At 42.3% G+C, this 1153433-nt stretch overlaps 3 protein-coding genes and 1 non-coding gene across 9 annotated transcripts; 3 read left to right on the top strand and 1 right to left on the bottom strand.

Moving 5' to 3' along the window:
* The first annotated feature begins 54374 nt into the window (after nt 1-54374).
* LOC126473556 (AP-1 complex subunit gamma-1) lies at nt 54375-242872 on the top strand. Of its 5 annotated transcripts, XM_050100692.1 has the most exons (20): nt 54375-54495; nt 54886-55000; nt 71785-71846; nt 77080-77263; nt 94099-94245; nt 108707-108945; nt 137160-137236; nt 169699-169716; nt 174919-175014; nt 178451-178630; nt 178743-178889; nt 187740-187958; nt 191696-191914; nt 195376-195503; nt 211961-212216; nt 218239-218365; nt 220705-220836; nt 227183-227343; nt 227480-227572; nt 241736-242872. In XM_050100692.1, exons 2-20 carry the CDS (start codon nt 54981-54983, stop codon nt 241835-241837), a joined length of 2607 nt encoding a protein of 868 aa, XP_049956649.1. In that variant the 5' UTR covers nt 54375-54495; nt 54886-54980; the 3' UTR covers nt 241838-242872. The 5 variants fall into 5 exon arrangements, with proteins under 5 accessions (XP_049956649.1, XP_049956660.1, XP_049956673.1 ...); XM_050100703.1 differs by lacking the exon at nt 54886-55000; XM_050100716.1 differs by lacking the exons at nt 54886-55000; nt 71785-71846 and adding an exon at nt 55044-55130.
* Nucleotides 242873-324340: 81468 nt separating this feature from the next.
* On the bottom strand, nt 324341-355455 carry LOC126473548 (COP9 signalosome complex subunit 5). The gene is made up of 4 exons (XM_050100679.1): nt 355126-355455; nt 338753-338987; nt 338403-338597; nt 324341-325157 (listed from the first exon to the last, which is right to left on the bottom strand). Exons 1-4 carry the CDS (start codon nt 355281-355283, stop codon nt 324714-324716), a joined length of 1032 nt encoding a protein of 343 aa, XP_049956636.1. The 5' UTR covers nt 355284-355455; the 3' UTR covers nt 324341-324713.
* Nucleotides 355456-355514: 59 nt separating this feature from the next.
* LOC126473539 (transmembrane protein 65) lies at nt 355515-868625 on the top strand. Of its 2 annotated transcripts, XM_050100657.1 has the most exons (6): nt 355515-356032; nt 531362-531487; nt 747341-747382; nt 815449-815516; nt 843876-844079; nt 864889-868625. In XM_050100657.1, the coding sequence occupies exons 1-6, from the start codon at nt 355576-355578 to the stop codon at nt 865000-865002; spliced, it is 1011 nt and encodes a 336-aa protein (XP_049956614.1). In that variant the 5' UTR covers nt 355515-355575; the 3' UTR covers nt 865003-868625. The 2 variants fall into 2 exon arrangements, with proteins under 2 accessions (XP_049956614.1, XP_049956624.1); XM_050100667.1 differs by lacking the exon at nt 531362-531487.
* On the top strand, nt 701533-701639 carry LOC126424485 (U6 spliceosomal RNA). Its single transcript, XR_007576174.1, has one exon. It is a non-coding gene; the product is annotated as a U6 spliceosomal RNA (small nuclear RNA).
* Nucleotides 868626-1153433: the final 284808 nt, after the last annotated feature.

Below are 1153433 nucleotides of genomic sequence, written 5' to 3'. Positions count from 1 at the left end.
GACCAGAGAAGAAATTGCTGGCCACTATACGTCGCGGGTCGACAGCCAAAGAGCAACAGAAGATCCTGGAACCGAGTTGTTGCGTCGTGCTTCTAAAAATTAAAATGAATTTTTTTTACTCTTTTTGTACAACAATGACGTCATAGAGAGATTAATCTTATTGAAAAGTCAGTCCTAGTTTGTCAACAGTTAAGTTCACATCTGTATGTGTAGGAAGCTAATAAAATAGTGGATGCTACTAAAGTTGAAACACGTGTTCTGAGGATTTATTTATGAAGAATTATGTGAACGGATTAATAATATATTTGACAAGATTATTGAATTCTGACAGCGTTCATCGAAACTTTGAATCTCAAAGGTTAATACAGTGTGTGTTTCTGATATCGATTAAATCAAGATAACGTGTGTCAATATAATTTCTGAGGAGAAACAAACGAAATTTAAATCGAAAAAGTTTACGAAAACCAATTGGCCCAAGTGATGTAATTCTTTGCATACGACTCAACTGATGTTTTACAGTTTCGTTCAAGAACCATTCTATGACAATTTAAAAAGAATATAAATCATTTTGAAGTGGGTTGTAACTGACGTAGGTGACGAATTCTGCACATGGTCATATATCAAACGAAAATCGGTTATAAAAAACTTACGTCGTTACACTACAATACCCACCTGAGGACTGTGCGCTACAGCAGCCAAAACAGAAATTTTGTTTCCATTTCCAGTCGCTGGCGTTGTACGTCGACGTTTTGTGGGAGCCCAGCTTCCTGTTTCCGCAAGTGTCTTGCGGGTGTAGCCAATGGTTCGTCGTGACGGACACCGCCGATCTGGGTAGCGTTCAGCATGCAGTGTCACAGCTGCGGCTGTATTTCTGTGATATTCTCTATAAATTAATATAATATCTAGTTTTTCTTCATCACTGAAGGCCGGCATATCAACTAGATGAAAACAGGTTTTAATGTGGCAACGTATGTGAATTAAGTTACAGTATGAGAGCTGTCCAACAGGCCAGATTAGGAGACACTTTTACACTGAAGGTAGAGCGTACCGTGATGATATTTGGATGTTTACGGCAGGATACAGGCGCCAGTGCAGGTAACCCCTGCTCTGAGCACAGTACTAAATGCAATGCACTACGTCAGAAACTGTGACGCTGTTGCTATCTTTTACAAAATGGCTCTGAGCACTACGGGACTTAACTTCTAAGGTCATCAGTCCCCTAGAACTTAGAACTACTTCAACCTAACTAACCTAGGGACATCACACACATACATGTCCGAGGCAGGATTCTAACCTGCGACCGTAGCGGTCTCGCGGCTCCAGACTGTAGCGCCTAGAACCGCATGCCCACTCCGGCCGGCTATCCTTTACAAGCCACATATTTCAGAACTTATAAGGTTTAGAAACGTGAAACCAAGTGTGTTACAACTAATTGTACCTCTAGTTGTCATTTCGCAACAACAAACATTATGCGTAGGAGAGTCATCATTCTGATACCGCATTATTTGACACATTATAAGAGGTGGACCGGTTCAAGTAAGGTACAGCCAAAGAAGGGGCTAAGCTATCCCCCTTTAGGAGTGCCGTCAATGAAATATGGGCCAACGATGTGTTGTCATACAATACCACACTATACATTAACACTCCACTGACGTTCTACGTCAATCACATGACGATTACTGGCAGCGTGAGGTGCACAGTTTTGCAAATGACTTGTGGTGAGGACAGGATTTTACATTACGTTGCGTAGTCAAGGTGACGTACCGAGGTCGCGCGATGGGACGAACAAGTGGCAGTTTTCGAGAGTAATGGCTAGCGTCATGTATCCTATAATATCAAAAGTATTCATATAGTTACACGATTCCATGAATTATTGTCTTTTATGTACGGAAGAAAGAAGATGAAAAAGATGCTTCACTATGTGATCAAAAGTATCCGGACACCCCCAAAAATATACGTTTTTCATGTTAGGTGCATTGTGCTGCCACCTACTGCCAGCTACTCCATATCAGCGACCTCAGTAGTCATTAGACATAGTGAAGAGCAGAATGGGTCGCTCCGCGGAACTCACGGACATCGAACGTGTTCAGGTGATAGGGTGTCACTTGTGTCATACGTTTGTACGCGAAATTTCCACACTCCTAAACATCCCTGGGTCCACCGTTTCCCATGTGATGGTGAAGTGGAACCTTTAAGGGACACGTACAGCACAAAAGCGTACATGCCGACCTTGTCTGTTGACTGACAGAGACCGCCGACAGTTGAAGCGGGTAGTCTAGTAATGTGTAACAGGCAGACATCTATTCAGACCGTCACACAGGAATTCCAAACATGTCAGGATCCACTGCAAGTACTACGACAGCTAGGCGGGAGATGAGAAAACTTGGATTTCATGGTCGAGCGGCTGATCATAAACTACATCACGCCGGTAAATGCCAAACGACGCCCCGCTTGGTGTAAGGAGCGTAAACATTGCACGATTGAACAGTGGGAAAACGTTGTGCGGAGTGAGACATCACGACACACAATGTGGCGATCCGATGGCAGGGTGTGCGTATGGCGAAAGCCCGGTGAATGTCATCCGCCACGTGTGTAGCGCCAACAGTAAAACTGGGAGGCGGTGGTATTATGGTCTGGTCGGGTTTTTTATGAAGGGGTCTTGCACCCCTTGTTGTTTTGCGTGGCGCTATCACAGCACAGGCCTTCATTGATGTTTTAATTACCTTCTTTCCTCCCACTGTTTAAGAGCAACTCGGGGATGGCGATTGCATATTTCAACACAATCGAGCACCTGTTCATAAATCACGGCCTGCGGTGGGGTAGTTACACGACGGTAACGTCCTTGTAATGGACTGGCCTGCACAGAGTCCTGACCTGAATCCTAGACAACTCTTTTGGGATGTTTTGGAACGCCGACTTCGTGCCAGGCCTCACCGACCGACATCGATACCGCTCCTCAATGAAGCACTTCGTGAAGAATGGGCTGTCATCCCCCAAGAAATCTTCCAGCACCTGACTGAACGTATGCCTGCGAGAGTGGAAGCTGCCATCAAGGCTAAGGGTGGGTCAACACCGTACTGAATTCCAGCATTACCGATGCAAGGCGCAACTAACTTGTAAGTCATTTTCAGCCAGGTTTCCGGATACTTTTGATCACGTAGTGTATTTGTTTGAATGTCTATTGTGATGCTGATAGTGCATAAGATTTAAGAGACAGGAAGTTTACAACTGCATGCGTTATTCTTTATAAAGGTGCTGTCATTAGTTTATATTCCAAGGAACGAAGTATAATAGCTACACCACAAAGTGAAACAGAATGTATCTCAGCAGCAGAATGTATCAAAGAAATGAAACACATCAAGACTACTATTTGCGATTGGAATAGGAATAGGGGGAGGTGGTAGTGGTACACAAAGTACCCTCCGCCACATACCGCAAGATGGCTTGCGGAGTATAGATGAAAATTTAGATGTCACACTCACAGAAAAACTTGCGTTTTTGGAATTCATGGCTTTACACTCAAAAATGTTCAAATGTGTGTGAATTCCTAAGGGACAAAACTGCTGAGGTCATCAGCCCCTGTACTTACACAATACTTAAACTAACTTACGCTAAGGATAACACACACACCCATGCCCGAGGAAGGACTCGAACCTCCAGCGGGAAAGGCCACGCAATCCATGACACGATGCCTCAAACCGCGCGGTCACTCCGCGCGGCTACACTAAACTGGTTTGAATCACAGGCAGAGTGCAAAAAGCTGTGCTGAATAATTCAAGCAATGTTGTAAAGGTAGAAAATTTTAGTGACTAATGAGAAACACAAAGCAAGTACCTCTAGGTTCATTTTTGGATCCACTCCTATACCTTATATATATGGAAGACCTTCCAATTAACATTCAACAAACAAAACTTGTACTTTTTACAGATGATAGTAGTGTTATAATAAATCCCATTAGAGAGATAGTAACAGAAGAGATTGTTCATGACGTTTTTCAAAAAATTGTGAAGTGCTTCTCTGAAAACGGACTCTCCCTTGAGCTGGCGCCAGTTTCCTTCGATTCTCATTTTGATCTTTGAGTGGACTTCGATGTTTATTTGTCTCCTTCATATCTTTGGCGGCGGGACTTAACGGCAGCGCGTGCGCTCTGCCAGAGGCGATTGCGGGTATCCGCGGTGTGAGGTGGAGTGACGTCAGACTGTGTATGTAGCACGCCGAGAGGCCGAGTCGGCATCACGAAGGAGCGTGGCCAGCTGCTACGACGTGTTTAATCGTGCAAGGCAGATCCATTGCCCATGGTGACGGGGTTTTCCTAGAGGTTGGAAGGACATGTTCCTTCGAGTCTGTTACAAGCTACACAGGCCGAATGAACTGGAGTCGTCGAGTTGCTTCGGTGGGTTGTGTGCATCTTAACTGAATTTTCCAGTGTACTAAAACCATTCGGGGTTGTTCTAGTTGTTTATCACTCAATTCAGTGTCGTGACTTGATACCTAGACGGCAGTTAGGGAAGTGTAGCTGCGCCCAACAGACACGGAGTATGGCTAAATACGTAGCTAAAAGTGCAACAAGTAGTGCGTAAGTCGGTGTCTGGCGTTCCAAGCCACACCGGGATATTTCTCCCATTCTACCTTGTAGTTCATTATTGTAGTCTGGCGTTTAAATGTGCGCCGAGATAACTGTGTGTCTTTTTAACTTCTAGGCCATTATTTTATTGGTGTTTTTAAGCAGTTGGTTCATTAAATTTTAAGGAACGTGACTGGCCAAGAAACTCACGGAGGTTAATTGTGCTTGCATTCAGTTGTGACGTATATCATTGAAAGTTATTGATAACCTGTTCTCTAGATAAGATTGTGTATCTCATGCCTCAGAATATTGTCTGCCGCTGATGTGTTTTATGTTGCAGATCATTGGCAGTGGTCGACGCGGGTAAACCGGGAACCGAGTACCACGGTGGCAGAGTGATAATTAAGGCTCTGCTCCCCCCCCCCCCCCCCCCCACCGTTGCATATTGGGTTATATTGTTACTATTTTGTGATTCCATCCTTCCGGTGAAGAGTTATGGTGTCTGAAGTTTAGATTGCAGTGCTAAGTTGAGTGCATTTCTATTTCATTTTCTCTCCCGTGGATCTCTTGTATTGGTTTAAATCCTTTGGTGTGCTCGCAACTATCTGATTCATATGCAGAATTAAAGCGACCTCATTTTAAGGGCTATTTGTCATATTGTTATGTTCTAATAGCAATGGCTTTATGAATATTTTTCATTATTCAACTTGGTTAATCACAAAACTTTAAAAAAATTGTTTGGTGAAATTAATGCACCTCCTTAGCGTGGAAGTGGTTCTTGTTTTTAATAATAAAGCTTTTATGAATATTGTTTTATTTAAGGAAAGCTGGCTAGCCAAATTTTGCAAGATCTGTGTTTTGTACTTAATGTATTTTCTTTGCGGTTGGAAGTAATTAGAGTTCTGATAGGAATCGTGTGGACATTAGTTTCATCTAAGTAATGAAATTTATCTGAGTTAGTTGACATAGTCACATTCAATTTTTCGTGTTTTATGGGCATTGTTCGAATTAAAGAAATTCATATTATTTGTTAAAGTTATGTGGCTTTATAAGGCAATCGCCGCTGTATTATTGTTATGATTAGGATTTGATAAAAGCTTTATGATTGTAATAAATAAATATGTGGCAACTACGACGCATTACTCCTGTGATTTCGGTCCTCGAGACCCACATTCCATCCCTGAGTCATCAGTAAACACACTATTCAGTTACGTATAACAAACAGTCATACCAACAATTGATATAGCATATGAACAGGAGGAAGTAAATAGGATAGAACGCTCAAAATTTCTGGGTGTGTGTATTGATGAAAACTTGAACTGGAAGAAGCATATTACTGAGCTTCTCAAACATTTAAGTGCAGCTACTTTTGCTCTTAGTAAAATTAAAATCTTGGAAACTAACGGATGAAACTCTTGTCATATTTTGCAGATTTCCACTCCACAGTGTCCTATGGAATGATTTTTAAAGGAATCCTATATGCTCCAACAATAATCATTCAGAACGCAAATCTTGATTGCACAAAAGCGAGCAGTAACAATAATACGTGGTGTTCACCTGCGGTGGTCATGCAGGTACCCTTTTCACGGAGTTAGGTATTTCAACTGCACTGCCACAATACATATATTCGCTAACGAAATTCATCTACAGTAATACAACACAATTTGGGAAGATTAGAGGAAAAATGACCATTATTACCCATTATTAAAGGGGTCTGATATGCAGCAACAAAAATTTTATCGTTTGTTCAATAACAAAAAATGTCTAACACATAGCACAGTTTTAAATCTAACTTAAAACCATTTCTGCTCGACGACTTCTTCTACCCCATGGACAAATTTCTATTTAAAAACTGGTAGCGTGCGAACATAAATAAATAAAGTACTGTAAACTGACTCATTCCAAGTCATTTCGGTAAAAGAATCGTTCAAATTATCTATGAGAGATGTAACTATCTAATAGGGCTATAAAAATATTAATATATTGCCATCATCTGGATGAGGATGTCCACCAGAAAACTATATTGGTGTCCAGAGCAAACCACCACCATCTGCACCGACTATAATGCCGTCTTTCGTTCTCAAGGTGCAGCGCAGGGAGAAAATCCATTTACGGTCTGTGTACACGTTGTTCTTAGCTTATCTTTCTGTTTGAAGCACTACTTGTAACAGTTACTTACGGCTAATGCATGCTTGCCTTTGTTATCTCAATCTGTCTTTAGCGATGCGAACACCCAGTATTTGAGGAGCTCACGTCGAAGGCTCTGGCGCTCTCTGTTCCGTAATACCTGAGATTTTGCTAACAACGTGGTCTGAACAAACCTTCTCACTCACGTGCTTCTATTTGCAATGCCACACGACAAGAATGTGCCGTACTCGAATAAAATCTAACCTTAGGACCATGCGCTGCTATTCTCTTATGCATTTACTTACATTCATAATTACATTTAAGAACACATTATACAGTGCAGGATTCACGCTTGGTGTGTCATCTACTTATCGTGGAAATGCCATCTTTTTCTGAAACCGGTTGCTCTTCTTGATGCTCGCATCTACTAACCGCAAGATGCCGTGGAACATTACCAATTGCAAGACAGGTACACTACACATGTCAAACAACTCATCGACTTCACTCTTCACATAAACAAATACGCTTGGTTTTTATATGTTTGCATCAAAATTAAATTAAAAATAGATCTTATATTTAGGTTCTGAGCAAGGTTTTCGGGAGGCTTCCCTTGCTTGTAAGACAAAAGCCATATCTGGTGATCCCCTTCAAAATATTCTCAACTGGGACTCTGTCCCATAATCATCTCGTCTATTATTTGGTTGAGACGTCCATGAGCCTACAGTTGGGTTACAACTCAAGCAGCCCGCTCCGCCTTTAGGTGTTCAGAATTACAAGTAAGTAAAAAAGAACATCGTGTGATGTATGACGAAGTATATAGAGCGTGTCCCCTCCATAGTAGCCATTGGGGTGGGTAGTATTACTGTTAAAGAGAATGAGACCACCTTAACCAACTATACACAGGTAGCCAATGTATTTAACAATCACTTCTTAAGGGTAGGAGAAAAAATTGGTGAGAATAGTTCAAAAGAAAAAACCAGATAGTATATGGAAGAGGCAGTTTTGAAAAATTTTAGCCAGATTAAGTTTCATCTAACAGCCTATTGTGAAATATGGAAAATTATTAAATCTTTGAAAAATAAATGTTCTGTTGGAGTAGATGACAACTCTAACAAGTTATTAAAACAATGTGGAGCAATTACAGCTGATGTTTTGAGTAACATATGTAATGCATCACTGACTCGGGGTATTTTTCCAGACTGGTTAAAGTATGCCATTGTCAGGCCGCTCTACAAAAAGGGGGAAACCACAGATGTCAATAATTACCGGCCAGTATCCTTGCTTACAGTATTTTCAAAAATCTTTGATAAAGTAATGTACTCAAGAGTGGTTAGCCATCTCAACAGTAATGGAATACTTAGTAAATCACAGTTCGGATTTCAGAAATGCTGTTCCACTGAGACAGCAATATAAAATTTCACTGTCCACATAATAGAGTCTTTAAACAGTAAAATGTCACCAGTAGGAATATTCTGTGACTTATCCAAAGCATTTGATTGTGTGAACTATGACATTATGTTAGATATAATTACAATTCTATGGTGCAAATGGAATAGCATATGAGTGGTTTAAGTCATATCTACAGAACAGGAAGCAAAAGGTCTCTTTATATGCTTCAAGTGCTACAAAGGAGTTTGCCACTTCATATAACTGAGGTGAAATTACATTAGGTGTTCTGCAAGGTTCGATCGTGGGTCCCCTCCTGTTATTGATATATGTGAATGACCTCCCATCTTATGTGAAACAAGATGCTGAACTGACACTGGTTGCTGATGATACAAGCATAATGATTAATACAGTAAAAGAAAGTCCGATAGAAAATGATGCAAATAAGGTCTTTGGAAAAGTTATTTATTGGTTTTCTGCAAATGGGCTTGCTCTGAACTTTGAAAAAACACAGTACATCCTATTTTCTGCTGCAAAAAGTATAATTCCTTCAATAAACATAGCACATCAAAAGAAGTCAGTAGCCAGGGTAGATCATACTAAGTTTTTGGGTGTACATGTAGATGAGAATCTTAATTGGAAAATTCATATTTTGCATCTCCTAAAGCGATTAGGTTCAGCAACTTTTGCAATCAGAATAATTGCCAATTTTGAGGATGTAGAAATTAGTAAGCTAACATACTTTGCATACTTCCACTCTCTGATGTCATATGGAATAATATTCTGGGGCAACTCAACTCTTAGGCAAACGGTATTTACTGCTAAAAAAAATTAGGGTTCATAGTCACACATCTTGTAGGCATCTGTTTAAAAGATTAGGAATTCTTACAATTGCTTCACAGCACATTTACTCAGTAATGAAATTTTTTCTCAACAACATGGACCGGTTTAAAATCAAAAGCGACATTCATGATCACAATACCAGAAAAAAGAAAAACCTACACTACCCTTTACTTAACCTATGTTTGGCACATAAAGGGGTAAAATATGCTGCTATAAATCTTTATGGTAAATTACCATATGAAATAAAATGTCTGACAGACAGCAGTAATAGTTTTTAAAAAAATTGAAATCATACCTCCTTGACAACTCCTTCTATACCATAGATGAATTCTTGAATATGTGTAAATAAATCTGGAGATTTACGCATTTTGTGCCATTTAAGGGAATGCGATAGGTAATAGAAATATTTAGGTATAACACTATAATGTAAACAAAAAAAAGTTGTTTCCTGTGAGCATTTCTTGTGCTTTTGACACGTCCACATCATAACGGTTTTTCCGTGCTATTGATGAATGGAACACGTAACTAACTAACTAACTTACTAACTAGATCAATGGTCAGAGTGTCTGGCTGCTCTGCTGAGGACCCGGCTTCGATACCCGGTATTGCCACGGATGATTGCTTGGTGGAAGGACAGGAACGGGATGTTCTCAGCCTTGTAAAGACAACTGAGGAGCTATTTGATAGAGAAGTAGTTGCCAAGAAAGCCGACAACGACCGGAAGAGCGGTGTGCTGACCCCAAGCCCCTCCATACGTCATCAGAATAATGTCATCGACTGAGGATGACATGTCGGTCGGTCAGTCCCCATTGGCCCGTCTGGATCAGAACGCGGATCTTTGCAAACGTACAGTGTATTATTACAATTCCACTCTCGCCTTCGTAATCCATTTACAGGTGGTGTACGAGAAGAACTATTGCGAATATGCCTCAGTATACAGCGTTCCACGTCTATTAATGTGGAGTCACCGAACGGGCCTTCATGCAGAAAATCTTACGGGGTTTATGAAACTTTTCCCGATCGCTTACAGAAGTATATATCATGTAGAATCATCCACAACGTGATATACTTATATTTTGGAAAACCGGAATTGAGAGTTAATGTAACTGGTGTAGTGTCAGGGTTGTGGAGAGGAAAAGAAGAAAGGGAAGGAGAGGGAAGTGGTGAAAGTATTGCATACAATTAGAGAAAGTATTGCATATAATTAGATAAATTAGAGCTAATACAGAGCCTAACCGACAACCATTCTTCCCACGAATCGTTCGCGAGTGGAACAAGGAAGGGGGGGGATCAGTTAACGGAACCCTCCGCCACACACTGCCAGGTGGCTCGCGGAGTACGATGTAGATGAAAGTGTTGTGATAGGGAAATATCATTTGTTTGGGAGCGGATTCGTAGGGCGCGTAAGTGTTGTGTCTGGTGGGGGCGGAAAACAGGCTTGGCAGCGTACCACGATAAAAAATTAGGGTAAGGCGGACGGAGAGCTGAAGGCGGAATTACCATTATGTTTGCGTAACGTGGCTGAGGAGGAAAGGAAAGCTAGAGTTTAAAGTCCTTTCGACGTTAAAACCATTAGAGTCCGATCACTAGCTCGATAGGGAAGCGTATCGACTGCGATGTTGTTCAAGAAATCATTCTGGACGATAAAGACGAGATATTTGATAAATATTGTACAATACGGTAAGACAATCGATGTGAGATTTCACCGAAGGAATATCTCTTGGATTCACTGAATTTATTGAACAGAAGCAGATACGTTCTCTTCGAATTATGACTCACCTGCATGGGCTGAGAAACGAGAAGAAACAGAGAAAAAGAAAAATGCTGTCCTAAGGCGTTCCAAATGACCCGGAATGTTGACAAAACACTTTGTCATATTTGAACAGGTGACGGGCGCTTCAGTAGCGTGCCTAGAACAATATCCACGCAGCTGTGTGCTGGCAGCGAGAGAACTGCCAAATACGTTACTTGGTGACATGCGCGGAATACTAATCTGAGCTGGAGGTATCCTTCAGTATCGAATGCCTTGGACAATGAATTGTCCGGATACTTTTGATCACATAGTGTATTTCAGAAAAGTTTAATAATTCTTGACTGCGCCTTTAAAAGTGTGAAAGCTCTCGATACCACACGACAAAGGTAAGATATTTGGTGGGTACCTTTTCATTAAATATTAATTGACCGTGGGTCCCGCTCGGAGCCTAGCGTTCGCGAAGTGTAGCGGACAAGGCGACCAGTGTGACGTCACGAGTTCACTGCGGGGCCTGCATTTCCCGTGGACCACTCCCACACCGCCACCGAGTGGCATTTAATTTCACCAAGTTAGGCGACGCAGTGCTTAGCACATTGGACTCGCATTAGGGAGATGACGGTTCAAATCCGCGACTAGCGATCCAGATTTAGGTTTTCCGTGAGTTCCCTAAAAACGCTCCAGGCAGATGCCAGTACCAGTACGGTTCCTTTTAAAGGGCACGGCCGATTTCCTTCCCCAATCTTGACACCATCCGAGCTTGTGCTTCGTCTCTAATGATATCGGTAACGACGGGACGTTAAATCCCAACCTTCCTTCTTTTTCTTCATTTTTTTCCATTGAAAACAACCATTTACTGCAGCTGGTTGGCTGTCTTATTGACAAGGCCGTCGGCACCCGTATTTACACATATTGACCAAATCAGCCTACTTGCTTTCTCCCCAAGAGCGAAAAGAACAGACTTTCATGTTCTGACGATTTCAATCCCGTTATAGACAGAGCACTTGCTGTCTTTGGAATACGATGGGGGAAGGGATCATCCGTGTCCTTGTCGTAATAATTAACCTAGCATAACTTGAGGATAAATAATGAAAAACCTGAATGTGAATGTCCTAAGGGGGATCTGAGGGTTTTCGTCTCAAATATAATTCCTGTGTTTTAAGCAGTTCGTCGCCTCGTTCAAATTTAAGAATAACGGACACAAACTGAAGAGATCAGTACGACGTGTAAATGCAAGCAACCCATTTTCAAATTTGTTATAACTGTTTTTTTTCAATAGTATTAAGATATCAAAGCTCCTGCCGCGTTGTCATTTGCTTAGAAAATAAATCACTGCGGATCGCACAGTTTGTGAATGAAAACAATTTCTCATTTAGCTCTGACAAGATAATTTTCACTTCAATACGATACTACTTTGAAATTCTGAAGGTAGTAGAGATAAAATACAGGGAGCGAAAGGCAATTTAGAACTTGTACAGAAACTAGACAGCAATAACGAGAGTGGAGCGGCATAAAGGGAAGCAGTGGTTGAGAAGGGAGTGAGATAGGATAGTAGCCTATCCCAGATGTTCTCCAATATATACCACGACCAAGCTGCAAAGGAAACAAAAGAAAATTAGGAGTAGGAATTAAAGTTCAGGAAGAAGAAATAAAAACTTCATTGAGATTTGCCGATGACATTGTAATTCTGTCTGAGACAGCGAAGGACTTCGAAGAGCACTTGTATGGAACGGACAAAGACTTGAAAGGAGGATGTAAGATGAACATAAACAAAAACAAAACAAAGGTAATCGAATGTAATCGAAATAAATCAGGTGATGCTGAGGGACATAAATTAGGAAACGAGACACTTAAAGTAGTAGATGAGTTTTGTTCAACTGTGTGTGAATTCCTAAGGAACCAAACTGCTGAGGTCATTGGTCCCAAGACTTGAACACTACTTAAACTACCTTATGTTAAGAACAACACACACACCCATGGCCGAGGGAGGACTCGAACCTCCGGCGGGAGGGGCCGCACAATCCGTGACATAGGGCCTCTAACCGTGTGGTCACTCCGCGCGGTGAATTTTGTTATTTGTGCAGCAAAATAACTGATGATGGCAGAAGTAGATGATATAAAATGTATACTGGCAATACCAAGAAGAGTATTTCTGAAGAAGAGAAATTTGTTAATTTGATTGTAGATTTAAGTGTTAGGAAGACTTTCTGAAAGTAGTTGTATCAAATGTAGTCATGTATGAAAGTGAAACATGTGCGATAAACAGTTTAGATGATAAGAGAATAGAAGCTTTTGAAATGTGGTGCTACAGAAGACTGCTGAAGATTAGATGGTTAGATCTTGTAACGAATGAGGAGGTACTGAAAAGAACAGAGAAGGAAGAAATTTGTGGCACAACTTGACTAAAAGAAGGGACGGGTTGATAGGAGACTTTGTGAGACATTAAGGGACCACCAATTTAGTATTGGAGGGAAGTGTGTGTTTGTGGGGGGGGGGGGGGGGGAGGAGGTAAGAATCGTAGAGGAAGACCAAGAGATGAATACAGTAACAGGTTCAGGAGGACCTAGGTTGCAGCAATTATTTGGAGATGAAAAGGTTTGCTCGCGACAGAGCAGAATGGACAGCTGCATGAAACCAGACTTTGGACTGAGACCATAACAATAGCGCGATAATACCCCTCTTTCTTTTCTAATTGCGTTAATATGGGCTTATTCATCATTAATGCATCAATTTCACGAACCTCTGTTTCATTAAGAGAAAGAACTTCAGAAATCCAACAACGTCACCATATTATATTGATACGCTTTGTTTGCTGCCCTACAGGTACACAATGTGGTTCATGCTGCAAATTGTGTCCCTTCCTTCCTTACTTCCTTCCTTGTCATGAGCTTCTGGGGAAGCTGAAGCTTTGGTGTCAGTGGTGGTTCTTGGAAAGACATTTCACAGTCAGGATACATTGTTTAAGTTTCTCGAATTCGTAAACACGAATACTGCCATCACACTGCAGCATGCTGGGGGTCTCATAATGCACCGAAGCCTCTTTTGAAGCATATCTGACGGTAGTTTCGTCCTTTCCAGAGCAATGAATAACTGTTTAAGGAAAAAGTCCCGTCGACCAAGCGTTCCAAGAAAGTAGTACTGATATTGGGGGAAGCTTACGGAAGTTTACACCTCATTTTATCTGTGAACTGTCGTATATTCAACCCACCGTCGCGTGCGCCGCGGTAGTATATTATACAGGGCTATTACAAATGATTGAAGCGATTTCATAAATTCACTGTAGCTCCATTCATTGACATATGGTCACGACACACTACAGATACGTAGAAAAACTCATAAAGTTTTGTTCGGCTGAAGCCGCACTTCCGGTTTCTGCCGCCAGAGCGCTCGAGAGCGAAGTGAGACAAAATTGCGACAAGAGCCGAGAAAGCGTATGTCGTGCTTGAAATGCACTCACATCAGTCAGTCATAACAGTGCAACGACACTTCAGGATGAAGTTCAACAAAGATCCACCAACTGCTAACTCCATTCGGCGATGGTATGCGCAGTTTAAAGCTTCTGGATGCCTCTGTAAGGGGAAATCAACGGGTCGGCCTGCAGTGAGCGAAGAAACGGTTGAACGCGTGTGGGCAAGTTTCACGCATAGCCCGCGGAAGTCGACGAATAAAGCAAGCAGGGAGCTAAACGTACCACAGCCGACGGTTTGGAAAATCTTACGGAGAAGGCTAAAGCAGAAGCCTTACCGTTTACAATTGCTACAAGCCCTGACACCCGATGACAAAGTCAGACGCTTTGAATTTTCGGCGCGGTTGCAACAGCTCATGGAAGAGGATGCGTTCAGTGCAAAACTTGTTTTCAGTGATGAAGCAACAGTTTTTCTTAATGGTGAAGTGAACAGACACAATGTGCGAATCTGGGCGGTAGAGAATCCTCACGCATTCGTGCGGCAAATTCACAATTCACCAAAAGTTAACGGGTTTTGTGCAATCTCACGGTTTAAAGTTTACCGCCCCTTTTTCTTCTGCGAAAAAATCGTTCAGGACACGTGTATCTGGACATGCTGGAAAATTGGCTAATGCCACAACTGGATACCGACAGCGCCGACTTCATCTTTCAACAGGATGGTGCTCCACCGCACTTCCATCATGACGTTCGGCATTTCTTAAACAGGAGATTGGAAAACCGATGGATCGGTCGTGGTGGAGATCATGATCAGCAATTCATGTCATAGCCTCCACGCTCTCCCGACTTAGCCCCATGCGATTTCTTTCTGTGGGGTTATGTGAAAGATTCAGTGTTTAAACCTCCTCTACCAAGAAAAATGCCAGAACTGCGAGCTCGCATCAACGATGCTTTTGAACTCATTGATGGGGACATGCTGCGCTGAGTGTGGGAGGAACTTGATTATCGGTTGCTGGCCGGTGTGGCCGTGCGGTTCTAGGCGCTTCAGTCTGGAACCGCGTGACCGCTACGGTCGCAGGTTCGAATCCTGCCTCGGGCATGGATGTTTGTGATGTCCTTAGGTTTAAGTAGTTCTAAGTTCTATGGGACTGATGACCACACGGTAGTCATTTGTGAATGCCTAAAAAAATTTTTGAGTTTTTGTATGAGTGTTCAAAGAATTGAGAAAACAACTCAACTAATAAAGTTATTGTAGAGCTGTGAAATCGCTTCAATCATTTGTAATAATCCTGTATATGAAACTATACGGACTGTAGCTTCTCCAAGTGCTTATCCGTGGCTGCAAATAGGATTGTGTGGAATCAGTGCTAGAAGATGATTGATGCTTTCTTTCCGAAAACTCTGTCCCGGTACCTGACGTCAGCCTGAACACACAGCAATAACATTAATGGTTTTAAATATTATTATGGCAACATGAAGTAAGAATTTTGCTAGGAAGTGGAAAACTAAACAGCTAAACGTTGGAATACTAGTGGACAACGTAGAAGAATAGAAATAGTTTGAAAATCGTAGGCATGAATGATCAAGCCCGAACAAATAATTTTGCAAATTAGGCATCAAGGATATGTAAATGGATATTGTTCATCAAAATGCCTCGGCCTATTTCTTGGTTTCACAGTGTTTGGTAAAAATTATTTGTCCTCCTTGTAATCTCCTGTGCAGTTTACGCTGATTTGATAAAATGACTTTGCTTGTTTGTTTCACTGTTAGCATTTATTAGTGCCCACGGCTTTCGTATATTGTTGCGCCTCTCTTAGCTTCTGTGTGTTGTACGTTACTTCTTTCATTTTCAGATCACATCAACCTTTATTCCCAAAATATTTTCAGTTGGATTTGATAATATTTTCTGGGTACTCTTATCACCGTTTCTATGGGATTTTTTGGTTGAAAAAAAATGTGTAAATTATAATCACTAGGAATGACCCTCAAGTCCATCCCTCAAGCATTTATTATCTTTACAACTCTTTCTTTAGCCAAGTTTATTTCGATATCTGATTCCACGCCTACTCCAGGGTCGAAACTCGAAAGGTTTCCAGCTTTCTTCGTTAACTTTCCAATTTATTTCTAATAGTTTTCGAATTCTTTTCTCTAGCAGCCCTATGATAGGAACTATAAACTGACATCCATTGTAAGTGAAGCAGTTATGAAATTTTCTATTCATTCTACAACTCAAAATGCATGTGAAAGACGAAATACGATCAAAAGCGACAGACGCGATGCTATATATAATCTCAGAAAACAGTTTAAGGAAGGAAAACCAATAACAAGGTGAACACCGCTATAGCCTTTGCTGAGAGCTCCCAGGTGCCAGACAGAAGAAGTGAGAGTCCAGCGCATTATTTAACACCAGCAGCTCTGTCCGGCCTTATGATCGAGGTCACGCGATCGAAGATTCCTGCGGTAGTCACACAACCTATGGACATGCGTGCCGCCACTGCTGTAATGAGCGACGCAGAGATCGCGGCAAGTAACAGCAGGGCGCACGCGTGGACAGTGTCTATACTCCCAGTTTATTGTCGCAAGTTTCGTGCAGACGTTTTCTACACGAATACACAAGTGCTTTGTTAGACGGGAATATCGGTATCGTGCCTTTCGCAAGGCCACGAGTCCATGTCAATATGGGCCAACCACGAGAACCTTGACATCGCCGGTTGTGCTACCTCGAATGGATGCGACGTCCGCCATTGGTTGTCCAAAGATACAAGGGAAAGTCATACCGAGAGAGGTCCCGGACCTAATGGTTGACCACAGCACTATGAAGCTTGACCCTCGCACCGTTACGAAAACACTATCGGATGATGTGATTGGTGTTTCCAAATTTATTAAAACCTACCAGGCAACTGGTGTCACTCACCAGTGCAAGAAACATCCTTATACTCAAAGTGAACAAATGTGTAGAAAAAATGGTTCAAATGGCTCTGAGCACTATTGAACTTAACATCTGTGGTCATCAGTCCCCTAGAACTTAGGACTACTTAAACCTAACTAACCTAAGGACATCACAAACATCCATGCCCGAGGCAGGATTCGAACCTGCGACCGTAGCAGTCTCGCGGTTCCGGACTGAAGCGCCTAGAACCGCTCGGCCACCGCGGCCGGCAAATGTGTAGCAACACACACTGCACACGGTAATGACTTTGCCTTATCTGGAGCTGCGGAGGCACTTTGAACGCATTATTTGACCACTCGCTAATCAACTATCAGGTGTTGTTGGGCGCTCCGGATCCCAAGCATGAGATCCACCTGGCGAGCAGAAGAAGAACTCCCTCAGATAAGCCAACAAATAGTACATGTTCGAGTTCCGTTCGAAAACTGACACGCGGGAGAACCCCAGTGGGGCATCACTGGGGAGTTGAAGCCATGTATGCACTGCAACACACATCACAGACTCCTAGGGCATCCAGAGAAAAGTGTTACAGACCCAAAGAAAACTCGCCACAGTCCAAAGGGGATGATGATGTTTGGTTTGTGGGGCGCTCAACTGTGCGGTCATCTGCGCCCGTACAAAGTCCCAAAGTTGACAAAGTCCATTTTTTTTCATTGTGCAATCTCGCCACTGCCACGAATGATGACAATGATGATGAAATGATGAGGATAACACAAACGCCCAGTTCCCGGGCAGAGAAAATCCCCAACCCGGACGGGAATCGAACCCATGATCCTGTGATCCAGAAGTAGCAACGTTAGCCACTAGACCACGAGCTGCGAACCAGACCAAAGGGGATGACGTACTTGAGGGCATATAGTTGCTGGTTCGTGAGGGCATGTAGCTGCCGGCCGCTGTGACCAAGCGGTTCTAGGCGCTTCAGTACGGAACGGCGCTGCTGCTACGGTGGTAGGTTCGAATCCTACCTCGGGCATGGATGTGTGTGGTGTCCTTAGGTTAGTTAGGCTTAAGTAGTTCTGAGTCGAGGGGACTGATGATCTCAGATGTTAAGTCTCATAGTGCTTAGAGCCGTTTGAACCATTTGAGCATGTAGCTGCGGGGTTTGAAAGGTCCACAGCAGAATCTCCAGTAGTGATGTTATGTGACGTCTAGGACTGAGCAGGCACACAGCAGCTGCAGAGAATTTTAGCCCAGAATACTTGAAGGTATCGCCGATACATATTATGGGCTCGTGGTATACTCTGCACGAAGGATAGTTTGTCGGCTTTCTCCGCCCTGCCGCGATCGTATGCAGCCTGGGGCATTTCATTACGTTAGAACTCAGCTGCAGATGCTCACGGACCATAATTGCTGTGTGCAGACCTGCAGAAATTGCTGAAAACGGAAGGAGCATTGGTGAAAGTAGCTGCACTGATTAAAAAAATGGTTCAAATGGCTCTGAGTACTATACGACTTAACTTCTGAGGTCATCAGTCGCCTAGAACTTAGAACTAATTAAACCTAACTAACCTAAGGACATCATACACATCCATGCCCGAGGCAGGATTCGAACCTGCGACCGTAGTGGTCGCTCGGCTTCAGACTGTAGCGCCTAGAACCGCACGGCCACTCCGGCCGGCTGCACTGATTACTCCAGCCGTTATTCGTGCCCACACGTGAGAAGGAAACCTAGCTGATAACAGCAGTAGCACTCCGTCTTCAGGCCACAAGTGGCCCACCGGGACCATTCGACCACCGTGTCATCCTCAGCTGATGATGCGGATAGGACTGGTCGATCTCCCGGTCGATATGATGGTTTTCTGTGACCGGAGCCGCTACTGTTCAGTCGAGTAGCTCCTCAATTGGCATCACGAGGCTCAGTGCACCCCGGAAAATGGCAACAGCGCATGGCGGCCTGGATGATCACCCACCCAAGTGGCGCCAAGCCCGACAGCGCTTAATTTCGGTGTACCCACTGTGGCAAGGCCGTTGCCTGATACAATATCACTAGGTTGAAAATGAGGGAGGCACATGTTCTACTTGTGTCTTCATTTTGTGTCCCAGATGCTAAAACATGTAGTCCGAGACGGAAAATAGCTGTCTGTGAGGAGAAGACGATGAAGTAGGCAGTTTGTGAGGTGTGTTGTCTGAGGCCACCAAGTGTTAGATTAGTGTAGGTATGTCAATATTGTTGAATATGAAAGCAGAAGTCTTCATGCAAGCAAGGTAAAGATGTTAAATAATTTTGATTTCTGTAACATTTTTATAGCTATTACGATCAGCATTTATGTATGTAAAAAGGCCACTTGGGGCCTCTGATTGATATTTTCTCTACAATTGTTTTAGATACTAAGATTTGCATGTATTTCATGTACTAGGCCACTTGGAACCCCAATCATTTTATAGCTATTAGCCTAAGATCAACATATATGCATGTAAAAAGGCCTCTTGGAGCCTCTAATTGATATTTTCGCTATAACTGTTTTCGTTATTGCGATTTGCATGTATTCCAAGTACGTGGCCACCTGGAGCCAATCACTTCTTGATTTTACTGTTAGGTTTTCTTGCGTAATTGTATCACAATATTGCATATGCAAGGCCACTGAGAGTTACAGTATCAAATTATGAACCAGTGATGTTCTCTGTCATGCTTGGTTATTCTATTTCTAATTGGCAGCCTGATGCCACACTTATTGAAGTTGTCTTATTCAGGGTTCAATTTCAAAAAAATGGCTCAAATGGCTCTGAGCACTATGGGACTCAACTGCTGAGGTCATTAGTCCCCTAGAACTTAGAACTAGTTAAACCTAACTAACCTAAAGACATCACAAACATCCATGCCCGAGGCAGGATTCGAACCTGCGACCGTAGCGGTCTTGCGGTTCCAGACGTTCAATTTCAATTTTGCGTATTCACTCTGATGTAAAGCATTGTTGCTCCGTCCAGTTTGTAATTTCATTAGGATATTGAATTTTTTCTGATCAGATAGATTACTCGATGTTGATATAGGCAGAAATGGTCATGTTCCACTACCTTACTTTGATACCTTTTCACACTTTCCATTATCCGGTCTTCTACCTGCGTTCGTGGTTTTGGAGCAATTTATTCATACATCAACATAAGTGACAATATATGTTGTTTGAATCTCAGAAGAATCTCTAGTATGAAGAGCAGTGATGGTGCTGGTCATAACGTTACTGATATTATGATACTCGTCAACTACGGTTGTCGGTAATCAGTCACCGAGTACCTCTTGTATCTCTGCACATGACTGACGAAAATAATAAGGAGTTCAGATGTATTGGTAACTGAATGCAATGCGCATTGGTCACTACCAAGTTGCTGAACCTGCGCAAAACAAAGAAAAATGGACTTTATGATGCAGACATTTGAACATGCTCATAGGCTTCAGCTATGACTCTTCCTTTCCCTTGCCAAATCCTATACCATTATCTTGATGATTACGATTGCATACTGGTCGTCCTTATCTGATTTATTTGTCAGCAACCTTGTTTATGAGACAATTTACTCATAATATAAGCAGATCATGATTTACGCTAGTGCACCTGAGCACTATCAATTCTTTCAAGTTTAATGATGTTATAGAGTTAGATAAATTTACCACACATTTGCTGTACTAGGTACTTCCTAATATGTGTCAAATTTGTTAAACCCCCCTGGAGGGTTGCGAAAGGAGTATGCTGGGGCACACTCGTATGTGGCACCAGAATATAATTTTATAAACGACTTATGTCTCTGATAGACTTTATAATGCGGATCGCTGACTTTGCACGACCGCAGAGCCAAAGATACTGTTTCTGGTCTGAGATTATTATAGTTTTGGAGTAAGAGAGCGTTTGGTGCACAGTTATAAATAGCTGTCTGTGAGGGAAAGACGATGGAGTAGGTGGTTTATGTGGTGTGCTGTGTGAAGCCACCAAGTGTTAGATTAATGTAGGTATGTCAATATTGTTTAACATGAAAGCAGAAGTCTTCATGCAAGCAAGGTAAAGATCTTAAATAATTATGATTTCTGTTCTTGCTGGCGCATTAGTATAGATGAGTTGGCTGATAATCTGTAATTGTTGAGTAACCCCAGAATGTACGTAAACTGTTTTGATAAAAAGTCTAGTTAGATATTTCATTTTTTGTAATGCTTCTAAGATTTATTAACAGAGCTATATGCAATTTGATGATTTGCATTTATACTGGTTTAATGAGGTTAGATAATACTAGCTGTTTAAATCTCATCGTTTGTGAATCAATGTAACTTCAACTGTCAGATGTTTTTGGAAAGACAAACTTAACTTGCAGTCAAATTTTGCTAAAACAACTCAGTGATAGTAATTCACCACACTCGGTACCGCCTCCCTCTTCCGATCATACGTTTTTCAAAGTAATTGGATTTTCATAAATGTTTTCATTTATCAGCCAAAACAATTTCATGTTCATTTCAAAGTATTACAAACAGCATTGCACATTGCTGAGCCTGTAGCTAGCATACTTATATTTTTTTATGAGAGACCAGAATATATCGCGTTCCACCGTTGCTGTTCTAGAGGTAAGACAGTTTAATTTATTTGTTATGTGCACAGGGCCCAAAGTTATTAGTTTTGAACAGGGCCATAGGATTCAGTGCTTAAGGTGCTGAATGTATTTTGCAGTGACTGTATTTCTTTACCGAACTCAGAACTCAAGACGTTCTGATTGCTAGTCAAAAACGGCGGTGATTCGGTCTGTCTCTTTGCATAATCCAACCTGGTAAGGGTCGCAGACTGACGAGCAATACTCAAGAGCTGTTCGAACGAGTGCTTTGTAAGCAACGTGTTCCGTGGATGAACTACATATGCTTAAATTCTGATAATGTATCTGAGCCTGGCATCTGTTTTTCCTAGATTTTACTTTTATGCGGACATTCTACACTAGATCGCTCAGGATGGTTTCTCCTTGGTATTTTCCGGTAGCTACGTATCCAGTTATTTGTCGCCACGCTGAGCTTCTCATGTTGTAGGATCGAGTTTTGCGTGCTCAGCTGGCGCACTATTTTGCTACTCTACTGTATCCTATCGAAGAAGGTAGTGCGAGAGAAAAAAGTGATCTGAGGAGACGAGATGTGCCGGCAGTAGCGCGGCCAGTCCAACTGTCACCCCAGCCGGCTCTGATTAAATGGTTCAAATGGCTCTGAGCACTATGGGACTCAACTGCTGAGGTCATTAGTCCCCTAGAACTTACAACTAGTTAAACCTAACTAACCTAAGGACATCACAAACATCCATGCCCGAGGCAGGATTCGAACCTGCGACCGTAGCGGTCTTGCTGTTCCAGACTGCAGCGCCTTTAACCGCACGGCCACTTCGGCCGGCACAAGGGCTCTGATTAAATGCGTCCTGCGAGTAGATGCGGAACTCCGTAAGCGAGATGAAGAGGTTCCCTCCAGGGGAGTAAACGCTGATGAAAAACTCGTGTCGGCTAGTGCGAGGGGTGGGACAGGGCATCGTCCCCGCATTTGTAAAAAGTTCCACTGCTGAAAAGACCGGATGTGGACCTGAAGATGCACTTCTCCACCTCCACACTGGCGGCGTACAGAATAAACACGATATTGTAAGAAGAAAGACATCACAAGGGCTTTATAATAATTTTATGAATTATACGAATAATAATGAAATTACCAGTTTCGGTCAAGCAACATACCATCCTCACGTATCTGTATGAAATGAAAAAGACCGTAATTAAGCCCAATGATCATAAGCTCAGAATAATGATCACTTATCTACAGAACGTTCGCGAAATAAAATGTATAAAGAAGACAGGTAAATAAGAGTAGGACTCGCGCTTTTAGGGTTCCGTACAAACTTAATTACATGTATAGATGATAATAATAATTTCGTGTGGCTCAACGGCGTGGTGCAACTCTTTTTGTTGGACGCCACTTTGGCGACTCCCGTGCCCCTAATCTATCCCAGTAGTCCAACAGGGGAAAAAGGACCTAGAGTTGAACGTGGAAGCCGAACCACGTATTTTGTTTCAGCTGAGTTCTCACATCGATGAGAAGTGAAAGCTGAGTTAAAAAAAAAGGGTGAACAGTCCGTGATCCGACCGAGATTTCGTACTGTCACCTTTCCGGTTCCATTCAGGCGCTTTACCACATCCGGCCACCCCTTCGAATTAACATGCCAAATCCGATTTAACCACGCCAACCCCGCTCACAATGCGGGACAAAGGCGCAAGCGATAGAATGGCAGGCGCTTTACCACTGGACCTCCAGGCCCGATATATGTATAGTTCATCTATAGGTTTCAATGAGTGAGTTTGCGAATATCAAAATACGTAATATAAAAGGCCGTTTCTTTTTATTGCATTGACTTAGGAGCTTAAATTATGTACACCTCCAAGGGAACGTAGTTCCTAATATTTGACTTGAATTTCAACGTCATATCTCTACCCATTCCTGAGAAAAAGGATTAACGGCCGGACAGACACACAGACGGACGGACTACAAAGGTCCTGTTTTTACCGATTGCCATGCAGAACACTGAAATGGACATTAACTACACGACGTGCCTTAACAGGATATCTTGCATCTAGATCAGTGTTACATGAAGGAAACAGATGAAGATCGGATTGGGCCAAGTCGGGACTACATGGAGGATGACCGATGACAGTGAACCCAAGGCGTCGGATTGGTGCAGATGTCGCAGAGCTCGTGTCTGGTCTGGCATCTTCATGCTGAAGCAGAGAGTGCTCCAGATGTAGATGAACTCTTCGAAATGGAGCTTCCAGTTTTCTCACGCACATACATCACTCACACTGCAGACCGGAGCCATCTAGCGGCAGAACGTTGCAACTTGCGTCACTGAAACGGGAAAGTCAACGGAGTAATACACATGACATATAATACCTCAATCAGTATTGGGTACGGAAAAAACATTTCGAGGTATTACTTTTCAGCACGTCCTCGTACATTAACTGAGGTATGCCACACAACTGAACATCAGACTTCGGAATCTCTGTCTCTCCATGATTTAATCCAGTCGGTATCTTTCTGTGCCTGCTGCTGTTTACCTAGTATACCTCTATATTTTGTGATTTCCAGGCAATGTACATCTGCGTCTACATCATACTCTACAAGCCCCATAATGGTGTGTGGCGGAGTGTAATTTTTGTACCACTAACTGAGCGCTCCAACCCCGTTCCACTCGCGAATAGCGCGTGGGAAGAATGATTGTCGGCAAGTCTTTGTGCTGGCTCTAATTTCTCGAATTTTCTTCTCCTAATCACTGCGCGAGACGTATGTGAGGGGAAGCAATACGTTGTCCGGCTCTTCCCGGAAAGTGCTCACTCGAAATATCAATAGAAAATCTCTCCGTGATGCACAGCGTCTCTCTTGTAGCGTCTGCCATGGAGTTCGTTGAACATCTCCGTAACGCTCTCGTGCCGACTAAACGATCCCGTGACGAAAAGTGCCGCTCTTCATTGGATCTTCTCTATCTTTCCTGTCAGTCCTATCTGGTAGGGAGCCCAGGTAGATGAACAGTACTCAACAATGTCTCGAACAAGCGTCTTATAAGCCACTTCCTTCGTCGATGAGTTACATTTCCTTAAAATTCTTCTTATGAATATGAGTCTGACATCTGTTTTTCCCATTTTTTGTTTTATGTGGTCATTCCACTTAAGGTCGCTCCAGATAGTTACTCCTAGGTGTTTTACGGCAGATACTATTACCAGCGTTTTGTTATCATTAGTGTAGTTATACAGTAGTGGATTTCTTTTCCTATATATGCGCAGTGTGTTACATTGCCGGCCAGGGTGGCCGAGCGGTTCTAGGCGCTACAGTCTGGAACGGCGCGACCGCTACGGTCGCAGGTTCGAATCCTCCCTCGGGCATGGATGTGTGTGATGTCCTTACGTTGGTTAGGTTTAAGTAATTCTAAGTTCTAGGGGACTGATGACCTTAGAAGTTAAGTCCCATAGTGCTCAGAGCCATTTGAACCATTTGTGTTACATTTACTTACGTTCAGGGTCAACTGCCATAGCCTGCACCATTCATCAGTTGTCTGGAGGTCATTCTGCAAATCGTTACTATCTTCTGGTTCATCTGTGAACAGGTGACGCTTTCTACTAGATTAGGTATATATTGTAAACAGCAACGGTCCAATCCACTTCCTTGGGGTACTCCGGGAATGACCTCTACATTTGCGATTTTGTTACGTTAAGAGCGACGTGTTGAGTACTGTCTGTAAGGAAATCTTGAATCCAATCGCAAATCTGCTCCAATACATGGTAAACTCGTTTTTCCGCTAAACAGCAGTGCGGGAAGGTGTCAAATGTCTTCCTGAAGTCAAGGAACGCGACATCAACCTGAGCGCCATTGTCTACGGCGCTGTGGATCTCACGGAGGAACAGAGCGAGCTGAGTTTCCCACAATCTCTGTTTGCGGAATCCACGTCAATTTTCATAGAGGAGTTGTTCCTTCTCCAAGAATGTCATAATTACCAAGCATGAAACATGTTACATAATTCTACAACAGATTGACGTCAACGATACAGGTCTATAATTGTGTACGTCCTACGCCACATCTTAAAAACGGGAATGACCTGCCCTTTCTTCCAGTCGCTAGGTACCCTTCGTTGCTCAAGTTCTTTCGCATAATCGTTAGAATCTTACGGGTATTCCATCTGGTCCCGCAGCCTTTCCACCACCGAGCGATGGCAGTTATTTTTCTATTCAAATGGCTCTGAGCACTATGCGACTGAACTGCTGAGGTCATCAGTCGCCTAGAACTTAGAACTAATTAAACCTAACTAACCTAAGGACATCACACACATCCATGCCCGAGGCAGGATTCGAACCTGCGACCGTAGCGATCACGCGGTTCCAGACTGAAGCGCCTTTAACCGCACGGCCACACTGGCCGGCCTTTTTTTATTCCTCCATCGGTTATCTCAGCCATTTCGACGTCAGTACAACGATTGAAAGGAAGGACCGTGTTACGATCTTGCGCGGTGAAACAGTTTCGGAAGATCGAATTCAGTATTTCGGCCTTCTCTCTGTTACCTCCCGCTTCGTTGCCAGTGTGGTCTCTGAGTGAATGAACAGATGATTTTGACCCACTTTCTGATTTTACTCAGATCGGTTGACAAAGTTTTACTTTCAGAGTCAGTAAGCTTCTCTCATTGCTCTCCTTACGCTCATTTTCGCTTCGTTCAGCTTTTGTTTGTCACCTAGGTGTTTACTCCTCTTGAATCTGAAATGAAGTCCCTTTGTTTACGCTTCTGTTTTCTAATAGGGCTATTAAACCATGGTGAGTATTTCCCATCCCTGAAGATCTTACTCGCAACATACTTGTTTAGGGCATATTGCACTATTCCTATGAATTTTTTCCATTTGTTATCCACATCTTCCTCGTCATCGCCGAGTATTTGACGCTGACTGCTCAGATACTCTGAAATTTGCATCCTGTCCCTCTTGCTAATCAAAAATATCTTTCTACATTTCTTAGCATTCTTTGTCAGATCCGTTGTCATAGATGCTATCACAGCCTTATGATCACCGATACCTTCCTCTGCGTTAAGTGTTCAGGTCCGTTTGTTGCCAGGAAGTCTGAGACGTTACCCTAACGAGTTGGTTCTCTAACTACCTGCTGAAAGTAATTTTCGGATAAGCCATCCATAACTTTACAACAGCATGATCAGGAAAATTATTTCGATATTCTCCAAGTTCTATCTGAAGCGCTCTACCTCTAGGGCTCCTGTCCGAGGCGGTCTATAAGGGCATCCGATTGCCATTTTTGACCATATTTGATACTTAACTTCTGTCAGATTAATTCACAATCGGAATCAATGATAACCTCGCTAGATTTTATCGTTTTACTTTACTGCAATAAACACGCCGCCACTACAAATTTTCCAATATGAACGTAGAATTTCGTTGTCATTAACGGCCTATTCAACCAACTTTCCACTCCTTATACTATCTGTGCTTTATAACCTTCAGTAAACGATACTAATTCGAGGACCTTTCCTTGGATTCTCCTGCATTTTACTAAAATCATATTAACCTTTACTATCTCGGATTGGGGAGAAGAGAAGTTTGTGGCACAACTTGACCAGAAGAAGGGATCGGTTGGTAGGACATGTTGTGAGGCATCAAGGGATCACCAATTTAGTATTGGAGGGCAGCGTGGAGGGTAAAAATCGTAGAGGGAGACCAAGAGATGAATACACTAAGCAGATTCAGAAGGATGTAGGTTGCAGTAGGTACTGGGAGATGAAGAAGCTTGCACAGTATAGAGTAGCACGGAGAGCTGTATCAAACCAGTCTCAGGACTGAAGACAACAACAACAAACAACATCTCAGATCTGAGACGACGAACGTTCTCTGAGGACATTTTGGCAAATTTATCAGGCAAATCGTCTTTGATCCCAACGGAGGGTTTCCCTAATAAAAAAAAAGCACCATGTGCACGCCACACGTATTCCGCTACCCTAGTAGCCGCTTCCTGGGTGTAGTGCAAGCCTGACCTATTAAGGGGAACCCTACAATTCTGTACCCGATAGTAGAGGTCGAGGAATTCGCATCCCATACCGTTGCGGAATCGGCTAAGCCTCTGATTTAGACCTTCCACTCTGCTCCAAACCAGAGAACCGCGATCAGCCCTGGATAAGATGCTACAAATAGAAGGCTTAGCCGCACCCCACCTGCGATGCTAGTTGCCTGCACCAAATCAGCCAGCCGCCAAAAGGAGCGGAGGATGGCCTCAGAACCCGAGCGGCAGGCGTCATTCGTGTCAGCATGTGCCACTAACTACACTACTGTCCTTTAAAATTGCTACACCAAGAAGAAATGCAGATGATAAACGGGTATTCATTGTGATTCAATGTGATTACATTGTCACGCAATTTGGGTGCATAGATCCTGAGAAATCCGTACCCACAACAACCACCTCTGGCCGTAATAACGGCCTTGATACGCCTAGGCATTGAGTCAAACAGAGCTTGGATGGCGTGTTCAGGCACAGCTGCCCATGCAGTTTCAACACGATACCACAGTTCATCAAGAGTAGTGACTGGCGTATTGTGACGGGCCAGTTGCTCGGCCACCATTGACCAGACGTTTTCAATTGTTGAGAGATCTGGAGAATGTGCTGGCCAGGGCAGCAGACGAACATTTTCTGTATCCAGAAAGGCCCGTACAGGACCTGCAATATGCGGTCGTGCATTATCCTGCTGAAATGTAGGGTTTCGCAGGGATCGAATAAAGTTAGAGCCACGGGTCGTAACACATCTGAAATGTAACGTCCTCTGTTCAAAGTGCCAACAATGCGAACAAGAAGTGACCGAGACGTGTAACCAATGGCACCCGATACCATCACGCCGGGTGATACGCCAGTATGGTGATGACGAATACACGCTTCCAATGTGCGTTCACCGTGATGTCGCCAACCACGGATGCGACCATCATGATGCTGTAAACAGAACCTGGATTCATCCGAAAAAATGACGTTTTGCCATTCGTGCAGCCAGGTTCGTCGTTGAGTACACCATCGCAGGCGCTCCTGTCTGTGATGCAGCGACAATGCTAACCGCAGCCATGGTCTCCGAGCTGATAGTCCATGCTGCTGCAAACGTTGTGGAACTGTTCGTGCAGATGGTTGTTGTCTTGCAAACGTCCCCATCTGTTGACTCAGTGATCGAGACATGGCTGCACGATCCGTTACAGCCATGGGGATAAGATGCCTGTCATCTCGACTGCTAGTGATACGAGGCCGTTGGGATCCAGCACGGCGTTCCGTATTACCCTCCTGAACCCACCGATTCCATATTCTGCTAACAATCATTGGATCTAGTCCAACGAGAGCAGCAATGTCGCGATACGATAAACCGCAATCGCGATAGGCTACAACCCGACCTTTATCAAAGTCGGAAACGTGATGGTACGCATTTCTCCTCCTTACACGAGGCATCACAACAACGTTTCATCGGGTAACGCCGGTCAACAGCTGTTTGTGTATGAGAAATCGGTTGGAAACTTTCCTTATGTCAGCACGTTGTAGGTGTCGCCACCGGCGCCAACCTTGTGTGAATACTCTGTAAAGCTAATCATTTCCATATCACATCATCTTCTTCCTGTCGGTTAAATTTCACGTCTGTAGCACGTCATCTTCGTGGTGTAGCAATTTTAATGGCCAGTAGTGTATATGCAACCGGTTGCACCCAGTGCGCTCGATAGCCGCCTGCAGGGCCTCTTCCACATCACGGACGAGACCCCGCGGCAAACATCCCGACTGCACACTGGCATTCTTCTCGCCTTGCCTGCTATTGTGGAGCTCAAGGAGTCTTTCTTCTCTCTCGCTCTCATTGCCGAGCCCATATTCACCTGTAAAATTCCCCTACTACACCGTTCCAATTTCCACTGATATTAGATTTTTGTCTCTCTGTATATTCTGAATGATCCGGTGAGTTTTGTCTGCTCTCTCCTTCCACACTGTTGATATAACGTCTGTACAGGACACAAAAAACCTGAATTTGTGTTTTGTCTTCCAATTATGAGAACTTATTTTGTATATTTATTGAGTGAGTTTTGTATTCTGTAGTCCAGGGAATAACTAAGATCGTACTGTACAAAATTCTCTCAGCACAATTTGAACTTACGGCTTTCTACATTTAAATAAATTGCTCTTTAAAAATCCGTCTAGAACGTACATACTTAAAAAATATATACTAGTACATACTTTCGAAAAGTTAGAAATATATTTTTCTGTGGTTGCAAGCTGTACACTTAAATGTCTGTCTGCTCCTACCCCCATTATTACGATTATTTTTTGCTGCGGCTTGGTGAGAAAGAGAGAGAGAGAAAGGCAAAAAGGATGGGGAGATTAGAAACAAATTGTTAGTATCACAATTACTACCGTAGCCGCGTTTTTAACTACATCCATTCTGCGTTTAGATTTTCACTTGAGTATTGCATTTCATATCTCGCATGCGCGAGATGTAGGTATTGTTCTCAGTCAGTGAATGTTTGTAGGTGGCTTTTACTACAACTGCACATGAGATCTCACTTCTAAGTGCGTGGTAAACATACACTGTAGCGCATCTGCACTTTATTTTGTCTCTGGCGTTCTTTTCTCTGCGCTCGTCCACTACTTGTCCTGGATTAACTACAACAACAAAACGGCATATTTTCTCTCGTTTCCTTTTAAAACTAAGAGATAAAATCCGTACCTTTCTTGAGTTATTCCTCGTGTCGGTTTTAAATGTTACACCCTTTTATATTGCCTGACATCTGGAAGCAGCTAATGTATTGTCTTGCCAATTTCCAGAATGCTCCACATCTTCTGCCGTTCGTTGTTCTCCGAAATATTGAATATGTTCTTGTTCTTTATTCTGAGTCCTGTGATCTCTTCTACATTATCCACTTTTCATTTACGGAGCCAGTAGACTGCTCGACGTCCTTTTTTGATGTTCGCTCCATGATATTCATGTATCCAGTCTAACGGTATTCTTGTCTCAACGCAACGTTCTTAGTTCCGTGCATCAGAGAGGACAACTGTAATATACGTTTGTAATATGAGCACTGAAGTGCCTGCCCTCGTGTAGGGCAATGTCCGGGTATTGGCTCAGCTTTTTCCTAGTGGCGTTCCATATAATTATGTACCTCGGTTTCTGGACTTCCTTTTAGTAGCAAATAGACTGTTTCACCGCTGCCACTCCGAGTTAAATTGATTCCATAATTTGTGTGGAAAGATGAAAAATTAATTTCATTTCTGTCCCGGCTTCACTGTAAACTGCCCTGTAATGGCTGTCATTAGATCAAACATACGTGGCGACTTCTTCCAGCTCTCACTGTCCAGCAACACACTGAGTAATGACTGTGACTACTTTCAAAAGATAGCGCCACTGATCGATCCTTGTGCGCAGCCTTTAGAATTCTTCTCTTGATAGTTGTTTCACGGTTCATCGACTTTACCATTTTACCAGTAAACCATATAAAATGACTTTTATGTTAATAATTGAATATTTATATATGTGTTTGGAGAGAGGGAGATATTGATTTTTATTGAGATTTTTACTTTAAGTCGTAACTGGTACCTGAATTTTGGTTGCTGCCTCCTTGAATGATCATCTTCTGCACCAGTTGGTGACGTATTATAATTTGGAGGAAGTTAATATTCTTTACTGTTTAAAATACGACTCTGTTAGTTACTTGGCCGTATTGCGGATAGCTTTGAGCCCAAGTTTTCGTAGCTTTTCATACCTAAGGGACCACTGTTGTAAGTAAATAAGGTCAAACAGCAATCTGCTTTTCGTGAGCAAACTTCCTTCAAACTACACGTCCTGCTGCATCAAACTTGGTCTGTGGAATTCAGCACCATACTATTATTCGAGAACATAATCCAGTTACTGCAGTTAAGAAATTATGAGAGGTTGTTACGTATTGAATGAAAACTATAGAGAATGCATTTCCTTTCCTGTATTCAATGAACTTTATACACTTACAGTTCTGTCGACTGTCGACTGATAGCCGGCGACGACAATGAATATTTCTATTCTTCACTTCCAGAATGTTTGTATACACAAATGTTTGGCAACTCTTACACATACTTTACTCTGTTTTATCACCGAAATAGCAATTTTCATTAAATGTAACAATACGTTCTGAGCGACGTCCTAGCAACACGTCCTCTTTCCACAAGATACAGATTAACCGTCCTCTTTTTTTTTAATAAATCAATTGTCTTTTTTTTAGTCCATACTCAAAGATTCACAACTACTATCGTTGCGGAGATTGCGCGCTAAAGAGTTTGTTGCTGTCCAGCTGCGCTTCACTTCACTTCAAGAACTTTTTGAATCAAATTTACATTTACGGTATTTACATACATTACTGAGCTTTTCAGAATAAAATCAGGTGCCAATTATTTCAAAAAAAAAAGGGGGCAGTGAGGCTCACATAACATTACAAGTAGTCCTTAAAATTTAGATATAGCACTTTCGATCATTCAGGTTTTTAAATCTGGCGAATTCGATGAGCCAACAGATATAGTCAAAAACGCCAGTTATATCAGTCATCACACCAATTGCTCATTTTTCGACACAGTTGCTCGGGAGGCTTATGGCTTCTCCTAGTTATCTCCGTTTATTGAAATCATACTAGTTGGAATTCCATACCATTAGTTTCCAATATGATGTTGGACGCAGATGAGATATTCGTGCGCTTTGTCGAAAATGTTCAGAAAATATCTTGCGCTTCACGATAATGCAACAGCTGGGTATTTGTTTTCCCCTTTCGTTATTATAACAAACTCAGCCTCCTTCCGTATACACTATCTGACTAAACAGTACCTGAACACGACCACGTGACCACGTGATGCCACGAGATGCGGGCCTGCCATTTTGAATGGAAGTGGGGACAGCCTATTGTAAGTAGAGAAGCAGTGAGAACAGGATGGATCGGTCAGGAGAGCTTGGTAACTTCGGATGTCAACTAGTCATGGGATGCCAAATGGTTCAAATGGCTCTGAGCACTATGGGACTTAACATCTGAGGTCATCAGTCCCCTAGACTTAGAGCTGCTTAAACCTAACTAACCTAAGGACATCACACACATCCATGCCAGAGGCAGGATTCGAACCTGCGACCGTAGCAGCAGCGCGGTTCCAGACTGAAGCGCCCAGAACCGCTCGGCCACAACGGCCGGCCATTGGATGGCACCTGGCATTTCAACCCTTCTAATGCCACCCAAGTCGATTGTTGGTGACGTGATTGTGAACCGGAAACGCGAACAGCTAAACCAAGACTATACAGATGTACAGACGAACCTTGGACCATCTAACATTGCGAAGGGTGCTTGTGAAAAAACCGCAGGAAATCAACGGAAGGAATCACTCGTTAGTTCCAGCAGTCGAGCTAACGCAGTGGCTATGCATCTGGAATTTTAAAAAATGGGTTAAAGTGATCGAGCAGCTCCTCATAAGTCTTGTATTTCTGTGGTAAGTCCTATGAGGCGCTGGAGGTTGTGTAAAGAGCGATCGATGTCCCTGGATAGTGGACACGAGTGATCAATCATGCTACACCCTGTGGCAATCCAATGGAAGGGTGTGAGTTTGGCGAATCCTGGCAAATGTTAACTACCATCGTGTGTAGTGCCAAGGATGGGTTCTTACAGCATGGGGCTTGTTTTCGAGGTTAGGGTGTCGTCCCCTTATTGAGCATAAGAAAATACTAAATGCGGAAGGATGTGAACACATTTTAGAGTACTGTGTACAGTAAAGGAGCAGTTCGGAGACGATGATTGGATCAGTATGACAATGCACCGTGTCATAAAACAGCATCTGTTACTCAGTGGTTTATCGGCAATAATATTCCTGATATGGACTGGCCTGCCCGGAATTCCGATCTTGACCCAGTGGAACACCTTTGGGATGAGTCAGAACGCCGACTTCGCTCCAACATCACTACCTTCTCTGCTTTCGGCTGTTAAGGAGGAATAGACAGCAGTTCTCCCATAGACATTCAGACATCTAATTGAAAGTCACCCTAGCAGAGTTCAAACCAGCATAAAGGCGAAGGTAGGACGCACCACATATTAATGTTCTCTAATAGATGTATGGATACTTTTCATCAGATACTGTATGCAGAAACATGCCACGTATGAGAGAATCATTCAACATTGTCATTGCTCTTTTGACTTTTTGTTCCATCTGGACCGGGTGCCTTAAAGGTTTCTAAAGATGTACTGATTTGTCGCATCCCCTTCTGTGCAAGGGAAGCACTACTCTCTAATTATTAAACAGTTCATTCACGCGCCATCTCCGAATCTCTCGTTCGTCGTTATCGTCGCTACAGTCTGCTGGGGATGAGGTATCTACGAAACACCTAGCCTCCTAGTTTCATATCGCTGTCACACACCGAAGAGCCAAAGGAACTGGTACACTTGCCTAACATCGTGTAGGGCCACCGCGAGCGCGACGTGGCATGGACTCGAGCTGGAAGGAACTGAATCCTGCCGAGCTGTCCATAAATCCGTAAGAGTATGCTCGGGTGGAGATCTCATCTCAACAGCACGTTGCAAGGCATCCCAGATGTGCTCAGTAAGGTTCATGTCTGTGGAGTTTGGTGGCCAGCGGAAGAGCTTAAACTAAGAAGAGTGTTCCTGGGGCCACTCTGCAGCAATTCTGGACGTGTGGGGTGTCGCATTGTCCTGCTGGAATTCTCCAAGTCCTTCGGAATGCACAATGGACATGAATGGACGCAGGGATCAGACAGGATGCTTACGTAAGTGTCACCTGTCAGAGTCGTACCTACACTTATCAGGGGTCCCATATCACTCCAACTGCTCATTCCCCACACCATTACAGAGCCTCTACCAACCTGAACAGTCCCCTGCTGACATGCAGGTTCCATGGACTCATGAGGTTGTCTCCATACCCGTATACGTCCATCCGCTCGATACAAATTAAAACGAGACTCGACGGACGAGGCAACATGTTTCCAGCCATCAACAGTCCAACGTCGGTGTTGACGAGCCCAGGTGAGGCGTAAAGCTTTGTGTCGTGCAGTCATCGAGGGTACACGAGTGGGCCTTCGGCTCCGACAGGCCAGATCAATGATGTTTCGTTGAATGGTGCGCACGCTGACACTTGTTGATGGCCCAGCATTGAAATCTACAGCAACTTGCGGAAGGGCTGCACTTTTGTCACGCTGAACGATTCTCTTCAGTCGTCGTTGGTCACGTTCTTGCAGGATCTTTTTCCGGCCGCAACGATGTCGGAGACTTGATGTTTTACCGAATTCATTATATTCACGGTACACTCGTGAAATGGTCGTCCGGGAAAACCACCACTTCATCGCTACCTCGGAGATGCTGTGTCCCATCGCTCTTACGCCGACTATAACACCACGTTCAAAGTCTTGATAATCTGCCATTGTAGCACGAGTAACCGATCTAACAACTGTGCCAGACACTTGTTGTCTTATATACGCGTTGCCGACCGCAACACCGTATTCCGCCTCTTTATATATCTCTGTATTTGAATACGCAAGCCTATACCAGTTTCTTTGGCGATTCAGTGTAGTACTATCATCTATGCGCATGGTTGGCAGGCAAAAGAGAGACTTGTTCTTCTCGGTACTAGTTTAATGTGACTTCCCAGATATTTAATCTTACTTTCTTGGTAGAGCACATTGTCCACTTTGTTCCACTATCGCTCTCCTTCAGTTCTTTCTTGGAGACGTCATTAATTTCACTGTAGATTTGCAAGAGACTGGAACGTTCTTTTTCTCTCTTAGGATCTTGTGATAGCTGCACTGTGCGTTTTAACGCACTTAGTGTTGCACTTCAGGGCGTCGCTGCTTCTGGGAATTGGAAGCGTATAGAAACGACATTTTTTTTTATTAAGCGGTATTATTCATAGGCTCATGTGCTCTTGCATTGATGCTACAATCAATTTGTGCGGAAACTTCTGAGCATTTCGACTGAACCCCTAAACACTGCAGTTATCAACTGGCCTTTCTCGAATTACGTATTAAATTCTGCTTTTTTCGTCAGTAAAAAGGTCAAGGCGTTGTGGTCTCCAAAGATAATACTGCCTTCTACGCTCCAAGATGTTATTGGCAGAGCTGCGTTCTGATAACACAAGATCACATCACTAACGGTATGCACAACTGCTCTCTGGTGGTGTATTGGATGTTTTCCATATTTGTTATCGACTTGTAGATTTAATTCTTCAGTTAATTGCTGCAATTCTACACCACGGTCATCAGTTCTGTTACTGTACTACAAAATCGACTTCCATGACACAAGTATGCTGGCATGAGCTCCCAAACATTATAGTAGCTTTCATTTTGTCAAACAGAAATTAAGTTCTCGATTCTCCGTCCCCTTACTCCTGTCATAGGATTTGCGCATGTCATTAATGTATTGAGTTTCTTGTATTTCGCGCTTAAGCATCAGTATGTGTGTAGCACATTCCTTACCGGTTTGCAGGTACTGTTTCCATCTAGACAAGCGTTTCTCAACCTTTCAGTATTCGTGACCCAGTTTTTAATTATCATTTTCATCGCCCCTTCCAGTCCCCTTTACCTCATATGACGACTATATATACAGGATGATTCTTATTAATGTTTAAAAAAAACCGAAGTGACGTAGAGGACTCTGAGACGAGTAATATAAGACACACGGGGTCGCAAATGCCGAGAAATACCCTAAAAGTGGATGGCAAATGCTGAATATATGACCTCACTAGATGACGTACATCGCCGCACGTGTAACGTTTGGTTTTAACCGATACTACTCTAGCTGGTAGTGAGCAGTGCTAGAAATCGCTCCGGTAGACTAATCTGCTTTCGTAAATGTATACCGATTCATCGTATCTTGTATTACCGAACTGCAAACTCTACCGTGTCACTTCGGATAATGCAAGATCCAAAGTAGAGTACCCTAATGGGGTGATGTGTAGCACTGACCCCTACGGGCGAGGTTGTGATTGACAAGCCCAACCATCGCATATGCGGCGAGGTACGTCACATGTTCTACATTTGTCATCAACTCCCCATGTGTCTTATACCGAATTACTTGTCTCTGCATCATTTACATCGTTTCAAAGGTTATTAAACGTTAGTAAGAATCACCTTGTAAACATACATTGAATTTTGAGTATTTTGAAGCTAAAGCTACAAAGTTACAAATCTTACAGATTGCCGAGGGAAGTAAATTATTTCCCTTTCGAAAAATCGACCTGCTGCGTTGACAAACTCTAAATCGGTGGCACTCTATTGGTCCCTGTCTTACAGATAGCTCCCGAAAATCCTCCTGAAGGTCTATCGATTCTTTTCATAGATTTCATGGCAAGGAGCGAAATGAAAAGACAGTTTAGTGATAAATGGCTCTTCGAGTTCTGGGGAGGCTGTATCGATGAGTTTTCTGCAATGAAAACAAGAGAATTTCGCATACTACTACAATTTTCAACTTCGAACTTTCATGAAACCCAATTTTCTGCGTTGACTGCTTTGAAGACAAAATATCAATCTCAGTTGAACATAGAAAAACAATTCAGTGTTTATTTCTAATACTAAACCCCACATTCGAAAAACTTTGCTCTGCAAACCAAGCTCGAGGATGTCATTAACAATTTAAAAACTTGGTTTCAACTTAGCACTGAAAAATTAATTATTAAATACAGTGTAAATCACTGACATTGACCTATTAATAAGTGCACTACATCAGTGGAAATGTGAATTTTAAATTTTTATTACCTCAGAATGTAATTTGCTTTGCTATTCTTTCAGTAAATTAAGCAATATTTGAATTCATATTCTTTTTCTTCTCAGGAAGCGCGTGTCCCCCGTTTGGTGTTGTCACGATCCGTTGAAAGGAGGGTGGGGGAGGGAGGGCAGGGGGGGACGAAGGTTGAGAATCGCGGCTCTAGACAAACATGGGATACAACGAGGCTAGGTTTGAGATATGGAAAAGACTTTCTTCAGATGAACTGCTTCTCTGCAATGCGGGCAGGTTTGGTTTCTAGTATGTGGCAGATGTTGACGTTTATGACACGCGGAGAAAAGATTATCTTTGAGTGAGAACGCCCTGTAGCCGACGTATGCTCATTTCACAGACGGCAACAGATTTCTCAATGGACGGACATATGTAACGACATAGCGAAAAACCTCTCTTAATAAGTGCACTACATCAGTGGAATATTTAATTCTCTTTTCTAGATCTCGTTTGTCGATGTCAACTGAACTCTACTCAGATGACTCTAATAGCTGTCCGCCCACGGTAGCGCCGGCACGGTAGCTCAGCGTGTTAGGTCAGAGGGTTAGCTGCCCTCTGTAACTGAGTTAATCGATCAACGATGAACTTAAACGGGTGTCTTACGACTCCCGCCCCGAGCAGATGCAACGAACGAAAGCGAACAAAATGAGATTAAAAAAAAAAAAAAGGTAGCTGAGTGGTTGCCGGCACGGTAGCTCAGCGTGTTCGGTCAGAGAGCTGGTTGGCCTCTGTAATAAAAAACTGAGTGGAAGGATCAACCAACGAACTGTAACGGATGTCATGTGACGTCCGCAACGACCAAACACAACGATCAACTACGAAAAAAAAAAAAAAAGTGGTCAGCGCGACAGAATGTTAATCCTAAGGGCTCGGGTTCGATTCCCGCAAGGGTCGGAGATTTTCTCTGCTCTGGGACTGGGTGTTGTGTTGTCCTAATCATCATCATTTCATACCCATCGACACGCAAGTCGCTGAAGTGGCATCAAATCGAAAGACTTGCACCCTGCGAATGGTCTACGCAACGGGAGGCCCTGGTCACACGGCATTTATTTTACTCTAATAGTTTTCACACCTCACAAATTCTCTTGCTTAGGAATTGTTCACTTTTTTGTGTCGCCAGCAGTAGTCTTTGTGTTTACATTCAACGTATTATTTACAGTCTTCACACTCCCTTTATTAACATCTTTGTTTTTTTTTATATTTGGATTTTTATCGTTTCTGGAGCTAATAAATGATGTGTTGTATTTCTTGGTTTTAGCATATTCTATTTATCTGTAGTTTATAATGGCTGCTTACTTGTGGTGACTGCTCTTGTTGCTCCATATGTAATCATATCCTTTTGAGACTTGCCATCCTGAATCATCTGTGTTCTGTTTTTTGAGTCTTCATTCAGTATAGAACATTGTCTAAAACGAAATTTCTTCCATTAGTTTGCCTCTCTGTGATTTGTCAGTTTCCTGTCAGGAAGACGTTTATGAATCTTGTGGTCCCTCGCAGTATTCACCAGTTAGTGCACCCGCCTCCTTAGAAGAGGCTGCTAACGCATAGTTGTTTGGTAGCACTCGATTTAATGGTAATCAGGTCGAATCTCATCGGCGGAAGAAATTTTCATCGCCAGTAGTTGGCCAGAAATGGGAACTGAGCAAGAATACCAGTATAATACTAAGACTCCATGTGCGTTCATCACTGTAACATTCATGTATGTCTTTATTAATAACCAGTTTCAATCTCTGAGTGGACCTTCGTCAGGTTCCAAAAAACTGACATAGTTGAAGTGCCTGGTAACAATCAGTTTCTAGGCATACACCTGGATGATTAAACCTTGCGTTTCAGAAAGCTGTTGACGATCGCCTGTAAAGGTTAACAGATACGCACTGGTCGCAACTCGCGCACCTCACGAATATGCCATTCGGCTCGGAGAAATAAAAAATTCCCAATTAGGGGACTGAACCAAGCCCTATGGTCTTCCCTCCAGATGCTATATGACTTTAGTTTATCATATGGCGAAAGCCGTTGTCATTGTTGGTGATATCTGAAGAGCGGAATGGTTCTTACCGAGGTCTGCGAGAGCGTTGTCGCAAACACATTCAGTTTTCTCGCCAATAATTTTGTACTGAGTGCCTCCAGCCCCTCCACGATGTAGAGGTTGCCATCCTACATCTGTACCCACATATACACTAAAGCGCCAAAGAAACTGGTATAGGCATGCGTGCTCAAATATAGAGATATTTAAGCAGGCAGAGTATGGCGTTGCAGTCGGCAGCGCCTATATAAGACAACAAGTGTCTGGCGCAGTTGTTAGATCGATTACTGCTGCTGCAATGGCAGGTTATCGAGATTTAAGTGAGTTTGAACGTGGTGTTATAGTCGGCACCCGAGCGATGGGACACAGCACCTCCGAGGTAGTAATGAAATGGGGATATTCCCGTACGACCATTTCACGGGTGTACCATGAAGATCAGGAATTCGGTAAAACATCAAATCTTCGACATCGCTGAGGCTTGAAAAAGATCCTGCAAGAACGGGACCAACGACGACTGAAGAGAATCGTTCAACGAGACAGAAGTGCAACTCTCCCGCAAATGCATTCAGATTTCAATGCTGGGCCATCAACAAGTGTCAGCATGCGAACCATTCAACGAAACATCATCGATCTGGGCTTTCGGAGCCGAAGGCCCACTCATGTACCTTCGATGACAGCACGACACAAAGCTTTACGCCTCGCCTCGCCGTCAACGCCGACGTTGGGCTGTTGATGACTGGAAACATGTTACCTGGTCAGACGAGTCTCGTTTCAAATTGTATCGAGCGGATGGACGTTTACGGGTATGGAGACAACCTCATGAGTCCATGGATGCTGCATGACAGCAGGGGACTGTTCAGGCTGGTAGAGGCTCTGTAATGGTATGGGGCGTGTGCAGTTGGAGTGATATGGGACCCCTGAAATGTGTAGGTACGACTCTGACAGGTGACACTTACGTAAGCATCCTGTCTGATCCCTGCGCCTATTCCAATTCCAGCAGGACAATGCGACACCCCATACGTCCAGAATTGTAACGGAGTTGCTCCAGGAACCCTCTTCTTAGTTTAAACACCTTAAACTCCACAGGCATGAACATTGTTGAGCACATCTGGGATGCCTTGCAAAGTGCGGTTGAGAAGAGATCTCCACCCCCTCGTACTCTTACGGATTTATGGACAGCTCTGCAGCATTTATGGTATCAGTTCCCTCCAGCACTACTTCAGACATTAATGGAGTCCATGCCACGCTGTGTTGCTGCACTTCTGCGTGCTCGCGGTGGCCCTAGACGATATTAAGCTCGTGTAACAGTTTATTTGGCTCTTCAGTGTATACTCCTCAAGCAAGGTATGCGATACGTCGTACCAACATTTTTTATTCTCTTCTATTCGCGTATTGAAGGAGGGAAAAATGACTGTCTGGATGCCCCTTTACGCGGCCTGATCTCGCTAATTTTATTCTCATGGTCTTTATACCAGATATGTGACGGTGGCAGCATGGTGCTCGCATAGTCTTCATCGAATACAGGTTCTGTAAATGTGATTGCAGTTTTTCTCGGCGTAAAATGTTCAAATGTGTGTGAATTCCTAAGGGACCAAATTGCTGAGGTCATCGTTCCCTAGACTTACACACTACTTAAACTAACTTATGCTAATGACAACACACAGACACCCATGCTCGAGGGAGGACTCGAACCTCCGGCGGGAGAATTCTCGGCGTATTTCAATGATGAACTCTTCTCGGGCGATCAGCTTACTTGTTCCGACGTCTTGTCGCAACGTTTCTTTTAGTTTTGTACCTATCATTTTCGCTTGTAGATGATGGGTATAAAACTCATCGAAACGTTGCGACAAGACGTCGGCACCAGTCGGCTGATCACCTGAGAAGATTTCTTCATATATTCTGTAGATTTACTCAACATGGTTCTGCGAGAAGTATGTCGTCTTTATTCCAGGAATTCCCAATGAAGTTCCCGAGTATTTCTGTCCCGTTTTCGTATGGGCTATACCGACGTGTTAACGATACGAGCAGCGCGTTTTTGAATTCATCCGATGTCTATTGCCATGCCTGCTTCATAAAGAATGCAAATACAAAAACAGTTCTTTGCGATTTCCTTTACTGATACACTGTATTTTCTAGAACCCTTCCAATAAACCTAAGTCTTCCATTCGCCACCCCAGCACTGAGTTTAAGTGACTGCCCCATTTTATAGTTCTTCTAAGCATTACCCAATACTTGTACACTACTCCGCAAAACTTAAGGACGAGATACATAAAGTAACGTAGCGCGTTGCCAGTGGAGCACGTACAGTTGGATGTCTCATGTCGTGAAGTCAGCCAAACGGGTCTGGCTCCGCAAGACGAGGCAGTCGAAGGAACCGGGAAAGACAGTGTGTGTGAGTCAGCGAGCAGTTACGATGCATTGCGGCGGTGTTCTTCATTACAACATTGCACGGAGACAACATTTGGAGACTTCACACGCGGAAGAATCGTCGATAAACTGGAAATAGGATGACGTGTGACGAGTGTAGGCCAGGCGTTTTGTATTAGTTACATCATTGTTTCAAGTGCAAGGGTAGCGCACCGAACTAAAGGCGCTGCTGACCGAAGGAGAGGAAATGGTCGATCGGGGTCAACTGCGGCAGCACACGGGACGCGCCATTGTGCGGCAGGCAGGAAGTGATCCAGGTCAAACAGCGAGTGCAAGTGCCACCGCATTTAACACTGCTGCAAGGCATGCAGTCTCACGCTCCACAGCGTCAAAAATGGCTCTGAGCACTATGGGACTTAACATCTGAGGCCATCGCTCCCCTAGAACTTTTAACTACTTAAACCTAACTAACCTAAGGACATCACACACATCCATGCCCGAGGCAGGATTCGAACCTGCGATCGTAGCAGTCGCGCCGTTCCGGACTGAAGCGCCTAGAACCGCCCGGCCACCGCGGCCGGCTCCCCAGCGTCATGGAGACACCCTGGAGGCAGTCTCTGCCCGACGACCGGTACATTATGTTCGTTGAGAGACGCACAATGGTGGCTCCACGTTCCACGTGCTGTGGACCGTGGAGGAATCGGGTCGGGTTCCCTTCTCGGATCAGACGAGAGTCAGTATGAGTAGTGATCCTGAACGTACCCCCAAATGGCGAGAGGTGAAAAAACGTAAAGCACCCAGAAACATTGGCGAACATGACCGTTTTGGAACTCTAGGTTTTAGGGTGTGGTGAGGCATACTACTGCCTCCAAATCTTTGAGCACGGTCCATTCACTGGTCAACGTTATTGTGATACGATACTCCTCCTGCATGTGCCCTGACTTCATTCTTATGCATGATAATGCGCGACCGTGTCGAACAGAGGCTGTGGAAGAGCTCTTGCAACGAGAGGATATTCGGCGAATGGATTGACCTATCTGTCCGCTCCCCCGGCTTACATCCCGTCGAGCACGTGTGGGATACGATGGGGAGATATTGCAGCATGTCGAAATGCACCAACGAACAACCAGCAATTGTCAACAGTGTTGGTGGAGGAATGAAACGCCCTGCCACATGAACTCCTTGCCGACCTTGTGGCGAGCATGAGAGCGCGTTGCAAAGCATGCACTACCAGCCGTGGTGAACACACGCCCTATTAAGAACCGTGACCCGTCTTATGTAATGCCGAGGAGGGTATTATGAATCGCACTGACTTCGGTATAATTATTGCCTTTGAATAGAAGTGTGGTCTCTGTTTGTCTCGTTGCGTATTTCTTTTTTATCTCCCCAGCTATGCTGTAGCAGTTATTTCTGTGTGTGATCCAAGTTTCATAGAGCAATATTACCTGGCAGTCATACACCGTGCGAAATTTACTTTCGTCCTTAAGTTTTCCCCACCAGTGTATGGCTGCGAAGTGCTCAAGATCTTCACCACTAATCTTGTAATCGAGTTCTTCCCCTTTCAATGAAGATTACCTTACATTTATCTATTTTTAAAGAGAGCTGCCATTTATTACACCAAGTGCAAAGTTCGTCCAAGTCTTTCTGCATTTCCTTACGATCGTCCAACGACGATGCTTCTTGTAGACGATAGTATCATCCGCTGACAATTTCATAGTGCTGCTGATCCCATCTGATAAACTGTTTATGTCTACTGAGAACATTAGAGGTACCGTACTATTACTCTTACGTGGATGATATTCGAAGCTACTTTCGTTTCTGTGAAACATGACCTCTCCAGTCTAACATAGTTGATTCCGTTAGTCAAACATTCATCGGGCCAGTCACATTTTTGCAGAGCTACTCCGTACGATCGTATCTTAGTTAATAGTCGGCAATGTGCCAGCAGTACAGTGCTGAACACCTTTCTGAAATCTAGGATGACGCAATAATCTGATACACCTGCATGACTAAAGTAAGCTGTACTTCACAGGAGTGGTTTTTCCCTTAATCTTTGAAAGAAACTAGTTTTTCTGCAGTTATCCATCTGCTCCGACAGTGCGATGAGACCCCGTGTAGACATCAAGCAGCTGTTGGCGACGATGGCTGGGTTTTGTACATTACCTGTCAATAAAATAAAATAATTAGCCTTTTCTGGTAGAGCTGTAGATGAAAGTTTTACCTTCTCGCTAGTGGTGGTTCCAGATAGCTGTTCGAAAACACACGAACTCCTGATGTGTTCCGTCTTAACACAGAATGCTGTTAACGGAACTAAACAAATCCCAATACGATAATCGTTCATTGCTGTAATAATCGTGATACGTGTTCGAATTTCCTCACTAGAGATGCAGGTTCGTCTGTACAATGAAAGAAGAATTTTAAACAAGTTAACAAAACTCGCCAGTTGCGAATCGGAAGCCACATCATTCCTTTACGTATTCTCCATAATTGATCTGAAAAATTGTCTGAAACTGACAAGTGAATACATCAGAATTTAAGAGAGAATGGCTGGCTCTGAGCACTATGCGACTTAACTTCTGAGGTCATCAGTCGCCTAGAACTTAGAACTAATTAAACCTAAGGACATCACACACATCCATGCCCGAGGCAGGATTCGAACCTGCGACCGTAGCGGTCGCTCGGTTCCAGACTGTAGCGCCTAGAACCGCACGGCCACTCCGGCCGGCCTAAGAGAGAATGACTGGATCGGCAAAGTAATGAGTACAGTAAAATCTGTCTTCAAACATGATTATTAATAACTAAGTCACAGCAGTACAACAAAGAGATGCCTACACATGGCAGATCAGATGCAGAAGAGAAGGAAGGATACCAAGCACTCGTCTTGCTGCCTCCGAAAACATATGGAGGCTGAGCCTTATTTTATTTATTAAGTTACGAATTAAATCTCTGAAATTCATGTTATAAACATTTTAAATTCTAACATAAAAGTCTTTTTAAAGGAGGTCTCACAGTTTCTTGCGTCCATCTTTACAGCACAAGAAAGCGCCATGAAATTCACGTTTAAAGCGTCGTATCTATGGACTCGCTATTCTCAGAACCTCGCCCGTCACGAAGTGGGACTACCGCAATCTTCTGCACTTTCTGGTACAAGCTCCCTCAGCCAATTTAAATCAGAGACAACTCACAAGCGATGCTAACACAAATTCAACTCTGGGGCCGTGTTACCAAAGTTTCAGTGATAACAGGAATTTCATTAAATTTTTTTGTGCCTCAGAACACTTTCTGCTAGTTGGTATTTTGGTAGAAATCAAAGGCATTATGACAGCGTAAACATGATTGTGGACCACCTGCATGCCTTCCTTCATGCTTGATGTCTTCCCCGATTGTGACAGCATCTTCCAACAGGATGACTGTCCGAATCACAAGGTCAGAATTGAGCCACAGTGGTTTGGGGAACATTATACGTAGTGAACTCACTTCGATGTCTTCGCCACTAAATTCACCTGATTTGAACCTGGTGGAACACATCTGGGACGCTATCGGGCATCAGTTTCGCACCCACGAACCACTGGGCCATAGAATAGGGGAATTACGCGACCTGCGCGTAGACACCTCACGCCACATACCTCCGGAAGCAGCCGGCCTCCGTGGCCGAGCGGTTCTAGGCGCTTCAGTCGGGAAACGCGCTGCTGCTACGGTCGCAGGTTCGAATCCTGCCTCGGGCATGAATGTGTGTGATGTCCTTAGGTTAGTTAGGTTTAAGTAGTTCTAAGTCTAGGAGACTGTTGACCTCAGATGTTAAGTCCCATAGTGCTTGGAGCCATTTCAACCTCCGGAAACGTATCGATGACTTGTCGAATCCATGGCACGCAGAATCGCCGCTGTACTCCGTTCCACGTTGCACCAACACGCTGTTAAGCAGATGGTCACAACGTTTTGGCTCAGTGTATCATAAGCTAGTGCCTGATAGTGTTCAAAATGTGTTCTACCGAGTTCAGATCATGCCAATTTGGTGGCGAAAACATGGAAGTGAATTCACTGTCATGCTCTTCAAACTACTCTGGCACTTGTGGCTCGGACATTTATCCCGCTGGTAGATGCTATCGCAAGCGAGGCAGACATCAGGCGTGGAAGGATGTAGGTGGTCCGCAACCACATTTACGTTGTCCACAGCTGTCATGGTGCCTTCGATTACTACCACAAGAACCATGGAAGCCCAGATGAATGCCCCCTTAGCGTAGTACCGCCGTCACCGGCTTGCGTGCGAGGTGCGATGCACGCTTTGAGCAGCAGTTCGCCCGGATAATAACATATCCAGACACATAACCTCTTGTAACAAGAAACGCGATTCATTCGACCAAGTGACACGTTCCTTCTTTCAGAAGAAAGGACAGACACCACTTTGATGGTACAGCCACTAAGAATCAAGATGCAGAGGAATTAAAGATGTTAGTTGCCAGTAGGCATTGACTTACATCATCGGAGTAAGTTGCAAATTTGTGCCGGAAAGGGGTTTGAACCCGGGCCTCTGGACACAGTGGTCACTGCAGCCGCATGGACTACCCTACCACGCCTCCCATCAGACCATACCACACGCTAATGATGTAGTGCACTACATCAGTAGTTTGTGGTGTACGTCGAGAATTTGGGTCTGACGGGAGGCGTAGTGGGGAAAAGCGTACGGTTGTGGTGACCACTGTGTCCAGATGTCGTAGAGGTCAATGCATCTGTCTAGTAAGCAGGAGATCCGGGTTCGGATCCCGGTCCATCACAAATTTTTAACTTGTCCCATACATATAAATCAATACCCTTTGTATCTTGAATCAGCTCTTTGCCAAAGTTCCTTATGTCCGTGAATTGTCCCGATTGCAATCCTCATCGTCGCTGTAATGATTCCTCAATGATCCTTACAGTGTTGCGTTTCCGCAGCGCCACCGGGCGCTATATAATCTGTCCCTGGGCAATGGTCATAATGTTCTGCATCATCAGATGACTGATAACGGGACATGTGGAGAAAAATGATATTCTGTAAATTGAAGGTGGAGCGGAGGATTTTTTTTCCTTTATTGAGTTTCAATTCCTCCGATGGGGACGGGCTGGCAGCAGCTTAGTATGCCACTCTTCAGCCTACAAAATTTCTGAAACATAAGAAGATGATAATAAACAATAAAAGCAGGCGATAAAAACGGTGGCTTGAATGTAAAATGGTGGAAAATCGTGGAAGTTAAAACATAAAACAAAGGGTTGGCGATGCTAATAAAATACAGAGGAAGCAGACCGGTAAAATAGTAGACAGACAATTAAAAAAACACGGCGACAGTCTGGTTTCTGTTCGCAAGAGATATAAAAATCACACCCAGCGACAGTATGATTTCCGTTCGCAACACTTCAGAAAAGACACACAACACTTAACACTCACTTGAAACACTGCACTAAAAAGTTGGCACGAAGATGACACACCACAGCCAAGGGCAGATGGGAGGGACCTGGACAGATGAGGGGGAAAAAGGGGGGGAGGAGAGGAAAAACGAAGTGGGGAGGGGGGACCGACAGAGGACTCATAAAGGGGGGGGGGCGGGCAGCCGCGAGAGGGAGTGGGGAAAGGCAGAGGAGGGGAATGCAAAAGGACTCAGGGGAGAGGAGGGAGGCAGAGAGAGGGTAGGTGGGGAAAAAACAGGATGGAAGGGGAGCAGAGGGAGCCCAGGAAAAGGACAGAGGAAGGGACGGGGTGAGGATCAGAGTTGATAGGAGGGATAAATGGAGGGAGAGAGGGCATCATCCAGGAGGGGGAGTCGATGGAAGCCACCTTGGGAAAGGGGATGAAGGGTGTAGATGTGGAGGGTAGGGGGGACACAACAGTGAAGGTGCAGCAGAGGGTGGGGGTTGGAGAGGAGAGGAGCAACCAGGGGATGAAGGGGATCAAGGTAGCGGGACATGTAGAGGATGTGGATATGTTTGAGGAATAGGAGAAGATGGGGGAAAGGAATCAGGTTGTAGAGGATCCGCGTGGGGGACGGAAGGTGTATACGGAAGGCGAGGCAGAGTGCATGGTGCACGACATCTGGAGAGACTTACAGAATTTGGAGGAGGGAGGGGGCCGACATCCAGGTGGGACTGGCATAACAGAGGATGGGACAGATTATGGATTTGTAGGTGTGGAGGATGGTAGAGGGGTTCAACCCCCATATCCAGCCAGAGAGGAGCAGAGGAGAAAGCAAAGGAAAAGAAAGGGACTATTGATGTCACCTGCATTGGGACTTTGTGTGGAGTAAAAACGTGTGGTGAACTGGGATTCGAATCCAGGATCTCCTGCTTACTCGGCAGTTGCGTTGACCTCTATGGCACCCTGTCCAACCCACACTCCCACCTACCGCCACATATCCGCAATCCCTGTCCATGTCCTCCATGCTGACGTTTTGCATCACTGATACGCTATTCAACATGCTCTTAGACTAAAGCGAAATCAATTATCATGAATGTAATTGCTTCATTTGCTGTGGAACAAGTAATCGATGATTTTAAAGAAGCACAGTGTATTTAAGATATTGTCTACTCATCCATCCACGTGGAAGAATCTGTATGTTTATTGGCGTTATTCGGGAAGGTCTACATTGCATGAGATTCTGTTACCATAAGAATTCTTACTAATGACTGGCTACGTCGTCTGAGACCTGGCATCTGTTATGGCTTTTGCATAGAATCTTCTGCTTCCTGTTTCGGCTCTTTCTCTCCACATTAACAGATTCCCCGAGGGGGGTGGACGCAATTGTGCATCTGCACTGAAGGTGGTGGAGTCATTGCCCAGGGAGGCGAATCAGTCATATGAATGCGTGATGTATTCTTTCGGACATGTCCCAAAGAACATACACCGCCGATTCATATAAAAATGATATTAGCTGTAACTAGAGATTTGTAGTGGCATTTTGTATTAAATCGAGGGTTCCCATCCGTCCTACGTTTTCCGCTAAAGTCCCTTGTTACTCAAATTGTCCTTGTGTCCCCAAATATCCTTCAGGATGCATAAAATGTCGCAGATTTTCTTCTTATGCAGCGTGCCTTTGTTTTTTTTCCGTAATTTTTAAACGTATCTTCTGAAATTACAGGATGCGATCCTCCAGAACACTTGATAAATTTTCGTTATTTCAAATATTGCATGAATCTGAAGAATGTTGGGATTGTGCTTCGTTTTATGTAAAATTTAAGTAATGTCAAGCCTCAAGTTCTGTAAATAACTCGGATTTTATCAGAAACTCGTAGGATTCGAGATACTGTCAAAAATGTGCAGCGTTCGGACTTTGGCGTGCATTAAGTCCTATGCTACAGCTAATATATAGTTGGTTCCAGTACTCCCCTCTGTGATCTATAGACATCGAAAAAACTTGCAAGACATGTAGCTACATTTGCATATCACATTGTGATGCACAATAGATGTATAATTTGATGTGTTGCATCACTGACACGCTACTCACCCTGCTCTCAGACTAAAACGAAATCAGTTGTCGCGAATGTAATTGCATCATTTGCTGTGGAACTACTAATAGATGATCTTATTGACGCACAGTGTATTTAAGATATTATCTCGTCTTCCATCCAAGTGTAAGAATCTATTTAAGAAATCCGCATTTTTCGTAGAGTGGTTCGGGATGGTCTACGTTGTATGGGAATCAGTTACCATAAGAATTCCGGCTGACTGGCTACGTCGACTAAGACCTGGTATCTTAGTCATGGTTTTCACACAGAATCTTTGGCTTCGTGTCTCGGTTCTTTCTCTCCACGTTATCGGTAACTGATTCGTCCCTGTTGTTGTTGTGGTCCTCAGTCCTGAGACTGGTTTGATGCAGCTCTCCATGCTACTCTATCCTGTGCAAGCTTCTTCAGCTCCCAGTACCTACTGCAGCCTACATCCCTCTGAATCTGCTTAGTGTATTCATCTCTTGGTCTCCGTCTACGATTTTTACCCTCCACGCTGCCCTCCAATACTAAATTGGTGATCCCTTGATGCCTCAGAACATGTCCTACCAACCGATCCCTTCTTCTACCCAAGTTGAGCCACAAACTCCCCTTCTCCTCAATCCTATTCAGTATCTCCTCATTAGTTATGTGATCTACCCATCTAATCTTCAGCATTCTTCTGTAGCACCACATTTCGAAAGCTTCTATTCTCTTCTTGTCCAAACTAGTTTCACTTCCATACATGACTACACTCCATACACACACTTTCAGAAACGCCTTCCTGACACTTAAATCAGTACTCGATGTTAACAAATTTCTCTTATTCAGGTACGCTTTCCTTGCCATTGCCAGTCTACATTTTATATCCTCTCTTCTTCGACCATCATCAGTTATTTTGCTCCCCGAATAGCAAAAGTCCTTTACTACTTGAAGTGTCTCATTTCCTAATCTAATTCCCTCAGCATCACCAGACTTAATTCGAATACATTCCATTATCCTCGTTTTGCTTTTGGTGATGTTCATCTTATACCCTCCTTTCAAGACACTGTTCATTCCCTTCAACTGCTTTTCCAAGTCCTTTGCTGTAACCTCAAAGTTTTTATTTCTTCTCCATGGATTTTATTACCTACTCCGAATTTTTCTTTTGTTTCCTTCACTGCTTGCTCAATATACAGATTGAATAACATCGGGGAGAGGCTACAACCCTGTCTCACTCCCTCCCCAACCACTGCTTCCCTTTCGTGTTTCTCGACTCTTATAACTGCCATCTGGTTTCTGTACAAATTGTAAATAGCCTTTCGCTCCCTGTATTTTATCCCTGCCACCTTCAGAATTTGAAAGAGAGTATTCCAGTCAACATTGTCAAAAGCTTTCTCTAAGTCTACAAATGCTAGAAACGTAGGTTTGCCTTTCCTTAATCTAGCTTCTAAGATAAGTCGTAGGGTCAGTATTGCCTCACGCGTTCCCATATTTCTACGGAATCCAAATTGATCTTCCCCAAGGTCGGCTTCTACAAGTTTTTCCATTCGTCTGTAAAGAATTCGCGTTAGTATTTTGCAGCCGTGACTTATTAAACTGATAGTTCGGTAATTTTCACATCTGTCAGCACCTGCTTTCTTTGGGATTTGAATTATTGTATTCTTCTTGAAGTCTGAGGGTATTTCGCCTGTCTCATACATTTTGCTCACCAGATGGTAGAGTTTTGTTAGGACTGGCACTCCCAAAGCTGTCAGCAGTCCTAATGGAATGTTGTCTACTCCCGGGGCCTTGTTTCGACTTAGGTCTTTCAGTGCTGTATCAAACTCTTCACGCAGTATCATATCTCCCATTTCATCTTCATCCACATCCTCTTCCATTTCTATAACATTGCCCTCAAGTACATCGCCCTTGTATAGACCCTCTATATACTCCTTCCACCTTTCTGCTTTCCCTTCTTTGCTTAGAACTGGGTTTCCATACGAGCTCTTCATATGCATACAAGTGGTTCTCTTTTCTCCAAAGGTCTTTTTAATTTTCCTGTAGGCAGTATCTATCTTACCCGTAGTGAGATAAGCCTCTACATCCTTACATTTGTCCTCTAGCCATCCCTGCTTAGCCATTTTGCACTTCCTGTCGATCTCATTTTTGAGACGTTTGCACTCCTTTTTGCCTGCTGCATTTTTATATGTTCTCCTTTCGTCAATTAAATTCAATATTTCTTCTGTCACCCAACGATTTCTACTAGCCCTCGTCTTTTTACCTACTTGATCCTCTGCTGCTTTCACTACTTCATCCCTCAAAGCTACCCATTCTTCTTCTAGTGTATCTCTTTCACCCGTTCTTGACAATCGTTCCCTAATGCTCTCTCTGAAACTCTGTACAACTTCTGGTTCTTTCAGTTTATCCAGGTCCTGTCTGCTTAAATTTCTAGCTTTTTGCAGTTTCTTCAGTTTTAATCTACAGTTCATAACCAATAGATTGTGCTCAGAGTCCACATTTGCCTCTGGAAATGTCTTACAATTTAAAACCTGGTTCCTAAATCTCTGTCTTATCATTATATAATCTATCTGAAACCTGTCAGTATCTCCAGGCTTCTTCCATGTATACAACCTTCTTTTATGATTCTTGAACCAAGTGTTAGCTATGATTAAGTTGTGCTCTGTGCATGATTAAGTTGTTCTCTGTGCAAAATTCCACCAGGCGGCTTCCTTTTTCATTTCTTGTTCCCAATCCATATTCACCTACTATGTTTCCTTCTCTCCCTTTTCCTACTACCGAATTCCAGTCACCCATGACTATTAAATTTTCGTCTCCCTTCACTATCTGAATAATTTCTTTTATTTCATCATACATTTCTTCAATTTCTTCGTCATCTGCAGAGCTAGTTGGCATATAGACTTGTACCACTGTCGTAGGCGTGGGCTTCGTGTCTATCTTAGCCACAACAATGCGTTCGCTGTGCTGTTTGTAGTAGCTTACCCGCATTCCTATTGTTTTATTCATTATTAAACCTACTCCTGCATTACCCCTATTTGATTTTGTATTCATAACCCTGTATTCACCTGACCAAAGGTCTTGTTCCTCCTGCCACCGAACTTCACTAATTCCCATTATTTCCAACTTTAACCTATCCATTTCCCTTTTTAAATTTTCTAACCTACCTGCCCGAGTAAGGGATCTGACATTCCACGCTCCGATCTGTAGAACGCCAGTTTTCTATCTCCTGATAACGACATCCTCCTGAGAAGTCCCCGTCCGGAGATCCGAATGGGGGACTATTTAACCTCCGGAATATTTTACCCAAGAGGACGCCATCATCATTTTTCCATACAGTGATTTGTCCCTATTGAGCACAAATTCTACTCACCACTGCGTCGGCTTATGTCGCTTCACCCGTTCGACATCGATATTAATGGTCCAGCAGATTCGAATTTTGGTCCGTTCTGATTAGATATTTTCTTACGAGAGAACGCAGATTATGCAGATTTGCTAAAAACTGTAAACAGTTCACGCATAAAGCGATGTTAATAATGAGTGCCTTGCTGATAATGAATAGAATTACCCATGGGAAAAGAAATTCCTTTCGGAGTCTATAGAAATCTGAATCAATATAATGTTTATCACGCTGTGCATGAAAGGAAATCATCACGTTTGTAATCGGTAGAACTTTTTTACTGGATGCAGCAGTAAAGAGAAAAGGGGGAAAGTTACGATGATAATTACTCATCAAGCTAGCAGTGACAATAAGCTTGTGGAAAATGCAGGTTTTATTCAGTCAATTTAAGTAGCACAAAAATGCTTCTTACAGCAATCTGAAGTTCGAAAAATGACTTTCAAATCTCATTTAAGCTATCCTGATTTAATTTTGCCGCTGTGACAACAAAAATTTTTGGAGAGCACTACAGCAGTTGCTTAAACAAGACGCTACCACGTTTATCTACTGACGCTACCGACGAGTATAGCACACACACACACACGCACACACGCATGGGCGCGTTCACGCACACGTCGGTTTCAATACGATGAGAAATAGAATGCGTGAGATACGCGTTAAAAATCGTTGTATGAAGGTCTACAGCCAAGCATTCGCTCGTTCTCTGAACTACACTGCGTAACTGCTGCATTACAATAATTAAATTATCACTATAAATTTATCGTACTTTATAATGTGTACTTGTGGCTATGATGATTCAGTGCTTTACTTCCTATCTGAATAATTGCTCATACAAAACAGTGATTAAAATTTCGATGTTTTGCCCATAGTTTGAAGCTTTGTTAGGTTCGATGATTCGTTGCAAACAGGTGTATTGTGTTATGAGTTGATGGTTGCGTTTTCCGATGTGTATTTGCTGCGATGTGTTGACACAATGCGATTGAACAACATAATGCACTTCGCGATTCCTGCGTTCTTTTTTCTACCTTGTACGGACACCTGATTTAGCTGTGAGGTAGATAACAGAGATAAAAGAGTATACTGATAAGCGATAGACGATAAATCGGTAATCTGCTAAACGTTGGAATAGCAGTGGAGTTCATTCAATGTAGTCTGCGCGTGTAAGAAAGAAGTTCGTGATGTGGGCGTATTACGAGACGGAACCTGGCATTCTACCTCCGGAATTGAACAGGAGGTAAGATACCTCTTGTCAAGAACTAGTATTGACTTCGGACGCGGGAGGCTTTGCATTTCAGGTACATAGTATGAAGTGCTCCGTAACAGACTTCCCGTTCATGCCATTATAGTCATTTTTGTTTTGTTTTAGCATTGTATAACAGATTCAAGGGTTTGTTCCCTAGCCTCGATAAGATGTCACTGCAGGCGACTTCTCGTGGAACATGTGGACATTCAAAAATATTTTTATCTGTTAAATAAAATTTGAGCTTATGTCAGCCTACAGTCCGGTCGCATTCTTTGAAGCACCGTTAAGAGCGTGGGATAACACTTGCTCTGTACGGACTTGAAAATACAACCCATTACATGCTGTTTGTTATGTTAATATAAACATTCGATTTTTGAAACTACAGTTTCCTGCATCCATGCAGAAAAAAGCGCTACGCACACCTTCGCTTGATACTACGTAAGACGCTTCTGTGGAAGATAGGTCACACTTTAAAGTGTCGGACAACTTTAGTCAACAAAAATATTGAATTTGCGAATGTCTTAATTTCTATTACAATTATAAATGTAGACGCACATTTTTGAATGCCATATTGTGCCGTAAACTGTAGTAAAATACTTTCATGCTAAGATGTCTATACACACAGTGTGTTGTTTAGGACTACGTCACTGGGAGTGACTGCCATCTTGTGTATGTGGTTAGTGGTTAGACCAGCTGAGACCGGAGGAATGATCTGTGAAAAGTTGCCTTGAAGTGTGGTTACTAGTACAACTATACATACATTGTTAACAGTAAGTGTTGCCGTTACAAGTGGAAGTTAGGAAAAGACGTATGTTTTTATTATGAAGTAATGAGCGATAAGCTGTCATTGCAGGCGACTTCTTGTAAAGATATGCCTGTTTAAGAATGTTTTTATCGGTTAAATAAAAACCGAGCTTATGTCAGCCTACCGTCCTGTCGCTTTCTGTTAAGTACGAGCATGAGAAAATACTTGCTTTGTGCGGACTGGAAAGTACATTGCGGTACAGGCTGTTTGTCTTGCTAATGTAAACATTCGTTAGGTTTGATAGCTCCAGCACATTGTTTTGAATTCCGTCATTAAAGACGTATTGCAATTCATGCTTGTTTAGTCACAGGCAGACTTTGTGAATATTCACTGTAATTTTTCATGTATTACCCAGGCATCTTGCATCTGTCTGTGCTGTTACTGCAGATACCGTTTCATCATCATCACCACCACCACCACCACCCCTTGTACACATTCTGAAGAGGAAACATGAATACCTCTGACCATGGGTAATCATAGACAGAAATATTAACGAATATTATTATTTTGTAGGGTGGAGGTTATTTGGTTGATGCACTCAAACACAGTTGCTTCCATCTTTGGATTGAAAGAAAATACTCTTCCATATGACTGAATTAGGTAATTTGTATTGACAGGTCTTGTGATGGCCAGCTTTGTTTTAACAAGCAATGTGTGATATGCATGCCAGTGAATGTATTGCATGTGGGCCTTGGTACTAACAAATAGCACTTTTGCACAGCAGTTTGAAAACAGTTAAATATGTATGTAATGTGTGTACATGTATGGGATGTAATTGGTTGTGGTAGGTAAGGAGTGACTAGATTTGCTAACCATACTAGTTGCGTAGTGTGAACAGCGCAAGACTGTTGTATGATTGAAGATTATGCCAATAATCAGAACAGCTGCGAGGGTCGTTACTGGTCACAGAAACAAGGAAAAATGTTCTCGAAAGATGTCTGTATACTTAAGTTTTGCTGTGTAGTGTAAGCCTTTGTCTTAAGGTGATTGAAGTTTTTACTCTTTTGATATCTTGGATACTTTATTACTATGAGTTTATTATGGAAGGCAGGAATGTATAGATCAAAATCTGCCTATGATAGTGATCATTTCTGGTTAATTTGGTGAACATGGACCATTTTATTCTAATTTAACAGAGACAAACTTCATTGATAAGCCAGGCATTTATTCCTGTGTAGCCTGCATTTTATTCTGGAGGCCAGAACTTCTTAAACAAATAGGCACTTAAAAGAAAGTGGGAATGTGTTTCCATCACATACATGCAGAATATGTTTGAAGTCGGTCATCTTGCGTCTTGTAGGAAAAAAAAAAAAAAAAAAATCTTGATGTGTTTTTGTGCAGGTTTTATTTATTTCACCACTACACTGAGTTTACGTTTACAAATAGAGAGAAGAAAAAATAAATATTGCAAACATAATAGTTACATCTGATTAGCTCCACATGTATGATAAACATTAAAATTTGCAACTTGATGCATAACACCAAGTGGATTACTAATAACAAACTGGAAAAAGAAGAATTACATTTGTGTGTGTATTAATCTCAACAGGGGCAGTGTTATTGTGCTACTCAAATACTCCTTAAATGCTGAAGGGCATTTTATGGTACTTGGCAACTCCAAGTTGATGTTCAGGAGCAGTGGCCTATGGGAACAACTGTAAAGGCTTTTCCCATTTACAATTGTTCCCATCAGCTAATGTGCCGAGTGTCTGCTTTGGCTAAAGTTACATATTGGACGCCCCTCCCCTCCTCCCTGCAATCTTGATTGTGGTGACAGACTGATCTGGAGTGCAGCCTGAGGTCTAAGTTAGGTTGTAACGTGACAGCTTAGTTGTGAGTTGGTGAAACCAAATGTGAAAGCAAAAAATTTGGTTGCGGTAACATATTGACCAACATTGATGTCTAGTGTTTATGTCCATACTATACTGAAAAATGCTATGGGGGCTCAAGTACATAACTTTTGCCTCAGGTTGAATTGTGTGAATAGTATTTGTAGCTGCATTTTGATTATTATTTTGGGCCATGGTTATGAAGTAACAATTTGTGATGTTCTCATCTTTAGCTAAATTATACCTGGCACACTAAAAAGAAATGGAGAGCATGTTCTCCATAACTAGTCCTCCTTTGGTATCAAACTCTCATTCTGTGAATGATTATCAGTAAGAGTATCTTGCAAGAGAACTTTAAGCAGTCTCTTTTAAGTGATTTGTTGTTTAATAGCTCTGCATTAGTAAAAAAGAAACTTGTTTATGGGACATCTGCTAACACTTCTGGGAATTGTTAACCAGGAATTGGACTGAGCAGTAAGGGTCTAAATTGTAGGGTCAGATGAAATATCATGATCAAGAATATTAGTCATAGTGCGTATCCAGAGATTCATGTGTGGTCAAGATAAGAGGACAGCATCAAGTCACTTTGGAGGTGGGAGAATACAAGAAGTGTGTTATTTGCAACCACTTAAGTCAATTTTCATGTGTGTTGCTCACAGAAAAGTAAAACTGCTATTAGCACTCTGAAAAACGTACATGTTCGTACAAGTGTGGAGTCTGTAAACAAAATTCCTAAGTCAGTTACTATTGGTTATCTGTCGTCAGCCAACTGCAGTTTTTAACTAAAGAGAATTACACCAGACATGTTTCGCTTTTATTTATAAAGCATCTTCAATGGTTATCCTGCAAATTGGATAGGCTACATGCATTTGTACATTTTTTATTGTTTTGGGTTAAAAACAGTTTTTTTTTTGTAGAGTTGTGTGCTTCTTCACTCCTTGCCAGCAGTGGATTGACATCACAAGACTTCGATTCACGTATGCGCTTGCCAGTTTTTCCCGCGCTGCAGTATATCTGGTGCTTCATTATTTACACTTCTCTTTGGTAAACTGAACTGAAGTTGTGTGTTTATCACTCTGCACAGCAACATTGTTTATGTCTGTTCATTTGTTTTCATTCACAGTGAGTGTTGCCAACCTGTGAAGCTGTTTGTTTGTTTTTGTGTGTGTGTGTGTGTGTGTGTGTGTGTGTGTGTGTGTGTGTGTGTGTGTAAATTAGTGAAATTGTCTTGTATGATAGGTAAAGGTAGGAGGGGAGATTTTTTTTTTTTTTTTTGTGGGGGAGGGGGGTGTGTGGATGGGCCTGGATGGTGATTATAGGAAAGAATCTGGGAGGATAGATAGTAGTGGTAAATGGAGCCTTTGATAATATGTGTACATTTAATGTTGTATTAATGGTCAGTCAGTTTAAAGAACGTGTGTTTTGCCAAGTTGGTCTTATCGTTTGTTTCTTTCCTGTCATGGTTTTTTGAATAGGGTAGTTTCCTTGTAAGGTGAGGAGGTATTTTTTGTTGTTGTTTATCCTTATGATTTCCATGTCTGTGTCTCTGCTGGTAATTTTTTTTTAGTGTTGGTGCAAGTGTTCTGCAAAAGTTGAATGATTGCTCTTTCATGTTCCTTCCATCTGATGTTAAGTACCCTCCTGGTTTTACCTGTGTATCTTCCATCACATGTATTTCATTTGGTATAGCCCTGATTTCTGGTACAGATCAGTTTTTCCTACTGTGTTTGGGAAGTAGGCTATTTCTGAATTGAGTTGTTGATTTGGTGGGTTGTTTTTACACCTTGTGTGTTGGAAATATTCAATATTCTGTTGTGTATTTGTGGTTGTATATCACTGTGTATCATTTCTGTTTCTTTCGCACTTTCTGTTGTTCTTATATTTCGTGTGTGTTTGTTTGTGTACAATTTTGTCCTTGTATTGGTGACAGCTGGATTTTTTTTTTTTTTTTTTTTTTTTTTTTTTTTTTTTTTTTTTTTTTTTTTTTTTTTTTTTTTTTTTTTTTGTCTTGTTCAGTTTTGTTCCTAAGTTCTCTCTGTATCCATTGTTCATGGCTATTTGTTTTGTGGTATAATTTTTTTTTTAATTATCTGTATCAAATGGTACTGTGTTTAGTCTGTGGAGCATGTATCTGAGTGCTGCCTGCTTTTGAGAACTGGGGTGTTGTGATGTCTCATGTGTGATTGTGTCTGTTGTTGTCGGTTTTCAATATATGTCAAATGTGTGATAAAAACTGCCAAGTGCATATGTGAATCAAAGTCTTTCGACATAAACCTCTGCTAGCAAGGAGAGAAGCAGCAGAATGTGTAAAGAAACACCGTAACTTGCACAGTAACTTTACAAATAAAACCTTGTTTTTAACCTAAAACAACCAAAAATGAACAAATATATGTATCCAATTTGCAGAATAACCACGGAAGGTGTTTTATAAATAACAACAAAACACATCTGGTGTAATTCTCTTTAATTAAATTGCAGTAAGTTCAAGATAATCAGTAGTAACTGATTTCAACAGCTGCTGCGGAAGATGGCCATGCAAACAAACGTATTGTAAAGTTCCTAAGATAAGTATCATTTTAAATTGCAGTTTTCAAAGGATATGGTGGAAATGGCATTGTAAGTCCAGTTACTTTTTGGAGACCAATATTTCTTACAGAAGCCTTGTATTCTAATTTGCCAGTGCATTTATAGGCTTTGAAGGTATCATTCACAATGAAAGGGCTTTGGTAACTGTGGGTGACTTCTTGAGCAGCCCTTTACAGAGTCGCTGTGCTGAATCTCGTGAACCTTGGCATTTCCTCTAGCATATAAGGTTTTCTGTCAAGTGGCATTTTACATTCCAGATTGTTACATAAGAATAGGCCTGTGTACACTTACCTAGCTGTAATGTAAATGGTCATAGTTCATGCATGAGAGTGTAAATTCTACAATTGTGGGGAATGTTTGATAAAATACAAGCAGGGGTATGCCAAGTCATACATTCACACATCACATTCTGTAAATCCCGCCATAATGGAGAGACTTCAAGGATCTGGACTGTGTCAGACAGAAACACCTATTGCTTGCCACTTCTGTAAAATATACTGGCAACAGATGACCAGTGCTAACCTGTTCCTACAGATAATTAGAGGACTGACTTGATTATTTTCTTTATGTACTTTTGGAGAAAAACAGCTACTTTGAAAAAAGCTATTGCCCCTTCTCTTATACTACTTTATATTACTCAGCTGTTTTAATCTGATACTTGAGACCAAGCATTTACATAGCTTTACACATATCACTGTCAGCTGTCTACTGAGGCCAAACTGCTTAAGTTAAAATTAGTTTAATGTAGAGTTATGCAGAATCTACATCCTTGAGTCCATATATTCTGATAAGTTATAGGATTAGTGGCTAATCAGATATTCTTTCACTTACTTTCGTGCTCGATATCTACTGGCAGCCTGTTAAAAGGCTTTACACCAGATTATTCAAACTACAAGACAGCAATGCATAATCTACTGAAGCTGTGTTATACCTGGTATTGTGATTGTAGACTGCAGAGTTCATCCTGAATTAACTCTTGTTATTAATTACAATTATGAATAGGACTGTATGATGTATTGCCACATACGTGTAACAATCTGTAGCTCCCTGAAAGAGGCTTCCACAACATACATGGTTATCAGCTTTATACAAAGTTCACTTTGTACCCTTTTGAAGAACAAATACGTCTTTTAACTTAGCTGCATTTTGCCAGAAGATTGACAGAGGAAAGCATCGAGTGAAATTATGGAAAAAAGGTTGGTAGCAATCCTGTTGTATGTTGTTGACGCAATGAAAGGAATTTCTAAGTGCAAAGCAGGAAGATCTGAATTTTTTCATTACGTTGTCTACATTCTTGTACCACTCCAGTTTATTATCTGTCTGGGATCTTGACATGTGTGGCTCATGTAGTTTACCCCTATTGATGTCTACTTCTGGTACCTGAAAGTCATCTTTATTTCTTTGCAACTACATTATATGACACTTTCCTAACAAAGGAAAATCCAGTTGAGAATTATGATACACAATAGTCATAATTTTTGTACAGTGGTAGGAGATAGTGCCATGAACAACAAACCAGTCCTGGCCAGTGGGGTGGATGCATGGGGGTGAGGGGGTGGGGGCATTTAAAGATCACTTTTTAGGTTCTTCTTGAGTAAGTCAAAAACCACAGCTTGTAGCAAAAATGTTTCCAAGTATAAAATTGAAGTACATTAAATTTTCTACAAGAAAGGGCCTATTCATTTTTCCTCTAGCTTCTGAATTGTAGGGATGGAACAATCACAGCTAGTATTAAAAATTGTGTTTTAAGAGGATTAAAATGTTGTTTTTTGTAAATAAAGTGGTTAAGGACAATTATTAAATATGTGTGATATGTCTAAGCTCAGTAGAGCTGTATTATGGTGTAAATTGTGGTCTGTGGTTGAAACAGTATGGAGAGGTAGGAGGTGTAGTCACCAGATTGTGATTGTGCACTTCCCTCCTTCATAGGTCTACAAATTGAAGAGCGAGCATGTGTTTCTCGGCTCTCTGTGCCCCACTATGTCACAAGAAGCAACAACATGATGGTTCACAAAATTATACTGACTCGTCTACAGCTTGCCTTATGAATCACTATAGATGGAGTGTGAACACATGCCCATAGGGTGTTTATTTTCCACAAAGTGCATTAAATAACATTACATGGAATACAGTTATGAGTTACTAATAACACTAACACAAAAAATGAACATGGACTGATTCTGAGTTAATAGCTACACATTGGTCTACACTTCTACATGGGAAATTCATTTATCGTCATTCTGTATGGCAGTTTTAGCATTCTTCTGAGAAAAGTAACATCTGCCACCACAAGTGCTGCCCACTTTTCAGTTCACAGACTGACTATATCTTCCCAGCATTTCTTGTCCGGTTATCCTCTTCTGTGAGTAGACAAAATAACTTCACTGAGCCCGTGATTATATAATGAAGCTATTTTCAGTTCACTGAATTTTTATTTGTAATCATTAAGTGAATATTTATGTAAAATATGTCCCTATAAGTAAAGGCTAGTTGTCATTGACCTATGTAACAGTGGTAGAAAAGGGACTGTGTTGGCAAATGTGGCACATTACTCCAAATTGCAAAGCCATGTAACTATTTTGTAGTCTCATTGTGGTGAATTAATGAATGACCAGAAAGCTACAGCCCATCTTTCATTATTGTATTATTAGTAGAATTCATAATTCTCTTCCATTTAGGAACTGCTGGCACTAGGACAGTGGATTACACTAAGTGGAGCCACTTACCAGACATTCACATTGTAACTTGTAAGATGGGCATCAATATGTCTGTTGTTGTTGTTGTTGTTGTTGTTGTTGTGATCTTCAGTCCTGAGACTGGTTTGACGCAGCTCTCCATGCTGCTCTATCCTGTGCAAGCTTCTTCATCTCCCAGTACCTACTGCAACTTACATCCTTCTGAATCTGTTTAGTGTATTCTTCTCTTGGTCTCCCTCTATGATTTTTACCCTCCACGCTGCCCTCCAGTACTAAATTGGTGATCCCTTGATGCCTCAGAACATGTCCTACCAATCGATCCCTTCTTCTAGTCAAGTTGTGCCACAAACATCTCTTTTTCCCAATCCTATTCAATACCTCCTCATTAGTTATGTGATTTATCCATCTAATCTTCAGCATTCTTCTGTAGCACCAAATTTCGAAAGCTTCTATTCTCTTCTTGTCCAAACTATTTATCATCCATGTTTCACTTCCATACATGGCTACACTCCATACAAATACTTTCAGAAACGACTTCCTGACACTTAAATCTGTACTCAATGTTAACAAATTTCTCTTCTTCGGAAATGCTTTCCTTGTCATTGCCAGTCTCCATTTTATATCCTCTCTACTTCGACCATCATATGGGATGAAAATGATCGTGTTGTACAGTAATCTGCTGTAATGCATTGCTTGACTTATTTTAAAATACATGAAGTTCCATAACACCTAGGTAACCTACTTTTCTTGCAGAGGGAGCGGATTTAGACATCTGGATGCCTTTAGATATTAGGAGAGCTGAAGGTTGGACGATACATTTGATACCCCTGAAGGTGTGAAAAGTATACCAGCCATTGATAGTAGAGACTGAACCTGTTCACTGATCTGCTTTCATAAGCTGGCTCGTACTCAGGCCTCAGCAATAAACAACTGACTGGTTCATGGCATGTAGTGGTGGTGGTGGATGGGAGGACACAGCGGGGAGGGGAGAAGGAATCTAAACAAGGTAGCTCGTCACGAGAAACTATTGTCAACGAGTCTATTCTATGGCATTTTTAGTTCTGTGGAGATATCACTTCACTGTGGCTGATTAATGCCTTTTGTAGCAAATTTATTTCCCAAGACAGTTACACGGTTGAAAAATGACAATAAAATGAAATTTATATTTCTTTTAATTGATGAAGCAAAGTATATGGGGCAGCTAAGTAGGAAACATGATATTTCTTATTACTAATGCAGCCTTATAATGGAGTGTCATTTTCGGACAAAGTTCAAATTGATATAAACTTCTATTTCATGACTATTTTATTTGCATGTTAACTATAAAAACACTGGCTATCAGTGAATTCTGTTTATTTTGCTTTTTAGTAAAACATCAGTGTCAGGTCCCTTTTTCTAAGCCCTGCTTATCCGAAGGTAAACTTTTAAGTTGCAATCTATGAGCAAGTTCCTGTGGGTAGATTTCGTTCTTTTCACCGAGAAAAAGTTTTGTTTCTCACAGTTATGTAGTTCCAGACATCGGCATAATTGCAGCTGTGAACTAGTGAAGTTGTGGAAATTTACTTTGAATCTGCTGGACTTATTTTATTAGAAAATATATCATGCATCTGCCTGTCCCACTGTAGCTAGACATCCTACACAGATTGTTGTAAATTGATGTTAGTATGTCTTTTGAAGTTCCTAACCTGCCCACTATACTGCTTTTCATCAATTTAAAAAGAGCTAACCTCCACTTTAGCACTGCACCATTAAGTACACACACTTGCAGCTGAGGTTATGGCAGACGTAACACACGGTCATTCCTCTGAAGACAGCACACAATTTGCAATATGTATTTATGCCTGACAGTACATTTTACCGTAAGCACTCACTATCCAGGTGGCAAACTAGTGTGAGTGCTCATGCCCATCAGGTCACTTCTTGAACAGGATTGGTAGAGACAGTAAAATCAACAGATAATAAAAAACGTATTGTCAGAAGGCTACACATAGGGGAGGCTGTTCATTGTGGTAGACGCTTGACAGCTTCGGCAGTATTTTTTTTTTTTTTTCCAGAATAGCTCACTTATCAACAGCAAATCAATACTCTCTTAAAAAACTGAAAATAATTTTGCCATATAAACAAAGGCTAAGAAGCGCAAATGGCGGAGGAAGTCGCCTTTACCAGAAAAAAGCCCCAACTGCTGTACAGGATGACAGAGTACCAATTTCCTCTTTAGCTGTATGCAGAGATTTATGTAGATTCTGCCCTTTTGGATTTCTTGTTTCAATATTTTTAGTAAGTCATTTATACAAACGTCCCAAAAATGAGATCGACAGGAAGTGCAAAATGGCTAAGCAGGGATGGCTAGAGGATAAATGTAAGGATGTAGAGGCTTATCTCACTAGGGGTAAGATAGATACTGCCTACAGGAAAATTAAAGAGACCTTTGGAGAAAAGAGAACCACTTGTATGAATATTAAGAGCTCAGATGGAAACCCAGATCTAAGCAAAGAAGGGAAAGCAGAAAGGTGGAAGGAGTATATAGAGGGTCTATACAAGGGCGATGTACTTGAGGACAATATTATGGAAATGGGAGAGGATGTAGATGAAGATGAAATGGGAGATATGATACTGCATGAAGAGTTTGACAGAGCACTGAAAGACCTGAGTCGAAACAAGACCCCGGGAGTAGACAACATTCCATTAGAACTACTGACGGCCTTGGGAGAGCCAGTCCTGACAAAACTCTACCATCTGGTGAGCAAGATGTATGAGACAGGCGAAATACCCTCAGATTTCAAGAAGAATATAATAATTGAAATCCCAAAGAAAGCAGGTGTTGACAGGTGTGAAAATTACCAAACTATCAGTTTAATAAGTCATGGCTGCAAAATACTAACGTGAATTCTGTACAGACGAATGGAAAAACTAGTAGAAGCTGACCTAGGGGAAAATCAGTTTGGATTCCGTAGAAATATTGGAACACGTGAGGCAATACTGACCCTACGACTTATCTTAGAAGCTATATTAAGGAAAAGCAAACCTACGTTTCTAGCATTTGTAGACTTAGAGAAAGCTTTTGACAATGTTGACTGGAATACTCTCAAATTCTGAAGGTGGCAGGGGTAAAATACAGGGAGAGAAAGGCTATTTACAATTTGTATAGAAACCAAATGGCAGTTATAAGAGTTGAGGGGCATGAAAGGGAAGCAGTGGTTGAGAAGGGAGTGAGACAGGGTTGTAGCCTCTCCCCGATGTTATTAAATCTGTATATTGAGCAAGCAGTAAAGGAAACAAAAGAAAAATTCGGAGTAGGTATTAAAATCCATGGAGAAGAAATAAAAACTTTGAGGTTTGTCGATGACATTGTAATTCTGTCAGAGACAGCAAAGGACTTGGAAGAGCAGTTGAACGGAATGGCTAGTGTCTTGAAAGGAGGATATAAGATGAACATCAACAAAAGCAAAATGAGGATAATGGAATGTAGTCGAATTAAGTCTGGTGATGCCGAGGGTATTAGATTAGGAAATGAGACACTTAAAGTAGTGAAGGAGTTTTGCTATTTGGGGAGCAAAATAACTGATGATGGTCGAAGTATAGAGGATATAAAATGTAGACAGGCAATGGGAAGTAAAGCGTTTCTGAAGAAGAGAAATTTGTTAACATCGAGTATTGATTTGAGTGTAGCCATGTATGGAAGTGAAACATGGACGATAAATAGTTCAGACAAGAAGAGAATAGAAGCTTTTGAAATGTGGTAGGACATGTTCTGAGGCATCAAGGGATCACCGATTTAGTATTGGAGGGCAGTGTAGAGGGTAAAAATTGTAGAGGGAGACCAAGAGATGAATACACCAAGCAGATTCAGAATGATGTAGGTTGCAGTAGGTACTGGGAGATGAAGAAGCTTGCACAGGATAGAGTAGCATGGAGAGTTGCATGAAACCAATCTCAGGACTGAAGACCACAACAACAACAACAACACCATCTGTATTCCATGTATTGTTAGCGCAATTTGTGGAAAATAAACAACCTCTCCAGGTGTTTCTGCACACCACATTGTCAGTGATTTGTAAGACAAACTGTGGAAGGGTCAGTATAACTTTGTGAAAAACCCTGTAGTTGCTTCTTGTGATGTAGTGGGGTAGAGAGAGTGGGGAATCTCTTGCTCACTTTTCAGTTTACAGACCTGTGAAGGAGGGAAGTGCATGGACAAAAATAGTGTGACCTACCTTCCTTATGTTTCTACCCTCCATCATGTTATATCTCAGAACACAGTTAATAGAGTTCTACAACCTTTATATGTGGTACTTACATTTAGTATTTGTCCTTAACCACTTCATTTATAAATGAATATTATTTTAATTCCCTTAAAACACATTTTTAATCATCTGTGGTTTTTCATCCCCCACAGTGTGGAAACTAGAAAAAAAATGGAAAGAACCTTTCTTGTAGAAAGTTTAATGTTATTTAATTTTGTACTTGGAACCACAGTTTTCATCTTACTCAAGAAGAGCCAGAATAGTGATGTTTAAGGGCCCCCATCTCCTCATCCCCATGCTGTCTCTCTGATTGTCAGGATCAATTTCTTGTTCATGGCACTTTTTCCTACCACATGAAGTTTTTCCTACCACATGAAGTTTTTCGTCTTATTTTCCATTGTTGATTGGACTATTACCATCTGGTTGAGAAATGAGCAGTAATATAAAAAGTATAAAATTGAAAGTGATTCACTGCCTGGCTTTCAGAACTGATAGTTACTTCCTTGGGATGTAGAGAGTGAAATTGGTGAAAGTTAAAAAGAAAGGGAGGTCACTTGAATCCCAGTATTAGATAGGCCTACATGTAGTGAGTCTTTGTAAGGTGAAGGTTAAGTTGTTAGCTGTGAACCAGTTGTAAGCTTGTTTCGTGATTCTTCTGGTTGTGTCTGGTGAGAATATGTTTGAGTTGTTTGTTAAATATATTTGTATCATTCTTCTTCTCCCCCCCCCCCCCTCCCCCCTTCCCCCCCCACTCTGAATTTAGTCTTATTCCTGTTGTCATATCCTAACATGAACCTCTGTTTTTTATTGTTGAGATAAGAATCTGCCAATGAAAGGGGAATGCTGTGATGTTTTAGTTTCCCATTCAGAACGTTATGATATACAAAGTTAAAGGCCTTGAGAAGATTATACGGAAACTTATCAAAACTTTTGTGAAAATGGTTAAGAGGAAGATAGCTGTGTAATTGTAGGTCAGTTGCTTACCTCCACTTTTATAGATGGATGTTAATGCTGCATACTTGTGTCCCTCGGTAGAAACACCCTGACTGACTCTTCAGTTGGTTTCAAATTTGAGGGCGATGGGGTACTGACACTGGGTAGCATAATGTCCCTGTTTTTTCAGCTACTGTTAGGAAAAAGCCATTGAATTTAGTTGTTAGTGATTTGAATTTCATATTTTTTGTCTCACCACTGATATCAAACAGAAATTTGACTACAGCTTGCCTCTCTGAGTGTATTTGTTTCATGTTTAATAATGTTTGAAATTGCTGTTGCCTCTTAGAATTTTGAATTTTTATTTGTAATACATTGTCATTTTGATGCCACTGTAAAGATGTTTGTAGCAGTTAAGGTGTGCTTTCAGCTGTGCAGCAGAGTTGTCGATTCCATTTTATGCATAATCTTTCGATGACTGATCCATCCGTCTTCTTCACGTGCTGTGAGTTGTGTAGTTATATTCCCTTTCTGGTTGGAGTCCAGGCAGTGAGAACCCATAACTGCACACCTCATAGGACCTAAAGCTGACTTGGTTGGCCATTGAAATCTTGTGCATAAAACGGAATCAACAACTACATTAAGTAAAGCTCTTTCGTCGTGGCACAAGATACCTTATTTCCAGATATTAGTCTTCCTTTCTGAGATTCAACTATTATTGTTACTGATCTGTTGTGAGGGCTATCTGGATTCATAGTATTAAAAGAACTTTATCAAGAAAGTACAGGGTGCCTATAATTAAACTCCCAGTTTCAAAATGTTGTAGAAAGAGGACCACTGTTCAAAATGATGTCAAATTTGAATTGATGCAGAGGAAGCATTATGGAGCAAAAAAAAAAGTAATGAAAATTTTTCCAACGGAAGACACTCTAAACCTCTTAATGGGATGGAGGTCATCTACAAATGGCAAGATGAATCACAACACAATAGCTATGGTTTGAGTTGCACATTACACCATCCATACGTTCAGTGTGCACGACTGCACAAGTTCGACAGTCAACAGTTGTGGCACTGTTAGTCAGATAATCCAAGTCACCAGGGCAAAATCGTACCTCATTGCATTAGAAAAATTGGTTTTTAAGTGTCCTGAAGCTACAAACTGCATGAACAGCAAAATTACAGTGGATTTCAGTTGTTCTGGGGCCAAAAGCCACATAAAAAGCACAATGCCATTGGTTTTCAATCGTCTTGGTGCCCAAACCGCATAAAAAGCTAAATGGCATTGGTTTCTAATTGTCGTGAAACTGGCGCAAAACTTGTTCAGTGGGCCCTCTACTGTTTTCTGCCACAAATTGAAATTGGGAAAAATTGTATTTGACAACAGAGCAGAGCGTCTTGAGGGTATTGCACATTGCTTGCCTTCAATTCAGCTACATTTGCAATTGGAGCATAGAACACAACATCTTTCAGATAACCCCACAGCCAGAAGTCAAACAGATTAAAATTAGGTGATCCGGATGGCCAATCTGTAAGGAAATTATGTCTGATAATTGTAGCATTTCTGAATACCACTGCAGCAGCCACTTCCTGTCTGTGCAGTGTGAGGAGGAGCACCATATTGCATAAAAGTGATCCTACCCACACATCCATGCTGTTGAAGGGTTGGAATGATGTTGGTATGCAAAAGACTCTCATAGTGTTTACCAGTCACATAAAGGTAACTGGACCCGCAGGACTTACCTACTCGAAAACATACGGCCCTACAATAAGCGATACTGTCAACCCATACCACACAGTGAGCTTTGTAGTATTTTATTCACTGTGCTAGGAGGAATGGCCAACGTCAGGGCAATTCCCGATGCATTGCATGTTTGCCCACCACAGCTTGACCCCTCTTGCAATGCTGTGGCCACATCTTTGACAGATGTTGGATCAACTGCTTCCCTCCCTCTGCCAGATTGCACTTCAGAACAATCTGTTGTTTTGAATTTTTGCAGAATGAAGCAGTACCGGTTGATGTGCATACTGATTTTCCATTTACCTATATTCTGCATGTTGACATGTCCTTGGAGGTGGAAATGAGATTCATCTGTCCAGCAAAAGTTCATAAGTTAATTCCTTCACCACTTCCATGTGAACAAGAAATTCCAGAACGAACATTTGTCTTGGTGGCAGGTCAGCAGGTAGCAGCTTCTGAACAAGAGTTATTTTGTGTGGTTAGCAATCCAAGATGTTTCATCTTATATTTGCATCTATGCAGCACTCTGCAAGCCACCATACAGTGTGTGGTGAAGGATACCCTGTATCACTACTAATCATTTCCTTCCATGTCTCACTCACAAATAGAGTAAGGGGAAAACAACTGTCTGTAGGTCTCCATATGAGCCCTAACTTTTTTTTATCTTTGTGGTCCTTATGCACACTGTATGTTGGCAGCAGTAGAACCGTTTGGCAGTGAGCTTTGTAGTATTTTATTCACTGTGCCAGGAGGAATGGCCAACGTCAGGGCAATTCCCCATGCATTGCATGTTTGCACACCACAGCGTGACCCCTCTTGCAATGCTGTGGCCACATCTTTGACAGATGTTGGATCAACTGCTTCCCTCCCTCTGCCAGACTGCACTTCAGAAGAACCTGTTGTTTTGAATTTTGTTATCATTTTCTCCAGACACTTAGTAGACATCGTACCAGTGCCTATTTCACACTGTTGAGTGTCTGGAACTTCTGCAGGGTTACTAGCACACAATTTACAATTATTGTAAAATATCTTTACCAGTAGTATGCAGTCCTTCATGGAGACAGTCAAGTTGAGCATCTCGAACGCAAACTGACACACAGCTGTAAGCCACACGTCTCCCAAAGTTTCATTCACCCTCCTCAGTGACATTTCCCTTTGCATTAATAATATACTGCTCAAATTTGGCATCATTGTGAGCAGTGTTCTCTTTCTACAATGTTTTGAAACTGAAACGGGAACTTATGGACACCCTGTATTAAGTTTCTCATCTGCTGTCTTCCCATTTTTCATCCTGTAAATTCTTCCTTAATGTTTTCTTTTGTAGGTCTATGCTGATCTGCTGCTTCGATAAATTGTATGAAATGAAAATTTTTAGTGTGAATTCACCAGAACATGAGTTTATTCTTTTTGTATTTCATTATTTTTCCACTACTAGTTTTGAGCCCGGCTTATTCTCAGGCAGTAAATAAACATAATATAACAAGAAAAAAATAATTTGAAGCTCTGGTGGAAAACACACACACACGCGCGCGCGCACACACACACACACACACACACACACACACACACACACACACACACACACACACACCACCACCACCACCACCACCACCACCACCACCACCTCGAATGGTATGAGTTGGCATTTGCAATTCTGTGAAATTTTGTTTTCTCTTCTTAATAAAAATTGATTGCTGGGGGATGCTTCATGGCTGCTACTTAGCCCTCATGGTCAGGTACTCCATTTATTATGAAGCTCTCGTCTGTTTCATGAAAGACAGTTGAATATGTAAATAAATAGTACTGTTGCACTATGTGCTTCTATTCCTGTTGGAAATATTAATGTGGGGGTCAAACCAAGGACGGACATCAGTAACTCTAAGTGCACTCAACCTGAACTATCCAAGATGAAATCAGTATTGAAATTTCCATTTACAGGTACTTCTCAATTATTTCTAAAAAGTACCCCTCTAAGTGCTTAATGAAGTTCTTTCACGTTGGGGGTCTGTAGACTGCCAGAACTGCTATCTTTCGTTTCCAGGTCTGTTACTGAAGTACAGCACTCGCAGGACTGTGGCATGAGACATTATTCCACTTTTTGTGTTTATAGCCACTCCTCCTATGCACATATTATGCTGACAGTAATATAACACTAACTTGCATGTGTCTAGGTTCACCTTGTCAATTTCTTTGACTTCCACAAAAAAAAATTTCTTTTGTGCTTCACGCACATCTGTAAAAATACATCCACATTTTTCAATTTCTTGTAGTGATGTGAGCAGCCCATCATTTTAGAAATTCCATTTTTTATGGAAACATGCACATCACGATTGCAAATGATCTGAAATATTGAAAAATTGCTGATTGCTGGATGCCATGAGACCGCTAAGCTGTCCATTACTGTGAATTTCTCCTCAAGTACCATCACTAAGTCATTGTTCTCTTTATGTTGAATCTTGTTAAGAGGCATTGGGTTAGAAGTCTATCGGCATATGAAGCACTTTGTACACAATGGGCTGTGTTTGAGGGGTGGTTATAAATTTGCTTCTCGAGTAAAATGCTATTCCAAGAAGTTACTGAAACAACGGTATAAAGTGCTTGCTAGTGTGTTGCATAAAGAAAGAAATTTGAGAGAGAAAGACCTCCTTCTGCATTTCACTCACTAAATTTGGGGTATCTTTTATGATACAACTGCAAAGCTGTGTTGTGCTCTTGGCTTTTACTGCTTCTTTGTTAATTATTCATTATTGTTTAAATTCATCCGTACATAGAATGTTTTCTCATTTGCTCAGTTAGGCCAAATAATTGTATTGTTGTAGTTTAACTGATTTTGATATCACTTTACAGTACTTTTTTCTATATCTTTTTTGTGTGATTTCTAGTTTTTTGTAGGAAGGATCATACGCCATCTTTTTATGTGTTGTAGCTTAGTATTGTACATAGGTCATCTCTTATTGTTTGTACAAATATTAATATAAACTGTCTTTTGATTTATTTCAGATGAGTTTTATAGCTAAGGATTCTTGCTCATATGTTGGAAAACTATTTCCATTTAGATAAATTAATGGTATTTCAGCACCGTGATGATTGTCTGTGTGCATGTGTTACAATGTTCTGTATTACATAATTGCTTATTAACAGGTAACCTAATGATCTGTTAACAGATGTGTTGTGTCGTGTGCATTTGATAAACTAACTGCAGACATGTCATTTGTTACATATTTACAGATTTAATCCAGCTTTCAACATGGCTGCCATCAAACAAGTTATTAATGAAGCAGTGGAAAGAGGTGAGTTACTAATGTTTCGTTAAATCTGTAAGCAGCAGTGATTCATTTGATGCTTACTTACATGCTTACTTTGTTTCATTGTTGCTGAGTGTCGTAATTATAGCATTATTTTGATTTTAGAGTCCTGTATAATTCAGCACACTTCTTTTTACAATAATATGCTGCAAACAGCAACCACAAATTGATGTCTGTAAACATTTGAAACATTCTTACTAGTTCCTCAGTGCCCTTTTATGGAAGTTGTAACCAACAGTGCAAATATCAGATGGTGTGGTCTTTCACAGTATTGGTCACTCTGAGAAAAATATCCAAAAGAGAAAAATAGAAAATAATGAGACAGTGCTGCTTATCACTTACCTTCAGGAAGTAAAATTTTTTATTGTGGCCAAAAGACGTGTGTAAAGGTTGTGAGACTACCTTAGCTTTCAGATCTATTAGTTTCTTCCGTGGGCAGGAGAGAGGGATATGATAGGGAAGGTTAAAAAGAAGGAACAGGTCACTTGTGCCTCAAACAATGAAAACCCAGGATGGAATAACAACAATAGTATGAAAAGGCTTGATTGCTATTCATCATATAGCAGGGATGTCGAGCTGCAGAGAGAGACAGCAAAAAGGCTACTAAACACATAATCTTTCAGCCAGAAGGCCTTCTGAAATAGACAAAAACACACACACACACACACACACACACACACACACACACACACACACACATGCACACACACGTATATATATTCATTCACGCGATCACAGCTCACACACACGATCACCGTCTCTGGGTGGCAAGGCCAGACTGTGAGCAACTACACATGATGGGAGAAGCAATCTGAGTCGTGGGGGAAAGGAGGAGGCTGGGGTGGGAAGGGGGAGAAAGTAGGATACAGGTGGGGCATCAGTAAAGTGCTGTTCGTGGGAGCATACAGGGACGAGGTGGAGAGAGGGTAGGGCAGCTTGATGCAGTCGGGATGTGAGATAGAGGGCGGGGGGAGAGGGGAGAACTGGCGGAAAAGGAGAGAAGTAAAAGGATTGTGGGTACACTTGTAGAACAGGAGACTCTGCAGTGGGAACAGGGAAGGGGATAGGTTGGTGAAGGGCAATGATCAGCAAAGGTTGAGGCCAGGAGAGTTACAGTAATGTAGGATATATCGTAGGGAGAGTTTGTACTTGCGCATTTCAGAAAAGCTGGGTAGATAGGACGGATCCAGGTGCCAAAGACTATGGAGCAGTCATTAAAATTAACATTGTGTTCGGCAGCATGCTCAGCAACTAGGTGGTCCAGCTGCTCCTTGGCCACAGTTTGTTGGTTGCCGTTCATGCTGATAGACAGCTTGGTGGTTGTCATGCCAATGTAGAATGAAGCACAGTGGTTGCAACTTAGCCCTGCCTTTGATGGGATGGGTGATGCCTGTAACCTGACTGGAGTAGATGGTGATGGGAGGATGTATGGGACAGGTCTTACATCTACATCTATTTCAGGTATATGAGCCATGATGCAAGGAATTGAGAACAGGGGTTGTGTAGGGATGAATGAGAATATTGTGTTGGTTGATGGACAGCGGAATACCCCTGTGTTTGGGGGGGGGGGGGGGGGGGGGGATAGTGGGTTGGAAATTCCTCATCCAGAAGCATTATGAGAGATAGTTAAAACCCTGGTGGAGAATGTCCCTCACCTGTACCCTGCTCTCCCTTCCTCTCCCCGTCCAAGCCGCCGCCTCACCCCCACCACCCAGAACCCAGATTGCTTCTCCCTTCATGCACAGTTGCTTCAGCAGCCAGCAACAGTGGTCATGTCACTCAAACCCCAGGATTATTCAAAGAAAGATATTACTATGTCTCCCTGCTCGTTGTCAAATGTGGGGTGTCTAGGAAACTTGTTTACTCGGATCGCTAGACAACAATTTGAACAAATCATATTAATGAGTTTTATTACAAAATGAAAATATACAATACTTAACTTTGTCAATTACAAAGGTGTGTCACAAGTAAAGGGCGACATACAAAATAATCAAGTTTCTTCAGTACAGACAATCCTAAGTTGCTGCTGTACAAGGCACTAGTCTTGAAGCTACTGGGGCATCACCAGTCGGTCGCAGCACTTATGTCCTCTTCACGCAGGGGCCGCTGCTGTCATGTTCTTGTCCTGGAGAGAGGTCGGTCAGTGCGATTGATTGATGTCTTCTCACAGCCATCTCTTCACTATTGTTCCCGACCGAATGCCAGCACTTGACTTAATGCCGTAACAGATATCACTTCCTTAACAAGTGCAGACATCACCTGCAGGAGATGCAGTAACAATCTTAATTAAATTACACAATAGATCACATACCACACATTATTTAATTTAGTTTGACCAGTTTTGTTTGTCATAGGCGAGCATCCTTAGGTACTAATTGTTTTAGTAGCCTGTGATCCAGTCCTCTGCGTTTGAGATAGTGCCAAGTTGTGCTTGTCACTTGTAACATGTTGCCACTAGGGCAAGGAATATCTGAGGACTCGCACATCTCTTGAACAAAATTGATTGGAATAAATAAAATAACTCATGACATTGCTGTGTTCTGTAATTTAGCTAATTGATATCATAGCCAATAGATTGGTTGCTTAAAATACCATCTTTACTTAGCATTACTTGCCAGTTTCATGTTTCAGCACACTTTCAAGTGTTTAAATTGATGTGGACACCTCCTCCTAGTAAGTGTGAATCAGAACAAATGTGCCAAGCACATTTAAATATGGCATTGTCGCCAATAGACATAGTCTTCAAATAAACAGCCAGAAACTGACTTACACAACTGTTCCCACTCCAGCCATGTGTTATGTAGTTAAATGCAGGAAAGCACACTACTAAAAGTTTTAAGAAAATAAAATCATGTAGCTTATGTGTTAAATTATTATTTTGTAAAGAATTTGCACTGCTGCATCATTAAAATAAATTTTATTGTTCACAAATTTATGGCAGGTTTTGGTCATGAAATTGCCGAAAGAATGTCAGAACTGTGTAAACCCAGGACGTCTTGGTGGAACTGGTGGCAACACCATAAGATGATGATTTGTGTGTATGTGTAAACCTGACAGTAATTGGCTGTAGTTTAACCCCCCCTCCGGATGTTGTGTCCAGGCATATTGTTCATCAGTTTTCCATTGAGTAAACTAGATCCCTGAAGTGTGATTCTGAAAGATTTACAGAAGAAATTTGTAGGGCCACCATAGCTGCAGAGGATGGGAAATGTGGTGAATGTTTGAATAATTCATACTTTGCATTCCACAGTTTCCCCATTTCTGTATCATCCTCGTCGACAGTTGCAGTCCCCCGTTGAAAGAAAAGGTTTCTCATTACATAATCAATCATCTTTCTTCTCACACGTACACATATTTTTATTTCCTCCGGCTGAGAATGAGAAGTATTCTCGATTCTGTTAAGTTTGCAGTGTGACATAACTGTAACTTGGTCTGTGGATGTCCTTCAGGCAAAAAAAAAAAAAAAAAAAAAAAAAAAAAAAAAAAAAAAAAGAGAGAGAGAGAGAGAGAGAGAGGAAGGTGGAGGTGCTATTTGGCAACCGCATAAAATGCAGACAAGTTTGGGTATGTGCATATTTAGTTAAAATCCAAACATTTGTATATCCCCCTTAAGGCTCAGCTGTGGGTCTAGATTATTGTTTGTTTTTGTTCAAAGTGAGAGAAACTGTGTATTGATGACTTTTTGTGTCCCAGTGGGTGTCAATCTCTTAAAGAGTATTCCTGCGAAAACTCACAGGGAGTATACTATTTGTGTCTTTATTTAGTTATGTGACAGTACGAGCCAGTGAATATCATTAGAAAAATCTGACTTTGGAAAAATATAGTGCTAAATTTTAGGAAAGGTGAGAATTGATTTATATTAATTCCTCAAACGTTGCCGTGACCCTCATGTAAGCCCTCCACTAAGCCTCCTGCAACTTTCGCGTTTTTTTTTTTTTCGTATAGATTTTGTTTTCATGCACACTGACATTTTATTGATTGATGTGAAATTATTGCTTTGTGAGAATCTTACTATTTCATTGAAATTCAAACCAGATTTTCAGCATAAGTTTGTCGCATAATTACGTACCATTTAACCATAATTTATAAGGTGTCTATAATTAAATCCCCCCCCCCCCCCCCCCCCCCCCCCATGAACCATGGACCTTGCCGTTGGTGGGGAGGCTTGCGTGCCTCAGCGATACAGATAGCCGTACCGTAGGTGCAACCACAACGGAGGGGTATCTGTTGAGAGGCCAGACAAACGTGTGGTTCCTGAAGAGGGGCAGCAGCCTTTTCAGTAGTTGCAAGGGCAACAGTCTGGATGATTGACTGATCTGGCCTTGTAACAATAACCAAAACGGCCTTGCTGTGCTGGTACTGCGAACGGCTGAAAGCAAGGGGAAACTACAGCCGTAATTTTTCCCGAGGGCATGCAGCTTTACTGTATGATTACATGATGATGGCGTCCTCTTGGGTAAAATATTCCGGAGGTAAAATAGTCCCCCATTCGGATCTCCGGGCGGGGACTACTCAAGAGGATGTCGTTATCAGGAGAAAGAAAACTGGCGTTCTACGGATCGGAGCGTGGAATGTCAGATCCCTTAATCGGGCAGGTAGGTTAGAAAATTTAAAAAGGGAAATGGATAGGTTGAAGTTAGATATAGTGGGAATTAGTGAAGTTCGGTGGCAGGAGGAACAAGACTTCTGGTCAGGTGACTACAGGGTTATGCACAACTTGACCAGAAGAAGGGATCGGTTGGTAGGACATGTTCTGAGGCATCAAGGGATCACCAATTTAGTATTGGAGGGCAGCGTGGAGGGTAAAAATCGTAGAGGGAGGCCAAGAGATGAATACACTAAGCAGATTCAGAAGGATGTAGGTTGCAGTAGGTACTGGGAGATGAAAAAGCTTGCACAGGATAGAGTAGCATGGAGAGCTGCATCAAACCAGTCTCAGGACTGAAGACCACAACAACAACACATAATTAAATCATTATTGTCAACAGAATCCTTTTAGATTATGTTTCTATGGATATAATGCAGTGATAAATGTAGTTTTGTAATAGTCACATTGATATGTAGTTTGTTATGATAAGGTCAACTATTGTTGACTACTTCCCATGGAGATCAGATGTGTCAACTCTCAGAACATTCCTTGGTTTCCTCCCTTTGCTTATATTCTCATAATTAAAATTACTGATGTTTTTTAAAAATACATTAAAATTCTATGTTTCAGTGCGAATGCCTACACCTATGCGGCTGCGAGATTTAATACGTCAGATACGTGCAGCCAGGACAGCAGCAGAAGAGAGAGCTGTCATCAACAAAGAGTGTGCCTATATACGCTCAACATTCCGAGAAGAGGATAGTGTGTGGCGATGTCGTAATATAGCAAAACTTCTATACATTCATATGCTTGGGTATGTCATTCTAGAATATTCTCAGAAGCTGAGCATCTGTTTAGAAATTTACTTTTATGAACATCATGGTTGTCAAGCTGATTGACAAGAATATGTAAAAATTAGCTCATTAGTCATATACAGTGTTCATCTCTTGTTTTGGAAGCAGCTTAAAATACTTCTTGAAGTATTTGAATCCTTCTGAACTTTGCTGATTTTCTGAATCCTTTCAGTGAGAATGTTTGTTGTTGCTTAGGGTAGCTTTATGCCGCTCTCTTTCATGTCACTTACCAGTTAATATCTTCATTCCAGCATAACTGTTGCATCCCACATTATATCCGTTACTTGTAGGACTGCTCATCTGACTCATTATAATCATGCTACCACTGCAGTGATGATCCGGTTCATAAAATATTCACAGCTACTCTCTCGCTGTGTTTCACTGAGGTCTGTAGTTGATCTTTTTTCACTGAGTAGGTATAGGATGTCTCTGTTCCTTACTTGATCAATTCACTTGGTCTTAGATTCTCATGTAACACTCTATTTCAAAAGCTGTTAATCATTTCATTTCAGTCCTCCCCATTGCCCATGTTTTGCTCCCTGTGCTTGAAACATAGTTTTCATTAATCCTATTCTGGTCCCTTCATTAATTTCTTACATTGTTAGCAGCTGTGCCTTTTCATAGAAATTTGTCTTTTTGTATCACACAGTTGTCAATTTTTGTATTACACAGTTGTCAATATCTCTTGCTTACTCTCTCTGTAATTCTTCTATTTTGAAATCTTCAAAAGTCTCTGGTCCATGCCTTCATGCTGCACCCGCCACAGCCTCAGTTTTCTGTTTGTTAATGTGTATATTATAGTCATCAGATAGCACATGTTCTAATTATAGTCACCAGATAACTCACTGTCTTTTCATTCAGCATCCAACTCAGTTACTGTTCATGTTCAGTTACTACTAGACTATCAAACCATATGGGGCAGATATTTTGTCCAAGACAAACAACTCCCACATCAGTAGAGTTCTTTACTTCCCTCATTGCCTCTACTTTTTTGTATATACTGTGTTTATCTGTGTATGATACAAATCCCTCCTCCACACGTAAACACACACAACATTTTTATGATTCCATACATCAGTCGGTAAAAATGAAACCGTTATAGGATCACTTTGTTGTCAGTCTGTCAGTCAGTCTGTCTGTGTGTTCAAAATTCTATTTCTCAGGAATGGGTAGACATCACAGGTTGAAGTTTATGCCACATACTGTGGTCTGTGGACTCTTGGTGTGTAATAAACATTAGCCATTAAGTCAGTTCAGTCAAAAGATAAGGCCATTTATATCACTTATTTTGAGACTTGCAAACTTGCTTATCAAAACCTACATGATACTTCCCATGGACCTAGAATCATGAAATTTGTCGAGAGGCAGGGTTTCACAGTACAATCAAGGGAAAAATCCAGAAGCTGGTTAGTTTGTAACTACATCACATGAAAAAACTTTATACATTTCTTTTGTCAGTTGTTATCTGACTTCAAACATGAAATTAAAACATTCTTCAAATCCCTGGAACTGACATCATGCCAGCATCAATGTCACTAACAGTCAAAAATCATCAAGATCCTTGATTCCCAGAAGGGATGAACTGCCTACATACACTGGTCAGCCAGAACATTATGACCACCTACCTAAGAGCTGGTATGTCCACCTTTGGCTCAGATAACAGCAGTGATTTGTTGTGGCATGAAACCACACACCACCACTACCTTCAATCACATGCCAGATGTACTCGATCAGGTTCATGTCTGGCGAGTTAGGGGCCAACACTCAATTGGAACTCACCACTATGTTCCTTGAGCCACACTCCTAGCCATGTGACATGGTGCATTATCATGTTGAAAAATGCCACTACCGTCAGGAAACACGATCATCATGAACGTGGTCTGCATCCAGTATATGATACTCCTCCTCCATCATGGTGCCTTGCACGAGCTCCACTGGAACAATGGATGCCCATATGAATGTTTCGCGTAGCATAATGGAGCCACTGCCAGCTTGTCTCTGTCCAGCAGTAAAAGTGTCAAGGAGTTGCTTCCCTGGAAGATGGCAGATTTGCACGCTCCCATTGGCATGATGAAGGATGTTTTGGCATTCGTCAGACTATGAAACACTCTGTCACTGTGCCAACATCCAATGCCGATGGTTATGTGCCCATCTCAGTCGTAGTTAGTGATGTCATGGTGTTACCGTTGGCACATGTGTGGGTTGCTGGCTGTGGAGGCCCATAGAAGGAGAGTTCAGTGCTCTGTGCATTCAGACACACTTGTACTTTGCCCAACATTAAAGCCTGATGTTAGTTCCTCCACAGTTCTCCTCCTGTCCCCTTTTACTAGTCTGCCCAGCCTACGATGACTGACATCTGTAATGAGGGGTGGCCGCCCAAACCTACGACTTCTGGATGTGGTTTCACTTTGGTTTCCCCTCATGTTTGCGACACTCACCACAGCACTCCTTGCACACTGGACAAGTGCAGTTTCTGAAATGCTCGTGCTGAGCCTCTGGACCATGACAAACTGTCCTAGGTGATTCTCAGATCGCACATTCCCCATTCTGCACAAGGATAGCTCTCTCACTAATACTACATGCACACTGCATGTGTCTGACTAGCAGTCATTCCATGCAGGGTGGTGCTATTGCCGCCTAGACAGGTTCTTCATTGATAGTAGGTCGGTGGTCATAATGTTCTGACTCATCACTGTACATAATTAAATTTGTGCAGAACACTTACTGTGCATGCCCTAGTCGTAACTGGTCTTCTTTTAATAATAATAATAATAATAATAATAATAAAAACAGGCTTCTTTAGAAAAAATTTTATTTTTAACATTTTCTGACTAATCAAAATTACAAACTGTTTTATTGAATAATTTAAGTGGGTAGATAAAGAATCTACTCACTAAGTGGTGGCAGAACACACATATAAAAGACAGTTTTACTTAGGCAAGCTTACGTAGCCAATGGCTTCTTCTTCAGGCAGAATGGTTGAAGAGGAAGGAAGAGGGGTGAAGGAAAAGGACTAGAGAGGTCTAGGAAAAGGGGTAAATTTCAGGAAAGTACCACAGAACTGAAAGTCAGGGGAGAATTACCAACGAGATGAGAAGAAAAGACTGATTGTTGGGGACTGCATCACATGAGATTTGAAAACCTGAGAGCTTCAAGGTGGAAGACAGAGTAATATGCAAAACAGATATTACTGCTTAAACATCATGCATGAATTAATAAGTGTAAAAAGCTAAGTGCATTGTACGTAACAGAGATGGGAGGAGTCAGTGAAATATAGATGGGTAAGACAATGAAAGATGTAGAAAACTAAAACAGAATGAAGAAAAGAGTATTTACTGTGAAGAAAAGCTGAGATGAAAGAAATTAATGTAAATTAAGGCCAGTTGGGTGCCAAGAACCAAGGACATATTGTAGAACTAGTTAACTCATGCAGAGTTCTGAGAAAATGGTGTCTGAGGGAAGAATCCAGATGGCGGGTGTGGTGAAATAGGTGCTGAGGTTATGACTGTCACGTTGCAGGGGCATGCTCACCAACAGGATATTGCATGTTGCCAGTACACACCCTCTGCCTATGCCCATTCATCCTAATTGATAATTTGGTGGTAGTCATGTCGATATATAAGGCCGAATAGTGTTTACATAACGGCTGGTGGTATGACGTGTTGTTTCACAGTGGCTCTCCATTTGATACGGTATGCTTTGCCAGTTGCAGGGCTGCTGTAGGTGGTGGTAGAAGGGTGAATAGAGCAAGTCTTGCAATGGGGATGGTCAAAGGGGTAGGAGCCATAGGGTAGGGAGAAAAGAGCATCGGGTCTGACAAGAATATTGTAGAGATTGGGAGGGCAGTGAAAAGCTGTTCTAGGTGTAGTGGGCAAAATTTCAGATAGAATGGATCTCATTTCAGGGCATGGTTTTAGGAAGTCGTTGCCCTGTCAAAGTAGGGGATTAATACATTCCAGACCAGGATAATACTGAGTCACCAGAGGTGTGCCCCAAAGTTGTTTTTTGGAGGGATCAGTGGTATCAGGATTGGATGTGATGACCTGGAAAATCATGCTTTTGAACTAGGCTGGTGGGGTAATTACGTATAGTGAAGACTGAGGTAAGAAAAGTGGTGTATTGCTGTGAAGAATTTGGATCCGAACAAATATATTTGCCTCGGATGCCAAGGCTATATGGGAGGGAACGTTTAACATGGAAAGGATGGCAACTGTCAAAATGTGAGTACTGTCATTTGTTGGTAGGTTTAATGTGGATCAAAGTGTGTAGCTGGCGTTCGGTGAGGACGAAATCAACATCAAGGAAAGTGGTATGGGATTCGGTATAGGACCATGTGAAATTTAATTGGGAGAAGATATTAAGAGATTCCAAGAATTTGAACAGATCGGCCTGTCCATGAGGTAAAGATGTCACCAGTGCATCTAAACCAAACCAGGGGCTGAAGACTTATGAATCCCAGGAAATTGCCCTCCAAGCGATGCATGGAAAGGTTGGCATAGGAAGGAGCCATCCTGGTTCCCATGGCCATACCCCTAATCTGCTTGTATGTCTGCATCTCAAAGGTGAAGTAGTTGATGGTAAGTATAAAGTTGATTAAGGTGAGTAGGAAGGATGTCATAGAATTGGAATTGGTGGGCACTGACCGAGGAAATGTTCAGCAGCTGGCAGGCCGTGTACGTGGCGGATGTTGGTATAGAGGGAGTTGGCATCAGTGGTGACAAAGCTAGGTGTGTCATGGGAGTGGGACAAGCATAGATTTTAGATGGTCTAGGAAACAGTTGGTATCTTTGATATAAGAGTTGCATCTTTGTAGTATGGGTTGCAGGTGCTTATCAACAAGGGCAGATATTCATTTGGTGGGTGGTTTGAATCCAGCAACTATTGGACAGCCAGGATGATTGGGTTTGTGGACCTTAGGAAGAAGGTAAAAGGCGGGGGTGCACGGTTTGGGTGGGGTGAGAAGTTCTGTGGACTGAGGTGTTAGTCCTTGTGAGGGGCCTAAAGTTTTAAGAAGTGACTGCAGGTGAGTTTGAACCGCAGGAAAGGGATCTCTATGGCAGACGCTGTATTTAGAGGTGTCAGACAGCTGGTGTAGACCTTCACCAACATACTCCTTTGGTCAAGTACTTCGGTGGTAGAACCTTTGTCTGCTGGGAGGATAATGATGGAGTCATAAGGTTTTAGGGAATGTAGAGCCTTAAGTTCAACAGAGGACAGTTTAGTGTCATGTTGTAGCGACGCGAGGAAGATTTGTGAAGCAATGCCAGATGTGAGGAATTCTTGGATTTTTGTGTTGGTGGCGGTGGCGGTGGCAGTGGCGGTGATGGTGGCGGTGATGGTGGCGGTGGCGGTGGAGGCTCAAGTTGGGATCATGGTCTGAACTGTTCAAGACAAGGTTTAGTATCAGGTTTGCTGTTGCAAAGGTTTTGCAACAGGGTTCCACAGTGATATTTCCAATTAATATTATGTGTGAAGGAAAGTAGGTTCTTCACCAAAGTAGCATTCTGAAATGCAGGTTTCGACCTGAAAGTGGGACCCTTATATAAGACAAATAATTCAGGAGGGGAGAGTGCTTAAGATGAGCAGTTAAGGACGCTGTACCATTGTGATTAGTTCTTGTGATTATGGGTTATTCTTGTTCTGGGAGGAAGTGGTGAAGGCTGTGGAATGTTAAGGAGGTTGGCCAAGCTCAGTTTGAAGGAGAGGAGTGATGGTTAGATTGTGTGGCTGTTAACAGAGCTGCAGGGGGACAGGAAGGGAAACACTACTGTTCAGGTAGTTTAGGAGAAGATGGGATAGCTTTCTGAGGTGAAGCCTGGCATGTTGTTGCAGTTTGAAGTTGGCTTGGTGGATGATACCATCCAAGGAAGCATGAGGGGCAGATAACTGCAGCATTTTGTAGGAGGAGAGAAGTCTGGTGGAGTGGAATTTGACTGATGAGGCATATAGGTCACAGATTAACTGGGTAAGAACTAGAGATTGTTATACTTGAAACTGTGAAAGAGCCCTGTGTAGAGTAGGAATGCATCCAGAAACAGTGACTGTCAGTGTTGGACTTTTTGGAGTAACTCAAAGGGACAAGCATGTTTCAAGAAACAATGTGGGACCTTAATTTTGATAGTGCAGAAGCATGTTTTTGAAAACAATGGATTTAATATGAGATGGGATTCATCATGGCAAGAGAGGACAGTTTGGGGAGTTAGAAATTGTGGGAGTGCCAAAAAAATAAATTAATTAATCTGCAGGTGGTGGAAAAGAGAATCAGAAGAAAAGCAAGGAATAAATTCGGAAAAATCAGAAAAATTCATATGTAAATCGTTTATGACAGGTAATGAGTGGATGATTGTATGATGTGAAAAAAAAGCCTGGAAAAGAAAAAAAGGAAAAAGAAATTGTTTGGGAAAGTCATGAAAACAGACAACATTTTAAAAACTGGACAAACAGAAAGCAAAAGTCATAGGAGAAAATGTAAACTAGATAGCTTTGAATTAAAATGACGTAAGAGACAGCAGTAAAAGTTAATCAGAGCAGTTTGCCAAAAAACAAATGCACAAAAATGTGCATTTTTGGCAAACCACTCTGATCTGCTTTCATTGCAGTCTCTTAACATCACTTTAATTCCAAGCTTACATTTTCTCCTAAGATTTTTGCTTTCTGTTTGCCCAGTTTAAAAAAATTTTGACTGTTTTCATGACATTCCCAATTGATTTTTTTTTCCTTTTTTTTCTTTTCCATGCAATTTTTCATATCATATAAATTACCTACTCATTACCTGTCGTTAATGATTTTCCACAAGAATTTTTCTGAATTTTCCCTATTTTTTCTTCTGGTTTTCTATCTTTCGCGATCACTGCTTCCTTATTTACTTATTTATTTTTGCCACTCCCACAATTTGTAACTCCTCAAACTGTCCTCTCTTATTACATCTCATATTACATCCGTTGTTTTCAAAAACATGCTTTTGCACTATCAAAATTAAGGTCCCACATTGTTTCTTGAAACATGCTTGTCCCTTTGATTTACTTCAAAAGGTCTAACATTGACAGTCCCTGTTTCTGGATGCAGTCCTACTCTACACCAGGCTCTTTCACAGTTTCAAGTATAACAATCTCTAGCTCTTACCCAGTTAATCTGTGACCTATATGCCTCATCAGTCAATTTCCACTCCACCAGACTTCTCTCCTCCTACAAAATGCTGCAGTTATCTGCCCCTCATGCTTCCTTGGATGGTATAATCCACCAAGCCAACTTCAAACTGCAACAACATGCCAGACTTCACCTCAGAAAGCTATCCCATCTTCTCCTAAACTACCTGAACAGTAGTGTTTCCCTTCCTGTCCCCCTGCAGCTCCGTTAACAGCCACACAATCAAACCATCACTCCTCTCCTTCAAACTGAGCTTGGCCAACCTCCTTAACGTTCCACAGCCTTCACCACTTCCTCCCAGAACAAGAATAACCCATAATCACAAGAACTAATCACAATGGTACAGTGTCCTTAACTGCTCATCTTAAGCACTCTCCCCTCCTGAATTATTTGTCTTATCTAAGGGACCCACTTTCAGGCCGAAACCTGCATTTCAGAATGCTGCTTTGGTGAAGAACCTACTTTCCTTCACACATAATATTAATTGGAAATATCACTGTGGAACCCAGTTGCAAAACCTTTGCAACAGCAAACCTGATACTAAACCTTGTCTTGAACAGTTCAGACCATGATCCCAACTTGATCCTCCTCCGCCACAACTAACACCACCACCACAAAAATCCAAGAATTCCTCACATCCGGCATTGCTTCACAAACCTTCCTCGTGTCGCTACAACATGACACTAAACTGTCCTCTGTTGGACTTAAGGCTCTACATTCCCTAAAACCTTATGACTCCATCATTATCCTCCCAGCAGACAAAGGTTCTACCACCGAAGTACTTGACCAAAGGAGTATGTTGGTGAAGGTCTACACCAGCTGTCTGACACCTCTAAATACAGCGTCTGCCATAAGGATCCCTTTCCTGCGATTCAAACTCACCTGCAGTCATTTCTTAAAACTTTAGGCCCCTCACAAGGACTAACACCTCAGTCCATAGAACTTCTCACCCTACCCAAACCCCCACCTTTTACCTTCTTCCTAAGATCCACAAGGTCCACAAACCCAATCATCCTGGCTGTCCAATAGTTGCTGGATTCAAACCACCCACCGAATGTATATCTGCCCTAGTTGATCAGCACCTACAACCCCTCATCTGAAATCCATGCCTGTCCCATTCCCAACACTTACCTTGGTTGTCACCCGTGATGCCATCTCCCTCTATTCCTCTATTCGTCTGCCTGCTCCTGAACAGTTCCTCAGTCAGCACCCACATGATTCCAAACCTATGACAGCCTTCCTACTCACCTTAATAAACTTTATGCTCACCATCAACTACTTCACGTTCGAGATGCAGACATAAAAACAGATCAAGGGTATGGCCATGGAACCAGGATGGCTCCTTCCTGTGCCAACCTTTTCATGCGTCGCTTGGTGGGCATTTTCCTGGAATTCATGAGTCTCAGCCCCTGGTTTGGTTCAGATGCATTGATAACATCTTTACCTCATGGAGTCGTGGTGAGGCTGACTTGCTCAAATTCTTGGAATCTCTGAATACCTTCTCCCAATTAAATTTCACGTTGTCCTATCCCGAATCCCATACCACTTTCCTTGATGTTGATCTCATCCCCACCGAAGGCCAGCTACACACTTTCATCCACATTAAACCTATGAACAAATGACAGTACTTATATTTTGACAGTTTCCATCCTTTCTATGTTAAACGTTCCCTCCCATACAGCCTTGGCATCCGAGGCAAATATATTCGTTCGGATGCAAATTCTTTACAGCAATACACCACTATTCTTACCTCAGCCTTCACTGCACATAATTACCCCACCGGTCTAGTTCAAGAGCAAATTTCCTGGGCCATCACATCCAATCCAATCCAAAAAACAACTTTGGAGCGCACCTCTGGTGACTCATTGTTGTCCTTGTGTGGAATGTATTAATCATCTACATCGACAGCGGAATGACTTTTTAAAATCATACCCTGAAATGAGAGCTATTCTATCTGAAAATTTGCCCTCTCTTTGCAATATCCTTGTCAGACCTAATGCTCCTTCTGCACCCATCTTCCTATCCTATGGCTCCTATCCCTGAAACTGTCCCCATTGCAAGACAACCAGCTATACCAGCCCTGTATCCGGCAAAACGTACACTATTAAATGGAGAGGCACCTGTGAAACAACACGTCATATACCAGCTGTTATGTAAACACTATTTGGACTTTTACATTGGCCTGACTACCACCAGATTATCTATTAGGATGAATGGGCATAGGCAGAGATGGTATACTGGCAACACTCAATATCCTGTTGGCAGAACATGCTTTTCAACATGACAATTGTGATCTTGGCACCTATTTCATCACATCTTGGCTCTTCCCTCAGACACCAATTTCTCAGAACTGCATCTACATCTGCTTACATACTCCGCTAGCCACCAAGCAGTATGTGGCGGAGGGCACAATTCGTGCCAAAGCCATATTTCCCCTCCCTCTGTTCCACTCGCGTATTGCGCAAGGGAAAAAAGACTGAACGCCTCAGTATGAGCTCTAGTTTCCCTTATCTTTGAATGGTGATCAATGCGTGATTTGAAAGTTGGTGGTAATAATACATGCTCTGCATCCTCGGCGAAGATTGGATTTCAGAATTTAGTGAGCAGCACCTTCTGTTTAATGTGCAGTCTATCTGCAAGTGTGTCCCACTTCAAACTTTCTGTGATATTTGTCACGCTCTCGTAATGGCTAAATGTACCAGTCACGAATCTTGCTGCTCTTCTTTGGACCTTCTCAATCTCTTAAATCAGACCCAACTGGTAAGGCCCCCATACCGACGAACAATACTCTTAAGACTGGACGAACTAACATACTGCAAGCTATTTCCTTTGTTGAAGCGCTGCATTGCTTCAGGATTCTACCAATAAACTGCAATCTAGAGTTCGCCTTGCCCGTTACTTGTGTAATCTGATCATTCCATTTGAGATCATTTCGAATAGTCACATCAAGATACTTGACAGATGTTACCGCTTTCAAAGACTGGGCATTTATTTTGTACTCGTACATTAATGGGCATTTTTGCCTTGTTGTACGCATTAGGTTACACTTACTAGTACTGAGAGATAACTGCCAGTTATTACACCACGCATTTATTTTGTGCAAATCCTCATTGATTTGTTCACAACTTTCGTGTGATACTACTTTCCTGTAGACTACAGCATCATCGTCAAACAGTCTAATGCCGCTGTCAATACCATCAACCAGATCGTTTATGTAAATCGTAAAAAGTAGCGGACATATTACACCTGAAGTTACACTTGTTTCTGTTGAAGTCACCCTGTTCAGGACGACATACTGCTCCTTGTCTGTTAGAAAACTTTCTATCCAACCACATATGTCATCGGATAGACCATAAGTGTACACTTTTTGGAGCAACACCTTCCAAAATTCGAGAAATATGGCATCAACCTTGGAGCCGGTATCCAGAACCTGTTGTATATCATGCACAAAGAGGGCCAGCTGTGTCTCACATGACCGCTATTTCCTAAAACCGTGCTGGTTTCTGCAGATGAGCTTCTCAGAGTCTAGAAATGTCATTATGTCTGAACACAAAATATGTTCCATGATTCTACAACAAATCAACGACAGTGAAATTTGCTAGTAATTATGTGCATCTGTTTTTCTACCCTTTTTATAGATTGCTATGACCTGGGGCTTCTGCCAGTCCCGTGGAACTTTACGCTGTTCCAATGATCTCTGATAGATGATGGATAAGAATGGTGCTATATTTGTAGCATAGTCAACATATAATCTTACGGGGATACCGTCTGGGCCAGATGCCTTCCTGGCGTCTACGGATCTTAACTGTTTTACAATCCCAGTTACACTAAACACTATGTCAGCCATCCTTGCGTTTGTCCGATAATTGAAAGTGTGGATGGTGCTGCAGTCCTCTATCGTAAATGAGTTCTTGAAAGCTAGGTTTAGAATTTCGGCCTTCTGTTTATCATCATCAGTTACATTACCCTGACTGTCAGCACGAGAAGGTATTGAATTATTTGTAGCGTTCATAGATTTTATGTACAACCAAAATTTTTTGGTGTTCTTTGTTAGAATCTGCAGAGGGCAGTGACTACGTTTAAAATGACTGTGCAAAATTCTCTGCTTTCTCAGCAACTTCCTAATATGTTTGTTGTACCAAGGTGGATCCTTTTCCTCCCCTATATTTTTGCTGGGCACGTACTTCTCTAGTACTGGTGGACAGTGCCTTTAAATTCCAACCAAAGATGCTCAATATCTTTGTGTCCTGCCGTGAATGCTTGGAGCTCAATGAGAAGATATTCATTAATGACACTTTTATTTGCTTTCCCAAACAAGAAAACTATGCTGTTGCTTTGGTTTTTTGCAACTTCCACTGGCATAGAAGCCACGACGACATTATGGTCACTAATACCTTCTTCTAGATTAATTTCCTCAAAAAGATCAGGTCTGTTTGTCGCCAAGGTATGTTCCCATCTTGAGTTGATTTTCTAATCAATTGCTCAAGGTTGTATGCGCTCCTAGAATAACTTCCCATGAATCTTTGCTTCTGCCCATGTGATAAACTTGTAATTTTCCCAGTCAATGGATGCCAGATTAAAGTCTCCTATGTACTCAAGACTTTCCCTGAAACGTTCTGCGATGTTTGTTGTGGATGCTGGTGGTCTATAAAAACATCCTAATACATTGATCACTCCTTGTCTGATTGACAGCTTTACCCAGACCACCTCACAGTCCGACCCAGTATCGATCTCAACTGCATTCAAACAGCTTTCAACTGCAGTGAACACATCACCTCCCTTAGTATCAATCCTATCCTTCCTAAACATTGTCCAGTCAGAGTTAAAAATTTCACTGCTATTTCTGTCTGGTTTCAACCAGCTTTTGGTACCTAATTGGCATTGTTACTGTTTATTTCGGAAAGTAACTTGGGGATCTTGCTACAGACACTTCGACAATTTACTAACATGAGATTAAGCATATTTAAATCCTTTGGAATGACCTGTTTAGGCGAATTAACCATTTTTGCAGTTGGCACACCCACATCAGTGTCATGAACTGGTAATTTTTCAGGCTAACAGCTTGTTTCCCCTGGGGAGGAACCTAAACTAAAAAACCCCAACGTGCACGCCAGAAGTACTGTGCTACCCATGTAGCTGCTTCCTGTGTGTAGTGCACCCCTGATATATAGAGGGGCGTACTACAACCTTCCACCCCATAGTGTACGTCGAAGAATCTACAACCATTTTCATCACAGAGTCGACGTAGCCTCTGGTTTAGATTCTCCGCTCGACTCCAAACCAGAGGACCCCGGTCCACCCTGGGTATGATGCTGCAGATCATCAGCTTGGCCTCCGCTACCTGTGAGATGGAGACCGCCTTTGCCAATTTAGCCAGCTGTCGAAAGGACCTAAGGATTTCCTCGGAACTCCGACGGCAGGCATTGTTGGCACCGACATCTGCAACAGTCTGCAGCTGGCTGCACCCTGCATGCTCAAGAGCCACCTGAAGAGCCTCTTCCACATCCCGGACAAGGCTCCCCACCAAGCACACTAAGTGAATGTTGGACTTCTTCCCCGCCCTAGCCGCTATGTTCCCGAGGGGCTCCATGACCTGCCTAGCATTGGAGCTCCCAATAACTAACAAACCCCTGCCCCCACGTGCCTGTCTGGACCTTGCTGAAGGAGCGGCCACTATCCTGGCAGGTGGGAACTAGCGATATAATATGCCGTTGGTTCATACCACCCAACTGGCCTTAATTTACATTAATTCCTTCCGTCTCCGCATTTCTTCACAGTAACTACTCTTTTCTTCACTCCATTTTAGTTTTCTACATCTTTCATTGTCTGACCCGTCAATTTTCACTGCCCGCCTCCCACCTCTGTTACGTACAATGCACTTAGCTTTTCACACTTATTAATTCATGCGTCATGTTTGAGCAGTAATATCTGTTTTGCATATTATCCTGTCTTCCACCTTGAAGCTCTCAGGTTTTCAAATCTCATGTGATGCAGTCCCCAACAATCAGTCTATCCTTCTCATTCCATCCCATGCGATAAGTCTCCCCTGATCTGCAGTTCCAGGTGATTTCTCTAAACATTTTTCCTAAATCTCTCCAGTCCTTTTCTGTCACCCCTCTTCCTTTCCCCTTCAACTCTTCTGCCTGAAGAAAGAGCCACTGGCTCCAGAAGTGTGTCTAATTATGTGTGTGTTCTACCGCCTCTTGCGGAGCAGATTTTTTTGTCTATCCAATTACATATACTCTGTCAAAAATTGTTTTCGTTGTTATAAACTGTTATAACCTGCAGATGACTAAGAGATTGATGAAATGTATGATGAGGTAAAAGAAATTATTCGCTTAGTGAAGGAAGATCAAAATTTAATAGTCATGGGGAACTGGAATTTGATAGTAGGAAAAGGAAGAGTAGGAAAAGTAGGAGGTGAATGTGGAATGGGGGTAAGGAATGAAAGAGGAAGCCACCTGGCAGGATTTTACACAGAGCGTAACTTCATCATAGCTAACACTTGGTTCAAGAATCATGAAAGAAGGCTGTATATATGGAAGAGGCCTGGAGACACTGGAAGGTTTCAGATAATTATATAATGGTAAGACAGAGATTTAGGGACCAGGTTTTAAATTGTAAGACATTTCCAGGGGCAGATGTGGACGCTGACCACAATCTATTGGTTATGAACTGTAGATTAAAACTGAAGAAACTGCAAAAAGCTAGAAATTTAAGCAGACAGGACCTGGATAAACTGAAAGAACCAGAAGTGTTTCAGAGAGAGCATTAGGGAACGATTGTCAGGAACGGGTGAAAGAGATACACTGGAAGAAGAATGGGTAGCTTTGAGAGATGAAATAGTGAAGGCAGCAGAGGATCAAGTAGGTAAAAAGACGAGGGATAGTAGAAATCCTTGGGTAACAGAAGAAATATTGAATTTAATTGATGAAAGGAGAAACTATAAAAATGCAGTAAATGAAGCAGACAAAAAGGAATACAGATGTCTCAAAAATGAGATCGACAGGAAGTGCAAAATGGCTAAGCAGGGATAGCTAGAGGTCAAATGTAAGGATGTAGAGGCTTATCTCACTAGGTGTAAGATAAATACTGCCTACAGGAAAATTAAAGAGACCCATGGAGAAAAGAGAACCACTTGGATGCATATGAAGAGCTCATATGGGAAACCAGGTCTAAGCAAAGAAGGGAAAGCAGAAAGGTGGAAGGAGTATATAGAGGGTCTGTACAAGGGTGATGTACTTAAGGGTGATATTATGGAAATGGAAGAGGATGTAGATGAAGATGAAATGGGAGATACGATAATGCGTGAAGAGTTTGACAGAGCAAGTCGAAACAAGGCTGTCGGAGTAGACAACATTCCATGAGACCTACTGATAGCCTTGGAAGAGCCAACCCTGACAAAACTCTACCATTTGTGATCAAGACATATGAGATAGGTGAAATACCCTCAGACTTCAAGAAGAAAATAAAAATTCCAATCCCAAGGAAAGCAGGTGTTGATGGGTGTGAAAATTATCGAACTATCAGTTTAATAAGTCACAGCTACCAAATACTAACACGAATTCTTTACAGGTCAATGGATAAACTGGTAGAAGCTGACCTTGGGGGAGAACAGCTTGGGTTCCATAGAAATGTTGGAACATGTGAGGCAATACTGACCCTGCAACTTATCTTAGAAGATAGATTAAGGAAAGGCAAACCTACATTTCTATCATTTGTAGGCTTAGAGAAGGCTTTTGACGATGTTGACTGGAATATTCTCTTTCTAATTCTGAAGGTGGCAGGGGTCAAATACAAGGAACGAAAGGCTATTTATAATTTGTACAGAAACCAGATGGCAGTTATAACATTCGAGGCTCATGGAAAGGAAGCAGTGATTGGGAAGGGAGTGAGGCAGGGTTGTAGCCTATCCCCGATGTTATTCAATCTGTATATTGGGCAAGCAGTAAAGGAAACAAAAGAAAAATTTGGAGTAGGAACTAGAATCCATGGAGAAGAAATAAAAACTTTGAGGTTTGTCGATGACATTGTAATTCTGTCAGAGACCGCAAAGAATTTGGAAGAGCAGTGAAATGAAATGAACAGTGTCTTGAAAGGAGAATATAAGATGAACATCAACAAAAGCAAAACGAGGATAATTGAATGTAGTCGAATTAAATCAGGTGGTGCTAAGGGAATTAGATCAGAAATGGGACGCTTAAAGTAGTAGATGAGCTTTGCTATTTGGGGAGCGAAATAACTGCTGATGGCCGAAGTAGAGAGGATACAAAATGTGGACTGGCAATGGCAAGGAAAGTGTTTCCGAAGAAGAGAAATTTGTTAACATCGAGTATAGATTTAAGTGTCAGGAAGTTGTTTCTGAAAATATTTGTATGGAGTGTAGCCATATATGGAAGTGAAACATGGACGATAAATAGTTTAGACAAGAAGAGAGCAGAAGCTTTCGAAATGTGGTGCTACAGAACATTGCTGAAGATTAGATGGGTAGATAATGTAACTAATGAGAAGGTACTGAATAGAATTGGGGAGAAGAGGAATTTGTGGCACCACTTGACTACAAGAAGGGGTCGGTTGGTAGAACACACTCTGAGGCATCAAGGGATCACGAATTTAGCATGAGACGAAAGTGTATATGGTAGAAATTGTAGAGAGAGAGCAAGAGATGAATACACTAAGCGGATTCAGAAGGATGTAGGCTGCAGTACTTAGAGATGAAGCAGCTTGCACAGGATAGAGCAGCATGGAGAGCTACATCTAACCAGTTTCTGGACTGAAGACAATAACAACAACATGATGTTTTATTGATATTATGTACCTGCCTAAAACGTTAACTTCACACCTTTTCTAAATTACATTTTGATAATGCAAGGAGGGAAAAAACTCAGAAATATTTGGCTGTTTTTTCCAAATATGTTGTGGTTTTTGACATTGTGGTTGTGTTATATTATGGATATTCTACCATTTCCAAGTGGAACAGTGGTTCAGAAAGGATGCATCTTCCATGACTCCAACTTCTCATTTTTTTCCTTCTATATCAGTATATAGAAGTTTTCTCTTCCTGTTCCTTTCCCTACCTGTTTTCTACAGTTCAAACATATTGCATTCCCTCCTCACAATCTTATACACCTGCCAAATCCCTTTTCTCATACACAGATACACTAAAAAATTATATTTTTGGATCCAAAATGCATTTGCTTTTCTTTGGAGTTCTCTTATAGGTCAGGGGATTCCAACAACGTAAATTTTAGCCATCACACACTCACACTGTACTTAGATGTGCTTGATTTTACACTTTGTGACTCTTAATCACTCAGTGCTTCACCTATATGGTGAGCAATTACATAGAGTTGTTTTTATTTCATTCAGAACCTTACGGTATAACAAAGACAGGTGAAATGTTTCTATAAAATGTGCTGTAGTCCTTTGCATAGTGCGAGAATTTTGGGGGCCATTGTGCACATCAGTTACTTTTTAATTAAGTTAATTGTTGGGATGAAGTAAACTCCTCAAAATCAGTATATTTACTGTTTTTAATGTCATCATCTATCTCATTTTAATAGCCTGTCTATCTGCTTTTAGTAAGTGTGTTGTGTAAAGGTATTCAGAATACATAAAAGGATTTAATATTCATAAAATTGTTTTACAGGTACCCTGCACATTTTGGTCAACTTGAATGTCTAAAACTGATTGCCTCTCCACGCTTTACCGACAAGCGAATAGGCTACCTAGGTGCCATGTTGTTATTGGATGAACGCCAAGATGTGCATCTGCTTATTACAAACTGCCTCAAAAAGTAAGTTTACAGCACTTTCAAAAATCCTTTTTGATTTGGGGATTTGAAATGTTTAAAATACATTGCCGAACAAAAAAAAGGGACGCACACAGAAGACACGATTGGATGTCAGTGTAACTTTATACACATACACACATGGCTGGTATTTAAATGAATAGAGCTGCAATTCTTTGTGGCAGGTTGAAACTCGTAAGAATGCAATAACATTGTTTCTGTTTAGTGTTGTTACTGGCCCTGGTTGGTTATACACCGGTGGTTTGGTAAGTCTGGCAAAAAGCAAGAAAAAAGTTTGTCTCATTTACAACTCACCTTACTTCTCAGCATAGCTTGAGGAATATACACTTGGTCCAGTGATTCTCTCCAGCTTTTTCACCCCATCAGGAATACAGGTTTGTCAATTCTGCGTAATACTCATTGATGGCAACTGTCACTTCCCCATTTGATGAAAATTTCTTCCGAGCTAGCTAAAGTGTCAAGTTAGGAACCAGGAAGAAGTCACTTGGGGCTAAGTCTGGTGAATAGGGCAGATGATGAACCAATTTGAAGGCAAACTCATGCGTTCCACTATTTTATCACTGGTGTGTAGGATGGTGCAGTATCGTTGTGTAAGAACAGTTTTTTACATGCCAACATTGGTCTTTTCAGCTAATGCAAATTTTAAACAGTCCAGCAATGAAGCATGATAGGGTCCAGTTATGGTTCTGCCTTTTTTAAAGTAATACTTGAAGATCATTTCTTGGGGCTTCCAAAAAGTGGTGGCCATAACTTTACCCGCTGACAAAATGATCTTTGCCTTCTTGGTGCACGTTCACCAGCCTTTGTCCATTGTTTTGGTTTGGGTGTGTGATGATGGATCCAGGTCTCATCACCAGTCACAAATTGGAACAAAAAGTTTCGCAGTTTATGACTAAACATCGCCAGACATTATGTTAAAACATTGTGCTGGATGCACTTTTGGTCGGCTGTGAGCAATTTCCTCACCCACCTCGCATACAGCTTCTTCGTAGCCACTTATCTATGTAGCATACTATGCATTCGCTCAGTTAAGATGCATATAGTTTCAGCAATCTCGCGAGTTTTTATTAGGCAGTGTTGCGTTACCATATCACAGACTTTGTCACTGGTTTGCTATGTGGTGACCCTAATTGGACAGCTGGAGCACGTTTCATCTTCAGTAGTTATTGTCCGACCACATTTAAATTCATTAATCCAAAAGTAAATGGTCTTCAGTGATGGTGGAGAGTCCTTGTGAACTTCATCCAATTCTTTTTTGATTTGTGCAGCAGTCTAAACCTTCAAATGAAAATGTTTAATTACAGCATGAAACTCCGTTTTCTCCATTTTTAGTCACAGTCTACACACTGACCAATTCAGATGACTTTCAGCAGTGAACCTTATGCTGTACAGTGTTGAAATTCCTTATACAAACCTTGGAATAGTAAAGCTAACGAGCCATGAAGGTGTAACAAAAATGTTCCATTCTTTCATGAAAATTATCAGACTTATCAAGTGACCTTTGTATAAGGGGCACGAACAGCATAAGATAGTGAGAAATCTCTGTGAAGTACAGGAATATGTGGTGCATTCTTGTGTGAAGCAGCTTTGTGAACACCTGGCAGAGTTTCAAAGGAGCCTCGGTGTGGGTTTTAATTTAACCAGCTGGTCGAATCTTGCAGTATCCAGATTTGTGGGGCATTTGTATGTGACAGTGGCCCAGTGTTGTACTGCATGGGAACATAAGTGCAGGCATACTAGTTTACAAGTTTACAGTCAGTCATGTGTGACTACATCATGGAAGGATTGCAGTATTTGGCACCAAGCACATTGTAACCTCTCACATCTACACCTGCAATCTGAGATGGTAAGCGATGGACACCGTGCAACATTCTGTCATCCCACACTGTTGCACAGAGACTAAGAGTAACCAGTTTAGGGAATTAATGTCCCATGCCTAAGCTGATGTTAAAACTAAAATACAAATGGCAGTGCTTGTAGTGGTGCTGTGACCAGGAAGCAAAGGACTACTGCCGCATTGTGTTCAGCAATAAATCATATTTCTGCACTACTCTGGGTAAGCGTCACTGGTGCATATGACGGGGACATGACGAGAGGTACCATTCTCGTGATGTTTTGGAGAATTACAGTGTAGTTACTCCTGGCATCATGATACGGGGAGCCATTGCGTATGACTTGAGGTCATGGCCAGTAGTGACTGAGGGAAAACTGGTGACACCAGGGTACAGCATGGACATCCTCTTCCTCGTGAGCTACCTCTCATGTGCTGATATCAAGTTGCTAACTTTCAACAGAACAATGATTGTCCTCACGAGGCATATCTCTCTATGAACCGTCTGTATGATGTAGAGGCCAGCAAGATCCCCAGATCGGTCACCCAAAGGAATGTGCAGAGCCAGCTCAGATGTCAACTCCATCCTATTGCCAGTATCCAGGGTATCAAGGATCATTTGCAACAGTTGTAGCACAGCTTGCCTCAGGAGAGCATACAGTAGCTTTATGACTGCCTCCCCAATTGAATCAGTGTATGCACCCAGGCCAGAGGGAGTGCAACATCATATTGGCAAGTGGTCTTATAAATTTGACGCGATTTTGTAACCACCGAAATGACATCAGATACCAGTTTTGCTAGAATAAGTGATTTACTTGAGTCTGATGCAATTTATACTGTAAATGAGGGAAGGTAGAGAAAGTGGTGCAGCTGAAAATTCCTTCTGTAATTATACAGTGAGGTGACAAAAGTCATGGGATAGTGATATGCACATACACAGGTGGTGGTAATAACGCATTTCTAAGGTATAAAGAGGCAGTGCATTGGCAGAGCCATTATTTGTACTCCGGTGATTCATATGAAAATGTTTTGGACGTAACTATAGCCACGTGACAGGAATTGACAGACTTTGACACGGAATGGTATCTGGAGCTAAACTTAAGTGACGTTCCATTTTGGAAATCATTAGGGAATTTAATAAACTTAGATCCAGAGTGTCAGGAGTGTGCTGAGAACGCCAAATTTCAGGTTTTACCTCTCGCAACAGGAAACACAGTGGCCAGTGGCCTCCACTTAATGACTGTGCATAACAGCATTTGTGTAGAGTTGTCATTGCTAACAGACAAGCAACACTGCATGAAATAACTGCAGAAATCAGTGTGAGGCATATGATGAACATATCCATTAGGACAGTGCAGCGAAATTTGACATTAATGGACTGTGGCAGAAGACAGGCAATACAACTGCCTTTGCTAACAGCATTGCATCACCTGCAGTGCCTCTCCTAGGCTCGTGACCATATATGTTGGATCCTAGATGACTGGAAAACGATGGACTGTTCAGATGAGTGCCAATTTCAGTTGGCAAGAGCTGACGGTAGCGTTCAAGTATGGCGCAGACCCTGTGAAGCCATGAACCCAGGTTGTTAATGAAGCACTGTGCAAGCTGGTGGTGACTCCATAATGGTGTGGGCTGTGTTTATGTGGAACAGACTGGGTACTCTGGTCCAACTGAACTGATCATTGATTGGAAATAGGTATGTTTGGCTACTTGGAGAACATTTGCAGCCATTCATGGACTTCATGTTTCCAAACAACATTGGAATTTTTATGGATGACAATGTGCCATATCATAGGCTCACAACTGTTCGCAATTGGTTTGAAAAACATTCTGGACAATTTGAGTGAATGATTTGGCCACCGACATCGAGCAACATGAAGCCCATTGAACATTTCTGGGACACAATCAAGAGGTCATTTTATGCACAAAACTCTGAACCAGCAAGATTTTTGCCATTATAGACAGCTGTGGAGGCAGCGTGACTCACTATTTCTGCAGAGGACTTCCAACGACTTGTTGAGTTCATGCCACATAGAGTTGCTGCAATGCACCGAGCAAAAGGTGGTGTGACACAATATTAAGAGGTATCCCATGACTTTGGTCACCTCAGTGTGTAATTGGCGTAGACAAGTTTACTAGATTAGGCGAGCTTACCATTTCAACAATGGTAATTATTCATTATGCCAACTAACAGCCACCACTATTCTACAAGTTCATCATGGATTGATTTAAGATTATGTTATTGCAACAGGATAGACTTCTTGTTGGTGTTTCTGAAAAGAACTCTCAGATCATGTTATTTGAACCCATTAGCACCTGAATCATTTTTTGTATTTTTTTATATTTGTTACTTATAACTGGTTTTTTGCTTTGAAAAAGAATCATTCAAAGTGAAAAGAAAACAAGTTTTCCTTCTAGTTTTAATATAATATGCCATACCATATACATAACACTAATCTCAAATGAAAGCCAAATGTAAATTTATGTCATAAGTTTTACATATTTTTCTTCAGATAGAAACAAATCAAACATGAGTACAAATTACAAATCAAAAACAACAAAGTACTTTGTTTGCTAAGCAGCAGAACATTCAACACACAGGCCCACATTGAATTTCTTGTATTGTTACTAGGTACATGCTGATGTCTTACAGTTTATTCCAACACATTGGCTTCTTTTCCATTTGGGTATTTTCATAATCAGATTTTTCATTTCATGAAAGCAGAGTTTGTCTGCTACAGTACTGGAGTATGGGGATTGTCCAAGTTCTTTCTACAGCATCATATACCTTGTCATATATAATTGCTCAATTTCTCTTCAGAAATTTATGCGAGAGACTGCATTTCCAGGGACTGTGTAGTGGTTTCCAATAAACGACTTAAAACTACCCAGTACCGATTCATGTCGTGGATATCTATTCTGTACTTTTTCACTGTTTGACAAAATTAAACAATGGAAAATCCAGGATGGAATAATGACAATATTATGGAAAGGATAGATTGCTACTCCCCATTGAGTCACAAATAGGCACAACAGAAAGATTGCTGGAACAGTAAGCTTTCACCCAAACACGCCTCCTTCAAAACTAGACAGCACGCGCGCGCGCACACACACACACACACACACACACACACACACACACTCTGTCTCTAGCTGCCAAGGCCAGTCAGGCTGCAGGCTTGCTAATATTGTCATTACTCACCGTTTAATTCAATCAGTCACTTCCATACATGTGCTTGCTGTATTTGGTCTGGATGGAGGGTGAAGGAACTTCAGTGTATTCCCTGAACTGCTAAGAATATCTTTTAACATTAGTTACTGGGTTCACATTAGGTTATATCTGATGCTACAGGATGTGATTTACACAGAAACAGACCATTTATGTTTTGTGTGGCAGAATGAATACAGTGAAACCTCTGTTTTATGTTTTTGTGTGGTCCAGTATTAAAAACCGTAAAATTGAGGGACATTCCGAATTGAAGAAAATGTTAAAACCACCAAAATACAAGCGAAAATATATGTAATTGGCATATTTAATTAAAAACTGTAATCCTGTCCATTACTTTGCATAAAATCTGTGCAAGTGAATGAAAATAAATCTACAATACAATGTTTACACAATTTTTTGTGGTAATCAATTTCATTAGTTCTTAAAAAAATCACAAATGTGTGACAGCAAGTAAACACTCATAAAAAAATTGAAATTGGTATCTGTGTACAGGGTAATAGAGCTATTTTCCGACATGCTACAAACACAAATTATATACTTCAAAATGAGTGTTTTTGAGAGTCTTTTATTTGTGCTCACCCAGACAAAAGCAAAAATTGGTGAACACTGTGAATTAAACCTAAAATTTTGAAGTGCGTTGAAAGGTGTTGGAATCCAATATGTGAGGGTGAGTGTTTCCCATCAGTAGCCAATGGCAGTGCAGCATACTCTGGTTAGGCGAGTGCAGTGATCTCTAGAGTATTGCTTGCGAACTTTTCTTTGTTCATTGTGCTGAGTGTTTGAGGTGTAATGCTCTACAGCATTGCCAACACCCGCCGTTTGCACTTAAGCTCGCCGCTTGCTGTAGTGTAAACACAGCAGGTTTCATGAAAGCATAAATATACAAACAAGCTTTCCTTCTCATACGGTACTTATTTATACCAATGAATATGAAATAAAGTTAAGCCTGCTGTGATTTCAGTGTTTCTATGTCCCAGCAATTCGTTACATTTATGACCATCTGCCTGCCGTCACAACACATTAAACGCCATTGAGGACAGCAACAATAAAAGAACAAGCCATCGCACAATTATTCACTGAACACATCCTGTTAATTCTGGTGCCGCACATATTAAATGGAGTAACTTATGTTCGCTGTGGTCAGTAAGGCATGATATGTACCAGATTCTGTCGATGGGCTCCAAGCAGAACCACTGTAAGTAAAATTAATGCATGGTAGTGAAGGGCATACAAAGTATGACTATATAAATTAAACCTAAGTGGAAGCTGCAGTCACTCCATTTGTTATACACCTATAGCGTCGCAACGACTGAAGAGAATCGTTCAATGTCACAGAAGTGCAACCCTTCCACACATAACAGCAGATTTCAGTGCTGCGCCATTAACAAGAGTCAGGATGCAAACCATTCGACGAAACATCATCAGTATGGGCATTTGTAGTCTACAGCCCACTCATATGCCATTGATGACTGCACGACAAAAAAGCTTTACACCTCGCCTGGGCCCGTTAACACCAACATTGGACTGTTGATTACTGGAAACATGTTGCCTGGTCAGACGAGTCTTGTTTCAAATTTTATCGAGCCGATGCACATGTATGGGTATGGAAACGACGTCATGAATCCATGGACCCTGCATGTTAGCGGGGGACTGTTCAAGTTGGTAGAGGCACTGTAAAGGTATGGGCGTGTGCTTTTGGAATGACATGAGACCCATGATACTTCTAGGTATGACACTGACAGGTGACACATACGTAAGCATCCTGTCTAATCAACTGCATCCATCCATGTCCATTGTGCATTCTGACGGACTTTGGGAATTCCAGCAGGACAATGCGACACTCCACACGTCCAGAATTGCTACAGAATGGCTCCAGGAATACTCTTCTGAGTTTGAACACTTCCACTGGCCACCAAACTCCCCAGACATGAACATTATTGAGCATATCTGGGATGCCGTGCAACATATTGTTCTGAAGAGATCTCCATCCGCTCGAACTCTTACAGATTTATGGACAGCTCTGCAGGATTCGTGGTGTGGCACTTATAACTAATTTGGTCACATCAAATGTCAGTGGGACAAAATGGCATGGAGTCAAGCGGGGCATCGAGTAAGAATGTAGAATTGAGGTAAACCTCACTAGGAAGAAATATAAAATTAGGGATTTTTTAACATTGATCTTATTGTTTTTCATGGGGACTATAAATTTATGGTGTAGAATCATGAAAAACTTAAAATCAGAGAATGTAAAATCAAAGTTCCATTGCAGAACCTCTTTCATCTACCTCTACTTTTCTTCTTCTTTGGAAAGGAGCAATTTTCAGGGATAATATTCTTTTTGTTACAATCCCAATAAGCCTAAAATAACACAAAATTGGAACGACAATGGGCATAATAGAATAACGCCTGAAATTTCTTCTTTAAGTGTGCACGTTAGGACTTAGCATTACTTTTATGTAACCCTGAAAGTGTAGCTTGTTTTTTCACACTACAAACAGTGTTGCATGAATTTAAATATATGGCATGTAGTTGTTGATATGTAAAGGAACTACGTACAAATTTTGAACCTGAAGAATTACATATTTCAATTGTTATACTTCTCTAAAGCCATGGTGTGACGTGATTCAGGCTGCACGGAAAAATGTTTAGATTCAACGGCGAAACATTCAATGTAGTGGACTGCTTCTTACAACTACTAACACAGGAATGAAAGAACAGCGATTCATCAATCCTTAAATAAGCATAGCAAATTATAAAAGTTTACCTTGTCGAAGAAATCAGTAAAAGTTCAGTCTTGTCACGTATATGATTAATGTAACGCTGCTCACTAATGGGTTGATTTTATGATGATTTATGGTGGAGGGCACTAAAACTAATGGGTTAATGAGGAAGATTGCTGTTGTGCACAGAGAAAAGTCTTATCCAAGATTTGAACCATATGACAATGAAACTCAGAGTCTATAGAGACTTTCTGAAATTGGGGAAAACACCTCACTTAATAAATGAAACTGAAGCAGTAAAATTATATTCAGACAAAATAATTCAACTGGATGGATAAAAAATCTTCTCACCAAGTGACAGCAGAACATACACATTAAAGGAGGTTATAATTAGGCAAGCTTTCGGAGCCGGTGGCCACAGAACACCAATATAGTAGAAGTGCAAAGACCACGTTATTATACGGAAACACAGAACGACACCAGCGTTACTTGTGGCCTGGCTGTGAACTTCAATACGAAAAAATATGGCGCGAAAATCTCTTATGTTTATTTCTAAATACGCGAATTAGATGACAATATTTTTCATTTAATCTTTGAATGTGGGCCACATAATGCAGTAATAAAGGTTTTTGAGATCTTGCAAAGTAATATATAAAAGAAATCTCAATCAAAAACACACATTAACTACTCGTAGCAGCAGTTTACATTGTGAAAATTTTCGTAAATTACGATGTCACCTTTTGACTGTGAAATTTTTTTGTAAAACTCAATATTGCGATTTTGGCCGTGTGGCTGATATCATGTGGAAATAAACGAGCTTTAGCACATATCAGACTAAAAAATCATCTGACATTGCATGCATATATAAATGATTTTTACGTTTCCACATATCCTAAAGCACATTATGTCCACTCGCATGATCGAAAGTGGAATAGTAGGTTACACAAATAAATAACTACACAGCTAATGGATAACCAAGAGGTCATTTACAAAAAAATCTGCGCTACAAACCAAGGATGTACTGTAAAGTCTACAAAATCGATTTATTATTTTTTCTGTTGATTGTTATTATTGGATATTCAGTCATCTGAAATTGAACTTCTACACAGTTCAAATAAATTTATGAAATACACAAAATGCTTCTTTACATCAACTGAAAAACAAATTGGGAGCAGAGCAGGTAGACACTCTATGAATGTAGCCAAAATGTTTTTGCCAATGAGACATACAAAGAAAATGAACTGCAACACACAAAATTTTTTTTCTTTTTTCCCCAACTTGGCTGTTATTTTGGCAACACCCATCATGTTTAAATAATGAAAGAAGACACTGGTACAACATTTATTTTTAACATTTTTATTTATTTACTTCCTCTTTGAAAACACTGTTTGATACACTACTGAAAATTAACACAAATTCCCCTTGACATCACTTTATTCATTATACTTTTAGAATCCAATCATCACATCTAGAAAGTGTTAAGTTATGTGCCTTCTGAATTACCAGATTTTCTCATAACAAGTCAAAGGCATGATTTTGATACAAGAACATTTGTATATGTATAGGGAGCTTACTCTCATTGTACACATAATAAACAAAATACAAAGTCTTTTAACATGATTTGAACTTCTTTTTAAGTTGTTGCATACACAATTTCCTCTTATTTGTAAATTTCTTTTCTTTCACATACTTGTATATTATAAATGGAATACTTGTCTTCAGAAGTCTCTCTTCAATGTCATGTTTATTACAAATTGTTGTATGAGACAGAACAAATGTTTTTTTTTTTTAAATTATCGTGTAGTTTTGTTGTGTGACCATGACTATTTAGATATTCCTACAGCTGATCATGGAGTGCCCTTAGGAAAATCATGACTCTTTCACTTGCATATTTCAAATGAGAATGCTCCTCACTATTCTCTTTAAATGAGGTAAACAAATGATTTTCAGTCACAACAGAGGAGTAGAGACTGGTATTACATGTTTCACAATCATCTGGTACATCTATGGCTTTTAGTACATAGCCTGCTACATAGGCTAAGGATTGTTGATCTTCTACAGACTCGATGATACCATCTGAGTAAGAATAAATTTGCTCAGGTGTATCAGTGTCTTTCATCTCACATTCACTTAAATGTTCACTCCTACCACTAGCTGCCAAAAAGTGACACAAACTGCTCAAGGGAGTGTAATCATCATTTTCACAGTTACTTACACTCATGGCTTTGAAAGGCAAAGTCATATGATTGACAACACAAGTCTTCAGAGCTTGTACAAACTGAAAACAAGTTGGGTTTGTATTAGCAATACCATGTTGTCTTATACAACAAAAGAAATTTTCTAAAGCATCTTGATTGAACGCCTTTAAATTTAAGTACTTAAAGCCAACCACTTTCAAGGTCTTCCACAAGAAAATAATAGACTGTAATGTAATCTGCCAACCTTTTATGAAGCTAAACATATTAGTCTTGTTTCTTCCCGTTTTTAAATCTATTATTTGCCAGCTGCCTATTTCCCTCAATATGCTATACCACATTTCTAAATGTGGCGAATTTTCTGATAAAGCACACCTAAATTGTTTTCCATCCCTGGGATATTGCTCATTACTGTTGAGTGAATCAAAGAGATTATCTACCTTTTCCACAAACTCAGCTGTGTGTATAGCTTCAGATGGTAATGTGTGAGTAGAAACATACGTTTCAATTGCAGCTGCAACAGTATGGCTCATTTGTGCAGCAGCAACTTTTACCTTTTTGACATGGGAATCAGAAAAGTTAAAAGTGTTGTGCTTTTAATTTGGGCAGAGTTTTGAACCGTGTTTTTTTTTTTTTTTTTTTTTTTTTTTTTTTTTTTTTTTTTTTTTTTTTTTTAATCCAAAAAGAACACTGTACTGATGTACTCAAACTTTGCTGCTTTGTGAGGTTCAGATTGAATTTTATTATCTATCAAAGCATTTCTAGTGTTTTTGAGCAGATGTGGTACATCATAAATGGTAACAATTGGTTGATTATTGACGACAAAATGAAATATACTGAGCTTCAACAAATTTGCTTCACACAGTTGCTTAAGGGCCTTTTGGTTTGTTGCATTCTGGTCACATACAGTACAAACCACTTTGAACCCAATATTCTGTAGTTCACTTATGATGTGAACAATGAGTGATTTCAAATGGGTGTAGTGGAAAGTGGTTGCAGTAAAGTAATATGCTAGAACTTGTTTCCAAGTTCTGTGAATGCCTTTCAGCATAAAAACCAATGCTTGACTAGCAGCTACAGGTGAACGTCCTAAATGACCCAAGTCCTGATACCCATAGATTAGCTGTTTGTGTGCATCATAGTACATACCATCATCCAGAGACATTTCATCAAAAAGTAGAGCACAATACTTGTCATTTTCATGCATATTACTTACTTCCCTTGATAAAAAGTTTAATAAAGCTGGATTAAGTCCTGTATCAAATGGTATGTGGGAAAGCACTCCCTTGAGCAGCCTGACAGATGGAAGGGAGAAGTATGTGGCCAAATATCTGTACAACCGGGGACTACGCTTATAAATAGATAAAGCAAATGCCTTATCTTGTATAGACCACCGTACTGCTGTGGGCTGCATATTAGCATTTCTTAACTGACTATTAATAAAAGTTTTAGTCACATCATTCAACTCTTCTTCAATTAACTGAAATTTCCTGTCATCATACAACTATTTTAGAATTTTCAATTTATTCCTCTCATTCTGTAGCTGTTTTTTTTTTTTTTTTTTTTTTTTTTTTTTTTTTTTTTTTTTTTTTCCCACACTCTGGAAACTGTAATTCTATGCAATTTATACTTTTTGTGTTTTCTTGGAGTTAAATCACGTTTAGAAACGCCAGATCCCATTACACCTGCACTACTTTCAACATCATAAACAGGTGAGGATAAAAAGCTGTACTCACCATCATCTGTGCTCTGTAAAGGGGGACTGCTTCGTTGTATTACTGTAGATTTTGCATTGTGACGTGTCTCGTGCACACTTGTATTTGCACCCGATGTGGTGAAACCGCCACCACCACCACCACCAGTGTAACACAGATGGGTGGGGGGAGGATGATACAACACCAATTCCATGTGCTTTGGTATAACACCAGGATTTAGCCTGTGTCTAGTGAAGTTCACAAAATCTGATTCATAAAAATGATCCTCACACACATAATAATAACTACAGTTGACACCTTCATCTATATTACAGATCAATTTCCACTTCTTTAAAGTCTCACTTTTTGATGCAGCTGGAAATTTATAGAAATGTTTATTCTTGTGTTTGGAATTTATTTTTACATAATAACTACTCCTGCATCCAGGAAACTTGCACGAGTATTTCAATTTCAGTCTCAAACTGGATTCTTCTCTTCCTGTATGATCCATCCTCATGAGTCTGAAATGTTATTCAAACCAAAAATTAGGAATGAGAAAAAAAATCAGGTATGGTTTACATTGATTAATGTTAAAGAAAACTCAATGTGAAATTAATTTCGCTATCATTTATGTCTAAATGCAGCTATCCTGTACTGAAGTATTGATAACTGCTATCATGGCTTGTAATCTGATGTGTTATTGCTACAAAATAGTGAAAAAACGAAACAAATTCTCATTTCTACTACGGATATGCACATCACTCTATATATAACTGCGTGAGCGTAGTTGCATTATATTCTATATTCAACACTACTTCGTTAAACAGTGCTAGACAGTGCTATCAGGCGGTAGAAACACTGCTTATTGTACCATTTCAGTATATTTCAGCATTTAGATACCATGGTAAATACCAAATTCAACTGTACATTATCAGCAACAGTTACAGCTGTAAATCTGTATTACATTGTGTTGAGCATTAAAATGCGAGAAGATTTCTACTGCATTGGATATTGCCACAATAATATGTGTAAATGTTCAACTGCTTGAAGGACCTGCTTTGTGTGACTTCGAAACAAATGTCTTATTATATGAGAACACAACCTTTGTCGATACAACAGCAACAAACACTTTTTACCTGGATAGAGTGTTATGTACTGTACAGAATATTTACTGTCGAAAACGGGAAATAGAACACACTCAAGGCATTACGAATCAATTGTAACACGCCCAATATTTGGTATGTAGTAAACGGCACAATAAATGATACTTATTATGTCACTAAGAGTACTTCGTGGCAAAAAGGAAGATGAATCAAAACCAAAATTATATTCCATTACAGGATTCGGAAAGTTAAATACAAACTATGTCAAAAGCTGCTAGCATGGGATTATCTATGAAATACAAGGAAATATTAACAGAAATAAGAAATATACTTACCCTTTAAGTAAACTGAGCAACGGAAATTGTATTTCTTTGCAGGAACAAATATACAAGAGTCCACAGAACGTAATGTGATGATACAACCTCGTGTTTTATATGAAACAAAAGTAAAAAAGTAAATACTGAATCATCACACCATCAAATATTACGAATGCATCCAAAAATTAAGCAGAATAATAGCAACATACTTACACTGCAATTTAAACGAAAAATCACAATCACGTTGCTACGATACCAAAACAATTATGGAAGACTACGTCATCCAATAGGAACACGAGACTATAAATTGCTAAACTTGCAGCGCTCCAAGTGGCCTGGGACCAAACCAACGTCGTGTTACCGGAAATCCCTATATGAGTTTCACCCCCTGCCGGTGGCTCCTTATTTAGGCAGAAGGGTCGAAGGGGAAGGAAGAGGAGTGAAGGAAAAGGGTTAGAGAGGTCTAGAAAAAGGGATAGGTTTCAGGACAGTCACTCAGAACTGCAGCTCAGGGGAGACTACAACCTTTCTGCCTGGAGGAGGAGCCACTGGCTCTGAAAGCTTGCCTAATTATAATCTTCTATTATGTAAATGTTCTGCCGCCACTTGGTGAGGAGATTATTTATTTATCCAATTAAATTATTTTGTCAAAAATTGATTGTTTTTGTTGTTATAATAAAATTATATTCTGTGTTATTTGCATTGTTTTAAAGTACTAATTTCATTTTTAAAGCTCTCATACATGTATAGAAATCATGAGATTCATGTACTTCAAAGTTTTTAACACTAACAAAATGTGAGTGGAGGGTAAATTATACACTTTTTCTGTTGTTAACCCTATTACTATTATTATTATTATTATTATTATTATTATTATTATTGTTATTATTATTATTATTAATATTTAGTTATGTTATACAATCCACGTACATCAGATAATCTAACTTGTTACATTGTGTTAGTTGGCATGATGCTCTCAAATATGATTATTACCATTTCTTTCATACACTCTTTTTGCATACTTTAATTATGGTCAGTATTCTATTTGCATCAAGTTTCCTCAGTTACGGTCTGTGGTTTAACGAATTCCCAAGTACCACTCTCCCAGAAGTTCCCAAGTAACCAAAATGTTATTTACTGTATGAACAGAAACTGTGACACCAAAATTTTCTTCAAATAGATGCACAAGAATACAGTTGTTCCTGATACCTATTTTTTGTAAATGTGTGTAAACAGCAGAGGCCTTTTGTTGACACTGCAGATTTGGTTTTAAGTACAGTGACAAAACAAGTTGTATTGTTAATTTAAAGTTTACTGTTAATGTATAAATATATAACTGTTTTGTAAATTGTTTCAGTGATCTGAATAGCTCTACACAGTTTGTTGTTGGATTAGCTCTTTGTACACTAGGAGCAATAGCATCCCCAGAAATGTCAAGAGACCTTGCTGCAGAAGTGGAACGACTCATGAAATCTCCTAATGCTTACATCAGGAAAAAAGCAGCATTATGTGCTTTCAGAATTATTCGAAAAGTACCAGAACTAATGGAAATTTTTTTACCAGCCACAAGGTCACTTCTGTCAGAGAAGAACCATGGTATGTTCTACATCTTCTGGAGAATAAAATACTTGTATTCTGGAATTAATATTAAAATTGTATCTTAGGAGGGACGGTCATTGTTGCTGGAACTAGCAAAGATAGTCAATTGCTTCAAAAACAAGTTCATAAAGTTATGCTCTAGTTTGAACAGTTCCCTAGATACAGATGTAAATATTTATTATTAATGTTGTTGTTGTTATTATTATTATTATTATTATTACTATTTTGATTACTACCACTACTAAATTACAAGGTTTTTTCTTATTAATTTGTGAACATTGATTAGGATTTATATAATAGGATAAATTTCTAAATTTCATAAACATATCTCCATAAAGGGTTATAATAGAGGGAAACATTCCACGTAGGAAAAATATATCTAAAAACAAAGATGATGTGACTTACCAAATGAAAGTGCTGGCAGGTCGACAGACACACAAACAAACACAAACATACACACAAAATTCAAGCTTTCGCAACAAACTGTTGCCTCCTCAGGAAAGAAGGAAGGAGAGGGAAAGACGAAAGGATGTGGGTTTTAAGGGAGAGGGTAAGGAGTCATTCCAATCCCGGGAGCGGAAAGACCTACCTTAGGGGGAAAAAAGGACGGGTATACACTCGCGCGCGCACACACACACACATATCCATCCACACATATACAGACACAAGCAGACATATTTAAAGACAAAGAGTTTGGGCAGAGATGTCAGTCGATGCAGAAGTGCAGGGGCAAAGATGTTGTTGAATGACAGGTGAGGTATGAGTGGCGGCAACTTGAAATTAGCGGAGATTGAGGCCTGGTGGATAACGGGAAGAGAGGATATATTGAAGAGCAAGTTCCCATCTCCGGAGTTCGGATAGGTTGGTGTTTAACTGTCATTCAACAACATCTTTGCCCCTGCACTTCTGCCTCGACTGACATCTCTGCCCAAACTCTTTGTCTTTAAATATGTCTGCTTGTGTCTGTATATGTGTGGATGGATGTGTGTGTGTGTGTGTGTGTGTGTGTGTGGTGTGTGTGTGTGTGTGTGTGTGCGCGCGAGTGTATACCCGTCCTTTTTTCCCCCTAAGGTAGGTCTTTCCGCTCCCGGGATTGGAATGACTCCTTACCCTCTCCCTTAAAACCCACATCCTTTCGTCTTTCCCTCTCCTTCCTTCTTTCCTGATAAGGCAACAGTTTGTTGCGAAAGCTTGAATTTTATCTCCATAAAGGGGTGAATAAAGAAGCAGGTTCGAAAGGATGTAGATTGCAGTAGTTATTCAGAAATGAAGAGGCTTGCACACTGCAGACTAGTATGGAGAGCTGCATTAAAACAGTCTTTGGATGACATGGACAACAACTACTACAATGATGCAGCAGTTTTCTGCAAATGTTTTCATCAAATTAAAAGAAAAAAAAACAGTACCATTTGCATAATAGTGATTTATTCGCAATCAGACCAGTTGTAACAGTCAGTCAATCTCCACAGTTCGTATAGAATAACCCTTATTATGAGAAGGCAAAGCCTCAGTCGGTAATCCTTTTTATTTAATTATTTCAAAATGCCTTTTTGGCAGTCCACAATAGATTGTCAGCAAACCATGATTAGTTTTAGCTCATTTCTGCATCAATTAATTTTCGTTTCTGTATTTTACAAATATGGTAATTATATGTTTACTAGCTGGGCCCGGGGGGTTATCTACAGTTAAACTGTCAGTTGTAAGGAAACATTAATGCCGAAACTTACTACCCACACATACGTGCCATCACAAATGTTCTCTTGAAGGTATTGCAGCATGAGCCACCTGCAGTCCAGCGAAATGGCGGCAGAACAATGGTCCCTCAAAACCCTCTCGTTTGCTTAAGGAAAAAATTTTTACGTGATTGAGTAGCAAAGTACAAAATGTGCCAGGAAAGGGAGTAAATATTTGCACAACTGTTTGTGGCATGGCTAATGCAGAAAATATCATAATTATCTTACTATGTGTGGAAAGCCAGAAATCCGGTGCAATACATCTGTATAAACTACGGTCTGTGACTTCCTGAAATTTCTGTTTCTTGATACACACGAGCAGCCAAAGTAAAGCTGTCCATGCGAGAAACATGGGGTGCCCAGATGAATACCTGCCACATTTAATGTTTGTCCTTGACTCTTATTTGTAAGGATTGAGAAGGCCACTTTCAGGAGGTACTGCAAGTGTTACAAATGGAATGGAAAATTTGTTTGGGATGATGGGAATTCGTGATATTATACTCTCTCTTCCATGGTTCCACCAGTGATATAGGACGGCACAATATGCTTTCTCATGTCCTTGATGCATAACCTGGTGCCATTGCACAATCGTGATGCATCCAGGTTATGCATCAACAAGATGGGCTTCAGCTCCAACTTGGATGACAGCACTGCCGACAGCTCTAATGAATTTAGAAACTCTACAGGATATGGCATTGTCATCTCTGCTCATCACTGTGTTGATTGATGTGTAGGAGGTGGCCACCTCACCAGGTACTGGAGCAATAATTTTTTTATTGATTTTTTTCCACCAATTCAGACTTAGGTGCCAAGATAACTCTTCCACATAACCACTCCTTGTTGCTCAAGCTTTCATGTAAGCTTGGAAAAACCTCATTAACTAGGTTATCTTCTGAGCTTATAACATTACAGAAGTGGCTTTCATATTTTATTAGGCTATCTGCATCCATTCCCATGAGGCCCTCACTGATTTTGAGGAGATATTGAGCATAGAGTACAATCACGGTCGTTGTAGAGTTGAACTCTCATATTAGCTGTCAGATGAGCCAGCAGCAAATTCAACAGGAATTCTGTTTTCATAGATTTGCGTACATACTTCCTTCATTTGTTGAAACAGTTAAAAACTAATCTCTAGCCACACTTAATGCATTCAAGTGATGGTTAACTTTCAGCTATGACTTTCTAATCACATTACACATCCCTTGGGAGCAATAGTCTCTTAGCCATCCCACACAAAGTTATTTGTTTTGCAATAAAAGGCAGCCTGTGTGTTAATTCAGAGTTTAGGCTAGCTACATTCCAAAGATCATCAAAATCTATCCAGTCGTTTCAGCTTGAATGGGTAACAGACCTACTAACTTCACAGAGAAAGAGAATAAGCAATTTCTGGTTCTATGCATTGCAGATTTTATAACATTTGAATATTAAGCAATGTTACCTGTCCTCGCATGTGTGCCTGTTACCAGCAGATAAGCTCACTTATAATAATCCAGCTTCATTAACATCCTATGATGTCCTACATTTAAAGGACATTTCTCAGTTTGTCATACTGCATGTAAGTAACACCATTGTTATAAGTCTTCACGCTGATTCCTTAGATGACCGGGAGTTAAGGAACTTGTCAGTTTTCTGATGTTGATAATACTGGGTGTGAGCAACCTCATAAAACAATTTTTTAAAAAGCAAATATTAATGGGAAGCAGCGTTACAATTATATCAGTCTCCAATAAGAAACTCCCACAGTAATAATAATAATAATAATAATAATAATAATAATAATAATAATATTTCACAATGCAAAAATACTTCTAGGAGATTTTAACGCTCAGATTGGAAAAGAAAAGAAATTCCGCGATATTGTCGGCAACTTTCCCGCACACAAACGAACCAACAAAAATGGAGAAAGGTTAATTATGCTCTGTAAGCAGTTTAAACTCAAGCTAATGTCAACACGTTTTAAACATCTTCCCAGAAAACAAAAAACCTGGGTATCTCCGATAAAGAGTATCGGAGAATTTCAAATAGATCACGTTGCCATCTCCTCCAAATGTGAAAAAGAAATATTGAACACACGTGTCCGAAAATCTCTAAACCTCGACTCCGATCACTATCTCACGAAAATAAAAACTAAACTGATACCACAAAACAAACAGAAAAGCAGAAACGGTGAATATAAAAACAGAAATAAAATAAATTTTGATCTTACAACCCTGAGAAATTACAACCTTAAGTCCAACTCTAACCTCAAGGATTTTCAGAAAAAACTAAAGACATTCTCCTCTTCACAAAACCTCCAAGAATTTCATAACAACTTGATTGAGGCAACAGAAACAACCTTTCCAAAAAAGAGCAAACCGAGACACCCGTGGTGGGACAGCAACTGTAATGAAGTTCTGCATGAAAGACTTAAAGCCTGGAAAAAGTGGAACTCACATAAAACTGAAAACAACTTTGATGAATTTAAGCAAGCCAGAAAGAATGCCTCGAAAACTATTCGCAAAACCAAGAGACAATATGGAAAACAACAACTGGACTCAATCGAAGAGAATTTCAAGAAATGCAACACGGCAGCTTGGTACAAAACATTCAACCAGAAACTCCGAGGATACCAGTCCCCTTGCCTAAACCTTATGAGAAATCATAAGACTCTCGCCACCAACAATACTGAAAACTGGGAAATCCTGGCTGAATATTTTGAGACACTCCTAAACTGCCAAACACCCATCCAGACTCTCAGTTTTACGCAACCAGAAACATTACCAACACATTCAACACCTCCGACACGAGAGGAAATCACAAACATAATCAAAAATCTCAAAAACAGGAAAGCATGTGGAGAAGACACAATTACAGCAGAAATGCTCAAGCTTGGGGGAGAAACATCAGTAGAAGCACTACACAAAGAACTTGAACAAGTATGGGAAACCAAGAAAATCCCAAGTCACTGGAAAACTGCCCTAATTCACCCATTGTTTAAAAAAGGTGACAAAAGGGATGTTAACAACTATCGTGGAATATCGCTTCTCCCAGTCCTATACAAAATTCTATTAAAAGCCCTGCTCAATCGTGTATCACCAATTATAGAGGGAAAACTTGGAGAGTATCAAGCTGGCTTCAGACCAGGAAGATCCTGTGCCGAACAAATTTTTAACCTCAAAACAACAATGAACTATTTATCTACAGGGAGCAAGAAATATTTCATAACATTCATTGATTTCAAAAAAGCTTATGACTCAATCGATAGGGACACACTCATCAAAACACTTCGAGAATATGAAATAGATGAAACAACAATCACCATAATCAAAGAAACATTAACAAATACAACATCAAAAGTAAAATTCCAAGGAGAAATTTCACGGCATTTCGAGGTCAAAACCGGCGTCAGACAAGGAGATGCGCTGTCCCCGGTACTCTTCAACTGTGTTCTGGATAAAGTCATAGCAGAATGGAGAAAACTCACGCAAAAACATGGAGTTGAGAAAGTCCAAATTGGAGGGAAGTGCTACAAAGCCATTGAAACCAACTGTTTTGCCTTCGCTGACGATCTCGCCTGTTTAGCTTACACACAAAAAGACACAATAAAACAAATAGAATTACTTAAAGAAACTACTGAAAAAGCAGGCTTGCAAATTTCATTTGAAAAGACAGAAATCATTACAAATATCAAAAATCCACCAAAGAAAATAACTACGAAATACGGGAAAATACAGGTATCTAAACATTTTAAATATCTTGGTGAACTAATTCAGCCTGTGGCAAAAGGTCATCCAGCCTGCAGGGCTAGAATACAAAAACTAGAGACAGCAACTCACTACTGCAGACAAATGTATTCAAAAAAATGTATATCCAAAAACATTAAACTCAGACACTACCAGACTGTCATTAGACCGTAGATACTATATGCATCAGAAACACTGGCAAATTTTACATACGCAGAACAGATAGAAAATCGTGAAAGAAGAATTGTGAGGACAATTCTTGGACACAGGAAAATAACAGATGATCAAGGCAAGTCTGTATACAGACTAAAAAGCAACAAAGAAGTGTATACGAAGTGCAGCAAAATTACAGACGAAATTAGAAAAAGAAGATGCTCCTTTTATGCTCACATCATGAGGATGAACTCGAATAGGCTTACAAAACAAATATTTTCGTACATCGCAAATCTAAAAAATAAAAATTTATGGTTTATCAACACAGAAAGAGATCTAAAAGAAATGGACATAGATCAGGAAATAATATTTAACAGAAGCCTTTTTAGAAAAAAAAACTGAATTCACTCATGGGTTTCGGTGTGAAAATTAAGAAGACTTGTGGAACTAAATGGTCTGAAGAGAGAAAAGCCGCCTTCAGCGCAAGAATGAAAGAAGTGTGGACTGAGAGAAAGAAGACTTCCCAGAAGTGCAAGAAATAACTGTTTTCACGGTCTTTAACAGCCAAATTTGTATAATAATAATAATAATAATAATAATATTTCACTGCATCAGGATGCGAACCAGGGTTGTACACAATTCAGTTAGGTAACGTGATGTCTCTAACTGTGTGGCTACACAGAATATTCTAATGTTGCTATTTCATTTGATGTATGAGAAGCTCATTAAGGCTGTTACTGCGAATATGACTTTAACTGACATTTAGAGCGAATTATACCAAGAATTTTGGGTTTGTGATAAATCTTCAACACCATGTTCCCTGAAACGCAATGTGTCATAACACAGTTTTCAATCTGGAAATAAGCGTTAATTCATTATGCTTTTTGATTGGTCTTCCTGTTGTTACTTTTCATTGGTCATTGCACAGAGCTCAATTATTATTTCCATGTTTCACATTATTTCCTTCAAGCAAATAAATATGTTGCACTGCACACTTTTAAAAGTAGCGTATGTGTTAATCCAGGGTCTAAGCTATCTCCGTGCCAAATTTCATCCAAATCTGTCCAGCCATTTTAGCATGATGCAGTAAAACACACACACACACACACACACACATTTATGATAAATAGGGAATTGTTATTAAAGAAACATACTGTCCCCAGCAAAACAAAACAAAAATAATAATTTAAACAAGAATGTGTAACCTATATGTCACACTAGGGAGAACATAAATTTAAAATTAAATACATGACAGCAAATAAAATAATGCAATTATGCCATTCATGTTATTTTTAGGCAATAGTACTCACTCTCTGCGATATGGTCCAAATCACACTAAGTACAAAAAAGTATCACATTTACAGCACATTGTTCTCGGAGTTCCTGTACAGTGCAGACTCTTCTTTTCTTCTGTGACACCATAGCTACCAGAAGTTTTTCCTCCCCATATCTCATCTCATGCAGCACTCTACCTTGATATGGATTATGTGCAGGCTTATTAGAACCTTCAGGGATTGTTGCATTGGAAGTCACCCATCACCGTTTCTTTTCTCTAACACTCAGCTGTTAGTATTGAACCAGTGGTTTAGGGGTAGTGTCTTTGACTGTTAATCAAAATGTCCTAGTGCTGTATTGGAACCCAGCCATTAGTGAAATTTTGATAAAAAATCCTCAGCAATGATGGCTGAAGACTTCTGCCATGAGAAGTCACCCTCATTCTGCCAAAGACCTTGCAAAAGGGGTTGGATGGGGGACATAGATTCAAGGCAATCTCTTGTCCTGGGGTGGGAAACTGCCCTTAAAAGGTGGATGAATTAGCATTGAACCGGTTGAGGATGCAGAAGGCAATGGAAACCACTGTATAAAAGACACACAACATGTATCTACAAGACTTATGGCCTGTAATTGGAAAAACTTTCATGATGATCTCTCCAGTTGGCAGAAAATTCTGGGTTATTCCCCCATTTGAATCTCCTAGAGTGTCATTATGATTTCTTCATTGGCAGAAGACTTTGGATTAATCTCCCATTTGATCTCCTGGAGGAGACTGCCAAGGAGGAGGTGACCCTGAGAAATAGATGAAATAATCAATGACGGGATGACATTCTAGAGTCAGAACATGGAATTTTAGAAGTTTCAACCTTACAGGAAACCTAAAAAAATCTGAAAAGGGAAATACAAAGATTGAATCTAAATATAATAGGGATCAGGGAAAATGAAAATGAAAAGAAGACAATTTCTAGTCAGACGAATATATGGTAATATCAGCAGCAGTGGAGAATGGTATAATAGGTGCAGAATTCATTATGAAAAGGGTAGTAGGGCAGAGAGTGGGCTACTGTAAACAGTTCAGTGTTGTTCTCATCAGATTCGACAGCCAGCTGACACTGACAACAATATGTATGCCAGAATCGCAAGCAGCAGATGAAGAAATAGAGAAAGTATATGAGGATATTGAATGGGTGATTAAATATGTAAAGGGAGATGAAAATCTAATGGTCTTGACAGATATGAATGTGTTTGTAGGAGAAGGGACAGAAGAAAGAGTAATGGGGAATATGGGCTTCGAAGTATGAGTGAGAGGGAAAGACTAATTGACTTCTTCAATAAATTTCAGATGGTAATAGCGAATACTCTGTTCCATAATCACAAGAGGAAGTGTACATGGAAAAGATCCAGAGACACGGAAAGGTAGTTGGATTAAATCATGGTCAGACAGAGATTCCAAAATCAGATATTGGGTTGTGCAGGTATAGACCTGAATAAGAATTTAGTGCTGATGAAAAGTAAATTGAAGTTTAAAGAGAATCATCCAAAAAAATCAAGTGTGGAAGGTTGTGTGATACTGAAGTAACGAGGAATGGTAAGATGTCCTGAAGTTTGCTAAAGGTGTGGGTGTTGTGATAAGGGGATCCAGAGTAGGCAGTTCAGCTGAAGAAGACTGGACATCTTTAAAAACGACAATTACAGATGTAGGACAGACAAACATAGGTACAAGGTAGGTAACTGCAAAGGAACATTGGGTAACAGATGAAATATTTCAATTGTTTGACAGAGGAAGGAAGTTCAGGAATATGAATACTTGAATGCAATAAACAGGAAATGCAGGGATGCTAAAGTGAAATGGCTGTGTAAAAGATGTGGAGAAACGAAAAAGAAATGATGGTTTGAAGAACAGACTCAGCGTATAGAAAAGTTGAAACAACTTTCGGTGAAATTAAAAGCAAGGGGGGATAACATTAAGAGTGCAGTGGGTAGTCCACTGTTAGGCACTGAGGAGAGAGTAGATAGGTGGAAAGAGTACATTGGAGTCTCTATGAGGGAAGGCCTTGTCTGATGACCTGATAGAAGAAGCAGTTGGACTTGATATGGATGACATCCTCTGTCCAATATTAGAATCAGATTTAAAAGAGCTATGGAAGACTTGCGATCAAATAAGGCAGAAAGGATGGACAACATTCCAATGGAATTTATAAAATATTGGGGGAAGCGCCAACAAAACTACTACTATAGTTGGTGTGCAGAGTCTATGAGATTGGTGAAATACCATCAGACGTTTGGAAAAATATCATCCATACAGTTCCAAAGACAGCAAAGTCCGATAAGTACGAGAACTGTCACACAGTCAGTTTAAGAGCTCATGCATCCAAACTGCTGACAAGCATAGTACACAAAAGAATGAAAAAGATAATTGAAGATTATTTAGATGACGGTCATCATAGATTTCAGTAAGATAAAGGTATGAGAGAGGCAGTTCTTACATAGTGCTTGATAATGGAAGCAAGGATTAAGAAAAATCAAGATGTCAACCAAGAAAAAAGTAATTAACATCATAAAATTGTGAGAGATGTTCAAGATACTGAGAAGATTAGGAGTAAGCTATAGGGAAAGATGGGTAATATACAGTACACACAAGAACCAAGAGGGGAACAATAGGGCTGTGGAAGATCAAGAACAAAGTGCTCAGAGCAGAAAGACTGTAAGACAGGGATGTAATTTTTTGCTCGTAGTGTTCTATCTATACATCGAAGAAGCAGTGATGGAAATAAAATAAAAGTTCAAGAGTGCGATTAAAATTCACAGCGAAAGGACATAAATGATATGATTTGCTGATAACATTGTTATCCTCAGTGGTTGTGAAGAAGAATTACAGGATCTGTTGGATGGAATGAACTGTGTAATGGTACAGAATATGGATTGAAGTAAACCAGAAAAAGACAAAGGTAATGAGATGTAATAGAAATGAGATTAATGATAAACTTAACTTCAAAATTGATGATAACGAAATAGACGAAGCTGAGAAATTCTGCTACTTTGGAAGCAAAATTACTCATGTCAGATGGAACAAGGAAGACATAAAAACATACTAGCACAGGTAGAGAGAACATTCCTGGCCAAGAGAATTTTACTGGTAACAAACATAGGTCTTAATTTGAGAAAAAAATTCTGAAAATTTACGTCTGGAGCACAGTGTTGTATGGAAGTGTATCAGGGACTATGGGGAAACAAAAAGAAGGGAATTGAAGTGTTTGAGATGTACCACTGCAGGAGGATGGAAATTAGATGGACTGACAAGGTAAGCAATGAGGAGGTTCTCTACTGAATCAGTGAAGAATTCAACATGTAGAAAACACTGACAAGAGGAAGGAACAGGATGATAAGATGTGTTAGGACAGTATCAGTGAAGAATGCAACGTGTGGAAAACACTGACAAGAGGAAGGAACAGGATGATGTGTTAGGACAATAAGAGATAAAGTGTATGGTAATGGAGGGAGCTGTAGAGGATAAAAACTGTGGGGGAAAACAAGAGATTTGAATTCATTCAACAACAAATAGTCAGGGTACGAGGATTCTTTTCTTCTTGTGTCTAGAGCATTAGCCCACATAGCTGACTGGATTGATGACATGGCTGGTCAAAGCAATTGTTACTGCAGACTGTGTAGCCATCTGGTATTTATCATTCCACTTTCCTTGTTGCTCTTGGAATAAAAATCTGCTCTCTTATTCATTTTGGACATTGTCTTAGACAAATGATATATATTTAGGCCAACAGTTCTGACTAATCGTCTGTTGTGCCATAACCCTGCTCCTTCAGGCGAACCAATATTGTTTGTGATGTAAACAGGTTGTCAAAGTGAAATCTTTAGGGGAGAGCTTTACTTTCCCCAGAAAGTGAATTGATCATGTGAACTAGAGGTGAAGAGCCTTTTCCAAATGCTTTCTTGTTCACTTCGTTCCTTTGTGGCTATCTACCTCTGTATATTTGGAAACACACTAGATAATGCATGTTTGTGTTTATGCACCATGCTTTGTATCAATATCATCCAAAAATTGTTTGCATTTGTGTCTGTCAACATATGTTATCATGCTCCATTTCATTTCTCATGTCCAACCCAGAACCCCAGTAATGTCTTCTGGTATGTAGAGGATTATAACCTGAGAGACTTAAAATGCCTATAAAATCATTTATCTCTTCATATTTTATCTTGGTATCTGAACAGTTCTTGAATAAAACATGTTTTGTTGATTCAGTGATGATAAATTTAACTATTTCATTATTACAAAATGGTCCAAAGACCTGAACTGGAGGCAAGGTTCTGTATTTACTGTGATCACTGTCAGGAAATAAAGTGTTAACACTTTGCAGGTCCTCCCTTCTCCAATCTCTTGATTACAGTTTTTAAGATTTATAGTCTTTCTGTTTCATCTGAATTGACATTTTCTAGTTTATGATCATGAGAGAAATCATTCTCAGTTTCACAACCTAACTTGTTCTTGTTGGTAAAAATTGTTTCATCAGCCTCAAGTTGCCTGGGTGCACTACCACTTTCTTCACAAGAATCGTTGTCTGTTGTCACCAAAGGTTCAGGAGGCATAATAATGTATCTGTGAACCTTCTTGCTCCTCCTCAAGAACAGCCAAGCTTTCATGCACTGACAAGCTTCTGAAAATGGGGGATTCATTGTATTGACTGTTCTGCCTACCATAACATATATGCAACACACAATTAAAACCTGGACTAGGAACCACAAAAATGAATCGCATTTTGTGGACAAGCTATATGATAAATTGCAGCACCTTTGCTTATAATTAAGAAAAAGAAACTTTTGGTGTATTGTGATAGAAAATAATACTTACTTATTATTCCAAGACATAATCTTATTCAGAAAGTCTTCAGTAATTGAATCACCTGACACTGATCTCTTCCTGCTTACTAATGGCAGAAACCCACCTACATATCAATACTAGAATATTCTTATCTGAGAGACGTACATCAATAGGCATTCCAAATGTATGCATTACAAGAGAAAACAATAGTCGATTGTTAACGTGACACTTAGTCATACATTGAAAAATTTGCCACCAACTTCAGTTCACTCTCTGGAGGGCATTTTCTGTTGCTTTCTAATGCAAGTTAGCAGTGCTTTATGACGGCAGTAGTGTCCATGATGCAATCAAGCTGTTCAGTTCATGCATTCACATTTCTTCTGTATGTTCCTGACTTTGTCCAATCTAATAAACAAAACTGCAGTGTTCTTAAGTCTGAGAATCATGGTAGCAAGATAAAGATGTTGCCATGACTAAGCCATGGATTAGGGAATGTGTTCTTGAAACAGAGTAAAATTAGGAGGGGTTCGAAGTTGGAAAAACCTTGCATTTTGTGTGACCAGCAGCTCATTATCTTGTTGTTCAATTTTTTTTATTTTTCAAAAAAAAAAAAAAATTGCAGCTATTGTGTCATTATTCATTTCTCCATGAACACAGATTCCATGAATATATCTTATCATGCCGTAGTACACATTGATTGTGAAGTATAATTGGAAAAAATTTTCACTGTAAAATGTGATGTGTCCTGCCATCATTGATGGCTATTGTATCAATTATTGATTCCATTCTGTAGAAATGTGGCTTCATCAGTAAGCAATAGTGACAAAGTCAACTAATATAGTGCTGCTTTCAGCCTGAAGATATTGCACAAGATTTACATAAAATGGGTACAAGCTGTATGCATGTAACACTTGCCATATATATGTTCCTAGAATGTGGCGTGGACATGTGCAAAAAGTCATCATGGGCCAGTAGCAGGGCTGCACTGGAGTGCGTTAACAACGTGTTATTCTTTCAGCATATTTTGTTGAATTTCTTATTCAGATAAATCACACACTGGAAAGCCTATTTCCATATTCGTGCAGTCTGCTAAGACTTCTGGATGGGGGATTACAATGATCTTGGTTTAACCAAGTTCAAAATTTCAGTAGTAGCACTAACATAGCAATAAAAGTAAACCATATCATCATATTTGTCATTTGTGAAAACATCCAAAATTTTTAATGGCCACTTGTGAAATGAAACCTTTATCTGGTTCTTCATTCTGATGTACTTGCAATCACTCACAATTAGTTTGGGCCAGGGTGTAACATTTGGGGGGGAGTGGGGGGGGGGGGGGGGGGTTGTGCTGTGGAAGGACGGACTGACAATGGCTGCAATGACTTCTTTATTGATGATTGTTCACAATCATTAGCGGGCATAACATGGACAATATGGTATGGTCTCTCCCCGTCACCATGGCCTCTGGCTGCTGAATGCACATTCTGCAGCAGAGCTGTTATTACTGTGTTGCCAGGGACCCATGTTTCCTGGCCATAGTGAGTATGGCTGGCAATGGTGGGTATGGGGATGTTGGGTTACATCATACTCCCGGGCTCAGAGCATAGCGGTCTTCTGTTGGTACCCTGGCGAGGCCAGTGATGGCTGAATCCTCCTACTGTACTCTTAGGATGGTGGCACCCAGAGGCTTAGGCAGCAGGCAGTGGTTCATGTTCCATCTGCGGCAGAAATGTCTGCGTCATTGACATGACGTGGAGTAGCGCAGGCTCAATGTCATGATCTGCCCAGCTGTTCAACAATAACAGGCTGGTTCGTATCTCATTAAATATTGCTTCTCCTTGCTGATTTCTACTGTTTCCATTGGTTAGTGTGCAGTGCCAAATTATGAGGAAAGTGTTGGTTAATTCCCCGCGTGCCCCCCCCCCCCCCCCCCCCCCCCCGACTCCTGCTGGTTGCATCACACATTAGTGACAAGTCTGGCCTGTCATAACGGAAGCATTACCAAGTCACTGACTGTGCGGCCTTGTCGCTGGTTGCGACTGACGTGCTGGTGGCCTGGTTTCAACGTGGCTCCCCTCTGCTGGTTCAGAGACTCTTTTATAACTCTATCCGTTCACATTCCTCCCTGCCATATACTTCGTTTTGGCCGATAAAATGGTGCAAGAAACGAATTTCTAGTAAAATGAAACGGCACTTTCCCTGGACAAGAGGTAACCACAGTGCACGTAGAGGATCAAAAAATTCATGTAAATGCGCTATATGCTCCTGGATATGTTTGGAGTATGCAATTATACACTACTGGCCATTAAAATTGCTACACCAAGAAGAAATGCAGATGATAAACGGATATTCATTGGACAAATATATTATACTACAACTGACATGTGATTATATTTTCACGCAATTTGGGTGCATAGATCCTGTGAAATCAGTACCCAGAACAACTACCTCTGGCTGTAATAACGGCCTTGATACGCCTGGGCATTGAGTCAAACAGAGCTTGGATAGCGTGTACAGGTACAGCTGCCCATGCAGCTTCAACACGGTACCACAATTCATCAAGAGTAGTGACTGGCGTATTGTGACGAGCCAGTTGCTCGGCCACCATTGGCCAGACGTTTTCAGTTGGTGAGAGATCTGGAGAATGTGCTGGCCAGGGCAGCAGCCGAACATTTTCTGTATCCAGAAAGGCCCGTACAGGACCTGCAACATGCGGTCGTGCATTATCCTGCTGAAATGTAGTGTTTCGCAGGAATCGAATGAAGGATAGAGCCATGGGTCGTAGCACATCTGAAATGTAACGTCCACTGTTCAAAGTGCCGTCAATGCGAACAAGAGGTGACCAAGACGTTTAACCAATGGCACCCCATACCATCACGCCGGGTGATACGCCAGTATGGTGATGACAAATACACGCTTCGAATGTGCGTTCTCTGCGATGTCGCCAAACACGGATGCGACCATCATGATGCTGTAAATAGAACCTGGATTCATCCGAAAAAATGATGTTTTGCCATTCGTGCACCCAGGTTTGTCGTTGAGTACACCATCGCAGGCGCTCCTGTTTGTGATGCAGCGTCAAGGGTAACTGCAGCCATGGTCTCTGAGCTGATAGTCCATGCTGCTGCAAACATCGTCGAACTGTTAGTGCAGATGGTTGTTGTCTTGCAAACGTCCCCATCTGTTGACTCAGGGATCGAGACATGGCTGCACGATCAGTTACAGCCATGCAGATAAGATGCCTGTCATCTCGACTGCTAGTGACACGAGGCCGTTGGGCTCCAGCACGGCGTTCCGTATTACCCTCCTGAACCCACCGATTCCATATTCTGCTAACAGTCATTGGATCTCGACCAACGTGAGCAGCAATGTTGCGATACGATAAACCGCACTCGCAATAGGCTACAATCCGACCTTTATCAAAGTCGGAAACGTGATGGTACGCATTTCTCCTCCTTGCACGAGGCATCACAACAACGTTTCACCAGGCAACACCAGTCAACTGGTGTTTGTGTATGAGAAATTGGTTGGGAACTTTCTTCATGTCAGCATGTCGTAAGTGTCGCCACCGGCGCCAACCTTGTGTGAATGCTCTGAAAAGCTAATCATTTGCATATCACAGCATCTTCTTCCTGTCGGTTAAATTTTGCGACTGTAGCACGTCATCTTCATGATGTAGCAATTTTAATGGCCAGTAGTGTATCATCTATAGACCATGCATTGCTTCAATTTTAATGCTTGCAACACCATATCTGATAATCACTGGAAAGTAGCTGGAGCATTTTTCAGGCCAAAAGGCATGTGATGATATTGCTAATGACCAGAAGGGATTGAGAATGCTGTCTTTGAATGACCTTCAGGTGCTACTTCTAATGGTATCCACTTCGTAAATCCTTGTAAAATATGGACCACTGGCCCAGATTGACCTGTTGTTTGTTATGTTTGGCATTAAATAGACATTTCTTGATTTAAATAGTGGCAATTGCAACAGAACCAAAGAGTTTTGCTGCTGCGTAATCGTGAAAGCAGGAAATCTAAACTGAAAATGACTTTTAGCCGTGGGAAGAACTTCCACAGCAACCCAGAAGTTTATCTTCCCCCACTCAGAAACCTATTACCGTTGAACAAGTGAATCTACGTTACCCTCACCTGCAATGCTTAATGCCTTGCATGGCAGATTTGATTTCACTTACTTGCCACAGATATCCGAGATCTAATAACTAATAAAAATTTACACAACTTTTCTTGTATATAACCAGTCAGAAAAAAGTCTGCTACTGATTATGTACTTTTGCCAGCTCATATTGGGAGAGTTGTTCAATGCACACACTGTTGCCTGCCCATCTAGTGTGAGGTGGGAGGTCTGTTATGTGCGCATCCTCCATGCCGCTGTGAATTTGTCATTACAATTCTGCTTGAAATGTCCAAACTATCTGCATATCTGCACTGCTGTTCTGCTTCATATGCACTGTATGTCCATGTCTGAAATATTTAACATCTGTATTAAATGTGACGTCCGTTTCCTGTAGCGTGGTGACCACATCATTTTCAGCTAGCACTGATGTTTCTACTGCTTCATTTAGAGTACTTTGGAATTCCATCCGAACTCTTTGAAACTATATTGGCTGCAATTGCCATAAACACATGTCGAGTGCTCTCTGTTCAGCTTCCTGCAAGATGGCTTTGTTAGCATTATCGTCTTCTATGAGCTGATACGTGTAGACATTAATTTTGCAGATACAGTCTACAATATTCTCTATTGACTCTCCATGCTTTTGAAATGTACTGGTAGTATCTCAGTGTATTCTTACTCCAGTATCTGTCTTCCACCCCTTCCCTGAAGATATCAAATGACTGTGCTTCCCTTAACTTTTTGTGGCATGTCATATACTTCCTAGCATCCCTTGCTAGTTTTAGCTTGCTCAACAGCAGCTCATTACTCCAAGTTCCCAACATAGCAGCTGTGTCCAAATTATCAAAAAATTACAAAGACATCATTCCTTCACGTATGTGAAAAAGGTGTGACCAGTGCAGCAGTGTTGGCATTCAGAATAGGTGCACTAGTAAGTGTCCGTTCCCTCCTTTCCTCCCATACCTGCCGAACCAAAAATTCTTCTCCATATTGCCTGCTTACCACCAACCCAAGTATCAGTGTATCCAAAAAAATGAAAGGCCAAAAAAAGGATAGGAAAACAACCATGCAGTCCCCATCACACCTTTGAATTAGGCACTTCCTCATATTGTTGCGCAGGACATCACTGCTGCCGAAGATCCAAGGGTCTGACTGCTTTTTTGTGGCTGTCCACCTTCTTTATGATCACTGTTTATGTCCCGACTGGGGCATAAGCATCATCATCATCATCATCATCATCATCATCATCATGGCACTGAATGTCACAGGCTCGATGTCACATAACTACTCAGCTGTTCATTGATGACAAGCTGGTTTGCAAGCTGGCGTATCCTTAAGTACTGCTTCTCTTCACTGATTTCTGCTATTTACATCAGATATTGTGGTATGCCGAATTGTATCGTCTGGAATGGCTCAGTGACCCTCCATCCCCTTTCCCACCAAACTCCCCTCCCCAGCTGTCATAATTGGGTTGCAATACTCCTGCAAGGCTGTGTTACCCGTCAATGGCAAGTGTGGTCTGTTGTCACAGAAACCTTGCAATGTTGCAGACAGTGCAGTCTCCTCTCCAGCTGCAACTAACTTGGTAGTGGTCTGGGTTCGATATGGCTCTCCTCTGCTGGTTGTAAGAGTCATTTATCGTTCTGTCCCTTTATATACATATATAATTAACAAAAATTGGAGAATATCAATTTACAAAAACATAAGATTTAATCTTCAAGTGTTTTCCCAATAATTACTGAGCAATTGTTATGAAACAGGAATTTGTGAAAACTCCTGTACTGTGTTCTTCAGTTATAGTGTTATATTGCTAGATTGACTGCCATTGTTAAGTGTTTCCATTAAGTCATTACTTGGTCCACAGTCAGGAAAAGCAATGTCAGGTGAAGTTACAGACAAATACAATAGATTTTCCACGTGCTGTTGATATTGATTTCTAACAATATTTTTAGAAGAATGGGAGTCCATGTATCATCTGATGAAATAGGAACTAGAGAAGCATGATTCTCTCTTGGCTTACATAATTTTCTAAATGAAACTGCTTCATTTTGAGAGAAAGGTAGTAGGTAGAAAATGAAAAAAGAAAAAGTAAGTATGAAAACACCAAAGGGAATTAAATGAGTCCAAAATATGGATTAGGAGCAATCAAGTTGCAGTGTTTGATCCAGAAGTAGTAGTGGGCAAGCAGCTAAGACCAAAATTGATGAATGGTGTTATTAACCATCTTTTTATAATAAAAAAGGTTGAAGTTAAAGAAATAATAGCTACAAAAGAAGATAAGAGTGAAATGCAGAATAGAGATAAACAATACCATGGAATAACTCATTGTATTGTGGCATTTGTACAACCTCATTGGCTGCTTGTTGCATGCTAAATGCCATACATTTTTATATTGCCAGATTTTTTATGTATCACGTCTTTCCATATTTGTAGCAATCTTCCTTCATGCAAATCGTACTTGGTAACAAAATGGTGATAACTGGCTCTCTTTATTCTTCTGTCTGAACTTTCACATTCAGCTCACTATGGCCCATGTACTTCCTTGATGAGTTTCCTTCAATTTATACATTGAGCAATACCTTTTTTTAAATTTTTTCTCTTAAAATCAATATATTGCAGTGATGAACTGCTTGTAATCTCCCCCCCCCCCCCCCTCTCTCTCTCTCTCTCTCTCTCTCTCTCTCTCTCTCTCTCTCTCTGTCTCGAACACATTCCAGATTCACTTGGCAACTTGTTAGCTGAATGTGCAGGCTAATAAGAAGCAGTATCCTTCACACAGGAAAGTGGTATTGAACATGACTTGCAGTCTTTGGATGGAGACATTGTTTCATTGAAATACGGCTAGAGGAATGCAGTGGAGGGAAGATGCCACTTTGGTCTTGACAACTTTGCTTGTCTGATGTTCACTATGAGACACCTGGGATCTCGGGCAATACCAAACAATGCTCCAGTCATCATTTTGTACATTTGTGTGGCACATCATTATGCAGATCACTGGCATTCAGCTGTTTGACCTGCCACTTTCCAAATTCTACAGAAGTGCGGGCCATGTGGGGAAGGACACCTTACGTGGTGCATGAGTTATCCATAGTGCCGTTGATTCGATCGAACCTCTTGTCATGGCTTTGCATCTCCACCTGCAATTCAACTGCCTGAGCTGTAAACTCCACATGTATGCCAAGGCGTAGATGCCTGTCTTCCTGGGGCATCAGGACTCCCAACAATGGCCATCATGCCAGGTGGCCTTTGCTGTGACTGGGTGGTGCCCATGGGGAGAGCCCCTGATCGGTTGGGTGGCATCAGTGCGGATGACCCGCAATGAAGCGGACTAAGTCATCTCTTGCCAGTGGCCGTACGGCGCCAGCAGTTTCTAAGAAGATGAAGGTATCAAGTACGATGTGGACAGATATGACCCCAAATCGTTTCCCTCCCTCCCTCACTACATCATGGAAGGAACGTAGGGCTACAGAAAGAAGAGAGCTGTATTCGCCTCGGTATTTAGTGTGTAGCAGAATGGATGGGAACTCCTTTCTACGTACAAAGCCTCAGTTTTGTGTTGAACATCTTGAGGATAAGTTTGGGGAAGTGACAGCACTGTCCAAGATGAGAAACGGTGTAGTCTTGATTCAGACAGCATCCCCAGCCCAATCCTGGGCATTACTTGCTTGTGACTGGCTGGGTGATATTCCTGTTTCCATCGCGACCTCCTCTTGCAGTCTGACAATGAGGTCCACACCAATCTAGAACGGTGGGGTGTTCATTTCATCCAGTGCATTTACAGGAGACCAGTGTCTTCATCTTGGGCTTTGAGGGTGATTCATTGCCTGAAAAGGTCAAGGTGATAGGTTACCACTGTGACATTAAACCATATGTCCCTCCCCCTATGCAGTGCTTTAAGTGCTGGAAATTTGGGTACGTGTCTTCCCACTGCATTTCTAGCACCACATGTCAAGACTGCAGACGTTCACTGCATCCAGATACTCCATGTGTATAAACTGTGGAGAGCAGCACTCCCGCTGCTCACCTGACTGCACTGTACTCCAAAAGGAGCGGAAAATCATGGAGTACAAGACTGTGGGCTGGTTGACTTACCAAGAGGCTAAACGTAAATTTGAACAATTACACCCCGTTCGGTTGACATCCACATATGCTGAAGCTACATTACCGTCACCGTCACAAGTACCAGTTGTATCACTCTGTGCCATGAGCAGTGGACCCTCCGGGCCTCAAGAATACATCTGCCCCCGTGGTGGTAGGGGGAAAATCTCCTTCCGTTGGTCCCGAAGTACCTACTTTAGGAGCAAGGGCCCCCCCCCCCCCCCCCACCCCCACCCAAAAGCAGATGACATCCGGCTCATCTCATGCAGAAAGGGTCCCTTGGGACCCTCTCTCCCAAGGTCTCTGCTAGTGCCACACTCATCAGTGGCTAAAGGAGCCAAAAGCTGCTGGATGAAGAGCTTCACAGTCTTCCTCCGTGCCTGAAGCTACTTTGGAGAAGTTCTCCCAGCAAGCCCCTAAAGAGAAGCAAGAGGGCAAGCAAACAATGAAGCCTGCTAAGAAAACAGACCCTCCAGGGGTGCCAACACCTGCTCCCAACCGGTTCTGCACCTGAGGATGAGGTGGAGATCTTAGTGTCCCCTGAGGACCTGGATCTCACTGATGCCTCATCCACAACAGTAATGGATACAAATACTCATTCAGTGGCAGCAGGTGACCCTGAGGTGTAACCTGCCTCCTTGCGTGCTTCTTGCTCCCCCAGCCTCATGATAACGTCATCCTCCAGTGGAATTGCTGCAGTTTTTTCCACCACCTGGCTGAGCTATGGCAACTGTTACGCTTTACATCTGCTTTCTGCATTTCTCTCCAGGAAACTTGGCTCACATCAATGCGGACCCCTGCCTTCCGTGGCTGTAAGGGATAGTACAAGAACCATAGCGACTATAATAGTGCATCATTTGGAGTTTGTGTCTATGTCCTGAACTCAGTATGCAGTGAACCTGTGCCCCTTCAAATCATCCTTCAAGCTGTGGCTATCAGAATAAGGATGACACACGAAGTAACTGTCAGCAACATATATCTTCCTCCAGATGGTGCAGTACCCTGAACGTATTGGCTGCACTGATGCATCAACTCCCTAAACCTTTCCTACTTTTGGGAGATTTTAATTCCCATAACTCCTTGTGGGGTGGCACTGTGCTTACTGACTGAGGTAGAGATGTTGAAACTTTCCTGTCTCAACTCAACTTCTGCCTCTTAAGTACTGGGGTCCCAGACATTTCAATGTGGCTCATGGCACTTACTCAGCCATTGATTAATCCCTCTGCAGCCCAAGGCTTCTCCCATCTGTCCACTCCACTATAGAGCTCACGATGACTTGTGTGGTGGTGACCACTTTCGCATCTTCCTGTCACTCCCCCAGTGCCATTACCCCGGGCATCTGCCAAGATGGGCTTTATTCAAGGCAGACTGGGAAGCTTTCACCTCTGCTGTCACCTTCGAATCTCCCCTACATGGTACCATTGATGTGGTACTTGAGTGGGTCACAAGAACGATTGTTTCAGCAACGGAAAACGCGATCCCTTGTTCTTTAGAATGCCCCCGAAGAAAGTCAGTACCTTAGTGGTCGCCAGAAATCACTGAGGCCATTACAGAGTGTCGGCGAGCTCTACAGCGACATAAGCGGCATGCTTCCTTAGAGCACCTAATTACTTTTAAACAGCTTCGTGCCTGCGTTCGACAGCTTATAAAAGGACGGAAACAGGAATGTTGGGAGAGGTACGTCTCGACCATTGGGTGCCATACTTCACCTTCCCAAGTCTGGAAGAAGATCAGACATGTTTGTGGGTGCCAGACCCCGACAGGTGTCACTGGCATTAACATCAATGGTGTGTTATCTACCGATGCTAACATAATTGCCGAGCACTTTGCTCGAGCCTCCACGTCAGAGAATTATCCCCCAGCATTTCACATCCTCAGATGGCAGATGGAAAGGAAAGCCCTCTCATTCACTGAACATCACAGAGAACCCTATAATGCTCCATTTACAGAGTGGGAGCTCCTCAGTGTCCTTGCACATTGCGCCGACACAGCTCCTGCAGCAGATTAGATCTACAGTCAGATGATCAAACATCTCTCGTCCGGCTACAAGCGACATCTCCTCGTCATCTTCTACCAGATCTGGTGCGATGGCATCTTTCAATCACAATGGTGAGAAAGCACCATCATTCCAGTGCTCAAACCTGGCAAATACCTGCTTGATGTAGATAGCCATCAGCCTATCATCCTCACCAACATTCTTTGTAAGCTGTAAGAATGTATGGTTGTGTTGGGTCCTGGAGTCGCGTGGTCTATTGGCTCCATGCCAGGGCGGTTTCCACTAGACTCGCTCTACCAAGGATAATCTAGTTTCTCTTGCAGCTGCCATCCGAACGGCCTTTTCCAGACACCAACACCTGGTTGCCATCTTTGTTGATTTACGAAAACCTTAAGGTACGATATGGCGACATAATATCCTTGCCACATTATATGAATGGGGTCTCCAGGGCCCGCTCCCGATTTTTATCCAAAATTTCCTGGCGCTCCATACTTTTCGTGTCCAAGTTGGTGCCTCCCATAGTTCCCCCCATATCCAGGAGATTGGGGTCCCACAGGTCTGTGTATTGAGTGTGTCTCTATTTTTATTGGCCATTAATGGTCTAGCAGCAGCTGTTGGGCTGACCGTCCCATCTTCTCTGTATGCAGAAGACTACCGCATTTCTTACTGGGCCTTCTGTACTGGATCTTGCTGAGTGGTGCCTAAATGGAGCCATCCCTAAGGCGCAGTCTTGGGCTTCAGCCCACGGCTTCCAAAGTTTTCAGCTGCGAAGTCGTGTGTCATGCACTTCTGTCGGCGGCATACCGTTCATCTGGAACCAGAACTTTACTTTAATGACGATCCAATCACTATAGTGGAGGCAAATTGATTCTTAGGAATAGTTTTTGACACCCGATTGATGTGGCTTCCTCATCTTCATCAGCTGAAGTGGAACTGCTGGCATACTGCCCTCCGCTGCCTGAGCAACACCAACTGGGGTGCAGATCGCTCTACATTGCTGCAGCTCTACAGAGCCCTTCTTCAATCCCGCCTTAACTATGGGAGTTTGGTTTATGATTTGGCGGCACCCTTAGCATTGCGTTTACTCAAAACAGTGCACCACTGTGGCGTTTGCTGGCAACGGGAGCTTTTACGAGGAGTCCGGTGACCAGCATCCTGGTGGAGGCTGGAGTCCCTCCATTGGAGGTTAGGCATGCACAACTGCTCACCAGTTACGTTGCACACATTCGTAGTTCTCCTGAGCATTCGAATTACTGTCTTCTTTTCCCACCCACAGCAGTTCATCTCCCACATTGGAGGCCCAGGTCAGGGCTTATGATTGCTGTTCGCATCCAATCTCTTCTGTCTGAAGTCGAGTCCTTGCCTTTACCATCTATACTCGAGATCCATTAACGTACACACCCATGGTGTACACCTAGTCCGAAGCTTCGCCTGGATCTTTCACAAGGTCCTAAGGACTCAGCTAACCCCACAGCTCTCCGCTGTCACTTCCTCTCAATTCTTGACATGTACTGGGACCATGAAGTGGTTTACACTGACGGCTCCATGGCTAATGGTCACGTTGCCTTCACATACATTCATGGAGGACATACTGAACAGCACTCATTGCCAGATGGCTGCAGTGTTTTCACTGAAGAGCTGGCAGCCATTTCTCATGCTCTTGAGCGCATGCAGTCATGACCTGGCGAGTCGTTTCTTCTCTGTACTGACTCCTTGATCAGCCTACAAGCTATCGACCAGTGCTACCCCCACCATCCTGTGGTAGTGACCATCCAGGTGTCCGTCTATGCCCTGGAACAGTCCAGTCGTTCATTGGTGTTTGTGTGGACCCCAGACTATGTCGGAATCCCAGGAAATGAACTTGCCAACATCCTGGCCAAACAGGCTACACGGAAACCGCTTCTGTAGATTGGCTTCCCCATAACTCACTTGTGAGCATTATTATGCCGTAGGGTTTTTCAGTTTTGGGAGACGGAATGGCATAATGTCAATACGCACAACAAACTGCACGCCATTAAGGAGACTGCGAATGCGTGGAAGTCCTCCATTTTAATGTGTTGTACAGTGGATGGTTCATCCTCTTTTATTATTGTGATCAGCCAGTCCAGACCATTCCTTTTCCCCTTTTTACTTTCTCAAACGTACTTTGGGTGTTTTTGTACCTTGAGCCTTGCTTGCGTCAGGAAAAAGACTGATGACCCTGTAGTTTGGTACCTTTATACCCCAAACAAACCAACCAACCAACGGGCGTAACCGTTTGAGTTTTGTACCTACGAACTACAATTTCCGGACAGCATTGGTTTTCTGTTATCATTTGAAGAAAACTGCTGCAGAATCAATCGAATGCTTGTCGAAGCTTTCGGTGAATGAGTTCTTCGGAAAATATAGTTTTTCCAGTGGTTCAAAAAATTCAAGTGATAATTTTGACGTGAGAAACGACGAGTCTGGGAAACCACTGAAAAAGTTCGAAGACAACGAATTGTAGGTCTTATTAGATGAAGATGATACTGAAACTCAACAGGAACTTGATTGAATGTTATGCAGAAAGCCAATTCTCTTCAGTTGAAATCTATGGGAAAGGTCTCTTCAGTTGAAAGCTATGGGAAAGGTCTCTTCAGTTGAAAGCTATGGGAAAGGTCTCTTCAGTTGAAAGCTATGGGAAAGGTCTCTTCAGTTAAAAGCTATGGGAAAGGTGCAGAAGGTGGGAAAATGGGATCTCCATTAACTAAATGAAAGACCACTTGTGAAATGCTTGCTTACTAGATACAAAAGAAAGTCATTTCTCCATTATATAGTGACAGGTGATGAAAAATGGATATATTTTGAGATTTCTAAGCACCGTAAATCACATGTGAATCCAGACAAACCATCGACATCCACTGCAAGACCAAATTGGTTTGGAAAGAAGACAATGCTCTGTGTTTAGTGGGATCAAAAGGGTGTCATCTATTATGAGCTGCTAAAACGTGGTGAAACTTAATGCTGATCGCTACCAAAATGTTTGATTTAAATTGAGCATTACGTGAAAAATACCGGAATATGGAAAAAGGCAACACAAAGTCATATTAATCCATGAAATGCCCCGTCGCACACAGCAAAATAGGTTAGGAAAACAATTGAGATGTTCAGTTGAGAAATACTAGGGCATGTGGCTTATTCTCCAAACTTGGCTCCGTCCGATTATCTTCTATTTGCCTCACTGGGACACGCTCTCGCTGAACAACACTTCAACTCTTATGAACATGTACTAAAATGGCTTGTTGACTGGGTCATTTCAAATGGAGAACTGTTTTTTTTGGCGTGGCGTTCATAGCCTTCCGGGCAGGTAGGAGAAATGTATAAATAGCAATGGAGAAAATTTTGAATACAATATTGTTTATCAGTTTCAGACAAAAGACATGTAATTATTGCAACCAAATTCTGGTTTTGTACTTCTACACCTGGTATCTGTGGAGTGTGAATGGGTTTGATGAGTACCTGTACGGTGTAATGATGGGTTTGTGTTGTTATAGATGAAGGAAAGGGAGAGGTTGAAACCTGGTTTGTCATAAGTCTTCTGACTGGTTTGATGGGCCTGCCACGAATTCTTCTGCTGTGCTAACCTCTTCATCTCAGAGTAGCACTTGCAACCTACGTCCTCAATTATTTGCTGGATGTGTTCCAATCTCTGCCTTCCTCTACAGTTTCTGCCCTCTGCAGCACCCTCTAGTACCATGAAAGTAATTCCCTGATGTCTTAATAGATGTCATATCATCCTGTCCCTTCTCCTTATGTGTTCTCCACATATTCCTTTCCTCTCCGATTCTGTGCAGAACCTCCTCGTTCCTTACCTTATCAGTCGACCTAATTCTCAACATTCGTCTGTAGCACCACATCTCAAACGCTTCGATTCTCTTCTCTTCTGGTTTTTCCACATGTTTCACTACCATACAATGCTGTACTCTAGAAGTACATTCTTAGAAATTTCTTCCTCAATTTAAGGGCGATTTTTGATATTAGTAGACTTCTGTCGGCAGGAATGCCCTTTTTGCCATTGCAAGACTGCTTTTGGTGTCCTTTCTCCATCCGCCATTGGTTATTTTACTGCCTAGGTAGAAAAATTCCTTAACTTCATCTACTTCTTGACCATCAATCCTGATGTTGAGTTTCTTGCTGTTCTCATTTCTACTACTTTTCATTACCGTTGTCTTTCTTTGATTTACTCTCAAGCCATACTCGGCACTCATTAGACTGTTCATTACTTTCAGCAGATAATGTAATTGCTCTTCACTTTCACTCAGGATAGCAATGTCATCAGCGAATCGTATCATCAATATCCTTCCACCTTGAATTTTAATTCCGTTCCTGAACCTTTCTTTCATTTCCATCATTGCTTCCTCGATGTACAGATTGAACCGAAGGGGCGAAAGGCCACATCCTTGTCTTACAACCTTTTTAATGCAAGCACTTCGTTCTCGGTCATTCATTCTTATTATTTTCTCTTGGCTGTTGTACATATTGTACGTGACCCTTCTCTCCCTATAGCCTACCCCTACTTTTTTTCAGAATTTCGAACATCTTGCAACATTTTACATTGTCGAACGCTTTTTCCAGTTTGACTAATCCTATGAATGTATCTTGATTTTTCTTTAGTACTGCTTCCATTATCAACCACAACATCAGAATTGCCTCTCTGGTGCCTTTACCTCTCCTGATGCCAAAGTAACGTTATCTAATAAATCCTCAATTTTCTTATCTATTCTTCTGTATATTATTCTTGTAAGCAACTTGGGTGCATGAGCTGTTAAGCTGATTGTGTGATAATTCTCTCATTTGTTCATCTCTTGCCGTCTTTGGAATTGTGTGGATGATGCTTTTCCGAAAGTCAGATGGTATGTCGCTAGACTCATACATTCAACACACCAACATGAATAGTCGTTTTGTCGCCACTTCCTCCAATGAGTTCAGAAATTCTGATGGAATGTTATCTATCCTTTCTGCCTTATTTGATCTTAAGTCCTCCAAAAAAGCTCTTTTAAATTCTGATTCTAACACTGGATCCCCTATCTTTTCCAAATCAACTCCTGTTTCATCTTCCAACACATCAGACAAATCTTCCCCTCATAGAGGCTTTCAGTGTATTCTTTCCACCTATCTGCTCTCTCCTCTGCATTTAACAGTGGAATTCCCGTTGCACTCTTAATGTTATCACCCTTGCTTTTAATGTCGCCAAAGGTTGTTTTGACTTTCCTGTATGCTGAGTCTGTCCTTCCGACACAGTAAGGAATAGTTCAGTAGGCAGTACAGTCAAAAAAGACATAGCCTAATCCTCTCAAAAAGCACCACGTGGACCACCGAGTGTCTACATCAGACACTGAGCAGCAGTTTGGAATTTAATCCATGACGTTGGTGCAAAGACTGGTGATCAAAAACTTTACACCACTATCTCTCCTGCTCTTACTGGCAGTGAAAATTTCATCCACCAGCAGTATTCGAACTCATGTACACCAGAAAATAGCACCACACAGGCATGAATTAGTGACCTTGGTTATAGAAGCGGGTAACTTGTTAGAGAGATAGATAGATATAAATGTCTGTAATCAAAGGAGAGATTGTCTGACAGTAGCATTTATAAAGTTCATAAATAGTGAAGTTTTCACTTACACATGAAGGAAGACCTGTGGGTTTCGTTTCCCTTGTGTAACTTCATGTTTGTGTTAACCTATGGTTTTGATAGAATAGTTTTTCACTTGAACATTTTTTACAACTTAGGTATTCGCCTTATTTTTCTTGATCGTTTGGAGAAAATTGTTTTGTTAATGATGACCTGTAACATTCCATATTGCATTCTGCCTCAACATTTTCTGTCATTTGGAGTGAAATGTGTTACCAGTTTTTTATGATTAATGAAAAGAGTGAATAAGTAAATAGATTTTCATTACTATATTGAGGTTGAGTATTTAACAGGAACACACAAACAAAGTTTCACTCGACCTTAGAAAGAGTGAACATGTGAAATATTCTAGGCACATCTCAGAGTTTGCAGAGGAAAAGGTGACGTTACTCATATTATAGTTTCCTGTGTTAGAATTTTGTGTGCATGTCAGTATTAGTGCTGCATTACTGGATATGTGCTGTAACATTAAATAAGGATTTACTTCCGTGTGAACACCTCTGTCATCTGCGAGAAAAGTTAGCTACAAAATTTTTAGTGTGAAAATGGGTAGGAAGATTCATTTACTTTTTGCAACCCAAAACTGCTCTCTCAAAACTGTTCTCTGTGTTTCAGGGGTGCTAATCACAGGAGTTACTCTCATAACAGAAATGTGTGAAAATAGTCCAGATACATTACAACATTTTAAAAAAGTAAGTGCTTCTCCATCTCTAATCCTGTTTATGTGTTACTTCTTTCTTTATGAGGGAATGAGTACCGAAAGCCTAAGATTGTTCAGATTTTTGTAGTCTTTGCTGTCTGTGTGCTACAAATCACCAGATCAGATCAAAGAACACTTCAAAAACTGTGACAGTTTATGTACATTGTTCCTTGCATTTATGACACTGTAATGACATATTAGCACACAAATTTTTATTATTTGCAAAATATTTTGAATGCTGTGTTGACTGTATTGTAAGACTGTCACTTGATTTGTAACACAAACACACTTTGTGTAACTGAACACAGCTTTTACAAATTTTCACAGAGCTTCTGTTGGTTGCTTTTTTATTTTAACATTTATTGATACAGTCAGATCATGTACGGAACTATTGTCCTTCATTCTTAAACGGCTGTATTCCAAAGAACTGCCGTTCGTATTAGTGTAACATTACTTGTGTGATTGGGTTGTTGGCATCCACTGTACAAAATCATTCTTGCGAGTCTTCAGTTGCAAAAGACATGCACTTCAACTACAGAGGTTATCAGCTAATGGCTACGTATATTATTGGCTAAACCATTTTTGACAGTTGTGTCCTTTGCAATATCCCAAAGAACTTCTTTGTCAATGGCTGCGTCAGTGTGTAGTTGGAGGATCTACTGAGGAGATGCATACTCCTACTACACACCGATGCAGCCATCAGCTAAGAAGTTGTTTGGGACATTGAGGGTGACAGAACTGTCAAAACATGTTTAGCCAATATACTGTATATGTGGGCACTGCTTGAGAACCTCCGTAGTCAAAGTTAGTGTGCTTACTGATTCTCTACGTCAGTGTGGGAAATGTGAGAAGATATGCCCTACTTCAGTGTGCGCAGTCTAACCCTTACACAGGCCCCTTCATGTGCATTCTGTCAGCAAGTGATGGGCAGTTGGAGTATTAGTTTATATTGTAACTGATGGCGAGACATGGTTGTACCATTCAACCTTGAAACAAATTGGGAGTGTGCATGGAGGGGTCTCCTCAGAGCAAGTTTGTTGAGCAAAAATGAAAATACCATAGAGTATGTTCAAAATACAGTAGAGCATCAATTATCCGAAGTAATTGGGGGACATGGGTGTTCGGAAAACTAGTTTGTTCGGATAATCGAACTGTACATGTTTATTTGCCAAAAAGTACTGTGCAGTAAATTTATTCATAAAAACAGGCATCTCTTTTAGTATTACAAAGTAACATACAAAGGCAACTTCAGTAGGAATATATAGTATGTGGCACAGTTTATTAAACAAAAATATATACATATTACATACGCATTTTGCATGAACAATACACACAGTATACAAAATTAAAATTGGATGAAGTGGTTGAGATTCACCTTCTTCTAACCTTGTAATAATCTCGTACTTGTCCCTCATTGAAAGGACAACATGTTTATGTTTAAGCATTTTGTATCATCAAGTTCACTTCTTCACACAGCAGCACACAAATGGTCGTAACAGAGAACAGAAGGTGGCTGTTTGCACCATGAGAAGCTCTTCTTGGGGGGGCGCAATCCTTCAAACTGCGCGGAGTGGCCCACCTCAACTCTAAGCTGGCGCAGCTGTTGCTGTGAACAGCTTTGATACTGCCGCTACTTCTACTGCCAGTGCCAAGCCGACAGAAGTGTGCTGATTGTTGAAACACAGTGACTGGCGGCTTGGCCAGTCAGCAGCGCTTTGTGAAGGCCCCATTAGAAGCAATGTTCTGCCAGCGGTGGCCCAGTGTGCTGTGGGGAAACTTGGTTTTGGGCGTGAGGGGGATGATGGACGGTAGGGTGGGAGAGTAACAGGTGTGAGCGAGTACACTGTTCGGTTAAGCGGTCGTTTGGTTGACCGACGTTCGGATAATCGATGTTCTAATGTAATGGTATGGACATGCTTTGTGGCAGCTGGTCACATTGTTGCCACTGTTGTGGATGAAGATAAGATAGGAACTTCAGATTGGTTTATTTTTGAATTTAAATGCCAGTCTCTTCAAATACTTTAAGGAGAAATGCCCAAAATCAGATCTGCCCAGGATCTTGCTCCATCATAATAATGCATCAGATCCCCTTGTAGCTAAAACATTCTCTCTGCGTGAGGAGTCTCAGGTACATATATTTCCTTATCCATGCTATAGCTCTAAAAATAGCTCTGTGGGATAGTTCTCTGTTCCTTAAAGTGGTATAAACCACCCATGCTCATTGATTGGAAACACCAATAGCAGCTACATCTGTCTGTGATGTGTACAGTGGAACCTCCCATAGCAAGCATAATACGTTCCAGAATATTACTCATAGTGTAAACACACATTAAGCAGAACAATTTATGTGCTGCTACATGGGTGAAATAAGATAATGCATTCCATGCAGAAATGGTTGTAAAAGTTTTGTCTTATTCATGCCATTTATTCAAAGAAAATTATTCATACAGGATTATGTACTTTATTATTCACAATATACACTGAGGAGCCAAAGAAACTGCTACACCCATCTAATATCGTGTAGGGCCCCCGCGAGCATGCAGAAATGCCGCAATATGACATGGCATGGACTCAGGCCTGTGTCTGAAGTAGTGCCGGAGGGAATTCACACCATGAATCCTGCAGGGCTGTCAATAAATCTATAAGAGTATGAGGGGGTGGAGATCTCTTTTGAGCAGTATGTTGCAAGGCATCCCAGATATACTCAATAATGTTCATGTCTGGGGAGTTGGGTGGCCAGCAGATGTGTTTAAACTCACAAGAGTGTTCCTGGAGCCACTCTGTTGCAATTCTAGACATTTGGGGTATCACGTAGTCCTGCTGGAATTCCCAGAATCCATCAGAATGCACAATGGACGTGAATGGATGCAGGTGATCAGACAGGATGCTTACGTATGTGTCACCTGTCAGTGTCATATCTGACATTATCATGGGTCACATATCATTCCAACTGCACATGTCCATGCCGTTACAGAACCTCCACCAGCTTGAACAGTCCTATGCTGACATGCAGGGTCCACAGATTCATAAGGTTATCTCCATACCCATACATATCCATCCTCTCAATACAACTTTAAACAAGACTCATCGGACCAGGCAACATGTTTCCAGTGATCAACAGTCCAATGTTGCTGTTGGTGGGCCCAGGCGAGGTGTAAAGCTTTTGTCATGCAGTCATCAAGGATACATAAGTGGGCCTTCAGCTCCAAAAGCCCATATCGATGATGTTTCATTGAATGGTTCTCAAGCTGATACTTGCTGATGGCCCACCATTGAAATCTGCTGCAATTTGCAGAAAGGTTGCACTTTTGTCACATTGAATGACTCTTTGCAGTTGTTGTTGATCCTGTTCTTGCAGGACCTCTTTCTGGCTGCAGCGATGTCAGAGATTTGATGTTTTACCGGATTCCTGATTCGTGGTACACTTGTGAAATGATCGTTCGGGAAAATCCCGACTTCGTCGCTACCTCGGAGATGCTTTGTCCCATCACTTGTGTGCTGAATGTAACATCACATTCAAACTCGCTTAAATCTTAATAACCTGCCGTTGTAGCAGCAGTAACAGATCTAACAACTGCCCCAGACACTTGTCATCTGATATAGGCATTGCTGATTGCAGCACCGTATTCTGCCTGTTTTCATTTCTCTGTATTTGAATACACATGCCTACACCAGTTTCTTTGGCACTTCAGTGTATAACTATTATTTTTTACTAGGATGCTATCTGTAGTTATTTGTTTCAACCGTTGCTTCAATACTTGACAAAAATGCGACACAGCATTATCGTCAAAATTTGTAGTGTACATAGTCACTGCTTTATTGGGGTGATGATTTTCAATGTATGATGCATCCGATTCCCATGTCTCCAGCATTTCTCTTATTGCACCACAAGATTGCTGCTCAGCTGCTACCACCACAACCACCACCACCACCTCCTCCTCCTCCTCCTCCTCCTCCTCCTCCTCCTCCTCCTCCTCCTCTGAACTCATCTCCACAACTTCCTGCTGTGAAACACACTGCAACTCCATAAAAGCTCTTCAGTGGTCATTTCTTGGCTGTTATCTTTCTCAAGCTCATCGATATAATTGTTATCCACTTATAGTCCCATGCTCTTGGCCAAAGACACAATCTCTCTGACCACAGGCTCCTCAGGTACCAACTCAATTGCTTCAGAGTCACATTTGACAATAACACTCTGGCCAAAGGTCCTTTCAAGCAGAAATGAAGTTCTCTTGGTAACCCCTACCCATTCCTCTTCGATCATCATACAGGCGATGATGTTGAAGTGATATTTCCAAAACTCTCTGAGAGTGAGATTGGTAGCTTCAGTCAACTCGAAGCAATGCTTGAAGAGTGCTTTAGTGTAGAGCTTCTTAAAGTTATAAATAATCTGCTGGCCCTTTGGCTGAAGTAACAGAGTGGTGTTGGGACACACAAATTGGATCTTGATAATTGATATTATTCAAGGAGGTGGTCTTGTAGGCCTGGAGAATGGGAAGGAGTGTTGTCCATAACAAGCAAGACATAGATTTGCAGATACTCCTCAAGCAAATATTTTTTCCCTGAAGGACCAAACACTTCATTGATGCAATCACAGAAATGATCACGTCTCACCCGAGCCTTGTTTTTGGATCTCCGTATCACGTTTAATCTGCTCTTCTGGACTTTACATTTCTTGAAGGCTCATGGAGTTGCTTGCATTGGCAAAGAATAGCAGTGTAAGACTGTCTTACATTGGCTTTGACTGGGCAATGTCTTCTCCTCTGCTATTATAATGTACGCTTCGGCATCTTTTTCCAGAATAGACCCATCTCGTCACAATTTAGAACCTGTTACAGCAGATAACCCTCAAAATCCATGAGCTTTTTGAAGTTGCTGATAAAGTTCTCTGCTGCCTTTGTGTCGGAGTTGGCTGCTTCGTCATGGATCTCAACTCTGTGGATGCTGGTTCTTCGCTTAAACTTCTCGAACCGCCCATGGCTTCCTTTAAATACTTCTTCAGCCAGTTATGATACTGGCGTCTTCTTAATGAGGGCAGTGAAAATCATTCTTGCCTTCTCACAAATGATGTTCTTGTTAATAATGTCACCTTGCAATTCCTTTTCATTTATCAATATAAAGATTAACCTTTCAACATTGTCCAGAATATGAAACAATTGATTAGATACTCTTGTCACTCCCTTTGAAGAATTTATCTCCTTAATCTTGTCCTTGTTCTTGAGGATAGTGCAAATAGTTGATGTAGATCGATTGTATGTGTGTGCTAAATCAGTAACGTTCACACCATGTTCGCATTTTTTAATGATTTTAAGCTTTATTTCTAAAGTTATTTTCTTTTTCGTCTGGTTGTCTTCTTGTGGCTATATCTTCCAAGACATTTCTATGAAGATTATTAAAATTTGCACACAGAAAAACACTGAACACAAGTTTAGATCACTAAGATGGTAACAGATAGAGCGCTAAACATAGACTGCAGTACATACTAAAGACATTGTTCATATGTTGCTGCCGACAATGAAAGGTTTTTATATTGTTGAATGTTTCCCATGCTGTGTGCAAACGGCTGGTATTGCCACACTAAATTGTCATCACTCGTTCTGTGAAACATGGCTCTTTAAGCTAGTCATTTATTTAACGATTTCTTTTGCACATTAAGGGAGGTGCTCGCTAAGTGAGGTTCCACTGTACCCAAAGTTTCCAGAAAGAAGCCTACCATGAAGCATTCACGAAGTGGTTTGGACATTTGTGACAGTCCATAGAGCATTAAGGAAAGTACTTCAGAGTTTCAAAACGCAGTAATTTGGTCTAACCTCAAGATTTGGAGAATATTCCTCATGCAGTGGTCATGGACAGTTGAGAGTATGCTGATCACATATCAGTTAAAAAATCTTCATTGAAATTTATGTAGTTTTTTAGTAATTTAGTAATGTGATAATGTGAGACCTGCAGAAGTATGCATTAGACATTTGGACTCTCATGGGAATTTTTCACTTTTCCTTTTTCAGGAGAAAGCAATTTCAGGTGCATCATAATGTGCTTCTGATAATTTGACACAGTACCTCTCCTTGTCATGCCTGCAATAAGCAAAAAAATGCATTACTAGGCATAATTTCATTGTTAAGTATAATGCCTTGCATTCCTCTGAGTACAAGAAGACTGGCACATTTTTCAGTTGCAAAAATTGTAGCCAGAGCTGAAAGGAGTGATAAGAGATGGAAACACACATTACTGTTTGGTTACTCATAAAGGCTAAAATGTGAAAATAGTTTTTCTCATCACCACCACAGAGGATACCCAGTGATGACCTCTGGGTCATCAATAATTCCAGCCTTTTTGGACAACCAATTCCTGAGCCACCAATGTTCAAGTATGCTCCAGGTTTCCTTTCTGTCCTCCCCTCTGCCCACATGGGGGAAAAAAGAAGGGGAAAAAAACTGTCAGCAAGACATTACTACCGTGCACTGTAGATCCGGGCACATGAATCCTTTGCAAAAGCAGTAAACTCTGGTCATGTATTGAAATATAAAGGCTGTTGTAATTAGCCTTTCATTATTACCCCACTTTTTTTGAGTACTGCAAGCAATCTTTGTGTAGTATGCATTAGTTATGAAGAATGTTTTAGCTGCCTTTTTGAATGGATGTGTTTTGGTAATGTGTCTTATTTTCCTGTGCAGTTTATTATACAACTTTATTCCCTGATAGAAAACAGTGTTTTGAGCTTTTTGTTTGTTTTTCCATGGAAAATGTAAGTTCGTACTGGATCTTGTTCCATGATTATGTGTATAACTCATAATTGAATATTTAGTGTATAATCCCTGATAAGCACTAGATTGGTAGATGTACTCACTTGGTGCAGTGGGGATGCCCACGTCTCTGAATAGCTCTTTACAGTAAGTCTGACTGCTTCCTCTAATTATTATTCGCATGGCTCTTTTCTGTAGTTTAAAAATTGTGTTCATGTTTCGTGCCTTCAGTCCCCAGAAAAGAATTACACAGTCATAAATTGAGTGTACACAGTCATAGTATGTCACCGCAAAACATGGGCTGTTGCAGACAGGTGATAAAAACCCAAAGAGCAGAACATGCTACTCTGCACTCTGTTTGGAGTAAGACTGGAACCATTTGTTTGCTGTTCCTCTTACGCATTGTTTTATGATCAGCAATGTCAAAAGCATTGGTCAAGTCTAAGAATATTTGTGAAATGCTATCATTCTTGTCAAGAGTTTCAAGTACCATTTTTGTGAACTCGGTAATGGCTAATATTGAACTTAACTCACTTAGGAAACCAAACTGTGCTCCATTAAACAGGTTGTATTTATTCATGTAACTCATTAGTCTATCCTGTAATATAATAGATTCTCTTATTTTCGAGAAAGAGGCAGTAGTGAAACTGGTCTGAAGTTTTCAGTACTTTCTGCATTACCATTTTTTAGTAATGGTACAATTGAAAAAAATGCCAGAACTGAAGGATGCACATATTATGTTTGTTCATGGTGCTTGTGTGCTTGTATTCACTCATTCAGAAAAGCAAAAGGAACTTCATCTGTAGGTGCTGACTTTTAAATTCTGTTTTGTTTCCTCGACTTCAAGTTCTGTTGTGCTTACTATGTAGGCCATTTTCATTGCTGCGTGTGCGTTTGGGAGATTTTGCTGAAATTTCTCCACAACACCAAAAAATAGTCATTCACAAAATATGCCAGTTCCTGAGAGTTGTCTATTATCTTACCTCCATCTTTGGGAATTGTGTTATTAAGCATGTGCCTGCCTTTCCCAATTTCTTGTCTTAAGACATCCCACATTACGTCACTTTTATTTTCTGTCCTAGATATTGTCATCAAATGATTTTTTGCTGCAAGCAATACTCTCCTCTATATTTGTATACCTGTAATAATAATCTAGGGACGGTGGATTACTGCAGTGCTTTTTTTCAAGAATTGAGAAATTCTAAGTGTCTGAGAGGACTTTCTAACAGCTGCAGTTATTAATTTTTCCTACACCATCTTAAGCTCCTATCCCTTCAGCTTTGGCAGCTGGAACCTGTTGCTGGGAGACACAATAAAATTGTCAGATTGCTTCCACTTCCCACTAGCCTTCGTACCAACTGCCATTTCCCAAGCACCCCCGTCACTACTACCTTCTCCTAGCTCAATCTGTGTCTGGAGTGCACAGACCTACCTTTTACTGCTCTTCTATCAATATATTTCTGCTGCTTATTTTGCAGTTCCAGGAGAGGGCCTCAATCCTTCCCATAGTTCTCCCCACAACATACTCCCTCCTCCCCTCTCCTGTGAAACTATTTACTGGATCTCCCACAACGCATCGCACTACTTACTTTCATACGATAACTCCCACAGATTCGACTCATGGTCAAATAAATATCTACAGCAAGGCAAAAACAATAAGTACCATATGCAAAACTAAATGGATATTATGAGAAGTAGTAAGTTTATATGCTATAAAAAGAATGCAGCCTCTGATGATGTGTACATGAGACATGTGTAAACAAAAATGTTAGACAGAAGTCACACTTAACAGAAACTCAAATCGCGAGATATTACCTAAATGCAACACACAAATGCCAGCATACACTGGAGTGAAGAGAAAAAAGATACACATGGGGATATTCCTAGCAAAAAGTATGTATAAATATACAAATGAATGTGCACAATTTGTTAAGAGCCTTTAGATGGGCATATAAACAAGTCAGATTTAAACGACTACCACCATGAAATCACTGTACGGGCAAACCTTCAATAAAATAACCACAAAAATGTATCTAGACTTCATGATTCAGTTATTTTGTTAGATATTGCTTAGACAGATGTCTTTTTTCCACATGTGTTCCAGAGCCCTATGTTCCTGAAGGTTTGCCCCTTTTCACTCTAGTTCAGAAGTGAGCTGCCTGATTTGTTACCAGTAGGTTCAATCAACACGCAAGTGTCACGGAGATGCTTCATGAACTCGAGTGGGAATCTGGGGGGAAGACATTTTTCTTTTATGAAATTCTGTTGAGAAAATTTAGAAAACCGGCCTATGAAGCTGACTGCAGAATGATGTTACTGCTGCCCATGTGCATTTTGCCTAAGGACAATGAAAGTAAGAGAAATTAGGGCTCATACAGAGGCCTAGAGACAGCCGTTTTTCCCTTGCTCTGTTTGCAAGTGGAACTGGGAGGGAAATTATTACAGTGGAACTTCAGTTTTACATTTTTCGTTATTCTACACCATGAATTCATAGACCCCATCAAAAAAGTAAAGTTTACCGTGATTCTACATTCTTACTCGACACCTTGCTTGACTTCGTCCTGTTTTTGTCTTGTTGGCATTTGATCTGACTGAACAAGTTGCAAATGGCACAAAAGACAGATGGTTTGCACTGTGGGTGGTGGTGAAGTTAATGAAATATTTTAGGCCGTTACAGAGAGGAGAGATGTGAGAGAGGAAATGCTAACATAATCCATGATCGGCATTACCAACACAACTTGCAATGTTTAACACCAACACACAGTGATGATGGGTTGAGTATGTTTCACTCTACCTTTTGCGGGAACTGACATAATTGTGATGTGGTGGCACTGTGAAGGTGACCAGGAATGAGGCTATTGATTTGTCTATTGCTATAGTGTCAAGTTGATGTTTATGAAAGTGCTAGTGACAGGAGAACCTCAGTCGTAACAAGAACCCTTGGAGATATATGTTTGTGGTAGCGCAACATGCAAAATATTTGTGACAAGTAAGAATATGAATGTTATTGCTCATCTTTTCACTTGTGGCAATTTAAACTGTCCTCTTAGATTCCTGCTTAACCACACACCCAAAAATCACCACATATTTGGAAATAAATAATGAAGTATTTGTGACAAGAAACAATATGAATTTTATTATTGTTCGTTTCACTCACAGGTAAGCTGTCCTCTTAGGTTCCTGCCTAACCACACACCCAGAAATGACCACACATTTGGAAATATTTATTTCACCCTTTGTTGTGTAATTAGACAGAAATATTAAATAATATGAAATATTGCAGAACATATCATATTACAATCATAACCAAGCTCCAAAGTGTGATAACAGTGCTAAGTTGAAAAAAATTAGCATGCACCGAGTTGTGAACTTATAACATCTAACTCAGCCAACAATGCATAATGCTACAGCTTACTCGTGTGAATTTTGTACTGTGCATTAGTTATCGTAAAATCTCGTGAAGCCTCATTGATGCCTTGTTAACTGACATTTAGTGATAAGTGTGACATATTTGTGATATATTCAATGGGCCCTTGCTTTAAAATGGCATAGTGAGCAAATACAACACACACTGCAAAGGAAATGAATAATCAAGAAGCACACAGTTCACACAGGAGTCATTCGCAAGCGCTCACAGAAGTCGATATTCGAAATCCAACTAGTGACATCAGCACTGCAAAAAGGAGAGTGAGGTCTATTCAACCCAATTAAACTGCCATTGCCCACAGACAAAAGCACCCCCCCCTCCCACATCAGATTCCAACACCTTTCACAGTTTTTGGTTTAATTCACCATGATCATCAATTTTTAATGTTTGCCAGGTGAACGCAAATGAAAGATCTCTCAAAAACTCATGTTTTGAAGTAGAATTTGTAGTCGTAGCAAATCAGAAAGTAGCTGATTACCTTGTACCCAGATACCAGTTTCTATTTTTTGAAGAGTTATTTACTCTTACACATCTGTGATTTTTTAAGAACTGATGCAATTCATTACCACAAATTATTATATAAACGTTGCATTCTATATTTAATTTCCTTCACTTATACAGATTTTGTACAATGTGTTGGTGAGGATTATGATTTGTATCATATATGCCAATAACATATATTTTTGCTCGTATTTTGGGGATTTTAACTTTTCCTAGATTGTGAATTTTCCTCATTTTTTAGTCTTTTCAGTCTGGACTGCACAAAAACATAACATATGGGTTTCACTGTGGCAGTGGTAAAAGGTATCCTCCACCACGAACCTTCGTGGTAACTAGAAGAATATGTACATAGGCATTGATGTGGATGTTTAAGAAATTTGTTTTTCTGAGGACATACAATGTTTACAAAAAAATTATTATTAATTTCACTGTCCTTACAAAACTTGATTATGAATAAAGTATCTTCTGAAAGCAGTTTCATTATCTATTTTAGAGATGGAACTGTGGATAAGAACTAGCTTAGTACAGAAAGTCAAACAATGGAAAATCTAGGATGGACTTTAACAATATTATGAAAAGGAAAGTTGCTACTCACCATATAGTGGAGATCCTGCGCGAGTGTGTGTGTGTGTGTGTGTGTGTGTGTGTGTGTGTGTGTGTGTGTGTGTGTGTGTGTGTGAGAAAGAGAGAGAGAGACAGAGACGGAGAGAGAGAGAGAGAGAGAGAGAGAGAGAGAGAGAGAGAGATCTGTTTTTGACAAAGGCCTTGCTGGCTGAAAGATTATTTGTGACAGTCTTTGTGTTGTGCCTATCTGTGGCTCAGCTTCTCTGCTATATGGTGAATAGCAATTTCCTTTTCATAATATCGTTAGTACAGAAAGTGTTTGAAGTTATGTCTAAGCTATTTTGATCTCATCCTCTAAATATTTTTGGATTCCCTTTTGACACATTATTTCCTCTTTGACTATATCTGCTGAAAACTGGAACCTTTTTGAAGTAAACTATTGCTGACTAATTGGCAGTTTCTCAGGTAGCTAATCAAGTTGTCTTGCAGTAGTTTCTTAAGATAAAAATAATTTAGGAGCAGGAGACCACTCACCGAATAGCAGAAGCATTGAGATGTCAACAGGCACACACAAAAGAGAAACAAAACTTGCTAGCTTTCAGGATAAATCCTTTGTTGAGCTTACACACATAAAGACTAAGTTGCAGTGGGGTGGGGTTGTAGCAAGTTAGGTTGTGTCGGGTGGGGTGGGTAGAGGAAGAGGGAGGCAAGAACAGGGGTTGGGGATGAGTAGCAAGCACCTCGGAGGGAGGTAGCAGTTTTGCTGGCTAATAATGTTGGAGGGAGGTATGGCAGGAACACAGGTTAGGCGTGTGGTACCTGGGTATTGGAGCTGGTGATGTCTAGTGCGTGAAGGAGGTGGCGTAGAAGCTGGGGCTGGGAGGGGGGGGGGGGGTGACAAGACAGAGGCAGGAGGAAACAGTTGGGAAGAGGTTGTGAGGCAGTTAGATAGTGGATATTGAGGCCGGGAGGGCGACGGGAGTGAAGGATGTGTTGGGAGGTTAACTCCCATCTGTGTAGTTCAGAAGAGCTGGTGCTGGTGGGTTTGACCCAGATGGTCTAGGTTGATGTCACTGGGTGGTCATCTTGCCACTTGCAAAAGCACCGTCATGTACAGACTCTGCTGCCAATCATTGCACAGCTTTTTATGTCAGTTTGACAACCAACCAACTGTAGCAAGGCTACAGTATGGTCATGGCCCTTTATTTTGGTGGGCAGTTGGTTGGTTGTCAAACTGACATAAAAAGCTGTGCAATGATTGGCAGTGGAGTCAGTAGATGACGGTGCTTTCATAAGTGGCATTGTCACTGATGGGATAGGATAAGCCTGTGACAGGACTGGAGTAGGAAGTCCTGGGAGGGTTGACTGGAGAAGGGTTATCGCTATATGTTTTAGTTTATTTTAGTCCATCAGCCAACTGCACATTTATGTTCATATTTAAATCATTGGCTGTCTAGGAGAAACCATTGTTAAAGATAAGTATGCTTGGTGCACATCTGAAATCTATGATAACATCAGTGGAAGGAGTCAGTGTGTTTATAAGCAAATATGTAATTGTTTCCAAATAAAAAATACGATCTTGTTACAAAAATGTTAACAAGTGAATACCAAATTTCAGTAGTGTATTTAGTGATTTATGTTAACATATATTTGCATCTGGCCGCTGTGGCCGAGCAGTTCTAGGCGCTTCAGTCTGGAACCGCGCTGCTGCTACGGTTGCAGGTTCGAATCCTGTCTCAAGCATGGATGTGTGTGATGTCCTTAGGTTAGTTAGGTTTAAGTAGTTTCTAAGTCTAGGGGACTGATGACCTCTATGTTAAGTCCCATAGCGCTTGGAGCCATTTGAACCATATATTTGTAGCCTGTAATGAACCTAAGTATGAGATTAAAACGGGTAACAAGCAGCTGTTAGCACTGGAATGAGTTGAGCTGTGGGAGAGTGTTGCCATTAGTCCTGATCGTGAACTATTAATGTGAACTGTGGCAGGATTTTCCCTCGTGATGAACACCACAGTTATGTATGTTACCTCAGCATTTTGATTATTGTTGCACTGGTCTCGTACAATAACTAAACTCCAGTTTCTCTAAAATCATGACTCGATTTATAACTTCTTGGGCTATCAGAAGGGTATATGGCACTTGAAACCAGTATGAATTTTCAGTATACCATCACAATTTGGGTGCAGTAGGCTCGGCATTTTGTTGTTTGTGAACATGTGTTACTGTGTCATAGGAGGACTAAACTAAACAGAAAAAATAAAAAATATTAGGTTTCTACGGCTGTGTTTATGTCGAAATGAAAAGATCAACATAAGGTAGGCAGAGATGTAGGACAATGTCAAGCCAATTGAAAGACTAATGATTTAAGATGATTCTTTGTCAGTGTAACTGTCCATGGGAAAACACAGTGAGATTCCTGGGTATCCCTTTTTTATTCAGGCATTTTAAAAAGAAACTTGATCTGTAAATATTTAGCCACTTCTATCTATCTGCTTCGATCAGTAATTGTCTTTTGTTCTTGTCTGGCGCACTTGCTGTGCCTCCAAGGAAGTAACGTTAAATGCTGCAGCTGTTATTTAATTTATAGATGGCATGCAGTTAATTGTCTTCTACGAGTATGACTGTACTGTATACAGAATATCAATCTTGGGAGTTGAAACATAGATATTTAAACATAAGCAGTAAAGTCCCTGATTAAGACAAAATACTGATCTTTGATATTGGCAGAGAGAGAGAGAGAGAGAGAGAGAGAGAGAGAGAGAGAGAGAGAGAGAGAGAGAGATATGGGCTACTTTTTACCACCATGAATAATTCTTTCATCGTTTAAAGAATTTTTTTTAACATGACTCATAATGGTAACAGTGCAAGTTGTCAGATGTGGCCATTGGTTGGAGGGCTATTGTTGGAGCTAAGCATAGACTAATGCTACCGTATTTACTCGAATCTAAGCCGCACGTTTTTTCCAGTTTTTGTAATCCAGAAAACCACCTGCGGCTTAGAATCAAGTGCAAAGTAAGCAGAAGTTCTGAAAAATGTTGGTAGGTGCCGCTACAACTAACTTCTGCCATCGAATAAATGTAGTGCTACACAGGCTTGCTTTGCAGGCGCGAAGATAAATACTGGCGCCAAAACCTCTGCGTCAGTAAATAAATTAAAAAAGGGGGGTGGAAGACGAGCTTTTTTCTCCGCCCCGAGTTTCGACCACTGCATTTTCGAACATTATCCAACGAAGTAAATACAAATTCTGTATTGTTCATCTGCGAATGTAGCAGCATTTCAGTGTACTACAAAAATCCGACTGGCAAGACTGTTTGGGGTTTTTGTCAATATGGCCAACTCTACATTCTGAATTTTTTCCTACCTGTGAGAAGAGATGGTTGCTAATAGAAACTTCTATGAATTGTAAATAACATTCAGTATTCTCTTCATGATAAGTGTAATACGAATATAAACATTTTGCCATGTATTCTTTCGTGTTTGCAGCTATCTCATTTAAATCCTGTCTGCCTGATAAACTGCGAAACTAGAATGAGACAACAGCAAACGCGGAAGAATATACATATCATGTCATGTTTATATATGTATTATTCTTATGCCTAATAGTGATAGTCAGAAATGAAGCACGGCAATTGACTAGATTTTAAATCTAAGATGACTCTAATTTCTGTGCAGAATGTAATGTACTAAAGAAGCGTCTGCTAAGATTTTCAAATGGAGAGCTATTTTCACTAAAACTCTCATTCAGAACATCTATCATACACATTCTATTATTTGGTTCTTGTTGATCATTATCAAAGAAAGCAGCAGTGTGAGTAACAACAAATAGCAGTCTCTTGCCATTGTTTCGCTAATGAGACAATTCCTCTCTCTCTCTCTCTCTCTCTCTCTCTTTCTCCCCCCCCCCCCCCACCCCACCCCCACCCCCACCCCCACCCCCACCCCCCCTCCAATTGTAAGCAGCGGTAGCGCGCACAAAAGCAAGCCATGCCATGAGCGGCGACAGGCTGTAAACACTCATTATCAGAATGCGACGAACAATGTGTGACACAGTACAGTAATGCATTTTCAGCTTAGAGTGACATAAACACCTATAACAGAGAGAACGGCACTTATGAGATCAAAGAAAAATAAGCAATCATTTCAAACGCCTTAAACAAGTTCTATTTGAAGAATGTAATCACATTATTGGTACTATCTCTCCAAAGTTACAAAAATAAATAAATAAACAAATGCTCTTAAGTATTTGAGCTACATAGCCACTTCACAAGTGTCTGAAATCAGAAACATTGTCTTTGTCTACAACACAATAGACTGAAGGTGAATCTTTCCTAAAAAAACTGTTTGTTTTACTGCCTGTAGACCAAAAAATTGTAATTGTAATAATTTCATTATTTATTGAGTAGTAAGTATGATATTAGACGCATTTGGATATATTTGTATATTGCATTTTACACCATTCTGTAAACTCATCATTTAGCATTGATATTTTGCTGTTGGTGTATGTCAATAATGAAATCGAAATCAGCATTGACAATTTACCATCATTTGACCCCCAGAAGTCCCGTGAGAAATATATATCAAAATTACAGAAGTATTATGGCATGAGAGGACTGTCATTTGCAATTATGTATTTATCAAATCGTGCTCTTAAGATGATGATCCAAGATTTGCCATTTGCTGGCATTTCTTCACATATTTTTTGGCATACAAGGTTTTACTTACAGTAGGAAGATGCATCGTATCACATTGATGTGCATTATGCTCTTACAGTCAAGGAGTTTAGTGATTGCATTCCAGATTGCTGATAGTTTGCTCATGGACTAAAGTTTCATTTGGAATTGGTGAACACTATGATGATTTGAAAAGTGGCATAGAACTCTGTGACTAATACAGGGTGTCCCATAAAGAATGACCTGAATTTAAATCGAATTATTTATTAGGAAGAAGGCCTAACTAAATTACTCAAAAAAGACAGAAGTTAATAAAAATCCATCATAAATGTTCAATATGTCCTCCATTGGATGCACAGAAGACATCTAGCCGATAGCCAAATTCATCCCGAACTGAGTGTAAGGTGTCTTCTGTCATTGAAGCTACAGCAGCTGATATTATGGTTTTTAGTTCATCGATGTCACGAGGTAAGGGAGGATCATAAACACATTGTTTAACATATCCCCACAGGAAGAAATCACATGGTGTTAAGTCAAAAAACTCCTCAAAAAAGAAGGGTCCATAAACCTTGCTTTGCTAAACAGCACAAAAAACATTTACTTTTGGTGAATCACATTTGTGTTCAATTGTTTCATGAGGATTTTCAAGCCCCCATATACACACATTATGACGGTGATCATTACCACTAATATGGAATGTTGCCTCATCGCGGAATATCAGTTGTGACATAAAAGTGTCATCTTCCATGTCCTCTAGAATAGCATTGCTAAAGTCTACTCGCTTCACTTTGTCATTATCTCGAAGAGCTTTTACCGGTTGTAATCAGTATGGTTTGAGGGCGAAACGACGCCGTAACACACGCCGCACTCTCATGCGTGGTAACGCAAGTTCTCGGCTAGCACGACGCATAGTCTTGCAGGGGCTCAGCTCAAATGCTCATCGGATTTGTTCCACTGTTTGTTCAGGAATGCATGGCCGGCCAGGACTTTTGCCTTTACAGAGGCACTCTGTTTCTTCAAACTGTTTATACCACCGTCGAATGAGCTTTGGTGATGGTGGCTTAGCACGAAATCGAATATGAAACACCTGTTGAACAGCGATCACTGATTGAGTATGACTAAATTCAATAACACAATACGCCTTCTGTTGCACGGATGCCATATTGCGCGAGACTGGCTGCACACTCCAGGTCAGCACTCGTAGCCATATCTAGCAGATTTTTTCTGAAACTCTAGACCATGCCGATTACCTCTAGCACTGTTTCAGTTACCTAGTGACATTTGTCTCAATATTATTACAAGTTAAAATCGGGTCATTCTCTTTGGGACACCCTGTAGTCTCCTGCACCATGTGGTAGGAACAGCTTGTTTTAAATCGGCTCAAATAAATGCAGGGTTGTAATGTAGAATGATTTTTGAAAGCCATATTTTTCTTCAATTCTGGAAAATACTAAACTAAACTATATTGTCACATAATACCATATCATCAATGAGAAGTTGACAGAAGAATTTCATATACAAGTTGGCTATAAATATAAACATACATTGAAGATGATTGTACACACTTTACGGTACTTGAGTTGTAGTTTCTGGCTGTGTGTATGTGCTCTAGATGTTTATTTTAATGAAGTATCAAAATGTAAAAGCCCATACAAGATTGGCTAACAAATAATTTTATCACTGTCAAAGCTTTTACTTTTTCTGGCTTTAATCTGGGTTTTTCATCTCTCAACAAAGCTTTAATTACTGAAAATGCTTTTTTGATAGAACCAAGAACATGATATAGCTAGTGAAAACTCAACCATACTTCTAATATGTTTTTAGACACACTTTCTCATTGTGAAAATAACTAAAACCTTCTCGCCATTTTTCACCGACACTGACATTTGGTTTCATATTTGAGTCCAGCTGGTAACCTCCACAATATTTACTTACACATCAGTACTCACCCAACAGTTTTCCTTCATCCACAGTGAAGTTCGCAACAGTAGATTTTACAAATCTATACAATTCTTTAACACTAATCAAGCTGACAGTTTTACTTTTTGTGACCACTCTGTTGGCTGAAGGGGTTCCAGAAATGGTTCAAACCCTTCATGAATATATCCATTGCAGAAGATACAGAAAGCTGTATTGATATCATTAAACTGATCAACTGTCGTTAGCCCCTCACTTTCAAACTTGTGATGTTGCTGTTTGACTGCATATATCAAAAATCTTCCACATTATCTGACTTCTAATTTGTTAAGCAAGATATTTATTTTGTATGCAGCCTCAGTTATAGTTACATTTTGTTTCTCATTGTGCAGGATACTTTTGGAGGAAATACTTAATGTGATTGAAAGCAAATGAAAGCTGATGAAGAACGGATTTTTGAAAGGGATGGGAGGGAACATTCTTCAGGGTGACAAGACGCTTATCAAGGGAAAGAGCGGAGTTTGCCTGAATCAGTTGTAGTCTGGTAGTGAACAAATACTCGACAATAGTTTACTTTTCTACATGAGACAAATTAATTGTAACATGAATATCTTCATGGCATAATAAATTAAACACTAGCTGTAGCAATGGTGCTAGAGCAGTTACGGCTCCATAGCATTGTTAATTTTTGAAATTGGAAATGATGAAGTGCACAGTTTGCCTGAAGTGGTATAATTCAGCACATGGTACTGACGGGGCAACTCGCTCCCATCAGTTTGCTTAGATTATCAGTGCTGTAAGAAAAAGTTTTACCATTCTGTGTCAGGCATAATTAGTAATTGGAAAATATCTGGCAATGCCAAGATCATGATATGCAAATATTATTCACCAGCTTTGACGTATGGCTCAGAATGTTGGACCTAGACAAAGAAATATCTGAGATGAATGCACGTGACAGAAATGCACTTTTTACAAGGGGTTGTGGGAAAGATGACAAGGGGTATGATAAGAACTGAAACAAGACGAAACATGCTTCAGATCAATCCCCCATAGAAAACTAGTGATAGAAATGAGCTGAAATGGTTTGGCCTTGTTAAGAGAATGGGAAATGAAAGGCCAAAAACTCTAGATTGGATAGAATTTGATAAAGCCAGATTATAGGACCACGGACAAAATGGAGAGACTAGGTGAAGGATAATGTGAATCGAAGAGGACTATAATGGGAGGAAATGCTGAACAATAGACTATGCGACAAAAGAGAACATTGGAAGAGGCTGGTGGGAATGATCTGCATAAGCAGAAATGTTTCACGGAGAAGAAGATAATGGACGCAAATCACAATCGTGAAAAGTAGAACTATGGATTCACAGTTCACAGTTGGTTCACACAGACAATAGGATGGAAATTTTCAGCCAATGTTGGTTCACAGTTCAGAGGCCTCAAACAACTGTGCAGCAGGAAGGAAACTTGTTGTTGAAGAAGCAGGTGTTTCTAGGTGCTATCAGATGTTTGTAGGCACTATCTAGTGAAGAATAAACTGAAGAACTTCCTTTATACAAGCCACAGTTTCAGGGACCAAAGTAAGGAAGGTTTCATTGACTAAAGCAGCAGATTCTCCGGTATGTGTGGAGGAACACAATGATGGCTTCCTGACTTCTCAAGATATTATCCAAAGGAAGGCACTGGTGATAAAAAGGAATTTTCCAACTGATTGTATTGCACAATTCAGCGTGTATCAGTGCCATATAGTCAATCCAAGAAAACAGTTTGACTATTTGCTAGGCCATTTGGGTAACACCAATCAGGCATCTGTTTATTGTGATAGGTCATCAAATGTTACTGTCAACGTGAAGGGCGTTAAATATTCCTCTAAGAAATGCTGGCACAGAAAAGATCAGACTAACACTAATGTTGGCCCATTTGCAAATGGAAGGAAGCTGCCCCCATATGTGATTCTCCGCAGGAAAACAAAACCAATAGAGAAACTGCTTGCGGGACTTATTTTTAGATGCAAAGGAAAGGGGTGGATGGCAAAGCTTTATTGTGACTGACCTCTTCAAGGAGACCATGCTCTCATTGTTGGAGGGGTTAAAAGAAACCTTCAACATCTCATCTGGATTGATGGTTCCTTACTGCCGTGAGCAAAATTTCAAATGCATCTGTAATCTAAGGATTCAAAAAATGCTGTATATCCAATGCTGTGGATAGCTCAGAAGATGATGTAGTACCATATTTTACGGACTATAAGACATTATGGACTATAAGATACACCTTAATTTTTAAGCAGTTTTTTTAAAAAAATAACATTTTTATCTTTTTTATTGTTAGATTGTAAAAAAAATTATTTGTTTATAAAACCGAACTGACCTTTAAATCCCTAAAAATTGTCATCTGAATTTTCTTCTTCTTCCTCCTCCTCCTCCTCCTCCTTATCATCATCATCATCATCATCATCATCATCCTCTTCATATATAAGATTTTTGCCATTGAGAGCATTACTAATGCTGCACTTTTTGAAAAAATTAATAATAATGTCTTCTCTCACTCTTGACCATGACTGCTTTATCCACTGACAGACTTGTTTGATTGTAGGTCATTTTAAAGCTCCCTTCAGCATGAATTTATGTTGGTTTTCATCCATTTGTCCCATTTCTCTCCCATTTACACTTTGTGGTTTATTTATTGAGACATTAAGAGGTTGCAGTTGTGAAGCAAGTCCTCCTGGAATAAGAGCAAGCTCTGTATTTCTCAGTTTCTGTTTCACAGAAGTTTCCAAGTGGCTATTAAACTGATCTAGCTCAAGAAGAGAATGCTTCTTCAATAAAGCACCTTTCCTTCTCTTCCACACTCAGTTAATTCATAATTTCATACGATCCTCATCCATCCAACCCTTGTCATGTATGTGAGCAACACCTCCTGCTGGTATTTCAGAAGATTTTGCCATTGTTTTGCACCTGAAAATGATGGGATTCAGTTTAGTTCCAATAGCACAACATGAAAGGATAACAGTGTAGTGCGTTTTTTCATGTCCACTTGTTTTTGTAGTTGCAGTTTTAGCACCTTCTATGGCAACAGTTGTGTTACTCGGCACATCAAATATCAGAAGAGATTCGCTATTTGGCTTACCTCCGCACTGGTTTTCTTTCGATGTTGAATAAGAAAGTAGTGGAAAGATAATGTTTTCTCTTCATACTCCCGTGGCATTTTATGACGTATTTTGGTTTTCATTCACATGCTAAGTCCACGATGCTTAATAAACCTGTAGCACCAACCATCTCCACCCTTAAAGTTTGTTAATTCCACTGTAGTGCTAGCTTACAACCATGTATTTGAATCATTTTTGCATTAATTCCAGTGCCATTTTAAAGGTGTCTTTGAATCCATTTTGATATGTTGTCTTGTGTTTTGGCCATTTTGCATCCAATCCTCTACTGGCACGTTTAGCGTTCCTCATTTTTTTCAGTTCATCTAGGCTGCCAATTGTGAGTGGTTTTTTATGTTGGTGGAGGGCTAAAATATAGCTCAGTGGCTCTGTTTCCATGTTCTGCGTACTGGTATGCTATTACTTTAAATAGCATGCATCACGTGAATACCTTTTATTTTTTTTCTATCATGAAACTAGCTACCACAGGGTGTATACGCCCTGGGACAACCTGGAAAAACCCAGGAATATTTTTGAATTCTAGGAATTTTTCATTGTTTTAGTTTTCAGATAAATTTTTCTAATCTTGACTGGTGAGAACTGATACTCTTACAAAGGATTTGACTGTATCACACCACTGCAGAACAATACTGCACATCAAAGCCTTTAGGACGTAGACTATGCAATACTTCATAACAACAAACTGCTTCCATTGAGCGTGACGTCACAACTGTTCACATTAGGTTTGTTTGAACAGTTGCCAGCGGGCTCTTGCACATCCACAATTGAGTCATGTATGAGCAGTACCTTCTCCCACTTCTGGCTTCTTGACTTGTGGCTGTTAGCTGTATGAGCAATAGCAACAAGCAACCAGATGCTACCTGGAAAATTTCTTCTGTCGCTGCCGACATGTCAGATTCGCACATGCGCAGAGCAGTCTGAGTTGTAGTGGGGAGGGGGATTAGTTTCCATGTGACCTATTTTTAGTTTTAGTGATTTTGGTGTTTCCTCTTCATTTACAGTTCTCACGTCAAATGAAAACAAAATCGAATTCTGTGACCGGGAGCTATCAGGTAAATTAAAATACATTCACATAATTACCAAAGGCAAAATGTGTTTTCAGTTTCAGTTTTCTGATTTTATTTTAGTTCTACGTTTTTGGCAGTCACACGATGTCTTTTATTAATCTTTTCTGTAGAGACAATTATTTATTTGGGAATGAAGTGTTTCATTCTCCACCATTGGCTAGTTTCAACTGTTTGCTGAATTTCAAGTGCATGTTTTCATCATCTGCCATGTATGCCGTTATGACACAATAAAGGACCAAACTGGTACTCTTCTTCCTGAAAACCACTCTGAAAAGCTCAATATCATGTTGAGGCCTACATCTTTGTGAATTTGGACATTACGAATGTGCACTTTAAGCTGAATTAGACATTTTAGTATGATTTACAAAATTCCTATGTTCTCGGAGTATCATCTGATGTCCTGTTTCGTTTATGACATAGTGTAAGGTCTCTTAATGCTATATATGTGCTTCCTATGTCATCACAGTTGTGCAGCACAGTAATATATGTTTTTTGGTGCTCACTGACAACTGCTGAAATGCATTATAACAGGTTCTGGGAAAATATCATGAATGTTATTTTGGAAAGCATTACTTTCAAAGTAAATTTCATTTTACGCAAGATGAATTATATTATGTGCAAGAAGGTCCTTTGAATTTCTTAAATCACAGAGCGTTTGACTCTCATTTAAAACTTAACACTTTGAAGCCTGGAAACTTAGAAGAAAACCCCATGAACTTAGAAGAATCTCAAGCCCAGAAGACCAGACATTTACGTCATTATTTACAATATTACAGGCACATTAGCATAATGTATCTTAAAGATTAACACACGCAAAAAAATACCAATATTATATGTGAAAGATTAGCTTTTTTTTATAACTGCACTACATATATTAATTTAAACTATTAAGTTTTCCTATTTGTGTGTCCGCACTTCGAAACAGTGATGCTGCTGTTGGCTAAATACATCACGTGTCCTATTCCCTGAAGATCTGCTATCATTGCCTGGTGTGATCACGTGACATGAGCTATGGCTGGCTTACAAAAGCGCATCACAATATTTGATTGCAATGCTTCGGAAACTAACATGCTGTGTTCGGTTGAACTCAAATATGTACTTTCGTAATACGAAAATATCCAGCATAGGTGTTGCTGCACATCGAAGATCTTTCCAAAACATGTAGCTCAAAGGATTTAAAAGTTTTACAGTTCTGAGGGAAAGTTAACTGTCACTTAAAAATGGAAAAAGCATATTTTCACTCAGGAGAAAGTGTATTTTTAACCAGGAAATCCGAGAAAAATCTGGGAATCTTTTTTCCTTGTCCACGCATACACCCTGTACCAGCAAAAATATTGTACTGTTACTGATAACACAAATCAATTTCAATTAAAGTTCACTGGCTCTGTAAACTGGAGTGACAAATCATAGGCTAGGGGCAAGAGGGAGACAATGTCAGCCAGCTTGTGAATCCCACAACTCATGTTCATCTCATCGGTGCGCTGCTGCTGCCAGTTGAATCCAGTCTTGCCAGATAGAGAGAGGTTTGCTGCTGCATCGAATATATGATCATTTTTAAGACTAGTGCAAATTTTAAATCAAACACAGGAAGTTTTGTATTAATTTTTAGTATGAGATGCACCTGAATTTTGGAGGCCCTTTTGTGAAGGGAAAAATACATCTTATACTCCATGAAATAAAGTATACGAGGTCTGTTCAAAAAATTCTTGAACTTTGTTCACAAAATTTTTCTGTGCTTACCTTTTACTTATTGTGCATAGTCTCCTCAGAAATACTTTCCTCCACAATTGATACACTGCTCACAACGCTGTTTCCAGTTCCAGAAGCAGTCTCGCCCTGCCGAGTTGCGCGAAGCGTCATCTTAGAATTTTCTTTTATCTCATCTATCACTGTCCCAACAGAGTTTTCAACTTCGGAAATAAAAAAAAGTCCGCAGGGGCCAGGACTGAAGAGTATGGAGTGTGAGGCAGCACAGTGCTTTGGTTTTTTGTGCAATTGTCACGCACCAAGAGGGATGAATGTGCTGGTGCATTATCATGATGTGAGACCCATGAATTGTCTCATTACATTTCAAGCTGTTTACATTTTCTTGCAGGCATCACAATACGTTCAAATAGCACAGTCGATTAATAGTTCGTCCCTGTGACACGAAGTCAAAGTCAAAGAAAACTATCAGCAAGGCTTTGACGTTTGTCCTGACCTGACAGGCTTTTTTTTTTGTCTTGGAGAACCTTTCCCACCCCATTGTGAAGATCGAACCTTGGTCCGAATATCGTAGCCGTAGATCCACGTCTTGTCACCAGTTACAATTCCCTTAAGGAACATCTTGTTCTCATTTGTGCAGTCCAAAAGCTCTTCACAGATTGTGAGGCACACGTCTTTCTGGTCTTGACTCATGAGGCATGGAATGAAATTGGAGGCAACACAATGCATTCCAAGATGCTGTGTCATGATTGTCCACATTCTGGTAATCCAACTGAAATGTTACGTTCTTCTGTAGTCTCTCAGTCAGTCAGTCTTTGATTGGCATGCACAATTTCATTGATGTACCTGACATGAGCGTCATTGGTATACATCGAAGGGCATCCTGAACGAGAGTGATCCTTAGCTTCTGTTTGGTCATCTTTAAACCACGTGAACCATTTGTAATACCAAGTACAGCTTAAGCTTAGGCTTCCTGCATCACTTGGTGTGTATCTGTAACGGTTTCTTGAGTTTCACACAAAATTTAATGCAAATGCGTCATTCCTCAAAGTCTGCCATCTTGAAGTTAATGAACTGTGTGACACAACATTCTACTCAGTACTGCACTGAACAATAATTAAAAGACGTACAACTATGAAACTTTGATACTTGCACATTAAACGTAGGCATATGCAGGGATGACAACCAGATTTCACTCCAACGTACCATTGGCGCAAAATTACGAATATTCCGGAATTTTTTGAACAGACCTCATTACAGTATTGCTGGGAAAGATGATTTTGGGGGGGGGGGGATGATGATGATAATTAAAAAAATAGTGATACCACAGACTTTTGGCTTAGATAGTAAGCAAACAAGGTTGTGAACATGAACTTCCAGTTCATTTCATTTCTCCTTGTATTACCAGAATTTGGACAATCAAATAAATGTCATACCTTTAAAACAAGTACGTGGGGGGGTTGGAAAATAAGTTTCCCCTGTCAACTGTGATCAGAGTTGTGTGTGAAAGGAAAAAAAGAGAATCAGACATTAAAGATAAGACATATCTTTATTTTTCTACAAAATTTCCAAGTACATTGAGACATTTGTCGTACTGCTTTATAAGCGTCAAAAAACCTTCCGGGAAAAAATCAGGGTGTTGCATATGGAAGAAGCATTGAACGGCTTGTTTGACGTCAGCATTGAACGGCTTGTTTGACGTCAGCATTGCTGCCAAAGCACCTTCCGATGAGAATCTTCTTCAAAGCAGGAAACAGATGGAAGTCACTTGGTACAAAATCTGGACTGTAAGGCGGGTGGTGTAGGCGCTGCCAACCAAGAGTTACAATATGGTTTTGCGTTGTCTTCACCATGTGTGGTCTCGCATTGTCATGCAACAGCAGAACGCCAGATCTGAGAAGGCCAGACCGCTTTTTCTGAATCACCTCTTTTAATTTCGACAGAGTGGCACAGTACCGTGCAGCATTGATGGTTGCATCCTCCAGAAAGTCCAGCAGCAAAACTCCTTTGGCTTCCCATAAAACGGAGAGTCGCACTTTACCTGCAGACAGAGTGCTTTTGAACTTCTTTCGGACAGGTGATGATGGGTGTTTCCACTCCATTGATGCGGCCTTCATTTTGGGCGTGTAATAGTGGACCCACGTTTCATCCCCCGTCACAATCCAAAACAGAAGGTCATTGCTAGATTCATGGTAATGCACAATCTGTTCCAGGCTGAACGCCATGCTTTGTTACATGTGTGCCTGGGTCAGTTGGTGGGGCACCCATCGTGCTGACACCTTCCTGTATCGAAGAATGTCGTGGATGATCTTGTGAGGTCGCTCATGTCCGATTCCAAGTTCTGCCGCTACTCCATCGATGGTGATATGCTGGTTCGCTTTAATCATGTCATCCAACTTCCTGACATTTGCATCTGTAGTGGCCGTGCGCGTCCGTCCAAGTCCTGCATTTGCTGACATCCATCACTCAACTGCTGGCACCATTGCCGCACAATTTGCCTCGACATCACACCTGACCCATACACCTCAACAAGGCGGTTATGACTTTCTGTGCCTGATACTCCACGCGCCCATTCATAGCGCATAACAGCTCTCACTTCCGCCTTTGACCCCAAGTCCAAAACACACCTTCTCTCCATAGCTCCGGGAAAAGACTGAGCCGCTGGCCTCCGCTTTGCGCAGGCATTGCAACAGCACCATCTGCTTGATCGCTGTCAACCTCTACCCAATGGTGTATCGGTGTCTTGCATGTGCGCGTTCACCTGCTGTGTCGTCTTTCGCCCATATTGCACAACTCTGCCCACAGTTGACAGGCGATACTTATTTCCCAACTCCCCCTCGTAAAATGCCAACTTTTCACAGCAGCTCTTTAGAAACTTTGTATTAATAACCATCTATAATTTTGAGTAGTCACAATTTGTTATAAATACAATTTTCTCAAGTAGCCTCTTAAAAAGTATGTGTGTGCGTGCACGTGCGCATGTGCATATTTGGTGGGGAGGAGGGGGGCAATTGGTTTTTCGTCTTATATTTATGGTCATCTTTTAAGTCAGATAAATACTGGAAGATGTAGTTAAGAATATTGTAACAAATATAAGGATAGGAAAGACAATTCCCCTAAACTGAAACAATACTGTAATTTCTTTGGCTTTCAGAACTGGGCATATGTCCATCTCCTTAATGTAAAAAATATTTACTAAAATTCTTACCAGAAATGCAGAAACAGCATTATATTTTGATCAGGTTAATCTGGCAGAGAGACGAGATGGCTTTAGAAATAAGTATTACCCAATGAAATACTTGCAAAATGTAAACAAAATGTCAGAAGTGAACAAAATGATAGAACAGAACAAAGAGCATGAATTGCCTGTTTTTTGGGACTTAAATAACAAGAGTGCTTTTGACATGACACTGTCTTGCAGATGAAAACTGTGTACTTGATTGGGACTTCAACCTAAATCCTTGCCTTTTGCAGATAATACTCCTATTGAATGAGCTGTCCACCTGTGACTCACAGCTTGTCCTTAGGCTTGACTTTCACCAGTGGCTCTTTCTCACTTTAATTCTGGAGGTTTTGACAGTTTCAAGAAAATGTGCTCTAGTAATCCTTGAGAAACAAGGCAATGTTTCAACTTGAGTTACTGTTCATAAAAATACCTATGTCAATGCTGCAGGTTCCATTACACTTCATTAGGATACTGAGAAATTCAGAATTAGAAGGGCAGTTGGGCAAGGAGATTATGTTACATTCTTATACTGGAAAAACAAGAAGGAACACATGTAATAGGGATGTAGTTGAACTATCTTCTTGTATGAACGTGTGGTGTCTGTTCTTGTGATCACTCTGAAAGAACAGTCACCATTGTCCATAAGATCAGACACCATGCAGAATCTGCAGCAGTGATACATTATATGTAAATTGAATGTGAATGGCAGGAGATAGAGAAGGAAAGGGATTACTAATGTCAAATGCTTAGAGACATTTCATGGAATCAGCGGACACAAGGGGAAATGTGGACCCATCTGGGATTCGAACCTGGGATCTCCTGCTTACTAGGCAGGTGTATTAACCACTGTGCCAACTGGCACACAGTGTTCGCAAACTGCATGGACTATCTTGGTATGCCTCACAACAGACGACTGACCCATGCTCCCACTGAGCACCACCTGCCCACAGTCCCTGTCCATTCCCTCCATGCTTGCTACTCTGAGATTCTTGCAGCAGGTCAGACATACTTGTGCATCTGCAATGAAGAGGGTGGATCCGTTGCCCATCTAGGCAAATTATATCTGTCAGTGTATGGTGCCGGCTGTTTCGGACATGTCGAAAAGAACAGACACAATGCAGAATCTGCAGCTGTGATACATTATATGTAAATTGAAGGTGGAGGGGGGGGGGGGGGGGGAGGAAAGGAAGGAGAAGGGATTACTAATGTCAGCTGCATGTCGGACATGTTTGAAAGAACAGACACCAAGCATTCATTTAATTTATTTGGCTAGATGGGCAGTGGATCCACTGTCTTCAGTGCGGATGCTCAAGTACACCCTACCTCCTGCGGGAATTTTCGAGTAGTGAGCATGGAGGAAATGGACAGGGACTGTGGATAGGTAGTGCTCGTTGGGAGTGAGAGTTGGTCGTCAGGTATAATAGATAGTCTACAGAGTTGCAATAGCTGTGTGTCCATGACGAAGGAATTATTTTGGTTTATAAAAAAAAATTAGTTTTTTTAATCTTTGCAGTTGCTTCCTTTCTTACATGTAATGCTACTTTTGCATGATCTCATGTTGTTTCCCCATTTTCATGTTTAGATCCAGCATTAGAGATAATAGAATTCCAAAACTGTCTTATCTTTCTAACTGTTGCTGTAGTTTAATAGACACAGTCATTTCTTGCCATGATTATGCAAACTGCTACACAGTGAATCATTGTGATCTGTATCTGCCTTTATAACTGGTTTTATTTTCTAGCTTATAAATTCAATAACTTTGTTAGAATCATGTATGTCAGTTTTTGTGTGTGGGATATTAAAAATGGACCAATACATCAAAGGGAATCCATGAAAGTGTTATCTTAAAGCAGAGCTAAGAGAATTCATTTGAACAAATGTGCATGTTCTGTATTCTTGTCCATGTCATGGATCTACATTTAGCCCCATCCAATCTAATGTATAGGGAAAAAGAATGAAAGCTCTACTGTTCTGGCCTCACCAGTCCAGTCCTGACCAATCAACTGTATGTCATCTTCAACCAAAGATTTCATTTTGATGCATTATGGAGAGGTGTGCAGTTAGCACACTGCTCTTCTGACCATTGTTGGCTTTACAGACATTGAAGCGGGTGTTCCAGAAAGATTAATTCGGTTTCACAAGACTATATCTACTACACGAATGAAGATAAAAACTTTGGATAACTTTTAAGTTACATATAGGACTGCAAAGTTTTTATTTTCAAAAAATTTTTCAATTTTACAAAGGTATATCTACTACACACATGTCCGTAAGACCAGGGGTACTTTTACAATTGCACTTTGGACCCTTGTTTTCATTTACATTTCCCAAATGTTCAGTTTGTCCTCCACTGGCTGTGAGACAAACATCCAGATGATTGTCAGACTTGTCCCATCCTTTTGTGATTGTGTTGTGAAACAAAATTTTTACCTTCCATCTGTACGCCAAGAATAAATCAGCAAAACTTTACACATTATTGTTGTCTATCACCGTTATCAACGGGTAACTCTCTGCTTGTACTACAAGGAGAATTCTGTAGACTGTTTGCAAAGCTCTGTTGAATGCACTCCGCAGCCTCTTGAATAAGCACATGGGAACAACTGGTGGATTTCTCTTTAGATGAACCTGGTGCTGTCGTCAAGTGCTTTGAGGTGTAGGAGCTGCAGTGCCATACTTTCAAAGAAAATCGCACCACAAAGTAATCACTGAGTTTTACCTATTGAAATGGAGACCTCGAAGCATATCATCAACTCAACGCACATTGGGTAATAAACAAGCGAGCCAGCCAGCTGCATTAGGGAGACCCTCGCTAGCAACCAAATGAACTGGAAAGCTACAAGTCGCACCAATATAAACTTTTGGTTTCAATGCTCACATTGAAGTTTTTCACAAGTTCCTGTCTTCGTTCATATAGAAAATGTAGTCTTATGAAACTGGATAAATTGTCTGGAAAGATCATGTATTACTGCAAGTGTGCACACTAGAAGACAGGCTTCATTTTACATCTCATCTAGTAGCTTCTTCGTGACATGCACATGCAGCAGCATATCATGGTGATTAAGGAGTCCCATGCAGAACTCAGTTTATAGTTTCTATTTTTATTTACAAAGTGACAGTAAAGTCCAACGTAGAATGTTTTCTTCATTGTCTTGTCACAGAAATGAAATTAATTGGTTATATCTAGGGTTAATTATGGGACTGCTATTTGATATTTTCTCTAAGAAGACCTTTTTCTAATGTGATCATAAGATTTAATGTGTTGAACAATAAAGTGAAGATACCATATTTGATATGTTGTAAAATAATTAGGGAGTTGTAACTTAGATTAAAGCTATATGGGAAATGCAGGGGCCCAGTCACTTGCCATTCATGGGCAGTGCAGTTTATAAGCAGCTGCTTGTACACAAGGCTGCCAGATATGTTTCTGTTGTTTTGGAACGTCTGACAAATTGAACGGTATGACTTAGAAGAGTTCACTTTCCAGGTGATGGGAAGAATTCCGGTTCAGCCACATTCAACTTCCATTTGAGAGTACAGTGTTTGAAATTGGCACATAGCAATCAGGATTTAGGTTTTTGTTGTTTATCTAATTCGCTTAAGATAAATATCAGGATAATACATTTGAGAGAGGCATAGTCAGCTTCCTTTCCTATTCTCCCCCAATCTGAAACTGTTCGTCTCCAATGACTTCCTCATCAAGGAGAAGTTGAATCATTATCTTCCTTCCTTCTTACAATTGAGTGGGTAATAATAGATGGCCTACACAAGTGTGTTATTATTAAAATAAATGCATTATCTCCCTTCCCCCTCCCCCCCCCCCACACACCAAAAAAAAGGTTTCCTGAAAATCTATGTATTTGAATGGGATTAAAGTATTAGGTGGATATGTTAACTAACAACCATGGTGTGAGTTACAGATTCAGACTTCAGTAGAATATTGGTAGATATGTTATGGCCGCATAGCAAATAGAGTAGGTCAACAAAGGGTGTTAAAAGGTTATTTGTAGGCTACAGTATTCTTGACAGAGTTATTCGAAGGTGATAATGAGAAGATGGTAAATTTAATAACTTCTTGAGAAGATATTTTGAGTACTTTTCCATTCATTAGAGGGTGAGGGTTTTGATGTTTCATCTGAGGTGTAGGAAATTGGAATTGAGTGATACAAATATCTTGTAAAGGGAGGAAATATAGTTGAGGAATGATGTTGCAGTGAAAATCTGTTGGTGTGGGACTAGATAAATGTTTTTGTTTTCAGTTTCAGAAATAGAACTGCAAAAATGTGTTAAGTGCGCAGAAAGGCATGGTGATCTGTAGAGAAACTTCTCTTCAACTTTAAAAGATATTTTTCATTGTTAAGGGGTCTTTCATAAAATGCAGGTTGATATATATCGCAGAAAAGTATGTAAATAAAAAGAGACTGCCTTACTTCCATATCTTCCCACGACAGTGGCCCAAATATTAGCCCTTCCTCTCCTAGGCGCTCTCTCTCTCTCTCTCTCTCTCTCTCTCTCTCTCTCTCTCTCTCTCTCTCCCTCTCCCTCTCCCTCCCTCCCCCTCCCTCCCTCTCTCCCCCCCCCCCCCCCCATGTGTAGAAAGGGTGTCCAGGAATGGTTTGTTGCTACACTTAAATGAGGCATTTCATTTCCTTTGTCCCTTTTCCACTTCTGCATTGCCAATTGAAGTGACATTCCTCTCTGTGGCCAAGTACTTTTTTTTTTTTTTTTTTTTTTTTTTTTTTTTTTTTTTTTTTTTTTTTTTGTAATGAAGGCATCATGTTATATGGTATTGGTTTCTCATTAGAGCTAAATGTGTAGTATCCACAGACCAATAGAATTTTGTTTTACAACCTCAGAATGGATGTTCCAGCTCTTTTACTATAGGTTGGTTTGCCCTTTTCCTCTAATAGTCATGCTGTAAATGATAATAATAAATGATAGTAACTGAGAACAATGTGCAGAAAAACTAGGTTATCATATAAATTTAGAATTTTCTTAATTTTTGGTTCCTACCTTATGCAAACAAGTGTTTTGTCTCAATTTGACATGGAGAAGTTCCTCAGAAATAAATTTGAATTTTTTGGTAATCTCTTGCAGGATTTTCCTTAGTACTCTTTTGGGTCTTAAAATCCATCAGCCTTCAGGTCACAAGTTATTGTAAGATATGCTGTTTCATAACCATTCATAAATTATTCTGTGGATACTGCACTAGACTTCCAATGATGGTTACAGTTTTGATTCTTCAGTTAGTAGCCATGAATTTCAACTGTCAGTAACAGAACAAAGTTAATTTTGGTATTAGTGCATGTTTGCTACTAAGTTGATTGTAATTCCTATTTATCAGTTTCTTTCAGTACCGGCCTTTTGTTTGAAAGAATAACCAACTAGATTGTGTTTTATTCCTTGTTTATTTAAGTTGTTTAGTGAGCAGCAGAGAAGCTAATGTGCATTTTCTCTCCTTCTTTTGGTGTTTAGGAGACCAGCCACAGTGAGGTAAAAAGAATGGTTAATTCGTTTTCTTTCTTTACTTGCGGCTTACCACTTACACTGCTGCACGCATTTCACTGCCACTCTGTGAGATGGACTGCTTCATGATGTAGAGGGTTCTGCCATTGTAGAGTTTTGCAGCTTTCATTGATGATATTAATTATATTTGGGATGTCACACTGTAAATAATGTTTTATGAAACCTTCAATTGGCTTACAATACTACACCTTAACAACTGCATTTCTGCAGAAAAACTAACATTTTTATTGTGAAGCACAATAATATATCGTTTTAGCTTTGTGTATTTACATGTGAAATAAAATAAGCTCCTGAGAAGGAGCAAATTTCCATTTTCACCAAAAGTTCAGTAGCTTTCTAGCAAGCTGCTCTGAAACAATTAAAATACTGCAGAGAACCCATAATAAAGTGAGTGGTAAGAGATTCTCTGAGGTATAACCTGTCATGACTCATTTATGTTAATTTTAGGTTTGTATTCATCATTAGAATCCAGTAGTATCCTGAAAACAGAGATCTGCACTTGATGTGGTTGAAGCTGCATTTGATAAGATTACCCCAATTCTTGGATTATTTTGGTTACGGAAAGTGTTTGATATTGCATGTGAGTGATATACAAAGTATACTCACATTAGTGTAATTCCATGCTACTTGGATGAGAAGAAAAGTCTTTTATATTTGAGAATAATAAACACTTTTGTTCATGAGCAAATACAAAGAGTCCCTTACTTAAGCAATACAAATATTTTGATATAGTTTAATAAAAAATAATGACTTATGCGCTAGTGAAGTGTCAACTTTTAGATTTTGCATAAGAAATTTTCAGTGGTGCTTATTGTATCAGTTCAGTGCCAAAATCAGACATTATAAAGCACATTTCCAAAGAAAAGTAAGTGTCCAAAATTACAATTACCAACTTCATTTCCAGTGTGTGTGTGTGTGTGTGTGTGTGTGTGTGTGTGTGTGTTTTTGTAGAACTCAAGGTATCTGAAATGTTCAGAGTGATGTTATTAGGTTTGCTCTCTATCTTTCAACACCAGACCGTCTGTTTATTGTTTCTTTGAACTCCCAACTGTAATCCAAACTGATATGGAAAATGCTTCAGCTTCTCTGAATCTAAGAAATATGATGTTATTTTCACAAATGTAGTGTGGCTGTCCTGTTGCTTAATTATTGTTATGTCAGGCAATTATTTGAAAATAATCCTGGTACAGACCAAGTCACTGTGATTAATGTCAAAAGAGGTGATAACTGTTATGTTTGGCAGACTTCCTGCTTTTGCTGGAAATTCATGCTACATGTGGGGACACATTCTATAGATTCACATGTGTTTTATCTTTTGTCATAGTCATTATGAGTAATTGAAGTAATAGTGTTACAAGCAGGGTGTTGACACTTTTGCTCCTCTATTGAACTGTTGAACATTTTGTTGAAGTAAGTAGCACATACTGCGACCCTTCTTACTCCAAGTCTTGGCTGAGTTGATTAAATACTAGGGTTTGAAGAATTTGAAAGAGGGAATCAGTGTAATATGCAGGGTGTCAGGGAAATTGTGTGTCACTGGGTAGGTGCTAAAAAAATTGATAAACATAAACAAAGTCTGTAAAATGAGGGGTTACAGAATGAAAGGAGCAACAAGGTAAAATTTGTGATAGTGGAAAGTCTAAAGTGGCACACAGTGGTGTGAGAATAATCTGGAAACTAAGAATTTATTCTCTTTTATTGTTGTTAAAGTTTGTGGATGTAACTAGTTTTGTTTCACTCTTTAGTATTATTTGAGAACGTTAACACCCGATTAATGTGGCACTGATTTGTGAATAATCATATTAGCAGAGTGGGGAAAGTAGCATTATTCATCTCAAGGCATTTGGTAGGATGACACAGTTTAAAGAGCTTCTGCCTGTATAATTTGAATGTAAGTGTTGCTCATAACGTGTATGACCTGAACAGATGCCTAGAATTTCTGAACCTGTCCTGACCTCTTGGAAAAATTGTTAGATTTTGCTCCTTATGTGGATATGGAGTATTTGATTGAAGGTTTGCTTACACTGTGCAAGGCAGGGTTGAACATATTGCTTCTGTAAAGTTTATTTTTCTGCTGGTACTAGCAGTTGAAAAAAACCAACTCTGCTCAGTAGTAACAGACATTTTCCGTTGTTTGCTTTAGCTATGTCTCAAACATAAATTGGATTCATATAAAATCTATGCAGCATAATTAACATATGTAGTATGCTTTACCAAAAATTAACTAAATTTCTGAAATTCCTGTCATCTACATTTTAACATACAAATAATACCAATTTCCCTTTTGTCAGCAGAACTGCAAAGGGCTGCATGTTTTGGATTTTTTATTTTGTTTTATTGCAAAATTGCTATTGTTCGTGTTTCTTTTTAATTCAGGTCCTTCTCAGCACTTGCATGAGTTCACTGTATTGTTTTCACATTGTGCTTGGACTTGGCATGTTTATGCATTCCCCTGCTTTATTGTTCATTGGTATTTTGTGTGGTCAAAGAAAATATAGTGCACGATGTGTAGTAGATGTTTGCCTGTTTTATGGATTATTCATCTACTACTTACAAATTTATTAGTGTTGCTAAGTACAGTGTGCATTATGTGAGATGACTGAAAAGCTGTGTATAAAGTACATTCAAGTAGAGGTGGGAAGATTATTTTCAGCAATCTCTCATATTTCAAAAGTACCAGGGTACTTGTTGGAATATTTCTGTGATGGAAATGGGTTGTGAATAAGCATTTTCTTTCAGATGGTCCCTTGGTCCAGCACTTAGCATTGCTGGTTACTTTTTGAAGGTACCAGGATTGAATTGTGATGATCCCCTCAGATATTTTTGTGATGGGAAGGTTTGCAGTTGTGGGCACCCAGCCTCATGAGGCCATGTTATGAAAACCTGCTTCTGTAAAATATGCAGAGAAATAGGTACACAAGTCACCAAAGCAGTGTCAGATTGAATGACACACAAGGAGCTAGGAATTACATAATATCAAACAGACTTAGATCTGGACAAGCAGATGATTCAGAACATCTTACTCAAACTATATGTTTTGGTACAAAAACATTTTGTTGTGTACTTTTCTGACTACTTGCGTAAAAGAATTTTGGGTTTCATCAGTTAACAGCTGCATGCTTGCCTCTAAGATGCCATTCGTCATTTTGAGTATTATTTGTAGCAGTAGAAACATTAATATTGCTGCAACAGAATGACTAATAATAAAAAATCAAAACACTGCCAAGAGTTTTCAGTTCATTCCATTGTTTTCTATTTCCTGGTGTGACTTGGATCCCACATACTGTTAACCTGTGCTTAACGCTCGTTCTAACCATGAAAGAGATGTGATAGTTGCATTCTATACACTGCATAGATCAGGTATCTTTATTATAAGACTTGTAATAACACACTAATGGCAGTGTTTTGAAAGAGTTGCCAGTTTTTTTATATGCTGAAGAACTTAGTTTACATGAGAAAAAGGTTCAAAAATAAAGCAAAGAAGCCCCTACTCTTATTAACAAACTTAATATGCTGTGAATAAATGAGAGTGTAAAGAAGCAGAAAATTTGAGGTGCTTTTAAATTGAATGGCATTGACAGAATACAAGAAAATATTTTAAAGTTCATCAGGATGGAGATGTTCTAATTGTAATACTGAACTAACACTACTGCGCCTAGTAAGATGGAAAACAGGTGGAAAGGAATTTCAAAAAGTACTGGCATTAGGTTATTCTTCTCTTGTTTTCTTGACATGGTTCATTGTCTGTGTGATTTGGTGTTATTGTTTCAGCCACCCTTGTTTTCTATATCAGCAAATCATGTAGGCTTTAGTTATTGGTAAAACCATGCATTGTAGAGACTAATGAATATGATACTATTAATTAAAATGTTTGTATAATTTTTAAGTGAATTTTTTAAATGATATGTCATCCAGCATTCCAGCTTGTCTGCACATATATATGTGTCTCATGATTGTGTTCATAGCACTCTCTAAATTTAAATAATGTGGTGGCACAGCCTCTTTGGTAGGGAGCAGCTGAGTTTAAATTGCCAGTCAGCAGCCTGTGATTGTAATTTCCGTCCTTTTTTTTTCTTAATTGTTGATGTAATGCCAGAACTGTTATTTTGACTGCTAAAGGCTGGCCCTTCCCCTTCCCTTTTCCTCTGGATCCAAGTCTATGCTGGTCTCTCCGTCAACAAAACATTATGACATTATACTTTGGAAATGTTGAAATCATAAATGGCTGTCACAGAAAGAAAAGTTATCTGCGATTGTAGAGATTTTTTATTTTTTTTACGGATACAATGTGTTATCGTTATAATACTAAAGATAAAGCTGTCTTCAGTGTGACTGTTATTTTGGACACTGCACTACTTTACTAGGTATAGTCGTATTGGAGGTGAAGTGGCCTTGCCTTCCTCCAAACTTTGAATTTATAGGCTCATTATTGGAGTCTGACAGTTCAGTGTAGACTCTGAATCACTGACATTTTGCACTTCTGCAATTCATTGCCAGAAGTGGAAGAAGTGACAATTGTGATAAGTGGCATAAACAATCCCAGGACTAGCCTAGGACCAGACTCTGAACCATTGAATTTAGAGTCTGGCACTTCCCAATTATGAGCCACCTGAATAACAACCTACGCCATTTTCACCAAGTTTTGTAATTTCTGTTTGCCTTTAGTAATATTTTTTAGCTTTGGATCTGACACATTTACTGGTTTTATATTTAGATTTTTTAGATTGTGCTGTTAGTGCATATATCTGTTTGAATTTACTTAACACTGCTCACTGTGGCTATTTATTGTTCTCTGTCTTCAAATACTATGTTTACACGAATTTTTGTACCTGTTCCTGATGCCGGGGTTCTCATGCATATATGTGACACAGTTCTCATTGTGGGAATGGTAATAGCTCTATAAAATTATATTAACTGAAAACCCTATGTGATATGTGTCTGAAGGACAGATCTGGGGCTCATTTAGAATATTTAGGATTAACGTGGTTGTGCATTGTATTTGACGATTATGTTGGCTGTTTGTGACTTAGACCAACAAATTATTTGTGCTTGTTGTTTCATTTCCATACAGTGTGTTCACTCAACTTGGTAGAAGCTTTTCAGTTTCTGAACCAAAAAGGTGGTAATTTGTTTAATATCTTTTGGTAATAATGCTATCTCTGATTTCAGATTGTACCAAATTTAGTACGAATTCTGAAGAATTTAATATTGGCTGGTTATTCCCCTGAACATGACGTTTCAGGTGTTAGTGATCCATTTCTGCAGGTAAGTGTACAGTAATTTTTGTGTTTACTGGAAGCAGCTGTTTACTTTTAACTATGACTGTGTTACAGCAAACTATTCCTCCTCTTAGATATTTAAAATGAAGCCCCCCCCCCCCCCAACACACACACACACACACACACACACACACACACACAGTTTTACAAAATTTTAAAATTAAGTTTTAATCTACTATGTGATTAGTAACCTCATATTCACCCGATGACAGGCTTCATACATAACCATTATATGATGAATAAAGTGAACTTGGAAACTAATAAATGAGACAGACCTAGTGGCGATTACCTACCTTGATGAGGCAAAATGTGTAGTATGATTAGCAGAAGCACATATCAGTAAAAGGAACGCACTTTGGCAGCTGCCGTCCCTTCCACATAACACATTCCTGTCCCTAAAGTCTCTGCTTCCATGACAAACTTGTCTGCTCCACCACCGAATTTCTCAACAGCCTTTCCCAGGCTTCCTTCTTCAACTACTATCACATAGGTCTTATCAGGCTTCCTTCAACAGCTATCACATAGGTTTTATTTACAAACAGAACTCCTGGTCATTATAGTCATCTCACCCTCCTAATAGTACAGTTCTCACATCCAAAAAACTTAGAAGCATCCCCTTTGTCACTCAGTACCACCCAGGCCTCAATATACCAAGCGAGGTGGCCCAGAGGTTAGCACACTGGACTCACATTCGGGAGGATGACGATTCAAACCCATGTCCGTCCATCGTGATTTAGGTTTTCCATGGTTTTCCTAAACCACTTCAGGTAAATACTGGAACAGCTCCTGTGAAAGGGCACCCTTCCCTATCCTCCCCTAATCTGATGGGACTGAGGACCTAGCTGTTTGTTGCCCCCCCCCCCCCCACCCCCCCCCCCCCCCCCCCACACACACACACACACACACACACACACACACACACAAAGGCCTCAATACTGTACTCTGAAAAGGCTGTGACTATCTTGGGTCAGCCCCTGAAATGAGATCTTCTCTTGCTGATATCCTAACACAACCCACTGTCGCTTACGCTGTCCTCCTAACCTTCATAACAGTATAGTCTAATCTTGTAACATTCCCAAACCATTTTCCCTACCTCAAGGTTCCTACCCATGCTACCTACGCTGTAAAATCTGCCCTATACACCCAATCACTACCACCTACTTCAGACTCACGATTGACAAAGCCTACAATTTCAAAGACAGAGAAACTTTGCATTGTTGATAAAGTATCTTATGTCCAATGCATAGTGTATTCTTTAAGTATGACCACCACTTAAAATGGCTGAGCAAACGAACGTGTGTAGAAAAACAGTCAATCTTGTGGGCACCCAGTATCCTGTTGCCAAACATGGTCTACAGAATGACTTGAAGGGACCTGATTGCTACGCCAAACAGGCTTTTTGGGTTCTTCTGCCCAGTACTGGTTTCCCTGAACTCCAGAGATGGAAACTTACCCTCCAACACATCCCAACGTCCCAACACGCCGCTGCACTTGTCTCCATTGACATATTACTGCCACCTCCCTCCCTGTTATTTACTGTATTTACTTGAATCGAAGCCGCTCTTTTTTTCTGGTTTTTGTAATCCAAAAAACTGCCTGCAGCTTAGAATCGAGTGCAAAGTAAGCGGAAGTTCTGAAAAATGTTGGTAGGTGCCGCCACAACTAACTTCTGCCATCAAATATATGTAGCGCTACACAGGCATGCTTTGCAGGCACTAAGATAAATACTGGCGCCAAAACCTCTGAGTCAGTAAATAAATTTTAAAAAAAGGTGGAAGACAAGCTTTTTTTCTCCGCCCCGAGTTTCGACCACTGCATTTTCATACAATATCCGACAAAGTAAATAAAAATTCCGTATTGTACATCTGCAGCATTTCAATGTTCTATGGAAATCCGAATGGCAAGACTGTTTGGGATGTTTGTCAGTATGGCCAACTCTACAGTCTGAATTTTTTCCTACCTGTGAGAAGAGATGGTTGCTAATAGGAACTTTTATGAATTGTGAATCACATGCAGTATTGTCTTCACCATAAGAATAATCCGAATATAAACATTTTGCCATGTGTTCTTTTGTGTTTGCTGCTATCTCATTTAAATCCTGTCTGCCTAATAAACTACGAAACTAGTGTGAGACAACAGCAAACGTGGAAGAATATACATATCGTGTCATGTTTATATTCGTATTATTCTTATGCCTAATAGTGATACAGTCAGAAATGAAGCACGGCAATTGACTAGATTTTTAGATCTAAGATGACTCTAATTTCTGTGCAGAATGTAATGTACAAAAGAGGCGTCTGCAAAGATTTTCAAACGGCGAAAAATTTTAGCTAAACTCTCCTTCAGAACATCTTCTATCATACGCAGTCTATTATTTGGTTCTTGTTGATCATTATCAAAGAAAGCACCAGTGTAAGTGACAACAAATAGCAGTCTCTTGGCATTGTTTTGCTAATGAGACAATTCTTCCGCACAAAGGCAAGCCATGCTGCGAGCGGCGACAGGTCATAAACACACATTATCAGAATGCGACAAACAATGCATGACACAGTACAATAACGCATTTTCAGCTTAGAGTGACGTAAACACCTAGAAACAAAGAGAACAGCACTTATCAGATCAAAGAAAAATAAGCAATCGATTCAAACCAGATGAAGCACGTGAAAAAGGAAGGGTACCCTTATAAATACGGACGGAGCGCCTGACGCATAGCAATGGCTACCTGGTAAAGCTTAACTGCTAAGCTTACGACTCGAACCAAACTACTGTAGCTGTATCATCATTCATTCGACCTAAATTGTGTCTCATATTACAATGAACCAACTTTGTTTCGATTTGGAGGCCTAAACAGGTGTGGCTTAGATGCGGGAAAATTTTTTTTCCCTCGATTTCGGCTTAGATTCGAGTGTGGCTTAGATTTGAGTAAATACGGTATGTTTGTGTGTGTGTGTGTGTGTGTGTGTGTGTGTGTGTGTGTGTGTGTGTGTTTGTGTGCGTGTGTGTGTGTGCATGTTCACTCTCGTTTCCCTAATATGTCTCTACTTCTCACTCTTACCATTACCGTTTCTGGGCTGAAGCAGATGCAGTGCTTACTACTGTACTATCTCTGATGTCCCTTGTCCCTCCCTCGCTCTTTGTGTACCTACACCTTCACAATAGGGGGCCTATTTCATCCTGGGGTCTGAGTTACTTGCCTCCTTGTTTTAACCTTCCCAAACATACCCTTCTCCCCTCCTTGAATAAGGAACTATTAATTCTGAAAGCTACGTAGTGCATCCCTTTTAATTTTATTGTTCCTCCGTGGTACTATAATTTCACGCAATGGCAAGTGATTCTGTCATCACACAAGGAATAATCACACTAAGCTGCTATGTTTACTAAGAGCCACATAAGTAATATGTTGTTTTTATTGATTGTTTTAGGTGAAAATACTTAGACTTTTAAGAATATTGGGCAAAAATGATGCTGAAGCCTCAGAAGCTATGAACGATATTCTGGCCCAAGTAGCAACAAACACAGAAACAAGCAAGAATGTGGGAAATACCATTTTGTATGAAACTGTGTTGTCTATTATGGATATAAAGTCAGAGAGTGGTCTTCGTGTGAGTGTTCTTTACATTATCTGTGTACTAAGTAAATAGTGCAGTAAAATTTGTAGAGCAATCCTTCAGAATGTTATAACCACTATCTTTTCAAAGGTTTCAATTTTTTCAGGTATTGGCTGTCAACATTTTAGGAAGGTTTTTACTGAACAATGATAAAAATATCCGCTATGTTGCTTTAAATACATTGTTAAAAACTGTGTACATTGATACAAGTGCTGTACAGCGACATCGAAGTACTATTCTGGAATGCCTAAAGGTTTGTAAGTTGTGTACTGTTTTTCATAATACTCGTGTAATAAATGGCCATTTGTCATATCAGTTAGGACCAATATTTATTATACTTTAGAGCAGTGATTGTCAAACTGCAGCCTGCAGGCCACATGCAGCCCAGATCAAATACTTATGCTGCCCATGGTTCTCAGCTGTATTTTACAATAATATGCACAAACTACTAACAGACAAATCAAAATTGTCAACTAACATGAAGTGCTTCTGAAGAGTGTAGTTTTCTAGCTCGGTAACAAACAAACAAACAAGGTCAAACAGTGGAAAATTCAGGATGAAATAACAAGAATATTATGAAAAGGATAAATTAATAGTCACCATCTACAGCAGATGTTCAATCATAGACAGGCACACAAAAAGACTGCTATAAATTTGAGCTTTTGGCCAAAAGGCCTTCTAAAGTGCGAGAAAACACACACACACATTCATGGAAGCACAACACACATATGACAACTGTTCCTGGCCACCCGACTGTGAGCAACTGCACCTAGTGGGAGAAGCAATCTTGAGTGTGGGCTGAGGAGGCTGAGGCAAGGATAGCAGGGTATGAGAGGGGGAAGTTGTAGTACCGCTTATGGGAGCAAGCAGGGAAGTGATGCAGACAGGGTAAGGTTGCTAAGTGCAGTTGGGAGCTTTGGGGAGAGGGGAAGGGAGCAGGAAATTAGAGGAGGAGAAAAAGACTGGTTGGGTGTATTGGTGAAATAGAAGGTTGTGTAGTGCTGGAATGGGAGCAGGGAAGGAGATAGATGGGTGCAGGACAAGGGACCAGTGTAGATTGAAACCAGAGGGGTTAAGAGAACATAGGATATATTTCAAGGAGAGGTCCCACTTGTACAGTTCAGAAAAGCCAGTGTTGGTAGGAACGATTCAGATGTACGGGCTGTGAATCAGTCATTGAAGTGAAGTACACTGTGTTGGGCAGCTTGTTCAGCAGCTGGGTGGTCCAGCTGTCTCTTGGTCAGAGTTTGTTGGTGGCTATTCATGCAGACAGATTATTAATAGTCATGCTCACATGGAAGGCAGTACAGTGGTTTGCAGTTTACTTTATAAACCACTTGATTGTTTTCTCAGGTAGCTCAACCTTTGATGGGATAGGTGGTTATTTTGACCAGACTGGTGGACATGTGGTGGTAGCATGTATGGAACAGGTTTTGCATCTAGGTCTATTACAGATGTATGAGCCATGAGACAAGGGGTAGGGGCAGGGGCAGACAAGGATATTGTGTAATTTCGATGAGCAGCAGAATACCTCTGTGGGAGATATGGGAAGGATAGTGTGTAGGATATTTCTCATTTCAGGGCACGACAAGAGGTAGTTGAAATGCTGGCAGAGAATATGAGTTCCTCAGTTCCAGTCCTGGGTGGTATCAAGTCACGAGGGGTTGCTCCTTTGGGGTTGGCCAGTTGGTATGTGCAGGGTGGTAGGTGACTGGAGAGACAAGGCATTAGAAATCTGTTTCGGTACAAGGTTGGGAGGGTAATTTTGGTCGGTGAAGGTCTCAACAAGACCCTTGATGTATTTGGAGAGGGACTGCTTGTCACTACAGATGCGACAGCCATCAGTGACTAAGCTGTATGGAAGGGATTTGTTGATATGCGATGGGTGGCAGCTGTGGAAGTAGAATCACTGTTGGTAGTTGGTAGGTTTTATGTGCATGGAGGTACTGATATAGCCAACTTTCCAGTGGAGTTCAACATAGAGGCAAGTGGCTTGTTATATTGAGGAGGACCAAGTGAAGCAGATGCAGAAAAGGGTGTTGAGGTACTGGAGGAATGAGGATAGGATGTCCACACCCTCAGTCCAGATCATAAAAATGTCATCAATTAATCGGAAGCAGGGGTTGGGGATTTTTGGTGATTAGGAAGGATTCCTCTAGATGCCCAAGAATAGGTTGGCATAGGATAGTGTAACGCAGGTGCCTATTGCTGTACCACAGATTTGTTTGTAGGTGATGCGTTCAAATGTGAAATGGTTGTGGGTGAGGTTGTAATTGGCCATGGTGACCAGGAAGGAGGTTGTGGGGTTGGAGTCAGTCAGGCATTGAAAGCTGTTAGTGTAAAGGGAGGTGGCATCAATCGTGACAAGCGGGCCGCCGCGTGGTAAAGGAGCAGGAACTTAGGAGAGTCTGTGGAGAAAATTGTTCGCGTCTTTTATGTGGGAGGGTAGGTTAGAGTAATAGGCTGAAGATGTTAGTCTATGGGATGGTTTGGGTGTCCTGGGTGGTTGGGTTTATGGACTAACAGAAGCATGTAGAGAAAAGGAGTATAGGGAGTGGAAGAGGGGGAGAGGGTTTCTGGAATAGCCGAAGGATTTTAGGAGAGACTGGAGATCCTGTTGAATTCCTGGAATGCGGTCACTGTGGCAGTGTTTGTAAGTTGTCGAATCTGGCAACTGGCGGGGTCCTTTAGTCAGGTAATCCCTGCGGTTCAGAACCACAATGGTGGATCCTTGGTTTGCAGGTAGGATTACAAGTTTTGGACCAGCTTTTTTTTAGGCACCAGAAGAAGGAGAGAGGTTCTTTAACGACTCCAGCTTGATTGAATTTGGGATACTGGCAAAAGGTAAAGCCTTTGGAAAGGTCAGATGCTTCTGTGTGTCTAAGGCTTTTGGAGGAAAGTTTCAGGACCCTGTACAAGGTCTGATTTCTGTATGGTGGTGGGAGTGAGTTTCTGAGGGTATGGTAAATGGAATAGGTCTACAAGGCAGGATTTATTGGCTACAGAGGGGGAGGGGGGGGGGGGGTTGGAGGCTGTTGTAGTGATGGTGGATAGTGATGGTTCGAGGCAGGGGTATAAGGTGAACATGTTGACATTATGCATGGTGCTCTAGTTCCAGGAGGGAAAGTGTTTCATTGCGCGAGATGGAATGTAAGAATTTGGGTTTGCAGAGTAGGAAATTTTTACAGATGGCGAGATGGTATTGCAAGGAGGTTGGCTCATGATTCACATGGTTTTGCAGTACTAGATTGGTGGGAGCTATGGACTGGCAGAATCTCGATAGATGGAGGTCATTGTGGAAGGAGGGGTTGCAGCTGTTGATGGGTAATTTAATGGTAAGGCCATTTGGGGGATTCCACTAGCTAGGCAACAATGCAGGAACAGTATGTGGAACTGTGTTCTGGCTAGGGATACAGAAACTTTTCTGTATTGGCACTGATGGAAGCAACGAGTATCGATGGTGAAGGATAAAAACTATGCAAAAATACATGGGAAAAATCAAAAAGGATGTTATGGATGAAGCGTGGGGGGGAAAAAAGATGAAACGTTAGGGACTAAGACCAATACCAAAAGGCAACAATGAACTAAAATCAGTGTGAAAATCAATAAGATCAAGAAGAAAAATAAATAAAAAAATGTTAATGCAGAATGCATGTGGTGGGCTCACTTCCATATATTTTCACATATTATTTTCCCTACCTTCCCTGTGCCACCTGAACATGTTGAACCTTGACCTACCAACACCCCAGCTCCCTTCCAGTCATATTAAAGATGCAATGAGCAATAGTGGAAAAAAGTAATTAGTTGCAAGCCACAGTAATTAACAGTTTTGTTTCCGTACTTAAGTTTCCGTTAGAATTCTAATGAATAAAAATCCAGATTCGCGAACAAATCTGTAGCTTTCTTACATGCCACTGTGTGTGAAGGCTAATGAAAATGAAAGGGAAAGGGCTCATCAGTTTTCTGTCAGTTTAGAAGTTTGAGACTTGTGACATTAGAATAAAGAGGACATTTAAATGATGTCACATAATTTTTTTACTTATACAACTCCAGACGTCGCATAAAAGTACTGTGAAATCAACTTGAGGGACAAAATACACTGATCCCAGATGTGTGTTTATACTGACTCAAAATGGTATAGTTACTAATGAGTCTCTTCCTTTCCTGGACCTTTCATATGCACATGTCAAGTGACGTGAACATTATAAAACTATGCACAACAGGTGAACTGTACCTTCACAGGGATAAGGTGGACTGGACTTAGATACACAAACTGCATTCTTTCTTTTATTTATTGAAAATTAATCAGCAGCACTGAATTCCATTTTTCGCATTTGGACGTGTGGGGACAGTCATTTGGTGAAATTATGCCAGTGATAAATCTCATCGTTGACCCTTTATTATTCCAGTCAGTGCCTAACCTTGACTTCCGTGATTACATCACTAAAAATCTAATTGTTGTGAAAACGGTGTGCACCAAGACTCTACAGCCATGAATACATCCTTCAAAATCTAATTGTTGTCAAATCAGCTTGTGGTAGTTTAAAATTCACATTGCCTACATTGGTGGATTTTAATATCATAAACTCGGCTGATAATTGTCTGCGGCTGCACAACAATGAATATTTGATGAAGGTGTCGGGCAGAGCTTACAGTTGTGAATAGTAAATTTTTGTTCTGTACCAGTTTCGAATATAAATTTCCATTTGTAACGGGTGTTAACATTTAATAGATTCTGAGGGATAACACATGTGTCCAAAACTGGTAAAGAATAAGTACTTAACACTTGCAGTTGTTGTCTGCATCTGACCCCTTCACGAATCAAAAATATGCAGGAAAGCTTACAGTAGGTGTACAAAAAGCTGGATGGTCACTTCAAGGCTCAAGCTGAGTGTAGGAGCAGGTAGGCTTGTCATAGGGAGATGAGGAGACATGATAAGGGGAATATTTACATGTTTACCTTCCAGTGCTGACAACTCACAGGTGTGTGTGTGCGTGTGCGTGTGCGTGTGCGTGTGTGCGCGCGCCTCAAGCCAATCACATGCTGCAGTATAAATTTCAGATGAAAGCAACATGGATTTGTGGATGTGCATTATATAGGTCATCTTAAAATGCGGTACACAACTGTAGCAATAAATATGAAATTAAATTAGAGACATATAAATACAAAGTAGAAGAAAAATGTCATTCTGAACTTTTAGTAAAGATTTATGACTATGTCTCTTACTGGATAATGCAATATTACAGAACAATTACTGTTATTAATCTGTTAATCAACTCCTCACAGGCAACACACCACCACTTCGTCAGGTGATTTACAGTGTCACAACTTTGGGGTTGCCGAGGGTAGTCAATAGAAAGTGTTCAGAAAGCTACCGACTTTTTAATACTCGGTACTTGAGGGGCTGGTGGCCAAAGAATTGTGCCATTACTACAGCTGGTGACTTGGGGGCTCTTAACACAGTAATTTATGTAGGTTACAGATTAATAATAAAATTGGCACATATTTGGATTGATGTGCCAGCCCACAATATCAGTATTGGCTGGAAGGGGTAAAGGTCACATAATTTCAAGCACCCTCTTAAAGAAATTCATTTGTGTTAATGTTTGATGGGGGAGATTTAGTTTGTTGCATAAGTATACTGAGTGCTAGATGAAACTCAGATTCCTTTTTTTTAACAAGAATCTTTTAAAGTGTTGATGTGGTTTTACCAGCTGTTTACTTCCATTGGTACCGCTTCTTGCTTACATCTTCCACATTTAGATGACAGTGTATGTTACAAATGGCATAACACAATCAACAAAAACCTTGAATTAGTAAATTAGATGCTAAGAAAATGAAATCTTTTGTGAATAGTAATTCACATTTCTGTCCTTCCTGATGTCATAATTGACTGATGGTCATTCTTGTAATTTGCCATATTCCCATTGAGGTGTTGAAAACTACTGAATTGTTAAAAGAGCATAGACATTCATTATTTGAGTAAACTTTCATCAGATCTCTCCTACAGTAGTTGGCAGAGGTTGTGTCACAGCACTTTTTTTATATATACAAAAGCAGATATTTTTATATTGGCATTTGCTTTGGGTAGCATCATCAAATACACTATTGATCATAAAGATCATCAAATAATACAATAAATTAACAAGAGATCCATGGGAGAAGTCTTCATTATTAGTCTGTTTTTTCTAGTTCTGTTATTTCGTTGGTAGGTCTACTTGTCTAATAATATGAATATCACTCCTTGACGGAGGTATTTACACACTCAAAAGACTACTGCCCCCTCCTCCTTTTTATTTTAATCAGTTTATGATTAGTTTGGATCGGTTTGATGTGGCCTACCGTGATTTTTCTCTGTTCGGTTAACACAAAGCAACACTCATACTCAATATCCTCAGTTATTTTTCATGTGTTACGATCTTTCCTTGCAGTTTTTCCCCCCTACAGCTCCCTCTAGTACCATGGAAATTATTGCCTGATGTCTTAACATCTGTCCCACCATCCTGTTCCTTCTTCTAGTTGATACGAATTAATGCCTATGTTTAATATTAGTAAATTTTTTTTGGTGAGGAATTTGCCCATTGCCTGAGCTAATCTACTTGTTACATCTTTTTTGCTTTGTCCATCATGTTATTTTGCTGCTGACGTTGAAGAATTTCTTATCTTCATTTGCACCATAGCTCCCAATTTTTATGTTATATGTATCACTAATCTCATTTCCTTTGTTCCTTAATACTTTTGTCTTTCTTTTGTTTAACCTCTATCAGTATTGTGTGTTCAATATACTATAATAAAATTTTACAGAAATAGGCTTACTTGAATCATTTAACAAGTTTGTGGAAACCTATCTTAAAAACAGCTAAATTTGATAGTACTGAAGTTGATGGAGATGGTTTTAATACCCAGAAATAGCTTTATATATCCAAGATTTATTGCTTCTCAGAGATCTGAATTGAAATGATCTCATTTACATCTTCCACTGCTAAAATATGCACAGCACTACCTGACAGATGATGGTAAACCCATAAATTGTGTTTGATAAAATTTTTAAATCAGAACTGTGTTAAATCTTTCAGAGTCCATAGTCCAGTCAGTAAAATAGGAACCTTTATAGGATTGCTTTGTTGTCAGTTTATCTGTCTGTTCAAATGTAAAGATTCTTTTTTTCTCAAGAACAGATTGAGGTATTATCAAGTTGAAATATATGCCAAATACTAGTCCATGATCCCATGGAAGTGTAAAAAAATTTCAGCTTCTAAGTCAGTACAGACTAGAGATATTGCCAGGTGTCACACATCTTTTGATACAAACTCATTCATCAGAAGCTTTAGAAGAACTATTTACATCCATGTCGGGCCTGGTGACCTAGTGAGGAAGCGTGTGCCTGGATACCAAGAGGCCACGGGATCGAATCTCAGTCGGACAATGGATATTTCAGTGTTGGTTTTAACCAGCCCTTTGCCTCTCAGTGATGTGACACATCATCAGAAACATTTTGTACAGATTCCACCTTAAACAGACTTCACGTCTCCTTTGTCCAGTTGGATAACTGGGTTAGGCTAGAGACACCCAAGTCACCAAAGTGATGTCCAGTAGAAAGACTTGCACCAGGCCATTGAGCCACATGAAATTATTATTATTATTATTATTATTATTATTACTATTACTATTATTATCATTGTCATCGTTATCAACAGCATCATCATCGAAATCGAATTCTTCTGATAAATGAAAGATGTTATGCAAATAACTCGGTCAGCTTCTCCTTAGGTAATTTCTGTTGTTCCAGTAGGCTTTTGTTCTCTCCAAGAACCTTATTTACATTCTTCTGACCACTTTGGTCTGTATTATTATTATTGTTGTTTTGATTGCTCTGATGTAACTTCCCATTCGTCTGTTTTGTGTTTGGAGGTCCCTCTTTCTAAAATGTCGGTCTGTCGTATGCTTGCGTTTTTGAGGTCCTTTTGAATTTCGTTCAGCCAAGGTGTTGAATTTTTAGTGATGTTACGTAATCTGTTATCCTTTTTGTCAGCCGCTTTTCTGGAAGAGTATGTTGAGATTACCAAAGAATTTTGTTCACCTTTTCTTAATGCCAGGTTTGATGTTTGAAAACTGTTCTGTTATTTTGATTGATTGTAGCCTGTAATCTTGTTGCATATGTCCTGTTCCTCAAATTTTCGTAATGTGTTTTTTATTTTTTCAAGTTTATGTTTCCAGTTAAGTGTCAGTGTTTTGCTTTCATAGAGGACTGTTGGCTTTACAACTTTGTTGTAGTGAGAAATTTTTATCCGTCTTGACATGGATTTTTTGTTGCAGAGATTTTTGACTAAGCCTAATGCTTTTTTTTTACTTTTTTGGAGGCGATTTTGTTGTGGCCTGTAGTTCAGTGACTTCTCAGAGGTATTTAAAATTTGAGACCCTTTTGATTTTACAATATATTGTTTTCAGGCTAGCAATTTCTGTCCTTGAACATAAGATTTTAGTTTCTCGGATGAGAATTCTAACTCTACTTTTTCTGCAGATTCTTTATGAATCTTGAGCCATTTGACAGCAGTCTCCTCATCATCTGTAAGTGTTGTGAGGTCACCCGCAAATATGAGGCTGGTATGTAAAGGTTGTTTTTGGTAAGCCCAGTAGGATTAGCTTCCAAAACCATTTCGAGGATTCTTTTTAATTTTCTTCCATGACCTTGTCTTGGTCGTCGTCTCCTCTCACCTGCCTGAATGTTAAAGGATTTATGTAACGTTGCCACCCAGCTGGAACCTGAGAGCTTTTCATCAGTAGTATATGCCAGCAAAGTCTGCATTGATACAACTTAATGCTGTTTGTTCCATAGTTATCAACATTTTATATTTATTCGTGTAGAAGCTTCTGTCATTTTATCATTTTTTGTGAGTGTACGGAAAGCTTACTGTGATTTTAAGTATGCAAATACCCATTTTCATTATTGTCAGCATCTGTGTCATCGTTATCTTACTGATAGCGCCACATTTTCGTCAAGTGATAAATCATGTTTATCTCTAGTTGTTATTATTTTGTGTAAATTTACAATCACAAATGTAGAACTATTTTGAAAAAAATATTCATTTTACTCTGTTTTAGGATCCAGATGTGTCGATTAGACGACGGGCACTGGAATTGAGCTTTGCCCTAGTGAATGCAAATAATATACGAACTATGATGAAAGAACTGTTAATTTTCTTGGAGAAAGCAGATCCAGAATTCAAGGCACACTGTTCATCGAGCATAGTACTTTCAGCTGAGAGATTTGCACCAAACAAACGGTGGCACCTGGATACTTTGCTCAAAGTGCTTGTTGCGGTTAGTACAGCTGCTACATATCATTAGAGTTTCTTCAGTTGTTGTGTCTTTTCTAAACAAGTTGAAGCTGTCTGGTTTTTTTACATTCATTTTAAAAGCTTGTGCCACTAATGGAACTCTTTCTATTGTATTTTAAAATAAGTGGGAGTTCTGTTTCTGAATTCTATTGGAGGAATTTTACAAGTCAGTTTTACTATTAACATAATTTTAACTGTTGGATTCTGCATTGGCACTTGGATGGTGTACTGAACTAAAAACAGACTTGTGGCTCTATTAAAGTGAACAAGAATTGTCGTGTCATCTGGAGTTGAATTATCTTACAAAATGCTAAGGGTTTCATGGACTAAGAACATTTAATAGTTGATGCCTTAAGGTATTACAACAGTTTGAAGCAAATTCAGAGCAAATAAAACAACAGATTTAGATTACACTATTGAAGAAAATACGACATAACAGTCTAATAATACATAACCACCGCAAAGTGAGAACTGTGTCGTGTGTTTGTGAGGGTACAATTTTATAGTACAGTGAACCACCAGCAACAGCCGTTAAAAAGTAAGTAGTATTATTTTGAATTAGTCAAACAGAAGCAGCAGGCGCATAGTAAAGATGTCACAAATTAAGTGATTAAACACTCATTGTTCAGCAAATGCTTATTTTTTTGCTGTGACAGCATTAAGTATATTATCAGAAACGGTCACAGGCTGCAGGAAAGCTTCTTTGCATCTCCTGCCCTTGACACAGGTGTAGATAGCGTACCAAATAACTGATGCAATATTAACAGTAGCACACATCTCGACACACACAACCCCACAGACACGCAGGCGCACACTCCTGTAGCCAGGCAAGATTAATTGAATTAATCTTTCCATTGCCTTAGGAATGTGCGTTTAGGTGTCTGTGATTGTGATGTGTGAATGTATGTGGTATTTCTAGAGAAAGAGCTAGAGCATGAAAACTAGTGTGAATGCTATTTTCTGTTTGTTTTTGTCCACCATACATCAGTCCACTATAGGCGAGTGCCTTTCCCTTATTTTACATATTGCTCCATCCAGGCATTTCCCTTATTGTGAAACAGTATTAGAGATCACTCAAGAAGTTGATTCATTTAGAGGTAGGAAATAATCAGAGCTTCCCTATTACTACTGTTGGCAAAAATTTACTACTGTACTCAAGGTCAGGGCTTCATGTGACACTGGATTTGGATGAGCATATCTGCAAACCTTTCGTCCTTCCTTCAGAAATAGGAGGTAGGAGGATATTTTTAATTTATATTTAATTTGTGTGTATAAAAATCCTTCAGTACAAATTTCAGCATCTTGTAAGTATGTGTTTCTTTTGCATATCAAATATTGTTAATGTGCAAATATTTCATAGTTTAAGTAAATCATTTTGCACTTTCAGAAGTTTCATTCTTTGTTTTCTCATTATACTGGAGCAGTCAGATGAAAACGAGTCAGCTGGAAAAATAAGTAATCGCCATAACTGTGAATATATGTATCTCATTGTGAAACCAGACGGTCAGTTCCTCCATGGAAAAATGTTTGCAGTTCCCTATGAAACTATGATTGTACCCAGGCACGCACCTCTTCATCCGAAGCAAATTGAAGGTCATGAATGTCTTTCTCCAGTGCTCCAAAAATATGTATATATCATCAGGGTGTTGTCAGCACTGTGTGGAGAATGTGTAATGGCTTGTTAGCGGAACTTCTGCAGTTTAATTGGAAAAAAATCTGCCAATTAAACGTCCACCCACATGCTGCCAAAGTTGTTTCGACTACACTGCAGAAGTTCGGCTGGGAAGCCCTCACACATACTCCATACAGTCTCAGTCTCTCGCCACGCCGTCTCCATATTTTTGGAGCCTTGAAAAAAGATACAGTGAAACCCCACTTTTGCACTTTTCATGGGGCTTCGAAAAAAATTGTGTGAAATGCAGGAAAATGTAAAATGTGAGAAATAACGTTTTAAGCTGTAAAAGTTAATCGAGGACACCCCCTTGCACTTTATGTGTGATATATGTATATAACAGGCATCAAAAGATGTGTCGGGGACTTGCTTATTATCTAATGAAGGCTTATTATCTAATAAAAACTGCTGATGTAACTGGAACTGATAAATGTCTGGGAAGTAGGAACATTTCACTCAATTTCATATGTCATAATCGATGTTTTTGGAAGCCTGCAGCTGTCATTCATTATTTAAATAATGAAATACTGCACTAGTTACATATTTTTTCATGCTTAGAAGAATTTTTCTCGTTGTCAAGTGCAAATATGTACGTATGTATTTCGTGTGGTGATTGAATATTTGTTATTCTGCATATCTTGCACTGTAGTTGTCTTGTTGAGGTTATCACGTACTGTGCCTCATCAGTTTTGTAGAAATCCACACACACACACACACACACACACACGCACACACACACACACACACACATTAACACAAAACTGTCACTCACGTATCATCATATCTTTGTGTAACAAAAAATACTGCACTTGACAATGAGAAAAAATTCTCAAAACACATTTTGCTCAACATGAATAAATTATGTAACTGGCACTGTGCTTAAACTAAAAACATTTTAGCAACGCAAAGTGAATGAAGATGTCAACTAGCGCTCCAAGTGGCCATACGCTGAAACACGCTAAATGTGGTTCGACTAAGGTGTCTTGATCACAACAAACACAAAATTGCGTTTACACAGTAGAAACAGTTTGGAGATGGTTGTGATTGGTCATGATATCTTCATTCGAACTAACCTAGTTACTACAATCAGCCACCATGCCAAGTAGAGCTTGGTAGCGGCAGGAGATACGAGACGAATTGTTCCAACTATTACAAATCCACCAGTTCAAATACGCTGAGTACAGTGCCCTGGTGTCAAGAACCACGTAATATTAGTAAACACTACTGGATGACCAACATCATACCAACATCGTTTTTTCTCCACAAACATTTTTTTGTAATGTGTAAATCACGGGAAATTATAAATATGTTGACGCAAAATCGGGTGCAAATTAACATTGTGGGCATAGGAAATTTGATGGGACCGATAAAAAAAAATGTTGCAAACGGTGGGAAAACATTAATTCCGAGAATGTAAAAGTGGGGCTGTACTGTATTCATGGCCCTTACATACTGTTTTCCATCTGTCTTGTCTTCATTTGACTGTCCCTTATAGTAATGAAACCATGAGGGTGTGTACATTGAATTTTATTGATTATTAATGACTTGCCTATTGAGTCAACAGGGAAAAAAAATATCCATTTTTATTGTTGGTTTTCAGTTTTTTACTTTCCCGTGTTGTTGCATTGAAATGCAACAGTGATTTGACACTGAGATATGTCTGTTAAGTTGTGATGCTAATGTCCTTCATTCTTGAAAAACCTAAAATTGACAGAAAAGGTATATTTTGCTACAATGTACTCAGAAAGAGCAGCACAATCAGCCACTGAAGGAAGTTAAGTTTCTTACAGAAGTGGGAAGGTAGAAACTTGAGTCTTCAGTATATCTGCTGTGAAACAACAAAAAGGAGGAGAAGACTGATAGATGGACACTTACCTTTCTTCGCGTGAGACCATTGTAGTAGTAAAGCATAATGGTGGTTAAACTTTCTTTGAGTTGAGGTGAAATCAATCTGTATTGTCTTTTGGACCATGAAGAACATCTTTCACAATTTCTTAATTGGTATAAATTTATTAATGGGAACATTTTCTTTAAATCTCTCTTTTCAGGCAGGTAATTACGTCCGTGATGATGTTGTCTCTTGTACCATCCAACTGATCTCGGAGTCAACATCTCAGCAGGGCTACATGGTGGAACAGGTGTGGCGAGCACTAGAACGTGACACACAAGATAGACAACCACTTATTCAGGTAGCAACGTGGTGTATAGGGGAATACGGTGATCAATTGCTTTATGGTCCTCCCACCACAGAAGAAAATACTGTGAAGGTGAGTCCGTAAGTGCTGCAAAGTTATTGTTGGTTATCATACTTTAGATTATGCTATTCTTTCCCATTGACGTGCGTACACGGCCCTGACAGAGCATTGCTTACCATTTGGTGGTAGCAGTGGGCATAGTTCGGTCATATAAAGGACATTTGAGGTCTGAAAGATTTATGAGTGGTACAAGGCTTGTACACACCTCCATAACTGAGTCACTAACACATGCATGTCCATTCTTCCTACACTGAAGACTTACTTGATGTAGAAACCAGAAGTAGCTGATTTCTGTGGTGATACTGATTGCAGTTACAGTGCTGCCAAAGATATTTGTTTATAGAAGTCCACTATCCATCCATGTTGTTGTAAATAGAGATTCCACAACTGACAACTGCAGTATGTATTAAATAACAGTCATTCACAGTTGCAAATGACATTCAAATATCTTGATTGGACCCTGAAACAGTCTGTATGAGTTCCTAGGTAAAAATAATCTGCCTTTCCATTATATAAAGTCAATTATTGTGTGTCCCTTATATGAATTCTTCGCTTACTGTATCCATTATTTTCAAGTAAGTTAGTTGTTCAATAATCACTAGCCCAAAATGCAGCGAATGCTAGATTCCAATTATGTCCTGCCTGCAAATTCACTAGACATTGACACTATTGAATGCAGGAGAGATGTCATTGAGTGACCATTCATAACTGAAATTACCATTTCATTTATTGTAACAGGGATCTCGAACATGTAGGACGCATGTGGCCGAAAGTAAATATCAGTGCGACCCAAGAAGTGAGCATCTATCGCACAATTGGTAAAAAACAACAAAAATAAGAAGAAGAAGAAGAATATCGTCCATTTACACTTTACTTGAACCCCCAGAGTATTTCCAGTAATCTGCTGACCAGTCCGACATGCTAGTCTGTTATCTTAATGGCTACTTCAGTTGCAACTGTGAAACTAGAGACTTAAAGACATATAATAAAATTAGTGTATGGAAATACAAGGAAATTCTGTGTTATTTTATTTCTGTACAGTTGTGATAAAGAACCTTTTCCACTGTAGTTATGATCACTACAAGTCAGTAAAACTTAGGAATATTCATGTACATTGCAATTACTGCCAATTTTTGCTATGTAACAGTATTGTAATTTTGTTATAACGAGTTTAATTTGATATCATATCCATTGTCAGAAATAAGAACCACATGTGAACACTAATTTCTCTATAACAGGCTTTCGAGAAACCGTTTCACTTTTGTATGCAATTTCTACTGCAGCATATGTAAGTCCAGCATGCTTATTCCAATTGAAGAATCATAAATTCTAAATTACTTAAATGTGCTAACTGTAGGCCTCCAACCATTGTCTTTTTCCCTCACAGCAATTTTTGATAGTGTTACATTATGTGCAGCCCAAAATACTCGTTTTCTTCTGATGTGGGTTAGATAAGTTAAAAAGTTGGACACTCCTGCAGTACAGGAATTGGATGACATGTCAGTGATATTTGATGCCACTTTCAACCATATACTCAGATGAGGATGACAGCTAAAAATTCTTAACACAGACTGATAATGAGACTATGCATAGGTATCCAGCCTTAAATGTTCTTTTCTGTGTAATATACTGAGTTGTGAGTTCAATAATTGGTTGATGGTGATTTATATAGTACACTCCTGGAAATGGAAAAAAGAACACATTGACACCGGTGTGTCAGACCCACCATACTTGCTCCGGACACTGCGAGAGGGCTGTACAAGCAATGATCACACGCACGGCACAGCGGACACACCAGGATCCGCGGTGTTGGCCGTCGAATGGCGCTAGCTGCGCAGCATTTGTGCACCGCCGCCGTCAGTGTCAGCCAGTTTGTCGTGGCATACGGAGCCCCATCGCAGTCTTTAACACTGGTAGCATGCCGCGACAGCGTGGACGTGAACCGTATGTGCAGTTGACGGACTTTGAGCGAGGGCGTATAGTGGGCATGCGGGAGGCCGGGTGGACGTACCGCCGAATTGCTCAACACGTGGGGCGTGAGGTCTCCACAGTACATCGATGTTGTCGCCAGTGGTCGGCGGAAGGTGCACGTGCCCGTCGACCTGGGACCGGACCGCAGCGACGCACGGATGCACGCCAAGACCGTAGGATCCTACGCAGTGCCGTAGGGGACCGCACCGCCACTTCCCAGCAAATTAGGGACACTGTTGCTCCTGGGGTATCGGCGAGGACCATTCGCAACCGTCTCCATGAAGCTGGGCTACGGTCCCGCACACCGTTAGGCCGTCTTCCGCTCACGCCCCAACATCGTGCAGCCCGCCTCCAGTGGTGTCGCGAGAGGCGTGAATGGAGGGACGAATGGAGACGTGTCGTCTTCAGCGATGAGAGTCGCTTCTGCCTTGGTGCCAATGATGGTCGTATGCGTGTTTGGCGCCGTGCAGTTGAGCGCCACAATCAGGACTGCATAAGACCGAGGCACACAGCGCCAACACCCGGCATCATGGTGTGGGGAGCGATCTCCCACACTGGCCGTACACCACTGGTGATCGTCGAGGGGACACTGAATAGTGCACGGTACATCCAAACCGTCATCGAACCCATCGTTCTACCATTCCTAGACCGGCAAGGGAACTTGCTGTTCCAACAGGACAATGCACGTCCGCATGTATCCTGTGCCACCCAACGTGCTCTAGAAGGTGTAAGTCAACTACCCTGGCCAGCAAGATCTCCGGATCTGTCCCCCATTGAGCATGTTTGGGACTGGATGAAGCGTCGTCTCACGCGGTCTGCACGTCCAGCACGAACGCTGGTCCAACTGAGGCGCCAGGTGGAAATGGCATGGCAAGCCGTTCCACAGGACTACATCCAGCATCTCTACGATCGTCTCCATGGGAGAATAGCAGCCTGCATTGCTGCGAAAGGTGGATATACACTGTACTAGTGCCGACATTGTGCATGCTCTGTTGCCTGTGTCTATGTGCCTGTGGTTCTGTCAGTGTGATCATGTGATGTATCTGACCCCAGGAATGTGTCAATAAAGTTTCCCCTTCATGGGACAATGAATTCACGGTGTTCTTATTTCAATTTCCAGGAGTGTATTTTGCAAAGTTGAGTTCAATGGTTCTGTGTGGACATCCAAGGACAGTACATTACATAGCAGTTCTGAGTTTCATGCACCTTTCAAAATTTCTCAAAGGTGACACAATTCATTATGTCCTTCATAGAATCAATTTGACGCATTCTGATTTCGGAATGTCTAGATGAATGTTTTGTTCTGTACTCTTTTGGTTCATTCAGTACTCTACTCCTATTGATATACAGTAGCCAGTTTGTTCCTATTTGTTTGTTCCTGTTTTTGTTGACTTAATGTAATGAAAAATAACTGAATGCTGTTTTCAACTTTGGTATGAAAATGAAACTGTAGGAATTCTTCATGGAAGTTTGTAAGTCTCTCTAATTTATATATTTTTCAGGTAACTGAAGATGAAGTGATTGCAGTTTATCAGAAGTTATTGTGGTCGACGCAAAACACAATTGTAACAAAGCAGTATACATTGCTGTCATTAATGAAACTGAGCACACGGTTTCAGAATGGAGTTGAGTGAGTAGGATTAATTGTCTTTATTCATTAGATTGACTGCTTCAAAATGTGACATTTATTCTGTATTAAAGTTGTTAATTTGCTGCTGTAGAAAGAAATAAACAGATTAAAATTGTGTGCCAGATCAGGACTCGAACGAAGGAGCTTACCTATGCAGGAGAGCTCCTACATCTATACTCTGTGAACCTCCATGAGGTGCATGGCAGAGGGTACATCTAACTGTGCCAGTTATTAGAGTTTCTGCCCGTTGCATTCACGTATGGAGCACGGGAAGAATGATTGTTTTAATGTCTCTGTGTGTGCTTTATTTATTCTAATCATATCCTCATGATCGCTGTGTAAGAGATACTTAGCAGATTGTAGCATGTTCCTATCTTCAAGCCGCCGCCGGGACCAGAGCAGCCTGCGCTGCCCAACCTGCTGTGTGCTGAATACTTCTGGACTGATTACAACTCACACAGAGCTACCATGAATTTTTGGCGACTTTGAACTGTAATATCTAGGACAATAGTTTTTGTAAAGAAATCAAATTTGGCCACCTTGTTCAACTTTGTGTTATCTCATGAATAATAATTAAAACAATTTTACAAGCCATATTGAACCAGAAAACTGTGGGTAAAATTGACCAAAAAATGACCACCGAACAAATTTTGAAGATTGCATTCTTGCATCTCCTGGAACTAATGCTATAACGAATGTGAAACTTGGCTTGTAGTAAAATAACAATGCAAGGTTTTCAAATATAATGTATCGTTTGCTTAGCATTTTCCAGTGCTGAATGAATTAAGCGCAAAATTGAAGATTTTGTAAAACGTCAAAAATGTGCTATTTTCATTCTGATTTTGCTAAAAAACTATTGTAGTGGCAGCTTCTGCCACCAAATGTAACAGCAACACCAAATGTAGTAGGAAGAGGTGGAAGGCACTGTATTAACACTCGTCCAAGCGATTTATTGTTTCCAACTACAGTGCCCCCGCTCCTCTCAATCTGCGTCACTGGGTCCCGCAATGCTGAGGACACCACGTCATTGTCTGCGAAACAGCCTGGCGCGGGATGGCTGCCTCAGCGACCCGTGCATGTTTTGCTGTGTGTCGCCCTTGTACAGCAGTGGAGTTGCGGCATTGTCAGGATGTCGGCAGTTGACTCGGCAGTCTGCGTCCCTGCCGACTCAGTGCTGCTTGGTGTGAGCCCTGGGTGGTCAGCTGCCAGCTTCTCGCCGGCATGGCTAAGGTCATGGCAACAACAAGCGCCCACAATCAGGAGTCTGAATCTGCGGCTCTCACCTCTGGATGCCTCTGGCGTGTGTTGGAAGCCAGGAAGACTGCCCGTGGTAGTGAGCCGTGGAGTGGCCCGCCGCTGGCTGGCTACGACTCCGTGTCGGCCCTGGTGCTCCATCTGCTGCTGCGTGTAACTTATGGTGTGACATGCCCCGCCGTCCAGGAGAGCTGCCACACTTGAATGAATCTTGTTGGAAACCTACACCTATTTATACACGGCTGTGCACCTCTGTTTTGCCATACGTGCCACTTTGCGATGCTTACTCATAACACACTCCAGTAGGCCCCTTCTGCCTGTGATTTGCGACTTGCAAAACTGCTACGTATACTCTTTCAGCAATTTGACAGTCCTGTGGCCTCTATTCTACTTCGCAACTGTTGGTATGCGTAACTCACTGCTGTCTGGCCCGCACCTGGCTGTAACTTGTGCTCAGAATATTGCACAAAACTAACTTTCCCTATCCTAAACGGTGGTGCCGCTACATTATTCCCCTCTTCGGAAAGACCCCGTTTCTGGGTCAACCCCTAACTAGCTCTTAACTTTTTTTGAGTCAGCACCTACGGCATATTTCCTTACTATTAGAAACCCTAAATGTGGTCTAGTGTCCCTTAAAACCATGACATGAAACAAAGCATAAAAATTCCATACTGGATGACCACTGCTCGATCAACCACTTACCTACTCGTCTCACGCTCTCGGTATCCAATCCACTGGGGCCTGGACTACCCTTGGTTCCCTCTTGGGATTAGCTCTCCGCCTGATCAGAAATAAAACAACACATAACAAAGTTAAGGCTGTGATGACACTTGGCACAGAGGTGCCCAAAATGATCGTTGTTTGCCATTGCCTTTCCCCTATACTGAGCGACATGTTGCACAAGCTGTTTGACTGATATGCGCCCCTCTTGCTCTAAAATGAACTGGTTTATGGATCTCAACAGACCTGTCACCAGAGTTTGATTTAACAAGATCAAATTCTGCCTTGGCAAAATTCTAAAGTGGCTTCTGGCCAGTACAGTTGTGGCTGCTAACATTCAATTGCGTGACTCCTGAAATTGATACTGGCAGGTGGAAGTTTGGTGCTATTATGTTACTCTTAGTTACGGTGATTAAAATCCCGCTTCCCTCGAGCTCTACATGTTTAGCTTCTGCAAATACTCCCCGCTCGAAACAACTTGATACTACTACCAAATTCTCATAGGTGGAGAAGATCCAATGCATCCCGACCCTTTGCAAGCTCAATTTTGATTCCACGATGTCTCTTGGACAGTCTATTCCTTCCCCCCTGGCTAAAAATAACTGCATCGTGCATGTGTCCGGATTGGTACTTACCACCCTGGCTGGACATATTGTTACCTTCCCTCTGTGGCAGCTTCATAATTCCTCCCTTGCCATCTCAGCGTACTGGTTTCTAGTTGCCGATATCAGCAATACCTCTTTAGTTTTCACTTCCACAAACTTGGTCAACGCTCCCCACTTCACTGGGTATGGGTGGACCGGGTAACACTGAAACCTCGCGTTATTCCCCATAACCAGGAATTAGAACAAAATATACACTCGTGCTCAGTTGGTTGTTACCCTTATTGTTGCGACATGGTAGAAAAATGGCAAATTTTGCTCGCTGGGCTCCATTATTAAATATTACCCTGACTGTAATTCCTTCTGCACCTTGTGCAACTCGCGTAAATATTGGTCCGGTGGTAACAAATCGGTACTTATCTGTCCTTGCAGTGCGTGATGCAGCGCTTCTTGCAGATTCGATATTACTCCCTGCACATCCCACACACTGTCAACTACACCTTGCAAAAGTCTGGTTAACACCACCCTACTATCTAGCACTTCTAGATGATCCTGTAGGGTTCCCAGGTTAAGATTTATTATGCCTTCCGATGCCTTAACATATTCCACTACCTGCACTGTTAATGTGCGGAGCAACCGTGTGTTATTCAGGACTTCCCCTTCCAATGTCCCTATCTGAGTTGCATGCCAAGCGTCTGTTCCCTTCTCTCCTCTGCGAGATGCCACACCGCCTTCACCATGTTGTTCAGTTCTTTTATATTGCTTTCGTCTGCGGTTCTGAAAACTGTCTTTAAAATTTTTCCCCCTGCATTCAGCCATCCTCATTTCCGTCTTGCGTCTTACTCGTGGCACCACTTCCTCCATTCATCCTACCTGCTTCCGTAGTGTCTTACAAGCCTCATGCAATTTCTTATACTCCCCTACAACTTCCTTCAGCATTCCCTATCCCTCTGCACATTGCCTAAGCTCTTCGAACACTTCCTCAAGCCCCCTTACTTCATTCCACATTTCCCTTATGTTCCATACCAACCTTAATGCCCACTGGTGACTTGACACCACCACATCTTCCTGCCTTGAGTACAGCTCACACCCATGCAGGTGCTGCACCCATAAGGCGTACACCCCGATAATGAAGAGATGAATCACCGCCAATGCTCCCATTTTCAGTGACATGAGGACAGGGATCACCATCACCCTTCCTCCCTCTTCAACAGGACTGCTGTCCGCAGCTGGCTGTATTCGAAAATACGTACAACATATGAAAATAGAATGCCTAATTACTGTATGCAAACCCAATGATACATGACACAAAAACAGAAAAAGATATAAATACTCTACTACTTTCTGGATCACAAAGCATACGGTACATCATGCTGTACTCTATCTTTCTGGTTTTCTCTGTGCTTAGCACCTCTCTTCACTCTCTCTTTCTTCCTCTTTCCTTACTGTGACACACCTGGAATCACATCCGGGCAATCCTTAAAAGGCCATAACCGCCCAATGTGTACCATCGTTGTTCTAGTTGCCAGCTGAAGCTTAAAATTAACTGGGGATGTGGTTTCAAAAACTTGTTATAGCCCTTGATACCTCGTGAGGAACTACTTCGTTTTGTTTTCCCTTTTTGCATTTAGGGGCTGGACGCATTACCCATTGCCCCACTCTGTACTGTGGTGAACTTCCTTTCCGCTTTACTGCATCTTCCTGCCTTTCCAAAGCCTTTGTATTCGCCTTTTGTCCCCCTTTCCAACCATCCCGAATTGTCTTTGCGAATTGACGTACAGATTCACTGGTCCTTCCTTTCTGTAGCCTCACCAAATCAAACAGTGACGGCATTTTTCGCCCGGACACTACCTCATATGGAGACAAACTGGTATTTGTATGGACTTTCACGTTGTACGCGCGTACAAAATGCTTCATATACTCTTCCCACTGATGGTGATGAGAATCCATATGAAAACTCAGCATCTTCCTGATTGTTCTGTGTACCCGTTCTGTCCTTCCGTTGGCCTGTGAATGCAACACACTCGCCCTCAACTTCTTTACATTCAACAATTCACACAGTTCCTTCATTAAATCCGACATGAAGTTGGTCCCTTGGTCAGCAATTGTTGTCTCCGGTACACCAAACTTAAAAAACCAGTTGTTTACTAACGCTTACATGGCCATTGCTGCCTGTTGATCTGGCGTAGCCACCATCTCCACATACCTCAAAAAATTGTCTGTTATTGTCAGAACAAATCTGTTCCACGATTGTGTTCGCCTGAAAGGTCCTAAGACATCGATCCCCAGCATAGAGAATGGACACGTCATTTCCGGCAATTGTTGTAGCTGTATCTGTTTCCGGCTCATATCTGCTCTCTGTGCGCATGGTATAAAATTCTTGACATACTGATCCACATCTACTTTCCTACCTCTCATCACTCTCCTATTCGTCGCTGTACACCCTCCATGACCAGGTAACACGTGATCATGTGCTTCCTTTAAAACCTCATCCCTAAACTTCACTGGCACTACTACCCTTGATCCTAACTTCGTTTCCCTACACAGAAGGCTGTCGTACATATTAAATTGTGGCTGTGTCCAATACAATTTACAATCGTTGTCCGTGTCCTGTAATTCTTGCCATACTGCTAGGTCATAACCTATGACTTCTACTTTTGCCACCTTCGTACTTAGTGCATCTGCATTATTGTGCTTCTTCCCAGGCTTGTGCACCACCTCGTAGTCGAATTCACTGAGCCTCACAGCCCATCTAGCAAGTCTAGTGGACAATTCCTTCAACCCGAACAACCACTTCAATGCAGCATGATCTGTCACTACCCGAAATCATCTCCCATATAAACAACATTTAAAATATGTGATTCCATAGATTACACTAAGCATCTTCCTCTCAGTTGTTGAGTAATTCCTCTCTGGTGCATTCAACTGCCTAGACACTTAGGATACAGTATGATCTTTTCCATCAGTTTCCTGATTAAGACCACACTCTAATGCTTGATTTGATACATCGCATGCTAGTATAAAATCCTTTTCAAAATCTGGAAACACAAGAACCATACTTGATGTTAACACTTCTTTCAGTTTGTCAAATGCTTTCTGACACTCTTCTGTCCAATCAAATTTCACACCCTTCCATAACAGTTGTGTAAATGGCTGTGCTAAATCTGCATAACCCTTTCGGTAGAAATTGCAAATTCCAATGAATGATTGCACTTCCTTAACTGTTTTCAGTTCCCGAAAATCCCTTACAGTCTGTACCAACCTCGGGTCTGTTCGCACTCTGTCCATACTGATAATATGACCCAAATATTTTACTACTTCTAATGCAAAATGACACTTCTCCAGGCTCAACATCAAACGAGGTGCTCTTAACCTCATAGAGACTTCCCTTAACCGCTGTCTATGTTGCTCCATACTACTTGAAAACACTATGTCATCCATATAGACAAGACACTGCCGTGGTTTCAAACCCCTCAAGACACTGTCTAGCAACCTCTGAAACGTTGCTGGACCGTTTTTCAGACCAAATGGCCTCCAGGAGTGGAGAACGCAGTTTTTGAATGATCCTCTGGAGTCACCTCTAACTGATGATAAACACTTGTCAAATCCATGGTAGAAAAGTACTAGCACTGTCCTAAGTGATCCAAAGTCACCGATATGTTTGGAATGGGGTATGCATCTGTTACTGTCTTATTATTGAGGTACCGGTAGTTACAACAGAACATGTATTTCTTAGCTCCACCCATAGATTTTTTAGGCACAAGGACAATGCCCACTTCCCAGCAACTATTACTATGCTCTATAATACTGTCCGGAGCCGCTGATCAATGAAATCCTCCACAATCGGCTGCAAATACCTCGGTATTCTGTATGGTTTACAGTAAACAGGTGCTTCATTCCATGTTGGTATCCTATGTTGAACTAATGGAGTTGCTGGTAACAGCCTTTGTGGAAAAAACAAATCATTAAATTCCCACAATAATTCTTCCATATGCTCTTTTTCTCCTCTTATCAAATGCTTAAATTTTGTCACACAATGCAGTTCTATCGGCAGTTAGTGGTTTATCGCTTCACCTACCTCTCAAACAGCAGTCTTTGTCATCTGGTGCATTCAAATTTGCTACTAAAACTCCTTTCCTCAAATTCGCGTCTACAGCGCTAAAATTATCCATGTTCACGGGAACTACTCACCCGTCGTTCCCCCCGTGTATGCTTACAACACTATGTTTCACAAAACGACCCAATGGACCCAAAACTTCATTATCCTCTAATTGTTAAAGAACACATACTGTACCCACAGGTAGATTTGACTCTACTCTTACCCAAAGCGACTTCCCGGTGCCACTAGACACACACTAATACAAATTAATCCTTAATGCTGATGTACGCGTTTCAGTCGGTTTGTTCATTTCATTGAACGCCCCTCGCAAAAGCTCTGTATCGACAACAGTTTCCCCTAGCTGAAATAACATTCCACCAAGTTCCACAGTTCATTGTCCAAGGTCAATTTTGTCATGGTGTTGATGCAAGAAATCTACTCCTAGGATCATGTTGTAGCCCTTGCTTACCCATGGTACTACGTCCATGCATGCATGAAATCAGACTTTCTCTATTCAAAAGTCAACTGTCACTAACCCCAAAGGCATGAGCTCCTTATCCCCCACTCCATACAACCTATAATGTGGTGGGTCTAGCTTCCTTCGTCCCATTATATTCTTAGTAGCCACTGATACTTGCGCCCATGTGTCCAACAAAATCTCAAACTTTTTAGTTCCTATGGCTCCTACCACTGATCATTCTACCTCTGCATACGTATCCATAGCATTGAAATTAAACTGGAGCTCCCTTAGGTGGGTCTTGTGCCCCTCTGCCGTTTAACAACTGTCAACCACTACCAACTCCACTTCTCCATCCTCCACACCACTGATTTCCACCCCTTCCTCTATTCCTCGGTGACTTGGTACATTGCCTCTGCACATGTCCCGTACGACCACACTTAAAACATTTCACATCCACCTTACATATTTTTTTGCTTCACCCATTAATCTAATCTTGGCTATATGTAACAACTGCTCATCAGACCAACCATTCATGACTGCTGAAGTCTCCAAGTCCTCCACAAAGGAACACACATCCTCAGATGCCTTGCTATAAAACAGAATAATCAAACTCGTGGCAGCTGGATCAATCTCCTGCACCCTAGGCAACAATGACTGATCGGCTGCAGTTTCCCGCTCACTTCTAGATGTTAATTCATTTCTCAACTGCGTATTGTCGGCTGTCAATTGTGCTACTTTTTCCAACAAAGTCTGTATCGCTTCTGGTTCCGACTCCGCCATTGTGTTGCTTTCGTTCCCAGTTAGTCACGAAACAAAACATTTAAGTACAAGAACAACCCGACTTCCTACTCCGCAGTATCAACATACTCGGTAACATCATACTCAAACCAATACAAAAGTAATTAAATTCCATGAAAAACAAAATAATAAATTTTTCTGCCCCAAATACACGAACACTTATTCTGACAAAAAATAATAATATGCCTGTGCAAAACATCTAAAATGGCTTGCCATGAGCCATACCCAAAAACACAAAAAGGCAAGAAAAGTCCAAAACTCAAAAGAAAACTGGTCAAAACTCACCACATCTTGTGAATGTAAAGTGGGCGGTGGGCTCGAACGTCATACTGGACAGACAACATCCCACTTCTGACACCAAATGTAGTGGCAACTTCTGCCACCGAATGTAACAGCAACACCAAATGTAGCGGGAAGAGGAAGAAGGCACCATATTAAGACTCGTCCAAGCTTTCCAAGTGATTTATTGTTTCCAACTACAGTGCCCTCGTTCCTCTCAATCTGCGTCACTGTGTCCCACAATGTTGAGGACACTACTTCGCTGTCTACAAAACGGCCTGGTGCAGAATGGCTGCCTCAGCAACCCGTGCACGCACTGCTGTGTGTCGGCCTTGTATGGCAGCTGAGCTGCAGCGTCGTCAGGATGCCAGGAGTTGACTCAGTGGTCTCCATCCCTGCTGACTCAGCACCACTCGGTGTGAGCCGCAGGTGGACAGCTGCGTGCTTCTCGCCGGTGTGGCTAAGGTCGCAGCAACAGCAAGTGCCTGCGATCCGGAGTCCAAATCTGCAGCTCTCACCGTGGGATGTCTCCAGCGTATTTTGGAAGCCAGGACGACTGCCGGCAGTATTGAGCCGTGGAGTGGCCCGCTGCGAACCCACGTCGGCCTCAGAGGGTCGAACCGGCGACCCGCCATGCACTGGAATGCGGCGCCCCATCTGCTGCTGCGTGTAGCTGGTGGTGTGACATGCCCCACCGGCCAGCAGAGCTGCCACACTCAAATGAATCTTGTTAGAAACCCACACCTATTTATATGCGGCTGTGCGTCTCTGTTTTGTCATACGCACTGCTTCGCGTCACGTACTCATAACACGCTAGGTTTACCAGTGGGTGCCTTCTGCCTGTGATTTGCGACATGCAAAACCGCTACGTATACTCTTTCAGCAATTTGATGGTCCTGTGGCCCCTGTTCTACTTTGCAACTGTTGGTATGCGTTACTCACTGCAATCTGGCCCACACCTGGCTGTAACTTGTGCTCAGAATATTGCACAAAATTAACTGTCCCTATCCTAAACTGTGGTGCCACTGCACTATGTTCTATAAAACATTCCAAGCTGTATAATTGGAATGAAAGTTTGGCGCGAAAATTGAGCTTGAAAACAATGTAAACCTCGGTTTCACATATCTAGTAGAGTGAACGCATGATGAAAATGAAATTTAAAGTGCAATAGATTGATAGCACAAAGGTTTGGAAAAAAGTTTTATTCCCCTCCTATTTTCCAATAATCTACAAATTAGTCGAAAATATGTTAATTTTTGTGAAAAGATGAAAGCAGGGTATATTAGATTTTTCTTTTACAAATACAGTTTTCTATTAATGCTTCAAAGCCAGTCTCATCTGAATAACCAGTTTTAAGCCCCCCACCCTCCCCAGAACAGTGAGTTTATTTTCCAATATTGGCTAACAACATAGGCAAAGTAGCACGAAAAATCACACTGAGAACATAGTTTTAAATTTGGCATGTTATTTCTTGTTGATCAAAGGCGTTTGAAATCAGTTATGGGAAACAGGTTTTGTACAAGTAAACAGAATGTGATCTATATTTATGCTACTAGGGATAAACTAATATAACTGTCTATTTTAAGTGTTAATAATTTAAATTATCATAAGTAGATTAATATATGTTTTTTTTTATACTGGTGCGATGTACCCAGCGTAATTACATTTCTCACAGTACCGATATTGCGCCATCTCAATCACCAAATCCATTCATTTGCCAGCAAACTGTTGCATATGAAGAAGTCTGGCATTTTTTGAATAATTTTCCACCTATTGCATCTATTTCCCATCCTTCTTTTCGATCTGGACTTTGGACCGGCACTGGCGAGGTTAAAAATTGAAAGTTTTGCATTGGTATCTAGTTTCCAGTGCACTTTATGTTTCGTGCAAACCGCGTTTCTGCACATCAGCATACTTTTTTGGGAATGTTCACTCACACTAACATCCAGAAAATGCCTCCTGTGAGTCGCAGAGGATTCTCATCATTGTAGCGCCTTCCCCTACCAGTTTTTTTCCACTCTGTAGCATATTTTTCTACAATCTCTCTTACAAGAGAAGGGTGAAACTCTACGCATGCCATTTTTCACCCTGTTACCAGCCGTGGAGAGCATGTACCATTTCAGTCTTATGCACTGATCCCACTGAGCTCAGTAACATGTCACAATGGTCAACTGCACCCATACTCGAATTGTAATATACAATACATTGCGGTTTCTTTATCTTCTTGTCACTATTTTTGTCAGTCATCTCTGTTTCAGCCATTTGTGTTGTGTGATTTGTGGTCAACATGCACATCTGCTCTGTAGGGAAAACCCAAGGGCCACGCTTAAACGTATCGGGTGCACCAGGAGGACAGTGAGGCATGCCGAGTTAACACATCCCCAGTCGTCAAAGGGTTAATAGACTTCCTTGGGATAGGTTTCGTCTATCTTCAAGAATCTACCAGTTCCGTTTCTTCAGTAACTCTGTGACACTCTCCCATAGGTCAGAAAAACCTGTGACCATTTGTGCTGCCCCCCTCTGTATACGTTCAGTATCTTCTATTAGTCCTATCTTGTATGGGTCCCACACCATGAGCAGTATTCTAGAATGGGTCACATGATTGATTTGTAAGCAATCTCTTTTGTCGACTGATTTCACTTCCCCTGTAATCTACCAATATACTGAAGTCTACCACCTGCTTACCCATGAGTGAGTCTGTGTGGTCATTCATTTCATATCCCACCCAGGTATTGTATTTGTACAAGTTGCTGATTCCTAGAGTGGCTGAGTGACTGATATTATAGTCATACAATACTCTTCTTCTTCTTCTTCTTCTTCTTCTTCTTCTTCTTCTTCTCTCTCTCTCTTTTTTTTTTTTAAATGCACAGTTTTAAATTTTCTGCAAAAAGTCTGAAATTACTATTAATAGTGTTTGCAAGGTCATTAACATACAACATGAACAGCAAGGGTCCCAACACACTTCCCTGGGGCGCACACCTGAAGTTACTTCTACATCTGATGGTGACTCTCCATCCAAGATGACATGCTGTATCCTCATTACCAAAAAGTCCTTAGTTCAGTCTCAAATTTCACTTGAAACTGTATATGATTGTAGTTTTGACAATAAATGTAGTTGTGGTATTGAGACAAATGCTTTTCGGAAATCAAGAAATGCTGCATTTACCTGAGACTGCCTTGATCCAACGCTTTCAGTATGACATTTGAGAAAATTGCAAGTTGGGTTTCATGGGAGTGACATTTTTGGAATCCATGCTGGTTGGCTTTGAGGAGGTCATTCTGTTCAAGGTACCTCATTATGTTTGAGCTCAGAATATTTTCTAAGATTCTACAGTGAATTGATGTCAATGATACTGTATGGTAGTTTCGTGGATCACATCTACTACCCTTCTTGTAGAGTGGTGTGACCTGTGCTTTTTCCCAAGAACTGGGCATAGTTTTTTATTTGAGGGAACTTCAATAATTATAGTGGCAAATTCAGTAGAGAATCTGACAGGGATTCCATCGCACCCAGAGTTTTGTTTTGTTTTAACAGTTTCAGCTGTTTCTCAACACCACTGACACCAATAGTTGTTTCATTCAACTTCTCAGTGGTACAAGGATTAAATTGGGACAATTCTGCTGGGTTTTCCTTTGTAAAGGAACATTTGAAAACGAAGTTAAGCATTTCAGCTTTTGCTTTGCTACCCTCAATTTCAGTTCCTGTCTCATTCGTTAGGGCCTGGGCACTAACTTTGGTGCCACTAACAGACTTTAGGCACAAACAGAATTTCTTTAGGTTTTGTGAAATATCGTAAAGTAGTCATTGAAGGCATCACTCATTGCTCTCTTGACACTCAAACGCGTTTCATTCAGCATCTCTCTACTGGAGTCCTATGCTTTGTTGTACACTTATTATTGCAGCAATCTCTGCCTCTTTAGAAGTTTCTTTACAGTGACTGAGTACCATGGAGGGTCCCTCGCATTATGAAGTGTTCTACCAGGTACCTATTTATCCAGTGCATGGTCAACTATTATTTTAAACTTGAGACACAGTTCCTATACATGCTCTTGCCCTATGCTGAAAGGTTCAGATTCCTCATTGAAGTATGACATTACTGATTCTTCATCTAGTTTACTGAACATAGATATATTTCTGTTTGTTTTAGTTGTCCTTTGTACTATAATAATCATCGTTGGCCAACTGTTTCGTGGTCACTGATACCATGTGAACATCTTCAAAAAGGTCAGGTCTGTTTGTTGCCATTAGATCTAATATATTTTCAACATGAGTGGGGTTCATATTTGTGTGTTGGTAGTTTTCAGAAAAAGCATTCAATAATGTTTTGCAGGATGTCTTATCATGCCCACTACTAACTAATCTGTTAATTTCCCCAATTCATTGGTGAATGATTAAAGTCTCCACCAATGATTAAAGTATCATTGGGGGACTTGCATACAAGTGAACTGAGGTTTTCTCTAAAGTTTTCAGTTACATCAGAAGACAAGTCTGTTGGGTGATAGAAGGATCCAGTTATCATTTTATGCCCACCCCTGATACTGATTCTTGGCCAAACAATCTCACATGCAGCTTCAATTCCTATGTCTATGGATTTGAGTGTCTTGTCTACTGCGAGAAATATACTACCTCCATTTCCCATTTGCTTAGCCTTTCAGTACGCACTCAGATTTTCCCCAAAAACATCACTGCTATCAATTTCAGGTTTCAACCACCTTCTGTGAAGTTTGGGAGGTACTCACAGAAATTAAATTGTTTGATGGGTTATGGGTCATGCCACAATTGCTCAGAGGAATGTCCACAGAGGGCAAGGTTCTAGATTCGAGTCATGGCCTGGCACACAGTTTTAATATGCCAGGAATCTACTCTTTTTTTTTTTTTTTTCAATATATATTATACAAGTTTGACATAACATTGGTTCAGTTGTGAAGAAAGAAGATACCCCAAAACTGCATCAAATATCTGAGAAAAGACAAATTATAGATTATTCATTGTTTACATCATTTCTGAAGTCTTCTTTGAATGTTGGATAAACTCAATATTTCTACATGTGCTCCTTTCTTTGACATTTTCAGGTTGAGGTTGAATCGTAGAGCTTATGCAGCATTTTCATATATGTAGGGAAAATAATGGAGTAATATTTAGGTGAAGTACGAAAGTATGTTCAGATGCAAGACCTTTGGAGATGCTTTTAGTTTTCAGGAGCTCTTTGAAGCTTGAGAATTAATTATTTTACTGTAACAAGGAGAGGCAGCCAATGATAGGATCGACTTTTTGAAACCAAATATACGGCTATGTTGGTTAAGATACCAGGTATCACATCCTGTAGCCATTCACCCTGGTGAGCCCTCGTTTGCAAGTAATTTATGAAAAAATTTCAGAATTTTGCGTGATGTTCAGTAATGTTAAAGAAGTTATATTACATATACAGGATGGGTAGTGTAATGGATAGGGTAAGGGCTTCACATACGGAAGGATGTAGTTTCAGATCTCGGCAGGGGCATTAATTTTTTTATTTTTAGTTCTTCATCAAAATTACTATGATTTTTTCAATTAATTGGTTTACATGTAATTTTTTATTTTGATTCCTTTGTCACATCGAAGGTTTGTAAGTAAAATGAAATTCAATCAAACGAGAAATAGATATAATTAATGCAATAACCTGGATGAAAAAATAAGATGATGGAAGCAAAAGAAATCATATCATAATTGGTACATAAAATTAATTTATTAATCAATACACAAACAAAGGTTTCACTAGGAAAAAGAATTATAGGAAGAAAAATGAAACCAAAGGAAGAATTTAATATTATGCTCAAAATGATGTGTAAAAGAAATGGAAATAAAAAATTACATTTAAATCACTCAGTTTGAATGAAAATGATGATCAAAATAATTTCGATACAAAGATTTAAAAACAAAAAAAATTTGTGCACATGAAATTCAAACCAATAACCTCCTACATGTGGAACCCTTACCTTATCCATTGCACCACACAGCCAGTCAATGTAATACAACATTATTTACACATCTGAGCATTTGCAAAATTCTGAAATGTTTTCATCAATTACTCGCAAAAGAGGACCCATCTGCAGTGTGTGATACCTGAGATCTTAATCTACATACACTACTGGCCATTAAAATTGCTACACCATGAATATGACATGCCACAGATGCGAAATTTAACCGACAGGAAGAAGATGCTGTGATATGCAGATGATTAGCTTTTCAGAGCATTCACACAAGGTTGGCGCCAGTGGCGACACCTACAACATGCTGACATGAGGAAAGTTTCCAATCTATTTGTCATACACAAACACCAGTTGACCGGCGTTGCCTGGTGAAACATTGTTGTGATGCCTCGTATAAGGAGGAGAAATGCGTACCATCACGTTTCCGACTTTGATAAAGGTCGGATTGTAGCCTAACGCGATTGCGGTTTATCGTATCGCGACATGCTTGCATTGATCGAGATCCAATGACTGTTAGCAGAATATGGAATCGGTGGGTTCAGGAGGGTAGTACGGAACGCCGTGCTGGATCCCAACAGCCTCATATCACTAGCAGTCGAGATGACAGGCATCCTATCCACATGGCTGTAACTGATCGTGCAGCCACGTCTCGATCCCATAATCAACAGATGGGGATGTTTGCAAGACAACAACCATCTGCACGAACAGTTTGACGACGTTTGCAGCAGCATGGACTATCAGCTCGGAGACCATGGCTGTGGTTACCCTTGAAGCTGCATCACAGACAGGAGCGCCTGCGATGGTGTACTCAACGACGAACCTGGGTGCACGAATGGCAAAACATCATTTTTTTGGATGAGTTCAGGTTCTGCTTACAGGATCATGATGGTCACATCCGTGCCTGGTGACATTGCGGTGAACGCACATTGGAAGCGTGTATTCGTCATCGCCATACTGGCGTATCGCCCTGCGTGATGGTATAGGGTGCCATTGGTTACACGTCTCGGTCACCTCTTGTTCGCATTGATGGCACTTTGAACAGTCACATTACATTTCAGATGTGTTACGACCCGTGGGTCTACCCTTCATTCGATCCCTGCGAAACCCTACATTTCAGCAGAATAATGCACGACCGCATGTTGCAGGTCTTGCACTGGCCTTTCTGGATACAGAAAATGTTAGAGTGCTGCCCGGGCCAGCACATTCTCCAGATCTCTCACCAATTGAAAATGCCTGGCCAATGGTGACCGAGCAACTGGCTCGTCATAATACGCCAACACTACTCTTGATGAACTGTGGTATCGTGTTGAAGCTGCAAGGGCAGCTGTACCTGGACACGCCATCCAAGCTCTGTTAGACTCAATGCCCAGGCATATCAAGGCCGTTATTATGGCCAGAGGTGGTTGTTCTGGGTACTGATTTCTCAGAATCTATGCACCCAAATTGCATGAAAATGTAATCACATGTCAGTTCTAGTGTAATACATTTGTCCAATGAATACCCGTTTATCATCTGCATTTCTTCTTGGTGTAGCAATTTTAATGGCCAGTAGTGTAACTGTATAGATGGTGTCAAAAAGTTGATCCCACTATTGGGGACCTCTACTTGTAAGTGTAGTATATGCTGTGATTGTTGTAGGTAAAAAGCTTACACTTTGTGCTGCACATTGATTCAAGCCTAGAGCACCGCCTTTCTTGGGCAGTAAATTATTAGTTACACTATCCAGGCACTCAGCCTGGACTGACCGAAGCTTTAAATTGTCATGGACACCACCTGTTTGCTTCCTGACTCAGCAGAGGGTCTACGGTGATGTTCAGAGTCTAGCATGTCCAAAAGGAAAAAGGTAGTGGAGAGTTTAGCTCACCCAGCCTCAGGGATGTTACTGAGAACGTTCAGCCAAGAGTAAAAGAACTAATTCAAAATTGTAGGACACTGTGTTTTATTTGTAACAAAATTGATTACTTTATTAACTAAACATTGTGGTTTATTATTGGCTAATGTCTCAGTAGTCTCATGCTGAGCAAACGGGTAATTTCTGCAGCTTTGTCACAGCAATTATTTATGTTGGGCATTGTTATCTACATGAGATGCATCTTCATACTCAGTTACAATTTTTTTGTTAAACAAATTAAGATGCTGACTAAGTTTAAGAACCAATAAGGTTATAGAGAAACTGGTTGATGTTGTATATTTTTTTTGGTTTGATTTGTTATATTTCAGATAAAAATCTATGAGTTACACTAGAATAATTACGATTTTTCTTCTACACTTGCAGGAAGATCCGACATATTGTGGAATCTTTTGGGAGCCATCTCCATGTTGAACTTCAGCAGCGAGGTGTGGAATTCACACAGTTATTCCGGAAGTTCGAACATCTGCGTCCAGCTCTTTTGGAACGTATGCCTCCTATGGAGACTGCACGCCCAGCTGCTGGTCAAGGAGTAGTTGCAAATGGAGAGGCAGATGAAGCTGAAAATCTTATGGAGGAAGGTGGTACGACGCCACCTGCCACTACACCAGCTGGAGATCCGGTAAGCCGCCAAGGCCCCCCTCCCCCCATATAATATAAACAGTGCTTATAACCAGGAATTGTTAACAGTAATTCAGTAGGTAATCAAATGTGTGTACTGTATGTATTGTCATTAATTGTTGAAGCCGTAAGTTAAACACACACCTTACAAGGAGATGGCAAGGCAATCAGACTTTTGTAATGTTTTATATTTGTGGTATGTGATGTTCAGAACTCAAATATCAATCCCCCAAAGCAGATAGAGATTCAGATTCTTGAGAAAAATCTGCTGTGAAGTCTTCCGAGTGTCTGTAACTTTGACTATCATATTGAGAGAGGCGGTGTGGCCTGGATTTGATGCCAATCAACCAAAGCAAAATTCTAAAAAAAGGTGAATATTCTTACAAGCATTTGTGTGGAGTGTAAAATGCAAAAGGGAATTGGTAGCACTCGAGACTGGTAATTGCTGGCTTGAGTCTCACTTTGGTTACTGTTTTATTTCGTTTTGTTCTGCCCTTCCCTGCTCCGTGCCCATTCAGTCTGATTACCTATATCATTTAAGTATAAAATTTTCCAAATACATACTAATTAAAACATATCTATTTGTCAATTTTATTAAAAAAATGCACATCTTCTTATTTCTAATTAGATATCTCTAGGGACTGGAATATGTAGCATCTAATTTTGACAAAATTTGGATAGTTTTTTGTATAAATAATTTCACACACAAATTTAAAATCTTGTTACATCGCATGAGTGAAGACAAAAAAACAAAGACTTACTGCTTCGAAATTGACTGTTTAAAAAACTGCTAATTGGGAACTTTTTGGCAGGAATGTTCACTTTTGCAAAAATTTCAACACCTGCTTCTCCCAGAATGACCTTCATTTTCTTCGTTTCACTGTATTTAACCTTTCAGAAACAATTATTCTGTTGAAAAGCAGCTGCGTTTTTCCCCAGTGAACTGAATTCGTCTCGGATTTAAGGCGATTCTGGATATTGTCTGTTCTCGCTCAATTTGATTATTACAAAATTGGCAGACTATTAATTTATACCTTTCATGGGCCTTCCTGCACAACCGATGTTTGACAACGCTACAGATAGAACTGACAAAGCACTTAGCATAGAAATAGAACCGAATGTAAGATAACTCTACAAAAAGTTACAGGTTTTGTTTCCCAATGGCTATAGTGTACAGTGCAGGCAGTATCACCTATAGTGGTAAATGGACATGAGAGTAAACAAACTAGAATTTTGACTACCAGAGGGGTGAGAATCAGGATGGTGAAACAAGCCCCACCTCCCTTTCACAGGGCAGCAGCCTACAGCAGAACTGACACACTGTTATGGGGATTGTTGATCTCACAAGGGTCTCAATCGAAGTCCATGCTGGACCCTAAATAGTCATTTCACTTACTTCAAAATAAGAAAATAACGAGCAACGTACAACACAAATCATTTGGGGACAGCTACCACACAGTTGCTTGTTGAGTTTAGCAGATTATTGTTGACTACATAGTTCAGCCCTGACATCTAGCAGTATTGGATGCAAGCACAGTTCAGTAAATCCGCCACCTAATTTGGAACCTTAAAAGAGTCCTCATTATACCATCTTCTGAGCTGTAGCTAACAAGCAAATGAACATACATGTTTGTATGTTATAAAATGCAAGCTCCCAGAGCTATGTACAATGTTGCGTTTCTTAATGTGTATCTTACGTAGACCATTCAGCCACATCCTGCTGACGGGGCACAAGATCATTGAGTGCATTGATACGTCATTGTGTTCTTCCGCACTTTTCCTTTCCATATTGCACTTTGCTAGATGTACAGTGCCAGTAAGAGAAAATTGGTTACATTTTCAATAGTTATATCCAGAAAATAAAGTTATTCAAACAATCTCTGATACAATAGTTCATCTGGAGTCAATTCTCTATGAAAAACTGTCTATAAAGTAATTCTGAGTTTTTACATTTTGAGGCAGAATTCGCCGCCTCCCCCCCCCCCCCCCCCACACACACCCCCCACCCCCACCCCACCCCCACCACTGTCCTCAGATCATCGCCTTTCCCCTCTCGTCGCCCCACCCCATTTGTCGCCCCACCCCATTTGTCGCCCCACCCCATTTGTCGCCCCACCCCATTTGTCGCCCCACCCCATTTGTCGCCCCACCCCATTTGTCGCCCAACCCCATTTGTCGCCCCATCCTCTTTGTCGCCCCTCACCCTATGCCTGCCCCCCGTTGGCCCTCCCCCCTCGTAGCACCTCCCGCCCTCTTAGCACCTCCCGCCCTCTTAGCACCTCCCGCCCTCTTAGCACCTCCCGCCCTCTTAGCACCTCCCGCCCTCTTAGCACCTCCCGCCCTCTTAGCACCTCCCGCCCTCTTAGCACCTCCCGCCCTCTTAGCACCTCCCGCCCTCTTAGCACCTCCCGCCCTCTTAGCACCTCCCGCCCTCTTAGCACCTCCCGCCCTCTTAGCACCTCCCGCCCTCTTAGCACCTCCCGCCCTCTTAGCACCTCCCGCCCTCTTAGCACCTCCCGCCCTCTTAGCACCTCCCGCCCTCTTAGCACCTCCCGCCCTCTTAGCACCTCCCGCCCTCTTAGCACCTCCCGCCCTCTTAGCACCTCCCGCCCTCTTAGCACCTCCCGCCCTCGTAGCACGCCCCCCCCCCCCCCCCCTAGTCGCCCCTCCGATGGTTCAATCCCGCGTCCGGCCATCCTGATTTAGGTTTTCCGTGATTTCCCTAAATCACTCCAGGCAAATGCCGGGATGGTTCCTCTGAAAGGGCACGGCCGACTTCCTTCCCCATCCTTCCCTAATCCGATGAGACCGATGACCACGCTGTCTGGTCTCCTTCCCCAAAACCAACCAACCAACCAACCTAGTGAAACATTGAATAATACAGAAAATAAATAACTAAGTGCATTATATGTATCCTATATTGGAAACCATTCAGAATGGAGTGTATGTCCATATGAAGCTTTTTGTTTCATATCATAGTTCTTGTCATGTATCTGATTATCAGACATTGCTCGATAGTATCGGAAGTTCCATGCGGCTTTTCGCGGATGATGCTATAGTATACAGAGAAGTTGCAGCATTAGAAAATTGCAACGAAATGCAGGAAGATCTGCAGCGGATAGGCACTTGGCAGATAGAGTGGTAACTGACCCTTAACATAGACAAATGTAACGTATTGCGAATACGTAGAAAGAAGGATCCTTTATTGTATGATTGTATGATAGCGGAACAAACACTGGTAGCAGTTACTTCTGTAAAATATCTGGGAGTATGTGTGCGGAACGATTTGAAGTGGAATGATCATATAAAATTAATTGTTGGTAAGGCGGATGCCAGGTTGAGATTCATTGGGAGAGTCCTTAGAATCTGTAGTCCATCAACAAAGGAGGTGGCTTACAAAACACTCGTTCGACCTATACTTGAGTATTGCTCATCAGTGTGGGATCTGTAGCATGTCGGGTTGGCAGAGGAGATAGAGAAGATCCAAAGAAGAGCAGCGCGTTTCATCACAGGGTTATTTGGTAAGCGTGATAGCGTTACAGAGATGTTTAGCAAACTCAAGTGGCAGACTCTGCAAGAGAGGCACTCTGTATCGCGGTGCAGCTTGCTGTCCAGGTTTCGAGAGGGTGAGTTTCTGGATGAGGTATTGAATATATTGCTTCCCCCTACTTATACCTCCCGAGGAGATCAGGAATGTAAAATTAAGAGAGATTCGAGCGCGCACGGAGGCTTTCCGGCAGTCGTTCTTCCCGCAAACCAAATGCAACTGGAACAGGAAAGGGAGGTAATGACAGTGGCACATAAAGTGGCCTCCACCACACACCGTTGGGTGGCTTGCGGAGTATAAATGTAGATGTAGATGTAGACCATGCATGATTGTAATGAAGGAAAAGTTCAAAGATTCCCTATGCAATAATAAATGATGAGGCATACTGAAAGAGGTACATGAGCTGGTTCAGAGACATTATTTCTAACAGCTAACAACTACCTCTTCATCAAGTGGCGGAGTCTTTGAACGGGGGGAACTATGAATAGTTTACAGCTCCTCTAGGGAATGCAGCTCAGGAAGGCAGTGCGAAAAAACACTGAAACTGGACTTTGGTGCAAAATCCTGCTGTCAGAGCATACTCTGCGAAGTGTGGCAGATGACTACAGAAGCCACATGGTGTTGCTTGGGGATGAGTTGCCAAGAGCACAGGCGCTAGATGTTGCCCTGTCAAAGTGGGAGAAGAGGCTGCTGGGCGATGGTTTGATGTGCATTGCATCTGCGAAAGTGTGGCAGTCTATGCTCTACCTCCAGCGGAGGTGGCCAGCGAGGGGTGCTGAGGAGATACAGCGGTACCTTGGCAGACTTTTTCCCTTCACTGATTACTGGTTTTTTCATTCAGTGCAGCCTATCATCTGCTGCTACAAGTGGAGGCAAACAGAGGGAGTCGCCACAGTAGAGCCATATCACGTATCTTGAGTCAGAAAATAGGCTTGTTTGTAGCAAGGCAAGTATACAAGTAGACTGTGCAGTGATACCATGGATTGTCAGCACAGAGACCATTGTTGCAGATTACCTTATGCAGCAGCAGAGAGAGATGCACTCATTTGACAACTCTGAAACAGGAATGTCACCACTTTTTCCCCAGAGAAATCCTATCTCTGTGTGAAGCATCTTGTTAGACATGTTTGTGTATGGAGGTCCAAAGCAGTATATGTGTTATCAGGCTACAGTAATGACCATCATAAGAGGCTGGCTTCGGGTATAATGGTGTGGGATGCCATTGGCTTCACCACACGATCGTTTCTGGTTCACGTAGCTGGTACTTTTGACAGTGAGCATCACATTTGTGAGGTGTTAAGGCTGTTGAATGTGCCTCCATGACATTATCTATCTTTCAGCAAGATAACGCAGCACTCTTATGTTGCCAAAGCTGTTCTTACCTACCTTGATGCAGAGACTGTTTGACTGGTTTCCGTGATCAGCATATTTTCGAGATCACTCACCCATTGAAAATGCCTGGTCATGGATTGCTGAGAGACTGGCACACTACCACTTGACAACCACTACACATGATTACCTATGGCATGCAGCTGAAACAGCATGGAATGACATATCTGTATTTCTCATCTGAGCTTATTCAACTCTATGCCCTACCAGGTGTATTAAATTTTGCAGCCTGTTTATCCCCAAATCAGTTACAAATTTAATGTTGTATTATTACTGATATTGTGTACACGCACAATACATAAAATTTCATTATCTGGCATCCCCCCCCCCCCCCCTGGTGTTCCAGTTTTAATGGCTGTCACTGTCCATTGGTGCTGCCTGCAAAATAATGTAAATATCTTGTTTTACATCAGATGCAGAAATAATAGTTTCTTTCTATTGATTTGCATTATTTTTGTGGTAAGTGGGTTTTATGTTGCAAGTGTTGTAATTAATCATATTTTGTATTTAATGATGGAAAAGTAGGCTACCCTGAAGAATAAATATGCATGCAAGGTTTGATAATGTCTTTTCTACTTGTGATACAGTGCATACAGTTTACAATGTTGTAACCTCACTGAAACAACAAATAAATAATAAAACCATAAAGTTGAGCTGTAAAAAAATTGGTTTTAAATATTTATTTCAAGTTGAGTGGAGTGGTTGAGTCAAGGAGAGGCATTTTGAAAGCATGGACTCTAAATTCCCATTCGACAATCCAGAATTAGGTTCCCCATGACATCCATAAATTCCTGAGGATGAATGCCAAGATGTTTTTTTTTTAAAGGATACTAAAATTTCCTTTCCCATACTAACCTGTCTGAGCTTATGCTCAATCTCTCATGACTTCATTGTAACTGGGCTCTTTACCGCAAATCTTACTCCTGTTTCTTTATTTCAAGTAAAGTAATTTGTGTCATTTAGGCATGCTGTATGCTCAAATTTGGGAGCCCAAAATGTCTTTCTCATAGTGAATTTGTTTTGTTAATATTTTTGTGCAATGTTTGATATAAAATACTATTGTAACAGAGATTACTTTTGGTTCCAGAATGCCCTTCTTGTTTTGCTTGGAGGATCAGATAGTAATGAAGGGGATATAGTTAACTCTGTTCCTACAACAGAAACTATAAAAACTACCACTGTTGACAACAATCAGGATTTGCTGGACTTGCTAGGTATGTGGTGTTCATTATTTTTCTAGTTTGTAACATCTGATGAGTTGACTTTGTGTTTTGAGGTATATTAACGGTGTGTGAGCCATTAAATTGCAAAACTCTCCTTATTGATGGCTATAATGACCTCATGCCACCTTTATCTGCCAACATTCCTTTGGAGGCAACCATGTACACTGAACAGTATTGAATGTCCAATGGAAGGACTTTGTACTCAAGAGTTCACGATGATGATCTTCTCTTCAAGTTAAATATGTAAAAGTAATCACTCTGCTGGGAAGACTCTTGCACCAGCCGTTGAAAGCTGTTCAGTGTACAGTCATCACTAAGGTGATATTAATAACTAGAGGTGATGTAAGCTAGAGCACATTATGGTTGTCAATTGACAGAATTTTCAAATGGAACTAATGAAGTTAGAGAAGGGTCAAATGATACCATATGTGAAGTATTGTAAGCTTTGCATATCACATATCACAAAAGAGCCGATAGTGATCTGCAAAATCATACTGACGTGTTATTAATATTTTTAATAGTCAGGGGGAAAACTGAAGTCATGGAAGCATAAGCATTTGATGGTCAATTAAAAAGTTTTTGTGTGATTTAAAATCCTGAAAAAAATACCTGCCACAGTTACATCAAACATACTGTGTGAATGTCCAAATATTTCACAAATGTTATATATCATGGGCTCCATTGTTAAGATGTTATAGCAAAATATCAGATTTATAGGTAACCTCATAACTGCAATTTAACATGTCATGATAATCAGCTGGTGACAGTTTGTCACTCAGTGGCCATTGTAGAGACACAGTTGGCATGGTGAAATGTATATTTTCTGTAGTCACTGTATTTGCCATTTTCACCAAACTAATGTCCGTATTTAAGATTGCCTGCTTCATATTTTGTCATGAACTTCATTATGTTTGTGAAGTGAACATTCATGACCACTATTGATTCAGTAATTACCATGACCTTACAAATTTCAGAGTTTTGATACTGGATGCTTCCTGCTGTCAGTTATTAATAAATGCTGGAATCCCACATATGATTGGTGTTTAAATTCTTTTCACCTTTAGAAATACTATTACCACTTATTTAAAGCTGATAGCTGAATGCAGCTTGTTCATAGTATAGCCCAACTGAGACTCTGCTCTTTCACAATTTGAAGCAGGCCCATTTTGTGGGCACAGGAAGTGACACCATCATTATATATTATATAATGATGGAGAAGATCTCCATTATGTTGCAACTGGTACTATTACTATATAACTCTGGTGCTGTCAGGCATGTGGAAGTCATTTTATTTTGTTTCTGATTTGTACAACATTTTTACTTGAGAACTGGCAGCTGAATGGGCAGTAATCTTTTTAATTCCTCACTAGTTGTGGGGAGCTATACAAAGAAATACACCATTTATTAAAATCACACAAACATAGAATTATCAGAGAAGCAGAAACTGACTAATGTAGTTAGTGAAACACTGCACTCGTACTTGGTATGGGACACAATTGAAACACTGCCTTCATTTAACTTCTCCATATTGTGGCAGACTCAGTTAAACTACAAACGAAGACAAATCGTCCAGCATTATGTTCTTTGCCCACATACACAAATTCTGTCTGTGGCACTGCATTTGGGAGGGCAACAATTAAAAATCTCTATTCAGTCATCCAGACTTGGATTTTCATGGTTTCACTAAAGCACTTTTTCTGTCAGTGATGCCTTAAAATGTATTGATGGTAAATATTATTATTCAGATCATAGTATACTGTTTGTGGGATCTGACTGATATCATTATGATAAAATCTATGAAATGTTGTTCAGAGCGATGAAATCGAGAATTCTGTAAGTGACTGGGCTGTTCTTAAGTGAGGTGGAGCATTACTTTAACCATATAATTAAGAAACAGAATCTCACGAGGGGATCTTACTGACTGTGGCCATCTTCAATTTTCTCCATATTTGGAGAATTTGAAGGTCAGTGCTTGGACATACATTTCTTAAAGCAGTATGGCACACTTTTCAAGAAAACTTGAAGGTATCGCACATCTGTCTAGCAAAAAGAAGGAAAAATTTTGAACAATCATGTCAGGGAACAAGCAGGTGATCAAGCCATGTATTTTATAGTAGTCTAGAAGAAATGCACATAAGATAACCGTTTCAAACAGAATTCAGGGAGCAAAAGTGAATGAGATAATCTAATAGTATCTGTTGCATAATTTTGGCAAACAACATTGGATAAACAATATTAATGAACTGCCATTGTACTTAACCAGCAAGCAAACACTCATAGTGTATTACATTCATGGATTTTGTGCAGTTAATTGCCAAGCTGTTTTTCAGGAGGCCTTGATGTGGGAAATCCTACACCATCACCAGCAACATTGCAGAACAACAACAGTATTATTTTTAATTCCAACCCAACTTCCAATTTTCTTGTGGATGGTCTTCTAAACAGCCAGCCTGTTGTATCCAGTAAGTAGCATTATTAAAACCCAGTAATATATTCAATTCAGTCAATGACGGTGGTGACGGGTGGATGGATGTGTTTATTGGAGGGGGGAGATTTATTGAATTATTGCTTGTTGCCATGCACCGTAGAGAATAGCTATCATATTAAAACATGTTATGCATTATAGTGCTTTATTTTTATATGTTTAAATCATTATCAAAATAAATTTCTCCTTATCCGTAGTTATTGTAAATGTCTGTTATGTAATTTGGATGCATTCGTCCTCATGTTGTATAACTAATGTAGTGTATTGTAGATTGGAACAGGAAAAAATCTTTTATTTTTTTTTTTTTTTTTTTGCCAAATCTGGTATTATTTTTTGCCAATTTCAGTGGTATTTTCTGCCAGATTTAATCCTAACTTTTTCTGCCAAATTGTGTAATTTTTTGCAAAATTAATTATTTCATAGTTTTTGCTGATTTTGCTTTTTTCTGCCAATTTTAATGTTACTTGCCAATTTTGATGTTAATGTGTGCCAATTTTGGCTCTGTTTTAGATGTAACAGCATTGTCATTACACAGCATGAACTGTTGATTTAAGATTGAGGATAAAAGAAGTCAAAATATATTTCAACATTCAATAACTATCAGTTACAAAACTCTCATACTCAGATTTATAAATAAAATTTTTTGTACATTAAAATGACAAATTTTGCAACATTTAATAAAATTTGTCAATTTCACATTAGTTCGCCAAAAATCGCTAATATCACGTTGCTCTTTGCATTATCATTTTCATGAAATTTTCCTATCTTTAGTTTAAAAAAAAAAAATACTGTTTCGTAAGAACATTGTTTTTTAAATCTAATCTGGGACACAGTATTAATTTGGTAGTAAGTTTCACAAAGAGCATTCATCTGAAACTTTGTTGTAGTAGATGAAAGCTGTAAACCTAAAGACAAATAATGGAAAATCCAGGATGGAATGTAACAATACCAGAGAAGGAAAGTTGCTACTCACCATATAGCGGAGATGCTGAGTCGCAATAGGCACAATAAAAAGATTCACCCAATTAAAGCTTCCGGCCATTAAAGCCTTTGTCATCAGTAGACACACACACACACACACACACACACACACACACACACACACACACACACACACACATGTTGCATTTTTGTGTGTGTGTGTGTGTGTGTGTGTGTGTGTGTGTGTGTGTCTACTGTTGACAAAGGCCTTAATCGCCGAAAGCTTTAATTGTGTGCTTTTTATTGTGCCTATTGCGACTCAGCATCTCTGCTATATGGTGAGTAGCAACTTTCCTTCAGCCTATTACTAATTCCTCACAGAGTTGTGCTAAAGTCATGACACAAATGGTCAGGTTGTCATGTATAATGTTAAAGGCCAAATACAAAAACAAATATCATATATATTTTGCTGACCATGTGTTGGAAGTGTGGCGAGTAGACGTGGCATGCTGCATACAGTAAACTGCTCAGACAGGGCCGTTCCAACACAGGGATAAGCATGTAAACATAGTATTCAGTCTCTGTCGAATGCAATAGGCGACCGTGCAGACACAATAGTTACACGCAAAGATGTACCATTAAGTTCAGAACTGGAGCAAAATTAATTCAAACAGTTGAAAAATATAACCGAATAAAAGTTAACAACACAATCATGCACAACAGCAACGGAACAGGTGACAGTACTTACATCAAACTGTCATCATTTGACAGCTATGTCAGTACGGAGTAATTATAAAGCACAGTTGCAAAATAATTCTGTGCAATGTTAAATATATCATGAACAGCAATTAAGATCTCACAGAATGATCATGTCATGAATAACAGTTCTGGAGAACACATTGTCATTAAAAATGTAATAGATAAGTTATAGGGCTTTATCGACCTTGTGACAATACAGGTTTGTGTAACAACTGACATTTGTTGTCTTTCATTGTAAATAATTGCACGTAGTTTAATGTGGCTTGCTTGTAATTTTATTAACAGTATACAGTAACCAACAGGTTCATTGCTGTAGCTCCTTTACATTTTTAATGACAGTATATCTTCTGTAACTACATTATTAATGTTTTATGATCATTGTTTGAGATCTTGGTTACCATCCCTGATTTATTCTACATAACACTTTGTAAGTGTATTTTACAGTTGTTTACTTAACGCCATACGTGCCAAATGATGATGTGGTTTAGTGCAAGTGCTGTCACCATTAATTGTGCATAGTTGTATTGTAAACCTTTTTTTTGTAGCTGTTTTTCATTTATTTGGATTAATAGCATAGTAGTTTTTATTCTTATCAGTTCCATACTTGTACACAATAGTTGCAAGTTTAACACTGCTGAATTTTAATTGTCAATACATGACTGAAACTATCCAGTTTAAATGTTGTAGGAAAGTTCTTGTAGAATGTAAATACGTTTGGATTACAGGAGACCACTTACCAGAAAGCGCGCGCATGCGCGCACACGACCTTGTGTCAGTTTTGGCATCTATTCCTGTATTTATTAACTTTTATCAATTCTGTTTTTCAGTTGTTTGGATTAATTGTGCTCTCTTCAACATCAGTTCTGTACTTAAGGTTTTGTCACTACTTGTAATGATTGTGATCGTACAGTTGATTATTGTACTCGACTGAGACCAAGTCGTAAAGTGGCCCTGGTCTGGGCAGTTGACTGCACGCACCATGCTTTGTCCACTTGCCAGACTGTTGGCAGGATATTTAATAAGTGCTGTTCCATTTGGTCTTTAACATTACATATGACAACCTGACCATTTCTGTCATGACTTAAGCACAATTTGGTGACGATTTAGTATAAGGATGTTATTGCTGAGAGCTGCCTATTTTATTCATAAGATGTTGTAGTTTTAGCCTAATTTCCCGTTTTGTTTAACTGCAGGCAGCCTGTAGATGTTTAATGAATGAAACTGGTTGTAACACAATAAATGTGTAATAATACAGCTGACGTGGTTTTTCATTAATCATCAGTAATATTAATACACTGGCAAGTGTAAGATGGCCGGCCGGGGTGGCCGAGAGGTTCTAGGCGCTACAGACTGGAACCGTGCGACCGCTACGGTCGCAGGTTCAAATCCTGCTTTGGGCATGGATGTGTGTGATGTCCTTTGGTTAGTTAGGTTTAAGTAGTTCTAAGTTCTAGGGGACTGATGACCTCAGAAGTTAAGTCCCATAGTGCTCAGAGCCATTTTTTTAGTGTAACATGTCACAATGATGTAATGTTGTCGTGAATTAATGTAAATTTTATCAACTAAATAACTAAGTTGCCCAGAAAGTAATGCACAATTTATTTATTTGCTTGCCAGCTTTATATCAAATTTCTGGAGTGTGCTCACAAATCTTCTGTTCCCTCCAACTGACGGTGTAGATGCAGCAGTGTTTCAAAATAATGTCTTTAAATGGTTTACTTTTCAAGCAATGTGTCAGCATTGAATTTCTCACTGCAGAGAAAGAAACTGTTGGGAACATTCACAGATGTTTGTGTGCAGTTTATGGAGCATCTGCAGTCGACAGAAGTGTGATTAGTCACTGAGAAAGAGGGTGAGGCCGCTACAAGAAGATGGTATTGTAGAGTTCAAAAATTTGAAGCATTTGGGCAGTCCGTCCACGGCTCTCACACCTGACAAGGTGCAGCCGCCCTATAACCCTGACCTAGCTCCCTCAGACTTCCACTTGTTTAGAACATTAAAGGATCTTTTAATGGAAGAGTTTTGAGAATGACAAAGAGGTGATTTGCACGGTGAAGACGTGGTGTCATGACCAGGACAAAGAATGGTATCAACAGGGCATACACACCCTTATGTCTCGCTGGGGTTGGGCATAGAATGGGAAAGAGATTACATGGAAAAATTAGGAGTGTAGAACAAACATCATTCTTTCTTCTGTGTATGTTTCTTCATTGTGTTCAATAAAAAATTGTTGTAGAAAAAAAGTGGTGCATTACTTTCTGGGTAACCCTTATAACCTTCGATCATGTGCAAAATGATGACAGTGTGTAATATGGCTTCAGCTGACTTCCCAGTGTGGCAGGAATGTTTCAAGAAAATTAAACCAAATTTATTTCTCAAATTACTAAAGAAAGTTGTAACTTCTGGTCTGTATTGAGAATATTGTGTGTTATAATATACGAGGGTATTTCGGAAAGTAAAGATACACCGTACGCCAGAGGAACAGAAGAGTTTTGGCGAGCAAGTTGGCAACTCTGGTGTTAACCTTGAACCGTTAGCTTTCTCCTCGCGGTCGTTCAGCAGTTGAACATTGCTTCTGGTTGGAGTAGGTCGTGTTTAAAATAGCAGCGCCGATTCAGAATCCCGCCAAATGCGAAGTGCGCTCCGTCATACGTTTTCTTCATGCAAAAGATCAGCGACCAGCGGATATTCACAAAGAAATTGTTTCTGTTTATGGGAACATTATGAATCGACAAAAGTAACAAAATGGTGTCGTCATTTCTCTGAAGGTAGGACCAATGTTCATGACAAACAAAGAACAGGTCGGCCATCTGTGATCTCTGATGCCCTTCTTCAGAGAACAGAGGAAGCAATTCGTGCGAATAGATGTCTCACATTGAAAGAATTGAATCAGATCATACCGGACGTGTCAATGACAACTCTTTAAGACATTGTGACTGTCAAGTTAGGGTACAGGAAATTGTGTGCGCGCTGGGTACTAAACCGTTAACGGAAGAACACAAAAAGAAAAGGATGGGCTTTGCACTTGACTTCCTCACACGCTATGCTGAAGCAGGTGATGAGTTCCTTGATCACATTGTGACAGGTGTCGAGACATGGATTTATCACCATACACCTGAATCCAAGCAACAATCAAAGCAATGGTGCCATTCGAATTCACCAGAAGCCAAGAAATGCAAAACGTCGCTTTCAGCGAAGAAAATCATGGTTTCTATTTTTTGAGACAGACAAGGCATTCTTCTGTTGGAATTTATGCCTCCTGGAATGACAATTAATGCTGCTGCATATTGCCAGACTTTGAAACATCTTCAAAGGGCAATTCAAAACAAATGCAAGGGAATGCTGACAAGTGGAGTCCGCTTGCTTCATGACAACGCTCGGCCTCACACAACACTCGTAACCAAAGCACTACTTAAACAATTAAAATGGGACGTATTGGACCATCCGCCATACAGTCTGGACCTTACGCCCACCGACGTCCATGTTTTCTGTTACCTGAAGTCACATCTTGGTGGAAAATCATTCCACGACGATGAAGGCATCAAAGATGAAGTTGAAATGTGGTTCCGACAACAGGCGGTAACCTTCTATGACTGTGGGATGCAAAAGCTTGTGCACCGACTTAACAAATGTTTGGATAACGGGGGTGATTATGTCGAAAAATAACAAATAATCCATTTAATAAGATGTACCTGAAGTTTTCTAAATAAATGTTCTATTAAGGACTGCGAGCCATTGTATCTTTACTTTTCGAAATGCCCTCGTATTAAAATGTTGTTGTCAAGATCATCCTCCACTTTCTAAGTGTAAGTAATGCAACATATGAGATCTAATTTCAGCAGATGAAAGTTCAGGCCATGCACAAGCCTACTTTAGGAGCTAATTCTGAAGCACTTACAGTGGTTTATAAAATTTTATTATCTGTAGATGCGAATAAATGTTATGGTTGCAGATGCAGGCAGCATTTATATTATCTGTGCAGATCTCTAACAATTGAATACATATGAAGCCTTTACTCTTAGGTATTGAGGCCAGTGTAAAATTCACCTAACAATATCAGTGTGTTTTGGGAACAGAAATACTACTACATCATCTTCAGCAACTCCACACCCCATATTTCAGTAGGGCAATGCCCAGCCATGCATAGGAGAGACCATATTGGCCTTTCTTAAAGACCAACAGCTATCACTGTTTGTCAGGTCGGCATTTTGCCCCAACGTAATACTCGTCTAACATGTCTGAAATGTGGTTGCTCAGCAGTTTGTTTCTCACAGTCCTCATTCAACTACTGTTTATGCTTTGTTGATTTTCAGGCAGACTGTGCTACCCCAGGATGAAGTCTAGGTCATCTTTGAGTGCATGTCACAGGAGTGAGGCTCTAATTGAAGTAAATGGGGGCTCATATTGTACTAAACTTGAGTTAACCTAAAAGTCTGTAGTGTGATAAAATTATAAAGAGATAGGTTGGCTGGCCAATACTTAGTTTTAAAGGGTGATATTTCAAATACTGTTGACACAGCTTTACAAGTGGTTACATATGATAATGCCTTTCTTTTTTTAGTTTACATCAACATTTGTAACTCTTGATCCCCTAAATTTTGTGTTTGGAAACTTCAATGTGTCACCTAATACCTTTTTTTCAGGTCTGCCAAGTATAATAGCGTACGAAAAGAATGGATTGAAAATAACTTTCTCTTTAGAACGCCTTCCAGATAATCCTAGTACAATTGTAGTCACAATGATTGCATTAAATGAGACAATGAATACAATGGCTGATTTTCTGTTTCAAGCTGCTGTGCCTAAAGTAAGTACAACATTACATTTAATCAGAATGACAGATGAATTGAAATAGTTACTAATTCCAATACGGATTTATTGTTCTTACAAAACTAATCAAATGGGTACAATTCTAACTTTTTTTCCTACACATTGATTTTCAGACATTCCAGTTGCAAATGCTTTCTCCATCGGGAACCGTCCTGCCACCTGCTGGACAGGTGACGCAGGTGCTAAGGATTACAAATCCCAACAGGGTAATTCATCCCATCATTCATATATTAGAGCTAAAGTTATTTTTCAAAAAATAATTCTCACACAAAAATCGGACGCTGTTGTTAGAACATGCAGTGGTTCTGTTTGGAATAAGAGGGAATGGGCAAAGGAGTTTGCAGATTAGAAAAGCCTGAAATTATGCAGCCACTGTTTCCATACACGTAACTGGAGAAGGAGAGGAGATGCAGATGGTGCTGAAGATTATTTATGAGGTTGAAAAACAAGTAGAGTTGGTCAGCAGGAACCCAAAGTAAAAGGAAGGTACAGATTTTCACAGTTAGGGGGAGAGGGGGATAGAAGTATAGAGTGTCACAATATTCTTTCTAAAAGTGCAGAGTGCATGTTTTAGAGGTATCGTTCAAAATATGGTGGGGAGAGGGGCCATTGAGAGGCTATTATCTTTGGCTAACAACAGTACAGATGGGTTAATATTTAAAGTAAGCCCAGCTCCAGTGTACTTAGAGGGAGGAATCATTGGATCTGAGATCATCAGTGTATATGGCTATTGAAAGAAAAATTACAGAAGAGGAAAAAAATATTGTTGCTTACAAAGTTCAAGAAGAAACATCACATTACTTATTACCAAAATGACCAGCAGCGGACAGTCAGCTCTGTGGAAGATGATATGGAGGTTGATACGATAACTCTGTGACACAAATACAGAAGTATGGCTGGGAATATTTAATGGGGAGATCAAATACAAACCAGAGCAGTTCTTTTGTAAACTTGATTGAACCAGCTAAAACAAAAATACTGCCACCTCATTTTTATATTTTGCCTCCTGACTTTATTACACAATTTCCCCATTAAATTAGACTTTTTGATTCAGTCTTCAAAGAAAGAAGATAGATGTGTGCACAGCCTCATGAACCTGAACACCTCTATTGCTATATTGTCATCAAACTGGCAGTCTCAAAAATCTTTTAGTGATCCAAACATTTGGTAGTCACAGGGTGATGAATAAGGTGTGTGAGGAGAACGTTCCAGAGTTGCCCAATAAATTTCCTCCATTTTTTCCTTTGTTGAAACAGCAAAAGGCTTAGCAGACAATTTCCAGTAATTGAGTTCATCAGTGATGATGGCTTGAGCACTTTTATTCCTACCATTGAAGCAGTTTTGGAAAGGTCTATGTGTTGATCTTCTGCAGTTAGGTCCTGTATGGCACAGATGTTGTCTGATGTGATGCTTGTCTATGGTTGTCTTTGGTTGGGTTTGTTTTCCAACAGATACCCATCTTGCCACAAGTGTCTTTGAAAGGGTTTCTTCCCCAAATAGTGCATGAAGTCTCCACAAAACTTCCCAACTTTTGTGTCTTCCTTTGTAAGCAAAATGATTATTATGCACTGTGCAACAGAACTGTATACCTCTTGCTCCCATGTGGTAGCCTGACTTGAGCAGTCATGCCATGCTAACTGCAGTACCGCAATGCTATACTAGCCATCCCCACCAACGTCCTGTCAAGGTTGCGCCCATTTCCATCTTCTACCACAGCTGCCATATTTAAATTCTGGTTTTTATATTATACAACCTTTTTTGTAGTCTATGATAAAAAGATGCTGAGAGATGGGATACATGCTATGGTTCAGTAGCAGTGTTTGGTAAGTACATATAGAAGTACCAAGGCATTCATTGGGTATTCAAAGAAAGCTGAAAGTCTTGCTGACATAAAAAAAAAGAAATTAAGTGAAGGCAATGAATAAAAAACACACTTGCTTCAGTAATTACTTACTTTCCTGTCTTCTGTTCAGGCCCGCATCTTGTGGTCGTGCGGTAGCGTTCTCGCTTCCCTCGCCCGGGTTCCCGGGTTCGATTCCCGGCGGGGTCAGGGATTTTCCCTGCCTCGTGATGGCTGGGTGTTGTGTGCTGTCCTTAGGTTAGTTAGGTTTAAGTAGTTCTAAGTTCTAGGGGACTGATGAACATAGATGTTAAGTCCCATAGTGCTCAGAGCCATTTGAATTTTCTTCTGTTCAGGGTTATTAGTATAATGGCCGACCTGTTCTTTGTTTGTCATGAACATCAGTCCTACCTCCAGAGAAATGACGACACCATTTTGTTACTTTTGTCGATTCATAATGTTCCCATAAACAGAAACAATTTCTTTGTGAATATCCGCTGGTCGCTGACCTTTTGCATGAAGAAAACGTATGACGGAGCGCACTTCGCATTTGGCGGGATTCTGAATCGGCGCTGCTATTTTAAACACGACCTACTCCAACCAGAAGCAATGTTCAACTGCTGAACGACCGCGAGGAGAAAGCTAACGGTTCAAGGTTAACACCAGAGTTGCCAACTTGCTCGCCAAAACTCTTCTGTTCCTCTGGCGTACAGTGTATCTTTACTTTCCGAAATACCCTCGTATATTATAACACACAATATTCTCAATACAGACCAGAAGTTACAACTTTCTTTAGTAATTTGAGAAATACAACTTTCTTTAGTAATTTGAGAAATACAACTTTCTTTAGTAATTTGAGAAATAAATTTGGTTTAATTTTCTTGAAACATTCCTGCCACACTGGGAAGTCAGCTGAAGCCATATTACACACTGTCATCATTTTGCATATGATCGAAGGTTATAAGGGTTACCCAGAAAGTAATGCACCACTTTTTTTCTACAACAATTTTTTAGTAATGCTGCCAAAGGTGGTGTTGGCTGTAGTAGTACAAATGAAACAGCAGACAGTTGACAGTCATCAAAGAAATTAATTGTTGATACTAAACATACTAGATAATACAGTCATAATCATAGGATACTAAAATAAACAAACAATTGGCACATCGGCTTAATAAAATTCTAATGAGTAATGTTTAGTAGTATCAAGAAGTGGAGAGCAGCTGATAACTCTCTGCTCATTCAGTAGTTGTTCAGGATAGTCCTTTCACTGTGTCTTGTTCTGCAGTATTTCTAGCAGTGATAGTTTCTGCCCATTGTGCCCAGAGTGCAATATTTCTACATCTAGTGTACAACTGTGTCTGGTTTGCAGACAGTGATGCACAAAGGTGGAGTCTGTTTTCTGCAGCTTCCACTTTGCATAGTGTTCTTAAGTTGAGTGCACAATGATGTATATTTTCCCTATGCTGTATGAGCCATCCACTCTTTGGAACTGATCTTGTGTATTCCACTCTGATGTAATTAGTACATCAATGATGCAGTCTGATAACCTCTTCCAAATTTGGACTCTTTGAATCTGTGGACTTGTTACTGGCTGTTGTTGCAATGATACTTTCCCATCAATCCCATACACAAAAAATTCAAGTAAAGAAATTATTTGACATGACAAATATATATGGTATAAAACACACATGAAAAATATTCTAACATACAGCATACAGATTGAAAATAATAGGAAGGTAAAACTCATTTCCTACAATAAGATTTAATTTTTTTTTTATATTAATGTTAATTTCATTATGCTTACATATTGTAACAGTAAAAATGATACTGGACATATATAGTGTAGTGTTTTTTTTATATATATATTTGCCTTATATATATATATATATATATATATATATATATATATATATATATATATATATATATATATATATATATATATATATATATATTACTTTGATTTTTTTATTTTTTTTTTTTACTCATGTTTTTTTTCTTTTGTATATTTTTTGTTTACGATTTTCTTTTTAAAATGTTTTTTACTCATGGTCTTCCCCCCCCCTTATGATTTTCTTCTTTTAGTACAGCTAAAGATACATCAGTATTATCTAAATTTTCTGCAATTATTTATGTACACTTGCCTCTCTACTACAATATTACTACAAGTCACATTCTTGTGAAGAGTACTTTTGCTCCCCACAACATCAGTATAAACAACAATAAACTGCTCATATATCATGAGGCTTTATCTAAAATTGGTTTTGAAACTTATACCTTTGCATGCATGTCCTCACATGCATGCCTTCACCCACAGGGAAGACTTAGCTTCCAAAAATTAGAAAAATTCAGAAATGTTCCCTAGGGAGACTTTTTTTTTTGTAAAAAAGTAAAAATAAATCTTTCTATCATTTTTTGTTACAACAGTGTTTTTTCATCAGTTTCAATTAACATGTGACTTCAAATTATTAATTTATACATGCAACTATACATACTTGGTTGTACAGGTAGTTTTGTTCTAACAAGCATATTCCAGTGGAGGACTTTTGTTTTAGATGATAATAGGTTATTTAAATTTTGAAATTATGATTTCTGTTCATACAGTTTTAAAGAGACAACATTCCTGAGACCAAATAATTTCTTTGACTTAGGATACACCAAACGATAAGCATTAGGGTGTGGATTTTCTATGACTTCAAAAGGCCCAATATAGATATCAAAGAATTTTTTAATTTCTGAAGTTAACATTTTTGATTTTTCATGAGATTTGACCAGAACAAGATCACCAATTTTGAAAGTGGTTAATTTTACCCTATTGTTATGTCTTTTATTCCTCTTTTCCCCTTGTTTCCTCATAGTTTCCCTGACAATATCTTCTCTCTCTTGCATAGTTAAAGGTGTACATTTAGGAAATTCAGTAAGTTCTGATATAAGATTTGGAGGTCTAATATTAAACATGATCTCATACGGTGAAAATCCTGTGGAACTATGTTGTAGGCTATTCATAATATCTTCAAAATTTCGAATGTGCTCAAACCAAGTTGGATGTTTATGGCTACAATAGGTTCTACAAAGTCTCCCAATTTCCCTCATATATCTTTCTGCAGGATTGGTGGACGGAGAATGAACAGATATAAGTATATGCTTCAATTTTGATCTTTCAATAAACTTTTTCCAAATTTTAGAGGTGAACTGTAAACCATTATCTGATAATATAGCTTTTGGTTTACCCACCTGTGTGAAATAATCTCTTTCAATTTTTATTATAATTTCATGGCTAGTAGCTTTTTTCACTGGATATAGTTTAATTAATTTTGAAAATACGTCTACCATAACAAATATGTAACAGTGACCACCTTTACTCTTTGGTAACATTCCATATAAGTCCACTGCGATAAGATCTAAAGGTTTTTCTGGAATAATGTTTTGCATCTCTCCACCACATCTTTGATTGCTCACTTTAACTCTCTGACATTTGTCACAGGTTGCCAATTCTTTTCTTACCTTCTTTCCAATATTGTAAAAATAAACATTTTCTTGTATCTTTTGAATGCACTTCTGTATCCCACAATGACCAAAACTTTCATGTATGTAAATGATCAGCATCTGCCTCTGGCCAACACAGTTTCCAATTATCAGAATCTACATCTGTTCTCCGAAATAAAATCCCCTTGTGTAATTTGTAAAATTTATCAAGTTTCTCATACCCCTTCTTGCCTAAACATTCTTTGATTAATTTCCAACTCTGATCCAAATTTTGATTTTTTCTAATTTTGTTACACATAGCTCTAATTGTTTTCTCATTTTCCACCCCTTTCAAGTATCTAATTTTAAATTGCTTTTCCTCCTCTTGTTCAAAAATCTTCTTTTCTCCCCCAATTGGTAACCTTGAAAGTGAATCGGCTACTACATTCTCAGAACCTTTAATGTGTTTGATTTCAAAGTCAAACTGTTGCAGAAATATTGCCCATCTGGTCAATCTACTGTGGTATAATTTGCACTCTTGTAAGTAACTCAAAGCTTTGTGATCCGAAAATACTATGGTTTTATGTCCAATAAGGTAAATTCTAAATTTTGTAAAAGCCCAATGAATTGCCAAAAGTTCCTTCTCTGTGACTGTATAATTTTTTTCATGCTTGAGCATCTTTCTGCTTGCAAATGCTATGGTACAATGTATCTTAACTCCATTCTCTACTCTTTCTTGAAATAACTCTGCTCCAAGCCCATAATTACTGCTATCAGTGTTCAAACAAAATGGTAAATTAAAATCAGGTCTGTGTAATCAGTGTTGCTTCCTCAACTCTTGCTTAATTTTATCAACTCTTCCTGACAACTTTTATCCCAAACCCAAACAGTGTTTTTCTTAAGTAATTGACTTAAACATGGTGCATTCAGACTCTGATCACTTATATGTTTTCGGTAATAACCGCATAACCCAAAGAACGACTTTAATTGTTTTTTAGTCTTAGGAATAGGAATTTCTGAAATTGCTTTAATTTTTTCTGGATCTGCCAAAATTCCCTTGTCTGTGACAACATGACCCAAAAATTTTAATTCAGAAACTGCAAATTTACATTTCTCTAATTTCAATGTCATCCCCCCTTTTCTAAGTTTTTCACAAACTGACTTCAAAATCGAAAAATGTTCCTCCCAATTTTTCCCTGTAACCAAAATGTCATCTACATAAATTATCAGTCTAGACGCAAGTTCTTGCCCCAGTACATGATCCAAAGCTCTTATAAATTCGGAAACAGAAGAATTTAACCCAAATGGCACAACACAATATTGGTAACTCTTACCATTGTACAAGAAAGCAGTATATTTCCTAGAATTAACCGAAAGTGGTACCTGATGAAAACCCGAAGTTAGATCCAAACTTGACATATATTTTATATCTGTAAATTTATAGAGTAACTCATCAATATTTTCGGGATGGTCTGTCTGTCTGAACAAAATTTTGTTTAAGTGTCTAGAGTCCAAAACCAATCTTACTCCACCATCTTTTTTCGAAACTACTACTAGAGGATTATTATATGCACTGATACTCCTTTCTATTATATTACACCCTTCCATCTTTTTCAGCTCTTTCTCAACAGCAGATCTTTTTGATATTGCAATACTGTATGGTTTTATGAAAAATGGTTCATGAGGTTTTACCTGAAGCTCACACTGATAACCCTTTACCGTACCAGGTATGTCACTGAAAACATCACTGTATTCCCACAGCAGATTTTCTAACTGTTGTTTTTCTCCCCAAATAAATTTTGTGTTTCTGAAATTTTCAAATTTACTAAATTCCCAAATTCTACTTCATCAGTATCAAATCTATGAGTTTCAATATTCTTCAATCTATTTTCTTTTAGTAAATTGATACTGTCAAAATTTCCATTACTCTGATCACCAAGTGTGTTCACAAAATTTGTCTGAATGTATTCCCTTTCACTAGTTTCTATCAAAAGTTTTCTTCCAACCCAATCAAATGCTGTATTTACTTTTACTATCCAATTCATACCCAAAAGAAAATCCCCATTAAATTCCTGAATTACAAAACATCCATGTGTGAACAACTTGCCTTCAATTAAAAATGTCACTAAAGCCTGGATTTTTACCAATTTACTGCTCTTCCCAGTAGCACCTTTTATCTTTGCCCCAACAACTGGCATTTCAACATAATCTTTCCCCACTTTCAATTTCTTGCTTAACCTTTCAGATATTCCCGAGACCTCACTTCCTGTATCAATTAAACATTTACCAATCCATGGCCGAATTTGAACTTTTATATAAGGACAGCAAAATTGATCACTTTTCTCAGAACCTGTATCCTCATATAATAAATCGCTTTCAATTTCCCCGAACCTATACTTATCAGAATCATATGGTATATCATTACATGTATTATTTGTCACAGTTATAAAATTTGCACAAGATACAAAATTGTCATTGGTACTCTCTATTATCTCAAATAGCCAAGAATTTTCATCCAAATCACATTGTATACTATTGAAGTACTTATCCTTCAGCTTTTCAAAAATAAAATATCTCATCTTTTTCCACCACTCGGGACATACAGTTTCACATACATTAATAAGCATCTTTCTAAAGTTCTTGTCAAAAGAAATAGTTTCACTGTTCAGCCATAGATTCATAAGAAATGTGTGTGTGTCATTAGTATCTGTAAAAGTTTCACTTAGGCTAGAAGTTATACATGTGTCATCATTATTTGTGTAGTCAGATTCTTTACCAACAACATCAAAATTCACACTTTCACATACACCCAGCTTGTGAGCCTTATTCATCCTGGTAACATTCCTGGGAATTTCTATAATATTCTCACTATTTAATCCATTTTTAACCATGTGTATACCCAACTCCCTATTTAAACTAATGAAATACCTTTCCTCAACATCATCATCAATACCATTACCATCATTATCAACTTTATCATCAACATCATTATCATTACACATATTCAGGTCATACACATTCAAATTACCCCCCAAAATATTATTTCCCCTTTCTAAAGTTACCAGATCCCTTTCGCCAATATTTTCGTTCTCACACCATGCATTCTCTCTTTCATTCACACACGTCTCTGAGCTACTACAAATTACATCATCTGACAAAGTGTTGTTCTTTTCTGCCCAAGTGTAAAACTCTGTTAAATGAAATGAATCACAATTACTTTTATCTACTGTACGTTCTTGTGTACTGAAAATTTTATCTTTATCAATATCATTATTTTCCTCTTGAAATTTCTTCAATAAGTAACAACTAATGACCTCATGTGATAGCTTAGGTTTGGAACTGTCATGTTTAGGGTTATGATAGTCACATCCATTGGTCCTTTCATCATGCTTACCTTCTGCCTCAACCTTGCGGACCTTCAAGGGGGCGTCTACTCGTTTTTTATTTCCGGTTCCTGTTTGAACTGCTGATTGTGGTTCTGCCAATGTCTCTGATCAACATTTCTGTTCCCATTCCTATGCCAAACATTACCTGATTGTTGGTAGTTTCTGTTGTACTGATCTCTAGCAAAATTTCTGCGATTTTGATCCCTAAAGTGTTCTCTAATTTTGTTGATTATTCCCGCAAAAATGTTGTTCTTGTTTTGGATAAAAATTATGGTCCTTCTTTTGAAAATTGTTATATCCCCCTGAATTTTGACTGACACCATGATAATTGTTTTGTTCCCTTTTTTGAAAGTTGTCATTTCCCCAATTTTGACCATTACCTTTCTGAGTAAACCCACGGTGTGTTCTTGTTGTTACCCTATCCAACTTTTCAATATAATTGAGAAACTGCTCTACATTACTATCAGGACAATGAACTAAACTCAACTGCATTGCTGATGGCAATCTTCTCTTTAAGGTATCAATTTTGATCAAGTCATCCAAAGGTTTTGTTAAATGAATAAGTTTTTGAAGTTCACTTTTGCAAAATTGTTTCATGCTCCCATCTGATTCTCAATAGTTTCTCCCATTCAAAAATTCACTTTTGATTCTAGTTTGTTTAAGATCATCCCAAAATTTTTCCAGAAATTTTGATTCAAATTCTGAAAAGGTCATCCCCAAAGTTACAATCTGGTTTGCCCAAGTCAAAGCTTCCCCTTCCAAGAATTTTTTTTGCAAATTTAATTTTCATTTCATCTGGTGAGTGAGGTAGAAAACAATCCTTACAATACTGTATAAAATCAACGGGATGTAAGGGTCCATCTACCGAAAAGTGCTTCACTGGAATATTAGATACAAGATTGCATGTGTTGACATTGTGATTTTTGCTTTGAAATTCAATGTCAAAACTTTCAATTTTTTCGCCAAGTTCTTTGACAGATTTTTTGTTTTCTAAATCATTGCACTCTATTTTTTTTTCTAGGGTAACCAAACGATTGTCAGTTTCTTGTTGTACATTTTTTACTAAAACTTTTGTGTTCTCATCCAAATTTTTAATTTCCCCTTTTATCTCATTAAAATCAATTAAATTTCTTTCCCTATCTACCAGTAACTCATTTTTTACAGTATTAATTTCACCGCTCAATTTAGCATCAATTTCATTTACTTTTGCTTCCACAGATTCAATTTTTTCCTCAACACTGCCAACTCTGTTCGAAAGATCACCCACTTGGGTATTGACTGCTTGGACTTGCAACAAAATGCTATCAATTTTTTCATCCCAGTAAGTCTTATTGTCGTCAACTGATTGTTTAATTTCTTTCGTGAAATTTACAAGAAAACTTTTTAAATCAAATTGATCGGTTCTTTCTGTTTCATTTGACCTGTCCTGATGTTCGAAGTCTATTAAATTACTACTTTCTACTTTAGGCACAATACTCTCGAAAATCTCATAAGTCATTGTGAAGAACAAAAATTTATACACAACAATACAAAACAAGATAAAAATATTGTTTTAACAAAATACGAGGGTTTCGAGACTTATCTGGAACACTCTTCTACTGTTGCAAATCCACGTTTTCCATCCATGTGATTGTTGACCAAAATTCTTGAAGTATTTTCTTCTGTCAAAAATTATATTTTTTGCCGAAACATTTCTTCTCCAAAACTTTTACTTCCCGATGAACACAAATACTGTAACACACATTCTGAAAAAACTGGTATTAACACACAAAAATTTTCTTCCTCGTAGCACTGTTGAAGATCACGTGAACACAATATCCCGGCTACAGTTCCCAGTTGAAATATGTCATCCCGGCTGAGCCCCCAGTTGAAATATGGCATCCCGGCTAAGACACAAGTTGAAAATATGGTCACTATTTTTTATTTACTTAAATTTGCCATATTTCGTGACAGTACCTTTTCCATTAGACGTTTGCAAGGCGATATTAGTCTTGGCTTCAGTTGTCTGTATGATTCCACAATGCATCTTTGTCGGCTGCAGAAAAGACGTGGTTCAACGTGTTTGCCTCATTTTGGTGTTTTCAAATACCATTTCTTCAAATGTAAATCTCTTTTTTATAGTTAATACAAAAAAAAAAACAGTAACATAATTCAAAATTATTTATGACGGCGACCTTCACTTCGTTCTACCATCAACACACACCAAGAGTTCACTGCCGACTGACTATAGTCAAAGACGACTCCAACGTCAAAGATGTTTTACACAACACACAAGCTTCCACTTGTAATCAGTCTCTTTGCTATTCTTCGATACATTTACTAATAGTAATCAATATGCTTTCACTCTCAAAAACAGAAGTAAATTAACATATAATAAGACAAATTATAATAAATTCTGACAAAAAATATAAGAAAACATTTACAATTCGGTATCGACAAATACGGTAAAAAAAAATAACATCTCCCAGATCCATTACAAGGCACACTGCCATTCATGTGCTCTCCAGACTTAGAGTTGAATTTTATTATAGATAGGAATCAGAAAATGTAGAATCTATTTTTGGCAAAGTTAGCAGCTATTTTTCAGGCATAATTAGGTGTATAATTATATAATAATCTGGTTACTCTCTCTCTTGCTAGTATGTGATGGCATCTGCTTCATTAACTATTGTTGTTTAATCAACCCCATTGAGCAAAGAAAGTAAACTAGCATTATATGGCCGACTTTTTAAAACTTGTATTTTTATTGTCAAAAGAAAGGCTTGTACAAATCTCAGCATTGCATTCTTTGTGATTACATCTCCTGTCTGTGACTAATGTGGTTTAGTGAGGTAAAATATACTTGCTGTAGACATTGTTTGTTTGAGTCCACAGCAAATCTAAACAATGTTTAGCAAACATTTCAGATTAGGCACTGCATGTTGTGGTACTGTTAAAGAACATAATTGTGTCTCAATTTCATATGCTCTTTCAGTATTGTTGGAAGTTATATTTCTCAGAGAAAATGTCAGAGCTATATCCTCAAACACTTCACACTGTGGATCTTTGCTTCTCAGCAAAACCAGTTTGCAGAGTTAGCTGCCTTGCCAAACACTTATTTGCACACAGCTTGTTCTAAAGTATTAAGAACATACAATGTGGAGTTTCCGAAAACTACCCTTCATATACAATTTCTGAATTAATTCTAGATTATCAAGCTTTGGATAAAGTATGTGCAATGTTTGATACTTCTGTCTTGTGTCTGTCAAATTTTTGTCAAAATTTACCCAACACCTATTTGTACTCTCATTTCTGGCAGCTAAATAAAAATGCTTGCAATCTATAAGAAGTAGCTTTCCAAATAAACCACTGATTCAGACCAGTTGTTAAACCATGTGCCACAATGAAATCAACAGAAATTATTAATATTACAATAAGATAAATTCCAAGAAAGAAATGATAAATGGTAATTGAGGACAGGCAAGCTCTTCATTGTTAATGAATGATGGGTTATACTTAAGCACACATGAAAATTAATGAAATATTTCCAGAATGAGATTTTCACTCTGCAGCGGAGTGTGCGCTGATATGAAACTTCCTGGCAGATTCAAACTGTGTGCCCAACCGAGACTCGAACTCGGGACCTTTGCCTTTTGCGGGCAAGTGCTCTACCATCTGAGCTACCGAAGCATGACTCACGCCCGGTCCTCACAGCTCTACTTCTGCCAGTATCTCGTCTCCTGGCAGATACCCCAGATGTTGTGGCATTTTCTGGTTGTCATGTAGCCCTTGTCATTTAAACTGAAGAGAAAACCCACATGTCCAAAAGATACGGGATTTCTCAAACATTTTTAAGATGTCAGCATTGTTTTAAACAGAGGGAACAATCTTTACTGTCTCTTACTCTTTGATTTAATTTATTTATGTTATTGGTGGTTTTAAAATGTCAGACACTGGTGATGCTAGTGACAGATGTCAGGAAACAATGAAGAGGAGGAAACATGCACTGAAGTTTCTGAAATAAACAGACATAAAATTAGCAAGAACAAATAAATGAAGCATACATAAATTAGAAAGCAGATAGAGTGCAACCAAAACAACATGGTTATGATTGCAAGTGAGCTCCAACCTAAAACTTAGTATTGTCTCAAAATTGCGATTCAATTATCACTGCGCAACAGGCATGCTAATAAATTCTTCAAAAAATTACATGCAGTTAAAGAGAAAACTGAAACAGATTCTACCACTGCAAGCCTCTCAATTGATTTTGTGCAGAAACCGCAGTTGCATCAGATACCAATAAAAGACACATTTTGGTTGATGGCTTTCAGTAAATGACTTTAGTGTGCATGACTTATGGAGTGAAAGTACCAGGTTTTATCTCAATCATGAAGGAATACCACGAAGGAGCCCAATGAAGTCCATTCATTTCCTTTTGGTTATATAAATGAAAATGTTGGACAACTTGTTAAACAGCTTCACTTGTTCTCCAGTTCTTGTGGACACCAAGATAAAAAGCATTCAATGGTGATATTTTGTTTAATGCTTATGGCACAGGGAAGATTTCAGTTCATCATGCATTATTTTCCAATCAGGGGCCACTCTTACCTTCCTCATGATAGAGATTTCAGCATGATAAAAAGGAAACTATAAAGACATACAGGATATATTTGCTGAAAGAATGTTAATAATAGAGTCCATGGCAGAGCTGAAATTTGAAGTGAAAATACCAAAAGCCGAAAAGGTCCTAAGTTTTAAGGAACGGTGGCCAAAGTTATACAAAAGAATGCTATTTCCGTTGAAACCCTAGGAAGGCTACACAAAGAAATAGCTAACAGGACTTCATGTAACACAATTCAAACGGTTGTGCTATTCACATGAAAATCTTGGTATTGTTAAAAGTTAGTCCATTCACTGATGGAAGAGAAGAACAAACATTACAGATGGCTGATCCATTTGCAATTCCATCAAGCTCTATAGGTCAGGCTTATCAAGATCGTGAGCCTATAAATGAGAAGAAAATACATGACCTGCAGCTATTCCCACCAAAAGAAGAAATCACCCAGATCTGCTACTCTGGCATATGCAACTGGCCAACGTGTGTCAAAGATTGAACATCTGTGTAGTGTAATGCCAAAGATAATTGGAAATAGGCATAGTCTGTTTGATTTTTGTCCATATTAGCAATATAATGACTTAAACTTATTTATTGCAAAATATTGAGAAAGCCCACATGTTTACTGTATAAATTTTAATTTAACATCAAGAAAATTTATCGAGGTTGTCTACAGTCCATTGATAATCGTTACTCTACATTCTTTTAACGAAAAATGAGAAGGAAAATGAAATTTCAGTATAGTTTTGAGATTTGAATTGTGTTTTCAATTTTGTGAAAAATTTAGTGTTTTGGACTGTGGGGCTTCTCAATATTCCCATTCAGTTGTGAGAGATTTTTTTCTTGGCAGCATGTTTAGTTTGTCGGACTGTAATAAGAAATGATATAAATATACAGTTGCAATATGGGTAATACTTATTTGTATGCACAGAATAACATAATTGAAATGGCCACAAATATAAACAATACTAATTCCAGTCAAAATTAGCTAAAATGGACCTAGATAAAAAGCTTAGAGTATAATTGTGATTTTAATTCTTTAAAGATAATTTTTTTGTCTCACAGTCATACAATTCTCTTTCAGGGGATGCTGCGTTTACGTATGAAGTTATCTTACAGTGTCAATGGCACCCAGATACAGGATCTGGCGGAGGTGAACAATTTCCCTCCCGAAAGCTGGCAGTGACCTGTTTAAACTGCCCAGTAGGGCACAGAGTACTTAATGTCTGTGTACAGTATGTGTTCCTAGTCTCTTCACCATCTCAGCTACATGTACTTGTTGAGAAGAGATAGAGGAATATCCTGAAGAATTAAAATTCTGTCAATTTCATGAACTCAAAACTCCCATTGCAACTAATTGCAAGTGTAAATACATTTAGTATTCATGTACAGTAATCAGGTCTCAGATCTATTTGCAGTGGACAATTCATATTCTAGGATGTGTGAAGGTATGGGATTTCAGAAACTTGAATTTTTGTTACCCTTGCTTGTTTTTAAGTTCTGCGCTTGATTAGGAGAACTTGATAAACTGTTACAGTGTGTGCCATGATTGGGCTCTTTTGTGTGTTATGTGAAATGGAACATTTGAATGAGCTGTTATAATGTTTGTGTAATGAAATCTGTAAGTATGTATGTTTGTATAATTTGTGTATATTGACTAAATAATTTTTTCCAAGCCTGATGGTTCTGTTGATTGTTCATAAGAAGACTGCTTGGCCCATTCCATTTCTTATGGTAGTGATTCTTTTTCTTCTTTTGCCTCTTGTCTTCATTTCTGTTAAACAGTTCAATGAGACTTGGAATGGGCCTCACATTGTTTTTACAAAGCCTGTGACCAAGAATTTTAGAATTCCCTCCATTGAACTTTCAGAGGAAACGTCAGGATTTTTTACTGTTCTATACTGTCCGGTGAGAGAGGTCAGTTCGTTTTTGTATTATTATGTACATAAAAATAAATGGTGAGAAGTACAGTTGTGAATACCGTGTGTAAGTAAAGAGTGAGTGCTGAAATATTTAATGCAAGATGAAAAAAGTGAAAACTTCAGAGGTTTGTTAGTAATGGGAGAGAATCAGATTAGTGTGTTGGGACTTGGTTCCATGAGACAGAATGGACTGCTCTCATGTGCGGTTAATTGTGTTGTTATTTTGTTGACCATAAACTGAATACTTTGTTTAAAATTATTGTAAAAATTAAAAGTTGGAAGAAAGAGATATTAATTTCCACGTGCCTTCTTATTTTCACCTGGATTTCATTTAAAATGTAGATATGGCATAAGCTAATTTATTAAATTGAAGGTGCTTCTGAAGTGTGATACAACCTTGGAAATGTAGAGAAATGAATGTGATTAAACAGGTTTGGGGAAAAACAAGATTCATAACTACAAATAAATTTTACATTTGTTTGAAGTTCATTTAACTCTGGATGACTATGTTAAGAAAATATGAATCCTCATATTATTTTTTTTCTTTCTGTAGAACAATTGTCTCATTAATAAGAACCTCTGTTTGAGGAAAGTAGTAATACAGATAATTGTTTAGAGTAAGTACTGATACTTTTGTGGTAAACTACCTTTAGTAGTTAATCTGTTGTTGATCATTTGCTATATCCAAGGAATTAGAGTGGAGATAATGTGCTCCAAAACGTACTTTTCTCCTCTGTTGAAAGTTTGTATCAATATATTATAAACTCTGACAACTATTTTAAGAAACAAAGACATCTGGTATTTTTTAGTGATGTTTTAATTATTGAATGTTGAGCTGCATTCAGAGGCTGTGCTGTTCACAATAAAGGGATGGTGTTTTGGAGTGATACAAACATTTACAGTTTCATCTAGTATTAAGCTGTCATCAAAAATAAGAAAGCAAGAGGCTGCATAGCAAAAATGGCGTGCAGAAACAAACACATAAATTCCGTAATAGAACTGCTGTTGAGACCAGTCGTGTAACTGCATGTTAGTGAGCTCTGCTTTACGTGGAAATAATGAGTTTGCGAAGGGATTCGAGTTTAGACAAAACTAAATAAATACATATTTCTCCATCCTTTTGGATCTGGACTGACCCTGGTAAGTTAGAATTGCATATTTCTCTTATGAATTAATTTTGCGTAATGTGGGTGAGTATATTTTACTACATCTCTGCTATGGAGAGGAAGATCGAACTGTGCTCAACAATAAAAAAAATACTTTTCAATACTATATTTGATGGATGGTTGAGTCCTATTTTCTCTGCAGAGTTATTGGCATTCGGTTTTCAGTACACTACTATATAATATATATTGATTATAATATTTTATTCCATTATCAGTCAAAAGCCTAGAAATGGAAGAAACATTAACGGGATTGCTCATTTCAGTAAAGGTGTTTTCTGTGGATTATAATTATGAGCTCTCACTCTTTTGGGGGGAGGGGGAGGGGAATACAGATTAAAATTTTTGTTTTGTCATTAGAGGGCACTCTTTCATTATTCTGTTATATGACAGTCTTGTAAGAGCGGCATGCTATTGTTGATATTGTACTTAAAGCGTTAGTTTCTAACTCAGAAGGACAAGTGCAGTACTGAATTACTGTAAAAGCTTTTTGTGCCTGCATTGTATTCTAGAAGTTGCATATCTGGATTACAAATTACGGAGACTCAGTTGATGTTCCTGAGAATACAGTAGCTGAGACAGTTTGCCAATATACAAAATTTCAGTGATGCTTTAGTGTTATGAGAAATAATCAAGCAAAAAAAGACTTCTCAAGGATTCTAATAAGCCACATATACCAATGTCAAACACAGGGCGGCCATAGATTTCTTCTTCAGGCAGAAGAGTTGAAGGGGAAGGAAGAGGGGTGAAGGAATAGGACTGGAGAGGTTTAGGGAAAGGGGTACATTTCAGAAAAGTCATCCAGAACTCCGCGTCAGGGGAAGACTTACAGGATGAGAAAACTCTCCATTGCTTTTCCTTTGCCCCTCTTCCTTCCCCTTCAACTCTTCCACGAGGAGGAGGAGCCACTGGCTACAAAAGCTTGTAAAGGTTAGATCTTTTTGTGTGTGTGTTCTACCACCACTTGGTGAGTGGATTGTTTTATCTATCTATTTATATTATATTTCAGTAATTGATCATTTTCATTGTTATAAATTTCTTCTGCAAAACTGTCTTACCAACAGTGCTGTGACAAATTGATTTAAAATCCGAACTTGACTCTGTCAAATTGAGGATGTTTAATCTTCTATCTTGAGTTAAAATTAGTCACTATTTGCAGCTTGTTGGATTGTTACTAAAGGAAAATGTTAAGGCTCGTTTTATCCATCGTCTTGGTGTATTGTCTCTACCTGCATTTCAAAACTAGTCTCATCCTAATACTTACAGAACCCTCTTAGGCCTCGAAGTTTGATGTGAGTGGGTCCACAGCCCTCATGTTTATTATTTTGAATAATACTAACTTCAGATTTTGTGAAGCACTGTACGTACTGTTATTTGGTTGCCTGAAGGCGAGTGTTGCTCAGAATTGCAATTTCAATAAATAAAATAATTTCTGACAGTCTTCTACATCTACATCTACATTGATACTCCGCAAGCCACCCAACGGTGTGTGGCGGAGGGCACTTTACGTGCCACTGTCATTACCTCCCTTTCCTGTTCCAGTCGCGTATGGTTCGCAGGAAGAACGACTGTCTGAAAGCCTCTGTGCGCGCTCTAATCTCTCTAATTTTACATTCATGATCTCCTCGGGAGGTATAAGTAGGGGGAAGCAATATATTCGATACCTCATCCAGAAACGCACCCTCTCGAAACCTGGAGCGCAAGCTACACCGCGATGCAGAGCGCCTCTCTTGCAGAGTCTGCCACTTGAGTTTATTAAACATCTCCGTAACGCTATCACGGTTACCAAATAACCCTGTGACGAAACGCGCCGCTCTTCTTTGGATCTTCTCTATCTCCTCCGTCAGACCGATCTGGTACGGATCCCACACTGATGAGCAATACTCAAGTATAGGTCGAACGAGTGTTTTGTAAGCCACCTCCTTTGTTGATGGACTACATTTTCTAAGCACTCTCCCAATGGATCTCAACCTGGTACCCGCCTTACCAACAATTAATTTTATATGATCATTCCACTTCAAATCGTTCCGCACGCATACTCCCAGATATTTTACAGAAGTAACTGCTACCAGTGTTTGTTCCGCTATCATATAATCATACAATAAAGGATCCTTCTTTCTATGTATTCGCAATACATTACATTTGTCTATGTTAAGGGTCAGTTGCCACCTCCCTGCACCAAGTGCCTATCCGCTGCAGATCTTCCTGCATTTCGCTACAATTTTCTAATGCTGCAACTTCTCTGTATACTACAGCATCATCCGCGAAAAGCCGCATGGAACTTCCGACACTATCTACTAAGTCATTTATATATATTGTGAAAAGCAATGGTCCCATAACACTCCCCTGTGGCACGCCAGAGGTTACTTTAACGTCTGTAGACGTCTCTACATTGATGACAACATGCTGTGTTCTGTTTGCTAAAAACTCTTCAATCCAGCCACACAGCTGTTCTGATATTCCGTAGGCTCTTACTTTGTTTATCAGGCGACAGTGCGGAACTGTATCGAACGCCTTCCGGAAGTCAAGAAAAATAGCATCTACCTGGGAGCCTGTATCTAATATTTTCTGGGTCTCATGAACAAATAAGGCGAGTTGGGTCTCACACGATCGCTGTTTCCGGAATCCATGTTGATTCCTACAAAGTAGATTCTGGGTTTCCAGAAATGACATGATACGCGAGCAAAAAACATGTTCTAAAATTCTACAAGAGATCGACGTAAGAGATATAGGTCTATAGTTTTGCGCGTCTGCTCGACGAGCCTTCTTGAAGACTGGGACTATCTGTGCTCTTTTCCAATCATTTGGAACCCTCCGTTCCTCTAGAGACTTGCGGTACACGGCTGTTAGGAGGGGGGCAAGTTCTTTCGCATACTCTGTGTAGAATCGAATTGGTATCCCGTCAGGTCCAGTGGACTTTCCTCTATTGAGTGATTCCAGTTGCTTTTCTATTCCTTGGACACTTATTTCGATGTCAGCCATTTTTTCGTTTGTGCGAGGATTTAGAGAAGGAACTGCAGTGCGGTCTTCCTCTGTGAAACAGCTTTGGAAAAAGGTGTTTAGTATTTCAGCTTTAGGCGTGTCATCCTCTGTTTCAATGCCACCATCATCCCGTAGTGTCTGGATATGCTGTTTCGAGCCACTTACTGATTTAACGTAAGACCAGAACTTCCTAGGATTTTCTGTCAAGTCGGTACATAGAATTTCACTTTCGAATTCAATGAACGCTTCACGTATAGCCCTCCTTACGCTAACTTTGACATCGTTTAGCTTCTGTTTGTCTGAGAGGTTTTGGCTGTGTTTAAACTTGGAGTGGAATTCTCTTTGCTTTCGCAGTAGTTTCCTAACTTTGTTGTTGTACCACGGTGGGTTTTTCCCGTCCCTCACAGTTTTACTCGGCACGTACCTGTCTAAAACGCATTTTACGATTGCCTTGAACTTTTTCCATAAACACTCAACATTGTCAGTGTCGGAACAGAAATTTTCGTTTTGATCTGTTAGGTAGTCTGAAATCTGCCTTCTATTACTCTTGCTAAACAGATAAACCTTCCTCCCTTTTTTTATATTCCTATTAACTTCCATATTCAAGGATGCTGCAACGGCCTTATGATCACTGATTCCCTGTTCTGTACATACAGAGTCGAAAAGTTCGGGTCCGTTTGTTATCAGTAGGTCCAAGATGTTATCTCCACGAGTCGGTTCTCTGTTTAATTGCTCGAGGTAATTTTCGGATAGTGCACTCAGTATAATGTCACTCGATGCTCTGTCCCTACCACCCGTCCTAAACATCTGAGTGTCCCAGTCTATATCCGGTAAATTGAAATCTCCACCCAAGACTATAACATGCTGAGAAAATTTATGTGAAATGTATTCCAAATTTTCTCTCAGTTGTTCTGCCACTAATGCTGCTGAGTCGGGAGGTCGGTAAAAGGAGCCAATTATTAACCTAGTTCGGTTGTTTAGTGTAACCTCCACCCATAATAATTCACAGGAACTATCCACTTCTACTTCACTACAGGATAAACTACTACTAACAGCGATGAACACTCCACCACCGGTTGCATGCAATCTATCCTTTCTAAACACCGTCTGTACCTTTGTAAAAATTTCGGCAGAATTTATCTCTGGCTTAAGCCAGCTTTCTGTACCTATAACGATTTCAGCTTCGGTGCTTTCTATCAGCGCTTGAAGTTCCGGTACTTTATCAACGCAGCTTCGACAGTTGACAATTACAATACCGATTGCTGCTTGGTCCCCACATGTCCCGACTTTGCCCCGCACCCGTTGAGGCTGTTGCCCTTTCTGTACTTGCCCAAGGCCATCTAACCTAAAAAACCACCCAGCCCACGCCACACAACCCCTGCTACCCGTGTAGCCGCTTGTTGCGTGTAGTGGACTCCTGACCTATCCAGCGGAACCCGAAACCCCACCACCCTATGGCGCAAGTCGAGGAATCTGCAGCCCACACGGTCGCAGAACCGTCTCAACCTCTGATTCAGACCCTCCACTCGGCTCTGTACCAAAGGTCCGCAGTCAGTCCTGTCGACGATGCTGCAGATGGTGAGCTCTGCTTTCATCCCGCTAGCGAGACTGGCAGTCTTCACCAAATCAGATAGCCGCTGGAAGCCAGAGAGGATTTCCTCCGATCCATAGCGACACACATCATTGGTGCCGACATGAGCGACCACCTGCAGATGGGTGCACCCTGTACCCTTCATGGCATCCGGAAGGACCTTTTCCACATCTGGAATGACTCCCCCCGGTATGCACACGGAGTGCACATTGGTTTTCTTCCCCTCTCTTGCTGCCATTTCCCTAAGGGGCCCCATTACGCGCCTGACGTTGGAGCTCCCAACTACCAAAAAGCCCACCCTCTGCAACTGCCCGGATCTTGCAGACTGAGGGGCAACCTCTGGAACAGGACAAGCAGCCATGTCAGGCTGAAGATCAGTATCAGCCTGAGACAGAGTCTGAAACCGGTTCGTCAGACAAACTGGAGAGGCTTTCCGTTCAGCCCTCCGGAATGTCTTTCGCCCCCTGCCACGCGTTGAAACGACCTCCCACTCTACCACAGGTGAGGGATCAGCCTCAATGCGGGCAGTATCCCGGGCAACCACAGTCGTAGTCCGGTCAGGGGATGCGTGGGACGAGCTGGCTGTCCCCGACAAACCCCCATCCGGACCCCCACAGTGATGCCCATTGGCAACAGCCTCAAGCTGTGTGACCGAACCCAACACTGCCTGAAGCTGGGAGCGAAGGGATGCCAACTCAGCCTGCATCCGAACACAGCAGTTGCAGTCCCTATCCATGCTAAAAACTGTTTTGCAAAGAACGTCTGAACTAATCTACAGAGAGCGCAAACAAATCGATAAAATTTAAACGGTTATTAAAATACAAGATTGCCTAGTAAATGCAGTAATGCCGCTACTTGCGCACTGCTGACACTGCTCGGCGGCGGAAGGAGACTAAGCGAAATTACACTATTCAGGTACTAAAACGCGATGCTACACTCTCAAATACTATAATACGCCCGAAATTTATGAATTAAACAATGCAAGTACCAAAAACACGCAAAGAAATTAAGAATTAAACTATGCAACAAATGAGTGAGCTAGGAGTATACGACTTGCTGCTCAGCTGCTTATCCAACGGCGGCAGGGAGCACATGTAAATAACCATGCCTGTCACTTTCAAAAAATTACTGTTATGTTATGTTATGTTCTGCTTGATTCAGATCCTCTCACGGTGAGATTTAACTGTTTATAATATCTGTTATATCTTGGCATTTATGTTTAGTAAAAAATGCCACTGCAGCTATATGGTTACTTTATTTACAAAATACGGCCAGTTTTGTAACACTAATCATATCAGGGGAAGTCCTGAACAGAAAGAAACTGTCAATTAATACCAGGAAGTGACAAACATGGATAGGCCGCCCATTGTGGCCGAGCGGTTCTAGGCGCTTCAGTCTGGAACAGCGCTGCTGCTACGGTTGCAGGTTCGAATCCTGTCTCGGGCATGGATGTGTGTGCTGTCCTTAGGTTAGTTATGTTTAAGTAGTACTAAGTCTAGGGGACTGATGACCTGAGATGTTAAGTTCCGTAGTGCTTAGAGCCATTTGAACCATTTGACAAACATGGATAAAAATGTCAGATCCTTGCCAAAAGTGGCTGGATGTAAGTAACATAAAAATACATCAGTGACCAATACTTAAAATTACAATGTGATACTGGAGAACAATTGGTATCAAACTTTTCCCCTATATGTAGAATTTCACAACACTCTCAAATCACGCCACAGCCCATAATAAACTAATGCAGAAAGGAGACAATAGCTGGAACCTAAAAAGGAATGTACATAAACTGTTAAAATATGGTGCAACAGGGAGAAAATGGGAGAAAACAGAAAAAAACTGGGGAAAACCATACCATGCTCTAGTGGATCTGACAAGTAGAGTACAGGGCAGCATCTCGGCTGTCTGTAAACTAACGCAGAAGCATATGACGGGCCACTAGACAGGTGGCACGTGTGCAGAAGAGCTAAGGTGACCTCTTGAGTATGAGGAAAACACTAGGAATCGGGTGCACATGAGATGATAAAGTCAAATACTACAATTGACAATATAAACTGGATACTATTGGAAGCCATAAGTGGAGTAATGTGGGAAACTGCTAAAAATATTAAAACTCTTTGAAAAAACTAAGAGGAACACACAACATATCAAATCATAAAAAGAACCAAAGACAGAGCGGGATGGGAGGGGGGCGGGGGCATGGGGCAAAGCAGGCAGTACACAACCAGGTGAACAAGCCAGGTTATTCACTGAGATAATCAAAATTAGCTAAGATCAATTCGACTTTGGTTTTGAGAGTAGACTAGGAGATTGCTTTAAGGCACAATAAATCTCGAGTTCTTAGAGAATATTAAGAACATTGCCCTTATGTTCCCTATGCAACACCAAATGTTTGGATGAAATAATGGTAGCAGTGACCTGTCACAGAAAGATGGGTACCCAATTCTGGCGTTATCTTGTATCTTAATTTATAAATGTTTATTTTTTGAAACATTATAACTGTACCATCAGATCTGCTAAGTGTATGTATCCAAACCTGATCACCTTAGCTATTTGTATCACATTATTCCTGATTAATTTCATTGAGCTTGTTTTACATGGCATATGAGTGAGATTAGATCTTGCAGCTGCATCTGATACTGAATATCTAAACTGGACAGTGGGTATTTAGACTGCTAAACAGTACATCTTGTGGTTGGCTACTATATGGCAATATACTTGTCTCCTAGTTTTACTTTATAGACAAAGCAACATTTATTCATCACTTATTTTAGTATACATTTCCAAGTAAGCTCCACTTCACTAAAACTGTCCATCAAAATCAATCCTTACCAAATATCTCTTGGCAGTTGTGCACAATATATCATGTTATATTGTTGCTTTACACATGCATCTATCATTTCTGTACCATTTCATTTTCCCCGTTAATTAAAAAAGAAGTTACTGCTAATTTGTAAAACTTGGAATTAATGTTGTTGGTTTAGTCAAATTGATTTCTGCCGCTTGTAAATTGGGTGTCCCATAATTAATAGTGAAAACCGACATGTTAAAGTATATGACAACAGAATCAAAAACCTTCCCATAAATAGGAGTCGGTATATCAGCAATTTGAGAGAGAATAGTGAATGTGTGGTTACAAGCTACCAATGGCTTCAGTGTGAAATATTGTCTTCATTACACAATACTGTGCGAGTATTTAGCAGAGGGTTCAGAGAGCCATTTTCAGACTATTTCTAGACCATACTGCTCTCAAACAGTGAGTGGAAAAAGTAAACACACATGTTTTTGTGGGAGCTGTGAAATCTCTTCTTCTATTATGATGGTCATTTCTCCCTTTGTAGGTGGAAGTCAAGAAAATGTAAATTGGTAATTTGAATTCTGTGAAAAGATCTCTCAGAAATGAAATACGCTTTTGTTTTTAGCTATTGTCACCCCATTTTGTTTACCATACCTGTGACATTCTCTCACGTATTTGGAATTAATACTAAATGAGTTGCCCTTCTTATAACTTCTTCAATGTCATCCTTCAATCCTACTTTATAATGATCCCATAACGTGCAACTACACTCCAGAGAGTGAGTGGACAAGTGTAGTGTAGGCAGTCTCTTTAATAGATTTAGTGCAAGTTTTAAGTGTTCAGCCAATCAAAACACTGTCTCTGGTTTGTCTTCGCCACAACATTGCCTGTGTGATGCTTCTAATTTGTTTCTAGTTGTAATCTCAAGATATTTAGTTGAATCTACAATGTTATTGGTGTGACCTGTACATCTTTTCAGTCTTTAGATATAAATCTTTCATCACGTGGGTCGTCGTATATGATTGCTAAATACACACATCAAAAAAAGTTTTGCATCACCCCAGTTCCCAGAACGCCTGAAGATAGGTGTTGACTGTGGGTATTGTATCACAGACACAGTCCCTTTGACTGTCAAGAGATGTCACTAAATCTGCCCAAAGATATAAACAACCATGCATGAGCAGCGCCTTTTAGAGGGAAGGGGTTCGACAGCCAATCAGTTCCACCCATTCCACTTGGAGGGAGGTACACAGCTCGTGTTGTCTGTTGTTCAACCACGCCTAGATGGTCAATACCACGGTTCGATCATGTCTGCATTGTTACTTTGTACCATGAAGGGCTATCAACAAGGGAAGTGTCCAGGCGTCTCCGAGTAAACTAAAGCGATGTTGTTCGGACACGGAGGAGATACTGAGAGAGACAGGAACTGTCGATGACACACCTCACTCAGGCCGCCCAAGGGCTACTAGTGCAGTGGATGACTACCTACAGATTATGGCTCAGAGGAAGTCTGACAGCAACACCACCATATTGAATAATGCTTTTTGTCCAGCCACAGCAAGTCATGTTATGACTCAAACTGTGCACAATAGGCTGCATGATGTACAACTTCGCGATCGAATGTCCTTGGCGAGGTCCATCTTTGCCACCACGACACCATGCAGTGCGGTACAGATGGGCCCAACAACATGCCAAATGGACCATTCAGGATTGGCATCACATTCTCTTCACCGATAAGTGTTGCATATGCCTTCAATCAGACAATCATCGGAGACGTGTTTGGTGGCAACCCAGTCAGGCTGAACGCCTTAAACACACCATCCAGTGAGTGCAGCAAGGTGGAGGTTCCCTGCTTTTTTGGCGTGGCATTATGTGGGGCTGAAGTACACCGCTGGTGGTCGTGGGAGGTGCCGTGGCAGCTGTACGATATGTGAATGCCATCCTCCAACCGATTGTGCAACCATATTAACAGCATAGTGGCGAGGCGTTCGTCTTCATGGACGACAATTCGCACCCCCATCGTGCACACCTTGTGAATGATTTCCTACATTATAACGACATCGCTCGACTAGAGTGGCCAGCATGTTCCTCAGACATGAACCCTATCGAACATGCCTGGGAGAGATTGGAAAGGGCTGTTTATGGATGACTTGATCCACCAGCCACTCTGAGGGGTCGAAGCCGAATCGCCTTTGAAGAGTGGGACAGTCTGGACCAACAGTGCCTGGATGAACTTGTGGATAGTATGCCATGACGAAAACAGGCATGCATCAATGCAAGAGGGCGTGCTACTGGGTATTAGAGGTACCGGTGTGTACAGCAATATCGATCACCACCTCTGAAGGTCTTATTGTTTGGTGGTACAACATGCAATATGTGATTTTCATGAGCAATAAAAAGGGCTGAAATGATGTTTATGTTGATCTATATTCCAATTTTCTGTACAGGTTCTGGAACTCTCTGAACTGAGGTAATGCAAAACTTTTTTGATGTGTGTATGAAGCTGTTACATCTACATACTCCAAAAGGAACCTAATTGGTATACAGTCTGGATAAGACTTGACTTGGTTAACTGACTGTAAGTTGATATTTACTTCATAAGACTCATTTAGGCAGCTGGCCGTGATTTGAATTCTGGTATAATTACTGCATCATATTTGGTGAAGCGATTTTGGAACACTGTGTTTGGTAATTCTGTTTTAGTAGCGCTTTCCTCAGTAACATTACCATTGCTATCACACGGTTAAGATTCTGATTGTGCCTTTCCACTAGTATACTTTATGTAGGACCAGAATCTTTTGTGCCAGATTTTGAGGCAGTGTAATTGAGGAAACTGTTGAAGGCACCTTGCATTGAAGTCCATGTATGCTTTGAGCATCTGTAAACAGTTGCCTTTATTATGGTTTTTGCACTCTTTCAAATCTGACATGCTTTTTTATGTGATTCTGCAACTGTGTCCTGATGTGTTTTGTGTACCAAATGGCATCTGTTCCATCTCTTATTAGTGTACTTGATAAAAGACTCTTAATTGCTGTCAACACTGTTTCTTTGAATGTGATGATTTGGCTGATGTCATAATACATTTGTTTGCTGAGGGTTGTTTGTCACCAAGATATACACTATTTGCACAAATCACACTTCATGTGACACTTGAATTAACAGCACTAAATAGATTTTTGAGGAAGTGTTTCGGACAGTATTTCATGTCTACCACTGACTTCAAACATGTATTTTTGTAATCGTTTTCAGAGTAGATTGAAGTCATCGTCACCGGCCGAAGTGGCCGCGCGGTTCTGGCGCTGCAGTCTGGAACCGCGAGACCGCTACGGTCGCAGGTTCGAATCCTGCCTCGGGCATGGATGTGTGTAATGTCCTTAGGTTAGTTAGGTTTAACTAGTTCTAAGTTCTAGGGGACTAATGACCTCAGCAGTTGAGTCCCATAGTGCTCAGAGCCATTTGAACCATTTTTTGAAGTCATCGTCATAATTTGTGAGTTGGGTACCTATTCGAAAATGTGACTAGGATTAAAATTTTTCCATGAACCCTTCAGCAACCAAATCATCTAAGTTGCGAGAGGGGTGGGGAGGGAGGGGGGGGGGGAGTAATAAGAGGAACCAATTATAATTTATTCCAGTTGTCAAGTAGAATCTTTATCCATACTAACCCACAGCAACTACAAGAGAAGCTGCTTCTAACAGTAATACACAGATCATCACCAAGTGAATTTAGTCTGTCATTTCTGAACACAGTTAGGTCTTTGGTTTAAATGTCAGTTGAGTTTAATCTACACATTTAATTAGCTTTCAGTACCAATAATAATTTCTGCTTCAGTGATTTCTATGGGCATTCGGAACTTTTGGTTCTTTCCGAACACAGCTACGATGATTTACAGCTATAATACCGATCTTTCCTGGTTGTACTAGTGTCCTGCGTTTGACCAGCTCATTTCAAACAATGCCCTTGCTCGTAATTTCCTAATACCTTCTAATGCAAAGAAACATCCAATGATACCACACTCGACCCCCACCCCACCTTGTGCATGGGTGGCGGGGATCAACAACTTCGAAAACTTCAGTGGGAACCCTCATTTTATTATTGCAGATTATGATTCTACGGCAAGATCTACAAATATTTTGTCTCTAGCATAATTTATTTTTTTTGCTGCAGATGGCGCTGTAATCGGAGGAATAGAAATGAGTACACAATCATAATCTATGACATGCTTCTCAGTGGCCCTTGAATATCCAATGGCACGTGGGACCTCACCTCCAAGGTGTGAAAGTAGGATAGGCCAGTATTTCGTAACTTGTAATTGGAAACCCCATTCACAACGTTTTGTTCCTCTGACATGTCGAGCAAGGGACTACGCGACATGCCTCTGTGGCCATGGCTGGAGGCAAACGGTACTCCGCTTTTCTGAACTGAGCAAGTGTTCAAATGTAGTACTGCCAACGTCAATACACTCAGTGATCTGCTTTTCAAATGAGCGTACACAGGACAGAAGCATATCTGCGGGAATGTCACCACAGGAGTTAGTGAGGCAGTTGATCATGTCTCATGGTCTGTTAGCACTCACTGGTACACCTTATCTTTTAAATAGCCCCACAAAAAGAAATCCAGCGATGTCAAATCTGATGGCCTAGCAGGATAACTGCCAATCCACCAACCAGTGCAAACATGGTCTAATACCTACTGTGCTTCAATTGTGTAATGCGCTGGGCAACTGTCATGCCAAAACCACATACATTGTTGAATGAGTAGGGCAACATCCTGCAGTAGTACTGGTAGTTCCTGTTCCAAAAACATCCGATATTTGTGTCCATTCAACATGCCATTGATAAAGTACAGACCAGTGAGTTTGTTCCCTAGGATGCCACACCATACGTTAATCAATAAAGGATGTTGATATTTAACTTCCCATAGCCAGTAATGCATGTTATGTCAGTTAATGCTACTATGGTTTGTGAATGTAGACTTTCTCAGAAATAGTACCTCAGCAAAGAATATGGGGGTCGCTTGCATTTGTTGATGTGCCCATTCGCAAAACACTGCCCGGTTACAGAAATCGGTGCCTTGAAGTTCTTGGTAGGTCCTATGGGACCAAACTGCTGAGGTCATCAGTCCCTAAGCTTACATACAACTTAATCTAACTTATGCTAAAGACAACACACAAACACCCATGCCCGAGGAGGACTCGAACCTTCGACAAGGGTCACTTAAAATGAACATCCTGTATAGATTCACTCTGGTACCAACAGCCATGTATCTGTCTGGTAGTCTGAAACTTAACATACTTTGTGAGTTTACACGCCTGGGGGTGTAGCACAGTCACAAGGTGGTCTTTCATAAGCTTCGCCATAGCAGAAAGGTGGACAACTGCAGGCAGCAGCTGGAATTCCATGAAAGTGTTGTGATGCTGGAGCCACTTACAATTGCATGGCTGACTGCCGAGGTATCTCTTTGCAACCACAGGACATCATTCAGCAATTACATAAAATAATACTGAAACTGAATCCAATGTGTCTCCATAATAAATGAGGATATCAATTATCTATTTCCACAGAATTTTCATGTGTTTCATTTAACAGATTTTTTTTATTCATTAACTATTGCAATATAAGATCAACTTCATGTGTTTAATCAGTGCTTGACTGACAAAACTATTGTTGACAGCTGGAGCTGTTAGAGCAGATGCACAGTGGTGTAAAACTCACCCCCTAGTGCTATACTTCGTCATCAGGGTTGTTCACTAGCCTGGACCCTAATAAATCCTAGAACCAATTCAGCTTCATAGTAGATTTTTTTCTTCTTGATGATGCTTTCCCTTTTATGCAAATTTGATAAAACCATATCCTCAAAGAAACATAAAAGGTGCAAATTACAAACTGAGCAGAGCTCAGTGGGGAGTTGAATGTGCTTTCAGTACTGTTACCTTCTCAGCAATCACTGGATGACATCTCATGATACTTTTTGGTGTCACTGGTTGCATAACAAGCAGGTGTTGTTGCTTGACAAGGTTGATAATGATAGCTATCTTAAGAGGGCACCACAGCTGATGGAATTATTTTGCCGAGCCTTTCATAGAGGCCAAAAAACTGCAGGAGGACATCATGTTACTTGGAGAGCCAATTAGCAAGCAGTCTGTCATCATGCAGATCTGGTGTACTCATCCACATGATAATACACCCAGCGCCACTGGGCCTCTACAGTCAGTCTACATTCAGCCCACTGAGAGTTCATTAAAGTCTACACTTGGAGCCTATGCCAAGAAACCAACGAGCTGCCACCAGTGGCAGGGATTAGTGAGCAGAACCACTGCCAGTACGTTGAACCTCCAGGACGCCATCTCAGAATACAACTTGGTAGATTCAGGATGTTATTTGAGTTCTAATAAATGCAGGTGTAGTACTCGGATTATTTATTTTAGTAGTTGTCTCTGACACTACACTGGCACAGTCATACTGAGGTGACGTGCTGAACAAATAGCCATGTTACAACAGTGGCACATTCAGTTTTAATTCAAAGTCTATGCATTTTGCAATTCCTCGTTTTTATGGCGTGAAGTTTACACTACCCCAGTGCCACTCAAGTAGTGAACATTATTATTATTATTATTATTATTATTTTTTTTTTTTTTTTTTTTTTTTTCTTCCCCAGTGCACAATATTGACATTGTGGTTGTCTCGGTCATAGTATTTTCTGTTTCTTTCTTGCAATTCACTGTAGCGTAGTTGCTTCCTTTGTTTTCTGGGTGTTATGTCAGTGGGTTCCCAGTTTCTTTAGGGACTTTGTGCTGAAACTCTGGACAGCATTTTGTGCCTCGTAGGCCATTGGTTATGCATGCTGCACTAGAAATTCTTATTCTGCATGCATTATTCCAGGTGACAGGACCTGTGGACTTCTTTGTTCCCATGTTTACTCTCCTCCAGTCCCCACTGACTACACTGGACACTTTGGCACCAGCTTAGTGCCTGTAGCTACCCTACTTGGATGACAAATTGCAGTACAATATAGATGTTCAGTGTCCAGCATCTGCATTCATCACCTCAATGGCTGGTGTTGTTTCACATTTTATTTGTAAGTGGGGTTTTTATCACATAATCTAATGGTGGGAGGCCTCAACCGTCCCTCAATTTGAACTCTTCCTCACTCTTTCTTTGCTGTTTGTTTGCCTTTATGTTGTTCTTGTCCCTATGTATGTTCATATCGCCTTCTCTTTTAGACTGGAGATTTTAGTGTTTTGCAGAATGGCTGACTCATCCTTTTTTATTCATACGATCAGCCAGCCTCAGCCACTTGCTGTATTATTTTAATACCTTCCACTACTTTTCCTTTTACTGTACGTTTTCCCATTTGGTTAGCTTCTTTTGTTCCTTCTTTCCATGTGGGTCCCCATTAGTTTTCCGCCGTGTCCCCCCACTCCTTTTGGGAATTGTTTTAACTTGAGTCCAATTTTCGTGAGGAGAAAGGGACTGATGACTGTTGTTTGGTCCCTTTCTACCCCAAACCAACCAACCAACCATTATTAATGCTTCAATGATTGAATTCTTGTACAAGAGGGTCCTGCGAAAATTCCTTCATCACTTACATTCCCAAGAAATGAAGATGGTCTGGGACTTGGTGTTTGTGTTGTCATGATTTCATCGTCATTCGTGAAAGTGGAGAGACTGAACTGTGTAAGGATCGGGAATTCGTACAGACGCTGATAACCATGCAGTTGAGCACCACACAAACCAATTACATTTGCTGCTATAAATTATCAAATGGTGAAATTAATTCAAGAACTTGGCTCATTCAGTCAAAATCTAAAGATGCCTACTGCTTCTGTTGCCAAATCTTCAACTTTAAATCCGCACCGCATATGAGAAGTAAATTCTGCAAACCTGAAGGATTTAACTGAAGTCATTACAGTGATGCCCTTCGACAACATGAACACTAGGAGGATTACATTTCGTCCTTCAAAAAATGAGAGGAATTTTAACAAAGGCTAAAAAAGAACTGTGCCATTGATGGCATGAACTAAGACGAATAATTCAAGAAAAGCAATGTTGGTGACATGTTTTAACAGGAGTAATTGCGGTGGTGTAATTTTTAACATAAACGAATTGAGCATTTCAAGATACTTTGTCAACAGTTTACTAACCTGAAGCTAATACAAATGGTCACATCTTTCGATGCACTCAAGAAGGACCACTAATGTCGTCATATTCATGATGAGGAAATTCATTGGCACTACCATGGACTGCAAATTCAGAAGGAAGTGATTGAAATGTTAGGAAAATTGTAACTACATTTTTATTCAAGGGCCCAATTACGAAATAACACTTGTGAAGTAAGGTGGGGAGGGGGAGGGGGAGGGTGGGTGGATTGGGTGGCAGAATACAGAGTTACTCATTATACAGCCACCAATTTTTATACATTTTCATTATATATTGGAATTATCTATTCGTCTGTAAAGCACCATTTATATTTCATAGGCATGTTTGCGCTCAGATTCCTCAGCATTCAAGTCTCCCTTTTGAATATGTGCTAGTCCATGGATGGATAGCCTCACTCCTAGATATTTATTTTGCAATATTTTTTTCGTCTCTGATTCGCTGCGCTGTTTTTTACTGTGAGCAAGACACCGAGTTATCAGCGGTCAATATTCAGTGTTGGCACGCAAGACTGCTTGCTGCCCTCACAATTTTCTCCTTTACTATCAAACTTATTTCCATGTGCCATTTGAGGCAATGTGTCGTGCCCCCCCCCCCCCCCCCCACTTTTGTGTATCATTTTAAAGAAAATTTAAAGATTTTTTTTTTTTTTATCAATGGTAATGTAAAGGTGTGATGTAGCATAAATGCAGTGAATTAAGACACTGTAAAATAATTTTAAATTAAATGTAAAAATTATACATTACTTATACAGATGCACTTTAATCAAGGACGCGCTGTACACAGTGACCAATCCAAGACCGTGCATGGCCTTGGCCCATCCTAGTGCATCTGCTTTAGTGAGCGCTGCCGTGCTCACAAACGGATGCACGTGAATCACGGACGCACTGTGCTTGTATCAAGTGCATCCATTTGTGAGCATGGCAGTGCTCACTTGTCAGCTGCTCAGCCAACATCCACTCATTCAAACCAAGCACCATGTTCACGAACACATGCACTAGGAACGGTCAAGGCCGTGCATGGTCACAGGTTGGACACCCTGTACAGTTCAAAGAGCGCATTATTTTCCCCAAGTATTACATCCTTCAACGTTCCTTAAAACTAACGTAAAACCCTTAACATTCTTAAAAATATACTTTTCCTTGCAGGTATGCCAACTAAGGGAAGGATACTAGATGATAGTCAAACAGCAGAATATTATGCAGTCATCCTTGATTGCATCCCAGAACAAATGAGTTTTGATCATCCATTAGGGGAAGAGTGGGAACAGTGAGACATTAGTTTTATGTCTGGAGTTTTGGTTTCAGTTGTTGGTACCCACTGTGAATGTGGTAACCATTATTGTTTAGTCTATGGATTTCCATTTTTAATACTTGACATTCTTGTTGTGATTTCGTTGTTGGTATATTTGTGCTCAGAGGTAAGGAAAGTATCTTTTTACTAAATTTATGTAGCTGGTTTCTGAGTAGGCCATTGGTATTTTCAAATCATTTCATTAGTCACTCAAAACTATGGTTTTTCCAAGACATATAAATCCCCTTCATTGAAATGTTGCTTTAAGCTTAATGTTTTTGGAGCCATTTTGAAAAAAGTTTGCATCTGGGAACAGTGAGACATGAATAATGGGTGTACAGTGAGACATGTCACCTTGTTCCCAGTGCTTGTTCGTGGTGTCTGACAATGCATGCTTGCTGTATAAAACAGTGATTTCTGTAGATTTTAGTGTGCAAACTTTTCTTCTAGGTTATAAAATGCCCAGGAGAAAGAAGACTGATAAGGAAATAGGAAGGTTTTCAGAATCTTCAATGATACAACCTGTCATGCTGGTGATAGAAAATAAAATGAGCATCAGGAGTGCACCTAAGCTGAAAGGCTTATCCTTTCAAAGAAATATTGTGATGATAACACGTCATTTTTCCACCAGAATTGGAGCTTAGTTTGTGTGAATATCTAGTGGTGTGTTCTAAAATGTTTTATGGACTTACTATGAATGACTGGCATACCTTAGCTTATGAATTAGGTATTAAAAATAACATTGTTTTACCCAAAACCTGGGCTGAAAGTGAGAAAGCATCTGTCGACTGGATGAAAGGTTTTCGACAGACTCCCTCAACAGTCTCTTCGAACCCCGGAAGGATGCAGCTTATCTACAGCTACAGGCTTTAATAAATTTAATGTGTCAAATTTCTTTGATAAACTGGAGGAAGTAATCAAACGTCTTCCAAATTTTGCTGATGGATCACGTGGTGCAGAAGTCACAGAAGATTTTGGCCTTAAAGGGTATGAAACAAGTTAACAAGGCAACCAGTGCAGAACGTGGAACACTAGTTATGGCATGTTTTATTATAAATTCTCTCGGTAACAGCCTACCCCCCTGTCATGATATTTCTACGTGTGAATTTTAAAGATCATATGATATTAGGAACACCTGCTGGCACATTAGGGCTTGCCATTAAAGGAGGCTGGATGAACTCAGAATGTTTTGTGAAGGTCAGTCCCCACTTCATCAAGTTCTCTGCCAGCTCAAAAGCAAATCCACCTTTGTTACTGATGGATAATCATGAGAGCCACCTCTCCATAGTGGCAATAGATCTGTGCAAAGAGAATGGGATAACGATTCTGACAATTCCACCTCATTGCACCAATAAACTTCAGCCTCTTGATGTCAGTATTGTGAAACCTTTCCATACATTTTATGATGCTGTTGTAGATACATGGATGATGTCTCATCCGGTTGAAACATTTTCAATTTACAATGTTGCTCACTGTGTGGGGATAGAATATCCATGAGGAATGACTCCTATCAATATCATTGCCAGATTTAAGAAGACAGGAATATTTCCTTTAGATCGTCATGTGTTCAATGAGGATGATTTTCTTCCATCTTCTGTTACTGACAGACCTCTAAATGAAAGCCTGGAAACACACAACACCCGAAAAAGACCTTAAACCTGAAACTGATGTGGGACACCCATCACATGATGAAAGTGAAGCATAGTCTACAGCGTCCAGTTCTTCACTGTCACATAGAAAATCTGCACCAACGTCTTATCTCTCTCCAGGAGGCATAAGAGGTTTCCCAAAGGCAAAACCAAGAAAAAGTTTCGGTCGCCGATGGCCTAAATGAAGAACAATGATTGCGACCAACACATCAGAAAGGAATGAACTACAAATGAAAAGGAAACAAAAAGACATTAAGGGACCTAAAGCAAAGCGAGCTTTATTCCTAGTTGATGAAACTGATGCTGACGAAAGTGAATTAATTTTGCAAGATTCTTGAGATGATGAGACCTTCAATCAGACACAACTGATTCTAGAACCGGAAATAGTTAACTTTGAAAACTTACAGTGCTCACCCAAAGTGGGTGACTTTTTTTAGTAGAGTTTGAGGCAAAAAACAAAATATATTATGTAGGAAACATTCTTTCAATCGTAGGAGAGTCATCCGAATGCGAAGTTATATTTCTTAGGAAAAGTTTGAAACTAGAGAACAAATTTGTGATGGCTGTAGGTCCAGATATTTCGTTCATTGACACAAAATGCATAAAAATGTTATTGCCTAACCCTACTACAACATGTACCAAGACAAACAGACAACAATCTGCTGTTTCATTTGAGATCAGCTTTGCTGCTTATGATGTTCGTTAGAATTTGAGACGACACTGACTCACTGTACCCACCATTAAAAATTCGTGGGTACAGTGAGACACTTTCATGATTAATTTTTTTAAAGGTTAGAATAGATTAGATTAGTACTTGTTCTGTAGATCATGAATACGACACTTCGTAATGATGTGGAACCTGTCAGGTTAATACATTACTGGCCATTAAAATTGCTACACCACGAAGATGACATGCCACAAAAGCAAAATTTAACTGACAGGAAGATGATGCTGTGATATGCAAATGATTAGTTTTTCAGAGCATTCACATAAGGTTGGCGCCGGTGGTGACACCTACAACGCGCTGACATGAGGAAAGTTTCCAACCAATTTCTCATACACAAACAGCAGTTGACCGGCGTTGCCTGGTGAAACGTTGTTGTGATGCCTCGTGTAAGGAGGAGAAATGTGTACCATTGCGTTTCCAACTTTGATAAAGGTCGGTTTGTAGCCTATCATGATTGCAGTTTATCGTATCGTAACATTGCTGCTCGCGTTGGTCGAGATCCAATGACTGTTAGCAGAATATGGAATCGGTGGATTCAGGAGGTTAATACGGAACGCTGTGCTGGGTCCCAACGGCCTCGTATCACTAGCAGTCGAGATGACAGGCATCTTATCCGCATGCCTGTAATGCATCCTGCAGCCACGTCTCAATCCTTGAGTCAACAGATGGGGACGTTTGCAAGACAACAACCATCTGCACGAACAGTTCGACGACGTTTGCAGCAGCGTGGACTATCAGCTCGGAGACCATGGCTGCAGTTACCCTTGATGCTGCATCACAGACGGGAGCGCCTGTAATGGTGTACTCAACGACGAACCTGGGTGCACGAATGGCAAAACATCATTTTTTCGGATGAATCCAGGTTCTGTTTATAGCACCATGATGATTGCATCCGTGTTTGGCGACATCGCGGTGAATGCACAATGGAAGCGTGTATCCGTCATCGCCATACTGGCGTATCACCCGTCGTGATGGTATGGGGTGCCATCAGCTACACGTCTCAGTCACCTCTTGTTCGCATTGACGGCACTTTGAACAGTGGACATTACATTTCAGATGTGATACCACCCATGGCTCTACCCTTCTTTTGATCCCTGCAAAACCCTACATATCAGCAGGATAATGCACAACCGCCTGTTGCAGGTCCTGTACGGGCCTTTCTGGATACAGAAAATGTTCAACTGCTGCCCTGGCCAGCACATTCTCCAGATCTCTCACCAATTGAAAACGTCTGGTCAATGGTGGCCAAGCAACTGGCTCGTCAAAATACGCCAGTCACTACTCTTGATGAACTGTGGTATCGCGTTGAAGCTGTACACGCCATCCAAGCTCTGTTTGACTCAATGCCCAGGCATATCAAGGCCATTATACGGCCAGAGGTGGTTGTTCTGGGTACTGATTTCTCAGAATCTATGCATCCAAATTGCATGAAAATGTAATCACATGTCAGTTCTAGTATAATATATTTGCCCAATTAATACTCATTGATCATCTGCATCTCTTCGTGGTGTAGCAATTTTAATGGCCAGTAGTGTAAAAGGTATCTATACAAGATATTACATTATGCAAAATATTACATGACACTTAACATTTTAATTTTTTCTTTTTTTTTGGGGGGGGGTGGGGTGGTGGGGGGAATTACCCACTTACTATATCCAAAAATTCATCTAATGAGTAGGAGTAGTTCCCATTAAGAAATTCTTTTAATTTCCTTTTAAATGCTATATGGCTATCTGTCAGACTTTTGATGCTCTTAGGGAAATGACCAAAGACTTTTGTGGCAGCATAATTTACCACTTTCTGATCAAAGTTAGATTTAACCTTGAGTAGTGAAGATCATCCTTTCTCCTAGTGTTGTAGCCATGTACACTGCTATTACTTTTGAATTCATTCAGATTGTTAATAACAAATTCCATAAGTTTATATATACACTCCTGGAAATTGAAATAAGAACACCGTGAATTCATTGTCCCAGGAAGGGGAAACTTTATTGACACATTCCTGGGGTCAGATACATCACATGATCACACTGACAGAACCACTGGCACATAGACACAGGCAACAGAGCATGCACAATGTCGGCACTAGTACAGTGTATATCCACCTTTCGCAGCAATCCAGGCTGCTATTCTCCCATGGAGACGATCGTAGAGATGCTGGATGTAGTCCTGTGGAACGGCTTGCCATGCCATTTCCACCTGGCACCTCAGTTGGACCAGCGTTCGTGCTGGACGTGCAGACCGCGTGAGACGACGCTTCATCCAGTCCAAAACATGCTCAATGGGGGACAGATCCGGAGATCTTGCTGGCCAGGGTAGTTGACTTACACCTTCTAGAGCACGTTGGGTGGCACGGGATACATGCGGACGTGCATTGTCCTGTTGGAACAGCAAGTTCCCTTGCCGGTCTAGGAATGGTAGAACGATGGGTTCGATGACGGTTTGGATGTACCGTGCACTATTCAGTGTCCCCTCGACGATCACCAGTGGTGTATGGCCAGTGTAGGAGATCGCTCCCCACACCATGATGGCGGGTGTTGGCCCTGTGTGCCTCGGTCGTATGCAGTCCTGATTGTGGCGCTCACCTGCACGGCGCCAAACACGCATACGACCATCATTGGCACCAAGGCAGAAGCGACTCTCATCGCTGAAGACGACATGTCTCCATTCGTCCCTCCATTCACGCCTGTCGCGACACCACTGGAGGCGGGCTGCACGATGTTGGGGCGTGAGCGGAAGACGGCCTAACGGTGTGTGGGACCGTAGCCCAGCTTCATGGAGACGGTTGCGAATGGTCCTCGCCGATACCCCAGGAGCAACAGTGTCCCTAATTTGCTGGGAACTGGCGGTGCGGTCCCCTACGGCACTGCGTAGGATCCTACGGTCTTGGCGTGCATCCGTGCGTCGCTGCGGTCCGGTCCCAGGTCGACGGGCACGTGCACCTTCCGCCGACCACTGGCAACAACATCGATGTACTGTGGAGACCTCACGCCCCACGTGTTGAGCAATTCGGCGGTACGTCCACCCGGCCTCCCGCATGCCCACTATACGCCCTCGCTCAAAGTCCGTCAACTGCACATACGGTTCACGTCCACGCTGTCGCGGCATGCTACCAGTGTTAAAGACTGCGATGGAGCTCCGCATGCCACGGCAAACTGGCTGACACTGACGGCGGCGGTGCACAAATGCTGCGCAGCTAGCGCCATTCGACGGCCAACACCGCGGTTCCTGGTGTGTCCGCTGTGCCGTGCGTGTGATCATTGCTTGTACAGCCCTCTCGCAATGTCCGGAGCAAGTATGGTGGGTCTGACACACCGGTGTCAATGTGTTCTTTTTTCCATTTCCAGGAGTGTATATTGTGAGGCTAGAGTGAAGATTTCTAGCTCTTTAAATAAGTGTAAAAGGAAAGACAATACATTAAAATATTATTGTACCACTTTGAACATACTTAAACACAATATACATGGTTACCATAAGATATTAAACCAATAAAGATTTTTTAAAAGTGTAACTTAGACTTCAATTTTTGCGTCTCTCTTTTCCCACTCTTCCCCTTCATCAAGAGGTCTGGTGTTCCAGTTCCAACCATAGTCGTAAAATAGTAGTGACAGATACAACTGGAAGAGGAGTGATGAAGGTTTTAATAAAAGTAGTGGAAGAAAACGACTGAAACACAACAGATGGCTGAGACCTCGGATATGATAATGGAGCCAATATGAAAGGAAAATCCACATGAGTATACTTTCGAGTTTTGCAGATCAACAAGCTGGCAATGTTTGCGCTTGTGTTACAGCTTGAACTTGGTCCTTGAGACTTGGCCAAATGTAGTACCTAGGCAACGACATTTTCTGGCATAATACAGTTACCGTACACACTATTTTCGGCGTCTAAAGAGAGGTGGAATATTGTCACTGTGATCTGTTCTGAACTAACCTTAACAAGACATACAGATGTTAGTTGGGTGGAGGCCCGGATCTAAGGGGGGGGGGGGGGGGGGGTAATTGGAGTATTTTCCCCAGGTGGCAATTTCATGAGGCGCCGAATACATATTCTTAAAGAAGAAAAACAGTGTTTCACAAAGCGCCTAGCATCCAGCGCACTTGGTCTATGTCTTGTTCATATGATTTTGAAACGCATCCCTCTTGGTTTTTGACCAGTTTTGAACACATTATAAGCTGCTTTCCGATCAAATCATAAGTTGGTTTTGAATGCGTGCATGACATGAAGTCTCTGCCGTGGGAATCCACGTCGCATCTAGAAATGTAGAAGTTTCCCTCGGACAAAAGGGGACGGGGCTATACGAGCTAAACCGAGTAAACCCGAACATGTGACGTAAAAATGAGCATTTGTGCCAAAACAGTCACGCTTATTTGGCGTGTGTACAATTGCTGCAATATTAGAAAGGTCTATTAGATTTATCTAACAGACAGTGACAAAATAGACGTAATCAAATCGAAAAACCACACCAGTCTTGGGTACTATTCGTTTTAACCGCTTATTCAGTATTGGGCAACGACATTTTGAGTTTTCTTGTAGCAAAACGAACTTTGGTGGGGTATCAGATTTTTTCGTAAAAAGGAAAGCAGACTGTGTAAAGCTGCAATAAGATTACAGAGGGAAAAAATCCTGGGACCCAAGGCTTGAAGAAATGTGTACTATTTTGCTTGTCTCTTGTCTTTACTGCTTTATGTTTCCTATATTTAATTCTGTCACACAAAAGAGAAAACTATAGGCAATAAAGAGTGCAAATCTTCTGGAGAGATCTTATTCTCCCAGTCACAAATATTCCCAATATTAATTGTGAGAGCTTTTCTTTGGCGTAGGATGTCAAACCGGCCTCTTGGGAGCAAGAGAGGCACGCTAGGACATTTTAATTTCCGCTGTCCTCAATATAAGCTTGATGGCGTCCGTTGTGAAACATACACCTTTCAATGCCACAGAGCGAAATACAGTGACGTGAGGTAGAAGAATGTTGTGTGAAGAGGCGTGGCACTGCACTTTGGCACCCTTAAGATCAAATGAAATGTCGTAGATTCCCTTGGACGTATATATTTTAAATAACAAACTCTTAACAAAGATGTACTCTACAAAATGAATATTTCCGAAAATTCGTTTCTTTTTTTATGTCCTATCTCAAATGCTCGAGGGGGAGGGGGACGAGCGCCGCTGTCAAGTTTTTTTGCCCCGGTTTGAAAATACCGTAGATCCGTGGCTGGACGGGTGTCTCGTATTAAGAGCGCCAAACCTTTCAAATGCCAGTTGGGGAAATTCTGTGAAACACTCGAAAAGGTTGTCGAAAAAACAAGGGATTCCTCTGTCAGATCTGAATCACTGTCTTTAGTAAATCATTCCCTCAGCTCCCTGTAATTCAAGCTGAAGGTATGCAGTTAGACTCCGCCCTGCAACAAATAAGGGGATTGATTTACTTCCTCAGAAATTACAGGGAGACAGGATTTACATCCGCTACGTCAACAGCAAAATAGTTGATAGCATGATTAGGATGGGACGTAAAAGTTTTCATCCAGTCGCCAAAAGAAGTACAAACGATTTTTGGGCGAGACTGAACACAAGTCAGACATTGTCGCCGATGAGACACAAAAGCAGCGCGAAGCCTAAGGAAGATTTGAGAACCCCAGAGGTCAAGGGGTCTAAGTGACAAAATCATAGTTTCGAGATAACGCAGATCAAAGTATAACGGTTTTCGTAGGAGGGCACATGAGATTTTCACCATTTCGAAAATTTCAGACGAATACTCGGATCCTTACCCTTTTAGTACCAATGATAATAAATAAGCAGAACATCCGGTTTGTAGTTGATAGGTACAAAGAATGGACAATACGCACTTAGACCCTTTTACCTCTCACAATAGAATAAAATGATGCTACTCAGAGTACATACCCAACATAACAGACATTTATTGTTGTAACAGGATACAGTACAGTATTGCATCAATAGCGTACTGACTGATGTAAGAAATACAAATATTCGGGTTTAACACTTACCAACATTTATGACAATCATCATCTGTGTCGTAGATGTTGTTACCCAAGTCTGTAGCGACATCATCATCATCACCAGTCTTTGTTTCATGGGATAAACGTTTATAAAATTAGTGGTGTATCAGTGGCACAAACTGCAGAAGCTCCATCAGGTCTTCATATTTTGTGTATTTTAGCTTTGGCTTCACAGACTGGGAAGATGTTTAGGCATTTTTAATGTTCGTTGTTTCTTCATTGGCAGTTTCTGGTAAGGCAGAATACCTTCAGTTGATGTCTTATAAAAAGGGGTATTTGGATTTGCCTTTCCAAAATTAAGTACCTGCATTCCTCGTATCCCTGGCACAGTGTTCCTAAAGTGCCGGTTTAGTGGTTGAAGATCAATGAAGTCTTCATCAGTCATTGTATTAACAACAAATTTTCGACTTGCTGCAGCAGCCAGATTCATCCAGTCTTCCAGCATATAAATCTCACGATGGTTCCTCTTTCCCTTAAGTTCAATGACCCCGAAGTCCTGATCACATTCATTGTATGAATGTCCAGAAACTAGGAAATAGTGACCAACAGTTTCAGTTTGGGAGTTTGTAACACTAAAACATCAAAATTTTAGTGTTAAATGGCTCTTATTCTGGCCTCCACAATTGTCACTGAAGGCTGAGATGTGCTTCAGTGTGGGAGGAAGACTCTGGGTATACTTTGACAGGCAAGATGCTATCTGCTGGCAACCCCTACTTGCCTGTCCTTCATGCCACATAAACATATGGGCAGTACTACTGGTTAAGTTGTGAATATTGAGGTTGTATGTCCACAACCGTCGCATATAGCAGGCTTTCGAGTTCGTCACATGTGGTGTCGGCAACATCTTTTGAAGATAAAGCATATTGCGACATGGTTGTCGTCCTTTAATTCCTTGCATTTCCTTTTGGCTTCTTTTCTTGCTTCTGTCTTTCTCAGATGAAATTCTTTTTCAGTTTCTGTTGTGTCTAGACAAGACAGCCTAGACACAATGAGAGGAAGCCGAAAGGCACGCGTTTAGCTAAAGCTGGATGGCGTGAAGTCTGAAACAGGATACGTAATGAATGCTATAAAGAAAAGTACATAGCTTCTGGAATACTTAACTTTAATCCATCCTTTTGTTACATCTGGAGATTGTGGCGATACAAGTGAGACTCTTTAGATACATGCAGTGTTACTAATGGCGTCTTGCTAGGTCGTAGCCATTGACTTAGCTGAAGGCTATTCTAACTATCGGCTCGGCAAAGGAGCGAGGCTTCGTCAGTATAGTCGCTAGCTACGTTGTCCGTACAACTGGGGCGAGTGCTATTCCGTATCTCGAGACCTGCCTTGTGGTGGCGCTCGGTCTGCGATCACACAGTGGCGACACGCGGGTCCGACATGTACTAATGGACCGCGGCCGATTTAAAGCTACCACCTAGCAAGTGTGGTGTCTGGCGGTGACACCACATTCCTCCCCCGCAAATCGGCGAACGGTCGTGTTATAAGGCTTCCGCCCGCCGTGGGGAGGACCCCATGTTGACGTATGCGATGAGGTGGGGAGCCTAACAACAGGCGAGGCTGTGCCACCCGCACCCGGCCATTCGGTCCGAGGGGAGCTAGGAAACGCCTGAAAACCTAGTCCAGGGGGCACGTCAACATGCGGTGTATGCGCCCGTAAAGAGATAGGAGGGGCGAAGGGTCGACCTCCATTGCGTCGGGGTATCCGACGCGCGATGACGTCATGTGGTCCGGAGCGGGCAAGAGTTCCATGGCGGAGGACAGCTGGTCATGGGAAGCGATCGGTGGCGCATGACCCAGGGAGGCGCTTAGCGGCTGCAGCGAGGCATCCACTGCGGGCGGCGCCGGCTGGAGGACAGGCGGCGGTGGCGGAGGCGGCAGCGGCGCGTCGCCATGGAGCAAAATGGAAGGCATCGTCGGTAACACCTGGGGATGAGGCGAGCCAGTAGATGGGTCCCCGGGGCGCTGACCGGACAGCACCGTCACTGAAAGCAGACGAGGAGCGGCAGAACCCATGCGACGACAGAGGAGCAGCTGATTGAGATGCCGACGCACCTCACCAGAGGCCCCAAAAACCAAATACATCGCGCGGCCGAGGCAGCGAAGAATGCGCCCTGCGAGCCAACGCTGTGAACCTTGATAGTTGCGATAGAATACAACGTCGCCTGGAGCAGAAGTCTGCCACTGCACAGGAACCTGATGCGGCGGGTGCAGCAAAGACATCAAGGTTCGATGAGGACGACCGTGGAGTAACTCAGCCGGCGAGCGACCATCTCGGGGCTGAGAGCGATATGATGACAAAAAGAGCAACAACGCGTCCTCCCGAGAATGCGACTCTTTCAACTTCAACATCTGTGACTTGAAAGTGCGGACCAATCGTTCAGCGGCACCGTTTGACTGAGGCGAAAACGGCGCGGATGTCAGATGTTGAATACCATTGGCCTGGCAGAATGACTGAAATTCTGCGGACATGAATTGTGGGCCATTGTCGGAAACAATAGTCTGCGGAAGACCTTCAATGCAAAAGATAGCAGACAATGCTTGGATGGTGGCAGATGACGTCGTGGAAGACATTCGGACAACAAAAGGAAAATTACTGAAGGCATCTACCAGAACCAACCATCGAGCATTCCAGAATGGAGCAGCAAAATCGATGTGCAATCGTTGCCAAGGGGAAGTGGCTTTTGGCCATGCAAAGACTTTCCGCGGCAGTACGGATTGTTGTTCAGCACACGCCATGCAAGAGGAACACATATTCGTAATCGCAGCATCGATTCCGAACCAAGTACAGTGCTGACGAGCAAGTTGTTTCGTTCGCACCATACCCCAATGTCCGTGGTGAAGAAGCCGTAAAACAGAGGACTGTAACGAACGTGGGACCACGACTCTGGACTGATCATTATCAGAACGCAACAACAAAACACCACGTCGAACAAGAAGTCTCTCCTTGTGAGCAAAAAATCGGCGAACCAACGGATCCTCGATCTGAGACTTTGACAAAGGCCATTGCGTAGCAACAAAACGCAAAACGGTAGCAAGGGCCGGGTCAGCAGCTGTGGCTGTAGCTACACGACGAAAATCAATCGGAAACGATTCGACCACTTCATCGGTTTCCGAATCAATGAACATGCAAGCAAGTTCGGAAGAATCAAATGCTCTATCCTCAGCAACAGGCAAACGGGACAACGCATCGGCGTTTCCGTGCTTAGCAGTGGACTGATACAAGATATCGTAGCGGTACTGCGAGAGGAAAATAGACCAGCGAACGAATTTCTGCGCTGTACGCGGAGTTACAGGCTTGTTCGGATGAAAAAGCGACGTCAAAGGTTTGTGGTCTGTGATGATGGTAAAGTGACGACCATACAAGAAATCATGGAACTTAGTAACACCAAACACGAGAGTCAAAGCTTCTTTCTCTATCTGTGAATAATTTCTTTGCACAGACGAGAGCAATTTGGACGCAAAGGCAATAGGGCGATCATGCGATCCATCTCTGTGCGCAAGCACAGCACCGATCCCGAAATCCGATGCATCTACCATCAACAAAAGGGGTTTCTGGGGATCGAATGGCGTAAGGCAAGTATTTGAAAGCAACGCCGATTTCAACTGGCGAAAGGCGCGTTCGCAGTCCGTCGTCCAGACGAACGGAACACCTGTACGGCGTAAGCGATGAAGTGGAGCCGAAGTGGAAGAGGCATTGCGCACATTCACTCACACCTTGTGATTCTAAATCGTTTAATGTTCTTGCGACCTCATCACGCAATGCGTGAGGAACATTGCGCGCTCTGAAAAATTTCGGTTGCACGTTGACTTTCAGTTCCACATGTGCTTCATAGTTCTTAGCGCAACCAAGGCCCGGTGCAAAAATGTCTGCAAATTCTTCACACAGACGAGAAACACTGTCTGAAGGCACAGTTTGATTCACTGATAGGACCTGATTTACTATAGACATATTAAACAACTGAAATAAATCTAAACCAAACAAGTTCACTGCAGAAGAAGAACGAAGAACGTAAAATGACACAAGTTTTGTTTGTCCCTTATATGTTGCAAGAAGAGTGCACTGTCCTAACACAGGGATATTCTGACCTGAATAACTATTTAACTGAACATTTGCGGCAAGCAACGGAGGTTGTTTGTACGTGTCATGATTGAGCAATGAAACTGCAGCCCCGGTATCGAGCTGGAATGGTATGACCTTACCATTAAAGTCCAAATCTACAAAAAGTTTATTGTCCTGCTGACGACAAGAGCGACTGTCTCGTGTAATTTGAACTGACACTGGTACAGAAGCACTTGCGACTTGACGCGAATTCCGGCGACGTCGACGCACAGTATTTGTGGGACGAACACAGTCACTGTTAGAGACAGTGGCACTGGACGAAGTGGAATTAACTACATGAATGTCCATGGGCGAAGGTCCAAGAGCCTGAGTATTCTTGGTTCGATTCCGGCACGAAGCAAAGGGCCTGGAATGGTTGTGATTGTCTGATCTGAGCTTTTTCTGGCAAACACTTTGAACATGTCCTTTTTTATTACAGTAAAAACAAATAGCTTGGCGTGACGGGCAGTTGTCACGCGAACGTCTAGTAGCACACCGCGGGCATGATTTCACTGCATTTGTATGCTGGCGCGGCACACCTGGTTTAGAGCGTGGTGGCAGCTGCGCAGACGTGTGCGAGGGCAGTCGACTGTTCTGTGCAGCGCGCCCGGTGGGCCGGTTAACTTGACACACGGCTGACGAAGTTGCAAATGATTCCTGTGCAAAGTCAAGTGTGTCTTGTCTATCTAATATGTCTATCACTTGCTGAAGGGAGGGATTGACTAGTTTCAAAACCTGGTCCCGTATACGAACATCAGAAACGTTCTGTGCTATTGCATCACGTACCATAGTATCTGAATAAGGGAGTCCACATTCACACTCAAAAGCACAATCCCGAGTAAGGCCTTGCAATGTTGCAACCCACTCCCTATTAGTTTGACCGGCCGTACGTTTTGTACGAAAGAAAGTATACCTTTTTGCAACTACATTAACTGTTTCCTTGAAATAGGCATCTAAAGCAGACAAAATTTCTTCGTAGGACAGAGTTGCTACGTCGCGTCGGGGAAACAACTTCACTTTCACACGGTACGTTTGCACCCCTACACACGCCAATAAATGAGGCTGCCGCTCGTTACCTTGAATTCTGTAGGCGGCGAGATGAAATCCAAACTGGCGTGACCACTCCATCCATGTTTCTGTAGCTGGGTCAAACGGCCTAAAAGGCGGTGCAACTGCGAGTTGTGGCTGCGGTAGCGGTGGAGCGGCGGCTGCCGCATCGTTTTGCAGTGCACGTTGACCCTGGACGAGCTGTCCAAGGGCATCCAATAACGCCTGCGTCTGCTGATTCTGCAAGCGATAAAATTCGGACAGTACATCTGGCGAAGCCATGACACAAGTAAATGTAAGCAATTAGAAAGAACAAGACCCTTTCCGTTGACTCGTCGCCAAAAAATGTTGTGTCTAGACAAGACAGCCTAGACACAATGAGAGGAAGCCGAAAGGCATGCGTTTAGCTAAAGCTGGATGGCGTGAAGTCTGAAACAGGATACGTAATGAATGCTACAAAGAAAAGTACGTAGCTTCTGGAATACTTAACTTTAATCCATCCTTTTGGTAAATCTGGAGATTGTGGCGTTACAAGTGAGACTCTTTAGATACATGCAATGTTACTAATGGCGCCTTGCTAGGTCGTAGTCATGGACTTAGCTGAAGGCTATTCTAACAGTCTCTCGGCAAAGGAGCGAGGCTTCGTCAGTATAGTCGCTAGCTACGTCGTCCGTACAATTGGGGCGAGTGCTATTCCGTATCTCGAGACCTGCCTTGTGGTGGCGCTCGGTCTGCGATCACACAGTGACAACACGCGGGTCCGACATGTACTAATGGACCGCGGCCGATTTAAAGCTACCACCTAGCAAGTGTGGTGTCTGGCGGTGACACCACAGTTTCAGCTGCATTTTTTTTTCATCAGGCGTACCATGTACAATTTTCATTTGCAACCTATCACAACTTACACAGGTATCGGTATGAGGCCTGTGAAGCTTAGGTTAAGTTCCGTCCTGAATATATGTCTGTACAAACTTTCACTTTCAGGTTTCACTTTTTTTATCTTCGTGGCAGAATGTTTCATACATTTTATACATCATTGCCACCCTAAAGTTTGAATGTAAGTACTTTCGGTATGGAGGTTTTGCTCTATTATAATGGCTTGAGTACATTGGGAATCTTCTTATATGCTCCTTGATTATTGCAATTCTGTTTGCTGGAATTTTATTTGGGGGCTCCTTCCTTCCCCATTTGTCACGTGGCGAAATGACAGATGGGTTTGACTTTTTGTTACTGTTAACGTTTCTTATCTTTTTGTTAGATATGTCAAGCATTTTTACAAAAAAGTTTTTGCACACTCTAAAACCGTCCAGTTTATAAATATATGATGTGTCTTTGTGCTTACAGCTGTGGTTTTCTTCCTCGACACAGGCTGTACGTCTGCTTAACCACTCACGAACGATGTCTGAAGTTCCCAGCTACCTAGTTTCCAGTAATCTCTAAATATTACTTCTCTCTGCTCATGGGGAATATTTTCATTGAATTTGTACGTAACTTTTCAGCCCCATGCAGCGTCATATTACGATCAACATAAGGTTGTCCTGTGTTTCTCAATGTCTTCCTCTTCTGAGATTTCCAGGTGTGATCCCTTCTTACCCTTTTTTTGTCGGGCTGAGGTTCCGGGGGAACAGCATTGGCCATCAGGTCCTCAATTTGACCTGGTCTTCGTTCTGCCGCTTCTTCTGTGTCATAAAAAAAGTATACTAAATCAGGGTTTTTGTCACCTAACAACGTTGTGGTATCTTAAACTGTATTAAAATGTAAACACGTTAGATATCTAGCTTCAGACGTATACAACTCACAAACATAACGTACCTGAAGAAGCCTCACTGGTTTTATCATCATTGTCATCACAAGGATTCCAATCACTGTCTTTATCAGAATCATCACCATCTCCAAACAGTGGTGCATAACTGCTACTACTAATATAATTGCCACTGTCATTATTATTATCGTCATTACTGTTTCTATGATCAGCCTTGGGCATAGACTCTGGAAACAACAACTTTTTTTAAAACAAATTCACACACAATTTCATTGTTTGTTGCTACACTGATGAGAGGCCTAAAGTTTTCTTACTACTACTAAATAAATAAATAAATAGTTACCCAGATATAAATACGTAAGCAACTAGAAAAAAGTAGTATTGTAACAAAACGTACCAATCATTTGCAGCTTAGGTTGAACGTCTTTCTCATTCCCATTTATTGTATACAAACGATGTATTTACAATTACTTAGTATGAAACGCCCAAATGTGACTAAACACAGCATCAAATGGTCACATGTCAGATAGTCTTGTATGAAAGATAATGTGGTGACACGCTTCACCACTAGCACTTATGTCTGCTTCCACGTACAGAATCTATTGCACTTTTTGGCGATAAAGGGGTTCTAGTGATATTGGAACTCTAGTGCACCACGGTTCACCTACAACCCACCAAGTAGTCAATGAGCTTCGCGCTAGATGGCACGCACTGTTGATAAAATCACTTGGATCTCTTTACCACCGAACAGATTAGTATATCACGTCCCATTGCTGTACTTAATCAAATTTTCGTCAAAAATGTCACTTAGACCCCTTGACCTCTGGGGTCCTCATTTAGAATCGAATACTTCTTGGCGGTTGTCGATGAATCTTTGAGTAGCATAAGATTCAAGTTTAAAGAGCTGAATTATTATTCCGAATAATTCGGATCTCTCTTTAAGTCGTGCAAACTTCGTGACAGCCACAACGAGGAAATTGAAATGAGCCATCAGAAACCAGCTACTTATCTGCAAGATGGAGAACTAGCTGATGTACACTCATTTTGACCTCGTCTGTGGCTTTCGATTCCTCCCACAGGGAAGACAGCGTTGGATACATTTCAGTACTTAGGCCCACTCAGGGTATCGTATACCACAATCATCAGAGCTTATCTCATTTTGATGACGATACCTGTCACCATAGCGTCTGGAGAAAGAAGTTTCTCAAAATTAAAACTTATTAAGAACTAGCAGAGATCTATCATGGCGCATGACCGCCTTAATGGCTCACTATTCTTTCAATCTAAAGCGACAAGGCATCTCAGCTGAAGAAACGAGAGAGGATTCGAGAGTGCTTTGCGCAAGGCCCGCAAATTTCAGTATTTCTAAACATATGTATAGACAGTTGCGTAGTTTCCGGCTGTTAAGGTTTAATTTGCTTATTGCCAAATATTTTACATACTGTACCTGTTCTTGTGTTCGCAGCTATCTTAGTGCGATTCAAGATGCAGTTATTGATAAGAGTTAGCCAAATACTTTACATTGCTATTGCTATGTTCCGTGATTTTACGTGTTTAAAATGTGGTAATCGATGATTTTATTTACTTTACCAATAAAGAAAACGAGTTGTTTTAAAGCAAGTTTTTCAGTTTCTGTCCTCCCCCCCCCCCTTCCCCCTCTGCAACCTCGTGATACTGCAATTTCGTTGAACATAATCAGTTCGCTCACTATGCGTTCCTATACAATATTGTTACGAGGTGAGTACACTTTAACTTCTTCCATCACAGCTGGAATTTGTTGCTCATAACTGAGACAACTTTCGGTTGCAGTGTAAGAAAAACGACCGACAAAACTGCTTCAAATGTTGCTACTACGCGATAATGCACTCTGCTAGCGCCACAAACAAAACCACTTGAGTTTGTTCGGGAAGTCATCTCTCACGCAGTTATTCTTCTGATATTATGTCCTCAGATGTTAATCCTGTCCCGTTGCTTATCGAGCAAGAAAATTCCTTTCGCATGAAAATGGTTTCAAACTCGTTTTGAGGACATCTTTAATTCAGCCCCAGTAAGTTTCTATATTCGTGGAATCGTTGAATTACCTGAACATTGCCAGTCTGCTTTCGATAATGTGAAAGAATATACAGAGTGTCCCAGGGGGTGTAAGAGGAACGATAATCCCAAGCAAAAGAGTCCAGAAACATAGGCTCTAAAATGCATATTGCATATCTTAAGAGCTAAGAGTACTGTTCGATAGTAGAGATGTGTTCCACATTAGCGAAGATGAATGACTGCTCATAGCTCTTAAGGTGTGCACTTGAGCCCATGGTTATTGAACTTCTTTTTCTTGTTTTAAAGAATAGGCCTACCATCTCCCAAAATATGGAAAGCAAAGAGCTTGCAGTAGAAGAGACTTGTATCGCAATATCGAAAATAAAGAATTGCTCATAGCTCCTGAGGTATGCATTTTAGAGCCAATGATTACTAGACTTTTTTGCTTCGTATGATCGTTCCTGTTAGATCTCTGAATGTTGCCACTGCTTATGGGAGAACATGTTGTGTGGATAATTTATCTGTGATGTATGCTGTTGGGTTCAATAAACTAATTGAAAATACTATTAAATTATGCAATGTACTAATACAAATCAGTTACACCCTACCGTGATAACATTATGACGAAAGTCTATTTTAATAAAACGAGAAGTATCTGTAACATGAGAATGCCTACAATGTTACTCCCTTTGAACTGAACAGGTCTATGTTTACCTGCTTTCATGTATCATATGCAAGCAGAAAGTAAATTTCGTGTTTCATAAATAAAACTGTGTATCCACAGTTACCAAAAAAAAATGTAGGAGAAGCCGAAAGAGACATTATTAGCTGTGCAGTCTCATACTACCCCATGTTGAATAGCTTTTGAACTTGTAGTATGCCTAAGATAGACAGAACCAAGCTGAGCATGGTGATAATTTTGTACACAGCATTTGACAGCTGGCTCAGATCGTTATTTAGTCCCTGATGTGTTCACATAAACGGTGCCGCTATGCTGCCACAATATTCACAGGAGAATTGTTCAGGTGTAGTGCGACGGTTTTGATAGTAGGTGGTTCACTCTCACAAACCAGTGGAAGTAGAATTATGCCAGGGTGTGGTGACTCTGTCCTATACAAACACTTGTTTTTCCTCACCCGAGGGGAACATGCCCTAAAGCCCTTATCCATCAAAATCTCTAACTCCTATATAACTCTCCATCTCTTTTCAACCCGAATGTGAACGCCACGATAATACAGGGTCCAAGCCATCCCTGAAAGAAAATATCGAATTTTAAAACACGCTTCCCAGGCAAGTAGATCCGGAGACTCGGATCTTGAACTGAAATGTCAATCTGTCCCATCTATTCTGGGCCAGTTGACAGGTGGGGGAGGGTTAGGGACAAGAGATCGACTAATCAAATTAAATTGCAAAAATAAACACAAAGGAGGAAAGTCTTAGCTGTTCGGGACATGTACTGGAGAACTTCAACTGGGACATACTCGAGATCAGTGAGACAACACTCAAAATCAAAGCGACTACTGTCATCAAGTGTGGGCGCCACATATTTCAGAATAACTCAGATGTGAATTCACATATTGGCGGCATAGTTCTGCTAATTCACAACAGGAGAGAACATCACCAAAACCATGCCCACTTCTGGAAGAGTGATTGTTAAGGTTAGCCTTCAAATCAGTTGTGCCTTTGTACCTATTTGCACTTGAACCAATGAAGAACTAGAAAGAAGAGTTCTATGAAGATATGACAACAGGAAAAATTTCAGAAATCTCCATATTTTCCTGAACACTTGGCGATAATAATACAAAGATACGAGTGAAGTCTGCATATCAATAGCGCAAAGCGTTAAGGAAAACGTGGAAATTTACGAATTTTTTGCTGTCAGACCTTCATATAATTCTTCTTTCTAGTTCTTCATTGGTTCAAATGCAAGTAGGTGCATAGGCACAAATGATTTGAAGGCTAACCTTAGCATTCGACTCAAGGATCATGTATATCACTCTGCCTGAAATGGACATGGACATGATAAGGTGTTGCACAGGTACACCAAAAATATGTGAATTTACATCTGAGTTACTCTGAAATAGTAGGAGAGTAGTTGCTTCGCTTTTGAACCTTATTTCACTGCCTTTGATGTTCCACAGTTTATGTATCAAACAGCTGAGCTGTTCAACTTTGATGGTATTAATACTATATCTGGTAGCATAAAGAGTCTTGTTGTCATTGGAGCTATTTCCTTGATATTTATTTTGTCTCTTAATTTGATTAGACGCCTTTTTTTGCCGACACCCTAGCCTCCTCAAGAATGCGTGAGAGAGACTGACACTTCAGCGTGAGTCTGAGCCTCCAGATCTACTTGCCTAGGGTGTGCTTGTTATAAAGTTCGACATTTCATTCAGGTAAAGTTCGGACTATATGTTCTCATGCTGGTCCAATATGGGTTTATAAGACGTGGAAGGTCGCTTCTATGTGACCACAATAATCACATGAGAATTATCGAGGTATAGTGTTAAGATTGTGATAGTAGGTGGCTACCTTTCACAAACCAATGTGAGTAATATCTTCTCCAAGAGTGATGACCCTACCCTATATGAGAGTACAGGGACTAAGTTCGTTCTGTGGCACTCTGCATTGTTGGCAAATGTATCCAAGATGGCGGCGTGTAGACTTGGCAACAGTGCATGATGTCATCCAAGATGGTGGTCTTGACGTCATTCAACATGGCAGATTTTGGCGGGAAGTTAGGTCAATTGGGCTACCTCCACTAACCTAACCCCCACCCTCTCGCCCAGAAAATGGTGGGAAGTACAAATTCCATCAGGACAATGCAACACACCTCTAGTAACCTAAGAAAATGGCGGGAAAAAAAGGTCACTTGGACTACCACCACTAACCAAAGTCATCCGACCGCCACTCTTCCTAGGGATTGGTGGGAAAATGACTCAGCCTGCGCTGGGCAGTTGGAGAGAGGAAGAGCGTACTTTATTTATTTTGTGACAATTTATTTAGGGGTGGATTTTGAGAGATAGAATATTTATTACACTGATACAAAAGACACGCTCTGACGTGCTTGAGGTCACAATACACAGATTACAGACATGCAAACTACTCCTAAAAATGCAATAGACACACAGACAACCAGTAAATTCTGAAAATATTGCAGTACACAGCATACAGACCTGTAAACTACTTCTAAATAATGCAGTACATGTGGTATTGATAGCTACGATGGCACGTGTAGGAGCAAGTTCTTAGGTTGGCACCATGACACAGACACTGACAACAGCGATCTCTAGCCAGTGCTGTGGAGCTCTACGAGCACCGCTCCAGATTCTGCCCAGTTGATTCCGAGGAGACGACCAGCAACATTGCTTCTATTTCATAGTGGGCAAGCCACTACAGATTTTGCCTTTGTAACTTCTAGCCACTGTTAGATTTGATGGATGAATGGCTTCGCACCTAAGTGCTCATATGTACGCAAAGTTAAGTAAAAGAGTTATAACCTAATTGCAGTACCAAGTGTTCTACTTCACCTGCTCCTCCTAGCTTCCTACATTTGACCTACCCTTCAGTTTTCAGGAGCAGACCTATGCGCCGCCTTCCAGGCGGAATACAAAAGTACATTGATGTGCAGACACAATATTGACTTGTAAATCATCAAAATAATAATCTATCTAAAGGACTCTGCAAACATGCTTGCCAATTGTCAACTCTCAAAATGTTGCACCAGTCTTTATTTAAACAATTTGAGGCACTATCGCCATCCAGTGTGTTCACCACAAGGTCCAGAGTCCAGCTGACCTAGTACACAGTACCACCACACGAGGGCACTGACATCCACTCTTTTCCGTGAGGTAATCCAAGATGGCCGAAACAGTGTGGTCACCACAATGTCTGGACCTAGTACACAGTACTGTCATCAGAGGGCACTGTCGTCTGTTCCATGACACAACCCAAGATGACTGTCTGGAGGGGAAAGTGACTCAGTCTGCACTGAGCTGATGGAGAGAGGAAGAAGTGTACTCTATTTATTTTGGAACAATTTATTTAGCGATGGATTTGAGATAGTATCTTTATCACACTGATACAAAACACACACTCTTACATGCTGGGGGTCATGCCACACACCCTACAGACCTGTAAACTACTCCTAAATAACGCTCTACAGACACGCCAACATCTCCTAAATTACCAAAATAATTTCAGTACACAGCATACCAAACATACAAACTACTCCTAAATAATGCAGTACACTGATGCGCAGAACTCATAAACTGTCCAAATAACACATAGCACAGCCTACACATGCAAACAACGTGCACAGCACAGGCACCGCCTGCCGCCTCCTGTCCACTGGACCACACAGGGAGCTATCGCACACGCTCCCAGAAGTCAGGAAGCACCGGCACCCCCATGACATGATGCACAGGTGCCTGTTCAGGTCCCTCAAGCATGGGGCAGCGGCATCCCTTTCATACTAGAAACCTGAGAAATTCCTCTCGAAATACGTGATCACCTAGGCACCACTGCTGGCGTGACCGTACGGGAGTGAAGATCTATTTGCAGAGTGGAGACGCTCGAAGGGCATGCGCGCGTCGACACTGCCGGAAGCCACCACTCTCATGCTGCTGCCGACGGCATATAAAAGTCACCTCACAGTTAAAATTCTTCGAGTGTTATACTGACATAACATGTCTATCTAAATAACGCCAAGTCATCCTCTGGGCCGCGTGCGCGTGTGTTCATCGCTGCTGGTGTGATCCCTCTCTCTACCTGCGGTCGAGCAAAGGCCTAATTGCTGAGCGATGTACCCTCACAGACACTGCAGAAATCCATCCCAGAATAACGCAGGCTACTTTCTCCATAGCGATTCTAATGGGACTTGCGTGATGTGTGGCTGATGCATTGCTGCGCGTAGCTACATACCACTGCAAGTGCATCTAGCAATGTTCTCAATGTTACACTGAAGCCACATCTAAAATAACAACCAAGTCGAACTCTCGGAAATTGTTTAGTGCCCCAGAAATATCTAATGTGTGCTTTTGTAGGAGCTTTCGTGATGTCTCGGCTTATCTGCACGGAAATTCTTGCCCTAACAGAACATGTCTACGAAAATAGCGCAGAATAATGTCGAATGCATTCTTCCTCGCGATCCTAACGTGGTACCCCGTCTGTCACGTGTTACCCTTCCTGCTTTCAACACACAAAAATGTCTCACTGCTATGTAGAGACTCCTATATCCCAGCACAGAGGATATCTTGTGAATGAATTGTAGTTAGTTAGTTAGTTGGTTGTGTGTTCCATTTATCAATTGCACAGTACGGTAGCCGTTATGATGTGGAACGTGTCAAGTGCACAAGAGATGCACATATGAAACAAGATTTTTAATATATACTTATTACAATACAGAGTTAAAGATTAATATTTCTGTTATTTACCCCATTCCCTTAAATGGCACAAAATTTATATACTATATCTATAGATTTATTTATTGCTATTCAAGAATTCATCTGTGGTATAGAAGGAGTTGTCAAGGAGATATGATTTCAATTTATTTCTGAAGCTATTACTGCTGTCTGTCAGACATTTTATTCCATCCGGTAATTTGTCGAAAATTTTTATAGCAGCATATTTTACCCCTTTCTTTGACAAAGATAGGTTGATTAAAAGATAGTGTAAGCCTTCCTTTTTTCTGATATTATAATCATGAATGTCACTGTTGTTTTTAAACTGGTCCATGTAGTTCATAACAAATTTCAGTAGTGAGTAAATGTGCGGTGAGGCTGTTGTAAGAATTCCCAATCTTTTAAAAAGATGCCTACAAAATGTGTGACTATGAACCCTACACATTATTCTAACCATATTTTTTCAGCATTGAATACTTTTTGTCTAAATGCTGAGTTACCCCAAAATATTATTCTGTATGACATCAGCGAGTGAAAGTATGTTAGCTTACTAATTTCTATATTCTCAAAATTGGCAATTATTCTGATTGCAAAAGTTGGCGATCATAGTCGCTTTAGAAGATCCAAAATATGAATTTTCCAATTAAGATTCTCAGATTGTGCATTATGATTGGTTCTTATCGAATTTACCAGCCGAATTACTGATGCCGCCTGTGTGGAAGCACAGAACCACATTTTTTTCTTTCTGCAAACGAGGCTTTCAGCAGCAAAAAAAAAAACTATTTTACACAAATCGATATAGTGCACTGACAATTAAACCTTGCAAAGTCCCCCAACATATCGTTAAATACTGAAAAACTTGTACCAGTTACACTGCTCTCCCACTGCGGACAGGAGCTTGAATACTATAGTGCGAAAGCGATCTTCAACCCAGCAATACATCACCGCGTACTGTGTCGATGTAGTAAACATGCAATTTGTATCCTGCGCCATACAAAATCAGCCCTTTCACATCATTTGTACATATACCGCGTACACAGACACACCGTATACACTCCTCGCAGCACTAGATATTTCCCTGCAAGGTCAGAGGCCATCCACCCCCGACAGGTGACCAGAGCGCCCTCAGCAGACAGAAGTCACTCTCTAGAAATTCTCTAAATTCAGGCTCATTTCCCCTCGGCACAAACGTGTTACTGTTTCTGGTCTAAACCTGCTTCCTTGCTTGCTTTCCTGCACCCACTTCCAGACTCTGGCATTACAAGGACACATGTATTTTCGCGTGGTTTGCCATAATACTATAACATTTTCGAAGTACTTCCTGATATCAAACACACAGCAGTATCCTACCAATCGCTCGCACAACATAATTCTGAAGATATAGACTAGAAATTATTTCTCTACAAACCCCAAACTTTAGTGAGGTGGAGCATGCTCTAGACCACTGAGTAACTATAAACTTATACCATCTGCAAAGACCTTTACGTGAAAAAAATTCGAAAAAAAGAAACAGAGAAAACTGATATTTCCACTCACGAAATTGATGTCGGTTATGTAGCAGATTCCAAACCATCCCTATAATTTACAAACTCAACTAGGGTATTTCTCATATCTAGAGAACCATGCTAGATGCACACACCACAATCGATCTTCTCTCAACTAAATAAAGGCGTGAAATGTGCAGAAGCAGTCAACTGGACAATTTACATGGGAGGGAACAATAGTACAGTGCAAACACACCTCCACATTCAATCTTCTCTAATTTCCACGCGATCACGAAAGCTATCCAACACATACTGAGTATTAGTTCACTATTCGGTCGTCTAGAGGACAACACAGTTAATTCATCTACATTCCTACACTCCATTCGGACAGCCCCTACCGTTAACAGGAAACGTGAATCATCCCCACACGGCTCACCTGCGCTGCGTACCAAGCACACACAGGTAGATTCATTATCCTAAGAAATCAGTCACATATACAGGGTGGTCCATTGATCGTGGCTGGGCCAAATATCTCAGGAAACAAGTGTCAAATGAAAAAACTACAAAGCCGGAAACTTGTCTAGCTTGAAGGGGGAAACGCAGTTGATATCTGTTTGACCTATGGCAGCGCCATGTAGCGGGCCAACCATAGCGCCATCTGGTTTCCCCCTTCAAGCTAGACGAGTTTCGTTCTTTGTAGTTTTTTTGTTTGATGCTTATTTTGTGAGATATTTGGCCCTGTCACTATCAATGGACCACCCTGTATATTTGATCCCTGTATTTACAACTATGTGTTTCGATCGCAGTCTCAGTTGAATGACATTCGACAACGAGCAAACTATCTATAAGCCTGTTGTTCTAGGTGAACCTATCGCACACTCCCTACTACTAAGTATAATACTTCATCAATAACTGGTCGCTGGTGATACAAAATAGTACTGACCGAAAATCTACGATGGGTGGACATGTCTCATAAGTTTTTCTTGCGAGTGCTACCACCATGTCTTAGAAAGAGAGTTTAATCGTCTTACAAACCGCCAGGTGTTAAAAAAACCCGATCCCAATTACTACTGTACGTTACTGTGACAAGCGGCCTTGGTTCTACATGTGCATACAAGTATCCGTGTTAAAAGCTATATCGGCTTTATAAATCCACCTATGAATCTCGTGGTTTTTCCAGACAAATACCGAGACGGTGATCGCTGGAGTGTATATTATCAGACCAGCAGTCCGGTTACAAATAGCCCACGATGCAACCTCGTCATAAAATCGCTGAATTTTCAAACTGATTTGGCTAAGGAATGTGGTATGAAACCGCTATTTGCAACCTCCTCACGCTCCTGCCACTAGATATTTCTCCAGTATTTGTAACATATTCTGTCTTGATACCATGTCAGAGGTTCTGCGATATATCCACTGAGTTATAGGTGATGACTGATTGAGAAGGATCACAAACAGTAGTAGATGGTGTGTTGATTGGGGTCGTAAGAAATGTGCACTAGATTTTCAGATCTCTAGTGTTGCGCTATCTGCTAGAAATGATGTCTATGATTTGGAATCAAGTCTTTGCATTCAACCACATACCTGCGTTGGATCCTATGGAGAAGTCCTTTAATGATTAAAGTCCGTAGTGACTCATATTTCTGGCACTCTCATATCTCGAAACAAGCCACCTTTCTCGAACCTATTTGCTACAGTAAAATTCCAACATGGTTTTAGGTAGCTCCTATGCATCTTGCAACTACCCCTCAGGCTCTGCACTACCATCGCTGTAGCTTTGCACATGTGATTGTTCCAATGTAAGTCGGAACTGAGTAGAAGTCGGAGAAAGCTATATCTACCACCTTCTGCAACCCGTGAAGAAACAGGCGAAGCTGAATTACTGTGACAGAACTGTGTTTTAACCATTCGACGGAAATGAAGCCTGCTGCTGCAACATGAGGTAGTATAAAAGACAGTACAGGAATTGGGGGAAGGATGTGGATTTTTCTACTGCATTGTGGTGCTTCTCCAAACTACAAGCAGGTGCTACAGATTGACATCCCTCAGGACCCATTTACGTCTATCACCCCAACAATGTATCATCGTTCTGTTCCATACACAAGAGAAAAATTACAAACTGTAAAAACTCCACTAACTTCATCTGATAGAGAACTCGATAAGATTTTTACCACATTTCTCTCCTCCCACATATCAAAAACAAATACTGCATGCATGCCGGCTTCGAGCACATGTGACGATACTATTAAATATTCAAGTATTGATCCACTGCACAGATCGGTTTAAAGTTTCATCAACTATACTGTAGGAGGATGACCATATCCCACAGACTATCTGTAAGTCGAAAGAGACGCTCCCTGTGACACTGTGTCGTTGTTTGAAACATTGTTTTTTTTCTGTTGTAACACGCTTTGTACACTGCCATACATTTTGTTCTTCCACCACGACTTTGCGGTCTGTGTCAGGTTCTAAACTGCCATTAACACGTTCAGATACATTGCCTCTCGCAGAAAACTAGATGTCACACGGTGTAAATCATGTTGTTACTGCACCTACGATTACACGCCACACACACTGGATGATTTTAAATAAAATACATTTACAACATAAGGAAACTAGAAGAGTTTGGCGGCGTTATGAAGAGTTTTCAAACTGCGGTCTGAAAGTGATTGACGACCCCTGCATTTATTAAACTCATCTCTCACAGTGATGGAATAGCTGATGGGTCTGCGTTCTGTTTCGACTGATTCCTCATATTGCAGTCATGTATGCGATCACTGTTTTGGTGCTATCCGCCCCCAGAAGGTGTTGTCCCTCCCCCAAAATTCTTTCTCCAACTCAAACAAGCGATGTCAGTCAATCATTATGTGGCAACCAACAGCTTAACAGTGGACAGATGGGATGGGAAAGACACCCGCGATGTACTGAAATAATAAACATTACAGTTGAATGTGTAAACAATTTTACCAATTTTACAGTAATTTCAACATCAACAAATGATGTGCCAATTTCGGTATCATAGCTAAACCACCACCTCCCCCACTTTGCAAGGGGGAGACTGGGTCCTGGGAGCCATCCGTGACACATATATATACACAGACATACAGAAAACAGAGCAAATGCTCTCTAGTGTGGAGGTAACTGCACACAATCAAGTACAGTGCTACACTACACCTCTCGATCAGTGCATTTGGGCGAGGTGTTGGCAGCTGTGCTACATTTACAAGCAATTTTAGAATATAGAACGAGAGGTTATGTCATGGTCGCATTGATAGATCTGACATAAAATCGATAGAATTGCGAAAAATGACGGGAGAATAGGTATAAATTGATTGAACATACACCAAAGTGTGGGGAAATTGAGGAAGTACTTGCGTTTCTTCTGGTTCACGCAGAACAATTTGTACATGGGAACAAGTATGAGACAGCAATAGGAATCTGAGAAAACCTTGACATGGAAGCAAAGGGAATCAGGGAAGCAGCCAATTTTTCTCCATCGAGGCAGCATTATACTGTATGTCTATTGAGGTACCAGTGATACAGGCGAGTTGACTACTGTATTTGAAGCTTTTCAGGAAGACAGAGAACCATCCACTCTAAACTTACATGCATCTGCGTTAAAGGATGAGAGAGAGTGGATGGGACGATTGATTGAGATGGAGCTGTAATGAGGTATGATTTAATGGTAGACTGATGATGCATTCTAGTGAGGGAGAAGTTGCTGCATGTCAATTTTTCCATTGTTCTGTTAGGATGCATCAGTCACATGACATAACCTGCATTCTACTCGTATATAGCCATGTGTTCTATATGTGGTTTAAAACACTGGCTACTTGCGATCGTTAATGGTAAACATGTCAGTCATCAGAGGACAGTACTGTGTACTAGGTCCAGACCTTGTGGCGACCCCACTGTTTCCCGCCATTTTCCCCCACCATCTTGGATTACGTCACAGAATGGAATGGATGACAGTGCACTCTGGTAGTGGTACTGTGTACTAGGTCAGCTGGATTCTGGATCTTATGGTGAATGCACAAGATGGCAGTAGTGCCTCAAATTGTTTAAATAAGGACTGGTGCATGATTTCAAGAGTTGACATTAGCAAGCATGTTTGCAGAGTGTTTTAGATGGATTATTATTTTGACGATTTATGAGCTGATTTTGTGTCTGCACATCAGTGTACTGCATTATTTAGAAGTAGTTTATGCTGTGTATTATTTTAAGAATTTATGGGTTGTCTGTGTGTCTGTTGCATTATTTAGGAGTAGTTTGCATGTCTGTAAACTGTGTATTGCGAACCCAAGTACGTCAGAGCATGTGTTTTGTATCTGTGTAATAAATATACTATCTCTCAAAATCCACCCCTAAATAAATTGTCACAAAATAAATAAAGTACACTCCTTCCTCTCTCCAACTGCCTAGCGCAGTTATTTTCCCACCAATACCTAGTAAGAGGTGGCGGTTGGATGACTTAGGTTTGTGAAGGTAGCCCAAGCGACCTTTTTCCCACCATTTTCTTAGGTTAGTAGAGGTGTGTTGAATTGTTCTGATGGAATTTGAAATTCCCGCTATTTTATGGGGGAGGGGGATTAGGTTAGTGGAAGTAGCCAATTGATCTACCTTCCCGCCAAAATCCGCCATCTTGAATGACGTCACGACCGCCATCTTGGATGACATCATGTGTTGTTGCCAAGCCTTCACACCGCCATCTTGGATGACGTCATCGCCTCCATCTTGGATACGTCTGTCAACAATACAGAGTGGCGCAGAATGAACTTAGTCCCCGTACTCTTGTATACAGCAGAGTCATCACTCTTTGAGAAGATACTACTCACACTGGTTTGTGAAAGGTAGCCACCTACTATCACAATCTTCACACTATACCTCGATAATTCTCATGTGAATATTGTGGTCGCACAGAAGCATTGTTCGTATAACCTATTAGGAACTAAATTAATGATGCTGTGGGCCTACTGTGAAATGCTGCATTGAAAATTACCATGAAGCTCAGCTTGGCTCATTCTGTCTTAAGCGTATTGCAAGTTGAGGAGCTGTTCAATATAGACAGTTTTGGCTTTTATTGTCTAAGTATCTGAAGATGTAATACTGTGATCACTATGAGTGTATTATATTTGTTATGGTTGGTTGGTTGTTTTGGGGAAGGAGACCAGACAGTGTGGTCATCGGTCTCATCGGATTAGGGAAGGATGGGGAAGGAAGTCGGCCGTGCCCTTTCAGAGGAACCATCCCGGCATTTGCCTGAAGGGATTTAGGGAAATCACGGAAAACCTAAATCAGGATGGCCGGACGCGGAATTGAACCGTACAGACTGAAAGACAGTTTCGTTTACAGATGACATATTCTAGACAATACTGTCGGCATTCTGTGTTCCTTGCTCCATGTTCTGTTACAACTGCTTCTCCTTTCATGTTAGCTGCTTTGACTTTCACCACTCCTTTTTGAGTAGGGTATATGATTTCCGTACACAGTAGACTTTCTTCATATAGAGCTCTATGATTTTCGTAGCTTCTGATGCGTCTCTGTTGCCATTCACATTTTGCAATCAATGCTGTCGTGTTATCTATTCGTTTGTGATCCTATGTTTTTGAACAGTGTCAATAAAAGCATTCTTAAGAAAAATGTTTTTGAAGTCTCTAATGATCGAAAGACATGTAACCTGTTTACAGTGTTAACACTGGATCACTCTAAAAACATTGCCTCCTGTCTGGTGAATGAGCTTTTTAGTTTTTAGTACTCTGTAATAGCACTACTGTTTGGGATAGGAAAAGTCACTTTTGGTGCAACTTTTCTCAGTGCGCAAGTTACAGCCAGGTGCGGGCCTGTTTATAGTGAGTTACGCTCACCAGCAGTTATGAAATAAAATAGAGGCCACATGGGTGTAGAACCGCTGGAAAAAGTACATGCAGCGGTTTGCATGGCGCAAGTCAAAGGCAGAAGGGGCCCACTGGCCAACATAAGTGACATGAGTATGTGATGCGGAGCAGTGTGTTTAGCTAAACAGAGGCGCACAGCTGCATATAAATAGGTGCCAGTTCACTAACAAAGCATTCAAGTGTGGCAGCTCTCTTGGATGGTGGGGCTTCTCACACCACCGGCTACACACAGCAGTAGGGGGCTCTACGTGTTCCAGTCCACGGCGGGTCACTGGTTCGACCATTTGAGGCTGACACGGAGTCTGTAGCCAGCCAGCGGTGGGCCACTCCATGGCTCACTACTGCAGACAGTCGCCATGGCTCCCAACACACACTGGAGACATCCTGAGGTGAGGGCCACAGATTCAGCTGCCGGATCGTGGGTGCTTGTTGTCGCTGTGATCTTAGCCACGCCGGTGAGGATGCAAGCTGCGAGCGCGTTGCGGCACCCTGGTGCGCAGCGCTAAGGCAGGCAAGGACGGAGGCTGCTGAGTCGGCTGGCAGTGCAACCTGACACTGCCAAAACTCCACGGCCATACAAGGCCACACACAGCTGTGCATTGCATGGGTCGCTGAGGCAGCCATTCAGCGCGAAGCGGTTTCGCAGACAGCAAAGTGTTGTCCTCAGCATTGCGGGACTCGGTGACGGAGACTGAGGGGAACGTGGCTCCGTAGTTGAAAACAATAAATCACTTGGAAAGCTCGGACGAGTATTAATACGATGCTTTATACCTCTTCCCACTACATTTGGTGTTGCTGTTACAATCGGTGTCAGAAGTTGCTACTATATTTGATGTCAGAATAGTGGATGTCATCTGTCCAGTATGACGTTCGAGCTCACCCTCTGCATTACAGTCACAAGATGTGGTGAGTTTTGACCAGTTTTCTTTTGAGTGTTGGACGTTTTCTTTCTTTTTGTGTTTTTGAGTATGGCTTGTGGCAGGCCATTGTAGATGTTTTGCGTGGGCATAGTATCGTTTGTTGTCGGAGTAAGTGTTAGTGTATTTGGGGCAGTAAGATTTTTTTTGTGGCATTTAATTACTTTTGTATTGGTTTGAGTATGATGTTAGCTAGTATGATGATACTGAGGTGTAGGGAGTTGAGTAATTTTTGTACTCAATTGTTTTGTTTCAGGATCAATGGGGAACGAAAGTAACACAATTTCAGAGTCAGGAATGCGAGGTGGGTTGGAACCAGAGGTGGTACGGATTTTGTTGGAAAAGGTACCACAGTTGTCAGTGGACACTATGCAGTTGAGGAGTGAATTGACATTTAGAAGTGAGTAGGAAACCGCATCAGATCAACCGTTGTTGCCTAGGATACCGCAGCAAGGAGATTGATTCAGTTGCCACAAGTTTGATTATTCCATTTTCTGGCAAGGCATCTGAGGATGTTCGTTAGTTTCTGGAGGACTTGGAATCTTCTGCTGTGATGTATGGTTGGTCGGATGAACAGTTGTTACACATAGCCAAGATTAGATTCATGAGTGAAGCGAAGACATATGTCAGGTGTTCTGATGCCTTAAGGAAGGCAGAACAGTTTAAGCAGTTGAAAGAAGGGCTTTTACAGAGGTACAAGTAACAGAATAGCTCTCAGTACTTCTGGGAGAGATTGAATACAATGACGAAGAGGCAGGGGGAGATGGTAAAAAAATTTGTGGACAGGATAAGAGAAATTAACGAGTATTCTTACGAGTTGGGCCAGAGCAATGAAGCGAATGGTGTTCTGTTGCAGGACGCCGAGCAAAGGGCACTTGATATATTTTCGAGGAGGTTACTGACGCATATGTCGCGAAAGTGCGTGGAAGTACTCCAAAAGATTTGTATTCAGCCATTCAGCTGGCAATTCAACGTGAGGAAACAGACGTCGCAACGGGGGTACATGATAGACAAGCAGTGTTTAAAGGAGGTATAAAATGTTATAAGTGCGGTCGTACGGGTCACATGCAGAGCCAGTGTACCCAGTCACCGAGGAATAGAGGAAGGTGTGGAAATCAGCAGCATAGAGGATGGAGAAGTGGAGTTAGTAGAGGTGGACAGTCGTTAATTGGCAGGGGGGGCCCAATACTCTCCTAAGGGAATTCCCGTTTAATTTCAGTGCTACAAATACATATGCACAGGTGGAATGTTCACTGGTAGGATTCACAAGAATTAAAACGTTTAAGATTTTGTTGGACACAGGGGCGTAAGTGTCAGCAGCTACTAAGAGTTTAATGGGACGAAGGAAGTTAGACTCATTATGTTATGGGTTGCCTGGAGTGGGGGATAAGGAGGTCACACCTTTGGGGTGAGTGACAGTTGATTTTCACATAGGAGAAAGCCCGATTTGATGCATGCGTGGAAGTAGCACCATGGGTAAGCGAGGGCTACGACATGATCCTAGTAGTAGATTTCCTGCATCAGCATCACGCCAAAATTGACCTTGGACAACGAACTGTGGAACTTGGTGGAATGTTATTTCAGCTAGGGGAAACCGTTGTCAATGCAGAGCTGTCGCAAGGGGCGTTCAACGTAAAGAACAAACCAATTTAACCATGTACATTAGCATTAAGGCTTAATTCAAATGGGTGTGTGTCTGGTGGCACCGGGAAGTCACTTTGGGTAAGTGAGGAGTCAAATCTACCTCTGGGTACAGTATGTGTTATTGAACCATTGGCGGATAATGAAGTTTTGGGGCCATTGGGTCGTTTTGTGAAACATAGTGTTGTATGTGTACAGTAGGGGAACAATGGGCGAGTAGTTCCCGTGAACGTGGATAATTTTAGAATTTGAGAAAAGGAGTTTTAGTAGCAAATTTGGATGTGCCAGATGACGAAGACTGGTGTTCGAGAGGTAGGCGAAGCGATCAACCACTAAATGCCAATAGAACTGCATTGCGTGACAAAATTCAAGCATTTGAAAAGAGGCGAAAGAGAGCATATGGAAGAATTATTGTGGGAATTTAAGGATTTGTTTTTTCCACAAGGGCCATTACCAGCAACTCCATTAGTTCAACATAGGATACCAACAGGGAATGAAGCACCTGTTTACTGTAAACCATACAGAATACCGAGGTATTTGCAGCCGATTGTGGAGGATTTCATTGATCAGCAGCTTGCGGACGGTATTATAGAGCACAGTAATAGTTGCTGGAGAGCGGGCACTGTTGTTGTGCATTAAAAATGTAAGGATGAAACTAAGAAATACAGGTCCTGTTGTACTACCGATACCTCAATAATAAGACAGTAATGGACGCATACCCCATTCCAAACATATCGGAGACTTTGGATCATTTAGGATAGTGCTAGTACTTTTCTATCATGGATTTGACAAGTGGTTACCATCAGTTAGAGGTGGCTCCAGAGGATTGTCCAAAAACTGCGTTCTCTACTCCTGGAGGCCATTACCTGTACATCAGAATGCCATTCGGCTTGAAAAACGCTCCAGCGACGTTTCAGAGGTTGCTAGACAATGTCTTGAGGGGTTTGAAACGATGGCGGTGTCTTTTGTATTTGGATGACATTATAGTGTTTTCAAGTAGTATCGAGGAACAGAAACAGTGGTTAAGGGAAGTCTTTATGAGGTTAAGAGCAGCTCGTTTGAGGTTGAGCCTGTAGAAGTGTCAATTTGCTTTAGAAGAAGTAAAATATTTGGGTCATATTATCAGTAAGGACGGAGTGCGAACAGATCCAAGGTTGGTACAGGTATCAGGCTGTAGGGGATTTTCGACAACCGGAAACAGTTAAGGAAGTGCAATCATTCATCGGAATTTGCAATTTCTATCGAAAGTTTGTGAAGGGTTTTGCACACTTAGCACAGCCATTGACACGATTGTTATGGAAGGGTGTGAAATTGGTTGGACAGAAGAGTGTCAGAAAGCGTTTGACAAACTGAAAGAAGTGTTAACATCAAGTACGGTTCTTGTGTTTCCAGATTTTGAAAAGGATTTTATACTAGCATGCGATGCATCAAATCAAGCATTAGAGTGTGGTCTCAATCAGGAAATTGATTGGAAAGATCATCCTGTAGCCTATGCGTCTAGGCAGTTGAATGCCGCAGCAGAGAGCAATTATTCAACAACAGAGAGGGAGGTGCTTAGCGTAATCTGTGAAATCACATATTCTAAATATTATTTATATCGGAGAAGATTTCGGGTAGTGACAGATCATGCTGCATTGAAGTGGTTGTTGGGGTTGAAGGATTCGTCCACTAGACTCGCTAGATGGGCTGTTAGTCTTAGTGAATCCGACTGCGAGGTGGTGCACAAGCCTGGAAAGAAGCACAGTAATGAGGCTGCACTAAGTAGGAAGGTGGCAAAAGTAGAAGTCATAGGTTATGACCTAGCGGTATGGCAAGAATTATAGGACGCTGACAACGATTGTAAATGGTATCAGACACAGCCACAGTTTAATGTGTAAGACGGTCTTCTGTGAAGGGAAACGAAGTTAGGACCAAGGTTAGTAGCGCAAACAAAGCCTAGGGATGTGGTTTTAAAGGAAGCACATGATCACGTATTATCCGGTCATGGAGGGTGTAGAGCAACGAATAGCAGAGTGGCAGAGAGGTATTGGTGGAGAGGTAGGAAGGTAGATGAGGTTCAGTATATTGAGAATTGTATACCATGTGTACAGAGAGCAGATTTGTGTCAGAAACAGATACAGCTACAACGATTGCCAGAAGCGACATGTCCATTCTTTGTGTTGGGGATTGATGTCTTAGGACCGAACACAATCAGGGAACAGAGTCGCTCTGACAATAATAGGCCATTTTTCAAGGTATGTTGGGGATGGTGGCTATGCCAAATCAACAGACAGCAATGGTCACACAAGCGTTAGTAAACAACTGGATTTTGAAGTTTGGTGTACCGGTGACAATAATTACTGACCAAGGGACCAACTTTATGTTGGATTTAATGAAGGAACTATGTAAATTGTTGAACATAAAGAAGTTGAGGACGATCGTGTTGCATCCACAGGCGAATGGAAGGACAGAATGGGAACACAGAACAATCGGGAAGATGCTGAGTTTTTATGTGGATTCTCATCACCATCAGTGGGAAGAGTATATGAAGCATATTGTATGCGCGTACAATGTGAAAGTCCACACAAATACCGGTTTGTCTCCATATGACATAGTGTACAGGCGAAAAAGCTGTCACCGTTTGATTTGGTGAGGCTACAGAAAGGAAGGACCACTGAATCTGTACTTCAATTCGTGAGAACAATTCGGGATGTTTGGAAATGGGTACAAAAGATGAATACGAAGGCTTTGGAAAGGCAGGAAGACACAGTAAAGCGGAAAGGAAGTTTGCCACAGTATAGAGTGGGGCTATGGGTAATGCTGTTCAGTCCTTGTACGCAAAAAGGGAAAACGAAGAAGTTCCTCACGAGGTATCAAGGGCCATACTAAGTTGTTGAAACCACATCCCCCATTAATGTTAAGCTTCAGCTGTCAACTAGAACAACAATAGTACACATTGGGAGGTTACGGCCATTTAAGGATTGCCCAGATGTGATTCCAGGCATGTCACAGGAAGGGAAGAGGAAGAAAGAGAGAGTGAAGAGAGGTGCTAAGCACAGAGAAAACCAGGAAGATAGAGTACAGCATGATGTACCGTATGCTTTGCGATCCAGAAAGTAGTAGAGTATTTGTAGTTTTTTTTGGTTTTCTTGTTATGTATAATTGGATTTGCGTAGATTAATTAGGCATTGTATTTTTGACTATAGCCTGCTGCAGACAGCAGTTGTTTGGAAGGAGGAGGAAGGGTGATGGTGATCCCTATCCTCAGGTCACTGAAAAGGGGAGAAAAGGGGAGTGTTGGCAGTACGCCGAGATGACAAGGGAGGAATTATGGAGCTGCCATAGAGGGAAGGTAATGGTGTGTCCAGCCAGGGTGATAAGCACCAATCCGGACACGTGCACGGTTCAGTTATTTTTGCCAGGATGGAAGAAACAGACTGTCCAAGGGACATTGTGAAGCCAAAATTGAGCTTGCAATGGGTCAGGATGCATTGGATCTTCTCCACCTATGAGAATTTGATAGTAGTAGCAAGTTGTTTTGAGTGGGGGGTATTTGCAGAAGCGAAACATATAGAGTTCGAGGGGAGCGGAATTCTAATCAGTGGAACTGTTTGTGACATAATAGGACCAACGTTACACCTGTGAGCGTCAATTTCATGAGTCACACAATTGAATGTTATGTAGCCACAGCTATACTGGCCAAAAACCACTTTAGAGATTTTGCCAAGGTAGAATCTGATCTTGTTAAATCAAACTATAGAGTCAGGTCTGTTGAAATCCGTAAACCAGTTCATTTTAGAGCAAGGGGCAGGAGGGCATATGTATCTGCCACTGGTATTACCACCAGAGTTTTCATATCCTTGAGCACCATATCTCTGAACACTTTGATTCCTGTCAAAAGTTCTGGTGCAACGCTAACTTTCGAAAATCTTAAACTTTCTTGAGAAAACAAAAAGCCATATATTTTGAAATACCTAGCCTGTTGCCCAAACATTTCTTTAAACTATTTCAATACTGTGTCAACGACTAATAATATGCTAAGCTAAGTACCTTACGAAGAGTATAATTCTCTTTGGAAACTGATGCCAATGCTCCTTTTTTTTCTAGTTGTTCAAGGTCAATTTGATCAATACAACTTCCTTGTTTCAATCATATCTAACATTCTATCCATTTTTAGTACCATCTGTGTGATTAAATGAGTGTTCATGCACTTGAAGCCGATTTTCTAAATCAGAGTTGCCGTAAGTTTCCCCAAGTGAAATTCTCTGATATTTCCCTGATTTCCTGACAAGTTTTAGCATTTTTCCCCGATAAATTTTGACATCTCAAGGGTGCTGGTAAGTAAAGACATAAGTTGACAAAAAAATGTATTTCTCCCCCATGTGAGCAAAAATCTTAAGTACTAATTTCAACATCTTTTGTAATGAATTGTTTTTAGATGGAGAAAGCAAGCCAAATGGTATGTGTGTTTCATTAAGACCACTGTTGTTATTTTATTTCAATAAAACAAAACACATTTGGTGACAGAAAAATGCATTTCCTTGGTGTCACAAGATAGATTTGAAATACCTTCACTGATTTGAGAAATAACCTCAAAAAATGTAGATGTCTTGGAAGAAGTGTATAAGGTGGGGAAGAGTTGTGTAAACTAACACCATAGGTGACCGCCAGTAAAATGTTGGTTCTACTATGTTTGTTATTGTTAGTTATTACTCACTGTGTTATGTTTATTATTTTACAGGTATTGTGTGATTTTTCTTTCAAGAAATATGAGTACATAGCATACAAACCTCCAGCGACTGCCACAATTTTCTTCTTCTTATCGTCCATACTTTCTAATATATAAACTTGCGCAATTGTGGGAAATGATGGGCTTCAGATTGGCAGAAATGGCTTGCCATTTTGGCCCGATGTGGAAGTCCACTCGTGTGGCCAACTGTTCATGTGTCACAGACACCATGCTGTTGAAATAAGACTACTGGGATTAACCCATGCAACAGATAACTTGCACAAATACTCTGAGAATCAGTTCTAATGAGGACAGGTAGCAACTCATTACAAAGATGATTGCTGAGCCACAGACAGGCATGTAGAAAAGACAACCACACTATCACAACTAAATTTTCGGCCATAGCCTTTATCGGAAAATGGGGGCACATACACAATTATTCAATCTCTCCGACACAACTCATGCACACTAAACCGCTGTCTCCGGCTGGTGCGTCAACATCTCTCAGAATCAGGTCCACAAACAAACCACTCCTCACGCCTTCCTGCCTCTCATTGGCAGCTGCTAGGCTAGCGGCAAGAAGTGGTGGCAACACTGACTGCAAACTGAGGGAATGGTTAGTAAGGGGAGAAGCAGTAAGAATGAGAGAGTAGGGAAGCAACGTCCAGCCAGCAACAATGCATGCTCATAAACAAACCATGTCATCTACTGAGACAAAAACGAGATTTTTCCAGAGTTTTTTTCAAATTTACCTGGAAAATTTTCTTGTCACGTTTGAAATTCCCAGATATTTCCTGATTTCCAGAACTTGAGGCAACCCTGTAAATACAACTGATCACAGGGTCCATTACTTGACAGCTTGTTTGAAAGAAATCCAAAAAGTTTACAGCAATAATAAAAAAAAATTGTAGGTAGATTTCGAATACACAAGCCATTTTCGATCCCTTTTTTCTCCATTGTGTAAAGTTGTTACGAAAAAATGAGTTGAAAATCTTCTCCTGTTCTTATTTAAATGAGAATCAAAATTTACAATTTCAGTAGGGCTTTTCTGTACACTTTGATCTATCATGGAGGATGCTATGCCATTCACGCATATTTCAGTTTTATTCTTAATTTGTGAAGATATTGGCTGAAGAAACTTTTCAAAAGCACCATTCTGTGAGCTCAAAAATTGTTCATGATGTCGCTTTTTCCTGTTCATTTGAGCTACTGAATCATATCTTAAATCTGTCTCTCTCACGAGCCATTTCCCAGTCAGAACTTAAAAAAATACACAGCATAGGCAAAACACTATATTGTAAAACAGAACGGACACAACACATGAGACAGTATTTAAACTCCCAGCAATTGACAAATCATTCTGTAAGAGATATCCACTGTCCGATGAATAGAATTCTTGATTGTTGCCACAACAATGAGTTGCAAGAGTGCGGAGGAGCAGTGAGGGACAATGAATCGCATACGAATGAGCAATAGCTGTCTGTTAACAACAGACATTACCATTGCGCATTCTTATCATAAACCTTGGTTCCATTGGCTCCAACATAACTATAGACTTCTGTGGCATACTCCAGTAGCCATGTACATGTATCACAATTGTACATACTTCAGTTACACTACATTCGTATTAAAATGAAAAGTGTTTCAGGAACACCTTACTTTTTTTCAGTTTATCTGTACTGCCAAAATTTTAGGTGATGGTTTTAAAATTGTACCTAATCCTTTGAATGGGCCCTGTGCAGTTGCACTATTTGCACATGCCTAAGGTGAGCTCTGATAACAATAAGAAAGATGCGAATATTGCAGCTCTTCACTAGCTGTGAGGTAATGTAGTCACCAATTAAGTGAAGGCTGCTTTGGATGACGGTTCTGGTCTCTCTGATGGCTGGATTTTTAGCCTTTCTGTGACAAAGCTACAAGCAGCTAGATTAAAAATCAATAAGGAAATATTAAGAAATCTCCTCCAGCAAAACTAGTCTTGCTACTTTCAGTACAAGGGCGATAAACTTATGATACTGCACAAGTAATAAGGCCTCTTTGCACTTCTGCCTACATAATTTTTGGTAACTGTGAATACACAACTTTACTTATGAAATGTCACATTTTCATTCTACTTTACTACGACACATGACAGAAATTAAAAGTAGACCATTTTATAATCGAAAGTGTGTAATGTCATACTAATTTGTGAACGCACCAGTGAACATCAGACAGAAATCATCAATAGCACATGTTGTCCCATAAGCAGTGGTCAATATTTAGGTATATGACAGGAATGATCATTTGATGCAAAAGCTTCTAGTAATCATGAGCTCTAAAATACATACCTTAAGAACTATGAGCACTACATCTTCCATACTGCAAAACAAATCTCTTCTAATACAAGCTCTCTGCTTTCCTTATTTTGAGCAGTGGTGGCAAAAAGTCCAGCTAACATGGGTTCTAAAGTTCAAATCTTAAGGCTTATTGGCATTCACTCATCTTTGCTACTATGGAACACGTATGAGCTCATAGCTCTTAAGATATGCATCATTCACTGATTCCATGAATATAGAAACCTACTGGTGCTGAGTTAAAGATGTCATTAAACCAAGTTTGAATGACATTTTCCTCCAGAAAGGAATTTCCTTGGTGGTTGTTCAATGAGGAGTGGGAACAGTAAACATTTGAGGGCATAAGACAAGAATAATAATTGTGTGAAGCATTTCTTCCCAATCCAACTCATGGATTAGCAGGGTGTGTTATCGTGTAGTAGCAACATGTGATGCAGCTTTGTTGGTCATTTTTCTTACACTGCAGTCCAAAGGTGTCTCAGTTGTAGGCAATAAATACCAGCTGTGATGGACACACCATGGGGAAGAGTTTGCAAAGCACAACACTCATTTTGAGCCATTGCTTGAAAAATATTATGCTGATACTGATCTTTGCTGGATTGTGTGCGTTTTTTTAGGGTTCAGTCATTAAGTTCTTCTTATTAAGTTAATTTAAATGCACCAATAACAATACTTCAAAGGAATGCTCAATCAGCAAAGTGATTATGTTCAAGGAAATAACTAAATGGGTGCATATTACACCCATTTAGTTTTGTTACTTTGTGTTAGAGCATCCTGTACTCCTGAACTTGACTTCTGAAGCTTATCTACTGAATGCAAATATTACACTACGGTTAAATGGTTGCAGCCCATCACACGTCAGTCAGTTACTGAGACTTCATGAATGCTGAAAATCATTTGTGCCAGAATATTTTTTCTTGAAACAAGAATACCCTTTTATTGAAGTGTTTTACCCGAAAACGGTTGCTGCACATACAATACAAAGGATTGGAGCTGGCCCGATTCCTTCCCAAACTGAACAATATGTCACAAATGTTACTCTTTTTTTGAACTGTGACTCTATTTTACAATGCTTACATAATGTCCATGAATTTTATGTATGTGAAATCCAATATGTAACTGTTAGATAAGTACTAGAACTTAGAACAAGAAAATGACAGTTGATAAAATATGCACTCATAGATCTGCACCACAGTCACCTGGTTCATGGCAGGTGGCTGAGGAAGCAGGGTGAGGAAACACTTGACCATGTACTGTTCTGAACTGACGCAGCCATTAACTTTTTGCAGAATTGTTTCTGGTAGTTTTTGCCATTACTGGCAAATTAGAAAGTGAAGCAAATTATTTTTGAGTTTCCATCAGACTGATAACTTTAGCAGACAGCTGAAAGGCAGTTTAAAAAATAAGGGTGTGTGTGGACTAGAACTCACAACTTCGTTTCTACATTTCGTGACATTTACAGCTAGAGCATAAGCTCATACAGCACAGTAATATGTCGAGAAGGCGACAACACATTGGAACTTACCTGTTTCAGGAAGTTATTTGTGTTCAGTTAGACTAGAGTTCTGTGGTCAGTTTCAGTTCTTATAAATGCAGCTTTTTTAAGACATCTCCAACACCACACTGGTGGAGTCGAGCTGAGGTGTGATAGGCACATTACAACAAGTATAATGGCAAACATATGTAGAGTGTTGTGTTGTTTAAAGTAACAGCAGACAACATAAAAGCTGTTGATGGAAATGTTCTTGCCTGCACAGTTCTGCACAATTTTTTGAGAAAGAAAAGCCCTACTTAGGTTGATTCATTGTGCTTTTGACCACAATAATCCAGAAACTAGAAACCTGACTGAAAATAAACCTTGCAGTCAGGTAGTCAGAAAATTATACAACTGAATGCACATGACAAACCATCAAAGTATTTGCAAAGGAAAATAAAAACAATATTTCAATGACCTCATTGTATTAGAGTTGCAAGAACTTACATTAATTATATTTATTTCTACATAGTGCATACTATAAGGTACATGAGGTGTACTAGAAAAATAAAAACAGTAACATACAACATCAGTATTAAAATCCTGGGTATTTGTGAGAATATCCAACATTGTGCTTCTTCTTCATTCAGTGCGAAGTTCAGAAGATCTTAGCATCAGATCATTGATTCTGGTTGCTGATTTAGCATCCTGGATCCTCCTGAATTGACACTGAAATGAATTTTAACTGCAGGAAGTTATTTCTCTATGCACTATCCTAGGAACTTGGTGTACTTTGTTTCTCACATTCCTGTTTGAACGGTCTTTCAATTTTGCATCCCATAAACATGGTTGTTCTCTGTACATATTTATAAAAGATACCCACAGTTCATTACTTGCTTGAACAATGTTGTCAAAAAAGTGATGTTTAGAATCAGAGTGAGAGCAAAGAACAAAAGACCCAGCATATCAACTGCATGTATTCACAGGTAGAGGTCTGGCTAAGCAGAAAGTGGTCTGCTGGTGGAACAACTGGACCCAGGTGGGAAACATGCAATGAACCTGTCCACACACATGCATATGAGACTGTGAATTGGTCTGCCTGCAAACGGCAAGTTTCTTGAAGGATAGACAAAACAAGTACAGCTGACCATGTGGCCACATAAATATGGTAATTGTAAGTCCTTGATGGAATACAAATAATGTAAATAGTAAAGGTTGCAACTCATGGGATAGTTGAGGCATTAAGTTGTCAATAAACACACAAACAGGACTGACAATACTGCTAGCTTTGAGCTGAATCATTCTTCACAGCTAATAGACTATGTATACATATATAAACCTGCAGAACTATGTGTCCTAACTGACAACCTCTTGCTGGCAATGCAGGTTAACTGTGGTAAAGGGTTGTGTCAAGTGGAGGATGTGAAGGGAGAAAGTAGGTGGGGTGTATGGGAAAGGGTTTGGGGTAGAGTGGTTGACTTCTGGCTGTGAATGGCAGAATGTGCTCTTTCTGGTGCACAATCATGTTAATGAGTGGGTTTGAAGGGGGAATATAGAATGGGAGAAGAGGAAGACTGCAGAGAGTAGGATGTGAGAGCAAGATGAGTGAATTTAGCACTGTGGGGCAGCAGTGAAGATTAGGGGAGGGGGGAGGGACATGTGGACTAATAGGGAATGAGGCCAGGATGGTTATAGGATTAAGGATCAGGCTGCACTGCAAAGAAAGTGCCCAAGTGTGTCATTCAGAAAAGCTGGTAAGAGGGGCAGGAACCAGATGGGACGTATTGTGAAGCAGCCATTGAAATCAAACAGGTTGTTCTCACACTCAAACCTCCAGATGTCAGACGCTCACATTGGTACCAAATGATGTATGTTGAAAGAGCATCAACCAAAACACTGATTTAGTTCATTCTATGCGATGTCAACCAGTAGAATATGCATTAACAGTAATTAAAAGTAATACCGCAACTACAGAGCACAAGAAAACTGAATCTGTCAGTAATTGTTCTGTAGAGCTCACATGGGTAAGTTGGTGGAGCATGCAATCATCGCACTGAAAGCCTCAAATTGAAATCCCATGGGTGACAATTTTTTTAACTATTTACATGTGAAACTGTTATATGGGAAAACATTTTCCTGGCATGTAGAAGAACTTTTCAGAGTTTGTAGCAATGTTATTTCGGCATCCTGCTTTCGCTTCATTAGTTGAATGTTATGTACTTATTATTGACCTTATCATTTTCTTTGTTACTACTACTACTACTACCACCATTCTCCTTATTATTATTATTACTTCCACATGTGTGATGTAATTGTTTCTTTATTTTTGTCTCCTGAATGTATATTCTGTGAACCTTCAAATGGACTCTATAGATTTACTATCGCATATAACACTGTCATTGAGGTTTGAACCCAGGAACTTCTATATGGGGATCCAATGCACTACCAACTTCCCCACACGACACATACACGTTAGTTACTTACAGTTATGCTTTTCTGTGCCCGGTAAACTTTTATTACTTTTAATTTATGTTTACGCTCGTTCTGCTGGATGACAGCACATAGTAAGAACTAAATCAGAGTTTTGGTTGATACTCTATCGACATACAATGTTTGGTATTGATCTGAGTGTCTGACATCTGGAGATTTCGGTGTCAGCAGTGGGTTCGACCACTGGGAGGTCAATTCTTCTCTTCATCACATATTGACAGTGACCATTCATTTAGGTATACAGCTACTTAATGGACATGGCTCACATAAAATGCAGCACAGCAGTTCTGGTGTCTGTCACTGCTTTTACAGGTGACTAAGCCTCTGATACCCCTGTCAGCCACAGTTTCTCAATCCCTCATCCCACTCCCCACCTCCTTTCTCCACTCATCCTCCCATTTATATGTGTGCCACTCCTTCTTACACAGTGATCTTGAAATCCTCGGATTCCGTCAGTTCCTCTTCCTTCAAAGCTTAATACTACTGAAACAAATTTCCATGTCAGAGGACCCCTGACACAGCTCAATTTCCTCTGCGAGATACTGTTATATACAATCCCAACTACTTACATTCTTTCTCCTAAACTGAAACCATTGTCCTGCAACATATAGAAGAGAACTCCAACACCAGCATCATCATAATGTATCAGTTTGATGATGCCCTACTCCCACCTTAAGAGTACCACTGCGCAACAATAACTATTCTACCCCCCTCCCCCCCCCCCCCCCTCCGCTCCCCAATGAATCCAACTGTCAACACTTCATAGCTCCCACATCCTCCCTTGCTGATCTTATTCCCCTGACATATCCCACAATGTTCTCTCCCAGTATCCCACAAACCCCTGAATCCAAACAAATCGAAAACATTGTTTTCAACCTGTCTACCAAAAGCCTCAGTCCTACAGAAGTTTCAGTCCTATACTATCCCAAGTTCAAGTGTGCTGGCCTTGTCATAGATCTACTCTCTCCTTCGCCTGATCCCAACAGTGGAAACTGTGTTTTGCCACCAACTCCTTCAACCAAAATCTCCCAGTTTGTACTTTCGGCCAACCATGAACCTGCACCAATCCCAACTAGCTACTCCCTGTTACCTTACAGAAATTCTTTACTTCAAACTTGGCCACTTCCTCCCCTCTTATGACCCTTTTCAATCAAAGAGACCTTTCAAAGGGGAAAAGAACAGCCATCCACAACCTCAAGCCAGGCTCTCAGTTAACCATTCTCCCTGCAGAGAAAGGCTTCACCAATGCAATGATAAAGTATAGTGATAATCTTACTGAAAGAATCCCCTGCCTCTCAGACTCTTTAACCAACAAACCTTACACAAATTCTGACTCACGCCCCCGCAGAATCCCCCCCCCCCCCTTTGACCAAATCCATCTCCCTTGTCCCCACAGCTAGTCCACGCACACCCACTTTCTACAGTGTTTCCAAAATCCATAGACCTAGCCATCCTGCATACTTCATTGTAGTTGGTCACAGTACTCCCATGGATAAAATCTCAGCCCTTGTTGACCAGCACCTCCAACTTACTGCCTGCAGCCTAGCTTCCTACATTAGAGACACAAACCACTTCCTTCAACATCTTTCAACCACCTGCACCCCTCCTTTCACTGTTGACACCACTGCCCTATGTACCAATATCCCTATGTCAATTTCATTGACTCAATCGAATCTCACTTCTCGCAACATCTAAATGACTACCAACCACTCGATTCTTTATACACCTGACGGACTACATTCTTATGCATAGCTATTTTTTCCTTGAGGTGAAGATACATAAACAAATCTGTAGCACAATCATGGACACTTGCCTGGCATCCTTCTATGCCAACTTTATGGGCCATCAAGAGGAAACCTTCCTAAATAAGCAAATTCCAGATCCCTTGCCTATGAACAATACCTGCATTTAAATAGCTGCCATACCTCACACACTAAAAAGTCTTTCCTGTATTGTCCAGGCACCTGTCAGCCAAGGGCACCTGTAGTGACAAGCAAGCAGTTGTCCAGTATGTAGACGGTCTTACTAAGACTTTCACAAACAGACATTACCCCCAAAACCTAGTTTGCCAAAAGATTTCCTTTGCCATATCTACACATGACCCTAATCCCCCAAGCACTCATAAACCAGCACCTCCATCCACTTTGCCATGTCTTCGACTACTTATCATTATATCCATAAATGAGGATCATCCTACCCACAATCCTTCCGAATGCTCCCAAAGTGATAATATGCTGCCTCTTCCAATGTGCAAAAAAGCTACTCTATCCTGATGCCACACGTACTTCCAACCCCTTGCCCCGTATTCCTGTGGAATATCTAGGTGCAAAACTTATTCGATACCACTACCTAGCACATCCTACTCTAGTCCTGTCACAGGCATATCCTATTCTACCAGAGGCCAGGTCACCTGGTCAAAGCAGTAATGTCAGGTACATCAGCTCTCCGGTAACTTCTACACAGACTGTTACGTGGGCTCACCCGTGCCAAATTTCTATCCAGTGTGCCTGTTCTCTCTCTCTCTCTTCTAGCCATCAGCTCCTCCACCCCCTACCTCAATTACTCTTCTCAACCATTCCGCCCCACTTTTCAGTCAAATTTGAGTGCTGAAAAAATGTTGTCAGTCTCAGGACAATGTAGCCATGTATCTGTGTCTGTAGTCTAGCGAAGACTTATCATGGACCAAGTAAAATGGTTCAAATGGCTCTGAGCACTATGCGACTTAACTTCTGAGGTCATCAGTCGCCTAGAACTTAGAACTAATTAAACCTAACTAACCTAAGGACATCACACACATCCATGCCCGAGGCAGGATTCGAACCTGCGACCGTAGCGGTCACGCGGTTCCAGACTGAAGTGCCTTTAACTGCACGGCCACACCGGCCGGCTGGACCAAGTAAGTTTCTCAGTCTTTTTACTTGGCTGTGTATGATTCAGTGCCTCAGCTATAATGTGTATTGTTGGCTTTAATTCCTACATATAGTGTTGGAAGTATGAAAATGGAAACACCAGGTAATTCTGTAAAATGTCTTAACTGCTACTGAATCACACTCTATTAGTACTGTACCTACATCATTTGTCTCCCTCAATTGCTAATTCAGTTGATAACAGCAGCTTTGAAACTAGTATACCCAGTAGCTGAATACTGCACCCCAGTATGGCAACTCAGTGATCACGCAAGGAAATTAGATATCCATCTGAATGAATCAATGAGAATTATTACAGATGCACTAAAATTCACACCAATCCCTTAGGTGTACAACCCCTGAATTTTGAAGCAAAGAAGCAACAAGTCCCCAAGACCTTCCAATTCTGCATCTATACTCTGCAAGCCATCATGAGGTGCAGGACAGAGAGTATGTCCCATTGTACCAATTATTAAGGTTTCTTCCCGTTCTATTCACATACAGAGTGCAGGAAGAATGATTCTCTGAATGCCTCTGTGCATGCAGTAATTATTCTAATCTTATCCTCACAATCCCTATGTAAGTGATACAAAATGGGGTTGTAGTATATCCCTAGAATAATTATTTAAAGCCACTCCTTGAAACTTTGTTAACAGACTTCCTCACGATAGTGTACATCTGTCTTCAGGAGTCTGCGCCCTTTTCTGTATACATTCAATATACCCGGTTATCTGGTATGGGTTCCACACACTTCAGCAATGTTCTAGAACCAATCGAACGAGTGATTTGCAATCAATCTCTTTTGCAGACTGATTGCACTTCGCCAGTATTCTACCTATAAGCCAAAGTATACCACCTGCTTTACCCACAACTGAACCTTTGTAATCATTCCACTTCAAATCCCTACAAAGCATTACACCCAGGTATTTGTATGAGTTGGCTGATTCCAACAGTGACTCATTGATATTATGTTCATAGGATACTACTTTTTTTCGCTTTGTGAAGTGCAAAATTTTACATTTCTGAACATTGGGAACAAGTTGCCAACCTCTGCACCAAATTGAAATCTTATCAAGATCTGACTGAATATTTATGCAGCTTCTCTCAGATAGTACTTTCTTATAGATAACTGCATCATCTGCAAAAAGCAAGATTTTACTATTAATATTGTCTGCAAGGTCATTAATATACAGCATGAACAGCAAGGGTCCCAACACACTTCCCTGGGGCACACCCGAAGTTACTTTTGTATCTGACGATGACTCTCCATCCAAGATGACATGCTATCAAAAAGTCCTCAATCCAGTCATAAATTTCACTTGATACCACCATACGATTGTACTTTTGACAATAAATGTTGGTGTGATACTGCAGCAAATGCTTCTCAGAAATCAAGAAACACTGCTTCTACCTGGTTGCCTTGATCCAAAGCATTGAGAAAAGTGCGAGTTGAGTTTCACACGATTGACATTTTCAAAATCCAGGCTGGTTGGCATTGAGGTCATTCTGTTCAAGACACCTCATTATGTTTCAGCTCAGAATACATTCTACGATTCTGCAACAAATCGATGTTAAGGATATTGGACGGTAGTTTTGTGGATCACTTCTACACAGAATGTGTAAGTGGACAAGGAAAAAAAAAATCCTGGATTTTTCCCGGATCTCCCAGTTAAAAATATACTTTCTCCCAGGTGAAAATACACTTTCTCCGTGTTAAGTGACAGTATACTTTTCCTCAGGACTGTAAAACTTATCAATCATTTGAATGGTTACGGTTTTATACAGTGGCTTAGAATTTCCCGCCACTTTAGAAAACGAAACTCAGAGAAAAAAACACGTTTTGGAAAGTTCTTTGATGTGCAGCAACATTTACGCTGCATATTTTCGTATTCGAGTTTCACCGAATACCGCATGTTGTGTACTAAACTGGGGACCTAGAAACGACGGAGAGGCTTCGTCCTGCCGTAGCCCTCAGTGGTTCACAACAGGCCTCAGCAGTCCACCCACCTCACCGCCGCCCCACATCAAACCCAGGTAATTGTGCGGTTCGGCCCCCTGACGGATTCGTGCCGTGGACCGGCAAGCCTTCCCGCTCAGGAAGCAGCACATTAGACCGTGCGGCTAGCCGGGTGGGCAACACCGCATGTTACTTTCTGAAGCAATGAAATTGAGATTTCGATGTGCTTTTGTAAGCCAGTCACAGGTCATATCACGTGATCTCGCCAGCCGATGACAGCGCATATTCAGAGCACAGGATACGTAATGTAGTCAGCCAATAGCAACATCGCTGTTAAGTGGCACAAACCCACAAACAGGAAAAGTTAATGGTTTAAATTAATATACAGGGTTGCTGAAAGAAAAGAAAAGAAAAGCTTTCATATATAATATTTGTCTCGAAGCTTAATAAGCTACAAGAGAAGCTAGGTTTTCACATACCGGTATAATGTTGATCTTTTATGCGTGTTGTACACTTTAAGATACATCACACAAATGTGCCAGTAAAATGTTTAATATCGACAAAAATCTCTGATCTTCTGGGCTCCAAATTCTTCTAAATGGCTTGTTATCAAACAGTTGATTTGTAAATGAGAGTCAAATGCTCTAAACTTTAAGAAATTCATCGTACATTCTCGCGCACAGTTCATCTTGCATAAAAGGAAATTTACTTTGAAAATAACGCTTTTTAAACCACAATTCGCAATATTTTCCTGCGATCTGTTAGAAATCTATTTGTTCCAGCAGTTGCCAGAGAGCGCCAGATAAGAGGCATCACCGCACTTGCGCAGCTACGATGACGTAGAAAGCCCCAATGTTTGTATGTGTAAAACATTAAAAAATCTGACATTACGTCATAAAAGAAACAAGACATCAGACGATACTCCAAGAGTGTCGGAATTTCATGAACCATATTGAAATGAATAATTCGCCTTAAAGTGCACATTTGTATGTCCAGATTCCCAGCGAAGCAGGCCTCGACCTGATATTAAGCTTTTGGAATGTAAATTGTCTTGGAGTACCAGTACTACATTATCTCATGTTCCTTTCTTTATTATGGCATAATTCCATACGTGCTAGAACATGGCCGGCCGCTGTGGTCGAGCGATTTCAAGGTGCTTCACTCTGGAACCACCCGGCTGCTAAGGTCGCAGGTTCGAATCCTGCTTCGGGCATAGATGTGTGTGATGTCCTTAGGTTAGTTAGTTCTAAGTCTACGGGACTGATGACCTCAGGTGTTAAGTCCCAAAGTGCTTAGAGCCTTTTTTTTTATTTTGCTAGAAGATGAAATCGTGCACTTGAAATGCAGTGGACACTTGAAACTAGCCAATAGTGTGGAATTAAACACTTCGTTTCAATAAATTGGCTGCCTCAGTGGAAAAAAATAAATAAAAGCCGAATTTCTTTAGCAAAGCGACAAAAATAATTTCATTGTTCTGCGAGGCGATTAATGCTCGACTGTCAGAAAGGTGGAAACTAAATAAAATAAAAACTGAAATTAATAACATTTTAGCCTTCCGTAATAATGTGAATATATTTTAATTCACTTGATAGCTCCCAGTCAGCCACAGAAATCACTTTTTTTTATTTGACGTGAGAACAGTAAACGAAGAGGAAACAGCAGAATCACTAAATGTAAACATGGAACACGAGGATACGACCCCCCCCCCCTCCCCCCCACAACTCAGACTGCTCTGTACAATGCTTCAAAGCGGGGCAATACTAGATGGTGGCGCCCTCCTCCGCACCCCTCCCTCAAGCGTTTGAGATAGGATGTAAAAAAAAAACAACTTTTCAAAAATATGTTCATTTTGTAGCGCACATTTTTCTGAAGAGTCTGATGAATAAAACATATAACTTCGAGGAAATGTAGGACATGTTATTTGGTCTTAAGTGTGCCAAAGTGCAGTGCCACGCCTATTCGTACAGCCATTCTTCTACCGCACGTCACTGTATTTCGCACTGTGCAACTCAAAAGTGTATACTTCGTAATGGATGCCATCGAACTATATTCAGGACAGCGGAAATTAAAATGTTATGTGGTGCCTCTCCTGCTCCCAGTCGGTCGGTTTGACATCCTGCCCCTCTTTTTAACCCTTCGTTGCTACTATGTTTGTTTGTACCACTCTTACTACGAGGGGTCTCACAGACCCGACTTGCGTACCAGTCTGATTTGTTAAGGATAGGGAGCACAAAAGGGCTTCACATCCACGTGTGTTGTCAAGATGAAGTAAACAAACATATTTTGCTTTGGGTTTGAGGAAATTGTTGTCCTTTATTATTACGTAAGCAAGTTAGACAGTGATTCTAACATTTACAAACATTACAGGACAAAAATGGTTGCACAATGTGACTGTCGTGTGTCATAGCACACAAAGTAGAACAATGAAAGCTACGAAAACAAAACTCAGGTATGAACAGATGAGTGGAAAACGTTGTAAGTAAATGGAGAGTCTCCACAATGTCTTTTGAACGTACTGTGTCCACACATCATTTTACCACACCAGGTCACTACATGCAATCTTTACAAATTAAACCTGAGTGTTTTTTGAGACATTTGTAACAAATGTATTGCGTGTTGCTATCTTCACACCCATAGCACCGTCCTCTCTTAGGCACCGTACTCTGGTTCACACTCCCATCATCTTGCTGTTCGACCCCCGCCAGTCTGTTGGCAGATCTTTTGAGAGGTCTGTTGTTATGCTTACTGCCAGCCCTGTGTAGTAATTGGCCTCCGACAAGAGCCTTCCCAAGCGATTTCATAAAGTCTCTCCTCGTGGTCTCCCCCTGGTTGTTAGCTCTGAAGACTATTTATGTCTGCTACATTCAGTTCTTCTAGTTGTTCTTGCTACATCATAGATGTCACACATCTGATCTACTGAATCTACCCCACCCTTAGTAGCATTATACAGAGTTATCTCCAGCTTCATTTCTTCTCCATTTGTTGCATCTATTTTGTTGTCATGGTGCAAAGTACTCATTAGAAATAGGTACCTGTTTTTCTTTGGTACATAACTCACTAATGTGCACGTCTTCTGAAAGCCAAAGATACTTGTAAAAGCATTTCTGCCTCTTGTGTTCACGAATTCTGGGGGAATGTCCGTCTTGTTCTTCCTTACTGTTCCCAAAGTGTTAATTTATGGTCTTTCAGAAGTGGCAAGGCCAGTTCATAGCTCGTAAACCAGTTATCCATTGTTATGTTCCTTGATGTTTTGGAAATACGATTACGCAACCTTTTGATGACATCAGCTGCAGGATTACTCAACTTATGCGGTCCATCTGGCTGCTCACCTAAATAAACTTCCGAATTTGACGTGTACACCGTTCTTGAATTGGCTAGATTGAACACTTTTATTAAATATTTGCCAGGTTTGGAAGGAATGTATATTTGAAAACTACATCTTCCTCAAAATTTGACAAGCATTTCATCTACAGTGACATATTCTCCGAGAGAATAGTGTGCTATGCAGTTTTTGGTGAACAAATAAAATACATTTCGTATAGGAGCCAATTTATTCTCTTTTTGCCTGTCGGAGCTTATTGACTGATCGCCAAATCTCAGACACTGTGCCAGAAATCTCAATCTCTGTAGGGTCATTGCAGAGTAGAATAATTTCAATCCTGTTCCATCTGTGTCCCAGAGTTTTTCTAAATTAACCCTACCAACCTTGTAGATTCTACCCAAATACAATAGACCAAGAAATGTTTCAATTTCACCTTTATCTGTCTCATGAATGAAGGTCTCAGAGGAAGAGGATCTCTACTTAGCGAATTCGATACATTGGTTAGTAAGTATCGCTACTTCATCCATTATTTCATCCGCGAAAAACAGCTGCTATATTTCCATATCTGTCCTTTTATTCTTTGCCATTCTCCTCACACCAGGAATATGTAACACAATATTATGTGACCTCGTTCTGATACGAGGAGAAGGCATGTCTTTCATCCATTTAGTATGCTTGTCCTTACCAACAAAATATTTCTTATTGTTCTCATATCTATCATTGTCATCCCCACTTTCGTCACTTTCTGTATCATGTACACTATATAGTTCGACGTCTATGTCTCCACCTTCATCGCCTGATTCATCAGTAACGATTTCATTTCGCAGTGCATCATTGCCCAGATCTTCTGTTACATCCCTTATAGCCGTCGTCTGAAGTAAATAGGCTGATTCAACACTTTGAATGTGTGCTACAAACGTATTTGTGTTGGGACAAACGATATCATCATTGCTACTCTGGGTCCTATAGCCCCAACAAATACATATCTGCGGTACTTGCCGTGGTCGGTCTGGCAGACCCAGGCAAGCTATAACCACCCAAGACAGTGGACTTCCACCGTCACCTGACGAGCAAACGGCACAGCTGTGTAAGGTGGAAGCTACACGGCACGCAGCTCGTGTGCAGTGTTGTGAACCCAACGAAAAGGAATCGCTCACACAAGTCAGGGTTCGGGAGACCAACCAGTAGCAATGAAGGGTTAAAAAAAATTAAAAAAACCTTCGCAAATAATACAGGATGGGAAAATTTGTAAACGGAATAAAAGAACTCTTCAGAAAATTTGGACTCTTTATTGCCTATTAGCTAATAACTTGCTGTTCTGGGTGACATAAAATTAAATATAGTTTACATAAAACCAGTACAGACAAGAGACAAGCAAGACAGTACACATTTCTTCAATCCTTAGGTCCCAGCGTTTTTTTTTTTTCTCTCTAATCTTACTACAGCTTTACATGGCATGCTTTCCTTTGTGCAAAAGAATCTATTACCTCGTCAAACGTTTTGCTACATAAAAAATCACCGAGCGAGGTGACGCAGTGGTTAGACACTGGACTCGCATTCGGGAGGACGATGGTTCAATCCCGCGTCCGGCCATCCTGGTTTAGGTTTTCCGTGATTTCCCTAAATCACTCCAGGCAAATGCCGGGATGGTTCCTCTGAAAGGGCACGCCTGACTTCCTTCCCCATCCTTACCTAATCCGATGAGACCGATGACCACGCTGTCTGGTCTCCTTCCCCAAACAACCAACCAACCAACCAACATAAAAAATCGAAATGTTGTCTAATACTGAAGAAGCCGTTAATACAGGTAGTACCCAGGCTGGTGTGTTTTCTCGATCTGATTATGTCTATTTTGTCACTGTCTGCTACATAAAAGAAAATAGGGTCTTTCTAATATTGCAACAACTGTAATACACACCAGATAAAGCGAGACTGTTTTGGTAATAATGGTCATTTTTATAATACGACAGAATATTACGAGATCGAAAAGCAGTAGTGCGAAATTTTTGTATAAATTTGGAGTCGTCATATTCTTCCATAATTAGTGTGATGTACCCGTTTCTTCTCCTTCCTGGTTCTAACAAACGATCTTCTCATCACTAATTCTGTAACTGTTCCTACATTTCACTAACCTTTCCAGAATCACCAGTTTAGTTATCCCATATTTATTCTCTGGTTAGGCATTATTACCTGTACGTACAAAGCGTTTTCAGCACTACTCCCTGAATAGAACTTAGAGGCTGCTAGCCGGGGACTGTACAACTTGACCTTTCTAATGTAGCGATGTGGTCAAAAATTTTCTGTCAAAATTTTATTTTCTTGGATACACCGTGAAGATAATACATAATCTTTCTTACCTGTTATTCCTATTAGCCGTTTATTTCCACTTGGGTAGTCTGAATCTATGGACTTCGCTAGTAATTATAACAACACTGATCATTCGCATACGAAATAAATCACATAAACACACAGCAGTTGCCATTCACCCGTTCGGCTTTATTCCGCTCAGATCGTATAGCCCCGTCCCCTTTTGTCTGCAAGAAAGTTTATTTCTAGATGCGACGAGGATTCCCCTGGCAGACGCATCATGTTTTTCCAGGTAGCTTGGGGCTGCTTGCTGCTTACACAGCCAACAGCGACATTTCTGTAGCCTGAAGTGGGAGAAAACTACTCGCACGTGACTCAACAGCGCAAGCGCATGAACCTGCTCATAACTGCTTCAATGCCCGTCCCGTGAGCTGAGTGGTATGCCGGGACAGTAACTCAGTGTGTTCGGTCGGGGCGCTCTGTAATACAAAAAACTGAGTAAAGGAATCAATGATCAACTTGAACGGATGTCATCTGACGTCCGCCCAGACCAAACGCAACGAACAGCACCAAACGAATTGGGAAAAAAAAGGAAAGGGAAAAAAAGTCAGCGCGACGAACTGTCTTGCCAAGGGGCCCGGGTTTGATTCCCGGCTGGGTCCACGGATTTTCTCTGCTCAGGTTCTGGGTGTTGTGTTAACATCATCATCATCATCATCATCATCATCTCATTCCCACTGACACGTAAGTCGCCGAAGTGGCATCACCTAATAAGACTTGCACCAGGTGACCGGTCTACCCGACAGGAGATCCTAGCCACATGACAATTCATTTCACTGCTTAAACAAATCTAATGTAAACAGTTGTGACGTCATGCTTATCGGTGGTAATTTGTTGTTACGAAGCAATGCATACTCTTCCTAAGGCCTTTGACACATTTTGCTGTTGGCAGACACTTGTATGAGCACTGCGTGTTTTTTTTTTTTTATGGTGCATTTCCTTTGCAATTTAAGTTTTATTCTCACGCTCGTGTTTTGTTGCTGCAGTATTGTTCTGTAGTAGTAGCAGGATAGTTCTTACCAGTCAAAATTACAAAAAATTTACTGTAAACTAAAACAATGAAAAATTCCAAGAATTCTAAAAAAATTCCCTTGTTTTTACCGATTTTCTCCCAGATGAAAAAACTCCCGGGTCATATACATCCTATACTACTCTTCTTGCAAATGGGTGTAGCCTCTGCCTGTCTTACACTACCCTCCTCCAGACTGCTTGATATCATGCATACCTCTGTGGCATAATGTAAGAAACTACTAGTTTGACATAAAGAAGTGTGGTCCATGAGATGGAATGCTGAAACATTAAACATCAAGATCCATCTGCTAACCTAACACGATTTGATCTAAAGAGAACTGAGTGGATAATACTGAACAGGATAAGAACTAGTCACATCAGGTGCAATGTTATAATGTACAACCAGGGACTCCGAAGCTTTCCAGCCTGCAATTGTGAAGCACAAGACCAAACTGTTCAGTGTTTTGTCAGAGATCACCCCCTGAGAAAATATCCAGGACCATTCACAGACTATATTAATGCTGCTCACTCTGCTATGAATTGGCTTCATCCACTAGATGTTGAACTCTGAATAACTGTATCTATTTTAATTAACAGTCCTAATTTTACAGTTTCAATGTTTTCCTTTCAGAATTATTAATTTTTAGAATTTAATATTTGCTGTAGTCATCAAATGATAAATAAACAGATGGAAAATCCAGTAAACATTTATTCATCACATGCCAAATCTATACAGTCTCATGTTCTGGTTTGGGTCAAGCTGTCTGTTAGCTGCACTGCTTACTTGTTAGAGCTTATGGGTGCTCAATGGTGAGGTTATCAGTGAGCACCACATAACCAATGCTAAAGTAATGATTATTTTTCATGTGTTAATTGAAATTAATATCACACTAAACTGATTTAGGTTGGGCACATAAAATTCCACTTAAAAAAATATTTGTTTTGTAATGACAAGCAAACCAGTTTTCTGCCGACTCTGGGAACTGCCTGAAACAAATGGTGGGGAATAATTTGCGCTGGTGGACTCCATTAACCTACTGCAAGAACTATCAAGGCAAATGTCATGGAGGAAAGATTTAGTCAAGAACATATTCAAGCAGGAGAGCTACAAAACTACTGAGAAGGAAAGTATTATGCTGATTACCGTAATGGAGTGCTATGAGATGTTCTAATCTATTTCTCCATAGTACTTCGATATTGTGAGGGAAAGAAAGTTTTGTTTACATCAGTAGGCATTCATAACTGACAGAGCACAAACTTAGATAGGAAAGGATGGAGAATGAAATTTGCTGTGTTCTTCTTTTGCCTAAAGATATTTACATAAATCATGGAATAACCAACTCTGGATGGCTTCACTGGGGATTTGAACAGTCATCCTCCTGGATACAAGTCCAATGTGATAAACATCACCTCACTTGGTCTGAAAACTAAATTTCTGTGCTTACAGACGTAAGTGATAAGTGGAATTCAGCATGGATTAACTGAGATGACTAATCAAATACCAATTCTTAAAATTTCATTACTGTGTTAAAAACGCACAGTTCAAATATTTTAAGCTGTGAAGCTATGTGTTACCCAGAGCTGAACAGTTCTTTGTTGATGTCCCTGAAAATTATTCTATTGTGTGCCAAGATTAAATTCAGTGTGGATATGGTTACAAGGTCATTTGTTGCAAGATCAACTGAAACTGTCCACAGAAGTTGCTTGGGCATATGAGGGATCATTATTCATCACTGTCATTTGGGATGAGCTGAACCATGGAAAGAACGCTATGTGTACTTCCTTGATCACTATTTTGAAGAATGTCCTCAGCTATTTGCATAAACTCAATAATATTTTCATAGTGCTGCGATAAATAAGTACATACTCACCAACATGACATACATCTCAGAAGAATTTTTCATTTCATCAGTAGATCGGAATTTCACTGCCACGTCACATGACAAAAATGCTGTGGATAGTATTAATGCATAATGAAAAAGACCTGTTTGGAATTAACTCCCACATACACATAGCTGATAATGGCCAAAAGCTTGGAATGTGCTACAAAACTACAGATATTCTGACAGTTACAAATTAGGTCAGTGAAAGTGTTGCTTTGATTGAAAAGAAGAAGGTTGCCGAGTTCACTCCATTCCCAAAACACAAAACTCACATAATTTTTCTTCTAAAGGAAAAAGCAAATTTCCAGTTGGTACCACAGCACATTCCGAATTGCAACCCACTGTAAACTCTTGATAGCTGCAGATCTCCAAACACAAAAGAACATAGTCATGTAAGAGAGGAGAGCAGTAGGAGTGAGAGATTTTGTAGACTTTCTTCTGCATATAATTTGGAAAAGGTCTACACTTTCCTGATTACATGTGGCACAAATTGAGGATCTGACTCCGAAAAATAATAATAATAATAATAATAATTAATAATAATAAAATAAAAAAATCACATTATCCCAATGGCTAAAAGTGAAAATAATTGGATATGGCCGAAATTCATAGATGAGTTCATTGGAGACAGGTCACTCATAAGGAAGTTTGGTACCGAAAATTATAAATACTTTGGACAAATTTTCATTTATTAACAAAAACTCCACAGAAGGATAAAACAAACCAAAATCCACAGTGTTTCTGTTAACCTGTTTTTGTGAGTCACAATTTGCTTTACTTATGACACAAAATGCAGTATCAACATTGGTTGGACTAGATGCCATCTCTCTCTTTGTAGGTAGCCCCTAATAAGGCTAAGGAAATGCAAGATTAGGTCTCATGTGTTTGGTTAATTGTGACACATTTCAGCATGGTACGTCCTCCACAAGTTGCCTGTCAATGACTTTTGCCTCGGCACTCCCCTGCCTATGCAACACAAGATATACCTCTGAATTGAGGTTTTGTGTGGGCAGGCGCATGTTTTTTTCTTCTGCAATATTTATTATTAATCTACTTACACCTAGATTCCTGCATGCCATAATAAATAATGTTATACATTAAACATCTAACTATGGTCACTGAAGCTGCCCTGAAATTACAGAATGAATGCTCTGCAGCACACAGTCACGATCTGCGAAATCTAGGACTTTCCCTGATAGTAGTGATCCAATCCATGACACATACTTTTCTTTGATAAATATTTGCTGCAAGTTTATTGAGTATGACAGGATTGCAAGCCACTTAGGAAATAGGGTGAAAGACGGGGAGGAAAGGGATGCAGGAGAAGAGAGGAAGGATGAGCACGGAAGCCAAGGCAAAATGGCTACAGAAAAATGTGAAGAAATCAAAAAAGAAATGGTCATCAGAAGGATCAATTCAGCATACAGATAACATCTCTCCAGAATTTCTTAAATCATTGGGGGAAGTGATAACCAAATGACTATTCAAGTTAGTGTTCAAAATATATGAGACAGGAGGCTTACCATGAGACTTCTGCAAAAATATCTACCACACAATCTTAAAGATAACAAGGACAAGTAAGTGCAAGAACTACTGCACAATCAGCTTAATAGCTCATGTAGCCCAGCTGCTGACAAGGATAATAAACAGAAGAATGGGGGGGGGGGGGGGGGGGATGAGGATCTGTCAGATGAGGATAGTTTTGAATTAGGAAAGGTTAAGTACCAGAGAGGCGGCTCTGACAAAGCACTTAATACAGAAAGCAAGACTTAAGAAAACTCATGATTTGTTCCTGGTCTTTGTCAGCCTAGAAACAGCGTTCAGTAATATAAAATGTTGTAAGGTGTTTTAAATTCTGACAAAAGAAGGAGTAAGCCACAAGGAAAAAAGTAATATACAATATGTACAAGAAACAAGGAGGTAAAATAGGAATGGAAGACCAAGAAGTGCTCAGATTAAAAATGGTGTAAGACAGTGATACAGTCTTTTGCCCCTACTGCTCAAACTACACACTGAAGAACTAAAGATGGAAATTAAAAAAAAAGTTCAAGTCTGGGATTAAAACTAAGGGCAAAGGACATCAATGAAAAGATTCACTGGTAACATTGCTATCCTTAGTGGAAGTGAAGAATTAATAACATTATGTGTTGAATAGAATGAACACTCCAATGAATGCGGTATATAATAGAGAATAAACAGAAGAAAGGCATAAGTAATAAGGAATAGCAGAAATGAGATTATCAGTAAACTTTATCTCCACAAAGTAGACGCAGTTACAGAATTCTGCTGCTCTGGATGTGAAATAATGCATGGCAGATGAAGCAAGGAGGGCATCACAAGCAGGCTTATATGACCAAAGAGGACATTCCTGCCTAAATGAAGTCTTCCAGTGTCATATATAGGCCTTAATTGATGGAAAAAATTTCTGAATATGTACAGCTGGAGCAGAGTATTGGATTGTGGTGAACCATTGACAGTGGGAAAACTAGTAAAGAAGAGAACTGAAGTGTACAAAATGTGGTGCTATAAAAGGATGTTAAAAATTAGGTGAACTAATAGAATAAGGAACAAAAAAGTCCATCGCACATTCAGCAAAGAAAGGAACATGTTGAAAACACTGATGAGAAGAAGGGAGAGAATGATAGGACACATACTACAACACCAGGAAATTACTTCCATGGTTTTAGGAGGAGCTGTAGAGGGTAAAAGCTTTTGGGAGAGATATATCCAAGAAATTATTAAGGATGTAGGTTGTAAGTGGTGCTCTGAGGTGGGAAGGTTGGCACAAGAGAGGAATTTGTGGCAGGCTGCACCAAACAGGTTGAAGAAAGAAAAAAAGTTTAACACATCCAAGGAGCTGCTCACTTACTCATAAGGAAGGTTGTCAAGCATTTGTGGGAGTCTTTAAAAAGAAACATCTCAATTTTTACTGATGGCATAGCACAACGCGTCATGCTAAATCATAACTGATACAGTTTCTGGACGTAACTCATGAATTTTAGACATCAGTTTTGTTATGTATCACACCTAGACTAAAGGAAATCCTGTAGTATATTATCATTTTCACTCTGATGTTTACATTATTTGACAACTGTGTGCTGTTCCATGGTAAGCTATAATTGCCGTAATTGCCATAAAGTGAGTGAGTGAGTGAGTGAGTGAGTGAGTGTGTGTGTGTGTGTGTGTGTGTGTGTGTACGAGCACACACGTGGGGTGGGGAGTGTGTGTAGAATTGATTATTTCATTCGTACTACTAGTTAAGTGTGAGTGAAACTAAACAACAGTCCTATCACTACTCAACACAATCTGTCAATTTTTGTTTCCACCAGACAGTTTCCCAACTTTGTATTTGCAGTACAGTAATTGTTGATGTTCTGTGTTATTGTGCATAATGATCTTGCTTTGACATAACCCAGCCAGCTGTTCCACTGATCAACCACGGCCAGGATTGTAGTTAGACTGCTATACTACCGTTTTGAGTCTCACTTTCAAGTGGTGGTAGAAATACAGTATAAGTTCAATGAAGCTGATTTGAATCTGGATTCTGTTTTAACAAATCAAGAAGTTTCATTACAGTGTACACATTGCTGGAGAGTGAAATATTTATTCTGAGATTAACATAACTGCTCCCATAAAGATCTCTAACAAGATAATAACTACTGTGAGATATAGTTTAAATTCTATGCACACTGTCCAAATAGTGATAACACTTTGGCAACTAAGCCCAAAACGACTTGGGCCACTACACTGCATTCAAAAGACTGGAATGTTTCACTACACTTGAGCCACCTGTCACTCAAAACCTGGTTTAATTTTGTACAAGCACAATGTGAGGACATCTCACTACCTGTTCCTTGACAGGTGGTCCCCTCTGTTGTCAATTTATAGATTTACTTCAATAGATGCAGTAGGAAACATTAGAGCTGCTGTCACGACTGATGGAGACATTGTGTGCTTGCACTGTTGTGAGATTTGTGCATTTACTCATTAGATTTTGATGTTCTGCAACAAATAGTCACACTGGCTGAGTGAATAAGAAATTATGGAACACTAGAGGAAGAACTAAATGATTCTGGGCTGGAGAGAGAAACATCTGAGTGCAAATAGTCTGAAGAAGCCAGAGAAAAACTCTTCCAGAAAGGCACAAAAATGGCTCTTGAAACTGTTACTAGTGCAACTATCGGCATCAGGCTTATAGGAAGACACTTTCCAGATAAAATTCTGTGCATCCAAGAGGGGTTTTGCAGGATTTTTATTTTTGTAGTAGACTAAACAATCTACAGGCAAAGCAAACAGAAAATAAACAAGCTGGTATTGCCCTGACTGCAATGTGCTTCTCTGCATGCCAGAATGTTTCAGACTTTTTCATACAAAATCAGAACTCACCTCACTTTTTTTTAAGGACAGTTATACTTTTGTTATCATCAGTTTCAATATGACAGAACTCAAATAAAGATGAAAAATACATCTTGCAGCTTGATATTTATAGTGTGTATTGCTCTTCACAATATCTGGGCCCAAAATTTTTCTAATTGGCTAGACTTCAAAGTGTTACCAGAAACTTTACAAGTGAGATGTGGCAGAGAATAATGGGTACCAAGACAAACAGTGACACTGACAAAGATAACTGAGTTATGATTAAAACTAATTAATTAATCTCCTCAATACTTCATCATATGCCACAAAAATTTCACTGTATCAAAAAATATACTTCACAAAGATAATTTACCAATTACTGTTCACAGAAGTTAAATTTAAATTTAAAAAATATACAAGAGTGCAGCACTGTATTCCACAATGAATGCAGTGTGCTGCATGGTGGGTTTACATTTACTCTCTCAGTTACACACATTACATCCAAGTTATGCGGGCATCTGGCTTCCTAGCAGATGATCTACAAAAGCTGCTCTGCACCACACAGCCACCAGAGGGAGGGAGGGAGGGAGGGAGGGAGGGAGGGAGGTTACATTTAATGCCCCATCAACATCAAGGTCATTAGAGTCAGAGCACAAGCTTGGATGGTGTCAAGGATGGGAAGGAAATCGCCCATGCTCCTTCAAAGGAACCATCCCAGTATTTGCCATGAACAATTTAGGGAAATCACAGTAAATGATGGCCAGAGGCAGGTTTGAACTGTCATTCTCCTGAATGCGAGTCCAGAGAGCTAACCATTGTGCCACTTCACTTAGTGCCACAAGTGCTGGCCCCACAGACATTTTACTTATACTGGCCACACGACAGAAAGTAAGACAAGCTGTATCTTGATGCTCAGTGCTGTATTTAGACCAGCACTTGGGCCCTGATCAGTTTGTTCATTCCTAGTGGGCTTTCTGGGCCAGATACCATCGCATTTTATCCATCAGGAACTCGCTCTAGAGCCAGTGCTGCACTGCCTGTGCCAGTCTTCACATCCTGGAACCTCTGGCACGGTGTTTCCGGAAGATGATGATGCTCCCATGTAGTGACATGGCGAACATGCAATAATTCTGTGTTCGTCCTTATAATTGGCTTCACTGAACTTAGTATCTTTATCATTGGGAACTCTGACTTTGACCGGCCCCTTCAGGACTTTGTTTGGCACCTACGTTGCAAAGACTTCTGTTTAGAACTCTTTATTTATTCACCATTAATAGGGATTCTGCTTCAAGTACTGTCTGTGTTAAAACAGGAACATTTATTTTCTTTGTGATCATTTTCAAACAGACTTCAACAAAAGAAACTTTTGTTATCTTGACTAAAATAAAGTTGGAATTCATTGTATACCTGGGCTTTCTTTTCTTGACCATCTGTGGTGGATGCTTCATGGTGCTTTTACCATCCTGAAGCCATGTTATGAATGTCTTCTCCTGTAACAAAGTTGAATAAACTTACAAACCGAAGTTGTGTTTATAGTAATAAAGGTCCTTGGCAAAAGTGTTTAAAAATTTGAATACTGAAACAAGAGCTATGGCTTCTTCTTGTGAAGATAAAAAAAGAAAAAGTATAAAGCCCATAAAGCATATCCATTTCTTTTGTAAGGTGTAATGGTGAACTGGTGCAAAAGATGAAGCACGGAGGCAGCCAAGGCTCATTAAGTGAAATGTGCCGTCATTAATTTGGAACAGTTTATGGAAATCATATGAAGCCAACGCCAAAATGGTTACACCATGCTTTGGATACTGTTCCTTGGAATTGGAAGTGGAAATGAAGATGTTTCAACCCACCTTATTTCACCATAATACTTATTCCTTTCTCTTCTCTTTTAGTTTCATCGGCAGGTAATTTTACTGCTTGTCTTTAATGGTTCTTTAGTGATTTTGTGCACTTTTCTTATTTTACATATAGATTCACTTTAAGTAGATGAGCACTTTTAAATTTATTGCTATGTTACACAACAGGCAGTTAAATGCCTAATGTCTGAAATTGATACTTTTTAACTCAAATGTATTTCTCAAAAAGAAAATTATTTCTTGTAGTTTTAGTTTTACCACAAGGGAATGATTCTATGTCAAAAATTGAATACATTGTATGAACCATCTAGCATGTAGCAAAAATGATAATGGCAACACTTGAGAAGTGTATGACAGATGTTTGAGCTTTGTTTCACATACAACATTTCACTGAATTAAGCACTGTAAAGTCTACATAAAGACTTGTACATGAACTACATCAAAAGAAATAATGGTGCATTTACAGGAAGTGAATAAATAATATTTTATTTTTAAAAGCCTGAATAACACGATCATAATTTGGAAGAGTTTAGATGTTGAAAGCAGCTACCTTGTTGAAAAGTTACCTTCTCAGCTGTAATTAGTACTTGCAGTTTTAACCTCAATGAGACAAGGAACACAAAAACATTTCTCTGGCAAAATTAAACTGTGTAACATTATGTACTCTCCTGGATGCACAATCAGCATATAACTGTGCAAGTCTGAGATCACATACAAACATGAAATTAAACTAGTTCAATCAGTTCTCTGATGTAACAAGGTACAATCATTTCCAGTCACAAGGGCCTCTGAGAACCTATTCACAGAAAAATTTATATAAACTTAAGTCATTTTAAATGTCACATTTGGGTTTTATGTGATTGAACAAGCGGTCCTTTATCATCTGTGCCATCAAGCCATGAATTATCTCAATGGTAGTTTTGCAGCTGTCCTTTGTTGCTTTCATTAATTTGTCCTCTGTACGCTTTTCATGCGGATCAGCACCTGATAACATAAATCCTCCACGACCCAGAGCAGCTTCTGATTGTTCAAGTTTGTCAGATAAATCAAAAATCTGCCCAGTGGTATAGTCAGCATTGGTAAGGAGGCTCGAAGAGCTCAGGGTGTTGACCCAATACTTGTTCCACAGTGAATCAAGAAGACGTCTATCCAAAGTTGATTTAAAATATGTCACTTCTAATGAATAGTACTGCTTGCAGTGTACACCAAAGTCCTCTATTTTATTCAGAGGAATTGTCTGGTATTCTGATGGTTCTTCATTAGCTGGTTTGTACCCCTGTTAAGATAAAGACAAACATTTATATTTATATCTATAAAAAATTGGTATCAAGTTGTGTTACTATTAAATCATTATTCATATTGGTACATAAGTGACAATGAACAAAGACAGCACAACTATCAAACAGCCCAAGTTTATATCTAATACCTGAGAAAACTATTTAACTAGAAAAAGTCTGCAGCCATACCAAAATGATAATTACACATGTGTAGATAATTGACATGAAGAAACTTCATGTGTACTTCCATGTGGGAATCAATATACTATAAAGAGGATATGCACCAAAATTTGTAGTTGAAAAATGGTAAAAAATAAATCCCAGAAAATAAAACCACCACGTATAATATGAAAAAAGTCATCAAGCAAGAGAAAGAAAAAGGTTTTTAGAATTGAGCAGCAGCTCTATAAATAAAGTTGTAGTTGTAGTTGTAGTAGTAGTGGTAGTTGTTGAAATGCCATGTGAAATAATTTAATTTTGACCTCAAAAGTTTATGTCGTGGAAAAATGAAGTGATAAATAAAATTTTACAGACCTACTTCTATGTCACTATCTATTCATGAAGATACCTGAGGAAGTGACCACAGAAACTTTTATGTGAACAAATGCCATGAATAACAACACAACCCCATTATGACACTATATCTTCTTACCACAGTGAATGCCATTAAAGGGCGTAAGGCTCACTAACATGTTACCTATGATCAATGGATATGAAAGACATTTTTATAAGATATTTTGGCAAACAAGCACTACACTTGACTGCCTTTTGTACTAAATATTTAGATTGGTAGATGTATGACACTTCATTCATAATAAGACAGGACAGTAATTAGATATTAAGTACGAAGGAAGCATTTCAGTGTAAGCTCATCAGACAAAAAAGTAGTTACCCCAGTGCACACGCACAGATGAACTGCTAAGCCTTTACATACGGTGCACCGATTGAGTCACGTGCTCAACCATGTGTGCTCTGGTTCTATGTGAGCATGAGACAGTAGTGATCAGTGAGGCATTTATGTTTCGTGCGGACATTGTATATAAACATGGGCAAATGTAGCGACTGGAGTGACAAAAAGGGGCAATCATGTTTGACCGTACCCATGGCCATATGGTGTGTGAAATTGCAGGATTTGTCGGTGTTTTATAGCACACTCTGTTCAATGTGTTACAAGCAGTTGTGTAACACACATGGCCATACAACATGATGTCACAATTGTGGTCAGAAAAACAGACTAACAAAGTGGCCAGAGACGTATTTCACAGCCTGTGGATCAAGATCACTTCCAAACTCAACAGAAATTGCTGCAGGCAGTGAATGAAGGTCCATCCCAACCCACTAATTAGAGAACATTGCAACAGGAACTGCATTCAACGAATATTTGGAGTCTGTCACCTTGCAACAGGTCACTAATACCCCTATTTTTCAAGATAACTATATTCACCAGGCTGGAAGAATATGTGACTGGTTTTCTGAACACTCCCACACCTAATTATCTTAACTGGCCTGCAAAAAGACCCGACTTGAACTCCCACAGAAAATCGTAGGACATGTTGGAACAGCGAGTAAAATGCAGGCATCAGCATCCCCGCAATTTGGTGGAGTTGTGTGATCAAATCCCCAGCAAGTGGCCTTAACCTGGAAGCGATGTAACTGCACAATCTTGTGGGCTCACCTCTTAACTGAATCCAGTGGTTATCTAGCCTGGGAGAGGGAAAAAGGGGGGGGGGGGGGATTTACACAGTATTACATAATGTCTGTAATGATTTCTCCACGAGTGCCTAATTTTTTGTCTAGTGAGCGTAACATGTGATGCCAAATGATGAAATAACTGTATGCAGCAACATAGTATTCAACTACAGAGGTCAGACTATGATTTGATGTACAAACCTGATGATGATGATGATGATGATGAAGATATAGAATGAAAATAATTTTGGAGTAATTTGCCGAATATTAGAGGCACTGATTTGTCGACAAGCACATAAATGAGACTGAAAACTTTGCTAGCTTCCCATTAATGAGATAAAAAAATGAAATTTATAAATAAACTCACCAGCATGGTTTTTAATCCTTCTATCCTCATAACAATGAACAAATAGTGAAACACTGCAGACAATATACGCTAAAATATTCACAAGGGTTGTAATGCCATCACACAAAATGACTTAAATGGTACAATGAAAGAATGTGTCAAATGTGCAATGGTGAAAGTAGATGGTATTGTGCGGGTCCTATAAAAGTCTATGAATGGCAGAGATTAATAAGTAGGTTGTACAGTAAATGTTAATCACCTTTAAACTACTGCACACAACAGTATTTCTGGCAGCTTCGGTGTTTTAAATCTCCTATTACTGTTACTAATTCTGCTGTGTAGATACTGCTAACAGAGAAAATAACAAGTTGCTCATAAAACTATAGTCAGTGAATGAACAGCTGACTTTCGTGGCATCCTTCTTACCTCTACTTTATATTGAACTAAAGGTTATGGAGGACTGAATTGAACCTACAACAATGTAGGCTAGATTGGGGATATGTGACACAGGAAGTTCATTTGTACAATGGGTAAGGTGGGACACTATGGTGGCACCATGTCTGGGATGGTGGGCTGGCAAGTTCTCATAGGGGAAAAAAAATGAGCTCTCTGTGCTACTCTAACTGCTCCTGTTCTCCTAGTTTGCAAGTGGTTCACGAGGAGATGGATCCTGGGGTGTGTGGAAAAGTATTGTATAACAGGTATGCCCAAGCACAATGAACCTCAACTGCATAATTAACTAAAAGTTGTTTGTGGTTTATCTTTAAATGTGTAACAGCTATTCCCATACGGAGACTATCAAAACAGCCTGTGCATGAAATCACAAAGTGAACACTGGTGGGCACAGGGTTCATTAGGTTAAGATTTTAATAGAACCCATCAATCATCTCATCATGAAAGATTTTTCTGAGGAAGTGTGATAATTAATTTACAAGTACCGATTGTCTTGAGCTACTTCATGTGCAGCAACCTCGTCAGAACAGCAGACCTAAAAAGTTAAAGTTATTTACCACTTCCGGCTGCTGGTTACCCAAAATAATTGAGGGTGTAGGTACGTAGACTGAATTCTGTATACATCAGAGTAAGAAAAATTAGAAAGTACTGCCCCATTGACAATTAAGTCATAAGATATGAAGCATAAGCTCAGTTTAGGTAAGGAAATCAGCTAGCTGCTTTCAAAGGAACCATCCCGTTATTTACTTTACTGGTATAGGAAAAATAATCTGGATGACTGGATGAGAATTTAAAATACCATCCTCTCAAAAATGAATCCACTGTTCTACCAATGCATCACTTCACTTGGTTTCTGTGAAAGTGAATGACATGGGATTATGCAGGCAAAAAATAATATCCATGGTTTGCAGCACATACCAATGTTTTATGAATGGCTGTTTGCCGATGAAATACTACCCAGCTTATTGATGTAAAAGTGCACTACAAACACCAATCATTGATATACAAGGCTGACAACACATTTGGTACAGTAGCGGCAGTAACACCTTTTATGGCAATTGAGAAAAGAGTGGCATTAAAGATCCCTGTTTTGTTGTAAATATTGATTACTAACACCCACATTAACACTAAACAGGAAAAGTTGATGAAGTAATTTATTAATAAAGTGGTAAACAGCCCCCAGCTGTGTTGTACAGTATGCCCCTTGTAAATGAAGCAAGACTGCTATTACATGTTGCTAATGTGAAAGAAAAATCCTACCTAGCAGAAGACTCCATTTTTTAAAGGTGGTCAGTTGGGGATCTAGATCTCCGAAATTCGCAATGAGATGGTACAAGCAAATTTCGTTTCCAGACACCCTCTCCTCAAGATTGCGTATGGTTGTCTTTAAACTGATTGGTCCGTAACTATTGATTTTGTGTGTGTGTGTGTGTGTGTGTGTGTGGGGGGGGGGGTTGAGGGGCACACGACACATGACACAGGTGTGTACAACTATACTTTCCGTTCAGTCGGTGGGAAAACTCTGTCTGTAAAAGAGCCATTATAGCTTTCCATTTTGCCATTGTTGAAAGATAGGATACTGTGTTGCATTAAGAATACTGTTTGAGGCTTACATGTCAGCATAATTGTGGTGTCACCGCCAGACACCACACTTGCTAGGCGGTAGCTTTAAATCGGCCGCGGTCCATTAGCACATGTCGGACCCGCGTGTCGCCACTGTCAGTGATCGCAGACCGAGCGCCACCACACGGCAGGTCTCGAGAGACTTACTAGCACTCGCCCCAGTTGTACGGACGACTTAGCTAGCAATGCAACACTGACGAAGCCTCGTTTATTTGCAGAGAAGATAGTTAGAATAGCCTTCAGCTAAGTCAATGGCTACGACCTAGCAAGGCGCCATAGCAATTGATAGTTATCGTATGAAGCATGTCTCATCAAGAACGATGTATACAAATGATGGATTAAAGTTAAGTATTCCAGCAGCTACGTACTTTTCTTTATAGCATTCATTACGTATCCTGTTTCAGACCTCACGCCATCCTGCGTGAGCTTATAGCGTGCATTTCGGCCTTCTCTAGCAATATAACAATAATATTCGTCAGTAAATCAGCTATGCTGCAGGAACTGGTATGAAATACTCCTCAATCTAAAACTGTCGGTATTCCAGCTGAGAAAGAATGTCCACTTATACGTCAACGTGCTGTAATAGGGTATATATGTGAACGGAAAAAATTCCTAGATTTTTCCCAGATTTCCTGGTTAAAAACATGCTTTTTGCTGGGTGAAAATACAATTTTCCATGTTAAGTAACAGTATACTTTCCCTCAGAACTGTAAAACTTATCAATCCTTTGAACGGTTAAGCTTTTGTACACTGGTGTAGAACTTCCCACCACTTTAGAAACTGAAACCCAGAAAAAAACAAGTTTTGGAAAGATCATCGATGTGCAGCAACATGTATGGTGTGTATTTTCTTATTATGACATGCTGCACATTTTCTTATTACAAAAGTATATATTTAAATTCCACCAAACACAGCATGTTAGTTTCCGAATTGAAATTGTGATACACTCAAGTCAGGTTATCTCACCAGCCAATGATACCAGATATTTAGAGCATAGGACACGTGACATAGTCAGCCAGTAGCAACATCACTGTTAAGTAGCATGAATGCACAAACACGAAAAGTTAATGGTTTAAATTAATATACACCGTGTGGCTAGAAGAAAAGCTAAGCTTTCACTTATAATACTGGTCTTTTTTTGCATGTGTAACACTTTAAGAGACATCAATCAAATGTGCCAGTAAAATTTTAAATAACAACATAAATGTCTTGTCTTCTGGGTTTGACATTGTTGAAAGTTGTCGGCTCTCAAAGTATTAAGCTTTAAATGAGAGTCAAACAATCTGTGATTTAAGAAATTTATAGCACATTCTCACACGTAACATAATTCTTCATGCATAAAATGAAATTTATTTTGGAAATAATACTTTTCAAACCACCATTCTCAATATTTTCTCATGACCTGTTAGAATTTGTTTCAGCAGTAGTCAGAGCGCGCCAGAAAAGAGGCATTACTGAGCGTGCATAGCTGCAGTTACTTAGCAAGCCCATACGTTCATACATATTTAACATTAAGAGATCTTACATTACATCATAAACGAAACAGGACACTGGAGGATACTCCAAGAGCATCAGGATTTCGTAAACCATACCGAAATGTATAATTTGGATTAAAGTGCGCATTTGTTTATCCTGATCCACAAAGAAGTAGGCTGATATTAAACTTTTCAGTGTGGTTTTTGGGATGCAAATTTTCTTGGAGTATCAGTACAGTATTATCTCATGTTTGACTCTTTATTACAGCATGATGCCATACATGCCAAAAGATGTAAGTGTGCACTTGAAGTTCAGCAAACAGTTGAAAATAGCTAATAATGTGGAATGAAAGACTTCATTTCAAATAAATTGACTGCCTCTGGAGGAAAGATTAATAACAGCCTCATTTCTTTAGCAAATTGACAAAAATAACTTCATCCTTCAGCAAGATGATCAATACTTGACAGCCAAAAATGCGGAAATAAAATAAAATCAGAAAACTGAAACTAATAACATATTTTATATTTGAATTCATTAATAGGTCCCGGCCAAAGAATTCGGTTTTCTTTCCATCTGACATGAGAGCTGTACACGAAGAGAAAAGAGCAAAATCACTAAATGTAAAAATGGGTCTCATGAAGACTATCCCCTTTCCTCACTACAACTTTGACTGTTCTGCGCTTGCACAAATCCGGCAGCTTCAGCGCGTCAGAAAAATTTTTCTGGGTAGCACCTGGCTGCTTGTTGTTACTACTGATACAGCCTACAGCCACACTTCAAATAATCAGATGGCACTGCTCATATGTGACTCAACAGTGCACTCGTGTGAGCGTGCTGGTGACTGCTCAAATGAACCCAATCTAAACAGTTGTGACATCACGCTTGTTGGAAGCAGTTTGTTGTTATGAAGTATTGCATAATCTTCGTCATAAAGCCTTTGACACATTTTGCTGTTGACAGACACTTGTGTGTGTACTGTGTTTTGTTGTTGTAAATGGCGCACGTCCTTTGCAATTTAAGTTTTATTTTATTTTTTCTTTGTTTATGTTTTATTGCTGATGTGGTGGCCTTTAAATCGGCCGCAGTCCGTTAGTATATGTCGGACCCGCGTGTCGCCACTGTCAGTGATTGCAGACCGAGCGCCGCCACACGGCAGGTCTAGAGAGACTTCCTAGCACTCGCCCAGTTGTACAACTGACTTTGCTAGCGATGGTGCACTGACAAAAAATGCTCTCACTTGCCGAGACGATAGTATAGCACATCCTTCAGCTACGTCACTTGCTACGACCTAGCAAGGCGCCATTATCAGTTACTACTGATAGTGAATCATGTACCGTCAAGACCGAAGTTCTTCATTAATGGATTAAAGTTAAGTATTCCACCAGCTACGTCCGTTTTCCTAAATTCTAATTTCCTTGTCCTGTTCCAGACCTCACGCCAGCCTGCGTGAGCTAAAACGCGTGCCTTTCGGCCTCCTCTAGTAACACGGTGTTGGCTCTCCTGCCAACCAAAACAGCTGCAGTAATGTTCTGCAGTAGCGGGATACAATAAAATTCTTTGTTAGTGTATCAATCCTTACCAGTCAAAATTTCAAAAATTTAGCTGAAAACAAAAACAATGAAAACTTCTTGGAATTCTAAAACATTCCCAGGTTTTTCCCCGTTTTCTCTGGGATGAAAAAATTCCCGGTTGAACCGGGGCATATACACACTGGTCAAATGCATCTGCCAAAGTGATGTACCATTCCCAACAATTCTACTTTCATTTATCAAATAATGTACTTTTTCTCTTGTAAAATAATAACCAGTGTAGCATATAGCATCCAGTTAACTTTACATTCAGAGCTTTCTTTCAAGCATGCCTATTTCTCATTTCTCAGAAGTTTAGCCAGAAAAGAGGAGGCCCTTGTACATATGGCAGAACAAGGTTCACATTAAGTGGTGCCTATCAAGGCAAGTAAACAGACCAAACATCAATTAACTCTAACTAACATTCAAAATGAAAATTATATAACATAACCTTTCCAAAACAGTTTCAGCCAGTGCCAATCACTAAAGTTGACCAAGTATATTCTTCCAACAGAAAGTAGTTTGTCATGTATGATGCCGTCTAAGTCTGGAGGACGTTACCAGCACATTATAAGTGACAATATACTCTGTATCGGTAGAGAGCACCAAGTTGAATCTGATATGATCATTGCCTGGAACTAGTTATTTATAAAGGTTACGCAGTGTAACTATGATCTTGACTGTGAATTATAATAAAGTGCTACTAAAAATGGCAGATTGAAGATACCCATTTAGTAAAACGTCACGTCCTGCTGTGTGAAGAAGTCTTTAACTGTCTGCTACACATCCTCTTCCAACAGGAATCATCAACCCTTAAAGGACTTTTTTAAGAGACCAAAGGCACGATAATGACATGGGGAGAGATCAGGACTATAAAGCAGATGCTCAAGTGTCGCCCACTTGCACTGGTGTAACTTCTGCATTACAACATTTGCGATATGGCGACATGTGTTAACATGAAGCTGCAGCACCAAGCACAGAACTTTGTTTACCATTCCACAATGGTGATTTTTGAGACATGGTGCCCCAGACACAATCTACATTCTCTGATGGATGTCTACCAGTGTTTGTCCTTAAGCAGCCAAGAAAAGAATAACATGTTGGTCCTCTTTGGACGCGTTGGTAATAATGTTGTCATAGTTCGCACTTCCACATTTACCGCAAGCACATCTGAAAGACACAAATGCCACATTAATACCTTGGCTACCTGTTGGTGCTTATACACCTGTATCATCTTCATGCTGTGTGCAAGTACACTACTGCAACACCCTGAAACGGAAACTTTTTGATCACCCTTCATACACAGAAAAGAAAGAGATTTTGAATGGGGAAGGTTAAAAAGGAAGGGCAGGTCATTTAGGTCCCAAAATGAGAGAGACCCACCCTTACTGAGGATGAGAGTAGACCACGCTAAACACTTCTCCACCCTGAAGGTAAGTACTGGTCAGCAATTCTGCCTCATAGTGTGTTAATTTCCTCAACTGAATTTTCCGATGATACTATTAAAGTCTATTAATAGGGTCACCATGGCCAAGGGGTAGTGACAAAATACTGATTGAAAGGTCTTTGGTTCAGAATTTGATCCCAGCCACTGATTTGAATAAAAATCACCAGTGTGGCAAGCAAAGAGTTCTGGTGAGAAGGCAGAGGAGCAGATACAAATTCAAGGCAACTTCCTGCCCTAAGGGATGGAAACTACTGCTAAAGGGAAATCCATAATAATGGCATGGTCCTGTAAAACGTTCTGGATCAGAACACCACTAGGATATCTGAGAGGTGACTGCCAAGAGGGAGGTGACCAAGAAAAAAGAGATTGAAAAACTGACAAAAGAGTAACATTCAGCTGGTAATAAGCAAATACACTGTTCAAGAACAACAATATAATACACGAAAAAGGGCAACATACACTATCTGGATTATATACTAAACAGACAAGATATTCCAAAATCACATACTGGATTGCTAGGCATACCCAGGAGCAGTGTGATAACAAATGCCATAGTTGGAATTTCAGTGGGGAGGAATGGACATCCCCATAAAGGACAATCACAGATAATTGTAGACAAACACAGGTAGATTGTACACAAATACAGGTACAATGAAGATAACTGTAAAGAAACCTCAAGTACTATAGTTGATTGACAAAAGAAAAAAATATATAAAAATGTCCAGGAAAAGAAAGGTGTACAAGAATCAAATCAATAGGAAATGCAGGAAAGTTATAGTAAAATGACAGCATGAACACGTAATGAAATTGAATGGGGGAAAGGGTTATCTGAAGAGCAGAACAACATACTGAAAATTCAAAATGAATTTTTAAGAAATTGGACACAAATGTATCAACTGCATGCAGAATTCCACTGTTTAATGTGCAAGAGATAGTAAATAGGTGGAAAGAGAACACTGAGAGTCTCTATGAGAGAGAGAGAGAGAGAGAGAGAGAGAGAGAGAGAGAGAGAGAGAGAGAGAGAGGTGATATGACATGACATAACATGACAGAAGAAGAAATAGGTGTCAGGTTGGAAGACAGGAGATCCACTGTTAGAGTCTGAGCCTGACAGAGTTCTGGAAGACTTGCAGCAAAAGGCAGATGTTACTAACATCCCTCTGGCATTTCTAAAATCATTGATGGAAGTGGAAACAAAATGATTATTCAGGTTAGTGTCTAGAATCTATGAGAGTGGAGACATGCTGTCAGGCTTTCACTCGGATATCATTCATATAATCACAAAGATCGGACAGATACATAAATGCAAGAACTATCAACACAATCAGCTTAACAACTCATGCAACCAAGTTATTAACAAGAATAATATACATAATAATGGAAAAGAAACTTGTGGCTCTATTAGATGAAGATTAGTTTGTCTTTAGGAAAAGTAAAGCCAACAGGTAGGTAGTTCTGATACTGCACCTGTTAACGGAGGTAAGATTGGTTGGTTGGTTGAAAGTTCCTGGACTGAGTCTCGAACTTGGGACCTTTGCCTTTTGCAGGCAAGTGCTCTACCATTTGAGCTACCCAAACATGACTCATAGCCCATCCTCACAGCTTCAATTCCATCAGTACTTTGTCTCCTACATTCCAAACTCGGTCTATCACACAGTTTTAATCTGCCAGGAATTTTCACATCAGCACACACTCCATTGCAGAGTGAAAATTTCATTCTGGGAACATTCCCCAGGCTGTGGCTAACCCATGTCTCTGCAATATCCTTTCTTCCAGGAGTGCTATGTGTGCAAGGTCTGCAGGAGAGCTTCTATGAAGTTTGGAAGGTAGGAGATGAGGTACTGGAGGAATTGAAGCTGTGAGGATGGGTCGTGAGTCGTGCTTCGGTAGCTGAGGTGGTAGACCACTTGCCTGCTAAAGTTGAAGGTCCTGAATTCGAGTCTTGGTCCGGCACACAGTTTTAATCTGCCAGTAAGTTTCATATCAGTGCACACTCTGCTGAAGAGTGAAAATTTCATTCTGGGTGGTTGGTTGATTTGGTGGAGGGAACCAAACAGTGAGGTCATTGGTCCCATCAGTTTAGGGAATAATGGGGAAGAGGGACAGTCATGTCGTTTCAAAAGAACCATCCCAGCATTTGCTGAAGCATCTAAATCAGGGTGGCTGGACGGGGGTTAAATCGTTGTCACCCTGAATGTGAGTCCAGTGTGCTAACCACTGTGCTACCTCATTTGGTAATGGTGATAAGACTTCAGAAAAATGCAGACATTTTCGTGGGATTTTTTGACTTACAAAAAGAATTTTGCAATGTAAAATGGTGCAAGACGTTCAAAATTGTGATAAAAATAGGAGTACAAGCAAGTACTGACAGTGAAAAATATGGTAGGGATGCTGTCTTTCTCCTCTGCTGTTCAAGAAGCAATGAAGGAATTAAAAGATGGATTTAGAAGTGGGATTAAAATTCACAGTTAAAAGATGTCAATAAAGAATTTGCTGATGAAACTGCTATAAAATGAGAAAAAATTACAGTACCAAATGAAAGGAATGAAATATCAGATGAACACAGAATACAGACAGAGTAAACCAAGGAAAGTCCTGAGGACTAGCAGCAAAGAAATTGAGGGACCACACAGAACATTGGGTGAAGGAATTCTGCTACATATGAAGTAAGATAACACGCAAGAGCTGAGGAAATGAGGACATACAAAGCAGAACAGCACAGGCAAAGAGAGTAACCCTTGCTGAAAGAAGTCTACTAATATCAAACATAGGCCTTAATTTGAAGAAAAAATTTCTGACAATGTACAGCTGGAGGACAATGGTGGCAGGAAAAAAAAGAGTATCCAAGCCATTTTGATTTAGTACTCAGGAAGTTGAAAATAAATGGACCGATAAGACGACACACGAGGAGGTCCTCCATAGAACTTTTGAGGAAAGAAATATTTGGAAAAACCCACTAGGAGGAGGAGGAGGAGGAGGAGGAGGAGGAGGAGCAGGATGATAGGACATGTGTTAAGATGCCAGGGAATAGCTTCCACAGAACTAGATGGAGCCAGAGAGGGCAAAAACTGTATCTGAGAAGATAAAGACAGGAATGTATTCAACCAATAATTAAGGACATTGAATGTAAATGCTATTCTGAGATGAAGTTGGCACAGGAGAGGAAGTTGTGGCAGGTCGTATCAAACCAACCGAAACAGTGATGATAAATATTGGAGGATGTACTGAATTTTACCTGCTTTGTTGAGAAGGTCATGGGTGGGAAATGTATTGGAGAAATTGCGACTTTTTGTGATATAGCAGTAATTTCTTTTATACTTTAACATCTTATACAAGTCGCTGAGCTTAATACAGATGTAGGGAACGTTGAAGCAAAATGGTCATGGTAACCACTTCCCAATATGTCACATACTTGTTTCATTATACAGGGTGTTTATAAATGAATATCGGGGTTTTAACGCTTTATAATATTTATTACATTAAACTTACAGTTATAAATGATGTGTCAAATGAAAGAGCAACTGAAACAGTTTTACCAAGGACCTTATAAATGATCAATGTGAGCACCATTTGTCACACGGCACACATCAAGTCTACAGCAGAGTTCTTCGCAAACGTTAATAAGTTTGCTTTGCATGGCCTCCACATTCACCCAATCTAACGCCATGCGATTTTTTCCTTTGGGGCTTCATCAAGGATCGTGAGTACGTGCCTCCACTACCAGCAGACCTCCCTGAATTAAGAAATTGGATTGAAGCAGCTGTTGCTACAATCACTGAAGACACACTTGTCAACATTTGGGAAGAACTCGGCTATAGACTTTATGTGTGCCGTGTGACAAATGGTGCTCACACTGAACATTTATAAGGTTCTTGGTAAAACTGTTTCAGTTGCTCTTTCATTTGACGTATCATTTATAGCTGTAAGTTTAATATAATAAATATTATAAAGCATTAAAACCCCGATGTTCATTTATAAACACCCTGTATATTGCCACATAATAATAATGAAAGTACTAAAAATACACTGTGCAGGTCTCAAATTGGTATGAATCTTTTTCATGGGAATGGGTATACTGAAATTAAATACTACCTCTCACACCCATCCACATTCTTTGATCATCCTGACATTAATAAGTAGTAGTATCAGTGTATGATACTGTTGGGTGATATCAGGTCCACAGCAGAAACTGTACTTAAGCTTTTGATGGGGATTAAGCAGTGTGGCACAAAAAAATTAGTGCTCCTACAGCGTATACACTTATTGCAGAAGGATTCCATTGCTGGCTCCCAGTGTGTTATCCAGAGTATGATACACACCAACTCCAAATGATAGAACACTGTAACTGTATCATAATGGCAGTTAGTCCTTTGTGTATGGGAAAACAATCAGAGAAATAGGAGATTATGTTTAATTATAACCTAGGAAATCATTCTGATGGCTTACACAGGAGGCTGTTAAGCCACACTACATATTATGTCACTGGGAAATGTAGGCAAGAAGAAAATCAGTACAATGTGGCACAGAAGCTGAGTTCGTGTGTTACAAAGTTCTGAATGCTAGAGATGCAACTACATTTATTCCCACCATAGCCAGATGCACTTAAAAGTGACATTAGCACAGAACATAACAACAAACAAACCTTGGGATATGTTCTAAATGCCCCCAGGCATACTTTCCCAGCTGAAATGGTTCTAACAGGATCAATAACAATAGCAACAAATGGTTCTTGAAAATTTTGGTTCAGCATCTGAGTAGATACATCAATTCCAGACAACCAACATCCATATCCTGGGTGACTATGGTACCAGCCTATTGCATTTTCCATGCGTCCAACCTGAAAGAAAATAACTGATAATATGTCACATGAGAATATGGAAACTTTATGCTATGCTAAAAACCAACATTATTATTACCAAATACATACAATTTCAAATCTTAAATAAACCCTGAAATATTCATCTCAAAATGAATACTAGAAAAAGTACCCACCTGTTTCGCAGCTTCTATGTAAGCTGTCATGTACTCATAAGCCTGTGCTTGAGCATTGACTCTTGTTTCCGTGCCCTCAACTGGAAGTGCAAATGAATCCATCACTATCATTGTGTTAGCATCCACTTTTCCCAAAAGCAGTCCCATAACTTCAAGTGTTCCACCTGACCTTGCATGCATCACCATTTTTAAAAGTGCAAGGGCAGATATCTTGATGTCTTTGAAAAAGTGCGGACTGTTAAAATAAGATTACTAATTATTTTTCTCCTAGAATGTTTCCATATCATACAGTTTTTTTTTTTTTTTTTTTTTTTTTGAAATGTCATGAAAGCACATATTTGGTTTATAAAAAAAATGTCATCTCAGTGTGATAAAACTGTGGGCAACAAACAGAAATGGCATAACTTTGAAGAACAGAATTCATCCCCCCCCCCCCCCCCCCCCCACTCTCACTCTCTCTCTCTCTGCAAAGTTTTGCTTCTGTAAAGGTATGGTATGGATACAAATGAAATGTTACTTTTGTTTGTTTGTGCATACTGTGCTACAATTTAAATATCAAATTGATCCTTAGAATAGCTTTGCTTATAAGGCATTTTAATTCGCTGTGTTATTTGTGTTTCACTTATACCAGTATGGCAAGACTGTTATACTGTTGTTGTTGTTGTTTTTGTTGTTGTTGTGGTCTTCAGTTCTGAGACTGGTTTGATGCAGCTCTCCATGCTACTCTATCCTATGCAAGCTTCTTCATCTCCCAGTACTTACTGCAACCTACATCCTTCTGAATCTGCTTAGTGTATTCATCTCTTGGTCTCCCTCTACGATTTTTACCCTCCACACTGCCCTCCAATGCTAAATTTGTGATCCCTTGATGCCTCAAAACATGTCCTACTAACCGGTCCCTTCTTTTTGTCAAGTTGTGCCACAAACTCCTCTTCTCCCCAATTCTATTCAATACCTCCTCATTAGTTATGTGATCTACCCATCTAATCTTCAGCATTCTTCTGTATACTATGTTATATGAAAATCTTAGTTTTGAATAGTTTACCACCAATGGAAATATATTTGAAGTTAGTGAAAGTTTATAAACAGTATGTACATTCATTCTACGTGTTAAGAAATGGGATGCTGAAAACGACTGTGACCATACGTTTTCCTAAAGATGAACCGCTTGAAATTTGTCCCAAAAAGCATTTGTTGGGTACTGACCAAAAGAAAATTAATTTCTCAGCAATACAATGATGGCATTAAAAAGAATCTAATAAATTTCATGCATAGCTTTTTTTCTTTTTACTGTGGATGAGATATTAGTTAACCACTATACACCAGAAATGAAGCTGCAATGAAACTTGAGGCAGGAGCCAGTGACTAAGCATAAATCATTTTGGTATGGAAAATGAATTTTTCTGATTTACTATCTTGCAATAATTGTGAACTGTAATATTTTTAGTACCACGCACATGTCCCCCGACATGCTTTACCAATAGAAAAACAGGGGGATCTGAGCTACAATTTGCAGAAGATCTAGTCTAGTTACCATTCTCTTATAGACAGCCTTTTAAAGAGTTGAGCATACAGACAACAGATTTGTAGCACATTAACTGTCTTATGAAGTTAGTTCACAACAACTAATCACAGTTCAAAAACAACAAATAATGTTCATATAATAATACTACATAGGGGAAATTAATTACTCTAGCCATCACTCAGCTACAGTGTTGCACAGAAAGAAGTGACTAATTCAGCCATACGAATCTGTGATGTGAAGCATGTAATCATTACTTCTATTAACTTCAAAAACAAACTGAAACTGCACCTATTTGCCACTCTTTCTGCTTCACAAAAGAATTTATGAACGTCTTTCAGTACGTGTGTGTGTGTGTGTGTGTGTGTGTGTGTGTGTGTGTGTGTTTTTTTTTTGTATAATTCAGAAGAAGCCCTTATGGCTGAAAGTTTACTTGCCTAGCTATCTTTCTGTTGTGCCTGTCTGTGACTCAACATCTTCACAATATGGCAAGTAGCATCCAATCATTTTCATAATATTGTTTGAAATACTAAACAAAATAATCTGTAACTTCCACTTAGATAAGAAATTTGTGAGTGCAAAATGTTTCAAGTCCACGTAAAAGGTTATGGTAGCCATAAATGGGCAATCTGAAAAACCTTCCAGACTAACACTTCAAAGATGGGATCTATTCACTGGAGAACCATTTGACAAAGTTCACTGAATTAAAAGGGAACTAACTGGAAAAGTAAGTAACTTTTGCCCTAAAGCACACCATGTCACTGTCATAGTGACAAATTTGTGGTAAGGTTCTATGGGACCAGAATGCTGAGGTCATCGGTCTCTCCTAGTCTTACACACTACATAAATCTAACTTAGGCTAAGGACAACACACACAACAATGCCAGAGGGACGACTCAAATCTCCGACGGGGGGATTTTCAACTTGCCCCCAAGTCTATCTCACATGTATTATATAATAACGAAAATAATCAATTACTGATCATAAAATGTAAATGAAAACAATCAATTGTTGATAAAATTATTTAACTGGATAGATAAAAAAATCTACTCACTATGCAGCAGCAGAACACGCACATAAAACTGTTGTGATAGGCAAGCTTTTGGAGCCAGTGGCTCCTTCTTCAGGCAGAGGGGTTGAAGGGGAAGGAAAAAGGGTGAAACGAAAGGACTGGAGAGGTCTAGGAAAAGGGACAGATTTTGGGAAAGTCATCCAGAACTGCGGGGACTTACTGTAGGGGATCAGAAGGAAAGACCTCTCGTCCTTTACCTTCGCCCTTTTTCCTTCCCCTTTAACCCTTCCGCCTGAAGGAGCAGCCACTGGCTCTTTTGCTTGCCTGTCACAATAGTCTTTTAATTCTGTGTTCTGCCGCCACTTGGTGAGAAGATTTTTTATCTATCCAATTAAATAATAAAACTTAAATGGATAAATAAAAAAACCTACTCACCAAATGATGGCAGGAGAACACACACAAAAAGGTTTAACTTTTACAAGCTTTCAGAGCCAGTGGCTCTTTCTTCTGGCAGAAGAGTTGAAGGGGAAGGAAGAGGGGTGAAGGAAAAGAACTGGAGAGGTTTAGGAAAAGGGGCATGGTTCAGGAAAGCCACTCAGATCCCAGGGAGACTTACTGGACAGGATGAGAAGAAAAGACTGATTGTTGGGAACTGCACTGGACATTATTTGATAACATGAGAGCTTAAAGGTGGAAGACGGGGTAAAATGCAAGGCAGAGACTGTTGATAAAACATTGTGCATGAGTTAATAAGAGATTCAAATTTTGGAAAAAAGTTTAAAATGCTGTACATCTGAAACAGTTCTAGATATTTTATTGCCTTTTTTTTTTTAATTGAAAGATAATTGCTTTATGATTACCAAGAAATCGTCCATTTGGACTTTTCTACCAAAGTTCTTTTACCATAGCACTCTGACCTTTTTTTTAATAATTTATGGAAAAAATTTGTTTTCAAAAATGTCAGTCCAAAAGAATTTTTGTTGTTGATTAGTACCATACAGTTCTACATTCCCTGAAAAAAGAGAGCTTCCACTTTTAGGTTGAACAGGTTTCATAAATAATTGAAATTTTTGCCATACATAAAACCTGTTTTATTACATTATCACATAACAGGCTCATAAAAATCAAAACCTACTCTTACTTAACATAATTTTAGTTTTGAAAGATGACTCATTTTTCAAGCATTTTAAATGGTTCCAAAACGTATGTGAAAGGTCCAAAGACTTAAAGGTTTTGATTTATACAACTTCTGTGCACTCTGTTTTGTACTGAAATAAGCCAGTTGATGAACTAGAAAAGTGTTTGACTTCCTCAAATCCTGCCCTGAAATGAGATCCATCCTTCATGAAATCCTCCCCACTCCACCAAGAGTGTCTTTCCGCCGTCCACCTAACCTTCGTAACCTCTTAGTTCATCCCTATGAAATCCCCAAACCACCTTCCCTACCCTCTGGCTCCTACCCTTGTAACCACCCCCGGTGTAAAACCTGTCCTATGCACCCTCCCACCACCACCACCACCTACTCCAGTCCTGTAGCCCGGAAGGTGTACACGATCAAAGCCAGAGCCACGTGTGAAAGCACCCACGTGATTTACCAACTGACCTGCCTACACTGTGAAGCTTTCTATGTGGGAATGACCAGCAACAAACTGTCCATTCGCATGAATGGACACAGGCAGACAGTGTTTGTTGGTAATGAGGATCACCCTGTGGCTTAACATGCCTTGGTGCACGGCCAGCACATCTTGGCACAGTGTTACACCGTTCGGGTTATCTGGATACTTCCCACTAACACCAACCTGTCAGAACTCCGGAGATGGGAACTTGCTCTTCAGTATATCCTCTCTTCTCGTTATCCGCCAGGCCTCAACCTCTGCTAATTTCAAGTTGCCGCCGCTCATACCCCACCTGTCTTTCAACAACATCTTTGCCTCTGTACTTCTGCCTCTACTGACATCTCTGCCCAAACTCTTTGCCTTTACAAATGTCTGCTTGTGTTGTGTATGTGCAGATGGATGTGTGTGTGTGTGTGTGTGTGTGTGTGTGTGTGTGCGCGCGAGTGTATACCTGTCCTTTTTTCCCCCTAAGGTAAGTCTTTCCGCTCTGGGATTGGAATGACTCCTTACCCTCTACCTTAAAACCCACATCCTTTCGTCTTTCCCTCTCCTTCCCTCTTTCCTGATGAAGCAACCGTTGGTTGCGAAAGCTTGAATTTTGTGTGTATGTTTGTGTGTCTATCAACCTGCCAGCGCTTTTGTTATACAATTCACAGATGTCTGAAACTTGAAAAGGTCTCTGGAACCATACAGTTTCATTTGATTAATGATTATGACTATAATGTCAATGAGTCACAGCTGGAATTGGCCAACCTGTACAAATACCTGCATGTAACACTTCATAGGGATATGAAATTGAATGTTTACACAGGCTCTGTTGAGAGTAAAGCAGGTGGCAGACTTCGGTTTATTGTTGGAATACTGTGGAAGTGTAATCAGTCTACAAAGGATATTGCATACAAATTACTCATGTGACCCATTCTAGAATACTGCTCAAGTGTGTGGGACAAGTACCAAATAGGACTAACAGGGGCTATTGTATGTATACAGAGACAAGCAGCACGAATGGTCATAGGTTCGCTTGACTTTTGGGACAGGGTTACAGTGATGGTGAAGGAACTGAACTGGCAGACTCTTGATGATGGATGTAAACTATCCCAAGCAAGTCTACTAACTGGCTTTCAATGATGACTCTAGTAATATACTACCACACTCTACGTATTGCTCAGATAGGGATCCTGAGGAAAAGATTAGAATACTTAACATATTACACAGAGGCATTCAAGTAATCATTCTTCCCAGTTCCATACATAAATGGAACTGGAAGAAACCTTAATGACTAATACAATAGGATGTACACTCTGCCATGCACTTCATGGTAGTTTACGGAGTATGGATGGAAATGCAGATGTAGATTATAGCACCTATATCTGGGTTTGAGTTAGGACATTTCAATCAATGGTTGGTTTAAAGGGGAGGATAAAACTGCTAGGTCATCGGTCCCTTGTTCTGATTAAAATATTATACAAGGGTGGGAAGAGAGAGAGAGAGAGAGAGAGAGAGAGAGAGAGAGAGAGAGAGAGAGAGAGAGATTGACAACACAAAACTGGGAGAAAGGAAAAAAACCATAAGAATGACTGAAGGGCAACAAACACTAAGACAAGAAAAACACAGAGACGCCAAAAACAGGTAGAAGGAATTAAAACAAGAGGGCAGATGACCATGGCTGGCTGAGCCAGCCACTCTGTGAGACATTAAAACCTCTTGCCCAAAAGCATGGGCATGGAGGATGCAGAGGGACAAAGGACATGCGCTAATACCTACATAGAATTATAAAACCCACTCTCGCGGATAAAATGTAAAACCAAATCAGCCAATGAGGCATTGTCTGCTAAAATTAACAGTAACTAGACTGGTAACTGAAGATTATGACGCAGGGCAGCCAAAGAAGGGCAGCAGAACAGTATATGGGCCACTGTCAACCGTGCGCCACTCCAGCAGTGAGGTGGGTCATCACGGCGCAGGAGGTAGTCGTGTGTCACCCATGTGTGGCCAATGCAGAGCTGGCAGAGAACCACGGAGTACCAGTGAGAGGCCAGCATGGAGGACTTCCACACACTCATAGTCTCCTTAATGGCACGCAGTTTTTTGTGCATACTGAGACAATGACATTTCCTCTTCCAAAGCCAAAAAACCTGGTGGCATAATAATGAACGCAGGTCAGTGACGGGGATGCCAACCTGCAGAAGCGGTTTCCGTGTAGCCTGCTTGGCCAGCCTGTCGGCAAGTTCATTTCCTGGGATTCCAATGTGACCCGGGGCACAGACACCACTGAATGACTGGACCGTTCCAGGGCATAGATGGACTTCTGGACGGTCGCTACCAGAGGATGGTGAGGGTAGCACTGGGCTATAGCTTGTAAACTGCTCAGGGAGTCAGTACAGAGACGAAATGACTCACCAGAGCATGAACGGATGTACTCAAGTGCATGAGATATGGCCACCAGCTCTGCAGTGAATACACTGCAGCCATCGGGCAAGGAATGCTGTTCAATATGGCCTCTGTGGATGTAGGTGAAGCCAACATGACCATTAGCCATCTAGCCATCAGTGTGAACCACTTCGGAGCCCTGGAACATGGCAAGATTCGAGAGGAAGTGACAGTGGAGAGCCGCAGGGTTAACTGAGTCCACAGGGCCATGCATAAAGTCCGGGTGAAGCTTTGGCCTAGTTTTACACCTTGGAGGTGTACGTCAATGGACCTTGAGTACAGGTGGTAAAGAGATGGACTGCAGTTCAGACAGAAGGGATCGGACGTGAACAGCAATCTTAAGCCCTAACCTGGGTCGCCGCTGTGGGAGATGGTTGGGAAAACAAGACAGTAGTTCAGATGCTCGGGAGAACTGCAAATGTGTGCAACGTAACTGGCAAGCAGTTGTGCACTCCTAACCTTCATTGGAGGGACACCAGACTCCACCAGCACACTGATCACTGGACTTGTCCTAAATGCTTCCCCCACTAGTCGAACGCCACAGTGGTGCACTGGGTTGAGTAAACGCAATGCTGAGGGTGCTGCCCATACCGTAAACCAGACCCCCATAGTCAAGGCGGAATCGAATAAGGGCCCCATAGAGCTGCAGCAATGTAGAGCAATCTGCATCCCAGTTCGTGTTGCTCAAGCCGTGGAGGGCATTGAGGTGCTGCCAGCACCTCCGCTTAAGCTGACGAAGGTGAGGAAGCCAATTCAATTGGTCATTGGAAACCAGTTCTAAGAATCGATATGTCTCCACAATAGTGAGTGGATTGTCATCAACCCTTTCGGGACATGAGGGTTGTATACGTGGCCCGATTGTCGCACCAGAAGCCATCAATGATTTGTGACTACACGGAAAATATGGGAGCATCTACTGTGCATCTTACCATTTTGCCAGAAAATCCCTCAGGTGGTGGGGGAAAATGTTCTCCTGATTATTCGAGGTACGATATTCACTTTTCTAATAGGCCTTGGCCTACTTAGTAAATTTTTATTTTGACAAAAGGGTAATTTTTCTGGCTAATTTCAGGTGGGGATCGTCAATGCTTACTTGCTATATGTCATCATAGCAAAGAAAAGAGGAGAGACACCAAAGAGTCATTTGCAGTTTCGGAAGAGTCTCGTCAAGGAGCTTGTGGGCAATGTCAGGGCTCAACCAACCCCATAGAGGAAGAGGCCACAATCTTAGCATGGTGACCTACACAGGATGGACGGCCTGTACCAAGCTATCGCAAGAATGGACATGGAAAAACAGGGTGACTTGTCGTTTGTAGTGATTGCTCCAAGCCAGGAGGGTAAAAATGGTCCCCATTTTTTTTTGTGAAACTTGCCCGTCCAACCCTTCTCTTCATGTGCCTGAGTGCTTCAGCAGGTATCACAAAGTATCAAAGTACTGAAAGGACTTGTAAAATATGGTTGTTATCTAAAAATTGATATGCCAAAGTTGTAAGATTTGTTTTAAGCAAACTTCATGAAATTTTGAAGTTTATTAACATACATCAAATTTTTCATTCCTCAAAATGGAGTTTTTATTATTCTTCCCACGGACGTCCAATAAGAAAGAAAATTGTAATTTGTGTGTCATTTTAAAGCTAAAACTTTAAAGAATAAGATACAACAAATTTTAATATGTCCAATTCAATGCATCGCCTCTCAACTAAAAAAAATCAAATTTTTCATTTTTTTCTATTTTAACACCACCCCCAAGTCAAAAAGTGTGCGATATGGAATAATGAAAATAGTATGGCAGTAAAGAGCATGTTTTAAGCTTCATTTACAAAAAAGTTACATCAATAAGTCAAAAACTGTAGATTTTATAAGAGACGAAAGAACCCTAAGGGATATGGAACCTGCACAGTGCTGCCGAATTGTTCTGCTTTGGGGAAACACGTTCTGTCCTGAAAAGGTTAAGATAAAGTTCTGATTCTGGATGAACAGTATGATGCTGACAGAAGTGCATGACACACTGCGCCTTGTAGATGACTCCCTGTAGGCGCTGGTCAGCAACACCAGTACTGGAGGAGCAGTACGAAATGCAGAAGTCATCTGCATACAGAGAAGGTAAGACAGACAGACGGTCCTACAGCTGCTGCCAGACCATTAATAGCCAATAAAGATAGAGATACACTCAATACAGAGCATGGTGGGACCCCATTCTCCTGGGTATGGGGGGGAGGGGGGGGGGGGAGGGAACTAAGGGAGGCACCAACTTGGACACAGAAAGTACGGAGCGACAGGACATTTTGAATAAAAATCTAGAGCAGGCCACAGAGACCCCACTCATATAATGTGGCAAGGGTATAATGTCACCAGGTCGTGTCATAAGCTTTTCGTAAATCAAAAAAGATGGCAAGCAGATGTTGGTGTCTGGAAAAGGCTGTTCAAATGGCAGACTTGAGGGACACAAGATTATCAGTGATAGAGTGACTCTGGTGGAAACTGCCCTGGCATGGAGGTAGTAGACCATGTGACTCCAGGACCCAACACAACCGCTGACTCACCCTATGTTCTAACAGCTTACAAAGAATGCTGGTGAGGCTGATAGCTATCCACTTCAAGTGGGTTTTTACTGGGTTTGAGCACAGGAATGATGGTGCTCTCCTGCCATAGCAATGGAAAGACGCCATTGAACCAGATCCGGTTGAAGATGACGAGGAGATGTCGCTTGTAATCAGACAAGAGATGTTTAATCATCTGACTGTGGATCCGATCTGGTCCAGGAGCTGTGTCGGGGCAATATGCAAGGGCGTTGAGGAGCTCGCACTCTGTAAATGGGGCGTTACAGGGTTTACTGTAATGTGTAGTGAACAAGAGGACTTTCCCTTCCATACACCATTTGGGGATGCAATAGGCTGGGGTGTATTTCTTTGACGCAGAAGCTTGAGCATAGTGCTCAGCAAAGTGATCGACAATCGCGTTTGCATTGGTAGATAACACACCAGGGACACCTGTTGGAGTCTGGTACAAAAAAAAAGTCTGATCTTTGTCCAGACTTGGGATGGTGACGTATGGCAACCAATGGTCGAGAGGTACTTCTCCGAACACTCCTGTTTCCGTCGTTTTATAAGCTTGTGAATGCAGGTATGGAGCTGTTTAAAAGCAAATAGGTGCTCTAGGGAAGGGTGCCACTTATGTCGCTGTAAAGCTCACCAACACTCTTTAATAGCCTCAGTGATTTCTGGCGAATAACAAGGGACAGACTTTCACCGAGGGGCACCCTAAAGAACAACGGATCACATTTTCCGCCATAGAAATGATCATTCTACTGACCCGCTCAACCACAATATCAATGGAACCATGTGGGGGAGATTCAATGCCGACAGCAGAGGTGAAAGCTTCCCAGTCCGCCTTGTTTAAAGCCCTTCTGGGTAGATGTCCAGGGGACTGGCACGGTGGGAGTGAAAGGAAGATGCGAAAGTGGTCACTACCACACAAGTCATTGTGGGCTCTCCAGTGGACAGATGGGAGAAGTCCTGGGCTGCAGAGGGATAACTCAATGGTCGAGTAATTCCCATGAGCCACACTGAAATGTGTGGGGGCCCCAGTATTTAAGAGGCAGAGGTCGAGTTGAGACCGTTAAGTTTCGGCATCTTTACCTCAGCCAGTAAGCACTGTGCCACCCCACAAGGGGTTATGGGTATTAAAATCTCCCTAAAGTAGGAAAGATTTAGGGAGTTCATGAAACAGTGCAGCCAATACATTCAGGGGTACTGCTCCATCTGGAGGAAGACATAGATTGCAGACAGTAATGTGCTGCGTCGTCCTTATCCTGACAGCCACAGCTTCAAGAGGGGTTTGAAGGGGCACAGTTTCACTACACACTTGACATGCAATTATAGTCGCTATCATTCTTATAATATCTCCTATAGCCTTGGAGGACATTGCTGGGAAACAGGTTTCTTGCATAGCAATGCAGAAAGCAGGTGTAAAGCTTAACAGTTGCCATAGCTTAGCGAGGCGGTGGAAAAAAACGCCGTAATTCCACTGGAGGATGATGTGATCATGAAGATGGGAAGGCATGAGTGCTCAAGGAGGCAGTTTACCCCTCAGGGTCACCTGCTGCCACCTATTAAGTTCCTGAGGAGTCTATATCCATTGTGTCTGAGGGTCCGGCAAGATCTAGGTCCCGCTCCTTGGGTTTCTCTGGCTGCAAGGGATTCACTGATTCAGTCTCTGGGACTGAGGAGGATTGTGAAACTCTATGACCAGCTGCTTTTGAGCTCATCAGCCCCTGGCAGGTGCCATCTTTCCTAGTAGTAGAAACCTGGGATGGGAGGGACCCCTTCCTAGTGAGAGGAGCTGAAGAAGGCTTACGCTTCTCTGGCTGAGAAGTGGGAACTGATGTCCCTGATGGTGGGGGGATAGTGCTCCTGAGGTAGTTGGTGTGGGAGCAACAGGGAGGGAACTGCCCCCCCACAATCAATGGGGCAGGTGTAGTCTTACGGCTATGGGAGCCGACTGGAATTGGCGGAACTGATGAGGCCATAACTGTTTTTGTAGTGGCGGCGTAGGATGTTATAAGCACAGGTTGTAGGTGTTTAAATTTCCTCTTATTCCCAGTGTAGGTCAGTTGCTCCAGGGTCTTGCATTCCATGATTTTTCCATTCTTTCTGGAGAATCCAGCAGCCTGGTGAGCAAGGGGAATGGTGCTCTCTGCAGTTGACACAGATGGGAGGTGGGGCACATGAAGTATTGACATGTGATGGACGTCCACAGTCGTGACATACGACGCTGGACATACAGCAGGAAGACATACGCCCGAACTTCCAGCACTTAAAGCACTGCGTCAGGGAAGGGATATTTGGCTTGATATCACACCGGCATACCATCACCCTGACCTTCTCGGTATTGTATCACCCTCGAAGGCCAAGATGAAGGCACAGGTGACTACCTGATTATCCTTTGGACTCCTATGTACGAGCCGGTCAAAATGAACACCTCATTGTTCTAAGTTGGCGTGCAGCTCATTATTAGACTGCAAAAGAAGATCCCTGTGAAATATTATACCTTGGATCATATTTAAGCTCTTATGGTGTGTGATGGAAACACAAACATCTCCCAGCTTGTCACAGGCGAGCAGTGCCCGTGACTGGGCAGAGGATGCTGCTTTTATGAAGACTGACCCCGTTCGCATTTTGGACAATCCCTCCATTTCCCCAAACTTTTCCTCTAAGTGCTCCACAAAAAAACTGAGGCTTCATTGACATGAAGGACGCCCAATCAGCTCTCATACATATGAGGTACCAGGGAGAATAAGATTTGCTGCCATCCTTAGCCTCATGTTCCTCCCATGGTGTGGCCAGGGAACAGAACAATTTGGGGTCACATTTTTCACACTGTAGTTAGACCTCAACCGCTTACAGACTGCTGGCATTGCGCCACCAGCAAGAGAAGACGTAATACGTTTCATGGCATGTCATCTGCCCTGATGCCACCCACTGCGACCGGGGGCCATCCCCATGTGCGTCATCCAGCCGCAGCGAAGACCAGCTGGTAGGATGGCCATTGCCGGGGCTCCCAATGCCACAGGATGGCGGGCATCTAGTCCTTGGCATACATGGGGAGTTAATGATGCAGACATCAGTAGAGCAATCCCTGTGTAGTCGGGGGGAGGGGGGGCTACAACTAGCAGGATACATGGTGGCCCCACCACAATGGACTGGCAGCCATGCTGGATATGAGGTGCAAAGAAGTCCATGGTCATCATCGGTGCAGAAAACAACATTGCATAGTGGATCGAGGAAAATGCACACAGGAAGGTGTCCCCGCCCAAGAGACGAAGAATGAGCATGTTTCATTCGATGCTGAGGTGCTGTTCCAATAAGTTGCGGAGCCTGGTTCACACTGTAGTTAGATCTCAACCGCTTACAGACTGCTGGCATTGCGCCACCAGCAAGAGAAGACGTAATACGTTTCATGGCATGTCATCTGCCCTGATGCCACCCACTGCGACCGGGGGCCATCCCCATGTGCGTCATCCAGCCGCAGCGAAGACCAGCTGGTAGGATGGCCATTGCCGGGGCTCCCAATGCCACAGGATGGCGGGCATCTAGTCCTTGGCATACATGGGGAGTTAATGATGCAGACATCAGTAGAGCAATCCCTGTGTAGTCGGGGGGGAGGGGGGGCTACAACTAGCAGGATACATGGTGGCCCCACCACAATGGACTGGCAGCCATGCTGGATATGAGGTGCAAAGAAGTCCATGGTCATCATCGGTGCAGAAAACAACATTGCATAGTGGATCGAGGAAAATGCACACAGGAAGGTGTCCCCGCCCAAGAGACGAAGAATGAGCATGTTTCATTCGATGCTGAGGTGCTGTTCCAATAAGTTGCGGAGCCTGGCAATGATGTTCAAGTTTAGAGGGAATACCAAGTGCCGAGGCATGAATGGGAAATTTGATTGAGGAAGGAGGCATGCTAGGGTAGTCCGTGTAGCTGTGCAAAGACACTGTATCAGGGTGGTGTACGGGTTAGTGCATCTGCCTAGTAAGCAGTTCAGATATTTTCTGCAAAGCAATAACTGCCAACTTTGGAGACACAGAAATCAGTAAATTACTATGTTTCACATATATTAATTTGCATCAGTGGGACAATATTTTGAAAACAATTCTCACTTCGGCAAAACATAATCATTTCACAAAAGAAAGAAATTAAAATTAAGTGTAGGATTCACTTGCATATGTCATTTAGCAATCTATTTTGACAGTTAGGAATATTAGCAATATTCATTAAGTATATTTATCCACTGTTGTAATTTATTAAAAATACAACTGAATTTGAGATCCATAATGCCATTCGTCAAACACAACACAGAAGTAATCTCTCTGTAATTGGGGGGGGGGGGGGGGGGGGAGGGGGGAGGGGGAATGAATAAGCATCATTTGCAAAGTGTATCTTTTATTTATAATGATAAAAGAAACACAATCCTGGAGTTCAAAACTCAAAATCTTCGTTAAACTTCCTCTGTGTCTGCACTTTGTTCTGATATTAGTGGTACATATTGTTATTACTACTATTTTCAAATTAATGTCCGAGTAACGAGAACTCAGTTAAATCATTTTAATGTGAATATCATCAAATTCTAAAGAACACGTCAGTTCATATAGTAAAATAATTATTATGTAATGTTGGTTGTAGAGACAGAAAATGATTGAATTCAGTTTATTGGGAGAATACTAGGAAAATGCAGCTCATCTGTAAAGGAGATCATTAACAGCATAATTTTACAACTCATCTTCTAGTACTGCTCGAATGTTTGGGATCCCCACTAGGTCATGGTAAAGGAATACACAGTAGTATTGCAGAAATGTGCTGCTAGTTCTGTTACCTGTAAGTTCAATCAATATACGAGGGTTATGGAATTGCTCTGTGAACTCAAATAGGAACCACTAGAGTTAAGGTAATGTTCTTTTCATGAGATAATATTGTGAATGTTTAGAGAACCAGTATTTGTGACAGACTGCAGAATAATTCTATTGCCAACAACAAATATCTTGGGTAAACGAGATGAGAAACACTCATACAGAAGCATACAGAAAGCCGTTTTTCCCCTCGCTCTATTTGTGAGTGGAGCAGAAAAGGGGATGACTAGGAGTGGTTCATGGAACTCTCCACCATGTATCATATAGTGACTTTTGGAGTATATATATTTGGAGGTAGATCCAAACACACTAAAAGTTTATTAACATGAACAGCCCATCATCACATTTGACTCATAAACTACATACTAAACAAGATAAAATCACTTCCCTTTCTTGTGTAACAGCACAAGAAATTTCCATCGCGATAATTGCACCTAGAAGCCTAGTGAGTTATCACGAAGATCTGTGGAGACTCAACCCATTTTATAAAAAAGGGATCGGGTTCTTCAATCAATAAATTTCGCAATAAAACAGAGCACGAACACAGTACTGTAGTTGTAACTGGTGTAGGGCGAATGACTTCGGTTCCTTATTATTTCACATGCACCTGTGATCAAACAGCTCAAACAATAATGTGTGCAGAAGCAATGTGGGGATACTAGACATTTTCGAATGCAGTGCCCTATTTTATTAAACTGTGTTCTGATTCACTGTGTTACAAAAATAGATGAAAACAGTCCTGGTTCATTGCATATCCTACCTATGACACTTTCTTGGAATAGAAAGCTTACTGTCCACATTGGCACCGGTTATTTAGTATGAAGCATAAGTGCAATGGATGTTATATGGTGGGTAAGTATTTGACTAGAGCTCGCTTCCTCCAGCCTTCTATTATGGACCCAGATGATGTTCACAAACAATAGCTGGATTCTGAGTACAATCCGTGTGCAATTCTTGTTAACACATCAGAAAGGAAATCAACCCCATCAAGTACTATAGTTAAGTTGGCATAAGTTAAACCCTGAGAGCTGCAGTGGGCTGGGCGTGGCAACTTTGTTGGCCTACATTAACCAACGGCATAACATGATTTTGTAAATGTCTTCTGGAAGTGCCTCAGCTTTGCCACAGTTCTCTATATGGCTTCTGTTACCAACTCCTGCCATCAGTGCTTCACAGTTGAAAGCTGGCAACAGCACTGCAAGCTGTGAGGGATCTTCTTATACAATCGACTACAGATAACATTTATTAGAATAAGGAGTGGAGTAGTGCACATGTAAAATCTATAACAACAAATCAAATAATAAGTATCAATTTTGAGGCTAGAATTGCCATAAAACTACAAGTCAAAAATAGTAAAGAATGAAAGCTTGATGTGGTGTCAAGTGGTGATACATATCTCTGACAACTAATTATTATTACAATACATCATTTGCAGCATTTACCTTTTATTGCAGTATGTTAATGCATTTGTCTTAATAATGATTTGGTACTAGTTTCGATCAAATTTTGGACATCTTCAGGTACAATGTAGTTGCAGATCGACCTGTCAATTTTATGGTGCTGTGTGAAGTGACTTGCATAAGCTATGCACCACACAAAGAACTGGCTGGTTGCTCTGCAACTACACTTGATCTGAAGATGTTCAAAATCTAAAATGAAACTGGTAGTCATTATTAAGCCAAATGCGACAATAGGCTGCAATAAAACCAAAATATTAGAATAATAAAGAATAATTTACTTTCTGGTATTTGAAGATGAGAAATTTTGGTGGAAACAAATGACAACAATGGGGGAAGATAAGTGAGAAGAATTGAGAAAATCTACTGTAGAACACTAATTGATAAAGAAGCTTCAAAACAATTCCACTGAAAATGTAAATATAGAAATAACAGATTAAATCAACAGAAGGGGAAAAAATATAACTAAAAGAAGAAATAAGGGATACACAACTAGACACAGCAGATTACTGTTGTATAACAGTAGTCATGATAAACATTGTGATGAGGAATGTGGTAATTTAAAAAAATATTCCAAAGGCAATTTAAAAAATCTGTATGGCAATATGTTAGCCAATAAGATGTTCATAATGGACTAAGAAGTTAGGTTCAATACGAAGAATGAAAATAAAGGCAACAAGTCTAACGATACATCACAATCTGTAATGTGACTTCATTCATTCTGCATGTTTAAATACGAATTAACAAGCTTATATTACTTGCGTAAGAAACAAATTTGTCTGGTTTAGGGTATCTAAATGTTGTGTTCCTTGACATAAAAAAATAAACTGAGTAATAAAACAACTTCAGCGTTGAAACAGACCGCGTGAACGTTGTGGTCAAGAATACAATATATCATGAACAGAAAATAAAACTTATCTACACTTACTCTTTCTCCCATGGTTTCGCAGCAAGTATGTCTTGTTGTTGCTTACGATCATATCTGTATATTTCATCCACTGAGCTAATTGTTTCTATGTTATTCGACATTTCCCATGTCTTCTGAGCGATTGCCGACTGTGTTTCGGACGACGATCCACTTGCCATGATAAATTCTAAAAATTGAGATTAAAAGGGACGTTCCACAACTACCGTTTTCGATAGTAGCGTATGTCTCGTTTCACCTGGAAATCTCTGTTCCTTAACAAATAATATTTATTTCCAACATACCTAACCACAAAAGCTACTCCTCACCAGTATCGCACCTCAACTGTTGACAATACAACAGCGCAATTCTAAGAATTCCCGCCAGGGTTGACAGTAGCACCATGGCTTCGGATCGGGAGTCAGTATAGCAGCGTCCATCCGAAGTTCAACATCACGCGAGTGGTTGTTGACAATGAAGTCCCCGTTTTCGTTCAGTATTCTTCTAAAATTTTCCAATTTATTGCAGAGAGCTGAGAGCTGCCGCATCAATTCTTATCCCGGTTACTCATTTAGTACTCGCAATTCAAACAATATTACTCTTCAGTATTGCGGACTTCGGTTGTTTCACTCCACAAGAAAAGCGCCAAATTTAAGAAATGAAACTCATATGGCCAGATCAGCTGCTCGCAATAACATCCCAGTTTCGATATTTTCGCGATATTTTAAAAACTTACTGACTGTTCCAGGAATAAACTCGAAATTATTTAGTAATTCGTCATGCTTGCTAATCGTGGACAAGTCGGTGTCAGCGCCTTTGACCAAACGTCAGGCTCAAGATTTAATACTTCGACTGACCGGAGAAGAAAGGAACGCACTTCTCTGCGCACTGCAAGAATTTCAGTCCGAGAAAATGAAAGCCGAATATGAAGGTACGTAAATGCAAAGGAACTGCATTTCGCTTGTTGTTGAACTTTATGGCAAATATTTCAAAAATTATAGTTTTCAGATAACGACAGTAGTTTGCATAATTTGATTTTTAGCGCTACTGCAACCATAGAGGCATTGTTTTACTTTCTCTGCTTCGTATAACATTCTAAAATGCCTGTAATTCTCATATTAATTTTCAGGTCGTGCCCTGCAGATAACAGGATACTTTAAATGTTTTTCGCTTTTTTAAATCTTCCTTGTCCCTTCATTATTTTCCTGGATCCAGAAACCTGTTTCTTTACGTATATTGTTCATTAATTTCAGATCCATAACAACTACTAACTTGTTGTTCCAGTTCGCATTGAATCTAGTGACGACCAAGTGTTTGACTTATAAAACAAAGTTATACGAGTCTTCTTTCGCGACTAGTTTCACAACGTGCACAGAATACAGTACGTGATTACAGTTATTAGTTACCGTCAGGTCGAAAACAATGCTAGAATAATATGCCAGCAGTGATTTATTAGACAGCTAACGAGATTCAAAATGTGTGTCCTGTCGTGAACGAACTTGACACATTATAACTTATTTGTCACGGGTACTAAATCGGCCTAGTCTGCGCACGTATTACAGGTGTTTTGGGAACAATTGAAAAAAGATTTATTAGAGACGTGCATTTAAACGATACTTTTTCAAACCAGTCGAATAATCAATTGTTATTTTACTTGGGGTGAGAATATTTCCTTAACAATAATGTTTCAGGATGAAGTCTAGCTTTTGGTATCGGTATTACAGTCGCCCATTGACGCAACTAGGCCAATGATTGTCGGAAGATGCGGTCTGACGAGCGAAGCCGGTGCCAAAATCAAATTGTGCGCGACCTGTGCCTGTTTGATCTGAATATTCGTACGACGGTCATTGTGGCAACGGAAACTTGGTGTCCTTAGACAGCTTCTCGCGGCAACAAATTCGGTACCACTTTCAAGTCACGAATTCGAAATTCAACTTCAGCTGAGTTCAGCTTTGTGTAATTAGTTTTGTGTGTATCAGATAGTTTTGTGATTGCGAATTTCAGCTATTTGTTTGGTACTTTTCATTCGCTTGATATAGTTGGCTGTTCGAGTAACCCATGATAGGGATCCAGCCAGTGACCAGGCGAAATGACAGTGGGACAGAGGGAGTCTCAGATCCCAAGTTGCCTTACAATTAAGGAACCAAAAGTCTTGGACAGAACTTGGGGATGGGGGATACTTTCAATTTAATTCAGGGACGATATGTCCCACACAAAAATGTATGAAAGTTTGGTATATGTGCAGGTATAATTGTTTATATGTATGAAGTGTAGATGACATGCTCGACGTGTGAAGTGTATCTGATTGTTGAACACGCATGTCACTATGATCGCTTCAGCCGGAATGCAGGCGGAAGATATCTGTAATAATCGGATGAAAAAGGTTTACGATGTGTCGACAAACAATTGATTATACTTGCATTTTTTCTGCAGCGTTGGGCTCATAACTTTCGTATTTAGTTGCCTCGGCTATTGGCGACTGTTAAGTCTTCATATTGAACAGTCATGCTTTTGTTTCTTCAGCGCTGATCGGTTACTCTCATTTCGGTTACTCTCATTCCAATTATCCAGGTCAGGGACTCGTAATGTTAGCCAAACAACAGATTGTAATAATACTTAGAACTTGCATTTTTTGTGCAAACTACGCTTTTTAACCCGAATGACAACTGTTGACATTAACAAACTAAAAGTAGGCTAAATTAGAATGTCAATGGTGAATGTTGCAGGATTCTAGTGGGAGTCGTTTACGAGATATCGTATTTTGAAAAGTTCGCACACCGACAATTGTGCAATACCTGTTGTTGCATACACTAAGGAACAACAGAAGTGCATACACTAGTTATGTGGATTCTTACCAGTAACGAGACAATTGACCGCCACAGGTTGTGTTCAAAATGACCACCGGCAGCGGCAATACACGCTTCCAGTCTGTTACGGAACGACTGCTGCACACTCGCTAGCATTTCAGCGAGGTTGTCCGAGCAGGCTACAATAATTTGTCGTTGCATATTATCGCGTGTAGTTGGTAACTTCTTGTAGACGGCGTCTTTCAGCTTTCCCCGCAGAATAAAAAGCGAGCATTCATGTATTCTGTCTGTGAAAAAAGGGCCTATGGGCTGCTGGTTCACTATCCCACTCCACGCGGTTGGACACCTTAGATGCTGACTTTCCACCTGACGAAGCCAACGGTGATTGTCAACAGATAGAGTAGTAGATGTTGTGTGACTAGCTCCTCCCGTCGGGTAGACCGTTCGCCGGGTGCAAGTCTTTCGATTTGACATCACTTCGGCGACTTGCACGTCGATGGGGATGAAATGACGATGATCAGGACAACACAACACCCAGTCCCTGAGCAGAGAAAATCTCCGACCCAGTCGGGAATCGAACACGGGCCCTTAGGATTGACATTACGTCGCGCTGACCACTCAGCTAACGGGGATGGACAGTGTCAACAGATCAGTAGAGCATGTTAGGGCTGTGATTGGTAAATGTGGCGTCATCACTCAACAAGATACATGATACATCTGGAGTATCCTGTCTTAATGCCCATGTACAGAAGTTAACACAATTTTCATAATCGTTTCCATGTTCTCTTGAAGGAGAGATATGGGACAGGAATGGAACCTGAGTCGATGGAGAATGCATAGGACAGGTGCCTCCCTCACGCCACATACTCGGGCGATTGCGTGGGAGCTAACGCGCGGATCAGCTGCAAGAGCATTGATGTCCCCCTCTTCCTTCATCACTTGTTTCCTTCTGATACGTTGTCTAGGAGTTATACGACGACTTTCATGTAACTGGCTGAAAAGGTGGTTGATAAATATTGCAAGATGGTTGACGTCTGTTGCCGTGTACACCGTGCAAAAACGAACTGCATTCTTCCTACACTCTCGTCCACTCTTGGCATACTGACTGACTAGCAAGTCGCAATGCACTCAAGGAACACACAAGCATACTGTAAGCAAACATAACAACATCATACCTATCAACTACGCGGGATGAATGGTACAAATGAGTGCCGATGTGGAAACTTTGTACAATACGATGTCTCGTAAACGACTCGCACTAGACTCCTGCAACAGACACCACTGACATTCTATTTTACCATACTTTTAGTTTGTTAATTTCAATAGGCATTATTCCATTTTAAAAAGTATGTTTACCACTTTCTAAATATTATAACACTCTGTTCATTGCCTAAAAATATGAGCCCCTGACTATTAATCCATTTTGTAAAAACTGCACGTCTATAGCTCATTTCATATCTGCGGTGCAAGTTTTACATGATTCACCCTGTACATTACGTCTTCTCTTCAGCATACAGATTAATCTTGAGAGAGGTTCTTTCATACGTGACTGGAAATTGAGCCAAAAGCAATGCAGACTGCGTGCTGTACTGAAGTGGAATGATTTCTTGTCTCACTGTGTACATTTCTTCACAATCAGCTTTTGAGTGGGAAGCGGAATTGCACACGTACATTTTTTTTCCGATACGTATCCACATTGACGTCTGCTTACTCAATCTGTAATCTCAGCTGACATATGCAGAATGTATCATAACTAATAGCGTAAACTGACACAGGTGGAAAAATATGATAATAGAGGCAAAACCGTTCCAATAAATATAAGTCCGCAGACGAGCCGTTCGTGAGATAATTTCCAAGGTGTGGTTACGAGCTACTGACTTCATTAAGAAATATTGCTGTAGTTGGTACAAACGTATAAACGAGGATATTCGGTGAATGGACTGGCCTGCCCATTCCCCCGACTTAAATCCCACTGAGCACGTGTGGGATGCAGTGGGAAGATGTATTGCAGCACGTCCACCTGCGCCAACGAGCCTCCAGTAATTGTCAACCGTGCTTGCGGAGGAATGGAACGCTCTCCTACAAGAACTAACTCCTTACCAACCTGCCAACATAGGAGTACGTTACAGACCCTCCAGCAGAGCATAAATTGTTGTCCATGGTGATTATACATCGTATTAAGAACCATGTACCGCCGTTTGTGATGTCCAGGGGAACATCATAAATGGCAGCGACTTCAGTACAATTATTCTCTTTGAATAAAAATCTCGTTTCTGTTCTCATTTCTTATGATGGGCGTTTGAAAAGTCTGTGCAAAAATAAAAACTACTTACGTGTTTGTTTCGACATAGTCTTCTTTTAGACTTATAAAGTTCGTCAACACTGTTGTAATTGGTTGATCCAAGACGAATAATAGGGATTGTCCAAGTCTGCAAAATAGCTATTAGTTGCTGCAATCACCTCCTCGTTTGAGTAAAATGTTTGTCTCATCAGCCATTTCTTCAAATTGGGGAACAAATAGTAGTCCGAGGGAGCCAAGTCTGGAGAAATGGGGAGATGTGAAACGAGTTGGAATCCTATTTCCATTGATTTTGCCACAACGACTTCTGAGGTGTGTGCGCTGGTGCATTGTCGTGATGGGAAAGGACTTTTTTGCGATCCAATCGCCGTCGTTTTTCTTGCAGCTCAGTTTTCAAAGGGTCCAATAACGATGAATAATATGCATCTGTAAAAGTTTTACCCTTTTGCAGATAGTCGATGAGGATTATCCCTTGTGAATCCCAAAAGACTGCCGCCATAACCTTTCCGGCCGAAGGAATGGTCTTCGCTTTTTTGGTGCAGATTCTCCCTTGGTAACCCATTGTTTAAATTGTTGTTTGGTCTCAGGAGTACAGTAATGTATCCATGTTTCATCCACAGTGGCGAAACGACGGGTAAAGTCTTGCGGATTCTCCCTGAACAGCTGCAAACAATCCTTGCAACACTTCACACGATTCCGTATTTGGTCAAGCGTAAGCAATCGCGGAACTCATCTTGCGGATAGCTTTCTCATGTCCAAATGTTTATGCAAAATATTATTTACCCATTCATTCGAGATGCACACAGCACTAGCAATCTCACGCACCTTAACTCTTCTGTCATCCATCACCATATCGTGGATTTTATCAATGATTTCTGGAGTCCTAACCTCCACAGGGCGGCCAGAATGTTCAGCATCACTTGTGCCCATATGGCCACTCCGAAAACTTTGAAACCATTTATAAACTGTTCTAATCGAAGGTGCAGAGTCACCGTAGTGTTTATCAAGCTTGTCTTTAGTCTCCTGAGGCGTTTTGCCTTTCATAAAGTAATGTTTAATCACCATACGAAATTCTTTTTCGCCCCTTTTTTGACAATCACTCGACTTCCTGATTCACACGAATGACAAACACAAAGAAATAGAGCAATATGGCTGAAACTTATTGTGCGTTCTTTCCAAAGATGCTACTAATTAAACATGATCGGTGGTGCCATCTCTCGGACATTGTACGGACTTTTCAAACGCCCCTCGTATTTCGTTCACTTACCTTCTGTACCCCGAAAGACTAAGCACTGTAGTTAATGTGAGGGGAGGGTTTCAAAGTTGACACCAAATTAGACCAATATACCAGGCGCTTGTAATTAAATTGACAGTGTTCCCTGTGCTGCACTGCGGGCTGTATAAATCGCAGGACGTTAAAACATCGTAGGTATGTTCATTAATCAATGCGCTCTTGGAGTACGCTTATAAAACTGATAGTTACACTTTCTGACACCAGGGGGAAACGTATCACTGTAAGCAATCAGAATGTGGTGTTGACGCATGGGTCGAGGAAAAGGGGAGGTAAGATCAAACACAGGATAACGGTGGTTCTGGAACGTTTATTAGAATTTGATCACAAGTTACAACACTTGTTCTGTACGGTCTTCCGACTCAGCAACATACTGCATCCGTAACACGACATGGTCGACATTACTCGCAGCTTATCCAGAGGGACCAGAGTGATATGTTGTCATACGCTGTCCTTCAGAATAGGCAGAGTCTGGATACATACATGATAGACACAGTCTTTTCAGATATCCCCACAACTAGAAGTCATATGGAGTTAAGTCGAGGGTCTGGAAGGCTACATGTCCTGAAATTGCCTAGAGATGATACGGTCGTTACCAAAGGTTTTTCGAAGCAAACCTTTCACCTGGCAAGCGACATGCGATGTCGCTCTATCTTGCATGAAAATACTGGTGTGGACACAGTTGCATTCTTGCAAAGCTGGAATCACGTGCTGCAAAAAATGGTCCTTATACCTTGTAGAGGTCACTGTATACCTAACACGTCCGCGACCTGTCATCTACTCGAAGAAAAGCTGACCGAGAATGAAGGAGCATCTGAAACCACACCACACAGTCACATAAGCTGCATGCAGTGGATGTTCCTGCAGAACACGTGGTGGAGTAGAAACCAAAATACAACAGTTCTGTGCATCCATGGCACTACGTAGAATAAGACGTGTCTTGTACGTCGAAAGAATATTCCCCAGCCACAAGTCGTCCATTTTCATGCGTTCCAAACATCGAAGGGCAAAGTCAATGCGTTGTAGCCTTTCTTGAGACTGTATTTGGTGGTCATTCTGAATCTTGTGGGGATTCTAGTGCAAAATGCACCGAAAAATCGTTTGAGCTTTTCACCAAGGCTGGGACAATTATTGTGACTCAGTTCTAGCACTGGCTGCAGAATCTGAGGCACGTACTGCACGGTCGGCTATAGCTACAGCAACTTTAGCAACATTTGCCATGGGAATGCGCCACCTCCTGCTGAACCACCTAATTTCCCCTTTTTCTTCAAATGTCTTGAGCACGTTCTTTAACAAATTTATTGACGTGAGACCTCCTCGCTGCTGTTTCTATCAGCGATACTCCCGCAGTCCAGCGTTGCCATTGCTGCCATTTCCATAAAACAATTTAGCGGCAGTGCACTGTGTTTTTTTCTCAATAGCTATTGAGTTTCGTATGGAAAGTTTTAGCCTTATTAACCCTTTACACCAAAAATGACTTCACAAAACAAATCAACACGCATCGCCAAGTGATGTCAAAACAGGAAACATTTCACATTCAGAGTGCTTATAGCGCCATATTTTCACCTGGTGGCGGAAAGTGGAACTATTATTTTGTTTTAGCATACTCCGCGAGCGGACCAATTAATGAACACACCTACGATGTTTCAGCGTCCTGTAATATATTCAGTCCGCAATGCAGCACTCGGAACACCGTCAGTTTAGTTATAACCAACCGGTATTAAAAGCCGACATTACACTTGTACAACATCATGCTATTTTGCGAGTCAAGGTGGTGAGTCAGACCCGAATCGAAGGAAAGAAGATTGGAGTTAAACGTCTCGTTATAAGCGAGGTCAATAGAGAGGGAGCATAAGCTCGAATTATGAAAGCACGGGGAAGGAAATCGGCCTTGCCGGTAGTCAAAGGAACCATCTAGGCAGTTGCCCGGAGCGAATTAAGGAAATCATGGAAAACCTAAATCAAGGTGGCCGGATGCTGATTTGAACCACCGTCCTTCCGAACGCGAGTCCACTGTGCTAACTGCTACGCCTGCTTACTCGGTGACCAGTTGAATCCGCGCGGCGGGTTAACAACCGCCGTAGTGTGGTTTTTAGGCGATTTCTAACCCTCGTTTAGACAAATGCTGGACTGATACCTCAGCTCTGTCACAAACAATACTACAAACAAAGAGTTAAAATATTATAACACACAGAACAAACTTTACACGATCCACAGACACCATGCACGATCTCCCTCCCTTAGGTTATCTCTACGGTGGTGGCGTCAGGAAGGACATCCGTCCATTAGCCCAATCCTGCAAAAGCTAACTTCTTAATAGGTGGGGTAAACGCTATGAAAAAGAAAAAAGAAAGGAAGATTAACAACCTACACTAATACAACTTTGTTACAACGTTATTACCTACTGTTACAAGTTACAGTTGCTCTTAAACGGCATACTATTTAGAAATTTCAGATTTATGTATTCTTTTTATTTCACACCGCAGGTCGATTCCTTTAACTGGCTTAAATACAGCAAGAAAATAGACATCAAGCATTGACAGAAACGATATTATTCCACATGCATCGTTGCTTACCCAGCTACAATTGTAAATAGCGACAGAAATCATTTGATGCAAACTAGCGTTTATTTACTTCTCGTTTAAATGGTTAACAAGTTAATCACCCTGTTTGTTTTCGCAGTGTCCGGATCTCAGCTGCATGGAAATACGAAAAGAGTTCCTGCAGATGCATACTGCTCTGACGGGCAGGTCTGTCTGTAGATGGTTTAAAGGATATAAAATTAAATTTAAAAGAATCTAATCGACAATACGTTACATTCTCTTAATGTGTATTACGAGCGGCGTTCAATAAGCTGAAAGCTGGTTAGGTTTATTCAGGATTCCAATACTTATTATTCTCCACTCTTTTGGCTACAAAACCCGATTTTTCAACATAATCTCCGTTCAATGCGACGGCCTTACGTCACCTTAATGGGAGGACCTATTTGCCAACATGGTGCTATTATACTGGTCGACATTGGAGCCAACGCCTTGCTGCAACAAAACCTCCCTATCATCCAACTACTGCTTCCCTGGGCCAAACGGATGGAAGTCGGAAGGCGCAAGATCCAGGCTATGGGGTGGATGAGAGAGAACAGTTCAATGAAGTTTTGTGAGCTTGTCTCGGATGTACAAACTTGTATCAGACCTGGCGTTGTCATGGGGAAGGAAAAGTTTGTGGCGGCGAACACGCTGAAGTACTTTCTTCAATTTCCTGAGGGTAATACAATACACTGTTGATCGTTGCACCATGAGGGAGGACATCAAATAGGATAACCCCATTGACCGTCACCATTATTTTCCCAGCTGAGAGTGCGGCTTTGAATTTTGTCTTAAGAAGAGAGGTAGTGAGGCGCCACTGCATGGATTGCCGTTCTGTTTCCGGCTCGAAGTGATGAACCCATGTTTCATCGTCTGTAACGACGTTCGATAAAAATTGCCACGATTAGCTTGGTAACGAGCACGCAATTCCGCACAGATAGTCCTTCGTTGCTCTACACGATCGTCTGTTAGTCGGTGATGGACCCAGAGGGCACAAAACCTTTGAGTACCTCAACTGGTGGACGAGTGTTTCAGCCCTACCAACACAGACGTCCATTTGTGCAGCGAGGTGTTTGATTGTGATCCGTCGATCATCTCGAATGAGAGTGACCGCAGGAGTCACAGCGGTGTGCGGCCGGCCGGCACACGCAGATCGGAGAGGTTAGTACGGCATTGTTACGATGATGACAGACGCCTCGTCCAACGACCACCGTGCTGTTGTTCAGTGCCAGGTCTCCGTAGACGTTCTGCAATTGCCTATGAATATCTGCGAAACTCTAGCCTTCCGCCAACTCAGTGACAGTTCTCTGCTTGGAAGGCACCTCCTGTATAGATGCCATTTTGAAGGCTAGGTATAGCACCGCCACCCGTCTTCACTTCCTGAAACTACAGGGGCTGAAACGGGAATATTCCATGATGTTTCGCAACAAATTCCATATTTTTTAACCGAAATTGACGAGGAAAAAAATGTTACTTTGCTTATTGAATGTCCCTCGTACTTGTAAAAGTAGTAATAGATGATGTATGATCAGAACTTCCGGCAAGGGCTATTGCAAAATATTAGGAGGCCTCATCATTGAACGAGGAAGCCTACTGGATGTCAAGACTTGTTTTTGTTGCTGTGGCCTTTAGTCCGAAGACTCGTGTGACGTGATGGAGCTCTCCAGGCTATGTATCCTTCATCCCTACATAATTGCCACAGCCTATATCCATTTGGATTTGATTGCTGTATTCGAGCTTTCGTCTCCCTCTACAATTTTAGCTCCCCTCTCTTCCCACTTCCCTCCATTACCAAATGGACGATTCCGTGATGCATCATGATAATTCTTATCAACAAATTTTTCTTGTAGTCAGGTTGTGTCGAACACATATTTTTTTACTATATATAATTATCTGTTCCCAAAAGAACAGATACCATTGATGACCGTGCAGCTTCTCTAGAATGAAATCGACACCCTAGTTGCAAACAGGCGTTGATATACATCATTGGGACTTGAAGCCGGAACCTCCTGCTTACATGGCAGACACCCTATCCAATTTTTTTTTTTTTTTTTTTTTTTTGGTAGCGTTTTGTCTGGGTGGGCATCACAAGATATCCGTTCAAGTTGATCGTTGATTCCTTTACTCAGTTTTTTTATTACAGAGGGCGAGAAGCCTAAAATTGTGCAGTCCATGTGAGTTTTTGATTACCCATTTGAGCCACGGAGTAATGAGTGTGATGGGCAAACATCTATTAGGCGCACTACCAATGTACTGGTGTAGACATGTTGGGAGTGTGGGTCTGACGGGGAGCGTGCAAGGGATAAGTCCCTGCAGGCGCACTGTCCCCTGTGCCCTCGGTGGTTCAGATGGATAGAGCGTCTGCCATGTAAGCAGGAGGTCCTGGGTTCGAGTCGCGGTCGGAGCACACATTTTCAACATGTCCCCAATGATGTATATCAACGCCTCTTTGCAGCTAGGGTGTCGATTTAATTATCATATCTTTCCCCCTTCCTCCTCCCCCCCCCCCCCCCAGTTCTTTTAAGCATCTCTATATTAGCTATTTGATCCCACCTGTGTCACCATAATTCAAAAGCTTCCTGTCTGTGAATTGCTTATTGTCGAGATGTCTCTTTAGTACAAGGCTACATTCCAGACAGATGCATTTAGAAAAAGCTTCCTAACATTTCAATTTATACTCGATGTTAAAAAAATTGTTTCTCAGAGACGCTTTTTTTTTTTTTGCTATTGCCAATATGCATTTTATATCCTCTACTTAGGTCATCAAGTTATTTTTCTGTGTAAATAGCAGGACTACTTTTAGTGTTTCGTTTCTATATATAACTCCCTCAGCGTCGTTGCTTATATCGACTACTTTCCATTACTATTCTTATTTTAGTTTTGCTTGTATTCATTCTAGAGCCTCTTTTCAACACTCTGTCCTTTCCGACCAACTGCTCTTCCAAGCCCTTTGCTGTCTGCCACAGTCAGAATGACATCAACAAACTTCCAATTTTTTATTTCTTCTCCCTGCACCTTAATTCCCTTTCCAAATTCTTCTTGGCTTCGCTCATGACTCTTAAGATATCGACACCTAAGAAGAGAAAAAACTAGTATGCTTCGTAATGAGCCACATTTGTTGTCACATGTGGTCTATGAGCTATACAAATGCGTACGTCTGCAGATAATAAGTATCTCACATTGTTCGGAATTATTTAGCCGGTCGCTTCACGATTACGGTGAATTCTACCACACTTTGACACATGTAGGACAGTCGAAGCTCGTGTCCACCAACATGGCTATCAAACAGGAAAATCGCTGCCCTTCTTCAGTTCGGAATGCTCGACGCTCGCTAGGTCAATAGCCACCCTGGCCGCCCGCCAAGGAAATCGGTAGCTCTGGGCGCTAGCGGGCATCGTCGCGGAACACAGTGTGATCTTTAATGCTTTATCTCAAATGTCTACCGAATATGAGAGAAAGGTTTGAAAAGCTGCTTGATTCCAGCACCATATAAACTCTATATGCACAAAATTTCCGTGTGTTTAGAGGCTTAAAAATAAACTCTTGTTTATGTGACAAAAATGTCATAGGTGCACCGTTTCGCTTCGAGGGGTCCATAAAGTTTTTGACGCTAGTGATGTTCTGAGACGATGTTCAAACGGCAGTGTGACGAATATCATTTTACAGATGTTGCTGAAAATGTCGTTTCAGATTAATGCACTACTGACATCTGTGTGCTAATGATTCTGACACGTCTGTCGGTGTCTCGTACATCAAGCGTTTCATCTCCCCCCACAAAAAATCCAGATTATAGAGTTGGGCGAACATGTTGGCTGCGGTACTGGCCCATCTCTCCCAACGCAATTGGGGGCAATATTATCTAAATGTTCTGACATCAACAGCAGAGTGTGGTGAGGCTCCGTCGTGCTGGAAACATAGTCGTTGCCTGACTGCTAGAGGGACATTCGCCAGCATTTCTGGCAATTACGTACTATTTTGTACAAAGGGCAGCCACAGATAGAAAAAATACATTGTTAACATTTAAGAATTTTCAAAACCGTTTTTACTAAAAAAAATCTTGTGAAATAATGGATTTCATAATGAATGAAGACTCTTCAAGCCGCTGTAGCTGTTTTGTAATGCTTTATTACTAATGCTACATGTTTTGCACCATTACAGGTGCGTCCTCAGGTGCTGCAATTGTTAGCCCCCAAATAATTGGGAAGCTACGATGTCCCGTAGTTTAGTTGTAAATAAAAATGCTAATCCATTATAGGCTGTTGTTAATAACAAAATTTGCATTAAGCACCAGTGGGTGTATGTCAGGCTGGTCACAGGGTGTGATAGGACCATTAATCAAATGTGAAAACGGCGACAATTTGTTATGTCAATGCTACGGACTGGTAATGAGTGGCTTCTAGCCCAACACCAACAATTACCACTTCTTAGCATTGGCATAACAAACTGTCGCCGTTTTCGCTTTTGCTTAATGGTCCTGGCACTCCGAAAATCCAGTTTGACATTCCCCTACCGGTGCTTAATGCCAGTTTTATTATTGACGACAATCGATTATGTATTAACATCTTCGATTTACAACTGAACTATGAATATCGTAGCTTCCCTATTGTTCGAGGGCTAGTAATTGCATCAGCGGAGGACCCATCTGTAATGGTGCAAATGGTGCGTTCCTAATAAAAAACTACAGAACAGCGAAAGCGGCTATAAGAGTCTTCATTCTCTGTGAAACTCATTAATTCATAAGATCCCTTATTTTTAGCAAAGAACGGTTTTGAATATTCTTAAATATTAACAATTTCTGGTGATTCTTGACGGGGAAAGATACGATAGGTTCTTCTACCGAGTGTGTTAGACAGAAGATACGAGACGACCCAATCAACAATAGTCGTCTACAGTGTTTTGTACCCCGCCTGGAAGGCGGCGCGTGGGTCTGCTCCTGAAAACTGACAAAGACGCCGAATGAAAGGAAGCGAGTAGGAGCAGGTGAGGTAAAGCACGTCGGTACTGCAAGTAAAGTAAAAGAGATTTTTTACTGGTGTATGAACATCTCTAAGTGAATACGTATCTTTGGTACAGGTGAGCACGTAGGTGTGCAGCCAGAGTGCAGATAAGAAAGTCTCAATAGCAAGCTAAGCTAAAGCAATGGTTCTCCGCCGTCTGCTCTGTATGAACTGGGGGAAAGTGGAGCGGCGCTCGTAGAGCTGCACAGTGTCGGCTAGAGGGCGCTGTCGTCGGTGAAGATCTTCCGCTCTCGTAGTGCCAACCTACGCTGTGGCATCGGAACTGTCGATACCACACAGCGTCAGTTCAAAAATTTGTAGTAAATCTCCATTGATGGTGCAACACACGAATTGCCTTAAGATATGCAAACTTGTAGACGTGGCTATTGTGGCTGTTCAATATTCCTTCCCTTCCAATGTCAGCCTCGTCAGTGAACAAAGCACATATTTGGAAGGCAAGGATGTTTACAATTTGGTGTAGATATCATTGGCAGAATTACACGTGGTGGAGAAAATCAACAGCTGATGGTCTCGTACCTTCCGATACTGGAGTGGATGCATGCCGGCTCATGCAGGACGTTCCACACATTGGAGTTTGGAGGTACTGGCTGTGGATAGTGTGCTGGTGCTGAGCATATTCTCATTTCGCTGTAATAGAGCTTCCTCAGACTGAGCCGGCCGGTGTGGCCGAGTGGTTCTAGGCGCTTCAGTCCGGAACCGCGCTGCTGCTACGGTCGCATGTTCGAATCCTGCCTTGGGCATGGATGTGTGTGGTGTCCTTAGGTTAGTTAGGTTTAAGTAGTTGTACGTTCTAGGGGACAGATGACCTCAGCTGTTAAGTCCCATAGTGCCCAGAGCCATTTGAACCATTTGAACTTCAAACTGGATAGTGCGAGGTCTACCAGTTTCCAGTCGGCCTGATCTAAGGAATACTGTTTCACGAAGAGAGTCATTAGTCTTTGAAAAGTGACGCGATATGGTAACTTCCTCCCTGGAAACAGTTCTGTATAAAGAGGTCTTACTACTGGATTGTTGCATCGTGCCTCCCCATGAATGAGATGTATGTCAGTTAACTTGATTGCTGTGAAATCAGCCATAAAGAACCTGTTAACATCAGTAGAAATTTTCATGTAAACACAAGGTAACATGAACCATAATAATTTACGAGGGCGTGTTGAAAAGTAATGTCTCCGAATTTTTAATGTGAAAACTCTTAAGGCGTTTTGAAATAAAACAAAATTTATAACGTTCTACATCTTTATTATTCATGTGTACATACGAGTATTTGCAGCCCTCTCGCGCTAGAGGGATCCGAATTGTAGCGTGTAACATGGTAGTCTGTGACGCAACTATCGGTGCGTGAGAAACAGCGTGCTTTAATCGAGTTTCTAATTCGAAGAGTTCGTCTACACATGTGCACCGTCTCTTTCAGCATCACAATGCCAGACCAGAGACGAGGGCTGTGGCATCTGCAAGAATCTGACGCCTTGGGTTTACTGACATAAATCATCCTCCATGCAGTCCTGATTTGGCAGTACCTGATTTTCATCTGCTTCCAAAACGTAAAGAACAACTTCGAGGACTTCACGTTGATAGTGATGGAGCGGTGCAAGCAGAGGTGACATTGTGGTTCCGTCAACAGTCAAACATTCTACAGTGACAGTGTCAACAAACTGGTGTCTCGTCGGGAGAAATGTGTTCGTCGCCAGCGTGACGGTGTTGAGAAATAAATATATAGACATGAGGAATAAAGCTGTAGAATGTTAATGACGTCTGTTTTATTTCAAAAGCTGTAAGAGTTTTCATATAAAAAATCCGAGGCTTTTTTTCTGCACTCCCTCGTAAACAGGGACGTATACACATCTAGCTGTAACGAAAACTTAACTTTCCTAGAGTAAGACGCAATTGTTTTGCAAATCAGTCACTGTTGTGAAAATGATGCATACGAAGTAGTCAAAACAGCTGTAAACATTGGACTAAGGAAGTACAGCGTCAAAAGCTTCAATGACTCTTGGTGGGGAAACGGTACACCTGTGACATTTGTGCTCAATAGCGCAAATATTTATTTTTATCTCCTCCAGTAAGTCTACAAATTTGTATACGTAGCTTTTTACGCATTGCGTTCTTCGCAACTCACTGAGCAGTGCCGAGTTCATTTCAAAATGGAGCAATGGAAAAATGATTACTAACTTATGTACACATCGTGATCTCTTCCATACTGTCGCCTTCGCTTTACGCGTAATGCAAACACGTACACTCTTAATCTCAAATGTTTCTGGATTCTGCTAATACATCGAAACAAATAATTACCTGAACGCAGCCGGGTAACGTCATCGACGACCGCCAATAAAGAAAGGTAACTTCTCCGTCATTTTCAAGGCACAAATGAAACGAGAGATCTCTATGCATGACAGCTTAAACCAGCGGCGGGCGGGGCTACGTCAACCAGGAACCAAAAGACGGCGTATACAGAAAGCTAACACCACAGTCTAACATAATAATCGCGACACTCAGTCTCGTTTTTGTTAACCACAGGGATAGCAGCGCCTCAAGTGACCAGCAAACGGTATTTCTGAGTACGGTATCGGATGAATGCGAATACTAACGTTTATATTGGTTTATAACATAGTTTATACAATAGGGAGTGTATGTGGGGCCATAAAAAATCGACAGTAACTAAAAAAATTTCAATTCAATAAACTTTCCGACAGCTGTACACTTTAAGATATTTTATTCTGAAAGCAACCAGCTTCGGCATTTTATTTTGCCATCATCAGGCCCCATACGCTTTTTCAAATCAACGAGATGGGCTCAGCTGCTGTCACGCTTTCGTATGAAACTACTGCACAACGATTGGAATTCACGATATCCAGTTTTATGAGGAGATACTGTAAGTTCGTTGGTTTGAAAAAAGTGTATGGGGCCTGAAAATAGCAAAATGAGTTTCAGAAACTGGTTGCTTTCAGAATAAAATAAAATATCTTAAAGGGTACGGCTGTTGGTAAAGTTTATTGAATTGAAAAATACGTACCAACCGATGTCCCCTGGCCGTAATGGACGGACAGAGATAACTAAAAAATGACACGATATTTGTTATTGTTTAGTTTCCTAAGGACCTTGCAAGATACGAACCGGTACATTATAGGAATAATGCCGTTTCCTTTAATAATAAAAAAATCGCTATTGAACATCAAAAGACCTGACATTTTCTGGAAAGATGTTGTGTATTTAGCCAACAAAGCAGAGTTCGCCACACGTGTAGCCAAGTCAGAGAATGTGGAACGTAGGTAACACACAAGGAATGTAATACTTGCATTATTTAACATATCAAGTAATCCATAACAGCTGTAGCTTAAGGGAAAGCAGCACAGACGTGATAATAAATCGTTAAAAAACAATAAAATTGCTGCCCAACCCGGAAGAAACCAGTTCCACTGTTATTCCTAAATCTAAGCCACAAAACGCAATATTATTGAACACATTCGCTTTGGAAGCGAAAGTAATTACTTTTACAAAAATATTCGTGTATTAGAAAGTCGTGTGTTAGATTCGATAAAAATTTTCAAGTGTCAGGGGAAGTGCCTATGCTAATAACAACAGACAATAATAGAAATGTATGCGTATCGTGGGTGAAATGTGTGCCTATATTCTCTTGCTTTCAGCGGAATAAGCGGCAATATTACACATACTCGTAAGTATTTCTTCATAAATAAATTGTAGCTAACTGTATGTCACTGAATCAGCCTGATTCATTTGTTTTACACATATTTCACGATAATTTATGTCTCTTGGTAATTTGCTAACGAATGGAACGTATAAATATAACAACTATTTCGTTAATTAAGTAGAAACTAAGTAAAACGAAACATTATCCTTGCGACGAATATGACTGCTTTCTCACCACTTGGAGTGCTGTGTGTCGCTCGAGCTGTCAAACGGTAACAACTTTCATATCAGAGAGTGTTGTGACTGTATGTATTACAATATGGGTAACACACACCGAGAACAACGGTCGCCACCGCATAATCGAAGATAACTCAAGTGAGGCTTCATCAGTAGTAAAGTATTAATTAACATCGGATGAGCGAGTAGTGTCAACGCTGCCCCTCTCTTGTTTAACCTGGGACAGAGAAGGACTCCAGGCAGAAATGGAGCAAAAACCCTGTCTCTATTTATAAGTCCGTCTTAGTCGCTTGTGCGGGCATCTTCTACTCCAACACTGGGTTACCCTGCCGCCATACAGACGCAAGCAGATTTTAAAACTGGAGTCTATGACTATTTGAGCCACTCATCTGCATTTTTAACGAAATTAATGTATCACCTCTTTGTCACGCTTCATTCCCTAGCGTAATGTAGACAGTATTCACTGAACAACATCTTGACTGGGAGCTATGTGTACACCTACGACCTTTTAACATCGTTGCGCCTGATGATGCGCCCTTAGGCCTCGAAGCCGGCTGTGTATCAATAAAACAACAATTTCACTAGCTGTCATCTATATATAAGGTCACTAGCTAGTCTAATCTAGATAACTTCTTTAGTGACACTATCCCGGTGTTGTATACCATCGCATGTCGGTACCAAGGCAGTGTATTGCAATCACAGACTTGCTTGGCTGTTTGTAGGCGTGTATGGCGCTTATGTGTAGCCGTTAACGTTGCACACGCTTACAATAGCGGAACAAATCTGCGATTGCAGTTAACGCTGCTTGCTCACTGTCGATAATGTCTCACGTTAATTGTCTTTGGTTGTGTGATGGGGCTAGTTGTGGAGATAAAAAAAATAAGGGAGACGACATTGTAGACGTACGCATACTTACGTTGTTTTGAAGCCAGAATGGGCGGGGCCTGCTGCCATCTTAAATAGCTCAAAACACTAGGAGACTACTGTTCACGATTGCTACTTGTTCATTATTTCTGTCGTGTACACGCAACAACTATGTTAAATACTAAAAATTGCAGCTCTTACACTAATAAAAGGGGAAGGCATTTTTTTCTGTTCTGGTATGCGTATTTGCTCGAATAATATGACACGTTTGGCCTTGTTAATGTAACTTGTTTTTTGTTAATATATTTCGAATAAACAAGAAGAGAAGGAAGTGACGTCAAAAGCATGCTTTCGAAATCCATTTAATTGTGCTTTTACTGTATTTGAACCGATAGCAAATTAAGCTGGAACTTCGAAATCAATGCAGAATAGAGTTCTTGTTTTATTAGATTGTCACTGTATTATTTTCACTGTAGTTCACACATCTTCTCACTCTGGAACCTTATCTACGTTGCGTCATTCAATGTGAGGTCAACAATAGCAATTTTGCACTGTAAAAAAGACTGTATTATTTTTAAACATTTTCGAGCAATGTAACATGCAATAAATGTGATAAAGCGTATAGTCTCAAACGCTTACACCCTGTAAAATGGATATTTTGTTTTAACGTGTATGTAATGTCATTTTTTAGTCATTTTTTTAGTAAAGACAGCCAACTTATTTAACATACAAGCCTACCTCTCCAACAGAACGAATTTGCTTCTTTCCCCCGAATATTTCTCGCCAGTAACTGTCAGTTTTACAGGAATAACCAAACTTGGCACAATTAGAATATACGCCTACTTTGATCATGATGATGATGATGAGTCCCATACTTCTTTACAGAGCGTAGGGGAGCGGCGCGGGAGAACCGCGCCGCCTTACTAGGCAAGGTCCTAGTGGAGGTGGTTTGCCATTGCCTCCCTCCGACCGTAATGGGGATGAATGATGATGATGGGGACGACACAACACCCAGTCATCTCGAGGCAGGAAAAATCCCTGACCCCGCCGGGAATCGAACCCGCGACCCCGTGCTCGGGAAGCGAGAACGCTACCGCGAGCTTTTTAGCGGTAGCGGGCTGCAAATATGTAGACATAAAGAAGAAAATGTACAATGTAGAAATGTTTACTTTATTTAAAAATCTCTAAGGGTTCTCACATTCAAAATTCGGAGGCTTTACTTTTTAGCACGCCCTTGTAGTTCATTATCTCAAGGTACCCAGTTCTGGAATGCCCACCATTTGTATGACTTTGACTGTAAAAGTCTGAGACATCCTACATCAAATCATGGCTACTCTCAACAGCAATTAAGTTTTTGCCTAACAATGTAGAATGCTTCGTTGATAATTGTTAGGCGTCTCATGCCAAATTTTACAGATCAAATTACTTGAAGCGGTTTGGCGCTACCTGGTATGTTGTGATACGCGTTCTTACGAGTATTTTCAAGTATTAGTCCTATGTGTGTCACACTGACGTAAGAAAACGATAGTGGCAGTTTGAAGGCTCACGAATCATTGCCATCGTTGCGCGGCTTGAGAAACTACAGCTAGGAGGAGAATTCGTTGTTACATGACGTTGTATCACAGTTTGTAATCGTTCAGGTCGTACTTTTGGGAGGCTGCGGTGTGATGAGCCAGAAAAGTTCGTTACAGCGGGGAGATTACCTATTAACCGCTGAATAAAAAACGGTGTCGCCTGTCATAATTGCATCTGTTGCTTGAAGAGTAGCGGGAAATTGCGTTAGAACCGTTGATCGAATTTTTCTGCTTTGTACGGTCCTATTGAAGGGACTCTTGTATCCATGAGAGGGTCCTTTTGAATTGTGGATGAGTTGCGGCAGTAATTGGAACACTAATGCCGATATTATACAGCATGAAAAAAAAGCGAAGCACGGAGAAGGGGAGGGGGAAATGAAATAAAACTTCAGTAGTCGAGAGGATATGTGACGTTTATGCAGTGACAAAACTGAGTCAAATTTACAGAGAACTTGGTAGTATGAGCGCACTTATCAGTATGACGTCGCGCCTGCTCTGCCTTGGATGCTTGCCCTGATCCGGTTGGGAAGGGTATCATAACGCTGTTGTATCCTCGCCTGAGGCCAGCTGGCCAACTGTTGTAACTGTTGCTTGATATCTTGGATACTGGCACCGGGGCGGAGTTGAGTCCGATCTGGTTCCATGCATGTTCTATCGGTGACAGATCTGTGGCTCTCGCTGGCCACAAGGGTGTCTCAACACAATGCAGACAGTTCAGAAAGACACGTGCCGTGTGTGGACGAGCACTGTCGTGTCCGAAATTGGCACCGCGATACTGTCACCTGCGAGGTAACACATCAGGTTGTCGGCTATCCTTGACGTAATGCTGTGTCGTCAGTATTCCCTCACTGACTTCAGCTCACGGCTGGTCATTACCAGCTGTGACCTTAAGTCATATATAATGGCTCCCCGCACCATAAAGCCAGGAGTAACACAGTTGTGGCTCTACCATTACTTGTTCTCGGATGTAGGCTATCCCCCCTTCTGGTCGAGTGTCCGCAGCTCGTGGTCTAGTGGCTAGCGTTGTTGCCTCTGGATCCCGGGATCCCGGGTTCGATTCCCGGCCGGGTTAGGGATTTTCTCTGCCCGAGGACTGGGTGTTTGTGTTGTCCTCATCATTTCATCATCATCCTCATCATTCGTGACAGTCACTACATTCGACTGTGAAAAAAAAATTGACTGTGAAAAAATTGGGACTTTGTCCGGCGCTAATGACCGCGCAGCTGAGCACCCCACAAACCAGTCATCATCCTTGTGGTCGACCAGAACTTCAGTCTGCCCTCACGTTCCCATGTAGTCGAATATAGAAGCACTGTCACTGTTGAATGTCCCACAAATCTGGACATTACATGATTTGGTAAATCGAGATCTGTAGTCAAGCCCCTTTCAAACTCATTCAGGTGCAGGTAACACTGTCTCTCACGACTACACAGCGTCTCCGTGTTTATTTTTACAGTGATCACTCAACATCCGGCGCTGTTCACACCCATTAAATATCCTACCAGACCTGGTGACAATAGAACAAAGGGACTCTGTTGGCTGTTCTACCTATCAGTCGGAATTGTAACTCTGCTTATCAGTCCACCTAATTTTTAACATTCTTCTGTCGCAACACATCTCAAATCCTTCAATTATCTTCTTTTTTGGTTTTCCCACACTCCATGTTCCACTGCCATACAATGTTGTGCTTGAAACGTACATTCTCAGAAATTTCTTCCTCAAATTCAGGCCTATGTTGATACCAGCAGATTTCTCTTGGCCAGGAATGCCCTTTTTGCCACTGCTAGTCTGCCTTGATGTCCTCATTGCTACGTCCATCATGGTTTATTTAGCTGCCTAGGTGGAAGAATTCTTGTCTTCTTTCTATTTCACTTCACTGACAGCTGCTATATCTAGATAGAACTTTACCACTTCCCTTGTCAGATTTTGTAGCTTCCCTACCACGTTAAAATTTCTTACATTCCACGCCGCGACTCGTAGAACGTTATCCTTTCGTTGGTTATTCCATCGTTTTCTCCAGGTCACTTCTCCCTTCGCAGTCTCCTCTGGATGATCCGAATGTCGGATTAGTGCGGAATCTCAAGCGAGCGGATAGATCAGTTTTCAGTTACAGGCCATATGACCTGTGGATATACATCATGTGCCTCTAATGCAGTTGTTTCCATTGTCTTCTGCATCCTCGAGCCGTTAATCATTGCTGATCCTTCCGCCCTGAACTTCTGCATGCTTCTCCGCCCTGTTTGACAAGGCCATTGGCTGAATGAGGGTGTTTTCTTTTGCTGGAAGACGTCGGCCGCCAATGCTGATGACTTTTATTCAAAATTTAAGGGGTGGCCGGGTTAGAACCCGCGACAGATGACGTTTTGATTACTAATCAAAGGCGCTATCACTGGACCACGGATGTGTTGTGTATAGAAACCAGAAATACATGAAACGCATTGGCGGCTGCGAATGTGGACAACCATTAGCTATGTGGTGGAATGAAGACAATGGAAATTTGTGCCCGACTGGGTCTCGAAGCCGGATTTCCCGCTTATCGCGAACTGTCGGCTTACTGTTAGGCTATCAGACCACGACTGAAGGCCAGACAGAAACTTCCATATGTCGTTAACCATCTACACTCGTACATTCATAATGTGTATTGCCATACTGAGGGGACCTTTTAATGGAGAATTGCTTTGCCCAGTGTCGACTGATAAATACGATATTGCATTGCCTGTGCGACTACAGCCATTACTGCGAATACGACAACCATCAGCTGTGCTTGTGGCTGTTTCTTCAGACATGCAAGCATGCATGTAGGGACGGTTAATGATCTTTGGAATGTTGCTGGAGTTTTCGTCCGATCATATCCTGGAATGATGCTGGAGTTGTCGTCCAATCATATCCCACATGTGCTCGATTGAAGACAGATCGGTGATAGAGCAGGCCGAGGCAACATGTCGACACTCTCTAGAGTATATTGGGTTACAGCAGCGGTATGTAGGCGAGCGTTATGCTGTTGGAAAAAAAAATAACCTTGGGATGCTGTTCATGGCCAGCCGGAGTGGCCGAGCGGTTCTAGGCGCTTCAGTCTGGAACTGCGCGACCGATACGGTCGCAGGTTCGAATCCTGCCTCGGGCATGGATGTGTGTGATGTCCTTAGGTTAGTTAGGTTTAAGTAGTTCTAAGTTCTATGGGACTGATGACCTCAGCTGTTAAGTCCCATAGTGCTCAGAGCCATTTGAACCATTTTTGATGCTGTTCATGAATGGCAGCACAACAGATCGAATCATCAGATTTATGTACAACTTTGCAGTCTGCGTGCGTGCGATGACTACGAGATTGCTCCTGCTGACATACGAAATCGCGCTCCAGATGTAGCTACAGAGTGCCTAGCACGCAGACAAGTTTGTTGCAAGCCCTCATTTAGTCTCCTTTTAACCAGCACACAGCTACCACTGGCACCCAGGCAGAACCAGCTTTCAACATAAAACGCAACAGACCTTCACCCTGCCCTCCAACGAGTTCTCGCTTGGCACTACTGAAGTCGCAAATGACGGTGGTTTGGGGTCAGTGGAATATACGCTACAGGGCGTTCTTGAAGTAATCGATTTGTGGCAGTTTATTGCGTCACTACGGTGCAAACTGCTGCTCAAGTTGCCGCTGCAGATGAAGTATGGTGCGCCACAGCCATACGCCGAACACGATGGTCTTTTTCTCTCGTTAGTGCCACGTGACCGTCCGGAAACCCGTCTTCTTGCGACTGTACATTTTCGCGACCACCGGTGGCAGCAGTCATGCACAGTAGCTACATTCCTATCAAATATTTCTGCTGTTTTGTAGAAGGAACCTGCAGCTTCTCATAGCCCTATTACCAGACTCCATTCAAACTCAGTGAGTTGTTGATAATGGCATCTTCGTCGCCTTAAAGGCATTCTTGCCCAAATCAACTCACCACATCTAATCTGGAAGGTAGCTAACTCTCGTTACAGCGTGTATTTAAAGCAAACCAGGTTTGTATTTTCATAGGGCGCTCCTAGCGGCATTCTTATGCACGTTTATGTCGCACAGTTCCTTCTTGATTTTGCGATTTTTTTCCCGTCAGTGTATAATCTGCTGTAGTGCGCTCGGAATTACGTTACGTTCGGCGTAAAATAATGTATTCATTGGCTGGGCGAAATATCGTCATGAGAAAATGACGCAACAGTAAACCTTATCCTCCTGCTTTGTTGAAGAACTCTTCACCATCCTATATATAGTAAAATTTAGGCTTTTTAAGGGCTTTAAAATGTTGCTGTCATCGATAATTACTAAGTGAAGCGTTTGTTCGTTGTCTCTGTGCTAATAATTGAGGACTTAGTATGAAGTGCTACGCTGAGAAGAAGAGGTGGACGCATCAAACCAGTCAGAAGACTGATGACTTAAAAAAATGAAAAAAGAACGGTGAATTGTTTTGTGAAATGATTTGTCCAAAAATAAGATATAAAATAGGTTAGACGAACATTTGACGCGCCTTTGAATGAAGTTCGAAATCATGTATAGCAAATCATGTGGCGATAGCTGTCGTACTTTTTAAAATTCTAAGTTAAACATCGAACTTTAAATTCTGAGTCGGCACCTCATTTGCTGTACGTGATTTCGAGCATCATTGATAGACACGTCAAATGTTTCTCTTATGTATTTTATTTCTTACTATTAGAAAAATCATTTCACAAAACATTTGAACTTTTTTCAATTTTTTTTTATTTTCTAGTTTTGTTGATTCTTAATAACCACGATTAATTGCAAGGATATTTTTTTTTTTTTTTTTTTTTTTTTTTTTTTTTTTTTGCAAAATTAGACCTCACGCTGGTCACTTTTGTTGCCCAGTTGTCGATTTCTCGATCTTAGTTTGTGTACGAAACTTAGGACAAAAATCCATTGTGTAATTTATAGGTTGTCTTGTTTTCGTTCGGCTCAAGCATTAAAGAATAAGCAAGTTTCGGCCACATGTACCATTTTCGAGTGAACTAATAGTGCATCTCCGTACTCAATTGCTTACAGACAAATTGTCGCAAGGTGTTATTGATTTGGAAAGGGGGGGGGGCACATTATTCTACTTGTAGACTATAGAAAAATATGGTAAGGTGGTCTGAGCATCTTAGATTTAATATTCGAGATGACAATTTTCGCCGAAATTAGTTGATTCTTTAGGACGTGTAGACTTCAGTCCAGTTTTGTACAGTATGGGGATTGCAGCTCCAAGAAATTATTAAAATCATAGATCACTAATTGATATCTTCCCACGGCCACATTGTCGCTCGGAGTACCTTAATGTAGACTTTGCAGAGAAAGCTGTAACAGACAGAGCGGGCAGAGGCTGTCATTACCAGCCCCACCGCGAAAGATGCGATTAGCGACGAGGCAGCTCGTTAATGCGGGGAGTGGTAGCGTGCCTCCAGCCCACCGTTAACAAACAAGCTGCCTTAAATATTTCAGTACCCGCCCTCGAGCGGCGAGAAGACAACGCGGGAGAGTGGGGATGGTGGAATTCGCTCGTTACACACTCCTCTGTGGCGGTCCAGCGGTGGCAGAAGGCTCGCACAAACGGAGCCGGAGGAACGGCACGTAGTGCGCCAACGGTTAACCTGAAAGCACCCCCTTGAAATATTAAGTTCGTTAAATAATACAAATTACTCACCTTACGCTACTGTGAGCGCGTGCGTTTGTGTAATGAGTACCAGAAAAGCACTCGTACGTGCGAGGCCTCGGGCGGAAGAAGAAGACGGCAGTGGCGAGGCGTGGCATTTTTTGTGGGGTAGGCTGAGAATCACGACTTTCGAAAAAAGAAAAAAAAATCTTAGAATAAAAACTTGTTAAATAGAAACACTGCAAAATTAACTTAATTACATATTTCTACTAGGATTGAAACTACTACAGAAATTGTTGTAAATAAATACATAAAAATATTTAACAGCTACATATTAATAAAAATATAACACATAGTAACTCACCGCTACATCTTTATGTAAGTTAGTTCTGTCCTCCTGCCCTTTTTTCTGGGCGTAAAAATCGATAACATGAGATATGAAGTCCTGACGTTTGATTAAAGATTTCACAGTTCCCTTCTCTATAGCCAAAATCGCCAAGTTTGACAGTATGTTATTTGTCACTGTGTTGCGAAGGTAGGTTTAATGTACTCATGCTTCTTTCGCAAGACGCACTGATTGATGGAATTGCAAGAGCTAACGGCAGTAATTTCATACATTCAGAGAAGATGTTTTTTAATCCATTATTTCTAATGGATTTAAGGAAGTCCTGAGGCGGTAGACGTTTATCCTCTCTGCTGTAAATAAAACTAAGTTCTCCTTTCAGTTCTTCAATGTCAGAAAAAGGAAATATTTTAACTACTTTTTCAAAATGGTTCAAATGGCTCTGGGCACTATGGGATTTAACATCTGAGGTCATCAGTCCCCCAGAACTTAGAACTACTTGAACCTGACTGACCTAAGGACGTCACACACATCCCTGCCCGATGCAGAATTCGGACCTGCAACCGTAGCGGTCGCGCGGTTCAGGACTGAAGCGCCTAGAACCGCTCCGCCACACCGGCTGGTAACTAGTTTTTCAACTTCACGTATCGGGAAATTTTTTGGTCTACTGTAGCCTTAGAACTTTTTCTCATTTACAAGTTCTGTAAAACCTGTTTCGCGAATGTCCTGGAATCTCGTTTCCAAGTTTACTACTACTGTGCCAATTATTTCGAATGCTATTCTTCTCAATTTCTGAATACTTGCTTGTGTTTCGTTAAAATTTCAGATAATCTTCTTGAATTTACAAGGCTCTTAGCTTCCGCTATGCACATCAGAATAATTTCCTCACATCTTAGTGTTTCAACAGCCTTAATTCAGTTATTACGAGCTTACAGCGTCTTATGTCCACAGTTTTACATTGTAAGATGTCAAACAGGATACTTGCATGCTGAAAAATCGAATTTCACAGCTGCAGTCGAAACAGAAAAGTTTGATTACCCAGTATGCCATTTAGCCCAATTGCTTGATGCAAAGAATTATCATCCCACCCTTCATTGTTTATCACATCATTAAATGCTGCTCCCATGTCTGTGTAATGAAGAACAATGGTTTGTACAGCGCGTGAAAGGAAAATTCCCTCTTGTTGCATAAGGATTTGGTAATTTAAATCTCATTTCCCTCAGAAGTTCTCATCTTTTACTGGAATGGCCATAAAATGCGTGAAATCCTGATACATTTGCCACAAAAAATTTTACGTTTGTAATTTTTTTACAAGTACAGCGGAGGATCGAGTTCAACTGATGTGCATTGCAGTGGATAAAGGCAGCATGAGGATATACTTGTTTCACAAGTGAATGGACACCATAGTTTTCCCCTGCCATTGCACTGCAGCCGTCGTATATTTTGCGATACTAATTTGCTATTATCAGCTTAGCCGTTGAAACAAAACAGTGACTATGCCTTGTACACTCTGGTGTGTGGAGACGTCAGAAAGCCATACGAATTTCTCTTGTATTTCTCCTGATTCGTTATTTGGAAACAAAAAATTACACTCATTTGACTACTAGTTGAGACATCCGTCGTTTCGTCGGCTTGTCCTGATATAAAAGGTCTATTTTTAGTTTTACTTGAAATTTGTACTTTAATACTATCCGTAATATAAGCTGCTAATTCGTTCCATGTGTCAGAGGAAGTGTCTTTAAATACTCAGTCGAATGCCAAATGATCTTTCATGTATGGTTCTTCTTCTGCCAAGGAATCCAAAAGTTCTAAATAATTACCTTTTTTACTGACACCTCATATTTGTCATGACCCCGAAGAGCTAAATCTTGCTGCGCTAAAAAGCAGATAGTCGAAATAAGTCTCTTCATAACACTTGTGTTTCGATCAACCACATTATGTTTCAAAGCCTCCAGGCCTGTTGCTTCTCAAGGAGCACGGTCAATTCTTACTCTTCCTAGCTGACTGTATTTAACGCTTGTGTGATATGTGAAATGGAACATTCAGCTTTTTAGCTTTCGAAAGGAAATTTTGAAGACTCTTTTCCACTACTCCCCACTTACGTCATTTAAAACCATCATTAGTCATCACCCATTCCAAATAGTACACTGTGATAACAAAAATGTTTGTTCCTCACAACGCTGCCACTTAACTACGGTTTTGATTGTAGCATTATGTTTGGAAAAGTCTTGCAAATTTTCAATAAGATTTCTTAATAGACAGACTCGGCGTCGGCTTTCATTGTTACACGAGGAGTTTATCTTCCAAACAAAGACGATAGAAGAATGCAGGATTTTCTATTAAAAAAATTAGTGGATCTTGTGATGAAATAAACGCGTTCATGTCAGTTTGAGATAGCCAGCAATACCATATGGTGCAAGACAATGATATCAATGTAAGATAACTTATAGTTTTCCTCTCTATAACACAATGACAAGACAAATTGTAGATGACCCCTCATATATGACAGGGTACACCGAAACATAGTTCACAATCAGTTAATCACTGCCACTAATTAACTACAGAGTTCATGTTCCAGGTTTCACCATAAGCACGTCTAGTATTGTTGATATGAAAACCTAAATACACGTTACGGAAAATCCAACGTTCCAGATAAGTAACGCTACTAAATTTTGACCTGAGGAACAATGAAATTCGATTTTCCTATCATCTTGTAACAACATCCAGTGATTCATTCACATTTATTTTCTATGAATTGCGTATTCCTTCTTGTTCTTTGTGTTAAAGCAAACATTTAATTAAGAGTTAATGGTTTCTCATTCTGCCCGACTTGCTGGTAGCGTGCTTGACCATGCGAAGTAGCTCTATCTGTTAGGGAACTGCTGAATGACTTATCATTCCAAGGCGTGTATCTACCTGCTGGCCAGAAGTAGAAACAAATCAAACGCCAGCTTTTAAAAACCGTATCCACTCTGTAGAAACCCCAACCCGCCACATGAAAGAAACGGGCTTGCTGCGCATGCTCGTAAGAAGCACAGAATTCCGAGATGCTATTGGTTGCAAATCTAGAAGAACGATGCTTTATCATACTGGTGGGTGCATATACGAAGAGCAAACGTAAAATATTTGAGAAATATTTACGAGGGTATGTGATCAGATCCAATTAAATTCAGTTTGGACGAATTATTATGGAATTTTTTGCTTAGGCTCAGCCTTAGAGCCTCAATGGACGCATTGCCACTGGAAGACAGAGGGAGCGGGAGGCGGAACGCAAAAGAGTGAGTGTATGTGTGTTTGTGTGGGTGTTTGTGTGTGTGTGTGTGTGTGTGTGTATGTGTGTGTGTGTGTGTGTGTGTGTGTGTGTAACAGAGAGGAAGAGACAGGGTGTGGGGAGGAGAAAGAGGGGTGTGGAGCACGTTTGTTTCTCCGACCGCAGTTTCTATCGCGAACGGTGGGATCATTCATCTCCTTCACGTTACTAGTATCAACTGCTTGCGAGATTCACGTTACCTTCTCTCTTGTGGATCTCCGTTTTTATATTCGCTTCCGCTGACGTGTTTCATTTATACACTTTCTGATTGCCTTGAACTCCAACCTAACCAGAATTTAAAATCGCTGTCTTTCGTCAAGTCTCGATACTATTTGAGCTTTCTGCGGACATTCAAAAACTGATGTAGTGTGACACAAGAATGTACTCTGCAAACACATAATCGATAAGCGTGAAAATTGCTTAGATTCAGCAATTGGGGGTCTGAAGAAACGACTGAAACTTTAGACGAATATCCGTGTTACTGAAAGCTACAGTACAGTGCCCGTATTGTAAACGACCTTTTTTATTGTATACTAGCTGACAAACCCGACATTTCCCGGATATTGAAATGCCAGTTTTCTGTTAGAAACGAAACCTTGTGTGTACTCCTGTAGCGGACTTGGTGTGATATCCGGGGCAGTTTCTATTTTGTGTGTGTACAACATGATTTTGAAAGCGTACCTGTGACAACGCCCCTTCATAGCTCTATACAGGTTTTTTTTTTCCTACTGCCGTTTGCACTTTGCAGTTGAAAGCTGTCAAAAGCGCTGCCAGGCGTCAGCGATTTCCGTAAGCTGACTCGACTGTAGGTGCGTCTTAATAGTAAAGAATAAACGTGTTAAAACATCATGCATGATGCGCCATTTTTCCCGTATATCGGTGTTTATGATGCCATATCTCTTGAACTACGATATGTAGGTGGTTCCTATCCCCACAACAGTTGTTGCCGGACAATAAAGGATAAGTGTACCAAGTTACGTTGAAATCGGTTTTGTGGTTTAGGAGCAAATGTGAAACATATACACATACACAAATACATACATCCATTTTTATAATGTGTACGGATTTCAGCCTCTGGTCTCACAAAGCTCGCTTTCTTCACGAACACCATCTTGCAAATAGTAGAGACAGGCTCTCTTCCCACGTGTCAGAAAGGTAGTCACAGTGTACCACACTATCGACTGATATCGAACGTATGATTATACAGGGTACTCAAAGACTTAGTTACGAATAGCTTTTTAATCGACAGAACGGAAAATGTTGAAAGGAACGTAAAATGTGTTCCCTACAGTGGTAGCAGAACCAGTAATGTTCTCAACATTCACCAACAGTCTGCCAGCAACTGGAGTTAAAAGGGTACTCAGATCACTCGATGACGATGCTGTCGTGCACAAGTAAGCACCGCCGCTGGATTATTGCGGTGGAAAGAAAAGAGATGTAGACAGTATGACCATTGGCTGTATTATGTGGTTATTCTCTTTAATTGAAAATGAATGCCAAAAGATCACATAATTTCTGAAAAACTCAGCACCAGATTATGACGTTGGATACATATCACTAGAGAACATATTTGGGGCTGAAATTACGCAGCAATAGGAAACAGAATGAATGTGAAATCAATATTCAGGAAGACTTGGATTGTTGCAAAGATTCTGAAAAAATCCTTTGCATGTGTTAAGCTAACGACCTATAAGGCGCTCCAGTTCCTGGTGAAAAATGGAGAGAGATTATAGTCTAACCATCGGCGTCGACTAGGCCGTTAGAGACAGAGCACAAGCTCTGACGCCCTGGGATACGGAAGTAAACGGACGTGCCCTTTAGAAGAATCCGTTGTGGCATGCAGGGGAATCACGGAAATCCTAAATATGGACCGTGGAATAGTCCCGAATACGAGTCCAGTGCCTTAAGCACTGTGCCACCTCTTTCGGTGCCGGCCGCGGTGGTCTAGCTGTTCTAGGCGCGCAGTCCGGACCCGCGCGACTGCTACGGTCGCAGGTTCGAATCCTGCCTCGGGCATGGATGTGTGTGATGTCCTTAGGTTAGTTAGGTTTAAGTAGTTCTAAGTTCTAGGGGACTGATGACCACAGATGTTAAGTCCCATAGTGCTCAGAGCCATTTTGAACCACCTCTTTCGGTAACTCCTGCGGGTCTCGTCAAGTCGGCCTCCTGAAAGATGTCGAAAAAATTCAGAAACGCGCTACTAAAATGATAAAAGGGATCAATGTAGCCCATAAGAAAATGACAGACACTCAAGGAAATTCTCTGGAAATCAAGAGAATATTGGCGCGTTTGCTTGTTCCCGACATGAATACCGGACAGTTCTGCTGTTTACAGTACACTGCGTTAATCATACACCCTGCTGCACACGAGGAACACACGGCACATGGTCATCGCCATCTGCCGTGGCAACGATGCTTTACGGACACATGTTCATAGCACCATTTTTCTCCCACATGCAGTGAGGAATTCCTGCCAGCAGTTTGTCCGTTTTGTTAATGTTCATCATGTATTTCGTAAAGAGATCGAGAGAGTAAGAGATTAGAACGCGTCCGGAGGCACACAGACAATCAGTTTTACAACGCGGAAGGAAGTACCTTCCGCCATATATTGTGCAATGGTTTGTAGTATATACACAGGTGCAGGTGTTGGCTAGAGACCGTACGCCACACGTCGATCTTCGACGTGTCTGCTGAACGCCACAGATGGAACGGTATCTGTTAGCGGAGCAGGGGCGGTTTGGCTATTTCGGGTGACTTGTGTTTGGGTGTCGTACATGCCCGCGCAGCTTAACGCACGGTGGGCTAGGAGGCAAGGAGGTGAGCTGCACATGAATCAAATCCTTGTGTTGCATGCAGTAACGGACTTTCGTCTACTATCCCAGGCAACCACGGAGCGTTTTTTACGCGGTTTCGAACTCTGGTCAGAGCAAATGCCGTGCTTGTTTTCCACATTTCCTCCAAAAAAAAAAAAAAAAAGAACGAGTAAACAATTAATTCATAAATATGAACTGTTTATTTCTTATTCGTTTGTTTATTGATTTATTTAACCTTTCAAGATTAGCTTCAATTCAAGCAGAAATTACGGACTAAATTCATCTCTCTGCTGACGGTGCACAACGTCAGGAAAGAACAATAGCCGGCCGTTGTGGCCGAGCGGTTCTAGGCGCTTCAGTCCGGAACCGCGCTGCTGCTACGGTCGCAGGTTGGAATCCTGCCTCGGGCATGAATGTGTGTGATGTCCTTAGGTTAGTTAGGTTTAAGTAGTTCTAAGTCTAGGGGACTGATGACCTCAGATGTTAAGTCCCATGGTGCTTAGTGCCGTTTGAACCATTTGAAGAACAATAAGTTTGGGTCGTACCTTTTTGAAGAACGAATTTAGCAGAGTACAGAAACGAGGATTTGACCTCAGCCCGAACAACCTTTTTGAAAATGGTTGCTGACGATAGTATCGAAAATCCATAACAGCGAGAGTCTTCTCCGGTTCAATGACTCCCTGCCCTCATATATATACCCACCGTTCATCAAGTGCGCCACAGCAAGATATAAACCGCGTTTCGAAAGTAACGGCCATTTGTCTAGAAAATACACTCAAAAAATAGAAAAATTTGTAGACAAAAGAATTAGAAAGAAATAAAACAAGAAAAATTGTGAGAGCGTCTCCAAATAAATAACGCATTCCAGAGAAAAATTATAATTTGCTGGGAGGATCCGTTTTACAGAATAGAAAGAGTGTTCCACAAGGAAACCTTTCAACATGGATTTGAATGCTTGGGGTTTATCATCCAATTTTTTTTAGTTCTGTTAGATCTATTGGAAACGAAACCCGTTGAATAGTGCACTACTTTCTGCACAATGTTTAAGAAAGCGTTATCCAAGTGCATACCTTTTTTCCGTGTAATTGAACAGTTTTTATAGTATTGTCAATTTCAAATGCATCATTCTAACTTTAGACTTAAGGGGGACGTTCATGAAAAACTCACACTATTTAAAAGATGCACCAGACGCACAATTTCGAAGATACGGCAGTGAAATTTTGTATCATGATTTCTTGAAATTGAAATTACATTAAAAGTTTTCTTTTAAAAAACTAATATACTTACCTTTTTCTCAGAAACTATTCAAGAGATTTCTGAAAAAATTTTCTCTTCTTAATCTCTCTGCATACAATTAGCTTTCCTCATGAGGCTTTTTGGATATACTGGGTGATCAAAAAGTCAGTATAAATTTGAAAACTGAATAAATCACGGAATAATGTAGATAGAGAGGTACAAATTGACACACATACTTGGAAAGACATGGGGTTTTATTAGAATCAAAAACACAAAAGTTCAAAAAATGTCCGACAGATGGCGCTTCATCTGATCAGAATAGCTATAATTAGCATAACGAAGTAAGACAAAGCAAATATGATGTTCTTTACAGGAAATGCTCAATATGTCCACCATCATTCCTCGACAATAGCTGTAGTCGAGGAATAATGTTGTGAACAGCACTGTAAAGCATGTCCGGAGTTATGGTGAGGCATTGGCGTCGGATGTCGTCTTTCAGCATCCCTAGAGATGTCGGTCGATCACGATACACTTGCGACCTCAGGTAATGCCAAAGCCAATTATCGCACGGACTAAGGTCTGGGACCTGGGAGCCCAAGCATGACGAAAGTGGCGGCTGAGCACACGATCATCGCCAAACGACGCGCGCAAGAGATCTTTCACGCGTCTAGCAATATTTTTTTTTATTCTAATAAAACCCCATGTCATTCCAAGCACGTGTGTCAATTTTTACCTCTCTATCTACATTATTCGTGGTTTATTAAGTTTTCAAATTTATACTGACTTTTTCATCACCCGGTATATCAAATAAGAGGATTTTAATAATTTTTAATTTTAATTCTGTAAGCGTAATTTAAAATTCACGCAAAATTCCAAGCATATCACAGCTTGCACTCAGAATTTCAAAATTTACTCTTGAGACAACTTTTATTGATCTAAGTGTACAAAATTTCATAATTTTAGCCTTCGTGGATACATAAAATTTAAAAAACAAAATTTTCGGGAAATGCTATTTAAAGTTCAATCTGACGTTTTTTTATGTCACCTCTTCAGAAGGCCTCAGGTTTGTCCACAGGATCCTCTTTAGTTTCAAGGCTTCTCTTCTGCTTTTTTGTTTTCTGCCTTCTTTTCTTTATCAAGTCTTCGAATGATTTTACAGCTACAGAAAGGCTCTGTAAATCAATTTTTATCAAGGTGTCTTGAGTGAAATTTCCTATCTTAATTCCCATTCCGTCTAATACCTTCATCTTTCGGACGTTCCCATCATTAAGGGCATCGTTTCCATGCAGCTGGTTAGTTACTGTTTCTAAGAAACAGAACACAGTCACAGATGAGCTGTTATACCAAAGAGTGTATATCACAGCCTTCTAGATGTAGCCCATGCACGTTTCTTTAAAAGTAACCACGGAATCCGTGTTCATCGAGCTAGTATTGAAGTATTGCTTCAAAGTATTGCTTCAAAGAGTGGGTGTGGCAGAGAGGTCGCGTCCCACATTTAATTATTTTTCAGGCACTTTGGATGCGATTTCAGTGTTGAGACTTTGGGAACTTATGGTTGAAATGGCTCTGAGCACTATGGGACTTAACATCTTAGGTCATCAGTCCCCTAGAACTTAGAACTACTTAAACCTAACTAACCTAAGGACATCACACACATCCATGCCCGAGGCAGGATTCGAACCTGCGACCGTAGCAGTCCCGCGGTTCCGGACTGCAGCGCCTAGAACCGCAAGGGGAACTTATTGTCCATGAGTTCTACTAGTACTACAAAATAAATTGAAAGTTGATATTTCCAGTCAATCTCATGAACGTCCGCACTTAAGCGATTTGGAAAACCTAAATTAGAACAGTCGGGTGGAAATTTTAACCACAGCCAGCGCGACCTCAACGTACGAACTAGAGCGTCACCTCGCTCGGCAGTCAAACACATAAGGACGTAATAGGAAGTGTTACTGCCTTATCAGATAAAGGCTCCATAGAGCGAACAGGATGCGTGTGACTCTTTGGAAAGAGAATTCTGGTTGGCACTTGAAATTATTCGGACCCTGTAGCTAGGGATGCAATGAAAATTAGGCAATGTGCTGACAACTTCAGTAGAGACAGCGGATATCTAGTTACAAATACATGGAAAGATGCACTTGATAAAAGAAACGTCACAGAGGAAGACTTCACACAGTTTACCGCCTTTTACGAGTGGTGACGCTGCAAACGGCGCTGGACAGCGAGCACAAACGTTATCTATGGGTGCAGAGGACACCACCTCAGCACGCGTCACCTCCGTGACGTAATCTAGCCGATGAAATACCGTCTTCCGAGCATAAAAGTAGGATCTCACCGTTTTGCGGTAGTTAGCCCCTGACGATGATGACGGAGACAGTCATCTACAACTTGAGATTTCATCCGAAATTGACGCGGAAAAATAGCCGAGAATATTTTATCCAAGGACTAGATCGCGAAAGACTTCGTAGCCAAGTCAGTATTTCATTTAAATCAGTGTCTGAGTGAGATCACGAATTTCCAAGATTTTGATGCATTTTTAGTGTGAACCAAATAGCACCGAGCTTGTCCAACCCGGTTGTAGTTCTTTGTTCACGATCGAAAGTAGATTTCTATCTAGAATATACATCGGCCTTTTAGATAATTCTACATGAGAATAATTACGTGCTCTGGGAAGGGAATGGATGAGGCTAAAGCCTGCAAGTAAGAAGAGACCTTCGCACCTGTTGGTTATGTGAGATGTTATCGTTAGTTTTGATGTCAGGCACACGTATGTTTCAACCCGCACTGGCTGTGGGAGAAAACGAGAGCCATTGAGTATAGGTTGTCTTGTAGAGACACTATGTGTGGGTAATATTTCCCTCCTGGAATTTCGCCAAATTTAAGGGATCTTAGTTACCTCGTCTTATGATTTGCTATAGTTGGAGGCTCAAATTAGACAATGGTGCGTAGTCTGGTTGCTCGCATCTCTTGCTTATAACCAGTTTACCTCCTCAATGGAACAGTCGTGATCACGTGCAAAAGAACATTGGACGCTATGTATTACAAAAAAAAATCTCGAATGCCGCGCAGAGTCCAAACTGTCCAGAAGGAGTACTCCGCATACCAAGCGGCCAAGATGGGATCGTTTAAGCTGTCCGATTGTACCGCCCGCCGTTCTCATCACGGGGTGAGGTCATGTCTAATATTTCGAGGCGCGAAATTGTCCGTTTCGTTCTCCAGAATACAGGAGAACTAAGAGTAGATGAACTACGAATAGACAAAGGGAGACAACATGTTGCTGCCCAGCATATTAGTGTCTACATTCGTCACGTCGTTGCTGGCAAACGTGTAGCTATCCGAATATCTGTCGTTGCACAGTGCAAGACATTAAGACAGCTGTCTCTGCAGACCACTGTTAATATATATGAAGACTGAAAGTGGACAGCGTGCAGTTCCAAATATCACGTTTTTCAGGAGAATCAAAAACAGGTTATCTCTTTTTGTACATAACTTATATGTATTCAAAAAACTGAGAGTACGCCAATACCACAGAATTACCATACCAACTGCAAGACATAATGGGACTAATTAGAAAATAAATGGTTTATTAAGTTGGTTGTAAGTGACATACTAGTAAACTGACTGGTTCTAACTGTCGATAAGAAAGTTTTGTTCCAGGTGCCATTAATACAAATGGCTCTGAGCACTATGGGACTTAACTTCTGAGGTCATCAGTCCCCGAGAACTTAGAACTACTTAAACCTAACTAACCTAAGGACATCACACACACCCATGCCCGAGGCAGGATTCGAACCTGCGACCGTAGCGGTCGCGCGGTTCCAGACTGTAGTGCCTAGAACTGCACGGCCACCTCGGCCGGCATTAATACAGAAGCACTATGTTTTATACGTGATAATTCGAATATAGAATTCAGCAGTAATATTTTAAACAGTAGAACTGTAGCCAGCAAAAATAACTTGTCATTTCTTTTACATCCTTTTCACAAGAGAATAACAACATTAAATTCATGAAAAGAAAATCGCAGTATTGTCTGATTGTTACACAAATCCATTCTTGGGAAATGGGTTGATAGATTTACTTGACTCAACAATCTGTTGTAAATCTTGCGGAACAAAGACTTTAATGCACGGCTCTTGGACCCTATGAGGGAAACACTGCTCGACACAAAGCAGTGCTCTTTCTATTAAAGAGTGTTCGGCAGATTTTCTTCGTGATTTGACACTTGAAACAAGTATAGGAACGTGCACCGAGAACACAATAGCAATGAAAACGCGTTTTGTGAAAAGATGACACTTACATTTTCCATTCCCACTTTTCATAACTTTTGTTCAATAGCAGAGGTCCTTTTGTGTACAAAAATTGTGTTTGCTGTTTGCGATGGCGCTGGCGATCATGTACACTGTATAAATATCTAACTTGCCACGGAACAATTTTTAGGGACTAGTATCCTCGAGAGGATCTCGAGTTGGGCCCTTCGTAGTTTGCTTGAGTTGTTAGCGCAACATACTTGCGTAATCAATAACTGAACACCGGAACCTGTTAATAATTCGATCTCTTGGTCTATTTGTCGTCTAATGAATTCCCTGTTCACAGAACAATTTTAAAAAAGACCCTAATAGAATACCCATGTAATCCTTGGGGTGGATTTCAAATTTATAACCCCACATCCTTTTAGTTGGATTGACTTTTACAAAGAGCTGTATAGGGGAAGTGCCTAAGGTAGCCGCTTGTCCCATTTTCTCTTCGGTCAGAGTGACTGCTGTGTTCTGGAACTACCACATTGTAGTCTTGATGAACGTACGAGTAGTCGAAACAGAACTTGTACCTATACTTCCTTTGCAGAAGGGTAGTTCGAATACCTTGTGAATGTTTAAGGAGGAAGTAAAGTACATGCACTGTGATACACCTGTTCTTTTCCACCTTGTATTCTTTCTAAATAACTTTCTAAGCAATAGCGCCATCCACTGAGACACCGATCACAGCCCTCGCTAAACTAACAAATCATCCTACAGCTGTTTAGCTCCCTCCATACCTCATAAATTGTATATTAGGATCACCAACCCCCTTGAAGCAAGGCTGTCAACTTATTAGACTTTCATAGCCCCCTCCCCCCGACTAATGCAGTTTCAAAAATCAGCGCCTCGTTTTTTGGATAGGAAAAAAGCAGCGAGTTTGTCAACTGGCCAAACTAGGCCACAATAAAACACTTAGTGAACAGAAAGAACATATTATCTACATCGAAGGAAATAAATAAATGGAAATAACCTTTATTTATTTTAATACATCTGGATTCCGTGTCCACTTAGCCAAATTTATTCAAGTTTCCGCTCCACTGACGAATGCCACCCCAGTACTGAAAACTTATTTCTTGTAGCGTGTCTGTTTCCAGTGTACTACTCAGTTCTCTCTCTCTCTCTACCCAACCATACTCCTCTAACACAAGTGAAATGGTTCAGTATTGCACCGTGTCGTTCGGACGCCTGCTCGATGACAGAGCCCGCACACACTCACTGCTGGTACAGCGCCTTAGTTTTCTCGCCAACCGCTCATACACTCGACAACTCCCACATTTCGTCTGTCCAAGTCCTTCTCTGCTCTCCGTGTAGTTCACCCCTTCCTTGAGCTATCATCGGCTTCCCAGCTGGTTGGCTCCATCGGAACTGTTAATAACAATTTCTTAGAATTGTTGTAAATATCATCCGCAAAATTTTGAAGACACCATCCTTACACCACGCCGTGAGACTTTTAAGTCCTTCAGACCGTGAGATTTTTGCAGCAACGATAAGCCTGTTAACGCATGAGAGCTCTTGCGATTCAGTTAATATTAAGCTGACCGGAGGATCAGCAAGTCCTCTTGCCCACGTTATGTGTGAGTTCGTGTGGACACTTTCACAACAGCTCTCACTTGCTGAAATTATCCATGCCATCCCATTTCCGCTTCCTTTCGATCGTTTTCTTCTGAATTCCTTTGGTGCTTCGTCTCCTGTATAGCAAAATTGACTTTTTGTAGTATCTCTTCTATAGCCTTTTACTTACTTTTTAAAGAAACCACTTTCGTAGTGAAGATCGAAAAAAGCGCGTTTCACGCCGCCGTTGTTGCTATGAAGGGACACAGACAACTCGGGAAACAAGCTGGGAACAGGCAGAAGTGAGTGGCCGCGAGTTATTTTATTTTATTATTTTGTTTGTTTTTATTCATCAGTCTTTTGAGTGATTTGATGCGGCTCGCCACGAAATCCTCCCCTGTGCCAACCTTTTCATATCAGAGTAGCACTTGCAACCTATGTCCTCAATTATGCGCTGGATGTATTCCAATCTCTGTCTTCCTCTCAATTTATGAGAATGTACGTTTGGAGTCCAGCATTGTACGGTAGTGAAACGTGGACTGTGGAAAAACCGGAACAGAAGTGAATCGAAGCATTTGAGATGTGGTGCTACAAAAGAATGCTCACAATTAGGTGGAGTGATAAAATAAGGAATGTGGAGGTTCTCTACAGCATCACCGAGGAAAGCAACATATGGAAAACGCTGACAAGAAGAAGGGGCAGGATGGTAGGACATCTGTTAAAACATCACGGAGTAACTTCCATGGTGCTAGAGGTAGCTGTAGAGGGTAAAAATTGTTGAGGAAGACAGCGGATGTAGGGATAATTACTCTTGCTCTTCCACCCCAACTTTTCCAGAACAGCTACTGTTAATCCACCGCGTGATGTCCTACGAATAACTGCGCTCTGTGACAAGAGTCCTTGTCCCTTTGTTCGAATAACTTAGCACAGCACATTATCACATCCACAGTTCCTTCACAAAATAAATCGCGTAACAGAATTCGCTTTGCGTTCCCAAACGCTGTCAACACTTCTTCACTCGGGGTGTTTGATGCTTACGTTGTGCAGAGGCAAACTTTTGCCTCTCATATTTAGTTGTGCACCAGACTTTGGCCTCCCATAGCAACGCATAAAAAAAGACTTTTTCTTCATTCTGTTGGTAACGAATTTGATGTTAGCGATGCTGTGCGGGATCCAGGCTGCTGTTCGTGTGCCACACATATCCACGTTTCATTCTAACTTCATCGCTTCGCCTTTTGCTTTCGCATCATTAGCAACTGTACCCTTCGATGTCGGTAGTCGCATATGAACCCCTGCGGACAAGAAGTAATCCGAAACAAAAGAGAGAAATTTTTGCAACTGCTTTGCGAAGTAATTTACTTCCAGGGACGAAAGAGCTACTTAAACCTAACTAACCTAAGGACAGCACACAACACCCAGCCATCACGAGGCGGAGAAAATCCCTGACCCCGCCGGGAATCGAACCCGGGAACCCGGGCGTGGGAAGCGAGAACGCTACCGCACGACCACGAGATGCGGGCTTCCAGGGACGAGGTCATGGTTATGCCCCGGTTGTCGGTATGGGTTCGTCAGTCCGAGGGATGGAAATAGCTTTCATGGTGTGTAACAAGGTGACAGCGCATTTTTGGCGACTCCCTGCGTGGATACTAAGTTTCAGAGCGAAAACGTTGAAGTTCTCCGCCCTGTCTTACGTCAAGAGAGCATAGACACTGACGGTGATGAATTACGCGTCGGAAGTGTCCCTTGGAGCTTTCGACAAAAATAAGTCGTATGCGTGTCTCTGATGGGCAAAACACAAACATGAGACCAGTCTTCACACGCACACTTTAAAGAATGCACGTAAGAAGATTTTTAAATGATAGTGGATATGTTCTTTGTATATTCGTTCACACAAAACATTTCGTGATTAAGGACTACCAATTAAGTTAAACCGACTGCAGTGAAACGAAGGGATTCAGTAAAGGCACCGCTACTGTTTGTTATTTTCTGATGACACCATCTTGGTTGTGAAGATGTTGTGTGCAGTACTGACACATTATCAAATAATGCAGTTCAAGACATAAGTTCATGGCTTGTAGGGAATAGATGCTAAATCACATTAAGACTCAGTTTTTACGGTTTCCAACATACAGTTCAACAAAAACTGACATTTTGATAACGAAGAATGGGCGTATGATTAATGAGACTGAAAAGTTCAATTTCATAAGCGTTCAGATAGATAGTAAGCTGTTGTTGAAAGCCCACATTCAGGATCTCATTCAAAAAAAAATATTGCTTTACTTACCATTAGAATAGTATCTGAAATAAGTGCTACTTCAAACACCAAAGTGGTATACTTTGCTTATTTTCATTCGCTTATGAGGTACAGTATTATTTTTTCGGGTAACTCTCCTGAATCAAAAATGGGTTTCTGGCTAAGAAACGGGCGATTTGAGCAATGTACGGTGTAAGTTCGCGAACCCCTTATCGACCCCTTTTCAGAAGTCTAGAAATTCTGACATTGGCCTCTCAGTACATGTTTTCTTTAACGTCGATTGTTGTGAACAGTACGAGCTTATTCCCAAGAGTTACCAGTTTTCACTCTATTAATAGCAGGCAGAAATCCAATTTGCATTTTGAAAGCACCTCCTTGAGTCTTGTGCAGAAAGGCGTGAGGTATTCTGCTGCACCCATTTTCAATAAACTGCCACAAAAATTCAAAAATCTTAGCAGTAATTGACATACTTTCAAGTCTAAACTGAAGAGTTTCCTCATGGTTCAATATTCCTATTCTGTCAGAGAACTCTAAGAAAACATTAAAAAATTAAGCGAATTTCTGTGTTGCATTGTTGATTTTGTTTATTTAAAGCTACGGCTTGTCTTCTGTATAGGATCCCTACACGTTTCATTTTATCTGTTATTACTCCTGTGTTATAATTTCATGCACTGACTCGTATCATGACATGGAAACTTCGTCAGTTTGGTCCTTCGGTTCATGACATATATTTAAAAAAAGTACTGAAATCTCTACAGAAATTGTGAATCTGTATTTTATTAAATAAAAGGGACAATGAGAAAGTTTTAACTACTAAATCGGTACAATAAAGTTACTAGCTAATTTTTAGTTTGTTTGTAGTTATATGTCTGCAGTCCTAGTACACGCTGAAATCCCCTCATCATAATACCGTAACACGCCGCTAGAGGATCCGAAAGAAAATGGTGCTGCCCGTTAATGAAGTGGAGATGGGCTGCGCCATTTTCTTTTGGATCTTCTAGCGGCGTGACACGGTACTATGATGCGGTAACTTCAAAGTGTACCATGGCTGCAGACATGTACCTACAAACTAACTAAAAATTAGTTGTTCAAATAACTTACGGGAATTTAGCCGGGTAACGTCGTCGACAACCGCCGATATTTCGACATCCTGCCATTTTCAAGGCAAAACTGCAGCAAGGAAGCGCTGTGTAAGCGAATTTAAAACCTCGGTTTTCAGAGAGACTCCGTAGAGATAACACACACACACACACACACACACACACACACACACACACACACACACACACACACTGAAAACACCAGCACCATCACAACCCAAAGATGACCATCGGCAGTGAAATTAATAATCAATGGGTGAAGTCGCATAGACTCTGTCCCTCTATTTTTTGACAAGTGAGAGAGCAGGTTTCCATGCAGAATTTAAACAAAAACCATCATCTCTATTTATAAGGTAACTAGCTAATTTAAGTTCAACAACTTCCTTAATAACACTATCCCAATAGCCGCCAGGATCTCCGTGTTATATTCCATGGAATAATCGGTGTCAAGACAATGTTTTGCAGTGCCGGATTTCCCGGCTGTTGAAAGTGTGTGTGCTGCTTATGCTCAGTACATCGGTCCTCTGCAGTCGTGATAGTCTGACCAATATATGACAAACTACAACTGTAAGGGATACTGTAGACCCCCTCCTTATGCAAACCAAGATCATCGTTTTCGGAACCTAAAGGACCTGATCGTAGATAGTGGTCGAAAAACACAATTCACATCATATTTCCGCAAAATACGACCAATCCTGTTCGAAATGCCCCCCGCGTAAGGCAAAAAGGCCGTAGACATTGGTGCCACTACGGTATTATCCTCACTCACCCAGTGCACAGTTGGGCGAAAGCGCAACGCACGTTTAATCTATCTTTCAATACAACCATTCTGGCGAAAAGTGAATTCAGGGTGTTCTAACTCAGCTGACAAACTCTCAGGGTCCGAGATGACATGGGCCCTGCCCTGTGAACCAAGGTACCAAGTACGCCCTCACGTTGAGCCGGATGGCGACAACTATCAGCCTGAAAACGCAAGTCAGTGTGAGTATGTCTCCTATAAACGGCATGTCCTAACGTACGATCCACCTTCGTCCTGACCAACACATCAAGGAAAGGCAGACAGCGATCCTTTTCCATCCTCAAGCAATTATTCGCGGGATTGATCTCAGGGTTCTAAAAGGTCGTTCAAATTCTCGCTGGCATGAGGCTAAACAACAGAAGTATCGTCTACATATCTGAAAATAAACATGCAGCTTTCAAAGCCGCCAGTTCCAACGCAAGTTCCAAGGCAAGTTCCTCGAAATCTTCCATAAACAAACTGGCAAATTGGCAATAATAGTTGACAACGGGCTTTCCGTCGCAACTCCATCTGTGTGCTCGTGAGTGTGTTATCTGTACGAAGTCTCTCTGAAAACCGAGGTATTAAATTCCCTCGCACAGCGCTTAGTTGCTGCAGTTTTGCGTTGACTATGGCTACGTGTGCTCCTACCGAAATATCGGCGGTTGTCGACGACGTCGCCGGACTGCATTATTGTAAGTTACTTGAGCATCGTATACGCCAGGAGAAATTGGTAAAAATTAGTGAAAAGTAAGTTGTTATGACCGCCGCTCGTGTACTTTGGCAAAAATTTGTACCAGATCTGAATTCGAAACCAGATATCCGGCTTATCATGAGCAGTTGCCTTAAGAGTTAGGCTGCCAGAGCACATCCGCCTGCCCGATTCAAATGTGCACTGTCACTGATACCTACACGCCCGCATCTCGTGGTCGTGCGGTAGCGTTCTCGCTTCCCACGCTCGGGTTCCCGGGTTCGATTCCCGGCGGGGTCAGGGATTTTCTGTGCCTCGTGATGGCTGGGTGTTGTGTGATGTCCTTAGGTTAGTTAGGTTTAAGTAGTTCTAAGTTCTAGGGGACTGATGACCATAGATGTTAAGTCCCATAGTGCTCAGAGCCATTTGAACCATTTGAACTGATACCTACACCTGTTACTTCCAAACATTACATCCCAACGTTCTCACATGAAGTATATGCCAGTTGTACGAATGAGAATAATATGTGGAAGCATCACTGGCAAAGAAAATTTGTTTCTGCGATGGAGGCGCGCCCAGTTAGGCTGATGGTTAAAAGGTGACTGTCCCCCCCGTAGGAGGTTCGAGTCCTCCCTCGGGCATGCGTGTGTGTTTTGTCCTTAGCGTAAGTTAGTTTAAATTAGATTAAGTAGTGTGTAAGTCTAGGGACCGATGACGTCAGCAGTTCGGTCTCATAGGACCTAACCACCAAAACCATCATCACCACCTAAAAGGTGACTGCTGGCGGTTAGCAGGAGAGTCGCAATAAAGTGCCGCTCCGACATAAATTTTCATTTGTTACTACATATTCATAAAAGACTGCAATTAAAATTGCCGCTATTTTCAATTTTTTCTGTTGCTGTCATCTACTGCTCTGTAAGTGCTTCCAGGCACATTTTTTTAGTCGATGTGTGATGAGACGAGCCGTACCACAGATATTCGACGAAATAAGCCAGTGACTGAAGTGTTGAGCTGTTGATTGGTGCTCTACATCATGTTCTTTTCTTAAGGTGGAAATAAATAATTAATTTTCGTTCACTTTACTGTCACCAGTAATAATGTGAAACAGGTGGATGTCAAGCTTCAGTTGCTCTACGTCGTCAAAGAGTTTTTCACGAATGCAGCAGCACGAACGTCCACAGTGAGAAAGATGATTGAAATATGAACCAATGCCTCATTGCTAACAAACAGCCGTAGAATAATTTATGTAAAATGTGCATTACTTTCTCGTAAACAAGGAAACTACGTCAAAACTCACCATGATATTTGACTCATCCAACCTAAAGCTATCAAGGCCGTTTCCTTGTTTACGAGGGTTCCCCTGCGAGAGTCACTAGAATTGATTAGTCAGAAGTTTGACGAGAAGACCACTGAACTTTTTAGGCATGTCTTGACCTCCACGTATTTTCTTTTTATTGGAGAATACTACGAACAAACGGAGGGAGTCGCCATGGGTAGCCCACTCTCACCGATGGTAGCGAATTTGTACATGGAGAACTTCGAGGAGGAAGGCCTGTCGTCATCCGATTGGAAACCTACTTGCTTTTTCCGTTACGTGGACGACACGTTCGTCATCTGGCCACATGGTATGGATAAACTCCTTGACTTCCTTACACATCTAAACTCGATACACCCCAACATCAATTTCACTATGGAGACTGAAACTTATGGTAAATTACCTTTTCTTGACGTCTTGGTCAAGAGAAGGGCTGACGGCACCCTAGGTCATGGGGTGTATCGGAAGACAACGCACACTGATCTGTATTTGCACGCAGACAGCTGCCACCACCCTTCACAGAGGAATGGGGTACTTAAGACTCTAGTACATAGGGCGCGCACTATCTCTGACGCAGAGAGTCTACCCCAGGAATTGGAACATCTGAGAACTGTATTTCGAAAAAAATGGGTACTCAGAGTGGCAGATTCAACGTGCTCTCCGCCCAACCACTACAGCACAACCTGTGGAGATGGATGAAATCACGAGGGAGGAGGTAGGGACTGCGTTTATTCCATATACAGGCGCACTCTCGGGGAAAATCGCCCGCATTTTGAAGAAACACCGGGTCGGAACTGTGTTTTGTCCTCCGAATAAAACTCGTGCACTGGTGGGGAGCGCCAAAGATGACCTCGGTCTGAGGAAGGCCGGCGTGTACCAGATTCCGTGTCAATGTGGCAAGTCGTATATTGGTCAGACGATGCGTACCATCGAGGAGCGATGCCGTGAACACTAGAGGCACACTCGACTGATGTATCCGAGCAAGTCGGCGGTCGCTGAACATTGTTTGTCGGAAAATCACGCTATGGAGTATGAACGCACGAGGATTCTGGTACAGACGTCGAGATACTGGGACAGCGTTGTTAGAGAGGCCATCGAAATTCGCACCAATGACGACCTCATAAACCTTGACTGTGGCTACAATCTTAGCAAGGCTTGGGAACCGGCGATTGGGTTAATCAAGAGTAAATCGAGCAAACGTATAGTTGTGACGACCACGGCGGACAGAGCCATCACACCGACGTCATCTCAGACGCCCTCGCTATCTCTTCGATCGCGTGACCGTGGCGCCGGGCGCGGACGGCGGAGGGAGTGTGCCGCGGGCGGAGGGTATTTAAATCGGCCGCCGCCGCGACCGAAGCCAGTTCCCCCTGAGCAGCCATAGCGTACGGATCTCCGTGCCGGCACGTTCACAGGAGCTCAGTCCGTCAGTTCACCTGATGATGGCGACGTGTATGATCGCCGAAATATTGTGCCCGTTGGACACTGTAGACCGGCAGTACACCCGTGAATATTTTGATAGTCAGTTTCTTGATCTTCATAAGCTGAAGAAGACTCATGAATTTCCGAATCTGTCGAATCTGATCCCTCGTTGACCACCGGTTTTCTTTCCATTTTCAATTTGTCTTTGCTTGGGCTGTTCAGTATGGGTTTTCCCTTGGGATTAACAGGTTTATGTCGTGTTCCAGCTCCATTCATCAACTTCCAGTTGTAGGAGAGGTAGGTTAGTTTCGCAGCTCTGTCCGGCGTGAGTCTGTTGCCTATTGCTGAATGAACACTCTGTAGCAGCAGATGTAACTGGTATGCCCAGAATTTTTATGGCAACTTCTGCCAATTCACAAGTTCTTCTTAAACCTCCCCGCCACAGTAACGGTTTTACACAATGATTTTTATCTTCTTTGACGATGATTCACTTCTACCCACACAAGTTTCCTGGATCGAATTCCTTGTTTATCCCGGCAGTCATCCAAGTTCTCTTTAACCTGAATAACATTTAGTCCAGTGTTCTTTGCTGTGCCATAAACAAAGCTTATTGCATCAAGTACCTCGATAGATTGCAGGCTGCTATCTTGTACTGCCGGATCAAGAAGATTAGCTGCAAAGTGGGAAACGATTATTTGTTATTAAATCCTTGTTAGTGTTCTCGTTTTATCTTCACAGCAGTAGATGAAGAAAGGAGCAGAAAAGAAAACTATAATATGACTCAAACGTCGCTGCATCTGACAATAAAACTTCTTCTTGCTGAAAACAGTTTAACATTTAAGAATAAATTTGTCATCAAGAAACACATGCCAGTTGTTTAATATATTATGTAATAACTTTGTTATCAATTATCATTCTTCAGTAATGTTCATAGATTTAACAAGGACGTGCGTGGCAATACAAAGCGATGTCTTAAGGACAATATTTTTTTATACCGGCTTATCACTACACGGCTGTTCAATGCGGCTATGTGTGTGTTTGTGTGTGCGCGTACGCGTTCGTGCGTGCGTGCGCCTCTGTATGAGTGCGACAGAGAGAAACCGAGAGCGAAAAGTAGAACTGGAGCAGCGAGTTGGAATGCTACTAAAAAAAAATAATATTCAAACTAACTTCTTTAGAAAGTACTTTTTTATATAAATGCCCAGATTTTGGGCATTTAAAACTGTTTTGGGCAAATTCCCGGGCAAATGCCCATTTGTAAATGTCCTGCCCACTGGGCATTTGCCCAACTCACATCCCTAGGTACAAGTATTCCACAATACCCAGGAACATCAGAGGCACCCGGCAAATGGATTCAGTAGATGGTCGCAAGTCTCCTATCAAGCAGTAATCTGGCCAATCATCTCGTCAGTGTCTCCAGAACTACTTCAGAGGAATGTCGCGCTTGGATCTTCCTTTAGGCTGCGGCCGAGTGGTAACTCCATTTTTGATTAATTCAATCAGTATTCTTCTGAAGCTTTGGTGCATTATTTTAGAAGAGCAGAACAGACGCTGGAATTTCGTAGATTCTGCTTTGTACGTGACTTGAAGAATCGCGACTAGAGAAAAGGATTTTGTATTCAGGATAATATTCGCTATGTGCGGTGTTGTTCACTTGTGCCCCCCTGTTAGCCGTGCTTGATATGTTAAGTTACCTGTATCAATGAATCATGATTTCACGTTTGGCACTTACATATTGATAGTTGTAAGTCTTCATTGTCTACTGCCGCCGCTAGCGCAGTGGTAATGCCACTGTCAGAGGCTTACTTGTTGGTACCACCCCTTTGTGTAGTGTCGTAGCTTATCGATACTGCCAGAGCCGGCGCCTCGAACATTCCAACCTCCGTGTCCCCGACGAAAGGGGACCGATAGGAGGGTATTATAAGGCGCGGGCACCTGGATACCAGCCTTCTAGTAGAAGATTACCTGATTGGTGCCGAATGTTACATCGAGTTGTTGATACGAGGTTAATCCCAAAAGTAAGGTCTCCTATTTTTTTATAAGTACATGAACCTGCTTATTTCTACAATGGTTTACATCAGTTTGCAGCTTCGACGTTTAGCTATTTTTCGACATAATCACCATTTCTGTCGATGCATTTTTGTAGACGCTGTGGCAGTTTTTGTACGCCCATGTCATACCAGCTCGCTGCCATGCTGTTCAGAAAGTTATGAACCTCTTCTTTCACCTCGTCGTCGGAGCTGAATCGCTTTCCGGCCAAATGTTCTTTTAACCTAGGGAACAGATGATAGTCACTGGGCACCAAGTCAGAACTGTAGGGTGGGTGAGTGATTATGTTCCACTGAAGCTGTTGCAAGAGAGCAACGGTTTGCCGAACGATGTGTGGGCGAGCGTTGTCATGGAGAATGTGTACGCCCTTGCTCAACGTTCCTCTTCTCCGGTTCTGAATTGCCCGTTTGAGTTTTTTCAGAGTCGCGCAGTACCTGTCAGCGTTAATTGTGGTCCCAGCGATTCAGCTTCGACGACGAGGTGAAAGAAGAGGTTCATAACTTTCTGAACAGCATGGCGGCGAGCTGGTATGACATGGGCATACAAAAACTGCCACAGCGTCTACAAAAATGCATCGACAGAAATGGTGCTTATGTCGAAAAATAGCTCAATGTTCAAGCTGTAAACTGATGTAAACCATTGTAGAAATGAACAGGTCTATGTACTTATAAAAAAATAGGAGACCTTACTTTTGGGATTACCCTCGTAGTTAGCTCTACTGGCAAACATCAATGTTCTTAGACGCACGTCGTGTCAGGTCCCAGCTTATAGCTAGCCGGGCTGCTACAAGTTGAGTACAATATATGTACTTTTAGTGCACTTGTGTCAACTAATCCTTTGCTTGCCTATCCAGATACCTATGGTGACAAATCCCTTTTGCCACCTTCCACGCATTTATCATTAGCAGCGAAAATGTAACATTTGGCTCCTCGGAATATAGCGGCTGTCGACTCACATCACAACAATTTATGCACTGTGAACTACAAGGCACTGCAGTACAACGCGGAAAATGGCAGGAGGAAACTTTGCTTTCATCCGATTACAGTAGTTGGAAGCTACCACATATAGAAGTTCGGACACAGAAGCGTTGTGGACAAACCAGTATAGCGTAACAGACGGAGCCTTCGAAACTTCTGTGGAGGATAACTTTGAAAGCACTCGGGTAGCTAATTTATTGCGAAATGGTAGCTAACGCAATAGTCAGGTATAAAAAATACTGGGAGATGAAAATTGGGCTCACTGAAGCAATAGCCCCACACGAATCCAGTTTTTATCCATGTTATACGGACTGTGCATCGTATGCACAGGGATGTACAACTCAGACTGATTGGCGTGGACAGCACTTTCAGTATCCTGTACTATAACACTGCTAAGAGACGATGGTAGTGCTGACAGATATCTCTTTGAGGGGTGGCCTTCAATGCATCTTTAATTATTTTGTTGCCGGCCGTAGTAGCTGAGCGGTTCTAGCCTCTTCAGTCCGAAACCGCGCTGCTGCTACGGTGACAGGTTCGAATCCTGCCTCGGGCGTGGATGTGTGTGATGTCCTTATGTTAGTTAGGTTCAAATGGTTCTAAGTCTAGGGGACTGATGACCTCAGATGTTAAATCCCATAGTGCTTGCAGCCATTTGAATTATTTTGTTACTACCGACGACGAGACGTCGCCGGTGTTGTAGGCCGGACCAGGCAACGCCTGATATCCTACACATCCTTAATGGAGACCACATATGGTAGTCCTCTTGGGCAGCGGAGTTGACGAGAACTTGGGGAATGTATTGGTAACGCGAGAAATTTGTACGCGAGCGTTAACATGCTGAAATGGGAAATCTCAAGGACATAGTAGGAACGGCAACTGAGTGGGTAAATTACGTTCTGTGCCTGTCATACAGTGCACAGTGTTTCCTCAACAAGCACGAGAGGCGAGCGGTCATTCTAGGTTACAACTTTAACATCGTCATAAAAATGGTTCAAATGGCTCTAAGCACCATGGGACTTAACTTCTGAGGTCATCAGTCCCCTAGAACTTAGAACTACTTAAACCTAACTAATCTAAGAACATCACACACATTCATGCCCGAGGCAGGATTCGAACCTGCGATCGCAGCGGTCGTGTGGTTCCAGACTGTAGCTCCTAGAACCGCTCGGCCACCCCGGCCGGCTAACATCGTCATACCCGGGTATGAACGCGTATATACGATAGGTGTTCAACATATATTTTTTTCTGAAAGCAGGATGGTTTTGTTGAAGAATCTAATACACCATATTATTCTCCACTCTTTTGGCTACAGACCCCCTATTTTTGAACATAATCTCCGTTAAGTGCGACGGTCTTATGTCACCTTACTGGGAGAACCTGTACGCCTGCATGGTACAAGTCTACTGGCCGATGGCGGAGTCAACGTTTTGCTGCCTCAGCAACCTCCCCATCATCGACGTACTGCTTGCCGCACAGTGCATCTTTCATTGGGCCAAACAGATGGAAGTGGGGAGGCTAGGAACCCAGCGAAGACAGGCCTTTGAGTACCCCAACTGCTGGACGAGTGTGTCAGCACTACCAACAGGGACGTCCAGCCGTGCAGCGAAGTGCTTGCTTGTAGTCCGTCGTTCACCTCCAATGAGAGTGTCCGCACGTTGCAACATAGCAGGAGTCACAGCTGTGTGCCGCAGCCCAGCACGCGGGAGACGGACAGGTTTGCGCGACCTTGTCGCGATAACGACACACGCCTCGTCCGACGACTTTTGTTCACTGTCAGGTCTCCGTAGATATTCTGCAAGCGCCTTTCAATATCTGCATTGCTCTGGTTTTCTGCCAAAAGAAACTTAATGACAGCTCTCTGTTTGGAACGCACATCCGTTGCAGAAGCCGTTTTCTAGGCTATGTAAAGCGCCGCCGCCTATCAGAATCTCATGAACCTATAGGGGCTGAAGCGGGAATATTCCACGATGTGCCACAACAAATTCCGCATTGTTTCAGTCGAAATTGACCGAGAAAAGGAACTGTGTTCCATTACCCGTTGAACGCCGCTCAGAAATATCTGAGACACTCTGGTGAGTGCGTCTTTCCTGGTCGTAGTCCCATTCGCTTAAGACCAGTACTGTTGTTAAAGTAAAATCTGTCATTTCACACATTTTTGTGTTATTCATCCATCCAATTGCGACTCTAGGGTTTAACGTCTCGTCGATGACAATGTCATTAGACATGGAGAACAAGCTCGAAACGAGCAAAGATGGGGAAGGAAATATGTTATGTCCCATTGAAAGGGACCATCCCAGCATTCTCATTAATCTATTTAGGGAAATCAAAACCTCCAATCCTACGGACCAAGGTTGCGAAGTTGTAAGCGTCTGCCCTTGCATTCGGGAAGCAGGTGGTTCAAATCGCAGTACCACCATCCAGGTGCAGTGTGGTTTCCCTAAATCGCTTACGGATGGTGCTGGGTTGTTACTTAGGAACGATAATTGCTGATTTACTTCCCCACAGTCCCGTTAACTGGGCTCGTGCAGTGTCACTAATAACATAGTCGACTGTATGTTAAATCCTAATCTTCCTTTGTTTCCCCGTCCTCCCTAATACGAACCTAGGTGTGGGAGCCACTGTGCCAACATCGTATGGGGTTGCACAGTGATTTACCAGGGGATCCTCGACGTGCAGCACGGTTACTCGTAGCGCGGCCTGCTTGCTGGTGCTAGCCACTCTGACTGTGACTTTGGTCCTAATTTGTGCTGCGGTCTCTGTGTGATTAGCAGTCGCTGCTCGCCTGACGCCGTGCTCCCTGTGTGAATCCGCGTCGCTACCGCCCGAAACCAGGACAGCTAAAGTGTATAGTAGAGTGGATCTTATTTTTTCGGAATTTTTCTTTCTGCTACCCTCTGCTTCGATTCCACTACACGAATAAATGAGTTATGTGTTATTTGGATTCCATATGAAGAAGGGGGGAGGGTGACCCTAGGCCCCAAAGATTGAAAAAAAAAAGCGAAAACCCTATAAAGGTATCATTTACTTTTATTCAAGAAACCAGTTCACTATAGTAGCTGATCAGCTAATTGTTTTCAACTTCATCATTAAAGTTCTTGTGTTAACTGTGATGACTCAATGTCTAACGCTGCCAAGTACAATATTTGCAATATTTGTGAGGCAAACACGAGAAAATCAAAGTTTCTGTAACAGATGTTTATTCTTTGACAAACTTCTTTGTTTGTGCCCTAGAAAGTTAAAGGGTACTCTTGGATTACTGCTTCTGTTTCTTGCCTTTTTTAAAAAATACTTTACTGGAGTTCTACGTGGGATTGACGCCTCATTCTGACGGGTCATTTACAACTTTCAATTTATTGACTTGGTGTAGAGCGTTGATAAAAATCTTCATTTTCGAGCCACTGCAAATGATCTGCCTTAAGAAACTCTTGTCTTAATTCTGGTAAAAAATAATATTGTTTTATTAGAAACAAACTGTTCAGTCATATTAGTGATGATATGTGGGACTTGACCGATTTAATATTTTCGTCTGGTGGTTCTGTCTCATGGTCCAATTAATTGGTCATTTTTATTTTTGAATCAGAATACAAAATAGGTTCGAAGAACGCGAAGGTGACAGATTCAAGAAGCAGGTACCACATATTGTTTTCCAGATTTTTGTAAAGCCACACGAGAAATATCAGAATCAACATGGTATTTATAAAGCTTTGAAAGAATACTGAAAACCATACACACTGCTTTGGCTGCAGTAGGGGCAGAGAACCACGTTTCAACTTACGTACTGACAAGGAAAATACAAATATCACAAACTGCATTATCTTCCTGTGGTGATATCTCAAATTCATCACGGAATAGAATTTTTTTCAAGCAATAAATGTCTTTTGCTATCCACCTTACATGATGGATAGTCCCTGGAGGACGGAAACGTTCTCCACGAAATTGTGCTTCCCTAATAGAGATCCCAGTGAATACTAAAAATTCCTAGTAATCCTTTCTTAGTTGTTATCACAAAGTATCTCGAACAGAGTAGAGTATTCGAAACGCATCGACTTGATCCAAGTTTTCCTTGACTTTTCCGTACTGAATTCCAGTTTGGAATTTATTAGCATCAATTGCAGACTAAGTGTTTTGTAACTTTTTTAAAGGACGGTTGCAGCCGGCCCTGCACTTTTACAGTCCATCTCTTCCTCAAAAACAATTCTGAAAATTATTTCATTTATGTGGGCCCTACAAGTTATACAACAGATTTTTCCAAAAAGTTTTCAATAAAAACTCACGCACCTTGAAAGCAGCCTGTATTTGATGCTCCTGTGTCAAAAACTGTCGTATTAACATAAGACTGTGGGTACGTTGTTGTAAACTGCTCTTTTCCAGTCGTGGATAGAAATGCATGAAATCCAAGAAGTTGCTCAGCACCACAGTTTGAAAGAATCGCATAAGGTCTTTCTACCATGTCCTTACCTGTTATTGCTGGTGGTAATTATTTACTATCCCAATCGACGTAGCACTTTGCAATTTCGTATTCTTAAATTGATTCTTGATTTCAGTAGTCTTTTATCGTGGAGTTTCTCTCGGGACTTGTGAACAGAATTCTGTTGACTGCAAAAAGTTCGATATTTTGAAAAAAATGTTCAAATGTGTGTGAAATCTTATGGGACTTAACTGCTAAGGTCATCAGTCCCTAAGCTTACACACTACTTAACCTAAATTATCCTAAGGACAAACACACACACCCAAGCCCGAGGGAGGACTCGAACCTCCGCCGGGACCAGCCGCACAGTCCAAGACTGCAGCGCCCTAGACCGCTCGGCTAATCCCGCGCAGCTCGATATTTTGACCTAGCGCTTGTAGCTATCAGGATGTGAACTGTTTTCCTGTGATTGACCCTGCATTTTTAAAGGCAGCGGCAAGCGTTGTAACTAACCATTACTGCTTGGCGACCTTTCATCTGGTGCTTAATCAAAAATTGTTTGTCCTCTTCAGTATTAATGATATGTAAAGCACTGGCATGGGCTACGTCAAAAATGACAAAGCTTTTGAACAAATCTGTTTCATTATGAACGTCCGACGATCTTCCACCAGTAGTTGCCTCCATTGTTAATACAGAGCTTCTAATTTTGTATACAGTTTATCAGCTCCTGTCTCAAAACTGTTGCACTTCCTCAATTAATCATCACCTACCAAACAACTAGGGTGGCACTCTGACGCACAGTTAATTTCCACTCGCTCTAGTTGTAGAAGAATACCTTTAACGTTTCTTTCTCACATGGCAGATAGCTTCCAGTTATTTCATGAGGGTAAAAACCGAGTACATAAATTTTCTTTCGTTCACGAACGGAAGACGAAGACATCGTACATGTCAATCTTGTCACCTTCTGTGGAAGCTGAAATACTACTGGGAGGATCGTGTTTGGGTGGAAAGAGAACGGCTCAGCTCTCGCTGCCCTTTCGCTAACTGTCTTGGAGTCACTGAACTGTCATGCGATCTAATCGCCTGAATTATTAAAACGTGATTCGTTAAATTCAGTTTGAGGTCCTTTAAAATACTTACTTCTTAACTTACGGACGCTGCTTACAACATCTGAAACGGAATGGTTGCTGAGCAACTACTGTTGATCTGAAGATGCTTTGTAATCGAACGAAAACTTCTATCATTGTGGAAAAAGTGTGACAAATAGATTTAATAAAAGACCTTTTGAGAAGTATTTTAATTATTTTTCATTACTGAGTTCCTATCGTAATTTACAGCTCATGTTCATTTCTTATAATTAGTCATTATTTACTTCAAAATTAACTGGTAATTAAGTGCCATTGTCTTTATTAGGGCCGATGCCAAAGGATGATTGGTTCGGATGACGGTCTCTAGTACCAAATTTCACTGGTTAAAACACAGTTAAGGGAATTGTCTGTTTCAGACTAAAAATACTTCGCGAACGATATCTACATTTCCATCTACATATACACACATAAAAAAAAGTTATGCATCACCTCGGTTCCGAGAGTTCCGGAACCTGTGCAGAAAATTGGAATAGAGATCAACATAAACATCATTTCCGCCCTTTTTATTGCTCATGAAAACCACACATTGCATGTTGTACCACCATACAGTGAGACCTTCAGAGGTGGTGGTGCAAATTGCTGTACACACCGGTACCTCTAATACACAGTAGCACGTCCTCTTGCATTGATGCATGCCTGTATTCGTCGTGGCGTAATATCCACAAGTTCATCAAAACAGTGTTGGTCCGGATTGTCCCACTTCTCAACGGCGATTCGGCTTAGATCCCTCAGAATGGTTGGTGGGTCACGTCGTCAACAACCAGCCCTTGTCAATCTATCCCAGGCATGTTCGACAAGGTTCATGTCTGGAGGACATGCTGGCCACTGGAGTCGAGCGATGTCGTTATCCTGAAGGAAGTCATTCACAAGATGTGCACGATGGGGGCCTGAATTGACGTCCATGAAGACGAATTCCCCGCAAATATACTGCCGATATGGTTGCACTATCGGTCGGAGGATGGCATTCACGTATCGTACAGCCGTTACGGCGCCTTCCATGACCATCAGCGGCCTACGACGGCTCCACATAATGCCACCCGAAAACATCAGAGATCCACCAACTCGCTGCACTCGCTGGACAGTGTGTCTAAGGCGTTGAGCCTGACCGGGTTGCCTCCAAAGACGTCTCTGATGATTGTCTGGTTGAAGGCATATGCGGCACTCATCGGTAAAGAGAATGTAATGCCAATCCTGAGCTGTCCATTCGGCATGTTGTTGGGCCCATCTGTACCACACTGCATGGTGTCGTGGTTGCAAAGATGAACTTCGCCATGGACGTCAGGAGTGAAGTTGCGCATCATGCAGCCTATTGCGCACAGTTTGAGTCGTAACACGACGTCCTGTGGCTGCACGAAAAGCGTTATTCAACATGGTGGCGTTGCTGTCAGGGTTCCTCCGAGCCATAATCCTTAGGTAGCGGTCATCCACTGCAGTAGTAGCCCTTGGGCGGCCTGAGCGAGGTATGTCATTGACAGTTCCTGTCTCTCTGTATCTCCTCCATTTCCGAACAACATCACTTTGGTTCACTTCGAGATGCCTGGACACTTCCCTTGTTGAGAGCCCTTCCTGGCACAAAGTAACAATGCGGATACGATCGAACCGAGATATTGACCGTCTAGGCATGGTTGAACTACAGACAACACGAGCTGTGTACCTCCTTCCTGGTGGAATGACCGGAACTGATCGGCTGTCGAACCCCCTGCCTCTAGAAGGCGCTGCTCATGCATGGTTGTTTATATCTTTGGGCAGATTTAGTGACATCTCTGAACAGTCAAAGGGACTGTGTGATACAATATCCACAGTCAACACCTATCTTCAAGAGTTCTGGGAACTGGGGTGACGCAAAACTTTTTTTGATGTGTGTATAAAGAGGAGTGCTGTAGAACAGTTAGTGTTACGATTTATCGGTTTACATCACGAGCTCCATGAGGCTGTTCGTGGGTGATGCTGTTGTGCGTAGCGAAGGTAGAAAATCATAGCAAAATGCAGGGTGACTGACATAGGATCTGCACTGTGCAGTTAGCCTCAAAATATTGCTTATAAACAGGCTAAAATCTTACTGTAAGCAGGCATACCCATGAAATATCTGTGAGTTTATGTGTGGGCCGATTTTGAGGTATTACAGATCGATAACACCCTCACCAAAGTCTCAGTAGGCAGCGAAAATGCATGTTTCCGGCAGACGTCGATAGCGGTCGCGCGGGGCGCAGCGGATCCAGTGATGCGCGCCCGCTGCGCCGCGGCTGCAGCATTTCTAACCACGAGCACCCTCTGCCACCGTGATGTAGAATGGCCTGCGGCAGCTACACGGCCCTGTCTCAGTTGCAGTCTTCCACAGTCTTCAGATCTAGATTGCCTTTGACAGTTTCCTTCACTTGTGCGTTAGTAACTGAAGCCTCAAACTGTCGATGCTGAGCTTTATTGGTGTTTTCTCTGTTGTAAGGTTTCTTCGCAATCCTGCTACAAGGAACAAGTTAAGTAAAACTTCTGTTTACTGTATTTACATGTTCGGAAATTATTTCTGCTCCTGCCCAGTTTCCTTACGACAACAGTTGCTATGCCGCTCTGTGACCCACCTCTCCTTACCGTTGTACACAAAGTAGTACACAACAGATTTAAAGTAGAACGAACACATAAAACCGATCTTACGAAAGACAGATGTCAGACTCGGATTCATTGGAAGAATCCTCAGGAAGTGCAGAACACCTACGAAAGAGGTAGCTTATAAAACTATCGTTCCATCAATAGTTGAATATTGATCGTCACCCTGGCACCCTTACCGCGGATAAAATAAAGAAGATTTAAAGAAGAGTTAACTGTTTCATAACAGGGGTGTTTAGTAACCGTGAACACATATCAGAGATGTCAGAAGAGAGACATTGTGCATCAAAGTGTGGTTTACTGTAAAAAATTTCGAGCATACGTTGCTAGAAGTGTCAACCAAAATATAACTTTTCGCGAAAAGACCGTGATGGCTAATCTAGAGAAATTAGAACTCACACAGAAGCTTACCAACAATTGTTCTTCCCACATACCACTCACAGTTGGGCAGGAAAGGGGAGGGGCGACAGTGGTACACAAAGTACCCTCCGCCACACACCATAAGGTGGCTTGCAAATGTAGATGTAACCATGTCTTGCATAAATATGTCCTCTAAACGGATGTTGGAGTATCGGTGAAATTTAAACCCGGGATGACGCGTCAAGATGTTGTCACTGGTTCCGCAAAGACGGAAATAAATTTCGTGAGAGACTGAACACCGTGCTCTCACACGATATGCGTTATTGTATCGTGTTTCTAGGACTCTTTTAATGCATTACTTCTATGCTTTCCTTTAATAGAAGGACCGATGAAAAAGGCTCCGCTTGAGGCCTTTACTCCAGAGTAAGTGCAACAACATGGTCGAGTCCGATGCATGTGTACACTGAGGTGACAAAAGTCATAGGATACCTCCTAATATCGTGTCGAACCTCTTTTTACCTGATGTAGCGCAACAGCTTCACGTGGCATCAACTTAACAATTCGTTGGAAGTCCCGTGCAGAAATATTGAGCCATGCTGCCTCTAGAGTCGTCCATAATTGAGAAAGTGTTACCGGTGCACGATTTTGTACACGAACTGACCTCTCGATTATGTCCCATAAATGTTCGATGGGATCCATGTCGGGCGACCTCGGTGGCCAAATAATTCGCTCGAATTTCTCAGAATGTTCTGACATGGTTCATTATCATCCACTAAAATTCCATCGTTATTTGGGAACATAAACTCCATGAATGACTGCAAATAGTGTCCAAGTACCCGAACATAACCATTAAACAATGATCTGTTCATTTGTGCTAGAGGACCCAGTCCATTCCATGTAAACACAGTCTACGGCATTATGGTGCCTTGATGACAACATGGGTCTATGGCTACGTGGGATCTGCATCACTCTCGAACCCTACCACCAGCTGTTACCAATTGAAACCGGGACCAGGTCACGGTTTCCCAGTCACCAGGTTCTAACCGATACGGTCACAAGCCAGGAGAGGCGCTGCAGGCGACGTTAAAAAATGGTTCAAATGGCTCTGAGCACTATGGGTCTTAACTGCTGAGGTCATCAGTCCCCTAGAACCTAACTAACCTGAGGACATCACACACATCCATGCCCGAGGCAGGATTCTTATCTGCGACCATAGCGGTCGCGCGGTTCCAGACTGTAGCGCCTAGAACCGCTCGGCCATGCCGGCTGACCCAGGCGATGTCGTAATTTTAACACACGTCAGTCTTCTGCTGCCGTACCCCATTAACGCCAGATTTCGCGGCACTGTCCTAACGGATACTTTCGTCATACGTCCCACATTGATTTCTGCAGTTATCTCACTGAGTGTTGCATGTCTATTAGCAGTGACAACTCTGCGCAACTGAGGACCTTCGGCCATTGCGTTGTCCGCGGTGAGAGGTAATGCCTGAAATTTGGTTTTCGGGGTACACTCTTGACTCTGTGGATGTCGGGATATTGAATTTCCTAACGAATTCCCTAACGATATGTCCCATGCGTCTAGCTTCAACTACCATAGCGTTCAAAGTCTGTTCATTCCCGTCGTGCAGCCATGGTCACGTCGGAAACCATTCACATGAATCACCTGAATACAAATGACAGGTCCGCTAAAGCACTGCCTTTTATACCTTGTGTATGGGGCAATACCACCATCTGTCTTTTCTCACTTCAGTGAATAAGCACCAATGTGTAGGCGGGGGATTATTGTGGCATTCGTGTCTTTCTGACATGTGTGCGGTACATGCGGCAACGTGAACTATGGCGAGCTTATAACCAAATGGATCCAAAGAGGACTCGGCTGCCGAAGGACAAGCATCAGTATTCACCCTTCGGAGAATAAAGAATGTCTACGGGGCAGCGGGGCTGTCTAAAACCACCGTTGCGGTGTGGTGCGGCAAGGGGTGCTGCTGCTTCGTAATAAAGCGCGACCCCATATCGCATACGACGAAAGCAGACTTTACGCCAACTCAAATGGGAAGCACTGGAGCACTTGCCCTATAGACGTGATTTATCCCACTGCCAGACAAGCAGGTTAATGACTTCACGGAAAAATGTTTGCTGTCGCCTATGAACCCTTGATTGCAACCAGGCAGGCACATCTTCGTCCGAAACAAATCAACCGCAGCGAATATTTTTCTTAAAGGCTCCAAAAATATGGAAATCGCTTCAGGAGAGATCAAGACTTTATGGAGGACTACGCTGCGTAAGTTTCGCTGGGAAGGCCGTACACATACCCCATACAGTCCCGATCTCTCCCCACGCGATTTCGAAAGGTTTGGGACGCTGAAAAAGACATTCATGGCCGTCGATTTTGTTTCGGACGAAGAGCTGCTCGCCCGGGTACAATCATGGATCCGTAGGCGACAGCAAACGTTTTTCCATGATGGCACTGACGTCTTATCTCCCAGTGGGATAAATGTCTTAACAGTTATGGCGAAATAATAAACAGTTTACTTACTTTTTCTATCCGTCTCGTTTTCATTTGACTGACCTTTATGTTATCAAATGTCGCAAACTATCACGAGCTAGCCTTTGTGGCCTTGTAATTGTTCTATTATCTACATAAACAACATCCATATCCATGCTAATATTATAAAAGCGAAAGTAATTCTGTTACACTTTCACGAGTAAGCTGCTGAACCGATTTCGACAAAATCTGGTATGGAGATAACTTGAACGCTGAGACAGAACAATGGCTACTTTAGAACATGCGTAGCACAACATACTTACTGATTTGAAGAATATAACTGGAAATATGGAACAATAATTGCTCTTTGAAAAAGTAATTTACTCTTTGACTTTTGAACTTCATTATATCTGTGATTCAGCTTTTTGATGTATTCTACTTAATATGATGTTTATTTTTATACAATCCTCTATGTGTTTAATCCGTATTTCCATACTATTACGAGTCACAACAGTCACAAGCCCGTCATATTTTAGCCGGTGAGCGTCATGCGTTTCTTATAACTTCTTAGTTACGTTCTAATTTCCGTCAACAGCTCGTAATCATGCGGCTAGCATTGCTGCTCCTTGATCATGGATTCCCGGGTTTGATTCCCACCCGTGTCGCTTTTTTTCTGCTCACGTCTGGGTGTGTGCGTTTTCCTCATCATCACTTCATTATCGTCGACCTGCAAGTCACCGAAGTGGAGTTAAATAGAGAGACTTGCATCAAAGTCCCGGAAATCCAATCCGGGGTCTCCTGGTCAACAAAAATTCAAATGGTTCAGATGGCTCTAAGCACTAACGGACTTAACATCTGACGTCATCAGTCCCCTAGAGTTAGAACTAATTATACCTAACTAACCTAAGGACATCACACACATCCATGCCCGAGGCAGGATTCGAGCCTGCGGCCGTAGCAGCAGCGCTGTTCCGGACTGAAGCGCCTAGAACCGCTCGGTCACAACGGCTGGCCCTGGTCAACAAAGCCGTACGCATATTTCATTTGTTTTTACTGATACGCGAGCCCAGCCGTGGATAACAGCTAGAATACAATGCCTATGTAATCCTCAACGTGTTTAATCCATGGCAATCCGTACTTTCATAGTAATTTCATAAATCCGAAAGTAACTCCGTCATACGTTTTGACGGCTAAACCGCTGAAATGATATCCGTGAAATTTACCGTCAGATAGCTTGAATCTTTATGAACAAGATAGTCTACTTTACAAACTATGTAGTGCAAGTTATTTATTGAGTTGAAGAATATTACGCAAATTAAGGAAAATATTTACTCTTTGAGAAGGCTATTCACTCTTTCATTTTTGAATTTTATCTTGTTTGTAGAAAATGATTTTATTGCTGGATATGTTTTACGTAATATGATTCAACGTAATCAGTTTCAACGTGTTTAATCCATACTAATACCAGTGTTATTAACTGCGAAAGTAACTCATTCTGTTAGGTTGTCAAGACTGTACTGCCGGACCAATTCCGATGGTATTTGGTGCTGACATAGCTTGAAGCCTGAGAAAGACCGTAGGCTACTTAAGAAAGTTTTATCTTCCTTAGTATTATTAATATTTTAAGTATATTATACGTGAGTGACATGCAGACGACGCTGCCGCGATGGTCGGCTACTCTTGGTGGCTGTAGAACACTCCGCGACAGTGCAGATCCAATGTTATTGTGCGCGTAGTTTTTGATATTCAGTTCCTACACCATCTGGCATAGTGGAGATACGACAATAAAATCGGACGGTGTGCCCGAGAACCTCATTTAAAACTATTTCTGTAAGACTCGCAAACGTAAGTCTGATACACTTCACAGTTCCAAGAGAGCTCAAGCTGCGAAAGCTTTTCGAATCTTGCAAATCTCAGTGGAGTCTGACGTCCGCCAGAACTTGGATGCAGAACGTGAGGCGGCCTTAAGAGCTACAGAGGCATTAGAACAATCACAAGCCCATCGTATTTTAGATGCTGAGCGTCAAACGTGTCTTACAGCTTTCGAGACGCCTTAAGATTCACAACGACGGTGTAATTTAAAGGCTGTACTACAGATAGTCGCACCTTTAAGTGTGGAGCGTGGGAGACTTTTGGTGTGGTTGCATTTGAGTATGATCTATTAACTGACTATGTTCAAATGTGTGTCAAATCTTATGGGACGTAACTGCTAAGGTCATCAGTCCCTAAGCTTATACACTACTTAACCTAAATTATCCTAAGGACAAACACACACACCCATGCCCGAGGGAGGACTCGAATCTCCGCCGGGAGCAGCCGCACTGTCCATGACTACAGCGCCTTAGACCGCTCGGCTAGTCCCGTGCGGCAACTGACTATGTTAATCATAAATTGGTCATCATAGGGGGATGGATAAAAATGCAGGCGCCGTAATGCATTAAAATGGTAGGGAGAAAAGGTTGGTATATGCTGCTCTGGTGGCAAAATCTCGCATCCAGTACTAGTTGAGCCAGAGAAATCGCTAAAAACTCTACTTCTGCAGGAACGCATTTTAAAAATATACACTCCTGGAAATTGAAATAAGAACACCGTGAATTCATTGTCCCAGGAAGGGGAAACTTTATTGACACATTCCTGGGGTCAGATACATCACATGATCACACTGAGAGAACCACAGGCACATAGACACAGGCAACAGAGCATGCACAATGTCGGCACTAGTACAGTGTATATCCACCTTTCGCAGCAATGCAGGCTGCTATTCTCCCATGGAGACGATCGTAGAGATGCTGGATGTAGTCCTGTGGAACGGCTTGCCATGCCATTTCCACCTGGCGCCTCAGTTGGACCAGCGTTCGTGCTGGACGTGCAGACCGCGTGAGACGACGCTTCATCCAGTCCCAAACAGGCTCAATGGGGGACAGATCTGGAGATCTTGCTGGCCAGGGTAGTTGACTTACACCTTCTAGAGCACGTTGGGTGGCACGGGATACATGCGGACGTGCATTGTCCTGTTGGAACAGCAAGTTCCCTTGCCGGTCTAGGAATGGTAGAACTATGGGTTCGATGACGGTTTGGATGTACCGTGCACTATTCAGTGTCCCCTCGACGATCACCAGTGGTGTACGGCCAGTGTAGGAGATCGCTCCCCACACCATGATGCCGGGTGTTGGCCCTGTGTGCCTCGGTCGTATGCAGTCCTGATTGTGGCGCTCACCTGCACGGCGCCAAACACGCATACGACCATCATTGGCACCAAGGCAGAAGTGACTCTCATCGCTGAAGACGACACGTCTCCATTCGTCCCTCCATTCACGCCTGTCGCGACACCACTGGAGGCGGGCTGCACGATGTTGGGGCGTGAGCGGAAGACGGCCTAACGGTGTGCGGGACCGTAGCCTAGCTTCATGGAGACGGTTGCGAATGGTCCTCGCCGATACCCCAGGAGCAACAGTGTCCCTAATTTGCTGGGAAGTGGCGGTGCGGTCCCCTACGGCACTGCGTAGGATCCTACGGTCTTGGCGTGCATCCGTGCGTCGCTGCGGTCCGGTCCCAAGTCGACGGGCACGTGCACCTTCCGCCGACCACTGGCGACAACATCGATGTACTGTGGAGACCTCACGCCCCACGTGTTGAGCAATTCGGCGGTACGTCCACCCGGCCTCCCGCATGCCCACTATACGCCCTCGCTCAAAGTCCGTCAACTGCACATACGGTTCACGTCCACGCTGTCGCGGCATGCTACCAGTGTTAAAGACTGCGATGGAGCTCCGTATGCCACGGCAAACTGGCTGACACTGACGGCGGCGGTGCACAAATGCTGCGCAGCTAGCGCCATTCGACGGCCAACACCGCGGTTCCTGGTGTGTCCGCTGTGCCGTGCGTGTGATCATTGCTTGTACAGCCCTCTCGCAGTGTCCGGAGCAAGTATGGTGGGTCTGACACACCAGTGTCAATGTGTTCTTTTTTCCATTTCCAGGAGTGTAATTATAAAAGATAATCTATCTTTTCCGATTCGAAATACAGCAAAATATCGGAACACGTCTGTTACATACCTACATACCGGCACCGTGTACGTTTTCTATAGATATATTTCTACACTACTGCATGACACCTCGTAAAATGCCTTGCTTATTTACCCAACACCAGTCATCTTCACTGAACTACTGATGTATGAGCGAAGCAGCGGGTGACAGCTAGTAATACAGTAATTTAGAGTTTTTTGGGTGGGACAGGGGGATTGACTCAACGTAACGCGCGAGGGAAAACAGTTTAGATCTCCCAACTAGTACGGCGAAATTCGTATAGCCGGACCTGCCTGACAGAAGAGTTAATTCGCGGCGGTACTTTGTGCCAGCTAGCACGCCGCGTCGGTTCTCTTTTGTCTTATCTACTCGGACGCGGAGTAATCACTGATAACAGATTGCCGCTACCGTAGCGGGAGTGCTGCTACGTTTCCACCAGGGTGTGACGGCTTGCAGATGCGGGTCATTCGTTCTCCCTAGCGACATCATGGCGGCGTACATTTATCGACTGATTACAGCCACCAACGCAGGTGCTTAGTGCTGAATGTCACGATATTTGTCCGGTGGAAGACACGTTGCAGTCCGTAGGACGGGTGCGCACGTGGGAGAGAACAGGCCGCTGAATGAATACATCAACATAAAACACTTCATTAGTGGAGGGTAACAGTGGCGTAACCGTCATCATTATTTACACGTTTATTACAGTCCAGACGTGTTGGCTCGACGGGAGACTAGATCGTGAACTCCGTTTACAGTGTTACGGGTTGTTACTCTTTAAGTAAAATATAACACCAGTAGTATATTTTCTACTTTTTAGGACTGAAATATCCTGGGAACGCATTTTTTTGACATGTACGAACTTATGCTTCGGTTGAAAGGAGAAAATAAACTGTCTGATACCGCCACATCTTTGTTGTTTCTGCAGAGCAGCAATTTTGCACAGTAATCAGATGTTGGTATGAAGAAACTTTTGTCTTCTGCTGTCCAGATAATGTGTACCGTTGCTCCAGACTGGTATGTTGTGACCCATTGGCATGTGTGCGCGTGGGCTATACAATACTGTTCTTCTCTCACACTTAAGCGTATATCTGTGTGTGAGGATGGCAGAGCGAAGTATTTGTGAAGTACGTCGTGTTTTGTTTATACGGCTGTGGATGATTATGGAAAGGAAAGAAAGGGAGAGGACGATACCTAAAGCAGGTATCATTAGAGTTTCGCCAAGATCTTCTTCACTGTGATATTTATGATAGTCAGGAATTTTAATGCCATCAATCTTCTATAAACAGAGTATGCTTCCTCTTAGCCCATTCTGTTGCAGGTAGCGTTTATGTAAAGCAGCTACCAGCTATTAAATTAATGGAAAACTGTATTTAAGTAATATTCTAATGAAGTAAAACGGAGTCCATAGCATACTTGGTTATCTTTTGATGCGTTCTTGTAATGCATCTCAATTCAGAAGTTTTTGGTTGACTGTCTGTTATGTATAACATTGCTCTGACATGGGCTATATAAGCTCTTTTTACAATTAGGAATAGATCTTTTGCAATGGATCTGAATGGTTTAACTGACTTGTAAAATAAACCCTTATAATAACAGGAAAGTCGAATTTCTGTTCCTTACAAAATTTAAATATTTCAGTTTTTCACTGTTATTACCAGTTTAGAGCGGAAACAGTTCATATTCAGATGAATGTATTGCATTTATGGGAAGTATCGCTGAAAGTTCGCCGTATATTATTAGTGCCATGAAAAAAAAATTGAATGCTGAAACCTGGAAACGACAATTAAGGAAATTCCAGTGCGTAAGGTAAATAAATTAACAGTAAAAAAAAAAACAAAAAAAAAACAGTGCAGTTACGCCATCCATATGTTCATTCCTGTGTATTTGTGAACAGCGATGAGCTTCCTGTTACGTTTCAAATTCTTGGAATCTGAAATGATTTTTCTCCTCAGGGCAGCTCTGAAAAGAAAAAATAAACAAATAAATAAATAAATAAATAAATAAAGTTTCAATGGTGACGTATTATAATGTGCTGCACCCATCTGAAGCTAAACTGTTTCGCTTCTTAAATGGGATTGCTAATAACTAATAAAATTATTCAAATGTTTCATCATTATATGGTTCGTTCGGTTGCTAAGTGGACAAGTATCAGACAACACATTCAGAGGTTCGGTGCTTCATTCTCATTCGCTACCAGGATTTTTTCCTTCTTATCGCTTTTTTCATCTCCAGAAGCGATTTTTATTTGAGAAAAATGGAGAGTATTACAGTAGTTTGTAGTCCACATTAAACTGTAGTTCCCATCTTACAATTGGCTGGGTAAGTCGGGTCAAACACCGGAGCACTGCGTTGCTCAAGTCAATCTTCGTGGTGGGGACAGCTTTGTTTCCTTGAAAATGTCAGCTATTGACAAAAAGAAAAAAAAATCAAATTGACATAAATCTCACAAGCGTCAACAGTACTGGGGTGTAGAATTTTTACAAGTATTTTACGAATAATCTCTTTCGTAGATGAATTGCAGTTTACCAGTATCACAGTAATAAATCGAAGCCTTACCTGTGCATTACCTACGGCTGCGACTGTATGATAATACCATTTCATGCCCCTCCTCATTGCTACTCTGATATATTTATCCGACGTGACGGGCTCTATTTTTTGCGTTTCGTGGAAGGACCACAGGCGAACGCCGTCGTGGTTTCTTTGAAAAGCCCACGGCCGATTGCCTTCCTCTTCCTCATCCACTCTTACTCTATGGTCCGTATCTAATGGCGTCGCCTCTAGCCTTAACTTATTTCCTTCGTGAAGTAAGCAACTAAACATTTCTTTTAATTAAGAGCTACTTGTTTGACAGAAGGAAATATTTTGTGAAAATCCGGGAGGATATTTCACAGTTTTTATCAGATAAGCCTGAGAGGCACCCACATGCCTTGCTCATACTGTGGCATCAAGCAGTCAGGCCTGCAAGATGAGTGGTCTGCCAAGCGAGTGGATTCATTCTTATTTATCGAGTAACATGAACTCTAGTACTCACACTTAAGTTAAAAGTTATCCTCCTATATGATTAATACGCAACGGAAACGCTCATCTGACTATCAGTGATTTACAGAACTCTGACTGTTCACTACGCACTGGCAATACCACATTTTCTTTTTGTCTTTTATTTAACGGCTTTTATCAACACGTGGCCACCGCACTGAATATGAATGGCGCACACATTATAAATTCGGGACATTATTACAACATACAATTCAATGGAAAAGTCCACCCATCTTTTTCTTTTCACTATTTTATTTATTCCGATAAATTCTCTAACCTAAACACACAAATTCTATAACCTACAACAATAACACATGAGAAATTCCGCCCAGTGGGCATGGCTTTACAATGGTGAATCTCTATATTATGCTCTCGTAATTATTTTCAACGCTACAGTGCACTTTCTGGATAGGATGGTGGATCTTTTATTATACCTCACACTTCGACTCTCACAATCATCATCACTAAACTTTCCTCCAGACCGAGCGGTACCGAAGGAACAAGCATAACCCACTAATCTTTTGAAACTACCTCGCTACTCTCTCATGCAAACCACACATACCCAAATTACATGACATACACCACACTACAACATGAAATACTACACAGAGAATGGTCACACCATTATCACTTTCAGCTTTCCCACTTCAATTAGTATTTATCCCAGTTTCACACGACACTGCCCCACTTTGTAATTCTACTTTCCTACTATGAACTCTGGAGATATTTGCACGTCTTCCTGTGCAATGCAAGCCAAGTGGCGTTGCTGGATAGACGGCCGACTCACCTTGCTTCTCTCTCAGAGTTTGAATCAAGCGTCACGCGGAATCATATCACGCAAAGTAATATTAAGAACATCACACACGCGAGTCCTCAACTGATACCATGGACGAGTACTTCTCTTTATCCTTTGTCTCATACACAGATTGAGACTCACACAGTACTCACCACGTGGAAGTACTCGTCTCTAATTTCAAGTCCTGCACACGCCATTTCTTAAACATTTCAACTTATGGTACACACGCTATTTCTTAAATATTTCAACTTATTGTACACACGCTAGTAATTCAGCTTAACTTAAGCACACGGAAGTATTTCAACTTAATGCTACACGTGGTTTCATTGTGACCGTTGGTCACTTCCGACGATCCCTACAATCCCTTTAATATTACCTGCCTGACATTTAATTCTCCCCACAAAAGTTCCTGAAATAGAGAAATTATTATTTCAAACTACTCTTAAATATTCCACATGCATACCATGTCTCCACTCTTTCATCATTACGAAGCACAACTAAAACAGGTCTTAACAGCACAAGATCCAGCGGCAGAGTGCTGAAACATGGCCGTTCCTGAGGTTCTCTCCCATCTCTGTCGAGGTGGGGGAAGCACCTTGCTATCGTATTGGTCAGCCACATTTAAAGCGCTCAAAGCTCTGGTAAATTTCATCTCTTTGGTCCCACCAAAGGTGGCCAAAGGATCGACTCAAAGATGATCATATATTCACATTCACTATCTGCAGTTAGCAGACGACCATACATTCATTCATTTCACAGATCTCACCAAACTGGATGTAGGGATTTACTTTGTGGGAGTGCACATGTGATCAATTAAATAAATAAATTGTCATTCTTTCCCACACTGGTATCCGGCTTCGCTGTATTAATTGAAACTGAGTTATTTTACAAAAAAAAATGTGTTGTTCTGACAAAAATAATGAAGTATTTCGTACCCATTTTCAATGTCGGGCGATACTGTACCCTTTCAAGCCGTCCTCTTAGTTTAGCTGTCTCGATTTAAGAAAATCTTGCTTCTGTCAGGATGTTGGTACGAGACTTGAGCCCCTGTAGCTACGACCCTGCGCGAAGCCACTACTTTGACAACTATCAATGACATCCTATCAGTTCCCTATTGTTCTAATCATCGTATCATGAACGTCTCGACGCCAGCTTCTAGATGGGCGTTCTCGTATTCTTCTCTAAGGCAGGAAGGGGGGGAGGAAGAGGGGGGCGGTTGGGGGGGGTGGAGAAAGAAAGAAAGAAAGAGAGAGAGAGAGAGAGAGAGAGAGAGAGAGAGAGAGAGAGAGAGAGAGGGAGGGGGGGGGGGGAGGAGGGAGAGAGTGGGAAGAGGACCTGGTTGTGATGAAAGAGACGTGTCGCTTCAGTTGCCTACGTGCTTGTGCCTTTCATTCTCGCATGTTTTATTACTGTTTCGTTTCTTCTTAAACAACCAAATCTCTTACTCCAAATTATTCGCTAATTGCGAATTTCAACATATCAGCTGCAATGGGTAAAGATGTACAGGGTGATTCAAAAAGAATACCACAACTTTAAAAATGTGTATTTAATGAAAGAAACATAATATAACCTTCTGTTATACATCATTACAAAGAATATTTAAAAAGGTTTTTTTCACTCAAAAACAAGTTCAGAGATGTTCAATATGGCCCCCTCCAGACACACGAGCAATATCAACCCGATACTCCAACTCGTTCCACACTCTCTGTAGCATATCAGGCGTAACAGTTTGGATAGCTACTGTTATTTCTCGTTTCAAATCATCAATGGTGGCTGGGAGAGGTGGCCGAAACACCATATCCTTAACATACCCCCATAAGAAAAAATCGCAGGGGGTAAGATCAGGGCTTCTTGGAGGCCAGTGATGAAGTGCTCTGTCACGGGCTGCCTGGCGGCCGATCCATCGCCTCGGGTAGTTGACGTTCGGGTAGTTACGGACAGATAAGTGCCAATGTGGTGGCGCTCCATCCTGCTGAAATATGAATTGTTGTGCTTCTTGTTCGAGCTGAGGGAACAGCCAATTCTCTAACATCTCCAGATACTGTAGTCCAGTTACAGTAGCACCTTCGAAGAAAAAGGGACCAATAACTTTATTGGCTGAAATGGCGAACAAATGTATAACTAAATGAAACGTTATAGCTCCCTTAATTCGCCGACAGATAGTGCTTAGCTCTGCCTTTTGTCGTTGCAGAGTTTTAAATTCCTAAAGTTGTGGTATTCTTTTTGAATCACCCTGTATTATCCAATTGTGACATTTGATAACTTAGTGCCGGACAAGGGCTCAAACCCGCATTTGAATGTGTCACAATGGATAATATATCTATATCAACTGCAGCAGAAGTCTTAAAATTCGCACTCAGCAAATAGTTAGGAATAATATTTCATACAGTTGATGATCGTCAAATCATATTAAAAAAACGAAATCTCTACCCATAAATGCATGTACTCCAAACAATAATTGTTTTCCAGCTACTACATTTCGAGGTTCACAATACTAAAGATTTTTGACTGCTATTGCGCTCTCCATAATGCAGAAGTTTGTCGTTTGATGACGAGATGACACCAAAATGATTGAACGCGTTGCAGTCTTTAATTACCTGTGCCTCAGTGTGCGAGACCCGTACGTCATAGTGGCTTACCAACGTATCTTATATTTTCTTCATGTACTCGAAAGTCATCGATGAAATTTCGAAAGTTCTTCGGGGATAGTTTCTGAATATTTAATATAAAGGACCCGCTGTGTCTGGTGGCTTGTTATAGAATAATTTATCTTTGTATCTGTATTGTACTGAAAATATATCTTCACAACAGCGCAAATTTCGACTACAATGCTGTATGTATTGTGCGGAAACAAACTGCTTCCATTCATTCATGGTACTTGCTAATGACAGCAAAAATGTTCGCCGGCCGGAGTGGCCGAGCGATTCTAGGCGCTTCAGACTGGAACCGCGCTACCGCTACGGTCGCAGGTTCGAATCCTGCCTCGGGAATGGATGTGTGTGATGTCCTTAGGTTAGTTAGATTTAAGTAGTTCTAAGTTCTAGGGGACTGATGACCTCAGAAGTTAAGTCCCATAGTGCTCAGAGCCATTTGAGCAATAATGTTCACTTTACCCCATGACCTCAAGGTTGCATTCAGCACTGCTCGGTTTTTATAGTAAGATACATCAGTAAGGATAGTTTTACTGATGAAGAGTTCAGCGATATACACCTCGTATATGCTTTCACAGAACGCAGTGGAACAGCGGCACAATGACACTATGCAGAGCTGTTCCCACAGCGGCGGCTAGTGCAATCGCAGTGCTTGCAGTTCTTACGTTACTTCGTGTTTCCTATTGTACGATTTCGTGATTTATAGTTGATGGATTTACACAAGAACAAAGGCAAACGCGGTAACAAACCGAATAAATCATTATTACTCTGTAACGAGTCGCCGGAGGCCACGGATTCCATATACCAAAATACTCTGAAAATGTCCCTGCACAACCTCCGGGAAATTGTCGTGCAATTCGGTTCCACTCTGTTTGTTGTCATATTTTTTTCATTACTTTGAGGTACCGAATCGAATAATTTGTATCTTTCTGTGGCCTTAGATAAAAATTTGATCGATAGAAAAAAGTAGTGTGCCGATTGTAAGCAAACCTCATACTGCTTTTATCACGTCATAACCCGCTACCTTCTAGCGCCGTCGCGAAGAAACGCTGTACTTTACTGTCATCCAGTACCCCGGCTCGCCTACAGAGACATTTTCTAATTGGCTAGAAGACCCGAGGAGAGTTGGTGCTCTACACTCTGATTTAAATAAGTTGGCATCCGACACTTAATTCTTAAGTGTTCATGTTTTTCTCGACAATGACTGTCCGCAGGCAGCCGCCATCGGGCTTCACACTCCGTGGCGATAGGAAGTATATGTCTGCAACCAAAATCACGTAATAAAAGCTGAAATTCATATATCCTACAGCGTCGTTAAGAACGTCAAAAAATCTGATCTCATTTTAATTAGGATCGGTGCAGTGCTTTGTGCAGCGGGAATGGTAACAAAGTGGGAGCAGACAATACTAGGCTCTCATTGGCGTTTCTTTGGCGGGCACAGTCTAGTCCGCTAGCTGCTACTTAAATCGGACTATAGTACAGCCTTGTCACTATTCGTTTGAGTCTGCAATTTCTGAAGAACCTTCGTCCCATCTAACACAATACGGTCCGTATAGTATCGTGACACAGCTGTTACGTTGGTTTCGACACACCATGCATAAAGGCATAGCTGTAGAGAGACTAAAAAATCCAGTAGCAGGGGGGTGACAAGAGAAATGCTGATTAGTAATGTTTGGCGTTTCTGCTGTGTTGGTTTTCGTGCGCAAAGACATAGGTAAAATATTTAAACCAATTTGTGCACTGAAGTAAGCTAGTGATAAAATACTGAGTAAAATGTGCACTTGGCTTTTATGCGTGGATGAACTATGACATTTTTGCGTGTACAGTGTTTACAGATCGGTAGGTTCCTTGTGAAACAAAGTGTGAGCACGGTATCAGCTTTTCACGTTTTGAAGACCATGCTTTGATGTGAACAAGCCTTGAATTGTGTCATATCAAATCACTGTACTGAAACAGTTCGTAGGTGCCACAGAGTAGGACATTTATATGAGCCTGTATTCCGTAAGCACGTTCATGCTGCGTATTTGAAATTGTGCGCACTGGAGAACTGTAATCCCACGACGACAGTTGAGCCAGTACAGGAGTATACCTGTCATTACCTGCGCCAGATGTATAACAGACCTGGAAACATTGTTTTCAACGCAGAACCGCCAAATAGCAGCATCGCACGTCATCGTTGCCACACTGTCTCGGAATTCTGAAGCGTGGTGTGGTGCAGCCAATGCGGGTATTTTTGGAAAAGGCTGTTAAATGCAATCAGGCTACAAACTACATAAGTAATGTGGTATTTGTTTTCTCTTTAAAATAAAATGTAAAATGTTGTTCCAATCGTAATATTGTAATTGATAGTTCAATGACAACATTGTCATGGTAACAGTACGAAGAAATGAGTGTAGTGTTCGCTCCTGTCCCTCCCTACAGTTTTTGTACTACTTAATAAAATAAGTCACACCTGCTCACATTCATTCAGTGTGTCGGCCAAGTATCTCAGATTCTGATTTCTCACGTAATAAAATAAATAACTGTGTCACGTGCAGAGATTTGCAACCCGCCGTTATACAGTGTCCGCGCGAACGTATGATAAGTGTGTTTTGTCCTGATTGGCCGAGAATCGCAGCTTGCGCGGTATTCGAATTTGACAACTGGTGTAATGTGTTTGGGGCTGGTTTGTTAACAATATGACCTGAGTTACTTAGGCTGACCACATCAGTGTATTTGAAAATTGGAAATTTGTGGTTAGGTCTTATGGGACCAAACTGCTAAGGTCATCGGTCCATAAGCTTACACACTACTTAATCTAAGTTAAACTAACTTACGCTAAGGGAAACACACACACCCGTGCCTCAGGGGGGAATCGAACCTCCGACGCGAGGAACCGCGCGAACCGTGACAAGACGGCCTTGGCCGCGCGGCTACCCCGCGCGGCGTATTTCAAAGAACTGAGTTATTACATGTGTACTTATTATTCAAACCCATTTGCGCTATACGAGGTATGTGAAAAAAGTAATAAGACTGACAACACTGCGAGCTATCTGGCAAGACTGTTGTATTTGTGTAGACCGATGTGTTTATACCTTCCACATGTTCAGGCCGAGTTTCAGCTCCATACAGCCATCACGTGAGTTTTGAGTCGACATGAGTGAAGTGGTGCTTTTGTTTTATGTTACGAAAATGGAAAAGCTGAAGTTAGAACAACGTTATGCCATCAAGTTTTGTGTTAAACATAGGGAATCCGCGAGTGTGCCTTTGAAACAGGCTTATGGGGAACATTCCATATCAAGAGCACACGTTTTTCGCTGGCACAAATCATTTTTGGAAGGCCGAGAAGACGTTGAAGACGAACCTCGATCAGGGACACCTCCAAAATCAAAACCCATGAAAACGTCGAACGTGTACTTGCTCTTGTGAGATCAGACCGACGTTTAACAATAAGGGTGATGGGTGACCAGTTAAACACTTTCACCGTACATCAAATTTTGACCGAAGTTTTGCACATACGAAAAGTTTGTGCCAAAATGGTGCCGAAAAACCTCACAACTGAGCAGAACGACAATTGAAGAAACGTATTATGCATTGATCTTCTCGATAGGGCTGCCAATGACCACGAATGGTTCACTCGAGTGATCGCAGGTGATGAATCCTGGATTTTTTAGTATGATCCTGAGACAAAGCGGTGAAGTGAGGAACGGCATAATGAGACATCTCCCTGTCCGAAAAAATCTCGAACCCGCAAATCAAAGATCAAAGCAATGCTGATTTGCTTTTTTGACAGTAGAGGTACCGTGTATAAAAAATTTGTTCCCGCAGGACAAACGGTCAACCAAGTGTTTTACAAAGATGTCCTCGAAAGGCTCAGGAAAAAGGTGAATCGAGTGACTAGTAGATGGCTACATGCCACACGGCCCCATGGCACACGGCCACTTCCAGCATGGAAATTTTGTTCTCAGAAAGCATTCCTGTTGTTCCACAGCCCCCTGTTCACCTGATCTGAGTCCTTGTGACTTTTTTCTTCTCCAGAAATTGAAAAAAATGTCTTAAAAGGACGTCGTTCTGGGTCCCTGGTGAACATTCAAAAGAATGTGACCGACGTGTTAAAGGCTCTACCAGTTGATGCCTTTCATCGCTGCTACGAAGACTGGGAACGACGACTCCGCCGGTGTATAGCTGCCTGAGGAAACTACTTTGAAGAGGGCAATACTGTTGATTGAAAAAAATAAAAATTTTGATAGATAAAAAATCAGTTTCATTACTTTCCTCACACACTTCATATACTACTAATTGCCAGAGCATGAAGTTTAATTAATTTATTGATCATGGTTTTAGCATGTTTGAGTAAAGGTGCAAGCTGAGTATATTACAGTTTTATTGCTTTTGACCTGCGCACTAAATGCAGACTCATCTTTTCACCTCAGAATTCCACACGTGGAATTAATGTCTCTACTAACTCTCTTAAGGGGGGTAGGACGTCAAACGGGCCGACTTGGAGCAGGAGAGGCATCACAGGACATTTTAATTTCCAGTGTCTATACTTTTACAAATAAATTCATAAAATTTTGTCAGCATCACCAGGAAGGATTCAGGATTCACACTCACTGCAGTGGAAGTTCGAAAACATAACGAAATGATTATTTCTACATGTGAAATTTCATCATTTTTTTCACTTACTAATGGCTGCATTTGTTGCTGTAGGTACACTTTTCTTCATAAGTTACAGAGATTCTTCGATGAATTTTGCACAGCATACATACCATACTTACAGGTGTATGAAACTCTAGAATTTATTTAATTTATGAAAAAACTAATGAGCTGTTATATTTTAAACTTCATGTTTAGAAAAAACACAAATTTTCCTTATTAATTACCTCAATTTTTTCCACAGTTTTTAATAGATTTGGAAAATTCTAGAGTTTCCTCTACCTTTAAGTGTGGTTTCTACGCTGTGCAAAATTCATCGAAGAATCTCTCTTACTTATGAAGAAAAGTGTACCTATAGCAACAAATACTGCCATTAGTAAGTGAAAAAAATGATGAAATTTCACATGTAAAAATAATCATTTCGTTATGTTTTCGAACTTCCACTGCTATAAGTGTGAATCCTGAATGCTTCCTGGTCATGCTGACAAAGTTTTATGAATTTATTTGTAAAAGGATAGACAGTGGAAATTAAAATGTCCTGTGTTTGTGGTGCCTCTCCTGCTCCAAGTCGGTCCGTTAGACGTCCTACCCCACTTAAGTTCATTCAGTCTAACATAACGAGATTCTCTCACCGTATTGATTAGACGGTAACTTACATTATTTAAATACATTTTGGTCGATCATTCCCCTTGTAGTATACGCGGCTTCCCCATACAGGTTCTGAAACAGCGAAAGATGATAGTGGCGATGAACTTACGACGAATCTGGAAATGTTGCGTCCGTCTGTGACGTCTTCTCGAGCAACGGGATCTCGTGTAGCGAGGCGACACTCGTTGATGACGGCAGCGGCGGCTGGCGGCTCACATAAACTTTTACGATTCGTTATCAGTGGCGCCACAAACAAGGGTCACGCGGAAGAAGTCGTAGCGGAGCGAGCAGCTGTCGCCCCCACCATTCCGCGGCGCACGGGCGGTCGGTGACACACGCCCGCGGCCTGCGTTGTGTGCGATCGCTATAAATAGCCGGCAGAGTGTGCGAAGTTTGGGCGCAAACCTGGAGCGGCCCAACCCGCTGGAGGCTGTGTGCGGGCTATTTATAGCAGCGCCGTATCGACGGCGCGACGCGACCGGAGCCGCTCTGTCGAAGGCGACGGCCCTCCGTGCCCACTGGTCAAATCGCGGGACCGGCGTCCTGTGCGTTAATTCTTCCAGATTTGGGCTTAGCATCGGAAGGTACAGACGGAGGACAAAAATAATGGAAGCGCTTGAACTTGACACATAAGGATACGAATAAGAAATAAAGAAAACATAGGTTAGCCTTGACGACTGGTAGAGATCGTGGTTTGTTAAATGGTCCAAATCGCTCTGAGCACTATGGGACTTAACACCTCAGGTCATCAGTCCCCTAGAACTTAGATCTACTTAAACCTAACTAACCTAAGGGCATCACACACAACCATGCCCGAGGCAGGATTCGAACCTAGGACCGAGCAGTCGTGCGGTTCCAGACTGGAAGATCTAGAACCGCTCGGCTACAGCGGCCGGTGTGTTTTGTTAAAAGACATCTTGTTAACACAATGTATGTTAAATATTTGGCTGACCGTTATCCGGTCTTAGACCCATAGTCAGCGGCATACAATACAGAAGACAAACAAAATGTCGTGTGCATATCAATATCTACAACATAACATTTCTATACATAACGGTAGAAACCTGAGTTTACTTCCGTGTTAAATAGTTCTATATCAATGACGAGCGAGTCAATTGTAAATTCTCTGTGGTATCAAAATCAGTGTTGATCTACAAAATATAGAACCCTCACGATATTTTAAAATCTAATCATGACCGTGCCTATGTGATCACTATAAGATATAACGTCCGTCATGCCTTGCGGTACACTGGGCGTTGAGCGTATATGTTACAGTTGTCAAATGTAAAACGGTAACTTACACATGTCACGTTGCACTGCCCTGTCACGGAATTTAAAAAAATGGTTCAAATGGCTCTGAGCACTATGGGACTTAACATCTGAAGTCAGTGGTTAGCACACTGGACTCGCATTCGGGAGGACGACGGTTCAATCCCGCGTCCGGCCATCCTGATTTAGGTTTTCCGTGATTCCCCTAAATCGCTCCAGGCAAATGCCGGGATGGTTCCTTTGAAAGGGCACGGCCGGCTTCCTTTCCCGTCCTTCCCTAATCCGATGAGACCGACGACCTCGCAGTTTGGTCGCTTCCCCCAAACAACCCAACCCATCTGAGGTCATCAGTCCCCTAGACCTTAGAACTACTTAAACTTAACTAACTTAAGGACATCACACACATCCATACCCGAGGCAGGATTCGAACCTGCGACCGTAGCAGTCGCGCGGTTCCGGACTGAAGTGCCTAGAACCGCTCGGCCACCGCTGCCGGAACGGAATTTAAACATAAAACTTATAGATAGGACAAAGAGTCCGTATTAGACATATCTTGTTATCCCTGAGATCATACGCATTAAATACCGTGGTTGGACAATTAGTGCATAAGAGCACAATATACATGGTGCTTCAGCTCCCCCTACTAATAAATTTTATGCAACCCACAACACCTTCAAAAACCACGCGCTAGATTTTCATATTCTCTCACTCGCTATGTGCAAATTATTAGTCTTACAGAAGAAAATGAATAGCACCTTTTTGTAGGATATTTGAAATAGTTAAATTTTTTACTGATTTATGTTTTCGCTGGACACCATAGAGAATTTATGACACACACGCCACCGATTCAGATACTTATCTAAGTAAGCTTACGTACTGTTATGAATACAGATATTTCTGTGTAATGTAGTACATATCGATATGGTTGCAATTGTTTGCCCTCTGTATCAGATGTCTCTGATGATGGGCCACATGCCCGAATACCGGTCTGGCAGTTAAATATTTTATTTAGAGCTCACTGAGTTAACAGGCTGTGTTTCAATAAGCTGCAGAGCTCTAATAATTTAAGATTTTCAGACGTATTGGTGTTAGAGAAGCTGCACTAAATCCATTATAAAAATTTCATAATTCACGGCGCATCTCAACAAACAGTGATTTCCGTCGGTGTAATGAATCAGAAACACCGTCTCGATTATTATTTTTTATTAATTATGATCGGCTCCGATCTGAATAGCAGATAATCTTCAAATCCAAGACGAGGAAACGAAAAATGAGGTTCTACAATATAAATAATATCGGCTTGGTACAGCAAATAACATAAAAACAGCATAAACTTACTCATATCCAGTACTGTAAAGCACAGTTTGTCAATAGTGGTGAAAATGTAACAAAACTACGTAAAAATGCATGGAAGCTGCAGTGGGGAAAGTTACATAGTAAGTTAGGTGGTATGTGCACGGCCAGTGGCCACTACGTTGATACAGTGTAAAGAAGATTCTTCCTTCATAAAATAAAGAAAATTATAAAAATAAAAAATGTGCTAATCATATATATTTCAGTATGGATGAATTGCTATACACTGAGGTGACAGAAGACGTGGGATAGCGATATGCACGTATACAAACGGCGGTAGTATCGCGTACACTGGGTATAAAAGGACAGTGTGTTGGCGGAGCTGTCATTGGTATTCAGACGATTCATGTGAAAAGGTTTCCGATGTGATGAGACCAAACTCCTGAGGTCATCGGTCGCTAAGCTTACACACTACTTAACCTAACTTAACTTACGCTAATGACGAAACACACACCCATGCCCGAGGGAGGACTCGAACTTCTGAGGAGGGGAGCCGCGCGAACCTCGGCATGACGCCTAGACCGCGCGCGGCAGATTCATTATCTTGCTTTTCGTAACATAGTGTGTCAAACATCATACTGCATGCCACATAACTGGTTTTCTATTCTTTCTTAATCTCCAGTTTCTCTCGTGTTCTGTTTGCCACATCTACATCTACATTGGTATCTGCATGACAGCTCTGCAGTTCACTTTTAAGTAACTGGCAGATGGTTCATCGAACCACTTTCACTCTTTCTCTACTGTTCCGTTCCCGATTTTTTCCATGCGAGTTCTGATTTCTCTGATTTTGTTACACTGATCATTTCTCTTTAGGTGGGTGTCAACAAAATATTCTTGCGTTCGGAGGGGATCGTTGGAGATTTAAATTTCGTGGAAACTTCTCGCCACAACGAAAAGCGCCTTTGTTTTAATGATTGACGCACCAACTCGCGTATCATATCCGTGACACTCTCTCCCCTATTTCCGATAATACAAAATGAGCTGCCCTTCCCTGAACTTCCTAACTGGTAATGCTACCATATCACTCTGCAGTACTACAGAAGATGACGGACAAGTGTAATGTAGGCAGCCGGTTCCTGCTTCTAAGTGTTCTGCCAATAAAACGCAGTCTTTGGTTTGCCATCCACACAACGTTATCTATTTGGTCGTTTCAATTTAAGCTGTTCGTAATTGTAGTTGCTGGATATTAAGTTGAGTTGGTAGCCTTTAAATCTGTGTCATCTACCGTGTAGCCGAAATTTAACGAATTCCTTTTTGTACTCAAGTGCATGATCTCACACTTTTCATTATTTAAGGTCAGTTGCCACTTTTTGCACCATAAAGGCCTCTAGTCTCAGTCATTTTTCAAATGGTTTCGATCTTCTGATGACCTTACTGGGCGGTAAATGACAGCATCATCCGCAAACAAACGAGCGGTTCTAGGCGCTGCAGTCAGAAACCGCGCGACTGCTACGGTCACAGGTTCGAATCCTGCCTCGGGCATGGATGTGTGTGATGAACTTAGGTTAGTTAGGTTTAAGTAGTTCTAAGTTCTAGGGGACTGATGACCTCAGATGTTAAGTCCCATAGTGCTCAGAGCCATTTGAACCATTTTTGAAGGCGCAAACAAAGACGGCAGCTCAGATTGTCTCCTAAATCATTTACATAGATTAGAAACAGCACAGAGCATATAACACTTCCTTGGAGAACCCGTCAATAAACACAGCACATCATCTGCATATCTGAATCTATATTTAATTTTTTAAATCCAGTGTGTCTTTCTGAAAGAACACTTGTTCGAAGTCATCCATGAAAATTTCAGATTGTACAGGATTAAGAAGGGAAGCCATAACTAGGCCATCGGACTGACTATACGTGTTCTGAAACTGGAAATAATATTTCATGTCTCATATTGTTATCATATTTTGCCCACTGAATGTTAATTACGTAACTTCATTTTCTCGTGGCCACAGTTAAGACCTTGTGCCTACCCCTCGTATTCTTAAGCGATATCAGTAATTATTAACTTGTATTTTTTTTCACCTGAAATGAAATGTCTCGCGACCTTTTTGTTTGAGCAGTGTAAGAAGTGTGTTGTGGAAATTCACGTGTCTACCCAGATTATAGAGCACAAATGCCTTTAAGACTTTGTTACCGATATGTACTGATACTGGCCAGTGTCAGTACGGTAATACACTCTAAGACAAATAAAAAATAAATAAATAATAGAAAAATAAAAAAAAAGTCGCACCACGAAGGAATTATTCAAACAGGATGGAAATCGTAGATGTGATATACATGTACAGGAAGACAAATGATTACAATTTTAGAAAAAAAAAGGATGATTTATTCTAGATATGTGGCTTCACAAACTGAGCAAGTCAGTGATGCACTGGTCTACCGCTGGCCCCTATGCAAGGATTTATTCGGCTTGGCGCTTTGATTACAGGAGTTGTTGGATATCCTCTTGAGGGCTGTCGTACCAAATTCTGTCCAATTGGCGCATTAGATCGCCAAAACCCCGAGATGTTTGGAGGGCCCTCCCAAAATGCTCCAAACGTTCTCAGTTGTGGAGAGACACGACGACCTCGCTGGCCAACGTAGGCTTGGGCAAGCACGAAGACAATCAGTAGAGAGTCTCGTCGTGTGCGGAAGCGCATTATCTAGTCGAAGAAGTGGCACCCCAGAACTTCAGTTCTGGCGGGCGACAGTCAGGTTGGTGTCCCAGCACTGTCCAGGGCGTCTCCAGAAACGTCTTCGGCCTCGGATCTCATTGAGAGTAGAATTGTCTATAGTGATGAATTCCGCATCCAAGTGAGCACCGACGGCTGGTGAAGACCTGTCTGGAGACTCCGCGGGCAGCGATGGGACCAACCTGACTGTCACCCGCCAAATGGCCCGATGACCAGGAGTGGTGGCCTGCGGTCTCTTTTCGTAGCTTCTTTTCGTAACAGGATCACTTTGGTTGTCATTTGCGGCACCATTACAGCACAGCGGTAGTTCGACGATATTTTACGCTAGATTTTGTTGCCGTTCATGGCAAGTTACTGCCTGCACTGGCGTTTGCCAAACCCTACTTTGGCCAGCAAGGTCGCCGGACCTCTCTCCAGTTGAGTACGTTTGGAGCATTAAGGGCAGGGCCAGCCAACCGTCTCGGGGTTTTTACCATATAAAGCACCAATTAGACAGACTTCGGCACGATATGCCTCAGCAGGATATCCAACAACTCTGTCAATCAATGCCAAGCTGAATAAGTGCTTCCATAAGAACCAGACGGATCTGCTCAATTTGTGAGGCTCTCTCTCTTGCACAAGTCTACCAATTTTTCTGAAGTTATAATCATTTGTTTGCCTGTACATGTGCATTACATCTACAAATTTCCGTCCTATTCTGATAATTTCTGCGTGATAAATTCTTTTTTTTCTTAGAGTGTATATTCAGACCAAGTACGACGGCGTGGTGGTCAACATATGCACATTTTAGTTTTCTGTGGTTTCACTAAACCAGTTAAGACGGGATATTACCGTTAAAAAGAACGCAACCGACATCCTTCTGCATTACTATTCGTATTGGTCTCCGCCTGTAATGGTCTCGTCGTCTACGAAACTCTAAACGCTAATCTCTCTTCCCTCACTTTTGATTACATTCAGCCCGATATTCATGTCACTAACCCCAGATTCATTCCCCTGCGGTTATTTTTTCCAAAGGCCGAACTGGAGGTACTAAATATGCGGAAGTTTATTTTCTTTTTATAGCTCTCCATCTGTCTATTTTTTTTTCGGTCAGAGCTTGATGAGAAGGCCTCCAGTTTGCGAGTGTAAGGTTTCTAAAGAGTGGCCAGTCAGTGGAACAGAATTGCTCTCACGCTTCACGGCAACTGCTAAGTAAAGTTTGACTTTCTCTCGCTTGCTGACGAGGGAACGCTCTGATAACTGCAGTACCTTCTATATTAAAACTCGCAGCAATACTGGGCTGCCTAATGGATTCAGTATTGATCAGTGAAGCCTATATATCCCCATCCATCATTTTTGTCTTCGGTTTCCATGCTAGGGAAAGGGGAGGGAGGTGTTCTCTCTTACCGTCCGCTGACGTCGGCGCCCCGTGAAACACGAAACACCCACCAGTTAAACATGTAATGTGGCTCTTTATATTTTACGACCAGCAAAGATTCAATACCAATTAATAATGGTCGCAAATTAAGAGTGAGATCTTTTCATATGCTTGGATAGACGTAATGTGTAATCTCGTAATTTCTGCTTCTAAATGTGTGCGTCGTACAATCGGTGGCGCAAAAAAAAAAAAAAAAAAGAGTGCACCATCCTCATGTTTTACTCCTTCCTAATTTACTCACGAAATGTCCTGCGTTTAAAATGAACCGTATATGTCTGTCGTTTCCTACTTTTACCATCATGATCACTGTGTGAAAATGTGCAAGAGGAAATAAGTTCCTTGTCTCGTTTTGAAATAAATCTCTTCTTTTTCCTGGCCTTTATCCCATACTTACACGAGTCGGCAGGTGAATTCATGGATTTGGCAATGGCAGTGGTAGAGGGTGGGATGCCCTTTCTTTGGCCACCCCTCCCCCTCGGGACAGAATTTGTGTACCTCATCGATGTGCTCCTAGTATTGTCACATGTAAAAGTCTGCGAATGTTTTCTAAATGTTGGCGGATCATATAACTGAGATGGAACGTCGATACCAGCCCGGTATTCAATCAGTCGGATGTGAGAAACCGCCTAAACAAACCACATCCAGGCTGGTTGGCACAACGGCCGTTAATCTGCCTGGCATATTCGATCCGGGGCCGGTGCGTCTCTCCGAATCCCGGAAGCCGCGTGCTAACGCGTACGGCTAACCGGGAGAGCCCTGTTTTGAAATATACAATCTCTGAATTTTAAGAGTGTGTATCACTTGAAGCGTTTCCCACGGGATATTATGGAGTGTTTTGTGACGCTAACGCGATAACTAAAAAAATAAATGGCAAATCTCGCAAATTCGTCTCCGAATGTTCTCTGAGTCTTCAGAAGGGTGGAATTGGCAGCGGAGGACAATCTCCAGGCCATTACAATTGTAGCGCTATCTTTAGGAGAAAATCGTCCCAGACCTTGTTGTAGGGACGAAACTGACATTCTCATGAAGGGATGTGTCGAATAGGAAAAAAATACAGATCACCACAACTCTGTGGTGAGACGAAAAGGTAGTGGGGAGGGGGAGGGGGAGCAGTCCAATCCAACTCTTATCAAAAACAAATCCGTCTTCATTTCTCTCATTAATCCAATGGGATAAGAGTTCTGTCTGACGAGCAAGAATCGGTGGGACAAGGATTTTACGAAGCGGTCTCCCTTCCTCGATGAATTACACTACCTTAACACGTAAACAAGTGTTTTCTTTTTTAACTTTAGGGAATATTCCACAAGTTAGGAGGTCTGCCTAATTTATAAATGGGGCTCCCACCTCCTCCGTGATATTTTTGAGAACAATTAATATTTTCATTGTATTTTGTATGGTTGGTTGTCCACTTTGCTCGCAGTTATAATCTACATAATTTATTTGATTCGTTTTTAATGTAAAAGTAGCCATTTTGTATGCAAAACTTCTTTAATTGATCCTGTTCTGCAGCTGGAAATTGCTACTTCATAATCAGCCGTTTAATTGCAAATATATCAGTAACATCATAATTATCAAATATTCGACATCCGATGCTGGATGGAGCTCATCTTTTATTGTGTCCAAGCGTAAGAGATGGTTCTATCACACCGCAGTGGTTATCCATTAAAGATAACAAATTGTAATTCTAATCATTGCAGCGAAGTACAAAACTAGAGGCAACCATCCTCCCTCCGGAGCGCGAACTTGCAGCCCTTCTGTTATGATTTATCGCACCAACTAGAACAGATGGGCGGGTCGGCTATGGAAAATTGCTTGGCTAGATTAAATGGCTAATCTATTTGAAGTAGGCTATGAAACGTTTTGGGCGAAGTATTTTTCCTGATATGAAATATTGATCATGGCACTAGGCATTAACTTGGGAGGAATTAAGAAGCGAAGTGTCGGCCGCAGTCGGTTTACCGGCAGTAGGAATAATCTATATTTGCAAGTAATGGATTTACTTTTAGTCTAAAGCTACTTCAGACGACATTTGACTGATGGTGCAACAGCTTTATTTCGTTAATGATCCGCGAATTAGCTGTGATTAATGGTTACCACTTCAGAGTATAATTTGTTTTCTTTTTCAAAAGTGAAGCACAGGTGCCCGTTGAGTAATTTGTTAGCCACAGTTCCCGTTTGATATCGTAGCTGTGTATATGGTACTTAGAGGACGTGATGAATTTACACTTTTGCCACGTCTTTAATGATACGGGTAAATTTTGAACCTTATTCAATTTAAGAGGCTGTGCTAAATTTACACTTTTGCCACGTCTTTAATGATGCGAGTAAATTTGGGAGCTTATTCATACGCTCATATAGATCTCAGAACGTCGTATTTCAGCAATGATTTCACTAATTGTAGTAAAATCAGTTCAGAGTTATTACACTTCACTGATTTTCAGTAGGCTTGGAAGTTGTAACCGTTTTAATTTTGTGCGAAAGGAAATCTGACAAATAACTTGTTGGACCAGCTATTCGGTAAAAAAGCTTAATGCACAACGATTTAAATTTTAAAGTCCCACCACCGGCTTTAAAAAACCACCCCTCTGTGCAAGGTCACGTATACATGTTCTGAGGATATTATGCCGTACGTTTATAAGGACAGAACTGTTCACAATGCTAGTGGCTAATTCGTGGCTCGTGTATTCTTTTAGTCTGCAGGCTTCACTTTTCGTCGAAATCTAATGAAGTCAGTGCAGGCAACCTTTGTGGCGATTGATCATGTTGATCGCCGGCCGCTGGTGGCCGAGCGGTTCTGGCGCTACAGTCTGGAACCGCGCGACCGCTACGGTCGCAGGTTCGAATCCTGCCTTGGGCATGGATGTGTGTGTTGTCCTTAGGTTAGTTAGGTTTAAGTTCTAGGGGACTTATGACCTCAGCAGTTGAGTCCCATAGTGCTCAGAGCCATTTTTTGATCATGTTGATCATAGTTGAACTTAGTTCATCAATGAACAGGACGAATGGAGTGAATTGATGATTAGCAGTTTATGACTTGCAAAATTCCGATGATTTGTAAAGACGGGTTGTTGACGAAAAGGATACGAACCGTGTTAACGTTAATGTTCGCCGAACTGAAATATTAATGTATGTCGAAATTTTTCATGTGCTTCTAGGACTACGTTCTGTTGTTTGCAGACTAACTGTGCACGCGAAACGAAATATGTGGACTGAGAACTGTACCCATGTCAAGAAGTTAGTTGAAAATACTTACGTATCCGCCACTCTGTAGTTAGGAAACCACCTACGGTATTCCGAACCACCAGCAGTATTTCCATTACGAAACACGGAAATAAATTTCTGTTGGCAAGTTCAGGAAGTGTAAGGATTTAGGGCATTCTCTTATATACGTAAATTTCCATGGACACGATATGCTTTAATATGTAGTTTTGTTCGCCTCACTCGAGTACTTGTCTGTTCCAGATGTGAATTACAGGCGTCCATTTCAGGCAGCTGCACGTCCACAAGCACTGAAAAATAGTCCATTTTTATCTATTTTTTTGACTAGAAATTGTCTGTATTACCGCATCTTAAAGTATATACCATTCCAGCTGAAGCATCCTGCGCAAACTTCGCAAGCCGCTGTTTGACGGAGAGTCCTTCGTATCGTCATTAGTAATTCCTTAGTTTTGCAGTGCACATGCGGAATAAGGAAGAAATATTTTTCCGTATGGCACCGTTCTTGTTTTCTTTCTTTTTCTTTCTTTGTCACCAGTCTTCAAACTGGTTTGACGCAGCCCACCACAAATTTCTGCCACGTTTCAACCTCGTCTCCTCAGATTAGCGCTTGCACCCAACGTCACGAATTATCTGCTGTATATATTCCAATCTCTGCCTTCGCATACAGTTTATATCCCTTACAGTTTCCCGTAATACCACTTATTTATTCCTTGATGTCTTAACATATGTTCTATCGTCCTGTCCCTTCTTTTTGTCAATATTTCCCACTTGTACACGCCAAATCTCTCTTACCTAATAGGTAGAACCTTTCGCGGAATAGATGATCAAGCAATACTATTGCTTCACAGTTTGCTTGAAGTATGGTTTATTACAATTGCCCCATTTAAATTTAGTGCGTCATGGCGTGGGCGTTTCCTTTCTGACCATGTCGCTTAAAGTACTCTGTAAGACTTACATAAGCAATAAACTAGCTAATGAGAAGTATGATACCGATTCCTAGAAGCTTTTCATTCATCTCGTCTTTATAAAGATCCAAAGACTGTAACAGTATTCAAGAATAATCGTACCAGTGTTCTGATGCAGTCCTTACCACACGTGTATTGTACTTTCGCAGAAACTCACTGCAGCATTTTGAAAATTTTATTTCGTGTCGGGGCAACGTGGAGAGTCTTGAGATGAAAATTTCATGTAAAAATGTGCGCAAATTTCAGGCAGTTTGGAGATACAGCTGTTTGAAGTCGGCTTGTAGAGACCAAACGTAGGCGTATAAATCTGATGATGATGATAATATTTGGTTTGTAGGGCGCTCAATTGCGCGGTTATCAGCGGCCGTACAAATTCCCAATCTTCATGGCAGTCCAGGCTCGCCACTTTCACGAATGATGGTGAAATGTGCAGACAACACATTCACCCAGTCCCCGAGCGGAGAAAGACCCCCGACCCGGCCAGGAATCGAATCCGGGGCCTCGTGATCCAGAGGCAGTAACGCTAGCCATTAGACCACCAGCTGCGGACGTATAAATCTGAGCCAGATGACTTAACATCATTAACCGACTGTTTATATGAATACTATGAATATAATTTGCGTATACCGTCCTGAAATAATTACCACTTCATCGTAACATGTCATGCATATGTCATGATGTTGACTTTAAATTTTGAGTTTTACTACGATGTTCCGAAATGTCCCCTTTTATAACTTAACTGGGTAGAGCGATCTAAGCATTCGTAGGTCTTGTGATAACAGTGTCGGCCTGAACTCAGAGAAGCGACAGTGCTTAGAATAATCTATAAAGGTTTTCGCACTCTTTCGCTTTCGTCCGCAGCTCGTGGTCGTGCGGTAGCGTTCTCGCTTCCCACGCCCGGGTTCCCAGGTTCGATTCCCGGCGGGGTCAGGGATTTTCTCTGCCTCTTGATGACTGGGTGTTGTGTGATGTTCTTAGGTTAGTTAGGTTTAAGTAGTTCTAAGTTCTAGGGGACTGATGACCATAGCTGTTAAGTCCCGTAGTGGTCAGAGCCATTTGAACCATTTTTTCGCTTTCCTGCGTTGTGCACGTTCGACACAGCAAGCGCCATATTGGACTGTAGTAAAAGCGTCGTATTTGACAATTTTATGTCAGAAACTCGCGGCTCGTAAATCTGGATACCTTCTGATGCGCCGTCACATGCAAGAGCTTCGAAAAAGCTTTGGGAGGACCAGCCGATTCGGATAGGATCACAACATCTACCTAAACAGCTATTCCATTTTCAAAAACTTTCTTCCGTTAGATTGTATTAATTTTGTGATATTTAATTCGAATTACACAGTATCGAAAAAAGAAAAGAAACTGGAAAACGAGAATAGACTAACAAAGATCACTTTGTACTGTTTCAGAAACGGCTATTTTTCTATTCGATCCGTCAGCCGTCATACTTTCGGCCGTTATTGTTCTACGCATAAAAAAATAAATTCGCTTTCCTGCACTGTGCACGATCGACACAGCAAGCGCCATATTGGACTGCAGTAAAAGCGTCGTATTTCACAATTTTATGTCAGAAACTCGCGGCTCGTAAATCTGGATACCCTCTGATGCGCCGTCACATGCAAGAGCTTCGAAAAAGACGCTTTGGGAGGACCAGGTGATTGGCATAGGATCACGACGTGTACTTAAAACATCTATTGCATTTTTAAAAACATTTCGTCCCCTTGATTGTATTAATTTTGTAATATTTAATTTGAATTACACAGTATCGAAAAATGAAAAGAAACTGGAGAACGAGAATAGACTAACAAAGATCACTTTGCACAGTTTCAGAAGCGGCTGTTTTCCTATTCGATCCCTCAGCCGCTATACTTTCAGCCGTTCTACGCATAAAAAAATAAATTCGTAGCGTACATGACTCTGGCTAGATCCGTGAAATTGCACATATTAGCTGCGTTCAACAGCAGGGTTTGACGGGTTGGCGAGGTAGATGAAACCACAAATAAATCAATAAAATGTTAAAAAAATTCAGTATTTTCAAAAACCGATTATTACCACATTATTTACTGCGTAGAAAATATTTATTCTAAGTATTTAGATATCACTTAATGAGTTGTTTTAAATGCTCTGCACAAGATACTAGGAGTTTAGTGTAGTCTCTTAAATTCGATAGTATTTAGTTATCTCGAATAGGGGTGGCTAAACATAGTCTGAGATCGTTATTTTTTAAGTTTGGTTACAGATGCCTTGAAAGAGCTGATTATCATTGGGCACAATATCGAAACCATGAACTCTTGGTGTTCTTACACTTTTGGAATTTTTGATTGTGCAGGTAGATCAACTACACTCATGCTCATAAATTAAGGATAATTGCAGAATGTGGTGCCACACAACGTGGCACTACATAAAACTGGCGCTAATAGCATAGGCACATAGGGAACACACACGACACAGATATGTAAGTCCACGGTATTGGTGAGTTGAGTTGAGAAAACCGTCCCGAAACACATGTGCTGTTTGTTGCGCGTGTACCTCGACATCAATATGGGATATGGTCGCCATGCACACGTACACAGGCCGTACAACGGGTTGGCATACTCTGGATCAGGTGTTCGAGCATCTGCTGGGGTATAGCGTCCCATTCTTGCACCAGTGCCTGTCGGAGCTCCTGAAGTGTCCTAGGGGTTTGAAGACGTGCAGCGATACGTCGACCGAGAGCATCCCAGACGTGCTAGATGGGGTTTAGATCTGGAGAACAGGCAGGCCACTCCATTCGCCTGATATCTTCTGTTTCAAGGTACTCTTCCACGATGGCAGCTCGGTGGGGCCGTGCGCTATCATCCATCAGGAGGAAGGTGGGGCCCACTGCACCCCTGAAAAGGCGGACATACGGGTGCAAAATGACGTCCCGATACACCTGACCTGTTACAGTTCCTACGCCAAAGACATGCAGGGGTGTACGTGCACCAATCATAATCCCACCCCACGCCATCAAACCACGACCTCCATACAGGTTCCTTTCAAGGACATTAAGGGGTTGGTATCTGTCTGGTTCCTGGTTCACGCCAGATGAAAACCTGGCTAGAATCACTGTTCAGAGTGTACTTGGACTCGTCCGTGAACATATCCTGGGACCACTTTTCCAATGACCATGTACTGTGTTCTTGACACCAGGCTTTACGGGCTCTCCTGTGACCAGGGGTCAGTGGAATGCACCTTGCAGGTCTCCGGGCGGATAAACCGTGTCTGTCAAGTCGTCTGTAGACAAAGTGTTCGGATACAACTGTTGCAGTGGCTGCGGTAAGGTCCCGAGCAAGGCTACCTGCGGTACTCCGTGGCCGTCTGCGGGCACTGATGGTGAGATATCGATCTTCTTGTGGTGTTGTACTCAGTGGACGTCCCGTACTGTAGTGCCTGAACACGTTTCCTGTCTGCTGGAATCTTTGCTATAATCTTGAGATCACACTTTGTGGCGTACGGAGGGCCCGTGCTAAGACCTGCTGTGTTTGACTAGCCTCCAGTCGCCCTAGTATTCTAACCCTCATAACGTCATCAATATGTGTTCTTTGAGCCATTTTCAACACACAGCCACCGTTAGCACGTCTGAAAACGTCCGCACACTTACTCGCTGCACCGTACTCTGACATGCACCAACACACCTCTGCGTATGTGGACTGCTGCCAGCGCCACCATGCGACGACCACAGGTCAAATGCACCGCATGGTCATACCCCGAGGTGATTTAAACCCGCAAACCGCCCACCAGAGCGTTGTTTTACCATGTATCAGCATTATCCTTAACTTATGAGCATGAGTGTATATGTAGAGGTGCGTTTTCATGAAAGAAGTCGGTCAATGATAATTAGAACTATTCGACAGCATGACACACATTCCTCCACTCAGTACAGTAGTTCCACACGTCACAATTAACCATGTGGTGTCGTCCTATCGCATTAAGAAAGTTGCACTTTACACCTTGCAGGAGCATTTATACGTATAATCATTGTTACACGAAGTAACAGCTGGTACTGATCTGATGGAATTGCATTTTCCTGGAGAATGTTGGGTCTCAACATTATATTCGAGAAGGATAGAAGCTGAAGTAATGAATTAAGATTTGTGTCGAAGATTAAGCTTCAACTTACCATTTACTGTGATATTTTCTGTACGGCCTTGGCACAAATTTTAATTCGTTACGTCAGCTTCTCACCTTAACGAAGACAAAGTTGAACCTCTGTGTGTCTCCAGGAAAATGTAATTCCATCAGATCGATAGATCACCTGTGCATGAGGTGCAGGTAGGATTTCCCCATTATGTAAAAACCAGGTTGCTATTCTAATATCGGAGAACCTCGGCAATATTGACGATTTAAGAAGGGGAAAATCAAGATGGAGTGATGTGTAAATTGAAGGTTGTGCTGAGGGGGGAGGGGGTGGGAGACACTGGATTAGGGTAGTCTAGGCAGCTGTGTTACCACAACGTTGGGGTGCTCTTGGTCCCGATTGTCCCAAACCTCAACGGCGATTCGGCGAAGATCCCTTAGAGTGGTTGGTGGGTCACGTCGTCCTTAAACAGCCCTTTTAATCCATCCCAGACATGTTTGATAGGGTTCATATCTGGAGAACATGCTGACCACTCTAATCGAGTGATGGCGTTATACTGAAGGAAGTCGTCCACGAGATGGACACGATGAGGTCACGAATTGTCGTCCATGAAGACGAATGCCTCGCCAATATGCTGCCAATATGGTTGCACTATCGGTCGGAGGAAGGAGGACGGTATTCACGTATCCTACAGCTGTTACTGTGCCTTCCATGACCACCAGCGGCGTACGTCGGCCCCACATAATGCCCCCCTAACACAGTAGGGAAGCTCCGCCTTGGTGCACTTGCTGGACAGAATGACTGGAACTGATCGGCTGTGGGACCCCTCCGTCTAATAGGCAGTGCTCGTGCTTGGTTGTTTACATATTTGGGCGGGTTTAGTGACATTTCTGAACAATGAAAGGGACTGTGTCTGTGATACAATATCCAAAGTCAACGTCTATCTTCAGCTGTTCTGAGAATCGGGGTGATGAAAAACTCTTTTTGATGTGCGTTAAACTTTTTTTGATGTGTGTTAAGAAATACGTCCGATTACATCAGAGGCATGCTTACGACCCTCTCAGTCTGCAGAAATACCAATATCCAAAGGGTTAACAATTTTTCTTAACAAACGAATGTCTACTACTTTCTGTACATTATTAATTGCGATAATTACTTCATAAATAAAGCCAGAAATAAACATAGTAAACAGTACATGATAGCGTAGCTAATAATTGAAATTTTGTCGATAATTCATAATTTGAAATTAACAATTTTAACTGTACATTCAGAACTAGTACTTATCGATTAGAACATCGAAATTAAAATATTTTGTAAAGTAATTCCTTTTTTATAAATTTTAGCTTGATATCTAACATACTGTGTATAAAATTACATGAAAGTTTTCAGAAAAGCAAGCGAGGTAATACTGACCTGAACAAAATTCGAAAAATAGTACTGGTATCGACAACTACTGTTGAGGAAAAGTAATGTTACAGGAGGATGTCCAATTACAAGCTTCTATTTTTATCAAGAAATAGTAGACTGGTGAAATTATAGAAATTACAGGCGCGGTAGAGTAGTTCGGTACACGAAATAATCGTTGTCGTGGCAGTGTTATAAGTCATTGTTACTTTGCGAATAACTCTCATCAAGGGACAAAATACGATTGATTAAAAAATGATTACGCGAACAGAAGCAAAAAATCAGTAGAGCTATTACAGCATATGATTCAACAAGGACTAGGTGTAGATGAAAATTAATCCTAAAAAAATGTAACTAAATCTCTGCATTACTTTGGTTAAACACAACTAATCTGCGTGCGACACATTAACCTTGAACTTTATACTGAGCTGCTAGAAAGAATAGCATGAAATATGTTGGGTACATTAAGCGACGGTACCTATGATTACTCTAAGTAGTTGCTCTTCTAAATAGCGTCCCATACGAGCAAACCAGTTGTGTCTTTTCTTGTGGTTACTCGTTCTTTAGGTGCTGGGGCTATGCACGGCTCTGTTTAAAAAGAACAGCTCGAGGTAGTCATAGGGGGGGAGCCGCGCACGTCTCCTTTCATTCCTCGCAGCTAATTCGCTGAAATAATAATAACCGGTAGCTGTGATGCTACAGTCAAATAGTTTATGCACTGACTAGAATTACGAGTTGATGAAATACACAAAAATAAAAAATAAAGTTAAGTCGAAACAAGGCCCCGGGAGTAGACAACATTCCATTAGAACTACTGACAGCCTTGGGAGAGCCAGTCCTGACAAAACTCTACCATCTGGCGGGCAAGATGTATGAGATAGGCGAAATTTCCTCAGACTTCAAGAAGATTACAATAATTCCAATGCCGGCGAAGTGGCCGTGCGGTTCTAGGCGCTGCAGTCTGGAACCGCGAGACCTCTACGGTCGCAGGTTCGAATCCTGCCTCGGGCATGGATGTGTGTGATGTCCTTAGGTTAGTTAGGTTTAACTAGTTCTAAGTTCTAGGGGACTAATGACCTCAGCAGTTGAGTCCCATAGTGCTCAGAGCCATTTGAATCACTTGAATAATTCCAATCCCAAAGAAAGCAGGTATTGACAGATGTGAAATTTACCGAACTATCAGTTTAATAAGTCACAGCTGCAAAATACTAACGCGAATTCTTTTCAGACGAATGGAAAAACTGGTAGAAGCCGACCTTGGGGAAGATCAGTTTGGATTCCGTAGAAATGTTGAAACACGTGAGGCAATACTGACCGTATGACTTATCTTAGAAAATAGACTAAGGAAAGGCAAACCTACGTTCCTAGCATTTGTAGACTTAGAGAAAGCTTTTGACAATGTTGACTGGAATACTCTCTTTCAAATTCTAAAGGTGGCAGGGGTAAAATACAGGGAGAGAAAGGCTATTTGCAATTTGTACAGAATCCAGATGACAGTTATAAGAGTCGAAGGGCATGAAAGGGAAGCAGTGGTTGGGAAGGGAGTGAGACAGGGTTGTAGCCTCTCCCCAATGTTATTCAATCTGTATATTGAGCAAGCAGTGAAGGAAACAAAAGAAAAATTCGGAGTAGGAATTATAATCTATGGAGAAGAAATAAAAACTTTGATGTTCGCCGATGACATTGTAATTCCGTCAGAGACAGCAAAGGACTTGAAAGAGCAGTTGAACGGAATGGACAGTGTCTTGAAAGGAAGGTACAAGATGAACATCAACAAAAGCAAAACGAGGATAATGGAATGTAGTCGAATTAAGTCCGTTGATGCTGAGGGAATTAGATTGGGAAATGAGACACTTAAAGTAGTAAAGGAGTTTTGCTGTATGGGGAGCAAAATAACTGATGATGGTCGAAGTAGAGAGGATATAAAATGTAGAATGGCAATGGCAAGGAAAGCGTTTCTGAAGAAGAAAAATTTGTTAACATCGAGTATAGATTTAAGTGTCACGAAGTCGTTTCTGAAAGTGTTTGTATGGAGTGTAGCCATGTATGGAAGTGAAACGTGGACGATAACTAGTTTGGACAAGAAGAGAATAGAAGCTTTCGAAATGTGGTGCTACAGAAGAATGCTGAAGATTAGGTGGGTAGATCACATAACTAATGATGAAGTATTGAATAAAATTGGGGAGAAGAGGAGTTTGTGGCACAACTTGACAAAAAGAAGGGACCGGTTAGTAGGACATGTTCTGAGGCATCAAGGGATCACAAATTTAGCAGTGGAGGGCAGCGTGGAGGGTAAAAATCGCAGAGGGAGACCAAGAGATGAATACACTAAGCAGATTCTGAAGGATGTAGGTTGCAGTAAGTACTGGGAAATGAAGAAGCTTGCATAGGATAGAGTAGCATGGGGAGCTGCATCAACCAGTCTCAGTACTGAAGACCTCAACAACAACAAAGTTAAATGAATAATTTAATAAAAAGGATTGTATCCTAATGTCTGTAATTGATGTAGACGACAGAAAATGGTGTTGAATGATGTTTATTTATGAAAGGACATCTCAAATAAATGGGAAGTGTGCCTACGATATTCAAATAAAATACTGACAAATATACCCTTATCAAATTTGGTAAAGTAATGTTGTAAGCATTACAAGGCTGGTAGCAAAATCCTCAAACTAAATAGCCATCGAAGATATCTGAAAAGTAAGTCTATTTCGTGCTCACAATACACGAAATATTTATGAGCTAAAAAAAGATCAGAGTTCGACATGATGACTATCACAAATTAACACCGCAATATAAAGAATAGTAACTCATACACTGTGTATCCTTAGTTCCGTAATACAAGCGGAGTAAGTTAGAGTCCCACGCTGGACCACATTCAGACCTCTCGAAATATAAGGTCTCCTCAAAAGTTAGAGTACTATAGCGGCTGTTCACCACTTGGAATCATTCACCAGTACGACTGAAAGACACACGTTACCGAAGGCAGGTCTGCCTTCTTCCGGCACTCCACACAATGTGTCCAGAATCGCTCCCTTGAGCTCTTCACTCGAGACGTCCCAGTCTCCATTTGACTCCCATACTGTTCCGCTGCTATCTGCTTTTCCATTGGCTGAAGGCCAGCCTTCTTCCCCCCCCCCCCCCCCCCCCCCAAAATAAATAAATAAATATAATCGATAAGCTTTACTGAAGTGATCTGAATCAAGGTGACCCCTTCCCAGAGTAAACTAACATTTACACCAATATTTAAATAAAGAAATGTCATAAACATTCAGTTACACTTAGATAATTTCCAATAAATGTAAGTAATAGCTGGCTCATAAATAAATAACGCAGCATTCTTGCGCAAGTGTGCTCACAATAAATGACAACAGATTGTTCTTAAGTAAACAGTGATTTATGCCTTCTTGACAGAAGCGTATTTTGTTTCACGACAACTATGTGGTAGAAAAGTGGCTACACTTGGATTAATATATGGAGTGTGTTGTTCACGTTGGCTGCAACAACCTTCCGTTAGTTGTCAGCGCTGTAGTTCGAGGGTGACATCTTTGCATATGGTCAGAATTAGCGAATTCATGAATGTCCCGGGTTTCTACATTACTGCTTCATGTCCGCTGCGTGAAGTCCAGTTTTATTGACAAAGAGTGTCTGGACTGTTTTGTTTTCTCCGACGCTGTGCCCTTCAGCAGCGCCAACAGATCAGACCGAAAGACAGAACAAAGCTACTTTTAAGTATAGCGCGAGTTTACCCTTTCATTACGGAGCTACTGTTTTGTTGTAATGCACGGCGTGTTCTGTTGTTAACTGGGGTATTTGACGCTGCCAAAATCAACATCAGATGTGTCCTTTAATTAAATGCTTTGATGCATCTTTTGCCTTACGATCGACAGGACTGGCGCTAACCACACAGTTTTAGCTTGGGTAGTTACATAAGGCAAACATTGGCCTGCATTGGTCTTTCCAAGCGCTTTCCCATTCCGTTTCGCTTTGCTTATGTACCCTGCTATACTGGATCTCGGCATGTACTAATCCTACAGTCGTTAACATACATATCTAGCTGGATTTTGAAGCTCCCGCTTATGTATCGTCGCTCCATTTATCAAGTAACATCAGTCTACATATGTTGCAGCAAATAGCTTTCTTAGATGACTGCCCGTTGCTTAACACCCGTAACAAACTCTGCGCTAGCTGAGAGGTCTGCAGCACAATATGAAGAAGGTAATCACATCTAAGCAGTGCGATATTTCTACCATAAAATACGGCATGAAATTCAATGTTTATGTATTCTGTTCTTGAGTAGAAGATAGTTCTTCCAAGCAGTGATCAAGATTTCATTAACAAAAAAGTGATGCGAATTTGTCACCTGTGGTCATGTATTGAGAACAACATATCTGCAGTTCGGCGTCAGCGATTAGAATTTTGAATGAAGTTTTGCCTGCGTAGCTGCTGTCCGCATCAACGGTACCTTATTTTCATTGCATTGTCTAGCCCTTAGAGGAAAATCATTTGGACTCTTTGGGTTTCATACTCGTAGACATTGAGGCATAAGGTAAGCGTCGCCTTCAGCTTCTGCTGGAACAGTGCTTCTGTTCATAACCAAGTTAATTAAGCTCTTTTATTTTGAGGCAGAACTTTGAGAATTAGTTTTATACGGAATACGTCGATCCTTTTTCCGGTCATATGTTCGCCGAATTTGCCCCTGGAAAACTTAAGTCTTGTTGTGCGCCACACCCGTCTCGACGCGTATACACAGTATTTAGTGGACGGTCTTTGCTAGTGACATGAAAGCTCATTTGTGATATGTCGTTCTTAAGACTGGAAGCTGGACATATTACATCTTCGGGTTAAGTACTTATTAATAGTAAGTTCTCATTCTTCTTTGGGGCTTACCTTCTTCCTCAGGCACTATGTTGCGAATGTCCGTATATGCTTTTATATATTTCGTCTGTACTCTGTAGGAATGGCAGCAAAACACTGGAGACACTACCAACAGGACCTCGTAGAAACACTGTATAATCACAGTTTAATGCGGCTAGATCAGTCAAAGTTGGGGGGAAAATGGGAATAGCGACCGACAGAAGTTTACGTCTCTCCGAGGCTGCTTGTGAAGAGATTTCTCGGTTTCCAATCAACAGAGTACTTGATTAAAGATTTTTAACAGCTGTTTTCAACGAAATCTATTGAACTGATAAAGTTCCTAATACACACGTTTGTTCTGAACCTGCAGTTACAAACAATACGGATGAAATAAGTCTGTCTTCAGTTTTGTGAACGTAATTATATAACACGCATGCGAAAAATTTTATCAAATGGCGGTGTGTAAATTGTCTGCATTGTTTTTTAACTTACTCATCATCGATAAGTGCAACAAATTTACGGAAGTTCTGAAGTTCTATGAATAAAATTGCCTTATAACGCTTCTAGAGCTCCTTGCAAAATTAGCGCCGTTGTTACTGCAGCAGGTTCGTCTGTTCACGGCACTAGACATCTGACACCTCAAGCTCAAGAAGTCCAGCGTCTATCGCAGGATGCACTCAGTGAAACTTGATAAGTACGTGGCCAAGTTCAGTGTTTTCCACGCGACGTACAGCACGGTAGCACGGATACCCTGAGAAAATGTATGTGTGTCGATCACCCGTGGCAGTACTGCAGGGCGGGACGAAGAATCCAGAAGCGCCACATTAGTTTGGTGCATAAGTTCCTAGCGTTTTTGTTTTGCATTTTTATATTCCTGTTGCTATGGGTTTAATTATCGATTGCAATTTTTTATTTTTAGTTCAGTGTTGCTGTTTGAGTTTACATATTGTCATTTGGAGATGGCGAGTGGTGCTGTGGATGCTAAAAATGAAATGCCATGTAGAGAAATCGGAGCATTTCCGATACATTCAATTCCGTTTGACTCCAGTAGAGGGGTGACCATAGCGGAGACAGCTAGAAACGTTTGCTCCGTGTATGATGATAATGCCATTGGACAGGAGGATCGTTTTGACATTCTCCACGTTCAGGAACACCTTATGGGTTTGATGAAGATCGTTTGAACACATTAGTCCACAGTGATCCACGTCAATGTACTCAAGAATTGGCAAATGTGATGAACTGTGATCATTCCACCATCGTGCGACATTTGCGTGCAATGGGAAAGGTTCAAAAATCGGGTACATGGGAACCGCACACTCTAACACAAAATGACAAAAATCAGCAGCTGGCCATATGTGCATCTTTGTTTGCTCGTTATCAGTTGGCTCGTGAACAACGCCGACTATTCCTATCCTGTATCGTTACTGGCGACGAGAAATCGTGTCTTTATGCTAATCCCCTTCCAAGGACCAACGCGAATCCACAAAATATAATTTTATGCATTTGGTGGAACGAAGACGGTATGGTGTACTACGCTTTGGTTCCCCGAGATGTAACCATCACTGCTGACACTTATTGTCAACGACTGAAATGCCGCAGGCGCAGACCAAGAACAACGCTCAGGAAGACTGCGTGAAATGATGAAATGAAACGATCGTATGGCGTTGATGCCGGCAAGCCTCGTCGGGGGAAGTTCGGCCGCCGAATTGCAAGTCTCGTTTCAGATGACGCCACATTGGGCGACTTGCGTGCAGGTGACGAAGGAATGGTGATGAGGTCAACACAACACCCAGTCAACGAGCGGAGAAAATCTCCAACCCGGCCGTTAATCGAACCCAGGCCCGCTGCATGGTAGGCAGACACGTTACCAATCAGCTAAGCATGCAGATTCAGTGAACTATGCTACTCCACGAGCACGCTCGCACCCTTTCCACTACACTGACAAAAAACACTGTACAGGAGTTGGGTTGGGAAGTCATTCGGCACCCACCTTATTCACCTGATCTTGCACCCTCAGATTTTCATCTTTACCTCTCTCTGTCAAACAACCTTCAAGAAACTTCTTTTTCGGATGAAAATGCGCCCCGAACATGGCTTGACGAGCTCTTTGCCTCAAAACCACATGATTTGTAGAGTCGCAGAATCGAAAAGTCGCCGCAGAATTGGCAGACTCTTGTAAATATTGATGACTGAATCTGCGTTATGTGTTTCTGTCTTGTTTATTAAACTTATGGAAAAATACTACGAACTTATGCTGTAGCCCAATAGCGGTGACGTAATCAAGAGTCCAGGGGCAGTAGCGGTTAGGAAACTGTAGCACAGCGCAGATGCTTGAGGTGGCTGCCCAACGAGAAACTGATTTCCATCTTTTCTGTGATCCGGTATATGTCCATTCTCATAGTTCCCCATGCGATCGACATGCGTGTCCAGCTGTCACGTGGCATGGTTGACTCCGCTTGTATCGGAGTCGCTAGACCTACGAATCCCGTGGTCTCGCTTATCGATGGCAAAGATGTAAGAAGCCCCTATACATTTTACCATAGCATTTTTCTTTTAACGTAACGCACCATCGAAATGTGCATTGCGTGACTGATTGACCAATCTCAGTCTGGTTCATTGGCTATAAAGCCCTTTGGACCTTAATCCACTAGATTAGTGTGTGTTGGGATTGATGAAAGTTGAAGTCTGGATAGGTAAAGTAAGCACATGATAAAAATTACTCGTCCACTTTACAAAAGAGTGGTAGTCTCCTAAAAGAACACTAGGAATTCCTCAGAAGTGCTACTCGCAGTGTTTGAGAAGAGAGCTAAAAATAGTATTGTCGCCGCTGATCGGTGCGTGAAAATTTAATTTAAACTGTTCTAACTTATTCGCCAGTTTTGTGTAAATAAAATGCTTAATAATTTTGTGGTGCCGCCTATTTTGTAAAGATATACATGAGTAATTAACATTCAAAAGTCCCACATTTCCAGCCTTTCGTACATCTACACCCATAACCGTAAGCTGCCTTGTTGTGTGTGGTGGAGGGTACTTTGTGTAACATTCTCACTTCCCCCTTTCGTGTTCCGGTCGCGAATGGCTCGCAGGATGAATGATTGGCGGTAAGCATCCGTGTGAGCTCGAATCTCCCTAATTTTATCTTCATAGGCTTATCACGAGATATACGGAGCAGGAAGCAATACATTGGTTGAATCTATTAGCAACGTACACTCTTGGAACTTCAATAGTAGATCACAGCGTGACGCGGAACGCCTCTCCTGCAGCGTCTGCCGCTGGCGCTGACTGACCATCTGCGTGACGCTTTCGTGCTTCCTAAATGAACCTGTAATGAAACACTCTGCTCTTCTTTGCATTTTTATTTCCTCTGTCAATCCTATCTGTACAGGTTCAATCAGAAGTTTCAAACCCTTTGTTGGCTTGGCTGTAAGTCTGCTGCGACGAGCAACCCTAACATCCCGTTGTTTAGGCGTAGCATCCTCGACTAGTAATGAAAAGTCCTCGGTCCTACGTTTGAGCCCCGTCACTGCTTAAATTTTGAATAAAAATCGTCAGTAATGGCGGTCGAAGGTTTCCGGCGTAGGAACTGACCCTCGTTCTGCCAACGGCCTTGTCAGAGGGGGCGGAGGAGCGGACAGAGGTTCACGCCACTCTCCTCCTCTCCTTCGAGTGGGAAACTGGACCTAACAGGGGGAAGAATCAGCAGTGATCAGCGGCATGAGGCTGCAGAAGGCAACGGACAATCCCGTATTAAAGACACGTGATGTGTATCCACAGGACATGTGGCTGTAATTGAAAAGGTACCATGATGATCTCTCCATTGGCAAAAGATTCCGGAATAGTCCCCCTTACGGATCTTCCAGATGGGACTCCCAGGGATGAGGCGACCTTGACAAAAAGATTGAAACAAAACGATAAATGTTCTACAAGTCGGGGCATGGGATGTCAGTAGTTTGAATCTGTAAGGGAAGCTAGAAAATCTGAAAAGGGAAATGCAAGAGCTCATTCTACATATATTGGAGGTCAGTGTAGTGAAATGGAAAGAAGACTAGGATTTATGGTCAAATGAGTACAGGGTAATATCAACAACAGTAAAAATAGTATAACGGGAGTAGGATTCGTTGTAAATATGGAGGTAGGGCAGAGAGTGAGATACTGGGAACAGTTCAGTGGCGCTATTCTTCTCATCAGAATCGACAGAAAACCAACACGGACAACAATGTTCAGACGTCTTAAGCAGAAGATGAAGAGATAGAGGAAGTTTGTGAGGGTATTGAATGCGTAAATCTGTACGCAAAATGAGATGAAAATCTAATAGTCATGAGGGCCAGGACGCGGTTGTAGCGGATGAAGTTGAAGAAAGGGTTAGGAAGAATGAGAGCTTGGTAGTAGGAGTCAGAGAGGCTCTTAGAGTTGTGCAATAAATTTCAGCTAGTAATAGTGAATAATCTATTCAAGATTCACAAGAGGAGGAGATATACTTGGAAAAGGCCAGGAGATACAGAAATATTTCAGTTAGATTACATCATGGCCAGGTAGAGATTCCGAAATCAGATATTGGATTATGAGGCAGATCTAGACTCAGATTACAATTTAATAACAATGAAGAGTAGGCTGAAGTTTAAAGAGACTAGTCAGGAGGAATCATTGGGGAAAGCAATGGGTTACAGAAGCGCTAAGGAATGAAGAGCTATGCCTGAAGTTCTCTGAGGCTATAGATAATGCGATGACTGCGAGGAAACCATGTTGTAATAGAAGAAATACTTCAGCTGCTCGAAGAAAGAAGGGAGTACAAAAATGTTGAGGAACATTCAATAATACGAACGTACAAGTCACTTAGGAATGAAATAAATAGGAAGTGCAGGGAAGCTAAGGCGAAATGGCTACATGAAAAGTGTAAAGAAATCGAAAAATAAATGGTTGTCAAATGGTTCAGATGGCTCTGAGCACTATGGGACTTAACATCTGAGGTCATCAGTCCACTAGAACTTCGAACTACTTAAACCTAACTAACCTAAGGATATCACACACATCCATGCCCGGGCAGGATTCGAAACTGCGACCGTAGCGAAATGGTTGTCAGAAGGAGTGACTCAGCGTATAGAAAAGTCAAAGCAATCTTTGGCGAAAATCAATGCAAGGGCGGCAACATTAAGAGTGGAATGGGAACTCACAGTTAAATGCAGAGGAGAGAGCAGATAGGTGGAAAGACTACATTTAGGGCCTCTCTGGGGGTGGGGGACGACGACTTAACCTGATGTGATGGAAGAAGGAACAGGAGACGATAGGGGGGAGATATCGTATCCAGTATTAGAATCAGAATTTATTAGAGCTTTAAAAGACTTAAAAACAAATAAGGCAGAAGGGATCGATAACATCCCTTCGGAATTTCTAAAATCATTACCGGAAGTGGCAACAAAACGACTATTCACATTTGTGTTTGTAGAATGTATGAGTCTGGCAATATACGATCTGACTTTCGAAAAAAAAAAAAAAAAAATCCATACAATTCCGAAGACTGCAAGAGGCGACAGGTGCACCAATTCCCGCCCAATCAGCTTAATAGCTCATGCATTCAAGTTGCTGACAAGAATAATATAAAAAAGAATGGTAAAGAAAATCGAAGATGTGTTAGATGACATTCAGTTCGACTTCAGGAAAGGTAAAGGCACCAAAGAGATAGTTTTGACGTTGCGCTTGATCATGGAAGCAAGACTGAAGAAAAATCGAGACACGTTCATAGAATTTGTCGCCGTGAAAAAAGCCTTCGACAATGTAAAATGATGGAAGATGTTCGAAATTCTGAGAAATATAGAGTAAGTTTAAGGAAAGACAGGTAATATAAAATATACGCAAAAACCAAAGAGGAACAATAAGAGTGCAAGGGCTCGTATTAAAAGGGGTGTAAGGCAGGGATGTAGTCTTTCATGCCTATTGTTTAATCTACACATCTAAAAAGCAATGACGGAAATAAAAGAAAGATTCAATAGTGGGATTAAAATTCAGGATGAAAGGATGCCAATGATAAGATCCGCTGATGACATTGCTGTCCCTAGCGAAAGTGAAGAAGAATTACAGGATGCGTTGAATGCAAAAACAGTCTAATGAGCTCTGCAAATGCATCGAGAATAAACCGAAGAAAGTAATGAGAAGCAGTATAAATGACAACAGCGAGGAGCTTAACACCAGAATTAGGGATCAAGAAGAAGACGAAGTTATGGAATTCTGCTTCCTAGGCAGCAAATTTATCCGTGAGGACGCAGCAAGGAGATGATAAAAAGCTGACTAGCACTGGCAAAATGGCGTTCCCGGCCGAGAGAAGTCCACTAGTATGAAGCATAGGCCTTAATTCGAGGGAGAAATTTCTTAGAATATACGCTTGGAGTGCAGTATTGTATTTTAGTAAAACATGGACTGTGGGAAAACCGGAACAGAGGAGAATCGAAGCATTTGAGATGTGGTGCTACATAATAATGTTGAAGATTAAGTGGACTGATGAGGTAAGGCATGAGGAGGATCCCTGCAGAATCGACAAGGAAAAGAATGCATGGAAAGCACTGAAACAAAGAGGAACAGGCTGATAGGACATCTGTTAAAACGTAAGGGATGACTTCCATGCTACGAGAGGGAGCTGGTGAAGGCAAAAACTGTAGAGGAAGACAGAGATTGGAATACATCCAGCAAATAATTGAGCACGTAGGTTGCAAGTGCTACTTTGAGATGAAAAGGGTAGCACAGGAAAGGAATTCGTGGCGGGACGCATAAAAGCAGTCAGAAGACTGATGACTAAAAAAAAAACCCGCCTCCTGAAATATGTGACGTTCTTCCTATAGTACCTTTCCCTGTTTATTAACTGAACGACGCGACAAATATTTGAGAATATCGCTGTTCGAATTCTGTCCCAGCCACGCAGATTTACGTTTTCAGTCGCTTCCGTGACTCACATGGCGTACCGAGAAGATGGCAGTCGTGAGTCCCTTTACTACGACAAGCTCTTCCCCTCCAATAATAGAACTGTCGGTCGCACGTCAGAGCTGGGAATGTACTCTCCAAGGTCTGAACTCCCTACAAGACCGGATTCAGTGCGCAGATAAGAAGGAAACCGGATCAGTTCCACCGACAACACAGAAACACTGGTATTCATATAACTTCGATCAGACTGGTGCTACTTCTACTGTCAGTTTCTCGATGGACTGTTGGAAACACAGCGGTGATGAAGATAACGGACATTGTCATTCCCCATTTTGTGCTCACATTCATTGCTGTGATAGGTACTGTACTTCTGTTATTCAAACTACGACAGAAATCGTAGCAGAACTTTTTACATTACCTGCAAGAATGTTTGAATATTTTTTTTTCGTTTCTGCTCTGTTTTTTTTCTTTACAGTGCCTTTATAACACTAACGGTAGCTGCAGGTTTATTTACTCTCAAAATAATCGCTTTCGGTACATTTTACTTTGATTCTGGTGATCAGAAATCTGACACCGACGTGATGTTAGAACTATGTCAGTACGAGGCTAATATTGGAATACTTCTTGAGAAAACAGTACTGATTCTTGATATCCTGAAAACAAATGTTTACGATAATCCTTACCGCGAAAGTCCTTCATCAACAGAAAAATAACTGCTTCCTGCGACTCAAAACGGGAAAATAACACGAATTTCTTCCCCTTTTGGAAAAAGGAAGACATCACAGAAATCTCCCTGGGAGCAATCTCGACTGTATACGACAAAGAATTATCTGAGTTCCTGGGCGATTAAGAAAAGCCTTCGCATACTGAATAAGATAAAAACTCAGGCCTGCTTCTAGCCGTTTCTCTTTCTTGCGTTGAACTAATTGAAAGCAAACCAACACTCCAGTCTGTAGATATTGTCCTTCCTCCGTACCTGATTACGTGGATATGCATCTCTATGTAGTGAAGAAAGTGTTCGTCAATCTAGTGACCACGCTACTTAACTTCTTCACTTTTGTTGGGTGATTGTGGAAGGTCCAGAGGCATAACTGCAAGCTCTTCTTTGTGTTAAATCCGTTTGGCCACTTTTGACAAATACTGATTTAACTTGTTAATATTAAACCAGTTTCCAGAACTCCAGCACGTTACTCTCTGGTGTGGTAACTATCGATCCAAAACCTTCCTGACATGAAGTCTTTTATTTTTAAGTCTTCAGCTTTATCTGATCCAGACCAACTGGACACCCCCCATGTAATGCGGAGCTGACCAATGGACGTCGAGAGAGGCGGACCCTCCAGTATGAAAGGATGCGGGGTGTACTGTGCTACCACTAGAGAAGCAGTAACAGCAGAATTGGTCTGTCAGGATAGCTCAGTGGCTTCGGACGTGAACTAGTCTTTGGATATCACCTAAATAACAAACACGTAAGGGTATTTAAGCCCTTCTAAAGCTGTCCAGATGGAGAGTTGTTGATGTGATTGTGAAACGGAAACGGGAAGGAACAAGTACAGCTAAATCAAGACCAGACAGACCCATGAAGCTGCGTAAGGAGTTAAAAATAATGGGGCACAATGGTCGAGCAACTCCTCACAAGCCACTGATTTCTGTAGACAATGCTAAGCAACTCTTGATGTGGTGTAGAGAACTACACCACTGGACAGTGTGTGTATCTAGAAACGAGTGATCTGGAAAGATGAAATCACACTGTATCCAGTGGCTGTCCGATGAAAGAGTTTGGATTTAGCGAATGGCTGGAGAACTTCACCTGCTATCATATATAGTGCCTACAGTGAAGCACAGAGCAGATTATGTTGCGGTACGGGACAGCTTTGTCTACTGCATACAATAAAGGAAGAGTTCCGAGACGATGACTGCATCAGCAAGACAATGCACCCTGTCTTCGTGATGTAACAACTGTTCCCGTTACACTCCTCTTACGAAATTTTCGGTCACTTCTTTCTCTGTTGCTTCGACTTAAAAATGAAATAACGAATTAGACAAGCTGCTCACATGTAAGATCTTAAAGACAGTTTCCGATTCAATCCCAAAGGTACACTGCTCAATGTTTTCTCCTTCGTAGCTGTTGCTGCTGCGCTTCTGGACCGACTGTATCCTCAAGAAAAATTCTGTCGTGTCTGATTCCGCAGAAGCTATGAAGAACTATGATTACATGGGAGAACAGTCCGCGAATGCCAAATGAAATCGTTCAAGATGTTGAATCGTTCGCAGACGCATGTTGGAAATGTAAATAAGTAATACAAAGGAACGAAATACCAGTTAGCAACGGAATACCAACCGGAGCAGAGGTCCCTGCCGTTGGAGTGGCCTTATCGTTGAATCGTACAACGGAAGATTAGACTAGATATTGCGATCTCTTGTCTTACGTGAATGGACTAGAACATAATCATTGTCAAAGCCTTCAGAATGACCATTGCTTTATCACACTATGTCAGCTCAAGGCCACTACAGTGATGAAACACCTCCGTTTGTTTAGTCCTATAGTGGCTCTATGATCATATCAGCCTTTTTGACCTAATATACGACGACTTAGATGGCACAGAGGTGCATTTAATTTTGTTTACCCTCAACTGCTGTCCTTGCACCCTTCCACTGTTATCTGTTACAGTCTTTCTGTGTATCCCATTACTGCCACAAAGATAAAATTAGATATGAAAATGACGTTCGTAAATTCGTTTGCCCAATTCCTGTTCCCTTAATTCGCCACTCGTGTTTTCTCAACAGGACTTACGTCCCAATCGCTGTTTATTGACGGAATTACCACAGAAAGGCCACTGACATGTCTCAGGTTAGGAGTGAATGTAGGAAGTGCTATTTAGCGCCTGTCACTATTTTTGGGGCTTGCCATGTGTTTTATGATTCCTTGTACTTCATTTCTAAGAAAATTAGTTTCTTTTGTACGTACAAGTTTCAAAGGAGTTATGTGGAAAAGGTTCTGTGGCCAGTCGCTTGCGAAATCTGTCTAAAGGCCTAAATTTTATTCCGATTTCTTAGATTATTTAGCTTTTAATTTACAAGAAAAGGAAGTGAAATTTACGACAACATGTAATTACAAATCTCTTTCAATCAAATCTCTTTCCCTTTCGACACCTTTTATCTACCTTTAAACAAAGCGCGATAAAAACAAGTCTCTGTTTCTCAACCATTCACACATGGTATTTAGCAGAGCCTAGCTGTCTGTAAAGCGACGACTCCTGTTAGATTTCTCTAGCCACCTGGACAAATTGCTGTGTTCTGTATGTTGGGGGCCACATGGCTTGACGTCCAAGTATATTGCTGTCGGCTACTGTTTCCTTGCCCCATTACTCTGTTTGGTCAACATTTGCAGTACCTAGCAACCTTTGAGTGGCCAATAATAATGGTAAAAATGGAACGCTTGCTACAGACTACGTCAGCTGTCACGTGGCCGTCGATATAAATTATGTCATCGACGCGCAGTGGTTAAGACAGGACTCGCAGTCGGAAGACTGTGGTTCAGATCCCCGTGCAGACCTCCAGATTTAGCTTATGCGTGCTTTCCCGAAACTGCTTAAGCGAAATGCCGTAATCTCCGTTAGAAAGGGAGAGCTCGTGAGACGTCGCAGAAGACTTCGTCCTCGACGGAGCGTTAAATTCTGATCTTGCTTCTTAATACCCCCCTTTCTACTCCACTTTTGAGCGGCTAACAACGTTTACTCTGCGACTTAAAACGAGGAATTATCCCAGCTTGCAACTGTGCTGATGTCCGTTGTATCATCCTCATAAACATTTGAAAATTTTTTATGAATGTGAATTGTGGCTTCACATATATCACCCATGGATTTCATCCTTTCTCGTCGTTCGGCTATTTCATTACACAGCGGTGACAAAAATCATGAGACAGCGATATGCGCATATACAGATGGCCTCAGTGTCACGTGCACAAGGTATGAAAGGGCAGTGCATTGGCGGAGCCGTTAGTTGTACTCATGTGATCCATGTGAAAAGGTTTCCGACGTGAGTCTGGCCGCACGACGTGAATTAACAGACTTTGAACGCGGAATAGTATCTGGAGCTAGACGGTTGAGACATTCCATTTCGGATACCGTTAGGGAATTCACTATTCCGGGATCGGCAGTGTGAAGAGTTTTCCGAGAATACCAAATATCAGTTATTACCTCTCACCACGCTTAACGACCTAGAGCAGCGGCGTTTGGTAGAGTTGTCAGTGCTAAGAGACAAGCAAGACTGCGTAAAATAACCGCAGAAATCAACGTAAGACGTACGACGAACGTATCCGTTAGGATTGTGCGGCGAAATTAGCGTCAACAGACTATGGCAGCAGATGACCCACACGAACGCCCTTGCTAACAGCACCACATCGCCTGCAGCGCCTGTCCAGGGCTCGTGAGCATGTTGGTTGGTACATAGACGACTGGAAAAACGTGTGCTGGTCTGATGAGTCCCCATTTCAGTTAGCAAGAGTTGATAGTACGTTCGAATGTGGTGTAAACCCCATGACCCAGCTGTCAACAAGGCACTGTGCAAGCTGGCGGTGGCTCCATCCCGGTGTGGGCTGTGTTTCCATGGAATGGACTGGGAACTGTGGTCCAGATGAATCGATTATTGACTGGAGATGGTTATATTGGGTTACTTGGAGCCGCGCGGTTTGAGGCGTCACGTCACGGACTGTGCGGCCCCTCCTGCCGGAGGTTCGAGTCCTCCCTCAGGCATGGGTGTGTGTTGTTGTTCTTAGCATAAGTTAGTTTAAGTAGTGTCTAAGTCTAGGGACCTACGACCTAAGCAGTTTGGTCCCTTAGGAATTCACACACATTTGAACATTTTTGGCTCCTTGAAGACCATTTGCAGCGATTCATGGAGTTCACGTTCCCAAACGACGAAGAAATTTTTATGTCACCGCCCGCAGTTGTTCGTGATTGGTTTGAAGAACATTCTGGACAGTCGAAGCGAATGATTTGGCCACGCAGATCGCCCGACATGAATCCCGTCGGACATTTACTGGACATAATCGTGAGGTCAGTTCGCGCACAAAATCCTGCACCGGCAACACTTGCACATATATGGATAGCTGTAGAGGCAGCATGGCCCAGTATTTGTTCAGGGGACTTCCAACGACTTGTTGAGTCCATGTCACGTCAAGTTGCTGCACTAGGCCGGGCAAATGGAGGTCAGACACGATATTAGGAGGTGTCCCATGATTTTTGTCACCTCAGTGTAGTGTATCAATGTAATGTATCAATTTGGAACTTCGGTTAACAATGGTTTTTTGAGGTTCGTTATAAACACACATGTTTGCCGCAACTTTACGTGTAGAGGAAATAAGTTGAGAGGTACAATGATGCCCGTGTGCGTAAAAATGATACGGCTTGGGCCTAAATTTTCAAATTTAATTTCGCCATAGGTGGGCGGGCGTAGTTTTCCGGTTCGAGTTCAGCCTCGTGCATGTATCTGTATTTTGTATGTGTCGTTACTATATGTGTCGTAAACTGCTGATGGATGTGAAATAATAATCAGAAAATGGACTAAAATAAACTGAAGAAACATTTGTAAATAAATATAATGTGTAAAACCCTGTGTTTAGAGCAGAAGGGATGGCAGTTATGGATTGATGCAAGTAGCTTCTGGGCTACTACAGCTACAGTACAGAGTTACGATGTTGATGTCCGTAGTGCAAGCATTGTAGCCGTGAGAAGAATGTTATTAGGAACGACTGCCTGTAAGAGATTACCTTCCCACTGTTCATAAAACTTCAGTAAACTTTTTTTAAAGTTAGAAACATCTGCAGAACTTTCCCGAACGAGTCTCGGAGCAGTTTACTCAATGTTCGTTAGAAAATGCTGCAACTGCTTAATTTGTCATGATATCCCGCACACGCCCAGCATGCCAACAATTTTTCGCTGGTTTAATTTGTTCTGCTGACGAAATGCTGTATGACGATGTTATTGTGCTCTAAGAACATCATAGCATAAAACGAGATTTTTTTTAAAAATTGAGCAGACACGAGAAGCGAGGTGCATAAGGTGTTATACTGAAGAGTGGAGTGCGTTTATTTTCTTTTTGTTTTGTTTTCTTAGTTTGATTATTTTTCTGTCGGTTTCTTTGTAGTTATTGATGCTTTCTTGTCGAAAACCCGCTTTCAAAATCTGTTCTTCCTGCAAGACGTACGTCGGATGAAGTGTAGACGTCTCAGGAAGGGAAATGCTTTTCTCATGTTAACTTCTGGTTACAGCCATCACATTTCATAATTATCACGATCATCAAAAATCCTTCTTGTTATATTTCTTTTTCTTACACTCCCAAAGATAAGTAGACTTATCACATCAACCACTAAGTAAAACGTCTTGTGAGTACTGAAGTTTTTACTTGTCGATGCCATCTTCGAATAAGGTCTCTCAACATTTCTTTACGACGGCTGATCGAAATGGCGAATTTCTTTACGTGATTGTTGGTTACCTGTAAGTAGTCCTAATGCTTGAGTGTGTACAAGTTTATTTTAAGGATGGGGTGCTCGGCATAATATGTTTGTTTCGAGATTAAATTGCAATTGCGAACCTGCATTCATGCAGTATTGCACTCCTACGCATATGTTTGTTGCGGATTGTCGAGAGACAATATGCGTGTCTGTGCCATTAGCAGCTGCATTTTTAATTAACTTTCCGAAAAATAGTAGATTAATTTTAGTCGTGCTGGTAGTATAAATCAGTTCAAAAAGCTTGCAACAGTCGTAACGGTAGTAGTTGTGGGCTGCACTTAAATTATACGCACAGGAGGCAGTAATCCAAATAGCAACTGAATTCAGTGATGCAGAATGCATAATACAATTACAGTATATTAACCTTCGTTCATCTTCATCCTTTTCTGCGTCCTCGAATACTGTGCCGTCGCCCTATTCCGTAACGCGACCGTAATGTATTCCTCATCACAAAGTTCTCCTATTTCACAAAAAACAATGTTTTAATTCAACTTTCTATCAAATTAGTTTCTTTTCCGCGTCATCAATAATGGACCATCGGACGCTTAAGACATTGTTACAGGAAGATGTCGCCATCTGGGTGCATGCACTATCCTCTGTTTTCACCACATTCCCATTTATGATTATCGAGGAACGTATATTTCCAGTGATTCTTTCATATAGGCACGTCAGTTATAACGTTTTGATACAATTTTCTTCCTTTACAATAAAGAGAAATTTTTAATAAATCTGCTGAAGCATGTACGAACTGACCAGTCCAGTCGTTTCTGCGGTTGTTCTCAAGAGTATCTTAAAAATAAAATTAAAAAAAGAGAAACGAGTGACGCGGTGAGTTGTTGAAGCCTCGAAATCGACGTATTGGAATGTAAGACCATTGTGACTGGTGACAGACGTACTGAAGTAACAAGAAATGCGAGAAGGTCTCCGATCCAGTTCCGTGTCGTATTGTATTCTTCGGACCGAGAGCAGCAAGCCTGATTGTTTTATTGCAGTACAGGAGATTTTACGGTCTCACTGCGAACTTTTGTCGCTGCTCATCCCACACCGCTTTTTCACTATTTACCCACCTTGTTTCTTCAAAGTTTTATGATGGTATAGGAAATTTAAAAGGGGACCTCGGAGACGTGTCCTTTACAAGCTTACTGCTTTAAGTGAAATGCACTTTGAGATTTCTTTTCTTGTAAGCAATGCTTGGTGTCGTTATCACTGCCTTTGGTTTCGTCTCACTCTGATGACATATCAGTTCCTTTGTGAAGTGCTTGTCAGACGTACAAGTCATTAATTCATCAACATATGCAAGTACACCATTATCCTACGAATCGCTGCGCAATTTGTGACAGGGCGCTCTTTTGTCAGCATCGAGACTTTCACGGCCACTTCGAAACCGTATTTCTTTTGCGGACTATTTCGGGTTCTTCCGTCAGCGGCTGCTTGATTAATATTGTGATGTTTCATCAGTATGAGTGGGTGACATTCTCAAACAATTAACATCCATATCTCGTGGTGAACTCGTATTACGCCACATGTTCCGATTGATTTACCCAAGAAGATTGGAAAGAATAATTGCTTGCGTATGTACGAGCATGCTATTATTAATGTAATTTTATCTTCAGGATCTCTACGGGTGTGATGAAAAAGGGGCGGAAATCAACAGATTTCGCCTTAAAAAGGAGTTGTTGGAATTTTCTGAGCGTGTATTGCGTGTCCTGCTTCGTATGTGCATGCTTCGAGTGTGTCTGCCAACTGAAAATTTTGCAAAATATTTGTTACACTCTACCACGATTCACAGAACCTGACCATTCACGCAGTCCTTTCCTCTGCACATTCCATGTCCTCCGTTAATCTGACGTATGGGATCCCAATTATTTGAACTGTATTTGAGCATGGGGCGCGCAAGTGTTTTATAAACAATCCATTTCGCAGAAAAACTGCAGTTTCCTAAGTATTCTGCCTCTATATCAAAACGTGGCAACTATGAAAATGAATCTACGTAATCAGTTCACATCTGCACAGATTATTACTCCCAGAAATTTGTCTGACATGACACTAGCTGTGTTACATTAATCGTGCTAGTGAAAAGACTGGTACATTTTTCCGCTTCGCGATGTAACGTTTCTCTATATTCGGAGCTAAAAACCACTATTCGCACCAGTGTCGTCTGGCGGAAGGAATTACAACTTTAACCGGCTAATACTTCGTACAGTAAATGGTTTTATATGAGTCTGTAACTAATATCGCCCGAGAAGTCATTAATGTGTAACGCGAACGGTAATGACGCTGTTAGATTTCCCTGGGGTGCACCAGATATTACTTGTGTGCCTGGATGAGTCTCCAGCAAGGAGGCAATCTGTCAAGGAATGTAAATTTTACATTTATACTAACATCCTAAGGAAAACATCTTCAAAATTCGGTAATATCAGCCTACTATAATATCGGTATTATTATAGGGATGTGAAGGAAAAAATTAATAAATATAAATATTTGAAACGAAAATATTACTGAATATCTTTCGACCCCTGATCGATGAGCATACCAGGTAGTGGAGACTTGAAAAACAAAGAAATAAAGGCTGTTGTATATACACAATAACGACGTCAAAATGCTAAAGCGCAATTGGTTGAGCTGGACTTACCACATAATAAAAACATCAAATCACATACTGCATGATAATATGTTAGAAAAATAGATGGAACGTGAGGAAGAAGTCGCAGAAATATATGGAGGGACAATATCCGGAATGACGCAGCACGGATAAATAGCAAAACCGGATTAACATCCAGCGAGTGAATCACACAGCAAGAATTGGATGAGGCTTGTAGTGCAGGTAAATGGTCGGTAAATATTTTGCGATACAAAAGAAGAAAAAATAACGGATACCGATATTTCAGAGAGTGTGTCCCTACGTCTTTAAACTTCTCTTTCATAACTGAACGAACAATCCCCTTAACGGTCCAGCAGCCGAAGCCAGCGATGTGTATATCATTAATTAAAGTAACGTGTTTGAAATATAGCTACCTGCTAAAACTTTTACTTTTTAATTAATATTTCGCCTGATTATTGTCGAAGATTGTTATAGCTAAAGGACGACGCACTGGTACTTAATATGTGACAAACAAGAGGAAGATTGGGTTTCTAGGCAATGCCATTTACGAAGTCATTAGATACGGAGCACTAAGTCAGACTGAACATCAGTTTTTATCTCTCTCAGCTGATACAAATCATTCACTTTACTGTGACAACGGAATGTGAGATATTTCGTTCTCTTCGGTGAGCAAATACGGTTTACAATATGGGTCTGAGCGTAATGAATTAGTAAGAAAAAGCTGATACATATAAATAATACTGACCGGTGTTCCGTGAATAGATCTAAAAGTTATTATTTCTTAATAAAAAAAAGCAGTCTTGCTCGGCTAAACACATTTTTAAAAATATGGTGGCCGGTAGCAATATGTTTTAGATCAAGCGCAGTTCACATCCATGTCTCGTACATACCGTTCCTGCTCCGTTTTACCGTCTGCGCCTGCCACCTTTGAAGTATTGTCTGAGGATGGTCTAAAACAGATTGAAACTGGTCACAAATTTTTAAATAAACGTGTCTATGGTAATGAGACTACTTTTTTAAATTTTTATTAACTATTTTTTATTAAATATTGTTTGTAGATCGCTGCTTTTTCAATTACAATTGCAAATATAATTTCTTTTCCTCAAAATAGGTCACGTTAACAGTCCACATTAAATGTTAAGCTAGTGTCAGAAGTTTTATATTCCTACATACTTTTTGTCTCCGAGGTGAGACGGCGGCACAGGTAACAAAACCAGTCTCGTAAGTTAATTGATCTCAAGCAGAAAAACCAACACGGCAAAAAAAGAAGAAACTAATAATGTCAATCTTGAAGGACTTAAATACGTTGAAACAAAGGGAGGGCGGTGAGGGGTACATAGCTCCTTTAAAATGGAACCATCCCGCCATTCTCCTCGAGCGATGCTTGGAGACTACAGAGAACCTAAATTTGGGCAGCCGGTCGGAATTTAAATCCTGCTCCTCCTAACGTGAGTCACGTGCCCTATCCAGTGACTAGTTCTGTAATACGGGTAGCCTACGTTGCACTTCCGCATGCTATCTCAGTTAATTAGTGTTACACGTCTGCTTGCTGATACTGCTACTACCTGGCAAGAATTCAGTAATCTGATTTTTTTCCTGGCCTTCTGCCTCTTGTTCGTACGTTGTTTTTTGTTACACCGTACCGGTCATGTTAAGGAGCAGGCGAGTAAGCAGCACCGTGGAAAAAGGTTCATATGATGTGTGCATTCTACATCTACATCTACATCTATACTCCGCGAGCCACCTTACGGTGTGTGGCGGAGGGTACTTATTGTACCACTATCTGATCCCCCCTTCCCTGTTCCATTCACGAATTGTGCGTGGGAAGAACGACTGCTTGTAAGTCTCCGTATTTGCTCTAATTTCTCGGATCTTTTCGTTGTGATCATTACGCGAGATATATGTGGGCGGTAGTAATATGTTGCCCATCTCTTCCCGGAATGTGCTCTCTCGTAATTTCGATAATAAACCTCTCCGTATTGCGTGACGCCTTTCTTGAAGTGTCCGCCACTGGAGCTTGTTCAGCATCTCCGTAACGCTCTCGCGCTGACTAAATGTCCCCATGACGAATCGCGCTGCTTTTCGCTGGATCATGTCTATCTCTTCTATTAATCCAACCTGGTAAGGGTCCCATACTGATGAGCAATACTCAAGAATCGGACGAACAAGCGTTTTGTAAGCTACTTCTTTCGTCGATGAGTCACATTTTCTTAGAATTCTTCCTATGAATCTCAACCTGGCGCCTGCTTTTCCCACTATTTGTTTTATGTGATCATTCCACTTCAGATCGCTCCGGATAGTAACTCCTAAGTATTTTACGGTCGTTACCGCTTCCAATGATTTACCACCTATGGCATAATCGTACTGGAATGGATTTCTGCCCCTATGTATGCGCATTATATTACATTTATCTACGTTTAGGGAAAGCTGCCAGCTGTCGCACCATGCATTAATCCTCTGCAGGTCCTCCTGGAGTACGTACGAGTCTTCTGATGTTGCTACTTTCTTGTAGACAACCGTGTCATCTGCAAATAGCCTCACGGAGCTACCAATGTTGTCAACTAAGTCATTTATGTATATTGTAAACAATAAAGGTCCTATCACGCTTCCCTGCGGTACTCCCGAAATTACCTCTACATCTGCAGATTTTGAACCGTTAAGAATGACATGTTGTGTTCTTTCTTCTAGGAAATCCTGAATCCAATCACAAACCTGGTCCGATATTCCGTAAGCTCGTATTTTTTTCACTAAACGTAAGTGCGGAACCGTATCAAATGCCTTCCTGAAGTCCAGGAATACGGCATCAATCTGCTCGCCAGTGTCTACGGCACTGTGAATTTCTTGGGCAAATAGGGCGAGCTGAGTTTCACATGATCTCTGTTTGCGGAATCCATGTTGGTTATGATGAAGGAGATTTGTATTATCTAAGAACGTCATAATACGAGAACACAAAACATGTTCCATTATTCTACAACAGATTGACGTAAGCGAAATAGGCCTATAATTATTCGCATCTGATTTATGACCCTTCTTGAAAATGGGAACGACCTGCGCTTTCTTCCAGTCGCTAGGTACTTTACGTTCTTCCAGCGATCTACGATAAATTGCTGATAGAAAGGGGGCAAGTTCTTTAGCATAATCACTGTAGAATCTTAAGGGTATCTCGTCTGGTCCGGATGCTTTTCCGCTACTAAGTGATAGCAGTTGTTTTTCAATTCCGATATCGTTTATTTCAATATTTTCCATTTTGGCGTCCGTGCGACGGCTGAAGTCAGGGACCGTGTTACGATTTTCCGCAGTGAAACAGTTTCGGAACACTGAATTCAGTATTTCTGCCTTTCTTCGGTCGTCCTCTGTTTCGGTGCCATCGTGGTCAACGAGTGACTGAATAGGGGATTTAGATCCGCTTACCGATTTTACATATGACCAAAACTTTTTAGGGTTCTTGTTTAGATTGTTTGCCAATGTTTTATGTTCGAATTCGTTGAATGCTTCTCTCATTGCTCTCTTTACGCTCTTTTTCGCTTCGTTCAGCTTTTCCTTATCAGCTATGATTCGACTACTCTTAAACCTATGATGAACCTTTCTTTGTTTCCGTAGTACCTTTCGTACATGATTGTTATACCACGGTGGATCTTTCCCCTCGCTTTGGACCTTAGTCGGTACGAACTTATCTAAGGCGTACTGAACGATGTTTCTGAATTTTTTCCATTTTTGTTCCACATCCTCTTCCTCAGAAATGAACGTTTGATGGTGGTCACTCAGATATTCTGCGATTTGTGCCCTATCACTCTTGTTAAGCAAATATATTTTCCTTCCTTTCTTGGCATTTCTTATTACACTTGTAGTCATTGATGCAACCACTGACTTATGATCACTGATACCCTCTTCTACATTCACGGAGTCGAAAAGTTCCGGTCTATTTGTTGCTATGAGGTCTAAAACGTTAGCTTCACGAGTTGGTTCTCTAACTATCTGCTCGAAGTAATTCTCGGACAGCCAGAGCGACAGCACCAGCAGCAGCGAGTACTGTTTGTATAAAGCGTTTATTTTGCATTTTGTTTACGACCATCCACTAAGGAAGGGATTCTATTTGTGTTTATCTGCTCTGCATAGTAACTAACAGTTCTTGATAAAACTTTACGTAGTTTTCGTGTTAGATTTCTTAGTGTTTTCTTGATCGTTTAGAACAGAAAGCGCCCTAAAACCGTCTTTTGTTTGTTTCGCGGCCGTTAGCCACTAGTCACTTGAATCAGCAGTTGTCTTGTGACAGCCAGAGCGAGAGCACCAGCAGCAGCGAGTACTGTTTGTATAAAGGGTTTATTTTGCATTTTGTTTACGACCATCCACTAAGGAAGGGATTCTATTTGTGTTTATCTGCTCTGCATAGTAACTAACAGTTCTTGATAAAACTTTACGTAGTTTTCGTGTTATATTTCTTAGTGTTTTCTTGATCGTTTAGAACAGAAAGCGCCCTAAAACCGTCTTTTGCTTGTTTCGCGGCCGTTAGCCACTAGTCACTTGAATCAGCAGTTGTCTTGTGACAGCCAGAGCGAGAGCACCAGCAGCAGCGAGTACTGTTTGTATAAAGCGTTTTTGTACTTATTTGCTGCGCTTAGCTTTTAAATAGTTTTTCTGGGAAAACCTAGCGTAGTTTTCGCGTCTCGTATTTCAGTGAGTGTTTCTTGATTATCAGAGTAGCTCATCAGAAGATTATCTTGGGAATTTGTCACCGTATAGAGTAGGGTAAACATAGTCATGTGTAGGGACTGTGGTTGTTGTGAGCGGACGCAAGGAGAATTGGCCACTCTTCGGGGGCAGGTGGAGGCTTTGTCTGTTAGGCTCATCGAGCTCGAGGCGCAGGCGTCGGCTCGTAGTGGCGTTGGGGCAACTGTGGTGAGACCTATGCCTACTTCGGTGGCCTTGGAATCACATGGAACCCCTGATGTCGCTGCGTCTTCCGGCAGTGAGCATCTTACCGGTCAGCCATCACTCCAGGGTGAATGGCGGACAGTGGTGGGCTCGCGCGTGCCTGGCCGAAAGGCGAAGGTGGGATCTGGCCGCGTGGCAGCTGCCTTACGCCTTTCCAACAGGTACGGGGTGCTTCCTAGTGGTGATGACATCGTTTCCGAGCCACCACAGGATGCCTCGCCTGTTGGGCCAGTGGCCGATTCTCCGGCAAGGTCCCGACAGTCACAGAGGGCGGGCCTATTAGTTATAGGGAGCTCCAACGTTAGGCGGGTTATGGAGCCCCTCAGGAAAATAGCGGGTAGGTCGGGGAAGAATGCCAGTGTGCACTCGGTGTGCTTGCCGGGGGGTCTCGTCCGTAATGTGGAGGAGGCCCTTCCGGCAGCTATTGAACGCACTGGGTGTGACCGGCTGCAGATAGTAGCACATGTCGGAACGAATGACGCCTGCCGCTTGGGTTCTGAGGCCATCCTTGGTTCCTTCCGGCGGCTGGCTGATTTGGTGAAGACAACCAGCATCGCACGCGGAGTGCAAGCTGAGCTTAATATCTGCAGCATAGTGCCCAGAGTCGATCGCGGTCCTCTGGTTTGGAGCCGTGTGGAGGGTCTAAACCAGAGGCTCAGACGACTCTGCGACTATAATGGTTGCAAATTCATCGACCTCCGTTATTGGGTGGAGAACTGTAGGGCTCCCCTAGACAGGTCAGGCGTGCACTACACACCGGAAGCAGCTACTAGGGTAGCAGAGTACGTGTGGCGTGCACACGGGGGTTTTTTAGGTTAGAGGGACCCCCCCTTGGGCGAAACGATAAAATACCTGACGGCTTACCAGAGAGGACATTATCATCGTTGATAAAGAAGTCCGTCCTCAGAGACCAAAAACAGGAAAAGTTAACGTAATATTGGTAAACTGCAGGAGTATCCAGGGCAAGGTTCCTGAATTAGTATCTCTTATTGAAGGAAATAGTGCGCATATAGTATTAGGAACGGAAAGTTGGTTAAAACCGGAAGTGAACAGTAACGAAATCCTAGACACAGAATGGAATATATACCGCAAGGATAGGATAAACGCCAATGGTGGAGGAGTATTTATAGCAGTAAAGAATTCAATAATATCCAGTGAAGTTATTAGCGAATGCGAATGTGAAATAATCTGGGTTAAGTTAAGTATCAAAGGTGGGTCAGATATGATAGTCGGATGCTTCTATAGACCACCTGCATCAGCAACCGTAGTAGTTGAGCGCCTCAGAGAGAACCTGCAGAACGTCGTGAAGAAGTTTCGTGATCATACTATTGTAATAGGGGGAGACTTCAATCTACCAGGTATAGAATGGGATAGTCACACAATCAGAACTGGAGCCAGGGACAGAGACTCTTGTGACATTATCTACATCTATACTCCGCGAGCCACCTTACGGTGTGTGGCGGAGGGTACTTATTGTACCACTATCTGATCCCCCCTTCCCTGTTCCATTCACGAATTGTGCGTGGGAAGAACGACTGCTTGTAAGTCTCCGTATTTGCTCTAATTTCTCGGATCTTTTCGTTGTGATCATTACGCGTGATATATGTGGGCGGCAGTAATATGTTGCCCATCTCTTCCCGGAATGTGCTCTCTCGTAATTTCGATAATAAACCTCTCCGTATTGCGTGACGCCTTTCTTGAAGTGTCCGCCACTGGAGCTTGTTCAGCATCTCCGTAACGCTCTCGCGCTGACTAAATGTCCCCATGACGAATCGCGCTGCTTTTCGCTGGATCATGTCTATCTCTTCTATTAATCCAACCTGGTAAGGGTCCCATACTGATGAGCAATACTCAAGAATCGGACGAACAAGCGTTTTGTAAGCTACTTCTTTCGTCGATGAGTCACATTTTCTTAGAATTCTTCCTATGAATCTCAACCTGGCGCCTGCTTTTCCCACTATTTGTTTTATGTGATCATTCCACTTCAGATCGCTCCGGATAGTAACTCCTAAGTATTTTACGGTCGTTACCGCTTCCAATGATTTACCACCTATGGCATAATCGTACTGGAATGGATTTCTGCCCCTATGTATGCGCATTATATTACATTTATCTACGTTTAGGGAAAGCTGCCAGCTGTCGCACCATGCATTAATCCTCTGCAGGTCCTCCTGGAGTACGTACGAGTCTTCTGATGTTGCTACTTTCTTGTAGACAACCGTGTCATCTGCAAATAGCCTCACGGAGCTACCAATGTTGTCAACTAAGTCATTTATGTATATTGTAAACAATAAAGGTCCTATCACGCTTCCCTGCGGTACTCCCGAAATTACCTCTACATCTGCAGATTTTGAACCGTTAAGAATGACATGTTGTGTTCTTTCTTCTAGGAAATCCTGAATCCAATCACAAACCTGGTCCGATATTCCGTAAGCTCGTATTTTTTTCACTAAACGTAAGTGCGGAACCGTATCAAATGCCTTCCTGAAGTCCAGGAATACGGCATCAATCTGCTCGCCAGTGTCTACGGCACTGTGAATTTCTTGGGCAAATAGGGCGAGCTGAGTTTCACATGATCTCTGTTTGCGGAATCCATGTTGGTTATGATGAAGGAGATTTGTATTATCTAAGAACGTCATAATACGAGAACACAAAACATGTTCCATTATTCTACAACAGATTGACGTAAGCGAAATAGGCCTATAATTATTCGCATCTGATTTATGACCCTTCTTGAAAATGGGAACGACCTGCGCTTTCTTCCAGTCGCTAGGTACTTTACGTTCTTCCAGCGATCTACGATAAATTGCTGATAGAAAGGGGGCAAGTTCTTTAGCATAATCACTGTAGAATCTTAAGGGTATCTCGTCTGGTCCGGATGCTTTTCCGCTACTAAGTGATAGCAGTTGTTTTTCAATTCCGATATCGTTTATTTCAATATTTTCCATTTTGGCGTCCGTGCGACGGCTGAAGTCAGGGACCGTGTTACGATTTTCCGCAGTGAAACAGTTTCGGAACACTGAATTCAGTATTTCTGCCTTTCTTCGGTCGTCCTCTGTTTCGGTGCCATCGTGGTCAACGAGTGACTGAATAGGGGATTTAGATCCGCTTACCGATTTTACATATGACCAAAACTTTTTAGGGTTCTTGTTTAGATTGTTTGCCAATGTTTTATGTTCGAATTCGTTGAATGCTTCTCTCATTGCTCTCTTTACGCTCTTTTTCGCTTCGTTCAGCTTTTCCTTATCAGCTATGATTCGACTACTCTTAAACCTATGATGAACCTTTCTTTGTTTCCGTAGTACCTTTCGTACATGATTGTTATACCACGGTGGATCTTTCCCCTCGCTTTGGACCTTAGTCGGTACGAACTTATCTAAGGCGTACTGGACGATGTTTCTGAATTTTTTCCATTTTTGTTCCACATCCTCTTCCTCAGAAATGAACGTTTGATGGTGGTCACTCAGATATTCTGCGATTTGTGCCCTATCACTCTTGTTAAGCAAATATATTTTCCTTCCTTTCTTGGCATTTCTTATTACACTTGTAGTCATTGATGCAACCACTGACTTATGATCACTGATACCCTCTTCTACATTCACGGAGTCGAAAAGTTCCGGTCTATTTGTTGCTATGAGGTCTAAAACGTTAGCTTCACGAGTTGGTTCTCTAACTATCTGCTCGAAGTAATTCTCGGACAAGGCAGTCAGGATAATGTCACAAGAGTCTCTGTCCCTGGCTCCAGTTCTGATTGTGTGACTATCCCATTCTATACCTGGTAGATTGAAGTCTCCCCCTATTACAATAGTATGATCACGAAACTTCTTCACGACGTTCTGCAGGTTCTCTCTGAGGCGCTCAACTACTACGGTTGCTAATGCAGGTGGTCTATAGAAGCATCCGACTATCATATCTGACCCACCTTTGATACTTAACTTAACCCAGATTATTTCACATTCGCATTCGCTAATAACTTCACTGGATATTATTGAATTCTTTACTGCTATAAATACTCCTCCACCATTGGCGTTTATCCTATCCTTGCGGTATATATTCCATTCTGTGTCTAGGATTTCGTTACTGTTCACTTCCGGTTTTAACCAACTTTCCGTTCCTAATACTATATGCGCACTATTTCCTTCAATAAGAGATACTAATTCAGGAACCTTGCCCTGGATACTCCTGCAGTTTACCAATATTACGTTAACTTTTCCTGTTTTTGGTCTCTGAGGACGGACGTTCTTTATCAACGATGATAATGTCCTCTCTGGTAAGCCGTCAGGTATTTTATCGTTTCGCCCAAGGGGGGGTCCCTCTAACCTAAAAAACCCCCGTGTGCACGCCACACGTACTCTGCTACCCTAGTAGCTGCTTCCGGTGTGTAGTGCACGCCTGACCTGTCTAGGGGGGCCCTACAGTTCTCCACCCAATAACGGAGGTCGATGAATTTGCAACCATTATAGTCGCAGAGTCGTCTGAGCCTCTGGTTTAGACCCTCCACACGGCTCCAAACCAGAGGACCGCGATCGACTCTGGGCACTATGCTGCAGATATTAAGCTCAGCTTGCACTCCGCGTGCGATGCTGGTTGTCTTCACCAAATCAGCCAGCCGCCGGAAGGAACCAAGGATGGCCTCAGAACCCAAGCGGCAGGCGTCATTCGTTCCGACATGTGCTACTATCTGCAGCCGGTCACACCCAGTGCGTTCAATAGCTGCCGGAAGGGCCTCCTCCACATTACGGACGAGACCCCCCGGCAAGCACACCGAGTGCACACTGGCATTCTTCCCCGACCTACCCGCTATTTTCCTGAGGGGCTCCATAACCCGCCTAACGTTGGAGCTCCCTATAACTAATAGGCCCGCCCTCTGTGACTGTCGGGACCTTGCCGGAGAATCGGCCACTGGCCCAACAGGCGAGGCATCCTGTGGTGGCTCGGAAACGATGTCATCACCACTAGGAAGCACCCCGTACCTGTTGGAAAGGCGTAAGGCAGCTGCCACGCGGCCAGATCCCACCTTCGCCTTTCGGCCAGGCACGCGCGAGCCCACCACTGTCCGCCATTCACCCTGGAGTGATGGCTGACCGGTAAGATGCTCACTGCCGGAAGACGCAGCGACATCAGGGGTTCCATGTGATTCCAAGGCCACCGAAGTAGGCATAGGTCTCACCACAGTTGCCCCAACGCCACTACGAGCCGACGCCTGCGCCTCGAGCTCGATGAGCCTAACAGACAAAGCCTCCACCTGCCCCCGAAGAGTGGCCAATTCTCCTTGCGTCCGCTCACAACAACCACAGTCCCTACACATGACTATGTTTACCCTACTCTATACGGTGACAAATTCCCAAGATAATCTTCTGATGAGCTACTCTGATAATCAAGAAACACTCACTGAAATACGAGACGCGAAAACTACGCTAGGTTTTCCCAGAAAAACTATTTAAAAGCTAAGCGCAGCAAATAAGTACAAAAACGCTTTATACAAACAGTACTCGCTGCTGCTGGTGCTCTCGCTCTGGCTGTCACAAGACAACTGCTGATTCAAGTGACTAGTGGCTAACGGCCGCGAAACAAGCAAAAGACGGTTTTAGGGCGCTTTCTGTTCTAAACGATCAAGAAAACACTAAGAAATATAACACGAAAACTACGTAAAGTTTTATCAAGAACTGTTAGTTACTATGCAGAGCAGATAAACACAAATAGAATCCCTTCCTTAGTGGAAGGTCGTAAACAAAATGCAAAATAAACGCTTTATACAAACAGTACTCGCTGCTGCTGGTGCTCTCGCTCTGGCTGTCACAACATTCGGAAACAGAAAGATGAGAGCTTAATGTCCCTTCGACATAAAGGCCATTAGACACGGACTACAAGTTAACACAGGAAAAGTAGGAGGGAGAGAGGACGAATGCATTTCAGGGGAACCGTCTCGGCTTTCAGCTTAATCGATTTTGAGAAACTTAAACCTGGATTGTTCATTCCTCTTTAATATGAGTGCAGCAATTCGTTAACGGTCGTTACATCAAAGCACAGTAGGCGGTGAAGACTTGCCTAGTTAAAAAGACATTGAAGTGGAACATTTTGAAGTACAATTTTTCTCTTGCGCTGGAGAAACCATGAAGTGAAACTTCCTGGCAGCCGTTCTCAGCTTTACTTACGCCAATACCTCATCTCCTACCTTACATACTACACAGAAGTTATCCTCCGAAATTTGCAGTACTAAAACTTCTGGAAGGAAGGATATGGCGGAGACATCACTTACCCACAGCCTGGTGGGTGTTTCCAGATGAAATTATCGCTCCTCAGTGGAGTGTGCGCTGTATGAAACTTCCTGGCAGATTAAAACAGTGTGTCGGACCGAGACTCGAACTCGGGACCTCTGCCTTTCGCGAGCATGTGCTCTACCTACTTTTTTTTGTTCATAGTCATTCGTTGGATATTTTCAGGGCGGACGTCCCATGACGCCTGTTTAAGTTCATCGTTGGTCCGTTCACTCAGTTTTTTATTACACAGGGCAGCTAACCCTCTGACCGACGCTGAGCTACCGTGCCGGCACCTACTGAGCTACCCAAGTACGACTCATGAACCGCACTCACAACTTTACTTCCACCAGCCTCTAATTTCCTACCTTCCAAACTCTCCTTCCTCAGGAGAACTACTGACAGTCGTGACTCGTTCTTGGGTACCTCAGCCGCTAGAGCACTTGCCCGCGAAAGGCAAAGGTCTTAAGTTCGAGTCTCGGTCCGGCACACAGTTGTAATGTGCCAGAAAGTTTCAGATCAGCAGTCAATCCGCTACAGAGTGAAAATTTCGTTCTGGAACTACGACGTGCTTCATATTAAACAACGACTTGTGTGATTTCGAGCATCTGGCTACTTTCTTTAAAGATTACGAGTAAATTAAAGTCCCTGATACGGAATGCCACCTACCGAGCTATACGTGTAATGCTGACATCTTTTGACCTCATGACTTGGCAGTGATTTTGATCAAATTTACTTCCTCTATGCTTTGGTAAGGCAGTCCCTAAGTACAAGATGGCAGCTGCTTAATTTTTATTTGGGATTATTTCCCCTAGGTCGGTTGTCTTCGCCATGTTTAACAGCCGTCCTGAAGGCCTTCAAATCCGAAGTTTTCAGCAACCTCGTTATTGGCTGCTCCTCTTCTGGTCTTAACCGTTTGACCTGACTGCCTGCCAAACATCGCACTGAGAAACAGCCTTCAAAAAATGTTCAAATGTGTGTGAAATCTTATGGGACTTAACTGCTATGGTCATCAGTCCCTAAGCTCACACACTACTTGACCTAAATTATCCTACGGACAAACACACACACCCATGCCCGAGGGAGGACTCGAACCTCCGCCGGGACCAGCCGCACAGTCTACGACTGCAGCGCCACAGACCGCTCGGCTAATCCCGCGCGGCAAACAGCCTTCGACCATATAGATAGAAAAATCTTATGAAACATATTAGACAAGAACGGATATTGTCAGCAATAATTAACGTGACAGAAAGCCTTTATAGAGATACAAATGCTGTATGAAAAGACATACCAGCAAATCAGTGGGTCTCACAAGGGTGTAGCTTATAACCCACTTTTTGTACTACATACGTTGACGATATAGCTGAGACATGGAACTAACAAACTGATCCAGGCTTCAGATTTTCACATAACATTTTTTAATACAATGCTTTTCGCAGGTGAACTTGCAGTCATATAGGATGACAAAACTTCAGCACAAAGATCCTTCTGTGGACTGAACCAGACTTCTAAGGAATGTAGTGTGAAAATACCCATTCCAAAAACAAAAGCAGTGGATCTCAAAGGTACAAAACCTCTGTGGTCAAAGATCATGTAACGAAACAAAACAATCAAACAAATTAGTCACTTCATTTATCTGGGAAACATTTTAAGCTACCAGAAAGAACTCGACATTGAAAACAAAACTACAGAAACATCAAATGATGCGAACAATAAATAGGTAATTGAGAAATGAAGTTAAAGAAAGAAGCAAAAATTAAGTTTTACAAGGTAATGGCCGTCTCCTCGTTGCTATTTGGAAATGAAACTTGAAAAAATACTAAAAAGTAGAATCTAAGCGGCAGAAATGAAATTTCTGAGCGGAGTGAACAGCTGTACAAGATCATATAGATTAAGAAATGAAGCCATAAGAGCAGAGTTTGGGATATATGCTTTAAATGAGAGGATCAAGTCCAACCGTCAAAGCTGGCTAAAACATCTACAGATAATGGCACATTCGAGACTACCAAAACAGGCTGATTTTCTTCCATTAGAAATGGTCTGTGAGAGCCTGCGACTGTGGATACAATGGGTTTGTTTATAAATATCTTTTCTGCTACCAGTCACAATTTTATTTTATTTATATTTTACATCATGCATTTTAGGAAATGATTCGTATTTTCAAGTGCGCTTTTCTCTGTGCTCTATGCCATTTTCTCGTAACGTTTTTGATACAGTTTTCTTGTGGTCCATTTGTGTGGAGTCTCACACATATTAAACATCACACACAAGTTTCTATGCACATCACAATTCTCTGTACATCGAGAATAACAAACTTACAGAAACAAACAGTTACCAAGAGGTTCTTAGATGTAGCCGATAGAGATAATGCTATAGGTCTTTCACAGAGTTTGATATACTTTTGTGCAGAGGGTATTGATTTAATAACAGTCTGGATCATAATTTGCTTGTATCTGTTTACGATGGTGCTTATTTCTGAGTGTTACTATTTTTATTTAAGTATACTGTCGAGGAAATTCACTGATATAATTTCAGATTTATTGTCTAATATTTTATCTTCGTGCTTTTTTTAATTTCAAGACATATTCAGTTCTTCTAACACATAAAAAACATTAAGAAAAAAATGGCATAGTACAGGTACATGGAGAAAAAGACACTTGAAACGGGAATCATAACCGGAAACGCGTCGTGTAAAACAGAAACAAAAGAAATTCGTGTCTGGTAGCAGAAAAGTTATTTATAAACAGACCAAACAAGCCTTAAATTTCCGATCTTTAGAAACAAGATCCGCAGGAAGACAAAGAAGATGGCGGGATAGAAGACGAACAGGCGTATGGCCTAGATCATGATCAAAGATGAAGAACAAGAAGAAGAGACTGCTATGATACAAATTATACTTTTTAAAGAACTACGAAATAAGCATGGAATTTTAGCAGTGCTCAGGGGAATTGAAGTTGGTGTAAATGGCATACATTTCGCAAAATTGTTGGCGCCTATGTAAATGGAAGAGGCGTTCGGAGTTTATGTACAAAATACCTTTTGACGAGCCGGCCGGATTGGCTGTGCGGTTCTAGGCGCTACAGTCTGGAGCCGAGCGACCGCTGCGGTCGCAGGTTCGAATCCTGCTTCGGGCATGGATGTCTGTGATGTCCTTAGGTTAGTTAGGTTGAATTAGTTCTAAGTTCTAGGCGACTGATGACCTGAGAAGTTAAGTCGCATAGTGCTCAGAGCCACCTTTTGACGGTTATTTTTTGTGTTGTGACGCTTCATCTACGAGCAACTGAGGACGTCTTTGTGCGTGTGTGAATGATCATAGCACTACAGGATCAAGTCTTACTATTTTTGTTTCTTTTCTTTCCCTCTGCCGTTTCAGAATAAGAAGAATCACTTTGTTGTTGCGCAGGAAAATATCTTGACAGACGATAAAATTAAGGCAAGGAAACTCCAACTCCGAAGTGGATCGAGTCATTGTCTTCTTCAAAAGTCCATTTTCATTTCGAGCCATTACTTTCACAGTATTGGCCACCTGAGAATTCGCTATTGTCTTCGGTCCATAATCAATTACTACCATTCTGTTTTCCATTGCAAATAAATATTGTCGCGAAGCGATTCCTTTTGCCTACATCTTCGCTATAAATATTACTGCTCATACACCGATGGGGTTAAAATTACCTTTGTTTTGGATGACCTTTGTCTTGTTTATACTTGGAGCACATAAAACCCTGACATCGTGGCAGTACCTAAGCTGGCCGTTCTTAATGCGAGAAAGCAAAGTCATGTAAAAACTCTTGTTGATTTGCCCTGAGGAAAGTGATTTATAGAGAACATCTTTATTCTCAGTGGGAGCTTTGGTAATTGCTGTAAAAGCGTATGAAAATCATGTAAACACAAATCCTACAGAGAGAAATAAGGGATCAAGTTATAACTCCATATCGTATAAAATACATCTACTATCAGGTTTAATAGTCGTGCGTCAGTATAAGCTCTCTAGAATGAATCCTCCTATTGATCGCAGACAGCGTCGAAAAGAAATGGAGACCGAGAAACGGCTACAAAAGAATAACGCTAGCAGAAGATATACTTTACTAAAGCTCACCTAACCAATACATCGACCACATGGTGGTAATAATGAGTATTTCAGTCAGGCAAACCAACAGCCTTTACAAATACAGTTGATGTTAAAGAATAAATATTTACACGAGCATCTTGTTCTAATAATACCTTCCTATCATCAAAAAAGAAATAAGGCTTTCTGTATTAGGGAGAGGATAAGAAGGATTCTTTGTTATAAAAAGTTAGGCTTATTACGTATATAACGATGTCTATTATTAAAATAACCGTTTTTTTGTAATGATAACTGTGTTAAACATACGTGTTAAATAAGCGAAGCAAGTCGGTGGAGGAAGCTTGTAGAATCAAGCCAAAAAGCATCGACTGAAATATTGGTGCATCGCAATGTCTGTATCCGGCTTTCAGGAATTTAAGTCCTCATTTCACACGCCGTCTAGGTAGTTGCTAGCATTTGGATGGCCCTTTGAAATGAGAGGGAAATGTCCAATCTTGTTTTGTTTCATCTCTGGAATTTTAGAGACTTTCTGACACTTTTTTCTGCTGCATGGACATTCAGCCTGGATGAACTGAGCGAGTTCTACGGGAAATGGAGGAGGGACGTGGGTTGGGGGTGGGGGTATTGGTAGAGGTTCGTGGGAGGGAGGATGGGGAGGGCGGGGGGGCGGTGCGGTAGATGATTGGCTTGTTGCCTCTTTACATACAGCAAGAATACCCACCTCTTCTTCTTCTTCTTTTTAAGATGATGGGCCCATCCACGCCCGCACCAACGTGGTGACCAAACCAAAAGTTCTACTGTCACCTCCGTCAACATGTTAGTTATCTAGTAAGTGGATCACAGGATGCTGGGGTGTGATGTTATCCGTGCGTCTGGGTAAGACTACGCATTAACACGGTCCATCAGGTTATAGATAGTGGACGAAACACGAGTGAGGGTAGCGATTTGAAGAGCAGAGGGAAAAAAGTGCCAAGGCTCGTGCCGTGGGAAAAAAACCTCTGCGACAGTGGGATGGGTAGTAAGAGCAGTAGTGGCTTACTAGCTGCGATAGTTCATGCAAGGTTGGATTTGTTAGTATGGGTATCATGCATCATTACCGTGGCAAGCGATGGCGATGTATCCCAGTTGCTGCAGCCGCTACATTCCTGGAACAATCAAGATCGTTATACAGTAGTGGGAAATCGGCCATAGATCATCTGACTGTGTGGGGGATGTGTGGAGCTTGTTTGCATGCAGTGTACGGTACGGCTTCCCTGCGTGGTGCCAGTTATTCGGCAGTGTATTCCAGCTGGATATCCAGTAATGGCGTCTGATTAACAGGGTCTCACCTGTACCGTTGTGTTTGCGTGTGCTTGGCCATAGATGTTAGGTCCTTACAAGTATGTCTTTTGGTCTTTTATGTTTCCGTCTCTGGTTGTGGTCGTAGTTCCCCAGATTCAGAATAAACGGGTTCTGCGAATGTCTGGAGTTTCTGTATAGTCTTGTGGTGAGTTTGTGGATTACCTCTGAGAGTCTCAAGTCGGTATTCCCGGTGAAGGTCCGCGATGCGTGTGTATTGTGGAGCACTGCTTATGATTTTGAGTACTTTGTTTTGTATGAGCTGCAGACGGCGCAGGCGTGTAGGCGCAGCGTATCCCCAGACAGGAGCTGCGTACGTCATCAGGGGTCGAATAAGTGTCATGTACGTGGACCTCGACACCCTTCTGTTCAGTGCGCGACGCCTGTTGAGCATAGGGTAGAGCTGTTTGAGCCTCGCGCTAGCTCGGTTGGTCGTGTGTTGTATGTGGTCCCCCCAGAGTAATTTCCGGTCCAGCCAGACACAGAGGTATTTGACTTTCTCACGGAAACGTATTGGGCGTGCATGTAGAGTTATTGGTCTAACAGTATCGGTGTTTGCGCAGTTGCTTCGGTCTTCTAGTGAACAGAACGGCTTCGCACTTGTCGACGTTTACTGTAACACGCCATTTCTCCAACCAAGGCTCAGCCACTCTGAGTGCAGTCTGTAAGCGTGACTTAATGTTTGATGGTTTACAATCTTGCGCGAGGATGGCTGTGTCATCCGCGTAGATTGCCATCGTTGTGTTGTGTGTGGTTGGGAGATCGTTTATGTAGAAGTTAAACAGTAGGGGCCCTAGGATGCTTCCCTGGGGTACTCCCGCGTGTATACCGTGTCGTGTTGATTGTTTTCCCTGCACTTCAGTGTTGAAACTCCTGTCTGTGGGGTATGAGTGTACTAGACGCACCAGTCCGTCGGGGAATCGCGCGTCGCTACGTTTGCGAATGAGGCCGTTGTGCCATAGACGGTCGAAAGCCTTTTCGATGTCCAGGAACACCGCCCCTGTAGCTTAATTTGTGTTGAAGCCATGTGTTATGTGTTCAACGACCCGTAAGAGTTGTTGTGTTGTGGAATGGTGATTCCTGAAGCCGAATTGCTCCGGTCTCAGGATGTCATTTGTTATGCAGTGCCTAGTGATGCGTTTGAGAATCACCTTCTCAACAATCTTACTGAGCGAGCTCAGAAGACTGATGGGTCGGTAATTTTGAGGGAGGCTGTGGTCTTTCCCCGGCTTCCTGACCATCAGGACCTTGGCCGTCTTCCAAAAGGCGGGGAAGTGTTGGTGTTTTAGTATGGCATTCGTTATGTGTGTTAGGTACTCAGTAGGCTTTCGGAAAGCTGTTCCACTTCTACATGGCCTAGGTATGCCCATCCTCCGTATCTTCAAAAAATGTAATTCGAGATTGTGTAAGTTTTTATATAGCTGATCAAGCTAAGAAAAGTACTAGAACACTGAGACTAGTTGTTTAGCTGTCCTCTACTTCATTCATGTTAATGAAGTTCATCAGTTTGCTATCATGAACGTTTGTGATTTACGCCTTGGGCGTTTTATAACAGTGTGTCCAAGCACCAAATTGGTTGTGTTTGTTACGAGATTGACGACAGCACCAGTGCCACTCTTTTAAAATACAGAAGACAAGATGAATGTTCTAAAAAGTACTAGCGAAGGATATTAAAAATAAGTATAATTCAGTAGGAATTTTCGAATCTGTATAAGTATATTAGTAAAGAAGTGATTACGATTACAAACTCACTTAATAAAAGTTATTTACAGCAGTTTTGTTGGGAGAATAGCTAACACTTTTATTCACGGTGGTCAGGAACAGTGTGGAAAGCTTGTAAGGGTGTTTCCTCCCCCCGGAGGTTCGAATCCTCCCTCGGGCATGGGTGTGAGTGTTGTCCTCAGCGTCAAATTAGTTTAAGTAGCGTGTAAGTCTAGGGACCGATGACCTCAGCAGTTTGGTCCTTTAGGTATCCACACACATTTGAACTATTTGTAAGGGTGTTGCAGGATATTTTACGCTAAGAAATAACTGTTAAGAAAAAAAAAATTCGATGCGTTGCGCTGTATCCGACTTACTTAACAACGAAGTTAGACAATCCGGTCGTTGCGCACGCAAATTCAAGCGGCCCGACAGATGTAATTAGTGTCAGGTGTTCTCGTAGCGCCTGACAGCACACGTGACTGCTCACTCTTTAGCTCGGGTTCGATCCTTACTACCGACCCATGTTCCATTTTTGTATCGCTCGCTTGTTCGGTTTCGGGAAACCAAACGATGAACACGCTTGGCGACATCGTCTCTGGTTGGGCGCTTGGATTTGCGCGGGCAACGTCCTGACTGGCTAACTTCGATGCTAATTAAGTCGGAAACGACGCAACGTATCGAAATTTTTTCTTAACAGTTATTTCTCTGCACAGCCTATCCTTACAAGCTTTTCAGAGTGTTTGTAAGACTCTTTCGTGTTTTGAACGTGCTGTTACGAAGTACATGAACTTATATTGCAAACAATTTCGAGAATGCACCAGTGACGAGACTTAGCGTGCACCGAATTACCATGACAATGGGTATGCAGAAGCAGCAGTATTCAAGGAGTGCTGTCGGAAATACCGTCTCGGATATTGCTTCTACAGATGTCTTCCTTATCTTTCTCGTTGACATCGTTAGCGGGCTGATCAATTGTTTATTGGTAAAGCATCCAAGTTTCACTTCCTCTGTTGAGACGTCTGTATACTTGTAGCACCAAATGACGTAGGTCTCTACTGTAAAACGTCAGTTTATTTTCCTTAACTATGAAACACGAAATGGGTCTGAGCACTATGGGACTTAACATCTGAGGTCATAAGTCCCCTAGAACTTAGAACTACTTAAACCTAACTAACCTAAGGACATCACACACATCCATGCCCGAGACAGGATTCGAACCTGCGACCGTAGCAGCAGCGCGGTTCCAGACTGTAGCGCCTAGAACCGCTCGGCCACTCCGACCGGCACAATAAACTCAGTTTCGGTGTGAGCTAAAACTACTGCTGTTATTGTCTCCTGCTAAGACCACTGTTGTTATTGTCTCCTGGCATTAATAAAATCAAAATCAAATCAGGATATAAATTCTCGTTGACGATAAAGGTCGTTAGAGAGGTGAAACAAGGAATGTTTCGGTCTGAGGAATACTCGAGAACATGCAGTTAGTTTACGTAGTTCTTGCTAATCGTGTCATCTCTAATCGTTCAGAAATGCAGAGAGAGCGTGTGGCTTACAGAACGACAATGCGCGCACCAGAAACAAATGCACTTGTTACAACTGTAAACGAAATAAACCGCTAATGTGGCTGGTAAATTTGTTTATTTAAATTCGCGTGCTCTTGATCTACGAGTGTTGTAGTTCAAGTCACTATTTGTAGTTCAGACGGTAGATTTCAATAGCTCGGCCTCAGATCTGAAATTGCCCTCAGTGACATAAAGTAAGTGCCGCATAAATTATAATTAATCAATATACATTACAAATACTGTTCATGTGGATGCTAATGATCTTAACTGTCGCACACACACACACTCACAACAAACTACCATCACCATAAAAACTATTGCAATTATTGTCTCACTACAGATATTTAAACTGTATGTTGTACTTTTAGTTCATTGGTCACATGAACGTCGTGGTCCTTCTGGAAGAATGTTAGAAATTAAGTTGGCAAATAAAGTAAGAAACGAAAGAGATCCTGAAAATAAGGCAAGGAAAGAAATATACTTAAGACCTTTAACGAGAGAACAGTTTGGTTAGTTGGGCATCTTATAACGTGTTCAAGATTAGTTAACACGAATCTGAATGGCACAGTAAAACGGAAAAGTTGTAGGGACAGAAAAGATTAGAAAAAAGATGAAGTACAGCTTATTGAGATCTTTTAGGGTATCTTGTACGAAGCGATGAAAACACGAACGCGATATGGGAAAAAATGGACGCCACCAAACCAGTCCAAAAATTGGCTTTTAGTATTAGCGAGTGTTATCTTCTAGAATAACTCCGCGAGATCGTCTTTTCAGAAACTATTGCCACCTGCGTGTGTGATGGTGCAGTTAGTTCCATGTTGAACCAGGAATCAAGCGGTCGTTCTTGATCCAAGTTCAGGTACGAAAATGCTGTGTGTTTTTCGTATAAATGTCTGTATGCAGTTTGGCCAGACATTCAGAAATACAAACGAAGCCTCTCTCAGAAAGAACAAATCCGAACAGGCTCGTTTCGTATTTCTATGAATTCTAAAGACAATGGTATTGAGCTGAATTGGTCTCGAGTGATTTGTATCGCAGGCGATGGACGCAGTTTGCAAGTAACGAATAGTGGAAGACTTCCTTAACCATTACGGCATTGAGGTTAGTTAAGACTTTACAGTAATGGAGACTGATAGCACGAGAAACTTCCGTCTAGTGACTCGGAGCTTGTTTGTCTAACACCAGCTGCACCGCCTCAGGCTTCTTTCTCTAATTATAGGAAGACGCCTCGAGGTACACCGGGTCCAAATCAGTACTGCACACGAGCAAGAGAAAGAGACAAAGAGCTATAGAGAGGGCGAGAGGAGATGGGATGGGAATAATGGAATGGGACCAAGCAGAGAGAAAGGAAGAATGGAGATGGGTTGGAGGTTGTGCAGCCGTTACTGGCGAAATCCAGTTACCTCCGGCGGCAGCGCCGTAGGTATAGCAGCACGGTTGCTCGTTAGCCACTACGGTAGTTTTTCCCTCGCCTGCGAATAAAAATGTCTCAGGGGCCATGCGCTCTTTTATAGCGAGTAAGTCAGGGAATTCCCTCGCCCCCCCCCCCCCCCCCCTCCCCACGAAGGCTCTTAACTCCATATCTGTATTAATGCTATGTGGCCTGCGAAGAAACTGTGGACACATAACGTCGTTATTTTCTACGCCGGTCTGCAATATCATAATGGAAGACTGAAACCTGCAAACAGTACCGTAACTCCTACTTACAAGGGCAGCCTGAGAGTACTCGTGCCCAAAAGTGACGATAAAACTGTTGTGTGAAAACAAAATTACGTTCAAATATAATACCTACTTTTTATTCTAATTATGGGGATGGAATGTAACCATAGACTCTGCACATAATATATATAACAAATTACTGGTTTGGACATCCACTCGATTCTGCAGTCAGTTTACAAGAAGAAAATGAATAGCAGCTGGTAAATTTTTTCTCGTTTCTTCATCATTCGATTAGTTTAACGTAAGTTCCATCTCCCCCTATTTCATGCTAATGATTTCTCTGCTACATTCATGCATATTACAGTGTGTCTGGCTCTGTAATTTACACATTTACTCATTTACTGCTCCTTCCAGGGCCAAAATAACTCTACATGGGTATCGTACTAGGGTCGCGTTAATCTGTCGCTCGTTCTACTGATGACGTTCCATAGACTTCACGCCTATAATTTAATACCTTATTTATCAATTAATTTTTTAATATTCTTCGTTAGCTCTGCATTTCAAATTCTCTCTTTCCAGAATTTCGTACGGTTCATGTTCTGTTTCTACATAATACACTCTCCAAATGTAAGCTGCTTCCTCAATTTCATGTAAATTTTTTATTCCAATAAAACTTTCCATCTAAGCAAAAATGTGGCCGTGGCCGCGTAATGGGTAGAACACTAAACGGGAGGTCCCGGGTTCAATCTCAGATGAGGTGGAGATTTTTCGTCGTTAAGTCCCTCCAGGACGGCCCCAGATTCACTCAGTCTGCTATCTGTGAGTACCGTGGATTTTTCCTGGCTGTAAAAGGCAACTAGGACAATGGTCCTCCGTCCTAGTGTCGCAACGAAGAGAGGCCACAATCTGTCTAGGTGTTTTTTGGAACAGAGGCGTCAAGTACTACAATAAAAGCCGAAGAGAAGCTATTGATCTTTGAATAGAAATTCACAAGAAAGACATTTGGACCATTCCGCAAAGAGAACGCCTGGAGACGTAGAAATAACCAATAACTTCATAACCGAACATCGTGCAGAAAATGAAATCGCGAGGGCTAAGTTTGCAAGGGACATTACCAGAAGGTCAGACACATGCCGGGCTAATGCTGTACTTACGGGAAAACTCGGTGTTATATGCTCAACTGGAAGGTCAACGAAGTGATAGGACGGTGAACTGCAAAAAGACCTTCAGCAGCTGGGCGTCCAAGAGAAGTGGATCAAGAGTGCACAAGATGGCCATATGTGTAGGTACATTGAAAGGTCGGTGCGTGATCTTTAGGGTCCGTGATCGTTGATATGTACGTATGCATGCGTACTTAATGATAAAGAAGAAGCATACCAGTTGTTGGAACTGGGTACATTTTTGTGGTGTCCAACTAATGTAGTTAACCTTCGAATACGTCAACTACAAACATGAGTGAATGTAACGCCGTGGAGGTTCCTTCACCAAACTACAACCTTTTTCTAAATAATTACACGGTTTGTGGCCATATTGTGGTAACAGCCTTGACAATAACTTCAGTCGAGCATTTGTTCCTTTGCAAATCACAGAACCTGCCACGAAAATGTTTTGCGGCAGTAAGGGTTAGAAAAAGAAAAAGATCTGTAAGAAGAAGCTACTTGACCTTTGCATCCTCTTAATCTGCTCTAACTATAATGCCCATTTGATACGTTTCAGCGAAAGTGGGCGGTCATCCAGACGAAGATAGTGTATACCACTTCTCTCTGTGCTTGTGTTATACTCTGGAAACGATATCAGCAGTTCTCAACGACTTCAGTTTATCAATGGCTGCGACGTATTATAATTTCTCTTGTTATCTCAGTTGCTCTGACTGTACCCTGTTGTACAGTTTGTCTCATACTCTCAGATTCGTACTTGGGGCACAGTTTATGCTGGCGCAGCTATCTTTACTTGTTCTGACTGCGCGGATAATCCTAGTTTGTGAGTAAAAGAGAAGGCAAATGAATCATATCTACGCTTTGCTCCGTGAGCAATTTCTTCGGTTTGTGTGATCAATTTGAATAAAATATTTTTACGTGAGTGTCCGTAACCCATTGTCAGTGTGTATACGTCTGGTCAGAAAAGACCTTCATTAAAGGCCGAAACGTTAAGGTGCTTTACACAATAACCCAGACCCACATTCAGAACTACCTATTTTACTTTATTCTCTGCTGCTATATAACAAGCATTCATCTCGTCCGCTATACAAGAAATGAAGTCACAAAAGTCATTGGATACCTCCTAATATCGCATCGAACCTCCTTTTGCCCGGCGAAGTGCAGCAACGGAGTGTGGCCTTGACTCAAGGAGTCGTTGGAAGTCCTCAGCAGAAATATTGAGCCACGTTACCTCTATAGCTTTGCACCACTACGGTACCATTACGGAAGTGTTGCCGGTGCAAGATTTTGTGCACGAAATGGCGCCTAGATTATTTCCCATTAATGTTCGATGGGATTGAAGTCGGGCGATCCGGGAAGCCAAATAGTTTTTTCGAATTGTCCAGAATGTTCTTAAAACGAATCGCGATTAATTGTGGCCTGGTGACAACGCATATTGTTATCCATAAGAATTCTATCGTTGAACGGCTGCGAATGGTCTCTAAGTAGCAGAGCATAAACATTTTCAGTCATGATCAGTTCATTTGGACCAAGGGACCCAGTCCATTCCATGTAAATACCGCCTACACCTTTATGCAGCCACCAACAGCTTCCACAGTGCTTTGTTGAAAACTTGGGTCCATGGCTTCGTGGGGTCTGCACTACACTCGAATCCTACCGTCAGCTCTTACCAACTGTAATAGAGACTCATTTGACCTGACCACGGTTTTCCAGTCGTCTAGGGTCCAACTGCTATGGTCAAGAGCCCAGGAGAGGCACTGCAGACGATGTCGTGCTGTAAGCGAAGGCACTCGCGTCGGTCGTCTGTTGCCGTAACCTATTAACAGCAAATTTCATCGCACTATCGTAACGGATACGTTAGTCGTACGTTCCACATAGATTTCTGCTGTTATTTCACTCACTTTTGCTTGTCTGTTAGCAGTAGAACTCTACGCAAACGCCGCTGCTCTCGGTCGTTAAGTGAGGGCCGTCGGCCACTGTGTTGTCCGTGGTGAGAGGTAACGCCCGATACTATGTATCTCGAAATATTGAGTTCCCTAACGTTTTCCGAAATGGAATGTCCCATGTATCTAGCTTCAACTACCATTCCGCCCTCAAAGTTTGTTTATTCTGGTCGTGCGGCCACAACCATGTAGGAAACCTTTTCATTTGTATCAACTGAGTACAAATTACAGCTTCGCGAATGTACTGACCTTTTATACCTTGCTTATGCGATATTACCACCTCCCGTATATGTATATATCGCTAGAACATGATTTTTGTCACCTCAGCGTATGAAACAACGTAGCTCTCACGCGATCGAATTGAAACGTTTCCTACTGTGAGATGCACCGAAGGAGCAGAACGTTTAGTGAATAAGGGAAGCAGTGACATAACATGACAAAATTCCACTGTGACGTAATGTCTCAAGGTTAAAGTATATTTGCTATCTCCAGATAACATCACAGGGCTCAGGCCTTGTACAATGCACATACGATTGCGATCGCTGCTGTAGAGCAAAAGAGGTTCTCAGCATTTAGTCTGCCTGATAAGAAGTTTATGTGAAAACCGTCACGCAGAGGTGAAAATCGACATTACGCTATTCATATTTTTATACTGCAGGTAGGCGGAAGACGAGAATGCAGTCTGTCTCTACTGCTTGTAAGTGATGAGAATCACCGTTATGCTGTCCTCAAATTTGTTAGGAAAATAGGAAAGGAGATAAGGGTTTAACGTCCCACCGACAACCCGATCATTAGAGACGGAGTACAAGCTCGGATTAGGGAAGAAAGGAAAATCGGCAATATTATTTGCAAAGGACCATCCTGGAAATTACGGAAGATCTCAGTACGAGTCCAGTGTCCTACCACTGCGCCACTTCATCCAGTGTGACTTCATAGGAAGTGTCACGCGTGTATTTGTATGGCTCGGAAGACTGCGACGAATCCATGTGCTGTGAATTGCTCATGTTGTTGTGGAAACGTAAAACTAACCTGCTTATTGAACTAACAACATGATTAAGATCCCCATCCGTCAGATGAATCATTATCAACAGTTTTACGCGCTTTCGCAACATACTATCAGATTTTGTATTTGATCCAGGACATTGGCAGAAAGTCTGCTGCTGAGGAATTTCACGTCACCGTCTTTTCTTTTCTCGCCAGCCAAATACTGTCGACGTATTTTTCTTTCACCTCCAAGATTTCAATCGATTCGAGTGTGTATGCACTATGACGTCTGAATGGGAGGTACGACCGTAAATGGTTACACCAAGTTAATTAAGAGATGCGTTGTAAACATCTCAACTAACGGGCACTACTTAAGTAATCTAATGTTCGCTTACACTACTTATATACTGATTGTACAGTTTTAACTTTCCAAGTACCGTGATAAATTAGAAAATAGGTGTTGTTCATCAACAAAATCGAAGCCAGAAAAATGACATTTGGCTTCACTTTTCCGTCCGTTGCATCGGGAGTCGGTTTTTAAGTGGAGTATGTGTCTATTTTGTGATAACAATACAACAAAAAACCAGGCGAAAATTTGCAGAGATGCAATGATCTGAGAAAAGCAATCTCAGATATGTTTTTATATGGTCTTTGAAATCTGACATTCCAATACATCGTAGGTATTAAAAATATTGTGGACTGAGTAGACCAGCGTTATACTTACGCTAAGCAAAAACTGTATGTCTTTTATTCGCAAAATTTATCAGTCGTGTTTCCGTTATTTTATGCATATTTACTGAAGAAGTTATTAGGAAAGAAAGATAGGCAAAGAAAGATCGACAGCAAAAGATGGCGATGAAGCAAAAGAAGGTACTAGCGATAGTTATATTGTCGACAATGTAAGAGAAGTCACTGTTAGGAGATGAATAAAGTAATTTCGCTGTTTGGTGGACGAAATATCTAATGTAAAGCCTATGAAGCTACTTACGTAGCCAGTTACCTCAACACAGAACAGATTCCGAAATCCGATGGACAATGGTAATGTTTTCATACCCAATTTAGAATAATAATATTTAGGGGAAAAGACATGGAGCAACATATACAGCGCGGATACCGAACCATTGCGGACGATTTTCGCACATCATCTGTGTGGTCAACAATGAGGTTGCCTTACTGTTTCAGAACAAAGGAAACTCGGATTTTACTTTTGTCTGTATGGTCTAGATGATATGGGTGAGTTGGATAATGATTAATGTAGCTTAAATGTCTTTTAAAGGAAGAATATTCTAACACTGACGGCCTGTCTCTGATGAGCAAGGATTCACCAGAAATACATACGATGTTCTGAATAGAGGCGAGAAGAACACCAACAAGAGTCCTGAATTGACACACGATTTAAGTTAATCTGGAAGTTTCATTAAGCGTGTACATCGTTGCAAAGTAAAAGAGTTATTTAGGCGTAGAAGAAATTACATAATAACATGGACTTTCGTCAGACGGTTATGTCATGTGAAAACATCAACAGGCAATCACATTCCACACACAATCTAACCATAAGTAGCTTTCTATCGACTGGCCGTGCAAAACGGAAGCATGTGTTTCTGCAGGTTCTGAAGTGCAGATAAGGGAGAGTTCTAGGTTGCCGGAAAGCGAGCGGCGGCGGCGGTCAGCACCCGGGTTCGGGAAACGGATCGCTGCCGTCCAGCTGACCAAACACGCAAAACAAATATTTGTCGGTCAGTACACTCTCTCCGACACTACCGCCCACGCCCACCCAGAGGGAACGCTTCGCCGATCTAATGGCTTTGAACCCGTGTCGGGCCAAAGGGTAGCCCAATGTTTTCGTTCAGTCACGTGTCTCTCGGCGTACACCAGTCTGTTGGATATGCGACTGAGCAGTAATTGAGCAGTCCCTTGACGCGATGGTCTACAGTTGAATACGTGTGATAAGTTCTTGGAGTACAGTACGCGACGTTATTACTACAGACATATTTCACTGACGTTAATTTGCTGCTGATTTGTGGGGCATATTTTGTGTTGTTTCGTAGTCATAAATCGTGTGAAACTTAACTCGCTCTGTAAACCACGTCTGTGCAGATCAATGGAGAAGTCTGCCGCTATTTGGTTATTACTAGGAAAAGTTTATTCAACGACCTAAATGGCAATTATAACATTAATTAAACGGTTCCGATAGTCACAGTACACATATTCAGATCAAGTCACCGCCTAGGTAGTATGTTAACAAATTACTCCTAGTTCAGTTACATACGACTTCAAAACTAGACACACAAAATTCGTTTGGTGTTTCGAAATTCCATGTTAAATTTACGTAAGTAACTATGAAAGCATATCAGTTTCTAGCGAGAGCCATTAAATTGCTAAATGACGTAGTAGATAGTGTCGGAAGTTCCATGCGGCTTTTCGCGGATGATGCTGTAGTATACAGAGAAGTTGCAGCATTAGAAAATTGCAGCGAAATGCGGGAAGATCTGCAGCGGATAGGCACTTGGTGCAGGGAGTGGCAACTGACCCTTAACATAGACAAATGTAATGTATTGCGAATAAATAGAAAGAAGGATCCTTTATTGTATGATTATATGATAGCGGAACAAACACTGGTAGCAGTTACTTCTGTAAAATATCTGAGAGTATGCGTGCGGAACGATTTGAAGTGGAATGATCATATAAAATTAATTGTTGGTAAGGCGGGTACCAGGTTGAGATTTATTGGGAGAGTCCTTAGAAAATGTAGTCCATCAACAAAGGAGGTGGCTTACAAAACACTCGTTCGACCTATACTTGAGTATTGCTCATCAGTGTGGGATCCGCACGAGGTCAGGTTGACGGAGGAGATAGAGAAGATCCAAAGAAGAGCGGTGCGTTTCGTCACAGGGTTATTTGGTAAGCGTGATAGTGTTACGGAGATGTTTAATAAACTCAAGTGGCAGACTCTGCAAGAGAGGCGCTCTGCATCGCGGTGTAGATTGCTCGCCAGGTTTCGAGAGGGTGCGTTTCTGGATGAGGTATCGAATATATTGCTTCCCCCTACTTATACCTCCCGAGGAGATCACGAATGTAAAATTAGAGAGAGGTTCGAGCGCGCACGGAGGCTTTCCGGCAGTCGTTCTTCCCGCGAACCATACGCGACTGGAACAGGAAACGGAGGTAATGACAGTGGCACGTAAAGTGCCCTCCGCCACACACCGTTGGGTGGCTTGCGGAGTATAAATGTAGATGTAGATGTAGATTGTGCCGATTTAACGTGCTGCCTACAGTGATGTCCTTATACATTTCTCGTGCATAGTTCTGATAGCAAATTAAGAGTTACAGTCTGTTAATTAAGAGCGTGGTCGCCTTACTTGAAAGATATCGCCTTACTTGTTTCGAACCCAATAGAGGGAACGTTTGTTCTGAATGCAATGTCCAAAATCTTATTTTAAGGTTCTTCTCAAAATTGGGTTTCGGCTGACAATTTAAGTGCGCAGAAGATGTTACATATTTATCAAAGAGGTTTGATGCCGATCACCAAACGTTGGTTCATCGACAACAATGAAGACTGGATACTGCAGGAAGCCAATGACCCGAAGCACTGCAGCAGGCTTTGCAGCGACTGGAGAAGAGTGTGCAGGTACTAGACTGACCCTCACAGTCGCCTGATGCCAATACTATTGAAAATGTAGGGTGTTACATCAAAAAGAAGTTGCAAGGAAAAAAGATCTTCACTTCGAATCACTTATCAACGCAAATTCGGCGCATTTAGAGGCCTCTTCCCAAATAATAAGCGGAAAACGTCGTTTCAAAATGATTCAAATGGCTCTGAGCACTATGGGACTTAACTTCTGATGTCATCAGTCCCCTTCGGTTAGTTAGGTTTAAGTAGTTCTAAGTTCTATGGGACTGATGACCATAGATGTTAAGTCCCATAGTGCTCAGAGCCATTTGAACCATTTGAGGATAACTAGGTGAAGTTAGGAGAACCGTGTTGGGTGCAGAACTCCACCACTTTCAGAAACTACTAATCTAGGAGTTTTGTACAATCTCTTATGATATTAAAAAAAAACTGTTTGCGAATATCTTTCTACAGTAATCACCTGTAGCTGGGTAATGTTATTTGACTAATGGCAATTACATTCCTCATGAAAAAAATTAAACATTTTATTTTCAACAAACTCGAAATGTAGTTGCTTTACTGACCAGATATAGAGTAAAAGATGCTCTTGTTTTCGCCGAAATGTTGAATTCAAAACAGAAGTATAATGCACAGTGCAGTGAATGCATTGTTCGAGGGAATGGCAAATTCTGCATTCGGTTCAACAAACATTAGCCTCGTTTTATACCAATTTACGAGTGAAAGGGGGAAAAGAGGTCGCAGAAGCTGTTTGCATATTCAAAGCGAAGAGGGCCCATTGTGCTTCGAAACTGGATGAAAACAGTGTGTCTGTGTGGTGTTATCATAGGATACGAAAAAATTCGTGATTATCGTAGAAGTTGTAGACGTTAATAATGTGTTCGGACCACCATATTCATATTCTGCAGGCAGTCTTTGTAAACTGCTATTTTTTAGTTTATTCGAACTTGTAATTACTGCCGTAAGGATAACATCAAAGTTCTGCTGTTCATTGGTGCGAATATTTTTGTGTAAGAGACTAACAGGAAAGAAACGCTCACGCATTGCACTATTTAAATAAATGAACCGTACAGTCCCAAATTTGCCGAGAAAATTGTAAGTGGGTTTCCATACGTTACCAGAATATCTTATTAAACCGCTTGTTTCTCGAATTAAGGTTTTCCGCAAGAGAACAGCCGGTGCATTGTCCGCGATATTACAATGAAGGGAGACTTGGCCTTCCCAGGAGCCGGCAAACACCTTACATCTTCATCTACGTAGATACTCTGCAAGTCACGCTTAAGTGCATGGCAGAAGGTTCATCGAACCACTTCACAATAGTTCTCTATTATTCCAATCTCGAACAAATACCTATATCTTTCCGTGCGAGCTCTGATTTCCCTTTTTTTTTTTTTTAACGATGATCGTTTCTCCCGATGTAGGTCGGCGTCAAAAAGATATTTTGGGATTCGGGAGACAAAATTGGTGATTGGAATTTCGCGAGAACCTTCCGCCGCAATGAAAAATTCCTTTCTTTTAATGGTGCCCACCCCAAACCCCGTTTGATGTCCGTGACACTCTCTCCTCTATTTCGGGATAATATAAAACTTGACGCTCTTCTTTAAACTTTCTGGATGTAGTTTTTCGTTAATCCTATCTGGTAAAGAACCCAGGCCGTGCAGCAGAACTCCAAAAGAAGACGGACAAGCGTAGTGTAGGCAGTCTCTTTAGTAATCTGTTGCGTGTTCTGCCAATAAAATGTAGTCTTTGTTTCGCCTTCCTCACAACATTTTGTATGTGGTCTTTCGAGTTTAAGATGTTTATAATTTAAAGCCTAGGTATTTAGTGGAAATTCCGGGCGTTAGATTTGACTTATTTATCATGTAACGGAAGTTTAGTTGATTCCTTTTAGCACTCATGTGGATGACCTCACACGTTTAATTAATTAGGGGCAATTGCCAATTTGCGCACCATACAGGTGTCTGTTCTAAATCGTTTTGCAATTTTGTTTTGATCGTCTGATGACTTTACTAGACGATAGATGACAGCATCATCTGCAAACAACCTAAGACGGCTGCTGAGATTGTCCCCTACATCTTTTATAATGATAAGGAACAACAGAAAGCCTGTAACACTACCTTGCGGGATGCCAGAAATCACTTCATTTACTCGATGACTTTCTGTCAGTTACAACGAACGGCGACCTCTATGACAGGAAATCACGGATCCAGTCACATAACTGAGACGACATTCCATCAGCATGCAATTTCACTACAAGCCGCTTGTATGATACATTGTCAAAAGCCTATTGGAAATCTAGAAATACGGAATCAATTTCAAATTTCTTGTCAAAAGCACTCAACGCTTCATGTGACTGTATTACACACGAACGGTGCTTTCTAAATCCGTTAAACTTCGGTTATACGATAAATCTGTCGATAGACCATTCTCTTCGAGGTAATTCATTATGTTCGAACACAATATGTGTTCCAAAATCTTGCTGCATATCGAAGTTAAAGATATGGGCCTGCAATCTAGTGGATTCCTCCCACTGCCTTTCTGGAATATTGATATGACCTGTGCAACTTTCCAGCCTTTGGCTACGGATCTTGCGTCGAGCGAGTGGTTGTATATGATAGTAAAGTATGGAGCTACTGTATCAGCATACTCTGAAAAGAATATAATTGGTATACATTCTGGACCGGAAGACTTGATTTTATTGATTTAAGTTACTTCACTACTCCGAGGATATCTACTCTTAAGTTACTCACGGTGGCAGCTGTTCTTGATTCGAATTCTGGAATATTTACTTCGTCTTCTTTGGTGAAAGAATTTCGGAAGGCTGTGTGTAGTAACTCTGCTTTAGCAGCACTGTCGTCGATAGTGCAGCAGTATTTCCTTGTGCAACCCACACTCTTGTTGGTTACCCTTACTTGCCGAATGTTTATGAGCAGAGGGAGGTTTCGCTCAGACCCCCAGCTGTCAGAATACTGTTCCTTTTGTTAGTTCACTGTTCTTGACAGGCTGCTACGAGACAGCGTTTAAGGCTATTCGCAGCGCTGATCGCTGAGAGAAAATAATTTAGTTCAGTACTCCTATTGCCACAAACGCAGGGAAACGCCGTGGATGAATGGTTCTTGCTAACTCTTTACTTCTACTGGCCAACGAAATTTCACGAACTGCTTTTCAAACAATTAAGACGTTTTGGACATTATTATTACGAATTTAGACGTTACAGGCATCGATCCATGAGGTCTGAGAACTCCTTGGTAACATCAAGAAGCATCAGATGATGGACGTTGGTGACCTCGAACCAATAGACGGTGTCATTTATTTCAGAGCTGTATCTTCAGTACATGTATGTGAAAGCACTCCAAGGACTGGTTTCGAAATACAGGACTTGACATATACCCTAAGAAATCTTCAACGTTTACCGATATCGAAATGCGATTTCCGCTAAATGGTACTACATAGAGGGAGGTGTGAAGGCGAATATTTTGCGAAACAATCAACACACGAAATGTATTTAAGTACCGGGGTAAATACCTGTAAGTATTTTTTAAAAGGAACCATGTAGCTCGTAACATAGGTAGGTGCAATATCATAACAAACTTTATGTTCACAGCGAAAACTTTCTCACAAAAGGAAGCTGGAAAAAGGGCTTACTGTGAAGCTGAAGTCTGCCGACACTGTACTTTTTTTCCTGCCATTTTGCGCTTTATTTACAACGGAATGGAGCCGAAGAAGCATTGCCGTAGCAGACTTCGGGCTGACATTTAGCGCAGCTTCTAGATTTTTCTTTTGTGAAACTTTTCACTGTGAACTTCAGCATATGCTACATATTGTACTGAACAAAATTCAGCAGTAGCCTGTTGGTATGGCATACGCGCAGCGCGCTAGCTAACAAGACAGGGAGGTGAGCTAGCGTCACCGAATCCGCGCTGCGAATCAACGACCGTTGGTATGCTACGTGGTTTCTAGACGGTTTTACTTGCTCGTTTAGGGACATCCTGGGCTACTCCCCGATTTCCATCTTAGAGAATACGCTGCACAAACAGTTAAAATACGATAACACACACAAAAGAGTTTACACAATTCACAGACCGACGGCGCACTCTACCACTCTCCCTTACATTAACTGGCGGCTGTGTATAGTCTACAGAGAAAAAATAAAATAAATTTGTCAGATTATGAAAACAACGAACCACCTACGACGGGATAAATACTAAGGGTGAGTGGGAAGTTAATTAACTTTTGCAGCTAAAAGTATTTTAACAAGCGAACAGCTGTAATCTAGTATAAAATACCTCACGATAAGCCTTTACTGGAAGTGCTTCCCTACAAATGTAACAGAAATGTTACTTCTTTGTCCGGTTTTGCAATGCATAAAGTATTATCCCGAAACAATATTTCAAGGACCACAAGCTATTGTGAAAAAAAAAAAATACTGAAACGGGGCTTGAGTCGTGCTTGGGGGGTAGCTCAGTTGGTAGAGCACTTCCCCGCGAAAGGCAAACGTCCCGAGTTCGAGTCTCGGTGCGGCACTCAGTTTTAATCTGCCAGGAAGTTTCATATCAGCGCACACTCCGTTGCAGAGGGGAAATCTCACTCTGCACTGAAACAGTTTTTTTTTTTTCCAAACCCATGCCCTTTTTGATTTTAGTTCCTGTTGGAGTTTCAAAACAAATTCTTTGCAAATGATTGTTGCTGGTAATGGGTAGGGAAAGCTAGAAGTCACATATATTGTGATTTGGCACATTAAACAATAAACCGAAGAACTCAACTAAAAAGAGTCCACATGCAGACTTTAAAAATCCCGTACCAGTTTGACAGTACAGATGTTAGTTTACTGTGAATAATAATTTGTGGTAAAAAAAAGGTAACAGTTTTACACAAAATTGTTGCATTTGCAGTTCTTTCCAAATCACGCAGCCTCACACCGGCTATCAATATTCCGGTCCAGATGGTATACCAATCAGGTTCCTTTCGGAGTATGCAGACACAATAGCGCAATAGCAATCATATACAACCACTCACTTGACGAAAGGTCTGTTCCCAAAGACTGGAAAGTAGCACAGGTCACACCAATATTCAAGAAAGCAAATAGGAGTAACCCATTGAATTACATACCCATATCACTGACCTCAATTTGCAGTAGGATTTTGGAGCATATACTGTACTCGAACATTATGAATCACCTTCAAGAAAATGACTTATTGATACATAACCAACACGGATTCAGAAAATTATCGTTCTTGGGCAACACAGCTAGCTCTTTTTTCCCATGAAATAATGAGTGCTGTCGACAAGGGATCTCAGATCTATTCCATATTCCTAGATTTCCAGAAGGCTTTTGATACTGTTCATCACAAGCGACTGTTAATCAAATTACGTGCATATGGAGTATCGTCTCAGTTGTGTGACTGGATTCGTGATTTCCTTTGAGAGAGGTCACAGTTCGTAGTGATAGGCGGTAAATCATCGAGCAGATCAGAAGCAGTAGGTTCTGGCTGTAGAAAACCATTAAGCGCTGCACTGGGCTGGCCAGGTGGGGTCACTGACAAGGTAACCGTACGAACTTCCCCTCACCGATTTGATTCATACTGACAGGGTGTGTAGAGCACGACTAGGATTTCAACATATATGAATAGAAAGACGCAACTCTCAACCGTTTTCGAGAAAAAGGGGATTGAAAATTTTAAACGTGCATTTCATACTTCGTATGGTCACTAGTGATCAGGGATTCTGCTAGCAGGTGAGTAAGCGCTTAGTTTGATATGCTCGAGGTCCGTGGATCGAATTTCGCTTCTGGCACTCTATCAATAGATATCCGTGGTACGCCACAAAATTGTCTGACGACAGAGAACTGCTGACCCAAGTTTGTTTTGCAATACACACATTGAAAAAACTACGCACATGCAAAGATTCGGTGTGCGTTATAAGTGCTGTATGTCGCAATAATTATCGTTTTCCATGTTTCTGTGATCAGTATCATCTTGATTTTTATGGTGTTCCATAGGTTACACATTATACTCACCACACTTGTAGATGAAATAATGTAATTAATATGACTATTGATTTCATTGAAAGTTCTTGTTTATCCACTTTTTCCAATCTCATTGCGAAAATTTTTTCTCTTTTCTTCAGGATAAAAGTTATGAAAATAATAAATGAGTCATAATAATTATGTGAGAAGAAGAGGAAAAAAGAAAAAAAGTGCAGGCGGGGGTATTCCATCCACGGACTTCGAGCTCCTGCAACTAGCCGCTGAACACTCTCGGCTGCGGACTTCTTCAATACTAGCGGCCATACAAAATGTTAAATTTTTAAACTCAATTTCCTCTAAAACAGTTGAGACTTCCTTTTTACATATACCGTAATCGTAGTCGTGTCCTACAAACACTGTCAATATGAAACAAATCTGTCAGCGGGGGTTCGCACGGTCCCCTTGTCAGCGAAAGAAGTAAGCATCCTCTTTTGTATCCCGCCTGGAAGACGGCGCGTGGGTCTGCTCCTGAAAACTGAAGGGTAGGCCGAATGTAGGATGCTAGGAGGAGCAGATGAGGTAGAACACTTGGTACTGCAATTAAAAGTGGTTTTACTTAGCTTTGGCTGAGATGAGCACGTAGGTGCGAAGCTGGACATCATTCAAATCTAGCAGTTACTAGTAGTTGGACAAACTATCATTGAAGTAACGAAGTCTGTAATGACTAGCCCTCTGTGAAGTAGAAACAATGTTGGTTGGTCGTCTACTCTGAACTAAATGGGCTGAATCCGGAGCGGCGCTCGTAGAGCTGTACAGCGCCGGGTAGAGTGCGCTGTCGTCGGTGTCGGTGTCGTAGTGCCAACCTAGCAGAGCGCACCTACGTTGTGGCATCGTAGCTATCGATACCACATCCTCCTTGACATCTGTCAACTGCGACATAACGATTGTAAAATATCATAATCATTTTAAAAAAAGGCATTGAGTTTAAACTGTGAGTACACAACATGATCATGTAAGTGTTGTTTCAGGGTGTATACGACCCGGGATAACCGGGAGATCCGGGAATTTTTTTAAAATTCCGGGATATTTTTGTTTTGTTTTAGTTTTCAGTTAATTTTTTGTAATTTTGACTGGTAAGAAATAATACAAAGGATATTACTGCATCCCGCTACTGCAGAATATTACTGCAGCAATAAAACATGAACGAGACAAAAAAAACTAAAATAAAACTTAAGTTGCATAGGAAATGTGCCGTGTACACAACAAAACACAGTGCTCATACAAGCGTCTGCCAGTAGAAAAATGTGTCAAAGGCTTTAGGAAGATTGCAATGCTTCATAATAACGAACTGCCTCCGATGAGCATGACGTCAAAACTGTTTACATTAGATTCGTCTGAGCAGTTGCGAGCGTACCCATGCGCATGCGCAGTTGAGTCGCACATGTACCTTCTCCCGCTGCTGGCTACAAAAGTGTGGCTGTTAGCTATATAAGCAAGCAGCAAGATGCTACCCGGAAACATTTTACTGTCGCGCGCAAGCTGCCATATTCACTGGGAGCAAACCGGGGTATCTGCTTCGGGAGGCAATTTCAGTCAAGCATTAATCGCCTTGCAGAACAATGAAGTTATTTTTGTCGGTTTGCTAAAGAAATATGGCTTTATGAATCTTTTCCGCTGAGGCAGTCAATGAATTTGAAACGAAGTGTTTAATTCCACACTATTGGCTAGTTTCAACTGATTGCTGTATTTCAAAAGAGCATGTTTTCAACTTATAGCACGTATGGAATTAGGCCATAATAAAAAACAAAAAATGAGACAATTCAGTACTGGTACTCCAAGAAAATTTACAACCTAATCTGGACATACGAATGTGCACTTTACGCTGAATTATGCATTTTAGTATGGTTCACGCAATTCCTCGGATGCCTTGATTCTTTTATGACATAATGTAAGATCTTTTAATGTTTTACACGTACGAACAGACGGGCTTCCTGCGTCATCGTAGCTGCGCAAGCGCGGTGAAGCCTGTTATCTGACGCTCTCTGGCAACTGCTGAAACGAACCTCTTTCTAACAGGTCCCGGGAAAATATTGCGAATGATTGATTGAAAAGCATTGCTTTGAAAGTAAATTTCCTTTTACGTAAGATGAACAATGTGCGAGAATGTGTGATGAATTTCTTAAATCACAGAGCGTTTGACTCTCATTTAAAAATCAAATATTTGAGGACGACCAGACAGTAAAAATTTCGAGCCCAGAAGATCTGACATTTATGTCGGTATTAAAACTTTTACTGGAACATTTGTGTGATGTATCTTAAAGTGTAACACTTGCAAAAAAGATCAACATTATACGTGAAAGTTTAGGTTTTCTTGTAGCTTATTAACCGTAGGGACCAATATTATATGTGAAAGCTCCGCTTTTCTTGTAGCAACACTATGCATATTAATGTACACCATTAACTTTTCCTATTTGTGTGCACGCGCCACTTAATAGCGATAGTGCTATTGGCCGACTACATCACGTGTCATAAGCTCTGAATATCCACTGTATCGGTTGGCGAAATCACGTGACATTAGCTATGACTGGCTTACAAAAGCGCATCCCAATCTCGCTTTCAATGCTTCGGAAAGTAACATGCGGTGTTTGGTGGAATTCAAATTTATACTTTCGCAATAAGAAAATATGCAGCGTAAATTGTCTTTTTTCTGAGTTTCGTTTTCTAAAGGGCTCAGAAATTCTTCGCCAGTATATAAAACCATAACCATTCAAAGGATTGATAAGTTTTACAGTTCCAAGGAATAGTATACTGTCACTTAACACACAAAAAATGTATTTTAATCTGGGAGAAAGTGTGTTTTTAACCGGGAAATCTAGGAAAAACCCTGGAATTTTTTTCCTTATCCACGTATACACCCTGTGTTTGTTTGTAAGCATTGGTCACTATCATATTGCGTAACCACAGTTCTTTGTTTCTCTTAGACTGTACGTTGTTTCTCTGACCTAGTTTTGTTTGTATGCAGCTTTTGCAGAATGTTAAAATAACCTTATGGTGTCCTTTACGCTTAACTGTCAACTCATCCCTCTAAAAATTTCTTTTACTTATTCATGGCCTAATTAGTGCAGTAAATATCTTTTTATTTTACTTCTAAGCTGCGCTTCTATGTATATGTATTTATTAGATTACAACTCGCAGTTACAGTCATTAACTTTGTTAGAAGCGATTATGATGTTTTACAATCGATATGTCGCACTCGATAGACACCAAACAGGATGTTTAAATAATATTTCTTTGGCTGAGCGACCCTAGCGGTCCGGGCCAGTGTTGCACTGCAGGTTTTTGCATGCCTACCTTGAACGTACTGCTGGGTGTGCTAATACCAGCCCCTGTTGACAAAGTGAAGCATTGTACTTGTCGTATTCCGAAATGTACCTTTCAACGTTTTATTGGTAGATAAAGCATTTTAAATCGTGACACCGGCCCATTTCTTATCACAATTAGTAACGAAACCTGATGCGGATGAAAATGTACGAGGGAAAAGAAGGGACGGGGTGGATGCCAAATGATAAGTCGCTTGTGTGGAAAAATATTCTAGAAGCGACCCTGGCTTGGTAAATATTCGCTGTAATAGTTGCACATCACATCACGTGCATATCTTACAAGGGGAGGCCAGAACGTTCGGGTCACGGATTTACTTCATACCTTGTATAGTTTAGTAGTCCATTAAGACAACCTAATGTGCAAGCAGTAAGGCGTACTACTTAAGCGATTTCGAGAAAATCGTAAGAGATTTACGCGTGAATGACATACCGGTGCGTTGCGACCCTGTGCGCGAGATGACGGCGGTCATGCAGTTGGCGTTCAAGCCGCGTAATCGGTGAATCGCGGAATCGAGTCCCTCTCATATTTTACTTTGATTTATATTTTTTTTCAAGACTAGTCATATTATTTCATACATGTTACATTTGGAAGGTAGTACCATGAAAAGACACGTGTATCTGCATGAACTGTTATTGAATTTCCAATGCTATTTGGTTATTTGCTAATTTTTATTACCACAACATTATAATTATCGACAAGTAAACGTGGTTCCAAACGCATAAATTTTTCTTGAAAATGTATGCCCGTCGTGATTTCCGAAATCCCTTACACCTACAATGGGGTAAGGTACCGAGAATCGCTTTGCACCTGGACGCTTCGATCTGCAGACAGAGGTTGCAAGGGCGAGGGACAGGCTTGGGAATCCCACGTCAGACATCGATAGAGGTGTATACAACTTTATTATAGAATGAGTTACGATATACCAGAATATGAGGGTAATTTAAGATCAATCATCGGATGTGCTTTCCACATTACAAATTGCATGATGATATTTTCCATACAGACATGGGGAATATAAATTAAAGCGGCGTCTACTATATCGAATGAATGCAGTTTTCCTGTATTCGCAAGGAATCTTCAGAGTTTCTAAGGAAAAACGAAGCTCGATGACATTTTGAAAAAATTTCTTCCTACCAGCAATTTAGATGCAAGCGCATAACGCAACATTTTCATAAATATCGGCGCTGGAAATTTGGGATGTACGATTTAATGTATTTTAATAACATTTTAACGAGTTGCAGTTGATCCTTCTTGGCCGTCAGATATGAACAAGTCTGAGTGCACTTGATAAAGTTTTCAACTGACTTTTAGAAATAAAAGTCTCATAATATTTGCTGTAAAATAAAAATTAGTTAACAGCGAAATAACAATGGAACTTCAAGAAAAGTTCGTGTAAATACACGTATCTTTTCCTCATATTACCTTTCAAATGTAACATGTATGAATTAATATGACTAGTCTTGAAAAATATATAAAATAAAGAAAAACATGAGCGTGACTCGATCCAGCGATCCACCGAATACGGAGGTTGAACGTTAAGCGCGTGACAGTCGCCATCTCGTGGACTTCGTTGTTGTTGTTTTTGTTGTTGTTGAGGTCTTCAGTCCTGAGACTGGTTTGATGCAGCTCTCCATGCTACTCTATCCTGTGCAAGCTTCTTCATCTCCCAGTACTTACTGCAACCTACATCCTTCTGAATCTGCTTAGTGTACTTATCTCTTGGTCTCCCTCTACGATTTTTACACTCCACGCTGCCCTCCAATGCTAAATTTGTGATCCCTTGATGCCTCAGAACATGTCGTACCAACCGGTCCCTTCTTCTTGTCAAGTTGTGCCACGAACTCCTCTTCTGCCCAATTCTATTCAATACCTCCTCGTTAGTTATGTGATCTACCCATCTAATCTTAACCATTCTTCTGTAGCACCACATTTCGAAAGTTTCTATTCTCTTCTTGTCCAAACTATTTATCGTCCACGTTTCACTTCCGTAGATGGCTACACTCCATATAAATACTTTCAGAAACGACTTCCTGACACTTAAATCTATACTCGATGTTAACAAATTTCTCTTCTTCAGAAACGCTTTCCTTGCCATTGCCATTCTACATTTTATATCCTCTCTACTTCGACCATCATCAGTTATTTTGCTCCCCAAATAGCAAAACTCCTTTACTACTTTAAGTGTCTCATTTCCTAATCTAATTCCCGCAGCATCACCCGATTTAATTCGACTACATTCCATTATCCTCGTTTTGGTTTTTTTGATGTTCATATTATATCCTCCTTCCAAGACACTGTCCATTCCGTTCAGCTGCTCTTCCAAGTCCTTTGCTGACAGAATTTCAATGTCATCAGCCGGCCGAAGTGGCCGTGCGGTTCTAGGCGCTGCAGTCTGGATCCGCGAGACCGCTACGGTCGCAGGTTCGAATCCTGCCTCGGGCATGGATGTGTGTGATGTCCCTAGGTTAGTTAGGTTTAACTAGTTCTAAGTTCTAGGGGACTGATGACCTCAGAAGTTGAGTCCCATAGTGCTCAGAGCCATTTGAACCATTTTTCAATGTCATCGGCGAACCTCAAAGTTCTTCTCCATGGATTTTAATACCTACTCCGAATTTTTCTTTTGTTTCCTTTACTACTTGCTCAATATACGGATTGAATAACATCGGGGAGAGGCTACAACTCTGCCTCAATCCCTTCCCAATCACTGCTTCCCTTTCATGCCCCTCGACTCTCATAATTGCCATCTGCTTTCTGTACAAATTGTAAATAGACTTTCGTTTCCTGTATTTTACCCCTGCCACCTTCAGAATTTGAAAAGAGAGTATTCCAGTCAACATTGTCAAAAGCTTTCTCTAAGTCTACAAATGCTAGTAACGTAGGTTTGCCTTTCCTTAATGTTTCTTCTAAGATTGTATCGGACCGATACATCATTGATGCGTAAAACTTCTCTTGTGATTTTCTCGAAGTCACCTGGATAGTACGCCTAACTACTGGCACATTAGGTTTTCCTAATGGACAGCTAAAATTGTACAAAGTTTGAAGTAAATCCGTGATCCACACGCCGTGGCGCCCCATTGTTACTATCTGTCTCGTTGAACTGCATATCACCTGATGATGTCCGTAAAGAATGAAATCTGTCGTAACTTTATAAACGCACTTAAAATAACAGCTGCAGTTGTGGTAGTTCTGTTAACATCCACGGATGCCAGACGCTGTCTGCTCGGTAACGGCCCGGATGACTCTTTTCACGGGGAGGCGTGCCTCGCACCTGTGGCCAGTGCGGGGGGCCTGCCCGCCTCCCGAGCACATTAGCCAAGGCGGTCGAGTGCCAAATCACCACGTCCCTGCGCGCTGGCGCTGCGCCAGTTGGACAAGGCTGCAGGCAGGAAGCCGGCACTTGGACGCCCCTCGCGGCCTTCATTCACTGCACGCTGACGGGTCAGTGACGACTCTGTGACGTCACCGCTGCTCCCCTAGCTACGTCACCCAAATGACGTCGTATCAGAATGCGGCCAGCTGGAGGACCGGGACACAGGATGGCACAACTTCGACATTTGCGTTTTGCTGTTACTGCGATGAAATTTCACACCCAACGGATAAGATTATTCTTTTCAAGGACAGCTGATGGGGAGTTAAATACAGTAATAGCGATAGAGTTCAACAAGCTCTACTGGTGTTTCTTCTTCTACTAAAGCATTTTATTCTTAAGCAAGTTAGTCTGCTTCACGGGTAGCTACGTACGGTCTTGTGGTCGTATTCAAATGATGGCCAACATGTGACACATGCTTGAGTCAGTTTTGTACCAGACCAAACCATCTTGCATACCGTGTACAACGTTAGCGGTTTCGAATGTACATTGGAGAAGTGAACGTTAGTGAAATTTTTTCACGTTTATCTGAAAGACGCAAGCGTCTGCTCACATTTATCGGTGTAGTTCCGCTTGCCTGTACAATGGCCTCCACTCTTTATTTCAACTGAAAGTCTGCAACAGATATTCATAACATTTTTTGGTAAAACATTTTCCGCAGCTCCAATATATTTGTAGATATTCGTGTACACATAAAAGCTGCTTTTAGTGACTGAAAGTCTATTGACGTCTAGTTTCGGTACGAGTACAATATTTAAGTCGACGTCAAAAAAAACCAGTATAGTAAAAAATGTTTATAGGATGTTTTTATTACAGTGTATTCTCACGTCGACCTGAAAAAGACACTTCCTGTCGAAACTTTAATTTCTTGGTAGTATGTTTTTATTGTAATGTATTTTCAGGTCGACTTGAAAATGGTACTACCTACTGAAACTAGCGCGTAATTCAGTAAAAGCAGCTTGGAGTGTTAACATGAATTTCCTGAAGGACATTCATTATACGATCTGGTCTGCTACAAAAATGACGTATATATGTTACAGGTATCACTTGCATACGTCCACAAGGTCGAAACTTACCAGTCGTGACGAAATAATAAATTACTCAAGAATAAATCAACCTAACTTGATGCGGAAATGGTCTTAAGAGGCTGTGGAAACCTGCGGAAAGAAACTAATTTGAATTCAAACGCTTAGAAGGATATGGTATATGATAATCACATGCTGCATAACTCTCCAGATCCCATGCGCTTATTTCTATAGGATATTGTATCAATGTCTCAGTAAAAGATGTGGACGACATTCCGAACAATTTTTGAGCGATTTTTGGTGAATACGTGTTAAATATTGAGTGGCACTACATCGGAACACGTAGTTTTTAGACATGCAGTTAGAGAAGCTGGAAATCACATCTCCACAAACAGTGTCATTTACGTAATTACGTGCAGTAGGACTCAGAACGTCATTTGGTTCAGTGTCAAATTATCATTTAAGATTTTCTGGATTTCGGTCTCGAGTAACGTAGTGAGTCTTCCTGACACTTGACGAGACTGTCATTTCCGATAATCGCTTACGTATAAGAAAAGTTACGGCGTACCGAGATTTCCATGCTAGCTTGCATATATTTTGAATCTCCGTCCCTATTCTGCGTGTTGAATGACGCAGTCGTGCGTGTGGAGTATCAGTGAAACTAGCAAATCGCCTCTCGATCTGAAAACAGCTTATCAGCAGCAAGAGGGGCATTGTCTCATGCCTCTGCAAACTCGATTTTTCTAATTTTAATGTCCATGTAGATAGGTTACACTTGTAGATTTACTTTCGTTCCGAGTAATGTGGAGAAGCATCATTAGTAATTAATTCTATTGGACTCATAGTAAGGTGGAATGCGATTTTCATCTCCCCCAGGCTATGTTGATCTACCGTGGTTTTCCTAAACTGTTTCGATCGAACGGCGGGATATTCATGTATCTATGCCGCGGCCATTTACCTCTTTTTTCCTTTTACACTTGATGTATGAACTTAGCTACCTCAGTGTGAATGAGACGTTAAACATTTGTCATTTTTCGTCAGGTATTCTGAAAAAAAGAGCATATCTCGTCCTGTACGTTTTCTTTCATCATGGAGATATCATATCCCTTTTTCTAAAGCTGTTGTACGAACAAGTTATACGAAACCAAAACGCGATGCCCAGTAATATTATTACTTTATATTATGAGTATAATACAAGTATGTTGAGGAACATTGTATCTTCACTCAAACGAATTTCAGTTCGCTGCTGCAACGAAGAACTGGTTACGCAGTTAGCAGTAGTTTATACATGGCCAGACGGAGTTCAAGAAAGCTGGAGATTTGACTTTCTACGAGGATATATTCTTGCAGAGGCGAAAAGTTATCAAAGACAGCCGAAGTGTGAAGTGTTTTGGGGGCGACATTGCTCAACGCATGATGGAGCGGTTTACAAGGCTGCATTCGGTATAACAGATTGAGATTTCCCTAAGGATATCGTGACATCGTGGCCCACCATCCACATCCCTGCATTGTCCAGATTATGCACCGCATCTTCGGAAGTCGTAGTTGGCGGGACGTGAAACGTTGATGTTCCTTCATGGTAAGACATTGCTGTTGGAACGGTCCTTGTGTCCCTTTTATTTGAATGATAACACTGGTTACAAGTTCGGCACAAGTTGAGCCTGACGCACAACACAGGCTTCTGGCTATCTGCGGAAATGCAAAGAATGAACACTTTGAAACAGTGCAAGTCTGTGAATAAAGTCCGTATACTGCTATGAGAAAGCCGGCTAAACACCATTGTCCAGGCTGGCAGCATGGGTCGTCAACAAGAGGGTAGCTGGTGCGTACGTTGTAAGTATGTACACTGGGTACGACAATGGCTTGTTGTCACTGTGCAACAGCTTTATCCCGCTTCGGAAATAACGGGATCGTGGCACGTGGCGTGACAGGACGAAGGAGGGCGGTGTGCTCGCTTTCTACTGGCGTACTATGTGGCAGCGCCAGTTGAGATAGCGAATAAAGTCGCTGACTACAGCAGTTATCAATGGAGTGCGTTGGTGGGTAAAAACCAGTCCGTAATTGTCGGGATTCCGTAAAAACTAAGAGAGTTGTTAGAAAGAACCACAGAGAACACGTAACGTAAGTATAGTAAGAATACTATCAGTCCGGCGAGCAATCTAGAACTAAAATCACAGTCGAGTGCAAGTTGCCCAAACTGAACATTCGTGGACGCCTGGCAATTTGTAAACCACCACCAGTAACAACCCAAATGGTGTAAGACCGTGCAACACCGTCCAACTGTTATTGGAAAAGAAGACGGGCCAACGATGTTCTGGAGAGGCACAGATGGCATCGTGAAGTAAGGAGCTATCGGGTATGACTTAGGGCAAAGCTGGCAATGGTTGAGGGAACTCTGACGGCACAACAATACGTCACAGACATCTTGCGTCCTCAGATGTTACATCTCATGCGATAGTTTAGTGTGCCATTTTTCAACAGGGCAATGCTCGCCCCTACACGAGACGGGTCTCTATGAACTGTACGCATAATGTTGAGATACTCCCGTGACCACCAGGATCTCCAGATCTGCCACAACCGCGCAGGATTAGCCGAGCGGTCTACGGTGCTGCAGTTATGGACTGTGCGGCTGGTCCCGGCGGCGGTTCGAGTCCTCCCTCGGGCATGGGTGTGTGTGTTTGTCCTTAGGATAATTTAGGTTAAGTAGTGTGTAAGGTTAGGGACTGATGACCTTACAGTTAAGTCCCATAAGATTTCACACACATTTGAACATTTTTGAGATCTGCCACAGATAAAATATGCGTGAAACCAGATCGGATATGAACTCCGTCCTAATGCCAGTATCCTGGATATCAAGGTTCAAATGGTTCAAATGGCTCTGACGACTATGGGACTTAACAACTGAGGTCATCAGTCCCCCAGAACTTAGAACTACTTAAACCTAACTAACCTAAGGACATCACACACATCCATGCCCGAGGCAGGATTCGAACCTGCGACCATAGCGATCGCACGGTTCTAGACTGAAGCGCCTAGAACCGCTCGGACACACCGGCTGGCCGGATATCAAGGAGTAGTGACAACAGTTACGGGGCAGCTTGCCTCAGGAGAGGATAAAGCTTTACTACCATTTTCCCAACCGAATCAGTGAATGTATCCAGGCCAGCAGGGATGAAATGTAATACTGGTGAGTGTGCTGATACTGCCAAGTCCTTTGTAAATTTGATTCGATATTGTAATCATTGATATAACATGACATACCCTCTCTACTCGTAAAGTTCCAGTTGTTTCCTACTCCCCTTTAGGGGATGCAGTGTAAGTAGCATTTCAGTACAAAGGCACAAAGTAGGTAAGAATAATGACATAAGAGTACGAGTATGTAAGGAAAGAGCCCGGAACAAGTTTCTCATTGAGAAATAGTGTTGGAATTATGTTTGTTTAGGGGAAGGTCGTGTTATGCCTCTAGTAAAAAGGTAAAACGTCCACCAGTATGTGTCGGAACTCGACAGGTACAGGACACTGGTCTATCGAAAGTGCGGTTCGTCTTTCAACAATAGTGCTGCTTGCGCTGGTGGTATTTCATGGATCTCTTTGAGTGTGCAGTCTATGGGTTCAGCGAGAGTCATAACGACATGCATAACTCAACGAGCCAAAACGACTAGCCCCCCGTGAAGACAGACGTATTGTTCACATGAAAGTGCAGTATCGTACAACCACGTCACGTTCTTTGAGTCAGGAAAATGGCTTGTTAGCATTAAGACAAGGATCCACTTGGGCATTGAGACGGTGTCAGAAGCAGCACGCACGGACAGTCAGCATAGCGACCAGTGTTCCTTCTTTCCTTGGTGCAACAGCAGAGGGAAGGTGGGCCGACGGTGGTCCCTCGAACAACACTGGACATTGTCACCACGTCGTATGTTTAGACGAATACCGGAGATACTAGTGCGCACAGCATCACTATGGGCATATGTGTGTGTGGAAGCTCCGGGGAGAAGTAACGTTGCCACAAGTATTCGTCATCGTCATAAGGGCCCAGATGGCTTGAGTACCATTGGCTAAACAACACGATGACGCCTGATTCAAATAGCCGGTAATTGTAACTGCAGCCATTACTTTTCTGGCGAGTTACGTTGGGCTCTCTGGGCAGCCAGCGGCTATGTCGTTTCTTTGAGGTCTCTGTGACGCTATCTTTCAACGAGATGTTGCAAGACCATATGTTACCCATGCTGTCCTGGCCTGCCTCAACACACTGCGTGTTCGACTGTTGTCATGGCCAGTACATTCTTTAATCTCTTATCCACTGAAAACATATGCTCATTTGCTGACGAGACACTGGTACGCCACCATTCATTGGCCACTGAGCTCTAGCATAGAGTCGAAGCAACATGAAATTTCGTGCCCGTAACTGTCATCCCAGCTTTCGACTCAGCGTCCACCTCGGTTGGCGCCATTGTCGCTGACAGAGGTGGCAACTCTGTGTACTCAACTGCCAATCCTGTACAGTCCCAAACCAGCTGCAAGTTTAATCATGTATTTTTGCTGCTATGCTATTTATACACACAACAAGTAAAATAACGTTTCTAGCTACCCTTCCTGATGTTACAAAGTCAATGGTCTGCATGTATACGTGCTGTGACACGGAGAACAGCTTTACTAGTGTGGAGTAGTGGATTTCATACCTCACAACGTCGAAACGCTTTCGAACTGGCATGTAATTTGCTGAACTGATTGTGGTCTTTCTACCTGCTGTTTCACCCCGAACGATACGCAAAGTCCAATGCCTACCTGACGTCAGAGTTGAAGTGTCTCATACGTCGGACACCTGCGGTCTGACTGACATCAAATTCTTTGATGCCTGTCTTGCTCGTTCTGTTATCTCCTGTCTCACCAGTAGTGTTACCTGAGAGTGATGCATAACGCCCGTGGCATCGAACGTTACGTTGGGTGGCGGTTGAGGGTAAGTCGAGCTCAGGATGCCATGGAACATCACTCCAGGACGTGGGTGAATAGAAGCCTGGCGACTGGGTGTCTGTGTGACGCCAACTGAGCGTAAGACTGCAGTAAAGAACCAAACATTTATTGTTTATGTTGTGACTTGGCAAGACAGCCAAGCCACTAGGAGGTGAAGCCGAAAGGCACGCGTTTAAGCTCACGCAGGCTGGCGTGAGGTCTGGAACAGGACAAGGTAATGAATATAGCTTCTTGAATAATTAACTTTAATCCATAATTGGTGAACATCTGTCTGACGGTACATGCATCACAAGATAAATAGCAAATGATAATGGCGCCTTGCTAGGTCGTAGCAAATGACGTAGCTGAAGGCTATGCTAACTATCGTCTCGGCAAATGAGAGCGTAATTTGTCAGTGAACCATCGCTAGCAAAGTCGGCTGTACAACTGGGGCGAGTGCTAGGAAGTCTCTCTAGCCCTGCCGTGTGGCGGCGCTCGGTCTGCAATCACTGACAGTGGCGACACGCGGGTCCGACGTATACTACCGGACCGCGGCCGATTTAAAGGCTACCACCTAGCAAGTGTGGTGTCTGGCGGTGACACCACAGTTTATAAGAATAGGCAGATGATGTAATGGCGTCGCAGGCTGCTCTTGGCAGCCGTGTAGGAGCAGTGTACGACGTGCCTGGAATACGCCAGCACCAGAGAGTGACTTGCGTTGACGCTGCTGTGATGATGTGATAACAGGGGCGGTACAAGGCTGGTGAGGTAGCGACAAGACACGTGCGTCAGCTATCCTACCGGCGGCGGCTACCGGCAGCCGAGTTACGTTGGGCTCCCTGGGCAGCAGAGTGGCCAGCAGAAGTGGAGTCTGCCCATAGGATTCGGAGATGGGCAGCCGATATCGCACAACTCCACGATGTCTGAAGAGTGGCTTGCACGAACCTGGACTGGCACCACAGATTTCCCAGGATGGAATGTGGCAGCAGTTGTAGTAATGCTCCAAAGTGGCTCGCTGATCGAAGGTGTGTAAGTCCTCCTCAACGGACTCAGCATGAATGGGAACGCTGCGGCTAACAGACTGGCCGGATGCAGACTAACGTATCTCCACTGAAAAGTGAGCAATATTTACATGAGACTGGCCCAAGCTTTTTATGCTACTGTATCGGTTTCTTCGCCCTGTCTCATTAGACTGCTGCGGCCTGGACGTGGTGAAAATAGGCCGTCGTAGCTGCTGCATCGTTTTGCTGCGTCCGTAGCTTGGCCTCCTGGACTGCATTGCTCAGCTTGGGGGTGAAGTAAGCTGCCCGTGGTCCGCTCGCAATGCTGCGATATCAGTGGTCTTCACTTGTTGAAATTCCACTCGACGGTTATGAACTTGACATGCTTCCCTCTGCTTCTTGTGTTGCCAAGAAAGGTGTCTGAATTTTTACTTGGCTGCATCAGATACAATGCTGTAAAAAAATTAATGCAACTGGAGAGACGAGGTCGATTTTAATCCGATGGCGGCATATGCCACCTGGGGGATAGTAGATGTACTGATAATGGTTTCAACATCGTCCGCCAACAGACAGCGTAATGGTATAGCTATCAGAGCGTCATCTGTGTCTACCTTTTGATAGGGAATGATCACATCCAGAAGGCTCAGTGTGTGCAAACGTGTGAAAGAAGCAGGCCACCATGCCATGGGGACGCACTCATGTTTCCTACAGCCAACTGAGCGAATTTGAGCCGGCCGAAGTGGCCGAGCGGTTAAAGGCGCTACAGTCTGGAACCGCACGACCGCGACGGTCGCAGGTTCGAATCGTGCCTCGGGCATGGATGTGTGTGATGTCCTTAGGTTAGTTAGGTTTAAGTAGTTCTAAGTTCTAGGGGACTGATGACCACAGATGTTAAGTCCCATAGTGCTCAGAACCATTTGAACCATTTTTTTGACTCCATGGGCAGTGTTGCAATAATAAATATTCAGTGAACTGGAAACCTCTGAAAGAATGTACTAATTTTTTCTCCTGGCAGTGTACATCATTTTGCAGCACAGTAGATAGAAGGAACGAGTAGTTCAGAAGCATGTGAATGAAGTTCCAAGACGTAGTGAATCTACCTGTATAACCTATTACTGTGTGTGTTTTATTGTTTAATTTAATTTATATTTTATTTTTTAATTTGATTTTGGGTTCCACTGCAAAGATATGCGAAGGCACGGATCGTTCTTAGATTTTACTGACACAAAAAAGTAGCGTGGCATCCTGTATAATTATTGAACTTACTTGCCCGAATCCGTGCTCAAAAACAGTTAATCATTATAGGCTAGATACTCATACAAAAAAAAGTATTTCACCGTTTTCAATATGTAAGGACCTACGTGTGATTTAATTGCGTCTTAGTGCAGGCCATCTCTGTGTCCTTTTGAACGTAGCATAAATCGCCTTAATATATCGTCAAGTACTTTGAAAATGTCAATTTCCTACATATCATGGATGAAAGAAATGATATCGTCCATCTCCATGCGTCGCCTGTAGAAAGAACGGAATAATAATTACGATAATTTGAAATTGGCGGTTAATGGCGGTCAATTGTCGCCGTCAAACGATGTTCAGCTTGCTGCCGACGCGGCGTCTGAAATTCTTTTAAAAATGATGGAACAAGCAAACGGGATGTGTAGTGCAGGTTACAGTTAAAATTAACATCAATATTTTATACATATACTGGAGATCACTGCTCAAGTAATAAAACATGTACACACCTTATTATGATGATTGCGCACAATGGCGTCCTATCCGAACAAGAACAAGCATGAGAGTGTCTGGCGCTTTTTGTTTCACGCCGACACCAAAAAGAACAAAGATGATATAATAATAATAATAATAATAATGACTTTCAGTAGAGTTTCTTTTACGTATGACAAATATAATCGTGGAAAAATATTTAAGAATTTATAGTTTGCCTAATCTGGGCCATGGGACGTCATAAAGATTAGCTGTATACCTAATCCAGTCGCACATGAGTGTGTTGCAGTGAGATGTCAATGACCTTTGCATTAAAAAATTTCTCTTATCTAAACTATGACTAGTCCCTGGCAGTTTACTAGCCTTCAAGGGACAATATTTTCCCTTTTGCGTGCTTTTGATAATGTAACATTTCGATAAAACACAATTGCAAAACAAAACCCAATCTTTTTAAATCTCTTCCTTAGATATTTTTGTTTTCTGCATTAAAACTTCCCATTTTCTGACTTTGTTTAATTAATAAAATCATGAAGCTATCCCATTCAAACGCTCTAGTAAACGTGAATGAGTAATTACGACTAGATTGTATTAAATATGTACGATGCCTTGCAGGATGGATTCCAAAAAATAATTGCAATAATAGAAACTATTCAGTGATAGAAACACAGCCTACAGGTTAGTCACAAAGAACGGACAGAGGTAGATGTAGAGTACATTGGCTATTGCGAATACATAAATAAATTTACTTTTGTTTCTTCATTCAAAACAGACATTTTTCAATAGTATTTAAATGGCGCCAGTGCGAAATATGCTTATTTTCCGGTAATTTTAGGTAGACAACAAAATGTCTTTATGACAGTTATTCTTCTATACGCTAACGATGTGACAAAGTCCGATGAAATAATCAGTTAGCAGAAAAGTTTAGACAAACAATCCGACGTGCCCCAAATCACAGTGAACTCGCATGAGATGACTCTGTCGGATTCCACACTCGGCCAGGTCGGTTACGAATCCGCAGTTCTACCTCTATAATAAAAAAAAATCGTGTGACCGCAACACACATGAATTTCCCTTTGAACGTTTTGCATCCAGTTCGCCTCAATTGCCTTTCATAAACATGCATTTCAGTTCAATCCATTCGCGCTGTGCGTCATATCGCCGGAATAATTCCCTCCTGCATGTCGTTCATTTACGTTATATTCAACCGCTCTTGTGAAATTCCAGCTTTGTACTTCCTGGTATGACAATGTTCGCTGCGCCCTTTCTTTACTGTACAATAAAATGCAGATTGCAGCTTTTCTTGGGGACTTAAATATGTAGCATAAAATGTAATGACCCTGCAGTATGAGGGATCCTAAGAATGAGTTATGCAGTTTTGGTAATTGTCGACCATTCTAGGGGCTGTATTACAGCTAACGACACATTCATTACATTTTTTTTAAAAGGAGGTAGAGATTGCGTGTGCCATTAAAACAGCGGAGAGACTGTGTAGAAAATTTGCATGCGGTTTTCAGGGCGTTGCAGAAACGTTCATCGTATGGACATTTTCACATCAGTAGAGGGTTTCATATTTGGGAACATTTCCATTCTTCTACCTGTATCGATAACATTTTGCTGATTATGATTTAGGTTCGCTCTTTTACACTGCCGCTGCCTTGTTATCAGTGACACGTAATATTTACAGTTCCTGCCAGCTACCTATTAATGATGTTCTAATTCATGCACAACTTTCATAGAAAGAAAACAGTTCCAATGTAACAAGAAAATGTTAGAAGAAACTATTCCATAATCTCTAATATCAGTTTAAGAATGCGTCTGGAGTAGATGCAGAATTTTTTACGACTTCTTGTATTCATAATCTGACATTAAGAAATGGTTGATGAGACGGCGTCTACCTTCTACAACTATGACCATCCTTAAAGTCGGAAAAAAGTGCACGTATGTGTGGTTCTCTACTGCCATCAAAATTTTACACACAATTTTTCATCTGCATGCATGAGATGTATTCTCTGACAACATTTTTGGTTATTTTACATTTCATTGTCTTCTCTGATCAAGCGAGGGTCTTTAGGGCCTTCCTTACAACGGCCCAGGCAGTGCACGTACCAGATTGTTGTAACAGTTACATTTCACAGCTTTTTCTTTTGACTCAACGCATTTACCTCGTACAGGAACGTCAAATGATTGTAATAACAATGTAATTTGTCCAATTTACAGCTTATAACTGTTTTAATTATGTGACGTGTCTGAAATGACACGAAAAAAGAAAACTAGAGGCGTATATTTACCAATCCTTCACTATAGTGAACCGTTCTTATATGAAAGAAATTTAGGCACTGGATTTCTTTAATATACATGATTCGCATTTTACCACACAATTTCTAGGTAGACTGTCATGCACTTCTTACTCGAAAATTACTTTTTAAATGAATATATTGATTGTAATTGCAGTGCTAATAGTAGGATTAATAAAAATTTGAATCATTTTCGTACAATGTGAATGTGATTAAAATGAGTGAAGATAGGTACAACTTGAATAATAATGATGTTAATGTGAAAAACTTTCAGTGCACGAATATGAGCTCACAAAAGAGGGATGGTAGACAGAATGGAGTGCGGACTGCAATAAGATTTATGGGGAGAACTGTCGTCGTGATATGTGATAGGTCGCCAATCTTCTTTTGAAGCTGAAAATATGTAAAAATTCTTTGATATCGTTCGACAGTACTTTTCAGGATCACATTCATGTATAGAAGGTAGATTTCGAGATGGGGAATCAGTTATTAAGTATGAATGCAGGAACATTTACCGGCTAGAGACATTCTTCAATAGCTTTCAAACGAAACTGTTAAAAGCTCAAAAGGTAGGGCTCCAAAAATTGATCCAATGATAGTATCCTCACTAGCCCCCACCTTTCTAAAATATCTGCACGTGGGACCTATTTGTGTAGAAACGAACATTTTCTTTCGTGCTTTTGCAAGCGATGACAGACAACTAGCTTTTGGAGCCGGCAAGAAAACTGAAAAATATTGATTGATGGAGCATGCGTTTCCGTGTAACCCTGCCAGACATCCTGTTTCGGTAGAAAGTCTAATGAAGCTCTTTGATTCATTTGCTATTTTTTTCTGACGTTTTCTCGGCGTGACTGATAGGTCGTATCTAGCTCCGATTAGAATACAAGTAGTGAGAAGACGCAAGAGCTTCATAGAGAAGACTGGGGAAGACATCTAGGTTACTCATCGAAATATCGCGGTTTTAGTGTCGAGAAGCGACCAGCCACAGGAGAGGATGGGTCCTTTATTTGAATCCGTTTCCTCCTGTATTAATTCACGGAAGGAGTTTGCTGGTGTGATGTCTTTGATGTGAGTTACTTGTGGCAGGTACCCTCTTCGTTTACTTTCGTTTTTGTATTAATAGTAGGTGATACCAGGTTCGTTTGGTTACTTTTTCTTTAGTTTGTTTCCTGAATGGAAGGAAATGCAGTTAATCATGTGTTTTGTTTATATTGTTATCTAATTTATTAAAAATATCTTCCTATAAACCACATTTGGTGTTTTGCTTTCAGGTGCAAAGGCAAATAAATTTTGTGGTTATCTAACAGGCCAACACGATATATATAGTTGTCCGCACTAGAAAGATGATTTAATAGAAATTCACTCCGCAACATTAGAATGTTTACATTCGTGCTTCATTGATAGTGACACTGTACGCTAATCTTACTGGAAATTGAACCTTCAAAAGCTGAATGGTACGTTAGATAAAATGAGTGGAATTTTTGATATCAGTACTGACACATCTTTTTCTATTCCGATTAATGTTTCGCTTCTGTCATTCTTTTTAGTAGCTTTTTTACTGGGGTACACTGAGCGAATTCACGAAATGTGGTGGTAAGCATGCACTTTCGCCATGGTTCATCATTGGATCAATGGTTGAAACATATTTTCTTCACTTTTTCTTCGCTGATTTCTTATTGTTCAATTACGTAATTTTTTGCTGAAATTGTTCGCCCAAACAACTATTATGAGTTCTTCCTCTGTGTTTACTACGCTGCACGACCCATACGTTAAGATGATTTCGCCTAAGTGCGGATTAATGCGATATGTTGTGTTTTACTACATACGAGAATATTCTACTTAACAAATGCATTCATGCGAAAGGGACCGAAGATGTCCTGGTAACCACCACTTGCACCTCCACAACCACGACAGCTCTCACCGTACAGTCACTACGGTGCACAACGGGCGAACCAAGAGTAGCAAGCGCCAGACATAAAAATTTGGAGGCAGGTGGATTTAGAGATATCGTCAGTTTCATCCACAAACACTTTTATTTATATATTGACATTGCGTTACAGTTTCTTTTTCATAAAACATTTGATCAGGCGAGCATCTGCGACTGAGGGACATATTTATAGAATAAAGAATCCGCTTCATTTTCCAGTAATTTCTTAATTTATTGCACATAGGAGAGGATCCTCGGCAGTATAGTGGTTAGTATCTCCGCCTGTGCGCAATAAATTAAGAAATTACTGCCAAATGAAGCTGATTTTTTATTCTATAAATCTTTTTCATAAACGTAACATGTGTTCAGTTCATTAGTAATCCTGTTAAGCCGTGCACTACGTGTAGAGTTGCCAAGATTTTTGTACATACCTCCCTTTGTTGTGCTTGTCTTGACTTGCTTCCAAGCGTTGGAAATTATTTAGATGCGGGCCAGAATTTTGGTTGCGAGACCCTCGTTCTATCCGGCGAGTGACCCAGTTTTCCTTGCCGGCGCTTGTAATGCGTAGTTACGAAACACAGAGCTCTGAATCTTCGGATGCTGTGTCTCCGCTCCGTCGATAGAAATTGCTGAAAGTTATTTTTCTGTTTCCACTTGTACTTCTGTTTTCCTTCTTACTCCTCCACTTCGAAAAGTGACATCGTCATCTTACACACTTGTTGCTGCACATTTCGTCTCCCCGCGAATAGTCCTGTTCCCACTTTAACATTGATACCGAGTACTTACGACAAATAATTTTATTGTCGTATAATCGTTCAACGACAATTTCTTTAATATCATCTCACTTAATTGCTGGCTTTGTGTGATGGTTCAAATGGATCTGAGCACTATGGGACTTAACATCTGTGGTCATCAGTCCCCTAGAACTTACAACTACTTAAACGTCACTAACCTAAGGACATCACACATATCCATGCCCGAAGCAGGATTCGAACCTGCGACCGTAGCGGTCACGCGGTTCCAGACTGAAGCGCCTAGAACCGCACGGCCACACCGGCCGGCCGCTTTGTGTGACATGTCTCATTTTGAAACATCATTGAAGGAAGTAGTTATCGTCGAATTTTCTTTGATTCTCGTAAAATATTAATTGTAGTTTATATTCATTATGCTTCTGTGACTTGTCCCGCCTGAAACACTACTTCTTATACACATCCGCGAAATTTAAAACATAGAAGCACGCCCTATCAGTGCGTTAAATGTACCAATTAATGAACTGGCACCATTTTTAAATCGGAGTATCCATAACTGATTGCCTGTTCAAATAGTGCAATACTTGTTACAATACTTTTAAAACAAACTGCAAAATTGAATGAAAAGTCCAATAGACCGCACTAGCCGCATTTATTGAAGTAGTTAAGATATTAACACAACCGGTTTCGGAATTTTTCTGGTGTATATAATGCTTTGTCATATGGTATAGTGAGCCATTGCGGAACGCAGTGTAACAGTTGTCGTGGCAAGGTAAAGTACGGCAGCCACGGTACACGCCCCGGCAACACGCTTGACACCTCTTAGATTATGGCATCAGCCACTACAATTACTATTATGTTGGTGAAAGGACAAGCGTGTCGGCTTCCGAATGCAGTATCTTCCCGGATAAATTTTACACGGGGCATCGTCCGTTGCTCGACAGAGGCCCACAGCAACATATTTTAATCGAAGACACTTCATCGCGGTTTTAACACAGACTGGACAGTCACCACTGATGAGTGTTTTAACCAACTGAAGAAGGCTGAGAACGTTGCGTAGCCAAGCCAACTGTTATTCTGCGGCATTCTGTAATAGCTCTCTGTACCATATGACATAGCATTGTGAAACGTCCCCTTTGGAAAATTTTATAAATGACAGTGCTGGAAAACCTCTACGTTATTTGATTTTCAAACAGCTGAGCAAAACTGAACGTACTCAGACATTCACTAAACTGACACACAATATTTTTAGCGCATCGCAATCTGACTTTCAATAATCCCTACAAAAGAATGGCCCTGACTAACAATAACCTATACCTTTCATGAATCACTTACCTCACAAAAATCTTCGTTACTCGAACTACTGCAATACAGCGAGCGCCAATACTGCCAGCTAAATAAAAGATTCAAAGTACTGAAGGCACTAACTACTGATAGGCATACTTAGGAAATGAAATATTTTGATAGAGAACAAACAATGTATTTACACTTGTCATGAACTGATTTATATATATATATATATATCATGACAAGTGTAAATACACTTCGGGGAGACGACGGTTGTTGGTTGATTTGACGGAAGGGATGAAACAGCGAGGTCATCGGTTCCATCGGATTAGGGAAGGATGGGGAAGGAAGTTGGCCGTGCCCTATCAAAGGAACCATCCCAGCATTTGCCTGAAGCGATCTATGGAAATCACGGAATACCTAAATCAGGATGGCCGGACGCGGGTTGGTTAGTTAGTTGGTTGCGTGTTCCATTGATGAATCGCACGGTACGGTAGCCGTTATGATGTGGAACGTGTCAAGTGCACAAGAAATGCACATATGAAACAAGAACCGAGGTGATGAAAAACGTTTTTTGATGTGTGTGTGTTTCTATTAATGCTAAACAACTTCCGCACTTGTCAGCAACAGGAAACGATTCTCTTTGATCATGATGGAAAATCTTCTATTGAGTAGAAAATAACAACAGTAATTACATAGATATTTTTCTGTTTGTAGGTGTTGCATTAAAACTAATTGCTTTAGATACACAAGAGCGCAGAAGTTACGTGGTCAACTAATTTTTATTCTTATAGAATGCAATGTATATTTTGTTAGGATATGAAACACACACTTCTCTAACGCTGATCGACTTGTGATTCTAACTATGTATAAAACAAACAAACGAAAAACAAAGAAATCGTCGGCTCCCAGTTTCTCTACCAATGGTACCAATACTACAGGTAATCCTATCATTTGCTGCGTAATTTATGTACGTACGAAAACTAGCGAACCGTAGTTCCCGCTCGGGAAGCAGCGTGTTAGACCGCACGGCTAGCCGGACGGGCGAGCTAAACATACATTAAGATGCATTGGAGCACGCGCACTCAAGCGTGCATGAGTACGCCATCACGTTTTTACGGAGTACAGGCGGAAGATAGCCACTTTTACACTTTTAAGGTTTTGTGAAGCGTTTGTCAAATGCAGAAAATGGCAATTTTATTGAACAGTCGTTTCACTGACATGTTATTCTTTTGAGTGTCATACTTCTGAAAGCAAGCATTTCGGGATTCGTATTGATATAGACTTTTCTTCTTATTTCGACGCAGGACATTGCCTCCCTAAGTATATCCCGGTATTACTGATACACCTACGTACAGAGTTTTCCAGAGGTTTAGGATAAAAATTGTACGGAGACTAGAGGATCCTTAACTTATTTTTAAATTAGCAACTAGTGGTGGGAAATAAATGTTTACGATTTGTTGTTGACATAAACAATTTACAGCGTAAAGCAACAACTTAGGCTCGTAGCAGTTGGTCATATGATGACAGTCAGCCGGCCGCTGTGCCCGAGCGGTTCTAGGCCCTTCAATCCGGAACCGCGCGGCTGCTACGATCGCAGGTTAGTTAGGTTTAAGTAGTTCTAAGTCTAGGGGACTGATGACCTCAGGTGTGCTTAGAGCCATTTGACAGTCAGCCACTGCGTATGCACTATGCCGGTGCATAAATTTTCGCCGCACTCTCTCAAATGCCCCTGTTGTTGGTAGAATGAGACAGGGAGCTACGACCTTGCCAACCATTTCCTCTTCAGTTAGTAAAGTATTATTTTCTCAGCAAATTTCGTTTAATTCAGTCCCAATAAGTAATTGCTTTGAAATGGTTCAAATGGCTCTGAGCACTATGGGACTTAACTACTGAGGTCATCAGTCCCCTAGAACTTAGAACTACTTAAACCTAACTAATGTAAGGACGTCACACACATCCATGCCCGAGGCAGGATTTGAACCTGCGACCGTAGCGGTCTCGCGAATTACTTTGAACACATAGCCTCTCTCCCTGCTTTCAGAAAGCTCGTATTTTGAGTAATAAAACACACAGGTCACTGTGGACCCTCTCATTTACTTTAGATTTATTTTATATCCTTTTTTTCCTCGCATCAGTTCACTGTTACGCGACCATGGACGGTAATTTCTCCATCACGTTTGTGTTAATATTATTATTTCACCATATGTCGGTGTATCCACAGACCAGCATGTATTGACGACTTAAAGCTTGTGTACATCTGAGTAAGACTGATGGTGGACAAGAAAGCTAAAGCAACTGATCTATTTCAATGGCGTACTAGACCTGAACTCGGCGCAGTTCGTTTGCTTTCTCGGAAGGAGGGAGGTAAAGGTGTGCTGTGCTCTGATCAAGACGCTGCGGAGCCCCTTAAGAGGCATCTAGGCATCGGCTTACCAATATCGATCTCGACAGTCCAAAACATAGTTGAGCTGCCGCCAAGTTTTTCGTACTTCGCAGCGAAGCTTCGCCAAACTCAGCCGGCTTGTCGCTCACCGCTGGGCGCACTTGTGATGCCGGAAGTTTCCCTCCCACGTCGGACATGCAACGCAAGCCGAGTGAAAATAAAATACCATTAACGTAGAACGCCCGATAGGAGCTTTATTAGATCAACAGGTCACATCGTCACCGCTATGAAGGCCACATATCGGTGTTGCAACAGGACCTAGTCGCAAGAACGGGGCAATATTATTTAAAATGAGACCAGCTTCGGATACTTGCACATATTTACGTAATATGCTTAGAACACTTGTTATCAATCAGGAACAGGAACACTGCTGCTTCACCGATTTGGTGAAATAACAATAAAAATCAATGAAATTAATTTCCGTAGAGGGTTTTCGAAGAATTTAGGGTGTTTTTCAGGGAAAAATTTATTACCCTGTACAACTAACCCTTATTCTGATTTCACATTCCTAACCTGCCGTTTCCTGTACGCTAACTATTCTTAATTGTTTTCAGCAAAGGTGAACTTTGCTGCCTGTGGCAGACGCGAGAGCTGCTATTGCCCTCAATCTGGAGCGTTGTGGAATAGTGCTGTACGATATGTTACTACTTTGTTTTATTTGCTACAGCTTATAGTTTCAGGTATTACGAGCGACAATTTGTGTCCAGCTGCACTGTGGAAGCGACAAACGAGCCAGTGCCCACACAGTGCCCGTGAAAGCGGGCTCTTTGATACTGCTCTGTTGATCTACGATATAACTTCTCCATTTTACAGGTTTCCGGCAGTCTGCTGTCACGCACTGTTGGCGCGCGTTGGAACTCCTCGTTCCGCAGCGCGAGCCGTAGCGCTTGGAAGCAGCGGCTTTACAGAGCAGAGGCCGCACCGGGAATCTGAACTGATAGGTGCAAGGCCACTTCTTGCGCCATTGAAGGGTTTCCAGTACACGACTGAATAATGTTAGACGATCGTGGTTTTTGCAAACAAAAGTTCTGCTTACTCTGTCAAGTGTGCATTGCAATGATCGATGCATAGCCACTAATTCATACCAGAATGTTGTGAACAATGTTCACTGGTTTTCTTAGGGCGTACTGTAATTCCCGGGAACCTGCACTGTGTGCTAGTACAGGAGGATCAACGCCAATTCTGTGTTATGTTGCACACGTGTATGTAACGTAGAGCGTGGGGAAAGAAAGGAAAGGGACGAGAGAGAATTCGTGACTTCTGTCCGCACAGGGCATTGTGGTGATGCAATGGCGAAAGCTGAAAATTTTTGCCGGGCAGGGACCCGGACCCGGATTTACCGCTTTTCATGAGCGGTTGCCTTAACCGATGTCCGACAGAAGAGACACCACTCCAATATGTTCATTTCTGTTCCAGCGCGACGGCTCCTTGAAGTCTGTTTCAGTGCGGGAATCAATAACTTGCGAGAAGGGTGGTTAACAGACGAGGGACGTAGAATTGCAGCTTGCGTTGAGTTGGAAATTTGAGTCCGGGTAGCCGAAGCGGTTGGGACAACGGCTCACAAGGAGCGGTAAATCTGGGTTCGAGTTCCGGTCCGACACAAATTTTCAGCTTTCGCCGTTGCATTTCCACAATGCCCTGTGCGACTGGAAGTCATAAATTTCCACCCATCCTTTCCGTAGCTTTCCTCATTCTCGACTTCGTATAATTTTTTTATTTTGATTGTGGACAAAAAGTTAGTTGAGTTGGTGAAGATAAATAGGACACCCTGTATATAACAAATAATTGAAGATGTTGAGTGGAAGTGTTGTAAGATGAAGAGATTCTCTCAGGAGAGGAAATTGTAGTAAGTAGCATCAAACTCGAAACTTTCTGGCAGATTAAAACTGTGTGCCCTGCCGAGATTCGAACTCGGGACCTTTGCCTTCTCGCGAGCAAGTGCTCTACCAACTGAGCTTGCCCGCGAAAGGCAAAGGTCCCGAGTTCGAGTCTCGGCCCGGCACACAGTTTTAATCTGCCAGGAAGTTTCATATCAGCGCACACTCCGCTGCAGAGTGAAAATCTCATTCTGGAAATATCATCCAGGCTGAGGCTAAGCCATGTCTCTGCTATATCCTTTCTTTCAGGAGTGCTAGTTCTGCTAGGTTCGCAGAAGAGCTTCTGTTAAGTTTGGAAGTTAGGAGACGAGGTACTGGCAGAAGTAAAGCTATGAGGACGGGGCGTGAGTCGTGCTTGGGTAGATCTGTTGGACGCCGGCACGGTAGCCCAGCGTGTTTGGTCAGAGAGTTACGTGCTCTCTGTAATAAAAAAACTGAGTCAATCGATCAACAACGAACATAAATGGATGTCTTACGACGTCCGCCCCGAGATAAAAAAAAAAGTTGGTAGAGCACTTGCCCGCGAAAGGCAAAGGTCCCGAGTTCGAGTCTCGGCCCGGCACACAGTTTTAAACTGCCAGGAAGTTTCATATCAGCGCACACTCCGCTACAGAGTGAAAATCTCATTGTGGAAGCATCAAACTCGTCAGAAGTCTGACGAAGAGAAAAATAATAAGCATACGAAAACCATCGCGCTTCACGTTCATCTTTTTCTTCAAAGAACTCAGACTAATTTCATATGCGGCACTGCACTTGGAAAATCATTGCTTCCAAACGAGACGGTGTGCTTTGTCTTTTTTATTCTATCCACAGACTGTAAGAAGGCGGACGAGAGGGCGTGGCGTTTGGCGAGCGCATCGTGTTCGCTTGTGGCCGACGGGTGGTGACTTAAGTTGTGCTGGTTGAGCAGGACAGCTGGCCGGCAAGCGGCTGCGCTCGACGTTCGGCCGCCCCAGCAAGGTGCCGCGCCTGGGAGACGTGGACCCCACGGGCGCCTACTGTGCCGTGCCAGAGGAGTGGCTGCTCCGCAAGACCGGTACGCCGCCAATCCAGGCTTGCCCGCATCGCCCGCACGCAGCCCCCCCACCCACACGCGCAAGCGCACAGTGGCAGCAGGGACAGCGCGTGCCGGAAGTTCGCTCTTCTCCCTCACCTGAACATTGATGTCACGTCAGCTGCAGAGTCAGCTGCTAGGGTCTCCCAAACTGAGCAGGTTCCGACAAACCTCGAACCACGTGTCCACAACGACCCAACTTACCATATTCCTACATACTGCGATGGCCATGATCGAACTAACGTGCTTAACACTCAAAATAACTCAGACTGGCAAGTCTGTCGGTTCAAATTACCCTGAAAGTTATCCCCTATGTAGCCTAACAACTAGGAGGATATCCGATATGGACTGGCCCTTTAAACTGAAGTAGACAACTACCGTACAAGACTGCAACACTCTTATTCCCCTTCTCTTATCCTTCAGTTTGCTTGTTCATAAAGTACGTTTTGCGGCTGCCAGTCACATTTTTATGTTATACACTGAGGTGAAGTCGTTGGAAGTCCCATGCACAAGTACTGACCCACGCTGCCTTTACAGGTGCCCGTAATTGCGAAAGTCTTGCCGATACAGGATTTTGTGCAGGAACTGGCCTCTCGATTACGTCCCATAAATGTTCGATGGGATTCACGTCGGGCGATTTCGGTGGCGAAACATTCACTCGAATTCTCCAGAATATTCTTCAAACCAATCGGGGACAATTGTGGCCCAGTGACATGGTGCATTGTCATCCATAAAAATGCCATCGTTGTTGGGGATCATGACGTCCATCAATGGCTGCAAATGGCGTCCAAGCAGCCGAAAATGCAGCAGTCCATTCCATGTAAACACAGCCGACAACATTACATAGCCACCATCAGCTAGCTGACAACTTGGGTTTATGGTTTCGTGGGCTCCGCGTCACGCTCGATCACTGGCAGACAACATTGCGAGACCTTCCTCCCACAATCCGTCAGACCACAAAGCCACGTATGCTGTCAGAGGCGTGGCCAAGTGGCAGGCGCGGCCGCCTATAACATCGGCAGTCTGTAGCATCGTTGAGTGAGAATTTGCTGGGTTCCTATCCGAGATTTGTTCCTCAAGACCTCTCTACAGCCCCTCGAAATTTATCGCAACATTATTGACACACTCTGTGTATTTCAGTATAGGCAACACAATAATACAGAACCTCAACATCCTAAACATCAAGGATAAATACCATGATGCACGAAAAACTCACTTGAAAATGGAAAAATTCACAAAACGGTTCGTGCAATAAATAAAAACACACTTAAAAAAATTGTATCACCTGGGTTCCGAGAGTTCCGGAACCTGTACAGAAAACTGGAATATAGATCAACATAAACATCATTTCTGCCCTTTTTATTCCTCATTAAAACCACACACTGCATATTGTACCACAATACAGCGAGACTTTCAGAGGTAGTGGTCCAGATTGCTGTACACACCGGTACCTCTAATACCCAGTAGCACGTCGTCTTGTATTGACGCATGCCTGTATTCGTCGTGGCATAATATCAACAAGTTCAAGGCACTGTTGGTCCAGCTACTCAACGGCGATTCGGCGTAGATCCCTCAAAGTGGTTGGTGGGACACGTCGTCCATAAACAGCCCTTTCCAATCCATCACAGGATTCTTCGATAGGGTTCATGTCTCAAGCACTTGCTGGCCGCGCTAGTCGAGCGATGTCGTTATCCTGAAGGAAGTCGTTCAAAAGATGTGCACGATGGGGGCGCGAATTATCGTCCATGAAGACGAATGCCTCGCCAATATGCTGCCGGTAAGGCTGCACTTTCGGTCAGAGGATGGAATTCACGTACCTTCCACGACCGACAGCGGTGTAAGCCGGCCCCACATAATGCCACCCCAAAACAGTAGAGAACCTCCACCTTGCTGCACTCGTTGAACAGTGTGTCTGGGGCGTTCAGCCTGACCGGTTTGCCCTCCAAACACTTCTCCGACGATTGTTTGGTTGAAGGCATAACCGACTCTCGTCAGTGAAGAGAACGTGATGCCAATCCTGAGCGGTCCATTCGGCATGTTGTTGGGCCCATCTGTACCGCGGTGTCGTAGTTGCAAAGATGGATCTCGCTATGGACATCGGGAGTGAAGTTGCGCGCCCGCATCTCGTGGTCGTGTGGTAACGTTCTCGCTTCCCACGCCCGGGTTCCCGGGTTCGATTCCCGGCGGGGTCAGGGATTTTCTCTGCCTCTTGATGGCTGGTTGTTGTGTGATGTCCTTAGGTTAGTTAGGTTTAAGTAGTTCTAAGTTCTAGGGGACTGATGACCATAGATGTTAAGTCCCATAGTGCTCAGACCATTTGAACCAAGTGAAGTTGTGCATCATGCAACCTATTGCGCAGAGTTTGAGTCGTAACACGACGTCTTGTGGCTGCACGAAAAGCATTATTCAACATGGTGGCGTTGCTGTCACGGTTCCTCCGAGCCATAATCCGTAGGTAGCGGTCATCCACTGCAGTAGTAGCCCTTGGATAACCCGAGCGAGGCATGTCATCGACAGTTCCTGGCTCTTTGTATCTCCTCCGTTTCCGAACAACAACGCTGTGGCTCACTCCGAGACGCCTGGACACACACCTTGTTGAGAGCACTTCCTGGCACAAAGTAACAATGCGGACACGATCGGACCGCGATATTCACCGTCTAGGCATGGTTAAAGTATAGACAACACGAGCCGTGTACTGGAGCGCTGCTCATGCATAACTATTTACGTCTTTGGGTGGGTTTAGTGACACCTCTGAACACTCAAAGGGACTGTGTCTGTAATACAATATCCACAGTCAACGTCTATCTTCAGGAGTTCTGGGAACCGGGGTGACGTAAAACTTTTTTTGATGTGTGTAAATAGACAAATAAAAGGAAAGCGTGACTGGCAGCAGCAAAAGTTATTTTATAAACATTCTCATTGTTTTTGAAAAACATGTCTGTTGGAAAATGACATAACAGAACACCCAGGACTGGCGCTCTTAAATATGGGAATTTGCCTGAACCTGAGCGTTATTTTAATGGTTGCTTGGCTACCAAAAGCCTCCAAGGTGAAGAGGTTCAGTCACTTTAACCTGATGGAGTATATCCTACAATGTCTGGCCATTCACTTGTCTGTTACTCCATCCTTTCGTAGTACTGACAGAGTAATCGAATTGAAATATCGGGACGCGCTGAAGATTCCACACCGATAAACTTTAGAATTCTCGTGAAATTGATATTTGTGCTGCCGGTAGAATAGCGACTGTTTTTACTTTCAGACTGAATATATCCTTGTAAGCTAGGCTTCCGCGACCTTTGACACAATCAATAAATTTCTTCAGGGTATATGATCGCATTGTCAATATGCATACTTCTCTGCCGGCCGGAGTGGCCGAGCGGTTCTAGGCGCTTCAGTCTGGAACCGCGCGACCGCTACGGTCGCAGGTTCGAACCCTGCCTCGGGCATGGATGTGTGTGATGTCCTTAGTTTAGTTAGGTTTAAGTAGTTCTAAGTTCTAGGGACTGATGACCTCAGATGTTAAGTCCCGTAGTGCTCAGAGCCATTTGAACCATACTTCTCTGACGTTTCGGCTACTGTTTCAAATGGCGAAAATATCGGCGTATTTTGCGTGTTGGCAGTTCCGCTACATACCCTGAAAAATTTTGTTGATAATTGACAGGTCCTCCTACACGAAGCAGAAAAGTGTGCCCCGTAACACTATTTCCATGGCTGATCCTGTGTTTTTCGCGTTGCGGCTGCTATGAGCGATATGATACGTACGAAAGTGACTAACAAGTAAGAGTTCACACCATCAAGTAATACTGCTGGTGCAATTAACATACTGGAAGAGTGTCCCAAGCTGCACGGCTCCTGGCGAATTAGTCACCTAATGTTTCAATTACTGTGACTGAGTGGAAATAAAGGGGCACCACGAAGGATTCGTAGCTATGAACTGCGAACTGGCGCGATCCCGACGGTAACGTTACGGTCTCCGAAACTGAACAGCTAATGGAGGAATACGTAACCCAGAACTCTCCTTCCTTTACATATATATTAAGATCACGATCACAATTATCTGAGCAATATACCTAAAACACGACTGAAGGTTCATACTGATAAGTCTGTGAGTTAACACGCATTACGAAATTGTGAGCAGTACCTTATTCAGATAGGTCGCATCAGATGAACCAGATAAAGTGAGACCCACCATGTCCCAATATTCTCACGCCCCATCCTTTGCTCCTTAGCATTATGTACACTATGATCGATATGAGATACACCTATATGATACTAACAGACCGACTAGGTTAAATAAAATTGGAAGTTATACTTGCAATATCTTTGCTAGTGTTAGGGTTTTCTTGTTGGATAGGTTCCATGAACTGACCGAGGCTAGGTATGTTTCGCAATGAAGCGGGATAGGTAAAAGAGTGATTTACATCGAGCGACCCATCTGTTGAATTATTTTTCATAGGAGTGAAACGAAAGCAATAACAGCCACCACTGTATAGATACCCTTGTTCGTCTTACAAACTGGTGATAAATTAACAGAGGTTTAAGGATATTAACGAACTGGAGAAATATATCTAAGAGATAGTATTCATGTCGTAGTTTTGTGACGTAATAATAGAGAAGTGGAAGAAAGGCATAATTTTAGAGGAAAACGACAGATGGAGCGAAAAGAGAAAGAATAAGTGCTTCTGGACTTCTATGACTTTTTAATTGGTTGTAGTGAATACCCTCTTACAAAATTAAGAGAGAAGGTAAACTCGAGGAAGAGCTGAAGATACGGAAATAAACCAGTTCGACGCCGTAAGTTCGATATTTAAGAAGCAAATATCTTACTACAACACATATTCAAGTAAAAATATGTATTCGGATAAGTAGGAAGTTAAATTTAGAAGACCATACCAAAGGAACATACAGCAACGAGACGAATACTAATAAGGAAAAAGGAGATAATTCTCTGAGGCATTGTACATTGTTACAATTAAAAATGTTGAGTTTATTCTAGCAGATGATAAGTAAATATAATATGATAATGAACGAAATAATTAGGTCCAGAGAAGCCAAAGATATTAGTAACTGAGAAAGAGAGAGAGAGAGAGAGAGAGAGAGAGATGGGCAAGTAGCAATACAGATCTCATTAAATTAAATTAACAAAAACCAGGGAGCATCATCGTTGGATTGCTTGAGAGATCACATCTGAACAAAATCACGAAGGCTCAACGTAATTTCTAGGACATGATAAGAAATGACGTTAAGCTACAAAGTGAAAACAGGAAACTTTCGTTGATCACAAATAGGCGTAAGCGGTGCACCCTAAGGTCCTTATGACAAGAGCTGTCTTGCAGCGTGGCAGAAGGTTAATTTGGAAGAAGGTGCAGTATTCCGAAATTGATAGAGCACATAATGACTGAGCTCATACGCAAATGCAGTAGTCGATGACACGCCTAAAAGATGATGAAATCATTCAGAGGTCGAGGAACCACTTGATTATTTAATATGGTTTGCGGAATCTATGAAACGTGGGACTTAGCATCAAGTCGTCAGAAAAGCATAATGACCACACAATTACAGAACGCACGAACACACAAACGTGTTTACATCGGACGGATGGAAACTTGTAAATGATGACTACAATAGTACGTGCTAGGGCAGAAACAGAAATTGGAATTTAGTTTAAGAATAGGTGCATAGGCTGGAGAAGGAACGCTGACCTTACGGTTGATAAAGGAAAGAAGAGAAGAAAGCAATCCGTACAGTCTCATGACATTAGTGAACGTCAAAAATTCCTTCGACAATGTAAGTGGGAATGAGACGTTCGAAATCCTGAGACGAGCGGGAATAAACTATAGAAAGGGATGAGTCACATTTAGTATCAACCAGACGGTAACTGGCTTCGATAAAGTACGTTTGGAGATATCATAAACTGACATGAAGGAGAGGCTGGATTGCAGCAGTATTTAGACCGTGGAAATGTGTTGCTACATACGGACATTGAAGATTGAATGCTCATATTAAGTACGGAATCACGAGGTACTGTAAAATGAAGTCGAAGGAGATAATGAATGGGAGATAATCATGAAGAGAACAGAGATGTTCCCGAGACGTTTGCTAAGCAATTCAGAAATAGTGAATTTGAAACAAAGTGTTTTTCTGGATTAAAAAGTGCGTATATGTGGACTACATATTTGGTTGCCATCTTTATTAACTTAAATTTTGACACTCTACAACCAGTAACTTGTATGAACACAGAATCTCGCCATCTGATGATAGAATTTGTTGAGATTGGCGATTACACGAATAAATCTAATTTATTAATGCTTTATCAGTCATTGTTTCTTCATTTTGCCCATAAAGTGCCTATAACATGGTAGTTGGTCTGGGAGACGCTATTTGTTACCTTCATATCCTATTAGAATAGTTTCATGAAGTCACTGTTTTGTTTATTACGTCTTCTAAGCATTTATTACATTTATTCACAGCTAATTTGCGCTTAGTTACTGATGTCTGAAACGTTCTATGATTTGAAATGTCGTCTCTAATGTCGTTCATTCCTTTTGTGTGTTCTTTGGTTTCCTGTAGCCAGTTATTCTTCACTTTCTTTGAAGTGAATCTCTTAAATTGATTTTTGTTGAGTCTTTTGTTGTCTATTGCACAAAAATGTCAATGGAATTTCAAACACCTCTAGCGCATGATCTAAATGAAGCTATCTAATAAGGATGTAAAGTTCACTTGTTCTCCACTTACTACAAATTCCGTTTCATTCTATTGCCTGAGAGTACTCCGGCCTTGATTTTCTGTTTCTACAATAGGGCGAATCTTCCAAAGTATATACGGTGCAGTGTTTTCAGCGATACAAATATCTTAGTAATTTCTCAAATGGTTCAAATGGCTCTGAGCACTATGGGACTTAACTTCTGAGGTCATCAGTCCCCTAGAACTTAGAACTGCTTAAACCTAACTAACCTAAGGACATCACACATATCCGTGCCCGAGGCAGGATTCGAACCTGCGCCCGTAGCGGTCGCGCAGTTCCAGACTGTAGCGCCTAGAACCGCTCGGCCACTCCGGCCGGCAGTAATTTCTCAATTGCGGTCTGCAGGATATTAGATGATGTAGTAATTTCAGGCAAGTCTTCATTTCTTTCGAACACTCCCTATTATACAGAATTACTTCAAGGAATATGAACGAAAATACTTCCCAAATAGTTCCGTGTTGTCACATATGATATCTAGAGGTCTTCCTTCGACACTGTCATGTGGAGCCTTTTATGTGGCTCATGCAGTCGTAGACTGCTAAGTCATCAGCAGAGCCTAAGCTTTCCATGTCGCATATTGCATGCAGAATTTACGATATTTTGGCCTTTGCTATCACTTTACCATTGTCGGATAATTTTTAGAACCAAGTTAGACAGAATGGTGGAAAGTCCCTTTCTAATCAAAAGACTCAGAGGTCGAAGGTTATTCACTTCATATATTGATTTCGCAAGAGCTTTGCAGGTTATTTATATGTACAGTCTTTTGAAATTTGGCATTTATTTGCCTTTAAGGTCATATTCCTAAGTCAAAATCTGCCTACAGTTGCAGCTGATCTTTCACAACTTCATCCACCCACAATTTCTTTGAAACTTCCGATCACACCGGTTGGTTCGAGTAGGTACATACGTGTAAGTTACATATTCTGCCAGTAGAAGTCTCCGCACCTTTTTCGTAGACCCTTTTAGATTTCAACTTAATTTCATAACGTTCTGTTTTCTATGTAAAGCATTCTTATTAGGTAGCTCCATTTACATCTTGCGCTGGAGGTGTTTGAACTTCCATTGATATTTTTGTATAACAGACAAAAAAGACTCAATAAAAACCAATGTAAGATAATCAATTTAAAGATGGTTAAGAATACTGTCTTACTGGCCAAAGAATTTTTTCAAATTTTTCGGTAAAAAATTAAATTCGAACCGTCGCATAACGCTCTTGATGTAAGGTATCAGTTACACAAAGCCCCGCTGGAACTAATACTCTACATAAATTTTAGTTTTGTGGACATAGTTCTCGCAAAGTGCGAAAAATTTTTACCCTGCTCACAGCACCACATATCCTTTTAAAGATCCGAAGATGTTGATTGAGAATTTAGGTCGACGATAGTATCACCTTGCACACTGAAGAACTAAAGACACTAGTACACATTCATTTCACAGATCTCACCAATCTGGATGTATGGATTTGTTTTGTGGGAGTGCACATGTGATCAATTAAATAAATAAATTGTCCTTCTTTCCTACACTAGTATCCGGCTTCGGTGTGTTAAGTGAAATTGAGTTATTATTACGAAAAATATGTTGTTCTGACAAGAATAACGAAGAATGTTGTACCTATTTCCAATGTCGGGCGGTACTGTACCCTTTCAACATGCCTAATATCGTGCAGGGCTCCCTCGAACACGCAGAAGTGCCGCAACACGACGTGGCATGGACTCAACTAATGTTTGAAGTAGTGCTGGAGGGGACTCACCGTGAATCCTGCAGGGCTGTCCATAAATCCTTAAGATTACGTTGCAAGACATTCCAGATATGCTCAATAATGTTCATGTCTGGGGAGTTTGGTGGCCAGTGGAAGTGTTTAATCTCCGAAGAGAGTTCCTGGAGCCACTCTGTAGCAATTAAGGACGTGTGGGGTGTCGCATTGTCCTGTTGGAAGTGCCCAAGTCCATCGTAATGCACAATGGACATGGACGGATGCAGATGATCAGACTGGATGCTTACGTTCATGTCACCTACCGGAATCATATCTAGACGTATCAGGGGTCTCGTATTACTGCAACTGCACGTGTCCCACACCATTAAATAGCCTCCACCAGCTAGAACAGTCCTTTGCTGACATGCACGGTCCATGGATTCATGAGGTTTTCACTGTACCCGTACACGTCCATCCGCTCGATGCAATTTGAAACGAGACTCGTCCGACCAAGCAACATGTTTCCAGCTGTCGACAGTCCGCAGTCGGTGTTGAAGGCCCAGGCGAGGCGTAAAGCTTTGTGTACAAGGGTACACGAATGGGCCTTTGGCTCCGAAAACCCATATCGATGATGTTTCGTTAAATGGCTCTGAGCACTATGGGACTTAACATCTGGGGTCATCAGTCCCCTAGAACTTAGAACTACTTAAACCTAACTAACCTAAGGAGATCACTCACATCCAGGCCCGAGGCAGGATTCGAACCTGCGACCGTAGCAGTCGCGCGGTTCCGCACTGAAGCGCCTAGAACCGCTCGGTCACTGCGGCCGGCTTCGTTGAATGGTTCGCACGCTAACACTTGTTGATGGCCCAGCATTGAAATATGCAGCAATTTGCGGAAGGGTGCACTTCTGTCACGTTGAACGATTCTCTTCAGTTGACGTTGGTCCCGTTCTTGCAGGATTTTTTTCCGGCCGCAACGATTTCGGAGATTTGATGGTTTACTGAATTCCTGGCATTCACTGTACACTAGTGATGTAATCGTACGGGAAAATCCCCACTTCATCGCTGCCTCGGAGATATTGTGTCCCATCGCTCGTGTGGCGACTATAACACCACGTTCAAACTCTTAAATCTTGATAACCCGCCCTTTGTAGCAGCAATAACCGATCTAACTGCGCCAGATACTTGTCTTATATAGGCGTTGCCGACCGCAGCGCCGGATTCCGTCTGTTTACATACCTCTGTATTTGAATACGCGCGCCTATGTCAGTTTCTTCGGCGCTTCAGTGTGGTTTCGTAACTGTTCTGCTGGTGTTCGCCTGACCTGTTTGTTCTTCTAATTGGCTTAGGAAGAAAGAAAATGTACGTGTTTGGCAAAAAGAATACGCCACTGTATTTGATCGGATCCGTGTTATCGCCTTTCTTGTTCGGTGGCTGAATAATTTCGTCTTGCGTGATCGATCACTATGTCGTATCTGTTAAAAATGTATAGGCACTTCCCTTATGATTCACTGCTTTGTACATATACGGGGTTTAGTGGAAAGTGTAGCGTGGACTAATTCTCGATGGGATTGTCTCTTGCTGTCTACTTTTGAGCGGTGCGAGAAGGGAGACGCGGTCTGTTTGCACGTAGCTTTGAGGGGCAGCTAAATGGCCTTGCGGCTTCGGGAGAGTCGCCATCAAAGGGACCGCAGGCAGCGGCCTGGCCGTGTGGCTGCTAACTGGCCTGCCCAGCCCTATAGGGCGCCCAGTCCGCGTTTTCTGCACCGTGGACTGCGAGCACAGCCCGCTTTTGCCTCGGTGCTCCCATCCACTGCTTGTCTGAGAAGCATTTTATCTTTCTCACAACACACTGACGTTTGTGAAACAGCAACGCCTTGAATGAAACCGTACAGAGTGTATGTGCAGAAAAATGTACTCATATTAAGACTGTAGGGAGACGACGTGCGTATAGGCTCAGTATTGTTCTCTGTCACTGAAGAGTTCTCAAACGAAGTGAAAACACACGAAAAATTAACACACAAGTTTAAACAACGTCGTGATTAACCGCCGAGAGCTTCTGATAAAATTACTCTATTGAACAGGCTGTTTCGGTCCACGAATAAACAGGTTGATAAAAGCGTTAACAACATCATACTAGACGATATAAAGGAATAATTGATTTATAATATCATGTACAACAGCGAAGAATTCAAGGATTTTATTATCTGGCGCGATTGATTTTATAATCGGCCGTTGTGGCCGAGCGGTTCTAGGCGCTTCAGTCTGGAACCGCGCGACCGCTACGGTCGCAGGTTCGAATCCTGCCTTGGGAATGGATGTGTGCGATGTCCTTAGGTTAATTAGGTTTAAGTAGTTCAAAGTTCTAAGGGACTGATGACCTCAGAAGTTAAGTCTCATAGTGCTCAGAGCCATTTGATTGATTTTATATATATTATTTCTGAAATCAACTTCTCTTCTTCTCAATATATAGTAATCGTACAACAGTGAATGAAGTGTCGTTAGACTGGTTTTTTAATCGGCTTCTGATATTGAGTACCAATTTTGCGCTAAAACTAACTATTTATAGAAAATTTTAACATAAGACAAACTTAACCATCATAGGCAAAAGGGAAGGGCATCATGGATGTCCAAGTTCATATCTATATTTCACGAAACTGATTTATTAATCATGAATAAGGGAGTCCCTTTCCATATTACCTTATTACAAATACCATTTTATTTGTTTTACAGTACTTATTAACTGCATAATTTATGTACAGCATAGTCATGACAATTAGCGTGACCACTGCGGTAGCACGTTGTGTCTGCCCGTCGTTCACGCTGACTTTCTGAACGAATGTACTTTCCGAAACCACAAACATACTGTGGAATTCATGAGATGCGTCAGGATTACCGCTACATAAACTTATACTAAAGAAAAATACTGTTGTTACGTTGATAAGAAACCTGAGCGCTAAACAGGGCTTAGTCAGTGGAGCACGCTCGGTTGTAATGAAACTCAATTAATTTACAAATAATGCTCAGCTGACAGACACCGAGAAAACTGTTGTAATACTGCGGATAAACTTAACTTCATCTCATCCAAGCATGCCTTGTCATTGACACGAAGACAACTGCCTATTAGAATTGCATTTTCGATTACTATCAAATCCCGTCTTTAGTCACGGAAAACTGTATTTAGCCTTTTTCAACCAACATATTTGTAATCCTTAAAGGAAATGAAAAACAGGAAGTAAACGAGAATTACATTCTTACGTCAACTATAGTTTACGCCGAGGTAGAGGTACTATAATACTCATTAAAGAATTTTGTTCAAAATCAAGTGCGTGGGAATGTAGGTTTATACAAGTATGCACTATAAATTCATGATTATTATTTCACGTCGTTCGGTTCATTTTTCAAGATGTTTTTTCATCATTCCCACAGCTATCTCGACGACTACAAAATGGCTCTGAGCACTATGGGACTTAACCTCTGTGGTCATCAGTCCCCCAGAACTTAGAACTACTTAAACCTAACTAACCTAAGGACATCACACACATCCATGCCCGAGGCAGGATTCGAACCTGCGACCGTAGCGGTCACACGGTTCCAGACCGAAGCGCCTAGAACCGCACGGCCACACCGGCTGGCTCGACGACTTCACTTTTTCAAATGTTGTCGTTAATTAAAACGTTAGAAGTGCGAAAATTTCGCATGGGTCTCCTGATTTCATATCGTCCCGTACAGTAATAGTCAATCTGTTTTACCTACCGCCCACTTTTGTATCATGGTTAGTAGTAAAATTTTTTAACGGCCCACCTGTTGCACAGTAATGGTGATTTAGAAAGTGGGGAAGTGACGTTCCTTTGTAAAAATTATAAATCAGAATTACAGCATGTTGAAGCATATAATAATAATAACCAAATAATTTACGTCAAAATTTTACGAAAAGCTAATGAAAATATTTGTAGAACCCTTGTCACCTGCTGACCGTCGTGGAAGCAGGAACACCCACTAGTGAGCGGTAGGGACCGGTTGACCACCACTAGTCTAGTATGACGTAAATGCTTTTAATAACCTGATGATTGCTCTTGAACCGATACTGGTTCTTCGATAAAGAAATTTTATCAGCATCTCGTGGCAGTAAATATCGCATTCTTCAAATATTAACGAGCGGTGGAGCACCACCTTCTGAAAACAACATACAAGTCTCCTGGGTGTGGCGCCGCATCATATTGTAAATATCACCAACGAGACTGAAACGTCGGTGACAGTGACAGTTATTTCAAAAATGACATGGTACCAGACCGATTCTGGTCGCAGAAACCTACACAATTACATGCAAAAGATTGCCTTTTGAGCTGTATTAGCAAGTGAGTGAGTTTGAAAGGAGCAGAATGATCGGTCTTCTTACTACGTTTCTGTCACGGTCTTGAAATTAAAGGGTGGATATGTTTTCACAGGTTCCCTCAATCGCTTCAGCTGGATATCGTTAAGGTCCCTCCAATGAAGTAACGCGCTTGCGTCTTCCCCTATCCTTGTCCAACTGGGTTACTCCTGAAGTGGCGTTTAGCTTCCTCCATTCCGCATATCATGAACCATAATATTCAATTCGTAATACTTAAATGATACAATTTTTGTTGTAGAAAGATCATGCAGTGAACTTAACTTTCGTTCGTGCGTAGGTATATGCAAGGATAGAAGCTCAGCCATTGCCATCTGCATCTTTCAACGCTCAGAAGTACGGGTGCTCTGTAGATGTCACTGGCAACGCTATCAGAAACATGTTGACTGTTGTCTGGTGGCATTACATCGTTTCTCCAGTAACACCAGCGTTGACACTTATTCGCATTCGTAGATGACGAGATACATGTTAATTCGCGACGTTCTCGTCAGTTACAGCAGCATCATTAGGCAGACAGATGAGGGGCAAGGTAAGTCAACATCGCACTCCCTGCTCGTGCGCGAAGACCCGTTAGCTGCTGCTGTGCTCTGCGCTGCGCTGCTGCGTCCTTGCATGAGATTTGTCGGGGTTGCGTGCGGGCTGGGACAACAGGTGGAGGGACTGCATGACGTCACACCCTACGAGACGCCGCTACGTACTTCAGCGGACAGCGCTCTATGTTTGTGTGTATGGCTGTCCCTTACTAACAACGCATGAAGGCACTCTTGTTAACTGTGTCCAATACTAACAATGCTTTCCTTTGTCTACATTAACAGCATGTTTTCGTTTTCAAGTGTACTCCAACTGACTGGCATATTAAATTTATCGACGAGCAACGTGGTTTGTGTGTCAGTGGAATTTGGAGAAATCATAGTTGTACACATTAAGGTTTATCTAATGAAGAGTTTGTGTAAACGTATTTCATACCTGCGGACGAAAGTACAGTTGGTAGTTGGCGAAAATCATGGAAGTTGTTGTTCAGGTGTCAGGTGTCTCAGAATTATTTAGCTGCCATTTGCCATTTTAGTACATCGATGGTAGGCAATGAAAATATCGTAAGCCCATTTTGTTAAATTTTGTAGGTGAAGCAAAAACGGTTTCTTTCCAAATAATATAAAGTGTCACAGAAAATTGCTGCATGTATAACAGTATAGTTGAAGCCTAGTTATTCACAGATTAGGGAAATCCGTGCACTTTCAAATCTCTTTAATTATGGAGTTACTAGTTACTGGAACTACGAGATCTAGAGACAGATGAAATTACGTGTTTTCATTGCCTACCATCGACACGTGCTTGGTAATGGTATTTGTAGTAATAAAATGGACTCATTTAAAGAGTGTCCATTGTTCGCGATTTGCGCTTGAATAACACTTCAGTTTCCATTTTCAATAGCTCTCCACCCGAAATGTGAACGAAATAACGTTAGAGTCTCAAACTCTAGGTTGAAAAGCTTTTATTTATTACAGTTTCAATGTTCCACATCCCTAATGGATAGCTTTGTCTTAGTTATTCATTCGCTGTATTTTAAAACTCATATTCATGTACTCTGGCATACCGCTTGATTTTCGTGCTGCTCTTATCAGTGTCCTGTGAACTACATGCTTAGTGACTCGTTCTACGGCTAAGAAGCTTTTCCTCAAGAACCTGTGATAATAAATAAAATAAAAATTACTGTCTAGAAGACGTCACACATATTCGATATTGGTGCAGAATGATTTATTTCGAAATTAATCCAGTAATCCTCAGAATGAAAAAATAATGTGTGTATTTCAATAAATATTTTATATTTAGGCGTACAACTGTTCTGTCACCTTAACTACCTTTTGGCGTTTATCTTATTTATGTATATCACCTCATATCATCTCACAATTAAAAACGGTTGCCAGACGTTTGTCAGTGGAGTAATCACTTGCGGCAACAGAAGAAACAATCAGTTTCGTGTGATCTTAAATTCCCGGGTTCAATTCCCGGCGGGGTCAGGGTTTTTCTCTGCTTCGTGATGACTAGGTGTTGTGTGATGTCAGGTTAGTTAGGTTTAAGTAGTTCTAAGTTCTAGGGGACTGATGACCATAGATGTTAAGTCCCATAGTGCTCCGAGCCATTTGACCCATTTTTTTGATCTTAAATATAAAATTTGGATGAACGCTTAGACAGCGCAAGGGCGCTGTTTGTTAGCTCCAGCTATTCACAAAAGCGCCTTAATTATTCTACAGTTAACTCTTCACATTATGGACAATCCCACAATATTGATTATTAACTCCTAACGCTCAGTTCTGTTTCTAAGTCCTTCATCTCCCCCTTTCTCGCAATTTCTCTTCAGTGGAGCGATTACATGTGTGTGTTCGACGCCTTTTCTGCTCGGGACTCCTCCATAACGCCACTGTTTTTTCTTAGAGTGCGTTGACTATATGTATTTTTGCTTCTATATTCTTAAATATACTGGTCTTTACTCAGTAGAATCTCATAAACGCAAGAAACAAAAGGAATGCAATTTATAATTATTCGAATAACTGCAGTTTTGTCCAGTATTCTGCCCTGTTATAATCACCAATGCTTTTAGATTCAGATTAGAAGTTCGATGTGGTTGAGAGAGCTGAGAACACCCGCGGAGGCCCGTCGTTACGAGTGCTCGGTGCGCTGTGCGTTCAGACACGCTTGTACTCTACCCAGCATTAAAGTCTGATGTCAGTTCCGCCACTGTTCGCCGCCTGTCCTGTTTTACCAGTGGGCACAGCCTACGTCTATAATGTGAGGGTGGTCGCTCAATCCCACGACTTCTGGACGTGGTTTCAGCTTTGTTTCGCTATGTGTTGAAGACGCTCACCGCACCACTCCTCGACAACTCGTGCAGTTTTCGAGATGCTCGCGCCGAGCCTCCGGGCATCATAATCTGCCGTCAATCAATCTCACACATACCGCGCGCCTTCCACATTCTACACAAGGACAGCATGCTCACTGGTACCACGTGGACTGTGCGTGTGTCTGAGTATCTGTCATTCCTCGCCAGGTTTAAATGGAATGTCGCCTGAACGGGTTTATATCGATAGTAGATAGGTGGTCATAATCTTCAGTTTAATAAGTCACAGCTGCAAAGTACTAACGCGAATCCTTTACAGACGAATGGAAAAACTGGTAGAAGCGGACCTCGGGGAAGATCAGTTTGGATTCCGTAGAAATGTTGGAACAAATACTAACCTTACGACTTATCTTAGAAGAAAGATTAAGAAAAGGCAAACCTGCGTTTCTAGCATTTGTAGACTTAGAGAAAGCTTTTGACAACGTTAACTGGAATACTCTCTTTCAAATTCTGAAGGTGGCAGGGGTAAAATACAGGGAGCGAAAGGCTATTTACAATTTGTACAGAAACCAGATGGCAGTTATAAGAGTCGAGGGGCATGAAAGGGAAGCAGTGGTTGGGAAGGGAGTGAGACAGGGTTGTAGCCTCTCCCCGATGTTATTCAATCTGTATATTGAGCAAGCAGTAAAGGAAACAAAAGAAAAATTCGGAGTAGGTATTAAAATTCATGGAGAAGAAGTAAAAGCTTTGAGGTTCGCCGATGACATTGTAATTCTGTGAGAGACAGCAAAGGACTTGGAAGAGCAGTTGAATGGAATGGACAGTGTCTTGAAAGGAGGATATAAGATGAACATCAACAAAAGCAAAACGAGGATAATGGAATGTAGTCAAATTAAGTCGGGTGATGCTGAGGGAATTAGATTAGGAAATGAGACACTTAAAGTAGTAAACGAGTTTTGCTATTTAGGGAGTAAAATAACTGATGATGGTCGAAGTAGAGAGGATATAAAATGTAGACTGGCAATGGCAAGGAAATCGTTTCTGAAGAAGAGAAATTTGTTAACATCGAGTATAGATTTAAGTGTCAGGAACTCGTTTCTGAAAGTATTTGTATGGAGTGTAGCCATGTATGGAAGTGAAACATGGACGATAACCAGTTTGCAGAGGAAGAGAATAGAAGCTTTCGAAATGTGGTGCTACAGAAGAATGCTGAAGATAAGGTGGGTAGATCACGTAACTAATGAGGACGTATTGAATAGGATTGGGGAGAAGAGAAGTTTGTGGCACAACTTGACTAGAAGAAGGGATCGGTTGGTAGGACATGTTTTGAGGCATCAAGGCATCACAAATTTAGCATTGGAGGGCAGCGTGGAGGGTAAAAATCGTAGAGGGAGACCAAGAGATCAATACACTAAGCAGATTCAGAAGGATGTAGGTTGCAGTAGGTACTGGGAGATGAAGAAGCTTGCACAGGATAGAGTAGCATGGAGAGCTGCATCAAACCAGTCTCAGGACTGAAGACCACAACAACAACAACAATCTTCTGGCTGATCAGAGTATATTATACTTGCTAAGGTTCGACATTGTCATATCGTCTGATTATGCGCCTGTATCCGTTGGTTTGCAGGTTTCGTTGGAAAAACAAAATCCGAAATTTGATCTTCAAACGAGAAATTTCTATATTCGTAGATGTGTTGCATAGATCGAGAAGCTGTCCCCCTGGATGGCCGTGGAAGAGACTTGATCACAGACGATACAGCAAATTGCTGTCGTGTTCGTCCTCATATTCTTGTAGGGAGCTGAAGCCAAAAAAGGAACGTGCCATTTTGTGACATCTGCTTGGAGGCTAACTTTGTAGGGTAAGCTCTCTCAATTAGCAATGGTTCTTTACTGTACAATGCACGTGTATGATTGTCGGTCAACTGCATTATAGTCTTCTTCTCTGGAAGTCAAAAATGACATCGATGACAGGTTCACATTTGCAATGGTATTAGTGTTTTAGAGGCATGTCTCTTCGTGTGAGCTGTGGTATGACATTGGAATCTAGTAGACGATGATAAAAGGGCTGATGAAGCGGGAAGTCAGACTCATATCGTTAAGATGGGTGTCGATTAGATTTACGTGACAGCTATTTAACTATTCTACAACACGTCTCAGCTACCTAGAACGCCAATTCTAAATCGGGACAATTCAAAGTAACTGCGGGAGCTCTCTGTATGATGTAGCAAAATTTCTGAAGTGCGTTGTTGTGGCTCTGAAGTTCGGTAGCTGTGTTTGGAAGGTGCTGTTTGTATGAGAGTACAGGGGCCAGAGTTATTTTCAGCCTCTTCAGTACCTTAGTGCTTCTCGGAATTTATTTCTGGTATGGTAAATAGATTGTGCTGCCAGCCAATACGTTGTTTAGGAGGTGGTATGATTGGTATATGGAACAGATCTACTAGTGCCGAAACGGTCAGTCTGATAAGGATGTCTTGTCAAAATCTAAACATGCCTATCTTAAGACTGTATCTGGTCACTCGTAGACTTTAGGATTACACGCAGTAAAACATTGTGAATCCGCATCTAGCAATAAAGTAACTCATTCGGACGAATTTCAAAGAAACACAAGCCTGAAGATAAAAAATATGCAGCTGAGATGGAGCAATAAATGAGAATTATCTTGTGACTCTTCAAGCTTATCTTAATTGCCTAACCAGTTGCTGAATCGCTCAAGACGTCTATATCGATTACAATAAAGCGCAAACTTGTTAGTAGACATGTTTGCTTGTGTGGTCATCCTCCGCAGCAAGCATATAAATACTTCATCAGGTTGCCCTCCATGGGGTGGGTGCACGCAACGACTGTGGTTATATTGGGTTAGATAGAGCAGCAATCAGTCGTAGAATTAAGTTGCTTTAATATGACATTTATAGTCTCAACGCAGATCAGATTTCGACCTGTGTCAGATCATTATCAATGCAGTGCGGAATTGTAGCAGTTGTTCGTGCTCAAGTGAATGCATTCACTGGTATGGTAAATAGATTGTGCTGCCAGCCAATACGTTGTTTAGGAAGCAGTTTTATTTACAAAACTAGTTTTGTTAGAAGACGCGGGGACGCTCGTGAAAGGAAATTTATTAGTTTTCCGAGGTGCAGCGTGAGCACCGGTTAGGACGGAAGTCCATCGGCAGCAGCAGTTGTTCGTGCTCAAGTGAATGCATTCACTTGAGCACGAACAACTGCTACAATTCCGCACTGCATTGATAATGACCTGACACAGGTCGAAATCTGATCTGCGTTGAGACTATAAATGTCATATTAAAGCAACTTAATTCTACGACTGATTGCTGCTCTATCTAACCCAATATAGCCGGCGGTTGTGGCCGTGCGCTTCAGTCCGGAACCGCGCTGCTGCTACGGTCGCAGGTTCGAATCCTGCCTCGGGCATGGATGTGTGTGATGTCCTTAGGTTAGTTAGGTTTAAGTAGTTCTAAGTTCTAGGGGACTGATGACCTTAAATGTTAAGTCCCATAGTGCTCAGAGCCATTTGAACAATTTTTTTAACCCAATGTAAATACTTGTTTTGTAAATAAAACTGCCTTTTGCTGCTGCTAGGTACTTTATTTATCCCATACGCGTGGTAGTGCGACCTCCAGACGAGATGTGAGGGAACGCAGATCAGCAAATCGTAAGTAATTACTTTTTTTTACAAAAAAAAAAAACAAAAAAAACGCGAAGTGAACTGTTTAATAATCTAAAACTAACAAAACTGTATCGTTATAAATCCCACTGATGATGCCTTAGAACAGTAGAAGGCGAAAAGCGTATGGCGTAAATAAAGTAACTAGCAGCAGGAAAAGGCAGTTTTATTTACAAAACTAGTTTTGTTAGAAGACGCGGGGACTCTTGTGAAAGGAAATTTATTAGTTTTCCGAGGTGCAGCGTGAGCAGCGGTTAGGACGGAAGTCCATCGGCAGCTGGCTCGGGCACTTCAAGTGTTCGACATTTCCCATTACCGCAGAGCAAATTGCCGCTGCTACGCCGCGCCGCGCCGGACGGTCGAGTGTAAAATTGTTTGTGGTCAGCGCGGGGCCACTCGGCTCTGTGACAGAGGCAGCGTTTCGCCCGCGCGGAATTCCTGTCTCCGATAACGGGATAAATCTATTGAGCGCTTACATCAACATCGAATTTGTGTTTTACTGTAGAGTACTTTCTGCAGTACGCTAAAACGTCCCAGAATAAAGTACGTATAAACGCTTCGATAAATGTATAAAATGCATTTATACATGGGTTTAAATGGAATAGCATCTGACGGTCAAGCATTGCATTTTATACGTTACTTGACGGCTGTTAATAGTCACCTTTCAAATACGCTTCGATAAAAAACTGATACGATCTGACGATCTGAATACAGATATAAGAGAAGTACTTCGTTTCTTTTTTAACTTTCAAAATAACTATTACGTATGTATCGTAGCCGTGGATGACCGCTACCAGCCGGCCGAGATGGCCGTGCGGTTGAAGGCGCTGCAGTCTGGAACCGCAGGACCGCTACGGTCGCAGGTTCGAATCCTGCCTCGGGCATGGATGTTTGTGATGTCCTTAGGTTAGTTAGGTTTAACTAGTTCTAAGTTCTAGGGGACTAATGACCTCAGCAGTTGAGTCCCATAGTGCTCAGAGCCATTTTTGAACCTTCCGCCGGCATTTGATTTTGGTTGTTATGCAAGTCTATTTTTAAGGTAAGCTCTTCCATATACCGCCAGATGGTGGTACACATTTAAGCAGTCTAACAACAAAGATTTATATAGTTCACATCATGATTGGGCATAGTTTACGAAACACAGTGTTATTGCCTCGGCTCTGAGCACTATGGGACTTAACATCTATGGTCATCAGTCCCCTAGAACTTAGAACTACTAAACGTAACGAACCTAAGGACATCACACAACACCCAGTCATCACGAGGCAGAGAAAATCCCTGACCCCGCCGGGAATCGAACCCGGGAACCCGGGCGCGGGAAGCGAAAACGCTACCGCACGACCACGAGCTGGGGACACAGTGTTATTGATTGTGTTCTGCCAGGAACTTATCACAAAATTTCAGAATAGATAACAACAGCAATCGCCATAGCTATAAATATTCCAGAAGCTGAATCAAGAATCAGAAAATTGCCAACGTAATTTGAAAATAAATACCCTCGGCGTGGTGAAGCAACCGTAGGTCAATGAAGGCAAGTCCTCCCGTTTAGAGACTGGAAATTTCCGCATGTTACACCAATACACAAGAAAGGAAATAGCCCAATGAATTGTGGCCCCAAATCTTCAGTCGGTTCGTAGCAACGCTTACTATGTTCGAACATTATGAAAATACTTTGACGGAAAGGGCCTGTTGTCACAAACAGCACAGGTTTAAAAAAATATTGTTCTTGTGGGACACAACTGCAGTTTTTTTTTTCACGAAGTAATGGGTGCAATCGTGAGAGAACCTCATGTTGATTCTGTAGACTATTTCTAGATTTCCAAAAGGCTTATGACACCGTTCCTCACAAGCAGCGTCTATTCAGATTGCTTGCCTTTGGACTATTGTCTCAGCTATGCGACTGGACTAATGATCTCGTCAGAAAGGTCACGCTTATGGTAACTTACACCGGCAGTCATTTAGTAAAACTAGATATACCTGGGATTCCCTAAGAGAGTGTTATAGGTGCTCCGCTGTTGTTAATCTATATAGACAATTTAGGAGACAGTTTGTGCATCCCTCCTAAACTGTTGCAGATGGTGCTTTCGTTTACCGTCTAACAGTCATCAGATTGCAGAATGATTTAGAGAAGATATATGTATGGTGTGAAAAGCGGCAAATGAAGCTAAACAATAAATACTGAGGTTCTCCGCACGACTACTAAAAAAATTCCGTTAAATTACGGTTACATGGTGAGCAACAGAAGTTTAAATGTTGTACATTCAACTAAATACCTTAGGATTACAACTACAAACAATTAAAAATTGGATCCATCGCACACAAAGTTTCGTGAGGAAGGTGAACCAAACACTGCATTTTATTGGGAGGGAGACGTTGCAACAAATCTACTAGACCACCTACTCTACTCTTGTCCATCCTGTCCTGGAGTACTGCTACGCGGTGTGGGATTCTTCCTTGATAGGACTGACGGAAGTCACTGAAAAACTTCATAGAAGGCCAGCTTGTTTTGTATTATCGAGAAATAAGGGGAGACTGTTAACGGATATGATAAGGGAGTTGAGGTAGTAATCATTAAAACAAGTTGAGGTAGTAATCGTTATAACAAAGGCGTTTTCGTTGCGATAAGATCTTTTCGTGAAATTTGAACTACCAACTTCCTCCTGCGAAGGCCAAAATATTCTGTTGACTCCCACCTGCATAGCGAGAAAGACTGTTGTTGTGAAATAAGAAAAATCAGGGTTCCCGCGGATATATGTGGTTCATTTTTCCTCACGTACTGTTCGAGAGTGGAACAGACGAGGAATCGTCTGAAATTAGTTACACCAATCCTCTGCCAAACACACTGAATTGCAGAGTAACCCCGAAATATAGGTATCATCCATTGAAAGTTAGAGAGGAAGGAGACGTAATACTAACCAACGATGTACAGAAACGAAGCCCTAGAACGACCGCGACGGCTTCGACGCTATAGACGAGCAGAATCGATGAACGGATGGAATGTGTTGTTAGTTGGTTGCAAGAAGTTGTGACACCAGCAGCTCGATTATAACTGAATTGAGGCGGGCGCTGTCCTACATTCAGCGAGGAGGAGATATTTCTTGACTTGAAAATAATTAATTTTTCAGCACCTTCACAATTAACTTCAATACGAAATCATCGGTATCAGCTGTCATTGACAATGTGGTGCCATCAATGATGTGGAGTTAACTATGGCATCTGTCTTATCGAAATACATTACTTCTTTAGCTGTGTAAATGCATTTTAATTATCGTATGAACTGCCGAAAAAAATTCACTCAAGATTTATTGTTGCAACGGTGGATATGGGTTATATGAAATGAATACATTTACAGATCAGTAGCACAAGTGGTTCTGAGGTACCAGGTATCGACTCATTCTGAAACACCCATGTTAGTACGTCGCGTAGCCTCCACGGGCAGCATTGAAAGAGCTGACTCCGGTATTCAGTCGATCGTAAAGATGAGGAATACTGCCCTGCGATACGTTATGCCACGCCTGTTTGAATAGTTCACGTAGTTCTGATAGAGTTGTTGCTTGACGAGTCAGTTCTCGTCCCATCACGTGCCGCACGTGCCGGATTGGAGACAAGACCGGAAGCCGTGATGGCCTGGGAAGTTGCTTCACGTGTTGGAGAGCTCGTTGGCTTTCACAGTCAGTATGTAGGCGAGCATTATCCTGTCGAAACAACCCACCACTTTCGTGTTGCAAGGAAGGCAAAAGAACGAGTCTAATAACATTCTGCACGTACCGAGCGGTGGTTAGTGTCCTCTCCAGAAACATGAAAGATGAACGACCATATGGCCTCGGGTGGGGCCACTGTGATTTGGACGAATGCACTCTACGAGACAGCGCTCACTAGATCTATGTCGTACGCGCAAACGACCGTGACTTGCGTGCAGCCAGAATCTGGTTTCATCACTGAAGACCACGGCCCGCCATTCCTCTGACGGCACTAGTCGAATCGTGCATTTCGATGCTATGACGTGAGTGGAAAACAGACTAGAGGTATGCGTGCCCATACCCCACTGCTAATAACCGGTTCGCAACAGTTCGTGTTGACATGTCTGGGCTCACAAGACGTCTTATCTGTGCTGCACGATCCACTACTGCTGCCCTTACAATACGACGATCCTGGCGGGCGTCTGCACTGCGTAGACGTCCAGGCCGCGCGGGATTAGCCGAGTGGTCTGAGGCGCTGCAGTCATGGTCTGTGCGGCTGGTCGCGGCGAAGGTTCGAGTCCTCCCTCGGGCATGGGTGTGTTTGTCCTTAGGATGATTTAGGTTAAGTAGTGTGTAAGCTTAGGGACTGATGAACTTAGCAGTTACGTCCCATAAGATTTCACACACATTTGTAGACGTCCAGAAACTTGTCTAAGTGTGTAAGAATGTTCACGTGACCACCAATACCAGCATCGTTGCACAACCGACGCAGCACGTCCAACTTGTATGACAGTTCTCCGAACGGACCATCTCACCATTCCAAAGGCCACAATTTGACCCCTTTCAAACTCGCTCAGCTGGCTGTAAGAAGTACGAGTGCGTCTTCATTGCATGGTTGCCTACTTGCTTCACACATCTGCACCGCAATGATCCTTTTGGCTGTGACCATTCTCTGTTAAAAGGCTGACGCAGTGTAAGTAGGCTGTTTAGGTTTTTATGTTGGTAACACCACGTAGCGCTATCTATTTAAGTCGCTGACTGCGCTGTGTGCAGTCTGCGGCTGGTTGCACTTGTTTATGGAACTTCCCCTTTGTATGAAAAGAATGACTGCTGGAAAAATTCTTACATTATTTGATATTTAAGCAGCTGAGCAAAACTCAACGTACTCAGTGTTCCCTTTACTTCTTCTGATCATCACTAAACTGGCACACAATATTTTAGCGCAAAGCATCTGACTTTCAATAATCCCTACAAAAGAATGGCCCTGACTAACAATAACTTATACCTTTCATGAATTAGTTACCTCACGAAAATCTTCGTTACCACGAAAATGTTCGTTACTCGAACTACTGCAATACAGTGAGCACCAATACTGCCAGCTAAATAAAAGATTTTAATTAGTGGGGGCATTAACTACTGATAGGCATAGTTAGCAAATGAAAGGTCTTGATAGAGAACAAACAATGTATTTGCCTTAATACTCCTGGAAATTGAAATAAGAACACCGTGAATTCATTGTCCCAGGAAGGGGAAACTTTATTGACACATTCCTGGGGTCAGATACATCACATGATCACACTGACAGAACCACAGGCACATAGACACAGGCAACAGAGCATGCACAATGTCGGCACTAGTACAGTGTATATCCACCTTTCGCAGCAATGCAGGCTGCTATTCTCCCATGGAGACGATCGTAGAGATGCTGGATGTAGTCCTGTGGAACGGCTTGCCATGCCATTTCCACCTGGCGCCTCAGTTGGACCAGCGTTCGTGCTGGACGTGCAGACCGCGTGAGACGACGCTTCATCCAGTCCCAAACATGCTCAATGGGGGACAGATCCGGAGATCTTGCTGGCCAGGGTAGTTGACTTACACCTTCTAGAGCACGTTGGGTGGCACGGGATACATGCGGACGTGCATTGTCCTGTTGGAACAGCAAGTTCCCTTGCCGGTCTAGGAATGGTAGAACGATGGGTTCGATGACGGTTTGGATGTACCGTGCACTATTCAGTGTCCCCTCGACGATCACCAGTGGTGTACGGCCAGTGTAGGAGATCGCTCCCCACACCATGATGCCGGGTGTTGGCCCTGTGTGCCTCGGTCGTATGCAGTCCTGATTGTGGCGCTCACCTGCACGGCGCCAAACACGCATACGACCATCATTGGCACCAAGGCAGAAGCGACTCTCATCGCTGAAGACGACATGTCTCCATTCGTCCCTCCATTCACGCCTGTCGCGACACCACTGGAGGCGGGCTGCACGATGTTGGGGCGTGAGCGGAAGACGGCCTAACGGTGTGCGGGACCGTAGCCCAGCTTCATGGAGACGGTTGCGAATGGTCCTCGCCGATACCCCAGGAGCAACAGTGTCCCTAATTTGCTGGGAAGTGGCGGTGCGGTCCCCTACGGCACTGCGTAGGATCCTACGGTCTTGGCGTGCATCCGTGCGTCGCTGCGGTCCGGTCCCAGGTCGACGGGCACGTGCACCTTCCGCCGACCACTGGCGACAACATCGATGTACTGTGGAGACCTCACGCCCCACGTGTTGAGCAATTCGGCGGTACGTCCACCCGGCCTCCCGCATGCCCACTATACGCCCTCGCTCAAAGTCCGTCAACTGCACATACGGTTCACGTCCACGCTGTCGTGGCATGCTACCAGTGTTAAAGACTGCGATGGTGCTCCGTATGCCACGGCAAACTGGCTGACACTGACGGCGGCGGTGCACAAATGCTGCGCAGCTAGCGCCATTCGACGGCCAACACCGCGGTTCGTGGTGTGTCCGCTGTGCCGTGCGTGTGATCATTGCTTGTACAGCCCTCTCGCAGTGTCCGGAGCAAGTATGGTGGGTCTGACACACCGGTGTAAATGTGTTCTTTTTTTCCAGGAGTGTAGTTGGCTCTGAGCACTATGGGACTTAACATCTGTGGTCATCAGTCCCCTAGAACTTAGAACTACTTAAACCTAACTAACCTAAGGACATCACACACATCCATGCCCGAGGCAGGATTCGAACCTGCGACCGTAGCGGTCACGCGGTTCCAGACTGTAGCGCCTAGAACCTCACGGCCAGACTGGCCGGCCTACCTTAATAGTGTTCAAAAGTCTATATATATAATGACTTTCATGAATAGTGTTCAACAGTCATTATATATAATGACTTTTGAACACTATTAAGGTAAATACATTGTTTGTTCTCTATCAAAATGTTTCATTTGCTAACCCTGCCTATCAGTAGTTAATGCCTTCACTAGCTAGAATCTTTTATTTAGCTGGCAGTATTGGCGCTCGCTGTATTGTAGTAGTTCGAGCAACGAAGATTTTCGTGAGGTAAGTGATTTATATATATATATATATATCGGTTCGTGACATCCAGTTTTACAAATTTCCTTTTTCTGACGGTCACACGTCCAGATCGTCCGCTCATGTTAACATCTCAAAACTCTGGCATCTCTCTCCCCACATCCACCATTGCTGGCAGCTCACCTCCAACTGCCCAACGCCAGGGGCTATTCACATCCAACTGCCCAACACTACACTGGCGCATAACTTCCAAAAACGAGTCCAACCAGCCACAGACTCCACACAGCGCAGTTAGCGATTTTAATAGAGAGCCTACTTACAACAGATAGCCCTCTGGTTGCTATACAACTATGCTGTCTGTTGGCGGACGACATTCAAGCCGTTATCAGTACATCTACTATACCCCACGTGGCATATGCCGTCATCGGATCAAAATCAACGTCATCTTTCAAAGTGTATTTATTTTTTTGCGGCAGTGTAATATGCTCAAATTCTCTTAGCTTTTGAACTTCTTTGTCTGACTTCATACGAAAATTGGTTATGATCGTGTCAAAAAATAATTATTTTCAGCAATCACTGGCGTTTACAGCATGACTGAAATATTGTTCATGTATATGTAAGTCGATCGCGCTAGTTAGCAATTCCCAATCTACGAAGAGGGAGGATGCTAGACGAGGCGTTTAGAAAGAAGTTCACCTTCTCCTTCAACGGACACAAACTGATCAAAAGTCTCTCGACACTCGTATGTAATGCCGAATCGACCACTAGATATCACGAGTGGCGGATCAGGTAGCGTAAAAGGAGGCGGGGAATATTGTATTGACAGTAGAGAAAGAGTAATAGCAGAATCGGCCAGTCAGGAGAGTTCTGTCGCATCGAAAGTGGAGTATAGTCCGACTGAAATTACGTGACAGATGACGCATGTCACTTGTCGCTATAGTGTTGCAACATCCACTACCGGTTACCGCTCGATTATAAGCGACACATGAACACGACAGGTCACTTATCAAATGCTGTTAATGGGCAACGCGGAGCAATGTTGGATGTGGTGCCGCGAGGTATGACGGAAATGGAAGATGCACCGTCCACAGCTGATTTTAAGTGAGCTATGACTGAACTACGACAGACGACGCGTTTTGAGGCCCTGACTTTAAATTCATGTCCCAACCTAAACCACAATCTCGCTATGAGAGAAAACTACGATCAGCAAATTACGATCGCCTTGCTCATGGCGTCTACGAGAAAACTCGGGAGAGTACAATTTCATAGTATGTTTGTTTACATAGGTATCTTCCGCAGAAAAATTTCAGTTTTAGTAGCAAAAGCAAACTGTAATTTCTTACTGTCATTGGTTACATGAAACTATTCTCACACTGCCGCGTTACCAGCCGATGAGCAGTCCTGGTAGGCATTCAGTTGCAGATTATGGCGACACAAGCAGATTCCAAACGAAAAAACAATGATAGGAAAAAAATTACAGCAAATAAAAAAATAAATTCGATGATAAAATGACGCGGCAAAATATTATATATAAAAAAATTATATTCAAACCAATCAATTAAATAACAATGATCGTCAAAGTCTTTTGATTAGACTTAGAGAAATTAAAAATTTCACTGCGTTTGACGAGATTCGAACCATTGACCGTTTACACATCAGGTTTGTACGCTAATCACGTTAGGCCATTAAGCTGCATAACGCTCTTGTTTCGATGACTATGATGTTCCAGTATCAACGGTTGACACCTTCAAAAATTCGGCTTTACACAATGCCATGCGAAGCTTATCTAATGCAAGCCTATCTCTGTGGTTGTAATAACTGCATAAGCGACGCTGAATTGCGTTTTGTGCGGAAGGATACAGAACTCTGAAGATAGACGATGACTGTGGATATTGTATCACAGACACAGTCCCTTTGACTGTTCACAGCTGTCGCTAAACCCACCCAAAGATGTAAACAACCATGCATGAGCAGCGCCTATTACACGGAGGGGGTCCGACAGCCGATCAGTTCCAGTCATTCCACAAGGAAGGAGGTACACGGCTCGTGTTGTCCATAGTTCAACCATGCCTAGACGGTGAATATCGCGGTCCCATCTCGACCGCATTGTTACTTTGTGCCAGGAAGGGCTCTCAACAAGGGAAATGTCCAGAAGTGTCTCGGAGTGAACCAAAGCGATGTGGTTCGGACATGGAGGAGATACAGAGAGACAATAACTCTCGATGACATGCCTCGCTCAGGCCGCCCAAGGGCTACTACTGCAGCGGATGACCGCTACCAGCCGGCCGAGATGGCCGAGCGGTTCTAGGCGCTACAGTTTGGAAGCGCGTGACCGCTACGGTCGCAGGTTCGAATCCTGCCTCGGGCATGGACGTGTGTGATGTCCTTAGGTTAGTTAGGTTTAAGTAGTTCTAAGTTCTAGGGGACTGATGACATCAGAAGTTAAGTCCCATAGTGCTCAGAGCCATTTGAACCATCTGATGACCGTTACCTATGGATTATGGCTCGGAGGATCCCTGACAGCAACCCCACCATATTGAATAATGCTTTTTGTGCAGCCACAGGATGTCGTGTTACGACTCAAACTGGGTGCAATAGGCTGCATGATGCGCAACTTCACTCCCCGCGTCCATGGCGAGATCCATCTTTACAGCCACGACACCATGCAGCGCGGTACATATGGGCCTAACAACATGCCGAATGGACCGCTCAGGATTGGTATCATGTTCTCTTCACCGATGAGTGTCGCATATGCCTTCAACCAGACAATCGTCGGAGACGTGTTTGGAGGCAACCCGGTCAGGCTGAACGCCTTAGACACACTGTCCAGCGAGAGCAACAAGGTGGAGTGCCCTGAGGCTTTGGGGTGGCATTATGTGGGGCCAACGTACGCCGCTGGTGGTCATGGAAGGCGTAAGATACGTATATTTCATCCTCCGACTGATAGTGCAACAATACCGGCAGTATATTGGCTAGGAATTCGTCTTCATGGACTGTAATTCGCGCCCCCATTCCTTCCATCAGGATAACGACATCGCTCGACTAGAGTGGCCAGCAAGTTCGCGAGACATTAAACCTATCGAACATGCCTGAGATGGATTGAAAGGGCTGTTTATGGACGACGTGACCCACCAACCACTTTGAGGGATCTACGCCGAACCGCCGTTGAGGAGTGGGACAATGTGGACCAATAGTGCCTTGATGAACTTGTGGATAGTATGCCACGACGAATATAGGCATGGATCAATGCAAGAGGACGTGCTACTGGGCATTAGAGGTACCGGTGTGTATAGCAGTCTGGACCAGCATCTCTGAAAGTCTCGCTGTACGGTGGTACAACATGCAATGTGTGGTTTTCATGAGCAATGAAAAGGGCGGGAGTGATGTTTATGCTGATCTTTATTCAAATTTTCTGTACGGGTTCCGGAACTCTCGGAACCGAGTTGATACAAAACTGTTTTTGATGTGTGTAACTGGATGTCATACCACCTCCGCTAGGACCTTGCCTAGTCGGTGGTGCGGTTCTGCCGCATCGTTCCCTACGCTCCTCGGAGTATTGGACCTCATCATCATCATCATTGGTGTCATCTAAGTAACAACATTTCAACCTGTCTAAAGCTGCCCAGTTCGACTGTTGCGGAAGCTGCCCAGGTCGACTGTTGGGGTTGTGATTGTGAAATGGGAAAGCGAAGGAACAACCACAACTAAACCAAGGCCATGCAGATCTCATGTGCTGACGGACGGGAACTGTTGAGCATTGCGGAGTGTGGTTGGCAAAAATCGCACGAAAACAGTGGAAGGAATCACTCTTGAATTTCAAGGTGCTACCAGCAGTTCAGCTAGCACAATGCCCCTGCGTTGGAAGTTAAAGAATGGGATACAATAGTCGAGCAGCTCCTCATAAGCCACACATTTATGTAGGCAGTGGTAAGTGATGTGTAAAAAGCGACGACACTGGACGTCGGATGACTGTTTACGACTATCTATGGCAGTTCGTTGGAAGGGTTTGGGTTTGACTAATTGCGTGGAGAACGCTACCTTCCGTCATGAGTGGTGTCAACAGTGGAGTACAGAGGTGGATGTGCTACGTATTTTTTTTTTGGGGGGGGGGGGGGTTGCGGTGTGGTCCCCTTACTGACTTGAGAAAACGCTAAATACGGAAGCATTTAAAATCATTTTAAAGAGTTGTATACTGCTTACAGTGAGGAGCAGTTCGAAAACAGTTCAGCATGACAATGCATCCTATCATAAAGCAGTAGAGGAACAGCTAGGAACATTTCAGTCTGACGATGCACACTGTCACAAAACAGCGTCTGTGAGACAATGGTCTGTGGACAGTAGCATCCCTGAAATGGCCTGGCCTTCCCAGAGTTCCGATCTGAGTTCAATGAGGCACTTATGGGATGAACTAGAACTTAGCTCCAGAGGCCAACGTACATCATCACTATTTTCTGTGGTTTCGGTGGTTGAGGATGAATGCGTTATTTTTCCTTCACAGACATTCAGACAGGTCAATGAAAGTGTCTCTAGCACAGTTCAAGCCGTCATAACGATTGGAAACACCCCAGGTAACGTTCACTAATAGATGTCAGTATACTTTTGATCAGGTAGTGCGTGTTAGGATTGTGCCTTTACTGTTCTACACGTCAACTGACGGAAGACACACTTCCAGAAGGAGTTTTTTATTCTTCAACGGAGAGTGCGCTATTGTGAAGCAGATTATAATTATATGAGAATGCAGGCTTTCTCGGCGAATCTCGATGATAAAATTTTCTCGAGTTGACAGCCGAGTCAATGTGTTGTTCTTCAGTAACGTTTCAGCAAGTTTCTTACTTGCCATCTTCAGGCGAAGATGGCAAGTAAGAAACTTACTGAAACGTTGCTGGAGAACACATTGACTCGGCTGTCAACCCGAGAAGATTTTATTAACAGATTACAATTGTTTACCTTAAGGGGCCTCTCACCCACACCCTCACCTTTCGCGGCCAATCCTCTTACCTGCTGAGGTATCCAGAAACGACTCACGAAATGACGTCACAGCTTCAGTTCTGCCAGTACTTGAACCCCACTTTCTAGACTTCACAAAAGCGGCTATGCATATCCTGCTCGACAAGCATTGCTGGAAGGAAGCATATCGCGGGAAAATGACTTGGCCACAGCCCAGACTCTTCCACAAAGTTTTGAAAACAACCCATTGGCAGTGAGGTATCCTTGCCTCCAGGTCTGCTAGTGTAGCAAGATATGTAGGAGAGGTTTACTGGAGTTTGCAAAATAAGGTAGCGATTCTGGAAGGACGGAAACTGTGGAGATGGGTTGTGAGTTGCGCTTGGATAGCTCAGTCGATATGGACAATGCCGGCCAAAGAAAGCGTCCGGATACGATTCTCAGTCCGGAACAAAAATTATGAACACTCAGAAAGTTTCACAGCAAAACACTCTTCCAAACATAGTGCTTCGTTAACAAAGCTGGCAGAATATTAATACAAGTATGCAAGTTCTCTAAAGCGCATTTAAGTAAATACTGACATTCAACCGAATTATAGACACCTCCCAAGTGATACACCGGAGCCAGGCACGCAGATCACTCACGACAGTACATACACCACGTGTGCTCAACATGATTGGGGTCGGGTGGCCTCGGCGCGGAAGCGAGTGCTGTAGTGCCTATGGAGTGTTCATCGAACCACTTTGCCACAATCAGGGTGTGATCGAGTGGCGCTTTGTGTTGAGAGTACCGCTGTTGTTGACGCACATATACACGTGACCTGGGAGCACGTCCTTCTGTAGATGACATGCGACGAATTGTGGCGCAGAGTGAGAGCTGAGTAAAATATTTTCTTTCCTATTGCCGCGTAGAATTAAGAACTCTTCGTTTCGGCAGCTTCGTTCATCGCTATTGTCAGGAAGAATTGACTTGCGATGCCGCTACCACCACCACTCTATCCCAGACACAGGACTTTTCTTCTCCATAACGATAGGACAGCTGGTGCCAGTAACTGCTGGATCATCCGTGCAAGCGGTGACGACAGGGGTAGTTGCTTCTGAAGATAATGACGTAAGCAAATGTTCTTACCAAAATCTGATGCGATACGGAAACCGGAAATGCGAATATTTTAACATGTTTTTATTAGCTCGCTTTTTTATCTGTTTGTGTATTCGGCACAGATCTTGCAACTGATTTTAAACTAACTTCCCGATGAGCTAGGAACTTGAAACTTTCAATATACCTTAGAACTGGAAGAAAATGCAACTCTCCCTTTGTCCAGTGTGTGGCGGAGAGAACTTTGTTTTTCTCCTTTGCTTTTTTATTTTATTTCTTAGGAAAGTAACAGTTAAACTTATTGATGTATTACTGGTAGGTAGGTGTAACACTTCTATTTCAGATATAGTCACGTAAAAGACCAAGAAATTAAATATAGCAAATGTCTATAATGTAATTCCAAAAAAATGTTTATAATCCACTGAAAAAATTCACACGGGCAGGGCTAAAAACCAGTAATAATTAATTAAATTAGAACTTCAATTTATCACTTTTTATAACTGACTGAAAGATGTAATTTCTCCTAGCTCCATACAGCTTCCTAACCCCATACACGCAGTTCTGAAAGTGTGATGGTGAATTTTTAATAGCGATGAAAATACTTGTAACATTTATAATAAAAACCGTGAGGCGCATGGAATACATAACTGTTACATGGATATTTTGAAATCCCCTCCTCCGCTGTGTTTCCTGAGAAATCAAATAAAATAACCCTTAAAACTTAGATCATACAGTTAAAATTAAGTAACAACTGCTCAATATTTTAAAGACACTTTAGTAAATAATTAAAAAAAAAGAAAACAGAAGGACAAATGATTCAAATCAAGAGGTGCCAGAATCACAACCCAGAGGCAAAAGTTTAACAAATTACACTCCTTGTTACAAAGTTATAATACAGTTAATAATCAGTCCACATTCGCATCAATGTAAGAATTAAATTTCAAATTCATATATTTCTTTTCTTATAAACGGGCGCAACATACCCCAGTGCCAACAATACGTCAATAGCGACCGCCCTCACGCAAATAACATTAACCAATTGGCTATCTAAAACAGAATAAACAGAACTTTAATACCCAAACAAGTATGAAACACTTACACCAAACGTATGCCATGCGCGAGGTAACATTAAAACTTATTTTTTAAGAAAAGAAAGAAACTTCAAAACCTTAATTAAATAATACCAACAAGACAGCTGGAAGACCAGTTAAAACAATTAATGTTTTATTTGTTTGATGATGCAACAGGAATCAAATTTACGCAGTACCAGAAACTGCAGATTAGATTTAGGTAACAGTAATTCACTTGAGAACTGCCCACCAAGCTTAGACACTGGAAGCGCAGTTAATCAATTCATGTTTCATATTTATAATCGTACCACAGAAATCAAATTTACACAGTAGCACAAACTGGAGACTAGATTTAGATGGCAAGTATTCACATAACAACTGCAAAGGCCCACCAAGTTTAAACACTGAGCTTAAAATTTAAAAACACTTAATATGACTATTCATACAGCAGACACCTACACATTCCTGGCGCCGACAAAACTGATACTTGCATACCACAATCAATCGTATTGTTAAGTACAACTCAAATGACTCCACCCTTCCTGAAGCTGAGGTGAAATCACAGTGCCTTAACCTCCGCAGAATAGTACCTTTCCTGCAGCATAGCGGCTAGGCCGGCCCACTCTGCCCCCTATCGGCGAGGCAAACCTCGCGCGTGAGAAAATTATCGCTGATATCGACTGCAGACCGTCTCATATTTCACATTCTAACTCCCAAGTTCTTCTTTACAAGTCTTACAAGTATTTTCATAGCTATTAAAAAATCACAAATTTTCAGAACTCTATCTATGCATTTAGGAATCAGTAAGGAGCTAGGAGCAACTATTTTATACGACTAAGCCCGTTTTAAACACTTGTTACATTACTAAGTTCTTTACTTAAATAATTATAATACTCTAATGTAACTGAATGGGCCCTATAACCAATTCATATTTTTCGTTGACTTTGCTTGAGTCGAGTCGTCAACCTGCGTGAGTTGTAATTACGAGGGGCAGGGTGTAAGTGAGTTGTTACAGTCTGCAACTTCAATCATAGAGTTATACTGCTGTAGATGAATTATTATTGTTATTTTACTTTCGCATGAAAGGGTGGGAAAGAAGTGGTTTTGAACTCTCTTTGGATATTGTGCTACAGTTTATAATACACATTTTCAGGGCTATCATGGTGACTGTAACAAGACGTGGCGACATCTTCGTGAGTTGTCACAGTGTAGCAATGAAAAGACAAAACAACGTGATGATTTACAGATGAAATGACAACCACATGTTACAGATTTCGCTGAGCACTGTGATATCACGTATCGATACCACCCTATTGGCGTCTTAAAATTGGCTATGGATCTGCAAGTTTCCGTCAGCCGCCGACAGTGGTCGTATGGGATCTGGCGGACCCAGTTTTGCACACCCTCTGAGCCACATCTCCAGCGGCTGTATACTATGGGCGCCCTCTGCCGCCACGGTACAGGACGGCTGGTGGCGGCCACGCAGCCCACTCGCACTTGGCACTATGCAGACGCCAACTAGACGCAGCTCTTACACCATTGATAGTGCTTTGGTTCAGAGAGCGTCATCCTTGTTGCTATTCTATTAGCTGCATTGTTGTTGCATTATTTGTAATGAGTCATTTCGTTTTTTAGGTCTTCGGTCTTCTGACTGGTTTGATGCGTCCCGCCACGAATTCCTGTCCTGTGCTAACCTCTTCATCTCAGAGTAGCACTTACAACCTACGTCCTCAATTATTTGTTGGATGTATTCCAATGTCTGAATTCCTCTACAGTTTTTGCCCTCTACAGCTCCCTCTAGTACCGTGGAAGTCATTCCCTCACGTCTTAACAGATGTCCTATCATCCTAACCCTAATCCTTATCAGTGTTTTACACACCTTCCTTTGCTCTCCGACTCTGCAGACAATCTACTCATTCCTTACCTTATCAGTCCACATAATTTTGAACATACGTCTGTAGCACCACATCTCAAATGCTTCGATTCTCTTCTGTTCCGGTTTTCCCACAGTCCATGTTTCACTACCGTACAATGTTGTACTCCAGACGTACATTGTCAGAAATTTCTTCCTCAAATTGAGACCGATATTTGATATATTTGATACTAGCAGACTTCTCTTGGCCAGGAATTCCCTTTTTGCCATTGCCAGCCTCCTTTTCATGTCTCCTGGTTATTTTACTTCCTAGGTAGCAGAATTCCTTAACCACATCTACTTCGTGACCATCAACCCTGATGTTAAGTTCTTCGCCGTTCTCGTTTCTACTACTTCTCATTACCTTCGTCTTTCTTCGATTTACTCTCAATTCATAATCTTTACTCATTAGACTGTTTATTTCGTTCAGCAGATCATGTAATTCTTCTTAGCAATGTCATCAGAGAATATTGCCATTGATATTCTTTCACCTTGAATTTTAATTCCACTCCTGAACCTTCCTTATATTTCCATCATTGCTTCCTCGATGTACAGATTGAACAGTAGGGGCGAAAGGCTACATCCATGTCTTACATATTTTTTTAATCCGAGTACTTCATTCTTTGTCGTCCACTCCTATTCATGCCTCTTGACTGTTGTACATATTGTATATGACCCTTCCTTCCCTATAGCTTACCCCTACTAATTCCGAACATCTTGCAGCATTTTACATTGTTGAACGCTTTTTCCAGGGCGACAAATCGTATGAAAGTGTCTTGATTTTCTTTAGTCTTTCTTCCACTATTAATCGTAACGTCAGAATTTCCTCTCTCGTACCTTTACCTTTCCTAAAGCCAAACTGATCGTCATCTAGCGCATCCTCAATTTTCTTTTCTATTCTTCTGTAGATTATTCTTGTAAGCAGCTTCGATGCATGAGCTGTTAAGCTGATTGTGCGATAATTCTCGCACTTGTCAGCTCTTTCTGTCTTCGGAAATGTGTGTATGAAGCTTTTGCGAAAGTCAGATGGTATGTCGCCAGATTCATACATTCTACATATCAACGTGAATAATCGTTTTATTGCCACTTCCCCGAATGATTTTAGAAATTCTGACGGAATGTTACCTATCCCTTTTGCCTTATTTGACCGTAAGTCCTCCAAAGCTCTTTGAAATTCCGATTCTAATACTGGATCCCCTATCTCTTCTAAATCGACTCCTGTTTCTTCTTCTATCACATCAGACAAATCTTCACCCTCATAGAGGCTTTCAATTTATTCTTTCCATCTTTCCTCTCTCTCCTCTGCATTTAACAGTGGAATTCCCGTTGCAGTCTTAATGTTACCACTGTTGCTTTTAATGTCACCGAAGGTTGTTTTGACTTTCCTGTATGCTGAGTCCTTCCGACAATCATTTCTTTTTTGATGTCTTCACATTTTTCCTGCAGCCAATTCATCTTAGCTTCCCTGCACTTCCTATTTATTTCACTCCTCAGCGACTTGTAATTCTGCATTCCTGAGTTTCCAGGAACATTTTTGTAATTCCTCCTTTCATCGATCAGTTGAAGCATTTCTTCTGTTACCCATGGTTTCTTCGCAGTTACCTTCTTTGTGCCTATGTCTTCCTTCCCAACTTCTGTGATGACCCTTTTTAGAGATGTCCATTCCTCTTCAACTGTACTGCCTACTGAGCTATTCCTTGTTGCTGTATCCCCTTAGAGAACTTCAACCGTATCTCTTCATTCCTTAGTACTTCCGTATTTCACTTCTTCGCGTATTGATTCTTCCTGACTAATGTCTTAAACTTCAGCCTACTCTTCATCACTACTATATTTTGATCTGAGTCTATATTTGCTCGTGGGTACACCTTACAATCCAGTATCTGATTTCGGAATGTCTGACCATGCTGTAATCTAACTTAAATCTTCACGTATCACCCGGTCTTTTCCAAGTATACCTCCTACTCGTGTGATTCTTGAACAGAGTATTCGCTATTACTAGCTGAAACTTGTTACAGAACACTATTAGTCTTTCTCCTCTCTCATTCCTTGTCCAAAGCTAATATTCTCCTGTAACCTTTTCTTCTACTCCTTCCCCTACAACTGCATTCCAGTCGCCCATTACTATTAGATTTTCATACCCCTTTAAATACTGTATTAACATTTCAATATCCTCATACACTTTCTTTCTCTTTTCATCTTCAACTTGCGACGTCGGTATGTGTGCCTGAACTATCGTTGTCGGTGTTGGTTTGCTGTCGATTCTGATAAGAACTACCCTGTCACTGAACTGTTCACAGTAACACACTCTCTGCCATACCTTCCTATTCATAACGAATCCTACTCCCTTTATACCATTTTCTGCTGCTGTTGATATTACACTATACTCATCTGACCAGAAATCCTTGTCTTCTTTCCACTTCACTTCACTTCACTGACCCGTACTATATCTAGATTGAGCCTTTGCATTTCCCTTTTCAGATTTTATAGTTTCCCCACCATGTTCAAGCTTCTGACATTCCACGCCCCGACTGCTAAAACGCTATCATTCCGTTGATTATTCAATCTTCCTCTCGCGGTAACCTCCCCCTTGGCAGTCCCCTCCCGGAGATCCGAATGGGGAACTATTCCGGAATCTTTTGCCAATGGAGAGATCATCATGACACTTTTTCAATTACAGGCCACATGTCCTATGGATACACGTGACGCATCTTTAATGCAGTGGTTTCCATTGCCTTCTGCATCCTCATGCCATTGATCATTGCTGATTCTTCCGCCTATGGGGGAAGTTTCCCACCCCTAGGATAAGAGAGCCTTCTGACCCTCTGTTCGCTCCTCCACCCTCTTTGGGAAGACCGTTGGTAGAATGAGGGTAAACTTCTTATGCCGGAAGTCTTAGGCCGCCAATGTTGATTATTAATCAAAATTTAAGCAGCGGCGCGATTCGAACTTTTTTTTATTTTTATTTATTTATTTATTTATTATGAATCAAAGACGATACCCCTAGGCCACGGAAAAAGTACAAGTTACGCAAATCTTCTGATTACTGTGATGACTTGTTCGCTAAGCGTTTCTGCTCCTGTTCAGCTTTCCTGCGATATTTTTTTTTTTTCAAACGGTAGAGCTCCTCCATGCGTACATCAACGTGGTGACCATCTAAATAGCTCTACTGTCACCTCCCGTAAGTTAGTTGCCGTCAACGAGTTCACAGAATGTGGGGCCGTGGTGTTGTCCATGCATCTGGGTGAGATTACGCACTAACAAGGGCCCATCGATATGGCAGAAGTGGACGAAAACGATCAGGAGTAGCAGTTTTAAGGGCAAAGGGAAAAGAGAAATGGTTCAAATGGCTCTGAGCACTATGGGACTCAACTGCTGAGGTCATTAGTCCCCTAGAACTTAGAACTAGTTAAACCTAACTAACCTAAGGACATCACAAACATCCATGCCCGAGGCAGGATTCGAACCTGCGACCGGAGCGGTCTTGCGGTTCCAGACTGCAGCGCCTTTAACCACACGGCCACTTCGGCCGGCTAAAGGGAAAAGAGTGCCAAAGCAAGTGTCAAGGGGAAAAACATCTGCGGCAGTCTTGACTGGTAGTAAGAGCAGTAGTTTTTGTGCAGCTGGTCTTCGAGCAGGGCTGCCTGTTCGGAGAGTTGCGCTGCGTCCTCTCTGGTGAGCTGCATGCTGGCTTCTCGAGCTTTCGCGGTGAGTGCTGCTTGCTTCTCTTCCTAGACAGGTGACCCCTGTGGCTTGAGGCGTCGCTGCCGTTGCCGATGGGGCGACGGGTGTCTTCGTGGAGCCCTGCTCCTGTGGCGCTGCTGGAGCGGTTGCTGGGGAGGCACCCTTAGAACGGTCGTCTTCTTGGCAACGGTCTTCTGCGATGGTGCAGGAGCGGTCGCCGGAGTTGACACCCCTGCGGCTGGTCGGAGGCCTTGCTCGAGCACTGCGTGTAATTGTCTCAAGGCCTCCTCCTTCTCAGCAAGCAGGACAGCTGGGAACGCGGCCCTGTCTGCCGCTATGACGGATTTAAGGGCTGCTGTTGCTTCATCTACGACGGCGCGAATGCCATCGCTCATCTTAGCGACGGGAGCTGCTTCGCCACTGAACGGTTTTCCCCGCTGCGCGTCTGCGTCGTTGCGGCCGCAGCCGGAGCACCGCCGTCGGTCCGGCTCCGGCTTGAGAGAACTGGGCAGCCACGCCAGCTGGCAACGTGTTGTCTGCCATTACGAGCGCAGGTCTGAGAAACTTCTCTGCCGCGGTCGCAGTTGCGATTGTCGCGCTCACCGGACCACTTTACATACCGCGCTGCATAGCGACAGTATTTGGCCACGTGGCCGTCGACCTGGCACTTGTAGCGCAGGAGCTGACGGACCACGCCGGTCACTGGGAAGCCCAGTAGCTTCGTCAGAGAGAAGACGTCGCTTGCGCCGTCTGTCGTTTGCACCACTACGACAATTAGCGGCGGTCTCCTCGTGTTAGTCCGATTATGCAGTCTTGCAGCTGCGGCACACGACAGCCCCAAGGCAGCCCGGTCGTCCTCTCTCTTCTTTGCAGAGTCGTCTTCTCTCGCGCCGGTGGCGCATCGACGATGTGGGCGGCTACAGCGCTCTTCATTGCACTGTGGTCGGCCATGCTCGCTGCTTGGACGCAGGTCAGTGAGTGTGAGTCAACAGACTCGAAGATCACCTCGTGCCTAGAGCAGCTCGACATCGTGTGGAACAGCGCTATCCACCGGATACCTCTGCACTGAATGTACAAAGGGGGGAAAGGCTGAAACTCTTGCTCGTTCTTCTTGGGTCGATCGGCAGTCTCGGTGAGCTGCACGACCGACGCCCCCTTCGTGGTGACGGCTTTCTTCTGCCCGACTTTTTTTGCCCCTGCTGTGGCGTGGAGAGACACGACAGTGTGCTTCGTTGTGCTAACAACGCGACAACCAGCTATATTCGCCACTACCACAGCAAGACACTTCTTCGCGAGCTCTCTCCTTCGGCATTAGTAACGGCACGCGGGAGCAGCAGAGCGCTCGCCAAACTGGCTCGGATCGACATTCCTACGACGACAGTTGCCACAACACTGTGTAGCCCACCTTTCTTTCTTTCTTTCTTTCACTGGTGCCATGTTCCGCGCTGACGCAGGGTCGGCATTGTAGGAAAGGATTTGGCAAGGTTAGTGGAAAGGGGTGGCCAGATGCCCTTCCTGCCACCACCCCGTACCCCCCGTGACGGAATTAGTGTACCCCTACTGTCTGCGTCGAGTGTAATTAATGGAATAATGCGAGCGTGTTCAGATGTCTGCGAGTCGTGGAACTGAGGGGGAACGTGAGGAGCAGATCGGTATTCACCTAGCGGGATGTGGAAAACCGCCTAAAAACCACATCTAGGCTGGCCGGCACACCGGCCCTCGTCGTTAATCCGCCGGGCGGATTCGATCCGGGGCCGGCGCGCCTACCCGAGTCCAGGAAGCAACGCGTTAGCGCGCTCTGCTACCCTGACGCCCGCATCTCGTGGTTGTGCGGTAGCGTTCTCGCTTCCCACGCCCGGGTTCCCGGGTTCGATTCCCGGCGGGGTCAGGGATTTTCTCTGCCTCGTGATGGCTGGGTGTTGTGTGGTGTCCTTAGGTTAGTTAGGTTTAAGTAGTTCTAAGTTCTAGGGGACTTATGACCACAGCAGTTGAGTCCCATAGTGCTCAGAGCCATTTGAACCATTTTTTTGCTACTGTGTAGCCCACCTCTCCTTACCCTTATGTATGAAGTTGTACACAACAAGAACACTTTATGATTTCTTGGTGAAATATAGATATGTCGGCAGTTGATTGTGTAAGCACAAAATTGTATGGACAGTTCTCAGCGCAGTTGTATAGTGTATGAAACACGATTACCACGTGCGCATTTTAACAATAACCGGCTTTCTCACAACTTTGCCTTACTACCAACCAAAGAAACATGCATACGATGTTCGCTACCAGTCATAGAAACACGTATGCAGTGTTCCTGTGTTGACAAAGTCAGTTTTTCGTTATACAATAATTTCCAAGCATTTACGAAGCTTGTCAATAGAACCTCAATAGTCGTTCATTAAACTGGAGATTTGTCACTAGATAGCCGGCCGCGGTGGTCTCGAGGTTCTACGCGCGCAGTCCGGAACCGTGCGACTGCTACGGTCGCAGGTTCGAATCCTGCCTCGGGCATGGATGTGTGTCATGTCCTTAGGTTAGTTAGGTTTAGGTAGTTCTAAGATCTACGGGACTGATGACCTCAGATGTTAAGCCCCACAGTGCTCAGAGCCATTTGAACCATTTTTGAACGGTCGTCGGTGCGTTAAGACGTGCTGCAATATGTTTCCCCAACGCATCCCGCACGAACTCGATCGGAATTAAGTCGGAGGAACGGGCATGCCCGTTTGCTGAATATCCTCGCGCTCCAAGAGCTGCTCTACTTATGCTGTTCGCTGCGGACACACGTTGTCATCCTTAAAAATGAAGTTAGGACCGAATGCACCCTTCAAAAGACACACATGTGGAAGAAGTACAGCGGCACAATAACCTTGACTGGTGACTGTACCGTGTTCAAAGAATTTGATGGTCGGCTACGCCCATGCAACGTTGCACACCGTAACAGCTGGGCCGCCAAAACTATCATGTTCGACAGTGCTGGAGGTATCCTCGTATGGCGAGAGGAGGGACCGTGTAATGCACGCAGGAACACTGCCGAACATAACCGTTTTGGTATCCCATATGCTACGGTGTGGGGAGACAAAATGTTGCATGGAGATAGTGATACCAAATCTTTGAACACTGTGCACTCACCAATCAACGTGAGTCGAACTGTGCAGATGGAGGAGCTCTTGGAACGAAAATATATGCGGCAAACGGACTGTCCTGCCTTCCCCTGCGATTTATATCCCACCGACCACGTGTGAAATGCGTTGGGAGGATGTATAGCAGCAAGTCCACATGTGCCATCGACCGTCCAGCAGTTGCCAACCGCGCTGATGATGGAATCGGACGGCCCACCACATGAACTGCTTAGCAACCTTGCGGCCGGCAACGGAGTGCATGCATTGCCGTCCGTTGTCACCAAACACCCTTCACCTGTTCTAATGTCCAGCGCACCGTCACGAATCGCGGTGGCTTCAGTGTAATTATTGTCTTTGAATAACAGTGTCCTTTCTCTTCATCTCATTGCGTATTTCTTTGTTGCCAGTTACTGTAGTGGTTTTTTCTTTGCATGGCCCAAGTTTCATCGAGCGATGTTAGTTGACAGTAACGCATCACGCGAAAGTTACTTTCGTTCTTAAATTTTTCACGTCAGTGTAATTACAATATTAAATTAATACTTGTGAAATTCCAAAACAGTTTTTGTGTATTGTGTGGTGCTTTTACGAAGTCGATGCTAAACGTAACCTGTGATTCGAAATCGGCAACACACAGGCACAAGATAGTTATTTACTGTTTTCCCAATCTTTAACATGAAAAAAGAAGAAAAAGCTTTTCTTCCTTAAAGAGATTGGAAATCAAGATAGGATACATGAGAACTTTCAGTCAAATCAGTGTAGTCTTTGTATTTATATTATTGCATCCACATTTGCGTCAAGTATAATGTGTAGCCTACGCAGCACTACAAGAATCAGGCTGATACTGATCGTAGAAAAATAGAAAGCTATAGTTATTGCCACATATAGCAGATGCAATGAACACCGAATTTCTGCATGTCCATGCTTTTTTTCCCCCTGTGTAGCTTGCAAAACAAACTTGCTTTACAACCATAAGCGATTCTCAAATGGTTCAAATGGCTCTGAGCACTATGGGACTTAACATCTGAGGTCATCAGTCCCCTAGAACTTAGAACTACTTAAACCTAACTAACCTAAGGACATCACGCACATCCATGCCCGAGGCAGGATTCGAACCTGCGACCGTAGCGGTCTTGCGGTTCCAGACTGAAGCCCCTAGAACCGCACGGCCACAACGGCCGGCTAAGCGATTCTCAGTCGGCACACACTATCGAAGCATAGCACCGAATATTGGTGCAAGTAATTCACAAAAACTATTAGTACTGGTAGCACTTACGAATCTAAGTGCTTCCTCGCTCGGCTGCTGACTCCCTGAACACGAGCTGCGTACAGGGATCATAAACACACCTATAATTTTCAAACTCTACTTTCTCCAAAAGTGTTAGAGACTTGCGTCTTCCTGTATACTTATGCCAAAGACCTAGTCGGGGCGTCGGCCACAGTGGCCGAGCGGTTCTAGGCGCTACAGTCTGGATCCGCGCGACCGCTACGGTCACAGATTCGCATCCTGCCTGGGGCATGGATGTGTGTGATGTCCTTAGGTTAGTTAGGTTTAAGCTGTTCTAAGTTCTAGGGGACTGATGACTTCAGAAATTAAGTCCCATAGTGCTCAGAGCCATTTGAACCTGGTCAATACGAATCAAGTCGGCGAGGGGAATTTTTTACAGTTTCTTTTGTTGGATACGGTAAAGACGCTTGATCTTTCGATTACCTTTGGAAACCAGAAGAGAGGTAGTGCCAGGAGCAAAGCTAACTGGATGGCCCTGTCGGTATGAGTATTTCCCGTGAACGTTAAGGTTCCGGATTTGAGTCACGGACCGGCACCTAGTTCTAATCTGCAAATGGTTCAAATGGCTCTGAGCACTATGGGACTTAAAATCTGAGGTCATCAGTCTCCTAGAACTTAGAACTACTTAAACCTAACTAACCTAAGGACATCATACACATCCATGCCCGAGGCAGGATTCGAAACAGCACACAGTTCGCTGCAGAGTGAAAAATTCATTCTGTAATCATACCAGTTTGTTTACATCAGTGGTTAGCGCAGTGGTTTTGCTATTATTAGAGAGTGGGAGGTGGGGAGGGAGTTGTAATGACAGCCACGGCCCCGTCCCACGCTGTGGATCCGCGCCTGGTCACTGCGGTATTGGAAATTGACGGGTGTGGGCGCGACGGCGGCCACGTGCTGTCACACAGGTGCAAGTGGCGTCTGGCTTGCTGAGTGATGATCGATAGCCTCTCGCCGCCGCTGCCCGGATGGTCAGTGGGACGCGGCGGAAAGCTGCGAACGCGTCGAGCCAGGTCAGTGCCGCGCTGCCGGCCGCCGGGGTCGCACGTGCAGCCAGCGGTGAGCTCGACCGCCGTGCATTCCTGCATGTGTACTCCGCAAGACACCTCGCGGTGTATGGCGGAGGGTACTACTGGTATCACTATCATATATCCGCTACCCTTGACACCGGGGCTAGGCAAGAGAATAGCAATAAAATGTTCCTTCAACACAGTGAGACAGAATTGAAATCAACATTGGCCCAGAACACACAATCAGGCAACAACAACAATAACTGCAGTTATGGTCCTTACCCACAGACAGGGAAAGATAGTAAATATAGCTTCTGCAATTAACCATAAGACCCTAAGACGACTCCCACACTTAATTTAGTGCACCCACATAGCACGCAGATAAGCATTGGTCTATGAGAACTCCCATCACCAATACCACTACTACAAACAACCAGCAACTATCTACAGGTCTACCTTAGCAAATATCTCAATACAATCTTCTATGCAATGAAACATGTAAGTGAAACACGGTCACGTATCGAGTAACGAACCAACTCTCTTTGTACAAATGGCGTAAACGAAATCAATTTGCTGGCATGGTTCCTTTGAAGGGGTACGGCCGATTTTCTTCCCCACCCTTCCCTCACCGCTTGTGCTCTGCACAGTGCTGGATGACTTAACCACCAAGATGCAGCAGTTTGCTAATAAAGCACTCAGATAGTGTTTCCCTTCCTCTTTGTGCAGAAATGCATCCAGGGAGGTCACAGTTTCTTCACATATAATGTGCCGTCACTTACACAGTAATGTACCAAGTTGTTTATTATTTTATAATAATAAAACGTATAAAATCTTTTAATATAATAATAATAATAATAATATTTCACAGTAAAATTCAGTTGTCAACTGCAAAAGTATTTTTATTTCACTTTACCGGTTCCGACAGAGTCATTTGTCGTCTTCAGATGCTAAGTATTGGTTGAGCAGATGCCAGTGTCTTCTCAGTAGAAGGATACTGCCATGATATGTCCAAAATGTACGTACTATATATGATTATTGTAAACAGACACTGACATTCATAATTTAGAGTAACTGAATCACATGTATGTTCATGTGAATCTGATATGTCAGCAGCAAGGAACACATGTTTTGCTGAAAAACAACAGCTATGAATAAAACAGTCGTAATAATTTAATTATATTAATGCATAGTATATCTCTTTAGCATGAATTTGAAGACTCATTCAAACTATTGAGGAGAAGAACTGAGGGTGGAATTTGTCCAGAAAATATTTATCCCAAAGAAACAAATGAGCCAGTACTGCACGAAAACAATAAAACGTGCAAAAGTCCATTGCTGTGAGGCTTAACAATAAGTATAGGTATTAATGCCGTGCCATACAGACTCTTGAAGAATTTATAACAACGTTCGTTAGTGCAGGCAATTTACTATTAAGAAACGGCCTCTCTGACCACGATTAGACTTGTACTCAACCTGGAAAAAATGGTGTAACTTGACAACTTCACGCAGTAAACTGGCCGTACATAGTACCAACATTCAGAAAAAAATTCTAAAAAAATGATAAAAACCATAGTAAAGACAGTAAATGATGCCGATACCAGAACATAATTAGAATAACACGTAGCTTAAGCAGTGATTTGTAGCTTTAAAAAATTATAGTAGAAACCCAGCTAGAGCCAGACCGCACTGCCACGACGCTGCAGAAGCCAATGAATCTTGGCAAGTTAAATAAATTCAGTTTAAGGTTCGTCTTATGCAGATACACCGGTCACTCACTGTGGAACACAGAACCGCTGAAAACGTATGTTTTAAGAGACTTCTCACTAGTTTGTCTTCAGTGCCTGCTGGTGATTTAGCGAATGACGCCGCCAGCAGTTAGTTCCTTAGTTACAGTTGGGCTCAGTCTGCCACCAACGCGACCCTTCACACTGAAGCACGTACTACACCGTGCACCGAGTGCGTCTCCTCCAACTGGCTAGTGGGAACGGCGCACCGCAGCGGCTCGGCGTGCGCTCGTATACACCGGTCAGCGGCAGCACGAAGACTGCAGGCCACTCAACGAGGAACATCGTAGGAGCGAGAGTGCCGGCAGCGCTCCTATATCGGGCAGTCGATGTCTGGCGCGCCCACTTGCGGGCCGCTATGATGCTTGCTGCTAAGTTACAACATCAAAGATACGGTAAAGACCTCTATCGATACGAGCAGGTACACGGCTGAGTAGTAATCTATACTAATACATGGTGGCTCAGGCCGGCCGCGGTGGCCGTGCGGTTCTAGGCGCGCAGTCCGGAACCGCGTGACTGCTACGGTCGCAGGTTCGAATCCTGCCTCGGGCATGGATGTGTGTGATGTCCTTAGGTTAGTTAGGTTTAATTAGTTCTAAGTTCTAGGGGACTGATGACCACAGATGTTAAGTCCCATAGTGCTCAGAGCCATTTGAACCATGGTGGCTCACAGGCAGACGGCAGACTACTCGGCAGTTGCGCACGAATTGTTTCCCGCCACGAGCAGATACAACAACAAATAGATAAACATGTAATAATTACATAAAAAAAGCAAATAAACTGTATGTACTGAATTGATCTCGTCTTTTTCATTATATTACATTAGGTGATGAAAATGACCTCGTTGTGCTCCAGTGCACTTTTGTGCGCGCCCTAACATGTTTATATACACTTTGCGCAACTCTGCCACATCAGTTCTCAAAATTTCATCGCGAATATTGTTCTTCTTCTAACGTTAATGGATTATTTGCGTACACTTTTCGCTTTAGACTGCTCCCCAAATAAAAGTCATAAGTGGCTAAGTCTGGCGAAAACGGCAATCCTTGACTGACAGTACTTTTCTTCTGTGAAACTTACATGAATTCGTGAAGGGTGAGAGGTCACCCCATCCTGTAGAAAGACAGTGTACGTACGATCATACGAGGGGAAGGGGGGCAGTTGTGCATAAAATTCTTCATATATTCGAATATATACAGCACTGTTTAATACTGTTTCAGAAAAAGGGACCCACAATGTGGCTCGCTGTCACAGCATACCACAGTCCGATTTTTTTTTCACCGTGAAGAGGTTCCTCATTAATCGTGTAGGGATTGTTTGTTGAACAGTATCTGGTGTTCTGGGAGTTCACATGTCCTGTTAGAATGATACAGGCTTCATCACTCATGAAACAGAGCAGCGGATCCATCATTCCACTCTGAATTGTCTGACAGAGCCACGTACAATAATTCACACGTTTTGCTTTCTCTTCCACCTTTAGTTCTTGGACACATGTCATTTTGAAGGGCCTCAACCCTGTTCGGTGTAAGACGTTCAAAAATGGTTCAAATGGCTCTGAGCACTATGGGACTTAACATCTGTGGTCATCAGTTCCCTAGAACTTAGAACTACTTAAACCTAACTAACCTAAGGACATCACACACATCCATGCCCGAGGCAGGATTCGAACCTGCGACCGTAGCAGTCACGCGGTTCCGGACTGTGCGCCTAGAACCTCTAGACCACCGCGGCCGGCAAGACGTTCACTTGGTGCAAAAATTTACGTATCGTCTTCTTTGGACTGTGAATCTTTCGTGTTCGAATATCTACGATCACAGCAGGTGTACGAACAAACGGGGATCGATTCTTTTTTGCGTTTTCAAGAGACCCTGTAGTTCGCAACTTCGTCACCAAATCCTGTATACTTTTGTGAAGACATTTATTTCACACGTCTTAACAAAGCCGCAATAGCGACTGATGACCTCAGATGTTAAGTCCCATAGTGCTCAGAGCCATTTGAACCATTTTCTTTTTTTTCCATTGGCACTGGTGGCAAGCTATTATTACTGATAATAACTTGCCGCCAGTGCCTATGAGTTTAATTTGCGCAACACAGCACTGAAGATGATCACTATGTGACGAAAATCGGTTTTGCTGTCAATAAACCATCAATATTACGGCAAACGCTGATCTTCTCTCTAATCTCTAACTGTCGATTAGTATTTAATCAGTTGCACAACTCCAAGCTAAGGGCAGGATCTCCCGGATGTAAATGATGCACTTTTTGTTTATGGTAAGGACACAGATTATTGAACTTCAGTGTACGCTGTACCTTAGATTGTGAAATGCCTAATCGTTGAGAGATGCGTCGTGTACTGGTACCCGGGCTACGGTGAACACCAACCATAGTATCCTCTGTGTTCTCATGTATCGAGCGCTCGTAATGATTATGAACTCTAGGTGGAGAACCTTTTCCCGTAACCTTCGAAATACTCCGCTAATGGTTCGTGCCTTCGGAATCCTCCGAGTTGGGTAACGTACGCGATATTCGTTAATTGCAGCCTTAGCATCACCATCACATTTGCCGTAATAAACACGATATTCGCGTATTCCTCTGTCGTAAATTTGAAAGGTATCCCTATTTCATAAATAATCTATAAACTACAACAGTTACTATGTGGTTTCACTTTTTTTATATTTTTTTATTTTATTTGGCCGTTGAGTGTGTACTCAATTTAGCCATCGGCAACACAGTGACAATGTACACATAATTGAATAAACAAATACAGAAATGCAGATTTACAAGAATAAAAAGCTTAACTGTTACAGTTTTGTACTTAATGTTTTAAAAATTGAATTGAATTGAAAAATAATTAAAAGTGTCTTGGCTTACAATTCACACCAATTCTGAAATATCTTCATCAGCAAGACATATTTATAATTGACGTACACCATTAAAACCTACAGATTGTGACCATTACTCTTGATGGAGTTAACGATCGCTTTATATAGACGAACGTCTTTAGTACACAAAAGAGAAGAAGCTGATTGAGGAAGATGGTAGCCCATACTCAGCAATATCTTCAAAAAGACCAACCGTTCACGGTCAAATTTGGGGCACATAAATAAGATGTGGTTGACATCAGCTTCCGACTCAGGATCACACTCACATGCCGGTGAACTGTAAACGTTGATCCGATGTAGATGCTGCGGGAAAGAGGCATGATTGAAGCGGAGTCTTATGATGGTAGAAATCGTGGATCGGTCCAGATGTGTCCTCATGAACCACGGCTGTGAAGGAATCCGAGGTTGTAACACTGCGTAATAACCGCCTTTTGTCTGTTGAGAAACGTTCCACATTTCCTGCCATTGTTGTCTTGCGTGATTCTTGACTGCAGGTAAGTAGTCTGTATAAGGAAGCTGCAGATCCAGGACGGTGCCTGACGTTGCTGCTTGTTTGGCTAATGCATCGACTTCATCATTATAGACGATACCAGAGTGGGAAGGTACCCACAACAAATGGATCGTCCGGCCCGTGCGTGTGCTGCGAATATATTCAGATATCACATCCAAGATATAACTGTTGGTCGTTTTGTTCCATCGACTGTACTGAATGTTTTTAAGAACGCTTTGCGAGTCAGATACTATCAATATCTTGGGGAAGGAAGTGCTAGAGACAAACTTAAGTGCTTCCAAAACTGCCACTGTCTCCGCCGTAAAAATAGAAGTGCTCGTAGGCAGTTTGAAGTAGGCAGAAAAAAGCGCATCCTGTACACTCTTCTTGCGGAATTTTGGAGCCATCCGTATATACACAGAGAAAACCCGGCCATTGTGCTTGAACGAGACGATTGAAGCCAACGTTGACATTAGTACTGTCCAGCCAGGTCGTACTTAAATAATGGACTGGGATCTGAGAGCAGAGCGTTTGAAGATCATATTCAAAAACAGGAAGATGCGCTGAACGCCGTATAGAATGTATGACAGGTGACCAAGTGTCAAAGCTGGCGCAAACGGCTGGCACTTTATTCCTTCTGTGGGATGCAATCCACAGTCGATAAATGCAGTCTCTACTTTGATAGACGGAACTGTCCATAATGGCCATGCCTTGAATGTAGAATTTGTCCGATAACATTTGGCGCCTAATGCTCGAGGGCATCTCCCCGGCTTCTATTAAAAGGGCGTTGGTGGGCGTCGATCGCATGGCTCCAAGACAGGTACGAATGGCTCTCTATTGAAGAGTATCTAATTTGGAGAGATGAATCTTTGACGCAGTGTGGTAGAATTGACAGCCATAGTCTAATCGAGATCGAATTATCCCTCGGTACATGGTGAGTAAAACACTCTGGTGCCCTCCCCACCAGACACGAATGAGTGATCTGATTACATTTAAACCTTCTTCACACTTGGTAACTGTGGATCGGATGTGGGGCGCCCAGCTTAACCGAGAGTCAAAAATCATCCCCAGAAATCGAACGTGAGATTTTATTTGGAAGGTGTACTTGCCACAGGTAATGTGATCTTCAGTGCGAGCTGTCGTCGACTTGGAGAAGGGAACGACTGCTGATTTCTCAGCCGAGATCTCCAGCCCATTGATAGAGAGCCACTCATCGATGTGTGCGATGGTTGTGGTTAATGCCGTTTTGGCCTGAAGATATGAAGCAGCATACTGTAGGATTTTTGTTGGGGGAGTAAATATGCGTTCTAGGTCGTGCGTATATAGAGTATTCAGGAGAGGACTTAAAATGCACCTTGCGGCAAGCCCTGGGAGACATAAAAAGGTCCGATCATGGCACCTTTGAAACGGACGTAGATCGTTCTTTGAGTAATCAGGGTACTGATACCGTAGATCATTCGTGAAGGAATTCCGAATCCTGCCAGCTTGTCCAAGAGTATCGGTATTTGTACGTGATCATATGCACCCTTAACGTCAAGAAAAGCTGCCACTACAGTCTCTTTCGTTTGAAAGGCTGACGTGATATTAATATTAAGCAAAAACAGGTTATCCATGGTCCCTTTGCCTTTTCTGAAGCCGTATTGACTCCGAGGCAACAAATTACTTTTTTCAAGCCACCATTCTAGTCTCCTTTTTACCATTCGTTCCAGTGTTTTTGCAACGCACGACGACAAGGCAATAGGTCTATAATTAGTACCGACATTTGGATCTTTACCACGTTTGAGAATTGGAATTATTACTTGCGTCGTCCATGTTGATATGAGGTCTTTCTTCATCCAGTACTGATTAAAAATGTTCAAGAGAAAGTCTTTCGCTTCTATAGGCAGGTGTGCAAGCATAGAGTAATGTATGTGATCAGTGCCAGGGCAACTGTCGCTCGATACTTTAATAGCTTCGTTGAGTTCTTCTATGGAGAAAGGACGAAGGAGAACATGGTAGCGGTCTTCTTCAGCAGGGAACCAATGGTTTAAAAATGGCACCGTGGGAGGAGCGATTGTATCTATGAATTCCTCTAACCAGGCCGTGGTAGCAGGAGGGGAGGAAGACAGTCTTCTTGTTCTAAAAGCTTTTATTTTATGCCAGATGCTTGCCATACTGGTTTCATTATTTAGGGACAGGCAAAATTGTTTGCAACTGTCCTTCTTGGTTTTCTTTAGGAATTTGGTAACTCGCGCATTCACTTTTTGTACAGCCAAGAAGTTGTCCAATGAAGGATTCTGACGATAGGTTTTCAAGGCGAGTCGTCGCTTCGCAACTTCCCGAGAGCTTTCCGAACTCCACCAAGGAGGAGAACGGTGCTTCATTACTGTAAACTCTTTTTTCTTAGGGATGCTGATGCCAGCTGCGACGTTCATAGCATTGAGTAAAACTGGGTATGCATCGTCGTCCCGTAAGTCGCGTCTCGTATTTGCGAGTGCCCGCCGAACCGTTTCCTTATAAGAGGCCCAATTGGCTTCCTTGATTTTACACGTACTATTAGAGTAACAGATGTGCGTAGTATCGACGTTGATGTTAATGTGAAACTCTATTGGGAGATGATCGGATCCCATTTAATCCTTTTTAACGCACCAATTAGATATTTCTGTAAAGCAGGGGGTGCAAAGAGTTACATCAACTGCGGAGGGTCTACGGAGAGGTGAAATTATCATAGTAGGAGAGCCATCGTTGAGTATCACTAGGTTATTATCTTCGATAACGCTTATCAAGGTCCTGCCGTTCCTGTCTGTAACGTCTCCTCCCCACGCTACGTGGTGGGCATTCACGTCTCCAGCTACGATAAAGTGAGGACGAAGCTGACATATTACTTGTCTCCAGTCATCTTCCACGATACTGTGGTGGGGAGCGTTATACAACGAGACAACTGTAAAGGTTTTGTGGGCAGTTCGTATCTCCACAGCAACTAATTCAAGGTTGGTGACAGGTACGTGTAACGGGTGTGGTCGATGCGGCAGCGAAGTTTTTACCAGTATAGCTACGCCGTCCCACCAATCGAGACGGTCTTCCCTTACTATAGAATAATTTTGAAAGCGAACAGTTCTTTCGAATTTGAACCAAGTTTCACATAACAGAACGATATCAGGCTGACTTACGAACAGTTCTCGTTGCAAGCTTTCTCTATTAGAATTAGTCGATCTCGCATTCCACTGCAATACTTTTAAAGCCGCCATAATTTAGGGAGAGAGAGATTGAAATATGCCAGTAACGAGGTGCCGGATATAGGAATTGTTCATAGCACTATTTTGTCTCATGTTTTGCATGACAATATCAATCACATTTATTATCTATAAGTTCAGCATGACCTTGAGGCTGTCGTTGATTCGGCGCTTTTGGGGTTGCTAATCTGTGAGCAGCAGGCTGGTATGGATTTTGGCTGATAGGAGTGAATGAATGTTGCATGGGATGTAACAGGCTGCGGTACTGAGACCACTCACGAACGTTACTTGGGGAGGCCGGTAAGCGACGTGTGTCTGATGGGGCACAGTTGCACACTGAGTTGCGTCCCCACTTCCGCGTTGTTGACTCTGCATGCTTGCGGCGGGCAACGGCGGGAAGAGTTGTGGGTTTTGAAAGTCCGGAGAGCTCAAATTTGTTGGAGCAGGAATGATCGGAGCCGGCAAGTGATGTTGTTGAACCCAGGTGACGGATGCATAGGTTGGCATACGAGCAATAGACAGCGCATCCCTGAAGTCAATGTTATTGAACGTAGCTAATTCTTGAGCTCGTCGCCGTATACGGTATTCCGGGCAGGAATGGTCCGTGGATGCGTGTTGTCCCCCGCAATGAGCGCAAATAGTGATAAGTGAGACACAGGATTCAACATTATGTGGACCACTACATTTAATGCATCTCATCTGAGATCGACATTGTTTGCTGATGTGCCCGTAACGAAGACAATTAAAGCACTGCCTGACAGTTGGTACATAAAGGTCTACGGGACATCTTGTTCCGTGAATAGACACGGCTTCCGGTAAGGTTTGAGAGTCGAAGGTTAACAAACAGGTCTGCAATTTAACGATTTGGTCTTTACCATATCTCTTCGTAAACCTCCGAACGCCTACAACAGGGAAGGGAGATTGTACGACTTCCAAAATCTCCGCTTCTTCAAGGTTGGTGTCTACTTTCCTGATTACTCCCAGCTTATGGACAACAAACGAAGGAATGTAAACTTCTATATTTTTTGACTTTAATACCTCACTGGTAACTAGGAAATTAGCCTTGTCTGGGGTTTTCAGTTCCACCTTGACTTTTGTTTTTCCTGCTGAAGAGATGTTAAGGATAGAATTCTTCACTTCTGGCAAGGAAATATCCAATAATTTCCCTAGTGCCATAGGGTGCAAGCGGCCTAAGTTTTTGTCCAAACATTCCATGTAAACTACGAATGTTCCCTTATCTGTACGTTTGTAAAAGTTGAGAGACCTCGGAGTAGGTGCAGGTCCCACAGGAGGGGTGTTAGTTGCAGCATGTTGGTTAGGAGTGAGCCCAGAAGCAGTTGCTACAGGGGGTCAGCTACATTTGAAACGTCAGTTACAGGTAAGAGTTGATTAGCGTCTGCTATGAAGGTTTTGGAATTTCTTAAATCCAGACTGACCTCACTTTGTCGCTTGTTTCTCGTAGCAGAGAAGATGGAGGAATCCTGTACCGATAAATCCATATGCTCTTCTGCCGGCTGTATTCCAGATTCTCCCCGAACAACTGCTAACGAGTGGCTGATCACAGCCGTCGTGTTGTCCAATGTAGTTCCTGGAGGAGCTGGTAAGGGTGCTGCATCTGGATGTAGCCGCTGGGCAGGTTGTTGTTGTTGATGTTGTCCCATAGGGGCGTCGAAGTCACCACCCCCTTCTCCATACACCCCACCATACATGGCGAGGCTTGCCGTCACCGATAGTAATGTCAGGTGTTAATATGCCTAACAGAAAACCGTACCAAACGAAAGCTGTTACGCGCGTGTACTAGTAGGTAAACACAAGCGTCACACGGAAGAGCGACCGCGTAGCACGTCTTAACACTTCCGCTTCTGCAAGCGAACTGAGGTTTCACTTAAATACACTGTTATTATGTTCTTTCACTGAACATCCGCGCGGGATTAGCCGAGCAGTCTGATGGCGCTGCAGTGATGGACTGTGCGGCTGGTCCCGTCCGAGGTTCGAGTCCTCCCTCGGGCATGGGTGTGTATGTTTGTCCTTAGGATAATTTAGGTTAAGTAGTGTGTAAGCTTAGGGGCTGATGACCTTAGCAGTTAAGTCCGATAAGATTTCACACACATTTGAACATTTTTTTTCACTGAACAATACAGAAGACTAACTCGTTTCAAAGTTGGAAAACGACTGAAACAACTCACTAACGGTTGCCAACAATGACATAAACGTTTCTACATTCTTGATGAAAAGTAAACAAATTTACTTGTATAATAATCTTTGCTTTTCTGGATGTTAGGGATAACTACTGCAGATACACGTCTGCGACATGTTTTATTAGATTCACCAGATCAATAACTACAAAATAAATGGAAATGGTGCTTTACTTTAACCTCGTACAGTTTTGCGATGGCTGCATATTAGCGAAGTTGCTAAATTTTAGGCAAACTCTTTTATTAGCCGTAACTCCATAACTAAACATTTGCGGACCTATGCTTATATGAATTTTTTCTTTAGTTTTCCTTGTAAAATAACATATTAAAATATTTGCATATCTTCAAGAATCACCCTGTATATGTACAGAATATTAGTGTTCTGCAGGTTCGAATCCTGCCTGGGGCATGGATGTGTGTGATGTCCTTAGGTTAGTTAGGTTTAAGTAGTTCTAACTTCTAGGGGACTGATGACCACAGATGTTAAGTCCCATAGTGCTCAGTACCATTTGAACCAATTTGAACTATTCTGCACATAAATAGAAATACCAGTTACGGCAATTGTATATGTGGGCACTCGTGGAAATGTACATTGCCAATTACAACGAAGATATCTCATGTTAATTACACTAATGGGAGATGCCTAACGTTTTTGGTTTGTAAAAATTTTTGAAGTTTACTTTAACAGTTTCTTATTGCTTGTGTGCTGTGGTTTGAGGATGGACAATGTAGACCGCAACAAGTCAACACAAATAAAAATTTGTGAACGCAGCTGTGACAGAAACTGATGAAAAAATAAACGTTAATAATCCAAGTTGCTGGTTCTCGCTCCTAGTTACATGGGAACTTCATAAGCAGTTAGATATCGAAAAATGATACTTCTTTGCTTAATGAGTAAGAAGTTATTAGCGAAAAAGTGGGAGATGATTCCATAAGGATTGACTCAAGATAGAAGACAACATTTAGCAAAACATGCGAATAAATCCTTACTTAGAGAGTCGGATTCTGCGTTGTTTGTGATGCTAATGGCAACAAATCAGAAAATCTTAATGGTGATGAAAATAAATTAGAATATAATAAGAAACACGATCATGAGAAATCTGATAAAGCGACGAGAAATGCTCCTGAGAGAGATTTGTCTGAAAGGAACTAGGTTCATCGAGAACAATATACGAGTGTAAATACTATACGAACAGATTATTGGTCCATTCTTCAGGTCGAGGATAACTTTTACCAGGACCTTGTAAATTACTTATCTGTACATGCGGCGTACAACTTTTAGGAAACGCACTACTGACAGGGTAACCGAGCACCAGACTGTCAGTGCACAACAGGCAGGAACAGGCCGTGAAGAATTGAATATTCTTCTCGAAAGTCACACAGAGTAATGCAATACCTTTATCACGTACTGTTTCACTGCATTTTTTGAGGTAAATGTGAAATTCTATACAAAGAGTAAGGGGCAAGGAAAATTGGGTAAAGGGTACATTATATCTAAATATATATCTCTCCGAAATTTTCGCATCTCACACGCATTACGTGATCTTAATCCTTAAAATACGCAGAAACAGCCCGAGCAGAAACAGCTGTCTTACATGTAAGTTGGAGATTCTTCCGCGAAACACGTCACTAATGCAATGGGATGATGGAATGAATTGCGACATGATCATGTACTTCCTTCTGCTTATTTTCGGGGCAACAGTAACAACTTAAGACACGATTCCTGCAAGAAGCACCGGTGTATTGTAACCTCGGGAATGATTGATTACGAATTACGTCCTGAAATTACAATTTACAGAAACCCTATAAAGACTTCGATACGCGTTGTAACAGACTGATTGGAGCAGATGTGTCCTGTCGCAAAGCGAGGGAAAAGCTTTAAAACTGTGTGCACAGGATATTACAAAATTCCGTGAAGCGACAACTACGTCGCCTTAATTTCGCTGCGCCGTTGAATTTTGTTTGCGGATAGGGAGTGGCTAGCAGCTGAATTTTCATACTCTGTGTGGGTATGTTTGCTGGTGGCTACCGTCAGCCACACAGCAGCGTTGTTTCGTTTATTAAAAGCGGCCTCTGTGGCTGATTTCACGCGAGTTTTTTACGTTCGCGCAATCCAGATTTGGTGCAGCCGTCCCTCGCTTCTAGAAAAAGCCGAAAAATTGTTGGGACCGTTTCGGGAAGGGTTACATTTTATTCATACACCACAACTGCGCCGCAGTCCTATTACGGGAGGGACGAATGCAGTACGAACCTGAATTTTGTCCTGCGATACTGCCCTTGTAGCTGTCCATTACTTTACGGTTAATGATACCACTGTGTGACCACAGATACAGCTACGTAAACGAAATTAAAGAAGGTAGAACAAGGTTTTGCCACTCTAAAAGCTTTTTATTGAAAAAACGACACCGAGATAGATTAATTTTGAGCTTTTTTCTCATCGCTTTTGAACATTTCTGAGATGGACGATCACGGTATTACTTATTAAATATTAAAGTTTAACAGTCTTCTAAAAATCAAGTTCCTCGTTCAGTATCTGAAGAAAATCCACTACTTAATTACTGTGTCTGGAAAACTACCATAGAAGCATCGATGGAAGGTCGTATTAACAAAATTACTGATTTACTGACTCATATCTCTGTGTTATGTAAGAGAGAGGAAATATTACAATTGACTTCCCATAACGAATATCTCGAAGTGTTGTCTAACACCTGCAAGTTTCGATTGAAGAAAAGGTTGCAACAACGGAACAGTGGGAGTTTACGGTTGAATCTAAAAATCAAATTAATTTTATTAACCACGAGAGGATCTACACATTTCAACAGAGATTTATTGTGCCTACTGGGAAGACTAGAAAAAATTACTTCCCTCACGGCAAAAATACGGTACTGTCCAAAGGAAAACAGGAAATGCAAAGACAAAAATGAACAAAATGGATCTTTCACTCTGCATTGGAGAATGTAGCAGGGAAATAGGAAATGCAAAGAAAAAAAATGAACAAACTGAATCTTTCACTTTGCAGTGGAGTGTACGCTGTTTTGAAGCTTCATGCCAGATTAAAACTGCGCCACGGACCGGGACTTGAACCCAGGCAACGCTTTTCCCGACTGAGCTATCCAGGCACGACACACGACCCATCATCACAGACTTCTCATGGAATCTCCTGCACGTCTTACGAAATCGCGAATCTGAAGATTTGTCGTGGAAACAACGTGTAGGCCGCAGCAAAATCATTTCTCCGCGAGATCATTTCTTGCAGGAGTCCTAGTGCAGAAATGTATGAAACAAACCTTCTATGGAGTTTGGAAAGTAGAAGAGAGGTACTGACAAAATGGATGGTGTGACGAGGGTCTTTATTAGTGCCTTGGTGACTCAGTCGATTAGAGCTCTACCCACGATCAAGCACAAATTTTTAACCTTCGAAGAAATTTCTAAAGGTGAACAACTATAAGAGACCTCAAGATTTCCACAGAAACCTCCTTATAGAAGGAGAGCGGGGGAGACCATTGTACCTTGGTACACTTCTCCGACGTACGCGTCTAAATAGCCCTGCAATGCGAGTTTAATATATTTTATTATTCCACTTTTAAATGAAGACGATCGCTTTTGACGTGCTACAGTCTTTTTTGGAAATTGCAAAACTGACTCCGAAAAATTAAAAATTTTCAAAACGTGGAGATATGTTCCAGCGTAAAACATGATCATACACCTAGAAACCAATATTCTACTGAAATTTTAAAGCTTTTCAGGAGAGAAAAATTTGTCAGTATTGTATTTAATTATCTTCTATTACATTATTAGTCTACTACGTAACAATAATTACTAAGTGTAATAAAATTAAAAGGTATTATCAAAAACCAGTTACAAGTGAAATACATTTTGAAAAAGAAGCTATTGAAAATTAGCACAAATTTCCGTTCTCAAGACAGGAAAAATTATTAAGACAGTTAAGAGCCTCAGTACATTTACAGAGAACTCGTGTTCCATGGTAAAAGTTCCATGGTACAAGTTTGTGCACGACCGACGAAGTATGGCTTAACTGTGCAACAAATTGTATAAATAGATCAAAAAATATGTAGCATTTTACTCGCCGTAAAATTCTCTACGTGAAGGATTAGCTATATAATATGATTCAGCTCCCCCTACCCGCTATGTTACAGCTGTCCTTGATAAACAACGCACGGCATTTTCGTATTCTCTCGCTCGCCAGTCGCTAACTATTAGTTCTACAGAGAAAATTAGCAGGGAGTTTTTGTTGAAAATTGAATGTCAAATTTTGTACTGGCGTGTTTTCGCTGGAGGTCATGGCTTTCGAATTATTCAAGAAAAACATACAAAAGTTACCTTCGAATGTACCCCCACTCAGCCGCCGGTCAGGATTTCTAGTATGTTGTTCATGGTACTCCCTCCTACCACTCTACAAAAATTTCCGACTGTACAAACTATTCCCGATATTCGACCTTTTGTTTGGTCTTTGTTGGTTGGACTATTGCGCCACCAGCATAGTCGGCTATTTCATTGACATTATGAATTTAAACTTGCTCATGAGCGTAATGAACGAAAAACAACTTTCCTAAACATTACACTGAAACTAATTTTGTTGACAGTTCGATCCAAACTAACCTTTAGAACCACAATAGTTCCGTAGTCAGAAGGCCAGACGAATTGTTTTTGTTTTGTGCTGTTCAAATTCACAAAACTGTTACGTAAAATTTACGCAGCCGTCAATTTTACGATATGTAAGTACTCGACTGAGCAGGTGGCGTAATAAGGTCAGTCAGTGAAGGCCAAAAAGGTCGAATGTGGGAAATCATTCGTGCAGTCGCAAATATTTGTGCAGCGGTAGGAGGGAGTGGCATGAACAACATCCCAGAAATCGTGACCGGTTTGCGGTTGGGAATGAGGGTGCATTTGAAGGCAACTTTTGTACGTTTTTATCGAATAACTCAAAACGTACGGCCCTTACCGAAAACGTATCTCAGTATAAAATTTAACTGCATTACATTTCCTACGAAAAGGCCCGTTCATTTTTTCTGTGGGGTTGATAGTTTGTGCGTAGCGGGCGAGAGAATATGAAAATCCCGTGCGTCATTAAGGAAGGCCATCTATAACAAACCGGGATGCATAAAACGACAACAGTAGGGGTAACTGAATTACCCTGTATATTCCAACTTGTGGTCTAGGGTTAGCGTCTTTGATTCATAATCAAAATGTATGCGGTCACGGGTTCGATCCCCGCCACTGCTTAAATTTTTATAAATAATCAGCATTGGCGGCCGGAGACTTCCGGCATAAGAAGTCAGCCTCATTCTGCCAACGGCCTTGTCAAAGAGGGCGGAGGAGCGGATAGAGGTTCAGGGCACTCTCTTGTCCTTGGGGTGGGAAATGCCCTTAAAGGCGGAAGAATCAGCAATGATCAACGACATGAGGATGCAGAAGGCAACGGAAACCACTGCATTAAAGACACGTAACGTGTATCCACAGGACATGTGGCCTGTAATTCAAGAAGTGTCATGATGATCTCTCCATTGGAAAAAGATTCCGGAATAGTCCCCCATTCGGATCTCCGGGAGGGGACCTCCACGGGGAGGTTACCATGAGAAAAAGATTGAATAATCAACGAAAGGATAACGTTCTACGAGTCGGGGCGTGGAATGTCAGAAGCTTGAACGTGGTAGGGAAACTATAAAATCTGAAAAGGGAAATGCAAAGGCTCAATCTAGATATACTAGGGGTCAGTGAAGTGAAGTGGAAGGAAGACAAGGATTTTTGCTCGGATGAGTGTCGGGTAATATCAACAGCAGCAGAAAATTGATAAACAGGTGTAGGATTCGTTATGAATAGGAAGGTAGGGCAGAGGGTCTGTTACTGTGAACAGTTCAGTGACCGGGTTGTTCTAATCAGAATCGACAGCAGACCAACACCGACAACGATAGTTCAGGTATACATGCCGACGTCGCAAGCTGAAGATGAACAGATAGAGAAAGTGTATGAGGATATTGAAAGGGTAATGCAGTATGTAAAGGGGGACGAAAATCTAATAGTCATGGGCGACTGGAATGCAGTTGTAGGGGAAGGAGTAGAAGAAAAGGTTACAGGAGAATATGGGCTTGGGACAAGGAATGAAAGAGGAGATAGTGTAATTGAGTTCTGCAACAAGTTTCAGCTAGTAATAGCGAATACCCTGTTCTAGAATAACAAGAGGAGGAGGTATACTTGGAAAAGGCCGGGAGATACGGGAAGATTTCAATTAGATTACATCATGGTCAGACAGAGATTTCGAAATCAGGTACTGGATTGTAAGGCGTACCCAGGAGAAGATATAGACTCAGATCACAATATAGTAGTGATGAAGAGTAGGCTGAAGTTCCTGACATTAGTCAGGAAGAATCAATACGCAAAGAAGTGGGATACGGAAGTACTAAGGAATGACGAGATACGTTTGAAGTTCTCTAACGCTATAGATACAGCAATAAGGAATAGCGCAGTAGGCAGTACAGTTGAAGAGGAATGGACATCTCTAAAAAGGGCCATCACAGAAGTTGGGAAGGAAAACATAGGTACAAAGAAGGTAGCTGCGAAGAAACCATGGGTAACAGAAGAAATACTTCAGTTGATTGATGAAAGGAGGAAGTACAAACATGTTCCGGGAAAATCAGGAATACAGAAATACAAGTCGCTGAGGAATGAAATAAATAGGAAGTGCAGGGAAGCTAAGATGAATTGGCTGCAGGAAAAATGTGAAGACATCGAAAAAGATATGATTGTCGGAAGGACAGACTCAGCATACAGGAAAGTCAAAACAACCTTTGGTGACATTAAAAGCAACAGTGGTAACATTAAGAGTGCAACGGGAATTCCACTGTTAAATGCAGAGGAGAGAGAGGAAAGATGGAAAGAATACATTGAAAGCCTCTATGAGGGTGAAGATTTGTCTGATGTGATAGAAGAAGAAACAGGAGTCGATGTAGAAGAGATAGGGGATCCAGTAACATTCCATCAGAATTTCTAAAATCATTGGGGGAAGTGGCAACAAAACGACTATTCACGTTGGTGTGTAGAATATATGAGTCTGGCGATATACCATCTGACTTTCGAAAAAGCATCATCCACACAATTCCGAAGACGGCAAGAGCTGACAAGTGCGAGAATTATCTCACAATCAGCTTAACAGCTCATGCATCGAAGCTGCTTACAAGAATAATATACAGAAGAATGGAAAAGAAAATTGAGAATGCGCTAGGTGACGATCAGTTTGGCTTTAGGAAAGGTAAAGGGACGAGAGAGGCAATTCTGACGTTACGGCTAATAATCGAAGCAAGGCTAAAGAAAAATCAAGAGACTTTCATAGGATTTGTCGACCTGGAAAAAGCGTTCGACAATATAAAATGGTGCAAACTGTTCGAGATTCTGAAAAAAGTAGGGGTAAGCTATAGGGAGAGACGGGTCATATACAATATGTACAACAACCAAGAGGGAATAATAACAGTGGACGATCAAGAAGGAAGTGCTCGTATTAAGACAAGGCTGTAGCGTTTCGCCCCTACTCTTCAATCTGTACATCGAGGAAGCAATGATGGGAATAAAAGAAAGGTTCAGGAGTGGACTTAAAATACAGGGTGAAACGATATCAATGATACGATTCGCTGATGACATTGCTATCCTGAGTGAAAGTGAAGAAGAATTAAATGATCTGCTGAACGGAATGAACAGTCTAATGAGTACACAGTAAGGTTTGGGAGTAAATCGGAGAAAGACGAAGGTAATGAGAAGTAGTAGAAATGAGAACAGCGAGAAACTTAACATTAGGATTGATGGTCACGAAGTCAATGAAGTTAAGGAATTCTGCTACCTAGGCAGTAAAATAACCAATGACGGACGGAGCAAGGAGGACATCAAAAGCAGACTCGCTATGGCAAAAAAGGGATTTCTGGCCAAGAGATGTCTACTAATGTCAAATACCGGCCTTAATTTGAGGAAGAAATTTCTGAGGATGTACGTCTGGAGTACAGCCTTGTATGGCAGTGAAACATCTGTGGAAAAACCGGAACAGAAGAGAATCGAAGCATTTGAGATGTGGTGCTATAGACGAATGTTCAAAATTAGGTGGACTGATAAGGTAAGGAACGAGGAGGTTCTACGCAGAATCGGAGAGGAAAGGAATATGTGGAAAACACTGATAAGGAGGAGGGACAGGATGATAGGACACCTGCTAAGACATGAGGGAATGACTTCCATGGTACTAGAGGGAGCTGTAGAGGGCAAAAACTGTAGAGGAAGACAGAGATTGGAATACGTCAAGCAAATAATTGAGGACGTAGGTTGCAAGTGCTACTCTGAGATGAAGAGGTTAGCACAGGAAAGGAATTCGTGGCGGGCCGCATCAAACCAGTCAGTAGACTGATGACAAAAAAAAAAAAAAAATTAAATTCCAACTAGCTTCAATACACTAAGGAGCACTTAAATGTGTAGCACTCGAAATATTAACAAATGCTGCGCAAAACACATGCTCATGTCTAATAACAACAAAAACGGTAGAAAATGATTGCTGGAGGGGGTCTCTAGTGTCAATTCCCTCATGTGATTCTAAAAGCAACCGCTAGACTAACCTGCTAATGGAATAATATCGTATCTTCCTTGGTACACTAGCATCCACGTACAGCACTCTTCCCATCTTCTGCAGTGACTTGGGACTTGATTCAAAGAAAAAGAAAAAAAAAAAGCTTGTCGTTAGGTCCTTAACGTCGCAGTCGTATTAGCCCTTTCGCGGTGAGCAGCGAGAAGCCTCTTGGTAAAATTTACCGCAAAATGAAACAATAGGAGTATGGGCCCTGGTTAACATGACATAACCCTCGGACTGTCCACAGTAGATGAGCGACAGACTGCAGTCTTAGCAGCATCGAATCTGTCACAAATCGTCGTCTCGAGTCCTTGGTGCCGATCACGAAACTCGTGAAAGATTCATTGGGGACCAGTACAAGGTCGTCTGACGGAAACCAGTTGAAAACAGGTCAGTTAACTGCAAGATGAAATCCAGTGGTATCTGCTTAATAATTGTCTGCAGAACTCTAAGAGTAAAATATCCCAAGGGGTTTGTATCAGAGGCTCTGAGGAGTTGGACTGTCTTGTGCTTTTCAGCTGCAGTAAAGACGGGCTCGTTTATTGTTAATTAAGCGATACTGAGTTTGATCTATAAATGAATCGGTGAGTTGGAAAAGGGGTTGTATCACAGGAAGTAAATTTTTCAGGAGAGAGACAAAGTTTTTTACTACACAACGGGTTTAAGAATGCTGTCGTGGAGTTGCCATATAGCAATTGGCCCCAGGGTAAAACAGTATACGCCATTATAGCATACTTCAGCATCGACTGTGGAGATGACCTCTCTTCGAGCCTATTGCTGCTGATGAGGCAACTAGCGTTCTCTTTGCAGCGGAAGGGTTGTCTTATGCAAGTTTATATTATTCATATTCATTATAGCAATAAAAGAGTGTGTTATGAGCTTAAGGAAGTAAATCAGAAAACTGCAAGTTTCTAGAAGCAGTACACTACATTTGAGACACTGATGAAAGTGGATTTAATTACGAACGAACTTTGGTGCGACACTATCGAAAAAAGTGGAAAATCAAAAGTTGCTTTGGTCCAGTCTGCACACAATAAAACTCATAGTTGCACAATGGAAGTTGGACTTTCAGTGAGTGGATACCTAACGGAAGAAGTGTACATTGTTTTTGTCTTCAGCAAAAAGATTTCGACTCGAAAGTTAAAAAGGCTACTGAAGATAATCGACCTCTAAACATAAATTTGGAAGCTTGCAAAAGTGGGAAAATTTCAGTCATTTAAAATCCTTTTTTGTGAATGTTGTTAATGATAATATCGCAAATAACCAGAAGTGTATACTGTTTTGTGATTCTTGGAGCGCACACAAGGACACAACAACAGTAAATTTGTCATTTGTGAGTAAAGACATTGAATGCATGACCATTCTGGCAAAAACAAGAAGTCACGTACAGCCTTTGGATGTCTATTTTTTCCGGCAACCTAAAATGTAAGCAAGAAGGATAACTGACTCAATTTGACTCTCGACAGTGACTTTGACACTAAATTAGGAAATAGAATTTTCATAACGAAATTGCGTACGATTATTCACAATCAGCTGTCTGCTTCATTTATCAAGCCTGTGCTCAATGTTCCTGTGGGGCGACTGGATACAGTACTCCCGCACCTGTTGCTGAATTAAAGAATGTGAGTCAAGTGGCATTTTGATTTTTCAGCTCAAGAATATGATTCTGAGCACTGTCCAGATATTTGTTTTGCCAAAAGTACCTATTGTGAGCCTGCATATTGTTCTTTGCATTTTGTTCGGGAATCTCATGTACATTTTTAAAGTCCGATGGTGGGCATACTAAGTGTAACACAATCGAATGCATTTACCAGCCAAACCACAGTCGTACGTAATAATTCTAAATACGACTGGAACACCGAATTCCTGTTAGTCTAGAGACTTCCCTTGTGTTGAATGATCGGATGGTATGCATCATTAAGTGATCAACGAGGTAAAGGCAGTGAATTTAAAATAGTTTTACTTCTGAAACTGTTGAGAACCGACAGCGAACGACAGTGTGCCCGTTTCTTCCTGAATCTCCCTGTGTAAGTCGTCTAAGTTCCGTGAGCGTTTTGAAAGTAAACACTTTTACCGGCTCGCTATTGTAAGAGTTTAGAGTTCCCGAAAGGCGTCAAAGAGACTTTCTACGCAGGGGTTAATCGCCGGGTGGAGGTCGTGGCGTGCAAACGTGCCGTAGATCGGAGTTCATGGAAATTCTCACCGTGACGGCACAAAGAAAACACGCCGTCGCTCGATGCCACTTATGCATAAAGAACACGAGGCCCGCGCCTCGAGTGCCCTCGGCACAAAGAGTAGAGCCCTGTGAGTCGGCTGGCAGCTGCCGGCGCTGTCCTACTCAAAGGCACCGCCCCCCTGCCACCTGTTCGACGGGGCTCCACCCGCCATGCTCAGGCTAAGAGATACATGCATGTGAATCAGCAAGGAGAGTCAGTTTCAGTCCTAGATATTAAGGAAATGTAGGCTTTTATATCGGTCGCCGTCATGAAATAGGAAATACTAAAGGGTGGTTTCAACATAAACGTTCCTACAGAGAATCTTAAAGCGCTCGAACGGACGAGTTTACACTACTGACCATTAAAATTGCTACACCAAGGAGAAATGCAGATGATAAACAGGTATTCATTGGACAAATATATTATACTAGAACTGGCATGTGATTACATTTTTGCGCAATTTGGGTGCATAGATCCTGAGAAATCAGTACCCAGAACAATCACCTCTGGCCGTAATAACGGCCTTTATACGCCTGGGCATTGAGTCAAACAGAGCTTGGATGGCGTGTACAGGTACAGCTGCCCATGCAGCTTCAACACGATACCGCAGTTCATCAAGAGTAGTGACTGGCGTATCGTGACGAGCCAGTTGCTCGGCCACCATTGACCAGACATTTTCAATTGGTGAGAGATCTGGAGAATGTGCTGGCCAGGGCAGCAGTCGAACATTTTCTGAGTCAAGAAAGGCCCGTACAGGACTTGCAACATGCGGTCGTGCATTATCCTCCTGAAATGTAGGGTTTCGCAGGGATCGAATGAAGGGCACGGGTCGTCACACATCTGAAATGCCGGCCGGAGTGGTCGAGCGGTTCTAGGCGCTACAGTCTGGAAACGCGCGACCGCTACGGTCGCAGGTTCGAATCCTGCCTCGGGCATGGATGTGTGTGATGTCCTTAGGTTCTTGAGGTTTAAGTAGTTCTAAGTTCTAGGGGACTGATGACCACAGATGTTAAGTCCCATAGTGCTCAGAGCCATTTGCCATTTAACTCATGATGGACGGAGGAAGGACGACGTAAAAAGCAGACTAGCGCTGGCAAAAAGGGCATTCCCAGCCAAGAAAAGTATCAAACATAAACCTTAATTGGAGGAAGAAATATCTGAGGAGGTACATTTCTAGCACAGTTTCTAGGAAACCGGAACAGAAGAGAACCAAAGGATTTGTGATGTGGTGCTGCAGACGGATGTTGAAAATTAGGTCGACTGATAAGGTAAAGAATGAGGAGAGTCTTCGCAGAATCTGCGAGGAAAGGATTATATGGAAAATCCTGACTAGAAGAAGGGTTAAGATAATAGAACATCTGTTGAGACATCAGGGAATAACTTCCTTGGGACTAGAGGGTAAAAATTCTAGAGGAAGGTAGAGATTAGATACATCGAGCAAAATATTGGGGTCGTAGTGTGCAAGTAGTACTCAGAGGTGAAAAGGTTGTCACAGGAGTGGCGTGGCGTGTCACGCCCGACTCACCACCAGTCCTCACAACTTCAGTTTCGTCAGTACTTTTCTCCTATTTTTCAAACTTCAGTAGGAGCATTGCCTGCGAAACATAAGGTCCTGGTTAAAATCCTCACCGACACCCATGAAGTGTTACACAACTCCGCAATGTCATCTGCAGAGTGAAAGATTCATTATGGAGACTCCTCATCTTATTTACTGTTATATTTCCGTTAAGTAACTTGCACGACTATCTCATTCGGCAGCTGAGTCCTACGCAGGATGGATATGAGTCCAGCCATTATATTCTAGCGACAGTTCGGGGATACTTATTGAGTCGTTTGACACGAAGAACCTATGCTCGTCAATGGCTCGTTATCGAATGTTCATGTTTTGGTAATTGAATACTACTGGTACAACGAAGATGAATTCTAATGTAAAACATTCCATCTACGACTTGTTACTTTATGCCGACTGAAATATTTTGTGTTCAGTAATTAATTACACGAGTAGTGTAGGAAGTACATTTTTGATAATTTTGATGTGTCCAGAGCCTTGATTTGTTTTTCAAAAGAAAACACAGTGCTTTATATACTATAAACTTTCATTTTATTGGTATTGGCCACTTTCGAACTTTTAGTCTTTATCAAGCAGCCCATAAGCATAATACACAATGAAACATCTAACGCACCTAAAACACCCGCCTGTATAAAAAGCACTGCAGATAACTTTTACGCAACACGTCGCCCAGACGTAACATGCAAGTGAATCCATCAGCCACATATGAAACTTCTTACAAACATTATCATGACCTATATTTAATATTGTAAACAATCTACTCCTGTTTCTTGTAGATGATGTTAATGTGCATAAGGGTTCGACATATGAACTGGTGGATTGATTTGTATGTTACATATGTTGTGACATGTTGCACAGAAGTTCAAAACGGCTCTGAGCACTATGCGACTTAACTTCTGAGGTCATCAGTCGCCTAGAACATAGAACTAATTAAACCTAACTAACCTAAGGACATCACACACATCCTTGCCCGAGGCAGGATTCCAACCTGCGACCGTAGCGGTCGATCGGTTCCAGACTGTAGCACCTAGAACCGCACGGCCACTCCGGCCGGCTGCACAGAAGTTATCTGGACGTATGTACTTGGCTGTACCATATGTTAATTGACAACTCTGCCATTTTGTGTGTGTTTTATATACGTTACATGTTTTATGCTGTGTTTGATAAGTTTATAGGCTGTTTGATATTGACTAAAATGGCGATACACAATAAACCAAGAACTGTACAGCCGTTAGTTTTCCTTTGAAAAGTTCGCTTTAGTCTCGTTACTTTTTAAGGTCTGTTGGGTTTTGTTTGGAACTGTCTACTTAAAACCGATGTCCGCCGAGATCTAGTTGTTGTAGATATGGGAATTGTCATGGAGTTTCGCTCAGCCTCTAGAATCGAAATAGATTCTCTCTCACCTTCTGCGACTGCGACGCCTAACCATCTGGTCGGTATATCCGCGGAAGGGTCATATACTAGATCTTCATATGGCCACTACAGAAAACCAGCAGTGTGAATAATTGGGACGAAAGTAACGGGAAGGAAACGGTATGGGAAAGAGATAGGAAGGAGATAATTACTTCCTGTCGCAGAGGACATTGCGGCAATGGAGCAGCGAGGGTTGAAAATTTGTGTCAGACCAGGAATCGAATGCGGACGCTCCACTTCTTTAGAACAGTCACCTTAAACGCCTCGACCATCTGGACAACTTTCCGTGATATCCGAATTTCCAACTTCCTGCTCGCCGCACTGCAACGACCACCGCCCGTTAACAACCTACTCTCAGATGTCTGATTCCCGTAGAAGTTCGGATATTGGGTGTACATCTGCATTGAAACATTTTCAACAAACGGCTGAACATTAACAAGGGTACAACTCCAGGAAGTGACGAGAAGAGGGCGGGGGTTAAAATTGAAGGAAGGATTTATGACGTCTCCCTGGAGTTACCTTATACTGAATCACTGGAGACCATAGGCTCCTTACACTCTTGGCCAATCGACGTATGGGTACTTACTATACGTAGCAAGTTCTGATAGATACAGCATTGCATCTTGCCATGTTCTCCAAAATGGTTGGGAAGCCATTTAGATCAGTGAGCGATAATCTACTTTCCACATCTTATGGAAATTAGTGGGCGCTGAGACCGAGGTGCGCACACTGCGTGATGTCCTCATGCTCGTCCACTTGTGTGTTATCGCTGACCCTGCAGACGAACAAGGGAGACCTCTGGTTCCTAGTATCAGCAGGTAAGCTCATCAGGCAAAATATTAGACAACCTCTTATAAGAGCACATTGGTAGCTATGTCACGTGACCACAGATCTCGTCAGCCATGGGAATGAAACACTGTGTATGTGCCAGAAGGTTGTACGGAATCAGTGACGTACAGTGGCCGACGTGGAGACGTGGTATAATGGCAGAAAGGACCTTAGTGTTTGAAAGTTCTCAAGACCACACCGTGAATGAAGTCGGCCTAGTTGTAGATATATCAACGCCAACAGTCCATCATGCCTACAAGTAATGGTTTATTATTCGCAATCATGTGACACGGAAGATCGTGCGAGGTGGCGCAGTGGTTATCACACTGGACTCGCATTCGGGAGGACGACGATTGAAACCCGCACCGGCTATCCAGTTTTAGGTTTTCCGTGATTTCCGAAATAGCTGCAGGCAAATGCCGGGATTGTTCTATTCCGAGCTTGTGCTCCCTCTCTAATGACCTGGATTTCGATGGGACGTTAAACCCAATCTTCCTTCCTTCCATGCAACACTGAGTAACTACAATGGCCATAAAAAGATTTTAGGCAAAAGGGAGTGAAGATGAGTGTCACATCTTATTAATGACAATCACCTTCAAAGACAACCGTAATTGCTGCTGTCCATGCATGCTGGACCATCTCAACAAGTTTCTGAGTGCAGTGGTCGTTTCGGTGGGGTACCTCATATAAGGCCATTGGTTACAGCGGCACATACAGTGCACGACTACGTTAGACAAAACAACACTGCATGTGACACACATTGAAACGCCATCTCTAGCCTTGATAATGAGCTGAAGCAGGTAATGAAAACAGTTCACATGCTCCTTCAGACATGCCATTTCTAGCTCTTTGATAATTGAATACCATAGAGTTAGTACCTCAGTGGTTTAATGATTCTGTTGAGGTGCGATAACATGTCAGAGTTTCCAAACCCAGGAACTTATGCATTCCAACATCTGAACAACTCTGTTGTCACGAAAGGAATGTCGAAACCGTGCTCATGATGAAGGTTTAGAAGAAAGGGCTTACTGATAATAAAGTTCGCCCTCTACACACTGCAGCTTAAAGGCTTATTGTGCTGTCCGACCACTCGACTCCCAGCATCATTTGAAAAGCGGATAATCAGCGACTCTTCAGACCACACATCAAGTCTATAGTCAGTTATTGTCCTCTTCCAGTGTTGTTTGGACTAATGAAGACGTGTAGCATTATGTGCTGCTGTGAGCAATGGTCTCATAATACACACATAAAAAAAAGTTTTGCATCACTTTGGTTCCGAGAGTTCCGGAACGTGTACAGAAAAAGGGAATACAGATCAACGTTAACATAATTTCATCCCTTTTTACAGCTCATGAGAACCACACATTGCAAGTTGTACCACCATACAGCGAGACCTGCAGAGGTGGTGGTCCAGATTGCTGTACACACCGGTACCTCTAATACCCAGTAGCACGTCCTCTTGCATTGATGCACGCCCGTATTCGTCGTGGCATAATATCCACAAGTTCATCAAGGCACTGTTGGTCAAGATTGTCCCACTCCTCTACGGCGATTCGGCGTAGATCCCTCAAAGTGGTTGGCGGGTCACGTCGTGTTTAAACAGCCCTTTTCAATCTATCCTAGGCACGGTCGATAGGGTTCGTGTCTGGAGAACATGCTAGCCACTCTAGTCGAGCGATGTCGTTATCCTGAAGGAATACATTCACAAGATGTGCACGATGGGGGGGGGGGGGGGGGGGGCGAATTGTCGTCCATGGAAACTAATGTCTCGCCAATATGCTGTCGATCTGGTTACACTATGGTTGGAGGATGGCATTCACGTATCGTACAGCTGTTACGGCGCCTTCCATGACTACCAGCGGCGTACGTCGGCTCCACATAATACCACCCCGAAACAGCAAGAAACCTCCACCTTGCTGCATTCGCTGGACAGTGTGTCTAAGGCGTTCAGGGTTGCCTCCAGACACGTCTCCAGGCATATGCGACATTCGTCGGTAAAGAGAACGTGATGCCAATCCTGAGTGGTGCATGCGACATGTTGTTGAGTCCATCTGTACCGCGCTGCATGGTGTCGTGGTTGCAAAGATGGACCTCACCATGTACGCTGGGAGTAAATTTGCGCATGATGCAGTCTATTGCGCACAGTTTGAGCCGTAATAATACGATGTCCTGTGACTACAAGAAAAGCATTATTCAACGTGTTGGCGTTGCTGTCAGGGTCCCTTCGAGCCACATTCCGTAGGTAGCGGTCATCAACTGCAGTAGTAGCCCTTGGGCGGCCTGAGCGAGACATGTCATCGACAGTTCCTGTCTCTCTGTTTCTCCTCCATGTCCGAACGACATCGCTTTGGTTCACTCCGAGACGCCTGGAAACTTGCCTTGTTGAGAGCACTGCCTGGCACAAAGTAACAATGCGGACGTGATCGAACCGCGATATTGACCGTCTAGGCAATGTTGAACTACAGACAACATGAGCCGTGTACCTTAAAAAAATGGTTCAAATGGCTCTGAGCACTATGGGACTCAACATCTATGGTCATCAGTCCCCTAGAACTCAGAACTACTTAAACCTAACTAACCTAAGGACAACACACAACACCCAGTCATCACGAGGCAGAGAAAATCCCCGTGTACCTTCTTCCTGGTTTAATGACTGGAACTGATCGGCTGTTGGACCCTTCCGTCTAAGGGCGCTGCTCATGCATGGTTGTTTACGTCTTTGGGCGGGTTTAGTGACATCTCTGAACAGTCAAGGGGACCGTGTCTGTGTTACAATATCCACAGTCAACGTCTATCTTCAGGAGTTCTGGGAACTGGGGTGATGCAAAACTTTCTTTGATGTGTGTATGTACCCAGCACCACATGTCCAGTGTCACTCTGAAACTTGTGGGGACAGTGGCAGCTGCAGTCGGCTCTGTAACTGATTGTCATTGATAAAAGGTGATACTCGTCTCCGATCCTTGTTGGCTGGGAGCTTCTTACGACGACAGTTGTTACGCCGTGTTGGATAGCTGTGAGTGGCACACCGTTCTTTACAGACAGCTTTGAGAGTCGTCTTTGACACACCAACATAACGGACAGCTTCATTCACAGATTGGTCACAGTCACATCCAGACACGATAGCACCTTCCTGCCATTGTGGTATGTCCCCACGTCGACCCGTCCTACAGCACTGGTTCCATATACTGTACTAGGCTGTAAACAGCATTTGACTGCCGGCCGCGGTGGGCAAGTGGTTCTAGGCGCTTCAGTCCGGAACCGCGCGACTGCTACGATCGCAGGTTCGAATCCTGCCTCGGGCGTGGATGTGTGATGTCCTTAGCTTAGTTAGGTTTAAGTAGTTCTAAGTTCTAGGGGCTGATGACCTCAGCAGTTAAGTCCCATAGTGCTCAGAGCCATTTTTGAACCTTGCTATCAGCACATCGCCTGAAGCGCCTCTCCTGGGTTTGGAACCATATCGGTTGGACCCTAGTCGACTGGAAAACTGTGACCTGGTCAGATGAGTACCTATTTGAGTTGGTAAGAGCTGATGGTTGGGTTCGAGTGTGGGGAAGACCCCACGAGGCGACTGATCCAAATAGTCAACAAGGCACTTTGCAAGCTGGTGGTGGCTGCAGATGGTGTGGGATGTGTTTATATTGAATGGAATGGATCCTCTGGTCCACCTGAACTGATCGTTGACTGGAAATTGTTATTTTCGGCTACTTGGAGATCATTTTCAGCGTTTCATGGATTTGATGTTTCCAAACAACGATGGAATTATTGTGGATGATAGAACGCCATGTCAACGGATCACAAATGTTCGCGACTGATTTGAAGAACAATCTGGATAATCCGAGCGATGATTTAGCCATCCAGATCGTCCGACATGAATCCCGTCGGACATTTACCTGACATAATCGCGAGAACAGTTCATGCCCAAAATCCTGCACCGGCGACACTTTCGTATTTACGGACGGTTATAGAGGCAGTGTGGCTCAATATTTCTGCAGGGGATTTCCAACGACTTGTTGAGTCCATGTCACGTCGAGCTGCTGCACTACGCCAGGCAGAGGGAGGTCCGGTGAGCAGAATAAAGTATACACGAGCAGAATAAATTGTACACAGGCTGATGACACACATTAATTAGGGTAATTAACATTATGGTGGCTGGATGAGTAAATGGCCCCCGATAGCAGAAGTGGTCAAATGCGTTAAGAAAAAGCTGATGTTTTAGTATTCAGTGTATAATTCTTAAGCGCCTCATTGCGACTGCTAACTACACTCGTGCATCGGTGCAAAGCTTCCACTATTATCATGTTGAAGAAAACCGTTCTTTCACTTTGCAGGTTGCTGTGGTACGTTCAGAACAAAAATGCTCGGCAGTGCCTTTTGATGCAGGGTAGGGCAGCGCTGTGAACGTCTCATAGAACATTAATGGGAGTCGCGCGGAGCACACAGTGTGCGCCGTGAGCCCCCCGCAGGCAGCGCGCGCCGCACAGTGGATGGCGCTAATTACGCTCCCCACATGGCCTGCGCTGGATGACGGCTCCTTGTGGACGGCCCGGCCCGCTTCTCCTCGCCTAGCCTCGCCACGTAGGGAACTGCTGTGGGCTGGCTGACAGTAAAATTACACATTGCTCTCTTTGCACACTGTGGAAGTCCTTTGCGAGATGCGTGGCCTTACGCTATATAGGGCGATTCAGTTGCTCATACCGATGGTTTTTTTTGCATACCTCGCGCAAGATTTTCCTATTCTCTCGCACTCTATGCACAAACTTTTAGTCCTACAGAAAAAATGAAATTTAATGTAGTCTAGGCCCTTCAGTCCTGAACCGCGCTGCTTATATGGTCGCAGGTTCGAATCCTACCTCAGGCATGGATGTGTGTGATGTCCTTAGGTTAGGTTTAAATAGTTATAAGTCTAGGGGACTGATGACCTCAGGTCTTAAGTCCCACAGCGCTCAGAGCTATTTGAACTTAATGTAGTCAAGTGTTGTACTAGATTCATTTTGGCTAAAGGCCGTAGTTTTCGAGTTATTCACGAAAAATGTACAAAAGTGACTTTCAGACGATAAAACCGTGGCACACAGCATAAATGTATCCCACTACAGAATATAACTACGTTAAATTTGATACAAAAAGGTGTTGTTCTTTTTTCAGTAGGATTGATAGCACATGAAAAATTTGCATGTGGTTTTTGAAGGCGCTGCAGGTTGCATTAAACCCAACAGTAGGGACAGCTCAAACACCCTATGTAGCAGTGGCGAGGGAATTGCCTGGTATCATGTGAAGTGCTGTGTGTTGTGTACTGTGAGATTCATTACCATTTTGTTGCCAGTCCTGAAACTCAGCATGTGGAACACCACTTCAACTAAAATAAGAATCTTCCACTGTGTGAAGAGTTCACACCAATGGCAGTGTAACACGTAAATTCTCATTGTCGGAGATGCAGTACTAGCTCGGTTGGGAAAGGACTAAGGCCTTTTTTATTTATTTTTTGCTTCTTGTCGACGTCGGGGTCGTTGGAGACGCATAGACCAAGAACGCACTGCTCACGTTAGAAAGGGCTTAAGGCTGGGATGCAGTCTTTTGCCCTTCCTGCTTAACATGTGCAACAGAGGAGCAATAATGGAAATCAACCAAAGGGTCATGAGCAGCATTAAAATTAAAGGTGAAAAAATACCAGTACTAAGGTTCACTGATATTGCTGTCTTCAGTGAAAGCACGGAAGAATCGGAGGACCTCTTGAAAGTAAAGAACAGCCTAACGTGTGCACGCTGCGGATGCAAAGTAAATCGCGGAAAGACGAAAGAAAAGAACAGCAGCAGAAATGACATTAGCAACAGACTTGTCATTGAAACTGGAGACCACGTACTGGAAGTGAAGGAATTCTGCTACTTCGGAGGCAAGGTAACCATGACGGAAGAAGCAATGAAGGGCCTTAAAAGCAGACTAGCATAGGCAAAGAGGACATTCCTGTTCAAAAGAAGTCTACTGATGTTAAACAGTGGACTTAATCTGAGGAAGAAATTTCTGAGGACGCTCCTTTGGAGAGCAGCATTGTATGAAAATGAATCATGGACCGTCAGAGAAACGGAAAAGAAGAGAATCGAAACGTGAGATGTTGAAAAGTAGGTAGACTGAAAACACAAAGAATGATAACGTTCTCCAAGCATCGGCAAGAAGAATCTTGTGGATAATTGATAAAAAACGGGCAGGATGATAAACATGTGTTAATGCATTGAGCGACAACTTCCGTGGTAATAGAGGGAGCTGTAAGGGATAGGAACTGCAGTGGAAAACAGAGCTTGGAATACAGCAGCAAATAATTGAGGACGTTGGGCGTAGGTACTACTGTGAGGTAAATTGGTTCGCACATGACAGGAATTCGTCGTCCGTCACATCAATCCAGTTGGAAGACTTATGATAAAAAAGTTGCCGTATTTATTTGTTTCATCTGTTAATCGTTTATTTTGAGGTGCTCTCTTATATCTTAAGAAAAAAAAAATGGTTCAAATGGCTGTGAGCACTATGGGACTCAACATCCGAGGTCATCAGTCCCCTAGAACTTAGAACTACTTAAACCTAACTAACCTAAGGACATCACACACAGCCATGCCCGAGGCAGGATTCGAACCTGCGACCATAGCGATCGCACGGTTCCAGACTGAAGCGCCTAGAACCACTCGGCCACCCCGGCCGGCTATATCTTAAGAAATACGTTCAGTAAATGGGCATTAGATAATAATAACAGTACTAATAATAATGACAGGTACAATAATATCTGCGTAATGCGAAGCATGTTATCTTACGAGAGGGAGGATAGATTCCACACGTCGCCTCAACGAACACTAGCCAGCCTGAGCGTAGTTTAGGCAAATGTTCGGCTGATTTCCAAATTCTGCTTGTAGAATGTGGTGCACAAACAGGTAAAATACGAATACACACAGAACAAAGTTTACACGATTTGCAGACAGAGGGAGCACATGACTTCCTTCCCTTAGGATACCTCGACGATGCGTCAGGAAGAACATCTGGCCGCAAAGTTAATAACATAAAATTTGCCAAATCCAGAAAAAGCGGACTCCATACTACCATAATAATGAGATAAGCACTAGGAAAAAGAAAGAGACACATACCAATGAATATTTGATATTTCTGAAATGCCAGTGTAATTAATGCTGTGTTAAGTAATTCCCTCGTTACGTTTTTATCGAATGTGAGTAAGGACGTCTAACAGAAGTGTGTGGCAGCAATTAAGTTGGAACGAAGTCTGGAGCGGAGATTGAGTGGCCTGTAGAAGACGAGAAATGATACGATAAGGATAGCAGAGGAGACAGAGGAAAGAAAACGGGAATAGTTTGGGATGACTAAAGAATGGATAGAAAACGGGAATATACAGGGCTGAGGAAAGAATGGACAGACAATGTGACAGAAATACTGGTTCGCTGGTGGACAGAAGGACGACGGCTGGGATATGTGGAGGAGGAGACTACGCTGGTGGTCACAGGTTCAAACTTAATCTCTTGAATGCAAAATATGATTATTTTTATAAGACTCAGGCTATCTTGGAATTTGTTCCAGAGTCACACGCCTGGCGTGGACAAAGATTTAGTGTTTTGTATAGGTACAGTCAAGGTATACTTTTTGTTGCAGCTGTGGATTGTAAGGGGAGGGGGGGGGGGGGTGCGGAGGAGGCGATGTGGCCTTGTTGAAAGCTATTTCTGTTCATTTAGCCAACGACCAAAATTAGTGGTATTAGCTCAAACCAAGAGGAACCTCACGAGACTATCACAGAATATCTTCCGAATTTCATCAGTGGCCACAACTCACTTCGCTGAGCACTCTTCCCAAGGATTCCCCAGTACACACACGTCCATTTGATTACCAAATTAAATATGCTGAATTATTAATCCATACAAACTTCTTCCTCTGTTGCACAAACCAATGTCATCGTCGTCTGTACCAACCTGAGTGACATGGCGTTTACGTTCTTGTGATCAGGGTCTCAGCGTTAGGCACGACTATGGAAACCAAATGCTATGGCCTCTCAGCGGGTCATCAACTCACTGTGTTTATCTGAGTTGGAGCTGCTTTCCTCTGCAATAACTGACAGGACTACCCGATAAGTAAAATATAAAGCAGTAAAGTTATGACGTTCTTTGCTCAAACATGTCGCACATATGTGGGTGTCGTGTGCTTCCCAACGCATGTAACTCCTGTGAAATATTATTGGAAAATTGGGCCCCTAAAACTATGCGTAGTTCTAACTCAAGCCTTTTCATTTATTGAGTTTGACAGAAAGCACTTCTGTGATGTTGATGTCTTGTACTTTTGCTTATATCTCGTAGGATGGATACCCTGGGCTCAGATTCACAGGTACGTCTGCGAACGTTTGATCACATAATGTATGTTATGAAGCTAAGGCAGTTAAAGAGCTAGTCATACGGCGACGATAGACGACTTGAATGTGAGTAACATATCATTTCGATAAGATCTATCAAAACAACTGACAACACATATAGTTGTGGCTTCTATCTGTAAAGTAACTATTAAGAACAAGGTAGTAACTTCGGATGAACGCTAGTTTCTCGACAACCGTCATATGGGGGGGCGAAGGTTTAGCGTGGCGCTACCAAATTCGCTAATCAGCACTTGAGGGTCACCTGACACTGTGTGCGTTTCCGTGATATAATCAGGCCGTTGTGTCAACTTCAATTGGAATATGACAAAATGGTGTAGTACGTGACTTCTCTGCAGACGGGCGGTGCTGATTGTACTTCTAAACAAATGCCGGATAGCATACTTCGTAAAATTAACTACTCGACAGTATTGTCCTTGTATTACTATCACGCTGTTACACTGAAGAAGACGAACAGATCCATAAAAAATTAAAAATTAAATGACTTTTCAACAAAAACGAAGCTTTAATGACTCGGCGAGAGAATCAACGAATGCTCGGGAGCCGGCCGCTGTGGCCAAGCGGTTCTAGGCGCTTCAGTCCGGAACCGCGCTGCTACTACGGTCGCAGGTTCGAAACCTGCCTCGGGCATGGATGTGTGTGATCTCCTTAGGTTAGTTAGGTTTAAGTAGTTCTAAGTCTAGGGAACTGACGACCTCAGATGTTAAGTCCCATAGTGTTTGGAGCCATTTGAACCATTTGAAATGATCGGGAAGAGTGTGATATTACTTTGCTTCTGTAAGAAAAAAATGATTTCAAGCAGTCCATGCCGGTAACCTTAACTCCGTCCTCAGGTTTGGCGGACACAGCGGTACCGACCGGCCGCCGTGTCATCCTCTGCCCACAGGCGGCACCGGATGCCGATACGGGGGGACATGTGGTCAGAACACCGCTCTCCCGGCCGTATGTCAGTTTCCGAGACCGGAGCCGCTACTTCTCAATAACTAGCCCCTCAGTTTGCCTCACAAGGGCTGAGTGCACCCCGCTTGCCAACAGCGCTCGGCAGACCGGATGGTCACCCATCCAAGTGCTGGCCCAGCCCGACAGCGTTTAACTTCGGAGATCTGACGGGAACCGGTGTTACCACTGCAGCAAATCCGTTTGCCTAAGCCTGTGGCGAGAGGATAATTATACAGGGTGATCCAGAACTCCACCGACAAACTTTCATAAGCAGTAATGTGAACCAAAACAAGAAAAAGTGTCTAGTAAACGTGGGCTCCAGAATGCGTACCTTAAGAGCTGTGACTACCTGTCCGGTAGAAGAGGCGTGTTTCATAGGAGCGAAGATGAGCAAGTGGTCGTAGCTCTTAAGTTATGCGTTTAAGAACCCAAGTTAATATTTTTTCCTGTTTTGGTCCATATTACTACTTCTGGAAGTTTCTCTTTGAAGTTCTGGTTCACCCTGTATAAAAGGGGGCTTGCATACAATGCCGCGGAAACAGAAAGAAATAGTTTTGTAACTGTGATATATTATTGCACTGTTCACTGCCGTACAAAGTGTAGACAGATGCTTCAATACAATTTTCGGTACAGGACGTACATTTCAGCGGGTAAACTTGGTAGACAGTGGTGTGTTGCGATGCTCATGAAAACAGCCGTTTTTAAAGGGTAGATACCACGATCAGAGACATCAGAGTTGCTTCTGAGGCTAAATGCATGACCTGTGCGAATATTTATGATGGCCCTGGAAAATAAAAAGGATGCGGCACAGTGAGAAACCGGACGCTGTTTTAACTATCGCACTGTTTAAAGATGCCCGAAAATATGGCTTTTTTGCGACTGCCACACGCAGTAGCTGACATAGGAGAGCACTCAGGAAAGAAAACAATAGGAACTGCCACACACTGATAGAACGCAACTCCCGGCAACAAAGACTTTTGTGCAGGCGGATTAATTTCGAGTTCGTTTGAGCTTGGATGTGGCTTGATAAATGAACATCAGGCGGACTACATGACGTCCGTTCCTTCTACAGATTTAAAACAGTGATTTAAATTACGACATCATGGAAGCTACCACAACCTGATGTAATGTGTTTTTGTTGGCGGACAAAAAAGTTACAGGCGAGTGACCATCTCCAAAATGATTAATATTACAGAAGGTTAAAGGAAGGTTCCTTGTCATCAAATGCATAATTACTGTCTGTTCTATTTGACACCAAGGAGCCGTCCTTTTATTTCAGGTAATATTACCTCAGAAGTTGAAGGTAGTCTCTTGACCACACTGGTTGCCCGTGAGTCAGCACACATTACAGCTGGTTTTGGTAATTTACATGATACCATAATTTAAATATATTGAAGCTATTCACCACTATTAACAGAATAAATTTTAAAAATGTGGTTTTTGTGCCTCTTATCGCTTATAGATAACCACAAACTGGTCTAAGTTGTTAAAAGAAGGAGTTATAAATGAATTATCTATAAAGTGTAGCTTCTGAACCTAGTATAAGCTCCCTAATGGAACGAAGCAGGCTTTTGATAGTTCCTGACTGGTTTTTAAGAAACGGTGCGTTGCATCTAGTATGCTTAAAAGTTATATCTTTTGAACTAAACTGGATTATTTACAACAAACTTCATGAGTGAAGCGTAATAGTTGTCAGAATACCCAACTCCTTAAACAGATATCTACAATATGATGGTGGATGAGCACCACATATTACTCTTACAGCACGTTTTGAATCAGTGAACACATTCTTTCGTAAAGATTCATTATTAAATGAAAATAGACAAAATACGTCAACTTACTGATTCGTTTCTACCCAGGATTTCAGCGGGGCTATCTCGCCAAGTGTTACACTTATCACTGGTGTAGCAGCTGTCCACAGTCGTTGCACAACTGAATATGTTGTGTGTATTTAAAATTGAGGGTGAGACCATTCCTAGAAAACCAGGTAAGGCAACTTTTAAGAACACTTTTTACCATTTCTTCAGTTGCTGTACGTATTCTTGGATTATTTACTAGTGTCATCCGCAAAAAAACCTAATTGTGCTTGACGGAAGATCGTTTACATATAGGTGGAGTAGCGCTGGACCGAAGATTGAGCCATAGGGAACCCCATACGTGATTTCTCCCGAATCACTACGTTGGCTTAGTTATTAAGTATAACTTTCTGCGTTTTTTCGCTTAGATAACATTATTTATTGGTCGGCTATACCAACAGTCCTACAAAATTCCAGTTCATCTAGGAGAATATTGTGGTTCACACAATCAGATGCCTTAAATAGGTAACGGAAAATACCAGCCGGTGCTTTTTTGTTGTTTCGTACTTGTAAAATGTGGTGACTGAACGTTATACGGCAATCTCAGCAGAGGAACTCTTCTGAAACCCAAACTATCATTAGAGCACTACAATGATTTATTGTTGCCTCTGGTATGTCCCTGTCTTCATCCGTCTTGAGAACAGATGTCCGGATTAATGAGGAGCCCGTGCCATGGACCAGCCTGATATTTTTACATTAATAAATCTCGGCCAGACATGAAAGAAGCGATACTTGAGAAAAAAGAATTCTCCGACCTCTCACTTAGAACTCTGGCACTTTCTCGATGAGCCTCCCTGCTTGCCTTTATCTAACGTATTCCATGCTTAAAAGTGCAGCTCTATGAGGTCAGTAAAGTGTGCGAGAACGCGATGTGTGGCGGTCCGTTCATTCTATATTGACAAATAGACGCGACTTCATTTACTTTTATTTATTGATTCCCGTTCAAAGTGTAATACGAGGGCAACTTTTTTTTTCTTTTTTTCTTTTTTTTTTTAAATGTCCGATAGGTCGCGTAATGGAAACCACAATGACACTCAAAAACGTTTTATCTGCAACTTTTAGCTGCATCTTCCAGCTACTTCTCGCTGCTCTGACTTAGACGTTTGTCCAGCTTGGTACTAATTTCCAAAAACGCTCGTCACTGAAAGCAGCCGCCTGTGCTTTCTGCCAGTTCTCTACGCCGGTCTCGCTGTGTTTGCCAACATGTTGTCCACCTAGCCAGCGGTTCACGTGAGCAAAGAGCTGAAAATCAGAGGGAGCCAAGTCCGGGCTGTAAGGTGGGCGATCAAACACTTCCCATCGAAAACGCAGCACCACCGTCTTTGATGCAGCTGCATTATGCGGTCGAGCATTATGATGAAGAGGGACGCCTGATGACAACATTCCTCTTCGCTTGTTCTAAATTGCCTTTCGTAGACGATTTCCTCGATTCACCTGATCCACTCACTGAACAAGATCATCGGCTGACACTTGCTTCCTTCCCAGACTTCCAGCACCATGAATTGCCGCATTTTGCTGCTACAAATGATAGTTACGTTATGTGGGTTGCGTGTACGTTATGTGGGTTGCGTGAAATCAGGTAAAACTCCTCAGCACGAAAAAATGGAATGACAGCACGCACTTCACGCTTGGCGGGAGCCGCTGTTGTTCCAGGCATCTCTAAATGCCCACTGTGCGCTAATAACTGAAAAATGCGACGTGACGCGATCGACAGGTATATTAGAGACACTACGGACCTTGTAAGAAATAAAAACAAAAAAATAGCCCTCATAGTAACTCCTTGCCCGTTGGCCGACTCTGCTTGGGTGGAATGACCGTCAGATACGTCTGCTCCGTCCTTTCTTCAACTCGTTTGTCGCGTCTTATCAAAGTACCGAAAGAAACTGAAGAGAAATGCAAGACACTGTTACCAACATCATACTGCATCCTAAGCTCGTGTGATATTGCCAGTGCCAATATTAGGTGTATGACCATATGTACAAAACAGCTTTAAACCTCTAATTACTCAACGAATCAGTTAACGTGGTGTATTCGGGGTTTATCAGGTAAGCGAGAAAAGATTTCGAAAATGTTTGAAGTTTTGTTTAAAGTTTGCTGGAAGTCACTAAGTACTCTCGTTACGAAACACTAGGCAAGTCTGGGTAATTTGCGTTCTGTTTTAAGGAAACGCTAAAGTTTTTCACACAGCTGGGGTTTATCACGTCATATCTCGTGTATTACGAGAGGAATTCAATAAGTAATGCAACACAATTTTTTTATTTAAATCAGGATTCCAATATACGAGGGTGAGTCAAATGAAAACCTTAAATATTTTTTTAAATATTATTTATTGTGCAGAAGTGGTACAAAGCTGTATCACTTTTCAACATAATCTCCCCCACGCTCAATGCAAGTCTTCCAGCACTTACAAAGTGCATAAATTCCTTTAGAAAAAAATTCTTTTGGTAGTCCGCGCATCCACTCATGCACCGCGTGGCGTACCTCTTCAATCAGAACGGGACTTCTTTCCTCCCACTGCATCTTTGAGTGGTCCAAACATATGGAAATCACTTGGGCAAAGTCTGGTTAGTATGGTGGATGAGGAAGACACTCAAAATGCAGGTCTGTGATTGTTGCAACTGTTGTACGGGCAGTGTGGGGCCTTGCATTGTCATGTTGCAAAAGGACACCTGCTGACAGCAGTCCACGTCGCTTTGATTTGATTGCAGGCCGCAGATGATTTTTTTAGGAGATCTGTGTATGATGCACTGGTGACAGTAGTCCCTCTAGGCATGTAATGCTCCAAAATGACCCCTTTGTCGTCCCAAAAGAGAGTCAGCATAACCTTCCCTGCTGATGGTTGTGTTCGGAACTTATTTGGTTTTGGTGATGAAGAATGGCACCATTCCTTGCTCACTCTCTTCGTTTCCGGTTGGTGGAAGTGAACCCAGGTTTCGTCCCCAGTAACGATTCTTGCAAGGAAGCGATCACCTTCTCGTTCAAAGCGCCGAAGAAGTTCTTCACAAGCATCAACACGTCGTTCTCTCATTTCAGGAGTCAGCTGCCGTGGCACCCATCTTGCAGACACTTTGTGAAACTGGAGCACATCATGCACAATGTGGTGTGCCGACCCATGACTAATCTGTAAACATACTGCAATGTCATTCAGTGTCACTCGGTGGTTTTCCTTCACTATGGATTCAACTGCTGCAATGTTCTGTGGAGTCACAACTCGTTGTGCCTGACCTGGACGAGGAGCATCTTCCACTGAAGTCACACCATTTGCCAACTTCCTACTCCATTCGTAGACTTGCTGTTGTGACAAACATGCATCACCGTACTGAACCTTCATTCGTCGATGATTTTCAATAGGTTTCACACCTTCACTACGCAAAAACCGAATAACAGAACGCTGTTCTTCCCTGGTGCAAGTCGTAAGTGGGGCGGCCATCTTTATACTCATACTGCGACGGAATGTGTGCATCTGCACCACCTACAGGCCATTCTGCACGCTGTTTGTAGCACGCTTACCAACTTACAGGATAATGGCGCGAGATTTCTTTTTAAGGAAAAGCCAAAGATTTTCACACAATTAGATGTTCATCACGTCATGTTTCGTGAATTACGAGAGGAATTCAATAAGTAATGCAACACAATTTTTTTATTTAATTCAGGATTCCAGTATACAATACTATTCGCCACTCTTCTGGTTACCAAATCCTATTTTTCAACATAATCTCCAGTCATTGCGACGGCCTTACGCCACCTTGCTGTGAGAGCCTGTATGGCCGCATGGTCCCACTCTACTGACCGACGTCGGAGTCGTCTTGTTGCGTCAATACTTTCCACGTCATCCACGTACTGCTTCCCATGGAGTGCATCCTTCATTGCGCCAAACAGGTGGGGATCTGAATGTGCGGGGTCCGAACTGCAGAGTGGGTGAGAAAGAACAGTCCGATGAAGTTTTGCGAGCTCCTCTGGTGTGTGCAGACTTGTGTCAACTCTACTTACTGAGATGGATGGATGGATGGTTTGGGGAAGGAGACCAGACAGCGTGGTCATCGGTCTCATCGGATTAGGGAAGGATGGGGAAGGAAGTCGGCCGTGCCCTTTCAGAGGAACCATCCCGGCATTTACCTGGAGTGATTTAGGGAAATCACGGAAAACCTAAATCAGGATGGGCGGACGCGGAATTGAACCGTCGTCCTTCCGAATGCGAGTCCAGTGTCTAACCACTGCGCCACCTCGCTCGGTACCTACTTACTGAGACATGCAGCTGTGCAGCGAGGTGTTTGACTGTGGTGCGCTATTCACGTCGAATGAGAGTGTCCGCACGTTCCAACATTGCTGGGGTCATAGCTGTGTGTAGGCGGCCGGCGTGTGGGAGATCGGTCAGGTTCGCGCGACCTTGTTGCGATGGTGGGAGACGCCTCCTTCAGAGACCCACCGTGCATTTGTTCACTGCCATGTCTTCTGTAAGAACCTATGAAGATCTTTGGTGCTCTGATTTTCCGCCAAAAGAAATTCAATGGCAATCCTCTGTTTGGAACGCACCTCCGTTACAGACACCATTTGGAGGCTACGTATAGCGCCGTCACTAATCGGAAATTCAAGAAACTATAGGCGCTGAATTGGGCATATTTCGCAACGTACCACAACGAACTCTGGAGTTTTTCAACCGAAATTGGCCGAGAAAAAAAAATGTGATCATTTCTTACTTAACGGCCCTCGTAGTAGCTTTATTAAGTCCAACATGAACTGTGAAAGCAAGAAGCGATGTGACAAAGTGCAAAAAAATTGTGAAATAAAATGGTACGTCGCGACAGGCTAACATTTTATTCTTATACTAAACGCAAACCTGTGCTTTTATGGAAATGCCGTGTGGCTAGAGCCTCCCGTCGGGTAGACCGGTTCGCCTGGTGCAAGTCTATCGAGTTGAGGACACTTCGGTGACTTGCGAGTCGATGGGGATGAAATGATGATGATAAGGACAACACAACACCCTCCATGAGAGGAGAAAACCTCCGACCCAGCCGGGAATCGAACCCGGGGCGTTAGGTATGGGATTCCGTCGCGCTGACCACTCAGCTACTAGGGGCGGACTGTGCTTTTATTATGTTGACTGAAGAGCTGCTCCCACTGACAATAAGGGATCCGTAACTTCTCGTTGGAAATACTACCGTCACAACAACGTGGCTTTATTACCGCTAGGAAGTCCAAGGGAACAGTGCTACAGGAGTCAGATACGCTGTTTATATTAGAAAACACATCGACGTTGGTTGAGGAGACAGGAACGCGCTTGAGTAAATATTGAGCAGCATTTGGCATTTGACAACGACATAGCTAGCTTATATATCTTTTCAGAATTATGGGAACCCAGTTGTTGCATTTCGAAGCAATGATTAAATACGACAGCACTGCTATGCAATTATGTTGCAACGAGGAATTTGCCTGTAACTGTGCACATTCCACTGTACAGCAAATGCGGGCAGTGAGTGAAATATTCGTATGTATGCACGTGTACCTTGGATCTAATGATGTACAATCGAACACTGCGTACCATTTGTACGCTTTATAGCTTTCACTGGTAAAGAAAACGTCTGGTCAAGAATACTCTTGTAAAATCTGTGTACATATTCACGCTGTTTTTCTGTACGCTTATTTTCTGCAGTAATGTATTTGTGACAACAGCCTTGGATCCAGATTAGATTCACTACGATTTACGAGAAGCAGCGAAATGTCACAGTGGTTTTTACCTGGTCAAACGGATTGGTTTTTGCAAGGTTTTTCTATGTACTGGAATGATTCAAGCAACAAGGTCACCGTCGATTCACTGTCCAATCAAAATGTAATGATCTCGTTGTCAACGGGGCATGGCATTCTATCGCTCTTTTGATTCTAATGCCCTCGCTGTCGCCGAAAGCTTCCTACCTTTTCGCATTTTCGAAAATTTTGCGTGGCTGTTTTCGTTACTGCTCCCAAACGAGGCAATTTAGGCATTTACTATTACTTTTCATGGTACATAAACGTTAATAACGAGAATCCAATAATTTTGTGTGGCAACAGCAAATTGAGGTTATTGAAAAACCGTTCTCATAATAACTGCTACGTTAAATATTGTTTCGATCCCATTCAATAGATGATGACTTTACAGAGGTAGGTACACGACAGTAGAAATAACTCACTGGACAAAATACACTCTAAGGCAAGAAAAGTGACACACCACGAAACAATTATCCGAACTGCACGGAAATCGGTAGATGTGATGTACATGTACAGGGAAACAAATGATAACAGTTTCAGAAAAAATGGGTGATTTATTCAAAAGAGAGAACATAAACAGAGCAAGTCAATAACGCATTTGTCCACTTCTGGCCTTTATGCAAGCGGTTATTGCCCTTCTCATTGACGGATATCGTGCCAAATTCTATCCAATGGCGTGTTAGGTCGTCAAACTCCCTAGGTGGTTGAAGGACCCTGCCCTTAATGATCCAATTGAGGAGAGATCCCGCGACCTTTCTGGTCGAGGTAGGATTTGGCAAGCACGGAGACAGGCAGTAGAAACTTTCGCCGTGTGCGGACAGGCATTATTTTGTTGAAGTTTAAGCCGAGGATGGCATGTGATGAAGGGAACTGCTGTGCTGTAAGAGTATCACGGATGACGACCAAAGGGGTCCTGCTAGTACAAGAGAATGCACCCCAGAGCATGACTACTGGTTATCGGGCCGTATGGCTGCTGACACAAGGTCGATATCTCACCACTGTGCGGGGCGTCCCCAGGCACATCTTCGCTCGTGATTGGTGCTCAGTTCGAAGTGGGCCTCATCACTGAAGACAACTGCACTCCGCTCAGTGAGATTCCAGGCCGAAGGTATGTCTGGAGGCCTCAGACACCAGTGAGATACTAGTCTGACAACCAGGAGTGATGGCTTGGTGTGCCATTCCTTTCAGAGCAGCTCCCCTTTGGTTTTCGTCTGTGGCACCTTTGAAACACAGCGATACAAGGACTCGTTTTGTTGCCCTTCATGGCAAGCCACCCTGGGCTTATATTTCAGCAAGATAATGGCTGTCTGCACACAGCAAGAGTTTCTACTTCTTATCTTCGTGCCTGCCGAACCCTACCTTGCCCAGCAAGGTCACCGGATCTCTCCCCAATTGAGAAAGTTTGGAGCATTATAGGCATGGCCCTCCAACCAGCTCGGGATTTTAACGATGTAGCGTGCCAGTTGCAAAGAGTGTGGCACAATGTCCGCTAGGGGGACATCCAACAACTGTACAAATCGATGCCAAGCCGGACAACTGGTTGCATAGCGGCCAGATGTCGACCAATAGGTTATTGGCTTATCCAATTTGTGAAGCTCTTTCCCTTGAATAAAACATCAAATTCTTCTGAAACTGTAATATTTGTTTGTCTGTACATACAGATCGCATCTATCGATTTACATCCAATTCGGATAATTCGTTCGTCATGCGTCATTTTTTTGTCTTAGAGTGTATTACTCACCACCTAAAAAGAACAGAGTGGTCGCATTTGAGACCTGAAGACGGTGTGAAACTGATAAACGGCGGTCATGGGATCCTAAACAGCTGCCAGAAGTCGAGGCAGTGAAACTGCGTGTATGTGCCAGTCTGTTGTGTGGCGTATGGGCAGTAAGGTGGGCCGACATGGAGAGGTGACATAGTGGCAGAAAGAAAATCATGAAGGTTAACAGTTCCTGGGATAGCACACATTATATCATCTGTTCGTTTACAGTTATCGTCTGATTTCTAGCAGAAATATTTCGTTGCTATCGTCACGGACATGTTCAAAGAAATTGGAAAATAGAGAAGCCAATGAGTTTTCCGCTTTATTCGTTGCTCTGTTAACAACTTAACCGAGTTCAACTCTTTCAGCAGAATTTCTGAGTTTCGCAGCGTGATGAGAAAATTCGCTACAGTAGAAGTTTCGTGAGTAACTAACTCCCTTACAACTTAGATAAGCTAGGGAATTCTCCTGTCAGCAATCAGATTATTCTCAACAACTTTTTGTTTATGTTGAACACTCCGTGCCGGCGCTAGAATAAAACAACTACAGATTACGTTACTTCATAATTTTCTTTATTTTTTTGCATTGCATTGCAATGTTGAACGAAATTATTATTTTTTTTTTCAGTAAAAGAAATGGTAGTTACTCGATTAACCAGTAGATGTCACTGTTCCTGAGAAGAATTAGTGGGAACAATAACTTCGCAAGAAAATTATATCGATATCGTGGACCTGGTTGTGGATGCTGATGTATTCCACGGAAAGATGTACCTCTTTAGACGCTTCCCACAACACTTAATTTTAAACACAAACAATTAAGAGACTCTATATTCCTAATAATTTATATTGATCTACACTAAAACCGCTCAGTTTTTGAGAGAGTGATGATTTACTATCAGAACTGACGTTTAGGCTATTGTTATAGGCTGCCTTAATGAACGACAACTCCTGTCGTCATTAAAGGCATCCTAAGAGTCTGTGATCATGAGTCTTTACGAACGTTGCCTTCTAGATTGCTTCATGCATTTTCTTTTATTAGGACGTTTCGGCTACTGTTATCATCAGACAAAAACTAGAAATCGTGAAGCAAAGTTCAGTGTCGGTTGCCATAAAACCTGTTCTTAAGTGGGACGTGACTGACGCCCGGCTTAGGCATAGTTTAGATTGCAAGTGAACCTGAATTTTGGTTTACTAGTTGCAAGTTGGGACCCTATAGCCAACAAAACGTGATGTTAAACTTCCGTGGTGCCCAGATGAGTATTGGTAAAATCAAACTCATGTACTTATCAGTTGGTTAGAGACTAATTACAAAATAACTTTACTGTCATGCAGAAATGACAGATAGCCTATTCCTCATGTTTTTTGCTTCTTGTTGTCCTGTGGAACTGTTTGCAGGGATAACGCAGCAAAAATCGTCATGAGCAGAGAAATAGAAAACGACTGTTATTCGAAAGTAAGTGCAAACGTATCTTACTAGTTAACCCCAGTGCAAATTATCTGACTGGTATCTGGAACTACATGCCTGTTAGCATCGTCTTGTGAGTCTATAATAGTGTTAGTCACCTTGTTTAACTGACTGTTATTTTACTTGTCCTATTATCAGATGCACATGCTTACATGCGTGTGCAGTTTATACTAGTAGGCAAGTAATAGCAGAGTAGTATGACTAGAAACGCTACCGTCTTTTTCGAAGTAGTGTAGTTTCTGTACGTAGAGTAGGGTAGTAATTTGCTTCCTTTTTCATGTGTGTTCATAGGGAAGCAAAATGCTTTTAACTGGTGCTGCAAAAGTAGGCGTATCGTAAGGACTAGCGTATGCAGTTTACAGAAATTTGTGATAATAGTGTTCCTTTGTCACTCTGGAACCCGTGAAGAATCTTATTATTTCTGGGCAGTAAGATGTACGACGCGACCAAAGCCTTCTATACCTCTTTATCAGTATTCCGCACCGTAGCATGGGCAGCTGTTTTAAGTTTGTGACACGTAATTTTTATGAAGCAGCTGTAGTCATAGTATGACCAAGATATTCGTTTCTTGTGTTTACTTTTACACGGTAGGTTTTTTTCACACAAAAATGTATTTGAGTAATCTCCTAAAGCGTCTAGGTTCAGCAACTTTTGTAATCATAATAATTGCTAATTTTGAGGATATAGAAATTTGCATACTTTCACTCTCTAATGTCATACGGAATAATATTTTGGGATAACTCAACACTTAGGCTAAAAATATTCACTGCTCAAAAGAAAGTGGTTAGAATAATGTGTGGGGCTCATAGTCGCACATGTTGTAGGCATCTGTTTCAAAGGTTAGGAATTCTTACGACAACCTCACAGTACATTTACTCAATTACGAAATTTGTTCTCAACAACGTGGACCAGTTTAAAAACAACAGTGACGTTCATGATTATAATACCAGAAGAAAGAAAGACTTACACTATCCTCTATTTAACCTGTCTTTGGCACAGAAAGGGGTAAAACTTTTTGATAAATTACCAGATGAGATAAAATGTCTGGCAGCAGTAATGGTTTCAAAAATAAATGAAATCATGTCTCCTTGAAAACTCCTTCTATGCCATAGATGAATTCTGGAATAGGAATAAATAAATCTATGGGTATAACATATGCATTTTGTTCGATTTAAGAAATGGGGTAAGTAATAAAAATTTTAAATTAAAAAACCCTTGATTTATGTATGTGTTTCTTATGCACTTGACACGTTCCACATAATAACGCTTTCCGTGAAATTGATCGCTGGGACACGTAACTAACTAGCTAGCTAAGTTAACTAACTAACTAACTACCTACCAAATGGGAAAAACCCAGCTGTATGATTGGTTGGCTCGATTTAAAAGATGGCGACTTGCCGATAGATGACAAACCTCGTTCTGGACGTCCATGAACAGCCCGAATCGACGAAAATATCGAAAAAATTCGAGAGCTTGTGCTCACAGACCGTCAACAGACAATTGATCAACTGTCAGAGATTAGTGGGTTACCGTGGAACTCGGCTCAATCCGATTTGTGGCAGACAGGAAACATCTCTCTTAGACAGTTTTTGGCTAAAATGGGATGATTCCGCTGCCCCATGCACCTTACTCGCCTGACGTGACTCCATGCAACTTCCTCGACAAAAAAGGCCCATGAAACGACACCGATTTGGCAACATTGAAGAAAACGAGGGAGGAGGTGTCAGCAATTTCTAAAGATGACTGCAAAAAAATGTTTCGAACGGTGGAAGCACCGATCGGACAAATGTAATAGTTGTAATGGAGAGTATTTTGAAGGGCATATGGATATTTTGTAAACGATTTTAAAAAATACAGCTTTTAAAAAATAATTCCTGTTTATGGGTACCCCTTCATATTACGAGGGTAGGTCAATTATTATCCGCAATTTAGTTATATTTTTGTTTATTTTGGTAGTACTGTCGTTTCACGTTGATGACGCATGCTTTATTTATTTGTTGTTATATCTTTGCAATTTGCAAGCTGCTAGGTTAGTTTCGTTACGCTGCCGTGCTGTTAATCATGGCTGCTGCGCTGTCTATTTGCACCAAAGAAGAGCAACGTTCAGTGATCCGTTTTTTGTTGTCTGAAGGCGTATCAGGGGCCGAAAATCATCGAAGACTTTCGGTAGAGTACGGAAACAGTGTTTTGCCACAACGGAGTGTCTAAGAATGAATTGAAAAATTCCGAAATGGTCGCACAAGTGTTACGCACGATGGAGGAGCCGGACAACCGTTTACCGCCACAGATGAAGAAACCATTGAGTGTTCACGTGAAATGATTCTCTTAGACAGACGATGTGGCACATTGTCTGCAAATTAGTCACGATTCTGCCTACGAAATCATTCACAATAGATTTGGGTTTCATAAAGTTTGTGCAAGATGGATCCCAAAACAACTCACACAGTTACATAAACAAACGCGCTTGGACATCTGCAAAAAACATTTGGATCCGTGTGGTAACGAAGGGGATAACTTTTTATACAAGATTATTAGTGGTGGCGAAACATGGATCCATCATTGCCAGCCGGAGAGTAAACGGCAGAGTATGGATTGGAAACATCCAAATTCGCCATGCAAGAAAAAGTTCAAGACCCAACCGTCCGCAGGAAAACTGATGCCTACGGTTTTTTGGGACACACAAGGTCCAATACTGGAACATGATGGGCAAAGGGGCACAACAATAAACAGTGCACGTTTCAGTGATATGCTTACTGCTAGGCTAAAGCCTGTAATTCGAAGAAAACGCCGAGGATTGCTGTCAAAAGGTGTTGTGTTGTTGCACGACAACGCCCGTCCGCATACTGCTGCCCACACTGCTGAAATGCCCCAGAAAGTTAAATTTGAAGTATTGGATCATCCTCCATATAATCCCGATCTTGCCCCTTCGGACTATCAGTTGTTTGGTCCACTCAAATAGGCATTAAGGGGCCGTCGATTTGCCTCGGACGGAGCAGTGAAAGAAGCAGTGCCTTCCTGGCGCGCATGTCAACCGAGAACCCTCTTTTATTAGGGCATCAGGAAGCTTGTACAACGATGATGGACTAAGTGCTTTGAAACGCTATGTCGAAAAATGATGTTCTTCTAAGTTTTCTATTTTATTGCAATAAAATTTTATAATTACTTTGCGGATAATAATTGATTTACCCTCGTATGTTTGTAAGAAACCATTTAAAAAATTACAAAAGACAACTACTTGATATGTACACTGTGATGACAAAAGTAATTGTGTTCCTCCTAATATCGTGTCGGACTTGCTTTTGCCCGGTGTAATGCAACAGCTCGACGTGTCATGGACCCAACAAGTCAGCCACGCTGTCTCTGCTGGTGCAGGATTGTGTCGCATAAATGTACGATGGGTGTCCAAATGATTCTCTCGAATTGTTCTTCAAAACAATCGCAAAACATGAAGTCCACGAATGGCTGAAAATGATCTCCGCGTAGACGAATACAACAATTTCCAGTCAATTATCGTTTCAGTTGGACCAGAGGTCCCAGTCAATTCCATGTAAACACAGCCCACACTATTATGGATCCACTACCAACTTGCACAATGCCTTGTTGACGACCAGGGTCAATGGCTTCGTAGGGTCTGCGCCTTACTCGAACCGTACCGTCAGCTCTTACCAAATGAAATTGGGACTCACCTGAACCACGCTGCTTTATCCAGTCGATTAGGGTCCAACTGATATGGTCACGAGCTTAGGAGAGGTGATGCAGGCGCTGTCGTGCTGTTAGTAAAGACACTTGCGTCGGTCGTTTGCTGCCATACCCCATTAACACCAGATCTTGCCGCACAGCCGTAACGGATACGTACATTCTACGTCCCACGTTGATTTCTGCTATTGTTTCACGCAGTGTTGCTTTTCTGTTAGCACTGTCAACACTTCCCAAACGCCATTGCTCTCGGTCGTTAAGCGAAGGCCGTTGGCCACTACGTTGTCCTATTACAAAATTGCAAATTCTAAGCAGTCAAAACCCCTTCAAATGCTTGACTGGCTGTAGTATCTATACCACACTGCGTCTTGTGAACAGTTTTTTTTTTTTCTGAGTCATGTCTTCTGACAGTTCTGATGCAGCCCGCCACGAATTCTTCTCATGTGCCAACCTCTTCATATCAGTGTAGCACTTGTAACCTACGTCCTCAGTTATTTGCTGGATGTCCAATCTCAGTCGCCCACTACAGTTTTTGCTCTCTATAGTTCCCAGTTCCCTCTAGAAGCTTGGAAGTTATTCCTTTCCTCTTCGATTCTGCGGCGCGCCGCCTCATTTACGTTATCGGTCCACTTAATTTTCAACTTTCGTCTGTAGCACCATATCACAAATGTCTCGATTCCCTTCTGTTCCGGTCCATGTTTCACTACCATAAAATACTGTGCTCCATACGTACATTCCAGAAATTTCTTCTCAAACTAAGGCCGATATTTGTTACAAAGTAAACTTATCTCGGACAGGATCGGCCTTTTTGCCAGTGCTAGTCTACTTTTATGTCGTCCTTGCTCCATTCGTCACGAGTTATTTTACTGCCTAAGTAGCAAAATTCCTTAACCTCATCTACTTCATGATCACCAGTCCTGATCCTGAGTTTCTCGCTGTTCTCATTTCTGCTACTTCTCATTCCTTTCGTCTTTCTTCGATTCACTCTCAATCCATATTCTGTACCCATTAGACTGTTCATTCCATACAGCAGATTCTGTAATGCTTATTTATTTTCTCTGAGGATAGGTGCGTCATTAGCGACTCTTGACATTCATATCCGTTCACGTTGAATTTTAATTCATCTCCTGAACCTTACTTTTTTTTCGCCGTTGCTTCTTCAGTGTACAGATTGAACAGTAGGGGCGAAAGACTTCACCCCTGTCCTACATCCTTTTTTATTGGACCGCTTCGTTCTTGGTCTTCCACTCTGTTTCCTGTTGGCTCTTGTACACATTGTATATTACTCATCTTTCCGTGTAGCTTACCCTTGTTTTCTCAGAATTTCGAACATCTTGCACCATTTGACACTGTGGAAAGATTTTTCCAAGCTGACAAATCCTATAAACGTGTCTTGATTTCTCTTTAGTCTCGCTTTAACCGCAACGTAAGAACTGCCTCTCTGGCGCCTTTACCTTTCCTGAAGCCAAACTCATCGTCATCTAACACATTTTCAGTTTTCTTTTTCATTCTCCTCTGTATTGTTCTTGTCAGCAACTTCGATGCATGAGCTGTTAAGCTGATTGTACGATAATTCTGCCAGTTCTCGGTTCTTTTAATCTTCAGAATTATGTGGATGAGGTTTTTCCGAAAGCCTTATGGTATACCGCCAGACTCATACACTCTACACACCAACGTGAATAGTCGTTTTGTTGCCACTTTCCCCAATGATTTTAGAAATTCTGATGGAATGTTATCTATTCCTTCTGCCTTATTCGATATTATGTGGTTTAAAATTCTTATTCTAATACTGGATCCCCTATGTCTTCATTATAGACTCCTCTTTCTTCTATCACGTCATCAAACAAGACTTCCCCCTCATAGAACTCTTCAATGTACACTTTCCACATATTCCCTGTCTTCTCTGCTTTTAACAGTGGAATTCCAATTGCTCTCTTAATGTTACCACCCCTGTTTTTAATTTTACCGCAGGTAGTTTTGATTTTTCTGTGTGCTGAGTCAGTCCTTACGAGAATCATTTATTTTTCGATTTCTTCACATTTTGCATACAGCCATTTCGCCTTAGGTTCCCTGCATTTTCTGTTTATTTCATTCGTGAGTGGCGTACATTTCTGTATTTCTGAATTTCTCGAAAATTTTTTGTGCTCCCTTCTTTCATCGATATCTTAGAATTTCCTCTGTTACCCACGGTTTCTTCGCGGTTACCTTGCTTGTACCTAAGCTTCTGTTTCCAACTTCTGCGGATGCCTTTTTTAGAGATGTCCATTGCTGTTCGGTTTCATATTTGTCGTTGAGTACCATATTTCAAATCAGCATCTTTTGGGGTCCCTGGCTCCCTTATGGTACATACGTTTCCCCGTACATTCGTCCTATGGATTCTCGTCACGGCGAAGGACCTGTACATCGAAATTTTGTCTGGTGTGGTTTGTAGGTTTTCGTAATTGCCTTCTTTCTAAGATTTACGAAGTCGAAAATATCCTCGCCACGTAATGGTTGTTTCATTGCGAAGGAAGATAAGGGTTTAAGGTAATTAGAGACGAAGCATCCGCTGTGTACTATTCAATTGAAGCATCTTGGTGTGTAGCTTAATAAATTTTGGGTTCAAATGGCTCTGAGCACTATGGGACTTAACTGCTAAGGTCATCAGTCCCCTAGAACTTAGAACTACTTAAACCTAACTAACCTAAGGACATCACACACATCCATGCCCGAGGCAGGATTCGAACCTGCGACCGTAGCGGCCGCGCGGTTCCAGACTGTAGCGCCTTTAACCGCTTGGCCACCACGGCCGGCTAAATTTTGGGAAGCAAGGAAAGCATAAGTCTGGGTGTTGCACTGTAACTTGAGCCTTCGTCCTCCAGTGTCTTAGCACTTCAATCGGTAAAAGACCTTTACTCCACACATTTTGAGAAGGAAGACACTTACATACAAAAATTTCTCTAGTCTCACGTTTAAGAGTCCTGTATACAGATTTTCAGAAATTAGGAAAAAATGAAGATTATCGCAATTACAGGAAGGCATAAAGAAACTGGCAAGAAAGATGAACGCTTTATTTCCGTAGTACTGCTGGGTACAAATACACGTACTACCACGTGCAAACTGCACCGTGATAGTACTGCGTCCTTTGTACACAGCAAACAAAACCATGATTGAGAATAGGACAGCAGTTGGTGATGTGAGTGAGAGAACAAGCGTGATGTTAAACCTGTTGCGTCCAGCCACCGTTTACGGGGATACCCGTTGGCAAATTGTGGGGCTGGTCAAAAGCAGAGGTGGTCAGGTGATTAAACGTCCGTCATTATGTTGTCCATACACGATTTTGAAGCACGGGATGCAAGGCACAGAAGATTTAGCCAAGAATGACTAAGGTACAGAACGCTTGCCACAGGCCATTATTTACCGTTATGCACTCGAATAGAATTACGACCTCTTCCCAAAATACGGTCAGCCATTGCTACAGCCATCGGATATCCCTGCGTATGGCTCCCAGGGGTCTTCACGTAGGCAGTACGTTTGCCGCGCGAGACGACGTGTGTACCGTTGGCCGCTCGATACAGGAGGGAGCGTTTGCAGTGGACACGCCAACATGAAAGCCGGACTGCTGATCAATGTGCACCGGGCCGTCTGTTCCATAGTCGAGTCCCAGTCAGGCTGCAAATTGATGTGAAATGATAGTTAGCCTTCATATAGATGTGTCCTGATTTGACATCAAATCAGGAGCAAGCAGTCTCTTGATATGCCATCAAATACAAATACCATTATAGAGATACCTGTTACCTTTCCCCACCCCTGGTTCTTTAGAGAACACCTTCAAACCTCTGATTACAGAGTTTCAGAAATGTTTGAAAGTACTGATAATTTGTGAGATCTCAGAACAGGAAGAGCGATCGTAAGCTGATAATGAAATGTAGTATCATACAAATTTTAAAAAGGTCTATAAAACTTTCTAAAATTTTCAAAAAATGTCTATATATTGTATCAATCGGGACAATTTTAAAAAAGCGATGACCACTATCAGTAGCTTAACTACCAACTCCGCATCTCAGAACAGACAAACCAAAAGAAAAAGTGCTGTAAGTGATAAGTTACGTAAAGATTGTTACTGGCTAACTCTTTTTGTTAAAAAATACAAGGAATTAACATGCTACAAATAGTATTATAAATGCAACTAGTACTGTACAACGTCACTGCATCGTCCATAACATTTTTATTTTAAATCTTCAGGTGAAAATCATTTATATTCAGCCTAAAACGAACCCAAAGGCATATATACACTGACGAGGCAAAGAAACTGGTAAACCTGCCTAATATCGTATAGGGCCCCGTGAACGCGCAGAAGTGCCGTAACACGGCGTGGTATGGGCTCGACTAGTATCTGAACTAGTGCTGAAAGGAACTGAGACCACAAATACTGCAGGGCTGTCCATAAATCAGTAAGAGTACCAGGGGGCGGAGACTTCTTCTGAACAGCACGTTGCAAGGCATCTCAGATCAATAATATTCGTGCGGAAGTGTTTAACCTCAGAAGAGAGTTCCCGGAGCCACTCTGTAGCAATTCTGGACGTGTAGGATGTCGCATTGTTCTTTTGGAATTGCCCAAATCCATCGGAATGCATAATGGACATGAATGGATGGAGGTGATCAGATAGGGTGCTTGCGTACGTGCCACCTGTCATAGTCGTATCAGGAGTCCCATATCGCTCCAACTACACACGCCCCACGTCATTACAGAGCCTCCACCAGCTTGAGCAGTCCCTGCTGACATGCAGGGTCCATGGATTCATGAGTTTGTCTCCATACTCGATACAATTTGAAACGAGTTTTGTCCGACCAGGCAACATGTTTCCAGTAATCAACAGTCCAATGTCGGTGGTGACAGGCCCAGGCGAGGCTTAAAGCTTTGTATCGTGTAGTCATCAAGGGTATATGAGTGGACCTTCGTCTCCGAAAACCCATATCGATGGTATTTCGTTGAATGGTTCACACACTGACACTTGTTGATGGCCCAGCATGAAATCTGCAGTAGTTTGCGAAAGGGTTGCACTTCTGTCACATTGAACGATTCTCTTCAGTCGTCGTTGGTCTGGTTGTTGCAGGATCTTTTTCCGGCCGCAGCCATGTCGGTGATTTGATGTTTTATGGGATTCATGAAATTCACAGTACATTCGTGAAGTGGTCGTACGGGAAAATCCCCACTTTGTCTCTACCTCGGAGATGCTGTGTCCCATCGCTCGTGCGCCGACTATAACATCACGTTCAAAGTCACTTAAATCTTGGTAAGCTGCCATTGTAGCAACAGTAACTGATCTAACAACTGCGCCAGACACTTGTCTTATATAGGCGTTGCCGATCGCAGCGCTGTATTCTGTTTACATATCTCTGTATTTGAATGAGCATACCTATACTAGTTTCTTTAGCGCTTCAGTATATATATTGTACGCAAATAATGTTGCCCATAGAGACCAGCCACAGAGCCCTGTGAATGCCGAATAACGAAAACAGATATAAATTGTGATTCGTTATTCGCAAATACCAAATATTTTTCGAAACATTATTCACTTATACAAATAAAAATACTTATTCGTCATTTGATAATAGATAAATCTGAAATCCAATACCATTTTTGCTCCAATTCTTTGCCATTTATTAAACGAATGTACTTTTTGTTCCTTTTAAATTAGTTTTCAGAATACCTCTTTTTTCAGATGTCTCCTCAGTAACTTTCATTGATTTTCAGAGATACTGTGATACTAAAGAAAATATATAGTAGACGTGTTATGCACTCCTGAACTCGTGTTTAACAATGGTAACAATAACCTTTTTCAACTAAAATCGACAAATCATCCATTCTGCTGTAGGTTTTGGCAAATAACTCGTTGCAATTCCACTTTTAACTTCACTTGTCAAATCACATTCCAAATAAAGTCTTAATTTTACGCCATGATATCATTCTAATCCTGTGACCCATTTTCTTTGACATCTCTGTGCCTATTATCTCTCTGTAGGTTGCTGTAAGCCCCCCTTGGTCATGGACAGAAATAAAGAACTACAGTACGTGTTTATGAATCGTACCAAGCAATGTGGCATAGCGATTAGCATATTAAAGCTGCATTCGGGAGGACAAAAGTTTAAACCCACATCCAGCCATCCAGATTTATGTTTTCCGTGATTTCCCTACATCGCTCCAGGCAAATCTAGGATGGTTCCTTCGGAGGGCATGGCCGATTTCCTTCCCCATGCTTGACACACAGCTTGTGCTCCGACTGTAATGACCTCGATGTCGACCGGACGTTAAACGCAATCTTCCTTGATTCCTTTTTTCATAAATCGTAGGTAAAACATTCCTGTAATAATTGTAGTTGGTGTACAAAGGTGAGAAGCGTCTTTCAGTTTGAACCCAATGTGTCTTAAGAACTTTTTGAAACTCAAGCTCTATGTATTTGCATATACGCAAGTCGGATCGAAAAACTATTCCATATTCTAACGCCATGCTTACTCAGTGTTAATCCTAACACACTCTGGGTGACTTCGGACGTCCAGCAGCATTCTATAAAATCTGATGGTGTTAGTCATCTGGAACCAAGTATTCTTGCTTAGTTCACTCATTTTGTAGCAATACGAACACTAACGAATCGAGTAATTATGCACTATCTGATCAAAAGTATCCGGACGCCTGGCTGAAAATGACTTACTCCATCGGTAATGCTGGAATTCAATATTGTGTTGGCCAACCCTTAGACAGCTTCCACTCTCGCAGGCGTACGTTCAGTCAGGTGCTGGAAGGTTTCTTGGGGAATGGCAGCCCATTCTTCACGGAGTGCTGCACTGTGGAGAGGTATCGATGTCAGTCGGTGAGGCCTGGCCGGAAGTCCGCGTTCCAAAACGTCACAAAGGTGTTCTATAGGATTCAGGTCAGGAGTCTGAGCAGGCCAATCCATTACAGGGATGTTATTGTCGTGTAACCACTCCGCTACAGGCCGTCCATTATTAAAAAGTGCTCTATCGTGTTGAAACATGCAATCGCCATCCCCGAATTGCTCTTCAATAGTGGGAAGCAAGAAGGTGCTTAAAATGTCAATGTAGTCTTGTTCTGTGATAGTGCCACGCAAAATAACAAGGGGTGCAAGCCCCCTCCATGAAAAATACGACCACACCATAACACCACCGCCTCCGAATTTTAGTGTTGGCAGTACACACACTAGCAGATGACGTTCACCGGGCATTCGCCATACCCACACCCTGCCATCGGATCGCCACATTGTATACAGTGTTTCGTCACTCCACACAACATTTTTCCACCAATCGTCCAACGTTTACGCTCCTTAGACCAAGCGAGGCCTCGTTTGGCATTTACCGGCGTGATGTGTGGCCTATGGCCGCTTGACCATGAAATCCAAGTCTTCTCACCTCCCACCTAACTGTCATAGTACTTACATTGGATCCAGATGCAGGTTGGAATTCCTTTGTGATGGTCTGGATAGATGTCTGCCTATTACACATTACGACCCTATTCAACTGTCGGCAGTCTCTGTCAGTCAACAGACGAGGTCGGCCTGTACGCTTTTGTGCTGTACGTGTCCCTTCGCGTTTTCACTTTACTATCACATCGGAAACAGTGGACCCAGGGATGTTTAGGGGAATGGAAGTCTCGCGTACAGACGTATGACACAAGTGACACCCAATCACCCGGCAACGTTCAAAGTCCGTGAGTTCCGCGAAGCTCCCCATTCTGCTCTCTCACGATGTCTAATAACTACTGATGTCGCTGATATGGAGTACCTGGCAGTAGGTGGCAGCACAATGCACCTGATATGAAAAACGTATGTTTTTGGGGGTGTCCGGATACTTTTGATGATATAGTGTATCAAGGAGAAACGCATATCCGATAGTGTTAGTAATATGAGAAAGGTGTTTAAGATTAAAGAGTTTTGTGACTGCATTCTCATCGTTGGCTGCTTACGTAGAGTTCTTGCGCATGTTAGGAGTGGGAGGAGGAGACGTACTGGCAGGTGCAGAGACAGTTGAACGGCGCCGAGTTGGTAGTGTATTGGGTCTGTAATGCACTCAGCAGCCCCTTTGCGACAACCAGGCCCCGGCAGCCATTGAGAGCCCACTCACTGGGCAGCTGTGACTCAAGGCTGCGGCAGCCGTTGGAACAGCCAGTTGTGAGTAGACTATCTCGCGGAGAACAGCCAGTCGTGAGTAGGCTATCTCGCGGAGAACGTGCGTGGCTGCCTCCAGTAGACATGGGCAAACTGAAACACGTAACTGTTTCGAAACAAATGAGTCAGTACAATATAATGTTTCGAAACGCTGTTTCGAAACAGTGAAACAGTTTGTTGTTTCGTAATTGTATAGGCCTACACATTATATCATATTGAGCGCCTACTGTGTAAATATTGTCATATAAACACAAATGAGGTGCGAGAGCGCCAATCATATCGCAGAAAGTATGAAAATTTGACTTTGGTGTCTTGGCAGTTTCGTATTTCCTGCAGCAAATGCGCTGCTTTCATGTCATGTGACTTTCATATCTTCCAATTGGCGGAGGTCAGAGTTTGTATGGTTGACATAACAGATTTTGCCAAACTCGTTTCTCTATATTCTAGTGCCTAATTTTGATTGGTTTTATGAGTAATGATCTGTATGTGCTCTTGAAAGGCATATCATGGGATATAATTTATTGAGATAGAGTTCTGGGAAGCAAGGCACTGAATTAACATTCATGAGTGTGCCACTCACACTTTTCTTTGTTACAATTAATTTTTCCATTGTTTTCGGTATGTTTCCTTGAAGTATAAAATCCAGACTAAAATTTAAAGCAATTTATACAGTGTAATGCCTTTGTGATACCTACATCATGGCACATCTGGTTCTACGCCACTTACAATTCTTGTTAAGGAAGTTTGTTCGATGTACAGGTATATGGAGTTCCCTCACGTAATCACAGCAAGCAGATATATTATCATTTTATTACAAACTTCCCCAGGAAATCAGAGTTAAATTTAAGTTGCTGTTGAAATGCAATTTTTATCATAGTATCTGAAAGCCAAAAACAAAAATATCAAAGTACCATTATTGATTTGCCTGAGAATTATCTGGTGGCCGCAGTGGCCGAGCGGTTCTAGGCGCTACAGTCTGGAACCGCGCGACCGCTACGGTCGCACGTTCGAATCCTGCCTCGGGCATGGATGTGTGTGATGTCCTTCGGTTGGGTTTAAGTAGTTCTAAGTTCTAGGGGACTGATGACCTCAGATGTTAAGTCCCATAGTGCTCAGAGTCATTTGAACCATTTGACAATTATCTATGATACACAAATATTAAGATGCCTATATTGCGTAATAACAAAACATAGCACATTTACAACATACAAACATATACATACATAAATAAAATAATTACTCTCGAACACATAAATAAATTAACTTACTCAAAAAAATTAAACTCACTGAATGGTGAGCAAAAACGTAAGTGTTTTCTACGTGCAACAAATCAGAGAAAAATGTTCTTGTACCGTAGCTACATGTAAGATTTAGTGGACTAAACAAAATACAGTCAAATACAAATTCAGTGCACATTGGCCAGAGAAGAACAAAGTCATCTGAAATTTTACTGTTTCATTTCTGAATAGATCTACTGTACCTATTCAAGTTGTAGCTTAGAAATATCATTTTTGATCCTTTTTAGCTTGAAAGACGGGATCGTCTGTCTCTTACTGTTTGCCCCTGCTTTGAAAATATGCGCTCACATGGAACAGAGGTGACCATAACACAAAGACGTCATTTCGTTATTTCAAACAGCGTAGGAAACAACACATGATTTTATTTCCACCATAGCAATGGATCTTGTGATCTTTGCATCAGTGGAATCTTCATATATTTATCAAGCTCGACTGTAGTTGCAGCACGTGTATGTTATAAGAGATGTGTAATTTGACTGAATGTTTTCGCACTTTTATTATTTTGAATGCGAATAGTTTGCGTTATTTTATTGTTTGTTGGTGTTTTATAAAGTAGATATTACGCCGTTTCGGAATAGGGCAGTCAATTAGAAACGAAGCTTTATTTTCGGAAACCTTAACCTTCGTGCTGTTGTGTGCCAAAAAGATTTCGACACACTTGAAAGTGTTTCATAAAGTGAATGTTAAATGTGATTCAATATCTGTACCGTGCCCGAATCTCGTCCGAGACAGAGAGGAATGAAAAGTCACTGTTTCGATACAATTAGTCCGTCCCAAGCATAAGTGGACTGGAGCAGCGTTATTTTGATACAGCGATACAGTTTCTGTGTCTGGCAAGTGATCGAATCTGGTCCCCGTATCCGAAACACCACTGTTTCGAAACAGTGAAACATAGCCGTTTAGAAACACTGAAACAGTTCCACGTATCGATACACTGTATCAAAACATAGAAGCAGTGGCCAAGTCTAGCCTCCAGTGTCCGGGCACTTGTCGAAGCAGCCAGGCCATGCTTCCATTCACAAGGAAAGTAAATGTGAAGGAACTGTGGGTAACAGAAGAAATACTTCAGTTCATCGACGAAAGAAGGAAGTACAGAAAGTTCAGAGTGAAAATACAAATCTCTTAGGAATGAAATAAACAAGGAGTGGAGGGAAGTTAAGGCGATATGGATACATGAAGAATGTGAAATCTCGGAAGGACTGAGTCAGCATATAGGAAAGGGAAAACAACCTTCTGTGAAAGTAAAAGCGGTAACGTTGTGAGTGCAATGGGAAATTCACTGTTAAATGCAGCGGAGAGAACGGCCAGGTGGAAAGAGTACATTGAGAGCCTCTCTGAAGGGGAAGACTTGTCTGATGACGTGATAAAAGAAGAAACAGAATTCAGAAGAGCATTGGAAGACATAAAATCAAGTAGGAGAAGATATTGATAACGTCGGTATTTCTAAAATCGTTGGAGGAAGTGCCAACAATGCATTCGTTCGTTGGCGTGTAGTACATATGAGGTTGGCGATATGCCATCAAACTTTGGGCAACGCATCATCCGCACAATTCTGAAGATTACAAGGGCAGACAGTCGTGCGAATTATCGCACAATCAGCTTAACGGCTTATGCATACAAGTTGCTTAGAAGAGTAATGGGCAAAAAAATGGAAAAGAAAATTGAGGAGCTGTTAGATGACGATCACTTTGGCTTTAGGAAAGGTAAAGACACCCGAGAGGTAGCTCTAGCGTTGCTGTTGGTAATGGAACCAAGACTGAACAAAAATCAAGACACGTTTATAGGATGTGTCGATCTAGAGCCGGGGCACCTCCCGTTAATCCGCCGGGGTTATCTGGGTGTGTCAGTGCCTCTATGGGGTTGAGTGTGCAATTGCTGGTCCCCTAGGCTTCAGCTGGCTGAATCTTAAATATTTTCTCTAATCACTACCACTAGGCACTCTTCTTTTAATATTTGGTACAGGTGTGTTTGGTAAGTGATTGTTGAGTGTTGTGTCGTGGTTGTGTTGTTGGTGGTAGAAGATAGACGAAAGTCTGTGGTGCAAGCCTGTGAACAGGTGGATTACTGCGGACCTAGGAGGTGGAGGGTGGCGAGTTCATCGCTCTGGCCGCCTTTTACCCCTCGGGAAAGAACTCTGGTACTCATCTCGTAGTATGGAGTTTCAATCTGGGCCATTATGTCGGCGATTGCTGTTCAAACACTGCCTCCAAGACGCGTACACCATAAATACTCTACCGCGCCAACATTTGGGGTTACACTCGTCTGGCATGAGACGTTCCCGATGGATGGGGGGGGGGGGGGGGGGGAGCACTGGGGCCGAACCACACAACAACCCTGAGTTCGGTGTGGGGTGGTTCAAATGGCTCTGAGCACTATGGGACTCAACATCTGTGGTCATCAGTCCCCTAGAACTTAGAACTACTTAAACCTAGCTAACCTAAGGACATCACACACATCCATGCCCGAGGCAGGATTCGAACCTGCGACCGTAGCAGTCGCGCGGTTCCGGACTGAGCGCCTAGAACCGCTCGGCCACCACGGTCGGCGTGTGGGGTGGCAGTGAGGTTGGTGAACTGGTGTGGCCTGTTGTGCGGTTGTGAACCACTGAGGACTAGGGCGTGACGAAGCGTCTCCGTCGTTTCTAGGTCCCCGGTTCAATACACAAATGCACAATAACCTAGGCCCTGTCTGGAGCGAGAAGAAGAAGTCCACACCCCATACCTGGGATTGAATCCAGCACCAGATATAGTGCTCGACTAGCAGGGCCGTCACGGCCACATAGAATACAGAATGGAGCACGAAAAACCGGCTCGAGTATTAGACTGTTCGTTGTCGCCCGCCAGTAAAGTATCATCTAATGTTTCGAAGCTGTTGCGTGGACGTTGAGTATTTTCAGTGCAAAAGCAGTTGTGACTTAGATATGAAGTGTGAAGCAAACATCTCAGCGAGATGTCTCCTCTTCAAGAAAAAAGTGGAATAGTGAAGGCGCACGTATCTACCGGTTCTTTTACGGAAACGCGTGACATTTTTGCAAAGACGTTTCCCGACATTTCCGTACCAGCAAAGAGCAGCATACGGGATTTGGTGACAAAGTGTCGTAATACAGCATCAGTTGCAAAAGCAAAAAGGAATCGAGCGCCATCTGTTCGTACATCTGTCTTGTCAACGTGTTTTACAGCATGTAGTGATGAAGCCCTACAAAATGACATATGTCCAAGAACTGAAGGAGGATTCCAGAACGAGATTTTCACTCTGCAGAGGAGTGTGCGCTGACATGAAACTTCCTGGTAGATTAAAACTGCGTGCCAGACCGAGACTCAAACTAGGGACCTTTGCCGTTCGTGGGCAAATGCTCTACCGTCTAAGCTACCCAAGCACGACTCACGCCCCGTCCTCACAGCCTTACTTCTGCCAGTAGAAGGTTCTGAGTTTGAGTCTCGGTCCTGCACACAGTTTTAATCTGCCAGGAAGTTTCTGAAGAAGGATGATAGAGCAAAACATGTGAATTAGTTTACATGGCTATATGGAACAATTGGAAAAATGATGTTGGATCCGCTTCTCTATTTCAACACTGATGAAGCCTGGTTCCATCTGACAGGATATGTGAACTTCCAGAACAATCCCTATGCGATTAATGAGGAACCTCTTCACAGTAAAGAAGTTGGAGTGTAGTGTGGCGTGACAGCAAGTCGCTTTGTGGGTCCCATATTTTTTGAAGCATTAAACAGTGCTGTGCACATTCGAATCTGTGAAGAACTTTACGCACATCTGTCCCCCCTATGAATGTACGTACACTGTCTTTCAACAGGATGGAGCGATCTTCAAAACTTCACGGTCGCAGGTTCGAATCCTGCCCCGGGCATGGATGTGTATGATGTCCTTAGGTTAGTTAGGTTTAAGTAATTCGAAGTTCTAGGGGACTTACGACCTCAGATTTTAAGTGCCATAGTGCTCAGAGCCATTTTTGAACTTACTACTATTATCTGTGGGGCAGCCTAAAGGGAAAAGTGTACGCAGATAACCGATTAACGTTAGAAGAAGGACAATATTCGTAATGAAATTTTGAGAACTGACGTGGCAGAGTTGCGCAAAGTGTATGTAAAAATGGTACGGCGCGCACAAAAGTACACTGAAGCACAACGAGGTCATTTTCATCACCTAATGTAATGTAATGTAAAAAACAAGATCAATTCATTAAATACAAATCTTTGCCTTAGCTTATTCGGTATTTCTTTATTATCTAACTGTTAAACGTTTACCTATATGTCGTTGTATCTGCTCGTGGCGGGCTCCAGTGTAATTCGCGAGCAGTACTTTCGTGCGCCACCCTGTATAAAGTAGTGGATTAAATCCATTGTCTGCAATCCAGCATACCCCTCTCGAGCAGGACAGAATGGAGAAAATGAAACCTGGTTGCAGGACAGCTTGCTTCTGTGGAATAGCTCGAAGGTGGTGCCGAATTTAGTCTCCTAATCCGGCGGATGACTCACCATTAATAGTACTATATTCTCTCCATGAGACCCTTCAAACAGGTTTGGAATGTAACCTAACACACCGGCGCGAAGTATGATGATTAGGGACTTCGTGTGGCCAAATTTGTCGAACATTGTCTACGAAAATTTCATCTACCGCTAGGATACGATCCGGTGGCTACCTAGTAGAGTAAAATGCAAAAACAACGAACACAGATCACAGTTACAGTGCGGCGTTATACAGCTGTGGTCGCGATTGCTGTTTGTTGTTGAAGCCACTTACACTGAATTTCAGACAGAGATTCTGCTCCTTAATGTTTTCTCGGCTCACCACTAATTGCCAATAGCGGGAGAGCGCCTTGTTGGCCGTGCGGCATTTCCTGCCGGCAGCCGGCGCCGCAGCTGACGTCACGGTGCCTACGTAATGAGCCGCCGATTGTTTCCGAAGTGCGTGAGTAATTGACCGCCGCGAGGGACCACCAGGCCTCCATGCTTCCGAGCGGATGCTCTACGTTGCTGACGGACCAAATGAGCTACCGTCCTGCCTGACAATGGCAAGGGCCCTGCCTTCTCACTACCAGCGCCGACTTCTTCTTCTTTGTGTGTGAGGGTGTGTGAGTGCGCTCGCGCCTTAAAGGAGCAGTACCGATTAATCTGGTGGGAGAGACACTGATGGAGGCCGCACGTTTACCTTTTGGCTGTTGTATCTCCCTCTCTGGCCGCGTTTGCGCCACATTTATTTCTTTGCTCGTACACTTAGTTTATGGCCGTAGTTTCTCCATGTTACATCGTCTCCTTGGCGAACCTGTCAGGCGAAGCAGATACTCCCATGTTTTACGAGCGTACAGCAGTTCACTGTTTGCAAAATATGGGAGTTTCTTCGCGGTTTCTCCGTTGTAACATTATACGCGCGACTGAAATGAAATTCAGTCTGACTTGGTCATGAGATATCGATTGTAATTATACACCGAGATGACAAGGCATGGGATAGCGATATTTACATATACAGATGGCAGTAGTATCGCGTACACAAGGTATAAAAGGGCAGAGCATTGGCGGAGATGTCATTTGTACCGAACTGGTCCGTGTGAAAAAGTTTCCACCGTGATTGTGTTTAACAGACTTTGAACGCGGAACGATAGTTGGAGCTAGGCGCATGGACATTCCGTTTCGGAAATCGTTACGGAATTCAGTGTTCCGAGATCCATTGTCAAGTGTGTGCAGAGAATACCAAATTTCAGGCATTACCTGTCACCAGACAGTTAACGACCGAGAGCAGCGACGTTTGCCTAGAGTGTATGGAGATGGTTTCTGTTCTTTCGGACTTTGGTGATGTTGCAGCTATCGAAGAATGAAATTGCGATGAAATCCAGATCATTAGTTGCTTACAGGCATTGAAAATATGTTCCCCGACCGGGACTCGAACCCGGGTTCTCCGACTGAGGCATGGAGGACACACAGGATAGTGCGACTGCGGAGACTTACCTCTGGCACGCTCCTTGTGAGACCCACATTTCCAGCTTACTGTCCACACACTACATTTGTAGTGTCCCTGCCCACTATACTCATTACTCGCGCAGTCAATCTACCGATTCCCGTAAGAGTTTGAGCAATGTGAGTGCATCCGCACTGAAGAAGATCATTGGTCGGTAATCCTTATCTGTATGAAGTTGACATCTGTTCTTCATAACATGTGGGCAGGGGAACTACAATTGTAGTGTGTGGATAGTAAGTTGGAAATGTGGGTGGATAGTAAGTTAGAAATGTGGATCTCACAGGGAGCGTGCCAGAGGTGAGTCTCTGCAGTCGCACTATCCTCCATGTCCTTGATGGCTCAGTCGGATAGAGCGTCTGCCATGTAAGCAGGAGATACCAGGTTTGAGTCCCGGTCGGGGCACACATTTCCAACTGTCCCCGTTGATATTTATCAACACATGTAAGCAGCTAATGGTCTTGATTTCACTGTAATTTCATTTGTCTAGGGTTGTCAGCGCTAGCAGACAACCAACACTCTACGAAATAACCGCAGAAATCAGTATGTGACAGTGTGGCGTAATTTGGCGTTGATGGCCTGTGGCAGCAGACGACTAAGATGAGTGCCTTTGCTAACAGCAAGACATCTCCTGCAGCGCCTCGATTGGATCCTAGACGACTGGAAAACCGTGGCCTAATCCGATGAGTCCAGATTTCAGTTGGTAAGAGCTGATGGTAGATTTCGAGTGTGGCGCAGACCCCAGGAAGCCATGGACCCAAGTTGTCTACAAGGCACTATGCAAGCTGATGGTGGCTCCATAATGGTATGATCCAACTGAAACGATCATTGGAAATGGTTATGTTCGGCCACCTGGGAACCATTTGCAGCCATTCATGGACTTCGTATTCAGTAACAACGACGACATTGTTATGAATGACAATGCACCAAGTCGTCGACCCACAATTGTTCGCAATTGGTGTGAGAAATATTTTGGACAACTCAAGCGAATGATTTGGCCGCTCAGATCGGCCGACATGAATCCCATCGAACATTTATGAAACATGAGTGGTGTTACGTGCACAAAATCTTACATTGTGTCCCTTGCACTGGGACCGATCTCGTGTCCGTATGGAAGTGTGAAACCGTTTCAGGAATGTTTGCGAATCATGTAACTGAGGCGGGACGTTGATACCAGCCTGATATTCAAGTAGTCGGATGTGGGAAACCGCGTAAAAACCATACCCAGGCTGACCTGCCCACCGGTCCTCGTCGTTAATCCGTCGGGTGCATTCTGTCTGAGAGCGGCGCGCGTCCCGGATCACAGGAGCGGCGTGCAACACGCGCGGCAATCGGAGCGGCTTTTGTTTCTACGTTGTTACGAACAAATACAGCTGTTTAACCATTATAAGCAGAGATAACTAAAGATGTTCTGTGGATTAGGTACTCACATGCAGTAATAGCATATCTTGGTTTTCTTCGCCTCTCAGTATGATGATGTTTTTTCTGCATCTTTCAGTAAAAGTAACATGTTAAGCATAATTATTTATTGCCCATGAACAAAAACTAATAGTAATGTGAACAATGCAGTCTTCTGAAGAGTTGCCTAGGCGCAAAACTAACAACAACCGCCGGCCGGTGTGGCCGTGCAGTTCTAGGCGCTTCAGTCTGGAGCCGCGTGACCGCTACGGTCGCAGGTTCGAATCCTGCCTCCGGCTTGGATGTGTGTGATATCCTTAGGTTAGTTAGGTTTAAGTAGTTCTAAGTTCTAGGGGACTGATGACCACAGATGTTAAGTCCCATAGTGCTCAGAGCCATTTGAACCATTTAACAACAACACAATGAATTTTTAATTCGACGAATTGCCCTCCTCGGATTATTCCCCCTCCCCCCCCCCCACCCAAAAAAAAAAATCACTATCCTGTAATACTCAAAAGATACAGAATTCACCCGGATTTATGAATAAACTGATTATTACCTTTTTCTGTCATTCTTCTTATTTTGTGTTATTTTGGATAGAGGTGCGAACACGTAACGCACCCAAGGACATTGTCGAAAATGACCGTTTTGGTGTCCAGGTGTTATGGTATGGAGAGGCATTTTGTTGCATGGGCGTACTGACCTCCAAATCTTTGAACACGGTACACTCACCGCCAATTGTTATTGTGACACAATACTCCGTCCCCATGTGTCTACTTCCACGGTTGCACTCTGCTCTGAGTTCATTTTTATGAGTTACAGTGTGGGACCACATCGAATTACGCATGCGGAGGAGCTGTTGGAACGATAGGATATTCGTCGAATGGTCTTGACCTGCACGTTGCCCCGCTTAAAACCCACTGAGCACGTATGGCGTGCATTGAGGAACCTTATTGCAACACTTCCAATTGCAGCAATAAGCATTCAACAACTGTCACCCGAGCTGGTGGAGGAATGGATCTTATCACCAACATTGTGGGCAGAATAGCAGCTTGCACCAGAGCACGCATTGCCGTCTGTGCTGATCACGCACTCTGTTAAGAACCGTGTCCCGTGTTTAGTAACGTCCATAAAACCATTATGAATCGCGGTGACGTCCGTGTAATTGTTGTGTTTGAATAAAAGGGTCATCTCTGTTCATCTCATTGCATATTCCTTTCAGTTGCCTTCTGTAGTACACCTTAGCAGTTCTTTCTGTGTACGGCACAAGTTTCACCGAGCTATGTAACTTGCCTGTGACACATCATTTTACTTTCGTCTTTTAAGTTTTCCACACCATTGCAGAATGGAGATGAAGTATTGAAGGCAGCAGAGGTTCACATAGGTAAAAAGACAGTGCCTAGTAGTAATCTTGGATAACTCGGAATATATTGAATGTAACTGATGAATGGAGAAAAGGTAAAAACGCAGCAAATGAATCGGGCGAAAAGGAATATATAGACGTTTAAAAATGAGATTGGCAGAAATTGCAGAAAGGCTAAGCAGAAGTGGCTAGAAGACAAATGCAAGGCTTTAGAGGCATGTATAACAAGGGAAAGATATATCGGTTAAACGCCTAGAGGAAGACTAAAGAGATCTTTGGAGAAAAGAGAAACAAATACATGAATATCAAGAACTCAGGTGGCAATCCAATAGTAAGCAAAGAAAGAAGAGCTGAATAGTGGGAGGGCTCTACAAGGTAAGTAAGTTCAATATTACGGAAAAATGGAGATGCAGAGGAAGATGAAATGGGCGATATGGTACAGCGAGAAGATTTGGCAGAACACTGAAAGATGTAAGTCGAAACAAGGCCCATGGAGTACTCTACATTCTCTCAAAATGGAGAGGGCTAGCCATGACAGAGCTGTTCTTCATGGCGTAAAATGTTTCAGACAGGCGAAATACTCTCAGATTTCAAGAAGACAGATGATTCCAATTCCAAAGAATGCAGGTGCTGACAGATGATAATAATAACAAACTATTAGTTTATTAAGTCATGCTTACAAAATACTGGCACAAATTCTTTACAGAAGAATCGAAAAACTAGTAGAAACCGAACTCGGAAAAAATCCGTTTCGGTTCCGAAGAAATGCAGGAACACGCCAGCCAAACGTATGTTCGTAGCATTTGTAGACTTATAGAAACCTTTTGACAACGTTGACTGAAATATACTCTTCGAAATTCTGAAGGTAATAAGGATAAAGTACAGGGAGCGTGTACAGAAACTGGACAGTAGTTATGAGTCAAATGGCATGAAAATGAAGCAGTGGTTGAGAAGGGAGTGAGACACTGTTGTAGCCTATCCCCGATGTTATTCAGTCTGTACATTGAACAGGATGTGAAATAAATCAATGAGAAATTTACAGAAGGAATGGTATTGTAATTCTGTCAGAGACGGCAAAGGATTTAGAAGAGCAGTTGAAAACAACGGGTAGTGTCTTGAAAAGGGGTTTAAGATGGACATAAACCAAGTTAAACAAAGGTAATGGAACTTACTCGATATAATAAGGCGATGTTGAGGGAATTGTATAAAGACTTGGGACATGAAAAGTAGTCGATGATTTTTGCCATTTTGGGTAGTACAATGATTGATGATGGCCGAAGTAGAGAGATAAACTGCGGACTGGGTATAGCAACGAAAGCAGTTCTGAAAAGGAAAAATTTTAATATTTAAAATAAATTTAAGTGTTAGGAATTCTTTTCTGGAAGTATTTGTCTGGAATACAGCCTTGTACGGAAGTGAAACGTGGACTATAAGCAATTCAGAGAAGAAGAGAATAGAAGCCTTCGAAACGTGGTGTTGTAGAAGAAAGCTGTGGATTAGATAGGTAGATCACGTAACTAATGAGGTGGTACAGAATTAAACAGCGAAGGAAAGAAACTTGATAAAAGAAGAGATCGGTTGATAGGGCGTATTCTGAGACGTCAAAGAACACTCAGTTTAGTATTGGAGGAAAGTGTGGTGAGTAAAAGTTGCAGAAGGAGACTAAGGGATGAGTACAGTAAATAGGTACAGACTGACGTGTATTTCAGTAGTTATTCGGAAACTGAGAGCGTTACTCAGGGTAGTCTAATGTGGAGAAATGCATCAAACCAGTTATCGGACTAAAGACCACAACAAAAACAGCGGTGTCAACAATGAATCTCAACATTGATATCCTTTTACTCTGAATTTTAATCCCACATCTGAAACTCTCTTTTACTTCCGTCATTGCTTCTTCGGTTTACTGACTGAGCAGAAGAGGAGAAGGACTCCAAACCTGTCTTGCGCCCTTTTTATTCCGGGCAATTGTCTCTTGGTTTCCCTTTCTTATTGTTCACTCTCTTATACACAGACATACTGTATTTTAAACGCCTGAGCTATAGATCGTAGCTAATGTTCTGAGAATTTCAAACTTCTTCCTTCATATATATTCTAGAACGCTTTTTCGAGGTCGACAATTGCTATGCTTCTTATGTATTGGTAACAGATTCTCAGTTTTCTTTTTCATTCTTCAGTGTAATTATTATCGTCCGCACTTTGAATTTATGAGCTGATGAGCTGATCGTGCTAAATTTCTTGAACTTATGTTCTCTTGCTGTCTTCGGGATTGTGTGGATTATATTCTTCCGAATATGTGATAACATGTCTGCGGCCTCATAGATTACACAAAACCAACTTCAATAATCTTTTGATGCTCATTTCTCTCAGAGCCTATAGAAATGCCGTAGGAATGTGGTCTATTGATCTTCCAAAACTCTCTTTCCTAAGTCTTCCAAAATGAATCCATTATCACGCCAACAGGCATTTCTTCCCCCTCGTAAACACAATGAGTATACTCTTTTTTTTTCTACTTTATTCTCAGCGTTTGACGCTGTAAATTCGTTTGAACTCTTAATGTTAAAGCCTTTGCTTTTAATGCTTTAATTCCACCGAAAGTTGACTCTTCTATACACTGGACCTGTACATTGAACGATTATTTCCTTGTCTTTTAAATAAATGGTTGTAGCGTTGTCATAAGTTGCATTGAGAAGTATCTTTTTCTATTATTATTGATTCTTGACGGTGACTGGTTTCGGACATCTGTGTCCATTTTCGAACCATCCTACAAAGAAAATAATAGTTGACATGACAGTTTTGTACAAACAAGGCACATATTTCGAATGCAATTATAATACACTAATATACATGTAAGGTATACAAATTTGTCATGATTTAGTTTTACGGATTGCCTTACTAATTACGTACTGTTTCGTAAGTGTGACAAATACAGACTATAGCCTATGCAGAAAAACTGCCCCTGCAGTGATCAGAGCGGCACTATGGCAGACTCAACAGCAGTAAAATACACTACATAGGACGGGCATTAAAGAACTGGTGTGCACAGGTACCAGTCGTTACCAGGTAAAGCTCTAGAGGCCGTTGGCAGCGTCTCGCATCTAAGATAAAATGTTTACTCACTAAACAATTCATTAACTTAATATACATTTAAATATCCTACAATGCAAAAAATCCTTTTGTTAAGGCCACTCATTAGTCTCCAGTGGGTCGAATTACTCCAAACTGCAACACGTTACTTCGTGACATGACGTCACCTGTAGAAGACTCCTCAGTTGCATGAGCTACGCTTGGTGTTATACCGTTACGCATCACACATCTTTGTGTTCAGACCGTAAAAGTTACATGTCTACACTACAACTCAAAACAAAAAAAGTGCGGCATCTCTGCTCCAAAAGTAAGCTGCCAATTTACAAGAAGACTGTTCCCTAAGCAGATCTTCTCCACAGCAATCCATAAGTTTATATTCAGAACCCTAGCGGAGAAGAGAAGTTAAACTAAAGCCAAAAAGTGGAGCATTATGGTCAAAGATAAAAGCATAGAAGCAAACGATAAGCATACAGTACGTAAATCATCTACGCTCTAATGAGCAAAAGTTACATTTCTTTTTGTTACACATTAAATCCATAGCATAACTAGTGCGGCAACACATCTAATATTGAAACGACAAGTCATTTACAACAGATTTGCATAGTATTACATACTGTGCTCTAATGAGCACAATTTACATTTCTATTCTACAAATTGAATCCATAGCGCAACCAGTGAAACAGCACATCCAATACTGAAGCCTTAAGCACACAAATTACGTATGATGCATAGCAGTATAGTTACTGAGCGCAGCTCATGCAACTGCAGCGTCCTCTGCAGGTGACGTCATGTCATGAGGAAACGCATAGCAGTTTGACGTAATTCGACCCACTGGAGAACAATGAATGGTCTTAGCAAAAGAATATTTGGTATTGTAGGATTTTTAAATGTATTTTAAGTTTATGAAAGAAAAAGAATGCATTGTTTAGTGAGTAAACATTTTACCTTTGACGCGCGCCGCCGTCAACGGCCTCTAGAGTTTTACCTGGTAACGACAGGTGCCTCTGCACACCAGTTCTCTAATGCCCGTCCTATGTAGTGTATTTTACTGCTGTTGAGTCTTCCATAGTGCCGCTTTGATCACTGCAGGGGAAGTTTTTCTGCATAGGCTATGGTCTGTATTTGTCACCCTTACGGAACAGTGTTTAACTGGTAATGCAACCTGTAAAATTAAATCATGGCAAATTTGTATACCTTACATGTATATTAGTGTATTATAATTGCATTGTAAATATGTGCCTCGTTTGTATAAAACTGTCATGTCAACTATAATTTTCTGTGTAGGATGGTTCGAAAATGGACACAGGTTTCCGAAACTAGTCACCATCAGGGAATAATAATAATAAAAAAAGACACTTCTCAATGCAACGTATGACAAAGCTACAACTATTTACTGTAGTTATAAGACAAGTTGCGGATCTACTCTTCACCTGCAGCATGCTGCAAGTTCGTATACATTTCCTTTTCGATACTTCACATTCTTCCTTTATATATTTCGCCATAGCTTCCCCGCACTTCCTGTTGGTTTCAGTCTTAAGTGACTTTTTCAGCTCCTGAGTTTTTGATTTTCTTTTTTCAACGATCATCTGAAATGCTTCTTTTGGTACTCAAGATTTCTTCGCAGTTGTCTTTCTTGTTTCTCTGTCCAACTTCTACGATTTCTGTGGGTGTCTATTCCTCTTTTACTGTAGTATTATCCTGAAGTAAACATTGTCATTGTTCATTATTTCAATATCCACCTTCTGCTAACACTAATTCTTTCTGTCGTTTCTCTTAAACTTAAACCTACTCATCGTTATTAAACTGTGATCGGAATGTATATATTGCACGTAGGTACGCCACACAATACAAAGTCAGACATCAGTAGAAATAGGCTGCTGAATATTTGTGTATTTGCTTGAGCAGGTCAGCAGTCCAGGTGTAGGAGGCTACGAACCGTACAGTGCTGAAACAGTGGACACGGGGACCACACTTTCGCAAGCGTAATGGAACTGTGCAGCGGTTTTTCCGTGAATTTATATTTTTGTGCTCAGCATAATTGGGCGATTCTGTGTACTTTGGCACTGCTGGGTTGCATGTTGGGGCTATATTTTTCCCCCACTCGATCGAATAGCCAGGTGGACATTTTTTAGAAACAAATCCTTTAGAATTTTCCTAGTTAGCACATGTATTCAGTTGTTGGGGGTGGCGGCTTGTGGATATTAATTCTGTGTTTCCAAACAGCGCGTTGGTCCTTTTTGTTGAGTGTAAACTGTAGAAGCTCCGAGTAATTAACTACTCCATTTGTAAGAGGGAACTTAAAGCAAGTGTAAATTAATTATTCTGCCTGGCCATTGTGCAGTGGCAAGCCTGGTTTCGCGTCCTAAAAGATGAAAGCGAAAGGAAAGTCGATTTTCCGTGCATCATTGTTTTCTGCATGGCAGAGCGCCATAAATTACCCTTGGGCGCTACCTAATGTTTGCTTCGTCTTGCTTCCTCCACCCGTTCCTCTCCCTTCGCACATCACTCTTTTACCACAGCGCTTCACCCACACATAGCTGCGTACTGAAACACAGTCCCACACTGCATTCGTACGCGACTGAAATATTGCAGGCCATTCTCAAAACAGGTATGTCATTTCTTTTTCTTTAGCCACAAATGTTTGCAGCTTTGAAACGTATGTAATGAGCTAAAACTAGTTTTCCGGGCGGGACTGAAAACTAAGCACATACCTGCTCTTCGCTGGTGGTGCATTACTAACTGAGTTAGCTAATCACACTCCCACATCTACAATCCATAATCTGCGCACCAAAGTGAAGGGCGTACTCGCATAGTGTTTTCTTCCTGTTCCATCCGCTTATGAAGCGCCGGCTGCTTAAAAGCGTGTCTGCCTCCCGTAATTAATCTCATTGAGTTTATGGCGGGTCTTGACCCATCGAACATAGGCCAGTGTGAGGTGGAGCGTACACCATTAAGTTAAGTAGTGCCTTTTACTTTGTAAATATGTACTGCTTGTGTTTTCCTTTTCTTTTTCGTTTATAAATGTATAGCTATGGTGTTCTTTTAATCATTGGCAAAGGTCTTCTTAGGCACTTGTGGGTTTTATTGTTGTTCTGAAGAAGGTGTAGTTATCTACGCCGAAACCTGGGTTAACACTTAACATTAGGTGCTTTTTTCGCAATCGAGGCGGGTTTTTAGTTCTGTAATATATTAACCAACGATTGCTGACGCGCTGCTATGTGTAAGGTTCTTAAACATGTACAGGTATTCTGTAAGCTGGCCGAAGACGGCATTCGGTATAGCGGATACATTGCTCGTTAACAAGTAATCGCAAACCGATTGTAGGTTTCCCTTCTTATACACTTTTATACAATGGTTTGCAAACCTTGAGGACGAAAGTAGCTTTCTCTTGTTGTGTAGCTGTAAAGTAATAGTGCGATGAAACTGAGTATATAAATTGAAAGAACTACTGTAATATACTACAGAAGGTACCTGGAAGAAATACGCAGTGAGACTCAAATACAGTAACTGAACTGAAATTACCGCGATCCCTGGCGAATCCCTGGGCATTACAAAAGGCGGGCACTGATCTTAATACGGTGTGTGATCACCATCGTTATATTCAACGAAGTTCCTGGGTACCTGACATGCTCAACCTCTCTCCATATGATGGTACGTCCAGCATTGTCGAAAATGATCATTGTGGTAGTCCAGGTGTTGTGAGGAGGCATAATGTTGCATGGTCGTACTGACCTCCAAATCTTTGAACACGGTAAGCTCACTGGTCAACGTTATTCTAGCGCTGTATCCTTCACCATGTGCGTATTTTCGAGGGTGCGTTCGGCCCTGACTTCAGTTTTATGGATGGCAAAGCACGACAGCATCGAAGTGCACAGGTGGAGGATCTCTTGGAACGAGAGGATATTCGGCAAATGGACTAGCCTGCCCGTTCCTCCAACTTTCATACCATCGAACGCATGTGGGATGCGTCGAGGAGACATACTGCATACGTTCTCATGCACCAGCGACCATCCAGCAGATGTCAAACACGCTGCTGAAAAGATGGGACGCCTTACCACAAGAACTCTTTACCAAACTTTTGGGCAGCATAGAAGTACGTTGCAGAGCATACACTGCCGTCCTTGATGATCACGCATCCTAGTAACAATCATGTTTCGCTTTTTGTAAGGTCCAGGGGACCTTCATGAATTGCGTAGTCTTCAATGTACTTATTGTCTTTGAATGACAGTATAATTTCTATTCCTCTCGTTGCGTGTTTCTTCCTGTTACCTTGTGTGCCATACTGCAGCACTTCTTTCTATTTATGGTCCCAGTCTCGTCGAGTTATTTCTTCGCACACACGTGATTTCCATTCAGTAGGACGAATCTCGTTCACAAGGGAAGTATTAAATCTGTAATTATTGATATTAAGTCTTTCGGAAAATTTTTGAACATGTCATGCTGATACGGTACTTACTTATAGCTCCACAACAGATTTTCGTTATTGATTTTTGTAATTGTACCTGTTCAAATACGTTTCAGGGGCAAAGTGTTTGCGCTACATATATGAAGTGGCGACTATGGCGAGCCTAATTCCATATCAGCTTGGGGTCCAACTAGTGCCGGAAAAAAGGAGCGACTTCGTCAGCTTAGACTACTTCCACAGAAATGTGGTTCTCGTATCGCTGCACATAATAGGTGAAAATTGAAATTTGTGGTAAGGTCTTATGGGACCAAACTGCTTAGGTCATCGGTCCCTACGCCTACACACTTCTCAATCTAGCTTAAACTAACTTACTAATTTACACTATGGACAACAGACACACACACACACATACACACACACACACACACACACACACACACACACACACACACACACAAAACCATGCCTCACAATAGGCGTGGGATTCTAATATTGTGATATTGCGTACGTATTGGTTTATCTTTACTTGCAGTTTTCTGTGTTCCCCGTAGAATTCTAAATTGATTCATCTGTGAGTAGCAACATAATCGCTAATCATTTGATGTTTCTCAGTTCTTAGCCATGGAGTCCGAACTCTTTCCGTTCTGATCGGAAAGCTAATGATTTTTACCGGTTATTAAGAGCTCTCCGGTTATTTTTTTGTATTAACTTTCTAGACAGTCCACTGTTTATGCCCCACTATGTATACGTTTAATGTTCTACATCTTATATGAAATTGTTGGACCGTTGCGGGCTTTTGAAGAGCTGACAATATACACTCCTGGAAATGGAAAAAGAACACATTGACACCGGTGTGTCAGACCCACCATACTTGCTCCGGACACTGTGAGAGGGCTGTACAAGCAATGATCACACGCACGGCACGGCGGACACACCAGGAACCGCGGTGTTGGCCGTCGAATGGCGCTAGCTGCACAGCATTTGTGCACCGCCGCCGTCAGTGTCAGCCAGTTTGCCGTGGCATACGGAGCTCCATCGCAGTCTTTAACACTGGTAGCATGCCGCGACAGCGTGGACGTGAACCGTATGTGCAGTTGACGGACTTTGAGCGAGGGCGTATAGTGGGCATGCGGGAGGCCGGGTGGACGTACCGCCGAATTGCTCAACACGTGGGGCGTGAGGTCTCCACAGTACATCGATGTTGTCGCCAGTGATCGGCGGAAGGTGCACGTGCCCGTCGACCTGGGACCGGACCGCAGCGACGCACGGATGCACGCCAAGACCGTAGGATCCTACGCAGTGCCGTAGGGGACCGCACCGCCACTTCCCAGCAAATTAGGGACACTGTTGCTCCTGGGGTATCGGCGAGGACCATTCGCAACCGTCTCCATGAAGCTGGGCTACGGTCCCGCACACCGTTAGGCCGTCTTCCGCTCACGCCCCAACATCGTGCAGCCCGCCTCCAGTGGTGTCGCGACAAGCGTGAATGGAGGGACGAATGGAGACGTGTCGTCTTCAGCGATGAGAGTCGCTTCTGCCTTGGTGCCAATGATGGTCGTATGCGTGTTTGGCGCCGTGCAGGTGAGCGCCACAATCAGGACTGCATACGACCGAGGCACACAGGGCCAACACCCGGCATCATGGTGTGGGGAGCGATCTCCTACACTGGCCGTACACCACTGGTGATCGTCGAGGGGACACTGAATAGTGCACGGTACATCCAAACCGTCATCGAACCCATCGTTCTACCATTCCTAGACCGGCAAGCGAACTTGCTGTTCCAACAGGACAATGCACGTCCGCATGTATCCCGTGCCACCCAACGTGCTCTAGAAGGTGTAAGTCAACTACCCTGGCGAGCAAGATCTCCGGATCTGTCCCCCATTGAGCATGTTTGGGACTGGATGAAGCGTCGTCTCACGCGGTCTGCACGTCCAGCACGAACGCTGGTCCAACTGAGGCGCCAGGTGGAAATGGCATGGCAAGCCGTTCCACAGGACTACATCCAGCATCTCTACGATCGTCTCCATGGGAGAATAGCAGCCTGCATTGCTGCGAAAGGTGGATATACGCTGTACTAGTGCCGACATTGTGCATGCTCTGTTGCCTGTGTCTATGTGCCCGTGGTTCTGTCAGTGTGATCATGTGATGTATCTGACCCCAGGAATGTGTCAATAAAGTTTCCCCTTCCTGGGACAATGAATTCACGGTGTTCTTATTTCAATTTCCAGGAGTGTATATTGCGTCATGTGCTCAGAAGTGAGTAGCCGACGGGTATTAATTTACACTGTTCATATACGATTTTATTGAGTCGAAAATTCAGTACTCTCGTACATTTTCTTATCAGTCGTTAAAGAAGGTGGTCTTTTCATTGTTGTACAATGGGAGAGCTGTTTCCGTGGCACCGTCGACGCTTTGGAGCTGTACTTCGCCGTCTTTTGTTCTCTTGTCTGGAGCCACCGGCTTTCTTAGGGACGATGGGCTTTTACTCTCGTAACCTCATTGCATAATTACGTGCCCTTGTTATTGTATTAACTGCTTTAATTGCCGTGTTAGCTTTCCTTTACTGCGAAATTTCGTACTCTTGTGGAGTGCTACGTTCCTTGGAAGTAGTATGACGAAATAAGCGAAGGAAATAGTTAGACATTTAACTAATTAAAACGAATATGGCGAACTTTCGCAGTAAAAAAAGCGATGATATGAACTGGAGTTAATTCTCGAGCAAAGTGACATTTAGAGAGCAGTTAATAAACTTTTCGTGGAGTCCAAAAACATGAAAGTGCAATTAAGACCGGTCCATAAAAAGAAATCGGTTCCTCGGTTGAAAATCGTGTAGGGAAACGAGATTTGGAGTTATTTACCAAAGTGAATTAGAAGGTCAATGCCACCGTTGGTGGATCGATTGGCTGTGGATTTAAAAGAGATATAGGGTGAACCAGAGCGCCGGCCGGTGTGGCCGAGCGGCTCTAGGCGCGTCAGTCTGGAACCGCGCGATCGCTACGGTCGCAGGTTCGAATCCTGCCTCGGGCATGGATGTGTGTGATGTCCTAGGGTTAAGTTAGGTTTAAGTAGTTCCAAGTTGCAGGGGACTGATGACCTCAGATGTTAGGGCTCATAGTGCTCAGAGCCATTTGAACCATTTTTTTTTAACTAGAGCTTGTAGTACGTCAGAGAACTTCTCCAATGCGGGGACCTTATAAATTTTATTTTCTGTGTCTTTCAGAATTCTACTGAACTGAACATGGAGATAAATGGATTTGCGACCGTTTTTATAACTACCAGAGCATGTGCAAAAAATTGGAATCGTGACATCTTATTACAGGGACGGATGAACGGGCATTACATTGTTTCAAAGTGTAATAACGAATTCTGTGAACTAAATCGGTCGCGATGCCATTCTTCGATAAAATATTTTCGGTATTACTACCGCGTCAAATTAGAATAAAAATTTGAGCTTTCAGTGGGAGCTCTCATCGTCTTCGTCAGAAAGAAGTTTCTCTCGTTATATGACCAGATATCGTCAGCGATGTTAGCAGGGGACGTAAGTACATTGGCAACGTAAATACATTAGCTAATTTCTTTCATAGACAGGCAGAGAGGGAGAGAGAAGAGAGAATAAATGTAGGCCAAAAGTATCGTCAGCGACATCATTGTAAACAGCGCCCCAGCTCGGATTGAAAATGGGCGGGGAAGGAAATTGTCCCTGTTCTTATCGAAAAGATCATCCCGGGATTTACCTTACCCCTTTCAGATCAACATTTTTTTTCTCGTGGAAACAAAATTTTTATTCATGTGGTAATGGCTTTAGGTGACTTTTTAATAGTCTAGATGCAAGATTTATACAAAAATATGTACCCGTTTTCAAAACATACTAATTGTGAAATATTCTCTGTTGAAATAAACAGTAAAATGATCATTGCATAGTTAAAAATAACAATAGCAATATGTAATTATACAGTGGAATATAGCGAACCAATCACGTCCGTGTATTCTGGTGTTCACGAGCTGCTGCATACTGCTTCACTGACTTATTAATATTTTCATAGCGATGCCCTACACCAGGTAGCACTTGCGCTTGGCGAACAGGTTGATCATTCACAAATGTGACCTCAGGTTTCCATTGGGAAAACATACTTCTTTTGCAACTAAGACACAGTAAAATTTAATGTTACGTAAATGTTTTCAGTCGTTGGACAAGCATTCTCAGATCCGTGAAAAATGGAAACGGTTACCATTTAAACGTTTGTCTCTACTTTACGTATATCTGAAGATGGTTTTGTCTCTACTTTACGTATATCTTAAGACCAGTTTGTAGTGAAATGTTTATGGATCGCGTGTTTACCTCACTGGTAATATCATTTCTTATAAATGTGGATGGTTTGACGAGGATACGAACCCGTTTCCTACCAAATAGGTGTCCAGTGTCTCGACTCCTGCACGATCTATCTCTGTAACACCGTCTTCAGTAAATCGTAGCATTCCCTGCATCAGTAAGGTTAGTTGGTCAGCAGAGTATCCTGTACTTCCTCCTTATGTATTTGTGTCTAGCTATGACGCAAGAAATGCACAGAGAAAAAACTGAGAATCAAATTATTGACTTTCAATGTGGGCGATGCTACCCTGCGAAGAGAGAAGACAAATGTATTGCAATGTATAGACGTAAGTTCTCTTTGATATTGCTTCAGTAATTCATATGCGCAGTCGCGGTTACAGCGCTTATAACAATTTTATATCTACTGGAAAATTAGTAATAAATGTTTAATCCCATAATAAAAAAATTTTATCTATCGAAATGTTTCACATTTGTTCTGAAATATACTGTGTTGCATACGTTATTGTGAAATGCAGCGTATCTGAAATTTAATTATGTTTTCTGTCGTAGTTTACATAAACGAGGCAGTAGCGTGTGGCCGACGAACGATGAGCTAACGGTACGACTGTAACGATATGAATTCAAATCAATACCGATTAACAAAACTGGAATCGCCTCAAACAGAAACACACTCAATTATAGCTCCAAAATCAAAGGCCAGTTCCAGAAAAGCGAGGTAACAGTTGTTTTCGGGTATAGATGTAACGAGGACTTCAATGGCGAGATACCAACTGACGGTACAGCTTCTTCACCTTTATTGTTATTTCAATTCCCCATGAAGCGGTGGGCTGGCAGCAGGTAAAACCGCTGTTCAGCCATGGATTACACATATTTAAGGGCAGTTTTAAAATACGTAAAGAACAGATGACCAGAGACGATCTTACTTTAAAGAGCACATTGGTGGACAAAATTTATGAATTTTAAATTTCTTAGATGATTTTCTTGTAGTTCAAATACACTGAAGCGCCAAAGAAACTGGAATTGGCATGCGTATTCAAATACAGAGATATGTAAACGAGCAGAATACGTCACTGCGTTTGGCAGTGGCTATATAAGACGAGTGTCTGGTGCAGTCGTTAGATCGGTTACTGCTGCGGCAATGGCAGCTTATAGAGAGTGGATAGCGATGAAGTGAGTATTTTCCCGTAGGACCATTTTACGAGTGTACCGTATCAGGATCCGGTAAAACAATTCCATTCACTTCCATTCACTAATGAGGTATGGAATCATCTTTTGATGAAACTCCTCTCACAAAGAAAACATTTTCAAAATTCAGAAACGAGTCATTAGAATTATATCTGGTGTCAGTCCTAGATCATCATGCAGAGACCTCTTTAAGAAACTTGGTCCACTAACTACTACTTCTCAGTACATATACTCACTGATGTCCTTTGTCACTTCCAACATTTCTCTTTTTACACAAAATAGTGCAAAACATGATTATAATACCAGAACCAAAAACAATACGTATAAGGACTATAAAAGCTTAACATTAGTACAAAAAAGAGTCAAATACATGGGTACTCATATGTTCAGGAACTTACCAGAGCATATCAAAGGTCTTATAAGTGATGAAGATCGGTTTCAGAGTGAATTAAAGAACTTACTGTTGGCCAACTCCTTCTACTCCATCGATGAATATCTTCACAAGGATTATAGCTCATAACTCTGTCTGCACTAGAATTGTACAGTGTCCATGTATCTGAGAAAAAAAACTTTCACTCTTTTCCACATCCCAGAGACTCCTCTTCAAGGGATCCATGGAAAACGATAAATGTAATGTAACAACAAATTTGCGACATCGCTGCGGCCAGCAAAAGATCCTGCAAGAACGGGACCAACGACGACTGAAGAGAATCGTTCAACGTGGAAGAAGTGCAGCCCTTCCACAAATTGCTTCAGATTTCAATGATGCGCTATTTACAAGTGTCAGCGTGCGAACTGTTCAACGAAACATCCTCGATATGGGCCTTCGGAGCCGAAAGACTGCTCGTGTACCTTTGATGACTGCCCGACACAAAGCTTTACGCCTCGCCTGGGCCCGTCAGTACCGACAATGGACTGTTGATGACTGGAAACATGATGCCTCGTCAGAGGAGTCTCGTTTCAAATTGTATCGAGCGGATGGACGTGTACGGGTATGGAGACAACTTCATGAATCCATGGACCCTGCATATCAGCAGGGGAATTTTCAGGCTGGTGGAGCCTCTGTGATGGCGTGGGGCATGTGCAGTTGTAGTAATATTGGAACCCTGATACGTCTAGATACGACTCTGACAGGTGACACATACGTAAGCATCCTTTCGGATCAGCTGCATCCATTCATGTCCATTGTGCATTCGAGGAATTTGGAAAATCCGGCAGGGCAATACGACACCCCATACGTCCAGAAATGCTACAAAGCGGCTCCAGGAACACCCTTCTGAGTTTAAACACGTCCGATGACTACCAGACTCCACAGACGTAAAAATTATTGAGCGTATCTGGGATGCCTTCCAACGTGCTGTCCAGAAGAGATCTCCACCCCGTCGCACTCTTACAGATTTATGGACAGCCCTGCAGGATTCATGGTGTCAGTTCCCTCCAGCACTGCTTCAGAGATTAGTCGACTCAGTGCCATGTCGTGTTGCGGCACTTCTGCTTGCTCGCGGGGGCCCTACACGATATTAGGCAGGTGTACCAGTTTGGCTCTTCAGTGTATATTCTGTGATGCTGTTGTTAATTATATGATGTTGTAATGATGATGCTGCTGGTGCATGAAAGTGATCATGGACATGACGGAGGGAGATTGATGAACAAGATTATGGGACCTTGTGGAACTGCAGGTAGCAACTAAAAGTCTGTGGGGTGTGGGAATGTCCGCAGCTCGTGGACGTGCAGTAGCGTTCTCACTTCCCGCGCCCGGGTTCCCGTGTTCGATTCCCGGCGGGGTCAGGGATTTTCTCTGCCTCGTGATGACTGGGTGTTGTGTGCTGTCCTTAGGTTAGTTAGGTTTAAGTAGTTATAGGGGACTGATGACCATAGATGTTAAGTCCCATAGTGCTCAGAGCCATTTGAACCTTTTTTTTTTTTTTTTTGTGTGGGAATGGGGAAGGAGGAAAATGGAAGAATAGTGTGACGTGAAATGTTGTGATTAGCTTTGGGCAGAGGAATATACGTCGGGACGGATTTCATCGTTGAGGAGTGGGAGTTGATTGCGATTCCTGCGGGAGAGGATGGATGCCAAATGAAGGTATACTGAAGGCGGAGCATAGATATAGTAGCTCAACAGGGTACCTAGATGGCGATTAGTGGATAGGATATTGGGTGTTAGCACTGGGTTTAGGAATTAATATATTAAATCTGAAAATGCTCTAGAAAGAGAAGATGTTGTGGGGAATGGTTGAGTTGGTATAGGAAGCGAGGAGTGGTGAGATAGTAGAGTTCAGAACCATCTCATGTAAAAGAACGTGACCAGGACAGCTCCACTTGACTGCACTTCTTCGCCATATGAAAATTTTTACTACCCAGTGCTTGTACAAGGGATACGATGAAATTATTACAGTAAGTCTAGGTTATCATGTGCGATCAATTTTCAGTCCACGGTGCTGAAGATACGTTTTGTCCGTTTGGAATCTTTCCATAGGCGCACGTGACAGCAGCACGCGAAAGCCGCCATTTTCGCCGTTTCCGAGATTCTCATTCCCAGGCGCCGAACTCTGCGCTTGCGCAGTGTGTTCGTAATTTTTTCTTTTGTAGAATATTTTTTTGTTTCGATTTTCATAAGCAGAGAACGCTTTTGTAATTTGGATACAATATATTGAGTAAGATCTTTGTCCTTTCTCCTCCTTTCAATTCCACTAGTCAGCATCTCTAAGACACTCTGGAGCGCATAGACACGCTGGTTTTATGACGATGCTGTAGTGATGAATTTTTCTGTTAATTGAGAAGCAGTTTTGTGGTAAATCTTTCGTGTGGTTTGGAAAGCTATTACCATTCTCCTGGCTCTTGCTTCCAAGGCCTCTTTATCTAGCCCATTGTCTGTAATCCATTCGTCCAGATATTTGAAGGTATTTACGCGTTTCGCTGTTCCGATCGGGATTTAAAATGGTCTGCACTGTCCTTGATGTTTGAGATTTTTCTTCAACTGATACTTACAAGCTAGTTTGTACTGCGACTTCTTCCAGTACATTAATTTGTTCTGTCACTATGACTGCATCATTCGCAGTAAATAAACAGTCTGTCTGTTCACCGTTCTTCTTAGTGCTCCTTCTTAGACCCAATCCTTAAAGATTGAAGTAGATTATAGAGTACTTTCGAGTTGGACAACTGTTGTATTATTATATCTAGAAAGCAATTGTATGAAGTTGTGACAGTCTCCTGTTACGTTAATTATTATTACTAGGTGAGTACCCTGCGTTGCCCAGGGTATATATGTTTCACTTTCTGTCAGCACCTCTTCTCCATTACCCTCACTCGCAACCCCCCCCCCCCCCCCCTCTGTCTGTCTACCCCACCACCTTTCTCCGTTCACCACCTCCATGCCCAGCTCTTGTACCTCTCTCTTTGCCCATCTCCCCCCCCCCCCCCTATCTGTATCCATCTCCCCCTTCCCTCTCGCTTTCTGTCTATCTCTACCTCCCCTCTTCTGCCTCTACGTTATCATGTTGATTCAATAGGAGGTTGCTGATTCTTATCTCTACAGTACTTCTTTCCCTACTGTTACCAACATGTATAACAAATTTGCTTGAAATCGTTCCAGGGGGTTTAACAAGAGCTTTGTACGCATGGCCTTGCCTGCGTATGCGCATGTCAAATATATTTCACACATATTTAAAATATTTCCTATGTATTTGTACACATATTTCAGCTGTATCTCGCCCTGCAGTTTCGTTTTCACGCGGCTCAATTTCTATGACATAATATCTCCGGAACTATGGGCTGTACAATAATACAATTTTGCAGGTACATTCGGTGGTATATTTGAATACTGTATGCGAAATGCATGGGGAATAATAATAATAATAAATTAAAACGTCATGCATGATGCGGCAATTTTTCAAAAAAATGATTCAAATGGCTCCGAGCACTATGGGACTTAACATCTCAGGTCATCAGTCCCCTAGAACTTAGAACTACTTAAACCTAACTAACCTAAGGACATCACACACATCCATGCCCGAGGCAGTATTGGAACGTGCGACCGTGGCAGTCGCTCGGTTGCGGACTGAAGCGCCTAGAACCGCTCGGCTACCGCGGCCGGCTGTGGCAATTTTTCACACAGCACAATGTTTATGAAGTCATATCTCCTGAATTACATGTCGGTTGATGATATATTTTTCTATGTACATTCGACGCAAATGTGGTTACCGCGGGAAATGTGTTGTGAATAGAGTTAGTATTAAGGAAATAAATAAACTAAAACGCCATGCTTCTTGCACCAGTTTCACTAGATGAACAATAAAATTGTAGTAAGCGATAAACTTTTTTCCTTCATTTTTTGTGAGGGTCGTTAGCGAGAAAATGTTTTCTCAAAATTTGAAATTATGTGCAAATTTCCTTGCAAGTCTCTCAGTGCTCTTTTCTCAAATAGTGTTGGTATTCGGAATACACTATGTGTCTTTCCTTAACAGTCGACATGCGAATTTTTTTCTTGTGTTTCACAGATATTTGTAGTTACGTTTTTGCAATGTGTAACTGGTGTCAGCTCAATGAAATACTGCTCACCACGTCTACATCTACATCGACATCCATACTCCGCAAGCCACCTGACGGTGTGTGGCGGAGGGTACCTTGAGTACCTCTATCGGTTCTCCCTTCTATTCCAGTCTGTGGAAAGAAGGATTGTCGGTATGCCTCTGTGTGGGCTCTAATTTCTCTGATTTTATCCTCATGGTCTCTTCGCGAGATATAATTAGGAGGAAGCAATTTACTGCTTGACTCCTCGGTGAAGGTATGTTATTGAAACTTCAACAAAAGCCCGTACCGAGCTACTGAGCGTCTCTCCTGCAGAGTCTTCCACTGGAGTTTATCTATCATCTCCGTAACGCTTTCGCGATTACTAAATGATCCTGTAACGAAGCGCGCTGCTCTCCGTTGGATCTTCTCTATCTTTTCTATCAACCATATCTGGTACGGATCCCACACTGCTGAGCAGTATTCAAGCAGTGTGCGAACAAGCGTACTGTAACCTACTTCCTTTGTTTTCGGATTGCATTTCCTTAGGATTCTTCCAATGAATCTCAGTCTGGCATCTGCTTTACCGACGATCAACTTTATATGATCATTACATTTTAAATCACTCCTAATGCGTACTCCCAGATAATTTATGGAATTAACTTCTTCCAGTTGCTGACCTGCTATATTGTCCTTGATGCGACACCCATTGATGAAGGATGTCGTCAGTTTGTTACCCTTTAAAAACAAAATGATTTTTAAAGCCGAATTTTACGTTATCATGCGATAGAGCAGTCCCATATTAGTCTTTGTGCGATATTAGATATATTGATATGTGTTAACGGGGACAAAAAAAAAACGCGAAGAACAGCCAGCATACTCCAGCAGCGACAGCACCGCCGTGGCCCACACTGACTGCTATCGCCATGCACCTCGAAGCGCTGCTCAGTCGCTGCTGGAGTACTGGTCATTAGTCTTGTTTTACTGTCCCCGTCAACACATATCGATAGATCGAATATCCCACAAAGACTAATATGAGACTGCTCTATCGCATGATAACGTAAAATTCCGCTTTAAAAATCATTTTGTTCGTAACAAGAAACAAACCGACGCTTCTGTCGACGTTGGTTGTTGTATAAAAGACTTCATGAGCTGTATTTGTATAGGCTGCCTCCAGCTACACATTGCAAAAATGAAATTGCAAGTATTTGCGGATATGTATAATTTGGACACTGTCTTTGCCTTTAGAATAAAGATGTCTACGCCTTGTTGGAAAAAGCAGGCGATACTCGTCATTCGAATCATGTCTCTTCCACAGACATTACTCTAATAGTAGAACTACAGTGGTGTCCAAAACTTAAGGAGGGAAGTAAATTTCGCATGATGTGTCACAGCCAAGTAACATAGTTCGACGAAACTTGGACTATACATAGAAAGAACTGCTACAGTATAGTACAGAAGGTAATTGCAAGAAATACGCAAAGAGACGAACGGTTATGGCAATTTTACTGAAAGACAATAACTGCACTGATGTCACCGCGATTTGTGATGGTCCCCTGCACGTTAAAAATGGCGGTACATTGTTCTTAATAGGTTGTTGATGATCAAGGACAGCAGCGCATGCTCTGCAACGTGGTCTCATGTTGGGCACATGGTTGGTAACGAGTTCTGGTGGTAGGGCGTTCCATTCCTCCACAAGTGCGGTTCAAACTGATAGATGATCGTTGGTGCAAGTGGACATATTGCAATACGTCTCCGTCTTCTCAATGTATCCCAAACGCTCTCGTGGGAGGGAGGGGGGGGGGGGGGGTTGCAGGCCAGTCTATTCACCGAGTGTCCTCTCCTTCCACGAGCTCCTCCATCTGCGCTGTTCGATGCGGTCACGTACTCTCATCCACTAGGGCAGAATCCACTTATGAAAAGACGCACATTCAAAAGGAGTACAGCGTCACAGTAACGTTGAGTGGTGAGTGTACCGAGTTCAAAGAACTGCAGATCAGTACGGCCATGCAACATCGTGTCTCCCCACACCTTAACACCTGGACCACCGAAACGATCATGTTCGACAATGTCCCTAGATGCATCACGTGTTCCGAGCACTCGCCCTATTAGGGTACGTCCAACATGATCGTTCAGGAGGCCAAGCATAGGAGCACATCGCAGAGCATGAGTTGCCGTCTGCGGCGATCACACCAAAATAAGAACCATGTCCCCCCACCTTTGTAATGTTCAGGATGCTATTGGTTTTGTATAAAAGTGTTATTTCTGTTCATCTCATTACGTATTTCTTTCAGTTACCTTCTGTACTATACTGTAGCAGTTCTTCGTACATATGGACCAGGTTTCGTAGCGTTATGTTATTTAGGAGTGACAAATCACGCGAAAGTTACTTTGCCACTTAAGTCATGTACACCATTGTAATATTTCAATATTCTCGTTAACCATGCTTGATCTCCGATCAGTTTTAGTTGCTTGTTTCTGTGGAGTCAAGCTTTATTTTATTTTATTTATTTATTCATTTATTTATTTATTTATTTATTTATTTTTTTTTTTTTTTTGCAAGGGTTTCGAATTTCACCTAAGCCATATTATCTACAATTCCCCATGTAATCCGCAGTTCAATTCCAAAGAGTCGACGGACCCGAAATGATGAATGAGGGTAGTGGCGCAGTGGTGTGACACAGGGTTCGTATTCGCGAGGGCGGTGGTCCTAATACCACTTTTATCATCGATATTTAATTTTCCCGTGGTTTGTGTAAATCAATAAAGGCAAATGCCGAGATGGTCTCTTTGAAAAAAGATACGAACAATTTTCTCCCTAGTCCTTCCCAACAAGCTAGTGCTGCGTGGATGATGGACACGTTGTCGACGGGTCGTTAAACTCTAATATTCTTTACTATTTGGATGTCCGCCTCCGCAACTAAGCGGTCAGCGTAGCTGAATGCCATGCGAGAGGCCTGCGTTTTAGTCCCGACCGAGTCATAGATTTTCTCCGTTCAGGGTCTTTGTGTCGTTTTGTCTTCACGATCGTTGACACGCAGTCGCCGAAGTGGCGTCAAATAAAATGACTTGCATGCGTCAGGCGGTTGAACTTCCCGAAACGGGATTCCCAGCCAAAATATGCCATACGACATCTCATTTTACCGTTCGGAGCGATGCTGCAAACAGACCCCGCGTGTGAAGCTAGCTGTCCTCACCACCTCCGCCTATCTTTGCCAAACGGAATAGTTTCGAATCCCAGACAGATATTATTGATACCACTTTCTGCAACTGACCGGAGTAGGAAGAAAACCGCCGAAGCGAGCACGAAGTGTGTAACATGGTTCGCATTTGTGACTGGAGAAAGGGACGATTATATCCAATGGGTCTCACTAGGGGAATCATTGTGGACAGGTCTATGGTGGCAGAGGATGTTCCTCAGAATTACTCTACCGAATGCGCCTTTGGTTTCTGTCGGAGAAACAAATGAACTACGAATGCCAAGTGTCGACCTTTGGGGAGGATGTGCAGGTGCCTGCCGCGGGAAAAGCAGGCATCGGCGCGGCGCGGCGCCCTTTGCATTACGCCCCGTCGCCCACCGCCGGCTATCGCCGCCCACAGTTTGCCAATTAGCGGCCAACCCGCAGCTCGCCAGCTGCACCCGGCTGTAATTTCCTGAGCCCGTCCAGGCGTCCGTACGTCCGGCACCGTCGGTTTTTCATCTTCCACTGTGCCACCGGTTTTTTAATTATTGGTGCGCAATGCCGGTCTTCAGAATGAATGGCACCAGAGTAGCACTCCAGTACTGAAAAGTGTAGTGTAGTCTCTTCAACAGTACAGAAATTTTTACCGTTAACACTGGCAACGTCTTGCAAGAAGGTTGTCACTGATATGGACAAACAGGAATGAGTGATCGAATGCCTGGAGCACTTCCAGTATTATTTCAAATTTAAAATTAGTCCATTTGAATGACAAATAAACGGAAATAAGGCACATGTTTTCCTTATTTATCAAACAATGTCCCTGACAGAGAGAAAGGCTAAATCTGAAACAAGCTGATAAAATTTAAATGAATTTTATCCATAGTGGATGCTGTCGAACTCCGTGACTGTTCCTTTATGGGGTTGTAGAAAAATATCCGTTACCAGTCACAATAAGAGGCTGTTTATTTGTCACACGACCGGTTTCGGGCTTCCGCCCATCTTCAGGTATTTATACATTCATGTACATGTTTGTACTGTTGGAGATCACTGTATAAATACAAAAAAATTATTTTCTGGTGACTGCACAAATACAAGTGGGACAATTGGAAGTGGTAAGGCAGCATTTGGCGAAAATATGTCGGTACTTACAAAAAGATGAAGCACCATTATTACAGTTATGCTGTGGTGATAGTTTTGCCACTTAGTTACACACTTATGGTCATTTCACGTCCATATATCAGTTTTACCAAGTATAGCTCCGTATTACACTATTATGATGTGCACTCGTGAAATACACTAGCCGGTCGGTGTGGCCGTGCGGTTCTAGGCGCTTCAGTCTGGAACCGCGTGACCGCTACAGTCGCAGGTTCGAATCCTGCCTCGGGCATGGATGTGTGTGATGTCCTTAGGTTAGTTAGGTTTAAGTAGTTCTAAGTTCTAGGGGACTGATGACCACAGATGTTAAGTCCCAAAGTGCTCAGAACCATTTGAAATACACTATGTTTACATACAAACTGTGGCCTGTGGTCAAAGAACTTAGATGTAGCAGATGTAAAGATGTTGCTCACACAGAAACTTGTAGGTTCTGGTCAAAGAACTTAGCCACAGGAAGTGCAAAGGTGTCGCATATATAGAAATTTAAAAAGCTATTATAGACTGCGACGTTTCTTGACACATATTATGAAATTTTTTTGATTCACATTTTTGGCGGAAAACTTAGATCTAGGAAGTACAATGTTGTTATATATATGAAATTACTCAAAGCTATTACAAATTAAAAAATGATAGCTAGAACTGTTTTGAGCCACACTGTTGTAAGAGAACTTAGATCTAGAAGGTACAATAATGTTACACACATGAAATTTTTGAAAGCTATAACACATTATAGAATGCCAGTTACCACAGCATAACTGTAATAATGGTGCTTCATCTTTTTGCAAGTACAGATATATTTTCGTCAAATGCTGCCTTACCACTTACAATTGTCCCGCTTGTATTTGTGTAGGCATCAGCAAATAATTTTTTTGTATTTATACAGTGATCTCCAACAATAAAAACATGTACATGAATGTATAAACACCTGAAGATGGGCGCAAGCCCGAAACCGGTCGTGTGACGAATAAACAACCTTTTATTGTGACTGGTAGCGGATATTTTTCTACAACACCTGAAAATGTTTCACTTTGTCATAGACCTCGATCCCACAGAAGAATTTTTATTTCGAAGTTTCTAACTTATGTAGTAAAAGATAATACTGTATTCACATCTGTTAAAGCAAAAGTAACTCGCGGTGAGGCCCCGAGGACTATGTACTTCTGTGTGTCCACCATGCCATGATCGGCTAACGACGTACTTGGTGCTCAATGTATGACACTATACTCATCTCCCAGACGTATTAACTTTCTGGCTTACAACTGCTCGGTAGCTCCTGCCAAGCCAGAAGATTGAGTGACGTTCACTGTCGTCCTGTTCCATTTCTCCAACCGAAGTATATTTTTGGCGCTTCGGGAATCGAACCCAGGTCCTCAGCGTGGTAAACCATCTGACCGCCAGAAACGGAGGCGTGCTTTAGTGTTTCTGTTACCAAACTATCATTTACAGTTACACAAAATCATTTCTAAATAATAGGTACGTAGCCATATACAGCTGCGGACTGTTGACGCACTCATTCGCATAAGGCACGAGTGATAGTGTGCTTGCTGCGAAAGGAAGGAGTCCGAGCTAGGGTCTTAGTGTGTTATACCGAGTTAATTAGTCCACTGTAGCGTATGTTCCGCTGAAAAATAGAAATTTAGCATCTCACTGACTCTTTATACGCCATTACGAATGAAGCTCACTGGAAAAAATTAGTCACTACCGTTGTAATACAGTCTCGCGGGCATAGATAACTCATTTCATTTCCGTGTAAATGCCTAGGAAGTTTCTGTTTGTAGGAGGCAAGCACCAGTGTCCAATCATTTCGCCTACGACTACGTCTATGTCGGCCAGATTTTGTGCGAGTCATCTGCGACGTCACGTGCTTGATTCCAGGTGCTCTAGTAAATATGATTCTTTTCCCTGATATGCCAACATATGTAGGTTATTGATCCTGAAAGCTCCATTCCAACAATGGGGTGAGTAATGTTGCAGTTCTCAGCACGATGACGGCCTAAATGGAAAAGCCCTGGTTGTCCAGCAAATATTGGTATTTCAGCTTAAGATACTCGTCATCTTCAATTCCGGGTAAATGCAGCATTCTCGGATCATCGCAGGTGTTTCTGCAGTTTCCGCTATGGCTTGTCCTCTCAGATCACGTTGATGACTTCTAAGATATCAAACAAATCGATGGTTCTTATGTCTCTGCTAGCTATGGATATCACTAACATCGCTATCGTGATTTCTGCGCTGTCGTTGGCGATAAAGATGAATTAGTCTCACCAATCGGCCACCAACCAAACTTCGGAAGGACGATATAACTGGCTGCCAAATGGAGCTAACGGAGTTAACGTAGGGCAGCCAGCTGCCACTGGAATCTGATATCGCGGAGTATTTCACTTGACTTCACCACAGCCACTTCGCCCTTGTGCTCCTCATGGTCTTCGACTCCGTCCTCAGTGTTCGTCGAGGAGTGATTTATCCGGTGCACACTGCACAGTTTTTTACGAAGTATCCTTGCCGAATATACTTATTTCCTCATCGATTACTAATGACTGAGGATAGAGTTCAGAAGTCACAGGAACCTCGCATCCGAAACTGCAACTCTTCAATTATTTTATTGTTTTTCCTCTGCTCACACGGATCCATTTTTTTCGGAGTGCATGCATAAATAAACTAACTGTATCGAGACTGGGCTGATTATATACTGTTGATCACAATAATTTTGCGAAAAGGTGTTCAAGATCACAAAATAACATATTAATTTCAAAACATATCATAAATTTTTTATACAAATATTGACTTACCATGTAAAATTCAAGAACACAGAGATGGCTGTCTGTTCTTCAGGCCTAAAAACACAAATTTTATTAGGAAAATTAACGTTATTATTTGACATTGTCAAACAGAGTGACAGGCGATCAGTTATGTCAAAATATTTGGATAAAAATTCCAAGTATCGCAAAAATGTCTTTATTGATGACTTCTTTCAGCTCATTGACGGGTAATATTCAGATCAAGAACAATTATTACTTAACGCAGTATGTATAAGCCACCGGGCCATTACACATCGTCAGCAAGAGTGATTCAGCTGACACACATTGTAACAAGTAATAATTTTTATTGTTATGATTGGCTCATAAATGAGCTGAACCAGTTATTAATAAAGGAACTTTATGGCTGTGAATTAGGATTTTTATCCACATATTTCAAAAAACTTTAAACTAAAAAATACGGCAAGTCCACATTACTGATCCTACAGTTGTAGAGATTTTGAAACAGTTGGCGGAGCAGCAACAAAAGCAGATGAAATAACAAGAACAACATGACGCAGTGGACCAGGACCAGATGCAGCTCTTGGGGCAACTGTTGACCCGCCTGGGAATAGACCAACCGCATCGTAACCCGCACTTGTGCACCAGCAACCGCAGTGACTTTATACGTACACGATCATACTGTGGCAGGACATATCACAGAAGCCCTGGAATTTCTTCCTTGCATGGCATAGTCTACAAGTTTACCGGTTGATACGAAGCTTCCCCCCCACCCTCTTCCTCCCGCCTCCAACTCTCGCCTGGCAGAGGTCTTTATTTGGGACGAGCTCGTGGACAGTTTATCCCACAACTATGAGCACTGTGTGCATGTACTTTCCAAATGACTGCAGATCTTTCAGTGTTACAGACACCAAGGAGAGTCGTACTCGAGTCTACAGATCCACGTATTTGATGTACAACTGTGGCTAACAGTAAGCAGGCATTTTTACGCGGAACAGGGTGGTATACAATGCGGCCGATCAGCAACTCCGAGACGACGCCCTAAAATTACCAGATCTCAGTCTGGAGGAAGCCCTAGTCATTCCGAGAGCTTTCAGAATGGCGCAGATACTTCGAATGTCATCGCTGCTTTTCGAACTCGGCCTCCCCTCCCCTCTCCCCCCCCCCCCCTTCCAGGCATCCACGCCAGACGCCACAGGCCAGACCATCACGCAGTCGTCGCCAGAAGCTTCCTTCCATCATTCCAGTTCGGAGTGCTTTAGTTACAACCTTGAGGCTTGTCCCCAGCCACTTCACCACCCTCTGTCTGAGCGCCACCTGGAGTCTCCAGAGGCTCTCGATACCAATGCAAGTCGATGTTATACGTGTAATACAAAGCGCATATGGGTACACGCTAACATTGCCAGCTACCAGGTTCATTTCCAAATGGCTACGGAAGCCACAAGTACGTTGTTATTCGCAGAGCTCTATAAACGGCGGGTCAGGTCCGAATGGGTTTTACAACGCCGTTGGTAGGATGGGGGCAGGCACCAATCCCAGTTTCAGGTATGCAGATCCACATGCAAATCTGAGACTTGTCGTCTGCACTTTGTGGTAGTCGATGCAATGTTTCTAAAACGTTCGGCATTGATTTGCTTAAGGGATTCCACTTATCTGTTGTGGATTCTGTACAAGTGACGTCCCTGTCCAAGAAATCAGTGATATCGGCACTGCTTTACCTGGTTCCAATAAGAATTAGGTTTCGAATAAGAATTATACCTCATTCCGATGGTGTTATTCGGTTTGCGCGCTCTTGGCCCGTACCTTACGCTGTCCGAGACCTCGTTCAGCGTGATCTTGACAGGTTTGTAGACCAAGCCTTATCTGGTCTCTGGATCTCCTCCATTACGATGGTGTACAAGCAGGATGGATAACCCTGTATCCGTGGAGACTTCGTCACTGCCCACATTCTGTGTGATAACACCATTAATTAGACCAGTGGAATTGTTTTCTCTTGTCGCTCTGGAAGATTCAGCTCTCGGTAGAATAATTTTAGATTGCCTTTGACGCAAGCAGTTATCGTCAGTAACATCCGTTTTGGGCTGTAGCATTACCGAAAGCTGCTAATCTGTGTCCAGCATTCCGGCTGGTTTTCAACAATTCCTGAAACTAATTTCATGCAATATTTCGAACTGTTAAAATTATTTGCATAATGTAATTGTCACGGGAACCACCCAACACGAGGTTTCACTTTGATACGCCGAACAGACCAGACACCAGGTTCATTTCAAGATATTCGCATTTTTTCACCTCAAGTTGAATACGTGGGACACGTCATAGGCAAGGAAGGTGTGCGAGTGACAGAGGCAAACCTCTAACTTGGTCACATTCTTCCTACGCCTTAGAAGCTTTAAAATGTGCTACTGGTACTGGACAAAAGTCATTACAGGCTTGTCATTGCCAATGCCACTACAATCGCCACACATTGAACAAACTTCGAAAAACTGTTGTCGCTTTTGAGTGGATATCCGAAAAATTGTTGTCGCTTTTGAATGTACATCGGGATATCAACATAACTTTCCTACCCGTTTCTTTCTTGGTCGCCCCCCTCATCCTCGCAACTAACGAATCCTAATATGGACTTAAGATGGAGCTATCTCATTTGAATTTTCTAACGTAATGATTTCACATGGTCAGCGACAGATCCTTTGTCATGACCTTTGACCTCGAAATTTCGAAAACAGAAGTTAAAGGGGTTACTTTCGACTGACTAGAATGCCGAAGCCTGGCAAATTCGGTGGGTCGTAGGACCTGGCCTCTTCTTGTAAGTCATACCTGTGCGATATAATTTCTCCCACACATGCTAGTCCAGCAAGTAATACAGAATAGCTTTTGTGTGGTGACTAGTAGGAGAAACGTACTGTGACCGTTGGACTGTGAAGGCAGGTCGTGAGTCAGTGAGAGCAGTGGCCACGAAAGGAAAGAGCCGTTTCGAGTTTCAGTTTGTTACTTGTTTAATCTTTTATGAAGTTTCAGCTGAGTGAGGTGAAAGAGAGGGTAAGGGTCAGCGCTAGCATTCAGGAGCAGTGAACTAAATTTGCTGTTCGGCATACAGATTTAGGACATATGCGAGTTCCGATAACAGATGCCGGGTAACGTCATTTGGAAAGAGCACCAGTGATATCCTAATAATTTTTATTACATACGAACATATAGTTTATTTCTAATCGTTGACGGGACGTTAAACCTTAGTCTACATTTTTCTGAAGTTACAGATTGTTGTTCTCTTGATGTTCTCTTTTTGTCGATGCTGTTTTCTAACCTACCAATGTTCGTTCCTAATGACGTCATTTCTAGTTTTGTCTAATCTACGATGTGAAATTTTAGTACACATCTTATTAAAAATAAATTTACTGCCCAGAAACATGACTTAAAACACTATCTCGCATCTCTATAACTGTGTTGTCTGTAGCGTAAATGAACAATGTTGCACGTAATCTCGGGCAGGTGGGAGGAACTAGTTTAGCGATCTATAGACCTCAGTAGAATAACCTACCTGAATGGAATTTTTTGCTATAGTTTATTTTGGCATTTCAACTTATTTGAGAAGGGGATACTGGTTTCTGTATCTGCCTCATTCGGTGCCAGCAGTGCAAATTGACTGAAAAAATTCTGTACATTTGAGTTCAATAGTATTTCTATAAGCAGCGTCGATATCGCTGCCGATTCAGTCTGTTTCACATTCCGCAGCTCTACATTCGTGTAAGTAACTGCCCTGCAACTGAACATAGGAGCTAGAAATGCACATTTTCTGAGGGTAAACATATATTTTGTTCCAAGAAATACCCAGCACACATAGTTCAAATTTAGACGACGCGATGCATTTTTTCCACGCGTTTCGATACGGATGTCTCTGCATCAAAAGCTATCTTATTGCATTCTTATGTTAAAGTCTTTGAAAACGGCTCAGAATTGTTTTCCACGAACAAAGGAGCGCCTAGATAGAGGCTTTTTACTCAGTGTTAACGAAATATTATACCTCCTGGAAGACCGGAGAACGCTTTTAATACTGGATTCTATAAGATTAAAAGAGGTTCATCTGAATAATCTCCATCCTTCGCAGCAGCAACAGCCAACGAATTTATGCACAGCCCTTCATTTTTTACAGTACTTCACCAGAGCACTTGAAATAATGAAATTCAACATTTATAATCCCTTAAAGTGCTTCTTTAACCAGCCACCAGTTTTTTAACTCTTTATACACTTGATGACTTCACTTCCACATTTTGAACATTACTTTTTTCACGTTGGACATGTTCAATTTTAATAGCATGGTCGCTTATTGTAGTTACTGTTTCAGTTGGCCGCAGATATGTGTTGAACGTTAAAGTAAAAAAGTAAAAGTAAGTTAAAGTAAAGTAAATGTGAGGGTGAAATAGCTAATTCTCCGCTCGCGTAATCGTTAATAAACAACAGTAAACAAAATTTTGTGAAAATTTAACGCCTCACTGTCCGATCTGGGACTAGATGACTGGCGAATCAAACACGAAACCGAAGCCATAATTAAAACTCGCATTCTGCTCTTTTGTTGTTTTTCGATAATTCTGCCGAAAAAACCGTACCATCTGTCGTTAGTATCACCAGACCATTGCGCTGACGGCGGTTGCAACAGTTTGCCACGGTCTGCGGGTTAAATGCTTAAGTCTGAACGTATGAACTGATCTGTCTTAATCACAACACGCAGGAAGTAATAGCTGCCTGATGTAATGTAGAGCATATCAATGTGCCGTTCAACAAAACTTAAACTGTAGAGTTATTGGTAAAGTATATTTGGATAGCAACTATGCAAAGACGCGTTGTCATATAATACAACTTAAGTTTTACTACTTTTACTTACAAATCGCGGTTTCAGAGTAAAGTACACTAAACACATCAGGTTTTAAATTAAAAAGTATTGAACTAGGCAACTTAATGTTGCGTGAAAAACACTCTTTATAATTTTGAATGCTTTAATAATTTTGAAGAACTCTTTTTTTTGTCATCAGTCTTCTGACTGGTTTGATGCGCCCCTCACGAATTCCTTTCCTGTGCTAACCTCTTCATCTCAGAGTAGCACTTGCAACCTCCGTCATCAGTTATTTGCTGGTTGTATTCCAATCTCTGTCTTCCTCTACAGTTTTCGCCCTCTACAGCTTCCTCTAGTACCATGGAAGTCATTCCCTCATGTCTTAACAGACGTCCTATCATCCTGTCCGTTCTCCTTATCAGTGTTTCCCACATGTTCCTTTCCTCTTCGATTCTGCGCAGAACCTCCTCATTCCTTACCTTATCAGTCCACCTTATTTTCAACATTCGTCTGTAGCACCACATCTCAAATGCTTCGATTCTCTTCTGTTCCGGTTTCCCCACAGTCTACGCTTCACTACCATACAATGCGGTACTCCAGACGTACATTCTCAGAAATTTCTTCCTCAAATTAACGCCGACTTTTCTTTTGCAGGAATGCCCTTTCTGCCGTTGCTAGTCTGTTTTTGATGTCCTCCTTGCTCCGTCCATCATTGGTTATTTTACTGCCTAGGTGCCAGAATTCCTTAACTTCACCTACTTCGTGACCATCAACTCTGATGTTAAGTTTCTCGCTGTTCTCATTTCTACTACTTCTCATTACCTTCGTCTTGTCCACTCCAGTAACTGAACGGTGAGTGCGTTGGATTGCCACGCATGGGGGCCCAGGTTCGATTCCCGGATGGAGTGGGAGTTTTTCTGTGCTCGGGCCCTGGGTGTTGTGCTGTCCTCTCATCATTTCATCCCCATTGTCGTCGCGCAAGTCGCCCAATGTGGTGTCGCACTCAATGAGACTTGTACTTGGCGGCCGAACTTACCGCCGGGGAACTCCCGGCCACTGACGTCATACGCTCATTTCCATTTTACCTTCATCTTTCTTCGATTTACTCTCAGTCCATACTCTGCACTCATTAGACCATTCCGTTCAGCAGAAGAATGAACATTTACATGGGCGTTGGTTCAAATGGCTCTGAGCACTATGGGACTTAACTGCTGTGGTCATCAGTCCCCTAGAACTTAGAACTACTTAAACCTAACTAACCTAAGGACATCACACACATCCATGTCCGAGGCAGGATTAGAACCTCCGACCGTATCGGCCGCGCGTACGTGGGCGTTTCTGAAGCATTTTAACTCTGCTATTTTCACTGATTACCTGTATGATGTTTCATTAGACCGGTTTCTTCTGAAACGAGAAAGCCATACTAGTACAACTCTCTTTTAGAAATCCACATGTAAATCTGCTTTGTTTGAAATGGGACGCAGGTTCCAGTATGACAGTTATTTATTGTTTGCTTTAACGAATTTGCTATCGGTACTTGTGTTTAGTGCAGCTCTTCTACTTTAGTAAAGACCAAGATGATGAAATAAGCATTAGGTCCATATCTTGATATTAATATAAGAGTGTTTTTCATTAAAAAAGGGAGCAATAGCTACAAACAGTGAATTTAAATCCAACATTATTGACAACATTCTCAGTTAAAAACTGAGGAAGCAAGCCGGTACCCTACTGCACCCTGAGAACAACATAGTTATACCAAAAAGGAAAAGGTGCAATTTATCTTTCATACATAAAATTTGTAATAGGATAAGGCAAAAAGTTTCTCTTTGTTTTTCTATGTGCCACAAACATTATGTAGATGTTTCTTCAGTTCCAAGCATCTGTCATTAATGAAAGAGGAGTTTATAAGATCACTTGCCAAGAGTGTCAGTTCTGCTATACTGATTAAACTGGGCGGTCAGTCTTTACTAGGCTCAAACACTACAGAATCTGGAGATTAAACAGGTCACAATAACCTTTGCTGAACATTACTTAAGGCAGAACTATGAATATGTAATAAATGTAGAAGTCCTACGCGTACTATGTGTAGGGGAAGGGTGCAAAACTGATTCTGTTAGCAATTTTTTTTAAAAAAAAAGTATGTGTCCTCAAGTGTAATGTTGAATAAACAGATTCAATTCAATTATCCACCCATTTGCATCTTGTAGATAGGAGGGTAACCTTGATACATTTATTCACACAAATACCGATTCCGGTGCATATAGCTCTACTTCAGTGTATGTTTACTCATAGCCAGCATAAATATTGTTGTCCTAATGAATGTCATAAGGTCCTACAATACAAATGTAATTGTTAGAATCTGTCGAAAGTGTGTTTTAACATTAACTACGTATGATGTGGATGATAATATAGCGTTACTGTGACACAGAACATAAACCAAGATACTGCAAATCTCAGAATTTTTTTTAAACAGCTCACTCATTAACATAGGACGTGACAAAAGGATAGGATTATATGCTCGATATAGAATTCATTAAGTACAAATACACTGATCAGAATATAATAAAAATATATTGTTCTTTGAAATAATTAATAAGAAAGAAAGAAAGAAAGCTGACCCCCTTTACAAAATTAAAAACGAAAGGTTAATAACCCTGCGTTATTACAGTTGAAAAATACAATGAAGCTTGAGACGGCTGATTGCAGCATCTTTAGACAGTGCGAAGCTAACCTTTTCCCAGCTCAGCACGACAGTGGTTTCAAACTCTAACATTTCCACCGCATCATATTTAACCATTCAACACCTGATCATGGAACGGATTCAATATGGCCTGCTTGCCTCCATATTCTCACATTCGTGATGATTTAACGTTTTTAGTTGGGTTTTTATCTCTTCGTACCACGGAAACCATTTAAAACTCACTAACCTCGACGGAAGTTAAAGGGGATCTATGTTCTTACTGCGCGCGCCAAAGCGCTGGTATTTTCGCTGTTTATGGTACTGTAGAAGGTCAAAATTAATGGTATTTTTTGCTCAGGCAAACATCGGCTTGTACATTACTGGGGTAACGACATAGTTAATATTATTTCATAAGAACATTTACAATTTTATTTCATATTATAGAAGCAATAAATTCAAATGTAATTACCCGCGTAAGTTGCAGTATACAGTTACATAAGCAAATAAATCTACATAGAGGGTAATTAATGGGATCACATGTGGTATATATATTCGTCTGTATATTGTTGTTACAAGATCTGCTTGCGTTCCTCTGCATCACAAAGTGTGTACAAGTTGTACTTATAAACTTTTAGCAGTTAATTGCCAATTGATTTGTCGTTATATAATGTTTCTAATTTTTTTGTGGCATAAAGGATCCGATTCAGTCTTGCAGCCCTATGAAGTCAAAATAAACGCCAATGTTAGTAACGTGTCAGCACCCAGGAGAGAATGTTTCGAATGTATCCAAACTGGGAGAATGAATTACAATAGCTTACCAGCAATACGTAACTTGCAGTGATAAGTTATATACTCAGGCCTAAAAGCACTTTGGCTAGTGTTGTCCGGATAATAAGTGTACAATATCAGTCGGGGTAGGCCTGTCAAAGTGGAAATATGGAAGTGCCAGTATGCTTTGTCGACGCCAAAAGGCACGTGAATGCTACGATTAGGTTGAGATGACATGTTACGTACGTAGATCCAACAACACCCTGTGTAATGCGGTCGGGAAGATAAACTGTTATGCCGAGATCTGTTGGCAAAGAGCCGCGGAACAATATAGAAAGTCCTGTTATGCCTGTCGTCGTCAAAGATTGCAATGTAAGAGCGTCAATGTTACGAATAGAGCAGACTGAATTATCTCCGGGAAAAAAAATTGTCACATCGCAATATTTTAGGTCGTGTAGGGCATACCGCTACGAGAGCGATGCATTTGTAGAACTAAAGGACAGAAGAGGGTCGTACAGAGCGACGAGACTACTAGGGGTGAACGAAAATGTGAAAAAACTTAAAACAAAACACGTTACCATGCCTAATACACCGTTGGCATTCAAAACAGCTTCCAACCGACTCGGAATGGATAAGATATATAGTTCCTGTGTGCATTTTCGAGGGAACATGGTACCATTCTTCCTCCAAAATTGTGGCAAGTTCAGGTACGGTGACGGAGGTGGATAGCGATCATACACCCTCTCTCTAAAGTAGACCACAAAAGCTCAATCATATTGAGATCTTCTGCCTGTTATGACCAGGGAAGATGTGACACTCCAACCTCGCAATGTCAAAACCAGTCCTGGACAACGCGAGCTGTGTGAACAGGGCACCTGTCGTCTTGGAACACAGCGTCACTATCGGGGAACAAACACTGTACTGTGGAATGGACCTGATCAGCCAGTGGTAACATAATTCATGGCTATAACGCTACCTTGCAGATTAATCAAGGGGCCCAAGGCTGCCAAAATCGTCACCGAACCCTCGCCATGTTTCACTCTTGGTACGTTAACTAGAGCAGAAGCTAGAAATAATGTGAATCAAGTATCATCCGACCAAATGAATTTCTTCCCGTTAGTCCTTAGCCCAATTTTTAAGGCCTTGGCCGCGCTAGGTAGCCGCACCGTCTCAGGCGCATTGTCACGGTCCGCGCGGCTCCCCCCGTCGGAGGTTCGAGTCCTCCGTCGGGCATGGGTGTGTGTGTGTGTGTGTGTTGTCCTTAGCGTAATTTAGTTTAAGTTAGGTTAAGTAGTGTGTAAGCTTAGGGACCGAAGACCTCAGCAGTTTTGTCCCATAAGACCTTACGACAAATTTCCAAATTTTTTAAGGCCTTAGATCCACGTTATCAATCACCAATTGGAATTTCAGCCCGATTAGCAATTCCCTGCTTACGGAGCTCCCTTCGAGCTGTTCTACATCTATATCTACATCTACATATACATCTACATACATACTCCGCAATCCACCATAAAGTGCGTGGCGGAGGGTACCTCGTACCACAATTAGCATCTTCTCTCCCAGTTCCGCTCCGTAACAGAACGAGGGAAAAATGAGTGCCTATATGCCTCTGTACGATCCCTAATCTTTCTTATCTAAATCTTTGTGCTCTTTCCGCGAAATATAAGTTGGTGGCAGTAAAATTGTACTGCAGTCAGCCTCAAATGCTGGTTCTCTAAATTTCCTCAGTAGCGATTCACGAAAATAACGCCTCCTTTCCTCCAGGGACTCCCACCCGAGTTCCTGAAGCATTTCCGTAACACTCACGTGGTGATCAAACCTACCAGTAAAAAATCTAGCAGCCGGCCTCTGAATTGCTTCTATGTCCGCCCTCAATCCGACCTGATAGGGATCCCAAACGCTCGAGCAGTACTCAAGAATAGGTCGTATTAGTGTTTTATAAGCGGTCTCCTCTACAGATGAACCACATCTTCCCAAAATTCTACCAATGAACCGTAGACGACTATACACCTTCCCCATAACTGCCATTACATGCTCGTCCCACTTCATATCGCTCTGCAATGTTACGCCCAAATATTTAATCGACGTGACTGTGTCAAGCGCTACACTACTACTGGTGTATTCAAACATTACGGGATTCTTTTTGCTATTCATCTGCATTAATTTACATTTATCTATATTTAGAGTTAGCTGCCAGTCTTTACACCAATCACAAATCCTGTCCAAGTCACCTTATATCCTCCTACAGTCATTCAACGACGACACCTTCCCGTAAACCACAGCATCATCAGCAAACAGCCGCACATTGCTATCCACCCTACCCAAAAGATCATTTATGTAGATAGAAAACTACAGCGGACCTACCACACTTCCCTGGGGCACTCCAGATGATAGCCTCACCTCCGATGAACACTCACCATCGAGGACAACGTACTGGGTTCTATTACTTAAGGAGTCTTCGAGCCACTCACATATTTGGGAACCAATCACATATGCTCGTACCTTAGTTAGGAGTCTTCCGTGGGGCACCGAGTCAAACGCTTTCCGGAAGTCAAGGAATATGGCATCCGTCTGATACCCTTCATCCATGATTCGCAAGATATCATGTGAAAAAAGGGCTAGTTGCGTTTCGCAGGAGCGATGCTTTCTAAAGCCGTGCTGATGCATGGACAGCAACTTCTCTGTCTCAAGGAGATATTCGAGCTTAGAATATGTTCGAGAATCCTGCAACAAACCGATGTTAAGGATATTGGTCTGTAATTTTGAGGATCCGTCCTTCTACCCTTCTTATATACAGGCGTCACATGCGCTTTTTTCCAGTCGCTTGGGACTTTACGTTAGGCAAGAGATTCGCGATAAATGCAAGCTAAGTAAGGAGCCAATGCAATAGAGTACTCTCTGTAAAACCGAATCCCAACAGGAACTGGCGATTTATTTATTTTTAACCCATTCAGCTGCTTCACAACCCCAGGGATGTCTATCACTATGTCCTCCATACGGGAATCTGTACGAGACTCAAACGGCTGTTGTGGTGTTGGCAGGGTTCGCAAGTGCGACATTCGGTTCTGCAATTACATTTGATGATGACGTCCTCTTATTTTTCATGATCACTCAGCACATGCTTCGACCACGTAGTGACTTAGCGGATGATGTTTCCCTCTTTCCCTGTAAGCGGTATAAATCTTCTATAAGGTGCCTCTTGAAACACCAAACACTTCGCCTATCTTGGCTACGGAAGCATCCACCATACGAGCATCAACAACATGCCCACGTTCAGACTGACTTAGCTGCGACACAATGCATTCACAACTACGCAGGACACTGTTCTTACTGCGACTGGCTCTCGCATCGCACTGAGGACACCACGCACGTGCCGTTTGTGGTCAAATGCCACAGCGCAACCTGCAGGCTTTACCAGCATCTGCATTTATGTTGAAGCACGCATTTCTAGCAGCGTTTCCGTATTTGTGTCCTACCCCTGTACATCGGTCAAAGAAACTGCAATATGTACATAGACATAAAAATAGGTATTGCTATAACATATATATCCTGAAAATTTTGTGTCGCAGCATCTTTGTACGTAGACCTAGTGTGGCTATAATAATACTTCGGCGTGTGTGTTTATGTTCAAAGTTCAGGAAATTGTTAAGCCTTGTTAAGTATTGCCTGGTATTCGGCGAAATGTGGATTTCTTTGGAAACGATCTCCATTGCAATAAAGAGACGAAGGAGTTAAGATACAAGAAACACAAAAGATAACACAAAGACTAATTCATTTCTACATCAGTTAGATGCTTACGTTAATATAATTCACTAGTAAGTCCATTTAAGGCAAAATAGTCTTTCATACATATCTTTTTTTCTTTGTGCTTTAGGGCTTCACAACCCCAAGAAACCTTTGCCACCACCAGCATGTGCGGCATAAAATCATCTTAAATGTGAACCGCCGTCTAAAGATATACATGCCGGTTAAAAACCGATAATGGCAATATTTGTCCCTAATAAATAGCATTATTAATATTGGCGGGTTGCTGTTTTTACTGCATGGTAAATATTCACTTGATTTTCACAAAACCACGGTCTTACCATGACAATTTTCGACAAATCTGCAGTTACTGACGAGAAACACGCGTGTGTTGGAACGGCAGGCCAGGAACTTGTGAACAAAACAAGACGCTGAAACCGCGTGCTCATGGGGACCACGAAAAACGGCTTTCCAGCCCTGTCACGGCCAAAGTGCGAGAGGTTGGCCAGCGTGAAGGCCGCAGGCTCACCAGGGCGCCCCCTACTTGGAGGGTGCGCGAAGAGCTGGTACGAGTGTCTGGCCCTAATTGCAGGGCCCCTCCACCACAACACGACGCGACGCTGCACTGTCGCATAGCACGCTCTGTAGCGCCAAGAAAGACCCTGCGTCCATGTTATCCGTGCTACCGACATTTACGAGGGGTAGGTGGAAAGCGCTGACAGAAAATCTTATTTCATAATACCAAAACTCGCGCGTATTATCGAAAGTACGGTCGTATGGGACATCAAGCGAAATTTGTGACCGGATTGAGGATTTCTTGGCAGGGAGCGCGCGGCATGTTATCTTGGACAGACTCGCATCGACAGTGATGTAGAACTACTCCCTGTCCCGCGTCCGGCCATCCTGATGTAGGTTTTCCGTGATTTCCTTAAATCGCTCCAGGCAAATGCCGGGATGGTTCCTTTCAAAGGGCACGGCCGACTTCCTTCCCTAATCCGATGAGACCGATGACCTCGCTGTCTGGTCTCCTTCCCCTAAACAACCACCCAACCAACCAACTACTCCCTGTAAATTCAGGTGTTCCCCAGGAAAGCGTTGGGATCCTTTCTGCCCCTGCTTTGTATTAATGACCTTACAGAGAATATTAATAGTAACCCAAGACTTCTCGCAGCTAATGTGGTCAACTGTAATGAAGTACTGTCTGAAAAAAGCTGCACAAATATTCAGTTGTATTTTATAAGATTTCGAGTGGTGCAAAGACTGGGAACTTTCTTTAAATGTCCAGAAACGTAGAACTGTGCGCTTTGTCTTTCTTTTCATTTTTTTATTGAAAAAGTAAATGAAGTCGGTAATCAGTCGCGATTCGATATGCTACTTTATTGTAGATCTAAATTTCAGTACAGTATAGCTGTCATCAGTGCGTATGATAGCTATACTTCAGCTGAAATCTACCTCTACAATAAAGTATCGTATCGAGTCGCGACTGATTTCTGACTTCCTTCTTGTTTAAATTACATCACGGTCGCTGTGCGTAACGCTTCCAATAGAGTCCAACTTGAAAACCAAAAAGACTACAACTACAATGTGTCGCAGTTGGAATCAGTCAACTCAGTTACCTGGATGTAACAGTTTGTAGGGAAATCAAATAGAACGTTCACATAGATTTCGTCGTAGGCGGGCGACATACTGCTGTTCAATGGTAAGATACTTGGGAAATGCAGTCAGTCTACAAAATACTGGTGTAACACACTGCTCAAGTACGTGCGACGCGTACCAAATACGACTTCTAGGAGGTATTTACTGAATTTATACAAAAGAAGGGCTGCACGAATGATCACACTTTTGCTCGATCGATTGGAGCTGAAAAGGCTGAAATGGCAGGCGGTTGAAGACTTACGCGTCAGCCCCCTACCTGTCGCTCATCAGGGATCATGAGGAGAAGATTACACTAACGCACAGAGGCGTTCACACAGTTAATCTTCCGACGCTCCAAACATGAATGGAACGAGAAGAATCCTTAGTAACTGGCACAAGGGGAGTACCTAATGACAATGCACTCCACAGTGCTTTGTAAAATATGGGTGTGGATAAATACCTGTACCTACAGCGCACTAACAATAGATACCTATTCATTTTTAAACAAATAGAACAAACAGTTGCTATAAAGTTATCGAACCAAAATAAAACGAGAATTAAAAGAGATAGACACAAAAAGTAATCATATATCCATATTTCTGTATCCATCTTCCTATATCCGTCTTCTGTTTTCCAATCATCTGAATTTAATACTGCCGTCTGTATACGGCCAGGAAACTAATTCAGAGTATCCCTGTAGACAAAGAAGAAACCCAGTGTAACCATAGCTAAAAAGAAACAAATTGAACAAGTAATGATTATTTACGAAATCAGAGACACGTTTATTTTACAAAGAAATGACTCAAAAACTATGAAAAACATGCCGTGGGCACTAAGCAGAAACATTCAGTTGAAGACGGGTACAGTCGCGGAAGCCTACGTTCGTCCAAATGACATTTCCATCAACATGAAAATATCTTTGTTATGTTACCTGAGTTCATTGCCTGCTTTACATGCAACTTCTGACTTACGCAAATTTTTTTACACTAGGGCAATCAACTGTCTTTTTTTTGTTTTTCATATACAGTAAACTCAAATTTTGATTTATAGATTGATTTTCACCTTACAACACATGAATCAAAACAGTGTGACGAATATTTTTTGAATTCGTTTCTACATCAAGTCCTTACTCCTCATAAACGTTTTAGATACGGTACAGTCAGGTGTTGGTCTTTCTTCTCTTAACGCTAATTCCGTGTTGCAACTTTTCCCCGTTTTAATTATAACTTTATTATTGCACTTATTACTATAAAATTGTAGTTCATCTTAAACTGAATAAAATGATACAATTCAAAATTATCCGGATTCATGAAATTTCAGCAGCAGTCAAACACTGTCAGCGTCTGCTCTTTGCAGAGTTATTGGTGTATCTCTCCTAAGAATTCGACGTGAAATAACTCGTTTCTTATACGCTGTACCCATTTACATAACTTGTTCATGCAAAGCCTCCTGGTCTATCTCTGCACCCGACCCTCAAGTGACGTCATATATCTCTGCTTCCACATCGCACTCTGCGGCTTCTGCCTTAATAATGCGCCAGTACTTTGTATGACAGTCTTCATGAGCGACGGAGACGAGATAATAGTGCTTCGTGCTGTAATCGTACTGATTTGACAGAAACAAGACCAAATTGAAAGGTGAAGGTACTTCATAAAAATGCAGTCACAGAACAAAACATGGAAACAATGAGCAATATGGTACTGGATAGTTGGCTTTTAAAGCCGTATGAAAAATTTTACGCCATATGGGAACCATAAGAATAACTACGTTCCATTTTTCCTGAATAATAATCTGTGAGAAAGCTTCGTGCAACATAGGTGCCGCGTTTGTTGAATGCTGACGAAAAGAAACTATGAACCGTCTTTATGAGCAGTGTTTGGACCGTTTTAAGATAAACCAGACTAATTTTGGTTTTTTCCTCTTCTGTTGTTGCTTTGGATGGACTGTGTCCCTCACATCAATATCGAAACAGCGATCAAAGCATTGGGCGGAAGGCGATGTCGGTATGTGAAAAGAGGCAGGAGCGTTATAGCCTGTGTTGTTTGGAATAAAGTAGCGTTTCTTCTCATTCATTGTTTTGCAAAAGGGCGGAAACCATTATATTACGCAAGTCACCCAAACTGTAGGCTTTTCCATATTGTGGTAGGATGTGGTGGGTCCGCATGTGTGTTCTTTGTGTAAGGAAAATTTAGTCATATAGTTCCATTTTCAGTGTATCCGAAAATTGGCACTAGTAAACCCAAACAAATACAAGAATGGCAATAAAAAGAAAAATTGATCTGCTCCAGGTCTAGTACTGTTGTATAAGGGGCGTTCAAAAAGAAACGCGCCAGAGGCATAGTTACATAAAGCAGTACCTGTATGCTAGAAGTACTGACCCTGGCTGGTGAGGCACTTGTCCCACTCTGACACAAGGCGGTGAATGGCTGTCTCATAAGATTCCCGTGGGCTGTGATGTTAACGAGTTCCACACGTTCAGCTGGACGTCGTCGTGCGAGGTGACTCGTTTGCGCCTCAGAGCCTTTTTAAGGGGACCAAAAATGACGTAATCACAGGGACAACAGTGAATGCGCAGCGTTACTCGCAAACCTTGGCCACCCTTCGCCAAGCGATCAAGTCAAAACGATCAAGTAATCTCACCTGTGGGGACTTTCTGCTCCACGACAATGCAAAGCTTCATACGGCCAAAACAGTCGCGGCACTCTTGCAGAAATTCAAATGGGAGGTTCTCGGCCACCCTCCATACAGTCCGGACCTCTCTTCCTGAGATTATGCCATTTTTGGTCCCCTAAAAAAGCCTCTGAGGGCAAACGATTCACCTCGGACGACGACGTACAGCTGTACGTGCGGCACTGGTTAACATCGCAGCCCCGGGAATTTTGTGAGACAGCCATTCACCGCCTTGTGTCACAGTGGGACGAGTGTCTCAATAGCCAGGGTCAATACTTCTGACATACAGGTACTGGCTTCTGTAATTAGGCCTCCGGCTCGTTTCATTTTGAACGATCCTTACATGAGAAGCGACGCACAAGTATTCTGTTTGCCATCATAAGACAAGTCGTTCTATATTGCGATACATTTTTGGTACATATATACTTCATTATTTATGAAACAATTTTTGAACTGGCATAGCATAACTGTTGCTCATGTTTACCCCAAGTATTGTTTCTCCAAGTTATGTCGCCTTTATTCCAGCTTTACTTTCTGTTGTTTGATTCATATTTTTGGTATGACTATGCCGATCCGTAGCGTCCTTGGCAGCTCGCGTTGGAATTCCTTCGGAAAGAAGACTGGATAATTACGATATCGACGTCGGCGCCAGGCGGATAACTACTTAATCAATGAAGGATCTCATTTGTAGGTCTGCGACTGATAATTTGACATAAACAATTTTCTGCGTCAGTCTCTTATTTGCACAACTATGCATATTGATGGTTCATATCATCATCTTCATATGGGAAATGACGAGAATTACTTTGGTTTGCTGGTTAGTGAGGAGAAGGAACGACTTTTTCTTTTTGCAGCAGCAAACCATATGACAAACAGTTTAGTTGTGGTGAGATGAAGAGGAACAAATGAGATATTGTATAATGTTACTTCATGTGTGCAGCGACGTACACATACAACCTCTAGTAATAGCGTTATTGGAGATGGTTTGCTAGGATACTGCGAGTGTCTCCGTAAAAATGAACTCTGAGACTGCATTGCTTGCTAGCGTCACAGTGGTATAGTCTCTAGACGGATGTGGCTCTGGTGATGTCGGAACAGATAGTGACTAACTCCGCTGTACACATTCAGTTAACATTTTGAGATAAAACACATGCTCTTTAGTTCTTGAATATTCGCTAAGATCTCTCTGTTCCATCGTTCGGACAACAGTGACCTGTTTCAGTGTATCATATAAACTGGTCTTCAGCAGTGTCGTGGTGCACCTCTGCCAGCGGTACCACGTCGTGCACTACTGTTTCCGGCATGGTAGATGACACTGGTACCATTAATCCACGTGTGATACGCTTCCATCACAGAAGTACGCCCAGAGCTCACAGACTTAGCCGTTTGAGAAATCTTGCATTCCCTTCCATCGAAAACAGACGAAACTATCATTTTGAAAGTGGGGCATACCGTGTACATATAACACAGGCGAGGTAAATGCCTACTGACAGATTGTGTGTGACACTACGTATTTAGTTTGCTGGTGCAGGTCACGACATATACAGCCACTCAATCTTCGAGATGATAATAACGTTACTCCATAAAGAATGTATCATTATTTCGGTATACTTACACACTATCTGATCAGCTACAATTAACTATTTTAAAACGAACTATTTAAACATGTATTGCGATTGAATCAAACTTCCTGGCAGATTAAAACTGTGTGCCGGACCGAGTCTCGAACTCGGGATCTTTGCCTTTCGCGGGCAAGTGCTCTACCAACTGAGCTACCCAAGCACGACTCACGCCCCGTCCTCACAGCTTTACTTCCAAACTTGCTGTGGCTAAGCCATGTCTCCGCAATATCCTTTTTTTCAGGCGGGCTTGTCCTGCATGGTTCGCAGGAGAGCTTCTTCAAAGTTTGGAAGGTAGGAGACAAGGTACTGACGGAAGTACAGCTGTGAGGACGGGGCGTGATCATGCTTTGGTAGCTCAGTTGGTAGAGCACTTGCCCCCGAAAGGCAACGGCCCCGAGTTAATCTGCCAGATAGTTTCATATCAGCGCACACTCCGCTGCAGAGTGAAAATCTCATTCTAGCGATTGAATTGTTCTATATTAAAAAAAAAAAAAAAAAGAAACAAAAGAGATTCATGTTTCGTCTCTAATTTTACGGGTTTCAGATGGAGCGGTTTTAGGTGATTGTCATAGGACTGCTTTTGCTACGTGCTTCTGTATATGCGCGATGTGACATCCTGCTTGCGATTTTCGGAAATTAAGAAATTAAGCAATATAAAGAGCAGCCTCCACCACTGACAGTTCCACATGTCGCATTTCCAGCGACCAGCAGCGAGGAATATGAGTCACTGTGCAATCTCAATTTTCACCATATCATGCTAATATATGCGCAGTTTTATGCACGATGAAACGTTATACGCTGGAGAGAGAGAGAGAGCTAATGGTAGGCCTACAGTTGCGGTGTATCCGGAGGGTTGGAAGGGTGTCTTTATTTTCCATCACTGGCGGGAACGAACAAGAATCCTGACAACACCAGGGAACACTGACTGAATGAAGTTTGCTGGTGGAAGGGCTGTTCTATATTTCTACATAGCAATCTCAGCCCTTGCCGCCTACAGCGAAGGCCCCGTTCGATCGATAATCAATCACGCTCTTCATTCCTCGCTGCAGCACAGCGCATTCGTCGTCCTGCAACAAAATTTTGCATGTTTACGGCAAAGAGTAGCCGAATTTCAGTTCCATATGTGCGTGTAAAGTAAAGACTGTGCTAAAAAATACTGTAGCTCGATGAATTTCTTTAAAACAGTTATTTTAGATTCAAAGTCGCATTTAGGTTCCTCAGACTTTGCTCAGCGGACAGCCGTTTTTAGGTGTAGAAGTATCTACCGTCCAGATTTAGAAATATTGCTTATCTTCAGCTTCGTTTTGCGGAAGAGGGGTGAAATATGTAACTGGTGTATCACTTCTGCCCGGCGGTGGAAACATATTAAGGGGAGTTGGAACGCCCTAGCCTGATAATGTTTAGTGACTTGGCTTTCCTGTATTTCAGGAACCACTATAGCCATTGAAATGAATCTTTTACAGGACATTAAACCGTATGTTCTGAGTCTACTGAACTACAGTAATTGCATTTCAGCCAGTGCTTTCGGAAATACAATTTCTTAATTACACAGTTAAAATTTAGTGTACTTTTTTGTACATTATCCTAAATAATTTTATTTATACATAACATTATGTTCTTCTTTTAGTTCAGTAGACTCAGGATATGTTTGTTACACTACTGGCCATTAAAATTGCTACACCAAGAAAAAATGCAGATGATAAACGGGTATTCAGTGGACAAATATATTATACTAGAACTGACATGTGATTACATTTTCACGCAATTTGGGTGCTTAGATCCTGAGAAATCAGTACCCAGAACAGCCACCTCTGGCTGTAATAACGGCCTTGATACGCCTGGGCATTGAGTCAAACAGAGCTTGGATGGCGTGTAGAGGTACAGCTGCCCATGCAGCTTCAACACGATACCATAGTTCATCAAGAGTAGTGACTGTCGTATTGTGACGAGCCAGTTGCTCGGCCACCATTGACCAGATGTTTTCAATTGGTGAGACATCTGGAGAATGTGCTGGCCAGGGCAGCAGTCGAACATTTTCTGTATCCAGAAAGGCCCGTACAGGACCTGCAACATGCGGTCGTGCATTATCCTGCTAAAATGTAGGGTTTCGCGGGGATCGAATGAAGGGGTCGTAACACATCTGAAATCTAACGTCCACTGTTTAAAGCGCCGTCAATGAGAACAAGAAGTGACCGAGACATGTAACCAGTGGCACCCCATACCATCACGCCGGGTGATTCGCCAGTATGGCGATGACGAATACACGCTTCCAATGTGCGCTCACCGCGATGTCACCAAACACGGATGCGATCATCATGATGCTGTAAACAGAACCTGGATTCATTCGAAAAAATGACGTTTTGCCATTCGTGCACCCAGGTTCGTCGTTGAATACACTATCGCAGGCGCTCCTGTCTGTGATGCAACGTCAAGGGTAACCGCAGCCATGGTCTCCGAGCTGATAGTCCATGCTCCTGCAAACTTTCAAAAATGGTTCAAATGACTCTGAGCACTATCCAGTGAAGATCGCGAGACAAGACTTGCTGCGGCTCGAGAACATCAGGCTTTAACTCGGTCTTTGGAAACTTCTTCTGAATGGGAGGCACGACGTAACTCTGTTCGAGAGTGTTATGCATTATCTGTCTCCTCAGAACCTTTCGCTCACAGAGGAGTAAAGCTACTTCTCTCCAACGTAACGTCATAGAAGCTGAAATTTTGGCGGGAAGTGGCATATCTGATTTTTCGTACCCTGAATCTCGCGTGTTCCTAACAGTTTACCGTTTTATTTTGGAGTGTAAGATTACCCGTGAGCTTATGTTATGGCATTATGGTAAACAATGCACAACGCCAGACGCTATACGTTGAGGGCGTGAACCTTAATGTCAGCTGATGTTAGAACGGCCAGCTCTTTGTAGCACTCTCCCGTGATACTGAAGCAAACAAGTTCTTCCTTCATGTCATCAGCCATACTACTTCAAACGTTGTCCACAAAGAAGCTTTATAAGTCGAAATAAATTCCACGCCTACGAAGTACGGCCACAACAACAAAAATCAATAAACAGGTAACGCTGGGTTTCTCAATTGGTCCTAGAGAATTACTCAAGTGCGGGACCCACACCGTGTAGGACTAAGAGGGAATGCTGAAAGTTTACTAAGGAGGATAGTACGTATGTGACTGGTACTTTTGACCCAGAGTGGCAACACGAAATGTGACTTGTCTATCTGGCCCAAGAGCATCATGGAAATGGTGAAAAACCGGAACAGGCAGATGCTTCAAGAAAGAAGCCAACTATATCGCCAAAGATGAACTTACAAAGTTACAAGTGCTGCAACTAAGTGAGGTATCAAGGACTATAACACAGCCCTAAATGTATAGCTCCTATAGGAACCACGAAGACAAGATTAGAATATCTATCGAACAGAGGCATTTAACAGTTATTCTTCCCGCGTTCCATAAGCGAATGCAATAACAAGAACCCTTAATACGTCGTGCTACGGGAGGTGCCCTCTGCCATGCGCTTCATAGTGGTCTGCAAAGTATGGATGTAGATCCAGATTTTTGGTTTTACAGCTAATATCTGTTCCCATACTGAGCTATACCCAGTTGACCAGAAAGTAGAACCGGTTAAATTTTTGTGTGGTTCTGGTTCTGAGGTTTAGCTTGTAAAATAGTAGTGAATATCTCATAAAATGTTAGTCTGATTTTAGCTCTATACATTCAGAGCTGTGTGTCCGTACAATCCTATGTAATTATTTGAGGCCTCTTTGTTAGTTTGGATCTTCATCTGATATGATAGTCCGCTCATTTACTAAAATAAACTTGGAAAACGCTTATTTGCAACAATATCCATGTGAAAATTTTAGAACTTGAGAGTAGTCTTCCATTCTTTAGTGGATTTCCATTTTCTAACGTGATATCCTGCTAGCCATGGATGAAGGCCAACAGGCAGATTCCATATTCCTAGATTTGTGGAAAGCGTTTGACGCGTGAAGCCCACAGCAGACTTAACGATGACAGAAGCATACGGAATAGGTTCCCTGATACGTAAGTGCTCGTTGTCAAGTAATATAACCCAATTTTTGACGTCGAGTGTTCATCACACACAAGAGTATCGTCAGGACTGCCCCAGGGAAGTGTGATAAGATCGCTCTTATTCCCTATACACATAAATGGGAAGGCGTCATTATTTAGTGACTATGAGGATACACGATGGCTTAGACAAAGTTCTACCTGGAGTGACGATTGATAGCTTGCTCTCAATCTAGAAAAATACAAGTTAATGCAGATGAGAAGGAAAAACAATCCTGCAATATTTGGATACAGCATAAGTAGCGTGCTGCTTAATGTGTGCTGCTTGATACAGTCACGTCGATTAAATATCTAGGCGTATAGTTGCAAAGCGATATGAAATGAGGTGACCACTTAAGGACGGTAGTAATGAAAACGAATGGTCGACTTTGGCCTATTGGAAAAATGTTAGGAATGTGTGGTCCATCTGTAAACGAAACAACATACGTATCACTAGTACCACCCATTCTTGAGTACTGATGAAATATTTTATATCCCAGCCAGGTGGGATTAAAGGAAGACATCGAAGCAATTTAGAAGTGAGCTGCTGTACTCGTTAATGGTCGGTTCTATACTTGTTGACGGTATGTTCGATAAACGTGCGAGTATTACCGACATGCTTCGTAAACTAAAATGGGATTCCTTGAAACACTGCTGGTCAAAAAGGAGGCAGTGAAACAAGATGCCGTAGAATCGCAAAGACACCAAGGTTCCAGCTTCCTAAGACGACCGCTTATGGTGGCTTCATAATTGCGTAACTTTTTAAAGTTACAGCACGGGTCGCCAATTCTCCGTTAATCATTAATTGGCCACTTTGCACAAGATTGCCATCACGTAATTTCACAGCAGTGTTGGAGAGGGTATAAGTATGAATTATCTTATCTTTCCACTCTTACGTCTTCTTCAGCCTTGAGTAAACAAAGTGGTGCTTCTCCTAGGAATCTGATGCAATGCACGGCGTCTGTGTAGCCCAGGAGTAAATACGGGCCTGAGTACATTAGTAACTACCCTGTGGAGGAATAGGTGTAAAATGGCTTTGTTCTGTTTCAAGTGACAGGTCAATATCAGTGTCGTGATGCATACAGCAATGGATGAAATGACGACTGTGTGGCACGTACACCGTTCGCAGTAAATTATTAAGCAGTGATGAACAATTAAAAAAATTCTGCACTAGAATATGTTTTTATTATACTAATCACTACGAGTTTCGTCTCTTCATCATCATCATCATCATCATCATCATCATCATCACCATCATCATCATCATCACCAAGCACAAGCAGTTTCTTGCAACTGCGTGCGACGTGGTCAGAAGGTTATGTTTCGTCCATGTGTGTGAAGCAGTACGTTAATCGAAACACAAAAAATTAAGAAATAAATTAAAATCATGGCATCTCAAAAGAAAAATTCACTTGCATACGTCTTCTTTACAACCAAATTAACGTACCAGACAATAGACTCATTATAAGATGAGAAGACCAAAAATGGAGCAGGAAAGGTGGCAGCCAGAATCCAATAATATATGTATTCAAGCAGAACAGTGGTATGAGCCTCACAACGATTGTGTAAAAAAGATTATGAAGGGATTGGCTTGGTATCTATCTCTCTGTTACTTTCTGGAAACATTTTGCAACGTCTGAAAGTTCACGGAGGGGAAAAGGGCTTGATCAAAATATGTGGCCACTAATTTTTTCTGGTTATGTGATGCTTGAGGTACAGACTGTATTTAGAAGTAAACAGCACTTTTCTCCTTGGATCTAAGACCGTTCTCTGTGCTTTCCGGCCGGCCGGAATGGCCGAGAGGCTCTAGGCGCTACAGTCTGGAACCTCGCGACCGCTACGGTAGCAGGTTCGAATCCTGCCTCGGGCATGGATGTGTGTGATGTCCTTAGGTTAGTTAGCCTTAAGTAGTTCTAAGTTCTAGGGGCCTGATGACCACAGAAGTTAAGTCCCATAGCGCTCAGAGCCATTTGAACCATTTTGTTCTTTCCGAACACTGGTGGAAGTAGCGAAGACCTCCAGTCTCACTCCTGGTTTACAGCACAGTTGCCGATCTGTAGTGTCGATTCGGAGACTGATCAGCGTCATTTGTACTGGAGCCGACTGGAAAGTTGCTCGTCGGTTTTTTGACGAACTTTGTTGTTGATTCCTCGAACTGTGCTACACTGTATTATGGAGGCGATCTGGATTGGACTGGTGCACGCTATGCACGGTCGAGTGGTAGGGTACTTGTCGAACGCACATGGCATTTTTTTAGATTAACAGAATGACCAACAGAATTGATAGCAAATTCCGAGAGTGAAAATTTTCAAGTATTAATTGGTAACTGCGGAAGTATTCGCAGCAGTCTCAGAACCTGTAGTCACCCAAAAATTATGTTAGGAACTGAGAGATGACTGAGAATTGAAGTTGAGAATAGAGAAATCAACAACCACACGTAGATAGATCAGAGTCCTCAGGTTGTGGGTTTTTAGTACTAAGCAGAAACACCACGCCTATAGAAGTGCAAAATGAATCAAACTGCGAACTCCTATGGAGGATAGCTACCGAATGTTTCGACCACCAGATTCAGACTCATCAGTCCTAGAATCATTCAAAAACATCTTGCACTCGAAACTACGGAAATATTCCGGGCATACGGTGATAATTTGTCCAGTGTTATCGGCGACGAGCACAAACGATATTGCGAAGTAATACCGAACAACTGCCCCTAAGAAATAGACAGACTGCTCTCAAATCCTCCTCCCTCCTTGAAAATACTAAGAAAAACCTTTGGCTACACATTTTGAGTTAATCTAAAAGAAGCTACAGAAGACCTGGGTGCTTGATAAATAGATCATTTGTCAAAGGTACCTCTCGCACACTAGCCAAAAGGAAAAACAGGCATGGAACGATTTTGTGATGGGAATAGTGATGATTACGATGATGATTTCTTGGCCATCTAAAGAAGTGCATGTCTGTCCGCCAACTGCATTCCCCCACTTATCATGGATAAATATTAACCTTAGTCATCTGATGAGGGATTTGGTGACCGTCTCAAAATTTTCGGGAATGGTATACTCAGACTTGGTAGACCAAATTAGATGTCCATTCAGAAACAACGAAACCTAATATTACCACTCCTCATGTGATGACAAATCGAAGAGCTGACAACTGACTTTTGATTTTTTCACCGTTTAAATTGAAATTAAGTGTTAGAAATGTTGACGATTTTTCATTCACCAGTGTCCTGTACTAGTAACACGATTTCCCAGTGACTATGATAAGCAATTTTGCGACATCTATAATATGTTATCAAATACAAGAGAGGACAAGAATGAAATTTTTTTCTTTATTTGATTTTAGAACTGTATGTTTTCAGCGCCTTCAACTTTCCTAAAATTGAAATCTCGTTTTGGAACCTGTTAATGATAGTTCACCAACCAAACATTCTGAATTACGTACTTCTTAGTGAGTTTTCAGCCTCAACTTCTGGATGTGGTTTAGTTATTTTTTACCCTGTTGGTGTGTTTAGGGGCCCTGTAGGGAAGGCAAATGATCGACTTCGATTTATTGGGAGAAATCTGAGAAAGTGTGCTTCATCTGTAAAGGAGGCCGCATATAAGACGCTAGTGCGACCCATTCTTCAGAATTGCTTGAGTGTTGGGATCTCCACCAGGTCGGATTAAAGGAAGATACCGAAGCAGTTCAGAGGCGGGCTGCTAGATTTGTTAGCGGTAGGTTCGAAGAACGCGCAAGCACTACGGAGATGCTTCGGGAACTCAAATGGGTCTTTTTGAGGAACAGTATTGAGATAATTTACACTACTGGCCGTTAAAATTGCTACACCAAGAAGAAATTCAGATGATAAACAGGTATTCATTGCACAAATATATTATACTAAAACTGACATGTGATTATATTTTCACGCAATTTGGGTGCATAGACCCTGGGAAATCAGCACCCAGAACAACCACCCCTGGCCGTAATAGCGACGTTGATACGCCTGGGCACTGAGTCAAACAGAGCTTGGATGGCGTGTACAGGTGCAGCTGCCCATGCAGCTTCAACACGATACCACAGTTCATCAAGTGTAGTGACTGGCTTATTGTGACGAGCCAGTTGCTCGGCCACCAATGACTAGGCGTTTTCATGTGGTGAGAGATCTGGAGAACGTGCTAGTCAGGGCAGCAGTCGAACATTTTCTGTATCCAGATAGGCCCGTACAGGACCTGCAACATGCCGTCGTGCATTATCCTACTGATATGTAGGGTTTCGCAGGGATCGAATGAAGGTTAGAGCCACGGGTCGTAACACATTTCAAATGTAACGTCCACTGTTCAAAGTGCCGTCAATGCGAACAAGAGGTGACCGAGACGAGTAACCAATGGCACCCCATACCATCACGCCGGGTGATACGCCAGTATGGCGATGACGAATACACGCTTCCGCCGGCCGGGTTGGCCGAGCGGTTCTAGGTGCTACAGTCTGGAACTACGCGACCGCTACGCTCGCAGGTTCGAATCCTGCCTCTGGCATGGATGTGTGTGACGTCCTTAGGTTAGTTAGGTTTATGTAGTTCTAAGTTCTAGGGAACTGATGACCTCAGCAGTTAAGTCCCATTGTGCTCAGAGCCATTTGAACCATTTGAATATACGCTTCCAATGTACGTTCACCGCGATGTCGCCAAACACGGATGCGACCATCATGATGCTGTAAACATAACCTGGATTCATCCGAAAAAATGACGTTTTGCCATTCTTGCACCCAGGTTCGTCGTTGAGTACACCGTCGCAGGCGCTCCTGTCTGAGATGCAGCGTCAAGGGTAACCGCAGCCATGGTCTCCGAACTGATAGTCCATGCTGCTGCAAACTTCGTCGAACTGTTCGTGCAGTTGGTTGTTGTCTGGCAAACATCCCCAACTGTTGACTCAGGGATCGAGGCGTGGCTGCTCGATCCGTTACAGCCATGCGAATAAGATGCCTGTCATCTCAACTGCTAGTCATACGAGGCCGTTGGGATCCAGCACGGCGTTCCGTATTACCCTCCTGAACCCATCGATTCCATATTCTGCTAACAGTCATTGAATCTCGACCAACGCGAGCAGCAATGTCGCGATACGATAAACCGCAATCGCGATAGGCTACAATCCGACCTTTATCAAAGTCGGAAACGTGATGGTACGCATTTCTCCTCCTTAAACGAGGCATCACAACAACGTTTCACCAGGCAACGCCGGTCAACTGCTGTTTGTGTATGAGAAATCGGTTGGAAACTTTCTTCGTGTCAGCACGTTGTAGGTGTCGCCACCGGCGCCAACCTTGTGTGAATGCTCTGAAAAGCTAATAGTTTGGATATCACAGCATCTTCTTCCTGTCGGTTAAATTTCGCGTCTGTAGAAAGTCATCTTCGTGGTGTAGCAATTTTAATGGCCAGTAGTGTAGAAAACCGGTCTCTCAAATTGACTGCAGAATGATTTTACTGCCGCCACGTAAGGACCACGAAGATAAGATTAGAGAGATTAGGGCTAGTTGGGAGGCGTATAGATGTTCGTTTTCCCCTCGCTTTATTTGAGACTGGAGCATGGAAGAGAAGACTACTAGTGGTACAATGTACTCTCCGCCACGCACCATACGGTGGTTTGCGGAGTACATATGTAGATGTAGAAGTTAAGGTTCACAAGGAAAAGAAGTAGGAACAAGTTGTAAGGCAAATCACTAGAATTGGTTTAAAGATGCACCAGAAATTGTAAATCACTCAGAATTTTGTAATGGGAATTCAGATCCGCCTCAGCACTTTTGTGATATCATCACAGGCTACTTTTATTCTGCTCTTATTTCCTGCGTTCCTGGGATCTATAGAACCCGCTTTACTGTATATCGGTAGCTCGTCACCTGCAAAGTTATTTAGAAGAACCCGTCCTTATCTGCGTCCCTCCTCTGTTATGGAAACAGACTTACGATGCATATTTTTGAGGAGCTTCACTCACACGTTACATTTGTTCACTTAAGGAAACACAGTGTTTGTGCCGGCCGAAGTGGCCGTGCGGTTAAAGGCGCTGCAGTCTGGAACCGCAAGACCGCTACGGTCGCAGGTTCGAATCCTGCCTCGGGCATGGATGTTTGTGATGTCCTTAGGTTAGTTAGGTTTAACTAGTTCTAAGTTCTAGGGGACTAATGACCTCAGCAGTTGAGTCCCATAGTGCTCAGAGCCATTTGAACCATTTTGAACAGTGTTTGTGCTGCCTCTGTGTGTGTGTAGTCCACTTTGATGTTCACAACCACTACCGAACTAAAACAGTCTCGGATTTAAAAATAGTCAACAAGGGCTAGACACGCAGCAGTAATATAAACATCATGTTTTGTGAAGTGAAAGAATGTAAGGTACGAGTGGAGTTTCTTAAAAACCTGTACTGTGGTGTTTTCGTGTGTATTTTTACATTAGAGGAGCATCCAAATAAGGACGGATATTTCGAAAATAACTTTGTAGATGATAAGCTACCGATATACAGCATTATAGAGAGGATCCTACGGGGCCCTGGAGTGTAAAAAATGAAATCTGAATGAAAATACCCATTGATGGCGGCACAAAGTTTCTGAAACATGTGTGGACATTTATAAGTAACCGTTGTTTTCATGATAGGTGGACCTAAATTCCTGTAATTCAGTCCGAAATCACGGTTACTGCTAGTGATTCTAAACTGCTCTAACGGTTATTTAGAACTGCGTCCTTATCAGTCCTTCTGAAATGTCTCAAGCACTGGACCACTTCATTCACTAAAAATTCAGTTAACTAAACGAAGCTTCGAAAATTAACACTGCGTAAATAACTAACTGATGAAATGATAACAAAGTGTTTGAAAAGCTTCTGGTGATGTCAGTGGTTTGAAAGAACCCAGTGAAACGATGCTGTTCGACTATACGAGCACTGGCTGAAAGCGAGCAGTCAGCTTATTGTAGTGGCAAGAGGCACTGATGCGGCTCATACGGATAATGTAGCTAAAACTTGGACTTCTAGTGTGCAGAGAGGAAGGGCATTGGGGCGTAGCAGTTAATGGAATTCCGCAGAGAAGAAAATCAGCCTCTGGCTGTTCCCTCGAGACAACGAGCGCATTCCTCACGCCGTGCCGGCCGCCGGCAGAGTTGGCGGACTGAGGCATTCTTTGTGCAGCGCCAGAGTGCCGCCAGCGAGCTGCGCAGTCTGCACCAGGCAGTAATTAGCTGTCGGCGGCAGTTTGCTTCTTCGCTGAGTGATACACAGCATACTTTTTTAGGATGTGCGAGACATGAGGGCTTTCTAGACGAGCCGCTTAAGAGCGAGTTGTTTAAAGCTCGCAGTATCGAAAAGCAAAAGGAAGGAAGGATGACCGGGGCTTTATGGGTCATGAACGGCGAGGTCAATAGAGACAGACCACAACCTATGATTAGACAAGAATGGGTAAGGAAAAAGGGCGTGCCATTTTCAAAGTGACCTTGTCGGACTGTCGAATACCGAGCGAGGTGGCGCAGTGGTTAGACACTGGACTCGCATTCGGAAGGACGACGGTTCAATCCCGCGTCCGGCCATCCTGATTTAGGTTTTCCGTGATTTCCCTAAATCGCTCCAGGCAAATGCCGGGATGGTTCCTTTCAAAGGGCACGGCCGACTTCCTTCCCCGTCCTTCCCTAATCCGATGAGACCGATGACCTCGCTGTCTGGTCTCCTTCCCCGAAACAACCAACTGTCGAATACATGTATGTCGAGTGGACAGCATAGAACAAATTAATTCGTTTCGTAGATGCGTAGTGACTAGAAGCTCGTACAGGAGCGGATCCGAAGGGGAGAAAGGTTTTTTTTGGGGGGGGGGGGTCATGATTCTTCCCCCCCCCCCCAAAAAAAGCGAAATCACAGTACCAGCCACTGATAAAAACAATTATTATGATTTTATTTTTATTATTATTTAAATCCTAGGCATCGGCAGCATATTTAAAAAGTGTGTTGCTGTAAGTTAAATTTGAAGAGGGAGGGGGGGGGGGGGGCGGACGAGGCAGATATTAAAGACTGTGATCGCCCGCTACCCTATTACCATAGACCACCTTTCCTATCCTCATAAAGCACGTTACTTATTCCGTATGTAAGGCCACAACGAAGGAAGCCAATCCACTATATGGTCAGCAGCCCGCACATCCTAGGCTGAAATCAAGAAAGAGCTTCTAGACAACTACTGAGGCTCTCATCGAGAATCCACATGCGGCAAGGATCTCGCGATAGCGGGAGAAATGTCGATATTTGGGAGAATGGATGGCTCCAAAGGAAGAACTTCCACCTGGACATTCGGAGAACTGGTCAATATGGAGGTCTCTCAATAGATTACGATCAAAACACAACGAGATGCAAGACCAATCTGCGGACTTGGGGTTTCTCTGTGGACTCAGTTCTTTGCCAGTGTGGCGTTGAGCAGACTAACAGCCACTTCCTTCAGCGTTTCTCATCACCAACCACCTGCACCATGCAATACCTTATGAGAGATACACCACACAAGTATCCAATCTTTGGTCTTCTTTTGTGTAAAATTATGTCAACACACACACACATACACACACACACACACACAGACACACATACACACATACGCACGATAAATAAATATTCCGTATGTAGTATATTTTGAGCTATTGGTTCGGACTGTATTACCTTGAAAATACCTGCATCATAGTGAGATGATCCCTGCAGGAATAAAGATAAATTAATTAATTAATTAATTAATCGAACCTTCGATCTACGGCTGACCTCGTGGATGTGGTAATGGCAGAAAACAAAAATTCATAACATAAATTTTGTATGGAACTTGACTGCGTTTACATTCAATAAATTTTTTCTGTTTTTGTGGCCGCATTGTCAGTATATATAAAACTACTGGCGTATGGTGCGGTATGTCATAGACTAAAACAGCCGGATTCCTATGTAGTGGATGGATCGGCTTCTCCTAATGTTGAGAAAAAAGATTCCGAGCTTTTCCGCTCACCTGAAGATGTGGCCTCTAGTGCCAATAAGCCTACAATGATTCAGTAATAAAGGACTACACACAGCTTAAGCGGTTTATTAATACTCAAGATGACTACTCATAGCTGTGGTTGCCTTGCCTACAAGTTACCTACTTTTACAAATTAATCCATTTATTAAACATTTATTTCCGCTTGTTGTTGTGGTCTTCAATCCAATGACCAGCACATGAATCTCCGAATGACTACTGCAATATACATACATTTGAACATGTTTGCTGCATTCATACCTTGGACACACTCTGTTTGTACAACGCTCTTCCCGCCCACACACTTACCTACGTTATTAAACCGACGAAACCTTGACGTTTCAGGATGCGTAATAACATCCTTTTCCTTCTTTTAATCAAATTGAGCTAAAATTACTTCTTGCCACAGCTGAAAAGTTTCTCTTATCTTCCTGTCTGAACTATTTATCGGACACGTTTCACTTCCGTACAAGGAGACACAGCAGGCAAATTCTTCTAGAAAAGCGTTCCTAACACTTCAGTTTATATTAGAGTTTAAGAAATTCGTGTTTATACTTTTTATTCCAGTTACGGATCACAATTTATTTTAAATATTATCTGAATAGTTTCGGTCCATAATGATCATCTTCAGACGTACAAAACACGAACTTATCGTACAAAGTACACCGAAATTACAAAATAAGGCATCAGAAATCATTTCAAGCATTCACGGAGCAGTCACATACTTGAGTGAACACAGTTGTTCGCTAATCATTATTGACTCGGCATATGTGAAAATGATGCAATCAAAATAGCGAGCGAGACAAGTTTTGTCGTGTATGTATAAATAGACGAGAGACATGCACATTCTGTGAAGAGACTCTAGGACTGCCGTGCAGCGACGACTGGCTTGCCTGCGGTGTGGCACGTTACGTGTCGCTTCCGCACAGCGGGAGGCCTACTCATGGCTTGTGCATTAGCCATTTATGTAATTAACGAATGCACAAAATCATTTCTGTGGGCGTTAATAAAGTGCGCTACCAGAGCACTAGCATATATGCTGTATTGTAAAGAAAAGGGAAGCTGTACTTCCTATCATTAATACATATATTACAAAACAGGTCTGAAAATAACATTTCTCAGTTTAAACTATAATTGAACTGAAACCAGTGTGCAGAATAAACCCTAAAACACAGTACGCACAAGCACATTCACAAAACGAACATCCTACCACTACGAGCCTGTGACACGAGGGCTTTCTTTGCATTCTGGGACAAACATCAAAAATATTTCACGTCATTACGAAAAAGAGTCAATACGAATTAAAAGGCAATAGCTAATTATGAATCAAGGCTTCAACCAGGACAAGCGCAATACGATAATACATCCTACTTCATGAACAGCAATAGACACCCAGTTTTACAGTTGCGTGATGGAATGGAGAGACTACTGTCAAACAGAATATATTAAGCGTATTTGTGTCCATACCAATTGTTTATATGAGCTACAGATAAAATTCATGGTAAGTAAATAGAAGCGCCGACAAAATAATTAAAACAGCCATCACATAAGGGCGCGTAAATTGCGTCCGTGCAAGATTCTGCTGGAGCTTCGCTACAGATACGATCTGCTCATCAGAGCTGTAACATAAAACGAAAGTCCAGTTAAAATGTATTACAAGGAGCCATCATACAGCAGCATATGAAACTCTATACACATTACAGCCAATTAAACATTATTCTGCCCTAAGGCATAGACAAGATAATACTTGGGGAGAAAAACCTTCGATATGCATGGAGTGCTGTATTTATTAATTTATCTTGATACAAAACATGTATAGATTTAGGTAACATAGGTAGCTTGAGGCTCGAATAAAATAAAATATGAACGCCTCAACCACATCCATGCAAAGTACTGTTGGAGCTTCAGTACGCTTGCACACTGCTCATCAAAGCTGTAGCATAAAAGAAAATGTAGGTATAATTACATTACAATGAATAGTTAATTCCTTATAACATATTTATGGTTGCCAGAAGTATACGGAAAATCTCTTCTGTCTCGTGTATATGTTTGTGCAGCCATATATCCAACCTTTTCAGAGTAACGTATTTACTGATTGGCTCCAAACTATTTATTAATGTCAATTAAAGTTTCATTAGGAACTATTTTTTAAACTTCCTTCAATTAGCTATTTATAACACCATTCTGCATCATCCAGTAATTTTAATGATGATAGGTCACTAGTAGAGACAAGAGAATATTAGAGTTGTAAGATGGCGCTTTGGCATAACGGTATCCTAACCAGATGACGACTAACACCTTAACACATGGGTTTTTCCTACTGGTATCCTTTATTACGTACTAGAGAGGTATGAAGATAAACAGCTTGCTGTGTGAAACTTCCTGGCAGATTAAAACTGTGTGCCGGACTGAGACTCGAACTCGAGAACATTGCCTTTCGCGGGCAAGGGCTCTACCATCTGAGCTAGCAAAGCACGACTCGCTACCCGTCCTCACAGCTTCAATTCTGCTAGTACCTCATCTCCTACCTTCCAAACTTCACACAAGCTCTTCTGCCAACCTTGCAGAACTAGCACTCCTGGAAGAAAGGATATTTCGGAGACATGGCTTAGCCACAGCCTGGGGGATGTTTCAGAATGAGATTTTTCACTCTGCAGCGGAGTGTGCACTGGTATGAAACTTCCTGGCAGATTAAAACTGTGGGCTGTGGCTAAGCTATGTCCCCGAACTCGCTTCGGCGGTTCATATACTAAAATTGGAACGATACAGAGAAGATTAGCATGGCCCCTGCGCAAGGATGACACAGCCGGCACGGTAACTCAGCGTGTTCGGTCAGAGGGTTAGCTGCCCTCTGCAATAAAAAAAAAAAAAAAAAAAAATGAGTTAATGGATAAACGACGAACTGAAATCGGTGTCTTGCGACGACCGTCAAGAGCAGATGCAACGAACGAAAACGAACAAATTGAGATATATATATATATATATATATATATATATATATATATAAAGATGGTAGAGCACTTGCCCGCGTAAGGCAATGGTCCCGAGTTCGAGTCTCGGTCTGGCCACACAGTTATAATCTGTCAGGAAGTTTCATACCAGCACACACTCCGCTACAGAGTGAAAATATCATTCCAGCTTGCAGTATCTCTTGCTACACCATAATATTGCAAGTTAAGTAATGAAACTTGCTATTCAGGAAGTCAAAAGTTATTGACGTCTAATAGATACAAAGAGCGATTCGCAATTAAATTGTAAAATGCAATTTATTTCCTCTTCTTAAACTCTGCCTTGTATTGATCTTTTGGTACAACTTAGAACAGGGTGCAGAATTTGGAGTCGGATCCGGACATCTACATTTTCCGAGAAATTCTCTTACAGAGTCAGATTTGAAGCTTCAGGCACATTAAGTAGATCCACTACGAACGTAATAAAGCATAAGCTCAGAAAGAAAGGACTGTTGCTGCGAAACGGTAGTGCCCAGGTTCTACTCGGGACGGTACATATAATTAATGTATCTGCACATTTCATACAATGTGTAATTAAATAGTTCGTAAAAATACACTCGATTCCGTAAAGAAGTGTTCCGCAGTTTATAATGCTTCTCGATATAAAATAGAAACACGGTAACAATCAGTTGTGTCGGCGCCACAATAATGCATTGGAATTTAGGACCATTACAACCGTTTCGAAATTTCTAACATTCCATGTCAACAAATATCGAAAGTGTAAAAATATTGCGACACAGGAAGCTTCACACGGAATTCAAAGGTGTTCGATATTTTGCGTAATTTATCAATATGCAGTATATGATTAAAGCGAATAGTAAAGTTGAGATACTAGTAAGCGTTCTAGCTGCAGAGAATGGCTACGGGAGCGATGCCAGCTGGATCACTATGCCGCAAGGAAATACGAAAGGTCGAGGTCAGTATCTGCGTGCATCTTACTTCTTACTTCATATTGCCTTCATTAACTAAAAATATTTGTTTTGCAAACGGCAAATACAAGAGTGCCTTCATATGTGTGTGTGTGTGTGTGTTCGTAGTTTCCACTAACATGGTCTCTCTTCTCTTTCTCTTTTTATAGGACTGTGTTTCTTTTAGCATGTAGCCTGCGTTTCATTACGGATTTGCGAGTGTTAGCGGTAACAGTGTGTGTGCTGATTTGCGACGGCAGTGCCTTGGGATTCCTCGTAGCTAGTTGCAGTTACGGCCAGGCGGTATACTGCTAAGGTTTAAGGACTCACTAATACCAGAACATTTACAATATCTGACGATGATTGTTCTTCAGATAATTAGTCAACGACGTCACCGCGTATTCGGAACTCGTAAAGCAGTAGCAATTTTTCGTACCATGTTCGTGTTTGCATACAGTAAGTTCCTCCTCTAGCACTGTCAGCATCACACGGCGCTAATTCAAGGCACCGAAAATATATGGAGTACGAACTTTGCCAATTAGTCAAAAAGCCTAGTTACTAATTCAGGATCAACACCACTACACAGTAGGCAATATTGTATCACAACCTACTAAATTGTGTTTTGGAGAGGATATTCTCTGCAAATTATCTGTGATGGAAAGGACACGAAAATAAAGCAGGAAGCTATTCTGTCTGCAGGAATACAAATTGCTTGTGCTTGTTGCTTACGTCACCAAGTGTGTTGCTTTCACATCGCACACTCAGTCCTGAATTCTCCAGGAGCGTCCACGGGTGTAGCTAATTTCTGTACCCCGGTCCTCGTACCAGTCTTTATGTTTTGAAATAGTCAGTGCTTCATCTGTCGCCGATTTGTTTGCTTTGTGCCTACATTAAAGAGTCACAGATAGCGCGGAGTCTCTTAATTTTCTGAACTGAAAAAAAAAGAGAAACACCAGATTTTAGTCATATACGTTAGACTTCTTTGCTGCTCTTCATTTCAGTTATCCTATTCCAGTAAGGTACATGTATCTTCTAGGCTTCATCTCCTATGTGACTAATCATTCTAATCATTTGGCGGTCCTTTGATGCTCGTAGCAGCTAATATTGGAGGCCTTAACACATGTTTTCACCAATTATCGTCCCCCCCCCCCCCAGAACAGTTTTTTTTGCATATTTCTTCGTACATACCGTGAAAAACATTTTATTTCCTTCTTAACCACCCAGTCTAACATTCACTAGCATCATATTCAACTTCTTTATCTTCTTTACCCATTTTCCGGACGTCAGAAACTCACTTCCGCGCACCTGTGTAATATAAAGATAAAAGATATTTGCTAAAGTTAATGTCTGACTCTTGTTTATTATACTTCTAACGCCGAGTATATGCTGGTCCTATTGTGTCTGAATCATACCTCTTCAGCTTGTGGGGTACCAGGACAGAGTACAGGTGAAACGCCCGAGAGAACTTCAGAAAATCAGTGATGTCTTTGAAATTTCTCCAGTGTCTACAACAGCGCCAGTTTCATGTCTGTAGCAAGATGTTTGCTGTCGTTACTGTTTCCTACACTACAGCAATATATTGTTTTATTTTTATAAGTAGTAGTTTTTACGACATGCGTAAGTGGATGTCTATTTGAGTACATATTTTAGCAGGAGAGGAGGTTAAGGAATGCACACGTCTTACAACCACGGCTATAGGGGTAGGGTGGTCGGGGTAGAGGGAAATCAATCTGATTTACTCATTTCGCAGTATGAAAGGCGTCTTCGAAGAGTGGAGGTCGTGCCGACCTAATTAGTGATGATACGCGGACAGCTGACCTCTACTGGCCTGTTCGTGTACAGTGTTCCAGTCTTGGCTTTTCGGTGACGCCGTGAGCCGTAAACATAAGCAAATCATTGCCGCCTGGCTGTGACCTTCATTATCTGTAATTACGCTGACGCGCCGCGCCCGCGCCACTGTGTTCACGGATGTCCTCTTGTTTCGCACGCTGCGCGCGGCCGGCGGGCCGCCCTGACCTGCCGCTGGTTCCTCTACTCTCTACGGCAAGTAAGCAGCGCCTCCTGCCATGGTTGCTTGCAGCTGACGCACAACACCAAAGCTCTGCAGCGCTCAGCAACACGGGCAGCCACAGTGCGCAGACAGCTTCTGCATGACGAAATTTATTTCTTTATCAACGAAGGCTATCACGACCTGTTTATTTTGGTTGCTTATCAATCTTCCAGGTCGTATGGTCATGGCCAATGAAACTCTTTTGTCCGCGACGTTTCGTCCAGAGCTGCGTTGGATAAGGGTGCTTTTGGTTTCGCTGATACGTCCGACGTTCGAGAGGGACATAGGTACCGCCTGCCTGCAAGACTCAGCGGAAATAGGAGCACCTCTCATGAGGTACAACGCTGCTCTGGACGAAACGTCAAGGACAAAAGAGTTTCATGGATAACGACCGTACAGCCCAGAAGATACACCAGCAACTAGTTTATCAGTTTGCTGTTCGTCAAGCCAATGTTCACCAGCATCTATTCACCAACGTTGAGATTTACATACACTCCTGGAAATTGAAATAAGAACACCGTGAATTCATTATCCCAGGAAGGGGAAACTTTATTGACACATTCCTGGGGTCAGATACATCACATGATCACACTGACAGAACCACAGGCACATAGACACAGGCAACAGAGCATGCACAATGTCGGCACTAGTACAGTGTATATCCACCTTTCGCAGCAATGCAGGCTGCTATTCTCCCATGGAGACGATCGTAGAGATGCTGGATGTAGTCCTGTGGAACGGCTTGCCATGTCATTTCCACCTGGCGCCTCAGTTGGACCAGCGTTCGTGCTGGACGTTCAGACCGCGTCAGACGACGCTTCATCCAGTCCCAAACATGCTCAATGGGGGACAGATCCGGAGATCTTGCTGGCCAGGGTAGTTGACTTACACCTTCTAGAGCACGTTGGGTGGCACGGGATACATGCGGACGGGCATTGTCCTGTTGGAACAGCACGTTCCCTTGCCGGTCTAGGAATGGTAGAACGATGGGTTCGATGACGGTTTGGATGTACCGTGCACTATTCAGTGTCCCCTCGACGATCACCAGTGGTGTACGGCCAGTGTAGGAGATCGCTCCCCACACCATGATGCCGGGTGTTGGCCCTGTGTGCCTCGGTCGTATGCAGTCCTGATTGTGGCGCTCACCTGCACGGCGCCAAACACGCATACGACCATCATTGGCACCAAGGCAGAAGCGACTCTCATCGCTGAAGACGACACGTCTCCATTCGTCCCTCCATTCACGCCTGTCGCGACACTACTGGAGGCGGGCTGCACGATGTTGGGGCGTGAGCGGAAGACGGCCTAACGGTGTGCGGGACCGTAGCCCACCATCATGGAGACGGTTGCGAATGGTCCTCGCCGATACCCCAGGAGCAACAGTGTCCCTAATTTGCTGGGAAGTGGCGGTGCGGTCCCCTACGGCACTGCGTAGGATCCTACGGTCTTGGCGTGCATCCGTGCGTAGCTGCGGTCCGGTCCCAGGTCGACGGGCACGTGCACCTTCCGCCGACCACTGGCGACAACATCGATATACTGTGGAGACCTCACGCCCCACGTGTTGAGCAATTCGGCGGTACGTCCACCCGGCCTCCCGCATGCCCACTATACGCCCTCGCTCAAAGTCCGTCAACTGCACATACGGTTCACGCCCACGCTTTCGCGGCATGCTACCAGTGTTAAAGACTGCGATGGAGCTCCGTATGCCACGGCAAACTGGCTGACACTGACGGCGGCGGTGCACAAATGCTGCGCAGCTAGCGCCATTCGACGGCCAACACCGCGGTTCCTGGTGTGTCCGCTGTGCAGTGCGTGTGATCATTGCTTGTACAGCCCTCTCGCAGTGTCCGGAGCAAGTATGGTGGGTCTGACACACCGGTGTCAATGTGTTCTTTTTTCCATTTCCAGGAGTGTATATACTCCACAGGACATCTGACGGTGTATGGCGGTGGGTGTTCCTGGTACCGCTTTCTCTTACCTCTTTCCCAGTTACATTGGTGAACTGGGCGTGGGAAGAACGATTGACGACAAATTCCATATGAACATTACTTCTCTTTTATAATATATATTATTACAAACTTAGTAGCACATATTCAATCTTGATTACTAGTTTCAATGATAAGCAATGATCATTTTCAGATCTAAAAATAAAACGAAACGAAATTTAATAAATATTCATTTCTACAGATGATATAGATAGAAAAATATTTAAAAGTAAAGACATTAATATTGTACCTGTATATTCAAATTACATAGACTGATATTGTTTAAAATATAAAATACATAAAACGGTACCTGATGCATTAATGTTGGAATTTATAAAAGTTTAAAATACTGAACTATAAGTGTAGTTTCCGCCAGAGGGCGTCGGAGGCGTGTTGCGGTCGTGCACGTTGGGCTGGGTCTGTTTGTGACCGCGCTGCAACGAATGCGGCGAGCTGCTAAGGCCTTGTTTTGCCCAGTGCGGCTGAAGTAGAGTCGTAAAACTATCCTAGGCTACCGCAGATAAGTAAACGTAGGCGATGGCAATTTTCTCAGTAGTTTTGGTCAGTTAAGGTCGTAATCGCGTTACCTTTACGTTGGATGTGTTGCATATTTATCGGGCGTTACCACATTTCGATTACCTTGATTGCGTATGCGATTAGTGTATTACTAGATCCCCCTAGAGACAGGACTAGAAACTGAGTGAAGATATATGAATGGCCTCGTAACCTAATGAAAATTTGTGTTCTACACAGGTGTCCTCCTGTCTGTTACTTACAAATAAACACTACTGATAGCAAAATTGAAGCTATCAATATATGATTCAGGATTTATTCGAAAATTGTTGATTTGTAACGTGAAACAGTGGGGCTCTGTAGTACTGATAAAGAAACAATACAGATTTATCATATAGCTCTATGAAACGCAATACCCTAAAAAAAATCAAAAAAAAAATCCACGCAAAACTAAAACACTAGAGACATCTATTCAATACTTCGTGGAACGTATATGAAACATGTTTAAGTTATTCATAAACAACTTTCTCAGTTGTATAATAATGACATGGAACTCGGGCCTTTGATCGTAATGAAGAACTTTCTGTTGAGCACAAAAACAACAAAACTCTATGGCGTGATAGTCAGGTTGCTATTCCGCCACTCAAGGGTGTCTCTAGACACGTCTGGGGCCTGAAGTCTCATTTCCTGGAAGATAGTTGTCTTTAGTGATTAGTCCCGCTAGCCGCCCTGAGCTTACATTTCAGCAAGATAATGCCCGCCCGCACACGACGAGATTATCTACTGCTTGTCTTCGTGCCTGCTAAATCCTACCACAGCCAGCAATTGGTATGATGCTGCCCGCCACGAATTCCTCTCCTGTGACAACCTTATCATCTCAGAGTAGCAGTTGCAGCCTATATCCTCAGTTATTTGCTGGATATATTCCAATATATATCTTTCTCTGCAGTGTTTACTCTCTACAGCCCCCTCTAGTACCATCGAAGCCATTCAGCTGTGTCTTAATAGATATCCTATCATCCTGTCCCTTCTTCCTGCCATGTTTTCCATATGTTCCTTTAGCCGGTCGCGGTGGCCGCGCGGTTCTAGGTGCTTCAGCCCGGTACCGCGCGACTGCTACTGTCGGAGGTTCGATTCCTGCCTCGGGCATGGATGTGTGTGATGTCCTTAGGTTAGTTAGATTTAAGTAGTTCTATGTTCTAGGGGACTGATGACCTCCGAAGTTAAGTCCCATAGTGCTCAGAGCCATTTGAACCACATGTTCCCTTCCTCACCGATTCTGAGCAGAACATTCTCATTCCTGACTTTATCAGTACATATAGTTTTCAACGTTTTTCTGCAGCACCACATCTCCAATGCTTCGGATCTCTTCTGTTCCAATCTTCCCACAGTCATTTTGCACTACCATACAATGCTGTGCTGCAAACGTACATTATCAGGAAATTATTCCTCAAATTAAGCCGCGCTGGGTAGCTGAGCGATCTGAGGCGCCTTGTCACGGTCCGCGCTGCTCCCCTCACCTTAGGTTTGAGTCCTCTCTCGGGCATGGGTGTGTGTTGTCTTTTGCTTAAGTTAGTAAGCTAGATTAAGTAGTGTGTAAGCTTAGGGACCGATGACCTCGGCAGTACGGTCCCCTAAGACCTTACCACAAATTTCCAAAATTTTCCTCAAATTAAGACCTATGTTTGATATAATAAACTTCTCTTAGCGAGGAATGCCCTTTCTGCCTGTGCTAGTCTGCATTTTATGTTCTCTTAGCTCCGTCCGTCATAGATTATTTTGTTGTCGAGAGAACAGAAATTCTTAACTTCATCTACTTCGTGATCACCACTTCTGATTGTAAGTATCTCACTATTCTCATTTCTGCTACCTATCAGTACTTTCCTTCTCAATCCATGTTGTGTCCTCATTAGACTGCTCATTCCATTCAACAGATCCTGCAATTCATCTTCACTTTCACTGAGGATGGCAATGTCATTAGCGAATCTTGCCGCGGATATCCTTTCATCCTGAATTTTAATTCCACTTCTGAACCTTTCTTTTATTTAGGTCATTGCTTCTTCGACGTATATATTGAACAGTAGCGGCGAAACACTACGTCCCTATCTTATACCCTTTTTAATCCGAGCTTTCCACTCATTATCTTCCATTTTCCGTCTTGGCGCTTGTACGTACTGTATATTACTCATCTTTCCCTGTAATTTACCCCGGTTTTCCTCAGAATTTCGAGCATCTTGCACAATTTTACGTCTTTGAACGCTTTTTCCATGTTGACAAATCCTATGAACGTATCTTGATTTTTCTTCAGTCTTGCTTCCATTATCAACCGCAACGTCAGAACTGCCTCTCTGCTGCCTTTACCACACCTAAAGCGAAATTGATCGTCACCTAAAGTACCTTCAGTTTTCTTTTTCCATTCTTCTGTATATTATTCTTGTAAGCAACTTGGATGCATGACCTGGTAAGGTGATCGTGCGACGATTTTCCCATTTGTCAGCTATTGCACTCTTCAGAATTGTGTGGATGATGTTTTTCTCAAATTCAGGTGTTATATCGCCAGACTCATATATTCTATACAGCAACGTGAAAAGTCGTTTTGTTGCCATTTCCCCCAATTATTTAGAAATTCTGATGGAAAGTTATCTATCGTTTTTGCTTTATTTGGTCTTAATTCTTCCAAAGCTCTTTTAAATTCTAGTACGTGGTCCCCTATCTCTTCCCTGTCGATGTCACTTCTTCAGCCACAGTGCACATGTCCTGTGGAGGATATATACATTAGGCGTCTTTAATGCAGTTGTTTCCATTGCTTTCTGCATCCTCATGCCGTGAACCTCTGTCCGTTCCTCCGCCGTCTTTAAGAAGGCCGTTGACAGAATGAGCGTGACTTATTACGCTGGAAGTCTTCGGCCGCGATTGCTGATGATTATTATTCAGAAGTTAAATAGTGGTGAGATTCTAATCATGGATCGAGGACGTTTTGATTACTATTCAGACTCTACTCTTTGACCACGGCTGTATCTGATGATTTAACGCTCCAGTTGGACACAATTTGTCACGATTTCCGTCAAGAGGACAGCCACGAACGCTGTCAATGCCAAACCGAATAACAACTTTCATAAGGGCGAGACGTGGGCCAACGCGTTACTGACTTGCTCAGTATGTGAAACTTTTTCTCTTGAATAAATCATCCAGTTTCTGTGAAGTTGTAATCATTTGTTTGCAAAGGTACATCACATCTACAGATTTCCGTCCCATCCGGATAATACCTCGTGGTGCGTCGCTTTTTTTTCCTTTCATCTTAGAGTGTAATTAGAAGTAACAGTACGGAACAGTTGGCTAGCAATGAGCCTTGAAGACAGCGCAACATACAAATGGGAGCTCTTGTTATAAGAATTTTGCAAACCTTCGACAAGCCTACGTTACCAGTGGTGCATTGGTACGTACCAACAATATGTAGCAAATTCCGGTGGGTTCTCTGATTACCTATCATGTGGCGCATACGTCCCAAAGATTGTGAAAAAGTTAAGGACGAATTTATGCATTCAATACTGCTAACTTAATTACCTTTTCATTATCCACACTGTCTTTCCAAAACCATTGGTGAAATTCCTTGAAACAGAAGAGTCATTTTCTTTTCTGGGTAATAGTCTAGAGTGTTAAGATAAGCTTCAAGTGCAATTCGAGCTGCTGCAATTACGTCATTTTTGAACAACTTTTGTAGTGCGGGCTGCCACGCTGCAGTATGGATAGCCTGCCCGTAAATGCTGCCCTGGAAAGGAGAATAACTAACTGATTAACATCAGAATGGGGAACGGGGCAATACTGGAGGAAGTGGAAGAATTATCATAATGTAGGAAGCAAAGTTACTCAACATGACCGGGGCAAGAAGTATCAGAAGCAGATTGCCGTAGGTGATGAAAACTTTTCCTCATTAAAAATGTTCTACTGGACTGGATACTGATATGGAAATTACTAAGAAGTTCCTGAAAGTGAACGATTGGAGCTCAGCCTTGTACGTAAGTGAAACGTGCACGGTCGGAAAAGAGAAGAACAGCTTGGAAGCATTTAAAATGCGGTACTGTGGAAGAACCTTAAAGACTAAGTGGACAGGTAAAATAGGAAACGAAGAGGTACTAAAAAATAATGGGAGAGGAAAGTAATCTAGCGGAATCGAGTGACTGTCCGTCATGGAGTTACTGTCTGCCACGAAGTTTCAAAATAGCATACACTCCGCTGCAGGGTGGATCATTCGTTCTGGAAACTATCTCTAGGTAAGGCAAAGCCGTTTCTTTAAGATATACTTTCGTTCAAGTATAGTAGTCCAGTCAGGTACGTAGCAGAAGTGAAGCCTGCAAATTAGGAGAGAGGTACTGGCAAAATTCAATTTGTCGATACAGCCACAACGGCAAAAATTAGTGACGAACAGAAGGTTGGCAATGCCTTTGTTTGAGACTGAAATTACAACTGTCTTACAACAGTGGCAAAGAACAATTATAATGAATCTGACGTGACGAATTATTTATAAAACTGAAACAGAAAAGAGTAAAATTAGAATAGTACAAAATCTTCAGTAGACTACATTCGTCACGATGACATTAAATGATTTCGGTGTCGAAAATTTCATGTAAATATTGCATGTAGAACGAACAACACGCTGAAATCAAGACTACGATACAAATTAGCTAATAATAATAGGAAAACATGCACCCAGTTGTTGGCGCAATTACATGGGAAGACTGCAGTAAAGTCAGAGAAACGTAAGAATTTTTAAATTTGGGTATTTTAAAACTCCGCCTTATGCAAAACACAAGTAGTTCTTCTATTCACTCAGACGGGTTTCGACACCTATCTGTCATCTTCTGTGCGTCTCGATTTATTTCTGTGAAATTTTATACAGAGTTCTTCGTTGTTCTTCTATTTCAGGCCGTGAAACAATAACATGTGCATTTTTCAGTTTATTGCGATTTCTGATCTGAAATTACATTACATGTAACAATCATTTAACGGTTTTGACAACTATCATGTGCAGAGTGATCGTAAACAAATATGCTTGTTTTTGAAACAATTTTTCTTGAGTTGTGGTTTTGTATGTCATTATGCTTACTTTTTCGTCCATTTGTGCGTCTCTGGTAGGTTTCCTTTTGTACTGCGACTCTATACATCGTTTTCCACACCTTCTTGTATGTTTAATTATAACCTGTTTTCACACGTTTGCAACAGAAAACGGGATATGATCAAACACTTACGTCGTCATACTCAAAGAGAGGCGCTATCTTATTGGTTCAGAGTTGCAAACAGAATTTTGTTGACAGTTGTGTATATTCGTTCAACAGAGAGTGAAACCGGGTGCCGGCACATAGCCTACTCTTCTCAAATAGCACCAAGAGGGCCGCCGAACTTTACATCCCCATCCGACGGGTGGATCATCATCATTAGCGTCACGTGCCCACATTTCATCATGGATTGTGGAGAGTTTTGAAACTTAATGCAGGACGTGAGAGAAAAGACTAGTGATCAGAAACTTTACGCCACCACTTCTCCTCCTCTGGCCAGCCAAATACTGGCAATGAAAATGTTCCACCACCAGGATCCGAACCGGCGTGTCTCCGAGTCGAGAGACACCGCACATGCGTGCGTTAGCGACCTCGGCAACAGTGGCGGGTGTGCAACTGTCCGCACGTTATCGATTTGGCCTGTAAGTGTGCATTACGAACAATACAGCAAACGCCCCAGCGCTGAGCTACACATAGAAGCTGAATAAGGGAACATCCGAAATTGATTTGTGGTTTCGGGTTCTCTTCACCGACTAGGGAATAATGTCGAAAACCTGACGATCGTCTTGTATGAGGCTGCCACGTAGCAGTGTACGTCTCAGGCAGCTCAGAAGTTCACCTGGCTGTCGAGGGTAATATGAGGGCAGCGCAGTATCGGCACAGTATTCAACAATGTATTACTTAGCCATAAATTCAACATTCCAGTAATAAGTTCGTCCTTTAAGAGAAAAATGTGCGAATACAGGGCGCTTCGCGCGTGAACAACTCCTCCGTACAAGAGGAAAGAATCATCGGAATGGAATGCCCTACGGTACATACTGAGGTAAATTTGATTCATCACACTTGAGCCCTGTTGAAACTTGGAGTTCATCTACGCAGAAAGTCTCCTGAGACACTGGATGACGCCAGGTGTTGCATTATCGATGAGTGGGTTAGTCTTGAGCAGCAATGTCTCTACCTCCTTGTGGAGAGCATCCCAAGGAGAGCCAAACGTGTTCCAATGCAACACTGTACTGACTGCTAAACAATAGCAGATTTTGGTTCCTTATGGATACACTGCCTTTATTTTGGTTATTCTTTTGTATTTATGTCATTGTTACATTATTATTTTTTAGTTTTATAACGCCTTTTGGTCCCACCCGTGGTCTAGGGATAGCGTCTTTCTTTAGTAATCAAAATGTCCTCGGTCCCGGGTGCGAAACCCGCCACCACTTAAATTTTGCTTAATAATCAGCATCGGTGGCCGAAGATTTCCGGCATAAGAAGTCATCTTCATTTTGCCAACGGTCGGAGGAGCGGAAAGAGGTTCAGGGATCTCTCTTGCCGTAGGGGTGGAAAATAATCCCTAAAGATGGACGAATCAGCAGTGAACAACGGCACAAGGATGCAGAAGGCAATGGAAACCACTGCATTAAAGACACGTAACGTGTGTCCAGGACATGTGGCCTGTAACTGAAAACTGTCCTGATGATCTCTCCATTGGCAAAAGATTCCGGAATAGTCCCCCATTCGGATCTCCGGGAGGGGACTGCCAAGGAAGAGGTGACCATGAGAAAAAGATAGAATAATCAATGAAACGATGATGTTCTACGAATCGGGGCGTGGAATGTCAGAAGTTTGAACGTGGTAGGAAAACTAGAAAATCTGAAAAGGGAAAGGCAAAGGCTCAATCTAGATATAGTAAGGGTCAGTACAGTGAAGGGAAAGAAGACAAGGATTTCTGGTCAGATGAGTATAGTGTAATATCAACAGCAGCAGAAAATGTTATAACAGGAATAGGATTCGTTGTGAGTAGTAATATAGAGCAAAGAGTGTGTTTCTGTGAACAGTTCAAAAATGGTTCAAATGGCTCTGAGCACTATGGGACTTAACTTCTGAGGTCATCAGTCCCCTAGAACTACTTAAACCTAACTAACATAAGGACATCACACACATCCATGCCCGAGGCAGGATTCGAACCTGCGACCGTAGCAGACGCGCGGCTCCAGACTGTAGCGCCTAGAACCGCTCGGGCACCCCGGCCGGCTCAACAGTTCAGTGATAGCTTTGTGCTTCTCAGAATCGACAACAAACCAATAACGAAAACGATAGTTCAGGTATGTATGCCGACGTCTCAAGCTGAAGATGAAGAGATAGAGAAAGTATACGAGAATACTGAAAAGATAATGCAGTACGTAAAGAGAGACGAAACGCTAATAATCATGGGAGACTAGAATGCAGTGGTAGGGGAAGGAGTAGGAGAATATAGGCCTGGGACAAGAAATGAGGGAGAAGAAAGACTAATTGAGTTCTGTAGCAAGTTTCAGCTAGCAACAGCGAATACTCTATTCAAGAATCACAATAGGTGGAGGTATACTTGTAAAAGATTTCAGTTAGATTACAACGTGGTCAGACAGAAATTCCGGCATCATGTACTCAATTGTAAGGCGTACTCAGGCGCAGATATAGATTCAGATCACAATATAGTAGTGATGAAGAGTAGGCTGAGTTTTAGACATTAGTCAGGAAGAATCAATACGCAAATAAGTGGGATACAGAAGTACTAAGGAATGAAGAGATACGCTTGAAGTTCTCTAAGGCTATAGATACAGCAATACAGCATAGCTCAGTAGTCAGTACAGTTGAAGAGGAATGGACATCTGTAAAAAGGGCAATCACAGAAGTTCGTAAGAAAATCATAGGTACAGAGGATGCAACAGCGAAGAAACCATGAGTAACAGAAGAAATACTTCATTTGATTGATGAAAGGAGGAAGTACAAAATTGTTCTGGATAACTCAGTTATACAGAGATACAGGTCGCTAAGGAATGAAATAAATAGGAAGTGCAGGGAAGCTAAGAGAAAATGGCTGCATAAAAAGTGTGAAGAAATCGAAAAAGAAATGATTGTCGGAAGGACAGACTCAGCATACAGGAAAATCAAAACAACCTTCGGTGACTTTGAAAGCAAGTAAGGCAACCGTAAGAGTGCAACGGGAATTCCACTGCCAAAAGCAGAGAGCGGATAGGTGGAAAGAATACATGGAAAGCCATTTACAAGAGATAGGGGATCCATTATTTGAATCAGAAATTAAAAGAGCTTTGGAGGACTTAAGATCAAATAATGCAGAAGAGATAGATAACATTCCCTCAATTTCTAAAATCATTGGAGGAAGTGAAAAAAAAACGACTACCCACATTGGTATGTAGATTGTATAAGTCTGGCGACGTACCATCTGACTTTCGGAAAAATATCATCCACACAATTCCGAAGACTGCAAGAGGTGTCAAGTGCGAGAATTATCGCACAATCAGCTTAACAGCTCATGCATCAAAGCCGCTGACAACAATAATATACAGAAGAATGGAAAAGAAAATTGAAATTGAGGATGTGTTAGATGACGATCAGTTTGGCTTTAGAAAAGGTAAAGGCAGCAGAGAGGCAATTCTGACGGTACGTTTGGTAATGGAAGGAAGACTAAAGAAGAATCAGCACACGTTCATAGGACTGTCGACCTGGAAAATGCCTTCGACAATGTAAAATTGTGCAAGATGTTCGAAATTCAGAGAAAAATAGGGGTAAGCTATAGAAAGATACAGGTAATATACAATATATACAAGAGCCAAGGGGCATGAATAAGAGTGGACGACCAAGAATGAAGTGAAGTGCTCGGATTAAAGAGAGTGTTAGTCTGGGGTGTAGTCTTTCGTCCCTACTGTTCAATCTGTATATCGAAGCAGCAATGATGGAAATAAAAGAAAGGTTCAGGAGTGAAATTAAAACTTAAGGTGAAAGGATATCAATGATGACATTGGTATCCTGAGTGAAAGTCAAGAAGAATTACTTGATCTGCTGTATAGAATGAACAATCTAATGAGTGCAGAATATGGATTGAGAGTAAATCGAAGAAAGACGAAAGTAATGAGAAGTCGCAGAAACGAGAACAGCGAGAAACTTAACATCAGGACTGATGGTCTCGAAGTAGATGAAGTTAAGGAATTCAGCTACCTAGGCAGTAAAATAACCGATGACGCACGGAGCAGAGGGGACATCAAAAGCAGACTAGCAATGGCAAAAAGGGCATTCCTGGCCAAGAGTAGTCTACTAGTATCAAACATAGGCCTTAATTTGAGGAAGAAATTTCTGAGAACGTAGGTCTGTAGTACAGCATTGTATGGTAGTGAAATGTGGACTGTGGTAAAACCGGAACAGAAGAGAAGCGAAGCGTTTGAGATGTGGTGCTACAAACGAATGTTGAAAATGAGGTGGACTGATAAGGTAAGGAATGAGGAGGTTCTGTGCAGAATCTACGAGGAAAGGAATATGTGGAAAACACTGATAAGGATAAGAGATACCATCTAACGTTTGACAACTGTGGCGCTCGACGACCTGCATACTGTGAGATCCCCATCATTTTTGATTGCATAGAGATTTCACAATTGGCACAAATGACATTTGATACGGACATGCATAATAATATATGCCATTGGCGGTGAGCACGATGCCAGAAAATAGGTCTGGTAACTAAATTTTTTTACAGACAACTCAAGGTGTGCTGCAAGATGTCTTTTATCAGGTGCAAACAGTCGCCAGGAAGGACACGTTGTTCGGATTCCATGTTAAACTGTGGGTCCCCTTTCTCCAGTTGGATTACTTGGACAGGTCAGGGGCACGCAAGTCGCCCAAGTGACGTCCAAGTGAAACTTGCACTCGGGCTTTGAGCCACATTAAATTATTACTTTTTTTCAACCTCCGATCGGTCGCGAACTGGAAACCACAGTGAAAATCAAAAATGTTTTATCTGTAACGGTTAGCTACATCTTTCAGCTACTTCTCCACATAGTCGCCTCTCAGACTTCGACATTTGTCGTAGTGTGTTATCGATTTTCAAAAATGGCTCTGAACACTATGGAACTTAGAACTACTTAAATCTAACTAACCTAAGGACATCACACACATCTCTGCCCGAGGCAGGATTCGAACCAGCGACTGTAGCGGTCGCGCGGTTCCAGACGGAAGCGTCTAGAACCGCTTGGTCACACCGGCAGGCTATCGAGTTTCTAACACCCTTGTTACAGGAGGCAGCTGACTCTGATTTGGTCAATTCCCTTCGCTGGTCTGCAGCTCGTTTCTGTGCCAAAATGCTGCGCTGAAGCCCAGCGGTTTATGTAAGCGAAGAGATGAAAATCAGTGGTTGCCAAATACGGGCTGTATGGTGGGTTAATGATTTTTGGTAACATTAATGGAACAACAGCGATGTCAATGCAAAATTTAAAAGTTAAAAATTAAAACAGACTTGCTCGCATAAAAATATTACAGTGGTGATCGATTTCAGTCTATTTGCAGACCATCTGCAGACAATTCCCAAGTGGTGACAGGCGGAGGTGGTGAACGGAGCAGGTACAATCTGTTGAGTAGTTGACGTTTGTCTTTCAACAGACGGTAACTGGTCCGTTCAACGCCTCCATTGCCATCATGTCCGCCCCAGTAGCTGAGTGGTCAGCGTGACGGATTGCCGTCCTCTGGGCCCGGGTTCGATTCCCGGCTGGGTCGGAGATTTTCTCCGCTCAGGGACTGGGTGTTGTGTTGTGTTCATCATCATTTCATCCCCATCCGGCATGCAGGTCGCCCAATGTGGCGCCGAATGTAATAAGACCTGCGATATGGCGGCCGGACCTGCCCCGCGAGGGGCCTCCCGGCCACTGACGCCAAACGCTCATTTCCATTTCCATTGCCATCATCGGAGAACAGTCGGCAAGTAGATTGAAACCGGTCACCGTTATGATATACGTTTTTTTTGCGATCAAGAATGTATTAATTTTTAACTTTAAAATGCATAGGAGCGTCTTCGTTGTCACTTCACTGAGCAGCCGAGAACTGTTATGAAGAAGGAAATACATGAAAGGTTTGTGATGTGGTGTTGCATAAAATTAGGCGAAACCTCGCAGCAGGCGCCCACATTTGGCGGGAGGCACCATTATTGTAGGCATCTTGACGTGTTCACTGTGCGCTGAAAACTGTAAAGTCGAGGCCCACAGGAAAGACAGATTGTAGACCGTGGCGTGTGCGTCACAGCACGTGAAACTGTAAGTCTTTCGAGCACCAGCAGGCGCCTCCAGTGGAGAGTGAGTAAGTATTTCAGACGAGCTTAATAGTTCTTGGCTGAGTGTTTAAATGCATGCAAGTTCTCGATAGCACACGACAAAATTAAGGCCTTTAGTGTCATATAAATGAAGTATTGATTTCTCTGGGTCCTGTACGGAGCGGAGCGTTCGCTGAAGTGTGACGGACAAGCCGACTATTGTGACGTTGCAAGTTCGTCGCAGGGCCAGTATATCTCGTTGGCCCGATGGAAACTGTATATGGCCTTACTAGGGAAAGTGCGCAACACATCTGTGCAAAGTTGCATTGGATTTTCGCTGTGGTTTTACTTTTGTGACCCATCGGTGGTTGAAAAAACAGCTCTCGTATTAATTATTTTGTAAGATGTCGCAACAGTGCAGCCAGAAGGATTTTGATGAGATTAACATCGGCTGCTGAAGCCTACGGTATTATCATTTATATCTTTTGTTGTGCAGCGTATTTTAGTTCCATAGACTAGTAGTGCAATAATTTGAATCTGAAGACTATTCAAATATTTCTATTACACTTCTGAGAGTGATTCCGTTTCGAACCAGTACTACTTCCGTGAGCCGCCTGCGCCCGGCTGTTTTACCATTGCCGAGTATTATGCCCTCGTTGTACTATAACGTGCCTGCCAACTGATAGGCTCAATCCACAGGACCGAATGGAGATAAGCGCGACTGGTTTTCCCATGCGACTGATTGCAGATGGTGCTGCGTACAGCTACCTGCGCAGAGGAACATATCGTCAGGCATCCCCGAAGCACCTGCTCTGATGCGCTCGGCCCTCACGGGATGCGTCGTACGCGTCGCACGGGAATTCCAATATCCACTCACACGGAGGAGGTGACGCCTGGCGTTTCTGCAGGGCTGGGGACGTAGGGCATCCTGTTGAGTGGTTCCCTCGGAAGGGCAGGGGCAGATAGGGGGCACCGGTTGGGAGCGTCAGAACCGGCGGCGAAGGTCGATGTGACGTCAGGCGCGACTGCCCACCTAGCAAGGCCTGAAGAGAGCTCCGGCGGGCCGTGTGTTCGCTCGCGATAACGGGATCGAGTTGCGCCAGCGGTCGGAGTTCATTTTGCTGCTGGAAGACTCTACGGAAGAAGAGAATTTCATCGCTAATGATAAAGCTAATATTCGCTTTGTAAATAAAAACCGCCTTTTTCTTGCTGCAGTGTATTCCATTTGTTCCAGACACGTTTCGCCTTCTACTTTAAGGCATCTTCATTGGAATAGAGAATGACACAGTTTCATTTTGATATGCAACATTTGTAGATTGTAAAACAGTTCACTTTATGTCTCTTTCTGTTTGGTTTGTTGAAGTACGTGTTACTGTCCTAAAGAAGAGTATGCTGAAAACTAATGTCTTTTCTGTTCTCGTTATCTCTCCCCCTCTCTCTGTCTCCGTTTGTCTGTCCCTCTCTCTGTCTGTCTATCTGTCTTCTCTCTCTCTCTCTGTGTGTGTTGGGGGGGGGGGGGGGGAGGAGGTAAGAGAGAGAAGAGAGAGATTGTTTTCTGTTTTCAGTAAAATATCTACAACTACTGACAGAAGATTAATAGTGCTCTTCACCAATTAGCACAAAAACATGGATATTGAGAAGACTAATGTTCGTAACGTGAAAATGTACTTATGTTTCGTAAGTGAAGTTGTTGTGCGATCTCCAGCATGTGACCAGATGAGAGGAAACGCAGATGCCAGCTAAAAACTCGAATAACTGCTAGTAATCATTTAATTATATAAAAAAAAGACTTGAACTCTTTTATAATCTATGGATACCGGGTATCAAAGCGAAACTGTATCATTCTAGATTCCACTGAAGATGCCTTAAAGTACAAGTCGAAACGCGTGTGAAACAAATAAAATACAGTGCAGCAAGAAAAAAGTGGTTTTTATTTACAAAATGAACATTTCATTGCTTGCTACGTATGATAGCTACGCAAATAAACGTGCTATAAGTTAATATCCTTCTCGATTCACAAGTGTATCGTCTTACGTTAGTTGTGCGGTGCATTCATGGTTTCCTGGCAGGAAAGTTCGAAGTAATTGACAAAAGCCGTCTAGTGAAACAGTAGTGATATCTGTCGTTCCTCGTGGGAATATTATAGTCCCTGCTGTTGTTAATCTATGTAAACGATTTAGTCTGGGTAATTTCTTCAGATCTGCGTTTTCACACGTGTCAATGTTTATAATGTCATGTATCCTGAACAATGTGCCGTATAATGATATAATTTTACGGGCGAATTCAGTACTATATATGAATAATGTGTGTAAGACGTGTTCCTTTCTTTATTTTGTAAAGCGTGTCAGCGAGAAGAAGTTTCGAAATGATTTGAAAGTGTCTAAAGTTTGTTGCAAGTCACTACGTGCTCTTATTCTCCAATTCTGGACGAAAACAGTCTGAGTAATTTGCGCTCCTGAAGACCTATACAAAGTTCGTAATTTTAGTGCTTAACTTTTTATGTTAATCATTTAACACAAGATTATAGCTATTAATTAGTGGATAATCACAGCATTTTAAATTTTTAAATCTGGTCAAGTTATATGAAGTTATTTTTGTTGCCTTTGGAATCCGTTACATACGGTAGGCAACCTGCAGCTGGGCCTGTGTGATAGGGTTAACATTTTGGCCTTTTAGTGACATACCTATCAGAATAGTGTGAGATGTGGCCATTGACGCTAACCAATAAAAAGTGTGAGAATTTAAACATAATCAGTAAAAAAATCAGTTACACTTTGGTTACACGATAAATTACACAAAGTTAAAGGTAGTCGTTTCAACTAAATACCTGGGGATTGCAACTGCGAACAACTTAAAGTGGAACTAAGAAAATATGAGGAGACGAGCCAAAGCCTGCATTTTATTGGCAGGTAGAAGATCAAACAAAACTACTGATATACCATACTTGTCCATCCTCTTCTAGAAAATTGCTGCTTAGTGCGGGGTTCTTACCACATAGGATTGACGGAGGACATCGAAACAGTTCAAAGAAGAGTAGCTCGTTTTACATGACCACGAAAATTTGGAGAGAGTGTCACGCATATGATACGCGAGTTGGAGGAGGAGACGATTAGTGTTTAACGTCCCGTCTACAACGAGGTCATTTGAGACGGAGCACATGCTCGGAGTAGGGAAGGACGGAGAAGGAAGTAGGCCGTGCCCTTTTTTAGGGAACCATCCCGGCATTTGCCTGAAGCGATTTAGGGAAATCACGGAAAACCTAAATCACGATGGCCGGACGCGGGTTTGCACCGTCGTCCTGCCGAATGTGAGTGTAGTGTGCTATCCACTGCGCCACATCGCTCGGTAATACGCGAGTTGGGTGGCAGTCGTTAAAACGAAGGCGATGTTCGTTGCTGCGAGATGTTTTCACGAAATTTCAGTCATTGGTTTTGTCCTTCGAATGCGAAAATATTTGTATCCCACCTACACTGCAGGAAAAGACCATCTGAATAAAGTAAGCGAAGTCAGAGCTCACACTGAAAGATTTAGGCTTTCATTTTTTCCACGTGCCATTTCTAGTTTGAAAAGATCGAGAAATTGCCTGAAAGTGGTTGCATGAACCCTCTGCCATGCGTTCAAGAGTGAATTGTAGTGTAGAATTAGAGGCCCGTTTTCGTTACGGTACTACCATCTGCAGATATCTACATGAGAAAGAACAAAGCACATGCCTTATAACAAAGGTAGTGCATGTTTTCAGTAGAAAGATATCCGTAAAAATATACAGCAACGTGGCATGCCTATGGATGTATGCTAGAAAGAGCCCATCAATATGATCAAGTAACACAGCGCCGTTTCCTTAACCCACTGCCAAGCGCTTAAGTGTGAATTCCAGAGTAGACATAGAAGATCGTTTTCCTTATGGCTTTACCGTCTTCAGGTATCCAAATGAGAAAGAACAAAGTTTGTGCATGTCTACACTCGAAAGATTCGTAAAAAATGCACAGCAATGTGGCATACCTAGTGCTCCATTTGTAAAAAAAGAAGTTCCTTTACTGTGGCATTGATGAGTGTGTTCTTGAATTTTAGTCTTCTTAAAATGTTATTTCAAAGCTTTTTTGGGCATTAAAAAAGTGTAAATACGGCATGTGTACCGGTAAAAAATAAAACTCCCATGTGCACCAATTGTCTTTCATTACATGTTTTGGTAATTGGGTTAAATAGTATTTCTCAGTTTACTATGTGTTACACTAAGGTGAACATGCGCAAATTTGAGTTTTAAGATACTGAATAAAGGCAAGAAGCTTAAATGTTTTAACTTATAGTCCAAAGCTCTGAAATGTTTCCGTTGTACGTCCCTCCACACTTTCCTGCTGTTGGCGTCCATAGCGGCCTAGTTGACACGTACTTTTGAGGGCCATTCACCTTGAGAAAAAACACTGAAGAAGCAGTTTTTGCTAACGGAGAGACTATATTGTCAGTAATTATCAGATTCACATTCACTAGATGACACAGGAAATATCTTGATGGTAGTTTTCAACGGAAGCTAATTTGTGAGATAGATTGCTTTGTTTTCACGATTTCCACAAAAGTTCTCACAGTTGTCAAAACATAAGCAAGAAATGCTTTAATCATATGTCGCCTGTTAAAATGAAAGCGAACTGCAAGTGACTTTACAATTTTTCCCCTAAAGTTCTGTCGTACTACTTCTCAAAATATGCGGTCCTTTGTTTTCTACTTGTGCGCACCGTCTCAAATCAAGCGTTGAGCATACCTATGGATGTACGCAAGAAAGAGCCCATTACTATATGCTCATGCAGCACAGCACGGCAAGAAGAAATATACTCATGCGGCAGCAGAAGAAGATAGCACAGAGAAGCTGCAAGAGCGCTCAGATCTAAAAATTGTGAACATAAAATATTAATTTCGTGAAAACTTAACTGAGCGAGGTGGCGCAGTGGTTAGACACTGGACTCGCATTCGGGAGGACGACGGTTCAATCCCGCGTCCGGCCATCCTGATTTAGGTTTTCCGTGCTTTCCCTAAATCACTCCAGGCAAATGCCGGGATGGTTCCTCTGAAAGGGCACGGCCGACTTCCTTCCCTAGTCCGATGAGACCGATGACCACGCTGTCTGGTCTCCTTCCCCGAACAACCAACCAACCAACCGTGAAAACTTAGTAAACGCAATAGAATTAAAGTACAATAAAAATTTTGGCTACAAAGAAATCTACATGGATAATCTAATAATTGCTTAAAATGTAAAATGTTACATTATGAGTGAAAGAAACTGTATCAGCAAAACTATAGCTCCTCTCAGTAATACAGATGCAAGCACAAAAAGAGTTAGATAGGGCCCTAGTATACAAGGTTGTCAGAAGCAGTCTGAAAAGCTTGTAAGTGTGTGGCACGGTAGGTCTGCTGAGAAGTAACTGTTACGAAAAAAATTCGACATGTTGCACCCTTTCCGAGCTAACTGAAATTAACCAATCAGGCCGTTGCGCGCGCAAATTCAAGCGGCCCGCAAGAGGCGATGTGGCCATACGTGTTCTTCATTTGGTTTCCTAAAACAGAACAAGAGGGCGATGCCAAAATTGGCCTGGGACGGTAGTAACGATCTAACCCGAGCCAAAGGCTGAGCAGTCTCCTGCACTATCACCTAGGCTATGAGAACAACTGACACAAACTGAATCTGGCGGATAGCTCGAATTTCCACACACGATGGCCTGATTGACTAACTTCAGTGCTAATTAACTCAGAAACAGCACAACGTATCGAATTTTCTCTTGACAGTTATTTCCCAGCACAACCTACCTTGCAACACCCTCACAAGTTTTTCAGACTGTTTGCGACACTGTACTTACATAGTAGACGCTAGCGTCTCTCGAGGCTACCTTCCACCCTGCCCTGTGATGTGTAGTGAGCAATTATACGTGACATATCTGTTCAAATGGTTCAAATGGCTCTGAGCACTATGGGACTTAACGTCTGAGGTCGTCAGTCCCCTAAAACTTAGAACTACTTAAACCTAACTAACCTAATGACATCACACACATCCATGCCCGAGGCAGGCTTTGAACCTGCGACCGTAGCGGTCGCGCGGGTCCAGACTGTAGCACCTAGAACCGCTCGGCCACACCGGCCGGCAACATATCTGTACTGTTCATTGAGTGTAAGAAACTCATATTTCGAATTAAAAAAAGGAAATGATTTAAGTGACGGCAGCATTTAGTTCCATGTTTAATATTTTGATCGTTTCTCGTTGTGGATAACTGCTGAATATTGGCTTACAGTTACTGGCGGTTTCACTTTTTTCATAGCCAGGATCCTTTCTCTTAAGAGAATTGTATTCAAGCCTGTTGCCTCTCCTTCAACGGAACTCTTGTGTCTCCGGCAGCCTTATTCGAAGGAAGGTCTGAGACTTGTTAATAAGATATGAGACGGCAGTGACACGGAGGTGAATTAACACTGGCAGGGAAGAGGCGCCTCAGCGCTGCGTTTGAGTTTCTTACGGTCTAACACTCTCCTCGTCAAAATAGACGACAGAAGTTGCTCGTCCCGCGCCATGAGGATTCGCTAGCCTTGACGGCGCCTAGCTCACGTACTCGTTTCTTACGTCAGCGCTCAGACTGGTTTCCTCTGCACGCCCTGCTTACGGCCGTGGTGGCATCGTGTAACCAAGTCCCTACGTTACTGATGGCTTAGCTCTTGACCATCTTCTCGGCTAGCAATACTTTTTTAAAATTCAGCCCATACCTTCATATGTGTACGTGACTAAGAAAAAGAACATTACGAGTGTGTAGTAAGACTATCGAATGTTATCCACCTGTGTAAATTAAAAATGATCACATTTGTCTCACGCTTACTCCATTCCGGTTTTATGGGGTTTCATTACCCAATTTCCGAAGATTTTTCACATTTCAATAAATCTTGTCTCTACGTTGCTCTCCGCCAGAACCACGCTACATCTTGCTTCACACAGTGTTTCGAGTGCTAGCAAATACAGTGAACAGACGAATATAGTGTGCTGTGGTCCAGCATTCCTTGCTTACTGGAAGTGTATTAAATTCTGAAGTATGAGTTCTCTTCGTTAAGACTAAACTGAAATGTTATCGTTGCTTCAGGATCTTCCCCATTTTTACGTTGGAGATACTAGATAATACATCTATATCTATATGGATACTCTGCAAATCTCATTTAAGTGCCTGGCAGAGGGTTCATGGAACCACCTTCACAATTCTCTACTATTCCAGTCTCATATAGCCCGCGGAGAGAACGAACACCTACATCTTTTCGTGCGAGCTCTGATTTCCGTTATTTGATCATGGTGATCGTTTCTTCCTATGTAGGTCGGTGTCAACAAAATATTTTCGATTTCGGGGGAGAAAGTCGTTGATTTGAATTTCGTGAGAAGATTCCGCCGCAACGAAAAACGCCTTTGTTTTAATGATGTCCACCCCAAATTCTGAACGCTTCAGTGACACTCTTTCCCCTATTTCCCGGTAATACAAAACGTGCTGCCCTTCTTTGAACTTTTTCGATGCAATCCGTCAATTCTATCTTGTAAGGATCCCACACCACGCAGAAGATGGACAAGCGTAGTGTAGGCAGATTCTTTGGTAGTTCCGTTACATTTTAAAAGTGTCATGCCAATAAAACGATAAAACCCAATATGATTTTACATGTTTAGAGAGTCGATCCACACTAATTTCCATTTATCAGATGTTTTAACCCTGAACTGCTGAAGCTTAGCTTCGTTGGGACTTGCTTTGCACCCACAAGACTCGTGATCTCAATACTGGAATAAATTATGTTCACTGATTACTTAGCCGCCCACTGGTTCAAATCAATCTCCTCGGATATCTTGAAAGAATGGTCTCAAATTACTGGAAAAAAATACATCTACTTACATACTCCGCAAGCAACACTACAGTCCATAGCAAAGGATACGTAGTACATTATTGGTCATTTCCTTTCCTCAACCACTTGCATACAGAGTGAGGGAAAAGTAACCGTCTATATGCCTCTGTACAAGCCTTAATCTTTTTACTCTTACGAGAGGCGACCGTCTCACAAAAGCAGACGGTTACATTTCCATGGAAACAAAATAATTTTATAGATCCTTTGACAAACCTTCCAAATCATTTCTTTATCACTGGCCTTCTGCGATTTGCTCTTAAAATGAAGGGCGTATCACTCCCAACGGGGCCCGCATCTCGTGGTCGTGCGGTAGCGTTCTCGCTTCCCACGCCCGGGTTCCCGGGTTCGATTCCCGACAGGGTCAGGGATTTTCTCTGCCTCGTGATGGCTGGGTGTTGTGTGATGTCCTTAGGTTAGTTAGGTTTAAGTAGTTCTAAGTTCTAGGGGACTGATGACCATAGATGTTAAGTCCCATAGAGCTCAGAGCCATTTGAACCATTTGAACTCCCAACGGGACTATTTACCTTCTTAGTAAAGCCGTCATCACCTCCTATTAAGGGATGACTAAAATCATATCCCGTGAGCTTGTATCAAAAATTCCTGTGCGGTATTCTAACGACAGCAACAATGTGATAGAAAAGGTACACACTTTTTAAACGGGCTGGTCTTCAAAATATTAGTGTGGTATCATAAATATTGTTGGTCCCTCTTTTTTCCATACAGATAATAATTTAAGAGCGATTGTTCTGTCAGTAACATATTTCATGTTTTCTGTTATATGCTTGACTTAATCGTAAAACTACTACCGATTATGCACATATAGCAATCTTAGCCACAAGAATACTGATGACCGTCAGATGAATCTTTTTAAAATACGAACTTCTGGTCATACGTACTAGAGAGAGCTTGTCATTGTGACAAAAAATACGCATAGTACGGTGGCAAATCGGTGGCAGCTGTTATCTCGTATCATCTGATAAACAACGTGACGTCAGACAGCGTGCTTTGAGCTGCGTGAATGGGCTCGTGCGACCGTATAGCGTATGCTGTAGGCTACAGCGCTGATGGTAGCTCATGACGGACGAAATGATTCGAAAATATTTAAAGAATTTTCGTCCTCCTGGAGTTATTACGAGAGAAGGGAATTCTTTAGCAGCACTGCCAGCGATATTTTATTGCAGCACCGTCTCCGATATTAGATTTTTTTAAATTTCCGTTCACCGAATAAAATACTGCTGAAATTAACGAACACCTTTACAGCTCGATATAAATGCCGATATCCGACCGACCGTAGAATTTTTTCTTGTAGTTAGCTCGACTTTCGTGTATGTTCATTCCTTGCATGTGTGAAATATGCTACATAGCAATGATAGGCAGATTTATTCGTTACTGGCGTTATTGCCGTTGTCACTGTTTGCATATCGTTGGCCTTCCTGTGCGTAACTTTGTTATTATTGACACTATTGTTACTGTTATATTTATATGATAGGATGTTGTTTCTGTTGCCACATATAGGGAGAGATGACTTTTAGAATTAAGCCCTCTTCGTCGACCAAGTCATTACAAAGGAAACACAAGTTCGGGTTGGACAACAATGGAAAAGGAATGGGTTCTTGTCATTTTCAAAAGAATTATATCGGTTTAGGAAAACTGGCAAATCTAAATCTGGATGACTGGAAGAAAAATTTGAGTCCCGTTTCATCCGAAAGATAGGCCAATGCCTTAGGCACTGTGCCACCTCGCTCTTTACTTCAAAAGGGAGAGGAAACTTTACCAAGGATGCGAGTCATGTACGAGGCCCTGCTGAGAAGTAATGCCTCCAAATTTTTTATTGGAGAACTTTTTAAATAAGACAAACGTTATTAACATTGTGCATCTTTATTCTTCATGTCGACGTATTTGCGGCCCTCTGCCGCTAGAGGGCTCCGAATTGTAGCGTTTAAGATGGCGGTGTGTAAAGTGACTATGTCGGTGCGTGACCGAGCGAGGTGGCGCAGTGGTTAGACACTGGACTCGCATTCGGGAGGACGACGGTTCAATCCCGCGTCCGGCCATCCTGATTTAGGTTTTCCGTGATTTCCCTAAATCGCTCCAGGCAAATGCCGGGATGGTTCCTTTCAAAGGGCACGGCCGACTTCCTTCCCCGTCCTTCCCTAACCCGATGAGACCGATGACCTCGCCGTCTGGTCTCCTTCCCCGAAACAACCAACCAACCGGTGCGTGAGAAATAGCGAGCCATATTCGAGACTTGAATTCGATGAGTTCGTCCACATACGCAGCAACCTCTCTTTCTACGTAACAATTCCAGACCACACAAGACTGCTGCGACAACTTCAGCAATCCGACACCTTTGGTTCACCGTCATTGATCATCCTCAGTACCGTCCCGACTTGACCCCATCTCATCTTTCTCAAAAATTAATGAATACCTTCGAGAACGTCCCTTTGATAGTGATGAAGCGATGCAAGCAGAGGGGGGTTTGTGGCTCCGTCAACAAACATTCTACAGTGATGGTATCAACAAAGTGGTCTCTCCTTGGGAGAGTTGAGAAATGAATGTGTAGACATTAAGAATTAGGCCGCATAATGTAAATAACCTTTGTTTTATTTAAAATGCTTGAAGAGTTTTCACATAAAAAATAGGAATCTTTACTTATGGGCATGACCTCGTAGATTTTGCTGCAGGTGCTTTTTAGCTTTAGTTTACCCGTATTCGTACCTGGGGTCACTAAGACACATTTGAACAGTGTCACTACACTCGGAGGTAATGGGCTCCAGACTGCATGAAATAATAAAAAAATATCCATTGCTGGTATTTGGTCAGTTGGGTGGTGGCCTACAGTCTTTGGTCCGCTGCTCGTGGTCTCGCGGTAGCGTTCTCGCTTCCGGAGCAGGGGCTCCCGGGCACGATTCCCGGCGGGGTCAGGGATTTTCAGCTGCCCAGAGATGACTGGGTGTTGTTGTGTCGTCTTCATCATCATCATTCATCCCCTTTACGGTCGGAGGAAGGCAACGGCAAACCACCTCCAATAGGACCTCGTCTAGTACGGCGGTGCGGGTCTCCCGCTTCGTTCCCCTACGCTCTGTCAAGAAGCATGGGACTTCATTTCCATTCCATACAGTTTTTGATCACCAGTATTTGTGCCAACGTCTTGAGTTGTACTGTAAATCTGTGCAGTGTATCATCAAGAGAGTGTATGTGCCGCCTGCGATGCTACTGCTTCTTTTCTCTTATATCATCCGTTCGTTATTAGGAATAACCTTGAGATGACCGTGAGGCATACGACTGACAATCGCTTGTAGTAGCTGCTTGGACTTTAATTTAGCGATATGTGCCCTCTACAAAACACTGTACTCAAGCTTCTACACTTATAAAATACGTGTCAAAACAATAGGGGAGGAATATCCAGCACTCCAACGACACGATGGCTGGCGGTGTGATGAATACTGCAAAGGGGACACGTTAATCTGAATAACACTGACTAGTGCCATACAGACTTTCGCATAATATTAGTATACACAACATGCAATAGTAAACAACAGTGAAACCAATAGATAAAAAATTTTTTTAATGTATAAATAACTTTTATTGTACTGAAGGTACAGTGCACATTGTAGTGGTTGGTTGTCTGTGTAATTGTGTAAGTAACGTTCAGAATTAGTAAGAATGTGTTTGAGTTAGCCACTTTTCTAAAAGTGCCTGGTGCCTGTAACAGGCATAAATTAACTAATATGCGTCACTGAAGTGTAATCTTTGAACATTAAATGATTTGACTTGAACATGCACAGGTAGTTTGTTTCTTCGCTGCAGTTATCTTCGACACAGTGCTTACTATTAGAAGGAACTAATGTAAACATTTATCCGTGCTAGAGTCGTTGTGTTACTTATTGCATACCTTACACCTTTGTCAGAGAGCTGGTTTTGTACTTATTTCGTTGAACGCATTTGCTTCTCTATGAGTATATTATTTTACCTTGCTCCCACATTAACGTATAGAGAACTGTGAAATATGAATGAACTGTAGAGACAGACAGACAGGTGTTTGGGATCAGATATTCATTCACTACTTAGGAAATGGATATACCTAGCAACAGAATCATTTTCCATGCAAGTAATTGTTAAGATCATTATGAGCAATTCGAGAGAGAGTTTGGGCTTGCAAAACTACAGAACTTCACGTGGCACAATCCTGTGAAAACTTCCATTGTTTAGCTATAAACTTGCTATAAAATATGCTTGATTACAGTCATCTCATTAACTAGCTGCCTCATGCCTCTACAGCCACTGCTCCTCATTCCACCTACTGCAGCAAGTTCAGCGTTTAGCTCCTTCCAGTAAAGATGCTCCCGTGTTAGATACTGCTTCCTTTTGTTCAGTTAGCCATTAACCAGAGCAAGCTACATCTTGATGTCCATATCATCACTGCAAAAGCTGCCTATTAAATAACTCTAGAATGCTTGGCCAACATTTACCTAAAGACGGCATAATTTTACAACATAGTTGGCAGCTGTAAAGTGTTATTTTATACAACCGTATATTAGAGGCTTTCTTCACGCACCTTATCTGTGATTTTCATTTCGCACTCTCACAATGAATTTTCAGAAAAAGGTGGACTAGCAAGCTGCTTCCTTTCTTTTGTGATTTCCTCTGACTGTGTAGATCTCTTGTGAATATGTGAGGACTGCTCTCTCTCTAATTACATTTAAGCATTTTGAAAATAATGTTTTATTGTTTATTCTACTGTTTAACTTCTACATACATGCGAAATTACCAAATGCAGTTTCAAATTTAATGATCTGCCAGATGGCGTCCGCTTTGAAAACCTCTTACACTGCAAGTGATTCCTATTCGATTAGTATGACTACTGCTACAAGGCGCAAGCATACTCAAATCTGATACCTATAACGGCATCACTCTCTGGTTATGAAAGCAGAAAAATGAATATTAACGTTGATACACTGTATAATAGAAGTGGTAGTATGTGAGTCGTTACATACTTTACAAAAGGAATGAAGGAATATTAGCATTTAATGTTAAGTCGACAACGAGGTTGTTACGCATTATAAAGCAACCGTCCCGGAAAATTTAACTATGGGTAGTCTCATGAGGATCTGAACGTCACTTCTCTGGAAAGCGAGTCCATCTTATTCGAGCGGCGTAAGATCAGGTTTTGTAATTTCTTCCTCTCGTTTTCTACTCTTCCCTACAGTGCAACCATAACAGTAACCTACTCGAAGATTGGCCACCAGACCAAGGGACTGCAAGACAGCGGATTTACAAGTGAAAGCTACGGTAGATATGATTCCACATACGTACGCCATTGGTCTGGGGAACGGGAGTTGGGAAATTACTTTGAAGTGTTACTAATGCTCTTCCTGCCTTTTGTGAGTACTTCTAATCTTATGGCTAATCGCGATTTTGCTAGAAGAGCTCATACTCCCCAGAGAAAAAAATAAGCATATGCAAGTGAGTATTATCCCTCTGAGGGAAAGGAAGTGCTACTCCATGAAACACAAGTCCAACATTTATCAAACTTTGTGAAGGTATTCATAAAAATCCGAATGTTAAATAATTCAAATTTCATCGTATTAGGAAACAATGTCCATCATCATCAATACAATGCGTGACCCCCCATGGGCATGAAAACGTTTTTATATTAGTTGCAGCGTAGATGGGGTCAGCCTCAGAATTTCATATGTTGTGTCAGTTCCTGAAGATTCATGGCTGGAAGGTGATACAGAGTGTCCAGCCATATTAATGTGACCACCACCTGTGTTCTCCAACTTGCAATAACAGCTCACAGACGGCAGATGGCAGCACTAGTAGCGGAGGATACGTAAATCGTGTCGGGACGCGGTGTACAGTGCAGACTTTGTCTTCATGCGGACATCCAGAAGGGCTTGATCATTGCATTTCGGGGCATGGATGGAAGCATTTCCGAAACGGCTAAGTTCGTAAACTGTTCGCGTGCCGAAGTGCTTTGCAAAGTGGCGCTATCCAAAACCGGTGCCAAGACAATTGTGATGCATAACAGGCCATAGATGACAGGGATGAACTACGGCTGCAGAGAAATCTACGAGCGAATAGACGTGCAAACTAAGAGTATACCAACAGGATCTCCTCAAGAACCATTCGGCGGACGTTGCTGCGTGTGGGCTTTGCAGCTGGTACCTGGTTCGTGCACCCATGCTGACTGCTGTTCATCTTCGACGAAGGCTGGAATTTGCACGCTAGTATCGCAAGTCGACATTAACTGAGTGGCGATAGGCGGTCTTTTCGGATGAATTACGTTTTACGCACTGACGGACAGATGGCCGACACCCTGCTGCAGTTGTCGAAAGGTTCATGCCGGATGTCTGGAGAATATTTTCGTGGTATTCCCTGTGCGACCTAGTCATTCTGGAAGGCACAATTATGCATCTATCATTGGAGGCCATGTTCACCTCTACAAGCGTAGAGACACGATGAGATGTACGAGCAGGACACTGCAACGTGTCACACAGCTCGCTGCGTGCGTGCGAGATTCGAAGAGCATTAGGATGAGTTTACCGTTCTCCCCTGGCCACCAAACTCACCGGATTTAAGCCCAATCGAGGATTTGTGGGACCACCTCGATTGTGCTGCTCGTGCCACGGTTGTTCAAACGAGAAATCTAGTACAGCTGGCCGCGACACTAGAGGCGGCTTGCCTTCCACATACCTGTCGTTACCTTCGAGAACGTCACTGACTCTCTTCCTGCACGCCTCGCAGCGTTCCGCTCCACAAAACGTGATTCTTCAGGCTTTTGATACACTAATGTGACTGGACACTGTAAAAGTGTATGTGTACCGATCCGTACCAGATAAAGCCCATGGGTGATAAATCAAGGGCCCGGAGAGGCTGATTACATGAGCTGTTAATCGAAATACATTTCAGTTACATTTATATTTACTAGGACAATACTTCATACCAATTCAGTGTGATTTGTGGCTACACATTCACAGTTATTTCGCAAACGGCTCGTTTGTGGACCTTATTTACTGTGAAGTTTTTGATTTTGATGTCGTACACTTTCATACGTGTCAGTTGTAGTTATTGCGATACAGCCTGTATAAAATCATATTCTGTTTCACACTCAGACACCACTACCGTGCCTCGGTCGAAGTAAGAAAGAAATGTAGGGCGAAACACAGCGCTCTATTTCCAGCGTGACAGTTTCCTCGCACAGTGTGACAGCTGAGAGTATGTCTCACTGCTGTGTCTGCCCTGTCGCGGCTGTTTTAGTACCGGCCGCTCCACGTCCCAGTTGGGCCATTTCGCCATCTGTGGCTCGCTGCAAATCTCAGATCCGGACAGCGGAACGCAGTTTCCGTTCCCTCCGGTCCCGAGCCCCGCGATAGGAGGCTGTCATATTGTCTCCCGGGCCTGGCCGACGAGGCGCGACAGCACGTCGCGCGGGCTGCATTATTCATGCACGAACCTGGCGCCAATCTCGTCTCGTCTCGTCATAGTGCGCCGGTGCCGTCATCTGTGACGTCACAGCTGCCGGGCCGGCTGGATGGGATGTGGTGGGGGCTCGCGTGACCTTGGCGGGCCTAGTTCCACGCCTCCACGGCGACGCAGTGGCGCGGTGACCTCACGGCCCTATCCGGCCGCTGAATCAGCTGGCCCCATTCCGGCCGAGCGCTCACCGCACAACACCAGCTCCCAGTGACGATGCCTGCTGGCACGATTTTCACTTTACCTCTTGTTGCGATGTTGTTTCTTTCGTAGCTTCGGCCTAGATCGGCGTTTTCTTGCCTGCTCTTCCTTCAGTGACTGGTATGTTCAGCATCCACAGGTGGAAACAACGAGAGACTGTATGAGAGAGTTGGCATGCTAAGACTGATGGTGTGCATCTGGAGGACAAATATTTGGGTAAATTCCAAGATGCGAAAAGAAATGCGACCAACATGTAACTCCTGTAGTTGGTAAGGCAATCTTAGTTACTCACCACTCAGTCCAGAAAATAACTTTTTCTCTTTCTGAAAAGAAAAGCACTGGGACAATTCTGGAGTGCCATTTAGACGGGACTGAACACACAACTGCAGTCTGTAAAAAGGTGTCGGCTTAACTTCACTCACTACGCACGTATAAAAAAATGTATCCTTCCAACCTTTCCGCGGTGGCAACACCGGTTTCCCGTCAGGTCACCGAAATTAAGCACTGTTGGGATTCGATAGCACTTGATTGGGTGACCATTGGGTCTGCCGAGCGCTGTTGGCAATCGGCGTGCACAAACTGAAGAGCCGCTTGATTGAGAAGTAGCGGCTCCCTTCACGAAAGTAACCCTTTCAAGCATAAAAAGAAACTCATGGAATTACTAACACTCTCCATACCTGATTACAGTAGTAGTATTCTCCAAGGCATTTCGTGTGAGAACTCAAAACCTGCTGGAACTGGCACTAAGTGTTTGTGTGCTACACATTTGTGGCGTTCACTGTTTCGCCCATATCACTCCTGCCTACTAATAGTTTATCAGGGCTACGAGCCGATATGTTTTCTCTATCATCTTCTCTATCACTGCACTCCCTCTTATTTATCTTCAGCCCTTACATTATTATCTGCACAGCTCAGCAGAAATACTCGTTCTCAACGAAGTAAAATCCTCTCCCAACCACTTCTCAAACTCACTTTCTGTATCAGGAGCCCGACACTGCAGTGTTCTTCCTCAGAAGAAATCCAATTCCTTACAAAAAAGACGACTTATGATCCACCTATCACTATAGGTATCTCTTTCATGAACTTGTCGGCAGCTCACTTTCGTCAGCTCTCCCCCCTCCCCCCTAACAACTTTTCCCTCGCCCTTCTTCACAGTTCTTATCAAGCAGGCATGATAGCAGACATCGAACGAATACATAGACCTATTGTCAGGTCGAACCCAGATTCCTCACTCGCCGGGAGCGGTCAACCTAACAATTTCGGCTATCCTAGGACGTCACACGGCCAGATTCAGACTTCCGTAAGTCGTCGTCTATGTGCCAGTAACTTACACACGTGCACTTTCCGTAATCCCCGTACGGAGGAGACATTTGACCGAAAGTTGCTAGCCTGGTATCGTCGGATAAATACAACATTCCAGTGCCTGTGTTTGTAAGAAATACGATGGAGTGTTCCTTCGGACATGCATGTGCGCATTTTTGGGTCTAGCCGTGAAGAGTACATGGATGGCCGAATTGGTTATGGCCACCGCAACAAGCAAGAAATCTGGTTTCGAATAATCGTCCGACACAAATTTTCGATGTCGCCATTCCATTCTTCAGTTGGTGGTTGCCAGTATTCGCAGCTGCGAATACATTGCCTGTATTTCAAAACGGCTGTAACCGCCGCAGTGCCCGCTTCCTTGGACATGCATGTATGTCCGAATGAACATTGCGTCATATTTCTTATAAACACAGTCAGTGCAGTATCATAATCTTCCCATTTGAAAAAGACACAAGACACTGGAGCAGTATTGTAGATTTGGTGGCATACCATCTTGTATACAGTTTGATTAACTGACGCACTGCGCATTTCCAGAATTCTAAATCATCCATTCGCCTACAACACTGATGCTTTCAGGTGTTCGTTCCTTCTGTATCGCATCACTCTACTATTTCTACGTATTTAAACGATTTGAAAAGCTCCAGGATTTGAGTGGTATCTTGAAATCACCTACTAAGGGTTCTGTCTATTCTGTGTATTACCTTGCACTTTATCCATTTGTCATTCGATAATACCTGCGCTTCAGTATATTATTCGCCGTTGCTTTTTCATCTCACACAAGTCCTGTCTCATTTTCCTGATACCATCGAGAAATTCCTTGAATATCTCTAGTACACTCTACATTATTTCACCCTCAATGCGTAGCCTGTACAAAGAAATTTGCACATTTCATGTTACCACAGTACTAGAATGTGAGTACTGATCCGTCATTCGTTTGTACACTGAGGTGACAAAAATCACGGGATACGTCCCAATATCGTGTCAGACCTCCTTTTGCCTGGCATAGTGCAGAAACTCGACGTGGCGTGGACTCAACAAGTCGTTGGAAGCCCCTGCAGAAATATTGAGCCATGGTGCCTCTATAGCCGTCCATAATTGCGGAAGTGTTGCCGGTGCAGGATTTTGCGCACGAACTGACCTCTTAGTTACTCTTATGTCTGCTAAATGTTCGAGGGATTTTTATGTCAGGCGATCTGTGTGTCCATGTCTCTCGCTCAAATGGTCCAGAATGTCCTTCAATTGCGAAACATTGTGGCTCGGTAACGTGGCGCAATCTCATCCCATCTTTCTTTGGCAACATGCATTCCATGAATGACTGCAAATGGTTTCCAAGTAGCCGATCATAACCATTTCGTGTCAGTGAGCGGATCAGTTGGACCAGATGATACAGTCCACACCATTATGGAGTCACCACCAGCTTGCACAGTGCCTTTTTGACAACTTGGGTCCATGGCCCCGTGGAGGCTGCATCACTCTGGAACTCTGTCAACAGCTCTTACCAACACTCGCTTCGGTCGTCCGCTGCCGTAGCCTATTAATGCCTTCAGCCGCACTGCCGTGACGGATACTTTCGTCGTACGTCCCACATTGATTTCTGCGGTTATTTCATCGAGTGTTGCTTGTCTATTAGCACTGACAACTCTTCGCAAATGCTGCTGCTCTCGGTTGTCAACTGAAGGCCTTCGGCACTACGTTGTCCGTGGTGAGAGGTAATGCCTGAAATTTGGGACTGTAGGCATACTTTTGACACTGTAAATCTAGGAATATTGAATTACCTAACGATTTCCGAAATGAAATGTCTGATGCGTCTACCTCCAACTACCATTCCGCGTTCGAGGTCTGTTAATTCCCGTAGTGTCGGAAACCTTTGCACGTGAATCACCTGAGTACAAGTGACAGCTCCGGCAGTCACTGCCCTTTTATATCTTGTGTACGCGATACTACTGCCATCTACATTCGTTCATCGCTCTCTCATGACTTTAGTCACCTCATTCTATATACTCGTATGATTGTAGAACTTCACTGCCAGAGTTAGTTTCCATAAAAAAATTCATGGAGTAGATCGTGTCAGATTGTGGAATGATCCTTTTTAAATTGTTTCTTGATATCACATAGGATTTTAGACCGCGTCATGTAGGAAAACGAACTTTTGTTACTTGTTTATTAATATTCAGCTCTTCGAGGACACAGTTACAGCTATGAAAGTGAAATTTTCAGCTGGCGTAGTAATCATGGTTTAACGGTATCTACGTACCGATTGCCACAAGTAGTACGATGATGGACACAAAGCGAGATAATCGATATGTGTATAATCAGGTACATGCGTGTGCATAAAGTATGTAGAAATGCAGGCAGAAGTTGACGGTATTAAATTCTTGGGATTACATCTTGATTATCATTTCAGTTGCGAAGTGCACGTCAAAAAACAACCGAAACTCCTAGACAAGTTCTTATCTGCGGTGAGTATGTTATCAGACATAAATGACATGAAAATTAAAAAAAAACGGACAAATGTGAGCAGAACTTGCGCTCTTCGAGTCAAACAAGGGTTTTCTGAGTTCAAAACCGTGAATATGCATTATTTGTGATACGAATCCACAAAACACCTGTAGAAGCCTTGTCAAGGAACTGGGTATACTAATTATTATGAAAATTTGTTGTAAATAATATAGAACTTTTTCTAACAAGCAGAATCGTACTATGAACAAGAAAAATCTACACAAGGCACTTACTTTACTCCAAAATAGTGCACACTATTCAGGGACACACATTCTCAACGATTTGGCAGCAACGATAGAAGTTTAGCTACAAATAAATTCACTTTAATAGGAGTCTGAAGACAAACTTGTGGCCAACTTCTGGTACCGAGTTGTCGAGTTTCTGAACAAATTTTTGGAAATTTGTGGTAAGTTTATGCGGGACCAAACTGTTGAGGCCAACGGTCCCTAGGCTTACACACTACTTAATCTAACGTAAACTAACTTACGCTAAGGACGACACGCACACCCATGGCCGTGCGAGGACTCGAACCTCCGATGGTGGGAGGAGCCCGAACCGTGGCAAGGCGCCCTAGACTGCTCGGCTACCCCGCCTGGCTGTTTTCTGAACAAGACCAGTTGATGTAACATATGTATTATTACTGCATTTTTATTAATATCACATAGTATAAGTAAAAACTAAAAATCGTGCATGTTCTAAATCCACGAGGATCTCCTCAATATGAATCCCTGGTACGAAGAGTTCATCTAATGTCATCGCACGAAATGTACCCAGTGTTCACTGGATGATGTGTAGTATTCCGATTACAACGCTATGTGCTGGACAATAAATACTTTTTGTGCTTTTAATTGATTGCAATTAGGGAAAAACAGTAAATCCATGTTTCTACAACATGTTTGTCGGTATTCAGACGGCGTCCAATCTGAGTCAGAACTCGAGCTTTCGAAGGTAATCACCATTTCCTTCTCTCTGGTGGACAGCTTGCCTCTTTTATAGTGGTGTTCAAGCTTGTCACTGGTCGGGTGACGTGGCTTGGAATTCTATTGGCGGAGGACAGAGCACGAGATTCACATACGCAAATGTGAGGAAGCGTACCCACCCTTCTTTTTCCTTCCCCAACTGAGGCGCGATTAGGCGGAAGGGAATCGAAGACAACACACAGCAGCTACAAATTGTTTTATTTCTTTGAAGACGCTCCGTTTCAAGTATCGTCTCAAGTATCTGTTGAAACTATTGCTGCCGGCCGAAGTGGCCGTGCGGTTAAAGGCGCTGCAGTCTGGAACCGCGAGACCGCTACGGTCGCAGGTTCGAATCCTGCCTCGGGCATGGATGTTTGTGATGTCCTTAGGTTAGTTAGGTTTAACTAGTTCTAAGTTCTAGGGGACTGATGACCTCAGCAGTTGAGTCCCATAGTGCTCAGAGCCATTTGAAACTATTGCTGCACACACAAATTCCTACCGTTTCTTTTATTGCGAATCCTATTGTTCAGGTGATATCACTCCGCCAATAGAACACCATGCGCCATCACCCGTAGAATCTCAAGTTTGGTCACTACTATAAAGGACGCGCACTTGGCTATCGGCAGGTAGCCATCTCCTGATGAAGAAGATGTTTATTATCTTCGGAAGCTCGAGTTTTAACTCAGATCTGATGCGGTCTGTACACCGAAATAATTATATGCAAAGATGCCGCCGCGAAAAAGTTAGATTTAATAAACAGAGGTGGGTGGCGTAACAAATAATAAAATGATTAAATAGTTAAGAAACCTCCGTAGTAAGATGTCCGTCCTTTGGTTCATAGACAGTGGCAAGAATTTCCATCTTGATGTTTGGCTCCCAGAAAGTCTAGCCAAGACGGTCTAAAGCTATGAAGCGTGATATGTGCAGCTATGCCCTCGGAAGAGCAGGACGCTAACTACAACCCGCGAACGGTGATTGACAACTGCGCGTCCAAGGTATTATGCATGCGAGACCATTAGCCACGTATGGTTGTATACAGGGTCAGTCACCTAACATTACCGCTGGATATATTTCGTAAACCACATCAAATTCTGACGAACCGATTCCACAGACCGAACGTGAGGAGAGGGGCTAGTGTAATTGTTTAATACAAACCATACAAAAATGCACGGAAGTATGTTTTTTAACACAAACCTACGTTTTTTTTAATGGAACCACGTTAGTTTTGTTAGCACATCTGAACATATAAACAAATACGTAATCAGTGCCGTTTGTTGCATTGTAAAATGTTAATTACATCCCGTTCTCCTGATCTTACACCTCTGGACTTGTTTCTGTGGGGTACGTTAAAGGAGAATGTGTACCGTGATGTGCCTACAACCCCAGAGGATATAAAACAACGTGTTGTGGCAGCCTGCGGCGACATTACACCAGATGTACTGCGGCGTGTACGACATTCATTACGCCACAGATTGCAATTGTGTGCAGCAAATGATGGCCACCACATTGAACATCTATTGGCCTGACATGTCGGGACACACACTATTCCACTCCACTTCCGTGTCATGTTTTCTTCACTTTCGCAATGTTTTATCACATTTTGGCTCTGAGCACTATGCGACTTAACTTCTGAGGTCATCAGTCACCTAGAACTTAGAACTAATGAAACCTAACTAACCTAAGGACATCACACACATCCATGCCCGAGGCAGGATTCTAACCTGCGACCGTAGCGGTCGCTCGGCTCCAGACTGTAGCGCCTAGAACCGCACGGCCACTCCGGCCGGCTTATCACATTTTGCGTTCCATTTTTGTAGTTATCGTTATCTGAGTGTTTTCCCTTGATTTACTTAACCAGAGTTCAAATTTTTCCCGCTTTTAACGCATAGGTTGTTCAATAATAACTCCACAAATATGGGACAAATTATTGTTCGAGTGATCTCCTCTGCCCTGGAAATATTTATCGCGTATCGCGTATCTCCTGGCTGCGTCCCGCTGAACTGACGTGTAATTAAAAATGTACAGTGCGAGGGCTTTATTTTTGCAGCTTCGAATAGGGCCAGAATTTAAAACAAGTATTTGGAAAAGCTTTTGAAAAGGGTTTCAACTACACTGGTGTCCAAAATTAAAGCAATAAACTGCTATTTCTCCGTCATGAGTCTGATTCACGATATAATCATACAAGTTGTTAACAGATGTCGTTACGATCGTGTTTTGCGCGGAAGATGACATGCCGATCAACGGACAACCACGACAACAGTGGCACTTATCAAGATAGTGTTTGCAAGGTGGTCCCACATCACAATCGCTGTGTACACAGTCACAGACAGTGCAGTAGGCACAGAGAAGACCCCCTACAGACTCTCTGATGTGGAGGGCCATAGGAAGATTGGAAGCAGGAGAGTCGTAAACTGATATGACCCGATGGCTTGATGTGAATCGTTCTCTTGCCTCTCGGATGAGGCGACAGTTTAATAGAGACCGAAACTGTAACCTAGGGACCAGGACAGGGCCGACCACGTTGACATCAGAAAGAGTGGCCCGGTATTTGGCTGTAAAGAGACGGCGGTACCGCCTTAGTACCGCACTGCAACTGGCATCTGACCTCGCAGCGTACCTTTCGCGTGTTGTATCAAGGCAAACGGTGTACAGAAGGCTTCAGCAGAGTGGCCTTTACTGTTGGAGGCCTGCTCTCTGTTTACTACCTCTGGCGTGTCTCCACAGAAGGGAACGTCTAGAGTGAAGCCGTCAACAAGTCACCTCGACGGTGGGGCAGGGGGCCAATGTTCTTTTCACAGACGAGTCCCAATTTGATCTGGAGAGTGATTCTCGAGGATTCGCATCTGTGGAGTACGCGGAAAAGGATTTTGGGACCAAAAGATTGTGCAAAGAGACCGATATCGAGCAGGATCTCTAACGGTTAGGGCAGGGTTACGTTGACCATTCGAACGCACTTTCATGAAATTGTGCCGGTGAATAAGTAACACTTAAATGCTGCCAGGTACCGCGAGGAGATCTTGGGATCTCACCCGCGATTGGTGGGAGGTGCTGTCGGTCCACACTTCGCATTGCCGGACGATAATGCTCGACCTCATAGAACACTGGCGATTGATGTTTTTTTGAAAACGGAAGATACTGCGCGCTGCGCGCTTGGCGTGGCCTGTTCAGTCTCCCGATTTGAATCACATAGATCATGTCTGGCATGCACTAGGGAGACGGGTTACATCACATCAGCATCCACCAACCACTCTCCAAGACTTGTGAGCAGCTCTGCAGGAAGAATGGGTGTCATTGCGTCTACATGAGATTGATGACATCATTTCTAACATTCTGCGTGGTGTCTGTTTGTTCTATATCATGTCTCCCTACCACTTTCGCGCAACGACGCTCTGAGCGTGTTTTTTAGGGAATTGACTAGTTTGAACCTGGGACCTGTTGCTGGTTGGGAGACGCCAGACCACACATGACATGTAGAATTCAGAAGAGTTCAGTGAGACTAGCGATGATATAACCTAATACTTAATGATTTCAGCGTCAGCTCCACTGCACTCCCTGTAAAAGAATCTTAATACTAACTAAATTTAGTGGAAGGGGTTCAAGGCTTTCCTATTTTTAGTTGTCTGGTAAAATAACGTCGAAAAAGCAGTTAAGTTTACCATTGGAAATTTTATTCTACTCACAAAACATTGTTTATAAATTGCACTATCGATAAAAGGAAATGTTTTAATACAGGATGGTAAAAACCAACTGCGTTCAACAAAACTGTGAACGAATATTCCCTGAATGGGTTTCCAATTTCTACAATGGATCGAAGGATGACCTATGCCATATCACATCTATAATCTAGGTTTAAATTAAGTTTCACAAAAGAGAAAACTATCAAAATGGTCTACAGTGACCCTCAATTATCTTTATTTACTTATCTAATTTGTCGTAAATTACAGTGGCTGATGTGGCTTCTCAATAACTATAGAACAGTAAAATCATCGCGTTTCAGATTTTTACTTCAAGTGGCAAATGTGAACACCATGAGCTTTAATTGACGATCGACACTAGTATTACGCAAAAAGGGGATGTAACAGATGAGACTTCTGCAGTTCTGAGTGAAGCCTTATGCGCTCAAAAATGCGGCATCGCGTGCGTTCATTACCTTGTCGATGTTCGTCAGGGGGCGGCGGGCAGCACAGCTCAGCTCACCTCGCCGTCTCCGAAGCAACTCTCCCCTAACTTCTCCTTACTACAATTTACCGCAGTTGGTTTAAAAAATACTATCTGGCTGTGTTTTCATCTGACCAATCAGGGTCTCAATGTTAACCTTAAGCTCCGCCTACAAAAAATCCATCTATCCAATGAGAAACGTTATACTTTTCATGGTGTGGCAATGTTTTTAAAGTTTGCAACGTAACAGAGACGCGAAAAAGTCTCACGCTAAAACTTGCAGCTGGTGTGGTCCTATAGTGTTATCGTAAGATCTATACTGTTCTTGTGGAGGGCTGTATCTTTTAACATGGGCTGGGGGTGGTCCTAACGTAACAGAGACGCGAAAAAGTCTCACGCTAAAACTTGCGGGTGGTGTGGCCCTTTTTGTGTTATCGTAAGATCTATACTGTTCTTCTGGAGGGCTCTAGCTTTTAACATGGGCTGGGGGGTGGTCCTAACGTAACATAGACGCGAAAAAGTCTCACGCTAAAAACTTGCGGGTGGTGTGGTCGTAGCGGTTAGCTGGCGACGTGGGTGTCCGTCCCTTATCGTAGGGCCTTCTAACTTAACACGGTTCTGCTCTCGGCTTCTGTTCTCGTTTCTCCCCTCGGAACTGCGTCTGTCTCACGGTGGGAAGGCATGACATGCATTTAGGCATTCTTGTGTTAGTCTGTGGTATTCCATTTGCTCACTCGTTACTCGTATTACTTTGTTTAATTTAATGTCACGATTTATTCGCAGCTATGTGGCGTACTACTGGATTTGCTTATCATGTCAGGGTTTTCATGGAAGGTGTTGGATTTGCCTGACACCTTACACATTCACAGCATGTCCCGTCGTTGCTGGGCCTTTATTGGCGCCAGAGGTGGTCACACCCACACTGAGCACATTAACAAGCTGTCAGAATGTGTGTGCAAATCCGTTAATTTGGCAAACGCGAAGAACATTTTTATCTTCCGTTATGCATGTTGCAGTAGATTATGTTCTATTTTCTTTATATTGTTTCTACATTACTATCACCAGTTCGTACAGTTTTGTGGCAAAATGAACGCAACCTTGTAAAATTTTTTGTTGTTGTTTTAACTTTGGACACCAGTGTAGTTATGAAGTGTGATGAATGGTCAGTTATATTTAAAAGTACGTTTAAGATTCTTCTAATAAATTTTCTTAAACTGGTTCAGTATTTTATTTGTAGTTTTACGTGTTTTTTCTCAGAAAAGCCGCGTAGCCTGAAGTCTATGAAAAAGTAATATATTTACCGTTTTCATACAATTCTTAAAAAGAGTATATTTTGTATGACGAGATGTTCGTTACTCTCCCAATGACGTGGGTGAGGATATATAGTTCCATTGCCTGCAACAGAACATGTTTGTTGAGATAAAGAAGGGAGAAAACGTTAGTTACTAGGCACAACGACAGTAATACGCCATTAGACTCTTTCAGTCGATTACATATTTAGACGTTATGTTGGGATGTGTTGTATATTGTGACAGCAGACAAATTCAGAGAGGGAAATTGGGTGTCTGCATTTCATTCATTGGGCAGATTCTTGGCACGTGTAGTGCTGCGGCATAGTAGTCTCTCGTATGTTATGTTCTGTTGCTTGGGACCTGACCAATATTGTACGTTGATATTTCAGATGACGCTAGAGCTTTTTTTTTTCTTTTAGATACCCAGGAAAGTTTCAGGGGAATCTTTGCTTAGAAGACAGTGTCCTTTCGCGAAATGCCTTAATGCCAGCCGGCCGAAGTGGTCGTGCGGTTCTAGGCGCTGCAGTCTGGAACCGCGAGACCGCTACGGTCGCAGGTTCGAATCCTGCCTCGGGCATGGATGTGTGTGATGTTCTTAGGTTAGTTAGGTTTAACTAGTTCTAAGTTCTAGGGGACTAATGACCTCAGAAGTTGAGTCCCATAGTGCTCAGAGCCATTTGAACCTTAATGCCAGTTTAAAGAAACAATATTTGTGACAGACTAAGAATCGATTCTGTTACCTCGGTCATAGACTTCGTGGAAGAAGCAAAAGATCGAGATAATAGAGAATCGGGGAGATACGGAGATATACTGCAATTGTTGGCCTACTCCATTCGTAAATGGGACAAGGAAGTGAGTCACTTTATGCCACTTATCATCATTATCTTGTTTATGTAATTATTTAGTAAGCACTAATAGTGATGATGCGAAACGGTTGCTGTGACGAGTTCTTAGGCAGTCAGATAAATTCACTTATGGTCTATTTTATTTACGTTTTTGACTTATATATTCATTGCGTTTAGCAAACGTATGACTAATTTAATACTAATTTGTAGAATTTTTTTCGTGGACCCTGATTGGGGGAACTTAATGACCACAATGTAATATTTACAATTAACTATAAAACAGGTCTAGACTGCTGAAGAGAGCAGTACATCTACGCCTACAGCTGACAGTACGATGTTAGCGTCAACCGATCAGGCTAAGTCAAGAGAATTAGGCACAAGAAAATATATTTAATAGTAAGCAGAACGTCAAAATTACGTAGAATAATATTGTACTAAAGAGTAAATACAACTATTGTGAAATAAATATACTAAGAGCTTTAAACAGGGAAACAAACAAACATCACATGCGTTGTGTATAGATTGCGCTCTAGGGCATCCTGGAAAAATACTCGTAATTAAGATGTTGTTCGTTTCTGTGGAGATGGTGGACTCCGTTCCGAAGATGTAGCAGCAAGGCGATTTCCAAAGAGATGATTGTAAGTATCCACAGGTGACGTCAAGCAGACGACCTTCCATAGAAGCACGAAGTACTTGGTTACTATGGAGATGCTAGATGCTGATCTTGGGCGGTTTCCATTGAAATGGCCTTTTTAAGGCTCTTACTATATTTATTTGATAATATCTATATTAACAAGCTGTTTCATGTAATGGTCGTAAACGGTCACCATTTAGAAATAAATATGCCTTGCGATCTAGAAGGTTTTATAAACTAAATAGTAGATCTGAAGATGACCTATTCTTGCTGAAACCGGTGATGGAAAACATAGTAGAATTTTGATGTAGGTTGTATTATACAGTCAGTCACAAATGAATATACGAAGTATACTCCCTTGTGTACTATACAGGGCACTCGGACTATTTATGTAGATGTAGATGTGCAACAGAGATGTCGTCAAGTAGACGGTTCTTGTTAGCAGTTTTCAGTTTGGTATGACCGACACCGTACAGGATTTCCAGTACCTCCTCAATTCTAGCAACCGGTTTGAAGTTGGCGCATTTTTCTTTTTCACAGACAAAAAATTTGTTTTCACTGGAATTATTGAAGTAGATAGGAATGAATAGACTTTTATCCAACGGTAATTTATAATAGCTTCTTCTGTAGCCATTTCATATCTATGGGTCAGCGTGGCGAGAATTAATAATCAATATAAGAAATTAATGCAACTGTTTGAACGCATTAAACAAACAGTGGAGTTGATAAAACTGTTATTACTATTGGAAGAAAATACCTTTTTTTTTAAAAAAAAAAAAAAGAGGAAAAGGCTAGTGACAGTTGATTAGGCCATAATAGTTTGAAAAATTTTCTGTTCAATTACATGAAATATTGCTAACAAATAAAGCATAAATCAGTTACATTATGAGCACAGCACAATTTAAAAACAAGAGAGCGCGTGTTTCATTGGCACGCAGATACACAACACAATTTATGTCAGGCTCTTTGTCGCCAAGGCGAGGAAAATGCCTCACTCTTATCCCATAATCCGTCGCCTGATGACTCAGTTATAGCGGTGATGAAAGGAATTTTCTGCTCTAACGTTAGACCAATTTCTCACTTAACACCCTTTAGTCGCGTGCTCTGTCGCTGCTTTAATTCGATAAATCACTGCACCACGGCTGCAGTTCGCATGCCTGCGGCTAGCACTGCGCTCGCCAGCCAACACATTTAAACGTTCCACCTGCACGTTAATTAAAGCCTCGCCGTCATGCTGCATGTGTATTTGTCTGACAGTTAAAATAATCGTTAGGCAAAAATAGATAAAACAACTGTTTTAGCCAAACAAAATAATTGGCAGCGCCTTTGCAGCTCCGCAGCAATAACTCGCCACGCTGGAGCATTACATTAAATGATGCTTACACCGGCTTTGGCGGGCGTGAGATACGTTGTTTCTAACCGTATGCTGTGCGATCTCTTTTCCAGCCGAAGCAGTTCCTCCACCGTCCTCGACCGAGCTATGGCAAGGTGAGTGTCTCTAGCTCATTTAATCTTAACATTAATTTAGTCGTGTGTCCTATGCTGATACCAACACCATTAATGCAGTATGCCTAGGTGAATAAGTGTAGTAGTGTCAGACAACGATTAAAAGTTCTAAGGCTTTTTCTGACACTTATCGCTTCTTCTACCAGTACTCGGATGTGTGCTGCAGTTGTTGTGATCTTCAGTCGGAGTATTGGTTTGACGCAGCTCTTCATCCTAGTCTAGCCTGTGTATCACTTTTCATGTAGGCATGGTACATAGGTACCGCCATTGACCATTAATCAAATTCCCTAGGTTCCGGGTTGGAATAAAAATCATCAGAAATGGCGGCCGAAGACTTCCGGTATGAGAGGTCACTCTCACTCAGTCAACGATCTTGTGGAAGAAGGGTGGGAAACTGCCCGTAAAAGATGGAATAATCAGCAATGACCAATGGAAATTTGAGGCAGAAGGAAATATAAACCAGTGCATTAAAGACACGTAAGGTGTATCCACAGGACTCGTCGCTTATAACTGAGAAAGTGTCGTGATGATCTTTCCATTGGCAAAAGATTCCGGATTAGTTCCCCACCCGGATCTCTAGAAGGGGACTGCCAAAAGGAAGGTGACCATGACAAAAAGATGTAATAACCGACGAAGGGATAATATTCTAACAATCGGGGCGTTTAATGACAGAAGATGAGCCTGCTAGGAAAGATAGAAAATCTGAAAAGAGAAATGCAAAATGTCGTTCTAGATATAGTGGAGGTCAGTGAAGTGAAACGAATAGACGTATATAGTGTAATATAAACAGTAGCAGAAAATGTTATAAAAGCAGTAGGTTTCGTTATGAACAGTTCAGTATAGGAAGATAAGGCAGAGAGTGAGTTACTGTGAACAGTTCAGTAATAGGGTAATTCTCATCGTATTCGGCAGCAAACCTACGCCAACAATGATAGTTCAGGTATATATGCTGACGTCGCAAGCAGAAGGTGAAGAGATTGAGTAAGTATGTGAGGACGCTGAATGGGTAAGCAAAGAGGGATGAAAATCTAATAATTCCTGGGATATTGGAATGCAGTTTTATGGGAAGGAATAGAAGAAAGGCTTGTGGGAGCATATGGTCTTGGTCGTAGGAATGAGAGACGAGAAAGAGCAATTGAGTTCTGCAAAAAATTTCAGCTAGCAATACTGAATATTCTGTTCAAGAATCACAAGAGAAGGGGGTATGCTTGGAAAAGATTCGGATACACGAGAAGATTCCAGATGGATGCGATCATGGTCAGACAGATATTCCGAAATCAGGTATCTGATTGTAAGAAGTGCCCAGAGGTGGATATACAAGAACGGATAAACAAGGTGTTTATCCGGAAACGTCATCAAATGGCTCTAAGCACTATGGGACTTAACATCTGCGGTCATCAGTCCCCTAGACTTAGAACTACTTAAACCTAACTAACCTAAGGACATCACACACATCCATGCCCGAGGCAGGATTCGAACCTGCGACCGTAGGAATGGTCATCCTACGACGCTACATAGTGTCGAAGTTACAGACGCCGGCACCTGCCTATAGTCCACCCCTTCGGCAACAAATTTGACTTTGTACACTGATGGACCATAGGTGGAACGACTCGCTATGTTGTTTGTTTTTCAGTGAACTGGGAACCACGATCCCCAATGAAGAAGATGTAACAAGCTCCTCCATAGACAGACCTGATGAATGCGATACTCTGTTTCTCTGGTGAATGACAGTTTCTGACACATGTTTCCATATGCAGTTCATTTTTCTCGTGGAACCCTCTAAAATCTCCAGAGTTTTTCGGTATACAGAAGAAAAATAAACTTTAGATGGAAATCCGTATCCGTAACCATCATCCACCAAGGTAACAGAGCATCGTATTCATTGGGGACAAAGTCTCTCTATGCAGCACTAGCTCCGTCTTCTCCACTGGCGACTGTGGCAATCAGCCGCGGTCACTTAGTAACAAACAACACAGGTCTATAGCGAGACGTTCAGCCTGCGATACGTCAGCGTACAAGGTCACGTTTCCTGTCGAACGGATGGCCTAGAGGCAGGCGCTGTGTGGCGTCGTTCGATGCACGTTCCGTGTTCCTCACGATATCCTCTGCAACCCCTGGAAGTTTGTCGGTATCGTTTTGTAACACACTGTAGGTTCAGGTCACAATTTAGTAATTATTAAGAGTAGACTGAAATTAAAGTGTTGCACAGAAGGATCAGTGTGGAAGGAAGTGGGATATTGAAGTACTGAGAAATGATGAGATTCACTTGAAGTTCTCTAAAGATGTAGATAGTGGACTAATGAATCCAGTGTAGGCAATTCAGCTGAAGAAGAGGTGACATCTCTTAAAAGTGCAGTCGCAAATATTGGGCAGACAAACAATGGCACAGGGAGAGTTAACGGCGAATAAACCTGTGGTTACAGAAGAAATCAATTGAAGGGATTATTTCAATAGTGGTACAAGTCCATTTTTGTTCATTCTGAGATACAGAGTTCTCAAGTTAAACGAGCGTTGAAAAACCTGCAGTTGAGGTAGCAGAAATATTCAAGTATATATACGTGAATATTTCTGGTATCTCAAATGTAGATTTTTCAGCGCTCATTTAACTTTAGGACTCTGTATCTCAGAATGAACAAAAATGGACTTGTACCACTATTGAAATAAGCCCTGCAATTGGTCGACGAAAGGAGGAAGTACAAAAATGTTCCGGGTAAGACAAGAGTACAGAAATATAGTACTGTTAAAAATGTTTTCTTTTACCTACTTCTGTCTTTCCTGTCACATTAGTAAATTGTTCCGCTTCCACTCCTTGGTTATTTGGTTTTCTTATAACCTTTTCTTAAGTAACATGGAATAAGCGGTGGGAATATTCTATAATGAATATTCTTTATCGAAACGAAGTATCGGCTTAAGAATATGATCTTTGTGAAAAGAAACGGTTTTTTACAGTTAATCTACGTAAATTTTCTGTTGTTTACACATAGAGTTTATTACTCTGCAAGGCAAACTGATTCCCTATCCATGGTGGCAGCACCGCCATGCTTAAACACGAGAGGAAGAGAAATGAGGTAGTAACAGCGTCCGGTGTTGCTGTCAAGACCATTAACAGGATGTTGCTACATAACGGAATGAAATTAACTACCGCTTGCATGTGTGTCGTGTGCCAGAAGGGACACTCTTAGAACATTTGTAGAGTGAAAACATGGTGAGTTTACGGTTTTATTCATGCGTCAATCATATTTTTACACTTATTACTTTGGAAAACATGGAGCTCTGAAAATTAATGAAACATTTATAACAGCCCTATACACTTCAGTATTTTTACAAGTGGAGGATTCTCACATCTTACGTTATCTGTACGCGCCATTGAATAAGTCTCCATTTATAACAAGGATAGGGAACAAGGCTTACGATACATCTACATCTACATCTACATCCATACTCCGCAAGCCACCTGACGGTGTGTGGCGGAGGGTACCTTGAGTACCTCTATCGGTTCTCCCTTCTATTCCAGTCTCGTATTGTTCGTGGAAAGAAGGATTGTCGGTATGCCTCTGTGTGGGCTCTAATCTCGCTGATTTTATCCTCATGGTCTCTTCGCGAGATATACGTAGGAGGGAGCAATATACTGCTTGACTCTTCGGTGAAGGTATGTTCTCGAAACTTTGACAAAAGCCCGTACCGAGCTACTGAGCGTCTCTCCTGCAGAGTCTTCCACTGGAGTTTATCTATCATCTCCGTAACGCTTTCGCGATTACTAAATGATCCTGTAACGAAGCGCGCTGCTCTCCGTTGCATCTTCTCTATATCTTCTATCAACCCTATCTGGTACGGATCCCACACTGCTGAGCAGTATTCAAGCAGTGGGCGAACAAGCGTACTGTAACCTACTTCCTTTGTTTTCGGATTGCATTTCCTTAGGATTCTTCCAATGAATCTGTCTGGCATCTGCTTTACCGACGATCAACATTATATGATCATTCCACTTTAAATCACTCCTAATGCGTACTCCCAGATAATTTATGGTATTAACTGCTTCCACTTGCTGACCTGCTATTTTGTAGCTAAATGATAAAGGATCTATCTTTCTGTGTATTCGCAGCACATTACACTTGTCTACATTGAGATTCAATTGCCATTCCCTGCACCATGCGTCAATTCGCTGCAGATCCTCCTGCATTTCAGTACAATTTTCCATTGTTACAACCCCTCGATACACCACAGCATCATCTGCAAAAAGCCTCAGTGAACTTCCGATGTCATCCACAAGGTCATTTATGTATATTGTGAATAGCAACGGTCCTATGACACTCCCCTGCGGCACACCTGAAATCACTCTTACTTCGGAAGACTTCTCTCCATTGAGAATGACATGCTGCGTCCTGTTATCTAGGAACTCCTCAATCCAATCCCACAATTGATCCGATAGTCCATATGCTCTTACTTTGTTCATTAAACGACTATGGGGAACCGTATCGAACGCCTTGCGGAAGTCAAGAAACACGGCATCTACCTGTGAACCCGTGTCTATGGCCCTCTGAGTCTCGTGGACGAATAGCGCGCACGAAACCCATGCTGATTCCTACAGAGTAGATTTCTAGTCTCCAGAAAAGTCATTATACTCGAACACAATACGTGTTCCAAAATTCTACAACTGATCGACGTTAGAGATATAGGTCTATAGTTCTGCACATCTGCTCGACGTCCCTTCTTGAAAACGGGGATGACCTGTGCCCTTTTCCAATCCTTTGGAACGCTACGCTCTTCTAGAGACCTACGGTACACCCCTGCAAGGAGGGGGGCAAGTTCCTTCGCGTACTCTGTGTAAAATTGAACTGGTATCCCATCAGGTCCAGAGGCCTTTCCTCTTTTGAGCGATTTTAATTGTTTCTCTATCCCTCTGTCGTCTATTTCGATATCTACCATTTTGTCATCTGTGCGACAATCTAGAGAAGGAACTACAGTGCAATCTTCCTCTGTGAAACAACTTTGGAAAAAGACATTTAGTATTTCGGCCTTTAGTCTGTCATCCTCTGTTTCAGTACCATTTTGGTCACAGAGTGTCTGGACATTTTGTTTTGATCCACCTACCGCTTTCACATAAGATCAAAATTTCTTAGGATTTTCTGCCAAGTCAGTACATAGAACTTTACTTTCGAATTCATTGAACGCCTCTCGCATAGCCCTCCTCACACTGCATTTCGCTTCGCGTAATTTTGTTTGTCTGCAAGGCTTTGGCTATGTTTATGTTTGCTGTGAAGTTCCCTTTGCTTCCGCAGCAGTTTTCTAACTCGGTTGTTGTACCACGGTGGCTCTGTTCCATCTCTTACGATCTTGCTTGGCACATACTCATCTAACGCATTATGTACGACGGTTTTGAACTTTGTCCACTGATCCTCAACACTATCTGTACTTGAGACAAAACTTTTGTGTTGAGCCAACAGGTACTCTGGAATCTGCTTTTTGTCACTTTTTCTAAACAGAAAAATCTTCCTACCCTTTTTAATATTCCTATTTACGGCTGAAATCATCGATGCCGTAACCGCTTTATGATCGCTGATTCCCTGTTCTGCGTTAACTTTTTCAAATAGTTCGGGTCTGTTTGTCACCAGAAGGTCTAATATGTTATCGCCACGAGTCGGTTCTCTGTTTAACTGCTCAAGGTAGTTTTCAGATAAAGCACTTAAAAAAATTTCACTGGATTCTTTGTCCCTGCCACCCGTTATGAACGTCTGAGTCTCCCAGTCTATATCCGGCAAATTAAAATCTCCACCCAGAACCATAACATGGTGGGGAAATCTACTCGAAATATTTTCCAAATTATCCTTCAGGTGCTCAGCCACAACAGCTGCTGAGCCAGGGGGCCTATAGAGACATCCAATTACCATGTCTGAGCCTGCTTTAACCGTGACCTTCACCCAAATCATTTCACATTTCGGATCTCCGTCAATTTCCTTCGATACTATTGCACTTATTATCGCTATAAACACGCCTCCCCCTTCACTGTCCAGCCTGTCTCTGCGGTATACATTCCAATCTGAGTTTAGGATTTCATTACTATTTACGTCTGGTTTCAGCCAACTTTCTGTCCCTAGTACTATATGAGCGTTGTGACCGTTTATTAATGAGAGCAGTTCTGGGACCTTTCTGTAGACGCTCCTGCAGTTTACTATTAGCACATTAATATTGTTATTCCCTGTTGCATTTTGCCTACTCCTACCTTGCTGCGTCTCAGGAGGCGTCTTGTCGGGCCTAGGGAGGGGATTCTCTAACCTAAAAAACTCACATGTGCACTCCACACGTACTCCGCTACCCTTGTAGCCGCTTCCGGCGTGTAGTGCACGCCTGACCTATTCAGGGGGGCCCTACATTTCTCCACCCGATAGCGGAGGTCGAGAAATTTGCACCCCAGATCTCCGCAGAATCGTCTGAGCCTCTGGTTTAAGTCTTCCATTCGGCTCCAAACCAGAGGACCGCGATCGGTTCTGGGAACGATACTACAAATAGTTAGCTCTGATTTCACCCCGCGAGCGAGGCTTTCCGCCTTCACCAATTCCGCCAACCGCCTGTACAAACTGAGGATGACCACTGAACCCAGACGGCAGGAGTCATTGGTGCCGACATGAGCAACAATTTGCAGTCGGGTGCACCCAGTGCTCTCTATCGCCGCCGGTAGGGCCTCCTCCATATCTCGGATGAGACCCCCCGGCAAGCAGACAGAGTGAACATTGGCCTTCTTCCGCGACCTTCCCGCTATTTCCCTAAGGGGCTCCATCACCCGCCTAACGTTGGAGCTCCCAATAACTAATAAACCCCTCCCCCCGTGTGCCTGCTCGGACCTTGCTGAAGGAGCAGCCACATGTCCACTCACAGGCAGAGCGGGCGATGCCACACGGCCAGCCTCCACACTGACCCTCCGCCTCGTGCGCCGCGAACGCCGCTGAACCCGCCACACCCCTTGGGGAGAGGGTGGCCCAACCGCGCCCAGTACACGCGAAGATGTCTCGACAGCAGGGACAGTGGGTGAAGCATGTAACACCGGGGGTGTATCTTGCGACGCACCAGACTCCCCACTGCCGCTACACTCCGAGGCAGCAGCCTGAAGACGGCTGACCGCGGCCATCAACGCGCTCAGTGGCCAGCTCCTCCTGCGTCCGTACACAGCAGTCACACATCCTATCCATCCTAAGGAATCAATTTACTGAAGAGAGTTAATCAACCTTTAACTAGACTGCTAATTCACTAAAGGCGGCTGTTTATTCACTAAACTGTGGTTGCTAGGCACTTCTTGTAGAAAACAATGAAAATAGCACTACCTGTCTCTGGACTATATTGCAAACAAACACTAGCACTACTGGCACTATGGTTGACTAAAGGGACTCTCTCTGACTGTATTCAAAACAAACTCGAAATCTATGGAACTATTAATAGCACTCGACAATTAAAGCTTCCTAAAAGCAAATACACACGGAAGAAGAAGTGACAAGTAAGAAAAATACAGTTAATACTTAAATTAAGGTAGCTCGCTGCACAGCAGACGTGAAGCAGACGGCAGTTAACGACGACACTGACTATTGGCACTATGGCTGACTAAAGGGACTCTCTCTGACTGTATTCAAAACAAACACGAAATCTATGGAACACTATTAATAGCACCCGACAATTAAAGCTTCCTAAAAGCAAATACACACGGAAGAAGAAGTGACAAGTAAGAAAAATACAGTTAATACTTAAATTATGGTAGCTCGCTGCACAGCAGAGGTGAAGCAGACAGCAGTTACGACGATACGTCTCCCCTTGATTGCTCGATACGCCTCGCTGGCACTACCTGTAAAACCTCTCGCCGTTAAGCGTTGTTATACCGAAGAAACAACAACTATCCCTAAGACAACCTGCCTCAGTGATGCCGCTGCATTACACAGCTTCATCTGCTGTTTCAGTCGCGCATGATGATGTCGCATCTACGCTGACTGATTTGCTGCATTTCCTCGTCCGTCATTATATCTCTCCTCCTGCACTAGTCATCACATATTATCTGGGAATGAAATTACAATGAAATCTAGACCTTTAGTTGCATACAGACACCATTTTCATATAGATAAGGCTGAATACAGATACCATCTTCATATAGATAAGGCTTACCGGCCAATGATCTTCTTCAGTGCGGATTCACTCACATTGCTCAAACTCTTACGGGAATCGGTAGATTGACTGCCGCTAGTAACGAGTATAGTGAGCAGGTCCACTACAATGTAATGGGCGGACAGTAGCTGGAATAGTGGGTCTCACGGGGAGCGTGCCAAAGATAAGTCCCTGTAGTCGCACTATGCTCTGTGTCCTCGGTGGCTCAGTAGGATAGAGCGTCTGCCATGTAAGCAGGAGATCTCGGGTTCGAGTCCCAGTTGGGGTACACATTTTCAACTGTCTTCGTTGATATTTATCAACGCCTGTATGCAGCTAAAGGTCTGGATTCCACTGTAATTTCATTCTTCGAGAGCTGCAAGATCACCAGTGGTATCTGTTCTTTCGGATACCATCTTCATATATTATCTGGGATGTTGCGCATTCTTTATAGTCTTCTAATGTCACAACAGTAAAAGCTAACATTACGGCAGTATAAGTAAACTGATCGGGTAGAGCAGTAGTTAGCGTTTTTGGGTAGTGACACTGAGGTTCCTTCCACGTTTGATTCCCGGTGACCACCACTTATTTTTCTCTTGTGGAAAGGCCTGGAATGAAGTCCAGTTAGCCTTGTGGAGCTAACTGACAGATCAGTTAATCCACCAACAAAATTGGATATGTAAAAAAATTAACACCGATTTTTTTCCATAGTGACGAATGATAAATAAAATGTAGTTAATGTTCTAACAAATAAGTCATTTTCGTAATTTTTTTAAACATAATGATAATGTGTCAATGACAGTTGCTATCGCTTATTTCTAACTATAGTCATTATTCTGGACAATGGTACATAGCAGGTCACACTTAATTTTCAGTAGGCTCCTCACATTTATTTTTATTGCTACCATACACTGCCTATTTTCACACCTGTAAGTAGTGGTAAATAAAAATGATAGTAGTGAATTCTGACCACCGGCATTCGCCAAAAGTGTAATCTGTTTTATAAAAATCTGTTCCTAGTGTGTTGTCTTCACAGACTCGAAGATACTGCACTTTGGTTGGTATTTAACAATCTCAAAATACTCCTTTCATCAATGTAATTGTCTTAGACCCTAAAATTTATTAGTCGGTTCATAAAAATCAGGAAAATAGCTGCTAATATGAACTAGTGCTGATGAGAAATGTTGAAAATACAACTAGATTTACAGCAAAAGAAATAAAAATAAGCATGAAGGTGTCCTGAACTGATTTTGGTAAACTGAATTGGTTTTCAGAGCGGAAGTTTTCAATGTGTTTGAAAATTTGTGTGTATTAATAATTTTTCATAATAGCAGTGAGACTTGGGGTCCAATGGAGATTATTCAGAATCTGAGAGTTGTTCAGGGATCAATTGGGAGGTGCAAGTTGGGAGTTACTAGGGGAGACAGTGTTACAAACATATTGATCTGGGAACAAAGTGGACTAGAGGACGTTGTTATGAACACAATGAAAATGACATGGAGGCGGGTAAGACAAGCAGATGGGTGAATTGACGGAAGATGAACCGAGGAAACTCTTTGCTAGCTTCCAGGAGATAAGAGACAACTGACATGGAGGTCTAATGGAAGATAGATAGGCTATTTATAAATGCACTACTGCACAATAGAATGGCCTACCAGGAATTATAGCAAGTACCTAAATTTTAGTTGTTGTGAGTACACAGCAGAGTAAGACGAAATATGTAGGTGCGGGCTTTAGTGTACAGACCTGCCACCTCCGGTACCCGGCTGGTTATTGAACTGAGCTAGATTGACCATAACGGAATGTCATTCATATGCTGCTCCACTGTGTGCAAGAGTCTACCGATTGTAGTCGCTGGCGAGAGGTGCCGTGCCAGTCTGCCGGCAACCGATGCGCAAGTGTTTTCAGTGGGTGAGAGATATGGAGGATGTGCTGTACAGGACAATCAAAAATCATCTGTCACATTTGATTCCATAGAGAACTCAACCTCTGACGTGAGTAGTACAAGTGTTTTTAATGTTTTGATTTATATTTACTGCACTGAAGATGGCAACAAAGTGACCGAAATCTAGATATGCAATAAACATCATTGCGACGATTGCTGTATCCGCTATTACTTGAAAAGTCGTATGTAACAAAATAAGTCAAAACACCACTGGAAACATGCGGTTTTCTGTTACCTTGGTGAAAGATAACGTCACGGACACCTTGAAGCCTGAGCATAGCCACCGCGCTTAATATATCACATTGTAACGGTTACCACCAAATTATCGACTGTGCGAACGTGGGTGTTCACAGTACTGTATATACCGAGCGGCATTCCACATCATCACACCCGATGCAGAGCCCGCGTGTCGATGACAAATCCAATCTGACATCATTCGTTCTCCTCGAATGCTCCACACACCGTTAGGTCTATCGTGATGCAGTGCACAGAAGCGCTACTCTTCTGGAAGACGACGCAGTGTTACGCCCGTGATCAGTACTGTCATTGGGCGCCCAGCTGTCGGCGCCTCATTTTTGTCTCTGGGTCAAATGAAGCGGCAACAAAGATGACCGTGCTGACAACCCATGCTGTCCCACATGTTGTCCTTGTGAACGCAAACAAGTTCATCCCCCAAATCGAGATATGTGACGTGGCGTCACCGAACAACATGTATGTCCTGTAATGCGTTCTCCTCGCCACGCTGCTGCAATGCAGCAACGCTTTGAATATGGCCTCCTTTAGGATCCTGGTCAATGCTATCAGAGATATCATGTTACAAGGAATGGCAGCCTGAACAGTCCACGATCCTGCCGCTGTCGTCGACTTCCCACACGTACTCGTAGATGCTTTTCCTTCTAACACGATGCGTAACACCATCTTCTCACAAACAACATTTAAATGCAATTTTGTGGATGTGATTTTTTTGAACCATTAATCTTCTGACTGGTTTGATGCGGTCCTGTACCAAAGTAGCTCTTGTAACCTACGTCCTCAGTTGTTTGCTGGATGTATTCCAATCTCTGTTTTTCTCTACAGTTTTCACTCTCTACAGTTCCAAATAGTATTCTTGACAGTGTTTCTGACATATTCCTTCCCTCGCCGAACCTCCTCATACCTTACCTTATCAGTCAACCTAATTTTCGACATTCTTCTGTAATACCATAACTCAAATGCTTCGAATCTCTTCAGTTCCTGTTTTTTCACACTCCACGTATCACTGCCATACAGTGCTGTGCTCCAAACGTATATTCTCAGAAATTTTATCCTCAAATTAAGGCCTATGTTTGACACTGGTAGACTTCTTTAAGAAGAAATTAAAAGAATTTCTGAATGACAACTCCTTCTACTCCATAGAGGAATTTTTAGATATAAATTAAGAAAAAAAGAAAAAAACAAAACAAAAATATTAAAAAAATAAAAAATAATAAAAATAAAAATAAAAAATAAAGAAAAACAAAAAAACACAGAAAAAATAAAGTTGTTATATTAACTTAAGTATGTTGTTAAATTAACTTAATTATATCATGTATTGGAAAATTCGACTCGTTCCACATCATTACGAAATATCGTATTCATGATCCATGGAACTAGTATTAATCTAATCTAATCTAATCTAATCTAATCTCTTGGCGAAGAATGGCCTTTTTGCCAGTGCAGATCTACTTTTTTGTGTCCTCCTTACTCCGTCCGCCATGGGTTGTTTTGCCGCCTAGATAGCAGAATTCATTAACGTCTAGTACTTCTTGATCACAAAACCTGATGTTAAGTTTCTTAAACTTTTCATTAGTTTCATCTTTCTTCGATTTACTTTCAATTCATATTCTGTGTTTATTAGACTATTCATTCCATTCAGCGTGTCCTGTAATTCTTCTTCACTTTCACTGAGGATAGTAATGTCATCAGCGAATCTTATCATTGATATCCCTTCAGCTTGAATTTTAATCTTCTTCTTGAACTTTTCTTTTACTTCTCTCATTGCTTTTTCGATGTGTAGATTGAACAGTTGAGGCGAAAGACTACATGACTGTTTTACACTCGTCTTAATCCGTGCTCTTAGTTCTTAGTCTTCCACTCTTAGCGTTCCCTCTTGATTCTTGTACATAATGTATATTACCCTTCTTTCCCTATACCAAACCCCTATGTTTCTCAGGATTTCGAATATCTTGCATCATTGACGCTTTTTCCAGTTCGTCAAATCTTATGAACGTGTCTTGATTTTACTTTAGTCTTCGTTCCATTATCAATCGCAACATGGATCAGATATTGGTTGCGTGATCTTTCCTTATGTACAGAACTAGCTTAGCTATTTCACTCGCTAAGACTGTAAGTTCTGCACAGATTTTGTTTGTTTGTTTTTCTTTAATCGAATTTGTCTGTTACGCCCATTACTCATATGTTAATCTACAAAGCCGATTTGTCATGGTGACTGTTAAATAGCTTCCTTTGATTTAGTTTACAAATTGCAGCACCTTCTAAACTTTTCACACTAATTTAGGCCATAGAAGCATAGTCTTTGCCGAATGTACTGGTGACTAAAAAGCAATTCTGGTAGCTGGAGTCGGAGATTTTGTTCATCCTGTCTTTTGAGTTCTTGTTGTGATATTGCCATAGAACCTTTCATCCCCTAACATATTTCTTTATTTCTAACCGTGAAGTGAAATACCAATTTTCTTAGATGCAGCTTCAAAAACGCTTTAGTAGTTCTTTAGCAATGATTTATTTCCCAGAAATACTTTCGACCGCTAAAGGGTTGAATTCCAAAAATGCTGACACATCCATTTTTATATTTGTAAGCGATTAGGCAAATACAAATTTTCGTAGATTTACCTTCAAAAATGCTTTCATAGTTAAATATTTCTATAAAAATTTCGTCCCCTGTTTCACCCCCTTAGGGGTGTTTCCGGAAACACTGAAACATGTATTTATGTATATTTCTAAACGAGAAACCAAATATAAATTTTCGTAGTTCCAGCTTCAAAATTGCCTTAATTGCGACACATTTTCAAAAAACCTTTCATCCCCTAAGGGATGGAATTTCGAAAAATCCCTTCTTCAACGATGTCTACATTATGAGGTCAACATCCTCTCCAGATTTCAAGTTTCTGTCCTTACCTCAAATTTGGGAACCACTGTGCTACAGCAATAGAAGAGAAGTGAACACGAAACCAAAATCTGCATTCACAACGCTGAAAAGTTGCCGGGTAGTATTGTTATTACCCTTCACATACTGTCATTTTCTCACAGTGTAAGATGTACGAATCCACAGTTCATCTAAATAAACCACTGCCCGCTTTAATCCTGATGCTTTATTTTTCGTAAATCTAATCTAATCTCTTTGCAAGCATATTCTGTCCTTCGCACCTGATGACGTGTTGAATGTGGCACCTACAATAATCAATTCTCACAGACGGACCAATTTTTCTCGCGTTTTGTACGATAACAGCTGTGAAATTTTCGCAAATATGGTATTCCTATGTATTTTCATAATATTCCAAAAATGTGTCTCATTATCTAACAATAATCGATATCATCAGTGAAATATATACTGTCAGGAATTCCTGTGCTATGTAGGTGACGTTAATAGCAAGTTGTCGCAGTCTCTCGCGAAGGTATTTTTCACGATTACTTTTCGTGCTCGTACTTGGATGGAGACGACTTGCGCTACTTTGAATCGGAACATGACTGCACCTTGTGGTGTGACCAAGTTCGTTACTGTTACGTCCGGGCGACCAGTTCGCCTTGCCGAGCAATGTCTGTGGTTTGTACGTAGCCTCGTACAGAACGTTCGGTTAATGAATTAGATTGTTGGGGTTGGCCGTTGGGCTGGTCTATTGAAGTCGAGTTTTCGGTAACACTTCTGGACCATTTCGCTTTACCCATCTGCGACGGATGAGGTCGCTAACACGCACCTGTGGGGTGCCACTCGGCTCCAAGGTAGCTGGCTCGTATTCAGATGCTGGAAGAATTTTCCAAGCCAATGTTTGACCAGGAAGAGGAGGAGAGGGGATGGTGTAAGGTTCCTCATCACCAGACTTTGTGCCAATGTGCTGGATTCACTTCCATACCTCTCCGAAGTGTCTCATGGACATGTTAGAGTGTCGATGATGACTCGCCCGTTTGATGTGTACATTACGCCCAGCGGCGCCATTGGTTTTATTAGTGAGTAGCAGTCTATGTACCGGCACCATGTCTCACCCCCTCCCATTCTGTCATCACCACGCAACAAAAACTTGGAACCAAATTACACCAACATCTCTTATACCCACACAAACTCAACACATACACAAAACTTTCACATACCGTGAGGAAAGAGGCTACTGCGCACCAAGGAAGAATACGCTTAAGAATCAGGCGAATGAACCTTAACCTCGGGATGTCCCAGTTGCAAAACCAAACGGGTCTTTCATTTTATTTCTCACTTTAAAAACAACACACTTAGGTGACAAAAGTCATGAGATATCTCCTAATATCGCATGGGACACATTTTACCTGGCATGTTGCAGCAACTCGATGTCGCATGGTCTCAATAAGTCGTTGTAAGTTGCCTACAGAAATACGGAGCCGTACTGCCTCTATAGTCGTCCGTAACTGCGAAAGTGTTGCCGGTGCAGGGTTTCGTGCACGGACAGACCTCTCGATTATGTCCCATACAAGTTCGATGGGCATCCTGTCGGGCGGCCTATTTGGCCAAATCATTCGCTCGAATTGTCCAGAACTTCTTCAAATCAGTCGGGGGCCATTGTGACCGCTGACATGGCGCATTGTCATTCACAAGAATTCCATCGTTGTGTGGGAACATGACGTCCATGAATGGCTGCAGATGGTCTCCAAGTAGCCGAACACAACGAGGACCCAATCCATTCTGCGTAAATATAGACCACACTAATATCGAGCCACCACTAGCTTGCACACTGCGTTGTTGCAAAACCTGTGTCCATGGCTTCATGGTTTCTGCACCACACCATCAGCAGTTAACAACTGAAAACGGGACTCATCTGACCAGGCCATGGTTTCTCAGTCGTCAGGGGTCCAACCGATGTGGTCACGAGCCCAAGAAAGGCGCTGTAAGCGATGTCGTGCTGTTATTCAAGGCACTCGAGTCGGTCGTCCGCTGTCATAGCCCATTAACGCCGAATTGCGCCGTAAGTCGTACGTCCCACATTGATTTTTTCGGTTATTTCAGGCAGTGTTGACTGTCTGTTAGCAGTACAACTCTACGCTAACGCCGCTGCTCTCTGCCATTAAGTGACCACTGCGTTGTCCGTGGTAAGAGATAATACCTGAAATTTCGTATTCTCGGCGCACTGACTCTGAGGAGCTTGGGATATTGAATTCTCTAACGATTTCGGACGTGGAATGTCCCACCTAGCGGCAACTACTATCCTGTGTTCAAAGTCTGTTGATTCCCTTCGTACGGCCATAATCAAATCACAAACCTTTTCACATGAATCGCCTGAGTACAAATGACAGCTCCGCCAATATTCTGCCCTTTTATACCTTGTGCAGGCGATACTGCCGCCATCTGTGTATGTGCGTATCGCTGTTACATGACTTTTGTCACCTCAGATTATATTGATGTCCATCTATTTATGAAATTAGAATTAATTTAATACCTTCAGCTGCTGACGGGCGTTAACATATATCAACGGGGACAGGTGAAAATGTGTGCCGCGACCGGGACTCGAACCCGGGGTCTCCTGCTTACAGGGCAGACGCTCTATCCACTTTTTTTTTTTTTTAATCTCATTTTGTTAGTTTTCGTTCGTTGTATGGGCTCGGGGCGGACGTCGCAAGACACCCGTTTCAGTTCGTCGTTGATCCATTAACTCAGTTCTTTTATTACAGAGGGTAGCTAGCCCTAAAAACTCTATCCACTGCACTAATTGCACAGCACATCCAGCTGAGCCACCGAGGGCGCAGAGGATACTGCGACTGCAGGGACTATCTCGCGCACGCCTCCCGCGAGACCCACATTCTCACCTTGTATGTCCACACACTACATTCGTAGTGTCGCACCCCAACGCACTCATTACTCGTGGAAGACATTCTTACCGAGTCCCATAAGAGTTCGGGGAATATGTGTGCATCTGCACAGCAGAAGAAGGTCATGGCCGGTAAAGCCAGAACTCGGACATGTTCGAAAGATCAGACACCATATCCATATAAGTATCTATTGATGATGTGCAACATTTCGAGGACTATCTCCGTTTTTGTTTTCGCGTGCTTTTGCCTTAAAATCTCTATGTTTCACTGTCGCGTTAATTATCATGTGGGTTTTCCTCCGGGATATGGAAACGACGAACGCTTTATTCCTAAAGTCACGATATTTCACGCTCTTATAATAAATGTGATCTCTGTAACGCTGATGCAATTTACAATATTTGACAACAATATACGCCAGAGTAATCTCATTCTACATACAGTTTTTCTTTTCGGTACCTTATACACTCCTGGAAATTGAAATAAGAACACCGTGAATTCATTGTCCCAGGAAGGGGAAACTTTATTGACACATTCCTGGGGTCACATACATCACATGATCACACTGACAGAACCACAGGCACATAGACACAGGCAACAGAGCATGCACAATGTCGGCACTAGTACAGTGTATATCCACCTTTCGCAACAATGCAGGCAGCTATTCTCCCATGGAGACGATCGTAGAGATGCTGGATGTAGTCCTGTGGAACGGCTTGCCATGCCATTTCCACCTGGCGCCTCAGTTGGACCAGCGTTCGTGCTGGACATGCAGACCGCGTGAGACGACGCTTCATCCAGTCCCAAACATGCTCAATGGGGGACAGATCCGGAGATCTTGCTGGCCAGGGTAGTTGACTTACACCTTCTAGAGCACGTTGGGTGGCACGGGATACATGCGGACGTGCATTGTCCTGTTGGAACAGCACGTTCCCTTGCCGGTCTAGGAATGGTAGAACGATGGGTTCGATGACGGTTTGGATGTACCGTGCACTATTCAGTGTCCCCTCGACGATCACCAGTGGTGTACGGCCAGTGTAGGAGATCGCTCCCCACACCATGATGCCGGGTGTTGGCCCTGTGTGCCTCGGTCGTATGCAGTCCTGATTGTGGCGCTCACCTGCACGGCGCCAAACACGCATACGACCATCATTGGCACCAAGGCAGAAGCGACTCTCATCGCTGAAGACGACACGTCTCCATTCGTCCCTCCATTCACGCCTGTCGCGACACCACTGGAGGCGGGCTGCACGATGTTGGGGCGTGAGCGGAAGACGGCCTAACGGTGTGCGGGACCGTAGCCCAGCTTCATGGAGACGGTTGCGAATGGTCCTCTCCGATACCCCAGGAGCAACAGTGTCCCTAATTTGCTGGGAAGTGGCGGTGCGGTCCCCTACGGCACTGCGTAGGATCCTACGGTCTTGGCGTGCATCCGTGCGTCGCTGCGGTCCGGTCCCAGGTCGACGGGCACGTGCACCTTCCGCCGACCACTGGCGACAACATCGATGTACTGTGGAGACCTCACGCCCCACGTGTTGAGCAATTCGGCGGTACGTCCACCCGGCCTCCAGCATGCCCACTATATGCCCTCGCTCAAAGTCCGTCAACTGCACATACGGTTCACGTTCACGCTGTCGCGGCATGCTACCAGTGTTAAAAACTGCGATGGAGCTCCGTATGCCACGGCAAACTGGCTGACACTGACGGCGGCGGTGCACAAATGCTGCGCAGCTAGCGCCATTCGACGGCCAACATCGCGGTTCCTGGTGTGTGCGCTGTGCCGTGCGTGTGATCATTGCTTGTACAGCCCTCTCGCAGTGTCCGGAGCAAGTATGGTGGGTCTGACACACCGGTGTCAATGTGTTCTTTTTTCCATTTCCAGGAGTGTATTTTGAGTTTTTTGATTGTAAAGTTTGGTAAGGTGCTAGTGTTCCGCGAGGCGTAAAGCGACGCTGTGTGTACCCACAAATTTGTTTGGTAGCTTGTTTCATGTCTCTACTTCAACCTCTCTGAGCCAGCGATCATCTACGAAAACTGCAAACTAAACTCGTGCCACCTATCGGGGCACCAGTGAAAGAAGGCACCGGGAAGATAAAACGAATTAGAGCCGCGACGGCTCAGGACAGTGGTCTCTTTCGGTGCTAAGGTGTCGCGCACATACATTGCCACGCCTGCTCTGCTATCTGTTTTTATGGAAGGCAGCGACTTGGGAAGGTCTCACTTGTTATTGTCTTTTAGCCACGCTTCCGCAAGTGCCGCAGTGTGTATATTTTCCTTGTGTAGCTTACACATTAGTAGTGGTCGTTTATTTCTCATTTGTTATACGTTGGCAAAGAGGAGATTAATGTGGTGCTGATCTTCCTCGTTAGCCATTGCTAGAGGTCCTCGGGGAGAGCGGAAGGGGGAGGGGGCTGCCCTACTGTGGTTCTTTGTACTTCTGTGTGTGTGCTTTTTGGTGCGTGTGGTGAGGTATTGATTGGGTGGGCGTTTCTTGGCGAGTGTGCAGTGTGTTTCGTGTTCCTATGCCTCTGTTAAAGGGGCACGTTTCTTACTTGTGTCGTTATCACGATCCTCTCAAGGGTTTGTGTTGTTGCTCTGTTAATCGAACTTTTTGCGTCCTCACGTCGGTGTATAGGGATGGCAGCCAACAGCCGGATGAAGTCGTCCTTGTAGGCTACCTCACTGGCGAGGTTCTCTTTTGGTGGAAGGGGGTCTGATTCGTCCACGGTCTCTATTGATGCCCTCGTTTCGGTGCTGTTGGCCTCTTTGGTGTGTTGTGCGCATTTTTAGGATGGTGTCGTGTTGCTTGTGTTTTGTTTGCACCGAGACAGGCTGTGGGTTCCCACCGCACCTTGCGCACTTCACCTGTTCCGTGCAAATTACGGTCGCGTGTGCAAAGTGGAGGCACCTACCGCACTGCGCCGGCTGAGAAGCAGGGGGGAGGGGGGAGAGGAGACGGGAAGGTCGTGTTATGGTTCATTTGTGTTTTGTTTATAGTGTATTACAACACCGCCACCTAAGGGTTTTTCTACAATTTGTTGGTCGTACGTAATTACACGAAAATTTTCTGTAGGGGCGTTGTTCTGCAGATAATGCTCCAGGGTTACTAACGTTAAGTCCTTGATCACGTAACTGTTATAGTAACGATTCGTCTGTCGGACGTCGCAGTACCTTCTCGATAATGGCAGAGAGGGAGGGAGTTGGTCGTCACAGAAACTGGTAGTAAGTCAATGTTTCCGCGTTAGCTGATGGTGTAGCCACATAAACACATCTATCTTGTCACCGAGGTTTCTCAGCAGCTAGTGATTGCCCTTCTGTCCCATATATTTGTCGTTATTACTCTGCCAAAGGCTCTGGCGTAGTCTATAAAAACAACGCAGCTGCTGTGGTTCAGCTCTCTTCTTTCCTGAATTATCAGTAGAAAAACGGCAATTTTTAGTTTATGTCACTGAAAGAGTGTATGGCACTGCAAAATACGGGTGAGATGCCCCAACGTGCTCGAAAAACTTTACATCTCTATCTCGAAATCTGTCCACTTCAGGGCGTTGTGTCAGTTTTTTGTTGTAGGCTGCTCCATGATTCGCCACGGCAAGAACGGTGACCCTTCGGCGTTGTTAGTGGTGAGTGAGGCATGGGTCATTCAACAAAAGCGGCACATTCTGAATTTTCACGCTTTAGATGTATAACGTAAGTTGAATTTAATTTTTAATGCCGCTGATAATTACAAAATGTGTGTTTATACAGTGTCTGTATCTTACATTAAAATGTCCTAGACAGTATCTGTTCCTTCAGACATGTATGTATGTCTGAAGGACTCTGTAATGTAAGATAAAGACATTGCATAAACACAGACTTTCTAATGTTCAGTCATATAGATGCCACGATGGGCTAAAACGACGATATTAAAAAAATGTTTGTTTCTAGAAATGTGGGAATCAAAAGTGCGAGCCTAAGTGACTCAAAGGGCTGAAGAGTGACCCAGGCATTCTTTTTGTTGAAGACCACGTACGAGGAAAAAGAGTATGCGCAGATCATCGTCAACAGTATCAGGAGAGAGCAACTGAACATCTGTGCAATGCAGTGCGTTGCTGCATACAAGAATAAGAACGAAAAAAATGAAATTTCTGCTATAAAGAAAGCTCATATTGAAACCTTTTTCGCGGTGAAATGTATTCCTGCGCTATATAAGCCCAGGATCCAATGTTTTCGTAAATTGTGTTTCTTAAATAGTACCTAATTGATGTTCCTTATTAAACTGTATTAGTTTTCATGAATTGTAATTTTGCATTTCGTATTTTTCCAATGAAACAATTTCAACTTGTTTTTCATTTTTTTTCCAACTTAAGTACTAATTTTGCGTGCTGAAGGTTCAAGTGTAATACAACATTACAGTATTTTGTGTGGAAAAGAGGCAAAAGTATTACATGAAGGGTCATAACAAGAACAAAAAAGTTTTTAGAAAAGCAAAAAAAGTGACACAACTCAGCTAATTAATAAGAGCTAACATTCCACGAGGACAGAACTACACTTCCATAGTACTGCTGCACTAAAATACTTGCATTTAATTTAAACAAAGCTTATGCTGTTTCGATATAAGTTTTATAGAAATTTTAAATCGATTTTTCTTAAGTATTGCATTTATGAGTTGTGTCGCTGTTCTTGTCGAGGTGCGATAAATGAGCATTGATGCTACCCTAGCGAAAGCCGCTTTGTTCTTCTAGCAAGACAGTCTGTGTGATTGGGCGAATGCGGAACGTGAGTATTCTGTTGTACCCTGAGTTCAAAAGGCTGGTTCCTTTTTTAGTTATTAACGTAGCCGCTGTTTCCTTTCATGAATATGGAAACTAAAACACATTTCATTGGTTTGTGAATTTCTTTTGCTCCAGCGTTGGTTGAGATATCTGTGAGTTTATCTTTCGCTTCTTAATATGTGTATCGAAAGATTTCAATGTTGAAACTGTCTGTTCCATGAGTTTTCCTTTTCGACGTTTATTTAATGCAGTCTGTATTTCTTTCGAATCGATACTATTGATATTGCTGGTTGCACATGCCAAAACTACTATCTTATCAGCGTAATCCTCTTCTGCACTTCAGGGTGTTTTGCAGTTCTGCAGCCAATGAGTTGGATTGAAATAAATGTGATTTGCAGCGTCCTTTTCTCCCTTGTTGAGATATTTCATGTCTTGCCTGTTGAATTCTTTCTCCCATGTACCCATGTGCTCCATGAATCTCTAAGTGCCTCTGCGCCCCAACAATCCGTAAACTTCTGGGGTGGTTCCGGGTGGGGGTATCACATTTTGTTACTGCCCTCCTACTCCCCCCCGCTCTTCCAAATATTATTTGGCGTCATTTACAATTTTTTCTTGCCACAGATGCCTTCGATTTAATAACAATAACAACGGATCAGAACTCCATCGCCAATATGCAATAACCAAAACGTAATGCAACAAGGTCATATGCAAACGTAGGTCCGCGCAGGATAGGATGGCCGACGCACAGTGATCAATTTCCGTCCAAACCGCTGGGCAAGTTCATTCAATTGTTCGGAAAGGATGGCCAACATTGTTTTCCGGCTTTCGCCCGGTCGGCGAAGGCAGAATCGAGGCGTACGCCCTGCAGTCTTTCTCAAACGATTTTACAAAACTACTCGGTAAAGAAAAATCATTTTTGCGTCACTTATAGCTTTATGTGTCAGCTTCATAACGACATGCCCATCATTTCGTTAATGGTCATAGTTATCGCCATATTTGCATTTAAGTAAGACACTGCCAGAAATTCGGAAAAGTTTGCAATAAGAGATAAATAAATAAATGTGTGATTAGGGTCTCCCGTCGGGTAGACCGTTCGCCGGGTGCAAGTCTTTCGATCTGACGCCAGTTCGGCGGCATGCGCGTCGATGGGGATGAAATGATGATGATTAGGACAACACAACACCCAGTCCCTGAGCGGAGAAAATCTCTGTGTTTACTGCATATACATAATGTGTTGCACCGTATGACGTATAACTAATATACTGAATTTATCTTTTGACTTAGATGGAGGACTCTATCTGTCCCCAATCTCGCGAAATTGACCTGAAATAGCGCGATGATCTGCGATTGCGTGCCTAGCTAGAAAGTCAGAATGAAATATCCACAAGATTCCTCGTATTTCATAAACTATTTGAGATCTCGAAATCAGATTTTGGCAAATGATAGCGCGCAAAGAGGAGAGTATTTTGCCACATGGTTATTATGCTGAGTTTCATTATCTACTGAGTTATTCCACTAACTACAGACTTTTCCTATGAAAGATTTGATTTTTAAGAACCATCTATAGTCGGTGAAAAGAGAAATGCTGTGCGTTTTCGAAAAAATAGCAGAAGGCGTTACTCTTTTATTTTTGTATCGGGAATGTGCCTTTTCATAAATAAGTGATCTTACTTTCCCTCAGTCCCTCATTTAATGAACCTAATAAACCACTATATCTGAATTGTCTCACAGTTGCGTCTGCACAACTTGTTGATGTAGTGACATTCTGTAAAGTCTGCTATGTTTTCGCAGAAGAAGCAAATTTTAGCATGGCAACAAGAGAAATGTAGGTTTCACTCAAACTTTGGCACTCATGACGCTGGCTGACAAGTCAGGAGAAAATAAGTGTCGGCTGCTGTTGCATTTTGACGAAATGCTTTTTATATACTAACGAAACCAGAGGTGACAATACCGGTAGATGTTTTTAAATGGTCGCCATCAAGTGTGGGCATGGAGAGGCTCCACTTAATGTTTACAAAAAATATGAGTGTAGGCTTCAGTTTAGAACGCCCTGCGCGACTACACATCTACCGACCACGTTATTTTGCGCTCACTTTACTGTGATGTTGTTGCCATCAGTGCGAGAACAGCAGAGCGTAGCTTCATTGTGCTGCTCTTCTATTGCATACACGAAGTGCATTTTTTACAACTCTTTATCAGTAAACCTATCCACAGTACTGCTGTCTATAGTACTGCTATGTCTCACCATTAATACACAGCTTAAGTTGCCAGAAAACGAAACCCTAGACAGAACTGAGCAGTACTAAATGCTTTTTGAAAGACATCATTCCACTATTTCCACTATTGCAATTTGGGCCTTAGGCCATTATTAAGTATATAACAGCAAATGATAACGACATATAAATGTGTCAGCCTGTATAAAGTTGACATGGCTGAAAGCCAAAACATCTGCACTTGATAATGGCCTAAGGCCGAAATTGCAATAGTGGAAATAAAAAGTTCAAAAGTCACTGGCGTAAACATGATGTCTTTCAAAAAATTCACATGACTGTAAATCTCAGTTATGAAAAGTTAGGTACTGAATGCAACATGAAGAGTTAAGTGAACTTATCTGTTATCAACAGTAAGTACAACGAGTGAATGGAACATGTTTCTTCACAAACAATATACGCACACATACTGTCGGCATCTGAGCTGTTGTGCACCACTTTCAATGCAATACAGATACAAAACTAACTGGGGCAAGAAATAAAAAATAACTCCGTATCGAGCTGCTGGAGACCGTGGGTGACTTGTACCAAAATACTCAGAATGTGTAATTGAACAACCTCTGAAAGTTTGTCGGTGGAGTTCTGGTTCATGTTTTAATATAACAATGATATGCACGTAGTGCATCGCTTTAGTATAACATCCAAGAATTCAAAAAAATATAGTGTTTGAAAAGCGCTTGTGAGAAAATTCAAGAAGAACGTGTGTCAAGCTAATAATTTAAGGACTGTGACACCAAAAGACTGTCAAAATTGTAACAGCGTTATAACTTACACAATCAAGCTGAGCGCTCAGGATTAGCAGTCTTTGATGACTCACCGGAAGATAACTGGCAGATGCCCAGTCGAAATATCACGCTATGAATTGAACGACGACCAGCTGCAAGTCCGAAATTGTTTAAACAATCGGCACTTAACTTAGAAATCCCATTGTGAGAACAGGTGTGAAGGTATGGCTATGTGATAATGCAAAGGAGGGTAAAGCTATTGCTTTCATTCGTTTCCATATATGTTTGGGAAGTCAGTCTTCCCGTTATTTAGGTTTTACTAGTGGGGCATCTTTTCCATTCTGTTTCCCATTACTCAGCTTCCTGTGGTTTCCCGGTTCTAACTGTGGACTTACGAACTAAATAGGCTTCGTAGCTGACAGCAGTTGCGGTCGGCTTGGAAATTTGCGCCTTTACCTTACTGGGGTGTTACGGGTTAAGTCGTTAAGTCCTTCGCGTGGCCAGGCTCTCACGAAAGCAAAGTTTCCTGTGTTAAATGTAGCTTGTAGCTTACGGAATTTCTTGCCATTTTCAAGACTCTGTAAGTCTTCATGCTACCAACGTTCCGAAAATCAGCTGTGATATTTTAAGACGTATGTATGCGAAATTATAAGCGTTTATAGTAATTTCTGTTTTGTGGAAGGGAGAAAGGCGAGCATCATTTACCATCATGACGGACCCCGCGGATCAGCGCTTGATTTGTTGTCGGGTGTGCGGGGAAGTAGGGTAACTGAGATTCTTTGCGGATTGTAATTTATTGGCTGACATAGGCATGCAAGGAGGAAGCTGCTTCCGTGTTTAACACACCGTGCTTCGAACACTCGCAAGAACGCCACGAGCAAATGACGGTCGCTCTGGCGGCCGCGTAAGGCCGAAAACAAAGGATGAGTCGAGAAGAAATCAAAGAGTGTGAAATCAGATGACGGATTCGAGACCTTTCGATGACGAACAAACCGCTGCTCTATCCATAATTTGCACATCAATGTCGTTTCGAAGTGGCTAAACATTCAACGGCGAATGGAAGCACCTAAATAACTGCAGAAACGAAAGAAACCTTAGAATAATAATTCCTTACATACAGAGGAATCGAAATCTGTAAACAGAATTCAGCTGCCATCATTTTCGGAAGAATTAATAAACTGTACAATGTGGTGGTGGTCGTTAAAAAAAATCATGTTTAAACGGAGCGTCTTCTTGAACTCGAGGCCCGCACGAACACAGAAAAGCTCACGGTGCCAACGGTTAGGAAACCTCTCGGACCAAAACGAAGCGGCGAGTTCTATGGCCCAGCAGGCGTCAACTAACTATTTGACAACCCAGCAAGTAGGCACAGGAACTATTTTTTTCAGCCGTAGGCACACTAGTGGGATGTGCCGACCAGCAAACAAAACATCTGAGCATCGCCGCTCAGGTCTGTTCTGCAAAGTGTGCTTCGGAAGTCCACCAGGTGCCGTCTCATCCGCGACCGCCTCTTGTCGGTAATTACGCACCTCCAAGCTACAGTAAAGTTTAACGGCGCGTTACGTCGGGTACAGTCTAGTAACAATGTCCGGATTCAGTCTCCGTTTCGTAATACTACGGGAGAGCAACAGCGCCAGCCATGCGATAATGTCACCGTAGTCTGCCACCCGCCTTTTCGTTGCCGTAACCTAGTTCTCATGGTGCTCTCAGTTATACTTGTGTAGTTATTGATTAATGTTATTTGTATATGTAGTGCTGCGAATGTGCCTGTCAGTGGAAGCTGCCCAAGGTTAATAAGAGTACGTTGTTCTGTGCTAACTTGAGAATGTATCTCTTTGTGTCAGCTTCTAAACCGTTAACATCAGAAATTGAGTCCGCCTTGACGCAAAACACCTTGTTATTCGTTTATTTTTTTATTATCCCAAACTAGTTTCGGTGACAAATATCACCACGATCAGTGTTTTTTTTTTAAATCTAAAACATGCAGAAAATGGCATGGTTGTAGAAACAGAGTAAAACATTATTACATTTTTACAATTTGTCTTTGCAGTCTACTTTTCTATTGGTACTTTCATACTACCTTATTTGTTGTATGTTACAGCTAGTTCTAAGCAACTATTGGCTCTGTTTGCGACATATTTTCTGTGCTCTTTTTATCTGTTGCCGTCTTTTTACTTAGCGGACATCGTGTCATCTGCAACCATGTGAGCGGCTGTTAGTAAACAAATACTTAGAGGTGAACTTCGTATGTCAGCAGTATATACTTGGGTTGTGGTAGTGTTGTGGAAACCAGTTATTTGGTGTGTACTGAGCTGTTGCTTAGCTAATCGTGTACTCACGTACGTTGGATTGTATGTGGTTGCTTTTATACACAGAAAAACAAAACTTTTGCACTTTGTTTCTGATCCAGAATATTACGCCATCTTGTTGTTCGCGTGTGTCGCGAGAGGCGTATCGCATGTGGCGAGAAAGGCTATGGAAAACTGTAGCGCGAATTACGACGACTTCTGTTCATTATTTATGTCTCTGTGTGTGATGGGGAAGTGGTTCTTTTGCGTGTGTGTGCTTTCTGTTCTGTGTCCTTGGTCAGTTCTCTCAGAGCGGTAAAGAGTGTGTTGTTGCAGAGTGATGTGTTTCTGAAGAAGAAAAATTTGTTAACATCGAGTATAGATTTAAATGTCAGGAAGACGTTTCTGAAAGTATTTGTATGGAGTGTAGCCATGTATGGAAGTGAAACGTGGACAATAAATAGTTTAGACAAGAAGAGAATAGAAGCTTTCGAAATGTGGTGGTACAGAAGAATGCTGAAGATTAGATGCGTAGATCACATAACTAATGAGGAGGTATTGAATAGAGTTGGGGAGAAGAGGAGCTTGTGGCACAACTTAACCAGAAGAAGGGATCGGTTGGTTCTGAGACATCGAGGTATCACCAATTTAGTATTGGAGGGTAGCGTGGAGGGTAAAAATCGTAGAGGGAGACCAAGAGATGAATACACTAACCAGATTCAGAAGGATGTAGGCTGCAGTAGGTACTGGGAGATGAAGAAGCTTGCACAGGATAGAGTAGCATGGAGAGCTGCATCAAACCAGTCTCAGGACTGAAGACAACAACAACAACAACAACAACAACAACATTTTTCCCTTCGACTATAGCCTTTTGTATGTAGTAATTTTCTTCTATCGTTAGTTGTCGGTATAGACTGTTGCTATTTCTCAGAATGCGTAGATCGTTTTCAATATTAGTGGGGTTATGGTTTTTGTTCATTAGATGTTCTGCAAAAGTTGAATGCGTGCTGTCACTTTTTAGAGATCTCATGTGCTCTGTGTACCTCGTTCGGAAATTTCTGCTTGTTTGCCCTATGTAGTGGGCCCGGCAGGAGTTGCAAGTGGTATATTCCAGCGTTGCTGAATTTGTCTGAGGTTTTTCTGACTGGTCTTAGTCTCTTCTTTTACATTACAATTGTTTGATAACTTCAGGCCACCAGGCGTTTACCATTTAGCGTATACTAATGTCTGTGAGACGAAAATTACCATTATTACACCTGGATGACTGAATGCTCTGGCAAGACACTCCTGTTTTAAGGCACTTGTTCGAGGATGTGAGGTTATTGGGTAAAAATAATAATAATGTTGTTCATTGCGATAGCAAATATGACGATTCTCAGGATGATCCACAGACGGCCACCGCTCTCATTGTCAAAATTGTTTTACCGGACTCCGCTGACTCGCAATATAAAAGGAAGGACCATCTAAAGGTGGATAATCATCTAATATCGTGCAGACTGTCGATTCACGCCTCTATCTGATGCCTGCTTCGAATAAAACAAGAAATATATGGAAGATAGTGTGAGTGTGTGTGGCGCTATTTCTTCTTATCTGAGTGTTTTATTCTCACTTTAGGTAATTTCCAAGAATGAATGCCTATCGAAGTCGCGGGGACCAAACGGTAAATATCGAACGTGCGATTGTAAATCGAACACGCGAGTCTGGTGGCGAGCGTTATGACCAATTATTTGTGATCGTCATTTTTATCTGTTTTCCGTCGTTCCCTTAGTTGCTCTAAATTACATACCTCCGCAAATTAATGGCAAAAAGGGAGTTGTTCCTGGAGCGTACACATCACATGGACTTTCACAAGACGACAACACTGTCGACGACTAAGGTAAGTCATCTCCTTTGTACGAGGATAATCAAAAAAGTAATGTCTCATATTTTTCATAGGTACATAGACCTGTTTACAGCTTGAAGATTTAGCTATTTTTCTGCATAATCACCATTTCTGTCGATGAATTTTTGTGGACGCTATGGCAGTTTTTGTATGCCCATGTCATACCAGCTCGCCGCCATGCTGTTCAGAAAGTTATGAACCTCTTCTTTCACCTCGTCATCGTAGCTGAATCGCTTTCCGGCCAAATGTTCTTTTAACCTAGGGAACAGGTGATAGTCACTGGGCGCCAAGTCAGGACTATTGGGTGGGTGGGAGGGTGATTACGTTCCACTGAAACTGTTGCAGGAGAGCAACGGTTTGCCGAGCGTTGTGTGGGCGAGAGTTGTCATGGAGAATGTGTACGCCCTTGCTCAACATTCCTCTTCTCCGGTTCTGAATTGCCCGTTTGAGTTTTTTCAGAGTCTCACAGTACCTGTCAGCGTTAATTGTGGTCCCAGCGACTCAGCTCCGACGACTAGGTGAAAGAAGAGGTTCATAACTTTTCTGAACAGCATGTCGGCGAGCTGGGGTGACATGGGCATACAAAAACTGCCACAGCGTCTACAAAAATGCATCGACAGAAATGGTTATTATGTCGAAAAATGTTCAAGCTGTAAACTGATGTAAACCATTGTAGAAATAAACAGGTCTATGTAGTTATAAAAAAATAGGAGACCTTACTTTTGGGAATACCCTCGTAATTACAGGTATTTTTGTAACGGTTTCCTTTTGCCATTATTGTAGTGACCACCTTAAACATACACATACACATAACGCCCGCCATCAGAGTCGCGTGATCGGTTTAGGATCGCACGTTCGATATTTATCGTTTGGACCCCGCGACTTCGATAGGCAATCATTCTTGAAAATTAACTCGCTTTGTAGGACCGAGTGAGGTGGCGCAGTGGTTACACACCGGACTCGCATTCGACGGTTCATATGCGCTTCTGACGTGATTTCTCTAAATCACTCCACGCAAATGAAGGAGTCGTTCTTTTGAAAGGCACGGCCGATTTCCTTACCCATCCTTGACACGATCTGAGCTTTTGCTTCCTCTCTAATGACATCCATGTCGAGCGGGACGTTAAACCCTAATCTCCGTACCATCCTCCCTTCCGTTGTGTGGGCTTCTGTGAATTCCCCCTATCATAGCTACAACTATCTGGTAAATAGGACACTACAGAAACTACAGAGGGGTCCAAAAAATGTATCCACTGTTTAAAACTCCATAACTTGCAAACTAATTGACGAGGTTGTCTCACTTTTGGTGAAAGTGTAGCTTAAAGTCCAACTTAAAGATATCACTGTAGGTGTTCGAAATTGGCACCATTAACATTCACACACAAACGATGCCGCCGAACTGCAGCACGAACTACTGACTGCAACGTATTCAGTTGGATATTTGAACATGAATGTACGGTGGATTCTTGAAGTTCATCCAATGTGCGTGGCTTTTGTCGATAAACGACGTCCTTCAGTGTTCCCGACGGGTAAAAGTCCAGAGGATTTAGGTCTGGGGAACGTGGAGTATACTCCACAGCGCCTCTACGGCCTATCCATCTTCTTCATAGATTTTCGTCGAGATAAGCCCTAACACGATTTTGGTAGTGGGCTGGGGCACCATCTTGTTGTAAGTAAACTCTTCCGTCTCCATATATGTCTCGGATGGCAGGTAAAATGGATGTATGAAGCTTCTGAAGGTACACCTCACCAGTAACTGTGCCGTCAAAGAAGAATGGCCCAATCAAGCCCCGGTAAGACAACCCACACCACACATTCACTCCTGGCAAATTCATGGCTTTGTCTACATGGACGTTCGGATTTTTGGCGGCCCAGTAGATGCAATTGTGGCGATTTACTGTACCATTGAGTTTGAACTGTGCCTCATCAGACCACACAATCATCACTGCAAATTCTTCATCGTTGCGCACCATGTAAGTAAACCACTCGCAGTATTCCATTCTACGATCTGGGTCGTCCTCGTTCATTGCGTGTAGCAATCGTGGGATGTAGCACTTCCACTTTGCTGTCTTCAAAATTCGGCGAACACTTGAGCGACTCACTCCAGTTTCACGGGCACTCTGTCTTACAGACTTCTGTGGTGAGCGAGTGAATTGTTTTAACACAGCCTTCGGCTTCAAATTTGTCTCGAATGCAACGAATCGTTAAACGTGTCGGTGGCTCTGTTTGATACTCATTTCGCCATTGCCGTTGAACCTCATTAATGTTTTCGTACTTAAAATACCTCTACAGCACTGACTTCCTTTCATCGAATGTAATCCTTGCGCCAGCCATGTTTACTCGAGTAACTAGGTGCAACTAAGAACAAAACACTGACTATCTGGCGACTGTCATCTGACAAAACAAAACAACGCAATCGTGGATTGTGTGGCGATTGCCAGAACTACAAACTATTGCACTACCAAAGATGAGACAACTCCGTCAATTAGTTTCCCAGTTATGGACTTTTAAAGAGTGAATACATTTTTTTAGACCCCTCTGTATGTTACAGGATCGTAAGGTCGCTTCAAGTAACAGCGGAACTTGGTACCGCAAAACGTCGCCTCTAGTCTGCCCTTCCCCCCTGTTCCCTCCCCCCTGCCTCTGAACACTTCAAGTACATTAGGTCCCGCTGTAACTTTTACTTTGACGTACTAGAAGCATTAAACGAAGAAGAAAGTGTGGTAACTGAAAGACGCGGGCAGGTGCGTGTGAAGCCTGACACCGCTCATTATGCACGCAGTGTTTTAAGCGAGTGCGCACGCAGGCGGTCGTTAAAGTGGACCACTTCTGTCGTCGACACAGTCACGGCAGCTACCAACAAGGCAACGCTGTGTGACTCGTTACTAGGAGGCACTTTTCACCCACTTCATCCCTATGTGTATACATAAAGTAGTGCAGAATACTCTGTATATTCACAGAGCGAGATTCGAAGCAAAAACGCGACTCAACTGCGAATATCCCAGGAAAGAACAGCACTTCGGACAGAAAACTACACTTCTCCTGCGCCCTACATGAGAAATCATTGTGTTCATGTGCGGACGTATGAGTGTGGGCAGCTTACCTACTCCAGTTCCTATTCTTTGCTTTCAAGATCACGTATTACTAATTTGTCCACCGTTCTCGAATCATGTTTGTTTTCATACATTGCATGTTTCAATATTGTGACAACAGTTTGCAGCCAGAATTAATGGAGCGTTGTTGCACGTTAAAACGCCTATGTAAGAAATGTAGACCGAAATAGACACAGCATCACATATCTTCACTAGTGTGGTCCAACCTGCCGGCCGCTGTGGCTGTGCGGTTCTAGGCACTTCAGTCCGGAACCGCGTGACTGCTACGGTCGAAGGTTCGAATCCTGCCTCGGGCATGGATGTGTGTGATGTCCTTAGGTTAGTTAGGTTTAAGTAGTTCTAAGTTCTAGGGGACTGATGACCTCAGATGTTGAGTCCATAGTGCTCAGAGCCATTTGAACCATTTTTTTTGTGGTCCAACCTCATCCATGTATTTAATTCCCACATAAAACACAGAACACCTTCACAGTGTTAAAGACGATCTATGCGTCGAGAAAACACAATGATCCCATAAAATCGCAACACCAAGGGGATGTGCGACATAAAAGAAAGTTGGTAGGCGTGTTCCTAAATCTGAAAGATAATGTCTATTATAATTCCGCGCCAGTAACCTAAATGTGGAGCATCTAGAGCCGTTGTGGGGATACAAGTCACGTTTTCTTTAAATGCACGATGTAACGGTCGTGAGCATTCATTACCTTTGAGATTAAACGTGGTGTGTTTATGCCTTTAAGGCGACAGAGACGCCTTTATTAACACCTCACTGAGTTGAATGAGACCATATGATGTGGCTACGGGAAGCTAGATGTTCTTTCTGCGATATTGCAGAAAAGCTTGACAGGAATATAGTCACTGTACATGGTTGCTGGTAGCAGTTGTCGCGGGGAAGTGCGTCCGCAGGAAGACCGGACTCCGAATGCCCACTTGGCTCTACCAAGAGGGACGACCATCGTGTTGCTCTGGCGCATCGTACTGCATCTGCAGCAGAAATTTCAGTAACAGCTGGCACCACAGAGACACAACGATCTGTTGGAGTTCGGTTACTTGAAGGACACCTCCGAGCCAGACGCCCTGTAGCGTACATTTCACTGAGCAAACTACCACCGTTTGTGATTTCAGTTGTGCCAAGCTAGATCTTACTGGAGGACAGTATTTTCTGATGAAAGTTAGTTCTGCTTCGGAGCCAATGCTAGACGTATTCGATCTAAACCTGGAGTTATAGTCTGGGATACGATTTCGTATGACACCAGGAGCGCTCTCACGGTAATCCCGCGCACACTGACTGCAAATTCGTACGTCAGTCGTGTGATTCGATCGGTTATCCTGTCATTTATGACCAGCATTCATGTTTTTTTTTTCCAAGAGGATGACGCTCGGCCACTGTTGTAACCCAACATGCTCTACAGACTGTCAACATGTTGCTTTGACCTGCTCGACGGCCAGATCTGTCTCCGATCTAGCGCATATGGAACGTCAGCGGACGACAACTCCAGCGTCATCCACAAACATCATTAACCGTCCCGTTATTGACCGACCAAGTGCAACAGGCAGGCAACTCCATCCCATAAACTGACATCCGGTTTGTGTACAACACAATGCATGCACGTTTGCATGCTTGCATTCAACATTCTGACTGTTACACCGGTTATTAATGTATCAGCATTTCACGTTTACAATGGCTTACCTCGCGCTTACATTAACCTATGATCTTGCAATGTTAACCAGTTAAATATGTTACCTAGACAAATGTATTCCGAAAGTGTCTTTACTCTGTATTAATTATTTTTCGTTTTACGATTTTCTTCCGTCAGAATAAGTTTACACCGCATGTGATGTGTTCCTTTATGGCGGTGGTGGGGCCTGGGGGGGGGGGGGGAGGGACTGTTATAGTAATTAAGGAGATATGAACGTAGCCTGCCCCGCTAGCCGCGCGTGTTAGCATGCCCCCACAGGATTCGGGGAGGCGCGCTGGTCCCGGCGGATTAACGACGAAGAGCCTTGTGGTGAATACTGAGCCGACACTCACGATCCGCCTCAGTTACATGATACGCAAATATTTAGAAAACGTTCACACACTTTCACGTTGAACAACACTAGAGGCAGCAGTTAGGCTACACAAATTCCGTCCCTGTATGGAAAGGGGCGGCGACAGGAAGGGCATCCGTACACATTCTACTACTTAGACAGTGACATCGAAAAAGTAATAGTTTATAAGATAAAGACCATGAAAAGGAAGAAGAAAGAGGTATGAATGTGACAGACTTGACAAAAGCAGCCAGTATAATCAGCTGTTAGCCGTGAGCGTTATAGTGGCAAGAGGAGTGTCGCTGTGTAATCATAAAGTTCTTGAGCCAACGTACATACCGGGTCTAAGGAATATGCACGTCGGAAATTGTAATAGATAGCGAAGGAGGTTTCAGTTGTAGGAAGACATTGGATTCAACACAGTAAATTAAGACACTCATGTCCATTTGGCCCGTAAAACTCTACATAGTGTAGGAAACAGATATTTCAAGGAAATGGCGTTACGAAACCTGTGAAACAAGAATTCAACCGAGCAAGTAGATGACTTTGGGCTGGAATGGGAGTACAAACACCAGCGCAATTTATGAAGAAAAATTGTTAATGGCGAATTTGAAGCTTTGTGTAAAGAGAAATGAAATCACTTGTTCGGTTGGATAGAGGGTCATACAGTATGTATGTACCTTTCACCTAGAATGAAAAGAAAACTGAAGACCTGTTTGATGACGATCAGTTTGACTGTAGGAAAAGTAAAGGTACTAGAGAGGTATTTAAGACGCTGCGGTTGATAATAGAAAGAAGACTGAAGAAAAATCAAGACACATTCATAGGATTTGTCAACCTGGAGAAAGCGTTCGACAATGTAAAATGATGTAAGATGTTCGAAATCCTGAGAAAAGTAGGAATGAGCTATAGGGAAAGACGGGTAATGTACAATATGTGCAAGAGCCAAGAGGGAACAATAATAGTGGAAGACTAAGAACGAAGAGCACGGATTAAAAAGGGTGTAATACAGGGGTTCGTCTGTCGGCCTTACTATTCAGTCTATACAAAGAAGGAGTGATGGAAATAAAAGGAAGTTCCAAGAGCGGAATTAATATTCAAGGTGAAAGGCTATCAATAATAAGATTCGCTGACCACATTGCTATCCTCAGGGAAAGTGAAGAAGAATTGCAAGGCCTGCTGAATGGAATGAACAGTCTAATGAGTAAAGAATATAGATTGAGAGTAAACTGAAAAATGAAAGTAATGAGAAGTAGTGGAAATGAGAACAGCAAGAAACTTAACAACAGGATTGGTGATCACGAAGTAGATGAAATTAAGGAGTTCTGGTATCTAGGCAGCAAAATAACACATGATGGAACAAGGAGGACATAAAAAGCAGACTAGCACTGTCAAAAAGGGCATTCCTGGCCAAGAGACAGTGGCGGCTGTTGTGTGAGAGCACAAGAGCACGTGAACTTTCGACAGCTTGCGGATTTGTAGGTTATTCTTCTTTGAATGATGTTAAACGCAACATAGATGCTGCAACTTGAATGACATGGCACTTAAATTTGCCGCGTTACTGCTCATCGTACTCCGTGAAACTTGGCATCAGGGTCGCGAGCACACCTCCAGTTGTGCACGTTTTTTAAGGAGCTCTTGCGCATGCGCAACTCGCGTGACGTTATTGCCTTACGGGGTAAATTACGGATTTGATGAATAAGTGCATGGTTCACGACGTGCACAGCTAGCCATTGCCACTTACTAGAAGTATACGTCAGTGCCACCGGGTGGTAGCATGCTGCGGCAGACTTTTATCCCCGTTCGCTCGACATGATTCTTGCTAGATGATAGCACAATGTATACCGTAGTATATATACGTCAGTATATGTTAAAGTTGTACTGATAGTAGACTTATTTTGTGGATTTCTGAATGAGCTGTAGTATATTAAGTTATGAACTATGAAGCGCTGAGAATCATAAGGGCGTAAAGCAAATCACCGTCTATTGTGAGATTGTGACATTGATTCATGCTCCTGAAATCTCTTGATCTTATGTTGAGTCCGGTTTATCTGTCCAGTAGGCCCGCATTGTGTACATGAAAATTCACGAGAAGCTATACCACTGGTTTCTCTGATATTCACTTAAATGTGGGCTCGACGGCTGTGTGCTTTAGGCCTTATGGATCTCAGCGTCTCACTTGTAGTCTACTCAAGTGACCATGTTGGTAGACATTACTACCTGAGATTAATCATTTCCACAAATGGCACCTTTTCTTTGGAGCTGGTTGTTTACTGTGCGGGAATCGCCTTTCGTGTGCAGTGTAAACATGAACTACGTTGAATGTAGTTTAAATGTTAACAGAAAAGTAAAGCTGCAAGTTCGATTCTAGGTCCGGCACACAGCTTTAACCTGCCAGGGAATTTCATGTCAGCGCACACTCCGCTGCGGAGTGAAACCTCTTTCTAGGAACAGGAAAGTAAATTACCAGGAAAAGCTAGTCGCAAAGGAACTAGGGCCTCCGAGAACAGATACTTTGATTGAGGGAGTGACTAAATCAAATAAACATGTCTACAAAAGAACTTTTAACAAGGAAGTGTTGTGGGGGTACAGCGTAAGAATATTTGATTTTCAACCAGGAAGTAAATTCGTGAACTAATACACCTGTTAGGGATATTGTACATTTGTGCGAAGAAATGGAAAAGCACGAAAACTCCCACTTAAAAAAATGCGAAATGGAGAGTTGCGAAAGCTTCCACATTATTTAATTATTGACCTAAACTGTACTTCGTTATGTACAAAAAACAACACAATTCCATAAAAACAATTCTTTATTTTGTCAGATTACTTATGCATCATATTATTATTATTATTATCGTTACTGTTGTTGTTATTATCGGCAATGGCTGTAGTTGTATACACTTGTTGATAAGCATAACTGTTGTGTAGCAGATGCTTTAAGTGTCACAATCTCAGGTTTATCTGAATCTAAAAGTTTGTGAAAACCAATATGTATACTCACGAGCCGCTACTGCGAAGAGAAGTCTTCTTGTATCAAACATAGGGCGTAATCACAGGAAGAAATTTCTGAGAGTATGTGTTTGGAACATACCACTGTATGGCAATGAAACATGGATTGTGGGAAAACCGGAAAAGAAGAGAATTGAAGCATATGAGGTGCGGTGGCACAGAAGAACGTTGAAAATTAGGTGGAATGATAAGGTAAGGAATGAGGAGGTTCTCCGCAGAATCGGCGAGGAAAGAAAAGATGGAAATCACTGACAAGAAGAAGGGAAAGGATGGTAGGATATCTGTTAAGACTCACGGAATAGCTTCCATGTTGCTAAAGGGAGCTGTAGAGTTTGAAAACTGTAGAGGAAGACAGGCATTGGAATACATCCAGCAAATAATTGAGGACGTAGGTTGCAAGTGCTACTCTGAGATGAAGAGGTTGAGATAGGAGAGGAATTGGTGGCGGGCCACGTCAAGCCAGTCAGAAGACTGATGACTACAAAAGAAAAAAAAGAATGAAAATACGATAAACTCTGAGGGTTTATCGACAGTGTCTTGAGGAGGAAATGAGGAACGGAATCTAAATCGGAAAATGTATTCCAGTGACGCTACAAAGCATTGTTTGCGGTTCACCAACGTACAAACTCGTGCTTTCTGCCGAATGATTTACTGAGCAGCGCAGTAGGTGTTACTAAGCATAACTCGGAATTTCTGTAGCGTCGTTGAATGACGTAGTTGTTGTCCTCAATTTGTTCCTCAAGACCCTCTGAATAACCCGTCGAAATTTCTCGATTCGTATTCTTACAGCGTATATGTAGAGTGTCTTATACTTAATAGCGAAAGCTAATACAGGGTAAAGATGGAATGAAAAACTTTCATGTGAAAATCGGACCGCCAAAGACCCGTTTGCGAGATAGTGACGAACCTATGGTTACGATCCGCAACTGTCTTCAATAGGAAGAACTCTTCTGATGAGTACAATTGTGTCTGAAATGTAAACTTCTCGATTAAGTCCCTGTCTAACTGGTCTCAAATTTCACCCCAGACCCTTGGTTGGAAATTGTCGTAGGTTTTGGTGCTGACGTAAGACGACAGCTAACGGGTTAGTAGGGTCCCAGATTGATTGGTCGAACCGGGCCCGCATCATGGACTCTGCGATCAGCTGACCTCAGTCGTATGAACGTCCCTATTTGGCGTCATCACCACTCCTTTCGATAAGACTGAATAATTGGACCAGGGAATTGAAGAGATTTGTCGAGGCTAATTGGATCTGTCTGAAATAACTTGTAACTCATTGCAAAAACGAGTGTAGTTTTGGCTCTAAATGCGAGGACGAGTCATGAAGCACCTGCTTTAACAACCCTAAGCGTACAGTAAATTGCTACACGTAATGTGGTGGAAGTTGACGTTGGCCATGGGTGAAATTAGAGCTCAATTATATAATGCTTTAATCAAAATGTTTTAATTTCAGAAACATATGTGCTAACTAGGAGAATATTCATTATTTACTACCGAAGTCAACGACGGCCTGTAACTGAACTTCCACAATTATGTCAAAAATGGTTCGTTTTCGAGCTGATGTCTAGTAGAATGTATTTGCTGCTGTTATCGCATTCTTTTCGGTTTCGCTTTTAATTATGATACATCCTGTATTTGTCATCAGTCACACACTTTGATGCTTTCAGAACTGCAAAAGATTAGAGTTATTTACACTTACCATGTTATTTGAACAGCGTTAAAGTGATACAAGAACATGCATCGTTGAAAAAAGAAATAAAAATAGAAAAACCACTTCGTTTCCACGTAGATGAGTGGAATACGTTTTCCAGTCATGGAAATTAATGCATCGATGCGTAGGTACACGTAACAGAAACGGAAGCAGAGGCAGAAATAAATACATTTCCAGCCAAAGACGTTAGTGTGCAGTAAACCAGTGGATACGTTCTCGCATGCAGATGTCCTACCGGACGCAGTGTTAGGCATTTCGACTCCCCAAAGCAGGGTCCCATACCATGCAGCAGTACTCCAGAAAAGGACGAATAAGCTTAGTATAGGTAGTCTACTTAGTACATTTGTTGTATCTTCTAAGTGTTCTGCCAATAAAACGGTCTTTCATTCGCCTTCCCCACAATACCTTCTATTTTTTACTTCCTAAGTAGTGTTCCAGATTTTAGGTTTTCATTTCATTACAATAACGGAGGAGCTCGAACGAATTTGGAGACACCGTATTTGCCATGTAACAGGCCAGTATCAAAGAAATTCTGACGGAAATCACGAGGGAGGCTTTGTAAGAGGTACAATTTTCTTTCCGCTAAGCACTTTGGGAAAATTGAAAGGACGGATATTCTCAGACAAAACTCACACTAGAACCCTAAGAACAAGAAAAGAGAGATGTCCCAAGGACACATATTTTTTTTCCAATCCTCTCGCAACAAATGGAATGAGAAAGGACACAAGGGTGCGAAGTAGACCTAGCCTTCGTTATATACTAGTTCAGCTAGCCGAGTATAGATTGGCAGAATGTAATTTCGTCTATTAAGACTAGACCGACAATGTGACAAAAGTCTTCCATCAGTTTTCTCTTGCATTCTTCTCCCTGTCCTATAAACCGGTAACCGTTTACTTCATTGCGGCTATGATTCAGAATACGTTTACTCCTGCATTTTAAGCAGCACGCAACCTGCAATGCAGAGCCGTTTTGCTTGCAGCATACCGCATGCTTGGCACGGCGCTCACAGCCGAACAAATTGTAACAAGGGACTCGACATACTGGCGCATTCAAGGTTTGCGGCGACAGCATTTCAGAGGCAGAAAAACTTATCACGACCGACTAGGTGTTTGTCTGAGTTTCAGAAGACTTTTTCTATGGTGGCTTGTTCCTTATATCTAAGGAAGTATCACTTTTACTTCATTTGATGTACTAAGAAAAGCTCTTCATAATGATATAGCTGTGAAACGTACTGTGTTAACTAACATGTAACTTAGAAACTTAAAAACACGAGGCAAAGTCATTCTATCGGCATTGGAATATCCCGCTAACGCTTAAGGCAACTGGGCCAGAATCGCGCTCACCTATGAAGGGAAATGGCCGGCAAGAACAAGTGTGATTACATTTTACAATCTATCACGGCTGGAAATGTCACTCTTATTAATTCATTCCACTCTACTATGCCCTGTTCGGACGAAGTTCTTGCTGGAACCCATCATTTTGTCCCCATCTGCGGAAGACTTTTCCAAAGCGGTTCGTTTAGATTTTTCGAAGATCCGATGCACACCTTTGCTCGTTACTGACTGCAGTAAAACTCTGTTTTGGGCGTGCTCCCGCGCTGAAATGTAACGTCACGTATTTCGAAAAATCAAGTGCAATTGGCCGTTGTCGGATGCTTCTGTCCGCTATTGCTATCACCCCATGGTGAAAGACTGCTACACCTCTTCTTCAGCACTGGAATCCAGATACCATTCAGTTTCACTCATTGCTCCTTCCGACTAAAATTACTGGGGGTGTTTACTCTCTGTATTATCTTTCAACTTGTCCGTTTATGGCTATCAGTATCTAAGCAAAGCATGATCTGTCCGTCTCACGCCTTTTGCAGGTACCCTTGTGTTGCTGTAGACCTTGTGAGTGATGAGAAAGACACGCCATGGTTCGACAGCCGCGTTGGAAAACTGCTGCGAAAGCAAAGCCCTGTAGACAAGGAAAAACTGAAGAAAGCCGAATATAGTGCAACAAGAGACATGCATGAAACGTTCAACGAATTAAAAAGTAAAGCTCTACCTAACGATCGGACAGAAAATCCTGAAAATCCTCCTGCATTTGCACGCAGAGAAGTTGCAGCACTAGAATACTGCCGTGGAATGAAGAAAGACCTGCAAAGGTTCGACAACATAAATCCGTGTAATATATTGCGCGTAAATAGGCAGAAAGTTCCGTTGTTGTATGATTACACTATTACCAACCAACCACTGAAAGCAACCATATACATTAAATATTAAGGAGCTGTTTAAGGTGGCACGACCACATAAAACTATTCGGAGGTAGGGCAGATGCCTGACTGATACTCATTGGAAGAATCATCACGAAGTGAAATCCCCAACGAAGGAGGTAGCTTACAGAACCCTTTTTCGATCAATACTTGAACATGGATCGTGAGACTGGGACCGCTTACCATGTGGGATTCATAGGGGAAACACAGAAGATTCTGGGTTGAGCAGCTTGTTAAGTCACGAGTTCGTTCAGCGATTGCGAAAGCGTCATGGAGATACCTAGCCAGTCTCATTGGTGATACATATTGCCCGTCAGTAGGGGATCCGTACCAGATAGGGCTGGAAACTATGTTTCCATGAGATGTGTAAAACCGAAGTCACAAGATAAAATGGTACATGACCGCTGCTCGACTGACAGGGTCGGGATCAGACTCTGATGCCGACCGCTGTCAGTCGAGCAGCGGTCATGTATCAAATAGTTTTATCTTGTGACGTTGTATCGTTATATCCAAATGGTTTATAAATGTTAAACTACGTTCAGATCCGATGGTGGCACCTTTAGTGTGTTGAAACCGGTTATTGAGTAAACGGTATTTAAGCGATCTTGGCTTTTGAATTATTTCTACAACAGAGTGATCGACCCACTACACACTATGTGTTCACTGCTTCATAATGGATGTTTGCCATCCTAAAACTTTGGTTAACAGACGGCAATGAGCAAGCGAGACTTTAGACCAGTGATTATAATCACTATCCGTACAGGAAACACTGACTTTGTCAACAAATATCTCAGTCTAGAGTAGCTACGTTACCGCGGTCACTGGCGTGTCGAAAGAAAGGGATTGTGCCACCACTGGATAGAACATGTACGTACGTCATAACAAACTGTGTCGGACAGTATCTGGATTGTTTGTCGCATTAGGTATCACATATTACATTCTGCATCCAGATTTTGCATTATTTTTCGGCCAAAGCTGACAGAAAGTTCATTCGAAACTCTACAGTACATAGAGCGCTAAAAAAAAAAAAAATCCTTTGAAGGGAAATATGTTTCTTATATTTCTGTAATCGTTGGTGGTCTTCTCAACCATTAACTCTGCTCTTGGGCTTTAATGCCTTCGCATTTTCTTTTTGTTTGGTTTCTTACCATAAATTGTGTGGCAACTGGGAGAACATTATTAGATAGCGTTATTTCTGATGCAACAGCCCATCTACTTGAAGTTTCATAACAATTACTATCTCATGTATCTGTAATTGTACACGGTCAACTACCTGAAAGTGGATGAGTAAGTAACCTTTAAGAAAGAATATTTTAACAGAGGTAAACTATGTTTACTGTCTTATAATTTCATAAATTCACATGTTTTTGTCAATGTTATGAGCACAGCACTAGGCATTCCAGACTGCCGACCACTGCCTGGTGATTTATTGCGCTAAAATATGATGCGAAACATACCGTAAAGTGAAATGAAACCTATCATAACGTTATTGTAGCAATCTGTTTGCTGTTGTTGTTGTCTTACGACATACCACCTCTTATTATGACACTCTTCGAGCAATGGGCGTTAGGGCAGCCTGCTTTCTGTTTTTTGATCGACACACACCTATATAATATTTCATTCATGGACCTGAGTTCCCAGTATTTAAAACTTCTGTGACTGGAATAAACTTCTTTGATGCAAGTGATAGGCTGTAAATTACTTTGAGTGGCAAATGTTTATATATTTTAAAAATTTTGTTTTTGTCCGATATAGCTTTAAATGTAATGTAGTGTCAAGAATCGATCAGTACTCAAAAATTCGAGAATATCTAGAATCCATCTCTTGCCTCGATTGCATGTATTCTGTTTTATAATCGGTAGCCTGAAGCATTCCCCCACCACTTCACTTGTTAATGGAAGCATATCAGTTCACAAATCATTATGTAATTAATTAACGTTGGAGCAGGATCACTGCATCGACAGGTTCGTACTGCCGCGCTGATTGAATTGGTGTGTCACTTACAGTTTTGCGTCTGAAGCTACCACCTAAAATTCTTAATTATAAATTTATAAAATCACGCCAAATGATCAGAACACAGAAAATGTTTCAATAAAAATATGAGGACACATTAATCTACACTCTTTTTTCTTTGCTGCTTTGAAAATTACAGCCAATTTTTGCGTATAGCACGCCGTTTCTGAAGTATAGTAATAGTTAACACAAAGGTAGTGCAATGGCGCGAAGTGCATTCAGACTACTAGAAAAACATGAATGGGTGTGTGTGAACGTAGATTTTCCTGGTTCTTCAATTTGATTTGAAGCGTCATATGTTGTAGCTTACTTTGTTGATTGTTCGTAAGTTACAGATATTGTAAATTTAGCAAACTTTACCTGTAATTGTCCAAAGTACTTGCGAAACAAATGTGTTTATTCCAAAAGACTCCTCTGCTCATTAAAACAGCAGCTTTCTGAATGTGTCAGTTCCTTCTCGCAAAGACATATCTCTCCATGTCTGTAATACGCGCCATTTCTGCGACCTTGGATGCAGCCTCCATTATTACCTGGACGGCCGGCACTGTGAGCTCTGGGATTTCCAACTCTCACGCTTACGTAGTTTCACGCTCGATGCACGCTTGTCAAACTCTACGGGGCCGCTTGGTGCTTACTCTCCTCTGTCTCTCTCAAACTGTCTACGATCGCGACCAACGGACATATATTGTTAGACAGCCTTTTGTTTGTCACCGGCAGTATATGGAACTTTCCCAACGTACACTTTTTAGGTCCTTTAGAAGCGGTATACTAGATGTGCTATGCACTCTTTACCCCTTCCGATAATCTGTCCAGTAAATGGAATTATACGACAAGTACGATATTGCAGTGCCCGTGTTACTCCGAATTAGGATGCAAAGTTCCTTCGGACATGCATACCCGTCCACCGCGAGACCGCTACGGCCGCAGGTTCGAATCCTGCCTCGGGCATGGATGTGTGTGATGTCCTTAGGTTAGTTAGGTTTAAGTAGTTCTAAGTTCTAGAGGACTGATGACCTCCGATGTTAAGTCCCATATTGCTCAGAGCCATTTGAACCATTTTGCATACACGTCCGAAGGAACAGGCTTGCGAATGTGGACAACCATAGGCTGTATAATGGAACGACGACAATGAAAACTTGTGCCAGGCCGACAATCGTTTTACCATTTGGCATGCATGACCGAAGGAGCTTTGCATCGGTATTGGGAATAACACAGGCACTGCAATATCGTTGCAATCCTCCGACACGGGCAAGCGACTTTCAAGTAAAATGTGTCCCAAATGGCTCTGAGCACTATGGGACTTAAATTCTGAGGTCATCAGTCCCCTAGAACTTAGAACTACTTAAACCTAACTAACCTGAGGACATCACACACATCCATGCCCGAGGCAGGATTCTAAACTGCGACCGTACCGGTCGCACGGTTCCAGACTGTAGCGCCTAGAACCGCTCGGCCACTCCGGCCGGCAAAATGTGTCCCCTGTACGGAATTATACATAACGGATGTACAAGGATTGGCTGTAGACACATGGTTGACGACATATGGAAGTTAGGGTGTGACCGTGAGACATGGTCTAATAGCCAAATGGTTAGGCGGTCGCTCGCGATATGCGGAAGTCCGGCTTTGAGCCCCAGTCCGGCACAAATTTTCATTTTCATCATTCCGTTAGACAGCTGACGGCTGTCCATATGCGCAACTGCGGATATATTTCATATATAAATTTGGAACTGTTCTTGAAAATTGATGCCGGCCAGAGTGGCCGAGCGGTTCTAGGCGCTTCAATTTGGAACCGCGCGACCACTACGTTCGCAGGTTCGAATCCTGCCTTGGGCATGGATGTGTGTGTTGTCCTTAGGTTAGTTAGGTTTAAGTAGTTCTAAGTTCTAGGGGACTGATGACCTCAGCTGTTAAGTCCCATAGTGCTCAGAGCCATTTGAACCATTTTTTTTAAATGGATTTTATTTTCGATTTATGAAGATTATTTCATTTTCACTTCGGAAAACCCAATCGGAAGGAAATAGATTTGTTGCACGAAAAGCATGGTTTGTTATCACGAAACATGCTCTTCATCTACACAGATATACAAATACATATTTAGCAGATGTTGATAAGGCTGAAAATAACTAGGGAGCATTGTTCATTCTTGGTCTTCGTGTGATTTTATAACAGTGGAAGTGTTTGGCAATATAAGAACGGAAAATACATTTAAAATAATTGTACTTTTTAGAATTTTTATGAGCGACGAAACTACCAGCACTTCCTTAGTGCTTCCGTTTCTACAGTATTAACGTTTACATCAAACACTGGCTTTAGCATGTTAATAACAGTAACATGCCTGCAAGCGGAGAATAAATTGAGGAATGCATATACGTATTTTTCTCCAATTCCATAACCTTTTAGGACTGATACAGTCCCTAACCTACTAATATGGCGAAATTTGATTCGGTATCAAACCGTTTCTTCTCCAGTGCTCACTGCTGCCGTGTGAGCTACCACAGACAATACACGACAGACGGCTGAAGTAGCAGTGAACGTCCCGCTAAAGCGACACGAGCACTGCATCTGCGTCGCCTCCCTGCCGCCAGCCGGGCCGTCACACTGCGGTGACGAATGCGACCACTTGTCCCTGGCGGCCAGGCTCAAAAGGACGTCTCGTTCTGCCTGCTGCCTGCTGCCTTCACTGTTTTCTCGACGACTCCGGTTCTGCTCTCGCACAAAGGCGGCTGTGGGTGACTTTGTTCGGTACAGCCAACAGCGCACAGCGCAGTAGAGAGAGTAGTACAGGATGTGTATATGCACCGTAGCCAGTCACGTGTTTAGGATTATTAATCGTGTAACAGTAATGTATTAACGACCCGTTTCATTATCAGGCATCAAAGCATAAAAATCACTTAAACATTATTTACGATATTTATACTATTAAACAGATTGCCGATAATTTCTTGGGTTGCTAGGGACCAACCTGCTAAGGTTATCAGTCCCTAGACTTACACACTACTTAAACTAACTTATGCTAAGAACAACACACACACCCATGCCCGAGGGAGGACTCGAACCTCCGGCGGGAGGGGCCGCACAATCCGTGACATGCCGCCTCAAACCACGCAGCCACTCGTGCCATCATCAGAGGATCACTTATGAAGGTGACATGGCGCGCCGTGGCCTTCAGCCTAGAAAGATTCTGGCTGCAGGCAAGTGATGGTAGTTTGCGCGTACGTCAAGACCTGGTGAGCGCTGTCTCGCAGATTGAATTCGTCCAAGACACACTTATGGTCTGGAGTGCGACAGGCTGCAAATCTCGTTCACGTTTGCTTTTTCCGGAAGGAACGCTAACCAACGCTTGGTAGGTGCAGAATGTTGTTAGACCTGTTCTTTTGCCGTTCTTGGTACAGGAAGGTGATGTGTTATTCCAACGGGATAATGCTCGCCCACACACTGCCCGTGAATTCAACGCCTGTGCAAGACTTGCAGCAACTTACCCGGCCAGCACGATCTCCGGACTTCAGTCGAGCGCGTGTGGGATTTGAGTGACTTACGCGACTCGTCGAGCAACAACTCTTACAGAACGAAAAAAAAGTTCAAATGTGTGTGAAATCTTATGGGACTTAACTGCTAAGGTCATCAGTCCCTAAGCTTACACACTACTTAACCTAAATTATTCTAAGGACAAACACACACACCCATGCCCGAGTGAGGACTCTAACCTCTTATACAACTACATGGACCGCTTAAGCAGGGTTGCAATAACGTGTCGCAGGACAGTATTCGCCTTCTGTACGATCGACTGGATACCAGATTCAGTTCTACATAGCCGACCGTGGAGGCTACAACGCGCACTAGCATGAGCGTTTCAGTAAGGGTCGACACGTGGTATCTCAGAACCGTGTGTGCTATTGATATGTAAATGTAGTCATTTCATAAACTTAATGTGCACTGTTGCAACAATAAATAAAATTTGGAAACCCCTAAAGGGGTATACTAATTAATACTGTTCATTTTAATTGGAGACATTGCAATATTTCGAAAACTATACATCGGACCAAAACAAGGTATGATTCCTATTTGTTTGTTTCGGGGGGGGGGGGGGGACTCCCAACGATACCACAGTCGATCCGCCACCCCACCCCGTACGTGGGTGGCGGGGGCAGCATTTTGTTGCAGTTTACAATTCTACGTCAAAATGTACATACTTCTTTTGTCTGAAGCACTTTCTTCGTTTCGTCACACATGGCGCAGTAATCACAGGAATAGAAATGGGTACACATTCATAATTTACCGTGTTTACACTGGTCAGTGGACCGGCAGACGTGGTCCCCATCTGAGACAAAAAAATGGGAACTATAATCTTTTTTGATCGGTCCGATTTTTAGTTTTCGAGATATTTCAGCGTCTTCAATTAAAATGAACACGGGAGTGGTCCATTGATGGTGACCGGCCCAAATATCTCACGAAATAAATATCAAACGAAAAAACTACAAAGAACGAAACTCGTCTTGCTTGAAGGGGGAAACCAGATGGCGCTATGGTTGGCCCGCTAGATGGCGTTGCCATAGGTCAAACGGATATCAACTGCGTTTTTTAAAATAGGAATCCCAATTTCTTATTACATACTCGTGTTGTACGTAAAGAAATATGAATGTTTTAGTTGGACCACGTTTTTCGCTTTGTGATAGATGGCGCAGTAATAGTCACGAACGTATAAGTACGTGGTATCACGTAACATTCCGCCAGTGCGGAAGGTATTTGCTTCACACCGGTAAATGACAAACGACGGCTCGCTTGGTGTAAGGATCGTAAACATTGGACAGTGGAAAAACGTTGTGTGGAGTGCCGACGAATCACGGTACACAATGTTGCGATCCGATGGTAGGGTATGGGTATGGCGAATACCCGGTGAACGTCATCTGTCAGCGTGTGTAGTGCCAACAGTGTAATTCGGAAGCCGGCCAGGGTGGCCGAGCGGTTCTAGGCGCTACAGTCTGAAACCGCGCGACCGCTACGGTCACAGGTTGGAATCCTGCCTCGGGCATGGATGTGTGTGATGTCCTTAGGTTGGTTAGGTTTAAGTAGTTCTAAGTTCTAGGGGACTGATGACCTCAGATGTTAAGTCCCATAGTGCTCAGAGCCATTTGAACCATTTGAAATTCGGAGGCGGTGGTGTTATGGTGTGGTTGTGTTTTTCATGGAGTAGGCTTGCACCCCTTGTTTTGCCTGGCAGTATTACAGTACAGGCTTACATTGATATTTTAAACACCTTCTTGCTTCCCGCTGTTTAAGAGTAATTCGGGGATGGCGATTGCATCTTTCAACACGATAGAGCACCTGTTCATAATGTACTGCCTGTGGCGGGGTGGTTACACGACAATAACATCCCTGTAATGGACTGGTCTGCACGAAATCCTGACCTGAATCCTACAGAACAGCTTTGTGACGTTTTGGAGCGCCGACTTCGTGCCAGGCGTCATCGACCGACATCGATACCTCTCCTCTGTGCAGCACTCCGTGAAGAATGGGCCGCCATTCGTCAAGAAACCTTCGATCATGTGATTGAACGATGGAGCGTGCCACGAACTTGTAAGTCATTTTCAGCCAGGTGTCCGAATACTTTTGATCACATAGTGTACATTTTATCCAATAATATGAGAACTTGGCATGAGGTACTAACTGACAATGAACACGTTATGGAACAATAAATTTTGAAGACCAGGAGATGAGAACAAATTCCGTCGAAACCGGTTATCGAAAATAAATAGCTATTTGAGCCATCTTGGCTATAGAGAGTTTTTTTACCAAGTAAAACAGATTGCTCCAGCTCATTTCTCAGCGTGAGAAACTTCTATCAAGAAGCTGGACGGTATCTGACTGGAGGCTCGTAGTGCAGTCCACTGAATAGCTCTTTTGTCCCCTTTCAAATGATGCGAGGTGTCTAGTGTACCGACGGCGTAATGAGGCATTTCACCCACAGTGTGTCGAGATGGTTTATCTTGCGCTAGGTGGTTCTGTGACGTTTTGGAGGTGTTATTCGTCCCATGACTTGTGCGCACTCATTCAAGTTACCATGAACAGGAACCGAGGTATTTATTTCTACATCCTCGGTGCCAAGTGTTGCCCTTTCTTCTGCAGCTCATGATGAGTATGGTGTGGACACTCCCGTCTTCAAAGAAACAATAACCGAGTTCACGGGGCTTCATGCATACGTTCCTGGCTTGTTGAAGATGGAGGCTCCTTTTTATAACACTATTGGCTCGCTAAATGGAAAATGATGGGACCTTTTGGAACGGCGAGCGAAATGTAGCGGTCAGCATCCACGCACTTTAATAGTTGTGTGGTATCTAATCACCAATGATGGGATTCATATTGATGTGGCATAGATGAAGCAACATGTGGACTTCCTCCCTCGCCGCAGTGAGGCCATTATGACACCTGGAAGCATCGCTACACGATACTAGCGTCATATGTGCTAGGAGCATTGTATTTTCGTTATGCGTGTTCCACACGAACAGATCAAAGAACATAAAACGAAAAAAGTTGCATTAAAGAAAATAAATGTAAATGATCCAATCGGAAAGACGCTTTTAGTATCGTACTGCTCATAATACAGTACGCTGGTCTAATGAATGAATGACCCCATTTATAATTACGATAAAACTGGGCTTTAAACAATAAATTCAGTATTTAATAACCGAGAGCTATCTTCTGCCGATTTATCTCAGTGCAGCAGCAGGTCCACAGCTTCTTATATCTGGTCTGATGGCTGGCAGTTTGCGGGTTTACGACCACGGAAGGCCGCCTGCAGCCGTCGTAAATCAGGACTACGACCGGCGCTGCGATAAGGACACGTGTGTGTTGCTGCTATACAGATAGTCCACCCCGCTTTACTGTACACCATGAAACTACATTGTACGCCAAGAAATGGCTATGTCCTCAGTCGTAGCAGAGCTCATGCTAAAGAACAAGAGAGTCGTTTCTTTTTATGTTGACACTGTGGGTCATGTGATCGCCTAAGGTCCACTTCCCTACCGTACTAAATGGTCTGACCATCAAAGCAGTTTCGGTGGTTTGTTGTCTATTAACTAGGTAAAAATGTCCTGGAGGAAACATTTTCTTTGGAATCTTCAGTCTTACTATTAACAAGAAGCCGTCCTTTTCCTCCTATCGTCTGCTTAATTTTTCGTCTTTGGATACGTCGACTGTCCATCAATATTATTGACAGATTTGTGTGATCCAACCGCTTTCCCTTTGCTTCTCCTCCCAACAAATTAACCACCCCAACACGCCGTACCAGATGCCATACTAATTTATGTGTTCTTCTGACAAAGGTTTTCTGTGAATCCCTTTTCACGGCCTGGAATCGCATCTAATAGAGTAGACTTGTCTTAAGCAATAAGTCCCTCTTCGAATACAGCTCCGATGACCAGAGAAGACGTGTCTGTAGTCGCCCCAGACAGCAGTAGGAGACCAATCTAACTAACGCCCCACACGATCCGACAACCAGGTCTGGGGTACCATTTCTTTTCGTAGCAGCACTTCTTTGCTTATCAGCCGCCGCACCCTTACAGCGCAGCGTTATGTCGACGATATTCTACGCCATCTTCTGTTGCCATTCATGGGAAGCCGTCCAGGCCTATATATCAGCAAGATAATGCCCGCCTATATACGTCGAGAGTTACCTTCATGCTCGCCAAACCCTATCTTGGCCAACAAGGTCGCTGCATCCCTCCCAAATTGACAACGTTTGGAGCATTATGGGCAGCTCGGGATTTTGACCATCTAACCCGTTAATTGAACAGGAAGACATCCAACAACTCTATCAATAAATGCCAATCCGAGTAACTGCGTGATAAATGTGACAAGTGGAGAATCGCTTAATTCGTGAAGCTCTTTCTCTTGAATAAATCATCCAGTGTTCCTGACATTGTAATCGTTTGTTTGTCTGCACATGCACATCGCGTCTACCGATTGCCGGACCTAGACTCTCTACTGTGTCCTTAGCAGTGGCGGGAGCAAAGCATACGTGTTATCAGCTTCTATGCAATTCGGTTGGCGTCATTCATCATCGTACAGAAAGGAGCTGATCCAGAAATCGAAGACGAGCTTAGAATCGGCACGGACAATATTTTCAGACCAATGAGTGAAGATGACTCATGCAGCACATCTACACACTTGTGAACTTCCTGAAAGGTAGAAGTGTGCTCGGCGGTGTTCATCAGTCGTCTGTGCTCTGTCGACACTGAATATACTTTAACGTTACGGTTATCAGTCGCTGTTCGAACATTAACTTCAAATAAAATTCACAAGGCTTTACAGTTTTGTATGGATGATTTAAATTGTTTTCTTTTTCACATAGAAATTTATAAGTAATGTATTTCTCATAGTTCGCATTAGGTTCTTGTTTTTATGTTTACAATTTTTTTTACCACAGACGTCACTATCAGTAGGGGCTGCGTGGTTGATACATGTGAAATTACGTGGACGCGAACATTGCAAAGATACCTAATAAAAATCGTAATATATATGCATATGCCACGAACTTGTCTTCCTCAATTTTCCTCTATATCATTGTAGGTTAGTCGGTTGCCTCTGTCGTCCACCAACAGTCTCTGTTGAAAGGTCTAAAATCGTGCTCACATACCTGGTGAACGCAAACACCATCGACAGAATTTCGGGTGTTGTTCAGTGCTATGTCCTGAGTGTTTTGTTTCGTTTATTGCCTACAACATCTTCAAAACAGTGAAAAGTCTGTAATATATTCCGTTTTAATACGGAAAGATCCGGTTTACCGTAGGCGCCTGTATGCAGACTCTGAGGTCACCATTGCTGCATCTCGATCGATACGAGAACAAATGCAACCTCTGTGAGACGTGACAATGCGCGGTTAAGCTTCTCTGGGCTCAACTACGAGTTTTGCGGTTGCTTACTTTCCAGCGCGCGCCAGCACAGCAGTCGCTAAAGTACTGTCTGCTGATGTGGTCTGGGAATTTTGACATTGCCCTCACAGTATGTATTTTCTTTAATGTCGTTTGTTGTTAGCAATATTAGCTTATTCCCAAGAGTTAGCAGCTTTCACTCAGTTAATACTAGGCAGAAATCAAATCTGCATGTGGAATGCACTTCCTTGACTCTTGTGCAGAAAGGAGTGCAGTATTCTGCTGCATCAATTTTCAATATGCTACCACAAGAACTCAAAAATCTTAGCAGTAGCCCAAACACTTTTAAGTCTAAACTGAAGAGTTTCCTCATGGCTCACTCCTTCTATTCTGTCGAGGAGCTCCTGGAAGAGCTAAAAAATTAAGCAAATTCCAGTGTTACATTCTTGATTTTCTTTATTTAAACTAACGACTTGTCACCTGAATATGTTTCTTATATTTCATTTTATCTGTTTCTACAATCGTGTTATAATTTCATGTATTAACTCGTTCCATGACCATGGAGACTTCTCCTAAATGTGGTCCCACGGAACAATAAATAAATAAATAAATAAAAATAAATAAATCGCGAGCAACCTGTCGCAGACAGTAGTTGAATGGTAGCCGAGTAGTGTACTGATGGTACTGTCGTGTGTCAGAAGAATATTGAATAGTAAAGAATACTGAAAAGTAAACAATATCGTCCACGACTGAAGCATCCATGAATTTTATTCGAATATCGTAGCATCATTTTGTTACTACACGGTCCTGTCACAGTAATGTGACCACCGCTTATGCTCGACTTCAACGTGCAATAATCACTCACAGAAAGCATGTGCTACCACAAATGGCGGAGAGTATATAAAGCGTGTCGGGGGGACGCGGAAAACAGTGCCGTCGTTGCAGTAAAGCAGAAACGAAGCGATTTACCTGACTTCCAAGTCCGGATGTAGGGAGGGAATGGGAGGGGGGGGGGGAGGGGGGGGAGGGGGTAAACCGGGGTCTATGCCCCCGGTAGCAATTTATGGGGGTGACAAATTCATATTATTGATGAAAAAAAACTTGTTTCACAAAGCGTCCAGCATCCAGCGCACGTTGATCTATCGATGGTTCATATGACTTTGAAACGCATCCCTGTTGATTTTTGAACACCTAAGTTGATTTCTGAACGAACCATAAGTTGATTTTTGAGTGGGTGCATAGTGTACGCCTCTGCCAGGGAAATCCCCGTAACGTCTAGAAATAATAAACTTTCCCACAGACAAAAGTGGACGGAAATATACGAACTGATCCGAATAAATCCGAACGGGTGAATGCCAAGCGCTATTTGTTTATGTGGTTGATTGGGTGCGCGAATGATAAGCGTTATTATAATTATTAGCGAAATCCATCGATTCAGACTACCAGAGTGGAAATAAACGACTAACAGGATCAACAGGCAAGAAAGATTATATATTATCTGAAATTTTGACTGAAAATTTTTGCCAGATCGCTACACTACTAAAGGCCAGTTGTACAGTCCCTGGTTACCAGCCGCTTAAGTTGTATTCGCGGTATAGCGCGGAAACGCGTTGTACGAACAGGTAATAATGGCTAACAGGAGAGTAAATGCGGGATAACTAAACTGGTGATTCTGGGAGGGTTAGTGAACCTAACCGGACAGTAAGTTTTGACAGTGGCAGCAATAGTTACAGAATTAGGATTGTTTGTTAGAACGAGGAAGGAGAAGAAACGGGGACATCACACAAATTATATGGAAGAATATGATGATTCCAAATTTATATAAAAATTTCGGACTACTATTACTTTTCAATCAACTGGAGCTTTTGAATGAAATGTGAAACTATTTTCTAACATAAAACTTTTTGCTTGTAATAGACCTAATACTCATTTGATATTGGTACTTCGTGAATTATATTCTGTCGCGTTATTTATGTAAACGAGGTACATAAAAATGATCATTTGTGCCGAAACACTCTCGCTTCTTGGACGAGTGTTGCAATTGCTGCAATATTAAAATGGTCTAATTCGTTTTATCTAGCAGGCTGTGACAAAATAGACGTAATCAAATCGAGAAACCACACCGCTCTTGGGTACTATTCGTATTAATAGCTTTTTTCAGTATTAGACAACGACATTTTAATTTTTTATGTAGCGAAACGTTTGACGAACCTTGATGAGGTAACTGATTTTTTCGCAGAAAGGGAAACGCGCTGTGGAAAGCTGTGTCGAGATTAGAGAGAAAAACAATGCTTGGACCTAAGGTTTGAAAATATGTTTACTGTCTTGCTTGTCTCGTGTCTTTATTGGTTTTATGTTTCCTATATTTAAATTTGTCCGCAGCTCGTGATCTCGCGGTAGCGTTCTCGCTTCCTGAGCCCGGGGTCCCGGTTTCGATTCCCCGAGGGGTCAGGGATTTTCGCCTGCCCTGAGATAACTGGGTGTTGTTGTGTCGTCTTTATCATCATCATTCATCCCCATTACGGTCGGAGGAAGACAACGGCAAACCACCTCCATTAGGACCTTGCCTAGTACGTCGGTGCGGGTCTCCCGCATCGTTCCTCTACGCTCTGTCAAGAAGGATGGGACATCATTTCCATTTCCATATTTAACTTTATGTCACGCAAAAGAGAAAGTTGTTAGCTAATAGGCAATGAAGAATGCAAATTTTCTGGAGAGTTATTATTCTCCTGGTCACAAATAATCCCACCCAGTATTAACTGTGAGTTGTTACTTCTTCTTCTTCTTTTTTATGAGAGATAGGATGTCGAACCGACTGACTGGGAGCAGGAGAGGCATCACAGGACATTTTACTATCTACTGTCCTGAATATAGGTTTGATGGCTTCCATTACAAAATATACACGTTTGAATTCCACAGAGTAAAATACAGTAACGTGCAATAGAAGAATACTGTGTGAAGAGACGTGGCACTGCACTTTGACTTACTTAAAACCAAATAACATGTCCTATATTTCCTCTAATATATATGTTCTATACGTCAAACTCTTCAGAAAGAAGTGCGCTACAAAATGAACATATGTTTAAAAAATCTCTCTTTTTAAAATTTTGACGTCCTATCTCAAACGCTCGAGTGGGAGGTGGGGTACGCAACTACCAAGTTTTTGCTCCGGTTCGGAAATATCGTAGGTCCGGCGCTGTCATTGGCTTTCGAGCCAAGGGTGGAAGCATTTCCGAATTAGATATGTTCGTAAACTGTTCGCGTATGGCCTGGTAAGAATATCGTGTGTGGCAAAGACAGCTTTCCAAAACGGGCGCCGAGGCAACCGTGGTGCATCACGCACCGTAGATGACAGGGGTGAACGATGGCTGCGGAGATGTGTACGGGCGACCGCTGAGCAACGGACCGTCCAGACGAACCAAGAGGTTAGGAACAGAGTCTCATCAACGAGGGTTCAGCGAATGTTGCCTCCACAGAAGGTGCATGGTTCATGCAACCATGCGGACTATGGTTTATCGGCGACGAAGGCTGGAATTTGCATGCCAATACCGCAACCGGATGTCCACTGGGTATCGACAGGTGCCCTTTTTAGGTGAAACACTTTTTATGCTCCGTCAGATAAATGGCCATTGGCGTGTGAAACGCCTGAAAGTAAACGCCCTGCAACAATAGTCGGAAACATCCAGGCCGGAGGAGGGAGCGTTATGGTCTAGGGAATGTTTTTGTGGAATTTTCTGGATGCTGTCGTCATTCTGGAAGGTACACTGGAGCAGCACAAGTGCGCATCTATCCTTGGGAATCAAACCCACCCGCACATGCAGTTTTTTATCCCTCGGCATCTACCAACAGGACAATTTAACCTGTCACATAGCTCGCAGTGTACGTGTGTGGTTAGAAGAGAACCAGTATGAGTTTACCCTACTGTCCTGGCCACCAACTGCCAGGAATTAAACCCAATCGAGAATCCTAGCGGAACTGACCACGGCACTGTAGTGGGAATGAGTGCACATCTCTGTCGGCACCTTCCAGAACCTGACTGATTCTCTTCCTGTTATTTTCGCAGCGGTTTGTGTTAAAAAGGTAGTTACGCTGGCTTTTGACAAATGGTCACATTAATGTCACTTGGCAGCGTATTATTCGGTAATAGGTTTCGACAAGGGACGTGATAAAAATTATATTAGTTACATCTCAAGCCATTGTGATTAATGAACATCATACAACCGATCGTCAAATGATGGTAATTAAGAAACAATGAATATGTGACTGGGAGAGGAGTAGCTATCAGCGAAGTGAGCAAGCTAGGGAGCTCGCAAGACGCAAAACTTCTGTGAAACGTTTGTTGTCGCTGCGGGAACAGCTCACCGCACCGTCGTTATGCCACTCTACCACTGGATTCAGAAAACCCATACATGAGAAGCATCTTGGCCAACTCTTCATGAGTAAACCTATCCGTACTGTTATTTGTAAGTGTTGGCGTACAACGAACGGTGCCTGAAAAACAGCCGCGATGGAGAACCGAGCTGTGCGGAATGCAAGCTTGAGGGCGGAGAGTGAGACAGGGATTACTGTTGTCAGCAGGACGCACCGTGAGTGAGTAAAGCAAGTTACACAGATACATAGCGCAATCCCCGGCATTTACACTGTCGTTCAGGTATTTTAAGTGCGACACAGATACAAAAACAAATGTAGACAATAAATTGAACGAAATGCACTTTATTTTTATTGAGCCGCCGGAGACTATGGGTACCTTGTACCATAATGCTCGGAAAATATGTCTGTTTATCATCCAAAAATTTGACTGTGGTGTTCGGGTTCACCCTGTGTAGATAAAACGTAGGTACATTATTAACTGCAGATCAGCATACTAGGAAATTTTCAGGGGCATTAACTGAGTGTCGTGTACTAACTATATCTTGAAATTAGATTTTATTAGTCTACCGTAGTAAGGGACTGATGAGCCTGTAATTTGGTCCCTTTATACTGCAAACCCTGAAACGTGACGGCTAACGGGGCTCTGGTGAAGCTGCGATAGGCCTAGCAAGCCAGTAGTGGATAAATCAACTGCTTTCAAAAAGGGAACATGCCTCGGATCACGGAACGGATTTACAGGAAACCGACCAAGCAATGGAAAAGGATTACGAGATGGTTTACGACTGGGCACCTTAAACGTAAGGACTCTAACTGGGAAGTTAGAAGAAATTGTAGAAATGATGGAAAGGAGGAAATTGGACATCTTGGGACTTGCTGAGACTAGGTGGAGAGGAGTTGGTGAAAAACCACTAAGTAAAGGATGTAAACTGTACTGGATAGGGAATGAGAGGGGAAGAAATGGAGTGGCAATAGTGGTCAGAGAGGGTCTGCAGGAGGAGGTGGAAGGTATCAATGATCGAATGATAAAAGCCAGAGTACGAGTGAAAGGAAAAAGCATTGAAATCATTCAAGCATATGCCCCACAGGTGGGGTGTACAAAACAGGAGAAGGAGGAATTTGAAGATGACATGCAAAAGCAGCTAAATGGAGGTAATCAGATTATAATAGGGGACCTCAATGCACATGTTGGCACAGACAGGAAAGGATTCGAGGAGATAATGGGACCAGAGGGCTGGGGGAACCGAAATAGAGAAGGAAAATTGTTGCTGGAATTCTGCAAGAGGAATGGGCTGGCAATCGCAAATTCCTGGTACAAGAAGAGAAGTAGCCACAAAATAACTTGGTACAGTGGAGACTGGTCCCAAACTTCAGTAGTAGACTATGTACTAGTGGATAGGCAGATGATGAGCAGCCTCACAGATGTTAAGGTCATTCCATCTGAGGCCTTAGACAGTGATCATCGGCTGTTGGTAGCCACCCTGAGAGAGAAAAAAGATAGGAGGGCAACAGACATACAGGAGAAAAGGTTGAAGACATGGATGCTGAAAGAGGATGAACGGAGGACCCAGTACCAGACACTGATCAGGAAGAAGCTGCCAAAGGAAGATCAGAGAACAGTGGAAGAAGAATGGGGAGATTTTAAGAGGGCTCTAGTTGAGGCAGCTGAGACTGTGTGCGGAAGAACTAGCACAAAGAGGAGAAGTAAGGAAACCCCATGGTGGAACATCATATGTAAAGAGGCAGTACTTCGAAAGAACAAAGTCTTCAGAGAATGGTTCCAGACCCGAACAGAGGAAGCTAGGGTAAAATATAAGGGAAGCAAGAAAGCGGCACAGACCATAGTAAGGGCGGAGAAGAAGAAGTGGATGGAAAAATGGACAAGAATGTTAGAAGAGGACAGTGAAGGGAACAAAAAAGTACTTTACACCATGGTAAGAAATAAGAGGAACAACAGAAGCGAGTGCCTGAGGATCATGGATAATAATGGAAGAGTTGTGGAGGAAATGCATGAGCTCAAAAAGATTTGGAAGGAGTACTTTGAAGATCTGTTGAATGCCGTCAAGCGGGTAACTAACAGCGATGGAGAACCTAAGGCAGCAGACGATTATAATAGTGGGGAAATTGATGATCTAACTTGGAATGAAGTGGAAGAAGCCATAAAGAGGATGAAAGGGGGCAAGGCACCAGGTTGGGACGAAGTAACAGTGGATATGATACGAGCAGCAGGAGAAGTAGGAACCCAGTGGCTATACAGAGTGCTGAGGGTGGTGTGGAAGGAGAACAGAATTCCTGAGGATTGGAAGAAAGGAATTATAGTCCCGATCTTCAAGAAAGGGGATAAAAGGAGATGTGAGAACTACAGAGGAATCACCCTGCTATGCCACTGTGGAAAAATCTATGAAAAGATCCTGGAGAAGAGAATAAGAAGCAGTATTGAAAGTAGACTGCAAGAGGAGCAGTATGGTTTCAGACCGGGAAGATCAACAACGGACCTCATATTTGCGGTAAGGCAACTGCAGGAAAGGCACTATGAGTACGGGAAGGACTTAATCATGGCCTTTTTAGATATTGAGAAGGCGTATGACAGTATCTATAGGGACAAGCTCTGGGATGTGCTGAACGCAAAAGGGATAGATGAAGAGATAACACGAAAAGTCAGAAAAATGTATGAGGGAAGTGAGAGTTGTGTGAAAGTGGGGAGGGAACGTACTGCATGGTTCAAACTGGAAAATGGGCTGCGACAGGGAAGTGCACTTTCGCCTTTATTGTTTATTATTGTTATGGATGAAATCCTACAGCAAGTATCAGATGCAATTGGAGATCATAAAATGAAAGCAGTGCTTTTTGCCGATGACCTGATGTTATGGGGAAATTGCGAGAAGGAGGTGCAAGAGCAGTTAGATGTATGGGAGGCAATGGCAGCACAATATGGAATGCATTTCTCTGCAAAGAAAAGTGAAATAATTGTCACAACAAGGAAGAAGAATAGGCCAAATGTGGATATAACTTGTGGAGGGGAAAAACTACAAGTGGTAGAGAACTTCAAGTACCTGGGAAGCATGATTGAAAGTAAGGGGGGAAACGCAATGGAAATAAATGAAAGGTGCAGAAAAGCAGGGCAGTTCTTCAAATGCATTAGGGGGCTTATTTGGAGCAAGGAGGTGCCACAGAAATCCAAGGGAATTATATACCGAACCTACTTTGTCCCCATATTGGCATACGGAAGTGAGACATGGGTAATGCACAAAAGCGACAAAAGTAGAATACAAGCTAGTGAAATGAAGTTCCAGAGGAGCAGGTTGAGTGTAACAAGACGAGACAGATTGCGAAATGTGTATGTGAGGGAAAGACTAAAGGAGGAACCAGTACAGGACAGGATAGAAAAATCAAGACTGCAGTGGTATGGACACATGAAGAGAATGGATGAGGGAAGAATTCCAAAGAGGATGTTTGATCTGCAACTGGAGGGGAAGAGGCCCAGGGGAAGACCAAGAGATAGATGGGTGAAGGGAGTGAAGGAATGTGTGACGAGAAGAGGAGAGAACTGGACGAAGGTGGAAGAGGGGGAATGGTGGAAAGACAGAACACGATGGAGAGGCTTGTGTTCCCGACAGACCCAGCCAGTGGCTGGAAACTGTCCAAGATGATGATGATGATACTGCAAACCAACCAACCAATCTACCGTAGTCTTTTGCATGTTAATTTCCTCGAAGCAGATTCGATTTTCTCCAATACAGCCGGCAGTGGTGGCCGTGCGGTTTTACGCACTTCAGTTCGGAACCGCGTGACTGCTACGGTCGCAGGTTCGAATCCTGCCTCGGACATGGATGTGTGTGATGTCCTTAGGTTAGTTAGGTTTAAGTAGTTCTATGTTCTAGGGGACTGATGACCTCAGATGTCCCATAGTGCTCAGAGCCATTTGAACCATTTTCTCCAATACATAATCAGATTTTGTTGTGTATAGCATAAAACAATATATAAGGGGAAATGAAAATTACAGAACAGAGTAAACAGCCTAGTTTTGGTCCAGAAATACCCCCCCCCCCCCCCCCCCCGCCCCAACACACACATTGTCAATACCGTATTCACAGCGAAACGTTCCTTGCAGCGTACACGTCAGTGGGTGCCATGGGCAGTAGAAGAGCTGTCCCCTTAATCGGACTTCACCGCATTCGAAGAGTTCAATACAGCTGACGTACCTCCGTTATAGATTTGTTTCGAGTTTCTGAATGCTGTTTTTCTTTGTGTTTTCTGCAGTGCCGATTGCTGTCATGGTCGCCACAGACTGTGTAGTACGGTAGTCACTTCTCTAACGCTACCGCCAGAATAGCGTACATTTCCAGCAGCCGCCTAGTTACTCTGTTCACGTGAGTATCGACCAGAACGTCGCGAACAAAGTTGTTGTTCTGGAGGAGAGTTCCTTCACAACATGTCGGGCGATGAGATGGACAGGGAACATATTGAACAGTCCTCGGCCGGCCGGTGTGGCCGAGCGGTTCTATGCGCTTCAGACTGGAACCGCGTAACCGCTACGGTCGCAGGTTCGAATCCTGCCTTGGGCATGGATGTGTGTGATGTCCTTAGGTTAGTTAGGTTTAAGTAGTTCTAAGTTCTAGGGGACTGATGACCTTAGATAGTGCTCAGAGCCATTTGAACCATTTTTGAAAGTCCGCCTTTGTCCAGACTCTGCGTTAAAGTATTCCCTGAAGACCTGAACACCTTACGGACGACCAAGCAAGGTGGCCCAGTGGTTGAGTCGGCCCTTGGCGGCCGTGGCGTGCAGAAGTGAGCCGTGTTTAGGTCTCCGCTGCTGGCGGCCGAACGCTGTTGTTGTCGGTGAGGTTAACGCCGAAGAGCGTCCGTGTAGAGCAGATTCGATTTCTGACAGAACCTTTAAGGAAAGATACATTGATGTTTGTGTTTGACAATAATTATGCACCACTTAAATCGTTTGAAGTAGAGGATTTTCTGGAAGAAGTAGTTAAGTTAACAGCTGAGGATATAATTGGAATTCATCAGACATTCTGATGGCAATGGTTATAACGTTAAATTTACTCACGCTGGACTTGGAATCAGAAGTATTAGATTACAAGCAGGAGATCCCGGGTTCGAGTCCCGATCGGGGCACACATTTTCATCTGTCCCCGTTGACGTATGTCGACGCCTGTAAGCAGCTAAGGGTGTTCATTTCATTGTAATTTCATTCTAACGAGCTGCATAGTCACCGATGGTATCTGTTCTTTCGGACATGTCCGAAAGAATAGATAGTATATAGAAGTCTTAGAGTTCTCGCACTACCATTTGAGTCCGCAGCTCGTGGTCGTGCGGTAGCGTTCTCGCTTCCCACGCCCGGGTTCCCGGGTTCGATTCCCGGCGGGGTCAGGGATTTTCTCTGCCTCGTGATGACTGGGTGTTGTGTGCTATCCTTAGGTTAGTTAGGTTTAAGTAGTTCTAAGTTCTACGGGACTGATGACCATAGATGTTAAGTCCCATAGTGCTCAGAGCCATTTGAACCATTTGAACCACTACCATTTGAAATAACCCCAGAGCAGATTAATGCAGTGTTGAAGCCGTATGGCACCATTCTAAGTAACATTACTGAGAAGTGGTCCGGTGCACATAAATTCCCGGTCTCAAATGGTGTGCGGCAGGTTAAAATTGATAAAGCATATTCCCTCCTATGCTAACGTCGGTGGATACAGGGGCATTGTTATTTATGAGGGGCAGCCACGATTATGAGCTGGATGTGGCTCCACGGGACACGTACGGGCTCAGTGTCTGCAGCGCCGAGTGACACAACTACCGACGGGGGAGGCGCCTGTTCCACCCACTGTGTCACAGATACCGATAACGTGCGTCGCAGCAGCTCGTAGAACCCCATCAGTGGCAGTTATTAATAACACTATGGGCCACGTCGAAGACGACACTCGAATGAGAACGACCACTGCTGAATAAACTCTAGAACATAGAGTTACAGATCATCCCATTGACACTGAACGAGGCAGCGAGGTAGACAATGGCACGACCGTAGCTCCGAACAACGAGAAGCAGTATTCACACGAAATTGAAGCACAGATGACAAACGACGAAACACCAGCGAGCTCCACCAACGAAAATGAAAAGAAAAAAACGCAGGATTACCCATCAAGGAGCTGACAAAATTGCGCCCACTTTGAGAGGAGAAGCGCAGGAGGTACTGCAGAAACTACATAACATGCCATCAACATAAACAAGTGTCGAGGAAATCAAGAAGGGCAGTACTGTCAGATCGAGGTACAGGAAAATTAGAGGAGTCCACGAATACCGTAATGATTCAAAAAGGCGCAGCAAACACGAATAACCAACCTACAGACGCATCGAAGGGGAAAAAAGAACCATGGAGAGTCAACCATCTAGGAGCATGGGAGGAGGATAAGGAAGACGGTATTCAAAACCAAGCAATGGCGGCAACACCTGAAGGCAAGGCACGAAGAATAGGAGGAGAGGGACTCCGTCCAACACGAGCCCCCTCCCCCCGCCTCCCCCCCCCCCCCCCCAAATCCAAGTAGCAGACGCTGAATCTACCGTCTCTGGAGAAACGTTTAGTAACAAATCGCAAAGCAGTGAATCCGCGACTTTTGGCACAGAACATAGTGATCGCCGTACTGACAATCTCACTCCTAACAGTGTGAGCGTGTCTGCAACACCACAGGACAACTCACCTTGGCAGGAAGATATCGAGGAGTGTAATCCGCCGGCAACACACGGTGGCGGACACGAGCCGTTGAAGATCGGTGGAACTGATGTAGACATGGAAGACAACTTCTATTGACACACAACTGTGAATCGAAGTCTGACAGAAATGTGTAGCAGCACTGATCTGCAATCGTACAGTATAGCTACAGTTAACACCAACAGAACCACTAGTTTGACAAAAATTGAATGCCTACGTGGTTTTATATATGCTTTCGATGTAGACAACGTCATGTTGCAAGAAATGTGTACGGAAAGAGTGGAACATATCGCATTATACAATGCTATCCTCAATAGAGGACCTGAAAGCGGCACTGCCACGTTATTCAAGGACGAGATTATACCTAGAGGTGTTAAAAAGTTAGCAAGTGGAAGAGGAATTTCTGTCGAAACAGACACAGCTCAGCTTATTAATATTTACACTCCGTCCGGTTCGCAAGCCAGACGTGATCGATCTACCTTCTTTCAGGAAAGTACAGTTGGGTTAATCACTCCCGCGAACGAGAACATCATCCTTGCTAGTGACTTTAACTGTGTTCTTTCCGCTGTCGACCAATCTTAATCCATGCCTGGAACTGGGAGACTTAGTGAAAGGACTGCACTTCATCGACACCTGGGAAAGCCAGCCAAGAACGAACCCAGGGATCACTTATATTACTAGCCATTCCATGAGTAGGATAGACCGCAACTGCGCCTCTCGCCGCCTAAAAAAATAGTGTTCTCAGCGTTGAAACTTCTCCAGTGAGTTTTTCTGACCATTTGGCAGTTGTGGCTACGATTTACATGCTCAGGGAAAGGACATTTCGGGGTAGGTGCGTCTGGAAATTCAGTATCTCACACCTGATGGACACTACAGCATGAGTTAACGCGAGGTTGAGAAATGTGCTTAAGTAATATGCTGCGCTACAGAACTAAAATGGAATGGTTGGCAACACATGCAAAACCTAAAATACGAACTTTACTCAAACGCTACGCTTTTGAATAGAAACAGTGGGAAAGACACACAGTGGAATTCTACTACCAGTGCCTAAGGGAACTACACGCAGATATCGCCAATGTATCACGTCACACCATGAGAATAAAAAGGATCAAGGCTAAAATAACTGCTCTGAAACGCCAGCAAATAGAGGGAGTTAAAATAAGATCGAGAGATAACAGCGGCATTGAGAATGAAAAAACTGCGCTTTTCCACCTTCTGGCCAAATTCAAGAGCACGCCGGCTGCACATAAGTTCTCTCCGCAAGGATGAGCAAATCTCTAGTCGAATTTCAATACAACCTCATGCAAGAGTACGCGAAAATTTCCCGCAACGAAAATGGAAGGCCCAGATGGGTGGCTATTTGCCGGCAATATTGAACACAGTGTGACAAAGCAAAGAGCGCCGTCTACGTATGTAGTAGTGTCTTACTGCCTTCTCGCCCTACAGAAAGAATTTCATTTAACGCAAGTATTCTTATCCTAAATGGAAAAAGTGTATCCTCAAAGTTCTTTATATTCACATAACGTCTATGATTCACTTTTTAGAAAGCTTGTTCATTTCTGAGTGCACGGCCATGGTTAGTTCATTTAGAATAAAGTATTGTGTTTTGGAGAAATAGAAAGGCACATTTAGCTCTTAGGCAACAGGCATGCCGAAACCACCATTTCTACTTCAGTTAAATTCTTTCAAAAAGGAAACCAGGACAGTACCTTCGTCATTCGAAGGACGACGGTTCCAATCCGGCCATCCCGATTTAGGTTTTCCGCGATTTCCCTAAATCGCTTCAGGCAAATGCCGGGATGGTTCCTTTGAAAGGGCACGGCCGACTTTCTTCCCCATACTTCCTTAACCCTGGGCGACTGATAAGCTAGCTTTTTGGTCCCCTCCCCCAAATTAACCAACCAACTACGGACGAACACATGAATGGGGTGTTCAAACCTCGATAGTGCTCCTGCGTGATGATTGGCCAGCTTAGTTTTATTGTATTTGTTCTTGCAAGGACAGGTTGCAAGTTCGTATGGGAGAGACTGTTGCAAGGACAGGAAGAAGCAGGATGATTCAGTAATTATTTAACCTAAAGAAAATGTGCATTGCGTTGGACTGCCTGACAAGAAACCTGAGCGATCTATTTAAGCTCGTCAGAAGAGATACCTTCCACTTTGCATGAGATCTCTTCACAGTAAAAACACGTACTCATCTCGACAAAATAAAGATTAGAAGGTAAAAACAACAGCACAAATATCGCCATCTTCTAATCAAGACGGAGTGCAAATAAAAGCAGACGTACTACCTTTCCTTCCTCTGCCGTAATATCACGAAATGTTAGCTGCAAATTTAAGTTAGAGTGAATGGGAGTTTGACTTGCCCTGCTAATCTTATTTCGTTATCGTTACATTTCACCATGGACGCAGACACGGTAATCCGAGTGAGAGCATAAGGATACACCGAATAAAAACTTTAAAGATAAAACCTTACTACTAAATTTTCGAATTTTTACATTTAAAGTATGACGTTTAAAGCTCCTCTAGTAATTTGCTTGCAGTGTCACACGTAGGGTAGCCATGAGTAGGTACCAATGGACTGGGACTTCCGAATAAATTTAATGTGTACATGCTTGTAGTTTATTGACTCTGAGGTTGAAGCGATCACTGTTGTGTGGTACTATCAACCGTACACATGGAATGTACGACATCTTTCACTGTCAATGAAGATATCTTATCTGGTAATGATTATAGAATTTGGTTTGCTGTGGACGCTTAAAAGCTGTGGCATTTTAGTACTAAACAGTGAGCGACACACTTAAGTGGAAATTGTTAAGGTCTTTATACAATACAATATTAATTAGAACACCCGACCATGTTTCACACCAAACTGCAGACACGATTCAGTCACAATGAGAACTAAAAGTACGTATAATAAGCAATTCAGTTTTCAGTTAAGAAAATGGTGAAAAATATTTGTGATTTAGGCTTCCGCGAGGCCGAGTGACAGATACATAAAATAGTTTTGCAATATGGATCGTTATATGAGGTGACAAAAGTTTCATGGGAGATATCCTGATATGATATGTATTGCGGTGCCTGTGTTATTCTGAATTACGATTCAAAGGTCATTTGAACAGGAATGCATGTCCAGAGAAACAGACACTGCTGCGACTACAGCTGTTATGAAATACATTAAATGTATTCGCAGCTGCGAATATCGACAACCATCAGCTGTAGAATGGAAAGATGACAATGAAACTTTGAGCCGGACCGGGACTAGAAGCCGGATTTGCCGCTTATCGGGAGAGCTCACCTTACCGTTTGGCTATCCACGCGCGACTCATAACGGCTTTAGTCGTCGCAGTGCCTGTTCGAGATGCATGCAGAATAACCCAGGCACTGCAATATCGTATATATCCGCCGACACCGGGCAAGCGACATTCAAGTAAAATGTTTCACCTGTACGCTAATATATTTAATGGATGCACGAGTACAGGTTGTAGACACATCATTGACGGCATATGGAAGTTTGGGTGTGGCCGTGAGTTCTGCACGCATAGCCAAATGGTAAGGCGATCTTACGCGTGGCCAAGCGGTTCTAAGCGCTACAGTGTGGAACCGCGCGACCGCTACGGTCGCAGGTTCGAATCCTGCCTGGGCATGGATGTGTGTGATATCCTTAGGTTAGTTGGGTTTAAGCAGTTCTAAGTTCTAGGGGACTGATGACCTCAGAAGTTAAATCCCATAGTGTTCAGAGCCATTTTAACCACTTGAATTTGATCTTACGCGATAAGCGGGAAATCAGGGTTCAGGTCTGAATTCGGCACAAATTTTCATTGTCGTCATTCCATTCTACAGCTGATGGGTGTCCATATTTGCAACTGCGAATTTTATGTAATCCTAATGCCATGCCGTACCTCTTTTTGTCCGGCGTAGGGCAGCATCTCGACATGGCAAAGACTCAACATGTCGTTGGAGCTCCCTTGCAAAAATGAGCCATGCTGCCTCTATAGCCGTCCATGATTGCAAAAGTTGGCAGCGCAGGATTTTGTGCACGAACTGACCTCTCGACTATGTCCCATAAATGTTCGATGAGATTCATGCCGGCGACCTATATGGCCAAATCATTCGCTCGAATTTCCCAGAATGTTCTTCAAACCAATCGCGAAGAATTGTGGCCTGGTGACATGGGACACAGACGTCCATAAAATTCCAATGTTGTTTGGGAACATGAAGTCCATGAATGGCTGCAAATGGTCCCCATGTTACCAAACATACGAATTTGTAATCGGTGGTCGGTTCAGTCGGACCAGAGTACCCAGTCAATCCCATATAAAGACAGCCCACAGAATTATGGAGCCTTAAACAGTGCTTTGTTGACGACTTGGATCCACGGCTTTGTGGGGTCTGCACCACACTCGAAACCTACTATCAGTTCTTACCAACTGAAATGGGGATTCATCTGACAGGGCCACGGTTTTCCAGTCGTATAGGATCCAACCAATACGGTCACGTGCCCAGTAGAGACGCTGCAAGCGATTTCGTGCTGTTAGCAAAGACACTCCTGTCGGTAGTCTACTACCATAAGCCATTAACATCTATTTTGCCGCACGGTCCTAACGGATACGTTCGTCGTACGTTTCAAATTGATTTCTGTGGTTATTTCACGCAGTGTTGCTTATTTGTTAGCACTGACAACTCTACGCAAATGTCCCTGCTCTCGGTCGTTAACTGAAGGCCGTCGTCCACTGCATTGTCTGTGGTGGGAGATAATACCTGATATCTGGTAGTTCAAATGGCTCTGAGCACTGTGGGACTTAACATCTGAAGTCCTCAGTCCCCTAGACTTAGAATTACTTAAACCTGACTAACCTAAGGACATCACACACATCCATGCCCGAGGCAGGATTCGAACCTGCGACCGTAGCAGTCGCGTGGTCCCGAACTGAAGTGCCTAGAACCGCTCTGTCACAGCGGCCGGCTATCTGGTAGTCTCGGCACACTCTTGACACTGTGGATCTCTGAATATTGAATTCCCTAACGATTTCCGAAATGGAATGTCCCATATGACTGGTTCCAATCACTATTCTGCGTTCAAAGTCTGCTGATAATTCCCGTTGTGCGGCGATAACCACGTCGGAAACCTTTTCACATGAATCAGGTGAGTAGAAATGACAGCTCCACCAATGCGCTGTCCTTTTTTACCTTGTGTAAACCATACTATCGCCATCTGTGTATGTACATATCACTATAGCACGACTTTCGTCACATTAGTGTAGTGGTTACGTACACACAACCCAGCGAAAATTAAATTTGGATCCCGATTTTGTTTAAAAGGAAGTCAGACTAGTAACTGTCATAAGGGTGTTTTAGGGCCTTGAAGAAAACTTCATCGCAGCTAATAGTGAATATAGTATGCTACTATCTTCATTCGGAATGTTGTTATAATGTGATTCACTTAACTGAAGAAACCTGTGTGTTTTGAAGCTTTTAAGTACTTTCTAGCGTCTTAGTGTTATCATCTTTCTATATAGCTACACTATTTGATCGTCCTTTCATCGTCTTTTCTTTAGTACTTTCGTTTAGATGCCGTTTCTTTTGAGGGTGTGCATACTCATGCCATTCCTAATTAATTTTACCGCGTCCCTTCCATAAGATTAGGTTTTCTTTTAGCTGGTTGTTCTTTCTTGTCTCACTTGGTCATTATTTAGTAGTGTTATGTGTCAACTGTCGGGGGCGGCTACCTCTCGGCAGTCCATAGAGGGTCCGAGTACCGGATCCTCATGTACTCTGTGTAAAATTTTGTCAGATAATGCTTGTTATAACCCGTGGTCAGAATGGAGAGAAAAGAAATTGCGATTTAGACTTAATATTTATTCTTATATACAGTTAAAATCACTGAAGTTACATGTTACAAAAATTTCTTATTGTCACTGATACAGTACCTGTCAACGATTACTAACAGTGTCGACTTTTTCTTTTTCAGTTGCTATCCACAACGCCCTTCCCTTCGTTGGATTCGGATTTCTCGACAATTTCTTCATGATTCTCGCTGTAAGTATGGCTGATGATTTATACGCTAATGTTAGTGAAATTGCAACATACAGAAATAATCCAAGATAGGAATATGTATAAAAACGTACGGGCAATAAGGGTTTATGATGAAGTGTGACCCGATGACATTGAAGTGTACAGTGACCCAGGGTTCAAAAGTTTTAAACGTGAAAACATTTTAACAAAATGATGCTCAACGGTTGTCATATGTTTCGTAAAAGATATGTTTGTGTAGCTACACTGTCAAGTGTCACCAAAACCTTCACCAAGTTAGTAGTGATTTCGGTCATATACATAGACCTCCTTCGGGCACTGTTCAAAAAATTCGTTATATTGGTTTTCTGATGCAACTGCTAATTGATACCGTAGTATTGAGTTAAAAAAATAACCACCAGTGAAGTTATTACATGTCACTTATACACTTTTGCTATCTGGACACATTTGCTCTCTCGCTGCACAAGGTAGCACACATGTCTCTTGTAAGACGTGCCTAAGTTACTCTTAATCCGCTCACATAGCGGCTCAGCTTTGGAGGGTATAAAATACTTTACTATTGTTGAATGATGCTCTGGAAAAAAAGTCAGTTATTTGTATTTCTCGACCCGTTTTTATATGATGAGTATTGTATTAAAGTGTCATCGTCGCCATTAAGTGTCCACGAAACTCACATACACTCTCCGACATAAAACCTGGCTGCCGAGTCGAAGTCCGCACCGATCGCAACATGGGACAAATAACATAAGATGAATTCGCAATTGCGAATTATGACTACCAGTAGCTGTAGAATGAAATGACAACAATGGAAATTTGTGCCAGACTGGGACTCGAACCGAGATTTCCCGCTTACCGCGAGCGGTCGCCTTGCCATTTGGCTACCCGTGCACGACTCTCGGCCACACCCAAACTTCCAGATGTCAATACCAACAGCAACGCGACCACGCTGATAGTATTCTAAGTCCAGTTGTCGGCACAACCTGGCAAAATGTAGGCTGCGGCAGTTTCTGGAGAAAGTTTTGTCTCTTGTTCGAGATGTTCAGCTACGTCTGCACCCGTGGTCTGGCGGCAAACAGCACGTGGTCTAAATGCAATGTCTCGCGGTCGAAAGCGTTCATTTTCAAAATTTTTATAGCCCCAGTAGCCCGAACGCTGAAGGCCTGAGTTTAATTGCAGCACAGATCCAGTGTATTTCAGTTTCTGTCAGACAGGTAATAACAGTTCCGTTCAGTACCTTTTTTTGCTGCCTTTGAAAGCCGCATTCACCACACCTCTCCAGGGCCCATTTGCTGACGCACGGAAGCTGCGCTCCCTCGCCCTGTGTCAAAAGTGTCAGCTACCGCTCAGCTCATCTCTTTGGAGAGTATAAAATACTTTACTGTTGTTGAGTGATGTTCTACAAAAAAAGTTTGTGATTTGCATTTATCGACCCGTTTTTATATGATGAGTATTGTATTAAACTAATATGCAAAACATAAATACGGTTCAAAATTTATTTTATAGGTAGTGATCCAGAGTGTGTCACTACGTTGTTTAGTGTAATTATTAATTTTTTATATCTACATGCAACTTTTTCCTCACGAATTTGTATGCGTTCGTCAAGCGACATTGAATGACTGTGGGATAATCAGTTTTACTGCCGTCTTTCGATTTCTAACGATAAAGGCATGCAATAAACCGTGTGAATGTCCTACAGTGCTTGCTCTATAGCAACGCAGGTACGCTGCACATGCTGAAGATCTCGTCTGGATTCAAGGAGAACTTATCGCTGACCGAAAGTGATATTTAAGGTACTGAATTGTATTTGAATCAACAAAACTGCCCAGTCCTGAAGTTGCCCAAAGTGGAAGAAAGTTGCTGAAGGCGATGTCCGCGAACGTCTGTAGTGGTGCCTAATTACTATTACACAGTTTTAGTACAGAGGAACTATACACATTTCATAGCTATTCCTCTGACACATGGGTCGTACATTACAAACAAAACCCAAATTCGTCTAGTTGAGGGTCGAGTCAAAGCTCTTCAGAGACGGTCGTGTAGTGAAGAAGCTTGGGATTCACAAAGCAGACATATGTGACATATATCGAACTTGTGAGAAAACTCAATGTGTAAAGGTTCTCTTCAAATGTTGTCAAAGAATTTCTTCTAGAAATCTGTCAATCTATTAAATAAAACGGAAAATATGAATCTAGAATGCTCTAGTCTGCACCGTGATTAGAATTGAGAGCTCACGTCGTCCTTGTATGGCATGAAATGTATGGAACCACAGGGCTATCTAGACGCTGCTGGGATATGGTCTCTCTCGTCACAGTATTGGTCGATGTCTCTTATAACGCGACGTTGAAGAACAGTTTTTATGTGAAGTGCGGCATTCCTGGTCTCCAAAAATTAAATTTTCTGTCTCATCGTCTCATCTTAAATGAGGATTATGTAGCGTCAGTCATCGAAGTGAAAATGGAATGCCAAGTGAATTTAACGGAACAGTTCAAGATCACACGCGGAAGTAAATCCTCTGTCACAGGGTTGCAAAGTATTTACAACCATGTTGCCAATTCCTAGCTTTGCTGAGGGCAGCCGTGTAGCGAAATGCTTGTCGAGCTTGTCTTATTTGGGTTCTCAGAGGACAGACGCGAGCGCATGTTGTTTTTATGTAGCGTTATTCCTGATATTCTGTAACGTCGTCTTTCACGCTGTCTGTATTTAAAGTGTTCAGTTATATCTTGTAATTAAATTTTTCCCGAGACATTTAAGTCTCATCTTTATCAGTGATAATGACGGAAACTCAAGAAATGAAATCTATAAGACCACGTCTAACGCTGGGGTGTTATTCCAATGCCGGAGAGCCCTGGCAATAGTGACAATGTTGGGGGGGATTCGACTTCTGTAGTTAGTGCAGCACTGTTGACCATAGGGCCGCGGTCGTTTAATATTTAGCACATCTGCAAATAACCAAGAGGATCTGGGTTCGAGTCCCAGCCGTAGCACAAATTTTAATTCATTTCTTCAGCTTCCATCATCGTCTTGAATTAGCTTTAATACATAATTCCTCATTTTTAAGCTTTCCAGGGTGGAATGGGAGTGTTAACGAACATTTTCAGCTCAGGGATAGCAAAGCTAATTATATTAGTTTCCGCTCATGCAGCATACGGCATGTGAAATATTGACTCTATAATTTTCCATCACAATTACAATTTCCCCAGAATACAAACGAATAAAACATAGGCAATCCCCGCTTGGTTAGTAGAGGGCAGGCCACTAAGATCTGTTCTTTAAATTCTAGCCGGCCGGTGTGGCCGAGCGGTTCTAGGCGCTCAGTCCGGAACCGCGAGACTGATACGGTCGCAGGTTCGAATCCTGCCTCGGGCATGGATGTGTGTGATGTCCTTAGGTTAGTTAGGTTTAAGCAGCTCTAAGTCTAGGGGACTGATGACCTCAGCTGTTAAGTCCCATAGTGCTCAGAGCCGTTCGAATCATTTTTTAAATTCTAATTGTGCGCAAAGTTAAGTGGATAACGCGAAATTACAGCCCTATGCATAGATACTAAAGTGGGGGATTTGGTTAAACCTGAACCTGATTATACAGATGATGTGTTGGTAAATGTGCCAACACCTTGTAGAGAGAGGCGGCCTAAATGCACGCTATCTAACGCAGACGGGCGTGAATTCTGGAACAGGATAAGTAGTGAATTCTAATAAGAAAAGTATGCAGCTCCTCAAATACTTAACTTTATTCCATGTTGTGGTACATCGCTGTTGATAATACAAATAAGACTCTCTTCAGATACGGTTAATGGCGCCTTGCTAGGTAGTAGCCATGGACTTAGCTGAAGGCTATTCTAACTGTCTCTCGGCAAATGAGAGAAAGGCTTCGTCAGTGTAGTCGCTAGCAAAGTCGTCGTACAACTGGGGCGAGTGCTATATCGTATCTAGAGACCTGCCTTGTGGTGGCGCTCGGTCTGCGATCACACAGTGGCGACACGCGGGTCCGACATGTACTAAATGGACCGCGGCCGATTTAAGCTACCACCTAGCAAGTGTGGTGTCTGGCGGTGACACCACAACAGAAATGTTCCTCCCGCATCTATGCCCACTTGAGAGTTTCCACTCTAATAAAGTACAACGATATCAGAAATCTCTATAATCCTGCAAATTCCTGACGGAAGTAGTGACTGGAAGTTGGTGACTATCTCCAGAAGTTCACACATTCAGTACAAGAGAGACAGGCGATCGTCCTGATCCCACAAGCGTGAAATCGAATTAAGCTACTCTGCCGATGCTGCGAATTATGGTTCAAATAGCTCTAAGCACTACGGGACGTAACATTTGAGGTCTTCAGCCCCCTAGAGTTAGAACTACTTAAACCTGACTAACCTAAGGACATCACACACATCCATGCCCGAGGCAGGATTCAAACCGGCGACCGTAGCAGCAGCGCGGTTCCGGACTGAAGCGCCTAGAACCGCTCGGCCACAGCAGCCGGCTCTGCGAATTATGCTCACCGTAAATATGGCTGTGATTCGCTGAGCTGTACGCTGCAGATGTGCTGGCCCCCTTGTGAAGACGATATCGTCAGTCGTCTCTCGCAACTAGGGGATAATGCGGGCTGAGCCGCGATGCCACGGCAAGTCTTTCCTCTATTGCTACCGTACTTGGCGTTCTAAGCCGGAGTCGGTGCGGACACCTCTGTGTCCTAATCCCAAGTGCACCCTTTTTTGGCCCTCATTGACACCCTGCTAATTCGTTCCTGCCAACCAGTGCCAGTTACCAATTGCAAAATTGAGAAGCACTGCGGCCCAGCTGCGAGGTTCCTCTCCAGCTAGAGAATCCCGCCAAAGTAACGCCTCTCCTTCAGATGCCAGTCACAACACGAAACTCTCCCCTACTACCAAAAAAGATTGACTTCACTGCTGCGCTCCTGACGCCGCGCACCATTACGGCAATCTCGTGTTTTTTCGCCTATGCCGTTGGCCTCGCAGTTGTGAGGATGAGAAATAGACCCTCTATGAGGGTATACTTAGTTTCCAGTAACCCACGCTTTCTCCACGCGGTAGATGGCTATCTACATAGATGGTCCGCAAAACACGGAAAGGCGCTGCACTGCACTCGGCGCCACACTGCCCTCCAACCAGACGTTAGGTTGTGCAGACGTACAGGTGGGCAAAAGGTTGCTGCCCCCTGGGCCGACCGGGCTGGCCTCAGTTCTCAGAATCCTTCACTCAGTCCCGTTTGGCCACAGCGTCCCCTGCTCGCTCATCTCAGACCCAATGTGTTGTATATTTGCGTTCGCACCAGAATCATTCACAAACCAGTTAGTCCGTCACCATGTTAATAATTGAAAATTCATCTGTGTGTTAGTTTTAGTTGCTTTATCGCAACCTCGTTCCTATTTGACGTTGAACAATACAGTTGATGTTAAGAGTTTATGCAACATAGCTCTCTCGTCCCCGTAAATTAAAAAAAAATTGTTTCGATCCTATGCTAGATATACAGAGAGTTTCGCAATTTCTATTACAGGCTTCTATGACTTGTAGAGGTGAGATGTTAGACACAGTTTTGGTTAAAAAAAAAAAAAACTAATCTACGTGAATGTACACTTGGTCTAAAATAATAGCGTACTTCAAAAAGTAAGTTCTTGTTATTGTGGTGGGCAAGTAACTATTATCAAATAGTCCATTATACGAGAGCCTCAGTGTGAATGCCCTCATCGCCGGAATATCTGCGATTGCTGCGAATTAGTTCCTCGACTGTCTCAACACTATCTGTGATCGTTATCGACGGCCTTCCTCTCCCAATCAGTGTGTCGGTCAAGGCTGGACGCGACATTGCATTTCGTCCACATACAATCAGAATGTTACGATGAAACTCTGTACGAATAACGCCTTTCGCCGATTTCAGCATTGGTGCTTGCTTCCAGTTGCCGCGCCTTTTCGCTCCCACACCGCAGCACAGCTGTGTCGGCAGGAAACCGAGAACACGTAGTCTCTTCTGACAACGCGCCACTCCTGTTGCTCCACGGTCTTAGCGTGGGACGACATATGTGACTTAGTTTCTGCAGTCCTTTCTTAAGTTTGAAAATAGGATCTCTTCCAAATATCCCGCTTCTCGATGCGCACACGAACTGAGAAAAGGTTCCCGTCGCCCCTGTCCCAGTTGTACGTGTTTATGATATCAGATGATACTTTCGTATTCAAACTATTTTACATCCTAACAGTACTTTGCGCTACAACGGTTCATCAGAACATCAAGTCCCCTCTACAGCCTTTACAAGCCTGCAATAGAAACTGTGAAACACACTGTGTTTCCGTATTGAAACACGCCAAGGAATGTTTTTACCGTGGGTTAACGTACGACAGTGAAACGCCCTGTGAACACCCTCCAGTTACATATTTGACACGTAGGGGATGTAAGCCTGCAGCAGGTAATGAGTCACACAATACGTGGATCAGGCTTTTCTCTGAAGCACCAAAGAAACTGATATACGCATGCGTATTCAAGTACACAGATATGTAAACAGGCGGAAGACGGAGCTGAGATGTAGGACTTAGGGAATGGCAGATTTCGGTGTGGACAGGGCCTTACTCAGTTACCGTTGGATGCTCACTTAAAAAAAAAAAAAATCACCTACACTTTATTTGGAACCAATTGCATAAAAGGTTGACAATAAGGAACAATTATCAAATTTGACTGTTAAGGACAATATATAATTAAAAATTCCTTAGACAAATTGCATTCACGGCTGAAGGTCTTATTGACCAGAAATTCAAATTATTTGTCGGCTGAAGGCCGCGATAGTAATAACTCAAAAAACAATTTGACGGCTGAAGGCCTAGATAGCAAATTCTTACCAAAATATTATTAGAAAAAGGGACAATCATATTAAAAGACAATATCTAATTAAAAATTCTTAACCCATTAAGTCCCAAATTAATTTTTTTAATTTGAATTTTTTATTCCGTAATTATAATTTACATAGTGTATGAACCACAATAAGTGCAAAATTGGCCAAAGAATATTTATACATGCTGATATAATGGCCGTCCTCAAAATAGGACGCTGGGATCTAACAGTATCGAATAGCATACTAAACTGTATTTAAGTCTTAACTAATCATTTCTTGTGAAATGGTACAAAACATTTCACACACAGTGTTACACGGTGTTTAACACAATATGTTTTTAGTTTCCCGTTGCATTTAGCTCGTATACATCTTCTTTGCGTGCTTCTTTTGTCAATCATATGACCAATTCCATCAAACATGGTGTCTGGTATCATTCTCAATGCACTTGATGGGTATTCCATTGGCGTCCAATATTCGGTCTTCCAGTGTCCAATTTCAGGTATGTAACTGTAACAGCACGTCTGAAATCCAGCAAATCCAGTGCATTTTTCCATGTACTAGTCTGTGGAAGAGCAGGCATTTACGAGGGCCATTTCCAGTATACGTGTAAATAGGACCTAGTACCATTTTTGTCTTCTTCGTCGGTCATACAGTCTACTTCAGGAGGACATACGGTGATATCAATATGGTCCTGATCATCTGACACCGCATTATAGAATGCGTCACTGTTTATTATTTCTTCTATTTCTTCGTTAGTGAGGTATATCTCGTCTGAAGGCCATTATAATCTATAAAAAATAAAATGAAATAAAATGTAATAAAATAAAGTGAAATGAAAGAATAATGCATTAGCACAAACTACAGAAATGGGAATGTGTAAATACCTCTGTCCATCTGGAACTGTATTATTTACTAATGGGTAACATATTCATAAATGTACTTACATAATACGCTGTAAATTTCAAAGTAACTTCATATCCTGTAATATATAAAAGAGGGGTCGTTACTTACCTCAGCAACAAAATCTGGTAAAATTATCACGTTCTAAAAAGAAAATACATCAGAAGTAGCAGAGTTTCATAATCGAACGCACAGCAATACAAGTAACTGAAATGATAACACCAAGTCACAGTGTCCTATTTCGAGTACACCAAATTTTATAACAATGGAAAACAATGAATATAACTCCAATTGAGCTAACAATGCAAGTAGTTTAAAAGACACATTGTTGACTATAAATAATCACAAAAAGATCTTTTCCACATATTTCAAATATTACTAAATTGTCTATAAAGTAAATACCTATAATAACGAAAAGTGTGCCTTAGTATTCAATAATCAATTAACGGTAGAATTTATTGCTTTTACTTCCCCGTAAGCATACATTTGTTATAAAATCATCAACAAATGACGGAGAACAGTAATAGTTGCAAATTAATAATTTATTATGTATTTATAAATAAATATGTGCTCCGTCCTCAAAATAGGACGCTGGTACTTAATGGGTTAAGACAAACTGCATTCACGGCTGAAGGCCGTATTGACAATCATCACCATCTGATCAAATCAAGAGAGAAGTGGGCCTCAGATAGTGCTCCAAGGATCGACCTGGGAAAGTCGCTCGACTTCGTAAACGATGAGACAGGCAGCCAAGAGTTGTATTCACATAACCGGATGACAACTCAAACTAGTGACAGTTTAAACACCGGCCAACACTCTTGCAAAATCTACCTAACGTCTGATAACCAACACAAAGATGGAACAACCCAGGCAAGGCGGAACCGGCGGACAGCACTGCGTTTTCTGAATCCGGTGTTTATAACGTACAGAAGCAGAAGGAACCACTACGACCCAAGTAGTCGTATGTGGAAAGAATTAATATGTTGTTCGACTCTTCAGTACATGTACGCACTCGAATTTTAAGCAGTGAATGTTACCGTGATGCACACTGCAACTGGAGTTTTTTGAGAATCCACATAATGCCCTCGCGCTAACGAAATGATACCGTGTCGAATTGGGAGGCTCTTCGTTGAATATTTTTAATTTTTGTATTAATGTTCACGCACCATGGCTGTGCTTGGCAGATTGTGCCACAGCTCTATAGGATCAATGTGCGTAAATTACCTGCCGCAGAAAGTGTCTGCAACTCATTGAATTTATAGGTGCACCTCTCTTGCAATCTGGAAAAAAATTACTTTGAATCTAAGAGTACCTACCCCTCCAATCATCTCAACGTTTAGGGCTGGGGGTGGAAAGAGGTGATACAAAAGCATTACTCAGGGTCGTCTAGAGTAATTTCAACCAAATTTGTTGTATTATACTGCCTTTTATTAATTCGCTCTCTTGTCTCTCTGTTTGTCAGTTCAGCACCAGTTTTGCAAACTGATTTTAAACCAACTTCCGGTTAACTAGAAAATGGAATTTTCAACGTAACTTAGAGATGGATGGCAAAGCAATATTAATTTGCTTTATTGTCTGGTGTTTGACGGAGGATAATCTGTGTACCGCTGCCATTGCGAATGATTTGCAGAAAGAACGGTTGTTGGTAAGTCTCCGTGTGAGTTTGAATCTCTGTAATTTTTACTTTCACGGTCTCTTTGCGAGATATGTAGGAGGAAGCAATATATTCGTTCAAGCAAGTGAAGAGGAACTGAAATAAACCTGATATTAACCACATGTCTCTCTTACAATCTCATGGAGATGTTTGAAATCGACTAAAAGTTTTCACACAAAAAAGAAGAAAATAATTATTGAAATAAAAATAAATTTCAGTATAACGCATTTTTATATCGGAATAAAACTAGAAAATAATTTCTCCTAGCACAGTATAAATTACTAACCCACACAGGTGGTTCTGAAAAACAGTTACTGTGAATTTTTAATGGCTATTTACAATTTGTACAGAAACCAGATGGCAGTTATAAGAGTCGAGGGACATGAAAGGGAAGCAGTGGTTGGGAAGGGAGTAAGACAGGGTTGTAGCCTCTCCCCGATGTTGTTCAATCTGTATATTGAGCAAGCAGTAAAGGAAACAAAAGAAAAATTCGGAGTAGGTATTAAAATTCATGGAGAAGAAATAAAAACTTTGAGGTTCGCCGATGACATTGTAATTCTGTCAGAGACAGCAAAGGACTTGGAAGAGCAGTTGAATGGAATGGACAGTGTCTTGAAAGGAGGATATAAGATGAACATCAACAAAAGCAAAACAAGGATAATGGAATGTAGTCTAATTAAGTCGGGTGATGCTGAGGGAATTAGATTAGGAAATGAGGCACTTAAAGTAGTAAAGGAGTTTTGCTATTTGGGGAGCAAAATAACTGATGATGGTCGAAGTAGAGAGGATATAAAATGTAGGCTGGCAATGGCGAGGAAAGCGTTTCTGAAGAAGAGAAATTTGTTAACATCCAGTATTGATTTAAGTGTCAGGAAGTCATTTCTGAAAGTATTTGTATGGAGTGTAGCCATGTATGGAAGTGAAACATGGACGATAAATAGTTTGGACAAGAAGAGAATAGAAGCTTTCGAAATGTGGTGCTACAGAAGAATGCTGAAGATTAGATGGGTAGATCACATAACTAATGAGGAGGTATTGAATAGAATTGGGGAGAAGAGGAGTTTGTGGCACAACTTGACAAGAAGGAGGGACCGGTTGGTAGGACATGTTCTGAGGCATCAAGGGATCACCAATTTAGTATTGGAGGGCAGCGTGGAGGGTAAAAATCGTAGAGGGAGACCAAGAGATGAATACACTAAGCAGATTCAGAAGGATGTAGGTTGCAGTAGGTACTGGGAGATGAAAAAGCTTGCACAGGATAGAGTAGCATGGAGAGCTGCATCAAACCAGTCTCAGGACTGAAGACCACAACAACAACAACATGAAAATACCAGCAACATTTATAACAGGAAACGTGGGGCGGATGCACTACTTAATTGACACTTGATTGGTTCAGTTTCAGACTTGTATCTACTGCACGCGCCCCACGTTTTTCGCTGTAAATCATAAAAGTGTATTCAGAACTAAGCCAAATTCACTATCACAAATTTTCAGGACTATCTGTACGGTACTGGGGATCTGTACGGGCCTACATTTATTCCGATGTTATATCGAAATTTATTTTTATTTAAATAATTTTTATTTAAATAATTTTATTTAAATAATTTTTATTTAAATAATTATTTTGTTCCACTTTAGGTCAAGTTTCCTGGCATATTCATGGTATACTCTTCACTATCAGACAATACATTTTCTATTTTCTTAAAATACTTTTACAGGCTTATTCCTAAACATAATATATTTGTACCATCCTTTGTGTGGATTGTGACATTTGGACTTTCAGCCATGTTTCCAAGCATTCCGTCCACTGAGAATTTCGCTGCCAAAAACTTGGGAACTCTTCGGGCTCTGGAAGCTTATCCACGGAGTTATGTTACTGCCGCCGTACTATCCAACTGGGACTCGAAAACCCCAGAGCAAGAAGACCAGCAGTAAAAGTTCCCTGCTTTCCTGCCATGAGTGCTTTTTTCCGGTTTTCCAAACCACGGGTAACGGCGGAGTTAGATAAACTGGGTGTGCTGCCGTCGGCGGATTCTGCACAAAGGAGAAGCGTATTGTCAACACTTCTCTAACTGTAGGGAAAGCAATGGCTCTCGTGTGATACGTCAGCCATATAAGCTTATGGAATTGCTGTAATTGGTTCTTAACTCGGGTGATGAATTGCATCATATAGTGATTTTGATTTTTCAGATGCGCAACAGAGAGGAAAACAGTTGAATAACCAGAGTGGCCGCAGACAGTTTGCCTATGTCATATTTTTTTTTTTCTAAGTGTGTATTCCTTTACACAAATCTCAGCAAAGAGCAACACAACGGAAATAAATGTAAAAACTTATTCACCTAGTGTGATCTAGGACCTTGTTTGGAAATTTTTGGAGTAAATGGACATAAATTCTTAACGACTGTGGAATTTTGTGTGTGTCCACCCAAACGATCTGTACCAATCACTTCAAAATTTCTCTAAGAGGGTAACATACGGTCAATTACAGATTGAGTTGGGCCATGATTACTCAGTTGGTAAAAAAAAAAAAAATATTGTCTACAAAGGCAAAATTCTTGGTGTCTGCTCAGCGCTCAGTTTTGATCTATCACGATATTTCAACCCTGATTTTTTTTTTCAATACAGGTCGTAATCGCTGTAAAATATTAAAATCAGATGACTATAGAGGCTATGGAACACAGATTTCATTCTCATGCACACCGAAGAAATCGTGAAATTTTTTTTTGTAGGTGCACTATCATTTTGGAAGATGCAAATTCTTGACTGAAACAGTTCCTACTTCACTCAGTGATAATGGTCCCCTACAGTGATTTCGTGGACTTTACCCGTGTAATTTATAGGACTCCCCCAAACCATTACCGAACACCCACCATGCTTCATAACTGACAACACTGTCCCGGTTGTATGTGTGCAGTGTAAAATAAAATGATTTGACTAAATATCACAATCCAAACGGCCGATACATCAGGCTTTGTATTTAGTCCACAAGAGAAAACCTTTTGTTACATCAACCTGGGTGGCAAGTGGCTTGCAAATAACAACTCTATCATTAATTTTTTATACAGTTCGTGCAGTACGTCTTTCGTTTGGCACTGTTTCCTCTAGACTTACACTTATTAAAATTGCAGCATCACGAAGACGACATGCGACAAATGCCAAATTAGCATGAAGGTCGGGAGGAGTAAAGCCATCCACGGTGCGAGCCATATAAATCTGAACTACTTTAATGAGATATAACATCTAAATCAACAGTGGGACACATTTACAATTTTGGACATGATAATGCACAATTGAGAGATGACTTACATAAATACAAAGTCCTCATAGCAAATGTTGTAAGTGCTCTCTACCAGAATCGAAGCACAACTGTACTCGTTTCACCATATTCCATGACGTTCTGTGAAGTGTGTTCGCGCCAATGTTGCTTATTTCGTGTGTAATGGTCTCATGGATTTCCAAGTTTGTCCGTGGTTTATTCTTGTACACTCTGCCTTTAAAATAACCCCCCGGATAATTCGGTCACAAAAGAAACTGGCTACATACAGCATGGAAGGTGTGTGACGCGTTGCTCCATCTTGTAGAAAATAACGTTCTGTAAATTCAACATCATCCAGTTGCTCCACAAATGTATTAAGGATACCCGTATAAACTGTAGTGTCTAGATCGTATCAAAGGAAATGGGGCCTACAATCCTGGAAACTGACATCCTGCACCGCACTCCAGCCTTTGTATGGTGCAGTGTGTTTCGTGGATATACGGGGGTTTTCATCTGTTGCTATGTTTTTTTTTATGTAACCTGACAGATGGAACCATAACTCAGAGAATGTCTGGAAGTTGAATAAGAAACACCCCTGAAACCTTCGACAGTAATGCATTCTTTTCTCACGACTCTGTATCGTCGCAATGCCGACTTCTTTTTAAGTCTCTGATATGCGCCATATGAAATACTTGTCTCCTAGCTCAATTGATGGAATGATTTCCTTGGAGAGTTCTGAAAGCGTCATGGAGCCTTATCAACAATCTTGGCGCTCATTGATTGTCAATTTTTACTGCTGTCACTGTTTAGTACACTAGTTATCTCCAGGTTCCTTACAATCTATAAAATTGTTGCCTTTGTTGTAACATCGCGCACGTATAATTCTATCCATAATGCCCGTTGTGTTGTAATCAAATTTCATCCAATATATTTTCGTAATATAAATCCGCTCTCGGAGTGAGTACTGCATGTTTCTACGAGATAAAAACTGCGAATGAACCATTAATTTGCTCGCTGTTGTCACGAGACTCAGACTATACACTTACAGACTTCACAAACCGCGGTCGACGAGTCTAAGAATGAACTAACGTGAGCCGAGCAAGCGCGGCGTTATATAGCACAAAGGACCTCCCTAGCAGAAACAATAATTAATCAGCTTGCCAACGGCTGGAGGTACTTCTGATTCTCCTAGAATAACTGAGATCATTAAAACATGTTTTCCTTTTCTACGAGCATTCGGAGAGAAATTATGACCTATTGAAGTCGTTCAGATTTATATGGATCGCCCTGTACATTTAGAAAGATCATGGGACGGTTTATCGTTCAGAAACCACAGTTGAATGTTGAATATCTGTGATAAGCTCGTGTTACACTTCGTGCAAGAAGGACAAACGTCTACGAACACATGCTGAAACTCGACAGCGACGTAATGGTGATCTGTCGAGACTGGGTTTTACCATTCTGCTTTACTGCTGTACGCGTTGGTCGGGATCCCACGACTGCCGTACGAATATTGAATCGATGGCTTCAGGAGGCCATGAATGCCACAGGGGATCATAACGGTCCCACGCAGTTAGTACCAGATACATTGATCGCTTGGCCATGCGCGATCATACTTTCACGTCACATACCTTGTGTGAGGAAATGTGCTTCTTTGTAGCAAGACAGGTACCCACATGAACAGTGTGACGATGTGCGGAACACCGCATACTGTCGGTAAGAGGTCCATCGTTGCGTCTGTTCGTGACACGCCAGCAGGGAGTGTAGCACCGACAGAGTTGTTCGCAAAGACAACTTTGACCGCACCTTAGTGGCACCAAGTCGTCTTTTCAGACGAGTACCTTTGTACATACAGTATTACGTACCCGTGATTGGGCATACCCAGGCGAATGAACGTTACAAGATTATATTCGTCTTTGCCATACGGGTGCAACACGTGGCAGCATGATATTGGGTGTCACGAGGAACACAATTACTTCTTTTCTGCTTGTTAAGCCGGTAACTGTGCCCTCTTTCCGAGGCGCTCCGCCTGTTGTCCGTGCTGACCTAACCTGCCTCGGTAGAGATGGTGCTTCACGTTCTCCACACATCTCACCACTGGAAACATCTGGTCGTGCGTTGCAGGGACAGTGGCATCCTACCACCCGTCAGCCACTTTGACTGATGAACTCCGACTGAGTCGAAGCAGCACAGAATGGCGTATTCGTAGCTGTCATCCAAGCTCAGTTCGCTTTCGGGCCATTGTTGTTACTAGGGGTGTCAGCTGTGAATGCCATAGTCACACTCTGGGTAGGCCAAACCAGCTACAAAGTTAATCATTTTGCGTTCCTACAACAAGTAAAATTTCGTTTTTTGTTTTTCTACTGGTAGTTTGCTGGCTAGCAGTATATTAAGTTCGTCAGTCACTTTCAAGATACTAATCTTATTAGGAACAACAATTCTTTGTAATACACCTCTGGTACCGTAAATAGAAGGTGTAGTCAAATGCAAACGAGACAAATGGAAGAAGAGAAAGTGAATGTTTATTAATCCACTGTGAGACAAGGCGATTAGTGCCTTTATGGAAAAATATTTGCAGTTGCAAATCAAAAACTTCGATAGATGGTCTAATAATAATAAGGGAAAGTATGTGGCCTGTGACCAGGCTATTGGCCTGTTTGTAGATAGGTAACCATTTCTTCACCGCGACACTAGAAGAAGGTAGGTGAGAGCCTCCTGGGGTTGAACCCGGGACCTCCACGGTCGAAGCCGAATGCCCTAGCTGCCAGAACATCACGTCCATAGATAAAAAAAGTGAGACAAGTGTCAGCATGCTACAGATTGTCGTGGAACAATCTCCAAAACTGCTGTTGCATAACAGGATATTCAATTTGTTTATGCTATACCTGTACTTGTACTGGTTGTCGAAGCCATGCTACCAACAGTGCATCACACATGAGGTGGTTGGAGCGAAGAAGACACATAGAAAGAACATCAAGAATGTGATTAATTCCCATTCTGGGAAAAGGGAATAAATAGGATGGCCTAAGGTATCGGCTAGTCGTAATATGTCTGGAATCAAGAAACCTGCAATGTACCCCACTAGCTTTCGAGCGTGCCTGACAGATGAAGAGAGTGAACATCTTGACGGAAACGGAGACATACGCGTTCACCTAGTTTAAAGAGGAAGGAGTTAAGAAACCGGAGAGTAGTCCTATTGTGTCAGTGTTATCAGCAGTATGATAAATCACATTTTTCTGCAGCGAAGTCCCATTCTCCTCAGAGGGAGATTTACCTTGTAGAGAAATGCTTGATCTTCAAGGATAAGTTAGTAGCTGGCCGAAGTGGCCGTGCGGTTCTAGGCGCTACAGTCTGGAGCTGCGTGACCGCTACGGTCGCAGGTTCGAATCCTGCCTCGGGCATGGATGTGTGTGATGTCCTTAGATTAGTTAGATTTAAGTAGTTCTAAGTTCTAGGGGACTGATGACCACAGCAGTTAAGTCCCATAGTTCTCAGAACCATTTGAACAATTTTTGAAATAGGAGTAGATTTAATAACGAACAAGCAAATATGAATGCGCGTAAGCTGCTATGAACAGCATGGCAAGGTAGATACGACACCCACACACACACCATAGTAGCACAAGTTTACAGCCAACAATCTCCGCTGAAGATCAAGAGATTGAAGAATTATATGATGAGATAAAAGAAATTATTCAGATAGATAAGGGACACGAAAATTTAATTCTAACCGAGCTGCCCGTTTAAGTATCTAGCATTCGACGCTCCGATCCGTAGAACGCCACTTTTATTTTTCCTGATGACGACATCCTCGTGAGCAGTCCCGAACCGGAGATCGTTACGGGCGAATATTAAAACTCCGGAAAATTTTACCCAAGAGGATGCCATCACCATTAACCATCCATTAGATCTGCATACCCTCGGGAAAAATTAGAGCTGTCGATTCCCCTTGCTTTCAGCGGTTCGCAATGCCAGCGCAGCAAGGCCGTTTTGCCTGATGTTACAAGGCCAGCTCAGTCAATCATCCAGACCGTTGTCCCTGCAGCTACTGAAAAGGCTGCTGCCTCTCTTCAGAAATCGAACTTCCGTCTGATCTCTCAGCAGCTACCCCTCCGTTGTGGTTGCACCTACGGTACGGCTATCTGTATCGCTGAGGCACGCAAGCCTCCCCACCAACGGCAAGGTCCGTGGTCCATGGGAGGTCCTTAACCCTATGCGATCGATAAGCTCGCTGTTTTTCCATGCAAGTGTACTTGGAAATCCTTTGACCGCTGTTAGTTGCTTTCAGAGTACATCGCTCAGTTTACATCTCTCGTTCGTCTACGAAGCGATTAGAATCCTCGATACATATTATTTCCTTCGTAGTGGCATATATTTGTGCAGTTCGTAAGTTGCTTAAACGGTACAGGCTCAGCATATTTTATTTCTATAAGTGTTGAGCTCGTAGTAAGCGTGATTCCTTCTATCTTCTATTTGCGGTCTCTTAGGTCGTTTCTTGATAAATTTCACATCCGTTGATCGTTTCTAAATATTTGCCTAAAGGGTTTGTTCATTTGTATGTATCCAAGTCTTTAGTGATGTTCGTGCTTCTGACAGCTGATCACTGTATGATACCCTTTGTATGTGCGTGTGTGTGTGTGTGTGTGTGTGTGTGTAAACTGGAAATTTGTAGTAAGGTCTCATGTATACACTCCTGGAAATGGAAAAAAGAACACATTGACACCGGTGTGTCAGACCCACCATACTTGCTCCGGACACTGCGAGAGGGCTGTACAAGCAATGATCACACGCACGGCACAGCGGACACACCGGGAACCGCGGTGTTGGCCGTCGAATGGCGCTAGCTGCGCAGCATTTGTGCACCGCCGCCGTCAGTGTCAGCCAGTTTGCCGTGGCATACGGAGCTCCATCGCAGTTTTTAACACTGGTAGCATGCCGCGACAGCGTGGACGTGAACCGTACGTGCAGTTGACGGACTTTGAGCGAGGGCGTATAGTGGGCATGCGGGAGGCCGGGTGGACGTACCGCCGAATTGCTCAACACGTGGGGCGTGAGGTCTCCACAGTACATCGATGTTGTCGCCAGTGGTCGGCGGAAGGTGCACGTGCCCGTCGACCTGGGACCGGACCGCAGCGACGCACGGAAGCACGCCAAGACCGTAGGATCCTACGCAGTGCCGTAGGGGACTGCACCGCCACTTCCCAGCAAATTAGGGACACTGTTGCTCCTGGGGTATCGGCGAGGACCATTCGCAACCGTCTCCATGAAGCTGGGCTACGGTCCCGCACACCGTTAGGCCGTCTTCCGCTCACGCCCCAACATCGTGCAGCCCGCCTCCAGTGGTGTCGCGACAGGCGTGAATGGAGGGACGAATGGAGACGTGTCGTCTTCAGCGATGAGAGTCGCTTCTGCCTTGGTGCCAATGATGGTCGTATGCGTGTTTGGCGCCGTGCAGGTGAGCGCCACAATCAGGACTGCATACGACCGAGGCACACAGGGCCAACACCCGGCATCATGGTGTGGGGAGCGATCTCCTACACTGGCCGTACACCACTGGTGATCGTCGAGGGGACACTGAATAGTGCACGGTACATGCCATCGTTCTACCATTCCTAGACCGGCAAGGGAACTTGCTGTTCCAACAGGACAATGCACGTCCGCATGTATCCCGTGCCACCCAACGTGCTCTAGAAGGTGTAAGTCAACTACCCTGGCCAGCAAGATCTCCGGATCTGTCCCCCATTGAGCATGTTTGGGACTGGATGAAGCGTCGTCTCACGCGGTCTGCACGTCCAGCACGAACGCTGGTCCAACTGAGGCGCCAGATGGAAATGGCAAGCCGTTCCACAGGACTACATCCAGCATCTCTACGGTCGTCTCCATGGGAGAATAGCAGCCTGCATTGCTGCGAAAGGTGGATATACACTGTACTAGTGCCGACATTGTGCATGCTCTGTTGCCTGTGTCTATGTGCCTGTGGTTCTGTCAGTGTGATCATGTGATGTATCTGACCCCAGGAATGTGTCAATAAAGTTTCCCTTTCCTGGGACAATGAATTCACGGTGTTCTTATTTCAATTTCCAGGAGTGTATGTGTGTGTGTGTGGGGGGGGGGGGGGGGGCAGGAAATGTATGTAGTTGTTAGAAGTGTTATGCTAATGACCTCCATTTCTGTGCCGCATTCTGAAGCATCTCACAGTTTACATAAAGCGTGATTCCAGGTTTTAGGTATATTTTGCAGTTTCCTACTTACTGCACAACATCTGGTTTTCAGTTTTGTGCAAATTTAAATATTCCTGAAAACGAGGCATAGAAAGAATTTCTAATCATTATATGGGATCTTCGATTTGAGAGGACATAGAATAAGAAGTGGTAAATATGGACAGTGGTGCTATAAAGCCATCAACCGTCGGAGAGTCACAGCATACCTGTAGGTGCCCGGCCTAGCTCTTGGAGATACGCCAGAAAAGATGCAGAACTGCTGCACTAGGTCCTATGATGACGTAAACAGTGCTACATTGCGTGTTACTGCACGGTAGAGACGACGCCTGTGGAAATCACAGAACTACAATCGCTGAATTTCAACTTACTAATACAATCTGCGGCGTTAATACGGAGTTTGTGATATCCGTTTGTTGATGTGACTATGTGTCTCGCCATCGCTACCGTCCCGCTTGTTTTACCATTCCGCCCTTCCATTTCAAACATTTACGGAGCATAATGCGTTTCGTGATGTGAAGTTTGCACAGCTGCACTGAGCAGGTTTCTATCAGGGGACTCTGTTATCGATTGACGATTTCTCGCGTCGGGCTGCTCACGGTGGCGTATGTGTGGCTGCACGGCGCTTCGGTGCGTGATTTGCGCCGGCTGATGGCACGATAGCATTTCCGGACCGACCGGCGCCCACCACACCCCTTTTTACGCGACCCTGGGAGAGGCCAGTTGCTGGATCGATGGAGAGTAACCCTGTTCAGGCCGCTTCGTGACCTGTGCACTCGCCTGTCTACAGACACTGAAGCGGACTCATTCGTATTAAGGCCTATGCTAAAAGTGCATGAGCAGCCGATGAGTGGCCTAATTTTAACGGTTGAGAAAAAAGTTTTGAAAGCCCACGACTATAAAATTAAAAATTTTATTTCTAAAATAGGAACACTAATTGCTGCCATCACTACTTCTGTGTAAATATTGCACATTTTTGTTACACTTTTCAAATTTATTCTTTTCCGTTGTAATATTCTCATGTAAATTCTTTCATTCTGAGTTGCTGCATCCAAATTTCGTTCTGTTAATTTATTTTGTTATTCTAACTTCCCAGCTTAAAGTTCCTAGGCCCTAAAATCTACGCGTGCGAGGGCCATCCGAAAAGTAAATTCTTTAAATAAATTCTTTAATAATGATACAGAGACTGATCATCCGCGTTTTGACACATAGTTTATCTACGTTTCCACATGCCTATGGCATTAAGGCACCTGTCGTACGTCTTCTCATCACGTGCCCGCCTGGCTATTCATCCAGTCACGACAGCATACTTCAGGTCATCACCACATGCGATGCGTTTACCAGCAAGGACTATAGGAAGCATGCTCGAAGATGTTCCACTGGATGTTCTCTCGCAGCGGGGCTTGTATCAACCGGGCAGTATGCAGCAACATTTGTATCTACCGGGCATGCGAGAGCTTGCCTCTTCGGCGGTTCTGGATAGCCGATGTAGACGTTCAAGGATAGAGTATGCTTCATTATTGACTGTTGTGTTGCGGGGCATGAAGTCGACGGGTAGCACCCCTTCACTGTCCCAGAATACAGAAGCCATCACTTTTTGAGTTTATGCTGTTTGTTTGAACTTACGTGGCTTCTGTGGTGACTGGGGATGACGTCACTCCTTAAACTGTCGCTTCATTGTGGAGGTTTTATGAGAAACCTACGTTGCATAGTAACAGTCAGTACATCTACATCTACTTTTACATTTATACTCCGGAAGCCACCCAACGGTGTGTGGCGGAGGCCACTTTACGTGCTACTGTCATTTCCTCGCTTTTCTGTTCCAGTCGCGTATGGTTCGCGGGAAGAACGACTGCCGGAAAGCCTCCGTGCGCGCTCGAATCTCTCTAATTTTACATTCGTGAGCTATAAGTAGGGGGAAGCAATATATTCGATACCTCATCCAGAAACGCACCCTCTCGAAACCTGGACAGCAAGCTACACCGCGATGCAGAGTGCCTCTCTTGCAGAGTCTGCCACTTGAGTTTGCTAAACATCTCCGTAACGCTATCACGCTTACCAAATAACCCTGTGACGAAACGCGCCGCTCTTCTTTGTATCTTCTCTATCTCCTTCGTCAACCCGATCTGGTACGGATCCCACACTGATGAGCAATACCCAAGTATAGGTCGAACGAGTGTTTTGTAAGCCACCTCCTTTGTTGATGGACTACATTTTCTAAGGACTCTCCCCATGAATCTCAACCTGGCACCCGCCTTACCAACAATTAATTTTATATGATCATTCTTCAAATCGTTCCGTACGCATACTCCCAGATATTTTACAGAAGTAACTGCTACCAGTGTTTGTTTCGCTATCAGATAATCATACAATAAAGGATCCTTCTTTCTATGTATTCTATGTATTCGCAATGCATTACATTTGTCTATATTAAGGGTCAGTTGCCACCCCCTGCACCAAGTGCCTATCCGCTGCAGATCTTCCTGCATTTCGCTACAATTTTCTAATGCTGCAACTTCTCTGTATACTACAGCATCATCTGCGAAAAGCCGCATGGAACTTCCGACACTATCTACTAGGTCATTTATATATATTGTGAAAAGCAATAGTCTCATAACACTCCCCTGTGACACACCAGAGGTTACTTTAACGTCTGTAGACGTCTCTCCATTGATAACAACATGCCGTGTTCTGTTTGCTAAAAACTCTTCAATCCAGCCACACAGCTGGTCTGATATTCCGTAGGCTCTTACTTTATCAGGCAACAGTACGGAACTGTATCGAACGTCTTCCGGAAGTCAAGGAAAATAGCATCTACCTGGGAGCCTGCATCTAATATTTTCTGGGTCTCATGAACAAATAAAGCGAGTTGGGTCTCACCCGACCGCTGTTTCCGGAATCCATGTTGATTCCTACAGAGTAGATTCTGGGTTTCCAGAAACGACATGATACGCGAGCAAAAAACATGTTCTAAAATTCTACAACAGATCGACGTCAGAATATAGGTCTATAGTTTTGCGCATCTGCTCGACGACCCTTCTTGAAGACTGGGACTACCTGTGCTCTTTTCCAATCATTTGGAACCTTCCGTACCTCTAGAGACTTGCGGTACACGGCTGTTAGAAAGGGGCAAGTTCTTTCTCGTATTCTGTGTAGAATCGCATTGGTATCCCGTCAGGTCCAGTGGACTTTCCTCTGTTGAGGGATTCCAGTTGCTTTTCTATTTCTTGGACACTTATTTCGATAACAGCCATTTTTTCGTTTGTGCGAGGATTTAGAAAAGGAGCTGCCATGCGGTCTTCCTCCGTGAAACAGCTTTGGAAAAAGGTGTTTAGTATTTCAGCTTTATGCTTGTCATCCTCTATTTCAATGCCATTTCATCCCAGAGTGTCTGGATATGCTGTTTCGATCCACTTACTGATTTAACGTAAGACCAGAACTTCCTACGATTTTCTGTCAAGTCGGTACATAGAATTTTACTTCCGAATTCACTGAACGCTTCACGCATAGCCCTTCTTACGCTAACTTTGACATCGCTTAGCTTCTGTTTGTCTGAGAGGTTTTGCCTGCATTTAAACTTGCAGTGAAGCTCTCTTTGTTTTCGCAGTAATTTCCTAACTTTGTTGTTGAACCACGGTGGGTTTTTCTCGTCCCTTACAGTTTTACTCGGCACGTACCTGTCTAGACCTCATTTTACGATTACCTTGAACTTTTTCCATAAACACTCAACATTGTCATTGTCGGAACAGAAATTTTCGTTTTGATCCGTTAGGTAGTCTGAAATCTGCCTTCTATTACTCTTGCTAAACACATAAACCTTCCTCCCTTTTTTTTATATTCCTATTTACTTCCATATTCTGGGATGCTGCAACGGCCTTATGATCACTAATTCCCTGTTCTGCGCTTACAGAATCGAAAAGTTCGGGTCTGTTTGTTATCATTAGGTCCAAGATGTTATCTCCACGAGTCGGTTCTCTGTTTAATTGCTCGAGGTAATTTTCGGATAATGCACTCAGTATAATGTCACTCGATGCTCTGTCCCTACCACCCGTCCTAAACACCTGAGTGTCCCAGTCTATATCTGGTAGATTGAAATCTCCACCTAAGACTATAACATGCTGAGAAAATTTATATGAAATGTATTCCAGATTTTCTCTCAGTTTTTCTGCCACTAATGCTGCTGAGTCGGGAGGTCGGTAAAAGGAGCCAATTATTAACCTAGCTCGGTTGTTGAGTGTAACCTCCACCCATAATAATTCATAGGAACTATCCACTTCACTTCAGGATAAACTACTACTAACAGCGACAAACACGCCACCACCGGTTGCATGCAATCTATCCTTTCTAAACACCGTCTCTACCTTTGTAAAAATTTCGACAGAATTTATCTCTGGCTTCAGCCAGCTTTCCGTACCTATAACGATTTCAGCTTCGGTGCTTTCTATCAACGCTTGAAGTTCCGGTACTTTACCAATGCAGCTTCGACAGTTTACAATTACAATACCGATTGCTGCTTGGTCCCCGCATGTCCTGACTTTGCCCCACACCCTTTGAGGCTGTTGCCCTTTCTGTACTTTCCCGAGGCCATCTAACCTAAAAAACCGCCCAGTCCACGCCACACAACCCCTGCTACCCGTGTAGCCGCCTGCTGAGTGCAGTGGACTCCTATCCAGCGGAACCCGAAACCCCACCACCCTATGGCGCAAGTCGAGGGCCCACATGGTCGCAGAACGGTCTCAGCCTCTGATTCCGACCCTCCACTCGGCTCTGTACCAAAGGTCCGCAGTCAGTCCTGTCGACAGTGCTGCAGATGGTGAGCTCTGCTTTCATCCCGCTAGCGAGACTGGCAGTCTTCACCAAATCAGGTAGCCACCAGAAGCCAGAGAGGATTTCCTCCGATCCTTAGCGACACACATCATTGGTGCCGACATGAGCGACCACCTGCAGATGGGTGCACCCTGTAGCCTTCATGGCATCTGGAAGGACGCTTTCCACATCTGGAATGACTCCCCCCAGTATGCACACGGAGTGGACATTTGCTTTCTTCCCCTCTCTTGCTGCCATATCCCTAAGGGGCCCTATTACGCGCCTGACATTGAAGCTCCCAACTACCAGTAAGCCCACCCTCTGCGACCGCCCAGATCTTGCAGACTGAGGGGCAACCTCTGGAACAGGACAAGCAGCCATGTCCGTCTGACGATCAGTATCAGCCGGAGACAGAGCCTGAAACCGGTTCGTCAGACAAATTGGAGAGGCCTTCCGTTCAGCCCTCCGGAATGCCTTTCGCCCCCTGCCACACCTCGAGACGACCTCCCACTCTAACTCATCCTCAATGTGGGCAGTATCCCGGGCAGCCACAGCCTTAGTCCGATCGGGGGATGCGTGGGACGAGCTGGCCGTCCCCGACAAACCCCCATCCGAACCCCCACAGTTGGCAACAGCCTCAAGCTGTGTGACCGAAGCCAACACTGCCTGAAGCTGGGAGCGAAGGGATGCCAACTCAGCCCGCATCCGAACGCAGCAGTTGCAGAATGTCTGAACTAATCTACAGAGAGCACAAACAATTCGACACAAAATTTAAACGGTTATTAAAATACAAGACTGCCTGTTATATGCAGTAAATGCAGTAGTAACAGCATGGCCAGTGATTATGTTGCCATCCCTGTCGTAACGACCAAAGAACGCTTATGCAGCACATACTCTCGCAGCTTTCTGGTTATCCATGAGTATGCGTGACACCCATCGTGCACAGATTTTTTGGTGCCCTGAGTGAAAAGTTCCGTGCACAACTGAACGAGTCACTTGTTGACATGGTTCATGCACGTCGCTAACCGTCGATTTGGGATGTACGGCGAACGTATCCCTTAGGATAGTGCTTCGATATCTGGCTTTAATGGGCTATGGCAGCAGGCGACCGACGCGAGCGCCTTTGCTAACAGCACGACATAATGTACAGCCCTGTCCTGGGCTCGTGACCACATTGTTTGGAATGGAATGTCGTGGCCTGGTCAGGTGAGTACCGGTTTCAGTTGGTAAGAGCTGATGGTAGGGTTCGAATGTAGCGCAGACCCCACGAAACCATGGGCATAAGTTGGCGATAAGGCACTGTGCAAGCTAGTGATGACTCTACAGTGGTGTTTACACGGAATGGACTGGGTTCACTGACCTGTTTATTGACGGGAAATGGTTACGTTGCGCTACATGGGGACCATTTGTAGCCGTTCAACGATGAAATTTTTATGGATGACAATGCACCATGTCAGTGGCCCACAATTGTTCACGACTGGTTTGAAGAACATTCAGGACAGTTCGAGCGAATGATGTCGACACGCAGATTGCCCGACATGAATCCCATCGAACATTTATCGGACATACGAATAACTAAGAGCTCAGTTCGTGCGCAAAATCCTGCACCGGCGACACTTCCGGGGTTACGGTCGGCTATAGAGGCAGCACGGCTCAATATTTCTGCAGGGGGCCTCCAACGGCTTGTTGAGTGCACGCCACGTCGTACGTCAACTTGCTACACTACACCGGTCGAAAGGAGGTCCACACGATATCTGGAGGTACCCCCCGACTTTTATCACCTCATTGTATAATAAGGGGCAAATGTTGGTTACATTGGTGGAATGAACATCTTTATTCGTGTTCACGCTGACCTGAGTGGGTGGACCCAAATGACAGTGTGAAAAACACCTTGAAAATACAACAGAATCATCAAGTTAAATGGTAGCAGCCAAACAGATGGAGATTAAATATTTATTGAAATCCTTGACCACGGTTTCGGTATATCTGAATATTCCTTCATAAGAAGCAAAAATACACCTGAACAGGAAGACACCTTCATTAGCTAAAAACTTCGTAATGTGACTTAGATAGAGGAAAAAAACACTTATAGCTTTAAGTAACCATGAAAAATACCAAAGTATTACAAGCACAAATCATTTAGTCACTTACTAAAATCACATCCTGCAGTGAAGATGCAAAAACAATCGTGCCAAAGGCGTCATCAGTAGTTACAATTAAAATATCGCCATTATCTGTACAGCAGAATTATAAAGAGATGGTCGATGCGAACACGGCATACTATCAGTACTTTGCCTGTGAACTAGCGTGAAGCGTGTATAGGACAACTAGGACAGACAATTTCACCGAAAGTAGGCACTTTTGGTCTGCGCGAGACACTCGCTCACATTAAAACACCGAGATACATACTCACGCGCATCAAAATTTTAAAGGTTGTGCTAATTCAAACACTCTGTCTTAACAAATAAAACATATCACAACCATTTAAAATACGCGCATACAATAGAAAATCTGAACACCAATTTGCCTGTGTCCTAGTGTCAAGCAGATGAAGCTTACGCTAAGGAACATACCCCACGAGAGAGGGCACTTGTGTTACGCGTGAGAATCTTGCGCAAATTAAAGGATAGGATACATACTAGCGAAAACAACAAAATGTTGTAAATCTAAACCGTCTGTCGTCATGAATAAAGAACATAACAGAATCATTTAAACCACACATACTCATCAAAAACCCCGAACAACAATCATCAGAAATACGTAAAATCCCAACAAGACAGGAAAGGAGCATCTCACCAGCATCAACAAACAAGAAAACTAGCCTCTAGTCAGCCCAGACTATATTATGTTAGAGCAAGAAGCGGTTTGAAACTATCCAAGAAAAATTTGCACCTGTTCATTGAGGACACTTGAAAATTTCTAATTCCTCCAACAGGTCCAGTTTGTAACCCTTACTCTCTTCGTGTAGCAATTCTACGTCATCCAGTTTACGTGGCGTATGTTGTAAGAACAATACATGTTCAGCAAACGTGGTATTGTACACGTTTTCCCCATTTTTACCTGGCATGTGTTCTTTATATCTTGGTTTAATGTGTATACCTGTCAGTCCAATAGTTGGGGCAGTCGTTACAAGTAGTTTTATAAACTCCAGATTTAATGCCAAGTTCTTCCCATGCCCCAATAGTATGAATCACTCTTTGTTTTAAGCTATTGTTTACGGTAAAGGCAACTCTGTAACCGTATTGCTTCTGCAGAGCTCTCCTATCTTGTATGATGTGTTCCCCAAAAATGGAATAGAAATAAAGTTATTACCCTCACTCTTTATCGCCCTGTTATCTCCTAATGTTGAACATTTTACAGATTTTTTTCCTAACAGTTTGGTCAATTAACATAGGGTCGTAACCATTGTTAATAGCTATGGATTTTACTAAAGATATTTCTTTTTATAAACAATCCTGTTCTGAAGGTGTGTGGAAGAAGGCAATTTTGTGAGCTTGTGGATGACAAGAATCTGCTGGGATAATATTATTAGAAAAAGTAGTTTTAGGAAAAATGACGAAGATAATTGTGTTGTCAAGTAACTTAAGCTTCAAATAAAGAAAACTGAGTTCTCTCTCATCGTTTTGTATCTCCTTTGTGAAATTTTTTCGTGAGAACTATTAAAAACGTGAAACATTAGTTGCAAATCTTGGTCACTCCCTTGAAATATTATGAGTATGTCATCAACGTAACGAGCATAGAAAGAAATCATACTACCCAATACAGGATTATTTTTGAAAAAATTCCGTTCTAAAGCATTCACAAAGATGTCAGCCAAGATACCAGCTAACGGGAAATCCATGGCTAAGCCGAATGGTTGTTCATACATTTTGCCATTGGCTGGTATCATTTAACTTGAAGATTTTTAACAGCTGCTGCTTCAGCCATGGTTAAAATTTTGACAACAGAATCAGCTGTTGCCAGAAATACGCCATTCACATGCAGCGGATTAAACGCCACGTTGGGCGTCGGTGAACTCTACGCCCTTGGCCTCGACTTGTCGAATCACTCCGCACTCCTGCAGTCAGCTAAAGTCCAATTTCCGTGTTTCCTGGCCCATTGAAGACGTGTAGGTTTATGTGTCGCTGAGAGAAACGGGTTTTTGCGAGGTGTCCTACTGCATGCAATGCCTTTCGCTATGTTCGCTCGAAAACTGGTTGAGATGCTAATGCATCCACTGAAGCAGCAACTCCTGTCGAGTTGGTAACCGATTGTTACTGACAAGGTGTGACATTCGCTTTCGGTCCTTTTTATGACCTCTATTCTCACTCTGTGTCACACAGCTGCGAGTGGGGCACCGTTAACGGTAGATACGTTGGTCAGTCCACATTAACATCCATATTGATACACCAACAAATCTACCAACGTCATTCACGATGTGGTGACCGGCACGCCGAAACATGGTAGCTAATATTTTCTGCCACACACACACACACACACACACACACACACACACACACACAGGCTCACAATACCATTTTACACCTCTACAGCTCTTCTATGCGATTACTGTGCCCTTAAGTGGTGAGCGGGAGGGTGTTGTTCAGTAAGCTTGTAATTATAAATCCAAAACATGAGGTCTGAAGCGTTTTTGTGTTTGCCTAGCTTTTACGATCCTGGGGTGGACCTACAGAGCAGTTGTGGTGTTTTTGTGCTCAGGGAGACTACATCGAGGTGACGATGGGCACGATGATGGTGCTGTCGACGATGGCGGCGGCGGCGCTCGGCAACACCATCTCCGACATCCTGGGCATCGGCTCCGCGTGGTACGTGGAGCGGGTCGCCGCCAGGGTGGGCGTGCGCGCGCCCAAACTCACCCCCGTTCAGCTGGACATGTCCTCCTCGCGGTGGGCAGCCAATATTGTGAGTACCACCCCTTCCTACGGCACCGCGCCCGGTGCCTTCATGTTCGCTACACTCAATTGTAAGCTTAAAACCCCTATTCTAAACTATACTCCACGGTCGTCATCTGCCTCAAATTAACGGTAATCAGTGTTTAGCTGAGAGGTAAACCAAGCAAGGTTACGAACTGTGACCATCAGCCTAGTTACCATCCTATATCTCTGTTTCGATTTAAATACACAGACTGTTCCAATACGGTTCATCCAGTTTAAAAGCTTCTTTAAAAAAAATTGCTAGTTTTACTGATAGTTTCTGTTGATTGATTTTACATTGGCAACTGCTTTTCTTGGAGCGATGAAATATTTTTTTGTGAAGTTGCCTCTATTCCAAACGATAAATCGAAATAGAAATTAATCTGACCGCATGATTTCCAAGTAAGTGTACTGAGTCGCTGATAAAGAAAAGCAGATTCTACATAAGTTTGCTTGACAAATCGTAACATTCTGATTTAGTCACGGAGAAGTTTTGTGTTAATTTTTGTAGACAACATTTTCTTTCCTGTGTAGTTTCTGGTTCTCTGTTTTCTCACACTGTTATGCGTAATTTGTCCACATATTGTACATTTTCTATTCTTAAGATTGTGTTTGCTTTATTGTGAATAACTTTCCACACATTGTAATACTATTTGAAGCCTGCTTTCAATAATTTTAGATTTGACGTTTGGACACCAGCACGGTGACATAGCTATGAGGCACATTGTAATCAAGTAGCACACTTTTATCAAAGAAACTGTAATGTTTGTAGCAATATACTAAGACAATTTTTCTAGTCCTGTCTTCCTCAGTTGTATAATATTATGGTATATTGACAATTTTTTACTTTTTGTACCGTCTGACTTCAACTGAATGAAACACACTTTTAGTGCCATACGCGTTTTGCTTTTATTCTCTGCAAGGCATCTTCAGTGGCCTGGAATATGTACATATTTTTACTATTTAGTTTACATTTTGGGCACTGTACCTATAGCTTATAAACATTTCTAGTGGTCGGTTGGTTGTTTGGGGAAGGAGACTAGACAGCGTGGTCATCGGTCTCATCGGATTAGGGAAGGATGGGGAAGGAAGTCGGCCGTGCCCTTTCAGAGGAACCATCCCGGCATTTGCCTGGAGTGATTTAGGGAAATCACGGAAAACCTAAATCAGGATGGCCGGACGCGGGATTGAACCGTCGTCCTCCCGAATGCGAGTCCAGTGTCGAACCACCGCGCCACCTCGCTCGGTCTCTAGTGGTTGGTTTTTGCTATTATGTAATAATATTTTGATGTGTACTTACAGGTTGCGTGGGTGATTTTCTACATATTAATCTTCTGTTCCATTTTTGGTGCCGTTCCTCTTCTTATAAATGCTACTTGCGGTTTTTCCCCCCACATTTCACAGCACTAGGAACTGAACAGTGATTATGCAGTGCCAAGCTGTCGAATCGATGGTGCCGTTTACCATTACGAATCATTTAATAATAAATGGGACTATGCATGTTAATGATAGGAGAGCAGCTGATAATGACCTCAATGTTGTAGTGGAAATTGAAAATGTAGAGGGAAGTAGGAAGATGGGGTCGTTCAAATAGTGGGGGAAGCTGAGCAGCAAACTGATATACACGGTGATTATAATTAAAGTTAAACTTTCTAACCGCTGTAAAAATAACATCATGGTCAGGATGAAGTCAAATTGCAACGGAATGTTATCGGAGAAGGGGGAAAACGTAAGGCAGAAGAAAAATAAATACCTTCAAAATGTAGCAATAGATGGCGCTGTAAGCATCATAATTTACACTACTGGCCATTAAAATTGCTACACCAAGAAGAAATGCAGATGATAAACGGGTATTCATTGGACAAATATATTATACTAGAACTGACATGTGATTACATTTTCACGCAATTTGGGTGCATAAATCCTGAGAAATCAGTACCCAGAACAACCACCTCTTACCGCAATAACGGCGTTGATACGCCTGGGCATTGGGTCAAACAGAGCTTGGATGGCGTGTACAGGTACAGCAGCCCATGCAGCTTCAACACTGACAACAGTTCATCAATAGTAGTGACTGGCGTATTGTGACGAGCCAGTTGCTCAGTCACCATTGACCAGACGTTTTCAATTGGTGAGACATCTGGAGAATGTGCTGGCCAGGGCAGCAGTCGAACATTTTCTGTATCCAGAAAGGCCCGTACAGGACCTGCAACATGCAGTCATGCATTATCCTGCTGAAATGTAGGGTTTCGCAGGGATCGAATGAAAGGTAGAGCCACGGGTTGTAACACATCTGAAATGTAACGTCCACTGTGCAAAGTGCCGTCAATGCGAACAAGAGGTGACCGAGACGTGTAACCAATGGCACCTTATACCATCACGCCGGGTAATACACCAATATGGCGATGACGAATACACGCTTCCAATGTGCGTTCACCGCGGTGTCGCCAAACACGGATGCGACCATCATGATCGTGTAAACAGAACCTGAATTCATCCGAAAAAATGACGTTTTGCCATTCGTGCATCCAGGTTCGTCGTTGAGTACACCACCGCAGGCGCTCCTGTCTGTGACGCAGCGTCAAGTGTAACCGCAGCCATGGTCTCCGAGCTGATAGTCCATGCTGCTGCAAACGTCGTCGAACTGTTAGTGCAGATGGTTGTTGTCTTGCAAACGTCCCTATCTGTTGACTCAGGGATCGAGACGTGGCTGCACGATCCGTTATAGCCATGCGGATAAGATGTCTGTTATCTCGACTGCTAGTGGTACGAGGCCTTTGGGATCCAGCACGGCGTTCCGTATTACCCTCCTGACGACCAAGGCGAACAGCAATGTCGCGACATGATAAACCGCAATCGCGATAGGCTACAATCCGACCTTTATCAAAGTCGGAAACGTGATGGTACGCATTTCTCCTCCTTACACGAGGCATCACAACAACGTTTCATCAGGCAACGCCGGCCAACTGCTGTTTGTGTATGCGAAATCGGTTGGAAACTTCCCTCGTGTCATCACGTTGTAGGTTTCGCCACCGGCGTCAATCTTGGGTGAATGCTCTGAAAAGCTAATCATTTGCACATCGCAGCATCTTCTTCCTGTCGGTTAAATTTCGCGTCTGTAGCACGTCATCTTCGTGATGTAGCTATTTTAATGGCCAGTAGTGTAATAGTGGCCGACTACAAATGACAAATGACTGAAGTAGACTGAAGATCCCCAATTTTTTAATCATGAACATTCAGGAACTGACTTTCAACTGTAGTTACGCGGCCTCTGTGTGGTAGGTATTAGGTGGTGGTTTCATCGACGCTGCTTTACACTGCCTAGCACGTATCTGCTACCACAGAGTGAACGGACATCGGCAGGAATCCTATCGAGGTAGACAACTATACGATATGGTAAAAAAAAAAAATTTAAAAAAAAACCGCAGATGATCAACCCGCCCCGCCGCAGCCAAGGTCATATCACATCGCTGAGGCCAAAACCCGGATAAAAAGCATCAATCAGAATCAAATGGGATTATTTATTTCCTTGTGATTCGCGTAAAACATGTTCAATATGCTGTCCACCGTTTTCTGCAAAACGTTGAAGTCAAGAAACAGAATGTTCCACAACTGATCGAAGTGTTTGCGGGGTGATTTTGAGAATGCGTTGCGCAATGCGTGCCTTCAATGCAGCTAAATTTTCAGTCGGAACACTGAACACAACATATTTTTGAAAAATGGCTCTAAGCGGTATGGGACTTAATATATGAGGTCATTAGTCCCCTAGACTTAGAACTACTTAAACCTAACCTAAGAACGTGACACACAACCATGCCCGAGGTAGGATTCGAACCTGCGACCGTAGCAGCAGCGCGGTTTATGACTGAAGCGCCTAGAACCGCTCGGCCACAGTGGCCGGCCAACATCTTTCAGGTAGTCCAACAGCCCCAAGTCACACGGATTCAGATCAGGTGATCGGGACCGGCAGGCTGTTGGGAAATGGGCGCTGATAATTCTAGGATTTCCGAAATGACGCTCAAGCAGCTGCTTAACTACATTTGCAATGTGCGGAGGTACGTCATCTTGCATAAAAATGATCCCATCCACACATCAACGCTGTTGGAGAGTTGGAACGACGTGGTTGCGCAAAAGACACTCATAGCGCTTACCAGTGACGGTATAGGTAACAGGACCAGAAGCACCTGTCTCTTCGAAAAAATATGGCCCTACAATAAATGATGCCATAAACCCGTACCTCACAGTGACCTTTTCAGAATGAAGTGATACTGGTTGATTTGTGTGTGGATTCCCGTGACCCATATTCGACAATTGTGTGTACTGACACATCCTGTCAGATGGAAGTGGAATTCGTCTGTCCACAAAATCTTCCATGGCCAATCATTATCCACTTCCATGCGAGCAAGGTTTCTTTTGCTGGCAGGTCAACAGGAAGAAACTCGTGCATATGGCTAATTTTGAATGGATAGCAAAGAAGAATGTTCCGTAAGATTTTAGGCACCATGCTAACGGGTATGTCCAGTGTTCGGGCAGTTATCCGTGCACTCCAAGTTTGCACGCCACCTCTCGCCTCCCCCTGCGTTGCTGTGCCCACTGCTCCCATTGACTTCGAATCAATTCGTTTCCTCCCTCTACCAGATTGCACACCAAAAGAACCCGTCTTTTCGAATTTCCGAATAATTTTCTTCAGACCCACGGCAGTCATCGGACCAACGCCCTTTTTCAAGCCATTCAGTGTCCGGAACTTCTGCAGAGTGACATGTGAACAGTCATCATTCTTGTAATAAAGCTTTAGCAGAGAGCGATCCTGGATTGAGACAGTCATGGCGAACGTCGCAGACGCGAAAGAAGGTAAAACTGTGTACCAGGTGTGTTTATACCAACTTCAATGGGTCGTGCGCATGACAGTTGTTTTCATTTACGTATTCTGACACATACAGGGCCATTTACTAATTAATTTTCACATTAGTTTTTTTCTTCTGCCATACGTTTTTCTCCTTCTCCGATAATATTCCGTTGCAATTTGACGTCATTCTGACCAGTTGTGTTGTTTCTACAGCGTTTTGAAAGTTTGTAAATAATCACCTTTTATACATCGATCGGCAGTTGACAGCTAAGTACGACAGGTTGTGTCTGAGCATTCCAAACTTGGACAACAGCAGTATTAGTGCATAAAAACTCATTGTGCTTGTTGTCGCTACGTTAAAATTAATAGCTGCGGAGTCCTCACACGACCTATTTCTAAAGGAACAAAGTGTCATGAATACAGTTGGTCTGCAGGAAGTGATACGTGCCGCAGTGTGGTGGTGTTTTGCTTGGGATAGTGGGTGCATTGAGATGGTGATGTGCTGTTCATGATTTTGGTCACTCAATCATTCTAAGATCAACAAAGTTTGTTGCAAGATGGTATACCTACTCCAACAAGTTGTGCATGCAATAAATGCGGAATGCAAAGCACACAGAAAAAACAATTATTTGGAGAATAATATCACATAGTTTCCAAAAATCAGTCAGTACTATTTACGGACTATGAAGGTGTGTGTGGTACTCCCTCCCACCATTAACAAATGTCCCATTAAAATTAGAGTCTTCCATGTCATATACTGCATGAAAACTCCTTTAAGAAGAAGAAAAAAAAGTACCCAATAATCCAGTGAAGCAATGGAATTAAGTGAATATAACTTGATCTCCAAACGTCTGTCAGGACTACTTAAGTTCAGTGCTGCACTGTTCTTCATGCTTTTTGGCTGTTTTTATCTAGTATTCCTACAGCCATCACATTGTTATCCCTATGTAGGAGACATGGTTTCTCAGCCCTGACAGAGATGGAAATTTTCCTTGTAGATACCTACTAAAACCACCACACATATTTGAAAGTATTTGTCAGTTGGACTTCTCCTTCTACGAAGATGCTGAAGGCTGCTAGGCACTTTAGAGCAGAACAAGCAGACATGATGAATTACCGAGATGTATATATACTGAACAAGTGAACCACACACTCACACACACAAACACACACACACACACACACACACACACACACATGTCTATATCAGGGAGGGACTGCCCTTCATGATACTCACCCTTTCGGTACAGATGGTACAGCGCATGAAATGGACAGTAGACCTAGCGCTGTATCTGAACATGGTTTCGCACAGTGTGGTCCTATCGTCCTGTCCCTTCTTGTTGTCAGTGTTTTCCACAAATTCCTTCTCTCTCCGATTCTACGCAGAACTTCCTCATTCCTTACCTTATCAGTCTACCTAATTTTAAACATTCGTCTGTAGCACCACACCTCAAATGCTTCGATTCACTTCTTTTCCGGTTTTCCCACAGTCCATGTTTCACTGTCGTACAATGCTGTGCCCCAAACGTACTTTCTCAGAAATATCTTTCTCAAATTAAGGTCAATGCTTGATTCTAATAGACTTCTCTTGGCCAAAAATGCCATTTTTCTTAATGCTAGTCTTCTTTTGATGTCCTTCTCGCTCCGTCCATCATTGGTTGTTTTGCTGCCTAGGTAGTAGAATTCCTTAACTTCACCTACTTCGTGACCATCGATCCTGATGTAAGTTTCTCGCTGTTTTCATTTCTGCTACTTCTCATTACTTCTGTCTTTCTTCGATTTGCTCTCTGTCCATATTTTCTACTCATTAGACTGTTCTTTCCATTCAGCTGAAAGATCTTCAGCAGAAAGATCATGTATCCCTTTTTCACTTTTCCTGAGGATACCAATGTCATCAGCGAATCTTGTCACTGACATCCTTTTATCTTCAATTTTAATTCCATTCCTGAACCTTCCTTTTGTTTCCATCATTGCTTTCCAATGTATAAATTGAACAGCAAGGGCGAACGACTACATCCTTGGCTTACACCCTTTTTAATCCGAGCACTTCATACTTGGTCTTCCACTCTTATTATTCCCTCTTGGTTCTGTACATATTGTATATTACCCGCGTTTGCCTGTAGCTTACCCCTACTTTTCTCAGAATTTTGAACATTTTGCACCATTTTCCAGGTCGACAAATCCTATGAACGTGTCTTGGTTTTTCTTTAGTATTGCTTCCATTATCAACCACAATGTCAGAATTGCCTTTCTGGTGTCTTTACCTTTTCTAAAGCCAAAGAGATCGTCATCTAACACATACTCAATTCTCTTTCCCATTCTTATGTTGACTGTTCTTGTCAGTAACTTGGATGCATGAGTTGTTAAGCTCACTGTGCGATAATTCTCGCACTTGTCGGGTCTTGCAATTTTCGGAACTGTGTGGATGATATTTTTCCGAAAGTCAGAGGGTATATCGCCAGACCCACACATTTACACATCAACGAGAATAGTCATTTTGTTGTTAGTTCATCGATCAATTGAAGTACTCCTAGTGTAACCCGTGATTTCTTCGCAGTTACCTTCTTTGTACCGACAGTGTTCTTTCCAACATCTGAGAATGCACTTTTTAGAGATGCCCACTCTCTTCAACCAAACTGCCTATCGACCTGTTCCTCATCGCAGTATCGCTAGCTTCGGAGAACTTCACGCGTACCTCTTCATTCCTTAGTACTTCCGTGTCGCACTTCTCCGCGCATTGATTCTTTCAGAATAGTCTCTTATACTTCAGCCTTGTCTTCATCATTAGGAAATCGTGATCTAAGTCTTTATCTGCTCCTGGATGCGTCGTACAATTCAGGATATGATTTCAGAATCTCTGCTACTCATGATGTTATCTAAGTGAAATCTTTCCGTATCTCTCGGACTTTTCCATGAATACCTCCTCCTCTTGTGATCCTTGAACACAGTTTTCGCTAGTACTAGCTGAAATTTATTGCAGAACTCAATTAGTCTTTATTTTGTCTCATTACTATTATCAAGCCCATGAACTCCCCTAAACCTTTCTTCTACTCCTTCCCTACAACTGCATTCCAGTCTCCCACGACTATTAGATTTTCATCTCCCTTTGCGTTTTGCATTACCTGTTCAGTCTCCTCATATACTTCTAATCTTTGGCTTGCGACGTCGGCATATACACCTGAATTATCTTTGTCGATGTTGGTTTGTTGTCGTTTCACGTGAGAACAACCCTGTCATTGAACTGTTCACAGTAACACAGTCTCTGCGCCAGCCGCGGTGTCCGAGCGGTTCTAGGCGCTTCAGTCCGGAACCGTGCGACTACTACGGTCGCAGGTTCGAATCTTGCCTCGGGCATGAATGTGTGTGATGTCCTTAGGTTAGTTAGGTTTAAGTCGTCTAAGTTCTATGGGACTGATGACCTCAGATGTTAAGTTCCACAGTGCTCAGAGCCATTTTTGAACACTCTCTACCCCTACCTTCCTACTCATTACGAATACTACTCCCGTTATACAGTTTCCTGCTGCGGTCGATGTTACCCTGTACTCATATGACCAGAAAATCTTGTCTTCTTTCCATTTCACTTCACAGACCCCCCACTACATCTAGACTGAGTCTCAACATTTCCATTTTCAGATTTTCTAGCTTCTTATCAAGTTCCAACTTCTGAAATTCTACGACCTGACGCGGAGAACGTTATCCTTTCGTTGATAAGTCAATCTTTTTCTCATAGTCATCTCCCCTGTGGCAGTCGCCTCCCGCATATCCGAATAGGGGCCTTTCCGGAATCTTTTGCCAATGGAGAGATCATCATGACACTTTTACAGGCCACATGTCCTGTGGATACACATTATGCCTGTTTAATGCAGTGGTTTCCATTATCATCTGAATCCTTATGCCGTTGATCTGTGCTGATTCTTCCGCTTTAGAGGCCGTTTGCCATCCCGAGAGCAACAGAGTGCCGTGAAGCTCTGTCCGCTCCTTCGCCCTCTTTGACAAGGCAGTTAGTAGAATGAGGGTGACCTCTTAGGCTGGTAGTCTTTCGGCCGCCAGTGCTGATTATTAATCAAAATTTAAGCGGGGCGGGTTTCGAACCCCAACCCCAGACCGAGGACATTTTGATTATGAATCTAAGATGCTGTCTTTAGACGGTGGGCGATGAAATATTTTATATTCCTGTTATTGATTCTTATCGTTCACGCACAATTCTTAACTTTGACTTCGTGAGCTACTCTTACCCAATATACCGCTTATTTATTCAACACACTATCACAGTTTTTTAACCATTGTACTAATTAACACGCTGCCTCTCACGGCATTTACCGCTATACTTACAATCTCACATTTCATATTCCATACGATTTCACATAATGCCACTCTTCAAAATCCTGACTGCCTGTACTTCAACGATTCACTGCCTCCCCGAAAACGTACTAGCGCTCCAATCAAAAACCTCGCATTATTAACACTACAGTTCTCAACAAAGAACATGGCCTCAGTAGGTATGGTACGTTTACATGCTGTAACCAGCTACAAGCTTTTATAAGACTTCTGACGGCCTAATCGTCATCGTGTGTTGCGAGCAACTCAACGTAATCGCCGTCTGCAGGCCAATGTGAGAGCGAATGCCTGCTCACGTTTTATGGCAGAGACGACTAGGCCAGCCTTCTCAACTATAAAAGAAATTCATCGACGCTGCTGGACAGACTTAAATGTGTCCTTTATCAGTCAAACTGGGAAGATATATGTTCCAATTAAATTAGAATGGACGTTTTCATATGTTACTGCCCCATGCTTATTTTCCTTTCGCGAAAGTTTAATGACTTCGAAGTAGTAGATTTGGAACTAAAGCTGGAAACGTCAAAGGACAGCGAGAATGCGTGCGAATGGGTGGATTACAGTTACTCTTTGCAGACTATGCCCTAATGGAAGAACACTTCTGCACGTGGAGGAAAGTGTTGTTGTATTTACCGTACCTTGCTCTAATAGTTTGTAACCAGAGGATGCCTAGAATCACGTAGTGGGAATCTTTTCTCGTAAAGAGTCTTCGAAGATGCGAATACTATTCATTAAGAGAAGATTGCATGTACTAGTTTTTAGCATGTCGGGATCAAGATTATCTGGTTCAGTGCTCCAATGTCAATCGAACGACTTTTCCGTATATTGTCACTTCTTTGGTGTCGAACTGTTAACTAACATGGCGAAGCATCTGATAATGCTTTGGTTCACCTTGGGCAGACGTTCTACCTATACAGTTCGTTATCGCATAGCTCGGCATGAGAGGGTCAGGGCGACAAACAGCTACGACGATTTCCGTAGATTGTAAAAAAGAGCTTCCTGATTTCATACCTACATTTCATACCTACCTCTGTTACATCATAAATGTATTCGATATATTAATACCTGGCGAATCTGAAGATCAAGAACTCAACTGAAAATCATTTAAACTAGTGTCTAGTATTGTGACATGGAAAATATTTTTTGGTGCAAAAAAATTTATCATACCATGAGAAGGATATCAGCCGTGAAAACATGTAATTGCTTAACCACTGGCATAAAAGACAGATTTCGTGATTGCTTCTCTCGTGTCAATGTGTTCCATTACAGTAAACTGCGACTGTTTTCCTTCGTACATCCCTGTGTTAATTTGTCAAGTAGGCACTCTTGTATAAAATTGGCTCTCCAGTCTCTATAATTGATGTGGAAGTAACAGGGAGCTCGATTATGGGAGGGTTATTCGTTTCCATTGTTCCATGATTCAGTCACTGTGTTGGCGTGCGCACTGGGAGTATAAATGGGAATGTCATTCGATCAACGATGTCACACGCACCGGTCGTTTGCAGCGGAGCTCTGTTTGTAACAGCGTGCAGTTTTTGGAAACACTTCTGCCTCCGTGAATCCTCCGCTGTCTGCTGAACCCCAAGTCGCAGCCAATTGTGCGTTAAGGGGGCGGGCAAGTCTCCAACGTCCAAGTTATTGAGCGATGGGTGGAAATCTCGTGCCTCGTCGTCCGCAAGCAGCTTCACTGCAGTTGATCCTCTTTCGATAAACCCTTCAAAGGTAGAAAAGAGCTTCGCTGATTTCATGATACTTATTCTCTTTTGACGAACGGTGACAATCCTCTCCTCGTCACGCCTCCTCATGTCCGAAAGAAGAGACACATTTTGATCTTGCAGCCAGTATGAATCAAACACAAAGGAATTAGTGACATTAGCTGCTTGTGGGCATTGATTTAAATCAATGAGGAAAGTTGAAATTTCTGCAGGATCGGGATAAGCAGGAGACGCGAGTTCGAATCCCAGTCCGGAACAAATTTTCAACTTTCCTCGTTGATTTAAATTAATCCCTACTAGCAGCTAATGTCCAGGACACCGAATCGATATTACGATTTTTCTATACATACAGCACCTGTTGCACAGAATGAAACATGAACCACCCACAAACAGTGAGGGCCACACATACATTTTCTTTATAGGCTATACATATGAGAGAAACGTTGGTTATGACCCGTAATGCAACGTGGCCCACTCGTAGTCAGTCGCTGCGCTGCCTTCAGTGTATCGTATTTGTTGTTTACATGTGAGGTTCCGGATCCAGCACGGGCTACGACCTGTTTGAGATTCCTGACATGATTACGTGAGACGAGGGACATCGTCGCACCTACGAGCATTATTCTGGTGACATCCACACCACGGTATCTCTGCCGTTATATACGCTTTCGGAAAATAGTTAGACCTTGATTCTCAGTATTCCGTGATTAAGTCCGGTAGTGTCCCTCTAATGCGTGCACGTGCTACGGGTCAGACCACGTAACCGTTAGGATGCTATCCTAGGACTAAAACCTGCACATTCACCAGCTTCAGAAGGTTCAGGCGGTAGTACCATCCGATGTCACAGCTAGTATGGAATTTGTGCAGTGTTGTATATTTTATACAAGGCTATTACAACGGTCTGAATAGCACATGCTGCTGCTGAGGGATCTCACTAACAAATTTTGTCGGTAAACAGTAAGCTTTTAAGAATTGTATAAATCGCACAGAACCTGAAAGTCTTCCAACAACATCAGCTGCATCAGCTGAACATCAATGGCTCAAATGGCTCTGAGCACTATGGGACTCAACTGCTGTGGTCATCAGTCCCCTAGAACTTAGAACTACTTAAACCTAACTAACCTAAGGACATCACACACATCCATGCCCGAGGCAGGATTCGAACCTGCGACCGTAGCAGTCGCACGGTTCCGGACTGCGCGCCTAGAACCGCGAGACCACCGCGGCCGGCAGCTGAACATCGGTGTCTGGGAACGTCACGTGCTGCTTGTGTGCAGCAACCTGTTGCGATAGCATCGTGGAGCTGCGTCACGTAATGCCGACGTGAGAGAGGCGTTTAGTAGTTCTTTGTTAATCTATATTCTCTTTCATTACGCTTTCGTCAGTTTTGATGGCAGAGAAGTAGTAGTATCGTCATTGTGATCTGTCTTATCTGACTGCACAGTGTATTTGAAAAGAGTTTACTTCCTGTCTACCTATACAGCTTGCGAAGAAGTCTATGACTTGTATCTTCTTTTTCTGGAAAAAAAATCGGTTATGACAGTAACATACCTTGCATATGACTTCAAAAATTAAGAGATGCTGCATCCCAGATATTGCTACATATACATTAAGAATATAGTTTAAGCCTATTTTTATAATCACTTTAGTGCGTGAACTCTTATTTGTAGCCAACATCGCTGACGCACACCTGTGAAATGACGCTCAACTCGGAGATAAGCCGGTTCGAATCCTGGTGGTAAAAGAAATTTTCACCGCCAGCATTTGGCCAGTAAGGGGAGGAGAGACAGGAGCGTAAAGTTTCAGATCACCGGACTTTGCGCCAATATCCTAGATAAAAGTCCAAACCTCTCCGAAGTGACTCATAAAGTGGGGACTTGTGACAGTGTTCATAAAGATCCGTCCTTCGGATGGGACCTTTAAAACTGACGGCCCCTTGGTGCTAACACAAACATGAACCATACTATAAAATATAGACACGTCCACTACACTCATCTACGCTCAACAACACTCATACATCTGCCAAAAAGGGACGATGATGTAGGGAGAAACAATACTCTTTCTGACTAAGTAGCTGACCCTACCACTCCTTCTCCCAGCCTACAATGCAATAATGCTCTTTCTTTCTTTAGTGTTTGGTGCTGTTCGTTTAAAATAACATCGTTTTTCAGAAATATCTGCCCATTTTAACGTAACAGTACATTTTCCGTATTTATGTTTGTAAGAACAGCGTTCAGCAAGGCAATAATTTCGGAAGATAAAGCAATCCGGATGTGTCACCCCAGTGATTTGTGCATCCGAAATTATTGACTAGCCTCAGGGTCATGACATTAGTGTGAGTGGCAATCAAAAAGTTTCCATTCGAAGGCCGTACAGTCCAGAATCGGGATGTCAGTAAGGCGAAATCACCGTGAACACTGCGGCAATCATCCCACCGATGCACAAGGCTGAAGATAAAATGGTTCCAAGCACTATGGGACTTAAAATCTGAGGTCATCAGCTCCTAGAACTTAGAACTACTTAAACCTAACTAACCTAAGGACATCACACACATCCATGCCCGAGGAAGGATTCGAACCTGCCACCTTAGCGCTCGTGCGGTTCCAGACTGAAGAGCCTAGAACCGCTCGGCCACTCCGGCTGGCGGTTGAAGATACCCGTTTGGTAAAAGGGCATTGTGTTGCTGCTTGGAGAAGTCCGTAATTGCCTGCTGCAGATCCTCGTCCGACTGGGATCGTCGACCGTCCAAGGCCTTTTTTAAAGGACTAAGGGCATGATAGTCGGACGGCGAGGGATCAGGACTATAGGGCAGGTGCTCGAGTGTCTCCTACTTGTCCACAATGGATGAGGTCGGCCTCCCAGATCGACCAGCGTCTTCTGTCGATTCGCGACCAGCACGGAACTAGGCGTATCATTCTACAATGATAGTTTTCGGCAGAGAAGCTACACAATATACACCAATGAAAAAAAGGTTTTGCATCATCCTGGTTCCCAGAACTCCTGAAAATAGACGTTGAATGTGGATGTTGTGGGGCATGGATGTTGTATCACAGTCCCTTTGACTGTTCACAGCTGTCACTAAACCCGCCCAAAGATGTAAACAACCACGCATGAGCAGCGCCTGTTAGACAGAGGGGGGACCGACAGCCGATCAGTTCCAGTCATTCAACCAGGATGGAGGTACACTGCTCGTCAACCATGCCTAGACGGTCAACGCCGCAATTCGATCAGATCCGCATTGTTACTTTGTGCCAGGAAGGGCTCTCAACAAGGGAAGTGTCCAGGCGACTCGGAGTGAACCAAAACAATGTTGTTCGGACATGGAGGAGATACAGAGAGACAGGAACAGTCGATGAGATGCCTCGCTCAGGCGGCCCAAGGGCTACTACTGCAGTGGATGACCGCTACCTAAAGATCATGGCTCAGAGGAACCTTGACAGCAACGCCACCATGTTGATTAATGCTTTTCGTGCAGCCACAAGACCTCGAGTTACGACATGATGCGCAACTTCACTCCCAACGTCCACGGCGAGGACAATCTTCGCAACCACGTAACCATGCAGCGCGGTACAGATGGGCGCAAAAACATGCCGAATGGACCGCTCAGGTTTGGCATCACGTTCTCTTCACCGATGAGTGTCGCATATGCCTTCAACCAGACAATCGTCGGAGACGTGTTTGCAGGCAACCCAGTCAGGCTGAACTCCTTAGACACACTGTCCAGCGAGTGCAGCAAGGTGGAGGTTCCCTGCTGTTTTTGGGGTGCATTATGTGAGGCCGACGTACGCCTCTGGTGGTCATGGAAGGCGCCGTAACGGCTGTACGGTATGTGAATGAAATCCTCTGACCGATACTGCAACCATATCGGCAGCATTGGCGAGGCATTCGTCTTCATGGACGATAAGTTAGCGCCCCCACCGTGCACATCTTGTGAATGACTTCCTTCAGGATAATGACATCGCTCGACTAGAGTGGCCAGCGTGTTCTCCAGACATCAACCCTACGGAAAATGCCTGAGATAGATTGAAAAGGGCTGTTTATGGACGGCGTGACCCAGGAACCACTCTGAGGGATCTACACCGAATCGCCAGTGAGGAATGGGACAATCTGGACCAACAGTGATTTGATAAACTTGTGGATAGTATGCCATGACGAATACAAGCATGCATAAATGCAAGAGGACGTGCTACTGTTAGAGGTACCGGTGTGTACAGCAAGCGCGACCACCACCACTGAAGGTGTCGCTGTATGTTGGTACAACATGCAATGGGTGGTTTTCATGAGCAGTAAAAAGGATGTGTATGAAGTTTATGTTGATCTCTATTGCAACTTTCTATACAGGTTCCGGAAGTCTCGGAACCGAGGTGATGTAAAACGTTTTATAACTGGTGTATATTCTTCACTCTCCCGTGGATGTCTACCAGTGTTTGCCCTTCGGTAGCCAACAAAGCGTTGTTTGCCCTTCGGTAGCCAACAAAGCAGTAACAGCACATTGGCAATAATGTCGCCATAGTTCACGTCTTCACATTTATGGCATGCATTTACGCAAAGACACGAATGCCACACCAATCCCTTTCCTATGGTTCAAATGGCTCTGAGCACTATGGGACTTAACATCTATGCTCATCAGTCCCCTAGAACTTAGAACTACTTAAACCTAACTAACCTAAGGACATCACACAACACCCAGTCATCACGAGGCAGAGAAAATCTCCGACCCCGCCGGGAATCGAACCCGGGAACCCGGGCGCGGGAAGCGAGAACGCTACCGCACGACCACGAGCTGCGGACCCTTTCCTATGTGTCGGTGCTTATACACCCACATCAGAGTAGCACTATGTCGGATATATGCTGCAGCAACGCCCTCAAACGGAAACATTTTGATCGCCCCTGATGTAACTTCGACGTTTAGATTCAAGCTGCACAAGGCAGTGTTAGAGTGGCTTTTGGCATCCTTGCTCACGTCTACAGAGCATATGGGAAGTTATAAGAGCAATCCAAGCCAGCCTTTTCATTCAAAACAACCTACGCCGTCTGCTCAAAAGTATGTGGACACCTATTAGTGGGCATTAATGTTTGGTGTGTCCACCTTTCGCCTTTGACAGGTTGAACTCTTGTGGGGACACTTCCAAAAAGATATATCCATGCCTCTGGGGGACTGAAGCCCATTCTTCCTCAACAAACCAAACTAGAGAAGTTAGTGACGTTGGACGCGGGACCTAGGGCAAGGTCGACGTTCTGACTCGTCCCAAAAATATTCCTTTAGGTTCAGGTCAGTCCGTTTCAGGCAAGTAAATATCCAAAAACTACAGTCCCATAGAGTGTGCCTTGAGGCAGGGTATACTGCCATGTGATACAATCATCGTCTACGAACTGCTCGTTTAATGTATGCAGTATACAATGCTGTAATGTGTGTTCACATCCTTCCACGTTTCGTTTATTCTTAATTGAATTGGAGGACACCCTAACCACGAAAAGCACCCCAAGCCGTAACACTACCTCCTCCTTACTTCACTGTTGGCACTACATAAAATGGCAGGTAAAGTTGTCCTGGCATTTGTCAAACCCAAATTCTTCCATCGGATCGCCACAGAGTATAGCGTGATACATCGTTCCAAACCAGCCATTCATTGTCCAGTAGCGGCGCTGTTTTCACCATATTGCGCGTCTCTTGTCATTGACTACAGAAAAACGTTGCTTATGAGCAACTGCACGGTCAGTGTAGCCCTTTCCTTTTAAGTTCCTACCTATAGTTACTGTGCTGTTTGCACTGCTAGTAACACCCTGGAACTCACCAGTGACCCGGCCGTTGTGCCGTTGTGGCCGAGCGGTTCTAGGCGCTTCAGTCCTGCTACAGTCGCAGGTTCGAATCCTGCCTCGGGCATGGATGTGTGTGATGTCCTTAGGTTAGTTAGGTTTAAGTAGTTCTAAGTCTAGGGGACTGATGATCTCAGATGTTAAGTCCCATAGTACTCAGAGCCATTTTTGAACTCACGAATGATTCCTTTCGCGATATTTTTTTGCCACCCTCTTCAAAGCTCGACGGTCCCTATCGGTCAGTACCTGAGGTCTTCCTGGTCGTGGTTTAGCTGTGGTCGTTCCTTCGCTTTTCCACTTCACACTCACATCACCAACAGTCCGTTTGGGGAGCCTTACAAGCTTTGAAATGTCCGTGATGGAATTGTTACTCACTTGACATCCAATAACTAGTCAAAGTTCGAACTCACTACTCTGTCCCATTTTCCTGTTACTACTCGTCTGCTGACACCACGTTACTCCCTCCACCTTTTATACTGGTGGGTCCGCCTCTCGCGACATCTAGTGATCAGTTCCGTAGGGCCGTCTACATACTTTTGATCAAATAGTGCACAAAGCGAAAGCCTATAATCTTCATGTCAATCAGACTTACGCAATTGCGGAACTGGTTACAAAGGATTTCGAGACTGAGCGCGGACCTGCACTATAAAGAGATCATCAGGCTCTTGTGAAATACTGATTGTTGCTGGAAAAACTGTGATTTTCAGTTTACCACGAAAATTGTGTAAATTCGCGAATAGTGAAACAGGAAGGCATGATGTGTTTGCGAGCGCCCTGTACATAATGAAGAAAAAAGCAAGTATAGAGCAAGTGCACAAGTTTCCCACTGCATGAGCTTTGCGAGCTACCTTCCTATCAGGACGTTGGGATACATTACTTTCGTGCTTCCTCCATTAACAATTACATTTCGTGCTCCCTCCGTCACCTGAGAGACAAGCACTCAAAATTTTGTACCATTGTGGTTAACGTTGTTAGACAAATGGTTCAAATGGCTCTGAGACCTAACATCTGATGTCATCAGTCCCCTAGAACTTAGAATTGCTTAAACCTAACTAACCTAAGGACATCACACACATCCATGCCCGAGACAGGATTCGAGCCTGCGACCGCAGCGGTCGCGCGGTTCCAGACTGAAGCGCCTAGAACCGCTCGGTCACTTCGGCCGGCGTTGTTAGACAGTAGAGTGTGTTGTTATGCATTAAATTACATTAGCTATACACATATGCGCGATTGTGGAGCAGTTTTCCATACAGGTAAATACATATTGCGAGGGTATTTTCTCAATGCATTCTATTACGAGGGTTGCCCAGGAAGTAATGCACCGCATTTTTTTCTTCAACAATTCTTTATTGAACGTAATGAGAATTACACACACGAAAGAGTGGTGTTTTATCTACATACCCTATTTTTCCACGTAATTTGCATCCTGCTCTGTGGCCTGCCTCCTGTGCGAAACAAGGCTTTGTATGCCCTGTCGATACCAATCCATGTCCCGGTGGCAGAGCCAGTGCTTCAGTTCGTGAATCACCTCCTCACCGTCCTCAAAATGTCATCCACGAATAGCAACCTTTAATGGTCCAAACAAATGGAAGTCTGGGGGGGGGGGGGGGCGGGGGGGCAGGTCAGGTGTGTCAGCCGTGGATGGTCTCCCCGACCGCTGCAAGTCGTGGAGCTCCGCCGAACCGCCATCTGATGATCTCACCCTCCGTGTCCAGCGACTACCTACTTCTGTCGACGGCAGATGCTCCATAGACTTTGCACAAGCGGTTCTGAATATTTCTCACAGTTTATTTCTCTGCAGTGAGTCATCCAGTGACGGTACGTTGCTTGTAACGGACATCACATACAGACGCCATTTTGAAACTGCCCTGCAGCTACGCTATCTGTCGGAAGTGATGGAAACTTGGCGCGCTCATTCAGGAGACTTCAAATAATACATAAGTAACACTTCGCATTCGCAGCATTGTTTTCGGCTGAGAAAAAAAAAATGCGGTGCATTACTTTCGGGGCAATCCTCATATTAACGCAACAGACGAGAAAATATCTGTCACAAGATGTGGTACGCAGGTAGCACGTAATGTCGTTTGTATGGATGACGTGTTCACTGAAACACACTAGGAACACGAATAGAGAGGGCGGGTGAAGGGTCCTGGCGCCCCTTCTGTCAGGTGTCTCGGTATGACAGACCGAGTGCGATCATAGGGCAGCGGGCTTACCGGAGACCACCGCGACCGTCTCAACAGCGCACACACAACTATTGTCGCTCCTCCGTGACTGAGAGCAGGAAAGCCATCCACGCTTCTGATCTAGCGCTCGACTCGTAAGTAAGCCGGTTCGAATTCTGTGGTGGAAAATCTTCGCCAACGGTATGTAGTCAACGAGCGGAGGAGAAGTGCTGGCGTAAAGTTCTTGACTTTGCGCCCATGCCCCACATTAATTCCAAACCTTTCTGCAGCGTCTCACACATAACAACACAGACACAACACCACACTCATCACAGCCACCCACACGACACAGATACGCGCTTGACACTTCATAACAGGTCAGAGGAGGGCAAAAGCAAAGACCAGCACTAGGCTCTTGTACACTCATTTTCCGATATGGAACTCGAAGTTCTGTTAAGAACAGGAAAATATGGCCGTCCACAAGCTCGCCGCCGTTTATCAGTGGGCTACAAACTACAAGCAAGCCGTGAAACCCTCTCTTCGATCCTCGACCAATTGAACTTTAAGGCCAATAAAATTTTAAGAATTATATCGTTGGTGGTCTTATAACACCGTTAGAAATTTAGTATATTGAAATATCTACTCCACAGATTATTATTGTGTGCCGTGAGAAACGCCGCTGCAGCACGGCCAAAACATTGCTTGTTTTAGTGTTTTAACATTTTAATTCTCTATATGTAAAAAGAAATTACCTGACTGACTTAATCATCATCACCACCCAGCCGAGTGCGCTGATGATAGAAACTTGAAATCTGGAGAGGATGCTTTTTTTTACTGCAACGTTGTTTGGTGAGGGATTGTTTGCAATTCCACGCCTAAGGGGATGAAGTTGAGGATGAAAGGTTTTTTGAAAATATGTCGCAATTAAGCAGTTTTGAAACCAGAACTACGGAAATTGGTATTTGGTTTCTCGGTCAGAAAAAATAATACATGCTTCAGCGTTCAAAAATTCAAATGGCTCTGAGCACTAAGGGACTTAACATCTGTGGTCATCAGTCCCCTAGAACGTAGAACTACTTAAAACTAACTTAACCTAAGGACATCATACACATCCATGCTCGAGGCAGGATTCGAACCTGTGACCGTAGCTGTCACGCGGTTCCAGACTCAAGCGCCTGGAACCGCACGGACACGCCTGCCGGCGACTTCAGCATTTTTGGGTATTCAATCGCTATGGGGGTAAAATAGCGGGTGAAAGTTTCTTTTGGAAATAAAGTACTAAAGCATTTTTAAAGCAACCCCCATGGAAATTGATGTTTGAAATCTCGGGTAGAAACTAACAGAAAGTGGTTCACTGTTTCTGGAAATTCACCTCGAAGTGGATGAAAATGTTTATAAAAATATTTCGTTATATTAAGATGTTTTTAAATCTAAATCGTCTCTGTAAATTGGAATTAAATTTCTGGAGAAATATGTGGTGGGGGATAAAGTTTCTATGGAAACATAACCACAAGAATTGGAAAGACAGGACGTAAAAGACCTCCGGATCCAGCATCCAGAATCGCTGTTTGGTGAGAACGACATTCAGAAAAGACCACGCGTGTAAGTTTAGAAGATGCATGATTAGTGAACAATATTAAGGTTCAGTTTAAGAAAATAAAAAATAAAAAATCTATGTGGACCATACAATCTACACAAGCGAAACAGCGGGCGCTAAGCTAGTATTTCACAAGATGGCTTGGCAGTACACGCAGAGAGATTTAAGTGCAATTGACGCAGGCCGTGCAAGGCTACGTATTTATAATAATGATCCCTCCAGTTTATTTTGTACTTCTTTGCAAAATAGTGTCCCGCACTTTTTATAGCCAGAGGATAGGGCAAGGGAAGTACAGTAAGCTGAGGTAATTTTGGATGTGTTCGCAGGGCCGCGTGTTCGGCGTGACGCTGGGCTGCCTGCTCGGCATGACCCCGCTGCTCTTCCTCAACAAGCAGCCTTCCAGCCCCTCCCAGCAGCAGCAGGACGCAGAGCCCACATGAATCACCGCCACCGCTGTGACATTGCGCAACTGTAGTTCTAGTACACCCGTATGCCATCCTACGTGGACAGAAAATTTTCCTTTGTGTTCATTGGTATCTGGATTGTGCTGCACATTAGTCAGCATGGATTGTTTTGGATATGAAATCTTTTCTCTCCTTCTGTGAACTTTCCTGTGAATGCTAACATGTATATGTGACGAAAATGAAACACCAACACAATTAGATTTTATATAAAAACTAAATAAAAAGAAATGCACCTACGGTTTACTACACCTTCTTGTTTACACTGCTTTTCAACAGGTAACATGCATAATAACAATAAATTTTTAATTTTATTTTACCACTTATCAAACATTACTGATAAGTCAAGAAAAGAAGCTGTTAAGGCGGTTTGGTTTGTTATTCATTTTGTATTAACCTCATACAAACCAGTACATTTTAACCGTATTTTAGATTGTAATTCACTTTTTTACAATTTTTGTTGCATTATTATTTCTTTTTATTTTTAACCAGTGTTGCAGAGCTTCAGTGTATTTAAAGATCGACATGACAAAGCCACTAAAATATGCTGTGATGTGTATTTATTTACAGATAACTAGTTTTGGTCAAGTCTCAGATTAACATTACCTCAGATTAAGGGAGGTTTTCTTCACATCAAACACATAACTGGAAAAAACCATATTAAACCTTATGAAATGGTAATCCGAGACTTGAAGACGATTACTTGACAGGTGGGTTGTCCATAAATAAAGCCACATTACAGCAGCTTCCAATGCTTTTGTGAAGTAACTTTTTAAAACTATTTCTTTTCTATCATTTTATGGCTGACCATTATGTCTTCTGTTATTTTCAGTAATGTTATTTTCATTGATTTTATCGTCTTGGTTGAATGTTTGACTTCTGGGGTATGCTCAGTCTTTGAACAAAACTTTTTGTGATATAAATATAAGAAAAGGACTTAATAAGAGTAACCATAGTCCTTTCATATATGGAACGGAGTCTGGCCATCTCCCTACTCTGTAGAAGTACGTTTTGTTTGTGCTGACGACGATGATAACCACATATCTCTTGTGATCTAAGATTTTATGAAATACTTGTTGATTAAACAATTCTAACGTGTGCTGACAGATGTGCTTATCAGAGCTTCAGACGACAGAAAAATATTTCTTGACAAGATTCCGTAGCTGGGTCACATCAGTGTTTTACTCCTAGCCATCTTACAGAAACCAAAATTTGCTAAGGAGCCCGTGAATTGCTTTACTGTCCTTGCAAATCTCTTCTTCTTCTTCTTCTTAATTTCAATGCAGTGGCTGTAATCAGTGGAAACCTTACACTTGTATTAAGTATGCTAATGATTCTCAGACACAATTTAACACAGAGTACGTATGGAAAAATGTTGGCTACATTATTTGTATTACAATAGCAAAGCTAAAATAACGTACATGTTGTCAACAAATAAAATTGTTGATCAACAAACAAAACTCTTTAACAAAATACTGTTATTGTTATTTTTGAGATAGCTTCTAATGTTACATGGTTTGCTTGTTAAGCAAAGAAAATAATATGGTTTGTTAAATGGTTTGCACAGCAAATTTGTAGTGTTACAATACATCATTATTTGATTATTTTTGTGAGTTCTCTTGCACCTCATCATCAGTTTACGATTTTTTGAAGACTGAAGATAATCTGCGAATGTATAAACCGCTTTCATGCAGTCACTATTCCAAAAATGAACATTAATGCTCACTATTATAATAAAAAGATGATCCCAATGTTTTTGGATACACAGTTATATTTACTGCTGTAAATTGTTACTCCTGTTTTAACATACATTAATTTGTGGATAAACTGTTTGACAATATAATATTTTAATGTTTCAGCTTCAAAATGTATAATGTTGGTCTCATTGTTAATATGAACTTATTGTTTATTTTTGTTAACAGAATAGTATATGTATATATCTATGTTGTAAAAATATTTATTTTTCAGCAAATTTATGATATTGCTTGATTGTTCTGACAAAAAGTATAATATATTTTATAAATTAAATTTTAATTAATTTTTTATTAAATTAAATGAATTACAGCCTAACTACCCATAGCTATACATTGTAACAGATTGCTGTCATTCAGCAAGTTCTCTAGAGAGATTTCTTTTTTTTCTCAGATGTATAGTTTGGAGTTGAAGCCTATTATAATTCATAGCATCAAAAATTATTTCTGTGAAACGAAATCTACAAGTGCTTCATATACACAAATGATAAGAAATAACAATGCTGTAACTGCACTTACGAAAATGTTAGATATATGAAAAGGAGAAATACAATGTAATATTATTCCTTTGCTTAAGGAAGACACTTAATAGCTGTCTGTCCCTGCTCAAGGTATAAGGGAAGGTAGAAGCTTTGTAGCAGCAGATATCACACGCATCTCTGTATTATGTAACACTCTCACATCTGATAGGACCAAACCACATAATGATTCACACAACTCACTCAGTGAGCTTCAGTAGGATACTTTTCCTCTTCTATTTTGTAAGAAACTAGATAGCATCAAACATGTATATTGCTGTTGTAACTAATAGCTTAGATACTGAAAATTCTGGTGCTACATGAATGTTACGTAGTAGTACACATGACTCTGAAGAAAACTGGCATGTACTTACAAGAACTGATTTCAAAAAATGAAAGTACTGTAATGAGGTCCACAAAATTTATCACTGAGAAGATCCAAATATCTAATGAATCATTATATTACTATAAAGTTTGATTGTGCCCATGTATCTTCCATAGTTGTTATCAGATGGAGCAGGTGCAGATTACCAATTTACATTTGACATTTATCTTTTTTTCCTTGAATTCTTATGAAGTTCAAAAACTAGTATTAAAATTAAGTTTATACCTAATTCTGTGTAATTGGTTCAGTTTTGGTTTAATGAGCTTTTCTCTTAGGAATTACTAGAAACCACAATTGTCTAGTTTTTAAATTATCCTTACAGGATTTATTTAATTTTGATATTTAATATGTACATAATTACAATTTTGGTATCTGTGTTCTTCCTATTCTATTTGCACTGTGCACTGAAAGATGTGAATATTATAGGATCTGGCACCTTATGAGGGTAGTCTGAGTCATGTTCATAAAGTGCTCAATTTATGATATGTAAGTAAATGAATTTAATTACTAGTCAGTGTTACAGTTCTGCTACAGACTTACAGCTATTTCCATTTTGAAATCTGTCAGAATGACTCAGTGTTGTGTTAAGTGTGACATGATTCTGGAATGGATTACAGTGCTACAATTATTTACATCCCAGTATAAGAATTGTGGTGCTTTAACTGTCTTGAAAGTCTGACGTTTTTCTATTAATTCCAGCTGAAACTACCCACAGATGTGCACATAATAATTATAAACAACAGAAACAGTGTTGGAACAGAAATATATTTTTAACGGCCTCAGAATGTTAAAAATAGCTGGTGTATATTTCATATGAAACAGATCTATTTCATGTTATGAGTGACTGCCAGTACTTCACAAGAAACTTCTTGTAATAACTATTTTCGCAGAAAGCAACTTCCTTCTTGTATTGTTTGAGAAAATAATTAAAATATCCAAGCAATAACAGACTGTATCTTTGATTTCTAGCAGTATTTTGTCAATTTTCTGTCACCATTATTTTCAAATCCCGCATAAAATGAAGTTATGGTCACCACATTGCTTCACTGGAAATTATTCTTACCTTTTCCCATCCTTACGACCAACCTTGTTATTAGGAGACCTACAGCTCGATGTGGACACAAAATCACCACGTAACTTACCATTTTTGCAAAATAAAAATCATTGATGGAGATAAATAAAGCGATAGGCGAGGAAAAAATACTGCAACAGACTGAGGATTGCAATGTGAAGACGCTGATATTTCAAATCTGTTCTGACATGAGGTTTTCATACAAATGGGTTTTAACGAAATTTGACACATGCTGACCACCATTTTTGGAAATCATAATATCAACCTGTAGAAAATGTAGTGATGTCTTTATGACTGTAGATAGTGGTAAACACCAAAACGAGATATATGAAGATAGTAACTGTTGTCGAAAGAACAGATACCACTGATGACCATGCAGCTTCTCTAGAATAAATGCTAATTAATTGAAACCCTGAGCTGCCGACAGATGTTGTTGATATACCTCGATGGGGACAGCTGAAAATGTGTGCCCCGACCGGGACTCGAACCCGGGATCTCCTGCTTACATGGCAGACGCTCTATGCGTCTGAGCCACCAAGGACACAGATGAAGAGAGCGATTGCACGGACTTATCTCTGGCACGCCTGCCGTGAGAGGCCACTGTAACTGTTATGACGACATGATTACAAATCACTGTCTCAGTACTGATACTGACAATAAGGCCAGGCCTATTTGTAGCTATGAGATCTAAAATCCATTTACTGCGTGTGCAGTGTCGGACAAGCTGCTCAAGACAGCTTTGAAAATGTTTTGAGGGACATTAGGCTGTGTACCGGAAATAGCTGGAAGTTGCGGGGGCACAAATATATTTTCCAAGTTGAAAAACTTTATTACGACAACAAAAATATATTTACATACAATAAATGTGAATGCTATTAGGAAATTACATCAACATAACAAAATATGATCAAAGCTAAAATTCAGACTGATGTGTCCTGCATGGTAGCATATATTCAATAACTGATTGTCTCAGATCGTAGTCAATTAAGATTTTTTTTCATTCCACACAAAAGTGTAAAAATACCAACTTAATCAGCAGTGACTTAGAGTGTCGACTGGACTTAACCATAAATTCATGCTTAATAAACAATAAAACTTATTTAGTCTGTCCGTGATATGAAATTATGGTGTGGTACTACAGGTTGGAGGGCCCTATATGTGGTTGCTCGGCCACCTAGTTAGTGCAAGTCTCTGACGCCACTTCGGCGACTTGCGTGTCACTGGTGAAATGATGATGAGAACATCACAACATAGCCCACCCAGTCCCACAGCTGATAAAATCTCTCACCCGGCTGAGACTCGAAGCTAGGCTCCCTGAACGTCATTCAGCCATGCTGGCTACTCAGCGATGGATGCGGACGTCTACCCATGAGACCACTAGAAAAATTACGATGACAGGAGTCACTGGGCTGGTTTACGAAAAGGATAATAGATCTTACCTCCATTCAGTAGTGGCCCCCATTTGGCAAAATTAAATCCTTTTCGGTAGTGTGGTGACAGTAACTACTGAGCACAGTTGACAGTCTGCAAGAATACCACTCGAGGGCCACGGGAGGCCAAGTTGGAGGAGGCGAAGTTTCCTGGGTGACGGCTGGGTGTTGGTAGTGGCTGCAATGCAGTATCCTCAGGATGGGGCTGCTGCCGGGACCGTGTGATGCAGATACTACACTACTGGCCATTAAAATTGCAACACCACGACGATGACTTGCTACAGACGCGAAATTTAACCGACAGGAAGAACATGTTGTGATATGCAAATGACTAGCTTTTCAGAGCATTCACATAAGGTTGGCGCCGGTGGCGACACCTACAACGTGCTGACATGAGGAATGTTCCCAAACGATTTCTCATACACAAACAGCAGTTGACCGGCGATGCCTGGTGAAACGTTATTGTGATGCCTCGTGTAAGGAGCAAAAATGCGTACCATCACGTTTCCGACTTTGATAAAGGTCGGAATGTAGCCTATTGCGATTGCGGTTTATCGTATCGCGACATTGCTGCTCGCGTTGCTCGAGGTCCAATGACTGTTAACAGAATACGGAATCAGTGGGTTCAGGAGAGTAATAAGGAACGCCGTGCTGAATCCCAACGGCCTCGTATCCCTAGCAGTCAAGATGACAGGCATCTTATCCGCATGGCTTTAACGGATCGTGCAACCATGCCTCGATCCCTGACTCAACAGATGGGGACGTTTGCAAGTCAACAACCACTTGCACGAACAGTTCGACGACGTCTGCAGCAGCATGGACTATCAGCTCGGAGACCATGGCTGCGGTTACCCTCGACGCTGCATCAAAGACAGGAGCGCCTGCGATGGTGTACTCAACGACGAACCTGGGTGCACGAATGGCAAAACGTCATTTTTTCGGATGAATCCAGGTTATGTTTACAGCATCATGATGGTCGCATCCGTGTTTGGCGACATCGCGGTGAACGCACATTGGAAGCTTGTATTCGTCATCGCCATACAATGGGGTGCCATTGGTTACACGTCTCGGTCACCTCTTGTTTGCATTGACGTCACTATGAACAGTGGACGTTACATTTCAGATGTGTTACAACCCGTGGCTCTACCCTTCATTCAGTCCTTGCGAAACCCTACATTTCAGCAGGATAATGCACGACCGCATGTTGCATGTCCTGTACGGGTCTTTCTGGATACAGAAAATGTTTGACTACTGCCCTGGCCAGCACATTCTCCAGATCTCTCACCAACTGAAAACGTGTGGTCAATGGTGGCCGAGCAACTGGCTCGTCACAATACGCCAGTCACCACTCTTGAACTATGGTATCGTGTTGAAGCTGCATGGGCAGCTGTACCTGTACACGCCATCCAAGCTCTATTTGACTCAATGCCCAGGCGTATCAAGGCCGTTGTTACGGCCAGAGGTGGTTGTTGTGGGTACTGGAATTCTTAGGATCTATGCACCCAAATTGCGTGAAAATGTAATCCCATGTCAGTTCTAGTATAATATATTTGTCCAATAAATACCCGTTTATCATCTGCATTTCTTCTTGGTGTAGAAATTTTAATGGACAGTAGTGTAGTAGCCGCTCTCTCTAGGAATTTCTTGCAGTGGCTCAGGGACTGAACTGCTGACAACTGGCCAGACGCCGCCTAAATACACGCCAAGTGTAGTGATAGCTGCTCGATGGTTGGATGGCACATGATTCACAGAGGCGAAGTAGTGCCTCGGACTGTGGCGCCATTGTCTGGGATGAGCGTGCCGCCGGCGACGAGGCTGGCAACTCTCGTGGTGAAACTAGAGCAGCATACGCCCGTGGTACCTGCTTGAGTTCCACTTCAAACGAGACCGCCGTGTTTCGGACACAGTTCAGCTGGTTATGGTTGATACACGGTTCCTCCTGTACTGCTGCTGTCTGGGTCTGCCAAGGGAGTGTCCCCTGCAGAGCCAGAGCAGAGGCAACTAGCAGACCATGCTTGTAATGGAGGTAGCTGTGGTCGGAGGTGAAGGCTTTGGATACATCACAAGCAGCGGAATAATCTTAAAAATAAATAGAAAAAATGGATTGTATTACTAACTTCAACAGGAAAATCGACCCGAATAAATTGCAAAATGCAATAAGTGAACTAAAGTACGTCTCATCCACCTTTAAATCTTCGTGGTTGATGGGATACATATGTCCCACTGAAGTAATGTGTAGTTTTGAGCGTTTGTGCGTCTGTGTCGCATATCTCTCTATTGCTAGCATGTAGCGACATGCTTTCGTGACTCGGAGAAAAATACAGCGGACCATGGAGTGGACATACAGAACGCTGCGAGCCGTCAAATGGGGCAGCGTGTGTTTATAGGTGACAATATTCGTTTGTTTCACGAAATCCAGATCGAATCACGGTCTTCTCCATTCCAAGAATGTCCTGAAATGACTAATTAGGTTTGCTTATACATCATAGACACTGTTTTGAAACGTTACTCCACACCCCAGAAATTCTGTTGGTTTGTAGGCTACGTAATTTTAATGTTGTGGGACGTACAAGCCCCAGAAAATTTCACAGAATGTAAAAAACGTTGTTGTGCGGTATGTCAAAGCCACCTTAAAATATTATGTTGTCGGGTTGATTGTCAGGAGAATAAATGTGTTTTGATAACTGGTTTCATATACGAGGGCTGCCCAGAAAAAATCCACAGAATTTTTTTTCTTCAACAATTCTGTATTGAAAATAATGAGTATAACACACAAGAAAGAATGGTATTTTATCTAAACAGCCTATTTTTCACGTAATCTCCATCCCGTTCTACGGCCATCCTCCAGCACGAAACAAGGGCGTGCATGCCGTGTGCATGCCCTGTCAGGGCTGTAGGGTGAGTGGGGTAACATTGTCCAATCCTGTTTTGTGATGTGTTCAGCAGTCCTCATACTTGTGTGGCGCCGAGCGTTATCGTGTTGCAGCTGTGGCGCCGAAGGCGTCGGAAGCGCGTCTTGAGTTTTGTTAATGTGTTGGCACATGCTTCTGAATTAATGGTACCGCCTCTTGGCGTCACTTCAGCGAGAATCACACTTTCACCGTCCAGGAACACGGTGAACACGACATTACTGATGGAAGCAGTTGCTTTGAATTTTTTTCTGTGGGGAGTATGAATGGCGCCATTCCATCGACTGTCGTTTTATTTCGGGCCCAAAATGGTGAATCCAGTTTTCATCACCTGTCTCAATCCAGGATAAGAAGGCCTCCCTGTCAGCTTCAAGACTTTGAAAGAAATCAAGACAAATGTTTTTTTCTATGCGATCTGTGATCCACCGTTGGACGCCGTGGGACCCATCTTGCACACATTTTCGAATATCCAAGAGTGTGTATAATTGCATCCACACTTTCTTTGCTGATTGACAGATGCAACGCCAACAGCCGGTCATAATGCGTCTGTCCTCACCAATGACATCAGCTCGTTGCAATATCTTAGGTGTGACAGCCGTGGATTGTCTCCCAGATCGCTGCAAATCGTGGAGCTCCACCGAACGGCCTTCTGATAACCTCGCCCCCCGTGAGCAGCGGCTAACTATACTTCTGTCACCAGCAGATGCTCCATAGACTTTGCACAAGCATTTGTGAATCTTCTCCACAGTTTCTTTCTCTGCAATGAGAAATTCAATGACGACACGTTGCTTGTAACGTACATCACCTACAGTCTCCATTTTGAAACTGTCCTGCAGCCACGCTATCTGTCGGAAGTAACGGTAACTTGGCACGCTCTCTTAAGAGACTTCAAATAATACATCGTAATGTTTCTCATTCGTAGCTTTGATTTCGGATGAGAAAAAAAATGCGATACATTGCTTTCTGGGCTGCCCTCGTACTTTTTTTCATAATTGCGGTCCTGATAAAATCATTGAAAAATGAAAAATTTAACCCTGAAAATCCTAAGTTCATATGAAAGCATGGGCTTAGTTAGGGTTGCGGGATGCATGTGACCCGTTTTACCGATTTCCAAAACCAGTCAGCTTAAAAATTTTTTGGTAGTGAAAGTATTTTATTTACCACCTTCAAGACAGTATTTGACCTGTTTTTCAAATATGTACAGAATAAATTTTAACCACGAAAGCGTTAAACCTTGCTGGAGAAACATTCAGCTAATTCCACGCAACTTCCACAAGGTAGAGACTGGATAAAATAGGAGTGCTTCACTTGAGGAATCTTAAGTACAATTGGATTTACTGTTAAGTTGTTTTTATGTCGTAGTGACATCGGGCGACAAGCAAATCTTCAGCGGCAACAATAAGTGGTGTTGTTACGTGAACAACCTTTAACAGATATACTTCAAGCAGTCGTATCCACACCTTACAGAAAATAGAAAGTGGGTCACTACAGCCGAAACGACAGAAAGACCGCTCTAAGGTGTTACGTTTTCGACCAACATCAGGCTCCTTACAGTCAGTACATTTTTTTTTCTATGAGTCTTGACATTTCACCAAAGTCCTCTTCTTGGCAGATAGTTCATTGTGTCCTGTTTTGCTTTTTTTTAAATCAGGAACCAGCGTATTTCACTTATGATATAGCTTAAATTTTGGATAAAAAGTAAATGATACAAGACGCTTATTGGTTACGAGACAGACTACGGACCTGACAACGTTCGAATAGCGGCGACAGCAACTGGATATCAGCACATATGAGGCACGGAGGTTACAGGCAGAATGTAATTGTGAGTTTAAGAATTGAAAAAGGCTGGAAATTAACGGAAAATAAGTGCGAATGCTTCTTTTTTTTGTCAGAATTTACAATAAAAGTACCATAAAACATGACGTCGTTTTTCGTTTCGTGATTGCGTAGCAGACAAATGAGCTGTTGTGAAGGTTTTTTACTCGGTATATTAGTAACATTAAATCTTTTACTTTGTGGAAAATTTTTAAGAGTTTTAGGGCTGCGTTGAGCCTCACGCATTCACATATTTTCGGTAAATATTTGATGTCGCTGGATTCTTTTCCTAGATAGTAAGAAACAGTACTGCTACCATAAAAGATAAACAGATCTTCTCAAGGACTTTTTTGTTGACATTTTGGAGATTATATTTCAGTATGACATCAGACTATGTATCACACATTGATTAGGCAGCATGTTGCTTATGTTGTTTGTATACAGTAAAATTGCCCGTGGTCGTATGGCTTGGTGCAGTAAAACTGCTGGTGGCGGATTATGCAAGGTACACATTATTTCTGGTTGGCGTGTGGCGGGTACAAATGATGCGAAACTGGTAAACAACTTTATTTGAAGTTACATGTTTCGGTTTTCGACCAACATCAGGCTCCTTACAGTCAGTACATTTTTTTTCTATGAGTCTTGACATTTCACCAAAGTCCTCTTCTTGGCAAATACACTCCTGGAAATGGAAAAAAGAACACATTGACACCGGTATGTCAGACCCACCATACTTGCTCCGGACACTGCGAGAGGGCTGTACAAGCAATGATCACACGCACGGCACAGCGGACACACCAGGAACCGCGGTGTTGGCCGTCGAATGGCGCAAGCTGCGCAGCATTTGTGCACCGCCGCCGTCAGTGTCAGCCAGTTTGCCGTGGCATACGGAGCTCCATCGCAGTCTTTAACACTGGTAGCATGCCGCGACAGCGTGGACGTGAACCGTATGTGCAGTTGACGGACTTTGAGCGAGGGCGTATAGTGGGCATGCGGGAGGCCGGGTGGACGTACCGCCGAATTGCTCAACACGTGGGGCGTGAGGTCTCCACAGTACATCGGTGTTGTCGCCAGTGGTCGGCGGAAGGTGCACGTGCCCGTCGACCTGGGACCGGACCGCAGCGACGCACGGATGCACGCCAAGACCGTAGGATCCTACGCAGTGCCGTAGGGGACCGCACCGCCACTTCCCAGCAAATTAGGGACACTGTTGCTCCTGGGGTATCGGCGAGGACCATTCGCAACCGTCTCCATGAAGCTGGGCTACGGTCCCGCACACCGTTAGGCCGTCTTCCGCTCACGCCCCAACATCGTGCAGCCCGCCTCCAGTGGTGTCGCGACAGGCGTGAATGGAGGGACGAATGGAGACGTGTCGTCTTCAGCGATGAGAGTCGCTTCTGCCTTGGTGCCAATGATGGTCGTATGTGTGTTTGGCGCCGTGCAGGTGAGCGCCACAATCAGGACTGCATACGACCGAGGCACACAGGGCCAACACCCGGCATCATGGTGTGGGGAGCTATCTCCTACACTGGCCGTACACCACTGGTGATCGTCGAGGGAACACTGAATAGTGCACGGTACATCCAAACCGTCATCGAACCCATCGTTCTACCATTCCTAGACCGGCAAGGGAACTTGCTGTTCCAACAGGACAATGCACGTCCGCATGTATCCCGTGCTACCCAACGTGCTCTAGAAGGTGTAAGTCAACTACCCTGGCCAGCAAGATCTCCGGATCTGTCCCCCATTGAGCATGTTTGGGACTGGATGAAGCGTCGTCTCACGCGGTCTGGTCCAACTGAGGCGCCAGGTGGAAATGGCATGGCAAGCCGTTCCACAGGACTACATCCAGCATCTCTACGATCGTCTCCATGGGAGAATAGCAGCCTGCATTGCTGCGAAAGGTGGATATACACTGTACTAGTGCCGACATTGTGCATGCTCTGTTGCCTGTGTCTATGTGCCTGTGGTTCTGTCAGTGTGATCATGTGATGTATGTGACCCCAGGAATGTGTCAATAAAGTTTCCCCTTCCTGGGACAATGAATTCACGATGTTCTTATTTCAATTTCCAGGAGTGTATATTCAGACTGCGAAGTTGGGATTCGTGTCTGTGCATTCCATGCTTAGCTACCGTAGACCTACTTACCACCCAGATCATACAAATTTCCCCTGACTAAGAAATCATTGCGAACGCAGCATAAACTAGAGTACGTCCATTCGGAGTTAATTTTCAGAGGCCAAGCAGTTCTAGTCTAAGCACATTTTTTAAGTACCTGTTTTTAAGCACTGTACCTGTCTAACACTTTGGAGCAGGAGAAGGATCACTGCGAGACGGATCTGTTGTTGTAGCTGGCAAAACTGAGTTTGATATGAAAAAAGAAACGAGTCTGTTAGAGCGTTTTACGAAGATTGCTTGGTTGTTACATGTGCGGGTAACGGCAACCTCTTTAGATCCTATAATGTGTGTGAGTGTGCAGGAGCAATATTTTCAAAAAGGAATACCACGTTATATAGACACCTACTATAAGCTTGTACGCAAAAAATTCCTTGTTAGGTATTTGCTTTTGATGGAAGGCATCTCTCGCTTGCACTGGTATCTGACAGGTTGGGTCATGCACACGGACCACTTGAGATGGCAGGGGGAAGGCGACAGGAATTTCTGAGGCGTTAATATCTATGGGTTGACGCCACCTGATGCTTTTGTTCAGGTATTAGCGCGGTACTTCACGAAGTCGTTGAGATGCCGACAGCCGTAGCGGGCCCTGGGGTACGCTGCCGGGGCAGCATGCGTGAGTAGTGAGACTGAGAATCTTTTTCACATATGTTTAAGCGGTCTGTGATAATGTAATTACGCCTTTCCTTACGCCATCGGAATGAAAAAGCGCCCAATCGTTCAAATATTCCACAAACAGCGATCGAATTCCTGGCCAATTCTTTAAATAAACCATATTCGACACACCATCTTGTACCCTGTTAATTTTTAAATAAACGGTATTCCACACGTTGTCTAAATTGTTTAAGCAATGCTCCATATACTGTGATCGATCAATCAGTACTTCCAGAAGGGGGAGGACGGCAAGGAAATCTAAGGAATATCGATTTAATTAATTAATTAATTAGTAAATCAAACTCATATAGTTCTAGGGCATGACTGTATGAATAACTTGAAGCAGCTTCTGAATACCTAAAGTGGCGCAACTGAGATATTTTCCATTTTTCAAACAATTAATTTGATATCAGAAGTGGTGCCGGGTGTCTGAAAGCTGGGAGGGGTGACACAGAAAAGCACTTACCCAGACAGTGCATTAAGGACCTGTCAATCGGTTGGACGGATTGTCCCCAGGGAGTCATAATCCTCTAATTTGAACAATAGGTTAAGGACCTGCCAATCAAAATAGAACAACAGGCTTGTCTCTGAATGTATACTTGCCCGGCTCGTCCTGTGGAGGTTCGAATCCTCCCTCAGGCATGGGGGTGTGTGTTTGTCCTTAGGATAATTTAGGTTAAGTAGTGTGTAAGCTTAGGGACTGATGGCCTTGGCAGTTGGCAAACGGCGAACGAGGGATGACTCCCTACTACTCACGAACAGTGACTACGTAACTGCCAAGTGTTCCTACATGACTGCAGAATAATCATACAACTTCTCGCAGCCCAATTACACGACCTCGTTCAAACGTTAATAATGGCATCTTCGTCGCCTTAAAAGCGTTATTCACTAACTTCAACTCGCCGCGTCGAATCTCACGGGTAAGTAACGTGCGTGACGGTTACATCGTATGTTTAAAGCAAACCTGATTTGCATTCTCATATTGAAACTACAAGCGCCACTCTCATGCGGCTGGCGCGAAATTCGAATAGACATGTTTCAGATGTACTAACTATCGATTACGTCATACAACACTTTGGTTCAAAAATGTGTGTGAAATCTTATGGGACTTAACTGCTCAGGTCATCAGTCCCTAAGCTTACACACTACTTAACCGAAATTATCCTAAGGAAACACACGCACACCCATGCCCGAGCGAGGACTCGAACCTCCGCCAGGACCAGCCGCACAGTCCATGAGTGCAGCGCCCTAGACCGCTCGGCTAGAATATTTTGGTGCTGCAATCATTTTTCCATTTAACACACACACACACACACACACACACACACACACACACACACACACACACACATATATATATATATATATATATATATATATATATATATATATATATATATATATATATATATATATATATAATTAAAGTTGAACTTTCAAACCGCTGTATAAATAACACCGCTGGTCAGAATGAGATCAAATTACAACGAAATATTATCGGAGAAGGGGGAAAACGTAAGAAAAATAAAGTCACAAAATGTAGCAATAGATGGCACTGCAAGCATCATAATTTAATAGAGGTGGTGGTAGTTAGTGTTTTAACGTCCCGTCGACAACGAGGTCATTAGAGACGGAGCGCAAGCTCGGGTTAGGGAAGGATTGGGAAGGAAATCGGCCGTGCCCTTTCAAAGGAACCATCCCGGCAATTGCCTGAAACGATTTAGGGAAATCACGGAAAACCTAAATCAGGATGGCCGGAGACGGGATTGAACCGTCGTCCTCCCGAATGCGAGTCCAGGGTGCTAACCACTGCGCCACCTCGCTCGGTTTTAATAGAGGCCGGCTACAAGTGACAAACGAATCATACAACAATGCCTAAGTTGTACGTTTGACGTTAAACAAACTGCACTACTCAGTGTGCAGAATGTACAGGTGTGATACTGTTAATTACGTAAGCCCATATACCACGGCAAGGTCATATCACATCGGATGGGAAAAAGCGGTTTTTAATTGGCCTGAGACCAAAAACCGTATAAAAAGCATCACTCACATCGGTTTTTAACTGTCCTAAGGCCAAAAATCACATAAATAGCATCAAACAGAATCAAATCTGATCATTAATTTCCCGTGTGACTGGCGCAAAACATGTTCAATATGCTGTCCACGGTTTACTGCAACAAGTTGAAATCGAGAAACAGCATGTTCCACAACTGATAGAAATGTTTCCAGGGTCACGTTCAGAATGTGTTGCGCAATGGATGCCTTCAATGCAGCTAAGTTCGCAATTGGAACACTGAATACAACATCTTTCAGGTAGCCCCACATTCTGACCAGTGGTTTTATTGCTAAAGCGTTTTGAAGGTTTAACTTTAATTGTAATAACCCTGTATAATTTATGAGGGCTGCCCAGAAAGCAATGCACCGCATTTGTTTTCTCAGCCGAAAACAATGCTACGAATGCGAAACGTTGCGTATATATTATTTGAAATCTCCTCAATGAGCGCGCCAAGTTTCTGTCAGTTCCTTCAGATAGCGTAGCTGAAATACAATTTCAAAATGGCGTCTGTAGGTCGTTGTGGCTAGGGCCTCCCGTCGGGAAGACCGTTCGCCGGGTGCAAGGCTTTCCATTTGACGCCACTTTGGCGACTTGCGCATTGATGGGGATGATATGATGATGATTAGGACAACACAACACTCAGTCCCTGAGCTGAAAAAATTTCCGACCCCGCCGGGAATCGAACCCGGGCCCTGAGGATTGACATTCCGTCGTGCTGGCCACTTTTTTTTTTTTTTGTTCGTTGTATCTGCTCTGGGCGGACGTCGAAAGACACCCGTTTCTGTTCGTTGTTGATCCATTAATTCAGTTTTTTTTTATTACAGAGGGCAGCTAGCCCTCTGACCGAACGCAGCCACTCAGCTGCCGGTGGCGGACGCGTCTGTAGGTGATGTACGTTAAAAGCAACGTGTGCCGGCTGAAGTGGCCTTGCGGTTCTAGGCGCTGCAGTCTGGAACCGCGAGACCGCTACGGTCGCAGGTTCGAATCCAGCCTCGGGCATGGATGTGTGTGATGTCCTTAGGTTAGTTAGGTTTAACTAGTTCTAAGTTCTAGGGGACTAATGACCTCAGAAGTTGAGTCCCATAGTGCTCAGAGCCATTTGAACGAAAAGCAACGTGCCGTCATAGAATTTCTCACTGTAGAGGAAGAAACTGTGGCGAATATACACAGACTCTTGTGTAACGTCTATGGGGCACCGACAGAACTATAGTTAGTCGCTGGGCACTGAGGGTGACTAAGGCGGTTCGGCGGAGCACCACGATTAGCAGCGATCTGGGAGACCTTCCACGGCTATCACACCTGACATGTTGCAGCGAGCTGATGTTGTCATTCGCGAGGGCAGGCTCATTATGACCCGGCAGTTGGTGCTGCATCTGTCAATCAGCAAAGGAAGTGTGGATGCAATTATATGCCCTCTTGGATTTTCAAAAGTGTGTGCAAGATGGGTCCGCGGTGTCTTGATTTGTTGCAACATTTTGAAGCTGAGAGGGAGGCCTTCTTATTCCGCATTGTAACTGGTGATGAAACATGGGTTCACCGTTTTGGGCCAGAAACAAAACGACAGTCGATGGAATGGCACCATTCGCACCCCCCACAGAAAAAGAATTCAAAGCAACTGCTTCCACCAGTAAGGCCATGGTCACCGTGTTCTGGGTCTGTGAAGCTGTGATTCTCATTGATGTGTTGTCAAGAGGTGGCACCATTAATTCAGATGCATATGTCAACACATTAACAAAACTCAAGACCTGCTTCTGGGGACTTCGGCGTCATAGCAAGCCAAGAGATATTTCGCTGCAACCCGATAACGCTAGGCACCATACAAGTCTTAGGACTGCTGAACACATCATAAAACAGGATTGGACAGCCACCCTATAGCCCTGATCTAGCTCCGTCGGACCTCCACTTGTTTGGGCCATTAAAGGATGTCATTTGTGGAGGACATTTTGAGGATGATGAAGAGGTGATTCACACAATGAAGCACTGGCTCCGCCACCAGAGCAAGGATTGGTACCGACAGTGCATACACGCCCGTGTTTTGCGCTGGAGAAAGGCCACAGAACGGGATGCAGATTATGTGGAAAAATAAGGTGTATAGATAAAGCACCATTCTTTCTTGTGTGCAATTCTCATTAAGTTCAATGAAGACCTTCATTACTTTCTGGGCAACCCTTCCACTATGAGGATGCGAAACATGTTTGCTTCAAATACATGCTGTGTCTGTGCCTCTTTATTTCAAAATTTGTTAAGCCTACGAGGACATGTTTTCCCTTTTGTATCCAGCCTCCCTCCCTCTTTTGAAAATCGAAATTGTAATTCGCATTTAAGAATGGAGAGTAATGTTCAGAAATTACCTTCCATGTTTGAATGGACTCTAGTGATCACCGAGCGAGGTGGCGCAGTGGTTAGCACACTGGACTCGCATTCGGGAGGACAACAGCTCAATCCCGTCTCCGGCCATCCTGATTTAGGTTTTCCGTGATTTCCCTAAATCGTTTCAGGCGAATGCCGAGATGGTTCCTTTGAAAGGGCACGGCCGATTTCCTTCCCAATCCTTCCCTAACCCGAGCTTGCGCTCCGTCTCTAATGACCTCGTTGTCGACGGGACGTTAAACACTAACCACCACCACCATCTAGTGATCAGAGCATCATTTTGTCGCGTTTGAGGAGAGGAGCGGTGATCTGAAAGGCTTACTTTTTTTAATCATCTCAAGAAACAATTTCGTTAGAAAGGAGAGACGGTGAGATTTAGGAGAATGTTCACCCGAACTACGCAATCAAGTGAGAGAGTAACTAAGCAGTAGGCCTTACTTTGTATCACCTGACTGTAATTGAAATATTTTTTTCTTCTGAATATATCGAAATATATGGTCTCAGAGGAGGTACACAGACACTAACGACATTTTGGAAAACTGATTTGTAAAAGAAAGAACTGAACTCACTCCCTTCCTCCCGCTTCCTCTCATTCTCTTTTGGACTGTCCTATCTCTTGTCCTTTTATTCTGTCATGTAAAAAAATAATAAAAAATCAGGCATTTTTTGGCTAAATTATACTTTTTAACTTCTCTCTCTCTCTCTTTCGCTCGCAGACACGAACACACACGCTTATTCATTTCTTTAACATTACACATCTAGAGTGTGTCGAGATCTCATCTAGTCGGCGGGTATGAGGTTTAATCAGCATTTACCAACTTTCGAAGTCGGATGTTGTCATTTAATGCAAAGGCACGAGATTTTACTGGGCAAGTTCCTGTAGTGATGGCTAATCAAAGATATTGTAATCCAAAGTAGGGCGCTTGAAGACTTGGAGGAAACTGATTTTAACAGAAGGCAACCTTATCATGTGAATGACCAGAGTAGGGAAGCTCCTGAATGAAAAAAAAATCTGAATTTTGTTTTCAAAAAAATGGTTCAAATGGCTCTGAGCATTATGGGACTTAACATCTGAGGTATCTGTCCCCTAGAACTTAGAACTACTTAAACCTAACTAACCTAAGGACATCACACACATCCATGCCTGAGGCAGGATTCGAACCTCCGACCGTGGTAGTCGCGTGGTTCCGGACTGAAGCGCCTAGAACCGCTCGGTCACAACGGCCGGCGAATTTTGTTTTCGTGAAACACTGTGTCTGTCGGATCTTTCCGGTTCCAAAGTTTGGAATTAAAAATTAAATTTCCCTTTTATTGTGATTTTTTTTATGGCAGTGCAGTGTTCTAGTTGGTAGCGGCTCGTGTCTCCGGTTCAATGGTAGGAATTTGGAGCTAAAGGAATGTAACCAGTTGCTACAGAGTTGATAGCAATACATACGTTGTGAAGTTTTTATCCTCGTCTTACAGGTCAAGCGCAGGCTAGTTACCCTTTTCTACTCTATTTCGTTAATACTGGAGTGTTTGAGTTGATTCCCGTAATGACAGAACAGCCTCATGTAGTGAGGCCGCACGCCCTATCGCACTGGGTGCATCAGAGGTTGTTCTTTAATGAACTTGATTGGTGTCTTAATGTATAAATTTTCCTCTGTCCTGTCACTTGAAACCGTTGCTTTAGCCTTTTTCGACTTCTTAGTCATTTTTTCGTCAAGTATGTAAATGAAGGTGGAGGCTGGGAGAAAGGAAAGGAGAGGGATTAATGATGTCAGCTGCATCGGGACATTACGCGGAGTCAGCGGCGACGAGTGAATGTGTGTACCGGATTGGGAATCTAACTCGGGATCTCCTGCTTACTAGGCACAAGCGTTAACCACTGCGCCGTCCGGACACAGAGTGATCGCCACTGCGCGTAATATCTCGTCACGCCTCATGGCCTATCCACACTCCGACCGAGCGCCATCTATCTGTATGTTCGAAAGAATAGATAATAAAGAATAGATACAATTATTTCGCCTAGATGAATAATGGATCCAACTTCTTCACTGCGGATGCACAAATACTTCCGACTGTCTGTGGGAATCTCAGCGTAGCGAACATGGACAAAATGGACACGGGTTTCTTTGGCGATTACAAGGGTGGGTTCGCTAGTGTAGATAGCTATTTGCCACTTCCTTATTTTTATTCGACCCTCTCTTTTACGCGAAGCCAAGGCTAATGAGCAATAGTATCAGCATACAGCTTGATGTTCCCAGGACTTGTCTCGAAGGCGTTATTCTACTGTTACGATAGACTCCAAAGACATTGTCTGGTTTTGGAGATGTCGGACGCCTTATGAGTTGAAATCAAACGATTTCCTTTAAGAATTAATCTACATCTCTTCAAGAGGGGGTTTAGCTGAAACAGAACGATATTCACATAACACAACATTATAATACATCCGGGAAAGTAATTTACGTATCAACCACATGGTGGGGTTTCAAGATGTGGTGATCATCTGAAACCATTATTTATCACTTTCATGACGCTTCTAATACAGAAAAAAATTAAGTTGTCATATACTCACAAATTTTTCTGTAGCAGTCAGTATCTGAATTAAGTATTCACAGAAAATTTAAAATTTTATTGGCTGAAACAGAAAATGGTTCAAATGGCTCTGAGCACTATGGGACTCAACTGCTGAGGTTATTAGTCCCCTAGAACTTAGAACTAGTTAAACCTAACTAACCTAAGGACATCACAAACATCCATGCCCGAGGCAGGATTCGAACCTGCGACCGTAGCGGTCTTGCGGTTCCAGACTGCAGCGCCTTTAACCGCACGGCCACTTCGGCCGGCTTGAAACAGAAACACGCTGACATCAACAAGTGCGTAATTCAGAAATTAAATAAGCTTTTCATATTCAGATCTACAGCGTGCTGAATCAAGGTCGTGAGAACGTTTTCTTAAAACTTTTGCTCGCCAATTTTCTATGTGGTTGTTTGCAAAGAAGAGAGAAATCGCAGACAGTACTAGACTTTGAGCGAGATTGGACACAACAGCTAATGTAGGCGTCATTTCAGACAGCGGTCACATTATCACTAGGTTAGTGAGCTACTACTGTGTACCCTGCTCTGTCATTGCTGAAGTGATGAGAGAGGTGGATAAATTACAACGTAAGAGACGAGATAAATTGTATTTTCTGCATTGGATGACCTTACGCTACTCAAAATGATAAATGTGATAAACTCATGTCACCATTTTGAAAATAACACAGATTACTTAATATAAATGACAGAAAATGTCAAGTGAATTTAGTAAGATGATTCTGTGATCGACGAAGATAACTCGATGATCACAGAGTTGCCGAACGCATTCTGCAATATTGCCAATTATATTAGCCGCGGGAAGATTGCGTTTCCGCATCCGATATATTTCATGAGTCAGCTCGGAAGTGAGGAGCACAGATAGCGTACTCAGTGTGATTAAGGTCCAAAATACCTAATGTGTAAGCCAGCCGCGTCTACTCCTATTTCTATAACTAGGTTTAGTGCTAGAGCGTAGGTACTAATAATACTTAGATGCTAATGAAAGAGCGCGTTCTCCCTGGTCTCTGAAGTCAAACAACTGTGACGTAATTTTTGACATTAATTTTCATTTCAAAACGTAAAAGAGTAAAATTTCAGTTTGCAAAAGACTGAGGTAAAATGTTTTAGCAAGCAATATGCAGGTGGTCCATTGATAGCGACCGGGCCAAATATCTCACGAAATAAGCATGAAACGATAAAACTAGAAAGAACGACACTCGTCTTGCTTGAAGGGGGAAACCAGATGGCGCTATGGGTGGCCCGCTAGATGGCGCTGCCATAGGTCAAACGGATGTCAACTGCGTTTTTAAAAATAGGAACCCCAATTTTTTATTACATATTCGTGTAGTACGTAAAGAAATATGAAAGTTTTAGTTGGACCACTTTTTTCGCTTTGTGATAGATGGCGCTGTAATAGTCACAGCAGGCCGGAGTGGCCGAGCGGTTCTAGGCGCTACAGTCTGGAACCGCGGGACCGCTACGGTCGCAGGTTCGAATCCTGCTTCGGGCATGGATGTGTGTGATGTCCTTAGGTTAGTTAGGTTTAATTAGTTCTAAGTTCTAGGGGACTGATGACCACAGCAGTTAAGTCCCATAGTGCTCAGAGCCATTTGAGCCATAATAGTCACAAACGTATAAGTACCTGGTATCACGTAACATTCCGCCAGTGCGGACGGTATTTGCTTCGTGAAACATTGTATTGTATGTATTGTATGTTAACTGGGGACCTAGAAACGGCGGAGAGGCTCCGTCCCCCGCCGTAGCCGCAGTGGTCCGCAACCCCACGACGACTACCGCAGTCCACTTCACCCCTCCGCCGCCCCACATCGAACCCAAGGTTATTGTGCGGTTCGGCCCCCGGTGCACCCCCCAGGGAACGACTCACACTAGACCAGTGTAACCCCTATGTTTGCGTGGTGGAGTAACGGTGGTATACGCGTACGTGAAGAACTTGTCGACATAATGTACCTGAGGCGGAAAAAGGGGAACCAGCCCGCATTCGACGAGGCAGATGGAAAACCGCCTAAAACCATCTACAGACTGGATGGTTCACCGGACCTCGACACAAATCCGCCGGGCGGATTCGTGCCGGGGACGAGGCGCTACTTCCCGCCAGAAAGCCGTGCGTTAGACCGCACGGCCAACCCGTGTTGAAATGGACCGTTTACCAATTGCGGAAAACGTCGGTATCGTGTTGATGTATGGCTATTGTGATCAAAATGCCCAACGGGCGTGTGCTGTGTATGCTGCTCGGTATCCTGGACGACATCATCCAAGTGTCCGGACCGTTCGCCGGATAGTTACGTTATTTAAGGAAACAGGAAGGGTTTAGCCACATGTGAAAGGTCAATCACGACCTGCAACAAATGATACCCAAGTAGGTGTTTTAGCTGCCGTCGCGGCAAATCCGCACATCAATAGCAAACAAATTGCGAGAGAATCGGGAATCTCAAAAACGTCGGTGTTGGGAATGCTACATCAACATCGGTTGCACCCGTACCATATTTCTATGCACCAGGAATTGCATGGCGACGACTTTGAGAGTCGTGTGCAGTTCTGCGACTGGACACAAAAGAAATTACGGGACGATGACAGATTTTTTTGCACGCGTTCTATTTAGCGACGAAGGGTCATTCACCAACAGCGGTAACGTAAACCGGCATAATATGCACTATTGGGCAACTGAAAATCCACGATGGCTGCGACAAGTGAAACATCAGCAACCTTGGCGGGAATGTATGGTGCGGGATTATGGGAGGAAGGATAATTGGCCCCCATTTTATCGATGGCAATGTAAATGGTGCAATGTATGCTGATTTCCTACGTAATGTTCTACCGGTGTTACTGCAAGATGTTTCACTGCATGACAGAATGGCGATCTACTTCCAACATGATGGATGTCCGGCATAAAGCTCGCGAGCTGTTGAAGCGATATTGAATAGCATATTTCATGACAGGTGGATTGGTCGTCGAAGCAATATACCATGGCCCGCACGTTCACCGGATGTGACGTGCCCGGATTTCTTTCTGTGGGGAAAGTTGAAGGATATTTGCTATCGTGATCCACCGACACGCCTGACAGCATGCGTCAGCGCATTGTCAATGCATGTGCGAACATTACGGAAGGCGAACTACTCGCTGTTGAGAGGAATGTCGTCACACGTATTGCCAAATGCATCGAGGTTGACGGACATCATTTTGAGCATTTATTGCATTAATGTGGTATTTACAGGCAATCACACTGTAACAGCATGCGTTCTCATAACATAACTATCCGGCGAACGGTCCGGACACTTGGATGATGTCGTCCAGTATACAAAGCAGCATACATAGCACACGCCCGTTGGGCATTTTGATCACAATAGCCATACATCAATACGATATCGACCTTTTCCGCAGTTGGTAAACGGTCCATTTTAACACGGGTAATGTATCACGAAGCAAATACCGTCCGCACTGGCGGAATGTTACGTGATACCACGTACTTATACGTTTGTGACTATTACGACGCCATCTGTCACAAAGCGAAAAATGTGGTCCAACTAAAACATTCACATTTCTTTACGTACTACACGAATATGTAATAAAAATGGGGGCTCCTAATTAAACAAACGCAGTTGATATTCGTTTGACCAATGGCAGCTCCATCTAGTGGGCCAACCATAGCGCCATCTGGTTTCCCCTTTCAAGCTAGACAAGTTTCTTTCTTTGTAGTTTTTCCGTTTGACACTTATTTCGTGAGATATTTGGCCCGGTCACGATCAATGGACGGCCTTGTGTAGGTAGAATAGGACTTCCGTTTTTAGCTGCTTTCAGTTATGCAGTTTAAAGCCTGATTGGTAGGTTGCGAGCACTTTCAAATGTACTGTTAGAAGTTTTATCGCCCCCGTGCCTCATATGTTTCTATATCCAGTTGCAGTCGCTGCAATGCGAACGTTCATTCAGGACCATAATCTGTGTCGCCAGGTGTTCTGAAGCAGCCCCTTTCAGTCATGCAAGTAAGCAGTCCTTACAAACTGCGCATAGGCAGTTGCAGAGTGAGCGCCGGATACCTCACACTTCCTATATCACTGGGTCACTTCCACTGTCCGACGTCATGCCATGGACCGGTTTTTCTGCTGCTATTTCCAAATGGTCCTATGTCTATAGTGACCCAACAGTTTTGCTTTTGAGTGTACATCGGTGGTAGTACATGCCTGATGTCAATAGAAATAGTAGTTAAATGAACATCAACAGAATAGGTAGCGTATTTGTGCGCTAATTTCTTAAGATCGTAATGTCCAAGTTCAGAATTTGCTCTAGGATCACGCAACAGTCTCGTGGCTACTGCTCAGTGAAACAGCGGTTCACTGAAATTTGTTTTTGTGGAGTAATGAACCGTCATTTGGGGACGGCGTCGTCCTGACGGATGGATAATGAATGGTTGTAGCTACATTTCTTTAATTTTGAAATGTGTGGGGGCACTATCTTTTTATTGCTATGCACGCCGCGTCATGAATTCATGAGCAGCTGAATAATACATAGCTGCTATGTTTAAGAGAGAACTCTCCTGTAGTCATGGCGAATGACTGTCGTGTCAGACAGAAGCGATGTCTACAGACCTTGTAATAGTGTGTGGCGTGACACACAAGCGCAGGACGGCAAGAAATCACGGTAACGTCCCTCGGTAGCAAATCTAATTTACATAATTATAACTACTTATGCGATAAAATGAACGTAATGTAGCTTGCAAAACTTGAGTTTCTACCAGCGCATAAAACGTTCAAACATCTGAAGGGAATGCAGTCAGTTGACGTCCCCGGCAACCGCCAATATTTCGATAGGTTAACACGTCATTTCGAAGCCACAAATACGAGACGAAACTGTGCAAGCAAATTCAAACCCTCCGTTGGCGTAGCTATAGCGATCGAGTATAATGACTTTTCTGGAGGTCTAGAAATCTACTCTGTAGGAATCAGCATGGGTTTCGAAAAACACGGTCGTGTGAAACCCAACTCGAGCTATTCGTCCAAGAGACTCAGAGGGCCATAGACACGGGTTCACAGGTAGATGCCGTGTTTCTTGACTTCCGCAAGGCGTTCAATACAGTTCCCCACAGTCAAATGGCTCTGAGCACTATGGGACTTAACAGCTGTGGTCATCAGTCCCCTAGAACTTAGAACTACTTAAACCTAACTAACCTAAGGACATCACACACATCCATGCCCGAGACAGGATTCGAACCTGCGACCGTAGCAGTCGCGCGGTTCCGGACTGCGCGCCTAGATCCGCGAGACCACCGCGGCCGGCTCCCCACAGTCGTTTAATGAAAAAAGTAAGAGCATATGGACTATCAGACCAATTGTGTGATTGGATTGAAGAGTTCCTAGATAACAGAACGCAACATGTCGTTCTCAATGGAGAGAAGTCTTCCGAAGTAAGAGTGATTTCAGGTGTGCCGCAGGGGAGTGCCATTGGACCGTTGCTATTCACAATATACATAAATGACCTTGTGGATGACATCGGAAGTTCACTGAGGCTTTTTGCAGATGATGCTGTGGTGTATCGAGAGGTTGTAACAATGGAAAATTGTACTGAAATGGAGGAGGATCTGCAGCGAATTGACGCATGGTGCACGGAATGGCAATTGAATCTCAATGTAGACAAGTGTAATGTACTGCGAATACATAGAAAGATAGTTCCCTTATCATTTAGCTACAAAAAGCAGGTCAGCAACTGGAAGCTGTTAATTCCATAAATTATCTGGGAGTACGCATTAGGAGTGATTTAAAATGGAATGATCATATAAAGTTGATCGTCGGTAAAGCAGATGCCAGACTAAGATTCATTGGAAGAATCCTAAGGAAATGCAATCCGAAAACAAAGGCAGTAGGTTACAGTACGCTTGTTCGCCCACTGCTTGAATACTGCTCAACAGTGTGGGATCCGCACCAGATAGGATTGATAGAAGAGATAGAGAAGATCCAACGGAGAGCAGCGCGGCTTCGTTACTGGATCATTTAGTAATCGCGAAAGCGTTACGGAGATGATAGATAAACTCCAGTGGAAGACTCTGCAGGAGAGACGCTCAGTAGCTCGGTACGGGCTTTTGTTAAAGTTTCGAGAACATACCTTCATCGAAGAGTCAAGCAGTATATTGCTCCCTCCTACGTATATCTCGCGAAGAGACCATGAGGATAAAATCAGAGAGATTAGAGCCCACACAGAAGCATACCGACAATCCTTCTTTCCATGAACAATACGAGACTGGAATAGAAGGGAGAACCGATAGAGGTACTCAGGGTACCCACCGCCACACACAGTCAGGTGGCTTGCGGAGTATGGATGTAGATGTAGATGTAGAAGAACCATAACGCGGCGTATGCAGAAAGACAAGACATACGTCGTTAACAAATAGCACGACTACACAATCGAAGTAAGATGGGGAATGACTGAAATTACTGATAGTGAATGTCAATTACCAGTAGGTAAACTAGTAGTATTATCTCGGTCCCTTTGTCTGACCAAGGACAGAGCAGGATTCCACAACGGCCCTCCATGGTCATGATCGTATGATCAATGACGTGCCACAACTGCTTGGATACAGTAAACGTCCGTGTTGTGTACACAGTTCCGTGTAGTCAGCGCGTACACAACTTTCCCACTAGGCTAAGCACAACAGCGCAGGCGCAGCACTCGTCCGTCTCCGCTCTACGAGATGGAGCTGCCATAAAGACGGACCAAATTCTGCTTCCCCCGATCCGCGTATTAATATGTAACGCAGCCAATGAGATTGCTGCTAACGTAGAACCTTTTCTCCTCGCGGATCACACTCGCGCAGTGATACCTGAACGGTCGAGGTATTATAACGAGTGTACAGATCTCCGATTAGTCAGTCTGCATTTGTCTGCACCACTCTGTACCAGTCTACATTTGTCTGTACCAGTCTACAGTCAAGTTTCAGTCTGCGCCTAGTAAGATTATCATATTCCTGTACATAGCCATGGAGATAAATGAATAGACACTTTGTCAAGTATCAGAGATACGTGAGAATAAGATTAACGTACCAAGACCAAAGGAACTTCAGATTGTCAATTGTAAATAGCATCCAGAATCAAGTTGAGTAATTTTATGCTTTTTATTATTTTAATAAATGTATTTGTAAATTAATCAAGTTCTATTTAAAGTTGGTCACCGTCAATCTGCTACTCTAAGAGTGCAAGTAGCATTTCTATCGTCTCACCTAACGGCAGAAGATAAACATGCCACGATAAGACCACGAGACATATTGCTGACACTCGCCTACTTCGTTAGAGCGACAAGTCAAATAATCTGATGGTGTGTGTACTGAAGTAACTAAGTACAGGACTTGCATTTCAATCTCTCTCTCTCATTCCATATATATTATTTGCTGCATGATGGCATTAGCTGCCACATAGATCAAACGACGCCACTGTTGTTATCAAAGGTTTCTTAAAGATAATTGGCAAATACACCGGATCATTTAGTTGAGAAATTATTCGTATGCATTACACTGGTTAAAAAAGGTAGTTCTGCAATGGGAAAATGAGTAATTTTAAGTACGAAAGCACCTAGTCCACCAGATTTGATACCCTCTGCTTTCCACCTATTCCATCACCGAAATAATTTTATGTCACATAGGTGTTTAACATTGAAGGACAAATTATATCATGTATCGGACTTTAGAAGCGGAGTCTGTTCACTGCATTTTTATCCCCCCTCCCGCCCAAAAAAATAGTGTTTCACAGCTAAGCAGAGAAATTGATACTTCTCCTTTTTATTCACAGCCTGCCATGTGTTTCAAATGATCACTATCGTTATAACCATCACAGTCACCATCTGCACGTCCGGGTCTTTGCTTGTTACGTCTGCTCATGCAGATTCCATCTGACTGTGGGTCTGGCATGACGTCAGACAGTGGAAGTGACCCAGTGATATAGGAAGTGTGAGGTATCCGGCGCTCACTCTGCAACTGCGTATGCGCAGTTTATTCGTCCTGGCGGTTTGAACTTGAGTTACAGCACTTTTGCTAGTCCTCCATCCTATTGGTGTACTGTTTACACTTCTTTCTGTATTGTTCTATTTTTTCGTTTAGAGGCATTAATCCAAATCCTGTTCTTATTTCTGTATTTCTCTTTCGATCTGAAGTTTCTGATCTTGCTGAGTGTCGGAGAAATCTCATTCCCACACTTTGTATTCTCACAAGTAAACCTACCGAAAGGAAAGGATACTCTTCGACTTTGATCGGCCGTCAATATGTTTTATTGCAGAGCAAAACAACAGAGATTTTTTTATACTTGCTCATATGGCCGTTAATGGATGAAATACCTCATTGAAAAAAGTGAGTTTAATATTGCTAAAGAAATGTCCTAGAAACGGTAACATAAAAGCTTCAAATGAAAGTTCTATGGTTTTTAATGTACACAACAACGGTGCATACAGATTTGTCGAAAATGTCCTTTTTCTCTAAATCCCCTCCCCCTAATACTTTGGTTTTCGTTTCGACGTTTGACTAATAGCAAAACGTATAGCATCGTAGAGTCGAGGGACATGAAAGGGAAGCAGTGGTTGGGAAGGGAGTGAGACAGGGTTGTAGCCTCTCCCCGATGTTATTCAATCTGTATATCTTAGAAACTAGATTAAGGAAAGACAAACCTACGTTTCTACCATTTGTAGACTTAGAGAAAGCTTTTGACAATGTTGACTGGAATACTCTCTTTCAAATTCTGAAGGTGGCAGGGGTAAAATACAGGGAGCGAAAGGCTATAGACAATTTGTACAGAAACCAGGTGGCAGTTATAAGAGTCGAGGGACATGAAAGGGAAGCAGTGGTTGGGAAGGGAGTGAGACAGGGTTGTAGCCTCTCCCCGATGTTATTCAATCTATATATTGAGCAAGCAGTGAAGGAAACAAAAGAAAACTTCGAAGTAGGTACTAAAATCCATGGAGAAGAAGTAAAAAATTTGAGGTTCGCCGATGACATTTTAATTCTGTCAGAGACAGCAAAGGACTTGGAAGAGCAGTTGAACGGAATGGATAGTGTCTTGAAAGGAGGATATAAGATGAACATCAACAAAAGCAAAACGATGATAATGGAATGTAGTCGAATTAAGTCGGGTTATGCTGAGGGAATTAGATTAGGAAATGAGACACTTAAAGTAGTAAAGGAGTTTTGCTATTTGGGGAGCAAAATAACTGATGATGGTCGGAGTAGAGAGGATATAAAATGTAGACTGGCAATGGCAAGGAAAGCGTTTCTGAAGAAGAGAAATTTGTTAACATCGAGTATAGATTTAAGTGTCAGGAAGTCGTTTCTGAAAGTATTTGTATGGAGTGTAGCGATGTATGGAAGTGAAACATGGACGATAAATAGTTTGGACAAGAAAAGAATAGAAGCTTTTGAAATGTGGTGCTACAGAAGAACGCTGACGATTAGATGGGTAGATCACATAACTAATGAGGAGGTATTGAATAGAATTGGGGAGAAGAGGAGCTTGTGGCACAACTTGACTAGAAGAAGGGATCGGTTGGTAGGACATGTTCTGAGGCATCAAGGGATCACCAGTTTATTATTGGAGGGCAGCGTGGAGGGTAAAAATCGTAGAGGGAGACCAAGAGATGAATACACTAAGCAGATTCTGAAGGATGTAGGTTGCAGTAGTTACTGGGAGACGAAGAAGCTTGCACAGGATAGAGTAGCATAGAGAGCTGCATCAAACCAGTCTCAGGATTGAGGACCACAACAACAACATAGCATCGTTAATACCAAATACAATCGTATATGCTGAAGTGGTATTTCAAAGAAGAATTAGCCAGAAATATCTCTATATCGCGCTTTGCGCGCCCGATATGTGTCCGCTTCAATGCCAATCGTCAGGTTGGGTTCTTTAATAAGGCTTTCCCAGATAAATATATTCTAAATGTATTTTCTGCATATGTTTCCATTTTTTCTTTTAATTTAGTGAAATATGAAATATCTTGTTTTGTATTTGTGTTTTCTTTTTAAATTTGGCGAATTTTTTGTTTTGCAAGTTGCAACCTTTTCACATTAACTCATGTGATATTTGAAATTATTTGTACATTATTGTTGTAATATTCTTGTAAATATATACAATAATAAGAAAGGCGCAGAACTGTTCGGATCAAAAAATGCTAAAAGCATTTTGATGTAGAGAATTTCTAACTTATTTCTGACGAATGCGTATTTGGAATAACACTTCTTATAAACGACTGAAATTTGCCTTAGCGATTCTATACGTTTTGCTCTTAGTCCAATATCGAAATGGAAAACAAAATAATGGGGAAGAGGGGTTTTCGAAAAAAAGACTTTTTCGAAAAATCTGGATGCACAATTGTAACGTACATTAAAAACTACTGAACTTTTATCTGATTTTTTTTTCGTATGTGCTACCGTTTCAAAGGCATTCATTGAGGAATAATAAACTTCTTTTCTCTAGGGGATGTTTCACTCCCTTAACGGCCGTACGGGCACGTGTAAAAAAATTGTGTCTCTTATTTTGCTCTACATTATAAAACATTCAAAGCCGATCAAAATCGAAGCGTATCCCTTGGATAGATTTGCATGTTAGTGTATCGTTTTTCGTTGTTATCCAGATTTCGCTTCCTTGTTTTACAGTTGTTGGCGACAGCTTTTGTAAAATTCCAGGGGTGTCTCTTTTCTTAATTTACTGTGGAAAGGTTTCTGATAGTATCGTTCTTTACATTAAATTCTCTGTTTTAGGTTGAAAGCTAATTTTTTCTTGATTATATTTATTTAAATCCCTTTGCAGGAAGAACAGTTGTTGGCATACTACAAAGATCTGTTTCGAAGGATATTTCTTTGAAATTATCTCTGATTGTGAAGGGCTTTGATAGTCGTAGTATTCTACTTGTATCTAAAGAATCAAATAAGAAAGTGACGAGATAATTCAAAACAAGGATGTGAAAGTGAACAAAGCAAAACAGCTACGTTCAAGGTGCCACCTGGTACGTCTTTTTTCACAGGAGGAGGACTCAGAATTAAACTGAAACACTGTAGGAGGTTCAACTGAAGGGTAAACGAAGGAAAGCCAGCAGTAAAGAGCAGCGACAGAAACAGAGTTAACAAACTACTATGGATGGTTGTTTAAAGTTTACGAATTCGATCGATAAGCAAGCAATGCTACCTGAGCCTAAGCTAAGGTAGGTGAAAGGAAGCTGTTATTATAAAACGGCATCTAATTGCCAGAAGGTCTGGGCTGGAGTTTTGAGTTAGGTTTTTGAACTCTTTCGTTTGGGAAACCACATAAGATTTTAAAATATGTCGACGAGCGATAAAGCTTCTACAAGAATATGAAATAAAGCAGAACAATGTACGAGTACTGAGTAATCGATCTTAACTGAAGCCACTCTCCGATGGAACAGGAAGGGCAACCATGCCATTACACTGTGTACCTTCAGAGAGCACCGCATGATAGACTTCAGAGTACAGACATGGCTGTATATTTCTGTTTATCACAGTGGCTTTCTTACAGCGGAACTTCGGCCATAACTAATAAGATGCCCTTGTTACAGAAGGCAGTATTTCATGTTCTTTTCTCGTAATTTGATCCTTTCTTCCTTATTCGCTATCAGTTTGATATGTAAGGTAAAAAAAGCACACATCTTATAACTGCTCTACTACACTTTATTTAATATTGAAATTCGGTTCCGCCTGTTATGCTCACGACTAACAGTTTTACTGCCCATATTTATTTCGACACATTTGTGCTGTGATAAGCGGTCGTGTTTTATTTAGGTCTGGAAAATACAACATGTTTTATGTAATAATTATTGAAATGAAAATTAGCTCTAAGAATATTGTATATTTATTGTGATTACTACCTTATTCTCTAGGCTGTAATGTCGTGTGAAAGTCTTAAGAATGAGGTCGTGACCCTGACGATGGCACAAATGTGCTTAAACGCGTTTTGGCAGTTAAAAATGTTAGTTGTTTGCATAAAAGGCAGAACCAAATTGCAAAATTTAGTCTGGAAACGCCGCTGCTTTTAGCGATGTAAGCTAAAGTATGAGATTTTATTTAGTTTTCAAACGACTTCTGGGCTTACTCAGATAACCTCTGCTGAGAACTAATTAGCATCTACAAATATGTTACCTTTAAAATGAAACAACACCTTAAAACTAAAGGTACTGAATATCGTACAGAGCCCTTGGTCACAACAGTTGGCAGCAGGCTATAACATATTAAGAGAGCTTCGTAAGCGTAGAAAATACGCGATATGGAGTGTGCAATACAAGGAGAGATAACTATTGCATCTATAAATAAGTGACCTTGCAACATCAGAGAAGCATCCACACTGACACATACTGACAATGTAAAACATTTGGATCTCAGTTTACAATACATAAAATGAATTATCATCAATTTAAAATAACAGAATGAATAGGAAATAACATTCCAGTGTAAGTCATATCATGACACTAGGATACAGCACAGCCACACAGAGATACAAACTGCATTACAAAAACAGAACAAGTATGAAAAATTAATGAATATCAAATACAGTATACACGTTATCCAACAAAATATGCAGTGCCATGTATTTGCATATACAGAGCGAACATTAATAATACAGACAAACTGCAGGGACGGATTCCTGACTAAAAATGGAGGAAGAAAGGTGCTATCAACATGTGCATGGAAATGAACGGTGTGCGTGCAACGACAAAAAATCGTCCCTGAACACAGTACAGAGCTGCGTCGCATCCACGTCACAACAGATATTCAAAATGGCCTACATGAGATGCAGTGCACGCGTTCACACGTCGCGTCATAGACTGCCGCACTCTTTCGGATGTTCCGGTCTCTCTCTCTGAATATCGTCACGAACATGTTATTGAAGTGTCTGCTCATCAGGAACTGGTTCACCTTACATAACGCTTTTCAGACGACCCCAGAGGTAAAAATTGAGGGGGTCTAAGGTCTAGTGATCTAGCATGCCGTGCTACAGGACCTCCGCGTCCTATTCAGCTCCAGGGAAGATTACATTAAGGTGTCGGCGAACTCTAATGGGGAAGTGAGATGGTGCTTCTGAAACCTGGTTCTGCAGGATAGAGTGGATCAGGTTATGGTTGTGGAGGGGGCCGTAGTCAGTTACTGTCAGTTGCACAAAACACACAAACTTTTATTTTGCTAAGAACCACTTAATTACACATTGCCTTAAAAGGATAAAAATAAAACAATATGGCTGAAGACCTAGTTAAGAAAACTTGAGATACTTCCTGGGCTGAAGGCCCAAAACCACACCTAAAACAAGAACGGCTGAAAGCCTGAACACAAGTTATAAAAAAATTGCTTTAAATAACACATGTGGCTGAAGAAATTACTTAAAAAAATATTTCACGTAAATAATCGGCTGAAGGCCACACACAAGACATTGAACAACTCAGGGCTTAGGGCTTAGATAACAAGAATTTCAGATAGAGCAAATTAAAAAAAAATCGTTTTAAAGAAATGAATCTTCAAATTTTAATTTAAGACGGCTGAAGGCCTTATAAATATTTCATGTAAAAGCTCGGCTGAAGGCCACACACTGGACATTGAACAACTCAGGGCTTAAGGCCTGGATGACAAGAATTTCAGATACAACAAACTTTCAAAATTTAGTTTTAAACAAATCAATCTTCAAATGTTAATTTAGGTCGGCTGAAGGCCTTATCTTAAAAATAGTTCATGTAAAAGCGTGCACGCTGCCAGCGGTCCCGTGCCGCGGAGACTTCCTCGCTGCTCTGGCCCAACCGACCGATTGCCACACACACCGCCACACGGAAATGTAGCGGTCACACCAAAGATGGTACAGCAGTACTAGTATCGACAAGTGCTGCTGTGGTCAGTGACGGAGGCAAGTCAGCAACTCGTTATGGTAGTAACTGAAGGAGAAACAGGACGCCAATCGATTGTGACAAAATGCCAAAGAACAAATGGCATCTACGCGAGCCGGCCACGGCTCATCTGCGTCGTGCAGAAACCGCATAACCCGTCGTATTGCCATAGTCACATTCCCAGGCAGCCCAGGCAGAGAACTCCGTAGGAAGCCCAGGTATGTTCCTCCGCCGAGGTCTTGTGGAACAATAATCGGTCCAAATATGTGGTGGCCAAGAATCCCTGTTCACACGCTGAAGCTAAACCGATGCTGATGAGACACCTCAAACATTCTCCCAAGGGTTACCTGTCGCCGACAGGTGGTAAAGGTTGCCTCGTCAGAACGTAGGACTGATGGCGGGGATCCTATAACTATGATGGTCTGTGTAAAAGCATCTACAAAATTCTTCCAGGAGAGGGAAACACGCCGGTAATCCTTCCACTCGTTGCAGGCAATAGGGATAGTAGTGGCTGTCATGCAGGATATACATTATCGACTTTGGCTTGCACCATGTTGGCGGGGCACCTGCCTGGAGCTCGTACTCGGTTCGTTCAAATGGTTCAAATGGCTCTGAGCACTATGGGACTTAACATCTGAGGTCATCAGTCCCCTAGAACTTAGAACTACTTAAACCTAACTAACCTAAGGACATCACACACATACATGCCCGAGGCAGGATTCGAACCTACGACCGCAGGAGTCGCGCGGTTCCGGACTGAGCGCCTAGAACCGCTAGACCACCGCGGCCGGCACTCGGTTCGTCTCAATATCCCGTAGAAACCGCTCCTCCATATCTGGCGTACGCACAGTCCGCAACATGCCTGCACGTTTTGTGTGAAAGGACCCATGAGTACACAAACGCCCAAAAAGGTTTGAAATGCTGGGTGATGTGGTTGGTGGCTGTGAGTGTACTTGTTTTGATATAGCCGTGCTGCCTCTCGACTGTATCCATCTGCTTGTCCATACACGAACACAATCTCAGTTCGTCCCCAACATGAACACCGGACCATTCTGCTGCTTAAAGTGAGCTGTATCAGTCACACAGCCTGCAACACAGAAGGAACACACGGCAGAAGGTCTCAGGGACTCTCATTCGTCAGCGCCATCTACCGTGGCAACGATGCATTTACATACACATATTCATAGGACTTTTTTGCCTCCATTTCTAGCCAGGAATCTGTCCCTGCAGCTTTTCGGTTTTATTAATGTTCACCCTGTACTCTCCGTTATTGTGCTTAGATTGTCGGGACATGAACTATGAATAACTTTCTGGCAAATCACACTGAAAAATTAAAGTAATGATGCGGACACAGGAACGCTACATTTGCTTCAAACTTCACGTTATTTGTAATTTCACAAAATTGTTGACAGACAGCAGTTTTTAGTGAAAGAGACTCGTGAGAAACGTATGTATTGGTGCAAGTTCACAGTACAGAGATATATGGGCATTTACATGCATGTCAAAAACGAATGATTCGAAAGCAGTACGAAAAATGAATGGACAATGTATTGTAGAATACAGTGTGCGCGAATGCTTGATAGCAGTACGGGAAATATCTATAACCAGCTTACTGTGTAATGACGCTGTTGATTCCCACAAGTTTCTCTCTTCTGTAATTCACGTTTTTTCGTTCGTTGCTACCTCCCTGGGACGTTACTGCTGAAAAAGGAGGCCTCGACAAGGGCGTGTGTGACGAACGTGCTGGCCTGGGAGAGACAGCAACCACTCACCACGAAATACAGCCAAGCTGTCGAGCCCCGTGGGGGGGGGGGGGGGGGGGGGAGGGCTCTTCGATTGTCTATGATGGAATACGAATATGTTTATAATTACTATTAAAAACAGTCTTGATCACGATTTATTTTATAAGGTGACCGGTTTCGACCACTACTGTGGTCATCTTCAGACCATTGAGTGGAAACCCCTTTCTGTTGGAGAATTCTCCAACAGAAAGGGGTTTCCACTCAATGGTCTGAAGATGACCACAGTAGTGGTCGAAACCGGTCACCTTATAAAATAAATCGTGATCAAGACTGTTTTTAATAGTAATTATTTACAAGACATTGATCACTGCTGTTCCCATAATGCATTCAAAAGTAATACGAATATGTTTGCCGAATGTGACTTCCCTTCGTAATGAAATAAGTCCTTGTGTTTACTGTGCAAAACCGCATTAATGTGGCATATTAAAGGTGTATACACTTCTCATACTAAACATATATATAGTTGATATTCGTGAGACATATTGAGTCTCGCCTTTATCTATGATAATGATGCTGGTCGAAGAAATGAATTTAATTTAGTTCGGTGCCAGCATTCGAAGCTGCACCGCCTGCTCAGTAGGGGGTTGAGCTATCCCTACGCCACACTAGCACCTCACCACCTACGCTCACCGCAGCCCCTGAAGCAGCCTCCCGCCAATCTGGTTGCGGAGTCTTCAGTACATCGCATCCAAAATGGGGCACGTGGCTGGATGCGTCATTCGGAGTCCTTCACTAGCGCAAAAGGCCCTAACGCCTGCTGCCTACAGAACAAAACGAGATAAATGAGGCTAAAATGTAACCACGCTCCGATTGGTCACAGCTGTGTCAGACGATCTCACACCCACCCACCCACACCCACACACACACACACACACACACACACACACACACACACATACACACTACATCTACATCCATACTCCGCAAGCCACCTGACGGTGTGTGGCGGAGGCTACCCTGAGTACCTCTATCGGTTCTCCCTTCTATTCCAGTCTTATATTGTTCGTGGAAAGAAGGCTTGTCGGTATGCTTCTGTGTGGGCTCTAGTCTCTCTGATTTTATCCTCATGGTCTCTTCGCGAGATATACGTAGGAGGGAGCAATATACTGCTTGACTCTTCGGTGAAGGTATGTTCCCGAAACTTTAACAAAAGCCCGTACCGAGCCACTGAGCGCCCCTCCTGCAGAGTCATCCACTGGAGTTTATCTATCATCTCCGTAACGCTTTCGCGATTACTAAATGATCCTGTAACGAAGCGCACTGATCTCTGTTGGATCTTCTCTATCTCTTCTATCAACCCTATCTGGTACGGATCCCACACTGCTGAGCAGTATTCAAACAGTGGGCAACAAGCGTACTGTAACCTACTTCCTTTGTTTTCGGATTGCATTTCCTTAGGATTCTTCCAATGAATCTCACTCTGGTATCTGCTTTACCGACGATCAACTTTATATGATCATTCCATTTTAAATCACTCCTAATGCGTACTCCCAGATAATTTATGGAATTAACTACTTCCAGTTGCTGACCTGCTATTTTGTAGCTAAATGATAAGGGATCTATCTTTCTATGTATTCGCAGCACATTACACATGTGTACATTGAGATTCAATTGCCATTCCCTGCACCATGCGTCAATTCGCTGCAGATCCTCCTGCATTTCAGTACAATTTTCCACTGTTACAACCTCTCGATACACCACAGCATCATCCGCAAAAAGCCTCAGTGAACTTCCGATGTCATCCACAAGGTCATTTATGTATATTGTGAATAGCAACGGTCCTATGACACTCCCCTGCGGCACACCTGAAATCACTCTTACTTCGGAAGACTTCTCTCCATTGAGAATGACATGCTGCGTTCTGTTATCTAGGAACTCTTCAATCCAATCACACAATTGGTCTGATAGTCCATGTGCTCTTACTTTGTTCATTAAACGACTGTGGGGAACTGTATTGAACGCCTTGCGGAAAGCAAGAAACACGGTACCTACCTGTGAACCCGTGTCTATGGCCCTCTGAGTCTCGTGGCCGAAAAGCGCGAGCTGGGTTTCACACGACCGTCTTTTTCGAAACCCATGCTGATTCCTGCAGAGTAGATTTCTAGTCTCCAGAAAAGTCATTATACTTGAACATAATACGTGTTCCAAAATTCTACAACTGATCGACGTTAGAGATATAGGTCTATAGTTCTGCACATCTGTTCGACGTCCCTTCTTGAAAACGGGGATGACCTGTGCCCTTTTCCAATCCTTTGGAACGCTACGCTCTTCTAGAGACCTACGGTATACCGCTGCAAGAAGGGGGGCAAGTTCCTTCGCGTACTCTGTGTAAAATCGAACTGGTATCCCATGAGGTCCAGCGGCCTTTCCTCTTTTGAAGCGATTTTAATTGTTTCTCTATCCCTCTGTCGTCTATTTCGATATCTACCATTTTGCCATCTGTACGACAATCTAGAGAAGGAACTACAGTGCAGTCTTCCTCTGTGAAACAGCTTTGGAAAAAGACATTTAGTATTTCGGCCTTTAGTCTGTCATCCTCTGTTTCAGTACCATTTTGGTCACAGAGTGTCTGGACATTTTGTTAAGACCAAAATTTCTTATGATTTTCTGCCAAGTCAGTACATAGAACTTTACTTTCGAATTCATTGAACGCCTCTCGCACAGCCCTCCTCACACTACATTTCGCTTCGCGTAATTTTGTTTGTCTGCAAGGCTTTGGCTATGTTTATGTTTGCTGTGAAGTTCCCTTTGCTTCCGCAGCAGTTTTCTAACTCGGTTGTTGTACCACGGTGGCTCTTTTCCATCTCTTACGATCTTGCTTGGCACATACTCATCTAACGCATATTGTACGATGGTTTTGAACTTTGTCCACTGATCCTCAACACTATCTGTACTTGAGACAAAACTTTTGTGCTGAGCCGTCAGGTACTCTGTAATCTGCTTTTTGTCACTTTTGCTAAACAGGAAAATCTTCCTACCTTATTTAATATTTCTATTTACGGCTGAAATCATCGATGCCGTAACCGCTTTATGATCGCTGATTCCCTGTTCTGCGTTAACTGTTTCAAATAGTTCGGGTCTGTTTGTCATCAGAAGGTCTAATATGTTATCGCCACGAGTCGGTTCTCTTGTTAACTGCTCAAGGTAGTTTTCAGATAAAGCACTTAACAAAATTTCACTGGATTCTTTGTCCCTGCCACCCGTTATGAACGTTTGAGTCTCCCAGTCTATATCCGGCAAATTAAAATCTCCACCCAGAACTGTAACATGGTGGGGAAATCTACTCGAAATATTTTCCAAATTATCCTTCAGGTGCTCAGTCACAACAGCTGCTGAGTCAGGGGGCCTTTAGAGACATCCAATTACCATGTCTGAGCCTGTTTTAACCGTGACCTTCACCCAAATCATTTCACATTTCGGATCTCCGTCAATATCCTTCGATACTATTGCTCTCCTTATCGCTATAAACACGCCTCCCCCTTCACTGTCCAGCCTGTCTCTGCGGTATGCATTCCAATCTGAGTTTAGGATTTCACTACCCCACAAGTGCCCTCCATTCTGAATGTGGAAACACTTCACTGTAATGATTATATTTAATGTCAACAAACGAGCACCTTTTAAAATGGAAAACACAGTCATGACGATAATAAACGTCATATCTGCACGAAAATAGGCGCGGTCCAGTTTCTATTAGTTTTATGAGCAACGTCAGTGCAGTTTTTCCATTCGACTGCAGGATAAAATTTTCAGCTCATTCTTTTGCTATATCTGACAAAGTGCACTGCCACCAAATACAGACGACCAACAAGCAGAGGTTGGGTTAAACATCCCCTATACATCTCCACACTGCATAAAATTGGGAAAAAGACTTCCACTATTTTTCTGCGAAAACTACCGATTCTCGAGTAATAACAACATACCAAAGTCATACTGCTGCGTCTATCACATCCCCTTTTTTACTCTTCAAGATCCATGATGACGGCACATAATCATCCCAGTTCCGTTGTTTTATGTGCTAGGTGTCCGTTGGAAGAAGGGAGACAGTCGTCTGTGAGTATTATTCTTATGTACAAGATATAACAGCACGTTAGTCAGACGGTAGAGTATAGCACTGCACGCAGTCACTCAAAACCAAATTTTCTGAAGATGCAATGCATTTTCTCTATTTTTTGGATGTCTGTGTCCAAGTGTGTGTTGCGGATAGCTCCAATAAACCTGACCCAGACCTCCCGCTGGTGGATCTATCACGCATTGTGTCGAGAATGCTGTCTAGAGGATGATCCGCAATGCAGTACGTCTGGAATAGGGCTCGAAGGTGGACCCACCAGTGAGAGGACTAGGTGAGGTTAATGGCATCCATCCATGACACTTGCATAGACATAGACATAAAAAAAATACAGAAAATGCTCTAGTCTGTAGAATATATGATTGCAAGTGACTGGGAGCATCGGAGTACAGTACTATACTATACCGTCCGCCTAATGTGCTGTTATATCTTGTACGTAAGAATAATATTCGTGAAAAACTGTCTCCCTTCGTCCAACTGAAAGCTAGGACACAAAATAGCAGAACTGGGATGATTATGCGCCGTCAAGGTGGAGCTTTAAGATTATAAAAGGAAGTATGATAGGCGCAGCAGGATTCCTTGGTTTGTTGTTGTTGTTGTTGTTGTTACTCGAGAATCTAGACAACATTGTAACGAAATATCGGTAATATAACTTGCGTCGAAGATGTTATGCTCTTTACTAGGATGAATTTGAATGTGCTTACATCCCCTACAGAATCATTTTGCGAAGAGTCTTTTGCTATTTGCGGGCTGTAGCACTGTCGAAACTACCGTACAAGCGGTTGAAATCGAGAATTTGTGACGATGCATAGTCTCTGTATGTATGTGTGTAGAGCTATCAGCGGCGGACGGTTGCGGTTCGAATGCATAACTTGATAACTGCACTCTGTAGGTACGAGGAAGGGAAATTCTCACTTTACAGGATGCTAAGTGCACACGACAAACTCTCAACTAACGAATAACTTATTGCTAGGATATAAAAATACCTGAAACGTATAGTTTGTAGATGTCCTGACATGGTTGTGGGAGCGCATCGGTGTTGGATGGCGTAAACGATGGTAGCGACGCTCATCTGGTAAGCAATAACATGATATACGCATGGGAAAAAATATCAGAGCAGCAGCAGAAATCAACTCTGTACACATGTGAATTCCCTGTTGCAGATCCCTACACAGTACAGCGGAAGTCAGACGATCGAGTAGAACTGTGCCAGGCTTTGAGTTTCCATCGTGCATCACTACATGAGTCTGCAGATAAGCTGTCTGACGTGACGTAGCAGTACACGGATTTGTTTACAGACTGCCAGTTTCCAATCTGCACCACTCGTGGAGTCTCATCTAGGTGCGAGGCGAGTGTTACAACACTTTTCCTGACCTTTCTACCCAAAATGCAAGCATTTAGATCATCAGGAAGAGCGAAATTCTTAGGTTTTTTTTAGTAGGTTCGTCTATAGGACACATAAATATCCTCGTATAAAATCAAACAGCGCATGTGTATGCCGGAAATATGACCATATACATACGGAAAAAATATCGAAAAAATATGAGAATGATATAAAATTAGTAAAAATCGAGGAAAACCTGGTACAATTACGAAAAATTGATGGTAAATACGTAAAAATGAGGGAAATACTACTAAATACGTAAAACTGTGAAAAAAACTTGCAAAATGAATACACAACATGAGAGAAAAAGTACCTTGAAATGCGGGGGACTGAGGTAGGTTGGGGGTAGCCGGAGACTCGAGACCTAGAAGGGGTAGCCGGAGACTTAAGAACAAGAAAAGTATAAAAATTATATTGTGCCTCACTGTTTAGAGGCACAAAACCCGTGTGTGTTGTCAGCTCGTTACTAAATTGCAAATAAGGAGGAGTCCGAGTTGATAGGAGCTGAAGGAGTCCAGGTTGCAGTAATATGCTGTACGGCACACTGTTAGAGAATGAGTATTATTCAAGAAACACATAGTACAGTGGAATTACTTATCTTCAGTAGTTTAAAGGACTGCAGCTGCGGCTATGAACTGACAATCTTGTATAACATGGAATACCATGAACTAATACAACATATTCTCAGGGACTAAGCCTGATGGGCCCTCCTCAGAGAATCAATGCAAACATTACAGAACTGGCTGAGGGCTGATTATGAAAGTGCGTCTGCCTAGGTTGAAATCTAGCTAAGCAGTGAACGAGGCACACTCCAGTTCCGTCGAGCTGCACAGCCTGCTAGAGTGCACTGTGCTCGGCAGACGACGGGCTGCCAACCTTGTGTTGGCGCGGCGTTGTAGTAGTATCTGTGGAAAATGATACCCTCCCCTGTAAACTACGTGGGTTTTCGTAACACATAGTTCAACAAAGTTGAAATAAGTATTATACTGAGGTGCTATATTAAAGGAGGCAAAATACAGGGTGTTTCTAAATGAATATCGGGGTTTTAACGCTTTATAATATTTAGTATATTAAACTTATAGTTATAATTGATATGTCAAACTCAGTTTTACCAAGACCCTTATAAATGTCCAATGTGAGCACCATTTGTCACACGTCACATGTCAAGTCCTTGGCCGAGTTCTTCCCAAACGTTGACAAGTGAGTCTTCAGTTGATTGTAGCAACAGCTGATCCAATCCGGTTTCTTAATTCAGGGAAGTCTGCTGGTAGCAGAGGCACGTGCACACGATCCTTGATGAAGCCCCGAAGGAAAACATCTCATGGCGTTAGGTCGGGTGAACGTGGAGGCCAGGCAAAGCAAGCCCTGTCATTGGGCCGCTTGCGGCTTATCCAGCGCTTGGGTACAGTGAAGTTCAACCAATCGCATACTTCGCTATGCCGGTGAGGTGGCGCACCATCTTTCTGAAGTTCCCTGGCTCATCTTCTTCCAGCTGAGGGAAGAGCCATTGCTCTAGTGTATCAAGGTAAGAAGTGCCAGTTACAGTAGCTACACCAAAAAACTCGGCCTATAGACTTGATGTGTGCCGTGTGACAAATGGTGCTCACATTGAACATTTATAAGGTTCTTGGTAAAACTGTTTGAGTTGCCCTTTCATTTGACATATCATTTATAACTGTAAGTTTAATGTAATAAATATTATAGACAGTTAAAACCCCGATATTCAAACACCCTGTATATGTGTCCCAATCCATAACTGTGTTCTCACACATGGAGTCGTATATAGATATTACCGAATTACAGTTAATTCTCACAGGCAATGCTATTCCTTAAGTATTAAGGAGAAAAATCAATGCTTTTATCAGATTGAAGCCATTCCCTAGATAGTCCTGTAGGAGAGTGGACCGATGCCACATAGATCACCTTTAATAGCGTGAGGGGGTGTACTCGGGAGACATGGTGTTGGGAAGAAATTGCTGTATTTTCCTACACATGAGCAAAACTATCTAACATGAGACCAGGACTTCTTTATGCAACAGGAATGCTAACAGACCTATGGTGGTGCTACTTTAATCAGGCATAAGACTATTACATCTCCTTTGGCTACTGATCGTGGCGCTTAATCCCTCGTAAGAAATTGCTGCTTCTTGTTGTGCATTTTCGTACATCAGGGCTTGTGTAGTACCTCAATGTATCAGCTGTTGAAAATATTCATGTCGTTTTTTCCTCACTCTACTTCCTAATCACACTTAGGTGCATCCGTCAAAACCGATACTACTACTAACGACAAGCACAACTGACACGGGAAGTGTGGTTGAGGGTACGACATGAAAATACGTATAAAATCGATTATTTTCGTAAGAGACAGAACAACAGTCTCCTGACTCCATTCCAGTTGGGTTCCAAGCAGCTCAAGCGGCGGCTATACACTGACGATGCCTTCCCATGATACCACAGTAGTGTAGAAGGAAGTAGTCTCATTGATTTAAAGTATGTCATTGTAGTGAATGGGGTAGGAAACTTGCGGGGTGGTTGTATGTCTGATTTTTTACAAATATATCCTGCATTAGAGTATTAAGAGCGTTGCATTTCAAACGACTAATACGTACTTTGGAAACCATATGGCTTTAACAATACAGCATTTTCGGGTGCAGAACTGTGTAACCATAGAAGTGTGTATTTAAGCTCTACGGTCATTTTTCCATGCTGGTACCTTCCTGGTACTGACTCCAGACAGCGCAATAATGTTTCAGAATTGATAGCACAGTAGATTTACGTGAAATGTTTCAAACTCCATCTGTTTGGAGCTCCATCATATACAAGCACATGTTTCTTCTTAACTGTCTATAACCGCACCACTCTCACGTCTACTATACACCGATAAGAAGTGCTACGCTCCTTGACATGCACGCATCTAGAGCGATCTTTTGCATTTGGATGGGTGCCGTGGGTAAGAGTGGTTTGGAACAGTCTTCACTGGACAGCAGTTAAGGATGCAGCTCACCCTGTTCCTTCATGAGATGTCTAATGTAGTGGGTGTAGGATCCTCATACTTCTGGTCAGTTGCAGATGAAATTCTTGACTGTGTCGCATGGAGCATTGGTCAAGGGCAATGTGGCAGGGATCTGTCAGAGAATACACTGTGACGCCCATGCACACAGGGAAAGATGGCCAGTCGTAATCGTAATTTCTGCACTATGATTGATATACTGGGAATATGTAGATAACCTAATTGCATTCGTATAGGACGTTATCTTATATACTTTGGTATATATGGCTGAATGGACCTATTACACAGTCACCTGTCTACATTCACAGTTTAAGTATGTTACCTGCAAAGTTGTGGACAGGTAATTTAGCGATTATACAGACATTGGGAAGCATTCTGACGTATCATTGGACGGTGTTGAAATTATGAAAAACTGGATGCTGAAATTGATTGCGCTATGAACTGTGGTGTGTATTACATCATCTCATACCAACCGTGTCTTTCCCATCCCATCCTTCCAGTGGTGCTCTGTTGATTACCACATAATGATTGACTGACAACACTTGGTTTAGATGGAGAGAACAATGTCACTGTGGAGCATGGGATTAAATGTAGAGGTCATCGCTTGCAGACAGTTCTTCGGAAGCGTTCGTCAATGCTGTAGACACATCCCACTTCCATATGCTGCAATGTCCTCCACATTTTTTTTTCACCAGTAAGATAAAAGTACCTCTTTTTTTTCTGCTACCTCACACGTATTGTAAGCAGCATCTTCCAGCAATGGTCAACACTGGAACAGTAATCATGTACATGACTGCAAAAATTAGGAAAAAATGCTCTTCAAAACGGAACACTAAGACATCTGCTATCCTGTCGCTGTATGGGTCATCAGCTGTTGTAAATGCTCTGCAATGCCGCAAACTCTTCCAGTCTCCAAATGTTGCTACGCTTTCCACATTTTTGTTGATGAGAAATACTGCCTCAGTGTGTTGTGTGAGCTGAGTAGTTTTCACCATGTGATTTCCAGCTTTCTATGAGAACCATGGATCTAAACATGTTAATGTCAGTTTAGCACCTGACATATACCTCAAAGTCATGATGGAAAAATGAAGTGTATGGTGGTGTACGAAGTTGTAATGCTTAGATGTGTTATAGCTGAAAAATGATGTATTAAACTGCTTATGAATGAACAATACAGGAACCCTCTCTTGTGATGACAGTCTTTTGGATATGATCTTCCTCCAGTACAGTTGACAAAACTTAACACAGGTTTGTGAAATCTACTTTGACCGCTGGCCACCTGCCCCAGTGGAGAAATACACTTCTATTTAATATGTTCGATGTCAACAAACAGACAATGTTTATTTTTCGATATATCAGAAGAGGGATATAAGGCAAAATCTTATAGGAGGTAATATTGCAAGGAATGGTATAACTGGATAAAGCTTAAATGCAGATAGTTCCCTCAAAACTACACCCATTTTGCTCATAAAATTAACAGAAATCGGCTGTACCTCTTTTCATGGAATTATATCTGTTTTTATTATCATCACGACTGCGTGTTTAAAACTAGGTGTTGCCACAAGTCCTGTGTTATGTTATACTTCATACTCTCTAATTATGAAGTAGATACTATTTCAATTATAGCTTATTGTGTAACCTAGAAATGACAGTGCTTTTTTCCGACATAGGAGTATATTATGTGAAACAGGTTGTAATATTAAATTGCTTACAATGCTAGAATGCAAGAATCTGCTACTGTTGCAAAAGATTGGCTCCTGGATGAAAGACATTTACACGCAGTTCGGTAGAGGGTATTTGTGGAGAAACAATGTCAAATGTAAGCACGCAGATGGTATTTGGCTTCGATTAACTGAGTAGAGAGAGAGAGAGAGGGAGACGCACTGAAAACTATGGAGGTTCTATTACAAGACACGCTCTCATGAGTTGTTTCGTAAACAATTGGTAAAATGGGACTTGCCATAGTCTACAAAACAGCAGTGCCCTCTTGAATTAAAGCCTGTTGTTGTCAAACGTAAAATCATAGTGTTTTTTTTTCCCGACATGTGAGCAAATGGCGTGAAATACTGTGTTCTCTATGTTATTTCACGTGTCTGAAATGTTTGTAAGACACACATGCATGACAGTTTATTTACAAACATTGATTTGAACGCGAGAAATACTTTCGGCCCATGTAATTTGTCCATCAAGCTGAAACAAATTGCTGAACGTAGAGGTTTTTTCTTCGGAGTTTAAATTCTCGCTTTTTCTTTACTTTGTTGATGGTTTCGAAATAACGAGGACATTCTGTGGTGATTGGTAATTTTCGCTGCAAAATAATAGAAGTTTTTCTTCGATTTTCTGCAATGTGGACATGTCTAGGCGGTGTATAGCCCAACCTCTGATTTTTGGTCATCTGTAATCGGCGGCGGTGCACTTCGCTGGATGTCACAAAATAATGAGATGTGAATTTTATCCTGCAGACGAATGGAAAAACTGTACTGACTTTTCTCGTAAAACTAAAAGAAAATGGACTGCACCTGTTTTCGTGGAAATAGGACATTTATTACAATTGCAATTGTGTTTTCGTTTCTAATAGATGCTCGCTTATAGGGGGTGCATTGATGTTAAATACAGTTGTTACAGTGAAGTGTTTCCACATTCAGAATGAAGGGCACTTGTGGGGCAGTGTGGGCATAGTCGAGTGTGTGTGTGTGTGTGGGGGGGGGGGGGGGCGTGAGATCGCCTGACACAGCTGTGACCAATCGGGGCGTGGCTACGTTTTAGCCTCGTTTATCTCGTTTTATTCTGCAGGCAGCCGGTGTTATGGCCTTTTCTGTTAGCGAAGAACTGCCTAATGGAGCATCCAGCCACATGCCCCCCTGGGGCTGCAGTACTGAAGTCTCACCAACCAGATCGGCGGCAGGCTGCTCCAGGGGCTGTGGTTGGCATAAATGTGAGCTGCCTGTTTTCCAAGCAGCCGACATTTGAAAAACCGATCTGAAGAGTTCACTGGAATTTCGTTGTTGTTCCAGGGGGGTTCAGTCTTTTGCCTATCTGTGACTGATTACTACAGACTGGAGACAGTACATTAGTACTACCAGATGAATCTCTTTGTGCACCACTAGCGGCAAGATAGATCAGCCCTCTATCTCTCCATACGGTGAGGAGAGGGAGGGATGAGTGGTTGTAGGGGGCAGGGTAAAACTGACTCTGAAATGGTTAGTTCGTGAGCACCCATTAAGAAGGTCACAGCTGCAGCTGCCACCACCTATGCAATCTTTTGGGACGACGATATTGCCCAGCACCTGTGTTGCATTATGACCCATTGATTACAAGTGCTGTTTTTCCCCACAACTTCGATGTGTAATTAGAATATTGAACCATTTTCCACCAGTTGTGTGTATTGGCTTCGATTACATGGATTTGCAGGGTGATTGCCGAGCAATGTAGGGAACTCTGATATAAAACAGCGAATTTAGGCACTCCTTGTGTAGCGCTATGCATATAGTTGTGTAACTGGGAGTGGTCTTTATAAGTAATTACGTGATTAGGACCGATATCTATCTCAGTTTCCAAACCAAAGAAAATAAAGTACACTAACCTGAACTTCGTCTCCCGCATCTGGGAAGTTTCTGTGTGTTAGGGGTTGCACTAGGTCTCTGTTCTGAAGGACCAGAGTCCCAGAAACGGCATCGCCATTTTGAATATCCCTCCAGTTCCCGGGTGGGGATTGAGGTGAGACGTCACCCCAGCACTGACTGAGACAGCGAAACTCGCGCCAAAATGTGAATTTCCCGCCAAATTCGAATTTTCCACCGAAATTCGAAATTGGGTGAGGGGAAGGGGATGGAGTGGGGGGAGGGGGCGGTGAACCCACGTGCACAAGCTGTGCGGGCGGTGGTGATCAAATTAATTAATTTTCCTTTCAATTTGATATAAAAATTGCGTTAGTTCCCCCTCATCCTGAAATGGTTATAAATTAATTCAAGTTTTGTAAGAAAATATTATATTGAACCAGAGATGGTCAAATGCGGTATTGATTGTGTAGTAGCGTTGCTGCTCAACAGCGATCGCTGATGTTATGGATAATGTATTAGAGTAACTTGAGATAGAGAGATGTATGGAGGATTCTCAAGTGTAAAGAAGTATTGTATCCGAGGTGTACTGATATATACTTACTCGCTATGGGCAGTAATGATTCTTTTTATTTGCAAGACACTGATGTTTGCTAACTGTAAAAGGAATCTCAACAGAATCTGGAAATACTTAAGGAAAAGAAAGTTGTTTTGTTCCTAATGCAATGCATGTACCCGTAAGTGATGATTGAGACAATGTATGCCACTCAGATCCAATGATTTTATAAAGCTGATTGTTAATATATAATCAGTTTATTGCGTGGGTTAGTTGTGAACATTATTATTTTTCAAAGAGTCAAAATATGAGTTTCAAAGTTAGTGCTATATTGTTACTTACCCCAAGTCAATACTAGTTTCCAGATCCATGTCGTTTTTGATTAACTACTTTTCTCAAGAAGTTTTTGTCTCAATCATATTGTATTTAATTAAAATGTTTACTAATCAACAGCCTTGCACAATAGCTGTTTGCTGACAATATAATTTAAAGTACTAAGAGAGAGCAGTGCCAAGAGCGTTCCCATTGCGCACATAAACATAAGAAATTTTATTAATTCAGGGATAACATTCATTAAGCACAAGGACCATTATTTTCAAATTCATCAGGTTTGGTTTTATAACCAGGGCCAATTGCAAATGATTAGGGTTTCATCAAATTCAGTTTTTGCGTTACGAAAATTCATGCAGTTTTGGTTTGGTTTAGAGTTATCGACGGTTTACATTCTCGCAGCTAAATTAAATTTACATTCTCGCAGTCAAAAAAGTTTAGTACACAGTAAAGTGCATGAGGGACGAGATAAAATGCATATCACCCCGGACTACAAGTCCATAAAATGAAATTTCAAACGTACATATTATCGTTATTAAAAGCTCAAGAACATTTTTCCGGTGTTCAGTTTCAACATTCAGTAGCCTTTGATGACCGACGTCGACAGTTCGTGCATTTTTCAGTCTTTCGGAAATACACGATCCACTTTTTCTATGTATTCAATTGCTCGGTAGTCTTCACATGACTTTCGAGATGAGAAGCAACGTGCCGCCAGTCGCCTGTAACGTTCTTTGCAGGTTTTAGAGTCCATCAACTCATGTCTATCTGAATTTGCTAGATTGTTCAAAGAATAGCTACAATGCAAGGGTTGAAGTGCTGGTAGGTCCGCGTTTTTATGACACTCCTCAGCTTCTTTAAAGCGTTGGGAAAGACCTCGCATGACCAAAGTGGTTCGATCGCCATCGTTAGTAATTTCCAGCCATCTTCCGTGATCTGACGCAGTTGTGTCTCCAAGCTCATCTGCAGTAGTGACTACAGCAGCTGATGTTCCTTCGATATTTTCCGTGTCGGGTCGCCTAATTTCAATTCTGCTTGATGCGTCGTTCTCGGAGCTTCCCTCATAAAGCAAATCTTCAGTCGAGTGGAGGCTTCTTGAACATCTTGTGGGTGGTCCACTGTCAGCATCGCTGCTGTCTTCGCTGGTCACAGAGATGTTCTCGTCAGCTTTGTGGTGAAGTCCTGAAGATGAAGACGTAGCTTCAGTAATTCCAGTAGTTCCTTTGGTCTGTGGCTCAGTATCCGTCTTTACACCCTCGACGCTGCTTGGTCGTTCTCTCTTGGATTAAATATCATTGTAGAACATCCTTTTGCTTTTTATAGTCTTCTCCCTTAAGCGCCCGTCTTTTCCTATATTCACTGCCAGACAGACATTTTCTCACGTCGGACATGTCTCGATCCGGCCTATAAAGAGCGATTATGTGAAACTAACTGTTGAAATCGGCATTTTTTAACGTTTATCTTCATTTGGCTTTCCTAGTCTCTGCTTTTCTCATATCTTAAGCTAAAAAATTAAAGAAAAGTGGGAAGGAAGTGGCCCTGGTCCAAATAAAAGAATGATTCCGGCGTTCGTCTCGTCGAGCTGAGGAATCCTTTTCTTTTCCTGCAATTCATTGAGATTATTTCTCATTTCATCGAACCCATAGAATATTCTCTCTGAATTACTAATTAGGCCTTCGAAATTTTATGTGGATCTGGTTTCTGGCAATTGTCAGTAATCATTTTTTCTGGGTTAAAATTCCTGAAACTGATACGTTTATAATTCACACCAGGGCATTATAGAACTTCATATTGTGCATTATTAAAGACGTAACAAGTCAATATTTATACAAGGAGCGAGTGCAAGTGCAATGAACAAAATAAACATTTTGTTGATACAAAAATTTAAATTTAAAATTCTGCTTAAACAATTAGGTGGTTCAGACTAGGTTGTTCAGCCTGCTTTTAGAATTGTTGAAAAAAATACACGCACACAGGCAAGAATCCATGTTTTCCAAACAAACACCTTAAAAGAAATTTTAACGCTCTAACAGGTTATTTTCTTGGATGACTGGAAATAACCGAACCTAAGAAATAGTTTACTGTTGGGAGGACTTTAATAGTAATTCCACAGAAACAGCTGGATCATTCAGCATCGTTCGTAACACACTTATTTACCATAACCTACCTATATAAATAAAAATCAGTGGTCGCATGTATGGAAGATCATCACCTTAGAATGACTTGACCGATTTGATTCATTTTTGTTGTTGTGTCCGTTATTGCCAGGACAAGTTTTGTATGAAAAAAATTTTGGAAAATCCTGCGTAAAAATCGAAAATTAAAAACATTGTGAGTGACCCTCACCTGAGAACGACTCAACCGATTTGGTTGACTTTTTTCTGCAATAGTATTTTTGGTAAAAAAAAGAAAAGAAAATAAGTCTGCGCTCAGTTTGACAGTTCTACTGTTTTCATAATGAAAAAAATCAGCTTGACAGTATAAGGGGAAAGGTTGTTACCGAAAATCCCGAAAAGTTCTTGACCTATATGCTACAAATTTTTACACGACACTAATGAATGTTCGGATCCACGTAGGCTATATATTTTTGTAATATATATAATACGTACATGTGTATTTAACATATAAAGGGAAAGCAAGATGGCACAGTGGTTAGCCTTCGGAAGGACGACGGTTCAAACCCACGTCCAGCCATTCTGATTTAGGTTTTCTGTCATTTCCTTAAATCGCCTCAGGCAGATGCCAGGATGGTTCCTTTGAATGGGCACGGCCGACTTCCGTCCCCATCCTTCCCTAATCCGAGCTTGTGCTCCGTCTCTAATGACCTCGTTGTCGACGGGACGTTCAACACTTATCTCCTCCTCCTCTTCCTACTCCTCCTCTTCGGGAAGCGTAGTTACCACAAATCTCAAAAAGTTTTTGACCAATTTACTTCAGATTTTTACACGATACTCTAACATTCGGACGGGCATTGGCAGATAGACTATATATTTTTGTAATATGTAAAGGGTGAAGGTTTATTGCCTCAAATTTCGAAAAGTTCTTGACAGATTTACTTCCAATTTTTGCGAAATGCTTTCCTGATCATTCAGGTGGAAATGGGCATACAGAGGGAGGCGGGGGGTGGAAGGGGGGGCAGATAAACGGAGAGAGAGGGGAGGACGAGGTTATGGTCAGAGAGACGGAGTGAGGAGGAAATGTACGGAGAGAGAGGCAGGGATGAGATGATGAGCAGAGTGGCGGAGGGACAACGAATTTAGGATGTATATGCAATTCCTAGACAAATTTCGCAATTGCAAAGCGTGCCAGGTTCGCTAGTAATTTCTGTAAATATACAAAGCTAAGCGTTTCTCAATCGATTACTTTAGGAGGAATAACCACTTGAAGTTGTCACACCAACATGCTGTGGTCTTGATCGACTGTACATGAAATAAAATCTGATTTCAACAAAGCAAAATATCTAATATTATTATATTAAAATCAGTTTAAATGCCTCTGTCTAGCTGCGCTTTTGTCCGCCCTGTGAAACGTGGTCTTACCCTACCCATGCCTACAACTTTTTTTAAAAACTTCTCAGACAACAGCCAAGGAAGCGTTACCGGAAAGTGCAGCCCCCTGAGAGAGTCTGGCTTTATGCGTCAATAAGGCCCCGTTCCGAAAGTTTTTTTCTGTTTCTTCTGAACTCACTGTTTCATACCCTATGCAGCGCGTAGCAGAGACTGTGCATCTACAGAGATAGGGAGAAGATTTCTCGTGACGGCAAAAGGATGACGTTCTTTTTATTTTTCATAACATTTTGCTTTATGATTCTTAAATTAAGAACGTAATAGAAGGTAAACAGAAAAATATTAACTCGCAGCTCCGCGGTCGCTGATTAGAAAGAACCGCCACTGGACGAATGTCATCCTTACCACGCATCATCTTTTTCGTGTCTACCTATTCAACAAAGGGCAACAAACCAGTCTTCATCGTCATATGACATCGCTTTCCTTCCTTTACATTCTAGCTTTTGGGAGAACGCGTGCTTATCTGCTGTCCTGTCAATTTTTCAAGTAACCGAACATAAAAAGATAAATTTTCCTTTCTGCAATGTTAAAGAAGAGAAAGTCTGACCTATGAGCAACGTGCATGCACAGTAGTAGTTGTAGTGTACATGAGAAAGAGCTACCTATTACATCAGTGTAAACTGATGTGAGCGCCTCTTTTTACAGGCTTAGGGAAAGCAATAAAAGTGCGTCTGATCATTCCTGACGACCTCGCCCAACTGCCAAAACGAATTCTGGATTTTTCAGATGTGAAGAAAGCAACAGTAGCTACAATGGTTCTTCTCAAAATAAAGGCAATTGAAAAAAATTGCTTTCATACTGAGCGGCCACATAAACACAACAATAGCTACTCACAAAACAATACAAGGAAGAAATGAGTTCTCACAAAATTCTTCTCCCCTTGCCTCCCTCGCTTTGTCCAACAGGGGCGGCAACCTGACACTGTATTGCCGCCCCTCAGATGTGCCACCCCCTCAGGGCGCACGTTTCGCCTGGCGCCGGCCCTGTCGCTCCTCATATAACGCGATTTATCTTACGATACGGCGGTGTCTGCAGAAGCAGCTGAGAAGAGTGCCAGCGAGGAGTAAGGAGGGGAGCGCCGCGGGGATACAGCCTTTTGCTCGCTTCCTTCCGACTCCTCACACGTCATGGACTGTTTTACTGCCACTCCAAACTATATTGATATAATGGTGCACCAATAGGCTTGATTGACATCCTCGGGTGTCATTATTCGCCGGTTATGGTCTTACAGTTCCTTCTTCCATTTTTAGTTACAGTGCCATTGCCAAAGGTGAAAATCCAAGTGAAACTGGAATGTACACTACTGGCCATTAAAAATGCTACACCACGAAGATGACGTGCTACAGACCGCGAAATGAAGAGTATGTTGTGATATGCAAATGATTAGCTTTTCAGACCAGTCACACAAGGTTGGCGCCGGTGGCGACACCTACAACGCGCTGACATGAGGAAAGTTTCCAACCGATTTCTCATACACAAACGGCAGTTGACCGGCGTTGCCTGGTGAAAGGAGAAATGCGTACCATCACGTTTCCGACTTTGATAAAGGTCGGAATGTAGCCTATCGCTATTGCGGTTTATCGTATCGCGACATTGCTGCTCGCGTTGGTCGAGATCCAATGACTGTTAGCAGAATATGGAATCTGTGAGTTCAGGAGGGTAATACGGAACGCCGTCCTGGATCCCAACGGCCTCGTATCGCTAGCAGTTGAGATGACAGGCATCCGCATGGCTGTAACGGATTGTGCAGCCACGTCTCGATCCCTGAGTCAACAGATGGGGACGTTTGCAAGAGAACAACCATCTGCACGAAAAGTTCGACGACGTTTGCAGCAGCATGGACTATCAGCTCGGAGACTATGGCTGCGGTTACCCTTGACGCTGCATCACAGACAGGAGCCCCTGCGATGGTGTAATCAACGACGAACCTGGGTGCACGAATGGCAATCCGCCATTTTTTCGGATGAATCCAGGTTCTGTTTACAGCATCATGATGGTCGTATCCGTGTTAGGCGACATCGCAGTGAATGCACATTGGAAGCGTGTATTCGTCATCGCCATACTGGCGTATCACCCGGAGTGATGGTATGGGGTGCCATTGGTTATGCGTCTCGGTCACCTCTTGTTCGCATTGACGTCACTTTGAACAGTGGACGTTACATTTCAGATGTGTTACGACCCGTGGCTCTGCTCTTCATTCGATTCCTGTAAAACCCTACATTTCAGCAGGATAATGCACGACCGCATGTTGCAGGTCCCGTACGGGTCTTTCTGGATACAGAAAATGTTCGACTGCTGCCCTGGCCAGCACATTCTCCAGATCTCTCACCAATTGAAAACGTGTGGTCAATGGTGGCCGAGCAACTGGCTCGTCACAATACGCCAGTCACTACTCTTGATGAACTGTGGTATCGTGTTGAAGCTGCATGGGCAGCTGTAGCTGTACACGCCATCCAAGCTCTGTTTGACTCAATGCTCAGGCATATCAAGGCCGTTATTACGGCCAGAGGTGGTTGTTCTGGGTACTGATTTCTTAGGATCTATGCAACCAAATTGCGTGAAAATATAATCACATGTCAGTTCTAGTATAATATATCTGTGCAATGAATACCCGTTTATCACCTTCATTTCTTCTTGGTGTAGCAATTTTAATGGCCGGTAGTGTACTGGCGAAGTTTTAACTGCATAAAACGAAACTATTACCGTAACAAACAAAAGAGAATATTTTGGTAGTATTATTAAATTACTGATACTGTTTCCACTCACACAAATGAACCAACACTATTTCGGAAGTAACAGTGCACTGCAGGCGTGAGTCGACTTAATAGATTTACGTCGCCTGAACTTCAAGTCAATGATAGTTACAATTTTCACTTAGCTGCATTCATTACAGTGTTTTTAGAACAATGCATGCTATCCTATCTAGAACAATCCACCCCCCTCTCAGCATCTCGCATGATCTTCTCTGCTGTACACAGTAGCTACTCACGAGGCTTCCGACACGCCCTGAACGCCTCATGTCCGCGCTGGTGACTACGACCAGCTCCGGCGACAGCGCCTCAAACCAAATTAAGAGCGCCGGCGCACTACCTAAGTGTTCAAATATTGCGCTAGATGGGATGACAGTGCGCTCACGATCTCATTACTACGTTGACCACATCGCTAAGTAAGAGTTTTAATAGAACGTCTAAATCTACATCTGTACTCCGCAAGTCACGTTACAGTGTGTAGTGGAGGGTATTTCTTGTACCAGTACCATTTTTCAGCTTCCCCGTTCTATCCGCGAATAGCACACGGGATAAGCGACTATCAGTAAGCTTTGCTTGATATCTAATTTCTCTTATTTTCTCGTCGTGGTCACGTGCTCACTACGTGAGATATGTATGGGTAGAACTAGTATTGTTTGGCGATGATAACCTTATGATTTCGTTAGTGCTGCCAGAAACGGAGAAAATCGGCATTATTTGAGAGATATTTTTTTGTCTCCGAGTGATGCGGACGGCAAGCTGGCCCTGGACGCGAAAGCCTGTGTCCACTAGCAAGCAATTTCTGTTAGCACTTGTTGAGATGTTTACATCTGCTCAAAAACTTAGGGTTACTTCTCTAAGTCACAGGGGCAAGTTTATTTCAGGAACTCGCTGCAAGTACGGAACATGCTGAAGTGCAGTTATTCTTAAAAACCAAAGCAGTTGCTACTATTGTTGCGTTATTAATGAATAAAAATTGTGACGAAACACAAAAATAAATAAAAATTGAAAAAAGATGTTGGATGAGTACGTATTGATTTTACCAAGAAACACTGTTCAGTTAAATAAAATCGAAGGACATCAGTTCAATTAAAAACTTTGAGGATGTTTTATGAAAATTTCGATCATCTCTTCTCTATTGTATAATCAAACATTCGAAAACAGGAAACAAAAATGCGGCGCGGTATCTCACCAAGAGACTTCCTTTTAGTTACTCTTCAATTTTTGAAAGCAATATTTGTTACTTTTATCGCAAATGTAGTGCCTGTACGTTTACAGTAACATTTAAAAGTCAGCTACAATTTAAAGATGTCCATACTGTCATTCTGCTATCCCTATCCGAAATATGATTTCAGGATTACGATATTAGAGTGGTTGCGAAACAGGCAAAAAACTGCAACGACCCAATGAGGAAGGCTAAAGTGTTATCTAAAATGAAGGAAAACAAAACAGCCGTGAAAGTATACGTCATGTAGTGCATGCACGTTTACAAAAAAAAGAAAAAACAATTGGCTCTGAGCACTATGGGACTTAACTTCTGAGGTCATCAGTCCCCTAGAACTTAGAACTACTTAAACCTGACTAACCTAAGGACATCACACACATCCATGCCCGAGGCAGTATTGGAACCTGCGACCGCACGTTTACAGTAACATTTAAAAGTCAGCTACAATTTAAAGATGTCTATACTGTCATTCTACGATCCCTACATGACAAAATGGTTGGTAAATCATTCCTTGACTGGTGGTGCCAATTATATGCGTTTGGGGGCTACAATGGTATATTTGCTTCAGCCATCTGTCTTTAAGTTATTCTCCTTTCCGACACAGTGATATTTTCGCACCGGTACTTAAAACAATGAATATTTGTGAATTTGAGTCAAACTTCCATGCCATGGCAAACTCGGCAAGTACTTGCAGCAAGATACAAGAGATTAAAAACGAATTTTCACCCTCTAGTGGACTGTACGCTGATTTGAAATTTCCTGACAAATTAAAAATGTGCTCGGCTGAGACTCGAACAAGGGAACCCGGTCTGCCATACAGTTTTAATTTGTCAGGAAGTTTAGTGAAAAATACTGTTTCCACTAACTTGTAAATCTCTTGAAGATGTCAAAACTAGCGGACGTCGACGGGGAGGGGGAGGGGCGGTTTCAGATATGGTGGTTCCTAACACCCACCCATTTCTGTAATTGTATGGATAATTCGCCGTACCATAGCAGCAAGTTCCACAGAAAGCCTCATAAATATGATTTCAGGATTACGATATTAGAGTGGTTGCGATACAGGCTAAAAACTGCAACGACCCAATGACGAAGGCTAAACTGTTATCTAAAACGAAGGAAAACGAAACAGCCGTGAAAGTGTACGTCATGGACCTGATGGGATACCAGTTCGATTTTACACAGAGTACGCGAAGGAACTTGCCCCCCCTTCTTGCAGCGGTGTACCGTAGGTCTCTAGAAGAGCGTAGCGTTCCAAAGGATTGGAAAAGGGCACAGGTCATCCCCGTTTTCAAGAAGGGACGTCGAACAGATGTGCAAAACTATAGACCTATATCTCTAACGTTGATCAGTTGTAGGATTTTGGAACACGTATTATGTTCGAGTATAATGACTTTTCTGGAGACTAGAAATCTACTCTGTAGGAATCAGCATGGGTTTCGAAAAAGACGGTCGTGTGAAACCCAGCTCGCGATATTAGTCCACGAGACTCAGAGGGCCATAGACACGGGTTCCCACGTAGATGCCGTGTTTCTTGACTTCCGCAAGGCGTTCGATACAGTTCCCCACAGTTGTTTAATGAACAAAGTAAGAGCATATGGACTATCAGACCAATTGTGTGATTGGATTGAGGAGTTCCTAGATAACGGAACGCAGCATGTCATTCTCAATGGAGAGAAGTCTTCCGAAGTAAGAGTGATTTCAGTTGTGCCACAGGGGAGTGTCATAGGACCGTTGCTATTCACAATGTACATAAATGACCTGGTGGATGACATCGGAAGTTCACTGAGGCTCTTTGCAGATGATGCTGTGGTGTATCGAGAGGTTGTAACAATGGAAAATTGTACTGAAATGCAGGAGGATCTGCAGCGAATTGACGCATGGTGCAGGGAATGACAATTGAATCTCAATGTAGACAAGTGTAATGTGCTGCGAATACATAGAAAGATAGATCCCTTATCATTTAGCTACAAAATAGCAGGTCAGCAACTGGAAGCAGTTAATTCCATAAATTATCTAGGAGTACGCATTAGGCGTGATTTAAAATGGAATGATCATATAAAGTTGGTCGTCGGTAAAGCAGGTGCCAGACTGAGATTCATTGGAAGAATCCTAATGAAATGCAATCCGAAAACAAAGGTAGTAGGTTACAGTACGCGATCCGTACCAGATAGGGTTGATAGAAGAGATAGAGAAGATCCAATGGAGAGCAGTGCGCTTCGTTACAGGATCATTTAGTAATCGCGAAAGCGTTACGGAGATGATAGATAAACTCCAGTGGAAGACTCTGCAGGAGAGGCGCTCAGTAGCTCGGTACGGGCTTTTGTTAAAGTTTCGAGAACATACCTTCACCGAAGAGTCAAGCAGTATATTGCTCTCTCCTACGTATATCTCGCGAAGAGACCATGAGGATAAAATCAGAGAGATTAGAGGCCACATAGAAGCATACCGACAATCCTTCTTTCCACGAACAATACGAGACTGAATTAGAAGGGAGAACCGATAGAGCCGGCCGAAGTGGCCGTGCGGTTAAAGGCGCTGCAGTCTGGAACCGCAAGACCGCTACGGTCGCAGGTTCGAATCTTGCCTCGGGCATGGATGTTTGTGGTGTCCTTAGGTTAGTTAGGTTTAACTAGTTCTAAGTTCTAGGGGACTAATGACCTAAGCAGTTGAGTCCCATAGTGCTCAGAGCCATTTGAACCATTTGAACCGATAGAGGTACTCAGGGTACCCTCCGCCACACACCGTCAGGTGGCTTGCGGAGTATGGATGAAGATGTAGATGTAGATGTAGAATCACTGACTGCAGAGGCAAACCTTATCTGTTTACCGCCGTACAGTTTCGATCTAAATCCGAGCGAATTTGCGTGGTCCAAAATAAAACAAAATTTGGTGTAGAATAATGTTACTGGTGACATGTCGAAGGAGACTCTGCTGAATCTTGTTAATGCTGCTTTCCTTTTAGTTAAAGCACATGACTGGCAAGATTGCTGCAGGGAAGTGCAAGAGCTGGAGAAAGACTATTGGACACTAGATGGAATAATGGAGGTTGCCATCGATGAAGTTATCATAAATACCACGTCCTCAAGAGATGATGCTGATGATCTTAAATCAAACACAAATGACAATGGTCCTCAGTGAGCATCATTTTGACAATTCTTTCAGGCACAGCTAATAACACTTTGTAACTTGACAACTGCGCTGTGTTTAATAAATGTAATGTGCAGATTCCCAAAATCAGCTTTTGACTTTCGATGGATAGTGTGGTAAGTTGTATATACATCTACTTTCATTTTCCATTATTTTCGATAGATAAACAATATGTAAGTTGCAGGGAAAACTTTCGAGCATGAATATCTTAATATATTAGGTGATTTCCGATCCAACGAAAGTCTGACTTGGCGGGAAATATTTCCGTAGTGCCACCTCCGTTTTTGTGTAAAGCGCAGAAGGTGGGTAGTGGTGGCAGCACTGCTGCAAGTAGCCGACGCTGCCTTCCCCTTGTCGTTCCTCTCCAATCTGACAGTCATAATGCGGGGGCACGACCGTTCCCAACAGCCACTGGGCTAGTCGTCAACTTTCCGTGAACAAACAGTATGCAACCCGACTCTGCCCGGAAGGTACGCTGTCAGAATTTCAGCACTAAATCTCATTGTGATGCACAACGCCTGCCTTCTATATTCTGTCACTGCATTTTGTTGATAGAAAATTTGACAAATATCCAAGATTGCTGAACAATATTCAAGAACCAGTCTTACGTGTGGTGGCGCAAAAGGGCCACTGGGCCATCGCTGGCGGAACAGTACTTTCCATAGCGCAGAGTGAGCTGGAATTCCATCCCACTCATTAGTGAAACGAATTTGTAGATGACTGTAACAGGAAAACGAGGTGCCGAACCCATAAAATCTGGCCTGTGGAGCCACTGGAAGAAAGTAATTTCATCGGATGAGTCTTGTTTTGCACTGCTTCCAACTTGCGGCTGCCCCCCAGGGGCTCAGCATTCATTTGCTGGGTACGGTCTTGGCGACCCCGGGGTCCTGAGCTGGGGACTGGTCAGCGCCGTCAGTCTCCTGTCACCGTAAACGCCGGACATGCTTCAGCGACCACCGCATGGCGCAGCGGTGGAATGTTGTGTGCTGCGGGGAATGGTAATCTTGGCTTGACCGCCTGGATTGCGAGGAAGGTAAACCTCTATAAAAAACCCTCAATCTTACGGTGTGCTGCGCGCCTATAAGATGCATGGCTTTTGGGGTGGAACAGTCGCAAGCGGGCAACCTCTGGGGCACCTGCCGCACCCCAGTTGTATAAGGCTTACTCAGGCACGCGGGGCTCTGTCTGAGCGGACCTTTGGTTCCCTAGCTGCTCGTGGGACCACAATGGACCCTTCGACCTCTACATTTCCCCCTACCAGTGGATTGGGTGGGCCACTGGTAGGAAAACACACCCAATCGAAAAAGCGACTTCGTGCTGGGAGTCCTCCAACGCCTGATGTTACTAGAGATTTATCAGACTGCCGTAACAGAGCACATGCTGATATCCAGAATGTGTTTTTGATTGTCAAACGGAAGGAAGGTAGCTTTGAGAGAGTTTCTCCCTTTTACATCCACAGGGGTCTTGAGGGAATTGCAGGAACACTGAAATCTGTGAAGCGTCTGCGCAATGGGACTCTGTTAGTTGAAACTTCTAGTTCCCGTCAAGTCACTTCTCTTAGGAAAGCAACCTGTCTCGGAGAGTACGCTATCGAGACCGAGCTCCACTCCACTTTGAACTATAGTAAGGGTGTTGTGACATGTAGGGACTTGAAACGAGTCGATGGGGACCTAGTCAAATCCGACTCGTTTATTCTCACGTTCAATTGCCCGAGACTCCCAGAGCATGTTAAAGCGGGTTTCTTACGTTTGCCAGTACGGCCATATTTCCCCAACCCAATGCGCTGTTTTAAATGTCAGCGCTTTGGGCATACTACGTTGGGGTGCAATGGGATAGCCACTTGTGGTAAATGTGGTCAGCCTGCCCATGAAGGAGCCGATTGTTCATCGCCTGTGAAGTGCGTGAATTGCTCTGGGAGTCACCCTGTCTGGAGCCAGGTCTGCCCCATTTATCTCGAGGAACGGAAGATACAGGAGATCAAAACATCTAAGCGCATCCCCTATGGTGAGGCCAAGAAGCTCTTTAAGGCCATGCAGCCTCCTGTGTTTACAACATCTTTCGCTTCCACTCTGCAGAAACCGGTACAGTTGGCCACTGTTGCTACACAAACGGAGGTTGCTAGTGTCAGCACTAATACCTGCATTTGCCAGTGCACTTGTGCTGCTGCGGTTGTTTTGCAACCTGCAGCTCTCCCCACAACGTCGGACAAGGCCGTGGTTGCTGACATTGGGGTACTTCCTGCACCTCCCCATATGGCACCTTCTGCCCAGGCGAGTAAAGCTCCAACTGTTGACAAGGTTCTGCATTCTAAGCCCCCCAAGATGAAGACGCCGAAGGTGAAGGTTTTGCCACCTGAGGAGACTAGTCAGGGTCAGTCCGATGACGATGGCATCGTACTATCTGACATCTCCCTTGGGTCGCCATCGCAGCTTATGGAATGTCGACTGGGGCGATCTTCTCGCCCCAGGAATAAATCTCCGGCCAGTAAGGGCTCTCCTCCAAAGCACAGGGGCAGGGTGAAAATTCAGCCACCCTGATCACTGGCTCCCATATTACAGTGGAACCTGAATGGGTTCAGGAAGCATGTGGTCGAATTACAACTCCTTGTACGAGAGCGCCCCTTGTGCTTATGTCTCCAAGAGACACATTTCCGGGCCACTGATGCTCCTTCTTTACGGGGCTATACTGTGTAACGAAAAGATGATCTGATGGGGAAAGGGCAAAGGGTGGTGTTGCGGTTTTTGTCCATGACATGCACCACTCATCTGAGCTCCCTCTCGTTACGGACTTGCAAGCAGTTGCAGTTGACCTTCTTGTGGGGCGGAGGCTCACAATTTGTTCCGTTTACTTACCGCCTCAGGATGCAATAGACTCTGAGGCTCTCACAGGCCTTATTACCCAACTCCCCCGCCCATTTCTCCTTCTGGGGGACTTCAATGCTCATAATGTCTTATGGGGCTCTACGACTACTTGCCCCAGGGGTCGCATTCTGGAAAGCCTCATGGCATCCGAAGAACTGTGCATCCTCAACTCTGGTGCTCCCACTCATTTCTGTACTGCTTCTGGGTCGTCGTCAGCTATTGACCTTTCCTTTTGCTCTCCAGCACTCGCGGATTCTGCTCTGTGGGAGGTTGCCGCTGACCTCCATTCTAGTGACCACTTCCCCCTTTGGATTCGCCTCCTGGATGAGACTGTGGCATTACCAGTGCCGCCCAGGTGGCACCTCTGCAGAGGTGACTGGACACTCTTCCGCGATTTGGCTGTTTTGGAACACCGTGCCAGCGTCCACGAATGGGTCGACCATGTTACAGCCGTGATCTCCCATGCTGCTGAATTGTCGATCCCACGGTCCTCAAGTCATCCCAAGAGGCGCCCTGTCCCTTGGTGGACCACTGAGTGCCGCTCAGCCATCCGAGCCCGCCGTGCAGCTCTGCGCCGCTTCAAATGCCGTCCCTCAGCTGACAGTCTTGCGGCCTTTCGGGTGGCAAGGGCCAAGGCGCGGCGAGTGATTAAAGAGAGCAAACGACGGTCATGGCAATCGTTCCTGAACTCCATCTCCCGCTCCACTAGTTCTACAAAAGTATGGGAAGCCATCAGGAGGATTTCCGGGAAACGCAGCCAACTACCTGTCACGGCATTGCTGCATCAGGGTTGTCTACTCACAGTGCCGAGAGACATTGCCCAGACACTGGCCATGTATTTTGCCGAATCTACTGCCACTATTAACTGTGATCCAGATTTCTGTCGCTACCGCACTGCCATCGAGAGGGATCACTTGGACTTCCGGTCTCCAAATTCTGAACCCTACAACTGCCCCTTCACAATGTGGGAACTGGATTCGGCGCTGTCTGTGGCTCATGATACTGCGCCAGGTGATGATCAAATCCTGTACAGCATGCTGCAGCACTTGTTGCTGCCATCCAAGGAAGTACTCCTGAATTGTTTTAATATGATATGGTCATCCGGCACGTTCCCTGACTCGTGGAGGGAGGCGATTTTGGTTCCCCTCCTCAAACCGGGAAAGGACCGAATGCATCCCAGTAGTTATCGGAGTATTGCTTTGACGAGCTGTGTCGGGAAGACATTGGAACGCATGGTCAACCGTCGCCTGGTTTGGCTGCTCGAGACCAGGCAGCTCCGTAGCCACTCTCAGTGTGGCTTTCGGAGATGTCGTTCAACTATAGACAACTTGACCCTGCTTGAGGCGGCCATCCAGCAGGCCTTCCTACGTAACCAGCATTGTCTAGGTGTATTCTTTGACATTAATAAGGCGTATGACACTACTTGGCGCCGCCTTATCCTCAATCAACTCCATCAGTGGGGCTTTCGCGGCCATCTCCCCATCTTCATTCGGTCCTTTCTTTCCCGCCGCCTCTTTCGATATCGGGTTGGTAATGTGCTATCTGATTTGTACGTGCAGGAGAATGGTGTTCCTCAGGGAAGCTTTTTAAGTGTCACCATCTTTGCCGTCGCCATTAACAGTATCACGTCCACTATCCGGAGTCCTGCCCAGTGCTCCTTGTTTGTGGACGATTTTGCTGTTTTCTGTTCTTCCTCCAGTCTTGTCACTGCTAGTCGGCAGCTGCAGCTTACGATAAAGCGATTAGAGGCATGGACTGCGAAGACGGGTTTTACCTTTTCTGCAGACAAATGTGTGTGTGTTCATTTTAATCGTTCTCGACGTGGTTTTACCTCCCCTGAATTGCGTCTGAGGGACACCATTCTTCCTTTTAGAGACACTGTGAGGTTCCTGGGCCTCACTTTTGATTCCAAGTTGTCGTGGTTGCCGCACCTTAAAGACCTTATGGTGCGGGCCCTGAAGGCGCTGAATATTTTGAAATGTCTGAGCCATCGGTCCTGGGGAGCAGATCGGGCGCGTCTGCTGCAGTTTTATAGGGCTTTCGTCCGGTCGCGTCTTGACTATGGATGCACTGTGTATGGGTCAGCGAGGCCTTCGTATCTGAAGATTCTTGACGCAGTACACCATGAGGGTATCAGGCTGGCTACTGGTGCCTTCCGTACCAGTCCCATCCCCAGCCTGTGTGCTGAGGCAGGGGAACCGCCGCTCGCCATCCGGCGGAAACTCCTCATGGTGCGACGGGTGTGTCAATTCCTTGCCTGTCCTACCTCCCCTGCATACCCTACTGTTGCCCGACCGCCTATGGAATGTCTCTTTTCCAGTCGTCCAAGGGCAACGAGACCATTTGGGATTCGTGCCAAGCATTTGCTTGAGTCCCTTGGTGTGGAGCGTGTGGCACCCCAACTCCAGGGTTTTACCCGCCTGCCTCCCTGGTTGCTCCAGAGGCCCAGCGTCCTTTTAGACTTGTCAGAGTACCGGAGGAGCTGCACTTCTGCGTTTGTTCTTACCTCCTTATTTTACGATATTTTAAACCAGCATGCCGACCATGTACCAGTATTTACGGATGGCTCTAAACAGGGGGACTCTATTGGTTGTGCTGTTGTTTTCCCTGATCGAGTCGTCAAGTTACGGCTTCCTGCAGCGTTTACCATCTTTGATGCCGAATTGTTTGCGATCTTGCGGGCATTGGAGCAGATGAGATGTGTTCCCAGTCTTAAGTTTCTCATCTGTTCTGACTCCCTGAGTGCCCTTCAGACCATGCAGCACTTACACCCAGCGGATACGGTCGTCCAGAACATCCATGATGCCCTACTCCACCTGCAACGGCAGGGGAAGGAGGTTTCTTTCTGCTGGGTGCCGGGGCACGTGGGTATTAGGGGAAACGAACTGGCGGATGTGGCTGCCAAAGGTGCATGTTCCCTCCCTCACGTTGTTGAAAGTGCCGTCCCCCTCCATGCTGTTACCTCCCTTTTGCGTTTTCGTGTTATGCGTCAATGGGAAGAGGGGTGGCTGGCAGTCGGTGAAAATAAGCTGCGTCTGGTCAAGGCCACCACGCGGCCATGGCGTACGTCCTACCAGTCATGCAGGCGGGATGAGGTTCTCCTCACTCGCCTCCGCATCGGGAACAGTCCCTTAACGCACGGTTTTTTACTCCGGCGGGAGGACCCCCCCAATCTGCAGTGCTTGTGGCGTCCAGATAACTGTCCGCCACATTTTACTTGACTGTCCTGTATTCTCTGACCAGAGGGCGGTGGTTTCCTTGCCACCGGATTTGCCCTCTATTTTGCATGACGACGCAACGACTGTGGTTAAGGTCTTACGGTTTTGTGTCCTGTCCAATTTGTTGCCTCGGATTTTAGGGAGAGGATTTTAATGTGCTGCTGGATGACTGGCTCACCCAGGCTTTAGGTAAGAGGTCCGCCAGTCACGATTACCTACTTGTTTCACTTCGATTGCTGTTCTCTTTTCCTTGTGTTTCCTTTCCTTTTTTAGTGCGTTTCTTCTCCTCTTGTTTTGCCTCTGTATGTGAGGATTTGTAACTGCGTCAGGTCTGTGTCTTTTAGCCGTTCTCCTTGTTCGCTGTCCGTCTTCGTCCCTTCACCGCATGTGTTCCTGTTTCTATGCGTTTGGGCGCTGATGATCACGCTGTTTAGCGCCCGAAAACCTCAAACCACACACACACACACAACTTGCGGCTGGGTTTACGTCTCAAAAGTGAAACACGGTGGGGGTTCAGTGATGATACATCGTGTTATTTCACAGGTCGCACTGATACTATGCATGGTCACATTACTGCAAAGGATTATGTGATAATTTTGGCCGACCAAGACCATCCCAAGATACAATGTTTGTTGCCCAACGGTGACGATGTGTTCCAAGACGACATGACTCCATACTCACACAGCTCGCATCGTCTAGGACTGGTTTTGTGAGCACGACGATGAATTGGTGCATCTCATGCAGCCATCTCAGTCACCAGATCTCAATACTAGTGATCCTTTGTGGTCTACTTTGGAGGAAATGGTGCGTGATGGTTATTCACCTCCGTCATCATTACCTGAACTTGCCATAACTTTGCAGGAAAAATGGTATAAGATTCCCCTAAAAACCGTACAGGAACTGGTCAAGAAAATTCTTCTCGGTTTGTGGCCGCATTGTCAGCTATAAATTTCCGACATTTCGGCGGATGTTGCAAGATGTCTTCCTCAGGGCATCTTGCAATAGTCGCCGTAACGTCGGAATTTTATAGCTGACAATGCGGCCTCAAACCGAGAAGAATTTTGTTGACTGTGACAACGGCCATGGAAGCCTACGTTTGCATACGGGACTTGTATTTACCCATTCCAAGTTGACTGGAAGCGTTTTTAAATGCCAGCCGCTTCCTCCCTACACTGTATTAGGCATAGTAATGCGTTCCTGGTGTTTCCGTGTTTTTGTCTACCCCCTGTATATTCGGAAGTAAGGTTTCTTTTCAGTGTGCTGGACCCATCGTTGGGTAGAGTACATAACTATGCCTACAGAGAGCGCCACATTTAGGCAGTCTCCAGCGTGGCGCCACATAGATATGATCAGTCGGCACACACGGGATGCGGCGCCGGAATTTCCTTATTTAAAACGCGCGCCTCACACCGGCCCATTGCTCATTGTTGTGAGATATTTCTATGTGCAAGGAATGTTTATTGATCCGTGTAAATAATAATGTAAATAAATGTAATTTATACTGGGCTAATGCTGATTAGGGAAACGTTTTGGATATGTGTCTAAGAGTAAAAAACGCACTCAGGGCCGGGCTTAGCTGGCGAGATGCCATGTCTGAACTCCCTCTCCGGGCTCTCCCACATCTCCCCCCCCTTCCACTCCTGTAACACAGATTATACATCTTCGTCACATTCAAAAGAATTCTAAGTTTCGTCATTGACATACTACCAATATATCAAAAGACTGTTACTAAAGCAGACCTACTGTTGTGATTGGAAAATAATTAATCAGAGAAGAAATCTTAATAGGTACGGTAATTACTAAAATGTTAATAATAAAACTAGCTTATTTACGGGATCCTTCCAATTTAATGAAATTCAAAATCAAATAACGTTTATAAGTGTTGTTCAGGATATACACTTAAATGTTTTCATCACTTGACTGTGTTCTATATTTACAATAAATTAAATAAGTTGCAGGTTGTAAACACTAAGAGTTTTCTGCTTTACACACTTTACACAAAGCATCTTTTCCTTGATTTTTGACGAGCAAATTCGTCAGTAATATCTTCAAAATTCAATTTTGATCCACTTTCTGTTCCACTGACAGCATGGCAAGGGAAGACGGGTATTCTTTCGAGATGCTGCTTCTGAAATAATTCTTGATAAGCTTTAAAACGTGAAAAGCTCCTTTCAGCCACTGGCACGGTTAGAAAAATTCTGTCGGCAATATAAATGTCGGAAAAATGGTTTCCAATGTCGTTTATGTCTTTCAGTATTGACATAGAAGTTTTCACATCCTCCGGCACAATTTCTCTGAACACTTAAATTTCTGTCAAAAGATCTAATGCAATAATGTCTTTCGAACATTCACAATTTATGTTTACACTTAGCTCTTTATCAAGGTTTTTATGTAGCATTTTCATTTCTTTGTCCTGACAGTATTTTAAACTTTCTAGAGAGAATAAAAAGCCGTATATTTTGAATACTTTGCCAGTTGGCCAAACCTTTCTTTCAAATTTTTAGCACTGTATCAACGATATGGTGGAAAAATCGATTTTGTATTTCTCCTCTGAAGGTTCAGCTCTGCAAACCATTTCGTCACCTTCATAATCAAATTGCTTTGACTTATTGCAATTTTATTTTCTCTAAATTTTGGATTAATCGGCGAACTTTCAGCTCTTTCGCTGTTATCTAGGCGTTAACAAAACCTTCTTTGTGGAAATTCTCAAGAAACTTCACTAGAGTTTTGAGTGATTTAGTTGCTACTTTAACATTCATTTATTGTGCTTGAAGTGCCTTATTTGCTGCGTTAATGGCGAAGAGAAGATCATACCATATGGCAACGCCTGCAATAAACTCGAAGCTTTCCAATTGATCCACAGCAATTGAGTGTGCTTCGCTCTTTGTTTTAGATTTAGCAGTGCTATTGCTCACCTCAGGAAGGTCATCTCTGACTTCACTTGTTTGGTACTTTATAGCTCCGACACTCTCCACCTTACTTTCCCATAGACTGTCTGAAAGCTTCTTCACTGCTAAAGTTGGTACCGTGCATAATAAGATTTCCCCTCTGTGAGTGGATGCATTGAAAACAGTGTATATTCTTTGAATCACACCAAAAAATGTGGGTGTTTTTACTGTAGAATTCGCCGCACCTAATAGCACGTGATTAAGACTGTGGCTGGCACATGGTATATAAAATGCTCTTGGATTGCACTTTAAGATACTGGCTTGAACATCACTTCGATAATCTTTCATATTTGTTCCGTCATCTTAACTTTGGCCTCTGCATTCATGAATGTCGAGTTCTAGTTGATCTAGTTTTGACAGCAGGGTTTCAGTCAAACTTTGTCCAGTTAATGAAGTGACGTTCAGGAAGTCGAGGAAGTGCTCTTCTACAGTCACAGTGTCTCCTGATAAATCTACAAACCCAACAAAAAATGTCATTTGTGCATTGTGGCTTGTGTCAGGAGTAGAATCAAGTATGACAAAAATATTTTCTTTCTATTACAAAATTAACAATGCTGTTTTTTGCTTTGTTGGCAAGCTAATTTATGGGTTCATTTTGAATGTTTTCTCAAGATAATGTTCACGAATTTCTTGAGTTTTTATCCGCCTTAAATGTTCCTACAGCGCCGGCCGCGGTGGCTGTGCGGTTCTAGGCTCTCCAGTCCGGAGCCGCGCTGCTGCTACGGTCGCAGGTTCGAATCCTGCTTCGGGCATGGGTGTGTGTGATGTCCTTAGGTTAGTTAGGTTTAAGTAGTTCTAAGTTCTAGGGGACTGATGACCACAGCAGTTGAGTCCCATAGTGCTCAGAGCCATTTTTGTTCCTACAAAACAAGGCCAAATTCTGCTTTCATTTCGTTCAAACCAAGAACCTGACAACAATGTTCACTCTTTTTTTCCATTAGCTCAAGGTCTGTTACCGCTTTTTTGTTTCAGACGTTTCTCATATTCTACCCATCTTTTTGTACAGTGTATATGGTTAAATGGTTGTTCATTGTCTTGAAGCCGATTTCCTAAATGAACAGAGCCCATTGCTTGACAGCTTGATTGATGGTGATCTAAAAACTATACAACAGAAACGAAAAAGATTGTCCGTAGATTCCGGATACACAAGCAATTTACAACCCCTTTTTTCTGCATTTGGTAAAGTTCTTACCTAAAAATTAGTTGAAAATTTTCTTCTGTTCTCATTTAAGAGATACTCAAAATTTACCATTTTAGTAAGCCTTTTTGTGCAATTTCATTTATAATGGAGGATGTTTAACGTATTTGGCCAACTGTAGAGGTCCGAATTTGTGATTACTTTACTATTACTACTACTACTAGGCCTACCCGAATGTGGGAGAAGATGAGATCTGCATTTCAACGCTTCATGTTCACTTGTATCTAAAGCACCACATGACGAGAGGCTACTGTTAATGCTATCGTCCTTTAATGGCACTTTAGTCTCACTGTCTGAAGTTGCTGGCTGAAGAAATGTTTCGGGAACGCCTTTTTGTGAGTTCAGAAGCTGTTCATGTTGTGGCTTTTTTTTATCTTCTGAGCAGCTGAATCGTATTTTCTAAATCTTCCATTTCATGAGACATATCCCTGTTGGCACGTTGAACTTCACAGAACACGCAAAAACACTGTTTCTGCACACAGAGCGCACACACAACATGTGAAACGGCGTGAATTGGAAAAGTATCGTACGTTTCAACTGACGACAATCATGCTGGCAAACACTTTCTGACGGATGAATGTGATGCTTGATTGTTAGCCACAACGATGAGTAGAAAGGGCACGGAGAGGCGCTGAGAAACAATGTATGGTGTACCTCTTGATTTAGGCATGAGCAATAATGTGTTGAAAGTAGATACTGCTACAGCACATAAATGTCAGAGTCCCGGCTTCCCTCGACTCCGATTCAGATATAATTTTCTGAGACGTACTCCAGTGGCCATAGTCGTGTCGCAATGGCTATATAATAATTACATTACATTAAAAGAAGTTTCAGAAATACCTTACTTTATTTTTCAGTTTATCTCTAGTACCCAAATTACGGTTGACAGTTTTCAAATTACGTTCTAATATTTTGCACGTGTTTCCTAAAAGAGGGAGGCTCTGTGCTGTCGCCCCGTTTGCAGATTCCTAAAGTCGGCCCTGAACGCACTGTTTAGCGGATTCTCTGAGCGCGAGTCACGGCCGACTAAAAATACTTGCCTGGGCGCGCTTTGAGGACGTCAGCTATGTCGTGCTATTGCCGAAACACAGCTGTCTAGTGTCTGAGCTTCGCAAAACTACAAATGATGTCACTGTTCAGTGATTATTATTTACTCTTGATGGTAAAAGACTACTACTCTCAGCAATTCTGTTAAATTCTATTATCTTTAAATTACTTCAAACCTTTGGCCTCAAAAGAGTTTAAATAATGCAATTTAAGAACACATTGTACTGTCTCGACATTTTATAAGAAGAAAAGGCATAACACTCAATCACAATGATACTCATAAATAATTATTTTATACCGCAATACTGCATTTTATTTATCAAATAGTGTCGTTCAGTCTCACCATTAAACTTTACTGCAGAATGTTTTAAGTCAATCATTGTACTTCAAATTCAGTTCAAATGTTACCAACATCAACATGTCTTGTAAAAACGACACTTTAACATCGATTTCTGTTTAGTTACAGATAATCAGGACAATGGAGAGAGAGGCAGAGGGAGGGAGGGAGGGAGGGAGGGAGAGAGGGAGGGAGGGAGAGAGAGAGAGAGAGAGAGAGAGAGAGAGAGAGAGAGAGAGAGAGAGAGAGAGAGGCGGGGGTTGGGGGTGGGGAGGTTAGATAACAGGATATTGGTCCAAAAATTGTGTCTTATACTGTGTCTTATATATGTTCATAAATGTTTTTTGTTTTTATCTCATTACAGCATATTTAAGTGAAACATTGCACTTCACGTTCTGTATCGCCACTAAATTGTACTCATACATTGTGGAAATGGAGCATTCAGCTCCTAATTTTAAATGACTACCCTGAAAAACTGCACAAGTGAAGTGTACAACCCTTTAAGTGGAATCTTCTGTATTTTCTCTGCAGACACTTTGAGACGCCCTGCTAAACCCGCAGGACAGGACCAGTAGTTTAAATTGTGGAAAGGGGCCAAAAGAACGGGCTGTCAGTTACACTCGAAAATACAACTTAATTATTTGATTAAACATTACAAGAGCCCGAAAAAGTTTTTTTAGACACACACCCTTAATCCCTGGGACTTAATTACCGGCTGAAAGCCACTTTAATTTCAAAATGGTTGAAGACCAGTAACTTAAAACGCAAGCATAATGAGAAATTTAAAAGACAAGCCTTATCTTACATCGGTTCTTTATTTAGACTGAAGGCCCAAAGAATTGAGATTTTCAGAGCAAACAATTTGAATTCAGGATCGGCTGAAAGCCCAACACTTAAGGCTAAACAACATTAAAACCTTTAAAATGCCAAAGGTCTTACGTGAAACAGTTCTTTAAATCAGGCTGAAGACCTATAGAATCATATGCCTTAAGGGCAAAACAACCTTAATTTTAAAAAACAAAAAAATCTGCTAGAAGCCATACAAGTACCAACAACAAGAAAAATAAAAAGAGGCAGTACACCCAAGGGTGCTCAGATGTTCGAAGATCGGCCTGGAATTCAAACACTAACGCTCACTTAGGTGAGACAGGCAGTCTGGCCACGATCCCACCACAACCCAACCGTCCGACCGACAGTCAACGGACCAAGCGACAGGATAATATCCCAACAGCACACAACAAAATTCAAACGACAATACGTTAACAGTTGGGGCTGGCTGGTAGATCAAGTAAAGACTCAAATTTTGTGTCCCGGATCGGTGAGCCACGAACCTCATAGCAACGGAACAGTCCCTCACACTCCTACCGCGCGTGGATGCCGTCAGCGGCGCCCGGCCAGACACGCGCTACGGATACTTCGTCGCTGTTCCACGCCAACCGACCAACTGCCCAGGCCCGGAAACGGTAAAAGGACCAAGTATACATCGGCCGATGAGACGACCAACCAACGGTCGTCCCGCTCCAATCTCCCTCCGTCAGACAGTTCATGTGTGTCGCCAGCGTTCGGCAAACACTGGCTGTCGGCGCCTCACCGGCGCTCCGATCCCTGACTTCACTTCTGCTCCGTCCCAACTGTACTGCTGGTCCGTCCCGAACTGATTGCCAGACACACAACGACCCGGAAATAATATCGGTCGCTCCAGAGGTGGTACGACAGTGCACTTATCGATACGTGCTGCTGCTGCCGCACACGGGCAAGTAAGGCAGGACGTTAGTGACGCCAGTAAATGGAATAAGAAAACGAGGCGGCAGTACCGTAATAGAAGATAACAAATCATAAATGGGATAAACGCGAGCCATGCACGGCTCACACTTCACCAAAATTTGAGTTAAAAACTAATTGTAAAGGCAAATTGGAAATGAATTATTTTTTTAAAGAAATGTTTTTAGTATTCACAAGTAATTTATTGAAATACTACACATTTCATGATTTTTTTAAAAGTAGTATAATACTTTATTTACATCTCTCATTGACATTTTTGCCATTTCATGTGTTCAGAGTTACCATGTTAGTTATAAATTTCATTTTGTGGTGGAAAGTATAGAGACTATATTAAAAAATTCTGTGTACTTTGCCTATATTACTTGACAGTAGACTCTTCTCCGCTGATACAGTCAGTTAACAAATTAAAAAAATTGTACACAAAAATATTCTATGTTCTCTTCAGTTTCTATAAATGCCTGCCACATTTATTACTGTTTACAGTGTTACTGATATTTTTAGTGGAATTGCTTATCATTATGATACAGGATTGGAGGACAACATGTTGTGTCATGTCCAAAGTTATCTGACATTTGCAAACATAACTTAAGCGAGACTTAGTAAGATCACAGCTCTCCACCTTTAAGCAACATGTCTTGTGCAGGACAAAAAGTTGATGTGAATCAGCAATGAAATTATCTGAATATAAATCTAACATTGCTTTCAGCATGAACCAAACAAGGCCACTGTAACAGCAGTTTCAGTAGGAACTGTCAACTTTCCACAGTCATACTCTGTTATGAAGTAATTTTGGATGGATATTTCAACTTCCTTATTAGATAGCGCCCTAGGGGAGCAAATCTCACTTTTTTTTAGAAAACGCTCCTTGTTTACACCATAAACAGAAATGTACAAATTGTCTGGTATTTGTGACAATTCAAAATTCTCCCATAATGCTGCAGAATATTTGTCAACATTCACACATTTATTGAACATTCCATAGTAAGGAAGCAATGTATGCAGAGGAATATTTTTATTCAAAGAATTTAATAGTACAACATCTTTGAATCTTGATTACTTTTCACTCTGAATTATCTAAAGTAACTTACATAATAATTTGTCACCCTCATTTGACTGTAATTGCTAAACCTACCTTCCACACTGTCGTTCTGAAACTTACTCACCAATTTATAATCTGGAATCAGTAAAAAAACCGATTAAGAGCGTTGATTAATGCCAGAAAATTTTGAAAGTTTAGAGTATGGGAGTTACATACACTGTCCCTCCAATTTTTTAACTATATAGAGATTTTGCTTAAAAAAACCTAATTGTAAAAAGCTGTTTACCCTAATAGGCTGCCTACATTGATCATTAAGCCTTTCACCTTCATATGCACCTTTCACATTAACAGTGTGCCACCAGTTACAAATAGAGATTTTGCTTAAAAAAACCTAATTGTAACAAGTTGTTTAGCCTAATAGGCTGCCTACATTGATCGTTAAACCTTTCACCTTCATATGCACTTTTCACATTAACAATATGCCACCAGTTACAAATTATTTGTATGAAAGATGAAATATATTTAGAGCCTGCAAAATGTCCCTCTCTTGGAGCTAAGATCTGTAAAGCAGCAACATTTTTATCATCAAAAATTCTGAGTGCAAGGTTAACATTTTGCTTCTAACAACTGGATTTTTAGGACAATAAATTATTGTATTTCACCATCAAACCTTTTTCATTCTTGTACATCAGTTCTAAATCCTGGAAGTTTGCAGTAACTACAACTTCAAAACTGTAAAAATCTGGAATCTTCAAGACCGTCAGGTTTATTAGACCAGTCATCATAGGTGTATTTTAGTAAATATACTCTGTCGAAAATTAGAAAGAACTTTCTAATATTGTCATTAGCATGTTGAATACAAGGCTGCAAAATACCACTAAGGGTAAGTAACTCATAAGCTTTTCGATTTACTGCATTATTATCTGAAATTGAAGCCAACACAATAAACCCAACTTTTTCTACTTCAATAATTATATTAGTAACATATTTCTTAGCTGTTGAGCAGTTAAATTATTAAATAATATGGTAGTCAGAACATCTTTAAATTTTGAAAATACACTGGATATCATGGAAACCAGAGCTGCTTTGATAAGATCATTGCTATCAGTGGAACTGGCACCACAAATTGTACCTCCCTTAAAGATCAAACAAAACTCGATGTAGGTCTCATCGAGGAGCACATTTCTCACAAGTTCATGATCTTTCAAAAATGTTTTCTTAACTATTAAATACTCTACAGTGCCATCTACATTTACACTATTTAATCTGACCTTACTTATCAGCGTCCTGACAATGCATGGATGTGGCAAATATAGGTAACAACTATTGTGCAGAGCTGTGTATGCTGATGGTGAATGAACACATGGAGAAATTGCCAATAACGTTGTATTCCTACAATATCTACGACTTGTTATTTTTTGTTATGAACTGAATCTGCTCAATTATCAGCTGCAGATGTGAACAAGAGTCACTTGAAAATTTATCTTCTTGCACTTTCACTGTATTTCCAGCCACCAAACGCTTTTTTGAATCGTCTTTCAGACACTATTGATTCAGTATATTTCGATATTCTATCAAATAACTTAACTGACTTATATTCAGTGGACCCTTTATGCTGGGTAATTTTTTAACCCTTAACAGATAGTAGGACAATTAAATCAGTATTAATAGTAACAGAACCTAAAATAGCTAGTAATTCGTTACTGACATCGATAACACAGCACTGTGTTCTGATCATACTCGATATGGTATCAGCTTGTTGATATCGGTTGCACTTGAAAAGTAATTGCGTATGTTTCCCAAATTTTTAAAAGCGATTTGTTCTTCATATTGCCTGTAACCTTCCAAATTTCTTGCCACTGCTTTCCCAAAATTGTCACGTTCCCCATCAAATAATCTTCTACATGAGAGTCCATCTGTTATCAAGTAATCTAGTAAATTTGGAAAATTGAGGGCACTGTATTGGGTTTCAACTTGGGATATCTTCTACCAAATGTCTTTATTTCTCCATCAACTACAAACTTTTCTGTCTTGATTAGGCACTCTTCAGTAAAATGTTTCACACATATTACTGGTTTCTTTAACTTTGAGAAATCGGTGAGTATTTTCGTTAGCCACGTGTTCTTTAGTTCTTCGTTTGGAAAGGAAAACGTGCTGAGACCTTCACTTTGAGATCCGTAATTAGTTTACAGCCAACCACGCTACAGCCCCCTGGCATTTGTAGTACCTGAGCCGTGGCCGTTTCAGTTACTACCTGAACGAGTTGCTCACTTGCCTTCGTCAGTGGTAGCAGCAGCGTTTATCGATACTAGTACTGCAGTACCATCTTTGGTGTGACCGCTATGTTTTCCATGTGGTGGTGTGTGTCAGTAGTCAGTCGGATACGACAGAGCAGCGAGGAAGTCTTCACCGGGTGTGGTCAGGCCGGGGCCGGGGCCACCTCTGGTGGCGTGCACGAGCGGTCGGAGTTGTGAGGCGCTAGCTGCGAGAGCTGCAAAGTTCGTCGCCCACCGAACCCGGATACCGGAGTTGAGTAATCAGTTAACCTGTTATGAAACTTCAACTGCAGTGACACCTCTTCGTTCATTGCCGGTTGTTGATTCCTGGGACGTTCCCGCAAGCAGCAACGTATGGTGTGCTGGAGTTGGTAGATTTTGGAGCCGTCTTCCTGTATGGTATTTAACTATTCGAATGATTGTAATTTATTAGTGAAGTGCACCAGTGGTATCTTCTGCCTCGTGGCCGTTAGCGTTCCGGTTACCTGCCCTGGTCGTTAGCGTAGCTTTCCGGCAGTGTGGTTTCCTCACCGTGTAGATGCTGTCCGGCACGGCGTGTAGTTCAACAGCTTGATGTTGTTCTCCTTTTTTTTTCTTTTAGTGATTGTTGTGCCTTGACTGTGTTTAGATGCCAATTATCAAGGCGTAGTGCTGCTGCGATCTTCGTCCTCGCTGATAGTTTCGGTTGGCTTGTCGTTGGTTGGGTGGAAGGGAATTGATTTGGTTTTTGGTTGGTTCACCAGCCGTCCCTAGGTCGTGCTGCCAGCCAATTACTTAGTGTTTACGCTTGGCTGCCTGTCTCACCTGACCTGTTGTTAGGGTTTCCCCCCCCCAGGCCGACCCTTGGAACACTTCTGAGCACCACTGTTCTGTTGTTTGAGACTGTGATTTTCTTTTGCCTCAAGTACTGTGCGAGGCCTTCAGCCGTGTATTAATTTAGTTTGTTTTAACGTTCAGTATATGGCCTTCAGCCGAACCTTATATGAAATATTTTAAGATTAGGACTTCAGCCTACTTCAATTAAAATTTGAAAGGTCTTTGTCTAAAACCTTTAATTTTTTTTTTACTGGAGTTATTGTTATCCAGGCCTTAAGCCCTCAGTTCTATTTTGTAACTGAGGCCTTCAACCGTGTGTATTCCTTAAAGCAATTTTAATAACTTGCGTTCTGGCCTTCACTGTATTGTTTCTGAATTCTTTTAAGGGTTTGTATGATTAAGTGTTTTTGCAAATAAAGTTTGTATGTTTATGCAACTAGCAGCAACTGATTTGTCTTATTATTCAAGCAAATAAATTTATTCTTTATAAATCAGATTTATTCAGTTAGAAACATAAAAACTGACATTAAATTCATAATATTTTATCCCTACTATCTCTAGGTGGTTTACCACAATTTCTTGGATTCCTACCAAAATGAATTGTAATACAATCACTAATAGAAAACAACATAACAACCCTATCCACAACCTGATCCGCTCTGTCCTGCGAAACCATATTTCAGTACCGGTATCGGAAAAAAGAATTCAGTGCAGCTTTTGCGATGTAGATATACACATTTCAAAACGTATTCGTACAAATTTAATTAGTTTATAATGCAGCCTTCGGGATAACCTCTCAATCACACACAAGTGTTCTCTGCCTATCAAATAGTCGTAAAAAGTAATTACATTAGCATTTATGATGTACTTACTGCTCAAAGAATTGCAAATTCATAAACTTTTCTTTGGTAACAATACGGTAGCTGCTAGTGCTTAATTCACAAGTCAATACAAAGATCCACGCGCTGAGCAGCAGACCACGAGGCGCACGGCTTACGAATACTGGATCTACTCTGCCTATGTCGCGAACAAGGTGCCCCAGGCCAGTATCTGTAGTCGGCCGTGGCTGCGGGCGCTGATGTGATCGGATGCGCGAATTGCGCGCTATGTCAGTGTGAGGAGAAGTTTTAATTAGCGACACGATAGCAATGGACAAGCGTGGGTGGATGAATCGGCTGCTCCATTCACATCAAGATCCTGCTCCGCCAATGGCCATTGTTAAGTAAAACTGTGCTCGCAAATTTTGTCTGGAGCTGCTGCAGCATTGTCGACGATGGTTTCGGCTTCATCTCTTGAACAACAAACGACTGTAAGACTGTTCCAGTTAGTTAATGATTTTAGACAGTGATTTAGTGAATTTTTAGTTTTAATAGTAATTACTGATGAGATCGACAGGTAGTGCAAAATGGCTAAGCAGGGATGGTTAGAGGACAAATGTAAGGATGTAGAGGAGCATATCGATAACGGTAAGATAGATAACGGTAAGATAGATACTGTCTACAGGAAAATTAAAGAGACCTTTGGACAAAAGAGAACCACTTCAATGAATATCAAGAGCTCAGATGGACACCCAGTTGTAAGCAAAGAAGGGAAAGCAGAAAGGTGGAAGGAGTATATAGAGGGTCTATACAAGGGCGATGTTCTTGAGGACAATGTTATAGAAATGGAAGAGAATGTAGATGAAGTTGAAATAAGAGATATGATACTAAGTAAAGAGTTTGACAAAGCACTGAAAGACCTAAGCCAAAACAAGGCTCCGGGAGTAGACAACATTCCATTAGACCTACTGGGAGCCTTCGGAGAGTCAGGCCTAACAAAACTCTACCATCTGGTGAGCAAGATGTATGAGACAGGCGAAATACCCTCAGACATCAAGAAGAATATAATAATTCCAACCTCAAAGAAAGCAGATGTTGTCAGATGTGGGAATTACAGAACTATCAGTTTAGTAAGTCGCGGCTGCAAAATATTAACCGAATTCTTTACAGACAAATGGAAAAACTGGTAGAAGCCGACCTCGGGGAAAATCAGTTTGGATTCCACAGAACTGTTGGAACACGTGAGGCAATACTGACCCTACGACTTATCTTAGAAAATGGATTAAGGAAAGGCAAACCTATGTCTTTAGCATTTGTAGACTCAGAGAAAGCTTTTGAGAATGTTGATTGGAATCGTCTCTTTCAAGTTCTCAACGTGGCAGGTGTAAAATACAGGGAACGAAAGGCTATTTACAATTTGTACAGAAATCAGATGGCAGTTATGAGTCGAGGGCCATGAAAGGGAAGAGTGGCTGGGAAGGGAGTGAGACACGGTTGTAGCCTATCCCCGATGTTATTCAATCTGTATAATGAGAAAGCAGTAAAGGAAACAAAAGAAAAATTCGGAGTAGGTATTAAAATCCACGGAGAAGAAATAAAAACTTTGAGGTTCGCCGATGACATTGTAATTCTGTCAGAGACAGCAAAGGACATGGAAGAGCAGCTGAACGGAATGGACAGTGTCGTGAAAGAAGGATATAAGATGAACATCTACAAAAGCAAAAGGAGGATAATGGATTGTAGTCGAATTAAATCGGGTTGTGCTGCGGGAATTAGATTAGGAAATGAGACGCTTAAAGTAGTAAATGAGTTTAGCTATTTGGGTAGCAAAATAACTGATGATGGTCGAAGTAGAGAGGATTTAAAATGTAGACTGGCAATGGCAAGTAAAGCGTTTCTGGAGAAGAGAAATTTTTTAACATAGAGTATAGATTGAAGTGTCAGGAAGTCGTTTCTGAAAGTATTTGTATGGAGTGTAGCCGTGTATGGAAGAGAATAGAAGCTTTCGAAATGTGGTGCTACAGAAGAATGCTGAAGATTAGATGGGTAGATCATATAATCAGTGAGGAGGTATTGAATAGAATTGGAGACAAGATAAATTTGTGGCACGACTAGAAGAAGGGGTCAGTTGGTAGGGCATATTGTGAGGCATCAAAGGATCACCAATTTAGCATTGGAGGGCAGCGTGGAGGGTAAATATCGTAGAGGAAGACCATGAGATGAATACACTAAACAGATTCAGAAGAATGTAGATTGCAGTAGGTATTGGGAGATGAAGAACATTGCACAGTATAGAGTAGCATGGAGAGCTGCATCAAACCAGTCTCTTGACTGAAGATCAGAACAACAACAGTAATTACTGCAAAAACTTAGAAACTTTAACTAATAATTGCTCCATGTCACTATTACCAAGCAGGTCCCATATCCATTGCTGGTATTGAAATAATCTGTCTGTCGTTTATTTGAAAATAAAGAACTATATCAAAATTAATCACAGTGCCAGTTCGTTTCTATGTTTTTCAATAATTTCGAAGTAAAAGTATTTTTTATGCACCTCGGTAACTTTAGTGTTGAGATTAATATTATTTAGAGGCAAAAATAAATTCCATTATCTTAAAGAAAATTCCTGGCACTTCAAACTGAAGATTTTATTTAATAGGAAACAATTATTCATAGTTGGTAATTTCAGGTAAACTTGCGTTGCTGTTTTGTGTGTTGGCCTGGTTCGTATTTCGGCGTTGCAATTTTGTTGATATTCAGTGGTGGTCATTTTATCTAAATAATTCTAAAGTCAGTTGAAGTTTTCTTTCGTGTTTCACTGCCAATTGCCAAGATAACAAAAGTGAGTAAACGCTACTGTGAGGTTACGCAACTATTTAGCATAACAGTAACAAGCTCCAGTTAGTGTGATATTTATTTATTCCAAAGTCATTTCATTGTGTTTAGTAGCGAGTGTAATAATAACAAATTCTTTCTCATTATTTCGTGATGTGTTTTGTTAGATTTATTTACTGCAAAGTCATTTCATTGTGTTTAGTAAAGAGTGTAATAATGACAAATTCTTTCTCATTATTTCGTGATGTGTTTTCCAAGCGCAAACGTGTGTGTAGCCTTCTGTTTCCCCGCGCATTCAAATTGTAGTCATTGCTATTGGCAAGTTTAATTACTTAGTGAAAAGACAGAGCCCATTTGGGTAGCAACGTTTTTTCATTTATTCCAAAAGTATTAGTAAAGTTTATTGTTTAGTATCCATAGCCCCGCGGTACCCCTTTCCGTTGGAAGACTACGTGCACGATTGCACAATTTTGATAATTGAACTAAATAAACTGAAAGTAGAGAAGGCGGAATAAGCTGTCCTTAGAGATAACTTCTTGTAAACCTCTCCCTTACTAAACGGTGTTACATTTTTCTTCGGAAACGATAGCATTGCCGTATCGAACACGGTCAAACATATTTTCGCAAAAGCCAGTTATGTAAGGAGGGATGGTACATTGTACACCGCGTATATACCGCCGATTCTCCACCTGTACTGATACTGATTAACTATTTCCGGATGCCTTAGCGCACATCCCGATAAGCTGCCCTTTCATCTGATAAGCGTGTTCCATAGGCTTTTTTTTTTATCTGTTCGTTTTAGTACTTTTTTTCGTATTTTACCCTCCCACTTTATTTCTAGCATTCTCCAACAACACCACATTTCAGACACTTCCACTTTTTCCCCAGATTTCTGATGGCCCATGTTTCATTACCATAAAATACTGTGATCCAAAAGTACACTTTCAACAGCGACCTCCTCAGATCCACATCATCATCTGATATCAACAGGGCTCTTTTATTGAAGAGAGGGTTCCTACTTGCCTGCACCAAGTAAGTGTCTGAATTTAATTAGTGGTCGTGTTCACAAACTAGGTAGGCCGTGGCTGCAGCAGCAGCACACTGCCGACGTGTTACCGTTTGTAGGCACGACGCGACTGTTGCCTTCACTTCCAGTCCCGCTAATGGGCTAATCCACGCTCAGTTAAATCACCGGGGTGAGCTTTTGTACTGGTTCCGACATCCTTCACACATCACTGAGCCTGTTTGGTAGGCTCATTACACCTTCAGGCCAGTACCGATGCACAGTTCCGCCTCGATCGAAAGCTAGCGCGGGATAGCCTCTGTCTCTCTCGTATTGCATGCACTAAGCACCACGGCCACTAGTAATAGAAAATTGAAAACAACGAAATTCCCCCTTGACCGCTCTAAATAGCAATCACGTCTTACAAATTATTGAACAAATAGTACGTGTTTTGATACATAGCATATTAAATCATTTACGCAATTTCAGCTCTCTAACGAGAAGAAGTTGCGATATACACTGCCTGAAAACAAAGTGAAGCACGCAGAAGGGAAGAAGGGAACGAAACATCAAAGGTTAAGAAGGTATGTGTATGTGAAATCTTACGGGACTTAACTGCGAAGGTCATCAGTCCCTAAGCTTACACACTACTTAACCTAAATTATCCTAAGGACAAACACACACACCCATGCCCGAGGGAGGACTCGAACATCCGCCGGGATCAGCCGCACAGTCCATGACTGCAGCGGCTAGACCACTCGGCTAATCCCGCGCGGCGGATAAGAAGGAATTTGATGTTATTTCTATGATTACAAAATCGAGTCAAATTTACAAAGAACATGGCGGTACGAGCCCACTTACCAGTATGACGTTGCATCCCCTGTGTCTTGGATTCATGCGCTGACTCGTTTGAGAGGGATGCCACAAATCCGTTATATCCTCTCCTGTTGTAAATGACCATTGGTGTCCTGGGTACTGGCATAGATACGGAGTTGGCGTCCAAGCTGGTCCCTGACGTATTTATAGGCGACGGATTTGGGTAAATTGCTGGCCACGGAAGCCTTCGACATCACGGAGACACTTCACCTGACACAGGTGCCACGTGTGTACCAGCGCTGTTCTGTTTTTTTTGTAAAAAAGTTAAAAATAAAACTCAGTCATACTGCCTCATGAGAAATAACAGATGTGAACGCAGTAAGTCCGCGACATGCCGTTGTGCCGTCAGAGTTTCCTCAGGCACTGCCAGCTGTGAACTGAAACCATACCCGATGACCCACCATACCATGCCGCCACGAGTAAAGCCGACATACCTCTCCAAAATATTGGAAGAGTAGGATCTCAAAAATGGTTCAAATGGCTCTGAGCACTATGGGACTTTACATCAGAGGTCATCGGTCCCCTATAATTTAGAACTACTTAAACCTAACTAACCTAAGGACATCACACAACACCCAGTCATCACGAGGCAGAGAAAATCCCTGACCCCGCCGGGAATCGAACCCGGGTGTGTGTTGTTTCGCATGGAATGGTAATTCCGTAGTCCGACTCCTGAGTCTCCCGGACGTCGGCACAGATATCAAGGGGTTACGATGATGTGTGTGACGTACAATACAGCGATCTTCCCTAGTCGTGGACAGACTTGTTCGACCGGAACATTGACGACGAGTATGCCTGCTGTCGCGTTCCCTTTCAGTCCAATATCGGGCACTGTCACATCTGAATGCCCTACAAATCTAGATATTGCACGATTCGATCCACCGGCCAAATAGAGATCCATAATGATGCCGCTATCAAAGACTGTCAGGTACTGGTTGCTCTGACACACACAAGTATACAGCATCTCCGTGTCCACAGGGATCACTCAGCATCTGACACTGTTCACGCTGCTTGTTAACAACACTAAACACCAACAACTCTAAGGGACTCTGACGGCTGTTCTGCCTGTCACAAAATTTCAGCTATAATCATTTATGTACATCTGATGTTGCGTACGAGTGCGAAGTAACATTGAAATACGAACAAGTCGTCTGGGTGATTTACTTTTCTATTTTTCTCAGGCGGTGTAATATTATGATTTAACAGTGTTACAGAGACAGCCAAAAATGTCACTGAAGACTAAGCACATTGAATTACAGTTTTTAAAGTACAGATGAACAATTGCGTGTAACAGTTTGTAATTTAATAAAAAATAAAAAGAAAAAATTTTCGCTATCGTGCGGTTATTTAGCTGGTAAGCATTTAACTGTAACACGGATTTTCTCGCTTATGGAGGCTGACAAATGAATAAAATTAATAACTTTTAACCAACGTATTGTCACGCGGTAAATGTTTCTGGATCATCTGGTAAATTACTAATCGAAGACTTCCTGTGGCGGCAGGTAGCTGGTTTGGTGCGATAAGGTGCGGACACCGAAGAAAATTCAGTCTAAAGCTGCCAATATATTTATTAACCATTTCCGAAAAAAGGGAAATTCTTTCCAGACGTCTAAAAACATTGGAATTTATTTGCTCTGACTCAGTCGTTCGTTCAAGAGCATTAAAATAATTGCCTGTTTTTTACTCATAGCTGAATGTACTGTCCTCTGTTATAAGAAGGTTGAACAGAAATTACTACTCCAAACAGTGTTCTAAGAACACACTTTTACATAAAGACAAAACTAATTGGCGTTCGCTGCTCAGGAAATTAAATCAAAACCGTTACTCAAAAACTACTACTAAAATCAAACTGTGCAGTGCCCAAAAAATTCGAACACTGAAATACATAGCTACACTATGAAACATACACTGCTCGCCAACGCATTAAAAATCTGAATTAAAATGAAAATGCTTAGAATTTGCACAGTGGAAACGTGAGATGAGAAACGAAAGGCCCAACTGAAAAACTACAGCATAATCAGCAGCAACAGAGGAAACTGCGACAGCTAAAATATGCTAAAGTAAAACTATTCAACTGGGAGAAAATTTTTCACCTTCCTAAAAATTCTTACTTGAACTGAAAATACTAATCCGCCCATTGTAATGGGAAAGCTGTATTTTAAACTCTTATTTTACAAGAAAATAAAACTCGCAGAAAACCAACTTTACTTTCTTTACAAAAGTCTTACAAGGCAATGCTTTTATGATTATGCAAATTGAAACGAATTAAACTGAAATGACCTTAACTGAGGTGGGGAGGAGGTCTGTTCTGTTGTAAGAATCGCTAACATTATCAGTACGCACCAGCAAAAGTTATCACCTGCGTGAAACATATCCGTAATGCAAATCCATTCTCTCTCTTCCATAAAAGCTACGTCTGTAAGTCCTTCCATCAGATTAATAATGCCTAACAATTTTATTCAGAAAAATCCTTGTCGAATATCCACTACCTTACGGTTCTGTAAGCTTACTCCATGTGCAACACTCGACTACTTTCCGCTCTACAACTGAGCCAAAGATACACAAGTTCAAAGGTACTTGTCACTGCCACAAGTCGACTAGTCCACAGATGTCACTGCGACTGCCTGGCTCACGAAACATGTAATTTCCACTCATTCTGAAACTATCCACAAATAAATGTCCAGTCCACCTATATATGTCCATTTTTCAACTTCAGACCACAAATTTTGTATATAATAAAAAAACGAAGCGGAACACAAATTAATCTCAGCTTAACTTTATCGTGCATCCGCATTTCACCAACTTCTTACTAAGTTGTCTGAAACAGCAAAATTTTAATAATGGACCCACACTACAATAAATAAAGTCTGTCAAAATTTAGAAACAATGATCAAATATCAACCCAAACAACAAGAATTACCATTGGTACAGAAAATATAGGGACCGAAAGGCTATTTACAATCTGTACAGAAACCAGATGGCAGTTATAAGAGTCGTGGGGCATGAAAGGGAAGCAGTGGTTGGGAAGGGAGTGAGACAGGTTTGTAGCCTATCCCCGATGTTATTCAATCTGTAAATTGAACAAGCAGTAAAGAAAACAAAACAAAAATTCGGTCTAAGAATTAAAATCCATTGAGCAGAAATAAAAACTTTGAGCTTTGCCGACGACACTGCAATTCTGTCAGAGACAGCAAAGGACCTGGAAGAGCAGCTGAATGAAATGGGCAGTGTCTTGAAAGGAGGATATAACATGAACATCAACAAAAGCAAAACGAGGATAATGGAGTGTAGTCGAATTAAATCGAGTGATGTTGAGGGTATTAGATTAGGAAATGAAACGCTTAAAGTAGTAAATGAGTTTTGCTATTTGGGGAGCAAAATAACTGATGATGGTCGAAGTAGAGAGGATATAAAATGTAGACTGGCAATGGCAAGAGAAATTTGTTAACATCGAGTATAGATTTAAGTGTCAGGAACTCGTTTCTGGAAGTATTTGTATGGATTGTGGCCATGTATGGAAGTGAAACGTGGACGATAAATAGTTTGCACAAGAAGAGAATAGAAGCTTTCGAAATGTGGTGCTACAGAAGAATGCTGAAGATTAGATGGGTAGATCACATAACTAAGGTATTGAATAGAATTGGGAGAAGAGAAATTTGTGGCACACCTTGACCAGAAGAAGGGATCGGTTGGTAGGACATGTTCTGAGGCATCAAGGGATCACAAATTTAGTATTGGAGGGCTGCGTGGAGGGTAAAAATCGTAGAGGGAGACCAAGAGATGAATACACTAAGCAGATTCAGAAGGATGTAGGTTGCAGTAGGTACTGGGAGATGAAGAAGCTTGCACAGGATAGAGTAGCATGGAGAGCTGCATCAAACCCGTCTCTGGACTGAAGACCACAACAACAACAACAACAACAACAACAACAACAGTACAGAAAAAGACAATGACCTCTTTGGCTGCCGGCCGCGATGGTCTAGCGGTTCTAGGCGCTCAGTCCGGAGCCGCGCGACTGCTACGGTCGCAAGTTCGAATCCTGCCTCGGACATGGATGTGTGTGATGTCCTTAGGTTAGTTAGGTTTAAGTAGTTCTAAGTTCTAGGGGACTGATGACCATAGATGTTAAGTCCCGTAGTGCTCAGAGCCATTTTTTGAACCTCTTTGGCTGAAGGGCAGTTAAGAGATGTTCGAAAATCCCTAATTTGAAACACAAATTAACAAGTCTCATTATAAGCAACACACAATACAATGACAAATACGTCAGGTTGATGACAGTTTAACTAGTACTCACTAGGAGTATATACAGGGTGTTTCAAAAATGACCGGTATATTTGAAACGGCAATAAAAACTAAACGAGCAGCGATAGAAATACACCGTTTGTTGCAATATGCTTGGGACAACAGTAAATTTTCAGGCAGACAAACTTTCGAAATTACAGTAGTTACAATTTTCAACAACAGATGGCGCTGCGGTCTGGGAAACTCAATAGTATGATATTTTCCACATATCCACCATGCGTAGCAATAATATGGCGTAGTCTCTGAATGAAATTACCCGAAACCTTTGACTACGTGTCTGGCGGAATGGCTTCACATGCAGATGAGATGTACTGCTTCAGCTGTTCAATTGTTTCTGGATTCTGGCGGTACACCTGGTCTTCCAAGTGTCCCCACAGAAAGAAGTCACAGGGGTTCATGTCTGGCGAATAGGGAGGCCAATCCACGCCGCCTCCTGTATGTTTCGGATAGCCCAAAGCAATCACACGATCATCGAAATATTCATTCAGGAAATTAAAGACGTCGGCCGTGCGATGTGGCTGGGCACCATCTTGCGTAAACGACGAGGTGTTCGCAGTGTCGTCTAAGGCAGTTTGTAACGCCACAAATTCACGAAGAATGTCCAGATAGCGTGATGCAGTAATCGTTTCGGATCTGAAAAATGGGCCAATGATTCCTTTGGAAGAAATGGCGGCCCAGACCAGTACTTTTTGAGGGTGCAGGGACGATGGGACTGCAACATGGGGCTTTTCGGTTCCCCATATGCGCCAGTTCTGTTTATTGACGAAGCCGTCCAGGCAAAAATAAGCTTCGTCAGTAAACCAAATGCTGCCCACATGCGAATGTCTCTCGCGCAGCAATGGTAGTGGCGCTGAGGGGTTGCCGCGTTTGAATTTTGTATGGATAGAGGTGTAAACTCTGGCGCATGAGACGATACGTGGACGTTGGCGTCATTTGGACCGCAGCTGCAACACGGCGAACGGAAACCCGAGGCCGCTGTTGGATCACCTGCTGCACTAGCTGCGCGTTGCCCTCTGTGGTTGCCGTACGCGGTCGCCCTACTTTCCAGCACGTTCATCCGTCACGTTCCCAGTCCGTTGAAATTTTTCAAACAGATCCTTTATTGTATCGCTTTTCGGTCCTTTGGTTACATTAAACCTCCGTTGAAAACTTCGTCGTGTTGCAACAACACTGTGTTCTAGGCGGTGGAATTCCAACACCAGAAAAATCCTCTGTTCTAAGGAATAAACCATGTTGTCTACAGCACACTTGCACGTTGTGAACAGCACACGCTTACAGCAGAAAGACGACGTACAGAATGGCGCACCCACAGACTGCGTTGTCTTCTATATCTTTCACATCACATGCAGCGCCATCTGTTGTTGAAAATTGTAACTACTGTAATTTCGAAAGTTTGTCCGCCTGAAAATGTACTGTTGTCCCAAGCATATTGCAACAAACGGTGTATTTCTATCGCTGCTCGTTTAGTTTTTATTGCCGTTTCAAATATACCGGTCATTTTTGAAACACCCTGTATATATTTCATGCTGGCGCTGGAGCGCGAAAGAAGAATACAGTAAGACAACCTTTAAGGTACTATCTGGCCAGCATAGGCCTCGAGCTAAGAAAGAAGACGTTTCTATCCTATGATTACGGAAATGTACACTACTAGAAACCAGCACAGACGACTGTCATTCGTGATAAACGAAATCTATTTTACTAGGGACATATTAAAGTTGATTACTTGATGCAAAAACACTGAAAATTAGATCAGATGTGATTGGCAGCTTTTTTTTCTCACTGTGTACTCTAAAACAAAATTGGCAAGAGGTAGAAACGGATCATGAAGGGATGTGGGATAGTATGACTGTTGAAGGCCACAGGTCGTACATCAAGATCGAAGCTTTACGCGGCAAAAACCCAACAAAAATCCACAATGCATTAAGTGAACCGTAGTGGACCATAGTACAGTTTCACATTGGGTTAATCGTTTTCATGGTGGTCGTATGAGCATAATACAAGACTCGAATTGTCCATATTGATGAAACGTGGATTGGAGACTTTGCACCGAAGTTGAAATCACTGACCAGTGAGTGGAGAGCTTCAGGTTCTCCACGTCTAAAATGTTTACGACATGCTCAGTTAGAGCTCAGGCAAATGATAATTTTTGCTTATGATCGGCAAGGAACAATCATGACGGAGTCCCATGTGGAACAAATGTCACTGCAGCGTATTATCGCAACGTCATGCAAACCTTGTGCGGAAAAATGCACATAACCGGACCTCAGTTGCTCGAGGCTGGGCCACTCCCGTCTCCACGACAATGCTGTTCCGCATATCGGCGATGTTGTCGCCCAAAAAACAGGGATAATACGGATTGGAAGTGTTGCCGCATCCTCCCTACAGCACGGACATGTGGCCACCAGTCCTTGCTTTTCGTTTCACCGAAGATTGTTTTGACTTTTCTATTTGCTTGGTCAGTACTTCCGACAATCGTTTCTTTTTCGGGTCTTCCCATTTTGCTGTAGCCATTTTGCCTTAGCTTCCCTACGCTTCCCGTTTATTTCATTTCTAAGTGTTTTGTATTTCTGTATTCCTCAATTTCCCTGAACATTTTTGTACGTCCCTCTCCCTTCGATCAACTGAGTATGTCTTCTGTTATCCACGGTTTCTTCGCATTCACCTTTCTTGTACCTATGTTTTCCTTCTCAACTTGTCTGACTGCCGTTTTTAGAGATGTCCATTCCTCTTCAGCTTAACTGCCTACTGTGCTATTCATTATTGCAGTATCTATTGCCTGAGAGAACTCCAAGAGTATCTTTTCACTCCTTACGTCTTCCGTATCCCACTTCTATATGCACTGATTCTTCCTACTAGGCTCTTTAATCTTCAGCCTACTATCCACCATTACTGAATTGTGAGTCTGTTATCTGCCCCTGTGTATGCCTCACAATCCGGCATCTGGGTTTTAAATCTCTGCCCGATAATGACGTGATTGTAACTGGAACTTGCCGTATCTGTCCCGGCCGTTTCCAAGTATACGTCCTTCTCCTGTGATTTCTTGTACAGAGTATTCGCTGCTGCAAACTGAAATTGATTCCAGAACTCGGTCATTCTCCTCTCTCATCCCTAGTATCAACGTCACGTTGTTGCGTAACCGTTTCTTCTATTTCTTCAACAGCCACATTCCAATGCCCCATGACTATTAGATTTTCATCTCTCTTTTTCGTACTGAATTACTATTCAGTATCCTCATAAACTTTCCCTACCTCTTCGTATTCTGCTTGTGACGCCAGCGTGTAGGACTGAACTATTGTTGTTTCTGATAAGAACACTCCTGTCACTCATCTGTTCATATTGACCGCTCTCTGACCTACCTTCCTATTCGTAATGAACGCTACTCCCGTGATACAATATTTTTCTGGTCTAAGGCGCTGCAGTCATGGACTGTGCGGCTGGTCCCGGCGGAGGTTCGAGTCCTCCCTCGGGCATGGGTGTGTGTGTTTGTCCTTAGGATACTTTAGGTTAAGTAGTGTGTAAGCTTAGGGACTGATGACCTTAGCAGTTAAGTCCCATAAGATTTCACACACATTTTTGAACAATATTTTTCTGCTGTTGATATTAGCGTGTACTCATCTGGCCAGAAATCTTTGTCTTCTCTCTATTTCGCTTCATTGACTATATCTACGTAGATTGTTCCTTAGAATTTCCCTTTTCAGATTTTCGAGCTCCCCCACCACGTTCAAACTTCTGACATTCCACGCCTCTACTCGTCGAACGTTATCCTTCAGCTGGTAATTCAATCTTTTTCTTACGGTCACTATGGTGGTGGTAGTTAGTGTTTAACGTCCCTTCGACAACGAGGTCATTAGAGACGGAGCGCAAGCTCGGGTTAGGGAAGGAAATCGGCCGTGCCCTTTCAAAGGAACCATCCCGGCATTTGCCTGAAACGATTTAGGGAAATCACGGAAAACCTAAATCAGGGTGGCCGGAGACGGGACTGAACCGTCGTCCTCCCGAATGCGAGTCCAGTGTGCTAACCACTGCGCCACCTCGCTCGGTCGCACGGTCACTATCCCTTTGGTAGCATCTCCCGGGGATTCGAGCCAGATAGATTGTAAGCTGTGAATGGTTACTAATAATGGCGAATCGAAGTCTACATATGTGCCGGCCTCAGCCGCCAACCAATCAGTGCAGGAAGATGTGTAGTTAGGAGCGTTCGCGCAGTCTCTGTTTGAGATCAGTTTCACCGACCATATAAATGCGTATCATCTCGTTATCAACTGCGTGGAGTAGGGCCGTGACGTCAGCTACCTTAGGCAGCGGGGGAAGAGCAGTGCGAGGTGTCTGATGCTTCAAAGGCTCCAGCGCCGGGCGAGGGTGGTGCCGCATTGGCAGGTCTGCAGCTGCGGCTTGGTGTGTTGCTGCTGGGGCACCGCATGAGGTGCTGCAGGCAAATACAGAGCACGGTAAACCCACGTCGTAGTGTCTGCATGCGTTGGTCCTCAGGGTGTCACGAAGGAGGACCAGTAGGTACTTGCGAAGAGCATTCCGAAGAGTCGTCGCTGAGCATCTAGAGGGCGCAGGTTTGTTGGAAAGCTGCGGGAGGCCTCGCTGACGGTGGCTTGCATTTTTTTCTGATGAACACAGCCTCTGTAGCTTGCCAGGAGAATTTGCTCATTTTGAGCATACGCAGCAGGTTTGTACCGCTGATGCTCACATCGTCTGCTTTTGAGATTGCCCCCAAATTTGACAAACAGTGGAGGCATAGTAAAGTGTCTAGCGACATGTCACTGTTCCTGAAAATTATAGGCCGGCCGGTGTGGCCGAGCGGTTCTAGGAGCTTCAGTCCGGAACCGCGTGACCGCTACAGTCGCCGCTTCGAATCCTGTCTCGGGCATGGATGTATGTGATGTCCTTAGGTTAGTTAGCTTTAAGTAGTTCCAAGTTCTAGGGGACTGATGACCTCCGATGTTAAGTCCCTTAGTGCTCAGAGCCATTTCAACCGTTTTTTTGAGAATTGAAATTTGGAGGTAGAGTGCAATTGCCGCGGAGTTTCTCAACAGTAACGGTGAGCGAGTAAAATCTGTCCACCTAGAAGAATGTGCGATGGTCTGCGTTGTTACTATTTCATTCGGCACTGAGTACTTGGATACTTCACTCGGACAACTGCAAAGTGAATAGATCTGAGTTCTTCCTTAAGCTCGTCTTCCATCATCTTCAGCGGAATTCCACAGCTTTGATCGGCTTCGGCTTGACAGTGGGGAAAGTGTAATAGGGAATATTCTGCTCCCCCACCATGTTCATGACTGTAATGTGGTCATATTTACAGAAAGTGTCCCCACAGCAGTGCTTCACCGTAAAAGACATCTTGCAATCGTTCTTGGAAATTTGGAAATTTGTGGTAAAATCTTATGGGACCAAACTGCTGAGGTCATCAGTCCCTAAGCTTACACACAACCTAACTTAAACTAACTTACGCTAAGGACAACACACATACCCATGCCCGAGGGAGGACTCGAACCTCCGACGGGGGGAGCCGCACAAACCGTGACAAGACGACCCCAGACCGCGCGGCTACTCCGCGAGGCCTAATCGTTCTTGAGCTATTCGTGAAACGTCTAATACGTCTCAAGATACTGGAGGATGATAGGCGGCAGCGTCCGCTTCGGTTCCTGTTGTGATCAAGCTGCTACTCCAGCAGGCAGATCTTGAGCAGGAGCAGTCGCACTGTAGTATTTCTGCGTCTCTACGGGCTGAAGCAGTGGAACTGTCTGTCCTTTGCAATCCTCTGCCGCAGTGGTTTCATGAAAGCAAAGCCGGCTTGCAGCTGCTTTGGACTGCACCCTGGTCCACAGACTCTTTCGCGCAACAGTCCGTCAGTTCTTTCGAAATAGCACGCCTCGCGTAGTCCACTTCCGAGTCCAGGTCCGTCGTCAACGGAGCGACCGATGGAGGGCAAGTCCTGCCTGCGAGCGATCGGCCGCCTCAACAGCGCGTGAGGCAGCTACCTCGGCCGCGCAACATAAACACATCACGCTGTTAACGCATCCTGCGCTCAACTCGCCTAGCTAGCGGCTTTGCGACGCTTTAACTATTCCAGCAGACGGATGTTTGTGCCTGTCACGTTAGATGCGGACGCGTGTGACATGGTGCGCGGACGAAATTTAGTGCAGCAATTTGTAGCATCGCAGTCGGCTGCGCGCGTTGCTGCCGTGCGATGGTGGTGCTTCTCGTGGAGCCCGCTGGAATCTCGCAGGTACACAGAGGAATGTTTATGTTGCTGTTGTCCTCTCGCGTGTACACAGCAGAAAAAGCTGCTGTTGTAGTCCGGCGTGTACACAGCGCGGTGTGTACAACCACTGTTGGGATTATTGCGTGTCTCTCGCTTGGATTCTGTAGAGGACGCCTAGCGATAAGAAAACCCGCCAGCTGCGCATTTCCGTAATAATATTTGGCCGTTGTAGTGGCCGGATACTGCAGTTACAGCATTCATCTTTTTGTCTTCTATCAGGTTCCGCTAGTTATTGTAATTATTAAGAAAATCATTCCCAATGCATCAGACTTCCAGTACTTCCAAACTTTTTCTTTTTTCTTTTTGATATTTTGAACCTAAACTCAGTTATACAGATTTTTTCGGACAAAAATACCTCGAATGCAGATATAACACAAGCAGTAGAAAAAGTTACAGAAAGGGCGAGAAATATATTAAGTATACATCTAGTTATTTCAGATGACTTATCGTTAGAATGTTTATCAATGGTGCAGGAGCAGAATAGTGGCTAAACCACTCTTCATGTGTTACAAATCATATCTAAAATTTATGCATTTTTGCCGTTAGTATCATAGGAAGGTAGTAGGGTTTAAAAATGGTTCAAATGCCTCTGAGCACTATGGGACTCAACATCTGAGGTTATCAGTCCCCTAGACTTAGAACTACTTAAACCTAAGGACATCACACACATCCATGCCCGAGGCAGGATTCGAACCTGCGACCGTAGGAGCAGCGCGGTTTCGGACTGGAGCGCCTAAAACCTCTCGGCCACCGGGGCCGGCAGTAGGGTTTAACGTTCCGTCTATGCAGAAAGCATTAGAGATGACGCACAACCTCGGGGCCGCGGGGTAGCCGCCCGGTCTCAGGCGCCTTGCCACGGTTTGCGAGGCTCACCCTGTCGGAGGTTCGAGCTCTCCCTCGGACAAGAGTGTTTGTGTTGTCGTTAGTTTAAGTTAGATTAAGTAGTATGTAAGCCTAGGGATCGATGACCTCAGCAGTCTGGTCCCATAGGAATTAACAACCACCACAACGTCGGGTTAGACAAGGACGGAATGAAATCGAACGAGTACTTTTTAAAGAATCTTCCCAGAATTTCTCTTAGGTCATTTGAAGGAATGACTGATTAGCTTTACCTGCAAGATAGTACAGATTTTTATACTCGGCTACTAAATGGGAATCCAGTGTGTTCAAACACAGAGCAACCTCAATCACTCAATTTTCTGTTCACACCATACCTATAAATATTACTCTGTTCCGTTCGATCTATTATTGCTGACATCATTATCGATCGGTTTTGAGACGTCATTCTTCCTTCTGGTTTTATGTAGCCCATCACGAATTCCTCTCCAATGCCAATCTTTACATCTTATAGTAGCACTTACAACCTACGTCCTCAATTATTTGCTGGATATATATACCAGTCTCTATCTTCCTCCACCGTTTTTACCCTCTGCAGCTCGCTCTCTAGTACCATCGAAGTTATTTCCTGATGTCTTAATAGTTGTCCTGTAATCCTTCTTATCAGTGTTTCACATACATTCCTTTCCTCGCCGGTTGTGCGGAGAAAATCTTCATTCCTGTGCTACAGAAGAACGTCCAAACTTAGGTGAACCGGTAAGTCCACCTAATCACAACGTTCTTCTATAGAACCACATCTCAAATGCTTTGAGTCTCTTCCATACCAGTTTTCTCACAGTCCAGGTTTCACTACCATACAATGCTGTGCTCCAAACGTACTGTCTCTCAAATTTCTTCCTTAAATTAAGGCCTACATTTGGTATAAGCAGGCTTCTCTTGGCCAAGCATGCCCTTTTTGCCTGCATTTTTATGTCGTCCATGATCCGCGTATCACGGGTTCTTTTGATGCCTAAGTAGCAGAATTCCTTAACTTCGTCTGCTTCGTGGCCCCCAATTCTGATATTATGTGTCTCACTGTTGGAATTTCTGAAACTTCTCATTACTTTCGTCTTTATTCGATTTATTCTCGAACCATATTATGTATTCACTAGACTGTTAATTCCATTCAACAGAGCTGCTTAACCTTCGTTGAGGATAGCAATGTCATCATCGAATCTAATCATTGATATTCTTTCACCTTAAATTTTAATCTCATTCCTGGATCTTCTTTTCTATTTCCGACATTGCTTTTTCTAGAATGTATAGTAAGGGCGAAAGAATATAGCAGTGTCTTACACCCTTTTTAATCCGAGCACTTCGTTCTTGGTCTTCTCCTATTGGTCGCTCTTAGTTCTATTAAATGGTGTATATTACCCGTCCTTCCATATCGCTTACTCAAATTTTTCTCATAATTTTGAATATATTGCACCATTTTATATCGTCGAACGCTGTTTCAAGATCGACAAATCCTATGAATGTGTCTTGATTTTTCTTCAGTCTTGCTTGCATTATTATACACAACGCCAGTATTGCCTCTGTGGTGTCTTTACCTTCCCTAATGCCAAACTGTTGGTCATATAACACGTCATCATCAGTGTTCTTTTCCACCTTCTGTATATTATTGTGTCAGCAACTTGGATGCATGAGCTATTAAGCTGATTGTGCAATAATTCTTACGATTGTCAGTTCTAGCAATCTTTGGAGATGTGTGAATGACGTTTCTCCGAAAGTTTGAGGGTGTATCGCCGGTTTCAAACAATCTACACACCAGTGTGAATAACCGTTGTGCTGCCACTTATCTTAGAAATTTCGATGGAATGTTATCCATCCTTTCTGCCATATTTGATATTAAGTTTTCCAAAGCTCTTTTAAATTCTGATATTAATACTGGATTCCCTATCTCTTCTAAATATACTTCTTTGTTTTCCATCACACCAGCGAAATCAAATTAGCACAGTCCGAGCTCTAGATTGGGTTGTAAGTATACAGTTTGGTCGTGGGTTGGCGAAGCTGTATCGAACGCTTCAACAAATCCCAGAATTTTGAACATGTTGTCCCAGAAATGTTGCATAAAATTAAATTTAGGCCATTTAAAGGAATACGAATAAACTGCATCTGCATGGTAAGACAGGGATTTGTACTTCGTTCCCAGACTGCAGAAGTACGTCGATCGCAAAATGTTTGTCATTCTGTTCACACCCTACACATATGAGGTTCATTCAAATGAAACATGGTCAGTACGTCTACCTTTGTCTTAAACGTAAGTGCGGGTACGGTGGCGCCATCTTTACAGAACCTTAGACGAGCCATCAAGTCGAAACGCCGAGGCAAGTTGTCCAATGGCGCTACTCTCCTGCATGATACTGCCCGCCCACTCACGGCCAACGCGGTAAAGACGACATTGCAGCAGTTTCGGTGGGAAACGCTGGAACATTCACCCTACAGTCCCGACCTATCACCGTGTGACTTACGTGTGTTTGGATCACTGAAACAAGCTATTCGCGGACATCGATTTGCGACGGGCGACGAAGTGTGTAACTGGGTCCAGGCCTGGATCCGACAGCAGCCTTCTAACTTCTTCAAGGACGGAATCGACCGGCTAGTGTCGCAATGGGATAAATGTGCCAACATTTTTGAGTATGTGTACTGTGTATAACTACATTTTTCAATTAATAAAATCGTTACCGTTACTTTACTCTAGTGACCAGGTTTCATTTGAAAGCCCCTCATAGATTGGAGTGTCTGTTCCACTGAGTTTATTATTGCTGCCATAATCATTTTCACTGCCGGTAACCCTTAAGGTATCAGCTAAACTTGTGCCAACGAATCATCACAAAGTAACGCAGTGATTCACATAAATAAAAAACTATATCGGTTGTAATTTTTTTGTGCAGTTGCAATTAAAGGATCTGTAATTAAAATTAAGTGTTCAGGATTTGGGTCAACTGAAGTTACTGATACAGGATGTTGTTGCCTTTGCCCCGTCACATAACAGTGTGGCGTGTGGCGTCATACGTGAGCAAACTGAAATAATCACTGACAGTATTTTTCTTCGGCTGTGTTAGTTAATGAAATGCAGGCTATGGTGACATCTGTAGCGTTGCCCGAGCTCTAAGGTTAGGTTGTAAGGATGTATGTTGGGTTGTGACTCTGCGAAGGGTTATCGATCGCATCAGCAAATTTCAGAATTTTGTATGGGATGTCACAGAAACGCTGCCAAAAACTTCGAGAGATTGTAGAGGGTGGCTTGAGGAACAAACAGAGGACAGGAACCGGTGTCCGGAAACGTCATCCAACGACAAAACAGGGCGTCGACCGTAAACGTGACTTTGTCCGCAGACGGACCGTAAGCAGAAAGTCTCGCAATGATGCTTTTTATTCAGTGATTGCGACTAATTACCACGATCGCGATTGCAGAAGATGGAGCTAGCTGCCTGAAAGTGCTTGTATCCTATGAATGCAATGCTCTGTTGCCTTGGTGAATGATGGTTTTGGATACGCTTTGCCATCGACAGTTTACTTCCCTCCTGGAAACCTCTAAACTTTCCACTGTTTTTCGGTACACAAGAGAAAAAAAATTGCGGATGGAAACTCATGTCCGAAACTATCATCCTTCAAGGCAACAGAACATTGCACTCGTAGGTGACTAGGCCTCTCTACACAGCTCCACCTTCTTAACTGGCAATCTTGGCAATCACTCGCGATCACTCAATAACAAACGACATAGCGAGACGTTCTGCCGAAGATGTGGCCTACTGCAGGCAGGCGCCTGTAACTTCGCCTCCCTGTAGCGTCGTTATAAGACGTTTCCAGGCATTGTTTCGTATTCTTGACTTGTTCCTCAAGACACCTTCTACAGCCTTCCAGTTTGTCGCAACATTTCTGGGTCACTCTGCATATTTCTTTTTCAGTTGTATTTTTTTTTATGTCTGTACTTCTTTCTGTATCGGTTGCATGTGACATCACGAAGAACTTGAGATGACCTCATCCTCATTTCATTAGGGTAATATTGTTGAAAGTTGTGCTCCGATTTCTCAGATCATTCAATGCGAATACCGTCGTGACTGATTCCTCCTTCACTTTTCTCCGTTTCAGTTGCTTCCGCCTCCCTCGCTTTCTCTCTCTCTCTCCCTTTCTCTCTAACCTCGCTATCGAGGAACGTTAACTTTTAAGGAAGGGGAATCTAAACCCTTAGTGATTTTGTAGCATTCACCTCTATCGGTTATAAGAAACAAGTTTCTGCCGAGGGAAACGCACCACCTCACGATTTTTGCAAATAGTGCAACACTGTTCGAGTTTTTGCCGACTAGAGGCAAATTTTCCCGACTGTCGATAAGGCTCTCGCATCGCTGCATCTGTCGCTCGCCGTATAACAAAGTTGGGAAGCTGCTCACCGGGGCGTCGAAATGTAGTCAACGAGTGGGTGCGTGGGAGCCAGGCCGCGTGGAATACAAATAACGCGCCACTTTGTTCACGTCGCATGTCAGCAGACGAGGCAAATTAAATCTTGACATGAAAGCGCTACTCATTCCTTTGATCTGACAAGTAAATAAAGGCCAACAAAAATGTCACTAACCGTGTCGCCTGTTTTGATGTCTACCAACCATTATTAGAAGATAAAAGTGTGCCATATGAAAATATCAGAGCAATGTTTGGCTGAAATCATGTTTTATAGTCTGTGATCGGAAGCGACTGACTGACAGAAGGTTCTTTTTCACCATAAAGGTCACACGATTGCATTACGGTCTGCGATCCTCAAATAGGCGCTGATGATATTGGTGCATAGGTTCTTTTATTCTTTTTCTTTTTGTACTTGAGTGGTTTACTAGTTACACGTGTGAGATTTTCCATGAATTTGACTTCTCAGAAAAGGGATAATTACGCATCACATCCAATGACAAATATAACAGAAACTCCATACAGGCTGGCACCTTGTTCCCTTTGAGTGGTATTAAGTGTCCTTCTGATAATTACGCATCATGTCCAATGAAAAATATAATAGGGATTCCGTATGGGCTGGCACCTTGTTCGCTTTGAGTGGTATTAAGTGTCCTCCTATTTTGGACGCTCTTGTTTCATTTTCGCTTATCAGTGCGTACTCCAGCCAAACATGCGCAAGGTAGTATCGTCATGCAGAGACTTCGACTGTTTGCCTACCTGCAGGCTGTTTCAAATGCTTTAGTTTGAAATGAACTGCACCGTTGCACCTCAGTGACAAACACTTCTATACATAGAATTAACACATAATGTAGAACATTAAGTGTATTCTGGGGAATCCAATTACATTTACAGTGATCAAGTCATTTAAGGAAGCTCTGTGTGCAGTAATAAGTGTTAATTCTCCCTCGCTGTTCGATCTCAGAACCACACTCACTTTTGGTTTATGATCTGACAGAAGTTAAATTGCAGTACTTCTTACAAAATTAATTTTAACAGTCCCGCCATTAAGTGGATCCTTTTGTGGAAATGAGTTCCTGAACACAGAAGGGTATTCACTCGCTACGTAGTCATGTACTCGATATTATAGGAGAAATTATTATTATCATTGAAAGTGCTGGAGGTAATGGATAAAAATTTGAGTCCGTACTTGAGTAGGTTCTTCGAAGAGTCCATCCATCATGCTGGAGAAATGTCTGAGTCCTTTGTTTCCGAAGCAGATCTTCGCGACGCCGTCCTTGTACCACAACGACTCTCCTCTGGCCGGTGAGGGGTGCAGCTTTCGTCTGCCGGAGCAGACGACGAACGAGACGCTCGTCCTTCAAACTGCCAGAGGGATGCTTTCACGCGGAACTGATGCGGTCCATCTGACCACCTAACTCACACTTGCTTCTTATTTGGGTCTCTGCTTCGGCTTATTTATCATTCGCGGATAATTTCCTGAGTAAAACAAAGGCACAACGCAAAAGCACGGATTTTTTTGAAGGATCCACATGTTCGCCTGCGGCGGTCTGAATGAACTCGCAAAGGCGTCACTTCTGCTAGAGTGGCAATTTGAGAAAGTCCGAAAACCACCCATTCCGACTAATCACTGTATTGTTGGCCACACAACATCTAAATATTTAAACTGAGGGCCTAAAACGAAGGGTAGTTAATATAAAGAGGTGACTTCTAAATAGATTCTTCAACTGAAAAATAGTTTTAATGGGGATGGGGAATGTTTGCTGTACATGAAATACTAATTAGTCCTAAATTGCAGCTCTCTATTCCCTACCAGCCATAAATACATCGGACATCTGCAGTATCTTCTAAAGTATGTTTAATTCAAAGGGAACACCGCATAACATGCTTTCTGAGTCTGATCAGTGCAACGGTGACAAATTGTTCTCTTATTAACGGCTTTAAAAAGGACCGACGCATGTGTGTCCAAACAACTGGTGGCGGCTAGTATAAAGTCAGACAGTGTTATTGGTTTCTCCACACAGAGAGAGGTAGACACAATCAAATCGTGGACAGCTCGATCAGCGACTAGTCTGACCTGTGCTCTATCGTCATTGACAAAAAGGAGATGGAATGAACCGTTCTTTGTAACTAGTCGTAATGTGTAGGTAGCACTTAACACATTTTTTCTCTGCATCTTATCACAAATGTGGCCCTGATGGTGCCTACAGCTATGAACTGAAACAATGTAACACGCAAAACACAAGGGCATATTCAAGAAAGACTAGAATTAAAGTCCACATCTGGAAGGATTACACGAAAGTGACTCGTAATGTTCAAGAACCAAATCATTATCAAGAAAAGAATGATTTAAACAATAATTATTCAATGGGAATTTTGAATAGGATGTATTTGGCCAAATTTTGTCTACAAGTATAAAAATCGGTGAACTTTACAACGAGAAAAATTGGACTGTGTTCCGAAAAATATGACTAGCGAAGATTCTTATTCACCCTTATTTGAAAAGGACTATATAAGAAAGTTATCATCGCAGTTGGGAATAGATCAAATAAGCTCACCCATGTGTGCAACATACTCCAAATTACAAAATTTGAGTACCACATGCATACACAAAATTTCAAACATGCGCGTACTGCTCCACCGTACTGTATAACGGAAAACTACTAGCCTTCTTTTTCGACGTGAACGACTAGAAGATTCAGCATTAATAATAGCATACTACACATTAAGATGTGGTTATATCTTACCAGAAACTGCGACCTGCTTCACTGGAATCTTCGTAACGAGACTCTTTTTGCCACAGTCGCATATTCGAATAAACCAGACAACTACCGGCATTGCAAAGACTCCACCACACCGGGAAGACGAAACTGGCACTCGTCTACTTGGTCATTCAAAGGTTATAATACTACCGTAGCTGGTGAGTCAGAGATCCAATTGCCCTATTTGTCGCCACATGGCAAATTCCAGATGTGGGACTGACGTCCATGGAGCTATGAAATTAGGGCTGCTAAAACAGGAGCCACGTTCAAATACAACTTATAAATAAGTATACAGAATGGTTCAGATACGTTGCTCACCTCAGATATTTCCTGAACAGTTTAATATATCGTAATTCTCCTTCCATTCTGATGAACACTGAAAAGTCCTCACTAAATGACGTACAGTCTCATTTCATAGCATTAATTACAGAGATATCGGGATCAATTGCACTTTTTTAAATGGTACTGTACATAAATTCAGCTTCTATTATTGGAGTCCCAAAAGAGACGAATTCAACGGCGTTTAAATTCCGTTAGGAGTTTCGGAGAAATTAAAAGATTTATAACTTATGAATTTATGTTTTGAACTTTAAACTGACTGCCGCATAGTGAGGAAGTGAGCGTTGTTGGAGCTGTCGCGTCAGCCTTATGGGACACTCCAGATTGCCGCAGGTAAGAGTGTTTATATAGGAGCAGAATAGTGAAGAATCATTTAATTTAAAAGTGATATTCGTTACACTTGGCTACGTAAGGCTGGACTGACACACCAACTGAAACAGAAAGGAAGCGGCATTTAATGATGACGCACCTGTTAGCTACAGTAACAATTCTGATCGTATTTCTTCCAGAGGCTTGCAAGAAAGGCGCACGTCGGAAATTGAATGGATAAGTTAAACAGGGAGTCGAGGTATAGAGGTTGTTAAAATAATAATAACTTCACGTCAGGTCAGTTAGTCACATGATCCACAGACCATTTGAACCTTTCTTTCATCGAAATGTGGAACGATCAGTGTACAGGATATGTGTACATCATTACTGATAACATTAATGAACACATTACTCATGCAACTACACTCTTTTTTTTTTACTGGCTACCAGTTTATAAGCAGAAATTCGTCAGTGGAGTAAAATGAGTTATCCAGGAGAAGTGATTTTAGATTAGATTTGAAACTTTCTTCGAATTTTGCCATATCGGGCAATTGATCAAAAAATTTAATTGCTATATGCTGAACTCCTTGCTGTGCCACTGACATCTTAACAATGGGTAATAACGATGGATAATAACGATCATTTTTCACTCTAGTGTTATAGGTATGGACCGTTCTTCGGAAACTGTGATGGAATATTTATGAGGAATTTCATTAGTGAAAATACGTTTTGTGACGGCACAGTCAAAATGCCTAACTCCTTGAAGAGGTGCCTACATTACATTCGTGGGTGGACACCATCTATTATTCTTACTGCTCACTTTTGTGCATTCAGTACTTTCTTTCTAAGTGATGAGTTACACCAGAAAATTATTCCGTAAGGCTTTATTGAGTAGACATATGCAAGATATATCAGGAGACTGATACGTCTGTTTTCGGCATCGCAATTATACGAAGAGCTGAACCTAATCGTTTGAGAAGCTCAGTAACATGCTTTTTCCAGTTCCAGTTTTCGTCGATACGTACAACCAAAAATTGGAGCATTGTGCACTGTTTACTGACCTCTGCTCATGTGTTACATCAGCTGTTGGTATGACTGTTGTACAGAACTGAATGTACTGTATTTTTTGAAAATTTAGAAGGAGTCCATATCCAGAGACTCAATAATTATTCGGAGAATATCATTTAGCAACCGTCTTGTTGCTTTCCCTCTAATGGGATTTATTTAATGTTAGCATCATCTGCAGAAAGTACCGATTTTGCCGGTTCGTCATGACTTTAGTGTCAAGATACACACTTACATTGCAAGCAAACATCAGCAACAGCAACAAAAAGGAAAGCACAAAAGAATGTCATCACAAACAGGTCCTTCAAATTACATTCAGGTAATCAGATGTTTGAAATTACTGCCGTTTATAGCAATACACGGTTTGAATCGCCGGTGCAAGGACTCCTGCACGAACTGAAGATATCATTATGATTGAAAATGCTGCATCAATGTCATGTTTTAAACCCTTCACGCCATCGGAACTTGTGCGTAAATGTCATCTTTTAGTTACTCCAGAGAAAAGGGTCTAGTGGCGGCAAATGGGGCTAACGAGTGGATTAGCTGATAACGCTTTCACGTCCTGGCCAGTAATCAGGAAACAGCTTGTGTGGGCGCTTCATCATTATGTACACCCAAATATATGGAGCATTCTAGCCTATTTACTGGCTCCTACTCATGTGCTACATCAATGGTTGGTATGGCCCTGTTGTGTGTTTTCCCAAAATTTGGAGTGAGTCTGTTTTCAGAGCATCACTTTAGAATTGTTTGGAAGATATCATTGTTGTAGTAGCTATAGGCGAGAAGTGAGTCGAACACCCGTAGGGCTTGTGCAACATAGTCTACGAGTGGAACTTCTGAAAGAAATTGTGCACACCATTTACCCTTTCTTCGATGAAATAAGGTATAATCAAGCAGGTTCCAAATATCTTGCACCAAACGTTCACACTCTATTGCGTACGATGTTCAATCGGCCTCACCCAGTGTGAAGAAAGAACCTGTTGTCCTGAGGTCGCATGTGAACGGAGCGACCGAATTCCATGTCTCTCCTGCAATCCTAATGGTTAATCCGTTGGTGAAGTGATATGTGGTAACGATGGAAGTTGTTTGCGCGCGAAGTGCGATCAACGCTGGGCTGAAATATTTCGGAAGGACTCGCAATTCCTAATGGAGTTAACATGTCAATTATGAGTCACAGCTGCAAGAACCACATTTCGTTTCGACGTGGTCGTTGCATGCTTCCATCCACTGCTATTCCAGTAAAACGTTTTTTGTACATTCGCCGAACTGTCATTCTCGTTGGACATTATCTCTCAGAATGCCGTTTTGCGTACAACTAAACTTTTCTCTTCACGTTTCTTGTGCATCCTGCATGAAGAAGTAGTGTAACTAGTATCCGTCGGTTTGTGAAGTTTACGTTTTCAAGCTAACCAGCACTGTACACGTGTGAACTGTACAGACAGAATGAAAGTCGTCTGTACACCTTTACATCAGTACCGCCGTTCCTCCTTATTCGACATGGCCTAGTTCCTTATTTGGCTATAAAATCACGAAATTCCGCATAAGACAGCAATCATTTTCATGTTCTAAACAGACAAATCTTAAGTTCCAGTAGTTGAATTACTTTGAAATTAATAATTGGGTTTTAAACAGTGAAAGACCGTTAAATTCTACTCTTTTGAAACTATGATTCTCGTAGCAGAAATTACTATAATTCTAATTGAAAAGAAAACATGTTGATACCGAGACCTTAGTAATTAATACAGCAATGAAAAAGACTAAGCGTTGTTAGAAGGAACTTTCTCGCACTTCATATAGGTGAAAACAAAACATATCTTCAATATCTCCGAAAATATTTGAGGTGAACTGCTTAAGTGAATCACCCTGCATTTAAAAATGGCAATAGCAAGATAACTGACGATGGAAGGAGACTGGTAGTTGCGAATGAATCGTTTCTGATAAAGAGAGATTTACTAACACCTAGTAAAAATGCGAAGTCTGGAATTATTTGTCTGAGGTATTGGATTGTATGGGAGTGAAACGTGGGCGATAAAAGGCTCAGAGAAGAAGAGGACAGAAGCTTTTGAAATATCGTGTTGTAGAAGAGTGCTGAAGATTGGGTGCCTGGATTGGGAAACTAATTGCCGGCCGGGTGGCCGATCGGTTCTAGGCGCTACAGTCTGGAACCGCGTGACCGCTACGGTCGCAGGTTCGAATCCTGCCTCGGGCATGGATGTGTGTGATGTCCTTAGGTTAGTTAGGTTTAAGTAGTTCTAAGTTCTAGGGGACTGTTGACCTCAGCAGTTACGTCCCATAGTGCTCAGAGCCATTTGAACCATTTGGGAAACTAATTGATTTATTTATTTACACGTCAAGTGTAACTGAGGAGCAAATCTTCAAGGTCTCGAAACGGGTCAGTACATGAAATTGCATCATAAAAGTAATAACAGATAAAAATAAAATGTTTATGAACCCGAAAAAGTCAATCCATAAGTTTAATAATAGAAGGAGAGACCCATGAGAAAACTCTTCAGTTTCGATTTGAAAGCCCGTGGATTACTGTTACTATTTTTGAATTCGAGTGGTAGCTTATTGAAAATGGATAGAGAAGTATACTGCACACTTTTCTGCACCAGACTTAAGGAAGTCCCATCCAAATGCAGGTTTTATTTCTACCGAGTATTGCTTATTCTTGGGAATAAGCTAATATTGTTAACAAGAAATGACAGTAAGGAATATATATGCTGCCAATGTCAAAATATTCAGACTCGTGAACAGGGGTCACCAGAGGTTCGTGAACTTACACCATTGATTGCCCGAACCGCGCGTTTCTGAGCCAAAAATATCCTTTTACAACAGGAAGAGTTACCCCAAAATACAGGGTGATTCAAAAAGATACCACAACTTTAGGAATTTAAAACTCTGCAACGACAAAAGGCAGAGCTAAGCACTATCTGGCGGCGAATTAAGGGAGCTATAAAGATTCATTTAGTTGTACATTTGTTCGCTTGAGGCGCTGTTGACTAGGCCTGATATGCTACAGAGAGGGTGGAACGAGTTGGAGTATCGGGTTGATATTGCTCGTGTGTCTGGAGGGGGCCATATTGAACATCTCTGAACTTGTTTTTGAGTGAAAAAAAAAACCTTTTTAAATACTCTTTGTAATGATGTATAACAGAAGGTTATGTTTCTTTCATTAAATACACATTTTTAAAGTTGTGGTATTCTTTTTGAATCACCCTGTATAATACCATACGACAGGCTCGTCCAAACTGTACCCCTGGGGCGCTAGCGCCTGCGATCGCCCGCAGCCAGCGCCCCGGGCGAATTCGTACGTTGCTGCAATGGCCGAGCCGTGCCGCTTAGCTGGCCGTGCGGACCGCCCGAACGCCAGCCGATTGATATATTTGCTCGCCCGTTTTCCCTTCGGGCAGAGGACGTCTCACAAGTGCTTCAACTAGAGCTGATTGACCTGCAGTGCCATATCCGTCTGAAGGACCGCTTTCTTATGTGTAAAACTTTGGATGACTTTTACAGCTGTCTTCCACGAGAGAAATATCCTCTATTGCACAAGCACGCGGCCAAAGTTCTCTCAATGTTTGGTTCCACGAATATTTGTGAGTGATTTTTCTCTCTTTTAAAGCTTGCTAAACTAAGAACCGTTCATTCCTTGGCGATAAAAATTTGACCAATTCTTTGCGGTTAGCAGTCTCACGGAATATTGTACCAAGCCCAGACAAAATCATTTCCTCGAAAAAGAAAAACGTGTAAAATGTTAATTGTCTTCTTTGACAATGTTGACCGTAATTCTATTTTAATAAGTTTTCAAACTTGGTCAGTTAAAATTATTACGTACAAAACAGCAAACTAAGGATACGATTTCTAAACTCTGAAAAGGGGTACAAAAAATTGTAGCACAAAGTATAACAAAAAATACTTACTTGTAACTACTAGCAGTAAGAATGAGACTCTATATCCCTTACATAAAATTAATTCTAAAATAGAATATTTTGTTTACGTTAGATCTGACCGCGGGACAGTCCAGCGCAGAGCAGTGCTGTGCGGTCTCACTCGCTCCGCAGCTCTCTCTCTCTCGCTCCTATGCCGACACTAGCGACACACGGTCGCGGACGGGGCGCTGAACTACACTGCGTTGCGCCCGCGGGGCACGGGCGCGCCCACCGGGCGCAATTCTTGGATGAGCCTGCCATACGACATAAATGAATGAAAATAAGCAAAGTAGACTAATTCGCGTGTCGAAACATAACTCACTTCAAATACCGTTCGAATAGTAAAAATGGCAGCATTAAGTCTTTGAACAAGATACTGAACGTGGGCTTTCCATGACAGTTTACGATCTATCTGAGCACCTAGAAATTTGAACTGTTCAGTTTCTCTGATCATAATTGTGTGTTAGAAACTGTAAAAACTGAATCTTACTGTGATTCAGCGTTAATACGTTTTCTACAAGCCATGAACTTAGGTCATGAATTATACTATTTGAACCTGAGCCAATGTTGCACACAACATCCTTTACTACCAAGCTAGTGTCATCAGCAGACAGAAATATTTTAGAGTTACTCATAATACTAAAGGTCATATCATTTATATACATAAGAAATAGGTGTTGTGTCTAGACAAGACAGTCCAGACACAATGAGAGGAAGCCGAAAGGCACGCGCTAAGTTAAAGCAGGATGGCGTGAGGTCTGAAACAGGATACGTAATGAATGCTATAAAGAAAAGTACGTAGCTTCTGGAATACTTAACTTTAATCCATTCTTTTGGTACATCTGGAGATTGTGGCGATACAAGTGAGACTCTTTAGATACATGCAATGTTACTAATGGCGCCTTGCTAGGTCGTAGCCACTTACTTAGCTGAAGGCTATTCTAACTATCTGCTCGGCAAAGGAGCGAGGCTTCGACAGTGTGCATCGCTAGCTACGTCGTCCGTACAACTGGGGCGAGTGCTATCCCGTATCTCGAGACCTGCCTTGTGGTGGCGCTCGGTCTGCGATCACACAGTGGCGACACGCGGGTCCGACATGTACTAATGGACCGCGGCCGATTTAAAGCTACCACCTAGCAAGTGTGGTGTCTGGCGGTGACACCACAATAGGAGTGGCCCCAACACTGATCCCTGGGGCACTCCCCACTTGACTGTACTCCTCTGAAATCCCACATGACAGCCATTCTCAACATTGTGAATAATGACCTTTTGCTGTCTGTTGCTAAAGTAAGAAGTGAAACAATTGTGAGCTGCTTCCCGTATTCTGTAATGGTCCAACTTCTGGAGCAATATTTTATGATCAACACAATAAAACGCCTTTGTTAAATCGAAAAAATGTGCCTAGCTTTCGAAACACTTTGTTTAACCCATCCAGTACATTACAAAGAAAAGAGAATATAGCATTTTCAGTTGTTAAGCGACTTCTAAATCGGAAGTGTACATTTGATAGCAAATCGTGTGATATAAAATGATCAATTATCCTTACATACACAGCCTTTTCAATAACTTCAGCAAACACTGATTAGAAATACGTCTACAATTGTCTACATTATCCCTTTCTCCTTTTTATAAAGCGGCTTTGCTACTGAGTACTTTAATCGTTCAGGAAACTGATCATTCCTAAAGAAAAAATTACAAATATGGCTAAATACAGGGTTAACATGTGCAGCACAGTACTTTAATATTCTGCTAGGCACTCCATCCTAACCATGAGAGTCCTTAGTCTTCAGTGAATTAATTATAGACTCAATCTCTCCCTTGTCTGTATCAAGGAGGAGCATTTCTGACATCAATCTCTGAAAGGCATTCGCCAAGAAAGTTATATGATCCCTGTAGAAACTAAATTTTTGTGTAATTCACCATCAGTGCTCGGATAATGATTGTTAAATACTGTACATGTATCTGACTTATCAGTAACAGAAATATTTTTACTACGAAGTGACTTTATATCGCCGACGTAGTGCTGCTGACCAGACACTTCCTTCACAACTGACTATATGGTTTCAATTTTATCCTGTGACTTAGCTAATATACTGTACGTAAACAAAATGAAAAAAAGTTATGACAAAACTGAAGAAGGGCTCAGCCCTGAGGTATAAAAAAATAGGTAATTTAATAACAGACTAGGGAAGTGATGGTAAATACTGTAGAAAAAAGCCAAAACATGACTGTGGCGAGCAACATGAACTGTATGTAAATTACAGTAGATAGATTATATTGGATTAAATATACTTTTCATTCCAATTGATCCACAGTGAGGAGATGCTCCAAGATTCATAACTGAAAAGAGTTGCGCAGTATAGGTGCGCGCACAGAACTACAACAAACCATTTTCGGCCTTTAGATAGCAACAACAAAAACAAAACCTTAAAAAGTATCAAAAGTAAGATGCCAGTACGATCATAAATGTCGTAACCACATTCTCCTGCTCTACGTCGTATGCAGCAGTCCAACTGTGAATCAAAGTGAACCTCTTGCGCATGGGACAGCATCGTGTGTTGCTCTGCCTCTCAGTAATTTTTGAGGTATTTCAGAGTGTGCAGGCAGAACTAGGAGTGCAGGAAGCTACCACACAAGTCAGGTCGATGTCTGTAAACAGCTGCGGCTGACCGCTACTGAATTACGAGCGGTCCTCCGTTGCAGAACTCATTGATCTGTGGTCATACGAACCTCGGCTTAGCTGATTCAGTTCGAGTAGAGAAAGCACGAGAGGCGAAACCTGTTTCTGCTTTATCTTATCGATAGAGGCGAGGAAGAATACACTTACGTATCTTGCAATAGTGATAACGGGACCTCTTAGTTAGCGTTTGAATTTAATTTTAGCTAATATGAATCCTTTCTTTTCCCAAAATTTCTTCGTCTTCTCCCTTTCTTCCTCGTTCTGCTGTATAAGTCTTATTACTTGTAGCTCTGGTACTTTGTATTATGAACATACATCAAGAGGCGAATTCTTTCAACATGTCTGGAGCCGTTCACTCTGATAAGATGACCGTATAAATTCAAATGTCTCATTCTGCATCAGAGATTATGTTCAGATTCATTTGTATATCTTATCTAATGTAAGGTATGGGGACCTCTGTAGTAAAACAGGTGGCTTCTGGACTCCTCTCAGTAGAGTATACTATCTAGCTAAAGAAACAAATAAATAACCAAGACTCGCTGGTCGTGACAGATTTGCTCTTAAATTCTGTTACTTCATTCAGCAGACTATTTCATCCTGGATCCTATTTTTCACAAGAATTCTTTACGTTGATTTCATTCATTGATAATAATGTACACAAGGCCATTTGCAATCAGTGTCAGGCAAAATACTTTGGCCGGCCGGAGTGGCCGAGCGGTTCTAGGCGCTACAGTCGCAGGTTCGCATCCTGCCTCGGGCATGGATGTGTGTGATGTCCTTAGGTTAGTTAGGTTTAAGTAGTTCAAAGTTATAGAGGACTGATGACCGCAGCAGTTAAGTCCCATAGTGCTCAGAGCCATTTTTGCCAAAATACTTTGGCCAAACAGGAAGGAAACAGAAAAACCGTTTCCAAGCATACTTTGATTGCATCAGAATAGACAAAGCTGATAAATCTCCTATAGCAACCCGTATCCTAGAGGCCATTCAAGTGTGCTGACATTGGAAACATTGGAACATGAATATCATGGAAGAATTAGAAAGACACTGACGTAAAGAACTGCAACACCCAAAAATGTTAATAGAGAGAATGAAAATTCGGGAATATATTTCTCTAGGTAACATATTTAAGTGATCAACATTATAAGATCACAGGTTAATGTAAGCCATTGCAAATGTGAAATACTGGTACCTTAATAACTGGTCTAACCGCCACAATGTTCAATGTAAGCACGCAGAAGTGCGTGCATTGTGTTGTACAGGCGCCAGATGTCAGTTTGTGGGATAGAGTTCCATGCCTGTTGCACTTAGTCGGCCAATACAGGAAGGGTTGTTGCTGGTTGTGAGTGACTCCGGAGTTGTTGTCCGATGATGTCTCATATGTGCTCTATTACAGACAGAACCAGTGATGGAGCAGGTCAAGCCAATATGTCGTCAATGTATAGAGCATGTTGGGTTACAACAGCGGCATGTGGGCGGGCGTTATACTGTTGGAAAACACTCTCTGAAATGCTGTTCATGAATGGCTGCACAACAGGCCGAATCACCCGAATGACGTACAGATTTGCAGTCAGGGTGTGGGGTGACCACGAGAGTACTCTTACCATACGAAACCGCACCCTGGACCATAGCCCAGATGTAAGTCCAGTGTGTTGCACGGAGACAGGTCTGTGGCAGGCCCACAACTGTCATCATTTTAACCAACACACGACCATCACTGCCAACTTTCTTCACGAAAAAACAAGCCACCTCCACCATGCACTCCGGTGAGCTCTCTCTTGACATCACTGAAGTCTCAAGTGGCAGTGATTTGGGGTCAGTGGAACGCACGCTACAGGGAGTTTGGCGCCAAGCTGATCTTGAAGCTACCGATCTATAACAGTTCGTTCTGTCACTGTGGTGCCAACTGCTGCTGCGGATGCAGTACGATGCGCCAGAGCTATACGCCGAATACGATGGTATTCCCTGTCGGTAGTGCCCTGTGACCGTCCGCAACCAGGTCGTCTTGCGACCGTACATTCTCGTGACCATCGCAGACAGCAATCATGTAGAGTGACTACGTTCCTGGCAAGTCTTTCCGCAGTCTCGTGGAACATCCAGCTTCTCGTAGGTCTATTGCACGACCTCGTCCAAACTCAGTGAGGTGTCGATAATGGTGTCTTTGTCACCTTAAAGTCATTCTTGACTAACATCAACTCACCACACCATATCTCAAAGGTAACTGACGTTCACAACTGTTACAGCGAGTATATAAAGCAAACATGATTTGCATCCTCATAGACAGGTGCCACATTTGATCAGACATCGTCTTTGAGATGCAGAAACACGCAAACAAGCTTTCGCTTTATGTCGCACAACTCTTTCCTGACGCTGAGATTTTTTTCCGTCAGTGTATAAGAAATGGGGGGAGAGATCGTGGACGGAAGGAAGTTGCTTAATGAGGTAACATCATCGAAAAGTAAATAGTTTCACAGCAATTTCGTGTATAGTTCCACAGCAATTTTATGTAATAGCTATCTAGTACACCAACACATTCTTGTGTATATTACTATTTATTTAAATTTAGTAATATATAAACCAAATACCGTGAACTATTAATATACAGAAAATATAAAGCAGTCCCATACGCTTGCAATACCTTTGCTTATGTCAAAACATAAACAGAACACCTACCAGTGTTCATTATACACTGAAGAGCCAAAGAAACTGGTACACCTGCCTAATATCGTTTAGACTCCCGTGATCACGCAGAAGTGCAGCAACACCATCTGGCATGGACTCGACTAATGTCTGAAGTAGTGCTGGAGGGAACTGACACAATGAATCGTGCAGAACTGTCCATAAATCTGTAAGAGCTCGAGGGGGTAGACATCTCTTCTGACCACCACGTTGCTAGGTGTTCCAGATATGCTCACTAATGTTCATGTCTGGGGAGTTTGGTGGCCAGCGGAAGTGTTTAAGAAGACTTTTAAGGAGCTACTCTGTAGCAATTCTGGAGGTGTAGGGTGTCGCATTGTCCTGCTGGAATTGGCCACGTCCGTCGGAATGCACAATGGACATGAATGGATGCAGGTGATCAGATAGAATACTTACGAACGTGTCACCTGTCAGAGTCGTATCTAGATGTCTCAGGAGTCCCATATCACTACAACTGAACACGCTCCACACCATTACAGACCCTCCACCAGTTTGAACAGTCCCCTGCTGACATGCAGGATCCATGGATTCATGAGGTTGTCTTCATACCCGCACACGTCCACCCACTCTATACAATTTGAAAGAAGGCTCGTGCGACTAGGCAACATGTTTCCATCAATCAACAGTCCAATGTCGGTGTTGGGGGGCCCAGGAGAGGCGAAAATCTTTGTGTCGTGCTTTCATTAAGGGTACACGAGTGCGCCTTCGGCTCCGAAAGCCCATGTCGATGATGTTTTATTGGATGGTTCGCCCTCTGACACTTGTTGATGATCCAACGTTGAAACCTGCAGCAATCTGCAGCATGGTTGCACTTCTGTGACGTTGAATGATTCTCTTCAGTCATCGTTGGTCCCGTTCTCGCAGGATCTTTTTCCGGACGCAGCGAGGGTGGAGATTTGATGTTTAACCGGATTACTGATATTGAGGGTACACTCGTGAAATGGTCGTATGAGAAAACCCCCACTTCAGTGCTACCTCGGAGATGCTATGTCCCAACGCTCGTCCGCCGACTATAACACCAAGTTCAGTCTCGATAACCTGCCATTGAAGCAAATAAGACAGGTCACCCCAAATATATCCAGAGTGAAGAAAATATCGACGTGTGGCTTTTGCCAAGGTATAGCGCGTAATATGGTGAATTTACTGACGTTAGCAATTAATGGTAATCTTTTATATTCGCATCGATTACAGTACCCGAATTAGAATATATCTAATTTCCTAAATTAGCTATATACTTTTTTGTGTAGCCTTTGAAAGAAACTTCTAGCAGACCTTCAACGATACAACTTCTATGGGACTTGATCGATTAATATCAAGACAAAATCGTCCCAAAGCACTATCCCGCCGTGTGGAGAAGAGGTTCCACAAACATTTGCCCTGTTTACCAAATGTAAACAAACACGTAGCTCAGTGTGGTTCTTGTGTTTTCCTGTGCGCCTTAAGGCCATCATTCTGTCTTCTGCGATTGTAGCAATTAGATATCTTGCTCGTAACGCCACTGAGATATTCATAATGTAAACGACAGTCGAAAATGTGAATATCGTTCATGGAAAATATCGCCAAATTATTACAACAGTGATGAAAATGTGTGCTGAAGGGTACTATATCGTGCAAAGCATTCACGATCAATCTTTGCAAACATTATAAACAAAGTTCTAGGAGCTGCGAGTGTGGAGAGTAAAATACGCCATAGGAAAAAGAAGAGAAACTGATGAAAGGTGTTAAACTAACCTTCTAGAAGCAGTAACATACAACGCAAACATCACTAATAGATATATCGGAAGTACGAGAGGCAGCAACCAAATAAGCGATCTACGAACACCTCATTCCATCGCATTTCACCCTCTTCACATTTCGCTGCATCTACAGCTTCATGACAATAATTTCCAAATTTGGTTATAGTTCCCCAAATGTTATCTACGAAACATGCAAAGTGACGCGGCGTATCTATGAATATTTTTTTAAGGAAGGAGCGTAGTTTACAAACTATTGGCCAGACAATCTTCGCAATATGCACTAATCGTCAGTTGAAAATCCACTCCGACGCAAAGAAGTGGATAAAAACAACGCTCTTGGTCTATGAATGTTTAGTGCGTATTTTTCAAGATCTGCATCATTGGTCCATGTTTTATTGATGGGAATCTAGATACAGTCTAGTATCTCGAGTTCCTACGATATGCTGCTGCCGCAGTTATTGGAAGACATCCCAGTCAGTGTGATATCGTGGCGACGGATTTCCCTCCCATTCCGCACATGTATGGCAGACCATCTTAAGACAACATTTGGAGAGCGTTGGATAGATCGTTCAGGAAACGCATGTTGGTCTGCACACTCATGGAACTTAACACTTCTGAAATCTGGTTTGGCAGGACAGAGCGGATCAGGTTGTGGAAGGGGGTCAAGGTCAATTACTGTTAGTTATACAAGAAAACAAACACCTTTATTCCTCAAACCAATGCCCGGTTTTCTCTTTAAAACAACAAGGATCAATTCACGGCTGAGGGCCCAAGTAACTTCTCAATAATAAAGTTAAAATAATTCCTTTTAAAACACCAGGATTTAGAGAAACCGCTGAAGGCCTTACTTAAGTCAAATTACAATATCTTCTCGGCTAAAGGCCAAAATAACATTTCAGATCAGCAAAGGAATTTTTTAAGAGGCAAGAATTGACAATGTACAACAGAAAACCATCTTAAGAAAACTTGAAATATCTTGACGGCTGAAGGCCCAAATAATTATTGGAAATTATTAAAGACAAACCTTAAGATAAGCATTTACACAGTATGACTGAAGGCCATTTTAAGATTTTAAGATAATTAAAGAGAAACCTTACAGACAGGAATTTACACATGGCGGGCTGAAAGCCACAGATTTTAAAACAAACGTGGCTGAAGGCCTAAATACCGAGCAACAAAAATTTTAAATAAAACACGGTTGAAGGCCTAATCTTTAAATAGTTGTCATGAAGTTCGGCTGAAGGCCATATACTAAACATAAAACAGACCATATTAATACACGGCTGAAGGCCTGGCACAGTACCTGCGACCAAATAAAATGACAATCACAAACAATGAACAGTGGCGCTCGGAAGTGTTCCAAGGGTCGGTCTGGGGAGGAAACTCTAAGCACAGTTAGATGAGACAGGCAGCCAAGAGTAATACTAAACAATCGGGTGGCAAAACGACCTAAGGACGGCTGAAGAACCAACCAACAGCCTAATCAGTTCCCTTCCACTCGACTCACTCGCTGCTCTTTTTCAACCAACCGACTGACTACTCCGGTACGCAGACAGCATTGATCTGCTCAGTGGAAATCACATAAGCTACACATGGTTCCACGTAAACAGACCTCCACAAGAATTCGATAAATCGTAAAAGCAATCACTAAGGAACAACAAAGACGAATCAATTCGACACTCAGAGAGTTTGCACAAGAGGTCGGCGAACAAACACACGTCGTCCATTGAGACGACCGATCGAACGACCAACCCAGGTCGTTCTCACTGAAGTTACGTGTGTCGGCAACGGTTGTCGAGTCTTGGTCGTCCGAAGCTGACTGCAGCTCCAACCCGACTCAACTCGATGTCCGTTCGTAATCCGGAGACAAGGCGACACTGGCACACTGGCTGGGACGCAACCATGCAGAGGTAAATCTTGCCCATTGGCCACGACATCTCTGCACAGGGAAGGAACCGACCCACGTCCGGCAAGGTGACCAACTGACGAGGCCCAGAAACGGTCAAAAGACCAAATGCACGTTGCCAGATGAGACGACCAACCGAACGACCTACCAACGGTCGTCCCGCTCCAATCTCCTTCCGTCGAAAAGTTCATGTGTGTCGCCAGCGGTCGGCGAGCACTGGCTGTCCGCACCTCACTGGCGCTCCGTCCCCGACTTCACTGCTGCTGCGTCCCGACTGAACTCCCAACTGGTCCTCCAGACACACGACGACCTGGATACTAGATGTCGCTCCAGAGATAGTACGACGGTGCACTTATCGATAGGCGCTGCTGCTGCTGCCACTCACAGGCAAGCAAACCAGCAACCTAGAGACGCCAGTAAATCGAATTACAAGAAAAACGAGGCGACAGAACCATAAAAACAAGATGACGAGCAATAAACGGCAAGAGCGCGAGCCGCGCACGGTTCAACTTCTGTACTTTTATGTGTGGTTAGGAAACACCGACTCCCGAAGGCTGAATGTCTTATAACACAGGCACGTGCTGCCGTTAACTTCAGATGAAATCCGGGGTGGCGTGTTGTTTTTCCAGAATAACTTCACAGCGTGTGTCAGTGCTCAAGGTCAATATTCTGAGTACTTGGTACGATAGCCCTGGTAATAGACACACGAACCATACCTGAGTTTCGTTTTTGCTTATATCTGACACAATAGGACAGATGTTTGTGGAACTTCCTTTTCCTGACGGCGGGACAGTGGTCTGCGGCGCTGTTATCTTGATATCATTTGATCAAGTGCCGTAAAAGTTATGTAGTTTAAGTCTTCTGAGGAGCTTCTTTCAGATGCCACGGAGAAAAGTATGTGGTCGGAATCGGTGTCGTAATTCGGCGACTATAAACGATAAGAATTACTTGGAACATCAGGAAATTCGTCATGTTGTTCGCTGTAACTTGGTGACAACGACACCTAGATATGTCATGCATGATGTATTTGGGGTAGCCTGTCTTAGCGGCTTTTTCCTGTGTATTAGCACTTTAATAAGAACAACAAGCAAAATACAGAGCGTGTTATTTCATTACTGTATGGTACGTCACCAAAGTGGAAAATAAGTGAAAGCATCTCCTACAGTTTTAATAACCGACATCGTTTCTACAAAGCTGTTATTTTAAGTGAGTAATTTATGATGGACTACTAACTAGTTTAGAGCGTAGACTCATACTCAATAGCATCTACAGACACAATAACAAACCAAAGTTAAATGGAAGCCAAAAGCTTTACAACTGGATAGTATGTAGCGTTTTCTCAAAAACAAAAAAATGTGAAAGATTTCAGGAATTACTGGAACCAATTGCCGTCATTTCTTCAATTTTTATTTATTCGTAACCGGTTTCGAATCGCCTGGCAATTCAACCTCAGATGATACAATTTAGTTTTGGAGTATTGGGGGGTCGTGCATGATTTTATTCTTGTTGCAAGCACTGCTCTGGAAAACACAATGTATGCTTTCCAGTATCGTTAAATATCAATTGTTGTTGTTGTGGTCTTCAGTCCTGAGACTGGTTTGATGCAGCTCTCCATGCTACTCTATCCTGTGCAAGCTTTTTCATCTCCCAGTACCTACTGCAACCTACATCCTTCTGAATCTGCTTAGTGTATTCATCTCTTGGTCTCCCTCTACGATTTTTACCCTCCACGCTGCCCTCCAATACTAAATTGGTGATCCCTTGATGCCTCAGAACATGTCCTACCAACCGATCCCTTCTTCTGGTCAAGTTGTGCCACAAGCCTCTCTTCTCCCCAATCCTATTCAATACTTCCTCATTAGTTATGTGATCTACCCATCTAATCTTCAGCATTCTTCTGTAGCACCACATTTCGAAAGCTTCTATTCTCTTCTTGTCCAAACTATTTATCGTCCATGTTTCACTTCCATACATGGCTACACTCCATACGAATACTTTCAGAAATGACTTCCTGACACTTAAATCAATACTGGATGTTAACAAATTTCTCTTCTTCAGAAACGCTTTCCTTGCCATTGCCAGCCTACATTTTATATCCTCTCTACTTCGACCATCATCAGTTATTTTGCTCCCCAAATAGCAAAACTCCTTTACTACTTTAAGTGCCTCATTTCCTAATCTAATTCCCTCAGCATCACCCGACTTAATTAGACTACATTCCATTATCCTTGTTTTGCTTTTGTTGATGTTCATCTTATATCCTCCTTTCAAGACACTGTCCATTCCATTCAACTGCTCTTCCAAGTCCTTTGCTGTCTCTGACAGAATTACAATGTCATCGGCGAACCTCAAAGTTTTTATTTCTTCTCCATGAATTTTAATACCTACCCCGAATTTTTCTTTTGTTTCCTGTACTGCTTGCTCAATATACAGATTGAACAACATCGGGGAGAGGCTACAACCCTGTCTTACTCCCTTCCCAACCACTGCTTCCCTTTCATGTCCCTCGACTCTTATAACTGCCATCTGGTTTCTGTACAAATTGTAAATAGCCTTTCGCTCCCTGTATTTTACCCCTGCCACCTTTAGAATTTGAAAGAGAGTATTCCAGTAAACATTGTCAAAAGCTTTCTCTAAGTCTACAAATGCTAGAAACGTAGGTTTGCCTTTCCTTAATCTTTCTTCTAAGATAAGTCGTAAGGTCAGTATTGCCTCACGTGTTCCAGTGTTTCTACGGAATCCAAACTGATCTTCCCCGAGGTTGGCTTCTACTAGTTTTTCCATTCGTCTGTAAAGAATTCGTGTTACCCCCACAATACTCCAAATTAAATTGTGTCATCTGATGATGAATCGCCAGGCGATTCGAAACCGGTCATGCATAAATAAAATTTGAAGAAAAAACGGCGATTGGTTGCAGTAATTCCTGAAACCTTTAACAAGACAGTCGCAGTGTTTCAAATCCAGAATGGATATAAGTTTTAAAAAAGTGTGAATCCGACATCCTCCTAAGCAGAACAAAATAGAAGTAACGTGCCATACAAAGCTGTAAATACTAACATTGTCTATGTAAGCGACATAAAATACGGGTGGAGCAATAGTACGTCGATAGAAGCAGTCATAATATACAGTTTAAAAAGGTACCTATAACCACGAGCAACTGGAAGACCTGAAAATTGATAGCCACAAATCAAATGGTTCAAATGGCTCTGAGCACTATGGGACTTGTAATATTAGTAATTTTCGCCTCACAAACATTAATATACGCTCAATAGTACACGCCTGATGGCCTAAAGTTATCGAACAATTGTAAAGTAAAAGAAATGAACCATCGCATAGCAGCGACAGAATCTATTATTCTTTATCTTTGTCGTTCTTGAGCGGTGCCTATAAATCTCTATGTACGTGTATCGATCAATAATATAAAAAAAGAATTCTGTTGTTTCAAGACAAATGAGGCATTGGGCACCTCACCTTTTACTGTTTGTATTCCATGAAAGGCGGACGCTGACTTGTTGCGATCCGCATCGGTATTTTATATTTTATGTGAAAATATTGAGTGGATATGCTAATTGTTATTTTTCCAATCAGAAAACGTGTAGTTTCTTGTAACTGATTACGAACAGACAGTATCAAGAGGACTTTTTGACTGTTATGTATAAAGTATTTAACCACAATGGTCATCTATTGTAATTTAATATGAAAAGGTACGTAGCATTAAAAAAGCGTGTGTTAAAGATAAGTGTGCTAATTTTAGTAAATTAACCTTGATGATTTCCATTTCCTCATTTACATAAATGATAATTATTTTGTGTTAGTTCATCACCAGAAATTACGATCACGCTGATGGGCCGAACGCAGCATGAGACAGAAGGAACATTATCGTTTTCGTATTATTTCTGAACCAACTCTTTTTTTAAATTGTGTATTGTTGCATTTCTTTTTAAAGTCTATAAATCTTCTGGTCCCTTAGAGTTGTTCCGGGTATGACTGCATCGCGACTATAAAAATGCACAGAAATGATAATGTTTCTTCCGAACGATCTCAAATATATCAATATGCTGCTCTTATTCAGGTATTTAATGCTCAACGTATGTTACTATAATAGTGTAATCAATCCCTGATTCTGTTCCCAAGTGGCCCACCAAAATATTAACTTTTTCGACATTAAAAAAAAAAACAAATAAAAAATAAAAAAATAAATAAAGAATAACAATTCTTTTTCTTTTCGCCCCCCAAGAGCAACGCTACATACTTAACATCTGAGGTCACCAGTCCCCTAGAACTTAGAACTACTTAAACCTAACTAACCTCAGCACATCACACACATTCATGCCCGAGGCAGGATTCGAACCTGCGACCGTAGCGGTCACGCGGTTCCAGACTGAAGGTCCTAGAACCGCTCGGGTAGCCACAAATCACACATACACAATTGCATGCAGTTTCGTCACATGTGTAGTAGTGTGCGAGGGTAAATTTGGAACTTTATCAAATGGTGTAGATTTAGATCTTAGGGTATTATCGATAAACAGTTCCAAAGCACATCTTTAATGTAAACTTATAGTTACACTTACGGTGGGGTGAGCGTACCACATAAACTAAAATAAAAAAAGCGGGATCACACATAAACGATAAGCACTGTTACAAATTGTTTTAGAAATGTTAAGACATAAACCATCATCAGTACAAGGAATGAAACTAATAATAATTTTAATGTATTGATTGCTTGTAGAATAGTAGCGTAGTACATAGTGTCTCGTCTCGAAACTACAGCAAATTCGCGGCTCCGTTGATGCTGTGCCGATTTTAGGTAGAGATATTTTGACCTGCGTTATCGGATGGAAAAATCAAATTAAGCCATATAGTTCCAGAGGCCTTCTCAAGTCTCAAACATCTATGATGTATATACACGCAAACTAAAGCGACAAATGAGAATTTCTACCAACACTGTGTCAAACTCCTGGACTTCGTGGCTGCCGTCTGCTTATACACATAGTGGGTGGAAAATGCAGTATCTCCATTAATACACACATCAAAAAAAGTTTTGCGTCACATCGCTTCCGAGAGTTCCGGAACCTGTACAGAAAATTGGAATAGAGATTAACGTAAACGTCATTTCTGCCCTTTTTATAGCTCATTAACACCACACATTGCATGTTGTACCATCATACAGCGAGACCTACAGAGAAGGTGGTCCAGATTTCTGTACACGCCGTTACCTCTGATAGCCAGCAGCACTTCCTCTTGCATGGATGCATACCTATATTCGTCGTGGTATACTATCCACAAGTTCATCAAGGTACTGTTGGTCCAATTGTCCCACGCCTCAACGACGATTCAGCGTAGATCCCTTGGAGTGGTTAGTGGGTCACGTCGTCCATAAACAGCTCTTTTCAATCCGTCCCAGGCATGTCTGGAGAACATGCTGGCCACTCTAGTCGAGCGATGTCGTTGTCCTGAAGGACGTCATTCACAAGATGTGCACAATGGAGGCGCGAATTGTCGTCCATGAAGACGAATGCATCGCCAAATGCTGCGAATATGGTTGCACTATCGGTCGGAGGATGACATTCACGCGTGGTACAGCCGTTATGGCGCCTTCCATGCCCACCAGCGGCTACGTCGGCCACACATAATGCCACCCCAAAACAGCAGAGACCCTCCAAAAAACGCTCAAATGTGTGTGAAATGTTATGGGACTTAACTGCTAAGGTCATCAGACCCTAAGCTTACACACTACTTTACCTAAATTATCCTAAGGACAAACACACACACCCATGCCCGAGGGAGGACTCTAACCTCCGCCGGGACCAGCCAGGGACCCTCCACCATGCTGCACTCGCTGGACAGTGTGTCTAAGGCGTTCAGCCTGACCGTTTTGCTTCCAAACACGTGTCCGACGATTATCTGGTTGAAGGCATATGCGACACTCATTGGTGATGCCAATCCTTAGCGGTCCATTCAGCATGTTGTTGGATCCGTCTGTACCGCACTGCATGGTGTCGTGGTTGCAAAGGTGGACCTCGCCATGGACATCGGGAGTGAAGTTGCGCCTCATTCAGCCTATTGGGCACAGTTTGAGTCGTAACACGACGTCCTGTGGCTGCCCGAAAAGCATTATTCAACATGGTGGCGTTGCTGTCAGGGTTCCTCCGAGCCATAATTCGTAGGTAGCGGTCATCCACTGCAGTAGTAAACCTTGGGCGGCCTTAGTGAGGTATGCCGTCGACAGTTCATGTCTCTCTGTATCTCCTCCATGTCCGAACAACATCGCTTTGGTTCACTCCTAGACGTCTGGGCACTTCCTTTGTTGAGAGCCTTTTCTGGCACAAAGTAACAATACGAACGCGATGGAACCGCGGTATTGACCGTCTAGGCATGGTTTGAATTACGGACAACACGAGCCGTGTACCTCCTTCCTGGTGGAATGACTGTAACTGATCGGCTGTCGGCCCGCTCCGTCTAATAGGCACTGCTCATGCATGGTTGTTTAAATCTTTGGTAGGGTTTAGTTCAAATGGCTCTGAGCACTATGGGACTTAACATCTGAGGTCATCAGTCCTCTAGAATTTAGAACTACTTAAACCTAATAGCCTTAGGACAACACACACATCCATGCCCGAGGCAGGATTCGAACCTGCGACCGTAGCGGTGATGCAAAACTTTTTTTGATGTGTGTATTAATTTCAGACGTACAGTACGTTCTGGAAGCAAGTACATGGCTAACAGAGTGCATATGTCATGTAAGTGTAGTTATGAAGGGGAAAATGCAACATTGTAGTCTCAGTCATAGAAAGAAATTTGCTAGCGTAATAGTAATTAACTGAAGAATCATTCAAGGGAAGTTACTGTCAATCATTAACGGCAACAGTACGTATGTAATATATGAAATAGAAAGGTTTTTGAAATCAGAGACGAATAACAAAAAGAAGAAAGGAAGGAAGATTAGTGTTTAACGTCCCGCCAAGTACGAGGACGTTAGAGACGGTGCACAAGCTCGAATTAGGTAAGGATGTCGAAGGAAATAGGTCGTGTCCTTTCAAGGGAACATTCCCAGCATTTTCCTTAATCGATTTAGGGATACCACCGAAAACCTAAGTCTGGCTGGCCGTAGCAGATTTGAACCGTTGTCCTCTCCAATATGAGTCCAGTGTGCTAACGACTGCGCTGCCTTGGTCAGTCGGGTATTTAAATAAATAAGGCGTTTATAAACGGTTTATAGAAACTAATTTCGCTTACAGTAATTCATTCTAAACTTCAGCCTTAGAAGCACACTAGTTTGGTTGTAAGAAGGCCAGAAAAACGAATGGTTCAAATGGCTCTGAGCACTATGGGACTTAAGTCTTCTGAGGTCATCAGTCCCCTAGAACTTAGAACTACTTAAACCTAACGAACCTAAGGACATCACACACATCCATGCCCGAGGCAGGACTCGAACCTACGACCGTAGCGGTCGCGCGGTTCCAGACTGTAGCGCCCAGAACCGCTCGGCCACTCCGGCCGGCGCCAGAAAAACAATACTGTTTAATTGTCATTTTCATTTTGTTAAAATTTACAAAGTTATAAGGTAAATTTTACACCAAAGTCAGTTTTACAGTGTGTTAAGTGCACGAGAAAGCTGGTGTCGTAATAAATAGCTCAGTCAATGAATACCTAAAAGAGTCGAATACGGGAAATAATTCGTGTAGCAGCAAATTTTTGTACTTTGATGGGAGGGAGAGTGATAACATACTAAATATCCTGAACAGTGGAAGGGGGCTTTGCATTTGAAGGTCCACTTTCGTACGTTTTTTTTACCTTGAATAACGCTAAAATGGGTCCATCTAACAAAAATCTATCCCGGCACAAAATTAAACTACACTGAATATCCTACGAAAAAAGATGTATTCATCTCTCGCGCAACGAACATGCGCTATAGCTTATGTTGGTATTGCAGGCCAATTTGAGGTTTTTTCCCGATTTCATGGACAAGTATCTGTATGAAATTGTTCGTCTCGACTTCCTCAACACCGGTTTTGTACGTGGTAAACAATTATTGTTTACACCGTGTCGAATAGAATATACAGCGAAAGGCTTGCGTGGATACCAAAGTGACGGCGTATTTGTTGTTCTAAAGAGACACGATTCATATTTTCACTCCATTGTGGTGTTCTCATATGTCTCAGTATTTGGAAATACATCCACAGCTTTATACGTACTGAGCAAGCCATCCTACGGTGCGTGACAGAGGATACCTTGTACCACTGCATGCCTTTCCTTCTGTTCTACTCTCAAACGGAGCGAGGTAAAAAAAACTGCCTATATGCCTCTTTATGAACCATAATTTGTCTTATTCTGTCTTCGCGAGCGTAACGTGAAATGTACATTTGTGTCAGTCAGCTATAAATACTAGTTCTCAAAATTTTCTGAGTAGTGTTTAGCGAAAAGAACGTCTTTCCTCCACGAATTCTCATTTCACTTCACGAAGCACCTCCGTAATACTAACACTCAATTGTTGATCAAAGTTACCGCTAACGGATCCGTCAGCATGCCTCTTCAAACTGGTTCAAATGGTTCTGAGCACAATGGGACGTAGCTGCTGTGGTCATCAGTCCCCTAGAACTTAGAACTACTTAAACCTAACTGACCTAAGGACATCACACACATCCATGCCCGAGGCAGGATTCGTACCTGCCACCGTAGCGGTCGCACGGTTCCAGACTGCAGCGCCTAGAACCGCTCGGTCACTCCGGCCGAGCACGCATCTGAACTGCTTCGATGTCTTCCTTTATTCCAAGCTGATAACCTGATGGGGATCCCCCCCCCCTCCTCCCAAAAAAGAGCAGTACTCAGGGATGGGTCGCTCTAATATTCTGTACGCGATCTCCTTCAGAGGGCTCACTCTCCCAAAATTCTTCCATCAATCCAAGGTCAACCATTCGCCTTCCGTAGTACCACTCTTATGTGCTCGTTTCATTTCATATCTTTGTAACGCTATGTTTGGATATTTAATCGATGTTACTGTATTTACCCGCCCATCACTAACACTGTATTCGAACACTGAATGACTATTTTTCTTATTCATATGCACTATCTTATAGTTTTTACATTTGGAGCACACTAACTTTCATCACAGCTAATTAAAGCATATGCTACGCAAGGAAGACAAAGGGCTGTTTATTGATATGAATCAATACATTTCACTATAATTCTCGGAAATTAGGCATCCACGTCATAGCACGTTTCTATGATACACGAAAGAAGTGCGAAAGGAGGAAAATACGATTTTTTGTATGTTCCAACGCAAGGTTCCTCCGATATTGTAGCACTGTGTGGTCAGCGTGCAAGTTAATTTGCTGATTACTACGTTCTGTTTTATGTTTATGGAAGCAGTTTCACGTATGACGATACCTCTCTACGCTTGTAAGACGGAACCGTAAATGAGAACCCGTTGCGGTCGTTTGTGACGCTGCAACGGCCAGAACAGCGTTTGTGCCGTAATAGCATTATGCGCGGAGAGCAGCCTTGTGATGTGACACTAACGCGATTCCAGCCGAGTACCGCGAGAGACACAGCATCCCGGTTATATCTCCACACCATGAAGTCGTACCTAATAGGAACATTGATAGTCAATAATCGCAGAATCAATACCGAACTACCGTTTACATCTGCTACAAGTTACCGAAGAGGATGGACGGTGTATTCTGAAAATACCGTTTACAGTTAGACGCAGTGAGTTGATCAGTGTCACGTATGGGCGTTAGTTCTTTTGGGTGTCTCCATCAGTACAGGGTGTTTCACGTACCACTAAACCGAGTACACTTTGACCGCCGTGGTGAATGACCATTCGTATACCAAAAGTCCTACACCTCTCTGCTGGCTCTTACGTGGGTGTTTATTATATACTGTTTGGTGGAAGTTCCATCAGTATACGCTAAATGACAGCATGTAGTGGTGATTTTCTTACCCAACAGTTAGCGAACCTGTTGCTATTTGTAACTGTATACGAAAAAGTGCATTAAAATCAGGTTGCGCAAAATCCGTCGATATCGTTTGACTGGAAAGCGACCGGTGTTTTCAAATTTATCATGTACGTTACTCGATTAATTCTCAAAACAGATCACTGGTTAGTATTTTGTTCATATGTATATATATGTCACTATACTAAGATCTTTGAGGTCATGTGCAGAATTTATCCGTTTCACGGTTACTTTGACCACTGGTCGCTTGTTGCTCCTAGATTACAGATACACAATTTATTAAACAGTGTTGACGCAAATGACAGTGTGGAACTACGGAATACATACATTAACCGTCGGTGTACAGACGAAGGCTCATTTGTAATGGTTACAGCGCCTACAACTAAGATAAACAAATGTCAGTCGTATATTGCCCAAATTGCAAGCTGTTGTTATTCAGGAGTATTTGTTATTTTGATGATCAATCACACTGATTTATGTACCTTACTAGGTTTTCTAGGCCTAATAAAGCACGTAAGTCAACTTTAAATCAAGATATTTATTTGTGGATGGTCGAAGTTCCATTGTGGTTTTGGAATACTGACCACAAACGGAAAGGTAGCTGACAGCTGAGGTGTATCCGTAGATCCATGCTAATTTTGACCACCTACATTTTTTTCCGATAGTTCCTCTGCATTTCAGAAAATGTATTGTACTAATTAGTATGTATGTTTTCGTACAAGCCCCTATGTTCACTAACATAAATATCACAAAACTTTAAAAAACAGTCATAGTAATCACGTTAGACTCTGAAAATCCTCAGGGTGTACCCGGTGTACGATACTACAGAAGCGCTGTGTACGGCGTCGCGCTCGGACGAGTATTGGGACGCAGTTGGCCACCGTTTCCTCGGACTTTGGCAAGTGGCCTATTCGTTCCAGTCTAACCAGACGAGTTTGGAGCGGCGTTGGAAAGAAGTCCGAGAAAATTATTACGCAATTTAGTCTTTTAGATTGGGGTGTCAGTACCCATATAGCTGTGCACGGACTAGATGTGTTTTTGATGATAGGAACTATCTTCGCAATACTCAAATGGAGACATTGGCAGAGTGGGCTCTTACCTTGTCCTGTAAATCAAAAAGGATACAAATATTGTCCTCATACTTGTTAGAAGTTATTGTGGGAAAAGACCGGTCCAGTAATTGTTGTTGCACTAATTGCACATCTCACTCCTGTTTTAACATCTCGCAGATCTTTTTGGATTAACTGATGTAGATTTTCATAACTCCAACATCGACTGTTCTGCGATATCACATACCCCGATAAATACAGTATTGCTTGAACAGAAAAATGAACGTTTCATGATAAGCTTTTCCATTATGCACAGACTGCAATAACCAAATAAAGCAACGATATCTGGATTGGTTAGTCTATGCGCAGTCTTTACTTTGTAAGCCTAATGTTTACGTTTGTGCACAGCTCTGAGAGCAGACGCTGCTGACTGAACAATATGAAGTGCTGAACGGCTTTCTCGCTTCCAACTCGCCTAAATCGGTTAAAACCGTTACGCCACCTGCCAAAGTCAGAAGAAATTGGCGCAGCGTATGCGATGTTCGCGACCTATCTCTCTTACTGCTAGCAGCGTAACACCAGACACAGCACTTGCTTCGCATTGAGCCATATCGCTGAGTAAGACTCTGCTTTAATTGTGTGTCTCTGTTTCCCAAACCTCTCACGAGCTTCCCTGCATATCTTGTTGCACTAGCACTCCTGCTGTAAAGGACTTTGTGGAGAAATGGCTCAGTCACAATCATTCTGCAGTGGAGTGCGTTCATATGAAACTGTGAAATCTGGGAAGTATTGGCAGAACTGTAGCTGTGGCGGAGGTTAGTGAATTGAGCCTGGCTATCTGAGACGATAAGTGCAAAGCAAGGCGCACAATATTAATCTGCCACGAAATTATAAAACAAAGCAAACTGTGCCGCAGAGTGAAAGAATCATTCTGGAAATAACAAAATTGGTTATAAATGTCATTGTTGCGATAATTCACAAAGCCAAGCTTTCGACAGTAGCCACCACTTTTGTATGTCCATCCTTTTAGCAGGACGTCTCTGGGACGACGGCCGTTTACTATCTTGACAAAAAGTAAAAACACTTACAGCCGTCCTTATGATTTTATTTTATTTTATCGCTACCAGTTTCGACGTTTCATTGCGTCATCTTCAAACAGTTTTGATGCGGTACAGGTTGATACGATCTCCATGCGTAACCCATTAGCTGCCAACATTACTGGATTCGCAGATAATCTGAAAATCACGTGTCAGCACTCCAACCATCAACTCTCAGTGATGTAACACATCCCACTGTGATCAGAGATTGTATTAGCATCAATGATTAAATGTCACTCGGCCCCTCTTTGTTTTCATCACAACGTACCAAGGTACATTCTTTACGCCAGTCATCTCTCACGTCAGATACACATATAGAGATAGTCATCTACTTTTTCTCAGTATGCACGTGAATGAATATATATGCACTAGGCTTCATGCATTTTGGCTGGGACAATTCGTCTCAGAATTCAAAATATTTCCCAACACCCTTGATCCTGATCAAAGTTTTCGGGAATCCTTCTTGGTTGTAAGGCAAATAACGGAACGGGGAATCTCCTCCCAAACTGGGCTTCCTTTGCGCCACTACATGCTCGCGTGTACTTACTCTCACTCTGCTGGCCCCACAACCGCAGTCGCTTTTGGCCTCGTCATGTAGCCTCTTCCACAGTATTCTGTCTTCGGCAGCTTCTTTCCTTGCTCCCAGTACCTGGAGATCTTTGACAACCTGGCCTCCCATTTCATTTTCGGCCTGCCTAGAGATCTTTGCCCTTCCGGTTTATTCTCTGAGGCTTCTCTCAGTAAAGATCCCTGCTCTCTCCTATATGCATTGCTGGCCCATCTTAGTCTTCTTGTCTTGGTTTCCGAAACTACATCTGGTTACTGTTTAGCTCCCTGAGCTCCCTGTTGTTTCTTCTTCACCGTTCTTCTGCCTCATAGATTGGTCCAAATATCTTTCGCAGGATTTTATTTTAAAAAACTGTTATCTATCTATCCGTGTATATATTTATCTAGCCTCCATATTTCAGCCTCCTTATAGTGATACTGATCTGATTTTGGTTTTATATTTTCTGACTTTGCTTCCTCTTGATAAAATTTTAGATGACGGTAGTTTGTTGAGTATGATGCTCTGGATGCAGCTTTGATCCTCCCCTCTATTTCTTATTTCTCATCGTTTTTATTGTTTATCGCTACCGCAGGTATTTAAACTCATCTAATTCTTCAAACACATGGTTATCGATTTGTAGAGTTTCCTGTCTTTTTGTTCTGTAATTTCTTTCTATCCTCATGAGTTTTGTTTTCTCATCATTTACTTCTAATCCACCCGCCTTTACTTTTTGAATGAATCGTTTTGGCAGTATTTTAAGGTCATCCGGATTTTCAGCGATTAGTGCTACGCCATCTGCAAATGTCAGCACATTTATTTTTGTTCCTACTTTAATTCCCTCTTCTGCTTCACTTGCTGCGTCCAGCTCTTCCTGTATTACAATGTTGCTCGCGTGATACTTGGCTTAAAAGATCCTGAATTTTCAGTGGGACATTACTCGTAAAGCTGTTTTCACTTTTGAGGTTGAGAGGAGGAGGTTCCCTTGGTCATCAGGTGCAGCCGAAAGCCGGAATTGGAGATTCCATTCCAAAAACTCTCCTGCTTGGAAAAAAATAGAAAGCAGAGGGGCTCCTCTTGACGCAAGACTCAGCTACGAAATTCGTCGAGCCAGGCAGCTCGAAGAGAGAGAGCTAAGACCCATGTCTGCTCAAATAAGATTTTGTGCTTATTCATAATTATATCTGCGTGATTCCGTTACTTCTTCGACAGCCAGCTGCTTTCCTGACGAGGAGTTGCCTCTACCTTTCGTGCTGTATTTACTTTCCTAACAACCATATTTATCATGAATGTAGGTGCTACATGTACTGATGAAACAAAACAAGACAAAAAAAGTGAAAGAAAATCCTTTCTTTCCAACTAACCGACGTTCATAAAACACCAAGATAATGTTGTATCAGAAATTTTGTGTGGGTAAATGTCTGTTGTTTCAGTACACGTTTCAGCTTTTCAGACTGTAGATCGTATGTTGTGAAATGATGTATGATAGTAGTATTGCTGGGATGGTGGAGACACGACACCTACGTCTTTTGCACGTATTGTCAAATATTTTAGCGGTTATACACTACTGGAAAACAATTAGTAGACATGGAAAGAAGACGTCGATTTTGAGCTGATGGCGGAATACGCTACCTGGGCGATAGTAGTGAGACGCCCTGCTAAACCCGCAGGACAGGACAAGTAGTAGGAATTGTGGAAGCGGGCCAGAAAGAGCGGCTGGCAGTTACACTCCAAACATAACACTTTATTTAGTTGTCCAAACATTACAGTGCAACTTCTAAGCTTGACTATGGACAGGAAACGTCTTTAATTCTAAAACGGCAGAAGGTCCATGGATTAAATACAACTGCTCGAGGCTTTAAACTTAAATAGTATTTAAGGCCAAGCGATGTAAGATTTGACTAGTCAGATAGATTAAACTTTTTAAATCGGCTGAAGGCCGATAAACTTAAAACAACATAACTACAATAACCTTTGAATAGGCAGAAGGCCCAAGCTTTGTGACCAATAAGAAACCTTACTAAAAAAAAAAAAACTTCAACCAATTTTCCAAGGAAGAAGGCCCAAGGCCTTTAACCTCAAATACTATTTAAGCCCAAGTGATGTAAGACTTGATAAGTAAGAATACAAAATTTTAAAGCGGCTGAAGGCGCATCATTTTAAGAACAATACAACTACGATAAATTTTCAGCAGGCAGAACGCCCACAGCATTATCTTGAAACAGTGTAATACTTGATAAGTAAAAACCTTAAAACTTAAAGCGGCTGAGGGCCCATGCTTTTAAAAAAGATTACAACTAGAAATAAATTTTCAACAGGCAGAAGGCCCAAGCTTTATCTTTAGGCAATGTAACACTTGCCCAATTTAGAAAAAACTTACTTTTAAAATGGCTGAAAGCCTTTGTTTTTAAAAACACAATTACAAGCATACAAATTCCAACCATCGGCTATGAGTCATTAAAAACACACAATTAAATGCCAACAAGAAGGCAGTATAGACAAAAGCGCTCAGAAGATTCCAGTGGGCTCGGTCTGCCTTGAAATCTTACCGTTCACTTAGGTGAGACAAGAAGTCGGCCCAACTATGCTCGATCCGCCAGCAACACAACCAAGAGACAGTCAGGGACCCACCGACAAGACAACTTGCTAATCATCGACCAGTATACAAGAATTCCAAAGCCAGATCGTTACAGACATAGCTGCCCAGAACAAAAAATACATTAAGCTGTCAAAAACTACACACCATGTTGGACAGCGACATCAGGTGAGGAAAGGACACTGCCTGAATTTACGTCAGCAACCAGAGCAGGTAATCGGAACACTAACAGCCACAAGGCAGAAAATTCCGCTGGTGCACTTGACTTTCAAACCGACAAATACAGTTACTTCCACCACACTGTGGCTAAATCTTCACCAACTCGAACACTCGCTGTTGCTCTCAGAATACCACCAACAGCTGACCACCAACCAAGGGGACAACGTGAACAGACGTGGCCTCCGTAATTAAAGCACCACTCAACTTTTATCTTCTGGGTCGGTGAGCCACGAACCTGGTAGCACTCAGAACAGCCCCCAGATGCTCCAACACTGCATAGAGACAGCCAGCGGGCCCGGCTGACTGTGCCACGCGGAGACTTGCTTGCTGATCCGCTCCTACTGACCGACTGGCTGCACACCGCCAAGCCGGAACTATAAGCATCAGACCAAAGATGGTATATGGTGCAAATATCGATACACACCACTGCTGGCACACGTAGAAAGAGGAAGAACCATGACATAACCGCGGGAAACCAAATGCAGAGTAACAGCCAAGTTTTAAAGCAACCCATAAGCCGGGGTCAGCACAGCTCAAGTAGATGTGCTGATAACGGTTTCAACACTGCCCGCCAAGAGAAAGCGCAGTGCCATAGCCATCAGAGCGTCATGCTCACAGCCAAGTCTCAGTGTGGTGGAAACGTGTGGAACAAGCAGGCAACCACGCCACGGAGACGCACTCGTGCTTCCAACAGCCGACTGAACGAGTTTTGAAGACATCAATTTGTGTTTATCCGTCTGGCGGGGTTGTTCTTTCGGAGAACTGGCACAAAAGCTGGACGTGCTGTGTCAGTTGGTCACATGAGCATCATCACACCCGTGGACGAGATTCTAGACATTCATGCAGCACAGACGACCGCCAGGATCTTCCTATTGCAGGGGCAGCAGTAGCGGGTCGTACAGCTACCACAGCACAAACAATTGGGCTAGTGATGAGCCCAGACAGGTCAACATGAACTGTTGCGAACCGACTATTAACAGTGAGACTACAGACACACACATCTGTAGCCCATCCTCCAATCACACCACAGCACTGACCTGTACGGTTCGATTGGTGCCGTCAGAGGATCACTTGGAACGGCGCGGCGTGGTCTTCAGCGATGAAAGATCGCAAAGGATGTTAGTTTGCGTGTATGACGTTCACCTGGTGAGCGCTGTCTCGTAGAGTGCTTTCGTCCAAGACACACTGGCCGCACACAGGCCTTATTGCGTGGGGTGCGATAAGCTACAACTCTCGTTCACCTTTGGTGTTTCTGGAGGGGAGGCTAACCAGCGCTTGGTGCGTGCAGAATGTTGTTAGACCCAATCCTTTGCCGTTCTGGTAACAGGAAGGTGATGCGTTGTTCACACGATACTCGTGAAACAAGTGCTCTGCAAGACGTGCAGCAACTTCTCTGGCCAGCGCAATCTTCGATTTGTCTCCAGTCGAGAACGTGTGGGATATGATGGGACGAGAAATGAGTCGTGCGACTCTTCAGCCAACAACTCTTACACAAATATGTGAACAGGCCGAACAGGCGTGGCATAACGTATCCTAGGACAGATTTCTCAATCTGTACGATCGACGGGATGCGAGAGTCAGCTGCTGCATTGCCGCCCATGGAGGCTACACGAAATACTAATATGGGTTTTTCAGCATGGCAACTCAGAACTGCTTGTGGTTCAAAATGGCTCTGACCACTATGGGACTTAACATCTGTGGTCATCAGTCCCCTAGAACTTATAACTACTTAAACCTAACTGACCTAAGGACATCACACACATCCATGCCCGAGGCAGGATTCGAACCTGCGACCGTAGCAGTCTCACGGTTCCGGACTGAGCGCCTAGAACCGCTAGACCACCGCATCCGGCGCGAACCGCTTGTGCAATTGATATGTAAATGTAATCATTTCATGTACTCCATATGCACTGTTGCAACAATAAATCTTGAGTGATTTGGGAACTTGTAAAAGGGTGTACTAATTTTTTTTTTCACGACAGTGTATTTCTTGACAGTCGGAAGACATAAATAGTACAAATACAGACTACAGAGATAAGGTTTCATTTATGTCAGAGGGCTCAATAAGGTTTTCTCATAAGGCCGGGACCTTTAAGACCATCCACTGCTGCAATTTCCTTCTCTGCCTTCAGCCTTCCTCCCGCACGGATACAGAAATTCATAACAGAAAACTCATTTCCGCCCTGCTGAGAAACTGCCGCCGATTCCATCCGGACGCAGACGAGAGGGACAGAATGGAAAAGGAAGGTTATTGCGGGCAGTCTTATTTTTTTTGCTGCCTTCCATTTCTTTACCATGTGTTACATTTCTGAATCTTGGATGTGATCCAATGGACAGCATATAAAATTGTCTATGGGAAGCCTCCGAATGGCCAATAGGAGACGAGAACCTTCCAATTTGTATGAACGGTAATAAAGGATCTTCTTGAGATTAAGCGTCCAAATCTTCACGAAAACATGCTGCGAAACGCAAACAGCGTATATTGCAAGGAAGATGGTCTGTGCCGTTTGACTGCAAAACTATGCGTTTTCGTAGGTACCTGTCAACACACAAAAACAGGTTGGCATGAAACAGGTGCTAGAAAGCTTTTCTCTACAACAACAGAACATGGGGTGATAGATTCTTGCAATCATGTTTATGCTATAGCAGACCACTTGATATTTAATGCAGTAGGTTTTCAAAGTGCTTCCCTTCTGCAGCATTCCTAATTCCGTGACGACTTTCTGGATTACGTAAGTTTAACTGCACGAATATCTGTAGAAACTGCGCTATCAACATCGTGGAGTGTTGTAGGTGCTGCTTTGAAGACTTTGTCCTTTAGATTTCTATCTATAAGAAATAATTGCAGGGGTTGAGATCTGGATTGTAAGGGGGTCTTTCCATACCATGTCCAGCGAATACTAAGGTGTCATCGGCAACGATATGACCTCTGAACGTCTCCTGAAAGAAATCGAAGATGTCCACAACCCTGTGTGGACGAGCATCATCCTATCATCCTGCATGTACCAGTAGTTTCGGGATATTTGACCGTGTCGTGCAGCCAGTACAAATTCACGTTCCAGTACCTATCGGAATTTGTCTGCTGAGGTCGGTCCCCCAATGAAAATTCATCCAATAATGCATCGTGCACTGATTGCGCACCAATCAGTGACTTTTTGTTGATGAGGTGGGGAAGCAGCTTGAACATGTGGATCCTCGGCAGACCAGCCATGCCAGTACGTTGTTCTCAATGGCGAGTGTTCAACAGAGACAAAAGTATCGTCAGCGGTGCCCCAGAGAAGTGTAATAGGACAGCTGTTATTTTATGTACACGCAAATGATCAGGAGGACAGGTAAGCAGCAGTCTGTGGCTGCTTGATGATGACGCAGTGGTTTAAGGGAACGTGTCGTTGTTGAGTGACTGTAGGAGTACACAAGATGACGTAGACAACATTTCTGGTGATGAATGTGGCAAAGGGAAATTAATGCAGATGAGCAGGAGAAACAATTCCATGATGTTCGAATACAGTGTTGGTAGTGTGTTGCTTGTAACAGTCAGGTCGATTAAGTACTACGCGTAACGTTGCAAACCAATATGAAACGGAATGACCATGTAAGGACTGTACAGAGAAGGCGAATGGTCGGCTTCGGTTCATTGGGGGAATTGTAGGAAAGCGTGTTTCACACGTAAAGAAGATTGCGTATAAGACATCTGTAGGACCCATAGTTGAATACCGTTCGAGTGTTTGGGGTCCGCGTCAGGTTGGATTAAAGGAAGACATCGACGCAATTCAGAGGCGGGCTCAAAAATCTTAGGGGGGCGTCGTCGATAATTGCCGATAGTTCCACAGGACCACACCCTGACATTTTCAAAGAAACTGTGGAGAAATAACACTCATACCATATAGACACTAGCATTTTCACAAACCAAAGATGACCGACGTCAGGAGTTATTGATAGTGAAATTAATAATAAACTTTTGTCCTCTTGTTTTTCGACAAGCGGGAGAGCAGGATTTCATTCAGAATTTGAACAAAAGCCACGATTTATATTAATCAACAGCTTTCTTAATAACACTGTCCCAATAGCGGAAAGTGCGTGCCAGAATCTCCGCATCATATTCCATGGGATGACCCGTTCCAAGATAGTGTTCTGTAGTGGTGGATTTGTTCTGGTGTTGTTAGCGTGTGTGCCGCTTATGGTTAGTACGCCGGTCCTCAACAGCCCTGATAGTCTGATCAATACATGACATGCCACAACTGTAAGGAATATGGTGGCACCTGTCTTACTTAAACTAACATCATCCTTTACGGAATCTAAAAGGATCCTGATCTTAGATGGTCGTCCAAAAACACACTTCATATTTCCGCAAAATGCGACCAATACTCTTCGAAGTGCTCCCTGTAAGGCAAAAAGTTCGTAGACTTTGGTGCCACCTTGGAATTATCATAATTCACACGGTGCACGGTTGGTCGATATCGCAACGCATGTCTGATCTGCCTTCCGCTGTAACCATTCTGGCGAATGGTGACTTCGAGATGGCCTGTCTCTGAGTCCGACATGAAATGGGCCCTGTGAATCAAGGTACGAAGTTCCCCTTCACGTTGAGTCGCATGGAGACAACTGTCAGCCTGCAGATACAAGTCAGTGTGAGTAGGCTTCCTATAGATAGCATCTCCCAACGTATCATCCAACTCACCTGACCAACGCAGCATGGAAAGGAAGACAGCCATCCTTCTCCACCTATATCGTGAAAAAAAGGGCTGAGCATTGGCGGCACACACGCATACAACAGCCGAGCAAATCCACGAGCTCAGAACACTGTCTTGGCACTGGTCATCCCATGGAATGTACACGGAGATTTTGCCATGCACTTCCCGCTATTGGGATAGTGTTAGAAGGAAGCTGTCGATAAATAAAGATGGTTGCTTTTGTTCAAATTCTGCGTGGACTGCTGCTCTCTCCCTTGTCAAAAAACGGAGGGACAGAAGTTTATGCTACCTCGCACGTTGACTATTAATGTCACTATCGACAACTTCGGACGTCGGTATCTTTGGTTTGTGATGGTGCTAGTATGTACAGTGTGTGCGAGCGTTACCTTTCCAGAGTTTCTCTGAGAACCACGGTTCTAAATTTCCTTGCACAGCGCTTACTTGGTCCAATTTTGCCTTGAAAATGGCAGGATGTGCTCCTGTCGACATTTCGGCGATTGTTGACGATGTCATCCGTTTGCATTCCCATTACAATTATTTGAACACTGTATACGCCAGGAGAAAATCAGGTCTCACAGAGAGGTGGATACTAGATTTGTCACCGATAGGTCCGAATAACAAGCAAATTTTACAGAGATGATTCGGGAACCCAAATGGGACTCAATGCGACGTTATTTTCGAGGGGCACTATTGAGAAAATTGAGAAAACCGGCATTCGAGGCTGACTGGTGAACGATTATACTGCCGTCAACATACATTGCGCGGAAGGACCTTGAAGATAAGATCAGAGGCATTAGGGTTTGTACGGAGACACGTAGACAGTATTTCTTCCTCCCTTCTATTTGCGAGTGGGACAGAAAAGGAAATGATTAGTAGAGATACAGGGTAGCCTCCGCCACCCACCGTACGGTGGCTTGCGAAGTATGTACATGTATTTAGATGTAAAATCCTGTTTGGTGATGTTGAGATGGAAGAGCGCCTAGTCACTAAAGTAGATTTCATCCTTATCGACTACTCCATTTTCAAAAGCCTTAGTCATCTCATTTGCAAAAGAATGTCACCGATTCCGAGTGCTATGCTTCAAATGTTGGCACCGTTGAATTTAATGAGGGAAAAGATTAAGTTTGTCTTTCTTTATCCTCTGGAGCGGCCATCATACTGGATGTTTTGTTGATGTAGCGGATTCATCACTGGATAAGCTTCGCACTTGTTCCACTTTCTCCAGGGCTACAATCGAGGTTGATCGTCATGACTGGCCCTTTCTGGAATCCCGTCTTCTCAAAACAATTCATCTTCCTTTTACGAAACAAGGAAAACATTACACAAAATCTGTAGCAAGGGTGCTAAAATTGTGTCACCACAGTTTTACTTCAGTTCTGTACCGTAATATCACCGAGAAATTGTAATGTAGGATAGCGCTGTTCTTGTACCAACTGTGCTATTGAATGCGCGTCTCATCACCACAATGTGCGCCAACTTTATCTACGAACAACAAACTATGTTTCAGTGTGTGTGGTCCCACTTTGAAATGTGAGCTGAGACATCGATGAATTAGCTATAGAATTTTCAGAGCAACAATACAACAGTATCACAAAGAGGATCATTTACAGCATAGAGTTAAACCACAGTAGGCAATTGTTTTCCAATACCTTTTTCTTGCCACTCTGTACGAAAAATAACGATGTAGCATTACAGAAACCACTTATCCAATTTTTGCGATTATATTACTATATGTACTGCTTAAATCATGAACAGTGCTAATAAACAACTGATGATATATTCAGGTGACAATAGTCATGGGATACCTCCTAATATCGTTTCGGACCTCCGTCTGCTCGGCGCAGTGCAACAACTCGACGTGGAATGAACTCAGCAAGTAGTTGGAAGTCCCCTGCAGAGATACTGAGCCCTGCTGCCTCTAGAGCCGTCCATAATTGAGAAAGTGCTGCCGGTGCAGGATTTTGTGCGCGAACTGACCTCTCGATTATGTCGTATAAATGTTCGGTGGATTCATGTCAGGCGATCTGGGTGACCAAATCATTCGTTCAAATTGTTCAGCATGTTCTTTAACCACTCGCAACCAGTTGTGGTCCAGTGATATGGCGCATTGTCATCCATAAAAATTCTATCGTTGTTCGGCAACATTAAGTCCATGGATGGCTGCAAATGGTTTCTAGGTAGCCGAACATAACCATTCCCAGTCAATGATCGATTTAGCTGGACCAGAGGACCCGTTCCATTCCACGTAAACAATACCCACATCGTTATGTGACCATCACAAGCTTGCAAAGTGATGTGCAATCTGGGTTCATGGCTTCGTGGGGTCTGCGCTGCACTCGAACGCTACCATCAGTTCTTACCAACTGAAATAGGTAGTTATTTGACCAGGCCTCAGTGTTCCAGTCGTCTAGGGTCCAACTGATGCAGCTACCAGCCCAGGAGAGGCGCTGCGGGCGATGTCGTGCTGTTAGCAAAGGCACTCGCGCCGGCCGTCTGCTACCATAGACCGTTAACGCCAAATTTTGCCCCATTGTCCTAACGGATGCGTTTGTCGTTCGTCCCGCATTGATTTCCGCGGTTTCACACAGTGTTGCTTTTCTCTTAGCACTGGCAATTCTACACAAGCGCCGCTGCTCTCGGTCGTTATGTGAAGGCTGTAGGCCACTGCGTTGTCCGTGGTGAGAGGTAAGGCCTGAAATTTGGCGTTCTCGGCACGCTCTTGACACTGTGCATCTCGGCATATTGAATTCCCTAACGATTTCCGAAGTGGAATGTCCGATTCGACTAGTTCCAACTACCTTTCCGCGTTCAAAATTTCTTAATTCCCGTCGTGCGGCCGTAATAACGCCGGGAATCTTTTCGCATGGATCACCTGTGGACAATGGCAGTTCCGCCAGTGCACTGCCCTTTTATACCTTGTGAACGCGATACTGCCGCTATAGATATATGTGGATATCTCTATCTCCTGGGTAGTCATCATACCAAGGACCCTAATTTGATTAGGAAATGAAACACTAAAAGTGGCAGATGAGTCCTACTATTTAGGTAGCAAAATAAATATCGATGGCTTAAGTAGGAGGAGCACATGAAACAGAGACTGGCAATACAAAGAAAAGCGTTTCTGAAAAGGAGAAATCTCTTAATATCGAATATAAACGTAAGCAATAGAAACTCTTCTCTGAAGGTATTCGTCTGGTGTGTATCTCTGAACGGAAGTGGAAAGTAGACGATAAACAGATAAGACAAGAAGTAAGTAAAAGATTCTGAAATGTGGTGCTATAGAAGAAGGATTGGGATTGGATGGGTCGATCGACTAATAAATGAGGAGGCACTGAATCTAATTTCAGAAAAATTAACTGTGTCAGTATTTAACTGAAAGAAGGAATCGGTTGGTAGGACACATCCTGAGTCAACAAGGAATCGTCGATTTGATAGTGGAGTGAAGAATGGTGTATAAAAATGATAGACGAAGATAGAGGATTGAATTCAGTAAGAAGGTTCAAACGGATGTATTTTACAGTATTTACACAAAGCTAATGACCCCTTCACGTGATAGAGAGCCAGCTGCAGTAAAGCAGACTTTGCATTGCAGACCACAGCTACGACAATATCACTTCGAAGCATAAGGGGCAATCAAATTTCATTTGTATATTCAAAGTGCATAATTTTGTTTTATTACTATGATTCATGTTGCCATCTTTTTCAAACCAATAATTTGAAATTACTTCTCCGGGCCGTCAGAAAGTAAGGTCCAATCGGTTGCGAGATGGAAACTACAATTAAAATCAAACATGTTTTATTTGCAACAGTTAGCTACACCTTCCAGCAACTTCGCTACACTGTCGCCCTCCGAATGAGACATTTGTCGTAGCATTGTACGAACTTTCCAATATTCAAGTCATAGAAGGCAGCCGCCTCTGCTTTCTGCCAATGCTCTAAGCTGATCTGCAGTTTGTTGTCTGTGCCAAAATGTTGTCTTCATAGCTAGCGGTGCATGTGAGCAGAGGTGAAAATCAGAGGGAGCCAAATCTGGGCTGTATGGTGGGCGATAAAACACTTCCCATCGAAAACGCTGAAGGAGCGCCCTCGTTGACCCTGCAGTGTGCGACCGAGAATCGAAGAAGAAAATATGTGATTTTTACGTTGTGTAGGCTGCAATAAATCAGGCGAAATTTCGCACAGGCACTCGTAATGGATGGCGGACACTATTTTTTAGGCATCTTTACGTGTTCACTGTGCGCTCAGGACTGAAAAGAGCATTGTGACGCGATCGACGAGCGTACTAGAGACACTGTCCAACACGTATGCAAAGCATCATGGGATTTTCACTGTGATTGCCATTTCGCAATCGAGCAGACCTTACTTTCCGAACAACGCTCGTATGATTAAATCAAGCCGGCCGCGGTGGTCTAGCGGTCCAGGCGCTCAGTCCGGAACCGCACGACTGCTACGGTCGCAGGTTCGAATCCTGCCTCGGGCATGGCTGTGTGTGACGTCCTTAGGTTAGTTAGGGTTAAGTAGTTCTAAGTTCTAGGGGACTGATGACCACAGATGTTAAGTCCCATAGTGCTCAGAGCCATTTGAACCATTTTTGATTAAATCAAGAGTATCAGGAAAGCTTTTTGCAGGTTCATGTATCAATAATTTTCAGCTGCCTCTGAAAATTATTAATTTGCAATTTAAATGAAATCAGAATGGTTTAGAAAATCCTGTCAGACATCAACAAAAATAAATAAGAAACCCACTGATTCTTCTCTCCGTCCTGGAGAAACATGAAACAAATTTTCAATGTCGGTTATCGAATTTTGATGCCATTTGAGAGCTCCACATCTTGTTATCCTGTTGAATGTACTGTAGTCCCATTTTTTCATGTTAACTGGCCTGTTGTATAAACGTGTTTTTCAAACTACATTTTTGGGTTGTTTGTGTAAGACGACAATCAATAGCAGTGCCTTGGGAACTGGAGACCTCCTCCGTGTAACAGAGTACTGGAACGGTTCTTCTTCTACAGCTCGATACCGGGCTGTACTAGGAAGCGACAGAGGAAAGTTCAGGGACTCAAATCCGGTAATGTGCTGCACGGGTTCGCATCCGCCCTGCCTGCAGGATATCTTCGAAATTGCTTTCGTGTGCCAGGGGGAACGACATAGTTTCCTGCTAATTTCGAACCAAATAAACATGAGTTACGTAGCCACCGCTAAAAACACAGTATTCCTGTCGCAACAGTCATCAGTGCTGTATCTGAAGTCTAGTACAATAGCAGACAGTCTTTTCTAGAAGAGTCTAACGAATTAGAAGTCTACACACTAGATTCCAGGAGGGACATGTGCCCTTTTAGAGAGCAGCATACTCTAAGCCTTATTTCATACCAATGAACCATTTTAATAGATAATTTATATTCATTGACGAATAATGATCAATAATTGACATTACGATGTATTCCAACTGTAACTGTTACTTCATAGTTATGTATTAAGTTATCTAATCATGAACGTGTTTTCTGATTGGCTACTTATGATGTCATACTCAGAACGGTGGGTGTGTCCAGCCTTATTAATACCCGTTCCCTCCATGCACAGTCAGCAGTTACACGAGCGTCGAGGGTCGACGGAACTGGTGTGGCAGTGTCCATCCACCGCTCGAGGTATAATTTATTACTATTTATCTTATTTTTATATATTTTTATATGGCTATTATAACGTCTACACTACTTTGGCAATACATCTTTACTGAGTCTGAAGATGGCTCTATGAAAGAGTCGAAACCGGTCACTCACTAACAAAAAAAAAAAATTTTTATGACATCTTCTAGTGTCTTGAAGCTACCTCTGCTGGGAGTTAAGACGGGACAGCGGTATCCACATACGCCGATGGCGACAGTATCACATTCGTGAGGTATAAAATGGCGGTGCATTCGCGAAGCTGCAATTTGTAATCAGGAGATTCTTGTGAAAAAGTTTCCGAAGTGATTATGGAATTAACAAACTATGAATGCGGAATGGTAACTGGAGCTTGAAGCATGAGACAATCCATTTGGAAGTCTTTAGGCAGTTCAACTTTCCGCGATCCACATTGTCAAGAACGTGCCGAGAATTCCAAATTTCAGGCATTACCTCTTACTTCGGACAGCTCAGAGGCCGTGTGGGGCGTACTACGAACGTACCCTTAGGACAGTGCGGCGAAATTTGGCATTAATGGGCAACGGCAGCACCACACAACCGACGCGAGCGTTAAGACCTGATGGTAGCGTCCGAGTATGGCGCAGAGCCAACGAACCCGCGGCCACAAGTTATCAACAAGCCTCTGTACAAGCTAGTGGTGGCTCCAAAATGGTGTGTGCTGTGTTTACATGGAATGGACTCGGTTCAAAAAATGGCTCTGAGCACTATGGGACTTAACTTCTGAGGTCATCAGTCCCCTAGAACTTAGAACTACTTAAACCTAACTAACCTAAGGACAACACACACACATCCATGCCCGAGGCAGGATTCGAACCTGCGACCGTAGCGGTGGCGCGGTTCCAGACTGTAGCGCCTAGAACCGCTCGACCACCCCGGCCGGCAATGGACTCTGTCCTCTGGTCGACTGCTCCGATCATTGACTATAAACTGGTATGCTCGGGTACTTGGAGAACATTTTCAGACATTTATGGACTTCATGATCTCAAAAAAGGATGCGCCATGTCACCAGGCCACAGCCGTTCCCGATGGATTTGAAGAACACTCCAGGCAGTTTAAGCAAATGATTTGGCCACGCAGATCGCCGGACATGAATACCATCGAACATTTGTGGCACGTAATCGAGAGGTAAGTTTGTAGACAAAATCCTGCTCTGGCAATACATTCGAAATTATGGACGGTGTAACGTCACCGGTTTTTCTAGCTGGTAGTTGATAGATTAGTATGGATCGGCCCTGGCTAAAACTCGGCGAAGTCGGAAGAGCAATGATACTGTTATTGGGTAAAGACGAAGTTACAAAAAACAGTGCTGAACTGAACTCTCGACATGTGCGTGATATTTACTTCAGCAATTGTAGCCAATATTACGCTACTCGTCGTAATTTACTCGTTTATATTCGATGGTTTAACAGTTGCTATTAAAATTTTAATGATAAATTCAATTCAGTTCCACCGACACCAACTTCCACATAGTTTGGTTGTAATTTCAAATCTCTAATAAGTCGTAACATTGCGATTGCTTCCTAACGTCAAAGAGTTTATATATATGCGCCGAGCGCTTCAGTCAAATATTATCGCAGCACGCGAAAGATCACAGTTATGTCTCTAAAAAATTTTGTAATTTGGGATTACAAATGTGTAAATTGGCATAAAATGGTGGTTTATTTCATAATAACAATCACTTCCTAACAAGGCCGTGAGGAAGAAACTTTCTCAGGTGGTTGGGGGGGGGGGGGGCGGGGGAATTTATAAATTGTCTGCTTCAAAACTATTACCAAGTTCCAGAGTCCATTTGCAATTACGAATGAAGTTAATTGTCTATCACTGGTCAATGCCTAACTAGAGCTGAGTTCGAGTTGTCTAATTAAAAGTTCACTTCGGTCTAATATAAGGTAGTCCTCTATCTGAATTCTAAACGATGTTATAATTGAAGTCAATGTTTCGTTTCACTGCGTCATAGTAGATCGCAATTATCAATCCTCGAAAAACAATCTAACCGCGCCTACATGTACGAGTATTCAAACAAATCTGACCAGCTTCGGCTAACTCTTGGAACGTAGTGACAATGGATCAAATTTTCCTTAGCCATTACTGTCGATTCTCAAAGAGTACTCACACGAAGTATTCTTTGAGATTGTTGGTTCTACTCTGCTAATTTTAATTACAATGATTTTGCAGTTTACTATGATTTTGAGTTTGAGTTTACTGACATTGTATCTTTCTTTTGTAAGCTGATAAATTGATATGTATTAGGTTCTTGTTTCAATTACTCGTTATTATCCAAATAACAGTGTTAAATGGAACTTTGGTTACTTGTTCACTTTTCATGGAATTTGGAACTTGTTTTGGGGAAATTTTTGGGGTATTGGTTGCTATTTTTTCTTTTTTCATTTTTCGTCCGAGGAAGTGGCATTACAACGGGCGTGGAGTGACCATGGCTCAATATCTCTACTTCCGTCTTACAACGGCATGTTGCGTCCATGCCACATCGAACTGCTGCACTAATTCGGGCAAAAGGAGGTCCGGCATGATATTAGGGGGTATTCCAGGATTTTTGTCACCTACAATAATAGCAGAAAAAGATCTTTCCTGCTTTTTTCCTCTTATTAATTAGTAAACAGTGTTACTAAAACGAAAAGAGTTTTATTACTATATATTAGTAAGTAGTATGACTACTTATTTATTAGCAAAGCTGTCAGTGGCACCGAAAGGACTCTAATATGAATCAACAAAAATTTTTGATCATTTATGCAATAACATGAACTATCTGACAAGTGCAAAACAAGTATTACATGTAACTTGAAATCATTTCTTCTGAACAAATTTTTCTATTCCTTAGACTCATTTCTATTCAAAGATTGGTAGCCTGTAAAAAGTAATTAATTTGTTGTGTAGTACTGTGTGATGTAGTTGCAAGAGTAGGACTGAGAAATAATTTATTCATTAAAGTCATGACTAATCATGTACACACATCCTTTAAGTTGGCACGTTTCACGTCATTTCGATGAAAAGTATCGTTGAAGTGATGAATAAAATATGTGCTTAACTAACTACGTAACTAAGCTCTGAAAGTGTGGATATTAGGTTTCATTGAATAGAACGGGAGCTACAAGCATAACCAGAGATACTCAGAAGAAATAACCAAGAAGTTGCTGTTGCGTGAGTATACTTATTTAGAAGTGTTGGTTTAATACGGAATGTTGCAGATATGAAAACACACCCTGGGTCACATGTTTCAGTCGACGAAGTACATTCAAATAATTTTTGACAAAACGAGATTTTTATACAAATTTGGAACAGTAAGGAGCTAAAACCAAAACAATCAAACAAAAACAAAACATACCGTGTCAGTGCATTCGTCGAAAAATTTCAAAATTTATGTTATTAATTTAGTGAAGCTACGTATTGGTACACTGTAAATCTCAGTATTATGAAATGTTCTCAAAAGTAAAAACGTTTACGTAATGCATCGATTTTTGCTGATGTTAGTGAGGGGCATTCCGTTTGGCGTGACATTCCACGCTTGGTTGTGGTCTAAGGACAAACGTCTTTAGAAGCATTCAAAGCTGTTTGATGCTGCGGAATTTGGGGGTTACCGATACAGATTCAGATGGGGGCGTTTACAAGAGACGATCTATTGAAAGGCGATATAGGTGCCGCAGAGCGAATAGCGAACATAGAGAGAGAGGGAGGGGTGGCGCTGCTTTGACAAGGTGGTCGCTGTGGCAGAGGGGAGGAAGGGAGGCAGGTCCAAAAGCGAACGCTGCGGTATTTACATTTCAAAGGAGCCGCGCGGGTCGCCTTTGTTGACTTAGGCGGCGAGCTAGGTCGATTGCTACAAAATCCGCAATAATGGAATACACACAAAGACTGGCTGCCGGATTTGTTCTGGCGGAAAGAACAGCAAACGGTCTTTGTGAAATGGCTACACAAAATGTATAGCAACGTTAAGCTGTCGATCCCTTGAGTAAGCCGTCTCGAAACGAAGCTGTCACCGTAGTTTTTTAGATTAACTGCTGTGCTCTGCTTCTGCATCTGCATACAAGTGCATACTCTGTAAGCCACTGTACAGTGCATGGCGGAGGGTGCTTCGTACGGACCTTATAGTTTTTCTAGCTGAGTCCATTCGCATATTGAGAGAGGCAAAAATGGCCAGCCGAAGTGGCCGAGCGGCTCTAGGCGCTACAGTCTGGAACCGCGCGACAGCTACGTCCGCAGGTTCGAATCCTGCCTCGGGCATGGATATGTCTGATGTCCTTAGGTTAGTTAGGTTTAAGTAGTTCTAAGTTCTAGGGGAGTGATGACCTCCGAAATTAAGTTCAAAATGGCTCTGAGCACTATGGGACATAACAGCTATGGTCATCAGTCCCCTAGAACTTAGAACTACTTAAACCTAACTAACCTAAGGACAGCACACAACACCCAGCCATCACGAGGCAGAGAAAATCTCTGACCCCGCCGGGAATCGAACCCGGGAACCCGGGCGTGGGAAGCGAGAACGCTACCGCACGACCACGAGATGCGGGCTCCGAAGTTAAGTCCCATAGTGCTCAGAGCCAGAGGCAAAAATGACTCTCTATATACCTTTTTACGTGCCCTAATCTCTCCTGTTACCATAGTTCCTACACGAAATGTACTATGGTAGAAGCATAATGGTTGAACAGTCTTCTTAGAATACAGTGTCATTGACTTTACTCAGCGTGGTTTCGCGAGATCTACATCGCCTTTCAAAGACTCTGTAACGTTACATGAGCTAATCGGCAGCCCAGAATTGCTACGAAGTAAGGTGTATTTGATGTAAGGCTGAACGCCAGCAGGCAACGTACTCTGAAAGTGACTGCACAGTGCATGGCGAGGGGTGCTTCGTACCATAGGTTTTTTAACTGAGTCCATTCGCATACTGAGAGAGGCGAAAACCCTGTAGGCGCGACAATGGTCGCGCTTAACAGAATGCGGAATTATCAGCTATGGCGGACTCGGAGACAAGCTGAAAGATGGCGGCTTACAGCCCTAAATAATTTACAGTCAACATTAAATGCAAATCTGAATACATCAGCGATTGCAGAAGTGAAACGTCAATATCAATATTTTTAAAACAACAGTGGCTAAATATTTTTACAGTGCCCCCCCCTCCCCCCCCCCCCCACCTTAGTAACACCGAGCGAAATGGCGCAGTGGCTAGCACACTGAACTCGCATTCAGGAGGACGACTGTTCAATTCCGCGTCCGGCCATCCTGATTTAGGTTTTCCGTGATTTCCCTAAATCGCTCCAGGCAAATGCCGGGATGGTTCCTTTGAAAGGGCACGGCCGACATCCTTCCTCTTCCTTCCCTCATCGGCCGGCCGGAGTGGCGCTACAGTCTGGAACCGCGTGACCACTACGGTCGGGCATGGATGTGTGTGATGACCTTAGGTTAGTTAGGTTTAAGTAATTCTAAGTTCTAGGGGACTGATGACCTCCGATGTTAAGTCCCATAGTGCTCAGAGCCATTTGAACCATTTGAACCATCCCTCATCCGATGAGACCGATAACCTCGCTGTTTGGTCTCTTCCTCCAAACCCCCCCCCCCCCCCCCATTAACAACTTTTAATCGCTGTTTCATAAATACCACATAGGTAATTATTGCACTGACATGCAAGTATGGTATTCCATTTATTACGTTACGTTGATATTTACTAGTTTATGTATGTCAAATTTGGTGCTACTTAATGTGCCAAATTAGAGAGCTAATGTGCCACATTAAGTATAGGCGTGTAACGTTACATGAGCTAATCGGTCGCCCAGAATTGCTACGAAGTAAGGTGTATTTGATGTACGCCTGGACGTTTGCGGAACCAGGACTTACGGCGGACCGCCACTCCAGGACAGCTCCGGACGAAGACAGGATGTGGATGAATCCCACAAGAAGGAGCCGGACAATGGTCGCTCGCTTAGCAGAATGCAGAATGATCAGCAATGGCGGACTCCGAGACGTGGTGAAAGATGGCGTCTTACAGCTCTTTGAGAGTCTGTAATAATTTACAGTCACCTAATAAAGGCAAACTGAATACATCGGCGATTTCAGAAAAAATGAGGTGCATCCAATGACAGTAATAATATCAATATTTTTAAAGCAACAAAAGTTACTAAATTACAGGTACTCAACATATTCACAATGACCCCCTGATTAACAACTTTTAATCGGTTCGTGAGGTTTCTGTGGTGTCACCGCCAGACACCACACTTGCTAGGTGGTAGCCTTTAAATCGGCCGCGGTCCATTAGTATACGTCGGACCCGCGTGTCACCACTGTCAGTGATTGCAGACCGAGCGCCATCACACGGCAGGTCTAAAGAGACTTCATAGCACTCGCCCCAGTTGTACAGCCGACGTTCATAGCAATGGTTCACTGACAATTACGCTCTCATTTGCCGAGACGATAGTTAGCATAGCCTTCAGCTACGTCATTTGCTACGACCTAGCAAGGCGCCATAGCATTTGATAATTAATATTGTGAAGCATGTACAGTAACGAGAGATGTTCTACAATTGTGGATTAAAGTTAAGTATTCCAAGAACTACGTTATTTTCTTTATAGGATAATTACTTTACCTTGTTCCAGACCTCACGCCAATGTGCATGAGCTTAACACCGTGCATTTCGGCCTCCTCTAACAACACAATGTTGGCTCTTCTGCCAACAATTCATGTTGGCAACGAGGATTTAGCGTTCGTATTGCCCTAATTTACTTGTGTCATGGCTTCGCCACAATCTCCAGATGTACTGTCCGAATTTTATCGCTTGCAGAATAAGCAGACGCAGGCCTTATTGGATGCCCTTGGACAGCTCGTCCAGGGTCAACGTGCACTGCAAAACGATGCGGCAGCCGCCGCTCCGCTGCTACCGCAGCCACAACATGCCGTTGCACCACCTTTTCGTCCTTTTGATGCGGCTCTGGAAAGCTGGACGGAGTGGTCACGCCAATTTGGATTCCATCTCGCCGCCTACAGAATTCAAGGTAACGAGCGGCAGCCTTATTTGCTTTCGAGTGTTGGCGTCCAGACGTACCGAGTGATAGTGAAATTATTTCCCCGCCGCGACGTAGCAACTCTGCCCTACGACGGAATTTTGTCTGCATTAGATGCACATTTCAAAGACTCAGTCAATGTAGTTGCCAAAAGGTATACGTTCTTTCGTACAAAACGTGCGGCCGGTCAAACTAATTGGGAGTGAGTTGCAACTTTGCAAGGCCTTACTAGGGATTGTGCTTTTGAGTGTGAATGTGGCCTCCCTTATTCAGATCCTATGGTACGTGATGCAATTGCACAGAACGTTTCTGATGTTCGTATAAGGGAACAGATTTTGAAACTAGTCAATCCCTCCCTTCAACAAGTGATAGACATAATGGATAGGCAGGACACACTTGACTTTGCTCAGGAATCGTTTGAAACTTCGCCAGCTGTGTGTCACATTAACCGGCCCGACGGCGAGCTGCACGGAACAGTAAACAGCCCTTGCGCCCGTCCGCACAGCTGCCGCCAAGTTCTCCGCTACGTTTGCCGCGCAAGCAGGCAAATGCAGTGCTAAAGTCATGTCGGCGGTGTGCTACTAGCCATTCGCGTGCGAATTGCCCGTCACGCCAAGCTATTTGCTTTTTCTGTAATAAAAAAGGACATGTTCAGAGTGTTTGCCAGAAAAAGCTCAGATCGGACACTAAAAACCATTCCAGGCCCTTTGCTTCGCGCCGGAATCAGAATCGTACCAAGAATACTCAGGCTCATGAACCTTCGCCCATGGAAATTCATGTCGTTCATTCCACTGCGCCCAGTGCCACTCTCTCTAACAGTGACTGTATTCGTCCCACAAATAGTGTGCATCGACGTCACAGGAAATCACGTCAAATCGCAAGTGATTCTGTACCAGTGTCAGTTCACATTGCATGAGACAGTCGCTCTTGTCGTCAGCAGGACAATAAACTTTTTGTAGACTTGGACATTAATGGCAACGTGATCACATTCCAGCTCGATACCGGAGCTGCAGTTTCTCTGATCAATCACGACACGTACAAAAAACTGGGCACACCTCCGTTGCGTGCCGCAAATGTTACGTTAAATAGTTATTCCGGTCAGAATATCCCTGTGTTAGGACAGTGCAGCTTTCTTGCAACATACAAGGGACAAACAAAACTTGTGTCTTTTACGTCCTTCATTCTTCTTCTGCAGTGAACTTGTTTGGTTTCGATTTATTTCAGTTGTTTCACTTGTCTATCGTCAATCAGGTCCTATCAGTGAACCAGACTGTGCCTTCAGACAGTGTTTCTCGTCTATGTGAAGAGTTTGCAGACATTTTTGCACTGGGCCTTGGTTGCGCTAAGAACTATAAAGCACATTTGGAACTGAAAGTAAATGCGCAACCGAAATTTTTCAGAGCGCGCAATGTTCCCCACGCATTGCGTGATGAGGTCGCAAAAACGTTACACGATTTGGAATCACAAGGTGTAATTGAACGTGTGCCAGCTTCTCTCTGGGCATCACCCTTAGTAATTTTGCCAAAACCTTCCGGAAAATTGAGACTTTGTATGGACTTCAAAGCTACGGTGAATCCACAACTAGTGATAGCAACTTTTCCTTTACCCCGCCTGGAAGATCTTTTTGACAAACTGTGCCCGGGTAAATATTTTTCGAAGTTGGACCTAGCAGATGCGTACTTGCAAATACCACCCAGAGCGTCTTGGTGGTTAACACACATCTTGGTTTGTATCGATTCAAAAGACTGCCATTCGGGTGTGCATCCGCCCCTGCATTGTTTCAGCAATATCTGCAAACTGTTTGTGCCTCGGTCCCTACTGCAGCAAACTATCTGGACGATAGAAGAACATTTAGCCAATCTCAGGACATTATTTCAGGTCTTGCGACAAAATGGTCTTCGCTTGCGGAAGGACAAATGTGTGTTCTTTGCTCGTGACTTACCCTATTTGGGACACGTAATCATTGCCCAAGGCATATATCCCAGTCCCGAGCACCTCCGTGCCATACAGGACTTGCCTTCGCCGCAGACTTTGAAGCAGCTACAGAGTGTGCAGGGAACAATTAATTATTATCATCGCTATGTTCCCCATGACTCTTCTATTTCAGCTCCACTTCATCGCTTACGCCGTAAAGGTGTTCCGTTCGTCTGGACGACGGAATGCGAACGCGCTTTTCGCCAGTTGCAATCGGCGTTGCTTTCCAATACTTGCCTTACGCCTTTCGATCCCCAGAAACCCCTTTTGTTGATGGTAGATGCATCGGATTTCGGGATCGGTGCTGTGCTTGCGCACAAGGATGGATCGCATGATCGCCCTATTGCCTTTGCGTCCAAATTGCTCTCGTCTGCGCAAAGAAATTATTCACAGATAGAGAAAGAAGCTTTGGCTCTCGTGTTTGGTGTTACTAAGTTCCATGATTTCTTGTATGGTCGTCACTGTACCATCATCACAGACCACAAACCTTTGACGTGGCTTTTTCATCCGAACAAGCCTGTACCTCCACGTACAGCGCAGAAATTCATTCGCTGGTCTATTCTCCTCTCGCAGTACCGCTACGATATCTTGTATCGGTCCACTGCTAAGCACGGAAACGCCGATGCGTTGTCCTGTTTGCCTGTTGCTGAGGATAGAGCATTCGATTCCTCCGAACTTGCTTGCATGTTCATTGATTCGGAAACCGATGACGTGGTCAAATCGTTTCCGATTGATTTTCGTCGTGTAGCTACAGCCACAGCTGCTGACCCTGTCCTTGCTACCGTTTTGCGTTTTGTTGCTACGCAATGGCCCTTGTCAAAGTCACTGATCGAGGATCCGTTCGTTTGCTCACAAGGAGAGACTTTTTGTTCGACGTGGTGTTTTGCTGTTGCGTTCTGCTAATGATCAGTCCCGGGTCGTGCTCCCACGTTCGTTACAGTCCTCTGTATTACGGCTTCTCCACCAAGGACATTGGGGTATGGTGCGCACGAAACAACTTGCTCGTCAGCACTGTACTTGGTTCGGAATCGATGCTGCGATTACGAATATGTGCTCTTCTTGCATGGCGTGTGCCGAACAACAATCCGCACCATCGCGGAAATTCTTTGCATGGCCGAAAGCCACTTCCCCTTCGCAACGATTACACATCGATTTTGCTGGTCCATTCTGGAATGCTCGATGGTTGGTTGTGGTCGATTCTTTCAGTAATTTTCCTTTTGTTGTCAGGATGTCTTCCACGACGTCATCTGCCACCATCCAAGCGTTATCCGCTATCTTTTGCATTGAAGGTCTTCCACAGACTGTTGTTTCCGACAATGGCCCACAATTCATGTCCGCAGAATTTCAGTCATTCTGCAAGGCCAATGGTATTCAACATCTGACATCCGCGCCGTTTTCGCCTCAGTCAAACGGTGCTGCTGAACGATTGGTCCGCACTTTCAAGTCACAGATGTTGAAGTTAAAAGAGTCGCATTCTCGGGAGGACCCGTTATTGCTCATTTTGTCTTCGTATCGCTCTCAGCCCCAAGATGGTCGCTCGCCGGCTGAGTTGCTCCATGGTTGTCCTCATCGAACCTTGATGTCTTTGCTGCATCCGCCGCATCAGGTTCCTGTGCAGCGGCAGCCAACTGCTATTGCTCCAGGCGACGTAGTATATTATCGCAACTATCGTGGTTCACGGCGTTGGCTCGCAGGGCGCATTCTTCGCTGCCTCGGCCGCGCGATGTACGAGTATTTGGTTTTGGTGGCCTCTGGTGAGGTGCGTCGCCATCTCAATCAGCTGCGCCTCTGTCGTCGCACGGGTTCTGTCGCTCTCCATCTGCTTTCAGCGACGGTGCCGTCCGGTCAGCGCCCTGGGGACCCATCTACTGGCTCGCCTCATCCCCAGGTGTTACAGACGCTGCCTTCCATTTTGCCCCATGGCGATGCGCCGCCGCCGCCTGTTCTCCTGCCGGCGACGCCCGCAATGGACGCTTCGCTGCAGCCGCCAAGCGCCTCCCTGGGTCACGCGCCGCCGATCGCTTCCCGTGACCAGCTGTCCTCCGACATGGACCTCTTGCCCGCTCCGGACCAGATGTCGTCTTCGCCCGTCGGCTGCCCCGCCCCGATGGAGGTCGAATGTTCGGCCCCTCCTGTCTCTTTACGGGCGCATACACCGCATGTTGGCGTACACCCTGGACTAGGTTTTCAGGCGTTTCCTAGCTCCCCTCGGACCGAATGGCCGGGTGCGGGTGGCACAGCCTCGCCTGTTGTTCGGCTCCCCACCTCGTCGCATACGTCAACATGGGGTCCTCCCCACGGCGGGCGGAAGCCTTATAACACAACCGTACGCCGATTTGCGGGGGAGGAATGTGGTATCACCGGCAGACACCACACTTGCTAGGTGGTAGCCTTTAAATCGGCCGCGGTCGATTAGTGTACGTCGGATCCGCGTGTCGCCACTGTCAGTGATTGCAGACCGCGCGCTATCACACGGCAGGTCTAAAGAGACTTCATAGCACTCGCCCCAGTGGTACAGCCGACGTTCATAGCAATGGTTCACTGACAATTACGCTCTCATTTGCCGAGACGATAGTTAGCATAGCCTTCAGCTACGTCATTTGCTACGACCTAGCAAGGCGCCATAGCATTTGATAATTAATATTGTGAAGCATGTACAGTAACGAGAGATGTTCTACAATTGTGGATTAAAGTTAAGTATTCCAAGTACTACGTTCTTTTCTTTATAGGATAATTACTTTACCCTGTTACAGACCTCACGCCAATCTGCGTGAGCTTAACAGCGTGCATTTCGGCCTCCTCTAGCAACACGGTGTTGGCTCTTCTGCCAACACTTCAGTTTTAACATACGATCTCAGATAAAAACACTGCACTGTAGCTACCATCAGTGAAAGCTGTATATCGGGATTTATCATTTCTTAATTTATTACTTATTTATATATTTTTTTATTATGCTAATGTTTGTAACCACATCGTATCCTCCAAAATTATATGACTAATGAGTATAGCACTAATACGTCATATTTTGTCATACTTGTGTTTTTATTTAATGAATAGTTTACTGTTGTGGCAGTGGCTTTATTTAAATGTTGGTTGAAAGTGCTATTAAGAAATTGTTGGTTGCAAGTGCTATTAAAAAAATGTACTAAGTTAAAAGTGGTCAGCCACATGTATTACCAGACGCCACAATTGAAAAGAGAACCAAAAGACACTCCAGTCGAGAAGGCATAAATAATTGTTTAAATACTATTAACGACAATTTGTTGTCTTTTTAAATGAGCGCACTTGTGCAAGAATACTGGCGTATTTATTTATGAATCAGCCATCACTTAAAGTAAATTATCTAAATGTAATCAAATGTTTATAACATTCTCTTTTAGCCAACAGAGAAGCAGACAGTAGCGGGACACTATGAGAGTTAAGTGCAGATGGGGACTTTTCGAGGAAGAGCTGAAGGGGGCGATTAGGGACACTTTTACATTTGGTCTTGAAGAAGGCAGGCCTGGCTGTGATATAGCGCTTCATTCAGTCGTGTTGAAACGTCCCCTTAGAAAAATTAATTAATTACTGTGCTGATAAATCACTTACATTATTTGATTTTCCAACAGCTGAGCAGAACTGAACTCACTCAGACATTTCGCTCTCTACCTATACTGATCAACACTAAACTGACACACAATATTTTTAGCGCAACGCAATCTGACTTTCAAAAATCCCTATAAAAGAATGACCCTGACTAACATTAACCTATACCTTTCACAAATCACTTACCTCACAAAAATCTTCGTTACTCGAACTACTGCAATACAGCGAGCGCCACTACTGCCAGCTAAATAAAAGATTCAGACTACTGAAGGCACTAACTACTGATAGGCATAGTTAGCAAATGAAAGATTTTGATAGAGAACAAACAATGTATTTACCTCAATAGTGTTCAAAAGTCATTATATATATATATATATATATCAGTTCATGTCATCCAGTCTTACAAATTTACTGTCTCTGTCCAAAACTCCGCAATCTCACTCCCCACATCCACCACTGCTGGCGGCTCACCTCCAACTGCGCAACGCTACGCGCTGTTAACATCCAGCTGCCCAACACTACAATAGCCAACAACAATGCAAACCAGCCACAGAGTGCACACAGCACAGCCAGTGATTTTCATACAGAGCGCTACATGGCGTTACCAATAAAAAAACCTAAACAGCCTACTTACATAGCCCACATGCTCCCCACAAAAAATTTTACATATTGTTTTGGGCAGTGGCCAATAATGGTTTGATAAAATTTTTCATAATTATAATAACAAAAATATCAAATGCACAAACTTATTGATACAATGTTGGTCAATAGCAAAAATTTTCTCACAGTCCATAAAGACAGTCCTGATCATTCATCACAGTAAAATTGCAGTGTTTTTTTTTCTCAAAGTCTGAGCAGTAAAAGAAAATGCACATGGAAGTAGTGGATTTCCATGCAGTCTTGAACAAGTGGTGTTGTCCTTCCAAAGGAAAGATAGTGCTGACTCCTGACATACAGACAGGTAATGGGCCACAACAGAGCAAACCCACAGCAGAGTCAGTCGAAGTTGAAGAATATTGGTAGGTAGGTCATCACAGAGCAGACCACTGTAATCCTGTGAGAGATTACGGTATTGGTGGGCCATCAAAGAGTCAGAGCCACTGTAGTCCTTGTAGAAATAATGGTATTGGTGGGTCATCAAAGGTGCGGAGCCACTGAAGTCCTTGTAGAGACGGCCAGCAGCCATCTGTTGCCACTGTGCAGGTGCACAATCACCATCGAAGAGTCTTGTACTATATAGCAAGTTCATGAACCACCGTTTTTGAAACGTCCTTATAACCATCAATGCTGGTAACCAGTCCCTTGCTGCATTATTAACACACGTGCAAGCACTAACAGTCCCAAGTTCTCACATATTGTGCATATACTATGACCATCAGAAATATGTGCAGTGAAATGATTGCTTACAACTTACTTAATTTGATGAACTGGTGTCAATTACAATTTTATAACATGAGAATACAATAACAAAGGTACAAAATACATCATTAAAGACCATAACAATACAGATAACATTTGTAGTAATAGGGGCTTTACAAAAGAATAGAAATAAACATATACATCAGCGTTACAAGAATTATGACATAAGTACATTCATAAATGATCAGAATAACTTTTGAAACATCAACTTCACACATGAGCATTAAAACAAAACAGAATAAATAATGTCTAAACATCTTTACAAAGTAAATAACATATTATAAATGCAAATTATATTTGAGGATAAAAATATTCCTCATCATAGTGAGTGTAGCTGAGTATTAGAAAAATTCTACAACATAAGTCTTATCGGATAAACATATAGAGACAGGAAGAACACAAATACACAACGGTACACAAACACATAGTGGAGTAACTCAGAAGGAAAGGACAGGGTTTGTTTTACTGCAGTATTTTATGCAAGTAGGCTGTTTAGGTTTTATTATTGGTAACACCACGTAGCGCTCTGTATGAAAATCACTGGCTGTGATGTGTTCAATCTGTGGCTGGTTTGCATTGTTGTTGGCTATTGTAGTGTTAGGCAGCTGGATGTTAACAGGGCATAGCGTTGCGCAGTTGGAGGTGAGCTGTCAGCAGTGGTGGATGTGGGGAGTGAGATTGCGGAGTTTTGGACAGAGACAGTAAATTTGTTAGACTGGATGCCATGAACTGATATATATATATATATATATATATATATATATATATATATATATATATATATATATATACTTACTTATCGCGAATGGACCCAGAAGGATCACGCAAGGCTTTCTGACGTCGTTTCTTCCATACTTCTTTCATTCGTTCTCCATGTTTTCTTTTTCTTTCTTCTGTCCATTTTGTTCCTGGTCTCTTTAGTGCTTCCTTCTCCGACAATACAATCCACTTTTCCACCTTATTTCTAAAAGTTTTTCTATCTTTGACATCTTTAAGTTCAATATTTGCTTTTTGTAAATCTAATTTTACTTGGCTAATCCATGGTGTTGTTGATTTGACTTTTTCTATGTAAGTGAGAATTCTGTTGGTGAGTCGTGTGGGGGGAAGTCTAGTGACATGTCCATAAAATTTTAATCTTCGCCTTCTTATGTCTGCTGCCAGGTTTGATATAGTTTCTGTGGTTCTTCTTGATTGTATCCGATATCCTTCTTCTGTTAATTTTGGACCTAAAATCTTTCTCATAATTTTGCGTTCTTCTTTTAGTATTTTTTCTAAATCACATTTTGTGTGGAGTGTGAACGTTTCACTAGCATATAGTGCTGCTGGCTTAATTACTGCGCAGTAGTGTCTGATTTTTGTGTTCGAGGAGATGCATTTTTTATTGTATATTTCATGTGTCATACCATATGCTCTCTTCATTTTCTGTTGTCTGATCTGCTGTGCAACTTTCTCTCCTCCGGTTGGCTCCAAAATTTCACCTAGGTATTTAAAATGTTTTACTCTATTTATTTTTCCATATTTTGTGTTCAAACTGTGTATATGGAATTTCGTACAGAAAAATTCTGTCTTTTGAAACGAAATTTGTAAACCTACTTTATCCGCGCATTCCTTAAGGATCTCTATTTGTTTGGTGGCGATTTCTTCATCATCTGCAAGTATGGCCAAGTCGTCCGCGAATGCTAAACAAGATATCTCCACGTTGTCTTTGGTTCTACCAAGATGGATTGGTTTCCAGTAGGATTGATTTTTTAATTCTTTTTCCTATTCCTTAATGACTTTATCCAGGACTATATTAAACAGAAGTGGAGATAGCCCGTCACCTTGACGTACTCCAGTTTTTATGAGAAAAGGTTCAGAGATTTCTCCCCTGAATTTAACTTTAGATATAGTGTCTGTCAGTGATTCTTTGATAAGCCTTAGTGTTTTGGAGTCAAGTCCAAGTTCCTCTAAAATGTTAAACAAAGATTGCCGGTCAATTGAGTCATAGGCTTTCTTAAAATCTACAAATGTACAAATTATGGGGGCATTTCTAATTGCTTTGTGTTGTAATATTGTCTTTAAATTATATATATATATATATATATATATATATATATATATATATATAATGACTTTTGAACACTAAAGAGGTAAATACATTGTTTGTTCTCTATCAAAATCTTTCATTTGCTAACTATGCCTATCAGTAGTTAGTGCCTTCAGTAGTTTGAATCTTTTATTTAGCTGGCAGTAGTGGCGCTCGCTGTATTGCAGTAGTTCGAGTAACGAAGAATTTTGTGTGGTAAGTGATTTGTGAAAGGTATAGGTTAATGTTAGTCAGGGTCATTCTTTTGTAGGGATTTTTGAAAGTCAGATTGCGTTGCGCTAAAAATATTGTGTGTCAGTTTAGTGTTGATCAGTATAGGTGAAGAGCGAAATGTCTGAGTAAGTTCAGTTCTGCTCAGCTGTTGGAAAATCAAATAATGTAAGAGATTTATCAGCACAGTAATTCATTAAGTTTTCTAAGGGGACATTTCATAACAATCATTAATTAATTTTTGTAAGGAGACGTTTCATATGTCGACCTTTAGCCGAGGATACCTCACTGGAATCTTCTGATTTTTTCTTGTAGTTTGTGTAATTAGTGTAGCTTTTGTTTATTGCTAGCGCGTAATTGTAGAGAGAATCTCCTTTGTAGTTGCAGTCTTTCGTTGTTGTACAGTAAGACAGTTGTGGCATGCATGTAGATTTGCACCAAGTATTTCGCAGCTGCGCTTGCAATTAACGAGATATCATTTTCAATGCTATGTTAATGTGTTTTCTTATTTTGCTCTTCAAATTGTGGTTTTCTGTGTTGTGGTGTGAAATATTGTGACGTAATGTCGTGTGAAAAACGTAACACTAGGCTCCAAAGTAAACTGAGAAATAACAGTGACGACGAGCGTAGCTTATCAGCACCACTGTGTAATGAATTAACAGACATTCGAAGTAGTAATTTGGTAATTGTGCATAGGGAAATGGAGCGGGCGGCAAATAATGGTGTAGACAGTGAAACAAATAGTGAACAGGGAAGCATTATCGATCGATCGGTCGGCAACAGCTCGCCTCAGGAATCCGAAATGACAGAACACAATATTGCAAATACTGTAGTCTCAGGTTTTGGGTCCTCACCGTTTTCTCAAATGAGTCAAGACACATTTTCTGCTTGTCAAAATGTGAATGTTGCCGGTGAAAAGGCACTGCCAAAAAGCATAGAGAAACAGATTCCAGACACTAATACATTATTATTGCAATTACTGCAACAAATGGAACAAAATCAGAGACAAACACAGCAAAAGCTTCAAAAGTTAGACACAATGGAACAAAATCTTCAAAAGTTAGACACAGTGGAACAACACCAGAGACAAACACAGCAACAGTTAGACGCAATGGAACAAAATCTTCAAAAGTTAGACACCACACTTGAACAAACACGTGAAGATTTAATTACTGAGTTACATAAAATGGAATCGAAATGTCAAAAAGTCTGTAATGACGTAAAAACACAAATTTGTGAGCATTTCCAACCTATTTTTTTGCGGCGTGAAAATACAATACAGAATCACGAAGCAGCCATAAAAGAACTGCAAACTATTGTTCATGAAAATCATGAGACCTTGCAAGCTAAAATTGACACAGTTTCATCTACCGATTCGGTTACGCAACTTGCAAAAACTCAGGAAAACTTAAAGGACACAGTAGATACTCTGAAAATTGGTTCAGAAAGACACATGGAGGAAATTAGTTCATTATCAGAGAAAGTAGTTGAACTTTCGGATCAGCTAAATAATTTATCTACGAAGGTAGATGATAATCTGAATGACACAAGACCTGTAGCCATCACTGACACAGAAAAGTACGAACAAATTAGGAAATTCAAACAAAGTCAGAATCAAATTAATACGCAACACCAAAGAGAAATCCGGGAAGTACAAAATCAGTTGACACAGGTAATACAAAAATTACGTATTTCAGAGGACACTCGCGCTCCAACACAAGGAAGAGGGACTCAGAAATACGGAAAAGCCGCAAAATAATAACACAGGGCACTTCGGAAATTATGAAAGAAATTGGCAAGGTTCACCGAATTTTGAGATGGAACCGCCGAAACGAAGTAACAATGAGCGATATGCGACTCGCCGACATGATGATTTTGTCTATAAGCTGTTTATTACTACATGTAAATTCAAAATATTTAAGAATTCCGGCAACGACATTCATCCACAAGCGTGGCTTCATCAATTCTGTCATTGTTTTCCTCCCAACTGATCATTAGAGCACAGATTAGAATTTGTGTGGCTATTTAGAGAATGAACCAGCTGAAAGAATGCGATCGGTCATTCACGATTGTCACAGTGAAGGGGAATTTTATCCTGCCTTCCTCTCAGGATATTGGTCTCAAGTTACACAAGACCAAGTAAAACATAGCATCATAATGATGAAACATTTCGAACAATCTGAAATTTCCAGTCTTGTGAAATATTTTGAAGACATGTTGCACAAGAATCGGTACCTGTCAAACCCATACAGCACCTCAGAACTCATCCGCATTTGCTTAATCAAACTGCCTGAACATTTACGACATATTATGTTGGCAGGGCGTTGCAAAGAGACATTGAAGCTTTTCAGGGACTGTTACAAGAACTGGAAATTGACACTGACAATCGCGGGACGCGAAAACAAGAACACAACAATTACAGGTCACATCCGTCACAATTCCGCGGTGAAAGAAATAATAACTGGACACGACAAGGCTATTGTTACAACGCAAATCGTGACCAGTATGACAACCGTTGGCAGAGTAGTAATAATTACAGGGAAAGATCACCTCTCCGCGGTAATGACTATCACAGAGGCAATCAGAGAAACAGACAATATGGGAATCAAAACAATTATTATCAAGGGAGACAGAATAACTTCAGACACAACGGTCCTCCGCGCAGTTACGACTCAGGGAGAAGTTCTCCACCACGTGACCGACAAGAAACTAATTACAGAAATTACCGACATGACGACAGACGATATAATCATAACGACAAACCTGAATTGCATCAGAACTGGCGGGATTCAAACAGGGATGGGCCCTCTCGGCAAGGTGAATTTGTAGAAGTTAGGTCTCCTAATCCCAATAACGGCGCACGCCAACAAAGAGATAGCAGACAATGACTCGCACCGCAGGCAGCCACGTGCGCCGGCTGGCTCAGTGAAAAATAACATAGACGCTAACCTTGAGAAAAATTTGAGCATTTTTACCGATGTACCATATACCACATGATAATTCCGTTGAAGCTGGGGCTCTGCATAGTAGGAAGAGTAAAGGCTTGCACCACATTTCACATGTAAAACCGTTTATTGAAAGCTAATCTGCTTTTTAACTTTGTCTTTGGCATAAAACTTTTCACTTTACATTACTAGTATGCTTTGTCAGACTTGGAATCTGTTAACATGCAACAATGTTTGAAGTTAAATATCCAGTCAAGAACCAAGAGAACTTATTTAAACAGAAATTACGAATGCATTGTTATAGTGAACAGACGACACAGTATTGTTATTTGTACATTCTTGCTTATTAGCTGCACAATTACATAACGACTACCAGGCTTACGTACTTAGAACATGTAACAGTACTGCTAATGAGATTTTACTCCAACATTATGGTTTACTTGAAAATACATTATGGATTTAAAATGCTTTCTGAAAGATACCAGATGACACAGTGGTTAGTTTATTTGACAGCTACACGATTATATCACGACGCTACTAAAGTGTGACACAATTTACATTGTTGCTTTTGCAGTGTATCTGTTTTAAATTTGCACAGTTTTTCTGTATTATTCTGGAAAGTAAAACATGTTTTAGTAGTAACTTTTGCGGTATAGCTACAATGAGACAGCCTTTTCCGTAGCACAACAATACGTTACAGCACAGTACTTTCTTCATCACGGCAATAAGCGTAATAACTAAGATATCTATACGCAAAGGATTTCACTTTCCTTTATGATGAGGTAAGTACATTGACTTCAGCAGCACTGAACTTACTCAGACATTTAGCTCTTTACCTATACTGATCAACACTAAACTGACGCAATATCTTTAGCGCAACGCAATCTGACTTTCAAAAATCCCTACAAAAGAATGGTCCTGACTAACATTAACCTATACCTTTCACAAATCACTTTCTCACAAAAATCTTCGTTACTCGAACTACTGCAATACAGCAAGCGCCACTACTGCCAGTTAAATGCTAAATAAAAGATTCAAACTAATGAAGGCACTAACTACTGATAGGCATAGTTAGCAAATGAAAGATTTTGATAGAGAACAAACAATGTATTTACCTCAATAGTGTTCAAAAGTCATTATATATATATATATATATATATATATCAGTTCATGTCATCCAGTCTTACAAATTTACTGTCTCTGTCCAAAACTCCGCAATCTCACTCCCCACATCCACCACTGCTGGCGGCTCACCTCCAACTGCGCAACGCTACGCGCTGGTAACATCCAGCTGCCCAACACTACAATAGCCAACAACAATGCAAACCAGCCACAGATTGCACACAGCATAGCCAGTGATTTTCGTACAGAGCGCTACGTGGCGTTACCAATAAAAAAACCTAAACAGCCTACTTACAATGTGGTTGATACATTCTGGACGGCGAATGGCCACTAAGAGACTAACTTTTACCTTACATCTCGAAGAAGGCAGACGTTCCTATGGTAATGTGCTTGATTCAGTCATAGGTGATTATCATATTGTTTGGTTTGGGGGGGTCATCAGCGCCCGTGAAATCCCCAATTTTTACACAGTCAAATTATTTTTTTTCGCTAACCAGTCTACCCACTGTCACGAATGATGATGCTATGCAATGATGAGGACAACACAAACACCCAGTCCCCGAGCAGAGAAAATCCAAATCCCGCCCTGTAATCGAACCCGGGACCCCGCGATCCAGAGCCAGCAACGCTAGCCACTAGACCACGAGCTACGGACTCAGATATAGGTGATGGCTTATAGACGGTAAACGGCCGCTACCATAGTTTCATTTCTCAAGGGACTTTATATTTCGAGATGATTAGATGTTCTCCAGTGTAGGACTAACTTTTGCAGCTTGGTTTACGAAATTGGTTTAATTTGTGAATAACCATTTTTTGAGCTGCTGGATGTTGCACATATTTTTATTACGAAATGGATTAAGTATTTGCATGTCTTCGATGACCGTTTAGTTTGGAGATTTTGTTACCATTTTCGTCATGCTCTCAACGTAACTTCGCTGGATTTGATAAGAGTATTTTCTATCTGTATTTTAACTGAATATAGGACCACTTCACGTTTACTAGTAAGTCCTTTCTTGAATAAATATTATTCAGTATAATTTTCTGTCGTCTGCATCAGTTATAAACGTTAGAACAGAACCCCCTTTCATTAAATTATTCGTTTATCTTTTATTTTATATATATTATAACGCGTGGACTACTTGACTGGAGGATCACGCCTACATATTATTTGCAGCGGATTAGCAGCCGGGTTTGAAAGCAGACGTGCACGGCTCGACTATGCCTTCATCGAGCTGTACTTTTTAAACATAATGGTGCGCAGTCCGGAACCGCGCGACTGCTACGGTCGCAGGTTCGAATCCTGCCTCGGGCATTAATATAGAGAGTCATTTTTGCCTCTGGCTCTGAGCACTATGGGAGTTAACTTCGGAGCCCGCATCTCGTGGTCGTGCGGTAGCGTTCTCGCTTCCCACGCCCGGGTTCCCGGGTTCGATTCCCGGCGGGGTCAGAGATTTTCTCTGCCTCGTGATGGCTGGGTGTTGTGTGATGTCCTTAGGTTAGTTAGGTTTAAGTAGTTCTAAGTTCTAGGGGACTGATGACCACAGTAGTTAAGTCCCATAGTGCTCAGAGCCATTTGAACCAGAATGGTTCGCCCCTTCCCCCCCCCCCCCCCCAATATCTAAAGTACGATAAGCACAGTCGAAGACGAAATTGGTTTGCTCGTATGGGATGCTGTTTAGAGGAGCAACTACAATCAGCAGTAACCGTTAGGTACCGTCACAAGTCCCATTTAAGTTCCCTGAGCACTTCTGCTACACGTTCGTATGTGTTTGGTGAAAGCAGTCCGTTTCTTTTACGTGAAGAAAAAGACAGGGGGACCCGTGGTCTAGGGGTAGCGTCTTTGCTTCATAATCAAAACGTCTTCGGTCCCGGGTTCGATCCCCGCCACTGCCTAAATTTTGATAAATAATCAGCATTGGCGGCCGGAGACTTCCGGCATAAGAAGTCAGCCTCATTCTGCCAACGGCCTTGTCAAAGAGGGCGGAGGAGCGGATAGAGGTTCAGGGCACTCTCTTGTCCTAGGGGTGGGAAATTGACCCTAAAGGCGGAAGAATCAGAAATGATCAACGACATGAGGATGCAGAAGGCAATGGAAACCACTGCATTAAAGACACGTAACGTGTATCCACAGGACATGTGACCTGTAATTGAAGAAGTGTCGTGATGATCTCTCCATTGGCAAAAGATTCCGGAATAGTCCCCCATTCGGATCTCCGGGAGGGGACTGCCAAGGGGGAGGTTACCATGAGAAAAAGATTGAATAATCAACGGAAGGATACGTTCTACGAGTCGGGGGCGTGGAATGTCAGAAGCTTGAACGTGGTAGGAAAACTAGAAAATCTGAAAAGGGAAATGCAAAGGCTCAATCTAGATATAGTAGGGGTCAGTGAAGTGAAGTGGAATGAAGACAAGGATTTCTAGTCAGATGAGTATCGGGTAATATCAACAGCAGCAGAAAATGGTATAACAGGTGCAGGATTCGTTATGAATAGGAAGGTAGGGCAGAGGGTGCGTTACTGTGAACAGTTCAGTGACGGGTTGTTCTAATCAGAATCGACAGCAGACCAACACCGACAACGGTAGTTCAGGTATACATGCCGACGTCGCAAGCTGAAGATGAACAGATAGAGAAAGTGTATGAGGATATTGAAAGGGTAATGCAATATGTAATGGGGGACGAAAATCTAATAGTCATGGGCGACTGGAATGCAGTTGTACGGGAAAGGAGTAGAAGTAAAGGTTACAGGAGAATATGGGCTTCGGACAAGGAATGAGAGAGGAGAAAGACTAATTGAGTTCTGTAACAAGTTTCAGCTGGTAATAGCGAATACCCTGTTCAATAATCACAAGAGGAGGAGGTATACTTGGAAAAGGCCGGGAGGTACGGGAAGATTTCAATTAGATTACATCATGGTCAGACAGAGATTCCGAAATCAGATACTGGACTGTAAGGCGTACCCAGGAGCAGATATAGACTCAGATCACTATATAGTAGTGATGAAGAGTAGGCTGAAGTTCAAGACATTAGCCAGGAAGAATCAATACGCAAATAAGTGGGATACGGAAATACTAAGGAATGACGAGATACGTTTGAAGTTCTCTAACGCTATAGATACAGAAATAAGGAATAGCACAGTAGGCAGCACAGTTGAAGAGGAATGGACATCTCTAAAAAGGGCCATCACAGAAGTTGGGAAGGAAAACATAGGTACAAAGAAGGTAGCTGCGAAGATACCACGGGTAACAGAAGAAATACTTCAGTTGATTGATGAAAGGAGGAAGTACAAACATGTTCCGGGAAAATCAGGAATACAGAAATGCAAGTCGCTGAGGAATGAAATAAATAGGAAGTGCAGGGAAGCTAAGACGAAATGGCTGCAGGAAAAATGTGAAGACATCGAAAAAGATATGATTGTCGGAAGGACAGACTCAGCATACAGGAAAGTCCAAACAACCTTTGGTGACATTAAAGGCAACGGTGGTAATATTAAGAGTGCAACGGGAATTCCATTGTTAAATGCAGAGGAGAGAGCAGACAGGTGGAAAGAATACATTGAAAGCCTCTATGAGGGTGAAGATTTGTCTGGTGTTATAGGAGAAGAAACAGGAGTCGATTTAGAAGAGATAGGGGATCCAGTATTAGAATCGGAATTTAAAAGAGCTTTTGAGGACTTACGGTCAAATAAGGCAGACGGGTTAGATTACATTCCATCAGAATTTCTAAAATCATTGGGGGAAGTGGCAACAAAACGACTATTCACGTTGGTGTGTAGAATATATGAGTCTGGCGACATACCATCTGGCTTTCAGAAAAGCATCATCCACACAATTCCTAAGACGGCAAGAGCTGACAAGTGCGAGAATTATCGCACAATCAGCTTAACAGCTCATGCATCGAAGCTGCTTGCAAGAATAATATACAGAATAATGGAAAAGAAAATTGAGAATGCGCTAGGTGACGATCAGTTTGGCTTTAGGAAAAGTAAAGGGACGAGAGAGGTAATTCTGACGTTACGGCTAATAATGGAAGCAAGGCTAAAGAAAAATCAAGACACTTTCATAGGATTTGTCGACCTGGGAAAAGTGTTCGGCAATATAAAATGGTGCAAGCTGTTCGAGATTCTGAAAAAAGTAGGGGTAAGCTATAGGAAGAGACGGGTCATATACAATATGTACAACAACCAAGAGGGAATACTAAGAGTGGACGATCAAGAACGAAGTGCTCGTATTAAGAAGGGTGTAAGACAAGGCTGTAGCCTTTTGCCCCTGCTCTTCAATCTGTACATCGAGGAAGCAATGATGAAAATAAAAGAAAGGTTTAGGAGTGGAATTAAAATACAAGGTGAAAGGATATCAATGATACGATTTGCTGATGACATTGCTATCCTGAGTGAAAGTGAAGAAGAATTAAATGATTTGCTGAACGGAATGAACAGTCTAATGAGTACACAGTATGGTTTGAAAGTAAACCGGAGAAAGACGAAGGTAATGAGAAGTAGTAGAAATGAGAACAGCGAGAAATTTAACATCAGGGTTGATGGTCACGAAGTCAATGAAGTTAAGGAATTCTGCTACCTAGTATGGGAGTGAAGCATGGACTGTATGAAAACCGGAGCAGAAGAGAATCGGAGAATTTGAGATGTGGTGCTACAGACGAATGTTGAAAATCAGGTGGACGGATAAGGCAAGTAATGAGGAGCTTGAGCGCAGAATCGGAGAGGAAAGGAATATGTGGAAAACACTGACAAGGAGAAGGGATAGGATGATATGACATCTTTTAAGACATCAGGGAATGACTTCCATGGTAGTAGAGGGCAAAAAGTGTAGAGGAAGACAGAGATTGGAATACATCCAGCAAATAGTTGAGGACGTAGGTGCCAGGTGCTACTCTAATGTGATAAAGTTGGCACAGGAGAGGAATTGGTGGCGTGTCGCATCAAACCAGTCAGAAGACTGATGACAAAAAAAAAGAAAAAATGCCCTTTCGCAGGAACCATCCCGGAATTTAGCTGAAGCGATTTAGGAAAATCACGGAAAACCAAAATCAGGATGGCCGGACGCGGGTTTGAATCCTCGTCCTCCCGACTGCGAGCCCAGTGTGTAAACCACTACGCCAGCTCACTCGGTTTTAATTTAAGCTGTACCTAATTGGACCAAACAATTTCATACACGGTTTTGCGCATTCACTTCCACAGACTGAGGTAGCGCAGAGGACGATGCATTGGGCTTGCATTCGGGAAGAGTCAGTCTCTAATTTCTGTCCAGTGGTACTGATTTATATTTTCTGTGGCTTCACTAAATAGCGTATATTATATTCCGGGGTGGCCTTTTTCAAAAGCACACGATCCATTTCGTTCCCCATTCTGAGAATTTACTGCCTTTCTACCGGTCTTCTCAAGAACGTTGGACGCACTTCGTTCCTCTTTCATCCTTCTGTGATGCTTAAGTTTTGGTTTGTGTACGTAATGCTGCTGTTTGTGGAATGCGACATTCGTCTAGCACCAAATATGTTATGAATGCACGAAATTATTACTTGTTGATTCAGTTACCTACTTGTGTCTTCATTGTCGATGAACTTTCACCTCAACCTCAGTTTTACAAATTAACATTTGAGACTGCATTACTGTGCAGCTCAAATGTCTATCGCGGCTCTGTTTTGTGTACAGATTTATCAAGCACTCTTTTACAAAACTGACATTGTGTTTCTGTCCAGCTTCCCGAAGTGTTACGTAGATATCACTTTGTGAAGTGGATGGGATTTGCGCGTCAGTACGCACGTAATGTCATCATGGTTACGGAGGCAGTGGACAGAGGCCATTAGCGCTAACGGACGGGTGAAAACCGATACGCGATAACTGGTATAGCTAGCGATATTCCGGGGGACAGCTCGCAATCTACGAGCCCTGTCGTCCAATAGAACAACTGACAGCATGTCGCAACGGTCTGCTGATAACACTTCTACTTTATTCAGCGCTGTGGCTCACTCGCGGAGAGAGTTGTGCCCTGATTATTCAGTAACGCTGGACAACTTCAGCACTGGACGAACCCATTCAATATCTTAGCCAAAGATTAGGTTTTAACGAATAATCGCAAGAGTATTGAAAGCAACACCTGTTTTTGTTACTTTAACCAGGGATTTCATAAGAGATTATGACGCTTGATTTATCCTCTGAAATGTTACCCTTTTATATTAAATCTGACCAATATATAATTTAACTCAATTTGACTGAAATTATTTAAGTTTCGGAGTGGTAAGGACTTTCGTGAAGCTCATCAGAATAAAAAAAAGGGAGTATTAACTGGAGTTAACTAAGATAAAATTGGTATTAGAATTCTCATTGTAGACCACATACATCTACCAACTACGCACGTACGTACGTAAATAAACTGCATCGTACAGATACAATATGTGCATTGCAAATATTTTTTCAGTGTGTGGTTCAAATGGCTCCGAGCACTATGGGACTTAACTTCTAAGGTCATCAGTCCTCTAGAACTTAGAACTACTTAAACCTAACTAACCTAAGGACATTACACACATCCATGCCCGAGGCAGGATTCGAACCTGCGACCGTAGCGGTCGCGCGGCTCCAGACTGTAGCGCCTAGAACCGCTCGGCCACTCCGGCCGGCTTTCAGTGTGTGCCCTACCTGACATAGTAATCAGGTACCCCTGAGTTGTCTGGTAACAGATTACCTCGATATCTTCATCTCAGCTGATTCTTACCTCCAGTTCAACAGTCACACACACTTACCTGCATGGCTCAAACTTCTATCAATAAATCTGCAATTTCTGCTTAAGGCTGGCAAATTCAGCTCAGCTTTGAATACAATTAAAATTAAAGGGTACATTTCGAAAACATGAATCTTCAGTAAACTCAAAGAAAGGCATGGAACACGTGTAAAAACTGATTCAACAAAACTGGAGGTGAGAATATACTAAGTTCTTAAAAATTCTAGCTATATTCAGACATAATATAATGATCAGTATCTTAATGCGGGCAACATACTTACGTAAATACAACAGATAATGCACCTTTGTATTAGCATAAAATACGTACAACAGATTAAAGAAAATCGCAGAACATTATTATTGATTCCTGAAACACTGAAGTGAAAAGCATTGAGGTAATTCTCTTGAAATCTCGATGTTGTTGTTGTTGTTGTTGTTGCCGTGACGGTCTTCAGTACCTCCACATTAGTTACGTGATCCACCCATCTAATCTTCGGCATTCTTCTGTAGCACCACATTTCAAAAGCTTATATTCTCTTTTTGTCTAAACTGTGTATCGTCCATGTTTTACTTCCATACATGGCTACACTCCACACAAATACCTTCAGAAAAGACATCCTGACACATAAACCTAAACTAGATGTTAACGAATTTCTCTTCTTCAGAAATGCTTTCCTTTCCATTGATAATCTAAATTTTATATCCTCTCTACTTCGACCATGATCAATTATTAGAATTATATTTATACCTTCAGCTGCTGACGGGCGTTGTTATATATCGACGGGAACAGGTGAAAATGTGTGCCCCGACTGGGACTTGAACCAGGGATTTCTTGCTTACATGACAGACTCTCTATCCATGTGAGCCACCGAGGGCATCGAGGATAGTGCGACTGCAACGACTATTTCGTGTACGCCTCCCGCGAGACCCACATTCTCACCGTGTATGTCCACACACTACATTTGTAGTGTTCCACCCCAACACACTCATTACTTGTGGAAGACATTCTTACCAAGTCCTGTAAGAGTTCAGGGAATATGTGTGTATCCACACAGAAAAAGAAGGTCATGGCCGGTATTGCTAGAACTATATGGTAGGTTGGTTGGTTGGTTTGGGGAAGGAGACCAGACAGCGTGGTCATCGGTCTCATCGGAGTAGGGAAGGACGGGGAAGGAAGTCGGCCGTGCCCTTGCAGAGGAACCATCCCGGCATTTGCCTGGAGTGATTTGGGGAAATCACGGAAAACCCAAATCAGAATGGCCGGACGCGGGATTGAACCGTCGTCCTCCCGAATGCGAGTCCAGTGTCTTACCACCAGAACTATATGCTTATATGGATATGATGTCTGTTCTTTCGGACATGTCCGAAAGAACAGACACGATTGATGACCTGCAGCCGTCTAGAACGAAATCAGAACTATATAATACCTTCAGCTGCTGACGGGCATTGATATATATCAACGGGGACAGGTGAAATTGTGTGCCCCAACCGGGACTCGAACCCGGGATCTCCTGCTTACATGGCAGATGCTCTATCCATCTTTTTTTTCTTTTTTTTTTTTTAAGTTCGATGAACTACCGTTCTAACATCTTATTTTATTTTATTTTTTTATAATTTTGTTCGGGATTGTTCGTTTCGTTTGGTCTGGGCGGACGTCACATGATATCTGTTCAAGTTGATCGTTGATTCCTTCACTCAGTTTCCTTATTACAAAAGACAATCGGCCCTCTGACCGAACACGCTGATCTAGCATGCCAGCATCCATCTGAGCCATCGAGGGCACAGACGATAGTGCGACTACAGGGATATCTCCCGCACGCCTCCCGCGAGACCCACATTCTCACCTTGTATGTCCACACACTACAATTGTAGTGTCCCACCCGAACACACTCATTACTCGTGGAAGACATTCTTACAAGACACTATATCCATATAAGTATATGATCGGTTATGTTGCTGCCAAAATAGTAAAATTCATCTCCTACTTTAAGTTACCCTCAGCGTCACTTGATTTAATTCAGCTACATTCCATTACCATTGTTTTGTTTTTGTTGGTGTTCATCTTATATCCTCCTTTCAAGACACTGTCCATTCCGTTCAGCTGCCCTTCCAAGCCCTTTACTGCCTCTGACAGAACTAAAATTATTTCTTTTCCCTGATTGTAATTTCTGTAGCGAATTTTTCTTTGTTTTCCTTTACTGCTTTATCAATTTACAGACTGAAAAACTTCAGGGAAGGCTACAGACCTGTCTCACTCCCTTCTCATCCACTGCTTCCATTTCATTCCCCTCGCCTGCCCTGCCGTCTGGTTTCTGTGTAAGTTGCATACAGCCTTTCGCTCCCTGCATTTTACGCTGTTACCTACAGAGTTTCAAAGAGAATATTCCAGTCAACGTTGTTAAAAGCTTTCTTTAAGTCTACAAGTGCTATAAACGTATGTTTTCCTTTCCTTAATCTACCTTCAAAGGTAAGTTGAAGGGTCAGTATTGCCGTGCATGCTCCTGATCTTCCTCCAGGTCAGCTTCTACTAGTTTTTTCATTTTTCTGTAAATAATTCGTGTTAGTATTTTGCAGCCGTGATTATTAAACTCTTGGTTCGGTTATATCGACACCTGTCAGCACGTGATTTCGTTGAAGCTGGAATTATTACTTTCTTCTTGAAGTCTGGGGGGGGGGGGAGGGGGGCGGGAGGCGGAGCGTATTTCGCCTGTGTCTTGTATCTTGCACACCAGATGGAACAGTTTTGTCGTGGCCGGGGGTCCCACTACAAATTAAATCAGCACTTCCTACGACATGGCAGCAGGAAGAAGTGGGAGTGTTTTGTGTGCGTGCCACGAGACCAGCTAAAACAAATTCTGGTGCCTCGCATTCCTATTGCCCGGCTCCATTCAGAGCTCGCACTGTCCGTTAAGACAAACCCTACTGTCTCCGTTGACAGATGTACTTCTGCTTCTATCGACTACTATTTCCAGGTTCTGACAATGTTAGATATCCCCTTTACACAGGTATCGTTACAAAGAGTCGTCAGTCGCATTTTCTCTGGTGTTTCGACAGATATTTGCAACTTCTTTTTTGCAATGCGTAGCTGGAGTCAGACCAAACCAATGCTGCTCGTTGTAACACCGCGGTTCAGTTTGCGGTGATAAAAGCTATATAAAGAACAATTCAAAATTAAGAATAGAATTCTTAGAGGGGAAAATAGTGTAGAATAAGAGTTCGGTAATTGCAGATCAAAATTATTGTATATCAGCAAGTAGTTTAGTGTCTAAGTACAGCAGAAGCCACGGAAGCTCCGTCATGGAGAAGGCAGTGACGTTAAACTCTTGTGATGAAAAACCTATAAAAAGGCCTGATCGTCATTATTGCCGCCTTTTTTTCTTGATTGTTTCATTAAAGGGCGGGGATCCCGTGTCAGTCAGCGAGACAATAATTAGATTGGACTTTATCGTGTTAAGATGTGCGATAAACTGTTAGAATATTACGGAGATTAAAAGTGATGTAGTGTACGATCTCTGACTGTTGGTAGCAACGGAGTATTAAGGGGATTTTAGGACTTTAGTGCTAGATTGGAACTTTAAGGACATATAGACGACTGAAACTCAAATTATCTGCTGATACGAGTGAATTCAGAGGTATCGGTATTCAGATATTAACGTGTGGACTTTTGAAAGTGTCGTGTGCCGTTAGTTGCGAATCTAGACGTAGAGCGCGTGCATATAGGCCTTTGCGGACTATTTAGATTCCTCCAGGCTAGGAACCTTTGAAATAGACCATCATCCATCACCTTCTTAATTCTTGAGTATAGAGTGAAAGTGAAATACAAGAGTGTTGTACTTATTTCATTTACCTAGTACTAATCAGTGAAGATTTTACGGAACCAAAGCTATTCAGCAGTAAGTCAGCACCATCTAGCGGAAAGCGTAGGCATTAACTAACATACAAACTGAAGTGAACGTTTACGTGTTTTGCGGACTGCTTAATATGAACTTTTGTGACTCTTTGACGTCCCCACTCCCTCCGAAAGGTAGCGCAGGCTGTCTTAATCACAAGAGGGGAGAGTTTTAGCCGGGCAAATTACTAAATAAAAGCGATATTTACAAGACTCGCAGTAATAGCAAAACACAAGGCTCGCACCTCATCGGAGAGTCGTCACTGTCACGTCGGGAAGTAAAGCCGCAAAACCTACCGACGATACGTATCTACGAGGAGACGTCGACGTGAAGTAACTAAAAAGGGAACCACGAGAGAGTGGGGCATGCTTCATCCTCAAGTCTTCCCTGCGACACCCAGTGTCAGCGGAAACCGTCAGTTTATGGTTCAAGTGGCTCTGAGCAGTATGGGACTTAACATTCGAGGTCATCAGTCCCCTAGAACTTAGAACTATTAAACCTAACTAATCTAAGGATATCACACACATCCTTGCCCGAGGCAGGATTCGAACCTGCGACCGTAGCAGCTGCGCGGTTCTGGACTGAAGCGCCTAGAACCGACGGCCACTAGGGCCGGCGTCAGTTTATTTCCCGTTACAAAGAAAATAATTTTTAAAACGGGATTTTACTTGCCTATTCGGTAGTACGATCCCAAGTTAGTCCAGTGCGATGCTAATTTTACCGATGTGTATTGACAGGGACGGTAAAACTCTAAGTATTCCCAATACTACAGCAGCGCCAGCACGACCTTGGTCCGCGCTGACCGCTACTTCCATACAGCAGCACTGCTCAGTCACTGCTGGAGTACTGATTATTCTTCGTGTTTTGCTGTCTCTGTCAATACATATTGATAAAAAAAAGTCGGGCTAGACTAACCTGGGACCGCTGTCTCAAATGGGTACGTAAAGCCGGCCGGTGTGGCCGTGCGGTTCTAAGCGCGTCAGTTTGGAACCGCGTGACCGCTACGGTCGCAGGTTCGAATCCTGCCTCGGGCATGGATGTGTGTGATGTCCTTAGGTTAGTTAGGTTTAAGTAGTTCTAAGTTCTAGGGGACTGATGACCTCAGTAGTTAAGTCCCATAGTGCTCAGAGCCATTTTTTTGGTACGTAAAATTCCGTTTTAAAAATCATTTTGTTTGTAACAGGAAACTCTGCCTTGACACAGTCAGTCGCATGAAAGACGTTATGAGCTATATTTGTTTCGGCTGACCCCAGTTACGTACTGCAAAACCGAAATTGCAAATACCTGCTGAAACATCAGAGAGTTTGCGACTGGCGACTGCTCAATAACGTTGTCAATAATATTGTGCAATAATGGTGTGGTTCGGAATGTCGGTCGATAAAGAAGCTGATGCTGTGACAATTGCTCTGATTTTTTTGTCTGGAAAAAAGTGTCTGAAAAACTGTTTGAAGGAGCATAAATTAATGATCATAACTTTTTGTGTGTTGATGGTCCGCGATTTGATATATTACTGGAAACGGCCCTCCGCACCCGTTCTCGGGACATATTTCTGCGGGTGGCCATATCCCCACCATAAAGAAAAAAGATTCAACAAAGAGAGACGGTGTTCTGTCAAGTCAGCGCGCATTTAATACGTTCCGGTAACTTGCTACGGGCAAGTCTTTCGAAGACTTGGAATTTACAAGTGCAGTTTCACCTTATGGTGTTTGAGACATAATTGTGGAAAAGTCTCATGTAATAATACGTACACCAATTGATTATATTCGGATAAGTAACGTATACACAGAGATAAATATCTATATACACTTTTAGTCATAAATTTGAATTAATTAAATTTTTTAAAAACATCTTCGTTTGTAGCCGTTCCTTACACTTTCTGAGAAACAAATAACACGATCCATTATTCTTAACACTTACGTTGCTGCACACATCTGTCCTATCAGCTAACAATGCGGGCAATGATTTATAAATTTCGATGCGTTCCAATGTTCAAGCTCTTTCGTCTTGTTTTGAACTCATTTTCCACACAGCTAAACAAGCCTAACCGGGTATAACATCCATGGTGTGTGTAGCATACGAGAGACCGTCAAGATTATTGTCAATACTGCCCACAGACGGCACAATATTTCCAGGCAGCGCAATATATTTCCAAAGCTTCTGTTGTTCTCAATATTAATACGGAGCCTCTCAATCTCACTCCTAGTCGGTCAATATTCTTGCACATTTGGAAAGTATTGTCAACTTTATCAGTCGTCTAGAGGCCACATGAGAGATAGCTGATTCCCACTGCACCGCTTCAGCAGACGGAGTCGATTAGCGTCAGATCGTTTTTCAGGTGACAAGTGACCTGCGCTCCTACTGCACGGATGCGCGGTTATCAGAGACGCTCGCGCTGAAGTGACCGTCTTTCGAGGTGTATTGACTCGATAGACCCTAGGGGATATGTAAAAAGTTCAGCAGCGACTTACGTGCATTCCCGTCTAACTCAATGACAGTTTGCTTGCTATTTGGCTGAAGTGTCCTTTTCTTACCAGAGTTACACAAGTGTCGTGTGCTTTCGAAATGGGCTCATTCTACCGACAACTAATACTATAGTGACATTGCAGCAGGCGCCGAGCTTTCTGCTAGTAGTAATGCAAGTGGAATTGAGGAATGCTTTGGAGCTATGCAGAATTGCGTCCTTTTCGTGTTGCACTTTATATTATAACTTTGTTCTCGCCTTTGATCTCTTCAGAACAGGTGGTGATGGGTTTTCGTTTTTCAGTGAACCATACATGTATTCATATGACCTACAGGCTCTAACTTGCAAAATCATGTTTCAGAAGGTTGGAATCTTAGTTTAAATATTATGCTGTGATGTCCAGTCTGATTTTGAAGGTGCTTGCACTTATCAATGACAAGTAATCGTATAAACAGACCGGCTATAACTAAATTTTCTCTACTTGAGAGGGCCCTCATGACAAGCAAGTAATCGTAGGGCAATGAAACACAGTAGGAACATTTATAAGGACACTTGGAAGAGAAATAATAAGTAAATCACTGAAACAAACACTTTAAATTTCCGTATGAGAGGGTAATATTTGCTAGTTGTATACCTCTTTTACGTTGAAGGTTACAAAGCACTGTGACGACCACCTGCATCCATGACAGCCTGGAATCGCACTAGAGATAATATTTCATAATATTGTCCGCTGAACTGTTCGAACGATGGAGCATCGAACATCCAGCTTTCGTGCCATAGGTTGTGTATTCTCAGCCGTGGAAGCAATAATTCCTTCAACGACTTGTGGAAAAATTGGTCGTCGACCTCTTCCAGGAGCAGTTTCCAAATAGGCAGTTAATTCGAATTTGCGAATCACGTTCTTCAGTCCCGGTGTGGAAATAGGATCTCTCTGAATTCCTTTAATGCATCGATACTCGAAAGGCAGCAGTACTATTGCTGTTGTTTTGATAAACAGCTTTACGAGTAAAACCCTGCTCAGCTCGTACGGAACCATGTCGACTCTTTGCAACTGTCACGCACATTGATGCTTGTGTTTTATCTCTACATCGCGGTGTCAGTACTGACGCCTAACGTCAAGTCAATAAGTACTGCAAACACGTTTTTTTCTCAGCCTGTTCTTGAGCCGTGCGCAGCTCGTATTCTTGCCGTTTATTCCTTGTCATCTTGTCTTCACGGTACTGCCGCTTCGTTTCTTATTCGATTTACTGGCGTCACTAAGTTGCTGGCTTGCCTGGCCGTGAGTGGCAGCAGCAGCGCTTCTCGATAAGAGCACTGTCCTATTATCTTTGGAGCGACCGCTAGTATTTCCGTGTCGTCGTGTGTCGAGAGGTCAGTCGGGGATGGAGCTCCAGTGAGGTCTGGACAGCCAGTACTCGCCCGATCGTTGCCGACACACGTGACTTGAGTGTGAACGACCTTGATTGGTCGTTCGGTCGGTCATCTCATCGGACGACGTGTATTTGCTCGCCAACCGCTTCTGGGTTCTCTGTGTGTGTCGACTTGTAATTCGTTCTTGTTGTTCCACAGTGACTGGTTTTAGTACTGTTCGAACAGTCTGTGGAAGTGTTTTCGTGGAACCTTGTGTGGCTTGTGTGGTTTGACTGAGCGGTTATTTTAATGCTGTCTGCGTGCTGTATTGGGTCAGTCGGTTGGGAAGGAGCAGCAAGCAAGTTTCCGCAGTGTGGGGCCAGGCTGGGGCCGCTGGCAGTGTGCACACGCTGTCGGATCGTGAGGCGCTAGCTGCGAGAGCGACATGTTCGTTGCCCACCGAACCTGGACGCTGAGGTTGTGTAATGTCTCTTGCAGCGGTCTCTCCGCGATATTTTCAGAAATTTTATAAATTATACAACTCAGTACATATCTCGAAATATCTCTTCTTATCTTACCGATTATCAATGCAAAGTAGTTTCAAGCCCAATTATTCCTTGGAGCGTCCATTTACTCCATGGAATAGCTTCTCTGCTATCTATGTTTTCTCTTATGAAAAGAAAAAACTTCTTGACGATTAGTCGTAAAAGAAGAATCTATATGTACGTATTGTTGAGCGAGTCGCCATCTTGATGAGATTCTGTATGAGAAGGAATTTAATACGTGAACTAAACTAAAGTAAGTGTGTTCGCGTATTATTTAACGGATTATTATTATTGACAGTGTCTGCTTACTACGTTGTGTTGCACGGGATCAGTGGGGAACGTCTGATTTACACTGGACGAACCTGCCGTTTTGAATGCTCAAGATATCCAGTTACTTCAAATAAATAGGCTAACACGGTCTTACCAGCAGATCTCCGGTCTTCCCCATGTGATCACCGAAAGTTAATAATTATTACAAATGTTTCCAGGAGATCGACTCACAATTTTCGTCGCACCGAGACTTCGAAATTGCTTCACTGCCTTATGGAATTTAAGTTAAGCTTAATTTAATCAGGACATAACAGTATTGAACTGTGTGAATGTGATAAGTCTGCTTTGTCAATGAAAATTCCCTTAATATACGCATGTTTTTTCTATCCTGATCAGTGAAGCTAAATCAGGCTGGTGTGAGAGAGGTTCTTTAAATTTTAGAAATATTGAAGTTGAGTAATCAGTTAATCTGTTATGAAACCTCAACTATTTTGGCACCTCTTTATTCATTTGCGGGTTGTTGCCCGTACACCGTTCAGGCTAGCAGCATCGTACGATGTGTTAGAGTCAGCAAAATCTTGCAGCCGTCTTCCTATGTTGTGATTAATTATTAAATTGCCTGTTACTTATCAGTGATGTGCACGAGCAGTACTTTTCGCCCTGTGGCCGTTAGTGCTCCAGTTACCTGCCTTGGTCATTAGCATAGTTTGTAGGCAGTGTGGCTTTTCCTCGTCGTGTTGTTGCTGTCCAGCATGGCGTGTAGTTCGACAGCCTTTTAAGTTATTTGGTTCATATTTACTTAGAGTGGTTATTGTTCCCCTGGCTGTTTTTGACGCCAATTTCTGGAGGCGTAGTGCTGTTCGTATTCTCGTGCTCAGCCGATATTCTCCATCATTGCGCATTGGTCGGACGGAAGGGAATTAGTTAAATTGTTGGTCGGTCCTTGGGCCTCTAGTTTGGGTTGCCATTCGATTACCTAACTTTAACTCTTGGCTGCCTCTCTCACCTCACCTTACGTTTGTGTTACCTTCCCAGGCTGACCCTTGGAACACTTCTGAGCACCACTTGTTTTGTTTGTTTTAAATTGTGATTTTGATTTTAGTTGAAGTATTGTGCAAGGCCTTTGGTCATGTATTAATTCAGTTTTTTTTAAATTTTACATAAAGGCCTACAGCCATGTTAAATTAAACTTTTGAGCATTGAATGTTTTAGGAAAAAAATTTATTCTTAGAAATTGTTCTATCTGAAATTGTTTGTAATCCAGGCCCTTTTGTTATGTGAGGCCCTCAGGCAAAGATTTGTGTGAACCCCTTAATAAGGCCTTCAGCCGTGTGTATTCTCTAAAGGAATTATTTTATGTAAGAAGCAAAGAGTTTATTCTAAATTATTTATCTGACTTGTTGTTCAGGCCCTCAGCCCTTGTTTCACATTTTTTTGTGGCCTTCAGCCGTGCAATAAGTTAATCAGGCTTCAGCTGTTCTGTTGTAAATTTAAAACGAAATTTTCTTGCTTAGAAAAACTTGTTTTTTAATGTGCCTTAATTGTCCTTCAGACGTGTAGTGTAGGGCTTCAGCCGTTAATTGTTTTCATTGCATGTTTTTTTTAAATTTTTACCTTCTATTTTAATTGCTTTTGATTTCTAAGCCAGGCCTTCAGCTGTTCTTCTGTTTGGTGTGTGGTTTTTGCCCTTCAGCCCAGAAAGCATCTCAAGTTTTCTTTAACTAGGCCTTCTGCTGTATTATTTAATTGTATTCTTTTAAGCCAATGTGTAAATAAGTGGTTCTTAGAAAAATGAAGTTGTGTGTTTGATTGTGCACTGTTTAGGGTCTCATTCACAACCTTAACCTTATGCTGTGCGCTCTCTGACTACCTACCGTCAGGTTTCAGTTTTGATTGAAAAAAATGCGGAGTTTGCTATTGAATCTAGATTAATATTCCCGCTTCAGACTCTGTAGTTTCATGAAGTTTCGATAGGTGGCAGCACTATACGTAGCCTTCAAAATGGCGTCTGTAACGGATTGCGTTCCAAGCTATCATTGAGTTTCTTTTGGCGAAAAACCAGAGCATCGCAGATAGTCATAGGCGCTTGCAGAATGTCTACAAATACCTGGCAGTGAACATGAGCACGACGAGTCGTTGGGGGAGGCGTCTGTCATCATCCCAACAAGGCAGCGCAAACCTGTCCAGTCTCCTGCGTGCTGGCCGGACGCACATAGCTGTGGCTCCTGTAATGTCGGAACATATGGACACTCTCATTCGAGGTGATCGACGGATCACATTCAGACACTTAGCTGCACTACTGGACATCTCTGTTGGTAGTGCTGACTCACCCGCGCACCCTTTGAGGTACACAACCTGCAGCTCAGATCTCGCACCTTCCTAGGTCCATCCGTTTGACCCAATGAAGAATGATCTCGGCGGGAAGCGGTACGTGGATGACGGGGATGTGATTGATGCAGCAAGACGCTGGCTCCGATCTCGACGAATAGAGCGGCACCATGCGGGCATACAGGCCCTCCCAGAAAAGTAGCGTAGGGCTGTCGCATTGAACGGAGATATTGTGAGAAATAGGGTTTTGTAGCAGAAAGAGTGGTGTATTGGAACCCCAAATAAAACCAACCTACTTTCAAAAAAAAAAAAAAAAAAGTGTTGAACGCTCTTCGTCCTATCCCGCAGCGCACAATCGGACCATTATTCCTATACAGTTAGGTACCCATATGGTAAATAGTTTTCCGCACACACTGGCTCAAATAGCGAAAGTTTGATTATAACAACCCTGTATACAGCACAAGGTATGGCATTTTTCACACGCTTGGCCTTCGCGAGTTTATTATGTTGTATATGTTCGTTTTTCACGAGTTCCACCATGTGGCCCACATCTCTATGTGTGAATACCTGCTTCATAAAACACGTTCCATTCACTTATGTTACAATCTGCTTTGGGGCTGCAATATACAGGGTGAGTCACTTACTGTTGCCACCAGATTAACTCTAAAAGTATGATAGTAGCGGAAAAGTATGTGGGACAAAGGTTGCATGGACGACGGGGACCATATTATGTCGTTGGTTTTTTGTTGCTAGGTGGGATCGCGTCAGAGATATGAAGGTCAACTTTGTTTTTCTAGATGGGATGCTATAGTTTCGTACTTATTTTCTGATAGCGGCTATCGAGACGAATCCAGTTATGTGTAACAGTAAGGTCTTTGACAGTCAACAAAGGACAAAAAGATGGCATGAACGTCCATAGACAGAAGGTGTTCGAAGCGATGACCATTGGTATCAATGCAGCGCTGAAATCTTCTTATCATGGATTGAGTGGTATTCCTTATCACTTCGGCACTTATCGAAGCACATGCTCTGACAATTCTCTCTTGCATATCGTGTAAATAGTAAATATTCACCGAATATCCATCTAACGTGCCATTGACATGTAAACACGATTCGACGGTTTCGCAATACGACACTAATAGGAACGGTAAGACTGCTATCGGCGGACCAAGCGAAAGTGAGTGATGTATTCCTTCGAAGAACAAGTCGATTTGCTTCTCATTCACGGAGAATACCAACGGAATTCAGTGAGATCTAGAGACTTATACGCTGAAAGATATCCTCAAAGTACTCACCCTACACGTCGTACATTTGAGTATGTGCATGATAAATTGAGAACAACTGGATCTTTAACGCATCGGAAACATATCCGGCAAAGGAAAGTTAGTAACGAGGAAAGGGAAACTGGTACTCTTGCCAGTGTGGTTCGAGATCCTTGTGTTACTTCGCGTTAAATCGCAAGGGAATCTGGCATGAGCCAGAGTAGTGATGTTCATGTTCTGCATCGCCATAAATATCATCCTTACCATATCAGCCCCCACCATGAATTAACTGGTACGGATTGTATGCGTCGCATCGAATTCTGACAATAGGCTCAACTTCAGATTCAGAGAGATAACACCATGTTACTTTATTTACTGACGAGGCTACATTCACGAACCATGTAAATATTAGTTTGCATAACATGCATTATTGGGCAACTGAAAATCCATGTTAGGTGCGGCAAGTTGCGCACCAAAAACCGTGGTCGGTGAATGTATGGTGTGGGATTCTGGAGGACAGAATTATAGGTCCCTATTTCATCGAAGGAAATCTTAATGGTAGGAAGTACACCACATTACTGAAAGAAACATTAGGTCTGTTATCGGAAGAAATACCTTTAGGAACAAGGAACAGAATGTGGTATCAAAACTATGAGTATCCGGCACATTTTTCGCTAATGGCTATAAAATCGTTCGATTGGACGCGGAGGAAATGTTTCATGGCTGGCTCGTTCGCCAGACTTGCGCCTCTGGATTTTTTCTTATGGGGATTCGTAACAGACGTTGTTGGGAAAGACGTCCCAACTACACCTGAAGATACACGAGAGAGAATTGTCAGAGCATGTACTTCGATAAGTGCTGATGTGATAAGGAATACCACTCAATCCACGATAAGAAGACTGCAGCGCTGCATTGATACCAATGGCCATCAATTCGAACACCTTCTGTAAACGGAGATTTATGCCACCAATCTGTTCTTCGTTGACCTCCAAAGACCTTCCTGTTACACATCATTGGATTCGTCTCGATAGCCGCTTTAGTGAAAAAAAATACGAGCTTACGGAATATCGGACCAGGTTTGTGATTGGATTCAGGATTTCCTAGAAGAAAGAACACAACATGTCATTCTTAACGGTTCAAAATCTGCAGATGTAGAGGTAATTTCGGGAGTACCGCAGGGAAGCGTGATAGGACCTTTATTGTTTACAATATACATAAATGACTTAGTTGACAACATCGGTAGCTCCGTGAGGCTATTTGCAGATGACACGGTTGTCTACAAGAAAGTAGCAACATCAGAAGACTCGTACGTACTCCAGGAGGACCTGCAGAGGATTAATGCATGGTGCGACAGCTGGCAGCTTTCCCTAAACGTAGATAAATGTAATATAATGCGCATACATAGGGGCAGAAATCCATTCCAGTACGATTATGCCATAGGTGGTAAATCATTGGAAGCGGTAACGACCGTAAAATACTTAGGAGTTACTATCCGGAGCGATCTGAAGTGGAATGATCACATAAAACAAATAGTGGGAAAAGCAGGCGCCAGGTTGAGATTCATAGGAAGAATTCTAAGAAAATGTGACTCATCGACGAAAGAAGTAGCTTACAAAACGCTTGTTCGTCCGATTCTTGAGTATTGCTCATCAGTATGGGACCCTTACCAGGTTGGATTAATAGAAGAGATAGACATGATCCAGCGAAAAGCAGCGCGATTCGTCATGGGGACATTTAGTCAGTGCGAGAGCGTTACGGAGATGCTGAACAAGCTCCAGTGGCGGACACTTCAAGAAAGGCGTTACGCAATACGGAGAGGTTTATTATCGAAATTACGAGAGAGCACATTCCGGGAAGAGATGGGCAACATATTACTACCGCCCACATATATCTCGCGTAATGATCACAACGAAAAGATCCGAGAAATTAGAGCAAATACGGAGACTTACAAGCAGTCGTTCTTTCCACGCACAATTCGTGAATGGAACAGGGAAGGGGGGATCAGATAGTGGTACAATAAGTACCCTCCGCCACACACCGTAAGGTGGCTCGCGGAGTATAGATGTAGATGTAGATGTAGATCGGAAAATAAGTACCAAACTATAGCATCCCATCTAAAAAAACAAAGTTGACCTTAATATCTCGGACGTGACCCTACCTAGCAACAAAAAACAACGTCGTATTATGGTCCCCGTCGTCCCATGCAACATTTGTCCCACAAACGTTTCAGCTCCTATTATACTTTCAGAGTTATTTTTGGTGGCAATAGTTAGTGACACCCTGTATAGACGAGCACCGTTTGCAGTTATCTTACGTGAGACCTTCATAACAATCGAGGTAAGGCGACGTAAATACAGTACTTCGAGATATGAGACGGTAGAAACTGCTTCATCTAAACTTATCTCCTCCACCGTACGAGCTCCTAGTGTTTCAGGTTATTAGGCGTGTAGGCCAAAAATGACATACACGTTTGTGCTGCGAAGACTGAATCGATGAGGCACAATTTATCACACTCTGAGAAAGTATAGCGCGGTGTTTGCAGTCGATGTTCTGATTCAAATTCAAATCCCAGCTGTGTTACTTTGGCGTAACTCCCACCCCCACTTTCGTTACGCTTTGCTATAGTTTTGACGTCTCGGGAGCTTTATGCTAGTTGTCAAACTGCGTTTTTGATGAGTGTTTTTCAGTGTCTGGCGCTGTATCTCAGGGCAGAAACCACGTTGATGATTGGTTCAGCTTCAAAAGGATCGGCAGGCTTTCCAACTGGCGATTGAGAGTAATGACAATGGGATATACTATAAATTCTCCTAATAGCCATATCCAACTTTGAGCCGGCCCGAGGTGGCCGAGCGGTTCTAGGCGCTACCGTCTGGAACCGCGCGACCGCTACGGTCGCAGATTCGAATCCTGCCTCGGGCGTGGATGTGTGTGATGTCCTTAGGTTAGTTAGGTTTCATTAGTTCTAAGTTCTAGGGGACTGATGATCTGAGATGTTAAGTCCCATAGTGCTCAGAGCCATTTTCCAACTTTGAGTTGTGTCTAGTGTAGGAATGTTTGTGAAATACAGACTTACAAACGAAAGAAATGTTCCGAACCTAGGGCATAACGCACCGCCTAGCTTACAAGTAAATGCTGAAATCGACCTGCTCGTTCTATACAGTGTTACCTATTGTGAACACTGCCTCAGTGAGATATGGAGATCAGACGCTATGCACCACACCTTCTCCCCGTCCAGCATACCAGAGTTAGCCCAAACGACCCCAATAAGTACAGTTTATTTTTTAAATGATCTAGTTAATATCTGCACTGACTTCCCAATTGTCTTTGCCTGCCCCTGGAACTCTTCCCCTTTGCTACTTTTTCCTGCACCAAGTTAACCATTGCCGAATGCCAAACAACTTACCCCGCAATCTTGTCTCTTCTTATGACGAGGATATTACATAGACTTGTTTCTTCACCTCCTCTTTCTAGCACTCATTAATTTCGTGTTTTACCACCCTCTTAATTTTTAATATCCTTCTTTAGCGACACAGTTAGAATGATTCCAGTTTCTCCTGTTGAGGTTTTCGAGGCTTCGCGTTTCATTTCCATACAGTACTGTCCATCAGATATAGACCTGAAGGAACTCTATCCCTACTATATCAACGGCAGAGCTGTATTGCTGCAGATACCTTTCCTTGTCGCCCTTACTTTGCTTATCCTGCAATCAGCTTTCTAAGGAAGAGAATTATTTCTCTTCCTCTTCCGAGCGAGTGTGCATTGTCGTTAAAATACGATTCCCTTATTTGAGAGTACCCGTTTTGTCATCGTGATTTAGGTCTTACATGGTTCACACACTGGAACAATGGCAGGACATTCCTTCAAATGTGTTGCAGGTGATTGATTACCATTCTTATCCTACTCATCTGTTTCTTATCAGTTGAAATGAGACTCGAAACCATGAGCAGGAAAGTTGAAATCAGAAAGTTTTTTTCCTTAAAATCTTTTAAAGGGAGGCATCTTGCCTTGAAAGTACCTACAGATTTCCAAACTGATCTGAGCTAGAGTTTCACCTTCAATAACCTTGCCACTGACGAGAAGTTAAATCATAATGATTTATCATTTTTACCGCTTTTTCTTAGCTTTATTGGTCCTTGAGTAAGGTGTCGGGTCCTGTAGGATTTTAGCTATTTGAGGTGTGTCGTCTGCAACCTTAGATGCTGGCATGTGTTCCTCTTGAATATTTCTGACTTCAAATTTCTTTCACTTCCACCATCACTTCTTCGGCGGATGCAGTTTTTAATCAATGACTGCTTTTAGTGTACCCAGTACTACAAGGTACTGTAGTAGTACAATACTGTGCTGCATGTACCCATACTGTAAATAAGAAGACATTTTTGCAGTTATTGTTCTTCTAACTTACAGTCTCTATAGATGAGCAGCATATTCACACCCAAGTAGTTACTACGGACATATGTGGAGCATGATGGTTCTTATTTCTTCAAAGTAAATTTTCACATAGTACAGATGCAGTGATCATATATTGCGTCACAGACAGCGAAGTCACAGAAAGGTTGCTATAGTCACAAAAATTGTTGCAATAAATCAAAACACACCTTTTAATGTCAGTTACTCATATAACACGTCCTGTCAGCCGGAATTAAACAATCAGAGGGGCAACACAAATGGTTCACGAGGCTGGACTAAAAAACAGACTAGCTAGCCTGAAGCTATACAAGACGAAGATTAATAGAGGAATGAGCAGAATTACACCGAGCAGAGTGAACGAGATGCACAGATTAGAGAAAGAGTGATAGAAAATGGCGCGATCTTTTGAAGACCCGTTGCAGGATATTACTAAACTTATTAAATTAAAGTAGTTTTCAAATACTGTAGATTAGGAAGTTCTTCTTTGTCGGTTGTTGATTTTGTCTTTATGTTTTGTTTCTGTATTGTTTCTCATGAGTATCATTTATTATTCAGTGCTTTTTTATGCCTATGTAATGGGAATCCCATGTTTATGACTGTGGGATCCATCTTGAACACCCAAATTTAGGTACTGAAAATCTAGAAGTTTTTAATGAAGGACTCTTGTTTATTTATATGGCTGCCAGTACATTCAGAAAAATCAGGTGATCAAAAGCGTATCAACAGATCCCCAAAATTTAGAGTAATTAGGTTATAATTGGCACTGAAAGTTTGGGCCAGGTCAAATGTTTCATTAACGGTATCTTTCAAAATAATTTTGTGTTAATATAAACAATTCACTGAAAAGAGGAAAAATGTGGTCTTTCCTTCCGAATTTGCTTCTAGCACATAACATTTTCCTCTGTGTTAAATGCACGAAATTTTATAGCTGCGATATTTTTTGATGTCATCATTCCTGACTAAACTACTTAGCTCATTGCAACCAGGACAAAAAGCTGAATGATCTGAGTAATAAAGTTTTGTGTGTGTTTGTGGGGGGGAGGGGGGAGGAGGAGGAGAAGGGGGGGCATTTGTTTCTACTATTTTGAGAACATACGTGCTGTGTGCTTAATCTAGGAAATTTTACATCAGAATTTTGAAAAGAAAGCGAAAATTTTATATAGACCTTATTACATGAAATAGAAGTGCATATAAAGTATGTTGGTGCGTGTGAACCTGCTTTTTCACAAGCAGCAGTTACATTTCTGATAAGGCGAGGACTAGAGCTATGCCATGTCTTCGAGATTTCCTCGTCGGTATTTTTAACATTGTGTGATTTGACTGCCGTTCTGGGCAGCATATTCTCGATATCTCTCACCCACTGAAAACATCCGGTCATGGGTTGCCGAGATAGTGACATAGCATTCCCTCTCTCCAGTTACTACGATTGATGACCTCTGGCATGGTCACATTACACAAATTGTGTAAGTGGTGGTAGGTAATAAAATCAACATTATGCCTTTCTAACTTTTTCAATATCTTCTGCCTACGTCCTCTTACTAATCCATTCCATATGGAAACATTTCTGTACGTCTTTATTGCACTCAGAGTTCCAGATTTGCAGCTGGTGGCCAAACTTGAAACTAAGTTTTTTCCGGCGTAAATCAATTGCGCATTGATGCACTAGAGTACATACATTCTCAGCTGAACTTTGAACGTCTTGATGGCTGACTCAGTGTTGCTTTACTATTCATCTGAACTCCAGTTACGTTGAGTGGCTAATTTCGTATATTGACATTGATATCTGATAACTGTATCTCCTTATTTCATTGGGAAAATAGATCTATTACGCACAATTTAAACCAGTTATTTTCTGTGAACTACTTAAAGCACCATTCAGCTACAGTCTTGCCTCTATCACATAGGTTTAATTTTGAATTCTTGCTTAATATATTACTGTTATCAGTAAAGGCTACACTTTTTTAAGAGTCCTGTGATCAAGTTTTGGATCAGTGGCTTGATGGTAAAGTGCTACACTCCATATCTAAAGGTCCCGGGTTCAATCTCCGATCAGTCCTAAGATTTTCCTGTTACTCGTCAGTTCATTCACTTCTCGCACGTGTTTATTGATGTGAAAAATGCCGAGTTATACATTAAACTGCAGGTGCTTCTGTAACGGGCTGAGTAAGTCAGTTCATAGATAGAAGGATGGCAACAACATACCACCTTCAAAAGGACGGTGCCTAGTAAAGTACTGTGGTGCGCGAAACAGCCTTCGGATGATGAAAGCTTTACTTCAATCAATTTGTACAAAGTGATGCAGATAACAGGAGCAGACCCGTCACCGAAAAGTCTATTTCTGATACTAAATGATTTGATCCCTTGCTTTCTGTAATGCAGATAAGATTGCACGCATTTCATTGTCACATTTAATTTCAATGTATATATGCATCTTGTAAGGTGTCAGGCAAATCCAATACCTTCCATGAAAAGCCTGACATGATAACAAATCCGGCAATATGTCACATAGCTCCAAATAAATCCTGACATTAAATTAACCAAAGTAATATGATCAATTAGTGAGCAAATGGAAAACCACAGACTAACACCAGAATGTCTAAATGCATGTCATACCTTCCCACCGTGAAACAGACGCAGTTCCGAGGGGAGAAACAAGAACAGAAGCCGAGAGCAGAGCCTTGTAGGCTAGAAGGCCCTACAATATGGGACACCCACATCACTGGCCGACTGTCGGGAGGTCTATCCCCCAGCCCATGTTAAAACATAGAGGCCGTCAGAAGAACAGTATAGATCTTACGATAACACTAAAAAGGCCACACCAGGTGCAAGTTTTAGCGTGAGACTACACGTGTCTCTGTTATGTAGCAAATATTAAAAACGTTGCCCCACCACGAAAAGTATAACGTGTCTCATTGGATAGACAGAATTTTTGTAGGCGGAGCTTAAGGTTAACATTGAGACGCTGATTGGTCAGTTGAAAACACAGCCAGATACCTTTTTCTTAAACCAACTTCAGTTAACAGTAGTAAGGATAAGTTCGAGAGAGTTGCTACCGAGACGGCGAGGTGTGTGGAGCTGCGCCGCCCGCCGCCCCTGATGCTGCCTAACCACCGACAAGGTAATGAACGCACGCGATGCCGCATAAGAGTGCATAAGGCTTCACTCAGAACTGCAGAAGTCTCATCTGTTACATCCCATTTTTACGTAATACTAGTGTCGATCGTCAATTAAACTTCGTGGTATTCACATTTGCTACTTGAAGTTAAAATCTGAAACGCTATGATTTTTCTGTCATATAATTATTGAGAAGCCACATCAAACACTGTAATTTACGTCAAGTTACATAAGTAATAAAAGATAATTGAGGGTCACTGTAGACCATGTTTGATAGTTTTCTCTTTTATGAAACTTAATTTAAACCTAGATTATAGATGTGATATGGCATAGGTCATCCTTCGATCCATTATAGAACTTGGAAACCCATTCAGGGAATATTCGTTCACATTTTTGTTGAACGCAGTTGGCTTTCATCATCCTGTATTAAAATATTTCCTTTTGTCAATAGTACAATTTATAAATAATGTTTTGTGAGTAAAATAAAAATTCCAATGGTAAACTTAACTGCTTTTTCGACGTTATTTTACCAGCTAACTAAAAATAGGAAAGCCTTGAACTCCTTCCACTAAATTTAATTAGTATTAAGATTCTTTTACAGGGAGTGCAGTGGAGCTGACGCTGAAATCATTAAGTATTCGATTATATCATCGCTAGTCTCACTGAACTCTTCTGAACTCTACATGTCATGTGTGGTCTGGCGTCTCCTTACCAGCAACAGGTCCCAGATTCAAACTAGTCTTTTCCCTAAAAAACACGCTCAGAGCGTCGTTGCACGAAAGTGGTAGGGAGACACGACTTAGAACAAACAGACACCACGCAGAATGTTAGAATCTATTACGCAAAGTGGTTCGTAGAAATACAACAGTTACACAAGAATACAACAAGCTGTGAAACAGAATTAGATTGCACAGAAATGTATAGTTTCGCGGCGATGTATACGCATAAAATTCTCTCGGGCTTCTACGCACGTCGAGTGGGTTTTAAACCACTAGACGCGGCTGGAAGCCCGAGAGAATTTTATCTGTTTTAGGCTCTGTCCTCTTACACACAACTATGATGCAGAAGGATGAGCAATTTTATACACTTTTTGCCGAACAAGAGGTGTGGCTTTTGACCTACAACTTGTGCCTGTGCGAAGAAAGGGATTCTCTCTAGCGAGCGTCTTCATTGCAGCAAGTGCGGTCATATACTGATCACGTGAGAGGGAGATAATGATGTGCTACTAGTCCGCTTCGGCGAAACAAGCGATTAAAAGTAGCCGACCGCCTTCTGTATGGATACAATGGCGCCGAACTTAAATATGATTCTAATGTTTCAAAGGCAGGTAGCGGCTTTCCTCTAAAAGAGAGTAAGGAGATTTTACGATATTGCAGTGCCTGTGTTATTCAGATTTACAATGCAAAGTTCCTTCTTACATACATGTATGTCCGAAGGAACTTTGCATTGTAAATCGGAATAACACAAGCACTCCAATATCCTATTTGTCCGCCGACACGGGGCAAGCGACATTCAAGTAAAATGCCTCCCCTGTTTGGGAATATATATAATGGATATCGAGTACAGGCTGTAGACACATTGTTGACGACATATGGAAGCGGGAAATCCGGATTCGAGACCCTGTCCGGCACAAATTTTCGTCGGCGACATTCCATTACACAGTTGATAGCTGTCCGTATTCGCAACTGCGAATATATTTAATGTATAAGATGATTTTGGTTTTTTATTGTCTAAAATTGCTTTTGCTTGCTAATGCTTATAGTTCAGATAGTATGATTGTTATAAAGGAAGATCCAATGAAACTCGAGCCTGCCCGGTTACCCGAGCGGTCTAACGAACGGCTTACCGGAGAGGGAAGGAGCGCCTGGTCCCTGGCTCGAATTCGCCCGGCGGCTTTGTGTCGAGGTCCGGTGAGCCGGCCAGTCTGTGGATGGTTTTTAGGCGGTTCTCCATCTGCGGGATGGTTCCCGCTATTCCGCCTCAGCTACACTATGCCAGCGATTTTTGTGCAAACAAGTTCTCCTAGTACGCGTACACCACCATTACTCTACCACGCAAACATAGGGGTTACACTCGTCTGGTGTGAGACGTTCCTTGCGGGGGGGGGGGGGGGTCCACCGGGGGCCGAACAGCACAATAATCCTGTGTTCGGTGTGGGGTGGCGGAGGGGGGAAGTGGACTGCGGTAGTCGTCAGTCGTCATGGGGTTGTGGACCACTGCGGCTGCGGCGGGGACGGAGTTTCTAGGTCCCCAGTTAACGTACAAGATACAACTAAAACCGACGCCCATGAAGTTTATACCGGCCATGGCAACATTACAATGTCTATTCCAGTTAGAATCTAAAGCATTTCGGGAAACCAAAATTATATATTACAAAACAGAGCTGGAACCACTACATGTAAATTTTATTTAACAATCTGGGATCACAAACGTTATTCAAATACACTGACGGAAAAAAATCGCAACAGCAAGATGGAATGGTGTGACATAAATGAAAGCAGGTAAGCGTATTTCGACATCTGAAAGATGCGTCAGCCGCATGACAGCAGGAGTACTCGAGATGTTATTCCACGCACCCGAACTGCAAATTGTTAGTCTGGTTATTTGACCTGTTGTGCTCCCATTCATTAGTAGCATTCAACCGGATAATGTTCGCTCACATACTCCTCTTGTAACACAACATGCTATACAGAGCGTCGACTAGTTGTCTTGACCTGCTCGGGCATCAGATCTGTCTCCAGTCGAGCACATATGGGACATCATCGGACGACAATTCCAGTGTCATCCACAAACAGCATTAAGCTTCCCTCTATTAACTGAGATGGATATATGAGAATATGAAATCGGAGCTTTGTACAAAATTTACTATCTCAGATAGTTTCATACTCTATTTAAGGTACCTTGGAAAGTTTTCTTCTCTGGTTTCCGGACTATGACTTATGCCTCGCTTCATCTGCAATACGAATCATGCCAGAGACAGTCACATCATTCTACTCCACAAGTAGAGTGGTGCTTATATTGATACGTACTATGTACGTACAGCAATTTTTAGCAAACGTGAGCATTCTTACAAATAAGTCTTCATGCATTATCGCTCTGTGTGTACCAGTGGAGCCGGCAAGTAGAAATTTAAGATGGAATTATTAGGACACTTAATCAGTGAAATGTGATGCTGTTGAGGTTAACCCTGCATCTTCTTGTGGATGTTTGGTTGTGTTTAGACCGAATGTATCACCCAAGAAGTTGTGTTTATTTATCTCAGCAAACAATTTACTACAACAGTGTACATGTATTTAGAGATCACACGAAATTAGCACCTACAAACTGTATTAAGAACATTCAGAATTTATTACCCAAGTTTGAAATTGATAAGGAATATGGGCTGAAAAACGATAGCGACTGTTTTCTGCGAATCACAGCGAACTGTTATTATTGTGTGTATCGAAAATGGTAAAACGATGACTAGCGCTTACTATACAAACTGTCGTAAAATATGTTCTTGTACCAGGATTAGTCGCCTGTTCAGAGTTTGGCCTTCTTGGCGTCATAGGTGCACGACGTGGAATTTGAAGCTGTCCCAAGTAATTACTTCCTTAACAAAAAAAAAAATAAAAATAAAAAAAATAAAAAAATCTTAGAAGGAAGATTTTTCGTCGAGGTTATATAAAGTGGAACCAGAATTTTGAAGACTCGGAAACATATTCATTCCTTGAGGGTGTGTAAATTTGTCTAGCCGCATGTAGCCCCAACGAAGATAACATTGTGAAACATTTTCGTTTCAAATTATTGTTCATTACCATGTTTTTGTACAACAGGGTCCGCCGAGGCAGCATCCGTTACGACGAGATTTCATAGCCATCGTCGTATTTCTTGCTGACAGCATATTTTTCATTTTAGTGGTAAACAGTGGACCTAAGCACAAAAAATACGCCACACTTAAACATTATAATAACCAAAGTAGTCGCAAGAGAATTCCTTTTTTCATCGTAAAGTGTGGTGTTATTATTCTGTCAGATGGAGAGGTCCGTACAGGTTTTGGGGGTCAGCAATTAGGGTTCGAGTATAACTACGTAAAGCAAAATTTCTGTGTTGGAATTACACTGGTGTGCAAAACTTCCGTATAATGTGTCACTGCCGAGCAAAGTGGTTCGATGAAGCTCGAACAGCCGACCGTTGTGGCCGAGCGGTTCTAGGCGCTTCAGTCTGGAACCGCGCGACCGCTACGGTCGCGGGTTCGAATCCTGCCTCGGGCATGGATGTGTGTGATGTCCTTAGGTTAGGTAGGTTTAAGTAGTTCTAAGTTCTACGGTACTGATGACCTCAGATGTTAAGTCCCATGGTGCTCAGGTCCATTTGAACTATCTAAAGCTTCGAACATGCATAGAAAGAACTGATACAGTACAGCACAGAAGGTAACAGAAAGAAATACATAAAGGCAATAATTACAGCAAGTTGCCGTTTTTCTTGATGGTTCACTAGATATAAGAAACGACGGGACGTGGTTCTTTATAGGGGTATGTGATGACCACGGAAGGCAATGCGTTCTCTGTAACGTGCGCCCTTGTGGGCCGCAAGGTACGGCGTTCCATCCGTCCATCAGCAGGGTTGACAGGTGCTGGACGGTCGCTGGCGCTTGTGGAAGTGCTGCAATACCTGTCCCCACCGCATCCTGCAAGTGTTCCATGCGAGATTTAAGTCGGGGAATCGGACAGGCCAGGCGACGGCAGTCAACGGAAATCGGTTGATTAACTATACATATTTCATCAGCAGCTCAAGGTGGCAATCATGATACTTTTAAGATTCTCTTGTAGTTAAAAATGACTGATTTCAATAGAAAATACTATGTAATGTCGAATGGCGTTTCCGTGGAGAAATGTTCCTGTTTGCCTGGCGTAAGACTTCTTGAGATGATGAGTCTGCCTGAAAGAAGAAGAATGGAGGAAATGTTTCGTCTAAAAGATTCAAAGATGAGACTGAAAGCGTTTGTACACTGCTTAATAAACGCTGTAGTTTAATAGGCAACTAGGTCAGTGCACGGACAACTCTCGTAGTATATTCTTGATGGGAGGCGTTACCATTTTATCTGAAGCCAAGAGTATCTACATCTACATCTACATCTACATAGTTACTCTGCAATTCACACTTAAGTACCTGGCAGAGGGTTCACTGAACCATTTTCATACTACTTATCTAGCATTCCACTCTCGAATGGCGCGTGGTAAAAAGGAACACCTAAATCTTTCCGTTCGAGCTCTGATGTCTCTTATTTTATTATGATGATCATTTTTCCCTATGTAGGTAGGTGTCAACAAAATATTATCGCATTCGGAAGAGAAAGTTGGTGATTGAAATTTCGTAAATAGATCTCGCCGCAAAGAAAACCGCCTTTGTTTCAGTGACTGCTACCCCAACTCGCATATCATATCAGTGACACTCTCACCCTTACTGAGTGATAACACGAAACGGGCTGCCCTTCTTTGCACCTTTTCGATGTCCTCCGTCAATATTACCTGGTAAGGATCCCACACCGCGCAGCAATATACCAGCAGAGGACGGGCAAATGTAATGTAGGCTGTCTCTTTAGTGGGTTTGTCGCATCTTCTAAGTGTTCTGCCAACAAAGAGCAGTCTTTGTTTCGCCTTCCCCACATGTGGTCTTTCCACTTTAAGTTGCTCGTAATTGTAATTCCTAGGTATTTAGTCGAATTGACAGCACTTAGATTTATGCGATTTATCGTATACCCAAAATTTATAGGATTTCAGTTAGTACCCATGTGGATGACCTCTCACTTTTCTTTGTTTAGTGCCAGTTGCCACTTTTCACGCCATACAGAAATTCTCTCTAGATCATTTTGTAATTGGAATTGATCGTCTGATGATTTTACTAGACGGTAAATTACAGCATCAACTGCAAACAATCTATGAGGGGCTGCTCAGATTATCACCTAGATCATTTATGTAAATCAGGAACAGCAGAGGACCTATGACACTATCTTGCCTAACGCCAGGTTTTACTTCTGTTCTACTCGATGATTTACCGTCCATCACTACGAACTGTGATCTCTCTGAGAGGAAATCTATAATCGAGACACACAACTGAGACGATACTCCATATGCACGTAATGTGATTAATAGTCGCTTGTGAGGAACAGTATCAAAAGCCTTCTGGAAATCTAGGAACATGGAATCGATCTGAGATCCCTTGTCGACAGCACTCATTACTTCATGGAAATAAAGAGCTAGCAGTGTTGCACAAGAACGATATTTTCTATATCTGTGTTGGTTATGTATCAATAAGTCATATTCTTCAAGGTGATTCATAATGTTCGAGTACAGTATATGCTCCAAAATCCTACTGCGAATTGAGGTCAGTGATATGGGTCTGTAATTCAGTGGGTTATTCCTATTTCCTTTCTTGAATATTGGAGTGACCTATGCTACTTTCCAGTCTTTAGGAACAGACCTTTCGTGAGCGGTTGTATATGATTGCTAAGAAAGGCGCTATTGTGTCTGCATACTCTGAAATAAACTTGATTGGTATACCATCTGGAACGGAAGACTTGCCTTTCTTAAGTGATTTGAGTTGTTTCGCAACACCTAAGATATCTACTTTTATGTCACTCATGCTAACAGAATGTTTTGTTTTCGAATTCTGGAATATTTACTTCATCTTCTTTCGTGAAGGAATTACGGAAAACTGTATTTAGTAACTCCGCTTTAGTGGCACCATCATCGATAATATTTCCTTCGCTATCGCGCAGTGACGGTATTGACTGGTTTTTGCCACTGGTGTACTTTACATACGAACAGAATCTCTTTGGGTTTTCTACCATATTTTAAAGACAACGTTTCATTGTGGAAACTACCGAAAGCATCTCGCATTGACGTCCTCACAAAATTTCGATCATCCGTGAAACTTAGCCAGTCTTGGGGATTTTGCGTTCTTCTGAATTTGGCATGCTTTTTTCGTTGCTTCTGCAACAGTGTTCTGACGTGCTTTGTGTACCAACGTGGATCAGTCCCGTCTCTAATTAACTTATGCGGTATGAATCTATCTATTGCTGTCGATACTGTCTCTTTGAATTTGAGCAATGTCTGGTCTACACTTACGTAATTAGCTTGGAAGGAATGGAGACTCTCTCATAGGAAGGCATCAAGCGAATTTTTATCTGCTGTTTTAAATAGATATATTTTGCTTTTATTTTTAGTGGTTTTGGTTGATATGGTTTTGAGCTGTTTATAATTTCTACCTTTTGCCACAGGTTTTTCCAGAATTGCTTGGCCCCTTCTCGTATAGTGTGCAGTACTGTCATCATTGAGGACAGGCATCAAGCTTGTGTGGTACATATTGTTTTAAGATTTAATTCCCTGAGTGTAAATGTACCTCTCATAGTAATCGCGCTGCGAGTTTTTTGTTTTTTGTGTTCCTAAGGTCAAGCTGCACACTGAGACACGTCCGCTTTCACGGGAACGCCTCTCAAATCGCGTACTCATGCGCCGTTCCTGAGTCACTCGTTCCGGGTTCCCGGGTTTGATTCCCGGCGGGGTCAGGGATTTTCTCTGCCTCGTGGTGACTGGGTGTTGTGTGCTGTCCTTAGTTTAGTTAGGTTTAAGTAGTTCTAAGTTCTAGGGGACTGATGACCATAGATGTTAAGTCCCATAGTGCTCAGAGCCATTTGAACCATTTTTGTGAGTCACTCGTTAATTCACAGAAGAGCCGACGCTAGCCGACCCATGCCGACAAGTCATTGTTCAGGGCACGTATATTTCGGTTTCGACGCTTCTTGGAGCTGTGTACAAAGCACTATAGATCACGGCAGCACATCAAATGGATGTGATTTAGACAGTTGAGTTTTCGAGGTGGATGCATCCAACCGAGAACCTTCAGATGCACCTTGGGATTGCAACAAGCGATAGATATTCTGGTTCCACTTAGGTGTTTGGAATTTACGTTTGGTTTAAGATTGTTCAGAATTGTGTTGGATTTTGGATTAGAACGTGTCGTGGGGAACGTTAAGCCATTGGTCTCTCCTTCGATCTTATCGCAACACGTGGTATTCTTTGTCCGTTTCTATCCATAAATTCAAGTGACTTATCAGCAGCTTCTCTCACTCGCAGGATCATGTTTCAGAAAGTTGTAACCTTATTTTGAATTTTTTTGTGGTATAATATCTGGCGGGAATGTTAAACGGTTTGATCTGTTCTTGTGTTAGCCCATGACGGATAATCTTATGTATCTTGTCTTTTTCATACGTTGAATTGTTTTCCCTCGTTCACAAGTTTCACCACATATCCGAAATATATGTATGTGAACATGTCTCACAAAGCGTGCGCTATTCATTTTTTTGCTGTTAATGCCAGGATAAGGAAGTGTGAAAGCTGAGCGCTCGCAATTAGAGAATATGTTTCAGGGCTTGAAGTAAGTTAATAATTTTATATGAACTTTCAGATTCAGTTACAACAGAGTGGTAGGCTTTCAATATGACTAGCCCTAGTCCTCCCCCCCCCCCTCCGCCCCCTCCCCCCCCCTCCCACGAGGAGGATTAGATACTGCATGTAGACTTCCTCAAGAGAAGGAAGGAAACTTACCAAATCAAAATTGATTCATCAGGCTGTGCAGGTGGCAATTCCAGCTCCCACACCACGAAAAGCAACGAGATCTACGCTGTTCCGTCCGAGCTTGGAAACTCGCAGTCTACACATAGACGTCCTGACGTCATTAGACGATCCCAACAGAGACACTTCTCATGCAAATCAGCACGCATAAAAAGTCAGTTTCAATGTTGATGAAGTACGTGGCACACTTTCTATCGAGAATTTTTGTACTTGAATTGTGGATAATGGTATCTAACCACTTTAAGTGGTGACAGAGCAAAAGTCTCATGGTTGAGTAGAGTGGCTGAGGCAGGTCGATGTGCTTGTGCATATTACTTTTCATAATTAACACGAGCAAGCTGCGTTTTTATAACTATGGTAACCTGCATTAATTACGATTTACAGTTTTCACTTTATTAACAGACAACTTGGTTTTGAATTGAAAGAAATAAAACCCATTTGTGTTTATAAATTGAAGAGGGCACTTGCTGGTTTAACGCAAAAACTACAAGAGTAATAAATAATACAACGGAAAACTATACAACATCAGTTAAACTTCAATCACAGACCCCACTTGCCACCAGTCCGAGCGGAGATGGAACTAGCAACCAGCACAGTCAATAGCAAGAGACAATGTGTGTACAGAATGTCTGCACCTGCCCTTCGGCATCGATGAAATATTCCGTTGCATTCTCCCGTAGGCAACCGCAGCTGATCGAAGGTCGGCTTATACAGGTTGTGAACGCTAACTGTTTGGAACGTACCACAGTGGTGAATGGGAAAGCGAGATGAACAGTTTGATACAGGGCACTTGTGATCTATATGGCCGAAACACAAACTTAAATTTTCACACAAAAGCAACTTACAGATTGCAAAGTTTGCGTTTACGTAAATGTTATGTCACAAACTTATGAATTTTAACAGCATAAATTTAACAGCTACATCGTTTTGTTTCTCTGTCTTCTTACTACGAAACAACTATGTTTGTAAGGAATAAGTTTAGATCGAATTCTAAGCGTGTTTATTTTTTTACAACAAGTTAAAAACCTTTACCTTTCATTACCCTCATAGGAAAGGTTAAATTACTAATGTTAGCGAAAGACAGTGGTATAAGAGAGCGAGAGAATATTAAAAATCTCACGTCACGTGCATGCGCTTTTGTTCAGGTGGGTTTTGTAGACCAACATGAGGTCGTTTCCCTGCTTAGTAGACCAAAAGGTCATCTGTCAAGTTATTCGTCTTGACTTACCCTCCATCACTGTGGTACTTTGCAAACAGTTAGTGTTCAACAAGCTGCGACATGGTCGCGAATAAAACAGTGATCCGAATATAGAATAAATTTCTTTTACTTTACATCTGTGATCATAAATTTTTTGTCATCAGACTGCCGGTTTCGGTCTATAATGACCATTTTCAGATCTGTGTTTTTATAGAACAGATATCAAGATGGTCATTTTAGAACGAAACCGGTAGTCTGATGACAAAAAAATTTTGACCACAGACGTAAAGTAAAGGAAATTAAGTCAGTGTTTATATCCTATAGCTTCCACAGAACAGACGCGGCAGGCCACAACAGTGGCGCTCGGCCCCTGAAGTCACACCACGACGGCAGCAGCACGGCTTCGCGGGTAGTCGCCTCCATAGGCAGTTGCCCACGCTCACACGCCACTCCTGTTACATCTAGGCCGTGACTACACACATGTGGCACTAGCTGTCAACATCTCCAGTTCCGTGGCTACACTCACGGGTTCTTGGATATGAAGGTTGTGCCACAATGTCTGGTGTACGAACTGTAGTTCACACAATACAACAACACATTTCGAGAGACAATGCTCCCATCTAGGGCTGCACTCTATCGAAACTACGATGCGACAGTTTTGGTACAGTACGTAAATGACGCAATAAGTTGCAGGATTACTGGTGGCATTGGTAGGGAGAGAAACAAAAATGTATTTATGCAGACTGAAGCGACAAATGAAAATTTTTACCGAGGCCAGGATTCGAGCCGGGGTTCGAATCCCAGCTTTGATACAAATTTTTATTCTTCACTTGAGTCTCCATAAATACATCATAAATATTTGACACTTAATAAGGTATCTGGAACCATATAGTTTCAGTTGATAAATAAATGTGTGAGAGACATACTGGGAGACGACGACTTCTCTTCGTTTATTATTTATGTTATTAATCGTTTTATACATAATTAAAATCGCACTTACTTGTGTATTTTATAATTTACAGAATGTAAATTGCATTTATAAGTAATAAAAATTAGCTACTCGCTTAACTTTTGCGCTTTTCTGTAACCAAAGCAATTACCTTTGATTCATGCACAAACACAAGAAAATAAGTGTAATTATTATCGTTATTTTGTACTCAGTAGAATGTTCCTCATCAAGATCAAAGGCAAGAGTTTTCTTTTATTACTGATAAGAATGAAAGTTGTTTAGCAATAACAGAAACATGTTTTATATACTCTAGATGAAGTATTGCAGCGACATTTGATATATTTTTGTTTCGTTTTTTTTTAGTTTTACCCTTTTTTTTAGAAAATTGTGTATTCTGGTGTTACATGTTCAGTCTGCATTTTTAAATTTTTTTCTACAACATCCCTCTGTTTCACGATAAAAAAATAAATAATTTCCGCATAAATCTGAGTTAAACATCTACAATTTCAATTTTGCTCTATATACTGTTCATTTTTTAAGTAACTGAAAGGAGTATAACTACGTAGAACAAAAATGTTCTGTTTGCTACGAGGCGCTTTATATATTTTCACTCAGAGTCTATATGGTTAGCTGCTTCCCGTTTCTGTGGGAATCTGGGAGGACTCTTATCGTATGCGAAAGCAAGGCTATCGAAATGAGCTAACGCCCGACACGTATGCAACACACATAACGTAGAGGTAACTTGGTGACGGTCTTAACTGAACAAAGCTATTGAGAAAGCTACCACCGTCAACGCTCAGTTACGAAACTCTTAGGTAGCCAACCTTCTTTTACAACTATACACTCATCATTAGGTTCTTGACACTAAACATTGGACTATTCAGCCTCGTCTTAGATTACAATCGTCCACTTCTGTCTTGTCACATCACATACCACAAGCACACAATAGGTCGTGTTTTCTTGATCAGATGTGTGCGTCAACAATGTCCAGTAGAAGCGTCTGATTGGCGTACTGCCGTAGACGGGAACTGCTAAGCACGAGGAGCTATTGCATAAAAGCAACTACTGAGTCAATCATAATGTCATTTTATTGGCTACCTCTTCTGCCCTCGTTTCCAAAGATACCACTTGCAGCTTCCGTCTACGACGCCAACATGTTGCTATACATCAGCGAAATATTTAATACTTAAACCTATGCATCTGCCTCTAAATAAATCCAAAAACTCTTAAAAAATCGAGATTCACTGCTTTTTAAGAGAACATTGTCGTATTTACTTCCGTGGACGTCTGCTTAGAATGCTAGGTCGTCTTCTATTCCCTATTAAGGAGTGGCTTGTTTGATATTTAAGCTGTACAAGATCTCTTAAATTTATGCTGAAACAGTGGGTACCCTGTTTCGTCCAATACAGCTTCTTCGTTTCTGTGACAGTCTGTTATTCCCCTTTGTATGAGATTTAGTGTATTCGTTGCGCCAATGCCCCTGTCAATAGTAGTGACTTTCCGCTTCATCACTGCAATGTCGTCGTTGTCCTGCTTGACTTTCAATAAAATCCGTCTGAACGGACCTCGGACCTACTGCCGCGTCATCCTCAGCCGATAGGCGTAACTGGTTGAGGATATGGAGGGGCATGTGGTCTCCCGGCATTGTCAGTGTTCGCGACTAGAGCCGCTACTTGTCAGTCGGGGAGCTCCTCAATCGGCCTCACAAGTGCTGAGCGCACCCGGCTTGCCAACAGCGCTCGGCAGACCTAGACCCTCACCCATCCAAGAGCTAGCGAAACCCTACACCGCTTCGTTGATCTCGCGCGAACCTGAGTTGCCACAGTGGCAAGGACGTTGACCTTATTTCAGTGGCACCTCGGTAAGTGCTAAGATAAGCAGCACTGGATTCATGGCGAGAGGAAATGATTTTTCGACGAGAAATTATTCAATTAGTTAGCCCTCAAAGCGATGTCTCTTCAACTGTGCTGCTTCACCTCCGAAGACATTCCTGTAGTAGTTGCAAATAGCGGATCTCACGTGTGACATTTAATTAAGGAATGTACAGTGGGTGGGTATTCTGTATAAAGTCCGGAATGTCATCTGAATTCGCGCTTTAAGAACATCTGTACTCAGTACATCCGCACAGTCAACCGATCTGGAATAGTGAGTTCTCAGCTGAGCATCTGCGATAGATGCTGAATAACGCTTGTGCGCTCGCAGCTGTCAGATCTGCCCTACAGCCCGTAGCACAGTTTAAAACAGAAAAGGCGTGCCACTTCATGTAAATGTTATCCTAGGAATTTTCGTTCTTTGGTACCTATTCATTCATAAGCTGGAATTCGCAAACACTCCGAAATGCTACAAGAACACTTATTTCAGATTATCAAAGAAACTGAAGAAGTAACCAAGAAACTATAAACCTAGTGGAGAAGGCTCTATTGCAGCAGAACTTTGGAAATGGTCTCTACCAATAATAAAAAATGAGCAAAGATTTATGTTTGAGGTAATCTGGAAAATAGAAAAAAATCTCAGGAGAAAGCAAAGTAGCTTGATACACCCATCACGTAAGAAAGGAAAGAAACGGAATGTTAACAACTGCAGAAGAATTTCTTTGTTACCAGTTGCATATAAAGTATTTTCCAAGATTGTGCTAAACAAAACAGAAAGGACTGTGTACTGTTACTTAGGTGAATATGGGTGGTTTTAGGAGCGGGTGATCACGTTCTGAACAAATATTCGCCACAGATTACTGAATATGTATGTGTGAAGTGATTTTATGGTGCTACTTTGACTCATACCTGAAAGCATCTTTCGTCCAACATTACATGATTTTGGCCACAGTTATTTTGTATCGAATCTTGGCCGATGGTATGCTCTAGAACTGACCAGTCATCAGCGTACGCTACAACTCCAGACAATTCCCGGCTGTTTTGTAATCTGCCTAGAATTGGATCTAAGCTTACATCCAAGAAATAGCGAGCACATACAACACATGAGCACACCCTTTCGTAATAGCTTTGGTATTCATTGTTGTAGGACTATACAGCGTCACGTATCGGGATCTCTAGTCATACGACAGATAGTAGTACAATATTCTTGGGCAGCCCATTTCCCCCTGTCTTCTACATATTGACCAAACATGGTCTTAGAAATATTTTGTGCCATGGAAAGAACACCAAACACATATTAGTGATCGATCATTAGTGAATGCCAAAGAGCCGAGCATTTTACGGCTAGCGGAAGTTTCTGCCGGAGTGGCGCTTCAATAGGCATGGTGAATATGTCGTCGCTAATGAATACCTGTGACGGACCAGGATTGGAGCCCCGATTTCCTGCAGTTAGTGAGAAATCGCTTTAATTATTGGGATATATGAGCACGTCTCAAAGCATACAATCTGTCACTGGTGTTTCCACCTATTATTTCCCAGCAGACACAGGCTGTCCTCTATTCAGAAACTGGAACGAATATTATGGAGGATCACGACTTCACTTACCATGAGGGACACACACCAGAAATATACCAACTGAATTCATTTCACTGCCATGAAGTGGATGGAATCGATAAGGCTGAATAGAACGAAATGCAATGCCACCTAAATTTTGAGAGCAACTGCATGTTTTTGTACACCTTCACTTTCTGTACTTTGAGCGAGTTCCAGTTATTTTCTTTTCAATACCTGCATATTGTTCACTGAGTCATATTTCCTTAGTTTCCTGTGCTTCAGAATTATTTCGTTGCCGTGCGAGCTGGACTGCGTGCTTTATCAAAATTATGAGCATATCTGATTTCACTTATACCTACATATTAATTTACAGCTCTGTTTCCAACTTTATTTCTCCCTGAAACATATGCCTCCACCAGAAACGCAGTATTTTTTTCTTATCCTGATGCTTAAAAGCATTACGTATTACTAATATACATTATCCTTTCTTAAGGTTTTTAATTGCCACTTTATGTCGCATCTTTTATATATGGTCTTGTATTTGGCTCTGCAATTCCTCAGATCATTTTATATGTGCGAATACCAGCAATGTGATGTTTCCATCAGTGTTTGTTTTCCATAATATTTACACAATTGTAACGTTGGTGGTGGAATATATCTGCTACATCTCGATTGCAAGCGCCCCTATCTGCAATTGTAAAGCGATTTCCTCTGGTCATATACTCGAGTAGCACAGCACGTCCGTGTCCAGTATTCGGAAACACGCCCCTTACTTCACTGTAATGCTGACATTCTGTTTTGCCTGTCTAAAGGAGGATCGACCGCGGTGTATCAATCTTCACGCGTGCCTCGTGTGCTGGCGAAGGCTTGGACTACGTCGGCTTTGCTCGGTCCGTCTCAGGAGAACCCGCTGCAGCGCGACATTTCATTTAATACTGCGGTGCACCATTTTTCGGTCGGCACGACTCTCTTCAGTTCGGCAGAATCGTGGTGTCAGCGCTGTTAATCCTATGCTGTTTGCTTGTGGTATGAAGGACGTTCGCATGTCCAGTGGCTATTTGCAAAGAAAGAGGCTATCTAGCTATCTATCGTTACAAGTCTTTAAAAATAAATGGAGTGACAAGGAAGTATATGTTATGCAGTCAAGTAAGCGACAGATACTGTATGTTTGTTACAAAACCACATTGCAATACCATGCAGAATAAATTTAGAGATTTAGTTGATAGTGAAAGAGCAAAAAATTACAGCGATCGTCAGATGGGAGTCATTGCTCTGTACATTACGAAGCACTTTGTGCTAAATTTGTAGGTATGTAACGCGTAATGAAATTGGTGGTACGAATACAACCACTTCTGAAGTCGCATACATTAGTCCGATATCAGTTGCGAAAGTTTTCGATGGACCTGAATGAAGAAGTGGTTCAAATGGCTTTAAGCACTAAGGGACTTAACATCTGAGATTATCAGTCCCCTAGACTTAGAACTAAGTAAACCTAACCAACCTAAGGAAATCACACACATCCATGCCCAAGGCAGGATTCGAACCTGCGAGCGTAGCAGCCACGTGGCTCCGGACTGAAGCGCCTAGAACCACTCGGTCATAGCGGCCGGCGCCTGAATGAAGAGAACGGAAACATTATACATTGCTGTGAAGTATATTAGTTAGCTCATGGTACATGCCTGGAACGATTTTTCGATTTAAAACTCGATATTGTTGAGTCAATGAAGGAAAAAGGAACGAAAACTAGAACATCCGAAATGGATTGCAGACTCCACACTTTAAATGGACTTAACTGGACACATAAGAAACAACTTATTTATGATTTGATCAGAATGCACTTAAAAAGAAAATCGAACTGTAGAAGGAACATGTTCTGACAAACTTAGTCGACTTGTTACAGTGTACGGTCTGACTAAAACTGAATGAAACACAGTTTTCGTGCCATACGCGTTTCGCCTTTTTTCTCTGCAAGATATCTTCATTTCCTCAAAATGTAAATTAAATAGTAAAAATATGTATATATTCTAGGACACTGAAGAGCCTTGCAGATAATAAAGGCGAAACGCGAGTAGCACGAAACTTGAGTTTCATTCAGTTGTAGTCAGGCAGTCCAAAAAGTAAAAATTATCAATATACCATAATATTACACGCAACTGAGGAAGACAAGACTAGGAAAGTTGAAGATGTTAGTCCTCTTGCCTAAGCTCACTGGCGTTAAACAAAACGAGAGCTTTGAATGATTCATTGCAATCTTGAAAAAATGCAAGGATAGTTTTTCTGAATGTTTTGAGGACATTGCCAGTCTTACATATGTTTATGAGCTGTTTTCGAGGCCGTTTGAGCCGGCCGAAGTGGCCGTGCGGTTAAAGGCGCTGCAGTCTGGAACCGCAAGACCGCTACGGTCGCAAGTTCGAATCCTGACTCGGGCATGGATGTTTGTGATGTCCTTAGGTTAGTTAGGTTTAACTAGTTCTAAGTTCTAGGGGACTAATGAGCTCAGCAGTTGAGTCCCATAGTGCTCAGAGCCATTTGATTTGAATCGAGGCCGTTTGCCTTTTCAGTTGAAAGCGCCACTGCGCATTTGCAGATATAACTGATTGACCTGCAAGGTAATTCCCATTTCAGAAGCAAATGCCTTTACCTTGAAACTGACCAGGACATCTAAATTACATTCCTCAGGTGGTTTCGACGTCTCCATAAGATGTCTGTAAAAGTGCTACGATATTAATATCAACATATGTATGTGAAAGACTTTTTTTAGATTATGAAACTAAATAAGTTACAATTTTGTGGCAAACTGAGTGCGAAAATCAGTGAGATAGTCTGCATCTGTTTGTATGCTCACAGTTTGTTCCAGATAAAAATTATTTGTTTTGTGGGCCAAATATATTTAAATAATATTGAAAACGTGTTTAGTTTCTAGTCTACGTTGTTCAGAAATGTGAACTATAAAGGTTCACAGCTTTACCCTCTTCCCTCTCCCCACAGTCTGATGTGACACTCAGGGAAATGTGCAACAAGGCTGAGTACTAAGGTACTCGTGCAGACGCATAGCCTGCGGACCGAATTAGAGTTTACAGCTTGTGTAGTATCCAGGGGGTGAGGGGCCACCATGGCGGAGTGGTTGAGGTGCGGTGTGAAGTGATGCTAGCCAATGGCGACCGGGAAAAAATAGTTGGAAGGTAAAACACTTTTATTCAACTTGCGCTACAAAATTCGTAGTGTTGTGATATCATGGACGTGCTCCCTGAGGCGTGCGGCCTGGAAGCCCCACTGACAGCTGTTGAAGCCATTTGTTGGTGGCAAGGCTGGTCGTGGCATCCGAGCGCAACAATGCTGACACTTGTTTACCCCACTCAGTAACGCGCATCTCAGCTAGTACACAGGGTGGTCCATTGATAGTGACCGGGCCAAATATCTCACGAAATAAGCATCAAAAGAGATAACTACAAGGAACGAAACTCGTCTAGCTTGAAGGGGGAAAACAAATGGCGCTATGGTTGGCCCGCTAGATGGCGCTGCCATAGGTCAAACGGATATCAACTTCGTTTTTTTTTTAATAGGAACCCCCATTTTTTATTATATATTCGTGTAGTACGTAAAGAAATATGAATGTTTTAGCTGGACCACTTTTTTCGCTTTGTGATAGATGGCGCTGTAATAGACACAAACGTATAAGTACGTGGTATCACGTAACATTCCGCCAGTGCGGACGGTATTTGCTTCGTGATACATTACCCGTGTTAAAATGGTCCGTTCACCAATTACGGAAAAGGTCGACATCATGTTGATGCATGGCTATTGTGATCAAAATGCCCAACGAGCGTGTGCTATGTATGCAGCTCGGTATCCTGGACGACATCATCCAAGTGTCCGTACCGTTCGCCGGATAGTTACGTTATTTAAGGAAACAGGAAGTGTTCAGCCACATGTGAAACGTCAGCCACGATCTGCAACAAATGATGATGCCCAAGTATGTGTTTTAGATGGTGCGGGTAATCCACACATCAGTAGCAGACAAACTACGCGAGAATCGGCAATCTCAAAAACGTCGATGTTGAGAATGCTACATCAACATCGATTGCACCCGTACCATATTTCTATGCAACAGGAATTGCATGGCGACGACTTTGAACGTCGTGTACGTTCTTCCACGGGGCACAAGAGAAATTACGGGACGATGACAGATTTTTTTGCACGAGTTCTATTTAGCGATGAAGCATCATTCACCGACAGCGGTAACGTAAACCGGCAAAATATGCACTATTCGGCAACGGAAAATCCACAATGGCTGCAACAAGTGGTACATCAGCGACCTTGGCGGGTTAATGTATGGTGCGGCATTATGGGAGGAAGGATAATTGGCCCCCATTTTATCGATGGCAATCTAAATGGTGCAATGTATGCTGATTTCCTACGTAATGTTCTACCGATTTTACTACAAGATGTTTCACTGCATGATAGAATGGCGATGTACTTCCAACATTATGGATGTCCGGCACGTAGCTCGCGTGCGGTTGAAGCGGTATTGAATAGCATAATTCATGACAGGTAGATTGGTCGTCGAAGCACCATACCATGACCCGCACGTTCACCGGATCTGACGTCTCCGGATTTCTTTCTGTGGGGAAATTTGCTAATGTGATCCACCGACAACGCCTGACAACATGCGTCAGCGCATTGTCAATGCATGTGCAAACATTACGGAAGGCGAACTACTAGCTGTTGAAAGGAATGTCGTTGCACGTATCGCCAAATTGTGAACCATACGTTTGTGACTATTACAGCGCCATCTATCACAAAGCGAAAAAAGTGGTCCAACTAAAACATTCATATTTCTTTACGTACTACACGAATATGTAAATAAAAATGGGGGTTCCTATTAAAAAAAAACGCAGTTGATATCCGTTTGACCTGTGGCAGCGCCATGTAGCGGGCCAACCACAGCGCCATCTAGTTTCCCCCTTCAAGCTAGGCAAGTTTCGTTGTTTGTAGTTTTTGCGTTTGACGCTTATTTCGTGAGATATTTGGCCCGGTCACGATCAATGGACCACCCTGTAGTGGCGCGTCATGCGGTAAGTGCTTGTGTCGTTACTCCTGCCAGAAGTTCCGTGGCGACTATCAGCAACTGGAGCAAGAGCTCGCCACAGTAACCGACGATGGCGGGAGCCGGAGCACTTACCCTGTGTGTGTGTGTGTGTGCGGTGCCGCACCACCACGGACACGAACTGCTGCCCTCCAAGAGTGCTACTGAAGAGAGCCTGGAAGTGGCTCTTTCGTCATACAGCTGGTCTGGCAGAGACGGTGATCCACATCAGTGTCGGCTACTTGTTGAACCATAACCTTGTGGTGACTGCTGTGGTCCTAGCGTCGTGGTGGGTGCTGTCAGACAGTTCATCTCTCTGCTAAAAATCAACGATTATTTATACTGATTAATGACACCCAACGCGAAGCAATGCCTCCATGGCTCAAAGATATAGTACGCCCCTGGACCACCTCGCAGCTAAGCTGCGTTTCTGCTACGTTTCCAGGATTGCGAGGCACGGCCTGGTCCGCCACGTGGTGGGTAAATAGTCCGCTGATGAAATAGTAATACGAGAGCCTCAGCGCCCATCGGCTGCCCATGGCTTTCGACACAGCCGAAGCAGAGCTGCTATTTCCACAATAGCGACCAAAAAATAGCAGCATCTACATTGACATGAATATTCCGCAATTCACAGCTGACTGGCAGGCAGAGGGTTCATCGAACCACCTTCAAGCTATTTGCCTGCCTTTCCACTCCCTAACTGCGTGTGGGAAAAACGAACATCTAAGCCTTTCTGTGCGAGCTCTGATTTCTCTTATTTTATTACAATGATCGTTTCTCGCTGTGTAAACAGGTGTCATCAAAATATTTTCGCTTTTATAGGAGGGCGTTGCAGATCGAAATTTTGTGAAAATATCTCGCCACAACGAAAATATTTTGCTTTAACTCGCGTGTTGTAGCCATGACATTATCTGCGCTATTTCCCGATGGTGAAGAAACTGAGCTTCCCTTCTCTGCACATTTTCACTGTGTGGAAAGAATCCCTTGATTTACAGCAATAGTCTAGCAGAGGACGACAATCGTAGTGTAGACAGTCTCTTTAGTAGATATGTTGCATCTCCTAAGTTCAAAAATCGTTCAGATCACTCTGAGCACTATGGGACTTAACATCTGAGGTCTCAGTCCCCTAGAACTTAGAGCTACTTAAACCTAACTAACCTAAGGACATCACACACACTCATGCCCGAGGCAGGATTCGAACCTGCGACCGTGGCGGTCGCGCGGTTCCAAACTGAAGCGCCTAGAACCGCTCGGCCGCACCGGCCGGCCATCTCCTAAGTGTTGTGCCAATAAAACGCAGTCTTCTATTTGCTTCCATAATTACCTATGAGATCGTTCAAGTTTAAGTTGGGCGTAGCTATAATTACTAGATAGTTAGTTGAACTCACAGCCTCTATAGTTGTTTGATTTATCGTGAAACCGAAATTTAACGGATTCCTTTCAGTACTCGTCTGAATGACCTCACTTTTTCATTATTTAGGATCATTTATCACTTTTCACATCGTACAGGTATCTTACCTAAGTCATTTTGCAATTGGTTTTTGTCTTCCGATGACACTGACAGATGGCAGATGACAGCATCATACGGAAAAAATCTAAGGGTTCTGCTCGGACTGTCTGCTAAATCGCATAAGTAGATTAGACACACTAGAGAGCCGGTAACACTTCCGTGGGGAACGCGAGATACTAGTTTTTTTTTACTTGACTTTTCGTCAATTACTACGAACTGTGTCTTTTCTGGAAAGAAATCAAGAATCCAGTTGCACTACTGAGAAGATATTCCATAAGCATGCAACTTGAATAGAAGCCGCTTTCGATGAACGGTATCAAACGCCTTCTGGAAATACAGAAATATGGCTTCAATTTCAAATCCGCTATCGATAACACTCATTAATTCGTGAGAATAACAAGTCAGTATTGTTTCATAAGAACAGTATCTTCTGAGTCAAGGCTAACTGTACGTCAACAGATCTTTTCTTCGAGGTCATTCATCATGTTCTAACATAGTACATCCCCAAAATCCTACTGGGTCTGTAATTCATCAGGTAACTTCTACTTCCCTTCTTGAGTATCGACATAACCTGTGGAATTTTCCAGTCTTTCGTCGAGAGAGCGTTTGATATGCTTAGTTAAGTACGGAGCCATTACTGTATATCTGCGTATTTTGAAATTAATCTAAACTCCTGGAAATTGAAATAAGAACACCGTGAATTCATTGTCCCAGGAAGGGGAAACTGTACTGACACATTCCTGGGGTCAGATACATCACATGATCACACTGACAGAACCACAGGCACATAGACACAGGCAACAGAGCATGCACAATGTCGGCACTAGTACAGTGTATATCCACCTTTCGCAGCAATGCAGGCTGCTATTCTCCCATAGAGACGATCGTAGAGATGCTGGATGTAGTCCTGTGGAACGGCTTGCCATGCCATTTCCACCTGGCGCCTCAGTTGGACCAGCGTTCGTGCTGGACGTGCAGACCGCGTGAGACGACGCTTCATCCAGTCCCAAACATGCTCAATGGGAGACAGATCCGGAGATCTTGCTGGCCAGGGTAGTTGACGTACACCTTCTAGAGCACGTTGGGTGGCACGGGATACATGCGGACGTGCATTGTCCTGTTGGAACAGCAAGTTCCCTAGCCGGTCTAGGAATGGTAGAACGATGGGTTCGATGACGGTTTGGATGTACCGTGCACTAATCAGTGTCCCCTCGACGATCACCAGTGGTGTACGGCCAGTGTAGGAGATCGCTCCCCACACCATGATGCCGGGTGTTGGCCCTGTGTGCCTTGGTCGTATGCAGTCCTGATTGTGACGCTCATCTGCACGGCGCCAAACACGCATACGACCATCATTGGCACCAAGGCAGAAGCGACTCTCATCGCTGAAGACGACACGTCTCCATTCGTCCCTCCATTCACGCCTGTCGCGACACCACTGGAGGCGGGCTGCACGATGTTGGGGCGTGAGCGGAAGACGGCCTAACGGTGTGCGGGACCGTAGCCCAGCTTCATGGAGACGGTTGCGAATGGTCCTCGCCGATACCCCAGGAACAACAGTGTCCCTAATTTGCTGGGAAGTGGCGGTGCGGTCCCCTACGGCACTGCGTAGGATCCTACGGTCTTGGCGTGCATCCGTGTGTCGCTGCGGTCCGGTCCCAGGTCGATGGGCACGTGCACCTTCCGCCGACCACTGGCGACAACATCGATGTACTGTGGAGACCTCACGCCCCACGTGTTGAGCAATTCGGCGGTACGTCCACCCGGCCTCCCGCATGCCCACTATACGCCCTCGCTCAAAGTCCGTCAACTGCACATACGGTTCACGTCCACGCTGTCGCGGCATGCTACCAGTGTTAAAGACTGCGATGGAGCTCCGTATGCCACGGCAAACTGGCTGACACTGACGGCGACGGTGCACAAATGCTGCGCAGCTAGCGCCATTCGACGGCCAACTCCGCGGTTCCTGGTGTGTCCGCTGTGCCGTGCGTGTGGTCATTGCTTGTACAGCCCTCTCGCAGTGTCCGGAGCAAGTATGGTGGGTCTGACACACCGGTGTCAATGTGTTCTTTTTTCCATTTCCAGGAGTGTAATTAGTATAAAGCGTGGCCCGGACGACTTCATTTACTATGTAAGTCATGTTAGCATCTGTTCTTGATTCAAATTCTGGAGGATTTGGTTCTTATTAAGTGAAAGAAGATTGGAAATCCGTATTTCGTAACTTCGTTTTGGTGGCGCTTTCATCGGTAACATTACCGTCGCTGTCGCGCAATGTAAGTATTGACTGCCCCTTGCCGCTGATGTACTACACATACGACCAGAATATCTTTGGATTTTCTGCTAGTTTTCCAGACAGAGTTTCATTGTCTAAACTACTAAAATCATCTCCATTGAAGTTCGCGCTACATTTCAAGCTTTTATTAAACTTCTCCAATATTTGGGATTTCAAGTTCGTTTAAATTTGGCATACGTTGTTCGTTGCTTCTGCACCAGTACTCTGACCTTTTTTTGCGTATAATGAGGCGTCAGTTCTACCTCTTACTGATTTATTTGGTATAAATTCCTCTACTACTGTCGATGCAATTCTTTGAACTTAAAACGTATCTGGTCTGTATTCTAGTAGTTCGGAAGGAATGGAGGTCGTCTTTTACGAAGAAGTCAAGTGAATTTTTATATGCCGTATTAAATAATTTTGCGTTTATGTATGGTTGGTTTGGATGTTACACTATTCAGTTTGCCTGCAACGACCTTTAAGAATGGATTCAGAGTGTAAACATACTAATGGATGATAAAGAAAAGAATCTAAAATTTTAACATCTCGTCGATGCAGGAATATTCAGGAAGGAAATTATAAAATCGGATGTTTCCATTCTTTGAACGTTAAGATAATGAGAGACATCGTACTTGCTCAGTTGGACAAGAAAGTAGGGGAGAATACAGTTGCGAATATGCATGACCCCTCGGAGATTTGAACCCTGATATTATATTACTTGAATCCAACTTGCAGTGGACGTTAAAAGCAGAAATTTGATTTATTACTGGCCGGAGTCTGGCATTTTTTGAAGTGATTTTTTTATCTTTCCATAAATCGCGCGAATATCTTTTAGGGAGTCTAGGGAAAATGTTAGTCCGATATCACACGAAGATTTTAAGGCGACTCCTCCGTGAAACGTGTCTAGCATACTAAACACGGTTTCGTCCCGCTCGGTTCGATAGTTGAAGTGCACCTCCAGTGACGCATTTCCGCGCAAATATTAATAGAGGGCAGCAGAGTAACCGCTGCCGCACGAAGCAAACTCTTTTTTTCTTTCAGTGCATACGTCAGTGGTATACACTACGCGCATTAAATCTTAAATTATAACTTCTTTGGCATGGGACTAAAAATTTAAAAATTAAATTAATATAAATAAATTCCTGCATAATAAGTTGTCTTTATGTTTCTTTCGTAACCCATTTCTGGAGTATGAGTTTTGTAGCCTGTGGCTGTAACTAAATTATATGATGCTTATAAAGCAAATACACGTCTCTTACAATTAGACTGCTGGGCACTAAAATCGTAACCTTATGAAGGCAGAGTGCAACAAACGTCAAATTAAACTAAATGGTTCCATCTATATGCTGACTAAAGCGACAAATGAAAATTGATACGAAGATTGGAAAGTAAATAGTGGCAACTATTTATTCACAACCGATACAAAAGAGTTACATGTTTGTACCTGTTACTGCCCTTCAAAGTAGTCACCAGCGTTGTGTAGAACCCGTTGCCAGCGATGTGGAAGGCGTAGTATACCGTTGGCAGAGCCTGTTCTGCTGATGGTGCGAATGGAGTGGTCTACTGCCTGTCATATCTCTGGAACAGTTCTGAAGCGAATGCCACGAAGTGCTTCCTTCATCTTCGGAATCAAATCAAAGTCACAAGGGCCGAACAGAGCAGCCACAGGTTCCGCTGTATGCCCCCGCTCACTGTCGTGCAAAATGATGGGTGGATTGCTCAGAAAGTGTCGCATCTTCTTTCGCAAACCTGATCGCTGGTTATGCTCCTAAACCAACAGTAATACTGTGCATTGACGACTGCCGTAGAGGAACGTAATGCTTTACGATAACACCATCACAGTCGTACACGAGAATCACCATGACTTTCACCACAATGCAGCTCTGACCCACTTTCGACTTTAGCGGCGACCCCTAATGACGCCATTCGTTGGATTGGCGTTTCATTTTTGGCTCGTGTGATGTGGCACGCGTCTCATCCAGTGTCTCCTTTGCGTTCATAGCGCTCCGAGTGCGTCTCAGCAGCGTCGTAGCGTATCCATTTCTCCATTTCCGTCAAGTCATGCGGCACCCATCGTGATGCAATTTTTCGCATGCCCAGGTGTTTCTTCAGGATGCAAAGCACGGTCGTATGCGTTAATCCGGTTTCGTGGGCGAGCTAACGAATCGTATAGCGTCGATCACTGTCCACTAACACGCCAACAGCATGCACTTCTTCTTCAGAGACGGTAGAACGACCTGCCCGATGCATGTCTGCCACAGTTTGCCGACCTTCGTTGAAGGGTTTTATCCAATGTGCCACTGTTCTGTACGGCAATGCCGATTCCCTGCACGCCTCTTGAAGACCTTGATGACACTGTCGTGCTGTACGACCTCTGGCATATTCAATCTTGATCCAACTGCGTCGTTCCTGTAGTAGTGTAGTGACACCGTTACGTTAGACCGCTCGCTCACAAGTGACTGTGTTTCCCTCGATTGTGCGCACGCCGGTGACGTGGAACGGGCGAGTCCATTTGCTCGGAGGTAAGGTAGGTATGTCAACAACGTGTGCTATCAGCGACCACAGTAGATTCCATTGCATAGTGTTTCCACAGCAGTGTTGCCACTATTTAAGTTCAAACCTATGTACCAAGGTCGAGATTCGAACCGTGGTCTCCTGCTGAGTAGGCAGGTCCACTAACCATTACGCCACCCTGGACGCACTACTCTAGCACGCCTCCCTCTTCAGTCCAAATTACTATTTCGATCGATTCTGAGATGCTACTCCAATATAGTTCGAGAGCCCCTGCAGTGCTGTTCGAGTCTAGGGGGCAAACGAAGTAGGCTGAGGAGAGAATGGAAATTTGGTGAGGCGGGAGGCGTGTAGCGTATTCTATGTAGTGATTCACAGCAACCGCGCAACCGTGGCATAGCGCTTAACGCATCTGCCTACTGAATAGAAGAACTGGGTTCGAATCCCGGCCTTGATACATATTTTAATTCGCCACTTGAGTCTTCATACACAGGATGAAACTCCTAAAACTTGCACAGAAAATATTGCATAAATGGGAAGTGCTATTGATGTGCGGTTTTCACAGAATGGGTTGGTAGTCAGGGGCTCATATTGTTACTCAGAACACAGATTGTAGTAATTCTTAGAAAGTGTATTTTTGCGCAAACATATAGTTTTAAATGGAACAATGGCTATCGACATTAACAAATTAAAAGTAGGGGAAATTAGAATGTCAATGGTGTTAGCTGCAAAAGTCTAGTGCTAGTCGTTTACGAGATATCGTAGTGCGCAGAGTTTCCACACGCCACTTGTTTATGCCATTCAACCAGCGTATCAGCTAGGTACGATGTTGTTATGTTTGCTTACAGAGTACCTGTGTGTTCCTTGAGTGCATTGCAACTTGCTAGTCAGCTAGTGCGTGACAGTCCTAGCATCAGATCGTGAGTGGACAATGGGATTTACCAGTACAGAAAAATGTGACATGCTCATGGTATATAGAGAGTGTAGGACAAATTTAAATATTTAGGCGAAATAATAACATACAATGTAAATGAGAAGCCATCATGGCAGAATAGAATAAAGAAACTGAACTACGCAAACTACATTACCAAAACTACATACAACAAAAAAGCCTATGTATAGATGCAAAATTAAAACACTATAAAACAGTTACACAACCAAAAATAACGTATGCAGCTGAAACTATCTTCAAAACAACTAACACAGCAGAAATTGACAAAATACTAAAAATAGAAAGAAGAATAATTAAACATGTATAAATAAACAGTATAAAATAAATGGACATTGGAGAATAGCATCAAATGAAACAGTATATAAGAAAATAGAACCAGTCATGAGCACGATCAGGAAGAAACGCATCTCGTTCTTTGGACATCTGATGAGAACTCCAGAAAACAGAATTAGTAAAAAAATAATACAAAAATTGTGGAACAGGAAGAGCGACATTAAATGGATCACAGAAATTAAGGAAGATATAAAAGAACTCCAATTTACAGCAGATGACCTAAAAAACAAGACAGAGAAAACCAGAATACTGCAAGACCCACAAATCAGACTACAAATGATAATCAATAAAAGGAGTACAGGAAGAGTGGTCTCTGATGAACAAAGAAAGAAAGTATCTGAAAGAATGGAGAAATATTGGGCAGACAGAAGAGCAAAACACCTTTCATATAAGAATAGACTCTAACAATTATATTACCTAAATATGATATTAAGTTATTGTTGAGCCAAATTGTATCCCTGTGTAACAACTCATTTAAAACTTTGTATTTTTGACTAGAGTGGTCCAATGAAGGCCATAAAATAAATAATAATAATAAATATAATAAAAGAGAGCGTAGGAAGAAATCAGTTTGTTCTTGTACGCTGTATGCGGCCAGATATCCCAATACACGTCACCCATCTTGGCAGTTACTCATCAACCTCTTCGACCAGTTACGTGAAAGTGATAGTGTAACATCTAGACGACGTAACACAGAAACGAGTGACGACAGAAGATGGGTAAATTAATGTTCTGGCTACTGCTGCAGTTGATCCGAACGTTAGCTCCTTTGCAGTTGCATAAGGACATGAGTCAGGCACGTGTCCCACGCATTCTCCATCGGCGTAAGTTGTTCCATCCCTGTCACATCTCAGTCCATCAGGATGTGGCGTTCGCTGTGTTATTCAGTGGTTTGGTATTTAACTGATTGTAAATAGAAATGATAATCTTATTTTATTACATTGAGTAATTACTAAATAATTTTTCTCCCGGCTAAAGATTTGATCAAGTTGCTAAAGAACTCCAAGTTAACGTCGTGTTAAAGTGTTATCTGTAAGTTGTGTAAGTGTCACTAAATCACAGTTCATACAACAGATTCTATACAACTATTGATTAAGATGGGAGCAGTTATCTTTAGCAAAATGATCATTAAAACCATCGAATATCAGCCGCGCACAACACTGACATATGTTACCTGAAACAATATTCTTCGCAACTCGTGCGTAATTAATTTCGGCTCCATACATCAGCTAGAAAAGTTTCTTATAAGGATCGTGCTATGAACACTGTTTTTAAAGAACCAATCTGATTCGAATCATTTTCATTAAAATGAGTTCAGGACCACCGGTGCACATTTATTTTTACACATTTGTATTACGTTCAGCATTTATGTCTGCAGAGTTGCGTAATTAGAATTTGCCGCTGTGAAAATTGTTAAGATGGCGGCAGACAATTGATAGAGACTTTCTATTGTTAGAGCAAATAAGTATTTTAAATGCTTATTGAACTTTACAGAAACTCTACTTTCGTATTGTGCACTATTTAGACTTCATCAAGCAAACATTTGATTTGTTTCTAAGGAAAACACAGACAAAAACGCGATACAAATCGCTATCATCAATGGCTGCGCTCCTTGCAGCGGAAAGAAACAATTAACACAGATAATGCTTACTGAGAGAGGAATTACAGTTATACATAATTATTCACTCATGTTTATAATAATAATGAACTCTATTTTCAAGTAATAATTTGTAAGTAGGCTGTTTAGGTTTTTTCATTGGTAACGCCCTATGTAAGTAGGCTGTTTAGGTTTTTTCATTGGTAACGCCACCTCTGTATGAAAATCACTGGCTGTGCTGTGGGCAGTCTGTGTCTGCTTTGCATTGTTGTAATACTCGCCATTGTAGTGTTGGGCAGCGGCAGCTGGCTGTGAACAGCGCGTAGCGTTGCGCAGTTGGAGGTGAGCCGCCAGCAGTGGTGGATGTGGGGAGAGAGATGGCGGAGTTTTGAAATTTGTCATGAACTGCTATATTTATATATGATGATATCAAGGTAAATACATTGTTTGTTCTCTATTAATATCTTTCATTTGCTAACTATCCCTATCAGTAGTTAGTGCCTTCAGTAGTTTGAATCTTTTATTTAGCTGGCAGTAGTGGCGCTCGCTGTATTGCAGTAGCTTGAGCAGCGAAGATTTTTGTGAGGTAAGTGATTTGTGAAAGGTATAGTTTAATGTTAGTCAGGGCCATTCTTTTGTAGGGAATTTTGAAAGTCAGATTGCGTTGCGCTAACAAAATATTGTGTGTCAGGTTAAGCACAGTCATGCATAAATAGTACAAAAGGGGACGTTTCATATGTCGACCCTTAGCCTAGGATACCTCACTGGAATCTTCTGAATTTTTTCTTGTAGTTTGTGTAATTAGTGTAGATTTTGTTTATTGCTAGCGCGTAATTATAGAGAGAATTTCCTTTGTAGTTGCAGTCTTTCATTGTGGTACAGTAAAACAGTTGTAGCATGCATGCAGTTTTACACCAAGTATTTCTCAGCAGCGCGTGCAATTAACTAGATATTTTTTCAGTGTTATGTTAATGTGTTCTCTTATTTTTGCTCTTCAAATTGTGCTTTTCTGTGTTGTCGTGTGAAATATTGTGACAATAATGGCGTGTGAAAAACGTAATACTAGGCTCCAAAGTAAACTGAGAAATGACAGTGAAGACGAAAGCAGTGTGTTAGCGCCGCAGAGTAATGAATTAACAGACATTCAAAGTAGTAATTTGGTAACTGTGCATAGGGAAATGGAGCGGGCGGCAAACAATGGCGTGGACAGTGAAACAATTAGTGAAGAGGGACGCATTATCGAACGATCGGTCGGCAACAGCTCGCCTCAGGAATCCGAAATGACAGGAAACAATCTCACAAATACTGTAGATTCAGGTTTTGGTTCCTCACCGTTTTCTCAAATAAGTCAAGACACATTTTCTGCTTGTCAAAATGTGAATGTTGCCGGTGCAAATTCACTGCCGAAAAGCACTGAGGAACATGTTCCAGACACCAGTGCATTATTATTACAATTAATACAGCAAATGGGACAAACACAGCAAAAGCTTCAAAAGTTAGACACAATGGAACAAAATCTTCGAAAGTTAGACACAGTGGAACAAAATCTTAAAAAGTTAGACACAGTGGAACAAAATCTCAAAAAGTTAGACACAGTGGAACAAAATCTTAAAAAGTTAGACTCATTGGAACAAACTCTTGAACAAACACGTGAAGACTTAACTACTGAGTTACATAACATTGAATCGAAATGTCAAAAAGTCTGTAATGACGTAAAAACACAAATTTGTGAGCATTTTCAACCTATTTTTTCGCGGCATGAAAATGCATTACAGAATCACGAAGCAGCCATAAAAGAACTGCAAATTATTGTTCATGAAAATCATGAGACCTTGCAAGCTAAATTTGACTCAGTTGCATCTACCGATTCGGTTACGCAACTTGCAAAAACTCAGGATAACTTAAAGGACACAGTAGATTCGATTTCAACACAAATGGACACTCTGAAACTTGGTTCAGAAAAACACACTGAGGAAATGTGTTCATTATCAGAGAAAGTAGTTGAACTTTCGGATCAGCTAAATAATTTATCTACGAAGGTAGATGATAATCTGAATGACGCAAAACCGGTAGTCTTTAATGACACAGAACAGAGCGAACAAATTAGGAAACTGAAACAAAATCTGAATCAAATTGATACGCAACACCAAAGAGAAATCCGGGAAGTACAAGATCAGCTGACACAGGTAATACAAGAATTACGTATTTCAGAAGACACTCGCGCTCCAACACGGGAAGAGGAACTTAGAAATACGCAAAAGCCACAAAATAATAACACAGGGCATTTCGGTAATTATGAAAGAAATTGGCAAGGTACACCGAATTTTGAGATGGAACCGCCGACACGACGTAACTATGACCGAGATGCTACTCGCCGACACGATGATTTTGACTATAAGCTGTTCATTACTACACGTAAATTCAAAACGTTTAAGAATTCTGCCAACGACATTCATCCACAAGCATGGCTCCATCAATTCTCTCATTGTTTCCCTCCCAACTGGTCATTGGAGCACAGGTTAGAATTTATGTGTGGCTACTTAGAGAATGAACCAGGTGTAAGAATGCGATCGGTCATTCACGATTGTCACAGTGAAGGAGATTTTTATCATGCCTTCCTCTCAGCGTATTGGTCTCAAGCGACACAAGACCGTGTAAAACATAGCATCATGATGATGAAACACTTTGAACAATCTGAATTTTCCAGTCTTGTCAAATATTTTGAAGACATGTTGCATAAGAATCAATATCTTTCAAACCCATACAGCCCCTCAGAACTCATCCGCATTTGCTTACTCAAATTGCCTGAACATTTACGACATATTATTTTAGCAGGACGTTGCAAAGATGACATTGAAGCATTTCAGGGTCTGTTACAAGAACTGGAAATTGACACTGACAATCGGGGAACGCGGAAACAGGAGTACAACAATTACAGGTCACATCTGTCACAATTCCACGATGAAAGAAATAATAACTGGACACGACTAGGCTATTCTCACAACATATATCGTGACCAAAACAGACACCACCCGTATGACAACCGTTGGCAGAGTAGTAATAATTACAGGGAAAGATCACCTCTCCGCAGTAATGACTATCACAGAGACAATCAGAGAAACAGACAATATGGGAACCAAAATAATTATTATCAAGGGAGACAGAATAACTTGAGACGCAACGGTCCAGCGCGCAGTTACGATTCAGGGAGAAATTCTCCACCACGTGACCGACAAGAAAGTAACTACAGGAACTATCGACATGACGACAGACGATGTGATCGTAACGACAGACGTGAATTTCATCAGAACTGGCGGGATTCTAACAGAGCTGGGCCCTCTCGTCACGGTGAATTTGTAGAAGTTAGGTCTCCTCATCCCAATAACGACGCGCGCCAACAAAGAGACAGACAATGACTCGCACAGCAGGCAGCCGCGTGCGCCAGGTGGCTCAGAGAAAAATAACATAGACGCTAACTTTGAGAAAAATTCCAGTATTCTTTACCGACGTATACCGCGTGACAATTGCATTCAAGTACAAACTCTGAGTACTATGAAAACAGACTTCACAGTGTTATTGTGTGTGTGCATTCTTGCTTGTTTGTTGCACGATTACGTAACGACTATAAGGCTCACATACTTAGAACATTTACCAGTACTGCTAATGAGATTTTAATGCAACATTTTGGTTTACTTGAAAATACATTCGGAATTAAAGTACTTTCTGTGAGATACCAGATGACACAGTGGTTAGTTTATGTGACAGCTACACGATTTTTATCACGACGCTACTAATGAGTGACAATTTACAATGCTGCTTGTGTACTGTATCTGCTTTATATCTGCACAGTTTTTTTTAATTCTTCTGCAAAGTAAAATATTTTTTAGTAGTAACTTTTATGGTATAGCTACAAGGAGACAGCCTTTTCTGTAGCACAACAATACGTTACAGCACAGTACTTTCTTCATCACGGCAATAAGCGTAATAAGTATGATATCTATACGCAAAGCATTTCACTTTGTTTATCATGAGGTCAGTACATTGACTTCTGCAGAACTTAGCTTTGGGGGACGATAACTACGACACTTCCACAGAGATTATCTTACAGCAAGACGCATGTTTAGCGCTACAGGACACGCATTTGAGTGATTAATCTTATACTTAAAACATTTATTTTTAAAGATTTTTGAATTACAAAGAAAGTTTTCCGTGATACATTTCATTTCATTGCTGTAATCTGTAACACCTGAGGGTATAATTACATTAATCCTCAGGGGGGTACACGCTTACTTTGTGTACCATGTGTGTGGCAACCACAAGGAACCCTAGCTAATATGGTATTTTGCTTATACAACTTTACACATCGGTACCATATTTCTCTAAAACACAGAATTACACAGCTATCTGATTATTTAACTGAGAGAGACAAACATTTATTTTACTACATCAGGGACACATGTTTACGCAATTATACAGTTGGATAACTTCACACTTATGAAACTGTATTTTGTCTGTACTTTGTAAACTGTTCATATTTTTTCGGAATCATTGTGATACTATGAGAGCTTTGAATGATGTATTTGGTATGAGATCATGATTTTTAAAGTACGTTTGAGGTAGATGACACTATTTAAATAAGCAGAGAATTCGTTTTAGGTTTTGAAATTATTGGAGGAAGCTACGACGATTTTGAGATTTGACTGAGGTGTTATGATGTTATTATTACGACGACGATGTGTATTATGCTGCTGAGGTATGTTTATGATTAATAGGCTGAGGCTATATGAGTTATTTGATTATGCTTCATATTTATAATGACGAAATATTGACGAGTGTCGATGGATACGTATATGTGTAATAAGGTAAGGAGTAATGAATAGTGATTAGGGACTCTGATTTATGAAAAGGATGTTGGAAACCAAGAAACGTACTTTAAGAGTTATGAAATGTGTGTGTATATGCGTGAATGTATTACAATGTAGACGAAAATTTTTTTGGACACTGTTATATCAATAGCATTTTGTTTCTACAGATTTGTAACGCAAATTCTTGACCTGTGAAATGTTTTTATGTGAGACTGTCACTGTAGCGGAAACTGCTGTCGTAAATATTTCCGTAAGAAAGTTAAGTGACTACCTGCACGTAATGCGTCGCGGGCACCCACCTGGGCAACAGCCGCCCGAAAAAAAGCCATTAGCCTTCAGCGGCACAGGTAGAAAAAAAAAAAGGGGAGGCCATTATAATGACAAGTGTCTTTCTACGAGAGTTGAGAGCTACTAACTTATGAAATGTCACATGACTACTGAATGATATTTTTATGCTTTGCTTTTCATAGTTGCTTATTTCATTTGATATCTGGTTTCCAGCTGTGTTGCAGCATTGCTTTTATAAAATGAAATGCATTTGCTAATGTGAACACTTTCTGTCAACAGATCTATTAAATAATTATTTTATGATCCACATTCTTTAAAAAAAAGGAGCACTTGGAAAGGAAAGAACAATAAGAAGGAACTAACAACAGTAACACATAATTTTCTTTTCAAGTACTTGGTAATTTCTTTTGTAGAATAAATTGTGATGCATCACTCTAATGTTAAGATGTGACATAGGTATTAGACATGGCCATTTTAGTGTAATATTTTTTCTGCTTGCGCTATGTCATGTTTAGGTATAAGTTGCTGCTGTTTGCCAGGCATAGTGTTATTGAATTTGACTTTTGCTCATTTATGCTGCTAGCTTTGCCAATTTGCATTTTTTGCATTGCTGTTTGTGTTGATTTGTTATGTGATGCTGCATTGCCTCGTCCCTTAGTTTAGCATCTGAGCTCAGTAGATTTAAGTTAGCTTAAGAGGGGGTAGCCTCTAAGAGAATGAGTTGCGATGAAATGGAAGAAATGCATTGAGAAAACAGGTTTAGGTAGGATTTTCTTGGAAATAAATGTTGAGGTAAGAAATGTGTGAACATATAAATACAGAAAGCATGCTTAGATAGAATTTTTTTGGTGGAAACAAAGGATGAAATAAGAGGAAAGATATATGAAGTTTTGGGTTGGACTGCAGTACCAAATGTTACACTGAAAACGAACCCTGTCCTTTCCTATTGGTGTTATCCCACTATGTGTTTGTGTACCCTTGTGTATTTGTTTTCTTCCTGTCTCTGTGTAGTTTCATAGAATTTTTTCTTCTTTTAATATTAAGCTACATTCACTATGATGAGGAATACTGTTATCCTCGAATATAATTGGCATTAATAATATGTTATTTACTTTGTAAAGATGTTAGATATTATTAATTCTGTTTTGTTTTAATGCTCATGTGTGAAGTTGATGTTTCAAAAGTTATTGTGATCTTTTATGTATGTACTCATGTCATAATTCCACTGATGTATATGTTAGTTCGATTCTTTTGTAAAGCCTGTACTACAGATGTTATCTGTATTGTTATGTTTTTAATAATGTATTCTGTACCTTTGTTATTGTATTTTTATGTTACCAAATTGTAATTGTTACCAGTTCTTCAAATTAAGTTACATTTCACTGCACACGTTTCTGTTGGTCATAGTATATGGACAATATGTGAGAAGTAGGGACTGTTAGTGTTTGCACATGTGTTAATAATTCAGCAAGGGACTGGATAACAGCATTGCTGGTTCTAAGAACAATTTCAAAAACTTTGTGAGTGCACAAGTGGTGGTTTATGGACTTGCTATATTGTCCGCAAGACTCTTCAGTGGTGATTGTGCACCAGCACAGTCACAACAGATGGCTGCTGGCCATCTCTTCAAGGACTACAGTAGGTCTACATCTTTGATGATCCACCAATACCATTATCTCTACAAGGACTACAGTGGGTCTGCACCTCTGGTGGCCCACCAATACCATTATCTCTACAAGGACTACAGTGGGTCTGCTCTGTGATGACCTACCTACCAATATTCTTCAAAACGTCGAATGACTCTGCTGTGGGTTTGCTCTGTTGTGGCCCATTACCTGTCAGCATGTCGAGAGTCAGCACTGTCTTTCTGTTGGAAGGACAACACTACTTCTTCAAGACTGCATGGAAATCCACTACTTCTGTGTGCAATTTATTTTACTAATGAGACTTTGTGAAAAAAACCCTGTAATTACTGTTATAATGAATGATCAGGACTATCTTTATGGACTGTGAGAAAATTTTAGCTTTTGACCAACGTTGTATAAATAAGTGTGTGCATTTGATATCTTTGTTATTGTAATTATGAAAAATTTTTTTTCAATTCTGTATTGGCCACTGCCCAATCCTATTTGTAAAAATTTTTGTGGGGAGCATGGGGGCTATGTAAGTAGGCTGTTTAGGTTTTTTCATTGGTAACGCCCTATGTAAGTAGGCTGTTTAGGTTTTTTCATTGGTAACGCCACCTCTGTATGAAAATCACTGGCTGTGCTGTGGGCAGTCTGTGTCTGCTTTGCATTGTTGTAATATTCGCCATTGTAGTGTTGGGCAGCGGCAGCTGGCTGTGAACAGCGCGTAGCGTTGCGCAGTTGGAGGTGAGCCGCCAGCAATGGTGGATGTGGGGAGAGAGATGGCGGAGTTTTGAAATTTGTCATGAACTGCTATATTTATATATGATGATATCAAGGTAAATACATTGTTTGTTCTCTATTAATATCTTTCATTTGCTAACTATCCCTATCAGTAGTTAGTGCCTTCAGTAGTTTGAATCTTTTATTTAGCTGGCAGTAGTGGCGCTCGCTGTATTGCAGTAGCTTGAGCAGCGAAGATTTTTGTGAGGTAAGTGATTTGTGAAAGGTATAGTTTAATGTTAGTCAGGGCCATTCTTTTGTAGGGAATTTTGAAAGTCAGATTGCGTTGCGCTAACAAAATATTGTGTGTCAGGTTAAGCACAGTCATGCATAAATAGTACAAAAGGGGACGTTTCAAATTAACAAATAATTACAATTTCTTAACAGACCTCAGTTTGATATGCGTCTTGCGTGCTGAACCTACAAAAGCCAACCAACAAAAGGTAAAAACAAAGGAAGACAAACGCAGACCATAAAAGCACTTTACAATTATCATTGTCTTTGTATGATACCCATCGGTATGTCCAATTATATCATAGAATATTATATAAATAATTAATATTTATCATCGTGTTCACTGTTTTTCCATACGTCGAATGGATAATGTTTATAACTGTTAGAGGCATAATTTCCGCTCGTCACACTGTAGCCAAAAATTTATCTCGTGGATGTTACAAGGAGTGCATGGAAATGATTATGATAGTTCTGTTAACTTCTGTACATGGGCTTTAAGGCAAGATGTTCCACATGTATCCTGTATCTTGTTTAGTGATGAAGCTACATTTACAAATCATCGCCAGGTAAACCGCTGGAACATTCATTTTTGGTCTGTTGAGAATCCCCGTTGGCTTCCTCAGGTGGAACGTCAGCGTCCGAGGAGTGTAAACGTGTGGTATGGAATAGTGAACCATCAGTCCATAGGTCCGTTTCTCATAGACGGAACACTGAACGCACACAAGTATCACAGCCTCCTAACAGACCATCTTCCTCGAATGCTAGAAACCGTTTCTCTGCAGACTAGGAGGTACCTGTGGTACCAACATGATGACTGTGCAGCACATAGTGCATATTTTCAGGAATTTCTTCCAAATCGTTGGACTGGACGCAGAAGACCTGTACATTGTCTGGCCCGTTCTCCGGATTTGACGCTTGTAGACTTTTTTTCTGCGGCGAAAGCTGAAAGACGCTGCCTACAAAAACATATCCGTCATACCCGATGATATGAAACGACATATTACTGTAGCCTGCTCGGAAATCACCACTGAAATGCTAGTACGTGTGCAGCCGTCGTTCATACTAGTCTGGAAACGTATATCGCAGCTTCCGGTGGTCATTTTGAGCACAATTTGTGATAGTCGTTACCGGTGTGAATCCACATAAGTAGTGTATGAATTTGTGTTGTTCTTTAGAGTGTGCTACTACTGGTATTGTATACGTGTGTGGGAACTTCTCAAAAATTCCGTGAACGACTCGCGCTAGAATCCTGCAACGAGCACCACTGACATCCTAATTTACCCTGCTTTTAGTTTGTTAATGTCAGTAGCCATTGTTACATTTAAAAAGTGTATAAAATATGGCGTTTCAGTCTTCGATCGCTATACTTTATTTTCAATTACCGGTTTCGGGATAGCTGGTAACAGCATCCAAAAATTCATTTCACGCTAGAAATGGAAAACAATGGGGCGATTAACTATTTAGATTTGACCGTCAGAAAGGAGGGAGGCAGGCACGTTTTCGGCGTCTATAGAAAAGACACTCGCTCCGACAACATCATAGAAGCGATGTCGCACCACCTGGCACAGCATAAAAGACCGTACTTTCATGCAATGTGCAACAGAGTCCTGAGATTGCTACTAAATGAAGATGAGTTGCAGAAAAAACTAGGTATTATTAAGCAAGTAGCAGCAGATAATGGATACAGGACACAAGATGTTACACGTATGTTTAACAAGATCAAAAACAAATCCGCGGGAATCAGTAACGATTCTAGGAAAATTAAAGTTAAGAAGAAGTTTGTCACCCTGACATACAAGGGGCGTGTGTCGGAAAGAATTGCAGTGGCATTTCAGAATGAAGGGCAAATGCCACATAGACTAACACATAAACCAGCAACGACAAAACAAATACAACAATTCCGGAGTATATAAGATCAAATGTGCTGAATGTGACAGTTATTATGTAGGACAAACAGGGCGGAATTTTGAAATTCGATACAGGGAACATTGCAGTCATGGCAATCGAACAGAATTTGGAACACATGTAAAAGAGAGTAAACATGAAGTGAGTTATATAAATGAACAAATGGAGGTGCTACATAAAGCTCCAAAAAGTCTCTATCTCAACGTGCTCGAGGAGATTGAAATATACGCTCATCAAAGAAAAACCCCAGGCCTACTACTTAATGAGCAAAGCGATTTTATCCACAGGAGTCATTATGAGATTTTTAAAGACCTGTTTTAGGCTTACTCTTAAATGCAACAGCACGCCCCAGTAAGAACCAGCTACAGCGGAACGGCCCTCAGTGTACTGGCGGCGAGGTGAATTGGGCGCGGCGGAAGAGGACTCGGAGTGGCGTTGTATACGTTCTGACCTAGGGAAATCCACTCCACCACCAATCAAAACAAAGAAGAGGAAACGCACATTTTCGAAAGAATATCTACATTTTAATTACGTTTTATGTTTCTTTATAAAGAAATTTTAAATTAGTGTAAATTTTTTCGTTTCATGGTCCACTCAAAAAAAGATTATTCATGTTATTACTTTAAAAACTGTTTTATTAAAAGGAATATTCGCCATTAATATATAAGGTGAAATAATGACAGATGCACAATTGTTATAGGTAGAGGGCACTTTTTACTGTTACCAATCAGGTTACTCTTAAAAACTGCGATATAAGGTTTTAACAAAAGAAAAATTACTTATGACAGCGAACCGATTGTTCTGTACGGACAAGTTACTCTGTAACTGCAATATAGGGTATCTTGGCACTTAATACGTTCCAAAATTTCTTGTTGTAAACTAAGGTATTTCTATCACTAAGTGTATCTCTCTTATTAATTATATTTTTAACTTTGTCTAATAGATCTGAAGATGGGCAGCTAGCCCGAAACCGGTAATTAAAAATAAAGAATAGCGATCGAAGACTGAAACGCCATATTTTATTTAATGAACGATCGCGGAATTCCATTAAGACAATCATGTCTAGTTTTGATAAAAAGTGTATATTGCACAAAAAATACTTTTTCTAAATATTATTATAATCTTTGAATTGGGTAAAACTACGAACCTCTGACTGCTGAACCACCCTGTATCCATCAAGCGTCAAATTGACGTGAAATGGACTTCGTAATAGCATATGTAAATGACTAATATTTCAGAACAAGTCTACATAGCAGCTACGATGAACCCCATCCCCATTATGTACATAAAGGAAGATTGCGCAGCATGTTTTCTGTGTTGCTTTTTATGAGGAAATAGAGATATGCCTTGTGTAAGAAGATTAATCCACCGGCACGTGCAGAATTCGACAGTTGCTGGATCGTGGTCTGTATGGGCTGCAATTTATCGTTTCAGGATATTACTGCTAGGACAATGTCAAAATCGACGACTAGCATGCGAATATGAAATGGGGGTGGGTTTAGAAGGGCCGCACTGAACGGCATGCAATATCTCAGCGGGCGACTAGCGTCCGAGAGGACAGACATTGTTCACTAAGCTGTGCAGGGTCGTACATCCCCATCACATGTATTGAGTCAGGGCTTGGATTTCGTAATAAGTATCCACATGGACATTGTGACAATATACCACACACTGTCAGCACGGCGCCTTATATTGTAGTTCCATTCACTCGGCAGCAGAGAGAAGCGCCCTGAAAATGGTGCGCCCAGCAACACCGTTGCACTCTTTTAAGACGAGTTTGGATTTTGCGTGCGGCATCAAGATGAACATACGCGGTGTAGAGGCGGCGAGGGGAATGTACGTTGCATATTGCATTCGTGATCGTCATACCCATATAGCACCAAGTGTGATGGTATGGGACACCACTGACGCCCAACTCTTTCGCCTATTGTTCTCGTAGCCGTTAATTTTGGTAGCAACCGTTTCGATTCTGATTCGTTAATACCCTATCTTCAAGATAACGAATACTGTATGTTGTCTGTGCTGTCCCGACCTATCGTGATACAGAGGGTGTTCGACTGTTGCCCTAGCCAGAGCGTTTTTCAGAGCAGGAAACATCTCGTCGTGGACTCCCGAACGACCGGTATGTCACCACTCGCCAGCCGCTTCAGCTGTTGAAGTCTGGCACGGAGATGAAGCGGCATTGAATGACATCCTGTCAGACAGGCTCAGTTCGTCTCTTGCCCAGCCAGGTTAGATCCACCATAGCTCCCAGACGCCGCAGTTCTGTGCGCTAAATTTCTCATCCTGTACACCCCGGAATCACCTACAAAATGAATCGTGAACGAGGAGCTTACAACAGGTAACGCAATACTTTTTTTTTTCGAAAAGCAGTTTGGTTTTATTCAGGATTTCAGGACATCACATTATTCCCCTCACTTTTGGCTGCGAATTTCTATAGTCTCCGTCAATGCGGGACGTGACGACACATTACTGGGAGAGCCTGTTTGCCACCAAGCTGCCACTCTACTGGTCGACGTTGGAGCCAGGGTCTTGCTACATCAATAAACTCTCCATCATCCGGTTACTGCTTCCAGCGGAGTGCATCCCTCATCGGGCCAAACAGATAGACGTCGGAAGGTGTGAGACTCGGGCTGTAGGGAGGATGGGGGAGAATAGACCAGTGAAGTTTTATGCGCTCCTCTCGGTTTTGCAGACTTGTGTGAGGTCTTGCTTTGGCATGGAGAAAGAGAAATTCGTTTGCATTTCTGTGGCTGCGAACACGCTGAAGTCGTTTCTTCAGTTTGACGAACGTAGCACAGTGTTGCACGGCCAAGGAGGACATCAAACAGAATAACTCCTTCAGAGTACCAGAAGTCCGTCGTCAAGGATTACCGCCTGGGAATGACACTTTGAACTTCTTATTCGGACGAGAGACCGTATAGCGCCACTCCATGGATTGCCGTTTGTTTCCGGGTCGAAATGATGAGGCAATGTTTCATCACCAGCAACGGTGTACGACAAAAACTTGTCACTGTCAGCCTCGTAACGCGCAAGCAGTTCCTCAGAGATGGTTCTTATTTGCCCTTTATAGTTTTCTGTTAGGCGGCGGTGGGAACCCAGCGGACACACACTTCTGAGTAACACAACTGATGGACGAATGCGCCAGCACTACCAACAGAGATGTACAGTTGAGCAGCGAGGTGCTTGATTGTGATCCGTCGATCACAGAGACAGATTTGTTGAAAGGCGTCCCACCCAACGACTCACCGCGCTTTTGTTCACTGCCGGATCTCCGTAAACATTATGCAAGCGCCTTTGAATATCTGCGATGCTCTAGTTTTCTGCCGAAAGAAACTCAACGACAGCTCCCTTCTCTGCTTGGAACGCACCCTTGTTACAGGCGCCATTATGAAGGACAAGTATATCGCCACCAACCATCGGAACTTCATGAAGATATAGGGGCTGATGCAGGAATATTCCACAGCAAATTCCGCATTTTTTAAACCGTAACTGGCCAATAAAATTTTTTGCATTACTTACTGGACGCTGCTCGTATTATTCCTACTATAATTTACAAGTATAATAAGTAAGATTTCTTTCTTTCCTATCCTTCCTGGTATTGCAATTTTAATGGATATCGTTGAATTTACACTACAAAAATTTCGAGGAACAAATAATGGTGGAGGACTGAACTATAGCCCACGGTAGGATATATATGACTGTCACTCCCAAGTCCGAGTGCTACATGCACCCCATTGAGTGCACCACAGGAATCAAGGATCGGTTTAGTTTGAAGCTTCTTTCTTGTTGAAACTGTTCTAACGTTTGTGTATGTGGCTTCCTTTAACAAGCAGGCGTTGTATCTCTTCTCCACAGCGAGAACCTCCGTATCGGCGAATTTTATCACGTGGTCGGTCTCTCACAGCGCATGCTCCCCACGGCTCATTTGTCTACCTCTTGCAACCTGCTTGTGATGGCTGAAGTGGTCACTGCAACTGATGTGTGCTAGTACCAGTATTGTTGGCCCCCTGTTTTGATTATAAGCGAGATAGATTATTCCTACGGGTTGGTCATGGGCCTGAAGATGGCGTAGAAAACACAAACTGATTGCCCAATAAAATAAGGTTGCAAATTGGCGGCTGAAAGGCGTTTAATTTGGCATCCTCTATCGAACAGCCGAGTCCCGCAACCATCGCTAAAAATCTGGACATACAGAGACTAGGAATGTATGGCTGAAAGGGCGTACCCAATATTTCGTCTTCCGACGAGTCACTTTGCGAGTATTAGGTTTGCTGAAACTTCTTATACAATTTTGTTGAATATCTATAGCTCCACAGGAGACATTAGAGGTGTAGCATCTCGCGTCTGAGATGCTGCGAGTCACGTATTAATCTCGCAGGCATTACGGGTGTATTAATTATTCCTCTTGTCTGATGATTTGACAGTTTACGAGTCAGTTTTCGATACCCGTTGTTGTCCAGGTTGTCATCATCCCAGGTGACCAGTACATCTGGAAAATGGTAGTTGTTGGTACTTTATACCTGCACAGTAAATTTTACGTTGCCTTGAAGATTGTTCAGAATCTTTACAGGATGTGTAGACAATTTTCCAACCTACCAAGAGATTCATATCGGCAAAGAACAAAAGGGGAATTCCGCGACGTCAGGAATATGCCACATACTCTGAGCATGTTGAGAATATGTTGAAATCACTACATGATCCACCAGGAACATGGAACATAAATCGTATTGCGAGTTGGGACAGATGAAGAAACGGGCTGTAGGAAAACATGTACGGTGTGATACTTACTAAGTAATTAAATTTGCCGACACACAGCCTGTGGCTGTGGAGAAGAGCTTCCTTGACCGTTCGTCCAATGAGGCTTTACAAATTCACTACTATGGCAACTTCAGCAAGAAACAAAAATTCTCAAGAGAAATGGCTCCTGGATTCTCGTACTGCGGGCAACAAGGGAAATATCGTAGCGGTTACGAGCAGGGAAAAACCCTCAGGCATTGGCGTCTCCTAGTACAGTGTTTCAAATTGTTCGTTACCATTTCATCTGGACAGTTCTAAAAATCACAGCCATTATACGACTATTAATGTTGTGGGTTTCGGAGGAATTAGGTTCACTGCACTACGACTACGTGTACAATACTGATACCATAAGTCGTCCAATTGTTAAAATAAATGCTTGATTTTAGTTATGAACTCTAAATGTCGGTTCCACTTCGAATAGTTCACAATGACAAAAACTCTGCTTCCTACCTAGCATCACATGACTTAGATGTTGGTTTCAAACATTAACACGGTAGAGTTAGCATCGCGGGCGATCTGTATGTAGGTATGATCTAACTTGTAAGATGGAGGATGAACCTTAGACGTGCTGGAAAAAGTCAGGATCCCCAGTCAGAAGCCAAAAAATTCTCACGAAAGGCTCAACAGTTTTGTAATTTTATTTTTCTAGGGACACTTTGTTTTTGCGTGCGAAATCGTTTCTATGAAATTTCTGTATAGTCTTTCACTAATGTAGTACCAAAATTTTGCGCTAAATCGACGAAAAACTGAGGATATCGGAGAGATAATGTTTTGTTTTCAGTCACTCTGAAACCTGGCTGTGTATAGTGACGTACAATCCGTTCCGTGGATTACAACTTGTTGGTCTCTCCTCTCCCTAGAGCTGTCTATGTGACGTGATGATTGTGACATAGATAACCAAGAAGGCTGAAAAGTTGTTTGCTCATATTTGCTTCGATCGTGCCAGTACACAATTCTCCACGATTAAACATCCATTTGGGTTGAGATGGTTACCGCAACTTTGATCTGTATTTCAGACTGTTTCTGTTTAAAGTAAGTCGTTTATGGCCTAGAAGGCACGAAACCATTAATTTATATTCTGTGACAACTCTTTAATTTACAATAGAAAATGAATTCATTTTGTCTGGCCAGTACCAAGTTGGAAGTAGTTGCTTCAAAAACAGCTATGCTAGCTTAATATAATTGTAAAACACATTAATTAATTTCATAAGTTTATGAAACAAAACAAACACAGTTTTAGAACAAGTCTTTCAAATCTCTTATTTAGACTGTGCTATAAGTTTTGATTTTGAAGCTGATACTGAAAAAAAAAATACACAAATTCCAAGCTGTCTGAAGATACCATTAGCAGAACATTGGGCCATAAAGTACAAAAGAAGACCATAATGAAATTCTATAAAACGATGGCGGTTCATCTGTTATCCTATGTCATCGAAATCTTGGTTACCACAAAAAAAGAAAAGAAAAAGTCTAATAGCAGAGATGAGGTTCCTAAGCAAGACGAAGGGCTGTGCAAGAAGAGACATGGTAAGAAATAAAGATATTAGAAGAGAATATTTTCAACATGAATGAAAAAATTTCAAGAATATTGTGAAGATTGGAGACAATACCTCATGTGAATTCCTCAGAAGATCTTTAACTACAAGACGAATGGAATGAGAGATATTGGACGACTTCGAAAAAGATGGGAATGAGTTTGTTTGTGTGTTAGAAATTGGCAACAGCCTAATCCTTGAAAGGATGATGATGATGATGAAATAGGTGTAACATAGCATACTCATATCAGTTAAGTAGTTTCCAGCACTGATATACCGGAATGAACGATTCGGAATACATCTGAATTATTATACGATTTGATTTCAGTAAGTTCCTGATGATCAACGATTCAACAAGCGTCACTCCATCACAGTTTACTGTCCTCTCATCTGTAAATTTTGTGTGCTGTCAAGTCATCGTTTATGGTATATTTACTTTTACTCTAAGTTGAGGTAGATAACCTCTACTGAAGTTGATGTTTGTGTTCTGGCCCCGAAACGAAGATGAAGAATGCAAGAGAAGAGAAGCCGGTGAGACGACGTCGGTCAATGGTGCGCTGATCAAGTCCACACCACGACGGGAGCGTCGCGCCGCTCTTGCCAGCCTCGGCCGACAGTATGCGGACAGTATGCGGACAGTATTAGCACAGTACTAGCGGAGAGCACTACGATAGCAGGGACGAGTGATCCATACCAACTGCTTACGTGGACCTTGTATACATCAAAGGACTTTGATTGTTTGCGTGTCGCCCATCGCTTGTGACGCCATTGTACATTCAAATTTAAGTGTTGTCTATCTTATTTATTGTAATAAAAACTACTAATGTGGTTTGCTTAAATTGTTGTATACTCCCCTTCAGTGTCTCTGAACTCCCTCCTGCCTTGTCTTCCCTCTTCATCTCCCGCACCAACTGTCTCCTACCTCTTGGTACGCCCCCTGACCCCCGTATTCCTTTCATCCCGCCCCCTCCCCCGCTGCACCTTGCTCTTTTTCCATCCTCTCAGGTCTCTCCCTTGGCAGGTTCCTCCAGGCAGTTTTTATTCTTTGTCATGTGTGCTTCTTCTCTTAAAGTGGTTTTAAGGTGTCTTTGTTCTGGAGTGTTTTAATACTGTGAACAACTTTTAACCTGTGCCTGTGACTTCAGTTTCTTTTTTGTGCTCTATGAATCACCAACTGCGTTTTTTTAACTTCATGTAAACTTTTTTAATTGTCCCTCCATGAACGTCTCCGTGTCAGTGTATATTTTCCCACCATTGTCTCCCCTTACTCTATTTTTATGTCCCCCTTTTTATGTCTGAATTTCTCCTTTTATTAGCTGTCATGTCACTTGGCTGGAGAGCGGCGGATTGTGCCCCTGCCAGCCCCCCCTCCCCCCCCCCCTGCCTCATATGGGCAGGGGAATGAAATCACAATAAAGGAAAAAAACTGTTGTATAGCATTCCGAGAACGCAGAATCCTTTAGGCAATCCTGTAAGCGATGAGTGGGCAGGACCCAATAGTTTGAATAGCGAATAACATCCTTGTACTGCACGACTTTTGTCCGTGGACTACATCAGATTACGAAAACCCTAGTTATTAGCCTATTTAAATGAGAGAGCAAGCAGTAAATTTTAATGAGGCATTTACGTGGTCAATCAAATATCGCTCACACAGAAAGGTGCTCAACTGCAAATGGTGCTTGACATCGATACAGAGCGCAAGCGGTTAACGGATGAACGTATTCAACAGTAGACCGTTTAGGGCGTGGACAGGTCCGCTTTATCTCACAACCTCAATCTCGTGCATAAAATTTGGGATTCTTTCGAGAGGCGTGTTGCTGCTCATAGACCTCTTACCCAAACTGTTACCATCCTTTCCAGAGGGGTGGTATTATTTACTTTTGTAGCTTACTAACTCTACTACACGGAGAGGTCCCAAGAAGAGACAGGCAATGTATTACGCTGAGGTAATGAGAACTAATCGTATAAATTGTGATGGAACAGTTTCAGCGATCATAGACGACACAGTTTAAAACATTCTCAAGTTTGGCAATACAGCCCTAAATACAACTGGAAGTTGGTAACTTATTCTCTGCCACATATTTGTCACCAACCGGTAGCCATTACCAAGAACTTTAGAGTAGTAGTATAAATTTTTATTACTGTAACTAATAATGACCACGAAAAATTCACTAACACATTATCTTTCCACGTTGATTTTCTCTCTGGTCTACGGCTCAATTTGGCACATAAACGTTGTCATTATTTCCTGATTTTTCCCTGTTTTTATGCTAATAAGTGTACGTTTTTTCTATAAAGGTGTTTCCTGCGCCCGTGAGAATTTGGAAAAACAGTACGAGGCAGCATAAGCATCGAAAATCCTGTATATATTTTTCTCGTCATAATGGCACCTAGAGTTCTGTTATCATCTGAATCCGAGAAAAAAGCATAACGTATATACGCTCGTCTTTTCACAAAACAATCCGAGGAAAAAGGGAGCGAGACGAGCGAAGCATGGCTCAGGAAGAACCGGTGAAAACCCCTGGGATACTGGTTCCCCGGTAAGTCTCGTCTCCGACGAAGAGCGCTACGCTTCTTGTCAGGCGAATCAATTCCAAGACATGGAGGAGCTTCGTGATCCGTTCTCCGGCTTAAAGTTGTCGTTCCTCCGCTGATTTAGAGTTCGAGTTTCGCGTCCTGTTAGTCAGCACGCGGAAGAGAACTGTAAAACTCTGCAGATGCGCAGCTTGACGCCCTTCACTCGTCTAGGAGGAGAAACTTTCTAAATATAGTTGCATACAGATGGCTCTTGGAAAACAAGGAAGTCATGCCCATGGGCACAGATCCATGGTTGTATAGTCAGCGAAGCTGCACTTGTTGTAATCGAAGTCATCAAGGAAACTGTGAAATTCTGGGTGTTTCATGAATATTCATCTAATTTCACAGGACTATACCTTTTCCAACGACGAGAATACAAATGTGGGGTCGATTTCAACTTACGCATCGGCACTTAAATTTTAACTTGGCGCCAGTTGCATGTTTCTAGTCTTGTCTGCCGTATTTTCGGTGAAGTTTCTGTTTCAAACCATACAAGATATAACTGCTAGACGCACTCCATGACGCTCATAAATAAAGTGTAGATTTTACTGAAATCTTTCTGTTATGGAGATAATTTTCTTTCACGTTCAGCATTCGGTGAAGAGGCTATGAACCATTTTACACTACTGGTCATTAAAATTGCTACACCAAGAATAAATGCAGATAATAAACGGGTATTCATTGGACAAATATATTATACTAGAACTAACATGTTATTACATTTTCACGCAATTTAGGTGCATAGATACTGAGAAATCAGTACCCAGAACTACCACCTCTGGCGGTAATAACGGCCTTGATACACCTGGGGATTGAGTCACACAGAGCTTGGATGGCGTGTACAGGTAGAGCTGCCCATGCAGCTTCAACACGATACCACAGTTCATCAAGAGTAGTGACCAGACGTTTTCAATTGGTGAGGGATCTGGAGAATGTGCTGGCCAGGGCAGCAGTCGAACATTTCCTGTATCCAGAAAGGCCCGTACAGGACCTGCTACATGCGGTAGTGTATTATCCTGCTGAAATGTAGGGTTTCGCAGGGACCGAATGAAGGGTGGAGCGATGGGTCGTAACACATCTGAAATATAACGTCCACTGTTCAAAGTACCGCCAATGAGAACAAGAGGTGACCGAGACGTGTAACCAATGGCACCACGTACCATCACGCCGGGTGATACGCCAGTATGGCGATGACGAACACACACTTCCAATGTGAGTTCACCGCGATGTCGCCATACGCGGATGCGATCATCATGATGCTGTAAACAGAACCTGGATTCATCCGAAAAAGTGACGTTTTGCCATTCGTGCATCCAGGTTCGTCGTTGAGTACACCATCGCAGGCGCTCCTGTCTGTGATGCAGCGTCAAGTGTAATCGCAGCCATGGTCTCCGAGCTGATAGTCCATGCTGCTGCAAACGTCGTCGAACTGTTCGTACAGATGGTTGTTGTCTTGCAAACGTCCCCACCTGTTGACTCAGGTATCGAGACGTGGCTGCACGATCCGTTATAGCCATGCGGATAAGATGCCTGTCATCTCGACTGCTAGTGATAAGAGGACGTTGGGATCCAGCACGGCGTTCCGTATTAGCCTCTCGACCAACGCGAGCAGCAATGTCGCGATACGATAAACCGCAATCGTGATAGGCTGCAACCCGACCTTTGTCAAAGTCGGAAACGTGATCGTACGCATTTCTCCGCCTTACACGAGGCATCACAACAACGTTTCACCAGGCAACGCCCGTCAACTCCTGTTTGTGTATGAGAAATCAGTTGGAAACTTTCCTCATGTCAGCACGTTGTAGGTGTCACCACCGGCGCCAGCCTTGTGTGAATGCTCTGAGAAGCTAATCATTTGCATATCACAGCATCTTCTTCCTGTCGGTTAAATTTCCGCGTCTGTAGTAAGTTTAATGGCCAGTAGTGTAAAAAGCAAAATCATGTCACATTCAAGCACGAGAGAGACTCTCAAAAGCTTCATGTGTATGTCACACTATCCCGAGAACAGATATACACTTCTTTTTTTTATGGAAAGACAGTTACAGGAACGATGTACCTGATATGTTGGAGATCTTACAACACGCTTCTTAAGTATGAAGACGTGGCCTGGTATCTAATGATAGCAGCGTATCCGTACACGCGAGGGTTGTCGCTGGAAATATACGCATCCGTTACATATGGCGACTGTTCTCCGTAAATCACGTGCTGCAGTGGAAGCGCTCGGTCATGATCTCTTATAGAAGAGGTGCTGTAACTGTGAAAATCGGAGGAAATCCTCAACTACTCTGCAGCATACAGCAGTGCTTTTTGAAGAAGTCCCTTTCATCAATTCCTGTGGTTTTGGACCACACCACAGTCAATACTAGACATATTGTGTTGCGCATATTCTGAAATCACTCTTACCTTAAATATTTAATTAGTTCTGGCTAACATACACGACTACATTAATCATCGTCCCGCGACTAATTCTTTTTAGTGGAATTCTATTAATATTATACAACAAATCATTCCTTGTTGCGAATCCATCTCTCTTGTTTCCTCCAGCCAAGACCCTCAAACGACAAAAGTTAAGTTATTCTGCCACGTAGACAGAAAAAAAAAAAAAAAAAAAAAAAAAAAAAAAAAAAAAAAAAAAAAAAAAAAGGGACCCGTGGTCTAGGGGTAGCGTCTTTGATTCAAAATGAAAACGTCTTCGGTCCCGGGTTCGATCCCCGCCACTGCCTAAATTGTGATAAATAATCCGCATTAGCGGGCGAAGACTTCCAGCATAAGAAGTCAGCCTCATTCTGCCAACGGCCTTGTCAAAGAGGGCGGAGGAGCGGATAGAGATTCAGGGCACTCTCTTATCCTAGGGGTGGGAAATTGCCCCTAAAGGCAGAAGAATCAGCAGTGATCAACGACATGAGGATGCAGAAGGCAATGGAAACCACTGCATTAAAGACACGTAACGTGTATCCACAGGACATGTGGCCTGTAATTGAAGAAGTGTCATGATGATCTCTCCATTGGCAAGAGATTCCGGAATAGTCCCCCATTTGGATTTCCGGGAGGGGACTGCCAAGGGGGAGGTTACCATGAGAAAAAGATTGAATAATCAACGAAAGGATAACGTTCTACGAGTCGGGGCGTGGTAGGGAAACTAGAAAATCTGAAAAGGGAGATGCAAAGGCTCAATCTAGATATAGTAGGGGTCAGTGAAGTGAAGTGAAAGGAAGACAAGGATTTCTGGTCAGATAAGTATCGGGTAATATCAACAGCAACAGAAAATGGTATAACAGGTGTAGGATTCGTTATGAATAGGAAGGTAGGGCAGAGGGTGTGTTACTGTGAACAGTTCAGTGACCGGGTTGTTCTTATCAGAATCGACAGCAGACCAACACCGACAACGATAGTTCAGGTATACATGCCGACGTCGCAAGCTGAAGATGAACAGATAGAGAAAGTGTATGAGGACATTGAAAGGGTAATGCAGGTCATGGGCGACTGGAATGCAGTTGTAGGGGAAGGGGTAGAAGAAAAGGTTACAGGAGAATATGGGCTTGGGACAAGGAATGAAAGAGGAGAAAGACTAATTGAGTTCTGTAACAAATTTCAGCAAGTAACAGCGACTACTCTGTTCAAAAATCACAGGAAGAGGAGGTATAGTTGGAAAAGGCGTATGATTTGAGAATATTTCAGTTACATTGCATCATGGTCAGACTGAGATTCCGAAATCAGACTCTGGATTGTAAGGTGTACCCAGGAGCACATATAGACTCAGCTCACAATGTAGTAGTGATGAAGGGTAGGCTGAAGTTCAAGACATTAGTAAGGAAGAATCAATACTCAAAGAAGTGGGATACGGAAGTACTAAGGAATGACGAGATACGTTTGAAGTTCTCTAACGCTATAGATACAGCAATCAGGAATAGCGCAGTAGGCAGTACAGTTGAAGAGGAATGGACATCTCTAGAAAGGGCCATCACAGAAGTTGGGAAGGAAAACATAGGTACAAAGAGGGAAGCTGCGAAGAAACCACGGGTAACAGAAGAAATACTTCAGTTGATTGATGAAAGGAGGAAGTACAAACATGTTCCGGGAAAATCAGGAATACAGAAATACAAGTCGCTGAGGAATGAAATAAATAGGAAGTGCGGGGAAGCTAAGACGAAATGGCTGCAGGAAAAATGTGAAGACATCGAAAAAGATATCATTGTCGGAAGGACAGACTCAGCATGCAGGAAAGTCAAAACAACCTTAGGTGACATTAAAAGCAACGGTGGTAACATGAAGAGTGCAACGGGAATTCCACTGTTAAATGCAGAGGAGAGAGCAGATAGGTGGAAAGAATACATTGAAAGCCTCTATGAGGGTGAAGATTTGTCTGATGTGATAGAAGAAGAAACAGGAGTCGATTTAGAAGAGATAGGGGATCCAGTATTAGAATCGGAATTTAAAAGAGCTTTGGAGGACTTACTGTCAAATAAGGCAGAAGGGATAGATAACATTCCATCAGAGTTTCTAAAATCATTGGAGGAAATGGCAACAAAACGACTATTCACGTTGGTGTGTAGAATATATGAGTCTGGCGACATACCATCTGACTTTCGGAAAAGCATCATCCATACAATTCCGAAGACGGCAAGAGCTGACAAGTGCGAGAATTATCGCACAATCAGCTTAACAGCTCATGCATCGAAGCTGCTTACAAGAATAATATGCAGAAGAATGAAAAAGAAAATTGAGAATGCACTAGGTGACGATCAGTTTGGCTTTAGGAAAAGTAAAGGGACGAGAGAGGCAATTCGGACGTTACGGCTAATACTGGAAGCAAGGGTAAAGAAAAATCAGGACACTTTCATAGGATTTGTCGACCTGGAAAAAGCGTTCGACAACTTAAAATGGTGCAAGCTGTTCGAGATTCTGAAAAAAGTAGGGGTAAGCTATAGGGAGAGACGGGTCATATACAATACGTACAACAACCAAGAGGGAATAATAAGAGTGGACGATCAAGAACGAAGTGCTCGTATTAAGACGGGTGTAAGACAAGGCTGTAGCCTTTCGCCCCTACTCTTCAATCTGTAAATCGAGGAAGCAATGATGGAAATAAAAGAAAAGTTCAGGAGTGGAATTAAAATACAAGGTGAAAGGATATCAATGATACGATTCGCTGATGACATTGCTATCCTGAGTGAAAGTGAAGAAGAATTAAATGATCTGCCAAACGGAATGAACAGTCTAATGAGTACACAGTATGGTTTGAGAGTAAATTGGAGAAAAGCGAAGGTAATGAGAAGTAGTAGAAATGAGAACAGCGAGAAACTTAACATCAGGATTGATGGTCACGAAGTCAATGAAGTTAAGGAATTCTACTACCTAGGCAGTAAAATAGCCAATGACGGACGGAGCAAGGAGGACATCAAAAGCAGACTCGCTATGACAAAAAAGGCATTTCTGGCCAAGAGAGGTCTACTAATATCAAATACCGGCCTTAATTTGAGGAAGAAATTTCTGAGTACAGCATTGTATGGTAGTCAAACATGGACTGTGGGAAAACCGGAACAGAAGAGAATCGAAGCATTTGAGAAATGGTGCTATAGACGAATGTTGAAAATTAGGTGGACTGATAAGGTAAGGAATGAGGAGGTTCTACGCAGAATGGGAGAGGAAAGGAATAAGTGGAAAACACTGATAAGGAGAAGGGACAGGATGATAGGACATCTGCTAAGACATGAGGGAATGACTTCCATGGTACTAGAGAGAACTGTAGAGGGCAAAAACTGTAGAGGAAGACAGAGATTGGAATACGTCAAGCAAATAATTGAGGACGTAGGTTGCAAGTGCTACTCTGAGATGAAGAGGTTAGCACAGGAAAGGAATTCGTGGCGAGCCGCATCAAACCAGTCAGTAGACTGATGACCGAAAAAAAAAGCAACAAAATAACTCAAGACTGACGGAGCAAGGACAAAAATGCAGACTACGACTGGCAAAAAGGGCATTCATGGCCAAGAGATATCCTCTAGTATCAAATATAGGTCTTCATTTGAGGAAAAAATGTCCAGGAATGTTCGCTTGGAGCACAGCGTGGTATGGCAGCGGGACGTGGACTGAGGGAACACCGGAACTGTATCAATCGAAGCATTTAGAATGTGGTGCTTCAGAAGAATCTTCAAAATCAGGAAGAATGCAGAGGTAAGAAATGGCAAGGTTGTCCGCAAAAAGGGCAAGGAAAGGAATATATGTAAAACACTGACAAGAAAAAGGGACAAGATGATGGGACATCTGTTAAGAGATCAGGGAATAATTACTATACTTGTAGATGGAGATGTAGAGGGTAAAAACTGTACAGGAAGATGGAGATTAGAATACTTCCATCAAATTATTGAGGACGTAGGATGCATGTGCTACTCTGGGATGAAGAGGTTGGCACAAGAGAGAAATTCGTGGCAGCCCGAAAAAAAAGTTGAATAATTTGGCAAACGAGTATGACGGGTCAATTAGTCTCTGCAATAAGCTTGGAACTCGACCTGCAAATAAGCATTTTTCAGGGCAAAGACATTATCTACTGCCTTAATTGTTTTAACGAATTACAGCAAAGGTATTTTCGTGATACTAATATAGTGGAAGATTTCTTAGCCAACAGCAAGAGAGGACTTTGTTTACAGGTTGGTGACGCCGTGTCACGTTAGCAAATGCTACGCTAGAACCACCACGTATTCTTCTGGCCAGACTGTATGTCTTCTCACGTATTGAACCGTATTTGAAATATGCGATACCCATTTTGATATTAGTGTTGTAACCTGGATTCGTCTCAATTGTGAGAACATGCGGAAAATTTCTTTACTCACCATGACGCTGCATCACATGCAAGAAAATTTCTTAGCAGTTAGCTGCCTCAGCGACAGATGGGCCGTAAGGGTTGTACGGATATCGCGTTGCATCGTTGGCTTCCAGGGCAGCCTGATCCCATAGTATGTGACTTTTTTATGTGTGCTTGCGAAAGACGTTTATGTGACTCCCCTCGTAAAACCTCTGGGTTAACTGTCATGTCGCACGGCAACAGCTGTGGATGCAGTTACCTACGAACATACTTCTAAAAGAGTGAGACTTTGCCTCGTTGGTTTTTTTTTGTGTCCGGTGGAGAGTACAATAATTTATGAAAGATAGCTTTGATTCTAAACACTGTAAAAAGAACCCTAAAGTTGTATGCCCTTACATGTACAAGACATACCCTTTTGAAACTAAAACCTTTGTAGCTCGATGTGTATGCTCAAATTCATCTCTAGTTTCTATTTTCATTCATGCAGAAGATATAGTCTTGTGAAACCGAATTAATATTTTTGAATCATCTGTAGTGCTTCCACACACAAAATCTGTGAGCCTCGGTGTCTGTGTGGAAGAGGAAGGTCTAAACTGAGGACACCACATCTTCAATATACCAACTGAGCAACAAAGTATGTTTCCACAGTCGCGTAAGTTGGTAGTCCAAAAGGCTTAAGAAATTCGCCCAGAAGAAAAGGGAAAGAAAAAAAACAGCAAAGAAGTTATAATGAAATTCGTGTTAATTGTGGTAGATAATGTATTTGCACTCGAAAAAACTTATTTTGCTAGTCGAGTTCAGAGTTTACTGGACAGACTAATCGAGTCGACATACTTGTTTCAGAAATCATTCAACTGTTTTCTTTTTCTTTTTTTGAGTCATCAGTCTTTTGACTGGTTAGATGCGGGCTGCCACGAATTCCTCTCCTGTGCTAACCTCTTCATCTCAGAGTAGCACTTGCAACCTACGTTCTCTAAATTATTTGATGGATGTATACTAATCTCTGTCTTCCCGTACAGTTGTTACCCTCTACATCTCCATCTACAAGTATGGAAACTATTCCCATCATCTTGTCCCTTCTTCTTGTCAATGTTTTACATATATTCTTTGCCTTGTTCGTTCTGCGGACAAGCTCGTCATTTCTTACCTCTGCAGTCCTCCTGATTTTCAACATTCTTCTGTAGCACCACATTCCAAATGCTTCGATTCTCTTCAAATCCGATGTTCCCACAGGCCACGTCTCACTTCCATACAACGCTGTGCTCCAGGGGTACATTCTCAGAATTTCTTCTTCACATTAAGTCCTATGTTTGATGCTGGAAGATTCCTCTTGGCCAGGAATGCCCTTTTGCCAGTGTTAGTCTGATGTTTTGTGTTTACTCCTTCAGTCTTGAGTTATTTTGCTGGCTAGGTAGCAGAATTCCTTAACTACATCTACTTCGTTATCACCTATTCTGAAGTTAAGTTCCTTACTGTTTACATTTCTGCTTCTTCTCATTACTTCGGTCTTTCTTCGACTTAGTCTCAATCCATATTCTGTACTCAGCAGACTTCATTCCATGCAGCAGATCCTGTAATTCTTCTTCACTTTCATTGAGGATAGTAATGTCATCTTGAATTTTGGTTTCACTCTTAAACCTCTCTTTTAGTTCCAGTATTGCATCTTCGATGTATGGATTGAACATTAAGGGTGAAAGACTACACCCGTGTCTTACATCCTTTTTAAGCCGAGCACTTTGTTTTGGTCTTCCACTCTTATTATTCCCTCTTGGCTCTTGTACATGTTATATATTAGCCGCCTGTCCCTATAGGTTACCTCTACATTTCTCTTGGACCATTTTTCATTGTCGAATGCTTTTTCCAGGTCGACAAATCCTGTGAACGTTTCTTGATTCTAATTTAATCTTGCTTTCATTATCAACCGAAACGTATCAACTGCAACGTCAGAATTGACTCTGTAGTGCCTTTATGTTTCCTAAGGCAAAACTGATCGTCATCTATCAGATGCTCAATTTTCTTTTCCATTCTTCTGTATATTATTCTTGTCAGTAACTTGGATGCATCAGCTGTGTTGCTCGTTGTGCGATAATTCTCGCACCTGTCAGCTCTTGCAGTCTTCGGAATTATGTGGATGACATTTTTCCGAAAGTCAGATGGTATGTCGCCAGACTCATACATTCTACACAACAACGTGAATAGTGGGTCTGTTGCCATTTGATGATCTTAGAAATTCTGATGGAATGTTATCTATACCGTCTGCCTTATTTTAAAATTCTAATTCTGATACTGGATCCGCCATTTCCTCTAAATCGACTCCTGTTTCTTCTATCACATCAGACATATCTTCCCTCTCCCAGAGGCCTTCAGTGTACTCTTTCCACCTACTGCTCTCTCCTCTCCATTTAACTTTAAAATTTCCTTTGCAAAGTTACTACCCTTGCTTTTAATTTCACCAAAGGTTGTTTTGACTTTTGTACAGGGTGTTACAAGGAGGTACGGCCAAACTTTCAGGAAACTTTCCTCACACACAAATAAAGAAAAGATGTTATGTGGACATGTGTCCGGAAACGGTTAATTTCCATGTTAGTGCTCATTTTAGTTTCGTCGGTATGTACTGTACTTCCTCGATTCACTGTACCACGTACAGCGTGTGCAGGCACTATCAGCAGCTGATTGGCCTCCACGGGTACACTTCTGCGAATGGTTCATCCAACAATGTGTCAATCCTCATTTCAGTGCAAATGTTCTCTTTACGGATGAGGCTTCATTCCAACGTGATTAAATTATAAATTTTCACTATCAACATGTGTGGGCTGTCGAGAATCGGCAAGCAATTGTGCAATCACGTCATCAACACAGATTTTCTGTGAATGTTTGGGCAGGTATTGTTGGTGATGTCTTGATTGGGCCCCATGTTCTTCCACCTACGCTCAATGGAGCACGTTATCATGATTTCATACGGGATACTCTACCTGTGCTGGTAGAACGTGTGCCTTTACGAGTACGACACAACATGTGGTTCATGCATGATGGAGCTTCTGCACATTTCAATCGAAGTGTTCGTACGCTTCTCAACAACAGAATCGTTGAGCGATGGATTGGTAGAGTCGGACCAATTCCGTGGCCTCCACGCTCTCCTGACCTCAACCCTGTTGACTTTCATTTATGGGGGCATTTGAAAGCTCTTGTCTACGCAACCTCGGTACCAAATGTAGAGACTCTTCGTGCTCGTATTGTGGATGGCTGTGATACAATACGCCATTCTCCAGGGCTGCATCAGCGCATCAGGGATTCCATGCGTGCGACGGAGGGTGGATCCATGTATCCTCGCTAACGGAGGACATTTTGAACATTTCCTGTAACAAAGTGTTTGAAGTCACGCTGGTACGTTCTGTTGTTGTGTGTTTCCATTCCATGATTAATGTGATTTGAAGATAAGTAATAAAATGAGCTCTAACATGGAAAATAAGCGTTTCCGGACACATGTCCACATAACATATTTTCTTTCTTCGTGTGTGAGGAATGTTTCCTGAAAGTTTGGCCGTACCTTTTTGTAACACCCTGTGTATGCAGAGTCACTTCTTCCGATAGTCATTTCTTTTGCCGATTTCTTCACGTTTTCCATGCAGCCGTTTCGTCTTAGCTTCTCTGCAGTGCATATTTAATTCATTCCTCAGCGACTTGTATTCCTGTATTTCCTTGAACATTTGTGTTCGTCCTTCTTTTATCGATCAGCTGAAGTATTTCTTCTGTTACCTATGGTTTCTTCACAGTTACCGTCTTTGTACCTATGTTTTTCTTCCCAACTTCTGTGATTACCCTTTTAGAGATGTAGATTCCTCTTTAACTCTGTTGCCTACTGCGCTATTGCTTATTAGGGTATTTACAGAGTCAGAGGACTGCAAGCGTATCTCTTCATTCCTTAGTACTTCCGCATCCCACTTCTTTGCGTTAAAATGCTTCCTGACTAATCTCTTGAACTTCAGTCTACTGTTGTCCACTACTGCATTGTGATCTGAGTCTATATCTGCTAGTGGGTATTCATGACAATCCAGTATTTGATTTCGAAATCTCTGCCTGATCACGTTGCAACCTAATATCTCCCGGCCTTTTCCAAGTATACTTCCTCCTCTTGTGTTTCTGGAGGAGAATTCGCTATTACTAACTGAAATCTGTTACTGAACTCAATTAGTCGTTATCCTCTCTCATTCCTAGTATAAGCCCCATGTTCTCCGGTAACCCTTTCTCCTAGTCCTTCCCTTACAACCGCTTTCCAGTCCCCCATGACGGTAAGATTTTCATCTCTCTTTAAGAACTGCATTACCAGTTCAGTATCCTCATACACATTCGCTCTCTCTTCATCTTCAGCTTGCGACGTCGGCATGTATACTTGAACTATCGTTGTCGGTGTTGGTTTGTTGTAGATGAGAACAATCCTATCACCGAACTGGTCACATAACACACACTCTGCCCTACCTTCCTATTCATAACGAATCCTACTTCCGTTACTCCATTTTCTGCTGCTGTTGATACTATCCTATACTCATCTGACCAGGAATTCTTGTCTTCTTTCCATTTCACTTCACTGAACCCCACTATATCTAGATCGAGCCTTAGCATTACCCTTTTCAGATTTTCTAGCTTTCCTACCACGTTCAAACTTCTCACTTTCCACGCTCCGACTCGCAGAACGTTATCCTTTTGTTCCTTTCGTTGGTTATTCAATCTTTCTGTAATGGTCGACTCCCCATTGGCAATCCCCTCCTGGATATCTGGATGAGGGAATGTTCCAGAATGTTTTGCCAATTGAGAGGTCATTACCATACTTTTTCAATTACAGACCACATGTCCTGTGGATACACATTATGTGCCTTTAATGCCGTGGTTTCCATCGCCTTCTGCATCCTCAAGCCGTTGATCATTGCTGATTCTTCCACTTTTTGGGGCACTTTACCACCCCAAGCGCAAGAGAGTGCCCTGAATCTCCGTCCTCAACTCCGCTCTCTTTGACAAGATCGTTATCAGTCTTCCGCCTCCAGTGCTGATTATTACTCATAACTGAAGCGGAGCTCAAACCCAGGACCAAGGACGTTTTGATTGCTAATCAACGACGCTACCCCCAAACCAGGGGAGATTTTAAGAATGGAGAAAGCTTAGCGCCGGCAGCTGACTGCGATGCATTGCGCGGCACTCTACGGCGACGGTGCACGCTAGCTCAAAACCGGTGAGTTCAGGTGTCTGTAGCCTATCGCGATTGCGGTTTATCGTATCGCGACATTGCTGGTCGCGTTGGTCAAGATCCAATGACTGCTAGCAGAATATGCAAACGGCTGGTTCAGGAGGGTAATACGGAAAGCCATGCTGGATCCCAACGGCCTCGTATCACTAGCAGTCGAGATGACAGGCATCTTATCCGCGTGGCTGTAACAGATCGTCCAGCCACGTCTCGATCCCTGAGTCAACAGATGGGGACGTCTGCAAGACAACAATCATCTGTACGAACAGTTCGATGACGTTCGCAGCAGCATGAGCTATCAGTTCGGAACCATGACTGCGGTTACCCTTGACGCTGCATCACAGACAGGAACGCCTGCAATGGTGTATTCAACGACGAACCTGGGTGCACGAATGGAAAAACGTCATTATTTCGGATGGATACAGGTTCTGTTTACAGTATCATGATGGTCGCACCCGTGTTTGGCGACATCGCTGTGAACGCACATTGGAAGCGTGTATTTGTCATCGCCATACTGGCGTATCACCCGGCGTGATGGTATGGGGTGCCATTGGTTACACGTCTCGGACACCTCTTGTTGGCATTGACGGCACTTTGAACAGTGGACGTTACATTTCAGATGTGTTACGACACGTGGCTCTACACCTCATTCGATCCCTGCGATACCCTACATTTCAGCAGGGTAATGCACGACCTCATGTTGCAGGTCCTGTACGGGCCTTTCTGGATACAGAAAATGTTCGACCTCTGCCCTGTCCAGCACATTCTCCAGATCTCTCACCAATTGAAAACGTCTGGTCAATGGTGGCCGTGCAACTGTCTCGTCACTACTCTTGATGAACTGTGATATCGTGTTGAAGCTGTACCTGTTCACAGCCGTACAAGCTCTGTTTGACTCAATGCCCAGACGTATCAAGGCCGTTATTACGGCCAGAGATGGTTGTTCTGGGTACTGATTTCTCAGTATCTATGCACCGAAATTGCGTGAAAATTCAATCACATGTCAGTTCTAGGATAATATATTTGTCCAATGGATACCCGTTTATCATCTGCGTTTCTTCTTGGTGTAGCTATTTTAATGGCCAGTAGTGTAAATATAACCTGAGGTCTGCACAACTTTCGTTACTACAAAAAAACTTTTGTATTTAATTAACAAAATGTCGTGTGACGAGGGCCTCCTGTCGGGCAGACCGTTCACCTGGTGCAAGTCTTTTGATTTGACGCTACGTCGGCGACTTGCGCGTCGATGGGGATGAAATGATGATGATTAGGATAACACAACACCCAGTCCCTTAGCGGAGAAAATCTCCAACCCAGCCGGGAATCGAACCCAGCTCCTAAGGATTGACAGTCTGTCGCGCTGACCACTCAGATACCGGGGGCGGATATTTAATTAATGAAACGGATCAATAGCGGTGGCTGCAAAGTACGTCATTGGTTCAAAACGGTTTATCTTTCAGTCGGTTGTTATAATAAGAGTTGACATTTTTATTATCTCTATTGTAAGATACAAATAAGTAATGCATATGCAATTGTGCGATCTACCACAACCGGGGTGGCCGAGCGGTTCTAGGCTCTTCAGTGTGGAACCGCGCGACCGCTACGGTCGCAGGTTCGAATCATGCCTCGGGCATGGATGTGTGTGATGTCCTTAGGTTAGTTAGGTTTAAGTAGTTCTAAGTTCTAGGGGACTGATGACCTCTGATGTTAAGTCCCATAGTGCTCAGAGCCATTTGAACCATTTTTGATCTACGAAAGATGTTCATGTCGACGTAAACAACACCTTTGCTATTAATTAAAATAGAATATATATCTTTTTCATAGCATCCGTGTGGAATATAATCTGCATAAACATGTATTCAGTTTGCGTTTGTCCTAATATCTCCAAATTCGCTTATTTTGCACATTTACGTTGTAGCGTCCGCTATAATTTTAAATCTACTTTCATTTGCCAATCTTGATAAATACTTGTTGCGCCAGCAATGTTGGTTCTTATCCCGTTTTGCGTAAAGAAGTTAACTGTTATTTATGTCCTAATGAATATGTTTCAATAAAAGTTATTCATTTGAAAACAACTAAACTTTTGAAGAAAAATGCTTACTTTGTCAATGCCCAAACTTTTAAAGATGTGTTTCGAATTACCTCATGATTAATTCGTGCAAGTTAGAAACGTTTACTTAAAACATTATTTTTCTCTTCTTTTTTAAATCATGTAATGATTTTTTTGTCCTAGACTTTTATCTCCTGGGAGTTTCTGAGTGTAAATCAAAAAAGAATTTCTCTGACAAGGTTTTTTACGATTTAAAAGAACAATTTCCTTAGTGCAACATTTTTGCAGTAACTTTCTTTAAGTAACACAATGCACTCACTTTTTGTAAATACATTTTCACTAAGCACAGAATACACACGTGAATTATTCGCTACATACGAGTACAAACGGAACAAAAGCTACCGCTTTACAATAGCAAGCGTAACTTACATACAGCATAAGAAATGATCTGACTCGAAGTGATTTTAAATATTTTTTTTCCCTTATATCTAATGATAAAGATAATAATGTTAGTTTTGGAAACGTTATGCACTACGATCTTATCAAATATAACTAATGTCTTTTTTATTACATTGCAATCCATATAGACTTTCTTCGAGGCTAATTTAATACATTTTCTTAATTAATTTGTCTTTTAAGTCCATATAATATTATTCAGTGTTCTTTTATTATTTACTTAAAATATATCGGCTTGAATATTTGAAATGGGACACTATACACGTCAGTTTCCTGCATCCCATTTCTCCCTCTCCAAGGACAGCGTTGCATTTTCTTTGATATACCTCTGCACATTTGATGGAAATTTGCCATGGCTCCCCTTACGCCTCAGTAATTAATATCGTGGATACGCAATAATAAAACATAACATGAAAACTAATTACATATTTCACACTTCTCAAGTATAGATCCATGTATTGGAAAGTAATGCCTCCGAATTTTTTCTGAAAGTTCTTAAAGCTTTTTAAATAAAACAAACATTATTAACATTCTATACCTTTATGCTTCACGTCTACTTATTTGCAGTCTTCTTCTGCTAAAGGACTCCAAATTGTAGCGTGTAATATAGAGATGCGTGACGTAACTAGGTCGATGCCTGAGAAACAGCGAGCTGTAATCGATTTTCGAAGTCGGAGATTTCGTTCCCATAGGGACACCCTCCCATTCACCATGATAAAGTCAGATCACACACAAGCACAGCGGCCTCTACAACAATCCAACACCTTTGGTTCTTTGTTACTGATAAACCACGATACAGTCTGGACTTACCACATTCGATCTTCATCTGTTTCGAAAACTCAAAGAACACCTTCGAGCACTTTGACAGTGATGAAGCGTGGCAAGCAGAGGTGAGGTTGTGGCGCCCTCAATAGAGTCCACCATTCCACCGTGACTTATCAACAAAATGGTCACTGTTAGGAGGGATGTGTTCGTCGCTCGGGTGACTATGTTGAGAGGTAAATACATTGACATGAAAAATAAAGAATTAGAATTGTTTGTTTTATTTAAAAAGATATAAAAGTTTTCACATTAAAAATTCAGATGCATTACTTTTCAGCACGACCTCGTAATTAGCCTCCATCTGATACGTACACAATGTAGTGTGACACTTCGCTACGTGACGAGCCCGCAGTCATTAAGGAGCGCCACGTCCCATCAGAGATCCAGGCGGCTGCCTAAGTAAGAGCAGCTTAATGTCACGTTGATAAAATCACGGCTGAGTTCCTAATGCACAGATTGCATGCAGATCATTCATGTTACGCCAGCTCATACAATGATATAAAGTTAGTAGCGTTCGGGCTTTATTTCCTTGTGGCATTTGTGCTATGCACCATATTTCATATTAATAAATGGTCCTGCTTCGTATACCGCGTTGACATCCGACGTTAATAAATAATTTAACACGATCAATACACTTGCAATTGTCAGTAGTTTATTAGTCGCTATTGAAACTTCGGCGGACTGCCATTATCAATCACATGGAAGCATGAAAAATATCTTAGATACAGAAAGATTTATTCTGGAGGCATCGTGGATTCAGAGCATGTACGGTAAGTTGTAGTTACACATATTGATGGCGTACAGTAGAAAAGTTACAAACGAACAAAATCGGCTGGCGTACACATGCTGACACCACTTGCTCTTGATTACCTTTTGTGAAGGCAGTTGTTCTTTCACTCACATTGCTATAGACATCCTGCGAACACAGAGCCTTGATCCGCTCCATTTACTCCTATGCCAATGAAGCTTGTACATCTGATGCCACCAAAGTTGTATCATTCGCTTCGGATTCTTCTTGAACGCCACGTACTTCTTGATTACACGTCTCCCCCCCCATCTCCTTTACACCAATCTTTGCCAGGTCACCACTTCTTCTTCCCGCCCCTCTCCCTCATACATATTGAATACAGCTGAATATCTTATAAAAGCTGTGATCCAAAAGCAACGTGAGTTTTTTTAATTTCATATGTTTTATACATCCGATTTTCGGTATCTTTTTTAAATCTTGTTAGCACACATGTTCCTGATGTACGTTTGCAATTGTAGTTGTTTTGAATAGTTAGTTTATTCTTAACAGTCCAAAAGGTTACATGAATTTTGACTTACGAGAAAGATGGATCAAAGAATTTGCATTAAATTTTGCTTGAGAAATGGAATAAAGGACATCACGGCATTCTAAATGTTGACTGAGGCTTTTAGCGAATCTACTCTGATTAAGACCAGAGTTTACGAGTGGTATGAACGTTTCAAAGAGGGCTGAGAAGACGTTGAAGACGACGACCACCTCGGACACCCTAGCTCATCGGTTACTGTTGACAATGTGTAAGAAGTAAAGAAAATGGTTCTGGAAAATCACCGAATCACCACCAGAGAGATCGCTGAGGACGTCGGCATATCCTTTGGCACACACCAAGCAATTTTTAGGATGTTGTGGGCATGAAGCATGTAGCAGCAGGATTTGTTCCGAAACTGTTGTTGAAGCAAAAACAACATTGCGCAGATATTTGCTCAAGAACCGCTGAAGGAAGTTGACAATTATCCAGAACTTCTGAAGAAGATTATAATAGGTGATGAAACGTAGGTATACGGGTACGACATGGAAACCAAGGTCCTGTCGTCCCAATGGAAACTGTCTAAAGAGCCAAAGGCGAAAAAATCCGACAAGTTCGATCACACGTGAAAGTTCTTGTCATTGTTTTCTTCGATTATAATGGAATGGTGCATCATGAGTTCCTAAGGTCGATACGGAATAGTACCTGAACGATATGCGTCGTTTGCGTGAAACAATCCGAAGAAAACCAACATAATTGTGGCAAAAACCACTCATGGAAATCACACCACGATAATCCTCCGCTCACACCCCAACGGTTGTTCGTTATTTTTTGGCAAAAAGCAAAGCCTTTATGATACCTCAGCCGCCGTATTCATCGGACGTGGCCCCCGGCGATTCTTTTAATTCCCGAGGCTGAAGAGAACCATGAAAGGACGTAGTTTTACCACCATTGATGAGATAAAAACAGAAACGCTGAAGGAGCTGAAAATCATAACGAAAAGTGAGTTCGAAAATTATTTGCTTCCAATGTTTGAAAAAGCCCTGGCACGAGTGTTTTTGAGCTTATCTGAGAGGAATTATTTTGAAGTGGACCGAGTTGATATTGATGAATAAAGACACTTTAAGAAAAGCAAAACTTCCCATTATTTTTTGATCACATTACATACATCCAGCCATGGCCTGGCCTCCACCATAATTACACACATCTCATGTTCCATGTATCCGTGCGACCCAACTTCCCACATTACAGCAATTCCCAAATACCGAGCCTCCATATACCATCAGAACCATTCAGTCTCCTGCTTTGTAGACGTATATTTTGGAGTAACTGGTGAATAGCTAAGAAATTAATACTGAGGACTAATATTCTTATTGTCATTCTATTTAAGTCAAATTCTTTTCTTTTGACACGGAACCTTTGGTTCCATGACAATATTGGGGTGAGGTTGACCTCAGATGGTTAAGTGATTTTATTGTTTTTCACCAGATGGAGGAACTTTAAGTGTCCGAAACATGTCGTGGACTCAATAAAAGGATTGTGGATTAAGAAACTGTTGTACGGTTTCTTCATTTTATCAAAGTGATGCATTTCATAACACGTTAATGTCATCATATAACACAAACAAGTCGTGTACTGTAATGGTAGCCTGTAACTGGTCTCGTTCTACATTTTGTCGATAAAATCTGTGCAAATGATCTACGGAACTTATAATTAAATAACCAATTCGCTGAATAAGAACGAATTATAGGATTCAAAATGGCATAATATATTCCGTATAATGCTAGTGCAGCTTTTGTTCAGTTGGCACTTTCCACATGACAATATTCTCGACTGTGATCTACGGGACGCGCAACTATTATTTCTTTTCACAAGACCAGTTTTTGGTAAGATAATACGACTGTAAGTCATATCTGCCTTAACAAAAGATATTTCAGACTTCTGTTCGCGGTTAAACATAAAAATAGTTAAGTGGAAACTTCCTGCTGCTGCACAAAGTTTCCAGCCCAACCTCGCCGACTTTCTGGGCCGTGTTTATCTGTTGCGGTGGCGGCAGTTGAAAATACCTTTTCCGACAGGTCAGTCTCCTACCCAGCTGTAATGAAGATAATAAAGTTGCCTGCCAGATAAATCGATCCAAAGGGCTACTCCAAACAAAACAATTCATTACGAAGATTCAGTTAACATTAGGGACAGAAATAAAATTACCACCGGGCTGGCGAATTTGCCTTCGCGCAGGACCTCATCACCACGCTATAAATCACATAGCCGGTAGCTTCCGGCAACGGAAATGAAGGAAAGTGGAAGATATAGCTGCTGCTTGAATTTCTAGAGTTTTATCATAAGCGCAGAGTACGTTTTGTTATATTTTATTTATTACTGTCGACATGCTATTTTGTTTGTCTCATTGTAAATATAATGGTATATCCTCCGACGAGAACACTATCCGCTTGTAACTTGAGGAATTTAAACACTGAATCCTTACGGAACAATAATACGCAAACAGTGAATAAGTACTTTTTACACTAAATAAACTCCAGTTTCGTTCACTAAACCTTGAACTCCAGTTTCGTTGACTAAACCTTCACGGATTTGTAAAAAGCTTGAGCTTAATGGCTATTGTTCCAATATGGTGATCTCAGTGGCAAAGTTGGTTTCTTGGCTGATTTTTTAGTCAGGTTAGCTACATCGCCTGGGGTGATCCTTTCCTCATGAGACACGAAAGGGCTTTTACATGAAATATCCCACCAGTTTCGGCTCGTCTTTGCAATCCAAAATAGCCAGAAATGCCAAGAACTTCATACGCGTTTGCCAATAGATTACTTTTTTACTTGAACGTAATTTAACCATCACTTTTGCACTGGTGTTGTAAAATAACGTTGCCTAAATGGATATACTGTACTTAAGTCACCTAGGCACTGTCAACGTTACTAGACAATTTAAATGGCAGTAATACACTGTCGTTATTTTTTACTCAACCGACGTTTACCTAACGATTGCGGTAAATCCTTCGCATCGACTGGCTGGCAGGTTCTCAATCATTTGTTTGAGTAGAAACTGTCATTCCTTTATGATTCATGACATTATCCGTATAAACTGAGAAAATAATTTTACATCTTGTAGAATATCTTCTTAAAAAATTATTTTCCGTTTACGTATAGTATTCACAGCGCCCTTTGCTTTTTTAAATTATGCAATTTTCCGCACACATTATTTATCCGCTGAGCAGTAGCTTCTTCGTTTGAACTCCAGCTCTCTTAGTCCAAATACGTCATCCTATGTGGGTGCGCCATTCTGTCTGTACCTTCCATCGCTCGAATGAGAGAGACAGACTTAGCCATTGCACCATCCAAACTTTCCAGGTATCTGATAGCAAAGAATCAAAATCCAATAAAGTCCAATACACCCGTCACTAACATTGTATTTATTACTCTGTAGTCGCTGAAGAAGTATTTTTCATCTTTTATTTTTATAATGATAGCAACAAGGTAGCTGTCGAAATCCCAATTTTTGGCACCGAAATCAATTTTCAACAGTTTTACATACGAATGGGCAAAATCAGCTACAACGTGGAGCCGTCGTGCGACAAGCAACGCCGGAAAATTCACACTTCGGAGGATCGAATATTAGGCAGCTTCGAAAGCTGATGTATCCCTTGCCTAGGGAGTTTATTCAAATGCAACCGAATATTGGGAACCTGACGGGACGAAAATAGGTCACCGAAAAGAAGAAATCTATAAACTTCAAGTAACACTGTTAATGGGAGGATAGAACACAACTAATAGTAGAAGAACGAAGAAGGGGCTGAGGTATTTTGGGAGAGGAGAACACGGAGGATTAAATATTTCGAACACTGAAAGAAAGTCTTCCTTTCTGATTTATTAAGAGGTGTTACTTGTTTGCTGGAGGTCTTACTCGTTTGAGTATTACGAGACTTATCAGCCAAAAAAAGGTGTTGGAGTTGACCTTTCGTACTAGAACCAGCGAATTCATATGGATGAACACACAACACACAGAGACAGTGAACTGTGCTACTGCTTATAAATTTTTAGCATACATATTGCCACAAGCCCCACTACATCAGTTTAGTCATTCCAGACCTGAAGGTTGGTGCCAGTGAATTCAGTGGGCATTTCAACTATGCTGCTGGACCCGTCGTTCTGACTCTGTTGTATAATTGGCTGTAATTAAAATGTACAATAATTAATGTTAATATGTTGACGCATCGACGTCGTCGATCTCGACTGCAATGGGCACAGCAACAGTGGCCCGTGGATCAATGGAATTATCCCTTAGTCGAGTGACGCACACCACTTGTTACCCCTGGTTGATGGCCGTATCCAGATACGCCGTTATCCCCGCAACTGCTGCTCGAAACATACACCGCACCAAGGACGCAGACAAGTGGCAGCTACTTATGGGGAACATTCACCTGGGCTTCCATGAGACCTGCGGGTAGCAACCGAAGCCAGCACGACGGCCGTGAGCCATGGACCACCTGCATCCCTTCAAGGTTGACGTGTTCCCCGACGGCGATGGCGTCTTTCGGCAGGAAAACTTTCCACTCATAAATTCAGTATCGTACTACATTGGTCTGAGGACCATGGTAGTGAATTCACTTTGATGTCTTGGTCACCAAATTCTTCTGATATGAGTCCGATAGAACGCCACTCATCACTGGCTGGTAGTGTATCAGAACTGCGTGACCTGTGCGTAGACGTTTGTGCGCAGACGTTTGCTGCCAAATAATCCTCGAAACCTATCAAGGGTTTGACGAATCCTTGTAAAGCAAAACCGCTACTGTAGTCAATTCGAAAGGCTGACCAACATGCTGTTAAGCAAACGGCCATAATGTTTTGTCCCATTACAGTAGATTTGATTGTCAGAAATTAAAACTTTCATTTAGGAGCCATCTATAATCTTAAAAACAAATTACGTGGTAATTAGGGACGGGTTACTATGCTGGACACAGCAGAGATAGCGGAATCAGATATTGCAGCATAAATTTCCGTTTTCATGCGGCATGAGGGAGGTGCAGATTAGTTGCACTCATATTTGATCCTAAAAACATAAACAAGTGAAGCGAACCAACAATAACCAATCAGGTGTGCATTCAGACTGTAACGAGGATTAATATTTTGAATCAATGTACACATTAAAAATTGTCCTCTTATACGTAACGAAACAGATTATTTTAGTAGTATTCTTACACGGAAAGTTAATTGAACAGTGGTATTTACTAAGTGATTCCGCGCAAGTGTGATTGTGTATACAATCCATATTCTACATAAATGCCTGCATCTTTGTAGCTGCCGGCACGTCAATAATAAAATCTTTGTAGCCAGCGATTAACTTCACTATCACACATAGACTCTAATAATTAAACTAGCAGAAAGTATATGACAGTTTTTACAGATGTTGTTGCTGGGTACTTGAATGTTTGTATATGTATTCTGAAATCGGTTGTATCATGTATGGTAAATTTGTCGAACATAAACTTTGGTACACCGAGCGGGGTGGCGCAGTGGTTAGACACTGGACTCGCATTCGGGAGGACGACGGTTCAATCCCACGTCCGGCCATCCTGATTTAGGTTTTCCGTGATTTCCCTAAATCACTCCAGGCAAATGCCGGGATGGTTCCTGTGAAAGGGCACGGCCGACTTCCTTCCCAATCCTTCCCTAATCCGATGAGACCGATGACCACGCTGTCTGGTCTCCTTCCCCAAACCAACCAACTAACCAACCACCCAAACTTAGGTACGAATATACAATGTCAATTGAACGATTAATATATGGGATTGCCTTTCTTAGATAAATAATTTTCAGCAGTAACTAAGGACTACATCGAACTGTAAAGACTAATTTCAGTGTATTATAGCTAATATTGAATTACTATTGTCTGAAAAACATAATTTTATCTACAACCGTTCTTTTGGTAGTATCATACAATTTTTTAATTAATTACATTTGGTTATGGAAGGTTACAGCAAATAGAATGAAAGATTTTGGCAACACATTGAGGGCATTCATTTTTACTTGTGAAAACTCAAGTTGAACCAAGAGCCTTTCCATTTGCGCTCGACTACTGGGATTAAGGTCTTCCCTAAATTGCATTTCCAATGCAAAGAAGTCTGTACAGAGAGTTTGCTTTATCATCATGTTGGGAAGAACTTTCATCGGCTAAATCATGTTTTGAAAGTACAATATTCTTTTATTTATGAGGAAGAGGAGGAGGTCAGATGTAAGAGGTAGGAAGCGGAAATCAGTAGCAGTGACTCACGAAAATAATTCTACAGAATTACATAGATTGATGAATGCATCAACAATGTCAAGGCGGAATTAGGGAAGGGACAGTCTGAATTAAGACCAGCTAGGAAAACTTAGATGGGAGATGGAGGACCAGTGGAGAAAAATTGCAAACGGAAATCCAAAAACTTTCAAATGAGAAGGATTCCGTAAAGAACAAAGTGGAATCAGTAGATACGGGAAAATGAAAACTGAAAAATGAATTGGATGGCTGTGTGTATGTGTTTGGTGGTGGCGAGAGGAAGGGGGAATGTTAGTCTTCTGACTGGTTTGATGCGGCCCGCCACGAATTCCTCTCCTCCGCCAACCTCTTCATCTCAGAGCAGCAGTTACAAACTACATCCTCAATTATTTGCTTGAGGTATTCTAATCTCTGTCTTCCTGTACACTTTTTGCCCTCTGCAGCTCCCTCTAGTACCATGGAAGTCATTCCCTGATGCCTTAACAGATGTCCTATCATCCTGTCCCTTATCCTTGTCAGTGTTTTCCACATATTCCTTTCCTCTCCGATTCTGCACACAATCTCCTCATTCCCTACCTTATCCGTCTTCCTAATTTTCAACATTCGTCTGTAACATCACATCTCAAATTCTGCGATTAGTTTCTGTTCCGGTTTACCCACAGTCCATGTTTCACCACCATACAATTCTGTGCTCCAAATGTACATTCTCAGTAATTTCTTCCTCAAATTAAGGCCTATGTTTGATATTAGCAGACTTCTCTTGGCCATGATTGCCCTTTTTGCCAGTGCTAGACTGCTTTTGATGTCCTTGCTCCGTCCGTCATTGGTTATTTTGCTGCCTAGAAGGAGAAGTCCAGTTTTGGTAAATCTTATGAATAGTACATCAAGTAATTATGAGGCGTCTGAAAAGGTGTTCTTGAGTAAATTTTGGAGCGAGGCCAAACAAACACGACTACATTACAAATTCTTTAATGACCTGAGTTATCTAAGCGTTTACCTGTGTTAGAATTTTCGTTCCTTTATGACAGTTATGAACGTCATGTACTCCAGTTTTTTATTATTTGACTTCGATGTCCTACATTTCCAGTTTTTCTTTCGCGTATACATAACAGAATAATTGTGCTGGCGGTCTTATTACTCCAGTAGCCAAACTGCAGAACACCATACACACATTGACAGTACTTACTATATGTAGAGAGTTTTGCCCCTCTCCCCCCCCCCACCTTCCCCACCAACCAAAGGAATACGACAATAGGCTGCTATGGAGCTCTTCCAAATTACTATTAAAAACTGTTATTCCATTGGTTTTAAGATCTGCCGAAAAGATTGTTATTCCGTTATCGTATGTCCCTTAATGCACTAAACTGCCGAATCCAACATTTTTCGATTAGTATTCCAACATATAGCTATTTGCAGTTGCTATTGCTTTCAAAATCACTGTCTTCCCAGTGGTTTTCTTCACTAGTGTGAAGAATAAGGCCAAACTCTAGTAAGAGGAATGCAAAGAACAGCGAGTGAACTGAATGTCTTGCTGGCAAAGATATAAATACCTTAAAAGAGCCAACGCTTAGAGAAGACCCAATGCATTAACTTTTAAGAGCTTATAAGTTCTTCACATTACCATGACATCGCTTTTCGTTCCTTTATGGCAGTGGTCTCCTGCAAATACTCCAGCTCTCGTTTCTTGACTTCGATGTAGTACAATCCCTGTTTTCTCTTTTTAATACACATCAAACATTAACAGTGCTTTTAGGAGCTTGCTACTCCAGTAGACTAAATGCAAAACACTAGGCTTACAAATGGAATGTGACAGTAGGCTGCTGTGGAACGCTTCTGCTTCCAGCGTCGTTTAGCCCTGTAGCACTTTAACAATTTTCTTCCAAACAAAGCCGCGCGGGGTAGCCGCGCGGTCCAGGGGGTCTTGTCACGGTTCGTGCGGCTCTCCCCGTCGGAGGCTCAAAATGGCTCTGAGTACTATGGGACTTAACATATATGGTCATCAGTCCCCTAGAACTTAGAACTACGTAAACCTAACTAACCTAAGGACATGACACAACACCCAGTCATCACGAGGCCCCGTCGGAAGTTCGAGTCCTCCCTCGGGTATGGGTGTGTGTGTTTTCCTTAGCGGAAGTTAGTTTAAGATAGATTAAGTAATGTATAAGATTAGGGACCGATGTACTCAGCAATTTGTTCCCATTAGACCTTACAACAAATTTCCAAATTTTTTCAAACAAATTACCAATAAAATCTCTTATTCCGTTAGTTTTAAGCTTTGTAAACTGTGGTTATATTGCTAGATGTACAGCATATTAGCAGGTTTCGATGTGAATGGAACTTTTAAACAGTTTCTTTCCGTGTGTCCCTTAATGCAGTAAATGGTCCGATTACAACATTTTTGGCCAGTTCAACTTCTGGCTAGTCGTGTCTACTACGCCCAGCCAAAGAATCAATTTCTCAGTGGCAAAGATATGGATACCTTAAAGAGGCAATATGTATAGACGACTCAACGCATTACCTGTTAACAGCTTAAGAGCTTGTCACATGACTATGACGTCGCTTTTCGTTCCTTTAAAGCACTGGTCTCCCCCTTGTACTCCAGTTTTCGTTTCTTGACTTCGATGCCGTTAAGAATTTGGACAGAATTTAATAAAAAATGCAAAGAATAGCTATACATCTCTAGACACTTGACTGTCTTGCTGGTAAAGATATAGATACCTAAAGGAGTCATTGTGTGCTGGCCAACTGCATACATGTTGCATATTCTTCGTGTTGGAAACTTCTCAGGATTTTTTTTATTGGTTAACGAGTAAAACAAGCAAATCCTCTAATACAAAATATTTATTAATTTCTGCCATATTCATTTACACATAGAAAACTAGGTTTTCTTTTAGTTTTAATAACATCCATCTTCATTTTTAATTTACAATTTAATTCTGCATCTGAATCGTGTATTTCTTTCCCCAGGCAGTAAGCTGACGAGTACAAAGAAAATAAGTTGTCAAACTGTAAAACATATTTTTATTCCTGTAAATTTTCTCGTTTGTGGCTTTAATAATTATTTCCATTCCTTCCTGTAAATCTTCTTGCTGAGAACATTTGGGTAGTTTAATTGTACCTCTCACTGCCCTACATAACACTACTGTTATAACACTCTACATGTGTCAGGGAGTATACTGCAGCTCTTCTGCTTCATATTCTCGTGAGATTTACGTGCAGAACTTTAAGTGTACAACTTCTGCGATACATAAAGAAATAACACAGTTACCGGTCATGTTCGATCTGACCTATGATTATGGAGGATATACATTTACATATACAGTAATCTACTTCTTTAGAATGTTTGTTAATGGGTGGTGTGTTTATGTGTGTGCTTACAGGAAATATCATGAGAGGTTTTTTTTTTTTTTTTTTTTTTTTTTTTAAATAATGAAGTTTCCTGTTCGACCGCAAATGGAGTTGAGGGAAATACGTGTCTCTGTACTCGGCGGCACGGAAGCATCCGAGCTGGTATTGGCAGCTGGCTGATAAGTAACGCGAAATACCGTTGCGAATCGACTTGCGAAAATCTGCTACATGCTGAATTTCCATCGGACGATGCAGCTGTGTGTGTGGGGACGCCACAGTGCCTCGTAAAATGAGCCCAGTAGAGTGCTGGCCGGTTGGGTGACATCCTGGTGCTCTAAATTCTCTCTATACATTAATTCATAGATACACGTCAAGATGTGGTGCTGATACGTACATGGATGTAGAACGCATTTTGGTGCAATATTCCAAAATTTTTTGTATTATTGATCTTGGCAGCGCAGTTGGCTGATGGCGTGCAAGTCCTATGCATTTGGTGTGGTTGCCAAGTGACAGGACGAGACACATTGTAAAAGACGGGCAATGGAATAACATACACATAGTGCATCGACTCTTTGGCGGGTAGTAAAAGTTTGTCTTCGTTTATAGTAGAGGCAGTACACCTAACCGTATTATCTTAACGTCAGGGGGATAATTCTACTAATCTGAATACGTTTGATAAGTATATTAGTCACTCACTGTCACGCTATATTGCTCCTGATTGTTGGGCAGTTCAAAGAAACTCTTTGTAGAAGGCTACTACTGTGGTTGATGGGACACCTGTCTCCTGGTCCTCCATTGGGTTAGGGGCTCTTTGGGATCTGTGGCTGTGCTACGATAGGTCAAGCAGACTTACTTGGAGAAGTTCGTCGGTGCATGTCTGTCACGTGCCTGGCAGTAACCTCTGTGTGTCTCAGAGGTAAAGAAGCGATCAGAAAGCCCACATCGCGAGACATGTATTTTTACAATTCCGTTGCACTGTCGTTATTTGCTGAACAATATTCCTCCTGCCTATAATCATATGCTCCTCAGTTATAATGTTTTCCCATCCTTGATGCAGAAAACGGTGAGAACATTTCTCCGACATGTGTGTACTAGAAATAGAGTTTTTGAAGTCTTCTTTGCTAAATGTAAGCATCTCTTCAGTTCAAAAAATGGTTCAAATGGCTCTGAGCACTATGGGACTCAACTGCTGTGGTCATAAGTCCCCTAGAACCTAGAACTACTTAAACATAACTAACCTAAGGACAGCACACAACACCCAGCCATCACGAGGCAGAGAAAATCCCTGACCCGCCGGGAATCGAACCCGGGAAGCGAGAACGCTACCGCACGACCACGAGATGCGGGCTCTCTTTCGTTAAACATTGAGACCTGGACGTACATACACTTGCAGAGAAACGAGGACGCTGGCGCCTTCGAACTACAAAAATTTAAATTGCTCAAAAGATGGATGCCGAGCTTGCACGCTATTGGTGTCTTGGGTCGCCTCTTCATTTTTGAATAAACGTGTAACGCCTTTGACTTCAGAGGAAGGCAGAGGGGAAAGGGTAGTGAATTTCAGGAGTAATGTCATTGCCCGAGGGCTAGATGCTGTCGTCGGCGTTTCCGGGAAAAGCTGAGTTGATGTCTTCAGTTCCAGAAATGTTGATGCTGACGTCAGCAAAATTCTTGCTCGGGCCTGCAGTGACCGTCTATAGCGGCAACCTATACACAGGAGTGTCCGCTTTGCTCATGGCACTCCACAACCATCAAGGGACCACTTCACTCAGTTTCGTACTAAGTTGTCCAATGCACTAGTCCACTTTGAACGAGCCAGAAAAGCAGTCAGGCTGACATACAAATGTGCCACGCGTCACATTACCAATAAAACACGAAGTTACACTTGTCTGGACGTTATCAGGTGATGAACGATTGTGTTCTCTTTGGCGGCACTCGAAGAACCCTTGTCCTCTGCTGATCGCGTCCCACCTCCGGGGCCGCAGCCTTCTGGGGCACCAAAGCAGTCAGCAGCGCCGCTCACGATTAGCGACGATAGTTCAGATTCCCCCTGACAACGGTCCTTGGCTCAAGCGAAACAGTAGTCGCAGAGTACTTAGTTGTTGAAGTTCTGGCGGAAGACCGAAATATCCATTGCAGTTCCTTTGAATTATCACATTAAGTGCTCTGGCTACGTTTGAAGAGGCCAGGAGGACAGGCCATATCCCAGGATCATTGTCACCGATAGGGGTGGGAAAACATCAACGAACATCGTTTCAGAATGCGACTGCGTGGGTGATTCTTGCAGCTCCAGGGTCACCAGAGTAGGCTTCTCCAGAGATTTCTTCTTTTTCTTCACAACTTTTGACGACCGAAACTCTTGTGAGGGCTTATCAACTAGGGGCGTAGCAACCGAAGAACAGCTGGCAGCCCTGGACCAATTACTGGCTACTGTTGGATTGCTGGACTGTACCTTTCCACCGACACTGTTCCCGAAACGGAACCCTGTCCTCAATAGGCACTGGAAGACAGTGCTGCTTCTCCAGCCGGGTGCAGTTAGTCGAGCTTCTCAAAGATGGTACAGCTGGAAACAATGGAGGAGTAGACGTATCGTCCGCATGATTCAGTTTACTGAAGGTAGGTATTGAGGTACTGCCGAAGGCCTGGCCACAGTAGTTTCTAAGATGGATACTTTTGAAACAGGATATTTAATTGTGGAAGTACACTTGGAGGATCGGGGTGGGTGGTTATTTACGCACCAGGCACGGACAGGTAATAGCGCACATGACGTTTCTTTGTGAAGTGACCGCCAAAACTCTTCTTCAAATGAGGTCGTATGGGCACCAGAAAGACAATTGCCTGAAGTGTTGGCATTTAAGGCGCCGAATCGGGGGTAGGAAATACAGCTTTACGCAACTGTCACAAGCACAATTGTGATCTCTGATAGCGAATCACCTCCAAAAGCAACGATAAGTGCTCCAGTAGTAACTTGTTGTCTTGTGGGCCTCGACGTATACGACGGGTGAAATGGATTCCACCCTTCTCAGAGCGTATAATTATTCTTCGGTTTAAAGTATTCTTCGGTTTAAAGTGCCGGTGAAAAATTATACCCTGCACCATGTTGAGGTTCTTACACGATGTTACGGTGCCTGGTGACAAAAGAGAAACGACAAGGTCTAGGAAGGACTTAATTTACTAAGAGGAAAGATTTCTCCAAATATGTTTTCAATATTCTCCACAGAGAACACGGAGGACTTAGTGGCTTCTCCCAGACTTTTGCAGTCTTCCGTCCTACAACTGTAATCTATGCTGTCTGTCCCAGAGCAAATGATGGCTACAGCCTACTCTTTCGCTTGGGAATTGAAACTCTACCGTCTCTGATTCCTACTAGAGGACTTTAAAAAGTATGTTACTCATCTATCCAAGGGCATAGCAGATACTAAGGGATGTAAGTTTCTACAAGCCGCTTTTCCCCCCATGGCGCATCCAAGTAAGGAAAATTTCCTGGGGGCGTAACGTTCGGCACTGAAACATTACGGTCTGCCGGCCAGGGGGTTCTAGGCGCTACAGTCTGGAACCGCGCGACCGCTACGGTCGCAGGTTCGAATCCTACCTCGGGCATGGATGTGTGCGATGTTCTTAGGTTAGTTAGGTTTAAGTAGTTCTAAGTTCTCGGAGACTGATGACCTCAGCAGTTAAGTTCCATAGTGCTCAGAGCCATTTGAACCATTACGGTCGGAAGAAGCCGCCATAGCACCGCGGGCATCTGGTGCGATGGCCGTTGTGCGGAGTCACTGTACCCATAAACGGACAGACAACTACTCCTCGGCATGGTCGGGAAGGTAACAAATCGGGTTCCAATAGAGCGTTCCATGTGTAGTCACGGGATACCACCAATCAGCTTGAGACATGCTGTCCCCGGGTTATGCGTTGGTTTCAACCTTGACTGTTACTCTGCGTTCGGTTTCCCGCGGTTACGTTATGCCATGGTTCTTCCTATTTCTATGTGTGGCAGCAGCGGTGTGTATCGATATTCGCACCTTGTACTATCTTTGGTCTGATGCTGATAGTTTCCGGCTAGCTAGTGTGCGGCAGTCGGTCGGTTGGTGTGGATCAGCCAGGAAAGCTCCACGCGGCGAAGTGGGCCGGGCCCGCTGGCGGTCTCTACGCAGTGTCGGAGTGTGTAGGCTACGAGGTTCGTGGCTCACCGACCCAGGACATCAAAGTTGAGTGGTGATTAAATACCGAAGCCAGTCTGCTCACATTGTGCCGTTGGTTTTCATGGTTGGCTGTTAGGGATATTCCCATGAGCAACAGCGAGTGTTCGAGTGGGCGAAAGTTTAACTGTATTTTGGTTATATGAAGTCCGAGTGCACCAGCGGAATTTTCTGCCTTGTGGCCGTTAGCGTTCCGGTCACTTGCCCTGGCCGCTGACGTAAAATTCAGGCAGTGTCCTTTCCTCACAACACAACACGTTTGCGACAGCTTATGCATACTTGGTTGTGGGCGGCTACGCCTTTTACGTTTCGGCTTTGGAGTTCCTTGTGTTCTGGTCGGGTGGAAAGCAAGTCGTTTTGTCGGTGGGTCCGTTGACTGTTGTTGGTTGGGTTGTCGGGATCGGATATAGTTGGGCCGACTACCTGTCTCCCCTAAGCGAACGTTAATATTTCAAGTGCAGACCGACCCCCGGAAACTTCTGCGCGCCGCTGGCTGTACTGCCTTTTCTTATTGGTGTTTGACTGTATTTTAATGGCTCATAGCCGATGGTTTGAATTTGTATGCTTTTAGTTGGGTTTTAAATAATGGGCCTTCAGCCGTTTTAAAATTGAAAGTTCCTTACTTGTCAAGTCTTGCATTGTTTGGGCCTTCAGCCCCATTAAAAACAATTAAGGATAGAGCCTTGGGATTTCTGCCTTATAAAATTTATTGTAGTTGTGTTTTGAATCATGGACCTTCAGCCGTTTTAAAAGTAAAATTCCTTACTTCTCAAGTTTTAGATTGTTTGGGCCTTCAGCCTCATTTGAAAAATTATTTAAGGATAAAACCTTTCGACTTCTGCCTTTTGAAAATTTATTGTAGTTGTATTTTTTAATCATGGGCCTTCAGCCGTTTTAAAAATTTAAGAGGTTGTGCCCTTGAGCCATAAGATTGTATGAAATATTCAGTCGATAGTTAAGCTCGGAAAATTTGCGCTGTAATGTTTGGGCAAATAAATAAAGTTATATGTGTTCGAGTGTAATTGAGGGCCGCTCATTTTTGGCCCCTTTCCACAATTCCAACTACCTGTTCTGTCCTGCGGATTTAACCAGGCGTTTCACAGCTATCTGACGACGTCCATTTGGATTGGCTACAATGCTGACCATTGATCGACCTTCATTGCCCGGCTCGCACTTCAGTAAAAAAACTGAACAGGTGTTGGGGAAACACGGATGCGGGGACCAAACATAAGTTGTGTGGTGTAAAATAAAGAAAGAAAGTGAGAAGAACTCTGAGTTACTTCCTACTAGCAAGCTAGGTTGTTATTAGGAATCTGCCCTAGAGCCAAGGTCTAAAAAAAGATGTAGAGTGAGGCTGTATCGTAGAAAAGGAATAAGTATTGCAAGGAATTGGAGCGCCATGCGCATTCAAGATATTTTTAATTTTATTCCACACTGAAGAGTCTGGCGCAGTTGTCAGATCGGTTACTGCTGCTACAATGACAGGTTGTCAAGATTTAAGTGAGTACGAACGTCATGTTATAGTCGGCACACGAGCTACGGGACACAGCATCTCCGAGGTAGCGATGAAGTGTGGATTAACCCGCACGACCATTCCATTTAACGATTGTACTGTGAATATCAAGAATCCGGCAAAAGATCAAATCTCTACATCACTGCGGCCGGAAAATGATACTGCAAGAATGGGATCAATGAAGCTTGAGGCGAATTGTTCAACGTTACAGAAGTGCAACCCTTCCGAAAATTACTGCAGGTTTCAGTGCTGGACTGTCAACAAGTGTGAGCGTGCGAACCATTCAATGACACATCATCGATATGGACTTTCGGACCCGAAGGTCCACCCGTTTACCCTTGATGACTGCACGTCACAAAGCATTACTCCTCGCCTGGGCCCTTCACCACCGACAGTGGGCTGTTGATAACTGGAAGCATGTTGCCTGGTCGCACGAGTCTCGTTTCGAACTGTATCGAGGGACTGACGTTGACGGACGGCTATGAAGACAACCTCATGAATCCATGGACCCTGGATCTCAGCAGGGGACTATTCAAGTTGGTAGAGGCTCTGTGTTGGTGTGGGGCGTGTGCAGTTGGAGTGGTATGGGATCCCTGATACGTCTAGATATGACTCTGACAGGTGAAACGTACGTAAGCATCCTGTCTGATCACCTGCATCCATTCATGTCCATCGTGCACTCCGCCGGACTTGGGAAAATTCCAGCAGGGCAATGCGACACCCCACACGTCCAGAATTGCTACAGAGTGGCTCCAGGAACACTGTTATGAGCTTAAACACTTCCGCTGGTCACCAGTGACGTGCTGTTCACAACAGACCCCTCGTAAGCTTATTGATTTATGGACAGTCCTGGAGAATTCATGGTGACAGTTTCCTCTAGCACTACTCCAGATATCAGTTCAGTCCACGCTGTCATGCTGCGGCACTCCTGCGTGCTCGCGATGGCCCTACACGATATTAGGCTGATGTACCAGTTTCTTTGCCTCTTCAGTGTAAATCCAATCGTGGGTTACAAATATTGATTAGTTGTTAATTTCGGTCAAGTGTGGCTGTCTTCAGACGTGAGTAATATATTGTAGCATACTACACCGACTCAGGGGCCAAGTTGGTTAGCGTTGACCAGAAGTAATAACCTGATGGACTTGTTTGATAACAAAATAAATTTCTTGTCACATCGAGTCGATTCAGTACGTCTTCATTAGCTATCCGATATATCCATGCGATCTTCAACATTCTTCTGTAGCACCAAACATAAAAAACCACTTTCTTCTTGTCTGAACTGTTTATCGTTCAAATTTCATTTCCGACAAAGCTACACTCCCTAACACTAAAATTTACATTCGATGTCAATGAACTGCTTCTTTTAATAAACTCTTCTCTTGTAATTGGTGCTCTGTAGTTTGTATCCTCTCTGATTTTGCCATTGTCTTATTTTGCTGCCAAAATAGCATAATTCTTCTACTACATTTCCTTATCCAACTCCACTACTTTCTGTTATACTCTACTCATGATGCAAATATTACAGTTTGCACGTGTATCCGGTTGTCGCATGTCTCAAGTGTTTCAAACAAAGCACCTTAAGCTGCTGAAATGCAGTTTTATATGGAGCGTGTAACGTTTCCCGCTTAACAGGAAGTGTCTTCATTTTTGAGAGAAGTGCGCGGCGTTGGATGTGGCCGAACACGAGAGCGCTCTTCTATTCTTCACTGGCGAGGAGACGCCCCCCGCCCCAGAACAAGAAGTAATGAGAGCTGCCTCAACAACAGCACGACCGCGCAGTATTGTCTTTGTTCCTCACGCCAGTGTACGCCCCACGGGCGGCTGGAGTACACCCATTGTTCACGCTTCGACAACAGTCAAAGCACGGCTCCACCACCACGAGGTCTTTTCAGAGCGCTTTTAGCAAACGAGGCGTCACTACTTGGCTGCTGTTTCAGTTTTTGACAGCCTGAAATTCATGACAATTTAATGTCTAATTTTGTATTCTTTCAGTTAAAGACCAGTACACAGTTTCACGCTGCCCATTCAGACGTTGTATAGACACCCGCTATTCCCAAGGTTTAACATGTACACCAAATCCTTGAAGGAAGCACACTTCACCTGACTTTCTGCGTACGACTCACTTCTTCCATCCGAGTCATGCACCGTTAATAAAGTTCTTCCACCTCCTAAGAAACTCAAAACAGCCTAACTCGAGCCCCGACACCCCATTCTGTCGCTAAGTAGAGAACCGTGATCTCCTACCATGCTTATACGAGCACATTCCAAGTTCTTATCGCCTGTAAACACTCCACGCCGTTTTCCAGGGCATTTTCAACGTATAAGAGTCTACCCATCCTACTAACAGTAACTCGTCGCACACCTCTCGACGCAACTGAAGTCTCCTATCTGTCCTTTTTCAGGCCAACTGAATTCCTATCTCCTCCTCATTTGTACGAGAGGACTTCTAAAAGTAAGTTACATGTTACTACAGTAGGCCACGTAACTATTATTCAGTGCTACATTACATTTCAACGTTTGGGGTTTGACGTATAGGCACGCCTAAGAGGCATCTGGCCATTTTATTGATGTGGAGATAGGAACTACCTGCTTTCATCTGTTTTCTCACCCACCCCTATCCTTTACCTTAGATTTAGTTTTTTTGATGTAATTCTCTTGTTTTTTGATATATTGTAATGCTGTATTTTATGGTCTTTGCTGTATAACGACCTGTATGTATTTCTTTTTTTTTATGTAAATCGACAAATGATTACCGGCCATCTAGTTTATATCTGTTTTCTCCTCCGCCTCCATGCTTTACCTTAGATTCCATTTTTGTTCTTATTGTAATTCTCTTGGTTTGATATACTGTAAGTATGTATTTTATGGTCTTTGCTGTATAACTGTCTATTTTATACACTTCGTTTTCAAGAAATTTGGCGTGTTTGTTTGGCTTACTGAACGCTTTAAGCGCTACCTTGTGCTACAACACACACCACCTGGTAATCGTATTTTTTGCTTTGTACGTTATATCCTGTTTTATAACTCAGTTGTATTCTGATGTTGGTACTGGTACACGGCGACATACCGTCTGTATGAAGCTCCCTACCTCCTCTGCTATGTTCATTTTAATTTATGGCCTTCTAAACCTTGGTAAATTTTATCTTTTGTTTATTAATTAGAAGAAATCTGTGTTCTTTATCAATTAATAACCCTTATGCAGATATTCTAAACATGAAATTACTCGAAACGCGTAAATAAATTTGAGTTGCTGAACATCAGGTGACTAACGACCATAACAACAGTTATATAGAATCTACACTTAATGACACACATAGTACTGTTTTTCAGCATTCAGTAGAACTTCGTTAATCCGACCTAGGATGGTCCGACTCTCTCTTAATGCGGCCGTCCCATTTCAGATGTTTGTTTACCTAAAGGGTCCGCTGCTACAGTCAGGTCTGGCCTTCTCGATGGCTCGCTGCCTGCGATATGAATCGGTGGACAGTGGACCGTTGCTAGGTGCGATAGTTCGATCACTTTTAGTATGAAATAACTTGTTGCTAACTCGATCAGTAAGTGCTATAGCGCACGTATTTGTTTTATTTGTTTTATAAATTAATAACAGTGTTCTTACACATTAAAGTGCATAAAACTAAATTATGGCATCAACTAAACCTCCTTACAGCCGGACTTTGAGTCCAATGACGTAACTGAATGAGTCAATACAGCTGGTACAGCGGAGGCAGGGTTAACTGACGACCAAATCATTGACTCTGCATCTCGAACAATCGATGAGAACGAGGAAGAAGACGAGACAATTAAGACAATGAACCTAAGGCTGGCGTTTTACATACATATGATAAAAACGCATTTGATATAGCCCTTCAATACATCGGACGTCCGCCAATGGTAGCTGAGTGGTCAGTGAGAGGGAATGTCATACCTAACGGCGCAGATTCGATTCCCGGCTGGGTCGGAGATTTTCTCCGTTCAGGGACTGTGTTGTCCTTATCATCATCATTTCATCCCCATCGACGCGCAAGTCGCCGAAATGGCGTCAACTCGAAAGACTTGCACCAGGCGAACGGTCTACCCGACGGGAGGCCCCAGCCACACGGCATTTCCAATACATCAGACGAAGCTCTGGGACTGTCCCAATAGACATCGGGCAAAATGAAACTTATCGTCCGCTAAGCAAAAGAACATTACAGACTTTTTTCGCGCTGCTTATGATGTATGATTTCTCATGTTCTAAAAGTGAAGTTCAAATCAGTTGTGTGTCAATGCAGTACTGAGTAAGATGTGTACATATGTTAAACTTAAGTTGACAGTAACAATAGCTTACCGTACGATACAAACGTATTTCATTATACAGACACTACTGCACATTACACTTTCGTGTGCGACTTTTTAGTATGTTTCCATTTTCTTTTAGTTTTGTTACATTTTTAACCCGGAGGAGTATTTCAATCAGTTTTTTACATTTGATAATGTAAGTTATGCTGTACTGTTTTGTTATGTTATGGGTCAATAAAGTTGTCCTCTGATAACCGACCTTTACTGCGTTCCGACCACGCCCCCTGTCTCATAGGGGACGGATTAGCGAGGTTGTACTGCAGTCACTAAGTCTGTGTAAATAACGTTCGAAATTTTCTACCAATCGTTCACTTTCTCGACAACAGCAGTCCGATCCTTGGTCACGGAAACATTCGAGAACATCTGCGTGAACTTCCTCGTCGTTGGAAAACCTCTTTCCCCCGAGGTGTTGTTTTAGCTTACCAAGAAGGTGGAAATCGTAAGGTACAAGATCTGGCCTACGTCCGTGCGTCCTGAGTCAAACTGACGGCACAAGTCCACTACAGCTGGACGCTGTACTGTATCTCTCGGGGTGGTCATGAATTTGAAATTTAGAAATGCCATGTAGCGATAATTATTGTATGAATAGCTGGCGATGACATCAAAGAATAATCAAACGCATTGTGTTGCAATATATTCCATGGACATTCGAGATTCTGTGACTGATATCTCTTTTATTTGTCTTCCTCTGTTCTTGGACTCTAAGAGGAAAGAACGACTGTCTGAGGTTCATCTTGCTGTAACAGTCTATGTAAGTTGTAAACGAAACTAAAATATAGGTGTTCATGACTTAAAATTTGTGTACGCTACGCAATTATTTGTAATCATAAACCTTGCTTGTCCTGAGCAGACGTGGCCTTAACGGAACATTGACCATTGTTAGGCGCCATACTAGAAAATATTTAGTAATTTTCTTTCAGCTTATCTTCGAGACGTGCCGCCTGTTAGGTCACTAAACTTTCTTTCAGATTCCACGAGATACGCGGCCGCTACGAATAATTTAATATATTTCACTTTCAGATTTCCTCAAGGTTGCGAGATAACATCCCAGGCAGAAAGGCCTGGTCACAGGATTCTAGTTCTAGTATAAGATTTCATCTACGAAAGACAGTGTTTGTTACCTTATATTGGTATTAGAGACGAAACCACGATCTGGAGTTACGGGTTTTATTACTTCACATTGAACTGACATTCGAAATATTATCTGGTGCTTTAAGAACATGAGTTTTAACTAAACTTTTGATATATATTGAGGATATCTGTCATGATTCAAGAGAGAGACAATTAATTATTTATAATCCCGTAACCGCCCTGAGTACTGAGCCAGTTTTCTGATTGCTGATCCGCGTCGTGCTAAATTAAATTACATTACACTGTTAACAGTATTATTAAGAGTTATTTCTCTTTTCTTTGACGTCATTTTATTAAAAGCTATCAAAGCTTATATAAACTGAAATAAATTACATTACAAAGCTATTTCGCAGTTGGTCCAAATACCGCCAGAATTTCACGGTGAATCTGTTTGCAGTTTACATATATTGTCCATACGAATTGCACTGCCACACACGCGTCAGCTTTGGAATATGTTTGCAGCTACCACTCCCACCTCACTCGCACACTTGATCCATCTACCGCCATACCGCAGCAGAACTGTGTCTCCAAGGAAACCGGAACATGTACTCTCTTTTGACAATAAGTCACTCTCGCCGATCAATAATCTTTGCGTGTTGAGCTGTGGTAGATTTACTTTAAGCTTAGAATCACGCTATGTTGTGCTTTGATTGCATTCCTCTATTCAAATTGCTTACCTACTTCAATTAATCACAAGCACAACAAAATTATTTAACATAGAGGGCAAGTACATATACAGAAGCACAGAATTAATCATAAAAGGACCGCAGAAATAAACGGTCAGGCCCGGTAGTGTATGGTGCTTAAACAAACCACTCAGAGGAAGCGAACTTTGAATTCAAAACTTTTTTTTATGTAGAACATTTACGAAATTAATTAGGAATGAAAACTCATGAAATTATAAGACTTCATCCAACAAATTACTCCAGTTACAATACCCTCACTGAAGTCCGCCCCTGGTAGCTGAGTGGTCAGCGCGACGGAATGTCATACCTAACTGCCCGGGTTCGATTCCAGACTGGGTCAGAGACTTTCTCCACTCAGGGACTGGGTGTTGTGTTGTCCTTATCATCATCATTTCATCCCCATCGACATGCAGGTAGCCGAAGTGGCGTCAACTCGAAAGACTTGCACCAGGCGAACGGTCTACCCGACGGGAGGCCCTAGCCACACGGCATTTCCATTGCCCTCACCGCATGCCAACACCGGCCGCCTTTGATCAGCTTTACATAACAATTGACGACAGCATGGACAGGAATTTCTAAAAGACACATAAAATATAATAATTATCACCCACGAAATATTTCAATAAACCACTCAGTTAACATAAAACGTCCTTTAAAAGAAAACCCACCCGTGGTCGAGTCTATATGTAATTTTTTACCAGCAAATGGATAAATAATTAACATCACTTAAACCTGATGAAACACATAGATTGACAAAACGTGCAGAGATCAGCACGAGCTTAAAACAGTTATCTCTAAAACAAATGAAACTTTAAACCAAGCCGGCTTGTACAGCAATTACAATTAACGGCTCAGATCTAAAAACCTATTAGCTGCTCCGTTCACAAACAAATTGGAAGTACGTGCAGTTGTGGATTGCGTGAGCGAGAACGTGCTTTAGATTAGTAATAGAGAAATAAAACTGCACGTAGCTTTCCACGGCTAATTTACAATTTCAGAGGAACCATAAAACTTTGCAAAACTAGCAACGCTGCAAAGCAGCACAACAAGGAGTTGTAACTTTACACGAGAGTTCGTTCCTAGCAGCTCATTACAATCAAAGCGCAATAGTGACGACGTTAAGGGAGAAGCCACTTTGAACCAGTTTCCTCACGACGAAAGCAAGTAACCATTTACATTTAAACCGGTTGATGCGCACTGTTTTGAATATGTAGCCAGTGGTGTACATGTCCCGCTTTTAACCCGCCCATGCTTGCCTGGTGGCCAGGCGGGCAGGCCGCCGCGCGTTGTCAACAGAACGGGCAGGCTGCTTCACTCCCAGCCAAGCCAAGCAGAACCCAACCCGGGCAGGCTGCGGGAAACTTGCTTGTCTGTCGATATTACTGCTGAGCTGCGCTACGCAGCCGTTTAGTCTGCGCTCGCCATTGTCGTATTATGAACGTTAATTAAAAGTTTTTATTTTACCTGAGCACCAAAAGACAAACCCCAACGTTATATAATTATATATATATTAATTTCAGGTCAAAAATATTGGGTTTTATTTGTACATTCTTCCTTTACGAGTATATTTCGGGCTTATTATCTATATAAATAAAAATGAATTGCCAAATGTGTTGATAAGCGTAAAACTCGAGAACGGCTGGACCAATTCGGCTATTTTTTTCTTTTTTTTTGCTGTGTTCGTAATTCTCAGCACAAGGTTTTTATGAAATAAAATTTTGGAAAATCGACCGAAAAATCGGAAAATTTGAGAAAACCTGAAAGTGCGTTTTCATTGTGTCCGTGTGTTTGTATTGGATACAATCTTCACGAAATTTTGCACACTGTACCTTGAAACCAAGAGGAAGATCACAGTCTACATAAAATTTCGTCGGGTGCATGGCAGGGGTTACTTTACCTAACGGAATTCGACAAATTGTACGTTTTTATTCCTATCTTGATGAAATTTGTCACACTTGATATTCAAAGCAGGATGAAGGGCGCTGTCTGCTTAAAATTCTGTATGGTGCATGGGGGAGGGTACTTTACTTACACACTTCTACACCAACGTACAGTTTTATTCGGATCTCGAAGAAATTTTGCACGCTTGACCATCAAGAGGAACATCACTGTCTACATAATATTTCGGACAGTGCATGGAATTGAGCACCTTACAAAAGATTTTGACATCGTTTGCGGCCTCATAAACACACGAAAACGTTTCCCATGCGGCACTTCAGCTCTGTTTCGTTCAAATGATTCAAATGGCTCTGAGCACTATGCGACTTAACTTCTGAGGTCATCAGTCGCCTAGAACATAGAACTAATTAAACCTAACTAACCTAAGGACATCATACACATCCATGCCCGAGGCAGGATTCGAACCTGCGACCGTAGCGAACGCTCGGTTCCGGACTGTAGCGCCTAGAACCCCACGGCCACTCCGGCCGGCTCTCTGTTTCATTACCAACATGTCTTCGCCAGTTGTCAATTTTTTTCAATCTCAGTAAAGTTCGACCTATTCATTGTGCTGCCCCCACCGTTGCGATAAATGAACTGCGGGATAACTACCTGGCTACTCTAGTCACGGTAGCTTGACAGCGCAACCTGTTGTCAGACGCAGCAAGCTGAACGGGTCCCGAGAAGCTTGGCAGGCCTGCGGGAACCCAAGTAGCCCGGGCTTGCGGGAGCCCAAGTCGGCCGCATTACCCACTATGCCTCAGTACACGCGCACTCTTGTGTTTACGTTGGGGCAGGCTGACCTGCATGAATGGTTGCAGAGGAGCTAGGGGCAAGCAGGCTGCAAGGGGAATTTGTACACCTCTATATGTAGCGCTGCAGAGCCTCCACAAATAGACCGTTATTTATCCAATGTGACTGCTCGACAACCGTGAAGGCAGGATTTGGCAGACGCTTCCATTCATCCAAATTCAATCCACCAACTCCGTTTACTTCTAACCGTGAACGCCACCACGCACCGCGGCTACACTGGCCGGCTCCATCTAGAGTTCAATGTGGCAATGCATACACAGCACACCGTGCCCCAGTACAGGCCCCACACCACAACGGGCCTGGTACAACTTCATAGATTCAGAACGAAGATATTCAAATTGGTGGATAGCACTTTAGCCAAGGCACGGGGCAGAACACACCGGCAGACCTTTCCCGAGCCGGTCCGCGTATCAACTTTAGCTACTCGATGGCATGACTCGCCCGTGTCCCAGCGGGCAACGATACCATGCATCAACGAGGTGGAAGCAAATATTTGAGATCGACAGAATACCGGATCAATTGGGACGACACGTGTAACGTACTTTCTGACGTCCCAAATCTCAGGTTCTAGATTGTCCAAACAATCTGAACTGCGTTTTGCTGATTTGTATGAAACTCACATACCATAACTTTCTTACAGGTCCTCTATATTTTGCGGCCGTCCTTCGGAAATCCAGGGGGGAAGTTGGGCACAGAACAGGAGCGACTGTCAAGACGAGAAGTAAAGGCAAAGATTTCGAATCGAACTTTGAAGGCTGTAAAGAGACTGAGCAACATGTATGTAGATGTAGTGGCAAAGTGGAGTGATAAAATCATACAGATTTTTGGTACGACGTTTTTTTTAACACTAACAACCGCGTCACTAACCAGTGCAGTTAACTAATTAGGCACTGATAACGTCTCGAACAAAGCTCACTTTCTACGGTCGAGGAAGATTTCGTGACAGAAGTCAGATTCGTCTCCTGAAACGATGTCTGAAAAGCGGGCAGAGCTTCAGGAAACTGGGACAACGAGTATATCCGTCTGCATTCGGTACGCCAACGAAAGGCATGTGACAGAGAATACATAATGCACCAGGTTAATTTACTCCGTTTGATTATTCGCATATGGTGAGGGAAGACAGATCGATCGTAAACCGCTGTAAAGGCGTGCCTTAAAATTCTACCCCCGTGATCATTACACGAGGGAAAGGCCACAGTAAATAAAATGTTTCTCAATTCATAGTGTAACGCGGGCTGTAGGAAGTTAGAGAGTACCGCTTTCCGCAACGTACATCATCGTTTCTGTGACTAATCCCACTGGAATATATCGAGAATCTGTAGATCAAAAAATGTTCAAATGTGTGTGAGTTCTTAAGGGACCAAAGGTCATCGGTCCCTAGACTTACACACTACTTAAACTAACTTATGCTAAGAACAACACACACACCCATGCCCGAGGGAGGACTCGAACCTCCGGCGGGAGGGGCTGCACGTTTTTCCGACTCTTTTCTAAATATTCTCTTTCTGCTCCGTTACGCCATGTCACTTTCTGTCCCGTTAATCGAACTCAGTACGGTTGCCAGAAGAAATCAGCGAACCCAAGACTTATTCGGAAGCAGATTCTGCACGTGACCTCTACGGTGGGCTGTTAAATATGTCAGCATTATAGTTTTTCACTTCTACATTTAGCTTAGATCAGCCCGGACAACTGCGCTCAGGTATTTGATTCCTGTAACTGTTCGCCGCTCGCGTAGTCAAAACATACCGTGTCATTTGTCTAATGATACGGACTTTGTCGTCTTAAAGACATTCTGTGCTGACATCAACTCACCATGTCCAGTCTCAAAGGTAACTAACGCTCACTACCGTTACAGCGCGTATTTAAAGCAAACCTGATTTTCTTCCTCACTCTTAAGCGACTCGCGCGAAACTTGAGTATCCATCATCTGTCAAATGTAGAAACACGACTACCGGCTTTCGTTTATGTCGTACACCTCCTTCTTGGCGTTGTGATTCTTTTCCGTCAGTATATGTTGACAGTCAATTACCAGTATATGCGGTGAAGAACTGGCCGTCTTCAGTTCTGCCTGCATTACGTAACTACTTACTGTTGCCTCAAACCTGCTGAACTGCGACGTTTACGAAAAGGTTGAAGGAACGAAAAAGGTATTCGGTACGTCAGTTTCTTTCCATTGATTCTGTAGTCTCGCAAACGAAGTACGCGATTCAGAACAGCTAAAACCGAACTGAAATGATTTTAGAATATGAAGCTGTGTCTCTTCCAAAATACATCTGTGTAGTTTATCTGTAAAGTTCTACATCTGTGCACAGTCGGTGTTTGACGGTTAACCAATCCGCAGATTACAGAAGCACACGGAACAATACCGTGCAACAGGCAATTACGGTTGCCATATTCGCAATTCCGTAAATGAGGTATTATTTGGCAATAAGCTAAACTTTGCTTATAACAATGTACATAAAGAACATTCTACTGAACAACGTTACGTTAGTATTTACTTCATTTGCAGACTAATAGTTATAGCTATTAGTGTAGAATGGTTTTAGGTTGGTTTGCACCTCCAAGTACGCGTGGCAAAATGAAGCCAGTAACACGAAATTGCAGTGCTTGTTGTCAAGAAGTACGATGCAATCTTCCTTCGGACATGCATGCATTTGTTGTCAAAAATGTTGCACGTGTTTTGGTAGTATTAGTGATTATTTAACATGTACAACAATCGATCACAGGATATATATTAAAGTCGCTACAAAGCGAAATAAAGTGCTGCAAAGTATTTGAAATGTTAAATGTTACTTAACGTGACTCTGTTGCGAGGAAAACAATGGTTTAGGAGTCGTATAAGAATTTCGGAGAAGACCGTGGAAATAATGAGAATGACGCGAGCTCTGGACGCTCCAGCACATCATCAAACGCCACCGAAATGATCAACAATGGCGAAATCACAATCAGAGAAGTCGCTGATGACGTTCGCATATCAGTTGGCAAATGGAATAAAATTTTTCGTATGTTATGGGCATGAAACGTATGACTGCAAACTGTGTCCAAAAATTGATGAATATCGAATAACAACGGCGAATGCAAGCACCACTGGAGCCACTATATGAAGTCCAGAACGATGCAGAAATACTGAAACGTGTCGTAATAGGTCATGAAGCACCGGTTTACCAATATGACTTAGAAACTGAGGTAGAAACGTACAAGTCGAAGCGTTCCGGATCTCCAAAGCCGAAAGTGGGTCGAAAACTGCGGGGTCGATGACGCGAATATACGGCATCTCCCATCCAACTGCTAATGGCGTACCCTGCCAAGCAGACGAGGCTTTCGCGGCCGAGTATTGGCGGTATAGCCATAACATCGAGTAAGGAGGAAATGCTGTATCATACTCACTTATGGAAAGCTCAGAAATGGCAGACCTGCCTGCAATGGGCTGGCACCACACTCTTGCAGTACTCTTTCTAGCCTCGGAAACAGGACGAATTACCGAGATACGGTATGGGTAAGAAATAGGAACAAGAGAAAAGTCATTCAGTGGAGCTTGGAAAGTTGCCACCTGGAGCGTTAGGGAAAATGCTCTTAAGGAAGTCGAATTAGCAAACATCTGAAAGAAGAGCAAATAGATTTTCCAGTTTTGCAGCAGTTACAGAAATAAAGAAAAAAAAAACGTCAGGAATTAAATATGTAGACGATTGTACTATGATCTACAGCGGAGTAAAGCAGGAACAAGGAGCAAGCAAAGGTGTTGCCATCTACATTCATAAAAAAACAGGAAGAATAAATACTGGACTATGAATGTGTAAATGAATGCATTATAGTAGCATGAATTAAAGGTCGAAGAGGAATGTAAGAGTAATAGCAAAAAACGCCCCAGAAAAAGGAAAAATTGACGAGTCCTAGGCCTTTTAGAAACAGGTACTAGTAATCTCAAGAAATAAGTTTATTTGTGGGAGATCTCAGCGCTAGAACTGGAAATATAACAATACGAAAAACAATAAGCAGATTTAGAGAAAAGTATGTAATGAAAATGAAAAAAAAAAAAATACTTAGACTTCGCAACCTTTAATCGTTTAAAAATTACCAATTGTTTCTTTAGGAAGAAAGACATGCACAAATTTACCAGGTCAGCAAGAGGATATGGATCTACTGTATATTATATAATAAAAAAATGTATTATTTTCCGGCCACGTCAGAGATATAAGACTTTATAGAGGAGTCGATACCGGATCAGATCACTTCTTGTTGCTGTCAGTAATTGACATCTATGCAAAATGGAGAAGGCCGAAGAAACCAGTTCAAGATCAAAAGGAAGAACAAGTTCTTAAGTTATTTTTTAAAAGATAATAGCATTAGAGATCGTCACCAAAAGGGGATGACAAAAAATTAGCAATTTACAGACGGTAGAAGGCTTGGAAGAAGAATGGAAAAGTTTAAAAATAGCCGTATCGAACGTAGCTAATGAGATTCTGCGGAAGAAAAGGAATTACAGGAAACGCAGAAGACTAACGATTTGGACACCAGAGATGAAAAATCAATTATAGAAAAGAAAGAAGCTCACAAGCCTTACATAAATAATCGCACAAACGAAAAGTGTAATGAATATAAAGAGAAATGAAGTAACACGTAACTCGGAAAGCGCTCGCAGGATCTTGGGAACGTTTTATTAGCAATATTGATTACGATTTACATGGCGGGCAAATAATTGCATATAAAGTGATGAAATCATTCAACAGACAAGAAAAAAGAACGTGTTCAGACGCTACCTGTGCTAAATGACACAAAAGGCCTGGACGATATCGATATGAGAGAACTGGCAGAATCTTTAAAACTACAGAAAGTAGGAAAGCTACTGGTTTAGACGGTATTAATATGGAATTGTGTAAATATTGAGGGTTATTCCTACACCTAAGACTTCTTCATATATTTGATCAATGTTGGAGAAATAAGAAGGGAACAAAGAACTGGCTGAGAAAAAGCAATATTTATCTACAAAAACCCGATAAAAATCAATGTAATAACTATCGAGGTACTGCATAAGCCTCCTGGATTTAGCCTATAAATTAGGTACCAAAATCGTCAATGCAAGACTTGAAAATGCTATGGAAAAGCTAATGTCTGACGAACAATCAGGTTTTAGAAAAGGGTGATCGGCTGTTGTCTATTTTTTTACACTGCAACAAATTACAGAAAACAGAAGAGAGTTCAATGGGGAAATCCATCTTGGTTAAGTAATCAGCAAACGGAAAATGTTAAAAATAACATAAAGGGAATTTTCTTAGGTAGTGACAGTAAACTAAATGTACACAGGATAGACAAAATAATGTGAACAGTGGTAGTAATGGGATGGTTGTGTTTGATGGTCAACAACGCAGGTAAGGCACGTGTTACGGTGGATTTTTGCGTGTTCAATACGAACTAGGCATCAGTGCAGGTTGTTTACGAGTAGTGCACTTCTTATTTGCATTCAGAGACCGAGATCGACGTCCAATGAAAGACATAACAGAGTTCCAAAGAGGGCAGATTGTGGGGGCCCCATTAGCTGGAGCATCAGTAACCAAGACAGCCAACTTATTACAAATTTCCAGAGCAATTGTTTCAATTATCATGACAACCTAGGCAAAACATGGAAAAACGTCACTGTGTAAACTTAATAGTGGGTGCAAATCAAACCTAAATTACAGAGATCGTCTTATGCTAACAGGAATTGTGTCAAAAAACACAAAATTAAGACGGCTAAAGTGGCTGCAGAGCTCAATAGCCATCCTCGAGATCTCATATTTATTGACACTGTCCGACGAGTACTCCATAAAGCGAATATTGAAAGGCGACTGCTGTACAGAAACCATTATTGACGAAAACCAATGAAAAGCAGCGAAAGACGTTGTCAGGAACATAAATCCAGGACGGTTGATCAGTGGAAACACGTCATATGGTCCGACGAGTCAACGTTTTCGTTATTTGCAAAATCGTGCCGGGCTTACATCTGAAGAACGCCAAAAGAAGCCTACAATCTTTATTGCTTGATTCCAACGGTTAAGCATTGAAATGGAAGTGTGATGTTATGGGCAGTCATATCATGGTTATCTGCTGGTCCCATCATTACTCTCAAAGGCTGTGTTACACCCAACGATTATGTGAACATTTTAGATGATCAGGTGCACCCCATAATTTGCACCCCATAATTCAAATGTTGTTCCCCAACAATGATGTCATATTTCAAGAGGATAATGCACCCATTCACACAGCGAGGACAGTACAATCGTGGTAAGAGGAGCATGCAACTGAACTGCAGCGTTTCCCTGGCCAGCTCAGTCCCCGGACATTATCGAACCCTTGTGTGCGGTATTGGAGTGCGGACTCCGGAGCAGTTTTCTGCCTCCATCGTCACTACAGAAGTTAGAAGAGATTGTGTTTGAAGAGTGGCATAACATTCCACTGGAGACTATACAATCATTATATGCCAATATTCCAAGAAGACTCGTTCCAAACGGCGGTCCAGCCCCATATTAATAAACCATTCCCAAGTAAGACAGGTGTTCAGATTATTTTGCCTATCTCCTGAAATTCTGTATGCAGGTGACCTAACTCTGATTACAGAGAAAGAAGATGATCTCCAGATGAGAAGTTGTGATAGATAGCCTCAAATTACAATCTGACATTGTCAGTAGATAAAGCTGTAATGATGGCATTTCAAAGTAGACAACTAATAAGATCTAAATTAGTCTTAAATAATAAAATCTTGGATGTTGTAAGACATTTTAAATATCTCGGTTACGAGATATACACTGAAGAGCCAAAGAAACTGGTAGACCAGTGTAATATCGTGTAGGGACCTCACGAGCGCACAGAAGTGCCGCAACACGACGTGGCATTGACTCAATTAATATCTGAATTAGTGCTGGAGAGAACTGACACCATGAACCCTGCAAGGCTGTCCATAAATCCTTGTGATTACGAGGGGTGGAGATCTATTCTGAACAGAACGCTGCAAGGCATCCGAGACATGCTCGATAATGTTGATGTCTGGGGAGTTCGGTGCCCAGCGGAAGTGTTTAATCTCTGGAGCCACTCTGGACGTGTGGGGTGCCGCATTGTCCTGCTCTAATTACCCAAACCCGTCGGAATGCACAATGGACATGAATGGCTGCAGGTGATCAGACAGGATGCTTACGTACGTGTCACCTGTCAGGTTCGTACATAAACATACCAGGAGTCCCAAATCACTCCAACTGCACACGCCCCACGCCATTACAGATCCTCCACCAGCCCGAAATGCCCCCTGCTGACATGCAGGGTCCATGGATTAATGATAAACCCGTACACATCCATGCGCTCGATACAATTTGAAACGAGACTCGTCCGACTGGGCAACATTTTTCCAGTCATGAACAGTACAATGTCGGTGTCGACGGGCCCATGCGAGGTGTAAAGCTTTGCGTCGTGCAGTCCTCAAGGGTACACGAGCAGACCTTCGGCTCCGAAAACCCATATTGATTATGTTTCATTGAATGGTTCGCACGCTGGCACTTTCTGATGGCCCGGCACTGAAATGTACAACAGCTTGTAGAAGGGTTGCGCTTGTGTCACGTTGAAAGATTCTCTTCAGCAGTCGTTGATCCCGTTCTTGTAGGATCTTTTTTCGGCCGCAGAGATGTCGGAGATTTCCTGTTACATCGGATTCCAGACATTCACGGTACACTGGCCGTACAGGAAAATCCCCACTTCACTGCTACCTCAGAGATGCCTCGCCCCATCGCTCATGTACCGACTACAAAACCACGTTCAAGGTCATTTAAATCTTCATAATCTGCCATTGTAGTAGCAGTAACCGAGCTCACAACTGCACCAGACACTTGTTGTCATATATAGGCATTGCCGACCGCAGCGCCGCATTTTGCCTGCTTGCATATCTCTGTATGTGAATATGCACGCCTATACCAGTTTCTTTGGCACTTCAGTGTAACCAAGACGTGGAGCAAAAATTAAATAAAATTTATTTTCGTATGTGGAACCATCGTAAAACGTTTGCGGAATAAAGGCAAAAAAGAAACACAGATAAAGTTTTACAAATCATAGCAGTGCCAACCGTTACTTATGGAAGTAAGGCATGAGCAACAAGAAGACGCTAAGAACATAGAATACAGGCCCAAGATATTAGATTTGTAAGAATAGTGGAAGGATGTACGAGGGACGAGCGAAAAGAAATGAAGATACAAGGAAAACCTTAGGAATACATAACATAAACGAAAGAAAGGAAAAAATACAAGGAACATGTAGATTCCCAATACAGGCTCTCAATTACAAATGCACTGGAAGGAGAAATGTAGGAAGACCGCAAAGGATATGGAGTACCGTATCAGCAATTTGCCTAATACGTGAGATCAAGAAGAAGTAGAAGAAGCAGTGCTGTGAAATGTGAATGATCAACAAGAAGTATTAGCTACGAATTAAATACCGTTTGTATGAAGTATTCGGAAACAAACTCCCGGATTTGTGGCGAAACAATTCGTGGCTTTTGCACCATGGTAATGCACCTGTTTTCATTTCGTTGCTTGTTCGTGAATTTGTATCTGAAAACAATATTGTAATGATGCCCCAACCCTCCATTGACCAGATATTGCCCCATGTCACTTTTTTCTGTTCCCAAGAATAAAGAAAAAAGTCGTTCTTTTATATGCATAGATAACATCAAAAACGCATCACAGAGAGCGAAAAGCTCCCCTGAAGATCAAGTTCCTGATAGATTCCGGAGACTGGGAAAAATACTAGCTTAAGTGTATACTATCTTTTGTGGATAATTTTGAAGGGGATGACATCTGCAGACTATTAAATAAAATTCTTTCTAATAAAGAATTCTTTTATTTTTCTAACATATTCCGCATACAATTATATATTTATTAGTGCGTTCGCACTCCTCATTAAGCCGTGATAATATATGCGTTTCAGTTTAGTTGTATTTTGGGCATGCTTGCCCTCGCTGTGTGTCGGCCATTGCTTAGGGTGATCAACACCGGTACAAGCGTATGTCAGGCTTTTCTCAACACTGTTTATAACAGTTCCGCTGGTTCCTGCAGAAGCAATAGGATGTCAGTCGAGAAGGAAAGCGTGTTTCACGGCACCTGGAGGCGGCCTACCTGCGTCACTCGTCTCCCGCCTGGTCGGAGGTTAACGGCGGCAGCTGTGGTGGGTGGGGGGAGGGGGGGGGGAGCTGTCACGTCACGTGTTGGGGTGGGCTGGGCTCGGCGTCTTTATTGCACATTCCGCGCGGGCGTGCCACGGGTAGCTGATTGACGCCTCACATGGCACCAGGCTGGCTAGGGTAGCAGGGCCCACCTGTTAAGTAATGAAAGTGTCACACAAAAAGAGACGGCGACGAGTTAACTTTCCACCACACCGTTGTAAAAGAACTTACAAAATGGAAATTATTAAATAAAACAAAACTCTGCGCAGTTAGATTTATCAAACGACATTAATCTAAAACTGCACATGGATTTATACTGTTTCTGTAAAACAGGAGACGTACATCTCGCACGTGGCGATCGTCGGGTGGAGAGAGTGTCAACTGAAAGCGCCTTCCCACTGGAAACAGAAGAAATCAAGAACCACCATACACTCAAAAATGAAGCCTCTATATCGGCACGTAACAGTAGCTTTCTTCTTATAGAATGTCATCTACACTTTTTAATACATTGGAAAAAAAAACTTTCTGCCATCTGAAAATCTTTATTACTTTTCTTAGTTTCACTTCTTGCCATTAAATGTCCTGTAAAAATGCGTGTACTTTACACCAAATACTCTGTTCTGTGCTTCTCATTTCTCTTTCAGGTCTCGACAACTAGTCCTTGTTATCAAGCAATTGATTTCCTAGGCTTTGAATGAGCAGAGACACTTGTAGTACATTGTCAGGATGGTGTTTTGGAACCTGTGGAGTGTCTTTAGACGCTAATAAAACGTGACTACCAAGTTAATAATTATCCGTTCGGGTTTAGAATGCAGTGTCTTCTCGTTGGCTGATACGACGTGCCAGTGACACGGAGGAATTCCACTGGCTCTTGTGGTTGTTTCGGCAGGCAAGGCTACTGCCGCAGCAATCCGGCAGGTTAGCCGTAGCGTGAGATTGTGTCCCCATACTGCGTTAGAGCGTCCTCTGTACCGCTCCGGAAGAAAACCCGCGTCTCCATTAGCAAGAATGCGAGAATCGAGAGGTAGTTGCTTACTACCTGAGCCCCCATCTAACTCTGTTACTCGCTCCTGTGAACGGGAACGTGTTATGCAGATCTTGGTGCCTCTCGCGTCCATCTAGAAAATATACCTGAAGATGGATAAATAAGGCGAAACGCGTCGTTGAAAAATAAAAAACTAAAATTGCAACCGAGACTGTTTTTAAACAATAAGGTAGTTTGTCCAACGAACGAGTTGACCATCCATCTGGCTCAGGTCACGTCGTCCTATCCACTGTCCCACAAAACCATCACTGAGGAAACCTTGGACTTCGTCAGGATACGGGACATGTTTTGGGAGTGTGTAAACCATTATTCTAAATATGCCAGAGTTATTTTTGTTGCATTTATTTTCAAAACAACTCCTTTCACAACGGATATTTACACAACAATGTTGAACTTTTAGTAATTAACCTTTGAGCTTCTGTACATCAGGCCGTTCTTCTGGAAGGATGTCATGATTATCGCTAGTCTCAAAAACACTAAGTTTTACTTGATGTGAAATATTGCAACACAAGAAACAAGAAGAGGCAAATCGCATTTTATGCCCATTGTTGCAGCTTTTCTGCAACTCATTCTGCAATGCAGTTGTCTCTTAGTTTTTCCGTCCACTATCAAATCAGCAATATAGTCTTCTGTACCATCTCACCAGGACACTTTGTTGACTTAGGTCTCCCTTTGCAGCTGGCAACCCTTTTGTTAGTTTCAAGAATGGCATTTGCTACTCTGCAATGAAACACAAAGTGGTCTATGTTATATTCATTGTGTCTATACAGAAGCTAGGCATTTTGAACATCTACACTAAGTAGATAAGCAATTATGGAAAATACCATTTTTTGGCTCTTACAGATGTGTGATAAAGGGATACATCTTGATCGGCACGGTGAACCTGCATGTACATCTACATGATCACTCTGCAATTCACGAACCACTCTCAAGCTATTTCTCTACTGTTCCACTTTCTTACTTTATTATGATGATCATTTCTCCCTGTGAAGGCGGGCGCTAACAAAATATTTTCGCACTCGCAGGAGAAATTTGGTCACTCAAATTTCATGTCAAGATCCTGCCGTAACGAAAAACGCCTTTGTTTTAATGACTGGCACCCAAATTCGCCTTATGACGTCCGTGGCACTCTCTCTCCCCTATTTCGTGATAATACAAAACGAGCTGCCCTCCTTAAACTTTTCCGATGTCTTCCGTCAATGCCATCTCATGCGGGTCCCACACCGCGCCACAATACTGCAGAAGACGCCGGACAAGCGTAGTGTAGGCAGTCTCCAGGCCCGGCTCCAAGGGTTTTGCGCCCCATACGAAAAGTTCAGGTGCCGCTCGCCGCCCCCCTCCTCTCCCTCCTTTAGTTTTCAGACGTAGTCAATCTTTAACAGAATGTCATTCATCAGTTATGTCATATCCTCACATGTCACTCATGCATCTTTTTGATATGAATACGCGTCTGAGACCAGAGCGAGGTACAGGGCGCCTTTCAATGATAAAAAAGTGAGTTGTGTATTATGAGTTATAGCTACAAAATTAATCATGTTAACTAAAATCAAATTATGTGACGCACCAGGATACATAACTAAATCCATCCACATTTTCTCCTGCCCAGAGAAGAAGGGAGCATCCTGTGAGAGACCTGTAGCAGCCAGCGCAGCTGAGTACTGCATCGTCGGCAGTATCGTCGAAGCTTAAGCTGTACAAAATGGAACGTCGTAGGACAACGAGTAAATTAAACATTAGTGCCTTACTTGTTGAAGAAAAAAATGTGTATAAATCGTCAGTGACTGGTTAGCGTGTCCATAATACGTAAAGGTAAACCGGTTGTAGTCGGATGTCGAGAAGATGTGCTTTTCCACATGCCACAATTTATAGTTCAAAATTAGCAGTTTTGAAACAACTTTCATTTATTGTCGCGAAAAGTAACAGTTAAATCCTAAATAAAGTTTCTGAAACGAAAACAGTGTCATATAAGTCGAAACACTATAAGAAGAGCATGCAATGCTTTTTAGTTGCTTCAGCACCAAAATAAGGTTTCATACGTACTCTTATTTTTTTCTTTTTTCTTTTTTGATTCATCAGTCTTCTGACTGGTTTGTTGCTGCCCGCCATGAATTCCTCTCCAGTGCTAACCGCTTCATCTCAGAGTAGTTCAAAAATGGTTCAAATGGCTTTGAGCAATACGGGACTTTAAATCTGAGGCCATCAGTTCCCTAGAACTTAGAACTACTTAAACCTAACTAACCTAAGGACATCACACACATCCATGCCCGAGGCAAGATTCGAAACTGCGACCGTAGCGGTCGCGCGGTTCCAGGCTGAAGCGCCTAGACCCGCTCGGCCACACCGGCTGGCCTCAAAGTAGCGCTTGGAACCTACGTCCTCAATTATTTGCTGGGTGTATTCTAATCTCTGTCTTCCTCTATAGTTTTTGTGCTCTACAGCCCCGCCTGGTTGATCGCTGATGTCGTAT

The sequence above is a fragment of the Schistocerca serialis genome, chromosome 1 (assembly GCF_023864345.2).
Source record: "Schistocerca serialis cubense isolate TAMUIC-IGC-003099 chromosome 1, iqSchSeri2.2, whole genome shotgun sequence".
In the NCBI taxonomy this organism is placed as follows: domain Eukaryota; kingdom Metazoa; phylum Arthropoda; class Insecta; order Orthoptera; family Acrididae; genus Schistocerca; species Schistocerca serialis.
This window is presented reverse-complemented; position numbering and strand designations above follow the sequence as displayed.

What these genes read in the sequence shown, in the direction of transcription:
- LOC126473556 (XM_050100692.1), top strand. Translation starts at nt 54,981, where the DNA reads ATGAATACCTCTGACCATGG. An exon ending in CTATACATTCATATGCTTGG is followed by an intron (nt 77,264 to 94,098) that starts GTATGTCATTCT and finishes ATTGTTTTACAG; the next exon opens with GTACCCTGCACATTTTGGTC. An exon ending in CTACACCAGCTGGAGATCCG is followed by an intron (nt 212,217 to 218,238) that starts GTAAGCCGCCAA and finishes TTTTGGTTCCAG; the next exon opens with AATGCCCTTCTTGTTTTGCT.
- LOC126473548 (XM_050100679.1), bottom strand. Translation starts at nt 355,283, where the DNA reads ATGGCAAGTGGATCGTCGTCCGAAACACAGTCGGCAATCGCTCAGAAG. An exon ending in GCGAAACCATGGGAGAAAGA is followed by an intron (nt 338,988 to 355,125) that starts GTAAGTGTAGAT and finishes TTATTTTAACAG; the next exon opens with TCCGCACTTTTTCAAAGACA. An exon ending in CATTTAGAACATATCCCAAG is followed by an intron (nt 325,158 to 338,402) that starts GTTTGTTTGTTG and finishes TTATCTTAACAG; the next exon opens with GGGTACAAACCAGCTAATGA.
- LOC126473539 (XM_050100657.1), top strand. Translation starts at nt 355,576, where the DNA reads ATGAAGTCCCCGTTTTCGTTCAGTATTCTTCTAAAATTTTCCAATTTA. An exon ending in ATTTCTTCATGATTCTCGCT is followed by an intron (nt 815,517 to 843,875) that starts GTAAGTATGGCT and finishes TTTTGTGCTCAG; the next exon opens with GGAGACTACATCGAGGTGAC. An exon ending in CGCGGTGGGCAGCCAATATT is followed by an intron (nt 844,080 to 864,888) that starts GTGAGTACCACC and finishes ATGTGTTCGCAG; the next exon opens with GGCCGCGTGTTCGGCGTGAC.